The 1,153,433-nt window shown below is 36.2% G+C and overlaps 20 protein-coding genes, 24 long non-coding RNA genes and 3 pseudogenes across 58 annotated transcripts; 18 read left to right on the plus strand and 29 right to left on the minus strand.

Moving 5' to 3' along the window:
• Window positions 1–573: 573 nt before the first annotated feature.
• LOC128213638 (uncharacterized) lies at window positions 574–21,894 on the minus strand. The gene is made up of 7 exons (XM_052919622.1): window positions 21,805–21,894; window positions 17,364–17,477; window positions 16,552–16,729; window positions 9,312–9,536; window positions 6,367–6,415; window positions 2,489–2,599; window positions 574–1,737 (listed from the first exon to the last, which is right to left on the minus strand). The coding sequence occupies exons 2-7, from the start codon at window positions 17,454–17,456 to the stop codon at window positions 1,542–1,544; spliced, it is 852 nt and encodes a 283-aa protein (XP_052775582.1). The 5' UTR covers window positions 17,457–17,477; window positions 21,805–21,894; the 3' UTR covers window positions 574–1,541.
• Window positions 21,895–28,425: 6,531 nt separating this feature from the next.
• Window positions 28,426–65,599, plus strand: LOC128215299 (uncharacterized). The gene is made up of 5 exons (XM_052922001.1): window positions 28,426–28,524; window positions 57,419–57,488; window positions 58,140–58,312; window positions 60,039–60,239; window positions 63,811–65,599. The coding sequence occupies exon 5, from the start codon at window positions 64,343–64,345 to the stop codon at window positions 65,597–65,599; it is 1,257 nt and encodes a 418-aa protein (XP_052777961.1). The 5' UTR covers window positions 28,426–28,524; window positions 57,419–57,488; window positions 58,140–58,312; window positions 60,039–60,239; window positions 63,811–64,342.
• On the plus strand, window positions 28,839–29,568 carry LOC128215297 (uncharacterized; annotated as a pseudogene).
• On the plus strand, window positions 29,665–31,594 carry LOC128213637 (uncharacterized). Its single transcript, XM_052919621.1, has 2 exons — window positions 29,665–29,801; window positions 29,983–31,594. Exon 2 carries the CDS (start codon window positions 30,395–30,397, stop codon window positions 31,469–31,471), a length of 1,077 nt encoding a protein of 358 aa, XP_052775581.1. The 5' UTR covers window positions 29,665–29,801; window positions 29,983–30,394; the 3' UTR covers window positions 31,472–31,594.
• On the minus strand, window positions 40,594–47,093 carry LOC128213635 (uncharacterized). The gene is made up of 2 exons (XM_052919619.1): window positions 46,964–47,093; window positions 40,594–44,514 (listed from the first exon to the last, which is right to left on the minus strand). Exon 2 carries the CDS (start codon window positions 44,511–44,513, stop codon window positions 42,798–42,800), a length of 1,716 nt encoding a protein of 571 aa, XP_052775579.1. The 5' UTR covers window position 44,514; window positions 46,964–47,093; the 3' UTR covers window positions 40,594–42,797.
• On the minus strand, window positions 57,760–59,202 carry LOC128215298 (uncharacterized). Its single transcript, XM_052921999.1, has one exon. The coding sequence runs from the start codon at window positions 59,200–59,202 to the stop codon at window positions 57,760–57,762; it is 1,443 nt and encodes a 480-aa protein (XP_052777959.1).
• A 442-nt stretch (window positions 65,600–66,041) lies between the features above and the next one.
• Window positions 66,042–66,786, minus strand: LOC128215300 (uncharacterized). Its single transcript, XM_052922002.1, has one exon. The coding sequence runs from the start codon at window positions 66,720–66,722 to the stop codon at window positions 66,042–66,044; it is 681 nt and encodes a 226-aa protein (XP_052777962.1). The 5' UTR covers window positions 66,723–66,786.
• An 831-nt stretch (window positions 66,787–67,617) lies between these two features.
• LOC128213636 (peroxisomal membrane protein PEX13-like) lies at window positions 67,618–77,967 on the plus strand. Its single transcript, XM_052919620.1, has 4 exons — window positions 67,618–67,770; window positions 73,352–74,085; window positions 74,471–74,599; window positions 76,243–77,967. Exons 1-4 carry the CDS (start codon window positions 67,688–67,690, stop codon window positions 76,650–76,652), a joined length of 1,356 nt encoding a protein of 451 aa, XP_052775580.1. The 5' UTR covers window positions 67,618–67,687; the 3' UTR covers window positions 76,653–77,967.
• On the minus strand, window positions 67,800–70,736 carry LOC128213646 (uncharacterized). Its single transcript, XR_008257765.1, has 3 exons — window positions 70,611–70,736; window positions 69,543–69,593; window positions 67,800–68,602 (listed from the first exon to the last, which is right to left on the minus strand). It is a non-coding gene; the product is annotated as an uncharacterized LOC128213646 (long non-coding RNA).
• Window positions 77,968–83,114: 5,147 nt separating the features above from the next.
• LOC128213641 (40S ribosomal protein S7-like) lies at window positions 83,115–107,312 on the minus strand. Its single transcript, XM_052919624.1, has 7 exons — window positions 107,238–107,312; window positions 106,937–107,011; window positions 101,715–101,786; window positions 98,503–98,643; window positions 91,803–91,867; window positions 91,420–91,570; window positions 83,115–83,226 (listed from the first exon to the last, which is right to left on the minus strand). Exons 2-7 carry the CDS (start codon window positions 107,009–107,011, stop codon window positions 83,158–83,160), a joined length of 573 nt encoding a protein of 190 aa, XP_052775584.1. The 5' UTR covers window positions 107,238–107,312; the 3' UTR covers window positions 83,115–83,157.
• LOC128213643 (uncharacterized) lies at window positions 87,543–90,001 on the minus strand. The gene is made up of 2 exons (XR_008257762.1): window positions 89,696–90,001; window positions 87,543–88,970 (listed from the first exon to the last, which is right to left on the minus strand). It is a non-coding gene; the product is annotated as an uncharacterized LOC128213643 (long non-coding RNA).
• Window positions 107,313–124,331: 17,019 nt separating the features above from the next.
• On the plus strand, window positions 124,332–166,037 carry LOC128213639 (ribonuclease H1-like). The gene is made up of 9 exons (XM_052919623.1): window positions 124,332–124,350; window positions 125,813–125,916; window positions 137,183–137,320; window positions 146,549–146,695; window positions 155,284–155,386; window positions 155,631–155,685; window positions 159,893–159,977; window positions 164,484–164,608; window positions 164,889–166,037. Exons 2-9 carry the CDS (start codon window positions 125,886–125,888, stop codon window positions 164,967–164,969), a joined length of 765 nt encoding a protein of 254 aa, XP_052775583.1. The 5' UTR covers window positions 124,332–124,350; window positions 125,813–125,885; the 3' UTR covers window positions 164,970–166,037.
• A 6,779-nt stretch (window positions 166,038–172,816) lies between these two features.
• LOC128213645 (uncharacterized) lies at window positions 172,817–175,946 on the minus strand. Its single transcript, XR_008257764.1, has 3 exons — window positions 175,423–175,946; window positions 173,480–173,607; window positions 172,817–173,186 (listed from the first exon to the last, which is right to left on the minus strand). It is a non-coding gene; the product is annotated as an uncharacterized LOC128213645 (long non-coding RNA).
• Window positions 175,947–209,499: 33,553 nt separating this feature from the next.
• Window positions 209,500–423,620, plus strand: LOC128213633 (adhesion G protein-coupled receptor L3-like). Of its 5 annotated transcripts, none has more exons than XM_052919613.1 (23): window positions 209,500–209,560; window positions 225,242–225,402; window positions 270,207–270,554; window positions 280,347–280,560; window positions 281,600–281,706; window positions 312,783–313,019; window positions 313,612–313,709; window positions 344,257–344,451; window positions 345,509–345,692; window positions 346,012–346,155; window positions 356,458–356,722; window positions 362,792–362,915; window positions 371,697–371,800; window positions 382,216–382,318; window positions 386,501–386,654; window positions 391,531–391,597; window positions 391,916–391,982; window positions 392,889–392,995; window positions 397,143–397,205; window positions 404,030–404,198; window positions 406,685–406,810; window positions 410,116–410,182; window positions 416,419–423,620. In XM_052919613.1, exons 3-23 carry the CDS (start codon window positions 270,491–270,493, stop codon window positions 417,165–417,167), a joined length of 3,408 nt encoding a protein of 1,135 aa, XP_052775573.1. In that variant the 5' UTR covers window positions 209,500–209,560; window positions 225,242–225,402; window positions 270,207–270,490; the 3' UTR covers window positions 417,168–423,620. The 5 variants fall into 5 exon arrangements, with proteins under 5 accessions (XP_052775573.1, XP_052775571.1, XP_052775574.1 ...); XM_052919611.1 differs by lacking the exon at window positions 281,600–281,706 and adding an exon at window positions 293,307–293,416; XM_052919614.1 differs by lacking the exons at window positions 281,600–281,706; window positions 397,143–397,205 and adding an exon at window positions 293,307–293,416.
• LOC128213647 (uncharacterized) lies at window positions 233,671–234,177 on the minus strand. Its single transcript, XR_008257766.1, has 2 exons — window positions 234,085–234,177; window positions 233,671–233,766 (listed from the first exon to the last, which is right to left on the minus strand). It is a non-coding gene; the product is annotated as an uncharacterized LOC128213647 (long non-coding RNA).
• On the minus strand, window positions 274,477–278,576 carry LOC128213644 (uncharacterized). Its single transcript, XR_008257763.1, has 2 exons — window positions 278,296–278,576; window positions 274,477–275,721 (listed from the first exon to the last, which is right to left on the minus strand). It is a non-coding gene; the product is annotated as an uncharacterized LOC128213644 (long non-coding RNA).
• LOC128213642 (uncharacterized) lies at window positions 349,732–353,940 on the minus strand. The gene is made up of 4 exons (XR_008257761.1): window positions 353,585–353,940; window positions 352,177–352,255; window positions 351,772–351,812; window positions 349,732–351,382 (listed from the first exon to the last, which is right to left on the minus strand). It is a non-coding gene; the product is annotated as an uncharacterized LOC128213642 (long non-coding RNA).
• Window positions 423,621–436,490: 12,870 nt separating the features above from the next.
• On the minus strand, window positions 436,491–437,803 carry LOC128215301 (lysosomal acid glucosylceramidase-like; annotated as a pseudogene).
• A 1,470-nt stretch (window positions 437,804–439,273) lies between these two features.
• Window positions 439,274–455,361, minus strand: LOC128215543 (BTB/POZ domain-containing protein 19-like). Its single transcript, XM_052922229.1, has 7 exons — window positions 455,183–455,361; window positions 449,422–449,647; window positions 448,748–448,801; window positions 445,475–445,603; window positions 443,271–443,402; window positions 442,771–442,896; window positions 439,274–442,321 (listed from the first exon to the last, which is right to left on the minus strand). Exons 1-7 carry the CDS (start codon window positions 455,263–455,265, stop codon window positions 442,199–442,201), a joined length of 873 nt encoding a protein of 290 aa, XP_052778189.1. The 5' UTR covers window positions 455,266–455,361; the 3' UTR covers window positions 439,274–442,198.
• An 8,508-nt stretch (window positions 455,362–463,869) lies between these two features.
• On the plus strand, window positions 463,870–478,752 carry LOC128214373 (poly [ADP-ribose] polymerase tankyrase-2-like). Its single transcript, XM_052920797.1, has 2 exons — window positions 463,870–463,972; window positions 472,810–478,752. The coding sequence occupies exon 2, from the start codon at window positions 472,823–472,825 to the stop codon at window positions 474,050–474,052; it is 1,230 nt and encodes a 409-aa protein (XP_052776757.1). The 5' UTR covers window positions 463,870–463,972; window positions 472,810–472,822; the 3' UTR covers window positions 474,053–478,752.
• On the plus strand, window positions 466,028–466,886 carry LOC128215302 (uncharacterized). Its single transcript, XM_052922003.1, has 2 exons — window positions 466,028–466,095; window positions 466,451–466,886. The coding sequence occupies exons 1-2, from the start codon at window positions 466,028–466,030 to the stop codon at window positions 466,884–466,886; spliced, it is 504 nt and encodes a 167-aa protein (XP_052777963.1).
• A 274-nt stretch (window positions 478,753–479,026) lies between the features above and the next one.
• Window positions 479,027–482,206, minus strand: LOC128213698 (piggyBac transposable element-derived protein 4-like). 2 transcript variants are annotated; one of them, XM_052919706.1, is made up of 2 exons: window positions 481,185–482,206; window positions 479,027–480,702 (listed from the first exon to the last, which is right to left on the minus strand). In XM_052919706.1, the coding sequence occupies exon 2, from the start codon at window positions 480,392–480,394 to the stop codon at window positions 479,207–479,209; it is 1,188 nt and encodes a 395-aa protein (XP_052775666.1). In that variant the 5' UTR covers window positions 480,395–480,702; window positions 481,185–482,206; the 3' UTR covers window positions 479,027–479,206. Both variants share the same exon structure in this region, with proteins under 2 accessions (XP_052775666.1, XP_052775667.1).
• A 1,780-nt stretch (window positions 482,207–483,986) lies between these two features.
• LOC128213699 (GTP:AMP phosphotransferase AK3, mitochondrial-like) lies at window positions 483,987–516,403 on the minus strand. The gene is made up of 5 exons (XM_052919708.1): window positions 516,197–516,403; window positions 514,468–514,584; window positions 490,617–490,789; window positions 489,604–489,722; window positions 483,987–487,234 (listed from the first exon to the last, which is right to left on the minus strand). Exons 1-5 carry the CDS (start codon window positions 516,339–516,341, stop codon window positions 487,111–487,113), a joined length of 678 nt encoding a protein of 225 aa, XP_052775668.1. The 5' UTR covers window positions 516,342–516,403; the 3' UTR covers window positions 483,987–487,110.
• Window positions 516,404–516,517: 114 nt separating this feature from the next.
• LOC128213480 (pumilio homolog 3-like) lies at window positions 516,518–600,718 on the plus strand. The gene is made up of 20 exons (XM_052919219.1): window positions 516,518–516,600; window positions 519,968–520,152; window positions 520,600–520,894; window positions 533,404–533,529; window positions 541,355–541,469; window positions 541,640–541,760; window positions 543,854–543,929; window positions 550,299–550,392; window positions 550,966–551,032; window positions 551,740–551,809; window positions 570,064–570,168; window positions 571,642–571,745; window positions 572,024–572,099; window positions 576,203–576,301; window positions 576,637–576,771; window positions 578,702–578,844; window positions 582,889–583,034; window positions 587,457–587,621; window positions 588,997–589,087; window positions 598,292–600,718. Exons 2-20 carry the CDS (start codon window positions 519,983–519,985, stop codon window positions 598,434–598,436), a joined length of 2,343 nt encoding a protein of 780 aa, XP_052775179.1. The 5' UTR covers window positions 516,518–516,600; window positions 519,968–519,982; the 3' UTR covers window positions 598,437–600,718.
• Window positions 564,800–565,593, plus strand: LOC128213481 (uncharacterized). Its single transcript, XR_008257741.1, has 2 exons — window positions 564,800–565,056; window positions 565,297–565,593. It is a non-coding gene; the product is annotated as an uncharacterized LOC128213481 (long non-coding RNA).
• A 5,432-nt stretch (window positions 600,719–606,150) lies between the features above and the next one.
• On the plus strand, window positions 606,151–736,724 carry LOC128213523 (single-stranded DNA-binding protein 3-like). 7 transcript variants are annotated; one of them, XR_008257746.1, is made up of 17 exons: window positions 606,151–606,268; window positions 622,448–622,520; window positions 623,186–623,247; window positions 624,924–625,008; window positions 639,846–639,887; window positions 646,688–646,777; window positions 657,352–657,420; window positions 657,622–657,682; window positions 659,946–660,037; window positions 662,128–662,243; window positions 665,741–665,786; window positions 666,733–666,781; window positions 669,426–669,535; window positions 676,573–676,645; window positions 680,907–681,037; window positions 726,283–735,811; window positions 736,574–736,724. XR_008257746.1 is itself a non-coding variant. In XM_052919307.1 (17 exons), exons 1-16 carry the CDS (start codon window positions 606,213–606,215, stop codon window positions 682,845–682,847), a joined length of 1,170 nt encoding a protein of 389 aa, XP_052775267.1. In that variant the 5' UTR covers window positions 606,151–606,212; the 3' UTR covers window positions 682,848–682,866; window positions 726,283–736,724. The 7 variants fall into 7 exon arrangements, 6 of the variants coding, with proteins under 6 accessions (XP_052775267.1, XP_052775268.1, XP_052775266.1 ...); XM_052919307.1 differs by adding an exon at window positions 682,833–682,866 and having other exon boundaries at window positions 726,283–736,724; XM_052919308.1 differs by lacking the exons at window positions 726,283–735,811; window positions 736,574–736,724 and adding exons at window positions 682,833–682,866; window positions 703,969–707,110.
• A 312-nt stretch (window positions 736,725–737,036) lies between these two features.
• Window positions 737,037–738,364, minus strand: LOC128213525 (uncharacterized). Its single transcript, XR_008257747.1, has 2 exons — window positions 738,267–738,364; window positions 737,037–737,792 (listed from the first exon to the last, which is right to left on the minus strand). It is a non-coding gene; the product is annotated as an uncharacterized LOC128213525 (long non-coding RNA).
• A 6,977-nt stretch (window positions 738,365–745,341) lies between these two features.
• LOC128213666 (uncharacterized) lies at window positions 745,342–749,311 on the minus strand. 2 transcript variants are annotated; one of them, XR_008257771.1, is made up of 4 exons: window positions 749,290–749,311; window positions 747,611–747,813; window positions 746,244–746,383; window positions 745,342–745,761 (listed from the first exon to the last, which is right to left on the minus strand). It is a non-coding gene; the product is annotated as an uncharacterized LOC128213666 (long non-coding RNA). The 2 variants fall into 2 exon arrangements; XR_008257772.1 differs by lacking the exons at window positions 747,611–747,813; window positions 749,290–749,311 and having other exon boundaries at window positions 746,244–746,447.
• Window positions 749,312–749,499: 188 nt separating this feature from the next.
• On the plus strand, window positions 749,500–750,973 carry LOC128213673 (uncharacterized). The gene is made up of 2 exons (XR_008257779.1): window positions 749,500–749,622; window positions 750,509–750,973. It is a non-coding gene; the product is annotated as an uncharacterized LOC128213673 (long non-coding RNA).
• A 1,126-nt stretch (window positions 750,974–752,099) lies between these two features.
• Window positions 752,100–753,325, minus strand: LOC128213672 (uncharacterized). Its single transcript, XR_008257778.1, has 2 exons — window positions 753,230–753,325; window positions 752,100–752,604 (listed from the first exon to the last, which is right to left on the minus strand). It is a non-coding gene; the product is annotated as an uncharacterized LOC128213672 (long non-coding RNA).
• Window positions 753,326–755,943: 2,618 nt separating this feature from the next.
• Window positions 755,944–757,169, minus strand: LOC128213671 (uncharacterized). Its single transcript, XR_008257777.1, has 2 exons — window positions 757,074–757,169; window positions 755,944–756,448 (listed from the first exon to the last, which is right to left on the minus strand). It is a non-coding gene; the product is annotated as an uncharacterized LOC128213671 (long non-coding RNA).
• Window positions 757,170–757,175: 6 nt separating this feature from the next.
• Window positions 757,176–758,663, plus strand: LOC128213667 (uncharacterized). The gene is made up of 2 exons (XR_008257773.1): window positions 757,176–757,312; window positions 758,199–758,663. It is a non-coding gene; the product is annotated as an uncharacterized LOC128213667 (long non-coding RNA).
• Window positions 758,664–759,789: 1,126 nt separating this feature from the next.
• On the minus strand, window positions 759,790–761,014 carry LOC128213668 (uncharacterized). The gene is made up of 2 exons (XR_008257774.1): window positions 760,920–761,014; window positions 759,790–760,294 (listed from the first exon to the last, which is right to left on the minus strand). It is a non-coding gene; the product is annotated as an uncharacterized LOC128213668 (long non-coding RNA).
• Window positions 761,015–761,020: 6 nt separating this feature from the next.
• LOC128213664 (uncharacterized) lies at window positions 761,021–762,509 on the plus strand. The gene is made up of 2 exons (XR_008257769.1): window positions 761,021–761,158; window positions 762,045–762,509. It is a non-coding gene; the product is annotated as an uncharacterized LOC128213664 (long non-coding RNA).
• Window positions 762,510–763,635: 1,126 nt separating this feature from the next.
• LOC128213670 (uncharacterized) lies at window positions 763,636–764,860 on the minus strand. The gene is made up of 2 exons (XR_008257776.1): window positions 764,766–764,860; window positions 763,636–764,140 (listed from the first exon to the last, which is right to left on the minus strand). It is a non-coding gene; the product is annotated as an uncharacterized LOC128213670 (long non-coding RNA).
• A 6-nt stretch (window positions 764,861–764,866) lies between these two features.
• On the plus strand, window positions 764,867–766,355 carry LOC128213663 (uncharacterized). The gene is made up of 2 exons (XR_008257768.1): window positions 764,867–765,004; window positions 765,891–766,355. It is a non-coding gene; the product is annotated as an uncharacterized LOC128213663 (long non-coding RNA).
• A 1,125-nt stretch (window positions 766,356–767,480) lies between these two features.
• Window positions 767,481–768,705, minus strand: LOC128213669 (uncharacterized). Its single transcript, XR_008257775.1, has 2 exons — window positions 768,611–768,705; window positions 767,481–767,985 (listed from the first exon to the last, which is right to left on the minus strand). It is a non-coding gene; the product is annotated as an uncharacterized LOC128213669 (long non-coding RNA).
• Window positions 768,706–768,720: 15 nt separating this feature from the next.
• On the plus strand, window positions 768,721–770,200 carry LOC128213665 (uncharacterized). Its single transcript, XR_008257770.1, has 2 exons — window positions 768,721–768,849; window positions 769,736–770,200. It is a non-coding gene; the product is annotated as an uncharacterized LOC128213665 (long non-coding RNA).
• Window positions 770,201–771,325: 1,125 nt separating this feature from the next.
• LOC128213674 (uncharacterized) lies at window positions 771,326–772,564 on the minus strand. The gene is made up of 2 exons (XR_008257780.1): window positions 772,456–772,564; window positions 771,326–771,830 (listed from the first exon to the last, which is right to left on the minus strand). It is a non-coding gene; the product is annotated as an uncharacterized LOC128213674 (long non-coding RNA).
• Window positions 772,565–806,932: 34,368 nt separating this feature from the next.
• LOC128215303 (uncharacterized) lies at window positions 806,933–810,274 on the minus strand (annotated as a pseudogene).
• Window positions 810,275–825,124: 14,850 nt separating this feature from the next.
• On the minus strand, window positions 825,125–826,012 carry LOC128215304 (uncharacterized). Its single transcript, XM_052922004.1, has one exon. The coding sequence runs from the start codon at window positions 826,010–826,012 to the stop codon at window positions 825,125–825,127; it is 888 nt and encodes a 295-aa protein (XP_052777964.1).
• Window positions 826,013–827,439: 1,427 nt separating this feature from the next.
• On the plus strand, window positions 827,440–906,501 carry LOC128214456 (rho-related GTP-binding protein RhoA-D-like). 3 transcript variants are annotated; one of them, XM_052920936.1, is made up of 6 exons: window positions 827,440–827,511; window positions 847,299–847,483; window positions 849,607–849,775; window positions 850,546–850,688; window positions 903,617–903,713; window positions 906,330–906,501. In XM_052920936.1, exons 1-6 carry the CDS (start codon window positions 827,508–827,510, stop codon window positions 906,341–906,343), a joined length of 612 nt encoding a protein of 203 aa, XP_052776896.1. In that variant the 5' UTR covers window positions 827,440–827,507; the 3' UTR covers window positions 906,344–906,501. The 3 variants fall into 3 exon arrangements, with proteins under 3 accessions (XP_052776896.1, XP_052776894.1, XP_052776895.1); XM_052920934.1 differs by lacking the exon at window positions 827,440–827,511 and adding an exon at window positions 837,430–837,583; XM_052920935.1 differs by lacking the exons at window positions 827,440–827,511; window positions 903,617–903,713; window positions 906,330–906,501 and adding exons at window positions 837,430–837,583; window positions 863,022–868,119.
• Window positions 871,006–884,602, minus strand: LOC128214459 (uncharacterized). The gene is made up of 3 exons (XR_008257924.1): window positions 884,518–884,602; window positions 874,796–874,902; window positions 871,006–873,897 (listed from the first exon to the last, which is right to left on the minus strand). It is a non-coding gene; the product is annotated as an uncharacterized LOC128214459 (long non-coding RNA).
• Window positions 906,502–910,538: 4,037 nt separating the features above from the next.
• LOC128214458 (uncharacterized) lies at window positions 910,539–913,334 on the minus strand. Its single transcript, XR_008257923.1, has 3 exons — window positions 912,804–913,334; window positions 911,441–911,647; window positions 910,539–910,959 (listed from the first exon to the last, which is right to left on the minus strand). It is a non-coding gene; the product is annotated as an uncharacterized LOC128214458 (long non-coding RNA).
• Window positions 913,335–925,211: 11,877 nt separating this feature from the next.
• LOC128213214 (uncharacterized) lies at window positions 925,212–932,073 on the plus strand. The gene is made up of 4 exons (XR_008257701.1): window positions 925,212–925,408; window positions 927,618–927,921; window positions 928,177–928,354; window positions 928,716–932,073. It is a non-coding gene; the product is annotated as an uncharacterized LOC128213214 (long non-coding RNA).
• A 37,732-nt stretch (window positions 932,074–969,805) lies between these two features.
• Window positions 969,806–1,020,220, minus strand: LOC128214461 (uncharacterized). Its single transcript, XR_008257925.1, has 4 exons — window positions 1,020,182–1,020,220; window positions 1,016,889–1,017,264; window positions 1,016,444–1,016,604; window positions 969,806–971,266 (listed from the first exon to the last, which is right to left on the minus strand). It is a non-coding gene; the product is annotated as an uncharacterized LOC128214461 (long non-coding RNA).
• A 20,170-nt stretch (window positions 1,020,221–1,040,390) lies between these two features.
• LOC128215305 (uncharacterized protein K02A2.6-like) lies at window positions 1,040,391–1,044,458 on the minus strand. Its single transcript, XM_052922005.1, has one exon. It carries the CDS (start codon window positions 1,044,456–1,044,458, stop codon window positions 1,040,391–1,040,393), a length of 4,068 nt encoding a protein of 1,355 aa, XP_052777965.1.
• Between the last annotated feature and the right edge of the window lie 108,975 nt (window positions 1,044,459–1,153,433).

Consider the following 1,153,433-nt stretch of genomic DNA (forward strand, 5'->3'; position numbering starts at 1 on the left):
TATCTACATATGATGTAAAAGTTCAATATGAAGCCCTGCAACTAACAATAGAGCAGATGTCATGTGTAAATAACCTATACAGACCACACAGTTTCGTAATGTCCAAAATAAAAATAAAAATTGTCTCATTATTGTTTTAACTTCAAAATGGAAACAGAACAGTGTGTCTACATCATACTTGAGTTGTTCGCTATTGTATATGTAAGCCATATTATTCTATGAATTGCTTGCATATTTTAAATACCAGTATGTATTGTGTATTATATTTCCTTGAAAACACTTTCTTTCATAGTATTGTGTTTGTATCTGAATTAGCTGTATTTAAGCAGTATAGTCATATGATAATAAAGGAATGGTCAATATTCATCAAGTAACTGCTATTTACCAATCCAATCATTTATGTGAAAACTAGCCAAAAGATAATATGTGAACAACTATCAACATGTTTTAACATTGGCTACTACAGTAGCTTTCAATACCAAGTAATTTCATCACAACCCACTACTTCTTTCTTATTTTTAATAAAAAGCATTTCCCAGTGTGATTTTTTCCATTGATAAAGAAAAGCAAAAACTATTTCATGTCAAGTTTTATTAATAAGATAAAAAAAATAAAACACCAGAGTCCAGCTCTGTATATTTGCATGAAGGTGTTTTTCCAGTAAACAAGTATTGACAAGTAATAAGGTTTTGTTTTTTTAAATACTATATCCTGAAAATTTCTCAATTGATCATAATTTGATTGATCACTTCAAACGAATTCAATGCTTAAATAGAGTAAATCGACAGTGTATTAGTTTGCTAAACTACATTTGTATAATACTCAAGATTCAAAATACAAAACACAGGATCATTTCATGCAACAATATGGTATGCTTATAATGTCTTAAATGACAACTCTATAGCAACAAAATGCATTTATAATTACATCTACATAGAGTACAGTGATCAGCTTTCATTTTCAATTTCAAGGGTTATTATATCATCTTTCTTAAACAATGCATATAATTCATATAAATATTGTCAGTACTTAAAATCTGCCCCCCTCCCCAGAAGTTTTCTGTAAGCCCCTCTATGGGGTGAAACAAATGATCAATATTTTCAACAAATAAGGGTTATACATTTAGACAAAAGAGACATGTTTTTTTTAAAAAGTTATGTTTAATATCCCTTAATTTCACATCACATATTAATAATTCAAATGCAAATGCCTCTTAAGAGCAAAAAGATATTTGCAATGAATCATTATAGACTGTTGTTAATGAACAAACACGCATAGCAACTAAATGAATTGCTGCAAATCTTGTTACATCATTAGGAATATTATTGATCATAATACCAAAAGCATTGTACCAAAATACAGATAAAATTGTAAACTACATTATAAAATATTTTCAATAGTCATTTTTTTATGATTTGATGATCCAATTATAATGATAATCAATAATTGTGTAGAATAATTTAAAATGCTGTTTTATCACAGAATAAATGCATTAAAGCAACTATCGCAGACAAGTTTTGTCCACTGATTTATTTTCCTGTTTATCGCTCCATAAGAACAAGATGTACACCAAACTTGTGTTGGGACAGGTTCTCCCCTCCGCCTGTCTGTTGGGGCAGGTTCTCCCCTGCCCCTGTCTGTTTGGACAGGTTCTCCCCTACCCCCATCTGTGTGTCCAGGGTGGGTTCCTCGGCTTCCCTACTTCCACTGTACAGAGCCCCAATCACTTGATTGCCCCTGAAGGGAAACAAACATTTCTAGGTTAATATCACCCAACGCGATTATATTGATAATTGACATGGGGCCTTATTAACTGTACATGGCCACATAAAGAATAGTTCTTACACCAATAAAGATGTGGGGCCATATTCATTCAGCACCATAACATCAAAAACCTAACATTAGTGAAAAATCAGGACTTTTACAGTCAAACTTCATACAAGATACAAATAATCTTGATGGAAAACAACTGTACGTTACTAGTACATAATAGTACGAAAGTACCAATATAAAGAAATCAATCAGTGAAGTAAATTCAGATAATTTCATTATATCAAAATGAGGAAACCTTTACAAATTAGGCCATACCAAATTGATCTTGTTTTTTTTTTAAGCTTTTCACCCAAAACATCTAAACAGAAAAGGTCTAAAAATGCCTTCTTGTGAAGACATGTTGCAAGTAGCAACACAAAAACTTCATATCATATATGTGACAACTTGCAGAAGGCTTATAAAAATTGAAACTAGCTCAAATGGCGAGTTGTATCATTCACTCATGGGGGTTCTGGGTCTTGTTACTGTTTTGTAATGTAACAGTGTTCAATAACTTTCGTGCAACACACCCAATTAGTTTACAGACTACTTATTACATGGTCAGGTAATATATTAAGCTCCGCCTACTGGTACTGTTCTGATATGAGAATTAATCCATATACGAAAACAAAGAAAACACTCTCCAATTATGGTACAAGGACAAAGTCACAATTACCTGAGAAGGTTATACTGGAAGCAAACATGGACATTGGATGCTGACTTGATGATCGTGTGCGCAATCTTCATCTGCAGGTCATTTACTGTGTCCTCCGAACTCAATGCATACCTGAAGACAACAAGCAGTACTGGAATAAGAAAATAAAACAGTACATTCACATGTCTTGCCATACAAAAAATACTTGCCCAAAAATACACATGTATGAAAAGTTAAAAACATTAACAAGCAATTAAGAGCATATATATCCATTATTTTGTTCAAGCTACCTTTATTCATACCTTATACTTATGATTTGCCTTTGTCTGTTTAAGTGATATACATCCTTGAACAACCTTTTATTTCATTAGTTAAAACACACAAATGCATGTTTCATATATCATCAAAACGGCATGGTTTAAAAAAATAAAACTTAATGTTAAATTTAATAGAAATGAATTAAAATATAACTTGCAGTTGAACATATGATTTAGAAATTAATCCGAAAGCAACACAAAAAGCAAACAAGAGCAAAAACTGCTGGTTATCAAACTTGTCTGAGATATAATGCTAATACACAATTCTGACCAAATTTGGTGATAACTGGACAAAGTTAAAGCAATTGATCAGACAAGACCGATTTGAGGTAATATATATAATTAACAAGCGATAACATTCAAGTAACTTTAGTGATACGGCTGGTTATCAATCTTGTCAGAGATAATAAGCCATTACACATTCTGACCAAATAAAGTGATGATTAGACAAAGGCCACTGATAAACTATATTATGTCCCATTTTTTTTTGAAAATGGCGTTTTAAAAAACAGAAATTATTGAAATATTGTTATGCTTGCTTCTATCATGTTGAATACTTACTAAATATCAAAATTAAAGGTGAAATGGCATATCTCCTCGTTGTTTTGATAATACAGTACATCGTACTTAATGACCTATGATTTATTTACATACTACCGTATGCGGAAATGCAATGGAATGAAAATACAGATGGCATTATAAAAAATTTCAGATATTAACCTTCAATCCTGTGTGTCTGCAGAGAATCATAACTATTATCACTACTAAATAATTATTAAAGTATTTGAGTAACAAGAGCCGGCGTAAGACAGCAAGCTCAACTTCACCGCTTTCACTTAGAATACAATAACGATGTAATAATACCAAGTTTGGTCTCTTTATGTCAAATCTAACTTAAATTATTCGATTCATAAGGTAACTTTGATGCTGCCCTCCCACCAGCCCGCCCAAACAATGACGCAAGTCATTTAAGTAACTTGATTTCCCATTATAAAAATGTGGTTAAGAATATACAAATATGCCTTTCAAAGGAAATTAAAAAAAAAAAAAAGAGCCATAATTTGTATTTAGGCTTATAATGGAGTTATGTTTCTTGTTGTAAGATTGTCGTAAATAATTTTGAATTTTATTACCGTAAATGACTGGGTATAAGACGATAGGGGGTATTAGACGCAGGGAAAAAAATCTGTGAAAAATGTGAGAAAAAAACTTTTAATCTATGTTTTTGGTTAAAAGACGCATAGAAAAAATGTCAAAATCGTCCGGCATTTTCAGCCACCATGTTTGTTGACAGTGACAAAAAAAAAAAAATCGTGAAAATGGCGATGGTTATCTTTAAAACCATACAACCATACTGTCGAGAATGAAAAGTTATGTTATGCAAAAAATATTTTGACAGTGCCCAACTTTGCTTTTTTATATGTAAGTTTGATTATTGTTTAATTCAATTTATTATTCAAAATAATATTGAATACCGTAATTCACAAGAGTTTGGACGCTATAAATTAATTATTTTTTTCGCTCTCCGAATACATAGAAAATTATCATTTTTACATTTTATTCACATGTTTGTTTAACCTGCCTTTTTTCTTCATGTTTGCTTTTACCACTTATTAATTTATCCGTAGTAATCAATGGTCATAAACTTATTTATTACGCCTATAAGTGTAAATCCTTCTTGAAGTTAATTAAAACACCATTTTATACATGCATTGAACTGAATAAACACATTCTATCGGCTTCAGATCAAAGAGTCACACTGTGTGACGTCACATAACTTACAGTTATACCCACGAGGATCTCGTGGAGAGCATGGACATTGCTATGCAGGATTAATATATAACTGTACGATTATTGCTTCATATAGTCTATAAGTGTGGTACAAGTTTGAAAGCTTATTGGCAGATCGTTTTACAAACATGCCATGTCGATGTTTTCTTAATCCCTTGATTGCCCTTGTTGTTTGTTTAATCCTCAAATAAATATATCACACTTCCTTTTCAACAGGCAATAAATCGTTTAGGATGGGTAGTAACTAATTAAATTGTCACAGTGGTGTATACGGTTAGGTAATCTAGCCAGGCATTGTAAAGATAAAAATCAATAATCTTCGTCTGTGAAACTTGGTAACTATGAAAGTTATGATTGATGTCCTTTGGGTGTCCGAAAATTAGGTACGCAAAATAAATTATTAATTAAATTAGGTGAATTACGGTAACTTTAATCGAAAAATATTTTTGTTGAAATTATAAACGTCTTACGATATACCGTATCCCGATCTTCAACTGCCGTTTTAACCCGTATATACTCGATCAATATGACGCGAGTAACATCCCTTTCTACATAAATCTAAACAAACTCTCGGCTTGAAATTGACCTCAGAAAAAAAGTTCAAAAAATTGTTACTGGGTATTATACGCAGGCATTTTTTTGCATCAAAATCTGAGGGAAAAAAGTGCGTCTAATACCCAGTCATTTACGGTAAGTGCATTTAATGAACGGTATAGAAGTTTTTTTTATTAAAATCCCAACTTGCCCTTAACTTTTACTTGCCTAAAACTTTAACCTATTATAGGGCCATAACTTATATTAAGGGTATGGAGTTATGTATCCCCATTGGGTGATGTTCCTGAACAATTGTGTGAAGTATTAAGTCAATTGAATGAAGGGTATAGAAGTTATTAAACAATATCCCAACCTGCCCTAAAACTTTAACCTAAGTTTCATAGTCAATCAGGGGCCATAATTTGTATAAAAGATAATATGGAGTTATCTAACCTCATTATGTGATGGCACTGAACATCTGTGTGAAGTATTAAGTCAATTGAATGAATGGTATTGGAGTTTTAAGTGAAAATCCCAACTTGCCCTAAAACTTTAACCTGCCCTAAAACTTTAACCTAAGTCAATCAGGGGCCATAACTTGTATTTAGGATAATATGGAGTTATGTAACCTCATTGTGTAATGGTCCTGAACAACTGTGTGAAGTATTAAGTCAATTGAACATATATAGATATAGAAGTTATTAATAAATATTCCAACTTGCCCTAAAACTTTAACCTAAGTTCCATAGTCAATCAGGGGCCATAATCTGTGTAAAGAATGATATGGAGTTATCTAACCTCATCATGTGATGGCCCTGAACAACTGCGTGAAGTATTAAGTCTATTGAATGTAGGTATTGGACTTATAAGTGAAAATCCCAACTTGCCCTAAAACTTTAACCGGACGCCGACGCTGGGGCGAGTAGTATAGCCCACCTATTCTTCGAATAGTCGAGCTAAAAACTGCAAGAATAACACCTTTTTTATTTCTCTCATTAAACTAATAAAGATGAAAAAATGTTTCAGATTGCTCCACATAATTATTTCTGTTTCCAAGTTACAAGTGAATAATGGGTATTCAAGTTGTCAATCTAGTACTAAGACAAAAAACAATGACAAAACCAAGGATATGATCTCCATTTTCTATGAAAAGAGATAAATCTGCATATATTTTGTAATGTTTACCAACTACTTAGACCCATTTTGAGAAACATCAGAACATTGAAATCATAGGCACAAACTTCAAGGTTGCCTTACTCTATCTGATGTCTGTTTGGGATGCCGGGAATAGGCTCGTCTGTTGGGACTGAAAGAACAAAATCATTTTGTAAATAACTAGGCATGTGTCACAAACAAGGACATGAGAGTTAATGTATTTAACCTATGCCAAGAAATGAAGCTGTCCTGAACATTTAAGTGAACTATTTGAAAAAATTGGATGTTTTAAGGTTGTTCAAGCATTAACATAAATGCAATCTTGTGATAAATTAGAATAAATGACCATTTGAAATCAACAAAATATCGAACTTGTATTTTCAATCAGTCAGAATTTTGAAGAATGAACAATGGGCCTTAGATTGCCATTTCTATTGCAGTCATAAGATATTTTGAATACATATGCTTGTGAGCTACTTTTTCACCACACATATTACTCATATTCAAACTTGACCATATTTAACAAATAATATAATTCTGAACCACTATTTTATCCTTTATAATTAAGTTTGAATGAAAATTGAACCATCTATTTAGTTTACAAGATTTTTCAATGATTTTACTTTTTGCCCTAGGTTTTCTCCAGACATGACCCATATTCAAACTTGTCCTAGATGAAGACAATTAATCAGAGCATGTTTCATGTCAGTCAGATAAAAAAGGACACCTTCTTTGTTCTAAAGATGATTTGACTTGTTTACCTTGTTTATCATTCAATATGACCCTTGTTCAAACTTGATCTTGATTTAAGGGAGACAACCATTCTTAGCAAATTTCATTTTAGTCATAAGAAAATTATAACTTCTATTGTGTTATGCACCAGTCAATTGTAACCACAGCCCCCCCAGGTCCGGGGAATAGCGGGGACTTTGACTTTCGGTCCAGCCAACCCCGGCTAAAATCCCTGTGCTGCGGGAACAAACAGATGGTAAAATCCCCGCCAAATGCCCCCGCACCCCAGGGACCCTAGGTAAGGCCCACTCCCCGCTATAGTTAAAGCAAAGACAAAACCACCGCATTCACCCGGCACTGAGGGGCCACCTGAAAGGTAAAAACTCGGCCCATTTCCCCGGCTATCCCCGGACCGGGGTGGGGGGGGGGGTGGCAGTGGTTACAATTGACTGGTGCATTATAATGACTTCATTTTTAACCCAACATGACCCTTATTTCGTCTTCGCCTAGAATCATTAAGACTATCATTCTGATCAAGATTTGTCAAAATCGGAGCTCAAATGCTGTTATTGTTATGTGCAATAAGAATGCTTTGGTTTTGAAATAACAAGTTTTGTTTGCTTGTAATTTAACCGCATGTTCATATAGTATCAGTACATGTACATATAGTATCAGGAGCTACATGGATTCCAGGGCTACAACATTGAAAGTCGCCCACTTGATTTCGGCTACAAATTTTCAATTCTTTTGGATGATCATTTCATCACTATTACCGTATTATACAATACATAGGACGCACTTTTTTACCCCAGATTATCGTTTTAAAAAATTGCCTGCGTCCTTTCTATGCTATTAGAATTTTATTAGTTTTTCTCAAGTCCATTTCAGGCCAAAAATGTGGGGCCTGAGACGAACACGGTAATGGTAAGTACCGGTACAGTGTCCACCGAAGAGAACAACTGGCGTAGGTAAAATCACGCAAGTTAACACATGCATTAATATCTTGAATGTTTACTTTAAAATGATTTATTGAGAAATAAATTGAAAACAAACAAGGGTGTTTACTTTTTTTTATAAAAGGGACGCTACTCACAAAAACTCGATGTGAGTCAGGCGCTTTAAGTGGATTGAGTTATAACGGCAACGGAAAGTCGGGATATAAGGTAAATATCAATTAAACGTTGTTCACGATGTTAACGTTTCGATATTTTACAAAATACTTTGTTGTATGTAACTGTTTTAAAATAATAATAATAATAAAGGAATGTGCATACCGCAAAGTAGCATTATTGTCACTATCAAATCTTTTCAAATGTGCGAAGGTGTGAAAAACACCCGCTGCCTGTCATTAAAAAAACATCAATAGAACAAACTATTGCGATGGTATGGTTGTTTGTTTGCACTTTACCACGTGTTTTAATACTTAGGTGAGGGTGTTGACATTTTAAGACCATTCACGCATACTATAAGACTTTTTTCATTGTTGTTTATGATACACCATCACGACGACGATGGCGAATTGGAGAAAAGCGTGTCATCAGGATGACAGAATAAAGCTGTTGTTTATTACCTGTGCTAATGTTATTTTTTGTGCACATTGTGTCTAATGTATAAATTTACATGAAATAAACAAAGAAGCACATATTATTTTGGTATAAAATTTAATATCATATGGTTTATATTAACCTTTGCCATTTTCACGATCCCAAAAAATCAATCGTCAAAACAAATATGGCGGATACTGGACTTACCGAAATACGTTAAATCGCCGAAATACGAAGATAATTACCTAAGTATACAAGAGATATCGAAATACGCCTAATATTTAAACAAATTTGTTGTTTTTGATTTTATATATATAATAAATGCCTCACCAACTTAAATTTTTCGGCTCCGATTTTGACATTTTTCCGCTGCGTCCTATCTTTTATATTAAGGATTTTGACCCGTTTTCTCACCGTTTTTTTTTTTTTCCTGCGTCCTATCTTTGCTAGCGTCCTATGTATAGAATAATACAGTACTAATATTCCATCAGAGATCGAGCACCTTGGGATAAATCAAGGGCAACAATTCATGAACTTATAGTCTGAACAAACTTGACCAAATTCTTATGGCTATAAACATCTTGATCAGAAATGTTGATGCCAGAGAGTTAAAAGATGGATGGACAAACATCAAATATTCCTTATAGTAGATATGAATAGACATTTAATTCATTCCCTAGTTGTTATATATTTACACCCTTACCGTTAAAAGTAATAATTGGAGATTGACATAAAGCATAAACATGAAATGTTGCTTGAAATCAATGTTACCATGAGGTACAAAAGTCAAGTTATAGTAGACATCATTTGGGTTTCGTCGCTGGGGCCAAGTGGGATCGGCCTCTGACGCAAGGTTCCGGGTTGGTTTTGTAAGTTTCCCATCTTCAGCATTAAGACTGCGCCCATACACATAGAAGACCTTTTTTTGCTGTGCAATGTTGGGGCCTTTCACAACATAAAGGAATTTTTGTGGCTCCTCTTTGTCCGCAGATGCTTCTGAAGGTCAAGAAAGAAGTTTTCATTTCCATGCTATAAGTCTAACCCAATGAGGTCAAAAGTACACAGTTATTTAAAGTGGACAAACATTCTACACAAAATTAAAGATTGGTTTTAGATTTTGATCTACAAATCTATAGACATTAGATTAACAAAATATTCACAGAACAATTTTCAGAACATAAGCAAGAATATTGCAGTTGCTATTTCATAATGATTTTTTGTATCTAAAACAAACAGAAAATAAAACTGCATCAAGCACAGATCATGGTGTGTCAATCAGGGATTGTGTATTTGTATTCTTTTCAATTTTTAATATTTGATATCAGTTTGATGTGTAAATCACATACGTACCAGAAAAGTCCTGAAAAATACCGTATTTCTTATTAACTTATTTTTTTAACTTTATTATGATAAACAATAAATGAATGATTATGAGTACCGGTATATTCTTTCTTATGGCCAACAGAAAGTGGTTGTAATAGAGATGACATCAAGGTGAATATGACTTTTTGTTGTTCATAAAATGGGATAACCCTTATCATCAGTCTAAGTGTTATACTATTTGAGTAAAAACTCTTTTACAAAAAATTATTAATTATGTCAAGACTTGACGGAATGACGTCACTGACATTATTTTTATATTTAGTCACTTATTTTATCATAGCGTACAATGAGATTGATGTCACGTCCTGTTACATATTGCACACAGGTTTGTTTACAAAAATATTCTTTTTTGTCCATTCTTGGTTTTTTAGTCCAAAAAGGACATACATGTAGTTACCACCAAGAATTATGCACCTGGCTCTAAATGTGCTTATTGTCTCTGGTAACACATGTATCAAGTTTGATTTTAATAATCACAACAACACCAAGGCCTCAACATATTTCCTTACGAAAACAGATATGCAAAACATTTTCCTCACAGATTATAAACATATTCTCTAAAAAGTGTGACCATTGACTGATAAAAAACAAATGTGGATAAATAATCAATGAGGGCCTCAAATATTTATATCAGTAATGGGTGAAATACAGCTCATCTATGCGATTCTCCTCATTCGTTGTAACACTATTGGCATTGTTTGAAACACTTTTTTTTATATCAAGGAAGGCAAATCAGCAACAATGGGTAAAAGTTAAACATCGGTTGTGAAATTGAGCAATTGAAACTTTTGAAAGAGATTACCACTGCAAAAAATGACAGTGCCTTCTATTGACAGGTTAGTTTGCGGAGGTTGTGAAACAATCACCTGACAGGTGAATGGGAAAAAAATCTGCAATCAGTCGGGAAACACAGCTGGGACAGTGCATGAGGCAAAATGATTGTTCCGTTATTCTTTAATTACAATGATGTATAATCAGCTACATACTAGCTTGTATTGACAATTCTAAGTGTTTTGAGGAAATACTGTATTTGCCCATTTCGGGGACCATCTGGTGTCTACTCCCTCCAAATCTGACAATAATTATGTAACACATGTGGCAAGTAATTTTAAAATCTGTCCATACAAGAGAAAGCTACAGCCCAGACACAACCACCTAAACTCTGTCATTATATGCAGCATTCCATAGTATTCAAACACTAATTGTGACCTTGACCTTAAAGGAAGAAACATACCGTAGGTCTTGCACATGACACGGCGTCTTGGTATGTTAAACACATTTGGCAAGTTATTTTAAAATCTGTCCATACATGAGAAAGTTACAGCCCAGACACAAACCCCTATAATCTATGTCCTATATGCAGCGTTCCATTGTGAATAAACACTTAATGTGACCTTGACTTTAGAGGTTGGGACACAGGTCCTGCACGCGACACATCGTCTTGGTACGTGGAACACATTTCACAAGTAATTTTAAAATCTATCCATACAAGAGAAAAAGCTACAGCCCAGACACAACCACCTATACTCTGTGCAGGGGCGTAGCCAGGCTTAACAGAATGTTACGCACAAAAGGGGGCGGGTTAGGGTGTGGGAATATCCCTGTAGCAGGTTGGGGGTTCGGGGGACCTCCCCAGGGAAAAAATGGGACTACCATGTTGAGCTCTGATGTTTATTTGGAGCAGGGCTTCTAAAAACAGGCAATTTGCTGATCTGGACCGATTTTGATTTAGCCAGACCGGTTTCAGTTACAGAAAATGGCTCAAAAATCGGCCTGAAATTTTATTTTTTTTTCCATTTCGGTCCAAAATGTCTAAGTCTGTAGAAAAAACAGAAATTGTAATATACAAACAGTGTTTGTCATCATACCACATCCTTAACTACCAGGAGACATCCTATAATATAGCTAGGGGACATTATTATCCTTGAGGGCGATTACAACCTGTGCTTATTGACTTTGCTGTTTTCATTTCATCAAAGTGATGTAAGATTCACCGTCTGTTTCTCATGGAACAAAATCCATTATTATATTATAAATGAAATTATTATTGTTAATCTGCAAAAGCATAAAAATTCTGAATTAATTAACCTACTTGTGCTCCAATATCAACAGCGACACGCTTGATTAACTACAGAGTCTGAAAGCTGAGAAGAACCGCTTAGGTCATTTTAAGAAAATGTAATGAAAAAATCGCATTCTGAACTCCTCGGTCATTTTTATCGAAGACATAAAAATGGCTGAGAAGCTCTGAATGAAAAAATCGTAGTTGATATCAAACACTTATAGATGACGGTGGAGGGGGGGGGCAACACCGGTTGAGGTTCCAAACTGTAGGCTCACTAAGCTATCTAGCACAGAGAAGAAATGCTTACTTGAGCTGATCTTCCTTTTATTCTGATATCATCTTTTAGCTTAGCCCTTGACTTTGATGCCATTTTTGGCCATATTTATTTTTTCATTTTTCAAATTGAAGTTACGCACATGCATCAATGCATAATGCTGGCTACGCCTCTGCTATATCCTTAAGTGCAGCAGTCCATAGTATTCAAACACTAAGTGTGACCTTGACTGTAAGAGGTATGAACACAGGTCTTGCAGGCAACACATTGTCTTTTTTGCCGAACACATGTGGCAAGTTATTTAAAAATCTGTACGTACAAGTTACAGCCCTAGAAGACACGAGACGTTGAGCCTGACACACAGACAGCCGAACAGTGCAATTTAATATGCCCACCTTCGGAGCCCACCTTCGGAGAGCATAGTGTTACTGCGATCATTAAGTTTAAAATTGATTCCTGCATTTTGAATGTGACCTGATGACCCCTAAAATCAATAGGGGTCATCTACTGGTCAGACCCGGCCTCTGTGTAAGGTTTGATGACCATATGTCCAGGCATTGCTGAGTTATCACTCGCAAAATCTTTGTCAATCTTTTCGTGTTAAAGGTCACTGTGACCTTGACCTTTGACCTGATTACCCCCTTAAATCAATAGGGGTCATCTAATGGTCTGGCCCAACTTTCATGTCAAGTTTGATAACCATAGGTCCAATAATTTTTGAGTTTGCATTCAAGGTCACTGTGACCTTGATATTTGACCTGATGACCCCTAAAATCAATAGGGGTCATCTTCTGGTCAGGCCCAACCTCCAACTTAAGTGTGAGGGCTATGGGTTCACACAATGTCATGTTAATCACTCGACAATCTTTTAACATTCAAGGTCACTATTACCTTGACCTTTGACCCTTCAAATTAATAGGGGTCATCTATGTTCAGGCTCAGGCTCCATGTTTAGTTAAATGACCATAGGTCCTGGCATTGTTGAGTTATCACTCGGACAAGCTTTGACAACATTTTCCCTATAACGGTCACTGTGACCTTGACCTTTGACCTGATGACCTCTAAAATCAATAGGGGCTATCTTCTGGTTAGGCCCCACAATCATGTCAAGTTTGATGACAATAGGTCCAGGGATTGTTGAGTTATCACTCGGACAAGCTTTGGTCTACAGAAGGACCGACTGTCCCACCCACCAACATGTGCAAAGCAATATACCCCCTCTTGTTGAAAGGGGGGTAAAATTAATTCAGGGTTCATACAGCCAGACTGGCAAATGCTTCAAGGAGAGTTCAAGGAGATTAATTTGATAAGGTAAAAATGGTAGCACTGGTAAGCAAATTTATCTTGTGTTTTTCCACCATTACATCGATTTCAGGGCAGACTTGCCCATTGAACTGATGTCAATAAAAACTTTTGTGCAATATATACCCATCGTTTTTTCGTTTATTTTCAAGGTCAACCAGTGAAAAGAGAATTAGCAAAGAGCTACAAGCGAAGAATCCACTATAGACAATTTTGTTTTGTAAAGATGAACATTTTACTACAGACACTTTATTTAGAGCTAACAAGAAAATTTAAGGACAATTTTTGAAAATACAAGCAGTTTTCAAGGCAAAATAAAATTTTAAGTAGTTTTAATGAGTTTTTTAGCAAATTTAAGGACTTTTTATCCAGCAACCTTTTCAAGTTTGTGCGAAACCCTGTCAATATTGCTTTACATTATTATAAACTAGATGAGGAGAAACTTATTAGCAACACAAATGCAACATCACGGTCTCCACGAGCACATTCATGTATAGCAAATCGCTGAAAAGAGTATTAATTTTTTTATAAGTCTTTCCAAATTGTACATGTTTTCAACTTGCACACAGTCATAGCCTCATGTTATTTTAAATTCACAATAAATTCATACTGAAACAACATAACTCAGAAGAGGAAAGAACATGTTAGAAGATATGCAGCTTACTGGGTAAAAGCACATAAGAAATTAAAACAGATCTGGATGAAGTGTATGGCTAAATGGCTAATCTATAATGAACTGTTTCAAGATGAGTATCCTTGTTTAAAAGAAGGAATAATAAGCATTCAATAAGAGTTCTGGCCTGGCCAGCTTAGACTGGCGGGCTCTGACAAAGATGATGCAGGACTACAAAAAAGTATTGCATTGTAAAGCAAGATACCCGTCTTAAAGTGAAAGATTGAACAGTCAAATTTAAGAGATAACTTCATCAGGGGTGTATTTCATTTCATAAAAATGCCCAAGGTTTGCACACATTGAATACCATACATGTTGGCCCCAGAACAGAATCTGACATGTGTTGAAAAGGTGTCTGCACTGATCTCTTATATCAAAGACAAGGACCCTCAGTGGTTGAAAAGTAATGGCTCTATTCTGTTTGAGCCCACCAGCAAAGAAAATAACAAAATGAGGGTGGCTGAAAATATTGAGCGTCCTGTAATAGCTAAGCACATCAGGAGGAACTAACAGGGCAGGACTTATGACCTATGCTCTTTTTTACAGCAATGGAACAGTAACCTGAGCCACGGTACCTGAATATAGTAGAGTCACAGGCATATTATATTGAATTGTGTTCTCTCTGCTGATATTGACCACTAGAATACCAAGCGCCCATGTACATGGGTGCTAGTGTCAATTTCTCCCTTGATAAAGCACCCTGGCACCACTCTGCACTGGTTACAGAATATACCCAGAAGCACAATCTCAAAGTTTTGCAACACCAACCCCACAGTCAAGACCTCTCACAGTTTGACTTCTGGTTGATTCCCAACATCAAGTTGTGTCTATGCAAATGTCATTTTGAGACTCACAGTCCCCTATCTGTGTTTAATTACCAGAACTCCAAAAGAATAATTTACCGGTAAAAATGCATTTTTCAGACTGAATTTCATGCCTCAAAAAGTGTATTGATGACAAGGAGAAATATTTTCAGGGACTAAAAAAACCCATTTCTGCCAAGACACAAGCAATGCAATGCAATGCACAACCAATATAAACGCTCCTCAGTTATTAATTTTCAAAATAACTTGGTGTGAATTGACCAGTTTAACCAGTTTTATAAATGATCATAGTTTAGGAAATAAATCAACTCTTTGCCCTTTGTCGTTTCTACAGACTTAAAATTACGGAAGTTACAACTAAGATCCTATTCCAGGGCCAGCCACAGTGCAAACGTCGTTTGAAGGACCAAAATTTATAATAGAATCCATTTTTTTTTAGTTTTGAGTTTTAATATTTAGCAAGCATAATTCATATATCCGTTGCAACATGTGAAGCTGTAATAAGGAGTTGAGGTTGAGTTAATGAATAAAGATTTGAATTTCCAATCAAAAACCAATTACGTTTTCCTGGAAATGTTTTAATACAAAAATGAATATGTTTATGAGTCAAACTTATCAGAACTACCTAATCAGCATTGTCTTGAGGCTTTGTGGTGATTGCAAATATTTAAAAAAAAAGATATTTGCATTTTTGTAACCAGAAAATGAATTTCATCCACCATTTTTTTGAATAACTTTCTTATTTGAAAAGATATCATCAAGAACTCTCAAGATATTGTTGATTGGGGAGACAAAGGAATTTTGACACATAAACAAAGTAATAATGTCGACAGACTTTTCCGAAAGATCTGAATGCTTTTTGATCCAAAATCTTCTTTTGTATAATTTGTTCGACTCCTTACTACCCCAAAACATGTCACCACGAATTTATGTTTTACTCCTAAAAAGATTGTTCCTCAAAACTAAATGAAACATGAACTTTTGAAACATTTTAATTGTTTAACCTTCCCCACCCACTTTTGCACTGTGGCTGGCCCTTAAACAGGCATCCACATTACCAGAAGAACTGTGATAAACTTGTACTGTGATAAACTCATACAAAAACTGCTGTTCATCCATAACTTTCCAAATAAGATAACCAGTTTAACTGGTGAAACCTGGAAAAATGCTTAGTATGAATCTTTGACGAAAAGAAAGGGATTCAAGTGGCCAAATTTAATGTGTTAATATATTTATATTCGTCAATATAAATAATTACACTGGCCAACACAGAGTGGGGCTTTAATAGTTTGATTTTAAAATAAATACATCAACAATGAGATTCTAATTTACCACAAATCAGCACATTGACCATGTGCATTTAGCATAATTTTATGTGTTGAGTCATCTCACAGATTTTTATAAAATCTCATCCCCTTTAGATTGAATGAAAAAAGGTGTGGATTGGGTTATTGCAAACATACATGTTTTTATGATACAAGGGAGCTTACTTTCACTGAAGTCATTCAATCTTGGGTGGTAAAAGTAATGTCCCTTGTTCTGTTTCTGATTTCCTTCGAATGGTCTCTCTGTCATCATTGATGGAGTCTTCCCAGTCTCATTTTCATAGCGATATCGGATGGACCCGTGATTCAGATCGATCAACACAGGTGTGTCTATTTGGAGTTGCTGAAAAATAATTCAGTAAATGATTCGAACTATGATTTCTAGCTCAAGTTTAATTGGCAAGAATGATACTTTTTGAAAATACTATCTTAATGCAAAATGTTGAAGATTGCAATATTTGCTATAAATTAAACCTACCATCCCTTGCATAGCAGTTGTTATAAAAGAGCTAGACAGTATGTTCTTGCAGATTAAAATATAATATAAATAACAGCACCAAGATATGTTGCTGTCATTTATACATGCATTTTGCCTAATTAGCTGTTTTCTATAGTGACATTTCATCTTCCACATCTACTTACTTGTATAGTGCATGTTACTAAAACATAACATTAAAAAAATGTTACTTATTTGGTATAAAACTAATTATGGCACTAGTAAATGTATACAAACTGGTTATGCTACCCTCATGCCATAATTTATACCTCAAATTGAGATGTGACTGTCATGATGTCATGACGTCATAATTTTAATAGTTTATTTTATAATAATTTTATACTTAGTTGCTTTCACCTGATAGACTTAAAAAAGAGGAAACCCTTTGTGGGAGTGGCAGATTGTCTTCTTTGGTGAGGTGGCAGTTAATATAATATGAAATACCTGGCTACTTAATATAAAGAGAGATTGAAACATGTACCTTTTTCTTTTTCTTCCCAAGGCTGTTTGTATACACAACTCGTGGATTTGCAAGAGCACCTTGCTTTGGCTGCACACTGGAGGCTGTTCCCATAATTTTGCAGGTCTTGGGTCTCTTATCAGGAAGAAACATGATAGTAATAAACTAAAACAAATATTTTTACTACAAATTTATACCAGACCTCAATGAAAATAAAGGTTGTTATAAAGTTGCAATCTAGCATATTTAAGGTTTTTGAAAAATGGTTTAAATATGGTAAGGGATTTAGGGGCCCTTCCCCAAGGAGAGTTTTGGCTATTTTCAGTCTAAAATGGTGCATTCTGGAAATGGTCCATTCTGGTGAATTTTATCCATTTTGTTTTACTTTAATTTACATAAAAAGTCCCTGCCCTAAATCTGCTAGTGTATTCAATACTAGGCTTTATGATCAAGTCTTCAGAGTCTTGAGAATGCTGTATCTTCACTTGTCTTATTTCACGTATTGAGCTCCAACAACAACAACCATTAAAAATCTGGTGCACACAACAGCCTTCTGAAATACTCACGTTCATAAATGCAAGTAGCAGTCATCGAAATTAGACTTTTGGATGAACAAGCCCGAATTCTTATACTATTGCTTGGCATCAAATTTTTGAACAAGCCCTGCTATATAAAATGCAGAATTTGAGCAAGCCCGGAAGACATTTTACCAGTACAGGGCTTGCAGGCTTGTGCTAATTTCGACCACTGAAGTAGTATCATATAAAGACTGGGCAAATTTATATGATATGCAAAATAGAGTTATCTCACTTGATCAATGAATTAGGTTGGATGGTTAGGCCTTGAATAAAGATTCAATACAAAGCATCCAGATATTGACTTATGCATGATTACATGCAAAACCTAAACTAGAACATCTATGTTGAATAATAAATGGCCATAATTTACATTATATACAAATAGGAGTTATCTAACTTGATTAATTAAGTAGGTTGGAGAGTTGGAAACTTTTATTTTTTTTATATTAAAGCAGTTTAGACAATTTCAAGGGCTATAATCCAGTCATGCTAATTAAACATTTTGCAGTGCTCCAGCTATGCCTAGATAGCAGGGTGGGGCACCCCGCTGCCCTTTTCGAGCACCATGCTGACTTTTTACTACATGCTGCTGTGCCCTTTTGTTTGGCAGAGTCAATTTTCAGAAATAAGTATAAAAATAATAAGTATATATAGTTTTGACACTGAAGTTAAGATAACGGTTAAGGTATTCATAAAAAACTTGAAAGTGAACATATACACATACACAATAAAGATTGAACATTGGCCCTTGCAAGGGCCCCATTAAGGCACATCAAAGGCACCCTTTCTGACCTAGCACCCTTTTTGAAGCCTGGCTGGAGCACTGATTGTGTTAAAAATGGAGTAATCATACAAAATCAATCAACCTAGAAATTAAGGTTTGAGAGAAAAGTCAAAAGAGCATTCTAACAGGTAACATGTCATTGTTGTGCCAAAGATTTCTCAGTGAAAACCCAAGCATCAAATTGTCGTTCACACCCTTCTGCAGAATTAGCCAATAGTGTACACTTCTGACATTTTTACACAAGGGACAGGGTCATACATGTGTACCAGACATCAGAACATGTCCCTGACACTTAAGGCAGCCAAACAACAATTGAAAAATACTCTACATGAATGGCGAAAAGATGCTTGATCATAAAGTTGAAATAATTTAGGATATTGAGAACAACATTAGTATGACAAAATTGTCATAGGCCAATGGATTTTATAGACCAATTTAAAGGACAGTAGAAATTTGTGAGGAAAATGATGTAACCAGCATATTGTAACCAAACCAGCGTCACTCTACATCCAATAGTGATATATTACAAGTCAACATATTCCAATAAACTACTCCATATAAGTATAGAGTATAGTTGTTATTACAGGTAAAATGGGTCAAAAGGCTAGGACAGAAGTAACATTCATTGATAAAATGATTCCAGAAGTAAAACGTTTTGACCCGGAAACGCATCAAGAACTGGACGGACAACTCTACATCTCTGTACAGATACAAGGTAATATTCCATAATCTATAACAAATGGAACATGGAATTATTGGAAAGTCAGCAATGGTTAAGGCCCCTGTATTGGGCTAAAGAGAACGTACTTTAACATTTCTTCCCAAGCTAGCTTGAATTAAACTACTAACCTAGGACATGAGAAGAAATGTGAAAACCTTAAAGGTGAAATGTAACTGGATTTCGGAGGTAAACACAATAATAAAAGCTATCCCAAACGACTGGAAAATTGTAATTAAATTGACTCAATCTGTAAACACACAGGTTAAAACGTGTTTAAATCTTAAATACGGTCAAAAGCAGTTAGACGATCTCACCAATAAAGATATTTAGCATATTTTTTGTAACGCTGTATTTGAAAAACCCTTCATACATAAATACTGGCAAGAAACTTTCAACAAATCAATCAACTGGCGATCATGGTATTTTATTTTACATTGGATAATTCCAGAAAATAAAGTTAAAAAGTTCAAGTTCAAACTCCTACATAACATCATGGCTACAAATCTAAACCTATTCCGCTGGAATATCTCAGCAAGTTCTCTTTGTAATCACTGCAACCAAGTCGAAGACTATGACCACTTTCTTATTAATTGCCCGTATCTTTCTCATTTTTGGTCAAAGATAAATGCCACTTTTAAACATTGTAATATACATAAACAGATGAAAAGCCTCGAAATACTTATAATTGGATATAAAATTGAACACAAAGAATATAATATAATACTATTCTATCTCAAATAGGTTACTGTATTTACAAATCATACTTTTTATCTGAAAGAAGGCAGAAATTTGTTAATTTATGTGCATTATTAAATGCCGACCTTTTGATTATTCAAACATTATATAAGAATAAAGAAATTCATTGTCCTTTTCTCAATAGGTTCATAATGAAATTTAAAAGCAACTAAGACTATTTTGTTAAAAAAACACAAGTTATATTACTTTAGTAAAATGCAATGTTTTAAGATGAAATTGTTGTATATCATGATTTTCTTGTTTATTATTTGTCATGTTTATGATTTGTATTTGTATATGTTTTTATAAATAAAAGGATCACCTCTTAGTGATTCCAAAACGAAAAAAACCTATTCTCCGACTGCATTGTCCCAAAAATTAAGTATAAAATCAGTAATATTTACACGCGATTTACAATGATTGCTTATAAAACCAAATGATTGGAAATAATTATTATGGTTCAAGAATCAATTTTTAATTATCCCAAAACCAAGAACGCACAAACAGAAACACTACAACACCTATGCATTATCTTCAAACAGGACCAGCATACAAAACTTTCATAAACCAATCTCAAAATATATCAGTGAAACCCGTAGTTCTAATTGTATAGCTTGTACAGGGAATCAAACCATTGACCCTGTTCTGTCTGTATCGCAATGATCGAGGCTTACTAAGAGGCCAAAAAGAAACCCAACGGATGTCCAAACCTGGAAACTAAAAGTTGTAGTGCAATGCTTCACTTTAATTCTCCTAGTCTCCAATAGTTCAGAGCCTGCCCTAAACAGTACAAGAAGATACTTCAAAGCTTCCCTAGATATTAACGTGATGTTCTCCCATCGGCGTCGAGACACGTACTAACCATTTCTATGCCTTTCGCTGCTTATATACCCTAAAATCACGTGACCAAAATGGAATGATCCATTTTAACAAACCCTATAGGTGAAACCATTACATACAACTTACATTACAGACTAGGGGTGTCAAGTTCATTAATCTTACGAAAAGAAGTAAACTATTAAGAATACAACCGCATTTGTATTAATTTATAATTTAACAGCTAAGTTTAGACATTTAATACTAAAACCATAACATTAATATTAAATACACAAAACCATCCTACAGAAGTAATAGCGAAAACGGCAAAACCCTTAACACTAAAACAGAAACGTTTATTTTCCCGGCTCCGGACTACATGATTCCAGGAACATTACAGTACATTCAAACATACATGACTGACACAAGCTGCTATTGTGAAATATGCATTGTCTAGGCTAGATCCACATGCAATACATGGAGAGATGGGAACATACGTATACTGTATGGAACTGAAAACTAAAAAAGTGACTGAATGCCTATCCTGGGCTAAGTTTTCATGATTAGGTTAAAACGAAACTCGACATTTACGTGAAAATAATGACGTGGAGTGAAAAGTTATTGTATTGAGTCCCATAAGTGATAAACATCCAAAATTGTGGCTCTGCATTTTGTGCAAAGAAGTTTAAAAATAAAATTTGATAAAAAAATAAAAATATTTCAATCATTTTTTTAATTTGACATTTCCTGAAATGTTAAATGATGTAGGGTCACTCCTGTAGAACAAAATATGCGTATAAATTACCGAAGAAGCAAATCTAAACTCACAAATTTAATTCAGGCTGATATGAAAAGCGTCATAATTGTCAACAACAACTATCAGGATGCAGGAAGTGACGGGCACCTGTTCCATTCGGAATCATTCGGATCACAATTTGACCGGTGAGGGGTGATACAGGAGTCCAGTGGATTTCACGTGAAATCCACTCAGAACTCAGTTATTTTAATTAATAATTTATTTTTTGGTATACATATTGGAAAGTGCCTCATGAAGGGTTTATATTTCAAATTTTATTAAAATTGGTCAAAAAATAAAGAAGTTAGAGCTATTTTTTTTATTTTTTCCAAAAATAGATCGGAAATCGAGGTGAAATCCAGATTCCGATAAGTGAAATCCACTCATATCCCATTAATTTTAATAAATAATTTTCTGTTTTTGTATATTTATTAGAAAGTGCCTCATAAAGGGTTCATATTTCAAATTTTATTGAAATTGGTCAAAAAATGAAGAAGTTAGAGCAATTTTTCGAAAATAGATCGAAAATCGAGGTGAAATCCAGTTTTCGAGAAGTGAAATCCACTCCCAACTCAGTTATATTAATTAGTAATTTTTATTTTTTTGTATATCTTTTGGAAAGTGCCTAATAAAGGGTTTACATTTAAAATTTTATTGAAATATATCAAGAAATGAAGAAGTTAGAGCAAATTTTCGGAAATCGAAGTGAAATCCACATTTTGACAAGTGAAATCCACTCATAACTCATTAATTTTTAACAAATTATTTTTTTCGTTAAACAAATAATTGAAAGGGCTTCATAATGGGTTTATATTTCAAATTTTATCCAAATTGATCCAAAAATAAGAAAGTTGTAGACCTATTTTGAAAAAAGATCGGAAATCGAAGTGAAATCCACATTTTGACAAGTGAAATCCACTTTTTCAGACGTGAAATCCACTCATAACTTATTTATTTTTAACAAATTAATCTTTTCGTAGAACAAATAATTGAAAAAGCTTCATAATGGGTTTATATTTCAAATTTTATCCAAATTGATCCAAAAATAAGAAAGTTGTAGACCTATTTTGAAAAAAGATCGGAAATCGAAGTGAAAACCACATTTTGACAAGTGAAATCCACTTTTTGAGACGTGAAATCCACTTATAACTCATTTACTTTAAACAAATTATTTTTTTTGTTGAACAAATAATTGAAAAGGCATTATCATCGGTTTATATTTAAAATTTAAATGGAATTGGTCCAAAAATGAAGAAGTTGGATAAATATATTGAAAATAGATCTGAAAGCGAAGTGAAATCCACATTTTGACAAGTGAAATCCACTTTTCCAGACGTGAAATCCACTCATAACTCTTTTATTTTTAACAAATTATTTTTTTTGTTGAACAAATAATTGAAAAGGCATTATCATCGGTTTATATTTAAAATTTAAATGGAATTGGTCCAAAAATGAAGAAGTTAGATAAATATATTGAAAATAGATCTGAAAGCGAAGTGAAATCCACATTTTGACAAGTGAAATCCAATATTTGGGAAAGAAATCTACTAAGTGTAAAGAAATAATTTCAATCAAGAATCTTAATATTAATACAGTAGTAGTTTGTGTCCGATGATTATATTTTAATGTTTTTATGTTTTATTTACTTACATTAGTATCATTTAATCCGTTTTAGTCGTGATCTCTTATATAACATTAGATCTAATATCTGAATCAGTTGAGATGCAATATTTTGGTGTGTATTTTACTGTAAGTAACCACTATCCAATATATTAGTTCTATAATATCGTTTAATAATTACGGGGGGGGGGCAGGGGGGGGAGCTTATTTACCCTCGCCATCGGGTTATGCCCATTCGGCGAGCACGCTACGTTTTGCAGTATTTCTACAGATTTAATAACATTTAAAACATCTCGTCTTTAATCGTAGCGTGGGTGCTTTGGACTGTATATATATAAATATTCCTACCCAGTATGTATAAATCTCTGGTTAAAAATTCAATATCTAAATAATATCTTAAGTATCTATCACATACGCATTAAAATCACACACTTCAAATACATCATATACAAACATTTTAGGCTCAGCCTACATTTTAAAAAAAATGTCTAAATTTTAAAATTCTTTACAATAGTAAGTGTTTATATATACAACGTATCCTTGGCATTATAACAACTAGCTAGTGAGAAATTTTATTTATTTTTTTAAATGACAGATTTCTCACTAGTTAGTTTCCTAAACCACCCCCACCAGAGATAGGGGCGGTATATGCTGGTTTGCACTGAGGACTATGCCTCAGTGCGTTTGCCTGGATTTTTTTTTCTTTTTTCTTTTTTTCTTTCTCCTTTGAGTGAATTCTTTTTTTTTCTTGTTTATAATACAACAGCGATATTCAATAAAAAAAAAAAATAAGATAAAGAAAAGTGTGTTATACATGTATATATAAGTGTCCAACTGTTGTTGTTGTTCTTTTTTTTTTTTTTTTCTTTTTTTTTTTTGGACTAGTATCGCTGTGTAACCAGGCAAACCAGGATGGAGAATATAACAATTCCCAGCTTAAGACTCCATCCTATGGTGTTACAATATGTGAAAGCGTTGCCAAGGATTGATTAAATTATGAAATAAAATATAAATTGGTTGATCCTCCAGGCCACTACTTTTATATAAATTGGTTTACAAAACCGGCGGGTCTAATTTTCCGAAAAGTACAAAAAAATAAAAAATCAATTTCACTTTTTTTTTCAAAATTATTTTCCCGACCGTATTGATTTTGGTGCGAAACGAAAGAAAAACGAACAGATATGAGTACGAATGCAGTATTATCTCGACTGGTTTGTTGTAATGTAGCCGTATTCGCTAGTCTATAGTGATAGTATGTGAGCAAGTCATCTGTTATGGCAGCGCCGTTGGCAATGGCGAAATTGACGATAGCTGTCATTCTTTGTATGAAATAATTAATTAAATAAAATATGCAGGAGTTGTTAAAATAATAATAGCAATAAACAATGGCAAATTTAACAGCAGACACAAACAGTAACTGTCACGTAATTGTTGTTTTTCCCCGCCAATTTAGGGTCATGAAAATATTGTTGTTTATAGATAAAAACTATAGGTGTCAGCGGCTGCCATCGAATTAGTGGACACAAATATCTGTAAATTATGTGTGATAAAAACATTTCATATTTTTGTATGGTTAAATATCAAATAACAGTGCACTAAGTGTGAGTGGTGAAATCGAAAGTAAAATTTCTAAGTTGACACCGGTGACCTAGTTTCACAAGTTCGGTCGGTGGTGTTTATGGATTTTAAATCACAGAATGGTTTGAAAATACTTGTCATTGAGTCAATGTAAAGCTTGTGTTTATTTAGATTACATGTGTATTCATGATTGGGTTAATAGTAGAGTAAAAACAATGAAAGAGTTGAACACATGTGTCCGTGACATTTACTAATGCCGGGAGTTGTGTGCAAAACATTTAGATAAAACAACACGGAAAACTATTTTGAATAAGTCCATTTCAATTTGTAATGAACTTAACGTTTCACTATAAATGAGATTTGTTGGTGTAACTAAGGAATACTCTTTAAAATGAAAAATAAACAAGCATGAAGTATATAGATGCCCTGTGAACGCATGTTTACACAAAATGGCGGAGTTGGGAGAAGATGAAAATATCCGATACATAATTATGGATTTCTCTGTCAGTTTACTATCAATGGTACATAAAGTTACGTCACATACTAGATTTATTATTTTGCTATGTGATTTTTATGTACTGATCTGGTAATTTGCTGCAAGAATTGAATTTGAAATGGATTTGGTGAACATCCCATTGTAAATATCCCGGGCCGAAAATATCCGGACTTTATTGACGTTTTCCAATATTGAAATAACTGAAATAATGTTTAGAAAATGTAATGTATTGTTTTAATACAGTGCAATTTTTGTGTATTTAAATGCGTAAAATTTGCCTTCTTTTTTTTCAATTTAATATTGGTCAGTTTTTAATTGTTCTGCATTCACTTTAACTTTAGCATAACATAAATGTCTTGCTGAGTGATATTCAATGTATCTTTGAAAAAAAGTGTAGTTTATACATTCAAACATGTTTTATACTCAATTTCATTGATGTTTTATATGCACAGTATGTAAGATTTAAACTGTGTGTTTAATTAGAACTATGAAACTTTGAGTGTATTAAAACATGTATTAATAGCAGTTTAAAAATTTAAAATGTCAAGTAAATGATATAAATTTTTAATGTTTATATGTTGTTCTCTGATTTCCACCCTTTAAGAGTATGTTTTGTACGGTGGCACAGAGGTGACATCCGCAACACTTTATTTATATTGTGGCCACAACTTAGTAAATTGTGGCCACAACTTACTAACTTGAGGCCACGACTTAGTAAATTGAGACCACAACTTTATAAATTGAGGCCACAACTTAGTAAATTGAGGCCACAACTTAGTAAATTGAGGCCACAACTTAGTAAATTGTGGCCACAACTTAATAAATTGAGGCCACAACTTAGTAAATTGAGGCCACAACTTAATAAATTGAGGCCACAACTTAGTAAATTGTGGCCACAACTTAATAAATTGAGGCCACAACTTAGTAAATTGAGGCCACAACTTAGTAATTTGAGGCCACAACTTAGTAAATTGTGGCCACAACTTAATAACTTGAGGCCACAACTTACTAAATTGAGGCCACAACTTTGTAACTTGAAGACACAACTTAGTAACTTGAGGCCTCAACTCAGTAAATTGATGCCACAACTTACTAAATTGTGGCCACAACTTAGTAACTTGAGGCCTTAACTTAGTAACTTGAGGCCTCAACTTAGTAAATTGTGGCCACAACTTAGTTGAGCCAATCAAAACAGCCGTTTCATCTCAGCCGCTTTATGGTAATAACACAGTTAACTCCCCGGGAAATATGCCGGACAAATAGCTTGCAGGACAAACGTTGCCAATATGGTTTCTTCTATTGTGTGACAACTGATATCCATGACTGCAGGTGGACCTCCGTGAACCACCAGTCTTCGTAACACAGTGTTATTACTGGGTCACACCAATGACTGCCGTTTGAGAAATCCGGGGTAACCGTAGTACCGTACTATCACCGGTAAAAACCAGGCTATCACACTCCATACTAAAACTAAAGTACAAAGGTCTATCACGGCAAAGGATTATCAACGCGGACTGAACTCCGATGATGTCCGTTGCTATCAATAGCCCTTTCCATGATGTCACTGGGCTAAACCAATTTCAATGATGAGGGCATCTTTTAGCATTATTGCAACTAAATAATATGGATAAACACTTATGAAACCTTTAAATGACGGTATATATGCCGCTTTGTGTAGCACACAATGTTAGTTTTACAATTTCAACTAAAGTCGATGTAATGGATTATTCTCGCCAGTCCGTAATACGTACCTATAGGGTCGCATATACGGAGGATGGTGGCCACATCGTGTGTCCGTACGATCTATCCATTCGCTACGCATCGTTGACGCATGATTCTGTAGCCATGATTGCGTCCAGAATTCTCGATCGAGTTGACAACGAAGTCAACAACAGAACGAGCGTCACTGTACACGCTTCGTCTCAACGTCAACGATCTAAGTATTCTGTGCAAATGACGTAAACTGATTTGAATTCCATGGCTTCCCCTCAAAACGGTGACAATATTAGAATAAGAAAGGCCTTCTTGAAAGTAACTAAGGCTATCCCTGTCTTCGTCCATATTATTCACGTGTGTTGACTACAAATGGCGTTTTAGTATCAGGGGTACTAACTGTTATTACCATAAATATGCAAAAATGGAACGAATGTTTTGATTGGCTAAACTAAGTTGTGGCCACAATTTAGTAAGTTGTGGCCACAAGTTACTAAGTTGTGGCCTCAAATTACTAAGTTGTGGCCTCAAGTTACTAAGTTGTGGCCACAAGTTACTAAGTTATGGCCTCAATTTACTAAGTTGTGGCCACAAGTTACTAAGTTGTGGCCTCAATTTACTAAGTCGTGGCCTCAAGTTAGTAAGTTGTGGCCACAATTTACTAAGTTGTGGCCACAGTATAAATTAAGTGTTGCGGATGTCACCTCTGTGCCACCGTAGTTTTGTGACTTTTTTCCTTTTTTTCTTTTTTTTTTTCGACCACCCGGTGGACATTTTTTCCAAAAAATCTTGTAAACCAAAAAATAAAAAAGGAGTGGCCCTAGGGTGTATTTGAAATATCGCTATTAATATTAGAGCCGTTTCCGGATGGTAGTTTAGTACTGGCATAAACAAAGACTTTACTAACTATAGGAAAGAAAACGATCCTTTTCAGGGCCACTGTTAAAATATTATATAATAATTTAAAATGTTATATACATTATTTACATAAAAAGGATTCTCACCCCGGAGGAACGGTAAATTTATAATATACAACGGCTGGTGAATTATTAAAACAACATATAAACAAACTCCCCTAAGCCCTTCTTCCCATAAATGTATGGGGTTTAATGCTTGAAAAATAAAAAAAAGAATTAAATGTGAATGCTTGTGCTATTCTACAGAGGTGGCTCCGTTCAGTATTACTATTTTTCCCACCCCGGGATAGAGAAAAGAACGTGTTCGCCGGGTGCCATGATTTAGGCTACTTGAATACTCTCCATTGAAGGAGATACCATGTGGGAGGAAAGTGTCACGTGACAAATTCACTCAATGGCGGAGGATTAAACAGACGGACTATCGTAGGGTAATTTTACCGTTAAATTCACAATGATTGTTAAATAAAACACACACCACTAGTAGTATTTATACGGGTCAGAGTGTGTACAATTATATGACTAATATAATTTTCTGCGTTTGAAAATTTGAATAAGAAGAAAATTATTTTCCTTGATTGGATGTAATGTCCAGTAGGTGGCGTGCAATGCATGCACGAGTAGTTTAGGCGGTAAATGGTCATTCAGCTTCGAGACGTTGACTGGACAAGACTAAGTTAATCCGATATTAGTCTTGCATGTACGTGTCGAACTGTGCGCGTTTTGTATATACATTGTTTTGAGTATGGAGGACTCTCCAAATATTCAAGTGCAATTAAATGCTATATTGTCGGAGTTGTCTAATTTAAAAAAGGATGTTCAAGGCAATTCATTGAGTGTGGCTACTGAAGTTAAAAAGTTAAAAACAGAAAAGGACCTTGTGTGGCGTTTCACTGGAAACAAACATCAGTATGATTTCAATAAAGAAATAGCGGACATAGCTAAGCAGTGCGTTTGGGGTATAGAGAACGAGAAATTTGATTACGTAAAAGAACAATTGACTGAACTTTTGGAAAAAAACTCACAAGAGAAATAAGATTGTGAGGATTGCGGATACCTCAACAGGGGGTTGGGAGACTGTAAGGCAGTATGAGACGAATCCAGTGGCCAGTGATTCGGACGATGAGTCGAGGATCCAGAAAGCAGAAAACAGGGCCCTCAAGAAGCAGAAGACTCGTCAACGAGGCGGCCTACGTCGCTCTTACGGTAACGCTGCTGTTTCGACTTGGAATCCCAGTTTTGCCGGTCCTAAGCCATACGGACCCTTTCCGAGTAACCGCGGGAGGTTTTTTCGAGGCCCCCACCATACAGCAGGTTTCATCTCAGCAACTTCCGGTAGTTTCCCGCCCGGATCCTGTTACGCTTGTGGGGACCCCGACCACTTCCGGCGGAACTGTCCCAAGTATAGATCCGCTGCGTTCGCTTCAGCCGCCGGTGCCGGGAACCAGTCTGCCAACGGAACCGTTGGACGTTAAACCGGAAGTCGCACCGGAAATGGGGGACTACCGCTATCAAGAGTTGTCTCGTAAATTTACAAGAGTTGCGCCGCCTGATTTTACGGGCACCTGCTTTGGGTAGTTCCGGTTGAAAATCAAAACAGATAGAACGAAGAGAAGAAAATCAATAATTTAACAAATAATAAGTTTAAAGCGATAATTCTGCTATCTCACAACGTTAAAAGCTGTCAACCAATGAAAACAACTACAACGTGAGTATTGTCCGTGTGTTGTCAATGTTATTTCGCAATACACTGAGTGATTTACGAATGTTTCGGACAATTCGGACATTTTTGTTTTGATTTAATCTCGGATGCATTGCAAAAAGTTCTACATTTTAACGATATTAATTTATCGGAAGCCATTCCTAATTAAATTAGTTCATGTTTTCAGCATATATCTGTCTCCTGACGTCAATGAATGATGGACAACAATGAAAACCTCCCCCCAAACAAGACTTTAAGGAAACGAGCTTCATCTGGAGGAAAACGATATTGTGCATTGTGCCATCAATCAGATCCTTGATGATGACTTTCGTGTGACCCTTCATCGCATTCCTGGCGGCCAATCAAAGCATGAAGTATCTAGAAGAAAGGCCTGGTTAAGAGGTATCAAGCTTCATCGGCCAAATCTCAATGTAAATGACAATACCAGAATATGTTCTCTTCACTTCGAAAATCGACAGTGTGTACGCAGTGAATCTGTACCTAAATATTACAATCTAGGAAAAACTAAAGTAAACATTGACAGCAGATTAAGGCGTCCACTATTCAAGCGTGTGAATACAGACGCTAATCTTGATAACATGGAACATGTTAATGAAACAGAATTTGCAGAGCCAGAAAGGGAGATTTTCTTTGCAAGGAAAATTGAAAATTACTGCCTTCCAGAAACTTTTGAAGACAGTTTAGAAAACTGTGCAACTATTGAGGTTGAGGACACCAAATTGTGTTACAGAGAAGAAGCCATTCAGATAAATGCTTGTGAGCATGGCTATAGTAAGAACAGAGAATTTGCAACAACAGAGGAATCATCAACACAGACAGACACCTCTCAGACCAGTGGTGGCTATAAGCCAGAAGACATTATAGCAGGCAATGACGGTAATACTCGGTTTTACACAGGTTTTCCCACATATGCAGTGTTTATGCTTTTCTTTCAAACTTTCATAAAACATGGTGCTGATCGATTAACTTACTGGGAAGGTCAGAAACGAACACTACAAGATAAAAGCCAAAAAGAGCTACCATCAAAACCAGGCAGGAAACGAAAACTTCGACCAATAGATGAATTCTTCATGGTCTGTGTGAGACTAAGACTCGGACTTCTGCAGCAACATTTGGCCGATTTGTTTTGTGTGTCAACTATGACAGTTTCAAGAGTCATGAGTACATGGATAAACTTTATGTATGACCACATGAAAGGTCTCATTCCATGGCCAACAAAGGAACAAATTCTGACCAATCTACCAAAGTGCTTTCAGGAAATTTCAGATTCTAGGATTGTAATAGATGCCATTGAGTTTTTTTGTGAAAAACCTAGTTCTCTGAAATCCCAGAATGTGACATGGAGTGAATACAAGCACCATAATACATTCAAGGTTCTAGTGGGTGTGGCACCAAATGGCCTGGTAACATTTATCTCAACAGTGTGGGGTGGTCACACATCAGATAGGCATATAACACAAGAGGATGGACACATCGAGGGCTCAACGCAATACTGTCGTAACTCCATTTTTCAAAATTGTTCAGGAGAAGGAAAAAACTTTCTTAATTTATATGTGTTGGATATATTTAAAGTATTTGAACATAACAATTTTGTACTGTATGATAGTTTTAAACCAAAAGATATATTATCTTCAACCATTGAACACAAAAGATGAATTTGATGAAAATTTGACTTACTACAGTTTTCCACCTCAAAAGTCAGATTTCATCAAAGTATATATTTATGCAACAGTGTCGTAACTTGACTTACGACAGTTTTCCACCTGATATTATTTCAATTTGAGAAAATATATTTATGCAAAACTGTTGCACTTTTTATTTTTGTCATTATCAATGAGAAATATGGTTAATTACTAAACTCTAATGGACAACTTTTATATAATTATGATAATTATTACAACCCGTAGTGCGTCATGATTGAAAATGCTTGTATTTGAGTTGAATAGAGGTCTAACTTTACACCTAAATAATGGGAAAGGGTCAGGCTCTATGATCCTTAAAACAATGAAGCATAAATCAGAACATAACACAACATGTCTGTATTACTTTTGAACATTTAATCACTCAAGTATTTAATTTTCACAACAAGACTTTGTTCATCCTGTATCTCAAATTTAACAACAATGTTTATTTAAAGCTTTAACGAAGAATAGATACATGATTTAAACATAAATTCAAAAACAGATCATTTTCGCAAAGCTAAGCACACTCAATACTGTCATTCAGTTCTAAAATGCTTTCATTTTATATGCATATAACTGACAAAAATTGGCAAATTTCTTGATAATTCCATCTGACTGCCTGATCAAATTTCTTTAAAAAATCAGCAAAAATGTTTTTGAAAAATATAAAAAAAACATGACCGTCAATGGAATCTTAAATGATAATATTCACCATTGTTTTCAAATATTTGGTTTGTTTCCATAAAGGGGAAGTTCTTATTAATATACACAAGTTCACTTGTCCTATGAGCTCTACTCAACTGGTTAAAAAACACTTTAGGTCATTGCCAGAAAATATGTTTTAGTCAAAGCAGCATAACACCAAGTAAAACATTTTTTTTCGGATGACTGAACACTATTTTCAGACTACAATGTGTTGAATGCATGTGTTTCAAGCATCAATACAAAACAATCAAACATATTGTTTTTGCCCTGTCCGCCAGTCAGTCCGTCAGTCTGTATGTCACACTTTGTTTCCGCTCAATAACTATAGAACGCTTAGACCCTGAGGAACTTCATACTTGGTATGCTTGTTGGTCATGACTTCTAGGTGACTCCTAATTGATTTTGAGATCAGTAGGTCAAAGGTCAAGGTCACCATGACCTTGAGGTGAAGAAACGGTTTCCGCTTAATAACTAAAGAACGCTTGCACCCAGGAACTTCATACTTGGTATGCTAGTTCTGGGATCAGGTGGTCAATGGTCAAGGTTGCGGTGACAAAACATTCTCCGCTTAATAATTAAAGAATGCTTGCACCCAGGAACTTCATACTTGATATGCCAATTGGTCATGACTAGTAGATAACCTCTATAGATTTTAAGGTCAATTGGTCAGAGGTCAAGGTTCATGACCCTGAGGGGAAAAACATTTTCCAATATAAATTACTAAAGAAAATTTGCACCCAGGAACTTCATATTTGGTGTGCTAGTTGGTCATGACTAGTAGATGGCTCCTATTGGAATTGGGATCAATAGCTCAAAGAATGCTTGCACATAAGACATTCATACTTGGTATGTCAGTTGGTAATGACTAGTAGATGACCCCTATTGATTTTCAGGCCAGTAGGTCAAAAGTCATGGTGACCTTGAGGTAAAATAATGGTTTCCGCAAAATAACTAATGAACACTTGGGCCCAGGAGCTTCATACTTGGTATGAATTTGATTTTGAGGTCCGTATGTCAAGGTCACAGTCACCTTCAGGTAAAAAACAATTGTTGGTCACCAGTCTGTCTGTCACACTTCTATCTGCTCAATAACACTTGGACCCAGGAAATTCATACTCGGTATGCAGGTTGGTCATGCCCAGTAGATGACCCCTATGTTTGTTCTTATCCATTCCATTAGTAAAAATTTCAATTCCATCATTGGATTTTTTACACCTATGACCACACAATGGGAGAGACAAGCGCAGTTTCAAAGTCCAGGGTAGCCTTCGCAAATAAGACTTGCAAAGGCTACCCTGGACTTTGAAACTGCAGTGTCATGTGAGAGTAGGAGGAAAGAGGAGTGGTGGGCATCTTGAATGATCTGCTTTGGGCACAAGCTTAATAAATATGTTTATTACAATGGTTGGTTTTTAAATTGGGCTTTGACTTTCATAAGCTAATGAAATTTCCCCTTTGTCAACAAGATAAATCAAAGGTATATCATCATCTTCCTCAAAAAGACCACCATCATCATCAACAACATCCGCATCATTGCCATCATCATAATCATTAACATCAACCACATCAACAGCATTGCAACCAACCACATCAGCATTATAACCATTAACATATCCCCCATCAACATCATTGCCATCAATCCCATCAGCATCATTACCATTAACACCTCCCCCATCATCATCATCATTGCCATCAACCCCATCAGCATCATAACCATTAACACCTCCCCCATCAACATCATTGCCATCAACCACATCAGCATCATAACCATTAACACCTCCCCCATCAACATCATTGCCATCAACCACATCAGCATCATAACCATTAACACCTCCCCCATCAACATCATTGCCATCAACCACATCAGCATCATAACCATTAACACCTCCCCCATCAACATCATTGCCATCAACACCATCAGCATCATAACCATTAACACCTCCCCCATCAACATCATTGCCATCAACCACACCAGCATCACAACCATTAACACCTCCCCCATCAACATCATTGCCATCAACCCCATCAACAGCATCCCCACCAACATTATTCCCATCAACGACATTACTATCAATACCACTCCCTTCAACATCATTACTCTCAACATCACCATCATATCATGCCCATCAATGCTGTTATTCATGATGTAACAGTAACATCATCATTGTACAAGCTTTTACAAACATTTACATTATTTTTAGAAGCATCTCTTAAAGTATTCAAATGAAATGTTTGAAGGAATTTTGAAATGTTATTTAAGTCTGCCATTGCCCAATTTAGAAAAAATGTAGCTGTCTGTGTCCTCATCATCTAAACAACCACATTCTTCACTACTGATGTCTGATACATCTGACACTTCCTGAGCCATGACTCCGTTAATGTTAACGAAGTCCAGAACATCAGGAATGTCATCTGTTGACCAGTATGGCCTTTTCAAATTGACATCGCTATAAGTTTGTCACCCTTAAATAAAATTTCATCCATCGTTTCCTCATTCCAGTTTGTTGGTAGATTTGTATAGGATGTTACTAATGCGCACTAATTTGCTACACATGGTCTCCCTCTGCTACAAAACACTTTGCTTCCTTGATGCCTAGTAGCTTTTGCTTGGAACATGATGTGAAATCTAAAGATTGATTACAAAAAACTGACAAGAACTGTATTTGAATCAGCATTATTTGATTCCCAACCATTTTGACTTATCAACTTCAGGGAGCAAAATTTCTTATCCAAATCACAATATTTTGCCTTAGGCCACAACAAATTGATCATTTGTTCGTCGGATTTGCCGCACCTAAAATTCGAAAAACGAAAAAAAAAAAAAAAAAAAAACTTTTTTTTTGCGCCCGCACTTACTATTTGGCCGCGCATATTATTTATTTTTTTTACTTCTGAATTTCCTCTATTATCTGAAGTTTTTTTACTTAAAATTTGAACCTGCAGCGTCGACTTCGCCTTTTTTGAAGGTATTTCCATGCTTTACATTCTCCGCGAGCAAACTTTTCTCGTGTCAGGACAAAATCAGGTCCGGGTAACCGCAAAACAGCCGATATTTGTTGACAGTCTTTTTTGTCGGGAATATTTTGCAGGACGCACCGTTGTTATCTATTTCCGGTATTAATTTGCAGGATACTTTCCAAACTCCGCGCAGTGTTACTTCCCTTGCAGTACAGTAATCACTGCCTTCACAAATATCACGTGATGATAGATAAAACGGCACGTGATTGCAATTTACAAAATGGACGGAACACCTTTAAAAGAAATTCCAGCAACATGTTTTGTCTTCCTCTGCAAGAACATGCCGCCAACATTCGATTTGTTTTGGTTTTGCTTGCAATCCTGGTTCAAAACGTTCGATACATGTCTGAATAGCTAACAACACATCCATGTTGATATTGTAATTTGTAAATCCTACTTTCAATTTGAAAAAAGACCGAACATTTCCGAATGTTTTTTTTAATTGTTATTTTTTTATAAAACATATTATGCCTATCAACTGGCGTAAAGTAATTATTTAAGAAAGGATATAAGAATAAATATATATGATTTAAAAAAATGCCATTAAAAGTTTTCATCCAATTTTGGATGAAAATCTTGTGGTGGCAGTGATTACTGTACTGCAAGGGAAGTAACACTGCGCGGAGTTTGGATACTTTCAGTTTTCGTACACATATAAAAATACACATTTTTAATTGAAAATCAGTGTCATAGTCAATGGATTATAGTCTTCAGTAAACAACAACAGTTTCACAGCGTCGAAGGCAATAATTATTTATGTGTGTTTTAAGTAATTCATTGTTTTGTACTCAAAATTTAGTGTTAAATAATAACTTAATCAGATTTTGAGTGCAAAACTTATATTAAAATACACGGACACTCGACTTACAACAAATGAACATGTTTTCGTGAGTTATTTTTTAAATTCTAAAATGCATTTCTCAGTTTTATACTCGTAATTGTTAAAAATAGAAGGACTTGTAAATGTTTCAGAAACAGTCTGTATTTATGAATTACGGACACTACGGACCATGGACATTACGGACCAGATATTACGGACCAGATTTAGGGACACTACGGACCAGATTTAGGGACATTACGGACCATCTTCGGAATCTTACGGACCATGATTTAAACATTTTTTTTTTTAATTAATCACTCATTAATTTTTAATTTGTTAATAATTACTTGAATATGAGTGCTCAGTATGACGTTATATCTTCCATAAAACTGTGAAAAATCCCGTGTAGTTCGAATAGATCAATGGTTCAATATAAAATCTTGTGAAATTCCAAAAGGTGTTAAAGACCTATGCATTTATAACAATAATGTGAACAATAATGAACGGAATTTGAAAGATCGGCAGTTAAAAGCAACAGAAGAAATATTTTCCAAAACAGTTTATTTCCCAAAATAAATCGAGCAGAAATATTTTCCAAAACAGTTTATTTACCAAAATAAATCGAGCATTTATTAAAAAAACGATGTGTGTTTGTTGCAATTCTTGCAAACTGATGTTTAAAACTGGCAATTTCTGTTGCCTTAATTAGTGTTTATTAGTTATAATTGTACCCGTAATTATCGGCGGTATATTACAAAAGAAACAAACATTATACTGACAACCTTTAATTGGCAATCATAAAAGTGTGAAAACCCATTGTAACGGCGCACTTTCACTGAACCCACGGCTCAATATATAATCCGACTGGTAGGTTACAGTGCCATTTATCATTTTGGCTCAGATTTAGCGGAAAATGAGGTTATGGCATGCTGACATTAAAAACCAGTCGAGTGTAATTCGTTGATCTTGTTCAAACGTAAGTATTTTTTACATGTTGGGAACATTGCAGAAGTGTTCTCGAAAACGGTATCAGTTTCAAGGAAAATATGAATATGTAAATACACACAACAACAAATGTTTAAAAACATTATAAATGATGGTCCGTAAGTTTCTGTAGATGGTCCGTAATGTCCCTAAATCTGGTCCGTAGTGTCCCTAAATCTGGCCCGTAATGTCCATGGTCCGTAGTGTCCGTGACCCGTATTTATGCACCATTCAATTGTAACCATGCCCCCCCCCCCCCGGGGTTGGCTGGACCGAAAGTCAAAGTCCCCTCTATTCCCCGGACCTTGGGGGTCGTGGTTACAATTGACTAGTGCATTACACATACATGTACAGTATAAAAATAACATCAGTAAAATCAGAAAATAAAACCTTTTATAAGTAAAATGACTGTTTTAATTTTCTCAATTCTTTGTTCTTATCCACTTGTTTTCTTTGATCGATTTGTAGTACAGTGGCCTGTTATTAAAGTGGCCTGTTTCTTACGGGCATTGAAGCTATGGAGGGTGTCATGATTTTTTTTTTTAAAGGCACGGACCTATAAACCATTGGTTCGTGGTAAAGGCGAGGTCTTGAAAGGGAAACATCTTTATTCCACCACCTGCTCTAATATAATGACCGGTGCCACATTTGCAGATTTGTTTAATACTGCTTCAATTGTGTTGTCCCGCAATTTAATCGGCAGTGTCTTAAGTAATAGTAAAGCACTGGATCTTATTGCCATTTGTTATATATTGAGACAGATTTTCATGTGATACAATCAAAACCTTTTCATTTATATTTAAACTAAGAACCTATGTTTGCAATTAAAAAGCATTTCTTGACATATTGCATGATAAATTTAGTAAGAAATAAACTTTTTAATTTTTATTTTATTTTTCGCCTTGCGCTCGCCTCTGAATTGCCTTAAATTTAAAAAAAAGTATTTTAATTTTTTTTTCGCTCGCTCGCTCCTACGTTTTTTGGGCAAAATCCGTAGAACAAATGATCAATTTGTTGTGGCCTTAAGTCTTTATTTTTCTACAAATATTAGATTTTCAATACCACATTAAAAATGCAAGCTATTTTAACTAGTATGGTACAGAAGTAAGTAAGACTCATTTATTTATCAAAATGCCACCATAAATATCCTATAAGTTTGATAAGTAAGTTATGGAAAAATTCAGTTTTATTAGGGTAAGACTTAATTAATGCACTTAAGATGCTACTGCAATAACTTATATCGCCTCAGAATATCAAATATTAAGGTAATCATTTAACTTCTTCAAGCACAAGTTACAATACATAACTAGGATAAGGAATATTTCATAAGTATTTTAAAAAAAGAACAAATAAAAACACCTAATTACTGTAATCTTCAGATGTGGCGCAAATAAATCTTCAAAATTATTTGGATTTTATAATTTTTAACATGTACATGTATATGTTTACTGTTGTGAAATCACAGCACTATGGCATCATTATTATGACATCATTTTATTGAAATTCATTGAGTTACTACAGTGTTGCATATTTTTTTAAATCGAACTTGGCATAGTTTTTAGTGCAACACTGTATGTAACTCAAGTTACGACAGTGTTGCATAAATGAAAATAGTCAAATTAAGATACGACTTTTGGACAACTTTTCATTTTAAGTACTTAAAAATCAATATTTTTCAAAAATATTTTTATGACAGATGGAAAACTGTTAAAGCATGTCAAAAATGCAAAAACATCATTTTGTGAAAAAAATGGAGTTACGACACTATTGCGTTCAGCCCTCGACATGTTTATACCAAAGCTGGAGCCGGGGGATATAATTCTTGCCGACAAAGGTTTCACTGTGGCTGACTTGTTACCATCAGACATTGGACTGAATATGCCGCCATTCATATCAAAGTCTAAACAAATGTCAAAACATGATTTCTTCAAAACTCAGCAGATCGCATCAGCCCGAATAGTAGTTGAAATGAAAATGGAGCAAATAAAAAATTTCAGAGTGTTACAGACAGTGCTGCCAATTACAGAAGCCCACTTGGCAGAGCAAATGATTGTGATATGCACTGCAATGACCAACCTGTATGAGCCCTTGCTTAAGTAGATGTAGATAATGTGGGCTGCTTTTTACTGTACAAATACTTACCAGTAGCAGTATTAACTCTTTGAACAGTGTTCACGTGCTGACCGATAATGTTTATATTCTTTCAAAATTGTGGATTGCTTACTGTGGGTTAAAACCAAAATGAAAGACACAAACTGATAAAGAAAGATATGTACTTATTGTAAACAATTATGTTGTCAATACTAAAAAATGTTATTAACACATGAGATTAAATGTTATATATATCTGCACATACAAATTTTAACCATGTAGCACTGAATGGTCTAGTGGTCAAGTTTGTTTTGAATTACTGTAATTTACTAAATAGTTGAATATATATGTATATGAAATAAGAATACATATAAATGAAATATAATGCATTGTATAAACTATTGGTTTTTCTTGTGTTGTTTATGGATAGTTGATTGCATTTTTGAAAAATCAATACTTTTACATTTTAAAGCTACACTCTTACAGTTTAACCTATTTGGGAACTTTCATATTTTTTGTCTTTGAATGAGTGAATTGTTGCACAAATGCCAGGATACCAGTGATATATAAATCTGCTGGGAAAATATCAGATCACAGATTTCCATATAAATTTACGTTCGAAAATAGATGTTTTATGGCTAAAAGTGTTAACAATGCTTAAGAAAAAATAAATTTCAGGCATTTTTTCAAACAATTACGATCTGTTCTAAAACGAGTCATCTCATTTGACTGAATAAAAGGCATTGATGTTGAAATCAGTTGATTCTGAGGCAAATTTAAAAAAAAATGTCATAACTGCCAAATCTGTGAGAGAGCAGCTTTAAAAATATAAATTATTACGGTTAAAAAATAGCAGTATCTTCTGTCATTGAGTATTCATTTGAATAAAAGAATAGCTGATTTTTGTAAACTTATATTGGTTATATGACATCAAGCTAATCCAACCGGAGCGCAATATTGAAATTAACAATGACATCATAACTCGTGTGTTATACATTTTGAACCACAAGTGTAGGCAAATGTTAATATATCATTGATGAAATGATGAAACAGTTGAATCAGCCAAATCCAATGCAGGGATGCAAGATACTGTTTATGAAATGTCCAATAACTAAATTTGTAGCTCAAAAGTCAAGGTCACGCCAGGTTTAATGTCATGTTTACTCCCAAACTTGGTATACTGGTTGGTATTGGACAGAAGATTAACCTATAGTAATTTTCGTCATAAGGTCAAGGTGATGGTGACTTCGGAACAGTGATTTCTGGTTCAATAACTTGATTTCTTATCAAAGGCCAAGGTAATGAAGACCTTATGTGGACAATTGTAGCCTTTGCTGAAGAGATATTTAAAGGGGAAAGTGTTTTTACTTCTATCAAAGGTGACCGGGTTCAGACTACAACAAACAGCACAACTTTATAATAACATTTAATTTTCATTATAAACCAGATTGGAAGATTAAGTGAATTCCTTAAACAATCAGTATCTAATAAGTTAATTAATTTTCAACACAACACAAACAACATATGTACATGTACACAATAATTATACATGCATGACTAGATCAAAATTCCATAAATGAAGTTGACTAAAGCTAGGGAAGTCATCAATAGAAATCAAAACATTTATAATCTAGTATCTATACTAAGAGTTTATCACAGCGGGGTTTCATTCTAGCTATATGGATCAGCTAAGTTAAATCATTATTATAAATACATGCAAGCATGATAGACGACAGATCTGAAATGAAAGCGTCAACTCTTGTGATAATTCTTTTTATACAAATGTTATGCTTTTCAGAATGAAATCAATATAGCAAATCTATATGCCAATTCATATCTTTTAACAAGACTGCCACGGAGCAAACGCCAGAGCTCGTACTTTCTTCTAATAAAGTAGAACAAGAGGCACATCAGTGCCTGTGCTCCACTGGCCAAAAGGTTCAAGCAAAGACCACCTAACGAACATTTTCGTCAAGTTTCATAGAAATACAATCATCAATTTTTGAGAAGTTATTTAAAAATTTTTTTTACTTTAATAGCTCTGGCTGCCATGTTGTGCAGTGGACCGAAATGATTTGGGCAATTTGAGTAAAGGAGCACCAAACAAACATTTCTGTCAAGTTTTATCGAAAAAAGGTCATCGGTTTCGACGACAAGTCGTATAAAGTTTTTTTTTTATTTTTTAGCTCTGGCAGCCATGGTGTGCAGTGGACTGGAACCATTTAACAAATTTTGGTTAATGACCATCATCCAAGGAACATTTCTGTTAAGTTTCATCAAAATCTGATCATCGGTTTCTGAGAAGATGTTCTTTAAAGGTTTTTCTATTTTTTTGCCCTGGCAGCCATGTTGTGCAGCGGACCGGAACCATTTGAGCAATTTTGGTTAAGGACCACCCAAGGAACAATTCTGTCACGTTTCATCAAAATCTGCCTATCCGTTTCAGAGGAGATGTCGTTTAAAGATTTTGCTATTTTTAGCTGTGGCGGCCATATTGTGCAATGGACCAGAACCATTTGAGCAATTTTAATAAAGGACCACCCAAGGAACATTACTGTCAAGTTTCATCAAAATCTGCCGAACCGTTTAAGAGGAGATGTCGTTTAAAGATTTTGCTATTTTTAGCTCTGGCGGCCATATTGTGCAATGGACCGGAACCATTTGAGCAATTTTGGTAAAGGACCATCCAAGAAACATTTCTGTTAAGTTTCATCAAAATCTGATCATCGGTTTCTGAGAAGATGTTCTTTAAAGGTTTTTCTATTTTTTTTGCCCTGGCAGCCATGTTGTGCAGCGGACCGGAACCATTTGAGCAATTTTGGTTAAGGACCACCCAAGGAACAATTCTGTCAAGTTTCATCAAAATCTGCCTATCCGTTTCAGAGGAGATGTCGTTTAAAAATTTTGCTATTTTTAGCTGTGGCGGCCATATTGTGCAATGGACCAGAACCATTTGAGCAATTTTAATAAAGGACCACCCAAGGAACATTACTGTCAAGTTTCATCAAAATCTGCCGAACCATTTCAGAGGAGATGTCGTTTAAAGATTTTGCTATTTTTAGCTCTGGCGGCCATATTGTGCAATGGACCGGAACCATTTGAGCAATTTTGGTAAAGGACCACCAAAGGAACATTCCTGTGAAGTTTTGTCAAAATCCGCTTATCAGTTTCAGAGGAGATGTCGTTTAAAGTAAAAGTTTACGCACGCACGCACGCACGCACGCACTCACGACGGACAATCTGTGACGACATAAGCTCCATGGCCTTCGGCCAGTGGAGCTAAAAAGGGGCATACATGTAACTCATTAAATCAATAATAATAAAAGCCAGAATTATGGACAACGCTAAACATGTTTGCATTATCTCTAGCAATGTTTGTTCGAACTTCCATATTTAAAGAATATCTTGATAGACAAAAAATGTTGAAATTCAATAAATGGCCACTTACAAAGGGCCACAACTTTGACAATATTCAAGCCAGAGTTATATAACTTGTCATTAAGGAGCATATGGTACTGTGAGTAAAAGTCTGATGTTTGAAATTTGTTACATTTTTGACAAGACCCTTTATTGGATTGAAATTGAGATAACAAAGTTTTACAGTAAAAACAGAGCAGAATAATAGTAATCTCAGTAACAGTAAGCGTCACAACAAGTTTATGATTTCGAATCTCTATGCTTCTAATCTGAATGAAATAAATCTATTCCACGTTTAATTCGGTCAGTAAAGCACTCCGCAAGAAAGAATGAATTATAGAAAAATTTCAGCTGGAAGAGCATCTTATTTTCCCAAAAATCTTGACTGAATGTCACTCTTTCAACATGTATCCCCTTCTTTGTCCACACAACAAAGTCGCACCAGTCTAACCCCAATACTTTCATCTGGCCCATGATTTGGTACATGTAATCATGGTTGTCCTTAAGCTTTAATTTACCATCACGAATCTCCAAACACGATGATTTCACTTGGCTATGTTCCCTTGGTGTCGTCTTTCTGTTATTATATGGACATTTAATCTCCAATACACCCAGCCCACATTTGTCACATCTAACAAGACCATCCACACTAGCACCAAGGAATGGAAAGTCCTGAGAAATCATTAGTCCGGTTTTCTCAACATTAACTCTTCCACACTGCTTCATGTGGTGTTGTGTGTAGTCTCGGCGTGCCTGACTCTCTTTCTTCCTCCCATATTGTAGGGGTTTCCCATCAAAGTTGCTCCTATAACCACGCAATCTACCAACAAGATTGTCAGGTTTTGTTTCGGGTCGTTTTTTACATATAGACGCAAAGTTTGAAGCTGTAAGTATGTTTGTTCTTACATCTTTCCAAATTGGATTGGCACTTTGTCCTTTCGTAGACTTTTCCACTCTTTCTATTTCCTTGTCGCTGACTTCTATTCCAGCAGCAAAGTTTCTGAATTCAGACTGGCACACAGTTGAACTTAAGTCCACACTGTCATCATACTTAAATGGGGGTTTGTATTTGGAGATGACATCTGAAACGTCGGTAATCTCAGGATTTATGGTCTGATATAAGACGGACTGGGGGTACACCTTTCCAAGTCCGGCCATGATGTCTTCAAGAAATCTTTCAGGATCCTGGCACGGCCCTGCCTGGTATACTTCTGGGTGAGGCTTTATGGGTGCTTCCTCATTACTACTAAACTTGATGTCTCTAAGTTTTTGCGGCTTCAGCTGCAGGTCAGTCTGTGGCCGCAGCCATTCGCAGCCTTTTGTTGTACAGGCATTCTTAATTTGCACAACTGTAATAAGAAGGCCCCCAATATGGCTACACAAACCAGTCAAACCAGTTTTACAATTGCACTTGCCACCCTCGATTCTTCCTGTACTTTTAATCAAAACAGCATGTAGTGAATAATATCTCGCCAATTGTCCACATTCCACAGTAACAAGTTCTTTCATGCTTGGTTTACACTTGGCTTTAATTAAACAATAGTTGCTATTGTCCAGTCCATTATAGTCCATGTCATACACATAACCTTCCTTGGCAAATTTCCTAGCTTTTTTTAACTGTCTATGACAGGCCTGAGTTTTTCCAGACACTGGATTCTTGTTGTATATAAAATAGTTCTCCACATCCTCACTTCTTGTTGGTGGACAGTTGTCAGTTGCTAGTGGCTGCCATTCACTTTTAACACTACTTATATCCGGAATCTCATCAGATACATTGTCTGTATCAGTCTCACAATCTGAGTCAGTGTCGTCAAACTGCACAGTGCGGAGTATTCTCTTTATGAGGATCTGTTTGTTTCCAGACTTCTTCTGTCTGTGGTTCACCAGCCAAATCACCAGTTCTTTCTTGGTCCATGTTGCCAATGTCTCCTCATCCACTGCCTCATCTACAATACGATGCGCCACCTCTTCTTCATCCATGCTGAAATGTAAAAGATTAAAACAATAAATGAAAATGAACCATCCTTTATAATCATAATGTGAAGAAGAGTATTGTTGGTAACAATGCAAGCTCACCGCTTGATATAAATGGTAAATAATTTCCTATGAAGTTTCAATGAAATAGTGCAAGTTGTTACTGAGAAATATCTATGCCATGCAATCGGTTACTAAGAAATAGCCTGGACATGAAAAGCCAGAGGGATGAACGGAAAGACAATCTGGCATCTATGAACCAGGGCTTTTTCTGCCCTTTTGGGAAAAAGACCCTAGACATACCACATGATAAATTACGTCATAAATGCTACGTCGGAAGGCAATATTTTGCTTCGAATTAAGACTTTAAACAAAGATAACTTCACCATTTTAATTGACACATAGCACAGTCTACGCCGTTTACGGAGCCCCGCCTTCGGTCTTTTACCAGAGTTTGAAAGAGAGCTTAGTTTCTTAAAACACTTCGACAAACCTTTTCACAATATGGCCTCGGAGCACAGTCAAACCATTATTTGGGAATAAGGTTCGTCAAACTCCGGTAATAAAACAAAGGCGGGCCTCTTTAAGCGGCATAGACTGCCCTTTGTTTCATTTAAAATAGTGTAGTAAAAGAAGTTATCTTTGTTTTAAGTGTTCATTTTAAGCAAAAATGTTGCCTTCCCACGTAGCATATATGACATAATTTAAGCCGTGCCAGTATACACACAATGGTAAATGAATGATTCAAATACCCCCAAAACTTAACATCATCTTATATGATTCTTCATGAATGGGTCTGGTACTACAGAAAAAACCCTGTTACTACCAAAAACAAATGGCAATGGTGCATTAGAAATAATTTTTCTGTTTAATATTTCAAAACACAATGCTACATGTAGTTCTATAAACTTGGCAATTACACATTTAATAGGATAAATATGTGAAGTACATGTCAATAAATTGTTGAAGACTAAGAATGAAATCAAATTTATACAGGTTATGTGTGCGATAAGTAGAAATAAAACACATTAACTTCTTGAAAATATGAAATAAATAGTCTTATGATGTACAAATATAAGTCTATCTGTTTTTCTTTTTGGCTCACATTATATGGTAGGTGCATGTTTTACTGATTGCTGAAATACTTGCAACTATCGTAGGTCAATTAGACATTTAATACTATTAAATCAGATTTTTCATTTTAACATATCCCGGAACAACGGGTTTTCGACCGCCTAAGGATTATTTACAGTTTAATCATAAATAAGTGATAATAAAAAATAAATATTTGTGTGTACCATTTAAAGCAATCATTCATCTTTCAAAAAACAAAAAAAATAAAATCTGTTTCAATCGTCTGTTGTTTACATTTTGGATCCAAAATGGCGGCTGTCACATGTTGTATTTGACCTAGATACAACATGCTTTCGACCATGACCTTTAACTATACTTCGCAACAAAAGTTTGTGCACAATATTTTTTATTTTAATTTGTATAACATGTTTAGACTGTTTAATGTATTTTATTTTAAGAAATAGTAATTAAATATTTACATATTTGCCATACAGACACTTTTTAGTTACCTATCACCACAAGAGAGGCAAAGGAATGCATAATCCCTTCTAATGGCTTTCACATGGGTACAAAATGATAAATTCACCCATCATGAACCCTGTTATCACTGGTCCAACTCTGAATGAGCCTCATATGACCTGCCTAGGCTGCAATATGTATAAGTTTATGGTAACTGAGCGCCCAAATGCAATTCAATATAGTAACCTGTAGATAAATTTCATTAATTTTAGAATAAGCAACATACCATATTTTGATGCGCTTTTAATGTTGTGCACTATACTAAGAAAACGATAGGGCATAGGTTTTAGGCTTTGGTAGATATGTAAGATCTGGCAAACCAAAACAACACGATTTTAAAGAAGTATTTTACATGTGAAATCATTTTAAACGAAGGGTCTAATTTGGCATTAATTAAAAATGACAAATTGGTGTTGTTTCAAGTATAACTGAAGTTTTTTAACACTTCCATTCCCATTCTTTTTCAAATGAAGTTTTCTGACAGTTCTACTGTTATGGTTAACAATTGGAGCTTATTTTTACCGGAAGTGATGCAAAATAGAAGTGTTTTACACATTTTCAGGAGGCGGTCGAAAATAGGTTGTGGTCGAAAATAGGTTGTTCCGGGATACATTCAATAAACATAATTTTATCCATTTTGAAATCATTTGAAATTAATATTTCATACAATCATCCCATTTTTGTACATGTGTTTACTCCCTAAGAAAAAGAAGATGTATATAAGAAACATTTGTCACTAAAATTTGAACAATGGAAATCGTATCCGAAATCCCGTCGTATCCGAAATGCATGATTTTCAACAAATAATTCGTTCAAAAACGTAATTTTTTGACATTTTGTAAATAAATCCCAAAAGTACTTACTCAAATGGAACTGACTGTCACCCTCCACACGTAGTTAGCTTGAACTAACGGAATTGGCGATAATTTTAAAGCTCTGTTGTTACTGATGATCTGCACAATCGATATTTTTTGAAAACTGACCGGAACTACCCAATACGCAAGGGGCGCAACTCGTTTCGAACTTTCCAATCGGGGTAACTCTGTATTGCGGTAGATGGCATTAAAGTTGCATTGTCATTTTTCAAGGCTGGGTGTTATCAGATAAAATTTGATTTGACGAGTGCCTATCATTTTGTTGATATTTTTGAGCCTCATAGAGAATATTTAGGGTTTTCTTGGAAAACGCCAGAAGGAACGGATGTGTTTTATAGATTTCTAGTGCTACCATTTGGGATTTCAAGTGCATGTTATCTTTTTACTAAATTGACCAGACCTTTGTTGAAAAAATGGCGTGGAGAGGGGAAATTTGTTACAATGTTTTTAGATGATGGCTATGGAAGTTCACAAACATTTGACGGTGCAATGTCATTTGGTCAACAGCTTAAGTCTGATCTTTTATTGTCTGGTTTCGTTCCGAACGCAACGAAATGTATTTGGGTGCCTACACAGGTTTTAGAGTTTTTAGGAGTCACGCTAGATTCGGGAAATGGGCTTATTTCTATTCCAGATCGTAGAATAAATAAATGTTTGGGTACAATATCAGAGATTTTTGATAATCTCAAGACTCACAGACATGTACATGTTAAGAAGGTTGCAAGTTGTGTAGGTCAGATTATTTCTATGAGAGTTGTTGTTGGACAAATTTCATTAATCATGACTAGAAATTTGAGTATCGATATTCTTGTTGCACGCCGCTGGGAACAGTATATCAAACTTTCGGATGAAAGTAAATCGCAATTAGAATTTTGGCGGGAAAATATGTCAAATTTAAACACAAAGAGTATTGTTGAGTCTTTTAAGTGCTCAAAAATTGTGTATTCGGATGCTAGTTGTACAGGGTTTGCAGGGTATGCTGTAAGCACGAGAAACGGTGTATCACATGGTACGTGGACTACGGAAGAGAGTGTTAGGTCTTCTACTTGGCGAGAGTTAGCCGCTGTTTACAGGGTTTTACAGTCTTTAGTACATGTATTGGCAGGTCAGAGGGTAAAATGGTTTACAGACAACCAGGGAGTAAAAGCCATAGTAGCAAAGGGCTCGATGAAAGTTGATTTGCAGGTTTTAGCAATAGATATATTTCAGTTTTGTATTGCAAAATCTATTACTTTGGAATTGGAATGGATTCCAAGATCTAGCAATGAGATTGCAGATTACTTGTCAAAGATAGTAGACATTGATGATTGGGGTATTTCGAATGATATTTTTGAAATGATTAAAAAAAGATTTGGCAAATTGCAAATAGATTGGTTTGCCTCGGACTATAATGCAAAATTGCAAGTATTTTATTCGAGATTCTGGAACCCTACATGTGCAGGGGTTGATGCATTTTCAGAATTTTGGGGAGATCATGTTGGTCTCTTTGTGCCCCCGATCACAATGATTACACATGTATTCAAGAAAATGTCATTTGATAGAGCATCAGGAGTTCTGATTGTTCCATGCTGGAAATCGGCATTGTTTTGGCCGTTTATTTGTCCGAATGGATCATTTGTAAGGGAGGTAACCGATTGGTTTGATTTGCCTACTAGGAGACAGTATTATGTCCCTTGCAGAAACGGTAAAGGCATGTTTGGTAACACGGATTTGAAATTCCGCATGTTGGCTTTAAAAGTCGATTTCTCTGTGTAAATGAACAGGCAATGATTTACGTTACGTATTGATATGTGGTCTTTGTATATAGTAAAAGCAGTATTGCACGATTTGATCTAATGTTGCTTGGTCTAAGAAATATGACAGTATTGTCCTTGTTTGACCGCGGGCAGTATTGCAAGACGCGGAAATCTATTTTAATCATGTACATAGCGCGGGCAGTATTGCAAGGCGCTGGTTTTGATTCAATTTGATATTTAAAAAGAGCGCGGGCAGTATTGCAAGGCGCTGTATTTGATTCATTTAGACATATGAAAACAGTGTGCACAGGCAGTATTGCAAGGCACAAAAATGCATGATAGATAAACATAATATGCAGTTTTTCTAGTTGAGCTATTTAAAGAGCGCAGGCAGTATTGCAAGGCGCTGTATTTATATAATTCAGTCATGCAAACAAAGCAGAGGCAGTATTGCAATTTTTGGATGTAGATACGATTCGAATGTCATTAATGTTTCTTTGGAGATAAAACATTGCCAGAATTGGTTTATATTTGCATGTAAAATAACATGATATATGTCGATTTTGAATGTAAAATAATCATGCATAAAATTTTGGTTGTATTCGATACTGTTTTGTATTGTAGATATTATTTAATGCAATTTTATGATTAAAACTGATATTTAGACATATATCTAAAGGCAGCCCACTCTGTATTAAGTTATACATGTATATCATTTCATTTTATTGCGTATTTCAAGCTGATGCAATAATAATTATTATTTTTCTACACATGTATTTTTTCAGGTCCATAAGAACGAAATTGATGAGTTACCGGAAGCGATGGCGGACAGGGCGCACCTACTTCCGGATTTGTTGAAGAAATCCAGGGCAGATTCCACCATTAGCAAATATCACGGAGCATTTGTATGGAAGGGTATTTAAGTAAAAAATCAATTCATATAAATGAATTATTCTTGTATGTAAATTACATTAATATTATGGTAAATTTATATTCTATCATTACTGCTAACATGCGCATTCATACTATTGTTACGCACATTTAGAGATGTTACTACATCTTAGTTACAAATAGCTGCCATATATGATATTCATATAAATGTATTATTCTTGTATGTAAATTACATTGATATTATGGTAAATCTTTGTTCTATCATTACTGCTTACATGTGCATTCATACAAATGTTACGCACATTTAGAGATTTTACTACTTCTTAATTCCAAATTGCTGCCATATATTAGAAACTTGTTAATTTTAGATTTTATCTACAGACTGACAAATGTCTGCTGACTACTGCCTAATAACTGCTTGCGTGAATCTGAACGAATAGTTTATTTATAATTCAAATTAATAAGTTAAGGTTATGCTAAGCGAAAACATCCAGTACTATAACACAGCCAGCAAGCAGTAGACAACAAGCATTTGTATAAATCCGTGACGAAGCTAAATTCATATAAAGCTGGGGACCATTATCTTCGGTTGTTTCCGTGATTCGCAAGGTGCGCACCATTCGGAACTCCTCGGCCATTTTTTCAAAAACAACCTCGGATGTATGCCGGTACATCTGTTGAAGTAGTCCGTATTTTTTTGAATAAAAGCATTAATTAAATGTAGTGTTTAAGAGTTGTATTCATTGCTCTCAGTTTAAACTGATTGCCAGTGAAGTGTATTATTGCAAACATAATTACGATTCCCAAGAGTTAAGTCATAAATTTTAACTACTAAATAAGATTACTACGCGATCTATTTGCAGCGGACTTAAACGTACCACTTTTTAAGTATGTAAACCGTCCATATACATCCGAGGTTGTTTTTGAAAAAATGGCCGAGGAGTTCCGAATGGGTGCGCACCGGTGTTACCTGAAAAAAATACCACGGCAAATTCCTACCGCGAGGAGCGTGTTCCCTCTGGTCGGCCCAGTTGTCTATCCTAAATTATGATCGGACCTGCTTGAGGCCATCAGAATTATTAATGTCGTTCATCTTTGTCGTGATATTTTTTTTTTCCTTTTATGTTATAAAAGGAAAGGCAATATTACTATATTATAGTATATTCCATACTTTTTTAGGAGTCGATCATGAACTATTTTAATGCAACGTTTATAAATACGTTGAAACTGTTGTCTATCACAGATTATTTAGCTTGACGAAATAGGCTATTGAGCAAACAGATTTTAGGCTTAAAAGTATCACGTTTATGAAACTGTTGTCCGCATCTCAATAATATGTACCTTTTAATACGAAGTTGTTAGTGTCTATCAAAGAAATATTTTAATTGATATTTATGTATGTCATACAAAAATAACCCTATCATATACCATTTCTTTTATGGACATTTGAAGGTACATATTAACAAAATCAATTGATATATTTTATTTTTTGCATCAAATATGTTCTTTGATAATATAAAGAAAAGTACATTGATCAAACAAGTGTAAGTGAGAAAGAAATAGAATTGGCTTCGATTGCCAATCAATAATTTCTGCTCACAGTCTGCAGTCTATCACAGATCAATGAGCAATTGCAATGACCAACAGTTAACACAAACGCTTCCGTGGGAGGGGGGATGGCACACCCGGCACATGCCCCATCACTAAAGTCTTCAAAGTTTGCATTCTATCTCAAAGGAGTGGAAATTAATAAACTACACCTTTCAAATGCCATCATGTGCAGGTGATGTGAACTCATAAAAACAACAAATTCAAACAGCGCAACCTCCTTTAATTATGTCCTCTTGATGTTTCTTCATCCGTATATAAACAACAGTTTCCACGTCTTCCAACAATTTCCAATACTGGTGAAAATGTATCCATCATCCGTGTGATATTTGTTGAAAACAAGAAAAGCATACATGCCATAAAACTGAGAAAAAAGTTATTTTCTCCAGTCTTGTAGCAGAATGCAATCCTTGAACATGTGCAAGATATGCCATGAAGTCAATATCACCACTACTTGAAGGCCACCGATGTGTTATGTTCACTTGTATGTCTTTCTGATGTCTTCACAAATTGCTTACGTCTAGCGGACCCTTGGGGGAGGGGTACGCCCCTTAGGTATGTCCTCTCTTGGGGAGCGGAGTACGCCCCTTAGGTATGCCCTTTCTTGGGGAGCGGAGTACGCCCCTTAGGTATGCCCTTTCTTGGGGAGCGGAGTACGCCCCTTAGGTATGCCCTTTCTTGGGGAGCGGAGTACGCCCCTTAGGTATGCCCTCTCTAACGTCTATTCCTGAACTCTCCCCTGCTTTTAAGATAAACTTTCATAACCAGTATCACTTATTACCTTATTATTATAATAAAATTCATTAAACTTATCTTGAAGCCATATGATGGCAGATAAACAATGGTTATTTTTTTTATTGATAAGATTAATCCCAGTATGAAAGATTCATTTTATATTAGAAAATAAATAAAATATATATGTTTAGGAAAGACAATTAAGAAAACCATGTTTTATGATAGACAATATTTTTTTATGTAAATGATAAATAAGAAAAAATATTCTTATTGTCTATCATGAAATATATATTTCTTATTGTCTATCATGAAAAATATTTCTTACTGTCAATCAAGAATTGTTTTTATTATTGCCTATCATGAAAAATCTTTCTAACTGTCTATCATAAATATTATCATATTTTATGATAGACAATAAGAATTTTTTTTTAATATTTCTTATTGTCTATCATGAAAAATATTTCTTATGGTCTACCATGAATTATTTTTATTATTGTCTATCATGAAATATTTTTCTGTCTATCATAAATTTTAATACATATGTTTAAATTAAATATTTCTTATTGTCTATCATGAATTTTTTTCTTACTGTCTATCAGGAATTATTTTCATTAATATCTATCATGAAATATTTTTCTTACTGTCTATCATAAATTTTAATAAATATATTTTATGATAGACAATACGAAAACAAATTATACATAATTACAGTAAAGCAAAAACCATGATTGACTGTAAGAAACTTACTACTTGTGTTTTCATGTAATTATAGGACAAATAAGAAAAATATAAATAATTCTTATTGTCTATCATAAATTTAAAAAACAACAACATATTTTACGATAGATAATAAGAAAAAATCTGGATAAACAGATAAGGCCTGTAAATATGAAAATTTGTTCATGCTCAAGTCAATCGTATGATCAAACTTCAAAAGATTAAAACAGTAAAATGCTTAATGTTTTACTGATTTTCAATATTCCAACTCATTTTAGCTCAAGTTAGGCTCTTCCCATCTTTAATTTAGACAAGAGACATAGTGGTCCTACATCGCTCAACTTATTAAAGGGTTACAAAAGAACCATTGCAAATAATCTTTGTGAAATAGCCACCTCAGGACCGCTAAGACACACAAGGACATGCAAAGACACCTCAACTTTAAGGGAAAGCTACTTTAAAGCACTGTACTAGGTATTAAGCAGTTAAGAACTAAAAAAAAATATCACATAAAATCATTTTTACCGGTTACCGTTTTTGTTTGTAATAATTACAAAAATGTAGAAAGGGCTCAAAGTCTCAACCAAATGTTCCCCTTTGTCTTGTCTGGTTTAGAATGTCTATTTCTATGTTATTAACCTTGCCGGATCAAGTAGAAATTGATCTTATTAACCCTTATTAACCCTACCCTGGCCCTAAATCCTAGTGGTTATTTAGGTTTGTCGTCAACCAATTAACTGTTAGTGTTTCTTATGAAACAGTACCTCTCATGGCACTCATAATATGCATGGACTATTTAACACTATTAAAACACGTTATTTAGATTTTGACGGACTAAAACATTATAATTGATGTCTTTCAGTACATATTTTAAAGCTTTGAAATAGATTACCCACTACTGTTAGTGTCTTTGTGTCCTAGCTTGTGTGTCTTGGCGGTATTTACCAATAATAGTTGAGCTAAATTTTGCCCCCTCCATTTGTGATTTCTTGGTTAGATATTTAATTATTTTTCCAGTAATGCATATATACCTGGTGATGATTGAACCCGTGTAACTAGAAATCCTGCTCTCTACCGCTAACTGAGCTAGCTGGGGACCTCAGAGTAAACAGTGGCTCAGTTAGTAACGGCATGAATTTACATAATTTCAAAGACTTCTCTGCCCCTAAACCAGCCCTTTTTACGATTTTTGATATTTCATGTTGCTGGTGTAGGGTCAGAGGAATTTCTATAGTGAAAATGTGGGACTCTCCTCCCCCTCCCAGGAGAGGAACTTTAAACCACTATATCTTTGTAAAACATCATTTAATAAACATTTTAACACTATGCATCTGTTATCTAGATATTATTGAACCTATCTGAACAGAAAAAAATGTTTTGTACACCTCAGATATGTTGTGGTAAAGGTTACAGCAAATATGTATGGCATAAGTACATTTATACATGAGGCATTTGATTTGTCAGATAACTCTGAATTGGATTGCCTCTAACTAAGACCTAATGGTTTAAAAAACAAAAGTTAAAGTTCAGATAAGTTAATAAATATATTGATAATATATTTGTAACATTGAAATATTAATCCAATGCATGGTTACAGAGATATATTGATTTAAGTTCCTCTCCTGCGAGGGGGAGCAAAGTCCCACATTTTCACTATAGAAATTCCTCTGACCCTACACCAGCCACATAAAATATCAAAAATCGTAAAAAGAGCTGGTTTAGGGGCAGAGTAGGCTCAGATTAGGTAAGGGGGGCCAGTCTTGCAAGTTAGACGTGGGTTCAAATCATTGTCCTACACTAGGTATATCTCCATAGAAGTACAATTTACGTCTAAACAGAACTTTATACCGATCGGTTAGTGCAAAACTAAAATTGATTATAAGATTTGCACTGACCAGACAATGTCGATTTCCCTTGAACACTGTAGAACGATTTTGCTTCTTCAGATTTTTAAATTTATATAGAAACTGTGAGATAAATAGTCATTGTTCCAGTTTGCGATGAGTCATTTAACGTGTACAACCCAATTTGTAAAACATTAAAACTTTCGCACAAGTTGCAAGTAAAACATTAAAACTTTCTCACAAGTTGCAAGTCCAATGTATCCGGATTGACGTATCCGAATTGCATGCTTGCGGTCGACAAATATAAACTTCTATTTGGACAAATATATACTCCTGATTAAGACGTAGGAATGTTGCGGCTTGTTTAATGTAATTTTTCAATGTACAATGTATGTTTATTGATATTTACCTCATACGACGTGTATATAATATGTGTTGTTTTGTTATCGTCGTTGTTCATCGTATTATCTGGGGCTGTAGGAATCCGGAATCGGGTAATGTTTATCCATGCACCGTCTTGTCACGGAAAATCCCGAAGTTATGAAGATGCTTGACAGAGTGACCTCCCGTTTATAGCAATTTGCGCTAGAATTTTGTTTTTTTATTACTGGTTCCCTTCCATATCTCGAATAACACAATGCACAATGCTTTGTGCGTTATGAGTGCTTATATTGCAAAAATCAGAACATTGAATTTGTGTATTTCTAATTGATATAAGGTAGAAGTGCAATTTTAACATTAGAATCTACATGTTGAAGGAAAGTTTGATTATGCTGCATGCAGAAGTAATGAAGCAACACAATGAACTCGCTCAATTACATGCACGAATAAGACGGTTATTATTTACACGCAATAGCATGCATAAACATCTTGGTAATAATAATAGAATGTCGATTTACCATTTGAGACTATGCAGTTGTCACTAGTATGAATACACATGTCACTAGTATGAATACACATGTTAGCAGTCATGATAGAATATAAATTTACCATAATATTAATGTAATTTACATACAAGAATAATGCATGTACATGAATTGATTTTTTACTTAAATACCCTTCCATACATTTGTGCGTTTTCAAAAATGGATTATGTGTAATGGGATGGGAAGTAGGGACGCTTTGCCCGCTGGGGCTTTCGTAGTAGCAATTTATTTGGCTTCACTTATACAAACTGTAAATTCTACAAGTCCAGTTCTTGCTGCTTTTTATTCTATAAAATGGCACCATGAAATAAATGGGTTGGTTTCTCCTACTAGTTCAAAATTAGTTGAAAATGTTTTGGAAGCTGCTAAAAGAATATTAGGGAAACCTGTTGTAAAGAAAGAACCTATTACCATAAATATTATTGCATCAATTTATAAGACTTTATATGAATACAAGAATTTAAAAAGTCAAAGAATTATTTGTGCGATTTTGATTGGTTTTGCTGGTTTTTACGAAGTTCTGAATTGTTAAATATTAAGGTATCAGATATTGTTTTTCATTCTTCTTATATGGCAATATTTATGGAAAGCAGCAAGACAGATAGATATAGAGACGGTTTTTGGGTATTAGTTGCAAAAACTGGCACGCCCCTTTGTCCTGTTGAAAATACTTTGAAATTCATAAATTGGGCAGATTTGAAAGGGGATGATTTCTTACTTTGTAATTTGAGTGCGACAAAATCTGGATATAAAGTGAGAAACGTGAATAGGAAAATGTCTTATTCTAATTTACGCGATGTGTTCATAGAGGCATTAAAGCCTCATGTGGAAAATGTTAAGAAGTTTTGTGTGCATTCTTTACGCTCAGGCGGTGCATCCGTTGCAGCGAACAACGGAATTGCAGATCGTATGTTCAAGAGACATGGTCGGTGGGCTAGCGAATCTGCTAAGGATGGTTATGTGAAAGACAATATTGACGAGAGATTGAAAGTCTCATTAAGTCTAGGTTTATAAATGTGTTACACAATGTTGTGTTTTGATAATTTGTTTGAGTTTTGCTGATCCAAACGTTAGTTAATGAAATATAATCATTTTTGGTAATGTCTATTTTATTTCAATACTATTATATTGAAAACGTTTATTAGTACCCGTTCTTTATCGTTCATATACGTTCGAGTGCTAGAACACATTTCAAATCAATAAATGAAATTTTGCATTTATTATGTGTTGTTTATTGTAAGGAACATGGAGTCCGTAAAGGAAATATAATTTTCTGCGTTTGAAAATTTGAATAAGAAGAAAATTATTTTCCTTGATTAGATGTAATGTCCAGTAGGTGGCGTGCAATGTATGCACGAGTAGTTTAGGCGGTAAATGGTCATTCAGCTTCGAGACGTTGACTGGACAAGACTAAGTTAATTTTTAAGAAATGTTTTCTTTAGTTTAATAATAATTTGTTTGGATCAGTTTTAAATATCATATATTTATTCGAAATATGTTTGATATGGAACTGATGTATTGTTTGTCAATGATATATGTTTATTTCAAAGTATCATTTGATTTAAAATATATGTATACACGTATGCACCAGTCATATACGTTCGAGTGCTAGAACACATTTCAAATCAATAAATGAAATTTTGCATTTATTATGTGTTGTTTATTGTAAGGAACATGGAGTCCGTAAAGGAACGATATATACTACTGATCGATAGGTATTTCTCACGATCGAGAGTATAAACAAACTTGATCAATGAAAATCACGTGACCGTTGGAATGTGTTTCCCACGGTGAATACTATAAAGATTATAGTAAACAAAATTGTAAGCCTACTATTTAAGCTTTTAAGATTAAGTTGTGGTTGGTCAAAGTTTTGTTACTAATTTCCAACCTGTATAATTTGTTACTAAGAATATTTGGCTAGGCCTTGTATTATTCACTTAGTTTTTCAATTTATGATAGATAATTAAATGTTATTTTTGCTAGGAGTCTTGGGGTACTGAACGGAACCTTCCCGACACCTGACCTGGGTAGGATAAAGCTGCCGGTAAAAGGGGTAACATTAATAATTAAATAAGATAAAATATAAATTAAATATGTAAATAATAGCTTAGATTATATATATATGATGTTCAAAAATGAACAACATATAAAGTAGACTGTTCCTGACAGTATTTAATAGAGAATGCTAAATCCAGTTATGGGGCAATTAATTAAAAGTGCCGACAGCTTCCAGACAACCGACCTTTATAAATAAAAATAAAAATATAATTAAAAATAATGTAACATATTGTATATTATGATATACAACACATTGTATATTATGTCTAAATTTTGTCGGTTATCTGGCAGTCAACCAGGAATTTGGCAAGTGACCTGAAGACAGACCTTTGGGCAGCCTTGCTGGGGTTTAGAATATTGTTTATATTATAATCCAAACCAGAAAAAGTTAGGGCTGCCCTAAGTTCTGCCCTCTGGCCCCTGTAAGTGTCACAGTGTAACAGAATGTGGGAAGTGTCACAGGTCACTCCACACCGAGCACAGTTCGGATCACTTTTGAGAATATATTTCCCAGCACTTCCTGGGAGAAGTGATGTGCCCAGTCTCAGCCTCGTTATGCATTTATCAATTCTAAAGAAATTAGAATAGTTATTTGGAGGCTGGAGACTCACAGAGGTCCTATCAAATGTATTAATGTATGTTTTAGGTGTCCTTGCCGACCGCCATTCATTTATGACGTGCCGGCGGGCTAGTGAATAGACCTCTGTGGGTGCAAGAGGGACCGGATCATTCACCTCCACACGCCTGAGGCCCTCCTTTGCAAGCCCGTCAACCACTTCATTCCCCTTCAGGCCGACATGAGCTGGGACCCATACCATGGTAACCTTTAAGTTTTTCTCCAGACACTTATTATTTTGTTCCAAAATGTCTTTTATCAAATCAGGTCTGGAGCTGCTACCTCTGTTTTGTATAGACTGCAATGATGATAGCGAGTCTGAGAGGATAGCAGTATGTATGGGCTTGTTACTGATAACCCAGTCCAGTGCATCTTTAATTGCCAAAAGTTCAGCCAAAAATATGGAGAGATGGTTGCTGAGTCTTTTAATATTTTTGATATTTTTGGATGGAATATAAAAGGCACATGCAACTATGCCGGTTTCTGGGTTTTTAGATCCATCTGTGTAAATTTTTAAATGCTCAGCATAATTTTGATCAATATGAGAGAGAGTTTCAGCTTTGACGAGGTGCAGCAAGTCTGATTTCGTTAATTTTTTAGAGATAGAAATGTCAACTGAAGGGTCCTGGAGGGTCCACGGAGGAACCTTAGACGGCCTCAGGTCTGCCACACTTACATCTTTGAGCCCAGCCTCCTCAACAATGCTTTGGGTGTAAGCGCCAAAAGACATCGCTGTATGTTTACCATTGTCATATTTTGCCTTGATGAAGAAGCCGGTCCCAAAGAGGTCACTTACAGGGTTACCTATTTTCCGGGACTGTACCCTAGCCCAGAAGTTAATGATTTGTTGTCTCCTCCGCAGGGCCAAGGGAAGTATCCCCGCCTCTTCCTCGAACATGCATGCAGGGGTACAGGGAAGGGCTCTCAGAGCTATTCGAAGGGCTTTATTTTGTATATTTTCCAAGATCTTAAGACGGTTTGGCGAGGCATTAGCATAGACTTGAGCACCATAGTCTATTTTTGAACGTATTAAGGACTTATATATGACCAGTAGACTGTGTTTGTCTGACCCAAAATCTGTTCCACATAACATTTTCATTAGATTTAAGTCCTTTTCACATCTTTCTTTTATGATCTTAAAATGTTGTACAAATGAAAGACGTGGGTCAAGATAAAGGCCTAAAAAACGTACAACTTTTTCAAAGATGATCTTTTGACCTCCTAAAAATACGTCCACGGTTTGCCTTGGATTGTTGCCAAACAGCATGCCTACAGTTTTTGTTGTTGAAATTTTGAAGCCCCAATCTATGGACCAATTTCAAATGGAGTCCAGGCCTTTTTGTGCTCTTATTTTCAGGTCTTTCAAGTTGGACCCCATTCGCCATGTGCCGGAGTCATCGGCAAACTGGCTAATGACCATACCTGAATTTTTCATTATTTCAGGGAGTTCATTGATAATGATTGAGAAAAGAATGGGGGAGATCACAGACCCCTGGGGCGTTCCTCGTGATAGTTCTGCAGGATCTGATATCTCTCCCCCAACTCTGACCATGATCTTTCTGCCCTCTAGAAAAGCTCTGAGATAGTGAAAACAGTTGCCAGTTATGTCATATTTCCGCAGCTTTTGGAGTACTCCAAAATGGAGTACTCCAAAATGCCATGTCAAATCAAACGCAGCCTGCAAATCCAGAAAAATAGCAAGGACATAGCGACTTCTATTTTTGGCATATGTGACATCGTGTTGTAGACGACCAAGCTGATCCAATGTGATCCGTCCTTTCCGAAACCCGGATTGAAAGCGGTTAAGAATTCCATTGGATTCAAGCACGTGCTCAAGTCTGTTTTTAACCATGATTTCGAGAAGTTTGCCCGCATGAGATGTTAGACTAATGGGCCTGTATGACTTAGGGTCGCTTTTGTCTTTTCCAGGCTTTGGAAGAGGCACAACATGGGCTGTTTTCCACTCGGAAGGAACCACCCCACCCCGCCAGACCATGTTATACAGATGTAGCCAGATTTGAAGGGTTGCATCCGGCATGTGCCCAAACATCAGATAGGATATTCTATCAGCCCCAGTGGCGGACTTTCTCCTGCTAGCAATGGCTGACCTTAGCTCACTGAGTGAGAAAGGTAAATTTAGTGGTGTTGAGTTGTCCCCTGGCTCGTTTAAAATATCTTTATGTTCTTTCTCGAACCGTGTTTGGAAGGCCAAAGTTTCAGGTGGAAGATTACTATCACTAGATATTGATTTGTAATGTTTTATTAAAAATTGAGCCTTTTCAAGGGGATTTTTAGCAATTTTGTCTCTGTATTTAAGTAGTGGTACAGGGCAGGTAGAATGACCTTTTATTCTGTGAACCTTGTTTAATTACTCTTGTCTTTGATCTATATCTATCAAAGACGAGGATCACGACTCTCACGTGCCGTTACTTTCGCGCCTTTCGCACTTAGCTTACAAAATAGTATTTCTTTAAATATTTTCTTCTAAGAGCATCAAAATGAGAACAGATGCATATAAAGTGAAATTCATCTTCGATATCCAAAGAATTACAGCATTGACAATATCTTTCAGCTCTAGGTATGTTATTTCTGTCATATCTACCAGTTTGAATACGAAGCGGATGAATAGATAGACGTAATCGACTAAAGTAAAATCTTAAATTTCCTGGTAAAATATCTAAGTAAGTTTCATATGCAAAACATGATTTAACTGTTCTATATATATCCAATGCGCTACTATTTTCAACTGTTCTGAACCAATCTTGTTTGAAAGTATCGTATAATCTACACTTGAAAGATTCAATAAACACAGCTACATCAATATTTAGAACATTATCAAAGACGTGGCTAAAGTCAAAATCATTTAACATTTTTTTAACATTATAAACCCAATTGCGACAACCTTTAGTGCAATAGTACACAGCTCGGTTATATACTGTTTTGATAATAATATTGTCAGTGGTAACAATCTTGAACCAATATTTTAATATATGAATGTATCTATGCAAATACAAAGGGTATCTGCCTAATTCCCCATAAACACACGCATTGCAAGTATTAGTTCTAACTCTCAATAGTCATTTACAAAACTTTAAGTGAATTCTCTCTATTTCTTTAGATTTAGTAAATCCCCAGACCTCTGCTGAGTAATTTAATATGGAACCAACAAAGGCGTCAAAAAGTTGACACATAATCTTGGGTTTAAAATCAAATTCATTACACTTATGAAATAAAACATTCATTGCCTTAAGGGCTTTTCCAATCAAATGTTCTTGGTTCAAACTAAAATTACCAGTATAATTAAATACAACACCTAAATAATTAAAATCGTTAACCACTTGTATATCCTGACCATTATAAGTCCATCGTTCGTTAGGCAAAAGCCCGCCTCTTTTTCGAAAAACCATAATTTTTGTTTTATCAGTATTTACCTTTAATCCCCATGCATTACAATAACTTGATAAATTATTTAATTGAATTTGAATATCTTCAGGAGATTTGCCTACAATGGCCATGTCATCAGCAAATAATAACAATATTAAAATAATATGATCTAAGTGCAGACCAGAGTTAACATCATTCTGTAAATACAACTCTAGATCATCTACAAATAAAGAAAATAATAAAGGAGACATAACTTCTCCTTGGCGTAAGCCAACAGCGTAAGAAAAGAAATCAGAATATGAAGACATTGATTTTACACAAGATTTGACTTTTTTGTACATGTCGCGAACAATTCTAAGTATTTTCCCTTGTATTCCACATTTGTACATCTTTAACCATAGTGCATTTCTATAAATAGTATCAAAACACTTCATCATATCGACAAAAATAACGTATAATCTTTTTTTCTCAAACAAATAATTCTGAATTAATGAATAAAGTATAAAAATGGCATCCGTTGCAGATCGCCCTTTTCGAAATCCGAATTGAGCATCCGAAATAATGTTATGATCGTCACATAATTTATCTATACGTTTATTAATGACAGAAGTAAATATTTTTGATAAACAACTAACTAATGTTATTCCCCTATAGTTATTAACATCCGATTCAGAACCTTTTTTGTGCAGGGGGATAATAATACCTTCCGTCCATTGATCTCGGAAAAACCCCGAATCTAATATATTGTTAAACAGGTCACAAATATGCGATGATAAAATGTCTACGGTTTCAATAAAGTATTCATTTAGTAAAAAGTCATTCCCAAATGCTTTACATCTTTTCAATGATTTAACAGCAACTTTAATTTCTTCAACAGAAATAGTTTCATCAAGTTCTGGGAAAAGTGTATTTGGTTGATTAAAATCAAATTGTTCATTAAAATCCTCCGCTTCTAAGTTATGATTACCAAAATCATTGTTACTTATATTTTCAAAGTATTTATGGAATTCGTCAAGAGGAATTTTATTGGATTTGTTGGATCTTTTTGTTTTAAAATGCTTCCAAAAATCTCTAGGTTTACATTTTCTCAGATTTTCGATGTCATTCATTCTTTTTCTATAATCAACATTTTTCTTTCTTTTTATAATTGCTTTGTAAATCGATTTAAGGTCACAAAGTATCAGTCGGTTTTCATCAGATTTGCAATTATTAAAAGTTCGAAGTGCCTCTAAATACAAGCTTCGGGCATTTGAACATTCTTGATCAAACCAATTTTTATCATTAACTGTACAATTGTCAAAAAATACATTATCCTTAAACAGTCTTTAGCAAACAATGGGTCGGCTACATCTCGTATTGTATTTGTAAACATAGTTAACATAGTATTCACCGAATCCCTGTGCGAGCAATCTTCATTATTAACAATATTATTAAACACTGGCAATTTTGCTATAATCCCTGAACGAAATTGTTCCCGAAATGATACATTCCATTTATATTTAATCTCTGAATGAAATTCGGCGTCAGGTATCTTATTGTTGCATAACAATGAAATATTTAAAGGGGCATGATCACTCCATTCATTAAATGATTCGATAGTAAACTGATTTATCTTAGTAAAATTACGCTCACTTGTTAATAAATAGTCAATCACAGAACAGCCGTTATGAGACAAAAAAGTGTACTGATCTGTATTACCTAAACGACCGTTAGCAATGCGAAGGCTTGACCCCTTACAAATATCTAACAACTTTGTTCCGTGACTATTACTTGACCTGTCGATGGAGGCCCTATCTGGAGAACAATCAAAATTGTCATCTTGGCTGTCAATACAGCAATTAAACTTATCATGTATAACATAATCCTTTTTATTACCAACTCTACTATTAAGGTCACCACAAACAAAAACACAGCCCTTATCATCATATAAAGATATATCATTTTCTAATATGTCAAATAAATCAACATTGACTACATTATATATAGGTGAATCTTCTCCCCAAATGTAAGCTCCGCATAAATAAATATCTGCAGCGGTGTTAAAAAAAGCATGATCTAATTTTAGCCATAAAATCGTATCATAATGATTCTTAATAATTTCAATTCCTTCACTTAGATAATCCCTATAATACAAAACCAATCCCCCACTATTACGTTTAGCATATCTATTTTGAAATTTGCGATATAAATTATGTGATTTAAAACCATTTAAATCGATCTTACTATCGGAATCACACCAAGATTCATATAAAAAACAAATATCATATTGTTCTAAAATATTAACAAATCCAGAACTTTCCTTCTTCTGTCGGGATAGTCCGTGAACGTTCCACGATAAAATTCGAAGTTCACCTTCCTCGTGTCCCTACAGCTTCACTGGCTTCCCGTCCACGTACAACGTGTCATACACGATCCACGAGCGGTGACCGTCCTTCCGGGCTTCCTTCATCTTCGGGACGAGTCGGCGCCGCTTGTCGAGCACTTCCGGAGGGAATTGTTCAAACATTTGGCAGCCCGTTCCTGCCAGGTGTTTCCACTGACGTCGCACGACCTCTCTGTCCTTGAAAAAAGTGAACTTTGCCACAATATTACGGATCTTGCCAACCACTGGTTGCCCCGGGGAACGATGCACGCGCTCAAAGCGCATAGCGCATTAATCTACAGGCTGAGGTACAAAGCTGCGTCAGATCAGGTCCGATTACGTCAGATTGGTTCCCGATCAGAAAAGGGGCCAGGCAGGGCCAGTGTCTCAGTTCCTTCTACTACCTCGTATACTCGTATAGTGTGGTTCCTCAATAAGTCTCCATATTAACGACACAAAGTTCGCATGCCCAACAGTCCCCGACGATATGATGCTATTTTCATTAACACCAGACGGTCTACAAAGTATGTTACATATATGCTATGAATACACTAGAAAAAATCGCTACATGTATAACGCCAGTAAATGTAAAATTGTAGTATACAATGACTCTAAACCAAAGCCAAATCAACAGAAACTACAATGGTTAATTGGTCGTGACATCGTAGAAGAAGCTGAGAGCTACGTTCATCTTGGGATAACAAAAGACAAATACTCGACCCTAAATGTAAATATAGATGAATGTTGTGCAAAGCTACGAAGAACTTATTTTGGTCTTGGTGAAACGGGCCTTAACAGTAACACTGTACATCCATTATCCATAAAACGTCTTTACGAAAGTGTAGTCCTACCTAAAGCACTCTATGGCTGCGAAGTATGGAACAGATTGACATCATCACAAATATTGCAACTAGAACGGGCACACCGCACATGTGTGAAGAATATTCAAAGTATGCCACGACATACAAGATCGGACATAACACTTAGCTGTCTTGCCGTATACCCACTAGAAACATATATAGACAAGAGAAAGCTACTGTTCTTTGGACAATTATGCAGGACCAATTCTGACAAAAATCTGAAGCGCCTATTTATATACCGGCTTTTCAGCTTTATCAATTCTCCAAGTGATCAAATTGGATTTGTTCCAGATTTGTATAGACTATTTTGTAAATATTCATTGAAAGCTGTACTCGAAGAATTTATGGCGACCTCACACTTCCCAAATGAAAACGCGTGGAAAACAGCAGTCCGAAAAGCGATTCATATTCATGTATGTCAAGAGTACAAGTCTAGAGGAGGCGATACACAGTTAGAAACTTTCAAAACAATACACTGTGACTACTCCTCATCGATTCTGTGGGTCTTCAGTAAAATCTACAGCGATCAGCTTCTATACTGCCGCTCATCAATGAGAGTCCTCTGCAAATTCTTCGGACGACGATATACTGTAACATGTCACCAATGTAACATTTTGACTGAAAACATAGCAGCACACTCAATACTCTATTGTAGAAAAACGGACCAGTATAAACAGCAAATGTGGAAACATATATACAAATGCATGGGTGCGAAAAACTACCAACAGTTTGTGAGTCTTGAACCCGACGAACAAATGCTCGAACTACTATCTGGGTTCGTTCACATTAGCATGAATGATATGAAACGTGTGTCCTGCTTTAAAATTGCAGTACGCTATGTGCACATTTTAGGACAATATAGGTGCAATGTATTAAACATATAAAATATTTGAAAATATGTGATAATAGTTCTTTAATGTCATAGAACATGTCTAGTACATTTCGTTTCGACCCTAGAATGTTTAGGTTGATTATTATTGAACTTACACGTATTTGTTTGTAATTAATAATTACTTATATTTTCCTATAGTCTTAATAGGTTATGCTCTAAGTATTATTAATTTGCACACTTTGTTTGTTTACATGTATACTATTTATTTGCTGTATGTAATGTTTAATATGTGCTTATTTGTCACCAAACTTTTGTATCTATGTCACATTTGTATGTAACTATGTATTTGCTTTGTGTTTTTTACATGTATACTATTTATTTGCTGTATGTAATGTTTAATATGTGCTTATTTGTCACCAAACTTTTGTATCTATGTCACATTTGTATGTAACTATGTATTTGCTCTCCAATTATGGAGGAAATAAACAATCTATCTATCTATCCTTTGCGATTTTGAGCGTCTCATGAAGATGGTTCCGTAGCTTTGCTTCGGTGACATCGGCAGGTTCGCTTCCAGTCGCGTTGTCTTCAGGGATGTTAGTGAAAACTAAATTGTTCCTCATTGACTGAGATTTGAGGTACGCTATGTCATCCCGTAGCTCCTCCCGCTGTCTTTCTAGCATAGTCACCCTCTCAGCCATCACACTTGCATCAACATCCGCCGATTCCACCTTGTCCTCAAGTTTATTAACCCGATCGTCGGTACGTTTAACACGGTCCTCTAGAGCAATCCACAATTTACGTAAATCTTTCTCAAAGTCTGTTACCTTGCGCTCGAGGGCCTCGATTGAATTGAGTTTCTTTTCCATTACACAAAGCTTCTCACCCATTTTCTTCATACAGTCCAGTAGGTCCTTGTTAGTCGGCTCACGGCCGCCTTCCGCCATTTTGAATGAACTATCAGATTCGATTTTTGTAGATGTAGCAAAAACTTCAGTTGTATCGTCGTATGCAGATTCGTTAGTATCTTGAAATAGTACAGCACTAGCCCTTCCCAATACTTCACTCACTGAAAAACTATTTTCATGTTCCTCGGACGGGCCTCTCGGTTTTGATGATTTGCTTTTGTTTGAATTATTTCCACTAGAATTTCTATCTTTCCTCTTTTTAGTCATGATTTAAAAACACACAATACATCCATATGCACAATAGTAACATGCTCAATGGTATTTTGTTTAAATCCAGGTGTTAGATTATGAATTAGACCTAAAAAAATCCACAAAATTTATCCGCACTCAAAAACACGTCCGTTCAGCTCCATATCACGTGATACCCATGTATATGTCTTTGTCAATGATTTAAATACATATTGTAAGTTAATCATTTTATTTTGTATTTGCAGCGTTCAATATTTCATGTAATTTTATTATGTGTATGACTTATGTTTTATGCAGCCTTCCATGTTCGATGTTAATCAGATGTACATGTCATGTATGTAGAGAAATGATGAAAAATAAAATAAAAAAAATAGTATTATGTTAACTGTATATATTTGTCATGTTCTTACTTCACCTTAAACATATCAATAAATCGTATTTTGGTTGAGAACAGGAGAATACTCTTATTGGCTAAATAAAGGAAATTCTTTTGTCAAAAAACTCATTATTTCAAGATATTATTTTATAATTTTTGGCTACAATGTGTAAAATCATCAAATATATATACATATTAAAAATAAATACAATAGCAAGCGTCTTTCGGTAAATTTCTATCATGTTTACTCCAGTTTAACAATATCCATAAATCGTATTTCGGTTGACGACGGGAGATAACTCTTTTTGACTAAAAAAGGGAAATTCTTTTGTCAATAGTCATTATTTCTAAATATTTTTTTATAATTTTTGGCTACAATGCGTATAATTATTATATATACAAGATTATTTAAAAATAAATGCATTGGAAGGCGTCTTTCGGTAACTTTCATGCGTACTTCGGTAATTTTATCCGTCTTTCGGTAAATACTCGTATTTCGGTAAGTCTAGGGACCCCAATTTGACTGGTTTGCTTGAATTTGACGACATAATTGAGTTAATTTGTTGAAACAATAAAACCAGTCAGTGTAAAATGTCAGAAAATAGGAATGGCAGCACCTCTGAAACCCTGGGAGAAAGCTGGTGTTAACAGACAAATGGATGAAACCCTACCTTCTACATATATGTCTGGGTAAAGTTTATTAGTTATCTAACCTTTCTGCACTGTTGCCTTTGAAATCGTTGAATACGTTTATTGACAATTTTAGACCCGCAACATTGCACACTATTTTTTTGGAATAATTTGGAGACACTGAAGTAAAAGTAAAGTAGTTATTGTTGTTTTGTTTGATAAGTTTACTTTTAAAGGTTTTAACGGTTTAATTGTCCAATGAATTAGCCATTCATATTTGAAATTGTACAAAACCTACACTACTAGGTAAACATGTATGAAGTATCATGTATGTAGTTAGTTTACATAAATTTATACATTCCAATTTATGAACTTTTAATAAACAGCTTAAGGCATACAAGTGAAAGGGTTTTAAGTGGCTATAAATAAGAATCCATAAAAATAGCACTTAGCATGTTTCATATTTCATGGATTTGCAAGTCTGACTTAAAATTTTCTTTGTTTCCCTTCCCACAACAGATGTTTGAGACTTGGTACCACTTCAATATCGTACCATTTTTGGAGACATTGTACCACAATCATATGCATGTTGAGAATCCGGGTCAACTCAGCCCAGCTTTTCGGCCTGTCCTTTTCGGCCTACTTTTATTTTTATTACTCTGATACTTAAGTTATTATTATATCATGAATTAATAATATATAAAGTATGTATATTTATTTATATAGTAGATGCCATCGATGTTGTTTAGAATACTAACACACATGTTATTTCTTCAAGAGAAAAATTGGACTCAGAAAGAAAGAAATACATAAAATACATAAATGCATAACACGTATGGGTGATCTCAAGTCCAAAAGGATACAAAATGTGACTTTGCGGTCTGGGAGATCCCTAAAAATAGCATTGTTTAACGCATGTATTTTTATTTAAAATACATTCTGATCTCTAATATTGACTTCAATAATATTACAGACAATGCCAATGTCCGGTATATTTCAATTTTGACCGACAAAACTTTCGTTTTGGTCGGTCACAATGTCCGGTGAAAAATTACAGTCAGCACCGTTTAATTTTCGGAAAATTTACTTTCAGTTTCTAAATAAATGTTCAGATTTATTTTTAACTATTATATCATGAAAATTCAGCGCGTTAATCCGTGTATCACTATTTGTAAACCCCGCTTTGCACATGTTTTCGTAAAAGCCGAAAAAACACGTAACTTCTGGTTCCGGTTTCAGCTCGTACTCTAATACTTTTTAATAGACGGAATTTTACTGTAATGTTCGGAAATTACAAAATTGATTTTTTTTACCTGATGTTTAGCTTCTTATTTTGTAATTTATAATAGTAGGACACATCTAACCAAGAAGATCTAAACCTGTTTTAATGGGGAATTGCAAAACTTATTTAAATAAGAGGCTTAAAATCAAGGTTTAGTCTGATGTAACTGAATACTGTTTATAACATTGCGACAGATAAAAATTTGGTGCGACAGGCAAACTTTCAGTGTTTACCTGTCACAATGTCCTGTGAAGACAAAAAAGTTTTCGCGTTGTCTGTAATAATCAGGTGAAACATGCAATATTGGCGTCCCTGTCCCTTGTACTTTGTCAAGTTGTGGCATCAATATTGAAGTGACATTCTGTCACTGACATGTGGCAATACATAATCGTTTATGACCATAAACTTTATGCACTTAAAGTAGCTTAGCAACAGTCTTATTCATGACCAGATCAGAATAGAGATTTAATTAGATTTATACGTCTGAATACATAAAGTTACAAATAGTTACAAATATCAATATTTTCATGAAAAAACACTTCTTCCTTACCTGTTTCACAAGTTCTGTGCTGCATCTCTGGCACCAGTCACAGTCCATAGCCTGTTGATGTTGCCTTACTTCATTATACACATTATACAAGGATAAATGATAATTTATACTGAACATATAACAAACAATGATATAACTTTTATTTTAATGAGTTTTCAATGAATATTAATATTTTTAACAACATTTATGTATTGCTCTCCCTTTTTACTTATTTGCCTTTGTGATTCTATATCATTTCAATATTGTAAAGTGTGTTTCAACTTTTTTAGTTATTAGCAATATAATTCAGTAGTTTTAATAAAATTTTAAACATCATAAACATCTTTTGAAATTTTCAATTATCAAAGGTTTATTTTAACACTCTACAGTAACACATTAACGGCTCAAAATAATCCTTTAATTAGGTGTGAACAACATAATACCAATCAGCATTCCATAGGCACGCGTCCTTTTAAAAGAAGGCCGAAAAGGATTTGGCCGATTTGGACCAGGCCGAAAAGGTAATTGGGCCGAGTTGACCTGAGACACCCTTTATATAAGGTTTTCAAAGGCGATAAGTAGGTGCTAACGTGGTCGTTAAAGGAGACAATTAGGATGCTTGAAGTTAAGATTGGTGTGAATACAATTATGCTTATAAATGCAAAAGTAAGCTTTATATGTTTTCTTTAATTTTTTTCTTTCAAAAAAGTAACTTTCATTTAAATCAAAATGGTATGCAGCAGTTGGTAATAATGAATATGGTTCACACTGTTCATCTATTATATGAAGTAACAAATAAAACAATATTCATGTAATTCCAAGTTCATTTTGTTTTACACTTAATAAAACATTAAAATAATTACCAATCAAAAAACATTGTTCAGAACCACAGGAACTTGACACAACTTGAACTTTTCCTGTGTTCAAAACCAGCATCCTAAATTTTGTATTTATATCTACTGTTGTATTGTTTAAAACATTTCCGGACACATTCATCATATTTCATGTTTGCTTAATTGCCTACACATTTTCTAAAAACAACATTTATCAAAAGCATAATATAAATTTATATAACTATGCAATATATACATCTGGTACGATCTCTCCAGTGGCCCAGCCAAATGGTGCGAAGTCTCCTGGTACGATATTGAAGTGGTACAAAGTCTCGGTAATTCCCCACAACCTAGCTGGATTTTGTGGCTCCGTCAGTTCATGAAAAGTATTGTTTATTTTCCAGAATAGACAAAACACTAGTACATGTATAGAATGTAAAGTAATTTATTGTAAAAATACCCAACTTAATCAGTCAAAAAAGGAGAAAAAGCTTAATGCTTAATTTATACCCCCGACAAACGAAGTTCGAAGGGGGTATATTGGAGTCACCCTGTGGTCGGTTGGTTCGTCTGTCGGTCCATTGCAATTTACCTTGTCCGTAGCATAACTTAAAAACTACTACATGGAATTGGATTAAACTTCATACAATGATAGAGCATAATGAGAGGAAGTGCAGTGTACAATAACCATAACTCTGTTCTTGCTTATTACAGAGTTATTGCCCTTTGTTACTTTTGTTTGTCCAGAGTATAACTTGAAAAGTACTGGATGGAATTCATTGGAACTTCATACAATGGTACAGCACAATGAGAGGAAGTGCAGTGTTCAAGAACCATAACTCTACTTTAGCTAATTACTGAGTTATTGCCCTTTATTTGTTTTTTTTGCTGTCAAATATTTTCCCCGACATTAACTTGCAAACTACTAGATGGAATTTATTAAAACTTAATACAATGGTAAAGCACAATGAGAGGAAGTGCACAAGAACCATAACTCTATTTCAGCCTGTTACAGAGTTACTGCCCTTTGTTACTTTGTTCTTGTCCAGAGCATAACTTGAAAACTATTGGATGGAATTTAATAAAACTTCATACAGTGATAGATCATAATGAGAGTGCAGTGTACATGAACCGCCATTCTACTTCAGCCAATTACAGAGTTATTGCCCTTTGTTACTTTTTCTTGTCCGGAGCATTACTTGAAAACTACTGGATAAAATGTAATAAAACTTTATACAATGGTACAGCACAATGAGAAGGAGTTCAGTGTACATGAATCATTACAGTTTTTTTAGCAAATTACAGAGTTATTGTTTTTTTCTGTTTTTTTGTCCGTACAGTAACTTGAAAACTACTAGATGGAATTTCATTAAACTTCATACAATGATAAATCATAATGAGAGGCGGCGTTAGGGGGTATTAATCACCTTCAGTAATTGCTCTAGTTTACTTAGTAGTGATAACAGACATGCAAATGTACTATTTGAAACCGTACAGGTTTGGAAGCAGTGTTTGACAGTTTTTACAGGTTTACTTGTTTAAAATAAATGCGCACAACACTAAACCGCATTCTCGCTGAACATCGTGCCAATGAGAGTGATTAATATAATGTTGTAATAACTTGTTTCACAATTGTTGTAAAATAAATAAGTTTAGACTGAACAAATGCGGGTGTGAAAATAGTTGGACAATACTGTTCGCAAATATGTACACATTATTAATTGTTTGTACGAGTCATTTCAGTTAAATCTTGTAGTTATTATTAGATATGCAAATAAGGTACACACACATGGGCAATTCAGTGGATAGGACAACCCTCCACGTGTACAAAATTAAAAACAAACACGAGACTTTAAATGGTAATAATAACTAATCCGTCTCAGTAAAACTCCAGCATTTTAATGCCTTTTAACAAGTAACCATAGAATTGAATTGCAGTACCTTCTTTATGAAGATCTGAAGAAAGTACCTGAAAAAGCAATATGTGGGGAACAGCTTTCTGTTCAAAACTGCTTTTCAACCAGTACAGTAGAAGTTATTATACAAAGTCAGTCACATTCACAATTTGAGAGTATACTGAACTATTTATTTTGAAATAAACTGCAAGCTCCGAAAAGATATCAATCAACAGCAGATTTTGGTGTTGTACAACGTATGCTAAATATGGTTGACATAGAAAGTTATGTAAGTGACCTTTATAGGGCGTAAAAATATTATGTATTTATTTGGCCCCAACCTTTTTATTGCATTAAGAAATAGTTTTTATCATGTGTTTGATTTTTTCTTTCAAAGTTAAAAATAAGTTAATTTGGGGCTAAACAATACTGGTGATGCTTATACTGAGTGTATTATGTATAGATGTTCATATAGAGGATAATTGTTTGTTTCAGTCTAAGATCGTACTATATTTCATGAAGTGCGCACCAAAGGCTATATTATCATGAGTGGCATAGCCATGATTACAAACCTTTATATATGCTTTAATATGTAAGCTTGAGTGAGAAAAGCTAGCAGAAACAATAGGCCTAGAATGCTGTTGAAACGATGAGTTTTTGTACATAGCATTTCAACACACTTTAGGCAATAAAATTATAGGCAATAAAATTATTTTTGTTGAGCTGGCTTTTTCAGGTCAGTAATAGTAGAGGAAACATTCAATGTTAAGCCTAGTAAGTTATCAGTGGCCGTGGTGGAGGGGTAGACTAATGTTTATTTAACTCTGCATCAGATGGTTCCATGTAAGATCACATTTTATAGTTTTGGCAATCATTGATGCACAGTAAATTATTGTGATTTGTATTGGTTATCACCCGCGCTAAATGGATTTTTAAATCACTTATAATGTATATGCTGTATATTATATGCATGTAGATGTAAACATTGCTGAAAATAAAACTTTTTGTGATTTTATTTGTCACTTAAATAAAAAAAATTCTCATGTTACTTGTTTATCAATATACAATTATGAAAGAAGATTACTTCTATCATTTATTTTAGAGGGACCCCAGCAGGGTTTTCACCATTACTGTCTGGATCTGTGCCAACAATTGGAGGGGGTGATTCTCCACCCCCAGTTCCTTCTCGCCCTACACAGACTGGCCAGTACTCTAGCTACTCGTCAGGGTATGGAGGGGGCTATGGTGGGGGCACCTATGGTGGTTATGGAGGGGGCCTCTACAGCAGCCCATACAGTAGTAGCACATACGGGTATGGCTCTGGAATGTACGGCTCTAGCATGTATGGTGGAGGTTATGGTGGATATGGAATGAATAGATATGGACAGCAAAATGAGTTTAATTCATTCTCAAGAATGGCGGAAGAGAGCTCCAGACCAGCTTTTCAGTCAATAGAAAGCATAGTTGGAGCTTTTTCATCAGTAAGCATGATGCTAGACTCCACATTTCAAGCAGTGTATAACTCATTTCGAGCTGTGGTAGGAGTTGCTGACAATTTCAGTAGAATGAAGATGCAATTTGGTCAAATATTTTCGGCCTTTGCCATCTTCCGGACAATAAGATATTTGTACAGAAAGTTACTTGTGTTGCTACGGTTAAGGCCTCAAGGTTATGCAGAAGAGGCTTGGGTTGAGGCAGGAGATACAATCGCCCAAGCTTCTGCGGGCAAAGGCCCTGGGAATGGCAAAAGTAGTTGGCCTGTCCTCATGTTCTTTGCAATTATCATGGGTGGACCATGGCTGATCTGGAAATTCCTACAGTCAACCTTCTCTGGTGGTGAGCATTATTAAGTGTATATGTAATGTAAGGCTAGTATTTCAGTAGGCTCTGTAGCTCCATTTAAGTTAAAGATTATACTTTCATGCTTTGTATTACTAGTATTACTACAGTTGGTTTAATGGTATTAGTCACCATATAATAATAAAATGCCAGAAATTTGTATAAGGAGTTGCAGTTGTTTTGGAATACAAATGTACCTGTATACAACAGTCCAAAACATTTGATATATAAATGTAATAGGTTTAACAAAACTCACATGAGCAGATCATATATGTCAGAGTGATTAGTTATAGACATGATATTTATATACAAAGCAAGCCTTCTTCAAATCTTTCCTACTTTAGTGTTTTTCCCACACATTGTATTTCCTTGCATTATTCAGCAACGGGACAGGGTTGGGCCACCGGTGAAGAAGACCATTTTGTAGCCAAGGCTGTGTACAACTATGAGGGGCAGGGAAATGATGAGCTGTCATTCAAGGCTGGGGACAATATCCTTGTGGCTCCAAAAGGTTTAAAGAGCAAACTTCTATTTTTTGGTTGTAAACTTAAGTATTAAAATATGCTGTTTCATTTACTTGTTGCGGTCATGTGACCGGTGCTGGAAAAACTCGTCTTTACACCCCCCATGTAAGATGAGTCATGCGCAACAACGCGCCACTTCTTATTTCTTTTATTGTGTGGTTTATGAAAAGTATATTACGCAATTTCAATAAAGCGGAAACAAAAATATAAGTATACAATACAATTAATTAAAATTGAAAATAAATAATCGTAAAAGCGCGATTTTTAACGGAACTATTTGACGTTGATAGCGATTTTAAATTACTGCCCTTTATGACGGCAGTACACAACGTCGCACACGCTTTTTGGTGAAATGTACAAATGTGCGTTTTTTACGTCAAATTTTCCACAAATTCAAAATTTTTGGGTATGCAAGAGAAAATATCAATCATGTTTTTTCGGTCTGGATTGGAAAATCCGACCCTTTGGCACGCTGCGTTTTCTATCCAAACCGGAAACACATGATAGATACTTATAGTGTTGGGCTGGCATCTGGCTTTACTCCAGGAGTTTTGTTCCATTATCAGCAAACTTGGACAATATATTATGTGTTGGCAGAATATCTCTGCCATGATGGCCTGTGAATTTCTCAAACTACAGAAACATTCACAATTTGACTTGAGTATTTTGTGACATTTTGCCACTCTTTTTTATCCCCCGCCTTGAAAAGCGATTCCGTGCGTGTGTGTGTGCGTCCGTTCATCCGGCCCACATTCATTTCTTTGCATCTCCTCTTACATTTCTCATGCGATTTCTACCAAACTTTCACAGATGGATGATCATAAAGTGAAGCAGCGCATATTGTCGGGCTTTCCTGATTTGACCATTTTTAAAAGAGGAATTGCCCTTTGCTCTGTTTACATTTAAAATTGGTTTCTTCGCAACTCCTCTTATGTTTTTCATGCGATTTCTACCAAAATTTTACATATTGAAGATCATAAAGTGAAGCAGCGCAAATTGTCGGGCTTTCCTGATTTGACCATTTTTGAAAGAGTTAGTGCCCTTTGCTTATTTTACATTTAAAATTGGTTTCTTCGCAACTCCTCTTACGTTTTTCATGCGATTTCTACCAAACTTTTACATATTGATGACCATAAAGTGAAGCAGCACAAATTGTCGGGCTTTCCCGATTTGGCAATTTTTGAAAGAGTTATTGCCCTTTGCTTATTTTACATTTAAAATTGGTTTCTTCGCAAATCCTCTTTCGTTTTTCATGCAATTTCTACCAAACTTTTATAGATTGATGATCATAAAGTGAAGCAGGGCATATAATCGGGCTCTCCTGATTTGACCATTTTTGAAAGAGTTATTGCTTTTTGCTCATTTTACATTTAAAATTGGTTTCTTCGCAACTCCTCTTACGTTTATGACCAAATAGTGACACAGTGCATATTGTCAGGCTTTTGCAATTTGACCTTTTTTGAAAGAGTTATTGCCCTTCTTTAATTTTACGCATTTCTTATGTTCCTGAGAAACTACCCTTACCATTGATTGGCTTTCCTTACAAAAAATGTCCCCATGAGGCGGGGGATATAGCTGTCTGTGACCGCTCTTGTTTAATTTGAAATACAATCATATATATTTATTTCAGAATTACAACCTCGTATGAAAGGCTGGCTGTTGGCAAGTGTTGATAGCAAAACCATTGGGATTGTCCCAGCAAATTATGTGAAAGTCCTGGGCAGAAGACGGGGCACCAAGGTCTCCAACTATCCTGTGAACAATGAACTGGAGTCTTTCAGTGAACAAGCATCCAATCAGACTCGTGCACAACCTCATGGGTCAATGCCATTGGCAAACTTACCCTCTACTAATGATTTCACAAACCAGTCTGGTGTTGGACTACAGTCAATACACCAGTCACCAAGTGCTATGAACTTTGAAAATCAAATGCAAACCAATTTATACAGTGAAGCAAGCTTGGACACTACAAACCCTAGTGACCCGGTTCTAGGGTTAGTTGAGGAAATGTCCAAAGATGAAGATAACTCTTCTCAATAACCCTTTCAATGTCAAACAACAAACTTCAACATCATGAAAATTAACATCTGGAAATTACAGTTAACTGTAAAATAAAAAAGGATTTAGCATGGCTAAATTAGGTTACAATTTATTTTTTACATATTTAAAAAGCTGATAATATTGAACCATTTAAAAAAATCATGAATTAAATATTTTTTGGTAAATGCATACATGTTTCAAAATATAATTTAAAATATCATATGAAAGAACAACATTGTTTTGAGTGGAATTGAATTTAATGATTTGAAAAAAAACAACACAGAATTTTGATTTTGGGATGAAATATACTTGAATGCTTTTGGAGAGTAGCAAAACTTTGGCTTCTGATAATGTTTGTTTAATTTCAGATATCCAAACATGAAACATTTTTGCTGAAAATAAGCATGTATGTTAAATGAGCATGTATGTTATAAACTAGGATATAACATGAATAATGTTTTGCTCAGTGTATGCCGAGAATAACCTCAACTTTTGTATCATTTCTAGGGGAGATCGGGAAATTGTCAATAGAGCAATAAGTTACAATTATCTTAAGATGCCTTGTGTTCCTATGATCTTGATCTCTAGTGTTTACTAGGTTTTTCAATATTTGACCTAGTGATTGACATTTGACTTTTTTTTTTACTTGACATTACCCATAATTCAACTTGACAAAGAAGAAATATAGATAACCATTCTAACCAAGTTTTGCCACAATCTGATAGAAAATGTGGGGGTTAAGTAGAATAAAAAAATTCAGAACATTTAATCTTGTGACCTATTTTGTGATATGACCTATGACCATTTAATAAGATTTCATATAAGAGAATTTTGTCCAAGTGAGTCAAATGACTTATAATCCAGCAACATAATTATGAAATAATTTTGTAAAGATTTGGTAGAATTTGGTATTTTTTAGGACATTTGAACCAGTGAACTACCTTGTAACATGACATGACCTATTACAAACTTGACCTAGATTTTGTACTAGAGAACACTATGTTCCATAAAGATTAAATAAAAATGTGGTATATTAAGAGGATACTACACAAGACTAGTGGTAATTTGTGCTTGTGCAATACAACACTTTTCATATATAACTATTCATAAATCAGTCATGTTCTTATAATTTGAGGTTGGTGACCTACATTTAACTGGACATGACCAATATTCAAACTTGTCCTAGATTTAATATATTAAAAAAATAAAAAATATTTCTTGAAAATTTGGTTGAAATGGCCTCAAGGGGTTATATATGTGATCTTTTGACCTACTTTATGACCAGATATAACTTTATATAAAACTGAAGCAGATACACATTTTTATCATGTTTTTTTTTTACCTAGCATACATGCATTTTTATCACTTTTTCTTGCATACCGGACGTGTTTTCAATGTTAATGGGCACATTACTGGAATTACAGATCACAATTACTTTGGTTATGGCCATTGAATTGTCAAGATTTTACAACACTCACCTTGCCCACTGTCCGACTTGATCATAAGGTATCTTACCTGATCCTTACCAAACTTGGTTCCAATATGGCATAATATTTTGACAAAGTGCAATAGACAACCAAATAACATAATTATCTATCATGTGTTTCTGGTACGGATAGAAAAATCTGACCCGAGGGCACGCGCGTAAGCAGATAGTTAGGCTTGCCTAGTCACCGGCCACGCAGCGTGCCCGAGGGTCAGATTTTTCGATTTAAAATTATCAATTTGTGAAAAAATGACGTTGAAAACGAACTTTTGAACAATTACACCAAATATCGCGTGCGACATTGTTTACCAACGTCATAGAGCGCTGAAACTAAAAATAGCGTTTCTTTACGATTATTTATTTTCAATTTTAATTAAAAGTCTTGCAAACATATATATTTAATTGTTCTTTAATGAAATGGCATAATTTATTTTTCATAAACCATACAAGAACTGAAGTAAGAAGTGGCGCGTGAATCATCTTACATGGGGTATGTAAGATGGGTTTTTCCAGCACTGGTCACATGACCGGAAACACACGTCCGGTATGCAAGAATATTTACTCGAGAGTTATGGCCCTCGAAGGGCTTTTGATATCTTGATCTTGTTCAGTGAACAGGCTGTTAACACGACTCATTATTGCACTGATGAGCCAAAACTAGAATATCAGACTCCACATTCCTAACAGCTTTGAAAATGTTTTTGAAGTCAATGCTGTACTGGTGAACAGTCAATAACGTAAGTGGTTTTAGCGCAGAATGGCAGTTCAAGTTTAGCCAATGTCAATGCCACCCTTCTAAAAGCAGTACCAATTGATTTGAAATTATAGGTCACTGCGACTTTTGACCCCTAAATATTTGTATAGGGGTCTTCTAGTTATGACCAACCTTCAAAACAAATTGGGAGTAACCAGGCTGTCATTAAGTAACCGATCAAATTAATTGCAAAAGGTCAATGTGACCTTGTCATACACTGGTCACGATCAACTTTCTTGCGAAATTTGGACTTGGTTGTTAGTTATTGATCAGAAACCAAATAAAGACTGACTGACAGGATACAAATATAAGTCCCACCAGTATGTCGACAGCCATACAAACACTAACTACATTTGACCAACTTATCTCCAACTGAGTGACCTAGTAGCTGAAACCAATTTTTGCGAGGGGTTCAAGGGGGAAACGCCCCGTTTGCGAAGCAAATTTTTGCTTTTAGAAGTCCTCTTGAGGGCTCTCCTGACTTCAATTTTGAGTAATCCTGAAGTGACAATACCCAGGGTTAAACAGCCAGACTAGCAAAAAAATCAATGAGTTTTAAACAAGAATTCAAGGACCCTTCTTTTCAGGGATAAACAAATATTAACACATGTGTTCAAACTTTCTGAACAGCAAGCTATAACAAGAGGGCCATGATGGCCCTAAATCGCTCACCTGAGTAAAAGAGTTTAACCTTTGTTATGGAATGGTGCATACATAAGGACATAGAGTAAAGGTTGTTGTGTCCGGGATATAAATTTCTCTTGTATAGACAGATTTTAAAATAACTTGCCACATGTGTTCCACTTACCAAGACGACATGTCGCCTGCAAGACCTGTGTCCCTACTTTTAAGGTCAAGGTCTCAATTAGTGTTTATTTACAATGGAATGCTGCATACAAGTACATAGAGTATAGGCTGTCGTGTACGGGCTGTAACTAGTTTTGTTCAGTTGCCTGCACACTGACAGGACTTGATGATTGACTGCACACTGACAGAATTTGATTCTCACCTGCACCAAGGACTTAGTTCAGTTCCCTGCGCACCACACTTACAGGGCTTGGTAATTGACTGCACACTGACAGCACTTGGTACAGATACCTGCACCCTGACAGGATTTTTTTCAATTGACTGCACCCTGACAGGACTTGGTTCAATTGCCTGCCACTGACAAAACTATGTTAAATTGCTTTCATACTGAAATAACTTTTAATATAGATACACAAATAACAAACAGTGCACAACCCTAAAAAAATCAATAAATTTCCTAAGCTCTAAAAATCAAATATCAGATCACATTTAACAACTTCAACTAATATTATCACCTTTACCCATCTAGGACAACATTACATTCCTACTGTTGTTAATAATAAATTGTCTTTATATAAATTATAAGTGAATAACACTATCCACACAGAAGATAAGATTATAGCATCTGCATGAACAATAATCTACATGAAGTTCAATGGAAAAGTCTGATTATTAAATTAATAAAGTAAAAATGAAATTTCTTCTAAAACTAGAACTCCGCGAGTCGGATGTGTCGCCTGACGAATTATTTACTGTCGACATTATAGCTGTTAGATTGGCATTTTATTCATTTATAGACAGGTTGATACCTCCTATAGTTTACGAGATATGCCACGGACAAAACCTAAGCAAGAAAATTAACAAAGGGCAATAACTCTAAAAATATGGCAGCAAGAGTAACGGTTCTTGTGCACTGCACTTGCCCTCAATGAGATCTATCTACCTATGAAGTTTCAAGTTGATACCTCTTATATTCTTCAAGATATGCCCCGGACAAAACTTAAAGCATGAAAATTTACAAAGGGCAATAACTTTAAAAATAAGAAAGCAAGAGTTACTGTTATTGTGCACTGCACTTGCCCTCCATGAGATCTACCTACATATGAAGATCAAGTTGATAACTCTTATATTCTACAAGATATGCCCCGGACAAAACTTTAAGCATGAAAAATAACAAAGGGCAATAACTCTAAAAATATGGAAGCAAGAGTAACAGTTCTTGTGCACTGCACTTGCCCTCAATTAGATCTATCTACATATGAAATTTCAAGTTGATACCACTAATAGTTTAGGAGATATACCCCGGACAAGCGAAAATGGGACGCCGACGCCGCCGCCGACAAAAGTAACCCCTATATGTCGTCTTTTCAGGCAACACAAAAAGTGTAAAATAATTATTTGAATCTATGAATATAAAAAAATAACAATTATTACTTCAGAAGTGACTATGCTGAAGACTTAATAAAATTTAAAATATATTCCCTTGTTACTAAAAATAGAAAGAAGTGGAAATCTCCAACAAAAAAGGAGACCATATAGCAAGACTTGCTGCCCTTGCTTCAAGAAAAAACTTAACATAACTATCAGATTTTAACAAAGTGTATTTATAATGAACTTGTAGCCCATGGGCTGAGGCCAATTTTTCTCAAGGGGCATAATTAGAATAAACATGGTAGATAACCAATCGACAATGTTTCACACCAAATATTTAAGCATTAGGCTTCATAGTATTTGTCAAAAATGTTTTGTAATTTTTCCTTCAGGTTGCCATGGCAACCAGATTTCTGCATGGAATTAATTTCTGTGAACAATTTTGAAAAAGCACCAACCAAGGATCATTCCTATGAAGTTTCATCAAAATTGTCCAAGAGGTTCAGGAGAAGAAAATGAATATAACCAATTGTTGACATTTTCCTTTAGGTTGCCATGGCATCCAGAGTTCTGCATGGATTTATTTTTTTGAAGTATTTTGAAAAAGCACCAACCAAGGATCATTCCTATGAAGTTTCATCAAAATTGTCCAAGAGGTTCAGGAGAAGAAAATGATTATAACCAATTGTTGACATTTTCCTTTAGGTTGCCATGGCATCCAGAGTTCTGCATGGAATTAATTTCTTTGAACAATTTTGAAAAAGCACCAACCAAGGATCATTCCCATGAAGTTTCATCAAAATTGTCCAAGCGGTTTAGGAGAAGATGATTATAACCAATTGTTGACATCTTCCTTTAGGTTGCCATGGCAACCAGAGTTCTGCATGGAATAAATTTCTTTGAACAATTTTGAAAAAGCACCAACCAAGGATCATTCCTTTGAAGCTTCATCAAAATTGTCCAAGCCGTTTAGGAGAAGATGATTATAACCAATTGTTGATGCCGGACATAGACCGATCACAAAAGGTCACCTTGAGCACTTTGTGCTCAGGTGAGCTAAAAATAACACATTATTGTGACATAGTAACCTGTAGTTGTCCTTTCAGGTTTTTACATGGGATTTCAGGACAGAATCACCTATTAAACTGATGACAATAACATAAATGAAATGTTTACACATTGCTTAGTATTAAATACAGCTTCTTGAATTATTTTACCTTGAAATTAGCTTGTAAGTTTTTAGCAAATTTAAGGCCTTTTCATCCAGCAGCCTTAAATTTAAAAACCTTTTCAATGCTGCAAACCCTGATAAAACAATTTTTTTTGCGTAATTTTGCATGTTTTTGGTTGTTCATGTGTTCAACAAGAGCGGTTATACTGCTTGATCCGTAGGTGATGAAGAGATTACAAACCAATCACTTTGCTTTTCAGTCAATGTCAACCTCGCAGATTTAAAATGATATACTGGTCCCATTCATTAATGTTTCCAGCCAATGCCACTTGTTACTACTATTTGAATCAACCCAAAGGATTTCCCCAGCATCAACTCCTCGGTTTAATACAGATGCCATTCTGCTTCAAAAGATGTATTATGTCTTCGCATTTTTTCAGAAGACGCCATTGTTGCGGCTTCGCAATATATAACAAGCAATTTAATTGGACTAGATGGAAAGATTTGACCAATGAGAATGTGTATGAAAGATGATTATGCTAGGTGTATATCTCAGCTCTAGTTGAAATCCGGGCACTAACTGATAGTTAACATCTAGGATCTCAGTAACTTGGGTCACCTCCCACCCCAATTTATTTTCCGGATTTATAGATTAACAAATGTTCCATGGTGCCTTTGGATTTCGGACAAACTATATCCCTGCTTTTGTAGCTCTAAGCTGCTGCAGTATTTAACGACAACATGCCCACAGGTTTGCCAACAACGTAACAGTAGCCCGTCATTAGTAATCTAAGAATTTTTTTTTAATATTTCACATATTTTTTAAAAAGTAAACTTCACATTTACCAACTTACCAAATAACATAACACAATGTTCTTCGCCAATTAATTTATTTTGAATGTACAAATAAGAGCATCTATTCGGGAAACTCAAAATTAACGTCTTTGCCAGTCAATTTCTTGTACACTGCAGTGAATGTGTCCAACTGAAAAATAAGGAAAACAAAATATATACGGCCTTCAAGACTACAAGTATTTATCGTATGAAACAAAATGAAACAGGAAGCACTGCAAATATAAGACAAAACTCATCTGTTCTCCTGTTTTCTGAAGTTTATCAAAGGGCATAACCTATACAGAGATTTTGTAGACAAGTCAACACTGCAGCCATCAATGATACCGAGGCTATGAATGTAAAATAAAACCAGGACCTGGAACAGCTTGCAATAGGCATAAATACTAGAATTCTGCAGAATTACATGTGTCCCCTGTTTTGAATGCCCATCATAGTAGAACTATATACAAATCTCAATGAAAAAGTAGCACATTGTAGAAAATTGTGTAACCTCACAGACGATTTATCACACTCTCAAACATAACCCAGATAGTATGCCTATCAGTCAACAGGATTAGGTTATAAATACTGAAGTTATTGTCTGCACGCGATATTAACCTTTTTAAAATCTAAAATGGGCATAACTCAGAGTTATCACGTTGATTCACTCCATGATCAAATGCAGACAACAAGTTTTAGCATGATTGGATAATAAATACTTAAAGAAATTATCTGCAAAAGAAGAAAACTTTTATTATTTTTTAATGTTATAGGAGCATAACTCAAGGCCAGGGTGCATGACCCAAAATATCCTACCGGACAGCAATTGAGCCTATTTGGCAGAGGAAGCGTGGTTAATCAGGTTTATGAGGTCTGTTCTGGTCAGCAGTTTTGATTGTAAACATTTACATGCCTTGTGGTGTTTTTGATTCTGATAGTGGTATAGAAGAATTTGAGATTAGATAAATAAAGTCTCATATACCTTGACCAATACTTCCACGAATTGTGTTATAATAAGCCATTTGATAGTTTATATCATGCTGGATAATGGATGTTTCCCACTATATGGCAGTAACATTCTCATAATATGATAGTAAACCTGAAGTAAACAGGAATTGGTAGTGAAATTCAGTTGGCTGTTACAGGGTCATGAACTTTCAAGATCTGTCAATCAACATTGCTGGGAAATTTGAATTTGTTTGACAGTTATGAAAACAAATAATTTGAAAGTAGTATTTATAACTGTTTGTGAGACTTGAAATTCACAAGATATGTATGATAAATTCAATAAACCGTCTTGCAAATTTTAGCAATATTTGTTTGTTAATTATTTGAATATTTGAAAAAATGTACTGGCAGTCTGTACTAGCAGACAGCTCTGTGAGGTCAAGTGAAGTGGCCATTTTTCTGACTCTCTGCCTTTTATACCAGGGCTCTCGCGAGGGAGCGACTTGGGCGCCTAAAATTCCCAGACTTCGCCCATTTGCATCATCAAAGCGACATTGACTTCGCCGAAATTATAACACATTGTAAATCTGTCAATCAGGGAGTATTTGGCCATTGTCCCATTAGTCAAGACATCGCAATTAGCCATTTATAAAATTTGGTAATCTCCTAATCCGATAATTGGGCGGTGTCATCCAATTACTAAAACATCGCCGGTAGGCGGAGCTATTGAAAGTTAACCAATCAGAATGAACATTGAGAAGACCGTGATAAAATGATATACGTTCGTTAAAATGAGATAGAAAAGGCGACATAATTATGAAAAGTCGTGTCATGCATTAATGAAGTTAAAAAGTAATTGATATATGTATTGAACAAACAATGCAAAACATTTTAAACATTGTTGCTTTTAAAGCAGACGGTCATAGCCATCTTGGGCCCAGGGCAAGGTGGCGCCAAGAATATCAATAACATGACGTATCACCAAATATTTGATTGGTTTTAGTGAAATGTTCATGATAAAAAATTAATTTGTTAACACAAAAAAAAATAAAAAAATTGCTTTATGTAGAGTTTTAATACTTACAGTATTTTTCTCCTGTTTACGATGTCAAAAAAATCGGCGAGATACGCCATTTTGTAAGAACAATTTTCAGATTAATTTCTCAACCTCCCATTATGTATTGGTAAAGTTTTCATCAAGGACAGTGATTTAAATGTCATTTGGTTCTTAAATGTCAGCATATTTAAAATTAATTAGCCAGAGACAAGTAAATAACAGCATAGATGAATGTGGCATTCATACCCTATCCCGAACGTACCAAAATAAGATTCAACCCCCTACTATATTGACGGTTAATTTATTGGTCATTCTGATTGTTTCAAATCCTTAGCTGTCTTGGTTTTTGTTTCATTTTAGATGCTATTTGGAGATAAACTATGTGACACTGACCAATACACTTTTGCTGAGCCAAAAATGATACATTATTTTATGAACATTTTATATAGTGTTATAGCAATCAATTTGAATGTGAATATAAACTGAGGTGTGTGGTATGGCATAGATTTTGTATCAGGTGTTACAAAAAGTATAACTTCTCCCTAAAGTCTCCCCACTTCTCCCTAAATTGACTGAAGGGAGAAGTCACTTCTCCCAAAATTTTCAGCCTAGTGAGAGCCCTGTATACTATTACCCAGGCCTTTAAGTAACTGATATTATTTACCCAACAATCCAATTTGACAAAGACATTATGCCCACAAACATTGTTGAAGTTTTATCATGATAGGAAGATACATGCATAAGACATAAACTGCTCCTTTTTATCTGCATACTCTGAATTATGGAGAAATAAATTAACAATTGAGCAAGATGGGTTTTTTGGAGATTATTTGCTGTTGGAGGTTATAAAGTGCACACCACTGGTTCTGCTGGTCAAATTTCGGTATCATTTTTTGTAGATAAAATAATGGCACACACTTCATTCTACTAGGAATTTCATTTGTAATTAATTCTTTATATTTTGGAAGAAAACAGCTCAAGGTTACACACCACCATTGTTATTCCCTATTAATTCAATGTAAAATTATAATTTTTAGACAACATTTGAAGGCATTTCGAGCGAATGCAGGCTATGATAACCACATATATTCTTAAAGTACAAGCTTTAAATTACATTTTAAGCCAATAAAAAAGGGGGGTCAAGTTATTCCTAAGAAAAATCACTCCACTTGAAAAACAAACTCTAAAAATTGCACCGTCCGCCAGGACAGTTCTTCCAAAATGACCTTTCAACTATAGGGCAGCGGTTTATGCTTTAATCCCTACTCTAAATGATAAATTAAGCAAGAATATATACTTAAGGTATAAAAGTTTCAGGAATAATGATATTTTTTATTTACAGTGTATTGAGCATGTGAAAACATGTCTATCAATCATAAGAACATTTTTTTTTATTGAGAATTTTCCACACAACGGATGTACATATGACGTAATGGTGACGTCATTCCTTAACATACACTAGATTTAAACTTTCGAGCATAAAAAATAATGATGAAATTCCCTTGCCAACACTGAAACCCTGTTGCATACTCTTATGTGTTCCATACACAGGAGTCCTACTCATAGCATTCATGTTATAATAAGGATTCTAAGTGTATGTGATTTTTTTAATGCTTAAGTTGCTTTATATATATATATATATATATATACACTTTTAAAATGCTCAACTAAAAAAATTTAGAGCCCTTCCACACCCTAAGTTCTGTGAAATTCTTTGTAAAGACAATCCCATACTAACTCGTATTTCAATGCCTGGTGACAGTTGAGTTCAACCCGTTGTTACTTCAGGATCCCTCGTAAATATAGTTACTCTCAACCACTGATTAGGGTATTGTCTGCACAAGACAAAACTACTTTTTAAAGCAAAAGGGGCATTACTCTGGAGTCAATAATGCAATTTACCCCATGATCAGAGACATTATTATCACAAACACCGTCACAAGTTTCATTATAATTGAGTAATACATACTTTAGTTATAAACTGTACATGATTTTACTGATGCCAACACCAAAAGTAATGCCTATATGCCACCTTTTCCTGTGACACAATAAAACCACATTTGCATTATTTATGAATTCTTTGGAGAATTGCTGTAATCTTAACAGTATGTGACGAACGTGCTGAGTGCCACTGAGTTGATCAGAATCAGTTATCGACATAATTTACAGATATATGCTTGACAAAAATGATTCATCATTTCATAAACATACAAGTTCAAATTTGAAATATTCAGTTAAAATCAGTGTTTGAAAATCGGACTCCAATTGCTATCGATAATCGAATCGAATCGGACCAAGCATTTCGATTTACTATCGGACTACAATCGAAAGTTAATAATACCAGTAAGCAATACATTCTTTATATATAGTATCATCATGGTTATTTAGATAGTTAAACCGTTAAATAGATCAGTTCGTGTGATGCTATAGTCATTTCATTTGCAACAGTAAGTAAATTTCCATAACCTTTTTCTGTCTTTTATAACTCAACGAAACAACATAACAACACAACAAATACTAATAATTGCACATGAATTGCAAAATGATGCACACCGCATCAAGTAAGTTATCTTAGCATATTATCCACGTAAAAGCATATTTAATATTTGTGGACAAGCTTAACATTCAATAAACTGTTATATTGAAAATTTCATTTGAAAATATTAATTTGATAAAACTTTCATAAAAAAGTAAATTAATGAATTACTAACGATACTAAAAAAGGTTTTAAAAATATAATTCATCGGATCACCGGTAAGACCAGACCCACTACACCATAGAGACAGGTTATAGAAGAAGGTTTTATGATTTATACAGGGATGATAACAGGGCCAAGTTGCCAATCCTGAAAATATCTGCGTGGGGTTCAGGGGGCCCCTAAAGGCCCCCGATGGGTCCAGGGCAAAGCCCTGGTGGGGGGACAAGGGGGGCAAAGCCCCCCGAAGCTTTCAGTATTTCAGAGTTTCTAATACCCTTTTTTGTCTTAGAATAGTGTTCAATGAGTTCACCTTTCCGTTTGGTAGATATAATTATGTCCAACAGGAGACTTCCGCAATCAGGACAATTATCAGGAATCTTAGCAGTGAAGTTTAACACCTTTGTCTTTGAACAAAGTTAAATTTACTTTTTTACCTTAAGTCACAGGCATAAGACATGTACCTGACATTTTGGTTCAGTTGTCCACTTCCCATAAAACTCAACTTGCTATGATCAAATGCCTGTGTATGAATAGTCTATACTGTGGGATGTTTGATAAATAATAATGAATAACATATCAAATATCAAGCTTGCAAATGTTTATTGTAAAGTGTTATTTATTCAAATTTTATATATCAGACATAAGAGTATTTATTCCATTATCTGCACATTTGATGAGAATATAATATTATTAATTATTATATATTATATTAATTATTATTCGGAATTCCAAGTAATATCCAAATGGGACTGTAAATGCTTTGGCAGGGTAACCGTTGTGGACATGGCGGGCTGTGTCACCATCAATGTCTATGAGGTGAGGGACAAGTTGACGTATTCTGGTCTCCAAGCCGGATTTTTTCTCCTCATGATGTTACAGGTGTCCAGTAGCACACACCGAGTATCACTTAACTCCTCAACAAGTTCATCATTGAAATGGCTTGCCTCTCAGGAAGTCATCTTATATGATGCTGTACACCTTTGAAGTTTTAATTCGCTGAGAGCTTTTGTATCTTTGGCAAGTGTCTTATGTAAAACTCACTACATGTGGTACCAGGGGTATGGAAGGTCATGTTCAGCCATAAATCCAAGAATCATGGCATCTGAATTGAATTGTCGGTCATTGACAGGAACAACCGGATGCACTGGCTGAGGTGTCTGTTCATCCCTGACTTTTGGAACCATCAACATACCTGGATATACAAATTACAACTATAGAAATTAAATCTCACTCAAACTGGGTCCTCAAGAAGATTTGTTGAACTGTCTCAAATAGAAAATAAACTGATTGCTCTTACTTAATATATATTACTACTACAAAATATTAATTCATTTTTTCTTTAGATTTTAAACAACCCAATTTTATCTATTTATCTATCTCAGTTTAATTTCAACCCCTCTTCCGAGTGTTACTGACATGAACGGTGTGCACCGGCTTGTAAGTGAAAAAAATAAAACACTGATGAGGCAAATCACATCAGAAAAGTAAGAACTAGGGTAAAAAAGAGAACACAATTTAGGTAACATGATAAAAAGTGATTGGTGAACTGGTAAAAGGATAAAAACACTGCTCGCTTATTTAATGCTTAATGGTTGTTACAGCCACCTTGAATGTGTCAGGGGTGGGGATAGTGATTTTTATTTGAACCTTCCATTATGGTCAACAGCCACTTCTTATTGAGAACAATGCTTCAAACATAATGAGAACAATAAAGAAACGGTTTACATCGTAAACTTCAATCGGCCAAATAAAATTTGTAAAATAAAAATCATTTATTATAACAAAATCCGAATCGGGATGTCCGAAATATTGCTACATCAGTACATGCGCAAAAAGCCTTTCTCAGTTTTAACACATTCTATTAACTTTAAAAGTAACGTTTCGGGAATTTCTCTTAAAACTAAATAGCAAATATACCTTTTAATCGACGAATCGATGTTTTTAGAAGTTGGTGGTGGTCGTGTTTTTCCAATACTTGTTTATTAATCTTCGTCGTCTGTCATATCCGGATACGAACCATCCGGATACTGTTTTCTAGTCCGATCGGTAATTTCCGTAATAACCCGACACTACTTAACCAATCATATAGCTCGATTGGCAAGACGTAAATATGTTCGTTAATTTCCGGATTTACACTTCCGGAAAACTCACCTTTCGTACCCATATTGTTCGAACATAGCTCGAATCGCTCCCTGTACCCCTCCCTCCCTAGAAAAAACTCAACGGATTTACATATATCCCAAAATCGATCCGTGAGGCCTTAAATCCGGAATTCCGGATTAATCCGGAATTTTATCATCCCTGTTATATAAACAATTAAAAACAATTTGTAATTTTGGGAGAGATTTTACATGCACCGCATTTGTGTAAGAGAGTGACCTCCCACATTAAAATGCCTTCAACGAAAATTTACCGGAAAGAAAAATTGACATTAACTGGACATTTACCACAACAAAAAATACGTAGTTACCGGAAGTAGCATTAGCGACATCGATTTTGGGCAACCACTATCAATTGTCGCCAACAAAGCATTGTCAGCGACGTTTAATCACTTGTACTCGATTATCATTGTACTCGATTATCGTTTCATCACTAGTTAAAATATTTAAATATGAAATGCCACGGAGTGATCAGAATCAGAAATCGACATAATTTTCAGATATATGCTTGTCAAAAATGATTCATCATTTCATATACATACATGTTCAAATTTAAAATATGCAGTTAAAATATTTAAGTATGAAATGCCATGGAGAGTGATCAGAATCAGTTATCGACATAATTTTCAGATATATGCTTGTCAAAAATGATTCATCATTTCATATACATACATGTTCAAATTTGAAATATTCAGTTAAAATATTTAAATATAAAATGACATGGGGAGTGATCAGAATCAGAAATCGACATAATTTTCAGATATATGCTTGTCAAAAATGATTCATCATTTCATATACATACATCTTCAAATTCAAAATATGCAGTTAAAATATTTAAGTATGAAATGACACGGAGAGTGATCAGAATCAGTTATCGACATAATTTTCAGATATATGCTTGTCAAAAATGATTCATCATTTCATTAACATACATGTTCAAATTTGAAATATTGTCAAAATATCCAAACCTCTTGTGAGATCTGTCAAAAATGAAGATAACACATATTCCCCAAAAATCATAATTTCGTAATTTGGTAGACACTGTTTTTGAAAATAAATAAAAATTGTATTTTCTTTGAAATACCAACAAGGGTTTTACACAACAATCTCTTATACAATATTGTGTATACATACGCAAGTTAAATACATGAATATTGGCTATATCAGCTATTTTGCCATATTTTGCTGCACATTATATTTCTTTGTGAGAGAAACTGGAGGCATTTTATCTATCATTGACTATCTAGATGCCTGGTGAACACCCTTTTTGAAACAGTTTATAATCATTTCAACGTACTTCCTACTGATTTTGATGCGAATGTCTGAGCAAAAAAACACCTGTACAATAGTCTGAAGTTAAAAGCTCTCAATCCTGATTTTAAACCCCTACATTATTTGAAAGCTGAAAAGCGTGTAGATGGAATGTGTAGATGGAATACCTGATAACTCTAAACCCAGAAATTTTCCCCAGTGTGTGTTTACCTTATGCTCAATGTTTGTTTGTTGGGTTTTCTCAAGGTGGACCTTGATAAGACGGGATCCATCCAGCTTGATCCGGATCCGCTTGCCAACAATCTCAGAAGGGAAACACAGGTCGTCCAGGATAGATTCATGGACAGACGTCAGAGTACGGCTGGATTACACAAATTTCTTTGTTCAGATTGTTTACTTTATTGGGCCACATAAAGATGAAAAATAATGCTTCTTGGTGACAATTTCGAAAGCCCATGAGAACCTCAACCTCATTGTAATTGGGCAATATTAATGTATCCATACATACACTTATAAATTTAAATATGCTATATAAAATATTCACTGTTACAGTTATTAAGTTTAAGACCCATGCATTCAGTTTCCTCGCCTACCTTCGTGGTCTCTTCTGCTTCTGTTTTCTCTTGGTCTTTCTGGTTGGTTTCGGCAGAATTCTTCTCTGAAAATATGCAACATCAACTTTTATTTTCCAATATCAATCCATTGCTGTCATGTTGAGGCTGGTTTTTATTTCGGTAAACATTTCCAAAAACACAATTATCTTGTATCACTGTTTATTATGTGCAGAATATTGATTTTTAAGAGATTTGGTCAGACATATGCTCATTGTTTTGTTTTTTATCATTATAATACTTTTTTTGGTACAAACCTAAAATTATCCTCTATATAAATAAACTAACTTATTTCATTTTCTCATGCAAAACTCTTAAGGCTGTTATTCCATGACTCCATGTGCACACTCTGTAATCCCTATATGCACTTAGTACCTGCATTTTTCCCAGTGGCACTATTCCTAAAGCATGCACCCATGAAATTAAGAATTCAATTTTGTCTCATTATTTTCATGATCTTTGAAACAGTCTGTACGAAAGTTCGTCGGACCTCGGCTCCCGCCGATAATAAATGATGAGGTCCGGCAATCGCATGTTTATTGTAGGCCCGCATGTCCGGCAATAATGTTCGGGGAAAATCAATTATTTTATAAATATGTGTCAACAGTGAATCTTGTTAATTTAATTAACTAACCTTTGTTTATCGAACCAACTTAGTCAGGGCTTTTAATTGACCCGAGCGCTTCGGTTTGCACAAAACTTGTTTGGTATATGCCCCGAAATCGACGCATCATAAATTTGTACTATGTGTCAGTTTTCACTCAGGAGAATTTCAGTGCAAGTGTCGGCATCATTTCAAAGGAGCCACAAGGCATGATCTGAATGTTTTTTTTAATTGATTAAAGTCAAGAGCAATTAACACTCGAAGTGACAAGTGATGATCGACCATGGAATCTGACTGGTAACCATGTCAATTAGCAGCACTCAAACTCAATGACATAGTAACTCCGCCCATTATGCAAAATAAAGGATACCTTTGGCCTTTTCCCTAAGTACGATGACTTGAAGAACAACGTTACCATGCCTAACAATACTTTGTTTTAGTTTTTTTTTTAAATCTGGTCTTACTCAAAATAATGTGTAACAGAACAATAAACATTTTATGTAGCACATGATCTAAAAAGCGCGGGAAAAAGGTGCACGCTTACTTCATGTCAATTTTAATGAAAGTGAAAGGAGAACTGCGTAAATCGTTGTCAGTATACAGTAAAGTTCTATGGCAAAATAGCTTTATTGTTAAGCCATTAATGAAAAATAGAATCAATATTGACAATAGGAACGTTCAATACTTGATTACTTCCGGAAACAAGAGGCTCAAAATGGCCTATGCTCTACTGGCTGGGTTTGTGGTCAACATCACTGTTTTTGAAAAGAACCAACCCCTTATGGGTGGGTATCTGAATACTCAAAACTGAAGACTGTATCATGTTCGCAAGCATTAATTTTATTACCCATAATAGCATTTTTTTATACTATCAAGGCCCATAATCTTATCATTTCAAGGCCCATAATCTAGGCATGCATGGGCGGATCTGGCTGATTTTCAAAAGGAACCAAGCTCTTATGGATATGTAGATACTGTACAAGTTTCATCGAGGTACAATCAAAACTGAAGGCTGTATCGTGTTAACGAGCAATTGTTTACATGATTTTTTATCTTATCAAGGCCCATAATCTAGGCATGCATGGGCGGATCTGGCTGGTTTTCAAAGAACCCAGCTCTAATGGATATTGACTTACTGTACAGGTTCCATCAAGATACAATCAAAACTGAAAGCTGTATCGTGTTAACGAGGAATTGTTTACTGACACACTGATTTTTTAATACTATCAAGGCCCATAATCTAGGCAAGCATGGATCTGGCTGGTTTTCAAAAGGAACCAAGCTCTTAACCCTTTCCCGCATGATTGTGCCAAATTGCCCCTTTATCTATTCCCGCATGATTGTTCCAAATTGTCCCTTTATCGATTACCGCATGATTGTTCCAAAATGTCCCTCTATCGATTCCCGCATGATTGTTCCAAAATGTGCCATGCTTATTTACGGTCATTTATTAACATAACTGTTGCTTATTTTTTCGCAACAAATGCATTTTTGTGTAATATAAACATCGATAATTATATAAATAATGAAAAAAGATGATGTTACTATTCAAGATTTTTGGAAAATCGCGACTAAAAGAGACAGAGGTCAAACACGCCTTTAAAGTTCACAGCGCATGCTTAACGCGTGCTTGTCTCGTTTTTCTAATGGAAAATACCCATACACGTCACTAGCTATTCAAAACTACCAATAATTAATATCATATAAATATATCCTATTGATCACGCTCTAATGACGTCACCTGTCATGGTTTAGAAATGTGTCAAAATGGCTGATTTACGATGTAGTAAACAAGAGTCTGGCTTGAATAAACACATGTCATTTGTCACTTCTGTTTCCAAAAATGGAATGTTAATCCGGTAATAAAAATGTCCCCTTACGTCTGTTAATCAAAGTTAGTCTTTTGTTGTGAATACACGGATAATAATAAAATTATATGTGATATGACCCAGTTTGACAGCTGTTAAAACACGTGTTCTCTCGATCTCGAAAAATACACAAGAATGTTGTCGTAATTGTGCATGCATTTTAGACCTTGATTTATTGCCTTGTGTTGACAGATTTTAATTATGATATGATTACGGAATCACTAAATTTAATTTAAATAGGGATTCTGACTATTAAAAATTCGAGTTGTTCGGCTTGTTGAGGGCAACATCTAGTACGTTCCCAAAGTTTTTAAAACTGTGCCAGTAGCAGACCCAGACTTTTATTTTGATATTTACAATTATTTTATTCAATTCATTTCAAAACAACGGACATGCAAATTTTATTTATGAGAACAATGAATCTGAAATAACATTTGTTGTTTGCCCAATTAAATTGTGTTTATTTTTTAACAATGCATGATTTCTGTGATTTGAATATTTGTTTATTGTCAAAACCTTTTTAGATTAAACTATGATCACTAGATTCGAAATTTAATACACTACAAATACTATATTCATTATTTGAATTTCTAACATCATTTTAATCAAAAGAAATACTACAAAATATTAAAGTTGTTATGCATAGGTGTCAATGGAAATATAGTATAATATGAAATCAATTGAAACATCTTCAATTTTTCACAGGAGTTGTGTTTCTCTTTAAATATTCAACCAAATAATTTAGACAACAGAATAAAAATTATACCACTGGATTGGAAATTCATTTACCTACAAACTTTATATTGAACTATAATTGATTAAACCAAAAGAAATACTAGAAAAGTAAGTTAGAAATGCATAGGGGGCAATTTTTCAATATTCTCCAATAATCTCCTATGCAGTAGGGGTACTTATAGGGGCTTATTATCTATTGGCTACTGGTTATCAATGTACTGATAAGCCATGCAGTGGCAGGCCTAATATGGCTGATTTGACATGAGGGAAAGGGTTAAGGATATGTAGATTAGGTACAAGTTTCATCAAGATAAAATCAAAACTGAAGGCTGCATCGTGTTAACATGTTGTTTACAGCCGCACAGATGCACTTACTACGTACACATTACCATCGCACAAGATCTTCTGGCCTTTGGCCAGTAGAGCTAAAAATGAAAAACAGGAAAGTGAAACTGAAAGCGAAAGTGAGAAAAATGTTGTTGCACTTAATTAAATGCTTGTGCACATAGGATTCTGACAAGGATGCACAGGGTAACATAACATATAGTACATGCATAATTCCTGTTTCACTGAACATAAATTTAATAAATAATTCGTTAATAAGAGTCAGAACATATTTTTCCAAGTCTTGACTCTGGGAATTTTTTAACCACCTAAGAGAAGGAAATAAGACAAGGTATTCTATTAAGTTATATTGAACAATTGTCTTCTTACTTGAGATTTTTCTAGAATGAAGTGGATTAATACTAGAATGAAGTGGATTAATACAGCTGATCTTTATAAAGCTGGAAATTGGAATTTTTTTATTTAAGTTTTGGGAACTAATAAACAAAGTATAGATAATCATGTACCTTGCAATGCCATCTTAATTTATGACAGACGAGAACTATTATTTATGAAGAACAGGGCTCATCCTAGACAGAAATTTTAGGGAGAAGTGAGAACAGTGGAGGGTGCATGAGGGGGTCTCTTGCAGGTCGGAAAATTTTGAGATTTTAAATGTCAAATGGTGGGTTCTGGTGTGTCCTTGACAACTTTTCTATGCATTTAAATAGGTGTTTAAATTGTTTTAAAATAGTCATACTGGTTGTTTTTAGTTGGAATTAAATTGTTGTATATACTTTTAAAAAAAAGTCAAGTTTCAAACATTTTATTACATGCAAACCTAGGCCTAAAAAAAAAATACATTTGGTTCGGGTTACCCGACCCTACCTACGGAATAGGCGCCGACCCTACCGTTTTTATAGTCAGTTTGAAAAAAATATGAAACACTAAAAAAAAAAAAAAAATATCGTTTTTTTTTTTAATTGCTTTTCAATATGAAGTTTAAACCTTAAATGCTTATACAGAAGATTGCTTTAACACCATTCTCAAATGATGAAAATGATATTCTCATATAAAGCCTAATAAAAAAAATAAAAAAAATAAAATAAAAAGCCTACCTACCCTACCTATTTTTGAAAAGGATGTAACCCTAACCAAACAATTTTTTTTTTTAGGCCCTATCATGCACGCATAAATATTTATCAGAATTTAAATACATGATAAATAAATAAAATAAGCCAATAAATACAAACAAAACTAGCTGAAATCAAACAACATGACATCAATTGAAAATACTCTTAAGAGTTCTTTATGCACTTAATTTTGTCCTCAAGTATGATAACACTGATGGCATCTTGTAACTCAGTAACACTCTTTTTTGATGTGTAAGAGGGTGAGGGCCCATTCATGAGATGGCTGAGATCAGCACCTATGGCCCCGGCAAGCTATAGGTGGTACTGAAATTCCTCCTTGGGGTGCTCCCGCTTGGCCAGGTGGTAGGCAGTCTTAAGGAGCTTGACCCCAAACTCGTCATCCTTGGACAGTTTGGCCAGTACGATTTTCTTCATGGGTTCCTGGGAACGCAGAACTGTCTTCTCCAATGCGGCCTTGTGCTGATTTGCTGAAAATACACAAAATATTTCTTTAAAATATTTCACAGTATCTCATCATTTTCAGCTGTCATTTAAAATAATTTGGGCATATATTACAACATGTTTTAAAATATATATTAAGCCAGACACCTTAAAATTAATACCACTTTGAATTGATTTATCTGCGGACTAACCAATGCTTCTATTGTTTTAATAAATACTTACACAAGCCATGTCTCTGATGATTGGTTGTTTTTGCTGGTTGGTTATGTCCAAGAGCGTAGGTGTTGTCCAACTTAGCACATCTACAAATTTCGCAGTGCCATTTTTTATCTGCATCTTGTTTGTACCAACTGAAATTATTTTGATAATTTGACTTTTTGAATGATTTCTTATTTGAACTGTCGATCATGTTATCACTATCAACATCGTCAGCTTTACGTTTCAGGCCTGGGGAATCCCGCAGAAGCCACGTAGAAAGCATGATTACTATTAAACAGAATGCAAAATATCTCATATATAGAATATTGATGTGAACCGTTCGAAGAAAAAATAACAATGGAAGCATTTCTGAAATAAAAAACAACAAACCTCGATCTGTGATTCGCACTTGCCCTTCTCGCTAAATTCGCGGGAATCACCCCCAATTGAGTTCATTTGTCATCAGTGCACATCGTTTAAACCGTTATTGTCATAAAGTATAAATCCTAATTGGCACTAATTGACATTTACAAACATCGGCAAGTGTAAATATTAATCCCTTACAATTTTATTACATCAATGACGTAGCGCATGTACACAAAGTCAATGGTGCAAACACGTGGCTCGATTGAATAAAACAAGCGTTCTCATTGGCCGAAGTCAATGGAGCATATTTACTAGGTTTAACGCGATTGGCTGTTTGTCAATCGAGCTGACAGGCCGGAGGCGGAGTTGCTGTTTTGACAAGCGTTAGTTCTTAGCGATATCGACTTTTTGATCTTTGAAAAAGTCGGCGAAGTTGACTTCGCTTTGATCTTAGAAAATAGCGAAGTTGCAGCGGGCAGGGCGACTTAATCGCCTAAGTCTCCTGGTAGGTTGAGCCCTGAAGAAAGACCAAAAAATTAGAAAAAAAACGGCCATTGTCCCTTGAAGATCAGATTTTGACTCTTGAACAATAGATCTCAGTCTTGGGTTTTAGACGCTGTTGAAAGCCCTGGCTTACACTAAATGTACATAAAATTATCGGTCCTGCAATGTAAACTGTATTGCAGGACCTCGTGTCCTGCAATGTGATAATGACTTTCGTACAGACTGTTGAAAAGAGAAACCTTTAAAAGTAAACCTCCGTTGGAAACTCAATACCTGAGAGACAAATACACATTAAGACTTACTAATAAGAAAAACATTTGAAATGTGAAATTCAGAACAAGATGTCAACATAGGAGATCAGTTATATGCTTGTCTTTGTATGTTCATCACACATCAAATATTTTGTGGTTAAATTAATGTAATAAAAAAAATATTGAAGCACTAATGAAGTCTTCATTTTTTTTCCATAAACATAATTTGATCAATACCTGTGCAATGAATACCACATGTTTGCCACTGAATTTCTTCTCAAGCTCTCGGACGAGGCGAGTCTGGATCTTCTGGTAGCTCTTTAACTGGGGCACTGGCACAAATATCATGATGGCCTTCTTGCCCGCAACATCGATTTCCTGGTGACAGAATGGAATTATGGACAGACTTTAATCACAACTATCGTAAATGTCTGTGTATAGGACACTTTTCCCCCTAGAATTACCAGGAAAACAATGCATGCGTATTATCAACGGTATTAAGCTTCTGACAAATCTTTCGAAGGCAATTTCAGGCCATTATTTGGCTGCAGATGTATCAATGGGGAAAACTGATTTGTTTACTTTATTTCAAGGAGACGCAACTCACACTCGCATCCCCTCAAGATATATATTGGCAGTGGAAAATCAGGATATGACAAGATAAAAATACCCAGTTTTATAAAAAATCTTTATATTTCATATTTTTTAAAATTTGAAGAATTAATGTAATATCATTCTGTATTAAAATAAACATGCATACTGTGAAGTACGGTAGCATCATTGTGCAAAGTCAATGCTGTTCTCAATGCACGAGTATAATATCAATAGTACACACTGATACGACGAAAGGTTTTGTTTTTTGCACTTTGCTACATTCTTTTGGGTAAAGGTGTTGACATGTTCATAAACAAAGAAACATACCTTGCTTGTGTGTTTAATATCACATGGTTTACCAATGCGGTTTTCATGATACATAAAAAATGGCACTGTAAACAAACATCGTTGCTATCTGATTTAATAATTTTAAGATTTTTTCCTCAATTTTAAATTTTTCACATACAGCACAGCTATTCCGAACATCGCTATTTGAAAGTATTTTTCAGTCCCGATTTTATTCCTTCTTCATTTAACTAAAATGTTAATCTTTAATCTGAAAATGCTAGTCTTAAATAATCACTATTTGGAAGTAAAAATTTCGGTCCCGATTTGGTACTTCACACCTAATTATCAATCCTTATTTCAGGGTTCGAATTTAACTTCGAGGAGCACTCGCAAAATTTTACGAGTGCTTTTTGAGGCAACTCGCAAAATGAAAAATCAACTTGCAATTTTATTATTTGCTTTATTCCCTTATAATATTGTCTAATTTAAGTAGAAATTTACACCTAAGACAAATTATGAATATTAAAACGTATCAATCTTGAGTAACTCAACTACTAGACCTTGTTGATGGCTTTTTCTTTTTGGGGAGTACGGAAAGACTCATCAGATGCTAGACGCTTTTTGATTACAAAGCTGTCCAATAATTTGACATTGTTCACTTTGTATATTTACCCTTGCCATCGGGTAATATCCATTCGGCAAGCACGGTACAGATTTCATTAAGTCTATAAGTATTAAAAGCAATAACATTATAAATTTAAAATAAATGAAAGAAACAGTAAAATAAATCTAGCGAGGATGCTCTGGACCATGAAATATATCGATCGACGAAGTCTATTCACTTTGGCAGTTCGGCGGAAATATATCAAAGGTTGATGGGGTTTACATATAGTACGCGGTGATTACGTCATTTGTATTCACTTTGTATTATGCACGCCTCGGAAAAATTTGAGATAAAACTTGGCCTTTTCCGTATTTGTTATATTTTTGAAAACTTACTAGAGCGCGACTCCGTAGTGTCTTTTTTATACTGGTAGTGTAAACATGCCACTTATAGGCTGTTTACACTCGACTACGCAGCGGAATTAAGTTCATATTTATTCTACTTTCCTTTAAACATTTTGTGGTCTAGAAAAAGCCACTCGCAGAATTTTGCGAAAGCACCCGTTAAAGAATGACATTGAGCATGCGAATGTTACAAATATTGAGTTCAGAAAATGAGCGTTTCACTTGGGTGACATAATGTTTATATAATTGCCGGTTAACACAACCTGAATATCATCCAAAAATTCTATCTCATCAGGTTCGATCGCCTCATTGCTCACTCGACCCACAACCGAAAAATCCAGAGGTGGGCCCGGCAACAAACCCGGGAGGATATCAGGATCGGTAATAAAAGGGAAGGGTGTTTAATGTTGTTTTGATAAAGAAGTATAAGAATAGATTGTCAATTATTAAACAATTATTCAACAAACATGTATATGAAAGAACACTCAAACCGGATGTATCGTATTGGTTATGTGTAACGAACTTTGCAATAGTTGCGCCTTAATATTTTACGTCCTCTATAATTCGCCAATGAATGAAAATTGTTAATCCGAAATATCACTATTTCAAAATAATTTTTGGGTCCCTACAATTTCTGATAAACGGTGTTCAACTGTGTTTCTTTTTGCCTGCATCCTATTTATAGATGAGTTCTATACATAGACATTTATGGTAACACATTTCATTATCAATGAATGAATTTCTATGACAGAAAATCATAATGAAATGTAAACGTCATGGTAAAACACTAGAATTTAAGAAAATAACACTAAGTTATTGTCTGCAGATCAAGGTTTTCCTGATGCCGCTGTCACCAATAATGCCAAAAGGAATACCAGTGTTTAAGCTTCACAATAATATCAACTATCTACACAAGAAAGAAACTTGAGTATCATATAATTATCTCAACAGTTAATATTTATATAACAAGACGGCCAAGATGGCCCTATACAGCTCACCTGATCGAACAAAGGGTTATAAAGTCATTGATCGGATATTATACTGGACACCTCCCGTCTGCACACTGCATGTGAAACTATTAATTATTTCCATTTTTAAAAAGGCAGATTAAAACATAAATATGTATTGTTCAATAAGGTACAAAGGGCCATACCTCTTACAATATATAAGTTGGGAGTTACAGTATATAACACTTCATAAAACAGAACATTGTTACTGTGAACAAGTTTCATGAAGTTTGAAGTTGATATCTTAAGCCTGCCTATCAAATTAAGGTCACAGGGCCCCAGCCTTCCTCAGTTATTGACCAGAAAAGTTTTTGCATCGAGGTCACCATTGACCTCAAAATTTCAAAAAGTTTCATCAACTGGTCATGACCAAACTGCCTCAGCATTTGCAGGTTTTGATAAGTAACCATAGGGATGAACAGTCTGATAACTTAATGCCGCCCTTTGGGAGGCATAAAAAGCGAGGCTGAAAGATTGCAAACAATGGTGACTTTGGGACCATTTTCTTTTAAATCAAATGAAGATTAAGAATCCATGTACTTGTTTTTTTACCTTGGCAGCTGTGATGTAGAGTTCACGGAGCTGGGCTTTCAAATCGCTGTTCATCTCCAACTCCAGGAGAGCCTGTGAAGAAAACACTTATTGAATTTTGGTTTGGTAAAATTACTTCCGTAAACATCGTAAGGTTGATGTAAAAAATTTTATTTTAATTTTAAAGCATTATCATTTTTAACTCATTTGACTTAACCCTTTAAACGAGATTGCCGGACATTGCCCAATATTAAACTGATGTTAACGCATATGGCCGACTATCGACTACTGGATGTAAACGCATTGCCCGCATATTTCAAAAGGGTCATTTTAATATTTCAATTTTGCATCTTTCCTTTTGTAAAAAATATCCCTATGTTTATAAAAGTAAAGCATAGCCATATGGGTATTGAATTTCCCTTGAAAATATCATCTCATAAAATTAGAAGATAATTATTTATACTGCCAATCATAGGTGTGATATTCCATTGTGGTGTAATAAAGACCACCAGGCCGACTGCTGTATGGAAAATCCCCCAAATTCATTGATGCGTAAATCATCATATATGTCAGCTCAATTTAGCATGAAAATAAATAAAGATTATAATTATTTTAAGATAATATGTTGATTACAAAACATAGAAAAAAAAAAGTAGCTGAGAAAATAATGAGTAAATTAGCTGTGAAGCTGATACATGTTGCATGGTTCCAGCCGTAATATAGGTCAGGTACAGTAAATACATTTGCAAAAATTGTAAGCGTTTGAATCATCTAGATGCATTATTCATACTAAAAATATCATTCATCAGCTTTCTTGTTGTAAGCAATTTTATGAGGGGGTAATAAAGTTAAACAGACCCCCTTGACCGATCAATCTCCTGTATGACACAGGATATTCCTGCCATATTTCTGTGTATTATATACTAGAACATCACTTGTCGGCTTTTTAATCCAGTTGGGCCTTTTTTATGATAGTGGTAATAAAATTTAGATCCACCCCAGCATTTTTTTACCCTTTAATTTAATGAAATTATGACATTGAAAGAAATGTTACAATTCCATCTTGAAAATGTATTCACAGATGAAATTAAATAATTTAATATTTCATCATTGACACCATTTATTAGATAATTTAATTATCTGTAAAAATGTATTCACATAAAAGACTTGGCCACAATTATTGGAAGTAATATCGATCTTAAGTCATACTGCTGTATAAATCTGCACTTATTCAATACCCCTAAAATGCGTATACAGATATGAACTGCTTATCAGGGAGGTGTAATCTGGCCACTTGCCTATGTGCTGAAGGGTTAAGCAAATACATGCACGCGAGTGCACGTTTAGTCAGCTGGTATGAACGTGAAGCTCGCGATATTGTCGCTGTTATATAATTGAGTATGAGACATTTTCCCTACAATGATAGTCACCTTTCTGAATTAATGAGCGTTCGATTTATAACTTTATTGCACATAATCATTATTTACAATCGCATGGTTTACATGATCCCTGCATTTTATGTACAAAGACGGCAGACGCCGGGGAACCGCGTTTTACCCATTCCACTTGGTACCTCATCGGTGTCAATATACACATAAAATACTCACTCCCATGCGAAATTGTTCAGCAAAAAAATCTTCTGAGTGATACAAAAAAATAAAAACTAGAGCTATCATTGAAGGTGATTAATACCCCCGAACGCCGCCCTGATATGAAATTACAGTCAACTATTTGGAAAGCCAACCTATTAATGACAACTTTATTTTATGGACTATCGTCATTGTAATTAGCTAAAATAGAGTTATGGTTCTTTTGCACTGCACTTCCTCTCATTGTGCTTTACCATTGTATGAAGTTCCAATGAATTCCATCCAGTACTTTTCAAGTTATACTCAGGACAAAAAAAAGAGTAACAAAGAGCAATAACTCAGTAATAAGCAAGAATAGAGTTATGGTTATTGTACACTGCACTTCCTCTCATTATGCTCTACCATTGATTGAAGTTTAATCCAATTCTATCCAGTAGTTTTTTAAGTTATGCTCCGGACAAGGTAAATTGCAATGAACCGACCACAGGGTGACTCCAATATACCCTCTTCAAACTTCGTTTTCAACTAACAGTTGATCTATGTAGCAAGTTAGTTCAGCTAAGAATGTAGAAAATCGCACCATTACCATTTGCACTACAATTATAAAAAAATCTCGATGTAAGGACAAGGACACCCCTCCCATACCCTCTCCATTAGCCAGTCCCAAAAAGCCTTCGGAAAATACCAGTCATTTTAATGCAGTCCAGTGCCTAAAAATGCTTTTTATGAGTATACATTTTCTGTTTAAACTTGGCACACACTAGTCTAATATAGTAGATGTGTTATACGGGATTCTAATCCCTAAAGTCTTAACGGGTTTGCGCAAAAACGGGGTTTTGCCTGTTTTTTGCAAAATATTGAAATTGTATTTGTTTAGATTATGTTTGAAATAGATAATAAGGTTTATATTCATATTTTACCATGTAAGTGGAAATATATTTTGCACAAAACAAGCTTTAAATTAAAACACAGGATTTACCTTACCAATAAAACGAAACTTGATTGACACAGACAACAAGTATTCCACTCGTTTTAACCTCATAAATACAATCATTACAACTTGGCCATTTCCGAGGTGTTCACATTGTTGTAAAACTGAATTGCAGCCTTGCAGGTTAGTCCATACAAACAGCCGCTTCAGAGTTTTGACGATTTTTTATTTGGCGACTCCATATCACACAGGTTATTTTCCCAGCCAAGACTGACAGATCCCAACGCTAAGTATATTGTAGGGCTGTGAATAGCCTGGCAAAAGGTGATCTGATTTGAAACACAATCTTTGACATGCGATCCACAAATCAATTCACGATTAACTTGATTATAAAGCAGTACATATTTTGAAAGTAAATGAATTATAAAAGTATAACAAATGCTTCTTTTTTGTTTAGTTTTCATTTGTTGTCATCCTTTAATTCAAACCCGAAATATTTCCAGATTTTAGAAGAATAGGAATCTGGGTCATTTCTATATGGATTTTATGTTTTTGTTAACGGAGATGCCATGTTGACATTGAATTGCAGAAGAAAATAAATGATAGCTGTACATAAGTTTCGCATTTTATTTTATTATTGTAGATCTTTTTTTATAATTTCTTTAATGCTCTTTGACTTTTTATTTCTTATTTCTATATTTGTATTCTTTTTAAAACATTATATTTCCTTAAAACCTTGACAAGAAGCATTCTATTCGAAAACCGCACACTGAATTGAATGCTAGGTCTGTATGAATTAACTTCCGGTTGCGTCAGTGTAACGTATTTCGGACATTTCAGATAAACAATGCATTATATATTTTTTAAAAACAACCATGTAATATTTGCTGGAATTGAATTAAATCATTTTTTTTTTTTTCTTTTATTAAATTTTGCACTTGAATCGCGATCCAGCGATCTCAGCACTGGCGAGTATTTGTGTCGAATATTTTGCTTTGCAGGGATAATTCTATGTCAAATTTTCAATGAGAAATTGCTCCCATTTGTCCAAAATTGTTGAGAGAATTTTAATTTCAGTGAGATTTTTTATCAAACATGGATAACGCAGTGATAAAACAATGCATAACAATATATGCATAAATATCAATATATTTACAAATTTACAATAAATAGATATATAGATATAATATGTACACTTGTTTGAAGGGAACACTTGTTAACAGTTCAGACAACATGAACATTCATACTCATCATACTTGAGAAAAAAATAGGATTTAACCATTTTAGCTGAAAGATGCCCGACTTTTTTTAGGGAGATGAAGGCTTTCCAATGTTGTCTTCATCTGAAGTTTGTTAAATTATTTTGATCTTTATTTCAAGGAATGCAAACAACGTTTTCTGATTTGACATTTTGACACTTCCGATATTGTAGACGCCTTTACAATGCAGTGGTAACCCGCATAAACAAAATTATTCCGGGTCGCCAAAATGCTTGAAAACAAGTGCGTGGACGATATCGATCGAAACATTTGATAAGACAAATGCATTCAAAGTAGGGGAGACAGTTCGTCAGTAATTCAAAGACTGTAAATGAGAAGCCATCGGCGACTACGATGCTTTATTTGTAAAACAACAAAAGGGGAAAAAGGCACAAAATACACAAACTGCGATCAAGTGCGAGAATACCTCACAATTATGCGATTTCAGTGATTTTTATGCGAGAAATCGCGGAAATCGCTTACTAGAATTATCACTGCTTTGACTCGCGATTACTCGGGTACTCGTTACAGCCCTAGTATATTGAGCGGAAAGATATCAGGCACCTACTAGATGGTTTCAAAATGGCGATACTTTATTGACAGAAGTCGATCTAAACCAAACTAATTATTTGTGTTTCATAAAACACTTAGTGTAATAAGAAAAAGGTATTGGCTTAAATAATTTAAGTGTAACATTTGTGTTTTAATTTAACAAAGAAGTGTTCCAAGTATTGTGGAGTAACAGTTGAAGATTATATTTTACATTGGTACGGCTCAGTTGACTTGTAGCGTGTAGGGAACAAAATGAATTTCCAAATGTTAAGTTCTCTAAACGCGCATTATTGTGGCTACCTTGCAGGTGCCCTCCATGTTTATATATCGTTTGGTTTTGACAGCATGAAATTATTATATATTATATTATGATCATAATTATTTGTTGGATATCTTATTTTAGTGTACAGAACTAATGAAAAATAACATTATCTTGTAATATTTCTTGTTTTCAAGATATTTTATTGAAGCAATATGCTTTAACCCAAAATCCTGATCAGAATAACAACCCACTTTTGGTACATAACAATTTGTAAATGAAGGATTTACCATATCAAAATTCATAAAAGAATCTGTCAACATACAATGAATTGGACTAAGCAAAAACCACAAACAAAACTAGTGTGAGTTAAAGAAAATTATGTACAGCACATGAGAGGCTGATTTATTAAGGTACAAAATGTCTCAAATTCGAACCAGAAAAAAATGCATTTCTCAAACAAACAACATTATGAGTCAAATACCGTCTTACTAGTCAAATACCACATACAAAACTAGTGTTAGTTAAAGAAAAACATGTACAGCATGTACATGAGAGGCTGATTTATTAAGGTACAAAATGTCTCAAAATCGAACCAGAAAAAATGCATTTCTCACAAAAACAACATTAAATCAAGGCAAATACCGTCTTACCTGTGAGATGGACGATTCAAATTCATCAGGCTTCTCGCCTTGAGGTTTCACAATCTTAGCTCTCGCCGAATACATCTGTAAACAGACCAACCCACGTTAAATACAATGTACAACCCTCAATTCCATACCAGTTCATGACTAAACCTCATACAATATCACGTAATGAATTATAATAGGTACCCAACTTATAAATGTTTGAAAAGGTTTCATATCATTTTCGAACTCTGGTTAATTTTTACTATCCATTCGGCCAATGGCAGATTCTGATTGATTTTTGGATACTTAGGTAGTAAGTCAGTACCGTCTATGTATGGCGATAACGGAAAAGGAAGTTACATTATAGATGGACTGGAACACAATATTTCAGTACTGTATTCGTTAGGCAATGCGTCATTGAGTCAAACGGCGAACTTTAAGTCGGAAAGACATGCACATCACAAGGATACACTAGAATTGAATCTGCGTCGGTTTAAAAAAGGTTCCCGAGTCTCACTTCGAAGATGGTGGCGAAGAAATTAAAAAAAAGTGTTTTTGACATATTTTTTATCTGGTCAGTAGTATTCATTAAATATTCACACTTTAAGTTTACACCACTGAACATGTTCATAAAACGCTGTCTAATCGTTGTCAGCTATGGTGATGACGTGATTTCACTTAAAATGTTCCAGTGCATAATACAAATGCAAGAAATATAACTATATAGAGAACCCGCATTGAATTAAACTGTTCAATATTAAATTGTATTTGTATCCCTTTATAGGATAAGATAATATATTGGATAATCTTTATTTATAGTCGGTTTTGATAAACATTATAACACTAGCTTATAACTATTTTCCGGTATATATAGTATCCAGTAACAAGAAATTACAAATGGTCTAAAATATATAAAAATGAGAACGTATATCAATGTAATTTACGGTTATAATCATAATCAGCAAACTAAAATGGCATGCATAAGCATATAAAAATGCAAGGAGAATAAAACTGTTGTTTACAAACATGAAAATGATAAACAGAACGCAGAAGTATAGAACGGTACATTTTAAAACTAAACTGTACCAAGCGTGCATAGCACACAGATAAAAAATAAACAAACAATTAGAGCTACGTGTAACATAGACATGCCACCAAACTAAGGCAATGGTTGGAACTATGAACAACGCGAGGACATGTACACGGGGCATTACAAAGAGAGGTTGAAACCATATACACTTAGAACATCTGCGCTTGTAGCCACTCCAGGTATGGATCAATCCTTTTAATTCTTTGAAATCCATGGTTGTACGTGAATCAGTAAGGTAGCCTCTTCCATACCCGGATAACTTTAAACCGAAAACCTTATGTTACTGTATTGACACTTGGCATCTCCAGCATGTTACTGTTCCCGAAAGAGTAGATTCTAGATTTAACAGAGACAAGTTTAACACAGACACTTCGATCCATCGGCAATCGCGGCATTTCCTTAGTTGGGTAACCCAAGATTATTTGGCCCCATCGACATTCCAACAACTAATGAACTTGACTTGACCAAAGGGTACACTTAAAACAAAATTAAAGGGTAAGTATGAAGAAAAAAACAACAGAAAATGATAAAAAAAATTCGATAAGAGCGATTTGAGGATCATTTAACCTTGAACTTAATTAGGGCTGGCGTCAAATACAATGCAATGTCAAAGGCAACGGCTGCATCCGTATTAAGAATTTGTTAAGGAACTGTTGACATATACCCCGGTTATAGGCTTAATGATTGGTTCCGTTGAAATTGCCTCACCTAATATCGGGAGAACCGTTTTGGAGCAGCGAAAAGGAAGGACAAATTATGTGTTTTTTATAACTATATTTAACGTGTTTCGACAATGACGGGAGTATTAAATTGACTGTACACAGGTTGGAAAAATGTGACCCTAACAAAAGCTCTCTGCAAGAAAACAAGAAGATAAACAGTCCAGATGGCTTCGAACAAGGTTTTCACGGCGGACTATTTAGGCCATGTTATGGTGACATATTTCTGCAATTTCGATTTTAAATTCGAAAACTTGCCACATTGCGGGATGCAAATGCACTATATGGTGGGGTGGTAATAGCCACGTTGTGGGGTGAAAATGTGCAGCATTTTATATTTTCGTATCTTCGCCCGCCAGTTCAGTATTTTCGCGTTTATATATAATGACGGAACACAGCCACCATACCATGTATACGTTGCATACAGTAAAGAACTGCCAAATCTAAGAAACATATTGTCGGTACTCAATGAACATATTGACTAAGCAATGTGAAGAGAGCTGCGACGCATTGGGTTAAATTTCCTGATATGCCGTTCCAACGGGAATAAATTGATGGAGCACGTCGCGTGTCATGTATCTAGACACGAGACACAGTTCCGACGTGTTGGGCTTTTGAAAATATCGGCGATAAAAAATAAATAAGGGTATTTACTTCTTTTGATTTTAATTAAATAAGTATGTTTATTATTGTATGCGTACATGTTCCCTGGTAACCATGGAGGGTCACGCGATCAAAATGGACCAGCCAACATTATAATTGTAAAATAAAAATATAAAATGTGTTTGATAAAACAAACTTTATGAACAAACAATTGTATAAACTGTTTAAAGAAATAGAAACATTAAGATACAAAAATGTATGTCTAATACCGTTATGGTAAACATTTGGACACATAATGGGTATCCAATAACTTGTCCCCACTTATAGGCTACGGTCTTTTTATAGCATGGTTTACGAACCTAAGGACCCGATTCATCAAAGCTCGGGACAAAAGTTTTGAAAGATGTTTTGCTTATTCCAAATAATATGATTTTGAATAAATGGGTAAACTTGAAAAATCAATGGCAATTCATTACATATAACAGTTTGAGTGATAAAATGTAGGAATTGTACGTAACCCAACTATGCAATAGATAAAGCATTGCCGTATCATTGTCTTATTACCTCCCTTTCTTCAAATTAAAATAATTCAAAACGTGAAAGGTATTAGTATACATAAAGCAATATGGTATTCATCGCATTAAAAAAGTCACGTGAAATGCATATTCTGAAGAGTCTCTGTGCGCGGTAAATTTAGACTATACATTCGGTTTTATGACATGTTTGTTATTGCGATTATTGTAAAAAAATATCAAACTGGGTGTAAAAATGTCAAAAAGGTAAAAAGAAGTCATTTGGAAATTCATACATTTCGATAAGTTTACATTACTAACAAATATTGGGACTGGAACTTTGAACATATAGGATATTTGTGGTTAAATTTAGATGAATACGTGAATATTACTATTAATTATGTGCCAAGTATACAACCACGTGAACTTTATATAATAAATGCTCACTTTTTTATAATTGATACCATTAAAATTTTAGTAGCTACTTTGAATATTTTTTCCCATATATGCTCCTGAGCAACTTAAGTCATCTTCTTAATTAAGCATTTTTCTTAATTTTATATAATAAACATAACGCTATGTTAAAAAAAATTGCATTTTTCTTATTTTGACCATGAACATTTTAGGAAATTAAAGTGAAGAAATGTTTTTATATTTTATGAACATCAGCTCTGTTTGTATAACCATACCCTTTATAAACTGGAAGAGTATAGAATTGCTCTTATTCATCCAAAGCTTGCGTCAAACTCATAGCTAAAAATATTAAACCTTAAGTTTATAATTGTTAGTATTACAGCACATGGGATTATTATGGCCCAAAGGGTGAACAAAGTTATCCGATCTTCTGTCCGTCCATCCATTCGCCCCACGGTTTCCTAGCAACATCTAAAGAACGCTAATGCCCAGGGTTAAACCTTTTACAGCAGGCTGGTCATGGCCAGCAGATAAAGCCTTTTGATTTTTGAGGTCATTTGGTCAAAGATCAATATCGTGGTGGTCATGGGTCACTATCGTGGTGAGATAACCTCGCTTCATCTGAAAATCGGCTTCCGATCAATATATGAAGAACACTTAGACACAGGGATTTTAAATTTTCTAGGTAGGTAGGTCATGACCATGATATAAATTCTATAGATTTTGAGGTCAGTGGGTCAAAGGTCAATGTCGTGGTAACCTTCTGTTGAAAATCAGTTTACATTCAATACCCGAAGAACACTTTGTAACAGGAACCTCATTTTAGGGAGCATGATTGGTCATGACCAGTAGATGCACCCTGTTAATTTTGAGGTCAGTGAATCAAAGGTCAAGTTGATGGTGACCTTAAGCTGAAAATCGGTTTCCGACCAATAACTGAATAACGTTATGGCCCAAGGACCTCAAACTTTATAGACATGTTGGTCATGACCAGCAGATAAATACTATTGAGGTCAGTGGGTCAAGGGTGATGTCGTTGTGATCATACGTTGTGACCGTAAGACCACGAACTTGGTAGAGGTCCCTCAAACTTGACTACCTTTACTATTTTGACGTCAGTTGGTCAAAAGTCAAGGTCGTGGCGACTTTAAGCTGAAAATCCGATTTCGTTCAATAACTGAAGAATGTTTGTATCCAAGTTTTAATTTACAACTATAGATACGAATGTCAATGTACTGAGCATGTTTGTATAAACAGCACAAACGTATGCACAAACGCATAAATAAATTCAATAATGATTATAAACATGTACATGTAATAAAACATTGTTTCAAGAGAGCATTTTACATCCATAATATAAGGTTGCAACTTGCTACCATAAAAAATATGTACGGTACACTCGTAATTATTTTATGAAATCCCGAATGCATCGTTATCTAGTTTAGAAAACTATGGGTGCACCCATATTTTTGAAAAAAGTCACTTACTCTGGCTAGTCATAACGATCATTAGTGTACAGACGGAAATTGATTTTAATTTTCATAAGTACATACAATAGAGTATGCGAGGTGGTTTGTACGCCGGGGTTTAACATTGCAATGTGTTCTCGTGGGTTGTATGTCGTGGTTGTAAGTGGTTGGAGAGGGGGAGGGGGTGGGGAAGCCGGAGAAGGAGGAGGGGTTTGGGTGGCTAAAACCCGGAAACCCCTTAATTTAATTTTCATAAGTACACACACTAGAGTATGCGCGGTGGTTTGTACGCCGGGGTTTGACACTGCAATGTGTTCTCGTGGGTTGTATGTCGTGGTAGTAAGTGGTTGGAGAGGGGGTTGGGAAGCTATAGTTAACTACTGCAAAACACTTTCAATTTCCCCATCATAGTGCCTTAGGGTGTTGCTGAAAGCTGATGCTTACACCATTTTCTCTACGAGGAGAGTATGTTTTGTGTGAGTGGGACGGGTTGTTGAAGCCAGAGGAGGAGGGTTGTGGCTAATTTAAATGGTTTTAATGATACAGCGAGTTATCGTATTTTTTCATTTTTTATTTCATTTTACTGGCCAGTTACATCTACAACATTGTGTTTATTCTTTGTCTTAAGCATTTAACACTAATTGTATTATTGTTGGAAAACGTGATCAAATTAACGAACTATGATAAATTGCTTTGTTCATTCAGTTTCTCTAATAAAACTTGTGAAGTACTGTATTGGACTGCATCGCACTGCACTGCACAGCAAGACACTCAGATCTGAGATTGGATAATAAAGATTAGGATCAATACACAGCTGTTGTGTATTGTAGACGGATTGGGGTTATGGTGTATTGTGCAATAGTTGTGTATTGGTATCGCGCGGAAGCTGATGTATGGTTTATTTCATGTATTTGTCCGCGAAACAAAGTATATGCGCCTTTACGGTTTGAAAAAAAAGTTCATTCAATTGCTCGTTAAATACACAATAACCCCAATCCGTGACTAGTACAAAACTTGTGTGTGTTGTTGTGTATTGCTCTTAATCTTTATTGCCGGCTCAGATGATCAGATCTTAGATTGGAGTGTCTTGCCATGCAGTTTGGTGTTGCCCGGTGCAGAACTGGATATTTTATAAGAGACATTCACCAAGCATAAATATCATACCGCATTTATTTTTATCACTTTATCCAATAATAAAATTATTAAGTATTATGAAGGTGTTTTCATGGCGATTTTAGACATTTTTAAGTCACCGACGCTTCTATATGTAGCTAACACGCACCCCGTAGCCAACACCCTCACACGTACAAGAAGTATACCCTCCACAGCAATCCCCACAACTGGCATACAGAGGATAGTATAGTAGCCCCAGCCACAACTATCCCCACCCTTCCCCTCACACACACAGCATTCTTACCTCACAAAGAGTAAAGTATGAGCCCTACCCTCCAATATGTTTACACTTTCAAATGAAGTATCTAAAGGTAGTATTTGAGACTTCTTCATCGCCCCCACCACACCCCTCTTCAACCACCCAGAACCGCGACATTAATTGCGGCGTACAAACCACCTCGAATACTCTAATGTATATTCTTATGAAAAATTATGGGGATTCCGGGTTTTCCGTGGTTCTCGGTAGTTCCACCGACCCGCAGCACAGTATGTAAACATCAGCGTTTGATACAACTGTTGTTCACATACTGTAGCGATATTATGTTGGGCCCTTATGTTGCAGTATTTTCGAGGAAATAATAAAGAAACTTGTGTGTCTTTCAAAATATGTTTCGTCAAACACGAGAATGTGTTTTAACTTGCATTTTTGTTCCAATCCGAAGATTGCCTTTTACGGAAAATTGAATGAATTGCGAAATTAGTTAGTATTGTATAACCTAGAAAAACCAGTCAAGAATGTGGTGTCGAGGAAAATTTCATCTCCTGTCAAAAACGCAATTGTTTAAAAAATCTGTCTGCAAATCGTTGCCGTTGTTCACAAGAGCTACCGATATGCCATATTATGCTGTACGAAATGGTAGATGTCCTGGACTTTATTCAACATGGTACATATAAATAAACAGATATTCCTACAAAATCGATTGATTTTCGGATAAAGAACAAAATCGGATAGACCCGGTGGTTGGCTCAGTTGTCTAAACCTAATTTAACCACAATAATGCGCATTTGGGAACTTTTTTAACATTTGGATATTTATTTTGTTCCTAAACGCCACAAGTCGACTTATTCATTTCAATGTAAAATATATTCTTCAACTGTTACTCCACAATACTTAATCATTTAGCAGGTGCCTCTTTCCGCTCAATATACTTCGCACTGGGATCTGTCATTCTTGGCTAGGAAAACAACAAGTGGGATATGGACACGTAGAGTCGCCAGATCAAAAATCGTCAAAGACTCTGAAGCGGCTGTTTATATCGACTAAACCTAATTATGATCGGACTGGCTTTGAGGCCACCACAATTATTTTAATGTCGTTCACATTGTCGTTATCAATATTTTTTTCAATTATTTTTGTTTTTAATGTATTAAAAGAAATAATAACATTACATACATGCCATATTTTTGAAAGGCTCTTCACAGGCCCAAGGGATTTCAGACATGTGAACCTTTTGCAATGACAGAGAGGTAGATTTCTTTGCGGGGTGATACAGGAGTCCAGTGGATTTCACGTGAAATCCACTCAAAACGTGAAATCCACTCAAAACTCATTTATTTTAATTAATAAATATTTTTTATTGTATACATATTGGAAAGTGTTCCATGAAGGGTTTATATTTCAAATTTAATGAAATTGGTAAAAAAATAAAGAAGTTAGAGCAATTTTTCGATCTTTTTCGAAAATAGATCGGAAATCCAGGTGAAATCCAGATTTGGACAAGTGAAATCCACTCGTTATTCATTTATTCTAATTAATATGTTTTTCTTTTTTGTATAGATATTAGAAAGTGCCTCATAAGGGGTTTATATATCAAATTTTATCAAAATTGGTAAAAAAAATGAAGAAGTAAGAGCATCGGAAATCGAGGTGAAATCTGAATTTTGACAAGTGAAATCCACTTTTTGAGATTTGAAATCCACTCATAACTCATTTAATTTTAACAATTTTTTTTTTGTTAAACATATAATTGAAAAGGCTTCATAATTGATTTATATTTCAAATTTAATCATAGCACATTTATTTTGTAACAAATATTTTGAAATCCACTCAATTGAAACACATTTATTTTGTAACAAATATTATTTCATTGAACATAAAAATGTAAAAAGCCTCATAGAAGGTTTATGTTTCAAATTTTATTGAAATTGGTCAAAAAAGGAGAAAGTTGAAAATATATTTTGATAAAAGATCGGAAATGGAAGTGAAATTTACTTTTTGAGAAGTGAAATCCAATTTTGGAGAAGGAAATTTTTTTAGTATAACAAAATAAATACAATCAAGTATGTATTGGATATTAATAAAGTAGAATCGTTTGTACGTTAACGTAATCAGCTATTCGAGGGGTGAAAGCGAAAAAGGTTCTATCTGCTTTTTTTATTTAATGTCACTTAGAACCTTTTCGCTTTCAACCCTCGTAATTGCTATCGCGGCTTATTATTAGTCAGAACCTTGTAGACATGCATATCAAGTGACGATGTTTGTTTAGTTACAGGACAATTTATTGGGGGTGTGAAATGCATTTAATATATTGACAAATTAATAGTTTCCGTATGGCATTTTCTATAAACATTAAATGACATAAATCAATCTTATGTAAGCCGTTAAATTGAAAAAATAAATTTATTCAACTTTTGCTGATATTTATATATAATATGAAATAAGGATTTACATGTTTTAGTTCTAATTTGTTGAAATTATATTTACAGTCTATGAAGACGCCCAAGAATAAAAAAGTATATCTAATTTCTAATTTTTTTATCAATTTCAATAAAATTTCAAATATAAACCGATAATGATGCATATTCAATTAAATGTTTAATTAAAAAAAATATTTGTTACAAAATAATTGATTTATGCATGGAATTCACTTCTCAAAAAGTGGATTTCACTCCAATTTCCGATCAATTTTCAAAATATTTCTTAAACTTCTTATTTTTTGATCAATTTGAATAAAATTCAAATATAATCCGATTATGAAGCCTTTTTCATTATATTTTCAAAAAATATTTATTTGTTAAAAATAAATGAGTTATGAGAGAATTTCACTTCTCTAAAAGTGGATTTCACTTCCAATATCTGGTCTCTTTTTCAAAATATTTTACAACTTTCTTATTTTTTGTTAATAAAATTCAAAATATAAACCGATTATCAAGCTTTTTCAAGTATTTGTTCAACATAAAGATTTTTTTTTAAAATAAATGAGTTATGAGTGGATTTCACTTCGATTTACGATCTTTTTTTAAAATATGTCAACAAATTTCTTATTCTTGGATCAGTTTAAATAAAATTTGAAATATAAACCTATTATGATGCCTTTTAGGTTATTTGATCAACAAAAATAAATATTTCTTAAAAATAAATGAGTTATTTAAATACAAACCATTGCATTGCATCTTTGATCTTTACACAGCTGGTGCTGTGACATCACAAATTGTACTGTTTGATCTGCAGCCGACAAACAAAACAAATTCCATTACATGTGTTAATGAGTTATATTTTCACAAGTGTTTGTTTGGGTTGCAGTTGGGCTACACTAAATTAATGTTTAGTTTCTCGGATTTTTGCCAAAATAAATTGGAGCGAGTGAGCGAAAAAACAATAAAAGTAAAATTTCAGTTTTCATAAAAACCGAAGCGAGCGAAGAGCGAAAAATGTATTTTTCCTTATATTCAATATAAATTTATAAAAAAGATTGTTCAAAATAATTGCCCTTAAACTCATTTTAATGCCATCTTGAACTGAACCTCTAATGGACATTGGGAAAATGTCGGAATTCATACTATTTATTCATCGGTGTTTAGTACAAACATTATATGGATAAATCTAATTTCTTATATAATTAAAACGTACTTTAATATGACGATCATTCATAATAATAAATAACCATGCTTTTAGTAAAAAGCTTGAAACAACTTACATAAATCTACCTGAATCAGTTTAACATCATATGCAACTGTATTTAGACATAACTTTTGATTGATTTTGGATTTGTAAAAAATGATCACTTACACAGGCATCATCAAACTCCATATAACATAGACTAAATTTTGTTTTTATTATCACAGGAAATGCAACAACATGTGCTTATTAAAACAAAAAGAACAAGGGTATTTTTCAGAGTACTTTTTTCGGTTATTTAGATGATTTTATGCACCAGCCAATTGTATAAGCCCCCCCCCCCCCCCAGTCCGGAATAGCGGGGACTTTGACTTCCGGTCTCTCAAAACCCGGGTAAAATACCCGACCTGCAGGGACACACTGCTGGTAAAATCCCTGCCAAATGGCCCCGCAACCCCGAATACCTATGTGAGGCCCATTCCCGACTATTTTCAATATGAAGACAAAACCATATTCACTAGGCACTGCGGGGCCACCTGAAAGGTAAAAACACAGCCCATTGCCTCTGCTGTCCCTGGTATACCCCTGGAACAAGGGCAAGGGGTGGGTGGGGCAGTGGTTACAATTGACAAGTGCATTTCAATCCCGGATTATGCTGCAAATAAAAACAAAATATAAGGTGATAAACTTAGGCTTACTTATGTTGAGGTATATCCAGACCAGTGTTTATATCGCTATTTGTGAAAAGATATTTGTTCAAAACTGTTGTTTTGTCAGAATTTGATCAAAAATGAGCTTGATACATCAATTTGGACCAAACAATGACTCATGTTCCAGTTAAGTTGAGCTGTCATCTTCAGCATCGTCGTAACGAGGTAAAATTTTGGTCCTTTGTATTATGACTTGAATAAAATAGTACTTAAAGTTGACCATTCCAATTTCTATTCAAAACAAGTCACAAATTACGCAATATAATTGCTACCAGTCTCAGATACACATGCTTTATTGCATAATGATTGCTTTAAATAATGATCCTTTTGTGCATGAGACGATCAACAATGACTTCACGCATGCTCAAAACATATTTATTGTCAAAAATAAGATTTAATTTCCAAACTTCGAGCCACATTGTTTATACTGGAAGCCTCCATTTTGATTGAATTTATTGAAACCCATGCTAAACCGATCGCGATACAGTATAAAAACACTACGCATCGGTAACTTCCCTTTAAAAAAACACGAAAACTAGCGTAGAAAAATTATATTTGATTATTTTTAGCCTTTTAATAAATCATTACCTGAAAAAAAATCTGCTGGGCGATCAAAATGGAGGTGCGCACCAACAAAATAAAAAAATTTTTTTACATTTTCAAAACAATAGGAGTGGTAAATCCGAGGAACGAATTATCAATTTGGTGTGGCCTTGATGGGACTTTAATCTTGAGTAATAAATAACCATTGATGATTGCGGATAAATTAATGTAACGATTAATGAAATATGTATTGAAATCTGCTAGTTACGCATGTGCATGATATATGCAAAGCCTTATAGTAAGGAAAAAATAAGTTTTATTTACGACATAGAAAAAATAATAATGCATTTTTTCAGACAACGCGAAAACCTTTTTTTCTTCACAGGACATTGCGACAGGTAAACACTGAAAGTTTACCTGTCACACCAAATTTTTACCTGTCGCAATGTTACAAACAGTATTCAGTTACATCAGCCTAAACCTTGATTTTAAGCCTCGTATTTAAATAAGTTTTGTAATTCCCCATTATAACATCTTTAGATCTTCTTGGTTAGATGTGTCCTACTATTATAAATTACAAAAAAGAAGCTAAACATCAGGTAAAAAAAATCAATATTTCGGATCTTAAGTCATATTTTTTCCTTCCTTGCCTCCCAGAAAAACTCATATCCGCTTCGTCTGCCAATGGAGCAGCTAGGTCTTACTATTTTAATTCATCTTTATATTAAAGATACAGTACAATATAACGAATTGTACTACAAGTCAAACTCAGACACATCATTTATGCAAAAACGAAAGTAGAGTTCTTGTTATTGGCAATGTTATACAGAGCGGAAAGAGTGTCAGTTCGTATATTCATCATCATATTTAAATTAACACGATTGCCGGGAACCACTTCGCAGAAAAAAATACATACGGAATTTTGTAAATTCCGAACATTTCCTTAAATTCCGTCTATTAAAAAGTATTAGAGTACGAGCTGAAATCGGAACCTTACGTGTGTTACTGCTTTTATGGAATCATGTGCAAAACGGGATTGACAAGTAGTGGTACACGGATTAACATGCTGAAAAACATGATATAATAGTTAAAAATAACTCTGAACATTTATTTAGAAACTGAAAGTAAATTTTCCGAAAATTTAAGGGTGCTGACTGTTAATTTTTCACCGGACATTGTGACCGACCTAACAAAAGTTTTGTCAGTCAAAATGGAATTATACCGGACATGTCCGACGGACATTCGCATTGTCTGCATTTAAAAAAAAAAAAAAATTGTCAAAATATTTTTATTTTAAAGGTAACAAAATAAGTCACCTGTGGAAAACAATGTGTTTGGACCGATAACATGTGTTATATTGAGTGTTCATCGTAGCGAAACAAAGCAGATCTATGGTCGTCCTAATCCGATCGGTGTGATCGTGTCACTTTTATGGGGGTGTCATCCCCAGACAATAAACCAGTCAGTTGAATACCTTATGTTGAATATTCCTGATTATGACTCTATTCTATATGAAATTCTTATAGACTCGCGTATAAGACGGGCCCCCATACTTTAAGGTTTAAAATCAGGACCAAATTTCCCCGTCTTATAGTCAAGAAAATACGGTACTTGTCGAAATCTGGATTTCACCTCGATTTCCAATCTATTTTCGAAAAAAAATGAAAAATTGCTCTAACTTCTTCATTTTTTTACCAATTTCAATAAAATTTGAAATATAAACCCTTCATGAGACACTTTCCAATATGTAAACAAAAAATAATAATTATTAATTAAAATAAAGTGTGTTCTGAGTGAATTTCACGTTTTGAGTGGATTTCACGTGAATTCCTGTATCACCCTGTACCTGGTAGATTAAGGTCTGAAGCGGTAGTTTGGGTTCAAAAGCGGTAGAATTTCTAATTCCTTTAATTTTCAGTCAAAAACAATGATGAAAACAATGTAAACAAAAACTTCATATTTGTTACTATTTTTTTATTTTCAGAAAATACGCATAAAATACGTCATGGTTAAAAGACTTGTCAAATGTCTGTGTTTTTGATTGAGAAACAGAAGAAATATTACCTCTGACTTGTAAAAACAAGTTTATATTCAGAAAAGCTGATTAAAATCAAATCAGACTGTCAAAACAGGTCCGAGTGTAAGTGCAGACAACTGCAGAATTGTGTATGTAAATTTTCCCGCCATTTCGTAAAAATTTATACACTGTAGATAATTAATAACACCTTGGAAATGTTGTTTTCTTTATGTTTTGACAGTTTTAAAATGTCTTTGATATTTACAAAACTGCTGATTAGAAGGATGCCAATTAACAAAGAATGCTATTAGTGGACTGGTCTTTTGTACTGTACTGGTAACTTAACAACGATCTCGGCTGAAATGTGAAGTGATTTGACAAGTTGTTTATTGCACCATGTCCTTTAAAGTGACAGTTTAATATGGTATTTTAGCATGGTTAATAGAATTTTGAGGTTTTTAACACTTCAATAAGTCAGGGTTCGACACTAACGGTAGTCCGAGACAGGGTTGTAGAAATTGGCTATTTTCCCCGCATCAACAAAAATAAAATTTGTTATTTTTTGTCATGTTTTTATGTTTACATCCCTTTAAAACCCCGATTGTTGGTATTGTTTATTTTGGTTTCCGCACGTTCGGACTACAATACAGCATTAGCTCCATTCGGAACTCCTCGGCCATTTTTTCAAAAACGTTGTTTTTGAAAAAATGGCCGAGGAGCTCCGAATGCATTAGCTCAATATGTGACGTCATTAGTGGCATCCCCCTCTGGGATGTTTTCAAGTTCTAGGTTTGGGTTTCCCAGTGTTCCGAATGCAATAACATTAGCTCGATAATGACTTCATTAGTCGGATCCCCCTCTGGGGATGTTTTGAAGTTAATGATTTGTGAAGCAATTGAGGGTGAAAAAAAGAATATTTTTTTCCACACACCAAACAGCATAGTAAGTTTGCAACATGAGCATGTCTGGCCTTCTGTTAGTCCTATTATCATTTACCGTAACGCAACATTCATTTTTGTATACGCGTGTATACCAGGTGAAAACAAATTGAAACAAGCTTGCGGTGATGTCACTGCTAAAAATATTCCATTATTTTGATGAATTTTACATGTACCTTTGGTAAAATTTTGTATGTTTTAAACGTCACAAAAGGTCCAGATATTTCTTTTGGTTGTTAAAACGGGATAAGTTAGCTGCAGTTGAAATGTCTAGAACCACAGAAATCTTAGTTAGATGTTTAATTTTCCCCCGCCTTGAAAAGGCGAGGGGATATAGTAATGGAAGGCACGATTCCCTGCGTCTGTTCGTCCGTCCGTCCCACATTCATTTCTTTGCATCTCCTCTTACATTTCTCATGTGATTTCTACCAAACTTTCACAGATTAACAATCATAAAGTGAAGCAGGACATATTGTCCGGCTTTCCCGATTCGACCATTTTTGAAAGAGTAATTGCCCTGTGCTTATATTACATTTAAAATTGGTTTCTTCGCAAGTCCTCTTACGTTTTTCATGCAATTTCTACCAAACTTTCACAGATTGATGATCATAAAGTGAAGCAGGGCATATTGTCGGGCTTACTTGGTTTGACCATTTTTGAAAGAGTTATTGCCCTTTGCTTATTTTACATTTAAAATTGGTTTCTTCGCAACTCCTCTTACGTTTTTCAAGCGATTTCTACCAAACTTTCACATATTGATGACTATACAGTGACGCAGCGCATATTGTCAGGCTTTTGCGATTTGACCTTTTTTGAAAGAGTTATTGCCCTTTGTTTATTTTACATTTAAAATTGTCTACAGGCTTTCATGAAGTGATTCTTTTGGGAAGAGTTATTGCCCTTTCTTAATTTTACGCATTTCTTATGTGCTTGAGAAACTACCCTTACCTTTGATTGGCTTTCGTTACAAAAAAATGCCCCCATCAGGCGGGGGATATAGCTGTCTGTGACCGCTCTTGTTTTCAGAGGATCTGAGTGATTCAGTGGTTGAAAGTATATTTGGTAGAGAAGAAATTACATATACGATGAGGAGGGAATTGCTAGCAAATGGCAAGGCATGTGGTCTGGAATGTTATAATTTTATCCTGAATCTGAATTTGACAGTTATTTGGTTTATTAGTTAACCCTCACTGGTGGGGGTGGGGGGGGGGGGGGGTTAGACTAACATTTTTTTGGTCGCACTACAAGAAGGTTTAAGTCAATAGTCCGTCAGACTACTAGAAAAAATTAAATATCACATCAGTTAATTGAGCATTAAATCTTTATTACGCTTAATCTTGCGTAAAACATGATGGTAAAGGCTATGTCTGAAATTGACCAACTTTACAAACATAATACTGAACTTAAAGACTCGATGAATTACATTACCTCCCAATCCATGAGGAACAATTTAGTTTTTAGTAATATGGCCGAACTGCCAAACGAGAGACCATCACAAACAGAAGACATATTAAGAGGATTTATTACACAAGAAATGCAAATTGAAGGGGACACAGTGAATAGCTTTAAGTTTGAGCGTGTCCACCGAACTGGCCAGCCAAATAGGGGCGGCACGCCAAGCAGGGGCGTGGCGGCATAGGGAGGGACGAGCAAGTGAACATTGATTCGGCGCGTAGTGGACAGGTGTGAATGTAGTGTCATGAAATATAAATGGCCTTACACATGATAAATTAACTGATTCAGATTTTTTGAATAAGCTGTGCAATTATGATGTAATATTTTTATATGAATCATGAGGCAATTTAGATTCTTGCTATGATATTGAAGGTTATAAACGTTTCAATTTTTACAGAAAGTTTCAACATAAGCGGGCTAAACGATGTAGTGGCGGTCTCGTATTATACATTAAGAACTCGATTTACAAAGGAGTTGATATAGTTTTGAATAGGCACGATACTATTGTGTGGTTAAAGCTATCTAAAGATTTCTTTTGTTTTGATAGAGATATATATTTAGCTGGGCTTTACATATGGCCAGAAAATTCACCAGCATATAATATTGTTAATATTGATCTTTTCGATTTAGGCCTAAAAAAAAAATTGGTTTGTTTCTGGTTACATGCCCCAAAAATATTGGGTCGGTAGGCAGGTTTTTTTTTTTTTTTTTTTTTTTTTTTCTGGCAGTCAACTTCAACATCTTCTCTTCTGCCATGTAACTGACCGAAAAGGTATTTTATAGGTTGTCCTTTTTCTACACACTTTATTTGTTTGAATCCCAATGCACAATGAATGCAAGCACAGGGGTTAGTGCAAGGGTATACATTTACTGCAATCAGGCATGTTAATTTCGTCGCCATTCCGATCTACTCAAAGGGCATTTTGTTGTCAGGAAAAAAGGACTAATGCACCGGTTGGTGCTGGAAAAATATCTAGTTGTGAAATTTAGCAAATGGCATAAATTTCGGACAATTTTTTTCCGGATACCGAATTTTTTTGGCAAGTGATTTTTTTTGGCAATAAAATATTTTGAGTCGGTGGCAAATAAATTGAGTCGGTCGGGTAACCAGAAACAAACCTATTTTTTGTTTAGGCCTTACTACAACAAGATATTGGGACCGATTATCAGATTTTGATGAAACTTTACATAAATGTTCATCGGGATGCCCTTTAACCAAAATTGCCCAAATGGTTTCGGTCCGCTGCACAACATGGCTGCGAGAGTTAAAAATAGAAAAACCTTTAAGGACTTCTCGTCCGCAGTCTTCACGAAAAACATTTTAACCTACTAGCCAGTTGGACTAGCATAATGGCATATTTTACTAGTCCGAATGACAATCTAGTAGTCCGACTATTTTGCCACATTATAAAACTGTATGCTTGAGGTAAATACCTATTTCAATTGAGCAGCTTGCAGTTTGAGTAAACATTTCTTTATTATGATGCTCATGCAGTGATAGGGAGTGACATCCTTCTGTTGGGAATAGTGCTCCTTGTTTTTCAGAACCTATGGGTACTATGTAAAAACAAAAGGCATCTTGCTTGAATAGACTGTAATAATATCAACATGGTTAGAAAAGAAATGCCATGCTTTAATAGCTTTGATTACATTTTACTACTGAATTACCTCCCTTTAATAGAAAAAAAAATAATGTCTTAATTTTTCACGTATAGCATCTTTAAATAATTTTTAAACAATAATAATTTATGAGTAAACATATAAGCATAAAGTTCTCACAAAAAGATCAATTTAAAAACCTTACATTTATACATAGGAAAGTATATATAGACTGAACATTAATTTTCGTTTAAGTGACATTCTGAAAGTTTATGAAACAGCTATTTTTAGTAACTTAAATGGCCGAAAAGTGTAAGTGAAACACCAAGTCGATTCTATCTCGTCAGTTCTTGTTCAGGTTAGATATTTGCTTCATAATCTATTCAGATTAAATGTTAACCGATGATCAGATTTTGATGAAACTTGACAGAAATGTTCCTTGGGTGGTCATTAACCAAAATTTGTTAAATGGTTCCAGTCCACTGCACACCATGGCTGCCAGAGCTAAAAAATAAAAAAAACTTTATACGACTTGTCGTCGAAACCGATGACCTTTTTTCGATAAAACTTGACAGAAATGTTTGTTTGGTGCTCCTTTACTCAAATTGCCCAAATCATTTTGGTCCACTGCACAACATGGCAGCCAGAGCTATTAAAGTAAAAATTTTTTTTAAATAACTTCTCCTCAAAAATTGATGATTGTATTTCTATGAAACTTGACGAAAATGTTCGTTAGGTGGTCTTTGCTTGAACCTTTTGGCCAGTGGAGCACAGGCACTGATGTGCCTCTTGTTTATTCATTTCTGGGGGGAATTGATTACCTTTTTTTGGGAAAATATGACTATATTTTTTGGAAAATTGGACGATTTTCGGCGAGGGGAAACAGCCGTTATTCGGCGAAATTTCATGAAAAAAAATCACTGTACCCGTGTATATTAAAGAGAAACTATCAAGAAACATGTTGTTCCTAAGGATAAGTAACATTTATATTACATTAAATTCATTGGAAATATATTTTTCCAATTTTTTTTTATTGATAAATGTTACAATCAATGAATAAATCTTATGAAGTCTGGAGTTGGATTTCCGCAGCATATTTCGCCTCGATTGAAAACTTGTGACACGCATTCCAAGTAAACTACAGAACTTTCTGACAAAATTAAGGTACCATATTACAGGGAAAATGGAACATGGTTGATGTTAGGAAATTTAATTGTTTAATTATGGAGATAAAATAAACAAAAATACATACCGTCTCACTGGGCGCAGCATTTTTTTAGTGCTTGGTATCTTAACAATGTACCACGTGATTACCGCCTCTGATAAAGCGGAATCAAAAATATAAGAATACAATACTTTTAATTAAAATTGAAAATAAATTCTCCTAAAAGCGCAATTTTTATAGGAACTTTTTGACGTGGATAGTGATTTAAAATGACTGCGCTTTATGACGTCATTACACAATGTTGCACATGCTTTTTGGTGAAATGTACAAAAGTGTGTTTTCTACGTCAATTTTTCAACTAATTCATAATTTTAGGTATGCAAGAAAAAATATCAATCATGTTTTTTCCGGTCCGGATTGAAAAATCCGACCCTCGGCCACGCCTCGTTACCGGCTTACGCGCGTGCCATCGGGTCGGATTTTTCTATCTGTACTGGAAACACATGATAGATACTTATAGTCTAATTCTATTGGTTAACAAATCAAAAAATCCCAAGAAATCGATTTTGGGAAAGGTGATATGATTGTGGTCCTATCTTATTTTGTGAAAACCTTTTACAGGAATCAGATGTTTTTCTTTTTTTGTTCTGTACAGGGTTGAATGCAAGGCACAAGTTGACAAATTTCCTAAAGCCAGCTACAAGAAGTTTATCTCGCAACAGGAAGCTATGAATTTTGTGAATGGACATGATAAACCAGGTAATGCCCTTAAAATAAGGCAATATACATAAAAAATAAGGTATTATCATATAATTGCATGTGACAATGTACCTTGCCTAAGCTGCTCATTATTTTTTTGTATTAGTTAAAGCCTGTTGGTTTGTAGCTCGACTATTCTAAAAATAAGGATGCTTTATTACTTGCTCCAGCACCGGGGTCCAGTTAAAGTTTAGGGCAGGTTGGCATTTTCACTTATCATCACTCCAATACCCTACGTTCAATTCACTTAATACTTTACACAGTTGTTCAAGACCATCACACATTAACATAACTCCATATTATCCTTAATATAAATTATGGTCCCTGATTGACTCAGGATCTTAAGTTAAGGTTTTAAGCAGGTAAATGTTTTAGGGCAAGTTGGATTTTTTTATGCCCCCGAAGGTGGGCATATTAAAATCGCACCGTCCGTCCGGCTCTGTAACTTTCCCTTGTATGGACAGATTTTAAAATAACTTGCCACATGTGTACCACATACCAAGACGACGTGTCGCGTGCAAGACCCGTGTCCCTACCTCAAAGGTCAAGGTCACACTTAGTGTTTATTCACAATGGAGTGCTGCATATAAGGACATAGAGTATAGGTTGTCGTGTCCGGGCTGTAACTTTCCCTTGTATGGACAGATTTTAAAATAACTTGCCACATGTGTTCCACATACCAAGATGACATGTCGCGTGCAAAACCCGTGTCCCTACCTCAAAGGTCAAGGTCACACTTAGTGTTTATTCACAATGGAGTGCTGCATATAAGGACATAGAGTATAAGGTTGTCGTGTCCAGGCTGTAACTTTCTCTTGTATGGACAGATTTTAAAATAACTTGCCACATGTGTTCCACATACCAAGACGACATGTCGCGTGCAAGACCCGTGTTCCTACCTCTAAAGTCAAGGTCACACTTAGTGTTTATTCACAATGGAGTGCTGCATATAAGGACATAGAGTATAGGTTGTCGTGTCCGGGCTGTAACTTTCCCTTGTATGGACAGATTTTAAAATAACTTGCCACATGTTTTCCAAATACCAAGACGACGTGTCTCGTGCAAAACCCGTGTCCCTAACTCAAAGGTCAAGGTCACACTTAGTGTTTATTCACAATGGAGTGCTGCATATAAGGACATAGAGTATAGGTTGTCGTGTCCGGGCTGTAACTTTCCCTTGTATGGACAGATTTTAAAAGAACTTGCCACATGTGTTCCACATACCAAGACGACGTGTCGCGTGCAAGACCCATGTCCCTACCTTAAAGGTCAAGGTCACACTTAGTGTTTATTCACAATGCAGTGCTGCATATAAGGACATAGAGTATAGGTTGTCGTGTCCGGGCTGTAACTTTCCCTTGTATGGACAGATTTTAAAATAACTTGCCACATGTGTTCCACATACCAAGATGATGTGTCGCGTGCAAGACCCGTGTCCCTACCTCTAAGGTCAAGGTCACACTTAGTGTTTATTCACAATGGAGTGCTGCATATAGGACATAAAGTATAGGTTGTCGTGTCCGGGCTGTTACTTTCCCATGTATTGACAGATTTTAAGATAACTTGCCACATGTGTTCCACATACCAAAAGACGTGTCGCGTGCAAGACCCGTGTCCCTACCTCAAAGGTCAAGGTCACACTTAGTGTTTATTCACAATGGAGTGCTGCATACAAGGACATAGAGTATAGGTTGTCGTGTCCGGGCTGTAACTTTCTCTTCTATGGACAGATTTTAAAATATCTTGCCACATGTGTTCCACATACCAAGACGACGTGTCGCGTGCAAGACCCATGTCCCTACCTCTAAAGTCAAGGTCACACTTAGTGTTTATTCACAATGGAGTGCTGCATATAAGGACATAGAGTATAGGTTGTCATGTCCGGGCTGTAACTTTCCCTTGTATGGACAGATTTTAAAATAACTTGCCACATGTGTTCCTCATACCAAGACGAAGTGTCGCGTGCAAAACCCGTGTCCCTACCTCAAAGGTCAAGGTCACACTTAGTGTTTATTCACAATGGAGTGCTGCATATAAGGACATAGAGTATAGGTTGTTGTGTCCGGGCTGTAACTTTCCCTTGTATGGACAGATTTTAAAATAACTTGCCACATGTGTTCCACATACCAAGACGACGTGTCGCGTGCAAGACCCGTGTCCCTACCTCAAAGGTCAAGGTCACACTTAGTGTTTATTCACAATGGAGTGCTGCATATAAGGACATAGAGTATAGGTTGTCGTGTCCGGGCTGTAACTTTCTCTTCTATGGACAGATTTTAAAATATCTTGCCACATGTGTTCCACATACCAAGACGACGTGTCGCGTGCAAGACCCGTGTCCCTACCTCTAAAGTCAAGGTCACACTTAGTGTTTATTCACAATGGAGTGCTGCATATAAGGACATAGAGTATAGGTTGTCATGTCCGGGCTGTAACTTTCCCTTGTATGGACAGATTTTAAAATAACTTGCCACATGTGTTCCACATACCAAGACGAAGTGTCGCGTGCAAAACCCATGTCCCTACCTCAAAGGTCAAGGTCACACTTAGTGTTTATTCACAATGGAGTGCTGCATATAAGGACATAAAGTATAGGTTGTCGTGTCCGGGCTGTAACTTTCCCTTGTATGGACAGATTTTAAAATAACTTGCCACATGTGTTCCACATACCAAGACGACGTGTCGCGTGCAAGACCCGTGTCCCTACCTCAAAGGTCAAGGTCACACATTAGTGTTTATTCACAATGGAGTGCTGCATATTATGACATAGAGTATAGGTTGTCGTGTCCGGGCTGTAACTTTCCCTTGTATGGACAGATTTTAAAATAACTTGCCACATGTGTTCCACATACCAAGATGACGTGTCACGTGCAAGACTCGTGTCCCTACCTTAAAGGTCAAGGTCACACTTAGTGTTTATTCACAATGGAGTGCTGCATATAGGACATCGAGTATAGGTTGTCGTGTCCGGGCTGTTACTTTCCCATGTATAGACAGATTTTAAAATAACTTGCCACATGTGTTCCACATACCAAGACGACGTGTCGCGTGCAAGACCCGTGTCCCTTCCTCAAAGGTCAAGGTCACACTTAGTGTTTATTCACAATGGAGTGCTGCATATAAGGACATAGATTGTCGTGTCCGGGTTGTAACTTTCCCTTGTATGGACAGATTTTAAAATCACTTGCTACATGTGTTCCACATACGAAGACGACGTGTCTTGTGCAAGACCCATGTCCCTTCCTCTAAGGTGGAAGATACAGTGTTTATTCACAAGGGAATTCTGAATATAAGGACATAACAGTGTAGGTTGTCAAGTATGGGTGGTATGTTCAGAGGCAATTTAAAATAACTTGCCATATGTATTTGACACGTAAAGGCAAGATCAACTTTTCATGTACTGACCTTGTTCGTAGGTCAATGTCACATTCGGGGGCATTCGTCACATACTGTGACAGCTCTTGTTTATTAACTTCTATACTCTTCATTCAATTGACTTAATACTTCGCACAATTATTGACGACCGACTTACATTTAGGTTACACAACTCCATTTTAACCCTTAATACCAATTATGGCCCTTGATTGACTTTTTTCTTTGGAAAGGCACATTTACATATTTTTAACCAGAATTTCACAAAGGGAGAACTAGGTATTAGAATAAATTGCGTTGTTGTTCCGGCAGTCCAGTTGGAGGGCAGCATCAAACTCAACTATGATATCCAATAGTTTTTAGTTTGGTTTGACATATAGTGACCAAACTTGGTAAATAGGAGTTTATGAAGACCTTTCATTGGATTATATTTGGGGCCCCTAGTGTTAAGGTCACTGTTACTAAAATTAGATAACCGTTTGGTACTTAATGATTATTATGCCCCCCTCCCAAGAAGAGGGGTATATTGCTTTGCACATGTCGGTCGATAGGTTGGTGTGTCCGTCCGTCCGTCTGTAGACCAAAGCTTGTCCGAGTGATAACTCAACAATTCCTTGACGTATGGTCATCAAAAATGACATGAAGATAAGGCCTGACCAGTAGATGACCCCTATTGATTTTTTGGGTCATTGGGTCAAAGGTCAAGGTCACAATGACCTTTAATGGTAAAATAATTTTAAAGCTTGTCTGAGTGATAACTCAACAATGCCTAGACCTATGGTCATCAAACTTGATATGGAAGTTGGGCCTGATCAGTAGATGACCCCATTGTTTTTGGGAATCATCGGGCCAAAGGTCAAGGTCACAGTGACCTTGAATGGTAAAAGGTTGTCCGAGTGATAACTCGACAATGCCTGCACCCATGGCCCTCATACTTGACTTGGAGGTTGGGCCTGACCAGTAGATGACCCCTATTGTTTTTGGGGGTCATCGGGCCAAAGGTCAAGGTCACAGTGACCTTGAATGGTAAAAGGTTGTCCGAGTGATAACTTGACAATGCCTGCACCCATGGCCCTCATACTTGACTTGGAAATTGGGCCTGCCCAGTAGATGAACCCTATTGTTTTGGGGGGTCATCGGGCAAAAAGTTAAGGTCACAGTGACCTTGAATGGTAAAAGGTTGTCCAATGATAACTCGACAATGCCTGCACCCATGGCCCTCAATCTTGACTTGGAGGTTGGGCCTGACCAGTAGATGACCCCTATTGAGTTTAAGGGTCAAAGGTCAAGGTCACAGTGATCTTGAAAGCAAACTCGACAATTCCTGGACCTATGGTTATGTTTGACAAACATCTCTTGTTTTAGGTGGGGTTGATGTATTGTGACCAAACATGATATGTAGAAAGAATTTATGGGGGATTTCCATGGGATTGTGTTTTGGACCCCTAGGGTCAAGCTCACTGTTACTAACAATAGATAGAAGCAGTTTAAACTGTATCTCACAACAAAGGCTGAAGTTCTGTCAATCATTGTAAACCTAGTCATATCACAGCGCTTCTTGTTTACCTTTTAATTTGACTTTTTATTTCTTTTGACAGGCACAAATTACATCATTATTGTATTCATTTCTAAGACAAAGCGGCGTATTTGATCGCTGGTATATTTGCACCTCAACTTCCATTCCCTAAAGGAATGGCCTTTCGGCAATTGTGATTATCATCTGATTAACGCAACATCTTCGGATATACCGGGATCGCGAATGATGGCGTATAGATATACATGTTAGGGCTGTAACAAGTACCCAAGTAATCGCGAGTCAAAGCAAAATATACGACACAAATACTCGCCATTGCTGAGATCGCTGGATCGCGATATAAGTGCAAAATTTAATAAAAGAATAAAACCAAATGATTTAATTCAATTCCAGCAGGTATTGTGGTTGTTTTATAAAAAATATTATGCATTGTTTATCCGAAATGTCAGAAATACTTTACACTGACGTAACTGGAAGTTAATTCATACAGAGCTAGCATTCAATTCAGTGTGTGGTGTTCGAATAGAATGCTTCTTGTCAAGGTTTTAAGGAAATATAATGTTTTTAAAAAGAATACAAATAATAAAAATTAGAAATAAAAAGTCAAAGGGAATTAATGAAATTATAAAGAATAGATCTACAATAATAAAATAACATACGAAACTTATGTACAGCTATCATTTATTTTCGCCTGCAATTTAATGTCAGCATGGCATCCCGTCAACAAAAACATAAATTCCATATAGAAATGACCCAGCATTCTTCTAAAATCTGGAAATATTTCGGGCTTGAATTAAAGGATGACAAAAAATGAAAACTAAACAAAAATGAAGCGCTTGTTATACTTTTATAATTCATTTACTTTCAAAATATGTATTGTTTTATAACCAAGTTAATCGTGAATCACCTTTTGCCCGGCGATACACAGCCCTAATACATGTTAATTGTAAACTGTTCTGTTCATATTGTTATTGTTAGCTCACCTGTCACTTTGTGACATGGTGAGCTTTTGTGATCGTCTTTTGTCCGGCGTCTGTCGTGCGTAGTGCGTCGTCCGTCAACAATTTACTTAAAAGACATCTCCTCCTTAACCGCTGGGCCAATATTAATAAAACTTCATAGGGATGTTCCTTGGGTGGTCTTCTATCAAAGTTGTTCAAAGAATTCAATTCCATGCAGAACTCTGGTTGCCATGGCAACCAAAAGGAAAAACTTTAAAAATCTTCTTCTCCCAAACCACAAGGCTTAGGCCGTTGATATATGGTAGGTAGGATCACCAAATGGTTCTCTACCAAGATTCTTCAAATTATGGCCCTGAGGTCAAAATTGGCCCCGCCCCGGGGGGTCATGGGTTTTCTCTATATGTTTATAGTGAAAACTTAAAAAATCTTCTCCTCTGAACTTACTTGCCTAGAGCTTAGATATTTGGCATGATTCATCGTCTAGTGGACCTCTACAAAGTTTGTTCAAATTATGGCCCTGTGGTCAAAATTGGCCCCGCCCCAGGGGGTCATGGGTTTTCTCTATATGTTTATAGTGAAAACCTTAAAAAATCTTCTCCTCTGAACTTACTTGGCCTAGAGCTTAGATATTTGGCATGATTCATTGTCTAGTGGACCTCTACAAAGTTTGTTCAAATTATGGCCCTTGGGTCAAAATTGGCCCCGCCCCTGGGGGGTCATGGGTTTTCTCTATATGTTTATAGTGAAAACTTAAAAAATCTTCTCCTCTGAACTTACTTGGCCTAGAGCTTAGATATTTGGCATGATTCATCGTCTAGTTGACCTCTACAAAGTTTGTTCAAATTATGGCCCTGGGGTCAAAATTGGCCCTGCCCCGGGGGGTCATGGGTATTCTCTATATGTTAATAGTTAAAACTTCAAAAATCTTCTCCTCTGAACTTACTTGGACTGGAGCTTAGATATTTGGCATGATTCATCGTCTAGTGGACCTTTACAAAGATTGTTCAAATTATGGCCCTGGGGTGAAAATTGGCCCCGCCCCGGGGTCATGGGTTTTCTCAATACGTTTATAGTGAAAACTTCAAAAATCTTCTCCTTTGAACTTACTTGGACTAGAGCTTAGATATTTGGCATGATTCATCGTCTAGTGGACCTCTACAAAGATTGTTCAAATTATGGCCTTGGGGTCAAAATTGGCCCGGCCCCGGGGGGTCATGGGTATACTTGATATGTTTATAATAGTTAAAACTTCAAAAATCTTCTCCTCTTAAATTACTTGGACTAGAGCTTAGATATTTGGCATGATTCATCGTCTAGTGGACCTCTACAAAGATTGTTCAAATTATGGCCCTGGGGTCAGAATTGGCCCCACCCCTGGGGGGTCATGGGTTTTCTCTATATGTTTATAGAAAAAAAAAATCAAAAATCTCCTCTGAACTTACGTTGCTTAGAGCTTAGATATTTGGCATGATTCATCGTCTAGTGGACCTCTACAAAGATTGTTCAAATTATGGCCTTGGGGTCAAAATTGGCCCCGCCCCGGGGGGTTAGGGTATTCTCTATATGTTTATAGTTAAAACTTAAAAAATCTTCTTCTCTGAACTTACTTGGACTAGAGCTTAGATATTTGGCATGATTCATCGTCTAGTGGACCTCTACAAAGATTGTTCAAATTATGGCCTTGGGGTCAAAATTGGCCCCGCCCCCTTGGGGGGTCATGGGTTTTCTCTATATGTTTATAGTGAAACCTTCAAAAATCATCTCCTCTGAACTTATGTTGCGTAGAGCTTAGATATTTGGCATGATTCATCGTCTAGTGGACCTCTACAAAGATTGTTCAAATTATGGCCCTGGGGTCATAATTGGCCACATCCCGGGGCTGAAGGGTTTTCTCTATATGTGTTATAGTGAAAACTTCAAAAATCTTCTCCAAACTCACAAAGACAAGTAACGTCTTAATTTAAACTGGATAACATATTTAGTACACATACCAATTTTCAATATGGGCCACATACATCAATTAATAACAAATATACATATATAGATACACACATAAAATCAAGTAGTGACAGGAGCTTAGATATTTGGCATGATATATCATCTAGTTGACTTGTACCAATATTGTTCAATCTTTGGCCCTGGGGTCAAAAAATGGCCCCACCCGGGCGGTCATGGGTTTCCTTATACATGTATATGATGAAAACTTAAAAAATCTTCTTCTCCGAAACCAAAAGGCGAAGGCCTTAGATATTTAGTATGAAGCATCGTTTATCGGACCACTATTAAGATTGTTCAAACTTTAGCCCTGGGGTCAAAATTGGCCACGCCCCGTGTTCATAGGCTTAGGTTTTCAATATTTGTATATAATGCAGGGATGATAACAGAGCCAAGTTGCCAATCCTGAAAATGTCTGCGTGGGGTTCAAGGGGCCGCTAAAGGCTCCCTATGGGTCCAGGGCAAAGCCCTGTGGGGGGACAAGGGGGGCAAAGCCCCCCGAAGCTTTCAGTATTTCAGGGTTTCTCATACCCTTTTTTACCTGAAGTCACAGGCATAAGACATGTACCTGACATTTTGGTTCAGTTGTCCACTTCCCATAAAACTCAACTGGCTATGATCAAATGCCTGTGTATGAACAGTCTACACTGTGGGATGTTTGATTTATAATAATGAACAACATATCAATTATCAAGCTTGCAAATGTTTATTGTAAAAGTGTTATTTATTCAATTTTTATATATATATATCATAAAGAGTATTTATTCCATTATCTGCACATTTGATGAGAATATAATATTATTAATTATTATTCCAAGTAATATCCAAACGGGACTGTAAATGCTTTGGCAGTGAGCCGTTGTGGTCATGTTGGACTGTGTCGCCATCAATGTCTATGAGGTGAGGGACAAGTTGACGTATTCTGGTCTCAAAGCCAAAACAATTTCCCCTCATGGTGTTACATGAGTCCAGTAGCACACAAATTAGATTGTCCAGATTGTCCCACGTCAGTTCATGTCTCGCAAACAGGCTTTCAAATTCCTTGAAAATTGATTCAGAATCAGCCCTTGTGATTTTTAAGGAGGCCAAATGTCTCAACACTATTTTTTTCTAGCAGAAAAATAGCTGCAACAGTTTTCTCATTGTTTGTGTTTGTTGACCCGTCTAAGTTCAAACAAAACCGAGTTTCACTTAACTCCTCCACAAGTTCATCATTGAAATGGCTTGCCTCTCCCTAAGTCATCTTATATGATGCTGTACACCGTTGAAGTTTTAATTCGCTGAGAGCTTTTGTATCTTTGGCAAGTGTCTTAAGTAAGACTCACTACATGTGGTGCCAGGGAGTATGGAAGGTCATGTTCAGCCATAAATCCAAGTATCATGGCCTCTGGATTGAATTGTCAGTCATTGACAGGAACAACTGGATGCACTGGCCGAGGAGTCTGTTCATCCCTGACTTTTGGAACGATCAACATACCTGGAAATTCAAATTACAACTATAGAAATTAAATCTCACTCAAACTGGGTCCTCAAGAAGTTTTGTTAAACTGTCTTAAATAGAAAATAAACTGACTGCTCCTACTTAATATATATATTACTACTACAAAATATGTATTCATTTTTTTTAATTTTCATTTGAACCTTCCATTATATATAGTCAACAGCCACTTCTTATTGAGAACAATGCTTCAAACATTATGGGAACAATAAAGAAACAGTTTAACAGCTTAAACTTCAATCGGTCAAATAAAATTTGTAAAATAAAAATCGATTATTATGACACAATCCGAATCGCAATGTCCGAAATATTGCTACATGCGCAAAAGCCATTCTCAGTTTGATCACATTCTATTAACTTAAAAAAAGCGTTTCGGGAATTTCTCTTAAAAATAAATAGCAAATATACCTTTAAATCGACGAATCAATGTTTTTAGAAGTTGGTGGTGGTCGTTTTTTTCCAATACTCGTTTATTCGTCTTCGTCGTCTGTCATATCCGGATACTGTCTTCTAGTCCCATCGGTAATTTCCGTAATCACCCGATGATAGCTTAACCAATCATATAGCTCGACTGCCAAGAAGTAAATAGGTTCGATTATTTCCGGCTTTACACTTCCGGAAAACTCACCTTTCGTACCTATATTGTTCGATCTGAGCTAGAATCGCTCCCTGTACCCCTCCCCCCCCCCCCCCCCTAGAAAAAACTTAACGGATTTACATTAATCTCAAAATCGATCCGCGAGACCTTAAATCCGGAATTCCGGATTAATCCGGAATTTTACCATCCCTGATAATGGAAGAATGTGCAATATATGACAGGTGAGCGATTCAGGGCCATTTGGCCCTCTTGTTTTTATTGTGTCAGCAGGCTACAAAAAACTTGAATCAACATGTTAAAAGTGTTAATTTATGATTTGTTAAAAAAAATGTTGTCATTAGTGCTTCAATTTAATGTTTAAAATCAACTATGAAGATGTTTATTTTGTCCTGCGTTGTTATGGCTTCATATGACAAACTGTTTTCGATTATGATCTGGGCATTCTTTTTACAGAATGGGCGAGAGAGATTTACTGAAAGGTTTTTTTAAATGAAATTAAGTATATTTTTAACTTTTGGAAATAAATAATGAACTATTGGTGAAAATATTAGTAATGAATTGCGTGATTGATGTCATTATTATTATTATGTCCCCCTTTGAAGACTTATGGTCATCAAACTTGACATGAAGATAAGGCCTGACCAGTAGATGACCCCTATTGATTTTTTGGGTCATCGGGTCAAAGGTCAAGGTCACAGTAACCTTAAACGCAAAAAATTAACAAATCTTCTCCCAGTGATATCTCAATAATGCCTAAACCTATGATCATCAAACTTGACATGGAAGTTGGGCCTGACCAGGAGATGACCCTCATTGATTTTAGGAGTCATTAGGTCAAAGGTCAAGTTCACAGTGACCTTTAATGCGAAAATGTTTCGAGTGATAACTCGACAATGCCTGCACCCATGGCACTCAAACCTGACTTGGAGTTTGGCCTGACCTGTAGATGACCCCTTTTAATTTTAGGGGTCATTGGGTCAAAGGTCAAGGTCACAGTGACCTTGAACGCAAAAATATTGTCTGTGTGATAACTTGACACTGCCTGCACCCATGGCCCTAAAATTTGACTTGCAGGTACATGCATATTTCATTTAATTGGCCGAATAATCCTGACAACATGGCGCTCAGGGTGGGCATAATGTTTGACAAACATCTCTTGTTGAGGATATAAACACAGTTTGGGTGGTTAAAGAACGCGTGGAGTCCACACACTATAACCAGCCAAGCTGCTTTCACACCCTGATATGATATCAATCACGCAATTCATTCCTTAAATTGATGTTAATTAACTGTTGCTTTTTCCTCAGTTCAACCATCTAATTACACCCAGGCATCATCAAGCAGTAGTTTTGGAAGTGGAAACAATTCAGCTATCCAGCAAGCCTCAGGCCATGACAGTTGGGATGATGATGATGATGATGATTACAATGGGCAGATATTTTCAGGTTAATTTCTGTTTTGCATAAACTCTCCATGATATTGTCATAGCCTTGATGTTTTTGTCAGTATTGTCACTATGTCGCATTGCCAACATTACACAATGTGCAGTACCTCTAATTGCCAACACAATGCAATGTGCAGTACCTCACATTGCCAACAAAACACAATGTGCAGTACCTGACATTGCCAACAATACACAATGTGCAGTACCTGACACTGCAAACCATACACAATGTGCAATACCTGACACTGCAAACCATACACAATGTGCAGTACCTGACATTACCAACAATACACAATGTGCAGTACCTGACATTGCCAACAATGCACAATGTGAAGTACCTGACATTGCCATCAATACACAATGTGCAGTACCTGACATTGCCAACAATGCACAATGTGAAGTACCTGACATTGCCATCAATACACAATGTGCAGTACCTGACATTGCCAACAATACATAATGTGCAGTACCTGACACTGCCAACAATGCACAATGTGCAGTACCTGACATTGTCAGCAATACACAATGTGCAGCCTCACATTGTCAACAATACACAATGTGAAGTACCTGACACTGCCAACAATACACAATGTGCAGTACCTGACACTGCAATCCATACACAATGTGCAGTACCTGACACTGCAAACCATACACAATGTGCAGTACCTGACATTGCCAACAATACACAATGTGCAGTACCTGACATTGCCAACAATACACAATGTGCAGTACCTGACACTGCAAACCATACACAATGTGCAGTACCTGACATTGTCAATATTACACAATGTGCAGTACCTGACATTGTCAACATTACACAATGTGCAGTACCTGACACTGCCAACAATACACAATGTGCAGTACCTGACATTGTCAACATTACACAATGTGCAGTACCTGACACTGCAAACCATACACAATGTGCAGTACCTGACATTGCCAACAATACACAATGTGCAGTACCTGACACTGCCAACAATACACAATGTGCAGTACCTGACATTGTCAACAATACACAATGTGCAGTACCTGACACTGCAAACCATACACAATGTGCAGTACCTGACATTGTCAACAATACACAATGTGCAGTACCTGACATTGTCAATAATACACAATGTGCAGTACCTGACACTGCAAACCATACACAATGTGCAGTACCTGACATTGTCAACATTACACAATGTGAAGTACCTGACACTTCAAACCATACACAATGTGCAGTACCTGACATTGCCAACAATACACAATGTGCAGTATCTGACACTGCAAACCATACACAATGTGCAATACCTGACATTGTCAACATTACACAATGTGAAGTACCTGACACTTCAAACCATACACAATGTGCAGTACCTGACATTGCCAACAATACACAATGTGCAGTATCTGACACTGCAAACCATACACAGTGTGCAATACCTGACATTGTCAACATTACACAATGTGAATTATCTGACACTTCAAACCATACACAATGTGCAGTACCTGACATTGCCAACAATACACAATGTGCAGTATCTGACACTGCAAACCATACACAATGTGCAGTACCTGACATTGTCAACAATACACAATGTGAAGTACCTGACACTGCCAACAATACACAATGTGCAGTACCTGACATTTTCCAACAGTACACAATGTGCAATACCTCACATTGTCAACATTTCACAATGTGCAGTACCTGACATTGCCAACAATACACAATGTGCAGTACCTGACATTGCCAACAATACACAATGTGCAGTACCTGACACTGCAAACCATACACAATGTGCAGTACCTGACATTGCCAACAATACACAATGTGCAGTACCTGACACTGCCAACAATACACAATGTGCAGTACCTGACACTGCCAACAATACACAATGTGCAGTACCTGACATTGCCAACAATACACAATGTGCAGTACCTGACATTGCCAACAATACACAATGTGCAGTACCTGACACTGCCAACAATACACAATGTGCAGTACCTGACACTGCCAACAATGCACAATGTGCAGTACCTGACACTGCCAACAATACACAATGTGCAGTAACTGACATTGCCAACAATACACAATGTGCAGTACCTGACACTGCAAACCATACACAATGTGCAGTACCTGACATTGTCAACAATACACAATGTGCAGTACCTGACACTGCAAACCATACACAATGTGCAGTACCTGACATTGCCATCAATACACAATGTGCAGTACCTGACATTGCCAACAATACATAATGTGCAGTACCTCACATTGCCAACAATACATAATGTGCAGTACCTCACATTGTCAACAATACACAATGTGCAGTACCTGACATTGTCAACAATACACAATGTGAAGTACCTGACATTGCCAACAATGCACAATGTGAAGTACCTGACATTGCCAACAATACACAATGTGCAGTACCTGACACTGCCAACAACGCACAATGTGAAGTACCTGACATTGTCAACAAAACACAATGTGCAGTACCTGACACTGCCAACAATACACAATATACAGTACCTCAAATTGCCAACAATACACAGTGTGCAGTACCTCAAATTGTCAACAAAACACAATGTGCAGTACCTGACAATGCCAACAATACACAATGTGAAGTACCTGACATTGCCAACAATACACAATGTGCAGCCTCACATTGTCAACAATACACAATGTGCAGTACCTGACATTGCCAACAATACATAATGTGCAGTACCTCACATTGTCAACAATACACAATGTGCAGCCTCACATTGTCAACAATACACAATGTGAAGTACCTGACACTGCCAACAATACACAATGTGCAGTACCTGTTATTGCCAACAATACACTTTGTGCAGTACCTGACATTGCCAACAATACACACTTTGCAGTACCTGACACTGCCAACAATACACAATGTGCTGTACCTGACATTGCCAACAATACACAATGTGCAGTACCTGACATTGCCAACATTACACAATGTGCAGTACCTGAAATTGCCAACAATACACGATGTGCAGTACCTGACACTGCCAACAACACATAATGTGCAGTACCTGACATTGCAAACAATACACAATGTGCAGTACCAGACACTGCCAACAAAACACAATGTGCAGTACCTCACATTGCCAACAATACACAATGTGCAATACCTCACATTGCCAACAATACACAATGTGCAGTACCTCACATTGCCAACAATACACAATGTGAAGTACCTGACACTGCCAACAATACACAATGTGAAGTACCTGACACTGCCAACAATACACAATGTGCAGTACCTGACACTGCCAACAAATCACAATGTGCAGTACCTTTCATTGCCAACAAAAAACAATGTGCAGTACCTCACATTGATAACAATACACAATGTGCAGTACCTGACATTGCCAACAATACACAATGTGCAGTACCTGACATTGCCAACAATACACAATGTGCAGTACCTGACATTGCCATCAATACACAATGTGCAGTACCTGACATTGCCAACAATACATAATGTGCAGTACCTCACATTGTCAACAATACACAATGTGCAGCCTCACATTGTCAACAATACACAATGTGAAGTACCTGACACTGCCAACAACACACAATGTACAGTACCTGTTATTGCCAACAATATACAATGTGAAGTACCTGACACTGCCAACAATACACAATTTGCAGTATCTGACATTGCCAACAATACACAACGTGCAGTACCTGGCACTGCCAACAAATCACAATGTGCAGTACCTCACATTGCCAACAAAAAACAATGTGCAGTACCTCACATTGATAACAATACACAATGTGCAGTACCTCACATTGCCAACAATACACAATGTGCAGTACCTTACACTTCCAACAATACACACTGTGCAGTGCCTGACACTGCCAACAAAACACAATGTGCGTTACCTCACATTTGCCAACAATACACAATGTACAGTACCTGACACTGTCAACAAATACAATGTGCATTACCTCACATTGTCAACAATACACAATGTGCAGTATCACATATTGCCAACAATACACAATGTGCAATACCTCACATTTTCCAACAATACACAAGGTGCATTACCTGACATTCCCAACAATACACAATTTGCAGTACAACACTGACAACAATAGATCAAACACAATGCGTAGTACCTCTTATCCCAATGGGATACAAACTTGACACTATTAATTATATTTGAAATGGCAAGGTCCGCACAGGATAGGAAAAGTCCTGGAAAACTCCTTGAATTCGGCATCAGTCCTGGAAAACTCCTTGAAAATGACATTGTCAGAAATATCCTTGAAATGTCCTGGAATAATAAAAATTTCCCATGAAAATTTATAAATCTCCTTGAAATTGGTCGGACAAACACTGTCTATTCAAAATAATCATGAATATTTACATTGCTGACCATCGGAAGTCAAATTTCATCGACGAAATAGACGCCGTAAAAAGCGCTGTGATTTCCCGATCTTAAACCTGTTTTTTTAACACTGCCTTTATAGTGCCGCGCGCAGAATAGCATGTTTCCTGTTGATTACTTCCGATAATCCGATAAAAATGTCTTCGCGAGGAAAATGTGTGTTTAGAAGTGAATGGGAGGCGAATGAAAACTATAGACGATGGCTTCGTCCATTTAAGGCCGACAAGACAAAAGCGCTTTGTATTGTTTGCGATAAACTGTTTGACATGTCAAATATGGGAGAAGCTGCACTGAAATCGCATGCGAAGGGAGATAAGCATGTAAATAACATGTCGAGAGATCAAAATAACAATGTTTCATCACACGGTATACACTCCTGGAAAAAATATTTTAAGTCCTGGAAAAGTCCTGGAATTTGATGATGACAAATCTGTATGAACCATGAATGGTTGATTAATGCTCCTGACATTGCTCAGCCTTTTATTAGGATGTTTAAATACATGTACAATAAGTTGACATAAAAATGTAAGACAAATCAATAAACAACCTTGTACAAACTGTAAAATACATCAGTTAACATATCAGTTGGATCATGTGACCTTGTTGTGCACAAGAAGGAACTAGAGGTTCTCCAGCAGAAGATGATGGCGAAGACAGAAAAGTTGAAATACCTGGAGAAGCGGGCAGAGCTCAGAAACTTGAAACAGCAGAGGGTCTCAGGGATAGGCAGGGGTGGGTAGTCAATTCATGCAGGTCATGTCTCCACTGACTTTGGAAAAAAACCATCCTGGTCTTGTCCTAGCCTTGGTGTCAGACTCTGTAACAAAGGATTGGATGTTTGATCCATGCTGGAAGATTTCCTGATGATTAGAAATGGTTATCCTCTATGAATGGTTGGTTATTAGTTATCTATATATAGGGTTCTCAATAATAACTAACTGGTGGCAAAAATGGATGGTTCAAATTTGTTAAAATTTACCATTCTTTTAAAAGTATTATTATGACGCTAATTTTGGAACGTCAAACTACTACTTAACCCTTTAGCGCATGTATACGAGATAGGCCGACATAGCTCATTACCAGATGTATACGCGCATTTGGCCGACCGTATCCATTACTGGATGTAAACGCATGGCCCGCATATTTCAAAAGGGTCATTTCATTATTTCAATTTTGCATCTTTCTTTTTGTAAACAATATCCCGGATGTTTGTAAAATTAAAGTTTAACCTTTTGTGTATTGATTTTCCCTTGAAAATATCGTCTGCTAAATTGAGAAGGTGTTTATACTCCCAATCGCAGGTGTGATATCCCATTGTGACGTAATAAGACCACGAGCTAAGTACTGTATGGAATTTCCCCCAAATTCACTGATGCGTAAATCATTAAATATATTACGTCATTTCAGTTTACCATTAAAATCAATTGAGATTATATTTACTTAAAGGTAATATTTTGTTTACAAACAAAAGAAACATTTAGTAAATGAGAAAATGATGGGTAAATTTTCTGTGAAGCTTATATAATGTCCATCATAGTTTTTGGCTGTAAAATAGGTCATGTGCAAGCGTTTTGTTTGATCTAGATCTTTTTATTCATACCGGAAAATCATTTATCGGCTTTCTTTTTTTGTAAACAATTTTATGAGGGGGTAATAAAGTTAAACAGACACCTTGGACTGGATCTCTCAGCTGGATGACACCGGATATTCCTGACATATTTCTATGTATTAATACACAAGAACATAAATTGTCGGCTTTTTAATCCAGATGGGTCTTTTTTATGATAGGGGTAATAAAAATTAGATCGATCCCAGCATTTTATTACCCTTTGATTTAATGCAATTATGACATTTCAAAGAAATGTTACAAATCCATCTTGAAAATACATTCACAGCTGAAATAAAATAATTTAATATTTCATCATTGACACCATTTATTAGATAATTTAATTATCTATAAAAAATGAATTCACATAAAAAAGATTTGGACACAATTATTTGGAGTAACATTGATTTTAAGGTCATGCTGCTGTATTCATTTTCTCATTTTCAAATATCCAGAAAAGTACCTATGCAGATAAGGACTGCTTATCAGTAAGATGGCTATTGACTGGGAGGTGTAATCTGGCCACTTGTCTATGTGCTAAAGGGTTAATTCCGAGCTTTTAACTCAAAAATATAATAACAATCTAACAACAACCTGGACTGAGAAGTCATGGGTTTAAATGCAGTAAATGACTGGGTATAAGACGATAGGGGGTATTAGACGCAGGGAAAAAAATATGTGAAAAGTCCAAGAAAAAAACTTTAAATCTATGTTTTTGGTTAAAAGACGCATAGAAAAGATGTCAAATCGTCTGGCATTTTTGGCCACCATGTTTGTTGATAGTGACAAAAAAAACTTTTTTTCGTGAAAATGGCGACAGTTATCTTTAAAACCATACAATGATAAACTGTCGAGAATGAAAAGTTAGGGGGGGGGGGGTTGAGCTTATTTACCCTCGCCATCGGGTTATACCCATTCGGCGAGCACGCTACGTTTTACAGTATTTCCACAGATTTAATAACATTTAAAACATCTCGTCTTTAATCGTAGCGTGGGTGCTTTGGACTGTATATATAAAAATATTCCTACACAGTATGTATAAATCTTTGGTTAAAAATTCAATATTTAAATAATATCTTAAGTATCTATCACATACGCATTAAAATCAAACACTTCAAATACATCATATACAAACATTTTAGGCTCAGCCTACATTTTTTTAAAAAAAAAAAGATGTCTGAATTTTAAAATTCTTTACAATAGTAATTGTTTATATATACAACGTATCCTTGGCATTATAACAACTAGCTAGTGAGAATTTTTTTTTTTTTTTTAAATGACAGATTTCTCACTAGTTAGTTTCCTAAACCACCCCCACCAGAGATGGGGGCGGTATATGCTGGTTATGAAAAGTTAAGTTATGCAAAAACCTTATATTGTACGGGTTTGCTCTCAAAATGTCAACACCTACATAAAAGAATAAAGTATGTGACAAAGTGCGAAAAAACAAGACCATTATCGCAACAGTTTGTAGTATTGGTATGTTTAAACGGTATTTGCGTACCTAATTTTCGGACACCCAAAGGACATCAATCATAACTTTCACAGTTTCCAAGTTTCACAGACGAAGATTATTGATTTTTATCTTTACAATGCCTGGCTAGATTACTCAACTGTATACACCACTGTGCCAAGTTAATTAGTTACTACCCATCCTAAACGATTTATTGCCTGTTGAAAAGGAAGTGTGATATATTTATTGGAGGATTAAAGAAACAACAAGGGCAATCAAGGGATTAAGAAAACATAGACATGACATGTTTGTATAACGATCTGCCAATAAACTTTCAAACTTGTACCACACTTAAAGACTGTATGAAGCAATAATCGTACAGTTATACATTAATCCTGCATAGCAATGTCCATGCTCTCCACGAGATCCTCGTGGGTATAACTGTAAGTTATGTGACGTCACACAGTGTGACTCTTTGATCTGAAGCCGATAGAATGTGTTTATTCAGTTCAATGCATGTATAAAATGGTGTTTTAATTAACTTGATAAAGGATTTACACTTATAGGCGTAATAAATAAGTTTATGACCATTGATTACTACGGATAAATTAATAAGTGGTAAAATGCAAACATGAAGAAAAAAGGCAGGTTAAACAAACATGTAAATAAAATGTAAAAATGGTAATTTTCTATGTATTCTGACAGCGAAAAAAAAAATTAATTTAAGGTGTCCGAACTCTTAGGTGAATTACGGGTAAATAACTTTAATCAAAAAATATTTTTGTTTAAATTATAAACGTCTTACAATATACGGTATCCCGATCTTCAACTGCCGTTTATACTCGATTAATATGACGCGAGTAACATCCCTTTCTACATAAATCTAAACAAACTCTCGGCTTGAAATCGACCTCAGAAAAAAAGTTAAAAAAATTGTTACTGGGTATTATACGCAGGCATTTTTTTGCATCGAAATCTGAGGAAAAAAAGGGCGTTTAATACCCAGTCATTTACGGTACTAAATTTGAGGCTAAGTTGCCAACAACTGACATTGTCATCTTAAGAGTTTTACCGGGCTTAGAATTAAGAGTTTCCTTTGAGATAATCTTTGTTTCTTTGATCTAATATGGTTATCACAACTTGTCTGGCTTGCATAGGTGTTTAAGCCTAATTCTTATGATTAGCAAAACCATAGAACAAAAAAGGTGCTAAAATGTAGTGACAACAGTCAAAAGTAAGAATTTAGTGTTGGCTTAAGAAATTTCTGAAGTTATGCAAGTTGCAAATATGATGACAAAAATACAAAATATAACATAATATGTTTATAATATCAAGAAATTATCAAGAAATGATAATGTGAGTTATCTGAGTCAATTCTAGATCAATAGACAATCATTTCTATACTAAATATGATAGGTCAATCTTAAATTTAAATGTTTATTTTTTATTGTACTAAAGACATTATTCAATATTTTGTAACAAAATATAATGCAAAAAGAATGATCATAATAGTCGGCAACATTTCATTTTGAGACTGTTCAGCCCAAGGTTATTCAGAACCCTCTTTATAGCACATTAAACTGTATTACGTTGACTGATTGCCAAAAGGGTCAATTTACTTATGATAAGATGGCTTATAAGTCCTTTTTGCATTCAATACACAAAATGTGTTTGTTGCTATAATACGTAGCCTTTCTTACATTTTCATCAATACAAAGTTTAAATAAATCTTTATGAAAAAAGTTAACATTTTACATTTATTACAGGTGGTGTAAACAAGGCCCCTAGGAAGCGCTATTCGAGCCACATAGCATCCCCGTACCAGCCTCGAGGGTCAAGCGCCTCATGGAGGCAGACTAGGGTGACCCAGAGGCTTGATGATGTACCAATGAGACATTCACACAGTTCTTCAAGTGAGTATCAGCTCTGGTTTGGTAAATTTCTGTTGCATTATCAGATATCCTCTGTACTGAATTAGGCTGTGCACTTGATCATGTACTGCATCTTGATGCTCCGCAATCACATCATGACAGAGATTAAGTTTTAGAAGTTCAAGCAAACTTTTCAGTATCAAATTATGTAATCCTTCATAGCTGTCTTTTGGAAGCATATCTGAGTGCAGACTACAAATATTGTGTTGTAGGTTTGAGTTTCACCCAAAACATATTTAGCTCAATTTGATCACCCTCTTTATTCTGCAAGTTAAATCTTTAGAGACCCAGACTATAATGTAAGTCTGCACTTGAGAGACCCAAACTAGTATGTAAATCTTCACTTCAGAGACCCATACTATTATATAAGTTTACATTTGAGATACCCAAACTAGTATGTAAGTCTGCCAAAGGCCAGAAGTGCTTATGCGATGGCAATGTGTATGTCGTATGTGCGTCCATGTGTCAGTGGGTCTGTAAACAATTGCTTGTGAACACGATTCAGTCTTCAGTTTTGATTGTATCTCGATGAAACTTGTACAGTAGTTAGATATCCATCAGAGCTCGATTCCTTTTGAAAACCAGCCAGATCAGCCCATGCATGAATAGATTATGGCCCTTGAAAGTATAAACAAAAATGCTATTTTTAGCCAAGTCTAGGATTAAAGACTGACAACTTTTTTTGGTTGTGCAGTTGGTTTTATGTTGTACTCTCCTTTGCCCTTGTTAAAAACAGATCAAAATTACAGTTGAGGTTGGTTGATTTTTAGCTCTATTGGCCAAAGACCAGAAGTTTCTGTCCTTTGTGCATCCATCTAAACACAATTGCTTGTGAACTTTTCAAATTATGCTGGTGGGGTTATTCCTGGCCACACCCCGGGGTTCACAGGTTTGGTATACCATAGTACTTATATTGGGAAATGTTTGAAAATATTTCTGTCTGAAACCGCTAGGCCCAGACCCTTGCTATTTTGAATTAAGGCATCATTTAGTGGTCTTCTTCCAAGATGGTTCAAATTATGCCCCTGGGGTCAAAACTGGTCCTGCCCCGGGGGTCACAAGTTTCCGAGAGACTTATATAAGAAAAACTTTTATATGAATCTCCACCACAAATATCAAAGGGATGAGCCTTGTGGTTTGAAACAAGAAGATAATATGAACTAAGGCGCTGCCTCTACGGGCTTGAAGTGTTATTGCCGGTATCGTAGTTCTTTTATGAAACACATGTTTTACAATACATCGCGGCCGGCATTTTGGCATCTCGGGCCATCAAGAACAACTAGCTGTTTTATATAGACAAGTCGCAAACTTTTCAGTACTTGTTCTTTAAAGTTAAGCACAGGGCCTTAATTTATGAATATTCATATGGCATGGACGAAGAGGCTTTTTTGAATGTGCTTTTCGGCTGTATAATTATTTTGATATCGGGTCTACAGTCCAGTTACCAGAAAACCATTTTTTAAAGAAGTAAAAGATACAGATCATTATTTGTCCATGATTTAATGAATACTAGTATGATAATACAGGCATATCTCCATTGTTCGCCATCTTCCTTGCCACATACTTTGCATGATCTCTCAGTGTTTTGATAAGTAATTAAGACCATAGTGAAAGAAATCGGCTAAGTAGTGTGAAGGAAATCGTTCCTATTACCAGATGTAAATCCTTATAAGTATTGGTCTTTCACACCTTCCATAAAGCAAGCAGTAAGTATTTCACAGTCTATTTATGAGTTCTTAATTTACATAGATACACTATCTACATACATTTATATACTAAAGCTATAAAATATAAGATAAATATGCACAAGGCCATTGTAAATGAGTAATGTGAAATTCATACAGTTCATAATGTTGCAGTAGACAAATTATTAATTATCATAAACAAGAACTAGGTAGCATATAATTATAATGAGGATAAAACATGAGCATTCAGCTGATACTAAAGACATCTTTAAAAAAAGTAAAAGATGAATATATATTCTTGTAACAATAACATTCAATACTCATATTTGAAGATTTGACTTCAACACTATCCATTTCATAAAATATGTTGATTTAACTGCAACATCAGTAAAACATTCCTTTGACCAAATGCATGAGTATAATCCCTGATTAACAGTAAATAAAACCATTCTTTTTAATATCACATGTCAAAAGCATTATCACATTTGAAAAAAAACTATATTGTTTACACAGAAAAAAATACAAATAAAACAATAGTTAAGGAAGTTTTTTTATAAAAAATATGAATGCAATAAATTGCCCATTGAGGGAAGGGTCAAACATAAGAACATTACTCAACTTTTATTAAAACTTCATTTTTTCAAATCAAAAGATTTAAGGGGTTTACTTCTTTTTTTCAAAAACTAGTAAAGTTCTAGCATATTTTTAAAGCACATTTCAATATCTGCAATATATTTCCATCACATAAGTGTTTCGTTTATAGTATAATTGTAAAATAAGTCTGTAATTAGAAAATAAATATATATAAAAAGTAACAGAAAAAATGCATGGATTTTTTTTTTAATTGAAAATGAAAACAAAAGTGAGCCTTACAATTTTCAACAGAAAATGTTTTATCATTTGAATGTGGAGGGCAACATAAGTGAATGAATAAGTTAATGCTAAAATATATTTAAGGCTTATACTAAGAATAACTGATAATCTATTGAAAAAGATTGGATTGAAAGTAACTACATGGTTTTAATTAAGGAGTGTAATGTACATGTTCGGCAAGTTTAGAAGTTGTTAATAACTTTCCTGTTTGTACATGAACTAAAGCAAGTACTGGGTACTTTTTGCTTTTGATTGTTTTCCTTTAAAGCATTTGTATAAAATAAAGAAAAATCCACTTATGAGGTTGTCATTTCTGCACACATTTGATTATGGAGGAAAATATCAAAATGCCATTAAAGTGTTGCTGTTACTTAAAGCTGCACTCTCACAGATTTACTGTTTTGACAACTTTTTTTATTTTTTGTCTTGGAATTAGATTTTTTGTGTAAATATCTGCTTACCAGTGATGAAAGACTGCTGACAAAAGATCATTCGCGCGTGCTATGTGGCGTGAGACCACAGTTATTTTTACTACATGTTTCATATAGACACTAACCTGCTTTCTCACTTTAAAACAGTTCCAATTGAAAAAACAAGTAACTGGCTGCTGTCGAACAATCAAAGACACAAAATTTAATCACAAGAAAACAGGGTTGACCATCGCGTTTTCTCACAAAATTGAGTATTAATACATGACCCTGAGGTCAAGACGGAATAAGGCTACAAACAACCAATATACAAAGTTCCACAGGCAATTATTTTTTCCAAATTTTACACTGAAAACTATCAGTTTTTGCAATACAGTGTCAAATTATGTTAAGCTCTAAGCAAAAAGGCCACCTGTTTCTTCTCTTTCATTCAACTTATAAAATATTGAACACAAGCACTCTTTTTTCTGTATTCACATCTTGATCTTGGTCAACGGGGGGGGGGGGGGGGGGGGGGGGGGGGCAGTTAACTGTGGTCTTGAGCCAATTCAAGCAACATTATTTTTTCAGAAACAGACTTCAAAACTCCTATAGTTCAACTTCAGGCTATATGCAACACAAACTGGAAGTTTGGCAATGATATATTTAACACTAAATGAATGAGACACACTAAATGAATGAGACAAGTATTAGCACCTGTGGTATTTTCATAAAAAAAGCATGTCAAATGGTAAGCCGCAAACCTTTGAAGAGCCATTATTTCCTTATGCATTGGAATAATTTGACCAAGTAAAGTTTTCTTGTAGCTTTTAATAGTGTCCATAGAACAGACCACAAAAAATGGCCTGCCTACTCTTTTAAGATTTTTTTCTAAGCAAAATAAGGTTTTTCCACTTCATCGGCTTAGTGTTTTATATAAAAAATTACCTAGAGCCAAACTGAAATGCCTCAACGTGTCAAAATTTTGCTTTTCTGGTCAACTTATATACAAAGGTAACAAAACTGTTCAGTTTAACAAAAGAAATTTAGTGATCATGTGTTTATAGACAGTCTAAACACCACTATATGTCAAATTGTTTGCTTCTGGGACGCCGCAATGGCGCAACAAAGGAAATGGCAAAAAAAACACCAAAACTGAAAGATTCACGACAACTGCTAGTGTTTTCATGTATGAGGTGGCTACATGATGTAGAAAATGCAGAGATAGCATTATTATGCCCATTTTTAAATTTTATTATGGTGTCCAAACAGTAACATCTGAATGATTGAATTTACAATAACAAGTATAATTCTTAGTTCAACTCACCGTGAAAGCAACGTTAAATCCGTGTTATTGCATCATGATATTGATATATGCAAATCATGGTTTACTTCAGATGTCGTAGAATGTGCAAAAATGCATTTATCTCAATTATTTAGATATCCGGTTTAGATGGTATTTTTTAAGATGAGGGGTAAGGCCAGAGTTTTTTTATCTTTAGATTTACGGGAGATTTTTCAAAAAGTTGGGTAAGGAGGAGGAAATAAAAATAAAAATAAAATGCATAAAATGTCCCAAAGGAGAATTAAATAAAAATAAAACGGATTTTTCTCCGATTTTTTTTATTTTTTAAATCTTCTTATATCATGAAGACAAAACACACCTTACTTGTGTCAGCTATTTCATAGGCTGAAAAAAGGGTGATAGATCACCATAAAGTTTCAAAAGCATAATTAAAAGATCCTTTTAATGACTGAAAATATTGACCTCAACACTGTGAGTTCAAGCGCTCATTGAAATTAATTGTATATATTTGTTTGAATGCATCTATGCATATGAGGTGCATATATTATCAACCCATGGATTTTATGAAACATGTCAGTGTAATAAAGAAGTTTAAATGGCCAATTCTAACCTTTTGCCCACAATATAAGCATATATCCTTTCCATTGTGAAGTAATCAAACATTGAACACAGTTTCAGACACGGTATAATAAGGAGGTCAAATGTGTTTTTCTGTCTTTAACGAAATAGCACCGTGACAATTTACCGTGATGTGGTTTTTATATAGAAAATATAACCAAAAAAAGTAGAAGCCCTGATGGAAATTCCTCTTCACTTCAAAGTTTGACAGGGCTTACGGATACACAGACAGTCAAAATCTACATTTATGTACTTCACCAAAGAAAATTCGGGAGCATTATGATAAATTTTACAAGTGTTATATGTTTCAAAAAACCAGGTCTAAGAACAAATTTTAGAATCATTCCTGAAAAATATCCTAATTCCAGCTATGCCCGTTGGCAATAAGCAACAGATAAGTTTGATTTCTTGCACTGACTGCCAGATATCTTATGTTCAGATTTTTTCTGTTTTACCGGAAACACACACTATGTTATTATTGCATCATTTTCAGTATTCTATAACGATTTAAATTCTAAATCATTATTAAACAAGTTGACAACTACGAATATCAGGATACCTTGTGTTTTTCTCTTCAAATATGTGATCGTGAAGCAGTGTGTTCAATGCTCCCCAGAGTCAAATTCAGAAAAAAATATCCATTTTGACTATGATGAACACGATATCATTTTGCAGTTTGTGTTTGTCAGAAGCTATACATTTTTGCGCTGTAATCCAATTCATCGTTGTTAATATACGACGTGCGCCAACGACTTTTAATAGACAATACAACCCACGAATTTCTGTCTCCTTATTTTGACCGGAAGTTTCGCAATCATTCCACGAAACGCGAACAACATACTGAATCTACAAAAAAATCACAATAAACACGCTTTAAGTTCACCACGGTTTGATTTAAATAATGAAACATAAACATCGGAACGTTTTTTTGTAGGAAAACATTTCTATATAGATGCAGAAATTGCGAGATATAAGGGGTATGACAAAAAATACTTTCACTTTTGACAGGACGTTGTTATGGTAACGGGTACCTGTTCTGTTCCGACTGGTTTACGTGGTTTGTGCAGTAAAAAGACCGATAATGAATGACAATTGGTACACCAGTTGGTTCTGAGATATGGGTTATAGAACACTAATTTTATTTTGTTCTTAACATTGGAGCAACGTTCGTCGGAAAAAATAAAAATAAAACTACGAAAATGAATTTTATTTTTATTTGGGTTTTGCAATATTTTGGTACGGCGCTCCCGTAAATCTAAAGATATAAAAACTCTGGCCTAAAAAACAATTGTTATGACAAACCCTGTTCGTTTTGTATTATAATTGCAGAGTTATGAAATATAATTTCTGGTCAAAAGAAGTACTCTTTAGACGTGTATTCATAATAACTGTTCTCCACTCCTTTTATGGAAGTGCCGAATGTGGATTGTACATGTACCTCGGGTACCCCGCCCCAAACATGTACAATTTGCTTGCCGGCATGCACACGCTTTATATGAACAATGTATGACAAGCTTTTCTATGTTTCATGGTTCAGTGGTGCCCAAATTTTTTAATGCCTATCACTCCGGCAAAAAGAAGTAGTCCCTTGCATACACGTACAAACCGTAAGAGGGCTTGTACAGACAAACTCTTTGCGTTTGTCTTCAAGCCTGCAGTGGTCGAAATTAGCACAAGCCCGCAAGCCCTGCTCTGGTAAAATGTCTTCCGGGCTTGCTCTAATTCTGAATTTTATTTAGCAGGGCTTGTTCATAAATATGATTCCATCCAATAAAACAAGAGTTCGGGCTTGTTCATCCAAAAGTCTAATTTTGATGACTGAGCCTGTATTAAACCACAAGGCTCATCCCTTTGATATTTGTTGTGGAGCATCATATGATGACCCTCTACCAAGACAGTGTTAATTATGCCCCTGGGGCCAAAGCTGGTCCCACCCCTTTCGACCTACTTTCTTATTTTTAAAGCTACAGTAATGAACTTTGGACCATGTGTACAGTTTTGAATACAAATATTTATGTTGATCTTGGATGACCTTGACTGTGACCGTTTGACCTTTCTAATATTTGATGTTACAGCAATGAAATTTGGACCATGTGTACTGTTTTGTCAACAAATATTTATTTTTTACTTTTGATGAACTTGTTTGTGACCTCTTTACCTACTTTCTTATTTTTGAAACTACAGCAATGAAATTAGTACCATGTGTACAGTTTTGATAACAAATATCAATGTTGTGCTTTGATGACCTTGATTGTGACCTTTTGACCTACTTACTTATTTTTGGACTTAAGCGATTCGTTGTAGGATGAGTTAATTGACATTATCACATGATGTTGTCATGGCATTCTTCAAAGGTCAAATTATCAATCAATTGTTGTATATGTTCTTGTGGACTAGTGCTTTAGGTGTCAGTTTTCAAATTTTTTCTTGACTTAAATGGCGTGGGTTCGCAACCCACTAAAACCGAAATACTTTTTTATACTTTAGTTGTATTTTTTTCTGCAATCTCGGTATCATTGAGTAAAATAATGATAACATATGTGTTGTCAGATGTATTACCGGGAAAACTAATATTTGCTCCAAAAACATGAGCGAGTCCCTTTAAAACATATATGGTTCTCTTTGAATGTGTGCTTTAACTAGTATGTACATAATTTGGATATGAACTACTGTCACTGGCACATATTCAAATAGTTCATGCAACTAATCTGCTTACAACATTTTCTGTCCTCAGATGTTAAACGTGCAATGTTTTCAGCTAACCAAGCACAAAACGTTCCAAGTGAACTATATGTTTGTTGCCTATTAACCATGCATACATGCTCTGGATTGAAAATGACCACAAGAGCCATGCCAGTACAGCATAGGCCCTCTTGGGCCTCTTGTTAATAAAATGGAAGTATTTTACTAGCGCTACCTTAAACCTTTACTTCACTTTGGTTTTTAATAAAATGGAAGTATTTTACTAGCCCTATTTATTCACATTCATTATCACATCTGGCAGTATTCATATTGTTGACATGAAGATCATAAAACAGTACGGTCTTGATGGCCTAGTGTAAGAGCTTTCACTTTTGGAACAAAAGGTCACGGGTTCAATCCCAGGCATTGTTTTATTTAAGTCCATTTCTTTTGATAATTCAATTGGAAAGGTGTAATAAATTTATATTTTCAGAACTTGAAAATTAGTTTGTTAAAACTTTCTAATTTGAATGTTGTAAGAAGTTGAAATATGACATGGAAGCAAATCAGTCTAGAGTGAGAGTAAGAAGGACTGCACCCAAAAATCTGATTTCATTTTAAAAAAATATTATTTTTTTTAATATGCAGTCCACAAATGTTTGTTTATCAAAATAAAAGAAAACTGTTGCTTTCAATGTTTATTAGGCCTTTTTTTTAATAAATTGGTCAACAGATCCGCCGCCCAATTATTTCCAAAACTCCAAAAAAAAAGAAATTATGATGCAGCTAATATTTACTGGCTTGTTGTCCATCGCCGATTTGTTTTCAGCAGAGAAAAACCGGTGCATGTGCAAAGGACTACAGAATGGGTGTACATGGAATACCTGCCTTACATTCAAATGTATGATTACTATGTTGTAACATAGTGCAAACCTCATAGCACTTTGATCTCATCTGTGAAGGAATAACTTTGATATCATTTGATTGTTTGTTGGACAGATTCTGATTATGCGGAGGTGTACACTGATGGAGCTTGTAGCAACAATGGGTTTGGTAACCCCCAGGCCGGCATTGGAGTATATTGGGGGCCAAACCACCCACAGTGAGTAGGGCTCAGATGTCATATTGTTTTACTGACAACTAGGTGGTAAATATGATAATATATATTATGAAATATAAATAAAATAGAATTAAAAATATAATGGAAAAATAAAGTGTACACATTAAGCAACAGCGTTGACTGCAAGTTATATTTGCTCTCATACCTTCTAGATGATATCGCCATATGTAATATTGGACAACAATTTTGTTAATGGTGATGCATTGCGTATTGACTACATTTTCAGAAATGTCAGTGAAAAGCTGAGAGGGAGACAAACTAACAACAGGGCCGAGATTCATGTGAGATAACACATCTTCTGTTCTTAAATGTGCTATGTGACAAGGTGTGCCTCCGTCCTCACATACATGTAAAATATCAGGAAATTATTACATTTTCCCGTTCTGATTTTCTACAACGTTCTAAACCTTTACTGTAATCTTATAGGCAGTTTGATACTGCAAAGAATTTGAATTATTTGTAACTGATAAGAAAATATCACATCAATCTATCAGATTTTTCAAAAAATTATTGAATTTTTCCAAATTTTATGAGAATTCAGTAACGCGCAATTTTAAAGCTAGAAACGAGTTTATTTAAATGCTTGAATTGAACTTTAATTCACAGGGCTTCTAAATCTGACAATTTGCTGGTTTTGTCTGATTTTTTTCATTGCGGTCCAAAATGACTAAGTCAGTAGAAAATGTAAAACGAAAACCTTGTTTGTCCTTCAAACATTATTAAATACCCCAATAAACATGTCAAGACCAGTGGTAATATGAAACAAAGATCAATTGATATCTGTTCATTGGCGGTCCAAACACATGGTAGATTACAAGTATCTATCATGTGTTTCTGGTACGTATCGAAAAATCCGGCCCGAGGGCACGCGCGTAAGCCGGTTACGAGGCTTGCCGAGTTACCGGCCACGCAGCGTGCATGAGGGTCGGATTCTTCGATCTGGACTGGAAAAACTTGATTGATATTTTTTCTTGCATACCTAAAATTATGAATTGGTGGAAAAATTGACGTAGAAAACGCAATATTGTACATTTCACCAAAAAGAGCCTGCGATGTTGAGTACTGACGTTATAAATCGCAGTAATTTTAAATCTCCATTGATGTCAAATAGTTCCTCTAAAAAATGCACTTTTACGATTATTTATTTTCAATTTTAAAAGTAATGCATACTTATATTTTTAATTGTACTTTATCGAAATTGCATAATATACTTTTCATAAACCATACAGTAAAAGAAATAAGATGTGGCGCGTTGTTGCGCATGACTCATCTTACATGGGGGGGTGTAAGAGGAGTTTTTCCAGCACTGGACACATGACTGGAAACACACGTCCGGTATGCAAGAAAAAAGGGGACACAATGAAACAAAATTATGTCATATATCAAATGGCTTATGCTGCTGATCATTACATGAAATTCTGCTGCATGTATAGATAGAACTATTGCATCGGTTTAAAAATGGTTTTAAAGATAACTTTAAAAATAACTATAGAAGCACACGAAGAATGCTGACAATTCTTCTTTTTATTTCTCAAATTTTGCTTATTATAAAATGCAGATATTTTGGATATTGTTCCCCTTTCAAACCAATATTGAAATGGCTTGACACAATATTCTTGCAATGTTTAAAAAATATTTGAAACTTAATTTTTGCATTTAACAACACAGATTGTTGGCATAGTGTTTAGTATAGTGTAACCGTGGTCAATATTTACTATTTTCACTTTTTTATTTTTTTTGTAACACAGAGTCAACTTCAGGAACAATTGTTAACATACAGTAAGTAGATGGGGAGGTGGGTTCAAAATTGATTCAAAATCACATTTTACCTGTTTTTAAGGAAAGAAAAATGATAACATTTCATTGCTGAAGAGTCACCTGTTATTGGAGTTTGGTTTGTTGTTTCGTAAAGATTTACACTGTGTACCATTTTTATTAGCTCACCAGAGCACGAAGTGCTCAAGGTGAGCTATTGTGATCGGTCTTTGTCCAGCGTCCTTCCGTCATTCCAGCATCTGCCAGTCAGTCTGTCTGTCAACAATTGCTTAAAAAACTTCTCCTCTAAAACTTCCAGGCCAAATTCAATGAAACTTCACTGGAAGCTTCCTTCAGTGACCATCTACAAAAATACAACAAGGGGTCACGATTGATCAACAACAACAACAACAAAATTGCCGTCTTCCTGTTTTACTTTAAAAAATATCTCCTCTGAAACTACCAGTCCAAATTCAATGAAACTTTACAGGAAGCTCCCTTGGGTGACCATCTACATAAATACAACAAGGGGTCATGATTGATCAACAACAACAACAGCAACAACAACAAAATGGCCAACTTCCTATTTTGCTTTTAAAAAAACATCTCCTCTAAAACTACCAGTCCAAATTCAATTAAACTTTACAGGAAGCTCTTGGGTGAACCTCTACAAAAATACAACAAGGGGTCATGATTGATCAACAACAACAACAACAACAACAACAACAAAATGGCCAAAATGTTAAAATCTGATAGTTATGTAAAGTTTACTCTTGAAGCAAGGGCAGCAAGTCTTGCTATATGGTCTCCCTTTTTGTTGGAGATTCCACTACTTTCTATTTTTAATAACAAGGGAATAGACTTTAAATTTTATTAAGTCTTCAACATAGTCCCTTTTAAGGTAATTATTGTTCTTTTATTAGGTTCATAGATTCAAATAATTATTATACACTTTATTCTTTAGAAGAAATTTCATTTTTACTTAATGATAAATTTAATAATCAGACTTTTCCATTGAACTTCATGTAGGTTATTGTAAACTTCATGTAGATTATTCTAAGCTACAATCTTATCTTCTGTGTGGATAGTTAATAAGCCTTGATGTATTTAAGAAAAAAATGATTTTAAATATGTGAAGGAAGGTGATGTTGACCTATATGGAAGAACCAATGATATAAGTGGAAGGTGCTGAATTGGATGGTGCACTGTTTGTTGTTTGTGTATCTATACTAAAAGTTCTTTGAGTGTGTAAGCAATTTAACATAGTTTTGTCAGTGTGCAAGGCAATTGAACAAAGTCCTGTTGGTGTGCAGGCAACTGAAAAAAGTCCTGTCAGTGTGCAGGTATCTGTACCAAGTGCTGTCATTGTGCAGTCAATTATCAAGTCCTGTCAGTGTGCAGGCTACTAAACAAAGTCCTGTCAGTGTGCAGGTATGAGAATCAAATTCTGTCAGTGGGCAGACAATCATCAAGTCCTGTCAGTGTGCACCAACTGAACAAAATCCTATAAGTGTGCTGTCAATCACCAAGTCCTGTCAGTGTGCAGGAAACTGTGACAAGTCCCGTCAGTGTGCAGGCAACTGTGACAAGTCCTGTCAGTGATTATCCAGGCTACATGTTTGACCAGTATGTTTTTCAATATTCTTTGAGAACAAATATCAAGCTATATTGATTACAAAGGTTAAACTCTTTTACTCAGGTGAGCGATTTAGGCCCATCATGGCCCTTTTGTTACAGGGTTTGAATCAGCAGCATCATTAACCAGGTTTCACATAGTGGGCATAACTTTAGTTGGGGTTGACATACATAGACCAAACTTTGTAAATAGGAAGAATTTATGGATACCTCTCATGGGATTGCGTTTGGGGCCTCTGGGCTCAAGGTCAAGGTCACTTACTAAAAATAAAAAATAAAAGCCGGTTTAATAAGATGGACATAAATTGACTAAACTTGGTATTTTGGAAGAGTTTAGGAGACCGTTCATGGGATTGTGTTTGGGGGTCAGGGTCAAGGTCACTGTTACTAAAAAAAGAAAAATTGTGGAAACTGAATAATTTTAATAAGGGTTGATACATCATGACACTTCTTTGAAATAACGCCGAACGTCTACAACCAATTGTTTAAAATGTGTGTTAACTTGTCAATGTTATCTTTTGGCTTGTTTGCATATTAAATGTTTCAATTGGATAAAAGTAATTATTGGATAAATATGTACCAATCAATTATCTTTTTGGCTGAATTTAACCAAACCAAAAAAGAAACCAGTTTTAAACAATTGGCTGCTGGTTGATAAAGATTCATTTTTTATCAAAGATGTGTCTAGAGACATTAGAGACATAAGCGATCAAGGATCGTTCTGTAATGCAAACATTTAAACCAGTTGAAAAGTATTGGTTTATACGGCAGCTCTTTTTGTAATTTTTACAGTAAGCATTCATACTAAAAAAGCATCAAACTTTACCAAAAATGGGTGTAACAAAGACCACATCAATTGCAAATTTTATGAGCTATTTCTTAATTTTAGGGGCAAGTATTGCAACTTGAGTTGCTTTCCCAGTTACTGGTATGTTATCATAAAATACCAGTGAGTTAATCATACTCAATTACATATAGACCATGGTTAAGGTAGAAGAGCAAGTACAGACTCTTGGAGAAGGAGACAACAGTCAACATGTTGATAACTGTATTTACATGCTTGATCTTGCTGTTTGTATTATCAATGATATGTTTCAGGCTGTAGTAAAGGCAGTAGAACAGGCCAGTGGTCGTGGAGTCAAAGATCTCACAGTCAATACCGATAGTCAATTCCTCATCAATTGTATGTAACAAAATAATAAAGTTATTCATGAACTTTATAAAGCAAAGATTTGATGGAACTTATTATTTCACAAACACAGTTCATGAACTTTATAAAGCAAGGATTTGATGGAACTTATTATTTCACAACAAACACAATTCAAATTTCTGCATTCTGTGTTGTGTAAGTAAATGATTAGCGCATGCTTAATTGAGCTTAAATTTTTGTTTCATTTAAATGTCAAGTTTACAATTCACAAGAAAAAAAAATGTTTGCGAAACAAATCAGAAATTGCGAGGCTATGAGTGGTGTTGTGTGCTAAGAGTGCACCTTTCAATCAAAAACTAAGGTTTGAGTCCCAATCTTTTATACCCCCGACAAACGAAGTTTGAAGGGGCTATATTGGAGTCACCCTGTGGTTGGTCAGTCAGTCGGTCGGTCCGTCGGTCGGTTTGTTGGTTTGTCGGTCGGTCCGTTGCAATTTACATTGTCCGGAGCATAACTTTAAAACTACTGGATGTAATTGGATTAAACTTCATACAATGGTAGAGCATAATGAGAGGAAGTGCAGTGTACAATGACCATAACTCTATTCTTGCTTATTACTGAGTTGTTGCCCTTTGTTACTTTTTTTTCCAGACATTGACTTGCAAACTACTGGATGGAATTTATTGAAACCTTATACAATGGTAAAGCACAATGTGAGGAACTGCAGTGTTCAAGAACCATAACTCTTCTTTAGCTAATTATTGAGTTATTGCCCTTTATTTTATTTTTTCTTGTCCCGAGCATGGAATTTAATAAAGCTTCAAACAGTGATGGATCATAATGAGAGGAAGTGCAGTGTACAGGAACCGCGATTCTATTTCAGCTAATTACAGAGTTACTGCCCTTTGTTACTTTTTCTTGTCCGGAGCATAACTTGAAAACTATTGGAAGGAATTTAATAAAACTTAATACAGTGATAAATCATAATGATAGAAAGTGCAGTGTACAGGAACCGCAATTCTATTTCAGCCATCTACAAAGTTATTGCCCTTTGTTACTTTTTTCTTGTCCGGGGCATAACTTGAAAACTATTGGATGGAATTTTATAAAGCTTCTTACAGTGATAGATCATAATAAGAGGAAGTGCAGTGTACATGAACCGCAATTCTATTTCAGCTAGCAGAGTTAGTGCCCTTTGTTACTTTTTCTTGTCCGAAGCATAACTTGAAAATATTGGATGGAATTTAATAAAACTTCATACAGTGATAGATCATAATAAGAGGAAGTGCAGTGAACAGGAACCGCAATTCTATTTCAGCCAATTACAGAATTAATGCCCTTTGTTATTTTTTTCTTGTCCGGAGCATAACTTGAAAACTTTTGGATGGAATTTAATAAAGCTTCATACAGTGATAGATCATAATGATGAGAGGAAGTGCAGTGTACAGGAACCGCAATTCTATTTCAGCCAATTACAAAGTTATTGCCCTTTGTTACTTTTTCTTGTCCGGAGCATAACTTGAAAACTATTAGATGGAATTTAATTAAACTTCATACAGAGATAGATCATAATGAGAGGAAGTGCAGTGTACAGGAACCGCAATTCTATTTCAGTCAGTTACAGAGTTATTGCCCTTTGTTACTTTTTTCTTGTCCGGAGCATAACTTGAAAACTATTGGATGGAATTTAATAAAACTTCATACAGTGATAGATCATAATGAGAGGAAGTGCAGTGTACAGGAACCACATTTCTATTTCAGCCAATAACAGAGTTATTGCCCTTTGTTACTTTTTTCTTGTCTGTGTATATTCTGTGCTTTAGAACATCAAATATATCAGCATTAACATCTCAGTATTAGCATCACTGATATTGTTTAAAGCCTTTTTTTTTTAAAACATAATCAAAAAATGAATAACTGACAATAGTCCATTACATAAAGTTGTCATTTATAGGTTGGCTTTCCAAATAGTTGACTGCAATTTCATATCAGGGTGGCGTTCGGGGGTATTAATCACCTTCAGTGATAGCTCTAGTTTCAATATCCAGAACAGACTGAGTTATGGTATCTAACCAAGACTCCATGAGACTCCACTCAAGACTGATTTGAACTGGGAACAGCTGTCTTCTCAAACAAGCTAAATACAATTGGGTATAAACTAGTGAGACATGTTAGCCTTATGCAGGCTGGTAACTCTGCAAGCCTTATTATACTTGCCTCATGCAGGCTGGTAACTCTGCAAGCCTTGTTATACTTGCCTCATGCAGGCTGGTAACTCTGCAAGCCTTGTTATACTTGCCTCATGCAGGCTGGTAACTCTGCAAGCCTTGTTATACTTGCCTCATGCAGGCTGGTAACTCTGCAAGCCTTGTTATACTTGCCTCATGCAGGCTGGTAACTCTGCAAGTCTTGTTATACTTGCCTCATGCAGGCTGATAACTCTGCAAGCCTTGTTATACTTGCCTCATGCAGGCTGATAACTCTGCAAGCCTTGTTATACTTGCCTCATGCAGGCTGATAACTCTGCAAGCCTTATTATACTTGCCTCAAGCAGGCTGGTAACTCTGCAAGCCTTATTATACTTGCCTCATGCAGGCTGATAACTCTGCAAGCCTTATTATACTTGCCTCATGCAGGCTGGTAACTCTCTAAGCCTAGTTATATTTGCCTCATGCAGACTGGTTCATCTGCGAGCCTTATTATACTTGCCTCATTTAGACTGGTTCATCTGCAAGCCTTTTTATACTTGCCTCATGCAGGCTGGTAACTCTGCAAGCCTTATTATACTTGCCTTAAGCAGGCTGATAACTCTGCAAGCCTTATTATACTTGCCTCATGCAGGCTGATAACTCTGCAAGCCTTATTATACTTGCCTCAAGCAGGCTGATAACTCTGCAAGCCTTGTTATACTTGCCTCATGCAGGCTGATAACTCTGCAAGCCTTATTATACTTGCCTCATGCAGGCTGATAACTCTGCAAGCCTTATTATACTTGCCTCATTCAGACTGGTTCATCTGCAAGCCTTGTTATACTTGCCTCAAGCAGGCTGGTAACTCTGCAAGTCTTGTTATACTTGCCTCATGCAGACTGGTTCATCTGCAAGCCTTGTTATACTTGCCTCATGCAGGCTGGTAACTCTGCAAGTCTTGTTATACTTGCCTCATGCAGGCTGATAACTCTGCAAGTCTTGTTATACTTGCCTCAAGCAGGCTGGTAACTCTGCAAGTCTTGTTATACTTGCCTCATGCAGGCTGGTAACTCTGCAAGTCTTGTTATACTTGCCTCATGCAGGCTGATAACTCTGCAAGCCTTGTTATACTTGCCTCATGCAGGCTGGTAACTCTGCAAGTCTTGTTATACTTGCCTCATGCAGGCTGATAACTCTGCAAGCCTTGTTATACTTGCCTCATGCAGGCTGGTAACTCTGCAAGTCTTGTTATACTTGCCTCAAGCAGGCTGGTAACTCTGCAAGTCTTGTTATACTTGCCTCATGCAGGCTGATAACTCTGCAAGCCTTATTATACTTGCCTCATGCAGGCTGATAACTCTGCAAGCCTTATTATACTTGCCTCATGCAGGCTGATAACTCTGCAAGTCTTGTTATACTTGCCTCAAGCAGTCTGGTAACTCTGCAAGCCTTGTTATACTTGCCTCATGCAGGCTGGTAACTACGAAGCCACATTGTACTTGCCTCATGCAGGCTGGTAACTCTTCAAGCCTTATTATACTTGCCTCATACAGGCTGATAACTCTGCAAGCCGTATTATAACTCTGAAAGCCTTAATATGCCCCCCTTTGAAGAAGAGGGGTATATTGCTTTGCACATGTTGGTTGGTCAGTCCATCCGTCCGTCAGTAGACCAAAGCTTGCCCAAGAGATAATTCATCAGTTCCTGGACGTATGGTCATCAAACTTGACATGAAGGTTGGGCCTGAGGAGTAGATGACCCCTATTGATTATAGGGGTCATGTGGTCAAAGGTCACAGTGACCTTGAAGACAAACTCGACAATTATTAGACCTATGGTCATCAAACTTGACATGAAGGTTGGGCCTGACCAGTAGATTGCCCCTATTGATATTGGGAGTCACCGGGCCAAAGGTCAAGGTCACAATGACCTTTACACGAAAAAGTTAACAACGCTTCTCACAGTAATATCTCAACATTGCCTGGACCTATGATCATCAAACTTGACGTGGAGGCTGGGCTTGACCAGTAAATGACCCCTATTGATTTTTGGGGTCATAGGGTCAAGGTCACGGTGACCTTGAATGATACAAGGTTGTCCAAGTGATAACTCAACAATGCCTGCACCCATGGGCCTCAAACTTGACTTGGAGGTTGGGGCTGACCTGTAGATGACCCCTATTGATTTTAGGGGTCATGCAGCCAAAAGTCAATGTCACAGTGACCTTTATCGCGAAAAAGTTAACAAAGCTTCTCCCAGTGATATCTCAAGTATGCCTGTACCTATGATCATCAAACTTGACATGAAGGCTTAGCCTGACCAGTAGTTGACCCCAATTGACTCTGTTTCAGCAATGACCAAGTGGGTTAAAGGTTGGCAAAGAAATGGTTGGAAAAAGTCATCGGGCGAGGATGTGATCAACAAAGAGGACTTTGAGGCGCTGATAAAGGCCAGTAATGGCATCAACATTAAATGGGTAGGGCCCTGGTGTATATAAATTATCTACAGAAGTAAGATAGGTTGGTGAGTGTAGTTTATTTTCTTAATGATACATTTACTACTTGTTTGAAAGGACAGGAGTATTGTGCTTTGTTAAAAAAAAAATAGCATTTGTGTTTATTTTTGATAAATGAAAAAGAACTTTTCATTGTTGCAAATTATGCCAATAAAAGCTACATTAATATAAACTAAATTTTGAGCACATTATTGGGATTGCAACACATTTGTTTCAATAAAACATTGTACCTTGTTTACAGAATCATGTGCGGGGTCACCAGGGAATAGAAGGGAACGAACAGGCTGACCGCTTGGCCAGAGAGGGGACTACAAAAAGTTGAACATGGGTGACAGTTTGATATTTGCGAAATGGACCCTACTTTAGACATGTGTTGTAAAAAGCAGATCATTTGGCCTTGACTGGGGCTGTGGAACTTGCTTAAGGATGTACCCATTTGGTATTTGAAATAATGGGACCTCTTTTAGAGGCATGTATTGTAACAGTGTTAACTGAAAGGAAAAACTGAACATGAAAGACCCAATGAATTATTGTGATATTGGAATTTTGGAGGTCAAAGGCTTGTTGATGCTCTAAACAATGCCTAGACCTTCATTATGATAGAAGCATGAGATATTGTGGTATGCATTTATAAATGTTCATTCATGGATCGAATGGAAGGATTTGAACTTATGGCATATGCAGTGTTCGTGGATTTGAAATTAAGATTTGACATGAAGCATGATACTAGTTTTTAGCTTACATAGTGCGTAGGGTGAGCTTTTCCCCATTGCCCGGCATCGGGGCGACTGTCAACATTTGCTTCAAACGACATTTCTTCCTAAACAGGCGGTAGCCAATTAAGATGAAATTTCACCAAGAAACTTCACAAATTATGCCCTTTGGTTCATAATTGACCATACCTGGTGGGTTACCTGTTTTACATAGATATATATAGGGAAATCTTTGAAAATTTTCTTGTCAGAAACAGCTGGGCCCATACCATTGAAAGTTGGTATGTAGCATGATATGGTGCTCCTCTACCAAGATTTTTAAAATAATGCAACTGGGGTCAAAATTTGCCCCACATTAGGGATTTACCTGTTTTCCACAGAGATATATCCGCTACCATAGCCATCTGATGCAGACCCTAAATTCGCGTGTCTCCATTACCTCTATCATACACCGGCAAACTACAGCAGCAGTGTAAACCGTACTCAAATTTTCGGCATCTGATTACCACTATCGTACAGCGTGGGAATACCGCTTATTTTTACAATCTTGAACATGTCATAACCGAAAAAACTACAAGGGCAATTACTGTTGCTCATGTATTATTTTGCTTCTTAGTTTTTCAATAACTTAGGTAGAGAATGAAACATTCTTGGTACCAATAAAATAACTAAAACAGTTTATTTTTACTGGATTTCTCACTTATACTCCCAACTTATTTGATTCCTACTGACAAAGCATCTTTAAATTGAAAATGAAACTTCTATCACAAATTTACCTGCTGTTTGAAATGCTGATTCCACATCCGACCGACATCTGTGGAAGACTTTTCTGTGTATCTCCTTCAGACAGCTAGCTCGACTTTGAAGAGAATGGCAGCTACATGGCTACATGTTTCACCCAACCTGAAAATGATTTTAGAAACATGTTTAAAAAAATGAACCATATATACATACTTGTTGAGATTTTTTCTATTTCTTTGTCGTCCGCATTATCCAAAAAGATGTATTAAAATTAGTTTTCAGACTTTTATCAAACATCAGTTTGGAGAATACCTTTTTCTCGCTTCACTATCAAGTCCTTTAACATAAATTGACACATCTGTCAAGATTTCCCGTACTTTTTCAGCCATGACCTTTAAACTTTTACGGTTCACATAATAACAACAATGGCGATTTGGCCGATAGATTGACGGCCCGCAACTGCGCATGCGCGGAAGTTGCGTAATTCTCGGGATTCCCAAATTCTCCTTTATCAAAATCCATACTGTATTTAATTTTTGGACTAGGGCACTTGTGGCCTAGTTCATAGCCATAAACACACTATCTGCATTCTCAAGCCGCATCTGGGGGTTCACTGACGTAATGTATTCATACGCTGTATTTTGATTGGATTGCCGTTAGCGAATTTGAATAATCAAAGCAGTACCAAAACTGATAACAATGAAAACATACAATAAAAATAGTTCTCCTAACAATTCAACTAACTGTATGTTCTTTTAATGAAGCACAAAAAATTCATACGTAGCGACGGAGTTAATCGGGTTAACAACATGAATGTTCTTGCATACGGTCAGATTATATGCAAATATTGGAAAAGTATGCATCGAAATTTTTCCGTTCAATGCTCTGTATTGATAGACTGGTACCCTCTTTCTCTTTTATCCGAAAAGAAACCAGTATCAGCTAACCGTGGTGCCCGTCGCGCATTCGAAATGTCTTATGAATTCATACGTAAAGCGAATAAAGCGTGCGGTCTAAGTAGAAAACAACCAGGAAAGTTGGTTTAAAAAAAGTATTGTTATCCTTTGTATACAATGTTGGTATTCCGAAGTCGGTTTCTGTTCTTTTTTTCGACATAATTTGCATGTTTCCGTGATATTTTCTTTTCGATACAAAGTTTTTTTAACTAATCATCGCATGGCACTTAGCACTTTTTTAAATACTACATGATTTTTGGTATTTATTGTTCAAATACTATTAATGTTAACTAAAAACCATATGCCACGTACCTGTATAACTTTATATTTTTGAGGAAAAGTAAATCAGGGTACCAGTCTACTTATTGACCTCAAAATTTACTCTGATCAGAGCGGCCGAATGATTCAGACATGTATGTTTTCACTACTTCCGGATGCTGATGATGTGAATTTCATAGTGTTTTATTGAGGAAATTTATCAATAAAGCCGCCATTGAATGATTACCACCATCAAACGGATTTATTTTCATCTTACCGTGGGTAGCATTTTTAATTTGACACGTCAATTTTCAAGCAATACAAGTTCGTTTGAAAAAATCAATTTTGCAAACTGGAGATATCAAATATGCGCATACTTATTTATGAAGTTTCATTCTAAATGAAGCCAAATGTATGATTATGTGCACAGTATCTGTGAATAAGATGATTGTTTACCTATGTGCATAGAAAAGTCTTGGAGCCACTCTCAGTGTAAGTACATGACATTGTGATAAACCATCGCCATTGATAAAACAATCTTGCATGCTTAATTTTGATTTCTTATAATGCACCAGTCAATTGTTACCACGGCTCCTCGGGGATATACCAGCGAAAAGGTCTGTGTTTTTACCTTTCAGGTGTCCTCGTAGCTAAAGAACTTCAGCGAACACATTATATATTACTGTAACGGTCCGCTTAAGTTGCCGAAGGTGCATTGATAATTATATTCCGTATAAAACGGAAGTATGTTCATACCAGATGTAAACTTGGTAATATGCAAATTAGCAAAGCCCGGGCTATGTGAGAATAGAGAAGTTAGTGTATATAAAGACGAGTGGACCCCTTCAGGGTCGAGCATGCTTTTCCCTGAAGGGATCTGTTGGTGTTTGTTTCATTACGCCAGAAAGCTCGGCTAACTGGTGTTTGTTTGGCGTCACACGTTGCATTACCTTTTTGGACGTGTTGTAAACATCAAAAAAATAAATATCAACATTAAAATTATGGAAGCCAGAACTAGTGTCCTCGCAATGCCGGGTGATTGCGGTGGTTTTTTCTTCCCTCAAAATATATCAGTGAATTGCTCTTACCTTAGATCCCCGGGGTGCGGGGTTATTCACGGGATTTTACCACCAGTTCGTTCTCGCAGGACAGGGATTTTACCGGGGATTGGTTGGACGGAAAGTTGGTGTGGGGGGGGGGGGGGGCGAGCGTGGTTACAATTGACTGGTGCATACTTTACAAGTTCTTTTTCTTTGTGCTCACTTTTTGTTTTCTAGCCAAGAAGGAAAATCAAAAATCAGTCAGAGATACAGTATGGTGATGCATTGTTGTTGATAGATCAATATAAATTTGTGAAATATTTGAGGGAAAGGTATTTGGTTAAATAATTTACAAGTGTAACTTTTGAGTTTTATTTAACAATGCAGTGCCGAATATTGTGGAGATAGAATTGAATTTGTATTAATTTATCAGTTGACTTGTAGCGTTTAGGGAACAAAATTAAAATCAAAATATTCAATAAAGTTCCCTTATCGCCCAATGTTGTGGAATAGTAAAGTAATGAAGATTTAACCTCACAGCAGTCTTTCTCAAATGCTGTCCAGGCTTTTTATGCTTAAGAATAACTAACCTCGCGATGTCAGACCAGAAATCATCTTGGCATGAGATTGGATTACTATGGATCATTATGCACCAGTCAATTGTAACCACGGCTCCCACATCCGGGGGTATACCGGGGATAGCCTGCAAAATTGGCCATGTTTTTACCTTTCAGGTGGCCCCGCAGTGCCAGGTCTTCCCGGAAAATACAGTGTGCATGGGGCTTAACCTAATGTCCCTTGGGTGCGGGGTATTTGGTGGGGACTTTACCATCAGATTATCTCCGCAGGGCGGGGATTTTAGCTGGGGTTGGCTGGACCGAAAGTTTAAAGTCCCCGCTATTCCGGGACCAGGGGGCGGGGGGCATGGTTACAATTGACTGATGCATTAGCTTGTGTATTCAGACAAAGTTAAGAATATATATTTATTTATATAAGTTATACTTTGCAATCTAAATCAAAGATTTGAAAAAGGTATCCTTGATTGATCAATAAATGCAAGTATACATAAATGACTGTGCAAATCTTTATGTATCATCCAAATATGAGTACCTTGCAGGGTGAATGTTATTTGTAAAAATTATACTAAGTGAGCTTTCAAGATTACCTTTCCAATCGCATACACAATGCAGTTTGAAACCTGGATAATTAAAACAAATCTTGGTTGTAGACCATTACTTTTAAATATTTGATAAGTCACAGACATTATAAGGTACAGATTAAAGGGGCTGTACTCAGTTAATGATGAAAAGGCAAAAATTTAAAGAAAATTGTAGAAACTTGGTATCGATGTGTACAATTAATGCATTGAAACTTACTAACTGATGATCCCCATTGTTTACAAATGATTTATTAATAGCATTTATTTCGTGTTTTTCCATTACAAAAAGATATCTAGGTATGTCTACCGAGTAGAATTCATTCCTTATGCGTGATCTGCCGTGGAAAATTCCTCCCAGTAAAAGTAAGTCTTCATAGCATAGTGGATACGACACTTTACTGCATTTTTTTTTTAATTTTGGTATTTTATTTACAATAACGATATCAAAGAGTAAAATATTTTATTCAAAAAGTGTCCATAGATTCCAGGAAAAAAAAACAACTTTTTTGGTGCCAATCTGGTGGTACAGTCCCTTTCATAAACAACAAGAAAGACCATTGATGCAAAGCATCAAAGGGCGCCGTTTAATAGTTTATGCACTTGTTATATGTTGAAAAACAAGGAATGTCAAGGCCAACAAGCATATTATGGTGCATTGAACCGCATCTATGAAATTCTCAAAATGTTTGTAGTTTTCTGCATGACAACATAGGCAAAAGCATTGAAATTGAAGATTTTCAAGTTGAACATTTCATTAGGGGTGGGGTACATTAATGAACAAGACAGAATTAGGGTGCTTGTGCACTGTACTTTTTGTCATTGCCACATACCCATATACCAAGTTTTATTTCAATACCATAAGTAGTTTTAAAGTAATGCTCTGGTCAAGAAAAAGCGGCAAAGGGCAATAATTATGTAATTAGCTTAAAAACAGCTATAGTCATTGTGCACTGCACTTCCTCTCGTTGTGCTAAATACCATTGAATGATGTTTAATGAAATTCCAAAAAAAGTAGTTTTTAGTTATGCTCCGGACAGGAAAAGATACAAAGGGAATAACCCTTCAGCAACACGCTGAAATAGAGTTATTGTTCATGTACACTGCAGTTCTAATCGTATAGGGGGAGGGGGCAACGTCACCATGCTGGAATGACAACTTGTAGGGAAGAATAAGTGATATGAAATAACAATTTAACAATTTTTGTAGTACTTAAATAAACATTATCATTTCGTCCGAAAGTTGCAAACATAAATAGAACATAATTATTGAACTGTAAAGTTGCAAACATAAATAGAACATAATTATTGAACTGTTATATAAAAAGTGAACATTGTTTACTAGATGAAATGCATTTATAACATAACATGCCTTGTTTTTAGCTGTTTAATAATACTAAAATGTAATGTAAAAGTGCATAAAAATCTAGTCAATGGAGTTATTATAAACTTCTTCATTTACATAGTAAAAAAGAGTTGAAAATGGATGTTTTTAGTTGATATTAACACAAAAACAGCATGTGTCTCATTGGACAATGGCAATTTTTTCAAATACTAGTATGATAAAAATAACGCATTCAAACTGAATATGTATCAGACTATGTATGAAAGAAATAATACTGTTTTTCACAAAGGTTTTGAAATACAACAATGCACATATAAGCATAAATAGGCCAAATATGCAAAAACATAAATAATAGTAAACAATGTGTGAAAGTGATACTGAACACTTAAAACAATTTCTTTGTGCATTAAATGAATATATACCAGAAAAGCAATACTAAATGAAGTCCAAAATGTATAATAACATGAAGAACACCCCTTTATGAATATCTTCATAACAAATCAGAGTACATGTAACAAATCAGAGTACATGTAAACAATAATCATTTATATCATTAGTATCAAATGTGTCTAGTTTAAAGTGTGTTTTCATTTGCATTAAATTACATTGTAATATATACCAGAAAAGCAATTATAAAAATCCTTAAATGTATAAGAAACTGAAGACAATAAAGAATAACACCCATTTATGAATATCTCCAAAACAAATCAGAGGTCACCTATATATAAAACAATAATCAATCATATAATTAGTATCAAATGTGTCTAGTTTTTGTTTGTCTGTTCATTATCTTTAAATGAGCATCTTTAAAGTGAAACTCTTATTTGAAATCAATACATATAATTGTATTTATAACACACATCAAATTGAATGAAAAAACAATATCTACTTACTAAATAATGCATTTACTGAAATATCGTTTACTGATAACAAGCTTGTCACCCTGTTTATAATAGCAGAAAGCATGACAAATATTAAATGATTGGTGATTGCTAAAAGATTTACTGTGGTCTACTATAGTATCACAAGGCAGAAATACCATGTTTTATGTTCATTCTTATTAATTAGCAAATTGAACTCAAGATCCTTCATTAGAAACATTGTTGTTGACATCTATCAACCCATTTTGAAAAATGAAAACAATAATATTAATTATCATAAGTCTTATTTGGGAGTAAGAGTGCATCTTTAAAAATAGTGTGTGTGTGTTTTTTCACTTAAATATGTAACAATTCAATTTGACAAATGAGAGAAAAGTTAGGAAATAGAAGTAGTAATTGTACATAATACAAAACAACAACAAAAATTGACAAAGCTCAATATAACAGGAAATCTATATGAAAACACAAATCCGTAAAGGCCATAATTATTTAAACTGAATTAAGGTATAAGTAATACACACTTTTATAAAGCTTTTACCGACAACATAGTTATTATCATGGTACACTATGGGACTTTTATCCAAATTTTGAAGATTTTTTACTGTGAATTAAAAATATTTTGTCTATATTTGATTTTTTTTTCACATTATCAGAGATTATGAATTAACACAACAGTTTCGGGTAAAATAAACTTCAGTTAACAGAAAAATTAAGTTCAACCGAACATATTATTGATACACATGGAAAAAAATCATTTTGATTGATCTTGTGAGTCTTCGGAACAGAGCAGTATTTCGATGTTTGAAAATATATAGCGAATTAATAAATTCATAAAAATAGTTAATAACAAGACAACCTGCTGAAATCATTTTAAATATTGTCTAATGAACAATTTAAAAGACAATTTATGATAGTTTACCGTTCAGTTTTGAAGGAAATATAAAAATGTATAGTTACATGACATTATGTATAACTAATAAAATGCTTAAAAATTAACTTTTTTCTTGTAAAAAGCTTAATTGGACTTATTCATAAAATGTAATCATTCAAATAAATGAATTTTACTTGTGATACTAACTCAGAATTCAGATTTAAAAACAATGAATGTCCTTTTAAATTAAAATATGTAAAGAAACAAGAACACTAAGTAGGCGGTAATGCCCCTCCAAAAATGTCAGAGTGAAAGTTCTCAACTAATGTCTTTTTAATATTATAACATGTAAACAGTCTCTGTTGGTAATCGATGTCTATTTGTTTTATTTAGTCAATGGCATTCTAACATTTAGAATTTTTCACAATAATTCTTCACTCTTCAACATTTGAAGTTTGGTTTGTTCCCATGCGTTTGTACTTGTAGTGTGTGCACAGATGATAACTACTCAATGCTGAGTCAATGCTGATTTGGTTTTCATGCCCCTTCAGGTTCTTTACCCATCTAGAATGTTTAGTGCTGTAAAAGAAAAAAAAATACTTTCTAACTAATTTGTATAGATAATAATACTGCCATACATATACAAAATAAAATACAAACAGTTTAATATTTCTCAACATTATTTAAAAACAACAACAATAAGCTGATACATACATGTATATAATATAAAGAAAATTACTAAATTTATCAATAAAATTCATCATCACCACCACCATCACCACCACCACCACCACCACCACTGGATTATTGAAAACAGTGAGTTTATAAAACAACAAACACCAACTCAAATATGTTTTATATGAAATACTCACATCATCTCTATCAGATGTGACTGGCTTGTGGATAGACATGGATGTCAAATCTGTCTCAATGATCCAACAAAGTATTTAATGCAGGCTGGAATTCTTCATATAATAGTAATATTCAGTCCTTTTCCTGCCTGAAAGAAATTAGACTTCTGATTATCAACCAACAGAAACTACAACCGTAAAATACAAATGCACATGTATTAATTATACATTCTGCACTAATATCCGTTTTAGCCAAGAGTAAGGGTTGGTAGGCACAAATGTGAAGATGTTGTGCATATATGGTTGATAATGATTCACAACAGTATGGCGTTCAACGAGACCTACACCAAGCAAATGAATGTCGCTTGTGTCCAAGCTGTTGTGGCTTCCAGCCCGAAACCATGTACATCTTTTAATACAGGTTTATTTTGAAAATATGCAGTTTGTAAACAAATAATGGGTATTTTTAAGTCTAATATTTTTCTTTGTAAACAAATAATGGGTATTTTTAAGTCTAATATTTTTCTAAGATAAAACAATCAAATAAAAAATTACATACTCATATCATATACATAAATGATGTACATAAGTACATACAAATGCACATGTATTAATTATACATTCTGCACTAATATCCGTTTTAGCCAAGAGTAAGGGTTGGTAGGCACAAATGTGTAGATGTTGTGCATATGGTTGATAATGATTCACAACAGTATGGCGTTCAACGAGACCTACACCAAGCAAATGAATGTCGCTTGTGTCTAAGCTGTTGTGGCTTCCAGCCCGAAACCATGTACATCTTTTAATACAGGTTTATTTTGAAAATATGCAGTTTGTAAACAAATAATGGGTATTTTTAAGTCTAATATTTTTTCTTTGTAAACAAATAATGGGTATTTTTAAGTCTAATATTTTTCTAAGATAAAACAATCAAATAAAAGATTACATACTCATATCATATACATAAATGATGTACATAAGTACATTTAAAAATATGTAACATGTACATAATGCACCAGTCAATTGTAACCACGGCCCTCCAGGTCTGGGGATATGCCGGGGAAATGCAGGGCTTTTTCTGCCCAATTTGGGAAAAAGACCCTAGACGTTTTGGGAAATTTTGCGTCGTGAAAATGCCGAAATTGGGAAATTTTACAGTTAAAAGAAAAATCTGTCTAGTCTCCAGCGAATTAGGAAAGGGTTTATATTAGTTTATTTCCCTTTAAAAGACCCAAAATGGCTGAAATATCAATCCTTGGGTGTAAATATCTATTGCAATAAATCGATCATGACAGATAATATTTCATACAGATATCTGAATGTGATGAAAATCAATGATTTCCGAATTCAATTATCAAAAAAACTTAACATCACATAATTGATATGATGTTGAAAATGATCCAGTACATGTAAAAAGACTTTCTAAAAAAAAAAAAAAAAAAAAAAAAATTGGGATTTTTTTATGAAAATTGGGAAAAATATCTTATATTTTGCTTTGGGAATGGGTCCGATAGTCGGACCCGTGGGTAATATAGAAAAAGCCCTGAAATGGGGTGTGTTTTTAACTTTCAGGTGGCCTCGCAGTGCCGGGTGAATACGGTGGTTTTGTCTTTGAGCCAGATATAGCAGGGAATATGCCTTACCTAGGCTCCCTGGGGTACGGGGCATATGGCGAGGATTTGACCATCAGTTCGTCCCCGCAGGACGAGGATTTTACCCGGGGTTGGCTGGACAGAAAGTCAAAGTCCCAGCTATTCCTCGGACCTGGTGGGACTTTGGGTACAATTGACTGGTGCATTATAAGTAGATGTAAAGTATGTAACATGTATATTTATAGTACATGTAGAAATATTAAAACGCTGTCTTAACGTTTAGCAAATAAAAATGATTTAAAAATTCCAAAGAAATTAAAAAACAAACATTTTTGAACACATAAACTTACACAACTACTCAAGGATACTTACATGAATAGCCCTTTGATACGAATATCCCAATTCCATGCTGATTGTTGACATTAGTTTTTTCGACAGAAAATCTTCTCTTACGCGTATAATTCACTTATAATCCATGTTTTACTGTAATGACTCAAATTGTTAGATGTATCGTAATCAACTGTCAGTGTGCACTTTAGTGTTTACTTATTTTAAACTATATTCATGACAAAACCGAGTTTCCAACTATTAATCGACGATGTAGAAATTCCATTATTGACCTATGAATAGCGGGGAAATACCTTCTGGTTCTAAAAATAGCAACATCCGGATATGTGTAGTGTTCTAAAAATAAAACAACTCGGGGGCAATCGTAATACAATTTTACTAATGTCACCTTCAACACATTAAAAAATAAAGTTAGGTGATGATTTAATCCAATATCGATTAAATTAAAGAAAACAGCTTAACTCATTGTTTATTAATGCAGTAAACATAACAAAACAACATAAAACATAATTATTCCCATTCACATAATTACCGGTCCACACATTTTACATTTCATTCGGAACTCCTCCGAATATTTACATTTCCGGTGTAACGTTGTAAAGTGACCCCCATAGAATAATGACCCCCCGGTCATTATTTTATATAAAATAATGACCCCCGGTCATTATTTTATATAAAATATTGACCGGGGGGTCATTATATTATGACTGGGGGGTCATTATATTATGACTCCTCACACGTAGAAAAATGACCCCTCACGTAGAAATGTGACCCCCTATAGAATAAGGACCCCCCCCCCCAATCCAAACCTTGACCTAACCTATCTAAGGTACACTTGCACAACATAATTATCTTCATCCATAGACATCGGAGGAGAGATGGCACCCGTCCGTGCATGCGTCCATACTGCACGTTTTTTTTTGACCGCAGTTAGATGGAATTGATCCAAGCTTCAGGGATTACCACTACCGATGCCTATTTGTGTGGAAAGAAAAAATGGTTAAAGTCTCCGACCGAGAATCACTTGCCCCTCACCGTTGTGAGTTCGACGCCTACCAGGGTCGTGTATGGGTGACAGGCATACAAACTGTGCGCTGCTCAGTTTATCATTTAAAACATAGGCGATGGACTGCATAGGAACGTTCCATCAACAAAATACGCAACTACTTGTTGTAATTTACGGCCTGTTTGAATATCAACAATCAAAAATATTTATAATCACAGAACTAGCTAGTTTTCAGGGGGCGAGGGTGGCTGGATTTCAATCTAGTATCGTTGGACTTCTTACCAGAACTCGTCTAATCCTGATCTGATGTAACATACTTCGATAGCTTCCTCGCCTAAGAATCGAATCTGTGCAACTGGATTAGGAGTCAACTATATAAACCTCTCTGCGATTGAAATTAAATAATTATTAATTATACAAGCAGAATCACTGTAAGTGCACTGTAAGTGACAAGTGTTTGTTAGTGATTTGAATCATTTTCGTAGTCATCAAAGTTGTATAGTGATTAAACGTCCCACACAGATTAATGGAACTAGCAATGATGAATGACTTAAAAATATTATCCCTTTTTTCTTTTCATGACCATTCGAAAAGTGGTTTTAGAAATCATTTAGCACAAAAAGGATAAGCAATTCATGCAAAAGATCTGAGTTACAGGTTAATTACAGCAACCTCTTATTATCATAAATGTTCTTTCTTCCCCAGGACTGTGTACCATTGGAACAACCTACCACTTACTGTTGCCCTCCTCCCTACCCCTGAGCAGTTCAGTGCAGCTATATTTAAGAAATGAACGCCTTCTCGCGTCGGTTCACGATTATATGAATACAACAAGTCTCGTGCATAGTTCGTAAACCCCGAAGGGGTTTACGTTAACTATGCACGCTACTTGTTGTATTCATATACCCGTTGAACTATAGCGAGAAGGCGTTCATTTCTTATATTTATATTATCATTTATATTATTTCTACTTATATCAAAAGAATAATAGTCGATTTATTGGATTATCTTCTAAGAAAATCGATTGCATCTTATTAACACGACGATCGCGTCCGTTATTCGGAAGAGCGGTGGCCAGCCCATATGACGTCACGGAGACTTGTTTATTTCGTATGTGCCAATCAGATTGCGTGACGAAATATCTCGCTCATTTTTTGAAGGAATTTAACATTAACTTGAGATATATTTTAACCTTAATTAGAAGACGTGTCGCGCACACCACCCAGATCCGCTCGTCAAAGGTCAAGGTCACACTTGGAGTCGGCGCAAAATCCGTGTCCGGAGCATAACTTCTATATGGATGGAGGGATTTTAATATAATTTGGCATAAATGTTCTCCATGGCAAGGCGGTGTGTCGCGCGAAAAAATTATGTCTCTGTGGCAAAGGTCAAGGTCACACTTAGAGGTCAAATGTCAAATAACAAGTTCAAGGTTACATAGACCTTAAAACTGAAAACGGTTTCCGCTCAATAACTTAATTATTGTTCAACCTTCAGCTGCCAAACCTGATAGGATGATCACCCATATTGAGTAAATGACCCCTATTGTTTTTGGGGTCACAATATCAAAGGTCAAGGTCATTATCATTCTTTCATCTTCACAAATGTCCATTATGAATCTTTCTGTGAAAATTTAAACCTACAAAGCGGGCTCGACATCTGCCCGTGGGCATGCAGAATGTATTTCTAGTTAACCCTTTTAAACATTCTTTTAAATCTTTTTAAACTACTCTTTAAACCTTCTTGCGATTTTGACGCGCAACCATGTCTACGTCCCCGGGGGTGTTTGACATTACCGGAAGACAGACAGACAGACGGACGGACGGACAAACGGACAGACGGACGGACATACTTCTAATTTTGACCTAATATGACTCAGTTTTAAACTCACTCGAATTAACTAGCATTCTGACCAAATTTTATAAAGATTCATATAAAAATGTGGCCTCTAGAGTGTTTTTACTTTTGTGTGAATATAGATACGGGTCTTGGTAGCATTATCGTTGAATTTGCTAGATCTGATTTTATCACATGACATCGCTTGTTTTTCATGTAATATAATCATTACGAATTTCTTTATATTTAACACGTGTAATATAACTTTGACGTGACTCATTTCCGCCAATACATTCCATATAGAAAAAAGGCGTGAAAAGCGTGCGTACTCATAGCGTTAAAAAGGGTTTATTTTATATGTTTTATTTTTATGTTTTAAGTCATGTGATAAAACGAATCTCACATTCGTTGTCAAAAAATATAATATTTTATTAAACTCGTTCAAGAAAATGTTATAAAGCTCGCCCGAGGCTCGCTATGTAACATTTTCTTGAGCTCGTTTAATAAAATCTTATATCATATGACAACTCATGTGAGATCCTATATATCCGTGGTTCGGGAGTGTTGTTCGGTATATAATAAGGACAATTTCATAAACGAAAGGACTTTTTATTTAAAACTGTATGGAATATAGAGGCGAATCCAACAAAACGTCCCAGGGTGTTGACCTGTGCTTTGGTAAAACTACATGTCACATATGTTTATATCTTAAGCTATTATTTTAGTTAGTAAATCACACAAGGTATATTTAGCACGCATTGTTATGCTCATCAGATGCAATATGTTAAACCAAATTTAGCATAAATTGTATCGTTCTCCACTGAGTTGTTGATTTATTCTTGCACGTGTCACTTATCAATTAAGTATGTTTTCGACATCGCTCCAGTCACATACTATATTGAAAATATTTGCATCCACCTCGTCAGATAACCCACGCAGCCCTTCTACATTGTAAGGCGTGTTAGTAAAAGCCTTCACATATACAGTCTTTACACTTTTGTCAAGTTTTAATAGCAAGGCTTCGTCTGCGTAACAATTCACTAAAGCAGCATCTAATATGTCATCACTTATAAGGGCGTGGTATCTTTCTGGAATGTGGTTCCGAATTCGTTTGTATGGCTTTCTTGAGAACTCTTCGCCATCTACCTCTAGCACCGGGACAAAATGGTCGCTGGAATTCTGAATGTACACTGCTCGACCCCTTAAATTACCACCAATGAGGCCTAACGGTTTGTATTCTAACCAACGCCACTGTTCCTTACTGCCATACTGTGAATAAACATACACAACGCTTCTGGTGAGAGTTGCAAAAGCAAATATCTCCACTTCTGTTCCCCAAGTGTTTTCGGAGGCCATCATTGACGTGTCTAGATATCTGGAAACCGAATCACGTGTAATGCCTTTCATTAGAGTTTCGTTTTCTTTCATGAAGTCAACAATCGCTTGCCTTATCAAGCTATGGTGTGTTTGTACGCCAAAAACTAAATAACTGAATGTTCTAAACAAACAATTGCCATCCCCACGCATGTTTACAGTTTTAGTAGGTTTGGCGTCTCGTCGTATATATTTGTCTGGACCGGATGCATACGTGTTTTTGACTGCCGACTTAAATACACTCGAGATTTGTTCCTGCCATTCTTGATTAGATGGTCTGAATTGAAATGGTTGGGGTTCTTGATTAGTAGATTCTGTAGAATTGGTAGGTTGTGTTGCAACATCTTCTCGCGATACTCTTCTCTTTTTTGGAGGGAGATTGCAGTCGTCAGATTTATCGTTTCTTTTTGCAGGTCTTTCAAACGCTTTCTCGTTTGCTTGGGTTCCTGTTTCTTTGTTTATTAGACTGTGGTCATCTTTTGGACCTTCAGTTGGTCGCTTTTCTGTGTTATCTGTAGCAGCATCGTCATTACTCTGCCTATAGCGATTCAGTCTGTTCCCACTTACACTTGTTTTCATTCCTTCTAGGAAATAAGTGCCTTTTCCAGTTACTTTTGTTATTTTGAATGGTCCTTTCCATTTTAGACCCAATTTCCCTCCTTTTCTCGTCAATTTTCTGGTGTTATGAAGAAGGACTTGGTCGCCGACTTCAAAACCTGCTGTATCGTCTTTAGGTAGTGAAGAATCGTAATATTTCTTCTGCTTCGATTGTGCCGTTTTAATATTGGACGATGCTTCTTTTCTGTTGCACGACAGTTTAATGAACGAGTCTATTCTTTCCTTTAGTGACAATTCAGAGTCTTGGTTATCATCCGATTGCATTGCTAAGTCTAGTTCTATTGGTAAGCGTGCGTGCCTTCCAAACACAAGATAGAATGGTGTTTGTTTCGTCGACTCATGTTTAGACGTTCTATAGGCAAACAGTACGTATGGTAACTTAATGTCCCAATTTTTCTGCGACAAATCTACACTGTGCACAAGCATATCGCACAAAGTCCTGTTAAATCTTTCAGTATGTCCTCCTGTTTGTGGGTGATATGCTGATGCAATTCTATGTTCTATCCCAAACTGCTTGCAAAACTTTTCATTCAAGTCGTTGCAGAATTCTCTCCCCTGATCCGTTATTAATACGCTGGGGCAACCATGTGTCGTGACAAACTTTGTGAATACTGATAGTACAGTTTCAGATGACTTGTCTGGAATCCCTTCTGCCTCTACCCATTTTGTCAAATATTCTGTTATAACGACAATGTACTTGTTTCCTGAAATGTATAAATGTAAGCATTTTACAATACTTATTTTAATCAACGATGCATTGTCAAAGACAATACTAGTATATCCCCAGCCGATAGATGTTTCTTTTCAAGTTTGAGTTTGCATAGAAACTAGAATTTCATTCTGCATGTCTACGGGCCAGCATCGCAGTTTTAAGATGTTGCATAAAAATTCCCTCATGCATATAGGATATCCTCTAGAAAAGCACTTCTAATGACCTCTGTTATCTTTACCTTTAACTGGAGACCTGGTTGATGCGTGCGACACTAGATCTCATGGTAGTTAACATTTGTGTGAAGTTATAGTAAAAAAAATCTCTTCATGCAGTTACCAGATATGCCCTGCACAAGCATTTATCAGTGATCTCTAAGAAGACCTTTACCTTTGACCCATAAACCCAGTTCATGCGCGCAGAACTAGAACTCATGGAGGTGATCACTTGTGTGAAGTTTTTACAGAAATTCCTCCATTTTCATTCAAATTGGAGTTATGGTCCGTAAAAATCAGGACGGACACATGCACGCACATATAGCGAACATCAAAACCTGGCGACTAAGGGTCGAGTTCACCGAAGGTGGGCTCGACAAAAATGGAAGGAAAATAAAAAAGCACTACTCTGTTTCTTAATAATATCTTTCTCAAGTTTACAGTTGATATGTTCTATACAAACTACTTTAAGAAAAAAATCCCCCATTCATTTCGCTTGAAAATTGCAAATTGCTAGTCAAATGCTATAACTCTTAAAAAAAATAATTGAAATCTGGCCAATAGTCTTCAAGAAATAGCCCGGAAACAAAATTTGGACGGACGGACAGACGGGACAGACGGACGGAGGGCAATCCTATCTCGGTTACACCGGTAGGGGAGTTCCATAAAAAAATTCAATGTACTTTTGGAGATATAGTGGAATCCAGTTAGGTTAAAGATGTGTTGAATGTTTTTTAAAGCAGACAGACAGACGGACGCAAAAACGAAAAAAATAAATAAATAAAAAGACGTGCATAATCTCCATATTGCCCTTTATCACTATTCCAAGTTTCATGAATTTTTTTTAAGTATTTTGAAGATATCGCGGGATCCAGATTTTCGGACGGACGGACGGACAGACGGACGGACGGACAGACTGACGGAGGGCATTCCTATAGTCCTCGTAGGGGACTAATAAGCCTGATCATATTTGACTGACAGGTCATAAACAGCTGGTACATTGACATATCAGCTGGCAACCGTCGACGGCGTTTAAGTTACAGAACTATCAAAATTTAATTTAATAAACTATGGTTTTCCCGTAAAAATACAGAACTATCAAAATTTAATTTAATAAACTATGGTTTTCCCGTAAAAATACGACATATATTTACAGTGCTTAAAAAGAAATGCAGTTGCTTTCGCACATGGCCCTGTTTCACATGGGCGGTCGCTTTGCTTGTAACTAATCGTAAACTGCGTAAAATCTATTTCAGTTTACCACCACTCAACAGGTGCATTACCGATACGTCTCTACCGCTCCAGTAACTAAAAATCTCAAGTTAAACTGACTACAATGTATTACAACGTTTCAAATGAGTACGGTGGTACAGAGGTGAAATACCCAGTAGGTTGTTTTCCACCATCATTTAGCATTAACTTCACCGTCAAACCACGTGAAGACTGGACATGGTGATTTTATCAATATAAGTATATTGTAACTTAGCAAACTGATCCTTATAGAAATATGAGTCGCATCATTACTTTTATGCATAATAGTGACTAAAAATGAGCAGTGCAACCGTTGGTACTATGTGAAGGGCGTTTTCTATGTGTAGGGGAGATGTAAAATTATGACCCCCAGTCACAGTTTATGACCGGGGGCACAATATTATGACTCTGCCTCACACAGAAAATAACCCTCATATAGTGGTTTGTGTGAGACTCATTTTCCTATGTGTGGAGGAGTCGTAATATTATGACCCCCGGTCACAGTATTATGACCCCCCGGTCATAGTATTATGACCCCCGGTCACAGTATTATGACCCCCGGTCATAGTATTATGACCCCCGGTCATAGTATTATGACCCCCAGTCATAGTATTATTACGGGGGTCATAACATTATTATGCCCTGTGGTGCCGCATAGCGGTGTTGCCGCATAAAGGTGGTCGGACTCGTTTATGCGGTGATTTTCAACGCATATAGAGGGTGACCACCTTTATGCGGCGACATGCCACGCATAAAACAACTAGATATGTGTCCATAGGACACTGGTGCACCCCTACATGATGCTTAGTAACATGTTATATCATTTGATCTTTAGCGCATATTAAGTTTGTCTTAAAAAGGTTGTTGTGCTCAAGCATGAAGAAAACTAATAAATAAATAGCAAAGTTTTAGTCACTTTTGGGAAATTTCAAACTTTAAAGTCCCATAAGGCTTTTATTTTTATGTTAAAAATGGGTTTAACATTTGTCTAAATAGGGAATGTCAACAATAAAACGTAAAGAAACACTCACTTTTAATTATCCTACATGTAAACATATAGTAAAAAGAATTAAGGGAGGTAATAAAATATTTTGTTTTCCTTATAATGCTTATTGGATATACAAATCTGTTAAAAAGCTTTAAGAAAACAGTTATTTCTTATATAATTTAACTTGAAAAATATATAATTTCTTTAGTATACTTTAGTCACAAAAATAGTGGCAGCCACTCCAAACACAAAGGCCTTATGAGGCTTTAAATTTGAAGGTCAAGGTCATTCAGAGGCCAAGGTTATCTTCATATTAATTTTTTGAAGGTCCAGTTCAAAGCTTTGTTGTGTTCAAATATGAAATTAATAAGTATATTAATACCAAAATTATTACTTCACAAATATTTCCTTATATAATGTATAGTGAATAAAACAACAAAGGGCCATAATTCTGCTAAGACTAAACGCAGCAAAAATTCCTGTCTGTACGATCATCAACATATTAAGGTTGATCATCTGTGAAAGTTTGAACAAAATCCCCCAAGCGGTGTAGGAGGAGTTGCGTTCACAATTTTTTTTCCATATATAATGTATAGTGAATAAAACATCAAAAGGCCATAATTTTGCTAAAACCAATCACAGCCAAAATTCCTGTCTTTACGATCATCTACACATTAAGGTTGATCATCTGTGAAAGTTTGAACAAAATCCACCAAGCGGTGTAGGAGAAGTTGCGTTCACAATTTTTTTCCCTATATAATGTATAGTGAATAAAATATGCCCCCACTTAAGATGGAATGACCTTCGGAACTTAAGACTTTTTCAGAGGAAGAGAGAGTGAGTACATAAAACTAGATCCTGGTCTGGTTGAAACTTCATAGAAGTAACTAGTAATTATCGTTTATGTTTTAATGGGTTTCTTTATGCGGCGAAAGGGGGCCTTTCTGCCGCCTAAACATGCCCTCTGCATGCGTTGAAAATCGCCGCATAATTTTGTTTGACCATCTTTATGCAGCAACACCGCTATGCGGCACCACAATGCCCCGACATATATTGTCTACGAGTCAAAGTCACCAGGGTCTACCAAAGCAGCCCAACAAACCGACAGACAAAACTTACCCTGATAAGAGGTTTCTAGAGGACCTATAAGGTCCATGCCCACTTGCTTGAAAGCCTCGGCGGGAACTGTGATAGGTCGCAGTGGCTTCTTTGCTTTCTTCAGGTTCACCTTTCTTTGACAGTTGTCGCAGTTCTGTATAAACGTGTGTACATCTTCGAAACATCCTTTCCAGTAAAACCTAGTCGAAATCTTTTCCCATCTGAAACAAAGCAAACATAACTATTAGTCCAGATAAGTTACCAAAATACAGTCAACCTTGCCTTAGCGACTCACTGATTTAGACAACTTCCTGCCGTATACGACCCTGTTTACGACCGCCTGACGTAAAAAAATCTATATAAAGTCACTGACTGAATTAAAAGACTCCCTGTCTGACGCCACAAACGACCGTAATGTTTGCACCCCGTGATGATAATATGGCTTAATTAAACGAATTTCATGCATTTTTCAGTCATTAACATATAGCGCTTCGGATCTTGGATTTCTTACCAGCGTGTTAACTTTACTGTGTGCTATGGCAAAAATGTTTATTTTTCTCTTTTATTATCTGAGTTAAGTCAATTTAACCATAACTTCTAATATGTCCAAAATTGGACGATCTGTGGATGCACGAGTTCATTTTATATAATCCGTACGAACAACTTTTCTTGTGAGAAAATCGAATTGGAGCTACCAACCTAATTAAAATTTCGAAATTTCAAAATCCCTGCTCCTTTTAGTATTACCAAACAATAATAAAATATGATGGAAATATAATCTCATATAAACCTATCCATTACCCGATGAATAAACGCGGGATTTGAAAACTCAACCGATGTGCAGTAATATGATATCACGGCAGACAAAATGGCTTGCAAAACAAGTAAAAAGGAATTAGACAAATAATAATGCAAATACGTATACATATTCTAAATAGGGAATATCTTATATCAATTTAAATACCATAATCCAAGAAAAAGACAGGCATCAGGATTTACAAGAACAAATAATAAATTGAAACACTTGACGTTAGTGGACCTGAATTAAAAGACTCCCAGTCATACGTGACCTTTTTGTTAAGGTCTCACGGAAAGTCACCTATTACCAGTTTCACTGTAGTATCATTACTAAAAATAAAGCTAGCCATGGATGCACCTGAGACAAGTTGAAATCCAATACATGTTGTTCTAAATGTTCTAAATGACGATAGAATTATTAGAATTAGTTTTGAGTTTACATAAGCAACTTTCAATGACTGTGGCGTAGTGGTATAATGGAAGAATGCGGAACACTACACATGTTATGATCATGGGTTCGATCCTCATAAGTGCACAGATACAACCTTTTCCTTTTCGGCGGAATTCAAATACTTTCCTGGCATTCTTATAGTTTACTTGGAGGATACTGTCTACTTATTATGTGTACTCGGACCTTATTTGAATTATACATGCAAAATCGAGATAAGTGAGGTTCTCGTGATTTAGATTTTTACATAACATTACTAAATACAAACTATGTAATTCTTTCCAAAAATGAAATAACAAGAGCTGTCACTGTAAGAGACAAATGCCCCCCTAGCACATTGACCTTAATTTGACCTTTGACCTTGAAGGATGACCTTGACCTTGAAATGTTTGAACTCAAAATTTGCAATTCTGTGAAGTTTGATTCAAATCCATTCAATAGTAAAGAAGTTATGGCTGAGACACGAAAAAATTGAACTTTGACCTTTAAGTGTGACCTTGACCTTGGACCTGGGGGACCCGAGAGTTGGATGCGACACACCGTCTCATGGTGCTTTACAATTCTGTGAAGTTTGATTCAAATCCATTCAATAGTAAAGAAGTTATGGCCAAGACACGAAAGATTTGAACTTTGACCTTTAAGTGTGACCTTGACCTTGGACCTGGGGAACTGAGAGTTGGACGCGACACACCTTCTCATGGTGCTTTACAATTCTGTGAAGTTTGATTCGAATCCATTCAACAGTTAAGAAGTTATGACGAAGACACGAAACGGGACGGACGGACGGACGAACGAACGAACGGACGAACGGACAGACAGTGCAATCACTATATGCCTCCCACTTTGTGGGGGGGGGGGGGCATAAAAAAAACTTCCTCACTTGAGGTTCGAACCCACAACCGCTATCGTCATAGATCTGAACGATACCACTGGGCCAGCGACTCTATATGAGAAATTAATATCTGTAATTTCATTAAGTACAGAGCATTTTAGAGGACAATTAAATTAAAGTGAATATGCTAATGCATCAAGTAAATAAAATACTTATCAAAACAATAACATTTACCTGGAGTCATCCGATCATTACACCCCTATTTATTGACAATAAACTCGTATCTCATAATCAGCTTTTTTAAACGGACTATACTTTAATATTGCACACTGCATATCAAAATAAACCAGTATCATTTACTATTGGCATGAAAAGCGGACAATATATAGACAAAACACTTTATTTCAGTTTTATCTAATAATGGAATGATCCAAAGACCTGTTCACCTATATTATAAACTTTAAAATCAAGTACCGTTATATATTCTTTACCTTTTTCAGTATAATGGTTTTGTCAGCGAAAACCAAAATATTGCGTTCGGACTGTTCTCACAATATATTTACAGTTATTATAATCGAAAATTAATCATAACTGATACAAAGATCTAGAGCTTAATGTTAGTTTGTAAAACGACTCATCTGATACGCCTTATTTATACATACATGACTGTTTTAAAGCATGAAATAACTTTGAGAGTATCCCCTGCCTGTCGGTTGTTCGCTCTCAGTGTCCGTGTCCGTCATAATCCGTACAAGTCTAATAACAAGATAGTTGTCTCGTTATAACGAGATACTTAGTCGTTTTTACGAGATATTTATCTCGTTATTACGAGTTCAGTCACGTTTTGACGCTTTTGTTATTCAGCTTTCGTACTAATTTAAATAATCTTAAATGTCATATCTAACACAGGCTCACAGGAATCACAAGTTCCTTTTTGGTCATGATAATGAAATCATTATATCAAACTTACGTTTTTGAAACTCCCAAATGTCCTCCGTGATCTGATGCATGCATGCTCTGAATGATGTCATCTGTCTTCCCTTTCTTAACAACTTGCAAACGTTTTGATGAGCTGGTTTTCTTATAATACAACCCGTCATCAAAAATAAAAGGTTTGCACTTTCTACGAAAATTCCTCTTTTTGTTCTTGTCTTTTACAGAAACGGGATACTTCCCATTTTTTACAAACTCTACAACATCTGTGTAATCTTTCTCGTCCATGCTGCAAGGTTGGACTGACTGCTTACCACAGACCTTTATATATACACGCGTTTACGTAGAACTGCTTTCGGTGTCGCTGTCGTTTTCTTTGATGTTGAACGAGCGGCTTTTCTGAGGTAAATCAAAGGAACTATTTTTAGAAATGATGCAGTCTGCATAAAACATAAAAAACACCGCTCAGTGACATCATGGACTTTGATGTAAGTCATGGCACGAACAGTGACTGCTTAAATAGCTCCTCAAAGCCTTGCATTTTTAACACATTCGTTTTAAGCAATGCCTCCACGGTATGAACAAAGGCTATCTAACGTCAGATGAAGTAGAACAATGTTGTCTTTGAAGTTGAATCATATACAGCTACGTTAAAGCGACTTATGTATATTGTATTACATTGATGATAATTTAAATGAAATTCAAATGGAAGCAATTTTATATTTCATTTCAATAGATGTAGACACAGCAGCTTCTGCAGCAGTAACATGCAGCGGCTCCAGAAGCAAAAACAACAACAACAAATATAAAAGCCATAGAAACACGACAGTGACTTGAATTGATATAGATATGTTAGTAACAGGCTAAGTGGGGGGGGGGGGTCAATATTTTACAGATAAAATCGGGGGGTCATTATTTTATAAGGGGAGTCAGTATTTTATAGAAAATGGTCATTATTTTATATAAAATAATGACCGGGGGGTCATTATTCTATGGGGGTCACTTTACAACGTTACACCGGCACATGATATTACCAATCGGAAAACGTAAACGAAACGGGAACAGTTATTAAACTTATTTGTCGTTCTTCAAATATAATGTTTTGAAGATAAATTGAAGACAATCTATTCAACCACAAATAGCATTTTTAACAACCATGCAATCGCCATCCATTTGCATTTTTAATCATAATAAAATAACAGTAAAACCCAACTGTCAATCAACTTAAAAACCGCTCCTACCACTAACTAAAATAAATTCCCATTCCATAATAGACGCGCTCTTCAGAGCGGCGCCAACAAGTGAAGCCATATTAATTTGAGACAAACAAAAAAAGACAGCACAAAGTTCAAAAAGTGTGACCAATGTGAGAATACCTTACATAATTTATAAATTTTCATGCGATTCAGACAATTTTTATGCTAGAAATCACAAAAAAATCATTCCCTTGAATTATTCCTGTCATAGTTTAAAGCTACCCTCTCACAGATTTACCGTTTTTACACCTTTTTTTTTTGTCTTGGAAAGAGCAAATTTTTGCGTAAACGTCTTCAAACCAATGATATCAGATTGCTGACAAACAATCAGCTCGTAGTTTGTCATATTTCCGTTCGAAAATTAATGTTTTATGGCTTAAACCGTTACTAACAGTTTAAGAATAATGCTTAAAACATCATTTTTTTAACTTTAATATAAAAATCTGCCATCTAAATTTTGGTCAGAAGTCTTATATAACTGGTTTCCATGGATTTTCGCAAAAATTGGCTCGTTCCAAGACAAAAAATAAAAAAGTTGTCAAAATGAGAGTGCAGCTTTAAACTCATACTGTAATAAAATTTCAATGCACTACATTTAACATAATTTTAAACAGATGAAAAAAATGTTATTTTTAAAAAGCACAATATATCGTTTATGTGACCTTACATTATAATGAATTTATTCAGATTATAATTAAGTGACTTTTCTTGCACTTTAATGTGAACAAGAAAGCTTGGGATTGAACACTAAATGAAACGAGAATGAAATTAAATGAGTCACAAAATATCATCAAAATTATACACACAAATGTTCTTTGATATACAGTACAAAAAAATGAAACTTTTTAGACTTTCAAAAATTTAACATTTACTAAATATGGTTATATAAAATGATTAATACATTTGTAGGTTTTGATATCCTACTAGATGTAACTCTGTTTCGTTCATTTTTCTAAACTTTCTCTCAGTGATGAGGAATAAATTTTATTCACTGCAGTTGTTTTATAAGTTTATGAAAATAAGAACAATTGAAACAATTCATTAACTACTGTTGATCAGTGCAGATTGTGGGAGGTCATGGTTGATTTCAATGAACCACCAATTAGCCCTGCCAAAATTGGATACTGATTGGTCAGTCAGGTGCTTTTGGTAGGCATGATTAACGTGAATGTTAATTTTAACCATCATTTATGAATGTTTACACAATCAATGAATATTGAAATAACAAGCGAAATGTTAGTTTGAATGATGAAAGCCATGAAATATGTGAAGTAGTCAAAAAGAGACCATTTTTCCAGCTTGTGTAAAAAATGAAAAAAAATGTTAAGTAACATTATTTATTATATATATATACTTTTATTTCCTCCATAATGCTATGAAGAGCAAAACTACAGTTTATAAATGTACAACAAACAAGTTTACAACATGACAGTTTGCAATTAGAGAAATATTTAAACAACATTCACACTTCATATTGCTTTATCAATATTTACTAAACTCTATAAGTAAACATAAAGCACAATTTAAAGACTAATATTAAATATACACACTTTAAGACAATATCCACATTGCATGCATTTCCTAGATACGAAAGCAAAATATCTAGATAAATTTCTTTAATGAATATCACATCCTTTCTACACATAAATAATATATAGTCATAACGATATATCAGTTATGATGTGCCAGCATGTCTTGGTTTATAAAATTTCTCAGAAAACTATGTGAACAAGCTGCAAATAAGGTTCACAAGATATACAGACGTGTTTCTTATGAGGCAATGAACAGCACATTCAATCAGTTTATTGCTCTGTATGACTGGCTTTAACGAAATGAAATAAGCATAATTCAATGGAGTGTCAGAGTTGGTGGGAACATATCTCCACATCAAATGCCGTTTCGCATCATGAGCACTACAGAAGCAAATTCGATGCACAACTAAATTGTCTATTAATAAATCACAATTAGTGCATTGTCGTATATAGTCCCTTTCAGTTGTTGGGCTAATGATATTCATCATTTGTTTACAAATGAATCTAATATTATTGCCTTTGTTGGCAAGCAACCAAAGATATGCTGGTTTATTGTCACATAAAAGTTTGGACATTAACTCTCCAGCGTCATCACGCGAGCACAAGTACATCAACTGTCGCCGTTTCTCAGCATAGATTACATGTTTGTTCAATATGGTCTTCCAACATGATTTCGACGGGAATGTACCATAGAATATATAATAACTAATATAATTTATGAGATTATACTTCTGTAAGAGTCTATATATTTCAGGTATGAATCCAAGGCTTTGTTGGTCATAATTAATGAATCTCGCCAGCCTATGATTAATCAAAGCGCTGAAAGCGCTGCAAGACTGTCGGTGACGTAACTGAAGCAAGCAAACACTACCGCAAAGTTCATTCAAATGAAACGTGATTAAATGATTTCATACAAATGATGAACACTCTTTAAGGTAGATGAAGAAGGATAAATGTGATTATAATAAGCACAAATATATTGGCCCTACTTAATCATGTATCCAATGGCCTACAACATTCTTAATTCAAATTTCCTAATTTTGAACCGCTTTAAATTAGTTAAATGCATATTCATTATGTTAAAATTGCTTCAATTTATGACGTCGCTTATAACAGTTTCAGTAAGCAATTACATTCCTTCATTTCATTAGGGTCTGTTGAAGCCAATGTCTTTAAAATGCAAATACAATACAAACTATACCCAAGATTCAAGGGACATGATAAAAATATAACTTTAAAATGATGCTCTTTCAAGCCTAAAAATGCCTCCCAGAACTTCTATCAACAGAGTCCACATATCTACAAAATTTGTGCTCGAGTTACTTTCTTTGATATAAAAGTGAAAACAAATCTGCATGGTGCTGTGGCATCATACCATGAAAAAAACTAATATCTTTAAAATTTGTTTTCTACAGCTTCATGACACTACAGCTCGTACTGAGCTGTACTAAAGTAACTATTAGTCATGTGTAACCTTAAGCAGAGAAAAGAAAATGCATTTGGATATTCTCGGCTACATTCGTTAACAAAAACAATGGTGTTTGGTGAATTTTGATGGTGTTTGAAAATGTATGTTGTTTTAGCAATTCGGAACGTGATTATCTTATAATATATAGTGCAATTGATGTAAAAAGGATTACTTTTAACAGGTACAGTGTTCTTTTTTTGTTTAAATAGACTAAATTGGAAAATTCTTAATAAATGTGCGACCAAATTCTGATCGGCATTTTGAACATGTTTACGAATTTTGTTATGAATGACGTCCAGGCTAACCGTCATTAAAAAAAAGCCTGGACGGCATTTTAGAATGACTATAACTGAAAAGTCACGAAATCCTGACCCAAATTTTTTATTTTCATTGTAAGGCATGTAGAACTGCTCAAAAGGCTTTTTTACTACATGCAAACATGATAACTGAATAAAACACAGCAAATAAACAAAGACTAAAATAAATAAACAGTTTCGTTACAAACTGAAACGAGTTGTACATTAATTGCAATTACCGGTACAGTTTTTATTTATTACACTGCTATCTAATAATGTGATATTGATGAAACCAATTATTATATTAATATTATATTATATTTATATTATATTTAATAATGATTGTCAATTTATGAGTGAATTCCTTCTTTTTGCTGTTGTCTCCTGTTAAATGGTTTATAGATACTAATTTGTGATTGATTTTAAACATGATTCCCATTTGTAAGTTATAATCACATATAAACATCAACTCTGTATTTAAATAGTACATTTACATTACTTTAAGGCATACAAAAAGAAATGGGAAACATGCTTATTAATTTTCCAAATAAGCTTATGTTATTTGTGTTTAAAAAAAATCAAAATGAAGCCTTATTTGCATTCACTAAATATGTTGCCTTACTGTTTCAATTTATTTTCTACATTATGTAATATGTGATTTATATGTCATAAAACATGACCCATGATTGGAATAAAATTTATCTTATCTTATCTCTTCTTATTACACAAAAACAACGTTTCAGTTAGAAAACTACTGATGTAACCTAAATCTGGCATTTTTCTCGGGCTTTATTTTATATAAACACGTCTTGATTACACACTGTAAACATATATGAGAACGAAACTGGGGACGAACACAAACTTTAAGGCTTTGAAAAAGTGCGTCAATGAGAAAAGGATGTGTTGTGAAAATTATATTTTGACAACTTCTTTTGTAATTTAAATAATTCTCGTTACTCAACAAATCAAGACTGGAATGATTGGTAATGTTTCAGTAAAGTTTTAGTCATTCTGTTCTCAAACTTTTTTACAAACGGACATAACTACCGCAAATTAAATTTGAGTTTAACCCCCCCCCCCCCCCAGTACACCAGTACATTGACTCAGAAAATATAGTGACATTATGCTATCCAGTATACAAAATCAAAGACTTTATGGACCTGGATATTGTGTTTGACTTGATTTTGTTGCATTCTTAATCTTAATGTATCTAAGGGACACAATTCTTTATATACTACAGCATATTTCTATATTGTAGTTATTCATACTGAATACTATGTTTCATATATAGCTATGCCTGTAGTATTGTATTTCACTTGATGCTTGGATATGAATGAATAAACATGTAACTCCATTTGAGATCTTATGAATCTAACCCATTCCGCAGGTTGTTGTAAGAACTAAACCAACAACGCAACATGGTGTCAGAAGTTGGTGAACTGATTCATATGGATTAAATTGAAATTAAATGGAATAATTAAATTGTAATTGTGAAGCTCATTCTAACAAAATGGCAAGCTTTAACAATATGCAAGGACAAACACCCAAAATGGACTGGGACAGCAGAGATTTGTCACAGTCATTCAAGTCGTTCAAGTCACATTCCGACTTTATGTTTAAGGGTCCTCTAAAGGAACAATCACAAGAAGTGAAGTGTAATTACCTAATGCTGTGGGTTGGAGAAAAAGGTCGTTCCATTTTTAGCACTTGGAGACCAACAGACGATCAACAAAAAGATCTTACATACTTCTACAACCAGTTCGAGAACTATTGTAAACCAAAATCAAACCGTATATATTCAAGATACATTTTCAAAATGAAAATACAAAAAGATGGCGAATCGTTTGAACAGTTTGTTACGGACTTGAGATTACTCATCAAAGAATGTGATTATCCAGAGGACATTCTTGATGACATGATCCGGGATCACATTGTATTTGGCGTTCGATCTGTGAAACTCCGCGAAAAGTTCATAAGCGAAGGGAACGGTTTAACGTTACAGAAATCTTTGGACATTGCTAGAACGTATGAACTTACAAAATCACACATTCAACAAATGGACAACAATAAAAGTGTAAATGCCGTTACACCAAGGACATATCACCACCCAGAGGCAAAGAGGAATCCAAAACAAAGGTCGAGAGGCAAACTGAAGTATGCTAACGCTGGCACGAAGAAGGCTATGTGTTCAAACTGTGGATCAAAACACGAGACCAAGGACATATGCCCAGCAAGAGGGAAAGACTGTAACTACTGTGGGAAAAGAAATCACTTTGTTAGTGTATGCTACAAAAAGCAAAAGGAAGAGAACAAATCACGAGTGCATGAGGTAAATGATTTTTCTTCCTCAGATCTAAGTGACAACTGTGATGGTTATTTTGTTAATACTGTTACTCATGACAAACACAAAAATCAAGCTTTTGTCAATATTTCAGTTGGTAACAACAGCACACAATTCAAATTCAAGATTGATTCTGGTGCACAAGTTAATATCATACCATACCACATGTACAAATCACTTGGTAGCAAAATTCAGTTGAAACACACAAACAGCAAATTGACAGCTTACAATGGCACAGCACTCAAAGTACACGGTATAGTTAGTCTTCAATGCGTGTACAATGGTAAAATTTCAAGAAACGAATTTTACATTGTAGATACACCCTCATGTCCAATTTTAGGTCTTGACACTTGCCTTGCAATGAATCTACTCAAATTTGTATCAGCAGTAGAACCTGACGTTTCTTACACAAAAGACCAAGTTATTTCAAAATACCATGATGTGTTTACTGGTCTGGGAACACTTCCAGGTGAATGTGACATACATATAAAATCGGATGCAATACCTGTAGTACACCCTCCAAGACGTGTACCTATTGCAATTAAGGACAGACTAAAAACAGAATTAGACAGAATGGTTAAAGACAAAGTCATTGTCAAAGTGACAGAACCGTCTGTATGGGTCAACAGTATGGTAACTGTTGAAAAACCCAATGGCTCTTTAAGGGTATGCCTAGACCCTAAAGACCTGAATGAGGCAATAGTGAGACCACACTATCCATCTAGATCAATAGATGATATTTTGCCTGACTTGACAGGTGCAACCGTATTTTCCAAATTTGACGCGAGAACCGGTTATTGGTCTGTTAAACTGAACAAGAAATCATCATTTCTGACAGTTTTCAATACTCCATTTGGCAGATATAGGTATCTGAGACTTCCCTATGGTGTAAATTATGCTCAAGACGTCTTCGTCCAGAAAATGGAGTCTTGTCTTGAAGGTTTGAATGGCGTCAAGGTCATTGTTGACGATATTGTTTGTTATGGCAAAGACAAACAAGAACATGACAGAAACTTGGACAAACTTATGGAAAGATGTCAACAAAAAGGTCTCAAACTCAATGCTGACAAAACCGAGATTGGTAAGTCAGAAATACCTTTCTTTGGACATTTACTGACGTCAGACGGACTGAAAATTGATCCTTCAAAGGTAAGAGCTGTCCAGGAAATGCCGTCTCCTAAGTCAAAGTCTGAGCTAGAGACTATATTAGGAATGGTGAATTATCTGCAACGATTTGCACCCAATCTTGCAGAAATGACTAGTCTGTTACGACAGTTGCTGAAGAAAGACAGTATTTTCCGGTGGGACCCGGAACATGAAATTGCCTTGAACAAAATAAAAAGGGTAATAACTCAAAACCCAGGACAGGTACTCTCGTACTTTGATCCAAATATTGAAGTTGTGCTGCAAGTAGACGCATCACAAAATGGACTTGGTTGTGTTTTGCTTCAAAACGACAAACCAGTTTTCTTTGCTTCGAAAGCATTGACGTCTGCAGAAAGAAACTATGCCCAGATTACAAAAGAGCTCTATGCTGTATTGTATGGCATGACCAAGTTTCATCAAATGACATATGGACGACATGTTGTAGTCCAAAGTGATCACAAGCCACTTGTGAGTATAACACGCAAAAGTTTGCATGTTGCTCCGCCAAGATTGCAAAAGATGATTTTGCAATTACAGAAATACGATTATGAAATTGTTCATGTACCTGGAAAGGACATTCCAGTAGCTGATACACTAAGTCGCAACTATTTGCAAGATGAACAGATTGATATATGTAAAGACATAGATGTTCATGTACATTCTGTCATGAAAAATATTGCTATGAGTGATCAGAAAATGACCCTGATCAAAAGCAAAATTGAGACTGATCAAGAGATGCAGACTCTGAAACACACAATATTAACAGGTTGGCCTGATAAGAGACAGAACTGTCCAAATAGTATTTTACAATATTGGAATTTCAGAGACGAACTAACAGTCATTGACGATTTTTTGTTGAAAGGAAACAATGTTATAATTCCCAAAGATTTGAGACATATGATGCTGGACAAAGTTCATGATTCACACTTAGGCATAGAGAAATGTACTCAGCGTGCAAGAAGTGTAATGTTTTGGCCCAATATGACCAAAGACATAAAGAACAAAGTACTCAATTGTCCCATATGTCTTGAACACAGAAACTCCAATGTCAAGGAACCAATGATTCCTAATCAGATTCCCAGCAGGCCATGGGAAGTTGTGGCTACTGATATTTTTCACTGGAATGACAGTAACTACATTGTTGTAGTTGATCTGTATAGCAGATATTTTGAATGCGGGTTACTCAGAAATATGAGAACTGACACGGTTATTCACAAATTGAAGGGCTATTTTGCTACACATGGAATACCCTCAAAAGTCATTAGTGACAATGCAGGACAATATTGTAGTCAGGAATTTGACAAATTTGCTAGAGAATGGGATTTTGAACATGTAACGTCATCGCCGTTACACTCACAAGGCAACGGTGTTGCTGAAAGATGTATTCAAACAATCAAAAAGATTTTCACAAAATCTCTACAAGATAACAAAGATCCATATCTTGCAGTTCTCGAATACAGAAATGCACCGCTTTCATGTGGCAAATCACCAGTACAATTACTAATGAGTAGGGAGACTAGGTCTATTTTGCCAGTAACACGCAAACACCTTGAGCCGAAAGTTCAAAATAGGCAAGAAGTCAAAAGCAAAATGTCAAAATCAAAAATCAAATCAAAGACATGGTTTGATAAATCTGCCAAGCCACTCACACAATTGTCACAAGGAGAAACAATTAGAATCAAACAAGGTAAACGCTGGAAACAGGCAATTGTTAGGAAACAAGTGCATGACAGATCATACATTGTTGAAACTAATGATGGTGGTGTCTATAGACGAAACAGAAATCATTTGTTAAAGACAAATGAAAAACCATTTCAAATCATAGATGCACATCCATGCAATGGCAACGACATTCGTCTAACTGATCAATCACAAAATGACAGTGACAGAAACATACAAAATCAATCAGAGCGAAACTTTTCTCATGATAACACTCAGTCGCAACAACAACAACCATCAGCACCAACTAATGTTGCTGGCAATACTGATCAAAACTCTAACATGTACGTCACTAGATCAGGAAGACAGGTCAAAGTACCTCAAAGGTTGGATCTTTGAACTGATTTATGATGTGTTTTGTGTTATGTTGTATATATATTTGTGATACTTCAATATATTTCAAATGTAAAACATTTCTTCAATATTCTGTGCTGTGAAGGAAATTCATAATCGCCTATATCCTGTAACCGTGTGAAAAAGATATTTGTGGACAATATTTCTACAATGTTAATTGGATATATCAACAGCTATCTGCGGTATGAAAACAATACACTTTCAGATGACATTTCGGGGAGGATTCAAGTGTCCTTATCTGAACTGTTAACATTTAGTTAGAAGAAATTCTCATTAATTTCCAGATACACTCTGCTGAAACAATTAATCTGTCAAGAAGATTTTCTGCTCAGCTGAAAATAATGATAACGCTAGGGTGTTGACCAAATTACTTTAGATTAAATGTGTTCTTCATAAATTTACTAATTCTTTTTAAAAGAAGAGAGATGTTGCATTCTTAATCTTAATGTATCTAAGGGACACAATTCTTTATATACTACAGCATATTTCTATATTGTAGTTATTCATACTGAATACTATGTTTCATATATGCAATTTTATGCAAACATAAAATTATTTATGGCTCAAACGGTGTTTGTTTTCCTTCAATCCATACTAGTTCGACTTTCCTGTTACATAACATAACTTTGACCTTGGACAATTACATAAATAGCTATGCCTGTAGTATTGTATTTCACTTGATGCTTGGGTATGAATGAATAAACATGTAACTCCATTTGAGATCTTATGAATCTAACCCATTCCGCAGGTTCTTGTAAGAACTAAACCAACAACGCAACAACAATCGGTGTCGGTAAGTAGCTCAATCACTTATATTCATGTTGTTGTTTTTTGTTTAAGAAGTTTTCTAGTATTAGGCCTTAAACAGAATACGAGCTATTAATGATGACTTTTAACATTGTTATGTTATTCTCGAATATGATGCAAATTAAAAAATTACATACAATTGCACAAATCTGGACACAGAAATATTATTATTAGAAATGTGTATAACCAACATTGATACTCAGATATCTTCGTTTTTCTCATTTCTCTCTCTATATATATACATATATATGTTTTGTGTTTGTATATGTGTTAATATGACGATAAGCTAATAAATATTCTGTTCTGTTCTGTTCATAAAAGCCTTACACAAATCCTGTTTAATATAACCTGACTATTGTCCGCTTGACTTAATTAGACGTACTCATGAACCAACAGAAGCTGTCCGTGTTTATCAATAAACGTGCTAATCCGTTTGTCATATACTTGACCAGGGACCGGTGCTAATATTTGACACGCGTCCGTATAATAACAGTCATAAAATTCAGAAATCCCCTGCATGCTTCATTGCAGGTGGTGGTTGTTATGGCGGGTGCCAATGACATACCGAGGTCTGGCCTTGAAGACGTCCTGTCGGATTTACAGGAGCTGTGCGAGAAAGTACATGCGACTAACCCCACGTATGTCACCTGTTTTTTCAATAATGCAGCAAAATGTTTTGACTTGTATTACTTAATTGGAGCCTCTGATTTTTTCCCATTCTTTGTATGGACTAAAGTTAAGCGGAGAAGACCAAGACCATCACCGAGAAGATCATCTATGCCGACTCCAACAGGGTCACCTAGAGAGAAGCGAAGGAAACCCAGCTCATCACCGGTACGATCATCTATGCCGACTCCAACAGGCCCGTCTCCTGTTCCGCCACCCGAGTCGTCTCCTATTCCGTCGCCGGAGTCATCTCCTGTTCCTTCGTTGTAGAAAAAGAAAGTAAAATCTGTGTTGTATTATTCTAAATCCATTTATTTAATTGAGACTAGTACCAAATATGTTCTTAGTGGTGATGATTGTACAGAAAAGTTAGTGGGGGTGGGAAGGAAGTGCCTTTTTTTTCTAAAACTGACCGCTTTTTTACTCACCACGAGGCAGCTGACATTCTAAATCAAAACATTAAGGAGAGCATAACTTCCGACCCCCCATATCGACCTGTAGCTGGTACTGTTTATGTATATAGCGATGAGGGTGACCATGACAAGAAAGATGATTGGCGAGCTGATGGTTTCACATGGCGTAATTATGGAAAAAAAAACTGTATGAAAGCGAGGGTGTCGTAATTGAAAAACATAGTTTTAGAATTATCAACAAGGGAGAAATTAGCGATAAATTTCAAAAACACGCGTTTCGTTTCACTGATAGTTATAACTCGAAAACCGTTATTGTTTACACAGGAGACAGCGAAGCTTACAAATCTTCCGCACATGGCAATCGCAAAAGAAATGCAAGACCACATAAACGGTCTAAACCGTCCTTATTAAAAGAAATTAAAACAAAACATGATCAAAATCCTCAAAAAGTCTATGATACAATGAAAGCTAATACTTCCGCAGATTTTGTTGAGGGCATTTCAATTCCAAGTAATACAAGGCAGATAAAAACATTCAGGCAAAAACGCGAAAAGAAGGTAGGTTTCCGCTGTTAAAAAAATTTGTACTTTGTCAAATAATTTATCTGTTAACATACACGACGATTCATTTTTGAACAAGTCAGATTTCGTAAAAACAACACCTAAAATTAGAATCGGCGAATCAACACCGAAATCAATCCTCAAAAAGACTGTGAGAAATACTGGAAATAAAAGAAAATTACAATTCCATGATGAACAAATAGAAAAAATTCCCAAAATTTACGAAACTTCCTTTGATGACGACATGTTAGAACTTGAAATTAGTAGGGATGATGAAACTGGTGAAGAAAATAACTTATGGAAAAAAAATCTCAATTTAAAAGAATCGGACAAGGATGATATATTACTTAACCGAAAAATTTCGTCAAATCATATACAAGCTGTTAATATTCTTCTTAAAAAAACAGTTTGGCAATTCGATTCATGGCTTACAATTACCCGAAAAGGTGCCTGTTCGGCTCGAAAAAGAAGGTAGGTGGATTTTAAAACTACCCATGGATCCAGTAACTTCTCCCGCTACCCAAATTCATCACACTCATAATGATCACTGGGTCTCAACCATTTTAGATAATGAACATATCTATTTTTATTTCAGATCTTGACATGGATCCAAGATGCTGGTAACTAGGCGGGACTGATAGTTACACAGAACTGCAGGTTTCTGGATGGGTAACTAAATTTCCATATTTCCGGTTTACTTGTGTTATTTATAAGCAAGATAAAAGTAAATACACCGCAAGAGCGAATCAAGTGGAAATCGTGCATTATGCATTATTTACCGTCAGTTTGTAGCATTTTTTTTTACCAAATCTCAATTTAATACAAACTTAAGCTTATCATGCATATAGTTTGATGCACATTCTATAATTATAATATTAAAGATGTGCATTATAATATTAAAGATGTGCAGCATATATATGGAATGATCCACATCACTGGATACTGTATATATGTAACATTGCATGTGAAAATGCATAGCAACAAGTGATATAAGACTGCTGAAAAAATCACATTGCAAGTTTTCATATTTATTTTCAAAAATTGATGTTTTATGCATTTTTCAAAAACATTAATTTGCGACAGAAATATGAAAAACTGCGATAAAATATTTTGTCGGCATTCTTGTATCGCTGGTTTTCAGATGTTTACACAAAATTTGCTCATTCCTGGACAAAAGATAACATATTATTAAAACTGTTAATCTGTAAGAGTGCGGCCTTAAAGAAAACAAATGAAATAAAAAGGGCTTTTAATGATTTCTAGCAGATAAGTCTGTTGTCAAAGAACCAAATTCAAGGTATCATTATAGCTGTCTGTCATGTCAGAGACAATACACTAATGTCATTGTATTATATTTGTATATGATGTATAGGTCCTAATTATTAGGTCTATAAATCCGGCTTTAAGTGATTTTGAGTTGTGCCCTTTATTTAACTGAGAAAACAACTGATGTTTTATTATACGTATTTTACAAGTGGCTCTGTGAAATATTCTGTGACTGTTAAAAGGTGTAAATTTAAAATATTTTGTATATGTACTCAATTTTTTTTTTATCATTGTTTTTTTTGCTCTTAAATAATTTTTGTTTTTCGTTTCTGAGACTCAGCGCCATGTCACAAATACTTCAGAACCTAGAATGAAAGTTACCGAAAGAGCAATAGACTTTCCAATCTCTACAAAATTCATCTTAACTGTTTTTCAAGGTGATACTTAAGACTACCAAAGACTTTTCAAGGACAGAATTCACAAAACAGTTTATGCCACCATCTCATATCAAAGGATTGTGCTTGAGTTGAACAGCCTTCAAACAGAAACTGTTTCAAAACCTTCAATGGATTCATTCTGATTCAGTTTACCCATGCTGTGATCTGAGCAACTATTTACATCAATTCAACATTGTAAATTGTTTAAACTTGAAAATTCTGTCTTCGTGCAACTCACATGAATCTATTTACTGTGGACTTTGATGTTGACTCTATACAGGAAGAAGAGACCATCTTTATACATGCTGGCATATCTTTTAAAAAGGAAACAAATATTATAACCAACATACTTCACTGTTATGTCATCCAAGGACTCAGCTACTGACTCAATTTATAAATACTTCAAAGGAAAAATGTCTCTGCCAATGTAATTACTGCTGTGCATAATACGACATTTTTTTATTATGCGCCCCTTCGAAGAAGAGGGGTATATTGCTTTGCACATATCGGTCGGTCGGTCGGTACCGCCTGCCGTCTGTAGACCAAAGCTTGTCCGAGTGATAACTCAACAATTCCTGGACGTATGGTCATCAAACTTGACATGAATGTTGGGCCTGACCAGTAGATGATTTTAGGGCTCATCGGGTCAAAGGTCAAGGTCACAGTGACCTTGAATGGTAAATTAATTTTAAAGCTTGTCCGAGTGATAACTCAACAATGCCTAGACCTTTCGTCATCAAACTTGATATGGAACTTGGGCCTCACTAGTAGATGACCCTATTGGTTTTGGGGATCATCGAGCCAAAGATCACCTTGAATGGTAAAAGGTTGTCCAAGTGATAAATCAACAATGCCTGCCCCCATGGCCCTCAAACTTGACTCGGAGGTTGGGCCTTACCAGTAGATGACCCCTATTGATTTTAGGGGTCAAAGGTCAAGGTCAAAGGTCAAGGTCAAAGTGATCTTGAAAGCAAACTCGACAATTCCTGGACCAATCATGCCATTCAGTCTGAATGGTCATCAAACTTGACATAAAGGTTGGGCCTGACCAGTAGATGACCCCTCTTGACTTTGAGGGTCATCAAGCCAAGGTCAAGGTCACAATAACCTTTAATGCAAAAAAGATAACAAATCCTCTCTCAGGGATATCTCAATAATGCCTGAACCTATGATCATCAAACTTGACATGGAAGTTGGTCCTGAAAAGGATATGACGCTTATTGATTTTAGGAGTCATTGGGTCAAAGGTCAAGTTCACAATGACCTTGCGAAAATGTTTCCAGTGATAACTTGACAATGCCTGTACCCATGGCCCTCAAATCTGACTTGGAGTTGTGTCTGGCCTGTAGATGAGTCCCTTTCATTTTAGGGGTCATCAGGTCAAACGTCAAGGTCACAGTGACATTGATTGAAAAAAGCTTGTCTGTGTGATAACATGTCAATGCCTGAACCCATGTCCCTCAAACTTGACATTTAGATTTTTGTAGACCAGCTGATGACTCGTATGGATTTTGAGGTCAAAGGTCATGGTCATAACACACTCTATCCTCACACTTTGAATGGTCATAATCTTAAAACTGCCTCAAAGGCATCCAATGTCAGTGACTAATCAGCTGTCATTTCGGTCCATGCTTATTTCATTCAATTGTTTATATTATCCTGACAACATGGCGCTCAGGTGGGGGCATAATGTTTGACAAACATCGCTTGTTGACACTTGGCTCATTTCTTACATGAAGCTGTAACATTTTGCGCAACTTCTCAATTATTTTGTTTAAGACATTTTTTCATCCAGCTCATCTAAGCCTAAGTTAGTGTTCATGTTAACTTTTGTGACTGCCTGTTTATTGTACTTTTTATAAATTATTTTTAATGACTTTTTCTCAAGAACTATTTGGCTAAGTATGTCTCCTCCTGAAATAGACTAATTCTTTTAGCTCCAGTTGCCTGTCTGTCCGTCTGTAACAAAATGTGTCTGCTCCATGTCTCTTTAACCTTTTGAAGGATTTGATATAACTTCCCACACATGTACACCATATTGAGAGGAAGGGTTTATTATTATAACTGTTCAGCAGTTTCTGAACTTGACTGTATTATATCTTGCATTTACATGTGTACCTCAAGCTGTTAAGTGAGCAATATAACATTGACCAATACAAGGAACTAAACCTTCTAGGTCACCATTTTGGAATAAAGTAATACTTAAAGCTCATATTTCCATAAGAATCTGCTCATATACAGTTTAAATAGCTTATATAAATATATCATTTCAACATAACATCAGATCCTCCACTGTTTTATGTTTGCAACATTTTTTTTTTAAACTTTGATTTATATATCATGACTTTTATGAACAAATACCAAACAGCAACTCACAGATCTATACGCATTTGGGCAGAATTTTGTAAATCCAAGCATTGTCATTTGATATTCAATGCTTTTTGGCAAATTGGGGCATTTTCTGTCACATTACAATCAATATTAACAATAAATCTCCAACTTTAATATTCTCATATTTTTGTGCCCATTCTTTGTCACTTATTTGTTTGTCTAATGGTATACATGTTTATTCATACTGTTTTTCAAAATAACGAATTAATAAAATATTTGAAATATTTTATTTGTTCATAACTTATTTAATATAACAAAAAGATGACTGCATTTTGTTTTATTTCACATCATGATCACTCATAGAGCAAGACTTGAAGAAGTATAGTGATATAGCCACAGGTGTTTATCTGACTTTCTCCTACCCAAGAGGGCATGTGTTTGAATCCCAAGTTGGAAAACACAGTTCAAAGGTCAGTTGATGTATCCTGATTGCAGGCAAAGAGAAACACTCTTTGATGGGCACCTGTAAAATAGAAGATACATAATCTTTACTATTATCCATAAAACGTGAAAGTTGTTAGTAAAATAAAAAAAAGAAATGGTTTAACATTTTTTTCAAATACAATTATTGATAATATTTCATGTAAAAGTACACATTTACCTTAAGAGATAAAAAACACTACAGTACAAATTTGTATTGTAAAAGCCATTTCTCAAATTCAAATGAAATGCCTGCCTTGACAGTGATATTTTGTATTAAGATTACATATATTGGTAAAAAATCGGTAGTTTGCAAGAAGCAGTAGCAAGTATTTTCTTATTTCATACTATGTTATAATGGCAATTGCATCTGTTTTTGAAAGACTGGGTCTAATAACACTAAAAAATATAATAATAATCCTACTCCCCGATTACTGTTTGCATAGTTTTTGCAATAGTTGGTTTAATCGTACGCTGAGATATACAGTCATACCCAATGCTTTTCAGTGCTGCAACACTGCATCTCAGATGACTGAGGTTTTCTTTCAAAAGATTGCCTGCAATGAAAAACTTAATAAATCATATCAATAATAAACAAAGAGGATACTGTAATTGACAATAGGTCTACCTATTTGTAATGACAAATGTCATTTGTATACTGGTTAGTATATAGAATTGTATATTAAAACATATTTGAGTGTGTAAACTAACATACCTTAAGGAAACAGTTCAAATAATATTCGCTAACTAAACTCTTTCTTAAATTTGTACTTCCGGGGTTTTCAGTCGAATAGAACAAAGAATTAACGAACGTTTGTTATAGTACATTTACCTTTTGGGATGTGATTATTTAACATGTTAACGCCATAACAATTATTATACACAATACAAGCGATAATAAATGAATATAGTTGGTATCGAAATGTGTCATAACCTGAAAACATTGCAATGTACACAGGAAACAGCTGTTTAAAACGAGTCAAACCATGCCGTAGCAACCGTAGTCGACAAAACGTTACCACCCACTATATTTATTAAAATAAATAGTAAATGTCTATTTTGATTATTCGAAAAGCGAAGCAGATCAAATCACTCTTTGCGATTTTTTTAGTATACTCACATCTACGGTTTGTTTACATCTTCGTTCGATCCTTCCCCATTTTGAAGAGTAATTACGTACGAAAGCGTTAATGAAACGGTCGCAGAAATCTTCGTATGCAACTTCGTACGAAGTGATCGCTTGCTTAACATGCATTGATAAAAAATAGTCATGCATGACGAAAGTTGGAATAACCAAACTGTCAATAGTTGATAACAACGACACGATTTTGAAACCAGGCAGCTCTCCCTGTATATTTTTCTGCACATACACCAGAGGCACCGTCCCTCAGCACTTTCAGTGCTTTGATTTACGCATGGTTTGATCGATTTGATCTCTTGTACAGTGTTCCGAAGAGCTTTACTGTAATTGTATAAGTCATCTTTGATATTATTCACTGCTTTCAAAGTAATGTTCATTTGCTCCAGTCTTGTTTTCTCCGCTTCTACGAAAGTCTGTTTCATATTAAGCATATCCGCCTGTAGCGAGGACACACTGTCTTTCAATAAGTTTATTTCACAGGGGTAAGTATCACAAGTACGAGTGTCTGTATTACGTGGCTTCTTCGCCTGGTTCGAGACATCAGAAGTTGATTTCCTGGCCGCACTTAGCAAGTCCTTAATAAGTGAGTAATCTTCGCCTTCCATTACTGAGATAATGGTGTGTATGTCATTTGCTAGTTTAACACTCACTTTATCGCCTTTACGACTAGCAATTCTGCGTTTTAACTCCGCATTGTCGTCGTAGGGAAAATCCTCGTTCGATTTAAGAGATATGAAAAGCATTTCCCTCGTAGTCTCTAGCTCTACCTCACTGGAAGCATAGTCTCTGACTATTTGAGACACAAACATTCCCTCCGGTAGATCTTGAAACAGAACAACTAATCTGTTGTATTCCGTGTAGAATTTGTCCTCTTGGGCAACCCCAGACAAGTTTAATCCTGTATTGTCCGTGATGTCTGGGTCACAGTCCGTTACATTTTCACCGCATTGTACAGGTACCTTAACACCTGTTTTATCGTCGTCGCCAGGCGGCTCAAACTCTAACGCTATGTCCTTCGCTTTTGGTATCATAGCTGCCATAGTGAGCACTCACTGAATATGTTTTATTCATTGCAATATTTATGTAAAACATTAATTATTATGTTGACTTAAGTTTGTAGATAAGAACTAATGGTATAGGTGATGTGAGAATGATCTCGTAAGTCTTTAAAACCCCTTTTGGTATTGTTAGTTCTTTGCTCCAGTCTTGTTCAGTTTAGCTTTTGAAGATTTTCAAAGTAACTGCAAAACAAGTCCAGCTATCTAGAAGGCTATGTCAAACCCTGACCAGATATAATTTATTGTCTTTTCAAATTACAAACTTGGCAATGGTTTTATCATAACATAGGGTATTGGTTTTAAAGAACATGTTAGTGCTTTTGTATGTGGAATGAAATATCATAAGTGGCACTAAATTGAACATATTAAATTTATAGTTCTCATTGATATTACACATAGCCCCAAGTACATGTTGATCTAAGATTTAAGGCTTGGATGGAGCCAGGGCAAGAAAAATGCATGTTAATACATTGTACTTTCCAACGCAAGAACTGTTTGTTTATTCAAGTAAATAAAGCAATCCACACACCAAGGAACTGCAGTAATGCATAACCAGCTTAATTGACATAATGAGTTGGAGTTCGAATTGCTGCAATTAAAGGCACATCTAGTTTTCAGAATTATTCAAACTCTGATTTAGCAACCGTAATATAGTTATATGACCTACTTTTGCGAAATGAAAGCTTTTTTAGATTTACAAGGACGGGTGAAAAGTATTTGCCAAATGTACTGCAACACCAGATACCTGTTGCCTAGGAATCCAACAAATTCTTGGCACTCCAAAAGTTACAGTAATATTCAATTTGGAGTGCCTGAAAAGAAAGCTTCTTGATTCTACATTCAACATCTTCTTTCTGTATGACATATTGGACCAGGAGAATCATGAACCTACAACCTTTTCATCTATTGAGATAGGGAGCTATCAGGACAGTGACAGAGGACAATACAAAAATGGCCAACTGCTGCATTTATTGAGTTATCTAATGCATACAAATTAAGACGGAGAAAATAATTCTTAATTTTTCCAAACTACTTCCTTAAGCATCTTGTACATGTATGTAGTTGTCTTACAATGATTGTTCAAAGTTACAATGGCTCTGTGGGTTAAAGATGCTCTGCCCACGGGGTAACAGGTTTTGTACATAATAGGGTTATAAGTACTGCGTTTTGATCCAGGAGGTTGTATTCGACTCAAGTAGATTTTTGCAGATTCGGATTTCACAAGGCATAAGCTGAGTAAAATCAAAATCTACAAAAAAACTACCAGAATCAAATATGACATTCCGCCATATCCGGATCAAAACGCAGTACTAATAACCCTTTTATTATATACATTACTGATTAGATCACTTAGAAGCCACATCTTTGCATAATAAATTTCATTTTAAGGATGCACTCATTGGTTTAATGACGTCAATTTAATATTGCGCAACATACTTGTTATGACGGGACGTCACAAGAGTGGTATATGGCACTGGAGCGGAATATGGGTTAAAGTATTTTGTGATATGTATTGTATGTGGATTGATGATAGGTATAAGATAAAGAATAAAATTATGTTTGGTATTCCATTATCTCTAGCAGTGTGATGAACTGATGACACCATGTTATGAAATTTGATGGTCAAAGTATTTAAAAGACATTTCAATATTTCATACTTTAAAAACGATATTCATCTCATCTTAGTCTACTCAACTTGCTTTGCTATGTACAATAGTCTGCAGCAGTAATATGAATAGCATAAGACAGAAGGCAGTGCCTAATATTTATCAACAGCACTAAGTTATCATGGTAACATGTTATATGAATTGGATACCAAGCACAAATTAAGAGGGAGAAAATAATTCTTCACTTTTTAAATAAAAACTACTTCCTAATAGCATTGTGTATGCAGTCGGACATAGGTGTACAATGTAGATGTCTTTTACAAAGATTGTTTAAAGTATGGCCCTGTGGTTTAAAGCTCCCCTGAAAAAGAGGTGACGGATTTTCTATATAGTATATAATTACATCATTGAAAATCTTCTCTGAAACTGCAAAAAACAGTCCTTTGATATAAACGGATTTGATTAAATTAAAGAAGTATGTGTGCCAACCACGTAAATTAATTTGTACAAGTCTTATTTAACGACTTTGAGAAATTCAAAAGAACTATGACTTTATCTGATTTAACGCTTTAGCCCCCCCCCCCCCGTCACTCTACACACACTTAACTAGATTTTTCAAATTTCCTTTGCAGGTTGCAAGCAGTTTTAGTCTAAAGTTTAAGCTAGCACAGTGACCCCTTGTGATGTGAGCCGATTTTTTCAATGCTTAGAACATGGCTGTCAACATTCCCCTGAATGAAGCCGTAGTCCATCAGTGCTTTCAGCACTTTGATTACGTGTCGGGGTGGTACATTAGTTCAAATAATTGTACGTTGACGGATTTTTTTTAGATTTTTGATATGGCAAATCCTTCACGTACAAGTTAGGGATTGGAAGAATCCCGTATAACACGTCTATTATTTTAGACTAGGTGGTACATGTGCATGTATAATATAATGGGTCACAACCGTAGTGAAGGTGCCAGTCATACTACATGTAATAATTTTTCTAAGAAGTGTTTATCTTTCTTCAAAGAAGAATTTATAAAGAAGTTTGCCAACGTTTTATTTTACACATGTAAAGAATAAGAAAAATAAACGGAGACAGGGGGACAACTCTAGGTCTTACCATTTTATCAGTCTTACTATTTTGTCACATCATATAACAAATTAACTTCCCTTGTGTCACCGAGTTGACAGGTGAGTTCATTTCGGAATATCTTGCGATAATTTTAATAATGGGAAACATGTAATTATTTATAGACCTTTTAAAAAATAAACGGGAGGAAAAAAAACCTTTTTATACGATTCCTTAAATTGAAACGACTCGATAGCTAAGGTACGATAGTATATATGTGTAAGTACTCAATAGTTCGGATAAGCAATAGTTCGGATAAAATGCAATTCACTTGACGAAGGTCACACCAAGTATAACTTGAATAAAAAACCTGGGTATTGAATAAATAATAGATTCAATATATCTTGAGTTGCATTTTGTACCCATTTTTGAATCGCTTCCTAGTCAAATAGCCCCCAAGTCAATGTATGAACGCAATTGGGCTGGTCAAAGTACGCGTGGAGTCCTTCGGACTCCACACACTTAGACCAGCCCAATTGCGTTCATACCCCGATAATGACATCAACCCCGTAATTCATTCCTTAATTAATTATCAACAAATGTTATTGTTTGATTAGCAATTATGTAAATGCAATATAACTTAAAAATATTACATCTTACCTTCAAATATAAATACAAATATTACAACTTACATTCAAATATACATTCGAATATCTTAAAAATATTACACCTTACATTAAAATATCTTAAAAATATTACAACTTACCTTCAAATATAATTTCAAATGAAAAAAGGAGTGGGGGCTATTTGACCAAAATGGGGGCATTTTGACCAATTTTTTCCAAGTGGGGGCTATTTGACCAAAAATGTGGGGGCTATTTGACCAAAATGGGGGCTTTTTGATTTGGGGGCTATTTGACCAGGTTCCTTTGAACCATGTGCTATGCCTATGGGATCCATTTGCAAGAACTATGTTCCTTCTTAAGAGGGGGGGTCCTGTTCCAAATGTGCCATGGTTATTGCATTCCCCAACTGTCGAGGGAAAATACCCACTTATCAACTGTTTACTGTATGAGATTTAAACCATTAAGCCTAAGGGGCTATATTGATATGCTTGTTTCAAATAGAGCAACCCAACTATGGAAGGGTTTGGTATGAAAGACTGCAGGGACTGGACCAATTCCGTACCAAATCACAAATTCACATTTTTCTGTTTCATAGGGATTTTATTTATTAAACATTTTATTTTTGTATCCAATCAGAATATATTTTATTATGTAATGTTATAAAAAGTTTAAATAATAACAACAAACAACAATATACAGATTGTTTCATATTAAATACATAATAGTTATGCCCCAGTCAATTGAAACAACCCCAAAGCCCCCCCCCCCCCCCAAAGTAAAGTCTATTTCTCGCTAATTTTGGCGCTAACACAAAACCAACGCATTCAACTGGCACTCCGGGGCCACTTGGAAGCTAAAAACTCCGCCCATTTCCCAGGTATAGCCCCGGTCCTGGGGGGGGGTGGGGGCGTGGTTACAATTGACTGGTGCATTACTACATTAGTTACATATAATTCTTGATTATAATTGGATAGACACTGTGTAAACAATATACTCACGAAAAAGAAACCTTAACAGAGGAAGGCTCATAAAAAATAGCTCAAATAAATGTACAAGTTAAACAAGAAGCAATTACACATTTGACGCAAATTACTTGACTATTTTTCACTAAACCACTAGTTAAAAATAGCAATAATTGTTTGATACTGTCCCTTTTATTCATTACTATAGTTTTGTTATCATTATCTGAAACCAATGTTAGATCATTTTTGAATAGTAAACCATCCTCGGCACCCCAGCTTATCATAACCTATAAGATACCCTGGGCAAAACAGCTGTAAAAATCTTGTACTCATGAATAATTAATAAGGTGAAATCCACCTCATGCGGTGGCGGAAATGGCCGAGAAGTTACGGATGTAATCTGGCTTCGAAATAATCCAATGAGATCACGGCTTACAAATCGTTTTAGGCAGGATATTGTATAAAAATGCCGGTGGCTCTTCACAAAGGAGATTCTTTCCTTTTGTTATCGGCTTACATTGGTCAGAAAATGCTTATATGAATATTCAAGATTTACGAAGTTTCCCTAGCCAATTTGCCCAGGGTATCATATAGGTTATGATACGCTGGGGTGCCGAGGATGTAAGTTAAAATGATAAAAGATGACATTGTTTACTGTGACCTGAATCAAGGATCATGTCTTGTATTAATGATTTATTAACAAACCAATTTTAAAAATGCACTCTTATTCCCAAATAAGATGTACCACAATTAATACACTTATTTTAATTTTCCAAAAAGGATGAATAATTATCGAAAAAGATGGTTCTTCGTTGGTTCATCTGGTATGAAGAATGTTTAATTTGAAAGAAAGGTGCAGAGAACATGGTATTCTTACCTTATGCGACAAAAGTTGATCACTGTTAATCTTTTAGCACTCACCAGTCATTTAATATTTTTAATTTTAAGCTATTAAATACACAATTACAATCTTGTTATCAGTAATTAATATTTTCCATAAATGCATTATTTAGTAAGTAGTTAAAAGGTTTATCACTCAAAATTTATGTTGTTATACATGTGTATGTATTAATTTTGAATAAGAGTGTCACTTTAAATATTAAACCTTACAGTCATTGAAATTAGACTTTTGGATGTACAAGCCCAAATTCTTATACTATTGCTTGGCATCAAATTTTTGAACAAGCCCTGCTGTATAAAATTCAGAATTTGAGCAAGCCCGGAAGACATTTTTCCAGTGCAGGGCTTGCGGGCTTGTGATTATTTTGATCACTGTTATATAAGTGACGGCAGGCCTATAAACAGTTTTATTTTCAACATGTTAAGTGGGCCATATAAACAAAAAATACTGACCAGTCACAATTTTTTCATCAGGCCTGCTTAGAAGACTAGTTGTGTGTAATTGCTGAAAACATTTTACAAACAGGACTGTCATCTGAAATATTTGCTTGTTTTACAGATTAAGATGTCTTTCCTTGATGAAAACGCTTTATTTAAGTTCCAAGCATTATTGTGCGGTATTATATAAGGTATAGTACCTGTAGACTTCTTCGGACCTTCCGACATGTGACCTAGTCAGCCCACACACATTGAATGGACCTCAACTGTCGGCTTCATATAATTAAAGATCTCATTAAGGAAAATTGCAGTGCACAAGAACCATAACTCTGGCTGCATTATCTTTTTAATAATTGCACTTTGTTATCTTCATACTTATTTTTTGTCTGAAAGTATTTGAGGTATTTGCTTCAAACTTCATATACACAATAAAGAGCTGCAGCGATTCACTTAAAGCTTGTTTCGATATCAAACATGTTGATTCAATTATTTTCGATTCGATTCATGTAACTTGACTTATTGCTGCTATATAATATAAGCTGTGTATTCAAAGGTTGTTTAATCATCGCAATTATGAACAACTATGACAGTGTTCTATCAAGAACAAATTTTAATTAACAAAACTTTCTGTTAACAAAGTTGAATAACAAAAAAACATCACACACAGATAGTTTCTGATGTGTGGTGTTTTTCTGTACTTGTCGCATTTCAATGATTTGGAATACTTTAATTTTAAACACCGTTGGCGGAGTGCTTCATTTTCAAATGCTGCATGAGATCAGTTGAGCTGCCGGACTTTGGATAACTAACGCCATGGAAATAAATTATACATGTTGCCTTTTGTATCAATTCCTCGCAGAGTCCGAAATGTGCCCACTGTCTTACTTTTAGAAGTATCTTTCAATGAGGGAGACGCCATGTAGGTTACCTGGTTTGGAAGAATGGAAATCTATTATTGATTGGATGCCAGATTAACTATTAACCTATCATATGCCACGTTACAAAAGTCGACATGTTTGGAATGCTGATACATCAAGCCAATTTGTGCTATACATGCTTAATATGCGGATCAAACCGATTTCGTTTTTTTTGTATCAAATCGAATAGGCGAGTTTAAAACTGGTTTTTATACTACTCACCGTTATGTCGGCGTCGGCATTACACCTTGGTTAAGGTTTTGCATGTAAACACACATAGGTTAATATCTCAGCAACTACTTGTTGTATTGGATTGAGACTTTATACAATGGTACTCAACCATCCAACCTACTTAATTAACCACGTTAGATAACTCTAGTTTGCATTTAATGCAAATAATTCCCCTTTATTATTCCACTTATAAATTCTGGTTAAGGTTTTGCATGTAACCACATTTAAGTCAATATCACAGCAAATACATCATGTATTGCATTGAAACTTTAGATATGTACTAAATTAATGAATTGAGATAACACTTTTTTGAATATAATGCAGATAACGGGCCTTTATTATATGACTTAGACATTCTGGTTAAGGTTTTGCATGTAAGCATACATAGGTTAATATCTCAGCAACTACTTGATGTATTGTATAATTGAACTTTTATACAATGGAACTCAACCATCCATTCTACTTAAATAACCAAGTAAGATATATCTCTATTTTGCATTTAATTCAAATAATGGCCCTTTTTTATTCGACATAGAAATTCTAGTGGGTTAATATCTCACCAACTACTTGATTTATTGAATTGAGACTTAATACAATGATCCATGCATGTTTCGCCAAAACTTTTCAATCCTTACACTGAAAAGCGGCGGAATAGTCGAGTCTCTGTGACAGCTCTTGTTCTATGCATCTGAGCAAATCATTTCAACTCTAATACACAAAGATCTCATTGACGAGAAGTGCAGTGCACAAGAACCATAACTCTCAGTGAAGTATTTTTATGTCATGATAATGTGTACGTAGTATGTGCCTCTGTGCGTCCGATCGTCTGTAAACAATTGCTTGTGAACACGATACAGTCTTCAGTTTTGATTGTATCTCGATGGAACTTGTACAGTATTTAGATATCCGTTAGAGCTCGGTTCCTTTCGAAAACCAGCCATATCCGACCATGCATGCCTAGATTATGGGCCTTGAAAGTATTAAAAAATCAGTTCATCTGTAAACAATTGCTTGTGGACATGATACAGTCTTCAGTTTTGATTGTATCTCAATGACACTTGGACAGTATTTAGATATCCATTACAACTCGGGTCCTTTTGAAAACCAGCCAGATCTGCCCATGCATGCCTGGATTATGGGTCTTGAAAGTATACAAAATGCTATTTAAAGCTAAGTCTATTTTTAGCCAAGTCTACATGAGCGAAGTCTATTTTTAGCCAAGTTTACATGTCAAGTCACAATTGCTTGTGAAGGTTTGTTCAATTTATGCCCCTGGGGTCATTACTACCCCCCCCCCCCCCACGGAGATTGTCAAATGCAAACAACCTCGGTGACGTTGACGGAGGCCCCGGGAAGAGTTCTCTTTTTTTTGTAAGGGACGGACTCCCCCCCCCCCCCCCTTAAATTGGGAGTTGTTAAAAACCTTTTTGTCTGAAACCACTATGCAAATCCTTACTATTTTGAACAAGGCTTTATTTATTGGTCCACTACCATGGTTGTTCAAATTATGCCCCTTGGGTCAAAACTGGCACTGCCCTGGGTGTCACTATTTTCATAGAGACTTATTTAAGAAATATTTTCAAAATCTTCTTGTTTCAAACCACAAGGCCCATACCTTTGATATTTGCTGTGGAGCATCATATGATGCAAATGAAAACCTTTGAAATAATGCCCCTTAGGCAAAAGCTGGCCCCACCCCTTTTGACTTACTTTGACTCATTTTTAAAGCTACAGTAATGAAATTTTGACCATGTGAACAGTTTTGCAAACAAGCATTAATGTTGTCCTCGGATGTCCTTGACTTTGACCTTTGACAGACTTTTTATTTTTAAAGCTACAGAAATGAAATTTTGACGATGAGTACAGTTTTGAAAGCAAATATTTTTTATCCTCAGATTACCTTGACTTGGCTCATATTAAAACAGTTCATGCAACTAATCTTCTTACAACACTTCCTGTCCTCAGATGTTGAATGTGCAGCGTTTTCAGCTAACCCAAACACTAAAAGTGAACTATATATTTGTTGCCTATAACTCAAACGTACATGCTCTGGATTGAAAATGACCACAAGAGCCATGCCAGTAGAGCATAGGCCCTTTTGGGCCTCATGTTTGAGTTATTTGTCCACTGTTTAATTGTCATCCTTCGTAGTAAGTCATAGTTGATCTTGTTCTTTATTTGGCAGGGGATATGGCAGTCTGAGCCCTGCCCTGGTTTAAATAATATTTGGAATGGGTCATGGGATGCATAGAGAAAAAACTCACTAGCACATAAAATCCCAGAAACATGAAATACCGTATTTAATGTATTTCTGTAAGTTAATGAGTTAATAACATAGGTCTTGGGAGGGAGAGATGCTATCAGATATGTTGTTTATCAGGTTTCTTTATTTCCCAGCCATCTGTGGGTTAGTATCAGGGCGGGGAGTTGTGTAGCTGGCATGTTGAAGAGGATGAACAATTACAATAGAAATTCTCTGTGAAATTTGTGAACACAAAACCACAAACCTCAGGAGTTGCCTTCTGCTGGACTAATTGGACTAATTATTGATGATTTTCATTTTAAAAAAATAATGAAGTTATATGTAAAATTTAAAGAATTAACAATTTTTAAGTTCTTAAACATTATTTGTGTTTGCAGTCGAAAGGTTACTTTTCTGACATATAAATATCTGTTATCATTTGTCATTTTACAATGAAAAAAATGATGCTGAAATGAAAAAGGAACTGTGAAATAAGTAATCACTTGACAGTTTAGCTGCTGCTGTTTTCAACTCCCAATGTCTGAGCTATTTTGACATAATTGGAGAGACATTTATGTGACATTTCCACAGATCTGTGTCCTTTTGATCTGTCATCATGTGCATGTTTCTGGCGCATGTTTAATGGTGCCTAGGTGCACCCTGTACCAGCGGTGCAATATTGAACCATATGGCCTCAGTTCTTGGACAGTGTCATTCAATTTTGATAACTTCCTGATCTGCTATTCTTGATAATTGACCAAGTCTTAGAATCTAATGTTTGATAAATGCGACTCTGTCATAGGTTATTGTGAATATGGATGTCTGTATGGAAAATAAACCTTCAAGCCTAGACCAATTAACATAAAGACCTCCAAATAAATGATAATGTATATAATGGTTAGCTCATTTTTATACGCCCTTTCATAGAAGGGGACCTACTATAAATTTACCTGCATACTTTTGGGGGCGTCCAGTATTTTGCCCAATTTTAGTAACATTAGAAGCATTTCTCCAATCACCAATTTTGGCCAGAATTTGCATGGTCATAATATCTCGAACAAATTTGTTAACAAGCCATATCTCTTTCAAGAGTCACTACAGTTTTACGGCCCTATAAATTATAGAAATTACCTTAAACTGATCTTTTGTGATCAATACCTTATGAAGCCTTGTCCAATCATCACCTTATTTGATTAGAATTGGTTTCGGCATTATAACTCGGACAAGTTTGTGAACAAGCCATAGTGCTGGAGACACTTTAAATTTAGAAATAACCAAAATTTGGTCTTGTTTAATCAATAACTTCTGAAGCTTTTGTCAAATCATCACCAAATTTGGTCAGAATGTGTATTGGCAGAATATCTCAGTCAGGTTCGATAACCAGCCATGTTGCCCAAGTCACTTCAGAGTTATGCACCTTGAAATGACAAAAACTGTATTTACAGTGTCCACTCTTTAAATTTGGCTAATGTACAACCAGTTATCACCAAACTTAGTGTTCTTAAAATAGGATGGGGGTATTTTTTGACAGTTGGCACTCTTGTTTTTTACTGACAAGGCACCCCTCTTTCATTGAGGTCAGCTGGGGAACTACTAATTTTCATAAAGACCTCCAAATAAATGATAATCAGGGCTTCTAAAAACCGGCAATTTGCCGGTCTGGACCGATTTTGACCAAGCCAGACCGATTTCAGTTTCAAAAAGTGTAAAAACAATTGGTCCGAAATTTTCTCATTTTTTGTATAATTTCGGTCCAAAACGACTAGGCCAGTAAAAGTTGCAGAAATTGTAATACACAAATATTCATGGGTCATTCACACATTCAAAACTACCCCCAATAGGTCATAAAAGTGTCTTAGTTACCATGTGACTAATGCGACCAGCTGCTTTTTCCGCTACACTGATCACTCTATAGCCTATCTGTTAATTAGCAGATGCTTGCAATCACACAATTAAACAAACTATGTGTTAATTGTGTGCTTGCAGCTATCCTGATTAAGTGTTAAAATCGGTCCATATTTTCACATGGCAATATGAATATATTCTTTGTCGTCGATCATTACATGATATATCCGTTTGTTGATTTGATTAATTATTATGCCCCCCTTGGAAGAAGAGGGGTATATTGCTTTGCACAGGCATGTCGGTATGTCGGTCGGTCGGTCCGTCGGTAGACCAAAGCTTGTCCGAGTGATAACTCAACAATTCCTGGACGTATGGTCATCAAACTTCACATGAAGGTTGGGCCTGACCAGTAGATGACCCCTATTGATTTAAGGGCTCATCGGGTCAAAGGTCAAGGTCACAGTGACCTTGAATGGTAAAATAATTTTAAAGCTTGTCCATGTGATAACTCAACAATGCCTAGACCTATGGTCATCAAACTTTATATGGAAGTTTGGCCTGACCAGTAGATGACCCCTATTGTTTTGGGGGGTCATTGGGCCAAAGGTCAAGGTCACAGGGACCTGGAATGGTAAAAGGTTGTCCGAGTGATAACTCGACAATGCCTGCTCCCATGGCCCTCAAACTTGACTTGGAGGTTGGGCCTGACCAGTAGCTGACCCCTATTGTTTTTGGGGCTCATCAGGTCAAAGGTTAAGGTCACATGTTTTCCATGCATGATGACAGCAACGGAGTCTTATATTCAGTATTAGGCTTTTGACATTGTTTTCCAGAGTCCATTTCAAGCAGACACTATTCAAAGGGACACTACTCACATTGATAAATGGATTTAGGTATAACGGCTGTAGAAAATCGGGTACGGTTAGCATCAGCAGACGACAATAAAATGATAGTGGTTAATCCTTTTAAAGTTTCGAAATTGAAGAGTTTGTATGTAGTATGATTCTGTATTTAAAACAAATAGACATGCACCATGAGAAGTGAAATCTTTGTGCACTGTTGATATGTGAAGGTGTGAAAAACTTCCTCTACAATTACATGTACCGTACGGCTGCTGGCATACAACTAATAGTACAAACTGTTGCAATGACAGTGTTGTTCGATCCATTATACCATGAGTTTGAATTCTTAACTTAGGTGTTGAGAACATTTAAGGGGGTACAATATACAGCTGTTCCTTATACAATTCCTGGCGACAACAAATAATTATACAATTCCTGGAGACAACAAATAATTATACAATTCCTGGAGACAACAAATAATTATACAATTCCTGGAGACAACAAATAATTTGACGGAGAGCAACATAATGATAACAGATTTTAATTGTTTGTTTTTTATTACTTAATACAGTATTGCAATAACTATTGATGTGATGTGTATCATCGTTATTTCAATATATTTTATCATTTATGTACATGTGTTGTACTATTTAATAACCTTTGTCATTTTCATGATTCAATAAAATTCTTCAAAACAAATATTGCGGCTGCCAATTTGAAGAAATATGGTGGTTCCCTATTTTGACATTTTTTCATTGCGTCCTTTATACCATGTATAAATGATTTAAAGTTTTTAATCCGTTTTTTCACACTTTTGCCTGCATCCTTTATATGCAGGCGTCCTATATTCAATGATTATAGGTAGTCATCAGTAAAAATATGTTGAACATTACTTAAAAACAGTTAATCAGTTAATGACTACTCCCATACCTGACTATAAATCTGAAGTCAAACAATACCATTTCATTGTTTTATTTTAAGTTTAATATCAGGTCAAAATAGATGTTGGCTTGTGCTCCTTGACTAACAACAAGTCGTCGATTGAATTCTAGACTGTTCTAACAGCATCTGTTAGTGTTTTGAGAAAAATGAGTTTAAAGTGTTATAACTTTTTTGTTTGTAAACATAATTTCGCCAAATTTTAACAGACCATTTAAAAGGCAATGTGTCCATGATATATAAAAAATCAATAACGTGCAGTTATTTATTTTTTAGAATATTTACTTTTGTAAAAACGAAAATGACCACAAATGTCATGCGATTGTTAAGTTCAATGATTTCAATACTGTTCTAATTAAGATAGACACCATGATTTCATTGGCCAATTTAATGGTGCAGTCACACTATAGCGTATGGCATTAACGTATGTGAGCGTACGATAAAAATTGCTCATACGCTGATATACGGGGTATGTTAGGCATAAGTTGTTAACGTTCCAAGCACGCTGACATACGTCAGTGTGTGTTCTTATACGCAGAGGCCAAATTTTTTTTTTAACATGTTAAATTTTTTTAGCGTATGCGAGCGTATAGCATATACGTTATGCATATGCTCATCGTACGCTAGACATAAGCTTGATACGCTAGAGTGAGGCTAAAGGTACGTTACTCATATGTCAAGTATGCATCTGATACGATGGCATGAAAGTGGTCTGTTGAGCTGTAAATATATATAGGGTTCCACTTCCTCATCTTCGTCAGTTGTAGATCGACAGAGAGACTATGGACGTAGATCTTCTCCAACACCATTACGTACTTATAAATTTAACAATATATTATGCTCAACAAAATAGAAGACAAGGAAGAAGGAGGAGGAGAATAAGACGCCAAATCTGGGTGAGACCATTGATTTGACGACGACGTCAGTTTGGCCTGTATGACCAGCTAGAGATCGTTCAAAAACTTCTTGCGTATGCCCTCTGAGATGTATGATGAGCTGCTACAGAGGGTGGGTCCAAACATCATACTAGGTACAAGCCTTCCCTAAAGCCCGGTCTGAAGCTTGCATTGACTTTGCGTCATCTTGCCTCTGGAAGCACTTATGCAAACATGCAGTATGGATGGAGTGTCCCGCATAACACCATGTCAGTCGTTGTTAGAGAGGCCAAAAGCCAAGCCATAATCGATGAGTATTTGCCTGAGGTGATGAACTACCCCTACTACTCCAGAGGGATGGCGTGACATATCTGTCAAATTCCTCAAAAAGTGGAACTTGCCATCTTAAGGATGCTGCCAGACTCAGCAACTCCCTTCTGCAAGGACTCGAGGATGTCATTGTCTGGATTCTGAGGTCTTTTTCTAGACGATGAATGGACAGAGTTAGGCTCCTCAAGGTCTTTCTGCTTCTCAGCATTTGCAGTCTTAGCTCAAACATTACTCATAAGCTCACATACGTCATGCATACGTTACTCATACGCTTGCATACGCTACCCACACGGTGATAAACAATACACTGCCGGTGACTTAAGTTGACATACGCTTACACACGTACCCAAACGTTTCTCATGCTCTACCTGTACGTCGGTTATACGTTATACAAACGCTGTTCACACGCTATTCATACGTTTGTAAAGGACTGTCGTCGATAGCTGGGGTTTAAACGCTCGAAAACTGTGCGTATACGTTTCTATCATACGCTAGAGTGTGACTACACCATAAGACTTGATAAGTAGATGGAAGTTATGAGAGCAGGAGATTTTGAGATAGAACAGAAAGGAATGTAAAATAACTCTCTATACATAATAGATAGACTGTTCTAAGTTAGACCAAATGAAAGGGCTTGAAAAAACAATTTTAATGATACAAAAATCTAAAAATAACCCCAAAATCGACTTAGAACAGTATGGAATTCAAGTGTTGTCATCTACATACAAAGTTTTGTGTTGATTCATTCATAATAGTAAAAGTCAGTTTCCAAACAAACCAAATTTTGCATTCAAACATACTGTGTAATCTTTTAAGCAGAACCACATTATAGCAACACCTGCATTTGTAACTTCTTACAGCGCTGTTATAAAAGTCATTTATCATAAAATAACTGACAAGCTTTTTCCTTTCAAAAATAATGTTAAAATATATATAATATAAACGCCGATATTATAGCAATTCAACCAATATATAAGTATGGCATCTAAAACATCAATCCATAAGGAATCTGAAAGTCAAATGTGTTGAAAAGTATTGCCATCCCATTGGTCTAAAATAATTTCAATTGTATAAAGTTATATGTTTGGAGCCATAGTGCCGCTACACTTTTGAAATAGCATAAATAATAAGCATTCATTTACGTGAGTTACAATACAAATGAAAATGCTAATGAAGCAATATATTTATTGACCTTTCCCCTTCTTTCTTTGCAAATGAAATTAATGTATTTTGTTTCAAATTAATTCTCATGAAATGCCCAGAGTTGGAGAAAATCAGATATTTATTTTTTATGTCTCCCCAATTCATGGGGAGACATTTTGTTTTTGCCCTGTCTGTCAGTCAGTCAGTCTGTACGTCACACTTCATTTCCGCTCAATATCTATAGAACGCTTGCACCCAGGAACTTCATACTTGGTATGCTGGTTGGTCATGACTAGTAGATGACCCCGATTGATTTTGTGATCAGTAGGTCAAAGGTCAAGGTCGCGGTAAACTTGAGGTGAAAAAATGGTTTCCACTCAATAACTAAAGATCCTTTGGGTCCAGGAACTTCATACTTGGTATGCTAGTTGTTCATGACTAGTAGATGACCCCTATTGATTTTGAGATCAAAAGGTCAAAGGTCAAAGGTCGCGGTTACCTTCAGGTAAAAAACAATATGTTGGCGGTGACCTTAAGCTTAAAAATGGTTTCTGCTCAATAAATAAAGAACGCTTGTACCCAGGAACTTCATTGATTTTGAGATCAGTAGGTCAAAGGTCAAGGTCGCTGTGACCTTGAGGTGAGGAAACGGTTACCGCTCAGTAACTTAAGAACGCTTGCACCCAGGAACTTCATACTTGGAATGCAAGTTGGTCATGACTAGTAGATGACCCCTATTGATTAACAGGCCATTTGGTCGAAGTTCAAGGTGATTTTTTTAGGTAAAATAACGATTTCCGCTGAATAACTTTAGAATGCTTGGGCCCAGGAACTAACTTCATACTTGGTTTACTAGTTGGTCTTGATCAGTAGATGACCCCTATTGGTTTTGATGTCAGTAGGTCAAGGCCACAGTGACCTTCAGATGAAAATCAATTTAGTTTGTACGTCACACTTTATACCGCTCATTAACTAAAGAACGCTTGGACCCAGTGACTTCAAACTTGGGAGTCAGGAACTTCATACTTGCTATGCAGGTTGGTCATAACCTGTTGATGATTCTTATGTTTGTTTGTCTCCAGTCCAAAAGTACAAATGTCATGTCCATCATTGAATACTTCTCACCTACGACCTCACACTGGGGGAGACGATCCCTTTTTCAAAAAAGCAATCTCTAGTCCTGTATGCAGTCCTCATAGGTCAAACTGTAAATTTGTTATCTTTCATAATTATTATTTTTAATTTAATGGAATATATCACGGCGCTCACTTGTAATAGATTCACCTTATCCAATATATATTTTACTGTATAAATTTGATGAAAAATGTTTTAAAAAACTGACTTTGCTCTGAATTTAATAAAAACATCTGTGCTTCCGACTGTGTGTCCCTCTGTCGAATTCTCATCTCAGCAATAATCATTGTGCTCTTATCGCAAAGGTCAAGGTCACACTTGGAGGTCAATTGTTATACGATATGGATTTCATAGCAAGTTATTATACCCCCGACAAACGAAGTTTGAAGGGAGTATATTGGAGTCACCCTGTGGTCGGTCGGTCGGTTTGTCGGTCGGTCCGTTGCAATTTACCATTGTCCGGAGCATAACTTAATAACTACTGGATTGAATTGGATTAAACTTCATACAATGATAGAGCATAATGATAGGAAGTGCAGTGTACAATAACATTAACTCTATTCTTGCCTATTACTGAGTTATTGCCCTTTGTTACTTTTGTTTGTCCGGAGTATAACTTGAAAAGTACTGGATGGAATTCATTGGAACTTCATACAATGGTAAAGCACAATGAGAGGAAGTGCAGTGTTTAAGAACCATAACTCTACTTTAGCTAATTACTGAGTTATTGCCCTTTATTTGTTTTTTTTTTGCTGTCAAATATTTTTCCCGACATTAACTTGCAAACTACTAGATGGAATTTATTAAAACTTAATACAATGGTAAAGCACAATGAGAGGAAGTGCAGTGCACAAGAACCATAACTCTATTTTAGCCAGTAACAGAGTTACTGCCCTTTGTTACTTTTTTCTTGTCTGGAGCATAACTTGAAAACTATTGGATGGAATGTAATAAAACTTCATACAGTGATAGATCATAATGATAGGGAGTGCAGTGTACAGGAACCGCAATTCTATTTTAGCCAATTACAGACTTACTGCCCTTTGTTACTTTTTCTTGTCCGGAGCATAACTTGAAAACTATTGGATGGAATTTAATAAAACTTCATACAGTGATAGATATAATGAGAGGGAGTGTAGTGTACAGGAACCGCAATTCTATTTCAGCTAATTACAGAGTTACTGCCCTTTGTTACTTTTTCTGGTCCGGAGCATAACTTGAAAACTATTGGATGGAATTTAATAAAACTTCATTAAGTGATAGATCATAATGAGAGGAAGTGCAGTGTACAGGAACCGCAATTCTATTTCAGCCAATTACAAAGTTATTGCCCTTTGTTACTTTTTTCTTGTCCGGAGCATAACTTGAAAACTACCAGATAGAATGTAATAAAACTTTATACAATGGTACATCACAATGAGAAGGAGTTCATTGTACATGAATTATTACACAATTTTATCAATTTACAGAGTTATTGCCTTTTTCTGTGATTTTTTTTTAGTCAATCTTTTGTCCGTACAGTAACTTGAAAACTACTTGATGGAATTTCAGAAAACTTCATACAATGATAAATCATAATGAGAGGCGGCGTTCAGGGGTATTTATCACCTTAAGTGCTAGCTCTAGTTTGAACTCAGCCATGGCATAACCTTTGAACCTTTATTTGGAAATCAATCAAACTTGACATACTTGTAGAGCACTAATTGAAGGTGAGTGCTTATAAAATTTGTGCTCTTATCTCTAAGGTCAATCTCACACTTGGGGTCAGTGTTATATAATATGAATTTCATAGTAATAATTCATGTCTCAGCCATAACTTGGTTATTAATTGTAATTCAATCAAACTTCACAGAATTGTAGAGCACCATGTCACTCACATTTATGCTCTTATCTAAAATGTCAAGGACACACATGATGGTTTGTCAATTCACAGTTGTGTTTTACCGAAAGTTGCATTTTTCTTTTGGTTTCAAATTACATTTCATTGATTTATAGCAGTGTTGTCTTATTTTGCTTTTGCTTCATTATATAGCCAATATTATTAGCGTAGAGGTCAATTGGCTATCGCTCTGACAGGGCCAAATCGGGGACATTTTTCAAGTTCCTGTGACCGCTCTTATTCATGTTAGATTTCCTCCCAAAGTACAAATCGATCCGCAGACACATGATGTATTTCTGTCTACAATTTCCTCACTCCAGAGCTGTTACAACACTGTCACATGACTATGTTTGGTGTCAACATTATTTCTAGGTTCTGATCTCCAGAGACCCTGTTCCTCACGTCTTGTAATATCGTTACTCCGGCTTGATTGGGAAGCAACTCCCATTGCAGAACAGATAATTACATTTTCTCCTCATATTCCCCCCCCCCCATTTCAGGCATTGACAAAGACTTGGTGATTTTGCGCTGGAAGAGATAGCACAATAGTAAGAAGCTGGGAGGTGTATGGGCTAGTTTGTGGAGTGGGGAAGAGTGTGGCACGATTGACAGATAGATTCATCTAAAACCGACTGGCTGGCGGGAAGGAGTATTTTGAAAGGTGAGTTAAGATTTTTACATGTAGATAGATAGATTTATTTCAGTAAGGAATGCACATACATGGACATTTAATTATACATACATGATATTATCAATAGCCATGACAGGCACACCGAACCAAAGATGACAAAAAAGAGAAAACTCTAATTTCCATTGTGGTCCTTTGTTTTGGCGGCATGGCATAGGGAGGCATTGCATATTTAAATAATAATATGGCTGTAATCGAAATTGCACAAGTATATTTAAAGTTGATATATATGCATTAAAATAAATATTGCCGTAGTTGTAGCTGTATCACAGTCACTTTACATATTAAGTTATAAGTTGAGAAAATTATATAAAGTTATTACATTATAGTATGAATATGACAGTATGTAGTACTTATAAAATGTGAGGTCAAGTTAAAATAGTTCCTTTACTGAAAATCTTTGAATAAATAAATGAAAAAAAAAATAATTAAAACTTTTAAAAGCCTTTTAATACCATAAATAATTATGTAGTTGTATTTAAAAGGTTTCTTGTGTTAAATTTTTTACTTAAATAGTTTTTCACAGATTTCTACACGGGCAATTCAGTAGTGATGAAACGATAATGGAGTACAATCTATAAATCGTCACTGACAATGCTTTATCGGCGACAATCGATAGTGGTTGTTCAAAATCGATGTTGCTAATGTTACTTCCGGTAACTACGTACTTTTTATGCCCCCGAAGGTGGGCATATTAAAATCGCACCGTCCGTCCGTCCGTCCGGCTCTGTAACTTTCCCTTTCCCTTGTATGAACAGATTTTAAAATAACTTGCCACATGTGTTCCATATACCAAGACGACGTGTGGCATGCAAGACTCGTGTCCCTACCTCAAAGGTCAAGGTCACACTTAGTGTTTATTCACAATGGAGTGCTGCATATAAGGACATAGAGTATAGGTTGTCGTGTCCGGGCTGTAACTTTCTCTTGTATGGACAGATTTTAAAATAACTTGCCACATGTGTACCACATACCATTAGACGACGTGTCGCGTGCAAGACCTGTGTCCCTACCTCAAAGGTCAAGGTCACACTTAGTGTTTATTCACAATGGAGTGCTGCATATAAGGACATAGAGTATAGGTTGTCGTGTCCAGGCTGTAACTTTCCCTTGTATGGACAGATTTTAAAATAACTTGCCACATGTGTTCCACATACCAAGACGACGTGTCGCATGCAAGACCCGTGTCCCTACCTCAAAGGTCACACTTAGTGTTTATTCACAATGGAGTGCTGCATATAAGGACATAGAGTATAGGTTGTCGTGTCCGGGCTGTAACTTTCTCTTGTATGGACAGATTTTAAAATAACTTGCCACATGTGTTCCACATACCAAGGCGACGTGTCGCCTGCAAGACCCATGTCCCTACCTCAAAGGTCAAGGTCACACTTAGTGTTTATTCACAATGGAGTGCTGCATATAAGGACATAGAGTATAGGTTGTCGTGTCCAGGCTGTAACTTTCCCTTGTATGGACAGATTTTAAAATAACTTGCCAAATGTGTTCCACATACCAAGACGACGTGTCACATGCAAAACCCGTGTCCTACCTCAAAGGTCAAGGTCACACTTAGTGTTTATTCACAATGGAGTGCTGCATATAAGGACATAGAGTATAGGTTGTCGTGTCCGGGCTGTAACTTTCTCTTGTATGGACAGATTTTAAAAGAACTTGCCACATGTGTTCCACATACCAAGACGACGTGTCGCGTGCAAGACCCGTGTCCCTACCTCAAAGGTCAAGGTCACACTTAGTGTTTATTTACAATGGAGTGCTGCATATAAGGACATAGAGTATAGGTTGTCGTGTCCGGGCTGTAACTTTCCCTTGTATGGACAGATTTTAAAAAAACTTGCCACATGTGTTCCACATACCAAGACGACATGTCGCGTGCAAGACCCGTGTCCCTACCTCAAAGGTCAAGGTCACACTTAGTGTTTATTCACAATGGAGTGCTGCATATAAGGACATAGAGTATAGGTTGTCGTGTCAAGGCTGTAACTTTCTCTTGTATGGACAGATTTTAAAATAACTTGCCACATGTGTTCCACATACCAAGACGACGTGTCGCGTGCAAGACCCGTGTCCCTGCCTCAAAGGTCAAGGTCACACTTAGTGTTTATTCACAATGGAGTGCTGCATATAAGGACATAGAGTATAGGTTGTCGTGTCCGGGCTGTAACTTTCCCTTGTATGGACAGATTTTAAAATAACTTGCCACATGTGTTCCACATACCAAGACGACGTGTCGCGTGCAAGACCCGTGTCCCTACCTCAAAGGTCAAGGTCACACTTAGTGTTTATTCACAATGGAGTGCTGCATACAAGGACATAGGGTATAGGTTGTCGTGTCCGGGCTGTAACTTTCTCTTGTATGGACAGATTTTAAAATAACTTGCCACATGTGTTCCACATATGAAGACGACGTGTCGTGTGCAAGACCCATGTCCCTACCTCTAACCTTTTTCCTAACCTATTTAAATGTGGACCAAGATTTTTTATTTTACATACAGGCAGAGAAAATGAAAAATTCTGTTGAAGCTAGAAGGTCTATTTGAAATAGACATGTGTATTTATTGCATATCTAGCCAACTGATTGGACTATAAATCTAGGGCAAATTGGCATGCTTTTATTTAAAATAAATAAATAAAATAAAAAAAATGCTCCCCCCTGGTGTGACTTATAAGTTTATTTACCAAAATGCCTGATATGCTTGCTTGTTATCATCCTTGTTGATCTAGGTTGGGTGTACTCTGTAATTATTTGCACTTCAAAACATTTTATAGCCCGTCGCCAAATTCTGGTGTTCAGAACAGAATCCATAGTTAGTGAGCCAAAAGATTGGTTTGTAAATAACTATTTTCGATTGATGAGAAAGGTGTTATTTAGCTTGTATGTTTTTCTTTGGAAAAGATAACAGCTTTGGAGTTGTCTTTGAAGTGGTCTTTGTCTGTTGCAGTTGAATGAAATTATTTTATGTTGGTCATAAACCCCTAAAGATATTTACAAGAAAATGAGCATGTGTGCAATTAAATTATACTATCATACAGATTAACTGTATTAGACCTATATTGTCCAAGTGACCTTTTAATGTCAATATTTGAGAAAAAATAAGATGCAGCATTTCACACTAAAAATGACAAACATTTCTTAAGGGGACCCCCCAAATCCCCCTAAAACCGTTTAAACCATATCTTTTTAAGTGTTGTGGGCAAGCACACCCAATTTCATTAGTTGAGGTTTCAATTATTGCTCATTTTTATGAAGTTTATATTTTGTTCTTAATAATTTCCTGCAGCATTTCACAGTAGTCAAAATTTGAGATCATAATGTTTGTAAAGAAATTGCTTGGCTATGAACAATCATTGGACCAAATAATTGTGATTTTGCCTTAAAGGAAATAAGAAAAGAGAAGAAAAGAGAAAATCAATTTTCCTCCTGTCTGAAGCCATCTGTTCTTAGGAGATTACTTTATTTAAGAACAAATATCCGGAAGAACTGCTTTAAACGACAAGTTGACAGTTTCTTGCTCTCATGTCGTTAATTTTCCTTGTGTGGTATTGAATGAGAATGAAAAATGTCAGTGCCAGATTCCAGGAAATATCAGGATAACATCAGGATAATATGAGGACTATCACTGTTAATATTTGATCAGTGGGTCCAGTAGTAGCGTTTTACAGTTATCAGATGTTACTTGTTTGAAGAGAATTTAGTTGGATTGCTTTTGATTATAGAAGCTTGTCCTTTTATGACCAAGAAATAATTTTTATTTACCTTGCAAGGTGTTGGTGAGGTATTTGTGTAATTTCTTTTTTCCAGATTATGTTCAAATATGTTCAGCTGTCCCCGAATAGTCACACATTGCCTACAAATATTCAATGGTCTTCTTCAGATTGTCTAATTTTTCAAATAAGATCACCTGAGATTCTAAAAATATACTTTTTAGAATATGGCCAAAGCATAGAACATTTGAATGATAGAATTCAGCTTTAGTTTACAGGGCTCTTGCGAGGAGGCAACTTGGGCAAATTGGGCGCCTAAAACTCCCAGGCTTCGCCCATTTGTATAATCAAAGCGACATTGACTTTGCTGAAAATTTTAGCACATTATAAATGTGTCAATCAGTGAGTATTTGGCCACTGTCCCATAAGTCCAAAAACCGTAATTAGCCAGTCATAAAATTTGGTAATCCGATAGTTGGGCCGTGACATCCAATTACCATAACATCGCCAGCAGGTGGAGATATTGAAAGTTAACCAATCAGAATGCACATTGAGAAGACCCTGATCAAATGATATTAGTTTGTTAAAATGTGATAGAAAATACGACATAATTATGAAAAATCTTGTCAAGCACAAATCAAGTTAAAAAATAATTGATATAATTATGTATTGCACAAATAAAGCAAGATTGTTGCTTTTGAAGCAGACGGTCATAGCCATCTCGGGTCATTTGCAAGGTCTTGCTAAGAAAATCAATAACATGACGTATTAACAAATAATTGATTGGTTATAGTGAAATGTTCGTGATAAAAAATTGTTTTGTAATTACCACAATTTTTTTTTTGCTTTATGTAGAGTTTACTAACAGTATTTTTCTCCTGTTTATGATGTCAAAAAATTCGGCAAGATCACCATTTTGTCAGAACAATTTTCCGAGTTAATTTCTCAACCTCCCATTATGTATTGGTATTTTTTTCATCAAGGACAGTGATTTAAATGTCATTTGGTTCTTAAATGTCAGCATATTGAAACTTATTTAGCCAGAGACAAGTAAATAACAGCATAGCTGAATGTGACATTTGTACCCTATCCCGAATGTACCAAAATAAGATTCACCCCCTGCACTTAATGTATTTTGACAGTTCATTTATAAGGTCATTTTGATTGTTTCAAATGCTTAGCTGTCTTGGTTTTTGTTTCATTTTCGATGCTATTTGGAGATAAACTATGTGACACTGACAAATACACTTTTGCTGAGCCAAAAATGATACATCATTTTATGAACATTTTATATAGTTATAGCAATCAATTTGAATGTGAATATAAATGAGGTGTGTGGTATGGCATAGTTTTTGTATCAGGTGTTCCGAAAAGTATCACTTCTCCCTAAAGTCTCCCAACTTCTCCCTAATTTGACTTTCTCCCAAAATTTTCAGCCTAGTGAGAGCCCTGGTTTACAGTGTTAACAGACAAGTATTGGCATCTGCTTACAGTACTAACTGACGATTGTTGGCGTCCTCTTACAGTGTAAACAGACAAGTGTTGGCGTCTGCTTACAGTACTAACTGACGATTGTTGGCTTCCCCTTACAGTGTTAACTGACGATTGTTGGCGTCTCCTTACAGTGTTAACAGACAAGTGTTGGCGTCTGCTTACAGTACTAACTGACGATTGTTGGAGTCCTCTTACAGTGTAAACAGACAAGTGTTGGCGTCTGCTTACAGTACTAACTGACGATTGTTGGCTTCCCCTTACAGTGTTAACTGACGATTGTTGGCGTCTCCTTACAGTGTTAACAGACAAGTGTTGGCGTCTGCTTACAGTACTAACTGACGATTGTTGGCGTCCCCTTACAGTGTTAACAGACAAGTGTAGGCGTCTGCTTACAGTACTAACTGACGATTGTTGGCTTCCCCTTACAGTGTTAACTGACGATTGTTGGCGTCTCCTTACAGTGTTAACAGACAAGTGTTGGCGTCTGCTTACAGTACTAACTGACGATTGTTGACATCCCCCTTACAGTGTTAACAGACAAGTGTTGGTGTCTGCTTACAGTACTAACTGACGATTGTTGGAGTCCCCTTACAGTGTTAACAGACAAGTGTAGGCGTCTGCTTACAGTACTAACTGACGATTGTTGGCTTCCCCTTACAGTGTTAACTGACGATTGTTGGCGTCTCCTTACAGTGTTAACAGACAAGTGTTGGCGTCTGCTTACAGTACTAACTGACGATTGTTGACATCCCCCTTACAGTGTTAACAGACAAGTGTTGGTGTCTGCTTACAGTACTAACTGACGATTGTTGCCGTCCCTCTTACAGTGTTAACAGACAAGTGTTGGTGTCTGCTTACAGTACTAACTGACGATTGTTGACATCCCTCTTACAGTGTTAACAGACAAGTGTTGGTGTCTGCTTACAGTACTAACTGACGATTGTTGGCGTCCCCTTACAGTGTTAACAGACAAGTGTTGGTGTCTGCTTACAGTACTAACTGACGATTGTTGGCGTCCCCTTACAGTGTTAACAGACAAGTGTTGGTGTCTGCTTACAGTACTAACTGACGATTGTTGACGTCCCCTTACAGTGTTAACAGACAAGTGTTGGCGTCTGCTTACAGTACTAACTGACGATTGTTGGCGTCCCCTTACAGTGTTAACAGACAAGTGTTGGTGTCTTCTTACAGTACTAACTGATGATTGTTGACGTCCCCTTACAGTGTTAACAGACAAGTGTTGGCGTCTGCTTACAGTACTGACAATTGTTGGCGTCCTCTTACAGTGTTAACAGACAAGTGTTGGCATCTGCTTACAGTACTGACGATTTTTGGCGTCCCCTTACAGTGTTAACAGACAAGTGTTGGTGTCTGCTTACAGTACTGACGATTGTTGGCGTCCCCTTACAGTGTTAACAGACAAGTGTTGGTGTCTGCTTACAGTACTAACTGATGATAGTTGACGTCCCCTTACAGTGTTAACAGACAAGTGTTGGTGTCTGCTTACAGTACTAACTGACGATTGTTGGCGTCCCCTTACAGTGTTAACAGACAAGTGTAGGTGTCTGCTTACAGTACTAACTGACGATTGTTGACATCCCCTTACAGTGTTAACAGACAAGTGTTGGTGTCTGCTTACAGTACTAACTGACGATTGTTGACGTCCCCTTACAGTGTTAACAGACAAGTGTTGGTGTCTGCTTACAGTACTAACTGACGATTGTTGGTGTCCCCTTACAGTGTTAACTGACGATTGTTGACGTCCCCTTACAGTGTTAACAGACAAGCGTTGGCGTCTGCTTACAGTACTAACTGACGATTGTTGGTGTCCCCTTACAGTGTTAACTGACTATTGTTGGCGTCTCCTTACAGTGTTAACAGACAAGTGTTGGCGTCTGCTTACAGTACTAACTGACGATTGTTGGTGTCCCCTTACAGTGTTAACAGACAAGTGTTGGTGTCTGCTTACAGTACTAACTGATGATTGTTGATGTCCCTCTTACAGTGTTAACAGACAAGTGTTGGTGTCTGCTTACAGTACTAACTGATGATTGTTAGCGTCCCCTTACAGTGTTAACAGACAAGTGTTGGCGTCTGCTTACAGTACTAACTGACGATTGTTGGCGTCCCCTTACAGTGTTAACAGACAAGTGTTGGCGTCTGCTTACAGTACTAACTGACGATTGTTGACGTCCCCTTACAGTGTTAACAGACAAGTGTTGGTGTCTGCTTACAGTACTAACTGATGATTGTTGATGTCCCTCTTACAGTGTTAACAGACAAGTGTTGGTGTCTGCTTACAGTACTAACTGATGATTGTTAGCGTCCCCTTACAGTGTTAACAGACAAGTGTTGGTGTCTGCTTACAGTACTAACTGACAATTGTTGACGTCCCCTTGCAGTGATAACAGACAAGTGTTGGCGTCTGCTTACTGTACTAACTGATGATTGTTGCCCTTCCCTAAATTTGCCATGAATTGGACGTGGAAAATGGGTGGCAGTTGGTGGAGTATTGGAACGGATGGCACTTGGTGTAAAACGATGAAAAACAGAAGAAAATGGGACTTTGATATAATTTTTCACCATTTTCCACCAAATGCCACCCCAACGTGGCAGTTGGTGGAGTATTGGAACGTTTTCCACCAAATGCCACATGGCAAATTTTTCCACCAACTGCCACCCCAACGTGGCAGTTGGTGGAGTATTGGAACGTTTTCCACCAAATGCCACGTGGCAAATTTTTTCACCAAATGCCACCCCAATGTGGCAGTTGGTGGAGTATTGGAACATTTTCCACCAAATGCCACGTGGCAAATTTTTCCACCAAATGCCACCCCAACGTGGCAGTTGGTGGAGTATTGGAACGTTTTCCACCAAATGCCATGTTCAGTTTCTTTGATCTTTTTTTCACCAAATGCCATGCCAATGTGGCACTTGGTGGAAACTTTGTGGCACTTGGTGGAAATAAAATCATGGGATTTATAATGAAGTATGCATACAACAACCTAAGAACAAAAAAAAAAAATTCTTTGCAGTCATTTAGTTTCATATGTACACAAAATTACAAAGGATCACAGTTGATGGTGAAGAGCTGTCTGCATTTCTACATTTGGAGAAATCCTGAAAACAGTTTTAGTATTATTTATTTTGGAGGTTTCATTTTAGCTATCATTATTCAAATTTTTTTTTAAAATTACAACATTAAAAACATACTCTTAAATACGTTTTTTCAGCTTTGGGCCTAGCCAGAGTAATACCAAGTATTACAACAAAATGTTATACCATAACAAAATATATAATCCAGACTTATACATTGAATCATTGCAAATATGTTTTACAAGAGCACTCCACTGTTGTATTAGCAATGACAATACATGTACAGGTAAAAAGTTAATTTAACTACCGGTTTTGGTATTTTAATATCGAAATGTCAATAACCTGTTTCTTTTCTTTAGTGATGCACATCCGGTTGTTGTTTTCTGCAAGTTTGGCTATACTTATTCTGCTACAGAAGTCCTCTATTCATATTTGTTTCTGAAAAAGGGAACATTTTAATAAATCTGTTCAATATAACAGGGTTTGCCTCACAGCAGAATGTTTTTTGTTCTACAATTTGTTCTACAAATGTCTTTGTAAACATGTGTACACCAAGATTCACTTGAATATCTCTATTTTTTCAAAATCATGCAACCAACAACATGAATAACACCAAGGCTTTGTCAACGATTTTTCTTAAAAATACACACACCCTTTAGATCATATACATCTTCTACATCTTTTCTTGACTGTCATTTAATATTGTTTATCTCACCCTTTTTAGCACTTAGTACTTTTAAATAAGTATTATACTTAATAAAATATGATAATAGTATGAGGTCAGTCTTCATTTTAAGTTATTGTAATATTCAAATATTTACCAAATAGGTCTTAGAATCTTGTCCGAGTACATTGTCATCGTTATGGGGGGTTTTGTCTGGAAAAAAATGTGTATAACATTTCTTTATACATCTTCAACTTCATTGTACAAATTGAATGATACTTTTCAAACTTAGTACATTCCTTGACTGAGTATTTGTCATTTCTTTTGGGAAAAAAGTGAAACATACTTGACAGTACATGCATAAAGCTTATCTCTTAGTCAAACTTTAAACAAAGACAAAGAGCCTAATATGTGTAAAAAAATAAAATAAAATGATAAGTCATGATCTTTTTTGGTTGTTAATATGATAAAAAAACCAGTTACCTTATAATCAATCCATTTAATTAAACAAAACTGCACAATTTTTTTTTGTCTCTATTCAAAGTTCCACAAAATTAATGCTAGTAACTCTCAGAAGATTCAAATATTTTGAGGAGATTTTCCAGCAGAGAGGTCATTCCAAGTTTAAATCAAACATTAATGGGGTCCCTGTACCTTCGGAGAAATAGCAACAGAGAACATGTACACAGAAAACTTGCCCCTGCGAAAATGATGGCCAATAACCATGGACTACCATGGACTACCATGGTAGTTCATGGTCATATGACCATGGACTACCATGTTACGTCAAATGGCCGCCCCACGGTATCACACCATGGTAGACCATGGTATTATACCATGGTAGACCATGGTTTACCATGGTTTGATACCATGGTAGACCATGGTAGCACACCATGGTAGACCATGGTAGCACACCATGGTCATAAACCGTGGGGCGGCCATTTGACGTTACATGGTATACCATGATATATCATGAACTACCATGATATATCATGAACTACCATGGTATATGACCATGAACTACCATGGTAGACCATGAACTACCATGGTAGACCATGGTCACATACCATGGTAGACCATGGTCACATACCACGGTAGACCATGGTCACATAAATAGGATTGACAACAAACTTAACAAAGATCAAAATCAGTGAAATGGAATTGAATTGATTAAAATATGTTTATGGCGTCATCTAGTTTAGCATGCCGAGTACTGTATTCTGTTGATATCCCATTTACATGTATATGAGAAGGAAAAAAAATGTCTTATTTCTCTGCAATAGCTAACAACTTGCGCCAAACTTTGACTAGAACAAAATTATAGTATATATATATATATATATTTAGTATGATATAGGCCTCAAACTGTCCATTATGTAAAATATTGGAGCGTCTTCAATATAGTTCTTAAACTGAAACTGTTACATTTCAAGAACTTGAATTGTTCCTGCACACTTAAAGAGTAGTAAAAGTACAGTTCTTGAACAGTTCAAGAACAATTCATGCACATTTCTTAAATAGTAGTAAAAGTACAGTTCTTGAACAGTTCAAGAACAATTCATGCACATTTCTTAAAATGTTCTTATCATTTTCTAGTGGTTCTTGTACACGTTAAGAATAGATCAAGTACGGATCTAGAAATGTTCTTGCATGGATTAAAATCTTGAAATCTACCCAGTACATTCCTGACTAGATGTGATAACAATTGTTAAACGATAACGTTTTAGGAACAACTCTTGAACAATTGTTACATTATAACTTTCTTGTTTAAAATGTCAACCACTATTATGAAAAAAATAGTCAACAAAATTGAAAACACTTTCTTATAAGCTCCAGTTTTAGGTAACCAATTTCAATTCTTCATGAAAAGTAGATTACTTTTCTTAACTGCTTCTGTTTTACCACAATGAACATTTTTTTCATTTATGATTATGTATTAAAGTTACAAGTATTGCTCACATTTTACTGCGCTTATGCTGTATGAACGCAGTAGGGTAAGAAAGCAAATGACCCAAGATGCTCTAACATGCTTTATGAAATTTGCTCACATGCCCTACTGCGCTCTTACAGCATAGACGCAAGTAAAACTGTTATCTCTCCTTAATTATATCATTATATTTTTCAAACATGTACTTTTAACCAATGTGCATAAAAACATGGATAAAAAATTCAAACTAACACAGTTGATAAAGTTATTGTATTTAAGAAACAAAAAGTATGCACCTGTACATTAATGGTTCTTAAAGGTAATTCTGGAGTTTAAATGCATAGTTATTAATGACTTAATTTTTTGCATCAGCGCGCCAAACTCAGTTTTGTATTTACCAAAAGTTAGTCATACAGTTGTTATTTTGATTCTAGAACGACAGCGTATTAATTGATTCGCATTTATCATTTTCCATGTATCGAGCTTCTTTAGTCCAGCAAATTACTTATCCATGTCAGTGACGTCAAGCGTTTGATGAGAATAACATGAACTATTCATGAATGACAATTTTGACAAATCATGTTCATGAACTCCCACTAAGTTCATGAACTCCTGCTTAGTAAATGAACTTGACAGTTCATGAACATTATTTTTCCAATGAATTCATGAATAGTTAATGTCATTCGACACAAGGTGATAATTTCATCATTACTACACATCCATTTATAACAGTTTTAATTTCTTATGACGCATATAAACACAATTAGTAAGAAACCATTGAATTGCTCATTTCAGTCCTTGACATTTACATCTAGTCTCTGTACCCAGGTCCCTTTTCCTTATACACTTGATGATGAAACGCATCTGCAAAAAGATTTTTTGCAGTCATTCTTTGCATGATTGTTTTTGTTGAAGTGGTCTTTTCTTAACTCTGGAAGCCTTTCGTTGTCTAAGACTTTGACATCCATCTTCCAACCTGAAAAATATTTCTTTTATTTATTTGTACTGCCAACATTTTCAAATAACTAACGGCCAGTTGGTTATCAAATCAGTGCGAATTAAGATTTCAATGTTGCAGGTATATAAATTAATGATAGCTTATTTAATTCTTTCGAACCAAAGAGCTCAAATTTATTGAGTCTGATTTTTTTTTAAAGATTCTCATTAGTGTTTGTCTGTTACATATAAAATCCACTCCACACATCCAACCATATTGTTTTCAAAACCAGAATGAAAATCTTACCATTTGCTTTAAAAAATAGTCTACTCACTGATGGATTTGACAATTTACGGCTTTGAATGTTTTTCTCCTTCACTGGTTGATTCGTTTGAGGACTGATGATTTATTTGTTAGCTCCTTTGGGTTGGCTAAAATAGACGAAACAACATTTCAGACACTTAACCATAATTTGCTTGCATAGTGGTTATTTAAAAGGTCAAGGGTTGGCAGCGATGCAAAAGTCCATTGAAGGACCAAAATTTAAAAATGTTAAAAAAATCAATTTCTTCTTAGTTTTGAGGTTCAATATTTAACAAGCATGATTCATACCCATTTATCCATTGCAACATGAGAAGCTGTAATTAGGATTTGAGCATATTTTATGATATAAGATTTTATCAGATTTCAAATCAAAAAGCTATATTGTCTTTAAACATAAAGAGTATATTTGTGACTGAGTCGAAGTTATTGAAACTGTCCAATCAACAATGTCTTTGTTTTGATTGCAGCTATATTTAAAAAGATATTAACATATTTGTAACCCGGAAATGATCTCTCATCCACTACTTTTCATTATTAACCTGAGGAACTTTTATTTTTTATTTGACAAGATATAATAACGAACTCACAACATTGTTAAATAGGTAGTCTGGAGCATTTTGACATGAAAACAAAGTGATAATGTCAACAGACTTTTTAGAATAAATGTGAAAGTTTTTTTTATAAAAAATATTAATATTCTATTGTAAAATTTGTTAACTCCCTACTAACATGTCGCCAAAAATATATGTTTCACTCCCCTAAAAGATCGTTCCTCAAAACAATAAAAACTTTTTTAAAGGTTTTAGTTTTTGACCTTCCCCACCCACTTTTGCATCGCTGCCGGCCCATTACAATTGATCCTTTTTCTCGACAAAAATAGCTTACCAACGTTAAGAAACAAATTTAAAATCTGCTTTAATATATATATAAATTAAGTATTAGCTGAACGCTAGTCAAAAACAAGCATTTAACTGTGTTTCTACACAAACGTATTTCGTATGTTTGTCGCGAAAATGTATTACAACAAAACATATTTGCTCATTACTTCAAAATGTTGCTATGTTATTTTAAACAATAATATTAGCGTAAAAGATCGTTATAAACGTTACTGAATTATACTCCTTACATCGCTTGAACTTACCTTAAATAAACGAAACAAGACATCAGTTTATTTGGCGCATTATTTCGACAAAAATGGCGGGCGTTCGAAACTATCTCCGCCAGTGAAGAGCGTTTCGTCTTAAATGCGTAACCGTTAGAATATAGTTATATAGCTACGTTAGAATATGGCTATAGTATTTTGTAAATATTATATTTAACCGGTTTAACAACTAATTAACCAGTGTTGACCACAGGTGCTCGTCACATTGCCTGGATACAGTAATTTTATATAAAATAAAATATTTTTTTTTATTTTTTTTTATTTTTATTTTATTTTTTTTGACAAGATAGTGAATATATGTCATTTTAAAAAATATTCCACATTTTTCATGAAAAAAAGTTACTAATAACTTGACAAAATCTTGACAAAAAATAAATAAAAAAATCTATTAAAAAAAATATATATAAAAAATATAAATTACTTTATCCAGGCAATGTGACCAGCAATCCATGGCACCTTACATGATACATATGATATATGTGGTGCTTTAATTAAAATAAATTTAATTTTAATGTTCATATTATTTTGATATGGAATTTTCTTTACGTTTGTTATTTTTTATTTATAATCTTTGGGTTATAACTGGGCCAAATGTGTTACACTAAATGCACCAGCCAGTTGTAACCACAGCTACCTCAACTTCCTGCATGTTGCTGATGCAACTACTTGTTTTTGTACAAGTTTCCTTTCAAAGACATATGCAGAACATTTTAAGAACTTGCCATGTTCATAAGCTGTTCCTATGATGTGCCAAATTGTTTAAAAAGAACATTTCAAGAACATATTAAGAACATAAAAGTTCATAAACTATTCTTTAAATGTGCCAACTTGTCTTTATGAACAGTTCAAGAACATTTTAAGTGCAAACACTATTTATGAACTGTTCTTATATTGTACTTAAGACTTTAATATAGAACAGTATTAGAACAACAATAGTCTTTAAAAAATTCAAGAACTGTTCTTAAAAAGTATTCTTGAACTGTTCAAATACAACTGTTCTTAAAAGTGATCAGTTACTGTTCTAGTACAGTTTTGCATAGTTCTTGAACAGTAATTAAACACAAGAACATCATTTCACAGAGGAATGGAGCATAGATGCTCATTAATGAGCAAATGCTCTATTTCCCACAAATTGTTTTAAAAGGTTTTCAAATTTGGCATTCTTCCTTTCCAATAGATATTCTTCCTTTCCATCAGATGCTTTCGTTGTGGATGAGTCTAAAATTAGCAGAACAGCTGGTAAAGGGTTAATACTGAAACACAACTTCTGTTGTTGACAAGTTGTGTGTTTACTAAATATCAGTAAAGAATAAGACCACATTTATTAAGTTGCTATTTCTGTTATTTACCAAAATCAACAAATCATTTTTAGACTTATCCAAAGTAAAGAATCAGATAAAAAAGGATGATGGTAGACTATGGTAAACTGTCACAGTGGCTGACCATGGTCAACCTTGGTGTACCATGGTAGACCATGGTTGAAATGGTGACTCTCGGAGTAAAACTTTTGTACCATGGTCTACTGTGGGGTTTTTCACGGTACTTGATGGTTGACCTTCAAAAACCATGGTATACCATGGTGATCTTTTTTTGTACCATGGTAGACCATGGTCGACCATGGTCAAACCATGGTATACCATGGTGATATTTTTTTGTACCATGGTAGACCATGGTCGACCACGGTCGACCATGGTCGACCGTGGTCCAGGCAATGATTTTCCCACGGTACTTGATGGTTAACCATGATAAAACATGGTTGACCGTCAAAAACTGTCAAAAACCGTGGGGACCATGGTCGACCATGGTCATTATTTCGCCGGGGTAGTTTAACTCATCATTATCATGATCATGATAATCATCATCACATTGTTGTTGTTATCATCATCATCATCATCATCATCATCATCATCATCATCATCATCATTCATCATCATCAATAACAACATGTTGTTGTTGTCACCACCACCACAATCATCATGATCACTATCACCACCACCACAGTCGTCATAATCACCAATACCACCACAATCATCATATTCACCAACACCACAATGAACCACCAACAACACCACAATTGTCAAAATCAACCACCACCACCACAATCATCATAAATACTACCACCACCACCACCACCACCATCATAATCATCATCAATAGAACCACCAATATCAATATAAATCATTATCAATAGAACCACTAACATCATAATCATCATCAATGGAACCACCAACATCGTAATCATCATCAATAGAACCAGCAACATGATGAAGAGTAGTAGGACATGTAGTTATAGTAGTAGTGGGAGAAATCCCCAAAAGTAGTATTACCAGTTAAATAGTAGCATATGTAATGATGCTAAAACAGCAGCATGAACTTCAACAGCAACTGAATGCTATTCTTATTCCGCGATGATAATTAATGGTGAAATTTGCTGACTTCCATTTTACAGAACTCTTGAGATTTTCTAAGTCTTTTTTCACCAAATGCCACCCAAAAAATTAACTAAGTTCATTTTTCCACCAACTGCCATATGAAAAATTAACTAAGTCCAACTTTTTCACCAAGTGCCACATGAAAAAAAAAAACTGAGTTCAATTTTACACCAACTGCCACCTCCAGTTGGGTGGAAATTTCATGGCAGTTGGTGAAATTCTTGATTTTCCACCAAGTGCCACCCATTTTCCACCAAGTGCCACCCATTTTCCACCAAATGCCACCCAAATCCGTGGCATTTGGTGGAAGTTGCTGGCAAATTTAGGGAAGGGTGGTGTCCCCTTACAGTGTTAACAGACAAGTGTTGGCGTCTGCTTACAGTACTAACTGACGATTGTTGACATCCCCTTACAGTGTTAACTGACAAGTGTTGGCGTCTGCTTACAGTACTTACTGACGATTGTTGACGTCCCCCTTACAGTATTAACAGACAAGTGTTGGCGTCTGCTTACAGTACTAACTGACGATTGTTGGAGTCCCCTTACAGTGTTAACAGACAAGTGTTGGTGTCTGCTTACAGTACTAACTGACGATTGTTGACATCCCCTTACAGTGTTAACAGACAAGTGTTGTTGTCTGCTTACAGTACTAACTGACGATTGATAGCGTCCCCTTACAGTGTTAACAGACAAGTGTTGGCGTCTGCTTACAGTACTAACTGACGATTGTTGACATCCCCTTACAGTGTTAACAGACAAGTGTTGGTGTCTGCTTACAGTACTAACTGACGATTGATAGCGTCGCCTTACAGTGTTAACAGACAAGTGTTGTTGTCTGCTTACAGTACTAACTGACGATTGTTGACATCCCCTTACAGTGTTAACAGACAAGTGTTGTTGTCTGCTTACAGTACTAACTGACGATTGATAGCGTCGCCTTACAGTGTTAACAGACAAGTGTTGGCGTCTGCTTACAGTACTAACTGACGATTGTTTATATCCCTCTTACAGTGTTAACAGACAAGTTTGGGGTCTGTTTACAGTACTAACTGACGATTGTTAGCGTCCCCTTACAGTGTTAACAGACAAGTGTTGGCGTCTGCTTACAGTACTAACTGATGATTGTTGACGTCCCCTTACAGTGTTAACAGACAAGTGTTGGTGTCTGCTTACAGTACTTACTGACGATTGTTAACGTCCCCTTACAGTGTTAACTGACAAGTGTTGGTGTCTGCTTACAGTACTAACTGACGATTGTTAGCGTCCCCTTACAGTGTTAACAGACAAGTGTTGGTGTCTGCTTACAGTACTAACTGACGATTGTTGGCGTCCCCTTACAGTGTTAACAGACAAGTGTTGGCGTCTGCTTACAGTACTAACTGACGATTGTTGGTGTCCCCTTACAGTGTTAACAGACAAGTGTTGGCGTCTGCTTACAGTACTAACTGACGATTGTTGACGTCCCACTTACAGTGTTAACAGACAAGTGTTGGTGTCTGCTTACAGTACTAACTGATGATTGTTGACGTCCCCTTACAGTGTTAACAGACAAGTGTTGGCGTCTGCTTACAGTACTAACTGACGTTTGTTGACGTCCCTCTTACAGTGTTAACAGACAAGTGTTAGTGTCTGCTTACAGTACTTACTGACGATTTTTGACATCCCTCTTACAGTGTTAACAGACATGTGTTGGCGTCTGCTTACAGTACTAACTGACGATTGTTGGCGTCCCCTTACAGTGTTAACTGACGATTGTTGGTGTCTGCTTACAGTGTTAACAGACAAGTGTTGGTGTCTGCTTACAGTGTTAACAGACAAGTGTTGGTGTCTGCTTACAGTGTTAACTGACAAGTGTTGGTGTCTGCTTACAGTGTTAACAGACAAGTGTTGGTGTCTGCTTACAGTGTTAACAGACAAATGTTGGCGTCTGCTTACAGTGCTAACTGACGAATGTGGACGTCCCTCTTACAGTGTTAACAGACAAGTGTTGGCGTCTGCTTACAGTACTAACTGACGATTGTTGACGTCCCCTTACATTGTTAACAGACAAGTGTTGGTGTCTGCTTACAGTGTTAACAGACAAGTGTTGGCGTCTGCTTACAATACTAACTGACGATTGTTGGCGTCCTCTTTCAGTGTAAAATACTAACTGACGATTGTTGGCGTCCTCTTAGAATGTAAACAGACAAGTGTTGCGTCTGCTTACAGTGTTAAATGACAAATGGTGGCATCTGCTTATAGTACTAATTGACGATTGTTGGAGTCAGCTTACATTGCATACTGACAAATGTTTGTGTCAGCTTACAGTATTAATTGACAAGTGTTGGAGTCTGCTTACAGTATTAACTGACAAGTGTTAGAGTCAGCTTACATTGCTTGCTGACAAATGTTGAAAGTCCGCTTACAGTTTAAACTGACAAATGTTGGAGTCAGCTTACATTGCTAAATGACAAAAATTATGTTGGAGTCAAATTACATTGCAAAATGACAAATGTTGGAGTCAGCTTATATTGCTAAATGACAAGTGTTGGAGTCCACTTTCTGTGTTTACTGACAAATTTTGGAGTCTGCTTTCCTTGTTAACTTACAAGCGTGGAGTCCGCTTTCCCTGTTTACTGACAAGTGTTGGTTTCTGCTTTCCTTGTAAAGTGACAAGTGTTTGAGTCTGCTTTCCTTGTTAACTAACAAGTGTTAGTGTCCGCTTTCCTTGTAAACTGACAAGCATGGAGTCCGCTTTCCTTGTTAACTGACAAGTGTTGGAGTCCGCTTTCCATGTTAACTGACAAGTGTGGAGTCCGCTTTCCTTGTTAACTGACAAGTGTTGGAGTCCGCTTTCCTTGTTAAATGACATGTGTTGGAGTCCGCTTTCCTTGTTAGCTGACAAGTGTTGGAGTCCGCTTTCCTTGTTAACTGACAAGTGTATGAGTCCGCTTTCCTTGTTAACTGACAAGTGTTGGAGTAAGCTTTCCTTGTTAACTGACAAGTGTTGGAGTCCGCTTTCCATGTTAACTGACAAGTGTTGGAGTCCGCTTTCCTTGTTAACTGACAAGTGTTGGAGTCACTTTCCTTGTTAACTGACAAGGGTTGGAGTCCGCTTTCCTTGTTAACTGACAAGTGTTGGTGTCCGCTTTCCTTGTAAACTGACAAGTGTTGGAGTCCGCTTTCCTTGTTATCTGACAAGTGTTGTCTTTCAGTACAATGTTCTCATCTTACCCAAGAATATGTCCTTTTTTATAACCCGCCTTGAAAAGGTGAGGGGATATAGTAATGGTAGGCGCGATTCCGTGCGTGTGTGTGTGTCTGTGCATGCGTGTGTGCGTGCGTGGGTGCTTCCGTCCGTCCCACATTCATTTCTTTGCATCTTCTCTTACATTTCTCATGCGATTTCTACCAAACTTTCACAGATTGATGATCATAAAGTGAAGCAGCGCATATTGTCGGGCTTTCCCGATTCAACTATTTTTAAAAGAGTTATTGCCCTTTGCTTATTTTACATTTAAAATTGGTTTCTTCGCAACTGCTCTTACGTTTTTCATGCGATTTCAACCAAACTTTTACAGATTGATGATCATAAAGTGAAGCAGCGCATATTGTCAGGCTTTCCTGATTCGACCATTTTTGAAAGAGTTATTGCCCTTTGCTTATTTTACATTTAAAATTCGTTTCCTCGCAACTGCTCTTTCGTTTTTCATGCGATTTTTACCAAACTTTCACAGATTGATTATCATAAAGTGAAGCAGCGCATATTTTCTGGCTTTCCTGATTTGACCATTTTTGAAAGAGTTATTGCCCTTTGCTTATTTTACATTTAAATTTTTTTTTTTTTTGCATCTCCTCTTATGTTTTTTCATGCGATTTCTATTAAACTTTCACAGATTGATGATCATAAAGTGAAGCAGCACATAATGTCTGGCTTTTGTGATTTGACCATTTTTGAAAGAGTTATTGCCCTTTGCTTATTTTACATTTAAAATTGGTTTCCTCGCAACTGCTCTTTCGTTTTTCATGCGATTTTTACCAAACTTTCACAGATTGATTATCATAAAGTGAAGTAGGGCATATTTTCTGGCTTTCCTGATTTGACCAATTTTGAAAGAGTTATTGCCCTTTGCTTATTTTACATTTAAATTGGTTTCTTCGCAACTCCTTACCTTTTTCATGTGATTTCTACCAAACTTTCACAGATTGATTATCATAGAGTGAAGCAGCGCATATTGTCGGGCTTTCCCGATTCGACCATTTTTGAAAGAGTTATTGCCCTTTGTTTATTTTACAATTAAAATTGGATTCTTCGCAACTCCTCTTACGTTTTTCATGTGATTTCTACCAAACTTTCACAGATTGATGACTATATAGTGTCGCAGCGCATATTGTCGGGCTTTCGCGATTCGGCCATTTTTGAAAGAGTTATTACCCTTTTTTTTACGTTTAAAATTGGTTTCTTCGCAACTCCTCTTATGTTTTCCATGCAATTTCTACCAAACTTTCACAGATTGATGACTATATAGTGACGCAGCGCATATTGTCAGGCTTTTGCAATTTGACCTTTTTTGAAAGAGTTATTGCCCTTTGCTTATTTTACATTTAAAATTGGTTTCTTCGCAACTCCTCTTACGTTTTTCATGCGATTTCTACCAAACTTTCACAGATTGATGATCATAAGGTGATGCAGCGCATATTGTCTGGCTTTTGCGATTTGACCATTTTTGAAAGAGTTATTGCCCTTTGCTTATTTTACATTTAAAGTTGGTTTCTTCGCAACTCCTCTTACATTTTTTCATGCGATTTCTACCAAACTTTCACAGATTGATGATCATAAAGTGAGGCAGCGCATATTGATTGGCTTTTGCGATTTGACCATTTTTGAAAGAGTTATTGCCCTTTGCTTATTTTACATTTAAAATTGGTTTCTTCGCAACTCCTCTTACGTTTTCCATGCAATTTCTACCAAACTTTCACAGATTGATGACTATATAGTGACGCAGCGCATATTGTCAGGCTTTTGCAATTTGACCTTTTTTGAAAGAGTTATTGCCCTTTCTTAATTTTATGCATTTCTTATGTTCCTGAGAAATTACCCTTACCATTGATTGGCTTTTGTTACAAAAAATGCCCCCATGAGGCGGGGGATATAGCGGTCTGTGACCGCTCTTGTTAATCATGTTTCAAACAATTTAATTACAATCATGAACATTGGAAATGCTAGAAAATAGTCATATTGAACTCTGTTCTTTTGGGAAACATATAAATATAATTTTCACAGCAAAATATTTGAGAAAATGTTCGTTAGTTTTGGTTTCCACTAACATCTTATAAAAAATAAGGTCGGTAGGTAGGCATTACTTTTTTTTAATTTTATCTTTTTTGAGAACCTGGATTTCTGTACAATACAGACCTATATCATGGTATATTGCTATTGTAGAAGGTTTTATTCATTAAATGGTCAAATATTATCATGTTCACTCATAAATGAACAGTTTTTAGGCACTTATGGAAAAAAAGTCAACACTCTACAGCCCAAAAAAAAGTAGGGTTGAGAGGCAAAAAAAATCGGTTGGGTTAGTGGTAACAAACATTTTTTTACGCCTGAGCAACAGAACAATGGTAATTTGATTTATGTTCCTTTTAAGGCTATATTTGACTGGACTGAAGCTATTAAAGAGACAAGGAAGAATTTTGTGTGAGAGTAAAAAAAAAATTGTGCTTTCTTTATCAAGTATACTCAGTAGTGTTCCAAGTACTGACAATTACAAAACAGTTTATACGCTTCCTGGTGTTTTATCATATAGTCATGACTATTCAAAAAACTGCAGCCATTAAAGTTAAATCACCCACTATTCTGTAGGTGGGTTGCTATGAGTTCTATTACGTATTATATGGTTGGGAATATTTTCAGAAAAATGTGGTGGATTGAATGGTTTTAGTTGTTGTCTCTTTCTTGTCCACATTAACTTAATTATTGAATAGATTTAGTTATTACTAATTTATTATAGTTTGATTGGGGAGACTATATGACCCACTCTCCTTGTGTCTGTTTCCAACTGCTTTCCATTGACAATTCTACAGAATGTGCACCTGGTGTTGCACAAACCAACGGCTTGGGTGAGAGGTGCACGTATGTACACCTAGACCATTGTCACTGGGTGAGAGGTGCACATATGTACTGCTAGACCATTGTCATGGGTGAGAGGTGCACATATGTACTGCTAGACCATTGTCATTGGGTGAGAGGTGCACATATGTACTGCTAGACCATTGTCATGGTTGAGAGGTGCACATATGTACTGCTAGACCATTGTCATGGGTGAGAGGTGCACATATGTACTGCTAGACCATTGTCATGGTTGAGAGGTGCACATATGTACTGCTAGACCATTGGCACTGGGTTAGAGTTGCACATATGTACCGCTCGACCACTGTCACTGGGTGAGAGGTGAACATATGATCGGCTAGACCATTGTCACCGGGTGAGAGGTCTACTATGTGAGAGGTGCACGCATGTGCTGCTACACCATTGTCACCAGATGAGAGGTCCACTGGGTAAGAGGTGCACGTATGTACACCTAGACCATTGTCACTGTGTGAGAGGTGCACATATGTACAGCTAGACCACTGTCACTGGGTGAGAGTTGCATGTATGTACTGCTAGACCATTGTCACCAGGTGAGAGGTGCATGTATGTACCGCTAGACCATTGTCACCTGATGAGAGGTCCACTGGGTGAGAGATGCACTTATGTACTGCTAGACCTTTGTCACTGGGTGAGAGGTGCGCGTATATACCGCTAGTCCTTTGTCACTGGTTGAGAGGTGCATGTATGTACCGCTAGACTATTGTCACCTGATGAGAGTTCCACTGGGTGAGAGGTGCACATATGTACCGCTAGACCTTTGTCACTGGGTGAGAGGTGCACATATGTACGGCTAGACCACTGTGTCACTGGGTGAGAGGTGCACGTATGTACTGCTAGACCACTGTCACTGGGTAAGAGGTGCACATATGTACTGCTAGACCACTGTCACTTGGTAAGAGGTGCACGTATGTACAGCTAGACCATTGTCACGTGGTGAGAGGTGACATATATACCGCTAGACCATTGTCACTGGGTGAAAGGTGCAAGTATGTACGGCTTGACCACTGTGTCACTGGGTGAGAGGTGCACGTATGTACTGCTAGACCACTGTCACTGGGTAAGAGGTGCACGTGTGTACAGCTAGACCACTGTTGATGGGTGAGAGGTGCACGTATGTACCGCTAGACCATTGTCACTGGGTGAGAGGTGCATGTATGTACAGCTAGACCACTTTTACTGGGTGAGAGGTGCACGTATGTACTGTTTGACCATTGTCACTGGGTGAGAGGTGCACGTATGTACTGCCTTACCATTGTCACCGGGTGACAGGTCCACTGGGTGAGAGGTGCACGTATGTACCGCTAGATCATTGTCACTGGGTGAGAGGTGCACGTATGTACTGCTAGACCACTGTCACCGGGTGAGAGGTGCACATATGTACCACTAGATCGTGTCACTGGGTGAGAGGTGCATGTATGTACCGCGAGACTATTGTCACCTGATGAGAGGTCCACCGGGTGAGAGGTGCACATATGTACCACTAGATCGTGTCACTGGGTGAGAGGTGCACATATGTACCACTAGATCGTGTCACTGGGTGAGAGGTGCACGTATGTACTGCTCGACCACTGTCACCGGGTGAGAGGTGCACATATGTACTGCTAGACCACTGTCACTGGGTGAGAGGTGCACGTATGTACTGCTAGACCACTGTCACTGGGTGAGAGGTGCACATATGTACCACTAGATCGTGTCACTGAGTGAGAGGTGCACGTATGTACTGCTAGACCACTGTCACCGGGTGAGAGGTGCACATATGTACCACTAGATCGTGTCACCGGGTGAGAGGTGCACGTATGTACCGCTAGACCACTGTCACTGGGTGAGAGGTGCACGTATGTACTGCTAGACCACTGTCACTGGGTGAGAGGTGCACATATGTACCACTAGATCGTGTCACTGGGTGAGAGGTGCACGTATGTACTGCTAGACCACTGTCACTGGGTGAGAGGTGCACGTATGTACTGCTAGACCACTGTCACTGGGTGAGAGGTGCACATATGTACCACTAGATCGTGTCACTGGGTGAGAGGTGCACGTATGTACTGCTAGACCACTGTCACTGGGTGAGAGGTGCACATATGTACCACTAGATCGTGTCACTGAGTGAGAGGTGCACGTATGTACTGCTAGACCACTGTCACCGGGTGAGAGGTGCACGTATGTACCGCTAGATCATTGTCACTGGGTGAGAGGTGCAGGTATGTACTGCTAGACCACTGTCACCGGTAAAGAGGTGCACATATGTTCCACTAGATCGTTGTGACTGGGTGAGAGGTGCATGTATGTACCACTAGGCCACTGTCACCGGGTGAGAGGTCCACTGGGTGAGAGATGCACGTATGTACTGCTAGACCACTGTCACTGGGTGAGAGGTCCATGTATGTACTGCTAGAACACTGTCACTGGGTGAGAGGTGCACATATGTACTGCTAGACCATTATCACTGGCGATGCTTTAATGTTCTAAAATGAGAATTTTTAGCTTGTCTCTTCTATGAAGAAAAAAGTCCTGTATTGTAATACCCTTTGCACCCTGTGTTTTGTTTGCATACAAAGTAACCATAGCCATAACTAAAATACTTCTGACTGGAACCCAGCAGATAATGGCATTCACTCTGCAGAGCTAGATTATGTTTTAGGATTTGCGGCTTTAGTAAAAGATTTTAGATACCTTAATTTATTATTACATTTTATAACATTGCAAATGTGGTCTTTATTCTTTGTATTTCTTCCATGCTGAGAATATAAAACTCATTTTTCTAAAACAGAATTAAACTTATGTTTTTAAATTGCAATAATTATTGCTTGTATAAAATTAGGAGTGTTGATTGAATACTACAAACTTAGTTTTGAGACTATATTTAGACATGCAAAAGCAATAGCCTACTCTGCCATTTTATTTGAGTTAACTGAATTAAATTTTAGGGACCCATGTACATGCAGGTTTATCTAAAATAGTGACATTTAATAGGGAAAATTATATTGTCTTATAGGTTCATCATTGTAACCCATTTTATGTTATATCTGCAGTGTTGTTTTTTTAATGAATTTCGGGCCCATTCACAATCAGACGTTTTTTCACAAAAGTCTGCCTTATTCTCTTAAAAGTTTGCAAATGCAGGGTCTTAAAAGGTTGTTTTTTTCTTTGAAATATATAATTTACTTTCACAGTTTTAGGCATTTGAAAAGGCGAGAGGATATAGTAATGGTAGGCGCTATTCCGTGCGTGTGTGCGTGCGTGTGTGCGTGCGTCCGTCCCACATTCATTTCTTTGCATCTCCTCTTACATTTCTCATGCGATTTCTACCAAACTTTCACAAATTGATGATCATAAAGTGAAGCAGTGCATGTTGTTGGGCTTTCCCGATTCGACCATTTTTGAAAGAGTAATTGCCCTTTGTTTATTTTACATTTAAAATTGGTTTCTTTGCAACTCCTCTTATGTTTTTCATGAGATTTCTACCAAATTTTCACAGATTGATGATCATAAAGTGAAGCAGCGCATATTGTCGGGCTTTCCTGATTTGACCATTTTTGAAAGAGTTATTGCCCTTTGTTTATTTTACATTTAAAATTGGTTTCTTCCCAACTCCTCTTACGTTTTTCATGCGATTTCTACCAAACTTTCACAGATTGATTATAATAAAGTGAAGCAGCGCGTATTGTCGGGCTTTCCTGATTCGTTTATTTTTGAAAGAGTTATTGCCCTTTTTTTTTACATTTAAAATTGGTTTCTTCGCAACTCCTCTTACGTTTTTCATGCAATTTCTACCAAACTTTCACAGATTGATGACTATATAGTGACGCAGCGCATATTGTTGAGCTTTCGCGATTCGACCATTTTTGAAAGAGTTATTGCCCTATCTTTATTTTACATTAAAAATTGGTTACTTCGCAACTCCTCTTACGTTTATGACTTTATAGTGACGCAGCGCATATTGTTAGGCTTTTGCAATTTGACCTTTTTTGAAAGAATTATTGCCGTTTCTTAATTTTACGCATTTCTTATGTTCCTGATAAACTACCCTTACCATTGATTGGCTTCCGTTACAAAAAATGCCCCAATGAGGCGGGGGATATAGCTGTCTGTGACCGCTCTTGTTCACTATGCTAAGGGCCCTCAGGCCCCATTCACAAAAATATTCACTGTCACAAAGTTTGTCCCGGCCAATTTTTTTTATTTCCAGAACTTGATCTTATGGATTTCTTTGGTGCATTGTTTCAAAATTAACATTATGAGTAGATATGCATTGCATAAAAAGTTAAATAAATTCCTCTGTCCTCTAATTCAATTATTTTAAGACTGTTTCAGTCCCACTATGATGTTTTAGAGAAACTTCTATCTAGCATATGAAGTCTGCATATATATATTTGTTTATTTTATAAGGAAGTGGGTAGATTTTAATGAAATTTGGTGTTTACTGTCGAGTGTTTGCCATTGTGAAGTGGACATTAGTTTTAATGTGGCTGTAATGTCAAGTGATTGAGTGGTCACCTCTAAATGACCAGGTGTGAAACTTGACAAGGGTCACTCATGCTGGATGACAGATGAACTGGACTCACTTGCTGACTGATGGGTTTTGATGCTTGTTTGCCACTCATTTTGGGTTCAGTGTCTGGTTGAAATTTCTTCCTGAACATTAGATGTACTACTTATAATTTACTCACTTTAAATATACCTTTTTCTGAAATCTAAAATTTGAACCCCTCAAATGAAATTGAATATGATTTTTGTTTATACATTTTCTCCAAATCTATAACATTATAACTGTTAGGCAGGATTTTGTTAAAATGTTTTTCTTGAAGTCCCAAAATGTACAGGATAAGTATGATTTATTACAAGAAAATTGGTACTTGACATTAGTGGCTGCAACTGAATTAATTGCCATCAGAATTTAACTTCTTTGATGAAGTAAACCAGAAAAATGGAAGCATTTTACCTGGGGAATATACATCTGTCTGCTGTTTCTAGGTGCAAGTCTTTCAATGAAATGTTTATATGATGGGGGGAAAAAGGTGATTTAACTTTATATTAATGTATTTGATGCCTTTGTTATCCCCCGCCTTGAAAAGGCGAGGGGATATAGTAATGGTAGGCTCTTTTCCGTGTGTGCGTGCGTGCATGTGTGTGTGCGTGTGTGTGTGCGTGCTTTTGTGTGTGCGTCCGTCCGTCCCACATTCATTTCTTTGCATCTCCTCTTACATTTCTCATGCGATTTCTACCAAACTTTCACAGATTGATGATCAGAAAGTGAAGCAGGGCATATTTTCGGGCTTTTGCAATTCAACCATTTTTGAAAGAGTTATGGCCCTTTGTTTATTTTACATTTAAAATTGGTTTCTTCGCAACTCCTCTTACGTTTTTCATGCGATTTCTACCAAACTTTCACAGATTGATGATCATAAAGTGAAGCAGCGCATATTGTCGGGCTTTTGCAATTCAACCATTTTTGAAAGAGTTATAGCCCTTTGTTTATTTTACATTTAAAATTGGTTTCTTCGCAACTCCTCTTATGTTTTTCATGCGATTTCTACCAAACTTTCCCAGATTGATGATCATAAAGTGAAGCAGCGCATATTGTCGGGCTTTTGCGATTCAACCATTTTTGAAAGAGTTATAACCCTTTGTTTATTTTACATTTAAAATTGGTTTCTTCGCAACTCCTCTTACGTTTTCCATGCAATTTCTACCAAATTTTCACAGATTGATGACTATATAGTGACGCAGCGCATATTGTCAGGCTTTTGTGATTTGATCTTTTTTGAAAGAGTTATTGCCCTTTGGTTATTTTTCATTTAAAATTGGTTTCTTCGCAACTCCTCTTACGTTTTTCATGCGATTTCTACCAAACTTTCACAGATTGCTGATCATAAGGTGATGCAGCGCATATTGTCTGGCTTTTGCGATTTGACCATTTTTGAAAGAGTTATTGCCCTTTGCTTATTTTACATTTAAAATTGGTTTCTTCGCAACTCCTCTTACATTTTTTCATGCGATTTCTACCAAACTTTCACAGATTGATGATCATAAAGTGAGGCAGCGCATATTGATTGGCTTTTGCGATTTGACCATTTTTGAAAGAGTTATTGCCCTTTGCTTATTTTACATTTAAAATTGGTTTCTTCGCAACTCCTCTTATGTTTTTCATGCGATTTCTACCAAACTTTCACAGATTGATGACTATATAGTGACGCAGCGCAATTTGTCTGGCTTTTGCGATTCAACCATTTTTGAAAGAATTATTGTCCTTTGTTTATTTTACATTTAACATTGGTTTCTTCGCAACTCCTCTTATGTTTTCCATGCAATTTCTACCAAACTTTCACAGATTGATGACTATATAGTGACGCAGCGCATATTGTCAGGTTTTTGCAATTTGCTTTTGCCCTTTTTTAATTTTACGCATTTCTTAAGTTCCTGACAAACTACCCTTACCATTGATTGGCTTTCGTTACAAAAAATGCCCCCATGAGGCGGGGGATATAGCTGTCTGTGACCGCTCTTGTTATGTATACACTTAAAGTATGAAATGAATGATTTGATATTCAATGCCAAATATGTAGGAACTAGTAAGTGTTGAGCATATTGAAATTGCACAGTCTGTGCATTCCTCTGGTTTTCTGTGTCCAGGCTGTTCCTGTGTCATGGACAGAGGGATTTTAAAATACCCTCTCTCATTTCTAGAATGTTACTTTGTCATGCATGGAGGTATTTTAAAATCCACGTCCCAAATTCAAAGGTCAAGGTCACACTTACGGGTTTATCATTATTGAAATATGCATATATGCATATACAGTGCAGTTGGTCGTGTCCAGGCTGTAACTTTGTCATGCACAGTGTGATTTTGAAATAAATTGGCGCATGTGTTCGGTACATGAATGCAATGTTTCACATGCAAGACTCACGACCCTACCTCTAATGTCAAGGCCACACCTACAGGTTTATCATTATGGAATTCTGCTAATTTCTACCCACAATGTTATTTTATGTGTAGCAGCCCATACATTCAAGTTCATGTAATTGGATAAGGTAAAGAGTGGATGTTTGCTTTTGTATTCATTATGGCCATCTTCAGTTAAGATATCTGAGGATGGTGACAGGGTATTGTTACTCTTGAAGAGCCACTTTGCAGGATAATTGACTGGCAAATTGTCCCAGCTATCACTGGTCATCATCAAGTCGATCTGATCTCCTGACATTGATACTGGCCATCAGAAACTTGACAGGGGTACAGCGCTCTCACAAAATTTTGAAGGAGAAAAAGTAATGTTTGGTCCTTGGGGTTCTGACAGTTGGGATGAGAATTCTTTTCAATGAAAAATTAGCTTGGATACTCTTCCTTTTGAAGAGTAATAATTGGGTATATTATGATTTGCATCTATGAGCTGTTGACCATTCAGCGATTTTAAATTAATGGATGGACTTTTCAGTTGTTTTTTATTGAATTTTAATGATGTAGGCATTAATTGTTACCACTCTTTTTAACTTTTAACCTTCTTTACTCAATGAATTTAATTGTAGATGTCTTTAAATGTTGAGACTTTATATAGTCAGATTTTGACACCCAAGCTGTTACTAACCTTTTGGACTTATATTCTATTATTACATACCTAAACAGGTAAGAGTACGTTATTTAGCATGAATATCTTTCAAGAGGAGTGCGCAAAGTGCCGGGCTATGAAGTTGAAAGGAAGTGGGTTTGAAACCATGTAGAATAATGAACTTTTTCTATTGTTGTTGTTTTGTTGAGCGAGGGGGGGGGGGGCGTTGCTGTTAACAAATATCAAAACTAAGGGTTTAGAATATAATATACTTATTTAAAAATAAGTGAACACCAGAACACACTTTGTCTGCTTCGACAAAATGGTTTGGAGGCTTTACTGTATAAATTTGTTACCCATCTTCAGGCGCATATTTGTGTTGTATTATAAATCTATTTCAGTTTTATAAAAAGAACAAAAAGCAAGATTACAAATAATATATATTATACTATATTCAAGTTCATAACTAGAAGTATTGGCTATATTTCGCAACAAACATCCTGCCTTTAGTAAAATACGGAATTATTTTACACAACAATCTATCAAATCTTATCTTATAATTAATTTACAACCATTATGGAATAATCCAAAATTCTATAAATACAAAAGTACATTTGCAGCTCAATGTGTAAAATCAAATTAAACACTTTTTTGTGATTTTTTTGTCAAGGAGTATATAATGGTTGATTTTGCAGGTGTTATATTAAGTCAATATGTGACATTAATCAAATGAATGATAAGTGGACAACAAAGACTTCATTCCTACAGTTTATTCAAATAACATGGTGACAAAAATTGGTCAGGATAGCTAAAATTATTTTATAAATACCATGAACAAGAATATTTGTACGGAAGATGTGTGATCACATCGTATGGAATTTGAAGTTTTTAGTCACATTTACTGCTTACATAACCATCTTTTCTGGCTTAATTTTAAAATGTATTTTGCCTGCGCTTTTTATTTCAAATTGTGCATAATACATTTTAGAAGCGCAATGACACTACAAAAGCATTTAAGGTGGAACGCGACTATGAATTTTTTTTCGAGTTACTGTCTGAAAATTGGTATACGAATAGAAGAGCATATGCCCAGTTAGGGACTGTTTTTACTTTTTCAATATTCGGAACAGTTTTGAATCTCTGAGTTTTCAAAATATGCCACTGACGTCAATTTTGAGACGTCTGTCATAGTTTTGCGTTCCAGCTACAATAACCGATATTTTCATCAATTCTTCGTTTACAGCTATGAAATTTCAACGTCAAGTACGTCTTGTGAAAACATTCACGCTCATATATTTTTCTTTCTCTTGTTGAACGTCATTGTTTCTAAATTCGTCTATAACGTCATTTTTGCGGGAAAAATGGCGTCGTGTTTCGCTGAAAAAAGTGCGTCTTCTTTAATTCTTGAAAAAACTGCTCGTTTAATTTTTGATTTTTTTAAATACATGTATTCAATGTTTTATTACAAATCGCATGATATCAAGAAAAGGGTACCTCACCGACTTTGTTTTTGGGCAGTATCAAATAATCTAAACCCTATACCTGTTTCTTTTTCAAAACGTAGTGTATTTAAACATTTAGCATGACGTTAATCGAATTGCTTTTGTTTATTAAATGGAAAGATTAGAATTCTTAGAGTGTCTGATCAGTTTTATGTTAGGGATATTTGTTATTGTTGTTGCACAAAATATCTAATTCCACACAAGACGGGCGCTGAATAACCAGCTTTATAAATCAATGACTTAAATCTGGCGGCTATTTTAATGAGAGGCTTTCTTAATTATTAAGCAATCTCATTTGCTGAATTATAATATTTTGATAATACACATCAATAATCGTTCCAGTCACTATGCTATGAGCTGTGACTATGCTGATTAGTGCTTTGTTTTTTTATATAATTATACATGTACAGTAATAACACAACAATAAACGGTTCTACTACTTTATTAGTTACCAATTTCTTTAATAAGTATCTGTAGAGATCTGCAGTTATAAGGCTCTAAACTAAGCAAAAGCATAGTAAATCCAGTGTGTGACACTCATTTCATACACAAAATATAACTAACAAACCAAAAAATGATAATCGACAGAAATCTGCATTGTAATAAGCACAAACAGATCCCGGCAGAAGAGGGGGTGCAGCCCCCCCTCCCCCCCTTAAAATCATCCAAGTTTTCTGCTGTATGTCACTATCAGAGAAAAATGTAATAGTATACAGATCTATAAAATACATGACTATAGAGTTCAGTGACTTGAATCTAAGTCTGATGTAGTTGAATAAAACCATATACAATTAATAAATTCCACTTATATTGTTAACCATATTATTGACTAAGTTTGGTAGTGAATATAACTCTTGAACATTTTCAACGAGGGTCATTTGTTTCGCAACGGTTTGGGGAGGGGTGCGGGATGGTCAGTTCTTGACGTTAAAAAATGATCGGTCATTCTTTGAACAGAAAGAAAATGACTCATGTGGTCAATATATAACGGGGTCAATCAGCGTTAATTTAAAACACACTAAAATTTCAAAGTGAAACTCTTATTCAAATCAATATTCCACATGTATAACAAACATTTATTATGTCTCCCCCTCGTCTCCCCCTCTCTGGGGGAGACATATTGTTTTTGCCCTGTCCGTCAGTCCGGTAGTCCGTCAGTCCGTCCGTACGTCACACTTCGTTTCCGATCGATAACTGGAAAACTGCATGACCTAGGATCACCAAACTTGGTAGGGAGGTTGGTCGTGAGGTGTAGAGGATCCCTATTGTTTTTGGGGTCACTAGGTCAAAGGTCAAGGTCGCGGCGACCCCCAATATAAAAAACATTTCTGCTCAAAATCTTGAGAATGGTTTGACCTAGGTTCACCAAACTTGGTAGGGAGGTTGGTCATGAGGTGTAGAAGATCCCTATTGTTTTTGGGGTCACTAGGTCAAAGGTCAAGGTCGCGGCGACCCCCAATGTAAAAAACATTTCCGCTCAATATCTTGACAACGGTTTGACCTAGGTTCACCAAACTTGGTAGGGAGGTTGGTCATGAGGTGTAGAAGATCCCTATTGTTTTTGGGGTCACTAGGTCAAAGGTCAAGGTCGCGGCGACCCCCAATGTAAAAAACATTTCCGCTCAATATCTTGAGAATGGTTTGACCTAGGTTCACCAAACTTGGTAGGGAGGTTGATCATGAGGTTTAGAAAACTCCTATATTTTGGGGGGTCACAAGGTCAAAGGTCAACGTCGCTGTGACCTCTAATATAAAAAAATATTTCCGTGCAATATCAGGAGAATGCTTTGATCTAGTTTTGACTGATAAACCCTTACTTCTTACTAAATAATAAACTCATACAAAATATTATTCACTGATTACAAGATTGTAACTGTTTATTTAATAGTAGAAAGCGCAAAAATGATTCATTTTTTTTTTGTGAATGCTAAAGGATTTACTATGGTCTCATATTTCTTTCAAATTAAACTCGGTATTCTTCATAAGAACCATTGTTTTCGATATGTATTAATTCTTAAAGGCATATTAAAACAATAGTATAAGTTGTGGTAAATCGTATTTGTGTTTAATACTTGTGTTTGCACTGATTGTAAATGATCACATTGAATTGTTTCTATTATCTCATCTTATTAAGGGTTGTTATAGTTCACACAAATGCACTCACATGAACGCACGTATACGCCCACATACTCGTACATGCACGCACGCCCACACACACGAACACGCACACACACACACACACACACACACACACGCACACACTCACGCACACGCACACACACACACACACACTATGATAAAAATATATGTTCCAAATGGCTCAAATGATGATCTTAAAGTTAATGTTTTAGTGCAGTAAAATGTTTAATTTTGTTAATCAATGCATTGTTTGTTTTAATCCATAACGAGTTATTTTGTTTTCCTGACTTGACCACGCAATCAAAGCTTCTCGTGCGTACAAGCAACTTCATGAGACAACTTTCGGCGATGCATTCAATGCCTATGATACAGAAGCCAACATAGCTACCTTATCCCGCACCGAATGTCCCTGCCGTGCGTATTGTACACGCGTGTGTGCGGGCGTGCGTGTGTGTGAGCGCGGGAGCGTGTGTACAAACACGCCTGCGTGTGAGAGCGTACATGTGTGTGAGAGCGTGTGTGTGCGCGTGCGTGTGTGTGCGTGTGTATGGGCGTGCGTATGATCGCTTATGTGTGTGTGTCTGTGTGTGTGTGTGTGTGTTTGTGTGCGGGAGCGCGAGCGCGTGCGCATATATGCATGCGTGTGCAAGCATGCTTGAGTGTGGTATGGTGTGTGGGGTGCATTTTTACGCATGCGCAGGTGTACGTTATATGCGTGTGTTTGTATGTAATCTATAACAGCCCTTAACAAAATGAGCTTATAGTAACTATTTACAGATGCACACTTACTCTCCCATATCAACTCAACTCAATATCATAAATTTTCCCCATGGCTGGACATATTCATAATATATCCAAACATTGATAGACATAGAACATAAATAATATTATATACAGTAATAGTACAGTTAAAAATTATAGCATATTGTTGTCAAAATATTTATATAGGTAGGATATAGCTAAATATAAGTATAAATAAAAAGCTTACATTCTACATGCAAATAAAATAAGTCTATTTGACTTCCATGATAGTAAGGTCGTGTGTGATCTGACGCTTGGATGCAGAAATCTTGTCGAAAACAATGGTTCTTATGAGAAATACCGAGTTGATTTGAAAGAAATGAGCATAAAACATGGTATTTTTACATTATGAGATTAGAGTATACCACAGTAAATATTTTAGCATTCACCAATAATTTAATGTTTTTGTGCATTCTGTTATTAAACACGCGGTTAAAATCTTGTAACCAGTAATTAATATTTTCCATAAATGCATAATTGAGTAAGAAGTTAAAGTTTTATTAGACAAAATTGATCTTGTTATACATGTTTATGCATGGATTTTGGATAAGCATGTCACTTTAACTATAGTACATTTATAATCAGTGCTTTAATTATTTAATAATGTTAACTATTCGGAATTCAACAGAAGAAAACAATGTTGAATTATCAATTTAACTAAAATTAAGAACAACTGTTATATGTTATTGATCAGTGGTTTATTCAAAACTAAGCTTTTATTAGTGTAAATAATAGTTTGATTTACGTCATGCTAAACGTTTTATAACAATACGTAATGAAAAAGAAACAGGTATAGGGGTTAGATTATTTGATACTGCGCAAAAACGAAGTCGGTGAGGTACCCTTTTTTTGATATCAGGCGATTTGTAATAAAACATTGAATACATGTATTTAAAAAAATCAAAAATTAAACGAGCAGTTTTTTCAAGAATTAAAGAAAGGCGCACTTTTTTCAGCGAAACACGACGCCGTTTTTCCCGCGAAAAATGACGTTAAAGACAAATTTTAAATAAATAACGTAAAACAAGAGAACGAAAAATATATGTGCGTGAACGTTTTCACAAGACGCACTTGAGGTTTAAATTTCTTAGCGGTAAACGAAGAATTGGTGAAACTATCAGTTATTGTAGCTGGAACGCAAAAATATGAGAGACGTCTCGAAATTGACGTCAGTGGTATATTTTGAGAAGACATAGTTTCAAAACTGTTCCGAATATTGAAAATGTTAAAAACAGTCCCTAATTGGGCATATGCTCTTCTATTCGTATACCAATTTTCAGACAGTAACTCGAAAAAAAAATCATAGTCGCGTTCCACCTTAATTGCACATCAAATTCTGTACAGGCTTTTCTGCTGGTTGTCTTTCTCCTATGTATCGGATTCCAAATAAATGAGTAAAAACATTGATAAAAAGTTGATAAAGTACACCCTGGACTTTTGTCAATGGGCCAGAGTGGGAGGGAAAGATAAGGAGAGATAGGAATTAGAAGTAAAACATGTCTGATAGGGATAGTTAGGCTAGCATTTTTTTATCAAGTGTTTCACATAAATTCTTTGAAAGCATTTGGGTCTGCAAGGCTAAATAAAAATAAAATTCTTAATATTGAGTGCTCTACAAAAAAAAAAAAACAACAACAAAACATTGGAAGGGAAACATTCTTTTATTTTTCATCATTAAACGATATTAATCGAAAATGCAATTTTATTATCTTACCACATTAACTGAGGTATACATTTCCTTACCGAGCAGGAATATCACTCATTTGGGAGATACTTTATGTTCGGTGTGTTTGTTGCTTGAGTAGAGACTATTTTAATGCCGGTACTGAGGCTGATATTCAGAACAAGAAAATGCTGTTCAAGAGCCCTCAAACATCTGACAGTGTCACACAAAACTTCTGTTTAGACATCCTTGGGATTTAAATGGAGATACATACTGGTGAGACTGGCAAGTTTTGTTGTTGGGTTTTTACATTTGATATTCATGAATTTAATCCTTACAAAAAAAGTTATAAATTATAACAACTTTTAACAAGGATTAAATTAATGAATGTCAACTAAATGAAAATCCTACATGTTTTTTACTTGTCAGGTTGGAAATAAAACCAAGAATATAATAAAAACTGCAGTGACATAGTCAAGAATAAAAAAAGAGTTCTAAACAAACCCAAATCCTTTCAGAACACCCAGAGAAATTATTCTGTCCACTTTTGTCGGTCCATCAACGAGAACTGTTTGCATTTTGATTTCTTCCGAATCTTGCTTTGACTCTATGGAGTAAATTTCAGAAATCACATTGCACATTGATAAGGATAGGTTAATTTTTTGGATGGTTGACTTATATTATACTCAACAATAATTGGCGTTGAATTAAATCAATAACCATTGTGCAACCTCTCTGCGCTTCTGTGGTGATCCTGTGGCTTTGTAGGAGACCTAACTGCTACGGCGACCTCACGGTGATCCCTTGGGCTCTTATCAAAACATCAAACGATGGCATATGTTTTTGGCATGCACAAAGTGCACGCCGTTGCTCGTTCTATGCGATCCCAACGCGTTCACTGGTGATACCACTGCATTGCCGCGGCAATGCTTGCGATTCCACTGCAAGCAGATAGGTGTTCTGTGGGAAAGCACAGGGGTTTTACATATCATATATTACCAGAGTAGTTAATTTAGTTACATTTAGTAACATTACTGTTACTGTTAAAGAAAAAAGAGATTGACACAATAATAAGATTCATCAAGTTTAACACAATGTCATCCACAATATTTGATTGTACATAATATGTTTTATGAAGATTATATTGTTATACATAAATTTAACACAACCATTTCACGATACTCAAACCAACATTTTAGTGTTGACATTTTGAGCTCCCAAGGTTTTTATGACAAATTTCTGTGCCAGTGAGTGATTTTATTGGATTACAGCCAAAAGCAGTCAACATTTGTTAAAGCAGTGTAGGGAACATTACCAGTTTACTGTGCATGCCTGCGCATTCATAACCAACCTTACCGTGAGAGTGAACAGATCATTCAGATACATAGTGACTGTGATTATACTCAGTGTGTGGATTTATGCTGAAATAATAAACACACAAATTCTTAACAGTGTCTTCCAATCAAGGTTTGAAATTTCGAATTTTAATTTGATTTCTTGAAAACTTAATCATTTAATTTAATGTAGCAAATTGCTGCTGAAATAATTGCCTGATATGGGGCATTTTAGTATGGTATTTTAATTGGGTTACTGTCATGGATCTTCATTTTGAATAATATTTGTATGTTTATGTTAAATTGTCAGATAAATTTTGCATTGTTAATTCTTCCGTAGGTTAAAGTTATTGAAGATATAATCACAATATTGAATTAAGATTGATGAAGACTCAGAGTATCTTGACAGTGATAGGGCACACATTGACTGTAACCTGAATTTTAGTTTGACAATATGATGACAATGATTTGATTATAGAAAGATCTAGTTTCCTACATCATGTGCTATATAAATTAAAGGCATGTATATTTATAACAAATACCTGTTTTTTCTCAAGAAATGTTAACATGATGTTAACACAGATTCAATGAATTATAGATCTGGCATTTATTTTCATTCAATTTAAGACTAATGATGCTTAAAATTGTGTAATTAAAATGGAATGTTGACTTAATGAAACATATATAAAAATACCAGTGAAATTTTAGAGATTATTGTATTAGTCATTTTACGCTTGTCAAACTTTATCAGTTAAATAACTTACTCTGATGGTTTTGGGAACCTTGCTATTTATATTGATAAATATTTATGATTCATCGTTGTAGTCCTTTATCAGCAAGATTAGAGTTAAAGCGTCATTTGAGGCTTGGCCTTTTGTATTTAAATGACCAAATATGTAAATTGAACCGGCGTGACCTATCGATCAAATAACTTAAGACAGTCAACACTGTAAAAATATCAGCAAAAGCTATTTATAACTCTTCTGCATGATTATAAAGTTGTTGGTATTTATGTTGCTTTAATATATGTGAATTTGCTTACACATTTTGTACCTTGTAAGAAAGTGAACAGAATCTTTTGAGAAATTTGGTATGTTTTAAGCTGTCGTTTTCAGTAATAATATAAATGATGGACTAAAGTCCCCTGTGAAAGGAATAGGTACAGTTCATGAAATATTAATGAATTTTTCACATCCACAAATCATGTTTTTATCCCCCACGAATCGAAGGTTTCGGGAGGGGGATATTGTTTTGGCGTTGCCTGTCCGTCCGTCCTTCCGTCCGTCCGTCCGTCTGATACCATATCTTGGTAGGCATTGATCAGAAAATATTCAAACTTGGTCAGAATGTTCCCCTTGATCAAATCTCGACCACTTGTAAAAGTGGATCACATGGGGTCAAAAACTAGATCACTAGGTCAATTCTTTGAAAAATCTTTGGAACATACTAGAGGCATTGGTCAGAATGTTCCCCTTGAAAAAAATCTCGACCACTAGTAAAATTGGGTCACATGGGGTCAAAAACTAAGTCACTAGGTCACATCTTAGAAAAATCTTTAGGACATACTAGGTCAAATATTCATAAAACTTAATCAGAATGTTTTCCTTGATGAAATCTTGGACTTATACAAAAATGGGTCACATATGATCGAAAATTAGGTCACTAGGTCAAATCTTATATTTTTTTTGTCCAGAGTGGAAATGAATGGTTGGATTATGTTCAAACTTGGTCATGATGTACCCCTTGATGAAAGATGGACCGCTTGTAAAAGTTGGGCACATAGGGTCAAAAACTAGGTCACTAGGTAAAATCTTAGAAAACTCTCTGAAACACACTAAGAGGCATTATGGTCTAATATTCATGAATCTTGATCAGAATGTTTTCCTTGATGAACTCTTGGACATGTTTTACACTGGGTCACATGTGATAAAAAATTAGGTTACTAGGTCAAATCTTTAAAAAATCTTGTCTGAAACTATTTTATGGTGGTGATTGGTTGGATTATGTTCAAACATGGTCAGAATGTTCTCTTGGGTTAAATTTTGACTGTGTTTTAGTCAGTAGGTCAAATCTTAGAAAAAATATTGGGAACACACTCAGACAATGCGAATGTCCGTCGGACAGTCGGACATGTCCGGTATATTTCCATTTTGACCGACGAAACTTTTGTTTTGGTCGGTCACAATGTCCGGTGAAAAATTACAGTCAGCACCGTTTAATTTTCGGAAAATTTACTTTCAGTTTCTAAATAAACGTTCAGAGTTATTTTTAACTATTACATCATGATTATTCAGCGTGTTAATCCGTGTATCACTATTTGTAAACCCCGTTTCGACATGTTTCCGTAAAAGCCGATAAAACGCGTAAGGTTCCGATCTCAGCTCGTACTATAATACTTTTATTTTACGGAAATGTTCGGAAATTATTTTCGGCAAAGTGGTTCCCGGCAATCGTGTTAATTTAAATATGATGATTAATATACCAAGCTGACTTTCTTTCCGCTCTGTTTAACGTTGCCAATAACAAGAAATCTACTTTCGTTTTTGCATAAATGTTGTGCCTGAGTTTGACTTGTAGTACAATTCGTTACATTTTATAACTGTACTGTATCTTTAATTTAAAGATGAATTAAAAGAGTAAGATCTAGCTGTTCCATGGGTAGGCGAACCAGATATGAGTTTTTTTTGGGGAGCTAAGGGAAGAAAAAAATTATGACATAAGATTCGAGTTGAAAATGGATGTTTTAGTTGATAATGATATTAACACAAAAACAGCATGTGTCTTATTGGACAATGGCAAACTTTTTTTGTAATTTATTATAGTACTGTAGGACAAATCTAACCAAAAAGATCTAAACCTGTTATAATGGGGAATTACAAACTTATTTAAAAAAAAGAGGCTTAAAATCAAGGTTTAGGCTGATGTAACCGAATACTGTTTGTAACATTGCGACAGGTAAAATTTTGTTGCGACAGGTAAAATTTAAGTGTTTACCTGTCGCAATGTCCTGTGAAGGAGAAAAAGTTTTCGCGTTGTCTGCACACTAGAGGCAATCTAATATTCATGATACTTAATCACACTGTTTTCCTTGATTGTTGTTGAATAGTTCGAAACTGGGTCACATGGAGTCAGAAACCAGGTCAGTAGGTGAAATCTTTGAAAAATTGTGTCCCAAACCAAACATTGGTATTGAATAGTCAGTTATGTTCACATTTTGGTCAGAAAGTTTGCCTTAATGAAATCTTACAAGAGTTTTAAAATTGGGGTCAAAAACTCGGTCACTAGGTCATTTCTTACAGATATCTTGGGAACACTCTAGAGGCAATACATTTGCTCTAATTTCCATGAAACTTAATCAGAATGTTTGCCTGGATGAAATCTTGGAATAGTTTGAAACTAGTAGGTCATGTGGGGTAAAAAATGAAGTCACTGGGTTAAATCTTCAAAAAACCTTGTGGACACTCTAGAGGCTATATTTTTTGCAATATATCTGGACTTGTCTTCATGAAACTTGATCAGAATATTTTCCTTGATGAAATCTTGGAATAGTTTGGAACTGGGTAACATGGAGTCATAAACTAGGTTTCTTGGTCAATTCTAAATGATACATTATATACAATATTTTTTATTTCAAACAGTTGCAATCAAACTAAAACCCCTATACATATTTCACCAACAATTGATTTCCATTCCTTGACTTAGCCCAATTAGGCGGGGATATCAATTCAACAAATTTGCTTGTTTTTGTTATAACTCCTGCAAATGAGAAAAATCTCCCAATATTTCTTAAAAAAGACAGTTAAGTAAATTCCTGAAATAACTCAGATATTCACATCAGGGACTGGAATGATCAGTTCATGACTCAAAGTCTTTAAATGTCCCTGAAGGACAAAGAAATTCCTTGACTTAAAAATGTGACTGCAGTTGCATAACAATATAGTATTATAATAGATATATGGGAAAACTATTTTGAAATAACCAAATAAACAGTAAAACAAATACTTTTATAATTTCATTTCCATATATTGTATGGTCATGTTTACTATAAACAGAACAATTATTTGAAACGTTAAAATGCTTTTAAGGTCAGAATTGTGATGATAAATCCACAGTTAATGCCCTTTGTTATACAGTGATTTGATGAAAGTAATGAACCTAAAAATAAATACTTTATGGGGTTAACATTGTTCATGTACTTCAAATAATTATACAGATGCATCATTCTGTTTAATATTTCCTGAAATGTTTTATCTGCTTATATATGTATACTTATGTATATATAGTGTTCATGAAATCTCAATAAATATTCTCATTATTATGCCCCCCTTCGAAGAAGAGGGGTATATTGCTTTGCACAGGCATGTCGGTATGTCGGTCGGTCGGTCGGTCGGTCGGTCCGTCGGTAGACCAAAGCTTGTCCGAGTGATAACTCAACAATTCCTGGACGTATGGTCATCAAACTTCACATGAAGGTTGGGCCTGATCAGTAGATGACCCCTATTGATTTTGGGAGTCATCGGGTCAAAGGTCAAGGTCACAGTGACCTTTAATGGTAAAATAATTTTAAAGCTTGTCCGAGTGATAACTCAACAATGCCTGCACCCATGGCCCTCAAACTTGACATGGAGGTTGGGCCTGACCAGTAGATGACCCCTATTGTTTTGGGGGGTCATCAGGCCAAAGGTCAAGGTCACAGTGACCTTGAATGGTAAAAGGTCGTCCGAGTGATAACTTGACAATGCCTGCACCCATGGCCCTCAAACTTGACTTGGAGGTTGGGCCTGACCAGAAGCTGACCCCTATTGTTTTTGGGGCTCATCGGGTCAAAGGTCTAGATTCACAGTGACCTTGAATGGTAAAAGGTTGTCCGAGTGATAACTCAACAATGCCGGCACCCATGGCCCTCATAATTGAATTGGAGGTTGGGCCTAACCAGTAGATGACCCCTATTGTTTTTGGGGGTCATCGGGCCAAAGGTCAAGGTCACAGTCACCTTAAATGGTAAAAGGTTGTCCGAGTGATAATGCGACAATGCCTGCACCCATGGCCCTCATAATTGAATTGGAGGTTGGGCCAGACCAGTAGAAGACCCCTATTGTTTTTGGGGGTCATCGGGCCAAAGGTCAAGGTCACAGTCACCTTGAATGGTTAAAGGTTTTCCTTGTGATAACTTGACAATGCCTGCACCCATGGCCCTCAAACTTGACTTGGAATTGGGCCTGACCAGTACATGACCCCTTTTGTTTTTGGGGGTCATCTGGCCAAAGGTCAAGGTCACAGTCACCTTGAATGGTAAAAGGTTGTCCGAGTGATAACTCAACAATGCCTGCACCCATGGCCCTCAAACTTGACTTGGAGAATTGGCCTGGCCAGAAGATGGTCCCTATTGATTTTAGGGGTCATTGGGCTAAAGGTCAAGGTCACAGTGACCTGAAATGGTAAAAGGTTATCCGAGTGATAACTCGACAATGCCTGCACCCATGGCCCTCAAACTTGACTTGGAGGTTGGGCCTGGCCAGAAGATGGTCCCTATTGATTTTAGGGGTCATTGGGCCAAAGGTCAAGGTCACATTGACCTTGAATGATAAAAGGTTGTCCGAGTGATAACTCAACAATGCCTGCACCCATGGCCCTCAAACTTGACATGGAGGTTGGGCCTGACCAGTAGATGACCCCTATTGATTTTAGGGGTCAAAGGTCAAGGTCACAGTGACCTTGAAAGGGACCTCGACAATTCCTGGACCTATGGTCATCAAACTTGACATGAAGGTTGGGCCTGCCCTGTAGATGACCCCTATCGTCTTTGGGGGTCATCAGGCCAAGGTCAATGTCACAGTAACCTTTAACGCAAAAAAGTTAACGAATCTTCTCCCACTGATATCTCAACAATGCCTGAACCTATGATCATTAAACTTGACATGGATGTTAAGCCTGATCAGTAAATCACCCTTTTTGATTTTAGGATTCATAGAGCCAAAGGTCAAGGTCACAGTGATCTTGAATGGTAAAAGGTTGTCCGAGTGATAACTCAACAATGCCAGAACCCATGGCCTTCAAACCCATGGCCTTCAGAGTTGCATCTGACTTGTAGATGACCCCTTATGATTTAGGGGGTCATTGGGTCAAAGGTCAAGGTCACAGTGACCTTGAACGAAAAAAACTTGTCTGTGTGATAACTTGACAATGCCTGCACCCATGGCCCTCGAACTTGACATTTAGGTTTCTGGTGACCTGCTGATGACTCTGGATTTTGAGTTCATAGAGTCAAAGGTCATGGTCATAACACACTCTATCCTCACACTTTAATGGTCATAATCTTAAAACTGCCTTAACGGCAACAAATCAGCTGTCATTTCGATCCATGCATATTTCATTCAATTGTCCATATAATCCTGACAACATGGCGCTCAGGGGGGGCATAATGTTTGACAAACATCTCTTGTTTGGGTTTATGAAATGTCACTGATCTGATCATGGAGAATTCTTGAACTCTTGTGGTTCTTCATTTTTTCATGAACTGCTTTTGAACACCTAAAGGACAGTTTATGTAACTCAAGAACTAATGATGACTGCAGTTCAAGAAATGTTCTTAACTGGCCTGAAATGTTCATGACAACAGTTGGCAACAGCAAGCCATACATATTATACCCCACTTCCCAAAGTGGGGTGGGGGCTATATAGGAATCATGTCCATGAGCTGGCCGTCGGTCCCTTACATCTATTCCGCTTTAGTGTCCTGTCCAAAACTTTGTTATTCATGTTGGGATTTCTATATGGCGGAAGTGACCACCATAAGCTGACAACATGTTTTGCTCAAGATTGGATCGGGTCCCCTAAGCTTCAAGGTCAAGGTCACTGCACACCTCTGAACATTGTTTAATTTGCCATATATTAAAGTGGTTTGTGTCTGGTCCATTAAACTTAGTCATTCAGGGTGGGATTAAGAAATAATTTTGCACCATCAGAGCTATAGATTTTAAGTATCTACCATGGCCGAGAGTATAAGACACACCCTGTGCGAGGGTCGGGATGAACCTATCTTACACGAACATTTTATCTTCGCCCGTGGGCAAGATAAGAATTTCTAGCATGGTTGAAATATTGGATCTACTTATCTGGGGTGGGAGAAAACTCTTTTACTCAAAGTGTATTTTATGCTCATATGTAATTTTGTCGTATTGTAGCTTATGGTTTCATTCAATAAAGTGTTATGGAGATTGTTGAAGTCCACTATACTGCCACATTGAATGTTTTTTACAAACACAATAGGCTTGATCCTGAAAGCAGAACTTAATCGATAAAAACACTGGACAGCGCTTAATTACTTCCGTTCGCATATGTCAAGGGTTCCCAATGCGTAGGAGTTAAGTTGATTCTACACTGGTTTAGCAGCTACCTTCAACTTTAAACCCAAGGTCATTGCATGCCTCTGAACATTTTTAGTTTTGCTATACAAGTGTTACTGATGATAGTTGTTCTTGTCTGGTCCATAATTGACCTGCATGGTTAAATAAAAAAGAACTGACCATCATAAGAAGACAACACCTGAGTTCTTAAACTTGAAGGTCACTTGCATTCCTGGGTCAAGGTTTGGGCACATGTTTGAGTTATGTGCCCTTTAACACCTGGGCTATATTGAAGATTTTCATTGATTTGGTGGCAAATATGAATTATTTTCCTTCTTTATAATAATCTTTAAACATATGTTATGATGTTTATTTTAATATTTGCCTGAGTTAAGCAATTACATCCTGTAGTATGGCATGCAGTATGCTGAGGTAGTCATTATGTCTGTGATAGCTCTATTTTTTTCAATGATGTCCAATAAAATAAAAGAAAGGAGATGTAAAAAATTGAACTTCACTTGTTGAGAAATTGATTGAATTGTGTTGTTTTTTTCAGGTGCCTAGTTGAAGAGAATGCATTTTATTGAAAGCACAGGTGGAAAGAATTGAAAACCAGGTGACGCATTTTGAAAACGACAGTTGGTAGTTTGTATTTGACGCCAAATTGAATTCAAAAGTGCCGTGTAAGATATAGAAATCTTATAACAGAGTCACAGCAGGATTATTAATTATAGGTTTTCAAAGGAACTTATTCAGTCTTGAATATTTAAAAGGAAAGAATAGAGTGTAAAATTTGGGTTTTTTTTCCTGAGGATTATGTAGACCTGACTGGAAGTCGTCATGGAAGGATACGTTATATGGTTTATTCTACTTTTGGGAGTGGTGCAGTGCCTAACAGCAGAATGTAAGTATGATTGTCTGCTCTTCCTATTATGTATTGTCATAAAATACAATGAAAACTAAAGTTGTTTTTTGTATGTATTTTGTATGTAGTAATTTGCTTGCATCTCCAACTTTGTCCGCATCATCATTTTTCTAATGCAAATAATTTAATGTTGGCCATTAAAAGTTATTCAAAAGAAACTTAGTTAACAATAATTATTGTGATATGCATAGGAATTCTATCACTCAGGCCATTAAAAACACTTTTTTCCCATTGACGAACAGAGAAAAACTGAAGTATTTGTTACAACTACATGTTGAAATAAAGATGTCACTTGCTTTATTGTGTATTATATAATTGTAAATTGTATGCATATTTGAAGAATTACTCATTATTTATGGCAGTCTCAAATGTTTATTTTTAGACCAAACGACTGTGTTTATTTTAAGTTGTTAATTTTAAACTTAATACAGAGTTACAGATAAGGTGCCTATTTGTGTAAATACGTAATAAAAATCATAGAAAACCTAATTATTTTAAAAATCAATGAGTAACATAACGCATATGACGAGGCAGAATACGCAATTAATTTAAAAAGGATGCGTTATGAATTAAAAATGAAAGTTGGAAACTCATTTTGCCTAAATTGGCGAAGTTGATTCGGTCAATTTATTTAACTCAGTTAAAATAGATGATAAGTTTCCGTAAATGGCCGATCATTTCCTGTAAGCAAGCTGGAAGTAATGGAAGACCTCGTTTATAATGTGAGATACCCAATTCTTTTCAAAAATGTGGAGTAATACTCAATCACATTGGAAAACTTGTAATCATCTGTAACTTTGTAAATTTAAGTTGTAGTCAAAGGTAGACCAGGAAAAGGTAATGTAATTTGAAGAAATTTAAACAGTTGCTGTCTAAAATAGAATAATCTTAACAGGCAGGTATATTTGAGCTAAGGCCACACAAAATTGATGTTTCGTTCCGCGGATTTACCGCCCCTTTCTTTTTAAAATGTAAAAAAATAATCTTTTAATAACCCATATTTTGACAGCGACCATATTTTTTGTGGTAATTAGCTTTTTTATAAGCTGTAATATAATCAATTATAAAATTTCCTACGAAGCTGCTATAGTCTTGTAAAGAGAAGTAACCAAATTGCGCAGAATTTAAGTATACTGTATATCAACCGGTTTAGCATTGGTTTCAATAAATTCACACAAATGGCAGCTTCCAGTTAGCTGTGGCTTGAAATTTGAGAAATTTAATGTTATTATTGACAATAAATGTGTAATGTCACCATGCTCGAAGTCATTGTTCATCATTCCATCCACAACATGATCATTAATTATGCAATATAAAAATGTGTACCTTGTATACTGGTAGCTATAATATTGCATAACAAGTGATGAACCAAGGCAATGAGCATGGTCACAACACATTTATGATCAATAATAACATTTAATTTCCAAAATTTGAGCCACTGTAGGTAAATATGTTTTGTAATGTATCTTGTCACAAATAGTGATCAGTAAAGAAGGAAAGACTGGTTCTGACAGACCAAAAAATAGGAATCAAATACAACAAGATTCAGGAAAATAGATACTGTAGTTTATGAATAAATCGGTAAAAAACATTGGTTCATGTATTAGTTGTGTCTGACCTAATGTTAGCGTGGAAGCGGTGTAAGTATACAATATACTAACACAAAACAATCGTTACTTGGTGTCTATGTAAACATCAGTAATATCCCGTTTTCTCATCAAAGATCGCAGGCAATTTTCATTGAACCGTTTGTGGCAAAGATTTTAAACTAGTGCTGAGGAAACAATTTTTACAAACAATAAGTGAAAACATACAGTACTGAGTTTTAGTAAGACAGGTTTAATGACATTAATTAAGCTATATAAAGCAGGGGGGTAATGGTAATTGTAGAGCCGAATGTACATCATGATATTTTGGAAACATGTACTTTATACTACTTACCAGGCGAATGCAGGTTTCTAAAATCCTATTTTGTCATTGTTTTGCCGCTATCTTACATATCAGACTCCAAAACCTCACTTAAACTGTTGCAGATTCGGAATACGTGTCTACCCCCCTGTAAAGCAATTAGGACTATCTTTTTGTTAAGCTTTTCTGACTACTAGATAGGGTGTGTTTTTTTGGTAAACAAATAATTCCCTAACATCACAGTGTTGTTGTAGCTGAATTAGTGTAAATTTATTCAACAAAAAAATAAAAATATATCATACAAATTTAATAAAAATTTTGGTAAAAAGATTGATTGAAAATGTTGTAGAAATGTTGTGGCGATACTCGGCAGATGTCTGTGATAAATTAAAAACCCTCTGAGTGACTGAGGAAAGTGGTAGTTCCGCTTGGAGTGTACTGTACTAATCAAACATTAAAAACTTTTCAGCACTGGTAGAATTAGCAGAAAGTTGTTATACTGTTTTATCAAAACAAAAGTTACGTGATTAAGGCAGCCATGATGTACATAATTTTTTTTAGATGAAAATCTAACTTCATCAGATGGAAACATAGGGTAAAGTCGTATATATATAATATATATATATCTATGACTTCCCTATCTCCTAATCCTATTTAAAAATACCCTGACAAAAGTTTAGTTAATATTCCGTTCAGGTTACCATTTTATTGATACTGAAAATTGTTTCGTGTCCCAAACTGACAGGCTGCGTGTCATCTCATTCTGTGTGTAGAATAACATTCTGTACTGTTTAGATGATGTAACAGCTACCACAAAAATCTGGCCAAATATGTGATATTAATTTGGATATGAATGGCATGCTTGCTCTTCTATTTATCATAATAGAAACCAAACCATTACTAATCATAATATATCTATTTACACAGTTTTAAAAGAAGAAAAAAATGTTTTATTATAAATTAGAAATCTAGTTAAAAAATCAATTACAGGTATTTAAAAGTTCATTGAAAGATACAATATATGTAGCATAACACACATCATAATATTTTTAACGTATGTCAGCTGAAAAGAAATGGATCCGCATGCAGTGATTTTGGAATTGGCTTTGATTGCATGGGCTTTGTTTCTTTAAAAAAAACAGATAGAAATGAATGTTTTTGAAAGAGAAGTCAGAAAATGACAATGTGGTATATTATGTTTGAGTTATTTGAGAGGTGACATCAAATCAATAGTGTCTGAGTCCTCTATATACAATACTTTGCTCTAAGTCCAAATAATTGTACGTTGACGTTTTTTTTATGATTTTTGATATGGCAAATCCTTCACGTACAAATTGTTCAGTATCAAAAGTGGTTAGTTATTCCGATCGGGATTCCAGGTTAAAGCATATTGCGTCTATAAATAATCATAAAAACAAGAAATATTACCAGATAATGTTATTTTATATTAGTTCTGTACACAAAAAATAAATATCCAACGAATAATTATGAGTTTTGCGGGGGTTTTTTCCATTTCATTCTGTCAAAACATAACGATATATACATGAAGGGCACCTGCAAGGCTTTAGGGCACAGTTTTTAAACAATCAGAACATTTCGGCTATGGCCGAGTTGTTACGATTGTATTTACAAGGTCTATCTCGAAGCTTGTCGGAGGTGGCCGAGTTATTACGATTGGGTCGAGTTGTTCTGCTTGGCATAATTGTTGTCTGTGTCAGTCAACTTTCGTTTTATTGGAAAGGTAAATAATGTGTTTTAATGCATTAAATGCTCATTTTGTGCAAATTTTTTTTCACTTACATGGTTAAATATGAAGATAAACCTTTATGATCAATTTAAGCCATAAAATACTTCACTTAGGCCACACCAAATTGATAACTTGTTCATCGGATTTTTTCCCAAAAAATAACGGGGCGAGCGAGCGAAATAATGATAAAAATATTTGTTTTGCATTTAGCAAAAAAGAGGAGCGAGCGAAGAGCGAACAAATATATATAGTGATTTAACTCACTTTTGCTCACATTTTATTCACTTATTAACTAAACAAACAAGGATAACATCCAGTGAAAGAATGATAACACTAAAAGATAATTCTATACAAATATTAGTTTTGAGATCAAACAAATGCTATTTGAGATCAAGCAAATGTATTTCTTTAAACTATTTCATAAATGAGAGAACTCAAAACCACAGTTTTCCAGTTTTTTAAACCTTTTTGAAAAGTTTTTTCAAAAAACCCTATGCATGGCTAAGTAAAAGCCTGGACACAAGCGCCAATGGTCACAGCCACCTGCCTGCACATGGCATATCCAAATCTATTAACTAGATTTTCCACTTTTCCTTAGGAAAACTTGGTTAAAAATAATTATCTATTAAAATACATTGTCATATCTCATGCCATGGAAATGACTAGACAAGGTGACTTGAAAAATAACTCACAAAATGAATATAGGCATTTGCAGTCAAATATAAACTACAGCTACATGTATCACTCTTGCTTTGACTACATGATTGGCCTTGGTAGCCATCTAAGTTCTGGAAGAGAATTTACAAAAATCCTACACCTTATTGTAAATCATTTCAGCTGAAAATATGTCACAGAAAATTCATGCCAGCGCCAGTTTGATTTTAGGCTTTCTCAGAATTTAATGCCTATTTTTTTAAATTTGCAGATTTTCCTTAATTTTTTAGATATCTTATTCAAATTTAGACAAGTAATATAAAACATATACATAAATACAAGACGCTTTTACTTCTTTTGTACTGCAAATACTGATTGTGTCAGTTTTCATATATGGCAAAAAAGTATTTCAAGAAAATACAAGAATATGCAATATTTTTTCATAAAAAAACCCCAATCAGCATAAATATTTAACACTTGAATGTCTTCATATATATATAGTTTAAATAAACACATGAACATCTAAAAAATCTACATTTATTCGCAACACAAAGCGTGATTAATACCTTTTTCCAATCACACAGTCAGGCACCATTTTTTTTATCCTTTTTGACTAATATTTACAAAATATACACAATCCGGCTTGTTTGATGTTTTTGTGTGAATGGTAAAACTCACGGGATTGCATGAAGCACATTTAAATGTCAGTCAGGTTAATTTTAGCGTCATCCTACTGTCCATGAACATTGACTCATCGGCGACCAAGGCCTCCACCACAAGCATGCCCTTGTTGCCTCATCGGGACAGGAATTTCATGATCCGCTGCGTTGGATGAATCTGAAATTTTGATAAGCAATTTATACATAAATGTTCATTGTAGTATATTTACACCTCAACTTCCATTCCTTAGATGAACTGCCTTTCGGCAATTGCGTTCATCAATCGATGAATGCAACATCTTCGGATATGTTCGGATCGCAATTCATCGCATAACAAAACTACACGCGTATTGATCTTGATATTGTAAGCTCCACTGGCCGAAGGCCATGGAGCTTATGTCGTCACAGATTGTCCGTCGTGAGTGCGTGCGTGCGTGCGTGCGTGCGTAAACTTTTACTTTAAACGACATCTCCTCTGAAACTGATAAGCGGATTTTGACAAAACTTCACAGGAATGTTCCTTTGGTGGTCCTTTACCAAAATTGCTCAAATGGTTCCGGTCCATTGCACAATATGGCCGCCAGAGCTAAAAATAGCAAAATCTTTAAACGACATCTCTGAAACGGTTCGGCAGATTTTGATGAAACTTGACAGTAATGTTCCTTGGGTGGTCCTTTATTAAAATTGCTCAAATGGTTCTCGTCCATTGCACAATATGGCCGCCACAGCTAAAAATAGCAAAATCTTTAAACGACATCTCCTCTGAAACGGATAGGCAGATTTTGATGAAACTTGACAGAATTGTTCCTTGGGTGGTCCTTAACCAAAATTGCTCAAATGGTTCCGGTCCGCTGCACAACATGGCTGCCAGGGCAAAAAAATAGAAAAACCTTTAAAGAACATCTTCTCAGAAACCGATGATCAGATTTTGATGAAACTTAAGAGAAATGTTCCTTGGATGGTCCTTTATCAAATTTGCTTCAATGGTTTCGGTCCACTGCACAAGATGGCCCCCAGAGGTAAAAATAGAAAAACCTTTAAACGACTTCTCCTCAGAAACTGATGATCGTATTGCAATGAAACTTGACAGAAATGTTACTTGGGTAGTCCTTAACCAAAATAGCCCAAACAGTTCTGGTCTGCTGCACAACATGGGCACCAGAGCTAAGAATAGAAAAAAACGTTAAACTACATCTTCTCAGAAACCGATTATCAGATTTTGATGAAACTTTACATAAATGTTCATCGGGATGCCCTTTAACCAAAATTGCCCAAATGGTTCCGGTCCGCTGCACAACATGGCTGCGAGAGTTAAAAATAGAAAAACCTTTAAGGACTTCTCGTCCGCAGTCTTCACGAAAAACATTTTAACCTACTAGCCAGTTAGACTAGCATAATGGCATATTTTACTAGTCCGAATGACAATCTAGTAGTCCGACTATTTTGCCACATTATAAAACTGTATGCTTGAGGTAAATACCTATTTTAATTGAGCAGCTTGCAGTTTGAGTAAACATTTCTTTATTATGATGCTCATGCAGTGATAGGGAGTGACATCCTTCTGTTGGGAATAGTGCTCCTTGTTTTTCAGAACCTATGGGTACTATGTAAAAACAAAAGGCATCTTGCTTGAATAGACTGTAATAATATCAACATGGTTAGAAAAGAAATGCCATGCTTTAATAGCTTTGATTACATTTTACTACTGAATTACCTCCCTTTAATAGAAAAAAAAATAATGTCTTAATTTTTCACGTATAGCATCTTTAAATAATTTTTAAACAATAATAATTTATGAGTAAACATATAAGCATAAAGTTCTCACAAAAAGATCAATTTAAAAACCTTACATTTATACATAGGAAAGTATATATAGACTGAACATTAATTTTCGTTTAAGTGACATTCTGAAAGTTTATGAAACAGCTATTTTTAGTAACTTAAATGGCCGAAAAGTGTAAGTAAAATTGATGATTGTATCTCTATGAAACTTGACGAAAATGTTCGTTAGGTGGTCTTTGCTTGAACCTTTTGGCCAGTGGAGCACAGGCACTGATGTGCCTCTTGTTTATATTGTGTCAGCAGGTCCCGTAAAATATAAATCAACATTTTAGAAAGTGCTAAGTTATTATATTTTAAACGTTTTGTTGCCAAAAGTGTTTCAATTTTACGTTTAAAAGTGATTTCAAGTGGTTGATCTTTTCCCGCGTTATTGTGACGTCATTTGAAAAATGTTTCCGGTAACAGTTGGGTCGTCCTGTTTACAGAATGGGTCAGAAAGGATTACTGAAAGGTAATCCAAAATGAAATGAAGTATTTTTTTAACGTTTCTTGAATAAAATAATGAACTATTGGTGTAAATATAAGGAATGAATTGCGGGGTTGATGTCTTTATCGGGGATATGACTCCACGCGTACTTTGACCAGCCCAATGCGTTCATATCCCCGATAATGACATCAACCCCGCAATTCATTCCTTAAATAATGTAGTATGCATTACTGAAACAGTTTGATGATGACACAAGAAAGGTGGTGTTCGTTTCTTGGCCAAACTTTATTTTTCTATTACTGTACATGCATTGCATATGAATTCAATAAATACTATAATCTGATCTGTAGCAAAATAAAAACAAACATGCATAAATCATTAAATGTACTGTATATAATTATTTTTGAAGGAAACAAATAATACAAAAAATACATCATATTTGCTATATTAACAGCAAAAGAACAAAGAAGTTAAAATACACACCTGAAGTTTTTACCTGGACAGGTGTAGTAGGTATAGATGAACGGTTGGAAACTGTCTTTTTACTGTAACGGTCATCCGAATTCCCGTCAAACGTGTCCGAACCAAATTCAAACTTTGGATAATCACTGTCATTCACGATAAAATTCAGCACTTGCCCAGTATATATACGTTTATTTTTAGCGTGAACCAAATTAAAACAAACACATTTGTCCAAAATTTAATCAAACTTTAAATGGTTGTAGAATTGTCTTTTGTTGACGTAATTTTCAAGAATCAGGAAGTGAAATGCCAATTTAGTCTCGATCATCTAGACGCTTATATCCGGGTCTATATAATTCATTGACTCTTCTTAGAGCGGCTGCATGATTGAGCCGGTGTTTTGATAATTGTTACGATCGAAAAACGCGGTTATAAGGGAAAAGGCTACATTCTACTAAACAAATTAGCGCAAGTGATAAAAAAATAAAAATATTTTTTTTGCTTTTCTGAAGAAATAGGTGCGGGAAATCCGATGAACAAGTTATTAATTTGGTGTGGCCTTAATACAATTTCAATATTTTTCACACACCCCCCCCCCCCCCCCCCCCCCCCCGGTTTTTGCACAAACCCGTTTAGACATTAGGGATTGGAAGAATCCCGTATAACAGGTCTATTATTTTAGACTATACTTTGCTCCTGCAGTTGAATACAAATAGATTATTGGTGTCAGTATCCAACAAGCCCCTAGTTAGATGATCTTCTATTTTTCTTTGTTGTCTTATTATATATCTTTTTGCCTAGTTGCACAGCGACATATACAATTGTAATGGAGCAAAGGGCTGTTAACTTCCAACTTCTATTAAATGGAGAATTTACTCCCATAAATGTCAACAGTATTATTATGGTCATTTGGAAAACAATGATTGTCAAGTTGTCATGTTCTAAATATACATTATATTTTAATGTTAGTTTTAAAGGGCAGTATAATTATTTTGTTTCATCTTTTGTGTTAAATGTGCTTGAAATGTTGCAATTACTCTGATAAAATACGCTATCTGTAGGAAAGAACGGGACACAATTGCTTGAACAGTCATTTTGAAACAAAACTATCATAAGACCTAACAATGTTGAATCCATCTTGCTAGGCAGGGAATTAACATGCAATATTTACATTAACACTTCATTCCTTAAAGATGGTTGTTGTTTATCAATTTCACATTATTTCTGTATAAAGTGCAATGGCATTTTCCATCGAAATTGCGTGCGTTTGTTCTGTCCTGTCATTCGGGGCAATAATACTAATGGTCGGGGCATATTTAGTATGGAACTATTTTTTTCAATGAAATCATAAAATTATTGGCAACATTCAAAACTGTAATCTGCAGTAAAGCGGTTGAAACAAAATAAGCAATGATAATTTGATTGATTTTAATGTAGATGATTTTATGATGGATGGAACAGTTGAAGAAATATTAAATGACAATGATGACGTTTTATTTCGAAATTTGGAATTGACATAAAGCATCTGACAAAACATGAAATCGAGGAAATGAAACAATAACATATTGAAGTGCACCCAGCAACGTCCAGAAGAAAGAGCTCAGTGTACACTAAGTCTTTTCGCGTCCTCTGGCTTTCCTTCCGCGAAAATTCACGTTACCCCACCCACCGCCACTGTCGTTTCCACAGAGACGTTTCATCCAAATCGAATGTTTTCTTCCAAAGAAATGACAATGCACTTGCTGATTTGTCCAACACCATATTCCAACATGATTCATACACCAACTGATTCTTCAACATAACACTCAATGGAACGAAACATTAATTTGGTGTGGCCTAAGAGTTAAAGTTGTGTCTTGTTGAGTAAATAATAGCCAAAGAAGGTTTAATGTGCATGCACACACTACATGGAATGCACTGTTCATGTTCTACACAATTTAGAAGGACTCATCCATCTTTATAAATGATGAGCAAGCTAGCATTCTACAGGTTTTAAATTAAAAAAAAATGAACAATTCTCAATGTTCATTGGTTCATTATGATTAACATATACTATTGAAATGACATTGTAGACCCTGCCCGCTATCCTGAGAATGAGAAACGTAAGAATTTTGCGTGCGAGAACAGCTTCGTCAATCTTCAATGCAAGCTTCCGGGGGAGCGGATCCGGATCCTGCTGGCAAACTATGGGCGGTTCAGTTTGTATGTTTGCGGTATGGGTGGTATCGACAAAGACTGGAATGTGCAGTGTAGTGCAGAGGAGTCCATCAGTATCATCAGCCAGAGGTAAGATAAAATTAGATCATGTGAACTCGGATAAAAAAAGCTTTAAATATATTTGAAGACGAAAGGTATGAACACAATAATATGCAGATCTTCTGAACAGAGGTTTAAAGTGACACTCTTATTCCAAATCAATACATACACATGTATAACAAATATATATTTTCACTGATAAACCTTAAACTACGTAATAAATATTGCATTTATGGAAAATATTTACTACTAATGACAAGATTGCAACTGTGAATTTAATAGCAGAAAGCGCAAAAATATTTAATGATTGGTGAATTAAAAAGATTTACTGTGGTCTACTATATAGTCTCAGAAGGTGGAAATACCGTGTTTTATGGTCATATAATCTTTCAAATTAAACTTGGTAACCTTCATAAGATTCATTGTTTTTGACATTTGTTCATCCTTTTTGGAATATTAAAACAAAATTATTAATTGGGTGTAAGGGTGCATCTTTAAGTAGTGTAAAATGTAAAAGGGTGTTTAAAGAGATTGTTTTCAGTATATGTGTAAATAAAGTTAAGTGTTACAACTTGTTATTTATACATATCAAACCAGCTTTTATATTTTTATATTACTTTGATGAGAAGCAAATTACATTATTTACATCTTATTTATGCACCAGTCAATTGTAACCACGCCCCCCCCCCCCCCCCCCGGCCTGGGGAATAGCGGGGACTTTGACTTTCGGTCCAGCACAACGCCCGGGTAAAATACCCATCCTGCGGGGGCGAACTGCTGGTAGAATCCACGCCAAATGCCCCCCCCACACCAGGGACCCTAGATAAGACCCATTACCTGCTATTTTTGGCACAAAGACAAAACCACCCGGCACTGTGGGGCCACCTGGAAGGTAAAAACATGGCCCATTTCCCTGGCTATCCCCGGTATACCCGCGGACCTGGGGGGCTGTGGTAACAATTGACTGGTGCAGTAGCTGTTGTAAGTACAGTGCTATATCAACTGTTTTCAGAATTGGTATAACAAATTTGTAGTATGAATACAATGAGCGTTTCCCTAATCCTTCTAGGTGTGATCACAAAAGTTCATGTGACGTACAGGCCTCAAGCGCCATATTTGGCGATCCCTGCCCTAACACGCCAAAATACCTTCAGATTACCTATTTTTGTTACCTGGGTAAGGTCCGTTGCTTGAGAAGCATGTTTCTACAGCAACAAGCATGGGCCATTGTGACCTTTTGTAGATTTGAGTATTGCTATACTTTAAATTGTGTACATGTAGCATTTTAATGGTTTTTTTTTTTGTTTTGTTTGAATGTTGCAATGAGATTTATCACTAAATTTTCTTCAAATGCAATGAAAAGTATGGCAGACAAGCCCATCAGCTAACATATCAATATTGAGTGAAGGTCATGAAAAGCCAAAGTGAAATAATCAACACTAGACCAATTATTTATCATTAGATTTTTGGGTTTAAACATTTGGTTTCAAGTATATAGAATACAGCTTAAAGAGTAAACTGATGTTATACATTCATATTTAGGAACAGGTGGTGATGAAAATTAGGATGATCTAAATCAGTCTGCTGTTAATTGATAATCCAAGGTTCGTAGGTGGTATGTTTAGATCATGTCCTTTTATAAATATTATTAATGTACCACCTGGCATCTGATGATCTACAACAACAAAATATTTCTCTCATTTGTTCAAGAAAGTGTTGCCAAGCAATCTTTCATGAGAACATTATTTAAAGAAATGATACTTTAGGTAAGTTTTAAATTAATAAAATAAGAATTAATTGTGCTTTGGGGCACATACCTATTTACTTAATAGACAGTCTCAAATACAACAGTGCTCATGTTCAAACTGGATTTGTTACATTTTTTTTTTCAATTCCAAGCAGGACAACATAATTTATCATGTTGATGACTTGTTCAAATAAATAACTTTGTACTTATTCAGTAAAAGGTAGTGTTTGAAAATCGGACTCCATTTGCTATCGATAATCGAATCGAATCGGACCAAGCACTTCGATTTACTATCGGACAATAATCGATAGTTCATATTATTATCAGTAAGGAATACATTCTTTATACAAAGTGTATTCATGATCATTTAAATGGTTAAACTTGGAATGAGTATTGGTGATGCTATAGTCATGCTTTTTGCAACAGAAACTACACTTCCATTACCTTTTTCTGTCCGAAGTAACTTAACAAAAACACATAAAAACACAACACATACTTTATAAGTGCACATCTATTGCAAAATGATGCACACTGCATCAAGCAAGTTACCATAGCATTTTCTACTTTTAAAGCATAGTAACTGTTTGTGCATCAGCTTAACATTCAATAACCTGTTATATTAAACATTTCATTAGAATATCTTAATTTAATAAATCTTCCACAAAAAAAGTTAATTAGTTTATTACAAACGGTATCAAAAAAGGTTTCAAATACAGAATGCATCGAACCGGGATCTCCGGTATTTGCAGGTAGGACCGGACCATCTACATCATAGAGACAGGTTATTGATGAAGATTTATGAAATATGCAAACAATTAAAAACATTTGTAATTTTGGGAGAGTTTGTAATTTTTTAAGCTAAAGTGTTTGAATTCATCGCAGTTGTTTAAGAGAGTGGTCATATCCTTGTAAAAATGAACTTAACAGGAATTTACCGAAAGGAAAAATTGACATTTACTCGACTTTAATTACAAAACAAAAAAAATACGTAGATACCGGAAGTAACATTAGCGACATCGAGTTTGGACAACCACTATCGATTGTCGCCGACATAGCATTGTCAGCGACGATTTATCGATTGTACTCGATAATTGTTTCATCACTAGTAAAAGGTGGACTTGAACCTTGAACTATCCTCACTTTCCATATTGCCTGGCATTGTAGGGGATGTTAATGAAGCCAGGGAAGGGTTCATTCTTTGTTTCCCTTGTTTGTTTTTCTTGTGTAAATATACTAAGAACTTAAATAATAAGCAATGTTTATAGGAGGAGGGCATGAACTTTGCAGCAGAAAGAGTAAACAATGAGTTGTTTCAGAATTCTGAAAGAAAGAAAACATCAATTTCAGAAATAAATATTGTTAATTACATTATCTAAAGTGTTGTGATTTTTTCTTCCAATCCTATCATTTTCAGAGAATTTGCTTGGAATTCATTGCAAATCCATTTGTAAAGAAATTGTTAAAAGAAAAAAACCCAATAGTCTCCTTTCCAAGAATATTGGAATTAATTAAGAGCCACATTTCTAATGCTTTTGGAATTTTAGAGTTATCTTTTGTTCTTTTGGGACAGCAGACTTTCAAATTGTTTGATTATGGGTTCTCCCAAACAAAGGCGAGCTCAATCTGTCTGTCAGTTTTGGGGGCTTAATTTTGAATAATTGGAATTTAGAATCTGTCTTGCATAAAGGCTGTTTGTCACATTTCCAGTTAATGAGGGCTTTGTTCCAAGATGTCTCTTGTGAGATGTAAACTGATTGCTTGGTCTTTTTAAAGTTGACCTTTTAGGATATTTTCCTTAATTTCTGATTATTTTTTTTTGTAAGAAAATGAAGAAAAAAATCATCTTAAATGATATTTCATAATCAGACTGATTTTTACGTAAGGCCTTTTTTTTAATTATATGTTTTACAAACGGCCAGAGTTGTGAAGTGTCGGAGGAGGAGGAAATAAAAATAAAAATAAAATTACATTTCTGGAATTTTATTTTTTGGTCGGAAAAAAACACACAGAAAAGCGAAAGCTATGCTGTATTCTCTATGATTTTCTATTTTAATGTCAAGAAACTATGTAAGTGTGTGCACATTTGTTTTTGCTTTATCTGACAAGTTCACTTCATATTTTCATTAATCACTCTTTAAACTTTGTAAATGCATGTTATAATAGACAAGTGACATAAAAAAATCAACTATTTTCAGTAAATTTATTTATTTGCCATTTAGAGTTTAAGGAATCGGCTATCACTTCACTGTGTTGTCTTGGCTGCAAATTGTCTGATACCAATTCACCAACCATGTCATAGTTACAGTTAGCAACAGAGCTTTTTTGTTTCCTTCTATACAGGGAATATTTTTCCGCCAGAAACTAGCGATCCAGGAACTTGTAAATCAACTGATTCTAGCTGTCTGATAAAACAAAAGCTGTCTATCCAACAGTGATTCAAATAATACTAGTTGTCCATCACACATTCTGTCCAACAAGCAGTCCAAACAACACTGGTGGTCCAACCAACACTTCCGGTCCAACCATTTATAGTAACTGTTGTTCAACCAACAGGTATGGTCCATCCAATATAGCCGTCCAGTAAGCAATATATGCCCAACCAACAATAGTTTCAACAGGCACTAGCTTACATCATGTTGCTACCAATCTAGCAGCCCAACCGATTGTAGTGATGCTCTTCATTGAAAGTGATGGTCTCAGTAGATAACATCAGCATATTTGAATCATATCTGTAAAGAAAGGAATGGAACATTAAAAGTATATTTTTTATAAAAAAAATAAGTTACTCTCAGACTTATTTATGGATGGGTTTTAAGACAATCTGGACCCCGATTTAATTGCAGGCCTGGGTGTATGTGACTAGTCCGGTGGCCATCATAATGTTTAAACATAACTAACTAGTAACAAATCATTCAGAAGCCGAGAACCCTACAAAGGTGACAGCATAACATAATTACTCTTTCTAAGTAAAATTTTTAGTACATAGTAATAAAACACACAGAGCAGTATAAATATCATAATTTATATTGATGATGATTTATATAATGTTCATTCATAAGACTATTACATAGTTATAAAGTACCTGGTAATGTACATACAGATTCCTCATTATAGATTATCACTGTCAGATAGTAAAACAGCCTAATGTATTATTTGTGTTAATTTTCAAAACAAAGGTTTTAGAATAGATGTTATTTTTTGTTATTAATAATACTCCAATAAGAATAGTAACCGCAGTCTTTTCTGAACCATCTACCCCACCCACCAGAACTAAACTGTCCAGGTAAACAGTCAAGCAATTTATAGCTCATGACTTTCAAATTATATCACAATAATGTAAAATAAACTCATTTAAATGACAAATCTAATAGAAATAAATAAATAATAACAAACCTGGAACGATAATTAGTCCAAATTTATCGCTCTTATTATACTTCGTTATAACCCGGAAATAAACCGGAAGTCACCGCAAAGGATTATCCAGGTGAGCTAAAACCCAGTACCAGGTATCGATTTCAATAAAAGCCGTTATCATAGTTTATGATACCGGACTATGTTGATACCGTGTTATTTAAAGTATGCATTGGTTGTCAAAAAGCAATTAATAACGGACTGTGGATACTTGGATTTATCATCTGATATTAACCCTGATATCAACATAATTCGGTATCAGAATCAAGGGGATACCAGGTACCGGATACCAGGTTTTTAGCACCAGCCTGCAAATCCGATGAATGTTTTTCATTGGGTTAAACTTTTTCAGAAATGTTTACACCAATATTTTTACTGTCCTCTGCTTTTAATGATTTGCTGCGATAAAGTTTCATCGGCAGATATAAAAAAAAAACGAAATCACAATTTTATTTTGTTTCAAAAATGAGTTTTTTTTGAGCGGCGGTGTTCGTAAAACATAGAATCAAATAAAAAAGGCCTAATAAAGTTAATGCAAGAAAGAAATAAGTTTGGAAAATTGAAGTGTGAATATCTTGAAAATTATTATAAAAAACTTCAATGTTTTTAGAAATATTTGTTCAATCAGCACTAAGTTTATGAAGGGTTACAGCATCATATACATTTATGGAAAAAATGGTCACATATTCTGAATTTCTAATATGGCCACAACTAAGTAATGTGGTTTATGTTAAAAAGCAAGATTAGTGTTCTTCCTAATTTGTATGTACAAGGAGATTTGTTTGTGATTATGTTTGTGATTCACCCCTTTCATAAAAAAAAAAATGAAAACATTATTTTATCTTTGTTACATCATAGTTGACAAATATAAGGAGCAATACATGAAGCAATAAATATGGTAATGTCAGACTTTGACATTTGAGAGTGAGCCATAAAGGTGTCCACCTTTTACCCGGTAGGTTGTGGGTTGGAACCCCAGCAGGGGAACTAGATTCTCTCAGCCTCTCAAATTGACACCACGCCAATAGCAATAAGGCTACGTCTACCTTGTAACATGACCCATTAGTAAGGGCCCTTCAACAAGTACACACAAGCTTATACAGGAAAAATCGATACTGACAATTTTTAAAAGGATTTAATATATTACTAAATATCATCAGAACTTTGTTACAATAGAAACGCAGCCTCTATTTTAAAGCTTAAAAATTAGTGTTTCAACAGGTTTATCTTTCAAAATTCCACAAAATAACTTTTATCATCTGTTTAAAAAAATGTTAAAAATCATTAGTTTTGGCTGTTTTTTCATCCAATTCCCTTGTCAGACCTTGTCAGAATGACCTGACCTGTTGTACACGTTTTTAATAAATAATTATTGTTGATATAGATTCCTGTAATTCCTTCTTTGTAATGTATTTAAATACCAAATTGAAATGAAAGGCAAAACTGTTCTTACAAGCAACATGTAAGTTACAAATTATTTTAGTCATAATATGTATAGGAAATATTATGTTAGTTGGTTGATTCCGTGGTGTTGTTTCACTTCGAGTTGTTTGTGGAAGAATCCGTATCGCACGAGACCGAAGCAACTCAAAGTGATACAACACCACGGATCAACCGACTAACATGATTTTACCGACTAACATGATTTTACCGACTAACATGATTTTACCGACTAACATGATTTTCCTTTTATTATATACCTTCAAACTATTTCTGAATAAATTTAACAGCAAACCATGTTAACGTTTCATCGAACCCACAAACACGTAAGCAATTAGACAAAATAGTACAAATTAAGTATATTTGTACAATACAAAATATGAATGACATATTAATAAATTAATTAACGCACCATTGTGTGGCGTAACTTATGACTTTACTAAAACGAAAGTAAACGTCCGCCATTTAAAAAAAAAGGAAACAGTTGAACTGTTAAATGTGAGTTTTATTCATGGAACTAATAACTTTAAGGGCACTCAATCACTGTCAATATTGATTAAACAAATCCGTCTACGTTTTTGTTTTTCTGTGGCGATCTGGCGCAGTGGTTGATAGTGATGTAACAGTTGAGTAGCCGATCATTTTGAAGTGTTTGTGGAAATTGCTTCGGACATGTGGTTTGCAATATTGCATCGCATTTGGGCGGAGATGTCATCCTATCGAGCCGGTACTGCCAACGTTTTATTGCTAAACATTTATTTACTTAATCAGAGTTACAGATACATTCCAATGTATTTGAGTATAACTCCACACTTTTGAAAAAAAAATGGGTATCTCACATTACAAATGAGTATTTCAAGTTTTTATTACCCCATCATTGTGATCTAATTGAGTAGCACCAATGAGCAATTGTGTTTTATGAGTGTGATTGGATTCAATAACTCATAATGCAATTAATAGAAATGAGTGAAACAGAGTGTTTTAAGTTGCTGTATTAAGTGTTTAAAGTTCACATTACAAAATAAACTAGAATTTTAAAACAAACACATTTAACACACAGCATAAACTAACAATGTCTAGAACAACTATGCCACAAACAATCTGGTCAATTATTGACCCTGCGATGCCTTTAACATCACATGACAGTACTGATTCTGTAATTAATGTATCCAATATGTCACCAACTATCTTCGACGATGGTGGTGGGTTTAAATAATGTGTTAATGCGTTTGACTGAGTTAGTAATACCTTTTTCAACCTCTTTTTTTTTACATATTCGCGGGAAAGCTTGCATATGAACACTTAAGTTTCCGCCTGCATCCGTCTATAATCGTATACCATCCTATTTACTCGTTAATCAACGGGAGTGTCTTTAGTCCAACCCAGAGGTCTCCAATTATTTCCAGCTTGCTTCCGGAAAATGATCGACCAATTATGGAAAGCATTATCTATTTTTAACTGAGTAAAATAGATTGACCGAATCGAGTTCGCCGAATTAGACAAAATGAATTTCCAATTCTCATTTTTATTACATTACGTGTCCCTTTTAAATGAATTGCGTATTCTGCCCTTTCTTATGCTTTTTGTTACTCATCGATTTTTAAAACAGTTGTGTTTTTTATGATTTTAACTGCGTATTTACACAAATACCCAGCTTATCTGTAACTCTGTTAATTAAGAACTGCTATCTGATAATATACATTACAACTGAACAATAATACCATTTCAACGATTTGTTTTTATTATAAGATCACCAGGTAAATCTAAAAATAGAACCAGATTGGCGTAAATTACCGAGCATGTACGATCGAAAAAAGTAGTCCCGGTCTAGTGTGTGATACAGAAACAGAAAGCCACAGAGTGTAATATGTTTTTTTTGTCCGATCTTTTGTATTTTTGAGTTAAAAAATGCAGTGTTTTATATAGGTATATAATAAAAGATCTTAAATATTCTTTTTGAAACATTTGTTATTTATATCTCTTTAAACTGAGATGTCTTTTTTCCTTAAACAATACCAGGGTGTTTCTAATAATTCTTAAAAGCATCTGTATATGCATCAAATTTAACTCTTTTCGCACAGGAAGGAGATTAATTTGTCAAAGTGTAAATGAATCAGAAATAGTGTCAATATTATACACTCAAAATGATTCTGTGTAGTAGTAATGATATTTCCTATTTTAAAACTAAAAAAACATTTTGCATATATCGTTTATATTATTGATTAGTAAATTTGGAGGTTGAATTATTCAACTTCATGGTCACTTTGGTGTTAAACAAATATGAAAAAATTACGTAGCAACAATTAGCGAAAATTTTAGTATTTCTGCTTTCATAATTTGTCTAAACTTTTCTCAGTAGTTAAGAACACATCTTGTAATTTTATGCGGTTGTTTTACTCAGTTTATAAGCATACATATATATAAAACAGTGCAAAACACTATTGTTGATAAGTGCAGATTGTTGGAGGTCATGGCCCTGCCTTATCTGGACAATTATTGGTCAGTTGGGTATCGATTGGCTGGTTTAACTGACATGCTATGTCATAGTTATTGGACACTACTACTGGTTTCTTCCCAGGAAACAGACTGAGTGATTCATGTTAGCCTATAGCTGTCTTCACAATCATTAGAACCTTTCTCCACCCATTAGCCATAAAGATACAATCATAAAATTATACTGGTACTTTTTCTGCCTTGTGGTAAAATTTGTGGAGCACCATCAACAATATATATATGTCATTAATATTGATGCCTACAAATCACATTGTTGTTCCTCCATTTCTCTGCAATTTAAGAATATCAGATGTCAGCTATTGCCGAAGAGTGGTTAAAGCACCAAAACATAATCATGAAGAATAAAACGACAAAACATCATTATACCTGGGATGTTACCTGAAAAATGAGACAGCAAAACATCATAATATACATGTACCTGAGCTGCAGTTACCTAAAGAATAAAACAGCAAGAAATTGTAATACCTGCAGTTATCTCAAGAATAAAGCAGCAAAACATTGTATTTTTGTATCTGGCAGTTACCTGAAGAATAAAACAGCAAAACATTGTAATATCTGGGCAGTTGCCTGCCGAATAAAGCAGCAGAACATTGTAATATCTGGGCAGTTGCCTGACGCATAAAGCAGCAAAAAATTTAATATCTAAGCAGTTGCCAGCAGCAAAACATTGTAATGTCTGGGCAGTTGCCTGCCGAATAAAGCAGCAAAACATTGTAATATCTGGGCAGTTGCCTGCCGAATAAAGCAGCAAAACATTGTAATATCTGGGCAGTTGCCTGCCGAATAAAGCAGCAAAACATTGTAATGTCTGGGCAGTTGCCTGCCGAATAAAGCAGCAAAACATTGTAATATCTGGGCAGTTGCCTGATGAATAAAGCAGCAAAACATTGTAATGTCTGGGCAGTTGCCTGACAAATAAAGCAGCAAAACATTGTAATATCTGGGCAGTTGCCTGATGAATAAAGCAGCAAAACATTGTAATATCTGGGCAGTTGCCTGACGAATAAAGCAGCAAAACGTTGTAATATCTGGGCAGTTACCTGCCAAATAAAGCAGCAAAGCTCGGTAATATCTGGGCAGTTACCTGACAAATAAAGCAGCAGAACATTGTAATATCTGGGCAGTTGCCTGACAAATAAAACAGCAGAACATTGTAATATCTGGGCAGTTGCCTGACGAATAAAGCAGCAGAACATTGTAATATCTGGGCAGTTGCCTGACGAATAAAGCAGCAGAACATTGTAATGTCTGGGCAGTTGCCTGCCGAATAAAGCAGCAAAACATTGTAATATCTGGGCAGTTACCTGACGAATAAAGCAGCAGAACATTGTAATATCTAGGCAGTTGCCTGACGAATAAAGCAGCAGAACATTGTAATATCTAGGCAGTTGCCTGACAAATAAAGCAACAAAACATTGTAAAATCTGGGCAGTTGCCTGACGAATAAGGCAGCAAAACATAACATTGTAATATCCGGGATATTACCTTAAGAATAAAGCAGCAAACCATAGCATCATAATATCAGGGCTATTACCTTAAGAACAAAGCAGCAAAACATAACATTGTAATATCTGGGCTATTACCTTAAGAATAAAGCAGCCAAACATAACATTGTAATATCCGGGATATTACCTTAAGAATAAAGCAGCAAACCATAGCATCATAATATCAGGGCTATTACCTTAAGAATAAAGCAGCAAAACATAACATTGTAATATCTGGGCTATTACCTTAAGAATAAAGCAGCAAACCATAACATCATAATATCAGGGCTATTACCTTAAGAATAAAGCAGCAAAACATAACATTGTAATATCTGGGCTATTACCTTAAGAATAAAGCAGCAAAACATAACATTGTAATATCCGGGATATTACCTTAAGAATAAAGCAGCAAAACATAACATTGTAATATCCGGGATATTACCTTAAGAATAAAGCAGCAAACCATAGCATCATAATATCAGGGCTATTACCTTAAGAACAAAGCAGCAAAACATAACATTGTAATATCTGGGCTATTACCTTAAGAATAAAGCAGCCAAACATAACATTGTAATATCCGGGATATTACCTTAAGAATAAAGCAGCAAACCATAACATCATAATATCAGGGCTATTACCTTAAGAACAAAGCAGCAAAACATAACATTGTAATATCTGGGCTATTACCTTAAGAATAAAGCAGCCAAACATAACATTGTAATATCCGGGATATTACCTTAAGAATAAAGCAGCAAAACATAACATCATAATATCAGGGCTATTACCTTAAGAATAAAGCAGCAAAACATAACATTGTAATATCTGGGCTATTACCTTAAGAATAAAGCAGCAAAACATAACATTGTAATATCTGGGCTATTACCTTAAGAATAAAGCAGCAAAACATAACATTGTAATATCTGGGCTATTACCTTAAGAATAAAGCAGCAAAACATAACATTGTAATATCTGGGCTATTACCTTAAGAATAAAGCAGCAAAACATAACATTGTAATATCTGGGCTATTACCTTAAGAATAAAGCAGCAAAACATAACATTGTAATATCCGGGATATTACCTTAAGAATAAAGCAGCAAACCATAACATCATAATATCAGGGCTATTACCTTAAGAACAAAGCAGCAAAACATAACATTGTAATATCCGGGCTGTTACCTTAAGAATAGAGCAGCAAAACATCACATCGTAATATCCGGGCTGTTACCTTAAGAATAGAGCAGCAAAACATAACATCGTAATATCCGGGCTGTTACCTTAAGAATAGAGCAGCAAAACATCACATCGTAATATCCGGGCTGTTACCTTAAGAATAGAGCAGCAAAACATCACATTGTAATATCCGGGCTGTTACCTTAAGAATAGAGCAGCAAAACATCACATTGTAATATCCGGGCTGTTACCTTAAGAATAGAGCAGCAAAACATAACATCGTAATATCCGGGCTGTTACCTTAAGAATAGAGCAGCAAAACATAACATCGTAATATCCGGGCTGTTACCTTAAGAATAGAGCAGCAAAACATAACATCCTAATATCTGGGCCGTTCCCTGAAGAATAAAGCAGCAAAACATAACATCACAATATCTGGGCTGTTACCTGATGAATAAAAATTGCTTCTTTATTCAGTCTTCTTTTCAGATATGTTACCATACTGTCACTTTGTTTTCTTCTTAATATTCATTGTGTTGTAGTATGATTTTTTTGTTGTTGTGATAATGCATTGCTGTGTCTGTTTGTTTTTAATATGTTTGTTAATTTAATAAACAGTATACCAAAAATAGAATGTTCCGTCCCCCCTTTCCACCCCAGTTTACAAAATGCATGTGATGGTATGTGATCCTTATTGTAATGCACACAGTCATGTCATGTTTGTAGTATTACTAGTGCACGAAATTTTGATCATTATTAAATATTTTATGTGAATCTTTTATGTCTTTCACTGAAATTAATAAGTGTCTTAAGAATATCATTACTTTAATAATATTAAAAAAAAAAAATTGAATTGAAAAAAATCAGGTACACTTCATAATACTGCATGATCATTATCAATAATACACATTCGCTCAAAATAGCGTGCACAAGTTATAGATTTGATTGAATGTACATCTGTTGTACGCAGACAACAATTGCATGCCCTATACATTTCTGTCCCAACCAGGTGTGACGGAAGGATAAAATGCTCGTTCCGCGCGTCTGACGATACTTTCGGAGGTGATCCATGTCCAGGAACCAAAAAATATGTAGAGGTGCAATATTACTGTGAAAGAGGTAAACTGAGCATAGTGCAGCTAAAACATAACATAATAATAGTGTATAATATAATTTATTCATGGTGCTTAAGCATTAAAACTACTCAGCTATTTGTAAGTTTCAAAATTTTAATTTGTCTATTTTATGAAGGAGGTATAGACTTTTTGTCAGATGGATGGGTTTGTGTTGTGCAAAAAATTTAACCTTTGGCCATAAAACTGATAAAAACCTGTATAAGGTATTAACATAATGCAAGTTAATGTGCTGGTAATGGTTGACTTTGTGCATAGCAAGGATAATTGTTGAGGTATGCTAATTGACTAGTTGAGTAAGGTAATAATTGTTGAGGTTTGCTACTTGACCAGTTTAGTAAGGTAATAATTGTTCATGTTTGCTACTTGACCAGCTTATTAAGGTAATAATTGTTCATGTATGCTACTTGACCAGTTTAGTAAGGTAATAATTGTTCAGGCATGGTACTTGACCAGCTTAGTAAGGTAATAATTGTTCATGTATGCTACTTGACCAGTTTAGTAAGGTAATAATTGTTCATGTATGCTACTTGACCAGCTTAGTAAGGTAATAATTGTTCAGGTATGCTACTTGACCAGCTTATTAAGGTAATAATTGTTCATGTATGCTACTTGACCAGCTTAGTAAGGTAATAATTGTTCATGTATGGTACTTGACCAGTTTAGTAAGGTAATAATTGTTCAGGTATGCTACTTGACCAGCTTATTAAGGTAATAATTGTTCATGTATGCTACTTGACCAGCTTAGTAAGGTAATAATTGTTCATGTATGGTACTTGACCAGTTTAGTAAGGTAATAATTGTTCAGGCATGGTACTTGACCAGCTTATTAAGGTAATAATTGTTCATGTATGGTACTTGACCAGTTTAGTAAGGTAATAATTGTTCATGTATGGTACTTGACCAGTTTAGTAAGGTAATAATTGTTCATGTATGCTACTTGACCAGCTTATTAAGGTAATAATTGTTCATGTATGCTACTTGACCAGCTTATTAAGGTAATAATTGTTCATGTATGGTACTTGACCAGTTTAGTAAGGTAATAATTGTTCATGTATGGTACTTGACCAGCTTAGTAAGGTAATAATTGTTCATGTATGGTACTTGACCAGTTTAGTAAGGTAATAATTGTTCAGGCATGGTACTTGACCAGCTTATTAAGGTAATAATTGTTCATGTATGGTACTTGACCAGCTTAGTAAGGTAATAATTGTTCAGGTATGCTACTTGACCAGCTTATTAAGGTAATAATTGTTCATGTATGCTACTTGACCAGCTTAGTAAGGTAATAATTGTTCATGTATGGTACTTGACCAGTTTAGTAAGGTAATAATTGTTCATGTATGCTACTTGACCAGCTTAGTAAGGTAATAATTGTTCATGTATGGTACTTGACCAGCTTAGTAAGGTAATAATTGTTCAGGTATGCTACTTGACCAGCTTATTAAGGTAATAATTGTTCATGTATGCTACTTGACCAGCTTAGTAAGGTAATAATTGTTCAGGTATGCTACTTGACCAGTTTAGTAAGGTAATAATTGTTCATGTATGCTACTTGACCAGCTTAGTAAGGTAATAATTGTTCATGTATGGTACTTGACCAGTTTAGTAAGGTAATAATTGTTCAGGCATGGTACTTGACCAGTTTAGTAAGGTAATAATTGTTCATGTATGGTACTTGACCAGTTTAGTAAGGTAATAATTGTTCATGTATGGTACTTGACCAGCTTAGTAAGGTAATAATTGTTCATGTATGGTACTTGACCAGTTTAGTAAGGTAATAATTGTTCAGGCATGGTACTTGACCAGCTTATTAAGGTAATAATTGTTCATGTATGGTACTTGACCAGTTTAGTAAGGTAATAATTGTTCATGTATGGTACTTGACCAGTTTAGTAAGGTAATAATTGTTCATGTATGGTACTTGACCAGTTTAGTAAGGTAATAATTGTTCAGGCATGGTACTTGACCAGCTTAGTAAGGTAATAATTGTTCAGGCATGGTACTTGACCAGCTTAGTAAGGTAATTGTTCAGGTATGCTACTTGACCAGTTGAGCAAGGTAATAATTGTTCAGGTATGCTACATGTACTTGACCAGTTTAGTATATAAGGTAATTGTTGAGGTATGCTACTTGACCAGTTGAGCAAGGTAATAATTGTTCAGGTATGCTACTTGACCAGCTTAGTAAGGTAATTGTTGAGGTATGCTACTAAGATCGTCCAGCTAATTAAAGCATCTGCTTGTCAAATGTCTGCCCTTATTTAATGATACCGATCATCATATTGTACTTTAATTTATTATTTAAATTCTAAATTAGCCATTTAGCTTTCAACTACAAATGTACATTTAAGGATCAGGAAAGTCATGTACATTTTACTTCAAATCATTTGGATAAAGACCCAGTTTTCACTTTCTGTAACTCTTTTGCTTCCTGGTGGTCAAAGTAAAAACAATTGAAAGATTTGTTGATGTTTTCCTAGAAGGTATTGATCCGTTTCAGCAGGTGCTGACAAACCTTCCTACCCTTGATTAACAAAATCATGCATAACCATGCATAAAGAAATTCATGATTGTGATGAATTATAGTAGTAATTGTAGTAATTCTACCTAACATGATTTATAGCTTTTCTTTTGAATGTATTAAAGTTTGCATGCCCCAATACTAATAACTTTGTAGCTTTATTAGACTGCATGACTCATTGCATTTTGAAAACAAGTATTGTGATAACAGTAGCTTTGAGTTTGTTTATTTTACTGTAGAGATTATTGTTTGACTTTATTACTGAATTTACACCTTAATGAATTCCTCATTTTAAGGACATGACTGACTGCTATTCTTGTATGTTTTTTTCTGAAATGTCATATTACTATCACTGCTGGTTTTGAAAATAACCATTTCAGTTTTCAGCTCTACTGGCCAAAGGCAGTTTTGATTGTATCTTGATGAAACTTGTACAGTAGTTAGATATCCATTAGAGCTAGGTTCCTTTCGAAAACCAACCACATCCGCCCAAGCATGAGTGTATTGTGGCTCTTGAAATTATCAAAAAAAAGAAGCTATTTTTGGCCAAGTCTAGAATAAAAGAGAGACAACTTGTTTTTAGCTTGTGCATTTGGATTTATGTTTAACTCTCCCTTGCCCTTGTTAAAAAGAGATCAAAATTACAGTTTAAAGGGGTTGGTTGATTTTATGCGATGGCGTAGGGTCTGTTGTTCTTGCGTCTGTCTGAGCATCATTGCTTGTGAATGTTATATACTAGCCACGCCCCAGGGTTCACAAGTTTGGTATACTTATAAATGGGAAATGTTTGAAAATATTTTTGGCCCCGCCACAGGGGTCACAAGTTTCTTAGAGATTTATATCAGAAATTTTTTCAAATTCTTCTTGTTTCAAACCACAAGGCTCATATTAGCCCCACCCTTTTTGACTTACTTTATTATTTTTAAAGCTACAGCAATGAAATTTGAACCATGTGTGCAGTTTTGAAAACAAATATTTATGTGATGCTTGGATGACCTTGACTGTGACCTTTTGACCTACTTTCTTATTTTTGATGCTACAGCAATGAAATTTGGACCATGTTTACAGTTAATCAATGTTGTCTTTGGATGACCTTGTATGTGACCTTTTGACCAACTTTCTTATTTTTGAAGCTACAGCAATAAAAATTATTTATGTTGTGCTTGGATGACCTTGACTGTGACCTTTTGACCTTCTTTCTAAATTTTTAGTGAAATTTTAATGAAATTAAGACCATGTGTACAGTTTTGCAAACAAGTATCAATGCTGTCCTCAGATGACCTTGACTGTGACCTTTTGACCTACTTTCTTATTTTTGAAGCTACTGCAATGAAATTTGGACCATGTTTACAGTTTTCAAAACAAATATCAATGTTGTGCCTGAATTACATTTACTATGACCTTTTCACCTACTTTCTGACTTTTGAAGCTACAGCAATGAAATTTGGACCATGTGTACAGTTTTGTAAACAAAAATTAATGTTGTTGTCGGATGACCTTGACTACAAGAACCATGCCAGTAGAGCATAGGCCCTCATGGACCACTTGTTATAGTTTTATTATGACATTGTGTGTGGATACAGTAAGTGTGTGGATACAGTCCTGACGCAACTCACGATGAATGTTTTTAAAGTTTCAATAGTCTCCATGATAAACAAATGTATACAGTTCTATGGAACACCAGTAGAAATAATTCATACAATGTCATCAAAATCACTCTTGTAGCACAAGTGTGAGTTTAATTAAATTGTAACACATATGTAATGCCTTATTAAACTGTTCCTAATAAATATATTTGTAACACAAATTAAATGTCCTTACTTTGGTGACACTCAAAGTCTTAAAAAATGTAATGGAGCACTTTACAGTTCGAAGTCTCGAAAACAAGTGGCTCTTAGGCTTTTATATCAAACATCTTGTTGTTTTAAAAGTTATAGAAAGAAAAGGAATCTTTGATAAATATTTATCTGGAGCATAAAATAATAAAGGTTCTAAAATCATAGGCAAAATGTAGGCACAATAAATAACAGCTTGTTTTAGAATAAATATCAATTATGAAACTCTTCAGATGTTAAAGAAAATAAATGAAATGTATTAAATATTGCATGTAATTTATAGGGACAATATTATAAAGAATATTAATGAATTCCTTATAAAAATGACAATCATTTTCATACCAAATATTATATATTTCATATCAATTAAAGATTTACATCTGAACAACAAAAGAGAAAATATATACATCTGACTAATGGGACAGAGGCATTAAGAAATATCAAATAAAAGTCAACAAATATTAAGAAGACAATTTGGCACAAAAATTGCTTCATAATAGTTTCACTCCTGGTAGATTTTGGTTCCTGTATTGCTTGATAAAAAAGTAAGGTAGCATTCACTGCTGGTTTGAACATTTCTCAAATAATGTCAGTAAAATGACCTTATGATTACTCATTTTTAGCTCACCTGAGCACAAAGTGCTCAAGGTGAGCTATTGTGATCGGTCTATGTCCGGCGTCTGTCATCCGGCGTTTGGCGTCAACAATTGGTTATAATCATCTTCTTCTCTTTAACCGCTTGGACAATTTTGATGAAACTTCATAGGAATGATCCTTGGTTGGTGCTTTTTCAAAATTGTTCAAAGAAATGAATTCCATGCAGAACTCTGGTTGCCATTGCAACCTAAAGAAAAAAATACAAAACTTTTTTTAGCAAATACTATGAAGCTAATAGTGCTTAAATATTTGGTGTGTAACATTGTCGATTGGTTATCTACCATGTTTATTCAAATTATGTCCCTTGAGAAAATTTGGCCTCACCCCGTGGGTTACAAGTACATTATAAATGCATTTTGTTAAAATCTGATAGTTATGTCAAGTTTACTCTTGAAGCAAGGGCAGCAAGTCTTGCTATATGGTCTCCCTTTTTGTTGGAGATTCCACTACTTTCTATTTTTAGTAACAAGATTTTATATTTTAAGTCTTCAACATAGTCACTTCTGAGGTAATTATTGTTCTTTTATTAGGTTTATAGATTTAAATAATTATTATACATTTTATTCTTTAGAAGAAATTTCATTTTTACTTAATAATAAATGGAATAATCAGACTTTTCTATTGAACTTCATGTAGATTATTGTTCATGCAGATGCTACAATCTTATCTTCTGTGTAGATAGTGTTGTTCACTTAATATTTATATAAAAAAAATAAGTATAATTAACATAAGAAGGAATGTGATGTTGTCCTAGATGGGCAATTGTGATAATATCATTCAAAGGTGATGAATGGGATCTGATGTTTGACTTTCATAGCTTAAGGCAGTTTATTGATTTTATTGGATTGTGCACTTTTTGTTGTTTGTGTATCTATACTAAAAGTTCTTTCAGTGTGCAAGCAATTGAACAAAGTCCTGTCACTGTGCAGGCAATTGAACAAAGTCCTGTCAGTGTGCAGGCAACTGAAAAAAGTCCTGTCATTATGCAGGTATCTGTACCAAGTGCTGTCAGTGTGCAGTCAATTATCAAGTCCTGTCAGTGTGGTGTGCAGGCAACTGAGCAAAGTCCTGTCAGTGTGCAGGTGAGAACCAAATTATGTCAGTGTGCAGTCAATCATCAAGTCATGTCAGTGTGCAGGCAACTGAACAAAATCCTGTCAGTGTGCAATCAATCACCAAGTCCTGTCAGTGTGCAAGAAACTGTGACAAATCCTGTCAGTGTGCAGATAACTGTGACAAGTCCTGTCAGTGATTATCCAGGCAACATGTTTGACCAGTATGTTTTTATGCCCCCGAAGGTGGGCATATTAAAATCGCACTGTCCGTCCGTCTGTCTGTCTGTCTGTCCATCCGTCCCTCTGTGTGTCTGGCTCAATAACTCATGTCTGTGCTGTAACTTTCTCTTGTATGGACAGATATTAATATAACTTGCCACATGTGTTCGACATACCAAGACGACGTGTTGTGTGCAAGACCTGTGTCCCTACCTCTAAGGTCAAGGTCACACTAAGTGTTATTCACAAGGGAATGCTGCATATATAGAGTATAGGTTGTCCTGTCCATGCTATAACTTGTATGGACAGATTTTAAAATGACTTGCCACATGTGTTTAACATACCAAGATGACATGTCGCGTGCAAGACATGTGTCCCTCCCTCTAAGCTCAAGGTCACACTTAGGTGTTTATTCACAATGGAATGCTGCATATAAGGACAAAGAGTATAGGTTGTCGTGTCCAGGCTGTAACTTTCTCTTGAATGGACAGATTTTAAAATGACGCGCCACATGTGTTCAACATACCAAGACGACGTGTCCCGTGCAAGACCCGTTTCCTTACCTCTAAGTTGAAGGTCACACTTAGTGTTTATTCACAATGGAATGCTGCATATAAGTACATGGAGTATAGGCTGTCGTGTCCGGGCTGTAACTTTCTCTTGTATGGACAAATTTTAAAATGACTTGCCACATGTATTTGACATACCAAGACGACATGTCTTGTGCAAGACCCATGTCCCTACCCCTGCGAAAATGATGGCCAATAACCATGGACTACCATGGACTACCATGGCAGTTCATGGTCATATGACCATGGACTACCATGTTACGTCAAATGGCCGCCCCACGGTATCACACCATGGTAGACCATGGTATTATACCATGGTAGACCATGGTTTACCATGGTTTGATACCATGGTAGACCATGGTAGCACACCATGGTAGACCATGGTAGCACACCATGGTCATAAACCGTGGGGCGGCCATTTGACGTTACATGGTATACCATGATATATCATGAACTACCATGATATATCATGAACTACCATGGTATATGACCATGAACTACCATGGTAGACCATGAACTACCATGGTAGACCATGGTCACATACCATGGTAGACCATGGTCACATACCACGGTAGACCATGGTCACATAAATAGGATTGACAACAAACTTAACAAAGATCAAAATCAGTGAAATGGAATTGAATTGATTAAAATATGTTTATGGCGTCATCTAGTTTAGCATGCCGAGTACTGTATTCTGTTGATATCCCATTTACATGTATATGAGAAGGAAAAAAAATGTCTTATTTCTCTGCAATAGCTAACAACTTGCGCCAAACTTTGACTAGAACAAAATTATAGTATATATATATATATATATTTAGTATGATATAGGCCTCAAACTGTCCATTATGTAAAATATTGGAGCGTCTTCAATATAGTTCTTAAACTGAAACTGTTACATTTCAAGAACTTGAATTGTTCCTGCACACTTAAAGAGTAGTAAAAGTACAGTTCTTGAACAGTTCAAGAACAATTCATGCACATTTCTTAAATAGTAGTAAAAGTACAGTTCTTGAACAGTTCAAGAACAATTCATGCACATTTCTTAAAATGTTCTTATCATTTTCTAGTGGTTCTTGTACACGTTAAGAATAGATCAAGTACGGATCTAGAAATGTTCTTGCATGGATTAAAATCTTGAAATCTACCCAGTACATTCCTGACTAGATGTGATAACAATTGTTAAACGATAACGTTTTAGGAACAACTCTTGAACAATTGTTACATTATAACTTTCTTGTTTAAAATGTCAACCACTATTATGAAAAAAATAGTCAACAAAATTGAAAACACTTTCTTATAAGCTCCAGTTTTAGGTAACCAATTTCAATTCTTCATGAAAAGTAGATTACTTTTCTTAACTGCTTCTGTTTTACCACAATGAACATTTTTTTCATTTATGATTATGTATTAAAGTTACAAGTATTGCTCACATTTTACTGCGCTTATGCTGTATGAACGCAGTAGGGTAAGAAAGCAAATGACCCAAGATGCTCTAACATGCTTTATGAAATTTGCTCACATGCCCTACTGCGCTCTTACAGCATAGACGCAAGTAAAACTGTTATCTCTCCTTAATTATATCATTATATTTTTCCAACATGTACTTTTAACCAATGTGCATAAAAACATGGATAAAAAATTCAAACTAACACAGTTGATAAAGTTATTGTATTTAAGAAACAAAAAGTATGCACCTGTACATTAATGGTTCTTAAAGGTAATTCTGGCGTTTAAATGCATAGTTATTAATGACTTAATTTTTTGCATCAGCGCGCCAAACTCAGTTTTGTATTTACCAAAAGTTAGTCATACAGTTGTTATTTTGATTCTAGAACGACAGCGTATTAATTGATTCGCATTTATCATTTTCCATGTATCGAGCTTCTTTAGTCCAGCAAATTACTTATCCATGTCAGTGACGTCAAGCGTTTGATGAGAATAACATGAACTATTCATGAATGACAATTTTGACAAATCATGTTCATGAACTCCCACTAAGTTCATGAACTCCTGCTTAGTAAATGAACTTGACAGTTCATGAACATTATTTTTCCAATGAATTCATGAATAGTTAATGTCATTCGACACAAGGTGATAATTTCATCATTACTACACATCCATTTATAACAGTTTTAATTTCTTATGACGCATATAAACACAATTAGTAAGAAACCATTGAATTGCTCATTTCAGTCCTTGACATTTACATCTAGTCTCTGTACCCAGGTCCCTTTTCCTTATACACTTGATGATGAAACGCATCTGCAAAAAGATTTTTTGCAGTCATTCTTTGCATGATTGTTTTTGTTGAAGTGGTCTTTTCTTAACTCTGGAAGCCTTTCGTTGTCTAAGACTTTGACATCCATCTTCCAACCTGAAAAATATTTCTTTTATTTATTTGTACTGCCAACATTTTCAAATAACTAACGGCCAGTTGGTTATCAAATCAGTGCGAATTAAGATTTCAATGTTGCAGGTATATAAATTAATGATAGCTTATTTAATTCTTTCGAACCAAAGAGCTCAAATTTATTGAGTCTGATTTTTTTTTAAAGATTCTCATTAGTGTTTGTCTGTTACATATAAAATCCACTCCACACATCCAACCATATTGTTTTCAAAACCAGAATGAAAATCTTACCATTTGCTTTAAAAAATAGTCTACTCACTGATGGATTTGACAATTTACGGCTTTGAATGTTTTTCTCCTTCACTGGTTGATTCGTTTGAGGACTGATGATTTATTTGTTAGCTCCTTTGGGTTGGCTAAAATAGACGAAACAACATTTCAGACACTTAACCATAATTTGCTTGCATAGTGGTTATTTAAAAGGTCAAGGGTTGGCAGCGATGCAAAAGTCCATTGAAGGACCAAAATTTAAAAATGTTAAAAAAATCAATTTCTTCTTAGTTTTGAGGTTCAATATTTAACAAGCATGATTCATACCCATTTATCCATTGCAACATGAGAAGCTGTAATTAGGATTTGAGCATATTTTATGATATAAGATTTTATCAGATTTCAAATCAAAAAGCTATATTGTCTTTAAACATAAAGAGTATATTTGTGACTGAGTCGAAGTTATTGAAACTGTCCAATCAACAATGTCTTTGTTTTGATTGCAGCTATATTTAAAAAGATATTAACATATTTGTAACCCGGAAATGATCTCTCATCCACTACTTTTCATTATTAACCTGAGGAACTTTTATTTTTTATTTGACAAGATATAATAACGAACTCACAACATTGTTAAATAGGTAGTCTGGAGCATTTTGACATGAAAACAAAGTGATAATGTCAACAGACTTTTTAGAATAAATGTGAAAGTTTTTTTTATAAAAAATATTAATATTCTATTGTAAAATTTGTTAACTCCCTACTAACATGTCGCCAAAAATATATGTTTCACTCCCCTAAAAGATCGTTCCTCAAAACAATAAAAACTTTTTTAAAGGTTTTAGTTTTTGACCTTCCCCACCCACTTTTGCATCGCTGCCGGCCCATTACAATTGATCCTTTTTCTCGACAAAAATAGCTTACCAACGTTAAGAAACAAATTTAAAATCTGCTTTAATATATATATAAATTAAGTATTAGCTGAACGCTAGTCAAAAACAAGCATTTAACTGTGTTTCTACACAAACGTATTTCGTATGTTTGTCGCGAAAATGTATTACAACAAAACATATTTGCTCATTACTTCAAAATGTTGCTATGTTATTTTAAACAATAATATTAGCGTAAAAGATCGTTATAAACGTTACTGAATTATACTCCTTACATCGCTTGAACTTACCTTAAATAAACGAAACAAGACATCAGTTTATTTGGCGCATTATTTCGACAAAAATGGCGGGCGTTCGAAACTATCTCCGCCAGTGAAGAGCGTTTCGTCTTAAATGCGTAACCGTTAGAATATAGTTATATAGCTACGTTAGAATATGGCTATAGTATTTTGTAAATATTATATTTAACCGGTTTAACAACTAATTAACCAGTGTTGACCACAGGTGCTCGTCACATTGCCTGGATACAGTAATTTTATATAAAATAAAATATTTTTTTTTTATTTATTTTTATTTTTATTTTATTTTTTTTGACAAGATAGTGAATATATGTCATTTTAAAAAATATTCCACATTTTTCATGAAAAAAAGTTACTAATAACTTGACAAAATCTTGACAAAAAATAAATAAAAAAATCTATTAAAAAAAATATATATAAAAAATATAAATTACTTTATCCAGGCAATGTGACCAGCAATCCATGGCACCTTACATGATACATATGATATATGTGGTGCTTTAATTAAAATAAATTTAATTTTAATGTTCATATTATTTTGATATGGAATTTTCTTTACGTTTGTTATTTTTTATTTATAATCTTTGGGTTATAACTGGGCCAAATGTGTTACACTAAATGCACCAGCCAGTTGTAACCACAGCTACCTCAACTTCCTGCATGTTGCTGATGCAACTACTTGTTTTTGTACAAGTTTCCTTTCAAAGACATATGCAGAACATTTTAAGAACTTGCCATGTTCATAAGCTGTTCCTATGATGTGCCAAATTGTTTAAAAAGAACATTTCAAGAACATATTAAGAACATAAAAGTTCATAAACTATTCTTTAAATGTGCCAACTTGTCTTTATGAACAGTTCAAGAACATTTTAAGTGCAAACACTATTTATGAACTGTTCTTATATTGTACTTAAGACTTTAATATAGAACAGTATTAGAACAACAATAGTCTTTAAAAAATTCAAGAACTGTTCTTAAAAAGTATTCTTGAACTGTTCAAATACAACTGTTCTTAAAAGTGATCAGTTACTGTTCTAGTACAGTTTTGCATAGTTCTTGAACAGTAATTAAACACAAGAACATCATTTCACAGAGGAATGGAGCATAGATGCTCATTAATGAGCAAATGCTCTATTTCCCACAAATTGTTTTAAAAGGTTTTCAAATTTGGCATTCTTCCTTTCCAATAGATATTCTTCCTTTCCATCAGATGCTTTCGTTGTGGATGAGTCTAAAATTAGCAGAACAGCTGGTAAAGGGTTAATACTGAAACACAACTTCTGTTGTTGACAAGTTGTGTGTTTACTAAATATCAGTAAAGAATAAGACCACATTTATTAAGTTGCTATTTCTGTTATTTACCAAAATCAACAAATCATTTTTAGACTTATCCAAAGTAAAGAATCAGATAAAAAAGGATGATGGTAGACTATGGTAAACTGTCACAGTGGCTGACCATGGTCAACCTTGGTGTACCATGGTAGACCATGGTTGAAATGGTGACTCTCGGAGTAAAACTTTTGTACCATGGTCTACTGTGGGGTTTTTCACGGTACTTGATGGTTGACCTTCAAAAACCATGGTATACCATGGTGATCTTTTTTTGTACCATGGTAGACCATGGTCGACCATGGTCAAACCATGGTATACCATGGTGATATTTTTTTGTACCATGGTAGACCATGGTCGACCACGGTCGACCATGGTCGACCGTGGTCCAGGCAATGATTTTCCCACGGTACTTGATGGTTAACCATGATAAAACATGGTTGACCGTCAAAAACTGTCAAAAACCAGGGGACCATGGTCGACCATGGTCATTATTTCGCCGGGGTACCTCTAAGGGTGAAAGATACACTAAGTGTTTATTCACAATGGAATGCTGAATATGAGGACATAAGAGTGTAGGCTGTCAAGTATGGGTGGTATTTCTTTTATGTTCATGGGAAATTTAAAATAACTTGCCATATGTATTTGACACGTAAAGGCAAGATCAACTTTTCATGTACTTGTTCATAGGTCAATGTCACATTCGGGGGGCATTCGTCACATACTGCGACAGCTCTTGTTCAATATTCTTTGAGAAACAAGCTATATTGATAACAAATGTTAAACTCTTTTACTCAGGTGAGCGATTTAGGGCCATCATGGCCCTCTTGTATTGAAAAAGCCCTACTATTCCTACTTTTTTGTAAAAATGAGTGTTTGAAATTTTCTAAATCTTGATTTTAATAAGAAGCCATTTGTAGTATTTTTGTAGGATTAGTTTAATACAGTAGGTCTCAAGTGCTGCAAGAGGGGTTCTATAATGGGAATGAGTGGTAAATGTTGACAATTCAGAGATACCCAATCCAGGTTCATCTGCTCATCCTGTGGCTGAATCCCTCTTGAATTATATTAAGCACTGGTTTCTAATCAAAGATAACAACATGTACATCATAATTGAGGAACAGTTTTAGTAGTCTTTATTTGCATCAAAAAAAGAAAGTAAAGAGCCCACTATCCTTACTTTTTGCTCTTAATATCCCTATTTTATCCCTACTTTTTTTTTATTGGTCACTTAAAAGCCTGCCTTCATTCAATTGACTTAATACTTCACGCAGTTGGTTACAGCCATCACACAATTAGGTTACATAACTTCATATTAACCCTGAATACAAATAATGACTCCTGATTAACTTTTTCTTTCATTTCTTTTTTTTTATTGCTTTAAACAGGCATATTTTAATATTTTTAACCAAAGTGAAACCTGTTATGAGAATGGTGTATGCCTTTTTGGGTGGGCCAGCGTCAAACTCACCTATGGTGTCAAATATTTTTAGTTAGGTTTGGCATATGGTGACCAAACTTGAAATGTAGGAAGAGTTTATGGAGATCTTTCATTGAATTGGGTTTGGGGCCTCTATGGTCAAGGTAAAGGTCACTGTTACTAAAAATAGAAAAATGGTTGGTACTGAAAAACTTGAGTAAGGGTTGACATATTGTGACCAAACTTGGTATATAAGAAGAGTTCATGAAGACCTTTCATGGGATTGTGTTTTGGGCTCTGAGAGTCATGGTGAAGGTCAAGGTCACTGTGACTAAAAATAAAAAAAATAGGTTAGTACAGAATAACTTTAGCTAGGGTTGACATATTGCAACCAAACTTGGTATATAGGAAGTTTTATTGGAGGACTCATCAGATTGCATTTGGGGCCCCTAGGGTAGGTTCAATATCACTGTTACTAAAAATAGAAAAAAAGAGTTAAAACTGAATCTTACAACAAATACTTAAGTTCTTCTATTGATCATTGAAAATCTGGTTTTGTCACATTGTTGCATTTCTTGTATACTTTACAAATTACATTATTATTTTAACCATTTCAATGACAAAGCGGTGTTAAGTCGAGCGCACTGTCCTACAACAGCTCTTGTTTAAGTTTATTCCCAGTGCTACATATACTTATTTAAACATGTTTTTTTTATAAACTGCTTTGTTATCCCCCGCCTTGAAAAGGCGAGGGGTTATAGTTATGGAAGGTGCGATTCCGTGCGTCTGAAGCAGGGCATATTGTCCGGCTTCCCCAATTCAACCATTTTTGAAAGAGTTTTTGCCCTTTGCTTATTAACCAGGTTTTCACATAGTGAAACATGGTAATTAGAATGGCGAGCGTCGTTGTTCGGGCAGGCGGGTGGCCGGGCGTCAAACTCACCTATGAAACTGAATAACTTTAGTAAGGTCTATAGAAAGAGTTTATGGGTACCTTTCATGGGATTGCGTTTTGGGGTCCCTAGATTCAAGGTCAAGGTCACTGTTACTGAAATTAGAAAAATGGTTGAAACTGAATAAATTAAGTTAGAGTTGACATATCCTGACACAACTTGGTATAAAGGAAGAGTTTATGGATACCTTTCAATGGATTGCATTAAGGGTTTCTAGGGTCAAGGTCACTGTTACTAAAAATAGAAAAACAGACACAGGCTGAAGTTCTTCTGTCAATCATTAAAAACCTGGTTTCGTTGCATTGCGGCGTTTCTTGTTTTACATTTAAAATTGGTTTCTTCGCAACTCCTCTTACGTTTTTCATGCGATTTCTACCAAACTTTCACAGATTGATGACTATTTTACCAGTGTTTCACAGAGTGATTAGCATCAAATCAGGCTGGGCATGTCTACAGGCTTTCATGAAGGGATTCTTTTAGGAAGAGTTATTGCCCTTTCTTAATTTTACGCATTTCTTATGTTTCTGAGAAACTACCCTTACCATTGATTGGCTTTCATTACAAAAATTGCCCCCATGAGGCGGGGGATATAGCTGTCTTTGACCGCTCTTGTTACTAAATTAATACATTCATGTGCTGTCATTTTGTTTTACATGCATGCTGTTGTTTTATTAAACAATAATTCAACACTGAATATGGCATGTATATGATCACTTTGATTTGGTGGATAAAATCACCGTTTGTCCCGAAAAAAAGTTATTCCTCCGATAGCGGTGTTTTTTGGGTGTATAACTACATATTTTAGTTTTAGTTTATTACATGTGCTTTTGTAACCAAACTATTAAAATCACAGTTTAATTATCTAGAACAAAGATTAGAAAGGAAGTAATACTTTCCTTAAAATGAACTCATATCAGTTCCAAATGGTGCTTTTTTCACAGGTTGCTTTTTTCAAAGCTATAATTTTCAGTCAATAAGTGCCTGAGAATGGACTGAACATGGTGATTGTTAATTGAGACTGTTACTTAGTTTTCTGCCAGAATGTTGTGAGCCAAACTTTATCATAAAGTTCAGGAAACATGGTAGATAACTTATTTAATGCTATGAATTCCTGGTGTTTGTGATTATTTTTCAACTTTTATAATTTCAAATTTGAATCATTTTTTGTTTGTTTAACCTGGCTGACATTTGTTGACATTTAAATCGTTAAAGAAATGAGTGTTTTGTTAAATAATATGATTGTTTTCTTCAATTATGTTCTTAAAACACTTGATTTCAAATTGAAGTTGCACAATTTGTTTACTTGAAGACCGCTTGATTAATTGAAAGATAAATCAGATACAGAGTGAAAGTTAATACTGTATCATAAATGCCATGAAACAGATTCAAGCAGTTTTGTTTTAATTTCACCTTTCTTTGAATGTAAATTGACAGGTGCAATGTACCATTCCTGCTGTGTTTCTGTACAATTAGTAGTACTTGTATAATTTGTTGCCATAGTTTTCTTAATTGCAGTAATATTTATAAAATACAAACAAAAACAGTTCTCTTATTTGTTGTAATATTTATGTTTTAAAGAAAAACAACTTTTGGAGTGGGATAAATATAAAGGAATTGTGTATGTCCTGTGTCATCCCATCGAATTATGTCATACCCCTCAACAATCTTGTGATACATGTACCTCCAAAAGTATTGCACCTGCACACATGAAACTTTGTAGGTAATTCATTGTATGTTGTTGAGCATTGACCCACATTTCACTTTGTTTAACAAGGGTTATGGCCCTAGAATTTAAAATACAAAATGGTCTAAAAATAATGTGTTGCATGAAGCCAAAGTATTGCACCTACAATGTATACTCATGAAACTTACTAGGCATGTTAGTAAGCATGTGCTGTTATGGGGAGGCCATTTCTTTCACATCTCACTTGTAATTCCACAACTCGACATTTAACCATGCCTGTGCCTCTAGTTTATATTTGTCATTGTTATGCCCCCCTTCGAAGAAGAGGGGTATATTGCTTTGCACAGGCATGTCGGTATGTCGGTCGGTCGGTCGGTCCGTCCGTCGGTAGACCAAAGCTTGTCCGAGTGATAACTCAACAATCCCTAGACGTATGGTCATCAAACTTCACATGAAGGTTGGGGCTGACCAGTAGATGACCCCTATCGATTTTGGGGGTCATCGGGTCAAAGGTCAAGGTCACAGTGACCTTGAATGGTAAAATAATTTTAAAGCTTGTCCGAGTGATAACTCAACAATGCCTGCACCCATGGCCCTCAAACTTGACATGGAGGTTGGGCCTGACCAGTAGCTGACCCCTATTGTTTTTGGGGGTCATCAGGCCAAAAGTCAAGGTCACAGTGACCTTGAATGGTAAAAGGTTGTCCGAGTGATAACGTGACAATGCCTGCACCCATGGCCCTCAAACTTGACTTGGAGGTTGGGCCTGACAAGTAGTTGACCCCTATTGTTTTTGGAGGTCATCAGGCCAAAGGTCAAGGTCACAGTGACCTTGAATGGTAAAAGGTTGTCCGAGTGATAACGTGACAATGCCTGCACCCATGGCTCTCAAACTTGACTTGGAGGTTGGGCCTGACCAGTAGTTGACCCCTTTTGTTTTTGGGGGTCATTGGGCCAAAGGTCAAGGTCACAGTGACCTTGAATGGTTAAAGGTTGTCCGAGTGATAATGTGACAATGCCTGCACCCATGGCCCTCAAACTTGACTTGGAGGTTGGGCCTGACCAGTAGCTGACCCCTATTGTTTTTTGGGCTCAGTGGGTCAAAGGTCAAGGTCACAGTGACCTTTAATGGTAAAAGGTTGTTCATGTGATAACTCAACAATGCCTGCACCCATGGCCCTCAAACTTGACTTGGAGGTTGGGCCTGACCAGTAGATGACCCCTATTGTTTTTGGGGGTCATTGGGCCAAAGGTCAAGGTCACAGTGACCTTGAATGGTAAAAGGTTGTCCGATTGATAACTCAACAATGCCTGCACCCATGGCCCTCAAATTTGACTTGGAGAATTGGCCTGACCAAGAGATGACCCCTATGGTTTTTGGGGGTCATCTGGCCAAAGGTCAAGGTCACAGTAACCTGGAATGGTAAAAGGTTGTCCGAGTGATAACTCAACAATGCCTGCACCCATGGCCCTCAAACTTGATTTGGAGATTGAGCCTGGCCAGAAGATTGTCCCTATTAATTTTAGGGGTCATTGGGCCAAAGGTCAAGGTCACAGTGACCTTGAATGATAAAAGGTTGTCCAAGTGATAACTCAACAATGCCTGCACCCATGGCCCTCAAACTTGACATGGAGGTTGGGCCTGACCAGTAGATGACCCCTATTGATTTTAGGGGTCAAAGGTCATGGTCACAGTGACCTTGAAAGCAAACTCGACAATTCTTGGACCTATGGTCATCAAACTTGACATGAAGGTTGGACCTGCCCAGTAGATGACCCCTATTGACTTTGGGGGTCATCAGGCCAAGGTCAATGTCACAGTAACCTTTAACGCAAAAAAGTTAACAAATCTTCCCCCACTGATTTCTCAACAATGCATGAACCTATGATCATTAAACTTGACATGGATGTTAAGCCTGACCAGTAGATCACCCTTATTGATTTTAGGATTCATAGAGCCAAAGGTCAAGGTCACAGTGATTTTGAATGGTAAAAGATTGTCAGAGTGATAACTCAACAATGCCTGAACCCATGGCCTTCAAACTTGACTTGGAGTTGCATCTGACTTGTAGGTGACCCCTTATGATTTAAGGGGTCATCAGGTCAAAGGTCAAGGTCACAGTGACCTTGAACGAAAAAAACTTGTCTTGTGATAACTTGACAATGCCTGCACCCATGGCCCTCAAACTTGACATTTAGGTTTCTGGTGACCAGCTGATGACTCTGGATTTTGAGTTCATAGAGTCAAAGGTCATGACGGTCATAACACACTTTATCCTCACACTTTAATGGTCATAATCTTAAAACAGCAACAAATCAGCTGTCATTTCGGTCCATGCATAATTCATTCAATTGTCCATTTAATCCTGACAACATGGCGCTCAGGGGGGGCATAATGTTTGACAAACATCTCTTGTTATAAATTGAATCTGTTGACATGAACATTTATTTCATTTTGTGAGTGAAAAAGTAAATATATTTTCTACCTTGATTATAATTGAACAAGTGAGTTTTACATACTGGCACGGACCTATAAACCATGGATTGGCAACTCTCATCTGTGTTAATGCGATTGGCTCAAACTCACGCTTGCAGCGCGATTTCATTCCGAGATCTTACTGTGTGGTCGTTTTCGAGACGTCCGACATCGGCCGAATATATACATGAAGTAAAACATTAATTGAAACTAAATATAACTTTAATCAGGAACATATAAGGTCCTGATTAATACTTCGATAATTAGAGAAAATGCAATAATGACAAAGTACAAACATATTACATGCGACATGTCAATCGGTGTTAAAAATAATTATCAGCAGAGCTGGCGGAAATGTTACCGAAGATCGCCTTTAATCACGGATTGGAGATTCGGTGGAATTTTCCAAAATTTGCCGAGCGCGCCCTATTGATTATGGGTAAATTATTATTTCTTATCGTTTCACCGATATTGGGCAGTTGCCAATCCATGGTTTATAGGTCCGTGATACTGGTAACATTATATGTATGAAAGCTTAATTCAAATTTATTTAGACTGGCATTTAAAAAAATGAAATATGATCCTTAATATTTCTATCTTTCTATTGAATGACTGATTTGCATTAAAAAGCTAATGATGATGTTCTTTGAATATTTTTCTTCTGTGAAACACTATGCCATGAGTGTCTTTGATATAATGATGTTAATTAAGGGAAAGAAAAAACTTGTTCTAAACATAATTCATTTGTTAAAAAGTGATTTTATTTAGCTTCCAAAGTTGATGTTTTTGTCTTAATATACCTCTTGCTTCTGTGTAGTTGAGGAAAATGGAACATCGACTGCCCCTTCCACCACCGCTCAAAAAGTTACAACAGGTCAACCTCCCCCAGTCAGCACAGAGGGGCAGGATTACCATGTGGGGACCACAGAGCCAGGGGACAGGGACCATGGGAATGGGTCATCTCTGTGTAAGGGTCGGGAGGAGGCGGGGCTAATATGGCCGTCAACAATGGCGGGGCATACACACAAGGTGATATGTCCCCAGGATCAGACAGGTAGGTGTTTTGGAAAATCCTGTATAAGTATTGTGTAATAATAAATGCGTATAAGCTTGGCAAATTTGGCGTGTTATTTATGATATAGTTAATTCAACTTAATTGTATGCAAATATTTTTCACCATGTTGAAATACAATGTATGTGATAAAGTTTTAAAGGGGGATTAAAAAATGTCCAGATAACCATGATTTCCAGTTCACTCAGAGCAGTCAACAGTTCTAAGCTACCTTAGCACTACTTGTATGATAAGAAAATAGGATTCTTTAAAACTTAATTATGTAAGTATTTAATTATTTTTACCTGCATCTTGAATATGAATCTGGTAGAGCATAACTTTGCAGAGTTCTGTTCAATAAGGCATGTCAGGGGATGGAAGACATATAAAAAGAATTCTGTCAGTCTGTGTTTAGCTCTTGTACAGTAAACACCACTAACTATACTGCAGTCCTTACCTATTTTCCCTCATTTAAATGACACTACAAAAAGTAGCTGTATTTTTGATATATACAATCTTTGTAAATTTTGAAAAAAATGGTGTCTTTTTTATTAATTAATATTTAAGTGATTTATGCTGTTTTCTGTTATTCCAGGTGCTGCTGCATGGCGGTGTGGGTCTGATGGTCAGTGGGCGGGCAGTCCTGATCTCTCTGACTGTGTCTCAATGTGGATGGAGAATATCCAGGCAATGGTCAGTACGTCTTGTATAGCCAATGAAACAGATATAAAAACCTATAAGTGTATACATTGTTTGTCAAAAATTCATTTCAATTTATTGCATTTGTGAAGTCCAATTAGCTTTTCCTTAAATGGTGATAGTTATTCACCTGCAGCCACACCAATAGACTATAATCCAATATTACTTCTAGTGCTCAGTTGAAGTATAATTGGTATCTCACTAAACCAGACAATCATTAGGGCCCTGTCCGTCCATCCTTCCATCCGTCCACATTCTTGGCTCAACTATTTGAAGAATAAAGAGGCTATACAACTCACCCTGGCGTCAGTGTCGGTGTCTGGTTCAAGTTTTAGGGCAAGTTGGCATTTTCACTTATAACTCAAATACCCTTCATTTAATTTCCTTAATAAATCACACAGTTGTTTATGACCATCACACAATGAGGTTACATAACTCCATATTATCCTAAAAACAAAGTATGGCCCCTGATTGATTTAGGTTTAAGTTTTAGGACATATGTGTCAGATAAAGTTCTAGGGCAAGTTGGGTTTTTTACTACTAACTTCTATACCCTTCCTTCAATTGACTTGATACTTCACACAATTATTGACAAACATCTTCCAATTATGTAATATAACACCATTTCATCCTAAAAACAAATTATGGCCCCTGATTGACTTAGGAACTGAAGTTTTAGGACTAATTACATCTATACCCTTCATTCAATTGACTTAATTCTTCACACAGTTGTAATCCGTCATCACACAAATAGGTTACATTACTCCATATTATACAAATTATGGCCCTTGATCAACCTTATTTTAAAGTTCATTGGCACCTTGTCGCTTTGACTCAGGTCTCAAATACTGTACATTCAATTGCCTTCAAACTTTACACAGTAGTCATGATACAATATTAGGTTACATAACACCATATTAACCCTAAATACAAATTATAGCCTTTGTTTGAGTTTTTTTTATTATACCCCCACAATTGAAGTTTGAGGGGGTATATTGGAGTGACCGGTCGGTCGGTCGGTCGGTATGTCGGTTTTCATGGTTTCCGGACGATAACTCATGAAAGGCTAGACAGATTTGATATTTTTTTGGTACACAGGTGTAACATCAGAAGATACAGGTCAAGTTCGATATTGGGGCTGGTGGGGCTAAGGTCAAGGTCACTGTTACTAAAAATAGAAAAACAGTTTCCGGACGATAACTCATGAAAGGCTTGACAGATTTGAACAAATTTTGGTACACTGGTGTAACATCAGAAGATACAGGTCATGATCGATATTGGGGCTGGTGGGGCCAAGGTCAAGGTCACTGTTACTAAAAATAGAAAAAAAGGTTTCCGGAAGATAAGTCATGAAAGGCTAGACAGATTTGAACAATTTTTGGTACACAGGTGTAAAATCAGAAGATACAGGTCAAGTTCGATATTGGGGCTGGTGGGGCCAAGGTCAAGGTCATTGTTACTAAAAATAGAAAAACGGTTTCCTGACGATAACTCATGAAAGGCTTGACAGATTTGAACAATTTTTGGTACACAGGTGTAACATCAGAAGATACAGGTCAGGTTCGATATTGGGGCTGGTGGGGCCAAGGTCAAGGTCACTGTTACTAAAAATAGAAAAACGGTTTCCGGACGATAACTCATGAAAGGCTAGACAGATTTGAACAATTTTTGGTACACAGGTGTAACATCAGAAGATACAGGTTAAGTTCGATATTGGGGCTGGTGGGGTCAAGGTCACTGTTACTAAAAATAGAAAAACGGTTTCCTGACGATAACTCATGAAAGGCTAGTTTTTCTTGTCAGCAGTGTAACTTCTAAAATACTCAACAGATTTAAATAAAACAATACATGCATGATAAAAGAAGATGCAGTGTGCAGTAACCTTGGAGTTATGGCCTCTTTTCAAAGGAATGGTTTGCCATTCCTGTGTCCAGGCGGCATTTGGGGGTATTCGTCACTCCTGTGACGGCTCTAGTTGCTTTTGTCGTGCACATCTTATGTTTTTAACGGGGTTTTCAAGTGAAATCTGGTTGTTAGAATTTTGTATGTTGTTGTTAGGGTGGGCCAGTGGAAGGATTAAGTTAAACTCACCTATGGTATAGAATAATTTTAGTTGGGCCAGAGTTTTTAGCTCACCTGTCACGTAGTGACAAGGTGAGCTTTTGTGATCAATCTTCGTCCGTCGTCCGTCCATCCGTCCGTCCCTCCGTCCGTCCGTCCGTCCGTCCGTCCGTCCGTCCGTCCGTCCGTTCACAATTGCTTGTGAACACAATAGAGGTCACAATTTTGACCTAATCTTTATGAAACTTGGTCAGACTGATCATCTCTATAAAATCTAGGTCAAGTTCGATATTGGGTCATCTGGGGTCAAAAACTAGGTCACTAGGTCAATTAGTAGAAAAACCTTGTGAACACAATAGAGGTCACAATTTAGCCTAATCTCAATGCAACTTGGTCAGAATGGTCATCTCTATAAAATCTAGGCCAAGTTCGATATTGGGTCATCCGCGGTCAATAATTAGGTCACTAGGTCAATTAGTAGAAAAACCTTGTGAACACAATAGAGGTCACAATTTTAGCCTAATCTCAATGCAACTTGGTCAGAATGATCATCTCTATAAAATGTAGGTCAAGTTCGATATTGGGTCATCCGCGGTCAACAACTAGGTCACTAGGTCAATTAGTACAAAAACCTTGTGAACACAATAGAGGTCACAATTTTAGCCTAATCTCAATGCAACTTGGTCAGAATAATCATCTCTATAAAATCTAGGTCAAGTTCGATATTGGGACATCCGCAGTCAATAACTAGGTCACTAGGTCAATTATTAGAAAAACCTTGTGAACACAACAGAGGTCACAATTTTGACCTAATCTTTATGAAACTTGGTCAGACTGATCATCTCTATGAAATCTAGGTCAAGTTCGATATTGGGTCATCTGGGGTCAAAAACTAGGTCAGTAGGTCAATTAGTAGAAATACCTTGTGAACACATTAGAGGTCACAATTTTAGCCTAATCTCAATGCAACTTGGTCAGAATGATCATCTCTATAAAATCTAGGTCAAGTTCGATATTGGGTCATCCGCGGTCAATAATTAGGTCACTAGGTCAATTAGTAGAAAAACCTTGTGAACACAATAGAGGTCACAATTTTAGCCTAATCTCAATGCAAATTGGTCAGAATGATCATCGCTGTAAAATGTAGGTCAAGTTTGATATTGGGTCATTCACGGTCAATAACTAGGTCACTAGGTCAATTAGTACAAAAACCTTGTGAACACATTAGAGGTCACAATTTTAGCCTAATCTCAATGCAACTTGGTCAGAATGATCATCTCTATAAAATGTAGGTCAAGTTCGATATTGGGTCATCCGCGGTCAATAATTAGGTCACTAGGTCAATTAGTAGAAAAACCTTGTGAACACAATAGAGGTCACAATTTTAGCCTAATCTCAATGCAAATTGGTCAGAATGATCATCGCTGTAAAATGTAGGTCAAGTTTGATATTGGGTCATTCACGGTCAATAACTAGGTCACTAGGTCAATTAGTACAAAAACCTTGTGAACACAATAGAGGTCACAATTTTAGGCTAATCTTAATGCAACTTGGTCAGAATGATCATCTCTATAAAATCTGGGTCAAGTTCGATATTGGGTCATACGCAGTCAATAACTAGGTCACTAGGTCAATTATTAGAAAAACCTTGTGAACAAAATAGAGGTCACAATTTTAGCCTTATCTTAATGAAACTTGGTCAGAATGATCATCTTAACATAAGCTAGGTCAAGTTCCATATTGGGTCAACCCAGGTCAAAAACTAGGTCACTAGGTCAATTAGTAGAAAAACCTTGTGAACACAATAGAGGTCACAATTTTAGCCTAATCTCAATGCAACTTGGTCAGAATGATCATCTCTATAAAATGTAGGTCAAGTTCGATATTGGGTCATCCGCGGTCAACAACTAGGTCACTAGGTCAATTAGTACAAAAACCTTGTGAACACAATAGAGGTCACAATTTTAGCCTAATCTCAATGCAAGTTGGTCAGAATAATCATCTCTATAAAATCTAGGTCAAGTTAGATATTGGGTCATCCGCAGTCAATAACTAGGTCACTAGGTCAATTATTAGAAAACCTTGTGAACACAACAGAGGTCACAATTTTGACCTAATCTTTATGAAACTTGGTCAGACTGATCATCTCTATGAAATCTAGGTCAAGTTCGATATTGGGTCATCTGGGGTCAAAAACTAGGTCAGTAGGTCAATTAGTAGAAATACCTTGTGAACACATTAGAGGTCACAATTTTAGCCTAATCTCAATGCAACTTGGTCAGAATGATCATCTCTATAAAATCTAGGTCAAGTTCGATATTGGGTCATCCGCGGTCAATAACTAGGTCACTAGGTCAATTAGTAGAAAAACCTTGTGAACACAATAGAGGTCACAATTTTAGCCTAATCTCTATGCAAATTGGTCAGAATGATCATCGCTGTAAAATGTAGGTCAAGTTTGATATTGGGTCATTCACGGTCAATAACTAGGTCACTAGGTCAATTAGTACAAAAACCTTGTGAACACAATAGAGGTCACAATTTTAGCCTAATCTCAATGCAACTTGGTCAGAATGATCATCTCTATAAAATCTAGGTCAAGTTCGATATTGGGTCATCCGCGGTCAATAACTAGGTCACTAGGTCAATTAGTACAAAAACCTTGTGAACACAATAGAGGTCACAATTTTAGGCTAATCTTAATGCAACTTGGTCAGAATGATCATCTCTATAAAATCTGGGTCAAGTTCGATATTGGGTCATACGCAGTCAATAACTAGGTCACTAGGTCAATTATTAGAAAAACCTTGTGAACAAAATAGAGGTCACAATTTTAGCCTTATCTTAATGAAACTTGGTCAGAATGATCATCTTAACATAAGCTAGGTCAAGTTCCATATTGGGTCAACCCAGGTCAAAAACTAGGTCACTAGGTCAATTAGTAGAAAAACCTTGTGAACACAATAGAGGTCACAATTTTAGCCTAATCTCAATGCAACTTGGTCAGAATGATCATCTCTATAAAATCTAGGTCAAGTTCGATATTGGGTCATCCGCGGTCAATAACTAGGTCACTAGGTCAATTAGTAGAAAAACCTTGTGAACACAATAGAGGTCACAATTTTGACCTAATCTTTATGAAACTTGGTCAGACTGATCATCTCTATGAAATCTAGGTCAAGTTCGATATTGGGTCATCTGGGGTCAAAAACTAGGTCAGTAGGTCAATTAGTAGAAATACCTTGTGAACACATTAGAGGTCACAATTTTAGCCTAATCTCAATGCAACTTGGTCAGAATGATCATCTCTATAAAATTTAGGTCAAGTTCGATATTGGGTCATCCGCGGTCAATAACTAGGTCACTAGGTCAATTAGTAGAAAAACCTTGTGAACACAATAGAGGTCACAATTTTAGCCTAATCTCAATGCAACTTGGTCAGAATGATCATCGCTATAAAATGTAGGTCAAGTTTGATATTGGGTCAGTCACGGTCAATAACTATGTCACTAGGTCAATTAGTAGAAAAACCTTGTGAACACAATAGAGGTCACAATTTTAGCCTAATCTCAATGCAACTTGGTCAGAATGATCATCTCTATAAAATTTAGGTCAAGTTCGATATTGGGTCATCTGCGGTCAAAAGATTGTTCAATTTATGCCCCTGGGGAGAAGAGGCCCTATCCTGGGGGGAGTCACAAGTTTTGCATAGGCTTATATAGAACAAAAAACTTCTTGTCTAAACCAACAATACATTGGCATTTTATATGTGGCATAACCTAGTGGCCCGCTACCAAGATTGTTCAATTTGTGCACCTGTGGTGAAAAGAGGCCTCACCCTGGGTGTCACAAGTTTTACATAGGCTTATATAGGAAAAAACTTTAAAATTTTCTTGTCTGAAGCCACAAGGACTAGGTCTTAAATATTTGGTTTGAAGCATTGCCTACTGATAGGGTCATGTGGGGTAAAAAACTAGGTCAGTGGGACAAATAAAAGAGTGGCCTCTAGGGGCCATACTTTTCATTGGATCTTTATGATAATAGGTCAGAATGTTCACTTTATTTAGCAAAGCTACAGGTGAGCGATACAGGGCCATCATGGCCCTCTTGTTATATCTTTAGATTTACGGGAGCGCCGTACCTAAATATTGCAAAACCCAAATAAAAATAAAATTCATTTTCGTAGTTTTATTTTTATTTTTTCCGACGAAGGTTAAGAAAAAAATAAAATTAGTGTTCTATAACCCATATCTCAGAACCAACTGGTGTACCAATTGTCATTCATTATCGGTCTTTTTACTGCACAAACCACGTAAACCAGTCGGAAATACGCGGGGAAACAGAACAGGTACCCGTTACCATAACAACGTCCTGTCAAAAGTGAAAGTACTTTTTGTCATACCCCTTATTTCTCACAATTTCTGCAGCTATATAGAAATGTTTTACTACAAAACGTTCGGATGTTTATGTTTCATTATTTAAATAAAACCGTGGTGAACTTAGAGCGTGTTTATTGTGATTTTTTTGTAGATTCAGTATGTTGTTCGCGTTTCGTGGAATGATTGCGAAACTTCCGGTCAAAATAAGGAGACAGAAATTCGTGGGTTGTATATTTGTCTATTAAAAGTCGTTGGCGCACGTCGTATATTAACAAGGATGAATTGGATTACAGCGCAAAAATGTATAGCTTCTGACAAACACAAACTGCAAAATGATATCGTGTTCATCATAGTCAAAATGGATATTTTTGTCTGAATTTGACTCTGGGGAGCATTGAACACACTGCTTCACGATCACATATTTGAAGAGAAAAACACAAGGTATCTTGATATTCGTAGTTGTTAATTAGTTTCATAATAATTTAGAATTTAAATCGTTATAGAATACTGAAAATGATGTAATAATACCATAGTGTGTGTTTCCGATAAAACAAAAAAAAATCTGAACATAAGATATCTGGCAGTCAGTGCAAGAAGTCAAACTTATCCGTTGCTTATTGCCAACGGGCATAGTTGGAATTAGAAGGATATTTTTCAGAACTGATTCTAAAATCAGTTCTTAGACCTGTTTTTTTGAAACATATAACACTTGTAAAATTTATCTTAATGCTCCCGAATTTTCTTTGGTGAAGTACATTAATGTAGATTTTGACTGTCTGTGTATCCGTAAGCCCTGTCAAACTTTGAAGTGAAGAGGAATTTCCATCAGGGCTTCTACTTTTTTTGGTTATATTTTCTATATAAAAACCACATCACGGTAAATTGTCACGGTGCTATTTCGTTAAAGACAGAAAAACACATTTGACCTCCTTATTATACCGTGTCTGAAACTGTGTTCAATGTTTGATTACTTCACAATGGAAAGGATATGCTTATATTGTGGGCAAAAGGTTAGAATTGGCCATTTAAACTTCTTTATTACACTGACATGTTTCATAAAATCCATGGGTTGATAATATATGCACCTCATATGCATAGATGCATTCGAACAAATATATACAATTAATTTCAATGAGCGCTTGAACTCACAGTGTTGAGGTCAATATTTTCAGTGATTAAAAGGATCTTTTAATTATGCTTTTGAAACTTTATGGTGATCTATCACCCTTTTTTCAGCCTATGAAATAGCTGACACAAGTAAGGTGTGTTTTGTCTTCATGATATAAGAAGATTTAAAAAATAAAAAAAATCGGAGAAAAATCCGTTTTATTTTTATTTATTTCTCCTTTGGGACATTTTATGCATTTTATTTTTATTTCCTCCTCCTTACCCAACTTTTTGAAAAATCTCCCGTAAATCTAAAGATAAAAAACTCTGGCCTTAGGTGTGACATATTGACGGAAATTGGCATATAGGAAGAGTTTATAGAGACCTATCATGGGATAGTGTTTTGGGCTCCAAGAGTCATGGTCAAGGTCACTGTTACTAAAAAAAGAAAAACAGTTAGTATTGAATAACTTTAATAAGGCCAAAAAAACAACGACCGACCATACTTTTTTTTTTGCACCAAAATCAATTTTTGTAGACCCGAGTCCTGGGAGAAAGGTACTTGATACGAAAAATGAACCATGCTATCCAACAAGGATATTAAACCAAGGTTTTCAATGGACCCTACCTCTCTTGAGATATCATCAAAGACCCGAAATTCGTAAGTAAGTGTCACCTTTGACCCGAGAGAATTTCAGTGCAAGATTCGTTAGTCCTGAAACTGAAGATCAATGGGGCCGCAAACCATGTGCTGAATGTTTGTTTATTCAATTAAAGTGTCTGTAAAGTAAACACATGTCAATAGCAATTAACGCCTGAAGTGACAAGTGAACAACCCTGTCAATTAACAGCAGTCAAACTCAATTTCGTGAATAACTGCCATTATGTAAATGGATACCTTCGGCAGTTTTAGCTAACTACGAACAACAATGTTTTTATATCAACAATTGAAATACTATTTAATTCAATTTCACCTATTAGCTAAAAATAAAAGATAAATCTTGGAAGTTTGTGAATGCGTAAAAAAATAAACAGTTTTCGTCTAGCTCTCCTGCGCATGCACATGGTCCAAAAAGTGCCGGAAACAGGTGCTTTTACGTTTGCTTCCTGTCAATTTTAATGAAAGTGAAAGAAGAACTATTTGACGTAAATCCTGGTCTTATTATAGTAAAGTTCTATTACATAACATGTTGATTGCTCTGCCATTTTTATAAAGGAACAATTAAGGCATATTGGCAATAGGAACGCTGAATGTTTTTGTTTACTTCTGGTAGAATCCTAAGGTGAAAATGAAACTGAAAGTAAAAGCAAGAAAAATGTCATCACATATTGGATTTTGATGCATCGGATTACATAACTAATGCATCCTTTTTAACTCAACACTTACCGGTACAACTTCGATAACATTGAAATAAATCGCCAGTCTTCGTAACAAATTCCTACGAACATCAAACATATTTCGGTGGCCAGTACAGGATGTTGCCATTTTTAGTAACAAAAGGTATTTCCCCGATATTTATAGGTTCTACATCATAGTACTTTGAACTAGATGATTTATATTGTTGTTTATTAAATAAATGAAATTGGATATTTTTACAATGAACAAGTCTTTAGTCATTTGATCCTTCTCAAGGGAGCTTATAGAGCTGTGCTAATGCTTGGAGACAATTCATTCAACATTCCGATCCAAAGGTTTATTAAAAAAACCAAAAAAAAACCTACCTACTGACCTTTAGGATTTTGAGGCCCGTGACCAGGAACAAGAACTTTTTTTTTGGCATATTGCAACTCCACTTGATAAATAGGAAGAGTTTATAGAGACCTTTCATGGGATTTTGTTTGGGACCCGTAGGGTCAAGGTTACTGTTACTAGGAAATAGATAACTGTTTGGTTCTGAATAAGTATAGTTATATTATAGGTATAGTTAGGGTTGACATATTGGTGTGACCAAACTTGGTATGTAGGAAGAGTTTATTTAGTTCTTCCATGGGATTGCATTTGGGGCCCCTAGGGTCAAGGTCATTGTCACTGTGCTCATAATGGCTGTCAATATGTTGTACGACAGTTCTTGTTAATGTTTTTATTGTTATTAACTTATCAGCCTTTCAAGATATCAAATTCATACATTCTAAACTTTCTCGCAGTAACAATATGCTCTTTTGTGACAAGTTATGTAACTTATGCTTAAATATTGTCTGAATTATGGCCCTTTGTAGTTAATAACTTAAAAATTGTTCAATATATGAGTTGTTAAACTTTTTTTAACTTGATCACAGTAATAACATGCTCTATTGTGACATGTTTTGTAACTTATACTTAAATATTGTTACATTTATAGCCCTTTGTATAATTTAAAATTGAAAACCGTTCAAGATATTAAGTTCAGACTTTCTTTACCTGCTGACAGTAATACTAAGCTCTTTTAGACAAGTTATGTAAATTATGCTTAAATATTGCCACATTTATGGCCATTTGTATTTTTATAAATACTGAACTGTTGATATTGGGTATGTGGGACTACTTTCACTGGACTGCAGAACGTCTCAGAAAATTCAATTTTGAGTTATTATAGAGCAACATGCAAAGTGAAACATTATTATAGACAAAAGCCCAAAGTAACGTCCTTCTTCATGATGCATCGATAGTGATGTCACAATATCTCCACTCGTTCATGTGCACAAAATTGTCCCTGATGCTTTATATATATGATGATTGGCCGATAGATTCTTGTCCTCAGTAGACAATGTTTCACTTACATGGTTACTGACTTAACCAAATAATCATTTTCAATAGACAACGTTATACTTCCACCATACCTCACTGAGCCAAACAATCATTCTCAATAGACAATGTTATACTTCCACCATACCTCACTGAGCTAAACAATCATTATCAATAGACAATGTTATACTACCACCATACCTCACTGAACCAAACAATCATTCTCAATAGACAATGTTGCACTTCCACCATACCTCACTGAACCAAACAATCATTCTCAATAGACAATGTTATACTTCCACCATACCTCACTGAACCAAACAATCATTCTCAATAGACAATGTTATACTTCCACCATACCTCACTGAGCTAAACAATCATTATCAATAGACAATGTTATACTACCACCATACCTTACTGAGCCAAACAATCATGCTCAATAGACAATGTTATACTTCCACCATACCTCACTGAGCCAAACAATCATTCTCAATAGACAATGTTATACTACCACCATACCTCACTGAGCCAAACAACCATTATCAATAGACAATGTTATACTTTCATGGTACCTCACTGAACCAAACAATCATACTCAATAGACAATGTTATACTACCACCATACCTCACTGAGCCAAACAATCATACTCAATAGACAATGTTATACTTTCATCATTGTACCTCACTGAGCCAAACAATCATACTCAATAGACAATGTTATACTTTCATCATTGTACCTCACTGAGCCAAACAATCATACTCAATAGACAATGTTATACTACCACCATACCTTACTGAGCCAAACAATCATTATCAATAGAAAATGTTATACTTTCATCATTGTACCTCACTGAGCCAAACAATCATACTCAATAGACAATGTTATACTACCACCATACCTTACTGAGCCAAACAATCATTCTCAATAGACAATGTTGTACTTCCACCATATCTTACTGAACCAAACAATCATACTCAATAGACAATGTTATACTTTCATCATTGTACCTCACTGAACCAAACAATCATACTCAATAGACAATGTTATACTTTCATCATTGTACCTCACTGAGCCAAACAATCATACTCAATAGACAATGTTATACTACCACCATACCTTACTGAGCCAAACAATCATTCTCAATAGACAATGTTGTACTTCCACCATATCTTACTGAACCAAACAATCATACTCAATAGACAATGTTATACTTTCATCATTGTACCTCACTGAACCAAACAATCATACTCAATAGACAATGTTATACTACCACCATACCTCACTGAGCCAAACAATCATTCTCAATAGACAATGTTGTACTTCCACCATATCTCACTGAACCAAACAATCATACTCAATAGACAATGTTATACTTTCATCATTGTACCTCACTGAACCAAACAATCATACTCAATAGACAATGTTATACTACCACCATACCTTACTGAACCAAACAATCATTATCAATAGACAATGTTATACTTTCATCATTGTACCTCACTGAACCAAACAATCATTATCAATAGACAATGTTATACTTTCATCATTGTACCGCACTGAGCCAAACAATCATACTCAATAGACAATGTTATACTACCACCATACCTCACTGAGCCAAACAATCATTCTCAATAGACAATGTTGTACTTCCACCATATCTTACTGAACCAAACAATCATACTCAATAGACAATGTTATACTTTCATCATTGTACCTCACTGAGCCAAACAATCATACTCAATAGACAATGTTATACTTTCATCATTGTACCTCACTGAGCCAAACAATCATACTCAATAGACAATGTTATACTACCACCATACCTCACTGAACCAAACAATCATACTCAATAGACAATGTTATACTTTCATCATTGTACCTCACTGAACCAAACAATCATGCTCAATAGACAATGTTATACTTTCATCATTGTACCTCACTGAACCAAATAATCATACTCAATAGACAATGTTATACTTTCATCATTGTACCTCACTGAACCAAATAATCATACTCAATAGACACTGTTATACTTTCATCATTGTACCTCACTGAGCCAAACAATCATTCTCAATAGACAATGTTATACTACCACCATACCTCACTGAGCCAAACAATCATACTCAATAGACAATGTTATACTACCACCATACCTTACTGAGCCAAACAATCATACTCAATAGACAATGTTATACTACCACCATATCTTACTGAACCAAACAATCATACTCAATAGACAATGTTATACTTTCATCATTGTACCTCACTGAACCAAACAATCATGCTCAATAGACAATGTTCTACTTTCATCATTGTACCTCACTGAACCAAATAATCATACTCAATAGACAATGTTATACTTTCATCATTGTACCTCACTGAACCAAACAATCATACTCAATAGACAATGTTATACTTTCATCATTGTACCTCACTGAACCAAACAATCATACTCAATAGACAATGTTATACTTTCATCATTGTACCTCACTGAGCCAAACAATCATACTCAATAGACAATGTTATACTACCACCATACCTTACTGAACCAAACAATCATTATCAATAGACAATGTTATACTTTCATCATTGTACCTCACTGAGCCAAACAATCATACTCAATAGACAATGTTATACTACCACCATACCTCACTGAACCAAACAATCATACTCAATAGACAATGTTATACTTTCATCATTGTACCTCACTGAGCCAAACAATCATACTCAATAGACAATGTTATACTTTCATCATTGTACCTCACTGAACCAAACAATCATACTCAATAGACAATGTTATACTTTCATCATTGTACCTCACTGAGCCAAACAATCATGCTCAATAGACAATGTTATACTTTCATCATTGTACCTCACTGAACCAAACAATCATACTCAATAGACAATGTTATACTTTCATCATTGTACCTCACTGAGCCAAACAATCATACTCAATAGACAATGTTATACTTTCATCATTGTACCTCACTGAACCAAACAATCATACTCAATAGACGATGTTATACTTTCATCATTGTACCTCACTGAGCCAAACAATCATTATCAATAGACAATGTTATACTACCACCATACCTCACTGAGCCAAACAATCATACTCAATAGACAATGTTATACTACCACCATACCTCACTGAGCCAAACAATCATTCTCAATAGACAATGTTATACTACCACCATACCTTACTGAGCCAAACAATCATACTCAATAGACAATGTTATACTACCACCATACCTCACTGAGCCAAACAATCATTATCAATAGACAATGTTATACTACCACCATACCTCACTGAGCCAAACAATCATACTCAATAGACAATGTTATACTTTCATCATTGTACCTCACTGAGCCAAACAATCATTATCAATAGACAATGTTATACTACCACCATACCTCACTGAGCCAAACAATCATACTCAATAGACAATGTTATACTACCACCATACCTCACTGAGCCAAACAATCATACTCAATAGACAATGTTATACTACCACCATACCTCACTGAGCCAAACAATCATACTCAATAGACAATGTTATACTACCACCATACCTCACTGAGCCAAACAATCATGCTCAATAGACAATGTTATACTACCACTATACCTCACTGAGCCAAACAATCATTCTCAATAGACAATGTTATACTACCACCATACCTCACTGAGCCAAACAATCATTCTCAATAGACAATGTTATACTTTCATCATGGTACCTCACTGATTCAAACAATCATACTCAATAGACAATGTTATACTTTCATCATACCTTACTGAGCCAAACAATCATTATCAATAGACATTGTTATACTACCACCATACCTCACTGAGCTAAACAATCATACTCAATAGACAATGTTATACTTTCATCATTGTACCTCACTGAGCCAAACAATCATACTCAATAGACAATGTTATACTTTCATCATACCTTACTGAGCCAAACAATCATTATCAATAGACATTGTTATACTACCACCATACCTTACTGAGCCAAACAATCATACTCAATAGACAATGTTATATTACCACCATACCTCACTGAGCCAAACAATTATTCTCAATAGACAATGTTATACTACCACCATACCTTACTGAGCCAAACAATCATACTCAATAGACAATGTTATACTACCACCATACCTCACTGAGCTAAACAATCATACTCAATAGACAATGTTATACTACCACCATACCTTACTGAGCCAAACAATCATACTCAATAGACAATGTTATACTACCACCATACCTCACTGAGCTAAACAATCATACTCAATAGACAATGTTATACTACCACCATACCTCACTGAGCCAAACAATCATTCTCAATAGACAATGTTATACTACCACCATACCTTACTGAGCCAAACAATCATTATCAATAGACAATGTTATACTACCACCATACCTCACTGAACCAAACAATCATACTCAATAGACAATGTTATACTACCACCATACCTTACTGAGCCAAACAATCATACTCAATAGACAATGTTATACTACCACCATACCTTACTGAGCCAAACAATCATACTCAATAGACAATGTTATATTACCACCATACCTCACTGAGCCAAACAATCATTCTCAATAGACAATGTTATACTACCACCATACCTCACTGAGCCAAACAATCATGCTCAATAGACAATGTTATACTACCACCATACCTCACTGAGCCAAACAATCATTCTCAATAGACAATGTTATACTACCACCATACCTTACTGAGCCAAACAATCATACTCAATAGACAATGTTATACTACCACCATACCTCACTGAGCCAAACAATCATACTCAATAGACAATGTTATACTACCACCATACCTCACTGAGCCAAACAATCATGCTCAATAGACAATGTTATACTACCACCATACCTCACTGAGCCAAACAATTATTCTCAATAGACAATGTTATACTACCACCATACCTTACTGAGCCAAACAATCATACTCAATAGACAATGTTATACTACCACCATACCTCACTGAGCCAAACAATCATACTCAATAGACAATGTTATACTACCACCATACCTCACTGAGCCAAACAATCATACTCAATAGACAATGTTATACTACCACCATACCTTACTGAGCCAAACAATCATACTCAATAGACAATGTTATACTACCACCATACCTTACTGAGCCAAACAATCATACTCAATAGACAATGTTATACTACCACCATACCTCACTGAGCCAAACAATCATACTCAATAGACAATGTTATACTCTCATCATACCTTACTGAGCCAAACAATCATACTCAATAGACAATGTTATACTACCACCATACCTCACTGAGCCAAACAATCATACTCAATAGACAATGTTATACTTTCATCATGGTACCTCACTGAGCCAAACAATCATACTCAATAGACAATGTTATACTACCACCATACCTTACTGAACCAAACAATCATACTCAATAGACAATGTTATACTACCACCATACCTTACTGAACCAAACAATCATGCTCAATAGACAATGTTATACTACCACCATACCTTACTGAGCCAAACAATCATTATCAATAGACAATGTTATACTACCACCATACCTCACTGAGCTAAACAATCATACTCAATAGACAATGTTATACTTTCATCATTGTACCTCACTGAGCCAAACAATCATACTCAATAGACAATGTTATACTACCACCATACCTTACTGAGCCAAACAATCATTATCAATAGACAATGTTATACTACCACCATACCTTACTGAACCAAACAATCATACTCAATAGACAATGTTATACTACCACCATACCTCACTGAGCCAAACAATCATACTCAATAGACAATGTTATACTACCACCATACCTCACTGAGCCAAACAATCATGCTCAATAGACAATGTTATACTACCACCATACCTCACTGAGCCAAACAATCATTCTCAATAGACAATGTTATACTACCACCATACCTCACTGAGCCAAACAATCATTCTCAATAGACAATGTTATACTTTCATCATGGTACCTCACTGATTCAAACAATCATACTCAATAGACAATGTTATACTTTCATCATACCTTACTGAGCCAAACAATCATTATCAATAGACATTGTTATACTACCACCATACCTCACTGAGCTAAACAATCATACTCAATAGACAATGTTATACTTTCATCATTGTACCTCACTGAGCCAAACAATCATACTCAATAGACAATGTTATACTACCACCATACCTTACTGAGCCAAACAATCATACTCAATAGACAATGTTATACTACCACCATACCTCACTGAGCCAAACAATTATTCTCAATAGACAATGTTATACTACCACCATACCTTACTGAGCCAAACAATCATGCTCAATAGACAATGTTATACTACCACCATACCTCACTGAGCTAAACAATCATACTCAATAGACAATGTTATACTACCACCATACCTCACTGAGCCAAACAATCATTCTCAATAGACAATGTTATACTACCACCATACCTCACTGAGCCAAACAATCATGCTCAATAGACAATGTTATACTACCACCATACCTCACTGAGCCAAACAATCATACTCAATAGACAATGTTATACTACCACCATACCTTACTGAACCAAACAATCATTATCAATAGACAATGTTATACTACCACCATACCTTACTGAGCCAAACAATCATACTCAATAGACAATGTTATACTACCACCATACCTCACTGAGCCAAACAATCATACTCAATAGACAATGTTATACTACCACCATACCTCACTGAGCCAAACAATCATGCTCAATAGACAATGTTATACTACCACCATACCTCACTGAGCCAAACAATCATTCTCAATAGACAATGTTATACTACCACCATACCTCACTGAGCCAAACAATCATTCTCAATAGACAATGTTATACTTTCATCATGGTACCTCACTGATTCAAACAATCATACTCAATAGACAATGTTATACTTTCATCATACCTTACTGAGCCAAACAATCATTATCAATAGACATTGTTATACTACCACCATACCTCACTGAGCCAAACAATCATACTCAATAGACAATGTTATACTTTCATCATTGTACCTCACTGAGCCAAACAATCATACTCAATAGACAATGTTATACTACCACCATACCTTACTGAGCCAAACAATCATACTCAATAGACAATGTTATACTACCACCATACCTCACTGAGCCAAACAATTATTCTCAATAGACAATGTTATACTACCACCATACCTTACTGAGCCAAACAATCATACTCAATAGACAATGTTATACTACCACCATACCTCACTGAGCCAAACAATCATTATCAATAGACAATGTTATACTACCACCATACCTTACTGAGCCAAACAATCATACTCAATAGACAATGTTATACTACCACCATACCTCACTGAGCCAAACAATCATACTCAATAGACAATGTTATACTACCACCATACCTTACTGAGCCAAACAATCATACTCAATAGACAATGTTATACTACCACCATACCTCACTGAGCCAAACAATCATTCTCAATAGACAATGTTATACTACCACCATACCTCACTGAGCCAAACAATCATACTCAATAGACAATGTTATACTACCACCATACCTTACTGAGCCAAACAATCATACTCAATAGACAATGTTATACTACCACCATACCTTACTGAGCCAAACAATCATACTCAATAGACAATGTTATACTACCACCATACCTCACTGAGCCAAACAATCATACTCAATAGACAATGTTATACTCTCATCATACCTTACTGAGCCAAACAATCATACTCAATAGACAATGTTATACTACCACCATTCCTCACTGAGCCAAACAATCATACTCAATAGACAATGTTATACTTTCATCATGGTACCTCACTGAGCCAAACAATCATACTCAATAGACAATGTTATACTACCACCATACCTTACTGAACCAAACAATCATGCTCAATAGACAATGTTATACTACCACCATACCTTACTGAGCCAAACAATCATTATCAATAGACAATGTTATACTACCACCATACCTCACTGAGCTAAACAATCATACTCAATAGACAATGTTATACTTTCATCATTGTACCTCACTGAGCCAAACAATCATACTCAATAGACAATGTTATACTACCACCATACCTTACTGAGCCAAACAATCATTATCAATAGACAATGTTATACTACCACCATACCTTACTGAACCAAACAATCATACTCAATAGACAATGTTATACTACCACCATACCTCACTGAGCCAAACAATCATGCTCAATAGACAATGTTATACTACCACCATACCTCACTGAGCCAAACAATCATTCTCAATAGACAATGTTATACTACCACCATACCTCACTGAGCCAAACAATCATTCTCAATAGACAATATTATACTTTCATCATGGTACCTCACTGATTCAAACAATCATACTCAATAGACAATGTTATACTTTCATCATACCTTACTGAGCCAAACAATCATTATCAATAGACATTGTTATACTACCACCATACCTCACTGAGCTAAACAATCATACTCAATAGACAATGTTATACTTTCATCATTGTACCTCACTGAGCCAAACAATCATACTCAATAGACAATGTTATACTACCACCATACCTTACTGAGCCAAACAATCATACTCAATAGACAATGTTATACTACCACCATACCTCACTGAGCCAAACAATCATACTCAATAGACAATGTTATACTTTCATCATTGTACCTCACTGAACCAAACAATCATACTCAATAGACAATGTTATACTACCACCATACCTTACTGAGCCAAACAATCATGCTCAATAGACAATGTTATACTACCACCATACCTCACTGAGCTAAACAATCATACTCAATAGACAATGTTATACTACCACCATACCTTACTGAGCCAAACAATCATACTCAATAGACAATGTTATACTACCACCATACCTCACTGAGCCAAACAATCATACTCAATAGACAATGTTATACTACCACCATACCTCACTGAGCCAAACAATCATACTCAATAGACAATGTTATACTACCACCATACCTCACTGAGCCAAACAATCATACTCAATAGACAATGTTATACTACCACCATACCTCACTGAGCCAAACAATCATACTCAATAGACAATGTTATACTACCACCATACCTCACTGAGCCAAACAATCATACTCAATAGACAATGTTATACTACCACCATACCTTACTGAGCCAAACAATCATACTCAATAGACAATGTTATACTACCACCATACCTTACTGAGCCAAACAATCATGCTCAATAGACAATGTTATACTACCACCATACCTCACTGAGCCAAACAATCATACTCAATAGACAATGTTATACTACCACCATACCTTACTGAGCCAAACAATCATACTCAATAGACAATGTTATACTACCACCATACCTCACTGAGCCAAACAATCATACTCAATAGACAATGTTATACTACCACCATACCTTACTGAGCCAAACAATCATTATCAATAGACATTGTTATACTACCACCATACCTCACTGAGCTAAACAATCATACTCAATAGACAATGTTATACTACCACCATACCTTACTGAACCAAACAATCATGCTCAATAGACAATGTTATACTACCACCATACCTTACTGAGCCAAACAATCATTATCAATAGACAATGTTATACTACCACCATACCTCACTGAGCTAAACAATCATACTCAATAGACAATGTTATACTTTCATCATTGTACCTCACTGAGCCAAACAATCATACTCAATAGACAATGTTATACTACCACCATACCTTACTGAGCCAAACAATCATACTCAATAGACAATGTTATACTACCACCATACCTCACTGAGCCAAACAATCATACTCAATAGACAATGTTATACTACCACCATACCTCACTGAGCCAAACAATCATACTCAATAGACAATGTTATACTACCACCATACCTCACTGAGCCAAACAATCATGCTCAATAGACAATGTTATACTACCACCATACCTCACTGAGCCAAACAATCATACTCAATAGACAATGTTATACTACCACCATACCTTACTGAGCCAAACAATCATACTCAATAGACAATGTTATACTACCACCATACCTCACTGAGCCAAACAATCATTATCAATAGACAATGTTATACTACCACCATACCTTACTGAGCCAAACAATCATTCTCAATAGACAATGTTATACTACCACCATACCTTACTGAACCAAACAATCATACTCAATAGACAATGTTATACTACCACCATACCTCACTGAGCCAAACAATCATGCTCAATAGACAATGTTATACTACCACCATACCTCACTGAGCCAAACAATCATTCTCAATAGACAATGTTATACTACCACCATACCTCACTGAGCCAAACAATCATTCTCAATAGACAATATTATACTTTCATCATGGTACCTCACTGATTCAAACAATCATACTCAATAGACAATGTTATACTTTCATCATACCTTACTGAGCCAAACAATCATTATCAATAGACATTGTTATACTACCACCATACCTCACTGAGCTAAACAATCATACTCAATAGACAATGTTATACTTTCATCATTGTACCTCACTGAGCCAAACAATCATACTCAATAGACAATGTTATACTACCACCATACCTTACTGAGCCAAACAATCATACTCAATAGACAATGTTATACTACCACCATACCTCACTGAGCCAAACAATCATACTCAATAGACAATGTTATACTTTCATCATTGTACCTCACTGAACCAAACAATCATACTCAATAGACAATGTTATACTACCACCATACCTTACTGAGCCAAACAATCATTCTCAATAGACAATGTTATACTACCACCATACCTCACTGAGCCAAACAATCATACTCAATAGACAATGTTATACTACCACCATACCTCACTGAGCCAAACAATCATACTCAATAGACAATGTTATACTACCACCATACCTCACTGAGCCAAACAATCATACTCAATAGACAATGTTATACTACCACCATACCTCACTGAGCCAAACAATCATACTCAATAGACAATGTTATACTACCACCATACCTCACTGAGCCAAACAATCATACTCAATAGACAATGTTATACTACCACCATACCTCACTGAGCCAAACAATCATACTCAATAGACAATGTTATACTACCACCATACCTCACTGAGCTAAACAATCATTCTCAATAGACAATGTTATACTTTCATCATTGTACCTCACTGAGCCAAACAATCATACTCAATAGACAATGTTATACTACCACCATACCTCACTGAGCCAAACAATCATACTCAATAGACAATGTTATACTTTCATCATTGTACCTCACTGAGCCAAACAATCATACTCAATAGACAATGTTATACTACCACCATACCTCACTGAGCCAAACAATCATACTCAATAGACAATGTTATACTACCACCATACCTCACTGAGCCAAACAATCATACTCAATAGACAATGTTATACTACCACCATACCTCACTGAGCCAAACAATCATACTCAATAGACAATGTTATACTACCACCATACCTCACTGAGCCAAACAATCATACTCAATAGACAATGTTATACTACCACCATATCTTACTGAACCAAACAATCATTCTCAATAGACAATGTTATACTACCACCATACCTCACTGAGCCAAACAATCATTCTCAATAGACAATGTTATACTTTCATCATGGTACCTCACTGAGCCAAACAATCATACTCAATAGACAATGTTATACTACCACCATACCTCACTGAGCCAAACAATCATTCTCAATAGACAATGTTATACTACCACCATACCTCACTGAGCCAAACAATCATTATCAATAGACAATGTTATACTACCACCATACCTCACTGAGCCAAACAATCATTCTCAATAGACAATGTTATACTTTCATCATGGTACCTCACTGAGCCAAACAATCATACTCAATAGACAATGTTATACTACCACCATACCTCACTGAGCCAAACAATCATACTCAATAGACAATGTTATACTACCACCATACCTCACTGAGCCAAACAATCATTATCAATAGACAATGTTATACTTTCATCATGGTACCTCACTGATTCAAACAATCATACTCAATAGACAATGTTATACTTTCATCATACCTTACTGAGCCAAACAATCATTATCAATAGACATTGTTATACTACCACCATACCTCACTGAGCTAAACAATCATACTCAATAGACAATGTTATACTTTCATCATTGTACCTCACTGAGCCAAACAATCATACTCAATAGACAATGTTATACTACCACCATACCTTACTGAGCCAAACAATCATACTCAATAGACAATGTTATACTACCACCATACCTCACTGAGCCAAACAATCATACTCAATAGACAATGTTATACTTTCATCATTGTACCTCACTGAACCAAACAATCATACTCAATAGACAATGTTATACTACCACCATACCTCACTGAGCCAAACAATCATGCTCAATAGACAATGTTATACTACCACCATACCTCACTGAGCCAAACAATCATTATCAATAGACAATGTTATACTACCACCATACCTCACTGAGCCAAACAATCATACTCAATAGACAATGTTATACTACCACCATACCTCACTGAGCCAAACAATCATACTCAATAGACAATGTTATACTACCACCATACCTCACTGAGCCAAACAATCATACTCAATAGACAATGTTATACTACCACCATACCTCACTGAGCCAAACAATCATACTCAATAGACAATGTTATACTACCACCATACCTCACTGAGCCAAACAATCATACTCAATAGACAATGTTATACTACCACCATACCTCACTGAGCTAAACAATCATACTCAATAGACAATGTTATACTTTCATCATTGTACCTCACTGAGCCAAACAATCATACTCAATAGACAATGTTATACTACCACCATACCTTACTGAGCCAAACAATCATACTCAATAGACAATGTTATACTTTCATCATTGTACCTCACTGAGCCAAACAATCATACTCAATAGACAATGTTATACTACCACCATACCTTACTGAGCCAAACAATCATACTCAATAGACAATGTTATACTACCACCATACCTCACTGAGCCAAACAATCATACTCAATAGACAATGTTATACTACCACCATACCTCACTGAGCCAAACAATCATACTCAATAGACAATGTTATACTACCACCATACCTCACTGAGCCAAACAATCATACTCAATAGACAATGTTATACTACCACCATATCTTACTGAACCAAACAATCATTATCAATAGACAATGTTATACTACCACCATACCTCACTGAGCCAAACAATCATTCTCAATAGACAATGTTATACTTTCATCATGGTACCTCACTGAGCCAAACAATCATACTCAATAGACAATGTTATACTACCACCATACCTCACTGAGCCAAACAATCATACTCAATAGACAATGTTATACTACCACCATACCTCACTGAGCCAAACAATCATTATCAATAGACAATGTTATACTACCACCATACCTCACTGAGCCAAACAATCATTCTCAATAGACAATGTTATACTTTCATCATGGTACCTCACTGAGCCAAACAATCATACTCAATAGACAATGTTATACTACCACCATACCTCACTGAGCCAAACAATCATACTCAATAGACAATGTTATACTACCACCATACCTCACTGAGCCAAACAATCATTATCAATAGACAATGTTATACTACCACCATACCTCACTGAGCCAAACAATCATACTCAATAGACAATGTTATACTTTCATCATTGTACCTCACTGAGCCAAACAATCATACTCAATAGACAATGTTATACTACCACCATACCTCACTGAGCCAAACAATCATACTCAATAGACAATGTTATACTACCACCATACCTTACTGAGCCAAACAATCATTATCAATAGACATTGTTATACTACCACCATACCTCACTGAGCTAAACAATCATACTCAATAGACAATGTTATACTTTCATCATTGTACCTCACTGAGCCAAACAATCATACTCAATAGACAATGTTATACTACCACCATACCTTACTGAACCAAACAATCATTATCAATAGACAATGTTATACTTTCATCATTGTACCTCACTGAGCCAAACAATCATACTCAATAGACAATGTTATACTACCACCATACCTTACTGAGCCAAACAATCATTCTCAATAGACAATGTTATACTACCACCATACCTCACTGAGCCAAACAATCATACTCAATAGACAATGTTATACTACCACCATACCTCACTGAGCCAAACAATCATACTCAATAGACAATGTTATACTACCACCATACCTCACTGAGCCAAACAATCATACTCAATAGACAATGTTATACTACCACCATACCTCACTGAGCCAAACAATCATACTCAATAGACAATGTTATACTACCACCATACCTCACTGAGCCAAACAATCATACTCAATAGACAATGTTATACTACCACCATACCTCACTGAGCCAAACAATCATTCTCAATAGACAATGTTATACTTTCATCATTGTACCTCACTGAACCAAACAATCATACTCAATAGACAATGTTATACTACCACCATACCTTACTGAGCCAAACAATCATTATCAATAGACATTGTTATACTACCACCATACCTCACTGAGCTAAACAATCATACTCAATAGACAATGTTATACTTTCATCATTGTACCTCACTGAGCCAAACAATCATACTCAATAGACAATGTTATACTACCACCATACCTTACTGAGCCAAACAATCATACTCAATAGACAATGTTATACTACCACCATACCTCACTGAGCCAAACAATCATACTCAATAGACAATGTTATACTTTCATCATTGTACCTCACTGAACCAAACAATCATACTCAATAGACAATGTTATACTACCACCATACCTTACTGAGCCAAACAATCATGCTCAATAGACAATGTTATACTACCACCATACCTCACTGAGCTAAACAATCATACTCAATAGACAATGTTATACTACCACCATACCTCACTGAGCCAAACAATCATGCTCAATAGACAATGTTATACTACCACCATACCTCACTGAGCCAAACAATCATACTCAATAGACAATGTTATACTACCACCATACCTTACTGAGCCAAACAATCATACTCAATAGACAATGTTATACTACCACCATACCTCACTGAGCCAAACAATCATACTCAATAGACAATGTTATACTACCACCATACCTCACTGAGCCAAACAATCATACTCAATAGACAATGTTATACTACCACCATACCTCACTGAGCCAAACAATCATACTCAATAGACAATGTTATACTACCACCATATCTTACTGAGCCAAACAATCATACTCAATAGACAATGTTATACTACCACCATACCTCACTGAGCCAAACAATCATACTCAATAGACAATGTTATACTTTCATCATGGTACCTCACTGAGCCAAACAATCATGCTCAATAGACAATGTTATACTACCACCATACCTTACTGAGCCAAACAATCATACTCAATAGACAATGTTATACTACCACCATACCTCACTGAGCCAAACAATCATTCTCAATAGACAATGTTATACTTTCATCATTGTACCTCACTGAGCCAAACAATCATACTCAATAGACAATGTTATACTACCACCATTCCTCACTGAGCCAAACAATCATACTCAATAGACAATGTTATACTACCACCATACCTCACTGAGCCAAACAATCATACTCAATAGACAATGTTATACTTTCATCATTGTACCTCACTGAGCCAAACAATCATACTCAATAGACAATGTTATACTACCACCATACCTTACTGAGCCAAACAATCATACTCAATAGACAATGTTATACTACCACCATTCCTCACTGAGCCAAACAATCATACTCAATAGACAATGTTATACTTTCATCATGGTACCTCACTGAGCCAAACAATCATACTCAATAGACAATGTTATACTACCACCATACCTTACTGAACCAAACAATCATGCTCAATAGACAATGTTATACTACCACCATACCTTACTGAGCCAAACAATCATTATCAATAGACAATGTTATACTACCACCATACCTCACTGAGCTAAACAATCATACTCAATAGACAATGTTATACTTTCATCATTGTACCTCACTGAGCCAAACAATCATACTCAATAGACAATGTTATACTACCACCATACCTCACTGAGCCAAACAATCATTATCAATAGACAATGTTATACTACCACCATACCTTACTGAGCCAAACAATCATTATCAATAGACAATGTTATACTACCACCATTCCTCACTGAGCCAAACAATCATACTCAATAGACAATGTTTAAGATTATGACAAGACTTTCCTATTTTGAGGGTAGAACTGTTTCCTTACTAAAATCCCTCAAAGTTTCTCAGAAATGCTGGTTTACAGCTGAGTATTAATAGTTTTATGAGGAGAGTTCTCTATCAGAAGAGGTTGTTCCCTCAAAGGTCTGTGTGGGAGTCTTCGACACTAATGCTAATTCAAGGAAGTCCTTGTTCACCGTTTTTCAAGTTTTTTTTCACAAGCTGGATTACCAACACAATTATATTTACAACACCAAATGGATAGTCCAAAAATATTAAGTAAAAATGATTCTCTTAGGAGGTCCTAACCATATACGGCTGTCAATTCGAGACTGATAAAAACAAGTAACAAGTAAAAGAAGAAATCTATAAACAAACAAGGGATTACCAAAGTGCATATTTCTGTGACAACATATTTAAGGCATTTACAATAGGTATGCATACGAGTAATTGGTGTCAATTAAAAAGGAATCCAACTTTGAATTTCGTTAAGGATTGAAGAAAGATTAAGCAGGAAGCCTTGATAATATAACATGTCTAGAACAGATTATAATATAATCAATAATAAAATATACATATTGCATTTTATTCACATGTCAAAGATAAAACAATGTTTTGTAAATCAGTTCTTTAGTAGCATCAGAAATCTTCAGATATTATTGATTTTGATGACCCTTCAGCGAAACTCTGCGTCTGTTGAGATAAGTAGGAATTTTTTGGTTATTTTAGTTTTATCCTTATATACAGTTGAACACAATTTATCTGAAATCGTAGGGACTCAAAAAATTATTTCAAAATATCAATATTTCAGATTAACAATTTTCAGAAAATGACAGCATTCGCGAACTCTAGATGAACTTTTAAGTCGTGAAGATTGCAATGTCTGTTACACGTCACCAATACGATACATTCGCATTACATGGTTTATAAAAAGCATGTTTAAATAGCATAGAATAGCATTTCCCGGGTTGGTTATCGGGCCCTTCTCCGGATTGTTTGGTAGCTGGTTGAGTGAGCAATGCGGCCATCGAATCTGATGAGATAGACATTTTCAAATGATATTCAGGTTGTGTTAACCAGCAATTATAAACACACTACATCACCAAAATTAATTGCTCATTTTCTGACATCAATGTTTGTAACATACGCGTGCTCAATGTCATTCTTTAACATGCGCTAATTGTGCTCCATTGTCACCTCAATGCATGAGTGCATTTGCAGTATGGTGTTTAAAACTATGACATGATCGAGGTCGAAATAAGGATTGATAAATAGGTGTGAAATACCATATTGGGACTGTAATTTTTATCTTGAAATAGCAATTTTTTCTGAATAGCGATTTCAGATTAAATCGAGACCGAAAAATAATTTTGATATAGCGATAATTTCGGATAAACGGTGTTTGGAATAGCAGTGTAAAAATTTAACTGTACATTGTAAGTCGCATAAGTTTCTTACCAGCGTTGTATTTGTATATGTGCAAATTAAATATTTTCTTGACTTGTAAATAATAAACATTGAATCATTGATATACTGCCTCTGTTTTTATTGCATCGTAAAGCAGCCGACATTTGACATGATTCTAAACAATGACCTCTGACATCATGCGCATGATCAATCCAATGAAGCATAATGATTATATGATATTTATGCCCCCTTTTGAAAAAAGTGGGGTATATTGTTTTGCACATGTCGGTCGGTCTGTCTGTCTGTCTGTCTGTCTGTCTGTCGGTCGGTCGGAATACCAAATGGTTTCCGATCAATAACTTGAGAACGCTTTGACCGAGGGACCTCATACTTGGTATGTGTATTGGTCATCACCAGCAGATGAACCCTATTGATTTTGAGGTCAGTGGGTCAAAGGTCAAGGTCAGTGTGACCTTTACATGAAAAACGGTTTCCGATCAATAACTTGAGAACGCTTTGACCCAGGGACCTCATACTTGGTAGGTGTATTGGTCATGACCAGCAGATGAACCCTATTGATTTTGAGGTCAGTGGGTCAAAGGTCAAGGTCAGTGTGACCTTAACATGAAAAACGGTTTCCGATCAATAACTTGAGAACGCTTTGACCCAGGGACCTCATACTAGGTAGGCTTATTGGTCATGACCAGCAGATGAACCCTATTGATTTTGAGGTCAGTGGGTCAAAGGTCAAGGTCAGTGTGACCTTTACATGAAAAACGGTTTCCGATCAATACATTGAGAACGCTTTGACCCAGGGACCTCATACTTGGTAGGTGTATTGGTCATGACCAGCAGATGAACCCTATTGATTTTGAGGTCAGTGGGTCAAAGGTCAAGGTCAGTGTGACCTTAACATGAAAAACGGTTTCCGATCAATAACTTGAGAACGCTTTGACCCAGGGACCTCATACTAGGTAGGCTTATTGGTCATGACCAGCAGATGAACCCTATTGATTTTGAGGTCAGTGGGTCAAAGGTCAAGGTCAGTGTGACCTTTACATGAAAAACGGTTTCCGATCAATAACTTGAGAACGCTTTGACCCAGGGACCTCATACTTGGTAGGTGTATTGGTCATGACCAGCAGATGAACCCTATTGATTTTGAGGTCAGTGGGTCAAAGGTCAAGGTCAGTGTGACCTTAACATGAAAAACGGTTTCTGATCAATAACTTGAGAACGCTTTGACCCAGGGACCTCATACTAGGTAGGCTTATTGGTCATGACCAGCAGATGAACCCTATTGATTTTGAGGTCAGTGGGTCAAAGGTCAAGGTCAGTGTGACTGTAAGCTGAAAAAAGGTTTTCTGATTGTCCATATTTTTTTAATGCATGCACAGATGATTGGGATTGATGTATAAATGTTTGTATAGAAATGATTTTCTTTTATGTTACTATTTTAGTTGGGCATTTATTTGCCTTCTTAAGTTATCATAAGTAGATGACCTGCCTCATATGCATCCAATGACAAATCAGCTGTCATTTCAGTCCATGCATATTTCATTCAATTGTCCAAATATTTCTGGCAACTTGGCGCTCAGGGGGCATAATGTTTGACAAACATCTCTTGTTATTATTGGTTCTTAAGAATAGCTAGTGAGAAGGAATTCAACCATGCACTGTGAACTTTGAACGCATGACCCACTTGCAATTGTGATTTTCCGATTTTTTTTTAAATAGTAACAAAGCCTTTTTTTGTGTGTAAAGTATTAATCAATGTTTATACTATATCAAAATAAAATGAGATTATTCAGTCATTGTCAACAAAGCAAATACAAATTTGCATTCTTGTGATAAGCTACAGTAAAAACCCTCTATTCAGACCACCTATGGGACTATGAACACAAACATGTATTGTACCTATCAATAAATTGCCTGCAGTCTCATTAACGGATCAATTTAATATGTGATTAATTAAAAAAAAAAGATTGGATTAAATGGTTGCATTACTGAATAACGGGGTGCCCGTTATTTGGGTCTTACGACCAATGAAAATTGAGGAAAAAGATCGAGTCTGAAAAAATTGGTCTCATTAGCGGGTTGGTCGTGAAAACGGGGTGGTCTCATATAGGGTTTTTACTGTATATGCAAAACATAATGTTTTTAAAGTTAATTAAATATTTCTTGGAAGTGGATCTGATTTTTTTAAAAAGGCAGAGGAAAAAGAATAACAGCAATTTACTGTAGCATAGTTTGTTATCAAATATCTGCAGAGTTTTATGGAGTTAATCCCTAAGAGGAACACTGCATTCGTAATTGGTCGGTCGACTGATGGCCTAAAATCGCAGAGGGAAACCAAAAGTGGGTCTTACTCCTTGAGTGTACAGTAATACAACTTGTCATAAACAATCACTATTCAATTATTGAGAAATTGAAACAAATCTTAACCAAACTTTTATATTATGCAGATTGATACTGACCAGCCAGCTGACGAGGCAATTAAAGAGTTGAACAGTAAGATCAAAGGGAAATCACTGCAGGCAGGTGATCTAAAAAGGGCCACAATTCACGTGTTACCGGGACTGATTACCAAGATGAAGAAAGAGATACAGTCTGACATGTCGCTGCAAGACAGGAGGAATAAAGTACACAGCTTCAGTAAGGTATGGAAATGTTTATTAGCAAAAGGATGTTTTATAGAGCGGCAGGGTACAGTTATTGTAAAGATATACTCAAAACTTCAATACTTCGTGAACAGTCTTTTAATTTCCTTTTTTTCTGGAAGTATGTTTTAAATCAGAATGCTAGTAAATGAATTGTGTCTCCCTCAATGAATGGGGGAGACATATTGTTTTTGTTCTGTCCATCAGTCAGTCAGTCTGTACCTCACACTTTGTTACTGCTTAATAACTTGAGAACACTAAGACCCAGGAACTTCATACTTGATATGCAGGTTGGTCATGACCAGAAGATGAATCCTATTGATTTTGAGTTCAGAAGGTCGAAGTGACCTTGAGGTGAAAAAATGTTAGTCATGACCAGTATACAACCTCTATTGATTTTAGGATCAGTAGCTCAAAAGGTCAAGTCTGCAGTATAGGTTGCTGTGACCGTTAAGTAAAAAAACGGTTTCTGCTCATTAACTTAAGAACGCATGCACCCAGGAACTTCATATGTGGTTTGCAAATTGTTCATGACTAGTCGATTACCCCTAATGATTTTCAGGCCAGTAGGTCAAAGGTCAAGGTGACCTTTAGGTAAAAGAATAGTTTTCGCTGAATAACTAAAGAACGCTTGGGCCGAGGAACTCATACTTGGTTTGCTAGTTGGTCTTGATTATTGATTTTGAGGTCAGTAGGTCAAGGTCACAGTGACCTTCAGGTGAAAAACAATTTGTTGGTCACCAGTTGTAACATCACTTCTCTTCGCTCATTAACTAAAGAATGGTTGGACCTAGTAACTTCATACTTGGACCCAGGAACTTCATACTTGGCATGCAGATTGGTTATGACCAGCAGATGACCCCTATGTTTGTTCTTCTCCAGTCCAAAAAAAAATCAAAAAAGCAATCTCAAGTTCAGTTTTAACTAGCTGGAAAGCAGGTTATAATTATTTAAATTATGTACAACGAAAAAGAATTAATGCAGATTAATGATTATTCTTGAGTTATTTCTTGAATAAAAAGAAATGTTTTAACTATTGTTTAATTCATAATTTCAGGCCATAGTGAAGTCTGGCAGCAGTCTGCTGGACCAGACTCAGCATTCATCCTGGCAGTTGTTGGATTCCAAAACCCGCAAACAGTCTGCCACATGGTTGATAGTATCCCTTGAACAGATGGCACTCGAGGTGGCTGCTACTATCAACACAGAAGAGACTGTTTCATCATCAGAACTTAACATAGGTAAGAGTGGATGTCAGTTCATGGATAGACTAACTACATCACACATCTTCATTGCTGTTATGTATCCGTACCTAGTCTTCTTTCTTAGAAATTGATGCGAATTTAAAAATGACTCACATGTGTGCATTATGTATAAATAATGTGTGTTTTTTAGGGTAAAAATATTGGCATAATGTATTTTGTTGATGTGTTCAACCACCAGCTAGAAATTAAACAGGAATTTCACAGATTTTAAACCATTTTGCAATATGTTGTACCATTATAAGATGTACATGCCAATACTTCAAATAGTAAGTATTTAACTTGTGAATGTTTTAAGTGATGGAGGTAAGCGTGATTCGACCAGAGAGATCACTGACTACAAACATGCATCTTCCCAGAATGCAGTATGCAACCGACAGCCCTGAAAGGCAACATGACGTTAGCCTGCCCATAGACAGCATCATGGGAATTTCCTCATCTGGTGTGTATGATAATTTATAATGCATGTTGAATTTTGTTACACTGATTTTATGTGGTTATAAGTAACATTTGTAACAATTTCCACCCATTAATGTGGGATACTGTTACTTTTACCTCAGAATTTTTAAGAAGTATGGTTTATACATGCACAATTCACTTACTAGTGACTGTTGGCATTACTTACAATGTTGATGTAATTATCAGGGTTTTCCTTAGGAATGTCGGCTGGAACCTTCATGTTTCTTAAGTAGGAGTCTCTGGTAATATTTCGGTGTCCCAATATGATGGTAAAACTCAACAGTGAGATGTAAATGTGTCACAGACTTCAGTATTCTGCATTCTTCAGATAATTATTGTATTGTAAAATGCCACTTTTAATTGTGGAATTGAGTATGAAATGCCATAATATATCCATTTTTTTTCATGAAAAAATAGCACATCTTTATGCAGAAAGCAAACTTATGTGCAGTGCAATAGAACAACTGCAATTCCTTATGACCCCATTTCACCAACGATTGTTTTTTTCCAATCGGCCCGATCTGTACCGGATTATCCCCGATGATTAATTTTTTTGATTGGCCAGATTGTCGTCCTGAATCGCCTCCAATCGTCCCCATTTTTTAAGCTGACTGAATCCCGACCAATGAACCACGGCGAGGGACGATTCACGGACGTTCCTCGAGTGATCAACACGTTTCAGGGGCGCAAGTATGCGAAAGTACGCGCAAGTAACCGCAGGTACAAGACAAAGGCCCGGAAGAGACCCGCATCTCGTGCGCAAGTGAGCGATGTTTGCGCGTTGTTCAGCCGAGAGGGACCAAAAATGGGCGATCCCGGTTCGAGAGAGGACGCTTTCGGCCGCTCTGCGGCCGATGTCCGCTGTTCTTACTCCATTCTTCGCGCGAGAGTGGCTAAATGTAGGCTTATGTTGACGCAGGTAGCCGCAGAAACCCAAAAGTGAACGTTCTTTGGACGATTTAAACGATCTTTGGCCGACTAAATTTGCCCAGATCGGCGAGAGATCGGTGTTTTTGTGGCCCGACTATATAAATCGAGCCATATCGAAGCCTTTCACCATTTTTTGACAAGCCAGTGAAGGTCATGGACCAACAAGCAGTGCTGGGGCTGATCGACTAAAAAAAAGATCCGGTACTCTCGGGACCAAAACAATCCTTTGTGAAATGGCCTTATTAATTAACATGTGAAAAATGAAATTCCAGGTAAAAGGTTTGATTGCCTGATTTAATTGAACATGGCATGGACATTAATTAAGCAAAATGTTTTCAAAATCACATTCTGCTGTGTGTTCACTTAATCATGCTAGGAAATTAGATTGGCAGGAAGTTTGATTGGGCAATTTCAAATTAAATTATGTTTAATGGCTGAAACAATTGGCTTGAAATATTATATTTAAAAGTTGAGTGGATACAGACTTTGGTTATGACATTTCTGCCAAAAAACAACAACAAACCTTGACATTAATTGAATAAGGAAAAAATGATATAATTATTAACATAGAAATTACAGTGTTACAGGAGAAACATAGTTTTTGGGTATTTAGACTGTGTTGATGGTAATGTTTTATAATACTAAAAGCATGCTTATAGGCAGGGCTTCTAAAACTTTGGAACCTCAATCGGTCCGGACCCGGCGAGGACACCCCCCCCCCCCCAAAAAAAAGAAATTGCATACATTATCGCGACGTCTTTTTTGTCAATATTTTTTGCGATGTGGCAATTTGTAAGAGGGCTCTAGAGCCAGCATAGCCGATTTGGATAGTCATTGATACAAGTTTAATTCAAATGAGATTCTCATCGAGTTCTGCGGCGTTTCTAACAAGCTTTAATGCTTTCACGGATTTACAATGAGATGCATTTATCTTTAATGCTGTTTTTAACCAGCAATGGTTCTTTATAACAATCTAAATTTAACCGTTTTGTAATCAACAAATGGATATCATTAGAGGTGAAACGATTAATCGCGATGTGGATTGAACCGTGATTTTTTGGCCTCGATTCGATTCGATTCGATTCGATCCGTAAGGTGTCAGTTTCGGTTCGATTTTTTATTGTCAAATAGCTCGCAATATAATTATTTACTTGTCGAAACAAACCATTCAAATTCCGATGTCAATTTCTAGTCGGCTGCCAAAATAAACGGTATCGGGAGTATTTTAATAGAGGCGCAACGATTGGCTAAATACTTCTGTTCCAGCCAATCGTATCGGGCGTAACTCACGACGCTACTATTGATCGTCAAGGCGCTTGCTGTTATCTGATTTGTATTGCGGCAAGCGTCTGCGTGTTCATTCTTGATTACGATGTCGGAACCGACTGTAAAATTACGAGCCGCTCCAAAAAAGTATCGTTCCAAAGTGTGGGAATACTTTGGATTCAGAGATGGAAAGTCAGACGAAGAAAATAAGCCGACGTGCAAAGTTTGCTACGCAGATATTCTGTGTAAATCTGGGAACACGACTAATATGACTTTGAGAAGGAGCCTGTGGTATCCTTAAAGTCAGATCCACTCCAGTGGTGGAAAGAGAGAGCTGGTCACTATCCTATCCTCTCCAAGCTCGCCAGCAGCTATTTGGTCATCCCAGCAACATCTGTTGCTAGTGAACGGGTTTTCTCAACTGCTGGGGACATTGTGAATGCACAGAGGGGCACACTGAGCAGTGACAATATGGACATGCTAATTTTTTTGAAAAAAAATCTTAAGATTTCTGACCTAAATGAATAAAGTATTCAAATGGACCATAATGCTTTATTCCTGTAGGTGAAGTGGTTGTTCAAAGAATGTGCCTCTGTCCATTCACTATGTCAGCACTTCATTTGCTTTTGTTACTTGCTGTTAATATGAATGAAAGATATACTGAAGAAAAGGGCTTTTTGATTCAATTTCCTGAGGCTTATTGAGTGACAATGTGGACATGTAATTGTTTTTAAAAAAGAATTTAAATATTTCAGATTTGAAGGTCTGAAGAATTCAAGTTCTTTTTCAAAAGTTGTTCCTGAATACATTCTGTTTAAGACTGTGACTAGGATACTCTCATTGCTCTGGCTTCTCACAAAAGTATGTTCACACTATTGTTTGTGCATTACTCTACTGATATTACAAAAACAAATAATGTTTACAACTTTGTCAATGCATTTTTTAACTTTAATTGAATCGAACCGAAAATAATCGAATCGTGCTAACAAAAATCGAAATCGAATCGAATCAAATTTTTTTGAATCGTTTCACCTCTAGATATCATGTGATGATCGACGACGACATATAGCATATTGCCATGTGAAAATATGAACCGATTTTAACACTTAATCAGAAAAGCTGCAAGCAGATAATTAACACATAGTTTGTTTAATTGTGTCTTCTGCTTATACCAAAACACGTGATTGGACCGATTACAAGCGTCTGCTAATTAACAGATAGGCTATAGAGTGATCAGCGTAGCGGAAAAAGCAGCTGGTCGCATCGTCATGGTGACCAAGACACTTTTATGACCCATTGGATGTAGTAGCAATAACAACGTAAAAAATTGATTTAATGCGGTATATTAAAGTGATATATCATTTTAAAGGTTACGTCATAACAAACTCAAATATGCACATTTTTTCAAAATCCATCAATTTTTGACAGAATTATGGCCCTTTTAATTTTACATTTTTATCAATTTTTCTGCCAAAATAGGTCAAATTCAAAACTTCGGAATTTAAATGAAATAAATAATGTCAAACAACACATTTTGTTTATTTTCTATAAATTTAATACACATTCCTAAATATCAGAACCTAAACAAAGTTTTAAGAAAATTATTTTACTTTAAAAAAAATGATGAAAAAACGTCCATTTTTAAGAAATTTTAAAATTCCTTTATATTTTGAAGAATGAGCTTGAAAAAGGTAAAAGACAAAGAACATTTACGTTCTTCCATTCACTGCTTGACTGTTGCATTTTTACAATTAATAGTATTATAAATAGGAAGATTAAAGGCAAACAAAAAAATAGTTGCCATGGTAACCATTCAATAAAAATACAAAAAATGCTTTAAACATCGCTTTTTGTTAAAAAGGAGAATTATGTACATCTTGCCATGATTTGCCTGACAGTTGTAATAAAGGTGAACTTCAACCCATCTAGCAATTCTGAATATTTCAATATAAGTATGAGATTGTCAGCAATTTTCAAGGTTAAATTATAAATATAATTGTATACAAAGTATGACCAAATGATTAACAAATAACAGAGAAATATTTCATTGACTGAAGCGGACATGCTAAAAAGTATCACATTGAAAATACAAAGGTTTTTAGACAACAATTACAGTTTCTTAAGAAAACTAGACTCTATAGTTACCATGGCAACTGTTTAAAGTGACACTCTTATTCAGTATCAATGCATACACATGTATAACAAACATATACTTTGACTGTTAACCCTTTAACAACTTACTTAATAATTCATTTTTGGAAAATATTAAGTATTGATAAAAATATTGTAACCGTGTATTTAAGCTGAAAAAGCAAAGATATTAAATGATTGGTGAATGCATAAAGATTTACTGTGATCTACTATGATCTCAAATGGTAGAAATACTGTCTTTTATGCACATTTCCTTCAAGTAGAAGTAGGCATCCTTCATTAGAACCATTGTTTTCAACATTTATTCATCCTTTTTGGAATAATAAAACAAAAGTATTAATTGTGGTAAATCTTATGTGGGAGTAAGAGTGCATCTTTAAAAGAATCGACTTTTTTTTAAATTGACATGAAAACTTTAAACACGAATAATACCAGATAATGTTTAGAAACAAACATAAGGACAATATTTCTGTTTCAAACTAAATTTAAAATACTTTAATTATTGGAATCAAAATGTGCATAGATTTCGAATCATAATGTCCATGCATGTATTTGTAACCATTCATGACAAGTTTTACACATAAAAAGAAAACATTTTATATGGAAACATTTTCACTCTATAATCACTCAAAAAATGAAGGAACTGTTCATGCTGTACAGGGGTATTTGGAAGTGCAGATACTTCTTATTGCAAGAAAATTAATCCTCTTTGCACTACACTGTAATCTTGGATATTGCAGGAATTGAGAGAGAATCTGTGAGACACTTAATGGTATGACTGTTGCATGATAGAACCACTGTCAAATACTGAAAAATACTGTCAAATTACACCAAGCTGTTTTTTCTCAGAAACCATCATGAGCCTGAAAATATAACAAAGGAATGTGTTGATTTCAATTAATACACATGTTCACAAAAGAAACTACATGCATTCAGTTTATATGGCAACATACATATACAGATGTATACATACAGTGTAAAAAGGTTTTATCACATTTAATTTAGAGAATACATTATATTACCAGATATTGTCTTAATATTGTCTTAATAAAGTTGACATACATACAGAGAGAAATAAGGATTTTCTAATTTAAAACTTCATACTGTTCAACATTTTTGTCCACTTTTTGTACATAACAAATTACCTTTTCTCTATAATAATTTATTTTTCCTTTCAAAATTATTCCTCAAAAAAGTCAACATTATATTTTTAATAGAGCAAATAAATACAATTTGACAAAAAAGTACATACATTTAGGTTACTGAATCTGCATCAGTCAGGTGAGAGTGAAACTGAAAGTAAACAGAAACATAGATAATTATGTATTATTCAGAGAGGGACAACTATGTATATATATATATATATATATATATATATATATATATATATATATATATATATATATATATGTAATGAGGTTTGATGTCTATACACAGTTTGGTATTTACCAGAATCAATTTAAGAATCAATTCAACTTTACAGCTCAAAAAAATGTCAAAAGCATTTATTTTACAAATAATAAAATATGTCATCATACAAAATGTCAAAGTTTATAAAGAGTTCTCAATAACTTCAGGTATGATTTCAAAGAAAATTAAGCAAATGGCATGTTTATGAGATATTCTCTGGTAAATATGCATCATAGTTCTAAGTTACCTCAGTTCTGCAATCCTTCCCATCATTCTGACTGGCTGAATTTGAGTGGTATGAATGTATTCTATGGCTTTATTTCTCACTGAAAGGAAGAAAAGATTAAATAAAAAAGGGGAAAAAGACTAATAAATGACAAAACTGACCACCCATGAATTGGCAGACATACTAATGTGTAAAAATACTCAAAATATTTAGTCAAAAAGGAAGAACAGCCATTTATGGAATGTGAAGTTTAAAATAATTTCAAATGAATAATCAAAACATTGAGTTGAAAATTAATGACAGCAATTGAAATCCTATCATAACAGGAATTCCAATAAATCTGAAGACAAATAATGTTTGAAAAGTTGAATAATTTTTTCAGAGAGTGATTTTATAATCCAAGTAACTATACAGAACATAAAAATGTTTCCTAAAATTTACACATTAAAACATTGATATGTTGAAATTTGAAACTTTCCAATTATTATTTAAGTATTAGTAACTTGGTGATAATGTATGATCTATAAACAATTAAAATTGGTAGGCATCCAATTAACTGTTTAGAAGATTAAAAAAATGCTTACTTTCTTAGCTTTAATTGTGAAATGCCTATATAAGCCAGCCTGCATTTTTCTTATTAACCAATAAAACACTAAATGGAAACTTGGCGTTGTAATTTGATTAATTGGGTTTTGGTTGTCGAGCTCTTTTAAGTTATTTAATATGAATTTGTCGGTCAATGCCCGTTGCAGAAACATGCGCATAAACAATAACAAACTTCAGCTTGACAGATTCTTAATTAATAATATAGAATGGCTTAATAAAAAATAACTGCCAATTCTCCAATAGTTTATTTACATTTTTTAAAACCGAAAGTGACCAGATCCTTAAAGAACCCGGTCTGTTTATTTCATTAAAACAAATCACAATATTGCAAATGTCTTATTTATTCAAATTATAAAACATTTGACCAATGTTCATGCAAAAGAATTGGCAACCCCTTATAAATAGCATTCTAAATATAATAAAACAATGATATGCATAAACCTACCTCAATGTTTACTCAAAATAAATTACTATTTACAGAGGTTGGCATTTAAAAAGTAAACAAAAATCACTTCCTGGTTAATTCGGATACTCTCGGCTTTTAAGGTTGCATGCCTTATGAGTCATCAAATTGTTCTTGTTTTTGGCCACTCTCAGAAACGATGTGTTTATAAATAGCCCTTGCGGAAAAATGCGTCAGATTACTGAATCAAATGGATAGTATCACTGTGTAGATAAATGAATGAATTTTCAGAAATTCGATGATGCATTGTTGTTCTCTTTCGATTTGGACCTATAATTCAGCATGTTTTATCCCCTGTTTCAGTTTTTGTCAAAATAAAAGCAGAAAATATACATAATAATTCATTAAAGTTATACTCACCGATGCAGGAGACGTCAATGTATCCTTGTAAAGTCATTGACAATCAAAACAATTCTTAAAATATCCGAAATCGAAAGTATAAAATGACAGTCAAAACGTCCCAAGACCGGCAGAAAAACGACATATTACAAAAAATGCTTGTGAAACTTTTTGCTCGTTTTATTTTGTTTCACATAATTAGATAAAACCCGTACTACAGTTGATAGATAATTTATTCATGATTATTTTGGTACCATTTTCGGCAGTAAGTATAAATGTTTGCAGGAGTAATATCCATTGGAGTGAGGAGTGGTATTAGCATTGTGCAGAATAGGGAAGTGTAAAAAACGACGTTACGTTGTTATTGCTAGATGTAGTTTTGAATGTGTGAATGACCCATGAATGTTTATGTATTACAATGTCTATATCTTTTACTGGCTTAGTCGTTTTGGACCGAAATTACAAAAAAAAATCGAAAGTTTCGGACCGATTTGTTTTACACTTTGAAACTGAAATCGGTCTGGCTTGGTCAAAATTGGTCCAGACCGGCAAATTGCCGGTTTTTAGAAGCCCTGCTTATAGGTGTTTAACATTGACCCATTCATGTTTTTAAGTAGCTTTTTAAAATATATATTAACATATTTAAACAAATCATTTTTTTTAAAGGACTATGTCAATTGCATTCTATTCTTTTCACAAAATATATGTCTATACTAAAAAAAGGTAAGAATATTTTAAGCAAAGTTTACAATAATGAACATCACAGTGAACTTACGGGAAGATTTCCAGTTTTGAGTCCTGAGTCTGAACTTAGACTAGTGACTGTTCATCAACATGGGCCATTGTTTCTTAGACTAGTGGCTGTTCATCAACATTGGCCCTTGTTTCTCAAACTAGTGACTGTTCATCAACTTGGGCCCTTGTTTCTCAGACTAGTGGCTGTTCATCAACATGAGCCCTTGTTTCTTAGACTAGTGGCTGTTAATCAACATGGGCCCTCGTTTCTCGGACTAGTGACTGTTCCTCAACATGGGCCCTTGTTTCTCAGACAAGTGACTGTTTCTCAACATGGGCCCTTGTTTCTCAGACTAGTGACTGTTTCTCAACATGAGCCCTTGTTTCTCGGACTAGGGACTGTTCCTCAACATGGGCCCTTGTTTCTCAGACTAGTGGATGTTCATCAACATTGGCCATTGTTTCTCAGACTAGTGACTGTTCATCAACATGAGCCCTTGTTTCTTAGACTAGTGGCTGTTCATCAACATGGGCCCTTGTTTCTCGGACTAGTGACTGTTTCTCAACATGGGCCCTTGTTTCTGGGACTAGTGACTGTTCCTCAACATGGGCCCTTGTTTCTCAGACTAGTGACTGTTCCTCAACATGGGCCGTTGTTTTCTCAGACTGGTGACTGTTCATTAACATAGGCCCTTGTTTCTCGGACTAGTGACTGTTCATCAAAATGGGCCCTCGTTTCTCGGACTTGTCACTGTTCATCAAAATGGGCCCGCGTTTCTCTGAAGTGTGACTGTTCATCAACATGGGCCCTAGTTTCTTGGACTTGTGACTGTTCCTCAACATGGGCCCTTGTTTCTCAGACTAGTGACTGTTCATCAACATGGGCCCGCGTTTCTCTGAAGTGTGACTGTTGCTCAACATTGGCCCTTGTTTCTTAGACTAGTGACTGTTCCTCAACATGGGCCCTAGTTTCTCAGACTAGTGACTGTTAATCAACATTGGCCCTCATTTCTTGGACTTGTGACTGTTCATCAACATTGGCCATTGTTTCTCAGACTAGTGACTGTTCATCAACATGGGCCCTTGTTTCTCAGACTAGTGACTGTTCCACAACATAGGCCCTCGTTTCTCAGACTAGTGACTGTTCCTCAACATAGGCCCTTGTTTCTCAGGCTAGTGACTGTTCCTCAACATGGGTCCTTGTTTCAGACTAGTGACTGTTCCTCAACATGGGCCCTTGTTTCTGGGACTAGTGACTGTTCCTCAACATGGGCCCTTGTTTCTCAGACTAGGGACTGTTCCTCAACATGGGCCGTTGTTTTCTCAGACTGGTGACTGTTCATTAACATAGGCCCTTGTTTCTCGGACTAGTGACTGTTCATCAAAATGGGCCCTCGTTTCTCGGACTTGTCACTGTTCATCAAAATGGGCCCGCGTTTCTCTGAAGTGTGACTGTTCATCAACATGGGCCCTAGTTTCTTGGACTTGTGACTGTTCCTCAACATGGGCCCTTGTTTCTCAGACTAGTGACTGTTCATCAACATGGGCCCGCGTTTCTCTGAAGTGTGACTGTTGCTCAACATTGGCCCTTGTTTCTTAGACTAGTGACTGTTCCTCAACATGGGCCCTAGTTTCTCAGACTAGTGACTGTTAATCAACATTGGCCCTCATTTCTTGGACTTGTGACTGTTCATCAACATTGGCCATTGTTTCTCAGACTAGTGACTGTTCATCAACATGGGCCCTTGTTTCTCAGACTAGTGACTGTTCCACAACATAGGCCCTCGTTTCTCAGACTAGTGACTGTTCCTCAACATAGGCCCTTGTTTCTCAGGCTAGTGACTGTTCCTCAACATGGGTCCTTGTTTCAGACTAGTGACTGTTCCTCAACATGGGCCCTTGTTTCTCAGACTAGTGACTGTTTATAAACATGGGCCCTTGTTTCTCAACATGGGCCCTTGTTTCTCTCTCAGTTGTTAAACTTGAACAGGTATTCTCAATATTCTTTTTCTTGTTTAATCAGCTAAGTTCAGGGTGAACTATATATGTTTATGGTATTCAGAATACCTCTGTAAAACTTTAAATCCTCTCACTGTAGTAATATCTTACAGTATCCAGTCTAATCAATGAAGTGTTGAGACTCTATTTCCCACTTTCAGATGATGTGACAGTCACTTACCTACAGTACAACAACTTAGACACCCTCATGGACCCATCATCAAACCCAACCCTGACAAGCGAAAACACCACTCGTTACATCAACTCTGACGTAATATCTGCCTCTGTCACCAAACATTCCCGCACGGCCAAGATCAGTCATGCTAAAACGCGACTTACACGCCCAATGACCTACACACTCTCGCATAATGACAAGGACCTGAAAGATCAGATACCTGTCTGTGCCTACTGGAGCTATAATGCAAGGTAAAAGTCATGTTAATGATAAATCTTATTGAATATATCTTATAGAATAAAAATGTTTTATATGATTTTTTTAGCTCACCTGAGCACGAATTCCTCAAGGTGATATTATGATGACCCAAAAGAAAAATTACAAAACTGTTTTTGGCAAATACTATGAGGCCTAGTGCTTAAATATTTGGTGTGTAACATTGTATATTGGTTATCTACCATGTTTATTCAAATTATGCCCCTGGAGAAAAATTGGCCTCACCCTGTGGGTTACAAGTTCATTATAAATACATTTTGTTAAAATCTGATAGTTATGTAAAGTTAACTCTTGAAGCAAGGGCAGCAAGTCTTGCTATTTGGTCTCCCTTTTTGTTGGAGATTCCACTACTTTCTATTAGTAACAAGGGAATAGATTTTAAATTTTATTAAGTCTTTAACATGGGTACTTCTAAGATAATTATTGTTCTTTTTTTAGGTTCATAGATTAAAATAATTATTATACACTTTATTCTTTAGAAGAAATTTCATTTTCACTGAATGATAAATTTAATAATCAGACTTTTCCATTGAACTTCATGTAGATTATTGTAAACTTCATGTAGATTATTCTAAGCTACAATCTTATCTTCTGTGTGGATAGTGAATAAGCCTTACATCAAGAAACATTCGGTTGGTAACATTTGAAGGGTGGTGATGTTGTCCTAGATGGAAGAAGTGATAGTATTAGTTGAAGGTGCTGAATGTGATCTGATATTTGATTTTTAGAGCTTAAGGCTGTTTATTGATTTTATTGGATGGTGCACTGTTTGTTGTTTGTGTATATTTCTTAAAGTTCTTTCAGTGTGCAAGCAATTTAACATAGTTTTGTCAGTGTGCAGGCAATTGAACAAAGTCCTGTCAGTGTGCAGGCAACTGAAAAAAGTCCTGTCAGTGTGCTGGCAACTGAAAAAAGTCCTGTCATTGTGCAGGTATCTGTACCAAGTGCTGTCAGTGTGCAGTCAATTATCAAGTCCTGTCAGTGTGCAGGCAACTGAACAAAGTACTGTCAGTGTGCAGATATCTGTACCAAGTGCTGTCAGTGTGCAGTCAATTATCAAGTTCTGTCAGTGTGCAGATATCTGTACCAAGTGCTATCAGTGTGCAGTCAATTATCAAGTCCTGTCAGTGTGCAGATATCTGTACCAAGTGCTATCAGTGTGCAGTCAATTATCAAGTTCTGTCAGTGTGCAGATATCTGTACCAAGTGCTATCAGTGTGCAGTCAATTATCAAGTCCTGTCAGTGTGCAGATATCTGTACCAAGTGCTATCAGTGTGCAGTCAATTATCAAGTTCTGTCAGTGTGCAGATATCTGTACCAAGTGCTATCAGTGTGCAGTCAATTATCAAGTCCTGTCAGTGTGGTGCGCAGGCAACTGAACAAAGTGCTGTCAGTGTTCAGGTGAGAATCAAATTCTGTCAGTGTGCAGTCAGTCATCAAGTCCTGTCAGTGTGCAGGCAACTGAACAAAACCCTGTCAGTGTGCAGTCAATCACCATGTCCTGTCACTGTGCAGGAAACTGACAAGTCCTGTCAGTGTGAAGGCAACTGTAACAAGTCCTGTCAGTGATTATCCAGGCAACATGTTTGAACAGTATATTTTTATGCCGCCGAAGGTGGGCATATTAAAATCCCATCAGCTGTGTGTCCGTCCGTCTATCTGTCTGGCCGTCCATCCTTGTGTCTGGTTCAATAATTTGTGTCCATGCTGTAACTTTCTCTTGTATGGACAGATATTATTATAACTTGCCACATGTGTTAGACATACCAAGAAGATGTGTCGTGTGATAGACCTGTGTCCTTACCTCTAAGGTCATGGTCACACTAAGTGTTTATTCACAATGGAATGCTGCATATAAGTACAAAGAGTATAGGTTGTCATGTCCAGGCTGTAATTTTCCCTTGTACGGACAGATTTTAAAACAGCTTGCCTCATGTGTTCTACATACCAAGACAACATGTCGCCTGCAAGACCTGTGTCCCTACTTTTAAGGTCAAGGTTACACTTAGTTTTCACAATGGAATGCTGCATATAAGTACATAGAGTATAGGCTAAGTACATAGAGTATAGGCTAAGTACATAGAGTATAGGCTAAGTACATGGAGTATAGGCTGTCGTGTCCGGACTGTAACTTTTTCTTGTATGGACAGATAAGACGACATGTCGCGTGCAAGACCCATGTCCCTACCTCTAAGGTGAAGGTACACTTAGTGTTTATTCACAATGGAATGCTGAATACAAGGACATAAAGAGTGTAGGTTGTCAAATATGGGTCTTTTTTTATGTTCAGAGCCAATTTAAAATAACTTGCCATATGTATTTGACATAGGTCAATGTCACATTTAGGGGCATTCGTCACATACTGTGACAGCTCTTGTTATTTGACTTTTATGAGATAAGAAACAAAAGTAATTGTCTAAGTTTAAAATAGTTGTATCTCAGGTTTCGCATTGCTAATGCTTCAAATACTATACATTGTAATTTGCCTGCAACACAATAACAAGATACTATTCATTCTATGATTTTAGGCGTTTATATTTCTAATGAGATGTTTTCATTTTTTGCATAAAAGCTTTGTTCCGGTGTATTCTTGGCATAGTTTTAGACACTAGGCTTTCAATTTATATAAGCACACATGCCCTGATACGACAGTGAGTCATGCATACGTTTGGTGAAGCAAAGTATATATAGTTCGGTTTAAACCTGTTTAACATCCAAAGAGTACGAAGCATTCATTACAGCACTAGTACTATTTCTACACAGGTACTTACATAAAACATTAATAACATTAAATTTATCAAAAAACTTTAAAAAGCACAATCATATTCTCATTCATAAAACAGACAAGTTCCAATAATCTAAAAATAGATTCAACTACATTAACTGACCATTATTCTAAACATAGTGTCTACATACATTGACTGACCACATGTTTGTCCTCACCGCGGGAAAACGACCATCTGGTAAGTTCTGCATTTTAAAAGGTATTATTGCTAAAGTTGCTCGTAAAAATAGAATCATTTTCCTTAAAACCTTTAGACGCGATTGAAAAGAGCATTTACTGTAACTTCAAATACATGGGGATACCTCGACTGAAGTGCTAAGCTGTGTATTTTGAATGGAATTATTGCTTAAGTTGCCTGTAAAAAATGATTTTCCCTAAACAAAACGTGTATGTTAATAAAAGGAAATGATATATATATGATGTATTGTATTTTCCTATCGTATGGTATCTAATCAAAAGAATGAAAAACCTTTAGAAACGCTTGAAATGGGGCATGCATTGTAACACTAAATACATGGGGATAGGGGATTACGACGATTGAAGTGACATTTACAAAAACAAAATGACACAAGACGCCATAAAGATATAGATATGTTTGTTTCCTCGCCCAGTGTGAGCACAAGCGCTCTCAGCACATTTTTATGCCCCCCTTCGAAGAAGAGGGGTATATTGCTTTGCACAGGCATGTCAGTATGTCGGTCGGTCGGTCGGTCCGTCGGTCCGTCGGTAGACCAAAGCTTGTCCGAGTGATAACTCAACAATTCCTTCGTATGGTCATCAAACTACACATGAAGGTTGGGCCTGACCAGTAGATGACCCCTATTGATTTTGGGGGTCATCGGGTCAAAGGTCAAGGTCACAGTGACCTTTAATGGTAAAATAATTTTAAAGCTTGTCCGAGTGATAACTCAACAATGCCTGCACCCATGGCCCTCAAACTTGACATGGAGGTTGGGCCTGACCAGTAGATGACCCCTATTGTTTTTGGGGGTCATCAGACCAAAGGTCAAGGTCACAGTGACCTTGAATGGTAAAAGGTTGTCCGAGTGATAACGTGACAATGCCTGCACCCATGGCCCTCAAACTTGACTTGGAGGGTGGGCCTGACCAGTAGATGACCCCTTTTGTTTTTTGGGGGTCATCAGACCAAAGGTCAAGGTCACAGTGACTTTGAATGGTAAAAAGTTGTCCGAGTGATAACTCAACAATGCCTGCACCCATGGCCCTCAAACTTGACATGGAGGTTGGGCCTGACCAGGAGATGACCCCTATGGTTTTTGGGAGTCATATGGCCAAAGGTCAAGGTCACAGTGACCTGGAATGGTAAAAGGTTGTCCGAGTGATAACTTGACAATGCCTGCACCCATGGCCCTCAAACTTGACTTGGAGGTTGGGCCTGGCCAGAAGATGGTCCCTATTGATTTTAGGGGTCATTGGGCCAAAGGTCAAGGTCACAGTGACCTGGAATGGTAAAATGTTGTCCGAGTGATAACTTGACAATTGCTGCACCCATGGCCCTCAAACTTGATTTGGAGGTTGAGCCCGGCCAGAAGATTGTCCCTATTAATTTTAGGGGTCATTGGGCCAAAGGTCAAGGTCACAGTGACCTTGAATGATAAAAGGTTGTCCAAGTGATAACTCAACAATGCCTGCACCCATGGCCCTCAAACTTGACTTGGAGATTGGGCCTGACCAGTAGATGACCCCTATTGATTTTAGGGGTCAAAGGTCAAGGTCACAGTGACCTTGAAAGCAAACTCGACAATTCTTGGACCTATGGTCATCAAACTTAACATGAAGGTTGGGCCTGCCCAGTAGATGACCCCTATCGACTTTGGGGGTCATCAGGCCAAGGTCAATGTCACAGTAACCTTTAACGCAAAAAAGTTAACAATCTTCCCCCACTGATATCTCAACAATGCCTGAACCTATGATCATTAAACTTGACATGGATGTTAAGCCTAACCAGTAGATCACCCTTATTGATTTAGGATTCATAGAGCCAAAGGTCAAGGTCACAGTGATCTTGAATGGTAAAAGATTGTCCGAGTGATAACTCAACAATGCCTGAACCCATGGCCTTCAAACTTGACTTGGAGTTGCATCTGACTTGTAGATGACCCCTTATGATTGAAGGGGTCATCGGGTCAAAGTTCAAGGTCACATTGACCTTGAACGAAAAAAACTTGTCTTGTGATAACTTGACAATGCCTGCACCCATGGCCCTCAAACTTGACATTTAGGTTTCTGGTGACCAGCTGATGACTCTGGATTTTGAGTTCATAGAGTCAAAGGTCATGATGGTCATAACACACTTTATCCTCACACTTTAATGGTCATAATCTTAAAACAGCAACAAATCAGCTGTCATTTCGGTCCATGCATATTTTTCATTCAATTGTCCATATAATCCTGACAACATGGCGCTCAGGGGGGGCATAATGTTTGACAAACATCTCTTGTTCACTTTTATTTCTGTGCCTTTCACCCATTCCCATAGTTCAAATAAAATTTGCAACTCTCACATATTTGCCCGCAGATAGTCTTTCAGCGCCTCGCGCTTTGATTTTTCTTCTGCCGACATGAATGATTGTATTTCTGCAGACATGAATGATTTTACTTCTCCAGACATGATTTTACTTCTGCGGACATGTTTTTACTTCTGCAGACATGTTTTTGATTACTGTATACCTTACAATTTATAATGGCAGTATGGATTGACTTTAAATAAATGCAGGTTGTTCATTACAACTTAGGTTGTTTTTGAACCAAATCATAACAAATCAAGATGCAGAAAATGTCCGATTTTTAGTTTTCATTTTAATACCAAGAGTGTGAGTTCCAAAGTCAAATTTTAGAAATGTAAGATTTTAATGTATTCTCTTTGCTATACATATTGATTGTGAGAGTAGTCTTAAAGTGTATGTATCCGTTGTTGTTTCGGGTTCCACCAGGGTCACATTCTCTTGGCCCCACAAAAGCTACACCAGCTCATGGGAAATACACTCAACAGGAGTTCATGTCATCTTAAGCAGTCTTAACAATCAAGCTCAATTAAATCTGTGTATTTATTAGTTCTATGATTCAATAGTGCTACAAGTTGCCAACTTAGTCATTGACTCTTAGTTGTCTGGAATTATTTGAAAATGTGGTTTATTTTATATTATTTGATAATATCATCTTCTGCTAGGGCTAAAAATTATGTATAAGTGCCAAGCTGGAATTTGTTTCAACTAAATGTGTTATGTTCCATTGCAGCACTCTACAGGGAGATTGGAGCACTGAGGGGTGTTGGGTTGCCGAATCAAACATAATGTTCACTACATGTCAATGTGATCACCTTACAAACTTTGCTGTCCTCATGGACGTCACTGGAACTAAGGTTTGTATATGATTCTTTCAAGGCATTCTTAACAGCAGGTTTCAAATATACCATATCATGACACTATTACAGTAACATGTTTCATAGTTTTTTATATAATGATCAAATAACCTCCCATAAATTTCAATGGAGCTTATGAATTAGCTACATGTAATTTGCATCTGGAATATGATATTTCGTCAGTATTTTCGAGTCTAGAATTACAAACCAAATTTAAACATTTATTGTGTAATTTTGGTTGCTGGGACTATGTTTTATACTTTTTTCCCCACTGGTTGCAAACTTCATTGGCAACATGATACATATGATTGTACCTGATCAGTAAGTTTGATAAGGAATGATTGTGTTCACCACAATTAAAACAGCATGCTCTGCCTCAGACTGCCTTAAGTCTCTATTCACCACAATAATGACAGTACATGTATGCTCTGCCTCAAAATACCTAAGATCTCTATTCACCTGAAGTGAGACAGTATGCTCTGCCTCAGACAACCTAAGGTCTCTATTCTGCCTCAAACTACCTAAGGTCACTATTCATCTTCAATGAAACAGTATGCTCTGCCCCAGACTACCTAAGGTCTCTATTAACCACAAATGAGACAGCATGCTCTGCCTCAGACTACCTAAGGTCTCTATTAACCACAAATGAAACAGTATGCTCTGCCTCAGACTACCTAAGGTCTCTATTAACCACAAATGAAACAGTATGCTCTGCCCCAGACTACCTAAGGTCTCTATTAACCACAAATGAAACAGTATGCTCTGCCCCAGACAACCTAAGGTCTCTATTAACCACAAATGAGACAGCATGCTCTGCCTCAGACAACCTAAGGTCTCTATTAACCACAAATAAGACAGCATGCTCTGCCTCAGACTGCCTTAAGTCTCTATTCACCACAATAATGACAGTACATGTATGCTCTGCCTCAAAATACCTAAGATCTCTATTCACCTGAAGTGAGACAGTATGCTCTGCCTCAGACAACCTAAGGTCTCTATTCTGCCTCAAACTACCTAAGGTCACTATTCATCTTCAATGAGACAGCATGCTCTGCCTCAGACTACCTAAGGTCTCTATTAACCACAAATGAGACAGCATGCTCTGCCTCAGACAACCTAAGGTCTCTATTAACCACAAATAAAACAGCATGCTCTGCCTCAGACTGCCTTAAGTCTCTATTCACCACAATAATGACAGTACATGTATGCTCTGCCTCAAAATACCTAAGATCTCTATTCACCTGAAGTGAGACAGTATGCTCTGCCTCAGACAACCTAAGGTCTCTATTCTGCCTCAAACTACCTAAGGTCACTATTCATCTTCAATGAGACAGCATGCTCTGCCTCAGACTACCTAAGGTCTCTATTTACCACAAATGAAACAGTATGCTCTGCCCCAGACAACCTAAGGTCTCTATTAACCACATATGAGACAGCATGCTCTGCCTCAGACAACCTAAGGTCTCTATTAACCACAAATAAGACAGCATGCTCTGCCTCAGACTACCTAAGGTCTCTATTAACCACAAATGAGACAGCATGCTCTGCCTCAGACTACCTAAGGTCTCTATTTACCACAAATGAGACAGCATGCTCTGCCTCAGACAACCTAAGGTCTCTATTAACCACAAATGAAACAGCATGCTCTGCCTCAGACTACCTAAGGTCTCTATTTACCACAAATGAGACAGCATGCTCTGCCTCAGACAACCTAAGGTCTCTATTTACCACAAATGAGACAGCATGCTCTGCCTCAGACTACCTAAGGTCTCTATTTACCACAAATGAGACAGCATGCTCTGCCCCAGACAACCTAAGGTCTCTATTCACCACATATGAGACAGCATGCTCTGCCTCAGACAACCTAAGGTCTCTATTTACCACAAATAAGACAGCATGCTCTGCCTCAGACTACCTAAGGTCTCTATTAACCACAAATGAGACAGCATGCTCTGCCTCAGACAACCTAAGGTCTCTATTTACCACAAATGAGACAGCATGCTCTGCCTCAGACTACCTAAGGTCTCTATTTACCACAAATGAGACAGCCTGCTCTGCCTCAGACAACCTAAGGTCTCTATTTACCACAAATAAGACAGCATGCTCTGCCTCAGACTACCTAAGGTCTCTATTAACCACAAATGAGACAGCATGCTCTGCCTCAGACAACCTAAGGTCTCTATTTACCACAAATGAGACAGCATGCTCTGCCTCAGACTACCTAAGGTCTCTATTTACCACAAATGAGACAGCCTGCTCTGCCTCAGACAACCTAAGGTCTCTATTTACCACAAATGAGAGAGCATGCTCTGCCTCAGACTACCTAAGGTCTCTATTAACCACAAATGAGACAGCATGCTCTGCCTCAGACAACCTAAGGTCTCTATTTACCACAAATGAGACAGCATGCTCTGCCTCAGACTACCTAAGGTCTCTATTAACCACAAATGAGACAGCATGCTCTGCCTCAGACTACCTAAGGTCTCTATTAACCACAAATGAGACAGCATGCTCTGCCTCAGACAACCTAAGGTCTCTATTTACCACAAATGAGACAGCCTGCTCTGCCTCAGACAACCTAAGGTCTCTATTAACCACAAATGAGACAGCCTGCTCTGCCTCAGACAACCTAAGGTCTCTATTAACCACAAATGAGACAGCCTGCTCTGCCTCAGACAACCTAAGGTCTCTATTAACCACAAATGAAACAGCATGCTCTGCCTCAGACTACCTAAGGTCTCTATTTACCACAAATGAGACAGCATGCTCTGCCTCAGACAACCTAAGGTCTCTATTTACCACAATGGAAACAAAAAGCTCTGCCTCAGACTACCTAAGGTCTCTATTAACCACAATGGAGACAAAATTTGCTGCCTAAGACTACCTAATGACTCGATTCACCAGAAATGATACAGTATGCTCTGCCTCAGACTACCTAAGGTCTCTATTCACCACAAATGATACAGTATGCTCTGCCTCAGACTACCTTATTTCACTATTCAACTTAAATGAAACAGTATGCTTTGCCTACCTTAGGTCTCTATTCACCACAATTGAGACAACATGCTCTGCCTCAGACTATATAAGGTCTCTATTCACCACAGTTAGACAGTATGCTCAGCTAAGGTCTCTATTCACCACAGTTAGACAGCATGCTCAGCTAAGGTCTCTATTCACCACAATTAGACAGCATGCTCAGCTAAGGTCTCTATTCACCACAGTTAGACAGAATGCTCAGCTAAGGTCTCTATTCACCAAAGTTAGAGAGCATGCTCAGCTAAGGTCTCTATTCACCACAGTTAGAGAGCATGCTCAGCTAGATCTCTTTTCACCACAGCTAAGACAGCGCACTCTGTCTCAGACTTTATAATTCTCTATTTACCACAGTTAGACAGTATGCTCAGCTAAGGTCTATATTCACTGCAGTTAAGACCGCACACTCTGCCTAAGACTATTTAGGTTCTATTCACCACAGTTAAACAGCATGTTCAGCTTAGATCTTTTCACCACAAGTGAGACAGCATTTTAGTCAATCTAAGATTGAGACAGCATGCTCTCCCTCAGACTATTTAAGATTGAGACAGCATGCTCTCCCTCAGACAATCTAAGATTAAGAAAGCATGCTCTTCCTCAGACAATCTAAGATTGAGACAGCATGCTGCCTCTCAGACGATCTAAGATTGAGACAGCATTCTCTCCCTCAGACTGTCTAAGATTGAGACAGCATGCTCTCCCTCAGACAATCAAGAATTGAGACAGCATGCTTTCCCTCAGACTGTCTTAGATTAAGACAGCATGCTCTCCCTCAGACAATCTAAGATTGAGACAGCATGCTCTCCCTCAGACAATCTAAGATTGAGACAGCATGCTCTCCCTCAGACAATCTAAGATTGAGACAGCATGCTCTCCCTCAGACAATCTAAGATTGAGACAGCATGCTCTCCTTCAGACTATTTAAGATTGAGACAGCATGCTTTCCCTCAGACAATCTAAGATTGAGACAGCATGCTGCCTCTCAGACGATCTAAGATTGAGACAGCATTCTCTCCCTCAGACTGTCTAAGATTGAGACAGCATGCTCTCCCTCAGACAATCAAGAATTGAGACAGCATGCTTTCCCTCAGACTGTCTTAGATTAAGACAGCATGCTCTCCCTCAGACAATCTAAGATTGAGACAGCATGCTCTCCCTCAGACAATCTTAAGATTGAGACAGCATGCTCTCCCTCAGACTGTCTAAGATTGAGACAGCATACTCTCCCTCAGACAATCTAGGATTGAAACAGCATGCTCTCCCTCAGACTATTTAAGATTTAGACAGCATGCTCTCCCACAGACAATCTAGAATTGAGACAGCATGCTCTCCCTCAGACTATTTAAGATTTAGACAGCATGCTCTCCCACAGACAATCTAGAATTGAGACAGCATGCTCTCCCTCAGATAATCTAAGATTAAGACAGCATGCTCTCCCACAGACTATCTAAGATTAAGATAGCATGCTCACCCACAGACAATCTAAGATTGAGACAGCATGCTCTCCCACAGACTATCTAAGATTAAGATAGCATGCTCTCCCACAGACAATCTAAGATTGAGACAGCATGCTCTCCCTCAGATAATCTAGGATTGAGACAGCATGCTCTCCCTCATACTGTCTAAGATTGAGACAGCATGCTCTCCCTCAGACTATCTAAGATTGAGACAGCATGCTCTCCCTCAGACTGTCTAAGATTAAGACAGCATGCTCTGCTTCAGATTACCTTAAGTCTCTAATCACCACAATTGAGACGACATGTTCTGCCTATCTTAGGTCTCTATTCACCACTATTGAGACAGCATGCTCTCCCTCAGACTATCTAAGATTGAGATAGCATGCTGTCCCTCAGACTGTCTAAGATTAAGACAGCATGCTCTGCTTCAGATTACCTTAAGTCTCTAATCACCACAATTGAGACGACATTTTCTGCCTATCTTAGGTCTCTATTCACCACTATTGAGACAGCATGCTCTCCCTCAGACTATCTAAGATTGAGACAGCATTCTCTCCCTCAGACTGTCTAAGATTGAGACAGCATGCTCTCCCTCAGACAATCAAGAATTGAGACAGCATGCTCTCCCTCATACTGTCTAAGATTGAGACAGCATGCTCTCCCTCAGACTATCTAAGATTGAGACAGCATGCTCTCCCTCAGACTGTCTAAGATTAAGACAGCATGCTCTGCTTTAGATTACCTTAAGTCTCTAATCACCACAATTGAGACGACATGTTCTGCCTATCTTAGGTCTCTATTCACCACTATTGAGACAGCATGCTCTCCCTCAGACTATCTAAGATTGAGACAGCATGCTCTCCCTCAGACTATCTAAGATTGAGACAGCATGCTCTCCCTCAGACTATCTAAGATTGAGACAGCATGCTCTCCCTCAGACTGTCTAAGATTAAGACAGCATGCTCTGCTTCAGATTACCTTAAGTCTCTAATCACCACAATTGAGACGACATGTTCTGCCTATCTTAGGTCTCTATTCACCACTATTGAGACAGCATGCTCTCCCTCAGACAATCTAAGATTGAGACAGCATGCTTTCCCTCAGACTATCTAAGATTGAGACAGCATGCTCTCCCTCAGACAATCTAAGATTGAGACAGCATGCTTTGCCTCAGACTGCTGTATTATGCTGTTTATAGGACACGGGCAAAAAAATATGTGAACAGATGTTAAATCGGAAGCCATCATATTTGTTTTGACAAGTTTTAGTGAAAATGGCAAAGGTAATTGAATAGTACAGCACATGTACATAAATCATAAAAGCAACAGCTGTATATTTTATGTAGATGTTATTAACATGTCAACACCTTCAGATGAGTATTACGAACATGTGCTATTATGGAACGAACAACACTGCCATCACAACAGTTTGTACTGTTAGTATATGTTACTACAGTTAGTTATAGGAAGTTTTTCACTCCTTCACACATTTACAGTGCACAGTGATCCAACTTCACAGAACGCATGTTTATTTATTAATATTATCCCTAGCCGAATCGAAGGTTTCGGGAGGGGGATATTGTTTTTGCGTTGTCCGTCATTCCGTCGTACCTTCCATCCATCCGTCCGTCAGTCTGTCAGGTACCATATCTTGGTAGGCATTGATCAGAAAATGTTCAAACTTGGTCAGAATGTTCCCTTGATCAAATCTCGCCCACTTGTAAAAGTGGGTCACATGGGGTCAAAAACTAGGTCACTAGGTCAAATCTTATAAAATATTTTGAACATACTAGAGGCATTATACATGGTCAAATATTCATGAAACTTAATCAGAATGTTTTCCTTGATGAACTCTTGGTCGTAAATAAAACTGGGTTACATATGATCAAAAATTAGGTCACATGGTCAAATCTTAAAAAAAAACTTGTCCGGAACCATATCATGGTAATGATTGGTCAAGTTATGTTCAAAATTGGTCATGATGTACCCCTTGATGAAATATGGACCACTTAAAAAAACGGGTCACATGGGGTCAAAAACCAGGTCACTAGGTCAAATCTTAGAAAAATCTTTGGGACATACTAGAGGCATTATACATGGTCAAATATTCATAAAACTTAATCAGAATGTTTTCCTTGTTGAAATCTTGGACATTTGTAAAGCTGGGTCACATATGATAAAAAATTAGGTCACTAGGTCAAATCATATAATTTTTTTGTCTGGAATGGAAATGATTGGTCGGATTATGTTCAACATTGTACATGATGTACCCCTTGATGAAATATGGACCGCTTGTAAAAGTGGGGCACATGGGGGCAAAAACTAGGTCACTAGGTCAAATCTTAGAAATATCTTTAAAACACATTATGTATGGCCTAATATTCATGAAACTTGATCTGAATGTTTTCCTTGATGAACTCTTGGACATGTTTTAAACTGGGTCACATGTGATGAAAAATTAGGTCACTAGGTCTAAGCTTTCAAAAATCTAGTCTGAAACTATTTTATTGTGGTGATTGGTCGGATTATGTTCAAACATGGTTAGAATGTTCTCTTGGGTAAAATTTTGACTGTGTTTTAAAAGTGGGTCATTTGGGTCAAAAACAAAGTTAATAGGTAAAATCTTAGAAAAAATATTGGGAACACACTAGAGGCAATCTAATATCCATGAAACTTAATCACACTGTTTTCCTTGATTGTTGTTGAATAGTTCAAAACGTGGTCACATGGGGTCAAAAACCAGGTCAGTAGGTGAAATCTTTGAAAAATTGTGTCCCAAACCAAACATTGGTATTGAATAGTCAGTTATGTTCCAATTTGTTCAGAATGTTTACCTTAATGAAATCTTACAAGAGTTTAAAAATTGGTCACATAGGGTCAAAAATTAGGTCACTAGGTCATATGTTACAGAAATCTTGAGACCTCTAGAGGCAATACATGTGCTCTAATTTCCATGAAACTTAATCAGAATGTTTGCCTTGATGAAATCTTGGAATAGTTTGAAACTAGTAGGTCATGTGGGGTCAAAAATGAGGTCACTGGGTCAAATCTTAAAAAAACTTGTGAACAGAGGCTATATTTTTTGCAATTTATCTGGACCAATCTTCATGAAACTTGATCAGAATGTTTGCCTTGATGAAATCTTAGATTAGTTTGGAAATGGGTAAGATGGAGTCATAAACTAGGTTTCTTGGTCAATTCTAAATGCTACATTATATACAATATTTTTTTTATTTCAAACAGTTGCAATCAAACTCAAACTCATATATATATATATATATATATATTTCACCAACAATTGATTTTCATTCCTTGACTTAGCCCAATCAGGCTGGGGATATCAATTCAACCAATATACAGAATCATACTTAGTAAAATCTTTTGTACAATATTGAAGCTTAAATATAATGAAGTACCCAATTTTCCACTAGTGATATAACTAAATCCATAAATCGATGTGATTATGTCCCATTGAAGTTAAAAATGTAAACAAGCACCTTTTCTTCCATTTATTTCTCTTTTAATGCAAATTCTGCCAGAAATGGACTCAGAGAAAAAAACAACCAAAGCTTAATACTAAGGGTAGGACGCAGGCATTTTTTAAACTGAATTCCGAAGAAAAAAAAGGTGTCCTATAGACAGTATAATATGGTATCTAACATCTCCTCCATTTACCACATTTAAGACAGATAAGGTCTGTATTCACTAAAAATGAGACAGCATGCTGTGACTAGCTAAGGTCTCTATATCCGTCATTTAAGACAGCATGCTGTGCCTCAAATTAGCTAAGGTCTCTATTATCCATAATTGAGACAGCATGCTCTAGATCTGCCTTAGACTAGCTGAGGTGTGTATTTACCACAATTAAGACAGCAGGCTCTTCCTCAGACTAGCTGAGGTGTGTATTTACCACAATTGAGACAGCATGCTCTGCCTCAGACTAGCTGAAGTGTGTATTTACCACAATTGAGACAGCATGCTCTGCCTCAGACTAGCTGAGGTGTGTATTTACCACAATTGAGACTGTCAGTATGCTCTGCCTCAGACTAGCTGAGGTGTGTATTTACCACAATTGAGACTGTGAGTATGCTCTGCCTCAGTCTGAAGTCTCTAACTAAAAATGTTATCAAGTTTGCATGATGTCCTTAGTAACACACTTTTTGTTTGAATGATAATGAATATGTTGAAATAACAAAAAAGGCAAATACCTTAAAATATGTTTTGCAGTGAAAATATGAGTATATAACATGACCTTCATCATACCAATTGTACTATTTTCTATGCTATTTCAGCTAAACCTTTGGCACATGATGTCCCTACAAGCTATCACATATGTGGGATGTACCGTGTCCATTATTTGCCTACTCATGTGTTTCATTTCATTCACCATATTCAGGTGAGCAATATTTACAGTTTGCAGCTTTCTGCTGGAAAATGAAAGAGATACTTGTCATACTAGAATGATGAAAATGAGATTATATGGATCATCTAGGGTCAAAAACTAGGTCACTACACTACCAACCACGTTTTTTTTTGCGATAAATGAAGGGTTAACATTCCACAGTAGCTAGTGTGGTACTCTTATAACCACGTTCATCTGCTCCTACTTCCGAAAATATGCACGCAGCATCAGCATATAGCCGCGATGCAGCTTAATGAGACATGTAGGTATTTAAACAGTTGCAGCAGGTGCAATTTTTTTTTTTAAATTGTACTGTACACGCAGAATACCTTTCACCCAATCCGAAGATAAACAATCTCATCCCGAAGACCTGATAATAAGGTCACTGAAATATTGTGTGTTTGTTTTTCATTTTTGGAAATAAATTAATTGATACAAAAATATACTGGCGAAGGGCTTTCACCCCTTTAGAAAGTGTTGGCACCAGTAGCTCTGGGGTTTTTTCATGCGTCTTTAAAGACTTTCAGAAAAGCACGATTGAAAGTGATTAGGGTCAAACATGCGTTCAAGTTTTAAGGCCTTCTTGCCTCATTTTCGAGTGGAATATTCGCCTAAATGTCGCTAGCTATTTTTAACCACCAATAATAAATATCATAAAATTAATAGCTACATTGTATTCAATATATTATTTATTAACATTCACACAAGTTTAACGAGGGCATTTGAAATTTAGATTAGTGCGAAAAAAGTATCAATAGCGTCTGAAAACTTTCACAGTTGCAAAGCATAATTTTCAGGGAACAAACTATGTTTTGAGTGAAAACATTTGTAGTTTACAGGTCAAGTTTCTACAAGTTTAATAAAACTGACGAGAATTATAATTATTGGATGGGAACAAAAAAATAGCCTTCAAAGGATTGAAAACAGCTACCTTAATTACCTAAATTATCATTAATTAACACTTCGCAATGCTGCATATAGCGTTGCCCCAACATTGGGGGACGCAAGGCAAATTATGTAAATGAATGCGATGTGCGATATGCTTATATAGTGGGGTATAGTGAAAAATAGATTAAGATAATGTTCGCTGTAAGGAGAAATCGCTGTGATTAGCAAAAATCTGCAAAAAAACGTGGTTGGAAGTGTAGGTCAAATTTTTAGACCAAATTTTGAGTTAAAGTTTTTTCTTCCTTTCATAAATTCAACAGTGTTTATCAGATCATAAAAATATTAATGTCATAATATTTTTCAGTATTGTATGACCAGTGTGATTATGGATCATCTTGGGTCACTTTTCCTCTTAAACATACATCCTGCTGCAAACTGGCAATTGCCAAAATAAAAAATCTGGCTTAATTGCGGTTTCCTGCATTAACCACTTGTTACACATTTGTCCACAGATCTTAGTTCTCCTGCCACTGATCATATTGTGCCTTGACAATGTGTCAGCCAATGAAGTTGTATTCTAAGTCAGTTAAATGACCCGAAGTTTAATGAAAAAAAAGGGCTTGTTTACTACGCTCACTCCGCCAATTACCAATTATAAAGATTGACTGACCTCTATGTGTACCATTAGGCCACAACACTTTGATCATTTATTCGTCCGCACCTAAATATCAAAAATCGTAAAAGAAATAAAAAAAACATTGCTCTTGCACATTTTTATTGACTGCGCATTTTTTATTTTTTTTATTTCCAAATTTCCCCTCTTTTCTGAATTTCTTTTACCTAGAATTAAAACCTGCAAAGTCAACATTGCATTTTTATTGATGGTACTTCCGTGCTATACATTCTTTGCAAGCAAACTTTCCTCGTGTCTGGGTAACCGCAAAACAGCTGATGTTTGTTTACAGTCTTTTTTAGCTCTTCTGGCCTTTAGAACAGTGTATGCGATGGAAATATGTACGTTGTAAGTGTGACCGTGCAACAGTGTGCCTGTAAACAATTGCTTGTGAACACGATACGGCTTTCAGTTTTGATTGTATCTCGTTGAAACTTGTACCGTAGTTAGATATCCATCAGAGCTCGGTTCCTTTAGAAAACCAGCCAAGTCCTTGCCCTTGTAGAAAGAGCTCAAAATTACAGTTTAAAGATGTTGGTTGATTTTTAGCTCTTTTGGCCAAAGGCCTTTTTTAGCTCTATTGGCCAAAGACCAGAAGTGTCTGTGGTTTGTGCATCCATCTGAAAACAATTGCTTGTGAATGTTTGTTCAAATTATGCACCTGGGGTCATTACTGACCACACCCTAGGGTTCACAGATTTGGTACACTTAAATTGGGAAATGTTTGAAAATCTTTTTGTCTGAAATCACTAGGCAGACCCTTGCTATTTAGAATTATACATCATTTAGTGGTCTGCTACCATGATTGTTCAAATTATGCCCCTTGGGTCAAAACTGGCCCTGCCCCGGGGGTCAAAAGTTTCCTATAGACTCATATAAGAAAAACTTTCAAAATCTTCTTGTTTCAAACCACAAGGCTCATATCTTTGATATTTGTTGTGGAGCATCATATGATGACCCTCTTCCAAAACAGTTGAAATGATGCCCCTGGTGCCAAAGCTGGCCCCACCCCTTTTGACCTACTATTTTATTTTTAAAGCTACAGCAATGAAATTTGGACCATGCGTACAGTTTAACAAACGAGCATCAATGTTGTCCTTGGATGGCCTTGACTGTGACCTTTGGACCTACTTTCTTATTTTTGAAGCTACAGCAGTGACCATGAGTACAGTTTTGAAAAACAAATATTTCGTTACCTTAGTACAAAAACTCAATATCTGCTTCAATTTCTATATGCAGTTATTGAGTTATTGCACTAGGGTGACAAATTATTTTTTTACTCAGATGACCTTCACTTGGCACATATTGAAATAGTTCATGCAACTAATCTGCTTACAACATTTTATGTCCTCAGATGTTGAACGTGCAACGTTTTCAGCTAACCAAAACACAAAACGTGAACTAAATATATGTTGCCTATTACCCATACATATGTGCTCTGGATTGAAAATGACCACAAGAGCCATGCCAGTAGAGCATAGGCCCTCATGGGCCTCTTGTTTGTCTGGAACATTTTGCAGGACGCACTGTTGTTATTCCTTTCCGGTATCAATTTTCAGTTTACTTTAAGTTTTCGTAGTGTAAAATACATGTTTTTCTGAAAATCAGTGTCATAGTTAATGGATTATAGTCTTTAGTCCTCAGTAAACAACAGCAGTTTCACAGTGTCAAACTAAATCAAACCCAAAATTTAGTGTTAAATAATGACTAAATCAGATTTAGGGTGCAAAACTTATCTTCAAGTACACAGACACAAGAGTAACAACCATTTAAACATGTTTTCATGATTTATTATGCCCCCGAAGGTGGGCATATTAAAATCGCACCGTCCGTCCGTCCGTCCGTCCGGCTCTGTAACTTTCCCTTGTATGGACAGATTTTAAAATAACTTGCCACATGTGTTCCACATACCAAGACGACGTGTGGCGTGCAAGACTCGTGTCCCTACCTCAAAGGTCAAGGTCACACTTAGTGTTTATTCACAATGAATTGCTGCATATAAGGACATAGAGTATAGGTTGTCGTGTCCGGGCTGTAACTTTCTCTTGTATGGACAGATTTTAAAATAACTTGCCACATGTGTACCACATACCAAGACGACGTGTCGCGTGCAAGACTCGTGTCCCTACCTCAAAGGTCAAGGTCACACTTAGTGTTTATTCACAATGGAGTGCTGCATATAAGGACATAGAGTATAGGTTGTCGTGTCCGGGCTGTAACTTTCCCTTGTATGGACAGATTTTAAAATAACTTGCCACATGTGTTCCACATACCAAGACGACGTATCGCGTGCAAAACCCGTGTCCCTACCTCAAAGGTCAAGGTCACACTTAGTGTTTATTCACAATGGAGTGCTGCATATAAGGACATAGAGTATAGGTTGTCGTGTCCGGGCTGTAACTTTCCCTTGTATGGACAGATTTTAAAATAACTTGCCACATGTGTTCCACATACCAAGATGACGTGTCGCGTGCAAGACCCGTGTCCCTACCTCTAAGGTCAAGGTCACACTTAGTGTTTATTCACAATGGAGTGCTGCATATAAGGACATAGAGTATAGGTTGTCGTGTCCGGGCTGTTACTTTCCCATGTATAGACAGATTTTAAAATAACTTGCCACATGTGTTCCACATACCAAGACGACGTGTCACGTGCAAGACCCGTGTCCCTACCTCAAAGGTCAAGGTCACACTTAGTGTTTATTCACAATGGAGTGCTGCATATAAGGACATAGAGTATAGGTTGTCGTGTCCGGGCTGTAACTTTCTCTTGTATGGACAGATTTTAAAATATCTTGCCACATGTGTTCCACATACCAAGACGACGTGTCGCGTGCAAGACCCGTGTCCCTACCTCTAAAGTCAAGGTAACACTTAGTGTTTATTCACAATGGAGTGCTGCATATAAGGACATAGAGTATAGGTTGTCGTGTCCGGGCTGTAACTTTCCGTTGTATGGACAGATTTTAAAATAACTTGCCACATGTGTTCCACATACCAAGACGACGTGTCGCGTGCAAGACCCGTGTCCCTACCTCAAAGGTCAAGGTCACACTTAGTGTTTATTCACAATGGATTGCTGCATATAAGGACATAGAGTATAGGTTGTCGTGTCCGGGCTGTAACTTTCCCTTGTATGGACAGATTTTAAAATAACTTGCCACATGTGTTCCACATACCAAGATGAGGTGTCGCGTGCAAGACCCGTGTCCCTACCTCTAAGGTCAAGGTCACATTTAGTGTTTATTCACAATGGAGTGCTGCATATAGGACATAGAGTATAGGTTGTCGTGTCCGGGCTGTTACTTTCCCATGTATAGACAGATTTTAAAATAACTTGCCACATGTGTTCCACATACCAAGACGACGTGTCGCGTGCAAGACCCGTGTCCCTACCTCAAAGGTCAAGGTCACACTTAGTGTTTATTCACAATGGAGTGCTGCATATAAGGACATAGGTTGTCGTGTCCGGGCTGTAACTTTCTCTTGTATGGACAGATTTTAAAATAACTTGCCACATGTGTACCACATACCAAGACGACGTGTCGTGTGCAAGACCCATGTCCCTACCTCAAAGGTCAAGGTCACACTTAGTGTTTATTCACAATGGAGTGCTGCATATAAGGACATAGAGTATAGGTTGTCGTGTCCGGGCTGTAACTTTCCCTTGTATGGACAGATTTTAAAATAACTTGCCACATGTGTTCCACATACCAAGACGAAGTGTCGCGTGCAAGACCCGTGTCCCTACCTCAAAGGTCAAGGTCACATTTAGTGTTTATTCACAATGGTGTGCTGCATATAAGGACATAGGTTGTCGTGTCCGGGCTGTAACTTTCCCTTGTATGGACAGATTTTAAAATAACTTGCCACATGTGTTCCACATACCAAGACGACGTGTCGCGTGCAAGACCCGTGTCCCTACCTCAAAGGTCAAGGTCACACTTAGTGTTTATTCACAATGGATTGCTGCATATAAGGACATAGAGTATAGGTTGTCGTGTCCGGGCTGTAACTTTCCCTTGTATGGACAGATTTTAGAATAACTTGCCACATGTGTTCCACATACCAAGACGACGTATCGCGTGCAAGACCTGTGTCCCTACCTCAAAGGTCAAGGTCACACTTAGTGTTTATTCACAATGGTGTGCTGCATATAAGGACATAGGTTGTCGTGTCCGGGCTGTAACTTTCCCTTGTATGGACAGATTTTAAAATAACTTGCCACATGTGTTCCACATACCAAGACGACGTGTCGCGTGCAAGACCCGTGTCCCTACCTCAAAGGTCAAGGTCACACTTAATGTTTATTCACAATGGATTGCTGCATATTAGGACATAGAGTATAGGTTGTCGTGTCCGGGCTGTAACTTTCCCTTGTATGGACAGATTTTAAAATAACTTGCCACATGTGTTCCACATACCAAGATGACGTGTCGCGTGCAAGACCCGTGTCCCTACCTCTAAGGTCAAGGTCACATTTAGTGTTTATTCACAATGGAGTGCTGCATATAGGACATAGAGTATAGGTTGTCCTGTCCGGGCTGTTACTTTCCCATGTATAGACAGATTTTAAAATAACTTGCCACATGTGTTCCACATACCAAGACGACGTGTCGCCTGCAAGACCCGTGTCCCTACCTCAAAGGTCAAGGTCACACTTAGTGTTTATTCACAATGGAGTGCTGCATATAAGGACATAGAGTATAGGTTGTCGTGTCCGGGCTGTAACTTTCCCTTGTATGGACAGATTTTAAAATAACTTGCCACATGTGTTCCACATACCAAGACGACGTGTCGCGTGCAAGACCCGTGTCCCTACCTCAAAGGTCAAGGTCACACTTAGTGTTTATTCACAATGGAGTGCTGCATATAAGGACATAGGTTGTCGTGTCCAGGCTGTAACTTTCCCTTGTATGGACAGATTTTAAAATAACTTGCCACATGTGTTCCACATACCAAGACGACGTGTCGCGTGCAAGACCCGTGTCCCTACCTCAAAGGTCAAGGTCACACTTAGTGTTTATTCACAATGGATTGCTGCATATAAGGACATAGAGTATAGGTTGTCGTGTCCGGGCTGTAACTTTCCCTTGTATGGACAGATTTTAAAATAACTTGCCACATGTGTTCCACATACCAAGATGACGTGTCGCGTGCAAGACCCGTGTCCCTACCTCTAAGGTCAAGGTCACATTTAGTGTTTATTCACAATGGAGTGCTGCATATAGGACATAGAGTATAGGTTGTCGTGTCCGGGCTGTAACTTTCTCTTGTATGGACAGATTTTAAAATAACTTGCCACATGTGTACCACATACCAAGACGACGTGTCGCGTGCAAGACCCATGTCCCTACCTCAAAGGTCAAGGTCACACTTAGTGTTTATTCACAATGGAGTGCTGCATATAAGGACATAGAGTATAGGTTGTCGTGTCCGGGCTGTAACTTTCCCTTGTATGGACAGATTTTAAAATAACTTGCCACATGTGTTCCACATACCAAGACGACGTGTCGCGTGCAAGACCCGTGTCCCTACCTCAAAGGTCAAGGTCACACTTAGTGTTTATTCACAATGGAGTGCTGCATATAAGGACATAGGTTGTCGTGTCCGGGCTGTAACTTTCCCTTGTATGGACAGATTTTAAAATCACTTGCTACATGTGTTCCACATACGAAGACGACGTGTCTTGTGAAAGACCCATGTCCCTTCCTCTAAGGTGAAAGATACAGTGTTTCTGAATTCTGAAATGCACTTCTAAGTATTTATATACTCATTGGTGTTATAAACAGATAAAAAAGGACAAGCTTGTGAATGTTTTAGAAACTGTCTGTATTTACACACATATAATAACATCAGTAAAATTACTGTTTTAATTTTCTCAATTTTGGGTGTTGTCAAACATATTTTCTTAATTGAAAAGGCATAGGCAGTAAAATTATTTTGAAAAATAATCACTGATTGATTAGTATTAAAGTGGTCTGTTTGTTTATTGTACTTACGGGTGTTGAAGCTGTCGAGGCAGTCATGTTATTCTTTGTCAAGACAAGGTCTTAAAATGGAAACATCTTTATGCCATCACCTGCACTTAATATTTTGAACGATGCCACATTTGCAGATATGTTTGATACTGCTTCAATTATATTGTCCTATCTTCTGTCATGTCAAAGTCACTTCAATTTTATCATGGGCTAGAAGTGATTCAAATTTAAACCTGACCCAATATTTGGAAAAGATCAAATGATGAATTACTCTTACCGTATTATACTATGTATAGGAAGCTAGCATAGATAGGATTTAGGCAAAATAAATGATGAAAAAATGAGTAAAAACCCTTGATAGGATGCAGCAGAAAAATGTCAAAATCAGAGATAAAAAATGAAGGTTGGTAAAGTATTTAGAACATGTATTAAAGTAAAAACAATAAAATTGTTTATATATAAGGCATATTTCGATAAATTTCTTGTGTATTTCGACAATTATCTTCGTATTTCGTTAATTTAGCGTATTTAGTTAAGTCCAGTATCTGCCATATTTGTTTTGACAATTTATTTTTTGGATTCTGAATAGCAAACTAATTTTATTTTTATTTTTTTTATTTCATGTAAATTTATACATAAGACACAATGAGCACAAAAAGAACAGTAGCATAAAAAATAGCACAAGTAATAAACAACAGTCTTATTCAGTAGGCCTGATGATGCTTTTCTCAAAGCCCTCAAATTCTCCATCGTTGTCGTCTGATAGTGTATGGTATTAAGCAAGAATGATATAAAACTTATTGTGTGCGTGAATGTTCCCAGAATGTCAACACCTTCAGCTAAGTATTAAAACATGTGGTAAAGTGCAAACAAGCAACCATACCATTGCAATAGTTTGTTCTATTGGTAAGTTTTGTTCTAATTAAAGACAGAGGGTGTTTTTCACACCTGCACACATTTCTAAAGGTTTGATAGTGACAATAATGCTAAGTATTATTTTAAAACAGAAATATATTTCAAAGTATGTTGTAAAATATCGACAAGTTAAAATCGTGAATAACATTTAATTGATTTTTACCTTATATCCTGATTTTCCACTGCGGTTATAACTCAATCCAGCAGTTAGTACTTGCATTGAGTTTTTGTAAGTAAAGTCTCTTGGATAAAAAGTAAACAATCTATTTGTTTTCCTTTTATTTCTCAATAAATCATTTTGAAGTAATCATTCCATTTATTTACATGCGTTTACTGTGTGATTTTACCTACATCAGTTATTTACTTTGTCGGACACTGTACCGGTACCTACCCCTTGTCTCTGCTTAGAGAATTTCAGCCTGATATGGACTCAAGGAATTTTTTTAAAACTTTATTTTAAAGATAGGATGCAGGAAAGTTTTTCTCAACAATCTAGGGTAAAAAAGTGTGTCCAGTATAGACAGTATGATATGGTACTAAAATGCCTATTGTGATAGTAAGTTACTGTGAAATCATTAATGTTCGTGGGGCATTAATGTTCTTGGTTTTCGTGGGTTAGGTGATCCACAAATTCAAGATCCCACGAAATATAGACCCTTTAATCACTTTTTCAATTGCCATGTTATGTACATACTCTAGTTTATTCGTTCCAGAGGCCGCAGTATACAGCGCAAATATCCGTCTCACTGTATATCTTACTATAATTGCTTTGTTAATATATTATATCTGCCTTTACCAAATTATAAACCAAATCATTAAAATGTGTTTTTTTTATGAACCAAATGACAGTAGCATGTGCCTAAACGTCTGCTGTTCATGAACATCTCCAGGTTTACAAGATATGAGTGATGAGTGTCGGTTTTCGATTTTTTTTCTTAAATAAAATAATTAATCAATTATTTTGGAGGCTACTGAGCACCAACGTGACAATGTATAAAACAACGCGTTCCATATACTATTAAACAAAAACGTGTGCATTAATATTGAAATAAGATGATATTCAAAAGTGATATATTTGTAAATATCAGTTATCTTTTGGGATTGTTTCCTCAAATATACGGACCTTCTCGGTGATTTCACAGATTGCAAAATTCTTAATTGGCATTTAATGGCTTTGCCTCTCTGTATTTATGATCAGAGTACATCTTCTTTTATGACCTTAATTTCCAATTAAATCTATAATTGACATGGGTATATGCACTAATTGGCATTAGCGAGTATCATAAACCGAGTGATGTAGATAATGGAAATCACGGGCGAGGGCGTGGAGATAATGCAGATGATCTAGGTAGTTCGCAGTTGCGATTGTTTTTTCAAAAATGAAAAACCATGAATTCAAGTACCCACGACATTGTATTTTTTCGGCAAACCACAAAATTTCATGCCAACGAATATAAATGATTTCACAGTAGATTAGTTGGGCATAAATACAATTATTACAGTTGTTCTTATTTGGTCTTTGAATAACTGCATGTTACTGCTTGGAAAGCTGTCTTTACAATATATCCATGTTAAAATTGCTGTGGCAATGAAACTTAATAGTGAAGCACTGGATCTTATTGCTATTTCTTTAAAAGTAAGACAGATTTTCATGTAATACAATCAAAACTGTTCAGTTTATAAGTGAGAACCTTTTTTGCAATTAAAAAGCATTTCTTTACATACCTGTATGCTAAATTTGGTAAGAAATATACATTTTTTATTATTTTTTTACTTTTCGCATTCCTTCATTAAAATTATTTTTTTTCGCTCGCTCGCTCCTACTTTTTCCGGCAAAATCAACAAATGATCAACTTGTTGTGGCCTTACATGAGAAGATACATACCATAAAAACTGTCAAATGATAGCTACCAACCCTCCTCATTGTAAACTTTGCATTGTTACATATGACAGGAACCTGCAGTCAGACCGAAACACCATACACAAGAACCTGGTGCTCTGTCTCATGTTAGCAGAGCTTCTTTTCCTGTTTGGCATCGCAAAAACTGACCCTCCTGTAAGTACATGTGTTCATGTTTTTAGCTCACCTGAGCACGCATTAATCATAATAGCTCACCTGAGCACACAGTGCTCTAGGTAAGCTATTATGATTGATCTTCATTCGGCGTCCATCCGTCAACAATAGCTTGAAAGACATCCTCTCAAAACTAATTTAAATGAAACTTGACAGGAAGATTCCTAGGGTGACCTTCTACAAAAATTTAACAAGATGTCACATTTGACCTTCAAAAACAACATCAAAATGGTCAACTTCCTGATTAAAAAAAGTTCTCCTTGGAAACTACTTAGTCAAATTTATTGAAATTTCATTGGAAGGTGACCAACTACAAAAAAATAACGAGGCTTCTCGATTGACCTACAACAACAAAATTGGTTAACTTTCTGTTTTACATTTAAAATTCTATCTGAAATATCCTTTTTCTCTAGCTATATATAAGATACAGCAAAGAAATTAATACCTGCTTAAACTTATATAAATTATGAACAACTTTTCCTCTGGATGTTTATGGTTGAATTGTAATATAATGAAGTTTTTCTGCAGAGTTACTTTTTGTTAAAATCTCATAGTTACAAACAAGGGGAACAAGTCTTGCTACATTGTGTAGGCATTTATTTAGTATATTTTTAGTAACAAGGGAATACATTTCATACTTTAGGAAGTTAATACTTCAATTTGTCACTTCTAAGGTTATTATTGCACTTTTTGTAGACTTATAGGTTGAAGTAATTATCTATATTTCTTAAGTTTCTAGAATTACATTGTTTTACCCAATATTGAATTTAATAATCAGACTTTTCCATTGAACATTGTCACTGTGGGGGAAGGGACACTGGATATAGCTCAAAAAGTAATAAATTGATAAGTGTTTGATTTTGACACATGGTAAGGTTTTTTTATCATTTTTTGTTATGGTGATATATTTATCAAAATCGAAGAGTTTCGAATAGCTTGATCCTGTGCAATATATGACTATGATGGAAATGTGTCTCCTCTTTTCTATAAAAGCACAATTCTTGCCGAAAGTTGCATGATCGCTCACAAATGTTTATTAATGTGGTACAAATTCAAACATAAAACAACAAATAGAAAATAAGAATATAAACTGAATCGAGCGATTTCATTGTACTTAGAGCATCTAGTATTGTGTAAGACATCAATAAGATATGTTTTGTTGTAACCGAGATATTCATACTTTTTGATGACCAGAAGGTGTACTGGGGATGGATGAAGCAAATAAATAACTGCACAGGGAATAGCTATTAAGTGGACTGTGGATAGTAAGAATGTATTTACAATAACGAGACTGTGATCATGATTACGGCTTTTTACCTCGGTAGCTTGGGGGAAATTGTTCGATGTTGTCCATATCGAGGGATGCGCAAAAAATATTGTTGTTTTTTGTATCTGTAGGTACTTAAAACTGTTTCATTCATATGGATAAGTTAACTATGATGTGTTTTTCACGAGCATCAACTGTTTCATTCATATAGATTAGTTAACCATGATGTGTTTTTCACAAGCATCAATGTTCGAGTCGCAACTATTAAAAAAATTTGAAATACGCTGGTAATCTGATTTATTACGGAACACAAAACATAATATGGCCGTAGAATTTATGTGGAATTCACTATATACATATATATGGTATTGCTTTGTAAATCTAGTAGGTACGTATTTGCACACAAAAAGTCATTAGTAGGGAATGAGATATTGTGATCTAATTTGGAACACGTGAAGCTTTTTCTAAGCTTGGGTCGAGGTTGCTATTACTGGTCTCTGCTCGTTCACTTCAGTGAGAAATTAAAATGTGATACGTCTTGCTACAACTTGAACACTACTTGGATAGTAATTCAGTATAAAACGTTTGTATGATAAATATTTATAGATATTTAAATAGACTGGAGTAAATGAAAAAGTTCGAAATAGACATACATGTATATTTTATATAAAAAGTGTTACAATCATTTTTGTCCCATTTTACATGCTATCCCCAGTACATATTTCTCAACTTTGAAACTATCCTCAGTACATAACACAGCTATCCCCAGTACAGTACTGTGAACATTTCTAAGGGCGTATCTTTAAGTTACATTGCCAGTTCTTACGATAAAAATAGTTGAGCTTATGCTTCGATTCAGATTTTTTGTATTTATTCGATATATTTCCTAAAAAATAACAATACTTGTCGAAAATCTGAGTTTTGAGGTGATTATCTCAGATTTGAAGTAACATTTTTCATGGTCTGCTAAATCGTAAGCATTATAAAGTACACAATAGGCCAAATTTAGCATTCAGCTATTAATTCAAACACATTAGAAAAACAACTGCATATTTGTCTGTTTACTTATCACTTTTTGAGCTATATCCGGTGTCCGTTCCCCCATAGTGATTGTACAGTTGTGAATCTCGTGCATTGATTGCCATTTTCAATCCTTGATAGACTAATGCATGAACCCAAAGGTGAAATAGTATATACTGACAACAGAAAAATGTTGAAGGTGGTGCGATAAAAATAGAAGAAAAAAACATGCATTTAGATGAAATGTTTTATCAACTTTAATGATAAATTATTTAGTATATTTGTTTGTGAACACACTTTACTGAAATGAGTAAATAAATTGGATATAAAATAATTATACATTATCAGGAACCAACATGGAATTCATTCTTTTGAATGACATTGCAAAACAAACAATGAAGCATTATGTTAGATTTTTAAAATTCCCTTTGTCTCTGCTCGCTAACATATAGAAAATTGTATGGTACTGTGTAACTTTCAGCTATTCAGGTAAATATTGGTATTTAAAATCAGTATTTTCAAAAAACAATATACAGGGCCTTTATATTTTTAGACATTTTTTATCAATTGAATTACAAATTTGATTGTGCAATGTGGAAAAAATCAACAACTCTCTTAAATAATCCCTAAGTTAGGCGTTATCTTTGATAATATCAAATTTAGTCGGCAGTCCTCCCGGGGCACATACTAAATTAAATGACGAACTACATGTCAATTTGGCGTACAATCCAGAAAAAAATTATAAGCTGATAAGTGATTTGTTCACATATCTCAGGTGAGCGATTCACCACCATCATGGCCTTTTTGTGTACATTTGAACACTACTATTCCGAACTCCGTTTATCCAAAACTATCACTATTTTGAAAATATTTTTCGGTCCCGATTTTATTCCTTCTTTGTTTTACGAAATTTTTAATCTATTAATCCGAAATGGCTTATCTGAAAAAATCAATTTCTATTTCGAAGTAAAAAATACGGTCCCTATTGGGTATTTCACACCTATTTATCAATCCTTATTTCGAACTCGATCATGTCATACCGGTAGTTTTTCACACCATACTGCGAATGCTCTTGGGCATTGGCTTGAGGTGACAATGCAGAATTAGCGCTTGTTAAAAAATGACATTGAGCACTTGTAAGTTACAAACATCAATGTCAGAAAATGAGCGATAAATTTGGGTGATATAGTGTGTATATAATTGCTGGTTAACACAACCTAAATACCATTCGAATATGTCTAACTCATCAGATTTGATCGCCACATTGCTCACTCAACCTGCAACGAACAATCCAAAGAATGGCCTGGTAACCAACTGTGCTATGATCCGGTTTTAAATGATGTTGTTTAAATAAAGAAGTATAATAATGAATTATTTGTCAATGAAAAGGTATACGAAATATTACTCAAACCAAATGTATCATATTGGAAACGTGTAACCTACATGGCAATCTTCATGACTTAATATTTCACCTCATCTGTAATACGCAAACCTGACTGTCATTTACTGAATATTGTTAATCCGAAATATGGCCATTTCGAAATAATTTTTTGGGTCCCAACGATTTCGGATTAATGGTGTTCAACTGTATTTATGTTTCTCTATTTTCTGATGCTAATGAGCTGAAAACAACTATCATTGTACAAATTTGATTAAAATTGCATTCAATTTGATAAATAGATAATTATATACATGTACATGTAGGTCTAACACCTTCGAAAATACTCCTATCAAGTTTCATTAAATAATGATAATGCATTGCATTAATGTTTGTTGGTGTTTAAGCAGACACTCTTTCATGCCATTGATTTTGTCATGAGAGTGGTTAGTTTCAGAGTTTTGCCTAATGACTAATTTGCCATTCTGGTTCCCCGCAGATGGTGTGCTCAGTCATTGCCGGTTTCCTGCATTTCTTCTTCCTGTGTGTGTTCTCATGGATGTGTCTAGAGGGCATCCAACTATACTTCATGTTGATCGAGGTGTTCGAGGCTGAACGTTCCAGGAAACGATGGTTCTACTGCTTCGGCTATGGTGAGTTGGGTGTTGATGTTAATGGGTATTTTGAGTGTTGTGTTAATATTAACCCTTTAGCACAAAGGCCAGATATGACCTCCCAGTAAATAGCCAACATCGTGATAAGCAGTCCTTATTTTATAGGTCCTTATTAGTGATATTTGGAAAGTGCAAATTTATAGACCCGTATGACCTGTTGCCTCTGACAGAGATTTTATAAAAACATTTCTTCATCCTAAAAATGAGATCTTGATGTCAGTTCTTGTTTTTGACATTTTTCGTTTGGCAGTTCCTTTAGATGTTAACCCAGCTTTCACATATATACAGGTATTAGCACTACTAAACACCCAGCCAGTCTCAAGCCTGCTAGTATGAGGGGTCTCTGGGTACATGTATTAGAGCAATACTCATGTATTTGCAAAATAAACCTCTTTTGAATGCTGTTTGTTTTGTGTATTTGGCTAAATAATACAACAAGGCCTTGACCTTGAAGATTTCTGCACATAAGCTACATGTAGATGTGGTAAACATTAAGGAGTTTATAATGGAGTGGAGTCAGTGGACATGCGATAGAGGGTAGGCAGATGCACAGAACAATTAGGCCCTGATTTCTTGAAACTTCTTAAGCTTAACAGGGTTAAATTACTTATTCTAATCAGAAAATAACAAACTTCTATTTAAAACTAAAAATTATATTTATGAATTGAAAATAAGTGTATCTCATCTATTACAATGATAATTTTCATTAAAAGTGTAAGATACCTTACAGAAATAATATAAGTATCTTCCATGGCCGAGAGTGTAAGATAGGTTCATTCCGACCCGAGCGTAGGGTGTTTTGCGGAAACAAGGTTTTAAATTAATTAAAAATGTATTTTTTGCTGGAACTCTTTTGTGCTTAGTGAAAATAATTGCGTATGGATATGCGATAGCACGTGGTTGTCATGGATACACGCGCAATGATCCAGTTAATGTTAATAGTCAAATCGGTCTTTTTAAATAGTTCTAAGGAAAATGAAGCATTATTTCTTGAATGGTGCGTGAAAACTGTTTTATGGGGACACTTGAAGCGAGAAATAATTAATTAACGTTCTAAATATTACCATAAGACAAAACTTCCTTGATACTACTGACGACAGTCTTCAACAAGGGAGGTAATTATAATGTGGTGACCGTTAAAAAGAAGTTCCATACGGGCATTTTATCTTCGCCCGTGGGCAAGATAAGAATATCTAGCATGGTTAAATTATTGGATCTACTTATCTGAGGTGGGAGAAATATTTATCCCTACTTGTATGTGTTGTATCATACAGTACACTCAACGAGTTAGACCCACTTTCCTTGCTCACTCCGAGGGATAAAGTCGGTGATCGCGGGTTTCCTCTGAGGGTAAAACTGTTGCCCTCGCTTAAATTCCCCCGAGTTCCTCCGAGTGGCTGGCTTACCGCCGAGTTTAATATGAACGATAGCGTTGAGAATCGTCCGATTTTATAATCCCGCGGCGGAACTCCGAGTCTAATCAGATAAGCAAGAAATCATTCTTGTTTCAAAGTTATTTATTTTTATGCTTATGCACATTGTTAAGCGTTAAAGATTCTTACATGTACCAACGTTTAATTTGTATTTATGTCCGTAAATGCCAATTGAATATTGTCTTGAATTATAAACATTGAATCATTAAAGTATATCCACTAAGTTAATGCATCATAAAGCAGCCAAATATTTACACGATTCTGAGCCATGACCTCTGACGTCAAGCGCGTGATCAATACAATGTAGAATACTAGTATACTATTTATTATTGGTGGTTAAAAATAGCTATGACGTTTCATGGAATTTTCCACAGAAAACGAGGCAAGAAGGCCTTCAAAACCATGCGCTGTGAACTTGGAACACGTGTTTGACCTCCTGATTTTCCTAAAATGTGTAACCTAGAATTTCTCGGAAGAAATATGTTTATCAGTCATTAGCAAAAACACGTTTATAAGATGCATGTGCAACTAGTGAAATACGACTGCACTTGTGGTAAGCTAACTTAATGCAAGACGGGCAGAGGAAAAAGAATAATAGCAATTTACTGGAGCCGTCGTAATCAGTTGAAAATTTTAATAAAATAAATATAACTTTAGCGTAGATTCTTATCTAGTATCCGCAGAGTTTCGCGGAGTTAACCCCTCCGAGGAACGCCGAGTTCGTTATTCTTCGGTCGACTGATCTCCCTCCGAGGGCCTTAAATTCAAACTCCGAGGAACGCGGACAGTCGATAAAATGATTTTGCTGTCCGCGATAGCAAAAATCCGCGGAGGGAAACGGAAAGTGGGTCTAACTCGTTGAGTGTACTGTAGCTATTTCCTTATTGGGTCTACATTTTAACAACATAGTTAAAATGTTGTTTAATGAAATAATATCCATCAAAACATGCCAGATATTAATGTCATACTATTTAAGATTTCACTCAATATACTTTGAGAAGACCATCCACCTCTGCTCATCAAACTTAACTAGAACATGTTATGAGATGACTAGATAAACTGTGTTGACTTGACACCTTATAAAATATAACAGTATAAACTGAATGCCATTTTTGACTAGTGTGATCATTGCAGTATTACACACTTTATAATACATATATATATACAGTGATAGATCATAATGAGAGGGAGTGCAGTGTACAGGAACCGCAATTCTATTTCAGCTAATTACAGAGTTACTGCCCTTTGTTACTTTTTCTTGTCCGGAGCATAACTTGAAAACTATTGGATGGAATTTGATAAAACTTCATACAGTGATAGATCATAATGGGAGGGAATGTAGTGTACATATACAGGAACTGCAGTTCTATTTCAGCCAATTAAAGAGTTACTGCCCTTTGTTACTTTTTCTTGTCCGGAGCATAACTTGAAAACTATTGGATGGAATTTAATAAAACTTCATACAGTGATAGATCATAAGGAGAGGGGGTGTAGTGTACAAGAACTGCAATTCTATTTTAGCTAATTACAGAGTAACTGCCGTTTGTTACTTTTCTTGTCCGGAGCATAACTTGAAAACTATTGGATGGAATTTAATAAAACTTCATACAGTGATAGATCATAAGGAGAGGGAGTGCAGTGTACAGGAACCGCAATTCTATTTCAGCTAATTACAGAGTTACTGCCCCTTGTTACTTTTTCTTGTCCGGAGCATAACTTGAAAATTATTGGATGGAATTTAATAAAACTTCATACAGTGATAGATCATAATGAGAGGGAGTGAAGTGTACAGGAACCGCAATTCTATTTCAGCTTATTACAGAGTTACTGCTGTTTGTTACTTTTTCTTGTCCGGAGCATAACTTGAAAACTATTGGATGGAATTTAATAAAACGTCATACAGTGATAGATCATAATGAGAGGGAGTGTAGTGTACAGGAACCGCAGTTCTATTTCAGCTAATTACAGAGTTACTGCCCTTTGTTACTTTTTCTTGTCCGGAGCATAACTTGAAAACTATTGGATGGAATTTAATAAAACTTCATACAGTGATAGATCATAAGGAGAGGGAGTGTAGTGTAAAAGAACTGCAATTCTATTTCAGCTAATTACAGAGTTACTGCCGTTTGTTACTTTTCTTGTCCGGAGCATAACTTGAAAACTATCGGATGGAATTTAATAAAACTTCATACAGTGATAGATCATAAGGAGAGGGAGTGCAGTGTATAGGAACCGCAATTCTATTTCAGCTAATTACAGAGTTACTGCCCCTTGTTACTTTTTCTTCTCCGGAGCATAACTTGAAAACTATTGGATGGAATTTAATAAAACTTCATACAGTGATAGATCATAATGAGAGGGAGTGAAGTGTACAGGAGCCGCAATTCTATTTCAGCTTATTACAGAGTTACTGCCCTTTGTTACTTTTTCTTGTCCGGAGCATAACTTGAAAACTATTGGATGGAATTTAATAAAACTTCATACAGTGATAGATCATAATGAGAGGGAGTGTAGTGTACAGGAACCGCAGTTCTATTTCAGCTAATTACAGAGTTACTGCCCTTTGTTACTTTTTTCTTGTCCGGAGCATAACTTGAAAACTACCGGATAGAATGTAATAAAACTTTATACAATGGTACAGCACAATGAGAAGGAGTTCAGTGTATATGAATTATTACACTATTTTAGCAAATTACAGAGTTATTGCCTTTTTCTTTGTTTTTTTTGTCAAACTTTAGTGCGTACAGTAACTTGAAAACTACTAGATGGAATTTCATAAAACTTCATACAATGATAAATCATAGTGAGAGGCGGCGTTTGGGGGAATTAATCACCTTCAGTGATATCTCTAGTTTCAACCTGTACCATTACTCTGAAATTTCATAATTTCATTAAATCAATCGATCAAAAAAATGCTTGGTCTCTTTAAATTTTATTACCCCCAAACATAAACAAAGGCCCATTTCCAGTTAAAAAACCATTATTGATGTTCCAGTGTATAATACACAGAAATAGGGCAGGAATATCCCTTGTCATCCAGCAAATGAATGGAGTCCCAGGTGCCTGTTTTACATTTATGACCCCATCATAAAAATGCATCATGTTTACTAACCTGTTTTACACACCCTGTGTAACATTAAATTTTGACCCTGTTGAAAATTGAAGCCATGATAGATATGAAACTTCTGGGAATTTATCCATAATGTTCCCAGCACAGCATTATTTCTATTGTTTTTCATAAAATTATAGACTTTTTAATCTTCATAAATTTGTTTGCTAAAATGAATTGATGTAATCTATTTGATGATATACACATGGATGACTTTGGGGAATTTCCATTCTCGGCCTAATTCTGTTGCGTTGATCTTTTGTAGTAGATTTGACAACAAAATTTAAAAGAAAATGTGTTTCATTTTGTACAGGTATGCCAGCCTTGATAGTAGCAATATCTGCAGCTATTGACCACACTGGCTATGGAACAGAAACGCAGTAAGTAGATGAAAAAGTCATAATTAAATCAACATGAAATTCCTTTCATTGAGATATAAGGTTAGCGGTCTGCCTCTCACTGAAGGGGTCTTATGTTGGAGTTCAAAAATGGGCACATTCTCATGGCTATTTAAAATGGACACCAGTTAAGGTGTATGCACAGGAAATAGGCTTATAAAGCCTGGCTTTAATGTATAAGTATCAATAAGATATTCTTGTTTGATCTAACCTTGAGGTTAAAAGTCACTCTTTTGTTGGAAGTGAATATTGGGTACATGTAACTACTGTCTATTAATTATATAATCTGTACATTTACAGTTGCTGGTTGCGGACAGACAACTACTTTGTCCTCAGTTTTGTGGTTCCTGCTGCTGTTGTTATTCTGGTGAGCATACATTTGTATATCTCTTGTTTTATATTTTACTCTTTTTTTAAAGTTATATGCTGTAAATTTGTTTCACGTTATTAGAACTATTCACTTTCTACGAAAACTTTTTATAAACGAATTGTGCTAGTAAATTTGTGATGGAATTTCAAAGCCAAACATGAAATTAATTGACTAAATTTAAATTTAAAACAAACATAAAAGGTAAAAATGTAGGCCGAAAAAGACTAGGCAAAAATGATGACCGGGCCAACACCACTGATGCATTTACTTTTTTTTATACCTTTTTGGATGGATGTTAAGCATCAATAAGATGGCAATGTGAATTTGTGTGTAGCTCATGAATCATAACTCTGTGGCCCATTGTTACAGAATTGCCCAACTTGATCTGATAAAATAAACATAATTTATAAAAAAAAATGCAATGTGTGAAAATTGATATTACTTATGGTAATGTTCATTTATGCATATTTAGAACAAAATAACATAACTTTGTTGTTGTCCCCAAATTATCTCTCTTGACAAACAAGTATATTCTAGAAAAAGAACCAATATTAAAAATTGGTTGATAGCGATATGTATTTGAAATCCAATGGATAACCATAACTCTGTGATAGTAAACTTTGGTTCTACATAATGTTTAAAATAATAGATTGACATTTCTCTGTGTCAAACTTGTGAAATTGTGTGCAGTGCAAAAGCTTTAATTCTTTGAACTATCCTTTAAAACAAAGTATCATTAGGGGCCCTTATCACATCCTATGATGGCTCTAGTTAACATTGGCAAAGTTAGTGTCTACAGTGTCATGATGAAAGTAAAGCCATGTGTTGCATTGTTGTGTAGTTTGAGAATTATTTCAGTGGTATAATAAATTATTTAGATATATTGTAATGTTTTTCATGCAGATTAACATTGTGATGTTGAGTATTGCTGTGTATATGATGTGTCGCCATGCGGGCGTGACTGCTTCATCCATCCAGGCTCGACAAAAAGGAAAACTGGAAAAAATGGGGTATGTTACTGCATTTGTTTGTTTCGCCTGATTCAATTTGTTAATTTCATTTTTTGAATGCTTTTTGTGGATATATATGTCATGTGATACTTTCCCATAGAATTTAATATGACTGTATGTAAATAGAATACCAATTTGAAATATTTCATTAAAAGTTCCATTAGTTGTGAAAATATTAGTAAATAAGCATGCATGAAATAAGTAGTTGCAAAAAACATCTTATTGTCCAGACTGGTAAATCTTTTAAACTGACAATGAGTTTTCACATAGCAATTATACAAATTATAAAAAAATGCCAATCTGAGTGCATTACTAGTATACACTAACAGCACATGCATATGTGAGTCTATTATAGATGAGATCAATATTAAGAAAAAGCAATGCAAATACATGTATGACAACAAATGTTTATTAATATTTTGAGAAAAGGGCCCGTCTTACCAACAATATTTCAGCAATTTATTGTAGATTCATTTTTAACTCTACTGGCCAAAGGCCAGAAGAGCTTATGCAATGGTGTGGTGTACATTGTCACTGTGTCTGTGTGTGTGTGTGTCTGTAAACAATTGCTTGTGAACGCGATACTTTCTTCAGTTCTAATTGTACCTCCAAAAATTGTGCAATTGTTAGATATTGACGAGAGCTTGGTTCCTTTCGAAAAACAGCCAGATCTGCCCATACATGACTGGATTATGGCTCTAGAAATTATAAAAAAATGCTAATTTTATCCAAGTCTTGAATTACAGAGGGACAACCTGTTTTAGATTGTGCAGTTGGGGTCAAAATTACAGTTAAAGAGGATTGGTTAATTTCTAGTTATACTGGCCAAACCATGTATACAGTTTTGAAAACAAATATCAATGTCGTGCTTTGATGAACTTGATTGTGACCTTTTGACCTATTTTTATTTTTGAAACTACAGCAATAAAATTTGGACCATGTATGTATTTTTACAAACAAGTATCAATGCTGTTCCTGGATGACATTGACCTTTTGACCTACTTTTTTATTTTTGAAGCAACAGCAATGAAATTTGGACTATGTGTACAATTTGAATACAAATATCAATGTTGTCCTCTGATAATATTGATTGTGACCATTTGACCTACTTTCTAATTTTGTAAGCTACAGCATTAACATGTGGACCATGTCGTCACCTTAGTGCAATAACGCAATAACTGCATATAGATATAGAAGCAGATATTGAGTTCCTGCACTAAGGTGACAAATTATTGTATACATTTTTGCATACAAGTATTAATGCTGTCCTCAGATTACCTTGACTGTGACCTTTTGACCTACCTTCTTATTTTTGAAGGTACAGCAATGAAATTTGGACAATGTATACAGTTTTGAAAAAAAAAAAATCAATTTTTGTTCTTGGATGACCTTTACTGTGACCTTTTGGAGGACCATGTGTAATGTTTTGCAAAGAAATATCAATGTTTTCCTCAGGTGGCATTGACTGTAACCTTTTTAGTTTAACATTTAAACATTTTGCTATATTTATTCACGGTTTTGTTATACTTTTACATTTTCACAGTTAGTATACGACAGCCTTTGCCTATATGAGTGATTTCCACTGCAATACATGAACTGTGCCATAGTAAACAACTGGTATGATGACTTCAAAAATTTGAAAATACATTTCATTACATACGATCACTCAAGGTTTTAGCTTGAGCCCCGGTGTCTCGGCGAACAATCGCAGTTTTACTATAGCTATTATTTTATTTTTACAGACAGGTCTTAATACTAATGGCTACCTGTCCAAGAGGCCAAAGGGGGCATTTGTCACTGTTTCTGTGACATCTCTTGTTTATACTTAAATTATTTGTTTTGCTCTCCTTCGAAGAAGAGGAGATTATTGCTTTGCACATGTCTGTCAGTCGGTCCATCAATCCGTCCTTTGGTAGACAAAAGCTGGTCCGAGTGATAGCTCAATAATTCCTAGACGTATTGACATCAAACTTGACATGAAGGTTGGGCCTGACCAGTAGATGAACCCTATTAAATATATAGGGGTCATCAGGTCAAAGGACAAGGTCACAGTGACCTTTAATGGTAAAACGATTTTAAAGCTTGTATGAGTGATAGCTCAACAATGCTTAGATCTATGGTCATCAAACTTGACATGGAGGCTGGGCCTGACCAGTAGATGACCCCTTTTGATTTTAGGGGTCATCTGGTCAAAGGTCAAAGTCACAGTGACCTTTAATGATAAAAGGTTGTCTGAGTGATAACTCGACAATGCCTGCACCCACAGCCCTCAAACTTGACTTGGAAGTTTGGCCTGACCAGCAGATGACCCCTATTGATTTTGGGGGTCATCGGGCCAAAGATCAAGGTCAGAGTGACCTTAAATATTAAAAGGTTATCCGAGTGATAACTTGACAATGCCTGCACCCATGGCCCTCAAACTTGACATGCAGGCTGGCCAGACAAGTATATGACCCCGATTGATTTTAGGGGTCATCGGTTCAAAGGACAAGGTCACAATGACTTTAAATGATAAAAGGTATCTGTGTGATATCTCAATAATGCCTGGACCTATAGTCATCAAACTTGACATGGAAGCTGGCCCAGACCAGTTGACCCCTATTCATTTTAGTTGTCATCGGGTCAAAGGTCAAGGTCACTTTGAATGCAAAATGTTGTTTGAGTGATAACTTGACAATGTGTGCACCCATGGCCCTCAAACTTGACTTATACAAGCTCTGGATTGAAAATGACCACAGGGCCATGCCAGTAGAGCATAGGCCGTCATGGGCCTCTTGTTTTATGATCAGTTCTTTTCTCAAAAGATAATTCCTAAAGGTATCCCTGATGTACAAAATTAATAAGCTTGTCATTCCCTTGAGCCTTTGACAATAATGTTTAATTGTGATGTCAGGTGTCCCCATGTGATGTTGGTATCCCTTGAAACGGTATTGCCTACTGATTATTAATATGTATAAAAATACATTACTGATCGTGTGATCACAGTTTGTACTTTTGTTATTAATTACAACTTAAATCAAAAGTGGAATGACCAATTCTTCAATCTTTCAAGGTCAAAACAGTGATTGCAATATTTTTATCTGTTTAATAATAAGGCATTAGAAATTGACATTATAGTTCATTGGATACTTTAGTCAATAAATATATTGTATGATATGATATCCTACTATTTTATGGTTCAAGTTAAACTCTTTTTGCATAAAAACACTTTGATATTTGGGTCATAAACATTGTAAGTATTGCAGCAAGATTCATTAGCTTATTGGGTTTTTTTTGAAGAATAGAAGATCTCCTTGCTGTTGTCATTAACATATGCAAACTCTTCAACCTTGGCCATTACTAGTAAACTGTTCAAAATATTTAAATGAAACATAGTACACATATTGTCATAGGCAATATGCACTATAATAATTGAAGAGTTATGCCCCCTTTTAATGCCCCAAGGGCGGGCATATTAAAATCGCACTGTCCATCTGCCCGGACTTCCGTGTGTCCGGCTCAACTTCTCGTATCCTGACTGTAACTTTCTCTTGCCACATGTGTTCGGCATATATAGACTATGTGTCGTGTGTTAGACCTGTGTTCCTACCTTTAAGGTCAAGGTCATATATTAGTGTTTGAATACAAGGGAATGCTGCATATAAGGACATAGAGATAGGTGGCCGTGTCTGGGCTGTAACTTTCTCATGTATGAACAGATTTTAAAATAACTTGCCACATGTGTTTGACATACCAAGATGATGTATCACGTGCAAGACCCGTGTCCTTACCTCTAAGGTCAAGGTCACACTTAGTATTTGAATAATATGGAATGCTGCATATAAGGACATAGGGTATAGGTGGTCAAAACATCAGTGAGAGGTAATTAGTGTCTTTATATTGCTTTTTTCACACATTTCATTGCTATTTTCTTCCCTTTTTTTATGTACTGACATTGTTCAAAGGTCAATGTCACATTCGGGGGCATTCGTCACTTACTGTGGCAGCTCTTGTTATAAAATAAAAAAAACAGACATGCTTTGGTATCAATTTTGTATTTGTCATAATATTGCTGATAAGTGGGACCCCATAGACTCATACTGATACAAGGTTGATAACACCAATTATAATTTTTGTTGTTTGCTTCCTACATATTTTGCTGGCACAGAAATGGCAAAAGCAACAGTATTGTAAGTGACGATACAACAAGTGTGACATCATACGACTTGCCGTAAGTCTCAGCACCCTGGTAGATGTGGAGAATAGCTAACTTGACTTGTCCCTGTAGTAGTGTTGAGGATTTTGTTTTCACAGTTTTTAGCTTCACTATTTTTGGCACTTTGGGATCATATATCAGATCTGTTAATTGATTTTTATTCAATTCACTTATTTCTTCACACAGTTGTTGAGGGCAATCAAAAATATAAGTTAGAATTGACTTTCTTTGGTCTTAAATACAAATGATGGCCATTGATTGACTAAGAAAGTTTAGTGGGAAAATTGAGGCACAGTTGGAACTTTGATCATATATGATTAATTGTTTATTAAATGAACCTTATACTTCATGTTAGTGTTCAAGTTCTTAAGACAATACTGTTATTTAACTCAATTTGATCCTAAATAAAAGTACAGGCCTTTGTTTTTGAAATGCACATGTTTTATTAATCATGGATGCTATTTATCTCATAGACAAAGCAGTGGGAAGTGGAGTCATGTGTCCTGTATTAAGACTGCTCTTGTTTATGGTTCCATAAGGTATCAAGTTAAAAACTTTGCTGAATATATCATAATATAATGAAATATAATAATGTCATTTTTTGAAAATGTAAATACATTGAATAATATATTTAATTGAAAGTGATTTGTATTCTTATGGTGTCATGAATTGTACAGCTTGAGAAGTTTGTCCAACATAATACTGGCAGGCTGGCTATAAAAGGGCCCTGGATTTGTTTTCACCATTCTACAGGATTCACCATGTTTTTTGATTCTAATACAAAATTGTAGCCCAAAGTTTTTTCTTTTTGCATCATGGCACTGGGAAATAATTTTATTTTTATAAAAATTAAGCTATTTTCACAAGATATATTTTTTGGGTGGTAGTATGTGCACTACAGGGACAAGTCTTTTTTTCTTAAGCTAGATGTGTTTTGTGGAGTAATCTCTTTCATTTCTTGTCTTTATTGGAGCTTTTCCTGTGCCTGTTTGTGTGCGCTGATTTCTCATATGGACGCATGAGCTCATGGCAGTTGGAAATGATGCGCAGTATCTGTCCAGTCAAATTGAAGCCATGTGATCATTGTTGCATCATTAAAATGTCCAGCATTCTGCCACCTTGCTAGTTATGGGGTTTGCTTTATATTACTTGCTATTCGTTACCTCTTATTATCCAATGTAATGTCCAATCTAACCAAGTGTATGTTTTATAGTCCCATCATTACTCATAAATCATCATGTCTTATCATTATTACTCATTACTTATCATTATTACTCATTTCTCATCATTACCTATCATTGTTACTCATCGTTACTTGTCATTGTTACTCATTACTCATCGTTACCTATCATTGTTACTCATCACTCATCGTTTCTTATCAGTGTTACTCATTACTCATCATTTCTTATCAGTGTTACTCATTACTCATGGTTACTTATCATTGTTACTCATTACTCATCATTACCTATCATTGTTACTCATCACTCATCGTTTCTTATCAGTGTTACTCATTACTCATCATTTCTTATCAGTGTTACTCATTACTCATCATTTCTTATCAGTGTTACTCATCGTTACCTATCACTGTTACTCATAACTCATCGTTACTTATCATTGTAACTCATTACTCATCGTTACTTATCATTGTTACTCATTACTCATCGTTACCTATCACTGTTACTCATTACTCATCGTTACTTATCATTGTAACTCATTACTCATCGTTACCTATCATTATTACTGATAGTTTCTTATCAGTGTTACTCATTACTCATCATTACCTATCATTGTTACTCATTACTCATCTTTACTTATCATTGTTACTCATGACATATCGTTACTTATCATTGTTACTCATTACTCATCGTTACCTATCATTGTTACTCATTACTCATCTTTACTTATCATAATTACTCATTACTCATCGTTACTTATCATTGTTACTCATTACTGATCTTTACTTATCATTATTACTCATTACTCATTGCTTCTTATCAGTGTTACTCATAACTCATCGTTACCTATCATTGTTACTCATCACTGTTACTCATTACTCATCATTACTTATAATTGTAACTCATTACTCATTGTTACTTTTCATTGTTACTCTTTAATCATTGTTACTTATCATTGTTACTCATTACTCATCTTTACCTATCACTGTTACTCATTACTCATTGTTACTTTTCATTGTAACTCATTACTCATCGTTACCTATCATTATGACTCATTGTTTCTTATCAGTGTTACTCATCGTTACCTATCATTGTTACTCATTACTCATCGTTACTTATCATTGTTACTCATGACATATCGTTTCTTATCATTGTTACTCATAACTCATCGTTACTTATCATTGTTACTCATTACTCATAATTTCTTATTATTGTTACTCATTACACATCATTTCTTTTCATTGTTACTCATTAGTCATCTTTACTTTTCATTGTTACTCATTACTCATCGTTACTTAGGATTGTTACTCACTCATTACTCATAATAATTTAATATTAAAAAAAGGTTGCATATGTTTAAGTCAATATATTTTTGGAAATATGCTTAGCTTACTGTTTATTAGAAAAATGATTATCCTGTCTATCGAAAGTCTTCTTGAATTTGGAGCTGAATGTTCAAACAAACTCTTACGTACAAATAAAAACAACAGTTCCAACATGAATTTGATGTAATTTATCATCTATCAAATTTCATTTTAAACTGTATGACTTTGTGGTACGAACTTCCCTGAAAATTCACACCAAAACATACTTTAGTAACTCATCATTACTCATTACTCATCCTTACTTATCACTACTCCTCACTCATCACTTCTCCTTACTCATCATTACTTCTCACTCACCATTAGTCCTCACTCATTACTTCTTACTCATCACTACTCCTCACTCATCATTGCTCCTTACTCATCATTTCTCCTTAATCATCATTGCTCCTCACTCATCACTACTCCTCACTCATCATTGCTCCTTACTCATCATTTCTCCTTACTCATCATTGGTCCTCACTCATCACTTCTCCTCACTCATCACTCATCACTACTCCTCACTCATCATTACTCCTTACTCATCACTTCTCTTCACTCATCACTTCTCCTCACTCATCATTACTCCTTACTCATCACTGCTCCTCACTCGCCACTTCTCCTCGCTTCTCCTCACTCATCACGACTCCTCACTCATCACTTCTTCTCACTCATCATTACTCCTTACTCATCACTGCTCCTCACTCATCACTTCTCCTCACTCATCACTACTCCTCACTCATCACTACTCCTCACTCGTCACTTCTCATCACTTCTCCTTACTCATCACTACTCCTCACTCATCACTACTCATCACTTCTACTTACTCATAACTACTCCTCTTTCAGCATTACTCCTTATTTATCATTACTCCTTACTAATCATTACTCCTTACTAATCACTTTTCCTTATTTATCAGTACTCTTTACTTAGCAATACTCAATACTGATAATAACTCCTTACTGATCATAACTCCTTACTCATTGTTACTCCTTACTTATCATTACTCATTATCCATTATTATTTATCATTTATCATTATTCATCATTATTCATTGTTATTCATCGTTATTCATCATTTATCATTCATCATTATTCATCATTATTCATCATTATACATCGTTATTCATCATTATTCATTGTTATTCATCTTTATTCATCATTTATCATTCATCAGTATTCATCATTATTCATTGTTATTCATTGTAATTCATCATTATTCATTATTTATCATTCATCATTTTTCATCATTATTCATCGTTGTTCTACGTTATTCATCATTCATCAATATTCATCATTACTTGTATCGTCTGTTCATTTGCCTGCATTTTTTATGGAATTTTTTTTTAGGTCAAATTCTACAGAAGCTTTTTATATGCATGAATTGTTTTGAGTCACTTGTTGTGAAATGTTTGACAAAGGTATGTTTATTGTAATCATACCACATATTTAATTATCAATGACGTACAATAATGGTAAATAAAATAAAGGTACATGACCACTATAATTGCTTGAAAGCTTTTAATATAAGTTGTACTTTGGTGACAAAATGTTTTTTACAGGCTCAGTAAGTACTAAACCTCATCACGTGGTAACAACATCCAAGGTCCATTTGAATGTTAAAATATTGAGATACAATATTGCCATAACCCGTATATTGCGATATATTGCACAGCTCTAGTGGTTGGTGTATCAAGTGAAACAGTGTATGTTATATTCTTGTCATGTCATGTTTTAAACATTCAATTTCTTCATGTAAACAGTTTATACAGATGTTTCTTGTTCTTTGTAAACTTTTAACAAATAAGTTGTTTTTAAAAAAAAAAATGAAAAATATGTGAAGCACAGCTTTTTCCACCTGATATATGAATATCTCACAGTTAAATATTTGTTGAGCAGCAGGCCGTGAGCTCGACATAGTTGTCACAGTGGTATTTTGGTTCATGTACATGCATCTATTTTGACTTGTCCTACTGTAACTTGGCCATGCTGTTGTAGATTTCAAAATAACTTGGCACTTATGTTCACAATGAAGACAGTGTTGCATGGAAAACCCATGGTCAAATGTCAAGGTCACACAAAGTGATCATTGGTCAGATTTTTTTATACCCCCTCAAACGAACCCCCACAAACGAAGTTTGAGGGGGTATATAGGAGTGAGCTTGTTGATCGGTCGGTCGGTCAGTCGGTCTGTCTGTCTGTCTGTCCGTCGGTCTGTCGGTTTTCATGGTTTCCGGACGATAACTCATGAAAGGCTAGACAGATTTGAAAAATTTTTGGTACACAGGTGTTACATCAGAAGATACAGGTCAAGTTCGGTATTGGGGCTGGTGGGGCCAAGGTCAAGGTCACTATTACTAAAAATAGAAAAACGGTTTCTGGACGATAACTCATGAAAGGCTTGACAGATTTGAACAATTTTTGGTACACAGGTGTAACATCAGAAGATACAGGTCAAGTTCGATATTGGGGCTGGTGGGGCCAAGGTCAAGGTCACTGTTACTAAAAATAGAAAAACAGTTTCCGGACGATAACTCATGAAAGGCTAGACAGATTTGAACAATTCTTGGTACACAGGTGTAACATCAGAAGATACAGGTCAAGTTCGATATTGGGGCTGGTGGGGCCAAGGTCAAGGTCACTGTAACTAAAAATAGAAAAACAGTTTCTGGACGATAACTCATGAAAGGCTAGACAGGTTTGAACAATTTTTGGTACACAGGTGTAACATCAGAACATACAGTTTGGTACACAGGTGTAACATCAGAAGATATAGGTCAAGTTTGATATTGGGGCTGGTGGGGCTAAGGTCAAGGTCACTGTTACTAAAAATAGAAAAACGGTTTCGGGACGATAACTCATGAAAGGCTTAACAGATTTGAACAATTTTTGGTACACAGGTGTTACATCAGAAGATACAGGTCAAGTTCGGTATTGGGGCTGGTGGGGCCAAGGTCAAGGTCACTATTACTAAAAATAGAAAAACGGTTTCCGGACGATAACTCATGAAAGGCTTGACAGATTTGAACAATTTTTGGTACACAGGTGTAACATCAGAAGATACAGGTCAAGTTCGATATTGGGGCTGGTGGGGCCAAGGTCAAGGTCACTGTTACTAAAAATAGAAAAACGGTTTCCCGATGATAACTCATGAAAGGCTAGACAGATTTGAACAATTTTTGGTACACAGGTGTAACATCAGAAGATACAGGTCAAGTTCGATATTGGGGCATGTGGGGCCAAGGTCAAGGTCACTGTAACTAAAAATAGATAAACAGTTTCCGGACGATAACTCATGAAAGGCTAGACAGGTTTGAACAATTTTTGGTACACAGGTGTAACATCAGAACATACAGTTTGGTACACAGGTGTAACATCAGAAGATATAGGTCAAGTTCGATATTGGGACTGATGGGGCCAAGGTCACTGTTACTAAAAATAGAAAAACGGTTTTGGGACGATAACTCATGAAAGGCTTGACAGATTTGAACAATTTTTGGTACACAGGTGTAACATCAGAAGATACAGTTTGGTACACAGGTGTAACATCAGAATATATAGGTCAAGTTCGATATTGGGGCTGATGGGGCCAAGGTCAAGGTCACTGTTACTAAAAATAGAAAAACGGTTTTGGGACGATAACTCATGAAAGGCTTGACAGATTTGAACAATTTTTGGTACACAGGTGTAACATCAGAAGATACAGGTCAAGTTCGATATTGGGGCTGGTGGAGCCAAGGTCAAGGCCACTGTTACTAAAAATAGAAAAACGGTTTCCGGATAACTCATGAAAGGCTTGACAGATTTGAACAATTTTTGGTACACAGGTGTAACATCAGAAAATACAGGTCAAGTTCGATATTGGGGCTGGTGGGGCCAAGGTCAAGGTCACTGTTACTAAAAATAGAAAAACAGTTTCTGGACGATAACTCATGAAAGGCTAGTTTTTCTTGTCAGCAGTGTAACTTCTAAATTACTCAACAGATTTAAATAAAACAATACATGCATGATAAAAGAAGATGCAGTGTGCAATAACTTTGGAGTTATGGCCTCTTTTCAATGATATGGTTTGCCATTCCTGTGTCCAGGCGGCATTTGGGGGTATTCATCACTCCTGTGACAGCTCTAGTTTTAATTCATGATTTTGACATTGGTGGGCTCGATATTATTGGTGTTTTTAACATTGTAAATTTTTGTGCAATATCATGTTCAATAATTTACATCATTAATGATGAGTCAGTAATTTTAGATTTTTATTCTCCCTTGTCAGAAACAATAAAAGTAAGTTCTCCCCACTATTCCAGCACCTGGTTGAAGGGTTCTGCTGTGTTGGTCGTCCTCCTGGGCCTCACATGGACATTTGGGTTTGTTTATGTGAATGCAGATACGGTGGCTGTGGCATACTTGTTCACCATCCTTAACTCTTTACAAGGCCTCTTCATCTTTATTTTCCACTGCTTCATGGACAGAAAGGTGAGTAGAGTTGGAGTTCATTGAGGTAGACAGGGAGGGGTGGGGATAGGGGAGAGAGGGGTTGGTGTTCATTTTCACCATCCTTAACATCCCCATGGCCAGGATCTCCCCAGTTTCATAATCCACAGTTTCATAGCTTGGGTTTTGTTTTCGTCATGCATAAACATTTACTCAAAATCTGTTCATCAATAAGATATTTGCCTTTACATGTTACCATTGACAGTGAATATACATGTAGCAAACCCCAATAACCCAGACCTCACTAGGGGCATGTTTTCTTGACTGCTAAAAAAGGCTTCTCGTATTGGTTTGTTCTCTGATCAATATTACATGTACCTTACACCCTTGGTTGTATTCAAACTACAGTCCAGGAACATAGCTATTCGCAAGGAAAAACAAACTGCCTAAAATATTAAATTCATAAATGATTTATTATGCACAGATACCTTCAAATTTGGAGTAAAGTCCCTTTATTCCAATATATTCATGTAGACGAGCTGGAATGATCTCAAATCATATTAAAAGAGCTTGAAACAAATACAGTGAGGTTACTTCTTATAGTAATTGAACCATCTGTCTGTCCGTCCGTCCCCATGGCCTAGGGACCCCGAACTTGGTAGGCAGGTTGGTCATGACAAGCAAATGAACCCTATTGATTTTGATGTCAATGACCAGCAGATGAACCCTTTTGAGTTTTGAGTTCCGTTTCTGATCAATAACAGTAGAACCCTGGCCCAGGGACTTCATACTTAATAGGCAGGTTGATGATGACCAGTAGGTGAACGCTATTGGTTTTAAGGTCAGTGGGTCATGGTTAAAATCATGGAGACCTTGAGTAGAAAATCTGTTTCGGATCAATAACTGAAGAATGCTTATTCCCAGGGACCTAAAACTTGTAAGGTCATGACCAGAACAGAAACCCTATTGATATTTTGGTCAGTGGGTCAAGGCTGTGTTGACCTTGAGTTGAAAACCCCTGTTTCTGATCAATAACTTAATAATGCTCAGTCCCAGAGGCTTCAAACTTGGTAGGCAGATTGGTCATGACCAGTAGATAAACCCTATTGATTTTAGGTCAGTGGGTTAAGGTAAAAAAACTTATGGCCTATTAACCTCATACTTGAGGCAGTTTGAACACTACCAGTGGATGCATACTAGAATGTTGTTTTTTTTCTTATGTATGCTAACATTGATTAGTCCTATGTATGCTAAATATCCTTAAGATATGTGAAACAAACATTCACTTTCAGAGCTTATTTTGCACAAATTGTAATTCACTATTTCAGATTTAACATTACACAAGTTACAATTCTTAGTTCTGACATATTTGAATATTTACAAATAAATGGAATATCATCATCACCATCATCATCATCATCATTATCATCATCATTCTAGCATGCCTAGTGATGTATAATTTATGTATATCTATTTTCTAAATATAGCGCTCTGACCTACTTCAATAACAAGATGTATAATCCAGTTTACTCAGGGTGACAAAAGACAAACTCAACTGTAAAATACTGTGAAATCATTTATATTCGTTGGCATGAAATTTCGTGGTTTGCCGAAAATTTACAATTTCGTGGGTACTTGAATTCGTGGTTTTTCAATTTTGAAGAAAAAAATTGAAACTGCGATCGTTCTAGATCGTTTGCAATATATCCACGTGCTGGTCTGTGATTTCCGTCTTCTACACCACTCGGTTTATGACACTTGCTAAAGTGGTACGACATGCCAATTTGTGCATATACCCATGTCAATTATCAATCAATTGGAAATTAAGGTCATAAAAGAAGATGTACCCTGATCATAAATACAGATAGGCGAAGCCATTGAATGCCAATTAAGAATTTTGCAAACTGTGAAAACAACCGAGAAGGGCGGTATATTTGAGTAAACAATCCCTAAAGATTGTTGATGTCTACAATTTCAATCACTTTTGAATGTCATCTCATTTCAATATTTAGTCACACGTTTTTTTAATAAGTATATTGAATGCGTTGTTTTGTACATTGTCACATTAGGTGCTAAGTAACCTCCAATGTAATCAATTAATTATTTCATTAAAGAAAAATTCGAGAACTGACACTCATATCTGGTAAACTAGGAGATTTTCATGGACAGCACATGTTAAGGCACTTGCTCTAGTCAGTTGGTTCATTAAAACACATTAAAATGATTTGGTTTATTATTTGTTAAAGGCTGATATAATATATTTACAAAACAACAAAATAAGTAAGATATACAGTGAGACAGATATTTACGCATATTTATGATGTATAGTGCGGCCTCTGTAACGAATAAACTAGACTGTTCATAACATGGCAATTGAAAAAGTAATTAAATGGTTTGTATTTCGTGGGATCTTGAATTCATGGATCACCCAACCCACGAAAAACACGAACAATAATGCCCCACGAACATTTATGATTTCACAGTAAATAAATATAAACTTATCAAATCAATTATGAAAACATTTTCAGGTAAAGAAGGAATGGCGACGTGCTATCTACAAGGCCAAGTGGTTGCCCATGTGTTGCCGTATCAACTTGGGTGGTTACCATGGAACCATGTCATCACCCACACCCACATCCTCCTCTGGTGGAAATGTAAGAATTGGCTTTTATTAGCCAAATTTCTTATATGGAAAATTTCGGATTTTATATTGGTGAAAACTGGGCAGGTGGAGGGGTGGGCGAACAGAATTTGGTTTGGTGTTGATAACAGTTTTGGGTTTAATTTTATTTACTGTGTCCGAAATACAACAGTTTTCATCCAAGTCGGACCAGTGTGAATTTGGGTCAGAACGTTTTCTTTTTCCCCTATAAACAAACGTCCTGCTGCAGATTCGTATTTGGCAAAATGAAAAATCTGGCTTTAAGGCATTTGGCAGTTTCATGAAGGCTCATTTTTGGCCTAGAAAAAAAATAAAATGAAAAGAAGCCATGTAAGTGTCTACGCTCATGACTCCATGAATGGGATCACTGGTAGGGTTTACTACTTGTCATCTACAAAGCCTCTGACCAAACAACTGCTAGATTTTTATTTAGTAATTAATTGGTGTTATTAAGTGGGTTAATTAGAAGTTTGTGAATGCATGCTGGCTACTAAAGATATATTTCGCGTTCCACAATAAGAAAGTAAGCATTTATTTCATCAATATTAAACATGAACTATTATGTGGTGTTTGAAAGATATATTAAAATGAAGTATTAACCTCAAATAACGCAAAGATGAATGTTGTCATGTTCTCTTTCACCAATAAATTAAGAAATATTTTATAAAAATAGATGTGGATTTGTAAAAATAGATTTTTGCATTTTTTTATAAATTTGAGAACATTATGGGTAGTATGTGCGTCCGTGCATCCGTGTGTCTGTAAATAATTGCTTGTGAACACGATACAGTCTTCAGTTTTGATTGTATCTCGATGAAACATGTAAAGTATTTAGATATCCATTACAGCTAGGTTCCTTTCAAAAACCAGCCAGATTCGCCCATGCATGCCTAGATTATGGTCCTTGAAAGTAAAAAGAAATCTGTGTGTCTGAAAACAATTGCTTGTGAACATGATACAGTCTTCAGTTTTGATTGTATCTCGATGAAACTTGTACAGTATTTAGATATCCATTACAGCTCGGTTCCTTTTGAAAACCAGCCAGATCCGCCCATGCATGCCTAGATTATGGGCCTTGATAGTATAAAAAAATGCTATTGTGTAAACAATTGCTTGTGAACATGATACAGTCTTCAGTTTTGATTGTATCTCGATGAAACTTGTACAGTATTTAGATATCCATTAGAGCTCGGTTCCTTTTGAAAACCAGCCAGATCCGCCCATGCATGCCTAGATTATGGGCCTTGATAGTATAAAAAAATGCTATTGTGTAAACAATTGCTTGTGAACATGATACAGTCTTCAGTTTTGATTGTATCTCGATGAAACTTGTACAGTATTTAGATATCCATTAGAGCTTGGTTCTTTTCGAAAACCAGCCAGATCTGCCCATCATGCCTAGATCATGGGCCTTGAAATTATAAAAAAATCTGTGCGTCTAAACAATTTCTTGTGAACACGATACAGTCTTCAGTTTTGATTGTATCTCGATGAAACTTGTACAGTATTTAGATATCCATTAAAGCTCGGTTCCTTTTGAAAACCAGCCAGATCCACCCATGCATGCCTAGATTATGGGTCTTGAAAGTATAAAAAAAATGTTATTTTTAGCTAAGTCTATTTTTAGCCAAGTCTACATGAGCGAAGTCTATTTTAAGCCAAGTTTACATGTAAAGTCACAATTGCTTGTCAATGTTTGTTCAAATTATGCCCCTGGGGTCATTACTGGCCACACTCCCGGGTTCACAGGTTTGGTATACTTAAATTGGAAAATGTTAAAAACCCTTTTGTCTGAAACAGCTATGCAGACCCTTGCTATTTTGAACAAGGCTTAATTTAGTGGTCCATTACCATCGTTGTTCAAATTATGTCCCTTGGGTCAAAACTGGCACTGCCCCAGGGGTCACAAGTTTCCTAGAGAATTATTTAAGAAATATTTTCAAAATCTTCTTGTTTCAAACCACCGGCCCATACCTTTGATATTTGCTGTGGAGCTTCATATGATGACCTTCTAGCAAAATCTGAAATTATGCCCCTTGGGCAAACACAAAAAGTGATTTATATATTTGTTGCCTATTACTCATACGTACATGCTCTGGATTGTAAATGACCACAAGATCCATGCCAGTAGAGCATAGGCCCTGTTTGGCCTCTTGTTTCAATGTGGCCGCATCCTTCTTTTCCTACTTATTTTAGGCTCCTACTTTTCCCTACTTTTTCTTGAAAAAGCCCTTCTATCCCTACTTTCTTGTAAAAATAGTGTGAGAAGTAATAGAAAAGTTTTAACTAAATGCATTGATTGAAATAATCTAAATCTTGATTTTAATAAGAAGCCATTTCTAGTATTTTTGTGGGATTAGTTTGATGCAGTTGGTCTCCAGTGCTGAAAGAGGGGTAATATGATGAGAATGAGTGGTGCATGTTTGCAAGTCAGAGACACCAACTCCAGGTTCATCTCCTCATCCTGTGGCTGAATCCCTCTTGAAGCACTGGTTTCTAAGCAAAGATAACTACATGTACATCACAATTCATGAATAGGTTTAGTAGTCATTTATTTGCATCCAAATAGGTAAGTAAAAAGCCCTACTATCTTTACTTTTTGCTCTTATTATCTTTATTTTACCCTACTTTTTCAAAAATACCCTCCTACTTTTATCCCTATTGTTTAGTTATTGGTCATTTGAAAGCCTGTATTAAATTCACCAAAAATGGCATAAATCGACACGTTTCATCATTTAAACCTATATTTTTTATCAATTATTTGCAAATTCTTTTGATAAATATAACATATAGTGTATATATTTGCTTTGTTTACTGAACTGTTTGTATAATAACATTTCAAACCAACAATATTAGGGCATGATATTTATATAGAGACAAACAATTGTATCATCAAATTTCTTATTTTGACTTTATATAAAGACATATTGAACAGATACAATCAGGGGGAAACAGCGTGATATCATTTCAAGACATGCAAATAGCAATGAAGCTACAACATCATGCTTGTGACATGAAAACATGCATTCAGTTTTTATGTTTGCCTATAATGCTTATATTTGCCAGATAAATGCAATGATATTACGTTGAAATTTTCAGGTTTGATGCCTCAGAACAATTAATTAACACAAATATTATATTTCAATATTGGTGCTAGAAAAAATTGTCTTAAGACTCAAAATCTCGCATAATGGCTCGTTTGTTATGAATCACTGTTGATGAAGCAAGTAAAGCCTTAATTTCATTAATGATATCCTTGCGAAATCCTATGTTCATTTATTTGTTATTCAACTTCAGTACTTCATAAAGTTCTGGAGCAGCCGGAAACGTAAGCGTTCATCAACCAGCTCAGCTACAGGCAAACGTAAGTTTAACATCTGCTACAGAATTTAAAATCTTGTTGACTGGTTAAGTCTTAAAAGTTTATTAACTTGATTACCAAGGTCATAATGTTTTGGTTTATTTCATACATGCCATATTTTCTGGCGACCATTCGGCGGGATTTGTTCAGAATGGCTGAAACTTCTGGGTGATTTTGGTAATATTTAGGGGGATTTTTTAGCAGGTTTAAGTTGGCGAAATTTCAAAGTATTTTTAAACGTGAAAGTACGAAAAAAATATACACATATATTTTGCTATGAAAACCTCTAACTTTTTCATTATACAGAATTATTTTATGTCATGATTTATCATATTCTTTTGATACACTGTCATGTCATACTGTAATACTGTAAATTAAATTTAACTTCCTCCAAAGTCTTTTAAAAAATTCTGCTTAATACTATCAGCTATGATGTTGTTCAGACACTAAGAGAATGGAATGAAAATTATTAATTTCCTTTTCCAAAATAGTAATATTTCTTTGCCTTTGATCATTACTTTAAATTAATTGATCACTTGTTGTTAAGGTTTCCTTTTGGCATTAATTTTATCAAACCTGTTTAAAACAGTCATTTCACCTTTGCGTAGTTGTTTCTTTACATTCAGTTTCACTCACATACTGTGGTTTCACTTTGTCATTATTGCCTGGTGTAAAGTATCTAAAACAAAAACAAAACAAAAAACAAAACATTAAATTCCGGGGGATTTTTATCTCCCACCGGTGATAGGGCATATATGTTATTTATATCAATTTCTGAAACCTGTTGTTTCTATTACCGTATTTCCTCGACTATAAGACAGGGAAATCTGGGTCCCAATTTTTAACCTCAAAGTAGAGTGCCCGTCTTATAAGTGAGTCGATAAAATATTAAAAAATGATTCAAGTCAAATTGGACTAACCGCTATATCGTCCGCTGATGCAAGTATTGGGCGATAAAGTAAACAACAACACAAAATCTCTTCACCGCACAGTCATGCTCTGACGTCACACAGTGTACTGTTTTATCTGCATTTTTACTCATGGCATGTGTCTGTTTAATTAGTTTGACAGATATATCAAAACAGTAAATTGGAAACTTAATATGATATAGGTACCTAACTGCCAATTTGATTATGCAGACAAATGACAATGTAAATATAAATCCTTTATGATCGTCGCCAATCAAGGGAAAATATTGTCTATTAAGCATAATTGATAAACAAACACCTATTCAATCATTGCCTCGGCTTTTCGCAGTTTTTTTTGTTGAAGCCATTTATTTTCATGGTGTTAATTACAGTTTATATATCACAATATAACGGTCAATCTTTTGATTTTAATTGGGTTAACCAAAATTATTTCATTTCTGATAACGTCCTGTCCTGCAACCTTAAACGCGTGATCGTGTACCAATTATTAACGTACCTCTAAATAGAGAGCTCAAAGTTGACCCCCATTTTTAGCTCACCTGTCACATAGTGACAAGGTGAGCTTTTGTGATCACAATTTGTCCGGGCCCGTCCGTCGTCCGTCCGTCCGTAAACTTTTACTTTAAACGACATCTCCTCATAAACCGCTTAGCCAATTTCATCCAAACTTCACAGGAATGTTCCTTGGGTGGTCCCCTTTGAAAATTGTTCAAAGAATTGAATTCCATGCAGAACTCTGGTTGCCATGGCAACGGAAAGGAAAAACTTCAAAAAAAATCTTCTCCAAAACCACAAGGCCTAGAGCCTTAATATTTGGTTTATAGCATCATCTAGTGGTCCTCTACCAAAATTATTAAAACTATCCCCCTGGGGTCAAAAATGGCCCCGCCCCGGGGTTCACTTGTTTTACATAGACTTATATAGGGAAAACTTTAAAAATCTTCTTCTCAAAAACCACAAGGCCTAGAACCTTGAAAATTGGTATGTGTCATCATGTAGTGGTCCTCTACAAAATTTGTTCAAATTATTCTCCTGGGGTCAAAAATGGCCCCGCCCCAGGGGTCACTAGTTTTATTACATAGTGTTATATAGTAAATCTTTAAAAATCTTCTTCTCCGAAACTGTAAGGCCCAGGGCTTAGATATTTGGTATACAGCATCATCTAGTGGACCTCTACCAGATTTGTTCAAATTATTGCCACAGGGTCAAAATTGACCCCGCCTAGGGGGTCCTTGTTTTTACGTAGTGTTATATAGTAAATCTTTAAAAATATTCTTCTCCAGAACCGTAAGGCCAGGAGCTTAGATATTTGGTATACAACATCATCTTGTGGACCTCTATCAAAGTTGTTCAAATTTTTGCAACAGGGTCAAAATTGGCCCCGCCCTGAAAGTTATTTGTTTTTATATAGTCTTATATAATAAAACTTTAAAAATCCTCTTCTCCAAAATATAAGACCTAGAGCTTTCATATTTGGTATATAGTGTTACCTAGGTAAAGATACCAAAGGTATTCAAATTATTGTCAAATTGGCCTTGCTCAGGGGTCATTTGTTTTTACATTGTCTTGTCACTTAAACATCTTTTCCTCTGAAAGTAAAGGTCAGAATGACTCCATACTTGATATGTAGCATCCTTACATGGTCCTCTCTCAACTTTGTTCAAATGGTTTTGTTTGGCCCCTTTTAGGGGTCACCAGAGCAAAAAATAGAAAAACCTTTAAACAACTTGATCTTATTAACTGCTTGATGGATCTTCAAGTCTAAAGCATCCTAGCCTGGGCCTCTGTCAGGTCTTTTCAAATAATTTTGTTTGGCCCCTTTTAAGGGCCACCAGAGCTAAAATTAGTAAAAAAACCTTAACATTTTCTTCGCATGAACCCCTTGATAGATCTTCAGCAAATTTGGTTTGAAGTGTCCTTGCATGGACCTCTCTTAAATTTGTTCACATAATTTTGTTTGGCCCCTTTTAGCTAAAAATAGAGTAAAAAACGATTATTCTTGTGAACCTCTTGATGGATATTTACCAAATTTGGTCTGAAGCACCCTTGCATAGACTTCTCTCAAATGTATTAAAATAATTTTTTTTGGTCTCTTTTATTTTCATATTTCTTATAATATGCATGAATGTTCTCAAAATGTCAAGACTTAAATCATTGTTGTGTATGCTAAATTACTGAAATATGACGATAATTATCGAAATACACAAGACAGTTATCGAATTATGCCTTATATACAATTTTTTGTTTGATTTTTACTTCAATATATGTTGTAAATACTAGTGTTGGGAATCGGTTGCAATTTTACTATAAATGATCGGTTCCACTCAAGTAACCGATTATCGATAGTACAATCGGTTTTTAAAATACTAGATAGTACCTGAGTTGTAGTTTTATTCATGTAGAGTATTAAACTCTTAATCATTATATGCATATACCTTATGTCTATGATTGAAGTTATTAAGTGTTGTTGTATAAAAAATAGTTCATTTCCTTGCTCATTGTGGCTTTCATCAGCCATTTTGTTAAAGATAACATCTTAACACTTACTAAAAAAAAAAAATTCGATAATCGATTATAACTAAATACTATCGATTGTCGCCGATTTCAGACCCAACCAATCGATTTTCGATTATAATCGATCATCGGAACATCACTAGTAAATACTTTACCAACCTCAATTTTTCGGCTCCGATTTTTACATTTTTCCGCTGCGTCCTATCTTATATATTAAGGGTTTTTACCCCGTTTTTTCAACTATTTTTTTGCCTGTGTCCTGTTTATGCTAGCGTCCTATACATGATATAATACGGTACCTTTCAGCCAAGTCAAAAAAAAAGAAAACAACATATGCTGCAAATTTGTTTTTCCATCATTTCCATTCTTTGAATGAATAATCCAGGAATTTGTTCTTTACAAATCACTGATACTCTTTTTTTCATGTCTTGAATTTCACAATTTATTGTTAACACAATGCTCTAGTATCAAAAAGAACAACAAACTGTTCCTAAAATAATCTAAAACCTTAGTACAGTGCTCCAGCGCGCCCCTTTTTTGAGGGCGGTTACCTCTAAGTTGAAGGTCACACTTAGTGTTTATTCACAATGGTATGCTGCATATAAGTACATGGAGGTTAGGCTGTCGTAACCGGGCTGTAACTTTCTCTTGAATGGAAAGATTTTAAAATGACTAGCCACATATTTTCGACATACCAAGACGACATGTTGTGTGCAAGACCCATGTCCCTACCTCTAAGGTGAAAGATACACTAAGTGTTTATTCACAATGGAATGCTGAATATGAGGACATAAGAGTGTAGGCTGTCAAGTATGGGTGGTATTTCAGAGGCAATTTATAATAACTTGCCATAACAATTTGACACGTAAAGGCAAGATCAACTTTTCATGTACTTGTTCATAGGTCAATGACACATTCGGGGGCATTCGTCTCATACTGTGACAGCTCTTGTTCAATATTCTTTGAGAAACAAGCTATATTGATAACAAAGGTTAAACTCTTTTACTCAGGTGAGCGATTTAGGGCCATCATGGCCCTCTTGTCTTCAAGCAAAACAACATATTTACTGTGAAAGTTGATAATTGTCTGTTGACCTTGAACATTTTCACACATTTGGAGGAATGAAGGATTTTAGATTTGCTTAAAAATTGACCCCGTCTTATAAATGAGTCGAGTCAAAAAGTACCAGATTTCATGGGCAAAGTTAGGCGTCTTATAAGCGGATTACCTTATAGTCAAGGAAATACGGTATATGTATCCAATATTCTAAAAATAAATACATAAGTCTTGCATTTATCAAGATGAGGGGTTGCATAAATACTGTTAAGTTTTAGCTCACCTGATAGTGCTCAGCATGAGTTATTGTAATAGGGTGATTGTCGGTCATCTGTCTTTACCTTTAATCATCTTCTCCTCCTAAATCACTGGGAAAATTTCATCCAAACTTCACAGGAATGTTCTTGGATGGTCCACTTCCAGATTCCTTTAACAAAAGTGGTTCCAAGCTGAACTCTGGTTGCCATGGCAACGAAAAGGAAAATCTTCTTCAGCCCTGATTTCAAAAATTTTAGTTGACGCATTTTCAAATTCCTTTACCCCATGTTGATTTCCTAAAAAACATTGCCGTCAGTGGTTGGGGCTCTTTTCAATATATATACATATATATGTCTATATGAAAATCTTCTCCTCAGAATCTGCTGGCCCAATTTTAAAATAATTTCACAGAATTGTTCCTTAGGTGACACTATCAAATTCCTTCAACCCATGTTGATTCATGGGTGGGGATACTTTTCACTTTATGTCTATATGAAATTCTATATGGGAAACTTTGAAAATCTTCTTTTCAGTTTGAACTGATTTCAAAATATTTTCACAGAAATGTTCCTTAGGTGACCATATATCAAATCCATTCACCTTATTGTGATTCATAAAAAAACCCATGGCTGCCAGGGGCCAAACAATTTCTCTTTATGTATAATATATGGAAAACTTTGAAAAACCTCTTTAGAAACCTTTGGCCCTATTTCAAAGATTGAAGATAACAAGCTTATGAACTTTTTCACAGACACAAAGTCTTCTTAGTTATGGCCCTTTGTAACTTTTTAAACAAATACATTTTTCCTGTTTTCATATGCCTGTTTAAAAAACAGAACATATTGTTGTATCACCTGCAGCAAATGAGCGTTTGGGCGGACGGCGTCTAGTTTGTTGTCTGATCAATAACTTTAGAACCCTTTGTCGAATCAGGACTAAATTTGGTCAGAATGTGTATTGGCATTATAATATCTTGGACAAGTTTGATAACCAGCCATTTCACACTAATCACTCAAGAGTTATCGCCCTTTAATTATGGAAATTACCTAAAATAGGTATTGTCCTATTAATAACTTTAGAAGTCCATGTCTAACCATCACCAAATTTGGTCAGAGTGTATACATGGGCATAATATGTTGGACAAGTTTGATAACCAGCAATGTCGCTTCTGTCACTCAAGAGTAATCGCCCATTAATTTTAAAAATTACCTAAAGTTGGTATTGTCTGATCAATTACTTTACAATCATTTGTCCAATCATCACCAAGCTAGGTCAGAATGCAAATTTGGAATAATACCTTGTCAGAGTTTGATACCTAGCCAAATCTCTGGAGTCACCGAGAGTAATTGCCCTTCAATTATAGAAATGTCTAGAGCACCATTTAAGTTTTATTCAGGTGGAGATATAGAGCCATCTTGGCCCTCTTGTTATAAGATATTTTTATATTTTCCCATGTTATACTTATCTTTTCTTGCTTTACAGATCGTAGAAGTGACCTAGACAGCTTCTTGCGATCAGACACCAGCAGTGGCTGCACCGTCGGTACTGCGCTGAATCGGTATAGCAACCAGAGTGAAAAGCTTCTGCCCAATGGTGGAAATGTGTACTGTTCAATGCCAACTCATTTTGAGGGTGGCATTGTTGGTGATCTTTCGGTAGTGGAAGGTTCAATAGTTGACAGTGAGTATATGACAGAATATTGCCAACACGCGCTGCAGGTCACGAATGAGAAGAAAAATTATTCTTCCGGGGAGGAAGATTCTGACGTTGATGACAAAGATAATATTTCAATAAGTAAGGATAGATTGTCACTTCTGTCGAAGGAATCCATGCCAAAACTGAACGCAGATTTTACATCAGATAATGAGGAAGGAAAAGTAAATTATGCAGTATTACAGGAGGGCAAGACTGTAAAGATGGCGGCACAGACAGAGAGTGAGAGAGCTCTCTTCAATGATTTATTGAGTATGTACAAAACAATGGATGGGAAAAATGAGGCACTTATCCCCACAGTAAGAGTCTGCACCTCGCATCAAAAACTGGAGAGTGGGGAGGGGCTTGGGTGTGAAAAGGGTGAAAATAAAGACATTACAAAGAGTGCACCTAATCTGAAAGCCCCAACATTCTCAGCATATTCCAATCAAACACTCGACACAACGTCAGAACCTCTTTTGGGCAGTATGCCTGATGTGGCTGTGGCAGTTGAACACCAGGAGTTTATTGAAGAATAGTATTCTTCATAGTCATTGTGATGTGACAAAAGGTCAAATATTACTCTGTGAACATAATTCATGTCATTTGTCCATTGTTTATTCATTGGGTTTTAATATTCATAATTTTAATATTCTGTTTTTTACTCTTTAATTATTCAAGTTGTCTTTTTTTACATTTAAAGTTCTTCCAGACTAACAACACATTACATAAAGCATTTTTTTAAACTGTCAAATTTAAAAGATTGATACAAATATTTGTCAAACTAAAACATAATAAATCTTATAATCTTTGCAATGTGCTATTATACCAGATTATTTGCATATTCTTCAACAAACAAAAAAATAATTGTCAGTTAAACAATTGTACATGTGAATAATGTAGTAGATAATTCCTTTTCATTGCAGTGGGTCTCACTTCCGCCAAAATGCCCAGGCCAAAACTGCTTAGATTTATGTCACCATCTCATCATGTCATTCTAGGGCTAAATATATATATATATGTATCTTTTGTAGCTGACATACCATGGTTTGAATTTTATACAGATAAACATGCACTAATAAGTCTTTGAAACTTCCATTAATGGTAAATCAAGTATGAGGGGTGTTCGGAAAGTTCAAGAACAAGTGCCATAACATTATTATTTTTTAATATTTGTACACAATTCTTTAAACATACATAGCTCTATATACCTTTTATTTGTTTTCAGAAGGAAAATTACAAAATTAAAAATAGATGCTAGTTATTATCACCATAGAAACTTAATGTAAACATGAGTTGGGCAACTAAATGTATAAATAATTATAGATCTATGTCATAATATTGGACACAATTCACATGTCAAATTTTCTCAAAATATGCCCCAGAGTACTTCACACACTTCTGGTGGCTGTGAACCCAAGTTTTAAAGCTGTTGGTATTTTCCTGATACACTCCTGAATAACCACTGGCAGGTCTTTGTTGTCGTCGAAACCTCTCAACTCGTTCTTGATGATGGGAAAAAGCCAGAAGTCACATATGGTGCTAGGTCTGGAGAGTACGAGGAATTTTGTAGGGTTTTAATATCTGATCCAGCTAGTGTTGTCTCAGTAACAACAGACATATGGGGTGGTGCGTTGTCATGGTATAGATAGAATTTGCCGACAATCTGGCCTCTTCTTTCTATATGCTCTTATCAAGTCACGCCGCAGTATCTAAACGCGGTAATTTTGCATTTATTTTTATGCTGAACTAGTTATTAATGCTAGATTTACATGTAGTCTCTTATATTATGTTAAAACATTAAGTATAGCCTATATAAATTTAAAACAAACTCATAGTTCTACAGTCAATTTTGATGTTGATGTAATAGTGCCCTGCTCACGCTTACCTGATATTACCATAACAACAAAATAAATTCTATAAATCAAAGAATATGTGTTAGTGTTGTGCCGATCATAGATTATAATCGACAATTGATCGGAAAGGCCTACGTCGACAACAATCGATAGTGAAATTTGAACAGTCAATTATAGTAAAAGGGATGTAATCGCTACCGACTAATTTTCTTTTTCTGATTAATGCTAGTTTATGTTGAAATGTTAAGGTGTTTCTATGTTCGTTATTTAGTCATATTCTTATCAGTAAGTCAGTAAGTCACTACATAACCTTATTAAAAAATTCTTTGTAATTTAACAGCTAAAGGATTGGTTCTCAACTTATCATGTTTGTGGTTTAAAAGTGATTTTTAAAACATGTAACCATTTACTTTTTATGTAATTAAGTAGTTTCTCAGTTTTCTGAAAGAAAATGTTCTTGTAAAACATATAGAATATTCAACTGCTTTTTATACTTGTTACTGACTAATTATTAAAAGAAATTGATATTATTTTGTGTGTTTTACACATGTATACAATACTTAATGCAAGACAAAAGATAGAGTTGGTCCATTTGGTCTTATGTTCTGTAATAGTAACTTGTAAACACTAAAAGAGAGTCGCGTTCTGAATAAATAATGTTATTTATACAAATAAATGTACAAGCAATGTTATAAGGGAACATTGGTGCTAAAAACTGGTAAATGTACTGTATCTGTATGGCTTAATATGATGACCAAAGATAAATAAATAATGATTAAATCGATTAATAATCGATCATTGATTGGTTTCATAAACCAATTATCGATAGTATTTTTTTTGTCCGATTCCCAACACTTATATGTGTATGGATAATATTAATGTATAGATGTGTAGGAACAAATACTGAAAAATTCATACGAAAATGTCAAGAAATAAAAAATATGGCAGCATTTGTCCTAAAACTTTCAGAACACCTCTCGTATTTCCTTTGAAAATGTGGGTTTTTTAATCAGCAATGTATACGAAGAACTTTTCCTTTATCCCTAACATGGTTTTACCATGTTCCGAGTGTACTCTTAGTTCATAGTATACACTAAGTTCTGAGTTTACACTAATTTCGAAGTATACACTAAGTTCTGAGTATACACTAAGTTCTGAGTATACACTAAGTTCTAGATATACAATAAGCACCAAGTATACACTTAGTTGTGAGTATACACTAAGTTCCCAGTATACATTAAGCTCAGAGTATACACTAAGTTCCCAGTATACATTAAGCTCAGAGTATACACTAAGTTCCCAGTATACATTAAGCTCAGAGTATACACTAAGTTCCCAGTATACATTAAGCTCAGAGTATACACTAAGTTCCCAGTATACATTAAGCTCAGAGTATACACTAAGTTCCCAGTATACATTAAGCTCAGAGTATACACTAAGTTTAGGGAGTACTCTCAAGTTCCGAGAAATATCACTAATAACTGTTTTGCTTGTTGTGTACAGTCAGTGTTTTCTTTTACCATTCCATACCTGTGTTGATTGTGACATGCCTCAGATTTTACAATGCATAAGACCATGTAGTTCTTTGCTACCATCCCATCACATCAACCCAATGTTTACTAGCAGTTTCTGTCAACATTTACAATGATGATTATTAAATGAGCTAAAGAACTGTTATTTTACTACTATTTTAAGAACTGTGTTATCTACAGAAAACTGAGAGTCCATTGTTTTATTGAGGAATTTCATTGTTCTTGTTCTATGAAATAATGTATATTTTCGTACACTTTTTGTACCGAGGTTGTGAAGAATATGACCTTGAACATGTTGGTTGTAACATTATATTAAGGAGAAAATGATAACATCACCTTTCTTTGTGCAATACTTGTTGTACTATACACGTGTGATCATTGGTGTATCATAGAAAGCAGTAGCAGTGTAGCATTCCTCACTACTATTTTACACATAGTTAATTTTAGGGGATTGTATCTCCAAAGTGACCTTGTGCATGTACATTGTTAATGTTTACAACAAAATAATAGTATTTGGAGTCAATGACCAGAATGTGTCATGTTTAAGAAGTGGTCTAAAGTTACAAGCAGGGTGATAAGATAATACTTAGACAGAGTTATAATCTGGATTATGTGTGTGTGCGTGCGTGTGTGCGTGCATGCGTGCGGGTGTGGGTGTGTGTGTGTTAATGCTTGAATAATGACAATTAATGACCAATTATGAGCTAGATCCCCATAAAGGCAGAATATTGTGCTATCTTTAGATTCCAATATTCAAGCTGCGTTGAAAGAATGAATTAACTGCCATTATTTAAGTCTTAAGCAAGAATGTATTTCTGTTAATGCATAACTTTGTACTGCACACAGAACTTGTATGCCAAAGAGTACATAGGGTGAGCAAGGTCATATCTCATTCAAAAGGTTGTGAACATGTACATAGAAACTTTGTAAATATAAATGATAACATTTGTCATGTGTACAGTTTAAAACTACATTTTCATATGTTTATACAGTTGTGTCTTTTAATTATGTTTCAATTTCATGATAATGATTTTCTGAAATTGATGGTTGCTAAAATCTTGCAATAACAATGGAAACTGTTTTAAAGTACTTACTATTGTGAATTGCATCATGATGATTTTGTGACACTGAAAATAAAGTTTTTACCTTCTATTTTTATCTAGTTCATGTCCTACTCACCATTTATTTTCACAATTGGCAATGATCGTGGAATTAAAAAAAAGAAAAAATACTATTTAAAGCATATGATGTATGTTTTTAGCTCTACTGGCCAAAGGCCAGAAGAGCTTATGCGATGGTAATGTGTACGTAGTATGTGCATCCGTGCGGTCGTGCGTTCGTGCGTCTGTAAACAATTGCTTGTGAACACGATACAGTCTTCAGTTTTGATTGTATCTCGATGAAACTTGTACAGTATCTAGATATCCATTAGAGCTGGGTTCCTTTCGAAAACCAGCCAGATCCGCCCATGCATGCCTAGATTATGGCCCTTGATAGTATAAAAAAATGCTATTGTGTAAACAATTGGTTCTGAACATGATACAGTCTTCAGTTTTTATTGTATCTCAATGAAACTTGTACAGTATCTAGATATCCATTAGAGCTCGGTTCCTTTCGAAAACCAGCCAGATCCGCCCATGAATGCCTAGATTATGGGCCATGAAAGTTTTAAAGAAATGCTCTCTATTTTTAGCCAGGTCTGCATGAGCGAATTCTATTTTTAGCCAAGTTTACATGTAGATGTAAATTCAAGTCTAGAGTTAAGGGAGACAATTTGCAAGTATAGGATTTTGAGAGACAATATGCTTTTTGCTTCTGCAGCTGATTTTGTGAATTACTTTGCCTTGTTCTTGTTGAAAGCCCAAAGGCCATTTTTTAGCTTTAAGTTCTGTAGTTTGCGCATTCATCTTAACAAAATTGGTTGTGAATGTTGAAGTTATGCACCTGGTGTCATTACTGGCCACACCCAGGGTTCACAGGTTTGGTAAACATAAATCTGGAAAGGTTTGAAAATCTTTTTGTGTGTTCGTGCATCCATCTCAGCACAATTGATTGTGAATATTTGTTCAAATTGATCAATGTTGTCCTAGGATGCCCTTGACTTGACCTTTTGACCAACTTTTTTAACTTTTAAAACCACAGAAATTTTTACTATGAGTACAGTTTTGAAAGCATTTTTTTTTGTCAGATGACTTTTACTTGGCACATATTAAAATAGTTCATGGAACTAATCTGCTTACACAACTTTCTGGGCTCAGATGTTGAACGTGCTACGTTTTCAGGTAAGCCAAACACAAAACATAAAGTATATGTCTGTTGCCTTTTACCCATACATACATGCTCTGGATTGATATGACCACAAAAGCCATGCCAGTAGAGCATAGGCCCTTTTGGGCCTCTTGTTTATTATTAGCACTTAACTTATGATATTAACATAAAATCATGTCAGATGTAATTTTTGTATTTGTGCTGTTGTTTTATTATCAATCAAAAACATTTTGCAGGACCAGTTAATGAATGCTTGATTAATTTTTATTCCATTTTATGTTTTTACCTTGACTATTCAAAGAATAAGGAGGCTTTACTACTCGCACCGGCTTCAGCTTCCAGTTAAAGACTGTCTTACAATTAGGTTACATAACTCCATATTTATCCTAAATACATATAATGGCCCTTGTTTTACTTTCTTATTGCTTTTTTTATTGCTTTTGACAGGCACATTTTCATATTTTTTAACCAGGTTTTCACAAAATGAAATTGGTTATTAGAATGATGTGCATCGTTGTTTGGGCAGGAGAGCGGCGTCACACTCACCTATGGTATAGAATAATTTTAGTTAGGTTTGAAATCTAGTGATCAAACTTGGTTACAGGTATAGGGAGGCCCCTAGGATCAAGATCAAGGCCACTTGTAAAAATGGTTGGTACTGAATAACTTTAGTTAGGGTTGACATATTACGACCAATCTTGGTAAATAGTAATAATTTATAGATACCTTTCATGAGTTTATGTTTGGCGCCCAAGTAATTGTCAAGGTCAAGGTCGATGTTGCTAAAAATTAAAAAAATGGTTGTACTGAATAACTGGTGAGGGTTGACATATTGCCACCAAACTTGGTATGTAGGAAGAGTTTTTGGGGGACTTTCATGGGGTTGCATTTGGGGCCCCTAGGGTCGAGGTCAAGGTAACCTTAAGGTACAAAAAATAGAAAACGCAGTTGAAACCGAATCTCACAACAAAGGCTGAAGTTCTTCTGTCAATCATTGAAAACCTGGTTTTGTGTCGCATTGCACTGTTTCTTTTTACATTTTAATTTGACTTTTTTTTATTGCTTTTGACAGGCACATATTACATCAATATTGTATTCATTTCTAAGACAAAGCGGCGTATAGTCGAGAATGCTGTCCTATGACAGCTCTTGTTTATATTAAAGATTGTTTATCAAATGCTGTTTTAAATGAAAAGGTTTTTTTTATTTAGAAACACATTGCCAAAAAATCTATTGAAAATATCTCTGTAGATATATTCTTCTTTTATATTTGTTCACTTTTTGTTTTGTTTCTAGAAATAATTTGTAATTCTTATGAAATACAGTTTTATTAACACTTGGTCTTGGTCTATCTATATACCCATTACAACTGAGAGGCAAACTTCAAATATACAAGTTCAGTACAGTTGAAACTCGTTCGCTTGATATCTCATGGCTCGATGTCCACGTTGGCTCAAACCGATTTTTATTTTGTTCATATAAAATTTGATTGGATGGCTCGATATCTTAAAGCAGCACTCTCACAGATTTACCATTTTTACAACTTTATTGTGATCGGTCTTTGTCCGGCGTCCGTCCGTTAATCTGTCCGTCCGTCAGCAATTGCTTAAAAAACATCTCCTCTGAATCTACCTGGCCAATTTCAATGAAACTTCAGAGGAAGCTTCCTTGGGTGTCCCTCTACAAAAATACAACAAGGGGTCATGATTGATTAACAACAACAACAACAAAATGGCCGACTTCCTGTTTTGCTTTAAGAAACATCTCCTCTGAAACTACCAGTCCAAATTCAATGAAACTTTACAGGAAGCTTCCTTGGGTGACCCTCTACAAATACAACAAGGGGTCACAATTGATCAACAACAACAGCAACAACAACAAAATGGCTTACTTCCTGTTTTGCTTTAAAAACATCTCTTTTGAAACTACCACTTCAAATTCAATGAAGCTTTACAGGAAGCTTCCTTGGGTGACCCTCTACAAAAATAGAACAAGGGGTCACAATTGATCAACAGCAACAACAACAACAAAATGGCCAACTTCCTGTTTTGCTTTAAAAAAAACATCTCCTCTAAAACTACCAGTCCAAATTCAATGAAACTTTACAGAAAGCTTCCTTGGGTAACCTTGTACACAAATACAACAACTGGTCAAGATTGATCAACAATAACAACAACAACAATCTAGTGTTAAAATCTTGTTAGTTGTGTAGTTTACTCTTGAAGCAAGGGCAGCAAGTCTTGCTCTATGATCTCCCTTTCTGTTGAACAGTGCATTGTCTATTTTTAGTTTTTCTATTTTTAATAACAAGGGATTATATGTTATATTTTTTAATTCTTCAAATTAGTCACTTTTAATGTAATAACTGTTTTTTTCATAACAGGTTTATATGTTAGGAAATATTATATCTCTTTATTTTCCAGAAGAATTTCATTTTTACTCAATGATGAATTAAATGATCAGACTTTTCTATTGAACTACAAGTCATGTAGACCATTGAAATTGTACAATCTTATCTTTTTCGTGGATAGTGAATACACCTTTTATAAACAAGACTGTAACTTTCATATACAGATGGGAAGCCATGCTGTGTTGAATAAGAATTGAGACCATGTGACTGTAGAAAAAGAAAAAATGAGACTGTAGGTGCTTCATAAGTATTTTTATCAAATCGTCATAATTTGTAGTTGTTATATACTTTATTGGATGGTGTGCTGTCCGTCATTCGTGTGTCTTACACAATTGCTTGTGAAAATCAAATTATGCCCCTCTGGGGTCAAAACTCGCTATGCCATGAGGTTTTCTGTGGACTTATCGAAAATCTTCTTGTCTGACACCGCTAGGCCGAGACCTTTAATAATTTGTTATGAGCATCATATAGTGGTCCTCTACCAAGATTGTGCAAATTACGCCCCTTGGGTCAAATTTGGTCCCACCCTTTTTGACCTACTGTCTTATTTTTGAAACTACAGCGAAATTTTGGCCATGTTCACAATTCTGTAAACAAATAACAATGGGCGTTTTTGTTGGTAATAAACTGGTTTCAGTTTTAGTTCAGTTTCACAATCTGTGTATTTGTTGTTTCATCGGGTTCATCAACTCATTCCATCCGAAAACTAGTTTACTTTGAAAACAACATGGCGGTAATTGATCAACCACATTTGTTGAAACTCAATGTTTTGTTATAACAATGCCTTACAATGGGAAAATGAGCAAAATGAAAAAGGTACTATTAATAACTGTGTGTTAATATATCAGTTTGTGTGCTCCGCCATGTTGTTAAAACTGTTCACAAAATCATGTATTTGTTACTTCAAGCAAAATTATCAAAACCAGTTTCGAATCTGCTGAAACCATTGAAACCAAACTTAAACTGGTTTGGTATCAACAAAAATGCCCGATGTTGTGGTTGGATGACCTTGACTGTGACTGCCTTCTACTTATTTATGAAGCTACAGCAATGAAATTTGGATCTTGTGTAGAGTTTTGAAAACAAATACCAATATTGTCTTCGGATCACCTTGACTGTGACTTTTTGACCTTCTTCCTTTTTCTTTAAGGTGCAGCAATAACATTTCAATCAAGTGTACAGTTTTGAAAACAAATATCAATGCTGTGGATTACTTTTATTGTACCTTTTTGACATCTTATTTTTGAAGCAACAGTTTTAAACAGAAATTTGGATCATATGTACAGCTTTGAGAACAAATATCAAGCTATATTGATTACAAAGGCTAAATTCTTTTACTCTCCATCAAAGCCCTCTGTTTATTTTTTGTCTTGGAAAGAGCAAATTTTTGAGTCGTTGATCAGATCGTAGATTTTCATAATTCTGTTCGAAAATTAATTTTTTATGGCCTAAACTAACGGTTTAATAAAAATGCATAAAACATCATTTTTATACGCCCATCTTACGATGGCCGTATTATGGGAACACCCATGGCGGGCGGGCGGGCGGCTCCACAATGTTGTCCGCTCTCTAACTTGAACATTTCTCATCCAATTTCCACCAAACTTCATGAAAGTGTTTGTTGGTGAAATATCTAGGTCAAGTTCGATAACCAGCCAAATCGCTTTAGGCACTCCAGAGTTATGGCCCCCTGAATTTGTCAAAGTTGGCCATTTTAGCTTTGTCCGCTCTCTAACTTGATCATATTGTCTTCGGATCACCTTGACTGTGACTTTTTGACCTTCTTCCTTTTTCTTTAAGGTGCAGCAATAACATTTCAATCAAGTGTACAGTTTTGAAAACAAATATCAATGCTGTGGATTACTTTTATTGTACCTTTTTGACATCTTATTTTTGAAGCAACAGTTTTAAACAGAAATTTGGATCATATGTACAGCTTTGAGAACAAATATCAAGCTATATTGATTACAAAGGCTAAATTCTTTTACTCTCCATCAAAGCCCTCTGTTTATTTTTTGTCTTGGAAAGAGCAAATTTTTGAGTCGTTGATCAGATCGTAGATTTTCATAATTCTGTTCGAAAATTAATTTTTTATGGCCTAAACTAACGGTTTAATAAAAATGCATAAAACATCATTTTTATACGCCCATCTTACGATGGCCGTATTATGGGAACACCCATGGCGGGCGGGCGGGCGGCTCCACAATGTTGTCCGCTCTCTAACTTGAACATTTCTCATCCAATTTCCACCAAACTTCATGAAAGTGTTTGTTGGTGAAATATCTAGGTCAAGTTCGATAACCAGCCAAATCGCTTTAGGCACTCCAGAGTTATGGCCCCCTGAATTTGTCAAAGTTGGCCATTTTAGCTTTGTCCGCTCTCTAACTTGATCATATTGTCTTCGGATCACCTTGACTGTGACTTTTTGACCTTCTTCCTTTTTCTTTAAGGTGCAGCAATAACATTTCAATCAAGTGTACAGTTTTGAAAACAAATATCAATGCTGTGGATTACTTTTATTGTACCTTTTTGACATCTTATTTTTGAAGCAACAGTTGTTAACAGAAATTTGGATCATATGTACAGCTTTGAGAACAAATATCAAGCTATATTGATTACAAAGGTTAAACTCTTTTACTCTCCATCAAAGCCCTCTGTTTATTTTTTGTCTTGGAAAGAGCAAATTTTTGAGTCGTTGATCAGATCGTAGATTTTCATAATTCTGTTCGAAAATTAATGTTTTATGGCCTAAACTAACGGTTTAATAAAAATGCATAAAACATCATTTTTATACGCCCATCTTACGATGGCCGTATTATGGGAACACCCATGGCGGGCGGGCGGCTCCACAATGTTGTCCGCTCTCTAACTTGAACATTTCTCATCCAATTTCCACCAAACTTCATGAAAGTGTTTGTTGGTGAAATATCTAGGTCAAGTTCGATAACCAGCCAAATCGCTTTAGGCACTCCAGAGTTATGGCCCCCTGAATTTGTCAAAGTTGGCCATTTTAGCTTTGTCCGCTCTCTAACTTGATCATTTCTCATCCAATTTCCACCAAACGTCATGAAAGTGTTTGTTGGTGAAATATCTCGGTCAAGTTCAATAACCAGCCAAATCGCTTTAGGCACTCCAGAGTTATGGCCCCCTGAATTTGTCAAAATTGTCCATTTTAGCTTTGTCCGCTCTCTAACTTGAACATTTCTCATCCAATTTCCACCAAACTTCATGAAAGTGTTTGTTGGTGAAATATCTAGGTCAAGTTCGATAACCAGCCAAATCGCTTTAGGCACTCCAGAGTTATGGCCCCCTGAATTTGTCAAAATTGGCCATTTTAGCTTTGTCTACTCTCAAACTTGAACAGTTTTTATCCGAATTTCACCAAACTTGCTACTATAAATGTTTGTTGGTATATATTTTTGGCAAAGTTCTATAACCAGCCAGGCTCTTCAGGATTATGGCCCTTGAATTGGTCAAAATTTGCCATTTTTGCTTTGTCCACTGTCTAATTTGAACAGTTATCATCTGATCTTCACCAAACTTGCTGAAAATATTTGTTGGTAAAATAAACAGCTTTGGTCTTAATTGAAGTCTTGAGAAATGCACATGACAAACATCTGCAAGACTGTAACAGCATCATCATGGGAGATTTCAATGTTGACTTTAACAAACAGTCTTCGCAGCAACATACACTTCAGAAATTTATGTCTGAGAGTGGATTCCAGCAGAAAATACACGAACAAACCACCGACCACCACTCAACACTGGACTTGATCTTCACTAACGTGCAAGATGTACAGACTGGTGTATTGGAAGTGTATTATTCAGACCATAAGGCAGTGTGGATTGGTTTGTAAAATAAAAGCTGTTTAACTCTTTCAACACCATAAAAGCCAGAGTGTAACATATGACATTTCATGTTGTATGTCCTATATAAAAGGAACAGTGTAAATAATGTTGTATAAAATAAAACAAGACTTTAGGTTTGATGCAGTGGTATGAAGAATATTTCCTGAGACCACAGTGTGACTGAATATTTGCTGAAGTATACACCATAGTTTGACAGAACAATTGCTATAGATAACTGAAGAATGTGCCATAGTTCCCTGAAATACAGAAGTACTTGGTAAATACAATTTTGCACGAAACCCTCAGTAAATATCAAGGGCTTGGTCCCCAAAGGTTCTAAGTGCCTATGAAAATTATAGACATTTTAGCACCTTCTGACTCAAAACCCTCGAATTAAAATAAAAAATTTCTACTGTTAATACCATATTGTGCCAAATCATTTGCTTCTTGAAAAGCTTGCTTCTCAAAGGGCCAATGTGACAGTAAGTTGTCTTAGAATCCAAGAAATTATTGATGGGCGTATTTTGTGAGTGTCACTCTTGTTTTAAATTAAATACAAAAATCTGCGATCTAATTTTTTGTCAGCAGTCTTATTTATCGTATTTCCATTGGTTTTCGCAAAAATTGGCTCTTTCCAAGCCAAAAAATAAGAAAGTTGTCAAAACGTCCAATCTGTGAGAGTGCAGCTTTAAGGGTCGATATTTCTCCATGCTCAATGTCAAATTCGCGGTCCCAAATTAGAATTTCACACTTTATTTTGTTTGCTTGGGTCGATGTCATTTTCGCAGGTTCAGGTAAGATTTTCACACCTTGATTTGTTTGCTTGGCTTCATTTAGCACAAGGCGCTAATCAATTGCTTAATTTGCTTAATTGGTATTATAATTATTATCAAATTTAAATGGTTGAACAGTTTAAGCAGAATGCCATCTGTCTTTAATTGTTATCCTTATCCATGTATACATTTTAATACATTTTGGTAAGGCGACATTCATATAAAATATTGCGCTGAATGCTTTTCTCAATGGATGAATTCTTACAAATTTCAAATGCTGAGCAATCTAGACAAGGACCCGCTACAACTGGGGGATATCTAGATCGGCAACCCCAAAGGTTTCTGCCGTAGGAAATAAAGGGACAAAGAGAAAACTTACTGTTAAATATTATCTTGAGAAGTATGAGGGTATAATGGGTGTTGATAGTGGACGAAAATCTAAAAACCAAATTGCAGAAGACTTCAGCATTTCGCAGAATACTCTTTCAGCTTGGTTGAAAAACAAAGACCAAATTATAGCCAGATTCCTCGCAGGTAACATAGAGCCTGACCATAAGCTAGCTCTTCTCTTTCAGAGATAGCGTAGCAAATAATATAAAAAACGAGGTAAACAATACTTTTTGTAACGAATTAAAGAAGAAACCACATTCAGTAAGCAATCCCACTTGGCTCAATATTCTCGAGACTCAAAGATTTTTGGCCAGTCCCTAGAATATCGAGCCAACGAGTTTCAACTGTATATACTTAACAGAACACTTTTGTAGGGGTAGGGAAGAAGCGACACTTCTGTAGAGGTAGGGAAGAAGGAACACTTCTGTAGGGTTAGGAAAGAAGGAACACTTGTATGGGTAGGGAAGAAGGAATACTTGTATGGGTAGGGAAAAAGGAACACTTCTGTATGGGTAGGGAACAAGGAACACTTTTTTATGGGTAGGGAAGAAGGAACACTTGTATGGGTAGGGAAGAGGGAACACTTCTGTAGGGTTAGGGAAGAATGGACACTTCTGTATGGGTAGGGAAGAAGGAACACTTCTGTATGGTTAGGGAAGAAGAGACACTTTAGAATTGGTAGGGAACAAAAAACACTTCTGTAGGGGTAGGGAGGAATGAACACTTCTGTATGGGTAGGGAAGAAGGAACACTTCTGTGTGGGTAGGGAAGAAGGGATAATTCAGTAGTGGTAGGAAGAAGGAACACTTCTGTAGGGTTATGGAAGAAGGGACACTTCCGTAGGGGTAGGAAGAAGGAACACTTCTGTATGGTTAGGGAAGAAGTGACACTTCTGTATGGGTATAGAAGAAGAAACACTTCTGTAGGGGAAATGAAGAGAAACACTTCTATAGGGTTTGGGAAGAAGGGACAGTTCTTTAAGGGTGGGGAAGAAGGAACTCTTCTTTATGGGTAGGGAAGAAGGAACACTTCTGTATGGGTAGGGAAGAATGAACACTTCTTTATGGATAGGGAAGAAGGAACACTTCTGTAGGGGTAGGGAAGAAGGAACACTTCTGTAGGGGTAGGAAGAAGGAACACTTTTGTAGGGTAAGGAAGAAGGAACACTTCTTAAGGGTTAGGGAAGAAGGAACACTTCTGTAGGGTAAGGAAGAAGGAACACTTCTGAATGGGTATGGAAGAAGGAACACTTCTGTAGGGGTATGAAGAAGGAACACTTTTGTGTGGGTAGGGAAGAAAGAACACTTCTGTGTGGGTAGGGAAGAAGGGACACTTCTGCAGGGGTAGGAAGAAGGAACACTTCTGTAGGGTTCGGGAAGAAGGGACACTTCTGTTTGGGTATGAAGAAGGAACACTTCTGTGTGGGTAGGGAAGAAAGAACACTTCTGTGTGGGTAGGGAAGAAGGGACACTTCTGCAGGGGTAGGAAGAAGGAACACTTCTGTAGGGTTAGAAAGAAGGAACACTTCTGTATGGGTATGGAAGAAGGACCACTTCTGTAGGGCTAGGAAGAAGGAAAACTTCTGTGTGGGTAGGGAAGAAAGAACACATCTGTGTGGTTAGGGAAGAAGGGACACTTCTGCAGGGGTAGGGATGAAGGAACAATTCTGTAGGGGTAGGGAAGAAGGAACACTTCTGTATGGGTAAGAAGAAGGAACACTTTTGTATGGGTAGGGAAGAAGGAACACTTCTGTATGAGTAGGGAAGAAGTGACACTTCTGTGTGGGTAGGGAAGAAGGGACACTTCTGTAAGGTTTGGGAAAAAGGGACACTTCTATATGGGTAAGGAAAAAGGAACACTTCTGTAGGGTAAGGAAGAAGGAACACTTCTGTAGGGTAATGGAAGAAGGAACACTTCTTAAGGGTTAGGAAAGAAGGAATACTTCTGTAGGGGTAGGGAAGAAGGAACACTTTTGAGTGGGTAGGGAAGAAGGAACACTTCTGTGTGGGTAGGGAAGAAGGGACACTTCTGTAGGGGTAGGAAGAAGGAACCCTTATGCAGGGTTCGGGAAGAAGGGACACTTCTGTAGGGGTAGGAAGAAGGAACACTTCTGTAGGGTTAGGGAAAAATGAACACTTCTGTATGGGTAGGGAAGAAGGAACACTTCTGTGTGAGTAGGGAAAAAGGGACACTTCTGTAGGGGTAGGAATAAGGAACACTTCTGTAGGGTTCAGGAAGAAGAGACACTTCTGTATGTGTAGTGAAGAAGGAACACTTCTGTATGGATAGTTAAGAAGGAACACTTCTGTAGGGTTAGGAAAAAGGAACACTTCTGTATGGGTTTGGAAGAAGGACCACTTCTGTAGGGGAAGGAAGAAGGAACACTTCTGTGTGGGTAGGGAAGAAAGAACACTTCTTTGTGGGTAGGGAAGAAGGGACACTACTTTATGGGTAGGGAAGAAGGAACACTTCTGTAGGGGTAGGGAGGAAGGAACACTTCTGTAGGGGTAGGGAAGAAGGGACACTTCAGTTTGGGTAGGGAAGAAGGGACACTTTTGAAGGGGTAGGGAAGGAGGGAAACTTCAGTATAGGTAGGGAAGGATTGAATCTTCAGTAGGGGTAGGGAAGGAGGGAAACTTCTGTATGGGTAGGTAAGAAGGAACACTTCTGTATGGGTAGGGAAGAAGAAACACTTCTTAAGGGTAAGTGAAGAAGGAACACTTCTGTAGGGGTAGGGAAGAAGGGACACTTCTGTATGGGTAGGGAAGAAGGAACACTTCTTTATCGGTAAGGGAAAATGGAACACTTATGTATGGGTAGGGAAGAAGGGACACTTCAGTATGGGTAGGGAAGAATGGACACTTCTGTAGGGGTAGTGAAGGAGGGAAACTTCAGTATGGGTAGGGAAGAATGGAATCTTCAGTACGGGTAGGGAAGGAGGGAAACTTCAGTTTGGGTAGGGAAGGATGGAATCTTCAGTACGGGTAGGGAAGGAGGGAAACTTCTGTATGGGTAGGGAAGAATGGAATCTTCAGTACGGGTAGTGAAGGAGGGAAACTTCAGTATGGGTAGGGAAGGATGGAATCTTCAGTACGGTTAGGGAAGGAGGGAAACTTCAGTATGGGTAGGGAAGGACGGAATCTTCAGTACGGGTAGTGAAGGAGGGAAACTTCAGTATGGGTAGGGAAGGACGGAATCTTCAGTACGGGTAGGGAAGGAGGGAAACTTCAGTATGGGTAGGGAAGGACGGAATCTTCAGTACGGGTAGGGAAGGAGGGAAACTTCAGTATGGGTAGGGAAGGACGGAATCTTCAGTACGGGTAGGGAAGGAGGGAAACTTCTGTATGGGTAGGGAAGGATGGAATCTTCAGTACGGGTAGTGAAGGAGGGAAACTTCAGTATGGGTAGGGAAGGATGGAATCTTCAGTACGGGTAGGGAAGGAGGGAAACTTCTGTATGGGTAGGGAAGAATGGAATCTTCAGTACGGGTAGTGAAGGAGGGAAACTTCAGTATGGGTAGGGAAGGATGGAATCTTCAGTACGGGTAGGGAAGGAGGGAAACTTCAGTATGGGTAGGGAAGGATGGAATCTTCAGTACGGGTAGGGAAGGAGGGAAACTTCAGTATGGGTAGGGAAGGATGGAATCTTCAGTACGGGTAGTGAAGGAGGGAAACTTCAGTATGGGTAGGGAAGGATGGAATCTTCAGTACGGGTAGGGAAGGAGGGAAACTTCAGTATGGGTAGGGAAGGATGGAATCTTCAGTACGGGTAGTGAAGGAGGGAAACTTCAGTATGGGTAGGGAAGGATGGAATCTTCAGTACGGGTAGGGAAGGAGGGAAACTTCTGTATGGGTAGGGAAGGATGGAATCTTCAGTACGGGTAGTGAAGGAGGGAAACTTCAGTATGGGTAGGGAAGGATGGAATCTTCAGTACGGGTAGTGAAGGAGGGAAACTTCTGTATGGGTAGGGAAGGAGGGAAACTTCTGTATGGGTAGGGAAGGATGGAATCTTCAGTACGGGTAGGGAAGGAGGGAAACTTCTGTATGGGTAGGGAAGGAGGGAAACTTCTGTATGGGTAGGGAAGAATGGAATCTTCAGTACGGGTAGTGAAGGAGGGAAACTTCAGTATGGGTAGGGAAGGATGGAATCTTCAGTACGGGTAGGGAAGGAGGGAAACTTCAGTATGGGTAGGGAAGAATGGAATCTTCAGTACGGGTAGGGAAGGAGGGAAACTTCAGTATGGGTAGGGAAGGATGGAATCTTCAGTACGGGTAGGGAAGGAGGGACACTTCAGTATGGGTAGGGAAGGATGGAATCTTCAGTACGGGTAGTGAAGGAGGGAAACTTCAGTATGGGTAGGGAAGGATGGAATCTTCAGTACGGGTAGGGAAGGAGGGAAACTTCTGTATGGGTAGGGAAGGATGGAATCTTCAGTACGGGTAGGGAAGGAGGGAAACTTCAGTATGGGTAGGGAAGGATGGAATCTTCAGTACGGGTAGGGAAGGAGGGAAACTTCTGTATGGGTAGGTAAGAAGGGACACTTAAGTAGGTTATGGAAGGAGGGACACTTCAGTAGGGATAGAGAAGAAGTCAACTCCTACTCTACACTGTTGGTGCCAGCATCATTGTCCTGTGAATCTTTGCCATAATAACCTTAAAACAGTCAACATATTCACATGAAACTTAGCACACATGTTACATAACTGGCCTCAAAAACTGTTCATTTATGATTCATGCCCTGAAACAAGCAATATCATATACCCTGTCTGAACTAGTGTACCTCAGTCTAGGTGTTCTGAAATCTGGATGTCTTTTTCTGTTGTGGCAGAAATTTCTGTGTATGAAAACTTGTTATCCCCCGCCAAACCAGTTTTCAGGAGGAGGATATAGTTTTAGCGCTGTCCGTCATTTCATCCGTCTGTCAGTCGCATGTTTTTCTTTCTAGATTCTTTTTAGCTCACCTGAGCACAAAGTGCTCAAGGTGAGCTATTGTGATCGGTCTATGTCCGGTGTCTGTCGTCCTTCGTTCGTCGTCCGTTGTTTGGCGTCATCACTTGGTTATAATCATCTTCTTCTCCTAAACCGCTTGGACAATTTTGATGAAACTTCATAGGAATGATCCTTGGTTGGTGCTTTTCAAAATTGTTCAAAGAAATGAATTCCATGCAGAACCCTGGTTGCCATGGCAACCTAAAGGAAAACTTCAACAATTGGTTATAATCATCTTCTTCTCCTAAACCGCTTGGACAATTATGATGAAACTTCATAGGAATGATCCTTGGTTGTTTTTTCAAAATTGTTCAAAGAAATGAATTCCATGCAGAACTTTGATTGCCATGGCAACTTAAAGGAAAATCACCAAGTCCTGTCAGTGTGCAGGAAACTGTGACAAGTCCTGTCAGTGTGCAGGCAACTGTGACAAGTCCTGTCAGTGATTATCCAGGCAACATCTGTCTGTGCATCTGTCCGTCCGTCCGTCCATGTGTCTGGCTCAATTATAAGCTCGTGTCCGTGCTGTAACTTTCTCTTGTATGGACAGATATTAATATAACCTGCCACATGTGTTCGACATACCAAGACGACATGTCGTGTGCAAGACCCATGTCCTCACCTCTAAGGTCAAGGTCACACTTAGTGTTTATTCACAATGGAATGCTGCATATAAGTACATAGAGTATAAGTTGTCATGTCCGGGCTGTAACTTTCTCTTGTATGGAAATATTTTAAAATAACTTGCCACGTGTATTTAACATACTATGATGATGTGTTGTGTGCAAGACCTGTGTCCCTCCCTCTAAAGATACACTAAGTGTTTATTCACAATGGAATGCTGAATATGAGGACATAAGAGTGTAGGCTGTCAAGTATGGGTGGTATTTTTTCATATTCAGAGGCAATTTAAAATAACTTGCCATATGTATTTGACACGCAAAATCAAGATCAACTTTTTATGTACTTGTTCATAGGTCAATGTCACATTCGAGGGCATTCGTCACATACTGTGACAGCTCTTGTACAATATTCCTTGAGCTATATTGAAAACAAAGGTTAAACTCTTTCACTCAGGTGAGCGATTTAGGGCCATCATGGCCCTCTTGTCTTAGTAGGGATCGATCAGATTATCTTCAAACTTGGTCAGAATGTTCCCCTTGATCAAATTACGACCACTTGTATAAGTGGGTCACATGGGGTCAAAAACAAGGTCACTTAGTCAAATCTTACAAAAATCTTTGGAACAAATTAGAGCACTACATTTAGTCCAATATTCATCAAACTCAATCAGAATGTTTCTCTTGATGAACTCTTGGACAAATTTAAAACTGGGTCACATGTGATCAAATATAAGGTCACTAGCTCAAATCTTTTTCGTCTGGAACCATATCATGAAAGGAATTGGTTAGATTATGTTCAAGCTAGGTCAAAAACTTTCCCTTTTCCTTATTCAACGAATTTGCTTGTTGGCTTAAAGTGAAATAGATGAAAATATTGGCATCAAAGTAAGGACTTAGTCTTATAAAACAAGTTTAATCATTCTAGCTGAAATGGAATAATCTATATTTTGGGCTCCAATTATTTTTTTTTAAACATAATACAATACTGGATCAGTATCCTTAACAAGATTTATCATGAATTGCTTACAAGATACAAAGACAAAAAATATGGTGAGGTTTTGTTGCAATAGAGCTAACTGGTATAAACTATCATAAAAATACTGTCACTAGTATTTCACATGGCCTCTTTTATTATATATAAAATTAAAGTAATGATATGAAACGTAAATTCCTATCTCCTGTACCAAATAAAGGTAATGAAACTCTTTGGAGGAATGTAGTAATTCAGAATCCCAGGAACCATGTCGTCCATAATAGTAATATTGTAAGCTTCAGTCTCATTGGTGTTAATAAAGTTGGCAGCATTTGAATCATCCTCTCTCAAAGATGGCCTGAAGATCAGAATTACTAGGCAGGTTATCACTATGAGACAAAACCTTCGAGCCGGGTCTTATGAATTTACTAAAGTGGCCCATAGCATAGAACATGGGTTGTTTAAAGAACTCATCATTCTCTGGGTTAACAATAATAGGGCTGTCTGCTCTGTTGTTTGCCCAGTTTGGGCCTCCTCTTATATCCAAGGCCATGTTCCAGTCCACCCAGCCAGAGAGACACCATGATTCAGGTCTTGTATAATGTCTGTGTAATACTGCTCTGCTCGAAATCAGTTACCAAGCAAAAATGACTTATTCTTATTCAATAAGTTCTGTTCGCAGGCCTCAGTGTTAAGCATGAAAATATCATCTCCAATTTGTTCATAGGTCCTGTCTAGGACAGTAGTTGGGACAGTTGAGTCTTTGTACCAATGCACAGCAATGCCGGACACATATTTCTTAACGAAAGGATTATTGAGGACAATTTGAGGTCATCAAGTATCATCAGTTTCACGCCACCCAAACCATTCATCTCAAGGGCAGGCCCCAAATCAGTAGAAAAGAAGTCTCTTTGCAGTTCTGGGGTCCAACCAAGACATTGATATGCAAAATTATCTATCATCCCATCTGACGGCTGATTCTGCGCAGTGAGGCCCCATATATTCACACCTTTGTCTTTATAAGCTTGTATGAACTTCACAAAATAGTTAGCCCAGGCTTTAAAGTATTCTACACTGGGGGAGCCCTTTATGGTTCCCTTTCCTGTCATGTTCCCATTTGTTTTCATCAAGTATGGAGTACTCAAGGGACTTCCAAAGAAGGTTAGGTTTCTTTTGGTCACTTTCAGGGCGTCCAAAATTGCAGGAATTTTATGCTTGAGGTCTTCTTCTGCTAGACTGAACTTTTCAGGACTTAGGTCACCTTCATTATCATCATATGAGTAAATCTTTGTAGAAAAATCACAACTTGCCATAGGAATCCTGCCCACTGTGTATTCAATACCTTGCTGATCCCAATAGGATTTAAGCAAATTCATTCTAATGCATCAGCTGACAAAGAATCCATTGTGATCATTGCAGCATCAGTGAAGGCACCAACCACCAAAGCCAATTATGATCTGTATGGTCTCATTGCCAACATGGAAGACATATTTATGTAACCGAGGGTTCATAGGGCGCTTTCTTGTGTCGGATCGCTTCCGGGGGAATGTAGCTCAGTGGGGCCGCTATGACCCTGGTCGGTTGGAATGCATGTTTGCATTTGGTCGTCCGTGGTTACACGCTCATAAGAAGTTGCCAGTGTTATTCTTGTGATGGAATATTCATCATAATAACAATAACAGTAACAGCATAAGTATAATGTCCAGATAAAGTTCTTATTGAGTTCTAATTGTCTAAAATAAAATTAATGGTTTGCTTGTGACACAATAATATGAGCTTACACCAAATAATTCATCATTTCTCTTAGTAAAAGTAGTTGGAGATGTTATTCCTTTAAACCTAACTTGAAGACCCTATCCTAAGTTCTCTGAAGTTCCTCTTTTAAAGTCTAAACATAAGAATATATATAAAAGGGTGAACTTCCTAATTAACCAATAAAAGTCATTCTTTTAACTAATTTTCATATTTAACAATTGAGTGACATAATGGAGTTTCTACTTCTAAATCCAACCTAAATATTGTAAGAGTTAATGCCCTATGTATCTTTTTAAGATGTTTTTTACACACCTGTTTAAAACAACAGGACATATAATAGTTCCACCTATGGTGTATGGAAGGGCAGACAGGCACCATCCAGTATGTAGTCCGATCAATTACTTTTGAGCCCTTTTTCCAATCATGACTAAATTTGGTCAGAATGTGTATGAATTTGTTTGATAATTAGCAAAATTGCTGTAGTTACCCGAGAGTTATTGCTCTTTAATTATAGAAATAACCTAAAATTGCTCTTGTCCTATCAATAACTTTTTAAGCATTTGTCCAATCATCACAAAATTTGGTGAGAATGTGAATGGGCATAATACATCAGAGAAGCCAAATCCCTGTTATTGCCCTTTAATTATCAACAAGTCTATAGCACAGTTTAGTTTTACTCAGGTGAGCGCTATAGGGCCATCTTGACCCTCTTGTTGCAAATTTCATGCCCAACAATAGCTCCATTCAATTAAAACAAAATTAAGCACATGTTATTTGATATTTGACATGTCTAAATACCTTGTCCAACTGTCTGGGCATTCAAGGTGTCAGGTTAATCTTGACCTTGAAATCCAGCAGACACACAATGGCACTGACCCTAACACTAACAACCAGTGACCAACTAGCATGGGGGCTGTGACTCCATCTTGCTTTAATAAGTATTTTATCAGCTTTGACTTTGACCTCTAGTATATATGGACCATCACTATGACCACTATAGCCAACAACAAGTGACCAACCAAGGCCCATAACTCCATCATGATTATTTAGCTCTTTTTTCTACCATAAAATAATTTAAAACCTAAAAACTCATATACACAAACTGAGTATACTGTTCACATTTGTTGCAATGTTGTATTTGTACAATCATTTAGGTCAAATGTAATGATAACAAAATTGAGTAAAGTAAACAATACTATTGATACTCAAAAACACAGGAATGCTTTAAGCCTTAGGGTTGATTATTCAAATTTTAAAAAGTAAAAGATATGTCTATTTCATTTCATGTATTTTTATTAAAATATAACCTATTTTCTAGAAGTAACACTGTCTCTTAGAACATAAAAGAATACATGAAAATAGAACAAGAGGGCCATGATGGCCCTAAAATGCTCATCTAAGCAATAGGTTTACAACTTGCGATTTTCACAATTCTGCTATATTTTTTTTATCCCAGTGTCACCATTTGTGCATTAATTATTTATTTACACATGAATAGCTAACAGCAGCAACAATCTTTTATAAAATGAAAAATAATCAAAATCAATATTCATACAAGAAGCATGCAAAACAAGCGACAACACATAATAATAAACAAGTGTGTTTAAATGCTCAATAATTGTCAGTGAACTTGTTAATCAATATCAATCATTTTAAAGATTCATATCGATCAGTCATTAATTATTAGGCAATGTATTTCACTACTTCTTGTACAATGTCTATTTACACCTGGCTGCTACATCTCCTGGCTTAAAAATTCTTTTGGAGCCTGTTACATAATGTGGCTCATTATTTTTCAAATTTACTGGGTGACAGGGTAATGATTGCTATCAACTGTATGATGTTAGCAAAATATGATTAACTGTTTATCAATAATATGATTATTTTAAACCTAGTCAAAAGACGTATTAATAATTACTTGTCTACCATATTAATTATCTTCAGTTTTGACCCCACGGTCACCATTTTAAGGTAGTGCCAGTTTTGATCCTCACCATTTGAGGACAGGGCCAGTTTTTACCCCAGTGTCACCATTTGAAAAAAACGTGGTTTTGGCTCCTTGGCACCTAATGAGCCAAAAATGTTCACACAAGCCAGACGCAGCACACATGATGATCACAATAGCTCACCGTCTGCACTTTGTGCTCAGGTGAGCTAGAAGTGAATATGAAAGTAAAAACCAATTAAAAATGCTTGGAGTCTATTCAAGCTTTTATCAAGATAATACTCATGGTAAATCTAAGTAAAGGTAAAACAACTAAATACGGTTGTATATATAAAATTAAGAAAACTTGTGCACTGCAAGAAACTCAAGTGAAACAAACTATATAAGATTAAGGCTAATACACATCATTTATAAAACAAAGTTCATGGATTTTAAACTATAAAAGTACAAATTCAAATGCATACATTTTTATAACTGTTTTCAAAGTTAATACAAGTTAGACATAGTTATGCAGCCGTCACACCGGACTGGCGTCCTTACTGCATCCCTACGGCGACCCAGGACGTGGAAGGGACCCCATGGACGCCGTAGGGTCGTGGTGAGAACGCATCAAGACGCCGTGGGGACCCCAAGGACGCCGAAGGTCGCAGAGCGATGGCGTTTACTTTGGACATGTTCAAAGTAAACGCCGAGGTTCGGCGTCCTGAGCGCGTCCTGGCTCAGGACGCCGTGGGATCGCCCTGAGGTCGCCATGGTCGCCGTAGCATCGCAGTAGGAACCCGAACAACGCCAAAGGAACGTAGTACAGACGTGGTAGAGTCGCCATGTAAACGCGGAGAAAAGGATCGGGGGAACCAATGGCGACCTTACTGCGTCCTTACCACGTCTATGGGGTTCTTACCACGACCCCATCACGTCTATGGCGTCCTTACCGCGATGTCAGGGCGGATATTTCGGGATTTGAGCTATTGTCCGCGACCTTACAACGTTCTCAATGCGTCACTGCGGCGTTAATGGCGTTTCTACGGGGTGCCTACTACGACTATTGCGTTTCTACGGAGTTTGCACTGCGTTCCTAGCGCGTTCCTACTGTTCGCCCAAGAAGAGCTATAAAACCCAATATTTCATCCTATCTTTATCAGTGTATTTCTCGTACTCACCATCATCAGGGCCGAATAAATGATGAACTTGCTCGCACTGCAACATATACTTATTGTCCAGCAGCAGCAGCAGGCAGATGATCATGTCATAGCTGTAAAACTTATCAGACGGCGAAGGAGAAGAAGGGCAAGGTTAAGAAGATGCTGGACCTCATAGATGTGCGACTTTAAGAAGTCAAACTTGTCCATGATCCATATATCACGCTCGGTGCGGTCGCCAGTCCCAGCCCCAGACTTCGGCCTTGCCAGTTTCCCATACCTGGTCCGAATGGACCGTACCACACGGTAAGGAAGACCACTTCCTTACCAGGTTTGGACGCCGCAGTGATGCCGTGTAAACTCAATAGAAACTCCAAGGACGCAGTAAGAACGTGTTGGGAACGCCGTGTACATACACAGATCGCAGAGCACAGAACTCCGGTGTGACGGCTGACCGAAATCTGGATTTATTTTAGAAAAATCATTGGCGTTCTCAATGCGACCATCAGCGTTCTCCAAAATATGACAGTTTAGGACGCGGTAAGGACGCCAGTCCGGTGTGACGGCAGTATTAGTCCAGATTTACACTCAAAATTAATTGATTCAGATCTTATATAGGTATATGAACTTTTATACAGTATATTTTCCTTTCACAAAGCAATGATACCAAGTAAAAACTACCATTAAAAGTCAGATCATCAAAAGCAAACTGAAATTCATAAGTATTTCATATAATCTCATTTCAATACCTTAAACAGAAACAAGATATTATCAAAAATTGAAAGTAAACATATGAATTATATTATGTATTAATGTGCTTTATATAGGATTATTATTACTTGGTATGCCAGAAGTAACACACCTATCACTTAGATCAACATGCATTCTGAGAATTCCTTTTGACAATTCAAGTATTCATACATGTTGTGCAAAAGCATGCATAAGAAAAAAATGACAGAGAGGTATTACACTGTTTGAACCTCATGCCCATTGTGGTTTGATTATTATGTCATATTTTTATAGAGGTTAAAAACAGTAATGTACTCAAAAACGTTAGGCACATTTGATCAACCATTGAGGTTCTTATGGTGTGATCGCTCCTGGGTGCCAATTCGTTTGCGAGCTCTCTCGTTATTTGGGTCGGGCTGATTAAGGGCATGAAATCTCCAGGCTGTGCTGAACAATTCAACCTGCAAAGTGGTAAATATAATCATATGACTATTCTGAAATCTTAAATATTGCATGTCATAAAAGAGACTGAATGTTAACTGTTTATATCAAGCTTTAATTTCAAAGAAATAATTAAATTTTATGTCTTACATAAAAAGAAATGACTTTGTGTCATATCAGATTCTGACACGCCTAAAGGATAAGCAGGACATATAGGAACAAAAAATCTGTTGAAATTGCCATCCATGTGTATTGATTTGCTGAACAGAAATAGATCTAAATATAAAGAATATTTCCTTGAAGGCATACATCATTCAGTCAATTGTTCATGTTAAACGGAATACCTGCTCTTATTTCTAAGTTAACACCTAATTTTTGAAAAGTTAACAAGAGAAATCTTGGTACATTGTTTTGAACGTTTGCATTATTATCAACTTAAGAAGAATTTAAACATGGCAAAGAAACCTACAGGAATGATGTTATCTTTCTTGTTATCCTTCTCCAGTTTTTCAATCTCATCTGGTGTAAGGATGGGCAATCGGATCCACACGATCACGTTCTTCGCTACATCTGCCACAGGCCTTCCCAACACCACCTGGCAATATAGGATCAACTAAGTTATCAAGCAAAAGGACTCTGATGTATTTCTTACCAATCTTTGAGCAGTGGAGGTCTACTTGTACTAGTATAACATACCAAATTATTTTTAGAAAGCCCTTTTTACACAATTAATATCATTTATTACATAAATGATAAAACTTCCTATTTGGTGTTACAGCTCTTACCCAAATATGAAAATACTAGTACAAGGATTCCTATTATGCTGTGGTAAATAATAATGTAAAACACATAACATTGATGGAAAACTGAGTAGCATTTCCATAAATAAAATGTGCTTAATTATCTATCACTATGCAAAGAAAAGAGAAGTTCTATTTAGGTTATTTTGCATCAAGCCTCAGTCCTTACCGAGTTGACAGCTGCCCATTCCTTCACATATTTGATAATTTCAGCCTCGTCCATTCCGAGCCCGTCTATTTTTAGTACCTCTGCTAGGGCATCTTCCGATAACTCCTGGAAGGCCTTAGACTTGAACACACTCTGAAATGGGGAATAAATAGTTAATTATAGTATTTGTCACCAATTGATGATAGGTGTGCACAATTTCAGTACTTCAAATTTACATGGACATTAGATCAAAATTGTCAAATGACCAATTTTTACAGTAACAAGGCTTCTCGAAGCACAAATACACAAGGTTTAATGTTTAACTAAATGTACATGAACTTTACAGTTTGAATGTTTCTGTTCAACAAACTTTTTTTAGTACAACTTTATCGTTAACAAGAGCTGTCACAGAGAAGCTCGACTATTCCGCCGCTATTGAGTTAAGGATCGCGAAGTTTTAGTGAAACATATATGGATCAGTGCAAAATAAGATTAAATGTAAAACCTTCACCAGAATTTCTAAGTCAAAAATAAAGGGGCAAAATTTGAATTATAAAAAGATAGAGTTACCATACATGATTTTTGAAAGTTTCAATGCAATACATCATGTAGTTATTGACTTATTTGTGCTTACATGCACAACCTTAACCAGAGTTTCTAAGTCGAATAATCAAGGGGCAGAATTCAAATGATATGCAAGATAGAGTTATCTAGCATATAAAGATTTAATGCAACACATGATGTATTTGCTGAAATATTGACTTAAATGTGGTTACATGCAAAACATTAACCAGAATCTCTATGTCCAATAATTAAGGGCCATTATTTGCCAAATACAGTAATCTTACTTTGTTATTCAAGTAGGTTGGGTGGTTGAGTACCATTATAAAGTCTCCATGCAATACATGAAGTAGTTACTGAGATATAAACCTATGTGAGCTTACATGCAAAACAAAATCCAGAATTACTATGTCTAACAAAAAATGGCAATTATTTGCATTTTATGCATGAAAGAGTAATCTAACTTGATTACTTAAGTCGTTTGGATGGTTGGGAACATATGTCTAAAGTTTTAATGCAATGCATGTTGTATTTGCTGAGATATTGACTTAATCTTAACCAGATTTTTTAAGTTGAATACTAAAGGGCCATTATTTCCATTTAATGCAAACAAAAAGTTATCTCACTTGGTTATTTAGGCAGGTTGGATGGTTGAGTACCATTGTATGAAGTCTCAATGCAATAAATCAAGTACGGTAAGTTGGATAGTTGGGAATACATATCTAAAGTTTCAATGCAATACAGGATGTATTTACTGACATAATGACTTAAAGGTGCTTACATGCATTTACTTTAACCAAGGTGTGATGCCGATGCTGATGCTAGGGTGAGTAGAATAACTCTCCTTATTCTTCGAATAGTCAAGCTAAAAACGGATTGCTTATAAAGACTAATAGAGAGGATACCAATTGAGGTGAGTTGTGTATATGTAACAGTTTTTAAAGCCTGCGGGTGCTGAATGCTCATCTGATTTTATTCTTTTAGGGTTTATTTATTTCATATTGTACATTTGATACTGAACAGGTATTCCATAGTTTGAAAGTGATAGCTTTGATAGTTTTCATGTAAGTGACCCAAGCACAAAACTTAAAAAATCAGACTAGCTAATAATTACAAAGTCACAAATACTAAAATATTCCCCACCCTCCCCCTACTCTTCCAATAGTGTGACTGAAAACCCCGTTCGATATATTAAAGTGCATTTACCATTCATTGTCTGTGGAAAAAATTGAAATCAATCAAACAAAAATTGAAGAAGCTATGTCCAATTCTCAAAATCATCCCAAATCCATCAAAATTCATGTTTTTTACCCCCCAAAAAACAGGTGAGACTCAGCATCTTTAGGGTACAATGTGAAGAAAGGTATAAGATGAACAAGTTTCAAAGTGATAACTTTGAAGCTTTGATAGTTTCCATGTAAGTGACCTAAACGCAAAACTTAACCAAAGCCTCCAACGACCATCAAGTGACAATAATAGCTCATAATTTTTTTTAAAAATCAGACGAGCTAAAAACTAAAGCAGACAGAACTCTATAGTCATTCACTGTTTGCCATGTACAATGCAATTATTAAAGAAAATGGCATTTCTTAAAATACATAAAAAATTATTAGTTTGTTTATGTTTTTATCAGGATCTATATTATAACATTGTCTGTTTATTACCTCTGTGTGTTGTTCAATGTAGATAAGGACCTTTTCTTTCAGGTCCTCCTGTCCGTATGTGACAGCCGCCTGCATACAGTCACATGCATTCTGTATGCTCAGGTTTTCCTCCAGGTACTCACAACATAACTGTAAATTCATGAGATAGGAGATTTTGAGTATCTTCACAGAATATACAAGACACTAAACTGACATTATTTCCATACTCGATTATTAACAGATTTGTAATAAAAAAAATTAATAAGTCAACATACATTAAATTGCATTTTTCCAGGGCTAATATGTTTATGTCTTTTCATTGCTTTAATGGTTATGCATAATCATTTCAGGGTGGTCTGGCAAGACAGTGTCATAACAGTGGTTATGCATACTCGTTTCAGGGTGGTCTGGCATGACAGTGTCATATCAGTGGTCATGCATAATCATATCAGGGTGGCCTGGCATGGGAGTGTCATATCAATGGCCATGCATACTCATATCAGGGTGGCCTGGCATGGCAGTGTCATATCAATGGCCATGCATACTCATATCAGGGTGGCCTGGCATGACAGTGTCATATCAATGGTTTTGCATACTCATATCAGGGTGGCCTGGCATGACAATGTCATATCAATGGTTATGCATACTCATATCAGGGTGGCCTGGCATGGCAGTGTCATATCAATGGTTATGCATACTCATATCAGGGTGGCCTGGCATGGCAGTGTCATATCAATGGTCATGCATACTCATATCAGGGTGGCCTAGCATGACAGTGTCATGTCAATGGTCATGCATATCCATATCAGGGTGGCCTGGCATGACAGTGTCATGTCAATGGTTTTGCATACTCATATCAGGGTGGCCTGGCATGACAATGTCATATCAATGGTTATGCATACTCATATCAGGGTGGCCTGGCATGGCAGTGTCATATCAATGGTCATGCATACTCGTATCAGGGTGGCCTGGCACGACAGTGTCATATCAATGGTCATGCATAATCGTATCAGGGTGGCCTGGCCAACAGTGTCATATCAATGGTCATGCATAATCGTATCGGGGTGGCCTGGCACGACAGTGTCATATCAATGGTCATGCATAATCGTATCAGGGTGGCCTGGCACATCAGTGTCATATCAATGGTCATGCATAATCGTATCAGGGTGGCCTGGCACGGCAGTGTCATATCAATGGTCATGCATAATCGTTTCAGGGTGGCCTGGCACGGCAGTGTCATATCAATGGTCAAGTATTATCGTATCAGGGTGGCCTGGCACGGCAGTTTCATATCAATGGTCATGCATAATCGTATCAGGGCGGCCTGGCATTACGGTGTCATATCAATGGTCATGCATAATCGTATCAGGGCGGCCTGGCATTACAGTGTCATATCAATGGTCATGCATAATCGTATCAGGGCGGCCTGGCATGCCAGTGTCATATCAATGGTCATGCATAATCGTATCAGGGCGGCCTGGCATGGCAGTGTCATATCAATGGTCATGCATAATCGTTTCAGGGCGGCCTGGCATGACAGTGTCATATCAATGGTCATGCATACTCGTTTCAGGGTGGTCTGGCATGACAGTGTCATATCAATGGTCATGCATACTCGTTTCAGGGTGGTCTGGCATGACAGTGTCATATCAATGGTCATGCATACTCATATCAGGGTGGTCTGGCATGACAGTGTCATATCAATGGTCATGCATACTCATATCAGGGTGGTCTGGCATGACTGTCATATCAATGGTCATGCATAATCATATCAGTGTGGTCTGGCATGACAGTGTCATATCAATGGTCATGCATAATCATATCAGGGTGGCCTGGCATGACAGTGTCATATCAATGGTTATGCATACTCATATCAGGGTGGCCTCATATCAGGGTGGCCTGGCATGACAGTGTCATATCAATGGTTATGCATACTCATATCAGGGTGGCCTGGCATGACAGTGTCATATCAATGGTTATGCCTACTCATATCAGGGTGGCCTGGCATGGCAATGTAATATCAAATGCTTTTTTAAAGAAGTTTGAAAATGAACACTTAAACAGTCCTGGAATGTTGGTTTCGTTGTTATTTTTTTATGTAAGCATGTTTTAATAGTTTTTGCCATTCAATTTAGTAATTTTAATATCCTTGCTTGGTAGATTATCTTATTTTGTAACATAAGAGGGCCATATTTGAACAATTGAATAAATTATAAGCATGGACCGAAATGACAGCTGATTTGTCATTGACAATGGATGCCTTTGAGGCAGTTTTAAGATTATGACCATGCAAAGTGTGAGGATACAGTTTTTAATCATGTTCAGATGATGACTGATATTTGCAGATAAACATGTATCCTCTTAGCAGCAGGGAATAAGTAAATATGAATATAAATTTTAATGACCAATATGTGTTATAAAAATTCATTAGTAATAGGACAAAAGTTCTTCCAACATTGTAGCAATATAATATTATGTTAGTTTATAACCACTACATCTAAAAAACCCACAACTTATCTTGAAGGAAAACCAAGACTGGTCAGCTGAGGGTAATTTATATATACCTGGTTACTAGGAATAAATGCATCCAAAGTTTCTCTGTCTGGTATTCACACGGACAAGCTTTTTGCTTTCAAGGGCAAGGTCACAGTGACCTTGAAAGCAAAAAGCTTGTCCGTGTGAATACCAGACAGAGAAACTTGGGCCTTAAATCAATAGGGGTCATGTACTGGTCAGGCCCAACCTCGAAGTCAAGTTTGAGGGCCATGGGCGCAGGCATTGTCGAGTTATCACTCAAACCTTTTCGCATTCAAGGTCACTGTGACCTTGACCTTTGACCCGATGCCCCTAAAATAAACAGGGTTCATCTACTGGTCAGACCCAGCCTCCATGTCAAGTTTGATGACCATAGGTCCAGGCATTGTTGAGTTATCACTCTGACAAGCTTTGACAACCTTTTTGCGTTAAATGTCACTATGTCCTTGACCTTTAGTCTGATGACCCCTGAAATCAATAGGGGCCATTTATTGGTCAGGCCCAACCTTCATGTCAAGTTTGATGACCATAGGTCCAGGAATCATTGAGTTATCACTCGGACATGCTTTGGTCTACAGACAGACGGATGGAAATACCGACCGACCAACACATGCAAAGCAATATACCCCCTCTTCTTTGAAGGGGGGCATAATAATACCATCTTCACAATTTGTTATTTTAACTTATGATCTTATATCCATTTCTAACTGTAAGTGATCAAGTGAGAGAGATTTGACGAAGAGGAACACATAAACATACCCGTCTTAAATCATCTAATCCATACTCTAATGCTGTGGCTAAAACTTCTATTGCCTGAAAAAAATGAATTGTTATACAAAACTCAAGAGACTAAGGTGGCATAGAGGTGACATGTTATTTTTTATCTCATAAAAAGGACTTCTATATCTCATTTAAAAGACTAAGTAATTCGATAAAACGACTTACTAACTCATTAAAGCGCCTTACAAATCTCATTAAACTGACTTACTTGGTAGTTACTTGTTAAAATGACTTACTTGTTTGAACGACTTAGGTATCTTGTTAAAATAACATAATTGGCCAATCAGAATCACCTTATAACTCGTTAGGCAATATGTTGTATAAATGAGATATGTAAGTTGTTTTAACATGATACAAAAGTTGTTTAAACGAGATACTTTGTTGTTTAAACGAGATACTACATGGTTTAAACAAGATATGTAAGTGGTTTAAATAAGATAAACAATAACACATATGTCACCTCTGTGCCACTGTAAAAGATATATAAAGACATCATTGCCATTAATGTTGTACACTCTCCATTCAATGAAAGGGATAGGAATGTAAATTGTCTTACACTTGAATTTTATTTGGAAGACATGAAAATCATAATTGCTGTAAATAGTAATTACAAATGCCTATTCATTCTTATATAAAGACAAAACATTACTTACAATTTTTGGTGTGAGTGTGACACAATTTGTGTATATGAACTCCAACATTGCCATGAAGATATCTGCTGACATATCTGATAGTACAAATGGAGTGTCTTTGTCAATGGTTCCATTTTTCTGTGTCTGCTCTGCAAATGTGGCTTTAAACACTGCACAACGAGATGACAGGATGCATCGATGAGCATACACAGGTTTTCTGTTTTGTCCAATTAGGAACTTAACATCACTGAAATATGAGAGACATGTCGGGCATTATAGGCTTAGAACCTGATACATTCATATTACTGTGAAATCTGTGGGGCATTAATGTTCGTGGTTTTTGTGGGTTGAGTGATCCACGAATTCAAGATCCCACGAAATATAGTCCCTTTATTCACTTTTTCAATTGCCTTGTTATATACTAGTCTAAAATAATAGACGTGTTATACGGGATTCTTCCAATCCCTAACTTGTACGTGAAGGATTTGCCATATCAAAAATCTAAAAAAAATCCGTCAACGTACAATTATTTGGACTTATATAAATATAATGTTATGTACATACTCTAGTATATTCTTTACAAAGGTCGCAGTATACAGCGTCAATACCGAACTCACTGTAGATCTTACTATTATTGTTTTGGTAATATATTATATCTGCCTTTTACAAATAATCATTTCATTGTTTTTTATTTACCAAATGACGAACACATGCTGTAGCGTGTGCTGTTCATAAAAATCTCCAGGTTTACAAGATGTGCGTGTTGAGTGTCAGTACTCGAATTTATTTCTTTAATGGAATATTAATCGATTACATTCATTGTTTGTTTTCAAATAAACGCACCTTCTAGATGTTTTCACAGTTTGTAACGTTCATAATTGATATTCAATGGCTTCACCTGCCTTTATATTTGATCAGGGTCCATCTCCTTTTATGCCTGTAATTTCCAGTTAAATCGATAATTGACATGGGTATATGCTCTAATTGACATGTTGTACCACTAAAGCGAGTGTCATAAACCGTGTTACGTAGAAGATGGAAATCAGGTGCCCAACGTGTGGAGATTATGCAGACCATTTAGGAGTTTCGGATTTTTTTTTCAAAAATGAAAAACCATGAATTTAAGTACCCACGAAAATGTAAATTTTCAGAAAACCACGAAATTTCATGCCATCGAATATAAATGATTTCACAGTAATAGGTATGACATGATAAATTTAACTTAGTATGAGGGGTGCTCATTATATAATGCAACTGCGCTGTATTTTTTATTGAATTCCATGTACCTACATCAATAGTTGATGGATTTATGGAACTTTGAATAGAGTGTGCTTGGCTATACTGGCCTAAATTAGAGTATTATGCTTGAAAGTATAATCAACTTGTAAGTTAAAACATTGCTCATATTTATTTGTAATATATCATATGATAAGTAAAATCATGTGTCTGTCTGATTACAAAATTATTTAAATCTGCCATTTTGTCAGACAACAAGACAATTATAAACAGGGGAGAGAAGTCATGCAAAACAAGCAACACTTGTAATTACATACAGATAGTGAGAACAACACTTGTAATTATATACAGATAGTGAGAACAACACTTGTAATTACATACAGATAGTGAGAACAACACTTGTAATTACATACAGATAGTGAGAACAACACTTGTAATTACATACAGATAGTGAGAACAACACTTGTAATTACATACAGATAGTGAGAACAACACTTGTAATTACATACAGATAGTGAGAACAACACTTGTAATTACATACAGATAGTGAGAACAACACTTGTAATTACATACAGATAGTGGGAACAACACTTGTAATTACATACAGATAGTGGGAACAACACTTGTAATTACATACAGATAGTGGGAACAACACTTGTAATTACATACAGATAGTGGGAACAACACTTGTAATTACATACAGATATTGAGATACAGTATTTTTCGGGAATGAAAGATAGTTTCTTTTCAGCTTGAGCACTGATATTTTTTTAATTGAAAGTTTTAATAGTGGAAATTGTATTCAAACTACATCTATAAAGGGAAATCTTAATTTCTCAAAATTCACTTTACTTTAGGAATAAGATAAAAGATGAAGCAAATTTGGTTGGGCCCTTGACTGAAAATTAAATTAAATCTGCAGTATTCTTTTCCATACCTTATAAAATGTGCCTCAAAAACCACCTTCTAGTACTCATACCCCCCCCCCCAACCTGAGCGCCATTTTGTCAGGATTTTTTGGACAATTGAATGAAATATGCATGGAGCAAAATGATAGCTGATTCGTCATTGATATTGGATGCCTTTGAGGCAGTTTATGTCCATTCAAAGTGTGAGGATAGTATGTACATTTTAATCATGTTCAGATGATGACTGATATATTCAGATAAAAATGTATCCTCTTTACAGCAGGGAATAAGTAAATATGACGTAATAATGATGAATATGATTTATGACCTTGACCTTTGACTCTATGACCTTAAAATCCATCAACTGGTCACCCCCAACCTAAATGACAAGTTTGAGGGCCATGGGTGCAGGCATTGTTGAGTTATCACACAGACAAGCTTTTTGCGTTCAAGGACACTGTGACCTTGACCTTTGATCCCTCAAATCAAAAGGGGTCATCTACTGGTCAGGTCTAACCTCGAAGTCAAGTTTGAGGGCCATGGGTGCAAGCATTGTCAAGTTATCACTTAAACAACCTTTTCACATTCAAAGTCACTTTTACCATGACCTTTGACCCCTAAAATCAATAGGGTCATCTACTGGTCATGCCCAGCCTCCATGTCAAGTTTGATGATCATAGGTCCAGGCATTGTTGAGTTATCACTCAGAAAAGCTTTGTTAACCTTTTCGTGTTAAAGTTTACTGTGACCTTGACCTTTGGTCTGATGACTCCTGAAATCAATAGGGGTCATCTACTGGTCAGGCACAACCTTCATGTCAAGTTGATGAGCATAGGTCCAGGGATCGTTGAGTTTTTGTTCAAAGTCTATGTGACCCTAACCTTTGACCCAATGACCCCTAAAATCAATAGGAGGCATCTACTGGTCAGTCCCAACCTCCAAGTTTAGTTTGAGGGCCATGGGTGCAGGCATGGTCAAGTTATCACTCTGACAACCTTATAGCATTCAAGGTCACTGTGACTTTGACCTTTGACTTGATGACCCCTTAAATCAATAAAGGTCATCTACTGGTCAGGCCCAGCCTCCATGTCAAGTTTAATGACCATAGCTCTAGGCATTGTTAAGTTATCACTGGGACAAGTTTTGGTCTTTCGGCGGACGGACCGAAAGACTGACCAGGGTTCTCAATAAGTTTCGGTTGAACCGTCTCAAATAGTAAAGTAAACGAATAGCTACTTCTTATTTTACTTAAAATTCATTCATTTTTCCAAATTTTAACTGGCCAAATTGCCATTTGAACCATCCATTTTGGCCGGCAGCCGGTTCTTATTGAGAACACTGGCCGACCGACATGTGCAAAGCAATATACCCCCTATTCTTCGAAGAGGGGCATAATAATTAAAAAACATGAATTATAATTATTTTCAATGTACAATGAAAAACTATCGTATTTGTTTAATATGTTGATTTTAACAATTTTAAAAGGTTAAGGGTCGGCAGCGATGCAAAAGTGGATTGAGGGACCAAAATTTTAAATGTTTTAAAAAATCAACTTCTATTTAGTTTTGAGGTTCAAAATTTAACAAGCATGACTCATATATCCGATGCAACATAAAAAGCTGTAATTAGGAGTTGAGCATTTTTTACAAAAGAATATTTTATCAGATTTCCAATCAATAAGCATTGATGTTTTCCCAGAAATGTCTTAATACAAAAAGATATATGCATTTTTGTAACCCGGAAATGAATTTCATCCAAGAAATTTCATTATATTTCTGAATAATTTTCTTATTTGACAAGATATCATCAAGATCTCTCAAGACTTTGTTGAATAGGAAGTCTGGGGCATTTTGACATAAAAACGAAGTTCTAATGTCGACAGACTTTTCCATTATAATATGAATGCTTTTTGATCCAAAATCTGTTAAAATATTTTTTTGTAAAATTTGTTTGACTCCTAACTAACCCAAAACATGCGGCCAAGAGTAAATGTTTCACTCTCAAAAAAGATCGTTCTTCTAAGCCAAATAAAACATGTATTTTTTAAACGTTTTAGTTTTTTACCTTCCCCACCAACTTTTGCTTAGCTGCCGGCCCTTAAACACCAGGAATTCCTGTCAAGTTTTCAACTCTTCAACCAGTGAACAGTATGTTATGTTAGTCTTTCGACCAAACAATAGGTACTACTATTATGGCCTCTAAACTAATTGTTAACAAGAGGTTTATGCGGTTTAAAGCCAAATTTTTCATTTTGACAAAAGCGATTTTGCAGCAGGATGTATGTAATTCTAGAGGAAAAAGTAAATGATGTTGATAAATATTGTGACTGAGTTTAATGAAGATTAGATAAAGACTTCTGATTTTATGAAGATTAGATAAAGTCTTCTGATTTTATGAAAACATTTTTTTTTTATCTCAATTTGACATACTGGTATATTTTTTTACCCAAGTTGACCCAAATTCACACTGGTCCTTAACATCATGCTGACTGAGTTTCTTGAAGATTGGATGAACACTGAGGAATTTATGAAAGGAATAAGAAACTTTGACCCAAAATTTTGTCTTTATATTTGACCAAGTGACCTTATTTTTTACCCAGATTAACACTGATCTTCAATATGATGTTGACAAATAACATCAGATCAAATTTTATGAAGATCAGATAAACACTGTTGTATCTATGACACAGAAAAAAAGACTTTTAAAGCCAAATTGTTAATGGCAACTGGCATCCCACCAACCCATTGGCACCTGGTATTCGCCAATCTATAATGCTTTATTTATACTCATAAAGTACTCCTCGGTTAGAAAGACATACTAGTATAAATACAATGCTTTATGAGTGGAACATGCCAAAAAAATATGCCTGGGCCAAGCGATGATACATGAATATCTCCTTACATAGTTTAGAACAATTTTGATTTCCTGGTTTCAGGCAAAATCCCGTGGAAAGTATTCAAGAAATAGGGCATGTACGAGAGCCACTCAAAAAATATGTAGACACTGAACATAAAACCTTATATAGAGGTAATAGTTTTATTTATACAATTATCACAGGAATCTTAAGTTTGGTTCATATTTACATTTTACAAGTAATTTAAATTTGCGTTTGTCACTTGTATGCCTGTTTATATGTTTAATCACTAAATTTTTTAAATAAAACCCCTTTTGAAACTGTTTGCACCATCTTATCATTATATTTCAAAAGTTTTAAACTTGATTTATTTTAAAACAATTGTGAAGATAGTTCTATTATAACTTATATTTAGTCACTCTCGTTAAACCCACTTGTCCAGCTTGGTGATCACCAACCGAACTCACATGTGCTCAGGCTAGGTATCAAACCTGGGTAGCCTTGATGAGAACCCAGTGTGCTAACCACAGTGCTGATCGGACAACCTCGAAGTTAGCATTCTATTGTTAAAACGTTATCAAAACACCACAGTCAGTGCCATGTTTTTTGGGTTTTTTTTCTTGCAGTTTTATTAAAAAAATACTTCATGTTTATATCATCAATAAATATTATGACAAGACGTCAGCAATCTTGATAAGTTATATAGAAAGTCTTCATATATTTCAGAATGGCCCTCTAAATAAGTTCCAACAATAAAACTGAAAATCAAAAGTAAATTTCTCACCTGTGATCTTTGTTATTTAACAGTTTCTTCATGTTCGATGCGAATTCCATAACATCTCCCTTCATCAACTTTTCGTTTGCCATGTTTCTGACAATATTTGTCGCTTAATAAATGAAAAGGAAACGTAAATTGAAAATAAATTGTCAATTAGCTTCTTGTTGTCAAGCACCTGTTGTACACTTCCGGTTGTTTCCAGCGGCAAGGGAAGTAACTCGCGTTTTTGAGGGCGCAGTATGAAATGCATACAACATTGAAATAGAGTAACGCATACAATATAAGCAAAGAAGGGTTTTCACATTTGCATACAACATACACAACGAAGGATGTTGAGAAACGCATACAATATAGAATTAGAAGAAAAGTATTGACATTGAAATTGTATATATCAATAAATTATTATGTTTATGAGTTTAGTCAAGTAAAAAATAGTTTATTCACTTTATTTTTGATTTTTGCTTTTAAAATTAAAACATAATTGATTGTTTGTTTTTTTTTCAAACTTTTTGTTTTGTTTGAATAGGGGAAAGAACCTTATTTTAAGTCATTAAAATTGGTTTAATAGCTTGATTTATAAAGAAACAATTTATCATTTCTTTTATGAAAACTTTGCAATTGGTTTAAGATTACCTGAAGAAGCATGGCGATTATAAAGACCAAATACAGAATTACTTTTCATTTCATTATACGATGAAAAACTCAACCATTCTTTGGTAGTTGTAAATAGGTCTGTATTGATGATTTGTTCTTAAAAGCATTGCAAACTGAGAAATAGAGATAAGTGTTAATATATTTTGTTACGGGATAAACCTCAGATGTTAAAATTGATAATTAGTTGAAGTTATCAATGAAGTTTCATTACATAGTTTAATTTTCAATGCAGAAATCAACGTTTGATATTTCCATATCCAATACATTAATTAGTACAAACAATCCCAAATGTATGAAATGATCCTTTTGAAATTATAAATTGAAAGGAAAAATGAGTAATTTATTTCAAGTGTAGGTATATATATTTTGTGTAGTTAATTTGGTAATTCTGTTAGATTAAATTTGTAGTTATTACATGGTCATATTTTATTGATTGCAATATTGATTCATGTAAGTAAGTAAGTAAGTTGTTTATTATAGTGACATGTGCATAACACAAATGATATTCACAATACAAATATAAATGACTAAAACACCCGGCCCATCGAGCCTATAAGTTTCCTTAATGTTAACATTTCTCAAGCATTGGTACATATATTAACAATTTAGTGTTTGAAAATCGGACTCCATTTGCTATCGATAATCGAATCGAATCGGACCAAGCATTCCGATTTACTATCGGACAATAATCGAAAGTTCATAATATCAGAATTAAAGCAATACATTCTTTATACATATCATGATCATTTAAATGGTTAAACCTGGAATCAGTAAGTGTGATTTGCAACAGTAAGTAAATTTCCATAACATTTTCTGTCTTTAATAAATTAACGAAAAAACATATTTGCAGGTAAGACCGGACCAACTACACCACAGAAACAGGATATTGAATGTTTTATGAAACAATACGAAGTTCAGTGGTTAAGTTGTTTACTCTACAAATTATTATTTTTAAAATGATAGTTTTTCGTACTGTGTAATTGTTGTTTACCTCATTAATAATTATAATTCTTGATTTAAATTATCAACCAATCAATTGTGATAATCATTGCAAAAATAGTTAAAATACGCCCATTAAGAAATCAATTCGCGTAACGGTCCATTTTCTTTCGCTCTTTAGCGTCCATTGTTTGGTGAAAGGTCTCTAATTGGTATACAATAGAATTGTGTAGGTGAAAGTACCGCTATCAAAACTTCGCTAATTGACATCAGTGCTACTTTGAAATAGGGGTCCTTTGTTGACAGTTTGCAACTATCACAACAACTGTCAACTAATTGATTGAGGTCAATTGTGTACACAGCGGGGATTAGAGGGACCGTAAATTGTCTTCTTGTTGTTGTTGTTGTTGTTGTTGTTGTTGTACATCGTGTATTTTTTTTGTTAGATTTTTAAAAATAAAATCCGAGTACTCGAGTAGTGATTTGGTACTCGAGTACTCGGGTACTCGTTGGCATCCCTACTAATTAACATATATAAGTCTGTAAGTCGCGGTGCTGTTTCTCTTTAGCAAATAGTGTGTACTATTAAAAACTAAAAGTAATCATAATAATTTCCAGATAACCGAACAGTTAACGTGTGTATCTAACTTCCTTCAGTTAAATGAGTATACTTGGTAGTTTATACAATTTTGAAACATATAAATGTTTAACACAAAATTAAATGACACAAGACATAATAATACAAGTGTAAATGCTATGCATATAGTGTACTTCTTCTTAGAGCCTTAGCTTTCACAGTGTACTTCGCTAACTGCCTTATTTTGTTATTCATTAAAAACGCTTATTTTTCAACGTCAGTAAGATTAATGAAATGATCTTCAGAAAGCACAGGACCGAAGCATGAAATTCTTGTATAAGTATACAATGAGCACTTAAATACAAAATGACACTCATTCTCATCCTCTTGGGCATCGCATAGCCTACAAAGTCTTGCATCCACAGGTTCACCTAGATACCGCCCAGTTTCTATTCTTAAAGGTTATACCAGTACGTAATTAGGCCAGCAAAGAACGTTTATTTTTGGTCAGGCCGACGTCCAAATAGCTTTCGTATTTAAAGTATCGCTTGAATAATAATAATAATAATAATAATAATAATAATAATAATAATAATAATAATAATATCTTTATTTTAAGAAGGTGACATATTAAGATCATGTACAAAACTACAGAATCTTATTTTCGATATGGCCCTCTGAAACAGAATGAAAATATGGCAAATAATCATAAGACAAACATGAAGACGATGCTAACAACGATGACGATGATGATGATGATTATAAGTATGCTGTTGATGCTGACGATAATGATGCATATGATGACATGATGATGATGTTGAATCAATATTAGACAGATACTCTCAGTTAAATATAATTATGAATAAAACATCACAATTTGTATAATCACAAGTTTCCTATGAGGTACTGTTTGGCCTTTATTTTATACGTATTAAAGTTTTTTGATTCTCGTATTTCCAAAGGTATATTATTCCAAACAATTCTGCTGTAATATGTAAACGATGCTTTCATATAATTAGTACGAGGTCTAGTTTGTAAAACAATATCTTTGTGTGCCATTGATCTTAGCATATATACATTATTGTCTGAAACTGTTACTAATTCTGACATATATGATGGAGCCATGCTATTCAACGTCTTGTAAACTAATACTGCTGCGTGGTATTTACATCTATCCGAGAAGTTTAGCCATTTTAGTTCTTTAAATAGATTTGTTGATGAATCTCGTTTAGATTTACCAAGTATGATTTTTGCAATTCGTTTTTGTAAGTTATTTATTTTATTCACATATGAATTGGTTCCCTTGCCCCAAACCAAGCAGCCGTAATCAAAATTTGGCAGAATATATGCATTGTAAAACATTCGTTTTGTATCAGGTGTGAGGAAATATATTATATTTTTTAGAAGTGCAATTTTCTTATTCAGATTTTTACAAACATAATCGATTTGCACATGCCAGTTTAGTGTATTATATATATACAACCCTAATAACTTTTGCACAACAACATTAACTATTTGAACATCATTAATACAAAGTTCAAGATTCCCGGTGTTTTTTAATTTATTTGCAGACCCTATTAACATGCATTTAGTCTTGGAAGGATGCAATGACATATTATTTAGTTGACACCACTTATTAACCTAATTTAAATGATGTTGTAATTTATTTTGAATATCCGTCAACTGATATCCAGATTCATAAAGTGTTGAGTCATCTGCATATAGATCTATATTTAATGTTGGATGCATAACTGCAATATCATTTATGTATAAAATAAAAAGCAAGGGTCCCAGTATGGAACCCTGGGGTACCCCAGATGTAACAGTGAGTTTTTGCGATTTAATTTTGCCAATCTTTACAATTTGGTTTCTATTTTCAAGATATGATTTAAACAAATTCAATGCTATTTCAGAAAAATGATACAGTTTAAATTTATAAAGAAGAATTTCATGATCAACTAAATCGAAAGCTTTTCTCAAATCCAAAAATATCGCACATACTAGTTTACCACTGTCAACATCTTTAAGCCAAGTATCTATAAGTCTTATTAGAGCAGTGTTACATGAATGGTGTTTTCTAAATCCAGATTGTGTTTTGTGTATGACATCGGTTTTCTCAAAGTACAACTGTACCTGTGTCGCTATATGCCTTTCAAAGATTTTTGATATAGTTGGGAGTATTGAAATGGGGCGGTAATTATTGGGGTCCTCTTTGTTGCCCGACTTGAAAATTGGTATTACTCGTGCTTCTTTCAGTTTATCAGGGAAAACTCCATGCGCTATACTACTGTTGATAATTGATGCTATACAAGGTGTAATAGTATCACCACATTGCTTCAAAATTTTGGGGCCTACTCCATCTATGCCTGTGGCCTTTCCAACATTTAATTTATCAATAATAGTATGGACTTCATAAGGGGTAATATGTTTAATCTCAAACCTATTTGTACCTAGTTTTGTATCTAGAATATGTTTTAAGTTTCTAAAATTTGTATTCAAAAACTTTGTTTTATTTATAATGTTTGAAATGCTTACAAAATGACTGTTTAATTCGTTTACAATATTTGACGGATCTTCAACCGGAAATTCATTAAATGTCATTATATGAGGTAATGCTGTCACAGTTGATTGATTCAAATGTGAAATATCTTTTAGATTTTTCCATAAATATGTCGGATTTTTATTGTCTTTTATTGCAATGTTGAAAAAATTCTTTTTACTTTTCTTTATCATAGAAGTTACTTTATTTCTAAGTATTTTATACTGGTCTATGTTGCCAGTTTTTCGGCATTTATCCCTGTGATTTATTATAGATATAATTTCCTCAGTAAACCAATCAGGCTGATTCTCGCGTTTCACACGTTTATCTTTGACTGGGGCATGTTTAGATAAAATGCCATTTAGAATTTCATAAAATCTTTTCAGTGCATCATTGGAATTTGACAATGAGTCTATTTCATCCAGTCCTGAAAACATCAATTCTGCCTGAAAAGCTTCTTTTTCAAATTTCTTAAAAGATCTATATTGTATAACTGTATGGCTATTAGGGGCCAATTTTGGTAATTTGTCTGTAATAGAATGTGTGAAACAAACGGGAAAGTGGTCACTTAGTGATAAGTGAGACACACACCATTCAGTTACATGATTACTCATATTCGTATATAAATGATCTATTATAGTAGAGTTATTTTTTGAAATTCTTGTTGGTGATTTGATTAATTGTTCCAAGCCATACTTCGTGGTAAGATCTGCCCATTTAGTGTTGTTATATTTGCCACTTTCCGGCGAATAATTGATATTAAAATCTCCAATTAAATGAAACCCAATATTAGAACTATCAGCTATTTCTAACTGCTTATCATATAAGTCAATCCATTTTTGTTGGGAGTTCGGAGGTCGATAAATGAAATTGATTAAGAACGATTTGCAATATAGACCATTAATTTCAAGCCAAATCGATTCAATGTCATTTACCTCGAGATCTAGACGTCTACGGTACTGTATATTATTGTTCACGTAAACAAGAATACCCCCTCCCTTTTTATGTTCTCGGTCTTTCCTTTCAAACGTGTAATTCTTAACTTGCAGCATATTGTCATTGATATCTGCGTGTAAAAAAGTTTCACATAAACCTAATATATTTGGCGAATACGATTGACAAAGGTGGTATTTAATTTCCTCAAGTTTCGGAAGCAAATGACATACGTTTAAGTGTGCACACCGAACACCCTTCTTATCAAACATGAACACAGTGTCACCTTGAGAAGAGGCTGCTGGAGTATATGTGTTTCCATTTGTTTCCATATTTGTATTAATACACTGCGAATTATGACTACCGCCCAACACACTCGTGCAATTTAGTTGACAGCATTTTTGGCTTATTATGGTGCTTACGTTGTTATCGGTATCGGTAATAATTTTATCAGATACCGTATACTTTCTTAATTTCGGCATAGATCTAACCTCTGTTGACCAAATGTTTATATAATGGTTCCGCACTAGATGTTTTACATTGGAGAGATCAACATGTGATATGTTATTGAAACTGTCTACTAGCCCTATGTGTGTCATGCTCTCCTTCACCTCGCTTGACCAATTACAAGTGCACCTGTTATAGTCCATTTCAAACACCTGGGCGCACAGTCTGTTCCGGTTAATGAGCACGAGCCTGTTCCAGAGGTGTAGCATGTTAATCCATCGTCTGTAACGGGTTGGGATCCAGCCAGTATCGCCAGTAAGCGCTGGATCAGGGCCAAATCTATGTACACCAAGGGCGTATCTCATTGTACGGGTTTGGACATTATCTGAGGGTTGGAACTGCTTGAATCCCCGTAATTAGCTACAATAATCCATGACAGGTACAACACAAGAATTATACAACTTCTCATATGGTTTGAAACCAAGGTCTTTCAGGTTATGCACTGTGTTGATTACACTTCCTAGAGCTCTACCGGCCCATTTGGATAAGCCTTCGCATGTGAAATTAAAATCGCCTTTGTCATGGGAAATAACTCCGAGGTATTTATATTTGTTTACAAGTTCAAGTTCACTTTCGCCAATTTTTCGGAGTTTTATTATTTTATTTTTTTAATAACCCCTTTTTGAAAAGGGTGTTATTTACGCCGCTACCCGTGGAGCGCCCCTCACTCAAAATTATACCTGTCAACTTTTCTATTTCCGGTTTGTTGAGAAAAAGTTATCTGCTATTTATTCTTATAGTTTATTATTCGCTCGTTTTTTAGTGAAAATATCTTATGAACAGTAATTATGTTCCAAAAAATGATTTTCCTTAAACAAAACGTGTATGTTCATTAAAGGAAATGATATATGATGTATTGTATTTTCCTATCGTATGATATCTAATAAAAGCAACGAAAAATACTTAGCATGCATTGTCACATTAAATACATGTACATAGGGAGGGGGGGGGGGGTTACGACGATTGAAGTGACACTTACATAAACAAAATGACACAAGACGGCATAAAATAGGTGAAGATGTTGTTGTTTCCTCGCCCAGTGTGAGCAAAAGCGCTCTTGGCCCTCGGCACATTTTTCACTTTTATCAATGTGCCTTTCACCCATTCCCATAGTTCAAATAAAATTTGCACCTCTCATATATTTGCCCGCAGATAGTCTTTCAGCGCCTCGCGCTTTGATTATTTTAAGCGGGGCATGGATACATAATCAAATTACTACGCCGCCATTTTATGAATGAAAATTTGGAAGGTCAAATGTATTAGCAAAACAAATGCGGATATTCATTTGACCGTCTCCGTGGCCTAATGGTTAAGCGTCCGCCTACGGAGCGGGAGGTCGTGGGCCCCTGGCCGCGTCACATCACAAGACGTTAAAAGTTGGTACAAGTAGTTCTTGTAAAAGAACCAAGGGGTCTCTTCGAAAAAAGAGCTAGGGTATCGCACCCGGACTTCCTTGTATCCCATCACTGTCTCTTCAGCGTGCTGTCCCTTCAGCAAAAACAAAGGACCGCGTTGGAAATAAGTGCTTGCACTTTCACGGGTTATTCTTGACCGCAAGATCTGAATAAATACATATTGGATTTTAAACATTTTTTTTAGTTTTGGATTGTTTTTTCATGATACATGGATATTCAATCATCTAACTGTCAGAGACCAGTCTGTTTCGCTTGAAAACATGTTTGTTTTCCAGGTAAAGAGTGAATGTCACGCTACTTTGAAACATTATAAATGATGGTCCGTAAGTTTCTGAAGATGGTCCGTAACGTCCCTAAATCTGGTCCGTAGTGTCCCTAAATCTGGTCCGTAATGTCTGGTCCGTAATGTCCATGGTCCGTAGTGTCCGTGACCCCTACTTTGTTGACAAATTTTGAGGCGTTGGTAGGGTAAACAAAATATCAGATTATCTGAAAGATGTAATGTGAATTTTTCGGGAAGCTCGTTTTACGTATAACAACGAAAAACAGTTCAAAATACATTTGAACAATGATATTAAATTATATTTATGTTCGAACAGTTGTCTTCGTCTTTAATTTGTTTGGTATGAAAGCAAATGTTCGAACATTCGATCAGCTTCAATATGAAGAGAACCTTTAAAAAACGAGATAACCGGTAATAAACGGTAAGTTGTTATTTTCCAAATATATATTTATTTAAAATTATTAAATATTTCTTTAAATTTTAAACTGTTCTGTTTTGATTAAGGGGAAGTTACGACAAAGAATTTTAAAAGTAGTTCTGTAAGTTGATATTTTTTGCAGTAATTTTCACTGTTGTTATTTCACATATATATACTCAGTAAAACTCAATATTTCATCGAAAAGCATGAAAGAAAATAATTTATTGATTTAAACAATAAAATTTCAATGTCAATATTTTTGTTCTTATTCTATATTGTATCATGGACCTATAAACTGGTTTTGAACTGGTTTATAGGTCCGTGATTGTATGCGTTTCTCAACATCCGTCTTTGTGTATGTTGTATGCAAATGTGAAAACCCTTCTTTGCCTTTGTTGTATGCGTTTTTCTATTTCTTTGTTGTATGCATTTCATACCGACCCGTATTTGAGGAAGTATCACGGACATCTCAATTGATGGACGAATAGTTACGTCTTTCCTGTCCTTGGTTTATTATATCGTCAGTTTATGGTAAAAATGTTAGCCTTATTACATGCGTTTTTACGAGGGCGTTTATGATTGCAAGCTTTAAAACTTAAAAAACTTAGCCTATTCTGACAGGCTAATTCGTAAAAGTTAAAGTTTCAAAGTTAACGAACTACAACTAGTACAAGGACAGTGTCAGTGGGTTGAATTTTGGAAATTAAATGTATTATTAGCAATAAATGTGTTATTGCAATGGTCGAAATCATTTTTAATTATGCAATAGAAAAAATCGTACATGATACTGGTAGCTTTAAATAAGAGAAGTGAAGAAATAAGCCAAACCAAGACCCATAGGTATCATATTGTTTGAACACTGAATTTTGCACAACAAAAATCATATACAAACAACATGCTGGTATCTACTAATCCAGACAGCATATACATTAAAACTGCAATCGCTCGAGGACACCAGAGACTGGTCCACCTAAATGGCCTTCATCAAGTCTTTTGATGATTTTTTTTACGATGGCAGACTCGTTACAGGGAAACATAAGGAATGTCAAAATAATAAATCCCTGATCGCACATTATTGTAGCTAGCTATTTTAGGCTAAAACCTTGAGTTAGCCAATGTTTCAAACGACCAAAGTTTTCATTTTAATCTGTTAAAAATGTCTTGCAATGTATTTTCAAAGTTTCAAGTTGTCAGTCTACTTCGGCACCGATTACATATTGCTTTGTGGAAATCGCCCCTATGTTCAAAATCTGTCTAAATGTGAAAATGTAAAAGAAAAACAAATAAATGAATATAATTTTATAGTAAGGTTTATTTTTACAAAAAATACATTTTCTAAACAAACAACATAACAATATGATTAAGTTCTCGTCATTTACCTTTGACAATTACTTTCTTAAATGCTCCTATCATGAATAAGCTGTCATACCTTAACGGTGATAAGCGTTTTTTTCCAAACCTTTTCAAATTCCCTTTCATCTGTCATTGCAACTTTTACAACTTGTGATTATGTTAATACCTGCAAATTGTTTGTTTATTTATGCTATGGGGAAAATGTGTGAAATTATGACATTGAGGTAATCATACGGTTTTGTGCATGATTTGTGTATTTGGGACCGGCAATGGGGCCCGACGTCTCAACTGATTTAGGTTTCAATCCACTGACAGTATATTTTATGTGAAAATAGAAAGAATACTCAACGGGACTATGCTTTGACCTCGACTGACCGCCAGTTTTCGAAATGATCGCATGTTCAAATGACCGCAGTTTTACTGTATCTTCATGATAACACAAATATTCTTAAAATTTGTTTATATATTCCATCATTTTGCGAATAAATGTTTACACCATGCTCGCCAAAAATAGAATTGAAATGACAGGCACATGTCTTGACTTTTTTACATTGCATCATCTGATGGGAACACATCTTGGATTTCCATGAGCATGGTCACAACACATTAATTGTCAATAATAACATTTAATTTGGAAAAATCAAGCCACTGTGAATACATATTGTTTTGTCTTCGAACCACAGGGATCTGGTCATTTCGTAACCTTTCTCTTTCACTCAATCCAGGTCAATTTACTCCGTTGTGTTAAGTCAATTCGCAACCGTTAAGAAATCAGATGGTCATATCATAACCATCAGTCGAAATATAATGAAAGGTGTATCAAACACTAAATGAGGTCTCAGGTCTGCGGGAGTGGTACATCCAACTTCTGACAAATTCCCATCTGTGCAAAAGTATATTATCAGAAGGTAGACATGAAAGCCTGTTGAAAATACACGTCAACCTGCTATAAACGCCACAACTTCGCCAAAAGATGGACCATCCTGAATAAAAAGACTCTTTTGGTCACAATATGTCATCCCTAATAGCTGCCGTCCACTACAGCCCCGATGCTTTGCAGAAGGGTTGGCGATAAAATTTTGCTAGTTTCGGGAACCTTTCGGGATCATATATCAATAAATGGGCGGAGCTTTGCCATCGGGCTCGTTCGGCATGTATTCGCATGCATTCGTGGAGTGGCATACGAAAGGTTGCGGTATAAACGCTGAAACCTATCCGAAGTAACCGAATGCAATGCAGAAGAATACCGACAGTTCTGGAATAGACTCCCGAATGTTTCCCGATCCTGCGGAATGGTTGGGGTAACATTGCAGATCATGCGTAAGAGTTGCCGATCGTTGGCGATAGAATGCTGAAATGTTGCGGAGTTGAAAGTCGGGGTATATAAACGATGCCAAACTACTATTTTGTTATCAGTTGCTAGTAAGACACCATGGGGCATGAATAATTAAGGCCTTCAGCTTGTTCTTCAGTCTCAAATCCAAGCTGAAATGGAAGCCATGCTTGCCTTGGCATTGTTTTTGAGACAGAGAAGAAGAAGATGTCTTCGATGGTGGGTCCGCCCCTGGCTCACAGACGACAGGAGGCTTCACTATAGACAGTACAATACATTGATGCAAGAACTCCGAGATGAAGACTCTTCAAACGGTATTTCAGGATCACACCAACAATGTTTGACGACATACTCCAGCGTCTAATGCCTCACATTCAGAAAAAGTACACAAGGTTCCATGATGTCCTTCATGCTGATCTAAAGCTTGCGATGACGCTGAGGTGCATGGCATCTGAGGACACGTACGCCACCTTGGCATATTACTTCCGTGTTGCTGCAGGAAGTGTATGCCATTTCATCCCAGAAGTGTGTACTGCTCTGCTTCTGTATAAGGATGACGTTTTGGCCATTCCCACTACTCCAGAGGCCTGGTGTGAAGTGGCCGCCCAATTAAAGAGAAGGTGGAACAAGCCTCATAGTCTTGGTGCCCTCGATGGCAAACATGTGGAAACCAAGAAGCCACCGAGTTCGGGAAGTTTGTATCACAATTACAAGGGCTTCTTTAGCATAGTCCTTCTGGCGTTTGTCGATGCAAACTAAAAGTTATCTGGTGTGATCTGGGGGCATGGGCTTCATGTCAGACTTCCAGATCTTTAATGATTCTGAATTGAAGGAATGTATGGCTAAAAGATTACGAAGCCTCGCAGAAGGCTTTCCGAAGATGCCAAGTTAATGGCGATGGGTTCCCGAACGTCTCGAGTGGTTTCCGATGGTTTTCCGAAGATCCCGAAGCCGTCCCAAATAAAACCTTCGGCGTCCAAATTTTAAAAAGTTTAAAATTTGGATGCCAAAGTTTTTTCGATCCCGATTTGGCCAGATGGTTACCAGAAGTGTTAAGGAATGACACGGAAGGGTTCCAGAACATCGCGAAGGCATAACGAATCATCCCAATTTTTCGAATTCCGCTTTCGGGAACCCTTTGGGGGCCTAGTGGACGGCAGGTATAACTTAAGTTTTTCAGTACCAAACGATTTACTTTTTTTAATATCAGTGACCTTGACCTAAGGGGCCCCAAACGCAATCCCATAAAAGGTATCCTTAAACTCTTCCTATATACCAAATTCACAATGTGTCAACCCTAACTAAAGTTATTCAGTACCATCTGTTTTTCTATTTATGCCCCCTTTTGAAAAAAGTGGGGTATATTGTTTTGCACATGTCGGTCGGTCGGTCGGTCTGTCTGTCTGTCGGTCGGTCGGTCGGAATACCAAATGGTTTCCGATCAATAACTTGAGAACGCTTTGACCGAGGGACCTCATACTTGGTATGTGTATTGGTCATCACCAGCAGATGAACCCTATTGATTTTGAGGTCAGTGGGTCAAAGGTCAAGGTCAGTGTGACCTTTACATGAAAAACGGTTTCCGATCAATAACTTGAGAACGCTTTGACCCAGGAACCTCATACTTGGTAGGTGTATTGGTCATGACCAGCAGATGAACCCTATAGATTTTGAGGTCAGTGGGTCAAAGGTCAAGGTCAGTGTGACCTTAACATGAAAAACGGTTTCCGATCAATAACTTGAGAACGCTTTGACCCAGGGACCTCATACTAGGTAGGCTTATTGGTCATGACCAGCAGATGAACCCTATTGATTTTGAGGTCAGTGGGTCAAAGGTCAAGGTCAGTGTGACCTTTACATGAAAAACGGTTTCCGATCAATAACTTGAGAACGCTTTGACCCAGGAACCTCATACTTGGTAGGTGTATTGGTCATGACCAGCAGATGAACCCTATTGATTTTGAGGTCAAAGGTCAAGGTCAGTGTGACCTTAACATGAAAAACGGTTTCCGATCAATAACTTGAGAACGCTTTGACCCAGGGACCTCATACTAGGTAGGCTTATTGGTCATGACCAGCAGATGAACCCTATTGATTTTGAGGTCAGTGGGTCAAAGGTCAAGGTCAGTGTGACTGTAAGCTGAAAAAAGGTTTTCTGATTGTCCATATTTTATTTTCTTATATAGTAGACAGTAGAAATTTATATGTCACTAAATGCATGAGTTGAAGTATCAGTTTTCAGTGAACATCTAGTTTAATTATGCCCCCCTTCGAAGCAGAGGGGTTATATAATTGCTTTGCACATGTCGGTCGGTCTGTTGGAAGACCAAAGCTTGTCCGAGTGATAACTCAACAATTCCCGGACCTATGGTCATCAAACTTGACATGAAGATTAGGTATGACCAGTAGATGACCTGCCTCATATGCATCCAATGACAAATCAGCTGTCATTTCAGTCCATGCATATTTCATTCAATTGTCCAAATATTTCTGGCAACTTGGCGCTCAGGGGGCATAATGTTTGACAAACATCTCTTGTTTCAGTAACAGTAACCTTGACCCTGGGGGCCCCAAACGCAAACCCATGAAAGGTCTCTATAATTTCTTCCTACATGTATATTTCGCAATGCAAATTTTCCAATAATGTCTAGGTTTTTTTTCTTCTCAAAATGGGCAGAAAAAGACCTGCTACATTTGTATATACCAAGTTTGGTCTGAATATGTCAACCCTAACTAAGGTTATTCAGTACCAACCATTTTTCTATTTTTGCAACAATGACATTGACCTTGACCTTAGGTTCCCCAATGCAATCCAATGAATGGTCTCCATAAACTCTTCCTTTATAATAAGTTTGGTCTGTATATGACAAACCTACCTAAAATTACTTGATACCAAAGGTGAGTTAGACGCGGGCCTCCTGCCAGCCTGCCTGAACAACAACCTACATCATTCTAATAACCAGGCTTCCTGGTAAGAATATAAAAATGTGCCTGTCAAAAGCAATAAAAAAAGGAAAAATAAAGCAAGGGCCAAAATGTATTTAGGGTCAATATGGAGTTATGTAACCCATTTCTGTGATTTCTACTGTGTAAAGTAAAACAGTTTTTTGAAATTTGAGTTAAGACCCAAAGTTGCCAAAAACTTACAACAATTTCAAGGACCATAATTTGTATTTAGGATAATACAGAGTTATGAAATCTAACCATGTGATGACCGTTAACAACTGTGTTAAGTATTAAGTCAATTGAATGAAGAGTATAGAAGTAATAAGTGAAAATCCCAACATGCCCTAAAACTTGACCCGCACACATTGTGCCCTAAAACTTGAACTGAGGTTCCTACGTCAATCAAGGGCCATAAATTGTATTTGAGGATAAAATGCTGTCATGTAACCTAATTGATAGATAGTCATCAAAAACTGCGCGAAGTATTCAGTCAATTGAAGGAAGGGTATAAAAGACTTATAAAAGTTATTAGTAAAACTCCCAACATGCCCTTCAACTTTAACCTTTTCCTAAGTCAATCAGGAATTATGTAACCTCATTGTGTGATGGTCCTGAAAAACTGTGAAGTACATTGTATTAACTGATTTGAATGAAGTGTATTGGAGTTAAAAAGCAAAATGCCAACATGCCCTAAAACTTAAGTCAGACGCTAACGCAGACTCTGGTGCGAGTAGTATAGCCTCCTTATTCTTCGAATACTCGAGCTAAAAAACATTGCTTTTCAAATGTACATCATCTACTGACTCAAGCACATAAATGATGACAAGATTAACTAAATAACAAACCAAATAAACAGTCAAACTTGCAATTAGCACTGAACGAATGAGAATGGATAAAGATATGTTTGTAAATTGTATGGTAACAAGTTAATCTTTTTGAAAATAACACATTGCACATGAATTGTTTATTTGCTGTTAACAGGAGACAAGTGCTTGAGCTTGAACAACTTGTACAGAGACATGCACCCTAGAGCGTATTCTGACCATGTTGCGAACATTTCACTTTTGCATGACTGTTTTTTTCCTGGTGTTTCTTCAGTTAATCAACAGACTGTTTGACTTTCGTATAGTCATAGGTCGCCTCTTTGTGTAGGATTATTACCAATACATTATATGTAGTGGGGCTCTGGTGGCGGATGTTCAGGTGTCTGTTCCACCCCTCTGAGTCACTATTTGTACAGATTGGCTTTCCATACACAGTCCAGTTAGCGGGAACCCACGATGTTCTCAATCCATGTGTCCCAGACATAATTGAACACTTTCATACTTCTACTTATATTTGTATGCAATGTACTAGTATACCTTTGTATACTGTATATATATAAAATATGGCCCAAACCTTGAGTGTAAATAATTTTTTCCAATTTATATCTTAATATCGAATACTCGACACAAATAGAAAAATTAAAAAATCCCATCAAGGTATAGATATTTAATCATGTTGCAACATATTGTAAAATGGTTACAATATGACCAATTGATTTTTTAACAGTTATGAATTGACTTACACAATGGTTAAGAATTGACCAAGAAGATAAGAGCAGATAAGAAAGAGAAAGGTTACCAAAATTTAATGAGAAATAAGAAAAGTGCTGTTATATTTTTGTCTGGTTGTAAGATCTCAAGCCTGTTACAGATAATAATTTATAATAACATTTTAATGTCTCTTTATCCGCTCACCTGAGCACAGAGTGGCCACATGATCTATTGTGATAGGGTGGTTGTCCGCCATCTGTTTGTTGTCAACATTTTCCTTCAAACAACATCTCTTCCTAAACAACCTTGACAATTTCAATCAAACTTAACAGAAATGTTTTTCAGGTGGTCCTCTTTTAGATTCCTTCAATCAAAGTGGTTCCTTGAATCTTTTTCAACATAATTCCACGGAAATGCTTCTAAGGTGACCCTGTATCAAATTCTTTCACCCCATGTTGCTTTGTAAAAAGCGTGACCCTCAGGGGGTGGGGCTACTTTTCATAATATGTACAAATAGAAAACTTTGAAAATCTTCTCTTCAGAAACTGTTGGTCAGATTTCAAAGAAATGTTTCTTAGGTGACCCTCTGTCAAATTCCTTCACCCCATGTTGATTCATTAAAAAACATGATTTCCAGGGGCGGGGCTGGGCTAGTTACCTCTGTATATCTATCTATACAGAAAACGTCTTTAAAATTCTCTTCAGAATCCATTGGCCTAATTCCAAAATATTCCCATAGAAATGTTCCTTATGTGAACCTTTTATCAAAATTATTTAAATATATAATTTTTTATGTATTTTTTTGTTTTTCATAATTTCTGTATTATTTTACAATCATTTGAAACTTGGGGAACTTGTTCATCAATACCCTTCTTCACATTGTACCCTAAAGATGCTGACTCTCACCTGTTATTTTGGGTAAAAAACATGAATTTTGAGAATTTGATATAGCTTCTTCAATTTTTGTTGGATTGATTTCAAAATTTTTTCACAGACAATAAAGGGAAGATGCACTTGCATATATCAAACAGTTTTTTGAATCACGCATTTGGAAGGGTAGGGGGAGGGTTGGCGATATTTTAGTATTTTTGGACTTTGTAATTTTTAGCAAGTCTGATTTTTTAAGTGTTGTGCTTGGGTCACTTACATGCAAACTAACAAAGCTATCACTTTCAAACTATGGAATACCTGTTTACTTATAATCAAATGTACAATATGAAATAAATAAACTGTAAAAGGATAAATCAGACAAGCGTTAAGCACCCGCAGGCAATGCTCTTGTTAATACAGTTGAACACTGCTATTCCGAACACCGTTTTCCCGAAATTATCGCTATTTCGAAATTATTTTTCGGTCCTGATTTTACTCCTTCTTTGTTTAACTAAATTTTTTAATCTTTAATCCGAAATCGCTAGTCCGAAATAATCGCTATTCCGAAGTAAAAAATACAGTCCCGATTTGGTATTTCACACCTATTTATCAATTCTTAGTTCGAACTCGAACATGTCATAGTTTTTCTCACACATTACTTTGAATGCACTCGGGCATCGGCTTGAGGTGACAATGGAGCATAATTAGCGCTTGTTAAAGAATGACATTGAGCATGCGTATGTTACAAACATCGATGGCATATAATGAGCGATTCATTTTGGTGATGTAGTATGTATACAATTGCTTGTTAACACAACCTGAATATCATTCGAAAATGTCTATCTCATCAAATTCGATTGCCTCATTGCTCACTTGACCCGCTACCAAACAATCTGTGCTATGTTCCGAATGCATACATGTGCTGTCATTTTGTTTTGAATGTTTATGTTGTTTAATAAAGAATAAGTGAACAAATATTTTTTGTATACGAAAGATCACTCAAACCAAATGTATTGTTTTGGTAACGTGTAACCGACATTGCAATCTTCACGACTTAGTATTTAACGTTATCTATAATTCGCGAACGCTGTCATTTTCTGAAAATTGTTAATCCGAAATAATTCGAAATATTGCTATTCGGAATTTTTTTTTTGGTTCGCTACAATTTCGGATTAATGGTGTTCAACTGTACTTATATTATTTTTCCATGTTTTTATAAGACCTTTTGAAAAAATGGTTTGATTATAGTTTCATCTGCGACGTAAAGGCGGGAGAAGTCCAGTATGTTGTCTTGTTTTTCTATATTTTTATATTAAATATCTGTTTTTCAGCTTTTCAGTCTCAATGGATGACGAGGATTATATATCTCAGCCACTGAGAGGTGATGGGGTCTGTGATGTATATAAGGAGCACATGCTTCTTCTGGATGCCATAGATAATCACAACTATGCCATTGTGCATGATCTTATCCATGATCGTGGAATGTCACCAAATTTCAATCTGGAAGGACAAACTCCAGTTTGTCTAGCAGCACAACATGGCTTTGTTGATATCCTTGATATTCTTGTAGAAGGTGGTGTTGACTTGTTAATGGCAGACAATGACATCTGGAAAAGACATGCTCTGCACATAGCTGCATCCAAGGGTCATGTGGATTTTACCAAGAGGTTGCTAGATTATGGAGCAGATGTTAACAGTAGAGATGATGATCAGAGAACATCGCTGCATTGGGCAGCGACCTACGGAAATCCTGATATGGCAGATTATCTTATCCAGATGGGAGCGTTGGTCAATATCGCCCAGAGTGATGGCTTTACTCCTCTCCATGCAGCTACATGTTTAGGCCATACTGAAGTGTGCAAAGTATTGTTGAAACATGGTGCTGAGATCAACAGAACTGATCGGGATGGCTGGTCTGCTTTTCACACAGCTGTTTGCTATGGTCATAAATCAGTTGTAGAAACTTTGTTGCAAGCAGGTGCTTCACTCACAAAAGTAACTAAGGACGAAGAAAATGTTTTGCACATTGCGGCTAGTAGTGGGAAGATCGAGATTTTGAAACTTCTTGTTAGTTTAGGAGTAGAGCTGAATGAATTAACAATAAGTGGCAATACAGCCTTCTACCTTTCAGTGTACTATGGAGAGTTTGAAACGGCTAAGTATCTCATCAAAATAGGTGCAGATATGTATTTACCAAATGAACCCAACAAAACACCTTTTAATATTGCAGCGATTAAGAACAATATTAAATTCTTGTTTCTCATGATGGAAGCTGGGTACAACGTGAGTGTCGAAGATTGGGTTCGTAAAAAGTATTTCCCACCGGTGCTTAACAAACTGCCTGAACTCTGCAATCTGATGTTTTGCAAAGCCACACAACCTAGGTCCCTAAAGGAACAGTGTCGAATCTGTATCAGAGGGCCTTTGAAGTTTGATGAGAACTTTGAAAACAGACTACATGAGCTTCCTTTGCCAGCAAGCTTGAAACAGTATGTTTCATATGAAGGGCTGGATAGAATTAAAGAATCCCTTCTGACGCAGTCCATTTTATCTCATGCTGAACAAAATGCATAAGAATAGGCAAGAGCCATAATATATTCAAATTTCGAAAAATAAGTGGGGCGGATTGGTAGAATAATAATGTTATAATCTGGCACCTTTTTGTAATTTTGGCTCTGTTTTTCTCATTTTCAACAACTTCTCGTAGAGACAATTGAAAAGAGTATGGGATTTATGACAGAGATGGGGACCTCATTTTCTTTTCATAAGCCTGCAAATTTTGTGCAAATTTTTTGGTTTGCTCATGTTTAATATGTATCATGGAAAACATGTGTTACTAATTGGTTTTATTTTTTAACAACAATGTTAACATAGCGTAACTTTGTGTAATTTTAGACGCAAATGGATGTGTTGCAAAATTGAAAAATACCCCCTGCATAGCACTTGAATAGTACTGACTGTTTCAAAATTGTCGAAAATGTATATATTTATGTTTTTGTTTTTGAAAACTAATCAAACAGTGTATAGTTTAATTGCTGTGATTAAAAAAAATATTCTTAAATCATGATGCGAGACAATTTTGTTAAAACCCCTGTAACACCTAGCTGCGTTGCCACTGCATGTGATTGCACGACATTAAATGTCCCAGAGCGCCTTGAGATCACAGGAAAAATATTTTTCATGATGATGACGATGTCACAGCAATTTAGGCGTTTCTATGGAGCTCCATGGCGTTCTACTGCATTCATACAGTTCTTGTTGGCAATTGTCTGCGCTCTCATGGTGCTGTCACGGGCTTCCACTGCATGCATCAAGTTGTCACGGCGCGCACACTGCATGTGCCTTGCGCTTTTATGGAACTGGCTTATTTTTTGCACAACCTATCAAATAAATATCTCTAGTTCTCAATTCTTCAATTTGCTCTCAAAAAGTTGAGATCATGCTTGCCAAAAAAGGAGGAAGGCAGGGAAAGATAAATGCCCGCTGCAAACAGAAGCAAATCACCACCATTACCTCATTAACCAGGCGATTTTTTTGCATTTGCCGTTGTGTTAATTGGCATATATCATTCTTTATACAGTAAAAACCCTTATATGTGACCACTCCGATTTTACGACCATCCCGCGCATAAGCCCCATTTTTTAAACCCGATCTTTTTCCTCTATAATTCAATGGTCATAAACCCCGAAAAAAACGGGCACCCCGTTATTCAGTAAGGCAACCACTTAATCCAGTCCCTTTTAATTTATCACATATTAAATTGATCCGTTAATGAGACTGCATGCAATTTATTGATAGGAAAACAGACTGAGCGTTTATATAATTGTCATAGCCTTGGCACAATACATGTTTGTGTCTTTACACCTCGATTGACACGCAATACAAAGAAGTTTTTGACACATGTCCCGGCTTAAGGATAATCACCGACCACATTGCGACAACAAGTAGCTGCTTTATGATATCATATGTCAAGATTAGAGTGAAAAACACGGAATTGTTTGATAATTCATTGATTTAAAGATACACTCTTACTCCCAAACAAGATTGATCACAATTAATACGAGTGCTTTGAAATACCAAAAAGGATGAATAAATGTAGAAAAAGTTTTTTATGAAGGATATTGAGTTTAATTTGAAAGAAAGGAGCAGAAAACGTGGTATTTATACCTTATGAGACGACAGTAGTTGGCAGTAAATCTTTTAGCACTCACCAATCATTTAATATGTTTGCGTTTTCATCTATTAAATACACGATTGCAATCTTGTTATCAGTAATTAAATATTTTCCATACATGCATTATTTAGGAGGTAGTTAAGTGTATATCACTCAAAAGTGTGTTTGTTATACATGTGTATGTATTGATTTTGAATAACAGTGTCACTTTAATGCTTTTAATTGGATTTTCAGGGGGACTTACTGTGAAAATATAATCACAGGACATTGAACTGTGTTGTTTTAATACATGCTATTCAAGCAATTTATGATGCAAATTAATAAATTGTATAACTTTCCTCTTTTTATTTTTTTTCATATTTTACATCTTTGTACATAGTAGAAATCTAGTGAATTCCACCACTTGACCATTTAAAACCGTATTAGCACAAACTTGGTAATGAGACCAGCCTGCTATTAAGTCGATTAAGTCCCATAGGTGGTCTGATTAGAGGGTTTTTACTGTACTCTTTTGTTTGGTTTGTTCATTGTCATGCCGATTGAGGCAGTAGAAGTGCATAAGAGGCACAATGATCACTGTGGCGGCTCATTACAATCCTTGTAAGAGCACAGTTAGAAAAATAAAACTCTGGTGTCGCAGTGTCATCTCGGAGAACGATGTAAGATCGCTGAGTAAGTGCCACCGATAACCATTGTGTTGGCACTGCGAACTCTGTGCGGGCCCGGGGCGATCCGGTGGCATTGTAGGAGACTTAACTGCGCTGCTACAGCTACCTCTTGGCGACCCCACTGTGCACTTATCAGAACGCTTAGCAACGGTGGTTGTTTTGGGCATGCTCAAAGTGCACGCTTTCGCTCGGTATTCTTTGTGATTTCAACGCGTTCACTGGCAATGCCATTGCCATGCTTGCAATTCCACTGTGCGCAGATTGGCATTCTGGATTTTCTTGGATGCCGTGGGAATGCAGCCTTAGTGTGACAGGGACTTTAGCTTAATTTTCCTGTGGATACATTATTGATATTTTTATGCTTTGTGTGATTTTGCATTTGTAAAATTACTTTGTCATCACTAGGTATGTCTGGTAAGTGTAATGCAACAATGTCTTATGACATCCTCACGTGAAGTCTAAAGATAGATATCTGGTTTTCCATTATCAAATGTCTATAAATGATACTGATCCTTATGCGCATGAGTAAATTGAATGATATGTTCAGTATTTAAATAAAATTACTTGGAATCCCCATCATTCGGTTTATTAAATGAAGTATTAAGAATCAATTTTCACTCCTTTTATAGTATACTAGATTAATATACTTCATGTACGTTTTAAACCAAATATTTGGTTTAATAAAATAATAGCTGCATCTTGATCTCGGGTCCTAGCAAAAAATAACGCATGAACAAACAATTTGAGCCTCTACTAACGCCTAGTTCAACATGCTGTTTCCTCCGGTTGCAATTTTATGCTATTATCCTGAATGAGATGCAGTAATTATATAATGTATCAGCTAATAAGTGTCATGTAAATTGTAATGTTGTTTGTTAGTAGATATATATAAATATATGTGTCACCCATGTGATAAATGTAAAACCTTATTGATAAGACCTGTTCATTTTTTAAGTTTGTCTGTTTCAATAGAAGACGCAGACACAGCCTTAGTGTTGTTTGGTACTGTGCAAAATAACTGATATAAAAAGTTGTGATATGAAGCAGAAGTACGGTTAAGTGTTGCGATATCAGGGTTTGCATAAACTTGAAGAGTAACTGAATCTTGGGCTGCTGAATGAATAGTCCTAAAATTTGCAAAAACTCATGGAATGTTTATTTGCCTTGAAAAGTGCTTGCGTTTTTGGAACCAGTCCTTTAATTTCCTTTTTCTGTTTGCGATGAAACGTCTGTAGCAAAAAGTTCATCTTTACCAAGTAAGCTTCCATCTTAGTGGATGCTCTGCTTGTAACTCTTTGCCATTCGAATCTTTGGTGTGGGTGTGACGGTACAAATATGGTACAGATTTGAAACTCCAGTGGTACATATCTACATTGACACTGGTTCAATCTTTTTCTGTTTCTGGTTTCGTTTTAGCTGTAATGTCTGCCATTTTCAACAAAAAAAAGGCTTTTTGCTAATACCATGTAGACTGGTATGAACACGAAAATTTACTCAAAGCAATGTGTTTAACATTGCAGTAAAGTTATTGACGTCAGTTCAATGGGCCAGTCTGCCCTAAAATTCTACACTTAGTCAGGGAAAAACATGAGAGAAATCTGCCTACCAGTACCACCAGTTATACCCTAGAAATGTTCACCATTCCATTCCATTCAAACTGTTATAGGAGGGCAAAAGAGAACAGAGCTATGCTTAATTATCTCTCAGAGAAATTAGACAATGCATTGAAAACCTGAAAGGACAATTACATTTTTGATGGGTTACTATGTCACAAATATGTGTTTATTTCATAGTGTGCTATTAATTATTCTTTGAAAAAATGTGTTTCTCTCATAGTTTGTAATTTAAGACAGTCCTTGAAATTCGAATAAAGGTCCTTGAAATCTCCTTGAATTTTGTTGCAGCCTAGCTGTATCACAGAACCCTTGATATGAAACAGAAGTGATATGTTTATGACTTCTGTTTTAAATGTTTCGGAGTGCATCATGAGATATTAGATGTTCATGTATTCAACATACAAATGTAATTGAAAATGCATAGCTCAAAATTCAAAATCAAAAGTACATGACATTGTGTACATGAAATAAAAAATTCATAGGGATGGATCTCAAACTAGTCATTAACCCTTTACCTCATGTAAACCAAGCCATATTAGGCCAGCCAGTGCATGGCTTATCAGTACATTGATAACCAGAAGCCAATAGATAAGGTGTCCCTATCAGTACCCCTACTGCATATGGATTTATTGGAAATTATTGGAAAATTGACCCTCATGCATTTCAAACAAACTTTTCTAGTGTTTCTTTTCATTTGATCTTTTAGTGGTCAATGTAATGTTTGTAGAGAATTAAATTTCCAATCTATTGATACAACTTATTTTCTCATGTCTAAATTATTTGTTCATTATATTTACCATCAAACATAAATGCTTGTGAAAAGTTGAGAAATTATCATTCATTTCATTTTATAAGCCACTAAAATTGCCCCCTGTGCACTTTTAATTTATTTTTCTAGTATTTCTCAAGGTTTTATCTATTATTTATAAATACAAAGTTTGTAGAGAATAAAAAAATAATTCAGTGGTATAATTTTTTACTTTCTAGTCCCATTATTTCTGCATTCAAACATATATTTAAAACAAAATAAAAAAACATGTGAACTTAATTTCAATTTATTCAATGTTATAAACTTATTTATACACAGTAATATACAAAACTTAACAAACATGGTTTTAAAGATGAGTATTTTAAAAAGAAAATTGAATTAATTCAATTTTTAAACCTATAATACACTTTTATGTACACAACAAACAAGGAAAAATATATACATGTTGAATTGTTCATTGAATATTGAAATATATAGTAAATACTATTTCAATTCAACAGTTCATGGCCTGGCAGGAGCCCTCTGTACACGCACTGCCTCATGATAGGGCATGTGGCATTCCTTACACAAATGCACTAAGCAAACAGCACAGCCATACACAACTCGAGGAATGTTAGTGGTCTTCAAAAAACGACTGTGATATTTGCATGTTGTCTTTCCTCCAGACAAACGGACATTAACATGTAATCCCTGATTCCCATCAGCCACACGAGGGGGTTGCAACTGCTCTACAACAGCACAATGCTTCTTCGAATATCCTCCGATTAAGTCCATGAGAAGCTCTTCTCTGAAGTTGAGGTTCGTAAACCTTCGCTTCTTCGTTCGCCTGGTTGCGGCTTGCTGATACAATATTCCAGCGTTCACAATAGAACAATTTAAAATAAACCAAAATATGTAGCGCCACCACTTTTTACCACAGCGTCCAATGTTATATTTCGCCCGGAATTGGTCATGTAGGTCCACTCCACCCATAAATTTATTATAAGCATAAACAGTGTGTGGCTGTTGAAGTTCTAGATGGTTGCCTAAAACGCGTCTCCTGGCATCTCGTATGTCCGCAGGCTGGCTCAACGTGGATAGGTGATAGACGAGACGTTTGTCTTTCCATACGGTTGCCACCACAGCATCCTTCTGAAGCACCTTGAACTCCCCCCGCTGCCGAACATCCCTTGGCTTCTTCAGATCTTTCGGAAAACCAATACGATTCTCTCTAACTGTCCCACAACCGTACAATCCGTTTCCTAACAAGCTTTCCAAGAGTGGTAATCCCGTAAAGAAATTGTCGAAATATATATGGCGTTTAGAATTCTGCACTCCCTGAGTTAAGTTCATAACCACATCATGACCGAGGTCATGATGAGTCCTGTCCTGGCGGCCAAGGTACACATCAAAGTTCCATAAGTATGCACTTCGGCTGTCACACAGCATCCACACTTTTACTCCATGTTTAATGGGTTTGTTAGGCATGTATTGCCGAAAAGACAGTCTGCCAGAGTACTTTATCATTGCCTCATCCACAGCAACTTCTTTAGATAATGTATATGCACGTTTGAAACAGTCCATAACAGCTGTCATAACTTCACGGACCTTGAACAGGCGGTCATACCCAGGGTCACCACACCTTGGTTCAGAGGCCCTGTCAGACACATGGAAGTACTGGTCTAGTTTCTGGAAACGGTTGCATGTCATTGTTCCTATGATGCCTGGGTTGCCAATGAAGGGGATGACCAGTACATAGATATCTCTGGCAGCTGCTGGATGCCCATCAGGACGTTGATGGCCAGAAATGCCCTCATCTCAGCCTCCGAAGTCTCATGCCAGAAGGAGTCAAAACCATCCCTGGCCTGGACCCACTGGGCGTAGGCGTTGGTGTGCTGGACAATCAGGGTGATGAGCTGGATTGGGAATACAAGCCAGAAATAGTCAAGAGGTGTTGCGTGGTCCACATCAAAGTCATCGGGGAAGTTTGGCCCTGGTGTCTCTGTGAAGTCATCAATCTGCAAAGATATAAAAAAATGTTTGAAAATGGAACAAAGTACAAAAAAAGTGTAAAATAGGAAGTAATTTATGACTTTTCCTATGCTATGTTTTTTTTACTAAATTTAAAGTAAATAAAAATACTACTACTCCTACTCCTACTACACCTAATACCACGCACTACTTCAACTACCACTACTACTATATCTTCTATAACAACAACTACTACTACTACTACTACTAACAGTTACTATAAGTTACTTCATTATTATTATTATTATTATTATTATAATATATTATTATTATTTCTTTTATTATTATTATTTCTTCTTATTGTTATTATTATTATTTTTATTATTATAAACCGAAGAAAGCAATATGAACTTTGCAATTCATAACTGTTGTGAATTATTCTGGGATCTATTTTTATGATTTAAATTGCATATATCTATCAGTCATTCATTCATGTTTCGTTTTATAAATATAAGTTGGGTAAACACACCGGCACATCAGTGAAATTTGATGTCCAGCCATCAGCATGTACGGGTTCATCATCAGACACGTCGTCATCAGACGTCTCACTCTCCTCGTGCTCGAGTGCCTCGGTTGGTAACTTGACGTCAGACCCGATGTCACTCTCACCAAAGCCGGAAAATACCGACGCGTCATCATCGCTGTCAAAATTAAATGCCATAACTTAGTAGATGTAGGTTTTAAAGTTGTCAATAAGAGCCGAAATTCGGTTATGAAATTCAATGGCAAATCGACTGAATATGTACCAAAATATTATTGTGTATTCTTCGCTTGTCTCAACAGATGTTTATTTCTGTGTATTCATAACAATATACTTACTTTGATCAACGGAAGTAGGGGCGTATTTTTATGACGGGATTAGCATTCCGTAAAGAAACAGAAGTGACAAAATGTCCCCTGTTTTTACGACCCAGACGAAAACAATGCCCGTGTTTGTTTAGCATCAAAAGATTCCGACAATAACACGACCCTGCACCATGACCTGTGACGTCACGGGCTCTATCAATAGTTTTATTTTATTATTGGTGGATATAAATATATGATGACATACTTGGTAGTTTTCCATGGAAAAGAACGCTTCCAAGCATGCGCGATGAACTTCGAACACGCGTTTGACCCCAATACATTTCATTCAAGATTTATCGAAAATCTTTAAATAGAAACATAGTATTTTTTTTCGATTTATATATCAATCGATGTTTACACTATACAAAAAAGCATTTGTTGCGAATAAAAAAGTAACAGGTATGAAAATAAATAACCATAAACAACGCAGGGGCATTTTGGCACAATCATGCGGGAATCGATAAAGGGACATTTTGGAACAATCATGCGGGAATCGATAAAGGGACAATTTGGAACAATCATGCGGGAATAGATAAAGGGACAATTTGGCACAATCATGCGGGAAAGGGTTAACACTTTATTTGCCTTCTCTTTAGGCATCCTACTGGGAGCCTCTATCTGATTCTACATGTAGGTACAGGCGTTCATTTATCAAAAGCACTGTCACTATGGGTCAACACACGTCATACCGTTCATGTTGTTAGGGCAACTTATGCCAATAGACATCAATCCCGACAAGACTTCAATAAACATGTGAGTGCTTGAACACGCTTAAAGTCATAACAAAATTTATATATCTTTAGATGTTATTTTATTATGTTAATTACTACAGAATATTTTTCTGTAACAAAGATATATAGTAGGGATGGCAACGAGTAGTAAAATTAATACTCGAGTACTCGGACGATCGTTCGATCGAGTACTCGGGTACTCGATTATTTGGAAAAAATGAATATGTGTTCGCAAAGACAAGATTGTGTATACATGTATCGTTAATGACATATATTGTGCGTTGGCCGAATTATTGGTTGTTTTCACCTTTAAAGTAAACTTTCATTACGTATTTTAACAAAAAATGATATAAAAAGAAAACAAATGTTGTTTCAGGCTTTTAATTTGTCTTATTCGTTTCATTTTATACAAGTATGCACCGCAGAAATGAACAACAATCAGAATTACAATGAACGAAAATTAATAGCATACATAAAAATAGTGAACGAAATTCAGTTGTTCAGTTGTTTACTCTACTTTTTTTTAAATGATAGTTTTTCGTACTGTGTAATTGTTGTTTACCTCATTAATATTCATAATTCTTGATTTAAAATATCAACCAATCAATTGCGATAATCATTGCAAAAATAGTTTAAAATACGCCCATTAAGAAATCAATTCTCGTAACGGTCGATACTCTTTCGCTCGTTAGCGTCCATTGTTAGGTGAAAGGTCTCTAATTGGTATACAATATAATTGTGTAGGTGAAAGTTACCGCTATCAAAACTTGGCTAATTGACATCAGTGCTAATTTGAATTAGGGGTCCTTTGTTGACAGTTTGCAACTATCACAACAACTGTCAACTAATTGATTGAGGTCTGAATTGTGTACACAGCGGGGATTAGAGGGACCGTAAATTGTCCTCTTGGCAACTAACCAGATCTGATATTTTGTCTGTAAATTGTGTATTTGGTGATTTTTATAGATTTTTTTTCAGAGTACGTTTTTCAGACGTTCAATCGAGTACTCGGGTACTCGTTGCCACCCCTAATATATAGCAATGTTGACATTTTTGCATGCTTGGTACATTATGTGGTCACAGAAATATCATTGTGTTCTAGTAAACAAAGTAGTAACAATGATCATGGTACATTATAATGTGGTCAAAGAACATGATGACCATGACATACATTCTGTACTAGTAATTAAGCAGTAACAATGATCATGGTACATTATGTGGTCAAAGAACATGGAATACATTATGTACTAGTTATTAAGCAGTAACAATCAGAGTTATAGATAAGCTGCATATTTGCGTAAATACGCAATTCAAATCATTGAAAACCAAATTGTTTTAAAAATCGAGGAGTAACAAAAGGCATAAGAAAAGGCAGAATACGTAATTAATTTGAAACGGACGCGTAATGAAATAAAAATGAGAATTGGAAACTCATTCCGTCTAATTTGGAGAACTTGGTCAATTTATTTAACTCAGTTAAAAACAGATAATGGTTTCCGTAATTGGCCGATCATTTTCTGGAAGAAAACCGGAATTAATCAAATACCTTGAAGTTTAACTAAATAAGCTTTGCCTTTATAAACTGTAAATATAATGGTCTACGAATATAGGCGGAAACTCACGTGTTCATATGCAAGGTTTCTTGCGAATATGTCAAGAAAGAGAGGTCGGGAAAGATATTACCAACTCAGTCAAACATATTAACACTTTATTTATACCAACTGTCATCATCGAAGATACTTGGTGACATATTGAATACATTTATTACAGAATCAGTGCTGTTATGCATGTTAAAGACATCGCAGGGTCATTAATTGATCAGATTGTTTATGTTGTACATAGTTTTTCTAGATATTGTAAAGTTTATCTAAAGTGTTAAATATGTATGTGTTGAAATTCTAATTTTCTAATGTGAACTTTACGTTATACAGCAACTTTAAACACTCCGTGTCACTCATTTTTATTGTTTCCAATCACACTAATAAAAGACCATTGTTCAGTGTTGTCACTCAATTAAAATCAAACGATGGGGTAATAAAACTTGAAAAACTCATTTTTTGTGAGGTACCCATTTTTTTTTCAAAAGTATGGAGTTACATACTCAAATACATTGGAAAACTTATCTGTAACTCTGACAATGATCATGGTACATTATGTGCTCAAAGAACATGATGACCATGACATACATTCTGTACTAGTAATTAAGCAGTAACAATGATCATGGTACATTATGTGCTCAAAGAACATGGAATACATTCTGTACTAGTAAGTAAGCAGTAACAATGATCATGGTACATTATGTGGTCAAAGAACACGACATACATTGTGCACTAGTAAATAAGCAGTAACAATGATTATGGTACATTATGTGGTCAAAGAACACGACATACATTGTGTACTAGTAAATAAGCAGTAACAATGATCATGGTACATTATGTGGTCAAAGAACACGACATACATTGTGCACTAGTAAATAAGCAGTAACAATGATCATGGTACATTATGTGGTCAAAGAACATGACATACATTGTGTACTAGTAAATAAGCAGTAACAATGATTATGGTACATTATGTGGTCAAAGAACACGACATACATTGTGTACTAGTAAATAAGCAGTAACAATGATCATGGTACATTATGTGGTTAAAGAACATGCCCATTTATATTGAACGGTAGCAATGATCATGGTGAGCAAATAATTGTACATCAAATTCACCCATGGACATGGACAAGTATAACACAATCAAGTTCAGAAAATCATTCTGTGATTGAAAAGGGAAAGACAAGCAGACTCACTGTGATTCCTGTGAATAATTTTAATATCGAACACCATTAAATAGAATTCTAACATTATAACAAAAAACAAATGTAACAGTTGATATCCCTCAATGTATGAATCATAGTATTAAGTATTTAACTATTTCAAGACCCCAGTTTTAGGTAAATTTTAAGAATTGATTGGGTAAAAACTATGTTAGCTCAGATTTTTGAATAAATATATCGCTCCCATATATATTATGGCCAATTTTTAGCTTTTCCCTAAAAAAATGGCAATAACTTTTGTTGTATCTATCACTCTGTTCTTAAGAATCACACTCTATACCCTGTTTATATGAACAACATTTCCCCCTCCTAGATGTAAGTTAACCCCCATGGGCAAATATACACACAAGGACAAATTTGTCCCTATAATATTTAGGATGCGTTTATATTGTAATTGAAAAACACTGAAATATTTTGGTAAAACGCCAATAGTTGGTGTTGGAAAATAAACAAATCATATCAATAAAGCTATAATAAGCAACTTGTGAGATAAATATTAAAAAAAATTACTTCTATTTTTTGCAAAAAGGTTACACTAAAGTGACAAATTTACCTGAAAAAGTGTTCAAAGTGAAAGAAGACAAATGTTCATTAAATAATAATATTTTTAAAAGTTTGGTTTGTCCATCTCCAAGCATATGACTATAAGATTAAACAAAGAGTTGAAATCTAAAACAATTTACTCATCTTCAAGACATGGGGCAAATTGCCAATGAAGGGAAATTTACCCCAGCACGTATATTTACTCCAGCACATATTTGGGTTTATATAAACATATTAATTTTGTCCCTGGGATAAATTTGCCCTTGACATATAAATAAAAATAGCCATTCACATTGTTAATGTCTGTCCTATTAAGTTACATTGTAATAATACCATGGCCTCTAAACGCCAGCTCCACCACTTAACAGTGGTGCAAAGGAAATGAGCTGTAGACACTTCCGTGGTGGGGCTGTTCCCTATGTTAACATGAACACACGTGAGTATGGTTTATATTTTATTTGGTAATTTTATTTAACGGACATATTTCAAAAATCGAAGAACATGTCTACTGCAGGCTGGATACTATTTCGTTTCAATATTGTGCGAACTGTGGTGCCAGGAGCTTTTCTCCCGAATCGGACTTGTGCATATTTTGAGATCTGCTAGCATTTCAAGTACACTTCGTTGCTTAAATCACCGTAAGAGCATTCTGGCCCATGCAAACAAAACTGTTATGTATAGTACTTATGCCGGATCACAACAAAACTAATAAGCACTTCTTAAAAAGGAAATATGCGCATATTTATAAAAGTGGTGGCGCTGTTGCACTAGTGGTGGCATGCACCAGAATGCTCTTACTGTGTGTGTAAGCAAAGAAGTGTACAGGATGAATTCCAGCATGCTATGGTTATACACACATGACATCAGTTTCATTAATTTATGCCCATTAGTTAAATAGAAATGGCTCCAGATGGAAAGACGGACGGACAACCCCAAATCTATATCCCTTTGCAGAAATCTTTCCGCAGGGGATAACAAACCAATTCTCACAAGGAGACATGTAAAATTACTATAAACAACTAACAAATCTTCCAAAAATATAACTGCTAAGGGACGCTCTCACATTAACGTTCACTTTATCCATTTGTCAAAATAAACACAAAATAGCAATCAGTAGACAGTCTCACTCATTAGAGTCAGTTTTGTGATTAAAAGCTGATAATCATTCAATTTTTTAATAGTGTATCAAATGCTTTTAATGAACAGTCCCTTGATTGTAGTAATGTAAGAATACACACTCCTTCTTGGAGTAAAACAGTAAGTTCCTGAGTTACAAATTAAGTGTATAAAATTTTCTGGTAGATGCCTTTCAAAATTTAAAATATTGTAAAAATTTAAACATGATTTGTAACATAAAACTTATCACTTTTGATTAAATTTCTTCAACACTTTGATAAAGATATTGACCAATTTTAGTATGATAGTTCTATATACATGTATTAACTTTAATGCTAGGAGAATCCCTTGTACTCTGTATACTGGGTTGGTGTGATCTTGGTAGACAGAAACTTGTGAACGTGTGGCCAGATTTCGTTTGAGTACTTTCCCTTGAATTCCTCCAGAATGCTAAGCTCCCTGACATTTAAAACAGTCATTCTATGTTTTGCTTTATATCAAATCAAAACAGGAACATGTCAGTCAAATGTTAGAACCATGTCAGTATTATGTTAGAACCATGTCTGTATAATGTTAGAACAATGTCAATATTATGTTAGAACCTTGTCAGTATTATGTTAGAACAATGGAAGTATTATGTTAGAACCTGATGTCTGTTTTATGTTAGAATCATGTCAGTATTAAGTTAGATCCAGGTCAGTATTGTGTCTGTAATACTGTATTATGTTAGAACCATGTCAGTATTATGTTAGAACCATGTCTGTATTACTTTATTATGTTAGAACAAGGTCAGTATATTATTAGAATCATGTCTGTATAATGTTATAACAATGTCAGTATTATGTTAGAACCAAGTCAGTATTGTGATTAAACCATGTCTGTATTATGTAAGAACAGTGGCAGTATTTGTTAGGACCATGTTAGTATTTTGTTGTTAGTTTGTATAGGATGATTATTTTGGTGTTTTTTTAAGCATGATAATAATACTTAAAATACAGAGATTTGCATGTTTAAATTAGGAAAAAGAAGGAGCTTACAAAAAAGAAGGGCCCGCTTGAAAGCCTGTTTGTGATTGCTCTTATCAATCAATGAAGAAGAAAACAATACAAAAAAGCTTTGATGGCCCTAAATCGCTCACCTGAGTAAAAGAGTTTAACCTTTGTAATCAATATAGCTTGATATTTGTTCTCAAAGAATATTGAAAAAAAATACTTGTCAAACATGGATAATCACTGACAGGACTTGTCACAGTTGCCTGCACACTGACAGGACTTGTCACAGTTTCCTGCACACTGACAGGACTTGATGATTGACTGCACACAGACAGAATTTGATTCTCATACCTGCACTCTGACAGGACTTTGTTCAGTTGCCTGCACACTGACAGGACTTGATAATTGACTGCATACTGACAGCATTTGGTTTAGATACCTGCACACTCACAGGACTTTTTTCAGTTGCCTGCACACTGACAAAAGTATTTTAAATTGCTTGCACATTGAAATAACTTTTAGTATAGATACACAAACAACAAACAGTGCACAACCCATCAATAAACTGCCTTAAGCTCTAAAAATCAAATATCAGATCACTTTCAACACTGTCAACAAATAGTATCACCTTGACCGCCTAACATCACATTCCTTCTAATGTTATTAATAATATTTTTCTTTATATAAGTTTTAAGTGAATAACACTATCCACATAGAAGATAAGACTATAGCATCTGCATGAACAATAATCTACATGAAGTTCAATGGAAAAGTCTTAAGTAAAAATGAAATTTCTTCTCAAAAATAAAGTTTATAATAATTATTTGAATCTATGAACCTAAAAAAAGAACAATACTTACTTCAGAAGTGACTATGTTGAAGACTTAATGAAATATAAAATATATTCCCTTGTTACTAAAAATAGAAAGTAGTGGAATCTCCAACAAAAAGGGAGACCATATCGCAAGACTTGCTGCCTTTGCTTCAAGAAAACACTTTACATAACTATCAGATTTTAACAAAGTGTATTTATAATGAACTTGTAGCCCACAGTCTGAGGCCAATTTTTCTCCAGGGGCATAATTTGAATAAACATGGTAGATAACCAATCGACAATGTTACACACCAAATATTTAAGCACTAGGCTTCATAGTATTTGCCGAAAAAGTTTTGCAATTTTTCCTTCAGGTTGCCATGGCAACCAGAGTTCTGCATGTAATTAATTTCTATGAACAATTTTGAAAAAGCACCAGCCAAGGATCATTCCTATGAAGTTTCATCAAAATTGTCCAAGCGGTTTAGGAGTACAAGATGATTATAACCAATTGTTGACATCTTCCTTTAGGTTGCCATGGCAACCAAAGTTCTGCATGGAATTAATTTCTTTGAACAATTTTGAAAAAGCACCAACCAAGGATCATTCCTATAAAGTTTCATCGAAATTGTCCAAGCGGTTTAGGAGAAGAAGATGATTATAACCAATGACGACGGATGACGAATGACGGACGACAGACGCCGGACATAGACCGATCACAAAAGCTCACCTTGAGCACTTTGAGCTCAGGTGAGCTAAAAATAAATCATGGTTATAATATATAAAGATACATGTCTTTTTCTTTTCCATTTTTAATCTACAGAAAAACTTCCGAGGCATAACATATTTGTAATAATCTTTTCTATTTAAAGAGAGTTTTTTAACTACTGAATACCTATGCTGCCAAAGCTTGATTTAGAACAGTTGATTAAGAAATTTTACTTGAAATCTGGTGCCTCCTTCAGTGAGGTCATGTCTGCATTTAAACAAAGACCAGACCCCAATGATTCAATGAATAGTACCTGTAGAAGTCTAGTACTGGCTGGGTGAGTTTCCAGTAAGCCTGCAGGCGGCGGTTAACCGTCTCCTCCTTATCATCATCACGTTGAAGCAACGGTTCCCCAGTCACATCATCTACACCCTGAAGGAGCCAAAACTGATGTACAATAATGAACAATTATCAACATTTAAAATAAGGGGCTATTGTCACTGACCAATATAGCCACCTTAAGAAGAAACATGCAATTTTTATACCCCCACAAAACATTTTTTTTTCAAAAGAAGTGAGATTATTGGTCGGTTGGTTGATCTGTGGTTGTTTGAATGATAACTCCTGAAAGTCTTCACAGATATATAATAAAATATTTGGCACACAAGTCTAACACCACTAAATAAGTAAACCTTAAAATGGTAAGAAAGCACTAATATTTGAAGGATTTCTAGTTTATGGATTTCTTTGCAGTATTTAATACTGCAATAGAACATTTGTACTTTTCTCAGACAATGCATTTTTTAAATTTAAATTGAGTGGCAGAAATTGCCACTTGAAGAATTAATTTTGTTATCCCAATTTGAAATTTAAGCTAGAGCTGTCACAGGGTTGACAAAAACTTCTTATGTATGGCTAAATGACTGCCTGGAGCAGCCAAAATACACAATTTTTGACAAATGACAAAGTGCAACCTTGACCTTCATCTACAGACATTGGTCTTGCACAGGATTTTTTTTATATTATTTGAAATTCCCAAACTACAGCCTGGACAAGCCAAAATACAAGGCCAATAACTTTTGTAAAAACCTGGTTAAAAAAAGCTCATCACATACAGTTATTAATTATTTTATATAGATTGATACCGTAACTATGAAAACTTACAGCTGAGCTTATAGAATCATGATCTTTTCAATTTCCTAAGCTAGAGGATAACACCTTCTACCGCCACAGCCTGTCTTAAATAACATACTAGTATAAGGTAACTTATAAAACCATTTTAGAGGTTTAAATCATTTGAGAAACATCAATTTTATAGTTACACACTGGGACTTTAGGTGGGTTGAACTCAGTGTGGTAAATACGGCCACTGGGTGCATGTGTCCAGCGGCCCTTGATTCGGTTGATGATAATTTTGTCTGGAATGTTCAGAGTCATGACAACGTCCACCGGCTCCTTCTGGTAAAGCGTCTCTGCTTGGGGAACCGTCCTGGGAAAACCTGGAAACAACATGATTTACATGCCAACTTAAAGATATTTAGTTGAGACTGAGAATATTATGAACAGTGGCAACAGTAGTGCGTTACCATTATAGTTAGTGTCTTGGCAGATATGTCTATTTGAATCTGTCAAACTATTCCCCATCAGCATCCAAATTCTTTTCGAGCTGTAAAATCCAGTCAGAAACTGCTTTTGCAAAAACTTCTATAGGCATACTGTTTATACACTGGTATAAGGCACTTCCAATCACACTGTGTATCTTAAAACGACATCCATGTTGACACATCTTGATGTGGGAATTCAACCAGAAGTCACAAGGTGACAGGTCTGGACTGTATTGTGAATGTGACAAAACTTTGAGATAGTTCTGTTAAAAATATTCTGTAACCAGTACAGAGCGATGTCCAGGAGCATTATTGTAGCTTGACAACATGCACTTCAGTATGTGTTGCTTGGTATTATGGTGGTGAATAACAAGGGGGAGACGAAGATGCTTATGAAGTATCCTGTGACACTACTGGGCTCATTTTACAGGGACAATAAAAAATGCTTACATAACCCACCTGACACTCCTGCTGTGCCTAGCAATTACAGAATCCTCGTTATCTTCACCCTTCCACACTTAATTATTTTCTCTGCTGGTGGGTTAAAAAAACAGAGCCATGTTTTATCACCAGTGACAATCTCTCTTAATTGCCTAGGGTCCTTTTCTGTTAATTTAGAGTGCATCACTGATGCCTTTTCAACATGTGCCAGGTCCTGTTTTAGCATAAATAAATGCAGTATTATCCAACGTGCACTAACTTTGTACATCTTTTTCATTTTTTCCTTCAATATCAAATACACTGCTGATTAATTCAATCCTGATATGTCCCCTATCTTTTCCACTGAGAGACAGGCATTTTCCTTGGGTGACGGACAAAGTGAACCATTACCCAAGTGAACCACTGCCTGTTCGAACCATTTCATTACCCAACTGAACCACCTGTATATTGTATAGTGGGGCACTGCTTTAAACAGAGGACAATTATGTGTAAATTATCCCTTGTCTAACTAGACAAAAGACACTATGCAACAAATAGATGGTCCATTGATTCAGCTCGTTTTTAATAAAATCAGTCTAAATTAGAAATCTATTTCACACTACTATTAATGTTATTGAAAGTAAAATAAAGAAATGATGAAACATGAGTATTGAGCGAGTATATGTTATTGATCCCGCACAAATCATGCTATTAAAAAATACTCACTTTTTTAGTACAGTAGAAAAAACTTGAATCTCTTAATTAAAATAAAATGGCTTTAATAAAGTTTGAAAAAGTTATTTTGTTTTAATGCAATTGCAAAATTGAAAACAAATGCGTAAAGATATATAAATAAATGCAATTACATTTTTTAATAAATTATTAAACAAGAGGGTCATGATGGCCCTTAATCGCTCACCTGAGTAAAAGTGTTTGACCTTTGTAACTACCATAGCTATATGATGATATTTGTTCTCAAAGCTGTACACATGGTCAATATTGATATTTGTTTCAAAACTGTACACATGCTCGAACTTTCATTTCAGTAGCTACAAAAATAAGAAAGTAGGTAAAAAAGTCACAATGCAGCTTCAAAAAAAAGAAGGTTACAGTCCAGGTCACCAAAGCAAAACATTGATATTGTTTTCAAAACTGTACACATGGTCCAAATTTCATTACTGCAGCTTGAAAAATAACAAAGTAGGTCAAAAGGTCACAGTCAAGGTCATCCAAGGACAACATTGATATCTGGTTAAAAAACCATACACATGGTCCAAATTTCTTTGCTGTAGCTATAAAGACAAGAAAGTAGATCAAAAGGTCACAGTCAAGGTCATCTCAGGAAAACATTGATATTTGTTTTCAAAACTCTACAAATGGCCAAAATTTCATTGCTGTAGCTTCAAAAATAATAAAGTAGGCCAAAAGGTTGCAGTCAAGGTCATCCAAGCACAACATTGATTTGTTTTCAAAACTGTACACATGGTCCAAATTTCTTTGCTGTAGCTTCAAAAATAAGAAAGTAGGTCAAAAGGGGTAGGATCGGCTTTGACCCCACGGGCATAAATTGCACAATCTGGGTAGAGGACAACTATATGATGCTGGTTACAAATTACTATAGGTTATGGGCTAGCAGTTTCAGACAAGAAGATTTTCAAGAATTCCCTTTATGAGTACACAGAACTCCTGGGGAATGACCAGTTTTGATGTTTACAAGCAATTGTGTTAAGTACAGACATACCAACGATTGACACTGCACTATCCAATAAAATGAACAAATTACCTTTAAATTTCATGTCATGATAGAACTACACACTGGTCAAACAAGTATATAACCTGCAACATACACAACAGTTTTCGCTTCATCATACATGATGTTTGTTTATTATACCCCCCACAAACGAAGTTTGAAGGGGGTATATTGGAGTCACCCTGTGGTCGGTCGGTCGGTTTATCGGTCAGTCCGTTGCAATTTATCTTGTCCGAAGCATAACTTAAAAACTACTGGATGGAATTGGATTAAACTTCATATAATGGTTGAGCATAATGAGAGGAAGTGCAGTGTACAATAATCATAACTCTATTCTTGCTTATTACTGAATTTTGCCCTTTGTTACTTTTTTCTTGTCCCGAGTATAACTTGAAAAGTACTGGATGGAATTAGTTGGAACTTCATACAATGGTAAAGCACAATGAGAGGAAGTGCAGTGTTCAAGAACCATAACTCTACTTTAGCTAATTACTGAGTTATTGCCCTTTATTTGTTTTTTTGCTGTCAATTTTTTTTCCAGACATTAACTTGCAAACTACTAGATGGAATTTATTGAAACTTGATACAATCGTAAAGCACAATGAGAGGAAGTGCAGTGCACATGAACCATAACTCTATTTTAGCTAATTACAGAGTTATGGCCTTTAAAAAATTTTTTTGTTTAACTTGAAAACTATTGGATGGAAAGCTCCATACAGTGATAGATCATAATGAGATAAAGTGCAGTGTACAAAACCGCAATTCTATTTCAGCTAATTACAGAGTTACTGCCCTTTGTTACTTTTTCTTGTCCGGAGCTTAACTTGAAAACTATTGGATGGAATTTAATAAAACTTCATACAGTGATAGATCATAATGAGAGGAAGTGCATTGTTCAGGAACCGCGATTCTATTTCAGCCAATCACAGAGTTATTGCCCTTTGTTACTTTTTTCTTGTCTGGAGCATAACTTGAAAACTATTGGATGGCATCTAATAAAACTTCATACAGTGATAGATCATAATGAGTGGAAGTGCAGTGTACAGGAACCGCGATTCTATTTCAGCTAATTACAGAGTTACTGCCCTTTTGTTACTTTTTCTTGTCCGGAGCATAACTTGAAAACTATTGGATGGAATTTAAAAAAACTTCATACAGTGATAGATCATAATGAGAGGAAGTGCAGTGTACAGGAACTGCAATTTTAGTTCAGCTAATTACAGAGTTACTGCCCTTTGTTACTTTTTCTTGTCTGGAGCAGAACTTGAAAACTATTGAATGGAATTTAATAAAACTTCATACAGTGATAGATCATAATGAGAGGAAGTGCAGTGTACAGGAACCGCAATTCTATTTCAGCCAATTACAGAGTTATTGCCCTTTGTTACATTTTTCTTGTCCGGAGCATAACTTGAAAAAAAGTAACTTAACTCATTTATAGATGGTCATAGGCAATCGTATATTCTGTGCTTTAGAACATCAAATATATCAGTATTAACATCTCAGTTTTAGCATCACTGATATTGTTTAAAGCCTTTTTTCTAACTTTTAAAAACATAATCAAAAAATGAATAACTGACAATTGTCCATAAAATAAAGTTGTCATTTATAGGTTGGCTTTCCAAATAGTTGACTGCAATTTCATATCAGGGCGGCGTTCGGGGGTATTAATCACCTTCAGTGATAGCTCTAGTTTGAGTTTATCAAGGTCTGCTCGCACCCATTGGCTGCATTATGGCTTGACCCAGTCGTGACTCCATCACGACTTAAATTGCATTTAAATGCCATAAGTGACATGAGATAGAAGTGACAGCAATTCGCAGTCAAATCCAGATATTGGAAGACTTGAAGAAACAGAGTGAGATACAAGAGATCCAGGTGTGATACCCTAGCTCTTTGCGAAGCGACCTCTTGGTTCTTTAACATGCTTGGTGTAAAGCACCAGATACATGGGATACAACTTTCCTGGGTGAACCAGTACTGAGTACACCACTTTCAAAGCACTACCCTTTAAATGCCCAGCGCCAGGCAAGGGAGCTACTTGTACCAACTTTTAACGTCTTTTGGTATGACGCGGCCCGGGATCGAACCCACAACCTCCCAGTCTAGTTCAATGGAAAAATCTTATTATCAAATTCATTATTTAGTAAAAAAAATACTTGAACCTTAAAACCTATAAAAAGAAGAATAATTACCTTAGAAGTGATTATTAATTCCCTTGTTTCTAAAAATAGGCAATAATTCAATCTCCAACAGAAAGGGAGAGAATATAGCAGGATTTGCTCCCCTTGCTTTAAGAGTAAACTTTACATAACTTTCAGATTTTAACAAAATGTGTTTATAACAAACTTGTAACCCACAGGGTTGGTCCAATTTTGACCCCAGTGACATAATTTGAACAAACTTGGTAGACAACCACAAGACAATGTTACACACCAAATATCTAAGCTTTTAAGGCCTCATGGTTTTTGTCAAGAAGAGTTTTGTAGTTTTTTCCTTTATGTTGCCATGGCAACTAGAGTTCGGCATGGAATTGATTTCTTTAAACAATTTTGAAAGAGCACCACCTAAAAAAACATTCCTATAAGTTTCATCAAAAGCAATTGTTGATGCTGGACGCCGGACATAGACCGATCACAATAGCTCACCTTTAGCACTTTGTGCTCAGGTGAGCTAAAAAGTACTTTATTTCCAAAGTAAATGATTTCTAAACATCTTTGTATGAATCATTAGATGTTCATCTAACCACTCATATTACTGAAGTCCATATCAGTATTTGGCATAAACTATATATCTTGAGTCTGTGAAATTCCGCAGGTCAGAGGTGAGAAATTCCTCATGCATACCTGCCAAATAACTTGATGATTTGATATCTGAATGATCTTTGTTGCTGAAACTTAAATGCAAACAGCAATAAAAACAGATTAGTATTAAATATAAATGTTTCCATGTTTCTAAGTTTATTAAACATCACTCATGTCACAAATACATGACAAAATGAGGATGAATAAAAAGAACAACAAGAGCTGTCACAGAGACAGCCCGCTTGACTTTTCCGCCGCTTTTCAGTGTAAGGATTGAAATGTTTTGGCGAAACATGGATGGATCACTTTAAAATAAGATTAGAATGATGCCATTATTTGAATTTAATGCAATACTTGGTTATTTAAGTAGATTGGATGGTAGCCACAATAATGCACGTTTAGGGAACATTTGGATATTCATTTTGTTCCCTAAACGCCACAAGTCGACTGATCCATACCAATGTAAAACATATTCTTCAACTGTTACTCCACAATACTTAAAACATCACTGTTAAATAAAACCACAAAAGTTACACTTAAATTGTTTTAGCCAGTACCTTTTACTTATTACACTTACATATTTAAGTGTTTAATGAAACACAAATAATTAGTTTAATTTAGATCAACTTCTGTCTATAAAGCATCGCCATTTTGAAACCATCTAGCAGGTGCCCGTTATCTTTCCGCTCAATATACTTAGCGCTAGGATCTGTCATTCTTGGCTAGGAAAACAACAAGTGGGATATGGACGCGTGGAGTCACCAAATAAAAAATCGTCAAAGACTCTGAAGCGGCTGTTTATATGGACTAATTGGATGGTTGAGTACCATTGTATAAAGTCTCGATGCAATACATCAAGTAGTTGCTGAGATATTAACCTATGTGTGCTTACATGCAAAACCTTAACAAGAATTTCTAAGTCAAATAATAAAGGCCCATTATTTGCATTATATTAAACAAAGTGTTAACTAACTTCATTAATTTAGTAGGTTAGATAGTTGGAAATACATATCCAAAGTTTCAATGCAATACATGATGTATTTACTGAGATAATGACTTAAAGATGCTTACATGCAAAACCTTAACCAAGGTGTGCCACCGACGCCTACTCCGCCGCCCACGCCAGGGTGAGTAGTATAGCTCTCCTAAATCTTTGAATTGTTGATCTAAAAATACAATAGAACATAATGAGAAATGACAATCTGACATAATAATGCAGATATTTCATCAGTTTTTCTAATTATTAATACGTTTTAAGTTATTGGAACTTATTATATCTATATATAACATTAATTTATGGAGGAGAACATAGTGTTATATTCTTAAACTAAATGTATTTACAATACATTTGAGGAATTTACATAATTTCATGAATTTTTGTATTATCTTTGGGATCAGTTTTCATAATTTCTTTAAATTTCAAAACATAGGATATTGGTATAATTTTCTCGTAATAAATCTTATTCTATTTTCTGTAAAATAGCTACATCATAGTACATAATGGAATTCATTACCAGTACTGTTTTTATCACAAAACCCACATTTTCTATCATTTAGTTGTATATCATTCCAGCTTCCCTTTTCAATCGGTAGTCGATTATTTCTTGTTCTAAACTTTACTACATATTTGAAAATTTAGCAGGTGTTTGAACTAAATAGTCTTCAAATTCAAAGCTTTCTTCAAACAGTCTATAGTTACAGCATTTTCTTGATGTATTTCAATTAGAATACCACTTGTTTATGAATAAATCAGATAATTTAATTTGAACAGTCCTTTTAAAGCCATAATGTGTTTGGGAATTCATGATTATCCCAAATATCAATCATACCACATTTAACAAATATATTTCGTATGTGTTTTATCAATTGAAAGTCGTTGTTTCTAATTGTATTATCATACCTATATCTACTAAGCATAACATAATACATGTATACAGACACTGGAAGTTATGTACAATGTGGGACTATTAGCTTTGACCAATAACTGATCATTTGTGTATCAAGGACTTTCATGCTGAAATACGTCCATCCGTTCTATGATTGAATGCTACCTCAAGAGACCAAATCTGCAATGCCTCTACAGTTGTTTGACTTATTGCTGATATCAGACCGTCAATCAACGATGCTTTGTGCCGACATTGTGGTGAACACAGTAATGACATCGTGAAACATGCATTGACAAAGTGCACTGCATTAAAGGGACTGTGTCACAGATTGGCCCCAAAAAATATTTTTTTCTGTAACGAATCTCAGGACAATTATCTAATAGAATGTGTTAAGCTTTGATATCATAATTGTAAAAAAAAAGTACCAAAATGTAAAAAACAATGTGTCGGAGACCGGGTTTGAACCCGCATCGCCAAAATTGTAGTCCAGCGTCCTACTCACTGCGCTACAAAGGCTTATTCTAATCGGGTGACATAATTAAGCTTTACACCTACCTCGGTAATATCACGTGATAACATCGACCAGTCAATCATGCATAAGGAATGAATTCTACCTGTTAGACATACCCAGTAATCTTTTTTAATGGAAAAATACGAAATAACTGCTAAACTATGTCGTACTTCAGTTAGTAAGTTCCAATGCATTGTACACATCGATGCCAAGTTTATGTCAGTTTTCAACAATTTTCATTTTTTTCGCTATTTTATCATACGTGAGACAGCCCAGCCCCTTTAATGCATGACAGGCGACATTTGCTAGACATGCTATCCATACCACACAATAATGATACTGATGACATTTTGAAACTTGCTATATCATGATACAGTCCATCGTAATATTCTAAACAGCTGGGTACTAGCATCTTGTGGCTATATTCATAAATTCGCAGCCAGAACTGTCGATTAACTCATAATTATTTTATGTAAAAAACACTGCTACCAATGCCTGATGTATTACATACTATTAAAATCTGTGGCGATAACAACTATATATGCTCGAAGTAATGATTCACTTTTATACTTAATAATTATATCTATCCTTGATAATATCTCTCTCACTGATCATATTGCTTTTGTTACTTTATTTAATATAACTAGACTATACATAAACATACGTATTTTACATTATTGAAACAACATCAATTCTTTTCCATATACATCTTACTGCTAAAGGTTCGAAAATTGTATATGGTAGAGACAGACTCAATTGAAGAAGCACCCTTAATTGCTTGTTTTTCATTTTTCAGCAAGCATTTTATTACAGGTGCACACTTCTATATCCAATCATCCTTAAATTAAAAAAAGAGTGTGTTTTACAGCATTCAAAGACCTGAAATAAAGAACGTTTAGTAATGTTAAGATGCTCCTATTAATAATTTTCTGAACCTGATTTGTTCCTTGAACTATAAATACATTTATCATGAACCAAATAAGCACCTTGAACAACTGGTAAATTTTCTCGCCTTTTTCTAATTAAGTTTAATTGGGTATAACAAAACTATTTTAGTTATCTTCTTTGCTTAGATGTATGTTTCATTTATTTGTATTGTTGTATATATGTTCATTCCTATAATTGTTAAATCACTTTCGGGTGAAAATAAAGAGTATATATATATATAATAAGATCAGTTTTACAATTTTCTTAAAAAGATCAATTTGTAAGTCAACAGATAGACAAAAATGTTTTGCTTTTTTTAACAATCTAAACATAGGTTTTGTTGCTTGCTTAATTGCAATATATTATTTATGTTTACAAAAAGGGCCACTTCTAGCAAACTATGTCAATGTTAACATTACAAGAGTGAATTAGTGTCGAGGCAATCTACCTCTGGTAAATATAAGAATCTTGGTTTTAGAGGTATTGACTGTGAGTCTATTTTGGTTACAATAATTTTCATATTCATGAAGAGCATTTTGTAAATCCTCCGCACTTTCTGAGATAATTATTGCATCGTTAGCATACAGCAGTACAAAAACTTTCAAACAAATTCAAAATGTAAAAAGCGGTAGTAGGAAAATGATGAAATAATCATAAATATATGGCCCTGTTTGAAGACATGCACAAACACAAGAGCCAGACATCACAATCATGCACCATAATAATTATACCAACACATAGACTAATAAAACATGAGCAAGAAAAAGACACCTGGAAAATTAATAAACAATGAAAACAATGCAAATGAACACAAAAAACATAAGTATGGAGTAACACAGGTAGCATGAAAATGAAGCAAATTAACACATAAAACATGAGAATGAATTAACACAGGTAGCATGAAAACAATGCAAATTAACACATAAAACATGAGAATGAATTAACACAGGTAGCATGAAAACAATGCAAATTAACACATAAAACATGAGATTGAAGTAACAGAGGTAGCATGAAAACAATGCAAATTAACACATAAAACATGAGATTGAAGTAACACAGGTAGCATGAAAACAATGCAAATTAACACATAAAACATGAGAATGAATTAACACAGGTAGCATGAAAACAATGCAAATTCACACATAAAACATGAGAATGAATTAAAACAGGTAGCATGAAAACAATGCAAATTAACACATAAAACATGAGAATGAATTAACACAGGTAGCATGAAAATAATACAAATTAACACATAATACATGAGATTGAAGTAACACAGGTAGCATGAAAACAATGCAAATTAACACATAAAACATGAGATTGAATTAACACAGGTAGCATGAAAATGATGCAAATTAACACATAAAACATGAGAATGAATTAACACAGGTAGCATGAAAATAATACAAATTAACACATAAAACATGAGATTGAAGTTTCACTGGTAGCATGAAAACAATGTAAATTAACACATAAAACACAAGATTGAAGTAACACAGGAAGCATGAAAACAATGCAAATTAACACATAAAACATGAGAATGAATTAACACAAGTAGCATGAAAATGATGCAAATTAACACATAAAACATGAGATTGAAGTAACACAGGTAGCATGATAATAATGCAAATTAACACATAAAACATGAGATTGAATTAACACAGGTGGCATGAAAACAATGCAAATTAACACATAAAACATGAGATTGAAGTAACACAGGTAGCATGAAAACAATGCAAATTAACACATAAAACATGAGATTGAAGTTTCACAGGTAGCATGATAATAATGCAAATTAACACATAAAACAAGAAATTGAATTAACACAGGTAGCAAAATGAAGCAAATAAACACTTAAGAAAGCAAACACATATCTATTAAAACAAGAACTGTAGCAGTCTAGCACAGTAGACTATACGCTGCTTTGTCTTAGAAATACAGTCCAGACTCGCTATGTTGATGTCGGATATCTTGACTTTCCGGCTGTGTTGACTTTTTTCTCCGGTCCGGAATTTATTCCTTCTTATTCTTTATAAAATAAATCTGCTTGTGTTGATTTTTCTATCTAGATTTTTTCGCTATGTCAACCTCCTATTTCAGTCCCTGTGGTCGAATTTCACACATTTCCCTTGTTTCTTATGTCGAACTATAGATCAAGCTGTAGGTGCGAAAATATTCATGACTTGCGGCATGTCGCTAAATTACCGTGCATGTCAAAATAACAAACTGTCATAATTGGTGGTTATTCAATAAGTGTGAATAATTTAAGTTGTTTGGTTATGTTTCTGATTAAAGAGACAGTTATTGCACAATAGACATTTATTGAAACACACGAGGATGCTGGTGATATCATGGAAAAAATTTGACAACAATGGAAGTTACGTGACGAAGAAATTTCTCTACACTGCATGTAAAAAAAAACTTTTTTAAACCAATTAATTGAATTGAATAAAATAAATTTGACATAAATAAATCAATATTTCAATAGTACGTTTGCTGTTTTCGCGACGGTAATATGTAACAAAACCGTTCAATAGCAGAAGTCGGACATTGAACATAAATCAAACTAAGATGTGTTGGGATTGGTGATATTTTTTGTAATTCGGATGTGTCGAATGTTCGTTATCTTGACTTTTTTCCCTAGGTCCTGAAAAAGTCAACATAACGAGTTTCGACTGTAAATACAATAATGATGTTATGCCTGTCAAAAGCAATAAAAAAAGCAAATTAAAAAGTAAACTAGATTCACCACAATGCGACAAAACCAACTTTTCAATGATTGACCGCAAAACTTCAGCCTTTGTTGTGAGATTCAGCATTTTTTTTTCTATTTCAAGTAACAGTGACCTTGCCCTTGACCTTAGGGGCACCAAACCCAATCTCTCAAAAGGTCTCCATAAACTCTTCCTATATACCAAGTTTGGTCACAAAATGTCAACTCTAACTAATATTTTTCAGAACTAAACTTTTTCTATTTTCAGTACCAGTGACCTTAACCTTGACGATGACTCTCCGAGCCCTAAACCCAATCTCTTGAAAGGTCTCCATAAACTCTTCTTTATGATATTCCAAGTTTGGTCACAATATGTCAACCCTAACAAATGTTTTTCAGAACTAACCTTTTTCTATTTTTAGTACCAGTGACCTTTACCGTGACCATGATTCTCAGAGCCCCAAACCCAATCTCATGAAATGCCTCTATAAACTCTTCCTATATATCAAGTTTGGTTGCTTTATGTCAACCCTCACTAAAATTATTCAGTACCAAACATTTTTCTATTTTTAGTAACAGTCACCTTGACCATGACCCTAGGGGCCCCAAACACAATCCCATGAAAAATCTCCCTCTACCTATATACCAAGTTTGGTCACCATATGTCAAATAAAAAATAAATATATCCGATACCATATATTAGTTTGACACCACCCTCCACTTTCTGAAAACCTGGTTAAAAATATAAAAAATGTGCCTGTCAAAAGCAATAAAAGAAAAACAACACACATTAAACAAGAGCTGTCATAAGACAGCGCACTCGACTACGCCACTTAGACTTAGAAGTGAATACAATAACGATGTAATATGTGCCTGTCAAAACCAATAAAACAATCAACTTAAAAAGTGAACAAGAAGCGCGAGTGACAAAACCAGGTTTTGAATGATTGGCAGCAGAGATTCAGTTTCAACTGCTTTCTTCTATTTTTTGTAACAGTGACCTTGATTCCATGGGCCCCAAACACAATCCCATGGAAGTCCTCCATAAACTCTTCCTACATATTAAGTTTGATCACAGTATGTCAACCATAACTGAAACAGTAATCTTTTTTTAGTAACAGTTACTTTGACCCTAGGGGGCCGAAAGGCAATCCATGAAAGTTCTGCATAAACTTGTCCCATATACCAAGTTTGGTCACACTATGTCAACCCTTACTTGAGTTATTCAGTACTAAGCATATTTCTATTTTTAGCAACAGTGACCTTGACCATAACTCTAGGGGCCTAAAACACAATCTCAGAAAAGGTCTCTATAAACTCTTCCTATATACAAAGTTTGGTCACAATATGTAGACCTTTACTTAAGTTTTTAATACCAACCCTTTTCTATTAATAGTAACCTTGACGTTGATCCTAGGGGCCTCAAACGCATTTCCATAAAAGGTCTCCATAAAGTCTTCGTATATACTAAGTTTGGTCTATTTATGTCAAACCTAGCTAAAAATATTCGATACATAAGGTGACTTTGACACTGCCCTCCCACTAGACCGCCCGAACAATGATGCAAGTCATTCAAATAACTTGTTTTCCCTTTATGAAAATGTGGTTAAGAATATAAAAATGTGCCTTTCAAAAGATATTAAAAGAAAAATTAAAAAAAAAAAAAAAAATATCATTCAAGGGCCATAATTTGTATAAAGGGTTAAAATGGAGTTATGTTCCTTGTTGTAAGATGGTCGTCAATAATTCTGCGAAGTATTAAGTGCATTGAATGAAGGGTATAGAAGTTTTTTTATTAAAATCCCAACTTGCCCTAAAACTTTAACCTTCCCTAAAACGTTAACCTAAGTCAATCAGGGGCCATAACTTGTATTAAGGATAATATTGAGTAATATAACCTCATTGTGTGATGGTCCTGAACAATTGTGTGTAGTATTAAGTCAATTGAATGAAGGGTATTGGACTTATGAGTAAAAATCCCAACTTGCCCTAAAACTTTAACCTGCCCTAAAACTTTAACCTAAGTCAATCAGGGGCCATAACTTGTATTAAGGATAATATGGAGTTATGTAACCTCATTATGTGATGGTCCTGAACAACTGTGTGAAGTATTAAGTCAATTGAACTAAGGGGATAGAAGTTATTAATAAATATCCCAACCTGCCCTAAAACTTTAACCTAAGTTCCATAGTCAATCAGGGGCCATAATTTGTAAAAAGAATAATATGGAGTTATCTAGCCTCATTATGTAATGGCCCTGAACAACTGTGTTAAGTATTAAGTCAATTGAATGAAGGGTATTGGACTTATAAGAGAAAATCCCAACTTGCCCTAAAACTTTAACCAGGCGCTGGGGCGAGTAGTGTAGCCCTCCTTATTCTTCAAATAGTCGAGCTAAAAAGTAAATCAAGGGCCATAATTTGTATTAAGGGTTAATATGGAGGTACATGTATGTTACATAATTGTTTGGTGGCGCTAAACAACTGTGTGAAGTATCAATTCAATGGAATAAAGGGTTTAGAAGTATTTAGTGAAAATCCCAACTTGCCCTCAAACTTTAACTAGACACAAGGTGCCCTCATACTTTAACCTAAGTTCCTAAGTCAATCAGGGACCATAATTTATATTTAGGATAAAATGGTGTTATGTAACCTAATTGTTAGATAGTCTTCAATAATTGTGTAAAATATTAAGTCAATTGAATGAAGGCTATAAAAATATAGAAGTTATTAGTAATAATCCCAACTTGCCCTAAAACTTTCACCTGACACAATGTGACTGTAAACTTCAACCTAAGTGCCTAAGTCAATCAGGGGCCATAATTTGTATTTAGGATATTATGGAGTTATTATTAGTAAAACCTCCTTATTCTTTGAATAGTCAAGCTAATAATATAAATATCCAATTATAAATTAAACTAGAGCTATCACTGAAGGTGATTAATACCCCCGAACGCCGCCTCTCATTATGATTTATCATTGTATGAAGTTTTATGCTATTCCATCTAGTAGTTTTCAAGTTAAGCTCCGGACAAGAAAAAGTAACAAAGGGCAGTAACTCTGTAATTAGCTGAAATAGAATTGCGGTTTTGTACACTGCACTTTATCTCATTATGATCTATCACTGTATGGAGCGGAGCTTTCCATCCAATAGTTTTCAAGTTAAACATTTTTTTTTTTTTAAAGGCCATAACTCTGTAATTAGCTAAAATAGAGTTATGGTTCATGTGCACTGCACTTCCTCTCATTGTGCTTTACGATTGTATCAAGTTTCAATAAATTCCATCTAGTAGTTTGCAAGTTAATGTCTGGAAAAAAAATTGACAGCAAAAAAACAAATAAAGGGCAATAACTCAGTAATAAGCAAGAATAGAGTTATGGTTATTGTACACTGCACTTCCTCTCATTATGCTCTATCATTGTATGAAGTTTAATCCAATTCCATCCTGTAGTTTTTAAGTTATGCTTCGGACAAGGTAAATTGCAACGGACCGACCGACCGATCGACCGACCGACCACAGGGTGACTCCAATATACCCCCTTCAAACTTTGTTTGTCGGGGGTATAAAAATAAATTTGTAGATCTATTCATAAAAAGCAAACATGTTTTGTTAGTGTGCATTTGATTTAAGAGAATATATACATGGTAAAACATTGGATAATATCAGCACTGGGTTATCAAATAGACAAAGGGATGAGTTAACAATTTATTAAATAAAACTACAGTCCAAACTTGCTATGTGGATACCTGATATCTCGATTTTACGGTTGTGTCAAACTTTTTACCCAGTCCCTAATTTATTCCTTCTGTTTCTATATAAAACAATTCGGCTTAAGTCCATTTTTGTATCTCAATGTTTTCGCTTTTTCTTATGACGGTTTGCATGCCGGCATGTCTCTAATAACTGTGCATGTTAAAATAACAATCTGTTATAATTTGGTGAATAATTCCTAAAAAGTGTAGATAATTAAAGTTATTTGTTTATGTTTTTGAAAAACGAGACATTTATTGCTCAAGTTTGTGATTTTATGTTTATGTATAAAACAGTGGGATTTAATTGATTCGATAAATCCCTAATTGGACACAGAAAGAATGACTTCAAAATGTCAGATGTTAGTTCCAACGCTCAAGTCAACCAATTCAGGGAAAGACCTGAAATAAAATACTGGGGAATAATATGGATCAGCCATAGGGAGATAGGGTTCCAAACAAAAATTGAATTAAAAACCACACAGTAAGAAGTACAAAGCCATCCTCAAACTGCTATTTTAGCATAGTTGCTGTCATAATTATGTGATATAACATTGTTTATTATACCATGAATGTGTTTGTTTTATATCTGTGTTTGTGTAATCAATAAACTTGAACTGAACCAAATTAACACTAATGATAAATTTTCATGACGAAAATATATTACAAGACCGATTCAACTACCGATGTAAACATCAGACATAAGTCGGACTCGAATGTGTTGGATTCAATGCTATTTTTTGTGTTTCAGATATATCGAATGTTCGTTATCTGGAATTATTTTTATAAGTCCCGACTACTTCGACAAAACAAATTTTGGCTGTACTCAAATAAAACTTCATATAATTCATAGATGGTCCACTCTGTCCAGCTAAATGGTTCACTAAGACCTGCTTTACTTTGGCAGTGGTTCACTGCATCCGACATTCCTGTACTGTGGATTTGACAATATCAATATCTTTGTCACAGACTGTCCAGCACGTTTTGGCAAGAAATAAGGGCTAATTTTAGGAATAAAAAAGAAATTTTAGGGCTAATTTAGGGCTAAAATTAGGAATTTAAGGGCTAAATATGGTGGTTGTAAACATCATAATGGACTTACCTCTATAAATTTAACAAGAAATAAACTCACATACTATAAGTACAGGAATGACATACACCAGGGTTCCATTGTCTCAGCTGTTAATTGGCTCTAACCTTTATAATTAAATCATTGCCACAACAGGCATGTTCTAAAACCTGGCCTGGCCTGGCCCAGCCTGGCCTGGCCTGCTGACTCAGCATTTTGTGTCCGGCCAGGCCGGGCCTTGCCAGGCCAGATTTTATACATTACGAGAGTTCAATTTCTGAATATACTCGAACACAATGATAGACCTTTATTTGAATATTAAATAATATTGTAATGTGTGACAGTAAACAAACACCAACCAATCCCTTCAGAGAAAAGCATGCTCGACCCTGAAGGGGTCCACTGGTCTTTATATACACTAAATTCTCTATTTACACAGAGCCCGGGCTTTGCTAATTTGCATATTACTATCCAAGTTAACATACATACTATGAACGTATTTCCGTTTATAACGGAATGTATTATGAACGCACATCCCCCGCCTACAGCGGACCATTTCATTCCTTTCCCCTCCAAGAAGACGCGTCCCGAGTCTTGGTCTGGGAATATTATGGGTAAGGCAACTCCGTTCCGGCAGTTGTCATAATCCCACTGCTGCCACCATTTGTAATGTGCGACGTTAAACAAACACCAACTGATCCCTTCAGAGAAAAGTGTGCTCAACCCTGAAGGGGTCCACTGGTCTTTATATACACTTAATTCTCTATTCACATAGAGCCCGGGCTTTGCTAATTTGCATATTACCATCCAAGTTAACATACATACTATGGACGTACTTCCGTTTATAACGGAATGTTATTATGAATGCACATCCGCCGCCTACAGCGGACTGTTACAATATGTTTAATTATTTTTTTTCTGAGATTTATTGAGATAAAAATGTAAGTATTATACTATGCATAGGATCCACTTTTTTACTCCAGATTATCGTGTAAAAAAATTGCCTGCGTCCTTTCTATGCTAGGATTTTATCAGTTTTTCACAAGTCCATTTCAGGCCGAGAATGTCGATCTGGAGACGAACGCGGTAATGGTAAGTACCGATACTGTGTCCACCGAAGAGAACAACTGAAGTAGGTAAAATCACGCAAGTTAACACACACAGAAATATATTGAATGTTTACTTAAAAATGATTTATTCAGAAATAAATTGAAAACAAACAGAAGTGTTTACTATTTTACAAAAGGGACGCTTCTCACAAAAACTCCATGTGAGTCAGCGCTTTCACTGGATTGAGTTATAACAGCAACGGACAATCGGGATTTGAGGTAAATATCAATTAAACGTTGTTCACGATTTTAAAGTTCCGATATTTTATAAAACATTTTGTTGTATGTTACTGTTTTAAAATAATAATAAAGGAATATGCATACCGCAAAGTAACATTATTGTCACTATCAAATCTTTTCAAATGTGCAAAGGTGTGAAAAACACCCGCTGTCTGTCATTAAAAAACACATCAAAAGCTAACTATTGCGATGGTAATACCGTATGGTAATCAAAGCGCAAGGCGCTGAAAGACTATCTGCGGGCAAATGTGTGAGAGTTTCAAATTTTATTTGAACTATGAAAATGGTTGAAGGGCACATAAATAAAAGTGAAAAATGTGACGAGGGCCAAGAGCGCTTGTGCCCACACTAGGCAAGGAAACAAACATATCTTGATCTATTTTATGGGTATTGTGTCGTTTTGTTTATGTTAATGTCACTTCAATCGTCGTAATCCCCCATCCCCATGTATTTAATGTTACAATGCATGCCCCTTTCAATCGTTTCTAAAGGTTTTTCGTTGCTTTGATTAGATATCATACGGTAGGAAAATACAATACATCATATATATCATTTCCTTTTATGAATATACACGTTTTGTTTAAGGAAAATCTTTTTTTTTTACAAACAACTTCAGCAATAATTCCATTCAAAATGCACAGCTTATCACTTCAGTCGACATATCCCCATGTATTTAAAGTTACAATGCATGCCCCTTTTAATCACTTCTAAAGGTTTTTCGGTGCTTTGATTAGATATCATACGTTAGGCAAGTTTTATGAACATACACGTTTTAATTGTTGAAGGAAAATGATTTTATTTTTACGAGCAACTTTAGCAATAATTCCTATCAAAATGCAGAGCTTATCAGATGGTCGTTTTCCCGTGGTGAGGACAAACATGTGGTCAGTTAATGTAGGTAGAAACTATTTTTGGAAAATCGGTCAGTTAATGTAGTTGAAACTATTTTTAGATTATCGGAAATTGTCTGTTCTAAGAATGGGAATACGATTGTGCTTTTTCAAGTTTTATTGATAAATAAATGTTATTTATGTTTTATGTAAGTATCTGTGTAGAAATAATACTAGTGCTGTTATGAATACTTCGCACTGTTTGGATGATTTACAGGTTAAATCCGAACTACTTTGCTTTATCGTATGCATAACTCACTGTCGTATCAGGGCATGTGTGTTTTTTTTCTATTATTAAATATTCCACATTACACAATACAATTGATCATATACATACGTAATGTATAACATATGGTGTTTATTATGTAATGCTTATTTAAGAAGTGAGGGTGGTGTCGATACAGAAAAGAGTAGACATTTTTATATTGTTAAACAAACTGATAAAAAAAGAAAATAAAAGACAAAAAAAGCAGAGATCAATTTTAAACTAGAAAAAAATAAATATTAACAAGTAAATAAAGAGTTTATAAACTACGAAAAGGTAGAAAGAAAAAAAAAAGACTGTACTAGAGGGTGTTGCTTAAATGTAATTTTTCTTTTAATACATGCCATTTTTGCTCGTGGACTGTTAGTTTGTCATTCATGAATGCAATTTCATGTTCGATTTTGTATCGCAAACCTATGTAGTTTTTGAAAGCGGTAAAAGTTGGAGTAATATCTCTAAGCTTCATAAAGTATATAAAATATTTCAAAAACACAATCAAGAAATTAATGAGACGACTAAAATTTGATTTTTTAAAAAATCCAAAACTTATGGTTTTAATATTTAGACTAATTGGGATATTTAGTGACAAGAATAGGTTATTAAGATTGTTCCACAAATTTTGTACAAGTCTACATTCCCAAAAAAGATGTTCCATTGTCTCTATATATTCTGAACAGAATTGGCATAAGCTGGAGTTTGTGAGCTAGCATTGATATAGGTATCTGTTTGTTGGTATAAGCCTATAAATGTATTTGTACTGGAAGGTTCTTATTGTTGTATCAATGGTGCATGTTAATGGCAATGTAAATATTTTATTCCACATAATTGTCTCGAAATCTGTTCCTAGAATTTGATTCCATTTATCTTCTTTACCATGGTTTGCTTTAAGGGTTTTTATTTGTAATGTATACAGAATTTTATTCGGTTTTCGCTTAGTATTTTCAACCTTTTGAACAAGTGAGACTATGTCATGATTTACTATTGATTCTTCTTTTAATTTATGTTTTATTTTACTCGGTATACTAGCCGTAAGCTGGTAATACTTTAGGAAATCAGAATTGCCTATAGTATAAAGATGTTTTATCTCGTCAAATGTATAAAATTCCTTTGATCTGTAATCAAAGATATGTTGGACAAATTTGATACCTTTTTCATACCATTTGTGATAGTATACACTTTGTTCATTTACCTTTATGTCGGAGTTATTCCATAATATTGTTTTACTTGAACTATTAGTTTCAATATATTTGCTTATTTCAGACCATGATAAGAGTACTTCAGCTAAAAATTTATATCTATGTGCAATGATATTTATTGTTACTTCGTCGAGATTACTTTCGAAAACCAACCTGCCTCCAAATTTATGTAAAGCGTCATTATAAAAAGTTTTGTATTGATGTCTATTTGTTTCATCCAGTAGTCTCTTCACCCATGACACTTTGATTGATTTATTTAACATATAAATATTTGGAACTCCAAGGCCACCATCTTTAAAATCGTTCATTAGTACTTTCTTTTTTATCTTGTCGGGTTTATTATTCCAAATGAACTTAAAAATTGATGTGTTAATGTCATCAAGAATGTATTTAGGTGGTGAAGGTAGAACTGTCATGGGATAGATAGGTTTTGGAAGCGCTAATGTCTTTGGAAGCGCTAATGTCTTAACTACTGTAACTTTTCCCATAAGCATTAGTTTTCTGTGCTGCCAACTCTTGAGACAATTCTTGAAACTTTGTAGCTTTGGAACAAGATTATCTTGAATCATATTGCTATTGCTCTTGTTAAAAACGATTCCAAGTGTTTTGGCTTCCTGACTGTCGTTGTGAAATTGATAACTATCTAAGTATGCAATATATGATGATTTTAAACTCCCTACTCGTAAGACTGTAGATTTTGTTGAATTTATTTTTAGGCCAGATATTTTTCCAAAGTCATCTATTGTTTTTATCAAAGGGCATGTATGTTAGAATTAATTGAAAGCCTAATGTCCAAAACTATGCCAAGAATACACCGGAACAAAGCTTTTACGCAAAAAATGAAAACATCTTATTAGAAAAGTATATGCCTAAAATCATAGAATGAATAGTATTTTGTTATTGTATAGCAGGCAAATCATAGTATTTGAAGCATTAGCAACGCGAAACCTGAGATACAACTATTTTGACTTTCAGACAATCAATTTTGTTTCTTATCTCATAAAAGAAATATCAAAAATACACCATTACAAATAAGCCTGCTTCAGGGTCACACCAGGTTATAATAACAAACCCTGCAGGCGATGGGATACTTGCGGTCGGTAATAAATTCCAGAACATCTTGGGCTAAACTCAGAGTGAATATCAGTATGTTACCTTCCTACCAGAGCCTCCATTATTTTGACCCACATTAATCTGATAAATATAACGATCTAAAAATAGTTATATTCTGCTAAAAATAATATGCCGGGATACAGAAATATAGCGCGGAAATAGCCGAACAAGCAAGAACTCATACTCGGACTGCAATACAACTAATCTATTTTTATGATTTCGTCGTCATTCTGCATAGAGCGCATTGAGACAAAAAAATGGTTTAAAACGACATGAAAAGAAGCAGTTCTTTGGAATTTGCAGTCTTAAAAGACTACCTGCGCGCATGCCCAGATAGTCTAAAAACTGGTTGTTTGTTTGCACTTTACCCACTGTCTGTCATTAGAAAAACATCAATAGAACAAACTATTGTGATGGTAATACGGTATGGTTGTTTGTTCGCACTTTACCACTTGTTTTAATACTTATCTGAGGGTGTTGACATTTTGAGAACATTCATGCATACTATTAGAATTATATCATTGTTGTTTACGATACACCGCCAGAAGACGACGAAGGCTAATTGAAGAAAAGCGTCATCAGGTTGACAGAATAAAACTGTATTATTACCTGTGCTACTGTTACTTTTCTTGCGTATCTAATGAATAAATTTACTTGAAATAAACAATTAAGTACATATCAGTTTGCTTTAAAATTTAATATCACATGGTTTATATATATATATATATGCCATTTTCACGATCCCAAAAAATAACTCGTAAAAACAAATATGGTGGATACTGGACTTACCGAAATACACTTAATTACCGCAATACGACGATAATTATCGAAATACACAAGACAGTTATTGAATATGCCTTAAATATATTTTTTTTTTATTGTTTTTACTTTAATATATGTTATAAATACTTTACCAACCTAAATTTTACGGCTCCGATTTAAACATTTTTCCGCTGCGTCCTATCTTATATATTAAGGGTTTTTACCCCCCGTTTTTTACCAATGTTTTTGCCTGCGTCCAATCTATGCTAGCATCCTATACATAGTATAACAGTAGATTATTTAAATGCATAATTTATTAATTTTCTTAAACAAAAAAATATGTTTTAAATTGAGCTATGCATGTAGTTTTGAACAACTAGATTTTTTACTATGATTTTTATGAACTGTAAGATGGAATTTCTACATCTTTAATAAAGACAAAACATAAAAATCATCACAAATAAAATATATATGTATGTAAAAAATAAAATTAATATGTACATGTATGTAAAACTTGAGTTTGAACTCATTGATTATAAGATTTGATTTGTAAACCCAGATATACCAGTATGCACTTAATCAAAAAAATCTGATCAGTGGTAACACTATTCAAATGCATTCAATTAAACTACTTTTTATCTAAAAATAACTCAGAAAAAAATCATTACATTTAACATGCAGTTTCATTTCTAAATAAAGGTCTATCATTGTGTTCTAGTATATTCAGTGCTTGTACTCTCAATATGTAAAAAACAGGCCAGGTTTTAGAACATGCCGCCACAACATGCACAAGGTCACAACCAATAAACAAGCCTGACATGGATCCACTGGTCATCTGCCATTCACTGTATTGAATATACTCTGAATAAGAACTGTAAACTACATTAAACACACATTAAACAGTAAGTGTATTAGTTTGTATTTTCAAAACTGTTAAGGCAATTAGAGAAGAAAACTGAAAAAGTAGGAATTGACATAAAAAAATAAGAGCTTTTTTTAGGAATTCCCTTTGAAATTTGAGTTTTATTAGGAACTTGGGCAAAACTGAATTTTTTTTTAGGACAGCTGGACAGCCTGTTGTCAGAGGCAGCAAAAACTGGCCGACAAGGCTGGAATTCACCTTTAACGCTCTTTTACCTGCCTATTCAGCTACATAATTATGCATGCGAAAAATGTGTATAATTTGGATGGGCTCTTAGAAATATCAATACCCTTTTCAGTGGTATGCTATACATGTTCATGTATGTGCACATTAGGAAACTGATTTTTCAGCTTCATTGTCACCACTTATTAAATGCTCCTGGTACATGACTAAAATTCTTTTGAGCTTATTAATCACAATAACCCAGCCTCATCTTTCACATCATAAATTTTCATTTACAATTCGAGACAAATAATGTACATCCATCTAGTACACACAGTGACATGGATGTTTGTCACTAGCACATTAATTAAGGTACAACGAATATATTCTATAAATGTACTACTAATAATCTGCATGAAACATCTTTTAAAATTAGTTTTCATTCAGACATTCCCATGTTCATGCCGACAACATATTCTTATGGAGTTTATCTAACTGGTTCATACTATACTATTCAAAAGACTATACATGTAGTTACATATACACATGACATGACATATAATATATATCGAGGGCTCAGTGCTTCTTCTTCCATGATGGTTTGCCCATGTCTATATGACTGCATTTTGGCTTGACCCACCAACATCGCCCAGGGTGACTAAAAGTTGAAATTTGATGCCAAAGAGGGTTATTTACCCCCTAGATTTCATTAGTAATGGTTTCCATAGTCTTTTGGCCTCATCTTTACTACTTTGGCATGTAGCATACCAATATACTCCAACGTGGTAATGACAAGGCCAAAAAGCTGTGGGAACCATTACTAATGGAATCTAGATGGTCCCACAGTGCCAACATTTAGAGAAGAATGAAAGGCTGACCCCTTTAGAGCTACCCCGCTGGTCTAAGTTGAGATAGGCTGGATAGAATATAATTATGTATTCATCCCAGGGAATCCCATGCCCTCTTCCTGACGTGCACATGCCAACAAAAGTGCTTAGTACAGAACAGGTTATACTGTATATAGAAATAGACGGAGTCATGTCCATCTTGTACTGAGCCCTCAATAGTCTATATATATATATACCGTCAAGGAGCCAGTTCTGTTTTAGGGGATGCAGCTCTCCTATGATGAGATTGACCATCACATCATCTGGCACCAGGTTGCCCTCATCTATATATTTCTTTGCTGCCATGCCCGCAGCTGGAACAAACATACTGAAGATTTACAGTAATGGTAAAAAAATTGACAATGCACCTGAGTGACTGAATTCATAATGATTAATGTCAATCATAACTTACGCAGTCATCTTTCATAATTCAAGTCAAGTCAATATTTATTTCTTGTCTGAGCAGTGTACTTTTAACAACAGGGTCACATAAGCTATGTACATGTATAGCCTTTGACCTACAGCACTAAATAAACATAATATGTAAATATATATATAGATATAGACTAAGAATGCAAGTTGAAGTTAGTTAACTAGATCTTGTTAAAGGCCTGTCCCACACTACCGATCTACCTCGCCTGGACTTTACCAGAGCACACAATAAACAACTTGGGCGAAAAGATCGGCAGAGCTCCGTTGAGAAAGCACTTGAAAAATCACAATTGGCCGTAGTAATACCGATGTAGTACGGACTTTAAAGCTGATGTGGTACCAAATACCACTTTTTTGTAACTGATGTTATACTGAGGCGCTGCCATTGTTCTACCGATGTGCCACTGCTGATCTTATCTATAGCAGAGTGATACCGTTGTGCTGCAGTTGTAGTACCGATGTACAGTATTAGTATGGTATCACATCGCTCTGAAGTACATTGTAAGTATATCAGCAGGATTACAATAGCACATCTGTACCAGTACAGTACACATTAAGGCCACCTGAGAGCCGCCAATCCATGTAACAGGGCCCTACTAGTGTTCTACCGACATCAACAAAACCATACAGTAGTGCTGCTGTGTTACTGCATATATTTCTATTGATCTCTTTGGCAGGTCAATGGCAGAATTTTTTGAGCATTGTAAAAAAATGTATACCGTCGCCTGCCGTTGCTTATTTTTTCACCAATGTTCTGACAATGTCCTACCATTCTTAGCAATGTGATACCATTGACTATCCGAAAGCAAAAGGGGCTAGGTGTGAAATATGGAATGCCGTTAGGGCCATCGCTTGTGAATGTGTTGATTTGAAACTCGATAGTACGATGGTGAAAAAGCAAAATCACGAAACTACAATGGTGAAAACGCGACAGTACAATGATGAAAACGCGATAGTATGAGATGAAAATGTGATAATACGACAGTACGATGATGATTATGCGATAAACTATCATGTTTTTACCATCGTACTGTCACGTTTTCACCATTGTAGTTTCGTTTTTTCGCTTTTTCATCATCGTAGTATCGTACTGTTGTGTTTTCATCATCGTACTGTAGTGTTTTCATCAGCGTACTGTCACGTTTTCATCATCATACTATCGCGTTTTCATTATCATGCTATCGTGTCGTGTTTTAATCATCGTACTATCGCGTTGCCATCATCGTACTATCACGAAGATCAACACATTCATAGATGATGGCCCTAACGGCATTCCGTAGTGACAGGCCTTCTCATACTAAATTTGAGAATCAATTGTGGAAAATATATAAATACAAGAACATGCAAAAACAAGAATTTAAACAGGCATACAAGAATTTCTGCAGGGAATACGTCTGAATTTAAAAAAATGTGTTCCGTGGGATAAATAAAAAAGGTCTAGTAATTTTTTTTTAATGTCATTTATACATGTGATTTCTAATACACTGTCTGTACCTGTCTTATTTAAAATCTGTGACCTCAAAATATCCCCACTTGACAGGTGTTTAATGTTAAAATCTTTCACAATCCTTGATGATACGGTTCCTTTACCAGAGCCCGGAGGGCCCATGATAATTGCTCGAAAGATTTTCAAAGTCATTTTAGGTGTGTCAGGACCTCCTATCTTTTGTTTGTCGTAAAATGAAGCTATGTCGTTTACGATTGCGAAACGATTTTTCCTTCGATAATAGACACATATATCTTATATCTTGGGTTTTATTCTAAAAACTGTCTTTTATAAAGGTTTTAAAGTTGCAAACTCCCGTCAAGCGGACTGAAATTAAAAGATCGCTTTACAGCATCAACAGCGCGGTGGAGAATTTCGTGATATCTTTTACTTTCTTACACCAAATTGAAAGGTAATTTTGCGATGAATTGAACTAAATATTTCTATTAATTGCTCAACCTACCCAATGTAAATGCTATTTCTCCATTTTATTATACTTTAAATGAGTTAATTCCTGTTGCAATATAATTTCGCGACTAATTTTTTTTTAAACTAAATAATTCTTTGATATCAGAGTGACATTGTGTCGTCAGTACTGACTGGTAGAGGTTATATGTAACATGAACCACTGATCTTTTTAAATATTTATATTTGGAACATTGTACAGATGTCCAGAACTGTTTAAATTTTCAACATTGAACAAATAATAAGTTTTTTGTTGAAGTCGATACCAACACTTGTACATAAAATAATGCCTTATTATTCGACCTGAAAACTGGTAAAATGGCCTGCAGTATGTTGTTAACAAGCCCTGAAACTGTTAAATATATCTCTTTGATGTAATCAATTACAGTGTGCGAAATTAACGGTAGCCCGATCGCCCGTGGCGACGAAAAATTGACCCAGGCTATGAAAAAATCCTTTAACCCTTTAGCACATAGACAAGTGGCCAGATTACACCTCCCAGTCAATAGCCATCTTACTGATAAGCAGTCCTTATCTGCATAGGTACTTTTCTGGATATTTGAAAATGAGAAAATGAATACAGCAGTATGACCTTAAAATCAATGTTACTCCAAATAATTGTGTCCAAATCTTTTTTATGTGAATTCATTTTTTATAGATAATTAAATTATCTAATAAATGGCGTCAATGATGAAATATTAAATTATTTTATTTCAGCTGTGAATGTATTTTCAAGATGGATTTGTAACATTTCTTTGAAATGTCATAATTGCATTAAATCAAAGGGTAATAAAATGCTGGGATCGATCTAATTTTTATTACCCCTATCATAAAAAAGACCCATCTGGATTAAAAAGCCGACAATTTATGTTCTTGTGTATTAATACACAGAAATATGTCAGGAATATCCGGTGTCATCCAGCTGAGAGATCCAGTCCAAGGTGTCTGTTTAACTTTATTACCCCCTCATAAAATTGTTTACAAAAAAAGAAAGCCGATAAATGATTTTCCGGTATGAATAAAAAGATCTAGATCAAACAAAACGCTTGCACATGACCTATTTTACAGCCAAAACTATGATGGACATTATATAAGCTTCACAGAAAATTTACCCATCATTTTCTCATTTACTAATTGTTTCTTTTGTTTGTAAACAAAATATTACCTTAAGTAAGTAAATATAATCTCAATTGAGTTTAATAATAAACTGAACTGACGTAATATATTTAATGATTTACGCATCAATGAATTTGGGGGAAATTCCATACAGTACTTAGCTCGTGGTCTTATTACGTCACAATGGGATATCACACCTGCGATTGGGAGTATAAACACCTTCTCAATTTAGCAGACGATATTTTCAAGGGAAAATCAATACACAAAAGGTTAAACTTTAATTTTATAAACATCCGGGATATTGTTTACAAAAAGAAAGATGCAAAATTGATATATTGAAATGACCCTATTGAAATATGCGGGCCATGCGTTTACATCCAGTAATGGATACGGTCGGCCAAATGCGTATACAATCTGGTAATGAGCTATGTCGGCCTATCTCGTATACATGCGCTAAAGGGTTAAGGTAGCCCGACTGGCGATGAAATCATCAGGCTTGTTGGTTAAAAAAAATTGTCGAGTAAATGTTTACCTCGACACCGTTGACCGATTATACTGCTTGAAAATAATTATTTTGACGGAAATCATATTTCGGACTGTCAATACTATTTTTTTGTTTTAGTGAGATATTAAAGTTTGGATGTTGTTTTTGTTGTGTGTTTTTTTTAAATAAACTTGGATTATTTAGTCACCGCAAATTATGAAATAGATGTTTGTAAAAGCCTGTCAATAATGCCACAAGCAGCACATGTTGACAGGACTTCCATCCTCCCCCTTCATCAACAATCCAACTGCCTTGACAGAACCAGCCCCCCCCCCCCCCCCAATCGAACCACTACCAGCCCCCTGGCAACACAGGACCACACAACCACCATACTTGCATTTTATACAAAATATAATAAGATATTGTACAGTTGTCATATCATTCCTTGTTTTTAACCATATAAGGTACTCAAGATGCGTTTTTCTGTTAACCGGTGGGCTATGGAAATCTGGCTTGGGCTACAGAAATCTCAAAGTCTGTAGCCCCATTGGCTACCAGGTAAAAAAGGTTAATTTCGCACACTGTTATAATGGTAGTATACATTCTACTTAACCATCTTAGGAAAGAAAAAAAACTGGAAAATAATGTCTTTAAAATGCAATAAATGATTATGTCTTTGTTGCCAACGTCTTTGTTAAGACAATATGGACAAGATTCAATTCCGTTATTATGTGGAATATTGGTGTACAACGGAGACATTTGATATTCTTCAACTTAAGATCAGTCGTATTCTTTACGTAGGATGGTTAAAAGCACTGCATATAAGGATTTAAAATAAAGTCTTAGTACTTGGTGCATGAGTTGTATGCAATCACAGTGGGTCAACCAGGGAATCCAAGTAGGAGTTTGTCGCCAAGGGACTTGTGAGTCTGGTGATATATATAATGTTATAAGTGCAATAGGTGCTTGAAAGCAAGGGTAATTATTGGCTGTATTTCCTCCAATTTAAAATTACATTCAGATAATCAAATGATTAGTACATAATGTCACCTGAAAAGAAAAATTAAAGTTCATGAAATCAAAATTTAGTTGTCTTCATTTGTGCTTTAAGGTGATACCAATAACAAAGCTGATGTTGATTGAAAAACTGTAAAAATTTTACCCACCACCACCAAATTCAATGTAAATTTTTGCGAAGCGAAAAGACAAACTCTTATATCAAATGACTGTAACACAGCAAAGGAATGTTATGATAAAGATGAAGATATTAATTTTTTCATGTAACAAAAAAATTTAAGTGCAAGTTTGAACAAAATTAAAGTGTTGTACCACCATTGTCTAACACATTAATTAATGTGCAATTTGAAAACACTGTTTATTCTAGGTTTATATGACACATATCTGATTTCTCATCAGTTTTGGGGGAAATTTCCTACAAATGGAAAAATCCCATAGAATTTCCTAATAATGTGTTATCTTCGAAGGAAGATTTCTTCCCAGTCCCTACATTGGATAACGAAAATTGAAACAAATGCTTGCAGCCTGTTTGTTCATTATGTTATTTTAGAAATCTGCCCCATGGATTGTATGTATAGAATTATTTAGGAATCTATAAAGCTCCAAAAATTGGAAGAAGGATATGCACCCTGGCCACAATATGGTAGTCTTGGGATCTCCGGACTGACATAAAAGACATTTATGATTTTTTTTTCAGTTCCTCTTTGGCCTAATGGAAGTTTCCCGCAAACAGAGACACCGGCCAAGCTTCCACAGTGGTATTCGTGGAAATCCAGAGGGGGACAGCATAGTTCAGAAGAAGAAATATGCTGTTAATGGACCAAACAGTGACATGGCAGCTGATTATGGCATTTCTCCTGTGAAAAGACGGAAACAACAGGGGTACATTATAAAGTCTCATTATCTCTGCTTATTGCTAATCATGTTGAACCTTTCATAGTTCATTTCCACAGATACTTTTAATTTATAATATTTGTCTAAAATATTAAATTCATGTGTCTGTTAATATGATATGCTTTTAATTCATTGCTTTCTCTCAGTGTTTTTTGTTTGTTTTTAGACTGAATATGAGGTCCATTCACAGGCCTCAGCAAATTATTTTTAACTACAAATGTAAATAGTGTTTAAATGCAAGGCTTTTTTTGCTTTAAACCCAATGTTTTTCAATATTTAATCATCATAAACATGTCACACGCGCAGCAGTTTCTTTGTTTGAAATATACTTCCCTAAATTCACAATTATAGGGATTTTTTTTCATAAGGTGAAAAAACTCTATTTAGTGATTTGGTTTGTGATTTTTTTATTCAGTTACCTTTCTTAATTTCTAGGTATAATGAATATCAGCCCCACACCAGTTATAGAAGAGGCTTTCAAGCTCCTCCCCAAAGCTTTGCGGAATCAGAAATATCAGCATTAGACATGACAGACACTCCAGAATCACTGTCCCAGATCAGTGCTATTGCCCCTGTGTCAGATATTTCCAACATTCAGCCAAGTTTTGTGAAGATGAAGTCACGAATTTTGGCTGATACATCATGGGAAAATGCAGTGTCACATGCCAGGGGTGAACCGGATGGTGCAGAGAAGTCCTTTAACAAGAAAAGGAGCAAAATATCACTAAAGGTATATACTTACTCTCCATGTTTTAATTATTGAGAGTTTTGTTTACTTCTGAATAGAAGTACTTTATTTAGCAGTCTTGAGAGTTTTTCATATAAAAAAAACCCCTTAAGTCTTTTAATATGCCCATTCTTAGAATGGGCAGTGTACGGGCGACTGCGTCCAGTATGTTGTTTGATCAGTAACTCGAGGCCGAGTACTGTATGGAAAATCCCCAAATGCATTGATGCGTAAATCATTGAATATCTTACGTCAGTTTAATTTACCATTAAAATCAATAAAGATTATAATAATTTGTAGATAATATTTTGTGTTACAAAAATTAGAAACAATAAGTAGCTGAGAAAATGATGAGTAAATTTTCTGTTGAGCTAATTGATCTTTTTATTCATACCGGGGAAAACATTTATCAGCTTTCTTTTTGTAAACAATTTTATGAGGGGGTAATAAAGTTAAACAGACACTCTGGGCTGGATCTCTCAGCTGGATGACACCGGATATTCCTGCCATATTTCTGTGTATTATACACAAGAACATCAATTGTCAGCTTTTTAATCCAGATGGGTCTTTTTTATGACAGGGGTAATAAAATTTAGATCAATCCCAGCATTTTTTTACCCTTTGATTTAATGAAGTTATGACATTCTAAAGAAATGTTACAATTCCGTCTTGGAAAAGCATTAACAAATGAAATAAAATAATTTTATATTACATCATTGACACCATTTATTAGATAATTAAATTATCTATATAAAATGTATCCACATAAAAAAGATTTGGCCACTATTATTTGGATTTATATTAAGTTTAAGGTCATATTGCTGTAATAATTTGCTCTTTATCGATTCCCTAAAATGCCTATAAGATACAGATAAGGACTGCTTATCAGTAAGTTGGCTATTGACTGGGAGCTATAATTATCAGAAAAAGATCAAAAGCTTCAAATTAATTGATATACTTAATTACCCACTTTACTCCAATTTAACATTTAATTTACCCTTTTTATAAGAAGATGAAGTAATTATTTGAAAAGATAATAAGATTAAAATTAAATGATTGACTGAATTACCCACCTTATTCTTCAAAGGAAAGTTGCAATAAATAGTTTTTTGTAGTGATTGATACAGAAAATAGTGTAGACCTGGTATCCATGACTGTGGGTATTTTGACTACCCTGTAAATTCTACTGTGGGTATTTTGACTACCCTGTAAATTCTACTGTGGGTATTTTGACTACCCTGTAAATTCTACTGTTGGTATTTTGAATACCCTGAAAATTCTACTGTTGGTATTTTGAATACCCTGTAAATTCTACTGTGGGTATTTTGACTACCCTGTAAATTCTACTGTGGGTATTTTGACTACCCTGTAAATTCTACTGTTGGTATTTTGACTACCCTGTAAATTCTACTGTTGGTATTTTGACTACCCTGTAAATTCTACTGTGGGTATTTTGACTACCCTGTAAATTCTACTATGGGTATTTTGAATACCCTGTCAATTCTACTGTTGGTATTTTGAATACCCTGAAAATTCTACTGTTGGTATTTTGAATACCCTGTAAATTCTACTATGGGTATTTTGAATACCCTGTCAATTCTACTGTTGGTATTTTGAATACCCTGAAAATTCTACTGTTGGTATTTTGAATACTCTGAAAATTCTACTGTGGGTATTTTGAATACCCTGTCAATTCTACTGTTGGTATTTTGAATACCCTGAAAATTCTGCTGTGGGTATTTTGACTACTTTGCGATTTTTGAGGTGTGGGTATTTTGAGTGGTACTCATCTGGCCACTTGCCTATGTGCTAAAGGGTTAAAAGTAATCGCCCTTTAATGATAGAAATTACATAAAATTGGTCTTGTCGGATCAATAACTTTAAAAAGCCTTTGTTAAATCATCACCAAATTTTGTCAGAATGTGTATGGGCATAATATCTCGGACAAGTTTGATAACCAGCCATATCGCTCGAGTCATCAAGAATTATCTCCTTTTAAATATACAATTACCTAAGATCGGTCTTGTCTGATCGATTACTGTAGAAGTCTTTGTCCTATCACCAAAGTCAACATGGCATCCCCGTCAACAAAAACATCAAATCGAGCGCTATAAAGAAATAACACAGCATCTTATTCTTCTAAAATCTGGAAATATTTCGGGTTTGATGTAAAGGATGACAAAAAAGTGAAAGCTAAACAAAAATAAAGCTTTTGTTATACTTTTGTTATTCATTTACTTTCAAAGTATGTATTGCTTTATAACCAAGTAAATCGTGAATCGATTCGTGGATCGCAAGTCAAAGATCGCGATTCGAATCGGATAGCCTTTTGACTGGTGATACACAGCCCTAATTTCTTTAGACCCTGCAGTCAAGGATAACCCTTGAAAGTGCAAGCACTTATTTCCAACGGGGTCCTTTGTTTTTGCTGAAGGGACAGCACGCTGAAGAGACAGTGGTGAGATACAAGGAAGTCCGGGTGCGATACCTTAGCTCTTTTGAAGAGACCCCTTGGTTCTTTTAAGTGCTCAGTGTAAAGCACCGATACATGGGGTACAACTTTCCTGGGTTAAACCAGTACTGAGTACACCACTTTTTCAAGCACTACCTTTTAAATGCCGAGCGCCAGGCAAGGGAGCTACTTGTACCAACTTCTAACGTCTTTTGGTATGACGCAGCCAAGGATCGAACCCACATCCTCCCGCTCTGTAGGTAGATGCTTAACCACTAGGCCACGTAGACGGTTATTAAACAAATACTGACTCACATTTGTGTTTGTATGTTTTATTAATCATTTTGAAGTTTTCAATGTTTAAAAGCTTTTCATTTTGTTATATTTCAATTTAATGTTATTCAAAATATAAACATGCTTAACCACAACACTGTCATAAAACCATAAAAACACGCTTACCACAATGTTGTCATAAAACCATATAAATGATTTATTTCCCTTTACAATCGAACTAAGTTTTGTAAAACAATTAAGTTAGTATTTATGAATTATTATGCCCCCCTTCGAAGAAGAGGGGTATATTGCTTTGCACAGGCATGTCGGTATGTTGGTCGGTCGGTCCGTCGGTAGACCAAAGCTTGTCCGAGTGATAACTCAACAATTCCTGGACGTATGGTCATCAAACTTGACATGAAGGTTGGGCCTGACCAATAGATGACCCCTATTGATTTTAGGGCTCATCGGGTCAAAGGTCAAGGTCACAGTGACCTTTAATGGTAAAATAATTTTAAAGCTTGTCCGAGTGATAACTCAACAATGCCTAGACCTATGGTCATCAAACTTGATATGGAAGTTGGGCCTGACCATTAGATGACCCCTATTGTTTTGGGGGGTCATCAGGCCAAAGGTCAAGGTCACAGTGACCTTGAATGGTAAAAGGATGTCCCAAGTGATAACTCGACAATGCCTGCACCCTTGGCCCTCGTTCTTGACTTGGAGGTTGGGCCTGACCAGTAGCTGACCCCTATTGATTTTGGGGCTCATATGGTCATAGATCAAGGTCACAGTGACCTTGAATGGTAAAAGGTTGTCCGAGTGATAACTCAACAATGCCAGCACCCATGGCCCTCATAATTGACTTGGAGGTTGGGCCTGACCAGTAGATGACCCCTATTGTTTTGGGGGGTCATCAGGCCAAAGGTCAAGGTCACAGTGACCTTGAATGGTAAAAGGTTGTCCATGTGATAACTCAACAATGCCTGCACCCATGGCCCTCAAACTTGACTTTCAGGTTGGGCCTGACCAGTAGATGACCCCTATTGTTTTTGGGGGTCATCGGGCCAAAGGTCAAGGTCACAGTGACCTTGAATGGTAAAAGGTTGTCCGTGTGATTACTCGACAATGCCTGCGCCTATGGCCCTCAAACTTGACTTGGAGGTTGGGCCTGACCAGTAGATGACCCCTATTGATTTAAGGGGTCAAAGGTCAAGGTCACAGTGACCTTGAAAGCAAACTCGACAATTCCTGGACCTATGGTCATCAAACTTGACATGAAGGTTGGGCCTGACCAGTAGATGACCCCTCTTGACTTTGGGGGTCAAGGTCACTGTAACCTTTAACGCAAAAAAGTTAACAAATCTTCTCTGAATGATAACTCAACAATGCCAGCACCCATGGCCCTCATAATTGACTTGGAGGTTGGGCCTGACCAGGAGATGACCCTTATTGATTTCAGGGGTCATTGGGTCAAAGGTCAGGTTCACAGTGACCCTGAATGCGAAATTGTTTCAAGTGATAATTGGACAATCCCTGCGCCTATGACCCTCAAACTTGACTTGGAGTTGTGTCTGACCTGTAGATGACCCCATATGATTTAAGGGGTCATTGGGTCAAAGGTCAAGGTTACAGTGACCTTGAACGAAAAATGCTTGTCTGTGTGATAACTTGTCAATGCCAGCACCCATGGCCCTTAAACTTAACATTTAGATTTTTGGTGACCAGCTGATGACTACTATGAATTTTGAGGTCATAGAGTCAAAGGTCATGGTCATAACACACTCGATCTTCAAACTTTGAATGGTCATAATCTTAAAACTGCCTCAACGGCATACAATGTCAGTGACAAATGAGCTGTCATTTCGGTCCATGCATATTTCATTCAATTGTCCATATAATCCTGACAACATGGCGCTGGGGGGGGGGGGGGGGCATAATGTTTGACAAACATCTCTTGTTTAAATAAGTTTTATTTCACTTAATTAATTGCAAATAGAACATGTTTATATATTAGTGTATACATTTTTGTAATTCCATTATTACTCTGAACAATAATCAAATTACCGGTAAATGCTTGAAGATAACATCCAACTTTGATTTGAAAATAGCCCGAAAGTGAAGAAACTAGAGCAAGAAATAAATAATAATGTATCTATAATTAAATATTTTTCATCTACTAAATAGAAAATAATTGAACATCTCTATTCTCAAATAGACTAATAAATTCATTGTGAAAACTTAAGCACCACATGTATACATAAAACTATAGACTATATTAAATCGTCGCTGTAACCATGACAAAGTCCATCAAATCAATTTAGGGCTCAGTTGTGTCAATTAGAGGGTCGGCCCAGTTCCTGACACCGCTTGACATGACGTGGTGCCGCTGGTATAACAGTTGCCATACAACCACTGTTATGTTTGTATTTTTTTATAATATGCTGACATATGCATGATCAGTATTTCAATACAAAGAAGGCCAGGGGATAGTTCGCAGACAAACATATCAAAGTTGTCGTGTTCATCAAGTGTTCTTTTACGTAGGTTGGTGCAAACACCAACAGTCAAAGTCCTAAGGTCCGACTTGTCCAGCTTAGGAAAGTCGGGCACTACATCCGGTAGAGTTCACATGTATGTATATGACTACTTTCTATTTAGAAATATACAAAGGCAACTGAGGCAACAGGATCACTGCAGGATCGTGTTTGTAGTGGTCAGAGCTCTGACCACCACTTTCATGAGTGAACATTGTTTGTCCTTCACAATAGCTGAAGACCTCCTCAGCCTGGCTCAGAGACTTGCCCAAGACAAGCAGGCTTTGGAGAAGGCAACACTATCTGCAACTAGTGCCACTTACATTACCACCCATGGTGTTGCCAGAACCTTCAAAGAAGAAGTGAAGGGCAAGATCAAGGGAAAGTATGTTTCATTAAACCTAGACGAGGCTACAAACAACAGCTATAACAAAGTGGTGAAAGTTAGTGTTATGATGAAGAGATCCTGCATCATGCTTACAGCACATACAGAGTTCATCTTCAGAAGAAAAAGGAGCTGAAACAACAGCAAATGCAGGAAAAATTAAGTGCGTCTGTACTTCAACTGAAGGCTGAGAAAGCCAAAAGAGTACAAAAACTTCTTAGGCTGAAGAAAAGCGTACTGAAGAAGCAAAACGTTGGGCTCGGAAAAAGAAAGCATGAGCAGGACTCCTGCTATTCCAAAAGATGGAAAATAATAAAGTGCACTTCCCATTGACTGCATATATTTTAGTGTATATAACTGTTAAAATTGTGATAATATGGCACTGTGTTGTTCAAAATATGAAATTTTGTTAAATATGAAATTTTGTTTTTTTAAATTTCATGTTAAAAAAATCTGGAAGCACAATTGTTGTTGAAATTATTCTTTTCAAACATCTTTAAAAGAAAATGTGAAAAATTACATACATAGTAAATCATGATTACTGGCTTGCGTATGCAGGATATTCTTCAGTATGTAGTGTCACATGTATATCAGTATACTTATTTATAGTGATATTTGTCTGAAAAACCTTATTCCAATACTCCTCATTATTTAAAATTAAAGCTTGGAAAAGGCATTTCATATCCACTAAAATGGCTATGTTCAAGGAGCTCTGGGGGCCTCTGGCCCCCTGGACCCCTGGCCAAAGGCTTCGCCCTGGACCTGACTAGGCCCCCAGCTTTTTGCAGGATTTTCGAAATTCTCAACTTTTACCCATGGTATAATGATATATGATGGTAGTAAGTTAGAATTATTAAAAATACACAATAACACATTGTTTTCATAATGGAAACACACAATCGTGTTATCAGTGGGGATGTGTAGTTGTTGTAGTATCACGCTATCAAGATATTACCAGTTTCTCAACCGTCCGTTTCCTGAGTCTACAACCCCTCAAATCTGAAAAAAACTTAAGGCCCAAGTACACTGACAATATAGCCATAGGTGGTAATCACCATCATCGGTTTTATCAGATGGCGGTGTTTGTGGACGCTAACAGAAGGATAACTGTGTTTAACAAATTTTATCTAAGCCTTTATTTACCATTAGACATTTGTCTATATTAACTTATCTCTTTTTTTGAGTATTGTTGAAATAAAGCATACCAGAAAGACCTTCACAGGAATGTGTAATTGGCACTCTTCTGAACATATCAGTCACTGCCAACTAGCACAAGAATGACCAAGTCCTACCCATTGGAAAGTTTTTTCATGCATTTACAGGTTTATGTCATCATGATAACACATCTCAAACATAATTGATATTTAATTATTGTTGATAATCTCAGTCAATGCGATGTCCGTCAGACATTTGGACATGTCCGGTATATTTCCATTTCGACCAACGAAACTTTTGTTTTAGTCGGTCACAATGTACTGTGAAAAATTACTGTCAACACCATTAAATGTTTAAGAATATTTACTTTCAGTTTTTAGCTCAACTATTCAAAAAATAAGGAGAGCTATACTCTTCACCCAAGCGTCGGCGTCACACCTGGGTTAAGGTTTTGCACGCAAGCACCTTTAAGTCATTATCTCAGGAAATGCATCAGGTATTGCATTGAAATTTTAGATATGTATTCCCAACTATCTAACCTACTAAATTAATGAAGTAAGATAACACTGTTTTGAATATAATGCAAATTATGGGCCTTTATTATTTGACTTAGAAATTCTGGTTAAGGTTTTGCATGTATGCACACATAGGTTAATATCTCAGCAACTACTCGAGGTATTGCATTGAGACTTGATACAATGGTACTCAACCATCCAATCTACTTAAATAACCAAGTAAGATAGCTCTAGTTTGCATTAAATTCAAATAATGGCCCCTTTTTTATTCGACATAGAAATTCTCGTTAAGGTTTTCCATGTTACCACTTTGAAGTCAATACCTCAGCGAATACATCGTGTATTGCATTGAAACTTTACATACAGGCTTCCAACCATTTAACCTTCTTATTAAATCAAGTAAGATAACTCTATCTTTCATATTATATAATTTTTGCCCCTTTATTATGCGACTTAGAAATTCTGGTTAAGGTCTTGCATGTTAGCACACATAGGATAATACCTCAGCAACTACTTGATGTATTGCATTGAGACTTAATACAATGGTATTCAACCACCCAACCTAATTCAATAACCAAGTTAGATAACTGTATTTTGCAAATAATGGCCCTTTATTATTATACTTAAAAATTCTGGTTAAAATTTTGCATGTAACCACATTTATGTTAATATCTCAGCACATCATGTATTGCATTGAAATCTAATCCAGCAGTGATCCATGCATGTTTCGCCAAAACTTTTCAATCTTTACACTGAAAAGCGGCAGAATAGTCGAGTGCGCTGTCTCTATGACAGCTCTTGTTTTCTTGTGGGGTCTGCCTAGAAACGGTTATTTGATAAAAATATGCCCATACTCAACCAACTTTTTGAAATATTGAATTGATTGTCTTTAGAAAAATGACCAAACCAAAAGTTAAATCCAGAGACACAATCAAATCTGTCTAGACATTTTTTAATCACATTTTAGTTCTAAATTAACAGTACTATAATAAAGAAGGTATTAATACAAATAAAGACAATTGTTATTTTAAGATAGGGCTCAGGCAATTGGCCAAACTTCACATACTAGTAAATATGATTAAACTGAACCATTTGTGAAAATATCTCAGTGACACTTGCATGTGCTTGGCGTTTCTTTTTAATTTAAAACCCCAAAATTGGGAAAATCTATGTTCTTGGCATGAAACCAAGTGCTTTCTGACGTCATTTGTTGACTGCATAGAAAGGTAGTGCTATGAAGAATGCAGACAGGAACATTGACAGACATGGTAGTGCTATGAAGAATGCAGACAGAAAACATTGACAGACATGGTAGTGCTATGAAGAATGCTGACAGGAACATTGACAGACATGGTAGTGCTACGAAGAATGCAGACAGGAACATTGACAGACATGGTAGTGCTATGAAGAATGCTGACAGGATCATTGACAGACAAGGTAGTGCTATGAAGTATGCAGACAGGAACATTGACAGACCTGGTAGTGCTATGACGAAAGCTGACAGGAACATTGACAGACATGGTAGTGCTATGAAGAATGCAGACAGGATCATTGACGGACATGGTCGCGCTATGAAGAATGCTGACAGGATCATTGACGAATGAAGACAGGATCATTGACAGACATAGTAGCGCTATGAAGAATGCAGGAACATTGACAGACATGGTAGTGCTATGAAGAAAGCAGGAACATTTACAGACATGGTAGCGCTATGAAGGATGCAGACAGGATCATTGACAGACCTTGTAGCGCTATGAAGAATGCAGACAGGATCATTGACGGACATGGTAGTGCTATGAAGAATGCTGACAGGATCATTGACAGACATGGTAGCACTATGAAGAATGTTGACAGGAACATTGATAGACATGGTAGTGCTATGAAGAATGCTGACAGGAACATTGACAGACATGGTGGTGCTATGAAGTTTGATGACAGGATCATTGACAGACATAGAAGTGCTATGAAGAATGCTGACAGGATCATTGACAGACCTTGTAGCGCTATGAAGAATGCTGACAGGAACATTGACAGACATGGTAGTGATATGAAGAATGCTGACAGGAACATTGACAGACATGGTGGTGCTTTGAAGAATGATGACAGGAACATTGACAGACATGGTAGTGCTATGAAGAATGCTGGAACATTGACAGACATGGTAGCGCTATGAAGAATGCAGACAGGATCATTGACAGACCTTGTAGCGCTATGAAGAATGCAGACAGGATCATTGACGGACATGGTAGTGCTATGAAGAATGCTGACAGGATCATTGACAGACCTTGTAGCGCTATGAAGAATGCTGACAGGAACATTGACAGACATGGTAGTGATATGAAGAATGCTGACAGGAACATTGACAGACATGGTAGTGCTTTGAAGAATGATGACAGGATCATTGACATACATGGTAGCGCTATGAAGAATGCAGACAGGATCATTGACAGACATGGTAGTGCTATGAAGAATGCAGACAGAATCATTGACGGACATGGTCGCGCTATGAAGAATGCTGACAGGATCATTGACGAATGAAGACAGGATTATTGACAGACATGGTAGCGCTATGAAGAATGCAGGAACATTGACAGACATGGTAGTGCTATGAAGAATGCAGGAACATTGACAGACATGGTAGCGCTATGAAGAATGCAGACAGGATCATTGACAGACCTTGTAGCGCTATGAAGAATGCAGACAGGATCATTGACGGACATGGTAGTGCTATGAAGAATGCTGACAGGATCATTGACAGACATGGTAGCACTATAAAGAATGCTGACAGGAACATTGATAGACATGGCAGTGCTATGAAGAATGCTGACAGGAACATTGACAGACATGGTGGTGCTATGAAGAATGATGACAGGAACATTGACAGACATGATGGTGCTTTGAAGAATGCTGACAGGAACATTGACAGACCTTGTAGCGCTATGAAGATTGCAGACAGGATCATTGACGGACATAGTAGTGCTATGAAGAATGCTGACAGGATCATTGACAGGCATGGTAGCGCTATGAAGAATGCTGACAGGAACATTGACAGACATGGTAGTGCTATGAAGAATGCTGACAGGAACATTGACAGACATGGTGGTGCTTTGAAGAATGATGACAGGAACATTGACAGACATGGTAGTGCTATGAAGAATGCAGGAACATTAACAGACATTGTAGTACTATGAAGAATGCAGACAGGAACATTGACAGACATGGTAGTGCTATGAAGGATGCTGACAGGATCATTGACGGACATGGTAGCGCTATGAAGAATGCAGACAGGATCATTGACAGACATGGTAGTGCTATGAAGAATGCTGACAGGATCATTGACAGACATGGTAGCACTATGAAGAATGCTGACAGGAACATTGACAGACATGGAAGTGCTATGAAGAATGCAGACTGGAACATTGATTGATATGGTAGTGCTATGAAGAATGCAGGAACATTAACAGACATGGTAGTGCAATGAAGAATGCAGACAAAAACATTGACAGACATGGTAGCGCTATGAAGAATGCTGATGGTAACATTGACAGACATGGTAGTGCTATGAAGAATGCAGGAACATTGTCAGACATTGTTAGTGCTATGAAAAATGCAGACAGGAACATTGACAGACATGGTAGCGCTATGAAGAATGCTGACAGGATCATTGACAGACATGGTAGCGCTATGAAGAATGCTGACAGGATCATTGACAGACATTGTAGCGCTATGAAGAATGCTGACAGGATCATTGACAGACCTGGTAGTGCTATGAAGAATGCTGACAGGATCATTGACAGACATGGTAGTGCTATGAGGAATGCTGACAGGAACCAAACCTAAAGCACCAAGAATTGCAAATAAAGTTTAAGAATTGGTAATGTAGCAGCCTTTTTATGCCCCCAAAGGTGGGCATATTAAAATTGCACTGTCCGTCCATCCGTCCGTCCGTGTGTAAGGCTCAATTACTTGTGTCCGGGCTGTAACTTTCCCTTGTATGGACAGATTTTAAAATAACTTGCTACATGTGTTCCACATACCAAGACGACGTGTCGCGTGCAAGACACGTGTCCCTACCTCTAAGGTCAAGGTCGCACTTAGTGTTTATTCAGAATGGAGTGCTGCATATAAGGACATAGAGTATAGGTTGTCGTGTCCGGGCTGTAACTTTACCTTGTATGGACAGATTTTAAAATAACTTGCCACATGTGTTCCACATACCAAGACAACGTGTCGTGTGCAAGACCCGTGTCCCTACCTCTAAGTTCAAGGTCACACTTAGGTGTTTATTCACAACGGAGTGCTGCATATAAGGACATAGAGTATAGGTTGTTGTGTCTGGGCTGTAGCTTTCTCTTGTATGGACAGATTTTAAAATGACTTGCCACATGTGTCTGACATACTAAGACGACATGTCACATGCAAGACCCATGTCCCTACCTCTATGTTCAAGGTCACACTTAGTGTTTATTCACAATGGAATGCTGCTTTTAAGGACACAACAGTGTAGGTTGTCAAGTATGGGTGGTATTTTTTATGCCTACAGGCAATTTAAAATAACTTGCCGTATGTATTTGACACGTATAGGCAAGATCTACTTTTCATGTACTGACCTTGTTTATAGGTCAATGTCACATTCGGGGGCATTTGTCACATACTGTGACAGCTCTTGTTTTAATATTTTTTTTAATAAAAAGCCAAAATGTAATGTGAGGGAATTCCTAAATCTACAGAAGGATAACACTTCTCATGAAAATACAGATTTTTAAGATTTCAACATTTAAGCAAGTAATACAAGTTCTATATGGTCAGAGTTCAGAACTTTAACATTTAACTTAACACAGTCAAACCTATGTCAAAATACATCCCCGATATTTTCATTTTACTCATATAAACTTGCAAACTATACTCATTGTTTCCTTCATTTAAATTCAACTAATTTGCACCACAACGGAAGACGCATTTGAGCATTTTCAGGGCATGACAAAATGATGTGTCAAGCCTTGTTATGTCATTATAAAACGTTTACTTTTATTACTTGACGCCAAAGGCGATTGCCAGAGGGAGCTCTGAAATGTATGTTTATTGTTGCGTATGACTCATTTGATGAAATATTGAAGAACTTATGAGCAAGATAAGAAGTATTTCTCAGATATTCTTTGGTGTGTTAAACTTTAACAATGTCTGTCTCTTAACAGCAAGAGCTTGAGACTGTTCCTGAAGACGCCTCACTGAACAGCCGGGGAAGTGGTAGCAGCAAACATGACACCTCCCACAACACCAACAAACCTCTCACAGTCGTTGAGAGGAAGAAGTCAGTCAAGGTAAACAATAAGTTTAATTTAGCAAGGCAGAAATGTACATTATAGCACAGCTTTTTTGACAATTTTTTGAAGCCAGTACTTGGCCATTATCCCAATGGCAAACAGTATCGTTTCCCCAAAACTTTTTCCGTAAAAATTCCCAATCAGAAGTTCCGAAAATTTTGAAAGAAAAAGGACGATGAAAATATGATGAAAATATAAACAACCATGCATGTGAACCTTTTGCAATGACAGAGAGGTAGATTTAGGTCTCAAAAGCCTTGATATTTGTTACTATTTTTATATTTCAGAAAAAACGCATTAAATACGCCATGTTTAAGAGACTTGTCAAATGTCAGTGTTTTTGCTAAGAAACAGAAGAAATATTAACTCTGACTTGTAAAAACAAGTTTATATTCAGAAGAGCTGCTAAAATATCAAATCAGACTGCCAAAACAGGTCTGGAGTGTAAGTGCAGACGACTACAGAATTGTGTATGTCAATTTTCCCGCCAAAATGTAAAAGTTTATACACTGTAGATAATTAATAACACCTTGGAAATGTTGTTTTCTTTGATGTTTTGACCTTGTTTTAATGTCTTTGATATTTAAAAAATGCTGATTAGTAGGATGCCAATTAACAAAGAATGCTGATTAATGGTCTTTTGTACCGTACTGGTAACTAAGCATTGATCGTACTGGTAACTAAGCATTGATCTCGGCCAAAGTGTGAAGTGATTTGACAAGTTGTTTATTGCACCATGTTCTTTAAAGTGACAGATTGATATGGTATTTTAGCATGGTTGGTAGAATTTTAAGGTTTTTTAAAAGAGCTTTAAATATCGGTAGATTTCGACAGCAAAGCGGTATGGCTTTAGAAGGGTCTCAAAAATTAAGCGGTATATTTTACCTACCGCCGGTTGAGTTCACATGTATGAAACAACAGTTTTTTTCACTTACATGCAAGCGTCTATTCACAGAGATGCAGAGTAACATAAGTTTTCAAATGTTTTTAGCTCCACTGGCCGAAGGCCATGGAGCTTATGTCGTCACAGATTGTCCGTCGTGAGTGCGTGCGTGCGTGCGTGCGTAAACTTTTACTTTAAACGACATCTCCTCTGAAACTGATAAGCGGATTTTGACAAAACTTCACAGGAATGTTCCTTTGGTGGTCCTTTACCAAAATTGCTCAAATGGTTCCGGTCCATTGCACAATATGGCCGCCAGAGCTAAAAATAGCAAAATGTTTAAACGACATCTCCTCTGAAACGGTTCGGCAGATTTTGATGAAACTTGACAGTAATGTTCCTTGGGTGGTCCTTTATTAAAATTGCTCAAATGGTTCTGGTCCATTGCACAATATGGCCGCCACAGCTAAAAATAGCAAAATCTTTAAACGACATCTCCTCTGAAACGGATAGGCAGATTTTGATGAAACTTGACAGAATTGTTCCTTGGGTGGTCCTTAACCAAAATTGCTCAAATGGTTCCGGTCCGCTGCACAACATGGCTGCCAGGGCAAAAAAATAGAAAAACCTTTAAAGAACATCTTCTCAGAAACCGATGATCAGATTTTGATGAAACTTAACAGAAATGTTCCTTGGATGGTCCTTTATCAAATTTGCTTCAATGGTTTCGGTCCACTGCACAAGATGGCCCCCAGAGGTAAAAATAGAAAAACCTTTAAACGACTTCTCCTCAGAAACCGATGATCGTATTGCAATGAAACTTGACAGAAATGTTACTTGGGTGGTCATTAACCAAAATTTGTTAAATGGTTCCAGTCCACTGCACACCATGGCTGCCAGAGCTAAAAAATAAAAAAAACTTTATACGACTTGTCGTCGAAACCGATGACCTTTTTTCGATAAAACTTGACAGAAATGTTTGTTTGGTGCTCCTTTACTCAAATTGCCCAAATCATTTCGGTCCACTGCACAACATGGCAGCCAGAGCTATTAAAGTAAAAAAATTTTTTTAAATAACTTCTCCTCAAAAATTGATGATTGTATTTCTATGAAACTTGACGAAAATGTTCGTTAGGTGGTCTTTGCTTGAACCTTTTGGCCAGTGGAGCACAGGCACTGATGTGCCTCTTGTTTAGTATTACTCCACACTTTTGAACGAAATTGAGTATCTCACATTGAAAATGAGTATTTCAAGTTTATATTACCCCATATTTTTTTTAATTGAGTAACAACAATGTCAATGAACAATTGTCTTTTATTAGTGTGATTGGAAAAAATAACTGATAACAATTAAATAATTTAAAATGAATGAAACAGAGAGTTTAAAGTTGCTGTGTAGGGTAAAGTTCACATTACAAAATAAACTAGAATTTCAAAACAAACACATTAAACACTATATACTAACAATGTCTAGAAAAACTATGTATGACATAAGCAATCTGATTAACTATTGACCCTGCAGTGCCTTTAACATTTCGGGACATCACTGATTCTGTAATAAATGTATCCAATATGTCACTAAATATAAATAAATAATATGTTATTACTAGGGATGCAAATGAATGGCAAAATTGATATTTGAATATTCGGTAATACTTTCAATCGAATATTCGATTACCAATATGCAGGGCTTCTGGACCCGGCGACAACCCCCCCCCCCCCCCCAAAAAAAAAAAAGAAAGGCCTGTTCAAAAGTCTGATTTTTTAGAAATGTCACACATTTTCGCGACGTATTTTCTGTCAATTTTTTTTCGGGATATCGCAATTCCTAAGAAGGTTCTAGAGCCGCATAGCCGATTCAGATAGTCATTGATACAAGCTTAATTCAAATGAGATTCTCATCGAGTTCTGCGGCGTTTCTAATAAGAACGACTGTGATCGTAAATAACTGTGGCTGTCAGGAAGCGGCCAGACGACAAAAAGTGAAACATATTATGATTTATTTGCTTAATGTATCTACAGTGGGTCAACATTCAACTGATACTCTTGAATAATATTATATATCTAGATTTATAATTGGGGCTTCAAGCTATGATTTTTTCATTACTGCGTATTAAAATGACGTAAGTGGCGCACTCAGCTTCCAGACTATGTAGTTAATCAAGCGTGTCGCTGTTGATATCCTATATATGACTAGGCTCGGATTAACAATGACATATGCAATTTAAGAGAACAATTTAAATTTAACAGTTTGGTAATCAACAAACGGATATATCATGTAATTATTGGCGACGACATAGCATATTCATATTGCCATGCGAAAATATGGACCGATTTTAACACTTAATCAGGATAGCTGCAAGCACACAATTAACACATAGTTTGTTTTATTGTGTATTCTGCGACCTACCAATACACGTTCGAATACCGATTTTGACATTCGAATATTAAACGTTCGAACGAATATTCGAATATTCATTTGCATCCCTAGTTTTTACATGTGACTGAGTTGAAAATACCTTCTTCGATCTCTTTTTCTTGACATTTTCATGGGAAAGCTTGCATATGAACATGTGAATTTCCGCCTGCATCCTTCTATAATTGTATACCATGGTATTTACTAGTTAATCAACAGGAAGTGTCATAAGTCAAACCCCAAGGTCTTCGATTATTTCCGGATCACTTCTGGAAAATGATCGGCCATTTACGGAAACCATTATTTATTTTTAAACGGAAAAGACACTTATACTTAATTAATTTCCTCATTTGCAGGATACAGAAAAGCATGTTTTTTTAACTGTAAAATTTCCCAATTTTTGCCTAAGGTGAACCTCTGTCAAATTTCTTCACTCCATGTTGATTCATAGAAAAAACATGGTTGCCAGAGGCAGGGGCCTGTTACTTTTATAATATTTGGAAAACTAAAAATTTCACAGAAATGTTCTCTAGGTGACCATATATCAAAATCCTTCATCCCATGTTGATTTAAAAAAATGGCCACAAGTGTCTTATCTATAAAAGCATATTTCAAACTGTTATTTAATATTATTTTTTTAAATTGTAGTTTGTGGATCTTTGACACTGGTTTTGAAAGTGTCTTGCAGTCACAACCATTGACATTGATTTTAAAAGTGTTATGCATTAAAAGGTCTTTAAACACAACCATTGACACTGGTTTTGAAAATGTCATGCAGTCACAACCATTGGCACTGGTTTTGAAAGTGTCATGCAGTCACAACCATTGACACTGGTTTTAGAAGTGTCATGCAGTAACAGGTCTTTAAACACAGCCATTGACAGTGGTTTTGAAAGTGTCATGCAGTAAAAGGTCTTTAAACACAGCCATTGACATTGGTTTTGAAAGTGTCATGCAGTAATAGGTCTTCAACACAACCATTGACACTGGTTTTGAAAGTGTCTTGGAGAAAACACAACCGTTGACACTGGTTTTAGAAGTGTCATGGAGAAAACACAACCATTGACAGTGGTTTTAAAAGTGTCATGCAGTAACAGGTCTTTAAACACAGCCATTGAGAGGGGTTTTGAAAGTGTCATGCAGTAACAGGTCTTTAAACACAGCCATTGACATTGGTTTTGAAAGTGTCATGGAGAAAACACAGCCATTGACACTGGTTTTGAAAATGTCATGGAGAAAACACAGCCATTGACATTGGGTTTGAAAATGTCATGGAGAAAACACAGCCATTGACACTGGTTTTGAAAGTTTCATGGAGAAAACACAGCCATTGACATTGTTTTTGAAAATGTCATGGAGAAAACACAGCCATTGACACTGGTTTTGAAAGTTTCATGGAGAAAACACAGCCATTGACACTGGTTTTGAAAATGTCATGGAAAAACACAGCCATTGACATTGGTTTTAAAAGTGTCATGCAGTAACAGGTCTTTAAACACAGCCATTGACAGTGGTAGTTTTGAAAGTTTCATGCAGTAAAAGGTCTTTAAACACAGCCATTGACATTGGTTTTGAAAGTTCCATGCAGTAACAGGTCTTTAAACACAACCATTGACAGGGGTTTTGAAAGTGTCATGCAGTAACAGGTCTTTAAACACAACCATTGACAGGGGTTTTGAAAGTGATATGCAGTAACAGGTCTTTAAACACAGCCATTGACAGGGGTTTTGAAAGTTTCATGCAGTAAAAGGTCTTTAAACACAGCCATTGACATTGGTTTTGAAAGTTCCATGCAGTAACAGGTCTTTAAACACAACCATTGACAGGGGTTTTGAAAGTGTCATGCAGTAACAGGTCTTTAAACACAACCATTGACAGGGGTTTTGAAAGTGTCATGCAGTAACAGGTCTTTAAACACAACCATTGACAGGGGTTTTGAAAGTGATATGCAGTAACAGGTCTTTAAACACAGCCATTGACAGGGGTTTTGAAGGTGTCATGCAGTAACAGGTCTTTAAACACAACCATTGACAGGGGTTTTGAAAGTGTCATGCAGTAACAGGTCTTTAAACACAACCATTGACAGGGTTTTGAAAGTGTCATGCAGTAACAGGTCTTTAAACACAGCCATTGACACTGGTTTTGAAGGTGTCATGCAGAAAAGTTTTTAAACACAGCCTTTGACAGTGGTTTTGATGGTGTCATGCAGTTATAGGTCTTCAACACAACCATTGACACTGGTTTTGAAAATGTCATGGAGAAAACACAGCCATTGACAGTGGTTTTGAAAGTGTCATGCAGTAACAGGTCTTTAAACACAGGCATTGGCAGTGGTGGTTTTGAAAGTTTCATACAGTAAAAGGTCTTAAAATACAGCCATTGACTTTGGTTTTGAAAGTTCCATGCAGTAACAGGTCTTTAAACACAACCATTGACAGGGGTTTTGAAAGTGTCATGCAGTAACAGGTCTTTAAACACAACCATTGACAGGGGTTATGAAAGTGTCATGCAGTAACAGGTCTTTAAACACAACCATTGACAGTGGTTTTAGAAGTGTCATGGAGAAAACACAACCATTAATAGTGGTTTTGAAAGTGTCATGCAGTAATATGTTTTTAAACAAAGCCATTGACAGTGGTTTTGAAAGTGTCATGGAGAAAACACAACCATTGAATGTGGTTTTAAAAGTGTCATGCAGTAAAAGGTCTTTAAACACAGCCATTGACAGGGGTTTTGAAAGTTTCATGCAGAAAGGAGTTTTTTAACACAGCCATTGACAGTGGTTTTGATGGTTTCATGCAGTAATAGGTCTTCAACACAACCATGGACACTGGTTTTGAAAATGTCATGCAGAAAACACAGCCATTGACAGTGGTTTTGAAAGTGTCATGCAGTAACAGGTCTTTAAACACAACCATTGACAGTGGTGGTTTTGAAAGTTTCATGCAGTAAAAGGTCTTTAAACACAGCCATTGACATTGGTTTTGAAAGTTCCATGCAGTAACAGGTCTTTAAACACAGCCATTGACAGGGGTTTTGAAAGTGTCATGCAGTAACAGGTCTTTAAACACAGCCATTGACAGGGGTTATGAAAGTGTCATGCATTAACAGGTCTTTAAACACAACCCTTGACAGTGGTTTTAGAAGTGTCATGGAGAAAACACAACCATTGACAGTGGTTTTGAAAGTGTCATGCAGTAACAGGTCTTTAAACACAGCCATTGACAGTGGTTTTGAAGGTGTCATGCAGAAAATGGTCTTTAAACACAACCATTGAATGTGGTTTTGAAAGTGTCATGCAGTAACAGTCTTTAAACACAACCATTGACTGTGGTTTTGAAAGTGTCATGCAGCAACAGGCCTTTAAACACAGCCATTGACAGTGGTTTTAGAAGTGTCATAGAGAAAACAAAAACCATTGACAGTGGTTTTGAAAGTTTCATGCAGTAACAAGTCTTTAAACACAGCCATTGACAGTGGTTTTAGAAGTGTCATGGAGAAAACACAACCATTGACAGTGGTTTTGAAAGTTTCATGCAGTAACAAGTCTTTAAACACAGCCATTGACAGTGGTTTTTGAAGTGTCATGGAGAAAACACAGCCATTGACAGTGGTTTTAGAAGTGTCATGGAGAAAACAAAAACCATTGACAGTGGTTTTGAAAGTTTCATTTAGTAACAGGTCTTTAAACACAGCCATTGACAGTGGTTTTGAAAGTGTCATGCAGTAAGGCCTAAAAAAATTTATTTGGTTAGGGTTACATCCTTTTCAAAAATAGGTAGGGTAGGTAGGCTTTTATTTATTTATTTTTTTTATTTTTTATTAGGCTTTATATAAGAATATCATTTTCATCATTGGAGAATGGTGTTAAAGCTATCTTCTGTATAAGCATTTGAGGTTTAAACTACATATTGAAAAGCAATTAAAAAATAAAATAAAAAAAATATATATTTTTTTTTTTAGTTTTTTTTTTTTTTTTCAAACTGACTATAAAAACGGTAGTGTCGGCGCCTATTCCATAGGTAGGGTCGGGTAACCCGAACCAAATGTATTTTTTTTTAGGCCTAACAGGTCTTTTAACACAGCCATTGACAGGGGTTTTGAAAGTGTCATGCAGTAACAGGTCTTTAAACACAGCCATTGACATTGGTTTTAAAAGTTTCATACAGAAAAAAGTTTTTCAAGACAGCCATTGACATTGGTTTTGAAAGTTTCATGCAGAAAAAGGTCTTTAAACACAACCACTGACAGTGGTTTTAAAAGTGTCATGCAGTAAAAGGTCTTGAAACACAGCCATTGAAAGTGGTTTTGAAAGTGTCATGCAGAAAAAGGTTTTTAAACACAACCATTGACATTGGTTTTAAAAGTGTCATGCAGTAAAAGGTCTTTAAACACAGCCTCAGTGGTTTTGAAAGTTTCATGCAGAAAAAGGTCTTCAAACACAACCATTGACAGGGATTTTGAAAGTATCATGCAGGAACAGGTCTTGCTTGCCTTACATTTAACATGTTGATTTTACACAGGGTCAATTGAGAAAGGCAGCATCAGTGTTGAAGAAGGCCAAGTCCAAGTCCAAATTACCAGACAACAAAGTTGTCACAAAGCGGAAACTGGATGCAACACTTGCAGATGAAACAAGTAAGTTCGTTTCATTGTTTTGTTCTGATAAGTTCGATGAATATCTTGGGAGAGACAAAATATCATTTCATCTGTATTTCAACCTCATTATGTAACTATTATTCTTTGATACAAAGTTGTGTAAGTAGAGACTAGAAGCATTGCTGCTACACAATGGATTTGGTTTACAGTGACAAAGAAGCCTGATACAAAGGAATTGAGTAAGAAGGAAAGGAAGCAAGTCCGGAAAGCGATGAAGTCTAACTTCGACCAAATTCAGAGGTCAAAAAAGATTTGGGAAGAATTGAGGAGGTAACTGAGGAAATTCATTTATTAACCAGGTTTTAACATAGGTTAATAGAATGGCGAACGTCGTTGTTCGGGCGGGCAGGCGGCCGGGTGGCGTCAAACTCACCTATGAAACTGAATAACTTTAGTAAGGGTTGACATATCTTGACCAAACTTGGTCTATAAAAAGAGTTTATGGGCACCTTTCATGGGATTGTGTTTGGGGTCCCTAGGGTCAAGGTCAAGGTCACTGTTACTAAAAATAGAAAAACGGTTGAAACCGAATACATTTAGTTAGGGATGACATATCTTGATTAAACTTGGTCTTTAGAAAGAGTTTATGGATACCTTTCATGGGATTGCGTTTGGGGTCCCTAGGGTGAAAGTCAAGGTCACTGTTACTAAAAATAGAAAAACGGTTGAAACTAAATAACTTTAGTTAGGGATGACATATCTTGACTAAACTTGGTGTACAGGAAGAGCTTATAGATACCTTTCATGGGATTGCCTTTGAGGTCCCTAGGGTCAAAGTCATGGTCACTGTTACAAAAAATAGAAAAACAGTTGAAACTGAATAACTAAAGTTAGGGTTGACATATCCTGACACAACTTGGTATCTAAGAAGAGTTTATGGATACTATCAATGGATTGCATTTGGGGTCCCTAGGGTCAAGGTCACTGTTACTAAAAATAGAAAAACAGACACAGGCTGAAGTTCTTCTGTCAATCATTAAAAACCTGGTTTCGTCGCATTGCGGCATTTCTTGTTATTCTTAAATAAAGAAAAGCATCTTTAGAATGATGTGATAAGTTTTCCATAATTATACAGAACTACTATTCAGTGTTTGACACTAAGACTTTTAGAGAAGGAGTCCACCAGACTCCTTAATTCCAAAATCAAGGAGTCCGGCATAAAATTAAGGAGTCCAGGATAATTAGAACATTTATTCAAATTTATTGACTCAATGCTCCAGCTAGCCCTAAATAACAGGTTGGGACACCCGCTGCCCTTTTCAAGTACCTGGCTGCCATTTTACTACACCCTGCTGTGCCCTTTTGTTTGCCAGTCAATGTCCAGAAATGAGTTATAAATGTACATACTTTTGACACTAACTTAAAGTTAACAGCTGAGGTAACAAACTGTAAGTATTGAAAGAAGTAACATCACATTACATAAAAAGTTGAGTACTGGCCCTTGCAAGTGTCCCATAAAGGCTAATTTAATTCACATCAAAAGTGTCATTTCTGACCTACCCCCTGGCTGGAGCAATGATGACTGATTTCACAGAGCCTTTGGTATTTCATTTCTGAAGGGCAAACTAGAGATTTGTATTCTGAGAGCACATTTAAGTTATATTTTAATTGTTTTATTCAAATAACATGAACATGACTGAAACTATTTATCTAATAGATTCTAATATGACTTGAAAAAATTGCCATGAACTGACGATCTAGCATATAGAACCTTGGCCTCTTGTGAAGCGGCTTTGGAGCCATCAGATATAAGGGAATTGAACGGGGCATTATCAAATACTGAATTTTGTTTAATTGGAACATTCATCTGCAATCAGTGCAATGAGACACTGACATGCCTTATATGTTGTGCCAATGCTAACAGACTTTGCAATATAAGCTTGGTACATGGTGACATAGTCTGTGTAGGACTGTCCTTATTTCTGAATGATGTTCAGCATCCATAAACAGAATGCACTACCTGTCAAAGATAGCTTTGTTCAGCTGAATTAACAAGCAGCCAGCTGGTGATTAACTTAATTATTTTCCCTTTTTTGCATTTTCTTAGCTTATAATATTATCATGGCCCTTAAAAGTTTTTTTGATGGCTCCGGTAGTCCGATCAGAATTTTAGGACCTCGGACTACCGGACTCCCGTTAGTGTCAAACGCTGCTATTCATATTAGCTAAGAGGTTAAGTGTCCACTTGCAGTGCAAAGAGTCATGGGTTTGTTCCCCTTCAAAGGCAGTATGTGGAAGTATCAGAATGGAATGTGGTGTGTATTTTAAACTAATTTTACAATAGCCAAACTATATTAGCAATGCTGTATGATGGACATCAATTGTATTTGCACAATTAATGTTATTACATTTATGAATTGCAGAGAAAAGACCACCCAAGAGAAGAAGATTGAGTTGTGCAATGAGCTGTTGAAGATGGTGAAAGGCTCCATGAAGGAGGTATTTATCTAAAATTAAAGTCAAGATAGTTGGCCTGTTGACATTTGTAGCAGTGTGCATTACAATAGCTCATATTGACAGTTTGTGTAAAAACTGTTTACTATAGCTCATATTGACAGTTTGTGTAAAACTGTTTACAATTGCTCATATTGACAGTTTGTGTAAAACTGTTTAATATAGCTCATATTGACAGTTTGTGTAAAACTGTTTACAATTGCTCATATTGACAGTTTGTGTAAAACTGTTTACAATTGCTCATATTGACAGTTTGTGTAAAACTGTTTACAATTGCTCATATTGACAGTTTGTGTAAAACTGTTTACTATAGCTCATATTGACAGTTTGTGTAAAACTGTTTACAATTGCTCATATTGACAGTTTGTGTAAAACTGTTTACTATAGCTCATATTGACAGTTTGTGTAAAACTGTTTACTATAGCTCATATTGACAGTTTGTGTAAAAACTGTTTACTATAGCTCATATTGACAGTTTGTGTAAAACTCTTACTCTTTCCCTTGTAAAACAGTTATATCAGTTTTATTACTGTGACATTTGTTGTTATAATAAAGAAAAATAAAGGATGATGACAATTAACCATTATACATGCACTGCTCTTTAAGATAGTTCAGTAATTATTGTGTTTAACAGTGACACTTAAAAGATTCCACATAACTGTGTGTCTCAGTGGATCCCATGTAACTGTGACACACAGTTACACATAGTGGATCCTACGTAACAGTGTGTCACAGTTACACATAGTGGATCCCACGTAACAGTGTGTCACAGTTACACATAGTGGATCCTACGTAACAGTGTGTCACAGTTACACATAGTGGATCCCACGTAACAGTGTGTCACAGTTACACATAGTGGATCCTACGTAACAGTGTGTCACAGTTACACATAGTGGATCCCACGTAACAGTGTGTCACAGTTACACATAGTGGATCCGACGTAACAGTGTGTCACAGTTACACATAGTGGATCCCACGTAACAGTGTGTCACAGTTACACATAGTGGATCCCACGTAACAGTGTGTCACAGTTACACATAGTGGATCCCACGTAACAGTGTGTCACAGTTACACATAGTGGATCCCACGTAACAGTGTGTCACAGTTACACATAGTGGATCCCACGTAACAGTGTGTCACAGTTACACATAGTGGATCCCACGTAACTGTGTGTCTCAGTTACACATAGTGGATCCCACGTAACAGTGTGTCTCAGTTACACATAGTGGATCCCACGTAACTGTGACACACAGTTATGCATAGTGGATCCCACGTAACTGTGTGACACAGTTTCAAAAAGTGGATCCCACCTTACTGTGTGTCACAGTGACACATAGTGGATCCTACATAACAGTGTGTCACAGTGACACATAGTGGATCCTATGTAACAGTGTGTCACAGTGACACATACTGGATACCATGTAATAGTGTGTCACAGTGACACATAGTGGATCCTACATAACAGTGTGTCACAGTGGATCCTATGTAACAGTGTGTCACGGTGACACATACTGGATACCATGTAATAGTGTGTCACAGTGACACATAGTGGATCCCACATAACAGTGTGTCACAGTGACACATAGTGGATCCCAGGTCACTGTGTGTCACAGTGACACATAGTGGATCCCAGGTCACTGTGTGTCACAGTGACACATAGTGGATCCCACATCACTGTGTATCACAGTAACACATAGTGGATCCCAGGTAACTGTGTGTCACAGTGACACATAGTGGATCCCAGGTCACTGTGTGTCAAAGTGACACATAGTGGATCCCACATCACTGTGTGTCACAGTGACACATAGTGGATCCCAGGTAACTGTGTGTCACAGTGACACATAGTAGATCTCACATGCTGTGATGCACAGTTACACATAGTGGATCCCACGTGATAGTGTGTCATGTTAACACATAGTGGATCCCACTTAACAGTGTGTCACAGTTACACATAGTAGATCCCACATAACAGTGTGTCACAGTGACAGATTTTACATACTGGTGTGTCACAGTGACAAAATCTACTTACCTGTGTGCCACAGTGACAGAATCCACAAACCGGTGTGCCACTGTGACAGAGTCCACTTAACTTTGAGGCAGAGAGACATAATCCACTTACCTGTGTGCCACAGTGACATAATCCACTTACCCGTGTGCCACACTGACATAATCCACTTACCTGTGTGCCACAGTGACATTATCCACTTACCTGTGTGCCACAATGACATAATCCACTTTCCTGTGTGGCACTGTGACAGAATCGACTTACCTGTGTGCCACAGTGACAGAATCCACTTAACTGTGTGCCAGTGACATTATCTGCTTTCCTGTGTGCCACATTTACAGAATCCTCTTTCCTGCCACAGTGACAGAATACATTTGCCTGTGTGCCACAGTGACAGAATCCACTTAACTGTGTGCCACAGTGACATTATCTGCTTTCCTGTGTGCCACATTGACAGAATCCACTTTCCTGCCACAGTGACAGAATCCATTTGCCTGTGTGCCACAGTGACAGAATCCACTTACCTGTGTGGCACAGTGACATAATCTACTTTCCTGTGTGCCACAGTGACATAATCCACTTTCCTTTGTGCCACAGTGACATAATCCACTTTCCTGTGTGCCACAGTGACATAATCCACTAACCTGTGTGCCACAGTGACAGAATCCACTTAACTGTGTGCCACAGTGACATTATCTGCTTTCCTGTATGCCACATTGACAGACTCTACTTTCCTGCCACAGTGACAGAATCCATTTGCCTGTGTGCCACAGTGACAGAATCCACTAACCTGTGTGGCACAGTGACATAATCTACTTTCCTGTGTGCCACAGTGACATAATCCACTTTCCTTTGTGCCACAGTGACATAATCCACTTTCCTGTGTGCCACAGTGACATAATCCACTTACCTGTGTGCCACAGTGACATAATCCACTTACCCGTGTGCCACACTGACATAATTCACTTCCCTGTGCGCCACAGTGACACAATCCACTTACCTGTGTGCCACAGTGACAGGATCCACATTCCTGTGTGCCACAGTGACATAATCCACTTACCTGTGTGCCACAGTGACATAATCCACTTACCCGTGTGCCACACTGACATAATTCACTTTCATGTGTGTCGCAGTGACAGGATCCACTTTCCTGTGTGCCACAGTGACAGGATCCACTTTCCTGTGTGCCACAGTGACACAATCTACAGGGATGGTAAAATTCCGGATTAATCCGGAATTCCGGATTTAAGGCCTCACGGAACGATTTTGAGATTAATGTAAATCCGTTGAGTTTTTTCTAGGGGGGAGGTACTGGCAGCGATTCGAGCTCAGATCGAACAATATGGGTACGAAAGGTGAGTTTTCCGGAAGTGTAAAGCCGGAAATTATCGAACCTATTTACGTCTTGGCAGTCGAGCTATATGATTGGTTAAGCTAGCATCGGGTGATTACGGAAATTACCGATGGGACTAGAAGACAGTATCCGGATATGACAGACGACGAAGACGAATAAACGAGTATTGGAAAAAAAACGACCACCACCAACTTCTAAAAACATCCATTCGTCGATTTAAAGGTATATTTGCTATTTATTTTTAAGAGAAATTCCCGAAACGTTTCTTTTTAAGTTAATAGAATGTGATCAAACTGAGAATGGCTTTTGCGCATGTAGCAATATTTCGGACATCGCGATTCGGATTGTGTCATAATAATCGATTTTCATTTTACAAATTTTATTTGGCCGATTGAAGTTTACGCTGTTAAACCGTTTCTTTATTGTTCCCATAATGTTTGAAGCATTGTTTTCAATAAGAAGTGGCTGTTGTCTATAATATTGGAAGGTTCAAATGAAAATTTAAAAACAAATGAATACATAAAATTATTTTGTAGTAGTAATATATATTAAGTAAGAGCAGTCAGTTTATTTTCTATTTGAAACAGTTCAACAAAACTTCTAGAGGACCCAGTTTGAGTGAGATTTAATTTCTATAGTTGTAATTTGAATTTCCAGGTATGTTGATGGTTCCAAAAGTCAGGGATGAACAGACACCTCGGCCAGTGCATCCAGTTGTTCCTGTCAATGACTGACAATTCAATGCAGAGGCCATGATACTTGGATTTATGGCTGAACATGACCTTCCATACTCCCTGTTACCACATGTAGTGAGTCTTACTTAAGACACTTGCCAAAGATACAAAAGCTCTCAGCGAATTAAAACTTCAAAGGTGTACAGCATCATATAAGATGACTTAGGGAGAGGCAAGCCATTTCAATGATGAACTTGTGGAGGAGTTAAGTGAAACTCAGTTTTGTTTGAATTTAGACGGGTCAACAAACACAAACAATGAGCAATCTGTTGCAGCTATTTTTCTGCTATAGAGAAAGAAATAGTGTCAAGACATTTGGCCTCCTTAAAAATCACAAGGGCTGATTCTGAATCAATTTTCAAGGAATTTGAAAGCCTGTTTGAGAGACTTGAACTGACGTGGGACAATCTGGACAATCTAATTTGTGTGCTACTGGACTCCTGTTACACCATGAGGGGAATTTTTTTTGGCTTTGAGACCAGAATATGTCAACTTGTCCCTCACCTCATAGACATTGGCGACACACATGACCACAACGGCTCACTGCCAAAGCATGTACAGTCCCGTTTGGATATTACTTGGAATAATATATATAATAATTAATAATATTATATTCTCATCAAATGTGCAGATAGTGGAATAAATACTCTTTATGATATATAAAAATTGAATAAATAACACTTTTACAATAAACATTTGCAAGCTTGATAATTGATATGTTGTTCATTATTGTAAATCAAACATCCCACAGTGTAGACTGTTCATACACAGGCATTTGATCATAGCCAGTTGAGTTTTATGGGAAGTGGACAACTGAACCAAAATGTCAGGTACATGTCTTATGCCTGTGACTTCAGGTAAAAAAGTAAATTTAAGTTTGTTTAAAGACAAAGGTGTTTAACTTCACTGCTAAGATTCCTGATAATTGTTCTGATTGCGGATGTCTCCTGTTGAACATAATTATATCTACCAAACCGAAAGGTGTACTCCTTGAACACTATTCTAAGGCAAAAAAGGGTATGAGAAACCCTGAAATACTTAAAGCTTCGGGGGGCTTCGCCCCCCTTGGCCCCCCACCAGGGCTTTGCCCTGGACCCATCGGGGGCCTTAAGCGGCCCCCTGAACCCGACGCAGACATTTTCAGGATTGGCAACTTGGCTCTGTTATCATCCCTGCATTTAAATAACACTTTTACAATAAACATTTGCAAGCTTGATAATTGATATGTTGTTCATTATTGTAAATCAAACATCCCACAGTGTAGACTGTTCATACACAGGCATTTGATCATAGCCAGTTGAGTTTTATGGGAAGTGGACAACTGAACCAAAATGTCAGGTACATGTCTTATGCCTGTGACTTCAGGTAAAAAAGTAAATTTAAGTTTGTTTAAAGACAAAGGTGTTTAACTTCACTGCTAAGATTCCTGATAATTGTTCTGATTGCGGATGTCTCCTGTTGAACATAATTATATCTACCAAACCGAAAGGTGTACTCCTTGAACACTATTCTAAGGCAAAAAAGGGTATGAGAAACCCTGAAATACTTAAAGCTTCGGGGGGCTTCGCTCCCCTTGGCCCCCCACCAGGGCTTTGCCCTGGACCCATCGGGGGCCTTAAGCGGCCCCCTGAACCCGACGCAGACATTTTCAGGATTGGCAACTTGGCTCTGTTATCATCCCTGAATCTATTTACCTGTGTGTCACAGTGACATAATCCACTTTCCTGAATGCCACAGTGACAGAATCCACTTTCCTGTGTGCCACAGTGACATAATCCATTTGCCTGTGTGCTACAGTGACAGAATCCATTTACCTGTGTGCCACAGCGACATAATCCATTTATCTGTATGCCACAGTGACAGAATCCACTTTCCTACCAGTGACATATTCCAGTAACCTATGTGTCGCATTGAGATTAACAATCAACGGTGTGTCACTGCTCTTTAACTCTTTAATTCTTCAGTTACTATTGTGTGTCATAGTGTCGCTTGAATAACTGAATGTCATAGTTGCACATAGTGAATTCCACACACAGTCACAAAGGATTTCAATTAACTGTTTGTAATGGTGATGCATATGATTACACATAACTGTGGGTCACATTGACAGTCACAGAGGCTACCTCATAATGCCGCGGATATGCATGTATTTTTAATCTATTTTGGACACTGTCCCCAAAATTATTGTGTAATCTAAAACATTCTATTAAACATTTACACGTGGTTAACAATACTGCACATTGTACTTTTTGTTGTTGCAGTTTTGTTTTGCCCACGACACGGCAAGAGTTGTCCAGTGTTTGATACAGTATGGCTCTACTGACCACAGGGAGATGGTCTTTGAGGAATTGAAAGGTAATAATGGGATTAAGGAGGATATGTTTCTAGTCCTAATACAGTCAGACCTGGTCAAAGGGCCACCATGCATTAAGCGGCCAACTGTTTTAACGTAGCCACGGTAATTTATTTTTTACTTAATTATGTACTGAAATTGACAGCAAAATAATGACGGTCTTGGATATTTCCGTCATCCAATCAAATTACATAGTACATCATATGATTGTCCTACGTGAAAAATCTTGTTTACAACATATTGGCGAATGTTTTGACACAATTAATGAAGAAACTTGAATAAACATTATTAATTACGAAGTTAATGATGAAAAACACCGTTAGTTTACTTCTAAGTCAAAGCGGCGTAGTCCAGCACGCTGTCTTACGACAGCTCTTGTTCAAATACTAATGGATACAATGACCTCTGAACCTATAGGTTGTTGATAACATATACAGTGTATCAGAAAACAGTTGTCTTCACAATAGAGCTTCAATGATATCTTATAAACCAATGGAAACACAGTGATATTAATCCTAAGTTTGCAGTTTTTCAGTACATATCTACTGTATTTCATGACAGCTATCTGTTTGCAGGTGAAATAACAACAATGGCAAAGTCAAAGTATGCAAAGTTCCTAGTAAAGAAGATGCTGATGTATGGGTAAGAAAATGAAACCGTTCAGTTGTGGATCAGCAGTTCATGGTATAAAGCTAGTTAATAGGTCAACTGTGTACATGTTGATGGCTAAGAATGCTCTTCAGAGTATATGCTACTTACAAGCTCATCATTGCATCATTAACATGAAGTTCGTTAAACCTTCCTCAATCTTTTGCTTTGGTTTAAGTTTGCTAGATGTTTATTGATCGGTCTACATTTATTCAATATTGACTCTACTGACTGTTGTGCAGGCAATTAATTTTGTTGATTGCAACTAAGAAATAGAGGATTTTATTGATTGCAACTAAGAAATAAAGGATGTTTGTTTATTTCAGTGTAAATTGGCGAGAATATGTTTTTCTATGACACTAATGAAATAAAATATGATCTTACACTGAAAGAATCAAATATCATTTATTGCTTAGTTGCAATCAATCCAAAAGATAATCTGTTGACAAATGATCAAAGTTTTAAACAATTGACCTCAGAGTTTACTTGCAACTCAAGACTAGTTACAAGTGTTGTATATTGTAATCATGATTTCTTCACTTGTGTGTTACACTATTTCTATGAATGAGAACATCTGTGTATAACCAGAAATAATAACCAAAGCAAGAAACTAGTTATACGTTATTTCTGTTAGTAAATAAAAAATACAACAGTTCCTGTTATGGTAAATATTTGATAATGTGGTTATATACCTATTCTAGCACTAAGCAGCACAGAAGCAGTGTTTACAAGAGTTTCCATGGTCATGTTAGGAAGCTGATTAGACACAGAGTGAGTACTGTCCTCATATAAATGTTTCCATGTTTCATTGACTTCCATTGAAAATGGTTTGTTTGATGAATTTCACAGTAACATGATAATATATTCTTAGTGATCATTTATAGAAAAGGTAAAGTTTTTCAGTAAGTCTTGTCCAAAAAAATGACTTTTATGCATAAATATATTAAACGGTGATTACATTGAGTATATAAGTTTCTATGAGCGATTCATTCATTCTTGCTCACTTTTATTGCTAGTTTTTAGCTCTAATGGCCAAAGGCTAGAAGAGCTTATGCGATGGTAATGTGTAATGTGCACGATACAGTTTTCACTTGTACAGTATCTAGATATCCATTAGAGCTCAGTTCCTTTCAAAAACCAGCCAGATCCGCCCATGTATGCCTAGATTATTGGCCTTGATAGTATAAAAAAATGCTATTGTGTAATCAATTGCTTGTGAACATGATACAGTCTTCAGTTTTAATTGTATCTATATGAAACTTGTACAGTATTTCGATATCCATTAGAGCTCAGTTCTTTTCGAAAACCAGCCAGATCCACCCATGCATGCCTAGATTATGGGCCTTGAAAGTATTAAAAAATCTGCGTCTGTAAACGATTGCTTGTGAACATGATACAGTCTTCAGTTTTGATTTATCTCGATGAAACTTGTACAGTATTTAGATATCCATTAAAACTCAGTTTCTTTTGAAAACCAGCCAGATCTGCCCATGCATGCCTATATTATGGGTTTTGAAAGTATCAAAAAATGCTATTTTTAGCTAAGTCTATTTTTAGCCAAGTCTTCATGAGCAAGTCTATTTTTAGCCAAGTTTACATGTAAAGTCACAATTGTTTGTGAATGTTTGGTATACTTAAATCGGGTAATGTTAAAAACCTTTTTGTCTGAAACAGCTATGCAGATCCTTGCTATTTTGAACAAGGCTTAATTGAGTGGTCCACTACCATGGTTGTTCAAATTACGCCCCTTGGGTCTAAACTGGCACTGCCCTGGGGGTCGCTATTTTCCTAGAGACTTATTTAAGAAATATCTTTAAAATCTTCTTGTTTCAAACCACAAGGCCGATACCTTTGATATTTGTTGTGGAGCATCATATGATGACCGTCTAGCAAAACATTTGAAATTATGCCTCTTGGGCAAAAGCTGGCCCCACCCCTTTTGACTTACTTTTTAATTTTTAACCCATTTCATTCGGGATACACCTTTTGGTGTAGTTACCCTTTACATGCGGGATACACCAAAGGTGTAGTTTTTGACGTACTGAACTTTCACTTTATTTACTTTCGTTTTGACTGTATTGTTTCCGGTTTATACGTTTTCCGGTATGACCGGATGTTATGCGCAGATAGATGCGCAGAAAATTTTAATGAAGAAATAATTTGAAAACTCAAAAATCGAGTTAAATTAAAGGTTTATATTGTGATTGTGATACAAATTTTGGTTGAAATGGATGGGACTTTCGACCTCAGTGACGATAGTGATATTGGGATGGTTATAATGACGAAGTTTATGTGAATTCGTTTGATACAAACAGAAGACATATTAAAACATCGATAGAAATCACAAACTATGACATTTGCATTATTTGGCGGAGTTTTTTTTATGATCTTGAGGAGTTCTAGAATGAATGACAAAGAGGATCACCCCAAGGTTTCCAAGTAAGAATACAAAGAATGGTGGTCCTAAAGAACAATATGACCCAAGAAAGCCAGGCTATTGCACTACTGTCATTTATCAATAAAACTGTTATGGGAACAAGATTTTTGGACCTTACTGGTCGAGGATTCAAACTGCTATGCCAACCAACGTCGCGATGAACATCCACCAGCCCGATTTGCTCCGAAGTGGACTTGGAATGATATAAACTGTTATAACTTTTTATAGATTTAAAATATTTTCATAATTCTTTCTGCATTTTAAAGATAGATTAATTTAGAAACTTTCATACATGGATTATGTGACATTTGAAAAAAATTATGTGTGATTTTTGGACTAGGGCACTTGTGGCCTAGTTCATAGCCATAACCGCGCTATCTGCATTTTCAAGCCGCATCTGGGGGTTCACTGACGTAATATATTCATACGCTGTATTTTGATTGGATTGCCGTTAGCGAATTTGAATAATCAAAGTAGTACCAAAACTGATTACAATAAAAACATCCAATAAAAATAGTTCTCCTAACAATTCAAGCTAACTATATGTTCTTTTAATGAAGCACAAGAATTTTATACGTAGCGAGTGAGTTAATCGGTTTAACTACATGAATGTTCTTGCATACGGTCAGATTATATGCAATAAGAATATGAACATATTGGAAAAGTATGCATCAAAATGTTTCCGTTCAATGCTCTCTATTGATAGACTGGTACCCTCTTTCTCTTTTATCCGAAAAGAAACCAGTATCAGCTAACCGCGGTGCCCGTTGCGCATTCGAAATGTCTTGTGAATTCATGTGTATACGTAAAGCGAATAAAGCGTGCGGTCTAAGTAGAAAACAACCAGGAAAGTTGGTTTAAAAAAAGTATTGTTAACCTTTGTATACAATGTTGGTATTCCGAAGTCGGTCCCTGTTATTTTTTTTCGACATAATTTGCATGTTTCCGTGATATTTTCTTTTCGATACAAAGTTTTTTTAACTAATCATCGCATGGCACTTAGCACTTTTTTAAATACAACATGATTTTTGGTATTTATTGTTCAAATACTATTAATGTTTACTCAAAACCATATGCCGCGTACCTGTATAACTTGATATTTTTGAGGAAAAGTAAATCAGGGTACCAGTCTACTTATTGACCTCAAAATTTACTCTGATCAGAGCGGCCGAATGATTCAGATGTATGTTGTCACTACTTTCGGATGCTGATGATGTGAATTTCATAGTGTTTTATTGAGGAAATTTATCAATAAAGCCGCCACTGAATGATTACCACTATCAAATGGATTTATTTTCATCTTACCGTGGGTAGCATTTTTAATTTGACACGTAAATTTTCAAGAAGTACAAGTTTGTTTGAAAAAATCATGTGATTTCAATTTTGCAAAATGGAGATAAAAAAATATCAAATATGCGCATACTTATTTATGAAGTTTCATTCTAAATGAAGCCAAATGTATGAATATGTGCACAGTATCTGTGAATAAGATGATTGTTTACCTATGTGCATAGAAAAATATTGGAGCCACTCTCAGTGTAAGTACATGACATTGTGATAAACCATCGCCATTGATAAAACAATCTTGCATGCTCAATTTTGATTTCCTCTTTTATAATGCACCAGTCAATTGTTACCACACCTCCCTCGGGGACATACCAGCGAAAAGGGCTGTGTTTTTACCTTTCAGGTGTCTTCATAGCTAAAGAACTTCAGCGAACACATTATATATTACCATGTTGGACGTATTGTAAACATAAAAAAACTAAATATGAACATTAAAGTTATGGAAGCCAGAACTAGTGCCCTCGCAATGCCGGGTGATTGCGGTGGTTTTGTCTTCCCTCAAAATATATCAGGGAATTGCTCTTACCTTAGATCCGCGGGGTGCGGGGTTATTCACGGGATTTTACCACAAGTTCGTTCTCGCAGGGCAGGGATTTTACCGGGGATTGGCTGGAAGGAAAGTCGGGGGAGGGGGGGGGGGTCTGGTTACAATTGACTGGTGCATACTTTACAAGTTCTTTTTCTGAAGACGCTTTGTGCTCACTTTTTGTTATCAAGCTAAGAATGAAATCCAAAAATCAGTCATAGATACAGTATGGTGATGCATTGTTGTTGATATATCAATATAAATTTGTGAAATATTTGAGGGAAAGGTATTTGGTTAAATAATTTACAAGTGTAACTTTCGAGTTTTATTTAACAATGCAGTGCTGAATATTGTGGAGATAGAATTGAATTTGTATCAATTAATCAGTTGACTTGTGGCGTTAAGGGAACAAAATTAAAATCAAAATATTCAATAAAGTTCCCTTATCAACCAAGGTTGTGGGAATTGCTATTACCTTAGATCCGCGGGGTGCGGGGTTATTCACGGGATTTTACCACCAGTTCGTTCTCGCAGGGCAGGGATTTTACCGGGGATTGGCTGGACGGAAAGTTGGGGGCGTGGGGGGGGGGGGTGGGCGGTTACAATTGACTAGTGCATACTTTACAAGTTCTTTTTGTGAAGACGCTTTGTGCTCACTTTTTGTTATCTAGCCAAGAATGAAAATCTAAAATCAGTCAGTGATACAGTATGGTGATGCATTGTTGTTCAATGTTGATAGATCAATATAAATTTGTGAAATATTTGAGGGAAAGGTATTTGGTTAAATAATTTACAAGTGTAACTTTTGAGTTTTATTTAACAATGCAGTGCCGAATATTGTAGAGATAGAATTGAATTTGTATTAATTAATCAGTTGACTTGTGGCGTTTAGGGAACAAAATTAAAATCAAAATATTCAATAAAGTTCCCTTATCAACCAAGGTTGTGGAATAGTAAAGTAATGAAGATTTAACCTCACAACAGTCTTTCTCAAATGCTGTCCAGGCTTTTTTATGCTTAAGAATAACTAACCTCGCGATGTCAGACCAGAAATCATCTTGGCATGACTTTGGATCACTATGGATCATTATGCACCAGTCAATTGTAACCACGGCTCCCACATCCGGGGGTATACCGGGGATAGCCGGTAAAATGGGCCATGTTTTTACCTTTTAGGTGGCCCCGCAGTGCCAGGTCTTCCCGGAAAATACAGTGTGGATGGGGCTTAACCTAATGTCCCTTGGGTGTGGGGCATTTGGTGGGGACTTTACCATCAGATTATCTCCGCAGGGCGGGGATTTTAGCTGGGGTTGGCTGGACCGAAAGTAAAAGTCCCCGCTATTCCGGGACCGGGGGTGGGGGGCATGGTTACAATTGACTGATGCATTAGCTTGTGTATTCAGATAAAGTTAAGAATATATATTTATTTATATAAGTTATACTTTGCAATCTAAATCAAAGATTTGAAAAAGGTATCCTTTATCAATAAATGCAAGTATACATAAATGACTGTGCAAATCTTTATGTATCATCCAAATATGAGTACCTTGCAGGGTGAATGTTATTTGTAAAAATTATACTAAGAGAGCTTTCAAGATTAGCTTTCCAATCGTATACACAATGCAGTTTGAAACCTGGATAATTAAAACAAATCTTGGTTGTACACCATTACTTTTAAATATTTGATAAGTCACAGACATTATAAGGTACAGTTTAAAGGGGCTGTACTCAGTTAATGATGAAAAAGCCAAAATTAAAAGAAAATTGTAGAAAATTGACATAAACTTGGTATCAGTGTGTACAATTAATGCATTGAAACTTACTAATGATCCCAATAGTTTACAAATGATTTATTAATAGCAGTTATTTCGTGTTTTTCCATTTTTCCAACAGATTACTAGGTATGTCTACCAAGTAGAATTCATTCCTTATGCGTGATCTGCCGTTGATGTTATTACATGATATTAGCGAGTTAGGTATACATCTGGAAAATTCCACCCAGTAAAAGTACCGTAAATGACTGGGTATAAGACGATAGGGGGTATTAGACGCAGGGAAAAAAATCTGTGAAAAATCCGAGAAAAAAACTTTTAATCTATGTTTTTGGTTAAAAGACGCATAGAAAAAATGTCAAAATCGTCTGGCATTTTCAGCCACCATGTTTGTTGACAGTGACAAAAAATTTTTTTTTCGTGAAAATGGCGATGGTTATCTTTAAAACCATACAACCATACTGTCGAGAATGTTATGCAAAAAATATTTTGACAGTGCCCATCTTTGCTTTTTTATATGTAAGTTTGAATATTGTTTAATTCAATTTATTATTCAAAATAATATTGAATACCGTAATTCACAAGAGTTCGGACACCATAAATTAATTATTTTTTTCGCTCTCCGAATACATAGAAAATTACCATTTTTACATTTTATTTCCATGTTTGTTTAACCTGCCTTTTTTCTTCATGTTTGCTTTTTACCACTTAATAATTTATCCGTAGTAATCAATGGTCATAAACTTATTTATTACGCCTATAAGTGTAAATCCTTCATGAAGTTAATTAAAACACCATTTTATACATGCACTGAACTGAATAAACACATTCTATCGGCTTCAGATCAAAGAGTCACACTGTGTGACGTCACATAACTTACAGTTATACCCACGAGGATCTCGTGGAGAGCATGGACATTGCTATGCAGGATTAATGTATAATTGTACGATTATTGCTTCATAGAGTCTATAAGTGTGGTACAAGTTTGAAAGCTTATTGGCAGATCGTTTTACAAACATGCCATGTCGATGTTTTCTTAATCCCTTGATTGCCCTTGTTGTTTGATAATCCTCAAATTAATATATCACACTTCCTTTTCAACAGGCAATAAATCGTTTAGGATGGGTAGTAACTAATTAAATTGTCACAGTGGTGTATACGGTTAGGTAATCTAGCCAGGCATTGTAAAGATAAAAATCAATAATCTTCGTCTGTGAAACTTGGTAACTATGAAAGTTATGATTGATGTCCTTTGGGTGTCCGAAAATTAGGTACGCAAAATAAATTATTTTGGGAAATAATTATGGGTGTCCAAATATTTAGAGTGTCCGAACTCTTAGGTGAATTACGGTAACTTTAATCGAAAAATATTTTTGTTGAAATTATAAACGTCTTACGATATACCGTATCCCGATCTTCAACTGCCGTTTTAACCCGTATATACTCGATCAATATGACGCGAGTAACATCCCTTTCTACATAAATCTAAACAAACTCTCGGCTTGAAATTGACCTCAGAAAAAAAGTTCAAAAAATTGTTACTGGGTATTATACGCAGGCATTTTTTTGCATCAAAATCTGAGAGAAAAAAGTGCGTCTAATACCCAGTCATTTACGGTAAGTCTTCATAGCATAGTGGATACGACACTTCACTGCAATTTTTATTTCATTTTGGTATTTTATTTACAATAACGATATCAAAGAGTAAAATATTTTATTAAAAAAGTGTCCTTAGATTCGTTACAGGAAAAAAACAACTTTTTTGGTGCCAATCTGGAGTACAGTCCCTTTCATAAACAACAAGTGAAGCCAATGCTGTATTAATTTGAGACAAACAAAATTTGTCATATTTCTGTTCGAAAATTAAAGTTTTATGGCTTAAACGGTTACTAACAGTTTAAGAATAATGCTTAAAACATCAATTCTTTAACTTTAATATAAAAATCTGCCATCTAAATTTTGGTCAGCCGTCTTATATAACTGGTTTCCATGGATTTTCGCAAAAATTGGCTCGTTCCAAGACAAAAAATTAAAAAGTTGTCAAAATGAGAGTGCAGCTTTAAACTCATAATAAAATTTCAATGCACTACATTTGACATAATTTTAAACAGATGAAAAAATGTTATTTTTAAAACGCACAATATATCCTTTATGGGACCTTACATTATAATGAATTTATTCTGATCATAATTGCAGTACACTCCACGCGGAACTACCACTTTCCTCGGTGATTCAGAGGCGTTTTTAATTTATCGCGGATTTCCGCCGAGTAGGCAACCTTTTTCCTCGCTAAATTTCGAGTTGCACCAAGTTAATCGTTTTCTATGGAGGGTTTTATAGCCGGTAGCGCCGGTGATCGTATCGATTTAATGACCTAATCGCGGAACTCCGCATTTTGTGCATAGCTACTACAGTACTTTGCTTCTGTTAAAACAGTATTAAATAATTAGATAATTATTTTTCAAAGTACTGTAAGTTTCTTTTTTTTTTAAAAATATCGAAAATTTCCATATCAATTTTCATCAGCATAGTCTAACAACTGTTGTTTTTCACATTATGTAATTAAAAGATATACCATATCGTGTGCTTGTGTTTGTTATTGTCATCTTTCTCTTACTATATTAAGGTGTTGAGAACTTAATTAGATTGGAGTAATGAAGGTGTTGAGAACTTTGTAAGTGCAAATATTTTTCGGTCATTATTTCTTAATTTCCATTTTACCACTTATTAATATATCCGTAGTTATCAATGGTTCTAAACTTATTTATTACGCATATAAGTGTAAATCCTTCATCAAGTGAATTAAAATCGCATTAAACACCATTTTATACATGCATTGAAATGAATAACACATTCTATCGGCTTCAGATCGAACAGTCTGTGACGTCATATAACTCACAGTTTTACCCACGAGGATCTCATGGGGAGCATGTATATTGTTATGCAGGATTAATGTGTCTGAGTGGTGTTTTCGAATGTAACTTAAGTATTGCATTTCCAACTTTAACTCATCACATTAATTAGTTACCTATATATGAATTTGTTTACTTTTATTGATGATTCAATAAGTATAACTGTAAATAATTGCTTATTACAGTCTATAAGTGTGGTACAAGTTTATTGACAGATCGTTTTACAAAAATGTCATGTCTTTGTTTTCTTAATCCCTTGATTGCCCTTGTTGTTTATTAATTTTAATCCTCCAATAAATATTTCACACTTCCTCTTTCTACATGCAATACATCGTTTAGGATGGGTATTTACTAATTAACTTGTCACAGTGGTGTATACGGTTAGGTAATCTAGCCAGGATAAAAGATAAAAATCAATTATATTCGTCTGTGAAACTTGGTAAGTTTGAAAGGTACGATTGATGTCCTTTGGGTGTCCGAAAATTAGGTACGCGAAATAAATTATTTTTATAAATAATTGCGGGTGTAGCAAAAATTATCAAATAAATTAAACAAAATTAGATACAGTGGGAGATTCTTATCCGTTTTCCTCCAAGTTTCGCTGTGTTTTTACCTCCGAGTAACGCGGCGATTGTAATTATACGGTCCACTGATCAGCCTCGGTGGGTGAACGAGTGAAAACGCCGAGGAAAGAGGATTATGATCAATTGGATGTCGTGTCCGCGATGATCAAAATCCGCCGAGGAAAACGGAAAGTGGTAGTTCCGCGTGGAGTGTACTGTAAGTGACTTTTCTTGCACTTAATTGTGAACAAGAAAGCTTGGGATTGAACACTAAATGAAACAAGAATGAAATTAAATGAATCACAAAATTTCATCAAAATTATACACACAAATGTTCTTTGATATACAAAAAATGAAACTTTTTAGACTTTCAAAAATTTAACATTTACTAAATACGGTTATATAAAATGATGAATACATTTGTAGGATTTGATATCCTACTAGATGTAACTCGGCTTCGTTCATTTTTCTAAACTTTCTCTCAGTGATGAGGAATAAATTTTATTCACTGCAGTTGTTTTCTAAGTTTATGAAAATAAGAACAATTGAAACAATTCATTAACTACTGTTGATCAGTGCAGATTGTGGGAGGTCATGGTTGAGTTCAATGAACCACCAATAAGCCCTGCCAAAATTGGATACTGATTGGTCAGTCAGGTGCTTTTGGTAGGCATGATTAGCATGAATGTTAATTTTAACCATCATTATACCCCCCAAAACAAAGTTTGGGGGGGTATACTGGAATCGGGTTGTCCGTCTGTCTGTCTGTCTGTCCGTCTGTCTGTCTGTCCGTCCGGTTTTTTTTTGTCCGGGATTCATCTTTGTCGTTATTGAACAAATCTTTTTCAAACTTTCAGATATTAATGGCCATGATGTAAACTTGCGCCTCTGTGAAATTGGTACGGGTCACATGACCCTGACCAGAGTTATCTCCCCTTGATGTGTTAAAGTAGGCAAAATAAGCCCTGTCCGGGATTCATCTTTGTTATTATTCAACAAATCTTTATCAAACTTTCAGAAATTAATGGCCATGTTGTAAACTTTCGCCTCTGTGAATTTGGTACAGGTCACATGACCCTGACTGGAGTTATCTCCCCTTGATGTGTTAAAGTAGGCAAAATAAGCCCTGTCCGGGATTCATCTTTGTTATTATTCAACAAATCTTTATCAAACTTTCAGAAATTAATGGCCATGTTGTAAACTTTCGCCTCTGTGAATTTGGTACAGGTCACATGACCCTGACTGGAGTTATCTCCCCTTGTAGGCAAAATTAGCTTTGTCCGGCCTAACTCCAGGGCAAACAACCTAGACATGGAGGGGTGGGGGGTATTCGTTAGCCTATGGCTTACAGTTCTAGTTTATGAATGTTTACACAATCATTGAATATTGAAATAACAAGCGAAATGTTAGTTTGAATGATGAAAGCCATGAAATATGTGAAGTTTTGAAAAAGAGACCATTTTTTCAGCTTGTATAAAAAATGAGAAAATTGTTAAGTAAAATTATTTATTGTTTATCAGGAAAATGTTGAAACTCATGTTTAGGCCTATGGTGATCATACTTGATTGCTATGTTATTGGCACTTATTGCAATATGTTTTATTCATGGCAATATTTATGTAAAACATTAATTATTATGTTGACTTAAGTTTGTAGATAAGAACTAATGGTATAGGTGATGTGAGGATGATCTCGTAAGTCTTTAAAACCCCTTTTGGTATTGTGAGTTTTTTGCTCCAGTCTTGTTCAGTTTAGCTTTTGAAGATTTTCAAAGTAACTGCAAAACAAATTCAGCTGTCTAGAAAAACTATGTCAAACCCTGACCAGATATAATTTCTTGTCTTTTCAAATTACCAACTTGGCAATGGTTTTATCATAACATAGGATATTGGTTTTAAAGAACGTGTTAGTGTTTTTGTATGTGGAATGAAATATCATAAGTGGCACTAAATTGAACATAAGTTATAGTTTTCATTGATATTACACATAGCCCCAAGTACATGTTGATCTAAGAGTTAAGGCTTGGATGGGTCACGGCAAGAAAAATGCATGTTAATACATTGTACTTTCCAACACAAGAACTGTTTGTTTATTAAAGTAAATAAAGCAATCCCCACACCAAGGAACTGCAGTATTGCATAACCAGCTTAATTGACATTATGAGTTGGAGTTCAAATTGCTGCAATTAAAGGCACATCTAGTTTTCAGAATTATTCAAACTCTGATTTAGCAACTTTAATATAGTTATATGAACTACTTTTGCAAAATGAAAGCTTTTTTAGATTTACAAGGATGGGTGAAAAGTATTTGCCAAATGTACTGCAACACCTGATACCTGTTGCCTAGGAATCCAACAAATTCTTGGCACTCCAAATGTTACAGTACTATTCAATTTGGAGTGCCTGAAAAGAAAGCTTCTTGATTCTACATTCAACATCTTCTTTCTGTATGACATATTGGACCAGGAGAATCATGAACCTACAACTTTTTGTATCTATTGAGATAGGGAGCTATCAGGACAGTGACAGAGGACAATACAAGAATGGCCAACTGCTGCATTTGTTGAGTTATCTAATGCATACAAATTAAGACGGAGAAAATAGTTCTTAATTTTTCCAAACTACTTCCTTAAGCATCTTATACATGTATGTAGTTGTCTTTTACAATAATTGTTCAAAGTTACAGTGGCCCTGTGGGTTAAAGATGCTCTGTCCACGGGGTAACAGGTTTTGTATATAATAGGGTTATAAGTACTGCGTTTTGATCCAGGAGGTTGTATTCGACTCAAGTAGATTTTTGCAGATTCGGATTTCACAAGGCACAAGCTGAGTAAAATCAAAATCTACAAAAAACTACCAGAATCAAATATGACATTCGGCCATATCCGGATCAAAACACAGTACTAATAACCCTTTTATTATATACATTCCTGATTAGATCACTTAGAACCCACATCTTTGCATAATAAATTTCTTTTTAAGGATGCACTCACTGGTTTAATGACATCAATTTAATATTGCGCAACATACTTGTTATGACGTGACGTCACAAGAGTGGTATATGGCCGTATTGCACTGGAGCGCAATATGGGTTAAAGTATTTTGTGATATGTATTGCATGTGGATTGATGATGGGTATAAAATAAAGAATAAAATTATGTTTGGTATTCCATTCCCACTAGCAGTGTGATGAACTGCTGACACCATGTTATGAAATTTGATAGTCAAAGTATTTAAAAGACATTTCAATATTTCATTCTTTAAAAACGATATTCATCTCATCTTAGTCTACTCAACTTGCTTTGCTATGTACAAAAGTCTGCAGCAGTAATATGAATAGCATTAGACTGAAGGCAGTGCCTAATATTTATCAACAGCACTAAGTTATCATGGTAACATGTTATATGAATTGAATATTAAGCACAAATTAAGAGGGACAAAATAATTCTTCACTTTTTAAATAAAAACTACTTCCTAATAGCACTGTGTATGCAGTCTGACATAGGTGTACAATGTAGATGTCTTTTACAAAGATTGTTCAAAGTATGGCCCTATGGTTTAAAGCTCCCCTGAAAAAGAGGTGACAGGTTATCTATATAGTATATAATTACATCATTGAAAATCTTCTCTGAAACTGCAAATAACAGTCCTTTGATATAAAAGGATTTGATCAAATTAAGGAAGTATGTGTGCCAACCACGTAAATTAATTTGTACAAGTCTGATTTAATGACTTTGAGAAATTCAAAAGAACTATGACTTTATCTGATTTAACGCTTTAGCCCCCCCCCCCCCTCCCCCCCCCCCCCCCCCCCACCACCTCACTCTACACACACTTAACTAGATTTTTCAAATTTGCTTTGCAGCTTGCAAGCAGTTTTAGTCTAAAGTTTAAGCTAGCCCATTAAACAGTGACCCCTTGTGATGTGAGCCGATATTTTCAATGCTTAGAACATGGTTGCCAACATTCCCAGACTTCCCGAAAGTCGTCGGTCCGACGGACATGACCGGCAAATTTTGATCCGGTCCGACGATTTCTGAACAAAAATCGGTCCGACTGTCCGGCTATTTTTTATTCCCGGTGACCGGATTTTAGCATAAAATTCCGGTAACCGGGTTTTAGCATGAGGGCCTTAGAAAAACGTTTCACAAGTTTTCATTGGTCGCTTTCGGCACAGTGCCCGTAGAAGGACCAATCGGTGCGCATGTTACATAATGTCAGTCATTTGCGCATCAAACATGGCTTCTCTAACATTTTACGAATGCTAGTTAAATAAAGAGAAAATCGATGAATGCTCTGAAAGGAAAATGAATATGAAACGAAATGTCATGAAAGAATTATTTTGTGAAATTGCAAAGAAATAGGAAATGACTCGTTATTGACAAAGAAAAGCAAGTAATAACCTGCGATGATGATGGTGAAACTCAAACCTCCAGAAACAGAAAGTTATGGACACTTTGCTGGTAGGCAATTATTACTTCTATCTTAAAAAATAGCTCTACCTTTATAAATTTAAAAAATAATTTATTCTGTACAAAAGAAACTAAATCCATAATAAGGTATAAAAGTGTAATCTAAATTCACCACTGTAATATAATATTTGGCATGTTGTGAAAGGCATTTTATTTGTGAAAAAAACCCATTGTTTTATTGATAAAAGTTTATTTTACATCCACTGTCCATGATATATTTTGTACTTTTAGGCAGAGTCTAGATGTGCCTGCATATATAATAATCGAACATACTACACCAGAACCATTGGCATCACAGGAGGTTGTCACCCTCTCCAACACTGAAAAAGTCCTTACATCAGGCTCTTGAAATGAAGATTTAACACTCTCTGTGACAAACAGGACTTAAACCTTGATTATAATTAGGAGTGTTTTGAATATCAATATGAACTTTTGAATTTTGACAGAGTGATGATTTTCATAAGAGACATACTATAAAGCCTTTATAAAGAAATAAGCTGCTATTGATGAATAAAGCAATGTTATTACTTCGTTTTTTGTTTTCTTTGTTTCGGTCTGACTGATTTTCTTTCGGTCTGACAGATTTTTATGTCTTGTCGGACCGAATGTCTGCCACTTTTTTTCAACTTTCGGGAAGTCTGCATTCCCCTGAATAAAGCCCTAGTCCATCAGTACTTTCAGCACTTTGATTTTGCTTTCAATTTGTGCATATTTATTTTTTGGTGTTTTTTTTCATCATCACCTGGTTAACTTGCAAAAAATAATTTATTTAAAATCATTTGCTAATATATAACTTAACATAAACATGTGCAGATTTTTTTTCCTTTCCAAATATGTAATCTTCATTGGGTCTTGTACCAATAATAAAGAAGTTATTAGTGTTTATACAACACAATGGTCATATAAAGTCAGATGGCTTATCAGTTATTGGAAAATGCCCAGATATTCAAGGTATCATACCTAACTGGGTCTCAGAATGAAATGGGTTAAAGCTACAGCAATGAAATTTTGACCATGTGTACAGTTTTGCAAACCAGCATCAATGTTGTCCTCAGATGTCCTTGACTTTGACATTTTGACCATGATTACAGTTTTGAAAGCAAATATTTTTTACCCTCAGATTACCTTTACTTGGCACATATTAAAATATTTCATGCAACTAATCTGCTTACAACCCTTTCTGTCCTCAGATGTTGAACGTGCAGTGTTTTCAGCTAACCCAAATACAAAAAGTGAACTATATATTTGTTGCCTATTACTCATACGTACATGCTCTTGATTGAACATGACCACAAGAGCCATGCCAGTAGAGCAAAGGCCCTCTTGGGCCTCTTGTTAAATGGTTGCCTCAGTGTAACTTTTTATGTTATGGCAATACCAAATTGATGTTTCATATGTCAGATTTACCACACCTATTTTTTCAGAATATGCATTTTTTTTTTACCTTTTAAAGCTGCACTCTCACAGATTTACCATGTTTTTTTTTTATTTTTTGTCTTGGAATAGGCAAATTTTTTGGTAAATATCTACAAACCAATGATATAAGATTGCTGACAAAAACTCAGATCGCAGATTTTTATATTTCCGTTCGAAAATCAATGATTTATAACGGTTTAAGAAAAATGCATAAAACATGATTTTTTTTACTTAAATATAAAATTCTGCGATCTGATTTTTTGTCAGCAGTCTTATATAACTGGTATCCATGGATGTTCGCAAAAATTGGATCGTTCCAAGACAAAATATAAAAATTTGTCAAAACGTTAAATCTGTAAGAGTGCAGCTTTAAAGGGGCCACTCATATTTTTTTACTAGAAAGACAAAAAATAATTGTCAAACCAAAAGATGGTCATATTTTGACACACTTGAATGCCAGAAGACTCTTTCTGTTAGAATATGTTGCATCAAATAATTCAAAATGTATGTCTCTGGCAATTTCAGGAGGTCTGAACAGTAATATAAAACAAATGAGTACTCCTTTAAGTTACACTTAGGGGCTTTATAGGAATCAAGTGCATCGTCACATCTGACCTGTTTGTCTGTCCTGTTTGTCCGTTTGGTTTTTGTCCGGTCCATATCATTATCATTGTTGGATTTTAAAATTATTTGGCTGAAGTGACCACCATAGCCACAGTAGTTTGATGGTAGTTAAAGCCTGCTTTGGTGACACATGACCTGAACAAAATTTAGTGACATTTAACCTAAAATATTTATTTTCTTCTTCAGATTGATCAAAGGGGTCAATCCTACCAACTATCTGGAATAAAATAACTGTGTATAACTGCAGTTGAACAATGTCAGAAAATTTCAAAATGCCTAAATATCTGAAAGTAAAACAACTTAGATTTGATCAATCATTTTGATTATGACAATCATGCCAAGAAAAGTACCCAAACGAAATGTTGCAACAAAAACATGCAGCCTACATGCACAATGCCCTCCAAACTTCCAAAGCCTTAGCGATAATAGTTTGTGTTCAGTCCATATCTTTTGGCTTGCAGGAATATTAATTACATTCTGTTAAAGCTCTAGTTTTACCTGCTTGCCCCAATTTCTGTCCGTCAAAATCCATAAAAAAACAACATTAATTTGGTGTGGCCTGAAAAGCATGTGGAAATGTATTATCGGAAGCTAAGGCCCCAAAAAAATACACTCAAGTTTTTCAGGCAGCGCCACATTCGTTTTTTACCACCTGGTCCTGCTCCAGTTTTTCCAATTTGCTCATGTTTTTTAGCTCTACTGGCCAAAGTGTTTTATTTTACAAATCTCTTTTTTCACTCAAAAATCAACCGATTTTTAGTGTAGTGTAACCTCAATGTGATGGTAATGTGATGTCCACTGTTGTATCATTCTTTTTTTTAAGAAAAGGCAATGTTTTATTTTTTTACATAAATGTACAAGGAATCTACAAACCTTAAAACTGCACTCACAGATATACCATTTTTACAATTTTTTGTCTTGGAAAGAGCAACTTTTTGCGTAATGCAATGATAAAAGATTGCTGACAAAAGATCAGATTGTAGATTTTCATATTTATGTTCGAAAATTAATGTTTTATGGCTTAAACCGTTACTAACGGTTTAAGAAAAATGCATAAAACATCAATTTTATAATTGCGATCTAATTTTTTGTCAGCAGCCTTCTATAACTGGTTTCCATGGATTTTCGAAAAAATTGACTCGTTCCAAGACAAAAAATAAAAAAGTTGTCAAAACATTCAATCTCTGAAAGTGCAGCTTTAATATTCAGGACAGATATAGAATACTTTGAAATCATTAATGTTCGTGGGCATGAAATTTTGTGGTTTGCCGAAAAAAAAAATTTCGTGGGTACTTGAATTCGTGGATTTTCATTTTTGAAAAAAAAATAATCGAAGATGCGATCGTCCTAGATCGTCGGCATAATATCCACGCGCTGGCCCAGGATTTCTGTCTTCTACGTCACTCGGTTTATGACACTCCCTAATGTGGTACGACATGCCAATTAGTGCATATACCCATGTCACTTATATAAATTGATTTAATTGGGAATAAAGGTAATAAAAGAAGATGTACCCTGATCATAAATACAGATAGGGGAAGCCATTGAATGCCAATTAAGAATTTTGCAAACTTTGAAAACACCGAAAAGGTGCGTATATTGTCACGTTCGGTGCATAGTAACCTTCAATGTACTAGTAATCGATTAATTATTTCATTAAATAAAAAAATCGAGTACAGACACTCATCAGGCACATCTTGTAAACTTGGAGATTTTCATTAACAGCACTCGTTTAAACACGTGCTTATAACTGTCATTTGCTGCATAAAACACATTTAATTGATTTGGTTCATTATTTGTTAAAGGCAGTTATAATATATTAACAGAATAATGATCGGAAGTTATACAGTGAGACAGGTTTTAACACTGTATACTGCGACCTCTGTAAAGAATATACTAGAGTATGTACGTAACAAGGCAATTGAAAAAGTGAATAAAGGGTTTATATTTCGTGGGATCTTGAATTCGTGGATCACCCAACCCACGAAAACCACGAACATTAATGCCCCACGAACATTAATGATTTCACAGTATAAATTAAATTTTTGTATTTATTAATTTAATTCTTCATTGAACAGATCAGGGGTAGAATTTAATATTGGTCTTAATTGGATCTAAGATTCATGTAGGGTATCAGATTACGAGGTATAAATAGAGACATTTTATTAAGATTTACTTATACAATGTACATGGTCTACAAATCATACAATTTAACTATTATTTAAGTCAACCTGAAGATACACCATTAATGGTTGTGTAACATGTCTTACAATATTGGTCTCAATTAGTAAAATCATTATAGTTTAACAATCATATTATAATTTTAAACGGTGTTAGAAACTATATTTATACTGAAAATGAGTTCTTTGTACAGTAAATTGTGTAAATGCAACATTTCTATCATTGTTTTCCATTTAAAATAGGAAAAAAAAAAAAAATGGCAGATAAAGAAACGATGAGTGCTTCCTCCACATTTAAAAAAAAAAAGTGCCTGAGAAATGAGTGTAATTTTTTTGGCTTAAGGGGTGAACTTTTAATGTTATGTCCAGATATTGTAGATGTGAGTTGGGTTTAAACTTACCAAGAAGACTAAACAAAAGTACTCGTATGTAGATACAAGTGCTCTACCCACAAATACTGAGTAAAATGGCAATTAGTAAAATACATTAATGGAAATATTGAATTACACACGTGCATCATGGTAAAAATTGCCTCGAATAAATAATTGAGTTATGAATTTATGCTCATAGCTTTTAAGAGGACCAGCTTAACTTGTTTGAGTAACACTGCATAATAAATCTGGAGCTAAGAAACAAAAAAAACATGAGCCTTGGTGAGTTTATAGAGCAGGTTGTTATCAAAAAGGTTCATATTAACCAAAGGTGGGGTAATGATACTTTGGTGAAAGTAATAGAACATTAGATTTTTTTTTTCAAATATTCCTTTCTTCATTTGCAGATAGCAGCTGATGTGGTGGAGTATGCCTATAATGAGTTTGCCAACGCCAACCAGAGGCTGAGTCTTCTGGAAGACTTTTATGGGCCCAGTTTTTGTCTATTTAAGGTATGCATTACTTAATTGTTATAATAATATAGTAAACTGTAATGAAACCTGATTTACGTTATTATGTTCCATTATTCATGTCAGCGCTATTTCTCAGCAGCCACCAGCTTGTATCTAATGGAACTTTATTGGATGCTTCAATTAAAGTCATATTAGTAATTGCATAATCCATTGAAATGGATGGCACCTCAGGGCATTCATCACTTACTGTGACAGCTCTTGTTTATTTCACATTAACCCTTTAGCGCATGTATACGAGATAGGCCGACATAGCTCATTAGCAGATGTAAACGCATCTGACCGACCCTATACACTACTGGATGTATACGCATCTCCGGCATATTTCAATAGGGTCATTTCAATACTTCAATTTTGCATCTTTCTTTTTGTAAACAATATCCCGGATGTTTATAAAGCTAAAGCTTAACCTTTTGTGTATTGATTATCCCTCGAAAATGTTGTCTGCTAAAACTTGAAGGTTATTATTTATACTGCCAATCACAGGTGTGAGATCCCACTGTGACGTAATAAATCCTCGAGGAATAGCAGTACTGTACAGTATGGAATTTCCCCAAAAACATTGATGCGTAAATCATTGAATATATTATGTCAGTTGAATTAACCATTAAAATCAATAAAGATTATAATTATTTGAAGATAATATTTTGTGTTACAAACAATAGAAACAATAAGTAGCCGAGAAAATGATGAGTAAATTTTCTGCTGAGCTAATCGATGGCCAGCATGGTTCCGGTCGTAAAATAGGTCAAGTAAACACATTTGTGCAAGCGTTTCATGATCTAGATCTTTTTATTCATTACTTTGAAAACATTTCCCGGCTTTCTTTTTGTAAAGAATTTTATGAGGGGGTAATAAAGTTAAACAGACACTCTGGACTGGATCTATCAGCTGGATGACACCGGATATTCCTACCACATTTCTGTGTATTATACACAAGAATATCAATTGTCGGCTTTTTAATCCATATGGGTCTTTTTTATGATAGGGGTAATAAAATTAAGATCGATCCCAGCATTTTATTACCCTTTGATTTAATGCAATTATGACATTTCAAAGAAATGTTAAATTCCATCTTGGAAATGCATTCACAGATGAAATAAAATAATTTTATATTTCATTATTGACACCATTTATTAGATAATTTAATTATCTATAAAAATGTATTCACATAAAAAAGATTTGGAAACAATTATTTGGAGTTATATTGATTTTAAGGTCATACTGCTGTATTCATTTTCTCATTTCCGAATATCCTGAAAAGTACCTATGCAGATAAGTACTGCTTATCAGTAAGTTGGCTATTGACTGGGAGGTGTAATCTGGCCACTTGTCTATGTGCTAAAGGGTTAAAACCCTGCCAGCTATGATATCTGTTTTGATTGATTTGTTGTTTGATTGCACACTATATACTATTTTATGTAGAAATAAAAGGACTTGCTGTTTATATTGCAGACGCCAGACATAAAGTGTCTGGGCCAAATCATGCTCAGTCAGCCGGACAAGAGAGAGATGATCCTGAGGAACATGAGGGAGGCTTTGTTACCTTTAATTGATAAGTAAGAAAGAGGCTCCTAACTGACAATGGCTTTCATGTATTTAGATTGCTATGGAATAATGTTTGCCTGCAATACTGTTGTAACTCCTATTATCAAGTGTCCCATCACAGTTTTTTTGCAGTCTGAAGCCACAATCAGAAGGGAAAAAATCACTGTAGAACTAGAAATAAATATAAGTGTATGTTGTTTTTGCAAATAGCTTATTCTGGCTAATACTGAAATTTGTTAACTTCTATTAGCTTTATTGACATACATCTAAGTTTTCATTTTTCTTTCAGGAATATTCTGGTACATTCAATGGTTCATAAGGTGTTCATGGAATATTTCACTTATGCTGATGCCAAAATGAAAACAGTAAGTTTTTATGAAAATATTTGAATATCCAGAGAATGTAGCAAGCCTGCATATGATATGTTCATTTTAGATGACATCAAACTTAGCACATTCTATATCCCTATAATTTATAAGACCATGCAAAAGCATTCATGAAGAACCCAAGTTTCTCATATATTCACTTTTGCTTATTTCTTAATCTACCAAAGTTTGCCTCATTATCTGAACATGCTTTTAAAAAATCAATAGTAATTAGGGATGCAAACGAATGGCAAAATTGATATTCGAATATTTGGTAATTCTTTCGATCAAATATTCGAATATTCGATTACCGAAATACATATTTAGCTCTACTGGCCAAAGGCCAGAAGAGCTTATGCGATGGTAATGTGTACGTAGTATGTGCATCCGTGCATCCGTGCGTTGGTGCGTCTGTAAACAATTGGTTGTTACCACGTTACAGTCTTAAGTTTTGATTGTATCTCGATGAAACTTGTACAGTATCTAGATATCCATTAGAGCTCGGTTCCTTTCGAAAACCAGCCAGATCCGCCCATAAATGCCTAGATTATGGGCCATGAAAGTTTTAAAGAAATGCTTTCTATTTTTAGCCAGGTCTGCATGAGCGAATTCTATTTTTAGCCAAGTTTACATGTGCATGTAAATTCAAGTCTAGAGTTAAGGGAGACAATTTGCAAGTCTAGGATTTTGAGAGACAATTTGCTTTTTGCTTCTGCAGTTGATTTTGTGAATTACTCTGCCTTGTTCTTGTTGAAAGCCCAAAGGCCACTTTTTAGCTTTAAGTTCTGTAGTTTGCGCATTCATCTTAACAAAATTGGTTGTGAATGTTTAAGTTATGCACCTGGTGTCATTACTGGCCACACCCAGGGTTCACAGGTTTGGTAAACATAAATCTGGAAAGGTTTGAAAATCTTTTTGTGTGTTCGTGCATCCATCTCAGCACAATTGATTGTGAATGTTTGTTCAAATGTTTGATCAATGTTGTTCTAGGATGCCCTTGACTTTGACCTTTTGACCAACTTTTTTAACTTTTAAAACTACAGAAATTTTTACTATGAGTACAGTTTTGAAAGCATTTTTTTTTTGTCAGATGACTTTTACTTGGCACATATTAAAATAGTTCATGCAACTAATCTGCTTACAATACTTTCTGGGCTCAGATGTTGAACGTGCTACGTTTTCAGGTAACCCAAACACAAAACATAAACTAGATGTCTGTTGCCTTTTACCCATACATACATGCTGTAGATTGATATGACCACAAAAGCCATGCCAGTAGAGCATAGGCCCTTTTGGGCCTCTTGTTTAGAAGATGTAGTCAACTACTATTATTATTCGCTAAAGTAATAGCCGGGGCATTTTAACCCTACTTTGTTGTAGCCAGTACCAGACATGTGAACCTTTGGCAATGACAGAGAGGTAGAGTTATGTCTCAAAAGCGGTAGATTGGGTTCAAAAGCGGTAGAATGTCTTATTCTATTAATTTTCAGTCAAAAACAATGATGGAAACAATGTCAACAAAAACTTGATATTTGTTACTATTTTTAGATTTTATGCACCATTTTTTACGTAATTATGGAAAACGCATAACACGTCATGGTTAAGAGTTGTGTCAAATGTCAGTGTTTTTGATTGAGAACAGAAGGAAAATTACCTCTGACTTGTAAAAACTAGTATATATTCAGTAGAGCTGCTAATAAATCAAATCAGACAACCAAAACAGGTCGGAGTGTAAAAGCAGACGACTCCAGAATTGTGTACGTTAATTTTCACGCCAAAATGTCATAAAAATTTTTACACTGTAGATAATTAAGAACATCTTTGAAATGTTGTTTTGACAGTTTTATAATGTCTTGAAGATTAACAAAAATTCTGATTAGTAGGATGTCAATAAACAAAGAATGCTGATTAGTGGTCTTTTGTACCATACTGGTAACTAAGCAATGATCTCAGCCGAAGTTTGAAGTGATTTGACAAGTTTTTTATTTCACCATGTTCTTTAAAGTGACAGATTAATAGGGTATTATAGCATAGTTAATATAATTTTGAGGTTCTTAAAAGAAAATTTAAGGCCAATTTGAGGCTTTTAAGAGCTTTCAATAGCGGTAGATTTTGACAGTATAGCGGTAGAGGGGTATCAAAAACGGTATATTTTATCAACCACCGGTAGAGTTCACATGTATGCGGAGTGGAGCCTGATTTCCCCAAATGAGCCTTTGAAATTCTCCATTTTCAGAAAGAAAAAAGCAATACATTATAAACAGACAAACAACAAAATCGAATAATTTCAATTCTGCTGCCTTGACCTTTGTAAACAATGTGAAATTAGATGGATTCCTAGTCAAATAGCGTTTTGCGCCATGGGAGATCTTTCCGTAGGACGAGCAGCCTCGTTCTGAGATTGACCTTTAACCCTTTAGCACATAGACAAGTGGCCAGATTACACCTCCCAGTCAATAGCCATCTTACTGATAAGCAGTCCTTATCTGCATAGGTACTTCTCTGGATATTTGAAAATCAGAAAATGAATACAGCAGTATGACCTTAAAATCAATGTTACTCCAAATAATTGTGTCCAAATCTTTTTTATGTGAATTCATTTTTTATAGATAATTAAATTATCTAATAAATGGTGTCAATGATGAAATATTAATTTATTTTATTTCAGCTGTGAATGTATTTTCAAGATGGATTTGTAACATTTCTTTGAAATGTCATAATTGCATTAAATCAAAGGGTAATAAAATGGTGGGATCGATCTAATTTTTATTACCCCTATCATAAAAAAGACCCATCTGGATTAAAAAGCCGACAATTTATGTTCTTGTGTATTAATACACAGAAATCTGTCAGGAATATCCGGTGTCATCCAGCTGAGAGATCCAGTCCAAGGTGTCTGTTTAACTTTATTACCCCCTCATAAAATTGTTTACAAAAAAAGAAAGCCGATAAATGATTTTCCGGTATGAATAAAAAGATCTAGATCAAACAAAACGCTTTTACATGACCTATTTTACAGCCAAAACTATGATGGACATTATATAAGCTTCACAGAAAATTTACCCATCATTTTCTCATTTACTAATTGTTTCTTTTGTTTGTAAACAAAATATTACCTTTAAGTAAATATAATCTCAATTGATTTTAATGGTAAACTGAAAACTGACGTAATATATTTAATGATTTACGCATCAATGAATTTGGGGGAAATTCCATACAGTACTTAGCTCGTGCTCTTATTACGTCACAATGGGATATCACACCTGCGATTGGGAGTATAAACACTTTCTCAATTTAGCAGACGATATTTTCAAGGGAAAATCAATACACAAAAGGTTAAACTTTAATTTTATAAACATCCGGGATATTGTTTACAAAAAGAAAGATGCAAAATTGAAATATTGAAATGACCCTATTGAAATATGCGGGCCATGTGTTTACATCCAGTAATGGATACGGTCGGCCAAATGCGTATACATCTGGTAATGAGCTATGTCGGCCTATCTCGTATACATGCGCTAAAGGGTTAAATTGACTAACTATAACTATTGAAAACTCAAACCAACTCGGGAACTAGTAAAATAATAAAACAAAAACATATGTGGATTTGAATCATCTATTGTACACCAATAAAGGATATATATCCTAAAACGCATTACTATACATTTACGTTTTAAAGCACGAACATTGTATCGAAACATGGAAAACAGCTTAAAGCATATATATGTAACAGCATTATTGTAGCACATGGCATTCATATCATCACGGTGATTTGAGTTATGTTGCACAGCTTAATTTGCCATGTGTTTAGTGTATTGTCATCACATTCACACCTCTGGCATTAGGGGCCAATCGTTGTAAAACAAGACAAACAAACTTGATAAACAACAAGTGTTATAGGCAAAATGGTTTTTATTCTCTTTATTGAACTTTTTTTTTACTAATATTCGAATACCGATTTTGACATTCAAATACAAAACGTTTAATCGAATATTCGAATGATCGTTTGCATCCCTAAAAGTAATAAATTTGTACATTTTGACCAAAAAACGATGGATAATTATGATTTTTTAGAAGATACAATGCTTTTTTTGTACATTAAGGAAATGATAGAAGCTTTACGTGAGTCTGTGATCCATATGCTGCACACAAGGGATGGGGCAAGGGTTGCCATGCAGTGTATCTGGCACGGTACTGCTAAGGTTTGTCACTTAATATCTTACCTTTGGACATTTCACCAAGGCCAGTCAGAAAACATCTCGGTGGGTTTGGTAAAACAAATTGGAATTTCTAATTTATAGACAATTGTCATGAAAAATAAGAATTTATTTCTTGCAAAATATGTCAGTTACTTGTTAGAGACCTGTACTATAGAATAGGTATCATCAAAAGCCTGAAGGGAAATGTTATAAAAGTCTCTCAAAACAGCTGCGGGCAGGAGTGGAAATCTAAACAAAACATTGGGAGAAATAAAACATTCAATAATAACATTAATATAAACTCAACCCTCCCCTACATATATGCAATTCCTGTACAGGACCGTAAAGTGATCATCAAGAGCCAGAAGGGGAATGTTGTGAAGGTGGCCCAGGAGGAGTTCGGACATCTTGTGCTGCTCACGGTCTTTGACTGTGTGGATGACACTAAGCTTGTCAAGGTTGCACTGCTTGATGTAAGTTGTACATTATGTACTGTAAGATACTGTAATTTGTACATTTCATTTTTAGCATGCCCGTTTTGAGAAGATAAAGGTAGAGTTACTGTCATATATATGGCATTGGCTTATGTTGGCCTCATCAGCGTACAAACACTTAAACCTTGGCCATAATAAAAAAAGAGTTCAGTATAATCAAAAGAAACTTTGGTACATATGCTGATAGAGACAAAACACACATATACAGCATGTTGAGTTATGCCCTTTTTTCTACAGAAGAACTACAGACGAGCATAGGAGTTTGTTCAGCAATGCCCTTATTTTGGTTTAGGCTTGTTTCACGACATTTATAATTTGCATCATCATTATCACTGTCAATCACAGCATTAAAATAATAGGTTTCAAATTTTTAACCTAATTGAATTGTGCGTTATAACCCTCACAACAATCTACAGGACCATGCACTTAACTCTGTAACCACCTATTTGTTTGATTAAAAACGGATCATGAAAACAACACCACTTGACGTCATTGGGTTGCACCCTCTCGCTCTACCTCACCTTTTTTAAAAATGTAACTACACAAAGCAAAATCTTTTTGCACTTAAAAATAGGAGACTTAAAAATAGGAGACTTTGACCAAACTTATTATAAAGGAAGAGTTTATGGAGACCTTTCATGGGATTGTGTTTGGGGTCCTTAGGGTCAAGGTCACTGTAACTAAAAATAGAAGAATGGTTGAAACTGAATAACTAGTCAGGGTTCACATATCTTGACCAAACTTGGTCTATCGGAAGACTTTATGGATACCTTTCATGGGATTGCGTTTGGGGTCCCTTGAGTTAAGGTCTAGGTCACTGTTACTAAAAATAGAAAAATGGTTGAAACTGAATAACTTTAGTTAGGGTTGACATATCTTGACCCAACTTGGTATAAAGGAACAGTTTATGGATAACAATCATGGGATTGCTTTTGGGGTCCCTAGGGTTAAGGTCAAGGTCACTGAAACTAAAAATAGAAAAACGGTTGAAACTGAATAACTTTAGTCAGGGTTCACATATCTTTACCAAACTTGGTATAAAGGAAGAGTTTATGGATACCTTTCATGTGATTGCATTTGGGGTCAAGGTCACTGTTACTCAAAATAGAAAAGCAGACACAGGCTGAAGTTCTTCTGTCAAACATTGAAAACCTGGTTTCGTCGCATTGCGGCGTTTCTTGTCTAATTATGCCCCCGAAGGATTTATGCCCTTCCATTCGGTTTTCTGTATCCATGCCGTAACTTTTTCATGCAGGGAGGGGTTTTAAAAGTACTTGGCACATGTGTTCAATACATAAAGACAACATGTCACATGCAAGACCTACATCCCTACCTCAAAGGTCAAGGTCACACTCACAGGTTTATCATTATCATTATGGAAAACAGTATCATTGGTTGTGTCCGGGCTGTAACTTTGTCATCAACAGAGGGATTTTAAAATGACTGCACATGTGTTCAGTACATAAAGGCCATGTGTTACATGCAAGAAACAATACTGTTCCTTAAAGTTCAAGGTCAAGTGTAATTTAATCATTAAGGAAAGCTGCTTATATATGCACATAGAGAATATTTGGTCATGTCCGGGCTGTAACTTTGTCATGCAGGGAGGGTTTTTAAATTACTTTAAATTGCAAAACCCATTTCCCTACCTCTGACTGCATCACTCCTCAACACTTGACATCAACCATCATGGGGGAGGGCATATGCTTTAAGTTTATGATGGCTCTACCTGAATGTAGGCATATTAGTTATTGCATAATCCATTGAACTGGATGGCATTTCGGGGGCATTGGCCACTTGCTGTGATAGCTCTTGTTGGCCCTCATATGAATATGCGACTGAATGTGATGTTCTAATGTAATTATTTGTTTAACTTACATTTTATACCATTATGTTTCTTGGACACAAGGAGCTATTAAAGAGCATATCGGACGTAGCAGACAACCAGTACGGCCGTAAGGTGCTGCTGTACCTTCTTAGTCCAAGGGACCCCCACCACTTTCACCCCGACATTGTGCGGGTACTTCAGGAGGGTGACAACAGTGCTACCAGGTCAGTGAATACTAACAGATGCATGTCAGGGAGAAAATTCTGTTCAGGTACTGTTAAAAATCAATTGCTAACGACTGATTTCTCCGAAAATAGATCATCTCCATGTGGCTGTTTTTACTAAAAGTAGAAATTTACAGAGGAACATTGGGGTTAATTAAGAGGGTTTTTATACGCCCGAAGGGTCGTATTATGTTATGGCCTCCATCGTCTGTCCGTCTGTCTGTCCGTCCATTAGCAATTCCGTGTCCGGGCCATAACTTGGTAACTAATAAAACGATTTTCAAATAACTTTATACAAATCATCACTACATTAAAAGGATGTGTCGCGCGCAATTTCCAGGTCCATACCTCAAAGACTAGAATCACCATGGGGGTGCGTTAGCAAATCCGTGTCCGTGCCACAGCTTGGTCACTAATAAAGTCATTTTCAAATAACTTTATACAAAGCATCATTACATTAAAAGGATGTGTCGCGCGCAATTTCCAGGTCCATACCTCAAACACTAGAATCACCATGGGGGGGACGTTAGCAATTCCATGTCCAGGCCATAACTGGGTTACTCCTAAAGCAATTTTCAAATAACTTTATACAAATCGTCTCTACATTAAAAGGATTTGTCAAGCATGCTTTCCAGGTCCGTATCTCAAAGGCTAATTTCACTGGGGGCGTAAGCAAATCCGTGTCCGGGCCATAACTTGGTAACTAATAAAGCGATTTTCAAATAACTTTATACAAATCATCACTACATTAAAAGGATGTGTGGCGCGCAATTTCCAGGTCCATACCTCAAAGACTAGAATCACCATGGGGGTGTGTTAGCAAATCCGTGTCCGTGCCACAACTTGGTCACTAATAGTCATTTTCAAATAACTTTATACAAAGCATCATTACATTAAAAGGATGTGTCGCGCGCAATTTCCAGGTCCATACCTCAAACACTAGAATCACCATGGGGGGGGGACGTTAGCAATTCCATGTCCAGGCCATAACTGGGTTACTACTAAAGCAATTTACAAATAACTTTATACAAATCGTCTCTACATTAAAAGGATTTGTCAAGCATGCTTTCCAGGTTCGTATCTCAAAGGCTAATTTCACTGGGGGCGTAAGCAAATCCGTGTCCGGGCCATAACTTGGTAACTAATAAAGCGATTTTCAAATAACTTTATACAAATCATCACTACATTAAAAGGATGTGTGGCGCGCAATTTCCAGGTCCATACCTCAAAGACTAGAATCACCATGGGGGTGCGTTAGCAAATCCGTGTCCGGGCCACAACTTGGTCAGTAATAAAGTCATTTCCAAATAACTTTATACAAAGCATCATTACATTAAAAGGATGTGTCGCGCGCAATTTCCAGGTCCATACCTCAAACACTAGAATCACCATGGGGGGGGGACGTTAGCAATTCCATGTCCAGGCCATTACTGGGTTACTACTAAAGCAATTTTCAAATCACTTTATACAAATCATCTCTACATTAAAAGGATTTGTCAAGCATGCTTTCCAGGTCCGTACCTCAAAGGCTAATTTCACTGGGGGGCATTAGCAATTCAGTGTCCGGGCCATAACTTGGTAACTAATAAAGCGATTTTCAAATAACTTTATACAAATCATCACTACACAAGGATGTGTCGCGCGCAATTTCCGTTTCAATATTGGAAGTTTAAGCCTTTGTTGTAAACACTTCACACCTAGTAAGCAGTATACTAGCATAACCTAAATGTTTATTAAAGACCTCAAGCCGAATCTTCTTCGAGATATAATGCTCCGTTTCGTGGTGCTCTTGTTATTTATGGTATTCACCTAAAATCATGAAGTTTATCTCTCAAAAGTTATTTCTATGTAAGTTACATCGACACTGTTTTCATGATAATTATGCCCCCGAAGGTGGGCATATTAAAATCGCACCGTTCGTCAGTCCGTCCGTCTGTCGGTCCGGCTCTATAACTTTCCCTTGTATGGACAGATTTTAAAATAACTTGCCACATGTGTTCCACATACCAAGACGACGTGTGGCGTGCAAGACTCCTGTCCCTACCTCAAAGGTCAAGGTCACACTTAGTGTTTATTCACAATGGAGTGCTGCATATAAGGACATAGAGAATAGGTTGTCATGTCCGGGCTGTAACTTTCTCCTGTATGGACAGATTTTAAAATAACTTGCCACATGTGTTCCACATACTAAGACGACGTGTCGCGTGCAAGACCCGTGTCCCTACCTCAAAGGTCAAGGTCACACTTAGTGTTTATTTACAATGGAGGGCTGCATAAAAGGACATAGAGTATAGGTTGTCGTGTCCGGGCTGTAACTTTCCCTTGTATAGACAGATTTTAAAATAACTTGCCACATGTGTTCCACATACCAAGACGACGTGTCGCGTGCAAGACCCGTGTCCCTACCTCAAAGGTCAAGGTCACACTTAGTGTTTATTCACAATGGAGTGCTGCATATAAGGACATGGGAGTATAGGTTTTCGGGTCCGGGCTGTAACTTTCTCTTGTATGGACAGATTTTAAAATAACTTGCCACATGTGTTCCACATACCAAGACGACGTGTCGCCTGCAAGACCCGTGTCCCTACTTCAAAGGTCAAGGTCACACTTAGTGTTTATTCACAATGGAGTGCTGCATATAAGGACATAGAGTTTAGGTTGTCGTGTCCGGGCTGTTACTTTTCCTTGTATGGACAGATTTTAAAATCACTTGCTACATGTGTTCCACATACGAAGACGACGTGTCGTGTGCAAGACCCATGTCCCTACCTATAAGGTGAAAGATACACTAAGTGTTTATTCACAAGGGAATTCTGAATATAAGGACATAACAGTGTAGGTTGTCAAGTATGGGTGGTATTTTTTTATGTTTAGAGGCAATTTAAAATAACTTGCCATATGTATTTGACACGTAAAGGCAAGATCAACTTTTCATGTACTGACCTTGTTCGTAGGTCAATGTCACATTCGGGGGCATTCGTCACATACTGTGACAGCTCTTGTTCAATGTTCAATATTAAAACCAGTTTACATGTAAATGCAGTTTAACTCTTTATGCCACTTAATTAATTTTTGATATGCTGAATCCTTATTTACTTCATTTCCTCGACACAACATGAACCCCAAGATGGCTAAAAAAAATTAAAACAAATTTTGTATTAAATTTTGACATATCTTTTAATTATTTCAGTTACGTAACCCTTCATATTATTCATTATTCGAAAGGACTTTTTAGATTATTTTAGACGATTGATCATGGTTTGGGATGATTTTCAATCTCTTTTGTACATTCTTGCGTGTTACATAAGTTTTGACTATTCTCAAATGCTCACCCTGAAATACCTCAGCCCTAATCTATTCCAATCTAGCATTGTACAGCCCTATGGGTAAGTACACCCAAGAGGGGGATATATGTACAACCATCTCAGTTTGATGGGTAGATTCTGGCTTACATACGTTTGTAATGTACCCAAGGTAAGTCATACCCAGTATTTGGGACCCCCACCATTTCCATCCCAACATTGTACAAGAATTGAAGGAGGGTGTCAGTGAACACAAGCAGATTGTTATGTTTCTTCTTATTTTGATTCACTTGTAATACACTCAGGTTTTTAAAATAACTATCTCAATCCTTAGGAACCCTACCAGTCCGACCTAGATATTTTATCATTAGTACTCCAAGAGGGGAATGTAAATTATACTATGTTGGTGTAACATACATCAAGACACTTAGTTTTCCAGTTTCTTACTCCCTGGAATCCCCACTACTTCCATTCTGACACTATACCGCTGAGGTATTGTCAGAGCCATAATGAAGGCAACGGTGTTTAACATCTTTAATGTCAGCCATACCTCAAAAACTGTAGGACATTCGCATGCAATTGTTACAAATGTTCACATCTCCAATTCTCATTAGTGTGGCAAATTCCTCTTGATTAATTAAAAAAAGATTAGTATTTGCATCCATTTGCAGTGCTGTTAACATTATTCTTATTGAATCTGTACAGGTTTTGAGAACCTTGAACATATATATATATTTTTCAGTAAGAAGGACAAGACCCAGCGTTACAAGGAGCTGCTTGGTGTGGTGTCTGAGCCGCTGTTACAATATATAGCGGAGAACGTGGACAAACTGGTCGTCAATAACAACATGCTGCTACTTGTTCTAGCCATTCTTACACATGCTCAGGGTGAATTAATATACTTTAAAATCTGTTTCTTCACTCAATGATTGAATTGTATTTTCTGTGCACAGTGCTTGTATCAATGAAGCCTGTAAGTGCATCTTGGTAAATTTGCAAAATCGCCCCTTAAATTTGTGTGTTTGTTTTTATGAAAAATTTAATTATGTTGTGTTTGATTCAAACCTCTTATCAGCAATTAATAGCTGTAAAAAGGTATGACCAATATGTAAAACATCAATTTAATTACTGTAATGATTGGTTAAATGAAGTACGGGTTATCCAATCAAATTTGTGTTTTCAAAAGAAAAGAAAAAATTCGTAACGCCAAGCAGTCTATGCAACATGAACCCAGTTTTTCTCTATTTTTCTCCACTTCGCAAAAGTCAAATATAGTAGGCAGAGTGGATTATTCTTGAAACAGATATAGAAAAATATATAAAACTTGCTTTAATTGAGTTTAAGCATTACTTTTTTTGCAAATTTATGATGTTGTGAATTTGAAAGCTAGCGATATATTATTGAAGATGTTTGCTGATGATTAGTTACTGCCATTATACTGGCATCATTGGCATGGTGAGTTTTAAAACTAGTGAAATTTTCCTAAACAAATCAGTCATGGAAAAAAGACTGAGAAATGAATATAATTAACAATTCTCTCAGAAAAGATTACATTATATACATATTGTCTCCCTTGAGGGGAAGAGTGCAACTTGTCAACCCAGGACAACACTGTGGACCTAGGCTTTATTTGGAACAAAACTAAAACTTTATTTCTTTCGTTAGATATGGGTTTAGTATTTTACTAAAGATCCAAAAATATTTGACAATTTGATGTATTGTAACAGTATGGGGTACAATGCTCTAGTGTGTAACAGTGTGGGGAACGGTGGGCTAGAATGTAATGGTGCGGGGAACTGGGCTAGTGTGTAACAGTATGTGGAACAATGCTCTAGTGTGTAACAGTGCAGAGAACAGTGGGCTAGTGTGTAACAGTGTGGGGTATAATGCTCTAGTGGTTAACGGTGCAGAGAACAGTGGGCTATGGTGTAACAGTATGGGGTACAAAGCTCTAGTTTGTAACGGTGCGGGGTACAGTGGGCTAGCGTGTGACAGTATGGGGTACAATGCTCTAGTTTGTAACGGTGCGGGGTACAGTGGGCTAGCGTGTGACAGTATGGGGTACAATGCTCTAGTTTGTAACGGAGTGGGGAACAGTGGGCTAGTGTGTAACGGTGCGGGGATCAGTTGGCTAGCGTGTAACAGTGCGGAGAACAGTTGCCTAGCGTGTAACAGTATGGAGTACAATGCTCTAGTGTGTAACAGTGCGGGGAACAGTTGGCTAGCGTGTAACAGTGCGGAGAACAGTGGGCTAGTGTGTAACAGTGCGGGGAACAGTTGGCTAGCGTGTAACAGTATGGGGTACAATGCTCTAGTGTGTAACAGTGCGGGAACAGTTGGCTAGCGTGTAACAGTGCTGAGAACAGTGGGCTAGTCTGTAACAGTGCGGGGAACAGTGGGCTAGTGTTTGACAGTATGGGGTACAATGCTCTAGTGTGTAACGGTGCGGCGTACAGTTGGCTAGCGTGTGACAGTATGGGGTACAATGCTCTAGTGTGTAACGGTGCTGGGTACAGTTGGCTAGCGTGTGACAGTATGGGGTACAAAGCTCTAATTTGTAACGGTGCGGGTACAGTTGGCTAGCGTGTGACAGTATGGGGTACAATGCTCTATTGTGTAACAGGGTGGGGAACAGTTGGCTAGCGTGTGACAGTATGGGGTACAATGCTCTAGTGTGTAACGGTGCGGGGTACAGTGGGCTAGCGTGTGACAGTATGGGGTACAATGCTCTAGTGTGTAACGGGGTGGAGAACAGTGGGCTAGTGTGTAACGGTGCGGGGATCAGTTGGCTAGCGTGTAACAGTGCGGAGAACAGTTGGCTAGTGTGTAACAGTATGGGGTACAATGCTCTAGTGTGTAACGGTGCGGGGTACAGTTGGCTAGCGTGTGACAGTATGGGGTACAATCCTCTAGTGTGTAACAGTGCGGGGTACAGTTGGCTAGCGTGTGACAGTATGGGGTACAATGCTCTAGTGTGTAACGGGGTGGAGAACAGTGGGCTAGTGTGTAACGGTGCGGGGAACAGTTGGCTAGCGTGTAACAGTGCGGGGTACAGTGGGCTAGCGTGTGACAGTATGGGGTACAATGCTCTAGTGTGTAACGGTGCGGGGTACAGTTGGCTAGCGTGTGACAGTATGGGGTACAATCCTCTAGTGTGTAACAGTGCGGGGTACAGTTGGCTAGCGTGTGACAGTATGGGGTACAATGCTCTAGTGTGTAACAGTGCGGGGTACAGTTGGCTAGCGTGTGACAGTATGGGGTACAAAGCTCTAATTTGTAATGGTGCGGGGTACAGTTGGCTAGCGTGTGACATTATGGGGTACAATGCTCTAGTTTGTAACGGGGTGGGGAACAGTTTGCTAGCGTGTGACAGTATGGGGTATAATGCTCTAGTTTGTAACGGTGCGGGGTACAGTGGGCTAGCGTGTGACAGTATGGGGTACAAAGCTCTAGTGTGTAACGGGGTTGGTACAGTGGGCTAGCGTGTGACATTATGGGGAACAATGCTCTAGTGTGTAACAGTGCGGGGAACAGTTGGCTAGTGTGTAACAGTGCGTGGTATAATGCTCTAGTGTGTAACAGTGCAGAGAACAGTGGACTAGTGTGTAACAGTGCGGAGAACAGTGGGCTAGAGTGTAACAGTGCGAAGATAAATGGGCTAGTGTGTAACAGTGCGGGGAACAGTTGGCTAGTGTGTAACAGTGCGGGGAACAGTTGGCTAGCGTGTAACAGTGCGGAGAACAGTGGGCTAGTGTGTAACAGTGCGGGGAACAGTTGGCTAGCGTGTAACAGTATGGGGTACAATGCTCTAGTGTGTAACAGTGCGGGGAACAGTTGGCTAGCGTGTAACAGTGCGGAGAACAGTGGGCTAGTGTGTAACAGTGCGGGGAACAGTTGCCTAGCGTGTAACAGTATGGGGTACAATGCTCTAGTGTGTAACAGTGCGGGGTACAATCCTCTAGTGTGTAACAGTGCAGGGAACAGTTGGCTAGCGTGTAACAGTGCAGAGAACAGTGGGCTAGTGTGTAACAGTGCGGGGAACAGTTGGCTAGCGTGTAACAGTATGGGGTACAATGCTCTAGTGTGTAACAGTGCGGGGAACAGTTGGCTAGCGTGTAACAGTGCGGAGAACAGTGGGCTAGTGTGTAACAGTGCGGGGAACAGTTGCCTAGCGTGTAACAGTATGGGGTACAATGCTCTAGTGTGTAACAGTGCGGGGAACAGTTGGCTAGCGTGTAACAGTGCGGAGAACAGTGGGCTAGTGTGTAACAGTGCGGGGAACAGTTGGCTAGCGTGTAACAGTATGGGGTACAATGCTCTAGTGTGTAACGGGGTGGGGTACAGTTGGCTAGCGTGTAACAGTATGGGGTACAATGCTCTAGTGTGTAACGGGGTGGGGTACAGTTGGCTAGCGTGTAACAGTATGGGGTACAATGCTCTAGTGTGTAACAGTGCGGGAACAGTTGGCTAGCGTGTAACAGTATGGGGTACAATGCTCTAGTGTGTAACAGTGCGGGAACAGTTGGCTAGCGTGTAACAGTGCGGAGAACAGTGGGCTAGTGTGTAACAGTGCGGGGTACAATCCTCTAGTGTGTAACAGTGCTGGGTACAGTGAGCTAGTGTGTAACAGTGCGGGGAACAGTGGGCTAGCGTGTAACAGTACGGGAAACAATGCTCTAGTATGTAACAGTCCGGGGTACAGTGGGCTAGCGTGTAACAGTGCACTAGCATGGTACTAGCATGGTTGCACGAGCGTGTAACAGTGTGGGGTTATAGTGCGCTAGTCGGTTACAGTGCCAAGCGTGTATCAGTGGGCTAGCTGGTTACGATGCCAAGCGTGTATCAGTGTGCTAGCAGGTTAAAGTGCGAGGTAACAGTGCACTAGCCAGTCACAGTTGGGGGTAACAGCATACAGTTATTTCATGGTTATTTGGATAACAGTCATATCTGTTGTCCTGATGTGGAGGGGATGACATCTGATCTGTTGCCTGAGGCTGATGTTGCCTGTCATCCCAACCCCAAGGGACAACCTGTTTGACTGTTACCCAAATAACCATGAAATAAATGTTTTATTAAAAAATCTAAACAAGAAAAGAAATGAAAGTTTTATTACCTTATCAGGGTTATAATAAACAGTTATGTCATGGTTGTAAAACAGTTTAAAATGACATCCCCTCCACCTTTGGACAACAATTTTAACTGTTTAACATATAACCATGAAATACCAGTTTTATTACTTGATATATGTATATGTATAGGGAATGAAGGGAGTGAGGTATGTTAAATATGTTAGTTGACTTTGTCTTTCAGGAGACCCGACCGTAGCCATGGAAGCAGTAGCGAACATCGCCGCGCAGCCATTTGTGGTGGGAAATACAAACGGAAAGCTGCACATCATCGAAAACCCTGCTGGTCACATGACACTCAAACGTCTCATTCAGAACGACAAACAGAGGGTTACTTCTGGACAGACAGGTAGGGAATAAATCAGGCCTTACTTCTTTCCTTTGGTCTTCGTGGAGAATCTCATTACTAGTGTCATATATATTATTTGCATGTGATATTGTAGTATCTTTATAACAATTATAAGAGAAGATAAAAGCAAATTTAAGAATTCAATTAAGGTAAACCAATCAAGTTAGCTTAGTTGATACTAAAAGCAGTCATCTAAGTTAGACTTTTGTATGCTTATATACTAGGGATGGCAACGAGTACCTGAGTACTCAAGTACCAATTTACTTCTCGAGTACTCAGTTATAAAAAATAAACAGTATTATTTAAATTTTACTAAAACCATGATATACAGACAATGTAACAGTACTGGCATGTTGCCAACAAGACACAATGTACGGACTCTCTAATCTCCGCTACGTACATTATTGGCTCTATTAAAATTTATGACAATTGTTGTGACATTATACAAACTGTCAACTAAAGGCCACAATTTGCACTGATGTCAATTAGTGCAGTTTTGATAGTGGTACATCTCCCGCCTAATTCTATTGTTTACCAATTAGAGACTTTTCACCAAACAATTCAAGTTGACGGGCAATTATGAACGTTGATTGGTTAATGGGCATAGTTTTGCAATGATCACCACTATTGATTGGTGGATGTCTTTAATTGAGAATAATCCATATAAATGAAGTAAACAAAAATATTACAGTATGGAGAAATTTCACTCCGAAATAGTATTTCATTTCATAGAGTCAAGTCAATATTTTTCTTCAAACGGGTAGCCAACAGCAAGATGTGTAAATATACGCTGTGTGGTGTAGAGTTAACCTATAATGTGGTGGCATTACACGCATGCTCAACCATCTGCAGTGGAAACATGAATCTGAAACAACTCCAAAGAAGCAGCCAGAGATAAGCAAAAGATAACCGTTTTTTTTTTTGGATGGAAGTTTCCTTCAAGCATGATATTTGCTCAGTTTATTATGAGCTGGTGTTGCTCATGCTGATTTCATGATATGATAATTTTTTTGAATAATGTATATTATTTATTATTTCGCATGAGCTATATTTGTTGTGTCATAAATTCATTAAACAAAATAAAAAGAACAAATCAAAACATAAATGAAAGAAACCTTTTTTTATTATTGATTTAGTACATTAGTCGATACTTCTTATAAGGATGAAAAACATAGATGGAAATGACCAAGATTACGATGACCAACGTGAACCAATGCAAGTTTTTTCTGAGTACTTTATTGGAAGATAATCTGAGTACTCTAGTACCCTATTTTACTACTTGTTGCCATCACTATTATATACTATCATTATGCACAGTTGATTTATTGCTTTATTACGTCAAGCCTACTTACTCTTACTTGTTGACATATTTCAGTTTTGTTCTCTGAGATATTATTGAAGAAGCTGCCAGATGGAGCAGTCAAGTCCTGGGCCGCCTGTAACAGAGGCTGCTTTACTCTTATATGGTATGTCAAGTCCTGGGCCAAATGTAACAGAGACTGCTGTACTCTTATCTGGTATGTCTGTCCTGGGCTGCCTGAAACAGAGACTGCTGTACTCTTCTATGGTATGTCAAGACTTGGGTTGCCTGAAACAGAGGGTGCTGTACTCTTATATGGTATGTCAAGTCCTTGGCTGCCTGAAACAGATACTGCTGTACTCTTATATGGTATGTCAAGTCCTGGGCCAAATGTAACAGAGACTGCTGTACTCTTATCTGGTATGTCTGTCCTAGGCTGCCTGAAACAGAGACTTCTGTACTTTTCTATGGTATGTCAAGACCTGGGTTGCCTGAAACAGAGGGTGCTGTACTCTTATATGGTATGTCAAGTCCTTGGCTGCCTGAAACAGATACTGCTGTACTCTAAAATTGTTCGTAAACTTGGGCCGCCTGAAACAGAGGCTGTTTTACTTTTGTATGGTATGTCATGTCCTGGGCCGCTCAAACAGAGACTGCTGTACTCTTATATGGTATGTCAAGTCCTGGGCCAAATTTAACAAAGACTGCTGTACTCTTGTCTGGTACGTTTGTCCTGGGCCGCCTGAAACAGAGACTGCTGTCCTCTCATATGGTATGTCAAGACTTGGCCGCCTGAAACAGAGACTGCTGTACTCTTATATGGTATGTCAAGACTTGGCCGCCTGAAACAGATACTGCTGTACTCTTATATGGTATGTCAAGACTTGGGCCGCCTGAAACAGAGGCTGCTTTACTTTTGTATGGTATGTCAAGTCCTGGGCTGCCTGAAACAGGGGCTGCTGAACTCTTGTCTGGTATGTCAAGTTCTGGGCGGACCTAAACAGAGACTTCTTTACTCTTCTATGGTATGTCAAGTCCTGGGCCGCCTTAAACAGAGACTGCTGTAATCTTGTCTGGAATGTCAAGTCCCAGGCCACCTGTTAACTCTTGTCTGGTATGTCAAGTTCTGGGCCGACTGAAACAGAGACTTCTTTACTCTTCTATGGTATGTCAAGTCCTGGGCCGCCTTAAACAGAGACTGCTGTACTCTTGTCTGCAATGTCAAGTTCTAGGCCGTCTAAAACAGAGACTTCTTTACTCTTCTATCGTATGTCAAGTCCTGGGCCGACTGAAACAGAGACTTCTTTACTCTTATATGGTATGTCAAATCCCAGGCCCTCTGAAAAAGAGGCTGCTTAATTCTTGTATGGTATATCATATCCTGGGCAGCCCAAAACAAAGACTGCTGTGCATTTCTATGGTATGTCAAGTCCTGGGGCACCAAAAACGTAAACTGCTATACTCTTCTATGGTATGTCAAATCCTGGGCCAGCTGAAACAGAGACTGCTTTACTCTTAAATGGTATGTAAAGTCCTAGGCCAAATGTAACTGAGATTGCTTTATTCTTTATGGTGTGTCAAGTCCTGGGATGACTTTAACAGAGGCTGGTATATAAAGTCAATAGCTGACTGTAACAGAGAATTGTTTTCTCTAGTTTTGTATGTCAAGCCCTGGGCTCACTTTAACAGGGACTGGATTTCTCTTGTCTGGTATGTCAAGTCCTGGGCCACCTGTAACAAAGGCTGCTTTACTCTTGTCTGTATGTCAAGTCCTGTGCCAACTATAACAAAGACTGCTTTACTCTTGTCTGTATGTCAAGTCCTGGAATGACTCCAACAGGCACTGGTTTACTCTTGTATGGTATGTCAAGTCCTGGGCCGCAAGTAATAGACTGCTTTACTCTGATATGCTACTATATCAAGTCCTAGGCCGACTGTTACAGGGCCGATAGACTTTTTCCGATTCAGATTTTTAATTATAACCAAATACAAAACAAAAAAAATATTTAATTGTACCGATTGTTGTCTTTCTTGTTTTACAAATGTAAAACGAAAAACAAGCTATCCTGTATATACTGGTTTTTCTTTTTTCATTTTTAGCTCTACTGGCCAAAGGCCAGAAGAGATTATGCGATGGTAATGTGTACGTAGTATGTTCGTCTGAGCGTCCGTGCGTCTGTAAACAATTGCTTGTGAACACGATACAGTCTTCATTTTTGATTGTATCTCGATGAAACTTGTACAGTAGCTAGATATCCATTAGAGCTTGGTTCCTTTCGAAAACCAGCCAGATCCGCCCATGCATGCCTAGATTATGGCCCTTGATAGTATAAAAAAATGCTATTGTGTAAACAATTGGTTGTGAACACGATACAATCTTCATTTTTGATTATATCTCGATGAAACTTGTACAGTATCTAGATATTCATTAGAGCTCGTTCCTTTCGAAAACCAGCCAGATCCGCCCATGCATTCCTAGATTATGGCCCTTGATAGTATAAAAAAAATGCTATTGTGTAAAAACTAGCTTGTGAACATGATACAGTCTACAGTTTTGATTGTATCTCGATGAAACTTGTCCAGTATTTAGATATCCATTAGAGCTCGGTTCCTTACGAAAACCAGCCAGATCTGACCATGCATGCCTAGATTATGGGCCTTGAAAGTATTAAAAAATCAGTTCGTCTGTAAACAATTGCTTGTGAACATGATACAGTCTTCAGTTTTGATTGTATCTCGATGAAATTTGTACAGTATTTAGAAATCCATTAGAACTTGGTTCCTTTCGAAAACCAGCCAGATCCGCCCATGCATGCCTAGATTATGGCCCTTGATAGTATAAAAAAATGTTATTGTGTAAACAATTGGTTGTGAACACGATACAATCTTCATTTTTGATTATATCTCGATGAAACTTGTACAGTATCTAGATATTCATTAGAGCTCGTTCCTTTCGAAAACCAGCCAGATCCGCCCATGCATGCCTAGATTATGGCCCTTGATAGTATAAAAAAAATGCTATTGTGTAAAAACTAGCTTGTGAACATGATACAGTCTACAGTTTTGATTGTATCTCGATGAAACTTGTCCAGTATTTAGATATCCATTAGAGCTCGGTTCCTTACGAAAACCAGTCAGATCTGACCATGCATGCCTAGATTATGGGCCTTGAAAGTATTAAAAAATCAGTTCGTCTGTAAACAATTGCTTGTGAACATGATACAGTCTTCAGTTTTGATTGTATCTCGATGAAATTTGTACAGTATTTAGAAATCCATTAGAACTTGGTTCCTTTTGAAAACCAGCCAGATCTGCCAATGCATGCCTGGATTATGGGTATTGAAAGTATAAAAAATGCTATTTTAAGCTAAGTCTATTTTTACCCAAGTCTACATGAGCGAAGTCTATTTTTAGCCAAGTTTACATGTAAAGTCACAATTGCTTAAAAACCTTTTTGTCTGAAACCACTATGCACAATTTTCCTTATTTTACTTATTTAAGAAATATTTTCAAAATCTTCTTGTTTCAAACCACAAGGCCCATACCTTTGATATTTGTTGTGGAGCATCATATGGTGCAATTGAAAACATTTGAAATAATGCCCCTTGGGCAAAAGCTGGCCCCACCCCTTTTGACTTATTTATTAATTTTTAAAGCTACAGTAATGAAAATTTGACCATGTGAACAGTTTTGCAAACAAGCATTAATGTTGTCCTAGGATGTCCTTGACTTTGACCTTTGACCGACTTTTAATTTTTAAAGCTACAGAAATGAAATTTTGACGATGAGTACAGTTTTGAAAGCAAATATTTTTTACCCTCAGATTACATTTACTTGGCACATATTAAAATAGCTCATGCAACTTATCTGCTTACAACACTTCCTGTCCTCAGATGTTGAATGTGCAGCGTTTTCAGCTAACCCAAACACTAAAAGTGAATTATATATCTGTTGCCTATTACTCAAACGTACATGCTCTGGATTGAAAATGACCACAAGAGCCATGCCAGTAGAGCATAGGCCCTTTTGGGCCTCTTGTTTATAATTGAAAGTAAAACACGAAAAAGAAACATTCAAATCATTTTTCGTTTCTCTTATGACTGAATAGAAAACCAAAATTGATAGGCTTTTTCTTTTCAATGATTTCAATGTACTCACGGAAATCAAGACAAGATATAAATTCATAAATACCATTTTTCATTTTTTTTTCTACAAAGCGCAAAATGAAAAACAAGTGGTTCCCGTTTTCACATGTACTTGATGACAGCACCATATATGTTAAGGCCTACTAAACGACATAAGGGGCGAGATTTCCGTATGTCTAAAGAATCCAACATGAAGTTAAAGCTGCACTCTCACAGATTGAACGTTTTAACAACTTTTGTGATTGGTCTATGTCCGTCGTCTGTTGTCCGTCGTCTGTCGTCTGTCATCCGTCGTTCGGCGTCAACAATTAGTAATAATCATCTTCTTCTCCTAAACCGCTTGGACAGCTTTGATGAAACTTTATAGGAATGATCCTTGGTTGGTGCTTTTTCAAAATTGTTCAAAGAAATGAATACCATGCAGAACTCTAGTTGCCATGGCAACCTAAAGGAAAACGTCAACAATTGGTTATAATCATCACCTTCTTCTAAACCCCTTGGACAATTCTAATGAAACTTCATAGGCATGATACTTGGTTGGTGCTTTTTCAAATATTTTTCAAAGAAATGAATTCCATGCAGAACTCTGGTTGCCATGGCAACCTTAAGGAAAAGTGTCAATGATTGGTTATAATCATTATCTTCTCCTAAACCCCTTAGACAATTTCCAGTGTTACGGAAACCTTTAATCTCTCAGAAAGAACAGATACAAACAGGAAACAAAATTACCGTAGGTAATGAACGCCTCTCTCAATAAATGGCACCTAACCTTAGCCACTTATTTGCGTGCACTGCTCCTTAGCATTGTGCATAAATACTAATTTTGAAGCAAATACGTCATTACGAGTTTCTAGACGGATAACTTTTGATCAATACACATTTATATTGCACCAACTTGACACAACAATCATGAATAGTGTTGCTAATCGTCAAAACAGGCCAATATTATCGAGGGATCCTAACCTTAGCCGTGCCTTTTAGTTCGTTTTCCTCTCGAGTCGATGCTGATGTCCGAATGTTTGACAAAACTACAGCATGTTTCATGGAGATCCAAGTACCAATGGGTGTGGAATTTTCTCTAGCAGGTTTTTCACAATATGCCAGTGTCTAAATTGGCTTCCAAAATTTTAAATCGCCGAAAAACTCACCTTTTACATGGGCGCCGCCATCTTGTTTGAATGTTAAGGTTAAGCTCGATTCTCCCCCCTGATAGTCACTTCTAAGGTAATTATTGTTCATAGATTCAAATCATTATTATACACTTTATTCTTTAGAAGAAATTTCATTTTTACTTAATGATAAATTTTTACTTAATGATAAATTTAATAATCAGACTTTTCCATTGAACTTCATGTAGATTATTGTAAACTTTATGTAGATTATTATAAGCTACAATCTTATCTTCTGTGTGGATAGTGTTATTCACTTATTATTTATAGAATTTTTTTACTCTTAACATTAGAAGGAAGGTGATGTTGTCCTAGATGGAAACAGTGATAATATTAGTTGAAGGTTCTGAATGTGTTCTGATATTTGATTTTTAGAGCTTAAGGCAGTTTATTGATTTTATTGGATGGTACACTGTTTGTTGTTTGTGTATCTATACTAAAAGTTCTTTCAGTGTGCAGGCAATTTAACATAGTTTTGTCAGTGTGGAGGCAATTGAACAAAGTCTTGTCAGGGTGCAGGCAATTGAACAAAGTCCTGTCAGTGTGCAGGCAACTGAAAAAGTTCTGTCAGTGTGCAGGCAACTGAAAAAGTCCTGTCAGTGTGCAGGTATCTGTACCAAGTGCAGTCAGTGTGCAGTCAATTATCAAGTCCTGTCAGTAAGCAGGCAACTGAAAAAAGTCCTGTCACTGTGCAGGTATGAGATTCAAATTTTGTCAGTGTGCAGTCAACCATCAAGTCCTGTCAGTGTGCAGGCAACTGAACAAAATCCTGTCAGTGTGCAGTCAATCACCAAGTCCTGTCAGTGTGCAGGAAACTGTGACAAGTCCTGTCAGTGTGCAGGTAACTGTGACAAATCCTGTCAGTGTTTATCCAGGCAACATGTTTGACCAGTATGTTTTTCAATATTCTTTGAGAACAAATATCAAGCTATATTGATAACAAAGGTTAGACTCTTTTACTAAGGTGAGCGATTTAGGGCCATCATGGCCCTCTTGTTTAATTTTTGTCTTGGAACGAGCCAATTCATGTGAAAATGCATGTAAACCAGTCATTTAAGACTGCTTACAAAATTAAGATCGTAGATTTTTATTTTAAAGTTCAAAAATTGATGTTTTATGCATTTTTCTTAAACAGTAACGATTTTAACCATAAAACATTAATTTTGGATATTTACGCAAATATTTGGTCATTCCAAGAAAAAAAAAAAGTTGTAAAAACGGTAAATCTGTGAGAGTGCAGCTTTAACATAGGTTTATTTCTGAGGTGAGTATTTTTATCAAATATATTGTATTACAATTTGGCTTACATGTATGTAATCCTGTCAGCATGCCAAAATGAAAGTGAAAGTAGTTCTGGATTTTTATACGATAGTTACCTAATCGAGTTGCTGATATGTTAAGTAGGATACACCTTTTAACAATACAGTAAAACTGCGATCGCTCGAGGTCGCCAGGGACCGAGCCAAAACCTCGAGGGAACCGATGTTTTGAACGACCCGATTTTCAATTTTCCAGTTTGATATGAAATATCTTTCAGTGCATTTTAAGTTTGAAGTCGTCAAACAGACTGTTTACTAAGACACCGATTATGTGTTGCGTTGTGGAAATCGCTAATATGTTAAAAGGTTGACGTAAACTAAATGTAAAACGCAAAAGAAAAAACAATAAATAATAATATGACAAAATAGAAATGTTAATTTTAACCAAAAAGCACATTTTCGTAACAAGCAACATTTGAATGACAGTACATATTGTGGCATTAGTCAGATTTAAGTTTCGCAAAAGCAAGGATTGTTGATTGGCGCATCTTGTCGGTTTCGCGAAACTGTTCAATCGTAATGTGACATGACAGCGTACAGAGCGTCTGAAGATCACGGTCAGCATCGGCAGTGAATTCAAAGAACCTTCTGACCACATCTAAAGCGTTAACTTCTCATCATTAACTTCTCATAATTAATATCTCAAATGCCCATATCAACTAATATCATAAGTATTGTTTTATGCAATAAACTATGGAACTGGAACTGGAAATATCGGTCATACGTTAACAGTGAAAAATGGTTTTTCACACTTTATCAAATTGCCTTTCAACTGTCATTGCAATTTTTACAACTTGCGAAAGTTTTAACACCAAGCATTTGTTTGTTTATTTTGGAACACGCGTTCGGGAAAAAGTGTGAAATTATGTCCTCGAGTGAGCCATAAGGTTTTGTGCACAATTTGTGTATTTGGGACCGAGGATATTGCTCGACTGCTCGACATAATTAGGTTTCGATGCAGCATGGGTATATTTTATATGAAAATAGAAGGAAAAAAGTTTGGGACCAAGCTCCGACCTCGAGGGAACGCCAGTTCTCGAACGACCGCTTGTTTGAGGGAACGCAGTTTCACTGTAGTTCTTAGAGACTACAGTTTGGAGTGCTGTTTCAGTTTTTTGCAAATGTTTAGAAAAAACAAAAAACGGTATAAATAAATATTTTCCTTGTTTTGTATTCTGTGGGTATAATTTAAAAAAACGGAAAAGGAAAAAGCCTATCATTTTTGGTTTTCTATTCAATCATTAGCTAAATAAAATAGGATTTGTATGTTCCTTTTTTCGTTTTTTACTTTCAATTGTAGAAAACGAAAAGACATTATATGCACGGACCCTGGATTACTCTTTTGTCTGGTATATCAAGTCCTGGGCTGACTATGACAGAGACTGGTTTACTCTTGTCTGGTATATCAAGTCCTGGGCCACCTGTTACAATGACTGGTTTACTCTTGTCTGTATATCAAGTCCTGGGCCACCTGTAATAAAGACTGGTTTACTCTTGTCTGGTATATCAAGTCCTGGGCCGTCTCTAACAAAGACTGCTTTACTCTTGTCTGGCATGTCAAGTCCTAGAACGCCTGTAACAGAGACTGTTCAACACTGGCATGGACTTTTAATATATGCCTATCAATTTATTCTTCCATAACCAACAGCGAAAATACAGTATGGTGTATTGAAAATTCTTCAGTGGTTTTCCAAACCATCGGCATAGTAGAATGTGTTGAGTGCTATCTTTTTACAAACTGATGTTTATTCAAGTTGAAACATGGTTTCACAAAGTGACAAAATTTGGTATATAGGAAGAGTTAATAGGTTTCAGTGTCGAGGTTACTGTAACAAAATTAGAAATAAGGTTGAAACTGACTATAGTTTGGGTTGACATATTGTGACCAAACTTGGTTTATACGAAGAGTTTATTGAGACCTTTCATGGGATTGCATTTGGGGTCTCTTGGATCAAGGGCAAGGTTTAATGTAACTTAAAATAGAAAAACGATTTAAACTGAACATCTTTAGTTAGGGTTGACATACTGTGACCAAACTTAGTATGTAGGAAGAGCTTATGGAGACCTTCCATGGGCTTTCATTTTGGAGCCCCTAGGGTCAAGTTTAGAGTCAAAAATAGAAAAACAGTTGAATCTAAATATCTTTAGTTTGGGCATTGTGACCAAACTTGGTATATAGGAAGAGTTTATGGAGATCTTTCATGGGATTGCATTTGGGTCTGTTAATAAAAAAAGAAAAAAACAACAAATAAAACTGAATATCTCCAGTAACACTTCATACATTATAACCAAGTCTTGTAACTGTTCGTTAAATAGAACTATGTTTTCTACTGAGTCATATTCTAAGGAAATATATATTCCAGCTAATCTAGGACTATAGACATGTTATATTGACCTAAAGGTGGATTCATCTGGCTCACAAGTATAATGTTTGTGTATATATTTCTATATGTTTCGGTGCTCTTGTATTATATTGTCTTATTGTTGCCTTATTTCCATGTATTAACACATTACTTTTAGTTTAAACCATCGTAACTGCACTTACATTACTCACAGCATTACCCTAAAAGTCCATTGCATATTTTCAATATGTTGTGGCGCTCTTGCAGTTTAGATGATTTGGGATACAACATAAATTGATTGCAAATGTTATTATAATCCTCATCACTAGTTTTAACCAGTAATGCCTTAAACATGTTTGTACAAGACATTTCAAGCTTGTTATATATATTTTCAGCCTGTTTGAGTTAGATCATTCAGAAATCACCAAGACACTGACGTCAAGTTTGAAGGGGGTTCGATCATCATTGAAGAAGATGACATTTAAAGGTGCACAAGTTCTTGCCATGAAACTGGAAGAAGCCAGGTCGATCTCTGTATGAAGTATTGGACCAGGGGGATGTTAGGGGTGGGGCAGCAATAGCTGCTTGGCTTACCCTCACTTGTTATGATATCAATTGTATTTTGTATTATGTGTTTAAAAATGAGACGCGATGTTTAGGACCACAGTACTGAGGGGGATAAACATTTAACATTCATTGAACTATGCTGGAGGTGGGGGGTTGGGTTCAAAGGTTTTCTTTACAAGCTCCTGTGCTTACTTTTATTTTTAGCTCAACTATTCAAAGAATAAGGAGAGCTGTCCTAGTGACCCGAGCGTCGGCGTCGGCGTAACCACTTATGTTAAAGTTTGCGTACCACCTCAAATATTTTCAAAGTCCATTGACATATGGCTTTGCAACTTTGCACATTTGTTCACCATCATGCCCCCAACCTATACACAGGAGGAGGTAACTCTATCAAGCATTTTGACAAAATTATGCCCCTTTTTCTTCTAAGAATTTACGTTAAAGTTTGCGTACCACCTCAAATATTTTCAAAGTCCATTGACATCTGGCATTGAAACTTTGCACGCTTGTTCACCATCATGCCCCCCAACCTGTACACAGTAGGAGGTCACTGTGTCAAGAATTTTGACAGAATTATGCCCCTTTTTCTACTTAGAATTTACGTTTAAGTTTTCATACCACCTCAAATATTTTCAAAGTCCATTGACATCTGGCTTTGAAACTTTGCACGCTTGTTCACCATCATGTCCCCAACCTGTACACAGGAGGTGGTCACTGTATCAAGCATTTTGACAGAATTATGCCCCTTTTTCGACTTAGAATTTACACTCAAGTTTGCGTACCACCTCAAATATTTTCCAATTCAATTTATGTAAATATCTCAGCACATCATGTATTGCATTGAATTCAAATCTAACAGTGATCCATGCATGTTTCGCCAAAACTTTTCAATATTTATGCAAAAAGCTACAGAAACAACCTCAGTAGCAAAAAATTTCAAATTCAATCCATACACCGAAAAGCGGCGGAATAGTCGAGCGCGCTGTCTCTGTGACAGCTCTTGTTTATGATAAAGGTTGTGTTGTGTGTTGAATACATGGAATGCATTTAATATCTATGAACTTTTCTGCCTGGTGAAATCTATTTTTACACATCATTCTCATATGAAAGTTTTGTTAACACATACAGGTATTTTAAAGCTTTTTAAGACAGTTCTCAGATCAAGTTCAAAATATAGAACACAAGCCAAATCACTACAACTCCTGAAGACTCCTATTATTTAAACAGGCTTTTAACTTTCTATTATTTTGTCAAATCACAATGTTGTGAAATGTTTGCTATGTGTATGAATTTAAAAGCTTTCACTATTTTATGTCATGTAACATTTGTTAAATGCTGTTTTACAATATCATGATTGTATGTTTTGTTATGACAAAAAATTGAGCTATGATTTGTGTCAGTTATACTGATGACACTCAATTCCATTCTGTCTGACCCTGAATCATTTTTAGCTCCACTGGCAAAAGGCCAGAAGAGCTTATGCGATGGTAATGTGTACGTAGTTTGTGCGTCCGTGCATCTGTAAACAATTCATGTTAACACGATACAGCCTTCAGTTTCGATTTTATCTTGATGAAACCTGTACAGTATCTACATATCCATTAGAGCTCGGTTCCTTCCGAAAACCAGCCAGATCTGCCCATGCATGCCTAGATTATGGGCCTTGATAGTATAAAAAAATCATTGTCAGTAAACAATTGCTCGTTAACATGATGCAGCCTTCAGTTTTGATTGTATCTCGATGAAACTTGTACAGTATTTACATATCCATAAGAGCTCGGTTCCTTTTGAAAATCAGCCAGATCTGCCCATGCATGCCTAGATTATGGGCCTTGATAGTAAAAAAAATCAGTATTTCAATAAACAATTGCTCGTTAACACGATACAGTCTTCAGTTTTGATTGTATCTTGATGAAACTTGTACAGTATTTGGATATCCATTAGATCCGGGTTCCTTTCGAAAACCAGCTAGATCTGCCCATGCATTCCTAGATTATAACCTTGGAATGATTAGATTATGGGCCTTGATAGTATAAAAAAAAACGCTATTGTGTAATAAATGCTTGCAACATGATACAGTCTTCAGTTTTGAGTATTCAGATACCCATAAGGGGTTGGTTCTTTTCGAAAACAGTGATGTTGACCACACAAACCCAGCCAGTAGAGCATAGGCCCTTTTGGGCCTCTTGTTCTAGAAGCGATGATATTTTTTTTTCCATCATTCGGTCCATTTCAATAAAGATCTTTGTCCTAAATTGTAATTATGTTGTCTTTTAACACCCCCCCCCCCCACCCCCCGGGGGGGAGACATTGTTTTTGCCCTGTCTGTCAGTCCAGCCGTCCATCAGTCAGTTCATAAGTCATGCATCATTTCCGCTCAATAACTAAGGAATGCTTGGACCCAGGAACTAAATACTTGGTATGCAGGTTAATCATGAGCAGTAGATGACCCCTAGTGATTTTGAGATCATAAGGTCAAAGGTGGTGGTCACTGGTGACTTTGAGGTGAAAAAAAAACGTTTTCCGCTTAATAACTGAACAATCATTGGGTCCAAGAACATCATTTTAGGTATGCAAGGTGGTCATGATCAAAGTTCAAGGTTGCGGTGACCTTCAGGTAAAAAATATGTTTGCAGTGACCTTAAGCTAAAAAATGGTTGGCTGCTCAATAAGTAAAGAATGCTTGCACCCAGGAACTTCATACTTGGTATGCCAGTCGGTCATGAAAAGTACATGACCCTTTTGATTTTGAGGCCAATTAGAAAAAGGTCATGGTTGCGTTAGCCTGGAGGTGAAAAAATGTTTTTCCACATTAACTAAAGAACGCTTGCACCCAGGAACTTAATACTTGGTATGCCAGTTGCTCACACTGGAGATGACCCCTGATTGTGAGGCCCGTAGGTCAAGGTGAGGTGTAAAAAGTGTTTCCGCTCAATAACTAAAGAATGATACCTATTCATTTTGAGGTCAAGGTCACAGTGACCTTCAAGTGGAAATCAATTTGTTGGTCACCAGTCTGTACATCACACTTCATTTCTGCTCAGGAACTTCATACTTGGTATGCAGTTTGGTCATGACCAGTGGATGACCCCTATGTTGGTGTGTCTCCAGTCCAAAAGTACTCATTTCATGTCCATCATTGGATTATTTCTCACCTAAAGTGGCGGCATATAGGGTTGCCCTTGTCCGTACGTACGTCTGTCCGTACGTACGTACGTACGTACGTACGTCCCGAAGATTGTTTCCGATCTAATTCTTGAAAACCGTTTGTCCAATCCTCACCAAACTTTAAACACATGTTTGTGACCATAATATCTTGATCAAGTTCGATAGTCATGGAAATCGCTTTAGTCATTTAGGAGCTACGGCCCTTTTTTGCCAAAAATACTTCAAAAATATATGTTTCCAATCTAATTCTTGAAAAGTATGTGTCCAATCCTCATCAAACTTTACATACATGATTGTGACCATAATATCTTGATCAAGTTCGATAGCCATGGAAATCGCTTTTGTCATTTAGGAGTTACGGCCCTTTATTTGCAAAAAAAGACTTGAAAAATACATCCCGAAGATTGTTTCCGATCTAATTCTTGAAAACTGTTTGTCCAATCCTCACCAAACTTTAAACACATGTTTGTGACCATAATATCTTGATCAAGTTCGATAGTCATGGAAATCGCTTTAGTCATTTAGGAGTTACGGCCCTTTTTTGCCAAAAATACTTCAAAAATCATTATGGCTTATTTTCTGTGACAAAAAACCGAAGTGGGGGCATCCGTGTCCTATGGACACATTTCTAGTTTACTATTACTCTTCAATGGAACAGGCCATGTGTAGCAGTAAAGTGCATATATTACTAGATGCATTTCACATACTTGTAGTTAGTTGGTCAATAGCTATGCATACCTTATGTTCTCAGTGTCTTGCCATACTGACAAATATTTTTTTTGAACTTGAACATAAATGCATGTAATGCTATGTTATTCATCAGTAATTATCAGGGCTCTCGCGAGGGGGCGACTTGGGCGAAGTGGTCGCCTAAAATTCCCAGACTTCGCCCATTTGTATCATCAAAGCGACATTCACTTCGCCGAAACTTTTAGCACATTGTAAATCTGTCAATCAGCGAGTATTTGGCCAATGTCCCATTAGTCAAAACATCACAATAATTAAGTCATTCGTACAAATTGGTAATCTCCTAATCCGATAATTGGGCCGTGTCATCCAATTACCAAAACATCGTCAGAAGGCGGAGCTATTGAAGGCTAACCAATAAGAATGTACATTGAGAAGACCCTGATCAAATGATATAAGTTCGTTAAAAAGAGATAGAAAAGGCGACATAATTATGAAAAATCGAGTCAAGCATTAATGAAGTTAAAAAGTAATTAATATATATGTATTGAACAAACAATGCAAGACATTTAAACATTGTTGCTTTTGAAGCAGACGGTCATATAGCCATCTCGGCAAGTAGGCTAAGAAAATCAATAACATGACGTATCACCAAATATTTGATTGGTTTTAGTGAAATGTCCATGATAAAAATTGATTTGTAAACACAAATGTTTACTTACAGTGATTTTCTCCTGTCACAGTTACGATGTCAAAAAAAATCGGCGAGATCGCCATTTTGTCAAAACAATTTTCCGATTTAATTTTTCAACCTCCCATTATGTATTGGTAATTTTTTTTATCAAGGACACTGATTTAAATGTCTTTTTTTTTTTAAATGTCAGTATATTTAAAATTATTTAGCAAGAGACAAGTAAATAACAGCATAGCTGAATGTGACATTCGTAGCCTATCCCGAATGTACCAAAACAACATTCGTTCCCCTACTATATTGACAGTTCATTTATAAGGTCATTTTGATAATTTCGAAACCTTAGCTGTCTTTTTTTGTTTGTTTCATTTTAGATGCTTTTTTGAGATAAACTATGTGACATTGACGAATACACTTTTGCTGAGCCAAAAATGATACATTATGTAATGAACATTTTATATAGTTATAGCAATCAATTTTAATGTGAATATAAACTTAGGTGAGTGGTATGGCATAGTTTTTGTATCAGGTGTTACGAAAAGTATCACTTCTCCCTAAAGTCTCCCCACTTCTCCCTAAATTGGCTGAAGGGAGAAGTCACTTCTCCCAAAATTTCCAGCCTAGTGAGAGCCCTGAATTATGTCTCCCGCCATAAATGGGGAGACATTGTTTTTGCTCGAGTCGTCAGTCTGTCAAAAATCGTGTCAGTTCCATATCTCTTAAACGGCTGAAAGGATTTTGAAATAACTTGCCACAAATGTTCAACATATTAAGACGATGTGCAGAGCACACATTACAACCAGCTTGATTCGAGGTCAAAGGTCATATGATTACATTTTGTGTCACTCCATATTTTGTGAACCCTTGGAAGGATTTTGAACTTACTATCCACAAATGTTCACCAAATTGAAAGGATGTGCATGTCATAACCAGCTTGTTTCAAGGTCAAGGTCAAACTATGTTTTGTGTCTGCTCAATATCTCTTGGAAGGACTTGAAATATTTCAACATTAACTACCCACAAATGTTCACCATTTTGACATGACGTGAAGAGCGCATTTTACAACCAGCTTTGCTCAAGGTCAAGGTCACAATAAGAGGTCAAAGGTCATTTTGGTGCCATAGTTACTGCCATTCTTTGTGCCAATATTGGGGGGGGGGGGGGCATAACTTTGGCCAAAACTGAACTGCAATAAAGATGCACTGTTGACAAGCGTGCGGTATAAGTCTGGCTCCACTGAGGAAAACAAGTTCATAAACAAAGTGATTCACATTAATAATACTTATTTTCATGTTGATATCATTAAGAAAACTGTAACATTAAAACAGCATTCAAGAAAGAAATAAGGTATAACGTTTCAGACAAAAACTGTTTTTGTATGGTGATAATATATGTTTCAAAGTGAACAAAATAAAATATCCGGCGAAATTCTGAAAGATTTGTTAATAAATCAGTCAGGGTTGGGGGTTCGTAAAAAATAAAAATCGTAACATTCTGGAAATATTCCTAGCGTCACTAGTTAGATTGATATATCTACAAATTTGCACTGGTATTGATTAGATGCGAGAAATTAAAAAAAAAAACCTGAAATTATCAAGTATTTGTTTGCAAAAACGTGACACTGGCATGTTTATTTACCACCGTAGTCTGTGTATTGGGCGAGGCAGTAACTTTTCACATGCATTTATGGCAGGCGAAATATGCTAAGTTAATAGGTTCTTTGTAAAATATTTAATGTTTTTACTTGAATATATGTCGGTGATGGTCATGATTTTCCATTTACATACATTAAGTAATATTACTTCATCTGAAAATATTCATTAAAAATTAACACAAGCTCCACGAACGTTTCATTATGCAGAGCAAATCCGCATGCTTTTAAGATGACCTCATTCATAACTTAGAATCATACAAGTATTTCCCGAAGTCTTGATTATACATGTTATGTACATTTTCAGGTCGATGTCAGAGCGAATTTGCGACTACATGTATGTTTTATTTTATGCGGTCGGACTTTTCCGTTAGACTATTCCGAGCAGTACCGATAATTTGTGTACTTATTCGAATGGGGTATTTGGCCTTTTCAATCACGTCGCTTATTTCGCCTGTTTGTTTATTTCAGCTGTACCATTCATTATTTTTCATTTTTTTCTTAAATCACGCCCGCTTAGAATGAAAATAGTATGATATAAATAATTTACTTAAGTCTGGCGTAGCTTTCGCTATCCCGCTGTTTACATTCTGCCACTTTCCATTTTCCCTATCGCGAAATAAACTGATCCATCTCGCTGGTTTCAAGATCCCCAATCTATTGAGTTTACTAGCTAATGCAACCCAATGATACATATAGCAGCAATGGGCAGAAAAACTAGCGCGCAACATTATCTAACGCTGAAAACGGGATTGATGTGTCGTCATTGCAGAAAAGTTTAATTTACTTCACTAATCTGTCACATTAGTAGTGAACAAAGCACGAAAAAATATTAACATATTCAACGAGTTGATTAGGTATTTTTTAATTTAGTATACGAACTTCTCTTTTTGCCATGAAAAAAAAAGAGATTTCACGTAAAAGATGCTTTACGTTATTTATAATTGAGTATCAAACTATTCTGCAGGAAACCACCATTTTAATAAGATTTCCTTCGTAACATCATTTTATTTTCGAAAAGTCGAGACCATGGTGCTCATGTTTTTTTTAAGTATGGATTGATCACATATTCGAAAAATTTGGTACGTGTATGTGTACATGCTATGTATGAACCTTTTAAGTAACTGTCAGAAATATTGGTAAATGAATTGCCAGTCACTGTTAAAAGTAAGGCTGAATCTCGAATGTCGTCACGAGGACATCATTTTAAATCATGAAGCCTAACAAAAGGAATAAAAGTGGAGAGGTCACGCATTTACTTCCCTTTTGAATAAGATTAACAACAGTAAAGTATTCATAATGGAACAATAATGACACGGTTGAACAAAATCAAGGCAACTTTCTGTTCATTACAGCGTGAAGTCGGGTTTCCCAATTTTTGTAGAAGTTTTTTTTTGTGTGTATAGAGTGGTTTCTATCACCCCATGGCCTAGTTAGTTATAGCGACCAATGAAAAACGTTCCAACGTTACAACCGCAATAAAGTTGCCATGACAATAGGGTCAGTGTCATCTTCAATGATTTGACAGGTGCTTGACAAAGCATCCTAAAGCATGTACGCGAAAGGAAAGGGGTCTACTGTCCCCTCGGATGCTCAAGCCAGAGAAAAGTAAGTTCTATTTTACTTTGCTGTTGTAAAAGGCATTTAACTGATTGCATGTGTCAAACGCGGCGTCCGCTTAATACACGGAACAACCATTGATTCGTACCTGCTACCGAACGATTGGCCCATTCATAACTCATTTATCGAAGATGCACTCGAGCGGATCACACATTTCACACGTGTTTTATGCCATGTAAACATGTAAACAAGTTTATTTTTATGAAGTTATTCAGAATAACATGGTAGATATTTCATAATATGTTCACATAAATTGTTTGATTTTTAGGTCCTAGTTGTGCTTGCACCAGGTGCCCCAAGTTTACTGTCAAATTTAAAAAAACACAACATTAAAACTGTTGTTTCACTTTTAGTACAGTACTTTTTGTAGTTTGTGATGAGCCAAATTACACATTTGAATATATAATTAACATTAATGCTCGTTAATGTGAACTGTAAATGTGCATCTTTACAAATACTGATAAAACCGTCATTGCAAATATACCTATAATTTACTATAATAAATATGGTATGGCATGCTGTGATTTAGATGTTTTTAAAATCTTTTAATTTTCATGAATGCCTGGTGCATGATAAGGCCAAAACTGCCTGTGTTTCCGGTTACAAAACTGCCTGTGTTTCCGGTTACATGCTGAAAAAAATAGGTTCCGTAGGTTGGTTTTTGTTTACACAGTTTTGATTTCAAATTTACAGGGTCATGCAATATTCTGTTTCATTGGATCTAATAACTTAGCGTTTTCAAAATTCACAAGAAAATCGGGAAAAACAACATTGTTGAATGTCTGAAATAATTACCTTTCCTTTGACATCATAGCCCAAAATGGATATGGAACTCCCTTTGTTTTTTTAGCGGAGCAGGGGTAAGGACAGGGTGAAGTATTCGCCATACTCCTCTTTTTGAAAAGATCTCGGGCATTTAATATGCGTGAAATGCAGACAGTTTCTGACCACTGACAGTAAGGACGCTGTCATTTTGTTCTTCCTGATGACAAAGTGTCTCGATGATTATCAGATATAGATCAGGAATAAGTGTATATTGTTCTGAGCGCAAAGACACGGAAATAATGAGTGTATTTAATTTTTTATTTTTTTACCTTTATGTCTTTAAAAAGATATTCAGCAAGAAAAAAATAAGGTTGGTCGGGTTATTGGAAACACACATATTTAGCATCCATTCCATGCACAAAATTGACATTTCAATACAAATCACCATTTATCATGGTAGCCAAATTATACATATATATATAGAAGCAGACATCAGGAAAGTTCAGAAAAAGTCTCGGTCATCGGACTGACGGCCTCTGATAATAATAATAAAAATAATAATAACTTTATTTAAAGAAGGTATTACATTAAGACATAGGCATCATATTCTAAAATAAATATAACACACATCTTATTAACAATGTGGCCTTCTGAAAGAACACACACTCACGAAAAAGTAGTGATGCAAATAATAATCAAAACACAAATGAGAAAACACATTTCAGTGCCGCAAAAATACATATTGTTAAAAAGCTTCTTTACATATTTTTAGATCACCAGAGCACGAAGTGCTCAAAGTGAGCTATTGTGATCGGTCTTTGTCCGGTGTCCATCAGTCCGTCCGTCCGTCAACAATTGCTTAAAAAACTTCTTCTCTGAAAGTACCTGGCCAAATTTAATGAAACTTCACAGGAAGCTTTCTTGGGTGACCATCTACAAAAATACAACAAGGGGTCACGATTGATCAACAACAGCAAAATGGCCAACTTCCTGTTTTGCTTTAAAAAACATCTCCTCTGAAACTACCAATCCAAATTCAATGAAACTTTACAGGAAGCTTCCTTGGGTGACCATCTACAAAAATACAACAAGGAGTCACAAATGATAAACAACTACAACAACAGCAACAACAACAACAGCAACAACAACAAAATGGCTGACTTCTTGTTTTGCTTTAAAAAACATCTTCTCTAGACTGAAACTTCTGCTCCAAATTCAATGGAACTTTACAGGAAGCTTCCTTGGGTGACCCTCTACAAAAATACAACATTGGGTCACGATTGATCAACAACAACAGCAACAACAACATAATAGCCAACTTACTATTTTGATTTAAAAACATCTCTAAAACTTCCAGTCCAAATTCAATTAAACTTTACAGAAAGCTTCCTCGGGTGACTTCCAAATTCAATTAAACTTTACAGAAAGCTTCCTCGGGTGACCCTTTACATAAATACAACAAAGGGTCATGATTGATCTACAACAACAACAACAACAACAAAATGGCCAAAATGTTAAAATCTGATAGTTATGTAAACTTTACTCTTGAAGCAAGGGCAGCAAGTCTTGGTATATATGGTCTCCCTTTTTGTTGGAGATTCCACTACTTTCTATTTTTGGTAACAAGGGAATAGATTTTAAATTTAATTAAGTCTTCAACATATACAATTCTAATGTAATTATTGTTCTTTTTTAGGTTCATGGATTCAAATAATTATTATACACTCTAGTCTATTCTTTAGAAAAAAAATCATTTTTACTTAATGATAAATTTAATAATCAGACTTTTCCATTGAATTCATGTAGATTATTGTCAACTTATTCTAAGTTACAATCTTATCTTCTGTGTGGATAGTGAATATTAAAGCCTTAACACTGAAGTATTGATTTTGGACATGTGAAGGAAGGTGATGTTGACCTAGATGGAAGAAGCAATGATATTAGTGGAAGGTGCTGAATTTGTTCTGATATTTGATTTTTAGAGCTTAAGGCAGCTTATTGATTTTATTGGATGGTGCACTATTTGTTGTTTGTGTATCTATACTAAAAGTTCTTTCAGTGTGCAAGCAATTTAACATAGTTTTGTCAGTGTGCAGGCAATTGAACAAAGTCCTCTGTGTGTGCAGGCAATTGAACAAAGTCCTGTCAGTGTGCAGGCATTTGAACAAAATCCTGTCAGTGTGCAGTCAATCACCATGTCTTGTCAGTGTGCAGGAAACTGTGACAAGTCCTGTCAGTGTTCATGCAACTGTGACAAGTTCTGTCAGTGATTATCCAGGCAACATGTTTGACCAGTATGTTTTTATGCCCCCAGGGCATATTAAAATCTCATCGTCCGTCCATCTGTCTGTCTGTCCGTCCGTTCTTGTGTCCGGCTCAATAACTCGTGTCCGTGCTGTAACTTTCTCTTGTATGGACAGATATTATTATAACTTGCCACATGTGTTTGACATACTAAGAAGACGTGTTGTGTGCAAGACCCATGTCCTTACCTCTAAGGCCAAGGTCACACTAAGTGTTTATTCACAATGGAATGCTGCATTTAAGTACATAGAGTATAGGTTGTCATGTCCGGGCTGTAAGTTTCCCTTGTACGGACAGATTTTGAAATAACTTGCAACATGTGTTCCACATACCAAGACGACATGTCGCCTGCAGGACCTGTGTCCCTACTTTTAAGGTCAAAGTCACTTTTAATGTTTATTCACAATGGAATGCTGCATATATGGACATAGAGTATTGGTTGTCGTGTCCAGGCTATAACTTTCTCTTGTATTGACAGATTTTAAAATGAATTGCCACATGTGTTCAACATACCAAGACGACGTGTCGTGTGCAAGACCCATGTCCCTACCTCTAAGATCAAGGTCACACTTAGATGTTTACTCACAATGGAATGCTGCATATAAGTACATAGAGTTTTAATTGTCGTGTCCGGGCTATAACTTTCTCTTGTATTGACAGATTTTAAAATGACTTGCCACATGTGTTCAACATACCAAGACGACGTGTCATGTGCAAGACCCGTGTCCTTACCACTAAGTTGAAGGTCACACTTAGTGTTTATTCACAATGGAGTGCTGCATATAAGTACATAGAGTATAGGCTGTCTTGTCCGGGCTCTTACTTTCTCTTGTATGGGCAGATTTTAAAATGACTTGCCACATGCAGTGTTCTCAATAAGAACCGGCTGCCGGCCGAAATGGGACTGTTCAAATGGCAATAGGGTCAGTTAAAATTTGTAAAACTAAATGAATTTTAAGTAGAATAAGTAGAAGCTGATCGGTTACTTTACTATTTGAGACGATTCAACCGAAACTTATTGAGAACCCTGCACATGTATTCGACATACCGTATTATATCATGTTTAGGAAGCTAGCATAGATAGGACGCAGGCAAAAAATTAGTTGATAAAATGGGTAAAACTCTTAATATATAAGATAGGACGCAGCGGAAAAGAATTGTTAAAATCGGAGCCGAAAAATTGAGGTTGGTAAAATATTTATAACATATAATGAAGTAAAAAACAAACAAAAAATTGTATATAAGGCATATTTCGATAACTGTCTTATGAAATACAAAAATTATCGTCTTATTTCGGTAATTTAGCGTACACAACAACAGTGTTTGACACTAAGGCTCTTAGAGAAGGAGTCCACCGGACTCCTTAATTCCAAAATCAAGGAGTCCGACATAAAATTAAGGAGTCCAGGATAATTAGAACATTTATTCAAATTTATTGACTGAATGCTCCAGTTAGCCCTAAATAACAGGTTGGGACACCTGCTGCCCTTTTCAAGTACCCGGCTGCCATTTTACTACGACCCTGCTGTGCCCTTTTGTTTGCCAGTCAATGTTCAGAAATGAGTTATAAATGTACATACTTTGGACACTAACTTTAAGTTAACAGCTGAGGTAACAAAGTGTAAGTATTGAAAGAAGTAACATCACATTACATAAAAAGTTGAGTACTGGCCCTTGCAAGTGTCCCATAAAGGCTAATTTAATTCACATCAAAAGTGTCATTTTTTAATTTTTTTATTCAAATAACATGAACATGACTGAAACTATTTATCTAATAGATTCTAATATGACTTGAAAAAATTGCCATGAACTGACGATCTATCATATAGAACCTTGGCCTCTTGTGAAGCGGCTGTGGAGCCATCAGATATAAGGGAATTGAACGGGGCATTATCAAATACTGAATTTTGTTTAATTGGAACATTCATTCTGCAATCAGTGCAATGAGACACTGACATGCCATATGTTGTGCCAATGCTAACAGACTTTGCAATATAAGCTTGGGCCTAAAAAAAAAATACATTTGGTTCGGGTTACCCGACCCTACCTACGGAATAGGCGCCGACCCTACCGTTTTTATAGTCAGTTTGAAAAAAAAAAAAAAAACTAAAAAAAAAAAAAAAAAAAAAAAAATTCGTTTTTTTTTAATTGCTTTTTAATATTAAGTTTAAACCTTAAATGCTTGTACAGAAGATAGCTTTAACACCATTCTCCAATGATGAAAATTATATTCTTATATAAAACCTAATAAAAAAAAAAAAATAAAAAAAAAAAAAAAGCCTACCTACCCTACCTATTTTTTTTAAGGATGTAACCCTAACCAAACAATTTTTTTTTTTAGGCCTTGGTACATGGTGACATAGTCTGTGTAGTCCTTATTTCTGAATAATGTTCAGCATCCATAAACAGAATGCACTACATGTCAAAGATAGCTTTGTTTAGCTGAATTAACAAGCAGCCGGCTGGTGATTAACTTAATTATTTTTCCCTTTTTTGCATTATCTTAGCTTATAATATTATCAGGGCCCTTAAAAGTTTGTTGATGGCTTTCAATCGCACGTTAGAGCGCACAGTGACAAAGATCCCTACATGTGCAGTCAGGTACTCATATACAGATGTCAGTTCAAACATCAGCCAAGACAATTGTTTTAACCATGCTTGCTGAATTTGCTTTCTCTATAAATTACAAACTCTTTTTATGTTTTTTTTCTTTTCAGTTCTTTAATTTTTCGCTGCCAGTGGCGAAATCCATTTTATCGTTGACATAAACATTGTTTACATCTACAATCTACGAGGAATATTTTTTGTAAACACCGTTTGACGGGTTTTATCGATTTAGTTACCATATTAACATTAAAAGATACATGAATACCAGTCTATGACGTCACTTACTACTTAAAAGAGCGTCTAAATGATAACGATTTGATAAGTCGCAAATGAATTACATACAAGTTTTCGGATACTTTTAACCTTCAGATACGATTTGTGTACAATTGGATTTTGAAATGAAGGAGTTCGACGGACTGCCTAGACGGAAAAACCAGTAGTCCGAGCCAAATTTTAGGAGTCTCAGACTACCGGACTCCCGTTAGAGTCGAACGCTGCAACAATGATATATGTCTTGACATTTTGAGAACATTCACGCATATTATAATACTTAAACAAATGCTGTAATTGTCCTGACACGCCTTCTGACTGACAGTCAACCGTTGCAATAGTCCTGACATGCCTTCTGAATGGCAGTCAACAGTTGCAACCGTTGCAATTGCAACAAAATTGAATTGTCAAAACTGATGATTGTTTTGATAAGGCTTGTCACTGTGCGGATTAAAGCACTAGGCTTCCCGACTCACTCGATGCATATTTTGCTTCAAAACAACTATTTAATACCGTTCTCTTGCGTACAAACCCCACCCGATGCTTTGTTTTGGACAATAAAAGTATTGCTATTGTTTTCTGAATGCAGACAGCGAAATTTGGAGTCAAATCAGCTCATTTACGAAAATGCCAGAAGAGCTTATGCGATGGTAATGTGTACGTAGTATGTGCATCTGTGCAGTCGTGCGTTCGTGCGTCTGTAAACAATTGGTTATGAACACGATACAGTCTTCAGTACAGTATCTAGATATCCATTGGAGCTTGGTTCCTTTCGAAAACCAGCAAGATCCGCCCATGAATGCCTAGATTATGGGCCATGAAAGTTTTAAAGAAATGCTTTCTATTTTTAGCCAGGTCTGCATGAGCGAATTCTATTTTTAGCCAAGTTTACATGTATATGTAAATTCAAGTCTAGAGTTAAGGGAGACAATTTGCAAGTCTAGGATTTTGAGAGACAATTTGCTTTTTGCTTCTGCAGTTGATTTTGTGAATTACTCTGCCTTGTTCTTGTTGAAAGCCCAAAGGCCATTTTTTAGCTTTAAGTTCTGTAGTTTGCGCATTCATCTTAACAAAATTGGTTGTGAATGTTTAAGTTATGCACCTGGTGTCATTACTGGCCACACCCAGGGTTCACAGGTTTGGTAAACATAAATCTGGAAAGGTTTGTAAATCTTTTTGTGTGTTCGTGCATCCATCTCAGCACAATTGATTGTGAATGTTTGTTCAAATTGATCAATGTTGTCCTAGGATGCCCTTGACTTTGACCTTTTGACCGACTTTTTTTAACTTGTACAGTTTTGAAAGCCTTTTTTTTTTCGTCAGATGACTTTTACTTGGCACATATTAAAATAGTTCATGCAACTAATCTGCCTACAATACATTCTGGGCTCAGATGTTGAACGTGTTACGTTTTCAGGTAACCCAAACACAAAACATAAACTATATGTCTGTTGCCTTTTACCCATACATACATGCTCTGGATTGATATGACCACAAAAGCCATGCCAGTAGAGCATAGGCCCTTTAGGGCCTCTTGTTTTTTAACTCTGGGCATTTTTGTTCGAAAATTGGGAAAAAGATACTTTTTGCCATTGGGAACATGACTGAATACTGGCTATAAATATTGCCGAGAAAAAAAACATGTCACATATTGTGTGCTAAATTTTGACTACTTTCGGTTATCTGGCATGTTTTTTTTGGTGAAAAATGCATATTTTTTTAAATCAAACTGGAGGTTTAAAATGCCAAAGTTAAGAGAAATTGATTGAATCTATGTAGCAAATGTTTACATTACTTTAAGATACAGCGACTAAAGTCAAATGTGTAAGATATAATTAGAACTGGATAAAAAATGGACATCGACATATATATTGTATTTTTGCGCTGTTAAAGGAATACCAGTCGTATTATGTGCAAGTTTGCCTGAAAAATATACACAATAAAAGAGAAGTATTCAAATAAAATAAACAAAATTAGATACATGTATAGTAGGAGATTCTTATCGGATTTCTGAGAGTTTCGCTGTGTTTTCACTCCGAGTAACGCGACGATTGTACGATCCACTGATCAGCCTCTGAGGGTGAACGAGTGAATCGCTGAGGAAAGCGGATTTTGTTTAATTGGATTTCGTGTCCGCGATGTTGAAAATGCGCTGAGGAAAACGGAAAGTGGTAGGAGTGTACTATATGATATTCGTATTTTTTAAAAATGTTTCGATTTGATCTGCCAAGTGCCATTCAAACACCTTTTACAGTGTTGGAAGGATAGAAAATGGTCTATATTTATTTGAATCATTGCGATCAGAAGATTTATATATAGGCAAAACCTTAGCCTCTTTTAATGATATTTTGTCGGTCCGAAAGAAAATTTGCTGGTCAGACAATTTTTGTTTGAAAACTTGCTTTTTCAAAGCCTTTGTTGCTTATAAATATTACATAATTTACAAGAAATGAAAATGTATCAAGATATTTACCAGTTAAACTTGAACACAAATAACAGTTCACAGAGCTTATTTTTTTGCAATGGTTTTGCCCAGGAATAAAATTTTAAGGTAGCCATTTTTTGACACTTGCACTTAATCGTAATGAAAATTCCGATTGGTCGATTTGTTGGCAATTGGTATTTTTCAGACCGTACTGGTACCGGTTTCGTAATTGAATAACATGTTGCAAAGGATAAGATTATTGTTTGGAACATTTGGAACTATCATTTAAATCATTCCAATGATCATGGCAAAAAAACATCATTTTAGCAATTCAAAACATCGCGATAACTAGACAATGCCTGCACCCATGGCCCTCAAACTTGACTTAGAGGTTGGGCCTGACGGGAGATAACCCATATTGATTTTAGGGGTCAAAGGTCAAGGTCCCAGTGACCTTGAAGGCAAACTCCACAATGCCTGGACATATGGTCATCAAACTTGACATGAACGTTGGGCCTGACCAGTAGATGACCCTTTTTGATTTTGGGGGTAATCAGGTCACAGTGACCTTAAACGTGAAAAAGTTAACATAGCTTCTCCCAGTGATGTCTCAACAATGCCTTGACCCATGGCCCTCAAACTTGACTTGGGGGTTTGGCCTGACCTGTAGATGATCCCTTTTGATTTTAGGGGTTACAAATCAAAGGCCAATGTCATGGTGACCTTGAACACAAAAAGCTTGTCTGTGTGATAACTTGACAATTAATGCCTGCATCTATGGCCCTCAAACTTGACATTTAGGTTTTGGGTGACCAGTTGATGACTCTTATGGGTTTTGAGGTCATAGAGTCAAAGGTCATGGTCATAACTCATATAAATCATTAAACTTTTGTCATATTTTCTTATTCCCTGCTGCTAAGAGGATACATTTTATCTGCAAATATCAGTCATCATCTGAACATGATTAAAAACTGTACCTAATATTCTCACACTTTGAATGGTCATAATCTTAAACTGCCTCAAAGGCATCCAATGCCAGTGACAAATCAGCTGTCATTTCGGTCCATGCATATTTCATTCAATTGTCCAAATAATCCTGACATGGTTAAGGTGGGCATGTTTGACGAACATCTCTTGTTTGTATTTCGGATGCATAGAATATTTGTATCCTGACAACTTCGATATAAGGGGTTTCGTTTGTATTTTATTTTTCCAAAGTGAAAGTGTAGTAAAAACTCGATACAAGCATAGAAGGTGATGTTGACCCAGGTTTTCAATCATATATGTGTGATTGTTTCATGTACATGTACCTTCATGTATAACAGTCCAACTTCTTATCAAGAAGCATAATAAAATATTGAACAATATTATATATGGAGTTATTTTATATTTTCCATGGTTATGTTGTACAACATCGCATCAGTTGGTTTTAAGCATGTACTTTGTATTAAAAGGTATGGATCCATGGATTTGATGGCATATTGAAAATGCAATAGGTTGCCTGCATATCTCCAATATTAAAAAAACAAAGCACAGCAGTGCTGCAGCTTTCTCTTAAGTGGTGAAACACTAGCATAAATTGGTCTGTGGACCCAAACTCAATTCTGCCCTATGACTGTTAATTGTACTATGATTTTATACTGGGGAAAAAGCTTGTTGGTATGGACTGGGAAAATCAATAGTTGTGTATAATACACAGGCGCTTTGTTTTCTTCTCTTGTGTTCAGCCAAGAACTGAAGAAAGCGTGTAGATGCTGTCTGAAAATGTTGAAGAATTGAAACAAATACACAGAAGAAACAAAGAAGTTCAGCATTGATATTCATTTCTTGTTGAAGATATCAGAAGGAACGGTATTTTTTGGCCAACAATGTCATGAAACAATATAAATTGTGACAGAATCATAATAATATTATAATAATTATTGTTTCAACTAAAGGAATTAAAAAGGAGTCCTTGCCATTGGGGACAGACTGCCAGATCTTTAATGATTCTGAATTGAAGGAATGTATGGCTAAAAGATAACAAAGCCTTGCAGAAGGCTTTCCGAAGATGCAAAGTTCATGGCGATGGGTTCCCGAACGTCATGAATGGTTCTCGATGGTTTTCTGAAGATCCCAAAAGTGTCCCGATTTAAACCTTTGGCGTCCAAATTTTATCACTTTTAAAATTTGGCTGCCAAAGTTTTTTTATCCCGATTTGGCCCAAAGTGCCAAGAAGATTTCCAGATGTGTGTCAACAAGTGTTGGGAATCGGTTGCAATTTTACTATCGATGATTGGTTCCACTCAAGTAACCGATTATCGATAGTACAATCAGTTTTTAAAATACTAGATAGTACCTGAGATGTAGTTTTATTCATGTACAGTATTAAACTCTTAATCATTATATGCATATACCTTATGTCTATTATTGAAGTAATTAAGTGTTGTTGTATAAAAAATAGTTTATTTTCTTGCTCATTGTGGCTTTCATCAGCCATTTTGTTGAAGATAACATCTGAACACTTACTAATTTTATTTTTCTTATTTTTTTTCAATAATCGATTATAACTAAATACTATCGATTGTCGCCGATCAACCAACCAACCAATCGATTTTCGATTATAATCGATCATCGGAACATCACTAGTGTCAACCACTGATTATTTGTAGGTCTTCATGAAAATTAAATGTTTATTAAATTTAGGGTCACACCAGGTCATAATAACAAACCCTGCAGGCGATGGGACACTTGCGGTCGGTGATAATTTCTAGAACATCTTGGGCTAAACTCAAAGTGAATATCAGTATGTTACCTTCCTACCAGAGCCTCCATTATTTTGACCCACATTAATCTGATATGGTGTAATTAACCCTTTAGCGCATGTATACGAGATAGGCCGACATAGCTCATTACCAGATGTATACGCATTTGGCCGACCGTATCCATTACTGGATGTAAACGCATGGCCCGCATATTTCAATAGGGTCATTTCAATATTTCAATTTTGCATCTTTCTTTTTGTAAACAATATCCCGGATGTTTATAAAATTAAAGTTTAACCTTTTGTGTATTGATTTTCCCTTGAAAATATCGTCTGCTAAATTGAGAAGGTGTTTATACTCCCAATCTCAGGTGTGATATCCCATTGTGACGTAATAAGACCACGAGCTAAGTACTGTATGGAATTTCCCCCAAATTCATTGATGCGTAAATCATTAAATATATTACGTCAGTTCAGTTTACCATTAAAATCAATTGAGATTATATTTACTTAAAGGTAATATTTTGTTTACAAACAAAAGAAACAATTAGTAAATGAGAAAATGATGGGTAAATTTTCTGTGAAGCTTATATAATGTCCATCATAGTTTTGGCTGTAAAATAGGTCATGTGCAAGCGTTTTGTTTGATCTAGATCTTTTTTATTCATACCGGAAAATCATTTATCGGCTTTTTTTTTGTTGTAAACAATTTTATGAGGGGGTAATAAAGTTAAACAGACACCTTGGACTGGATCTCTCAGCTGGATGACACCGGATATTCCTGACAGATTTCTGTGTATTAATACACAAGAACATAAATTGTCGGCTTTTTAATCCAGATGGGTCTTTTTTATGATAGGGGTAATAAAAATTAGATCGATCCCACCATTTTATTACCCTTTGATTTAATGCAATTATGACATTTCAAAGAAATGTTACAAATCCATCTTGAAAATACATTCACAGCTGAAATAAAATAAATTAATATTTCATCATTGACACCATTTATTAGATAATTTAATTATCTATAAAAAATGAATTCACATAAAAAAGATTTGGACACAATTATTTGGAGTAACATTGATTTTAAGGTCATACTGCTGTATTCATTTTCTCATTTTCAAATATCCAGAAAAGTACCTATGCAGATAAGGACTGCTTATCAGTAAGATGGCTATTGACTGGGAGGTGTAATCTGGCCACTTGTCTATGTGCTAAAGGGTTAAAAGTCTATTAGGGGAACCCTTAATTTTCAAAAACACCTCAATATAAAAGATGTTAAAAACAGTTTATGACTACTCCCATAAATGAATATGAATCTGAAGACTAACAATACCATTTCATTGTTTTATTAGAAATTATCAGATCAAAATAGATGTTGACTTGTGCACCTTGCCTAACTAACAACCATTGTCATCTGCAAGCAAATCTCTTGTTGGTTTTATTTTTAGCTCTACTGGCCAAAGGACAGAAGAGCTTATGCGATGATAATGTGTACGTTGTTTGTGCATGCGTCAGTGCGTCTGTTAACAATTGCTTGTGAACATGATACAGTCTTCAGTTTTGATTGTATCTCGATCAAACTTGTACAGAATCCGCCTATGCATGCCTAGATTATGGACCTTAAAAGTTTAACAAAAAATTCTATTTTTAGCTGAGTCTATTTTGCTAAGTCTATTTTTAGCCAAGTATACATGAGCACAGTCTATTTTTAGCCAAGTTTACTTGTAAAGTCAAGTCTATGATTAAAGGGAGACAACTTGCTTTTTGGTTCTGTAGTTGATTTTGTGAATTAATCTCCCTTGTTTTTGTTGAAAGGCCATTTTTAGCTCTATTAGCCAAAGTGTCTAGTGTTGGCCCATCCATTTAAACACAATTGGTTGTGAATGTTTGTTCAAATTATGCTCCTGGGGTCATTACTGGCCACGCCCAAGGGTTTTGATGATTTTTAACTCAAGTTCGAATATGGGTCATCTGGGGTCAAAAACTTGGTCACAGAGCCCAAATATGGAAATACCTTGTTAACACTCTTGAGGTAACATTTTCAGCCCAAATATCCTGGAAATTTGTCAGAAAGGTTGTTTTGATGATTTCTAGCTCAAGTTTGATTATGGGTCATCTAGAGTTAAAAAAATAGGTCATAGAGCCCAATTATGGAAATATCTTGTTAACACTCTTGAGGTAACATTTTCAGCCCATATATCCTGGAAATTTGTCAGAAAGTTTTTTTTGATGATTTCTAGTTCAAGTTCGAATATGGGTCATCTGGGGTCAAGAACTAGGTCACAGAGCCCAACTATGTGAATACCTTGTTAACACTCTCAAGGTAACATTTTCAGCCCAAATATCCTGGAAATTTGTCAGAAAGGTTGTTTTGATGATTTCTAGCTCAAGTTCGAATATGGGTCATCTAGGGTTAAAAACTAGGTCACAGAGCCCAAATATGGAATAACCTTGTTAACACTGAGTAAGTGTCCATAACAATTTACTGTCTTAATATTTAACAAAATAACATAACTACAAAACACTTACACAATATTTTGAAGTTATCATGTGACACACCCATTTTATACAAGTAATACAACAGCAAAACTTTGTTTCAATATCTAACATACACAACAGACCCCAATTTCTCAAAACTTCTCAAACATAGCAGGTTAAGTTTGAAATTTCATTCAATTACTTGCCTGAACTGTATTTTTTAACAAAAAAGTTTATCTCGTATTAATTTGACACAATTGTCTTAGACCATTTTACCTCATCTAACCATTCCTCCACATATCTACACATTTGATCTTTTTTGGTACTGGTTCCAAGTCAGATGCAGATTCTTCCAGATCAGGTATACTTCTCCTTGTGCCTGCAGGGCTTGGAAAGTCAGGCAGAGCAGAGGTTTGGTCAACATTGGAGACAACTTGAATGTCCTGCCATTTTCATCAATCAAGGCAAGAGCTTTGTCTAAGAGTAATCGATGGGCTGCTTCCTGTTCATGTGCAGATAGGAATGACAAACTTTTTGTATCAGGGTTGAGGAGTGCAGCCATCAGGGGTATTGCTTCATATTCTGTACGTTAAGAAATTTGTTCTTTCAGTTTTTCAATAACCATTTTTCCAATAAGCACCTGACCCTGTTGTCATGCTTTCAATTTCAAGAATTTTGTTTGTTTTAGCCATACACACTAGTACTTTGTTCATAGTGGGACTATTTTCTGCACACAAAATCGTGGTGGCCTTTTCAAATGGTGACAACACGTTGATTAGCCCTTCGACGATACTATGTTCTTCAAACGTGAGACAGTATGACCTGAGATTATTACAAGTGGTCTTGTTAATTTTGAGGTTATCGTCACTAGCAATTGCCATAATAGCAGCCCTTTGCTCTGATAACCGTTTTAACATTACCATGCTACTGTTCCACCTGGTTGGTACATCATTGATTAATTTTAATTTGTGGCCTATCAAAGTTGGAGTACTGGCATACACAATCATCTGCTTTTCCAACAGAAAAATGAAAACTAGTTGCAATACACTCAACTTTTGGCAATCTGAACTGAACAGACTATCCATACGACATGAAGGCTAATCTGCATATGAAATACTAAGGTTATAAATGAATGATAAATATCAAATATATTTCTGGTAGCTATTAAATTTCATCAATGAATGGTATTTCTATCATACTTATTGTTCATTATTTAAAAATAAAATATTAATTTTATTTTATAAGAGTAAATTTAATGCATTAATGGTTTATACCTTTAAGTATCTCTGCTATATTCTCGCCTGTGTGGGAGCCTTCAACTTGCGATGTTTGGAGAACTGCATTGAGCATTTCCCAGTCCTGGTTGATGAAGTGGTCTGTCACAGTATCATATGATTGTGTGGCACAGCTATCCGTCATGTGTTATTGCTAAGTTCTCCGCCAACAGGTGGTAGTTCGCCTTTTAGGTGGAAAGTCATATCATGCCTCTTTTGTTCCAATGACTTTTTCAGTTCATAAGTGCTTGGTAGGCTATACCTTGGATATTAAAGAAAAATATAACATGAATAATTGGGTATCATAAAGTGTCGATGCCTACACATATCTCAACAAAGTTTTATATGCTGTAATTAAATGTTCCTGCACATGTGAATTGGAGATATGTTGGCAAAGTTTCATATCTGAAGATAAATGGACATTAATGGTAACCAACAACATTCACATGTTGTACGTCACAGACAATTAATTATGAAAGCTTGATTATAGTAGCAGAAGTCATTTCAATTTGCTTTCTTATTTTTACTGCCATTTTAACCCTTTACTTCATAAAACCTAAGCCATTTCAGGCTGCCAGTGTATGGCTTATCAGTTCATATCAGTACCCCTACTTCATAGGACAGAATTAAAAAATAATTCACAACAAAGAAGCATGGTATATTTATATATATGAAACAGAAGAAATAAAAAATAGTTGATCAACAGTCACAGTATGTATAACTTTCGGTTATTAAACACTACAGTGAACAAAAAAAGTTATTTTTCAACTACTAAATGAGGTCTGCATGTTGTTGTTTACTAAATTTATATCGTTTATTGCATGTCCAGGTATTGTCAAAATTGGGTTTGATTTTAAAAATCCTCATTCCTCGTATCCTTGTGTGCGTGATGCCGAGGTCCAAATTCGCCATCTCGACGTCGTACTCAAACTCATTTTAATCGAAGCCATAATGTTCCGATTCGTCAGACAAACACTGAAATATAAATGACATTATTCAGGAATGTTGTTTTAAACTGAAGTTAACAAGGGCAGAAATTAGCTCTACATTGCATTCTTGGGTCACATCAACAATCATGAGAAGGCTTAACCTGATAACAAGGGTGGGGGGATTTTTTAAATAAAAGCCTTGGTTGTTTATGAATGATGGAGGCTGTTTTTCATTCTTCGGACCCCAATTTTCTGACCGGAGTTTTTGTAGAATATTTAAAAAAAGGTCAGAAACCAAAGAATTTTCTGGCCTAAAAATTTGTTTGCTAAAATTTATATAAGAATAATCAATATATTTGTCTATTTCAGGTTGGCGTTATATGTTTATGAATATTTATTACACGTTGGGGCACAAAAAAGCGCACAGACGTTTTTATCAGAGGTAAGAGTAGAAAAAAATCCTAAAATAAAAACATAATAAGTATTGCCTGAATGCTGGTGTCTTCGTCTGCGAACGAAGTATTGCCTGGGTGCTGGTGTCTTTGTTTGTGGACAAAGTGTTGCCTGGGTGCTGGTGTTTTTGTTTGTGGCCAGAGTGATGGTGTCTTCATTTGTGGATGAAGTATTGCCTGGGTGCTGGGTGCTGGTGTCTTGGTTTGTGGACGAAGTATTGCCTGGGTGCTGGTGTTTTTGTTTGTGGCCAGAGTGATGGTGTCTTCATTTGTGGATGAAGTATTGCCTGAGTGCTGGGTGCTGGTGACTTGGTTTGTGGACGAAGTAATGCCTGGGTGCTGGTGTTTTGTTCATGAACAAAGTATTGCCTGAGTGCACATGTCTTTGTTTGTGTAAGAAGAATTACCTGAGTGCTGGTGTCTTCATTTGTAACGAAAGAATTGCCTAAGTGCTGATGTCTTCGTTTGTAGACAAAGTATTGCCTGGGTGCTGGTGTCATGTTCGTGGACAAAGTATTGCATGAGTGCTGGTGTTATGTTTGTGGATAAAGTATTGCCTGAGTGCTGGTGTCATGTTTGTGGACAAAGTATTGTCTGAGTGCTGAAAACTGTCAGGCCTTTATGTGTTGTGCTATTTTTACTTTTATTTTTTCAGATACGATGGGAGAAAAACATAACTCTTGGAGAACCACCTGGGTTCCTACACTCCTGGTGGTGGTGAGTTACTGCCTTTGATCTGTGAGAGTAACTTTTTACTGCCCCTGATCTGTTGAGAATTACTGTCTCTGATCTGTTAGAGTTTCTTCTTTTATATAGTCCAAACTAGTTTTGTCGAAGTTGGTGGGACATAGGAAAATACTTCGAGATAACGAACATTCGTCATATCCGAAATAAAAAAATTGCACTAAATCCAACACATTGAGTCCGATTATGTCTGATGTTTACAACCACATTGGAATCAGTCTTGTAACATTTTTCTGTCGTTAAAAAACAAATTTATTATTGAAAATAAAAATTGATTTTTTTTGTGGCAATTTGATTTAATTCACGTTTATTTATTATACAAACACAGAAATACATACTGATTGTTATTTTGACACAACCGCTAATTTAGCAACATGCCGAAATCAGTCCAACACAAAGGACAAAGAAAGTGTCAAATTCGACCACAGGGACTTTGATATAGAAAAAAAGCGAGATGGAAAAATCAACTTAATTGGAATTGTTTTACAAACAAACAAAAAGAATAAATTAGGGACAAGGGAAAAAGTTTGACACAACCTGATCGAGATATCAGAGATCGACATAAATTAGGGTTACTTCCCCTATCAGAGTGGTTAAGTCTCCCCTATGCTCCCCCATGGCAAGGATGTGATTTGTTTGCAGATTGGCACATCTAATGGCTCGAGGGACAAAAGAAAAAATGAATAAAAAAATGTATTTTATATAATATATATTTTGTTTTGTTTATTGAAGTGTTTTAAAAATAATTGTCTGGTTGCTTTTGGTTATGGGTCATAGTGTCAATACTAACAACAAATACATCAAGTTGATGTATTTGTTGTCTGTATTGACTGTACAGTTTGCTTCAAATTTGAAGTCAGGATAGGCCTCTAAAGGGCTCCTAAAAAGCCAGTTTTACTGTTCTTCTGCAGCAGGGTGCTTCACCCCATTTAAACCTATTGCCAAAATGGTATCAGCCCTTCAGCTTCCAGGTCAATCACATCCCTGGCATGGAGAGACACATTTTTTTCAGAGCAATGTCCGTATGTCTGCAGCACTGTCCGCTCTGTAACTCCTTAATCCCTTGAAGGATTATTATGAAACTTGGGTAAAATGATCACCTTACTGAGACAACATGCAGAACCTACATTTCAAGCATGCCAGCTCAGTGACTGTTCAAGGTCAAAGGTTCAAGACATATATTTTGTGTATACTTTCATATTTGCTCCATAATCTTCTTATCCCCTGGAATGATTTCATGAAATTTGATGTAAATATTCACCTTCTGAAGACAATGGGTAGAACTTTGACAATGGTCAAACTATTTTCAGTCCCTTTAGTAAAATAGGTATATAACATTAAGAAATGTAAATTTGTCCTAACTTTTATCGCAAAAACCTTATGCCATAATAACACAGCAGCACTGAAGACACATTTAATTTTTTTGAAAATATCGTTATTTTTGAGTCTTTTTTCCCAATTTTTAGCATCTACACACACAAAAATCCAATTTGATGTATAATTTATGGGACATTTTAACAAAATAACGTTTAAAAATGTATTTTCAGGATCTTTCTCTGCTTATCCCCAACTTAAAGCAATTATATGTTTTAATTAATTTACACAACTTTTGTCAATTTAAATGTTGATGTATATTTGTGTTCTTCTAGTGTATTTTGGGATCTATATTGTGCGGCACCAGAGCGACGAGACACCTGCGACCACTCTAGCGAAGCAAAGGCCTTCCACGATTATGTAAGTACTCAACACTGAACCAAGTTCTAACTTAATTTCATGTAGCTTGTCTTGTGTCACCATTATCGACTCTTCATTATGGTTTTTCAAAATAATAAAATTGTTTTGAATTCTTTCATTAAATTTGTTGCATCACAGGAGGTTGGCTTGGTAATCGAGTTTTGGATGAAAAATTGACATTTTTATATTTTTTAGTGCAGAAGTTTGATATTTTTTGTTGGAGGACTTGACCTTTTGTTGAACAAATTAAATCCTGTGGTGGGGAAACAAAGTTCGCAATATTCTTAACCATAATATAAGTTTGTACAGAGAAATATAGTTATTGTCAATTAATGTAAACATGGTATAAGGAGGGCAAAAAAGGGCAAGGCTTTTGACACTGTAATAATTATTGGATTGACGCATACAAATGCTCAAGCATTCCTGCTAATTGCAAGAAGTTATCATAATATATAAGCAAACTGCAGAAGCCTGAGAAAACATTGGTAAATTTCAATGTTCATTCATAGATTTTAAAAAATGCATTTAAATTTTCTTCTGTATGATCATTGAAAAGACAAATATTTTCATGATGTGAAACTGTCAAGTACATATGCCATTATTGCTTCAGTAGTGGATAGTTTAAGTGTTTAACTTTCACCTTGTGGCTATAACCACTAATTTTAGAAAAAAAACACTGACATAGAATATAAGTATCTTCCATGGGCTAGAGTGTAAGATCGGTTCATCCCGTCCCGAGCATAGGGTGTTTTGTGGAAACGAGGTTTACCGAGTTTCCTCAAAACACCCTGCGCTAGGGTTGGGATGAACCTATCTTACATGAGTGGCTATGGTAGATACTTTTTCTCCCACCTCATTGAAACAAAAATAAGTAAAAATGTATTTTTTGCTGGAACTATTTTGTGCGTAGTGAAAATAAATGCTTATAGATATCATTGTCATGGATATGCGCGCAGTGATTCACATTATGTTAATAGTCAAAGCGGCCTTTAAATAGTTCTGAGGAGAGTGAATCATTATTTCTTGAAAGGTGCGTGAAAACTTTTTTATGGAGATATTTGAAGCAAGAAATAATTAATTAGCAATCTAAAGTTCTTAACAATCAACCCAATAACTATAGAATGCTTGGGCATAGTGAACTCAAACTTGGTAGGCAGCTTATTCATTACTAGCAGATGAACCAGAACGATTTTAAAGTCAGTGAGTCAAAAAGTAATGTCAGTAACTGATGAGCTTAGGAATCTCATACTTGGTAAGCAGTTTGAACACTTATACCAGCGGATGACCCCTATTGATAATTGATACCAGAATGTTATTAACCTACATCATTTGCTTTAAAGTTAGTACTAGTTAGTTTCTTCATTGTTTTATTTTTCATACCATATTTTCTATTTAGGTTTTCGTTAAAAAATTAAATTCTGGCAAAAAATTATCTAACATTATGTAAAGTGTTCACTTAGGCCAAATAAAAATATACCTCTGTTTCCAGTAACAGAAAAACTAGGGTCGGTTGGGATTTTTAAAAAAAATAATTTTGTATCGAATCAATTATGTTATATCTAAGAGTTTTATATATCACAAAAAGTCTGAAAAAAACAAGCTTTGTTTAATGGTAAATTAAACTGACATAATATATTCAATGATTTACGCATCAATGTTTTGGGGGAATTTCCATACTGTACAGTACTGCTATTCCTGGAGGTTTTGTTACGTCACAGTGGGATCTCACACCTGTGATTGGCAGTATAAATAATGACTTTCAAGTTTTAGCAGACGACATTTTCGAGGGAAAATCAATACACAAAAGATTAAGCTTCAGATTTTTAAACATCCGGGATATTGTTTACAAAAAGAAAGATGCAAAATGGAAGTATTGAAATGACCCTATTGAAATATGCGGGAGATGCGTATACATCCAGTAGTGTATAGGGTCGGCCAGATGCGTATACATCTGCTATTGAGCTTTGTCGGCTTTCTCGTATACATGCGCTAAAGGGTTAATGTCTGAAGTAATTTCCATACCTTCGACTACCGTTTTTTCCCCGCCTATTTTGCCCATGAAATCTGGTGTGTTTTTGTATACATTACTCATTTTTAAGATATGATCGGTTTTAGAACAAATCCAGCACTTCAATTTCTACAACTCTGTGATATTGTTTTAGCAACTAAATTTGTTAATCTGTTCGAAGAAAATCAAAGATTTTCTTGTCAACTGTGAGCCCTCTAATGTTGAGGTAGGTTAATAATAGAACCAGTAAACGCGGATATTACTTTATTTTACGTATCTTATTTTCGTACAATTAAAGTTTAATTTATATTTGTAGAGAATTCACACATTTCGGTCATTGTTTGACGATTATGGGTTATTATTTTTTCGATCGTATGGTATTTTCTAACAAGCCTAGATGAAATCCTGGCAATAAAATGGGATTAAGACCGATTTAAGTACAAACCATAGCAATAGCCCCACGCCTACCTAATCCCAGTTCGTGCACTGACGTCACAAATTGTACCGTTTGATCTGCAGCCGACACATTCCAATGAATGTGTTGTTAACTATTCGCAGGTGTTTGGATTTCAGTTGATGGGACTTAAATTAGGCGAAATAAATAACCGTTGATAATTGCGGATAAATTATTTAAGGATTAATGAAATGTGTATTGGAACCTGGCAGTTAGCGTGCATGAATTCGCAAAGCCTAATCAAAAGAAGCCTGCATGATGTAAGCAAAGCTTAATCGTAAGAAAAAAGAAAGCTTTGTTTTGGACATGGTTAGATAACACCGCTAACTATATCCTTAGTATTTTCATCATAAAGGCAGCAAAATGTGTCTCCTGTGATCACCACGTGTTTGGACCATAAACAAGATATCAGACAGTGCGAACTCCGCGTCTCGGTAATACATATCAGGAATGAAAGTTTATTCTCTGGGAACAGAGACAGGGAAACAACGAAAATAACGACAAGATATTTAATTTTTGATTTTTTACTTTTATCCCTAAAAAAAGATTATGGTCGGCGAATCGGGTCAGTCGGGTTACCAGAAACAGAGGTATTTTTTTATTTGACCTTACATGTTCAATAATGCCCAACAATCTCATTTAAAAGTACAAAGGACATGACTTGACATCCACTCTGTCTTGCAGTGACTATTCATGTTCATGTTTATACTTAGCTCATTTAAAAAAGCTCATGTAAAATGTTAGTGATCAATCTTAAACCTGCCAGATCTGCCCAAGCATGACTGGATTATGGCCCTTGAAATGCTGCAGTATTTTCTAAGGGAAACAACTTTGTACAGTGACATGTGTATCATTGTTGTAGTTCTTGCCCTTTATGAGACACATGGTTTACAGATTGCTTCGCTTTGAAAATGAGTTCAATATATACCCACTTAAGCTTAAAATTTACGAAGATTAAAATTATTTAATATTAAAACTTTTATTAAAAACAACAGAAATAATGTGGTCCTGAGAATATAATGGATAAATTCCCTATGAAGTTTCATACAAGGTCAAAATTTAATGTTACACAGGGTGTGTAAAATAGGTTAGTAAACAAACTTCAGGCAACTTCATAAGCATCTGGATGACACAACAGGGTTATCATGATGCATTTTTATGATGGGGTCATAAATGTATAAAATGTAGGCACCTGGGACTCCATCCATTTGCTGGATTTCCTGCCCTATTTTTGTGTATTATATACATATATCAATCATGGCTTTTTAACTGGAAATGGGTATTTTTATGATGGGAGGTAATATAATTGATCTTGATCCTAGCATTTTTTTATCCAACATTTTTTACTGATTAAAATTTCAATGTAATGGTACAAGCCTTTCCTCAAAATTCATTTGCAGATGACCTGATTTTTTTTTTTTCATTGACACCATTCATTAGATTGGCCACAATTTTGGTGAGTAAATTGCTCCAGCCAGGATTTGAAAAGGGCTAGGGCACTTCTGATGGGCATTGAATAAGCCTTAATTGGGCACTTGCAATGGCACATATTAATTTATTATCCCCCGCCTATGAAATAGGGAAGGGGATATTGAAATGGCGTTGTCCTTCCGTCTGTCCGTCTTTCCTTCCGTCCGTCCGTCCGTCACCTGCGTTTTCTCAGTAACTAGCCGGTATAATTTCATGAAACTTGAAATAAATATGAACCACTGTACTGGAATGATGCCCGTCCAAAAAAAATTTGATTGGTCAATTATCCTTGGAGTTATTGCCCTTGATTTTTTGAAAGATGCACATTCATAGCCATTTCTCAGTCACTAGCTGGCAGAATTTCATGAAACTTAAAATAAATATGAATTACTTTACTGGGATGATGCCTGTTCATTTTTTTTTTGGATTGGTCAATTGTACTTAGAGTTATTGCCCTTGATGTTTTGAAAAACTCTCATTTACAGCCATTTCTCAGTAACTAGTTGGTAGAAATTCTTGAAACTTGAAATAAATATGAACCAACATACTGCGATGATGCCTGTTTATTTATATTTTGGATTGTGTAATTTCTATATGAGTTATTTGCCCTTGATTTATTAAAAGATCCATGTTTGCAGCCTTTTCTATGCAACTAGCTGGTAGAATTTCATGACACTTGGAATAAATAAGAACCAACATACTGTGATGATGCCTGTCTATTTTTCTTTTGGATTGGTCAATTTTCCTTAGAGTTATTGCCCTTGATTTATTAAAAAATCATTGTTTGCAGCCGTTTCTCAGTAAAACCAATGTGCTTATCTTTTTATTCTTTCTGTGATTTTTTTTAACCTTCAAGCACAAACAAGCCATCAAGCACAAACAAGCCATCGTTGGCGGGGGATATCTTTTCACTGAAAATGCTTGTCATGTGAATGTGTTGTAACTACATTCAATACTTATTATTAGCTCTACTGGCCAAAGGCCAGAAGAGCTTATGTGATGGTAATGTGTACGTAGTATGTGCGTTCATGCGTCTGTAAACAATTGCTTGTTAACACGATACAGTCTTCAGTTTTGATTGTATCTCGATGAAACTTGTACAGTATCTAGATATTCATTAGAGCTCGGTTCCTTTCGAAAACCAGCCAGATCCGTCCATGCATGCCTAGATTATGGCCCTTGATAGTATAAAAAATGCTATTGTGTAAACAATTGGTTGTGAACACGATACAGTCTTCATTTTTGATTGTATCTCGATGAAACTTGTACAGTATATAAATATCCATTAGAGCTCGGTTCCTTTCGAAAACCAGCCAGATCCGCCCATAAATGCCTAGATTATGGCCCTTGATAGTATAAAAAAATGCTATTGTGTAAACACTAGCATGTGAACACGATACAGTCTTCAGTTTTATTGTATCTCAATGAAACGTGTACAGTATTTTGATATCCATTAGAGCTCGGTTCCTTTCGAAAACCAGCCAGATCAGACTATGCATGCCTACAGTACAATCAACGAGTTAGACCCACTTTCCGTTTCCCTCCGCGGATTTTTGCTATCGCGGACAGCAAAATGATTTTATCGACTTTCCGCGTTCCTCGGAGTTTGAATTTAAGGCCCTCAGAGGGTGATCAGTCGACCAAAGAATAACGAACTCGGCGTTCCTCGGAGGGGTTAACTCCGCGAAACTCTGCGGACACTAGATAAGAATCTACGCTAAAGTTATATTTATTTTATTAAAATTTTCAACCGATTTCGACAGCTCCAGTAAATTGCTATTATTCTTTTTCCTTTGCCCGTTTTGCATTAAGTTAGCTTACCACAAGAATGCAGTCGTATTTCACTAGTTGCACATGCATCTTATAAACGTGTTTTTGCTAATGACTGATAAACATATTTCTTCCGAGAAATTCTAGGTTACACATTTTCGGAAAATCAGGAGGTCAAACACGTGTTCCAAGTTCACAGCGCATGGTTTTGAAGGCCTTCTTGCCTCATTTTCTGTGGAGAATTCCATGAAACGTCAGAGCTATTTTAAACCACCAATAATAAATAGTATATTCTACATTGTATTGATCACGCGCTTGACGTCAGAGGTCATGGTTCAGAATCGTGTAAATAGTTGGCTGCTTTATGATGCAATAACTTAGTGGATATACTTTAATGATTCAATGTTTATAATTCAAGACAATATTCAAATGGCATTTACGGACATAAATACAAATTAAACGTTGGTACATGTAAGAATCTTTAACGATTAACAATGTGCATAAGCATAAAAATAAATAACTTCTAAACAAGAATGATTTCTTGCTTATCTGATTAGACTCGGAGTTCCGCCGCGGGATCATAAAATCAGACGATTCTCAACGCTATCGTTCATATTAAACTCGGCGGTAAGCCAGCCACTCGGAGGAACTCAGGGGAATTTTAGCGAGGGCAACAGTTTTACCTTCGGAGGAAACCCGCGAACACCGACTCTATCCCTCGGAGTGAGCGAGGAAAGTGGGTCTAACTCGTTGAGTGTACTGTAGATTATGGCCCTTGATAGTATAAAAAAATGCTATTGTGTAAACACTAGCTTGTGAACACGATACAGTCTTCAGTTTTGATTGTATCTCGATGAAACTTGTACAGTACATGGGTAAAAGTTTTCCGGATTTATCCGGAAATTCCGGATTTTCGTATTCCCGGAGGGTCGAATTTCTAATTCGTCGAGATCCGTTGAGAAAATTGGGGGGGGGGGGTGAGGGGGTTAGGCTGGGACCTTGAAATATATTTTCCATCGCTTATTCGATGCTTCGACGTTCGTATAGATCTGCGATAACTTATGTTATTATTGTCTTATCCGAACACTGCGGTATTTTGAAACGACGCTGTGACGTATATTTCACGGAAATAGGCGGGAAAACACGACTTGCTGCGCGACTAATCGAATCGATCGGAAGATTAACGTCATTGAGGAGAATCACGAAAGTTTCCATATATGGCAGACGCGGTCCTTAGTCACAATTATATTAAAAAAAAGGCGCGAGTAGTATTTTGTTTTCAAGTTTGGTCAGCGATGATATCTGAGCAAGCTTAAATCTCAGTTTCAATCTCAAGAAATTCGAATTGAATCTCTCTCGTGAGCTTTCCGTGACAGAAAGCATCAGTTTCCGGGTCATTTCTCCAGAAGTGTGCGTAGATCGTAACCTTTGCAAATATGTCATGTGCTATTTTAAGCATTTTCCATATAAGGTAACCTCTACTTCCGATACCGAAAAACTTACAACAGGCCTCTCAAAAATAACCGCAAACTTGCTGAGTTTACTTCGGCAATGACAGAGAGGTAGATTTAGGTCTCATTAGCGGTAGTTTGTGTTCAAAAGCGGTAGAATTTCTAATTTCTTAAATTTTCAGACAAAAACAATGACGGAAACAATGTAAACAAAAACTTGATATTTGTTACTATTTTTAGATTTTCGGAAAATACGCATTAAATACGTCATGGTTGAGACTTGTCAAGTGCCAGTGTTTTTGATTGAGAAACAGAAGAAATATTACCTCTGACTTGTAAAAACAAGTTTATTATCAGAAGTGCTGCTAAAAAAATCAAATCAGACTGCCAGAACAGGTCGGAGTGTAAGTGCAGACGACTGCAGTACTGTATATGTCAAATTTCCCCCCAAAATGTCGTAAAATTTTATACACTGAAGATAATTTATAACACCTTAGTAATGTTGTTTCCTTTATGTTTTGACAGTTTTATTATGTCTTGGATATTTACAAAAAAGCTGATTAGTAGGATGCCAATTAACAAGAATGATTAAAGGTCTTTTGTACCGTACCGGTAACTTAGCAACGATCTCGGCCGAAGTGCGAAGTGATTTGACAAGTTGCTTATTGCACCATGTTCTTTAAAGTGACAGATTAATATGGTATTTTAGCATGGTTAATTTTGAGGTTTTTAAAATAAAATTAGTAAATCATGATTCCTGGCTTGCTTATGCAGGATATTCTGTAGTATGTAGTGTCACATGTATATCAGTATACTTATTCATATAGTCATATTTGTCTGAAAAACCTTATTCCAATACTCCTCATTATTTAAAATTAAAGCCTGGAAAAGGCATTTCATATCCACTAAAATGGCTATGTTCAAGGACCCCTGGCCAAGGCTTCGCCCTGGACCTGACTGGGGGCCCTGCGGCCCCCAGGCCCCCAGCATTTTTCAGGATTTTCAAAATTCTCAACTTTTACCCATGTACAGTATTTAGATATCCATTAGAGCTCGGTTCCTTTCGAAAACCAGCCAGATCCGACCATGCATGCCTAGATGTTGGGCCTTGAAAGTATTAAAAAATCAGTTCGTCTGTAAACAATTGCTAATGAACATGATACAGTCTTCTGTTTTGATTATATCTCAATGAAACTTATACAGTATTTAGATATCCATTGGAACTTGGTTCAGATTTGCCCATGCATGCCTGGATTATAGGTCTTGAAAGTATAAAAAATGCTATTTTAAGCTAAGTATATTTTTAGCCAAGTCTACATGAGCGAAGTCTATTTTTAGCCAAGTGTACATGTAAAGTCACAATTGCTTGTGAAGGTTTTTTCAAATCATGCCCCCCCCCCCCACCCCCCCCCCCCTTAAATTGGGAAATGTTAAAAACCTTTTTGTCTGAAACCACTATGCAAATCCTTACCATTTTGAACAAGGCTTTATTTAGTGGTCCACTACCATGGTTGTTCAAATTATGCCCCTTGGGTCAAAACTGGCACTGCCCTGGGTGTCACAATTTTCATAGAGACTTATTTAAGAAATATTTTCAAAATCTTCTTGTTTCAAACCACAAGGCCCATACCTTTGATATTTGTTGTGGAGCATCATATGATGCATTTGAAAACATTTGAAATAATGCTACAGAAATGAAATTTTGACGATGAGTACAGTTTTGAAAGCAAATATTTTTTACCCTTATATAACCTTTACTTGGCACATATTAAAATAGTTCATGCAACTAATCTGCTTACAACATGTCCTGTCCTCAGATGTTGAACGTGCAGCATTTTCATCTAACCCAAACACTAAAAGTGAACTATATATTTGTTGCCTATTACTCAAACGTACATGCTCTGGATTGAAAATGACCACAAGAGCCATGCCAGTAGATTATAGGCCTTTTGGGCCTCTTGTTTATGAATACATTAGCTGTTATCTTTACTTAAGTGTCAAAATTATGAATATTTATTATTTTTAGCTCACCTGAACACAAAGTGCTCAAGGTGAGCTATTGTGATCGGTCTATGTCTGTTGTTTGTCGTCTGTCGTTCTGTGTCAACATTTGGCTATAATCATCTTCTTCTCCTAAACCAATGAGACAATTTTGATGAAACTTCATAGGAATGATCCTTGGTTGGTGTTTTTTCAAAATTGTTCAAAGAAATTAATTCCATGCAGAACTCTGGTGGCCATGGCAACCTAAAGGAAAATGTCAACAATTGGTTATAATCATCTTCTTCCCCTAAACTGCTTGGACAATTTTGATGAAACTTCATAGGAATGATCCTTGGTTGGTGCTTTTTCAAAATTGTTCAAAGAAATTAATTCCATGCAGAACTCTGGTTGCCATGACAACCTGAAGGAAAAATTACAGAACTTTTTTGGCAAATACTATGAAGCTTAGTGCTTAAGTATTTGGTGTGTAACATTGTCGATTGGTTATCTGCCATGTTTATTCAAATTATGCCCCTGGAGAAAAATTGGCCTCAGCCCGTAGGGCTACAAGTTCATTATAAATACACTTTGATAAAATCTGATAGTTATGTAAAGTATTTTCTTGAAGCAAGGGCAGCAAGTCTTGCTATATGGTCTCCCTTTTTGTTGGAGATTCCACTACTTTCTATTTTTAGTAAGAAGGGAATATATTTTAAATTTTATTAAGTCTTCAACATGTTCACTTCTGAAGTAATTATTGTTCTTTTTTTTAGGTTCAAAGATACAAATAATTATAATACACATTATTTTGTAGAAGAAATTTCCTTTTTACTTAGTAATAAATTTAATAATCAGACTTTTCCATTGAACTTCATGTTGATTATTGTTCATGCAGATGCTACATCTTATCTTCTGTGTAGATAGTTATTCACTTGTAACTTACACAAAGAAAATTTTTATTATTAACATTTGAAGGAATGTGATGTTGTCCTAGACGGGTAAAGGTGATAATATTAGTTGAAGGTGTTGAATGTGATCTGATATTTGATTTTAAGAGCTTTAGGCAGTTTATTGATGTTATTGGGTTGTGCACTGTTTGTTGTTTGTGTATCTATACTTAAAGTTCTTTCAGTGTGCAAGCAATTTAACATAGTTTTGTCAGTGTGCAGACAATTGAACAAAGTCCTGTCAGTGTGCAGGCAACTGAAAAAAGTCCTGTGAGTGTGCAGGTATCTGTACCAAATCTGTCAGTGTGCAGTCAATTATCAAGTCCTGTCAGTGTGGTGCCCAGGCAACTGCACAATATCCTGTCAGGTTGCAGGTGAGAATCAAATTATGTTAGTGTGCAGTCAATCATCAAGTCCTGTCAGTGTGCAGGCAATTGTGACAAATTCTGTCAGTGATTATCCAGGCAACATGTTTGACCAGTATGTTTTTATGCCCCTGAAGGTGGGCATATTAAAATCACACCTTCCGTCCGTCCATCTGTCCGTCTGTTCGTCCGTCTGTCCTGTGTCTGGCTCAATAACTTGTGTCCGTGCTGTAACTTTCTCTTGTATGGACAGATAATAATATAACTTGCCACATGTGTTCGACATACCAAGACGACGTGTCGTGTGCAAGACCCGTGTCCTTACCTCTTAGGTCAAGGTCACACTAAGTGTTAATTCACAATGGAATGCTGCATATAAAGACATAGAGTATAGGATGTTTTGTCTGGCTGTAACTTCTTCCTGTATGGACAGATTTTAAAATGGCTTGCCACATGTGTTTGACATACCAAGACGACGTGTCAAGTGCAAGACCCATGTCCCTACCTCTAGGGTCAAGGTCACACTTGGTGTTTATTCACAATGGAATGCTGCATATAAGGACATAAAGTATAGGTTGTCATGTCTGGGCTGTAATTTTCTCTTGTATGGACATATTTTTAAATAACTTGCCACATGTGTTCGATATATCAAGATTGCATGTCATGTGCAAGACCCGTTTCCCTACCTCTAAGGTCAAGGTCACACTTAGTGTTGATTCACAATGGAATGCTGCATATATATAAGAACATAGAGTATAAGTTGTTGTGTCCGGGCTGTAATTTCTTCCTGTATGGACATATTTTAAAAAGACTTGCCACATGTGTTTGACATACCAAGACGACGTGTCACGTTTAAGACCCATGTCCCTACCTCTAGGGTCAAGGTCACACTTGGTGTTTATTCACAATGGAATGCTGCATTTAAGGACATAAAGTATAGGTTGTCGTGTCTGGGCTGTAACTTTCTCCTGTATGTTTTTTTTTTTGTAAAATAACTTGCCTCATGTGTTTTACATATCAAGATGGCGTGTCGCATGCAAGACCCGTGTCCCTACCTCTAAGGTCAAGGTCACACTAAGTGTTTATTCACAATGGAATGCTGCATATAAGAACATAGAGTATAAGTTGTTGTGTCCGGGCTGTAACTTCTTCCTATATGGACATATTTTAAAATAACTTGCCATATGTGTTTGACATACCAAGACGACATGTTGTGTGCAAGACCTGTGTCCCTACCTCTAAGGTCAAGGTCAAACTTAGATGTTTATTCACAATGGAATGCTGCATATAAGGACACAGAGTATAGGTTGTCGTGTACGGGCTGTAACTTTCTCTTGTATGGACATATTTTAAAATAACTTGCCACATGTGTTTGACATACCAAGACGACGTGTCGCGCGCAAGACCTGTGTCCCGTTCTCTAAGGTCAAGGTCTTTTCACAATGGAATGCTGAATATAAGGACATAGAGTATAGATTGTCGTGTCCTGGCTGTTACTTCTTCTTGTATGGACAGATTTTAAAATAACTTGCCACATATGTTTGATATACCAAGACAAAGTGTCACGTGCAAGCTCATGTCCCTACCTCTAAAGTGAAAGATACACTTAGAAGTTTATTCACAATGGAATGCTAAATATGGGTGGTATTTTTAGCTCACCTGAGCACAAAGTGCTCAAGGTGAGCTATTGTGATCGCCCTGTGTCCATTGTCTGTCGTCGTCCGTCGTCAACAATTTTACTGTTAACACTCTACAGGTCACAATTTTGGCACAATCTTAATGAAACTTGGTCAGAATGTTACCCTCAATAATATCTTGGACAAGTTTGATATTGGGTCATCTGGGAATAAAAACTAGGTCACCAGGTCAAGTTAAAGGAAAAGCTTGTTAACACTCTAGAGGTCACATTTATGACTGTATCTGCAGGAAACTTGGTCAGAATGTTAATATTAATGATCTCTAGGTCAAGTTCGAATCTGGGTCATGTCCGATCTTAAACTAGGTCACCTGGTCAAATTTAAGGAAAAGCTTGTCAACACTCTAGAGGTCACATTTATGACTGTATCTTCATGAAAGTTAGTCAGAATGTTTATATAAATAATCTCTAAGTCAAATTTAAGTTGGGTCATGTGCGGTCAAAAACTAGTTCATTATGTCAAATCATAGGAAAAGCTTGTTAGCACTCTAGAGGTCATATTTATGACTGTATGTTCTTGAAACTTAGTCAGAATGTATATATTGATAAGCTCTAGGCCAAGTTCGAATCTTAGTCATGTGCGGTGAAAAACAAGGTCACCAGGTCAAATTGAAGGAAAAGCTTGTTAACACTCAGAGGTCACATTTATGACCATATGTTCATGGAACTTGATCAGAATGTTATTCTTGATGATCTTTATTGGATCAGGTGAGCGATACAGGGCCTTCAGGGCCCTCTTGTTTCTGCAATTTTGGTATCATGGAGTAAAATAATGATAAAATGTTATCGGATGTTTGATCGGGAAAACTAATTTTTGGGTCTCTTTAAAACATATGGTTCTCTTTGAATGTGTGCTGTAACTAGTATGTACATTATTTGGATATGAACTACTGTCATTGGCACATATTAAAATATTTCATGCAACTAATATGCTTACAACATTTCTGACCTCAGATGTTGAATGTGCAACGTTTTCAGCTAACTCAATCACAAAACGTTCCAAGTAAACTATGTGTTTGTTGCCTATTACCCATACATACATGCTCTGGATTGAAAATGACCACAAGCACCAGTAGAGCATAGGCCCTCATGGGCCTCTTGTTTTGTTTGCTGTTTGGTTGCAAGCTAATAGGGTGTTTTGTTGTTTTATGTTATCAGTAAAATCAGCCGCTTCATGAACATCATCATCCTCTATCATTGTTGTCATTACTTTTGTATTTACAATGTCATTGTCAATACAATTTGCTATTACTGTTGTTGTCACAATCATCTTCATAAATATTGTCCATTTGTAAAGGACAGTTGTCTTCTTGATAACAAAGATAATTCCCATCTATGTTTTTCACAGTTACTGTCTGAATTTCATATAATTTAATGATCACCACTCTCTCCATTGTTGTTGTTATTGTTATCACCACCACCATCATCAACATCATCATCCATAGACCTTGTAAGCCACCATTCCCTTTATTTACAAGTATATATTGATTTTATCAGTAGTCCTTTGTTATGTCCTCTTTTGATAAAAAGGAGCATATAAGATTTGACAATTTCGGTCAGATGCTTAATCAATCAGTTTGAAGTCCATCAAACTTCACTGGTATGGTGCCCAAGGTCAGTAAATGACTAAATGTTTTAGGAGTCAGTAGGTCAAATGTCATGGTCAAGAGTCTTATGAAAACTTTGTCCACACATTAACTGAGAACAGTTTAACCATGCACCATCAAACATAAGTGGTTGTTTGAAAAGTATTTTTTAGGTCAATAGGTCAAAATCAGGGTCACAGTCAAAAGTTTCTGTTTTCCCTAAAATAGCAACATATTGGAATTTCATTTGTAGTTAGTTTATTATCCAATCATAACGAAACGGTGTGACAGTGTTTTTAGGCCTAATTTCTAGGTCATGTTCGATTGTGGGTAAAATCATATCTTTAACTCCAGAGTTGTCCATCTTTTTTGATAAAAGTTAGTAGGTTGAATTGTTGTATGTAGACAATAGCTTAAGTATTTATTATCCAAGCACGATTAAACTTGGTGACAGTGTTTGTAGGCATTACAAGTCAGCTAAGTTCATTGGGTGAATCGATTTAGTATCTCCGAGAATTATGCATTTTTACATAAAAGACCGTTTTCGGGGTCAAAGGTCAGGGTTACAGTCTTCTGAAAAATAAGTAGTCAGTAGTTCAAGATTTCAGTCATCAGTCTTATTAAAACTATGTCCATGTTTGACTTCACTTTCATGAAAACGTTTGAGTAATGCGTATCCTCTTGAAACAACTTTATTAAATCTTCCACAATCCCATCATGTTTCTTACAAATCGTCATTGAAGGGCACAGTGTTAGACATACATGTCTTGTTTTCATCAGTATCTTCCAGATGCTTGAAAAAGAAGTCACTTGTTTTCCTTTTTTCATCCTGTCCCTTGTTTTCGTCAGTATTATACAGATGGATGAAAAAAGTTCCTTTACTGTAAAATTTCATGGTTCCCTTCTTAAGTCATTCTAAGCATTTTCCTTGTATCACTAGCCCTTTGCACCTATGAGCCATTCAGGCCTTTGGTATCATTTTAGCGTATTCTGCTTGTTTTAAGATTTAACCATTTTATGAACTATTTACAAAAAACTCTCGTACCATCTGCCGAAAAAAATCTTTTCAAAGAAATAACACATCAATCTTTATCTGGCTCTTTTCAGGGCTTTGTTAATTCAGGATATGGCCTTAACGGTATGGCTCATGTAAGTACACAGTTTTCTCTGGAATTATCCCCCCTTTTACATAGTGTTATCTACCCTGTTTTGTAAAACTGGTATCGTCAGCTGAAATACACTCAACACACAGCAACCAACAGGCTTAGATTTTCCTGAAATTTTCAAAAAAAGTTCCTACTTCTCTTGTTCATTGATTTGCAGGCTTTTGATGCTTTAACTCTCGCTTGCTTTTTCTGAATTTGAAATAAATTTTTCATTAAAATACTTCAAAACTAATAGACCAGGTGACATATTAGCTCTCAGGTGTTTTTTCTTGGTATTTTGGGAATATGACCTATACCTGTGGAATTTTCGTGTCAATTTTGCAAAATTGGGAATTTCTTCTTAAATTATTACATTGGATATAATATATAAAATGAAAAACATTTTTATTTCCAATATTATATGCACAGACTCCATTAACACCTAACATAGCTTAATCTCTTTGTTTTAACTTTCTGAAATAGTCAATTGTTTGATCAACAAGTTCTTGATTCAGAGATTGGTCAGCTTGAACATGCATACAAATTCTCATCAAATCATCAAAATTGCCAAATGCAGAAAATCTGAATCTGATTAGTTTTGTCAGTTTTTTTGCAGATAGTATTTTCCAACATCAATTTGAAGTGATCAAATTCAAAAGACGCCATTTCCCGGCTCCTATTCTTTTTAATTTGAAAAAAACAACATTTTGCCGGTCAAAAACTCTAGAGGTTAAAACCTTAAAATATATTGTAAGAAATAACTCTTAAATTGTTTGTTATTTAAATAAAATGGACATAAAAGTGTTAAAATAACGTAGACAAGACAACTGCCAAAGACTTGCTACTACGTTATCGGTACCCAAATATTTAATTACTACAGCACCGAGGCTAATATGACACCATTGTATGTCTCTGGGAATAGATGCTTGCATCTTAGGGAAATAACTGTTTTGTTTATATTGTCATCATGGTTTTTTTTTTTTTTCCTTCGAAATTTTGGAACTTCTGCAGCCGATTTACCCAGGGTTATATTTTACCGGCAGTAATTTTTCTGGTAAATTGGCGGAAGGCAATTGTATAAAACAAAATTACGATTTTACCAAGCTTTTTACCGCGGTAATATTTACCCTCCTCCAAGAGGTGGGTAAATTGATTTACCGTCTCAGTTACCAGATTCAAGATGGCCGACCAGACATAAACAAACGCTCGATTCACAACTCATTTTGTCGATTTTAAAGACCAATTGAAACTTCGTGAATAAAAAACTGTTCCACTACATCCATATCAATAGAAGACAGGAATACTGAGGTAAGAAATCGCCAATAACCACTATCTGAACAAATTAATGCATTAAAAATATTCCAACTAACACATTTCATGTACAAAAACAGTGACACTAAAAATCTGAAGTTTAAGAATGTATTTACTTTGTTTCGCGTTTAAATAATTCCAAAATCTTTCAAAATTCAATGCAATGGTTCGAGACCAACACTTGATTGCAGGTCTTGACGTTACTTTGTTGAAGTGTATCCCACTTTGCACATATTTTGAGTATATTGCACATATTTACAATCAAATTGAACCGCCTGTAAACATTGAACAATAAATGACAGCTATGACGTCATTTTCTATGAAAAATACCCTCAGTCTATAGTCTTTTTCTACAGTTTTCTTTTTTATAGAGGCACAAAACAAAATACTGTAGAGTACATTGATAATATAAAAGTTTACTGTATATTTGATAAAAACAACAGCTGTGGTATGACAACATACCGAAGTATGATTTTTTTGAGTTTGTTAAAATGTATATAAATTATACTGTTTCATATACAGTTCTGTGATTAACACATTTATGTTCAATACATGTACACAACTATTTCGTAATTGTGATAATGAATATGAATAATCATTTTAGGCTTTTCATCAGCGGAAGCCAGCAGAGCCAGTGTGATGTTAGAACATATAACAGAAACATGATTAAAGACACCAAAAGCAGAGAGGAAATAAGATGTTGTTTTTTTCTTCTGTAAATTATCAGTATACTGTCATTTGAGTGAAAGCAAAATATTAATTACTGGTTGTTTATTGTGAAAGCCATCATTTCTTACCGACGCTCTTGTTAACTTATCTTTCAAATTTAAAGAAACATTTGCCTCTCCGGAACGCCGTCATCCCCCTCCCCCCATATTTCCATATTCGCGCCAAATATTCATTAATCAGCCATTTAAGATATGAAGCTGATTTTCACAGACAACATATAATTTTAGTTATTACAAAATAATTTTTCTTTTCTTTAGATTGCCACCAGTGGAGGACAAAGATTATTTGACAAATGTGCGGTCAAGATAAAATTAAAAATGAATTCATGGAGCCGCTAGTGAATTATATGCTGTTTAACATTCATTTGCTGATTCTGGTTATTGGTATCTACATAAGAATTGGCTTTGATTTTGAATTTAAAACAATTTATAGTTTAATTAAAATAGAAACTAAATTTTACACTCCTTGTATATTGTCTTTATGCTCCTGTAAAATGGAATTATGGTGACAAGATGAGTAAGTACTTTTAACACTTAAATTTGACATCCACAATGGGACAGCTTAGTTTTTAAATAGTTAAAAAATATAATCAAATAGTGGTGACAACAACATGAAGAGATCATGTTTCATTCTATTTTAAACAGAAACAATGATGACATAAATAAGCAGACACTAAAAATAATTACATTATGTTAATTATACATGATTGCACTTTTAGTGCCAAGTTGAGGTTACTGCAAGCCTAAGGGTAGGAACATAATTATACAAACATATATCTATGTTACAAACAAGATCAAAGACAAGGACTTAAGATCATTTGGTCATTTATTATAAACATAACTGATACTAAAACAAATGTCGCATACCAGTAAAGTTTAATAATCTTATGAATTTGCAAAGTGGTTGGATGCAGCATTTATTAAATGGAATTCTTCAAGAATTGTCATTTCACATAGGAGATATAGAAAATATCAAGTACACTTATAATATTTGTCTGTATTGACACTAAAAGAATCAGTGGTGTTTGCTTACATATTTTCTTAATTTCAGCAATATTTCAGTTTAAAATATACCAATGGACCCAAAGGTGCTCGTCACATTGCCTGGATACAGTAACGTAATTCACCTAAGAGTTCGGACACCTTAAATTAATTATTTTTTTCGCTGTCCGAAGACATAGAAAATTACCATTTTTACATTTTATTTACATGTTTGTTTAACCTGCCTTTTTTCTTCATGTTTGCATTTTACCACTAGCATTTTACCACTTATTAATTTATCCGTAGTAATCAATGGTCATAAATTTATTTATTTCGCCTTTAAGTGTAAATCCTTCATCAAGTTAACTAAAACACCATTTTATACATATGCATTGAACTGAATAAACACATTCTATCGGCTTCAGATCAAAGAGTCACATTGTGTGACGTCACATAACTTAGAGTTATACCCACGAGGATCTCGTGGAGAGCATGGACATTGCTATGCAGGATTAATGTATAACTGTACGATTATTGATTCTTACAGTCTAAAAGTGTGGTACAAGTTTGGAAGTTTATTGGCAGATCGCTTTACAAACATGTCATGTCTATGTTTTCTTAATCCCTTATTTGCCCTTGTTGTTTCTTTAATCCTCCATTAAATATATCACACTTCCTTTTCAACAGGCAATAAATCGTTTAGGATGGGTAGTAACTAATTAACTTGCCACAGTGGTGTATACGGTTAGGTAATCTAGCCAGGCATTATAAAGATAAACTATCTTGACCGAAATAAATAAATAATGATAAAAAAATAAGAAGAAGAAAATATGAAATAAGTATGTATTACTTATCCAGGCAATGTGACGAGCACCTGTGAATGGACCCCTAGCTTTAATTAACAAATACATGGAAAGCTGAAACAATGGTACATTTTAGATTAAAGATATGAATTATTGATCACTTTAATGAGAATCAAATGAATTCTATGAAACTCGGTGCATCATTTCTATAACAAGTTGAAACTGACTATAAATTCCTTAGGTGTCAGTGTGAGAAAAATGGACGATGCCATTAAATTTTATTCAAAGATATTTTTTGTATTTTGTGTAAGCAAGTATAATTGCTTGTCAGTTAATTTCTGTTTTCAAATTATTCAGATATATTTTGTCATTATGACTTGCATATCATTGCAATAATGTTCACATTTTCCTGCGGTATTCGCTGACCGTTTTGTATGAAGTAAAGAGTTACCCCTTAAAACAGAATAAACCTACCCCTTAAAGTGTTGCATATGTTTTATTGATCAGCCACGGGAGTATCTTATAAATACTTTGTACTGTTTTGTTGAATATTTACCATGTAACTTTTTGGACCGATTTAATGAATTTTGTCTTTAAAACTGCCTTTTAGATTATTATTTTTTATAAAAATGGAATGTGGACTTTCGTTTATTTATAAAAAAAATACCTCCAATCTGACAGCTATGCGGGAAAATGACGTCACTCATTGCATTATGGGACATTTTGGTAAAATTTACCCTGGTAAATTTACCGCCTTGGTAATTTCTTTTATACACTTGGTATTTACCGCCATGATAATATTACTATGGAATTTACCGGTAGTTTTACTTACTGAGGTAATTATTTACCATTGTTTATACATTTGGCTGCTGATTGGGAATTTTTATTGGAAAATTGGGGGGAAAAAACTTTTTCCAGGAACATGACTGATACTGGCTATAAAAATCGCCGAAAAAACCTCCAGTTGTTCCAGGTGGGAACAAATGGAGATACTGTCATAAGCTTTGTTTCATCATTATCATGGTGGTGATTGGCATCTTTGGTAAAGTGATTTTTTCTGTATTTGGCAATAACTAAAAAAAAACTTTAAGATTAACAGCATGAAACTTGGTACACATGTGTACAATGACAATGGGTATGCATTTAGCAAGTTCCATACTCTCCGTAAAATATTTCAATAGTTGTACCCCTTGACCAATTAAGAACAATAGACAAGTGTTGGCATCTGCTAGTAGTGTACTTGTTTTACTATGAGACTTGCAAAAGGTAATGGCAATAACATAAATTTTGAATTATCGCAATAGCATCTACTGACTACATTAATGATAACATGCACCAATTACATAGGTAGATTTCTCCACTAATTACCTTAACTCTATCACCATTTTTGAAATTTTTGAAATTAAGAAAGGAGGAAATGGCAGTAGAAATTTGTAATGAATATTAAACCAAATGGAGTGCTAAATAATAGGAAAAACCTTGCAAAAGTCAAAATATCCTCGTTTTAAAAAAAGTGTTTTCTGACACTGAAAATTATACATATTTTTTTTATTCTGTAGGGCCAGAGTTTTTTATAACTTAGGATAGGAGCACCATATCCAATTTACCCAAAGTGAAATGAAAATAAAAGTAAAAGATGACTTTTAAAGCCCTTTAAATTAAATTGATGTAACCTAGCAAATAGAGAGTTTCAAATAGGAATAGACTTAAATGGATGCTACCTGTGATCAATGAAATCAAAAGCCCCCAGTCATTATAGACTGATCAAGAGATTGTTTCTAAGGCCTGTTTGATTGGCTGTGGAAATATTCCTGTGTAATCCCAATATCACACTCGTCATGTCATGTAAAAAAAAAAAATCCTTCATCTTTTTTAATTTTAATTTTTAGCTCGACTCTTCGAAGAATATGGAGAGCTATACTACTCACCTTACTTGAGGTATTGCATTGAGACTTGATACAAAGGTACTCAACCATCCAACCTACTTAATTAACCAAGTAAGATAACTCTACTTTGCATTAAATGCAAATAATAGGCCTTTATTATTCGACTTACAAAATCTGGTTAAAGTTTTGCGTGCAAGCACACATAGGTTAATATCTCAGCAACTACTTGAGGTATTGCATTGAGACTTGATACAATGGTACTCAACCATCCAACCTACTTAATGAACTAGGTAAGATAACTCTAGTTTGCATTTAATGCAAATAATTGCCCTTTATTATTCGACTTAGAAATTCTGGTTAAGGTTTTGTGTGCAAGCACACATTATTTTAATATCAAAGCAACTACTTGAAGTATTGCATTGAGACTTGATACAATAGTACTCAACTATCCAGCTTACTTAATTAACCATGTAAGATAACTCTAGTTTCATTTAATGCAAATAATTGCCCTTTATTATTCGACATAGAAATTCTGGTTAAGGTTTTGCGTGTAAGCACACATAGGTTAATTTCTTAGCAACTACTTGATGTATTGCATTGAGACTTTATAGAATGGTATTCAACCACTCAACGTAATTGAATAACCAAGATATATAACTGTATTTTGCAAATAATTGCCCTTTATTATTAGACTTAAAAATTCTGGTTTAAATTTTCCATGTAACCACATTTATGTTAATATCTCAGCACATTATGAATTGCATTGAAATCTAATCTAACAGTGATCCATGCCTGTTTCGCCATCAATATTAATCAATCCTTGCAATGAAAAGCGGCGGAATAGTCGTGTGCACTGTCTCTGTGACAGCTCTTGTTAATTTTATTTTGTCCTACCCTTAAAAGATATTGTTAAAGAAACAATATGGTAAAAACAAAACAATTTTGAACAACAATATAAGTTTTACTTGATTTGGAAGATTATGAGGAGCTCAGTTTGTTTTAGTATTTAGTGTTGTAGTGTACCTTGGATATATTTTGATCTTGAATATCCACAATATCCATCAAGAGCTAACAATTAGTATGTCCCTTTTTCAGAACCCGTCAGCCCCTAGTCCCCTAGGTCAAATGCCACCAAACCAAGACGGGATGCCAGGCGGACCAGGGATGCCTCAAGGGTTCTTTCCAGTAAGTTGGCCATTTAAGGATCACTGATCATGTCTAATGGTTATTATAACATCATACACTTCCAATATAAATCACTGTTTTTGCTATATGACCAATCAGTAGTTTGGTAGGTGCTCAACACAATTTATTTTGTGGGTTAAATATTTTCTTTTGATTTATTTCATATTCTTTAAATTTACTATATTTAGTTTCAACTTCATTGGACAAAATTTGACAGAAATTGAATATAGTTAACAATTATGACCAGAAATAAACACTTGTTTATGTATCATTAGTTCTTTTGATTGAAAATTCCAATTTCAAATCAAACCTTGCTTCAAAGTTATGAGGTTACTTTATGTGATGAAACAGGTGTTTATTAACATGTGCTTGGTAACAAGGGAAGTCATTCGGAAATACAATGTACAGTACTATTGCTTCTGCCTGGTACATTTTAGCGCACTATGACATTTTTATCAAATGATATTGTGAATACTTAAAAAACTACATTCTAATGTCATGTAATAAAAAGCTTATCAAATGGATTGTTGGCCAAAAGTCCAAACAAGTCGGCCTTCGGTAATAGTTCACTTATCTTTTCTAGCCTCAAGCAAATAGTTCTGACTATTGACTGACAAGCCCTTAAGTGAGTTCACACTGTAATATAGTATACAGCTTAAGGTATTAGCCATGTAATACAACTCGGGAAACACTGGGAAACATCAACATATATCGCCACTCGCCGTAACAGATCGCGACGATCATCGGGTGTATTCGGCCTGTACCGGATGTTGCTATTTTTGGAAACAGAAGGTATTTCCCCGCCATTCATAGGTCAATAGTGGATTTTCTACATCATAGTATTTGGAAACTCGGTGATGTTTTTCTCATGAATATACATTTAATATAAATAAACACTAAAAGTGCACACTGACAGTTGATTACGATACATCTAACAATTTGAGTCATTACAGTAAAGCATGGATTATAAGTGAATTATACGCGTAAGAGAAGATTTTCTGTCGAAAAAACGAACTGTCAACAATCAGCATGGAACTGGGATATTCAGATATTCGTATCAAAGGGCTATGAATGTAAGTATCCTTGAGCAGTTTTGTACGTTGATGTGTTCAAAAATGTTTGTTTTTTAATATATCTTTGAAATTCTAAAATCATTTTTATTAGCTAAATGTTAAGACAGCATGTTCATATTTTTTTTACATGTACTTATGTACATGTTATGCCCCCATTTCACCAAGGATTGTTTTTTTTTCTAGGGATGGAAGCGAATATCCGAGTATCTGGATATCCGGATATCACGCAAGTATTCGGATACCAAAATGGGTATTCGAATATTCGTTAAGAATTAAAATTTCAATGAAATAGCTTAGCAGAGACATTGCAATTGTTATAAAACTTTTCAGATGAAATATTTCAGGTGATCAACAGTGTCTGTCAGGAAGCGGGTATGTGTCACAAATCGTCTGCTAATTGGGTGTTTGCACAAGGCGTGATATGGTGTCCTTGTGCAGCACCCTGTGAAGTTCTATGACCTTGTTTACAATGACAAGTGTTGTTTTATGATCTCAGATGTGCTTAATTGACACTAATTGGCACTAGTTGATATTAAACTGATTGATCATTAATCTGTAGGAATTGATAGTCCAATCACAAGTTAAGGGTCGTGCAATCAAAGCTATTAATGACCAATCATATTTTTGATGAATATGCATGTAGAAATTATTGCTATCTGAACAAAATCCGAGGATGGTAAAAGTGTTGTGTGTTAACTGTGTAAGGTTAAACTGGTATATTGTGGTGGAACTTCAAATCTTAGAAATCACATGAAAAAACACCCCGTATGCAGTCCACCGACTACAATCGACTATCAAATAATCAAAGCGTCATTTAACATGAAACCTGCTGATAAATAACAAATTCGAAAGCACGTGGCAGAAACCAAGCAACCACCTCGGCCGAAGTGACTATCAAATTTGTGAGGTGTTTATGTGGTATTCATCATGAGTTTTATGACGTAAAATGAGTTGTTTAGCTTTGATTATAACATTATAAATTATTAAGACCGAGAAAGAATGAATGAAAAAGTGAAATTGCCATATGACGAATTATAAATTGAGTGGACAATTATGTCAAATAACTGAAGGTGGGTGACATATAAAAGGAAATTTACTTATTATGCCCCCCTTCGAAGAAGAGGGGTATATTGCTTTGCACAGGTATGTCGGTCGGTCGTTCCGTCCGTAGACCCGTCGGTAGACCAAAGCTTGTCCGAGTGATAACTCAACAATTCCTGGACGTATGGTCATCAAACTTGACATGAAGGTTGGGCCTGACCAGTAGATGACCCCTATTGATTTTAGGGCTCATCGGGTCAAAGGTCAAGGTCACAGTGACCTTTAATGGTAAAATAATTTTAAAGCTTGTCCGAGTGATAACTCAACAATGCCTAGACCTATGGTCATCAAACTTGATATGGAAGTTGGGCCTGACCATTAGATGACCCCTATTGTTTTGGGGGGTCATCGGGCCAAAGGTCAAGGTCACAGTGACCTTGAATGGTAAAAGGATGTCCGAGTGATAACTCGACAATGCCTGCACCCTTGGCCCTCATTCTTGACTTGGAGGTTGGGCCTGACCAGTAGCTGACCCCTATTGTTTTTGGGGCTCATCGGGTCAAAGATCAAGGTCGTAGTGACATTGAATGGTAAAAGGTTGTCCGAGTGATCACTCAACAATGCCTGCACCCATGGCCCTCATAATTGACTTGGAGGTTGGGCCTGACCAGTAGATGAACCCTATTGTTTTTGGGGGTCATCCGGCCAAAGGTCAAGGTCACAGTGACCTTGAATGGTAAAAGGTTGTCCGTGTCATTACTCGACAATGCCTGCACCTATGGCCCTCAAACTTGACTTGGAGGTTGGGCCTGACCAGTAGATGACTCCTATTGTTTTTGGGGGTCATCAGGCCAAAGGTCAAGGTCACAGTGACCTTGAATGGTAAAAGGTTGTCTGAGTGATAACTCGACAATGCCTGCACCCACGGCCATCAAACTTTAATTGGAGGTTGGGCCTGACCAGTAGATGGCCCCTATTGATTTAAGGGGTCATTGGGCCAAAGGTCAAGGTCACAGTGACCTTGAATGGTAAAAGGTTGCCCGAGTGATAACTTAACAATGCCTGCGCCCATGGCTCTCAAACTTGACTTGGAGGTTGGGCCTGACCAGTAGATGACCCCTATTGATTTAAGGGGTCAGAGGTCAAGGTCACAGTGACCTTGAAAGCAAACTCGACAATTCCTGGACCTATGTTCATCAAAATTGACATGAAGGTTGGGCCTGACCAGTAGATGACCCCTCTTGACTTTGGGGGTCATCAGGTCAAGGTCACAGTAACCTTTAACGCAAAAAAGTTAACAAATTTTCTCCCAGTGATATCTCAACAATGCCTGAATCTATGATCATCAGACTTGACATGTAAGTTGGGCCTGACCAGGAGATGACCCTTATTGATTTTAGGAGTCATTGGGTCAAAGGTCAGGTTCACAGTGACCTTGAATGCGAAAATGTTTCAAGTAATAATTGGACAATGCCTGCACCCATGGCCCTCAAACTTGACTTGGAGTTGTGTCTGACCTGTAGATGACCCCTTATGATTTAAGGGGTCATTGGATCAAAGGTCAAGATTACAGTGACCTTGAACGAAAATGCTTGTCTGTGTGATAACTTGTCAATGCCTGCACCCATGGCCCTCAAACTTAACATTTAGATTTTTGGTGACCAGCTGATGACTACTATGGATTTTGAGGTCAAAGGTCATGGTCATAACACACTCTATCCTCTAACTTTGAATGGTCATAATCTTAAACTGCCTCAACGGCATACAATGTTAGCGACAAATCAGCTGTCATATCGGTCCATGCATATATTTCATTTAATTGTCCATATAATCCTGACAACATGGCGCTCAGGGGGGGCATAATGTTTGACAAACATCTCTTGTTATGAAAACAATTTTATACCAGTATCGGGATACCGATTTGGTATCCGGTTTCCATCCCTATTTCTCTCCAATCGGTCCGATCCGTACCAGATTATCCCCGATGATTTATTTTTTTGATCTGCCAGATTGTCGTCCTGAATAGCCTCCAATCGTCCCCATTTTTTTAAGCTGATTGAATCCCGACCAATGAACCACGGCCAGGGACGATTCACGGACGATCCTCGAGCGATCGACACGTTTCAGGGGCGCAAGTATGCGAAAGTACCCGCAGGTACAAGACAAAGGCTCGGAAGATACTCGCATCTCGTGCGCAAGTGAGCGATGTTTGCGCGTTATTCGGCTGAGAGGGACCGAAAATGGGTGATCCTGGCTAGAGAGAGGACGCTTTCGGACGCTCTGCGGCCGATGTCCGCCGTTCTTCGTGCAAGAGTGGCCAAATGTAGGCTTATGTTGACGCAGGTAGCCGCAGAAACCCGAAAGTAAACGTTCTTCGGACGATTTAAACGATCTTTGGCCGACTAAATTTGCCAAGATCAGCGAGAGATCGGTGATTTGTGGCCCGACTATATAAATCGAGCTAGATCGAAACTTTTCACCATTTTCTGACAAGCCAGTGAAGGTCATGGACCAACAAGCAATGCTGGGGCTTGTTGAGGCTTTACAACTTCGTACTGCTATAGCACAGCAAAATGTTACAAGAGTAGAAAGTATGCTGAGGAGAAGAAACAGGGTCAAGAGAAGATATGCTATAAAGAAGTAAGTTGTTGTGAATTGTTAAAGGTGTTTCACCTGTGTTTTGTTTCAGTACTTGTACTGAGAAAAGTTTGCAGTTTATTTTTTTATTATAAAGATTTTATAGTTCTCTGGCATTGGTATTAATTTGTACATTTATTATTATTGATAATTACTTTGAGTAAATATATACATTGCTGTTCTATTAAGTAACAATTAATTATTGGTGACATTTAAAAGGATTTCTATATGTTCTGGTGATGGTCGGGTGCTTACACTCCGACAACACTACGCACGACCCTCGGAAGAGAGTGGCAGAGGCTAAACGAAAGCTCCAGAAGGCTCCAGAGGGCGGGCGAGACAAGTGGACTTTCAGAGGACCCTCGGGCGACCACGGGCCGACTGTTTTTGATCGGCTACTGGTTTTCAACTTGTTTAAAAACAGTAGCCGATGACTTTTTAGGTACCCGAACCTCGGGGGGGGGGGACTAATGCGATCGCACCAGATCTTACCCTGAAGGTATAGGTTAGTGCACGTTAGTGCACGCAGGTTCCCGACTTATTTTGCAAAAATAGGGCCGATTGACTAAAAAAGAGATCCGGTACTCTCAGGACCAAAACAATCCTTGGTGAAATGGCCGTATTACATACTTTTCATGTACTTATGTACATGTTACATATTTTTATATGTACATTATTTATGTATATGATATGAGTATGTAATCTTTAATTTGATTGTTTTATCTTAGAAAAATATTAGGCTTAAAATTTTGTTTAAAAATTATATGTTTTGGTACGTGACCTTTTTCTAACATAACCAAAATACATGTACATACCCGTTACCCCAAAGTGCATATTTTCAAAATTGACCTGTGAGAAAAACTTGTACATGGTTTGGGGCTTGAAGCCAGAACTGCTTGGACACTAGCGACAATCATTTGCTTGGTGTAGGTCTCGTTAAAACCCCAGACTGTTGTGAATCATTATCAACCATATATGCAGAACAACTACACATTTGTGCCTACCAACCCTTACTCTTGGCGAAAACGGATATTAGTGGAGAATGTATAATACTTGTGCATTTGTATTTTATGGTGGTAGTTTCTGCTGGTTGATAATCAGAAGTGTATGGGGTTTTTTTTCAGGCAGGAAAATGACTGAATATTACTAAGTCAACAACACTGGGTTATGAAGAATTCCAGCCTGCATTAAATACTATGTTGGATTCTTGAAAGCGGACTTGACAGCCATGTATATCCACAAGGCAGTCGCATCGGATAGAGTGATGTGAGTATTTCATATAAAACATATTTGACTTTGTTTTTGTTTTTATAAACACACAGTATTAAATAATCAAGTGCTGGTGATGGTGGTGGTGGTGGTGGTGATCAAGTGGTGGTGGTGGTGGTGGTGGTTGTGATATCATGATGATGATGATGATGATGATGATGATGATGATGATGATGATGATGATGAATTTTATTGATAAATTAAATAAATTTCTTTATATGTACATGTATGTATCAGCTTGTTGTTGTTTTTTCATGTTGAGAAATATTAAACTGTTTATATTTTATTTTGTATATGTATGGCAGTATAATTATCTATACTTATTAGTTAGAAAGGCTTTAAGTACATTTGTTTTCCTTTACAGCACTAAACATTCTAGATGGGTAAAGTACCTGAAGGGGAATGAAAACCAAATCAGCATTGACTCAGCATTGAGTAGTTATCATCTGTGCAAACACTACAAGTACAAACGCATGGGAACAGACCAAATTCAAATGTTGAAGAGTGAAGAATTATTGTGAAAAGAATCTAAATATTAGAATACCAATGACAGAATAAAACAGATAGAGATCAAATTACCCCCAGAGATTGTTTACATGTTATAATATTAAAAAAACATTAGTTGAGAACTTTCACTCTGACATTTTTGGAGGGGCATTACCGCCCACTTAGTGTTCTTGTTTCTTCACATATTTTAGTTTAAAAGTACACCCATTTTTTTAAACTCTGTATTCTGAGTTAGTATCATAAGTTAAATTCATTTATTTGAAAGAGTACATTTTATGAGTAAGTCCAATTTAGCTTTATAAATTTTTACAAGAAAAAGGTTGATTTTTAAGCATTTTATTAGCTATAAAAATGTATGGTTACATGGCATTAAGTATATTTTCTTAAAAATTGGACGGTAAAATATCATAGATTGTCTTTTAAATTATTCAATAGACGTCATAGATAATATTTAAAATAATTTCAGCAGCTTGCCATATATTTAACTATTTTTTATGAACTTTATAAAACTGCTATATATTTTCAAACATCGAAAAACTGCTCTGTTCCAAAGACTCACAAGATCAATCAAAATGATTTTTTCCCATGTGTATTAATAATGTGTTCGTTTGAAGTTTATTTAACAGAAACTGTTGTGTTTATTTCATAATCTCAGAAAATGCGAAAAAAAATCAAATATAGACAAAATATTTACTTGTCGCTCTTTGTAGCCCTTGGAGTTTGGGGGTGGATGTAATGAAACATAAATAACTTTTTTAATTCATGGTAAAAAATCTTCAAAATCTGGATAAAAGTCCCATAGTGTAATATGATTATAACTATGTTGTCAGTTAAAGCTTTTATAAAAGTGTGTATTACGCGGCTAATACCTTAAGCCAGTGCTTAACATAAACAAAGTTTGAAGGGAGGTTCATTGGAGTTACCATACAGTCTGTAGGTTGGTCCGTCAGCAAACGTTTGTGGAGCAAATTGCAAACATGATGGATAGTAGTACCGGACATATTTTTGTGACCTAAAGCAAACTCATCTAAGAGTTATGTGCCCTTGGATATAATTTTTAACACTTTTGGCTGTGTAGCAAACTGCAGTTGGTTGGTTCTTGTGTTGGCAAAAGTTTGTGGAGCAATTTTCTCTCTTAATTTTAGAGTTATCCCTGTTATACCTGGTATACATAACAAACATGATGGTTAGTGGGGCCTGACATATGTTTGTGATGAAAAGCCATTTCATTATTAATGTTCCCTTGAATTAGATTTTTACACTTGGCTTTATTCCAGTTCATGTAGCAAAAGTCTCCGACATTTAAATAGGTATCACTCTGATACTTATGACACATTACCCATCATGATGTGTAGAAGTGCCTGGCTTAGTTTTCGTGACCTTGACCATTTGTCATGACCTGCCCATTTTGTCTGAAATTTATGTGCCCTTGAATATGATATTTACAGTTTTTGCTATATTGCAGTTTGTTGAGCAGACTTCTCCCAAAGTCACTCTGATAACTTGGTACACATAACCACCATGATTATGCTGAATGCCTAGTGTATTTTTCTTGACCAATGACCGATCCTGTTTTCATTGAACTTGTGGCAAATACAAATTCCTTACCATGATATAATCTTATAACAATTATAAAGATGTGATTTTTCTACAGATTTCCACAGATCTATTCGGTTTAACCCCATCAGCTGCCTGGTCACTCACATCCCTGATTATGATTTTTATGCCCCCGAAGGTGGGCATATTAAAATCGCACCATCCGTCTGTCCGTCCGTCCTTCCGTCCGTCCGGCTCAATAACTCGTGTCCGGGCTGTAACTTTCCCTTGTATGGACAGATTTTAAAATAACTTGCCACATGTATTCCACATACCAAGACGACGTGTCGCGGGCAAGACCCCTGTCCGTACCTCTAAGGTCAAGGTCACACCTAGTGTTTATTCACAATGGAGTGCTGCATATAAGGACATAGAGTATAGGTTGTCGTGTCTGGGCTGTAACTTTCCCTTGTATGGACCGATATTAAAACAACTTGCCATATGTGTTCCACATACCAAGACGACATGTCGCGTGCAAGACCCGTGTCCCTGCCTCTTAGGTCAAGGTCACACTTAGGTGTTTATACACAACTGAGTGCTGCATATAAGAACAGTATAGGTTGTCGTGTCCGGGCTGTAACTTTCCCTTGTATGGACAGATTTTAAAACAACTTGCCACATGTGTTCCACATACCAAGACCGAAGTGTCGCGGGCAAGACCCCTGTCCGTACCTCTAAGGTCAAGGTCACACTTAGTGTTTATTCAAAATGGAGTGCTGCATATAAGGACATAGAGTATAGGTTGTCATGTCTGGGCTGTAACTTTCTCTTGTATGGACAGATTTTAAAATAACTTGCCACATGTGTTTGACATACCAAGACGACGTGTGTTTGTGCAAGACACGTGTTCCTACTTCTAAGGACAAAGTCACACTTAGTGTTTATTCACAATGGAATGCTGCATATAACGACATAGAGTATAGGTTGTTGTGTCCGGGCTGTAACTTTCCATGTATGGACATATTTTAAAACAACTTGCCATATGTGTTCCCCATACCAAGATGACATGTCGCGTGCAAGACCCGTGTCCCTATCTCTAAGGTCAAGGTCACACTTAGTGTTTATTCACAATGGAGTGCTGCATATAAGGACAAAGAGTATAGGTTGTCGTGTCCGGGCTGTAACTTTCCCTTGTATGGACAGATTTTAAAATAACTTGCCACATGTATTTCACATACCAAGACGACGTGTCGTGTGCAAGACCCGTGTTCCTACCTCTAAGGTCAAGGTCACACCTAGTGTTTATTCACAATGGAGTGCTGCATATAAGGACATAGAGTATAGGTTGTCGTGTCCGGGCTGTAACTTTTCCTTGTATGGAATGATTTTAAAACAACTTGCCACATGTGTTCCACATACCAAGACGACATGTCGTGTGCAAGACCCGTGTCCCTGCCTCTAAGGTCAAGGTCACACTTAGGTGTTAATACTCAACTGAGTGCTGCATATAAGAACATAGAGTATAGGATGTCGTGTCCGGGCTGTAACTTTCCCTTGTATGGACAGATTTTAAAACAACTTGCCACATGTGTTCCACATACAAAAACGACGTGTCGCGTGCAAGACCCGTGTCCCTACCTCTAAGGTCAAGGTCACACTTAGTGTTTATTCACAATGGAGTGCTGCATATAAGGACATAGAGTATAGGTTGTAGTGTCCGGGCTGTAACTTTCCCTTGTATGGACAGATTTTAAAACAACTTGCCACATGTGTTCCACATACCAAGACGATGTGTCGCGTGCAAGACCCGTGTCCCTACCTCTAAGGTCAAGGTCACACTTAGTGTTTATTCACAATGGAGTGCTGCATATATGGACATAGAGTATAGGTTGTCGTGTCCGGGCTGTAACTTTCCCTTGTATGGACAGATTTTAAAACAACTTGCAACATGTGTTCCACATACCAAGACGACGTGTCGCATGCAAGACCCGTGTCCCTACCTCTAAGGTCAAGGTCACACTTAGTGTTTATTCACAATGGAGTGCTGCATATAAGGACATAAGAGTATAGGTTGTCGTGTCCGGGCTGTAACTTTCCCTTGTATGGACAGATTTTAAAATAACTTGCCACATATGTTCGGCATACCAAGACGACGTGTGGCGCGCAAGACCCATGTCCCTAGCTCTAAGATGAAAGATATACTAAGTGTTTATTCACAACAGAATGCTAAATATAAGGTCATAAGAGTGTAGGTTGTTAAATATGGGAGGTATTTTTTATGTTCAGAGGCAATTTAAAATAACTTGCCATATGTATTTGATATGTAAATGCAAGATCAACTTTTCATGTACTGACCTTATTCATAGGCCAAGGTCACAATCGGGGGCATTCGTCACATACTGTGACAGCTCTTGTTATTTCAATATTTGCCTTAATCAATAACAAACATCCTTTGTCAAGGCGGCCAGCAGGGGTAGTCATCTGTGATAGCTCTAGTTGCCCCTATTTCAGCACTTTATGGGCCCACGATATCCAGGTGGGCCTCGGGGGCCAGGAATCAGAATGCCAGATGGTTTTAATGTAAGTATTAAGGTAGATTGTTTTATTCAAAACTTTGCTTAATAACAATTATTTAATGTACATTATGGTAGAGATTCTTAGTATAGTGTCACAAATACATGTCAAATCAACCAGGGGAAAAGCAGAAATTCTGTCATGATTTTGAGAAATAAATTTAGTTTTGACTTGTATGACAGATGTTTTTCATTTATATATTCCAAGGGTCCCCCGGGCAGTGCAGCAGGCCAGATGCCAATGCCAAACAGTATGGAGCCCAGACCAGGTGTGTGTACAAACGAGAAGTTTTAGTATATTGATCATAGTTTATCTACAGTCTATAACTTTTCCTTATAGATGTGACCATGTTATGTGTAGTTTCTTGGCTAAGCTTTGTTGTTGAGCAATAAGGTGCTATAGAATTTCAGTTGAATTTGAGATCTTACTTTTTTTAGCTCACCTGAGCACAAAGTGCTCAAGGTGAGCCATTGTGATTGGTCTATGTCCGTCGTCTGTCGTCCGTCGTGCGGCGTCAATAAACAGTTATAATCATCATCTTCTCCTAAACCGCTTGAACAATTTTGATGAAACTTCATAGAATGATTTTTGATGAAACTTCATAGGAATGATCCTTGGTTGATGCTTTTTAAAAAATGTTCAAAGAAATGAATTCCATGCAGAACTCTGGTTGCCATAGCAACCTAAAGGAAAAGCGTCAACAATTGGTTATAATCATCATCTTCTCCTAAACCGCTTGGACAATTTAAATGAAACTTCATAGGAATGATCCTTGGTTGGTGCTTTTTCAAAATTGTTCAAAGAAATGAATTCCATGCAAAACTCAACAAACTTCATAGGAATGATCTTTGGTTGGTGCTTTTTCAAAATTGTTCAAAGAAATGAATTCCATGCAGAACTCTGGTTGCCATAGCAACCTAAAGAAAAAGTGTCAACAATTATTTATAATCATCATCTTCTCCTAAACCGCTTTGACATTTTTAATGAAACTTCATAGGAATGATCCTTAATTGGTGCTTTTTCAAAATTGTTCAAAGAAATGAATTCCATACAGAACTCTGGTTGCCATGGCAACCTAAAGGAAAAATTACAAAACTTTTTTTGGCAAATACTATGAGGCCTAGTGCTTAAATATTTGGTGTGTAACATTGTCTATTGGTTATCTACCATTTTTATTCAAATTATGCCCCTGGAGAAAAATTGGCCTCAGCTCGTGGGTTACAAGTTCATTATAAATACATTTTGTTAAAATCTGATAGTTATGTAAACTTTACTCTTGACGCAAGGGCAGCAAGTCTTGCTATTTGGTCTCCCTTTTTGTTGGAGATTGCACTACTTTCTATTTTTAGTAACAAGGGAATAGATTTTAAATTTTATTAAGTCTTCAACATTGTCCCTTCTAAGGTAATTATTGTTCTTTTTTTAGGTTCATAGATTCAAATAATTATTATACACTTTATTCTTAAGAAGAAATTTCATTTTTACTTTATGATAAATTTAATAATCAGACTTTTCCATTGAACTTCATGTAGATTATTGTAAATTGCATATAGATAATTCTAAGCTACAATCTTATCTTCTGTGTGGATAGTGAACAAGCCTTATATAAAGAAAAATTTGATTCTTAACAATTACTCCTTTGGCGAATATCCCATCAACCGATGGGGGTTAAACTCCCCCTTTGGATTCAAAATTCTGTTTAAGTTACACTTGGGGATGTGACGGGGTCAAGCCATAATGCAGCCATTATAGGGCGCGGGCAGACCTTTATAAACTCGACAACAAAAATTAACATTTGAAGGAAGGTGATGTTGTCCTAGATGGAAGTAGCGATGATATTAGTTGAAGGTGCTGAATGTGTTCTGTTATTTGATTTTTAGGGCTGAAGGCAGTTAATTGATTTTATTGGATGGTGCACTGTTGGTTGTTTGTGAATCTATACTAAAAGTTCTTTCAGTGTGCAAGCAATTTAACATAGTTTTGTCAGTGTGCAAGAAATTGAACGAAATCCTGTCAGTGTGCAGGCAATTGAACAAAGTCCTGTCAGTGTGCAGGCAACTGAAAAAGTCCTGTCAGTGTGCAGGTATCTGTACCAAGGGCTGTCAGAGTGCAGTCAATTATCAAGTCCTGTCAGTGTGCAGGCAACTGCACAATGTCCTGTCACTGTGCAGGTATGAGAATCAAATTCTGTCAGTGTGCAGTCAATCATCAAGTCCTGTCAGTGTGCAGGCAACTGATCGAAATCCTCTCAGTGTGCAGTCAATCACAAAGTCCTGTCAGTGTGCAGGAAACCTTAACAAGTCCTGTCAGTGTGCAGGCAACTGTGACAAGTCCTGTCAGTGATTATCCAGGAATCATGTTTGACCAGTATGTTTTTCAATATTCTTTGAGAACAAATATCAAGCTATATTGATAACAAAGGTTAAACTCTTTGACTTAGGTGAGCGATTTAGGGCCATCATGGCCCTCTTGTTTAATTAAGCTTCATATTGATCAAGCAACCAACATTAAAATGAAAGTAACTATTCAAGGTCATCCTGGCATGGGCCCTATGCAGCGAATGAGCCACGCAGGAGGTCGAATGTCAGGCCCAATCAACCCTGTTAGTCCTATAAATCCAGCTGTAAGTATTATTGTAGTTTCAAGTAGTCCTTTAAGCAGCTAGATGTAGTTAGAAATCAGCTATTATTTTGTAAACTTTGAATTACAGCTAAACACAAGTTGATCTGTAGACTTAAGGTCCAACAGATATCATCAGCCAAGAAGAATACACACAATTTTTATCTTGGCTATTCGAAGAATAAGGAGGACTATACTACTAGCCCAGGGGTCTGTGTGAGCGAATGGTTAACGTTTGAGGGCAAGTTGGCATTTTCACTTAAAACTCAAATACTGTTCATTTATTTCACCTCATACTTCACACAGTTGTTCAGAATCACACAACTAAGTTCATAACTCCATATCATTATAATTACAAATTATGGCCCCTGATTGACTTGGAATTTTAGGTTAAAGTTTTAGTGCACATTGTGTCAGGTCAGTTTTTGAGCATGTTGGGATTTTCACTTGTTATTCCATCTGTCTGTCCGTCTGTCTGTCCTGTGTCTGGCTCAATAACTTTTGTCCATGCTGTAACTTTCTCTTGTATGGACAGATAATAATATAACTTGCCACATGTGTTCGACATACCAAGACAACGTGTCATGTGCAAGACCCGTGTCCTTACCACTAAGGTCAAGGTCACACTTAGTGTTTATTCACAATGGAATGCTGCATATAAGTACATAAGAGTATAAGTTATCAAGTCTGGGCTGTAATTTTCTATTGTATGGACAGATTTTAAATTGACTTGCCACATGTGTTTGACATATCAAGACGACGTGTCGCCTGCAAGACCTGTGTCCCAACTTTTAAGGTCAAGGTCACAATTAGTGTTTATTTACAATAGAATGCTGCATATAAGTACATGGAGTATAGGCTGTCCTGTCCGGGCTGTAACTCTCTCTTGTATGGACATATTTTTAAATGACTTGTCACATGTTTTTGACATACCAAGACGACGTGTTGTGTGCAAGACCCGTGTCCTTACCTCTAAGGTCAAGGTCACACTTAGTGTTTATTCACAATGGAATGCTGCATATAAGTACATAGAGTATAAGTTATCATGTCTGGGCTGTAATTTTCTCTTGTATGGACAGATTTTAAATTGACTTACCCCATGTGTTTGACATATCAAGACGACGTGTCGCCTGCAAGACCTGTGTCCCAACTTTTAAGGTCAAGGTCACAATTAGTGTTTATTCACAATAGAATGCTGCATATAAGTACATGGAGTATAGGCTGTCCTGTCCGGGCTGTAACTTTCTCTTGTATGGACAGATTTTTAAATAACTTGTCACATGTTTTTGACATACCAAGACGACGTGTTGTGTGCAAGACCCATGTCCCTACCTCTAAGGTGAAAGATACACTAAGTGTTGATTCACAATGGAATGCTGAATATGAGGACATAAAAAGTGTTGGCTGTCAAGTATGGTTGGTATTTTTTCTATGCTCAAAGGCAATTTAAAATAACTTGCCATATGTATTTGACACATAAAGGCAAGATCAACTTTTAATGTACTTGTTTATAGGTCAATGTCACATTCGGGGGCATTCATCACATACGGTGACAGCTCTTGTTGAATATTCTTTGAGAAACAAGCTATATTGATAACAAAGGTTAAACTCTTACTCAAGTGAGTGATTTAGGGACCTCATGGCCCTCTTTTGGTTATGTTCAGAGGCAATTTAAAATAACTTGCCATATGTATTTGACACGTTAAGGCAAGATAAAATTTTAATGTACTTGTTCATAGGTCAATGTCACATTCGGGGGCATTTGTCACATACTGTGACAGCTCTTGTTCAATATTTTTTGATTGACAAGCTATATTGATAACAAAGGTTGAACTCTTGCTTGGGTGAGCAATTTAGGGCCATCATGGCCCTCTTGTTTTTTGAGGGATGGGGTGAGAGGGAGGTGATGGTTTCGACTTCATACTTTACACAGTTGTTCATGGCAATCACCTTAACAGGTTACGTAACTCCATATGAACCATAATTCAAATTATGGCCCTTGTTTGTCAGTTTTCTGTCTTTACCTTTAAAATGTTATAACTCACATGAGAAGATTTCAGTGGCACATGGATGGTAGACTTTCTGTAATTGCAGGTATATGATGGTATGGGTCCAGGCAGTTATGGACCAGGATTACGTGGACCCCCACCTAACAGTATGAGCCCAGGGGGCCCCGGACCCGGCCCTGGGGGCATGCCTCCTATGTCAGTGTAAGTTCATTTGACAATAAATATATTTCTTAAAAAAGATTTTAACATATTGCATGCACAGTAGATTTAAATTCAACAGATAATGGCATCAAACATAGTGTCTTTTCAACCTATTTCATACACATATTGACTGGGTTGAGGAGAAGTGCTGTGCAACAGAAACACTATTTTGTGTATGGTATTTTAAGTTTTTAGCTCACCGTTGCTGTAGGCTAAGGGTTAACTATTGGGATCGATGAATGTCTGTCGTACGTCCACACTTAGCTTGTTAACACTCTAGTAGTCACATTTTGCCTCAATTGTCACGAATCTTGGTCAGGATGTTTGTCCCAGTAGTTACTTGGATCATCTGGGATGAAAAACTAGGTCACATGACCCAAAAATACAAAAATATTGTTAACACTCTAGAGGCTACTTTTTCAGTTCAACTATTCTGGAAATTTGTTAGAAAGTTTGTTTTGATGATTTCTAGCTTAAGTTCGAATATGGGTCAACTGGGGTCTAAAACTAGGTCAGAGAGCTTAAATATGGAAAAACCTTTAACACTCTAGAGGTAACATCTTCAGCCCAAATATCCTGGAAATTTGTTAGAATGGTTGATTCGTTGATTTCTAGCTCAAGTTTGAACATGGGTCATCTGGGGTCAAAAACTAGGTCACAGAGCCCAAAGATGGAAAAACCTTGTTAACACTCTAGGTAACATCTTCAGCCCAAATATCCTGGAAATTTGTCAGAAATGTTGTTTTGTTGATTTCTAGCTCAAGTTTGAATATGGGTCATCTTGGATTTTTTATTGTTATTTTTTTGTTTTAAAATCATTGCAGGTACCAACATCAAACTTCATGAACTTATTCACAGTAAATTGTGATTTTTAGCTCTACTGGCCAAAGGCTGGAAGAGCTTATGGGGATGGTAATGTGTACGTAGTATGTGCGTCCGTGAGTTTGTGCGTCCTTGCGTCTGTAAACAATTGCTTGTGAACACGATGCAGTCTTCAGTTTTGATTGTATTTCAATGAAACTAGGATTTTGAGAGACAATTTGCTTTTTGCTTCTGCAGTTGATTTTGTGAATTACTCTGCCTTGTTTTGTTGAAAGCCCAGAGGCCATTTTTTAGCTTTAAGATCTGTAGTTTGTGCATTCATCTTAACAAAATTGGTTGTGAAGTTATGCACCTGGTGTCAACTGGCCACACCCAGGGTTCACAGGTTTGGTAAACATCTGGAAAGGTTTGAAAATCTTTTTGTGTGTTCGTGCATCCATCTCAGCACAATTGATTGTGAATGTTTGTTCAAATTGAGCAATGTTGTCTTAGGATGCCCTTGACCAACTTTTTAACCAGGTTTTCAACGAAAACTGGGTAATTAGAATGAGGTTGTTGTTGGGCAGGCGGGCTGTCAAACATTGGTTTCTGTTCAATAACTTTAGTTATCATTGATAGATATTGATGAAACTTGGTGTGTAGGTAGCTTATGGGAAGAGTTACTAAAAATAGAAAAATGGTTTCTGCCCAATAACTTTAATTAGCATTGATAGATATTGAGGAAACTTAGTGTGTAAGTTGCTTATGTGAAGAGCTAGCTTGGGATTGCTTTTGAGTGGGGAGGGGCTTAGGTCAAGGTCACTGTTACTAAAAGTAGAAAAATGGTTTCTGCCCAATAACTTTAGTTAGCATTGATAGATATTGACGAAACTTGGTGTGTAAGTTGCTTATGTGAAGAGCTAGCTTGGGATTGCTTTTGAGTGGGGAGGGGCTAAGGTCAAGGTCACTATTACTTAAAATAGAAAAATGGTCAAGGTCACTGTTACTTAAAATAGAAAAATGGTTTCGGCCCAATAACTTTAGTTAGCATTGACAGATATTGATGAAACTTGGTGTGTAGGTAGCTTATGTGAAGAGCTAGCATGGGATTGCTTTTGAGGGGGTTGGGGCTAAGGTCAAGGTCAGTTGTTACTAAAAATAGAAAAATGGTTTCTGCCCAATAACTTTAGTTAGGATTGATAGATATTGACGAAAGTTGGTGTGTGGGTAGTTTATGTGAAGAGCTAGCTTGGGATTGCTATTGAGGGGGGAGGGGCTAAGGTCAAGGTCACTGTTACTTAAAATAGAAAAATGGTTTCTGCCCAATAACTTTAGTTAGCATTGACCAATATTGATGAAACTTGGTGTGTAAGTTGCTTATGTGAAGAGCTAGCTTGGGATTGCTTTTGAGTGGGGAGGGGCCAGGTCAAGGTAACTTTGACTTAAAATAGAAAAATGGTCAAGGTCGCTGTTACTTAAAATAGAAAAATGGTTTCTGCCCAATAACTTTAGTTAGCATTGACCGATATTGATGAAACTTGGTGTGTAGGTAGCTTATGTACAGAGCTAGCTTGGGATTGCTTTTGAGGGGGGGGGTAGGGCTAAGGTCAAGGTCGCCTGTTACTAAAAATAGAAAAATGATTTCTGCCCAATAACATAAGTTAGCATTGATAGATATTGACGAAACTTGGTGTGTAGGTAGCTTATGTGAAGAGCTAGCTTGGAATTGCTTTTGAGTGGGGAGGGTCTAAGGTCATGGTCACTGTTACTTGAAATAGAAAAATGTTTTTTGCCAAATAACTTTTGATAGCATAGATAGATATTGATTAAACTTGGTGTGTGGGTAGCTTATGTAAAGAGCTAGCTTGGGATTGCTTTTGAGGGGGGCGTCTCTTTTTGATAAAAGTAAAGATAAAGTCATACAACAAATTAATTGGCTATAATTTCTGATTGCCCATAACAAAAACCTGGTTTCGTCGCATTGCGGCGCTTCTAGTTTTAACTTTTAAAACTACAGAAATTTTTACTATGAGTACAGTTTTGAAAGCATTTTTTTTTTGTCAGATGACTTTTACTTGGCACATATTAAAAGAGTTCATGCAACTAATCTGCTTACAATACTTTCTGGGCTCTGATGTTGAACGTGCTACGTTTTCAGGTAACCCAAACACAAAACATAAACTATATGTCTGTTGCCTTTTACCCATACATACATGCTCTGGATTGATATGACCACAAAAGCCATGCCAGTAGAGCATAGACCCTTTTGGGCCTCTTGTTTTTTTTTGTGTTGGAACGAGCCAATTTATGCGAACATGCATGGAAACCGGTCAAATAAGATTGTTGACAAAAATAAGATCGCAAATTTTTATATTTTAGTTCAAAAATTGATGTTTTATGCATTTTTCTTAAACTGTTAGTAATGCTTTTAGCCATAAAACATAATTTTTCGGACTGAAATATGAAAATCTGCAATCTAATTTTTTGTCAGCAGTCTTTTATCACAGGTTTGCAGATATTTACGCAAAAACTGGCTTCTAAGACAAAAAATAAACACGTTGTCAAAACAGTGAATCTGTGAGTGTGTAGCTTTAATATCATTAATTGAAATGTGTTATATCAGATGCAAAGAAATATTTTTCACTGGAAAAAAGTCAACTAAAGCCTGTTTTAACTGTTTGCTCACAATATTTCAGACATGGTGGTAGTCGACCGTGGCCCCCATCCTCATCATCCTCATCAGTGAGTATAAAGGAGACTTCATCAGTCTCTAAGGGTTGTGTAAAGTATAAATGAAAACATGATTATGCATTTGCAGTTGTTCCCTCTGTGTTTTGACAGTTTTCGCCACTTTTTTGCTGGGGGCCTAAGATTGCATTAAAACATACCTATTCATGTTAATATTGTCGTGTCAATACTTACAAAAGCATCCTGGTAACTTTTAATGCTCCCCTAAGCGAGAGCATGTAGTTGCATTACTACAAATATTTTGAGGGTTTCAAGGTTTTGATTCATATCCATCAAGTAGCATGTTTTTTTTCAGTAGCTAACATTATTTACAGAAGGTTATATTGTATTTTTAAAGATCGAGGGCCCTGTAATCCGCTGTTGTAATTGAGACATATTGCGCAGTAGTCGTAATAGTAGTGTTTCCACTAGGTGTTTTGAGCACCTGCCAACACCATGCTGCCCCTTTGACTGCTGAAAATGTGCTGTGCTGCCCTTCCATTTTTCCCATGTGCCTTGTTATTGTCTTATGCCGGCTTATTGTGTATTTTGTGTAATGAGCAGATGACATGTGTTTTCATAATTGGTAACCTCCAAATCCAATAATTGAGTAGGGTAACAGCCAATTAGTGAAACATCGCCAGTATCCAGAGCTACGTCAGAGAATCAGAATGTACGTTGAGAACTAATTTTTCGCAAGGTTCTATTTTGAATTAGTGATTTTTTCAGCAAGGGCATAAAAGGGGAGACCCTCCAAACCCCCGTTGTGGGAGGGGTCGGCCCCCTCCAACACCTTATCCCATTCGCCAATACGCGGCTCATGTAGCTTGCCCTTTTCAAAACTCCACCTTGCCCTTTTTAAATCCAGGCTAGAGCACTGTGATTCATAAACCTGGATATGTCAATACTTTTAACTTGATAAATTGGGAATATATATTTTGGAAACTTTGCTTATTTTCAGATACCCCAGGGTGGTCCCCCTGGTACCCCTATCATGCCTAGTCCTCAAGGTAAGGTTTATAGCATTCACTATTTTATTGACTGCAATTATTCAATTGTAATCATGAACTTAATCAAAGAGTGAGGCGCTGAAAGACTATCTGCGGGCAAATATGTGAGAGTTGCAAATTTTATTTGAACTATCGGAATGGGTGAAGGGCACATTGATAAAAGTGAAAAATGTGCCAAGGGCCAAGAGCGCTTTTGCCCACACTGGGCAAGGAAACAGCAATATCTATTCCGATTTTATGGCTTCTTGTGTCATTTTGTTTATGTAAATGTCACTTCAATCGTCGTAAACCCCCCTCTCCATGTATTTAATGTGACAATGCATGCTAAATTTTTTTCGTTGCTTTTATTAGATATCATACGAGAGAAAAATACAATATATCATTTCCTTTAATGAACATACACGTTTTGTTTAAGGAAAATCATTTTTTTACAAACAACTTCAGCAATAATTTTATTCAAGATGCACAGCTTATCACTTAAGTCGACATATCCCCATGTATTTAAAGTTACAAAGTCAATGCATGCCCCTTTCAATCGCTTCTAAATATGTTCAGTACTTCGATTAGATATCGTAATGCAAGTTTTATGAACATACACGTTTTAATTGTTTAAGGAAAATGATTTTATTTTTTCGAATAACTTGAGCAATAATTCAAAATGCAGAGCAGATGGTCGTTTTCCCGCGGTGAGGGCAAACATGTGGTCAGTTAATGTATGTAGAAACTATTTTTAGAAAATCAGTCAGTTAATGTAGTTGAAACTATTCCTAGATTATTGGAAATTGTCTGTTCTAAGAATGGGAATATTATGATTGTGCCTTTTCAAGTATTATTGATAAAAAAATGTTATTTATGTTTTATGTAAGTATCTGTGTAGAAATAATACTAGTGCTGTTATGAAGTTAAATCCGAACTACTTTGCTTCATCAAAAGTATGCATAACTCACTGTTGTATCAGGGCATGTGTGTTAGAATAAATTGAAAGGCTAATGTCCAAAACTATGCCAAGAATACACTGGAACGAAGCTTTTAGGCAAAAAAAATGTAAACATCTTATTAGAAAAGTATACGCCTAAAATCATAGAATGAATAGTATTTTGTTATTTATTTTTTTCTCATTTATTTTCACATAGAGTAGTAATAACACATTATCTTCATCTTTATATAATATAACCTTCTATGCATTTTCTATCAGTATGGTAAAGCTCACACACGCACACACGTACACACACGCACACACACACACACACACTAAAGTGATGTCCCCTACACTTAGATATGCATACAAGTAAAGACTACAATAGAGATTTAATATTTGTTAAATAATTCAACAAATATATACATTACGAAAATAAAAAAAAGAATCATTATGGCTATTTGTGTCTTTTACTGAGTATGTTAGTTTCAATATTTCCCACTTTTTATTGTGTGCTTCATACTTATCGTTTTTTAAAGCAATTTGCTCTTCTGTTTTTATCCTTAATTTAAGATACATCATATATGCATTGAAGGATAGATGTCTGTTATTGCACTTGGTTGAGTTTATATAAACTATTTTGTTATTGTATAGCAGGCAAATCATAGTATTCGAAGCATAAGCAACGCGAAACCTTGGATACAACTATTTTGACTTTCTGACAATCATTTTTGTTTCTTATCTCATTAGAAATACACGCTTACAAATAAGCGTGCTTCATGGTCACACCAGGTTATAATAACACTTGTGGTCGGTAATAATTTCTAAAACATCTTGGTCTGAACTCAGAGTGAATATCAGTATGTTACCTTCCTACCAGAGCATCTATTATTTTGACCCACACTAATCAAGTATAACGATCTATAAATAGTTCTATTCTGCTAAAAATAAAACGCCGGAATACAGCAATACAGCGCGGAAATAGCTGAACAAGCAAGAACTCATACACAGATAATCTATTGTTATGGTTTCGACGTCATTCTGCTACTAAACATAGAGCGCATTGAGACAAAAAAATGGGTTAAAACAACATGAATAGAAGTAGTTCTTTGGAGTTTGCGGTCTTAAGACTACCTGGGCGCATGCGCAGATAGTCTAAAAACCAGGTAAATAGAGTTTCCATTTGTGTTAATAAAGTTAGGGTTTCTGCGGTGGTATATGTGATCAATAGGAGTTCCATGTGGTTATACCAGATCAATGGCATTTCCATGTGTGTATACCGCGGATCCACAGTGCTTCCTATTGGGTTAATTGATATATAGGGTTTTGGTGTGGGTATACGGAATCAATAGGGTTACCATGTGGTATTCTGGATCAGTAGGGTTTCCATGTGGGGATTCCGGATCAATAGTATTTCCATGTGGGTATACGGAATCAAGAGGGTTACCATGTGGTATTCTGGATCAGTAGGGTTTCCATGTGGGGATTCCGGATCAAAAGGGTTTCTATGTGGGTATACGGAATAAATAGCATTTCCATGTGGGTATACCAGATCAAGAGGGGTTTTGTAGGGGTTATACGGGGTTAAAAGGGTTTCTATGTTGGGATTCCGGATCAATAGTTTTTCCATGTTGGTATACCGGATCAGTACCCCCCCCCCCCCCCCCCCCCCCCCCCCCCCCCTAGTGTCAGTGGTATAGTTTGATCAAGTTAATTTTACTTTTGCAGATTCCACAAGCTCAGGTGACGGAATGTATGGTATGATGAAGGGTCCAGGCGGTGGCGGAATGCCAGGCATGCCGGGCGGGGTACGTCTTCACAACATCACTGTTTTAAAAGTATTTATACAACTTACATGCATGGATGAAAGTTTTCAGTATAATTCACTGAAACCAACATGTAGGAAAATATGTGGTAATGTGGATTGTAAAAATCAAATGTCAGTCATATAACATCCAATTTTCAGCATTTTTGACTTGTCAAACTTTCAACCATGTAAATGTTTCTTGTTGTTGTGAATTTCCCAAAAATGCAACTTTTTGTATCTTGATCTAAAGCAGAGTTAGTTTTCCAACATACTTTGGTATTACTCCACACTTTTGAAAAAAATTGCATATCTCGTACTATAAATGAGTATTTCAAGTTTCTATTACCCTATTGATTTGATTTTAATTGAGTAACGACAATGAACCATTGTCTTTTATTAGTGTGATTGAAAACAATAACTGGTAACAACTTAATAATAATTAAAAATGAGTGAAACTGAGTGTTTAAAGCAGGGATGATAATTTTCATCTTTTTAGCTAATATCCTCTTTTTTGGACCCAAACTTTAAAATTAAAGTTGTTGCCTTTTATCTGATATATTGAAAAATGACCTTTCTATACAGTATTATGGGGATACTCCCTATTTCATACTTGTTTCCTCTTTTTACAAATTTGTTTTGGCATCCCTGTTCAAGTTGCTTTGTATAGTATATAGTTCACATTAAAAAATAAACTAGAAATGCAAAACAAACACATTTAACACGAAGTATAAACTAACAATAACTAGAATAAGTATGTATCATACTATGAATAAACAAAATATATCATTATGACAATATCTCACAACACATCTTGACTAGAGCAGCTATGACATTTAAATATCATTATTGCCATATAAACATTGTGTAAATTTAATTATTATTTGTAAAATCTTGTGATTTTTAACTCAAATGAGAATCTGATCAATTATTATGTCTCCCCCCCCCCCCCCCCCCCCCCCCCCCCCCCACACACACACACACACCGGTTTTTGCTCAATAACTAAAGATCTTCTGGGTCCAGGAACTTCATAACAAGTAGATTACCCCTATTGATTTTGAGGTCAAAGGTCAAGGTCGCAGTTACCTTCAGGTAAAAAAAGATATGTTGGCGTGACTTAGGCTTAAAAATGGTTTCTGCTCAATAACTAAAGAACACTTGTACCCAGGAACTTCATACTTGGTATGCTAGTTGGTCATGACTAGTAGATGACTCCTATTGTTTTTAAGATCAGTAGGTCAAAGGTCAAGGTCACCATGACCTTGAAGTGAAAAAGTTTCCCCTCAATAACTAAAGAACGCTTGCACCCAGGAACTTCATACTTGGGCTGCTTGTTCTGGGATCAGGTGTTCAATGGTCAAGGTTGCGGTGAAAAACAGTTTCCGCTGAATAATTAAAGAATGCTTGAACCTAGGAACTTCATACTTGATATGCCAATTGGTCATGACTAGTAAATAACTTCTATAGATTTTAGGATCAGTTGGTCAGAGATCAAGGTTGCAGTGACCATGAGGGGAAAAACATTTTCCAATAATTACTTAAGAACATTTGCACCCAGGAACTTCATATATGGTATGCTAGTCAGTCATGACTAGTAGATGGCTCCTATTGGAATTGGAATCAATAGGTCAAAGGTCCTGGTCCTGGTAAAGACCGCAGTGACTGTCAGGTAAAAATAAATCTGATTAATTCTGAAGAATGCTTGCACATAGGACATTCATACTTGGTATGTCAGTTGGTAATGACTGGTAGATGACCCCTATTGATTTTCAGGCCAGTTGTTTATAAGTCATGGTGACCTTGAGGTAAAATAACAGTTTCTGCAGAATAACTAATGAACACTTGGGCCAAGGAGCTTCATACTTGGTTTGATTTTTATTTTGAGGTCAGTACGGCAAGGTCACAGTCACCTTCAGGTGAAAAACAATTTGTTGGTCACCAGTCCGTCTGTCACACTTGTTTCTGCTCAATAACTTAAGAACACTTGGAGCCAGGAACTTCATACTTGGTATTCAGGTTGGTCATGCCCAGTAGATGACCCCTATGTTTGTTCATATCCATTCCATAAGTACAAATTTCACTTCCATCATTGATTTGTTTCACACCTATTATCACACAATGGGGGAGACAAGCACTTTTTCAAAAAAGCAATCTCTAGTTGACCCTGCGATGCCTTTAACATCACATGACAGTACTGATTCTGTAATTAATGTACCCAATATGTCACCAACTATCTTTGACGATGTTGGTGGGTTTAAACAATATGTTAATATATTTGACTGAGTTGACTGAATACACAACCTTTTTCGACCTTTTTTTCTTGACATGTTCGCAGGAAAGCTTGCATATGGACACATGATTTTCCCCCTGCATCCGTTTATTATCGTATAGCATTGTATTTACTCATTAATCAATGGAAGGCGTCTTTAGTCAAACCCCGAGGTCTTTGATTATTTTCGGCTTGCATCCGGAAAATGATCGCCAATTACGGAAACCATTATCTATTTTTGACTGAGTTAAATTAATTGACCGAATTGAGTCTGCCGAATAAGAAGAAATGAGTTTCTAATTCTCATTTTTAGCTCTGCTGGCCAAAGGCCAGAAGAGCTTATGCGATGGTAATGTGTACGTAGTATGTGCATCCGTGCGTCAGTGCGTCTGTAAACAATTGCTTGTGAACACGATATAGTCTTCAGTTTTGATTGTATCTCGATGAAACTTGTACAGTATCTAGATATCCATTAGAGCTGGGTTCCTTTTTAGCCAGGTCTGCATGAGTGAATTCTATTTTTAGCCAAGTTTACATGTACATGTAAATTCAAGTCTAGAGTTAAGGGAGACAATTTGCAAGTCTAGGATTTTGAGAGACAATTTGCTTTTTGCTTCTGCAGTTGATTTTGTGAATTACTCTGCCTTGTCCTTGTTGAAAGCCCAAAGGCCATTTTTAGCCAGGTTTTCAACGAAAACTGGGTTATTAGAATGAGGTTGTCGTTGGGCGGGCGGGCGGACAGGCGGACGGGTGGGCGGGCGTCAAACATTGGTTTCTGTTCAATAACTTAAGTTAGCATTGATAGATATTGATGAAACTTGGTGTGTAGGTAGCTTTTGGGAAGAGCTAGCTTTGGATTGCTTTTGAGGGGGGTGGGGCTAAGGTCAAGGTCACTGTTACTAAAAATAGAAAAATGTTTTCTGCCCAATAACTAGTTAGCATTGATAGATATTGACGAAACTTGGTTTGTAAGTTGCTTATGTGAAGAGCTAGCTTGGAATTGTTTTTGAGTGGGGAGGGGCTAAGGTCAAGGTCACTATTATTAAAATAGAAAAATGGTCAAGGTCACTGTTACTTAAAGTAGAAAAATGGTTTCTGCCCAATAACTTTAGTTAGCATTGACAGATATTGATGAAACTTTGTGTGTAGGTAGCTAATGTGAAGAGCTAGCTTGTGATTGCTTTTGAGGGGGCTGGGGCTAAGGTCAAGATCGCCTGTTACTAATAATTGATAAATGGTTTTTGCCCAATAACTTTAGTTAGGATGAATAGATATTGACGAAAGTTGGTGTGTAGGTAGGTTATGTGTAGAGCTAGCTTGGGATTGCTATTGAGGGGGGTGGAGCTAAGGTCAAGGTCAGTGTTACTAAAAATAGAAAAATGGTTTCTGCCCAATAACTTTAGTTAGCATTGACCGATATTGATGAAACTTGGTGTGGAGGTAGCTTATGTACAGAGCTAGCTTGTGATTGCTTTTGAGGGAGTGGGGCTTAGGTCAAGGTCGCCTGTTACTAAAAATAGAAAAATGGTTTCTGCTTAATAACATAAGTTAGCATTGATAGATATTGATGAAATTAAGTGTGTAGGTAGCTTATGTGAAGAGCTAGCTTGGAATTGCTTTTGAGTGGGGAGGGGCTACGGTCAAGGTCACTATTACTAAAAATAGAAAAATGGTTTCTGCCCAATAACTTTAGTTAGGATTGACAGATATTGATGAAACTTGGTGTGTAGGTAGCATGTGAAGAGCTAGCTTGGGATTGCTTTTGAGTGGGGAGGGGCTACAGTCAATGTCACTGTTACTTGAAATAGAAAAATGTTTTTTTGCCAAATAACTTTTGATAGCATTGATAGATATTGATTAAACTTGGTGTGTGGGTCGCTTATGTAAAGAGCTAGCTTGGGATTGCTTTTAAGGGGGGTTGGGCTAAGGTCATGGTCACTGTTACTAAAAAATTAAAAATGGTGTCCGCCCAATAACTTTAGTTAGCATTGATAGATATTGATAAAACTTGGTGTGTAGGTAGCTTATGTACAGAGCTAGCTTGGGATTGCTTTTGAGGGGGGTGGGGTCAAGGTCACTGTTACTAAAAATAGAAAAATGGTTTCTGCCCAATAACTTTCGTTAGCATTGATAGATATTGATGAAACTTAGAGCGAAGGTAGCTTATGTGAAGACCTAGCTTGGGAGGTGGGGTCATGGTCACTGTTCCTAAAAATAGAAAAATGTTTTTCTGCCCAACAACTTAGTTAGAATTGATGGATAGTGATGAATCTTAGTGTGAATATAGCTTATATGAAGCTGCAGATTGAACTTGCTCATACAACAAATTAATTGGCTATAATTTCTGATTGCCCATAACAAAAACCTTGTTTTTTCGCATTGCGGCGCTTCTAGTTTAGCTTTAAGTTTTGTAGTTTGCGCATTCATCTTAACAAAATTGGTTGTGAATGTTTAAGTTATGCACCTGGTGTCATTACTGGCCACACCCAGGGTTCACAGGTTTGGTAAACATAAATCTGGAAAGGTTTGAAAATATTTTTGTGTGTTCGTGCATCCATCTCAGCACAATTGATTGTGAATGTTTGTTCAAATTGATCAATGTTGTCCTAGGATGCCCTTGACTTTGACCTGTTGACCAACTTTTTTTAACTTTTAAAACTACAGAAATTTTTACTATGAGTACAGTTTTGAAAGCATTTTTTTTTGTCAGATGACTTTTACTTGGCACATATTAAAATAGTTCATGCAACTAATCTGCTTACAATACTTTCTGGGCTCAGATGTTGAACGTGCTACGTTTTCAGGTAACCCAAACACAAAACATAAACTATATGTCTGTTGCCTTTTACCCATACATACATGCTCTGAATTGATATGACCACAAAAGCCATGCCAGTAGAGCATAGGCCCTTTTGGGCCTCTTATTAATTTATTACATGTTTTAAATTGATTGCATATTCTGCCTTTTCTTATGCTTTTGTTTGTCATCGAATTTTAGACAATTGCGTTTTCTATGATTTTAATGGCTTATTTACGCAACTACCCACCTCATCTGTAACTCTGTGAAGCTATTTCTTTATTTGTTACACCTTTTGTCGTTGCTGGACTTGTTAGACACAATGTATTTACATAAATTTGAAATAACAATAGAAGTAAAATAAAATTCAATTCATAAAAGTTATTCAATTCATAAAAGTTTGTTCATGATTCTTTCATGTGTTAAACAACATAATAGTTCATAATACATGATATTTTCCATAACCCTTTAGCGCATGTAAACGAGTTTGGCGGACATTGCCAAGTACCGCATGTTACAAATGTGACTGACTATCGACTACTGGATGTATAAGAGTTTGACGGCATTTCAAATTGGTCATTTTAATATTTCAATTAACCAAGTTTCTTTTTATGCCCCCTTTTGAAAAAAGTGGGGTATATTGTTTTGCACATGTCGGTCGGTCGGTCGGTCGGTCGGTCTGTCTGTCGGTCGGTCGGAATACCAAATGGTTTCCGATCAATAACTTGAGAACGCTTTGACCGAGGGACCTCATACTTGGTATGTGTATTGGTCATCACCAGCAGATGAACCCTATTGATTTTGAGGTCAGTGGGTCAAAGGTCAAGGTCAGTGTGACCTTTACATGAAAAACGGTTTCCGATCAATAACTTGAGAACGCTTTGACCCAGGAACCTCATACTTGGTAGGTGTATTGGTCATGACCAGCAGATGAACCCTATTGATTTTGAGGTCAGTGGGTCAAAGGTCAAGGTCAGTGTGACCTTAACATGAAAAACGGTTTCCGATCAATAACTTGAGAACGCTTTGACCCAGGGACCTCATACTAGGTAGGCTTATTGGTCATGACCAGCAGATGAACCCTATTGATTTTGAGGTCAGTGGGTCAAAGGTCAAGGTCAGTGTGACTGTAAGCTGAAAAAAGGTTTTCTGATTGTCCATATTTTATTTAAGTGTCCAAATCCTACTAACAATTTGGCTCCCAAGGGGGCATAAATGTTTCACTAACATCTCTTGTTGTAAACAATAGTAGGGAAGCTGAGAATATAATGGATAAATTCGCTGTAAAGTTTAATTTTCAACAGGTTCAAAATATCCAGCATGGCATTAATTTTCAACGGGTTCAAAATTGAACGTTACACAGAGTATAAAATAAGTCTGTAAATTGAGTACAGCTGGAACAAAAAACAGCTTCTTAATCTGGATTTTTTTTTTTTTTTGTATGATGGGCAATAATAAGATTTAAATTAATCCCAGCATTTTTGGACCAATTGATTGAATGAAATTATATAATTTTAAAGTAATGGTACAAAAATCCATCTTCAAAATTCATTTAGAGATGAAATCAAATCATTTAATATTTATCACACTATTCATTAGAGAATTTAAATACCTGTAAAAAATATATTCATATAAACAAGATTTGGCCACAATTAATGTGAGTAATATTTATCTGAAGGTCATACTGCTATATAAATTTGCACTTTCACAATCCTTCTAAAGGGCCTAAACAAAGAAGAACTGCTTATCAGGAAGTTGGCTATTGACTGGGAGGTCTTATCTGGCCACTTGCCTATGTTCTAAAAGGTTAATTAATTAATTAATTGTATCTTGTTAGTTTCAAATTTAAGTTCTTAGTTGTAACAAGTGAGTTGTCCTGCAACACATCTATAGTAAAAGGTGTTGAACATGTACATGTTATTATTACCTTAGAGATATTAAAAGGGCTTTATATTTTAAGTGTTTGAGATGATATTATGACCATGATGTGTATATTTGTATTAGTACCCAGGTATGCCGGGAGCAGGGGACGGTGGTATGGGGATGGGGCCAGATGGTATGACCCCCGTTATGAATGGTATGTAAAGATAATTGAGTGCTCCATTATGATATGTTTTCTTAAAAATTATTTTCAAATAACCAGTTTCATAGCGGTTTATAGCCACTTCTTAAAAAATATCAAGTTTCAATTAATGTCTTAAGGTTTCAAGAATGTTGTAAGTTTCTCAATTTCTTGGTTATTAGCTCACCTTAGCCATAGACTGAGGGTGAGCTATTAGGATTGATGAAAGTTCGTCGTCCGTCCACACTTAGTTTGTTAACATTCTAGTAGTCACATTTTTGCCTCAATTGTCATGAAACTTGGTCAGGATGTTTGTCCCAGTAATTTCTCGGACAAACATGACCCCAAAATAGAAAAATCTTGTTAACACTCTAGAGGCTACTTTTTCAGTCCAACTATCCTGGAAATTTGTCAGAAAGGTTGTTTCTATGATTTCTAACTCAGGTTTGAATATGGTCATCTGGGGTCAAAAACTAGGTCACAGAGCCCAAATATGGAAAAACCTTGTTAACACTCTAGAGGTAACATTTTAAGCCCAAATATTCTGGAAATTTGTCAGAAATGTTGTTTCATGGATTTTTAGCTGAAGTTCTAATATGGGTCATCTTGGGTCAAAAACTTTTGAACCCCTTGTCCAATCATAACCAAATTTTGTCAGAATGTGTATGAACATGTTTGATAATTAGCATTATTGCTGTAGTTACCTGAGAGTTATTGCGCTTTCATTATAGAAATTACCTTAAATATCTCTTGTCCTATCAATAACTTTTTAAGAATTGTCCAATCATCACATAATTTGGGGGGAATGTGAATGGGCATAATACATCAGAGAAGCCAAGTCCCTGTTTTTGCCCTTTAGTTATCAACAAGTCTATAGCACAAAGTTTTACTCAGGTGAGCGATATAGGGCCATCTTGGCCCTCTTGTTTGTTGATTTCTTTTATTTTTATACTCTTGCACAACAAAGTTGTAAGGGTTCAGGTTGTCTGTCCATCTGTCTGTAGAAACATGCTTGTGTGTTCTTCTCCAACACAACTGGCCAGAGTAAGATGAAACAGGAGTGTTTTATTCCAAGCAAAGTGGTTCATGCTTTTTTCTAGCACACTGAATAGGAATTTCTGGTGAATTCAGCTGTGCTGGAAATTCTCTATCTGGCACCCTCATGTTAGATGAGTCACACGCTTTGACAAAAAACTTTTTATATCTTTTATTATAAACTTTTAAGTAAGCATAATTTTGATATTTCAATAGATGATATCCATAAACATTAAGTTTTACAAAAAATATAGCTTCAAAACAAAATAAAACAACCCTTAAAAGATGTTATATTAAAGGAACTTCTTGATATATGCAGTTAATTAAAATTCGCGTCATGACATCAGTAATCGTCATCGTATTGGGTGAAATGTACATGCTTTTTTCTATGTAATTTTTTTCACAAAAAAGTAATTTAAGTTATGCTAGAAAAAAAGTATCAATTATATCAGCATAGAAAAATACGACCTTCTGGCACATTGCATCTGCGGTAACGAAGGTGCTTCGGGTGGAAATTTCTCACCAAAATTTTTTTTTTTCTGTAACGGATCTCTGGACAATTATTTAATAAAATGTTTGACTTCTTGGTATCATAATTGTAAAAAAATTACCAAAATGTAAAAAAAAAAACAATCGAGTCCGAGACCGGGTTCGAACCGGTGTCGCCAAAATTGCAGTCCAGTGTTTTATCCACTGTGCTACGAAGGCCTACCCTAAACAGTTGGAATATTTAAGGTATATACCTAACTTGGTAATATCACATGATAACATCGACTAGCCAATCATGCATAAGGAATGAATTCTACTAGGTATTGAAAAATACGAAAAAACTGAAAATTAAATTAATTGTAAACTATGTGGTACTTCAGTTAGTAAGTTGCAATGCATTGTAGACATCAATACCAAGTTTATGTCAGTTTTTGACACAAAAAAATCACTATTTCATCATACGGAGTACAGCCCCTTTATGTGTTTTCCACAAAATTTATTACCCTTTTTGGGGTTTTGATGCCCCCATAGGTGTGCATATTAAATTGCTCTGTCTACCTCATTTTGTGTCCTGCCTGTAACATTTTCATATAGGAAGAGATTTTCAAATTACTCCGCACATCTGTTCAGTACATGTAGATGTTGTGACGCATGGAAGACCCAGGACTCTACTTCAAAGTTTAATGTTACACTTAAGAGTTTATTTATTACGGAATGCTTTAATTATGCACATATTATAAAGTATCAGCGTTCGTGTCGGAGCTGTAACATTTTCATGTGTAGAGGGACTTTAAAATAAATTGGCACACATGTTCGTAACATAAAGGCATGTGTCGCCTGCAAGACCGATGACCCTACCTTGTAGTTTGAGGTCCATGTCATGCACTGATGGACCTTCACATGTGCTAGACCCACGACCCCACATACAAGTCCAAGCTCACACTTTGTTTTAGTTTACTGCATATATGCACATAGATAGAGTATAGTTGGTTCTGTTCGAGCTTTAATTTTTTCATGCATTGAGATATTTTCATATTACTTTGCACATGTGTTCGGTACATAAAGACAACGTGTAACATGCATGACCCATTTTCCTTTTTCTTACTGCATTATTCCTCCACACTTGACTTCAAACATCATTGGGGCCAGCATTAGCTTATTGTTTATGATAGTTCTTTCTGAATGTATGCATATTATTATTTGCATAATCTCTTTAACTGAATGGCACTTCTCGGCATTTGTCACTTACCGTGACAGCTTTTGTCTAGCAATATAGCGACAGTAAGATCTTTGTGCCAGGTTTTAGTGAAAGCCTGTCAAGAGTTACTAAAGGGTGGGTTTGGGTCGAGATTTTTTGTAGTGCAAATAGTGTGTCCAACTATTTAATTATTGCTTTTCATATTTTTTTGCTCAGCTGGTCAAAGTCCATGGCATTGTGTACGTTATATGTGCATCTGTAAACAGGTGCTTGTGAACACAAAACAGTCTTCAATTTTGATTGTATCTTGATGAAACTTGTACAATTTTTGGATATCCATGAGATCTCAGTTCCTTTCGAAAACCAGCCAGATCCACCCATGCATGACTAGATTATGGCCCTTGAATGTATTCAAAATGTTTTTTTAGGGAAGTCAAGGATAAAAGACAGTTGGTTGTGCAGTTGGTTTTATGTTTTACTGTCCCTTGCCCTTGATCAAAATAACAGTTCAAAGGGGTTGGTTGATTTTTAGCTCTATTGGCCAAAGGCTAGAGGTATCTGTCATTCATGCATCCATCTGAACACAATTGCTTGTGAATGTTTGTTTAAATTTTGCCTCTGGGGTCATTACTGTCCACGCATTGGGGTTCACAAGTTTGGTATACTTATATAGGGAAATGTTTGAAAATATTTTTGTCTAAAACCACTAGGCCCAGACCCGTGATATTTTGAATAAGACGTCATTTAGTGGTCCTCTACAAAAATTGTTCAAATTATGCCCCTTGGGTCAAAACTGTCTCTGCTGTGTGGGTCACAAGTTTCTTAAAAACTTATTTAAGAAAAATTACAGGATCTTCTTGTTTCAAACCACAAGGCTCATACCTTTTATATTTGTTGCGGAGCATCATATGATGGCCTTCTACCAAGACAGTTGAAATTATGCCCCTGGGGTCAAAGCTGGCCCAACCCCTTTTGACCTACTTTCTTATTTTCTAAAGCTACATCAATGAAATTTGGACAATGTGTACTGTTTTGTAAACCAGTATTTATTTTGTTCTTTGATGACCTTATACCTTTTGGCCTACTTTCTTATTTTTGAAGCCACAGTAATGAAATTTCGACCATGGGTACAGTTTTCAAAATTATACCACTGGATTGGAAATTTAATTCACTACCAACTTTATATTGATAAAACCAAATTAAATACTAGAAAAATAAGTTTGAAATGCATAGGGGTCAATGTTCCAATATTCTCCAATAATCTCCTATGCAGAAGGGGTACTTATAGGGGCTTATTATCTATTGGCTACTGGTTATCAATGTCCTGATAAGCCATGCAATGGCAGGCCTAATATGGCTTTGTTTGACATTAGGGAAAGGGTTAAATAACTTTTTTTAATTTATTATTTAATGTGTGGGATAAATATTACTGAAAAAAGAAATTGATAACCCTTACTGATGCTTTGATTACTATGTAAGTATGTGGTTTTAAGCGGCCCCCAAACCCCTCGCCTAAATAAATTAGTATAAGCTAACACAACACATTGTTTGCAGGTGATATTGATGGTATGAAAAATTCTCCAGCAAACGGCCCGGGCACTCCACGGGATGAAATGCCACAGAATGGGAATGGCACGGGCCCAGATATGGGTGGATACGGGAACCTGGGCGGGTATCCGGATAACGTGAGTACTTGTCTTAGTACTCTAACTACTTTCGGTAGCTTCCTTTCATCAGGGTTAAATAAACTCTTTTTTTACCTGAACAAAGGGTGTATCTTAAGGTTTGCATAAATGTTTGATGATAGGATTGCTTTATTAATTTATGTTGGTGCATTTTTGCTTGTTCTGTATATATAATTTAAAAAGAAAAAAAATATATATATATACTTCTGTATTTAAAAGGAAGTGTGCAAAGTATCATATTTTCTGTTTTAGCTGTATTGATTTTGAAAAACTTTGAAAAGGCTTATAACACTGATGTTGTTAACTGATTTGCACAATATAAAGAGGGAAAGATGCACAACTACAACTGCATGCCATCTATTTTACACACACAATTACCTGATGAAAGATGGCTTTATTTGCTTCTAGCTCAAACACCAACATAGGATTTTCAGTCATAGGTAACAAATTAGCCAAATACAATTTAATTGGGAAATTACTTCAGTAATCTGTTTGGAGGGTTACCCCAGGAAAAAAATACTGGTAATAGTTGGTATTTATTTTTGGGTCTTTCAAGCAATTAATTTGGCAGGTGACCCTTGCCCACTTAAGGTTTAGAAGACTAAAAATAAATGCTAACTTTCTTAATGTTGGGCGGGAAATGCTCAGCCAATGTCTTTATCTTAGTCAGTGAGCATGCGAGAGCTTCTAAATTACTCACTAAATAAAACCAAGTATTTATTAAATGGAAATTTGGCAGTTATTTTGTACCTTACTGGAAATTTTGCAGTCATAATCTACTTTATGGATTTTTGTTTGACAGGGCTCTTCTAAATGATTAAATGTGAATCTGTCAAAAAGCATATTGTAAAGGTAAAAGAATATGAGGCATTTTTGTATTGCCTGTTAAATGTTTCCAGCAGTTCTGTGTTGGTGTTCCTTTTTGTTGTGATTAAAACATGATACTGTACAGTGCTCACATTTTTTGAAGGCTTTATGTTCGCAAATGTTTACTATTTGTTCATGAGAATATTAAAAACTATGCTAAATAATACAGAAAAATATGAATTGCAACTGTTTGGAAAGGTTTCATAATATCATGGATGATCAACTCCGTAAAATAATTAAAACACAAGTTTTCTCAAATAGAAAGCAGTCTTAGGGTGTCATCTTTAAATACTTGAAAATAGTATTTACAATTCATAAAAAAATTCTATTCATTATTTTCATTCATTCTTCAATTTAAACAATTTGTTTGAAGAATATAAAGTGTTACAATTAAAAAAGTATAGATGTTGTTCTAAAATGGATTGGATTATTTTTATTCCAAGCATGTTTTTTCAACATGTTTTAAATCAAATTTGAACATGTTTGTGTATATAAAACTATGTTTGCTGTAAGTTAAGATTGTAGTACGACAATACAACAAATGAGCTTTCTATGGGCCAGTATCAGTACACCTGTTAATACTAATCCACTGTGTCGCTGTTAACACAAGAACAATGATGTTTTACTAATCCTTTTCATTGTATTTTACATATTGAAGTATTTATTTTTTCATTCTGTCTTTTTTAAAATATTGACCTTTTTTTGTCATAATAACATTAATGCTTTTTTTAAATATAACATAAATGGAAGTTGACAAGACTTCGCGAAGGTTTATAAGGCTGAAATGACCAAATTATAAGTGGAATAAATCAATTTTGTGTGTTTAAGTTGGATTTAATTATTTACTTTAATTATAAAAATGACAGATATGATATTAACCTCCATTTTCTAACATATGAAGTGATTATTTTCTTTATCTTTTAAACAGTGTTACTCTCTGTGATGTTAAAGAATTCCCCAGAGTAAGAACTATCCGTTGAGTGACTTTTAGCCACCTAGCTAGGCCAAATGTATACGTCACTAGCTATTTTGCCTTACTGGTCTTGCTATTCTGGCTTTGATTAAAATGGATATGTACTTATTTTCTTTAACAATTGGAAAGGTGCCGTTACTCTTGCATTTTCAGGGCACAACTATTTCTTCCAACCTTTTCTTTAAACACACTTTTGAATCCCATTCTTTCTCTGTATATCTTTGTTACATAAACTATCAGCTGTTTTGGTATGCTAAATTTGCTAATAAATTTCAGCTGCACTAACATGTCCGCTTTAGTATTTTCTTTTGTCTTCAAAAATGCTGGACTTTTTTTGAAAGTTTAAGTATTTGATTCTTAATCAAGTTACAAAATCAGTTTTACGGAGATTTTCCCGTCAGCTGAAGATGAAGAAGATTTATGACGATATCTACGGAGAATGAACAGCTGAAGTTTCATCGTTTGTGCTGCACAGAAGTGGATGTTTTTGTATAAATACTGTTTAAAAGGTACAGATATTTTTAAGTGATCATTTTTATGCAAATCCAGTTATTTGGAATTTCTACTGATATTTTGAAATTCTTGTTGTTATTGAGCAAATGGTGTGTAAAAGTAAAAGTTTAGATCATATTTTATAATGTCCTAAGCCTTGTTAAAGGACTACAAAATGATTTTGTCCTGTCTGCTTTTGTGGGTTTTTAAAAAAACAAAAAACAATTGAGATATTGTCAGCCTTTTGCAGATAAAGGTTTGAGCCAAACCAGTTGAAAAGTAGATCTCAGTCAGGATTTTTGACTTGTTTTCAAAAAAACATATCAAGTAAATGTTGAAAATAATTCCTGTGTTTAGATTTCTAGATAAGCTAGATTTCAAGCTGAAATCAATACCGATAATGATTTACTTTTATAAACATCCAGTATTAAATTTACAAAAAGGAACTTGGAAACTTTAAACATTAAAAATACCCATTTGAAATGCTGTCAAACTTGTTTACATTCAGTAGTCAGTTGAGTCCGCCAATGTATACATGTAGTATTTGGCAACGTCGGCCAAATACGTTAACATGCATGGGTGAAAGTTTTCCGGACTGCTCCGGAAGTTCCGGATTTTCAATGTCCTCAGGGATCACTTTTCCAAATCATGTAAATCCGTTGAGATTTCAGAGCGGGGTAGGGGGTATAGGCCTACCTCAACCATGACTTCGACTTTCAAATTGTTGAAATGAAAACGAAAGTAAATTCCAGTGACTCGATCTGTTTTGCGATTTATTTTTAGTAACGATTCGTCATTGCAAGGTGCTCGCTTACGGGTTTTTACGAAGATAGCCTGGAGCGCGTTCGGCTACGGTAGTAAATAGACTAGCTGGGTTTGACCGTTTCCGCCAATAAGTTCCGAACAGGAAAGCCAATCGGGTTTGTTCGCGACCATCAAGACTTTGCAGACGCTTTTTAAACGCCTAGGTAGCGGTGAATTACAATATAATACGACAATTCTGATTGGCTCGCTGTAGTCCAATAAAATAGCTGGTCTTTTGGCGGTTAAGTGATTCTTTCAAAAAACAACAACAATATTCTTATGATAAAAGATCGTTGCAAAAAATATTTAAAATGAAGTTTCTACTCCCGGCGTACAACACTAAGGACTTAGAAAGTAAACAAACTAACAAATGGAGATGGGCATGGCTATCTGAATGTGACACTAATGGTGAGAAATGGCGCTGTACAAGCACTCAAAACCGCTAATTCTCAGGAGCCCAGGCCCCCAGCTAAATTTTCAGGATTCTCAAGATTTCAAACTTTCACCCATGAACATGCATTAAAGTGTTAAACAACATACTTAAGTTAGGCATGATAAGTGGAAAAGCAGTATACAAGAACCTTAGTTATATCTTGACTACTTACTGAGTTCTCAACCTTTGTTACTTTTCATTGTCAGTGATAGCCATTAAAAATAAAGTTGGATCAAAGGAGGTTTGATTGTATTTTATAGACTTTTATGTCCTTTTGTTTATTTTTCTTCAATCAAAAACTTCTAACATTTATAGATTGCCATGTAACAAATATAATGACACCCTCAACTGTATTGTCATTATTAAGATTGGATTTCTAATCATTTCGCTGTCATTTCCTGTAAGGGTGGTTTTCGGGGGTATTAATCAAGCTCAGTGGTAGCTCTAGATGTTTATTTCTATCATCTGATTTCCCTTTATTGTGTGTATATAGACAAGGTATGTCAGACATCATTGAACATCATGACATATTTATAAAGGAGTCCTTTGTCCTGCTGAACAGAAGTATTTTAATGTCAATCAAGAGCTTCATAACCATATTTATTAGTGCCCGGGAAAAAATGTGCAGGTGCGCTATTGTAATCACCCTGTCTGTACATCCACATTTCTTGAGGTTTTAAACTCACTTATGTGAGCTCTTGGTCACTGGCACCAGATTTTCAAACTCAAACATTTTTTTAAAAAATCAAAAAAAAATCTAATAATTCCTCACTAAAAATTATAATACCGAATATGAAAAAAAATATTTATTTTTTAAATATGCACGTTTCTCTACCCGGGTCACGTTATCATCTTATTACTCAGTTCAAAAGAACTGCTGTTGGTGAGCTTTTGTGGTAGGCACTTTGTTAATCTTCTTTTAAATGATTGTAAAGTTCAAATTTTTATATTGGGTCAAAAACAAGGATTCTGGGGCAAATGTTAAAAAAAAAACTGTTTAAACAAAAGAGGATGATTATTTCATCTGATCTCTCTGAAACTTAATCAGATGAATATTGATTTAGTTTCAATAAAGTTTGAATATGGGTCACCTCGGGTCAAAAACTGGGTCTAAACATGTAGGTAAAATCATACAGAAACCTTGATTTCACAATATTGGCTGCTTTTTCCATCAGATTTTTGTGAAACTTAATCAGAATGATTGTCTTGACGGAGTATCAATCAAGGAAGGGTATGGGTCTTAATTAGGAAAAACAGTATTTAAGCAACAGCTGCTTTTTATGCCCCCGAAGGTGGCCATATTAAAATCGCACCGTCCGTCCGTCCGTCCGGCTCTGTAACTTTCCCTTGTATGGACAGATTTTAAAATAACTTGCCACATGTGTTCCACATACCAAGACGACGTGTGGCTTGCAAGACTCGTGTCCCTACCTCAAAGGTCAAGGTCACACTTAGTGTTTATTCACAATGGAGTGCTGCATATAAGGACATTAGAGTATAGGTTGTCGTGTCCGGGCTGTAACTTTCTCTTGTATGGACAGATTTTAAAATAACTTGCCACATGTGTACCACATACCAAGAGGACGTGTCGCGTGCAAGACCCGTGTCACTACCTCAAAGGTCAAGGTCACACTTAGTGTTTATTCACAATGGAGTGCTGCATATAAGGACATGGAGTATAGGTTGTCGTGTCCGGGCTGTAACTTTCCCTTGTATGGACAGATTTTAAAATAACTTGCCACATGTGTTCCACATACCAAGACGACGTGTCGCGTGCAAGACCCGTGTCCCTACCTCAAAGGTCAAGGTCACACTTAGTGTTTATTCACAATGGAGTGCTGCATACAAGGACATAGGGTATACGTTGTCGTGTCCGGGCTGTTACTTTCTCTTGTATGGACAGATTTTAAAATAACTTGCTACATGTGTTCCACATACGAAGACGACGTGTCGTGTGCAAGACCCATGTCCCTACCTCTAAGGTGAAAGATACACTAAGTGTTTATTCACAAGGGAATTCTGAATATAAGGACATAACAGTGTAGGTTGTCAAGTATGGGTGGTATTTTTTTATGTTCAGAGGCAATTTAAAATAACTTGCCATATGTATTTGACACGTAAAGGCAAGATCAACTTTTCATGTACTGACCTTGTTCGTAGGTCAATGTCACATTCGGGGGCATTCGTCACATACTGTGACAGCTCTTGTTTCATCTGATCACTGTCAAACTTTATCAGAATGGTTGTGTTGATGAATTTTAAAACAATTTGAACATATATGGGTTATCTTTGGTGGAAAAATAGGTACAAGGTCAAAACTTAGAAAAACCTTGTTTACTCATTAAAGACTGCTTTTTTAATCAGGTCCTTCTAAACCTTCACCGTAATGATTTTATTGATGAAGTTTGAATATTGGTCATATCGGGTAATAAACTATGTCACTAGGTTAAATCGTAGAAAAAGCTTGTAGTAGAGACTGCTTTATTCATTTGATTTTTCAAAAGTTTGATCAGAATGATTGCCTTGATAAAGCCAGATGAGTAAAATCTAGGCCACTATGTCAAATCTTAGAAAACCTGTTAACGCAATGGAGGCTGCTTTTTTCAACTGATCACCTTGACTCCTGGTCAGGAGAATTGTATTGATAAAGTCTTAGGTAATTTTGAATATGGTTCAGGGTAGTTTCCAATATGGTAATTCAGATAAAGAAATAACTAAGTCAGATGTTAGAAATACTGAATTTATGTAAGATTGGAGCTGCATTGGCAGTGTGCTAGGGTGAGCGATACAAAGCCATAATAGCCCTCTTGTTTCTCAAAAACTTTCAAACCTTTTTTGTTGGTGCCCTATAGGAATAACCTTTTCTGTGAGTGTCTTTCCAATTTTATGTTTTTAAAGTTTTAAAGTTTGCTCACTTCAGATTTATGACCCTTTGTAGACTTTTGAAAATTCAGCAAATAAATTTTGCATTTCACAGAAACGTTTTCAAAGGAAATGTCTGAATCTTAAGCATCACTATAATTGTTGCAATGTCAACACATGTGTGGCACAAGAACCTTAAAAAACTTATGACCCTTAGTTACCAAAATGCCACTTTGAAAATTAAAATTGAAATGAATACAAATCGTTACTCATTTCATACCTTAAAGTGACAATGCAAACTGTGAATTCATAAAAACTGGTGTTCTTTGTCAGTATTTAATCATTATATTCGTAATAAAAAAGGTTTCTTAAAGTTTATTCATTAACAGTGTCAATTTTGATCAAAACATTCACAAACATGTTTTAAACATTATTTCTTGATGAGTAAACATGTAGGCCAGTCTTGTGATGAAATATGCAATTTGATTGGATGACAGAAATATCATAGGCCATCGTATTTTTCCATTAACTTCAGTATGCAATTGAAACGGTCTATTGGAAAGTTTTATTAGTGGAATTGTCTGTGACATGGGATAAGAGGCCCCTAATCAGTGTGAATATGGCTTCATGGGGACAAAAAGTAGTGAGGCTATGTTAGACAATTGTCCTCTTAATACTCATTTATATAGTATAAAACATACGAGGGAATTCGATGTGGCCCAATAAGGCCCTTCGACCAGGTTTGACTTGCCATGTAACAAATATAATGACACCCTCAACTGTATTGTCATTATTAAGATTGGATTTCTAATCATTTCGCTGTCATTTCCTGTAAGGGTGGTTTTCGGGGGTATTAATCAAGCTCAGTGGTAGCTCTAGATGTTTATTTCTATCATCTGATTTCCCTTTATTGTGTGTATATAGACAAGGTATGTCAGACATCATTGAACATCATGACATATTTATAAAGGAGTCCTTTGTCCTGCTGAACAGAAGTATTTTAATGTCAATCAAGAGCTTCATAACCATATTTATTAGTGCCCGGGAAAAAATGTGCAGGTGCGCTATTGTAATCACCCTGTCTGTACATCCACATTTCTTGAGGTTTTAAACTCACTTATGTGAGCTCTTGGTCACTGGCACCAGATTTTCAAACTCAAACATTTTTTTAAAAAATCAAAAAAAAATCTAATAATTCCTCACTAAAAATTATAATACCGAATATGAAAAAAAATATTTATTTTTTAAATATGCACGTTTCTCTACCCGGGTCACGTTATCATCTTATTACTCAGTTCAAAAGAACTGCTGTTGGTGAGCTTTTGTGGTAGGCACTTTGTTAATCTTCTTTTAAATGATTGTAAAGTTCAAATTTTTATATTGGGTCAAAAACAAGGATTCTGGGGCAAATGTTAAAAAAAAAACTGTTTAAACAAAAGAGGATGATTATTTCATCTGATCTCTCTGAAACTTAATCAGATGAATATTGATTTAGTTTCAATAAAGTTTGAATATGGGTCACCTCGGGTCAAAAACTGGGTCTAAACATGTAGGTAAAATCATACAGAAACCTTGATTTCACAATATTGGCTGCTTTTTCCATCAGATTTTTGTGAAACTTAATCAGAATGATTGTCTTGACGGAGTATCAATCAAGGAAGGGTATGGGTCTTAATTAGGAAAAACAGTATTTAAGCAACAGCTGCTTTTTATGCCCCCGAAGGTGGCCATATTAAAATCGCACCGTCCGTCCGTCCGTCCGGCTCTGTAACTTTCCCTTGTATGGACAGATTTTAAAATAACTTGCCACATGTGTTCCACATACCAAGACGACGTGTGGCTTGCAAGACTCGTGTCCCTACCTCAAAGGTCAAGGTCACACTTAGTGTTTATTCACAATGGAGTGCTGCATATAAGGACATTAGAGTATAGGTTGTCGTGTCCGGGCTGTAACTTTCTCTTGTATGGACAGATTTTAAAATAACTTGCCACATGTGTACCACATACCAAGAGGACGTGTCGCGTGCAAGACCCGTGTCACTACCTCAAAGGTCAAGGTCACACTTAGTGTTTATTCACAATGGAGTGCTGCATATAAGGACATGGAGTATAGGTTGTCGTGTCCGGGCTGTAACTTTCCCTTGTATGGACAGATTTTAAAATAACTTGCCACATGTGTTCCACATACCAAGACGACGTGTCGCGTGCAAGACCCGTGTCCCTACCTCAAAGGTCAAGGTCACACTTAGTGTTTATTCACAATGGAGTGCTGCATACAAGGACATAGGGTATACGTTGTCGTGTCCGGGCTGTAACTTTCTCTTGTATGGACAGATTTTAAAATAACTTGCTACATGTGTTCCACATACGAAGACGACGTGTCGTGTGCAAGACCCATGTCCCTACCTCTAAGGTGAAAGATACACTAAGTGTTTATTCACAAGGGAATTCTGAATATAAGGACATAACAGTGTAGGTTGTCAAGTATGGGTGGTATTTTTTTATGTTCAGAGGCAATTTAAAATAACTTGCCATATGTATTTGACACGTAAAGGCAAGATCAACTTTTCATGTACTGACCTTGTTCGTAGGTCAATGTCACATTCGGGGGCATTCGTCACATACTGTGACAGCTCTTGTTTCATCTGATCACTGTCAAACTTTATCAGAATGGTTGTGTTGATGAATTTTAAAACAATTTGAACATATATGGGTTATCTTTGGTGGAAAAATAGGTACAAGGTCAAAACTTAGAAAAACCTTGTTTACTCATTAAAGACTGCTTTTTTAATCAGGTCCTTCTAAACCTTCACCGTAATGATTTTATTGATGAAGTTTGAATATTGGTCATATCGGGTAATAAACTATGTCACTAGGTTAAATCGTAGAAAAAGCTTGTAGTAGAGACTGCTTTATTCATTTGATTTTTCAAAAGTTTGATCAGAATGATTGCCTTGATAAAGCCAGATGAGTAAAATCTAGGCCACTATGTCAAATCTTAGAAAACCTGTTAACGCAATGGAGGCTGCTTTTTTCAACTGATCACCTTGACTCCTGGTCAGGAGAATTGTATTGATAAAGTCTTAGGTAATTTTGAATATGGTTCAGGGTAGTTTCCAATATGGTAATTCAGATAAAGAAATAACTAAGTCAGATGTTAGAAATACTGAATTTATGTAAGATTGGAGCTGCATTGGCAGTGTGCTAGGGTGAGCGATACAAAGCCATAATAGCCCTCTTGTTTCTCAAAAACTTTCAAACCTTTTTTGTTGGTGCCCTATAGGAATAACCTTTTCTGTGAGTGTCTTTCCAATTTTATGTTTTTAAAGTTTTAAAGTTTGCTCACTTCAGATTTATGACCCTTTGTAGACTTTTGAAAATTCAGCAAATAAATTTTGCATTTCACAGAAACGTTTTCAAAGGAAATGTCTGAATCTTAAGCATCACTATAATTGTTGCAATGTCAACACATGTGTGGCACAAGAACCTTAAAAAACTTATGACCCTTAGTTACCAAAATGCCACTTTGAAAATTAAAATTGAAATGAATACAAATCGTTACTCATTTCATACCTTAAAGTGACAATGCAAACTGTGAATTCATAAAAACTGGTGTTCTTTGTCAGTATTTAATCATTATATTCGTAATAAAAAAGGTTTCTTAACCCTTTAGCACATAGACAAGTGGCCAGATTACACCTCCCAGTCAATAGCCATCTTACTGATAAGCAGTCCTTATCTGCATAGGTACTTTTCTGGATATTTGAAAATAAGAAAATGAATACAGCAGTATGACCTTAAAATCAATGTTACTCCAAATAATTGTGTCCAAATCTTTTTTATGTGAATTCATTTTTTATAGATAATTAAATTATCTAATAAATGGTGTCAATGATGAAATATTAATTTATTTTATTTCAGCTGTGAATGTATTTTCAAGATGGATTTGTAACATTTCTTTGAAATGTCATAATTGCATTAAATCAAAGGGTAATAAAATGGTGGGATCGATCTAATTTTTATTACCCCTATCATAAAAAAGACCCATCTGGATTAAAAAGCCGACAATTTATGTTCTTGTGTATTAATACACAGAAATCTGTCAGGAATATCCGGTGTCATCCAGCTGAGAGATCCAGTCCAAGGTGTCTGTTTAACTTTATTACCCCCTCATAAAATTGTTTACAACAAAAAAAAAGCCGATAAATGATTTTCCGGTATGAATAAAAAAGATCTAGATCAAACAAAACGCTTGCACATGACCTATTTTACAGCCAAAACTATGATGGACATTATATAAGCTTCACAGAAAATTTACCCATCATTTTCTCATTTACTAATTGTTTCTTTTGTTTGTAAACAAAATATTACCTTTAAGTAAATATAATCTCAATTGATTTTAATGGTAAACTGAACTGACGTAATATATTTAATGATTTACGCATCAATGAATTTGGGGGAAATTCCATACAGTACTTAGCTCGTGGTCTTATTACGTCACAATGGGATATCACACCTGAGATTGGGAGTATAAACACCTTCTCAATTTAGCAGACGATATTTTCAAGGGAAAATCAATACACAAAAGGTTAAACTTTAATTTTATAAACATCCGGGATATTGTTTACAAAAAGAAAGATGCAAAATTGAAATATTGAAATGACCCTATTGAAATATGCGGGCCATGCGTTTACATCCAGTAATGGATACGGTCGGCCAAATGCGTATACATCTGGTAATGAGCTATGTCGGCCTATCTCGTATACATGCGCTAAAGGGTTAAAGTTTATTCATTAACAGTGTCAATTTTGATCAAAACATTCACAAACATGTTTTAAACATTATTTCTTGATGAGTAAACATGTAGGCCAGTCTTGTGATGAAATATGCAATTTGATTGGATGACAGAAATATCATAGGCCATCGTATTTTTCCATTAACTTCAGTATGCAATTGAAACGGTCTATTGGAAAGTTTTATTAGTGGAATTGTCTGTGACATGGGATAAGAGGCCCCTAATCAGTGTGAATATGGCTTCATGGGGACAAAAAGTAGTGAGGCTATGTTAGACAATTGTCCTCTTAATACTCATTTATATAGTATAAAACATACGAGGGAATTCGATGTGGCCCAATAAGGCCCTTCGACCAGGTTTGACTTTAACCCTTTAGCGCATGTATACGAGATAGGCCGACATAGCTCATTACCAGATGTATACGCATTTGGCCGACCGTATCCATTACTGGATGTAAACGCATGGCCCGCATATTTTAATAGGGTCATTTCAATATTTCAATTTTGCATCTTTCTTTTTGTAAACAATATCCCGGATGTTTATAAAATTAAAGTTTAACCTTTTGTGTATTGATTTTCCCTTGAAAATATCGTCTGCTAAATTGAGAAGGTGTTTATACTCCCAATCGCAGGTGTGATATCCCATTGTGACGTAATAAGACCACGAGCTAAGTACTGTATGGAATTTCCCCCAAATTCATTGATGCGTAAATCATTAAATATATTACGTCAGTTCAGTTTACCATTAAAATCAATTGAGATTATATTTACTTAAAGGTAATATTTTGTTTAAAAACAAAAGAAACAATTAGTAAATGAGAAAATGATGGGTAAATTTTCTGTGAAGCTTATATAATGTCCATCATAGTTTTGGCTGTAAAATAGGTCATGTGCAAGCGTTTTGTTTGATCTAGATCTTTTTATTCATACCGGAAAATCATTTATTGGCTTTCTTTTTTTGTAAACAATTTTATGAGGGGGTAATAAAGTTAAACAGACACCTTGGACTGGATCTCTCAGCTGGATGACACCGGATATTCCTGACATATTTATGTGTATTAATACACAAGAACATAAATTGTCGGCTTTTTAATCCAGATGGGTCTTTTTTATGATAGGGGTAATAAAAATTAGATCGATCCCAGCATTTTATTACCCATTGATTTAATGCAATTATGACATTTTAAAGAAATGTTACAAATCCATCTTGAAAATACATTCACAGCTGAAATAAAATAATTAAATATTTCATCATTGACACCATTTATTAGATAATTTAATTATCTATAAAAAATGAATTCACATAAAAAAGATTTGGACACAATTATTTGGAGTAACATTGATTTTAAGGTCATACTGCTGTATTCATTTTCTCATTTTCAAATATCCAGAAAAGTACCTATGCAGATAAGGACTGCTTATCAGTAAGATGGCTATTGACTGGGAGGTGTAATCTGGCCACTTGTCTATGTGCTAAAGGGTTAATTTGATATGAATTGAAATATCTCATAGAAAAAGTTAATGATCTAAAAGCAAACTTTTATGGCATGTCCCATATTTGCTAAGTTATCCCGACTGATTTATAACATGCCTTCAAATTGCTCCCCTCATCAAATATGCTATCATTTGGTTCCTTTTTATGTCCTGTGATATGTAGCACATAAACCATTCCTACCTTCAATTTCAAGGTCACAGAAACCTTCTGAACCAAGTTTGTTTGTTATATAAGCCTTAGTGTTGAAAGTTTTGTGTCAAGTCCATATTATTCTCATTCATGGTAGGTTTAAAAATTATTTTGCAGAAGTGACCACTATAGCATAGGGATGTGTCAGGAGCAAGACCCATGTCCTTGACCTTCACAGTCAAGGTCATAGCAACCTTCTGAACTTAGTATGTGGCTGTTGGTCTGTTATGTTTTTGTCTGTTCCATATCTTTTTCATTCATGGTAGGATTTTAAAATTATTTGGCAGAAGTGACCACCATAGTTTAAGGATGTGTCGTGCAGAAGACCTGTGTCCCTTCCTTTGAGGTCAAGATCACAACCAACTTCTAATCTTAGTACATTTTGCTATATGAGCCTTACTGATAATAGTTTGTCTGGTCCATATCTTTCTCATTCATGGTTGTTGTTTTAAATCATTTTGAAGAGGTGGCAACCAAAGTATGAGGACGTGTCACTTTCGAGGTCAAGGTTATAGCAACCCAATGAACTTAATGTTTTTGCTATATAAGCTTTACTGATGAAAGTTTGTGTCCGGTCCATATCTACAGACAGATTTTAAAATTATTTGGCAGAAGTGACTACCATAGTATGAGGACATGTCGTGCACAAGACGTGTGTCCATCCATACCTTCAAGGTCAAGATTATGTGCTATACATGGTAATGCTTAACAAAATAGCTTCCAATCTTCCTCATTGCTCTACATTTTTGGCAATTCTGAAGCACGTTTACCTTAAGTTGAATACGTTTCACTTGATTTCTTGAATTGTTCTGTCCAGGCAGGATTTCTGACAATTAGGCGTGCAGGGGTATTAATCACATTCTGTGATAGCTCTAGTTAAAATTTGTTTCAATAATTTCTAAATTTACTTGAAAAATAGGACGTAGAAAACATCTGAGAACTAATACTGTCAAACTCTGAATTTTACTCTATTGGTATACAAATGTTGGAGCTATAGAAATATCATTTCATTTCGGCTGTTTTTGTCTGTTTTGAACAGGAAAAGAGCTGAAGTTACACTATTCAGAAAAAAAACCAATATCCCAGCAAATTGGAATTTAGCTTCAGTATTAAAAACCTCAAAAAGTTTGTGAAATCTACTCTTCTATTGGTATGGCATAACTCCTGAATGTCTTGCAGATACCATTTTTTGGTAGTGTTGTAGTCTTTTCCTGGGCATTTTTAAAAATTCTAGGACCTTATATTACTAAATATAATTAAAACAAAGACATCAAGCTATTTTTTGACAGCTCATCAGATGATTCCATAACTATGAACTTGTAAGATTACACGACAGCAAATTGTGCTGACAAATTTTTACAAGAATTATATTGCTTGAGGATCTGATAATGACATGTGCAGGGCACGCACATCTATTAGGACAAATACAGTATTCATATCAATTTTGAGGTACATACATTATTGTCATATAGGCAAAAGAAATTCTATAACTGAGAGATTTGTGGAGTTATGTCTCTTTGTGAACTTATACCCTAATCAAAATCATACAAGGGCTAGACAAGCATTGGGGTCCACTTTCTGTTCTTTTACAACAAAAGTGGCTTGGGGAAAATTTAAAGTTAGCTTTTTCCTTCAAGTTTATTATGATTGGCAAAGCTATGTTGTACTAAAAGTCTTACTTGCCAGGAGTGTACAATTTCCACTTTAATGAGTGCCTGTTGCACTGTAGTAACTACTCATATATGATTATAGAACTTACTACAGTATTGCTGCACTCCTCACCATATAAACAGGTTGTGTAATGCCCTATGTTCTGAATTAATGTATCCATTCTTTTTTGCATGGCTTAGTTCTTTTTCAACCAATTATCCCAGATGTTCATTTCATGGTGTTAATATCATATATACAAGGCTTGAATAAATAAACCTCTGTTTCTATTATAGAGCATGCACCAGTGAGATTATTAAAGTGTACCATTCTATGCTTTAGTGGTGGTCAGCTTTTAGCAATTGATGACCTTGTTGTGTTCTTTATTTGTTTAGTGGATTATGCCTTGATGACAGTTATTGCATCACTCGGTATCTTTATGTTTACACCAGCATAATTTCTTATTTTAGTAATTGAGTTCATGATTTTAAATTGAAATATACACAAGTTTGTTTTTTTTGGTCAAACTTTCAACTCTTATCACCTTGTACAGTGTTTTTATTTCTAGTTAACCTCAACAATTAAGTTACACAGGTGTGTGATATTGGTCCATTATGAGTTTTTGGAGTTCATTTCATTTGTTTGCGCTGTTGTACTGCAAACTTAGCCTTTGGCAGCATGGAGTGTGTCTTGAACTTTCAGTTGTGAGGATTTACCACAGCCACTTTTAAGTACATGTATCTTTTACTTCATGTCAGAGATATTTATTTATTGGTTGCAAGTTTCAGTTAGTTTGTACAAAAGCATATGATATCTGTGAAAGTAAACAAGGCTGTCATTCGCAAGCATTTGAGAGCATGAACTCTAGTGTGGTTGTTGGTTAGAGCCCCCAACAGCATACTGACACAGCCCTTCATACATGAACACTATTGTGGTTGTTGGTTAGAGCCCCCAACAGCATACTGACACAGCCTTTCATACATGAACACTAGTGTGGTTGTTGGTTAGAGCCCCCAACAGCATACTGACACAGCCCTTCATACATGAACACTATTGTGGTTGTTTGTTAGAGCCCCCAACAGCATACTGACACAGCCCTTCATACATGAACACTATTGTGGTTGTTTGTTAGAGCCCCCAACAGCATACTGACACAGCCCTTCATACATGCACACTATTGTGGTAGTTGGTTAGAGCCCCCAACAGCATACTGACACAGCCTTTCATACATGAACACTATTGTGGTTGTTTGTTAGAGCCCTCAACAGCATACTGACACAGCCTTTCATACATGAACACAATTGTGGTTGTTGGTTAGAGCCCCCAACAGCATACTGACACAGCCCTTCATACATGCACACTATTGTGGTTGTTGGTTAGAGCCACCAACAGCATACTGACACAGCCCTTCATACATGAACACAATTGTGGTTGTTGGTTAGAGCCACCAACAGCATACTGACACAGCCTTTCATACATGAACACAATTGTGGTTGTTGGTTAGAGCCCCGAACAGCATACTGACACGGCCCTTCATACATGAACACTATTGTGGTTGTTGGTTAGAGCCCCCAACAGCATACTGACACAGCCCTTCATACATGCACACTATTGTGGTTGTTGGTTAGAGCCCCCAACAGCATACTGACACAGCCCTTCATACATGAACACTAGTGTGGTTGTTGGTTAGAGCCCCCAACAGCATACTGACACAGCCTTTCATACATGAACACTATTGTGGTTGTTGGTTAGAGCCCCCAACAGCATACTGACACAGCCTTTCATACATGAACACAATTGTGGTTGTTGGTTAGAGCCACCAACAGCATACTGACACAGCCCTTCATACATGCACACTATTGTGGTTGTTGGTTAGAGCCACCAACAGCATACTGACACAGCCCTTCATACATGCACACTATTGTGGTTGTTGGTTAGAGCCCCCAACAGCATACTGACACAGCCCTTCATACATGCACACTATTGTGGTTGTTGGTTAGAGCCACCAACAGCATACTGACACAGCCCTTCATACATGCACACTATTGTGGTTGTTGGTTAGAGCCACCAACAGCATACTGACACAGCCCTTCATACATGAACACAATTGTGGTTGTTGGTTAGAGCCACCAACAGCATACTGACACAGCCTTTCATACATGAACACTATTGTGGTTGTTGGTTAGAGCCCCCAACAGCATACTGACACAGCCTTTCATACATGAACACTATTGTGGTTGTTGGTTAGAGCCCCCAACAGCATACTGACACAGCCTTTCATACATGAACACTATTGTGGTTGTTTGTTAGAGCCCTCAACAGCATACTGACACAGCCCTTCATACATGAACACTATTGTGGTTGTTGGTTAGAGCCCCCAACAGCATACTGACACAGCCCTTCATACATGAACACTATTGTGGTTGTTGGTTAGAGCCCCCAACAGCATACTGACACAGCCCTTCATACATGAACACTATTGTGGTTGTTTGTTAGAGCCCCCAACAGCATACTGACACAGCCCTTCATACATGAACACTATTGTGGTTGTTGGTTAGAGCCCTCAACAGCATACTGGCACAGCCTTTCATACATGAACACTATTGTGGTTGTTGGTTAGAGCCCCCAACAGCATACTGACACAGCCTTTCATACATGCACACTATTGTGGTTGTTGGTTAGAGCCCCCAACAGCATACTGACACAGCCCTTCATACATGAACACTATTGTGGTTGTTGGTTAGAGCCCCCAACAGCATACTGACACAGCCCTTCATACATGAACACTATTGTGGTTGTTGGTTAGAGCCCCCAACAGCATACTGACACAGCCCTTCATACATGAACACTATTGTGGTTGTTGGTTAGAGCCCCCAACAGCATACTGACACAGCCCTTCATACATGAACACTATTGTGGTTGTTGGTTAGAGCCCCCAACAGCATACTGACACAGCCCTTCATACATGAACACTATTGTGGTTGTTGGTTAGAGCCCCCAACAGCATACTGACACAGCCCTTCATACATGAACACTATTGTGGTTGTTGGTTAGAGCCCCCAACAGCATACTGACACAGCCCTTCATACATGAACACTATTGTGGTTGTTGGTTAGAGCCCCCAACAGCATACTGACACAGCCTTTCATGCATGAACACTAGTGTGGTTGTTGGTTAGAGCCACCAACAGCATACTGACACAGCCTTTCATACATGAACACTATTGTGGTTGTTGGTTAGAGCCCCCAACAGCATACTGACACAGCCTTTCATACATGAACACTATTGTGGTTGTTGGTTAGAGCCCCGAACAGCATACTGACACAGCCCTTCATACATGAACACTAGTGTGGTTGTTGGTTAGAGCCCCCAACAGCATACTGACACAGCCTTTCATACATGAACACTAGTGTGGTTGTTGGTTAGAGCCCCCAACAGCATACTGACACAGCCCTTCATACATGAACACTATTGTGGTTGTTGGTTAGAGCCCCCAACAGCATACTGACACAGCCTTTCATACATGCACACTAGTGTGGTTGTTGGTTAGAGCCCCCAACAGCATACTGACACAGCCCTTCATACATGAACACTATTGTGGTTGTTGGTTAGAGCCCCCAACAGCATACTGACACAGCCCTTCATACATGAACACTATTGTGGTTGTTGGTTAGAGCCCCCAACAGCATACTGACACAGCCCTTCATACATGAACACTATTGTGGTTGTTGGTTAGAGCCCCCAACAGCATACTGACACAGCCTTTCATGCATGAACACTATTGTGGTTGTTGGTTAGAGCCCTCAACAGCATACTGGCACAGCCTTTCATACATGAACACTATTGTGGTTGTTGGTTAGAGCCCCCAACAGCATACTGACACAGCCTTTCATGCATGAACACTATTGTGGTTGTTGGTTAGAGCCCCCAACAGCATACTGACACAGCCTTTCATGCATGAACACTATTGTGGTTGTTGGTTAGAGCCCTCAACAGCATACTGGCACAGCCTTTCATACATGAACACTATTGTGGTTGTTTGTTAGAGCCCTCAACAGCATACTGGCACAGCCTTTCATACATGAACACTATTGTGGTTGTTGGTTAGAGCCCCCAACAGCATACTGACACAGCCCTTCATACATGAACACTATTGTGGTTGTTGGTTAGAGCCCCCAACAGCATACTGACACAGCCTTTCATGCATGAACACTAGTGTGGTTGTTGGTTAAAGCCCCCAACAGCATACTGACACAGCCTTTCATGCATGAACACTATTGTGGTTGTTGGTTAGAGCCCCCAACAGCATACTGACACAGCCTTTCATACATGAACACTAGTGTGGTTGTTGGTTAGAGCCCTCAACAGCATACTGGCACAGCCTTTCATACATGAACACTATTGTGGTTGTTGGTTAGAGCCCTCAACAGCATACTGGCACAGCCTTTCATACATGAACACTATTGTGGTTGTTGGTTAGAGCCCTCAACAGCATACTGACACAGCCCTTCATACATGAACACTATTGTGGTTGTTGGTTAGAGCCCCCAACAGCATACTGACACAGCCTTTCATACATGAACACTATTGTGGTTGTTGGTTAGAGCCCTCAACAGCATACTGACACAGCCTTTCATACATGAACACTATTGTGGTTGTTGGTTAGAGCCCTCAACAGCATACTGGCACAGCCTTTCATACATGAACACTATTGTGGTTGTTTGTTAGAGCCCCCAACAGCATACTGACACAGCCCTTCATACATGAACACTATTGTGGTTGTTGGTTAGAGCCCCCAACAGCATACTGACACAGCCCTTCATACATGAACACTATTGTGGTTGTTGGTTAGAGCCCTCAACAGCATACTGACACAGCCTTTCATACATGAACACTATTGTGGTTGTTGGTTAGAGCCCCCAACAGCATACTGACACAGCCTTTCATACATGAACACTATTGTGGTTGTTGGTTAGAGCCCCCAACAGCATACTGGCACAGCCTTTCATACATGAACACTATTGTGGTTGTTGGTTAGAGCCCCCAACAGCATACTGACACAGCCTTTCATACATGAACACTATTGTGGTTGTTTGTTAGAGCCCCCAACAGCATACTGGCACAGCCTTTCATACATGAACACTATTGTGGTTGTTTGTTAGAGCCCCCAACAGCATACTGGCACAGCCTTTCATACATGAACACTATTGTGGTTGTTGGTTAGAGCCCCCAACAGCATACTGACACAGCCTTTCATACATGAACACTATTGTGGTTGTTGGTTAGAGCCCCCAACAGCATACTGACACAGCCCTTCATACATGAACACTATTGTGGTTGTTTGTTAGAGCCCTCAACAGCATACTGGCACAGCCTTTCATACATGAACACTATTGTGGTTGTTTGTTAGAGCCCCCAACAGCATACTGACACAGCCTTTCATGCATGAACACTATTGTGGTTGTTGGTTAGAGCCCTCAACAGCATACTGACACAGCCTTTCATGCATGAACACTATTGTGGTTGTTGGTTAGAGCCCCCAACAGCATACTGACACAGCCTTTCATACATGAACACTATTGTGGTTGTTGGTTAGAGCCCTCAACAGCATACTGACACAGCCTTTCATACATGAACACTATTGTGGTTGTTTGTTAGAGCCCCCAACAGCATACTGACACAGCCTTTCATACATGAACACTATTGTGGTTGTTTGTTAGAGCCCCCAACAGCATACTGACACAGCCTTTCATACATGAACACTATTGTGGTTGTTTGTTAGAGCCCCCAACAGCATACTGACACAGCCTTTCATACATGAACACTATTGTGGTTGTTTGTTAGAGCCCCCAACAGCATACTGACACAGCCTTTCATACATGAACACTATTGTGGTTGTTGGTTAGAGCCCTCAACAGCATACTGACACAGCCTTTCATGCATGAACACTATTGTGGTTGTTTGTTAGAGCCCCCAACAGCATACTGACACAGCCTTTCATACATGAACACTATTGTGGTTGTTTGTTAGAGCCCCCAACAGCATACTGACACAGCCTTTCATGCATGAACACTAGTGTGGTTGTTGGTTAGAGCCCTCAACAGCATACTGACACAGCCTTTCATGCATGAACACTATTGTGGTTGTTGGTTAGAGCCCCCAACAGCATACTGACACAGCCTTTCATACATGAACACTATTGTGGTTGTTTGTTAGAGCCCCCAACAGCATACTGACACAGCCTTTCATACATGAACACTATTGTGGTTGTTTGTTAGAGCCCCCAACAGCATACTGACACAGCCTTTCATACATGAACACTATTGTGGTTGTTGGTTAGAGCCCCCAACAGCATACTGACACAGCCTTTCATACATGAACACTATTGTGGTTGTTGGTTAGAGCCCTCAACAGCATACTGGCACAGCCTTTCATACATGAACACTAGTGTGGTTGTTGGTTAGAGCCCCCAACAGCATACTGACACAGCCCTTCATACATGAACACTAGTGTGGTTGTTGGTTAGAGCCCCCAACAGCATACTGACACAGCCCTTCATACATGAACTCTAGTGTGGTTGTTGGTTAGAGCCCTCAACAGCATACTGACACAGCCCTTCATACATGAACTCTAGTGTGGTTGTTGGTTAGAGCCCCCAACAGCATACTGACACAGCCTTTCATACATGAACACTATTGTGGTTGTTTGTTAGAGCCCTCAACAGCATACTGACACAGCCCTTCATACATGAACACTATTGTGGTTGTTGGTTAGAGCCCTCAACAGCATACTGACACAGCCTTTCATACATGAACACTAGTGTGGTTGTTGGTTAGAGCCCCCAACAGCATACTGACACAGCCCTTCATACATGAACACTATTGTGGTTGTTGGTTAGAGCCCCCAACAGCATACTGACACAGCCTTTCATACATGAACACTATTGTGGTTGTTGGTTAGAGCCCCCAACAGCATACTGGCACAGCCTTTCATACATGCACACTAGTGTGGTTGTTGGTTAGAGCCCCCAACAGCATACTGACACAGCCCTTCATACATGAACACTATTGTGGTTGTTGGTTAGAGCCCTCAACAGCATACTGACACAGCCTTTCATACATGAACACTAGTGTGGTTGTTGGTTAGAGCCCCCAACAGCATACTGACACAGCCCTTCATACATGAACACAATTGTGGTTGTTGGTTAGAGCCCCCAACAGCATACTGGCACAGCCTTTCATACATGCACACTAGTGTGGTTGTTGGTTAGAGCCCCCAACAGCATACTGACACAGCCCTTCATACATGAACACTATTGTGGTTGTTGGTTAGAGCCCTCAACAGCATACTGACACAGCCCTTCATACATGAACACTATTGTGGTTGTTGGTTAGAGCCCTCAACAGCATACTGACACAGCCCTTCATACATGAACTCTAGTGTGGTTGTTGGTTAGAGCCCTCAACAGCATACTGACACAGCCCTTCATACATGCACACTAGTGTGGTTGTTGGTTAGAGCCCCCAACAGCATACTGACACAGCCCTTCATACATGAACACTAGTGTGGTTGTTGGTTAGAGCCCCCAACAGCATACTGACACAGCCTTTCATACATGAACACTATTGTGGTTGTTGGTTAGAGCCCCCAACAGCATACTGACACAGCCCTTCATACATGAACACTATTGTGGTTGTTGGTTAGAGCCCCCAACAGCATACTGACACAGCCTTTCATACATGAACACTATTGTGGTTGTTGGTTAGAGCCCCCAACAGCATACTGACACAGCCTTTCATGCATGAACACTATTGTGGTTGTTGGTTAGAGCCCCCAACAGCATACTGACACAGCCCTTCATACATGAACACTATTGTGGTTGTTGGTTAGAGCCCTCAACAGCATACTGACACAGCCTTTCATACATGAACACTATTGTGGTTGTTGGTTAGAGCCCCCAACAGCATACTGACACAGCCTTTCATACATGAACACTATTGTGGTTGTTGGTTAGAGCCCCCAACAGCATACTGACACAGCCCTTCATACATGCACACTAGTGTGGTTGTTGGTTAGAGCCCTCAACAGCATACTGACACAGCCTTTCATACATGAACAAGTTAACGGTTGTTGGTTAGAGCCACACTAGCTTGTGTACACAACATATTGAACATGAACACATTTAGAATGGTTTGTTTGCGCCCCTACCAGTGTTATCTTCTTCTGGCCTCTCAAAAAAGACACTAGAAATAAATTGGTATTAGCTTCCTTTTCCATGGAAATGTTTTATGGTGTTAAATATCACAAACTCCTACTTGTAGATATTTCCCCTTTATATGAGGCAACTTTGCAGGACTATTTTCTCTTGTTTTCAGGAGGGCGGGGAGAATGCTGCAATTTTAAAGATTAAAGAATCTATGCAGGAAGAGGCGAAGAGATTTGAAAAAGATGGAGAGCATTCAGAATTCTTCATGTCACAATGATAGTGCAAAAATCAAGCATTCTCACACATATTGTCTCATCATTGAACAGTGATCAATATTCATTGAATGTTGTTCATAAAATGATTATTCATTAATGTATTCATTATCATTAGGATCCATTTGTCTATGCCACATCTCAGAAATAATTGAAAATAATGAGATATCAATTTATTTCATTAATGAAGTCCAAATAAGTATTAATTTCATTTCTGTGTCAAAGATCAAGTCCAAGTGAAGGCGATGCTATTATGATCTATAATTTTACCACTGTTAATTGTAACATCAAGGTTGTATTCACGGTCATTCCAGTAATAAAGTTTTGCTTTAAGTAAGTTTGCTTCAATTGCGGATGTTCTTCGTGTGTAAAGTTATACGCATTGAAAGAACATAGAAAACACTAAACCTTTTTAGTTTGAGATCTGGCATTTCCAAAGTTATTTTTTAATATTTATTAACTTCATATTTTTCTTTGTCATCATGTTAATAACAATTTTGATTTTATTTGATCTTTTTAGCCAACTTGCATGCATTTATTTTATTTAATATTTCCTTTGTATGTGTGGCTCTAGATATTTATTTTGTTGTGTTTTATAAAATCATAGTAATGTTGCTGTTAGTATTGTAAATATGCAGCTAGTAGAGTAGTTGAGAGAATAGGTAACAAATTGAAAAATGGTTATACCATTTTCAAATGTATACTGACAGTTATTGAAAATTCACCAAAATAGAAAACACATTTTCAAGCACATTTGCCATGTGATGACATTTCATTTTTATCAATTATATAAATGAACTAGGATTGTTCCTCCAAAGAATTAATTAAGTAAACATTCCTATCACTAAAAGGAAAAGCCTCTAAATGAACGTTGAAGCCACATGTATAGGCATAGAAATTGCACATTCCGGGCTAGGCGAATGTCGGTTATTTGTGTGACCAGATTTTATACAGTTTTGAAAAATACAAAATTAAATGAATTTGTATACTATCTACAGTCAGATTAAATCAGCGCCAACCCAAAAGAATCTATTCTTTGTTTTTTTATCTCTTTTTCTTCCTCAATTTTCATTATTTTATTTTTTAGTATCTTATCCTACAATTTTTAGTAACACCTTTTTTATAGCACAAAATTCTCAAAGTACGAGCTATTGTGATAGGTTACTGTCTGTCGTCCGTTGTCAACATTTTCCTTCAAACAACTTACCCTCCTAAACCACAAGGCCAATCTTAACCAAATTTCACAGGACTGTACCTTGGACGGTCCTCTTCCAGATTCCTAAAATGCCATGGCAACCAAAATTAAAAATTTAAAAATCTTCTCTTCAGAAACCCCTTGCCAGATTTTAATATAATTTCACAGAAATGTTCCTAAGGTTGACAATATCAAATTCCTTCAAGCCATGTTGCTTTAAAAACTGCAGACAGGGAAACTTTTAGAAAAAAATGAAAATATTCTCAGAAACTGCTGGCCATGTAGGTTGGTTTAAAACTGCTTACAGGGGGCAGGGGTAGTTTTCACTATATGACTAAATTTGCATGTAGTCATTACAGGGTACAGCTTAAGTAAGAAAGACAACTACAGTTGGAAGAGTCAGATGGTGTCTTTGGCAATGTCTCCATTTGGAAATTTTCTGAAACTGCTATGCCCACAGGGCCAGTATTCAATATTTACCTTATTCTTTAACATGCCTCAGTGATTCCATTTAGCATTATTGGTCTGCTAAATATACAGGCCAATCAAAACACTTAGTTTCTAATCTTAAATTTAAGTTCAATCCAAGTTGAATATTGTATATGGCCCCAAAACTTTGGATTTGGAATGTAGCATTATGTAGCTGTTCTTCACCCAAATTGTTCAAATTTTGCCTTAAGGGTTTATACTTATCTTTTAAAATCTTTGATATTTGGAATAATGTTTGGAATGTAGAATTTGTAGTTGTTCTTCACCAAAATTGTTCAAATTATGCCCCCGAGGCCAAAGCTGGTCCCGCTTTAGGGATCTCAGATTTTTTACCATAAATTATTGTTTATAGGACAAACTTTTTCCCCCGGAATTCTTATAAATAAAAAGCCTGCGTTTTATATATAGTTTTAGGCTTTGACATTATTTTTTTCCAAAGCCAATTTCAGGCCTAAATAAGTTTGTTTACATTTAATTTCAAAGGAATGCTACGCACATCCATTGATGGATTTATCCATGGTTTTAATGTTAAAAATCAGGTATGGTCAGCATCAGCAGACAACAACAAAAAAAAATTAATTAATTATTTTTTATTGTCGAAATTTAGTGATGCTTTTACATAGTATGATTCTGTATTAAAAACAAATAGACATGCATCATGTGAAGTGGCATCATTGTGTGAAGGTGGAAATCTCCCTCTTCCTTACGGCCGCTGCCTTACTACCAATACTACAAACTATTGTGATGACAGTGTTGTTTGTCCCATGATACAACATGTTGGAACTACTCAACTTAGGTGTTAAGCACGTTTAAGTACAATGTACGGCTGTTCCATATAGATTTTGCATTAACGACAAGTAATTTGAGGGCTCCATGGAGAGCGACATCGGGATAACTTAATATATTTTATCATTTATGTCATACATGCCATTTCCCCCAGCAGGGGGAAAAATCCCGCGGAATTTTTATCCATGCCCGAGTCTCCCGACAGGAGATAAAAATCCACAAGAATTAAAAAAAAATATTTTTTTTTTAAAGAGATTTTACATCAGCAATAATGACAAAGTAAAACCACAGTATGTGTGTGAAACTGAATGTAAACAAACAGACAACTCCACAAGGGTGAAATGACTGTTTCAAAGTACTTGCGTTTAAAAATACTTTGAAATTTTCCCAACTTTGACCTGCTAAAAAAATCCCCCTGAATATTACCAAAATCCCCCTGAATTTTCACCCTTTCGAAACAAATTCCCCTGAATGGTCTCCAAAAAATATGGCATGTATGTTATGTCCATGTGCTGTACTATTTAATAACCTTTGCCATTTTAACGATTCAATAAAATTCCTGAAAACAATACGGCAGATTCCGACTTTTTTTTACTGAGTCCAATATATGCTTTTAGTGAAAATAAGTTTTTTCTCTTGATTTTTGTCATATAATTTTGCCTGCGTCCTATATAGCAACCTATACACAATGACTTGCGGTATATACTTATGTAGTAAAATCTTTGAAAATCATCTCTAAAACTGCAAGCAACCCTATAATATTTTGTATGTAGATTTATCACCAAATTTTTCAAATTATTGCCCTCTGGTCAAAACTGGCCCTGCCTTGGGTTCCAAGGTTTTCTATATATATATATATATATATATATATATATATATATATATATATATATGTATTGTGAAATCTTTGAAAATCTTTTTCTCTGACACGCAAGCCACAGACCTTTGATATTTTGTATTTGGCCTATGTCGTGGTCCTTTTCCAAATTATGTTCCTATGGTCAATGCTGGGCCTGCCATGGGGGTCTCAGGGTTTTTTATATACTTATATAGTAAAATATTTGGGAATCTTCATTGAAACTGCAAATCCCAGACCCTTGATATTGGTATAAAGCATAATGTAGTGGTTAGTAATTACTTACATCCATAGCACCCAATGACTTTCTTATCAACCACTTATTTACCAAACAACCAATGACTTCCTTAGCAACCTCTTTCTTCTTAAGTAACCAGCCTGGTCCATAGCAACCAATGATTTCCTTTGCAACCAATGAATTGTGTAGCAGCCAATTACTTTCTTAACAACCAATGACCTCCTTTACAACCATTGACTTACTTAGCAACCACTTGCTTCCTTATCAGCTACCTACATTCACAGCATCCATTGTATTCCTTTGCAACCAATGACTTTCTTAGCAAGCACTTTCTTCCTTAGCAACAGTTGGCGTCCATTGCCATCACATCTGTTGTCCCTTAGAACAACCAGCTGATAATGTCTTGACTTCCTTAGAAATATTATTGATTTACAAGGGCCAACCTCCTTAGCAACCATCTAATTACTCGGAAATTACTTACTACATAGGCAAGCAGCAACATCTTTTACAACCACTGCATTTTGATCAGGTGAGCAATATAGGGCCATCTTGGCTCTTTTGTTTTGTAAATGTATAAATAAAAATAACTTGCCAACACCCTCTGATCAAATACTTATATGTTATTATATGTATGTAGTAATGTTATCTTTGTAAAAAAAAAGAGGCTGATTTTAGTCATTTCTGCATTTAGTTATTATACAATTGTGGGCTTGTAAGTTAATAAATATAATGTGATATTCAAGAATGAAAGCAATATTGAATGAAAGAGTTAGCTGAGGTCATCATTGCTTTTATCTGTTAAATATCATTGTCATATTTAATCACTTATTAGTCCATTAGAGCTTAAATGTGTCGCAGGCACATAACGATAACTTTGTCAGGTGGTGAAAGCGCAATGTAAGCGTCATTCTTTCATTTCCGATCAATAATTTTTGAATGACATATATTGTAGTCTTTAAACTCTATATTCACATTGATCATGGTCAGTATATGGCCTCAATTGCTGTTTGGGTCAGAAGGTCAAAGATCGAGGTCTTATATGTTTCAATTTGTATATTCATTTTTTGAAATTAAAAGTGTTCTGTATAAATAACTTTTTTCCTTTATTATGCTGGAGTCCTGACACTTAAACTGAAAGTATAAAAAAAAATGCTATTTTAAGCTAAGTCTATTTTTAGCATACAGTCATTTAAGTCTACATGAGTGAAGTCTATTTTTAGCCAAGCTTACATGTATGTAAAATCACAATTGCTTGTGAAGGTTTGTTCAAATTATGCCCCCCCCCCCCCCCCCCCCCCCCCCCAAGGAGATTGTGTGGCAAATGCAAACGACCTCGGGGACGTTGGCGGAGGCCCAGGGAAGAGTTCTCTTTTCTTTGTAAGGGACGGCCCCCCCCCCCCCCCCCCCCCCCCCCCCCCCCCTCCTTAAATTAAGAAATGTTAAAAACCTTTTTGTCTGAAACCACTATGCAAATCCTTGCTATTTTGAACAAGGCTTTATTTAGTGGTCCACTACCATGGTTGTTCAAATTATGCCCCTTGGGTCAAAACTGGCACTGCCCTGGGTGTCACTATTTTCCTAGAGACTTATTTAAGAAATATTTTCAAAACCTTGTTTCAAACCACAAGGCCCATACCTTTGATATTTGTTGTGGAGCATCATATGATGCAACTGAAAACATTTGAAATAATGCCCCATGGGCAAAAGCTGGCCCCACCCCTTTTGACTTACTTATTAATTTTTAAAGCTACAGTAATGAAATTTTGACCATTTGAACAGTTTAGCAAACAAGCATTAATGTTGTCCTCGGATGTCCTTGACTTTGACCTTTGACCGACTTTTTATTTTTAAAGCTACAGAAATGAAATTTTGACGATGAGTACAGTTATGAAAGCAAATATTTTTTACCCTCAGATTACCTTTACTTGGCTCATATTAAAATAGTTCATGCAACTAATCTGCTTACAACACTTCCTGTCCTCAGATGTTGAATGTGCAGCGTTTTCAGCTAACCCAAACACTATAAGTGAACTATATATTTGTTGCCTATTACTCAAACGTACATGCTCTGGATTGAAAATGACCACACGAGCCATGCCAGTAGAGCATAGGCCCTTTTGGGCCTCTTGTTTGTCAAAATTTATATGCCATTCTAAATTTATTTTGCTGAATTTTTTATTAAATATGTGGAAACAGTTGAGTGCTTTTAATATTTGAACAGAAATGAAACAAAATAATGTCATAACTGGATTGGTAATGATCAGCAGAAAGTCAACCTCGCAAATAGATGTGCATGAAATTAAGATTAATAATTACAATCTTTATTGACGAATTACATTTTGTCTTTCAAATGTTCAATGCTGTTCAATGCACAATTTTACAAATGAAAAGCTTGATTTCTTTTTATAAATATCTTAAATGGTGGTGAACATAACTGAGAGGCCTCATAGATGCGCAAGTGCCCTGTGCCACATGAATGAAGGGGATCTGTTGGGAAAATACTCACAAACCAGACATAACCTCACAAGCACTTAAAATTTCTTTGATCGAGACCAGTGAGCTGTCAACTAGTCTAAATTTGTGGAAATTCTACTTTTTATTGTGTTGCCTAAGAAATATTCAAGTATATATTATCGAATAAAGCTTATTGGAGGCGGGGGTAGTTTTCACTATATGACTTAATTGTGCATGTAGTTATTTCAAGGTACAGCTTAAGTAAGAAACCTGGTGACAGGGTTTGTGGGCATAAAGTCTTGGTCAAGTTCGATAATGGGAAAGATCCCTTTTAAAACTTCAGAGTAAAACTCCCTTTAATATTAACAAATAGTAGGTTTATGTCTTGCATGCAGACAATTTCTTTATTATTTATTATCCAATCATGATAAGATTATTTGACATTGTGGTCATATTTTTTTAAGTTTATGCTCTTTATATGTTAAAATATAGTGGGCTTATTATGTCTTGTGCCGATATTTTTGATCCAATCATGATTAAATTTGGTGAAAGTGTTTATAGACATGATATCTCGGTCAAATTTGATTGTTATAAATCTTTTTTCTACACTTTTTATCACCTCAATAATTCATGACATTTTACACCTGATACATTAAAATTTGTATTATAATTGGTTTGACAATGATGGGCTCTCCAAAAACAGGAGACACATCCAATTTCTGAAAAATTCTAGTTTATTTTATGAGTGTTAAGTGCTTACCTTTTAAATTTTTTCTAAAGAACCTCAACTTGATTCAGTGATTTAAAATGGATTAAAATGTAGTTAATTTTATAAATGCTGGTCAACATTTTACCATAAGAGAGTTGCTGTTTTCTGCGATCTACTTTGGAGGATCAAAAATACCTTGTTCAAATTTCAGCAGATGTACATTTTGTATAAAAACTCATTATATTTATTGCATCCTTCACTATAAATGCACTGTTATTTTTGAACATATTTTTATCAATATGAAATCTTGATTGTTGATCTTCAGTATGTTTTAAGGCAGTTTATTGCAGTATAATGAGCTGTGTAATAAATAAGCTTTAATTGTATTTGTATTTCAAAGCCGTGGTTTCATCAGCATTGGTATTGTTGTTTTGCAAAAGTTTAGGCCTAGGCTGTAATCCAGAAATGTTTAGATATTAATATGAAACTTAGAACACATGCTTCCTGTGAGAATATGTGCAAGTGTAGCACTTCCTATCACTCTGGCTCAATTATATGTCAAGTTATGCCTCTTGATCAATGGATAAAAATGGACAAGCTTTGCCATCCCCTTGTGGTGTTTTTGTTAAAATGTTATTTATGATATCATGTTGTTGTAAACAGTCATTCACATTTCCACATTTGGCTTGTGTCCGATACATATATAATTGCCAAAAAATATATTTGTAGAATGTTTGTCTTATAGTTATTTTGTGTACAGAAAATAAAACTCTAGTAAAATATTTACAGCTGATCAAAAACTATAGTTCAATCATCACATTCCTTTTTTCTGAATCTTGTTATAGTGTACATACACTTGTTTTAGCAATAATGTTTATTTATTGTATGTTTAGAATTATTTATACGATTGTTAGGTTTTAAGAGGAAATATTTTAGATTTGTTCACTCAGTATTGTCATTGTTAGCAATATTTTGTTCTCTTTTTACTAGTCTAAACCCAATAAACCAGTTTTTACCTGATGCTTAAGATTAATTTGCAATAGTTATGACATAAGCTTCAATTTAGGCTGAGTTTTTTATGGATAGTATAGAACAATATCTAGGCAAAATATCAAATACCTTAATGCGTAAGCAATGAATACAATTTGCTATGCAATGACCAAATCTTCATTATAATGGTCGGTCTTTGCTTCATGAATTTGATTTTGCGATTATTTCATTCACATTTTCTTAACTTCACATTTGTTCAATATAGAGTACTAGGTACACAATTAATTTTGACAAGAAAAACCATGCTCGATTTCACATGCAATTTAATGGTACAAATGACTTCTTATTTGCTGTGAAAACAAGAATTGCAACATAAGTACAAATGCGAACATGTCCTGTTTGTTGTCGCGGTAAAATGGTCCTATTTTAGTAAATAATCATTGATTGATACTTATGATGTACTATTTATCTCGGGTGTATGAGCTTTCAACAGCATAAATATTTTGACAAATTGCTTCTGCACACGCACATTTGCTAGACTTTGACTTTTGACATCTATTTTGGGGTCCTATAATCATTATACAGGTATGTTTTGTATAAATATTATATAAACTGTTATATACAGTTTGCTATAGTTCAGCAGCTTTATTTATGATGACTTTCATCTGGAAACACAAACATGTTGAATGTAGTGTTGTGCCAATGATCGATTATAATCGACAATTGAAGGGAAAGGCCTATGTTGGCGACAATCAATAGTGAAATTTGAACAACCAATTATAGAAACAAGGGATGTAAACGCTGCCAACTAATTTACTTATTTCTGGTTTATGCTAGTTTATGTTGAAATGTTAAGGTGTTACTATGTTAAGTTATGTACTCATATTCTAAAAAAATGTCTGTTTGCTGTAACATACTGAAAAAAAGATGGGTCGGTAGGTAGGGTTTTTTAGCTCACCTGAGCATGAAGTGCTCAAGTTGAGCTATTGTGATCGATCTGTGTCCGTCGTCGTCGTCCGTCGTCAACAATTTGACTGTTAAATCTTATGGCAGTTGGTCAGAATGTTACCCTCAATAAAATCTTGGATGAGTTCGATATTGGGTCATCTGGGGTTAAAAACTAGGTCACCAGGGAAAAGCTTGTTAACACTATAGAGGTCACATTTATGACTGTATCTTCAGGAAACTTGGTCAGAATGTTAATATTGATACTCTCTAGGTCAAGCTTGATTCTGGTTTATGTGCGGTCACAAACTAGGTCACCAGGTCAAATTGAAGGAAAATCTTGTTAACACTCTAGAGGTGTTATTTATGACTGTATCTTCATGAAAGTTGATCAGAATGTTTATATTAATAATCTTTACGTCAAGTTTAAATCTGGGTCATGTGCGGTCAAAAACTAGGTCACCAGGTCAAATCATAGGAAAAGCTTGTTAGCACTCTAGAGGTCACATTTATGACTGTATGTTCATGAAACTTAGTCAGAATGTTTATATAAATTAGCTTTAGTCCAAGTTCGAATCTGGGTCATGTGCGCTCAAAATCTAAGACACCGGGTCCCAATTTCTCGAAACTTCTTAAGCTTAACAGCCTTTAGTCGCTTATTTCAATTAGCCAAAATACATACTGAAACTGGATTTTGATAAATGAAAAATGGTTGATGCTGATAATCATACAGATTAATCCTACATAGTTTCTAAAAATTCTTGAAGAAGTAAATATAACACATTTTATAGAACAACAAAAATAGTGAGATTAGCTTAATCCTGTTATAAGGGACTTAAGAAGTTTCGAGAAATTGGGGCCAGGTCAAATTATAGGAAAAGTATTTTAACACTCTAGCAGGCACATTTATGACCATATGTTCATGGAACTTGATCAGAATGTAATTGTTGATGATCTTTACTGGATCAGGTGAGCATTTCAGGGCCCTCTTGTTTTTTTTGTGTTTTTTTTCTTTATTCTTGTTTTAATATGTCAGATTGATCCAATATTCATTTGTATTTCAGGTGAATTATTTTAAAAAGAATATAAATTATAGATTTAAACTTTCTGCCATAAACAAGCTAAAACTGCTAGCTTGACAGCCATTGTACATGTATTTCAGTTGTAGAATGCATCCTTTTGAAGGGCAAGGCATGGGTTCGACTCCCAGCGGTGGCAACATTATGTGCAATTTTGAGCAATGTCAGTGTGTTCATCAGGGACGCAGTTCATCTTAACACTTTGCAAATATAACCCAGTGAAAAAGTGAATCAAATAACATTGAGACAATTTATTTTTGGCAAATGTTTTAAACAAAACTTTCAAAATGCATACTTTTTGTAGTAATATAACACGATATTATTGCACAAACTATTTTAAAATAGACTGTGTAATATTATCAAGTTGTATTACAATTAAATGTACATGACAACTATTATAAAATAAAATGCTGTTACAACAAGAACTGGCAAGAATCTCCACAAAACATATATAAATAAATACTTTGAATGATAAATGACTAGAATCAATGACTAAACCATTTAACTCTTAGAGCCCTGTCAGAATTGTACAGGTCTTTGGGACCAGTGTAGACCCAAGGTACAGTACCTTCATTAAATAGATTCCACAACTTATTTTTTTTTAAACAATGTCCAGTGTTTTAAAAATATCTGCTCTATTAGATCCACTGTTCATTCTGTAAAAATCTCAAGCACGATGAAAATAATCAATATAACTTTTAATATTAACCTTCTCTTATTTCCTTTTCTGGACTTGACTAAACTACGGTGGTTAAAAAATTCCCAGAGTCAAAATATGTTCATACTCTGACGAACATATTATTTAGTTAATGCATCTTCGTTATGTAAGCCAATGCATCCTTGTCAAATTCCAATATGCACCAGCGAGTGTTTAGTTGCAACGACATCTTTCTAACTTTAACTTTCAGTTTCTTTTTCACGTTTATCTTTTTTCCAGAAGTGAACAAAAACATTCAACGTTCCTATTGCCAATATTGCAGCATAGTATTTTTCATAAATGGCATAACCATAACCATACAATACTGTTTTGTTAAAGAACAAAATATATCTTAGCATTGTTGTTTTTCAAAACCATCGCACTTTTTAATAGCAAAAAAGCGAAAAATCTCGGGTCAAAACTGACGCATACTACAAATGTATGATGCGTCAACTTAGGGTCATTTATGATTTCTGTGCGTCAAAACCCGGGAGCTCGGGTCAATTGAAAGCCCTGCAATTAAATTAAGCTTTTTGCCATTGTTTCAACTTGTCAAACGGGAAACATTTGTAACTATGCGACGAGTTCGTACACTACTAAATTATTTAAATTATCGTTGTCATCACAGGCCAGAGATTGCTTAAAATCTGACTTTTTCGAAAATTGCGGTCGGTGGTAAATAATTACGGTCGGTCGGGTTACAGGAAACAGACATATATCATTTTTTTTAAGGCCTTATTGCAAATTTTATTTTTAATTTAACTGCTAAAGGATTGGTTCTCAACTTCTCGTGTTTGTAGTTTAAAAGTGCTTTTTACCTCGACTATTCAAAGAATAAGGAGAGCTATCCTAGTCACCTGGGTGTTGGCGTAACCACTTATGTTAAAGTCTGCGTACCACCTCAAATATTTTCAAAGTCCATTGACATATGGCTTTGAAACTTTGCACACTTGTTCACCATTATGCCCCCAACCTATACACAGGAGGAGGTAACTATCAATCAATTTGACAAAAAATAGTCGAGGGCGCTTTCTCTGTGACAGCTCTTGTTAAAACATGTTACTGTTTTCTTCTTACCATGTAAGAATTTAGTTATCTCTGTTTTCTGAAAGTTCATGTAAAACATATAGAATATTCAATTGCTTGTACTTGTTACTGACTGATTATTGAAAAGAAATTGATATCTTTCTTTGTGTTTATTTTACACATTTATGAAATACTAAATGTAAGACAAAAATTAGAGCCTGTGGTCTCATGTTCTGTATTAGTAACTTGTAAACACTAAAAGATAGTCAGGTTCCATACATGCCATATCCCCGGGCGAGGGGAAAAATCCCCTGGAATTTCGATCCATCCCCCGGTCTTTTTTTTGTCTTTTTTTTTTGGAAATTTTACATCGAGCAATAATGACAAAGTGAAACCACAGTGTGTGAGTGAAACCCTCCAAAATTAATTTGTAGTAATTATCAAAGGCAAAGAAATATTACTCTTTTGTAAGGGAGAAATTAATAATATTTATTCTATTCTCTTATTGTCTGAAAGTCATCAAAGCTGATAGAATTAAGCACAATTTTTTTAAAGACTTTGGATGAAGGTAAATTTAATTTAATTGTCTCGAAAACATATTTTTCCAATGACATATTTTGTTCTGCAAGTGTATTACAGTATGACATGACAAGTGTATCCTAAAAATATGATAAATCATGAGATAAAATAATTCTGTATAATGAAAAAGTAAGAGGTTTTCAAAGCAAACGATATGTGAATACACTTTTTGATACTTGCGTCTAAAAATACTTTAAAATTTCGCCAACTTAGACCTGCTAAAAAAATCCCCCTGAATTTTCAGCCTTTTGAACAAATCCCCCTGAATGGTCTCCAGAAAATATGGCATGTATGCGTTCTGAATAAATAATGTAATTTATACAAAGAAATGTACAAACAATATTGCAAAGGAACATTGGTGCTTAAAACTGGTGCATGCACTGTATCTGTATGCCTTAAATATGATGACCAAAGATAATTAAATAATGATTAAATCGATTAATAATCGATCATTGATTGGTTTCTTAAATCGATTATCGACAGTATTTTTTCTGTTCGATTCCCAACACTAGTTGAAAGCCACCGTGCACTCTACAATCTAAAATGTCAAAGTATAATTGCTTAACATACAAAGCTGAATGTTAATTTAAAAAAAAAAAATTTACATTTTGTCCTATCAATACAATCAGAAGCATTCGTCCAATCATCAATCAATTTGGTCAGAGTGTGTATGAGCATAATATCCTGGACAAGTTAGACAGTAAGTGGCCCCAAGATGTTGTAAAGCAAACACCAGTGGAAACAGAATTCAACTTGTCACTCGATAGGTCACCTTGTCTACCTTGACAACGAGCATGACACGTTTTGTGGTAACATTGCAATTCTTGTTTATTCACAGTGTGATTGTTGGCTGGAGTGTTTATGCATGTCATTTGACAATATTGTTTGAAAATATGCAAGTCAGTATGCAATAAATATTCTTCAGTCATGAACTTCATTTTCAGCCAATTAAATATGTGCCATCCTTAAAGACTTATTTCTTTGCAGTGGCCTGCCAGACCAACCAAAAGGTTCAAACTAAATGTTTTCAACCCCAACAAATGAATCTATTATGAATATTATAAATGAATCTATTATGTTGTCTTGTATAAATCATCATTGTATTATGAAAACTACTTCACAATCCTCTGAAGGGCAGGGTTGGGTCACTCTCAACATCTTTAGTTTAGGGATAGCATCATAAGTAAATCCAAGATGAATAAGCTCTAATTTTCATGAAGAACTATATAAAAGTGTCTGACTGAACACAGCAAAAGGTAAAAATACCAATATCAAATTGTTTTAAATTTGTTTCCTTTAACTGATCCTCATTCTTGAACAATGTTGAATTTATGAATGTTTGTAAATGTTACTTTATGCGATGGTAATGTGTACGTAGTATGTGCGTCCGTGCGTCTGTAAACAATTGCTTGTGAACACAATACAGTCTTCAGTTTTGATTGTATCTCGATGAAACTTGTACATTATCTAGATATCCATTAGAGCTCGGTTCCTTTCGAAAACCAGCCAGATCTGCCCATGCATGCCTAGATTATGGGCCTTGATAGTATAAAAAATGCTATTGTGTAAACAATTGCTTGTGAATATGATACAGTGTTCAGTTTTGATTGTACCTCGATGAAACTTGTACAGTATTTAGATATCCATTAAAGCTGGGTTCCTTTTGAAAACCAGCCAGATCCGCCCATGCATGCCTAGATTATGGGTCTTGAAAGTATAAAAAAATGTTATTTTTAGCCAAGTCTACATGAGCGAAGTCTATTTTAGCCATGTTTACATGTATAGTCACAATTGCTTGTAAATGTTTGTTCAAATTATGCCCCTGGGGTCATAACTGGCCAGGCCCAGGGTTCACAGGTTTGGTATACTTAAATTGGGAAATGTTAAAAACCTTTTTGTCTGAAACAGCTATGTAGATCCTTGCTATTTTGAACAAGGCTTTATTTAGTAGTCCACTACCATGGTTGTTCAAATTATGCCCCTATGGTCAAAACTGGCACTGCCCCGGGGGTCACAAGTTTCCTAGAGACTTATTTTCAAAATCTTCTTGTTTCAAACCACAGGGCCCATACCTTTGATATTTGTTGTGGAGCTATATATGATGACTGTCTAGCAAAACATTTGAAATTATGCCCCTTGGGCAAAAGCTGGCCCCACCTTTTTTATTTACTAAATTTTTAAAGCTACAGGAATGAAATTTTGACCATGTGCACAGTTTTGCAAACGAGCATCAATGTTGTCCTCGGATGTCCTTGACTTTGGCCTTCTTGACCAACTCTTTTATTTTCAAAGCTACAGAAATGAAATTTTGACCATAAGTACAGTTTTGAAAGAAAATATTTTTTACCCTCAGATTACCTTTACTTGGCACATATTAAAATAGTTCATGCAACTAATCTGCTTACATCACTCCCTGTCCTCAGATGTTGAACATGCAGCATTTTTTTAGCTAACCCAAACACAAAAAGTGACTTATATATTTGTTGCCTATTACTCATACGTACATGCTCTGGATTGAAAATGACCACAAGAGCCATGCCAGTAGAGCATAGGCCCTCTTGGGCCTCTTGTTGTTAAATTTATGCTATTAAAATGGATTTTATTGTTGTTTTATATCTATATATATATATATATATATACAAATATGATTGGTTTAAACTACGATATGTTCAAACACATATCAACATCTCATGGATATTTGAAGTCCGAAACTTGTCTGTGTCCTAACTATGAATGTGAAATCAAAATAAACATATATTTCTTGCGATGATAACATATTTTCTTTGATGTATCAAACAAAGCTGAAAAAGCTTCTGTCTCCACATACATATAGAAATATGTCCACATATGTATGCTGGCTTCTATAGGTCCACTTATTTATGCTGGCTTCAATAGGTCCACATATGTATGCTGGCTTCTATAGGTCCAAATATGTATGCTGGCTTCTATAGGTCCACATATGTATGCTGGCTTCTATAGGTACACATGTGTGCTGGCTTCTATCAGCACACACATATATGTATGCTGGCTTCAATAGAAGTTAAGATTTAATTATTTTATATAAATATACAGTTTTGAACCTTTTTTATTGAATGTCAAATATGCATCAGACATTTATATGCATGTTTAATTATGCTAATTAATTCCTGATATATTGTTTTTGCCCTAACCATCAGTCAGTCCCTACGTCCTACTTCGTTTCCACTCTATAATTTGAGAGCATTAATACCTAGAAACGTCATACTTAGTAGGCAGGTTGGTCATGACCAGTAAATGACCCCTATTGATTTTGAGATCAGCAATATGTTGATGGTGACCAAAAGCTGAAAAACGGTTTCCGCTCAATAACTAAAAAACACTTGCAACCAGGACCTTCATTCTTGGAATGCCAGTTGGTCATGACTAGAAGTAAATGACTATTATTTATTTTGGGATCAGTAGGTCAAAGGTCAAGGTCATTGAGACCTTGAGTTGAAAATAAAACAACGGTTTTTAGCCAAATAATGAAAGAATGCTTGCACCTAGGAACATCATACTTGGTATGCCAGTTGGTCCTGACTAGTTGATGACCACTCTTGATTTTGAGATCAGTAGGTCAAAGATCAAGGTAGTGATATCGGTTGCAGTGACCTTGAGGTAAAAATGACTAGTTGATAACCATAAAGATTTTCAGGCCAGTAGGTCAAAGGTCATGGTGACCTTGAGGTTAAACAACAGGTTTCTGCGAAATAACTAAAGAACTCTTGGGCCCAGGAACATCATACTTGGTTTGCTAGTTGTTCTTGATAATTAGATGACCCCTATTGATTTTGATGTCAGTAGGTCAAGGTCGACAGTGTCCTTCAGGTGGAAAACAATTTGTTGGTCATCAGTCCGTATGTCACACTTATTTCCATTCAATAACTAAAAAATGCTTGGACCCAGTAACTCGTACTTGGTATGCAGGTTGGTCATGACCAGTAGATGACCCCTATGTTTGTTCGTCTGCCGTCCAAAAGTACAAATTTCATGTCCATCATTGATTATTTCTCACATAGGACCACACTATAGGAAGACAAGTGCTTTTTCATAAAGGCATCTCTAGTTTTTAGCTCACCTTGAGCACTTTAATGTGATCGCCCTGTGTCGGTCGTCCGTCTTCGTTGTCCGTCTTCAACAATTTGACTGTTAACACTCTAGAGGTCACAATTTGGGCACAATCTTAATGAAACTTGGTCAGAATGTTACCCTCAATAAAATCTTGGACGAGTTCGATATTGGGTCATCTGGGGTTAAAAACTAGGTCACCAGGTCAAATTAAAGGAAAAGCTTGTGAACACTCTAGAGGTCACATTTATGACTGTATCTTTAGAAAACTTGGTAAGAATGTTAACATTAATAATCTGTATCTGGGTCATGTGCGGTCAAAAACTAGGTCACCAGGTCATATTGAAGGAAAAGCTTGTTAGCACTCTAGAGGTCACATTTATGACTGTATCTTCATGAAAAGTGGTCAGAATGTTTATATTGATAATCTTTAAGTCAAGTTTAAATCTGGGTCATGTACGGTCAAAAACTAGGTCACCAAGTCAAATCATAGGAAAAGCATGTAGGCACTGTTAGAGGTCACATTTATGACTGTATGTTTATGAAACTTAGTCAGAATGTAAAATTGATGAGCACTATGCCAAGTTCGACTCTGGGTCATGTGCGGTCAAAAACTAGGTCACCAGGTCAAATTAAAGGAAAAGCTTGTCAACAAGCTAGAGGTCACATTTATAAATGTTTCTTCATGAAAGTTAGTCAGAATGTTTATATTAATAATCTCTAAATCAAGTTTAAAATCTTGGTCATGTGCGGTCAAAAACTAGGTCATTAGGTCAAATCATAGGAAAAGCTTGTTAGCACTCTTGAGGTCACATTTATGACTGTATGTTTATGAAACTTAGTCAGAATGTTTATATTGATTAGCTCTAGGCCAAGTACGAATCTGGGTCGTTGTCAAAAACTAGGTCACCAGGTCAAATTTAAGGAAAAGCTTGTTAACACTTTAGAGGTCACATTAATGACTGTATCTTCATGAAAGTTTGTCAGAATGTTTATATTAATAATCTCTTTATTGATCAGAATGTTATTCTTGATGATCTTTAGGTAGAGTTTGAAACTTGGTAATCAGAGGTCTAAAACCCACTGTGCGGGAAGGGACACCGGATATAGCTCAAAAAGTGATAAGTAAACAGACAATTATGCAGTTGTTTTAATTTACCAGAGGTAAGATCTTGCTGTGTTAACGTATATCTACCGTATCCACAAATGAAGCAAGTGTTTGAACTAATAGCATAATGCTAAATTTGGCCTATGGTATACTTTAAAGTGCTTACGATTTAGCAGACCTCGTTAAATGTTTCTTCAAATCTGAGATGATCACCTCAAAACTTACTGAATTTCGACAAGTATTGTTATTTTTAGGAAATATATCGAATAAATAAATAAATCTCATTCCCTACTGGTGACTTTCTGTTTGCAAAAACATACCTACTTGATTTACAAAGCAATATTATATATATGAATAGCAAACACCATATAAATTCTATGGCCATATGTTTTGTGTTACTCAATAAATCAGATTACCGGCGTATTTCAAATATTTAGATATTGATGCTTGTGAAAAACAATATCATGGTTGACTAATATGTATGAATGAAACAGTTTTAAGTGCATACAGATACAAAGAACAACAACATGTTGGACAACATCGAACAATTTCCCTTGAGCTCGCGTATAGATAAATGGCCGTAATCATTATCACAATCTCGTTTTTCTAAATACATCGTTACTATCCTCAGTCCACTTAATAGCTATCCCCTGTGCAGTTATTTATTTGCTTCATCTATCCCCAGTACACTGCCAGGGCATCAAAAGGTATGGATATCTCTGTAACAACAAGAGATATCATATTGATATTTTACACATTACTAGATTATGTAATTACAATGAAATCGTTCGATTCAGTTTTTATTTTTATTTTCAATTTGTTGATTTATGTTTGAAATCGTACCACATACATGAACATTTGTGAGCGATCATGCAACTTTCGGCGAGAATTGGGCTATTATACAAAAGAAGAGACACATTTCCATCATAGTCGTATATTGCAAAGTATCAAGTAATTTTAAACTCTTCGATTTTGTTAAATATATCACCATAAAATACAAAAAATGATAGAAAACTGTCCATGTGTCAAAATCAAACGCTTATCGATTGATCACTTTTTGAGCTATATCCGGTGTCCGTTCCCACACAGTGAAACCAGGCCACTAGGGCAAATCATAGAAAACTTTGTATACACTGTAGAGGTTACATTCTCTCTTTGATTGCCACGAAACTATGTCAGAATGTTTGTGTTGATGAAGTCTATGTCAAGTTTGAAACTGGGTAACCTGAGTTCAAACACTAGGTCACAAAGTCAAATATTAATCCACTGTTGAGGCCATATTTTCTACTTTATCTATATGAAACCTGGTCAGAATATACTTATTACAGCTAGGTAAGGTTTGCAACTGGGTCATCCGTGATATTAAAAAAATCTGTGATATTAAAAAAAAAACTAGGAAGGATCTAACCCCCTGTCACAATTGCCCTTGCCCTGAAACACTTATTTCACACTTGAATTGGATCAGGTGAGCGATACAGGGCCTTCAGGGCCCTCTTGTTTAATAATTCAAATAATTTGATGATGGTAGCATGTGTCAGAAGGAAGAGTTTGAGGTTGTTATTTGAATTCACTATTGTTTTAGCTGAGAAAGATGTATGTCTATATGTGCAACGAATGATTTATGGAAAATTAAAATCTTTGAAAGTGTAGCTACTTTCATTTTTAATTTGGTAAATATTGTATACAGTTTGAGGAATTTACAGTATTTTCATAATGGTTTTGAAAGACATTTTCTGACATTTAAACCGCTTAACTATACCTATAGCACAAAACCTGAATGAAATGTTTTATTTCATTCAGGTTTTGTGCCATGTATTACACATGTAAATACCATCACATTGAGAAAGAGTTGTCTTTCTTTTTTTTTTTTAGATAGCATCCTATTATTATATATTTCAACTTAATAATTTTCATGTCTTGAACATGATTAAACACATGCAAATAATGCTTATCTATTTCATTGTTTGGGGTTTATGAAAATTTCTATTTTAATCAGTTTATTACCATAAATAGCAACATATTTGATATTTGCATACACTTGATTGAAACTATATTTTGTTAATATCAGGATGGTTATTGCAATGACATTTAAACATCAAGTGTGTCTTTAAAACAATTTGTTTTGTTATTTTCTGATTTAATATTATATATATGAAATGTTTGATACCAATTAATTAAAATCAATGTTTAGTTTGGAATAGTAAAGATAAACTCTACATTTTAAACTTGAATGAAAAAATTATCACCCATTGTTTGTGTTAAATATTCACTTGGTACATGTTTTGTTAAGACAACATTCATTTTATTCTCACAATTGATTAATGGGAAATATATTTCTTGATGCGCCACTTGTTACAACTTCAGGTGGGATGTCTGGTTTTCATCATAGTCACATGCCTAGCAAATGTTAATGAAGCATTTTTTCTCTGCAAAATGTACAAATGTTAACAATTCAGCATTTCATTAAGTGGAGTACAACTGACTTATAAGTAGTGTGCCTATAGCGCATGGTGTGTTGATGTATACTATATGACGCACACTTCTTTCTGATCATTATACAGCATACGAATAATTCCAAACATTTCAAACTGACTACTCTTCAACCCACCTGACTCGTCACTTGTGCACAAAAATGTGTGAAACTAAACCCTATCAATACTAGTCAACAAATTTTATAAAGCATTCCTTTCTTACATATTGGGTTGAGATCCATCACGACTCCCGTAAAGTATTGTAATCATTCTTTCCTAAACACCAAACTTCAATCAATGTTGTTCATTTATCCCATCGCACCACATGAATGCCTTACGAGTATGATCTAAATACAGACAGGTTGTTTGGGGACATTTCATGAAATATTAAAAGGAAATTGTGTAGGAACTGTGTGACAGGTAATGTTCAAGTTCGGGGGGAATGCGTTAATAATGTTTGTTCATTCAATACATGTGTACTTTAAAACGTTTTTTTCTTTCACTAGTCTAGTTAGAAAGATTAACTTTTGGAACAAATAAGTCAACAGGAAGATATCATTTAACTGTGGTTTAGAATTTATTTACCCAAACGTAGCCATATTTGCCATGTTTTTTTTTTTCATTAGATCTTGTTAAAAAATGTGTAGCTAATTTGTTCTACATAAAGTACGAAGTCCAAAAAAATACAAGTTTAATGAGGAGTGTACAAAAATTGTGTTTGTTAATTGAATGATACATTTTAACATCTTTGTTTTCAGGTAATTGCAAAACAACTTCTCTGTTACATAATGTTTTATTATGTGTATTTATCATATTTTCTGAACATAATAATCACCTCTTTCTGATTTAAGTTCGTTATATTTAAAGATTTTTGTGCATATACTGTAAAATTCATTTCATGTTGTATGTATACAAACCGCAATGATTCATAATATATAAATATATATTAAATAAAGTCTGCAAATATTGTAAAACTGTGTTGCTTCTCTGCATATGCAAATGTTTTTATGCCCCTGAAGGGCAGCATATGGTAATCGGACCATCTGTTCCATCCCAGCAGTTTCCCATCAATTACTCAACATAATGGCCCAGAGACCTCAAACTTGGTAGGCAGGTTGGTAATGACCAGCAGATGAAAGCTATTAGTGTCGAAATCAAGGTGGTGGTGACATTGAGCTGAAAAACAGTTTCCAATCAATAACTGAAGAAGACTTAGGCGAAAAACGAAAATTGGTTTGGTTAGGGTTACCTCCTTTTCATAAGCAGGTAGGGTAGGTGGGCTTTTGATTTTTTTTTATTAGGCTTTATGTAAGAATGATTTTGTCATCATTGAAGAATGGTGTTAAAGTTATCTTCTGTATAATGCCTTAAAGGTTTTAAACTACATAATTATTAAAACACACAAATATTTTTTTACCAACTGACTATAAAAACGGTGATGTTGGCGCCGCTTTCATAGATAGGGTCAGGCAACCTCAACGAAATGTATCTCCTTGTTAGACCCAAGGCCCAGAAACCTCAAACTTAGTAGGCAGGTAGGTAATGACCAGCAGATGAACCATATACATTTTGAGGTCAGTGAGTGTTTAGGTCGGGTGTCACCTCAAGCTGAAAATCTGTTTCCAATCAATAACTGGAAAAAAAGACCAGTTGATTTCCATTCCATTTTGAAATGACTTCATTTCCATGTACATACTTAGCTCTTTAAAAAATATAACCGATCAATATTTCAAACTTCATGGGAAGGTAGGGTATGTCATAACTAAAATATGTTAGATACTTAAGGCTATTGGTCCACAGAAGCCCAAATAATATCTGTCCAGCGAGGCTTTTCGGGAGCATTTGTCAACTTCCTGTGACAGCTCTTGTAGAACAGATTGACAATACTTACCAAGATAAATTGGTTTCATGAAAAAATATACCACAAAATCACAGTGAATGTTACAATAAAGGTATTTAATGCATACATATACATAGGAACTGACAATTGTCCGGCTATTATGCTTTTTAGGTTTTCATTGAAAGAAATGTGACAAAGTTTATTTCTTTACTTTATGGTAACACTTGTTATGGCTAAAAAGAAATAAGTAAATAAAGTGTACATTTTTCCGTTAACATGCATTTTAAATAAAAAAATTGGGGAAAATAGTCGGCTTAAACAACTTCGTTCACTACTTAATCTTTGTCGTATAGCTTTTAAGAAACATTCTTGCTAACTTTTGAGCCAGTAGTTTAAAGCCCGTTCTATTTAGTCTAAAAAATAATACTGTTTAAATTTGTGTTCATCACTTTATTGTCTCATAGCAGTATTTGGTAAATAGATTGTGAAAGATTTTGTTATTAGTTTTTGCTTTAAAGTTAATGTATGAGCATTATAAGGCAAGTATGCTTAGACCAAAAAGTTATTCCTATTATATAAAGATATTGTTTTTGCAGTTAAAGTTTTTGCATGAACAAATTTCCCTACAATAACTCGCATCTCCCAACCATGCTTTATTTGCAGGCTGATGCCTATAACGAAATGATTTCATTACACAACTGACAGTCGTACTTGGCAATCTTCGTGGGATAAAGATGGGACAAGATACGTGTGCAGCATTTCAGTCGCCAGACGAACCTCTGAACATGCGAACTAAGGAATGGTAACACCGCCTGATTCGCATCACACTCCAGAGACTCCCATCATTGATGAACAACATGTTTAAAATAATGATAGCATATTTGTTTACAACAGTCATAGAATAAACTGTCTTATCAGTGTCAAGGCAGCTGTACCGGTAATTATCATTCCAGATATTGACCTTCAGCTTAAAAAACTTAAAGAACACAGTGACTAATAAGTCCATGAATAAAAATATACATAAGATTTTCTAAAATATGGTTTTATTTATGATGTCTGTTTTTAGAATATTGTATGTCGTATTGTTCAACCAAAGAAGGATTGTTGAAGTATAGGAAACATTGTTAGATATTAGAAAACAATTCAATTCACTAAATTTTGTGCAATATTTTATCAGCATTAACACTTAAAATATGAGAAATGGCTTTCAGACTTAATTTTTAAAACAATGATCATGCCAATATATGAAACATGTTCTTTCTTGGTCTTCCTGCATGCAGACTTCCTACATACAGACAATACAGAGAAGAGTCTTGTAGGTCAGTTCGACATTGAACCTTATTAACACTCAGCGACTATGCCTATATATTGGTTCAAAACAACTGAGAGTATTCATCAAACCCATTTTATCAATGCAGCGGCCATACTGAGCAACATTTGATTGTTGATCTGGTAGTTTTGGGTAGCCTTCATCTTTGCAAACTCATGATCCGAATGGAACTTATTTCAAACCACTGGTCAACTGACACCAGCTGTAATTATTCGAAACGGAGACTTAAATTATCTCTGTACAAAGCTTAGATTCTAGGTTCTGTTCATGTACATTATGGTTTTTGTCCCAATTTGGTAGGAGACAGTAAAAGTGAAAATGACTGGGTTGAGCTGGATCAATGGCATTTACCGTAAATGACTGGGTATAAGACGATAGGGGGTATTAGACGCAGGGAAAAAAATCTGTGAAAAATCCGAGAAAAAAACTTTTAATCTATGTTTTTGGTTAAAAGACGCATGTAAATCCTTCATGAAGTTAATTAAAACACCATTTTATACATGCACTGAACTGAATAAACTCATTCTATCGGCTTCAGATCAAAGAGTCACACTGTGTGACGTCACATATTAAATTAAATTGTCACAGTGGTGTATACGGTCAGGTAATCTAGCCAGGCAGTGTAAAGATAAAAATCAATATTCTTCGTCTGTGAAACTTGGTAACTATGAAAGTTATGATTGATGTCCTTTGGGTGTCCGAAAATTAGGTACGCAAAATAAATTATTTTGGGAAATAATTATGGGTGTCCAAATATAAAATATTTTTGTTGAAATTATAAACGTCTTACGATATACCGTATCCCGATCTTCAACTGCCGTTTTAACCCGTATATACTCGATCAATATGACGCGAGTAACATCCCTTTCTACATAAATCTAAACAAACTCTCGGCTTGAAATTGACATCAGAAAAAAAGTTCAAAAAATTGTTACTGGGTATTATACGCAGGCATTTTTTTGCATCAAAATCTGAGGGAAAAAAGTGTGTCTAATACCCAGTCATTTACGGTAGTATGGAATAGTCAAAAAATTTAATTTAAGTATATAAAATATTATTTCAGACAATCAAATCTACAGTAATTTTAGTTTTATCATATTCTTTATTTCACATGGTCAAAGAATGTTCGTCTAGTCCTTTGGGCATGCCGTTACTTGAATCTGAATTTGAGTCCTTAATCCAGATAAATGATAATTGTGCTGAGGTTATTGTATAATGATCAATTCTGATGAATATTTAATCGCGCATGATGAATTTGCTCAAATATCAAATCTCATGTATAACAGTGTAGTAAATATTGTCATGAAACATTTGAAGTACTGTCATAGAAATATCATCTTTTATTTACTTACATTATTTTTTTATAAATATATTATTTATTACAGTAATGGGGATTTCTTTATGATCATTGATAACTAAAGGTCTTTTTAAAACTAAGAAATGTAATGTTAAATTGTGTATGTTATATTTATTGTATTAAAAATCACCAATATTAATCTGATGTCGACAAAAAAGAGTCCATGGAGGAATAATAAAATATTATTTTGATAAAAAACTAGATTTATCCATGTTAATTTATAAAATGACTGTGCTTAGGAATATTTTTGAAATCATGATTGTTTTTCAAGACAGTTATGATGGTATACTTTTTTCACTGTCAATTTGAATTATGCATTGTGAGAATTTTACGAGTCTGCCTTTGATCTCTGCTGTATGGTACATGTAGATTGGCCAAAGCGTCTGTCGTTAGCGCATCCATCTAAACACAATTAGTTGTGAGTGTTTGTTTAAATTATGCTCCTCGGGTCATTACTGGCCTCGCCCCCGAGTTCATGGGTTTGGTATTCTTAATTGGGAAATGTTTAAAAACCTTTTTGTGTGTTTGCGCATTAATCTAAACACAATTGCTTGTGAATGATTGTTCAAATTATGCCCCTGGGGTTTGGTATACTTAAATTGGGAATGTTTGAAAATCTTGTTGTCTGAAACAGCTATGCAGACGCTTTTGAATAAGGCATAATTTAGTGGTCTGCTACCTTGGTTGTTCAAATTATGCCCCTGGGGTCAAAACTGGCACTGCCCTGGGGGTCACAAGTTTCCTAGAGACTCATTTTAGAAATATTTTCAAAATCTTCTTGTTTCAAACCACAAGGCTCATACGTTTGATATTTGTTGTGGAGCATCATGTGCTGACCGTCTAGGGAAACAGTTGAAATTATGCCCATGGGCCCAAAGCTGACCTCTCCCCTTTTGACCTACTTTTTTATTTTTAAAGCTTCAGCAATGAAATTTGGACCATGTGTACAGTTTAGCAAACGAGCATCCAATTCTCAAAGACCTTGACTTTGACCTTTTGACCAATTTTTTTTTATTTTTAAAGCTACAGAAATGAAATTTTAACCATGAGTACAGTTTTGAAAGCAAGTATTATTTTTTTCCTCTGATGACCTTTACTTGGCACAAATTAAAATAGTTCATGCAACTAATCTGCTTACAACACTCTCTGCCCTCAGATGTTGAACCTGCAACGTTTTCAGCTAACCCAAACACAAAACGTGAACTATATGTGTGTTGCCTATTATCCATACATACACGCTGTGGATTGAAAATGACCACCAGAGCTGTGCCAGTAGAGCATAGGCCCTTATGGGCCTCTTGTTTACCATGCCTGAAATGCCATGGCGATTTGAACGTAAGACTTAAGGATTTTATTTAGATTCTTAAAATGTACTTAAGACAGTTAATATTCAAGAAAGTGATTGAATTTGTAAACATCAGGTATGTTTTGGGAATGTTTACTCAAATATACACACCTCCGTGTTTTCACAGTTTGCAAAATTCTTCATTGGCATTCAATGGTTTCTTCTATCTATACCTTTGATGCATCTTCTTTTATGACCTTAATTTCCAATAAATTGTCATACCAATATAGCGAGTGTCATAAACCGTATGACGTAGAAGACAGAAATCAAGTGCCAAGTGGGTGGAGATTATGTAGACGATTAAGGAAGATAGCAATTTCGAAAAAAAAATATAAAAAATGAGAAACCACGTATTCAAGTACCCTTTAAATTGTAAATTTTTGGAAAACCACGATATTTCATGCCAATGAATATAAATGATTTCATATGTTGGAGTTAATGACACTGATATAACTTTTGCAAATCTGAAGTGTCTTGGCCCTTATTAAGTTTGAATAGCTGGAAGGCCTTTAAAACTTTAAAGATATTGATTCATAGAATTTGACTTGATTGCATTATTTACAATTCTAGCCAATTAATTTTCATACTTGAATCATTTTATAAATAGTTTAGATGGGGTAAACTTTGAAAAATCTTCTTATCTGATCAGTGTGCCGGCAACTGTATGGTATACACAGAGGGATTTTGAAATAATTTGGCACCTGTGTTTCAAACAAATACTTGCAATTTAATCATTTTGGAATGCAGCTTATATGCACGTAGATATAGTTGGTCTTTATGTCCGGGCTGTAATTTTGTCATGCATGGAGAGATTTTCTCTAACAAATTGTGAAACTGAATCTGCACAAACAACTCCACACAGGACAAATTACTTCCTGAATTATTTTTTGACAGGATTATCAACCCTTAGAAGAAGTGGTATATTTATTTCTGATAGTGATAAAAGGCAAAAAATTATATCTATGGAAATGGATGAGATGAATAATATCTATAATATTTATTCCATTTTATATTACATTCTATTAGTCTGAAAGTCATCATTTCTGATAGCCAACAGAGCTTTTTAAATTGACTTTGTAGGAAGGTAAGCTGATATATGTCTCTAATATTGGTATATATTTTTCTATGACATAGTATGTTCAGCCAATGCATTACAGTATACAGTATTTGCATATAGACAGTGTCTCATAAGAATATGATGATCAATATAGAAGCATAAATAAAATACTTCTGAATTTACAAAAGAGCAAAAAAAATGCTCACGCAGAAGCAATATGTTGATTGATCAAAATCCCCTTGAATTAAGAACAAACATGTTAAAATCCCCTTGAATGATCTCCCCAAAATATGACATTTTTGATACATGTTCTGATGAAATAAGACCATTTTTATAAATGTATATGATTCCTTACCAAACTCTATTTAAATCTAAACCACTCTTTTTTTTCAAAAAGTTGACTACTAAGAATTTGGGACTCCAAAACAGAGGTCAGGTTTTGTGAGGGGAAGAAATGGATTTAATATTTTGTCTTTTTTCTGCCCTTTTCATGGTTTCTTTTGACTACAGTTTAGACCTTAGTACCTCTCTGAGATATTCTATGGAAAGTTGTTCAGAGTCTTGTGGATAGTTTAATTATGTCTCCCCCTCTCTGGGGGAGACATATTGTTTTTGCCCTGTCCGTCAGTCCGGTAGTCCGTCAGTCCGTCCGTACGTCACACTTCGTTTCCGATCGATAACTGGAAAACCGCATGACCTAGGATCACCAAACTTGGTAGGGAGGTTGGTCATGAGGTGTAGAAGATCCCTATTGTTTTTGGGGTCACTAGGTCAAAGGTCAAGGTCGCGGCGACCCCCAATGTAAAAAACATTTCCGCTCAATATCTTGACAATGGTTTGACCTAGGTTCACCAAATTGGTAGGGAGGTTGGTCATGAGGTGTAGAAGATCCCTATTGTTTTTGGGGTCACTAGGTCAAAGGTCAAGGTCGCGGCGACCCCCAATGTAAAAAACATTTCCGCTCAATATCTTGAGAATGGTTTGACCTAGGTTCACCAAACTTGGTAGGGAGGTTGGTCGTGAGGTGTAGAGGATCCCTATTGTTTTTGGGGTCACTAGGTCAAAGGTCAAGGTCGCGGCGACCCCCAATGTAAAAAACATTTCCGCTCAATATCTTGAGAATGGTTTGACCTAGGTTCACCAAACTTGGTAGGGAGGTTGGTCGTGAGGTGTAGAGGATCCCTATTGTTTTTGGGGTCACTAGGTCAAAGGTCAAGGTCGCGGCGACCCCCAATATAAAAAACATTTCTGCTCAAAATCTTGAGAACGGTTTGACCTAGGTTCACCAAACTTGGTAGGGAGGTTGGTCATGAGGTATAGAAGATCCCTATTGTTTTTGGGGTCACTAGGTCAAAGGTCAAGGTCGCGGCGACCCCCAATGTAAAAAACATTTCCGCTCAATATCTTGAGAATGGTTTGACCTAGGTTCACCAAACTTGGTAGGGAGGTTGATCATGAGGTTTAGAAAACTCCTATATTTTGGGGGGTCACAAGGTCAAAGGTCAACGTCGCTGTGACCTCTAATGTAAAAAAATATTTCCGTGCAATATCAGGAGAATGCTTTGATCTAGGTTCACCAAACTTTGAAGTGAGGTTGGTCATGATGTCTAGTTGATTTTGCAATCAGTTGGTCAAAGGTCAAGGTCACTGACCTTGAGGTGAAGAACCGGTTTCTGCTCAATAACTCAAGAACGTTTACACCCAGGAACTTCATACTTGGTATGCCAGTTAGTCATGACTAGTTGATGGCCCCTATTGATTTTGGGATCCATCATTGATTATTTCTCACCTACGACCACACAATGGGGGAGACATGCGCTTTTTCAAAAAAGCAATCTCTAGTTATTTCATAGTTTTCAATTCTTCATCAGGAAGTCAGAAATGTGCAAACAAATGCTTAGTGTTGTACATGAAATAATCCAGATTATGTTGAATTAAGTTGTTTTGAATCTCATCTTTATGTTCTCAGTCCATTTTCAGTTATATTCTACCTAGCTGAAGGAGGAGCTCTCATATTTACTATGTTAGGATAACATTTTCTCAATGCCTAGATAATTTATTTAGATCTTGTAGTTATATTTTGGTGGGAAAAATACATTTAAATTGTTAAAGTGAAATTTCTTGTATAATGTGTATTATTTTAATGATTGAATAATTTACATGATATGTTTTTTCCTGACTTAGCATTTATTTATTTGTTGGATATTAATTTCCCTAAATTCATTGTAAGTACCATTTAGGTGAGCATTGTATTTACCATTTGATATTTAATGTCAGTTGCAGCATTGTCAAGTTGTTAATTGCATTTAATGTAAACAGTAGTGGAAAGGTCATTCAAATACGGTGTGCCATTTTTGAGTAAAAATATGCATTGATGTTAAGAAATCAGTTGTTGAAACATTGCCTGCAAATCTTCATTTAGACTATAAGTATTTGCCATGACCGAGAGTGTGAGATAGGTTCATCCCAACCTGTGCGTAGGATGTTTTGCGGAAATGAGGTTTATCGAGGATTGGGTGGGGAAAGAGCAGCTATGGTAGATGCTTTTCTCTGGTACTTGTTTTATTTTGGCCCTTGGGCAAGATTAGGATTTCCAGCATGGCCTAATTTTTGGATCTACTTATCTGAGGTGGGAGAAATGAATTTCTATGGTTTGAATTAACTCATTGTTAAAATTACATGTTTAAGAGCCTTTTCAGCTCACCTGAGATCATAGTGCGTGCTTAGGGTGAGCTTTTCCCATCGCACACCTTCCGTCATCTGTCAACAGTTGCTTCAAACAACATCTCCTCCTAAACCGCCTGGCCAATTTTGATGAAACTTCACTGGGATGTTCCTTGGATAGTGCAAAATTGTTCAAAGAAACAAATTCCATGCAGAACTCTGGCAACCAAAAGGAAACACTTAAAAATCTTCTTGACAAAAACCATGAGGCCTAGAGCTTAGATATTTGGTGTGATACATTGTCTAATGGTCCTTGACCAAGTTTGTTAAAATTATAGCTCTTTGGTCAAAACTGGCCCTGCCCCTGGGATCACAAATTTCTTGCATAATTATATGGTGAAATCTTTGAAAATCTTCTTGTCTGAAACTGTTTATTAAAACCCTTGATCTTTTGTGTGTATCATCATGTTATGGTCCTCTATCAAGTTAGTTCAAATCGTGCTTCGGGGTCAAAATTGGCCCCAGCCCAAGAGTTTCAAGTTTTCTATTTATATAAACTTATATAAAAAAAATACATTTTGTTAAAAGATGATTGTAATTTAAAGTTTGCTCTTAAAGCGAGAGCAGCAAATTTTGCTATATTGTCTCCCTTGCTCTTGGAGCTTACTTTTGAAATTATTGTCATTTTTTAGAAACAAGGGAATTCTGAATTCTGCAAAATAGTCACTTCTTAGGTAATTTTTGTTCGTTTTATAGGTTTTTAGGTTAAATTTATTACTATATTTCTTGATTTTGTAGAAGTACAATTTTTACTCATTTATGAATTTAATAAACCAACTTTCCCATTGAACTAGACCATTGTACAGAATTGTACACATCCTATATTTTGCTTGGATAGTTTAATACATCTTATATAAATATGAATGTTCTAGATGTATAAGTAAGGAAAACTATTCAATGTATGTTCGAGTTAGAGTAACTGAAATATTTTTTGTAAATATGAAGTGTCTTGGTTCTTATTCATTTTGAATAGCTGGAAGGCTTTTAAATTCTCTAAAGATGTTGATTCAAAAGAATTTGACTTTATATTATCATATTCAATTATAGCCAATAAATTGTTAAACATTTATCAATTTATAAAAAGTTAAGATAGGGTATACTTTGAAAATCTCCTTGTCTGATCAGTGTGCAGGAAACTGTATTAAGTTTGTCAGTGTGCAGGCAACTTTTACTCAGGTGAACGTTTTAGGCCATCATGGCCCTCTTGTTTATAAATGTAGTCTTTTATTTATGCTTTTATTATTAAAACACCTTCACACTCATAAAAATGATACATAATGCATGCTTTTATTTCACACTCACAAAAATGATACATAATGCATGCTTTTATTCTGGGATTGTTTTTCTAAATTCAACTCTCAAATTACATATATTTGTATTTTCAAGAATATCTCCTCTGAAGCAATATTGCAAATCTGGTGATTTATACATTTTAATACTGTAGATTAACATAACATTTCAGGGGGGGGGGGGGGGGGAAGCAACAATTTCTCCCATAGTATCAACATCTGATCCACCATTTAGTTCAGCTTACCAATCTTGTATTTATTGCCTGAAGTATTGACCTAATGAAATGTTTCACATGCAGTTTATTTTTTGATAAGATTTTGCCATGTATTTTTTAAAAACACCAAATGGCTGTCATTTTATAAACTCTATCATACTTTTATGTGGACAAAACTAATGTCTGATTTCATTTCCAGTCTTAACACTTTCCTTCATAGAGAAGTGGCCACATCAGCTGCCCCTAGTTAGTCCCCTCGTTATATATCATTTTAGAGTCAAGGGGCATATCTATAAGGCTATGAATAGAGGAGTAAAATGGCAAATCTTTGAAGGAAAGGGCCGATTATAGTTAGATAAAGCAAGACAAAGTGAAGATATATCTCATGATGAAGTACACTGTTGGCCTCTCTATATTGTTGTCTCTTGGGTTTATTGTACAGGTATATTTTCCATACTTTGACAAAAAAGTATAGCTGTCTCATATTTAAAAAAATACTGAATCAAGATAGCTATCTATCTACGAAACTAAGATATTTAGTGCACAAAATGCCCGAATTCATATCTTGAAATAAAAACAGAAATTATAACTGTGTAGTTGTAGGTATTATGAATATTTTTTCAACATGTTCAATAATTACTATTCTAGAAAGATTTTACTATTCTAGAAAGATTTAATTTGTACAGTTTGGAAACAGGGTTAAATGTAATTTTTATGTTCATTTTGGTCCTATGTTCATGTTGAACATTTTAAATTTCTTTACATTAATAAACTGCATTTTTGTCTGTAAGCAATACAGCCCATGTGTATATAACTGTGAATAATGTACAACTTTATTGGTACACACTTTACTGTGCCACCAAACCTTACGTACCGTAATTCACCTAAGAGTTCGGACACTCTAAATATTCGAAAACCCATAATTATTTTCCAAAATAATTTATTTTGCGTACCTAATTTTCGGACACCCAAAGGACATCAATCATAACTTTCACAGTTACCAAGTTTCACAGACGAAGATTATTGATTTTTATCTTTACAATGCAGGCTAGATTACCTAACCGTATACACCACTGTGACAAATTAATTAGTTACTACCCATCCTAAACGATTTATTGCCTGTGTGGTATATTTATTAGAGGATTAAAGAAACAACAAGGGCAATTAAGAAAACATAGACATGACATGTTTGTAAAACGATCTGCCAATAAACTTTTAAACTTGTACCACACTTATAGACTGTAAGAATCAATAATTGTACAGTTATACATTAATCCTGCATAGCAATGTCCATGCTATCCACGAGATCCTCGTGGGTATAACTGTAAGTTATGTGACGTCACACAGTGTGACTCTTTGATCTGAAGCCGATAGAATGTGTTTATTCAGTTCAATGCATGTATAAAATGGTGTTTTAATTGACTTGATGAAGGATTTACACTTATAGGCGTAATAAATAGGTTTATGACCATTGATTACTACGGATAAATTAATAAGTGGTAAAATGCAAACATGAAGAAAAAAGGCAGGTTAAACAAACATGTAAATAAAATGTAAAAATGGTAATTTTCTGTTTTCGGACAGCGAAAAAAATAATTAATTTAAGGTGTCCAAACTCTTAGGTGAATTACGGTAAGTAAAATTGTGAATGATTACTAAATTTACGAGAAATATGAACAAACTGTAAAGATTGTGTACATGACATGTTTTGTATTGTGTAATTTATGTAATATATGATTGTCTGATAGATTTGTCTGATAATTATGATGAATAAAACCATGTGGCATATATCGATTGTTGTAGAATTTTGGCTGCTGTGCTATACTTTTTAAAGAAACTGAAAGTGAAACTCATAAACAAATGACCTATGAAGAGTGCAGCCTCGAAGGTCAACAAAGGACCATTCTTGTTAATTATTTCAAAATTGAGCCATCAAAGGTTTCGGCAAAGGGACATATTAAGGGAACTTATGTGAAGTGTGTATAAATTAGTGCAGTAGTGCGCGTTTAGTAACGAATGAGGCCTTCTTTTTTTTTAATTATATGTTTTACGAACGGCCAGAGTTGTGAAGTGTCGGAGGAGGAGGAAATAAAAATAAAATTACATTTCTGGAATTTTATTTTTTGGCCGGGAAAAAACACAGAAAAGCAAAAGCTATGATGTATTCTCTATGACTTTCTATTTTAATGTCAAGACAATATGTAAGTGTGCACATTTGTTTTTGCTTTATCTGACTTCATATTTTCATTAATCACTCTTTATACTTTGTAAATGCAGGTTATAATAGACAAGTGACATAATAATAATCAATTATTTTCGGTAAATCTATTTGCCATTTTGAGTTTAAGGAATCGGCTATCACTTCACTGTGTTGTTTTGGCTGCAAATTGTCTGATACCAATTCACCAACCATGTCATTGTTACAGTTAGCAAAAGAGCTTTTTTGTTTCCTTCTATACAGGGAATATTTATCCGCCAGGAACTAGCGATCCAGGAACTTGTAAATCAACTGATTATAGCTGTCTGATAAAACAAAAGCTGTCTATCCAACGGTGATTCAAATAATACTAGTTGTCCATCACACATTCTGTCCAACAAGCAGTCCAAACAACACTGGTGGTCCAACCAAAACTTTCGGTCCATCCATTTATAGTAACTGTTGTTCAACCAACACGTATGGTCCATCCAATATAGCAGTCCAGTAAGCAATAGATGCCCAACCAACAATAGAGTTTCAACAGACACTAGCTTACATCATGTTGCTACCAATCTAGCAGCCCAACCGATTGTAGTGATGTTCTACATTGAAAGTGATGGTCTCAGTAGATAACATCAGCATATATATTTGAATCATATCTGTAAAGAAAAGAATGGAACATTAAAAGTATATTTTTTATAAAAAAAATAAGTTACTTTCAGACTTATTTATGTAAAAATTTTATTACATAGTATTATAACACACAGAGCAGTATAAATAACATAAATTATATTGATGATGATTTATATGATGTTCATTCATAAGACTATTAAATAGTACCTGGTAATATACATACAGATTCCTCATTATAGATTATCATAATTACATGTCATTTGTGTTAATTTTCAAAACAAAGGTTTTAGAATAGATGATATTTTTTGTTATTAATAATACTCCAATAAGAAGAGTAACCGCAGTCTTTTCTGAACCATCTACCCCACCCACCAGAACTAAACTGTCCAGGTAAACAGTCAAGCGATTTATAGCTCATGACATTCAAATTATATCACAATAATGTAATATAAACTCATTTAAATGACAAATCTAATAAAAATAAATAAATAATAACAAACCTGAAACGATAATTAGTCCATATTTATCGCTGATACAACCCGGAAGTCACACAGCCGCAAAGGATTATCCGGGTGAGGTAAGACCCGGTACCAGGTATCGATATCGAGAAAAGCCGTTATCACAGTTTATGATACCGGATTATGTTGATACTGTGTACTTTAAAGTATGCATTGGTTGTCAAAAAGCAATTAATGAATTTATCATCTGATATTAACCCTGATATTAACATAATTCGGTATCAGAAAGTGATACCGGATACCAGGTACCGGATACCAGGTTTTTAGCACCAGCCTGCAAATCCGATGAATGTTTTTCATTGGCTTAAACTTTTTCAGAGATGTTTACACCAATGTTTTTACAACTATTGCGATGTCCTCTGCTTTTAATGATTTGCCGCGATAAAGTTTCATCGGCGGAAATAAAAAAAAAACGAAATCACAATTTTATTTTTATTTCAAAAATGAGTTTTTTTGAGCGGCGGTGTTCGTAAAACATAGAATCAAATAAAAAAGGCCTTATTGCCAATTATTTAAATTTTATTGAAAACGGCAGAAATTTGTCTTTCTATAGCCATTTCCATGACACTTAAAAACAGAAATTAATGAAACTTAAGTGAATTATGCATAACCATTGTGGGATGGTGCACACACGTTTGGTCTGGATCGGACCAGTTACTTAGTTATTGCCCTTTCATTAGTCACTTAAGGCTTTAATTTGTCCATCTGAAACCATTGTAATCTAACAATAAAAACTTTACTGGAGTGTGTATTACTGAAGTGCAGTTGTGCAAGCTTCATCTGGATTTGGTAATTAGCATAAGAGTTATTGCCCTTTTATTAATTTGAAGCTTAAATGTGTCCATAGTCAGATATCTAAAATTGACTCATTCTGATCAGAATGGATAAAAAATTTGAATCACATGTGGTAAATAAGGAGTTCTTCTATTACTTCTGTTATAAATGATATCCTATACTTAAATGTGCTATTTTGCTACAATTCCGTTACATTTGATGTAGAAATAAAACAGTTAATTGATTTCGAAGTATTATTTCTCACTTCACTGACCAATATTTGGACTGTGTAATGAAGTCCTTAAGAAATAATTCAAAAACAAATCGTATTTGATCGTCAATTAAATCAGAACATATCTATGAAGTGTGGACGGATTTAAATTGAGCTTAATTCAGAACTTTATAGATGTGATATATATTTAGTTTATAAAGGTCTGTCGGCGCCCTTTAATGGTTGCATTTTGGCTTGACCCTGTCACATTAATTTTATTTAAAAGCCTGGTTTATGGGTGCCTGTACCAATATTTTTGCCACGAATTGACATGTCATTTAAGTTCGAGCGGAGGTTTTTTTTACTGATTAAAGGCAACCAAAATTATCAATTTTAAACAACAGTTTGCAGGATTGCAACAAACTTCGTTCTTTAAGTACTTTACGTAGACTTTCAAAAAGCGATTCACTGGTACACTTTAATTTGTTCTCTAATCTTGCAGAAGAAGACTTACGCTTGCTATAAATATTTTTGCTACGATTTACTGACGACATTGCGTTATTCACTACCAGTGCAGAAAATTCCAGTGAAATAAGAGAACATTTTCAACAATTGACGAACGAATTAATTGAAACAGATGACTTACTAACAAAATTAAACAGAATTTCAAACCAACATCGTATTAAGCGAGATGCTCAATATACTACAAAAGATCAACAAGTAAAAGCCAATGATTCTAAAATACAAGAGGTGACAATTTATCAGTATTTAGGACGAACAATAAAATAAGCGCCGTATAACTACGAGGAAATATAATTTTCTTAGTTTGAATGAAATGAATAAGAAGAAAATTAATTTCCCTTTATTGAAAGTAATGTCCGATAGGTGGCGTTCATAGTTTCAAGTTGCACGAGGAGTTTTGGCGCTGAAAGTCATTCAGGTTTTGACAATTCAATTGACTGAGTAACATCGTTTTCTTTTGTTTGCTCGGATTAAAATTGTATGCCTGGTGAGTGAATTATTTTGTTCACGTTTTATTATGGAAGGATATAACAATGCCAATAGGTCTAATGAAATTTAAATTTGCAGTCTCGATTGAAGACGATTTTATCGAAATGAAGTAATTTAAAACAGGAGATACAATCACGGACCTATAAACCTGGTTTAATGTAACAGATTAAATGTATCAGCCGAAGTTAAAAAGTTAAAGTCGGAGAAATACTTAGTGTGGCGTGCATTTTAATGGAGATCTCACTGACATTGCAACACAGTGTATTTTGGGACTAGAAACATGAAAACGTTCCTAAACGTAATAAACTTATAGGTATCGCGGACGCGTCTTCAGTGGGTTGGAAGACGATACGCCAATATGGCAAACCCCATCGCTAGTGACAGTGACGAGTCAAACATTTATAAAGCGGAGAACAGGGCTGTCAAACGGAAGAAAACGTCATCTCGCGGCAGGGGTGCAGCTCGTGCTAGCTGCGATCAGCCTAGTTCTATTGTGTCTTCCGCTTGGGATACTCCAGCAATGCCCAGAGGTCCACAGCCCGTGGTCGACTTTTTCGAGGCCAACATGGTGCAGCCCCGAGCTTCAGCAACGGTAACGTCCCGACCTTTGGAGATATACATATTGAGAGTACAAGCACTGAATATACTGGAAAACAATTAAATACCTTTATTTAGAAATAAAACTGCATGTTAATGTAATGCTTTTTTTCTTTAGTTTTTATTTAGATAAAAAGTAGTTTAATTGAATGCATGGGAATACACTGTATTGTAAACACTTAGCGGATTAAAAAAAATTAAGTGCACAGATCTTGGTTTACAAATCGAATCTTAAAATATATGTGTTCAAACTCAAGTTTTACATACATATATATATTTTTTTACATACATATATACATTTTTTATTTGTGATGATTTTTATGCCCCCGAAGGTGGGCATATTAAAATCGCACCGTCCGTCCGTCCGTCTGTCCGTCCGTCCGTCCGGCTCTGTAACTTTCCCTTGTATGGACAGATTTTAAAATAACTTGCCACATGTGTTCCACATACCAAGACGATGTGTCGCGTGCAAGACCCGTGTCCCTACCTCAAAGATCAAGGTCACACTTAGTGTTTATTCACAATGGAGTGCTGCATATAAGGACATAGAGTATAGGTTGTCGTGTCCGGGCTGTAACTTTCCCTTGTATGGACAGATTTTAAAATAACTTGCCACATGTGTTCCACATACCAAGACGACGTGTCGCGTGCAAGACCCGTGTCCCTACCTCAAAGGTCAAGGTCACACATAGTGTTTATTCACAATGGAGTGCTGCATATAAGGACATAGAGTATATGTTGTCGTGTCCGGGCTGTTACTTTCCCTTGTATGGACAGATTTTAAAATCACTTGCTACATGTGTTCCACATACGAAGACGACGTGTCGTGTGCAAGACCCATGTCCCTTCCTCTAAGGTGAAAGATACACTAAGTGTTTATTCACAAGGGAATTCTGAATATAAGGACATAACAGTGTAGGTTGTCAAGTATGGGTGGTATTTTTTTATGTTCAGAGGCAATTTAAAATAACTTGCCATATGTATTTGACACGTAAAGGCAAGATCAACTTTTCATATACTGACCTTGTTCGTAGGTTAATGTCACATTCGGGGGCATTCGTCACATACTGTGACAGCTCTTGTTATGTGTTGTCTTTATTTAAGGTGTAGAAATTCCATCTTACAGTTCATATAGTTGAACATCCAAGTTGTTTAAAACTACATGCATAGTCTAATTGAAAAAAAAAATGTATAAGAAAATTAACTAACTCTGCATTCAAATAAACTACATTTTTATCTAGATAAATCTAAAAATATTATATCAAACATGCAGTTTAATTTTTATATAAATGTCTACCATTGTGTATGAGTATATTCAGAGCTTGAACTCTTCTATTGTATAAAATATGGCCTGGTCTGGCCCGGCCTGGCCTGACACAAAATGGTGAGTCACCAGGCCAGGCCAGGCCAGGCCAGGCCAGATTTTAGAACATGCCCTGTATTTGATGATCCTGCGATATGTTGAGCGGAAATGTGTATATTCCTTTCAAAGGCCCAAAACCATAGGCGCCTTGCGATCGTGCCAAGACCAGGAATTTCGCCCCCGTATTTATTGATATACGCGCAACTAGTGGTGTTATCTGTATATAATTGTACGTACACATGTGTTAATCCTTGCAAAACGTTTGAAAACCAATCTAACAAGCCCTAAGTTCCAAAACGTTTATATGTAATTTTTGCTTCTAAAGACCAAAAACCATTTGTTTTAATTCGTTAGTTTTGTCGTATGCCCCATACATTTCCAAAGAAGTATCCGTATAAATGATGATGTTTGGGGACCTGAAATATATATATTTATAACAATGAGGTAAATTGCTAACCCACCAATGTAAAATAGTGTCAGTTTCTCGCGGAACTGTCATATATTTGTCGAAATTACCCCAATTTTATATTAAGTTGTTTGTCCAAAGGTTTTATGTATAAAGGCGCATGTCGGACCCCGGGTTCTGCTGCAATAAGTTTCCCTATCAGTTTTGCAAATGTTCGTAGTTTCGTTCTTTTTGTACGAAGAAATTGTACGCATAGCGATAGGATATCTGCACATTTTTCTTCAGTAATTCTTATTGTCATAGATATAGAACATAGAACAAAGCCCAAGAAAACAATCCTGGAGTTAAAACCGATTTTGACTGGTTGAACGTTAAACCTTAACTGTCCATCAACTGAACCGTGTTTTTTACATTCTCTGCACACGCTTGGTAATTTTTACCGAATAACCAAAAATCTTCAGTAAAGTACGCACTTTATTGGTGTACATAAGAGAAAATATGCCATCAATTCATTCGCAGAAAAGAGTTTGAATATGAAAAGATTGAAGGAATTTGGATTGAAGTACGTTTTTGTAATACCAAAACATTTCTAATGTGTTTCATTTATCGACCACCTGATAGTAATTCGAATGGATTAATTTGTGCAATAATTAATGAATGTTAAAGAATGTTGAAGCCTTAAATTTAGAGTATCATATCATAGGAGACATAAACATAAATTATGATGCCGAATGTTGGTCATTTAAAATTACCGCATGGCTGGATTGTATTATGAAATACGAATTAAATCAGCTTATAGATGTTCCTACAAGAGTAACAGAGAAAACATCTTCTATTATAGATCATGTATATACGAACTCAGTGGATCGAGTTTGTGAAGCATTCGTATCAAGTTTAAGTATAAGTGACCACTTTCCAGTTTGTTTCACTAGAGCTGCCCGTTTACAAACGGTTTCATAAAACACGCATCAACATCATACATTGAAATATAGGTCTTTCAGAAACTTTAATAACATTTCCTTCTGCATCGATCTTAACAAGGTAAATATAAATGAGGTTGAACAAATTTGAGAACCTAATGAAGCCATGTAAGTTATATATAAGCGACTTAATGAGGTGTTGTCGCATCATGCGCCACTGAAAGAATCAAAGCGCTGAAAGCGCTGCAAGACTGTCGGTGACGTAACTGAAGCAAGCAAACACTACCGCAAAGTTCTTTCAAATGAAACGTGATCAAATGATTTCATACAAATGATGAACACTCTTTAAGGTAGATGAAGAAGGATAAATGTGATTATAATAAGCACAAATATATTGGCCCTACTTAATCATGTATCCAATGGCCTACAAGATTCTTAATTCAAATTTCCTAATTTTGAACCGCTTTAAATTAGTTAAATGCATATTCATTATGTTAAAATTGCTTCAATTTATGACGTCGTTATAACAGTTTCAGTAAGCAATTATATTCCTTCATTTCATTAGGGTCTGTTGAAGCCAATGTCTTTAAAATGCAAATACAATACAAACTATACCCAAGATTCAAGGGACATAATAAAAATATAACTTTAAAATGATGCTCTTTCAAGCCTAAAAATGCCTCCCAGAACTTCTATCAACAGAGTCCACATATCTACAAAATTTGTGCTCGAGTTACTTTCTTTGATATAAAAGTGAAAACAAATCTGCATGGTGCTGTGGCATCATACCATGAAAAAAACTAATATCTTTAAAATGTGTTTTCTAGTTTGTTTTTATTATAAAAGTGTTAATAAATCTGCATGGTGCTGAAAAAAATAATTAATGTCTTAAATTTCAAACCTGCAGCATCAATTAGCGCCATGTTGTCAAGAATATCTGGACAATTGAATGAAATATGCATGGACCGAAATGACAGCTGGTTTTTCATTGACAAAAGATGCCTTTCAGGCAGTTTTAAGATTATGCTATTCAAAGTATGAGGGTAATTGGTACAGTTTTCACTCATATTCAGATGATGGCTGATATTTGCTGATAAACATGTATCCTCTTAGCAGCAGGGAATAAGTAAATGACATAGTTTTAATGATCAATATTGGAGATGTAACCTTGACCTCCAAATCCAAAGGGGTCATCTGCTGGTCACCCCAAACCTAAATTTCAAGTTTGAAGGCCATGGGTGCAGACTTTGTCGAGTTGTCACACAGGCAAGCTTTTTGCGTTCAATGGTCTGTGACAAATCAATAGGGCTCACCTACTCGTCAGGCCCAAGCCCAAAGCCAAGTTGTTCAAGGGCCAAGGGTGCAGGCTTTGTCCAGTCATTATTAGTACAACCTTTTAGCATTCAAGGTCACTGTGACCTTGACTTTTGACCCAATGACCCCTTAAATCAATAGGATCTTCTAATAGTCAGACTTAGCCTCCATGTTGAGTTTGAGGGCCATAGGTGCAGGCATTGTCAACTTATCAGTCAGATGTATGGTTTGACACCTTCCTGTTCAAGGTCACTGTGACCTTTGACCATATTACCCCTAAAATCAAAAGGGGTAATCTACTGGTTAAACCAAACTTTCATGTCAAGTTTGACAATAGGTCTAGGAATTGTAGAGTTATCACCCGGAAAAGCTTTGGTCTACTGTCAGACAGACGGACGTAGCGGCCAACATGTGCAAAGCAATATACTCCTCTTCTTTGAAAGGGGCATAATAAATTGAAATTGATTAAATATTTTTGTTTATTATGTTAATTAACTTACACTACATACAACAAGTACCATTTTGATATTTTCGAATGCTCATTTGGGCATGTACATGGGTTTTGATCTGACTATGAACATGAAACTACATAGTGATGTTCCCTCCTATCAATTCTAAATTTAAATAACCATGAGAAAAAAAAATGTTTTCACTGCACCATGAATAAATATGTCAAACAAAATAAAAGTTATTCAAGATTAATTTAACACTGTTCTTTTGATGATTTCCGTGCATTCTTGACTGCAGGTTTTTCCCATTTTCTCACACAGTTATTTCATATTGGCCTTACAAGGTCAGATCTTGAGTTGGGTCTTCATTGCTGGACACTATCTCTTTATCTCCACACAGAAAACACACTGGTGCAAGTTTCACTGCAACAACTGCAAAAAAAGTTATATTATATTCTAACTGAACTCTGCATCAATCAATATTCAATTATTTTTTATTGGATTTAGGAAATGTCTTTGTTTTAAAGGGTTCATATAAATTAATGCATTTTTTCCAATTTAATGCATTATCATGCTGGACTCTTTGACATTGATGGTTAAAACAAAGAAGGCATATGATTTGTGTACAGATTAAACATTATTAATTATAAATGTGTTCTTTAATTAATAGACAAGTGGCAACAATTTCCCCAGTTAAAAAAGCTTACATTTGTATATCTGCAGATTAATCATTTGCATTTCTTTTGCTTTGATCATTTAAGTCAAATGAGTTAGACATGATAATGCATTAAAATAAGAAATATATTTTTGGGCATCAATCTATAGTGTGTGCCTTCAATCTAGAAATAAATTTCTTCTCAACAGATGCTAAATTATAAAAAAATATATAAACCAAGATTTTGATTATGACATACCTGCATAGTTAGTGGTCTCCATAACTGCTCAGAAATGCTCCCTATGACAAACTAAGTGCTGGTGTATGGCTGGGTAATAGTGCTGCTCCAACCAATAGCGCAATTCTTCCTACAGGTGGACCAGCTCCTCAATATGGTTTCTGTCATGGCAGTGATAACAGTATGTAACATGCCCTTTTCTACTTTCCAGAGAATGAATCTTCCAATCAAAATTACAAATTTAAGAACAAATATATACATATGCACATGTAATGTTGTTAAAAACAAACCATTTAGATGCCACAAAACTATAAGATTTTAGGTGAAAATTGAGCCAAATCAAAACATTTAGTCATTTAAAGCTGCACTCTCACAGATTTACTGTTTTTACAACTTTTGTCTTGGAAAGACCTATTTTTTGGCTAAAATATCTGCAAACCAGTGATATAAGACTACTGACAAAATATTAGATTGCAGACTTCCATATTTCAGGTTGAAAACAAAATTTTATGGCTTAAAGCGTTACTAACGGTTTAAGAAAAATGCATAAAACATTTTGAACTTAAATATAAACATTTTCTGACAAATTTATTGTCAGCAATCTTATATGAATGGTTAACATGCATTTTCACATAAATTGGCCCGTTCCAAGACAAAAAATAAATAAAGTAGTCAAAACATTCAATCTGTAAGAGTGCTGCACTCTCAGTCACAGATTGAGGGTTTTGACAACTTCTTTTACCTTTTGGCTTGGAATAAGCTAATGAAAAGCAGTATGAAAACTGATGAAATAAGACTGCTGACAAAAGATAAGATCATGTTTTTTATATTTACATTTGTAACTATTGGTTTTATGGTTAAAATCATTACTAACGCTTTACTAATAATGAGATTTTTGGCACAGAACATCATCTTTTGACCGTATTAAAATAAGAAAACAGCGTTCCAATATTTTCAGTTGTCTTTTTTGACTGAATTAATATAAGAAAGCAGCGATCCCCTTTTTCCAGTTGTCTGTTATGTCCAGTGTTCAGAAATTCGCATAAAATAATTCATTACAAGACCAAGAAATAAAAAAAGAGTTGGTAAAACAGACAATCTGTGAGAGTGCAGCTTTAACATATGATATGCATTATCAGCCAAGTGCAGACCTACTCACATCCTGGCTACACAACCAGTACATTCATCAGCTTTACTGATTCGAACCAGGCACATTTATATTGGTAGACTAGCATTTTACCATTCTGTGCTGGCCAGTAAAGTTCTCATTTGAATTAGAATTCAAAATGTGTATACCTTTATTCATTGTTTTTGCCAACTCTGTTTCAACTGATCTTCCTAAATGAATGAGAAGTTTCAAAAAATAATTACAATATCTCAGTAAATACCTGCAATTATGTGTTTCTTGTGCAATCTGTCAGCTTTGGTAGGCTCAGGTTTCATTTTGTCCACCTCAATACTTGTAATCTTCTAGTCTGATGTACTGCCATCCAATTTTTAAGTCAGGTCAGGCAGCCATTTCAGCTTTGTTCCAGTTGATTGTATCAGATGATGTTAACAATACTAGCCTTGTATCCAGGCACTTCTCAATCTGAGAGTTTACAAAAGAACACGGCCTGTAATATTTAATAAAAAAATCATAATTGTTTACTCCTGGATGATGGGTTCTAAAGTAAACCTTTGAGAAAAGATGCTACTGGTATGGTGCTTGAACCCACGACCATGTGAACACTTGCATGGAGATCTGTCAAACTGAGCTAACTGGGTAACTGATTTTTAGGCAGCTCCCAGCTTGGCTCTACAATTGACAGGTGCATTATACATTATAGAGACAAGCACTAGTCCAAATAATAGTGACTTAACTGATCTTTTTACAAATTTTGAAATGCCATATCATTCACATACAATTTTTTGTACCAAAAAATCACCTGCAAGGCTGCGGTGCATAGATTTACATAGATGTAAAATGGTTGTGTTTAAATGCATTAAATGCTTGTTTTGTGAAAAAAATCTTTGCACTTACATGGTAATAACTAAAATACGAATATAAACCTTTAATATCTATTTCAAACATATAATACTTATCTAACTACGATTTCAATATCTTTCAACCCCCACCCTGTTTTGCACAAACCCGATTAGACGTAAGGGATTGGAAGAATCCCATATAACACGTCTATTTTTTAGACTATTGAAGCATATATGTTCTTTTTTTATGGTTGAGACGTTTCAGGTTAAACAATTAAAAATGCGAAATAATTTTAGTAAATAATCTACTCTGAATTGAAAGTAACATGAATATGTTGTAGTGAAGGATTTGCCATAAAAGAGTCCGTCAACGTACAAATATTTAGACTAAGAGATGTAGATCAGCAAGATGTACCTTCTAGTACAAATAATTGTACGTTGACAGATTTTTTTTACGATTTTTGAAACAGCAAATCCTTCACGTACAAATTGTTTGGTACGAAAAGTGGGTAGTTATTCCGATCGGGATTCCGGGTTAAAGCATATTGCATCTATAACATATCATAAAAACAAGAAATATTACCAGATAATGTTGTTATTTTATATAAATTCCGTAACCAAAAAGTAATATCAAGCAAATAATTATGAGTTTGATGGGTTTTTTCTTCATTTCATTCTGTCAAAACATAACAATATATACATGAAGGGCACCTGCAAGGCTGCAGTTCACAGTTTTACAACAATCGGAACATTTCGGCCATCAATTGTAACAACTCGCCATCTTCAGTAAGCTTCGAGATAGTCAATCCCTGTTGGATACTCGCTGAGGTGTTCAGATTGTTCGGCCAAGGCCGAGTTGTTACGATTGTATTATCTCGAAGCTTGTCGGAGGTGGCCGAATTATTACGATTGGGTCAAGTTGTTCCACTTGGCATAATTGTTGTCTGTGTCAGTCAACTTTCCTTTTAATGAAAAGGTGAATAATGTGTTTTAATGCATTAAATGCTTGTTTTTTTTGCAAAATAGCTTTGCACTTCCATGGTAAAATATGAATATAAATCTTTACTTTATTATCCATTTCAACCATAATATACTTCACTTAATACAATTTCAATATTTTTCAAACACCCCCGCTTTTTGCACAAAACCGTTTAGACGTTAGGGATTGGAAGAATCCCGTATAACACGTCTATTTTTTCAGACTAATGTACATGTACCTCGGTCGGTGGAATTACCGAAATCCCGAAAATCCCCGTAAATACCGAAAATCCCTTCCATTCTCTGAGGTATATAGCGTTTTCTTTAATACGCCTTATTCCAGAAGCCCATAATGCTTTGCGACAAAGGTGACTTCCGGTTTATTTCCGCATTCAATTTCCTAGTTATCGATACGAGTGAAAGGAAGAGCATACTTGGCAAAATAGATCGATAGGTGAGTAAAACATGTTAGGAACATCAGGTTATACATTCTTCTATAAATATCTACCGTTTTTTGTAAATGTCAATGAAGTTTTTGACGTTTATACCCAACTTCAATACACATTTAAGTGGGTGGGGTAAAATAACAAATATAATGGTAAAGACTTTCATAGTAGTTCTCAAAGACTTCAAATACATATTGGTTGTTATAAATTATGCATTCAATTGTGGTTTGTTGAGTTTGTTATTAAATTTAATGAATGATATGTTGCAATTAGTGTGAAATTGTTAAAATCTGCAACTTCAAAACAGTCAAGTAAATGAAGCTTAAATGTGATTAAGAAGGGCATTTAAATACTGACTGCTGTGCTGTATGTAAACAAATATGCAGGTCTTAAAATAACAGCTTATTAATATTGTACTAGTAAATTGTAACTATTTAAATATCTGACTGATATTAAAGCTGCACTCTCACAGATTAAACATTTTGACAACTGTTTTTTTTGTCTTCGACTGCCAATTTATGCAAACATGCAAGAAAACCAGTGATATAAGACTGCTGACAAAACATTGGATCGCAGATTTTCATTTTTAAATATATAAAATAATTTTTAATGCATTTTTCTTAAACCGTTAGTAACGCTTTTAAAATTAGCCATAAAATAATAATTTTTAAATGAAGATATGAAAATCGGTGATCTGATTTTTTTTGTCAGCAGGCTTATATCACTGGTTTGCAGATATTTACGCAGAAATTGCCTCTTTCCAAGACAACAAATAAAAAAAGTTGTCAAAACGGTATATCTGTGAGAGTGCAGCTTTAACAGTTAAGAGTCTTTTATATTTTTATTTTTTTCTGGCTAAGTTGGATGATGATAAAACTATTTATTTTATTTCAGAGATGTCCATTCTGGATGTTTGATTCCGCCAAGTTGATGCTCAACAGGAGTAGGCAGTTGATACCATTGATCTGATAGCACCTGCTATATCAGTGGTTTTACAAGAAAAATTTGTGCAAAACACAAGAGACGGAATCGGTTCAAGAACAGAGATAAAATAAATAAAGTGTGTCAATATGAATGAAAACTTTATTGACTGCAAGGACTAAAGAAATGCACACAAGTGACATAAATTTAAATGTTTGGTACAAAAAGTAGACATTTAGAACTTAAAATTATGACACAAGATGTGAAACAACACTTTATAGCCGATAACAGTCGGACAAGAGATTTTTCAAGAAGAAGCAAGATGTGGTTTTTTAACCCTTGGCAAATGAACCTTTAAAGGGATTATTGCATACCAAGGACAATTTATTGTTATTGAATTATATCATGTTTAATGTTATTATTAAATTGTAAAAAATACCGTTGTTATTAATATGATTGTCTATGATCTTTTTATTCCAATGACTGTGTAAACTCCCATGGTTAATATTAAAAAGACATAAAATCGAGTTAACGTTTGTGGGCAATAACTAGCCACCCGGTTAACTTAGTTTGTAGGAGCACCGTGCTTTTTCTGGCAAACATTGGTTCGAGCTTTTTCCTATCATGTTACTTTAGTATTGTTATAGTCAATAAGCCTAGGTGTCGTTAGCGCAGTACTGTAGGCCGAATATTATCTTGGCCCAAATTCAAACAGCCTCGAGATTTAAATGAAACTTGGTACACATGCAAATTTCCAGAAACAATAGGCTCATGTCCAGCAAGATAATACATAATATTTCAAGACTTGAATGATTCAATACATCTGCTCCTTTGTATTTTAATTTTCATAACTAAAATTGTTCATCATTGTAAATACAGCGCTCAAGTTTAAAGCTGCATTCTCAGACTGACCATTTTGACAAAAAAATGTCTGAAAACCAGTGATATAAGATTGCTGATGGAAGATCAAAAAACATTTTTACAGAATTATCTTGACCGGTTTTACAAAAAAAATGTCTGAAAACCAGTGATAAAAGATCAGATAACATTTGTACGTATCTTTGTTTGAAAATGGATATATTTATGGTTAAAAAGCGTTTCTAACGCTTTAAGAAGTCTTTTGACAGTGTTTCAAACAACTGAGATCTGTTATTTTGTGAATCATCTTACATGACTGACTGAATTGAAGGCAATTATATCAAAATCAGTTAATCTGTAAGATTGCAGTTTTAAAGGTGCATGTCCCTAAAGGTCAATTGGCAGGAGATCTCCTCAAATTTAATGAAGAACCATACATTCAATGATGCAATTCAACTTATTCATTTTGATGAGAATCAGCATTTAAAGAAGTTACCATAAGCTCTGATGTTTTTGCTGTGCTTTTTTATGACAAATTTATCATTTCTGTAGAAAATGTCTGACACTATCATACAGATTGTAGCAAAAGAAACAAAAAATGGTTGTACAGAATTAATGTTTATTTAAATATCTATAAAAAGAGTTGTTCATATAATAAAACATTATGATGCACATTGTAAATGTAAAACATAACTGAAGTACAAGGACATAAAAAAATATTTAATTTTATATATTTATATGATTTTTGAATAATAATATTTCTTATGATAACAATAATAATAATAAGTGTTGAATACTAAGCACTTAACATATTATATATGTATGAATATCAATAATAACAGTCAAAAAACAACAGTTCAACCAACAAAAGAGATCCAACAAGTACTAGCAATGGGAATCAAACCAATATGACCCAACAGTGATTCAAATAACACTAGTTGTCTATCACACATTCTGTCCAACAAGCAGTCCAAACAACACTGGTGGTCCAACCAACACTTCCAGTCCAACCATTTATAATTGTTCAACCAACACGTATGGTCCATCCAATATAGCGGCCCAGTAAGCAATAGATGCCAAACCAACAATAGCATGTCGGGTACTAGCTGTCCATCACGTTGCTACCAATCTAGCAGCCCAACCAATTGTAGTGATGTTCTTCATTGAAAGTAATGATCTCAGAAGGTAACATCAGCATATTTGAATCATATCTGTAAAGAAAGGAATGGAACATAAAAAGCATATTTTTATAAAAAAAGTAAGTTACTCTCAGACTTATTTATGAATGGGTTTTAAGACAATCTGGAACCCGATTTAATTCCAGGCCTGGGGGTATGCGACTAGTCCGGTGGCCATCATAATATTTGAAAATAACAAATCATTCAGAGGACTACACAGGTGATAGCATGACATAATTACTCTAAGTAAAATGTTTATTACATAGTAATAAAATACACACAGCAGTATAAATATCATAATTTATATTGATGATGATTTATTTATGTTCATTCATAAGACTATTAGTTATACCTGGTAATGTACATACAGATTCCTCATTAGATTATGACTGTCAGATAGTAAAACAGACTAATGTATTATTTGTGTTAATTTTCAAAACAAATGTTTTAAAATAGATGAGGATTTGTTGTTTATAAAACTCCAATAAGAATAGTAACTGCAGTCTTTTCTGAACCATCTACCCCACCCACCAGAACTAACTGTCCAAGTAAACAGTCAAGCGATTTATAGCTCATGACATTCAAATAATATCACAATAATGTAATATAAACTCATTAAAATGACAAATCTAATAAAAATAAATAAATTATAACAAACCAGGAATGATAATTTGTCCGTATTTATCGCTGTTATTGTACTTCGTCATAACCCGGAAATAAACCGGAAGTCACCATGCCGCAAAGGATTATGGTCTATTGGAAAGTCGAGAATACGCCTTATTCCAGAAGCCCATAATGCTTTGCGACAAAGGTGACTTCCGGTTTATTTCCGCATTCAATTTCCTAGTTATCGATACGAGTGAAAGGAAGAGCATACTTGGCAAAATAGATCGATAGGTGAGTAAAACATGTTAGGAACATCAGGTTATACATTCTTCTATAAATATCTACCGTTTTTTGTAAATGTCAATGAAGTTTTTGACGTTTATACCCAACTTCATTACACATTTAAGTGGGTGGGGTAAAATAACAAATATAATGGTAAAGACTTTCATAGTAGTTCTCAAAGACTTCAAATACATATTGGTTGTTATAAATTATGCATTCAATTGTGGTTTGTTGAGTTTGTTATTAAATTTAATGAATGATATGTTGCAATTAGTGTGAAATTGTTAAAATCTGCAACTTCAAAACAGTCAAGTAAATGAAGCTTAAATGTGATTAAGAAGGGCATTTAAATACTGACTGCTGTGCTGTATGTAAACAAATATGCAGGTCTTAAAATAACAGCTTATTAATATTGTACTAGTAAATTGTAACTATTTAAATATCTGACTGATATTAAAGCTGCACTCTCACAGATTAAACATTTTGACAACTGTTTTTTTTGTCTTCGACTGCCAATTTATGCAAACATGCAAGAAAACCAGTGATATAAGACTGCTGACAAAACATTGGATCGCAGATTTTCATTTTTAAATATATAAAATAATTTTTAATGCATTTTTCTTAAACCGTTAGTAACGCTTTTAAAATTAGCCATAAAATAATAATTTTTAAATGAAGATATGAAAATCGGTGATCTGATTTTTTTTGTCAGCAGGCTTATATCACTGGTTTGCAGATATTTACGCAGAAATTGCCTCTTTCCAAGACAACAAATAAAAAAAGTTGTCAAAACGGTATATCTGTGAGAGTGCAGCTTTAACAGTTAAGAGTCTTTTATATTTTTATTTTTTTCTGGCTAAGTTGGATGATGATAAAACTATTTATTTTATTTCAGAGATGTCCATTCTGGATGTTTGATTCCGCCAAGTTGATGCTCAACAGGAGTAGGCAGTTGATACCATTGATCTGATAGCACCTGCTATATCAGTGGTTTTACAAGAAAAATTTGTGCAAAACACAAGAGACGGAATCGGTTCAAGAACAGAGATAAAATAAATGAAGTGTGTCAATATGAATGAAAACTTTATTGACTGCAAGGACTAAAGAAATGCACACAAGTGACATAAATTTAAATGTTTGGTACAAAAAGTAGACATTTAGAACTTAAAATTATGACACAAGATGTGAAACAACACTTTATAGCCGATAACAGTCGGACAAGAGATTTTCAAGAAGAAGCAAGATGTGTTTTTTTAACCCTTGGCAAATGAACCTTTAAAGGGATTATTGCATACCAAGGACAATTTATTGTTATTGAATTATATCATGTTTAATGTTATTATTAAATTGTAAAAAATACCGTTGTTATTAATATGATTGTCTATGATCTTTTTATTCCAATGACTGTGTAAACTCCCATGGTTAATATTAAAAAGACATAAAATCGAGTTAACGTTTGTGGGCAATAACTAGCCACCCGGTTAACTTAGTTTGTTGGAGCACCGTGCTTTTTCTGGCAAACATTGGTTCGAGCTTTTTCCTATCATGTTACTTTAGTATTGTTATAGTCAATAAGCCTAGGTGTCGTTAGCGCAGTACTGTAGGCCGAATATTTTCTTGGCCCAAATTCAAACAGCCTCGAGATTTAAATGAAACTTGGTACACATGCAAATTTCCAGAAACAATAGGCTCATGTCCAGCAAGATAATACATAATATTTCAAGACTTGAATGATTCAATACATCTGCTCCTTTGTATTTTAATTTTCATAACTAAAATTGTTCATCATTGTAAATACAGTGCTCAAGTTTAAAGCTGCATTCTCAGACTGACCATTTTGACAAAAAAATGTCTGAAAACCAGTGATATAAGATTGCTGATGGAAGATCAAAAAACATTTTTACAGAATTATCTTGACCGGTTTTACAAAAAAATGTCTGAAAACCAGTGATAAAAGATCAGATAACATTTGTACGTATCTTTGTTTGAAAATGGATATATTTATGGTTAAAAAGCGTTTCTAACGCTTTAAGAAGTCTTTTGACAGTGTTTCAAACAACTGAGATCTGTTATTTTGTGAATCATCTTACATGACTGACTGAATTGAAGGCAATTATATCAAAATCAGTTAATCTGTAAGATTGCAGTTTTAAAGGTGCATGTCCCTAAAGGTCAATTGGCAGGAGATCTCATCAAATTTAATGAAGAACCATACATTCAATGATGCAATTCAACTTATTCATTTTGATGAGAATCAGCATTTAAAGAAGTTACCATAAGCTCTGATGTTTTTGCTGTGCTTTTTTATGACAAATTTATCATTTCTGTAGAAAATGTCTGACACTATCATACAGATTGTAGCAAAAGAAACAAAAAATGGTTGTACAGAATTAATGTTTATTTAAATATCTATAAAAAGAGTTGTTCATATAATAAAACATTATGATGCACATTGTAAATGTAAAACATAACTGAAGTACAAGGACATAAAAAAATATTTAATTTTATATATTTATATGATTTTTGAATAATAATATTTCTTATGATAACAATAATAATAATAAGTGTTGAATACTAAGCACTTAACATATTATATATGTATGAATATCAATAATAACAGTCAAAAAACAACAGTTCAACCAACAAAAGAGATCCAACAAGTACTAGCAATGGGAATCAAACCAATATGACCCAACAGTGATTCAAATAACACTAGTTGTCTATCACACATTCTGTCCAACAAGCAGTCCAAACAACACTGGTGGTCCAACCAACACTTCCAGTCCAACCATTTATAATTGTTCAACCAACACGTATGGTCCATCCAATATAGCGGCCCAGTAAGCAATAGATGCCAAACCAACAATAGCATGTCGGGTACTAGCTGTCCATCACGTTGCTACCAATCTAGCAGCCCAACCAATTGTAGTGATGTTCTTCATTGAAAGTAATGATCTCAGAAGGTAACATCAGCATATTTGAATCATATCTGTAAAGAAAGGAATGGAACATAAAAAGCATATTTTTATAAAAAAAGTAAGTTACTCTCAGACTTATTTATGAATGGGTTTTAAGACAATCTGGAACCCGATTTAATTCCAGGCCTGGGGGTATGCGACTAGTCCGGTGGCCATCATAATATTTGAAAATAACAAATCATTCAGAGGACTACACAGGTGATAGCATGACATAATTACTCTAAGTAAAATGTTTATTACATAGTAATAAAATACACACAGCAGTATAAATATCATAATTTATATTGATGATGATTTATTTATGTTCATTCATAAGACTATTAGTTATACCTGGTAATGTACATACAGATTCCTCATTAGATTATGACTGTCAGATAGTAAAACAGACTAATGTATTATTTGTGTTAATTTTCAAAACAAATGTTTTAAAATAGATGAGGATTTGTTGTTTATAAAACTCCAATAAGAATAGTAACTGCAGTCTTTTCTGAACCATCTACCCCACCCACCAGAACTAACTGTCCAAGTAAACAGTCAAGCGATTTATAGCTCATGACATTCAAATAATATCACAATAATGTAATATAAACTCATTAAAATGACAAATCTAATAAAAATAAATAAATTATAACAAACCAGGAATGATAATTTGTCCGTATTTATCGCTGTTATTGTACTTCGTCATAACCCGGAAATAAACCGGAAGTCACCATGCCGCAAAGGATTATGGTCTATTGGAAAGTCGAGAATACGCCTTATTCCAGAAGCCCATAATGCTTTGCGACAAAGGTGACTTCCGGTTTATTTCCGCATTCAATTTCCTAGTTATCGATACGAGTGAAAGGAAGAGCATACTTGGCAAAATAGATCGATAGGTGAGTAAAACATGTTAGGAACATCAGGTTATACATTCTTCTATAAATATCTACCGTTTTTTGTAAATGTCAATGAAGTTTTTGACGTTTATACCCAACTTCATTACACATTTAAGTGGGTGGGGTAAAATAACAAATATAATGGTAAAGACTTTCATAGTAGTTCTCAAAGACTTCAAATACATATTGGTTGTTATAAATTATGCATTCAATTGTGGTTTGTTGAGTTTGTTATTAAATTTAATGAATGATATGTTGCAATTAGTGTGAAATTGTTAAAATCTGCAACTTCAAAACAGTCAAGTAAATGAAGCTTAAATGTGATTAAGAAGGGCATTTAAATACTGACTGCTGTGCTGTATGTAAACAAATATGCAGGTCTTAAAATAACAGCTTATTAATATTGTACTAGTAAATTGTAATTATTTAAATATCTGACTGATATTAAAGCTGCACTCTCACAGATTAAACATTTTGACAACTGTTTTTTTTGTCTTCGACTGCCAATTTATGCAAACATGCAAGAAAACCAGTGATATAAGACTGCTGACAAAACATTGGATCGCAGATTTTCATTTTTAAATATATAAAATAATTTTTAATGCATTTTTCTTAAACCGTTAGTAACGCTTTTAAAATTAGCCATAAAATAATAATTTTTAAATGAAGATATGAAAATCGGTGATCTGATTTTTTTTGTCAGCAGGCTTATATCACTGGTTTGCAGATATTTACGCAGAAATTGCCTCTTTCCAAGACAACAAATAAAAAAAGTTGTCAAAACGGTATATCTGTGAGAGTGCAGCTTTAACAGTTAAGAGTCTTTTATATTTTTATTTTTTTCTGGCTAAGTTGGATGATGATAAAACTATTTATTTTATTTCAGAGATGTCCATTCTGGATGTTTGATTCCGCCAAGTTGATGCTCAACAGGAGTAGGCAGTTGATACCATTGATCTGATAGCACCTGCTATATCAGTGGTTTTACAAGAAAAATTTGTGCAAAACACAAGAGACGGAATCGGTTCAAGAACAGAGATAAAATAAATGAAGTGTGTCAATATGAATGAAAACTTTATTGACTGCAAGGACTAAAGAAATGCACACAAGTGACATAAATTTAAATGTTTGGTACAAAAAGTAGACATTTAGAACTTAAAATTATGACACAAGATGTGAAACAACACTTTATAGCCGATAACAGTCGGACAAGAGATTTTTCAAGAAGAAGCAAGATGTGGTTTTTTAACCCTTGGCAAATGAACCTTTAAAGGGATTATTGCATACCAAGGACAATTTATTGTTATTGAATTATATCATGTTTAATGTTATTATTAAATTGTAAAAAATACCGTTGTTATTAATATGATTGTCTATGATCTTTTTATTCCAATGACTGTGTAAACTCCCATGGTTAATATTAAAAAGACATAAAATCGAGTTAACGTTTGTGGGCAATAACTAGCCACCCGGTTAACTTAGTTTGTTGGAGCACCGTGCTTTTTCTGGCAAACATTGGTTCGAGCTTTTTCCTATCATGTTACTTTAGTATTGTTATAGTCAATAAGCCTAGGTGTCGTTAGCGCAGTACTGTAGGCCGAATATTTTCTTGGCCCAAATTCAAACAGCCTCGAGATTTAAATGAAACTTGGTACACATGCAAATTTCCAGAAACAATAGGCTCATGTCCAGCAAGATAATACATAATATTTCAAGACTTGAATGATTCAATACATCTGCTCCTTTGTATTTTAATTTTCATAACTAAAATTGTTCATCATTGTAAATACAGTGCTCAAGTTTAAAGCTGCATTCTCAGACTGACCATTTTGACAAAAAAATGTCTGAAAACCAGTGATATAAGATTGCTGATGGAAGATCAAAAAACATTTTTACAGAATTATCTTGACCGGTTTTACAAAAAAAATGTCTGAAAACCAGTGATAAAAGATCAGATAACATTTGTACGTATCTTTGTTTGAAAATGGATATATTTATGGTTAAAAAGCGTTTCTAACGCTTTAAGAAGTCTTTTGACAGTGTTTCAAACAACTGAGATCTGTTATTTTGTGAATCATCTTACATGACTGACTGAATTGAAGGCAATTATATCAAAATCAGTTAATCTGTAAGATTGCAGTTTTAAAGGTGCATGTCCCTAAAGGTCAATTGGCAGGAGATCTCATCAAATTTAATGAAGAACCATACATTCAATGATGCAATTCAACTTATTCATTTTGATGAGAATCAGCATTTAAAGAAGTTACCATAAGCTCTGATGTTTTTGCTGTGCTTTTTTATGACAAATTTATCATTTCTGTAGAAAATGTCTGACACTATCATACAGATTGTAGCAAAAGAAACAAAAAATGGTTGTACAGAATTAATGTTTATTTAAATATCTATAAAAAGAGTTGTTCATATAATAAAACATTATGATGCACATTGTAAATGTAAAACATAACTGAAGTACAAGGACATAAAAAAATATTTAATTTTATATATTTATATGATTTTTGAATAATAATATTTCTTATGATAACAATAATAATAATAAGTGTTGAATACTAAGCACTTAACATATTATATATGTATGAATATCAATAATAACAGTCAAAAAACAACAGTTCAACCAACAAAAGAGATCCAACAAGTACTAGCAATGGGAATCAAACCAATATGACCCAACAGTGATTCAAATAACACTAGTTGTCTATCACACATTCTGTCCAACAAGCAGTCCAAACAACACTGGTGGTCCAACCAACACTTCCAGTCCAACCATTTATAATTGTTCAACCAACACGTATGGTCCATCCAATATAGCGGCCCAGTAAGCAATAGATGCCAAACCAACAATAGCATGTCGGGTACTAGCTGTCCATCACGGTGCTACCAATCTAGCAGCCCAACCAATTGTAGTGATGTTCTTCATTGAAAGTAATGATCTCAGAAGGTAACATCAGCATATTTGAATCATATCTGTAAAGAAAGGAATGGAACATAAAAAGCATATTTTTATAAAAAAAGTAAGTTACTCTCAGACTTATTTATGAATGGGTTTTAAGACAATCTGGAACCCGATTTAATTCCAGGCCTGGGGGTATGCGACTAGTCCGGTGGCCATCATAATATTTGAAAATAACAAATCATTCAGAGGACTACACAGGTGATAGCATGACATAATTACTCCAAGTAAAATGTTTATTACATAGTAATAAAATACACACAGCAGTATAAATATCATAATTTATATTGATGATGATTTATTTATGTTCATTCATAAGACTATTAGTTATACCTGGTAATGTACATACAGATTCCTCATTAGATTATGACTGTCAGATAGTAAAACAGACTAATGTATTATTTGTGTTAATTTTCAAAACAAATGTTTTAAAATAGATGAGGATTTGTTGTTTATAAAACTCCAATAAGAATAGTAACTGCAGTCTTTTCTGAACCATCTACCCCACCCACCAGAACTAACTGTCCAAGTAAACAGTCAAGCGATTTATAGCTCATGACATTCAAATAATATCACAATAATGTAATATAAACTCATTAAAATGACAAATCTAATAAAAATAAATAAATTATAACAAACCAGGAATGATAATTTGTCCGTATTTATCGCTGTTATTGTACTTCGTCATAACCCGGAAATAAACCGGAAGTCACCATGCCGCAAAGGATTATGGTCTATTGGAAAGTCGAGAATACGCCTTATTCCAGAAGCCCATAATGCTTTGCGACAAAGGTGACTTCCGGTTTATTTCCGCATTCAATTTCCTAGTTATCGATACGAGTGAAAGGAAGAGCATACTTGGCAAAATAGATCGATAGGTGAGTAAAACATGTTAGGAACATCAGGTTATACATTCTTCTATAAATATCTACCGTTTTTTGTAAATGTCAATGAAGTTTTTGACGTTTATACCCAACTTCAATACACATTTAAGTGGGTGGGGTAAAATAACAAATATAATGGTAAAGACTTTCATAGTAGTTCTCAAAGACTTCAAATACATATTGGTTGTTATAAATTATGCATTCAATTGTGGTTTGTTGAGTTTGTTATTAAATTTAATGAATGATATGTTGCAATTAGTGTGAAATTGTTAAAATCTGCAACTTCAAAACAGTCAAGTAAATGAAGCTTAAATGTGATTAAGAAGGGCATTTAAATACTGACTGCTGTGCTGTATGTAAACAAATATGCAGGTCTTAAAATAACAGCTTATTAATATTGTACTAGTAAATTGTAACTATTTAAATATCTGACTGATATTAAAGCTGCACTCTCACAGATTAAACATTTTGACAACTGTTTTTTTTGTCTTCGACTGCCAATTTATGCAAACATGCAAGAAAACCAGTGATATAAGACTGCTGACAAAACATTGGATCGCAGATTTTCATTTTTAAATATATAAAATAATTTTTAATGCATTTTTCTTAAACCGTTAGTAACGCTTTTAAAATTAGCCATAAAATAATAATTTTTAAATGAAGATATGAAAATCGGTGATCTGATTTTTTTTGTCAGCAGGCTTATATCACTGGTTTGCAGATATTTACGCAGAAATTGCCTCTTTCCAAGACAACAAATAAAAAAAGTTGTCAAAACGGTATATCTGTGAGAGTGCAGCTTTAACAGTTAAGAGTCTTTTATATTTTTATTTTTTTCTGGCTAAGTTGGATGATGATAAAACTATTTATTTTATTTCAGAGATGTCCATTCTGGATGTTTGATTCCGCCAAGTTGATGCTCAACAGGAGTAGGCAGTTGATATCATTGATCTGATAGCACCTGCTATATCAGTGGTTTTACAAGAAAAATTTGTGCAAAACACAAGAGACGGAATCGGTTCAAGAACAGAGATAAAATAAATGAAGTGTGTCAATATGAATGAAAACTTTATTGACTGCAAGGACTAAAGAAATGCACACAAGTGACATAAATTTAAATGTTTGGTACAAAAAGTAGACATTTAGAACTTAAAATTATGACACAAGATGTGAAACAACACTTTATAGCCGATAACAGTCGGACAAGAGATTTTTCAAGAAGAAGCAAGATGTGGTTTTTTAACCCTTGGCAAATGAACCTTTAAAGGGATTATTGCATACCAAGGACAATTTATTGTTATTGAATTATATCATGTTTAATGTTATTATTAAATTGTAAAAAATACCGTTGTTATTAATATGATTGTCTATGATCTTTTTATTCCAATGACTGTGTAAACTCCCATGGTTAATATTAAAAAGACATAAAATCGAGTTAACGTTTGTGGGCAATAACTAGCCACCCGGTTAACTTAGTTTGTTGGAGCACCGTGCTTTTTCTGGCAAACATTGGTTCGAGCTTTTTCCTATCATGTTACTTTAGTATTGTTATAGTCAATAAGCCTAGGTGTCGTTAGCGCAGTACTGTAGGCCGAATATTTTCTTGGCCCAAATTCAAACAGCCTCGAGATTTAAATGAAACTTGGTACACATGCAAATTTCCAGAAACAATAGGCTCATGTCCAGCAAGATAATACATAATATTTCAAGACTTGAATGATTCAATACATCTGCTCCTTTGTATTTTAATTTTCATAACTAAAATTGTTCATCATTGTAAATACAGTGCTCAAGTTTAAAGCTGCATTCTCAGACTGACCATTTTGACAAAAAAATGTCTGAAAACCAGTGATATAAGATTGCTGATGGAAGATCAAAAAACATTTTTACAGAATTATCTTGACCGGTTTTACAAAAAAAATGTCTGAAAACCAGTGATAAAAGATCAGATAACATTTGTACGTATCTTTGTTTGAAAATGGATATATTTATGGTTAAAAAGCGTTTCTAACGCTTTAAGAAGTCTTTTGACAGTGTTTCAAACAACTGAGATCTGTTATTTTGTGAATCATCTTACATGACTGACTGAATTGAAGGCAATTATATCAAAATCAGTTAATCTGTAAGATTGCAGTTTTAAAGGTGCATGTCCCTAAAGGTCAATTGGCAGGAGATCTCATCAAATTTAATGAAGAACCATACATTCAATGATGCAATTCAACTTATTCATTTTGATGAGAATCAGCATTTAAAGAAGTTACCATAAGCTCTGATGTTTTTGCTGTGCTTTTTTATGACAAATTTATCATTTCTGTAGAAAATGTCTGACACTATCATACAGATTGTAGCAAAAGAAACAAAAAATGGTTGTACAGAATTAATGTTTATTTAAATATCTATAAAAAGAGTTGTTCATATAATAAAACATTATGATGCACATTGTAAATGTAAAACATAACTGAAGTACAAGGACATAAAAAAATATTTAATTTTATATATTTATATGATTTTTGAATAATAATATTTCTTATGATAACAATAATAATAATAAGTGTTGAATACTAAGCACTTAACATATTATATATGTATGAATATCAATAATAACAGTCAAAAAACAACAGTTCAACCAACAAAAGAGATCCAACAAGTACTAGCAATGGGAATCAAACCAATATGACCCAACAGTGATTCAAATAACACTAGTTGTCTATCACACATTCTGTCCAACAAGCAGTCCAAACAACACTGGTGGTCCAACCAACACTTCCAGTCCAACCATTTATAATTGTTCAACCAACACGTATGGTCCATCCAATATAGCGGCCCAGTAAGCAATAGATGCCAAACCAACAATAGCATGTCGGGTACTAGCTGTCCATCACGGTGCTACCAATCTAGCAGCCCAACCAATTGTAGTGATGTTCTTCATTGAAAGTAATGATCTCAGAAGGTAACATCAGCATATTTGAATCATATCTGTAAAGAAAGGAATGGAACATAAAAAGCATATTTTTATAAAAAAAGTAAGTTACTCTCAGACTTATTTATGAATGGGTTTTAAGACAATCTGGAACCCGATTTAATTCCAGGCCTGGGGGTATGCGACTAGTCCGGTGGCCATCATAATATTTGAAAATAACAAATCATTCAGAGGACTACACAGGTGATAGCATGACATAATTACTCCAAGTAAAATGTTTATTACATAGTAATAAAATACACACAGCAGTATAAATATCATAATTTATATTGATGATGATTTATTTATGTTCATTCATAAGACTATTAGTTATACCTGGTAATGTACATACAGATTCCTCATTAGATTATGACTGTCAGATAGTAAAACAGACTAATGTATTATTTGTGTTAATTTTCAAAACAAATGTTTTAAAATAGATGAGGATTTGTTGTTTATAAAACTCCAATAAGAATAGTAACTGCAGTCTTTTCTGAACCATCTACCCCACCCACCAGAACTAACTGTCCAAGTAAACAGTCAAGCGATTTATAGCTCATGACATTCAAATAATATCACAATAATGTAATATAAACTCATTAAAATGACAAATCTAATAAAAATAAATAAATTATAACAAACCAGGAATGATAATTTGTCCGTATTTATCGCTGTTATTGTACTTCGTCATAACCCGGAAATAAACCGGAAGTCACCATGCCGCAAAGGATTATGGTCTATTGGAAAGTCGAGAATACGCCTTATTCCAGAAGCCCATAATGCTTTGCGACAAAGGTGACTTCCGGTTTATTTCCGCATTCAATTTCCTAGTTATCGATACGAGTGAAAGGAAGAGCATACTTGGCAAAATAGATCGATAGGTGAGTAAAACATGTTAGGAACATCAGGTTATACATTCTTCTATAAATATCTACCGTTTTTTGTAAATGTCAATGAAGTTTTTGACGTTTATACCCAACTTCAATACACATTTAAGTGGGTGGGGTAAAATAACAAATATAATGGTAAAGACTTTCATAGTAGTTCTCAAAGACTTCAAATACATATTGGTTGTTATAAATTATGCATTCAATTGTGGTTTGTTGAGTTTGTTATTAAATTTAATGAATGATATGTTGCAATTAGTGTGAAATTGTTAAAATCTGCAACTTCAAAACAGTCAAGTAAATGAAGCTTAAATGTGATTAAGAAGGGCATTTAAATACTGACTGCTGTGCTGTATGTAAACAAATATGCAGGTCTTAAAATAACAGCTTATTAATATTGTACTAGTAAATTGTAACTATTTAAATATCTGACTGATATTAAAGCTGCACTCTCACAGATTAAACATTTTGACAACTGTTTTTTTTGTCTTCGACTGCCAATTTATGCAAACATGCAAGAAAACCAGTGATATAAGACTGCTGACAAAACATTGGATCGCAGATTTTCATTTTTAAATATATAAAATAATTTTTAATGCATTTTTCTTAAACCGTTAGTAACGCTTTTAAAATTAGCCATAAAATAATAATTTTTAAATGAAGATATGAAAATCGGTGATCTGATTTTTTTTGTCAGCAGGCTTATATCACTGGTTTGCAGATATTTACGCAGAAATTGCCTCTTTCCAAGACAACAAATAAAAAAAGTTGTCAAAACGGTATATCTGTGAGAGTGCAGCTTTAACAGTTAAGAGTCTTTTATATTTTTATTTTTTTCTGGCTAAGTTGGATGATGATAAAACTATTTATTTTATTTCAGAGATGTCCATTCTGGATGTTTGATTCCGCCAAGTTGATGCTCAACAGGAGTAGGCAGTTGATATCATTGATCTGATAGCACCTGCTATATCAGTGGTTTTACAAGAAAAATTTGTGCAAAACACAAGAGACGGAATCGGTTCAAGAACAGAGATAAAATAAATGAAGTGTGTCAATATGAATGAAAACTTTATTGACTGCAAGGACTAAAGAAATGCACACAAGTGACATAAATTTAAATGTTTGGTACAAAAAGTAGACATTTAGAACTTAAAATTATGACACAAGATGTGAAACAACACTTTATAGCCGATAACAGTCGGACAAGAGATTTTTCAAGAAGAAGCAAGATGTGGTTTTTTAACCCTTGGCAAATGAACCTTTAAAGGGATTATTGCATACCAAGGACAATTTATTGTTATTGAATTATATCATGTTTAATGTTATTATTAAATTGTAAAAAATACCGTTGTTATTAATATGATTGTCTATGATCTTTTTATTCCAATGACTGTGTAAACTCCCATGGTTAATATTAAAAAGACATAAAATCGAGTTAACGTTTGTGGGCAATAACTAGCCACCCGGTTAACTTAGTTTGTTGGAGCACCGTGCTTTTTCTGGCAAACATTGGTTCGAGCTTTTTCCTATCATGTTACTTTAGTATTGTTATAGTCAATAAGCCTAGGTGTCGTTAGCGCAGTACTGTAGGCCGAATATTTTCTTGGCCCAAATTCAAACAGCCTCGAGATTTAAATGAAACTTGGTACACATGCAAATTTCCAGAAACAATAGGCTCATGTCCAGCAAGATAATACATAATATTTCAAGACTTGAATGATTCAATACATCTGCTCCTTTGTATTTTAATTTTCATAACTAAAATTGTTCATCATTGTAAATACAGTGCTCAAGTTTAAAGCTGCATTCTCAGACTGACCATTTTGACAAAAAAATGTCTGAAAACCAGTGATATAAGATTGCTGATGGAAGATCAAAAAACATTTTTACAGAATTATCTTGACCGGTTTTACAAAAAAATGTCTGAAAACCAGTGATAAAAGATCAGATAACATTTGTACGTATCTTTGTTTGAAAATGGATATATTTATGGTTAAAAAGCGTTTCTAACGCTTTAAGAAGTCTTTTGACAGTGTTTCAAACAACTGAGATCTGTTATTTTGTGAATCATCTTACATGACTGACTGAATTGAAGGCAATTATATCAAAATCAGTTAATCTGTAAGATTGCAGTTTTAAAGGTGCATGTCCCTAAAGGTCAATTGGCAGGAGATCTCATCAAATTTAATGAAGAACCATACATTCAATGATGCAATTCAACTTATTCATTTTGATGAGAATCAGCATTTAAAGAAGTTACCATAAGCTCTGATGTTTTTGCTGTGCTTTTTTATGACAAATTTATCATTTCTGTAGAAAATGTCTGACACTATCATACAGATTGTAGCAAAAGAAACAAAAAATGGTTGTACAGAATTAATGTTTATTTAAATATCTATAAAAAGAGTTGTTCATATAATAAAACATTATGATGCACATTGTAAATGTAAAACATAACTGAAGTACAAGGACATAAAAAAATATTTAATTTTATATATTTATATGATTTTTGAATAATAATATTTCTTATGATAACAATAATAATAATAAGTGTTGAATACTAAGCACTTAACATATTATATATGTATGAATATCAATAATAACAGTCAAAAAACAACAGTTCAACCAACAAAAGAGATCCAACAAGTACTAGCAATGGGAATCAAACCAATATGACCCAACAGTGATTCAAATAACACTAGTTGTCTATCACACATTCTGTCCAACAAGCAGTCCAAACAACACTGGTGGTCCAACCAACACTTCCAGTCCAACCATTTATAATTGTTCAACCAACACGTATGGTCCATCCAATATAGCGGCCCAGTAAGCAATAGATGCCAAACCAACAATAGCATGTCGGGTACTAGCTGTCCATCACGGTGCTACCAATCTAGCAGCCCAACCAATTGTAGTGATGTTCTTCATTGAAAGTAATGATCTCAGAAGGTAACATCAGCATATTTGAATCATATCTGTAAAGAAAGGAATGGAACATAAAAAGCATATTTTTATAAAAAAAGTAAGTTACTCTCAGACTTATTTATGAATGGGTTTTAAGACAATCTGGAACCCGATTTAATTCCAGGCCTGGGGGTATGCGACTAGTCCGGTGGCCATCATAATATTTGAAAATAACAAATCATTCAGAGGACTACACAGGTGATAGCATGACATAATTACTCCAAGTAAAATGTTTATTACATAGTAATAAAATACACACAGCAGTATAAATATCATAATTTATATTGATGATGATTTATTTATGTTCATTCATAAGACTATTAGTTATACCTGGTAATGTACATACAGATTCCTCATTAGATTATGACTGTCAGATAGTAAAACAGACTAATGTATTATTTGTGTTAATTTTCAAAACAAATGTTTTAAAATAGATGAGGATTTGTTGTTTATAAAACTCCAATAAGAATAGTAACTGCAGTCTTTTCTGAACCATCTACCCCACCCACCAGAACTAACTGTCCAAGTAAACAGTCAAGCGATTTATAGCTCATGACATTCAAATAATATCACAATAATGTAATATAAACTCATTAAAATGACAAATCTAATAAAAATAAATAAATTATAACAAACCAGGAATGATAATTTGTCCGTATTTATCGCTGTTATTGTACTTCGTCATAACCCGGAAATAAACCGGAAGTCACCATGCCGCAAAGGATTATGGTCTATTGGAAAGTCGAGAATACGCCTTATTCCAGAAGCCCATAATGCTTTGCGACAAAGGTGACTTCCGGTTTATTTCCGCATTCAATTTCCTAGTTATCGATACGAGTGAAAGGAAGAGCATACTTGGCAAAATAGATCGATAGGTGAGTAAAACATGTTAGGAACATCAGGTTATACATTCTTCTATAAATATCTACCGTTTTTTGTAAATGTCAATGAAGTTTTTGACGTTTATACCCAACTTCAATACACATTTAAGTGGGTGGGGTAAAATAACAAATATAATGGTAAAGACTTTCATAGTAGTTCTCAAAGACTTCAAATACATATTGGTTGTTATAAATTATGCATTCAATTGTGGTTTGTTGAGTTTGTTATTAAATTTAATGAATGATATGTTGCAATTAGTGTGAAATTGTTAAAATCTGCAACTTCAAAACAGTCAAGTAAATGAAGCTTAAATGTGATTAAGAAGGGCATTTAAATACTGACTGCTGTGCTGTATGTAAACAAATATGCAGGTCTTAAAATAACAGCTTATTAATATTGTACTAGTAAATTGTAACTATTTAAATATCTGACTGATATTAAAGCTGCACTCTCACAGATTAAACATTTTGACAACTGTTTTTTTTGTCTTCGACTGCCAATTTATGCAAACATGCAAGAAAACCAGTGATATAAGACTGCTGACAAAACATTGGATCGCAGATTTTCATTTTTAAATATATAAAATAATTTTTAATGCATTTTTCTTAAACCGTTAGTAACGCTTTTAAAATTAGCCATAAAATAATAATTTTTAAATGAAGATATGAAAATCGGTGATCTGATTTTTTTTGTCAGCAGGCTTATATCACTGGTTTGCAGATATTTACGCAGAAATTGCCTCTTTCCAAGACAACAAATAAAAAAAGTTGTCAAAACGGTATATCTGTGAGAGTGCAGCTTTAACAGTTAAGAGTCTTTTATATTTTTATTTTTTTCTGGCTAAGTTGGATGATGATAAAACTATTTATTTTATTTCAGAGATGTCCATTCTGGATGTTTGATTCCGCCAAGTTGATGCTCAACAGGAGTAGGCAGTTGATATCATTGATCTGATAGCACCTGCTATATCAGTGGTTTTACAAGAAAAATTTGTGCAAAACACAAGAGACGGAATCGGTTCAAGAACAGAGATAAAATAAATGAAGTGTGTCAATATGAATGAAAACTTTATTGACTGCAAGGACTAAAGAAATGCACACAAGTGACATAAATTTAAATGTTTGGTACAAAAAGTAGACATTTAGAACTTAAAATTATGACACAAGATGTGAAACAACACTTTATAGCCGATAACAGTCGGACAAGAGATTTTTCAAGAAGAAGCAAGATGTGGTTTTTTAACCCTTGGCAAATGAACCTTTAAAGGGATTATTGCATACCAAGGACAATTTATTGTTATTGAATTATATCATGTTTAATGTTATTATTAAATTGTAAAAAATACCGTTGTTATTAATATGATTGTCTATGATCTTTTTATTCCAATGACTGTGTAAACTCCCATGGTTAATATTAAAAAGACATAAAATCGAGTTAACGTTTGTGGGCAATAACTAGCCACCCGGTTAACTTAGTTTGTTGGAGCACCGTGCTTTTTCTGGCAAACATTGGTTCGAGCTTTTTCCTATCATGTTACTTTAGTATTGTTATAGTCAATAAGCCTAGGTGTCGTTAGCGCAGTACTGTAGGCCGAATATTTTCTTGGCCCAAATTCAAACAGCCTCGAGATTTAAATGAAACTTGGTACACATGCAAATTTCCAGAAACAATAGGCTCATGTCCAGCAAGATAATACATAATATTTCAAGACTTGAATGATTCAATACATCTGCTCCTTTGTATTTTAATTTTCATAACTAAAATTGTTCATCATTGTAAATACAGTGCTCAAGTTTAAAGCTGCATTCTCAGACTGACCATTTTGACAAAAAAATGTCTGAAAACCAGTGATATAAGATTGCTGATGGAAGATCAAAAAACATTTTTACAGAATTATCTTGACCGGTTTTACAAAAAAATGTCTGAAAACCAGTGATAAAAGATCAGATAACATTTGTACGTATCTTTGTTTGAAAATGGATATATTTATGGTTAAAAAGCGTTTCTAACGCTTTAAGAAGTCTTTTGACAGTGTTTCAAACAACTGAGATCTGTTATTTTGTGAATCATCTTACATGACTGACTGAATTGAAGGCAATTATATCAAAATCAGTTAATCTGTAAGATTGCAGTTTTAAAGGTGCATGTCCCTAAAGGTCAATTGGCAGGAGATCTCATCAAATTTAATGAAGAACCATACATTCAATGATGCAATTCAACTTATTCATTTTGATGAGAATCAGCATTTAAAGAAGTTACCATAAGCTCTGATGTTTTTGCTGTGCTTTTTTATGACAAATTTATCATTTCTGTAGAAAATGTCTGACACTATCATACAGATTGTAGCAAAAGAAACAAAAAATGGTTGTACAGAATTAATGTTTATTTAAATATCTATAAAAAGAGTTGTTCATATAATAAAACATTATGATGCACATTGTAAATGTAAAACATAACTGAAGTACAAGGACATAAAAAAATATTTAATTTTATATATTTATATGATTTTTGAATAATAATATTTCTTATGATAACAATAATAATAATAAGTGTTGAATACTAAGCACTTAACATATTATATATGTATGAATATCAATAATAACAGTCAAAAAACAACAGTTCAACCAACAAAAGAGATCCAACAAGTACTAGCAATGGGAATCAAACCAATATGACCCAACAGTGATTCAAATAACACTAGTTGTCTATCACACATTCTGTCCAACAAGCAGTCCAAACAACACTGGTGGTCCAACCAACACTTCCAGTCCAACCATTTATAATTGTTCAACCAACACGTATGGTCCATCCAATATAGCGGCCCAGTAAGCAATAGATGCCAAACCAACAATAGCATGTCGGGTACTAGCTGTCCATCACGGTGCTACCAATCTAGCAGCCCAACCAATTGTAGTGATGTTCTTCATTGAAAGTAATGATCTCAGAAGGTAACATCAGCATATTTGAATCATATCTGTAAAGAAAGGAATGGAACATAAAAAGCATATTTTTATAAAAAAAGTAAGTTACTCTCAGACTTATTTATGAATGGGTTTTAAGACAATCTGGAACCCGATTTAATTCCAGGCCTGGGGGTATGCGACTAGTCCGGTGGCCATCATAATATTTGAAAATAACAAATCATTCAGAGGACTACACAGGTGATAGCATGACATAATTACTCTAAGTAAAATGTTTATTACATAGTAATAAAATACACACAGCAGTATAAATATCATAATTTATATTGATGATGATTTATTTATGTTCATTCATAAGACTATTAGTTATACCTGGTAATGTACATACAGATTCCTCATTAGATTATGACTGTCAGATAGTAAAACAGACTAATGTATTATTTGTGTTAATTTTCAAAACAAATGTTTTAAAATAGATGAGGATTTGTTGTTTATAAAACTCCAATAAGAATAGTAACTGCAGTCTTTTCTGAACCATCTACCCCACCCACCAGAACTAACTGTCCAAGTAAACAGTCAAGCGATTTATAGCTCATGACATTCAAATAATATCACAATAATGTAATATAAACTCATTAAAATGACAAATCTAATAAAAATAAATAAATTATAACAAACCAGGAATGATAATTTGTCCGTATTTATCGCTGTTATTGTACTTCGTTATAACCCGGAAATAAACCGGAAGTCACCATGCCGCAAAGGATTATGGTCTATTGGAAAGTCGAGAATGTACATGTACCTTCGTGTCCGAAATCGATCACTTCCTGGCAGCTCATTTCTGGATTGTCTCCATCTAAATTATACATTTTTAGACGCATACATTGATGCCATTTTTGCTTCGATTGATGTTAAAGCAATAGCACTAACTACAGGTCCGTTATTTTGTAGAAGAACGTGTTCGAAGTAACATTCAATTTCATTCCCGCATAATCGCCGCCATATTGTGTATGACTTTAAAAACTACACCCTATAGTCCAAAATAACAATAGGCATAACGTTGACACACTGTGATAGGTATAATCCAAATAATTTACTCAAACAAATACAATAGTTCGATTGCTGCTGAAAAATCATTTGAAACATAAAAGCTATTTCACAAAATATGACATGACATGAACTCTTTAACCGCGTATGATTTATTTCTTAATAACTTTCATTCATAAAATAAGTTGTTTGCCGGGTCAGTCTTGAATGCCGGGATATGTGTGACGTCACACGGGGTGCAAACATGTGGTGTAGCTTACTATTGATTGTAGGGTAAAATGACTTCGTATGTAAATGCTATACTTTCATTATTTTTCATTATTTTGTTCAATAAAACTCACCAAATTGCAACGGTACAACTATACTAAGAGTAACACGCAATGTTTGTCATAAAAAAGGCAATAACGCGTTAAATACACATAAGCAGGTACTTGACGCCCCACATTCACGTAAGTAGTTCTGTTGCTACGCAGGTGGTGTGTATTAATATATTCATGTTCAATATGTCGTGTCAGGCGACTAGTCGCGTTTCTGAAATACCGCTCTCTAAAGACTGTCGCCTTGCAGCCGACAGTCTAAAAACGAATAAAGTGTGAAACACAACCAGCCTGGTTTACTGACGAAATTAGTTTGGCTATGCAAGAAAGAAATCGATTCAAAAAGCGTAAACAGTAGTCGTAATATAGACTTTAAAGAAAAAGAAAGATTATTGCAAGAGGGCTGTTGAAACTGTAAAGATTCTAGGGTATTATGGAAGAACCTCAGAGAGTTGAATGATAATAATGACACTATTAACAACAATAGAATAATATAACCATAATACCTTCATACAAACGGAATAAATTTTGTTGGCGATACACAAAATTAGACGTGTTCAATAAGCATTTTACTGACATATCCGATTGTATCAATTAATCCGTGTTCGATGAAAACATTTTTTCAAAACTTGGTACTCAATTAAATAGTTTGCTAAAGGGTCAGTACTTTGATATATCTTACATCACCCCATTAGAGGTAAAATTATATATTGAGAAGCTTTTTACGGCTAGGAATATTCCTAGACTCATTAAACGAGGCAAGGGTTTTACCTATACATGTATATAAATCTTCTGATCGCAATGATCCAAATAATTATAAACCAATTTCTATCCTTCCAACACTGTCAGGTGTTTGAACGGCACTTGGCAAATCAAATAAAACATATTTAAAAAAAACGAATATCCTACATGAATTTCAATCTGGGTTTCGAGAAAATCATTCTTGTCACACAGCGTTGATAATTGATGATTGGATTAATGGAATTGACAATGGAAACTATGTAGGTGCTCTTTTGATTTACGAAAGGCGTTCGATCTAGTTGATCACCAAATACTTATACATAAATCGAAATTATACAATCTCAGTGATTATTCTGTTCAACTGATAACTTCCTATTTGAAAGATAGACAACAAATTGTAAAAGTTGGGGATTCCCAATCTTCACGAATATGTATAAGGTCTGAAGTTGCTCAAGGATCCATTCTTGGTCCTATTCTTTTTCTTATATATATATTAATGACATTACCTTTAAAATAAAAAAAAAAATTATTGACTTATATGCTGATGATACTACATTATATGCAAAAAGTTCAAATACGTAGGAAATTGAACGTACGTTGCAAATAAATTTAGATATGGCAATACATCCACTAAAACCGAATTGCATGTTGCTGGGTTCAAATGCAAAGTTAAGGAATGCATGTGCACTGAAGTTATTCGTAGACGAAGTACGTATTGAAAATGTTACTTCGAAGATATTGCTTGGAATTGTTATTGATTCATCATTGTCATGGAATCTGCAAATTTACTTTGTCGGCAAGAAAGTAACTGCAAAAATAGCCCTATAAAAAGACTAAATTACTTTTTAACGGATCAAATGAGACAATTGTTTTATAAATCATATATATTTCCTATGTTTGACTATTGTTGTAGTGTTTGGAGGAAAAGTAAGCAAATGCATATGAAACGAATAACCATGCTTTAAAAAAGAGCTGCAACAAATATTATCTTTAAGCCTATTGAACGCCATCACATGAATTATTTAAAAAAAAATGTGAATGGCTTCAATTTGAATACCGTTGCAAATTTCAAACGGCTGTTATGGTATATAAATCTATTAACAATCTTACACCGAGTTATATAAGAGACATTATTAAGATATCTTACAATACAAGTTATGGATTACGATCTTCTACGCGACAAAACATTGCTCACATTGAATTCACAATACAAGAAACACACGCTACAGCCGGAAAGTTTGGAACTTTTTACCAGAAGGAATACGTAAATATAACACGGAAAAGACACGTAAATATAACACGGAAAAGACATTAAAAGCCTGCTGCAAGAAGTTATTTTTACATCTTCAATTGAAAAACCGTTGTAAGAATTGTGGGCATAATTTCATACATGATAGTTTATACACTATGTATATGTCGAGTAAGGTGTTAATACATGTGTGACTATCCTACTAGCTCAGTTAATTAATTTTAATGAGATTTCTTGTTAACATTTAGGTACAAATTGATGTATTGTTTGGCATTGATGTGTTTAATTGATGAATTATAAAATATATTATGAATAATTATTATTATTATTATTATTATTATTATTATTATTATTATTATTATTATTATTTTTATTATTATTATTATTATTATTGGCGTAATAATATATTTTAGGCCCATTTGATATAACATCCTTTGTTTGTACTAGAATGAGTGGATAACATAAAATGAATTGAAATGCTTGATACGGAATTGAAATAGAAATATATTTAAAATATGCACATACCAAATGTATGGTTAAACCAAATGTATGAATATATGAAAACCCACCTTAAAAAATAGCCATGGATTATATAAGCCATACTAAGATGTAACGTAATTCACTTTAAAGTGGAACTCTTATTCAAAATCAATACTTACACATGTTTAAAAAACATAAATGTTGAGTGATCAACCTTTAACTTCTTACAAAATAATGCATTTATGGAAAGTTTTAATTACTGATAACATTGCGAGAGGCTAGCGATAGGCCGATACACACCACGTGAACACTGGTCACGGCTTGGACCGCTGATAAGCCACGCACACACTTCCTGATATGCCATGCTTAAGTTGTAACCGGTTCAACCCGCATAATTAGCTAGAGGTGATTCAGTTCAACCCGCAGATCCATAAAATATTTTATGTCGGCATAAAATTATGTTTCTGCTGTGTTGCAAGACATCCGTGCTACATCAAGAGTTCTTATATTGATATAGAGAGTAATACTTTTATGAGCGCATATATGAATTGTTAAGATAGTATACACGTGTATCTGGTAGGCTATTTTGCATAACAAACGTTCGTACTGGGTAACAAATTGCATTTTGTTATAAATAATAAATTGTCTCACAGCCCGTGTCTTATTTACACGCTTATTCTGATTCTGCATTACACAAAAATTGCATTAAACTTCCTCGCCCAACATGAAAGTTGTTTAAACAAAGTGTTTTTTGTTTCCGAATTTAAAGTGAGGGAAATGTGTGATGTGGAATAAAATTGCGGTGTTCGAAGTTTTTTGGGAGGATATTTTTCACCTGGTAGGTAAGTTTTATCACTTTTCCCGCATTATAAATACGCCTACCCGGAGGCCACTCGTGTAAGCTTCCATCAGTTTTTTAACCTATGTTTCTAGAGGCATTAACAAAAAAGGTATTGAAATGTATAAGCTGAACGATTGCTTATTAACAAAGTGAAAATAGAAAATGACGTGACTAGTAACTGTGTTTTTAGTCAAAGTGCACCATTCTTGTACCTATTCTAGCTATGTTTCTAGGGATACATGTTTGCAATTGTCCATGGGGAAGTGTATACGGATAAATTTTAGTTACCGGGGTATGAAAAAAAAGAAGATTTGTTAATGATATCAACTCTTATTCAACTTTACTTAAAATTTGTCGTCAATAACTGTTTAGATGCATGTAAAACTTCCAAAATGTCATATAAAACGAATAAGCCTAATGTTAAAAACAGGAAATTAAAAAAAAATAGTCTCTGTGTTTTTGTATTGACTGGTCGCCGGTCATACGAGTTCGTTATTTTAGAAATTTACTTTCTGTGAAAACGATTTATATACACGCTGTGGTAGTAAATAAGCATGTGAGAATTTACGGGCATATTGTGAATAATAGTTTAAATTATGCATTTGATAACAAATATAAGTGCCTTAACACGACATTAATTGACTATTTTAAAATTAAGTGATATAAAATGGAAGTACAAAGCTTAATTCACACGATTTTACTAACAGATATAAGTCGCAATAACGAAATTAACACACTTTAAATTTAACTGATATAAAATGAAGGTTCAAAGCGTAATTCACACGATTTAAAGCAAACATTAATGAATGAAAGTAGGACGAAAAGGATCAGGCCGAAATGATATCTCGGCCGAATCGACCCGACACCAATAATTTTATCGGTGATAATGCAAGGTACCAGTCTAAATAATTTACGCATGCCCGAGACGACCGAGTAACTACGATCTAGAAAGTTGATTAAACCGTCATAGTTCGGCTATGTCCGTGTTTATTCGGAATGTTAACAATTGTTTACTCTTGAATGTGTTCCTGACAATATGACGCATGTCATGCCCGCTTTTTTTCAATCTCTTATATACAATGTATATTAAGTGTTAAAACTTATGCATGTTTATTATTATTCGAATTATGCTGAAAACATATATTCACACATAAGCCTATTCTGCCGCGTCTTTGATGTCTTGCTTCGAAATTTGTCTTGTTGAATTTGTATTTTTATTTTCGACGGTTAGTGCACCTACATGGGCACTATACGGCCGATTTTTAGCTCACCTTAGCCGTAGGCTGAGGGGGAGCTATTAGGATCGATGAATGTCCGTCGTCCGTTCACACTTAGTTTGTTAACACCCTAGTAGTCACATTTTTGCCTCAATTGTCACGAAACTTGGTCATGATGTTTGTCCTAGTAATTACTTGGACGAGTTCGAGTATTGGTCATCTGGGATGAAAAAGTAGGTCATATGACCCAAAAATTAAGAAAAAAATATTGTTCACACTCTAGAGGCTACTTTTTCAGTCCAAATATCCTGGAAATTTGTCAGAAAGGTTGTTTCGATGATTTCTAGCTCAAGTTCGAATATTGGTCATCTTGGGCCAAGAAAACGAGGTCACAGAGCCCAAATATGGAAAAACCTTGTTAACACTCTAGAGTTAACATTTTCAGACCAAATGTCCTGGAAATTTGTCAGAAAGGTTGTTTCGATGATTTCTAGCTCAGGTTTGAATATGGGTCATCTGGGGTCAAAAACTAGGTCACAGAGCCCAAATATGGAAAACCTTGTTAACACTCTAGAGGTAACCCGTTTAGCCTAAATATCCTGGAAATGTTTTTTCGTTGATTTCTAGGTCAAATTCGCAAATGGGTCATCTTCGGTAAAAAACTAGGTCACAGAGCTGGAAAATATCCTGGAAATTTGTCAGAAAGGTTGTTTTGATGATTTCTATGTCAGGTTTGATTATGGGTCATTTGGGGTCAAAAACTTGGTCACAGGGCACTTGTATTGAAAAGCCTTGTAAACTATTTAGAGGCTACATGTTCAGCCCAATTTCAAAAACTAATAATAATACACTGCAAGGCTACTGACAAGTCTTGGAAGGGGTTAACAGGTCTGCTTATAGAAGACTTCTATAAAGTTTTCTTCAAATCCTAACCCTTGTGTCAAATTTATCCCTGCCCAACAGTTTAGCTCGTTTTACAGGTGAACGATCTAGGGCCATTTTGGCCCTCTTGTTCTATGTTTAAACACCTTTTATGTTGGGCGAGGAAGTTTTTATGCAGTTTTTGTGTGATGCAGAATCAGAATAAGCGTGCGTTAATAGAAGTGTAATTAAGACACGGGCTGTAAGACATGTTATTAATTATAACAAAATGCAATTTGTTTCCCAAAAAGAAAGTACCGCGTATTTGTTATGCAAAATAACCTACCAGATACATTTGTATACTATCCTAACAATTCATATATGTGCTCATTAAATTATTACTCTTTATATTAATATAAGAACTCTTGATGTAACACGAACGTCTTGCAATACAGCAAAATCAATGGATGCAAACATGGATCCCCCATGGTGATTTAAGCATCATAGAAATATCACAGCAATGAATGATGTATAAGAGGAAGATGTATTACAACATTTCAATTATCATGCGAAATGAGTAAGTTGTTTCCACGGGGTCAGAATTTAATGTTTCACCGGCGTAGATTATAACAGTATGCCACTCTTCCTTGCTTGAAACATTTAACTTAGTGCAAATGTGTGATAACTTTTTGCCTGGATTTACGTCAAGTTCAACTTTTGGATGCAGACGCCGAACATTCATACATTTGAGAATTGAATCGCCAATCACCATTGTTTTTGATGTGTGCTCCATCGGTCTCACGTCGTTTTCAGAAGCTGTTTTCTGTGATGTTATTTTTGTAGAAACTGGTTAACTCTGCGATTTTAATGTTTCATTTAGTTGTTTCACTGCGTCAGATATCGTTTGCAATTTCTAAGCATTGGATTCTTTCATTTTTCCACAAGACGATTTCAACTGCATGGTACTCGATTTTACATCTTCCAGGTGACGGTCAGTAAAATCAGTTTGTTTTATTTTGTCTTTTGACGCTGAACATTTCATCCCGTAGTTGAGCAAATCTTTCCTCTGTCTGGGTTATATGACATTCCAGATTAGTTTCTAAACGACTTACAGATTCGTGTAGACCCATTAGTAAAGAAATGGTTTCCGAGATGGGATGTTGGAAATCTATGGCATCGACTTTGTTTGTACTTGGAATTGTCTGAGAATTTTCTACGCGGCATTCTGTATCAGTATGTATTATTAACTGAACTTCACTTGAACTTCACTGTCGCAGTCGATTAAAGTCACTGTTTCTTCTTCAGGCTGAAAAACAAGGTTCGGTCGGTGCAGCAACTCCTTTAACGACAAAATTAATGTCTTGCACAGTTACGCCCCTTTCAGCTAAATTATTTTCGATTCCGGCAAATGATCTTCGTGGAACCATTCGACTTTATTTCCGTTGACAAGACATGCACAGGCCGTACGAGACATATTTACGGTATAATGTCCCTTATCATTGTTGACCTTAAATTTAACGACAATTCACGACAATTTGCTGCTTTTTGTCATTAACTTGCATTTTCAAGCTCTGGTCGAGCTGTAGAATTGTTCAGCGGCAGCCTTAAACGAACACTACGTAGGTTTCTGTGTTGAACCGAAACATAGTTCCTCCTCCAGTGTTTTCAACACTAACGTACAGTGTCTCTTTCAGATGCGCTGTACTTTTTCTTCAGCGCTTTCTGTTCGTGGATTTTTGTAGATTTGATTTCACGAGGCGCAAGCTCTGCAAAAATCCACTCGAGTCGAATACAACCTCCCGGATCAAAACGCAGTACTAATAACCCTATTATACATGTTTAGTGATGATGTACTGTACTGCACCGGCATTTGGCTTATTGTGTGTGTGTAAAGTGTGGATTAATAAAATTGTGTGTTCATATACTGAGATAAACAACACATCTGTAGATTATTAGTATCTTCCATAGCCGAGAGTGTAAGCGTAGGGTGTGTTTTGCGGAAACGAGGTTTACCAAGTTTCCGCAAAACACCCTGCGCGAGGGTCGGGATGAACCTATCTTACACGAGCGGCTATGGTAGATGCTTTTTCTCCAACCTCAGTTAAACCAAATTAAGTAAAAATGTATTTTTTGCTGGAACTCTTTTGTGCTAAGTGAAAATAATTGCGTATGGATATGCGATAGCATGTGGTTGTCATGGATATGCGCGCAGTGGTCGAGTTAATGTTAATAGTTGTTGTATGTTTTGGTTGACAAGTATTCAATTTATAGCAGTGAAAGACAAACACAGTACGTGAGTCTGCTACTAAGTTTATTCTACAAGTGAAGTCCAGTGGTTAAGCAAGGGTACAAGTATTAATAGATCTATAGTCTGTTTCATAAAAGAACATCTCCCTGTTTTTAAAAAAAACAACATATATGATATACATAATGTCCATCAAATCATTATTAATATGTTTTATCAATATACAGTATTCAACGATGTTTTATAGAGTGTCTTTCTTTGTAATTTGATATATATATGTCCTTTAATTAAAGTGGTATATCTAAATATAATTTTAAGTAAAACATTGTCTTTTTATTTTGACTTCACTATCTGATGTTATTGTTCATTCTCAATTCACCCATTCATTTCCTACATATTTTCGGTTGTCACGCACTAATCGTCCAGCCCTTGTTGAATATCCAGAGTTTCTGGCGGGTCTATATTGTTATCTGGAACATTTGATTGTTCTGGGGGAGACACAGGGGTAACAGGTATTTGCTCATGTTGCAAAACTTGCGCTTGGACGGTTCAATGTCATTCGTGTTTTCGCGCGTTTTGTGTAATACTGACCGAATTCTTCGATAACTGCTGCCATCAAGCATTTGAACCTGATACGATCGGTCACTGTGAACTTTCACAATCTTCCCTAATTTCCAGATTTTTCCGAATTTTACACGGACAGATTGATCTACACATAATGGTGGTAACGATCGTGCTGACTTATCATAATTTGACTTTTGTCTTTGTTTCGATTCTATCATTCTTTTTCGTACTTCATGATCATTTACCGACTCACGTCTTGTGTTTGTCTTTCACTACTATAAATTGAATACTTGTCAACCAAAACATACAACATGGTGTCAGAAATTATTGAATTCACGTCAACAAATATGGATATTATAAAATAACAGTTCTTATAAGTTAACACTAATCAGCAAAATGGCTCTATCTGGAATATCTCTACCTGTGATGAATTGGGACAGTACAAACTTGCCGACTGTCGCGACTTTCGCGAGTATTCCGCCGGATCATATCCGACGGATATAATCCTTTCGGATTGTGCACGTTTTTCTCGGGCGTTTCGTGCCCGAGTGGCGGGATAGAAAGGTATATAAGGAACGGTTTTAGAGTGCTAAGAAAGAAGTTTTCATTTTGGACAATGGATTATTAAAAACGTCAGTGATAAACGATTTATTGTGTATTATTTAGGAAAATCATTTAAGAAAACCATATTAAATTTAAAACAAATTAAAAACTGTAAAAATTAAATTGTGTTGTTTCTTGTGAGAACATTCAAAACCAAACCAATGTGGCAATTAAATCTCAGGGGGCAACAACTCAATTAAACTTCGCCACATTGATGGTGCCGGAACCCGGGACTATTAACCGGACATAATGAATAAGTGTGCAGGTGGAATAATAAGTAATAAAATGTAATTTGAGTGCAAATAATATGGATTAAAATTGTGTAGTGATGAAGTTATGCAGCTGGAATTATCAGTGCTAAGCGAATTAGACATTAATAATTTTGTCAGTGAATCAGGAATAAAGCAATAAGGAAATAAATTAAACAAAATGGCTGGGATTTCGTATTTAAAGGGAGTTAGAACGAGGTACAGAAATACCTTAGAGACCGAAATTGACAAAAGTGTTTTGTTAATAAAATGTAACTTAGATACAAGTAACATAGATGATGTGCTTTCGAAGACAAGTAAGTGTTTAGAGAAACTAAAAACCTATTCAGAAAAGTTAGAAATTCAATCTGGAAAATTAGCAAGTGCTCTTGATGTGAAACAGAGTTAGTGGGTGCAATTATTGATGAGGACTGTAGCCTGTGTGATGAAGCCATATCGGCTTTACTCGATTTGAAAGAGTATAAGGCTAAACTCATTTCTAAGAAAGAACAGGATGTGGATATTAAGAAAGAAAATGATGAATTAAGTCCGTTTGTACAGTTACAGCATGAACTTCAAAATATTGCTCATGCTTAAGTTAAACAAGAACAAGAGTTTCTTGAACTACAAAAAAAGAACAAAGAGAGTCCCAAAGGAAAGCGTCAACTTCAGTTAGACTCCCAAAACTTGAGATGATTTCCTTCGGTGGTGATAGATTACGTTGGATAGAATTTTGGGATTCGTACGAATGTGCAGTGCATAAGAATGATCAATTATCAAAAGTGGATAAATCTAATTATCTCAAAAGCAAGCTATATGGTGAAGCGCGAGGTGCTATAGCCGGATTAGCGTTATCAAACGAGAACTATGAGGTAGCGATTGAAGTACTGAAAGAGGGATTCGGTAAGACTCAACAAGTGATTGACTTACATTACAATAAATTGATAAATTTACACAGTGCAAATGACAATGTTCCCAGTTTAAAGAATTTCTTGGATAATGTTGAGCGTCATCTAAGGAGCCTTGAGGTTCTAGAACAGAACATAAATCAGGACGTATTCATATCGATGATACGAGCAAAACTTCCTGAAAATGTGCTTCTTCAATTAAAAATGTTAAATGGTGCTGAAAGAAAATGGACAATAACTACATTAAGGAATAGACTGAGGGAATATATAGCTGCACGAGAAAAGTCAGACAAACGGCAGTTTGATACAAAACCAAAGATACCACAAAATAAATCGCTGTATCGTGGTTCGAAGAATGATCAAATACCAAATAAATCAAACTATGGTTATCAAGCAATAAATTCGGCTGAGGCTTTGGTTGCAAATACAAAGAAACTAACGCCGCAGCAATCAAAACCAAGTAAAGATTACTCGGAAATGTGTAGATACTGCGCAAAACATCACTGGAGTGACGAGTGTCTCCAGTACCGGACACTCAGTGCGCGTAAACAAGTACTTAAGGAGAGTTGTTTTAGATGCTTAAAGGTTGGACATAAAACAGCAGAGTGTAAGAAGAACAAAGTGTGTGTCTATTGTGGGGAGAGAAACAGCCACCATAGAAGTCTATGTCCAAAGCGCTTCAAGAGTTCTGAATCTTGTGTTCATTTAACGGAAGAGTTGCCAATGACACAAAAAGGTGATATTCCAGAGGAAAACGTTCTTGTCTCTTCAGGAGAAATGGTACTAATAAAACGGCGAAAACGGAAGTTAAAGGTGCAAAAAGTGACAGACACAGAGTCGTGAGAATGCTCTTAGACCCTGGTTCTCAGAGGTCATATGTTTCGGATGCTTTAGCTCGAAAATTAAACCTAAAACAAGAAGGAAAAGAGGAAATCAATGTTATGACGTTTGGTAGTGATAAATCCAAAGTTTTGAAAACAAAGATATCTTAAATGGAACTTAAGTTAAAAACGGGTGATTATATGACAATATCGGTGAATATTGTGCCTGTGATCAGTGCAAATATTCAAAGGCAACCCATGAAAGGGCTATCCGAAAATGCCAATCATTTGTTGAAATCAGTGGATTTGGCAGATGACATTGCCGAAGATAGTGAATTGTGCCAAATTGATCTACTCATCGGTAATGATTACTACTTGGACATTGTGCTTAGTCAAAAACTTGAAGTTCAACCAGGATTATATTTACTTAGTTCCAAATTTGGTTTGATACTTACCGGACGTACACAGGAAGGTGTCCATTACAGAAATGACGTCAACATGTTAATTATGACGTATGGTACAAAGTTTAATGAAATCACCGCATTCGCTTCCACAGATGATTGTTTACCGAAAGTGCCAGATTTAGAAGATTTCTGGAAAATCGAATCCATCGGAATCAATGATTGTCCAACGCTTTCTAGTGACGAAAAAGCAATGTCAGCATTCAAAAATACGCTTCAATTCTCTGATGGACGTTATCAAGTTAAATCCTGGAAGGACGAATCACAAGATCTACCAATAAATCGCCAACTAGCTATGGACGACTGCGTTCGACAATTGCTCAAATGAAAGATAAACCGGAGTTAATGATAAAGTACGACAGTGTGATACAGGACCAACTGACCAAAGGAATCATCGAAAAGGTCAACGCAAGGACTGGTAAAATGATACATTACTTACCACATCACGCAGTGATTACTCCGTTGAAAACAACCACGAAGTTGAGAGTGGTCTACGATGCGTCGGCAACATCTTGATCCTGTGACAAGAGTTTGAACGAGTCCCTTATAGGGGACCTGTCATGCCTCATGACCTGTGCGGAATGTTGTTACGGTTTCGTGTTCACAACATTGCAGTTGTCGCCGACATAGAAAAGGCGTTTCTCCAAATAGGATTGCAACCAAGTGATCGTGATGTGACGCGTTTTTTATGGATTAAAGATTGTGACAAGCCTGTGGTTAACAAAGATACGATCGAAGAATATCGCTTCTGTCGTGTCCCTTTCGGAGTTATATCGAGTCCGTTCCTTCTAGGTGCTACCATAGAATCTCGTTTGGACTCGTACGAGTGCGAATTGTCTGAGAAAATTAAGAGTGATATATACGTAGACAATCTAGTAACAGGAGCAAGAAACATCACAGAAGCAATTGAGCTTTACAGCGGTACAAAGCAAATGTTCAATGAAGCCTCAATGAACATAAGGGAATGGATATCTAATAGTGTTGAAGTGAACACTGTGATTCGGGAATCCGATCGAGCTACTAAGGTTTAATGAAGGTTCTTGGACACATCTGGGATACAAGCAGTGACACTTTTGGATTAAAGTCATTAAAGTCATCTAGAGTGCTTGAAAAAGGTGTACAGACCGAAACAAAACGTACTGTTTTAAAGTCAGTGGCGTCAGTGTTTGACCCCCTAGGACTTTATTCACCAGTTGTGCTACAATGTAAATTGCTTATGCAAAGTTTGTGGAAAAGCAAGTTAAATGGGACAGTGAGCTCGACGATGAAGACAAATGTTTGTGGGATGATATAAAGGCAAACTTGAGAAAGATATGTGAGTTCTAGATTCCAAGATGTGTGACATTAATTGCCAAAGATAGTGTGATTGAAACTAGCATTGTGTGTTTTTGTGATGCCTCTGCGAAGGCATACTTTTGTGTGATTTACCTACAGCAAGAAACCAAAGGTGATTCAAAGGTAGAATTAGTGTTTGCAAAAACAAGATTGGCTCCAATAAAGGAATTAACAATTCCAAAACTTGAACTTATGGCGGTTGTAGTTGGTGTAAGGTGTGTGCAATTTGTGAAGGAACAACTTAGAATGAATATTGACAATGAGTGTCTATATACAGATGCAAAGTGTGTTTTACAATGGATTTAGGCTAAGACGGAAAAGTCAGTATTCGTCAGAAATAGAGTGGCCGAAATACAACTACATGAAGATATTACGTTTCAGTACGTACCAACCAATTAAAACCCAGCTGATATTACAACCCGTGGGATAAGTGTAGAAAAATTGAGAGCAAATAATTTGTGATGGCATGGTCCACAATGGTTAAAAGGCCCATCGGTGCATCGAAATAAACAAAGATTAAGTGAAGTAGTAAGTGAAGCAAACAAAAACAATGAACAAGAAAGTGACAAAAAGAATGATTAAGAAAGTGAAACTGAGAACGAACAAAAGAGTGAAATGGAGTTAGTGAGTTGTCCAAAGAAGAAGTTTGATTGTGAAAAACCGTGCGTGTCACATGTCATAGATATAGAACGATTTTCATCCGCAACTAAACTGATACGTGTGACAGCGTACGTTCTTCGTTTTGTCAAAATACTTCGTAAGAAGACGAGGAAATCAGAGCTCGACGGATTAAATAGTTGTGACTTGAACGAAGCAGAGTTATTGTGGTTGAAATATACCCAAAGAAAACACTTTGGTGACGTCATAAGTGACATTGCAAACAAAAAACCAAGTAACATACAACGTCAACTTGGTTTATATTTAGACGAGATTGGCCTCCTTCGTTGCAAAGGACGATTGGAGAATTCAATTATCAGCTTCGGCTCGAGATATCCAGTGTTGATACCTAAAAAGGACAGATTCACGGAGCTTCTGATTGAACGGTCGCACAAAGATCTGTTACACAGTGATATATCACAAACACTTAGTAAAGTTCGACAAAGATTTTGGATACCACAAGGACGAGCAAGTGTGAGATATGTTCTAAACAAGTGTTACGTATGTCGACGAATAGAGGGTGGTCCCTACAAAATGCCAGAAATGCCACCCCTACCGAAGTCACGTGTTAATGAACACCCACCATTTTCTCAAACAGGGTTAGACTACTTCGGTCCTTTGTTCATAAAAACAAACAGTGGTTCGCAAAAAGTATGGATTTGTCTGTTCACATGTCTAGTTACGAGAGCGGTACATCTCGAATTGGTGTAGAATATGACAACAGAGGAGTTTTTAATGGCATTTAGGCGGTTTATTTCACAAAGGCGTACCGACAAACATAATAAGTGACAACGCGCTCCAGTTCAAATCAGCAAACAAGACTTTAGAGAACGTGTTAAAAGGAGTGTTGAAATCGGAGGATGTGCAAAGCTATATGTCAAATAAAGGTATTCGTTGGTCGTTCATAGTTGATGGATGGGCGGTTTTTATGAGCGACTTGGTGGATTAGTAAAACGAACACTCGGACGCAAATTGTTGACTAGCGTACAATTGCAAACGTTATTGAAGGAGATAGAAGCCGTTATAAACTCTCGTCCGTTAGTATACGTTGGTGAAGACATTAACTCAAGCATCACGATAACACCATCTCACTTTATTTCACCAAACATGAATTTTAGTGTTCCAAACATAGAGTACAATGAAGACAGTGACTACAGTCCCAAAAATAAAAGTGCTAACGATCTTTTAAATATTTGGAAAAAGGGACAAAAACTGTTGTGCGCGTTTTGGAAACTTTGGCGGGATGATTATTTATTAAGTCTTAGGGAGCGAACTCAATATAAATTAAAAGGCAAAAGCATTCAGTCTCAAAAGTCTCCAAACATAAATGATGTTGTCCTGGTCAAGGATGTTTTACCACGTGATTTGGAAAAGTGAAATCTTTAGTGAAAAGCTCGGAAGGAAATATACATATGATCGGCAAAACTTCAGTTGCCATCAGGTAGAGTTGTTGGACGTGCACTTAACTTATTATACCCCCTTGAGGTTTCCGATCAAAATACGCAAACTAATGACAGTTCTATGAATAAAAATATTAAGGATTTAGATATGCAACCAAATCGCCCGGTAAGGAAGGCTGCAGAGTGCGCTAAGAAAAAGATCAAAGCGCAACTCGCAGAGTAAAGTGACATTGACTGTTGAATTTAATGTGATTATATTCGCTTAAAAGTAGGCATGGCGTACTATAATCAATTAAGAGTCATATTAAATTGAATAACCAGCCTAGCAGATCAAAAGTTACAGTGGGTGTATATATACGGTAATTGTATTACAATTGATCCGCCGGACTCAATAATTGTGCACGAGGAACTCGATTATAATGTGCATATGGTAATATTGAAAAGTCATTTCAGCCAAAATGTTTGTCTGTGACAGTTGTAATCGCTCTTATAAGTATAAATCAAATTTAAGAAGGCACATTCGAGAGAAGCATCTAGGTGCTGATCATTGGGAATGTTTAAACACGACGTGAAGTTCAAAATTCATAAGGAGGAGTTATTTGTATCAACATATGGTGTTAAAACATGGGATACCTAAGACGGAAGCTGTAAACATGTGTGTTAACGCGTCAAGGTGAGGGACAAAACAAAACAAATATTATTCTGATGTCAGTGATGACGATTCTGTATTTGAATTGATAAATGATATCAATAATAACAATTGTACATCTACAGAATTTGACGACGCTGTAGCTTCGTTTGATACAGGATTATTCGTTAGCAACCAAAGCACTGTAAAGGCTTCTAGAAGTGGTGTTGCTTCAAGCGCCGTGACTTCCGGTATGGACAAAAGAGAGTCGTCGGATAGTGATTCATCTTCCGGTACAAAATCCGGAAGTCATGGTTCATCTGACGAATCTTCTGTTGGTGAGGACACTGACAGTAATGTTGCCAATAATGATTCCAGCGCCGTCACTTCCGGTATGGACACTAGTGAGTCGTCAGAAAGTGAGTCTTCTTCCGGTACGAACACCGGAAGTAATGTTGTCGACAGTGTATCTTCAAATGATGTGAATAGTGTTCATGATGTCGAAAGTGTGTCCCAGGATAATTCAGGATCAGCTAATAATGATGATGAAAGTGCTAAGACCGTGAAAGAGTGTTATTCGCCAGAGGTAGTATGGATCTGTGATGACGAAGAGTTTAGTGCACTAGTGCCTTTAAATAAATGTAAAAGAAAAGCAAAAGTCTGGATTATTGAATTTAGACAGATTGTTTCAACAAGGAATGGAGTACAGGTCGTTGAGAAAAGTGAGGTCACTACCGACCATTATGTGCTCGATGCTTAATTGTGAAATTTAATATGAAAATGAAATTGCCAGGTAGCAATCAGAAAGTGTTTAAAACAATTGAAACATTAAAAATTATGTATTGCTAGGTAGCATTATGAAACAGTATAAGCTTAGAATTTAAACGTCATTGTTTGTTATGTTCTCAGTAAGCATATAATATCTATATTGTTTGTAATGTTGTTAATATGTATTTGATGTGTCAATGTTCATATAAACAGATGCAGTTCTTGATATTAATACATATGTATTAAATTGTCGGCGGGAGTGTCGCGACTTTCGCGAGTATTTCGCCGGATCATATCCGACGGATATAATCCTTTCGGATTGTGCACGTTTTTCTCGGGCGTTTCGTGCCCGAGTGGCGGGATAGAAAGGTAAATAAGGAACAGTTTTTGAGTGCTAAGAAAAAAGTTTTTCATTTTGGACAATGGATTATTAAAAACGTCAGTGATAAAGATTTATTGTGTATTATTATGGAAAACCATTTAAGAAAACCATATTAAATTTAAAACAAATTAAAAACTGTAAAAATTAAATTGTGTTGTTTCTTGTGAGAACATTCAAAACCAAACCAATGTGGCAATTAAATCTCAGGGGGCAATAACTCAATTAAACTTCGCCACACCGACCATGTGGGAAAAATTTGAAAGGCACATTAAACTGATATTTGCAGGACCTTTAAAAGACTAGACCGAAGAAGAAAAAGTAGCATTCTTACTTATTTGGGTCGGAGAAAAAGCACAAGATGTTTCACAATCATGGACATTAACAAATGAAGAACAGAAAAAAACTTGAAACATACTTCACCAAATTTAAGAAACATGTTCAGCTGAAACTAAACCCAGTATTCGCCAGATTCCAATTTAACAACGAAAGGCAAGGAGAGGACAGCATTGAACAATTCGTCACCAGACTAAAATTCAAAATAACGGAATGCAAATATCAATAAAATACTGTGGACGAAATGATCAGAGATATAATTGTATTTGGTATTAGTAATCAAAAACTAAGAGAGAAACTAATGAGGGCGAAACACTCACCTTAGAAAGGGCCATTCAACTATCTCAAAATTTTGAATATTGTAAACAACAGATGAATATTCTTAATGAAAGATCACCCCAAGATGTCAACTTCGTCAACAGCCGAGGTCGTGGACGTGGACATGGACGTAGACCTCAATTGCCCAGACCGCAAAATCCGCCGCAGAATAGGAGGAAAGAACCGACTTGTGGAAAATGTGGGACAATACACAACCAATCAGACAGAAGGAAGTGTCCATAATATGGGAAACAATGCTTACTGTGCAAAAAATACAATCACTGGACAATTGTATAACGGTCGAAGAAAGATGTACACCAAGTGACAAATAGCGTGTCGCAAATGAGTGTGCATGACAATTCAGAGGAGGAGGATTCGTGGATGGACAATTACTTTTTAGATACGGTAAGTCACACACAATCGTCCGCCCCAGATCGCGCATTTGTAAATTTAGGCATTGGTCCTCATTTTCAAAACGTTTGTTTCAAAACTGTTACAGGAAGCAGCGTAAATACTTTGTCAAAACGCCACTTTGAAAAGCTCAATGTCAGATCGACATTAGAGGCCCCCGAATCAAACCTAACGTCTTACTGTGGTAACAAAATACAAGTCGACGGTAAAATCACACTCGCGTGCAAATATCGTTCGGAAACCGTTAACACAACGTTCTATATTGTAAGCAGTGATGCACCGCCGTTAATTGGACTACAGACATCTGTAGACCTAGGATTAATACAACTGACTTACGCAATTGACCGAGAGCATGGCCAGCCAGTTAACAAAGTATACATCATGTCATAATACAGTGACCTATTCAAGGGCGTAGGCATACTACCCGGAAAAAGACAAACACAAGACGTGAGTCTGCTACTAAGTTTATTCTACAAGTGAAGTCCAGTGGTTAAGCAAGGGTACAAGTATTAATAGATCTATAGTCTGTTTCATAATAGAACAATAGTCAAATCGGTCTTTTTAAATAGTTCTTAGGAGAATGAAGCATTATTTCTTGAATGGTGTGTGAAAACTGTTTTATGGTGGCATTTGAAGCGAGAAATAATTAATTAGCGTTCTAAATATTACCATAAGACAAGATTTCCTTGATGCTACTGACGACAGTCTGCAACAAGAAAGGTAATTACAATGTGGTGACCATTAAAAAGGAGTTCCATACGGGCATTTTATCGTCGCCCGTGTGCAAGACAAGAATATCTATTGGATCTACTTATCTGAGGTGGGAGAAATGTTATGCCTTTGATAAATAAAAAAGAAACAAGGTGTGTAATTCGAATTCCGAACTTACGGATTTCACGGTAAAGTTTTTTTTGTTGGTCAAATTCCCTTTTCACTATGAAACAATCCGTTTTAACTAGGTGTCATGAATTGTTGTGTCAATGCCCTTTTAAATTGCATGCGATATGTTGGTATAACTACATGCATATTGTCATTAGACTACTTGGTTAATGGTCCACTTCGTCCGTCACCCTTTTCATGGCAAACCCTTCTTCACATATGTCGTCAGCAATATTCTGCTAATTCTATATCGTCGGCGGACTGGTCAGCAGGGGAGAGTATAAAATCCGGCCCTATAACGCCTCTACAGAAGCATAGGTAAGAAAAACACGGTCTAACTTTTTAAATTCTTTACCAATTCAATAAATTGTGGTATCGTTGTAAAGAACAAAGAACCACCTTTCTAGGGACGTGTTTTTGGCACCTCATTAAATAATTTACTAACGAAAATTCATATACAGTATATGAATACTAATTCAGTATATCTAAGTCATTCTATAACTGTTTGTCATATGAAAAAAACAACTTCAAATATAAATAAAATATAGGGTACAAAAACACTATCCAAAAGCTACGAAACAACCAAAAATCGGAGGGTACGAAATGGTCAGGGTACGAAATCCTAGTTCCAGTGTTTTTCATATAACACCTGCGCGATATTACGCGATTTTCAACGATGGTTTTAAGACAATATTCGCATAATTTATCACATAAGAAATTAAAAACCTTTTTTTTTTCTGAAAGCTGGTTGTTTTTTCTTTACAACGATACCACAATTTATATAAATAGGTTTAGAATTGAATAAGTAAGACCCCACAGCAGGGCCGTGTTTTTCTCATCTATGCCGCTGTACAGGCGTTTTAGGGCCGGATTTTTATACACACCCGGTCAGCAGTTTATGACTAAAGTGCGAAAAGCCGCAAAAAGCCGTGCTTTTCGCGAAAAAGCAGCAAAAAGTCAGGTATGAAATATCATACTTCTCAAGTTGATTACCAGAAGTATTAGTTTTATAAAATGACTGTTTTTTTCAATGTAAATGTGTTTTAAAGGTAACGTGACAAAATTGAAGTTATTCGAATGCTTTTTCTTGAAAAGCCGCAAAAACTGGGCCTTTCGCGAAAAGCCGTGAAAAGCCAGATATGAAGTGTCATACGTGTTATTTTAAATTTGGTAATAGAAGTGCATGTTTAAAAAAATCAGTGTTACCGTGAAAAAAATAAAGAAAAGGCTGGCATTTTCTTGACAAGTCGCTAGAAGGGGAAATCGCCAAATACGTTTTTTTTTTGCGAAAAGCCGCTAAGAGTCGGGATTTTTGTGAAAAAGTCAGATGAAATAACATACATGTGCTTTAAAATTGATAGCTAGAAACGCCACTTTTATTACATGTATATTTAAGTTTTTACAATGCAGACCTGACAAAACCAAAAAAAGAAATAAGAGAGCGTTTTGTTACATGAAAATGGTTTTTGTTTCAATATAAAGAATGTTATGGTTGACATAAATGTATTTGTATAACCATGTTCGTGCATACACACCATACCACGTGGAGGCGCTCTCTTCATGGTCCACAATACAATATCATTTAACACAATACAAAGAAATAACAAACATTACAATACAAACAAAAGAAATACAATACAAAATTACAAATACCTTACATTATAATGCTGTAATAACGAAATCGAATATGGAAGTACAATAATAAAACAACTTACACTGTGTCACAAAATCATTTGCTTTCAATATTAGCAAGTGGTTCACATCTTTGTTGTTTCTAGAACAAGTTTGCGTTTTGACGGGGTTTTCGATGGTGTTCTTGATCGTTCAACTCTTTTCCTTTTCACTTGATGGTTTTTTTTTCAGCTGTAGGTGTTTGATTGCTGTTCTGCTTCCATCCCGTGATATAATTACGTTTGGGTTGTCTCTTCCATTATCATTTATCAGGATGTTTTTTCAAGCGTTTATTCTTTTGTTCTTGAGACATTGTTCCCCACATATCAATGTCAGTCATGTGGTGCCGAAATTTAGAAGAAAGCGAATAATTCCCCATGTTACGTATTGCGCGACATCTTTTTTCGTGTGCATTTACAACAATATCATTTAACTTGCGAATAAATACGGCTAGTTCAGTAATTTGCCATGAAGTGGCAGTCTTAAGGACGTGATTAGCACTTTCAGCATTGTTGTTTGTCCAATTTCTAATGATTTTCCCTCGCTGTATTGTTTCAGCAAGGGGTACATTTTATCTGTAGAGTAGGGCAACAGCTTCTTTTCCCCAGCCTGAGCATCATGTTCTGCTATTGCCTTTTTAATTTCAGCTAATCTGTACTCGTGGGTGTCCTCGTCTGTCTGCTCAGTGGTGAGTCCTGATGTTCCGCATATTTTTTTTCAAAAATGTCCATTCTGCATTTTAGCGGATATCCTACCTGATCTTCCATGTATTTGTTAAGGTTTTGTTTTAGATGTCTTGTGCATAACACATGCGTCGCGCCGGGAAACTGACAGCGTCTATAATTCCATGTTTCATTGCCAGTTCTTCATCTGTTCCTATCGTCAGATTTTCAATTTCATGTTCTGTGAGATTATCAGCTATATCATGTAAAAATAAACTGTATGTTTTGGCTGTTGAGCTGGTGTGGATATATGTCGGGCCAAAGCAGATCGGATGTTCTTGTCACGGTGGTGCGCTTGACAACTGATAAGTCTTTGTAAACAGTTGGTGTGACATGGAAATCTCCCAAGTTGTAAGTCTTGTCCATGCCGAGGACTGCCCCGCCTTTACAGCAAAAACGTTCAATGCCAGTTATTTGTTGATCAGTGAAGAGGGTAATTGTTGGTTGTTTAAGTCCGTTCATGTGCTTTACGCTCTGCACGAAATCGCCAGTTTTTGTCATTTCTTCGACGTTGATTATTTGGTCTGCTAAGTTTCCTGTTTCTGATACATCCTTCTTCGATTTATCGAAATTGTACTTGATGTTCCTTAATTGCTTTTCGTTCCGTTGTTTGTTGAAATCATCATCATTTTCATTGTTTTTTACTTCTCCATGGACGTGCCTTTCTGGGAATATTCCAATGCACTCGACCAGAGCAATGCCGTTGTTGATTTCTGACATCAGATGCTCCGCTTTTTCAAACCAAGTTATTCTTCTCCTAAATTGATTGTTGGTGCTTTGAAAGGATTTTAATGTTTGATACAGTCGGTGCACTGATATAATATCACTGTTGGAGGGCTGAGGTTTCAATGGTATGAACTGTCTCTTGCCTTGAATTGTATTTGCAGTACAATACTCACCACCCCGCTTGATTATCAGATACCGCTTTCCAGTTCTATCCAGGAAGTATGTGACTGGAGAAGTAGCGTTCTTCCATGCTCCACAGTCGTCCCAATGTTCTGATGGTAAGCCATTTGATCGTCTCTCGTTGTTTTCCTCATTATTGACAATGTAGTACATCCCGGGGATTTCATTTAACATCACATACGGTCCTTTGAAAATTTCAATGACCTTGTCCAGTTCAAGGAATTTATTAAGAGGTCCGGGTTAAAATATGTTGGATTCTGTGTTGCTGGAATAAGATTCATTGGTTATATCATTTAATAACATTGTGCCGTCCTCTACTTCCTGATATGTCAATGGAGCAGCCATTGGTTCATGTTCATTAAGTTCTGAAGGAGAAGTCAGTGTACAAGGCACCGGAGCCTGTTCGGAGACATACGACAGGTCACTGCCGACAGAGTTATCACACTGGTCATGAATTTCTAAACGAGCGCATGGCGACGGTTCTAGCTCGGACGCATCTGACAGGTCAATGTCGGATCGGATTCAACATATTCGTCCTCGTTGCTGCGTACATGATATTTGTTCTTCGCGGCGAAAGTGATCTTCTGAGTCTTTGGAGTCTTCGGTGTTTGTTGAAAGGTTAAAGAATCCTCTGGAATGTCAATGATGGGGCCGCGCTGTACATTTGATACCGGAGGAACTATGTGGTTTGCTTCCCATTTTGCTGGGATTTCTGGAAGCCGCAGCGATGACCACATCAGTGTTAATCTGCCTTTGTGGGTGTCAGCAAATGGTGGGCGTAATGTTGTGTTCATTACTTGGAAATAGTAATTCTTAGACCCGCTTACTGCTGGATATATGACATCGATTTGCAGATTCAGAACGCTAGTTGTTGCAATGAATCTTGCCATTGATGATGAGTTGCCTTGGTTCGTGCTACTGATGCATTCTTCATCGATGTCGTAGGAGATGAGATGCAGTTTCTTGTACTGTGGGTGTAACTGAATGGCTGACTTGTTGCTGACGAGCTCTAGTACACAGCGATAGCGCATCTCTATACTTCGCGATTCGTCGCCGGACAGAAGTGTAGGAATGGAATTGAAGAAACAGTCACCGTCCGGTGTGCTCGTAAGTGCAACTTTTTTCAGTGTAGTGTGAGAAGAGCGTTTGCTGTGATGCCTTGCTCATGACCGTTGAATTGCGAGTGAAGAGATGATTCGCATGGAAGATGTTTAACAAACCTTTTTAGAGAGCGGTATTTCAAAAATGCGACTATTCGCCTGACACGACATATTGAACATGAATATATTAATACACATCACTTGCGTAGCAACAGAACTAGTAACGTGAATGTGGGGCGTCAGGAAACGGCATTGGTAAAAGTTCAAAACGACATTCTCGAATCACTAGACACAGGTAATGTTACAGTACTCGTGATGCTGGACCTGTCGGCTGCATTTGACACCCATAATGGACCATAACACCCTTCTTCAGACTCGAATCTGACTTTGGATTTGCAGATAAACCTCGTCAATGGGTCGCATCATACCTAACAAACCGCTACCAAACGGTATGCATCGATGGCAAACCCTCTGAACCGGTCCTTATGAAATTCAGTGTTCCTCAAGGATCGGTACTGGGCCCAAAATTCTACACGATGTACACTAAGCCGGTCGGGTCCATCTGTAAAAACCATCGTCTAAACCACCATTTTTATGCAGATGACTCCTAACTCTATCAATCATTTAAACGAACTGATTGAGAGATATTTGGATCTCTGTTTGATATAGTTAAAATTAACACTTATGTCTATATGTGTTCATAGGCGGTGGTAACGCTATTAGCTAGACCCCCACTTCCCCTTTCCCACTTATGGCCATGCCATAACCCAGGGCCGCCAACTGTTGTATTTGTTTGAGTTTATAATTCCGATAATACCTAACACAGTGTGTCAACGTTATGCCTATTGTTATTCTGTACTGTAGGGTCGGATACTGGACTTACCGAAATACGCTTATTTACCGAAAGACGGATAAAATTACCGAAATACACATGAAAGTTACCGAAAGACGCCTTCTAATGCATTTATTTTATTGTTTTTATATTAATATTATACAAATACATTACCAAACCAAATTTGAGAGAAAAATATTAAAATATAATGATGTAATAGGCAATTGAAATTTCAGTGTTCGAGATCAGATTCCGCGTGCCGACTCGCCAACCGAAAGACAGATAAAAGCTTCCAAAATAAACAATTATTCCAATTTATGATGATCTCATAATATTCATATAAATAAAACACACTCAAAAAAATACACTCATAAAAATGAAAAAGTTAATGAAAATGTCTCTTATTGGTCAATTGAATAAAGACAATATGTCAGTGAAATAGTTGTCTCCCTTCGCCAACCGAAAGACGATTTAACGCAGGTAAAATTAACTTATTAGTTGTCGTATTATGAAAATAATTATGAATTTGGATTCAAATAATAGCATTTATATTCTTATGGAAATGTTAGATCAATAAACAGCATTTGAAAGTATTTTGGAATATATTTGAAACATTGCCTTTGAAATAGGTCGAAAATGTCGCTAAAATCATTTTCTTTTAAACTAACTTAGATCTACAGTATAGTTTAGGGCTTTCAAATTATAATATTAATTGTTTTATATGAAAATTGAAAAAAGAAGTTTATAAACAGCGAAGTTCTCGTTTTCAGATAAATTAGCTTACTTATGGACAATATTAACCAGATCACACCAAATACACAAAATCAGGCGATGTTTAAAACAACATAATTATCACCCGGTATATAACACACCACAAAGTAGCGGCACGTTTTTTGGGGGACAGTTTGGTATAATTGGAAGTGTGTTAATTTGGGTAAACCCTTTTCGTCTCTGTGACACGTGTTGAGTAAATACCATAATAATTTCGCATTAAAGGACCGCAGTACGTGTATATTTATAATTGCGGGTGATTTTCACACAAATTGACGGCTTCATTTGAACATTCATAATTAACAATCGCGAGAAAAAAAGGCAAGTTATTGCTGTAAGTATTAAAGAAGTCCAAATTAATAGAACTTTACACTCTGAAATCATGATGGATGAGTTTCCTTGTGCTATATGTGCTGTTGACTGTAGTAGTGATCAATGCATACATTGTTCTAACTGTAGAGATTGGGTTCATGCTAAATGTTCTGAATTGTCCGAGCAAGACCTTAAGTCTTGGAGTGCCAAAAACCTCAATTTTGTTTGTACATCGTGTGCATATAGTGGATTATCATATGATGCCGGAGCGCCCACGTACGTCAGAAGACTTAGACTAATGTTTGATTTCAACGATGAAGATATCTACATAGTTTTTAAAGTCATACAATATGGCGGCGATTATGCGGAAATGAAATTGAATGTTACTTCGAACACGTTCCTCTACAAAATTACCAATCCGTATTTACTATTTAGTGTTATTGCTTTAACATCAGTCGAAGCAAAAATAGCAACAATGTATGCGTCTAAAAATGTTAAATTTCGATGGAGACAAACCAGAAATGAGCTGCCAGGAAGTGACCGATTTCGGACACGAAGGTACATTTCCTAGTCCAAATATTTGTACGTTGACGGAGTTTTTTACAATTTTTGATATGGCAAATTCTTCACTGTAACATCTCCATGTTACTTTCAAGTCAGAGTTGATCATGCACTAGAATTATTTTGCGTTTTTAATTGTTGTTTAATCTGAAACAACCATCAAAAAAGAGCATATATGTGCTAATTGTCTAAAAAAAATATAGACGAGTTATATGGCATTCTTCCAATCACTTACATCTAATCAGGTTGGTGCAAAACAGGGTGGGGGTTTAGCCCACCTAAATGGTCGTCAACGAGTCTTTTGACGATTTTTTACTGAAGCAGACTCGTGATGTCCGCCATCCCAGCAAAATGTAACGAACGGTCCTTGCGCAGAGAATCCACGCAGCCACAATTTTGAAATTATCTCGGTTATAAATTCACATTTCTAGGAAAACACATTAAACACATATTTATTTATGTCATAATAAATATATTAAATAAATATTAATGTAAAAATAACGACTCTAATGACAAATTCAATCCAGTTTAGATCACTGTAGGGTATATATTGAACAACTTTGTCATTATTATTCAACATCGATGCACATATATGTTTTCGCCCGGTGTTAAATGGTAGAGAGTTGTAGCGTTACAGGGATACAAAAGAAATGTCAAAATAATAAAAAAAAATATCCCTGATCGCTTATTATTGTAGCTAGGTGGGGGGTTGAAAGATATTGAAATTATGTTTAGAAAAGTAATTTATGTTTGAAATAGATATTAAAGGTTTATATTCGTATTTTACCATGTAAGTACATAGATTGTTTGCACAAAACAAGCATTTAATGCATTTAAACACAACAATTTTACCTAGCGCAACAACTTGACCATCTCAGGTAAACTTTGAGATAGACCGTAAGACTAGTCACCTTGTATATACAATCTTAACATCTCGGCCATTGCCAAAGGGCTCCGATTGTTATTAATCTATGAACCGCAGCCTTGCAGGTGCTCTTCATGTATAACAGTGTATATCATGTTTTGAAAGTATGAAAAGAAGGGAAACACTCGTCAAACTCATAATAATTTGTCAGGTTTTATTTTTTGTGTACATAACTCATATTTTATAACATTATCTGATAATATTTCTTGTTTTAGTGACATTTTATAGTCGCAAGATGCTATAACCTAGAATCCTGGTAGGAATAACTACCCACCTTTGGTATAAAAAAAATGTACATGAAGGATATGCCATTTCAAAAATTGTAAAAGATCAGTCAAATTACTATTATTTGGACTAGTGCTTCAAGTGTTTGATTTATTGTCTTTATAATGCACAATGCACCAGTCAATTGTAGAATAGCTTACATAAGGTATTTTTAATTGGCCAAGCTGGGAACTGCGTAAAAATCAGTTAGTTACACTGTAAGCTCAGTGTGATAAATCTCCATGCAAGTGTTTGCATTGTCGTGCGTTCAAGTTTCCAAGTTTATTTAACATCACTCATGTCATAAGCACATGACAAAAAGAGCATGGGTACATATACAATACAACATAATGAGACATTACAAAATATATTGGACATAATAATACAGATTTTCTAAATATGAGTATTTTTTTATGTTATTGAAACTTTAATATCAAACATATATAAATATATGTGGAGGAGAACATAGTGTTACATTCTTATACTAAATTTGTTAACAATACACTTGAGGAATTTACATAATTTTATGAATTTTATATAATCATTGAGATTGATATTCATAATATCTTTAAATTTCAAAACATAAGGATATCGGTATAATTGTCTGTCAATAAATCTTATTCTATATTCGGCAAAATAGCTACATTCTTATAAATAATGAAATTCATCACCAATACTGTTTTTATCACAAAGTTCGCATTTTCTATCATTCAGTTCTATATTTGATGAAGATATCTACATAGTTTTTAAAGTCATACAATATGGCGGCGATTATGCGGAAATGAAATTGAATGTTACTTCGAACACGTTCCTCTACAAAATTACCAATCCGTATTTACTATTTAGTGTTATTGCTTTAACATCAGTCGAAGCAAAAATAGCAACAATGTATGCGTCTAAAAATGTTAAATTTCGATGGAGACAAACCAGAAATGAGCTGCCAGGAAGTGACCGATTTCGGACACGAAGGTACATTTCCTAGTCCAAATATTTGTACGTTGACGGAGTTTTTTACAATTTTTGATACGGCAAATTCTTCACTGTAACATCTCCATGTTACTTTCAAGTCAGAGTTGATCATGCACTAGAATTATTTTGCGTTTTTAATTGTTGTTTAACCTGAAACAACCATCAAAAAAAGAGCATATATGTGCTAATTGTCTAAAAAAAAATAGACGAGTTATATGGCATTCTTCCAATCACTTACATCTAATCAGGTTGGTGCAAAACAGGGTGGGGGTTTAGCCCACCTAAATGGTCGTCAACGAGTCTTTTGACGATTTTTTACTGAAGCAGACTCGTGATGTCCGCCATCCCAGCAAAATGTAACGAACGGTCCTTGCGCAGAGAATCCACGCAGCCACAATTTTGAAATTATCTCGGTTATAAATTCACATTTCTAGGAAAACACATTAAACACATATTTATTTATGTCATAATAAATATATTAAATAAATATTAATGTAAAAATAACGACTCTAATGACAAATTCAATCCAGTTTAGATCACTGTAGGGTATATATTGAACAACTTTGTCATTATTATTCAACATCGATGCACATATATGTTTTCGCCCGGTGTTAAATGGTAGAGAGTTGTAGCGTTACAGGGATACAAAAGAAATGTCAAAATAATAAAAAAAAATATCCCTGATCGCTTATTATTGTAGCTAGGTGGGGGGTTGAAAGATATTGAAATTATGTTTAGAAAAGTAATTTATGTTTGAAATAGATATTAAAGGTTTATATTCGTATTTTACCATGTAAGTACATAGATTGTTTGCACAAAACAAGCATTTAATGCATTTAAACACAACAATTTTACTTAGCGTAACAACTAGACCATCTCAGGTAAACTTCGAGATAGACAGTAAGACCAGTCACCTTGTATATACAATCTTAACATCTCGGCCATTGCCAAAGGGCTCCGATTGTTATTAATCTATGAACCGCAGCCTTGCAGGTGCTCTTCATGTATAACAGTGTATATCATGTTTTGAAAGTATGAAAAGAAGGGAAACACTCGTCAAACTCATAATAATTTGTCAGGTTTTATTTTTTGTGTACATAACTCATATTTTATAACATTATCTGATAATATTTCTTGTTTTAGTGACATTTTATAGTCGCAAGATGCTATAACCTAGAATCCTGGTAGGAATAACTACCCACCTTTGGTATAAAAAAAATGTACATGAAGGATATGCCATTTCAAAAATTGTAAAAGATCAGTCAAATTACTATTATTTGGACTAGTGCTTCAAGTGTTTGATTTATTGTCTTTATAATGCACAATGCACCAGTCAATTGTAGAATAGCTTACATAAGGTATTTTTAATTGGCCAAGCTGGGAACTGCGTAAAAATCAGTTAGTTACACTGTAAGCTCAGTGTGATAAATCTCCATGCAAGTGTTTGCATTGTCGTGCGTTCAAGTTTCCAAGTTTATTTAACATCACTCATGTCATAAGCACATGACAAAAAGAGCATGGGTACATATACAATACAACATAATGAGACATTACAAAATATATTGGACATAATAATACAGATTTTCTAAATATGAGTATTTTTTTATGTTATTGAAACTTTAATATCAAACATATATAAATATATGTGGAGGAGAACATAGTGTTACATTCTTATACTAAATTTGTTAACAATACACTTGAGGAATTTACATAATTTTATGAATTTTATATAATCATTGAGATTGATATTCATAATATCTTTAAATTTCAAAACATAAGGATATCGGTATAATTGTCTGTCAATAAATCTTATTCTATATTCGGCAAAATAGCTACATTCTTATAAATAATGAAATTCATCACCAATACTGTTTTTATCACAAAGTTCGCATTTTCTATCATTCAGTTCTATATTGTTCCAGCTTCCTACTTCAATTGGTAGTCTATTATTTCTTGTTCTGAATTTTACTAAATATTTCCAAAACTTATCAGGTGTTTTAACTAAATATTCTTCGAATTCAAAATTCTCTTTAAACAGTCTATAGGTACAACATTTTCTTGACGTATTTAAAGTAGAATACCACTCGTTTTTGAAAAGATCAGATAATTTCATTTGAACGGATCTTTTAAGCCATAATATGTTTGGGAACTCATGACTTTCCCAAATATTATTCATACCACATTTAATAAATATGTTTCGTTTATGTTTTATCCATTGAAATTCATTGTTTCTAATTCTATTGTCATACATATATCTACTTAGCATAATAATAAACAGATACTGGAAGTTTTGTGCAGTGTGGGGCTATAAGCTTTGACCAATAACTGATCATTTGAGTATCAATATCTATTTGCAATGGCTTTACACTGGTTTCGCCATATACCATACAGTTTGGTGTACTGCTTTTAATATTTAGTACATACTTCAAAAAATTCAACTGTACTTTTTCTAAAATATGATTATTTCCGTAGCCCCACACTTCACATCCATATAATTAAATTGGTTTTACAATTTTCTTAAACAGAACCGAACAGACAGTTTATTCGACTTATACATGTGTACATCGTCGTAATACTTATAGTTATACATATAACATGTCACGTATCTAAACTTACAAACATTATATAATAAAATAAAATATAAGCAAAAATATTATGTAAATTGAATACCAAATATTTATTATGTTAACTTTGGCAGTGAGGGAATGTTTCATAACTACTATATCAAGTTAAATTATTTATAAGTGAATTGCGTATAATAAATTATTCTTTAATATATTTACAAACATTCATAACTTCCTTTTTATCACATGATACCAATAACTGATGGAATTTGAATACAGATGGATTAACATAATAGCATCGTTTTATATAAGTTACACGTGGCCTGTTTATACACGGACTTTATTATAATGTTATTACTGTTGCAAATCTTAAACCAGTATCTAATAATTCTTGCATATCGATTAATGTATAAAGGGTATCTACCTAGTTCTCCATACACTGTAGCATTACATGTGTTTATTTTAACGTGTAACAATCGCTTACAAAATTGTAAATGTATACGTTCTATTTCTTTTGACTTACTAAAACCCCATATTTCACAGGCATAATTCAATATTGAGCCAACAAAAGAATCAAATAGTTGACAAAATATTTTAGGTTTAAGATAGTATTCTTTAAATGGTTTTGGACTTCCTCGGGCGATTTCCCTAAAATGGCCATATCGTCAGCAAATAGCAACATCATTAATACAATGTCATCAATACTTAAACCGGAAGTGATGCTATCTTGCATATATAGTTCTAAGTCCTCTACAAACAGGGAAAAAGAATCGGGGACATAACCTCCCCCTGGCGCAGGCCAACGGCATAACTAAAGTATTCAGAGTAAGATGTACATGATTTCACACAAGATTTAACATTTTCATACATATCTTTCACTATTCTAAGTAATTTACCTTTTATACCAGATTTATACAACTTAAGCCACAGAGCATTGCGATAAATACTGTCAAAACACTTCAACATGTCGACATAAATAACATATAATATTTGATTATCATTGATATATTTTTGCACAATAGACATTAAAATATAAATTGCTGAGCAACCTTTACGAAATCCGAATTGTGCATCCGAAATAGTGGCATTAGCCTCAGAATGACTCGATGCGCTTATTTAAAATTGTTGTAAATACTTTTGAAAAACAACTAACAAGTGTAATTCCTCTATTATTATTGACATCATTAACAGAACCTTTTTTATGGAGTGGAATGATGACACCTTCTGTCCACTTTTCTGGAAAAAAACAGACGCTAAAATGCAAATACATCACAAAAGTGGCTTGTTAATATGTCAGCGTATTCAATAAAGTACTCATTTAATATACAGTCGCTACCAGCCGATTTATTTCGTTTTAAATGCTTTATTGCGTTACGTACTTCAATAATAGAAAAAGGTTGGTCTAACTCTGGAAATGAAGAGTTATCTTCATCAAAATCATTACTTGAACAAAACTGTTCAGCCTCGTCGTTATTGCAATCAAACGTATTGTTGCTAAGATTTTTTAAAAAATGTTTTAAAATCTTCCAAAGGGATATTACAATTATTAACTTTATTTTTTGATTTAAAAAAATCCCAAATTCTCTAGGTTTATTTTTTCTTAAATTCTCAATATCCTTCATTTTTTGACGATAAGCAAAGTTTTTCTTTTTACGAAATAAATCTTTTTAAGACTTCTTTTGTGCACACAGACTAGCTCTATTAATATCGGTTTTATTCGAATTAAAAATATGTAAAGCTTCTTGGTATAATCGCCGTGCATTAACACATTCATTATCAAACCAATCTGCATTTTTCGTACAACTATCAATATCAAACAATGGTTTGTTACTGTAAGTACAACGTTTAGAAAATAACGGGTCCGCGACACTGCGGATTGTAGCCGTAAATCTATCTAAAACATCATTAATTGACAATCCATTGGAACATATATAGTCTGAACACTTCTTTTACAAATAACAAACACCTTTGCCGGGGCAGGACATGCGATTTATTGCTTGAAACAGCGTGAGCAGTTCACTGGTATAGTACGTACAACATCGTTACAATAATATACATCTGATCAAATCGTTTTCTACGAAATATTTGCTTAAAATTAAAGCGTTCTGTTAAACAACAAACTATATGAAAAGATATCATGGGTCAGATTAAAAACCAGAGATAAACTTCGCCCCAACAATAGAGTGTAAAATGCTCTGGAAAACTGTTCCCACTATATCTTAAGACTTGCGAAATAATATACTTAACATATTACCACATACAATATGCGAGTATTATTGTGTCATGCTTTAAGACAACATTGCCATATATCTGTACCTTTTTATTACAAAATCATATCTAATATTGTAAAACAACATAAACTTGAACCTGATTGCCTGAAAAGTTGACCGTTCAGATCGCTGTCGAGCATAGAACTAATCGCCACGACCATTATCCCGCCTAAACCGCCGACCAATAGCCATTGGTCACCTGACTTTTACACCCGATTAAACCGCGCACTAATATTTGCGCGCCAAAATGTTAAGACAAAAGTTCTGCGCTATACTACGTAACGCACAGAACTAGTAAGTCTGAACACTTCTTTTACAAATAACAAACACCTTTGCCGGGGCAGGACATGCGATAGAATTTACAAATGTTAGTGAAGTCGGCAATCAAATTCAAATCGTGAAACATTCATAATTTAAGTTGTTTTGTGATGAACAATTGTTTTCTCTAGACAATCATCAACATAGCCGTCTTTGGCCGTATCTGTCTTCCATCGACCGTGTCTCTTTAAACACCGGTCTGAAACTCCGTCAGCATTTGCTGCTACAGTAGCTCCACTTGCTCTTAAAGAATGAGTCCCCAAGTTTAATGTTGGAGCGACTAATTGTAACTTTGAAACTATGCATTCTCTAGCGCGGGTATAACTGATATTTTTGTTCTTTTTTAACAAAAAACATTTTTTGCCTGATCTGCATGCTGGCCTGAATAAAAACATATCTGAACCGATTACTAGCCCGGCGCATTTCATGTGACGCTCCAACATAAAAACTGGACAAGCCGATGTCGAACCCTTTGCAATTAAAACCTCTTTTCCCCCACGATAAATGTCTGTTTTGCTCTTCTTTATGCTAATAACTAAGTGTTCACTTTCAAATTTAACGTCATTACAAGTCAGTGCACTAAGCTCATCAAAACGTAAAAATCCAGCATAAGAGAGAAGAATCATTGCGAGATCCCGTAGAACTATCACATCCGTTGATTCAATAAACATGTCACAAAGCTTTATCAAATGCTCAGAATTTACAACGTCTTTTTTCTTAATGGGTTTTGAGTTTAAACGCTTTGCACATTCAAGCATTGATTTTACTACATTATTCTCGGTTGGATCTGTAAAATCATTTACAGAGTGGTACCACTTGATGGCATAAAACACTGCCGAAAAAACACTGGCAGATTTGTTATTGTCTATCAATGATGATAAATACATTGCAATATAAATGGAATGCGCTGGTCTATATTCGAATCCTTTCTCTATACAAAAGTCTATAAATCCCTTTGCTTGGTGATGATATTTCAAAACGGTGTTGTCCGCCCTAGCAGCTAAAAGGTGGCTTGCCATTCTGACGACCACATGTTCAGAATTGTCAATAATCGCCCCGGCTTCCTCGAACTTTCGTTTTAGCGTTTGTCTCAAGCCAATACCTGCAATACGTATATATCATGATACAACATGTACGTGTTCCGTATTCGCTTATGATTTAGATACGCGTACGTCAGTCTGTACCTGTAAAACCGTAATCATGACGTTTCTTCTAAACGTCAAGCATATCACAATTTAGCGCCAATAATCTGAAACTCAAGGGATCGTGCATAAATATCCCGTTTTTCCCTTTTCCCTGTAAGACTGCGCCTGTAAGGGGAAATTCATAAACATCTTTTACAAAACTTTTAAAACAATGTTTCCCAATAGTGAGTAACGGCCAAAATGGAGCCGATATCCACCTAAGAACAACCACTGTTCCTCTGCATTTTTCAGCAACCATCTTGTTTAAACATTCAACGATACGATTCGGCGGTGGAACAATCCAATTCATCTCTCCTACCCAGCTTTGCGTAAAGCAATCTATGGCTTCCGTACCTGGTACCCACCACCTTGAATTGAAACGATCACATTTATTGTTATAATGTGACGCAAATCTATAAACTGTAAATGGTCCCCATTTTGTGTCTAAAATTTTAAAATTATTATCACTCATTGACCAATCATCTGAATCTAAGCATCTGCTTAAATGATCTGCTTCTGCGTTATCCTTCCTCGGAATCCATTCTACAAACAAAATGATGTGGTTAACATCGCATATACGATGAATATCAAGACATATTTCGTGTAAATCGTCTTTTTTGCTTCCTGAAATCAGAATGTACTTTACATTTTTGTTATCTGTGTAAACCAGAACATTTTTACCCACAAAATTGTGCAGATTACTAAGCATAATTCGGCGTACAGCTTCCAATTCCCGCCAGGTAGAACTTTTTACCTTCTCTGCATCAGACCAAGTTCCGTGTACTTTTGAATTTTCTGCTACATCAGGAACTTTAATGTGTGTATTCAATTGCGATAAATCTAAACATTTAGACTCACATTCGGGAGCCTCGAATATGGGAACATGTCTTTGAGACGGAAACCGTCTCTCGCTAACATAGCGAACATACTCACTTCCGGGAGCATACCTCTGAGACTCGACCGGCCTCGCGCTATCTGAGCGCACCTGCCCACTTTCGGGAGCATATCTCTGAGACTCAACCGATCTCGCGCTATCTGAGCGCACCTGCCCACTTCCGGGAGCATACCTCTGAGACTCAACCGGTCTCGCGCTTTCTGAGCGCACCTGCCCATTTCCTGGGGCTATGTTCGAATAAACTAAGCAATTATTCTGAAAATACCTCTTTTCCGAGAGCAAACCATCGCAAACCCAGTCTGTGCGTGAGCTGCAATCCGTTTCGTCATCTGATGACGTCACTACCACATCAACTAGTAAACCTGAGGTACGATTACCATCATGATAGAAATCTACCCGTGAACCCTTACCAGAAACTACTTCACTAATCACGAATCCGCCGTAGCCCAAACTGCTTGCGTCTGACCAAAGACTAAACTCAGTGGTTTTGTCATATACCAAAGACTTGCCTTCTATGTTCAATCGTCTTACATTTTCCCGCCAAAACGACAATTCATTTATGGCGTTTTCGTTTACCTTGACTGGAGCATTCCAACTAGCTCTACTATCAATACAACGATGCAAATATCTGGTCATTCTACAAACGATCTTACCGAGCACACTTTGTAATGAAACAATTTGGCCAACGATACCTGCTAAAAACGCACTCTGACCAGATCCAGCTTATCGCATGCGAGCTGAAACTTTATAGAGTCTATCGCTATTTCTAGCCTATCTATCCGTTCACAAGAAATGAAAATTCTATTTGATTCATAGTCTAGCGTGTGACCTAACCAGTTACCGATGCGTTTCGGGTACCAACTGCATTTGTCTTCTGCCAACAAAAAACCAAATTCCCTTACTGACTGGTGAATGAATGAACTTGCTTACATTGCTTTTGTTCGGTGAATGTGGCCGCCTATGTCGTCATCAAGGAACATAATAATCTTGTGACCTAGAGATCTCCAATATTTGACCAACACCCTTAATGTTTTACTAAAAATAAACCCAGCGGTGGAAATACCGAATGGCAAAGATTTATATACATACCATTTATCCTCCCAACAAAATCCGAGATATATACAATGATCTGGGAAAATATCGATATGGTGATAGGCGCTTTTTAAATCAAATGTGAATATGTATGTGCCTTTTTCAAATAATGTTTCTGCAACCTTAATGTCCTCGTATTTCATTCGAAACAGATGCAAACATTTATTAATGTGTCTACAGTCTAAGACGAGTCTAGGCTTACCATTTCTATTATACGCTACTGTAAGAGGATTCACTATATGAGGTTTCTCCTTAACCTCTGAAACGACACCCTTTCTAACCAGGGAAGCAATTTCTCCCTCTACAAAACTGGGATTAGCCCTTGCAGACTTATTATTTCTCATCTCGATTCTCTCTGGAATCACCTTAAATGGTAACATAACTATTGGCAACCACATCTAAAATGTATTGATTGTCGGACGTTTCCGACCACTTACTTAGGTGTTTCTTTAAACTACCGACTGGAGTTACGTCATTTATGCTAGAGTCCACCCTATCTTCTTTTAAAGGGTTGATTTCTATAGATGGACTTACTTGCCTCTCCACTTCCGCTTGAGTAGGTTCCGGATGATTCGTACCTGAATCTTTTACGTCAGTAACCAAGCAATTCATAAAACTACTTATCTTGTTATTCTGCTGGCTTGTGTTCTGCGGGCACTCCATTTTCCAATGGCCAGATTTCCCACACATGAAACACAATCCGGGACGCTGCCTGCTCGTCTGTGCGATGTGCAACGCCTGTTGTAATCCCGGCTGCTGTTCCGGTCGGCGATACGGCCAGTTCTTACGCGGCCGCTACTTGTCCGACTTGGCCTTTCTGCTGGCTCGAGCTTCGGCCTTGTATATGCGCTTCTCGTCATCGCTGTCGTCTGCAATGGGATTGGCCTCGTACTCCGAAACAACACGCCAACCCAACTCGGACGTGTCGGCCAAAAACACCAGTTTCTGGCGGTGTTTCAGCAATTCAGTAGCTAGAAAAACACAACGTAATTGGCGTTATAATGCGCTTTATATGAAGTACTTATTATTTATACATGTGTATATTGACTAAGATGCGCAATGCTTCCAATCTTATAAATGACCATGCATGTGGTCACTATAATCCGTGTTATGTACACAGATAAATTGTTATCGAAAAAGAAAATATCGATGTTATGTTAACCTTGAACAATAGCCTCGTGTGCGGCGGTTAAATTTTGCGCCTGGACGTGCGACCCTGCTGTTTCAATTTTCTCTAATACCCTAGAATTAATCTTGTACTGCTCCTCGTTACTTTTCCTTTTAAATTTAGGAATGTCAAGTAAAGACGAGGGTTTATCACTTATCTTAGATATCATCCCGCTGATTCTTCCGAGTAACTCCTGGTTGTTTGTCCTCATCACTTCCATGATTTTTTGTTCAATCCGTTTGTCCATAACATCTGACATTTCGGACGTCGCCGTGTTTCAAGCAAAAGTTGACCGTTCAGATCGCTGTCGAGCATAGAACTAATCGCCACGACCAGTATCCCGCCTAAACCGCCGACCAATAGCCATTGGTCACCTGACTTTTACACCCGATTAAAACGCGCACTAATATTTGCGCGCCAAAATGTTAAGACAAAAGTTCTGCGCTATACTACGTAACGCACAGAACTAGTAATTATCAACAATATCATCGAACACAGGTAATTTTGTATTAATCCCAGTGCGAAATTGTCCACGTAGAGTATTATCCCATTTAAATTTAACATCAGTGTATGTATCGTACTATTCGAGAAATTATTACAATATAATAAAAACTGTATTGGAGCGTGATCGCTCCATTCATTGAAATCGCCAATAGTAAAGTTGGATATCAATGAAAAGTTACATTCATGGGTCAATAAGTAATCAATTACGGAAGATCCGTTATGAGAATAAAAAGTATGTTTACAACTGTCACCAATTCTACCGTTTAAAATGCGAATACAAGTTGATTTACAAAGATCTAGCAATTTAATCCCATGACTATTATGTACATTTTCAACAGAGGCCCTAACAGAGGCATAATCAGGGACAAAGTCTAGGTCGTCAAAAACAGTTTTAACATTATCATGTGTAATAAAATCGCATTTGTTGCCTACACTATTAAAATCACCAGATAAAAATATTTTACCAAATTCAGAAAAATATGTGATGTCATTTTCTAGAATTTCAAATAGATCTACGTTAAATGTATTCTAACTGGCGAACCTTCGCCCCATATATAAGATGCACAAATATATACATCCTCTTCAGTATTAAAGAAACTACGATCTAGTTTTAGCCAGATAATGCTATCATAATGGTTTTTTACAATTTAAGTGCCGTTTGCTAGATGGTCTTTAAAGTAAATAACGATACCACCGCTATTTCTACGGGCGTTTTTGTGTTGAAATTTTCTGTAGAAATTAAACGAACTGTAACCGCTTAAATTAACGTTACTAGATGAATTTGTCCAAGTTTCATATAAAAAAACAAATATCAAATGAACTAATCAAATCAGTAAAATCAGTATTGCTCTTTTTGCAATCAGTTAAACCATTGATGTTTCACGACAGGATGGACACCTCACCGCCGTCGGGTCCCTATGCCCTCACAGCAGTTCCGTCGATGTAGAGGGTGTCGTATAATTCTATGGAATCTTTTCCGTGAATTTTTGCATTCCTTATTGTACCAAGCTTTATCTTTGTTTAAACATTTCTTTATTGTAGCTACGCGAGTGCTAAAACTAGCATTTGCACTGTCATGGAATAACTGTCCTATTTCATAGACAATATCATTTATATTGTTAATATTAATATCATTCGTTTGTTGCAACGCTTCTAATTCGTTAACAATATAATTTATTTTATCTTTATTAATGTTATCAATAAAAATGTCGCTTTTATCATTTTCCCATGACACCATACCAATAGCACCTTTTCTCACAGGTTTACTTTAGAACCCATCATCCAGGGGTTGACAATTATCTTTTTTTTATTACAGGCCATGTTCTTTTGTAAACTTCCAGATTGAGAAGTGCCTAGATACCAGGCTAGTATTGTTTACATCATCTGATACAATCAACTGGAACAAAGCTTAAATGGCTGCCTGACCTAACTTAACAATCGAATGGCAATACATCAGACTAGAAGATAGTATTGAGATGGACAAAATGAAACCTGAGCCTACCAAAGCTGACAGATTGCACAAGAAACACATAAATGCAGGTATATGCTGAGATAATGTAATTATTTTTTGAAATTTCTCATTCATTTAGGAAGAACAGTTGAAACAGAGTTGGCCAAAAAGGTATATACATTTTGAATTCTAATTCAATTGAGAACTTTACTGGCCATCACAGTTGGTAAAATGCTAGACTACCAATATAAATGTGCCTGGCTTGAATCATTAAAGCTGATGAATGTTCTGGTGTGTAGCCAGGATGTGAATAGGTAATGCATATCACTTTAAATGTTTAAGCTGCACTCTCACAGATTGACTGTTTTAACAACTTTTTTTTATTTTTTGGTATTGAATGAATTATTTTTTATGTGAATTTCTGAACACTGGTTGAGTGGTCATAACAGACAATAGGAAAAAGTGGATCGATGTTTTCTTATATTAATTCGGTCATAAAAGACAACCAATAATTATTGGATCGCTATTTTCATATTTTAATACAGTCAAAAGATGATGTTCTATGCCAAAAATCTCTAATTTATAAAGCATTAGTAACGCTTTTAACCATGAAACCATTAATTACGAATGTAAATATAAAAACATGATCTTATCTTTAGTCAGCAGTCTTATGTCATCAGTTTTCATACTGCTTTTCGTTAGTTATTTCCAAAGCCAAAAGTAAAAGAAGTTGTCAAAACCTTCAATCTGTGAGAGTTCAGCACCCTCACAGATTGAACGTTTTGACAACTTATTTATTGTTTGTCTTGGAACGTGCCAATTTATGCGAAAATGCATGTAAACCATTCATATAAGACTGCTGACAAAATATAAAAAAAAATTATATTTAAGTTCAACATTTGATGTTTTATGCATTTTTCTTAAACTGTTGGTAACGCGTTAATCCATAAAACATTAGTTTTCGAATTGAAATATGAAAATCTGCAACCTAATATTTTGTCAGAAGTTGTATATCACTGGTTCAGATATTTACGCAAAATATTGCTCATTCCAAGACAAAAAAAATCAAAGTTGTAAAAACAGTAAATCTGTGAGAGTGCAGCTTTAAATGACTTTGAATGTTTTGATTGGGCTCAATTCTCACCTAAACTTTTATAGTTTAACTTTTGTGGCACCTAAATGGTTTGTTTATAACACCATTACATGTGTTTATGTATAAAATTGTTCACCGTCTGGAAGGTAGAAAAGGGCGTGTTACGTACTGTTATCACAGCCATGACAGAAACCAAATTGAGGAGCTGGTACGCCCTAAGGAAGAATTGCGCTTCTGGTTGGAGCAGCGGTGTTCGCCTGCCATATACCAGCACTTAGTTTGTCATAGAGAGCATTTCTGAGCAGTAATGAAGACCAGTAACTATGCAGGTATGTCATAATAACAATTTTGGTTTATATATATTTTTTTTTATAAATTTAGCATATGTTGAGAAGATATTTATTTCAAGATTGAAGGCACACACTAAAGATTGATGCCCAAAAATATATTTCTAATTTTATTGCATTATCATTTCTAACTCATTTGACTTAAATCATCAAAGTAAAAGAAATGCAAATGATTAAGCTGCAGATATACAAATGTAAGCATTATTTCGGCACATTTTTAACTGGGGAAATTGTTGCTACATTGTACTTGTCTATTAATTATAAAACACATTTATAATTAATATTTTTAATCTGTACACAAATCATACGCCTTTTTTGTTTTAATCATCAATGTCAAAGAGTCTTACATGATAATGCATTAAAGCTGTACTCTCACAGATTGAACGTTTTGACAACTTTTGTTTTGGAACGAGCCAATTTTTGCGAAAATCCATGGAAAACAGTTAATATATAAGACGGATGACAAAAAATAAGATTGCAGATTTATATATTTAAGTTCAAAAAAAATTTATGCATTTTTTCTTAAACCGTTAGTAAGGGTTTAAGCCATAAAACATTAATTTTTGAGCGGAAATATGCAAATCTGCGATCTGATCTTTTGTCAGCAATTTTTTATCATTGGTTTGCAGAAAGTAGCTCTTTTCAAGACAAAATATAAAAAAAGTTGTAAAAATGGTATATCTGTGAGAGTGCAGCTTTTAAATAAAAACATGCATTAATTTATATAAACCCTTTAAAACAAAGACATTTCCTAAATCCAATAAAAGATAATTAAATATTGATGCAGAGTTCATTTAGAATATATCATCTTTTTTGCAGGTGTTACAGTGTAATTCGCACCAGTGTGTTTTCTGTGGAGATAAAGAGATGGTGTCCAGCGATGAAGACCCAACTCCAGATCTGACCTTGTTAGACCAATTTGAAATAACTGTGTGGCAAATGGGAAAAACCTGTAGTCAGGAATGCACTTAAATCATCAAAAGAAAAGTGTGAAATTAATCTTGAATAACTTGACATTTATTGTGTTTGACATATTAATTCATGGTGCAGTGAAAAAATGCTTATTTTTTCATGGTTATTTTAATTTAAAATTTGTAGGAGGGAACATCATTATGTGGTTTCATTTTCATCGTCAGATCAAAACCCATGTACATGCACAAATGAGCATTTGAAAATATCAAAATGGTACTTGTTGTATGAAGTTTAAGTTAAATAACATAATAAACAATTTTTTTTAATCAATTTCAATTTATTATGGACCCTTCGAAGAAGAGGAGTATATTGCTTTGCACATGTTGGCCGATCTATCCATCTGTCCGCCAGTAGATCAAAGCTTGTCCGGGTAATAACTCAACAATTCCTTGACCTATTCTCAAAAATGACATGAAAGTTGGGCTTAACCAATAGATGACCCCATTTGATTTTAGGGATCATCGGGTCAAAGGTCACAGTGACCTTGAACAGGTAGGTGTCAAAGCATGTCTGAGTGATAACTTAACAATGCCTGGACCTATGGCCCTTCAAACTCAAAATGGAGGCTAAGCCTGACCAGTAGATGCTCCCTATTGATTTAAGGGGTCACTGTCACATTGACCTTGAATACTTAAAGGTTATCCGAATAATGACTGGACAAAGCCTGCACCCATGGCCGTTAAACAACTTGACTTTGAGATCGGGCCTGACCAGTAGATGGGCCCTATTGATTTGTCACAGATACATTGAATGCAAAAAGCTTGCCTGTGTGACAACCCGGCAAAGCCTGCACCCATGGCCTTCAAAACTTGACATTAAGGCTGGCGTAATCAGACGATGACCCCTTTGGATTTGGAGGTCAAGGTCACAACTCCAATATTGGTCATTAAAACTATGTCATCTATTTCCTGCTGTCAAGAGGGTACATGTTTATCAGCAAATACCAGCCATCATCTGAATATGATTAAAACTGAACCAACTACCCTCATACTTTGAATGGTCTTAAAACTGCCTCAGAGGTATCTTATGTCAATGAAAAACCAGCTGTCATTTCGGTCAATGCATATTTCATTCAATTGTCCAACTATTCTAGACAACATGGCGCTTATTAATGCTGCAGATTTGAAGTTTAGGACATTAGTTTTTTTTTCTTCAGCACCATAAAGAATTAATTTTACTTTTATAATAAAAACGAACTAGAAAACACATTTTGAAGATATCAGTTTTTTTCTTGGTATGATGCCACAGCAACATGCAGATTTGTTTTCACTTTTATAAAGAAAGAGTAACAAGAGCACAAATTTTGTAGATATCTCGAATCTGTTGTCAGATAGAAGTTCTGGGAGGCATTTTCAGGCTTGAAAGAGCATCATATTAAAGTTATATTTTCATTCTGTCCCTTGAATCTTGGGTATAGTTTGTATTGTATTTGCATTTTAAAGACATTGGCTTCAACAGACCCTAATTAGATGAAGGCATGTAATTGCTTACTGAAACTGTTGTAAGCGACGTTCTAATAGGATATATTGAAGCCTTTCTAACATAATGAATATGCATTTAAGTGATTTAAAGCGGTTCAAACTTAGGAGACTTGAATTAAGAATCTTAGAGGCCATTGGATACATGATTAAGTAGGGCCGATATGTTTGTGCTTATTATAATCACATTTATCTTGCTTCAGTAACATCACCGACAGTCTTTTAGCGCTTTCAGCGCTTTGATTTATCTTTCTACCGCATCGCTCAATGACTGGATGCCTTTGTTAGCAGCCTGACGAAGCCTTTGTAGGTCCGTCAAGAAGTCAACCCCCTTGTCGTCATCATTGCTTCTACAGACAATGCAAATGTAAGGGAGTTTGATTGATTTGGGTCATTGGTCGCGCTCATTGCGATCAATATGTTGACATTTGAAATGGCGCCAGGTACTACATGCAAAAATGGGATGCAATAAATCAATCAAAATTAATATGAAAAAACAATCATTATGAATCGTACAATTTTATTGACAAACATGTTAAGACATGAAGCACGCGGTATTGGGAGACAATTATACTTTTATGTTATCAAAACACCCGATAAATAAAAGACATAATGACGATTTTATTAATATTTATGATATTGTTTTTACATGTATTCGAAAGTTTCAACCAGACGACATTGCCTGATATGATCTGTCACGTGTCGTTATATAATTCCCAATTTGATCAACTAGTTCAGAAACTTTGTTCGTGAGCGAACCTTTGGACGTTTTTCCTGAATGAGTTAGATAAATCTGTGTGTTATATGATGCCGAGTGTCAGATTAATGTTATCACACGCCCTTTTCTGGTAAAAATAACAAAAAAGCTACCTGTTTCACCTACTGTGATGATGATCCACATACTAAACTGACAAACCAATGGTATTTCCCGCGCTACACGCTTTGCAGAAAATAAGTACCCGGATGAATGTTGAACAAAATTTATATATCCGATCATTTTAATTTTAATTCCGCTTTTCGATAACTGCGCAGTGTGACAAAATAGTCTAATTTAAGCGTGTAATTTAAACTAATAATTTAATTGTATGCTTTTTGTTTTATTTTATGCTTTGAGATCGAGAAATAAACTTTTAAACATGCAATCATTTAATAAAATAAATGTCTTCCTACTTAAACCACAGGTCAATCTGGCCCCTTAAAGCATGTTTTTGATTGCACAGATAATTCTTTGTCTAGAATTTCGTTAATGATAATATTTTTTTTAAGTATTTAATTCATTTTATTCATACCGTACACTTTAAATCCCGCCTTCGGCACTATCATACTGAACGTGAATGAGTTTATTGCAAACATATCTATCTGATGTATAAACATTTACAAGAATGCCAATTTAATGTATTTCTATTAATTTAAGTTTAACCCGTTATACATTTCGTGTATGGCAGATATAAATCGGCTATAAAACCACATTGAAAACGTAAAATATGGGTTATTGTGAAAAATGTATTTATCAAGAAATCATTTTACATACAAGATTATTACTTCAGAAAAAAATGCCTTAAACACTGAAAAACGTCAAATAAACAAGTGTACGGCACAGTCATCCGGGTTTTAGTAAAAGTCCAATTCTTCTAAGAATTAACACAGTTTTTAAAGTGCTTCTCTCTTTCATTTTTCTTTCAATCCCTTATTATTTATTTGGACCGCAGGGGAGTTGGCACGTGCCAGCTGATTAACTTAATTGCCGTCAAAATTCAATTTATTTCAAGTAGACTGATAGTGTGTTCTTGGCCTTTCGTAAAACAAGTTGACGTTATGTCGTATCTTGTCAATTATGATATATAATGAAGAAATGGCAGTCACTTTGTAAATTAAGTTGATTAGTGTTTACTATGGCATTTTAATGTATATTAGAAAAGGAACAGCTGAAAATAGAATGGCCATCCTATGTGAACTAATCAGTTAAAATAGTAATTGTTCCACATTATTTAACAAACCAGGGACATCTTATTACATAGTTGTGTGAACGAAACAGATAGTCAATTATTAAGATTTGTACAATGTACATCACCGTCTTCGAAACTACATATAACATTTATATATACATACATATATATAAGCACCGAAAACACATATGTATGATCAACGAAGGTAAGGATGAACAGAATTACCATTATATTCATTATTCATAGATGTTTAAATCTCCGATCAAGTTTTTGGCATATTAACAAAATTGCGACCAGACAATAGATTACTAGTATACCCTCCACGAAACTTTTAAGTGTGACACTACTAAATCTTCATTATTTTCTTTTATTTCTTAATTCTATTCAACCAAATTTTTAACACAGAATAAGTATACAGATACCGATAACGATATATTACGCTATTTATTTTTTAATTATTCAGACAATTAAATTGCATTTGTGCGTTATATAGCCTAACCCGTTAAATGCACGAGGAAATCGCTCTGTGTCGCGAAATAAAGTCGCACGTGGTTAAATATACAGTAGACCCATGAAAAATAAAAAGTGACTCGGATGTCGCTACAAGAAAGGAGGGTAGCAGTTGGATTGACTTGGGCAGGTGACTCGATGGAGGTATGTTTATACTTTTTACATTTACAAGTTAATGAATTGCTTTGAAATATCAAAATTAATATTAAACAATTGCGTTATAACTGCCTTTCTACCTGGCATAGATTTTGACTGCATGATATACCAATTTAGTACCGTTACCATAAGGTTTACCCGTTCTTTAATGGTACCGTTTTATACTTCACTAAGGCTGCATAGCGCGTTTTAAATTACCCCTACAATATTTTAAAATATTAATTATTATTATCTTAAATAAAAATACATGAAACAATTTAAATACAATTTTCAAGTTTGTACAAATTTTATTAAAAGCGTTAATGCTCATAATGCAAAAGTAATCCTGTTATACAAGTAAGCACTGTATAATCGACATTAGATCGTTTTTGTCGCATTAATGATTTCAGGTTGCTAGAAGAATGGGCGTTCATAGAAACACAATTGCTAAACTAAACAAGTACCGGACAACGGAAAGGGTTAAATAATGCATTATTAGTTAAAAAAAATGAAACTCACAAATTTATTCATGCTACATTGTATAATAATTTGTGGTTTTACCTTTTTGACAAATGTTACAAGTCTTTATATATTGATGCAAACATGAATATTTTGCCTTAAACATAATGAAGTTATAAATGTACGTCTGTCACGTATCTTTCCTGGAACTTTCATTGAATTACGTCCACTCTTTCCTAAAATATTTCACAATTAAACTTGTCGCACTTATAAGTTTCGTCAAATGTCTGACGTTTGTTCGATTCAATAATACGAGTATTTGCCAAATGTTAATCAAACGATTGCTTTTAAAACGTCAATTGATACTTGACAGAAATGTGATAAGGGCCTTTAATAAGACAGAACATACAATTTAAAATATTGTAATCCTGACATTTCTTAGACACACTGAGCATGGATATTTTACCATTTTAACATCGGTTATAAGAGTCCGTATAATTTAAGGTTTAAATATATATATATACATTCCTCGGGTCCCAAAGACCACTCAGATCAGAGCAGTACCAGGCCCGTTTGAAACCTACTTCACACTTGGGAGTTTATGAGTCTGTCCCCACTGGGAGCGCATTAACTGGGCACTGCTGATTGAGAGATATTTGGATATCTGTTTGATATAGTTAAAATTAACACTTATGTCTATATGTGTTCATAGGCGGTGGTCACGCTATCAGACCCCCACTTCCCCTTTCCCACTTATGGCCATGCCATAACCCAGGACCGCCAATTTGACTTTAGTTGTACCTTTGTGTTGCAACATGTACATAAAACAAAGAAAACATTATATGGAAATCATTTTTGGCAAACTCGTACAGTTTGATAAAATGTACATCTCATGAACAAGGCCATTTGAATCGAAAACGTCGATACGGCAGAAAAGGTTCTCCTGGCCGAAACAACACTTAAATTCAATAATTTATTTTATTTAATAATTTGTCAATGCTCAATACAACATCATTCAATGCATCTATTTTAAACTATCATCTCATAATTTTGCTGGATAAGTAGCTTAGTTATTAATTTACTTGGAAATCTTCATAAAATCCATATGATTCAACATTTCACTACTACATTCTTGTAGTTTAGGCTCTTCATTGGCAAAAGGCCGTATGAACGTCAGTGTTCTTTACGAAAAGCCACGGCATTTTGCGAAAAGCCTGGCTTTTTGCGGCTTTTCGCGAAAAGCCCAGCTTTTCGCACTTTAGTCATACCGACAGTTTAGTAAGTGCCCCGGAACATTCGGAGCTCCTCGGCCGTTTTTTCAAAAACCACCTCGGATGTATGCCGGTACATCTGTTGAAGTAGTCCGTATTTTTTTTTAATAAAAGCATTAATTAAATGTAGTGTTTAAGAGTTGTATTCATTGCTCTCAGTTTAAATTGATTGCCAGTGAAGTGTATTATTGCAAACATAATTACGATTCCCAAGAGTTAAGTCATAAATTTTAACTTCTAAATAAGATTACTACGCGATCTATTTGCAGCGGACTTAAACTTTTTAAGTATGTAAACCGTCCATATACATCCGAGGTCGTTTTTGAAAAAATGGCTGAGGAGTTCCGAATGGCCCCGGAAATGGGGTATGACTAAAATACGAATATAGCTTTTTTGACTAAAATGTTATTTTTGATGAAAATAAGTTATTTTCGCGAAAATAACATTTTTGACAAAAATTAAGTTAGTTTTTGGATAAAATATAAAAAAAAATGTTTTTTTTTTTTTTTTGGGGGGGGGGGGGGGGGTGAATAAGTTTTGGTAAAACTCTGAAAATCGGGAAATTTTGGGCGAAAATAACATTTCGGAAAAAATGTAGTTAGTTTTTGGATAAAATAAAGTTATTTTCGCGGAAATAAGTTTTGGTAAAAATCTGAAAATAGGGTTAGTTTTGGCGAAAATAACATCTTTGACAAACATGTTGTTAGTTTATGGCTAAAATAAGGTATTTTCGCGAAAATCGGTAAAAATCTGGAAAGTTTTGGCGAAAATAACATTTTTTTGAAAATTATGTACTTAGTTTGGGCTAAAACAAAGTTATTTTCGCGAAAATAATATTTTAATAAATATCTGGTAAGTTTTGGCGAAAATACCATTTTTGACAAAAAAAGTAGTTAGTTTTTGGATAAAATATTTAGTTATTTATTATTATTTTATTTTTTTTGGGGGGGGGTGAAATAAAATCCAAGTAATTCATTAAGTCTATCTGCCCAACTACCTGCTGGAAACATTTTAATTTTACGAATGTTCTTTAAATTTTTACCATAAAAATCGGGATGAGCAATACTATCAGCAATGAGCGATTAAGACTATTATTGTTGCAGGACATATCTTTGATTGTTCCCCTTTAGTTTTATCGTGTACCTGCTGCAGTAGCAATAACGGTCTATAATTATGGGTCATTGTCTTTAACTTAATCCGCTTAATGACAAACAAGTGTTGTATAACCACTTTGATGTTGCACATTTCGGAGGGAGGTGTGATCAACAGAAACGTGTCAAAATACTATCAATAATCATAACATAACATAACATAACATATCTTTATTCAGCATTAAACGGCATGTGCACATTTATAGCCATATAATAAAGTACAATATGGAACAATGAAGACACAGATTATTTACAGAGAGGTCAAACATTCAACAAAGTAGGTGTCATGTTACAAAAAGACATAGTAACAATTTACATATTTCAATACGCTAAGATTTACATTCAGATAAATGATCAATAATGAAGTGTTATTGCTGTAGCATTTGTTCTAAGGCAAAATGCGAAATAGATAAACTTCGCTAAGTTGTTAATACAGTGAACAGATGTTGATGACAAAAGATTGTCAAATTTATTAAGATTCGGCCACGAGTTATAATAAGGTTTGAGATATTGTTGTCGGAGGAGTTTGTATTTAGGACATACGAGTAAGAAATGATATTCACTTTCTACTACATTCATGTTACAGTGTAAGCATATACGTTCCGATCTTATAATGTTTATATACCTTCCAGTTTCAATGGCTAGGTCATGTGACGAAAGTCTAAATTTTGTAATAGCTATTCTATATTTATTTTCATTAACGCAGTTTAGATATTTTTCAAACTGAAAGTCATGCTTAAACCTTGCGTATGATGATAGTCTACTTGAGTTGTTAATGTTTGCATACCAAGTTTGCTTATATATATCGACGATGCGTTGTTTAATTAATTCAAAGCTGATATCAGCAGTGTATTGATTTTGCCAGATGTTTGTCATACCTATTTGGTTTAATATTACTTTAATTTGATTAGCCCAATTTTTGCCTCCATATATGTTATTGTTATCAGCGTCAGTCTTGAGAAATGTATATGCATTTACCAATAACGCATTATTTGATTTTAATATTTTAATCCAATATTTTATCATTATTAATCGCCTAGCTATTATCATAGGGAAGCGCCCAAGTTCACCGTATAATCCGTCTAAATTGGTCGACTTTTTTACGTTTAAAATTTTTCGGAGAAATTTACAATGGATTATTTCTATATTTTTAGATTCGTGATTTCCCCATACCTCTGCACTATAGTTAATAATTGGTGAAACAAGACTGTCGAATAGTTTGCATTTATCAATTGAATGTAACTCGATTTGGTTGAAAACGATAAATAAGTTATGGAGTGCGTATGAAGCGTGCTGTGCTAGTCGCTTTTGTGTTCTAAACCAATTGCCATTTTTAAAGAAGTGGATGCCCAAATATTTGAAGGATTTTACAACGTCTAGTAAAGTATTACAGAGTAAGAATTCATTGTTTGTGTGACGTCCATTTTCAAATATCATAACTTTTGTTTTGGTGGTATTTATTTTTAGTCCCCAGTCATTGCAATATCGTTCCAGGTCATTTAACATAGACTGTAATGCTTCTGGTGTTTGAGCGAATAACACCGAATCATCTGCAAAGAGTAACAGAAATATCTTGATTTCATTTGCTGTAAAAATACCAGCTATATCAGCGTTAATATTATTTATAATGTCGTTCACGAAAAATAAAAACATTAGACTGGAACTTGGATCCCCTTGTTTAACACCGATATTTGATTCAAAATACCGTGATGTGTTCGAATTATACCGTACACAAGATTTGACAACGCTATACATAGCTTGAAGCGCCTTTACCATTTTTGAACTCACATTTTCGTTTAGTAGTTTTTGCCATAGATGCAATCTATCTATTTTATCGAAACATTTTTCATAATCTATAAACGCACAATACAATTTCTTTTTTGAGCTAAGTGTTTTAGAAATAATTGACTGTAAAATAAAAATACAATCAACTGTAGACTTTTCCTTTTGAAAACCAAACTGATTCGTTATAATTTTTTCATGTTCTTTTGACCATTTTGTGAGCCTATTTAATAGTACCTGTGAATATATTTTTCCTATAATATTTATCAGAGTGATTCCTCTGTAGTTTTTGGGATCCTCTATGTCCCCCCCCCCCCCTTTGAAGATTGGTACAATTATGCCCAGTCCCCATGAGTTTGGATATTCGCCGTTATTAAATAGAGTATTAAACAGTTTGAGTAGAAATCCAGATGTTTGATCGAAAGAATGTTTAAAAATTTCTGCGATTAAGTTATCATTGCCCGAACTTTTATTATTATTTTGAGAAAAAACGGCGTGTTTAAGTTCATCGTAGTTTATATCTATGTCCAATTCGTCGTCATAATTAATAATCGGATTATGGGTATCATTGTCAGCATTAGTATATGATTCAGTACCATACAAGGTCTCAAAATGAGAGTATAAGTCGTCAACACTTAGATTTTCGGCATTACTATTATTGCTTTTGTATTGCTGTTTGATCTTTTTCCAGAATTGTCTTGGTTTTGTTGCTAAATTACGTAGTGTATTCTTTTCTCTAATTTTAAATTTATTCTTTTCTCTTCGCTTAACTCGGTTATAATAAGCTTTAGTGTTTACAAAATGTTGTCTATTTTCGTTTGTTTTATTTTTTAAAAACACATTTCTTGCAATCGTATATTGTTTTCTAGCGCTGTAACATTCTTCGTTAAACCATTTTTTTCTTTTTTGCATGATTAGTTATGTTCTTATCAAAATTACGACGAGTTTTACCGAAAATATTCAATGCATTTTCTTGCAAGAGATCAGTAAACTGTATAACAATATTATCTAAATTTTCGTCTGGAGTGTAGTTTTCAATACGCTCTGTAAGAGTTTGCATAGATTCGACATTTTCTCTATTTAAAAGAAGATCGTGGAAAGCATTTATCTTAGACTCATCCCATTTAATAAATCGTTCCGCATTTTTTACATTAGTCGCGGGCTGCTGGTAAATATAACGTTGTAAATGTATTTTAATTCCATTATGATCCGAGAATTCATTCGGTTCTAATACCTTAAAGTCACTTATGTATTCAAAATCATGTTTATCTAATAACAAATAATCCACTGTGCTCGAGCCATTTAGTGAATGAAATGTAAAGTCGCCGTTATCATTGTGTAACCGACCATTACCAATAAGAAACGAGGTAGATTTACAAAGCTCGATCAAACGTTGCCCGTGCGAATCGATCACTTGATCCCTATTGACACGTGGTTGAATATCAACAATATTTGACATATAGCTGTCATCGTAATCAATGTATTTGTCATAATCTAATATGTCGGATAAATCCGCTGTTCTTGAGTTCATATCACCTGAAATAAATATTTTGCCAAGAGATTTAAAACTTTCAATATCAGATTCAATAATATCGAAAAAATCTATATCATTTTGGTTTAAAACAGTGGAACCTTGCGGTAAAATATATGTGTTACAGAAGTATACATCATGATCAAACCTAAACAATGAACTGCATAATTTAACCCATATTATACCGCACTGATGTTTCTTCACAATGCTTATTTTACTCCTTAAACAGTCTTTATAGTAAATTGAAATACCACCGCTATATCTGCCTTTCCTTGTATTAAATGATTTATTACCATATAAATGTTCACTTTGATATCCTTTAATGTTTAAATTAATCTTGTTGTTATTGGATAACCAAGTTTCAGATAGAAAAATTACATCATAGTTAAATAATATATTAAGAAAGTCTGGGTCTGCTAATTTTCGTGAAAGTCCATTAATATTCCATGACAGGATCTTTAAATCACTCTCCTGACATCCCTAGTTCTGGCCCTGTGCGTTGTAACGTGGAGGATCGCATACTTTCCCGTTGACGTATGTCTTGAAGAGGTTGCCGTTTACGTAAAGTTTATTTCCAGCAAGCCTTACAGTTTTCCCGTTTGATTCTTCGGCTTTGATGATATCAAATAACGCTTTCCTGGCATCCCTGGTCTGTTGCGGTCTCTGAACACCGACCCCCTGCCTGGCCTCTTTGAGTTGTTTTTTTACGCCTTCGTCGTACGATTTTTGTCGTATCTTTTCTCTGTCGGTGTAATAGTGAAACTTACCGACGATCGGTCGGGGTTTTGGTGCTTTATTTGAACCTAATCTATGTATGCGGTCAAATAACAAGTCTTTTGTTTCAATGCCGAGTTTAGAGGCTATAAAATCCTTTACAAGAGTGTCACAGTTTTCCTCGGGACCATGTTCCTGTATTCCGTAGAAAATCAAATTATCCCGCATTGATCTTGATTCTAAGTCTAAGAGCTTGTCATTCATTTGATCTTTTTGGATTTCAAATTCGTGCGATTGATTTTTTAAGTCACCACATGTTTGTTGCAATTTTCTAATTTCAATTTTTGCCTCGTTCACTTCATTTTTCTGTTTTTCAAAGTCATTACTGATAAAGCTGCATGATGTTTCTACTTCCGTAACCTTTGACTCTAGATTGTTGATTTTAATATCCATGTCCGATATTTTGAGATTGATGGTATTAACTGTCTTTTCAATATTCGGAAGTGAAGTTTTAATGGATTTAATATCTCCCATGATCTGTATAGCCCAACTTGGCGGCGTTGACGGCGCCGGGGGTGCTGGCTGAAACATCCCTGGTGACTGCTGCATACCATAGGCGAACGGTTGTTGGAAGTTTCCAATAGGAGAGGTCATGTTTAAATTCATATTTGACGTATAAAGTTCAGGTGTAAATGTACTATTGTTTACCTGAGCTGGTATATAACGCGGTACACTCGATGCGCTCGTGCATGAAAGATGATCAAAATGTCCGCTTTCTTCACACAATGGGGAGGTGGCTTTCCGTTTTGCTTTTCGTTGTTTTTTGCTGCCTTGTTTAGAATTTTGATTTGAATTTTCACCCGACATGAAGATAATGCATTCGTAAACATGATAATCCAAAATTGTCCACAATTAAACACAGATAATTCCCTTGTTTTTTAAGTTATTTCGAGCACGGTAAAATCCATGTCTTCACAGTTCAGTCACGTGATACTAAAATCATCATTGTTCAATTTATTTAAAAACACAATTGTTTCGAAACACTAATGCACCTGTCATATGTGTTATGTAGACCGAATAAAAGTTTTTTAATATTTTGGATTAAAAAATGTCATTTACGGCAACAGAAGAATGTATTTTTCCCATTTTTTTTTAAATCTGATTTTCGCAAAAATAACTTGATTTTAGTAAAATCTAAATACATTATTTTCAAAAATTGTTATTTTCTCCAAAACTAATCATATTTTCATATTTATATCAAAATCTGATTTTCGCAAAAATAACTTCATTTTAGTTAAATCTAAATACATTATTGTCAAAAAATGTTATTTTCGCCAAAACTAACCATATTTTCATATTTATATCACAACCTGATTTTCGCAAAAATAACTTTATTTTAGTAAAAACTAAATACATAATTGTCAAAAAAGGTTATTTTTGCCAAAAACTAACCCTATTTTCATATTTATATCAGAATCTTATTTTCGCGAAAATAACTATTTTTGCCAAAAAATACTATATTTTGGTCAAAAATGTTATTTTCGCCAAAACTTACTCTATTTTCATATTTCTTTCAAAATCTTATTTTCGCGAAAATAACTTTATTTTTACCCAAAACTTACTATATTTTTGTCAAAAATGTTATTTTCGCCAAAACTAACTCTATTTTCATATTTCAATCAAAATCTTATTTTCGCGAAAATAACTTTATTTTTGACCAAAACTTACTATAATTTGGTCAAATTTTTTTTTTTCGCCAAAACTTACTCTATTTTCATATTTCTTTCAAAATATTATTTTCGCGAAAATAACTATTTTTGCCCAAAACTTATTATATTTTGGTCAAAAATGTTATTTTCGCCAAAACTAACTCAATTTTCATATTTCTTTCAAAATATTATTTTCGCGAAAATAACTTTATTTTTGGCAAAAAAATTCTATAATTTGGTCGAAAATGTTATCTTTCGCCAAAACTAACTCAATTTTCATATTTCTTTCAAAATCTTATTTTCATCAAAAATAACCTTATTTTCGTATTTTAGTCAAAAAAGCTATTTTCGCGAAAATAGGTTATTTTCGTATTTTAGTCATACCGCAGGAAGTGCAATTTGGGTGATTGGAAGTTGACTGATTGTACCAAACAGTCTGTATGGGTAAGATATACGGATATGCAGTCATTGCGTGTTAATTACTTAATTGCTTCATTTTTTGTGTAACTACATCTCGAACAGTTTCTTTGAGTTTGCAGACATATTTTCCCGAGGAGGTGTTAGACTAGCCATCTGTGCTTGTCTCACGATGAGTCATTAATTAGCTACAATAATGTCTTAATTAACGATCAGGGATACTTTTTTATTATTATTTTGACATTTCTTATGTATCCCTGTAACGCTACAACTCTCTACCATTTACCACCGTGCGGAATAATCAAAAGTAATATTATGGATCGATTTTGAATAATAATGACAAAATCAGCTGGTAGAGTTATGCAAGATTGGCACTCAACTAGCTAGACCCACTTTCCTCGCTCACTCCGAGGGATAAAAATAATAGTAAAAAAATCGTCAAAAGGCTCGCTGATGAGTCATGTCAAATGTTTGATGCACTGTGACTTTAATTTGTGAAATAAAATGTTCTTATATCTAATAAATGTTTAATAACCATGACTCTGAGTCCTTTTTTTGAAGACCAAATTAATTGAAAAAATGGGCCTATTGTTGAGAACTAAATTAAAGTTAACATGATTAACGACATTGTTGTTAATGTCAAACTATTTCATGATGTGTTAATATATTTGAATTAAACAAACTCATCTAAAACAGTCATCTCAAAAATTGTTAAGAACACTGCATATCACAAGTGTATCCATTAAACTTCCAGAGCAGTAACAATTTGAAAGTTAACAACAATGACATAAACTTGGTATCAATGTGTACAGTGCATTGAAACTTGCTTACTGAAGTACAATTAATTTATTTTTTGTGTTTTTCCGTTAAAAAAGATTACTAGGTATGTCTACCTAGTAGAATTTATTCCTTATGCGTGATTAGCTTGTCGATGTTACAGTACACTCAACAAGTTAGACCCACTTTCCTCGCTCACTCCGAGGGATAAAGTTGATGAACCTGGACTTCCTCCGAGGGTAAAACTGTTGCCCTCGCTAAAATCCCACCGAGTTCCTCCAATGGCTGGTTTACCTCGGTGTCTAATCAGATAAGCAAGAAATCATTCTTGTTCAGAAGTTATTTGTTTTTTATGCTTATATACATTGTAAATCATACAAGATTCTTACCAGCATTTAATTTGTATAAAAAATTGTGTCTGTAAACACCAATTAAATATTATCTTGACTTGTAAATAGTAAACATTGAATCATTGATGTATTGCCACTAATTGTATTGCATCATAAAACAGCCGACATTTTACACAATTCTGAAACATGACCTCTGACATCACGCGCTGAAAATACAATATAAGGAATATACTATTTATTATTGGTGGTTAAAAATAGCTATGACGTTTTATGGAATTTTCCACAGAAAACAAGGCAATAAGGCCTTCAACCATGCACTCTGAACTTTGAACGCGTGTTTGACCTCCTGATTTTTGGAAAATGTGTAAGAAGTAACCTAGCCTTTTTCGGAAATATGTTTATCAATGAATTCAGTCATTAGTAAAAACATGTTTATAAGATGCATGTGCAAATAGTGAAATATGACTGCATTCTTGTGGTAAGCTAACTTCATGCAAAACAGGCAGAGGAAAAAGAATAATAGCAATTTTCAATTGAAATATTTAATAAATAGAATAAGTTTAGCGTAGATTCTTATCAGTTGTCCACAGAGTTTCGCGGAGTTTACCCCTCCGAGGAACGCCGCTTTCGTAATTCTTCGGTCGACTGATCACCCTCCGAGGGCCTTAAATTAAAACTCTGAGGAACGCGGACAGTCGATAAGTGTTGGCCGCTATAGCGAAAATCTGCGGAGGGAAACGGAAAGTGGGTCTAACTTGTTGAGTACTGTATCACGTGAAATTACCAAGTTAGGTATATAGCTTAAATATTCCAACCTTTTAGCCTTCGTAGCACAGTGGATACAACACTCGACTGCAATTTTGGCAACACTGATTCGAACCCGGTCTCCGGCTCGATTTTTCATTTTACATTTTGGTATTTTTAGCTCTACTGGCCAAAGGCCAGAAGAGCTTATGCGATGGTAATGTGTACGTAGTATGTGCATCCGTGCGGTCGTGCGTTCGTGCGTCTGTAAACAATTGCTTGTGAACACGATACAGTCTTCAGTTTTGATTGTATCTCGGTGAAACTTGTACAGTATCTAGATATCCATTAGAGCTGGGTTCCTTTCGAAAACCAGCCAGATCCGCCCATGCATGCCTAGATTATGGCCCTTGATAGTATAACAAAATTCTATTGTGTAAACAATTGGTTGTGAACACGATACAGTCTTCAGTTTTGATTATATCTCGATGAAACTTGTACAGTATCTAGATATCCATTAGAGCTTGGTTCCTTTCGAAAACCAGCAAGATCCGCCCATGAATGCCTAGATTATGGGCCATGAAAGTTTTAAAGAAATGCTTTCTATTTTTAGCCAGGTCTGCATGAGCGAATTCTATTTTTAGCCAAGTTTACATGTATATGTTAATTCAAGTCTAGAGTTAAGGGAGACAATTTGCAAGTCTAGGATTTTGAGAGACAAATTGCTTTTTGCTTCTGCAGTTGATTTTGTGAATTACTCTGCCTTGTTCTTGTTGAAAGCCCAAAGGCCATTTTTTAGCTTTAAGTTCTGTAGTTTGCGCATTCATCTTAAGAAAATTGGTTGTGAATGTTTAAGTTATTCACCTGGTGTCATTACTGGCCACACCCAGGGTTCACAGGTTTGGTAAACATAAATCTGGAAAGGTTTGAAAATCTTTTTGTGTGTTCGTGCATCCATCTCAGCACAATTGATTGTGAATGTTTGTTCAAATTGATCAATGTTGTCCTAGGATGCCCTTGACTTTGACCTTTTGACCAACTTTTTTTAACTTTTAAAACTACAGAAAATTTTACTATGAGTACAGAAAGCATTTTTTTTTTGTCAGATGACTTTTACTAGGCACATATTAAAATAGTTCATGCAACTAATCTGCTTACACAACTTTCTGGGCTCAGATGTTGAATGTGCTATGTTTTCAGGTAACCCAAACACAAAACATAAAGTATATGTCTGTTGCCTTTTACCCATACATACATGCTCTGGATTGATATGACCACAAAAGCCATGCCAGTAGAGCATAGGCCCTTTTGGGCCTCTTGTTTAACAATTATGATATCAAAAAGTAAAAAATATTATTAAATAATTGTCCTGAGATTCCTTACAAAAAAAAAACTTTTTTTGGTGCCAATCTGGTGTATAGCCCATTTAACTGAGCCCTGAACAATCGACCCAATGACCATCTTTCACAAAACCCTTAATATCAACCAAAAATTCCAACAAAAAACATCAGAAAAAATACTTATAATCTAATTAAGTATTTTTTTGGAAAAAAATCTTTGAATTTTTGGTTGATGTATCTTGGGTTTTGTAATAGGTGATCATGTTTCAATTAACTGTCGCATGTAAGTTATCTATTTTTAATTACCAGTGACACGGACCTATAAACCAGGTTCGGTCCGGCTTCGAGGCCATCTAGTCCATATAAACAGCTGCTTCGGTCTTTGATGATTTTAGTGAATGTCCCAATGTAAATAGTTACATTGTACCTTAACACGCATTGTTGTGGCGACGGGGCCATCACAACTATTTTAACAGTTTAATGTCGTTCAAATTGTGGTAATCTAAAAAATCAAATGGATGTATCGAATAGGTTTACAAGAAATATGGCAATATTTATGCCCCCCTTCGAAGAAGAGGGGTATATTGCTTTGCACAGGCGTGTCGGTCGGTCGGTCCGTCGGTAGACCAAAGCTTGTCCGAGTGATAACTCAACAATTCCTGGACGTATGGTCATCAAACTTCACATGAAGGTTGGGCCTGACCAGTAGATGACCCCTATTGATTTTGGGGGTCAACGGGTCAAAGGTCAAGGTCACAGTGACCTTTAATTGTAAAATAATTTTAAAGCTTGTCCGAGTGATAACTCAACAATGCCTGCACCCATGGCCCTCAAACTTGACATGGAGGTTGGGCCTGACCAGTAGATGACCCCTATTGTTTTTGGGGGTTATCAGGCCAAAGGTCAAGGTCACAGTGACCTTGAATGGTAAAAGGTTGTCCGAGTGATAACGTGACAATGCCTGCACCCATGGCCCTCAAACTTGACTTGGAGGTTGGGCCTGACCAGTAGCTGACCCCAACTGTTTTTTGGGCTCAATGGGTCAAAGGTCAAGGTCACAGTGACCTTGAATGGTAAAAGGTTGTTCGAGTGATAACTCAACAATGCCTGCACCCATGGCCCTCAAACTTGACTTGGAGGTTGGGCCTGACCAGTAGATGACCCCTATTGTTTTGGGGGGTCATTGGGCCAAAGGTCAAGGTCACAGTGACCTTGAATGGTAAAAGGTTGTCCGATTGATAACTCAACAATGCCTGCACCCATGGCCCTCAAACTTGACTTGGAGAATTGGCCTGACCAGGAGATGACCCCTATGGTTTTTGGGGTTCATCTGGCCAAAGGTCAAGGTCACAGTGACCTGGAATGATAAAAGGTTGTCTGAGTGATAACTTGACAATGCCTGCACCCATGGCCCTCAAACTTGACTTGGAGGTTGGGCCTGGCCAGAAGATGGTCCCTATTGATTTAAGGGGTCATTGGGCCAAAGGTCAAGGTCACAGTGACCTGGAATGGTAAAAGGTTATCCGAGTGATAACTTGACAATGGCTGCACCCATGGCCCTCAAACTTGATATGGGGGTTGAGCCTGGCCAGGAGATTGTCCCTATTATTTTTAGGGGTCATTGGGCCAAAGGTCAAGGTCACAGTGACCTTGAATGATAAAAGGTTGTCCAAGTGATAACTCAACAATGCCTGCACCCATGGCCCTCAAACTTGACATGGAGGTTGGGCCTGACCAGTAGATGACCCCTATTGATTTTAGGGGTCAAAGGTCAAGGTCACAGTGACCTTGAAAGCAAACTTGACAATTCTTGGACCTATGGTCATCAAACTTGACATGGAGGTTGGGCCTGACCAGTAGATGACCCCTATTGATTTTAGGGGTCAAAGGTCAAGGTCACAGTGACCTTGAAAGCAAACTCGACAATTCTTGGACCTATGGTCATCAAACTTGACATGAAGGTTGGGCCTGCCCAGAAGATGACCCTTATCGACTTTGGGGGTCATCAGGCCAAGGTCAATGTCACAGTAACCTTTAACGCAAAAAGTTAACAAATCTTCCCCCACTGATATCTCAACAATGCCTGAACCTATGATCATTAAACTTGACATGGATGATAAACCTGACCAGTAGATCACCCTTATTGATTTTAGGATTCATAGAGCCAAAGGTCAAGGTCACAGTGATCTTGAATGGTAAAAGGTTTTCCGAGTGATAACTCAACAATGCCTGAACCCATGGCCTTCAAACTTGACTTGGAGTTGCATCTGACTTGTAGATGACCCCTTATGATTTAAGGGGTCATCGGGTCAAAGGTCAAGGTCACAGTGACCTTGAACGAAAAAAACTTGTCTTGTGACAATGCCTGCACCCATGGCACTCAAACTTGACATTTAGGTTTCTGGTGATCAGCTGATGACTGGATTTTGAGTTCATAGAGTCAAAGGTCATGACGGTCATAACACACTTTATCCTCACACTTTAATGGTCATAATCTTAAAACAGCAACAAATCAGCTGTCATTTTGGTCCATGCATATTTCATTCAATTGTCCATATAATCCTGACAACATGGCGCTCAGGGGGGGCATAATGTTTGACAAACATCTCTTGTTTCATTCCACTCAATACATTTGAGGCAAAATTAATTTACTGTATGGAGGAATTCAATGGGATTGTGTTTGAGTTCTCTGGGGGCAAGGTCACTGTTACTAAAAATAGAAAAAAAAGTCAAAACTGAATTTCCCGACAAAGGCTGAAGTTCTGTCAATCATTGAAACCTGGTTCTGTCACATCGGGAGTTACTAATTTACTTTATAATTTGACTTCTTTTTTTTTTTACTGCTTTTGACAGGCACATATCATTATTGTATTATTTCCAAGACAAAGGAGTGTAGTCGAGTGCGCTGTCCTACGACAGCTCTTGTTTATTCTAAATTTGTTCATATAAATCATAATTTTTCCTTTCTTCTGTTTCTTCTTAGTTTATTCTGTGCAGGGCATTTCTTGGTTTCAGGTTTTATATCACACAGCTTTTTTTGCAAAGTTCAGTATTGATGCAAATTCCGCAATATTGAATATATCCCATCAACAAGGAAACTCTTTTTGAATTTCATGACGTAAACAGGTAAAAACAAAAAGACAGTGCAACTTTGGTGTAACGTCGCTTTACCTTCTCCTGTATTTTTTTGAAAATATACAATAGTTTCCTTGTCTTCCATCAACTTATGATACATGTGCTAAAAACTTATCTTTCATCCACATGATATGTCAAAGTGCTCAGCATGAGCTTTTTGATAGGGTATTGTCCGTCTGTTGTCCATCGTCAACATTTTCCTTCAAACAACTTCTCCCAAACCAGTGAGACAATTTCAACTAAACTTCGCTGGAATGTTTCTCTTCCAGATTCCATCAATAAGTGTGATTCCATGCAGACCTCTGCTTACCATGGTTGAAAAGGAAAAACTTTTTCTCAAAACTGCTTGCCCGATTCCAACATAATTTCACAGAAATGCTCCTTAGGTGACCCTTGATCAATTTCCTTCACCCCATGTTGATTCGTAAAAAAACATGGTAGCCAGGGGGCATGACTTCTTTTCACTCTATATATGTCCAAATGAAAAACTTTGAGAATCTACTCCTCAGAATCCGCTAGACGATTTAAAAATAGTTTCACAGAAATGATCCTTAAACTACCAACCACACGTTTTTTGTGGGAGAGATTGCGTCATTGCGATTAATCATGGGAATATATCGCGGAAGCCAACGCGATGGTGCGCGTTATCACCTTTTTGTCTGCTGCTACCGCGTACGACATCGCAATATGCAGGTATTTTAGCAGGTACCGTTGGTACAAATAGAAAATTCTGAATTGTATCGTTCTTGCAAAATAGCTTTCACCTGATTGTGAGGATTAGCAATCTCACCCCCAAAACTTAATAATTAGGTTGCTGGAATATTGCGTGTTTGTAAAAGCATTTTTAATAAGTAAAGCATTTTTAATTAATAAGTAAAGCATTTTTAATAAGTAAAATATACCTGCAAAAGGACTTTCTGAATCAACCCTCAAGTTATATCAGATAATTTACAGTAGAACAGATCTAAATTGTTTGGAAAACTTCTGAATTTTTTTTTTCTTAAAGCATTAGTTGTGCCTTTAGTCATAAAACACCATTTTCCAAACACTAAGGCCACTCCTTTTTATGCCCCCGAAGGTGGGCATATTAAAATCGCACCGTCCGTCTGTCCGTCCTTCCTTCCGTCTGTGTGTCCGGCTCAATAACTCGTGTCCGGGCTGTAACTTTCCCTTGTATGGACAGATTTTAAAATAACTTGCCACATGTGTTCCACATACCAAGATGACGTGTGGTGTGCAAGACCCGTGCCCCTACCTCAAAGGTCAAGGTCACACTTAGTCTTTATTCACAATGGAATGCTGCATATAGGACATAGAGTATAGGTTGTCGTGTCCGGGCTGTAACTTTCCCATGTATAGACGGATTTTAAAATAACTTGCCACATGTGTTCTACATACCAAGATGACGTGTGGTGTGCAAGACCCGTGCCCCTACCTCAAAGGTCAAGGTCACACTTAGTCTTTATTCACAATGGAATGCTGCATATAGGACATAGAGTATAGGTTGTCGTGTCCGGGCTGTAACTTTCCCATGTATAGACGGATTTTAAAATAACTTGCCACATGTGTTCCACATACCAAGATGACGTGTCGCGTGCAAGACCCGTGTCCCTACCTCAAAGGTCAAGGTCACACTTAGTCTTTATTCACAATGGAGTGCTGCAATAGGACATAGAGTATAGGTTGTCGTGTCCAGGCTGTAACTTTCCCATGTATGGACAGATTTTAAAATAACTTGCCACATGTGTTCCACATACCAAGACAACGTGTCGCGTGAACGACCCGTGTCCCTACCTCAAAGGTCAAGGTCATACTTAGTTTATATTCACAATGGAGTGCTGCATATAGGACATAGAGTATAGGTTGTCGTGTCTGGGCTGTAACTTTCCCATGTATAGACAGATTTTAAAATAACTTGCCACATGTGTTCCACATACCAAGACAACGTGTCGCGTGAACGACCCGTGTCCCTACCTCTAAGGTCAATGTCACACTTAGTGTTTATTCACAATGGAGTGCTGCATATAAGGACATAGAGTATAGGTTGTCGTGTCTGGGCTGTAACTTTCCCTTGTATGGACAGATTTTAAAATAACTTGCCACATGTATTCCACATACCAAGATGACGTGTCGTGTGCAAGTCCCGTGTCCCTACCTCTAAGGTCAAGGTAACACTTAGTGTTTATTCACAACAGAGTGCTGCATATAAGGACATAGAGTATAAGTTGTCGTGTCCGGGCTGTAACTTTCCCTTGTATAGACAGATTTTAAAATAACTTGCCACATGTGTTCCACATACCAAGACAACGTGTCGCATGACAGCCCCGTGCCCCTACCTCAAAGGTCAAGGTCACACTTTTTTATTTTTTGGTTTACAAGAATTTTTGGAAAAAATGTCCACTGGGTGGTTGAAAAAAAAAAGGAAAAAAGTCACAAAACATACTCTTAAAGGGTGAAAATCAGAGAACAACATAAAAACATTGAATATTTATATCATTTACTTGATATTTTAAATTTTTAAACTGCTATTAATTTGCATGTTTTAATACACTTAAAGTTTCAAAGTTCTTATTAAACACACAGTTTAAATCTTACATACTGTGCATATAAAATATCAAAGAATTTGACTATAAAACATGTTTACATGTATAAACTACACTGTTTATCAAAGTTACATTGAATATTACTCAGCAGGACATTTGTTTAGCTTTAAGGGTATGCTAAAGCAAAAGTGAATGCAGAACACTTAAAAACTGACCAATATTAAATTGGAAAAAAAGGGAAGGCAAATTTTACGCTTTAAAATACACAAGAATTGCACTGTATTAAGACAATACATTACATTTTCTAAGCATTGTTTCAGTTATTTCAATATTGGATAATGTCAATAAAGTGAAATAATTTCCAATTTTATAAATAAGGAAGTAATATTGTATGAAGACATTGTGCTTTAATATTGTGCAAACAATTCCTGAAAAACTAAAAACCAAACTAGACCTAGATTTGAGTTTTAATAACCTTTACCATGCGGGGTCCTAGTTGTGTAACCCAATCCATGCTAAGTCTGGATATTTTCTGACCGGGATATTTACCATGCGATGTTCAGCAAATCCATTTCAAATTCAAATCTTGCAGCAAATTACCACATCAGTACATAAAAATCACATAGCAAAATAATAAATCTAGCATGTGACTGAACTTTATGTACCAAATATAGTAACAGTGAAATCCATAATTGTGTATCGGATATTTTCATTTTCTCCCAACTCCGCCATTTTGTTAGTCCAAATAATTGTAAGTTGACGGATTTTTTTTAGATTTTTGATATGGCAAATCCTTCATGTACAAATTGTTTAGTATCAAAAGTGGGTAGTTGTTCCGATCAGGATTCCGGGTTAAAGTATAGCGTCTATAAAATATCATAAAAACAAGAAATATTACCAGATAATGTTATTTTATATTAGTTCCGTACTCAAAAAAATAAATATCCAACTTATAATTATGAGTTTGACGGCTTTTCTTCATTTCATTCTGTCCAAACATAACGATATATACATGAAGGGAACCTGCAAGGCTTCAGGGCACAGTTTTAAAGCGCTCGGAACATTTCGGCCATGGCCGAGTTGTTACGATTGTATAACGAGGTCTACCTCGAAGCTTTGTCAGAGGAGGCCGAGTTATTACGATTGTATCGAGTTGTTCCCCTTCGCATAATTGTTTTCTGTGTCAGTCAACTTTCGTTTTATTGGAAAGGTAAACAACTTGTTTTAATGCATTAAATGCTTGTTAAGTGCAAAATAGCATTTCACTTACATGGTAAAATATGAATATAACTCTTTATGATCAATTTCAACCATAAAATACTTCACTTAATTTTTTTTCAATATTTTTAAAATACCCCCGTTTTTTGCACATTCCCGTTTAGACGTTAGGGATTGGAAGAATCCCGTATAACACGTCTAATATTTTAGACTACCATTTTGTGTATCATGCGTTCACAGGGCATCTATACTTCATGATTGTTTATTTTTCATTTTAAAGAGTATTCCTTGGTTACAACAACAAATCTCATTTATAGTGAAATATCAAGTTCATTACAAATTAAAATGGACTTATTCAAAATAGTTTTCCGTGTTGTTTTATCTTAATGTTTTGCACACAACTCCTGGCATTAGTAAATGTCATTGACACATGTGTTCAACTCTTTCATTGTTTTTACTCTACTATTAACCCAAACATGAATAAACATGTAATCTAGAATAAACACAAGCTTTACATTGACTCAATGACAAGTATTTCCAAACAAGCTTGTGATTTAAAATCCATAAACACAACCAACCGAACTTGTGAAACTAGGTCACCGGTGTCAACTTAGAAATTTTATTTTCGATTTCACCACTCACACTACAGTAAGTGCACTGTTATTTGATATTTAACCATTAAATGTTATAAAATATTTTTCTCACACATAATTTACAGATATTTGTGTCTACTTATTCGATGGCAGCCGCTGCCACTTATTTTTCATCTATAAACAACAATATTTTCATGACCTAAATTTGCGGGGAAAAACAACAATCACGTGACAGTTATTGTTTGTGTCGGCTGTTAAATTTGCCAATGTATTTTGCTATTGTTATTTTAACAACTCCTGCATATTTAACTTAATTATTTCATACAAAGAATGACTGCTATCGTCAATTCCGCCATTGCCAACGGCGCTGCCATAACAGTTGACTGGCTCACATGCTATCACTATAAATCGGCGAATACGGCTACGAAACAACAAACCAGTCGAGATCTACTGCATTCGTACTCTTATCTGTTCGTTTTTCTTTCGTTCGCACCAAAATCAATACGGTCGGGAAAATAATTTTGAAAAAAAAAAAGTGAAATTTATTTTTTATTTTATTTGTACTTTTCGGAAAATTAGACCCGCCGGTTTTGTAAACCAATTTATATAAAAGTAGTGGCCTAATATAAATAATACAATTTGATCTTTTGTCAGCAGTCTTATATCACAAGTTTCCTGACATTTTTACAAACATTGGATCATAAAAAGACAAAAATTTAAAAGAAATATGTCAAAACAGTAATTGCAGATTTAAACAGAGACTATACAGTCAAAACTTGTTGGCTCAATAACGCATGGCTGGATATCCTTGTTGGCTCGAAACGGATTAAAAGGACCATTATTTTTCAATATATGTTCGCATAAAATTGGATCTGATAGCTAGATTTCTTGAGGGTTGATATTTCTCCACCATCGATGTCATTTTTGCGGTCCAAAATAAGAATTTCACATTTTGTTTTGATTGCTTGGCTCGATGTCATTTTCTCTGGCTCAGGTACCTGCTCAAGGACTTAATTACATTGTCTAATGGTTACCTACCATGTTTATTTATATTATGCCCCTAAAGAAAAATTGGCCTCACTCAATGGGTTACAAGTTCATTATAAATACATTTTGTTAAAATTTGAAAGTTATGTAAAAGTTACCCTTGAAACATAGGTTTTAAAGTCTATTAAGTCTTCAACACAGTCACGTATAAGGTAACTATTGTTCTTTCTTTAGGATCATAGATTAAAATAATTATTATACACTCTATTCCTTAGAAGAAATTTCATTTTTACCAAATGATAAATTTAATAATCAGACTTCTCTATTGAACTTCATGTATATTATTGCAAACTTCATGTAGATTATTCAAAACAACAAATCTTATCTTCTGTGTGGATAGTGAATAAGCCTTACACAGAAAAAAAAATTGAAATAATTTGAATGATTGTGATGTTGTCCTAGATGAAAGAAGCAATAACAGAAAATATGAATGTGTACTGCTCATTAATTTTTAGAGCTTAAGGCAGATTATTGATAATATTGGATGGTGCAATGTTTGTTGTTTGTGAATCTATACTAAAAGCTATTTTAGAGTGCAAGCAATTGAACATAGTTTTGTCAGTGTGCAGGCAATTGAATGAAGTCCTGTCAGTGTGCAGGCAAATGAACAAGTCCTGTCAGTGTGCAGGCAACTGAAAAATAACCTGTCCATGTGCAGGTATCTGTACCAAGTGCTGTCAGTGTGCAGTCAATTATCAAGTCCTGTCATTGTGGTGCGCAGGCAACTGAACAAAGTCCTGTCAGTGTGCAGGCAACTGAACAAAGTCCTGTCAGTGTGCAGGTATGAGAATCAAATTCTGTCAGTGTACAGTCAATCATCAAGTCCTGTCAGTGTGCATGCCACTATACAAAATCCTGTCAGTGTTCAGTCTATCGACAAGTCCTGTCAGTGTGCAGGAAACTGTGACAAGTCCAGTCAGTGTGCAAGGAACTCTGACAAATCCTGTCAGTGATTATCCAGGCAACATGTTTGACCAGTATGTTTTCAATATTCTTTGAGAACAAATATCAAGCTATATTGATTACAAACTCTTTTACTCAGGTGAGCGATTTAGGGCCACCATGGCCCTCTTGTTTATTGTATGGTTTATGAAAAGTATATTTTGCCATTTCAATAAAGCGCAATCAGATATATAAGTATGCAAGACTTTAAATTAAAATTGAAGATCATAATACGCAATTTTTTAAGGAACTATTTGACATCAATAGTGATTTAAAATTACTGCGAGTTAGGCCAAAAAAAAAAGGTTCTTGTTTCTGGTCATGGGCCTCAAAATCCTAAGGGTAGGTAGGTAGGGATTTTTTTATATTTTTTTTATATAAACCTTTGGATCGGAATGTTGAATGTATTGTCTGTAAGCAATAGTACAGTACTATCAGCTCCCTTGAGTAGGATCAAATGACTTAACTTTAAGACTTGTTTGTTGAAAAAATCTCCAATTTTATTTATTTAATAAACAACAATATAAATCATCTAGTTCAAAATACTATAATGCAGAACCTATAAATAGCGGGGAAATACCTTTGTTACTAAAAATAGCAACATCCTGTACTGGCCACCAAAATATGTTAGATGTTTGTAGCGATCTGTTACGAAAACTGGCGATATATTTCAATGTTATCGAAGTTGTACCGGTAAGTGTTGAGTTAAAAAGATGAATGTATTATGTGTTATGTTATCCGATACTTCCTTGTCAAAATCCGATATGCGATGACATTTTTCTTGCTTTTACTTTCAGTTTCATTTTCACCTTAGGATTCTTCCGGAAGTATACAAAAACATTCAGAGTTCGTATTGTCAATATCCCTTTATTGTTCCTTTATAAAAATGGCAGAGCAATCAACATGTTACGTAATAGAACTTAACTGTAGATAGACCAGGATTTACGTCAAATAGTTCTCCTTTCACTTTCATTAAAATTGACAGGAAGTAAACATAAAAGCATCTGTTTCCCGCGCTTTTTGGACCATGTGCATGCGCAGGAGAGCTAGACGAAAATTGTTTATTTTTTTTATGCATTTACAAACTTCCAAGATTTATCTTTAATTTTTAGCTTATAGGTGAAATTGAATTACGGTAAATATCATTTCTATTGTTGATATAAAAACATTGTTGTTCGAAGTTAGCTAAAACTGCCGAAGGTATCCATTTACATAATGGCAGAGTTATTCACGACATTGAGTTTGACTGCTGTTAATTGACAGGGTTGTTCACTTGTCACTTCGGGCCTTAATTGTTATTGACAGTTGAATAAACAAACATTCAGCACATGGTTTGCGGCCCCATTGATCTTCAGTTTCAGGACTAACGACTCTTGCACTGAAATTCTCTCGGGTGAAAGGTGACACTTACTTGCGAACTTCGGGTTATTGACGGTATCTCACGAGAGGTCCATTGAAAGCCCTGTTTAAATATCTTTGTCAGATAGCATGGGTTTTTATACGCCCGAAGGGTCGTATTATGTTATGGCCTCCATCGTCTGTCCGTCTGTCCGTCCGTTAGCAATTTTGTGTCCGGGCCATAACTTGGTAACTAATAAAGCGATTTTCAAATAACTTTATACAAATCATCACTACATTAAAAGGATGTGTCGCGCGCAATTTCCAGGTCCATACCTCAAAGACTAGAATCACCATGGGGGTGCGTTAGCAATTCCGTGTCCGGGCCACAACTTTGTCACTAATAAATTCATTTTCAAATAACTTTATACAAATCATTATTACATTAAAAGGATGTGTCGCGCGCAATTTCCAGGTCCATACCTCAAAGACTAGAATCACCATGGGGGTGCGTTAGCAATTCCGTGTCCGGGCCACAACTTTGTCACTAATAAAGTGATTTTCAAATAACTTTATACAAAGCATCATTACATTAAAAGGATGTGTCACGCGCAATTTCCAGGTCCATACCTCAAAGACTAGAATCACCATGGGGGGGCGTTACAACTTTGTCACTAATAAAGTCATTTTCAAATAACTTTATACAAAACATCATTACATAAAAAGGATGTGTCGCGCGCAATTTCCAGGTCCATACCTCAAAGACTAGAATCACCATGGGGGGGCGTTAGCAATTCTGTTTCCCGGCCATAACTTGGTAACTAATAAAGCGATTTTCAAATAACTTTATACAAATCATCACTACATTAAAAGGATGTGTCGCACGCAATTTCCAGGTCCATACCTCAAAGACTAGAATCACCATGGGGGTGCGTTAGCAATTCCGTGTCCGGGCCACAACTTTGTCACTAATAAAGTGATATTCAAATAACTTTATACAAAGCATCATTACATTAAAAGGATGTGTCGCGCGCAATTTCCAGGTCCATACCTCAAAGACTAGAATCACCATGGGGGGGGGGGCGTTACAACTTTGTCACTAATAAAGTCATTTTCAAATAACTTTATACAAAGCATCATTACATTAAAAGGATGTGTCGCGCGCAATTTCCAGGTCCATACCTCAAAGACTAGAATCACCATGGGGGGCGTTAGCAATTCTGTTTCCGGGCCATAACTTGGTAACTTATAAAGCGATTTTCAAATAACTTTATACAAATCATCACTACATTAAAAGGATGTGGCGCGCGCAATTTCCAGGTCCATACCTCAAAGACTAGAATCACCATGGGGGTGCGTTAGCAAATCCGTGTCCGGGCCACAACTTGGTCACTAATAAAGTCATTTTCAAATAACTTTATACAAAGCATCATTACATTAAAAGGATGTGTCGCGCGCAATTTCCAGGTCCATACCTCAAACACTAGAATCACCATGGGGGGGGGCGTTAGCAATTCTGTGTCCGGGCCACATCTTTGTTACTAATAAAGTGATTTTCAAATAACTTTATACAAAGCATCACTACATTAAAAGGATGTGTCACACGGAATTTCCAGGTCCATACCTCAAAGTCTAGAATCACCATGTGGGGGGGACATTAGCAATTCCATGTCCAGGCCATAACTGAAAGACTAGAATCACCAATGGGGGGCGTTAGCAATTCTGTGTCCGGGCCACATCTTTGTTACTCGTCCGTTACCAATTCTGTGTCCGGGCCATAACTTGGTAACTATTAAAGCGATTTTCAAATAACTTTATACAAATCATCACTACATAAAAAGGATGTGTCGCGCGCAATTTCCAGGTCCATACCTCAAAGACTAGAATCACCATGGGGGGGCGTTAGCAATTCTGTTTCCGGGCCACATCTTTGTTACTCGTCCGTTAGCAATTCCATGTCCGGGCCATAACTTGGTAACTAATAAAGTGATTTTCAAATAACTTTATACAAATCATCACTACATTAAAAGGATGTGTCGCGCGCAATTTCCAGGTCCATACCTCAAAGACTAGAATCACCATGGGGGTTAGTTAGCAAATCCGTGTCCGGGCCACAACTTGGTCACTAATAAAGTCATTTTCAAATAACTTTATACAAAGCATCATTACATTAAAAGGATGCGTCGCGTGCAATTTCCAGGTCCATACCTCAAAGACTAGAATCACAATGGGGGGGGGGGCGTTAGCCATTTTGTGTCCGGGCCACATCTTTGTTACTAATAAAGTGATTTTCAAATAACTTTATACAAATCATTACTACATTAAAAGGATGTGTCACATGGAATTTCCAGGTCCATACCTCAAAGTCTAGAATCACCATGGGGGGACGTTAGCAATTCCATGTCCAGGCCATAACTCAAAGACTAGAATCACCATGGGGGGGCGTTAGCAATTCTGTGTCCATGCCACATCTTTGTAACTCGTCCGTTAGAAATTCGGTGTCCGGGCCATAACTTGGTAACTAATAAAGCGATTTTCAAATAACTTTATGCAAATCATCACTACATTAAAAGGATGTGTCGCGCGCAATTTCCAGGTCCATACCTCAAAGACTAGAATCACCATGGGGGCTTTAGCAATTCTGTGTCCGGGCCACATCTTTGTTACTCGTCCGTTAGCAATTCCGTGTCCGGGCCATAACTTGGTAACTAATAAAGCGATTTTCAAATAACTTTATACAAATCATCACTACATTAAAAGGACCTCAAGCCGAATCTTCTTCGGGCGTATAATGCTCCGTTTCGCGGTGCTCTTGTTTCATATCCAGTACCGTTCTCCCGGGACTCCTCGGGTCTACAATAATCGATTATGGGGCAAAAAAAAAGTACGGTCAGGGTAAAAAGTATGGTCCTAAAAATTTCCCTGGGAACGCTGCATGGCAGGTAACTCGGCAAGCCTCGTTACCGCCCGTGCCCTTGGGTCGGATTACTCTATCCGAACCGGAAACACATGAAAGATACTTATATGTTTGCATATGGCATGAGCGGTTTCGGCATGGAAGACTGTAGATTGAGGATGACAACAGGACTGGACGCCCATCAATGGTATTAGCTGTAAACGTGGAGAGAGTCCATGAGCTGAGCAACATGGAGAAGCATAGCAGAAGACTTTGTTCAACTTAAACAGACTACTGTAGACGAAATATTAACAAATGAACTAGGATTGTCCAAAGAAGCACACTTTGGGTGCCTCGTTTGATAAAAGAAGCGGAAATGGAACAACGCATGGCCTGTTCGTTTGTCTTTCTTCAACGTTACGACAGGGAGGGAGAAGAATTTTTAAGTCGCATAATCACAACGGCTAAGACGTGGCTCTATTTCTACAACTCTGAAACCAAAGTACTGACCTCTGTTTGGAAAACTCTCGGAACACACCCACCAAAGAAAACTAGAGTGCCAAAAAGCCTTGGAAAAGAAATAAATATTTTCTTCATGGAACGAGGGCATGATTCTGCAACTACACATTCCAGGTCGGACCGTATATGCCCAATATTAGTCCAAGGTATTGCGGTGGTATCTCTTTCACACAATTAGTATGAAACAGCCGAATATGGACCTTGACCGCATTATTCTCCACCAGGATAATGCCCCCGCACATAGAGCAGCTTCCACGCAGCTGGAAATAAGTCTTGGGGTTTGAGATTTTGGAACATCCCCTGTACAGCCTCGATCTGGCCCCAATGGACTTCTGTGTGTTTCTGGAGATCAAGCGGAATTGCGGGGACGACGCTTCCCTACAAGTGTTGACTGTCAACAGACGACACAGATGATCGTGTCAACATTTGACAGTGGATGGTACGCAGACATTTACCATAAATGGATTGGCAGACAGATAGGAAATAAGTAATAACGGGCGGAGACTATGTTGAGAAAGGCAATAAAGTACTATATACGTTGTTGACTTTTTTAACGTCATCCGTGTGCCGGAGTGAAGTGGATGGTAGTTTTGTATTTCCATTTATGGATACCGGTATATTGTTTAATGTAATCGTTTGATATAGATACATTTGCATAACAAAATATAAGATATTATTATGCCAAATTTTTGTTTTCAGAATACCCCATTATATTGCAATTCTGCGAACTTCCAGGACACCCCTCTGAATTGAACAGAAATATTCCTTAGCCTTAGGTGACCCTCTATCAAATTTCTTTAACCCATGTTAAATTGTACCCAAAAGTTCCAGTGTTTGGTTACTTTCATTTGCCGTTCCAATTCTTTTTGAGGAGACTGTTTAGATAGAATATGAATGTCAAAAGATGTTGAGGATTAATTACGACTTGAAGACATTTAAGCAACTAAAAATAGCATGGTGAATATTTACATAATGAATATTAGCAGATACTTGAAATCAGAATAGGTTCTTATAAGTAGTGATGTTAGCAGCAGTATAAAAGGCTCCCATGATGAAAATGGGGGATCCTGTGTCTATAAGTCGAAAGAGTCACATCTGTTGGAGCTCAGATACATAGCTTTCTAGAAACCTATTGTGAAGTCAAAGTCACTAACAGAGCTGTATATGCTCGTGTTACACCTGTGATAATTTAACAACTAGTTGACTAACCAGCACCACATTGGTGATCAAACTTCATCATCTATTAACTGCTCAGCCAGCAGCATTTTCATTTATCAGTCATTTTGTTTTTCATTGTTGCCCACTCACCGATTATATATATGTAAATCATTATAAATCAAATGTAAATGAATTTTATCAAAATTTTTATCAGGGAAAAGGACATTCCTGGAGAGAATGTTTAAAGTGTCACTGTGCTGGCTACCTCTGAACTGTTACACTACAAAAAAAAAATTTCTTTCCATTTTCTGTTCATCTGAACATGTTGCTCTGTTAATCAGTATTTTGGGATGAAATATTTTCCATATATAGTGCCATTTCAATATTGCTGATAAATTACTTAAAAGAAATCTAAATTTTGAAGCTTCATTTGAACATAAACTATGGTTTGTATGATAAACGAGCATAATGGAATTGCTTAACAACAAATTTACCCGGTGGGCAAATAATTGGTTCTGGCGAAAAAGTGGTCCAGATCATAATACTATTCCAGTCCACTCCATGGGAAACCCCCACTTTCCTCCGGCAGGTTACTCCAAGCTATTCTTCTAAAGAGTGTGGAAAAAAGCCATCCAAAAGTTGTTTGAGCACTGAATTCTGCCAAACACAAACATGCAAACAACATAACAGTATCCTACTAATCCAGAAATGCTTTAAATTCATGATGCCACAATAATTGTTCACTGCCTTTAATAGCATTATATGCAAATATATGTTGTCACCATGCTCGCAAAAAATAGGACAGAAATGACTTCCATATTGAACCTATCAGCACACACTGTGTTGTGTTATTAATCAATAAAGGTCTTCTTTTAGGATTGTGTATGTAAAATACATGCATGTTTGCACTTCAATGTGCCAGTAGACATTAACAATTGCTATTACACTTTACTGAATGAAACCAAAGTGTAAATTATGCTTTACAGAATTACATATGGAGTCATTAGTTTACTTAAAGTAAAACATTATCTATAGCTCTGCGTAATGTTTTCACAGCCTGATAAAATGTGCCCTTTCTCCAATAGAACCCTGTCCCTATTCTGCAGCACCCTGTCCCTTTTAAAACCTTGACAAAACCTTAAATTGTAAAATAATTTTGATTGTTAATTACATATGAGTTTGAATTGTTGAATGTTTTATACAAATTATTTTAGCTGATGTTCAGGTTGTAGTTGTTGGGGACAACAATGTTGGGAAAACGTCCATGTGTATCACGTTCTCCACCGGCCAGTTTCCAAGTCTCTTTACACCCATGGAGTGTAATCGTATCCCTCACGAGAAAGACATTGAAGTTGGCAATGTCACCATGCATGTGAAGTGCACAGATACTGAAGGCCATGTAAGAATGATCTTACTTTCCATTGGTCTAAAAATAAATCAAAGGCATGCATTTTCATTGAGTGTTCAGTCATACAGTGTTTATTTTTGTGTGTGTCAGATTAGGAGATTTTCTGAACAAATATATATAGGGCAAAGTTATCATAGTTATTTACATACATGTATTATTATAGTTCAATTTATGCAAATCTTATTTTGAGTGTCTTTCCAAATGGTGGAAACTTTAGGCCTAACATCCTGATATGCGACACAATCTGTTGTTTATCTGTTGTTAGTAAAAAAAGTCCTATACTGCATGTACTGTTTATGTCCTTTAAACTTATTATGCCCCCCTTCGAATAAGAGGGTGATATTGCTTTGCACATGTTGGTCGGTGGGTCGGTTGGTCGGCTCGTCTGTAGACCAAAGCTTGTCTGAGTGATAACTCCACCATTCCAGGACCTATGGTCATCAAACTTGACAAGAAGAAGACCCCTGTTGATTTTCAAGGTCACAGTGACCTTTAACTGGAAAATGTTGATAATGCTTGTCCCAGTGATAACTCGACAATGCCTGGACCTTAGTAATGGTCATCAAACTTAATATGGTGGCTGAGGCCTAACAAGTATTCATTTAAGGGGTCATTGGGTCAACGGTCAAGGTCACAGTGCCCTTGAATGCTTAAAGGTTGTCAGAGTGAAAACTGGACAATGCCTGCACCCATGGCTTTCAAACTTGACTTGGAGGTTGGGCCTGACTTGTAGATGACCCCTACTGATTTTAGGGCTCATCTGGTCAAAGGTCAAGGTCACAGTGGCCTTGAATGCTAAAGCGTTGTCCGAGTGATAACTGGATAATGCCTGCACTAATGGCCCTCGAAATTGACTTGGCGGTTGGGCCTTTCCAGTAGATGACCCTCATTGGCAAAAGGGGTCAAAGGTTAAGGTCACAGTGACCTTGAATGCAAACCTGACAATTCCAGGACCTATGGTAAAAAAACTTGACATGAAGGTTGGGCCTGCCCAGTAGATGACCTCTATTGATTTTAGGGCTCATTGGGTCAAAGGTCAAGGTCACAGTGACCTTAAATGCAAAAAGTTTGACCATGTGTTAACTCGACAATGCCTGCACCCATGATCTTCAAACTTGACATTTAGGTTGGGGGTGACCAGAAGATGACCCCTGGTCCTTAGTAATGGTCATCAATCTTAACACGGTGGCTGGGCCTAACAAGTACATGACCTTTATTGATTTAATGAGTCATTGGGTCAAAGGTCAAGGTCACAGTGACCGTGAAAGCTAAAAGGTTGTCAGAGTGATAACTGGACAATGCCTGCACCCATGGCCCTCAAACTTGACTTGGAGGTTGGGCCTGACCTGTAGATGTCCCCTATTGATTTAAGGGCTCATCGGGTCAAAGGTCAAGGTCACAGTGACCTTGAATGCTAAAAGGTTGTCTGAGTGATAACTGGACAATGCCTGCACCTATGACCCTCGAACTTGACATGAAGATTGGGCCTTACCAGTAGATGACCCTCATTGACTTATAGGAGTCATCAATCAAAGGTCAATGTCACAGTGACCTTGAATGCAAACCTGACCATTCCTGGACCTATGGTAAAAAAACTGGACATGAAGGTTGGGCCTGCCCAGTAGATGACCTCTATTGATTTTAGGGCTCATTGGGTCAAAGGTCAAGGTCACAGTGACCTTAAATGCAAAAAATTTGTCCGTGTGTTAACAATGCCTGCACCCATGGTCTTCAAACTTGACATTTAGGTTGGGGTTGACCTGAATATGACCCCTATAGATTTTGAGGTCAAAGAGTCAAAGGTCAAGGTCGCAACTCATATTGGTCATTAAAATTATGTTATTTACTTATTCCCTGCTGCTAAGAGGGTACATGTTTATCTGCAGATATCAGTTATCATCTGAACATGATTGAAAACTGTACTTTCTGTCCTCACACTTTGAATAGTCATAATCTTAAAACTGCCTCAAAGGCATCTTATATCAATGACAAATCAGCTGTTATTTCAGTCCATGCATGTTTCATTCAATTGTCCAAATATTCTCGACAACATGGCACTCAGGGGGGCATAATGTTTGACATCTCTTGTTCTTTTCTGATTTTTTGTTAATCAGGAGGACTATGATGACACACGGCCTGAGTCATATGAGGACGCCGATGTCTTTTTGCTGTGTTTTTCTCTCAGTAGCCATAATTCACTCAACAGTATTAAAACCAAGTGGCTCCCGGAACTGCGGAAATGTAAACCCAAAACTCCAATTCTTCTTGTGGGATGTAAAGAAGGTAAATTGAGAAAATTTTATATCCGTTTTCAGTTTAATTTAAGTAATACAGAGGTTTCAAAAGACTGCTTGTACTAATCTAGCCTCCCATACAATGAAAGTTGAAGTTGGCCTAAAAAGTTCTGGTTGTCCGGTTAGTGCAGTGGTTAGCCCACTTGCTTCTCACCTTGTTTACAATGTGGTCTTCAACTATGACAAAATAGAGATCATACGAATACAGGAATTTAATAATTAAATCAAAATAATCATCATTTATTACACATACAAGCAAATTATTCAAACAATCATAAGCAATTCTTATAATGCAACAGACATTTATAACAAAACTACAAGTATTCATTATTCATTTATTAATCTTAAATAAGGTATGTTTTATATAAAGCTTTAAAAGTATTTAGTTATAGACACTTGTCAAATTAGGACTGGAATAGTAGCAAAGTGAACTAATATTTTTGTGGGTAATGGACCTTAATGAGTATTTTGTATTGTTTGTAAATGAAATTACTTTGCTTAAATATGTTGGCATGAGCCCAACATTTAAAGATAATAACACCAACATGAAATTTACATCTGCTATCAAAAGATTACCAACCTAATTCTTTAAATAAAGGACCAGACAGAGTAAGAAGAGGTTTTTGTAAAATTGTATGTAGAGCATCCATTGCTTTCAGCAATACTCTTGTTGGTATAGGCCGAAATGGTAACAGGGATGATGTGAATATCACATTGTATGGTTCATAAACCAGATATTCCTATGCATATAACTTTCAGACACAAGACGAGGCAAGGAGTCTAACAAGGATATGGTTACCAAGAAGCAGGGTTTACGGATGAAAGGCGCTATTAAGGCTGTGGGGTACACAGAGTGCAGTAGCTTGAAGAAGTTTGCTGTCGAGGAATGCTTTTTCAAGGCTGTAAGATCTTTTAATAGATGTTCTCTGCAGGTTTCTAAGAACATTGAATCAGGCTGCTTACTTAAGTATGAGTCTTCTTTCCATAATCACCAAAAAAGATCATAATTGTCCTTGTGGGAGCTTTTTGGTTAAGTAGGTTGTTAACTTTTATCCAAAAATCTCATGATACAGTTTTTTTAGCTCACATGAGCACTTCGTGCTCAAGGGTGAGCTTTTGTGATAGGAGACTGTCCGTAGGTAACATTTTCCTTCAAATAACCTCCTCCTAAACCACTAGGCCAATTGCAACCAAATTTCACAGGAATGTACCTTGGATGGTCCTCCTCTAGATTCCTTAAAATAAGATGGTTCTATTTAGAACTCTGGTTGCCATGGCAAAGGAAAAACTTTGAATATCTTATCCCCAGAAACTGTTTGCCAGATTTCAAAATAGTTTCACAGAAATGTTCTTAAGGTATTCTTTTATCAAATTTCTTCAAGCCATGTTGGGTCATTACAAACTTTTCCGACAGGGGTCAGGGCTAGTTTTCACTGTATGACTATATGGAAAACTTAGAAAATCTTCTCCTCAGAAACCACTAGCCAGATTTTAAACTTATTTCCCCTCAAGGCTCCATAGGAGACCCTTTATCAAATGACTTCAAGCCATGTTGATTCTTAAAAAAAATTGGCCGACAGGAGGTGAGGCTAGTTTTCATTATATGACTATATTCTATATATTTATATAGTAATGTTGATGAATATTTTCTCTGAAACCTCAAATCCCAGCACTTTGTTCAAATTTAGTGCCTTAGGTCAAAGATGACCCAACCCCCAGGTTTTCTATAGACTAATATGGTAAAATTTTGAAAATCTTTTTCTTTGAAACTACAAGGACCACCCCGTGATATTTGGTATGTAGTCTCATGTAGTGGTCCTTTAACAAGAATGATCAAATTTTGGCCTTGGGGTCAAAGCTGGCCCCACTTTGGGGGTCCCAGGATTTTTATATACTGATGAAGTAAAATTTTGAAAATCTTCTCAGAAACTGCATGGCCAAGACGTTTGATATTTGGTATATAGCCTTAGGTAGTGATTCATTATACTCCTGACAAAGGAAGTTTGAAGGGAGTATATTGGAGTCACCCTGTGGTCGGGCCGTTTGGTTTGTCGGTCGGTTCGTATGTCCGTCAGTTTATCGGTTTGTCGGTCGGTCCGTCGGTCGGTCCGTTGCAATTTACCTTGTCTGGAGCATAACTTAAAAACTACTGGATGGAATTGGGTTAAACTTAATACAATGATAGAGCATAATGAGAGGAAGTGCAGTGTACAATAACCATAACTATTTTCTTGCTTATTACTGAGTTATTGCCCTTTGTTACTTTTGTTTGTCCGGAGTATAAATTGAAAAGTACTGGATGGAATTCTTTGGAACTTCATACAATGGTAAAGCACAATGAGAGGAAGTGCAGTGTTCAAGAACCATAACTCTACTTTAGCTAATTACTGAGTTATTGCCCTTTATTTGTTTTTTTTTGCTGTCAAATATTTTTCCAGACATTAACTTGCAAACTACTAGATGCAATTTATTAAAACTTATTACAATGGTAAAGCACAATGAGAGGAAGTGCAGTGCACAAGAACCATAACTCTATTTCAGCCAGTTACAGAGTAACTGCCTTTTGTTACTTTTTTCTTGTCCGGAGCATAACTTGAAAACTATTGGATGGAATTTAATAAAGCTTCATACAGTGTTAGATCATAATGAGAGGGAGTGCAGTGTACAGGAACCGCAATTCTATTTCAGCTAATTACAGAGTTACTGCCCTTTGTTTCTTTTTCTTTTCAAAGCATAACTTGAAAACTATTGGATGGAATTTAATAAAACTTCAAACAGTGATAGATCATAATGAGAGGAAGTGCAGTGTACAGGAACTGCAATTCTAGTTCAGCTAATTACAGAGCTACTGCCCTTTGTTACATTTTCTTGTCCAGAGCATAACTTGAAATCTATTGGATGGAATTTAATAAAACTTCATGCAGTGATAGATCAAAATGAGAGGGAGTGCAGTGTACAGGAACCGCAATTATATTTCAGCTAATTACAGAGTTACTGCCCTTTGTTACTTTTTCTTGTCCGGAGCATAACTTGAAAACTATTGGATGGAATTTAATAAAACTTCATACAGTGATAGATCATAATGAGAGGGAGTGCAGTGTATAGGAAGTGCAGTTCTATTTCAGCCAATTACAGAGTTACTGCCCTTTGTTACTTTTTCTTGTCCGGAGCATAACTTTGGAATTTAATAAAAATTCATACAGTGATAGATCATAATGAGAGGAAGTGCAGTGTACAGGAACCGCAATTCTATTACAGCTAATTATGGAGTTACTGCCCTTTGTTACTTTTTCTTGTCCGGAGCATAACTTGAAAACTATTGGATGGAATTTAATAAAACTTCATACAGTGATAGATCATATTGAGAGGAAGTGCAGTGTACAGGAACTGCAATTCTATTTCAGCCAATTACAGAGTTATTGCCCTTTGTTACTTCTTTCTTGTCCGGAGCTACTTGAAAACTACCGGATCAAATGTAATAAAACTTTATACAATGGTACAGCACAATGAGAAGGAGTTCAGTGTTCATGAATCATTACACTATTTTAGCAAATTACAGAGTTATTGCCTTTTTCGGTGTTTTTTTTTGTTGTCAAACTATTGTCCGTACAGTAACTTGAAAACTACTTGATGGAATTGCACAAAACTTCATACAATGATAAATCATAATGAGAGGCAGCGTTGGGGGGTATTAATCACCTTCAGTGATAGCTCTAGTTATATAGAAAATCTTCTCTGAAACTGAAAGCACAGAAGACCCTTGATATTTGGTATGTAGCCCCATGTAGTGGTCCTTTAAAAGGCTTTACTTTTTGTTTAAATTATGTTCCAGAGGTCAAATCTTCTCAGAAACCACTTTGCCCAGACGTTTGATATTTGGTATCTAACATGATGTAGTGTATCTTTGACAGAATTGTTTAAAAAAATGCCCCTGGGGTCAAAGCTGGCCTTGCCCCAGGAGTTTTTCTATATACTTATATATGCAAATATTTTTATCTGAAACTGCTAAGTGCATACTCTTGATATTTGTTATGTAGCATCATGTAATTGTCCTTTACCAAGAGTTTTCAAAATATGTCCCTTGGGTCAAAGCTGGCCTGCCCTTGGGTTCCCAGGTTTGCCATATACTTCTATATTAATATTTAGAAACTGCTTAACCAAGACCATTAATATTTGGTATGTAGCCTCATGTTGTGGTTTTTACCAAACTTGTTTAAATAATATCCCTGTAGAAAAAGCTGGCCACAACTTAAAGAGTCCCTGGCTTTCTTTATACTTTTAGTGAAATCTTTGAAAGTCTTCTGAAATTTTCTTTATACTTTTAGTAAAAATTTTGAAAGTCTTCTGAAACCGCAAGGCTCAAAATCTTGATATTTGGTATGTAGCCTTATGGAGTGGTTAGTAACTACCTACATCCAAAGCAATCAAGGACTTTTTTTAGCAACCGCTGGCTTCCTAAGCAACAAATGTCTTCCTTAGCATCCATTGACTTACATAATAAGCAACAAATGATTATGTCTCCCCCCTTCTGCCCTGTCTGTCCCTCAGTCCGTCCGTCAGTCAAGGCATCATGTTTTGTTTCCACTCAATAACTAGAGAATGCTAAGACCCAAGATTGTCACACTGGTATGCAAGTTGGTCATGACCAGTAGATGACCCATTTTGATTTTGAGATCACTAGGTCAAAGGTTAAGGTTGCGGTGACCTTTAAGTGAGTAACGATAATTATGTTGATGGTGACCGAAAGCTGAAAAATGATTTCAGCTCAATAACTAAAGAACACTTGCATCCAGGAACTTCATACTTGGTATGCCAGTTGGTTATGAATAGTTGATGACCCCTATTGATTTAGGGATCAGTAGGTCTAAGGTTAAGGTCGCATTGAACTTGAGGTGAGAAAACGGTTTTTGCTCAAGAACTAAAAAATGCTTGCACCCAGGGACTTTATACTTTATATACCAATTGGTCATGACCAGTAGATGACCCCTATTGATTTTGAGATAACTAATTTGAAGTTCCAGGTCGCAGTGACCTTAGGACGAAAAACGAGTTTCCGCTGAAAAACTTAAGAATGCTTCCACCTAGGAACTTCATACTTGGTATGCTAGTTGTTCATGATAAGTAGATGACCCCTTTTGAATTAAGGATCAGTGGGTCAAAGGTCAAAGCTGAGGTATAGGTCGCAGTGACCGTGAGTAAAAAATGGTTTCCACTCAATAACTTAACAAGAGGCCCAAAAGGGCCTATGCTCTACTGGCATGGCTCTTGTGGTCATTTTTAATCCAGAGCATGTACGTTTGAGTAATAGGCAACAAATATATAGTTCACTTTTTGTGTTTGGGTTAGCTGAAAACGTTGCACGTTCAACATCTGAGGACAGGAAGTGTTGATAGCAGATTAGTTGCATGAACTATTTTAATATGTGCCAAGTAAAGGTAATATGAGAGAAAAAGGATTTGCTTTCATAACTGTACTCATGGTCTAAATTTCATTTCTGTAGCTTTAAAAATAAAAAGTCGGTCAAAGGTCAATGTCGAGGACATCCGAGGACAACATTAATGCTTGTTTGCAAAACTGTTCTCATGGTCAAAATTTCATTACTGTAGCTTTAAAAATTAAAAAGTAAGTCAAAAGGGGTGGGGCCAACTTTTGCCCAAGGGGCATTATTTCAAATGTTTTCAAATGCATCATATGATGCTCCACAACAAATATCAAAGGTATGGGCCTTGTGGTTTGAAATTTGAAACAAGAAGATTTTGAAAATATTTCTTAAATAAGTCTCTAGGAAAATTGTGACACCCAGGGCAGTGCCAGTGTTGACCCAAGGGGCATAATTTGAACAACCATGGTAGTGGACCACTAAATAAAGCCTTGTTCAAAATAGCAAGGATTTGCATAGTGGTTTCAGACAAAAAGGTTTTTAACATTTCCCAATTTAAGGGGGGGGGGGGTCCTTCCCTTACAAAGAAAAGAGAACTCTTCCCGGGGCCTCCGCCGAGGTTCTTTGTGTTGCTGCACTAGCCCCTTGCAGGATGATCTCCGTGGGGAGGGGGGACAGTAATGACCCCAGGGGCATATTTGAACAAACCTTCACAAGCAATTGTGACTTTACATGTAAACTTGGCTAAAAATAGACTTCGCTCAAGTAGACTTGGCTAAAAATAGACTTGGCTAAAAATAGCATTTTTTTATACTTTCAAGACCCATAATCTAGGTATGCATGGGCAGATCTGGCTGGTTTTCAAAAAGAACTGAGTTCTAATGGATATCTAGATACTGTATAAGTTTCATCGAGATACAATCAAAACAATTTTTGAATTTAAATATAAAAATCTGCGATCTAATTTTTTGTCAGCAGTCTTATGTAACTAGTTTCCATGGATTTTCGCAAAAATTGGCTCGTTCCAAGGCAAAAAATAAAAATGTTGACAAAACCTTCAATCTGTGCAGAGTGCAGCTTTAAGGATTACGGACACTAATCGGCACTATCAACAATTTAATGGAAACTTATCTCATTCAAATAAATATTATTAAAGCAACTTATTTCCAGATTTAAAACATAGTTTACCATGTTTAACTTGAGATATTCATATTTGACCATAGTACCCCGCAACCTCGGAAAATGCAGAAAAAAAGGATACCTATGTTACAAAACCATGTCTATTTTTTAAAATTATTATTGAAGAATATCCAAATCTATGTTAAATAGTGAACTTTCATCACTCTAATGAAAATAAAAATCTAAAAGCTAAAATATGTTAATCTTTTTATTTTTTAGTATCATAAGTGCTTCAAAAAGAGCTCCGACAATGCCTATTTTGTCCAAAAACTAAAATCATGTGCTATTATTTTCTACTTTTTAAAAGAAATCAGTTTAAGTTCAATGAAAATAAAATTGATATTAATTATCTATAACATTCAAGAAAACTAATGGCCAAATATCAGGAGATTTTACCACGGCTAACTCATTTCATAGCTTGCTCAACAAAATAGGTGTCAGTTTTCAAATTGTCCGAAATTAGTTGGAAATAAGTTGAATTTGAATTATAATCAACATCTTGAATTTTAAATGTCTGTTAGAGTAAGGACAACATTATAAGTCAGGGCTTTTTTAGCCCAAATTGGGAAGACACCCTAGCCTTTCCATTTTGGGAAAATTAGCGCGTAAAATGCTGAAATTGGGAAGAAAACGCACATTTTTTTTGAAATTGGGAAATATGTATTCTTTAGACATATATCATTAAATAAACAAGCTTTAGAAGGCAAACAGATTTGTTTTCGCTTAAATTTCACTTACTGACAGGTTAAAGTTCAAATAGTTTGGCACCCATCATTAAATTGTTAATCAATCATTCAAAGTATTTGCCTGCTAATACTCGTTTGTTGCAAGTCATCAGCATAAAAATAAACAAAACAGAAAACTGTTAGCATTTATTTCTTCAGACACTGAAAGTTCACAGGACAAGCTCTCTGTTTTTTGCAAACTTGAAATTGTCAATTAAACATTCATAGGCATTCTCTGTGAACTCTGGCTTATTGCACGCTATCCGCATAAGTGCATAAATCGTAAAAACTTTTCTCATGCGCCAAAACCTATGAAACCGTTACTCGACCATATGGTATTTTTTTCATTTTTTACGATCTTTAAACATCTACAAAATCAACAATAATTATAAATTTTGGTTCATATACTAACCTTTCCCTTCACTGTGACGCCACAGTCAAACAGCGATCGATCGGGCTTCAATCGTTTTAGCGATTTTTTATAATACTTGCTGTTGTGCGACATCGTTTTATTTATAAATTCTTGCAAGGAATTAAGTCAGAGTGATTCCCCTTGTAATTGAACGTAGTGAAAACGAAAGTACAAGTTGCGCGCGCATGCGCAGCGGAAGTTCTTGCCGAAAAAACAAAAACAAAATAATAAAGAAAACATGACGATTTTGCATTGGGAAAATGGATAATTTTGGGAAATTTGCTCTGTGAAATTTGGAAAAAGGTTGATTTTTTTCAATTGGGAAGACGCCGAATATCGGCGTCTGTTAAAGAAGGCAAAAAAGCCCTGTAAGTCATCTAAGGGTTGTCCAAAACTTTATTGAAATATTAAAAACACTTTTGAAATGGATTTAACCAGGAAATTATTAAATAAATTAAATTTTACTAGTGTTGTGGGAAATAACAATAGAACATTTGACATTAGAAATGCTGTCACACACATTTGACAGGTACATTGAACACTGCAAATATAATATGCTATAGAGAAATGGATAGAACATTGAACAAAGACTAAATTACTATTATAAAGATTTTTGAAAGGTTATATATGGCCTAGTATGAATGACCAAAGCCACTAGAGGAGGGTTATATAATTATAGCAAACAAGCATTTCTAAAAGGCAATATAACCTTTCAAAAATTAATTCTTATAACAAATTTATAATTCTGATAAATGTTTACTTTAATTAAATGTTGTATTGATTCAAATGCGTGTAGCAGCTATTTGCATGTAGTTAAGAATAATAAACTTCACAAATGTCTAATAAAAATTGACCTTATCAACAAACAGTATCATAGTCCACAAAAACCTGTAATCACATGATTACCACATTATTTTTTAAAATATTCAACAAGTTTTGGTATCACACTTTCTAGCATGTTTTTTGTATTAGTTACACGCTTCTGATTTCTTACAAGTAAATGTGTTACGTAAACCAATTCTTCCCCCTGTCGGAGAAATATTTTCTAGAGACTATTCAAGTTCAGGCCAGAACTAGCAATGTGGCCAATTTGCACACACCACAGGCAACAAGAGCTTGTAATGTTCCCAGATTTTTAGCATTATGATTTGATGGTTTATTCTGTTGACTTGATGGCTCATGTTGACTTGATGGCTTCTCCTCAACATCTGACCAGTCATTGTCTTGCATGTCAGTTTTGAGTAGCATCCTGAAATATTAAAAGGCAGTGTTATATAATATATATATATTTATACAGTAATTTGCAAATCCCTAAGGCATTGTCTTCTATCATTTACAAATTTGACTAATTATAATCCGTATATATCAACTGTTTACCGCTTACAGCTAGGTGTCGCTGTAATAATTCCAGTGCATTATTCTGCTACAGACTGCTATATTTTCAGACCATACTGACTGCTGATCTCATTAAACAGGGTCATGCATTTCAGACTAACAATTGACAGAATAGACAGCTGGGTCACATTATATATTATAGGTGACAGCTTATACAGTTTAAAAACCCGATCGATTATCAGTAAAACATATTGTGAGATCATGCAGAATCATTTGTCTATATGTCATCCATTTCACACTGTATTTCCATATGGAAAGCATCTTGAGCAGCTTGTTTTGTTGATTTTGACGCCACTGACTCGACAGCTTCTCCTGCCCATTTTTTCAGCTTATTATTAGCCAATGTTGTATGTTGAGGGTTGAAAGCATGTTGTTGACCTTTGTTGGTCCACCAACACTGTCAATCATAGCTGGAAATGAGTAAATATAATTAATTATCTATTGTATTAAGTTTTATGCCAAAGGTCTTAAATGTTGATAAGATATGTAACCAAGGTGACTAACTGAAGACATATGAGAGACTAGTGGTCACACATTTCACAAGGTCATTGAAGTTGAGAAAAATGTGCATGCTGACCAGGACATGAGCCCGGGACCCTCGAAATACAGTTCCACAGCTCTAGACTACCGACTAAGCTAAGGCCCCTTCACATTTGCTATCAAATTTGTGAACATTTCTATACTTTGACGCACAGATTGAACATGGACAAATGTGATAGCAATAGGTAATTCAAAAATTATTCATGTCTGCCACCTTTTACTTGATATATTTCTCATGTACATAATAAAGTTTGAGTAGATAAAACAAGTTTGGTGCTCAGAGCAATACATTTATGTAAACATCAAACAAACCACTCAGTTTTATATTTACCTGTTTACATCAGAGGAAGGCATTCCCAATTTCCCTGATTTTATCCTATGGGTTTTCCAATACGGTACACAGTTCACAAATGCACAGTCTACATTTTGACATTGGACATACAAATATCCACCAAGGCCTTTTCTGATAGAACGCATAGTTACACAATTCGCCGCCCAATTTTCCACGGTTTAATGTGATTTTGGCTAGTAATCCGTTGAGTAGAATCACCACTTCGAACAAAACTGTCCGTTGCATAATTATGTTCAACAATAATTCTCTCGGGTTTTGCGTAATTTATTGTATTTGCTTTTTTAGTCAAACGACCACGACAATCGCGTATGCGTGCCGCCATATTGGAGTTTCCGAAATAATGACGTCACAGTGTAAAATACCCTTTCAAGTGACAAAATTATACTAAAAATAGGTATTACGGCGAATAGCGAAAGAAGGCGAGAGGGCCTTCGTGTTTACTACGATATTTACCGACATTACCTGATATTTACCGATTCATTAGGGTCCGTAATCTTTAAAGTGAAAAATATGTTGGCCACCAGTCCGTATGTCACATTTTTTTCCGCTCACTAAATAAAGAACGCTTTGACACAGGTAAACTTCATTCTTGGTATGCAGGTTGGTCATGACCAGCAGATGACCCCTTTGTTTGTTTGCCTCCAGTGCAAAAGTACATATTTCATGTCCATCATTGATTATTCCTCACTTCCAAACAGACAGTGGGGGAGGCAAGCACTTTTTCTAAAAAGCTCTAGTTTACTTAGCAACCATTTTCTTCCTTAACAACTAGCTACCTCTTAAGCAACCAATTAATTGCTAAGCAATCAATGACTTTCTTACCAACCAGTTACTAAGCAACCAATTGTAACCAATGACCTTCTTGGTAACTGATGACTTCTTTAGCAACCAATGAGTTTTTTTCATCCAATGACTTTCTTAGTAACTACTTCTTAACAACTTCCTAAATCCATAGCAACCAAGTGACATCCTTAGCAATCAATGATTTCTTTAGCAACCAAGCACATTCTTTGCAACACATGATTTCCTAGCCAACAACCTTCATCCATAGCAACCAATGACTTACTTAGGTGCGAATGACTTTCTACGCAACTAGAGACTACCTTAGCAACTGCCTTTATAACAACCAATGCCTTTCTTAGCAACTATTGACTATTTTAGCAACCACTAACTACCTTAGCCAACAATGACTTCCTTCGCAACCAATGATTTTCTCAGCAACCAGTGACCTACTTAGCACTAAATGGCCTACTTATCAACCAGAGACTCACATAACAACAATACAATTTCCTAGCATCTACTTATTTCTTAGTATTCAATGAATTTCTTAGCAAGCAATGGTTTTCTTAGAAACCAATGACTACCGTTGCAAATGTTTACTAAGCAACAACTACCTTCATCCATTAGCAACCATTGAATTCCTTAGTATCAAATGACTTCCATTGCTACCAACAACGTCCTTAGCAACCATCTACATCTTAAGCAGCCAATAATTTCCTTTTAAACAACCTCCATCCATAGCAATCAATGACTTTTTTGTTATGAATTAAATACTACCTACTAACTACCTTAGCAACCACTTACTTCCTTAGCAACTACCTACATCCATACCAACCAATGACATACTTAGCAACACTTTACTTCCATAGCAACAGTAGGCTTCCATTGCCATCATATCCATTTTCCCTGGGAAGAACCGCCTGACAATGTTTTGACTTTCCTAGAAATACTAATGATTTCTATTTACATGGACTAACCTCTTTATCAACCAAAAAAATACTGGGCAACCACTTACTTGCAAGCAGCAACCTCCTTAATATCCATTGACTTGTTGATCATTTTAATCAGGTGAGGATAGGGCCATCTTGGCTCTCTTGTTAGCTCGACTATTCGAAGAATAAGGAGAGCTATACTTCTCACCTAAGCGTAGGCGTCAGCGTCAGCGTCCTCCCTTGGTTAAGGTTTTGCGTGCAAGCAAACATAGGTTAATATCTCAGCAACTACTTGAGGTATTGCATTGAGACCTGATGCAATGGGACTCAACCATCCAACCTACTTATTTAACCAAGTTAGATAACTATAGTTTGCATTTAATGCGAATAATAGGCCCTTATTATTTGACTTAAAAATTCTGGTTAAGGTTTTTCGTGCAAGCACACATAGGTTAATATCTCAGCAACTACTTGAGGTATTGCATTGAGACTTTATACAATGGTACTCAACCATCAAACCTACTTAATTAATCAAGTTAGATAACACTAGTTTGCATATAATGCAAAATAATTGCCCTTTATTATTCGACTTAGAAATTCTGGTTAAGTTTCGCATGTAACCACATTTAAGTCAATATCTCAGCAAGTATATCATGTATTGCATTGAAACTTTAGATATGTATTCCCAACTATATAACCTACTAAATTAATGAAGTAAGATAACACTTTTTTGAATATAATGCAAATTATGGGCCTTTATTATTTGACTTAGAAATTCTGGTTAAGGTTTTGCATGTAAGCACACATAGGTTAATATCTCAGCAACTACTGGATATATTGCATTGAGACTTTATAAAATGATACTCAACCATCCAATCTACTTAAGTAACCAAGTAAGATAACTCTAGTTTGCATTAAATTTAAATAATGGCCCCTTTTTTATTCGACATAGAAATTCTGGTTAAGGTTTTGCATGTAACCACTTATAAGTCAATACCTCAGCAAATACATAATGTATTGCATTGAAACTTTACACCCAGGCTCCCAACCATTTAACCTTCTTATTTAATCAAGTAAGATAACTCTATCTTTCATATTATATAATTTTTGCCCCTTTATTATGCGACTAAGAAATTCTGGTTAAGGTCTTGCATGTTAGCACACATAGGACAATATCTCAGCAACTACTTGATGTATTGCATTGAGACTTTATACAATGGTATTCAACCACCCAACCTAATTGAATAACCAAGTTAGATAACTGTATTTTGCCAATAATGACAATTTATTATTACACTTAAAAAATCTGGTTAAAATTTTGCATGTGACCACATTTATGTTAATATCTCAGCACATCATGTATTGCATTGAAATCTAATCTAACAGTGATCCATACATGTTTCGCCAAAACTTTTCAACCCTTACACTGAAAAGCGGCGGAATAGTCGAGCGCGCTGTCTCTGTGACAGCTCTTGTTTATAGAATGTTCTCCATATTCAATATTCAAAATGTATACCTTACAATTTATTTTTACCCACAGGTTAAGGTTGCTAGAGGTGAGAAACTGAAAGAGGACAGCTGTGGATGTGTAATCTTGTGAAGCGGTCATGATATGGAGTTAGAAAAAGAAAAGGAAACAGAATTCTGAGGCACACCAACATTTGAATACCTTAGCCTGACTGACTAAAATTATTAGACTCAGGTTGTTTTGACCACTTAAGTATTTTGCTATGTATTACTAGTTCTGTTTACATGCATGGTGTTAAGTCGTCACTTAAAAAATCTTCATGGGTTAGCAAACAAACAAAATTTTAACAAATATCTGTTGGAAAAAAATATGTGCTCTTACTCTTAGCATCCTTTATGTGTGAATTGAATGATTATTGTTTTAGTAGTCACAGGTAAAGCCTTTTCAGTGTAATATGATTACAAGGATATTTCAAACTGATGTATTTTGCTTATGTTTTTGCTATTAGTAAGCCTTGAACTATTAATTTATTTTAACAAAAAAAAAAGTCTTGCAAATTCGTTGGGGTTAAAAAAAATGATGTAGTAATATAACATAGATGTATTTGAACATTTTGAAAAACATATCAATATCAAATGATATGTTGTAACATGAAATTTATTTCATAAAAAATATTCACAAAATAAGAAAATTGAGTAGTCGAAATAAAACAAAATGTTGCGTCGGTAGCTGAGATCGAATTGGGGCGTTTTCGGTATACAACCGGGGAATATAACCATTTCACCTTAGTGGCGGATGACTGTCAAAGGGTTTATGAAAAATATAAACATTCGTAATTTTGAAAGAATTTGTGAACATAAATACACAGGTAAAATAAAGTATGTGCCTTTAAGAGATAATATATGTTTATTAGAAAAACACACTCTATTTTTGGTGTTCACAGTCACTTTTTAGCTTGCCTGTTTTTCAAAGTATTGTTATAGCCTTGGTCATGTTGTTGGCATTGTTGTGCAAAAACCGTAACTCAAAAAAGGTAAACAATCTTGTACACATGTTACAAGTGACAAAAGACACAATTCCCATAACTTTAACGTCAATAGTTATCGTGTTATGCCCCTTATGCACCAGTCAATTGTAACTACAGTCCCCCCAGGTCCGGGGGTATACCCGGGATAGCTGGGGAAATGGGCCGTTTTTTTACCTTTCAGGTGGCCCCGCAGTGCCGGGCCAATGTGGTGGTTTTGTCTTTGCACAAAATATAGCGGGGAATGGCCAAACCGAAGGTCCCTTGGGTGTGGGGACATTTGGCGGTTTTTACCATCAGTTCATCACCGCATGGCGGGGATTTTAGCCGGGGTTGGCTGGACCGTAAGTCAAAGTCCCCGCTATTCCCCGCACCTGGGGGGACCGTAGTTACAATTGACTGGTGCATTATGTGACTGGCAAACAAGTGTTAGCATGGCTCTGCGGTGTTCTTGTTCTATTTATTTTCTTGCCAGATATATAATTTATATAAACTAAATTAAATTTCGTAGTTTTTTTTTAAAGCTGCACTCTCACAGATGTACCATTTTTACAAATTTTTATGCACATGAAAGTGGGCATATTAAAATCGCACTGTCCAACCAACCGTGTGTCCGGCTCAATAACTCTTGTCCGGGCTGTAACTTTCTCTTGTGACACATGTGTTCGACATACCAAGTTGACGTTTCGTGTTGTGCAAGACCTGTGTCCCTACCTTTAAGGTCAAGGTCACACTAAGTGTTATCCACAATGGAATGCCGCATATATAACGACATAGAGTATAGGTTGTCGTATCAGGGCTGTTACTTTCTCTTGTATGGACATATTTTAAAGTAACTTGCCACATGTGTTTGATATACCAAGACGACGTGTAGTGTGCAAGACCAGTGTCCCTACCTCTATGGTCAAGGTCACACTTAGTGTTTATTCATAACTGAATGCTGCATATAAGTACATAGAGTATAGGCTATCGTGTCTGGGCTGTGACTTTCTCTTGTATGGACAGATTTTAAAATGACTTGCCACATGTGTTCGACATACCAAGACGATGTGTCGGGTGCAAGACCCGTGTCCCTACCTATAAGGTCAAGGTCACACTTAGGTGTCTATTAACAATGGAACGCTGCATATAAGGACATAGAGTATAGGTTGTCATGTATATGACAGATTTACAACAAAAACATGGCACATAAGTTTGGCATATAAAGATTGCGTGTCGTATGCAAGATCCACATGCATACATCAAAGGTCAGTGTTTTATCTTTAACTTTTCATGTTCTGACCTTGTTCATAGGTCAATGTCACATTCGGGGGCATTCGTCACATACTGTGACAGCTCTCGTTTTATTTATATGCCCCCCTTTGAAGAAGAGGGGTATATTGCTTCGCACATGTCGGTCGGTATGTTGGTAGGTCGGTCGGTCGGTCCGTCAGTAGACCAAAGCTTGTCCGACTGATAACTCAACAATTCCTGGATGTATGATCATCAAACTTGATATGAATGTTGGGCCTGACCAGTAGATGACCCCAATTGTTTTTGGGGGTCATCGGGCCGAAGGTCAAGTTCACAGTGACCTTTTAAAGCTTGTCCGAGTGATATCTCAACAATGCCTAGACCTATAGTCATCAAACTTGATATGGAAGTAGGGCCTGACCAGTAGATGACCCGTATTATTTTGAGGGATCATCAGGTGAAAGGTCAAGGTCACAGTGACCTTGAATGGTAAAAGGTTGTTCGAGTGATAACTCCACAATGCCTGCACTCATGGCTTTCATATTTGACTTGGAGGTTGGGCCTGACCAGTAGATGACCCCTTTTGTTTTTGGGGGATCATTGGGTAAAAGATCAAGGTCAAAGTGACCTTGAATGGTAAAAGGTTGTCCTAGTGATAACTCCACAATACCTGCACTCATGGCCCTCATACTTGACTTAGAGGTTGGGCCTGACCAGAAGATGACCCCTATTGTTTTTGGGGGTCATCGGGCCAAAGGCCAAGGTCACAAAGACCTTGAATGGTAAAATGTTGTCCGAGTGATAACTCAACAATGCCTGCACCCATGGCCCTCAAACTTGACTTGGAGGCTGGGCCTAACCAGTAGATGACCCCTAATCTTTTAAGGGGTCATCGGGCCAAAGGTCAGGGTCACAGTGACCTTGAATGGTAAAAGGATGTCCGTGTGATAACTGGACAATGGGTGCACCCATGGCCCTTAAACTTGACTTGGAGGTTGGGCCTGACCAGTAGATGACCCCTATTGTTTTTGGGGGTCATAAGGCCAAAGGTCAAGGTCACAGTGACCTTGAGTGGTAAAAGGTTGTCCGTGTGATAACTAGACAATGCCTGCACCCATGGCCCTCAAACTTGACTTGGAGATTGGGCCTGACCAGTAGATGGCCCCTTTTGATTTTAGGGGTCATTAGGCCAAAGGTCAAGGTTACAGTGACCTTGAATGGTAAAAGGTTGTCCGTGTGATAACTCAAAAATGCCTGCACCCATGGCCCTCAAACTTGACTTGGAGGTTGGGCCTGACCAGTTGATGACCCCTATTTATTTTAGAGGTCAAAGGTCAAGGTCACTGATCTTGAAAACAAACTCGACAATTCCCGGACCTATGGTCATCAAACTTGACATGAAGGTTGGGCCTGACCAGTAGATGAACCCTCTTGACTTTGGGGTTCATCGGGCCAAGGTCAAGGTCACAGTAACCTTTAATGCAAAAAAGTTAACACATTTTCTCCCAGTGATATCACAACAATGACTTAACCTATGACCATCAAACTTGACATGGAATTTGGGCCTGACGAGGAAATGACCCTTATTGATTTTAGGAGTCATTGGGCCAAAGGTCAATTTCACAGTGACCTTGAATGCAAAAATGTTTCGAGTGATAACTCGACAATGCCTGCATGCACCCATGACCCTCAAATCTGACTTGTAGATGACACCTTATGATTTTAGGGGTCATTGGGTCAAAGGTCAAGGTTACTGTGACCTTGAATGATAAAAGCTTGTCTGTGTGATAACTTGTCAATGCCTGCACCCATGGCCCTCAAATTTGACATTTAGATTTTTGGTGACCAGCTGATGACTCCTATGGATTTGGAGGTCAAAGGTCATGGTCATAACACACTCTATCCTCACACTTTGAATGGTCATTATCTTAAAACTGCCTTAACGGCATCCAATGTCAGTGACAAATTAGCTGTCATTTCTGTCAATGCATATTTCATTCAATTGTCCATATAATCCTGACAACATGGCACTCAGGGGGGCATAATGTTTGACAAACATCTCTTGTTTGTCTTAGGATGAGCAAACTTTTGCGTAAATATCTCCAAACCAGTGATACAAGACTGCTTACAAAGGCTCAGATCGCAGATATTCATATTTTCGTTGAAAATTAATGTTTTATGGCTTAAAGCATTACTAACGGTTTAAGAAAAATGCATTAAACATCAATTTTTGAACTTAAATAAAAATCTGCGATATGTTTTTTGTCAGCAGCCTTATAATATTATGACTGGTTTCGGTGCATTTTCGCATAGATTGGCTCATCCCAAGACAAAAATTTAAAAAGTTGTCAAAACGGCCAATCTGTGAGAGGGCAGCTTTAATGTCTCTAATTGAAATACATTCCCCATTTATATTATGTAAATTCTCTAATATGAATCATTCTATGCATGCATTATATTAATACATATTTGCGCTTTCCATTTTATTTGTTATGTTGTATAAAAAATTGTTTAAAAAATGTTCAGATTTTATCCAGTTATCTGATTGTTGTAATATTTTAGTAACCTTTACAGGAAAAGTGATTGGTGCAAAATGGAACTTAAGATAAATGATAAATTTAAATCAAAGTCTGTGTGCAATATTTCAATGCTGTTTTAAGCTCATGCTTCAGCATCCGGTATAAGTTTGCAAATCCGGTTTACTTGCAAACTTAGTTTTTTTATTATCTTAGATATCAACTTCAAAAGCGACACATAGAAAGTTTGTCCATTAAATTAGAAATATTTTAAGTAAAATTAAAAAAAAAGTTTTAAGAAATATGAAAATTTTAATTCCAAAATTGATTTCTCCCGTTGGCCACCAATTGGATTTTAGGTCCCCCGCGGGATTTTGGCAAACTCCAATTGGAGAATTTTCCATATGAGCCGAAACGGGGGAAAAAATCAGCAATTTGAAAAAAATCAAATATTACAATTTGGAACATAAAATTACATTTCTATTTATGTTTTGAGTACTAGAGTTATTAACTTTAGTAAAATCTAAAAAAAAATCAAAAATTATGATTTTGTAAAAACGGTTCTCCAATTGGAGAAATTTCCAATTGGAGAATTCCACAGTCAATTTCTATTGATAAAATTCACCAATTGGAGAATACAGAAGTTGGAGAACACAGAAGTTGGAGAAATCACCAGTTGGAGATTTCCACAGTATTACAGCTGCTGGGTTAAAAAAAAGTTGGGATATATACATGTCATCATATAATTGCTAATTCATTTAATATTGATAGAATATTCAAGAAAATAACAAATGCAAGATGTTAGTTGTTACCTGATTTCGCGTATACCATCGGCATTTTCAACTTGTGTGTAATCTAAAGCAGTTTTATTATATACAACTGCGTCAGATGTGTAGTTTTATTATTCCTTTTCAGAAAACTGTTTTGTCAAAATGCATATTTAACTAATAAATCTAAAAAATCAAACTGTTTGCTTAATTTTGCATTTTCCAAAGATACTTCCTGGTGGTACTTGGTTATAATATTGAAATTTTAATCGACCTTAAGGTTAGAGAACACTGAATGTATTCCTTAAGACCACTCGGTCAAGGATTACCCGTGAAAGCGCAAGCACTTGCTTCAAACAGGATCCTTTAATTATTTTTCAAAGCACCGAAGAAGGCGTACAATTTAATTGGTTAAATCTAACTAAAATAAAAAAACTCGATTTTGCTAAAGGTGATTAGCTGATAAAATCACTCTCTAGTCCGTTTCCTGGCTAGAAACTGTTACTGTGTCATTTTTGAGAGGCCATCCATGAGATAGTACCCCTGGTAGGGATCGAACCCACATAGTCATGGGTAAGAAGCAGAAACCTACACCATTAAACCACTTTCATCCTTAAAGTACCGAGAGACAGGCATCACGCGGCAAAGGGATCGAGCTAAATGGACCATGGAATGAACCCACGACTACGACTTCAATAGGCTACGCCTTAACCAATAGGCTACGGAGACGGTATTAATGCATGTACTCAATTGCAGATTCAGTGGTGGGGGGGGGGGGTCAGTCGTCCGTTTATACATTCTTAGTCAATATCGGGGAAAATACAATATTAAGATAAAAATGCCCTATTTCGGACTATAAATTAGAGGAGTACACCTACCCCGGCCCAACATTTTAAGCCGTTCAATTTCTGTTCTGAAGGAGGGGCGGATGTGGAAAGATTGAGCCAATGAGTTTCTGTAATCAGAATTGTTGTTTCATAATGTTATAGTTCCTTTAAACAGTTTAAACGTTTTAGGACATCGAAATAAACAGACGCATGTTCAGTTTAAACATACTCTGTATACAACTTTCTCGTACTCCAGTGCGATGATGCTATGCATTATATTTATCATCCGACCTCTGATGAACAGGAATGACGACGTTTAAAAGCTATTATTTATACAATTATGATCATCTGACTGACTATCTGCCAAAACTTTTCTGTTTAAAGAGACTCTCTCATGTTTTAACACCAGACATATTTTTTTCTCGTAATGCATCTGAACACTAATATTTATTTCACTCCTTGGTACTGAATTTGCAGAAATAATAGTAACCAGGTTGATTTTCTTTTATACTTCAATTGCATTTTTAAAAAAAAAAGATGGGAGCAAGCCCATGCCGGTGCAGATAACACATACTCGAAGATTATGCCAATCAATTGATTGTGCAACAGCCTTTTGTTGAATCGTGTTTGTAACGCATTTCAAAATTTTGGACTTCAAAGACTATATATTTTAGCACATATCAGCATTTAGGGTTCCAGCCATCAATAGCTTAGCTTTAACACTTAGTTTGATTCACAATACTTTATTTCGTAATAACAAGCTATAAAGTCCAAGTAAAAGATGCATTTTCAAAACCCTGTACGCTTCACTTAAATTCGCACAAATACTCAAGTGAGAAAGATTTAAAAAAGTATGTCATAAACATATCCCTTTAGCGGCTGAGGAAGCCGGTCCAAACCATTCATATATACTAAAAAACTGAGTTTCTTAATATATAAATCTCTAATAAATTTGCCAAATAAAATTCAACAAGGGTGAACAATTATAAAAAAAAATAACGTATTTTATGTACTGCAACATATTTATAAAAAGATAAAGTCAATTGAATCAAATGAATATTTTCAATGTACTTTCTTTCCCGCGGTAAGTGGACTTTTCATCTTACTCCAACAAGTGAGGAGTATGGTTGATTCTCTTCGTGACTGAAATCAACATTTTTAAACACTTGGTGTATTTCAAATCTAGTCCATATAAACACCCCCTTTAGATTCTTTGACGATTGCATTTTCCATGGGAGATCACTGCGTGGGTTAATCATACAAGTGTTGTTTAGCCACACTGTGGTTTCAATAATGTCAGGGGCGTAGCTACCCCTCTATTCATGTGGATTCATAAATGTGCTGGGGGGTTCGGGGGCATGCCCCCCGCAGAAAATTTTGAAAACCATGGTGCAATCTAGTGCATTCTGGGCGTTTCGATGTGCATTATTTTGTACTGGAAAATAACCAGTTTTTGGATCATGTAGTCAAGTTCGCATACTGCTACTTCAGTGTTTTTTTTTTTTCAGAACCATGTTTTTTTCAGCCGCGTATTCACGTATAGGCGGCTACACGCCTGTATGTTGTGCATATGAATGTATAATTTGGTTTATATGATGCATCCTTAATGTAACACCTCCTTGCTGCTACACCAATAGAAACTTCATTGAATATTAGCAGTAAAAGAACTAGCACTGACGTTCCCAATTTTCGTCTGGGTCATTTAAATAATAGAAAACAAATTACATGATAAACAAATTTGTTTTGACTTCTTTAATGAATTATATAAACACATTGTACAAACATATCATGACACTTTTAAACAAAAAGTATGGCTGTCAATTAAACAGTATGCTAGCTTTAAAGATTGAGGCAAACCATTGGAATTTTACAGCGGACTTAAAAAGGTGTATTTAAAGCTGCAATCTCACTAATTGATCGTTTTGACTACCGGCACTCTTTTATTGTTGGTCTATAAATAGACCATTTTTTGCATAGACCCAATTTTAAGTGATATAAGACTGCTGAAATAAGATCAGATTGCATTTTGTCATATTTATGGCTAAAATGATGTTTTATGGGTATATTAGCATTACGAACAATTTAATGTAAATGAACTTTTCGGCAGTCTTACCAAACATTTTTGATTGGTTCTATTGTGAATTATCTAATATGACTGAATTAAAGGAATGATAACCAAATCAGCTTTTGAGACAAATTTTTTAAAGTGTCTAAAATGACAATCTGTGAAAGTGCAGCTTTAAGTTTTGATCATTTACACATTGTTAAATTATAAATAACTGTTTAAAAGGTCTCATGTACAAAATAAGATAATAATTTTCATACAAATATCTAAAATTGATTAAAATAATAAAGTACCATTAACATATTTCTTAATAGTGCTGTTTCTCAACTGACAAAACCATTCAAAGCCATCATTTCAACTATGAAGTTATTTTTAACTTTCAACTTTTTTTATAGCATATATGCAACAAAATATACCAAAAATACAAGCCATGAACAATATGATTGTTTAACTTGCATTGTCCTTGACCTTTTGAAATGACCATTTTCCTGTTCTGTCTATTTGTAAGTTGTGCCCTGGGGAATGAAGTATGACTGTATGAATCACAAAAAGCAATAAAAACACTAAAAAAAATCCCCCATTACCCCTGTAATTTCTAATACAGCAGTAAAATCAAGCAATGTTCAAGATTGATTGTGCTGCCAAATCAAAAACATGTTTGCCAAAACATTTAGAGCTGCATTCTCACAGATATACCGTTTTAACAACTTTTGTTTTGTCTTGGAATGAGCAAATTTTTGCGTAAATATCAGCAAACCAATGGTAAAAGATTGCTGACAAAACATCAAATCCCAGATTTCATATTTCCTTCGAAGATTAATGTTATTTAAGAAAAGTGCATAAAACATCAATGTTTTAACTTAAATAAAAAAGTCTGCAATTGAATTTTTTGTCAGTAGTCTTATATTACTGGTTTCCATGCATTTTTCGCAAAGACTGGATGGTACCAATCCAAAACAAACAAGAGGCCCAAAAGGGCCTATGCTCTACTGGCTGGGTTTGTGTGGTCAACATCACTGTTTTCGAAAAGAACCAACCCCTTATGGGTATCTGAATACTCAAAACTGAAGACTGTATCATATTCGCAAGCATTTATTACAAAATAGCATTTTTTATACTATCAAGGCCCATCATCTAATAATTTCAAGGCCAATAATCCAGGAAACATGGGCAGATCAGGTTTTTGAAAGGAACTGAGCTCTAATGGATATACTGGACAAGTTTCATCAAGATACAATCAAAACTGAAGACTGTATCGTGTTACCGAGCAATTGTTTACTGACACACTATTTTTTTTTATTATCAAGGCCCATAATCTTGGCATGCATGGGCGGATCTGGCTGGTTTTCGAAAGGAACCGAGCTCATATGGATATGTAGATACTGTACAAGTTTCATTGAGATACAATCAAAAAGGCTGTATCATGTTAACGAGCAATTGCCTACTGACACACTGATTTTTGTATACTATCAAGGCCCATAAACTAGGCATACATGGGCGGATCTGGCTGGTTTTCGAAAGGAACTGTAGGCTGTATCATGTAAACGAGGATTGTTTACAGACGCACATACTACGTACACATTACCATCGCATAAGCTCTTCTGGCCTTTGGCCAGTAGAGCTAAAAATGAAAACAGTTGTCAAAACATCCAAAGTGTGAGAGTGCATCTGTAACATTTGAAAGTAACTCTGTTTGCCTCATGCCCCTAAACAAGGTTTAATCATATTATATGAGCAGTGGGCTTGTCCCTGTATTTTTTATTGTATGATTGCAGTAATGGATACTGGTCTCATTACCTTCTGACAATGTTTCATCAATTTTAAGGAAACAGAAAACACATATTAAGCTCATATAACGCTGTACAAATTTAATCTATTTCATTACGTTGAGAAATAGTCCCTAAAAATATTAATTGTGGAAACATCTTATTTAAATACATACAGGAAATGGTGACATCATTTACCAATTTAGTATGAAAAATGCAGTTTCCTGATATTTGAATAGTGGTTCTTTATTTAAGCATCTCAATTCATTCAAAGGAAACAAATCATTGTAACAATTGTTTTCAAAGCAAATATTCACACTCTTGACAAACTTCTCTTCCTAGTTTCAACCTTGAGACTTTTTGATGAGTCTGCACCTTCCCTCCTCTTACCCCGGTATACAGTGGCTTCAAGCAATAAAGCTAAAAGCTCAAGTTGAGCAGCTGGTGAACAAGACTGCTGTGTTGATAGTTAGTTGACAAACTGCACACTTGATGCCATAAATCATGTCCATCAACCTCTAGAATAAAGAAATGATGCAGCACAGAATTGATTTCAATTGGACCTCTCTGTACTTTCATCCCCTAAGGCCTTGTTGTAGTCAAAGACTATGTCTTAGTGTGCAGTGCGTGATCTTGAGAAGCCTAAATCTGCTCGTCTGAGGAAGTAAGTCTGGCAGAGTGTGAAACTCCTGTCTACTTATATGCTATACGCCTGTGATCTATGTCTTCTTGTGTGTGCCCAACCATCACCTGAAGAGAATTTAGAGGAAGTTAGTGCTTGATTACAAGTTAATGTGACAAAACAAGGTCTTTTATTTATGCCACCAAGATCTAGTATTCCAAGTGTCATATCTTGTATGTTAACTCAAAGCAATTGAGCATAAACTGTTTGGTAATTTATTTTAAGTCACTGCTTCCACTTATACTATCAGTAATATTGAACATGAACCGACTGACCCAAATATTATTCTAAATATTTTTATGTGCAGAAACCATAATCCTATTAACCCAAAAGTAATCCAATTGTATGTCTTCACAAAACATTTTACAACAATATTTGTCAATTTAACTCAAATATTGATTATTGTTTTTTTGTCAGACAAACACAGAGATGGCCCTATATATATTGCTCACCAGATTTGAGAAAGGATTCTAAATTAGTTATTGTTTGAACACTTACTGGACACTTTAGGTTTGACTTTATAATGCAGCTGGTGAAAATATTAAATGTCCCTTTATAATGGGATTACAAAAACATAAAAAAAAATGTATTTGTTTAAAAATTACAAAGGGCCATAATTCTTACAAAATAAGTTTGTATTGAGCAGAATAAAAAGGCTTTGCCTAAAATACAACCTCAGAACTATATTTACAAGTAAAACAAAAAAATCTACAACTTGAAATATGTTTGCTATATCTGGTTTTAAGAGAGAATGATCAGAAGAAAACATCACACATTCACAATCATATTAAAAAATAATTTAGTTTTTTTTTTAATAAATTCTATTTCAAAAACACTGCAAAAGACAAGACACTTACATTCAATTTCTTGATTTAATACATTGATGATTATCAATTCTCATGAAGCGAGATGGGTCTTACACTCTAACCAGTGCAACTTGCATGTTCTTAGTTGCTCAGTTATTACCTTTTTTAAATTTCTCCTCTTGATCTGAGCCACGCCAAAATGATGGGAGATGCTTTTGTTGTCTTTTCCATCAGAATGTATAGCACCTCTGTGTTTCTGTTTATATCCTGAAACAGTAATAGTTTATTAATAATAATAACAATAATAATAATTAGTGACTTTTATTGGAATTATTTTCACCGCTTGTGCCTTGCACATTGGGGAACAAAATTGACTCTCGGAAAAATACAAATTGGACAGGCCAACATCGATAATATATTGGTAAAATATACATATTTTATTTATAACAGTATGCAGTTGTTGTTTTTTCAAATCCTACATAATTATATTATCAATGATATTTCATAATACAATATAATTTATATAAAAATTGAAATAACACGGCATAGTTGTTGACAGAACATGAACAAATAAATGTGTAAGACTACTACTTTATGGGGTGTAAATAACTCCGGGCTATATTTCACTTTAGGGACATTTGAACACTTTTGGTGAAGATTCCCTACCACACCCACTAATCCCCCCCTTCTGAAACCATATTTTTTATGGATCAACATATGGTAAAGGAATTTGACAGATGGTAACCTTAGGAACATTTCTGTGACATTATTTGGAAAACAGGCCAGCAGGATCTGAGGAGAAGATTTTTCCATTTAGACATATAGCTCCACACCCTACAGCAAGTTTTTTTATGAATCAATATCCGGTGAAGAAAATTCATACAGGGTATTGAAACATTTTTTTTGCTTCATATGAAGATAACTTAACTAGCTCTTCATCATATTAAATAAAAATTAGCACAGTCTATGCCGCACACACAGAGCCCCGCATTTGATCTTTTACCAAAGTTTGATTGAGAGTTTAGTTTCTTGGCACACTATGACAAGTCTTTACAGGTATATTAAAGCTGCACTCTTACAGATTGATCGTTTTGAAAAAGTTTTTTTTTTTATCTTGGAATGAGCCACTTTATGCGAAAATGAATGGAAACCAGTGATATAAGAGTGCTGACAAAAAATCAGATCACCGATTTTAATTTAAAAAATGGATACTTGTGCATTTTTCTTAAACTGTTAGTAATGCTTTATGCCATTAAAATTAGTTTAGTCAGATCTTATGTCAGCAGTCTTATATCACTTATAGCAGATATTTTGGCAAAAATTGGCTCATTCAAAGACAAAAAATAAAAGATTTGTCAAAATGGTAAATCCGTGAGAGTGCAGCTTTAAAGTGTTTGAGAAAAGTAATCATCTTATCAACACCGGTAAGAAAACAAATACAGGGCTCTTTGCAGCTGTATAGTCTGTCCTTTAGTTAATTCAAAATGGTGAATAAAAATAAAAGTTGCCTTCTGTTTTAACTTTTAAGTCATTCAAAGGAATATTGCCTACTGTTGCAGCATTTGTGACTGCACATATCATGTGATATACACACACTGAGGCCTAAAATAAAAAAAATCTTGTTTGGAGTAACGCGACCGACCCATAAAAATCGTTGCCGACTCAAATTTTTTTTTGGCATTTTGATCCGCGAATTTTTTTTTCAACGCCTTTCCGCTACTATTTTCTGTTTCTGCTCTTTTCTTCTGTTTCGGTTCTTTTCGATTTGTAGACACACTCGTAGAGCTTCGGTTTTTATCGCTGATCGCAATGAGCGTTTAAAAAACATGGCTGACTGCAAGTTTGTCGAATGTGAACCGAACGAAATTACGTTTTGTGTGACAATAAATTACTTAAATAAAAAAATTAAAAACAACTTTGTAAGAAAATTCAATGTCGACTACACATGGTACGATGTATTTGATATTTTAATGGAGAATGAAAATTCCGATAGAATTGATTTTATTTGGTAAAACATAATGAAACATTTTACAATGTAAAATCAAGTGAACTACAAGTACACAAAGCCATTGTATGATTGTATGTAAACCAATTTGTTTCACATTTTCGTTTGCTTATCTTGAGTGTCATAAGTTTGTTTTGTTGAGTTCATCTCTGTGTCAGTCTTAAGTAGATTGAAATTCTTTGAAATTAAAAAAATAAAGGATCAGAAGTTAAGATGTTTGTTGTTCAAAAGTTTATTACAATGCCTTGAATAACTAGTGTTATGTAGTGAATGTACTGTACACAAGATCCAGTTGTCGTTGGAGAAAAAAAACAAAAAACCTACCTACCTACCCACCTTAAAAAATCTGGGTAGGGTTACTCCAAACAAGAAATTTTTTAAGGTTGGCCTGATATATAACAAAACCAAGTTCATTTGTCTCAGTATTTGCCAATTTTGGGCTTTCACTTCTTAAACATGTTTTGAGTTTTAGTGATCTGAATAGGCTAATGTTTTTTTATGACAATGATACAGGTGATCTAAAACATATTTTTTTCATCAAAAGATCCAGGAATGAACAAATATTTTTTGTGTGAAAAAACAACAGTTCAATTCATTTTTTTATGTAATTTTAGTTAAAAACAAAACTTATTTAAGTTAACTATATATATCTCTATATAATTCTATTATTTATTCCACAGAATATATTCCAACAGCAAATTTTAATGATATGCTTTTTTCAACCATTCCAATTTATTTTGTCAATAAGATCATTTAAACTATTAGCAGGCAAATTGACTATATTTAATAAATATCAGTAGGAAAATGACCAACTAAGATCTTAATTATACACAGTAAAGACAGTTACCATGACAATACTTGGTGCTTTTAGATGAAGGCAAAGATAACAGTCAGAGAGTTGCTACTGAAAAATTTCTTATCAAAATTTGATCAGGGTCAGTAGCCTTCAATGATATATTGTCATGGACCTATAAACTATGGTTTATAGGTCCGTGATTTATGTATATTGAATTAAAAATAAATAAAAATGTACATTAATTTTATTATATTCTTCTTTATATCTTAAATTCTGAACAATACAATTTTATTGTTTTATATGTCACTGAATGCATGACTTGTGTTCTTTTTTAGTTGCTAAACTTTTAATACTAACATGCCACACATATATATTAATGTTTTATGCAGTTTTCTTAAATCGTTAGTAAGGCTTAAGCCATTAATTATTAATTTCTGACCGAAATATGCCAATCTTTGATGTTAGCTTTTGTCAGCAATCTTCAATCATTGATTTGCAGATATTTACCAAAAATTTGCTTTTTCCAAGACAAAAATAAAAAAACAGTTGTATTATTGGTAAATCTGTGAGAGTGCAGCTTTAATTTATTATAATTTGGCAATTAATTCACGTTTACATATCATATATGTGTTTCAAGAAATGGAACTTGATTGGATATTTTAAATATCAAAATATATATTTGATAATCCTATTTGAGTGTCAACAATTATTAAAGTGTGTCAACGTTAATATACCATCCTCCACAGCTCCAACCCTGAAGAACACTCGCACAATATTGTCCCCCACCGCCACTAAGGAAAGTCCCAATAAAATTTAAAACATATTGACCTTAAAACTACTTGTGAATAATAATTTATAATTAATATACTGTCATTTAAACCTTAAAGTTGTTGAAATTATAATAGCTGCATTTTCCACATACTAATAAGTCATTTAAATAGCATAATTCTAGGCACCACCATACTTGTAAGTTTTCTTTTTCTAAGTCTAAATTTAAGTTACTATGAAATGGCCTTATTTATTGCTTTTCCTATGTATTGAATGACTTCGTTCTTTGAAAAAAGGCCTTTTCATTGTTTTTATGATCCTTGTGGGAAACAGTGACACCATTCTGTGTATATCATAAACTTGTCAGACACTTTTAAATGTCCCCACAGTAGGACTGCAGAAAGAACCTTGACACTACCTAGTACAGAAAAGATGCTACACTAAATATTAAAAGTTGTAAATTTCTGGTTCTCAAGCTCTTCAAATTTGTTTAAATTATTACATATAGCTCGATATTTTTAGAATCATTCAATTTTTAAATTATTATCAAAGTGAAGAGTTTGATAAAGATTTAATTTAATACTTTCAATCAATAGCCTTTTTGATACTATAAAATCTATTACTTTAATTATTTTTCCTCCAGAAACCATTCCCTTATATTATAAGAAATTGTTCAATGAGGGTATGATTAAGTAAAATCTCCTATTATAAAGAGTACCATATATATTCATAAAAGAAACACAACTTTCACTGCACTACAATTAAAAAGACAAAGCATTTGCAAAGCAAAGTAGAACATTAGGTCTCTGACTAACTGATACATTCACTTAATCATATGACTGAAAATTTTCTTTCTAAAATTTCTTTTTCTCAAGTTCTTCAACTTTCTTTAAAAATTCTAAAATGGAAAATATGACATATATATCTCTACTTCAAGAATAAAAAAATAAATAAATAAAATCTTTTTCAGGTAAAGAGTATGATTTAGATTTGAATTTTAACAACTTTTTTTATGTAAAATCTATTATTTTTCATTGCCTTCATTCTTAAAGCAAACCCCTTAAATTTCCATTTCCAAAATCTCCAATTATAAAGAATTCCATATTCATTACAGAAACACTGTCTGTTTCACTATTAACTAGTCTAATAAATAAGCAAAGCAATTATTTAAACATAAAATGATATGATGATGTAATAAGAAATGCTAACAGCAATACGGGATTTTATTTACATTTAGAAATGGGATCAAAGATGACACTTGACATTCTTAATGAACGAGAATGCTTAGAAAATATACAGAAATATGGAAGAGTTTTGTTTCTTAATGACACAAATTCAAAGTAATGTTCCTTTCTTGATTGGGTGAGGGACTAATTTAGCTCCGCCTAAAAATTGTTTTGTCATCAGATTAGGTATAACACACAATGTGATTGGATCAAAATCCTGATATATAATAAACTCTGAATGGAGGCATCCAATCAAAATCTAGTAATATTTCCATTTGTTTCCAATTGATTGCACCATCAGTGATTTACACAGTCAGTGATTTATGGCCTTTTAACTTGTAATGGTCAAGTGGCAAGTGCATATATGACTTATGTTAAATCATGTTTTAAGAGCTAATTAGAATTTTAAAGTCTAAGCTATGTGACAGAAAATTAATACCAAAATCTTTTTTTGAATTGTAGTAACTGATTCTTTTGCATTTGATGAGGTCAGACATTTTAAGATATATATAATATTCAGTGGATATGTGTTGATCAAGCATTTAATAACATGCCACAAAGCAGAATATTTATTAGGTCATTTTTTTTTTTTTACTTCAGACCCTGGGGCAAGTTTGGAGAGTTGCACAGAATGCTTAAAGAACTAAAGTGTTGGGAATCAGTTCCTGTTTGCAGTGTGTGTAAACCACGTGATAAATTGCGTCATAAATGCTACGTCAGAAGGCAATATTTTGATTTAAAACAAGAGGGCCAAATGGCCCTGAATTGCTCACCTGTCATATATTGCACAGATTTTTTAAGTTTTCACTATAACACATATAGAGAAAACCCATCAGCCCCAGGGTGTGGCCAATTTTGACCCCAGGGCCATAATTTGAACAAACTTTGTAGAGGTCCACTAGACGATGAATCATGCCAAATATCTAAGCTCTAAGGCACGTAAGTTCAGAGGAGATTTTTGATTTTTTTTTACTATAACCATATAGAGAAAACCCATGACCCCCCAGGGGGCGGGGCCAATTTTGATCTCAGGGCCATAATTTGAACAATCTTTGTAGAGGTCCACTAGACAATGAATCATGCCAAATATCTAAGCTCTAGTCCAAGTAAGTTCAAAGGAGAAGATTTTTGAAGTTTTCACTATTAACATATAGAGAAAACCCATGACCCCCGGGGCGTGGCCAATTTTGACCCCAAGGCCATAATTTGAACAATTTTTGTAAAGGTCCACTAGACGATGAATCATGCCAAATATCTAAGGTCTAGTCCAAGTAAGTTCAGAGGAGAAGATTTTTGAAGTTTTAACTATAAACATATAGCAAATACCCATGAACCCCCGGGGTGGGGCCAATTTTGACCCCAGGGCCATAATTTGAACAAACTTTGTAGAGGTCAACTAGACGATGAATCATGCCAAATATCTAATCTCTAGACCAAGTAAGTTCAGAGGAGAAGATTTCTTAAGTTTTCACTATAAACATATAGAGAAAACCCATGACCCCCCGGGGCGTGGCCAATTTTGACCCAAGGGCCATAATTTGAACAACCTTGGTAGAGGACTATTTGGTGATCCTAACTACCAAATATCAACGGCCTAAGCTTTGTGGTTTGGGAGAATTTTTTTAAAGTTTTTCCTTTTGGTTGCCATGGCAACCAGAGTTCTGCATGGAATTGAATTCTTTGAACAACTTTGATAGAAGACCACCCAAGGGACATCCCTATGAAGTTTTATTAATATTGGCCCAGCGGTTAAGGAGGAGATGTCTTTTAAGTAAATTGTTGACGGACGACGCACGATGCATGCCGGACAAAAGGCGATCACTAAAGCTCACCTTGTCACAAAGTGACAGGTGAGCTAAAAAGACTTTAAACAAAGATAACTTTACTATTTCTTCACCATTTTAAATGAAACAAAGCGCAGTCTACGCCACCTACGGAGCCTTGCTTTCGGCCATTTACCAGAGTTTGATTGCGAGTTTAATTGCTTTAAACACTTCGACAAACCTTTTCACAATACGGCCGTCAGACGGAGCTCTGTCAAAACATGATTTTGAAAACGGGCGAAGCGTTTGATGAAACTAATGACTTTATCAAATGTCGGTAATAAAACAACTGCGGGGCTCTTTAAGCGGCATAGACTGCCCTTTGTTTCATTTATAATGGTGTAAAAGAAAAGGTATCTTTAATTTAAGTGTTCATTTTAAGCAAAATGTTGCCTTCCGACGTAGCATATATGACGTAATTTATCACGTGGTATACACACACTGGTTTGACTATTGGTAATAGGTTCCACTCACGTTGCTGTTTATTGATAGAAGAAATATTTTTTGACAATACCTGGTACCGTACTTGTAATCTTATTCTTGTACAAAAACTCATCATCCTTTACTTATGTTAGGTAAAGGATTGAAAATATCTAGTTAGTGTATTTTATGGAATTATTTTTACCACCTGTACAATACAATTTGGGAAAAAAAGTTGACATTGGGAAAAATAAAAAATCAGGCTTAAATATCTAATTTAGATTTTAATGGCAAAATATATCTTCGAAATTGGAGTTCGGGATGAACAAGCCTGACTTTTTTATTACTCTATTGCTTGGCATATTTTTTTTTTCAAGCCCTGCTATATTAAATTCAGAATTAGAACAAGCCCCGATGACATAATTTTCACCAGTGCAGGATTGTGGGCTTGTGCTAAAATATTCTATATACTACATGTTTTAAAGATTTTTATGCATATATTATTTTGTTAATTTATAGTAAGTCTTTTCAAGATTTTTTATTCATTAATGTTATGAAATCTCCACTTATCAAATTTGGAAAACATAAAATATGGTGAAAAATGGACAAGTTTTCACTAGGGAAGAAGGCAGTAAGGCAGTAAATTTCACCAAAAAAAAAAACTATTAATGTTGTTGTTGCTTTAGCCATATTGTTAATGATTACAACTGAACAAAATTGACAAGATGAAAGAAGAAAAACTGATTTCAGGAACATACCAGTTATTTTTTCATTATAATTGATCATCAGAACATCACTAATTAGTATAGTCTATCTATATCATTATTAAAAAAAAAGAACATGGAAATTATATTGATATAGTATATGAAAAATATTACTTGAAACTTAATGAAATCTCAAAACGCTGAAGTATAATCAATAGTGTTGTGCCGAAGATCAGTTATAATCGACAATTGATCGGAAAGGCCTTCATCAGCGACAATCGATAGTGAAATTTGAACAATCGATTATAGAAACAAGAGACGTAACCACTACCGACTACCAGTTAAAAGATTGTCTTGAAAATATATTTTGTTTCTGGTCAATACATGTTAATGTTGAAATGTTCATGTGGTACTATGTTGTGTTATCTAGTCATATTATCATGTCAGTAGCTCACTACAGTACCTTATTACAAATTTTCTTTGTAATTTAACTGCAAAAGGATTGGTTCTCAACATCACACTTTTGTGGTTTTAAAATGTTACCGGTATTGTTTACTTCTTATATCATGTAATAATTTAGTTTTCTCAGTTTTCTGAAAGAAAATGTTCTTGTAAAACACAGAATATTCAACTGTTTGTTTTACTTGTTACTGACTGATTATCAAAACGAAATTGATATTTTTCTTTGTGTTTACTTTACACATGTATTCAATACCGTACACAAAATTTAGAGCCTGCAGTCTCATGATCTGTAATAGTAACTTGAAAACACTAAAGTATAGTTGTGTTCTGAATAAATAATGTAATTTATACAAATAAATGTACAAATAATATTGTAAGGGAACATTTTTTCTTAAACTGGTTCATGTAGTTTATCTATATGCCTTATATATGATGACCTAAGATAGTTAAATAATGATTAAAACGATTAATAATCGATCATTGTTTTCATAAACCGATTATCTATAGTAATATTTCAGTCCGATTCCCAACAGTAATAAGCAATAAAAACAGTCAATTGTAATATAATATATATCAACATCTACAGATACTTAGTCATAAGTTTTCAATTTTGGATAAAATTAACAAAATTAGAATTGCATACCTTCTTGTGTACATCTGTTTAATAAAATGAATAATTTTCCTTTATCATTAAGTAAAACAGTTTTTAAAATAACAATTGAAGGATTAAAATTTTGAGCTACTAATTGTATTACCATAGATCTACTCAAATTTTGACACTTTTTAAAGAATAACCAATAATAATTTCCAAATCTTCAAATGTAAAAGATCTACAGCATTCTTCCAAAATGGAAATATTTCATACTTGACCGAGTTCTTATTGAAAAATTGTCCTGAGGTAAAATGGTATTATTAAAACATGTGCTAACAATATTCCCAAATAATTTGGTACAGTATGACAAACAAATAAGCTCATGATTGTGACGAATCACTGTTTCTATGTACAATTGACTGGTGCAATAGTTAGCAATAGACTTGGCGTCAATTGAATTTAGTTTGAAGGATAAACAATAACACTTTTTTACCTTTTTTTTCTTCAAAAAAATGATTGCAGTCAATTGTAACCATGGCCTCCCCAGGTCGGGGGAATAGTGGGATTTTTAGTTAAGCCAACCCCGGCTTTATAAAGCTACAATAATTAGCAATCAGGGATACTTTTTTATTATTTTGACATTTGTTATTAAAGTTAACCTGGGAGGAAAAGTGCGCCCGGTGTGGGGCTCGAACCCATGACCGCCGGAACACTAGCATGGTGCTCTAACCAACACGGCTACCCGGGTGGGTGGCTGGTTCTAACCGACACTAACTACATTATGTATCACTGTCTCGAGTCTGCCATAGTCTAAAAATCTTCAAAAGACTGAAGGCCATTTAGGTGGACTAACCCCCGCTTAAATTCCTTCCATGCAGGAATGAACTGATGGTAAAATGTCCTCGCACCAAAGGGAACCTAGGTTACGCCCAATCCCGAAGAAATTTTGCGGGGAAAAAGCAGACAAAGCTTTGCGGAGTAATGTCACTATGTGTGGGGGGGGGGCGCATACCTGTGCGTGATCAAAAATAACAAACAATTCTTATCATTTAAACCATCATGAAAACAAACGGCATTTAGACTTACCATACAGTTGTCTTCAATAAGTCCATAGCCCAAAATTTTATGTTTGTCCATTTCAATCCATTTTTTACACGAATGTTCGTCTGAGGTCACCGGAGTAGGTCCTACTTGATTTGATGCTAAACCGGTTTAAAAAATGTTCGTCTCCTACGCAGTAACCTCCCCTATTGTTCAGTAGCAAATATAAAATCCATCACAAAATCTTCGCCTAACTCTCATAAATGTGATTTAAAAATATGTTAATATTTAATCAACGTGTTTAACGATATTCATCTTTGAAACATTATTACAGTATCTTTATCCTCCATTCACAAACACGTGGACATGATATTGATAAGCAAAGTACATGCGTATATTTGATAAACGAACAAAAACATGCAAACAGGTAGCAGGATGAAACAATATGAACAATATCATTCCTAATGCTTAGAACGTATACTTGATCAAAGATAATGTCATTCAAGACATGAGTTTTTAAACTATCATGAATTGCGTGAAGGGCTATACACTTTTGCAAAAAAAAATACCCCTTGCAATAGTATTTGGATATATTTACTTCTTATTTATCAATGTAAAGCTATCATTTAGTTACGGCAGGTGTTCAATGTAACTGAGCACAATTTAAGAGTGTAAACGAATTTCGTCACTGCTTTTAGCTACAGCTCCTAAACCCTGACAATAAGTGAACCGAGATAATGGCTCCTTTTCAAAGAATCATTTGAAATGGATGAATTCTGAAACAAAGAATGATTGTTGAGCTTATTTTTTACGAAGTATTAAGTCAATACACAATGTTATAGAACATTTATAAATAATATCACTGACTTATAAATAATTGTTTAACCTATACTGGTAATAGGTTCGTGATAGTGCTATCATACATATATGTACCCATTTCATATGACAAGAAAAATAACATACCGTGAGTGATGGAAACGAAATAATAAAAAGAAGCCACTTTTGCATAGGATAAAAGATACACATCGAAAGGTTTTTTTCTTTAAATTGGAGTGATCAAATTAAGTTTGTCACTAAGTCAACATAGCTTAATGTACCTACTGACAATATAAGATGGTGTTCTCTAACCTATTCGATTAACTGAAAGACACAAATTGAGCCCACCAGGAAATGAAAATTAGTAAGTTATTCTTTTTAAAAGTATTTAATATTTTCGAGCATCTAGGACCAGAAGGCTTCAGAAAAGGATAAATAATTCGCAAATCTGACGCAGTTGTATTTAAGATCACTGTTTTAGATTGCACACAACGTCACAAGTGAAAACACCGATGTAATACTCGAAATCAGGTAACATCTTGCAATGTTATTTTCTTGAATAATCTACAATATTAAATTAATGAGCAATAATATCATGACATGTATATATCACAACTTTATTTCTCCCCTGCAGATGTTATACGGTGAAAGTCTCCTACTGGTGATTCCTCCAACTTCTGTGATCACCAACTTCTGTGAACTCCAATTGGTGGCTTTTGTCTATAGAAATTGACTGTGGAATTCTCCAATTGGAATTTTCCCCAATTGGAGAGCCGTTTTTACAAAATCATAATTTTTGATTATTTATTCGATTTTAATTATGCTTATGAATCTAGTACTACAGACATACATAGAAATGTAATTTTCTGTTCCAAATTGTAATATTTGATTTTTTTCAAATTGCTGATTTTTTCCCCCGTTTCGGCTCATATGGAAAATTCTCCAATTGGAGTTTGCCAAAACCCCGCGGGGGACCTAAAATCCAATTGGTGGCCAACGGGAGAAATCAATTTTGGAATTAAAATTTTCATATTTCTTAAAACTTTTTTTTTAATTTTACTCAAAATATTTCTTATTTAATGGGCAAACTTTCTATGTGTCGCTTTTGAAGTTGATATCTAAGATAATAAAAAAACTAAGTTTGCAAGTAAACCGGATTTGCAAACTTATACCGGATGCTGTTGATCAACCTTTGTAGGTTATTAAGCTTTTAGGCCAGAGTTTTTATCCCCCCGCCGAATCGAAGATTTCGGGAGTGGGATATTGCTTTGGCGTTGTCCTTCCGTCCGTCCGGTAATGTTCAAACTTGGTCAGAATGTTCCCCCTTGATCTCGACCACTTTTAAAAGTGGGTCACATGGGATCAAAAACTAGGTCACTATGTCAAATCTTAGAAAAACATCTTAAGAACATACTAGAGGCATTATACATGGTCAGATATTCATGAAACTTTATCAGAATGTTTTCCTTGATGGACTCTTGGTCATTAATAAAACTGGGTCACATGTAATCGAAAACTAGGTCACTAGGTCAAATCATAGAAAAATCTTTTCCAAAACCAATCATGGTAATGATTAGTCAAGTTATGTTCAAAATTGGTCATGATGTACCCCTTGAAGAAATATGGACCCCTTAAAAAAGTGGGTCACATGGGGTCAAAAACTAGGTAAGTAGGTCAAATCTTAGAATAAAAATTGGAACATACTAGAGGCATTATACATGGTCAAATATTCATGCAACTTAATCAGAATGTTTTCCTTGATGAACTCTTGGTGGTAAATAAAATTGGGTAACATATAAAAAAAATAATAATAAATAAAGAAATATGGACCACTTAAAAAAGTGGGTCACATGGGGTCTAAAACTAGGTCAGTAGGTCAAATCTGAGAAAAATCTTTGGAACATACTAGAGGCATTATACATGGTCAAATATTCACAAAACTGAATCAGAATCTTTCCCTTGATGAAATCTTGGACTTATTTAAAACTGGGTCACAATATGAACGAAAATTAGGTCACAAGGTCAAAATGTTTGTCCGGAATGGAGATTGGTCGGATTATGTTCAAACTTGGTCATGATGTACCCCTGTCATGAAATATGGACCGCTTGTAAAAGTGGGGCATATGGGGTCAAAAAATTAGGTAACTAGGTCAAATTTTAGAAAAATATTTGAAACACAGAGGCAATATGTATGGTGTTATATTCATGAAACTTTTTCAGAATGTATTCTTTGATGAACTCTTGGACATGTTTGACCTGGGTCATATGTGATAAGAATTTAGGTCACTAGGTCAATCTTGCAAAAATCTTGTTGGAAACTATTATATGGTGGTGATTGGTCTGATTAAGTTCAAACATGGTCAGAATGTCTCGATGAAATCTTGGAATAGTTTGAAACTAGTAGGTCATATGGGGTCAAAAATAAGGTCACTCAGTCAAATCTTAAAAAAAAACTTGTGGACTATATATAGAGGCTATATTTTTTGCATATATCTGGACCAATCTTCATGAAACTTGATCAGAATGTTTGCTTGATGAAATCTTAGATTAGTTTGGAACTGGGTAACATGGAGTCATAACTAGGTTTCTTGGTCAATTCTAAATGTTACATTATATACAATATTTTTTTTTATTTCAAACAGTTGCAATCAAGCTCAAACTCATAATATATATATATATATATATATATATATATATATAATCATCAACAATTGATTTCCATATCTTGACTTAGCCTAATCAGGTGGGGGATATCAATTCAACGATTTTGCTTGTTATATCTTTATATTTACGGGAGCGCCGTTGCTCTGGACAACGTAGAGAAGAAATTAAAATTAGTTTTCTAGTACCAATATCTCAGAATCAACTGGTGTACCAATTGTCATTCATTACCGGTCTTTTAACTACAATACCAAGTAAAGCAGTCGAAAATACGCGGGGAAAATAGAACAGGTAAGATATGGGTACTAGAACACATAAAGTACTGTACTGCTTCACGGTCACATATAGGAAGTGAAAAACACAAGGTATCCTATTACGTTCGTAGTTGTTAAATTGTTCAATACCGAATTAGAATTTAAATCGTTATAAAATACTGAAAAAGATGTAATCATAGCAGTATAGTGTGTGCTTCGGATATGACAGAAAAATCGGAACAATAAATAATATTTGGCATTCAGTGGAAGAAGTCAAACTGATCGGTTGCTCATGTGTCAAAGGGCCTCCCTATAGCTTGAATTAGAAGGATATTGTCCAGTATTATTTCTAAAACTAGTATTTAGACCTTTTATTTAAATTTTTTTTTACACTTTCCAAGTTTATTTTAATGCTCCTGAATTTTCTTTGGGTGAAATACATACGTAGTTTATAGATTTTGGCCGTTTGTGTCCTGTCCAACTTTTGAAGTGAGGAGGTGTCAATCAGGGCTAGGACTTCGGTAATATTTTCTATATGAAAACCATGTTAAATGGTCACAGTGCTATTTGTTCAAGCCAGAAATCCGATCGATAATTAACATCATTTCCGTGTCTGAAACTTTGTTGAATTACTTCACTATCAATAGGTGATGCTTATATTGTGGGTAACAGGTCAGTAATGGCCATTTCAACTCATTTATTATACTGACATGTTTCATATACTGTGAAATCATTAATGTTCGTGGGGCATTAATGTTCGTGGTTTTCGTGGGTTGGGTAATCCACGAATTCAAGATCCCACAAAATATAAACCCTTTATTCACTTTTTTCAATTGCCTTACTCTAGTATATTATTTACAGAGGTCGCAGTATACAGTGTTAAAACCTGTCTCACTGTATAACTTACGATCATTATTCTGTTAATATATTATATAGTAATGTATTGGTTGATATATGCATCACATATGCATAAATACATTATGCATTTGAACAAATTAATTTCAATCAGCAGTTAATAATGAATTTCAATAAGCAGTTGGACTGTGTTCATGTCAATAATTTTAATCCTCCGCCACGGAGTGGGGAGGGGATTATAGAAATGCACTTTGTCCGTCTGTCAGTCAGTCCGTCCGTCTGTCTGTCCGTAACAGTTCGTGTCCGGGCTATAACTTACTTATGCATTGATGGATTACCATATTACTTGGTACAAATGTTGTCCTCATTGAAACGATGTGCAGTGACCTTGACACGGGTCCATACATCAAAGGTCAAGGTCACACGAGACATTTAAAGGTCAGAGTACACATGTTCATGTCCGGGCTATACCTTCTTATGCAGTGATGGATTACCATATTACTTAGTACAAAAGCTGTCCTCATTGAGACGATGTGCAGTGACCTTGACCCGTGTTCATACCTCAAAGGTCAAGGTCACATGAGACATTAAAAGGTCAGAGTACACATGTTCGTGGCTGCGCTATAACTTACTTATGCATTGATGGATTACCATATTACTTTATCGAAAATACTTAAGGCTTGCTATGTCATCGATGTTATAATAAAGGACTCATTTTTCTTCTTTTTTCTAGCCAAAAAAACCTTGACATTGATCTTACCTACACTACACACAATATGAATAACTTTTACAAATATATTATTATGATATGTTCAAATATCCAAGAATATTTAGGTTACTGATCAAACAACTTGTATTTCCTATATTCCCACTCTTGACTAGTGGTTGTGTACAATTTTGGTCAGATTGAAGGTACCAGTCAGGTTGAGAGAAAAACAAAATATACTAAACAAGAAAGACCATTGATGCAAAGCATCAAAGGGCGCCGTTTAATAGTTTATGTACTTGTTATATGTTGAAAAACAAGGAATGTCAAGGCCAACAAGCATATTATGGTGCATTGAACCGCATCTATGAAAATCTCAAAATATTTGTAACATAGGCAAAAGCATTGAAATTGAAGATTTTCAAGTTGAACATTTCATTAGGGGTGGGGTACATTAAAGAACACGACAGAATTAGGGTGCTTGTGCACTATACTTTTTGTCATTGCCACATACCCATATATATACCAAGTTTTATTTCAATACCATAAGTAGTTTTAAAGAAATGCTCTGGTCAAGAAAAAGCGGCAAAGGGCAATAATTATGTAATTAGCTTAAAAACAGCTTTAGTCATTGTGCACTGCACTTCCTCTCGTTGTGCTAAATACCATTGAATGATGTTTAATGAAAAACCAAAAAAAGTAGTTTTTAGTTATGCTCCGGACAGGAAAAGATACAAAGGGAATAACCCTTCAGCAACACGCTGAAATAGAGTTATTGTTCATGTACACTGCAGTTCTAATCATATAGGGGGAGGGGGCAACGTCACCATGCTGGAATGACAACTTGTAGGGAAGAATAAGTGATATGAAATAACATTTTAACAATTTGTGTAGTACTTAAATAAACATTATCATTTCGTCCGAAAGTTGCAAACATAAATAGAACATAATTATTGAACTGTAAAGTTGCAAACATAAATAGAACATAATTATTGAACTGTCATATAAAAAGTGAACATTGTCTACTAGATGAAATACATTTATAACATAACATGCCTTGTTTTTAGCTGTTTAATAATACTAAAATGTAATGTAAAAGTGCATAAAAATCTAGTCAATGGAGTTATTATGTTAACTTCTTCATTTATATTGTAAAGAAGAGTTGAAAATGGATGTTTTTAGTTGATATTAACACAAAAACAGCATGTGTCTCATTGGACAATGGCAATTTTTTCAAATACTAGTATGATAAAAATAACGCATTCAAACTGAATATGTATCAGACTATGTATGAAAGAAATAATACTGTTTTTCACAAAGGTTTTGAAATACAACAATGCACATATAAGCATAAATAGGCTAAATATGCAAAAAAAAATAATAGTAAACAATGTGTGAAAGTGATACTGAACACTTAAAACAATTTCTTTGTGCATTAAATGAATATATACCAGAAAAGCAATACTAAATGAAGTCCAAAACGTATGATAACATGAAGAACACCCCTTTATGAATATCTTCATAACAAATCAAGAGTACATGTAAACAATAATCATTTATATCATTAGTATCAAATGTGTCTAGTTTAAAGTGTGTTTTCATTTGCATTAAATTACATTGTAATATATACCAGAAAAGCAATTATAAAAATCCTTAAATGTATAAGAAACTGAAGACAATAAAGAATAACACCCATTTATGAATATCTCCAAAACAAATCAGAGGTCACCTATATATAAAACAATAATCAAGCATATAATTAGTATCAAATGTGTCTAGTTTTTGTTTGTCTGTTCATTATCTTTAAATGAGCATCTTTAAAGTGAAACTCTTATTTGAAATCAATACATATAATTGTATTTATAACACACATCAAATTGAATGAAAAAACAATAACTACTTACTAAATAATGCATTTACTGAAATATCGTTTACTGATAACAAGCTTGTCACCCTGTTTATAATAGCAGAAAGCATGACAAATATTAAATGATTGGTGATTGCTTAAAGATTTACTGTGGTCTACTATAGTATCACAAGGCAGAAATACCATGTTTTATGTTCATTCTTATTAATTAGCAAATTGAACTCCAGATCCTTCATTAGAAACATTGTTGTTGACATCTATGAACCCATTTTGAAAAATGAAAACAATAATATTAAATATCATAAGTCTTATTTGGGAGTAAGAGTGCATCTTTAAAAATAGTGTGTGTGTTTTTTCACTTAAATATGTAACAATTCAATTTGACAAATGAGAGAAAAGTTAGGAAATAGAAGTAGTAATTGTACATAATACAAAACAACAACAAAAATTAACAAAGCTCAATATAACAGGAAATCTATATGAAAACACAAATCCTTAAAGGCCATAATTATTTACACTGAATTAAGGTATAAGTAATACACACTTTTATAAAGCTTTTACCGACAACATAGTTATTATCATGGTACACTATGGGACTTTTATCCAAATTTTGAAGATTTTTTACTGTGAATTAAAAATATTTTGTCTATATTTGATTTTTTTTCACATTATCAGAGATTATGAAATAAACACAACAGTTTCGGGTAAAATAAACTTCAGTTAACAGAAAAATTAAGTTCAACCGAACATATTATTGATACACATGGAAAAAAATCATTTTGATTGATCTTGTGAGTCTTCGGAACAGAGCAGTATTTCGATGTTTGAAAATATATAGCAGTTTTATAAATTCATAAAAAATAGTTAATAACAAGACAACCTGCTGAAATCATTTTAAATATTGTCTAATGAACAATTTAAAAGACAATTTATGATAGTTTACCGTTCAGTTTTGAAGGAAATATAAAAATGTATAGTTATATGACATTATGTATAACTAATAAAATGCTTAAAAATTAACCTTTTTCTTGTAAAAAGCTTAATTGGACTTATTCATAAAATGTAATCATTCAAATAAATGAATTTTACTTGTGATACTAACTCAGAATTCAGATTTAAAAACAATGAATGTCCTTTTAAATTAAAATATGTAAAGAAACAAGAACACTAAGTAGGCGGTAATGCCCCTCCAAAAATGTCAGAGTGAAAGTTCTCAACTAATGTCTTTTTAATATTATAACATGTAAACAGTCTCTGTTGGTAATCGATGTCTATTTGTTTTATTTAGTCAATGGTATTCTAACATTTATAATTTTTCACAATAATTCTTCACTCTTCAACATTTGAAGTTTGGTTTGTTCCCATGCGTTTGTACTTGTAGTGTGTGCACAGATGATAACTACTCAATGCTGAGTCAATGCTGATTTGGTTTGCATGCCCCTTCAGGTTCTTTACCCATCTAGAATGTTTAGTGCTGTAAAAGAAAAAAAAGTACTTTCTAACTAATTTGTATAGATAAAAATACTGCCATACATATACAAAATAAAATACAAACAGTTTAATATTTCTCAACATTATTTAAAAACAACAACAATAAGCTGATACATACATGTATATAATATAAAGAAAATTACTAAATTTATCAATAAAATTCATCATCACCACCACCATCACCACCACCACCACCACCACTGGATTATTGAAAACAGTGAGTTTATAAAACAACAAAAACCAACTCAAATATGTTTTATATGAAATACTCACATCATCTCTATCAGATGTGACTGGCTTGTGGATAGACATGGATGTCAAATCTGTCTCAATGATCCAACAAAGTATTTAATGCAGGCTGGAATTCTTCATATAATAGTAATATTCAGTCCTTTTCCTGCCTGAAAGAAATTAGACTTCTGATTATCAACCAACAGAAACTACAACCGTAAAATACAAATGCACATGTATTAATTATACATTCTGCACTAATATCCGTTTTAGCCAAGAGTAAGGGTTGGTAGGCACAAATGTGTAGTTGTTGTGCATTTGGTTGATAATGATTCACAACAGTATGGCGTTCAACGAGACCTACACCAAGCAAATGAATGTCGCTTGTGTCCAAGCTGTTGTGGCTTCCAGCCCGAAACCATGTACATCTTTTAATACAGGTTTATTTTGAAAATATGCAGTTTGTAAACAGATAATGGGTATTTTTAAGTCTAAATTTTTTCTAAGATATAACAATCAAATAAAAGATTACATACCCATATCATATACATAAATGATGTACATAAGTACATTTAAAAATATGTAACATGTACATAATGCACCAGTCAATTGTAACCACGGCCCCCCAGGTCTGGGGATATGACAGGGATAGCCGGGGAAATGGGCTGTGTTTTAACCTTTCAGGTGGCCTCGCAGTGCCAGGTGAATGCGGTGGTTTTGTCTTTGAGCAAAATATATGGCGGGGATTTGACCAACAGTTCGTCCCCGCAGGACGAGGATTTTACCCGGGGTTGGCTGGACCGAAAGTCAAAGTCCCAGCTGTTCCTCGGACCGCGTGGTTTCATTTGACTGGTGCATTATATAAGTAGATGTAAAGTATGTAACATGTATATTTATAGTACATGTAAAAATATTAACACGCTGTCTTAACATTAACAAATAAAAATGATTTAAGAATTCCAAAGATAAATTAAAAAAACAAACATTTTTGAACACATAAACGTACACAACTACTCAAGGATACTTACATGAATAGCCCTTTGATACGAATATCCCAGTTCCAAACTGATTGTTGACATTCGTTTTTTCGACAGGATATCTCCTCTTACTCGTATAATTCACTTATAATCCATGTTTTACTGTAATGACTCAAATTGTTAGATGTATCGTAATCAACTGCCAGTGTGCACTTTTAGTGTCTACTTATTTTAAACGTATATTCATCAAAAAAAATCACCTAGTTTCCAACTATTAAACGGCGATGTAGAAATTCCATTATTGACCTATGAGTAGCGGGGAAATACCTTCTGGTTCTAAAAATAGCAACATCCGGATATGTGTAGTGTTATGAAAATAAAACAACTCGGGGGCAATCGTAGTAAAACTTTACTAATGTCACCTTAAACACATTAACAAATAAAGTTAGGTGAACATTTAATTCCAATATCGATTATATTAAAGAAAACAGCTTACCTCATGGTTTATCAATGCAGTAAACATAACAAAACAACATAAAATATCATTCTTTCCATTCACATAATTACCGGTCCACACATTTTACATTTCATTCGGAACTCCTCCGAATGTTTACATTTCCGGCACATGATATTACAGGTAACTAATCAGAAAACGTAAACGAATCGGGAATAGTTATTAAACTTATTTGTCGTTCTTCTGATATAATGTTTTGAAGATAAATTGAAGACAATCTATTCAAACATAAATAGCATTTTTAACACCCATGCAATCGCCACCCATTTGCATTTTTTAATCATAATAAAATAACAGTAAAACCCAACTGTCAATCAACTTAAAAACCGCTCCTACCACTAACTAAAATAAATTCCCATTCCATAATAGGCGCGCACTTCAGTGCGGCGCCAATAAGAACAATGGTGGTCATTTAATGATTCTAACAGATACTCATTGTCTGATGAAAAATCGTTTATTTTCTGATTTCTGGAGTAAAAGTATTTGAATGAGTTACTCGGCAATTTTAACAGATATTAAAGCTACATCAACATCTTTAATTCTAAAACATCTTAAATCGAGGTACATTAGGCCTGTTGTTACAAAAAGAATGACAATATCTGAGCCATGCATCCACGACACGCTGTGATACTTATGATTGTCTGCAGAAATACTTGCAATTTGGACAGAATAAGTACTTAGCTTATAAATGCGTGGTTAAAATTAGTTTGATTGCGTCTAGAAAATAATTATAGGAAACAAAAGACAGCAACAAATCAAAGCGCTGAAAGCGCTGCAAGACTGTCGGTGACGTAACTGAAGCAAGCAAACACTACCGCAAAGTTCTTTCAAATGAAACGTGATCAAATGATTTCATACAAATGATGAACACTCTTTAAGGTAGATGAAGAAGGATAAATGTGATTATAATAAGCACAAATATATTGACCCTACTTAATCATGTATCCAATGGCCTACAAGATTCTTAATTCAAATTTCCTAATTTTGAACTGCTTTAAATTAGTTAAATGCATATTCATTATGTTAAAATTGCTTCAATTTATGACGTCGCTTATAACAGTTTCAGTAAGCAATTACATTCCTTCATTTCATTAGGATCTGTTGAAGCCAATGTCTTTAAAATGCAAATACAATACACACTATATCCAAGATTCAAGGGACATAATAAAAATATAACTTTAAAATGATGCTCTTTCAAGCCTAAAAATGCCTCCCAGAACTTCTATCAACAGAGTCCACTATCTACAAAATTTGTGCTCGAGTTACTTCCTTTGATATAAAAGTGAAAACAAATCTGCATGGTGCTGTGGCATCATACCATGAAAAAAACTAATATCTTTAAAATTTGTTTTCTGGTTTGTTTTTATTATAAAAGTGTTAATAAATCTGCATGGTGCTGAAGAAAAAAAACTAATGTCTTAAATTTCAAACCTGCAGCATTAATTAGCGCCATGTTGTCAAGAATATCTGGACAATTGAATGAAATATGCATGGACCGAAATGACAGCTGGTTTTTCATTGACAAAAGATGCCTTTGAGGCAGTTTTAAGATTATGCTATTCAAAGTATGAGGGTAGTTGGTACAGTTTTCACTCATATTCAGATGATGGCTGATATTTGCTGATAAAAATGTATCCTCTTAGCAGCAGGGAATAAGTAAATGACATAGTTTTAATGACCAATATTGGAGATGTGACCTTGACCTCCAAATCCAAAGGGGTCTTCTGCTGGTCACCCCAAACCTAAATTTCATGTTTGAAGGCCATGGGTGCAGACTTTGTCGAGTTGTCACACAGGCAAGCTTTTTGCATTCAATGGTCTGTGACAAATCAATAGGGCTCACCTACTGGTCAGGCCCAAACCCAAAGTCAAGTTGTTCAAGGGCCATGGGTGCAGGCTTTGTCCAGTCATTATTAGTACAACCTTTTGGCATTCAAGGTCACTGTGACCTTGACTTTTGACCCAATGACCCCTTAAATCAATAGGATCTTCTAATAGTCAGACTTAGCCTCCATGTTGAGTTTGAGGGCCATAGGTGCAGGCATTGTCAACTTATCAGTCAGATGTATGGTTTGACACCTTCCTGTTCAAGGTCACTGTGACCTTTGACCATATTACCCCTAAAATCAAAAGGGGTCATCTACTGGTTAAACCAAACTTTCATGTCAAGTTTGACAATAGGTCTAGGAATTGTAGAGTTATCACCCGGAAAAGTTTTGGTCTACTGTCAGACAGACGGACGTAGTGGCCAACATGTGCAAAGCAATATACTCCTCTTCTTTGAAAGGGGCATAATAAATTGAAATTGATTAAATATTTTTGTTTATTATGTTAATTAACTTACACTACATACAACAAGTACCATTTTGATATTTTCGAATGCTCATTTGGGCATGTACATGGGTTTTAATCTGACTATGAACATGAAACTACATAGTGATGTTCCCTCCTATCAATTCTAAATTTAAATAACCATGAGAAAAAAAGAATGTTTTCACTGCACCATGAATAAATATGTCAAACAAAATAAATATCAAGTTATTCAAGATTAATTTAACACTGTTCTTTTGATGATTTCCGTGCATTCCTGACTGCAGGTTTTTCCCATTTTCCCACACAGTTTTTTCATATTGGCCTTACAAGGTCAGATCTTGAGTTGGGTCTTCATTGCTGGACACTATCTCTTTATCTCCACAGAAAACACACTGGTGCAAGTTTCATTGCAACAACTGCAAAAAAGTTATATTATATTCTAACTGAACTCTGCATCAATATTCAATTATTTTTTATTGGATTTAGGAAATGTCTCATGCTGGACTCTTTGACATTGATGGTTAAAACAAAGAAGGCATATGATTTGTGTACAGATTAAACATTATTAATTATAAATGTGTTCTTTAATTAATAGACAAGTGGAAACAATTTCCCCAGTTAAAAAAGCTTACATTTGTTTATCTGCAGATTAATCATTTGCATTTCTTTTGCTTTGATCATTTAAGTCAAATGAGTTAGACATGATAATGCATTAAAATAAGAAATATATTTTTGGGCATCAATCTATAGTGTGTGCCTTCAATCTAGAAATAAATTTCTTCTCAACAGATGCTAAATTATAAAAAAAATATATAAACCAAGATTTTGATTATGACATACCTGCATAGTTAGTGGTCTCCATAACTGCTCAGAAATGCTCCCTATGACAAACTAAGTGCTGGTGTATGGCTGGATAATAGTGCTGCTCCAACCAATAGCGCAATTCTTCCTACAGGTGGACCAGCTCCTCAATATGGTTTCTGTCATGGCAGTGATAACAGTATGTAACATGCCCTTTTCTACTTTCAAGAGAATGAATCTTCCAATCTAAATTACAAATTTAAGAACAAATATATACATTTGCACATGTAATGTTGTTAAAAACAAACCATTTAGATGCCACAAAACTATAAGATTTTAGGTGAAAATTGAGCCAAATCAAAACATTTAGTCATTTAAAGCTGCACTCTCACAGATTTACTGTTTTTACAACTTTTGTATTTTTTGTCTTGGAATGACCTATTTTTTTGCTAAAATATCTGCAAACCAGTGATATAAGACTACTGACAAAATATCAGATTGCAGACTTCCATATTTCAGGTCGAAAACAAAGGTTTTATGGCTTAAAGCGTTACTAACGGTTTAAGAAAAATGCATAAAACATTTTGAACTTAAATATAAACATTTTCTGACAAATTTATTGTCAGCAATCTTATATGAATGGTTAACATGCATTTTCACATAAATTGGCCCGTTCCAAGACAAAAATAAATAAAGTACCGGTAGTCAAAACATTCAATCTGTAAGAGTGCTGCACTCTCAGTCACAGATTAAAGGTTTTGACAACTTCTTTTACTTTTTGGCTTGGAATAAGCTAATGAAAAGCAGTATGAAAACTGATGAAATAAGACTGCTGACAAAAGATAAGATCATGTTTTTTATATTTACACTTGTAACTATTGGTTTTATGGTTAAAAGCATTACTAACGCTTTACTAATAATGAGATTTTTGGCACAGAACATCATCTTTTGACCGTATTAAAATAAGAAAACAGCGTTCCAATATTTTCAGTTGTCTGAATTAATATAATTCACCGTACACCCTATAGTCCAAAATAGCAATAGGCATAACGTTGACACACTGTGATAGGTATAATCCAAATAATTTACTCAAACAAATACAATGGTTCGATTGCTGCTGAAAAAAATCATTTGAAACATAAAAGCTATTTCACAAAATATTACATGACATGAACTCTTTAACCGCGTATGATTTATTTCTTAATAGCTTTCATTCATAAAATATTGTTCTTTGCCGGGGTTTGCCGGGTCAGTCTTGAATGCCGGGATATGTGTGACGTCACACGGGGTGCAAACATGTGGTGTAGCTTACTATTGGATGTAGGGTAAAATGACTTCGTATGTAAATGGTATACTTTCATTATTTTTCATTATTTTGTTCAATAAAACTCACCAAATTGCAACGGTACAACTATACTGTACTAAGAGTAACACGCAATGTTTGTCATAAAAAAGGCAATAACGCGTTAAATACACATAAGCAGGTACTTGACGCCCCACATTCACGTAAGTAGTTCTGTTGCTACGCAGGTGGTGTGTATTAATATATTCATGTTCAATATGTCGTGTCAGGCGACTAGTCGCGTTTCTAAAAATCAGGTTGGACTATATTTGTAGCCGCTCATGAATATAAAATTCCTGCAAATTTACACGGCATAAATACATGTCGTTGAAAAGTAAAATGTCTTCGTTTGTAAATGTGATTTTAATGTTAAAATTCTTGAATTAAACTCATCATATTAGAGGTATAATTATTCTGTTAATAACACGCGATGTTTTGTCATAAATATACTTGAAACACGCATAAGCATGTACTTTGACTCCCCACGAAAGTAGTTCTATTGATACGCAGATTGTGGTGTATAAATATTTAAGTGTTTATTTTGCCGTGTCAGGCACTATTTCAATGTTCCTTTAATACCTCTGTCAAATAAAGCTGTCGGCTTGCAGCCGAAAATATTAAAACACGAAAGGATATATTTTTACGCCTTTGTGGGTCATCTAGGATAAAGGCCATAGACCATCCAGACGACGTTCTGTCTGTGCTATCCTTATCTTTCTACGGACAATATGGCATATTCCCATGAAAACTGGTCCCCGACGGTATTTCATAAAAACTTTGGTTAAAGCCTTTTCATGGGGGATACACGTATTGTGAGTATGTGACTGTTTAATTAAGGATTTTAAGTCTGTTATCGAAAATAGCGGCGAATATGTGTATTTTCACCGGGTTAAAGTCTCATATTATGTGCCCCCTTGCTCTTATTTGCCCCTCTAAGGTGGGCATATTACAATTCCGGGCCTAGAAGGTATCTTTGTCTACACCTTAAGATTTTGAAATAACGCAAGGCCCACGAAGGTCAGGTTCACACTAGAGGATAATTATTATGAAATGCTGTATATGAATAAAGCGAATAGGCGGTCGTGTTCAGGCTGTAATTTTGCACTTATTTCAATAACATGTCATAGTTTTTCAGCACACGAACTCGATGTGTCACCCTCGTCACTTCATTTAAGGTCAAGGTTACACATATAGGTTAATTATAATGTAATGCACGAAAAAGTAAAGGTGGTCGTATCCGGGCTGTAGCTTGGTATTTCATTTGGATTTATTTTAAAAAGTGGCACAGTGCTTTGGCACATAAATGCGACTTGTCACGTACACGCCCCCCCCCCCCCCCCTCTCCTGACCCCGATGGTCACATTCAGAAGTTAATCGCTATGGAATGCTGCACATATGCACATAGACTATAGGTGGTCGTGTCCGGGCTGTTTAGTTTTTTTAGATATCATGACACAGAGGTTCGGAACATAAATGCGACATGTCGGGCTCGAGACGTATGTCCTTATCTCTGGAGGTGTCGCATTCAAGTTCCATGTCCCTACCTCTTAGTTCATCGCTCCCACGCGCTACAAGTTAACAATAACGGCGTCCTGCTGATATGCCTATTGTTTTTGCTCTTACTGAATATAGGCATATACAATCTGTCTGGCACATCGGAACAATCGTCACTTTTAGTGAAAGCTTTCTTTTACCTGTATTCTCGGTTCTACGTAGAAACTAATTTGGCATTTCCGTCCTTCTAGCAATTAAACATTCGCCCAGTCGTATTCCAGTCAGATATAACAATGTAAAGAAACATAGCAAAGTTGAAATTCAGTCTTGGTGCCAGTCTAAAACCGTAATAACACCGTAAGTGATCGACCTCTCGGTGTATCTCAGTTTCGAACAAGACCTGTACGAGCAAACATGTCTACGCTGAAGACCTTTGTTTTTCTCGCAGTTTTTGCATGTGCCTATGCAAACTTTTACAATGCAGGTATTTCATTATGAATATCTTCTCAACTTTTTTTTAACTTTAATTGATTTTGGTATTAATTTTGGTAAGCTCAAACTCATGCTCTCATTGTGATATCTCACATTTCGTTTCGTTTTGCATCACCGTTTTGAATCAGGCAAAACATAATTACATGACTTTCCACTAACATCTCCAATAAAATTAGAGTAGGTAAACAGACATAACTCCTTCTTTTTTTGTCTTTTTGAGAACCGGGATTCTAATCCGAACCGACCTATATTAGGGTTTATATATATTGTAGAAAGTTTTAAGTATAATATGGTTATAATAATAATAATAATAATAATAATGATACTGATAATGATAATGATAATAAAAGTAACTTTATTTGAAGAAGATGACACAATAAGACATACTATGGTTACATAAATATCAGGTTTACAATGTGGTCTTCTACAACCAAAACACATTGTGAACGTATAATCCTAATCATATAAAATTCACTTAAAGTGACACTCTTATTCAAAATCCATACATACACATAAAGCAATCATATATTTTGAGTGATAAATCTGTAACTACTTATTAAATATTGCGTTTATGGAGAATATTAATTATTGATAACAAAACTTTACCTATGTTTTTAATAGCAGAAAACGCAAAAATATTAAATGATTGGTGAGTGCTAAAATATTAACTGTGATCTATTATTGTCGCATAAGGTAGAAATACCGTGTTTTCTGCACGTTTCTTTTAAGTTAAACTCGGTTTCATTCATAAAAAACATTGTTTTCGATATCTGGTAATCCTTTTTGATATATTTTAACAATTGTATTAATTATGACAAATCTTATTTGGAAGTAAGAGTGCATCTTTAAATGATCAACATAAGACACACACACTCAAATAATAATGAAAAAAAACATGAAGTTATATAAGAAGATACATATTGTGAAGAAGTGAAAAAAGTATATATGGTCATTGACTAAGCATTTAACTCGTTTATGTAGGAAACTTCCAAAAAATCCCCATATCGATCAAAACGCAAAAACAGTGTAGGGTCGTGACAAAAAGGTGAGTGGTTTGGTTAGTGGAAACACAGGTTCTTTTTTGCGCCTGTTGTTGAGCATCCAGATGAATAATTAAATGCTCTCATCAACCTGATGCAACGTCACGTCATGTTCAATATGGGTGTACGTATAAAATAATTTTATCCTGTCACTAGCATACAAATCGGTCCAATAACAAGGTGCCGTGTAAATATTAGTTTATAAGGATAGTAGATCACGTGATGTTTATCTACAGTCAGATGGTCATGTGACCGCGAAAACAAACTTCTTTTCTATTCTGAAAAGTCAGAGGAAAAGCACAAATATTGCTTCAGAATCTTATCAATAGTTCGAGAACAACACACCTCAACAACAATTCACCCAGAAAATTCCATCCCCCTGCAGGTGTGAATTCTCTCTTTGTCGGTGCAGTTCTGAACATCCAGCACTTTATTCCTTAATATCAAAATGAATTAATTTCATTGCACATGTGGCGATCGTTTGAAAATGCTCGTGATCTTGAACCATGACCATGATGTGTAGTCTGTGACTTGCGGAATAATTGTTACATGATACAATAATGTTTGGTGACTGATCCAAGTTTATACACTTTTAAAAGCTTTTTAAGTTTTGAATTGATATTGACGTATTAAAATGCAAATACTTTGACTTTAAACGTATTGATGTTTTAATAGTTTTGAGAACTATTCTTGGGGCGCATTTAAACATGGATACCAAGTGCCCCGAGGTCAAGAGGGAAACACAGTTGTCTCCCTTATTTTTAAAGATAATTGATAATTTTAAGGTAGTTTATAGTGTTTTAGGAAACAAAGTAACAGGATACTAGTAAATAGAATACTAGGTTAGTGCCGTGGATGGAGAAAGTTCATTTGGCTCGGCTGCGGAATTTATAAGTTCCTCCGCCATCCACGGCATTAACCTAGTATTCTCTATATACACGTCTTGCTATATTCGACCAACACTAGGTGGTATTTTAATGCATTTTATGAGTAAAGAGCAAATGATGGTGTTTGACCTGAATATTGAACATTGCTATTTTGACATTTTTGTATTTGCGTTTTCATAAACACATTTTTACCTTTTTACCCCCAAAACCTTTAAATTCGTTTTGCTTTGGTCATTTGCAATATTTTAAATCTCCAAACGAAGCTATTTCGAATGATACCTAACAAAATGTAAGCAAAAGCGAGCGTGTATAATTTCAATATTTGTTAATGGTGTTACCAGATAACAGTCTTATCAGTGACCCGAGTATGGTCTAGTTTAGAACGTTCACATCGCGGTTTCAGGAATTTGCCCGGACAACCGAGGAGCGGGTGAGCGCTGGAACGTCGCCGGAAGTTGCATCGAGTGCTACTGTGACCACGGAGGATATGGATGCGAAAGGTAAAGAATACACATTGTCCGTACGAAAGCACTATCTTTTTCAAACCATTAATTTACGATGCTTTCTTTTTTTTGTACAAGGGATTATCGGCGCTGTCTTTGAATGTTTCAACACACAGCAGTTAAGCAAACAATAATATTACATTGACCTATTAATCCAGCCGTTTGAAGTTATTGCCTATCCCGGTTGCAGACGCTAGTCTGAACTACAAAGTGTGACCTGACAACCAGACCCATAACTTCGGATCTTGCCCACATGAGGCTAGCTGGACCATATTTTAGTTATCAGAAGCCGACGCCGATCCGAGGCTGCAACCCACTTGGTCTTTTCGATGCGATACTCGTTCCCCAATACACACACACATTAACACCACCACCATCACCACCACCACCACCACCGAACAAACGAAGCCATAAAACACTCAGCAATATTACTCCCCAATAGTCGAATTATCAGAAAAAGATCCCGATCCTCCCGAAAACGCAAAAAAAGCGTATTTGAAATGTATTTCTCTGGTAAAACTTGCAATAGACCGGAAGAAATAAACGAAGGATGGAAACATTATTTTACTGACCTTTATTCGCCTGATGAAACTGATATGGAAAGACATATTTTACGTAAAACAGAATTAAACAATGTTATAGAAAATTTAGAATGTGACGTTAAAATGGTTACCTTCCATTACAGAACCAGATGTTATCAAACAACTAAAGAACTGTAAATATGGGAAATCAAGTGGCTACGACAACATTAACTATGAACATTTGAAATATGGCGGCGAGGTTATCATAAAGACACTGACAATATATTTCCAAACTATGTTGAAATTCCATTTTGTTCCAAAATAATTAAAACGAGGAGTAATAACCACTGTTTTCAAAGGTGGAAATAAAAATAAAACAGACCCTAATAGTTATCGAGCAATTTCCTGATGTTCAACTATCCTTAAACTATTTGAAAAAGTATTATTATACAAGTTAGACGAGTTAGGTGGGCCAACGATAAATTCTCTTCAAGGCGGTGTGAGCTATGGTCGTCGATGTCGGAGACACACAGATCATCTCTAGAAACCGTACACCGACAATGCATTATAGCTATGCAGTGTTTACCGAAATCCACAAAAACTGACTTTGCTTTATCATCTGTAGGCCTAATTCCTATTGAAAATGAAATCGATAAAAGGAAACTATTTTTTTCTAGGCCAAATGTGTCACTCATCAAACCACAAGAGTGTGAAGAATCTATTCAATTTTCGACTTGTACAATACATTAAAAGACCACAAAACATACAGGGCTTTTTCCCAGATATATTCAAAATTCTTGGAAAGTATGAATTACATGAACATTTGAAGACATATATTGAAAGCGGACAATTTCCTGAACTCTCGATATGGAAAAGCCGTGTAAGAACATCAATAAGACAATACGTTTCGAATGATTTCTATCGAAGACTATCAATTGATGAAACAATGTCCGATTTTATCAGCATACAAAGAGAAATCGCTCCATGTATATCTTGGAAATTTGCACAACTATACAGAGAATACTTGCCGTACTGCCACTCAGTTGTGTTTCTGCTAAGTCAACTTTTTTTTCTAAACCGTACGTGTATATTTGCACACATTGTAAAATGCAAACTGAATCCATCGGGCACCATAATTATACTTTTCTTTTGCATCAATAATGATAGTGTTCAACACTTACTTTGGCGTAAACTGCATTCTTTGTTAGGAAATGAAATGTTCACTAGCTTTTTGTAAGCTAAGCTTTCGAAAGCAAATTGTCGCGATGTATTCCGGTTTTACATACTTAACATCTTACCGATGAATTACGGGTATCTCTGTATAAGGTCATTACAAGATATTCGCATTTACTTGTTAAACCGTTTGTGTTCCTAAAACAGATTTAGGACATTACATTCACACAGCATTCAACTGTGTCAATTTTGCGCCTGATTGTCAGAATTCTTACTCATCAACATAATTTATCATAAATTATTATCAAATATGTGTGAGCCAAACATTTGTCTAATTTCTTTCGCTTTCGTCTCAATTAGACAACATGAAATTGACACATTTTCTTTGTGAAAATAAAATAAAATAATGATACACTGTCTAATCATTTTCGCTTTCGACTGAATTAGGCATTAGGCTATTGGCATTAAAAATATTTACAATTTTACAAAATCATAATTTGCACTTGAGTTATGCCATATGTAGTAATAATGGCAACACGAATTAACTACCGCAATTATTTTCCTTTAAGCTATATATGTATTGTTTAATCATAAGTACTTGTACACACATGTAAATATATTTACTTATAGACATTGGAATTATATTATCATTGTCTTATAAATCACATGTAATTAAGTCATACAAATATGCTCCATGTATATATGTACATACTCGATCACACTTATAAATATGTATATATGTATATGTATATGTATTATGTAATGCCATGTTAAATCTCTTCTTCAAAGGAGGAAATAAAGAATTATCTATCTATCTATCTATCATCACAAAACAACCTCCATTCCACGTCGCCACTCAACAAAGTAAAACATTAGGCAATACTGTTGTTGTTTACCTCATTGTATTCCTAAATTTCAGTTGTCAGGATCTGACGCCGATCCCCGGTTGTTACCCAGTCGTTGACACTACACTAGTCTACCCGGAGTGCTGCCCTCGACTCGTGTGCCCTGCAATAAATACACAACTATAAAATGAGCAATATTTGTTAGCGAAAAAGGTATACTAATAAATAACAATACGAGTTGTTTCATATTGGTTTATATCTTATGTGATTTTTATTGTTTTACTGATCATATTTTAAACTATGTTTTGTCGAAATTAAAACCGTCTTCATGGGCAGGATTGCGCATAACACAATTCCACTAAGCAAGAGGTGTGTCTATCGGACACGGATTCCAGAGGTGGTTCAAGAATGGTGTACTTGGTATGTACCCTAAGCAGGCGCATAGGAAGAAGATTGACTTTGGGGCCGCGGAAGGGGTGGGCCCGGGAGCATTGAAAGACTCGATTTTCAGTGAGTTCAGGTTTTACTGTCATGTTTTTATCATCACCCTTTTCGGTTAAAATAGTTAATAGATATAAACTATTATCGTTTAGTAGCATTTATTCATATTTGCGCAGTCTCACAATGTATGTTAAATTAGCACAGTTTACCTCTTCATAGTGAAGCCATGAGTGACTTTGGAACCATTGCTAGTTGTATGCCATGTGTTCAGTCTTTTAGTGCCAAAAGATCTCTTTGGAAATTTAAAATGTTTAGGCTGATTTTGAACGTCCATTTTAAAGTAAAACTTTAATGTGACGAGTTTGAAATAATTCACATTGCTGGCTATTGAATGACAATTCTAATTTAACGAGTAATTGCAATTATCACAATGAACTTCAGTTTTTGAAAGATCAAAAATTGCCTCTTCTTCCACTTACCCGTATTTAATTATTCGCCGACTGTTTTCACGCCATTCACACGCCAATGAGCTAGATGATCACAGGTTTAATTATGACATGGTGACCTGTTTATTCAATATCGTGTCAGACTGGTATTAATCTATATGCGCGTAGCTTTATTTAAGATACTATTATTAATAAAATCGGTATCAAATATTCGCGGCCCCAATGACGTTACTAGCCAGCTCCTAAGCGCCTGCTAAGGCATGCTCACACAGCATAAAGTCCTTGTTTGACAAGCCACGATAAACGATGAGTTTTTAGATACGAGTTCTAATTTCATTTTGCAGAAAAAAAAATAATTTGAACTTGCCTTCATTAAAAAGAAAAGAACAATAACTCTTACACATTAAACTAAGTTGTTTCCCTTGTGTAACACACACACACACGCACGCACGCACGCACGCGCACGCACGCACGCACGCACGCACACACATACATATATACACCACGCCTTCCACTGATTCTGTGCGGGTGCACACAATATGGGTATGTAGTCAATATTGTAAAACATTGATCTCTCAAGATCAATATAACTTTAAGAGATCAATGTTTTACAATATTGACTACATACCCATATAGTGTGCCCCCGCACAGAATCAGTGAAAGGCGTGGTGTATGTATGTGTGTGTGTGTGTGCGCGCGTGTGCGCGTGTGCGCGTGCGTGTGTGTGTGTGTGTGTGTGTGTGTGTGTATGTTTTTAAAGTTTAAAACAATGTTTGAGCTCGGCTTCACGATTAATGTTTTTAAGCACTTTATTAAACAACAAGCCATTTGTAATTTTTTTTTTACTGTCGTTTTTGTTTAATTTTTGTTGTTGTTGTTGTTGCCGCTGTTGTTGTTGTTGTTGTTGTTAATATATATTGCCAAATCCTTAAGGTGAGCTTATAGGATCGGTCATATTCGAAAGACATCTTCTCTGAAACCAAATTCAATGACACATCAGAGGAAGCATCCAAGAGTGACCTTCTACAAAGATACAACAAGATCATTGCAATATACCAACAATAAAAGCATCCCTCTGAACCTACTGAGTCAAATGTATTGAAACTCCACAGGAAGCTGCCTTGGGTAGCCATCTACAAAAGGGTGTATTGTTTGGCCTACAACAACACCACCAAATGACCGACCTTCAGTTTAAGATTTAAAAATATATCTGAAACACCCCTTTTCTCTAGCTATATATAACATTCAGAGAAACATTAATACATACCTAAACTTCAACAACGTCTGAGCAACTTTTTCACTGGATGTTTATGGTTTAATTGTAAAATAAAAAACGTTTTATGCAGGGTGGAAATTCAATATTGTTGAAATTCCATAGTTTAACTATACAAAAGCAACAAGGGAAGCAGATGTTGGTACATTGTGCACCATAGTTATTATTTTTAACATAACTATTTGTAAAAATAAAATGCGGCTGAATAGGTTCAAATGTAAACATCATTTATCTTAATTCGAATGGGGGTAAACATAACGTTCTTATAAGGGATGGAAATATGTAGAGATGACACGATTTGATATACCATGGTAAAGCATATTAAATCAAGAGACGCATGTTGTCAGAAGCATATCAAAAATTAAACAAAACATCCGATTGGCAGTCAATAAGTCATTTCACATCTAATTTAGGAGAAACATAATTATGTGAAAAATGTTCCAGTCATATAAGGTCGATATCTAGGTACGTGATAGCGTTCTTTGAGTTTGAAAATGTCTGCCTAGTTCAGTAATCTGAGCATTGCGGTAAGCCCGAGACTTGTCCCATATGTTTCTTATCGTTAAATTTTACTTAAGGCATGCGCGAGAATATGTAGCGATTTTCAAGCATAGCGCTTACCTTTATCAAAGGAAAATTACCACTGCATCTGGCCAGCGCCAGTATAATTAATCAAAGTGCTGAAAGCGCTGCAAGACTGTCGGTGACGTAACTGAAGCAATCAAACACTACCGCAAAGTTCTTTCAAATTAAACGTGGTCAAATGATTTCATACAAATGATGAACACTCTTTAAGGTAGATGAAGAAGGATAAATGTGATTATAATAAGCACAAATATATTGGCCCTACTTAATCATGTATCCAATGGCCTTCAAGATTCTTAATTCAAATTTCCTAATTTTGAACCGCTTTAAATTAGTTAAATGCATATTCATTATGTTAAAATTGCTCCAATTTATGACGTCGCTTATAACAGTTTCAGTAAGCAATTACATTCCTTCATTTCATTAGGGTCTGTTGAAGCCAATGTCTTTAAAATGCAAATACAATACAAACTATACCCAAGATTCAAGGGACATAATAAAAATATAACTTTAAAATGATGCTCTTTCAAGCCTAAAAATGCCTCCCAGAACTTCTATCAACAGAGTCCACATATCTACAAAATTTGTGCTCGAGTTACTTTCTTTGATATAAAAGTGAAAACAAATCTGCATGGTGCTGAAGAAAAAAAACTAATGTCTTAAATCTCAAACCTGCAGCATTAATTAGCGCCATGTTGTCAAGAATATCTGGACAATTGAATGAAACATGCATGGACCGAAATGACAGCTGGTTTTTTATTGACAAAAGATGACTTTGAGGCAGTTTTAAGATTATGCCTATTAAAGTATGAGGGTAGTTGGTACAGTTTTCACTCATATTCAGATGATGGCTGATATTTGCTGATAAACATGTATCCTCTTAGCAGCAGGGAATAAGTAAATGACATAGGTTTAATGACCAATATTGGAGATGTGACCTTGACCTCCAAATCCAAAGGGGTCATCTGCTGGTCACCCCAAACCTAAATTTCAAGTTTGAAGGCCATGGGTGCAGACTTTGTCGAGTTGTCACACAGGCAAGCTTTTTGCGTTCAATGGTCTGTGACAAATCAATAGGGCTCACCTACTGGTCAGGCCCAACCCCAAAGTCAAGGGCCATGGGTGCAGGCTTTGTCCAGTCATTATTAGTACAACCTTTTAGCATTCAAGGTCACTGTGACCTTGACTTTTGACCCAATGACCCCTTAAATCAATAGGATCTAATAGTCAGACTTAGCCTCCATGTTGAGTTTGAGGGCCATAGGTGCAGGCATTGTCAACTTATCAGTCAGATGTATGGTTTGACACCTTCCTGTTCAAGGTCACTGTGACCTTTGACCATATTACCCCTAAAATCAAAAGGGGTCATCTGCTGGTTAAACCAAACTTTCATGTCAAGTTTGACAATAGGTCTAGGAATTGTAAAGTTATCACCCGGAAAAGCTTTGGTCTACTGTCAGACAGACGGACGTAGTGGCCAACATGTGCAAAGCAATATACTCCTCTTCTTTGAAAGGGGCATAATAAATTGAAATTGATTAAATATTTTTGTTTATTATGTTAATTAACTTACACTACATACAACAAGTACCATTTTGATATTTTCGAATGCTCATTTGGGCATGTACATGGGTTTTAATCTGACTATGAACATGAAACTACATAGTGATGTTCCCTCCTATCAATTCTAAATTTAAATAACCATGAGAAAAAAAGAATGTTTTCAGTGCACCATGAATAAATATGTCAAACAAAATAAATGTCAAGTTATTCAAGATTAATTTAACACTGTTCTTTTGATGATTTCCGTGCATTCCTGACTGCAGGTTTTTCCCATTTTCCCACACAGTTATTTCATATTGGCCTTACAAGGTCAGATCTCGAGTTGGGTCTTCATTTGCTGGACACTATCTCTTTATCTCCACAGAAAACACACTGGTGCAAGTTTCACTGCAACAACTGCAAAAAAAGTTATATTATATTCTAACTGAACTCTGCATCAATATTCAATTATTTTTTATTGGATTTAGGAAATGTCTTTGTTTTAAAGGGTACATATAAATTAATGCATTTTTTTTTCAATTTAATGCAGTATCATGCTGGACTCTTTGACATTGATGGTTAAAACAAAGAAGGCATATGATTTGTGTACAGATTAAACATTATTAATCATAAATGTGTTCTTTAATTAATAGACAAGTGGCAACAATTTCCCCAGTTAAAAAAGCTTACATTTGTATATCTGCAGATTAATCATTTGCATTTCTTTTGCTTTGATCATTTAAGTCAAATGAGTTGGACATGATAATGCATTAAAATAAGAAATATATTTTTGGGCATCAATCTATAGTGTGTGCCTTCAATCTAGAAATAAATTTCTTCTCAACAGATGCTAAATTATAAAAAAAATATATAAACCAAGATTTTGATTATGACATACCTGCATAGTTAGTGGTCTCCATAACTGCTCAGAAATGCTCCCTATGACAAACTAAGTGCTGGTGTATGGCTGGGTAATAGTGCTGCTCCAACCAATAGCGCAATTCTTCCTACAGGTGGACCAGCTCCTCAATATAGTTTCTGTCATGGCAGTGATAACAGTATGTAACATGCCCTTTTCTACTTTCCAGAGAATGAATCTTCCGATCTAAATTACAAATTTAAGAACAAATATATACATATGCACATGTAATGTTGTTAAAAACAAACCATTTAGATGCCACAAAACTATAAGATTTGAAAATTGAGCCAAATCAAAACATTTAGTCATTTAAAGCTGCACTCTCAAAGATTTACTGTTTTTACAACTTTTGTATTTTTTGTCTTGGAATGACCTACTTTTTTGCTAAAATATCTGCAAACCAGTGATATAAGACTACTGACAAAATATTAGATTGCAGACTTCCATATTTCAGGTCGAAAACAAAGGTTTAATGGCTTAAAGCGTTACTAATGGTTTAAGAAAAATGCATAAAACATTTTGAACTTAAATATAAACATTTTCTGAACATTTATTGTCAGCAATCTTATATGAATGGTAAACATGCATTTTCACATAAATTGGCCCGTTCCAAGACAAAAAATAAATAAAGTAGTCAAAACATTCAATCTGTAAGAGTGCTGCACTCTCAGTCACAGATTGAAGGTTTTGACAACTTCTTTTACTTTTTGGCTTGGAATAAGCTAATGAAAAGCAGTATGAAAACTGATGAAATAAGACTGCTGACAAAAGATAAGATCATGTTTTTTATATTTACATTTGTAACTATTGGTTTTATGGTTAAAGGCATTACTAACGCTTTACTAATAATGAGATTTTTGGCACAGAACATCATCTTTTGACCGTATTAAAATAAGAAAACAGCGTTCCAATATTTTCAGTTGTCTGAATTAATATAAGAAAGCAGCGATCCCCTTTTTCCAGTTGTCTGTTATGTCCAGTGTTCAGAAATTCGCATAAAATAATTCATTACAAGACCAAGAAATAAAAAAAGAGTTGGTAAAACAGACAATCTGTGAGAGTGCAGCTTAAACATATGATATGCATTATCAGCCAAGTGCAGACCTACTCACATCCTGGCTACACAAACTGTACATTCATCAGCTTTACTGATTCGAACCAGGCACATTTATATTGGTAGACTAGCATTTTACCATTCTGTGCTGGCCAGTAAAGTTCTCATTTGAATTAGAATTCAAAATGTATATACCTTTGTTCATTTTTTTTTGCCAACTCTGTTTCAACTGAACTTCCTAAATGAATGAGAAGTTTCAAAAAATAATTACAATATCTCAGTAAATACCTGCATTTATGTGTTTCTTGTGCAATCTGTCAGCTTTGGTAGGCTCAGGTTTCATTTTGTCCACCTCAATACTTGTAATCTTCTAGTCTGATGTACTGCCATCCAATTTTTAAGTCAGGTCAGGCAGCCATTTCAGCTTTGTTCCAGTTGATTGTATCAGATGATGTTAACAATACTAGCCTTGTATCCAGGCACTTCTCAATCTGAAAGTTTACAAAAGAACATGGCCTGTAATATTTAATAAAAAAAATCATAATTGTTTACTCCTGGATGATGGGTTCTAAAGTAAACCTTTGAGAAAAGATGCTACTGGTATGGTGCTTGAACCCACGACCATGTGAACACTTGCATGGAGATCTGTCAAACTGAGCTAACTGGGTAACTGATTTTTAGGCAGCTCCCAGCTTGGCTCTACAATTGACAGGTGCATTATACATTATAGAGACAATAAATCAAACACTTGAAGCACTAGTCCAAATAATAGTAACTTAACTGATCTTTTTACAAATTTTGAAATGGCATATCCTTCACATACATTTTTTTGTACCAAAAGTGGGTAGCTATTCCGATTGGGATTCCGGGTCAGATAATTATACATATCTAAAATATGAGTTATGTACACAAAAAATAAAAGCTGACGAATTATTATGAGTTTGATGAGTGTTTTTTCTTCATTTCATACTGTCAAAACATAATGATATAAACTGTTATACATGAAGATCACCTGCAAGGCTGCGGTGCATAGATTTACATAGATGTAAAATGGTTGTGTTTAAATGCATAAAATGCTTGTTTTGTGAAAAAAATCTTTGCACTTACATGGTAATAACTAAAATACGAATATAAACCTTTAATATCTATTTCAAACATATAATACTTATCTAACTACGATTTCAATATCTTTCAACCCCCACCCTGTTTTGCACAAACCCGATTAGACGTAAGGGATTGGAAGAATCCCATATAACACATCTATTCTTTTAGACTATTGAAGCATATATGTTCTTTTTTGATGGTTGAGATGTTTCAGGTTAAACAACAATTAAAAATGCGAAATAATTTTAGTGAATAATCAACTCTGAATTGAAAGTAACATGATGATGTTGTAGTGAAGGATTTCCCATATATATATATATATACATTTTTTTTTAATCGTAAAAAGAGTCCGTCAACGTACAAATATTTAGACTAAGAGATGTAGATCAGCTAGATGTACCTTCTAGTCCAAATAATTGTACGTTGACAGATTTTTTTTACGATTTTTGATACAGCAAATCCTTCACGTACAAATTGTTTTGTACGAAAAGTGGGTAGTTATTCCGATCGGGATTCCGGGTTAAAGCATATTGCATCTATAAATATCATAAAAACAAGAAATATTACCAGATAATGTTATTTTATATAAATTCCGTAACCAAAAAGTAATATCAAGCAAATAATTATGAGTTTGATGGTTTTTTCTTCATTTCATTCTGTCGAAACATAACAATATATACATGAAGGGCACCTGCAAGGCTTGCAGTTCACAATGTTACAACAATCGGAACATTTCGGCCATCAATTGTAACAACTCGCCATCTTCGGTAAGCTTCGAGATGGTCAATCCCTGTTGGATACTGGCTGAGGTGTTCGGCCAAGGCCGAGTTGTTACGATTGTATTATCTCGAAGCTTGTCGGAGGTGGCCGAATTATTACGATTGGGTCAAGTTGTTCCACTTGGCATAATTGTTGTCCGTGTCAGTCAACTTTCCTTTTAATGAAAAGGTGAATAATGTGTTTTAATGCATTAAATGCTTGTTTTTTTGCAAAATAGCTTTGCACTTCCATGGTAAAATATGAATATAAATCTTTACTTTATCAGTGTTAGAAATAGCCGCCTGCCCGCTTGCCCGACAAAGTTAAAATACGGTCGGGCAAGTTACTTTTGACAGCAACTTGTCCGCCGGGCAAGTTAAAAAAATCGCCGATGTTTATACTTTGAAACGAAACTCCGAATCACGTTTGTTAAACTAAATTTGATTGGTCGTGAAAGCGTCAAGCAAACCAATGGCATTTAGCGATACAAATTTGCGTATCATTGTAAACTGGTTCCCGCTTGTCTTCTATGTAGTATAGCGTAGTAGTCAGACGGGAACCAGCTTAGTATCATTATTGAAATATGCAAAATGGCGACAACTATCCTTTATTTACGAAAGGATATGTACCGGATTGCAAAAAACGGAAAACAGAAACCGAAAAAAATGAAAGGAAAAAAGAATATGAAGCTACGGGGAGGAAGCGTGATACAATCTTTTCATGATTATTGATAATACAAATGACACACAGTAAAATTGGTTGTTTATTTTGTTTTGTAATAGTCATTGACTGTCCTGATACTGGAATAGTTTCAATACCATAGATGTAAAACTGTTTGCAAATAGTCTCGGACTCCATATTAGTAATATATAGATTGATGGCTCATAGATTCTTTTCAGCTACAACTATCTTAAACATGTATTTAGCATACACTCAGTAGCATGGAATGAACTTTTGAAAAGCAGGTCCCATACATGAGCACTTAAGCCTAATAAAATCATAATATGATTAACAAAAAAATATTACAATGTACACATGTAGATAAAATGAAAATTTTCAAGCAAAAAAGTGGGTTTTTGTGAAGGCTTTTTTTAGTGCCAGGAGAGTGCCATAATGCAGGATTTTGCATCAAATTGTCGTCAGCTTCTAGGGGCCTAGAGCGGCCCCCAGACCCCCGGCAGTAAAGGGCACCTCGCTACGCGAGGTGCACCAAGTCGCTTCGCGACTTGGGGGCAACTTACACTTTGAAGGGGCAAGTTATTTCTTCAAGTAACTTGCCCTTTGGGCAAGTTACCTAAAAAAGTTAATTCTAACACTGCTTTATTATCCATTTCAACCATAAAATACTTCACTTAATACAATTTCAATATTTTTCAAACACCCCCTCTTTTTGCACAAAACCGTTTAGACGTTAGGGATTGGAAGAATCCCGTATAACACGTCTATTATTTCAGACTAATGTACATGTACCTCGGTCGGTGGAATTACCGAAATCCCGAAAATCCCCGTAAATACCGAAAATCCCTTCCATTCTCTGAGGTATATAGCGTTTTCTACCTCGGTCGGTGGAATTACCGAAATCCCGAAAATACCCGTAAATACCGAAAATCCCTTCCATTCTCTGAGGTATATAGCGTTTTCTTTAATACGCCCGGATTTACTACTTTATTGTGTTCGAATGATGTATGCCGTAATTGTTGGAGGTTGGAGAGGGGTGGGGAAGCCTGGGGAGGGTGGGGGTGGGGGTCGTGGTGACTAAAACCCGGGACCCCCTTTCATTTTCAAAAGTTCGTACAAAAGAAGAGTATGCGAGGAGGTTCTTACGCCGTTCCTTCAAAACTGCATTGTGTTTTAGTGGGTTGTATGCTGTATATCTTGGTATATCTCATTTCAAATTGTAGAGGTAAGGGAGGGTAGGGTCGTACCTTACCGTATACAAAAAAGTATGCGAGGGTGTGTACGCCGATATTTAATACTTCATTTTGGTCGTCCTGCCAAAGTTGTTGGTGGGTGGAGGGGGGTGTGGAAGTCGGACGAGGGGGATGGCTAAATCCCGGGAAGTCCTTTTAATTTCATATATGTTAATGTTTTAACGACTAGTTCAATATCACATTTTATTGTGTTTGATTGCTATTCGTATTTTCAGTATATCGTATATTGAATGTTTTAAAGGTGTATTATTTGTTATTGATATTTCCTGTAATAAGTTATCCGTTTATTTCGTTGTAAAGCGTCTTTGAACGTGTGGTTAAAAATGATGCTGTATAAGTTAATCGATAAAAAATAATTGTGTATTGTGAAGTTGTGTGTCGAGAAAGGTGAATAATTGGTATCAAGCGGGAGTTGATTATATTCAAAGTTAAAGTCAAACACGGTTTATTCTCTCATACCATAAACACGGCAAATGAGGTCATATACAAAACATATATACATGGCGGCAGATATAATGTAAATTTCTAAATACAATTCATATGATACCCAATACGAGTATCGGACGGTCATTCACATGAAGGCAGAAAACATTATAGTCAAATCACAATGAATAAGGTTGTATCAATAGTAGAAATATTACCTTTGAATCCCTTGTACATAAGAAAAAGAATATCTAACAATTGTGTGCCTAATTTATACAATTGTTCTTATGTGTATCATAACGATTTGTATGTGTCTCAACTGTTATGTGGAATCGCTTGGTATGTTTCATTGCACAATCTCGCGAAGACAGAAATGCAAATTGTACAATTTCACATAAATACCATCACTGTACCTAAATAAGAATCATCAACATATTTTAACATTTGTCATGACAATGATAGGAAAGTGTATTTAATGAATAAAGGCTTAATATAAGATTTAATATCATAAAGCATACTATTTAAATTCATACATGAAATATTCGTCTCAATATCGATATGGACATGTCATTGTGAGATATTGGTCCATGTCTGATACCTATCAGTAATGACACCCCGCTGTGACAGATTCTTATCGTGCGGTCAGTACTTGGAACCATGCTGTCACTGATGACTATAATACGATGTGTATTGAACCCCAATGGCGGTCAGGTTCAAAACGGGATGCTCCTGTGAACCAGAAATTAAATCTTGTATTTACACAAAGGAGTATTTGAAGATTAACTTTAAATATTGACTTATAATTATAATAGTTTTGTTCATCCTCACCTGATGTGAATATTTTTTGAATGTATTTATGATTCTATTTCATATTATGTATAACCTATGTCATACCATGTGTTTGTTTATTTATTATTCATTTGTGGTTAAGAAGATGATGTACGTTGTACAAGTCTTAATAAAATATCTGTTCTGTTCTATTTACACGAATTCTTAGAAACACTTCTTTCACAAGTATACGAGTATCAAAGGGACTCATTAGTCGGAGACTTTAACATTCGTGTCGGAAACAATGACGATTACATCGCTGGAGTTGACTGTATACCGGAAAGAGATATAATTGACTATCACATATCGCCATATTGCGATGCTTTCCTGGACTTTCTTCTTAGTGCTAATTTATGTATTTTAAACGGCAGAAATTGTATTAAAAATGATTATACAAGCATCTCAACAAAGGGTTGCGCAGTTGTCGACTATTGCCTAGTCCCATACGAACAGTTAAACCGTTATGAACATTTTAACGTAATAAGAGCAATATAGCTTTTACAAAAAAGCACCGGTATAAACACACTAGACCGAATTACAATTCCCGACCATTCAGTGTTACAGTGGACTTTGTCTATGACAAATTTTAAGAATGTTGATAGTATTAACACAAGTGTTGTTAATGGCAAGTTAAACAAAAGCAAGATAATACACGACCGACAGAATATTCCAGAAGTTTTTATGAACAATCATGATATGTATGAACTTCTTAAGGAAAAGATAAACCTGCTAGAGGCCGACAGAGATAGACAAGAACATATTGACAATTCTTATACTGAATTTCTGGATATACTAAACTCGCAGATGAAGACGCACTTAAACCCAAGGGAGATAAATCTCAATGTAAACAACACGAAAAATAAGCGAGTAAACAAACCTTGGTGGAACGAGGATTTGAGCGTTGAGTGGAAGGGTGTTTGCGTAAGCGAAAAATTATGGCTCAACTGTAAGATCAGATCTCAGAAAAACTTATTAAAAGCAATATTTATGAACAAAAGAAAACTATTTGACAAAAATGTTAAACGGAGAAAAAGGGCACACTGGCATGATGAACAAAGTAAATTATTAAAAGCTTGTGAAAACACAAATAAGAGCGATTTTTGGAAAGACATAGGGAAGATTGGTATCGGGTGCGAGCGAAATAAATCTATTCCGATTGAAGTCTTGCTAGCGGACGGTTCGGTATCGACATTACCTCAAGACGTCTTAAACAAATGGAAGAACTCTTTTGAAAAGCTATACAATGTACCAAATATTAATAACGAACCTGTAGTTATACAAAATAACTTACATGAAAACACTTTGAACACTCACTCACTGAACGATGGAATTCATATTTTGGAGATTGACAAAGCTGTGAATTCGTTAAACAAGAATAAAGCCCCCGGGCACGACGGTATACCAGCCGAGATGTTAAACAATAAATTGACTGTGTACTACTTACATGCCTTATTTAACGTCTGTTTTGACACAGGGACTGTTCCTAAAGCATGGACATACGGACTTATTACCCCAATCTTGAAAAAGAAAGACTCAGATAAACGTGACCCAGTTAACTACCGTGGAATTACAGTGACACCGGCAATTTACAAAGTATATTGCTCTGTATTAAATGATAGACTTACTAAATGGAGCGAACTAAACAATGCAGTATCTGACACTCAAAATGGTTTTCGGAAAAACAGAAGTACGATCGACCAGTTATCAACTTTAACTAGTATAATCGACGCTAGAAAAAAGACAAAGAAGGATACCTTTGTTGCATACGTTGACTTTTCCAAAGCCTATGACCGGATTAATAGAAGTAAGCTATGGGCTAAATTGGAAGGGAACTTCGGAATACACGGCAAAATGTTGACTGCTCTGAAGTCGCTTTACAAATCGGTCAAATGTGCCGTGAAACATACCAAGCGATTCCACATAACAGTTGAGACACATACAATTCGTTATGATACACATAAGGACAATTGTATAATCAACTCCCGCTTGATACCAGTTATTCACCTTTCTCGACACACAACTTTTTCACAATACACAATTAATTATTATTTATCGATTAACTTATACAGCACCATTTCTATATACACGTTCAAAGGCGCTTTCAACAATATAAACTGATAACTAATTACAAGCAATATCAATACAAAAGCTATTAAACAATCAGTGTACGACATATTAAAAATCAGAAAATCAATAAAAAAATATAATGTGATATCAATTGAATTACTGGTTTGAAGTTAAAACATTAAATATCAATATCTACGATAACAAAATAACTCAAGCCCATGTAAAGTACACAACTTCTGTGTATCTTTATTACCGTCTGCTGTCTTATCAGATCACACATTTAAGTGTCTTGCTGTGCGGTGTCATCCAATACAGTACAATTTTCATAAACGCAACTGAATGAATAAATCTTGTTATCATACTTCGTTGGTTTTGATTACGTTTAAGTCACCCCAACACCCCTCCATCGTATCCCCTTCCCCTCTCTACAACCAACTATGGCATACAAGCGATGACACTAATAATAAGTAATTACTCCCGGCGTACAAACCACCTCGCACACTCGATGTAAAATGAAAGGGGGTCCCGGGTTTTAGTCACCACGACCCCCATCCCCACCCTCCCCAGGCTTCCCCACCCCTCTACAACCTCCAACAATTACGGCATACAACATTCGAACACAATACAGTAGTAAATCCGGGCGTATTAAAGAAAACGCTATATACCTCAGAGAATGGAAGGGATTTTCGGTATTTACGGGGATTTTCGGGATTTCGGTAATTCCACCGTACCTCGGTTGGTGGAATTACCGAAATCCCGAAAATACCCGTAAATACCGAAAATCCCTTCCATTCTCTGAGGTATATAGCGTTTTCTTTAATACGCCCGGATTTACTACTTTATTGTGTTCGAATGATGTATGCCGTAATTGTTGGAGGTTGGAGAGGGGTGGGGAAGCCTGGGGAGGGTGGGGGTGGGGGTCGTGGTGACTAAAACCCGGGACCCCCTTTCATTTTCAAAAGTTCGTACAAAAGAAGAGTATGCGAGGAGGTTCTTACGCCGTTCCTTCAAAACTGCATTGTGTTTTAGTGGGTTGTATGCTGTATATCTTGGTATATCTCATTTCAAATTGTAGAGGTAAGGGAGGGTAGGGTCGTACCTTACCGTATACAAAAAAGTATGCGAGGGTGTGTACGCCGATATTTAATACTTCATTTTGGTCGTCCTGCCAAAGTTGTTGGTGGGTGGAGGGGGGTGTGGAAGTCGGACGAGGGGGATGGCTAAATCCCGGGAAGTCCTTTTAATTTCATATATGTTAATGTTTTAACGACTAGTTCAATATCACATTTTATTGTGTTTGATTGCTATTCGTATTTTCAGTATATCGTATATTGAATGTTTTAAAGGTGTATTATTTGTTATTGATATTTCCTGTAATAAGTTATCCGTTTATTTCGTTGTAAAGCGTCTTTGAACGTGTGGTTAAAAATGGTGCTGTATAAGTTAATCGATAAAAAATAATTGTGTATTGTGAAGTTGTGTGTCGAGAAAGGTGAATAATTGGTATCAAGCGGGAGTTGATTATATTCAAAGTTAAAGTCAAACACGGTTTATTCTCTCATACCATAAACACGGCAAATGAGGTCATATACAAAACATATATACATGGCGGCAGATATAATGTAAATTTCTAAATACAATTCATATGATACCCAATACGAGTATCGGACGGTCATTCACATGAAGGCAGAAAACATTATAGTCAAATCACAATGAATAAGGTTGTATCAATAGTAGAAATATTACCTTTGAATCCCTTGTACATAAGAAAAAGAATATCTAACAATTGTGTGCCTAATTTATACAATTGTTCTTATGTGTATCATAACGATTTGTATGTGTCTCAACTGTTATGTGGAATCGCTTGGTATGTTTCATTGCACAATCTCGCGAAGAAAGAAATGCAAATTGTACAATTTCACATAAATACCATCACTGTACCTAAATAAGAATCATCAACATATTTTAACATTTGTCATGACAATGATAGGAAAGTGTATTTAATGAATAAAGGCTTAATATAAGATTTAATATCATAAAGCATACTATTTAAATTCATACATGAAATATTCGTCTCAATATCGATATGGACATGTCATTGTGAGATATTGGTCCATGTCTGATACCTATCAGTAATGACACCCCGCTGTGACAGATTCTTATCGTGCGGTCAGTACTTGGAACCATGCTGTCACTGATGACTATAATACGATGTGTATTGAACCCCAATGGCGGTCAGGTTCAAAACGGGATGCTCCTGTGAACCAGAAATTAAATCTTGTATTTACACAAAGGAGTATTTGAAGATTAACTTTAAATATTGACTTATAATTATAATAGTTTTGTTCATCCTCACCTGATGTGAATATTTTTTGAATGTATTTATGATTCTATTTCATATTATGTATAACCTATGTCATACCATGTGTTTGTTTATTTATTATTCATTTGTGGTTAAGAAGATGATGTACGTTGTACAAGTCTTAATAAAATATCTGTTCTGTTCTATTTACACGAATTCTTAGAAACACTTCTTTCACAAGTATACGAGTATCAAAGGGACTCATTAGTCGGAGACTTTAACATTCGTGTCGGAAACAATGACGATTACATCGCTGGAGTTGACTGTATACCGGAAAGAGATATAATTGACTATCACATATCGCCATATTGCGATGCTTTCCTGGACTTTCTTCTTAGTGCTAATTTATGTATTTTAAACGGCAGAAATTGTATTAAAAATGATTATACAAGCATCTCAACAAAGGGTTGCGCAGTTGTCGACTATTGCCTAGTCCCATACGAACAGTTAAACCGTTATGAACATTTTAACGTAATAAGAGCAATATAGCTTTTACAAAAAAGCACCGGTATAAACACACTAGACCGAATTACAATTCCCGACCATTCAGTGTTACAGTGGACTTTGTCTATGACAAATTTTAAGAATGTTGATAGTATTAACACAAGTGTTGTTAATGGCAAGTTAAACAAAAGCAAGATAATACACGACCGACAGAATATTCCAGAAGTTTTTATGAACAATCATGATATGTATGAACTTCTTAAGGAAAAGATAAACCTGCTAGAGGCCGACAGAGATAGACAAGAACATATTGACAATTCTTATACTGAATTTCTGGATATACTAAACTCGCAGATGAAGACGCACTTAAACCCAAGGGAGATAAATCTCAATGTAAACAACACGAAAAATAAGCGAGTAAACAAACCTTGGTGGAACGAGGATTTGAGCGTTGAGTGGAAGGGTGTTTGCGTAAGCGAAAAATTATGGCTCAACTGTAAGATCAGATCTCAGAAAAACTTATTAAAAGCAATATTTATGAACAAAAGAAAACTATTTGACAAAAATGTTAAACGGAGAAAAAGGGCACACTGGCATGATGAACAAAGTAAATTATTAAAAGCTTGTGAAAACACAAATAAGAGCGATTTTTGGAAAGACATAGGGAAGATTGGTATCGGGTGCGAGCGAAATAAATCTATTCCGATTGAAGTCTTGCTAGCGGACGGTTCGGTATCGACATTACCTCAAGACGTCTTAAACAAATGGAAGAACTCTTTTGAAAAGCTATACAATGTACCAAATATTAATAACGAACCTGTAGTTATACAAAATAACTTACATGAAAACACTTTGAACACTCACTCACTGAACGATGGAATTCATATTTTGGAGATTGACAAAGCTGTGAATTCGTTAAACAAGAATAAAGCCCCCGGGCACGACGGTATACCAGCCGAGATGTTAAACAATAAATTGACTGTGTACTACTTACATGCCTTATTTAACGTCTGTTTTGACACAGGGACTGTTCCTTAAGCATGGACATACGGACTTATTACCCCAATCTTGAAAAAGAAAGACTCAGATAAACGTGACCCAGTTAACTACCGTGGAATTACAGTGACACCGGCAATTTACAAAGTATATTGCTCTGTATTAAATGATAGACTTACTAAATGGAGCGAACTAAACAATGCAGTATCTGACACTCAAAATGGTTTTCGGAAAAACAGAAGTACGATCGACCAGTTATCAACTTTAACTAGTATAATCGACGCTAGAAAAAAGACAAAGAAGGATACCTTTGTTGCATACGTTGACTTTTCCAAAGCCTATGACCGGATTAATAGAAGTAAGCTATGGGCTAAATTGGAAGGGAACTTCGGAATACACGGCAAAATGTTGACTGCTCTGAAGTCGCTTTACAAATCGGTCAAATGTGCCGTGAAACATACCAAGCGATTCCACATAACAGTTGAGACACATACAATTCGTTATGATACACATAAGGACAATTGTATAATCAACTCCCGCTTGATACCAGTTATTCACCTTTCTCGACACACAACTTTTTCACAATACACAATTAATTATTATTTATCGATTAACTTATACAGCACCATTTCTATATACACGTTCAAAGGCGCTTTCAACAATATAAACTGATAACTAATTACAAGCAATATCAATACAAAAGCTATTAAACAATCAGTGTACGACATATTAAAAATCAGAAAATCAATAAAAAAATATAATGTGATATCAATTGAATTACTGGTTTGAAGTTAAAACATTAAATATCAATATCTACGATAACAAAATAACTCAAGCCCATGTAAAGTACACAACTTCTGTGTATCTTTATTACCGTCTGCTGTCTTATCAGATCACACATTTAAGTGTCTTGCTGTGCGGTGTCATCCAATACAGTACAATTTTCATAAACGCAACTGAATGAATAAATCTTGTTATCATACTTCGTTGGTTTTGATTACGTTTAAGTCACCCCAACACCCCTCCACCGTATCCCCTTCCCCTCTCTACAACCAACTATGGCATACAAGCGATGACACTAATAATAAGTAATTACTCCCGGCGTACAAACCACCTCGCACACTCGATGTAAAATGAAAGGGGGTCCCGGGTTTTAGTCACCACGACCCCCATCCCCACCCTCCCCAGGCTTCCCCACCCCTCTACAACCTCCAACAATTACGGCATACAACATTCGAACACAATACAGTAGTAAATCCGGGCGTATTAAAGAAAACGCTATATACCTCAGAGAATGGAAGGGATTTTCGGTATTTACGGGATTTCGGTAATTCCACCGACCCTAGAAGTATCAATCTAGATCTAGGCCACACCACGTACATTAAATAAATTTCAAAACTCGGCGAAAATATTTTCATTCATTTTTTGGTCAGCCTCTTCCTCCATATCCATTGTTCAGCCCTTAGGTCTGCCTTTTAGTATTCAAGGAATTTGATTGATATGTTTCAAATGATGTATGACATCGTCCCAAGCATCTTCCAATCATCGGCCGGCAAGTTTCGGTGAGTGACTACTTACAATACTGTAGAGTTTTCGAACGAATTTAGTTTGTTCTTTATTTTGGTATCATGTTCTGATATTTCAAAAATGATATGTAGGAGCACATACAGTTGAAAAATTAGTTCGGTCAGTTATTAAGCTATAGATATCTTACTTTGTAGGAAATTAGAAGTTTTGTTGCTGTTATTATTTTCGTTCACGGTTCAGTTAATTTTTTTCCTATTGACAGGAGTCTAGCCAAAGAGCTTCAGCGAACACGTTATATATTACCTTTTTGGACGTTTAATGTGTTGTAAACATCAAAAAATAAATATCAATATTAAAGTTATGGAAGCCAGAACTAACAGGAGTCCTACACACGCTGTCACAGAAAAAAACAAGGACTATGAATGCGACTGACTCTAACGTCTATGTGTATAGTGAGTATTATTTTTGCCATCTAAAACGTGAAATTATTGTGCATCAGCTTTGTATAGCCTGTCGGTCTGTATTTAACTGCATTTAAACAAAACTGTGCAATATAGTCGCTGTTTACATCCAAGTCTAAAAATAGACGTAGAAAGTAGGTTAAAGTAGGGTTACTCAATAGACTGCGTAACTATTACAGTTAATTTAGGTTTGATTTGTGTATTAACTGTTTTTTATTGCAAATGCTAAAAATTCATGGTGTTGCAAGTATCGAGTGTGCAATTACACAGCTCAGAAAAATTTATTCATTTGTTTTGTTTAGGCCTGAAAAAAATACATTTGGCTCGGGTTACCCGACCCTACGTACGGTATCTATACATAGGCGCCGACCCTACCGTTTTTATAGTCAGTTTGAAAAAAAAAAAAAAACTGATGTGCGTTCATAGTGTAACGGTCCGCAGTAGGGGCGGATGTGCGTTCATAATAATATTCCGTGTAAAACGAAGTACGTTCGGTATACGTATGTAAACTTGGTTGGTAATATGCAAATAAGCAAAACCCGGTATCTGTTAGAATAGAGAAGTTCGTGTATATAAAGACCAGTGGACCCCTTCAGGGTAGATCATGCTTTTCTCTGAAGGGATCTGTTGGTGTTTCATTGGCGTCGCACGTTACAGTAGTTTAAAACCTTAAATGCTTATACAGAAGATAACTTTAAAACCATTCTCCAATGATGAAAATGACATTCCTATATAAAGCCTAATAAAATAAATAAATAAAAAAAGATAAATACCCTACCTATTTTTTAAAAGGATGTAACCCTAACCAAACAATTATTTTTTTAGGCCTTATTGCCCACCAAAGGAAGCAACACTTTCAAATAATTCAGTTCTTTTCCAAGAACTCAAAAAAGGTCAAGATCACTTTATTGGGAGATTTCAATTATGATCAAAATGAAAGGGCTTCTATTGCACACTTATATCATACCAATTTCAATCTACGCCAGTCAATAGATTCAGTTACAACTGATTATGGCTCATATTAATACCATATATACACAAACTTGGATTCAACTTGTTTAAGATCTTACGGCACTCTAGAATCATACTTCTTTGATTACATACCATTGTACCTGTACTGAAAGTAGACTAAATTTTAGTTAAATGCTTTAATATGATTGACAGTAAGTTACAAACTATGCTTCTTTGACTGAAAAAAGTGCTCACAAAGGTAACAATGCACCTGCCTGACTAATATAATAACTAGGTGTTTACACAATACCACATTAAGAAGTCAGGGATGCGATTTGTCCGCGGATTCGCCGAATTCCGCGGATCTTATGGCCCCAGAGACCCCTTCCCCCCCCCCCCCCCCAAAAAAAAATTACCCGGAAAAAAAATATTTGGTAGCTTTCAGTTGTTTAAGTTAATATTCAAGTTTGCTTCAAATTTAAAGTCAGGAGAGCCCTCAAAAGAGCTTCTAAAAAGCCATTTTTTCTTCTACAGCAGTGCGCTTTTGGCCCAAAAACCGCCCCATAAACCTATGGCCAAAATGTTTCAGCCCTTCGGCTGCCAGGTCAATCACATCCCTAAGAAGTCTGTATGAATATTTAACACCCCTGACATTGAAAGTTCCTCCTTTAAACATGACTAATAAATAGAGTAATATTTTCTTCTTATCAAAACTGATATTGTGCAAAACAATGTTAGATGTTTTTGTGTATCAATGACTAGGTAAAGCCCTCACTGGGGGCTGTATTTATTAAGCAACTTTGATTGAAGCCAGTGGTCGAAATTAGCACCAGCCCACAAGCCCTGCACTGGTAAAATGACTTCCGGGCTTGCTCAAATTCTGAATTTTATATAGCACGGCTTGTTCAAAAATATGATTCCATGCAATAGCATAAGAATTCGGGCTTGTTCATCCAAAAGTCTAATTTCGATGACAAGGATAAGGCTAAGATCAATACTGAATACTGGCTCTGGTCTCAACATTTGTCACTGTATAGCAGCACTATTAATTCAACCGTTATTTTATCATTGTTAATTATCATTTTGAATTATTGATTGGAGTTGTTTTAATTTTTTCCAGCATCTGTAGCAAAGTATTGACGCACTACAAATGAACCTTATTCTTCAATTTCCATATAAAAAAATCATTAAGCTGATCAATTGATAAAATAGACATCGCCATTTTAAAATGAAACATATGTATTTGCAGATGAATTCCGTCAATGAAGCCTTTGAAAAAAGAGGGCCATACCCCAGTCTTTGCCTGTGCGAATGTGGTGTACCACAGGAGGTCAGATGGCATTACATGATGGAATAACATTTCTTACCAAATTCAGCAGGTCAAAAGTGCTCTTTACCATCCACAGACAGTATTTGGCAGACTAGGAACAAGAAATTCGGTTTGGTTGTGCATGAACAGCAAATGCATCCAGTGCTGGTTTGTTAACATGCAGGGGCTGCCACTGTCTTCCTTAAGGATAACAAGGATGTCAGTTTCCTGCAAAATAATCCAGGTATGGAATCTTTCATATATCATACATTTTTTAATCCATTTTACCTTCAAATATAAATTTAACTACTGAAAAATATCTAACTATCAACTTGCTGATATATCAGTTTCTAAGTTTGCCCTAAACTCTTTCACACAGCCACCACTTACATGTATATAACTTTGCTTTTGTATAGTGCTAGTACATATTTTTTTGTGTTTCTCTGTTAATGTAAATCACTGAGTTTATTAAGCATTTCCTTCTTGTCTTCTATTGCAGGAAGAACCCCAGGTCTTACTGTTCAAGACGCAATGAGGTTGTGACCATCAGGCTCAAAGCTGTGGAGAAAGATGTCTGGCTGTGAGACATACTGATGTTATGCTTTACTGATGTTGTTGCCAACAACTACAAACCATTCACTATAACTACCACAGCGAACAATGTACTGATAATGCAGGTGAATATAATTTTAGAATAACCATCAGATATCTAGAAAATTTAAGCTGAGTGTCATTTATTTGGTCCAAAAGCCTATGATCTTTTGTCAGATCAATAATCATACTTAAAACAACAAGCATCAATGTTGTTTGAAAACTTTTTTCATTTTTGTTTCATTCAGCTTAAGATTTGTGTTTGTCTAGATGATACATCATACATTTTAAAGAAAAAAAAACACTCGTTGCCAAATACAATACATTCTTTATTTTGTCTCTAATTTCAGCTGTATTTCTTATTGATTGTTTAAAATATGTTAGTTGATAGGTATTTTGAAGTATTCAAGGTTTGAATTTATAATTAGCATATGTGAACATTTGCAGAAAATCTGAGCTACCTTTGTGAAAGAGGCCAAGAGAGGATTTGATGGTGGAGTTTCAGATGACACAATGCTGACTGTTTCCACCCAGCTGATTTTGCTTCCTACAGGCAACAGAAGGAAGTCTTCACTTTTATTTTAAACAATTCAGTTTTAATGCCACCAATTTGTCAAGATAACATGTAACTGAACAGATTGAAATTACACCAACTTCCTTCATTAACACAAACTATCTGTGTACCTGGACCATCAGCTTGAACAGTATACTACTTCAACTACCATTTCCTCATATTCAAACATTACTAGAAAGGTCTGAAAGGCAATCATACTAAATGAAGAATGATAAACTCCTCTGTTATAAATTCTGCTGCAACTTGAGATGACCAGTATGTACAGACAGTGCCAAATTTATTGCATTTATTACTTGTGTCTTATCTGACAGTGCTTTATGCATAGATATTGTACTTGAAGTTAACTATGATTTTATTAAGATGCGATTTTTCACTCTGTATTGATGTTCACATACTTCAATTTCTGTTGCCATACCAGTGTCACTAACAGATAGTCTAGATGAATTTGTTTTTATTTATTTCTACCACTGTTGTCTATGAACATTTTCATATCATATAGTTAGTACACTTCATTATATACAGGGCAGTCAATGTCTTATTTCAGATAACAACTCAGCAATAAGCCTCTTGACATTTCTGCTTTGAATTGTCTATATATTTTTCATTTCTTTTTAAGTTTGAAGTCTAATCACTGTTAAAAAACAGGCTCATCTTATGGCTGCCTAGAAATATCTTCCAAATTGATAATTAATTAAAATAACAATAACCTAATGCCCTTATGGAAACATATTCCAAACATTCCTTAACAGCTATGAAATTATTTTTGGACAAACCTTTTTGCAGTTTACAGATTTTTCCCCAACCAAATGCACTGCTTAACCTATAAATAAGTGATTTTTAGCTCGACTATTCGAAGAATAGGTGGGCTATACTACTCGCTCCAGCGTCGGTGTCCGGTTAAAGTTTTAGGGCAAGTTGGGATTTTCATTTTTAAGTCCAATACCCTACATTCAATTGACTTAATACTTCACGAAGTTGTTCAGGGCCATCACATGATGAGGTTAGTTAACTCCATATTATTCTTTAAACAGATTAAGGCCCCTGATTGACTATGGAACTTAGGTTAAAGTTTTAGGGCAAGTTGGAATATTTATTAATAACTTCTATATCCTTTGTTCAAATGACTTAATACTTCACACAGTTCTTCAGGACCATCACACAATGAGGTTACATAACTCCATATTATCCTAAATACAAGTTATGGTCTCTGATTGACTTAGGTAAAAGTTTAAGGGCAGGTTAAGTTTTAGGGCAAGTTGGGATTTTCACTGAAAACTCCAATACCATTCATTCAATTGACTTAATACTTCACACAGTTGTTCAGAGCCATCACATAATGAGGTAAGATAACTCCATATTATTCTTTACACAGATTATGGCCCCTGATTGACTATGGAACTTAGGTTAAAGTTTTTGGGCAGGTTGGGATATTGTTTAATAACTTCTATACCCTTCATGCAATTGACTTAATACTTCACACAATTGTTCAGGACCATCACCCAATGAGGTAACATAACTCCATATCCTAAATACAAGTTATGGCCCCTGATTGACTTAGGTTAAAGTTTAAGGCAAGTAAAAGTTAAGGGCAAGTTGGGATTTTAATAAAAAAACTTCTATGCACTTAATAAAATTCAAAATTATTCACGACCATCTTACAACAAGAAACATAACTCCATTTTAAGCCTTAATACAAATTATGGCCCTTGATTTTTTTTTGATTTTTGTTTAATTTCCTTCTTAACCACATTTTCATAATGGGAAATCAAGTTATTTAAATGACTTGCGTCATTGTTTGGGCGGGCTGGTGGGAGGGCAGCATCAAAGTCAACTTATGTATCGAATAATTTCAGTTAGGTTTGACATAAAGAGACCAAACTTGGTATTATTACATCGTTATTGTATTCTAGGTCAAAGCGGCATAGTCGAGCGCGCTGTCTTACGACGGCTCTTGTTGACATATTGTAATCATTTTCACTCATTGCATATTTTTTCTGCTACAATATTATAGCGTTTTCATGTGTATCATTTAGATTCATTGTTTTCACATTATTACTTCACTCATGATTCAGTGCTTATCTCATTTTATGTAAATTTCTTTTTGTTCAATTGTAAATAATGACAAATGCTGCTCAAAAGAGTGTGATAATGGATATACTCTTCTTGTCATTCATGTTATTTGATAATTGTCAGCTGCGTCATCTTCCATGAATTGCATTACTTTCACTTTGCCTCAGATTTAATAGTATGTGTGGTGGTTTTATGTTGTTGCTTTTAGAACAGGGGTTATTTTGATAAGCCAAATATCCTGTACATTATCATTTCGCCAAAGTAGTTCATTATAGATTCATATATCACTATAACACTACAGACTGGTTAATTGTAATGGTAAACAATTTTTCAATTATTTTAAAAGAAATCCATCCATTGATATAGCCTTCATATTACACCATTGTTTCCTAGTGCTTTACCTTGCATTTTTGTCATTCAGGCATGGTTGAAATACATTTCAAGGGACTAGACACCAGATGATACCATTGCAAGATGAAAAATAACTGTCCAAAACTTGTGTCATTCATATCTTATTGTACATTTTAATTGAGTTTTTGGACCGAGTAAATTCCATTTATTTAAAAAAAAGCTTCTGAGTGTGTCTTGTAAAAATCACAGGACCCCTACATGCTATTCTTTAGTGTATACACATTGCTGAGACAGGGATAGAAATATTTATTTTTTCATTTACAATATTGCATTTTTTTTTACCTCATACTAGCCCTAACTCATAAGTTCAGTCTGTTGGAAAAATTGAACTTACTGATTTTGGTACTTTTGGTTCACCCCCAATTGATCTTATAAACCCTGGTATAATATTGATAATTATGGAGAAATAAAGACATACTTTGTAAGTAATATTAATTGGAATCAACTACAGACCTATTCAGATTATGAAATAAAATACTGCATAATAACTTTTATTTAATCATAGACCAACTATAAAAACGCACAAAAGAGAATGTTTCCTTTTCATATATCTTGTTCTTTTTTCTGAAATTAAACTGCTGGTTTAAGGCATTGGTCTAAGACAGGTGTTGTTGACTGTTGATATGTAAATTTAACCAGCTACGATAACAACATCATATGCATACACCACTGTCAGCATTTTAACTGCTACAGCTAATGAAGAACCTCCAATAGCTATACTCTTATATTAGCTGCCATTTATAAATCATATTCAACATTTTATTGTTTTAATCGTATACCCATAAATTGCAGTTCACCAAAACTGACTCCCTTATAGTAATCGTATACCCATAAATTGCAGTTAACCAAAACTGACTCCCTTATAGTAATTGTATACCCATAAATTGCAGTTCACCAAAACTGACTCCCATATAGTAATTGTATACCCATAAATTGCAGTTCACCAAAACTGACTCCCTTATAGTAATTGTATACCCATAAATTGCAGTTCACCAAAACTGACTCCCTTATAGTAATTGTATACCCATAAATTGCAGTTCACCAAAACTGACTCCCTTATAGTAATTGTATACCCATAAATTGCAGTTCACCAAAACTGACTCCCTTATAGTAATTGTAAACCCATAAATTGCAGTTAACCAAAACTGACTCCCATATATTAATTGTATACCCATAAATTGCAGTTAACCAAAACTGACTCCCATATAGTAATTGTATACCCATAAATTGCAGTTCACCAAAACTGACTCCCATATAGTAATTGTATACCCATAAATTGCAGTTCACCAAAACTGACTCCCATATATTAATCGTATACCCATAAATTGCAGTTCACCAAAACTTGCTCCCATATAGCAATCGTATACCCATAAATTGCAGTTCACCAAAACTGACTCCCATATAGTAATCGTATACATATAAATTGCAGTTAACCAAAACTGACTCCCATATAGTAATTAAAGACCCATAAATTGCATTTAACCAAAACTGAGTCCCATATAGTAATTGTATACCCATTAATTGCATTTATCCAAAACTGACTCCCATATAGTAATCGTATACCCATAAATTGCATTTAACCAAAACTGAATCAACTGTCTGGTGTAATATGACTTTATAATATTTGTTGAGTTATCAAAACTGAATCCCATATAGTTTTGTTGACTATACGGGGGTCATTTGAAAGTCATTTTCATTTTTTGTTTATTTATTTTTTATAAAATCTTTAGCCTTATTGAAGTGTGCAATTGACTAAAATGGTTAAAGTTTCGGTTTATCGCCTTATCTGCCAAAATATATAATTGGATACAATTTGGATAACTATAACCTTTGTTATCAAATGAAGGCATTTAGTTTAAAGTAAGAGCATATTCAATAATTATAACTCCACAACAGCCATCGTACTATTATAATATTAACTATAGCAGTCCTATCGGAAAGTGATTGCAAATACCGGGTACCGGTAACCGTGCTTTTGCACCGCCCTTCAGAACGATTTACGTTAACCAAAATCGAATCCCCTAAATATTCGATTTCGTTTCCCATATAACACATACCTAATTTGTAAAATACACATTTTTAATTGAAAATCAGTGTCATAGTCAATGGATTATAGTCTTCAGTAAACAACAACAGTTTCACAGCGTCGAAGGCAATAATTATTTATGTGTGTTGAAGCGATTTTTTCGACAGTTTTATTTTGATGGAAAATCAAGAAAAATCAATAATGCGACTATTTCTTTTGATATTATGTATCTTTCCACAGCTTAATGCTGAAAAAGAAGCATTTTCTGATTTGTATGACTTGCTAAACAACCCTGACATTGTAGAAAAGTTAGAGAAAAGACTGGGTATATCGGACAATGAATAATGGATTGTAACTTCCGCTTCCGGTTTGGTCAGAAGGAAAAAAATCGTTCGTGTTTAATTTTTCGAATATCTAAAAGCATCGGGTTTCAAAATGTGTTTTTTGGCAAAGTAACTCTGTAATATTGAAGAAGAATCATCTATTGTTGTGTTTACTTAATCAAAATTTTCTGGATTAATTTTATTTTGGGTAAATTACTTGAAATATCGTCATGTCGTCGCAGCCGATCGCATGTTTAGATTGCCAAGCTGAGTTTGGACCAAAATTTAAGTGCATAAACTGCAACTTCTGTGAAAACTCATTCTGCCTGAAGTGTTCTAAATTGAAGTCATCTCTATTCAATGACATAGGGAAGGAATCTAGTGTTCTCTGGCATTGCTCGCATTGCAGGATAGCCATGCCGACAGCCACTAGAATCATGGCAAAACTCTCGGACATGGAAATTAGAATGGAGAACCTTGAGAAAGAAACAAATGGATGTGATAAGGAAATGATTAGACAAGTGCTTAATGAGATGAAGTTTGAAGAAAAAGAGATTGAGGAGAAGAAATTAAATATTGTGATCCATCAACTGAAGGAAAGTGAAAAGAAAGAAGAAGACCTGGACACTGTGTTGGACATCCTTAATGGTACGTTAAACTTGGGGATTGAAGTTGAAAATGTAGTGAGACTGGGGAAGATGTCAGAGGATAGGGACAAACCCAGACCTGTTAGATTTACTGTCGGAGATTTTGATGTAAAGAGGAAAGTACTGAGCAGAGCTAGTGGGCTTAAAAACAATGAGAAATACTCAAGAGTCTTTATCACGCCTGACCTTACTCAAGTGCAGAGGAAGGAAGCGTTTCATTTGCGACAGGAAAAGAGAAGACGGGAAAAAGAAGGAGAGAGGAATTTGGCGATAAGAAAGGGGAGAATTGTGAAGTTGCCTGGCAGAGATCACAGTTATTCTGCAAGTCAGGGTGGTAGAATCTTTCCCCCCTCCCAGTCTGGGAGAGGCGGGGGTGGCGGACAATGACCATGATGGAGAGAAATATATATGTAAATATGTTCCAGTTAATTGTTCTAAAAGTTCAAGTGTTATAAGTTACAATATAAGTTCAACAAGAGACAAGAAATTGTGTTCTAATAGTGATAATTCTAGTCATAGAGATGAAGAATCATGCTTTCATGATAACGCTTTAATTTCTTCAAAGAGAAAGAGTGGTAATAGAATTGAAAATAGTACTGTTGATAAAACAAAGCTGATGAACATTGATACAAACCCGGAAGTGGAGACAGTTTACTGAAGAAGATGCAAGGGTATCTATTTAGCCTTCGGGGCTATAAAATTGCCCTTACAGACCAAGTAAGACCAAGTAAGTAAGTGTTTTAAGTAATTCATTGTTTTGTACTCAAAATTTAGTGTTAAATAATAACTAAATCAGATTTTGAGTGCAAAACTTATATTAAAATACACGGACACTCGACTTACAACAAATGATCATGTTTTCGTGAGTTATTTTTTAAATTCTAAAATGCATTTCTCAGTTTTATACTCGTAATTGATAAAAATAGAAGGACTTGTAAATGTTTCAGAAACAGTCTGTATTTATGCATCATTCAATTGTCACCATGTCCCCCCCCCCCCCCCCCCCCCGACCCGGGGTATACCGGAGATAGCCGGTGAAATGGGCCGTGTTTTCACCTTCCAGGTGGCCCCGCAGTGCCGTTGGTTTTACCCGGGGTTGGCTGGACCGAAAGTCAAATTCCCCGCTATTCCCCAGACCTTGGGGGGTCGTGGTTACAATTGACTAGTGCATTACACATACATGTACAGTATAAAAATAACATCAGTAAAATCAGAAAATAAAACCTTTTATAAGTAAAATGACTGTTTTAATTTTCTCAATTCTTTGTTCTTATCCACTTGTTTTCTTTGATCGATTTGTAGTAAAGTGGCCCGTTATTAAAGTGGCCTGTTTCTTACGGGCATTGAAGCTATGGAGGGTGTCATGATTTTCTTTTCAAGGCACGGACCTATAAACCATTGGTTCGTGGTAAAGGCGAGGTCTTGAAAGGGAAACATCTTTATTCCACCACCTGCTCTAATATAATGACCGGTGCCACATTTGCAGATTTGTTTAATACTGCTTCAATTGTGTTGTCCCGCAATTTAATCGGCAGTGTCTTAAGTAATAGTAAAGCACTGGATCTTATTGCCATTTGTTATATATGAGACAGATTTTCATGTGATACAATCAAAACCTTTTCATTTATATTTAAACTAAGAACCTATGTTTGCAATTAAAAAGCATTTCTTAACATATTGCATGATCAATTTAGTAAGAAATAAACTTTTTAATTTTTATTTTATTTTTCGCCTTGCGCTCGCCTCTGAATTGCCTTAAATTTAAAAAAAAGTATTTTAATTTTTTTTTCGCTCGCTCGCTCCTACTTTTTTTGGGCAAAATCCGTAGAACAAATGATCAATTTGTTGTGGCCTTACCCAATTTTTCAACATTGCCGTGCTTAAGCTAGGCCTAAAAAGCAGAAGGGAGTGACCTGCTTCCCTTTCCCAACTCGTTGCTGTATTACTATTCCCCACTGTGCCCTTTTGTTAGACAGAGCCTCCATCAATAATTATGAATTATATTTGATATTCAAAATGTCAATTCAAAAAAAGTTTAAAAATAATACAGACACATAATTGTGATACTTACTTGAGATAAAAGCAACCCTTACCATTTCTATTGGTATTGAGAGTAGTTACAACACATGCACAACATCTTTTGAACATTGACCCTTGCGAATGCCCCATTAGGCTCTTTTAATGCACATCACAAGATCACAGTCTGACCTTGCACCCTGCCCTTTTTTCCTGAATTCCCACTTAAGAAACTTTCTTCTGCAAAACAATACCAGACTAGGAGTGATGTACTGTCTGATTCAATCTCCTCTTTCCACACATGTGACATTCAAAGCCAGGAAACCTTTTCATTCACACATTCCCTGGTTCCCATAGCTCACTGATGCTCTGCAGAGGGCAAATTGTTAGAGCCAATGCATTATCCCTGGGGGATGCGGGTAAGGTTAACCGCTAATCCTCAGAATGAGGCTCCACCTCATACAAAACCTCATCCACTAAACGGAACTGGTCTTTATTTAACCATTCTTACCAGCCGGACTCGATCTGAACAGATCTTCAGGACTAGGGACAGACCCTTGTCGCAACTTGTTTATGACAGAAGCTATGTCATTATCTTCCCCTTGGGCATTGCTAAATTCCGAAACAGAGAACCTCCAAGTATATTGTCCTTAGCTAATGTCAACTGGGCATTTGACTTTCGGTCCACCCAAGCCCGGGTAAAATCTTCCCGCTTGTTTATGCGCGAATACAGGCGGGGCCACCTAGAAGGCAAAAACACGGCCCATTTCCCCGACAATTCCCGGAATAACCCCGGACCTGAGGGGCCGTGGTTACAATTGACTGGTGCATTATGTCACCAACAAAGCTATAGGGATTGACATACTACAGTATAAACTTGCGTAAAAGCTCTCTTGAATAATAACGTTTGTTCAATTTGTAATACCCGAACAAAATTGGGCCTATTTTGTTATCAAACTGACAAATTACTTTTAGCAAACAATTTGTCTCGTGTCAGATTCATGTTAATTCACTGACAGAGATGTAAAATAAATTTGTTCTGTTTGAGCTTTTAAATTGATGCAAGTTCCCCGATACACGCTAATGCGCTTCGTCGATTAGCAAACTCAACTCCCAATTGTTGATACTGGAAAAATGTGGAAATAATATGAATAACTGTGAGTTTCAGTAAGCCAGTTAAAAAAAAACCCTTCCCCTTTACAATAGTCTTTGACAGGAGGTACACGTAGAACGAATCTGCAACGGTAAAGGTGAGGATTTTGAATCTGAGCTGCAAGAGATGGCGGTGAAACGTTAAGAAATAGGATGTTTGGAACCCGTTTTCGTCTGTCACTCTATAACTTTCCTGTTGGTATGAACTAACATCAGAATGATTTTATGAGTTGATCGCTTTTGACATGCGTCCCCCTCCCCTAAAATCGTCCAAGTTAACTTTTAATGTCAATATTGGAGAAAAGGCAAGTAAGATACTAAATAAGATACTCTGAAAATGCACCATTTCGGACTAGGAATTGTTAAAAAAAATTGGGGATCATCCCAAACCCTCTGCCAACATTTTAAACCATGTTATTTTCAGTTCTTGTGGAAGGTTGCATGTAAAAAAAGATTGCGCCCTTAAGTTACACCCCATCTTACTTCAATTATTGGAGCCACCACTAGTCCGTTTTGGAAGTATTTGAGCTGTATATGTTTTACATTTAAAGAGCGATGTTATTGTTTATGGTCATTCGTATAGAGGCGTCCTTCCCACGAAAGGTGTCGGAATTGTCCATCTTTTGTCAAAGTTATTGCGTTCGAGCAGGTATGTGTATTTTCAGCAGGCTTTCATGTGTACATTTCAATTAATAATATACTTTGTCACAGATGGGAAATTATCAGAAGTTGGATTTAATGTCATACTATGATGCTTAAGCAATATCTGAATATGTTTGAGAAATTTTGGATATTTATTTTTTGATGGGCTGTAGGGGAGTGCGGTAGTAGGGGGTGGGGGTAGTTGAGAGGGCTGGTGTCAAACTGGCCATTCGGGACACCTTGGCCATAATCCTTCGACTCCCATGGAAAATGGCCGAGGTGTTCCAAATGGGTCAAACCGGCAACCACCTAAAACAACGAATCGGACACCTGTGGTGTGAGGCACTCAGTGTATTTATTTAAACAGCAACAGGCAACAGTTTTTGGACGATTCTTTCAATTTGCTTAATGTTGAGTATAGTATTCTATAAATCGTGTGAATTAATATATCTCAGGCGTTATACTCAGAAGATAAATATTATCAATATTAATGACAGGAAATCAAGGGGAGCAATTGCAGCCATGCACGAGGGTTGGATGTTACCTCCAATGAGTCCGAATTGAAAAAGATCGGCAACACAAAAATGGACGACCTCATTAGCGCTCTCTCTCTCTCTCTCTTAAATCACACTGCGAGTACCGTTCATAGGTACCATGCTACTTTTCGGCAGGCATGCATCAATTGGTTCCCACTTCCAAAGCTCAAGACTACACCGTCACATCACTCAGAAATATTTTTTTCTATGCGAATCGAGATTCTGATATTCTGAATACGTTTTAAATACAAAAATGTAAGTTGAATGCGAATTCTAATTCAGAATAGAACATCCATTGAAACAACTGCTGTTTTAGCTATGTTATAATTCGAAGCAAAATATGAATTCTTAGGTCAAAATAAGGTGTATTAAAACTCACAGTGGACAGACTTATTTTCTCACCTCGATCATTATCATTAATGATAGACATGTTTTCACATGCTCAATACACTGTAAATCAAGACTATCATTATTCCTGAAACTTTTATACCTTAAGTATCTATTCTTGCTTGATCTATCATTTAGAATAGAGATTAAAGCATAAACCGCTGCCCTATAGTTGAAAGGTCATTTTGGAAGATCTGTCATGGCGGACGGTGCAATTTTTAGAGTTTGTTTTTCAAGTGGAGTGATTTTTCTTAGGAATAACTTGACCCCCCTTTTTTATTGGCTTAAAAGGTAATTTAAAGCTTGTACTTTAAGAATATATGTGGTTATCATAGCCTGCATTCGCTCGAAATGCCTTTAAATGTTGTCTAAAAATTATAATTTTACATTGAATTATATAGGGAATAACAATAGTGGTGTGTAACCTAAAATGTAAACAGCCATGTTATTTTGAGAGGTTTGAGAAAGGAGACTGATGATATCATGTTTTAGTCTTAAGTAAGTACCATTATATGAGGTAGCTCTAAATGAAATCATTAGTTTTGGTAAAATATATTTAGCGAACAGGTGTTATTTTCACTGCAGTCAAACGGTATAATATTATTGGACTAGGGCACTTGTGGCCTAGTTCATAACCGTAATCGCGATGTCTGCATTTTCAAGCCGAATCTTGGGGTTCACTGACGTAATGTATTCATACGCTGTATTTTGATTGGATTGCCGTTAGCAAATTTGAATAATCAAAGTAGTACCAGAACTGATTACAATGAAAACATCCAATAACAATAGTTCTCCTAACAAGACAAGCTAATTGTATGTTCTTTTAATGAAGCACAAGAAATGGGTACGTAGCGAGTGAGTTAATCGGGTTAACTACATGAATGTTCTTGCATACGGTCAGATTAAATGCAATAAGAATATGAACATATTGGAAAAGTAAGCATCGACATTTTCCGTTCAAAGCTCTTGGTTGATAGACTGGTAGCCGCTTTCTCTTTTATCCGAAAAGAGACCAGTATCAGCTAACCACGGTGCCCGTCGCGCATTCGAAATGTCTTGTGGGTACGTAAAACGAATCAAGCTTGCGGTCTAAGTAATAAACAACCAAGATATTTGTTGTTGTTTTTTAAAAAAAGTATTGTTATCCTTTGTATAAAATGTTGGTATTAATTTATTAACAGGGCTGTTCTTTTTTTCGACATAATTTGCATGTTGCCGTGACATTTTCTTTTTAAATACAAAGTTTATTTTTTAACTAATCATTGCATGTCACTCAGCACTTTTTCAATACAGCATGATTTTTGGTATTGATTGTTTAAATACTATTGATGTAAAATAAAAAAAAACATATGCCGCGTACCTGTATAACGTTATAACTTGTGTTTTTGAGGAAAAGTAAATTCGGGTACCAGTCTATTGTATTGACTCATTCACTCTGATCAGAGCGGTCGAATGATTCACACATGTACATGTTATCACTACTTCCGGATGCTGATGATGTGATTTTTATACGTGTTATATTGAAGAAATTTATCAATAAAGTCGCCATTGAATGATTACCACCATCAAACGGATTTATTGTCATCTTATCGTGGATAGCAAGCATGTTTAATTTGACACGTAGAATTTCAAGCAATACAAGTTCGTTTGATAAAATCATGTGATTTCAATTTTGCAAAATGGAGATAAAGAAATATCAAATATGCGCATACTTATTTATAAAGTTTCATTCTAAATGAAGCCAAATGTATGAATATGCGCATAGCATCTGGCTTATGAATATGATGAGTGTTGACCTATGTGCATAGAAATGTCTTGGAGCCATTCTCAGTGTAAGTACATTTTGTTCAATGACATTGTGTGATAAACCATCGGCATTTGCCTGCTCACTTTTGATTTCTACTCTTATTATGCACCAGTCAATTGTTACCACCCCCTCGGGGTATACTAGGGAAAAGGGCAGTGTTTTCACCTTTCAGCGGTGTCCTCGCAGTGCCTGATGATTGCGGTGGTTTTGTCTTCCAGCAAAATATAGCGGGGAATTACCCTTACCTAAGATCCTTGGGGTGCGAGGTTATTTGGCAGGGATTTTACCACCAGTTCGTACCCGCAGGGTAGGGCAGGGATTTTATAGGGTATTGGTTGGACTGAAAGTCAAAGTATTCCCCAGACCTGGAGGGGGGGGGGGGGGCGGGCGTGGTTACATTTGACTGGTGCATAAAGTTCTTTTTCTGAAGACGCTTTGAGCTCACTTTTTGTTTCCTCGCCAAGAATGAAAATCAGTAATCACCCAATGTTGTGGCATCGTGAAGTAATGAAGATTTAACCTCACAACAGTCTTTCTCAAATGCTGTCCAGGCTTTTTTATGCTTAAGAATAACTTACCTGGAGATGTCAGACCAGAAATCGTCTTGGCATGAGATTGGATTACTATGGATCAGCATGCACCAGTCAATTGTAACCAGGGCCCCCACATCCGGGGGTATGCCGGGGAAATGGGCCGTGTTTTTACCTTTCAGGTGGCCCCGCAGTATCGGGTCTTCGTGGAAAATACAGTGCGGATGTGGCTTAACCTAATGTCCCTTGGGTGCTGGGGGGGATTTGGTGGGGACTTTGCCATCAGATCATTCATGCAGGGCGGGGATTTTAGCTTGGGTTGGCTGGACCGAAAGTAAAAGTCTCCGCTATTCCCTAGACCGGGGGGGGGGGGTGCATAGTTACAATTAATTGACTGATGCATAAGCTTGCGTATACATACAGATTCAGTGTTTTGGTGCGCAGTTGACAAATTAACTAATTACTTATTAGAAGTTAAGAATATATATTTATTTATATAAGTTATACTTTGCAATCTAAATCATAGATTTGAAAAAGGTAACCTGTATCAATAAATGCAATTATACATAAATAACTTTGCAAATCTTTATGAATCATCCAAATATGAGTACATTGCAGGGTCTATGTTATTTTTTAAAAATTATACTAAGGGAGCTTTCAAGATTAGCTTTCCAATCGCATACACATTGCAGTTTGAAACCTTGATAATTCAAACAAATCTTGGTTGCAGACCATTACTATTAAATATTTGATAAGTCACAGACATTAAAAGGTACATTTTAAATGGGCTGTACTCAGTTAATAATGAAAAAGAAAAAAAAACTTTCTTTTTTATAGAAACCTGACATTAACTTGGTATCGATGTGCACCGAATTAATGCATTGAAACTTACTAACTGATGATGCACATAGTTTACAAATGATTTATTAATAGCAGTTATTTCGTGTTTTTTTCCATTAAAAAAAGATTACTAAGTACATTGTATGTCTACCGAGTATAATTCATTCCTTATGCGTAATCTGCCGTTGATGTTATTACGTGATTTAAGCGAGTTAGGTATATATCTGGAAATTCCACCCAGTCTTCATAGCATAGTGGATTCGACACTGCACTGCATTTTTTTTTACATTTTGGTATTTTATTTACAATAACGATATCAAAGAGTAAAATAGTTTATTAAAAAATTGTCCTTAGATTCGTTAAAGAAAAAAATCCAACTTTTTTGGTGCCGTTCTGGTGTACAGGCCCTTTAATAAACAAAAGGTGAAGCCAATGCTGTATTAAAATTGAGACAAACAAAAAGAAGACAGTACAAAGTTCAACAAGTGTGACCAATTTGAGAATACCCGGTACCTTACGTTATTTATAAATATTCATGCGATTCAGACAATTTAAATGCTAGAAATCACAAAAAAACATCCCCTTGAATTATTCCTGTCATCGTTTAAACTCATAATCAAATTTCAATGCACAGCATTTTAAATAATTTTAAACAGATGAAAAACTATTATTTGAAAGCACAATACATTGTTTATCTTTTATGTGACCAAACATTAATATAAAAATTTATTCAGATAATAATTTAGAGACTTTTCTTGCACTTAATTGTGAACAAGTATGCTTGGGATTGAACACTACGAAAAACAAATTTCAAAGAATGAAATTAAATGAAGCCAAATATACAGAAATTGAAACTTTTTAGACTTTCAAAACTTTAACATTTATACTAAATACGGTTACATAAAATGATGAATACATTTGTAGGACTTGATATCCCACTAAATGTAACCCTCGGCTTCGTTCATTCTAAACTTTCTCTCAGTAATAAGGAATAAATTTAATTCACTGCAGTTGTTTTCTAACTTTATGAAAATAAGAACAATGGAAACAATGCATTTACTACTGTTTATCAGTGCAGATTGTGGGAGGTCATGGTTGATTTCACTGAACCACCAATAAGCCCTGCCGAAATTGGATTCTAATTGGTCAGTCAGGTGTTTTTGGTAGGTATGATTAGTATGAATCTTAATTTTAACCATCATTTATGAATGTTTACCAAATCATTGAATATTGAAATAACAAGCGAAATGTTAGTTTGAATGATGAAAGCCATGAAATATGTGAAGTATTCAAAAAGAGACCATTTTCCAGCTTGTGTAAGTATCGAGAAAATTATTAAGTAAACTTATTTATTGTTTAATATCTGAAAAATGTTGAAATCTCATGTTTAAGCTTGATTGCTATGTTATTGCATTATGTTTTATTCATTGCAATATTAATGTAAAACATTTTTATGTTGACTTAAGTTTGTAGATAAAAACTAATGGTATTGGTGATATGAGAATGATCTCGTAAGTCTTTAAAATCCCTTTTGGTATTGTAAGGATTTTGCTTCAGTCTTGATCAGTTTAGCTTTTGAAGATTTTCAAAGTAACTGCAAAACAAGTCCAGCAGCCTAGAAAGACTATGTCAAACCCTGACCAGATAAAATTTCTAGTGTTTTCAAATTACCACCTTGGCAATGGTTTTATTATAACATAGGATATTAATGCTAGTGGTTTTAAAGAAAATGCTAGTGTTTTTGTATTCGGAATGATATATCATAAGTGGCACTAAATTGAACATAATTTATAGTTCTCATTGATAAAACACATAGCCCCAAGTACATGTTGATCTAAGATTTAAGGCTTGGATGGAGTCAGGTCAAGAAAATTGCATGTTACATTGTCAATATATTGTACTTTACAACGCAAAAACTGTTTGTTCATTCAAGTATATAATGCAATCCCCACACCAAGGAAATGCAGTATTGCTTAACCAGCTCAATTGACATAATGAGTTGGACATTAAATTGCTGCAATTAAAGGCACATCTAGATATCAGAATTATTTAAACTCCGATTTAGCAACCTTATTATAGTTTGATATATGAACTACTTTTGTGAAATGAAAGCTTTTTTAGATTTACAAGGACGGGTAAAAGTATTTGTAGTAAAGTAAATGTACTGCAACACCTGCTACATGTGGCCAAGGAATCTTACAAATTCTAGGCACTCCAAATGTTACAGTTCTATTCAATTCGGGGTGCCTGAAATGAAATCTTCTTGATTCTACATTCAACATCTTTCTGTATGACCAATGACCAGGAGAATCATGAACCTACAACCATTTGCAACTATTGAGATAGGGAGCTATCAGGACAGAGACAGAGGACAATACAAGAATGGCCTACTGTTGCATTTATTGATGTCTTTTACAAATATTATCCAAAGTATGGCCCTGTGGTTTAAAGCTCCCCTGAAAAAGAGGTGACAGGTTTTCTATATAGGATATAATTACATCATTGAAAAATCTGCAATCTGAAACTGCAAATAACAAACCTTTGATATAAAATGATTTAATCAAATTAAACAAGTATGTGTACTTTGGTTAACATACGCCAACCACGTAAATTAATTTGTTTAGGTCTGATTTAACGACATTGAAATTTTCAAAAGATCTATGACTTTATCTGATTAAACACTTTAGCCCCCACCCCCCTCCCTCTACCCACACTTTTAAAATTTCCTTTGCAGCTTGCAAGCAGTTTTAGTCTAAAGTTTAAGCTAAGAAAATGGTTATCAACATTCCCCTAAATGAAGCCCTAGTCCATCAGTGCTTTCTGCACTTTGATTAAGATGTGTTAGCAGTGTGTTAGTGTTAACTTGCTGCAATAACAAAGGAAGTACGTGTATAGGTAGTTATTCCGATCGGGATTCCGGGTTTAAGCATATTTCGTATATAAAATATCATAGAAAACAAGAAATATTACCAGAAAAAGTTATTTTACATTAGTAACGTAGACAAAAAATAAATACCCAACGAATAATTACAAGTTTGATGGGGTTTTCTTCATTTCATTCAGTCAAAACATAACGATATATACATATGGGCTCATGCAAGGCTGCAGTTCACAGTTTTACAACAATCAGAACACTTCGGCCATGGACGACGTAACGATTTCATTTACAAGGTCTATCTCGAAGCTTGGCGGAGGTGGCCGAGTTGTTCTGCTTGGCATAATTGTTGTCTGCGTCTGTCATGTTTTGTTTTATTGGAAAGGTTATTCATGTGTTTTAATGCATTTCATGTTTGTTTTGTGCAAAAAAGCATGGTAAAATATGAATATAAACCTTTATTATCCATTTCATAAATAAAATACTTCACTAAATACAATTTCAATATTTTTTTTATAAACCCCCGGATATAATTGAAATCATACTTTAAAAGCCATTTATAAAGTGGTTTATATTTGCGATACATAATATGAGCCGTTTGGGTGATCCAACTGTTATATGGACCATCTGCTGTGGTTCCCATAGGTTCAAGAATCTTCTTCAGTGTTTCCACTCTGCCATTGTTTATGCGAGTTTCACCTGGCTTATGGGCCATTTTAAGTGTTTACGCATCGGCAGTTTCTGTTATGATCTCACCTGGTTTTGTAATCATTTTCAGTGTTTCCATTCAGACATTGTGGTTTCACCTGGTCTTGGTACCATTTTAGTGTTTCCACATATTATTTTTTGTGTCATATGGTTTTCCCGTGACCTGTTGGCAATATTTCGATATTGCTTAGTGATACTGTTATTGTTCGCGCTTTGACCTTTTTCAGTATGCCGAAACGACGGCCAAGTGAGGTGACCTTGGGAAAAGGGAAAGCCTCCAAACCTCAACAGCCGGGTCAGAACCGCCTTGCAACCTTGATTGCTGAGGCCCTTTCAAATGATGAGGACATCCTGGAGGAAATCTCTTCGCTTCTCCTGGCTAAACGGTCCAAGCATGATGGTACGGCTCCCAGCATTTCCAGCATGGAAGATGTGTCTGACTCTGTGTCTGGGGTTTCAGTTACTAGTGTTTACAATGCTGATATTTTCGCTGAGCCTCCTCCACAAGTTGATTTAGGCGTTTTTTCCATTGTACACCCACCAGTTGAGAAAAAGTTACGTGTACAAATTCTCAATCGCGAGTAAGAGGAATTAAGTCGTCTCATCTCTTTGGATAGTTCCCTTGAGGGTACCACAACTATTTAAAAATCTGACCACCAAACTGTTACATCTGTCCAAACAATTCATTTTAAAAAATTCAATCCATTACAACATGGTGTAAAGCATTTCAGAGGTACGCTGACATTTACTGCACCAAATATCCATTGGAATCTCCCGAACTTTTTAAGTACATGACAGTCATTCAATCCTTGGCACACTTTAATCCTCATTGTTGGCTAATGTATGATATGAAGTTCCGACAGCTCCGCGCCACTTCCCCTGTGCCTTGGGGAAATATCCACATAGAGACTTATCTGTTTTGTTCTATCTCAAGCCCTGTACTTTTTCGTCCCCAACAATTTTCCCAATCATCCATGCCAAACTATGTCATGCGTAGAAAAGGATACTGTTGGGAAGTCCAGCAGCGAAGCTCTTGCCCTAAATCCAAGTGCACTCTTGCACACCGCTGTGGCAACTGCTCCGACTACAGCCCGACAGGCACTCAAACACCCCACATAAATTCAACCCTATCTCCTCCAAGGCACCAAATCCCTCCAAATGATATTCCTTTGCCAACGCCTGTACTTGCCAATGATCTTGCCAAGTATTTTGACGGTTATGACCCTGCAAAATCATCTTTCCTATTGAAAGGTTTTCAATTTGATTTTCCCTGGGTACCACAGCTACGTCTTCAATTGCTATTCATTCCAACCACCCTTCCGTTTCAACCCATTTAGATTTTGTTCGATCAAAGGTTATTTCCGAAATAAAGCTAGGTCGAGTTAAAGGGCCGTACTTAGAACCACCCTTGCCCAATTTCATTTGTCCACCATTAGGTGTTGTCCCAAAGAAAACATCCACCTCTTTTCGTGTCATTCACTTGTCATTCTCAAGGCACTCCCTTTCAGTCTATGCAACTATCCTCCCGAACACTCAACAGTTACTTTGGAGACCTTTGACACAGTAGCACGTCTGGTTTTAGATGCTAGCAGAGGTGCACTCATAGCTAAAGCTGACATTGAGGAAGCTTTTAAAAGTATTCCCATTTCACCACTTGATTACCATAAGCTAGGTTTCTCCATAAACAAATGTTTCTATTTTGGTACTGTGTTACCTATGGGTGCTTCTTCATCTGTCCTCATTTTTGATGCTTTCTTTTCAAGTTTGCAATGGATCCTACAAAACAAATTATCCGTTAAACGAGTTTCGCACATAGTTGACGATTTTATTTTTGTAGGCCAACGTCAGTCTGATGAATGTCTGTCCTACCTTAATATTTTTTTTCTCCCTTGTCCAGGACATTGGTGTCCCCATTAAACATCAAAAGACGGTTATGCCCTCAACTTTGGTTGAGGTCCATGGTATATTGCTTGACACTAAGACCCTCACTCCTCTTCATCTGTGACAACCTTGCCGTTGTTCACTGCCTCAATAGCCAAACTTCTAAGGACCCTGTCATGATGAAGTTAATTCGCATAAATGTTCTTCAGGCCCTTGAGCACAATTTTTGTTTCCGTTCTAAACATATCCCCACCGCCCATAATACGGTGTGTGATCTTCTGTCTCGGTTTCAGGTCGAGAAGGCCCTAAGACTCGCGCCTCATTTGGACCCAAACCCACTTCCCATACCCCATCATGTGTCACCTCTGAGATTGCTTCATCGAAGGAACAGTTATTTGACGCGTCATTAGCACCTTCGACCCGTGCAGTGTACTCCAAATCATGGACCAAATTCAAAGATTTCCATGCAAACTTTGCTTCGCATCAACCTGTTATGCCATCGTCTGTTGACTTGATCACTTCCTTTGTGGCCCATCTTTTCCAACAAGGTCTCTCACCTTCCACTATCAACAGTAACCTTTCAGCCATTTCCTATTTTCATTCCCTTTCGGGATTTCCTGACCCATGTGCTAATACCCAAATCCGACGCATGACGTTGGATTGTCGTTAACTCAAGCAACACGTCGACACCCGTCTATTACACACACACACACATCACACTGTAAATCCAAGGCGTTGCTTCTTTGTACCAATCTTCACCTTACCTGCAAAAGCTTTACTGTGCCATTATACTTCTAGCTTTCTTTGGGTTTTTTTCCGCATTGGTGAATTGTTACCACTTTCACCACATTTATCCTTAGCTGTTGTTCAACGCCAACATGTTACAGTCTCCCCAACATTCTTGCGCTTACATTTACATAATTACAAAACTCAGAAGACTGACAAACCTCTAACCATCCTGATCAAATCCTAATCCCCATTATGCCCTGTTAAAGCCCTGCCGGCTTACTTCCTATTCAGGGGTGACCATCTTGGTCACCCCTGAATAGGAAGTAAGGCCCATTATTTGTGTCTTCCATTTCATCCCCAATTTCAGGTGCGAAGTTTTGGTACGTTTTTAATGAACTTCTTGTTTACGCTAACCTTTCCCCAACTACAGTAAAACTGCGATCGCTCGAGGTCGCCAGGGACCGAGCCAAAACCTCGAGGGAACCGATGTTTCGAACGACCCGATTTTCAATTTTTCCAGTTTGATCTGAAATATCTTTCAGTGTATTTTAAGTTTGAAGTCGTCAAACAGACTGTTTACTAAGACACCGATTATGTGTTGCGTTGTGGAAATTGCTAATATGATCAAAGGTTGACGTAAACTAAATGTAAAATGCAAAAGAAAAAAACAATAAATGAATTAAATAGAAATGTTTATTTTAACAAAAAAGCACATGTTCGTAACAAGCAACATTTGAATGACAGTACATATTGTGGCATTAGTCAGATTTAAGTTTCGCAAAATCAAGGATTGTTGATTGGCGCATCTTGTCGGTTTCGCGAAACTGTTCAATCGTAATGTGACGTGACAGCGTACAGAGCGTGTGAAGATCACGGTCAGCATCGGCAGTGAATTCAAAGAACCTTCTGACCATATCTAAAGCGTTAACTTCACGTCATTAACTTCTCCTAATTATCATCTCAAATGCCCATATCAACTGATATCGGTCATGCGTGAAAAACGATTTTTCACACCTTATCAAATTGTCTTTCAACTGTTATTGCAATTTTTGGACTAGGGCACTTGTGGCCTAGTTCATAGCCGTAACCGCGATGTCTGCATTTTCAAGCCGCATCTGGGAGTTCACTGACGTAATGTATTCATACGCTGTATTTTGATTGGATTTCCGTTAGCGAATTTCAATAATCAAAGTAGTACCAGAACTGATTACAATGAAAACATCCAATAACAATAGTTCTCCTAACAAGACAAGCTAATTGTATGTTCTTTTAATGAAGCACAAGAAATGGGTACGTAGCGAGTGAGTTACTCGGGTTAACTACATGAATCGTTCTTGCATACGGTCAGATTAAATGCAATAAGAATATGAACATATTGGAAAAGTACGCATCGACATTTTCCGTTCAAAGCTCTTTATTGATAGACTGGTGGCCGCTTTCTCTTTTATCCGAAAAGCGACCAGTATCAGCTAACGGTGCCCGTCGCGCATTCGAAATGTCATGTTGGTCCGTAAACCGAATCAAGCGTGCGGTCTAAGTAGTAAACAACCAGGATATTTGTTGTTGTTGTGTTTTTTTTAAAAGTATTGTTATCCTTTGTAAAGAATGTTGGTATTAATTTATTAATAGGGCTGTTCTTTTTTTCGACATAATTTGCATGTTTTGTGACATTTTCTTTTTAAATAAAAAGTTTATTATTTTACTAATCATTGCATGGCACTCAGCACTTTTTAAATACAGCATGATTTTTGGTATTGATTGTTTAAATACTATTGATGTAAAATAAAAACCATATGCCGCGTACCTGTATAACGTTATAACTTGTGTTTTTGAGGAAAAGTAAATTCGGGTACCAGTCTATTGTATTGACTCATTTACTCTGATCAGAGCGGCCGAATGATTCACACATGTACATGTTATCACTACTTCCGGATGCTGATGATGTGAATTTTATACGTGTTATATTGAAGAAATTTATCAATAAAGTCGCCATTGAATGATTACCACCATCAAACAGATTTATTGTCATCTTACCGTGGATAACATGTTTAATTTGACACGTTGAATTTCAAGCAATACAAGTTCGTTTGATAAAATCATGTGATTTCAATTTTGCAAAATGGAGATAAAGAAATATCAAATATGCGCATACTTATTTATGAAGTTTCATTCTTAATGAAGCCAAATGTATGAATATGCGCACAGCATCTGGCTTATGAATATGATGAGTGTTTACCTATGTGCATAGAAATGTCCTGGGGCCATTCTCAGTGTAAGTTTTGTTCAGTGACATTGTGTGATAAACCATCGGCATTTGCCTGCTCACTTTTGATTTCTACTTTTATCATGCACCAGTCAATTGTTCCCACCCCCTCGGGGTATACTAGGGAAAAGGGCAGTGTTTTCACCTTTCAGGTGTCCTCGCAGTGCCTGATGATTGCGGTGGTTTTGTCTTCCAGCAAAATATAGCGGGGAATTACCCTTACCTAAGATCCTTGGGGTGCGAGGTTATTTGGCAGGGATTTTACCACCAGTACGTTCCCGCAGGGTAGGGCAGGGATTTTATAGGGTATTGGTTGGACTGAAAGTCAAAGTATTCCCCAGACCTGGAGGAGGGGGGGGGGGGGGTGCGGGTGTGGTTACATTTGACTGGTGCATAAAGTTCTTTTTCTGAAGACGCTTTGTGCTCACTTTTTGTTTCCTAGCCAAGAATGAAAATCAGTAATCACCCAATGTTGTGGCATAGTGAAGTAATGTAGATTTAACCTCACAACAGTCTTTCTCAAATGCTGTCCAGGCTTTTTTTATGCTTAAGAATAACTTACCTGGCGATGTCAGACCAGAAATCGTCTTGGCATGAGATTGGATTACTATGGATCAGTATGCACCAGTCAATTGTAACCATGGCCCCCACATCCGGGGGTAAACCGGGGAAATGGGCCGTGTTTTTACCTTTCAGGTGGCCCCGCAGTACCGGGTCTTCGTGGAAAATACAGTGCGGATGTGGCTTAACCTAATGTCCCTTGGGTGCTGGGGGAATTTGGTGGGGACTTTGCCATCAGATCATCCCTGCAGGGCGGGGATTTTAGCTTGGGTTGGCTGAACCGAAAGTAAAAGTCCCCGCTATTCCCTGGACCGGGGGGGGTGCATGGTTACAATTGACTGATGCATAAGCTTGCGTGTACAGTTCTTTAATAAACAACAAGTGAAGCTAATGTTGTATTAAATTTGAGACAAACAAAAGGAAGACAGTACAAAGTTCAAAAAGTGTGACCAATTTGAGAATACCCGGTACCTTACGTAATTAATAAATTTTCATGCGATTCAGACAATTTAAATGCTAGAAATCACAAAAAAAAACATTCCCTTGAATTATTCCTGTCATAGTTTAAACTCATAATCAAATTTCAATGCACAGCATTTGAAATAATTTTAAACAGATGAAAAACTGTTATTTTTAAAAAGCACAATACATTGTTTATCTTTTATGTGACCTAACATTAATATAAAAATTTATTCAGATAATAATTTAGAGACTTTTCTTGCACTTGAATGTGAACAAGTATGCTTGGGATTGAACACTAAGAAAAACAAATTTCAAAGAATGAAATTAAATGAAGCACAAAATATACAAAAATTGAAACGTTTTAGACTTTCAAAACTTTAACATTTATACTAAATACGGTTACATAAAATAATGAATACATTTGTAGGATTTGATATCCCACTAAATGTAACCGTCGGCTTCGTTCATTCTAAACTCTCTTTCAGTGATAAGGAATAAATTTTATTCACTGCAGTTGTTTTCTAACTTTATGAAAATAAGAACAATGGAAACAATGCATTTACTACTGTTGATCAGTGCAGATTGTGGGAGGTCATGGTTGATTTCACTGAACCACCAATAAGCCCTGCCGAAATTGGATTCTAATTGGTCAGTCAGGTGTTTTTGGTAGGCATGATTAGTATGAATCTTAATTTTAACCATCATTTATGAATGTTTACAAAATCATTGAATATTGAAATAACAAGCGAAATGTTAGTTTGAATGATGAAAGCCATGAAATATGTAAAGTATTCAAAAAGAGACCATTTTCCAGCTTGTGTAAGTATCGAGAAAATTATTAAGTAAAATTATTTATTGTTTATAAGGAAAATGTTGAAATCTCATGTTTAAGCTTGATTGCTATGTTATTGCAATATGTTTTATTCATTGCAATATTAATGTAAAACATTTTTATGTTGACTTAAGTTTGTAGATAAAAACTAATGGTATATGTGATATGAGAATGATCTCTTAAGTCTTTAAAATCCATTTTGGTATTGTGAGTTTTTTGCTACAGTCTTGATCAGTTTAGCTTTTGAAGATTTTCAAAGTAACTGCAAAACAAGTCCAGCTGTCTAGAAAGACTATGTCAAACCCTTACCAGATAAAATTTCTAGTGTTTTCAAATTACCACCTTGGCAATGGTTTTATCATATCATAGGATATTAATGCTAATGGTTTTAAAGAAAATGCTAGTGTTTTTGTATTCGGAATGATATATCATAAGTGGCACTAAATTGAACATAATTTATAGTTCTCATTTATAAAACACATAGCCCGAAGTACATGTTGATCTAAGATTTAAGGCTTGGATGGAGAAAATTGCATGTAACATTGTTAATACATTGTACTTTCCAACGCAAGAACTGTTTGTTTATTCAAGTAAATAAAGCAATCCCCACACCAAAGGAATGTAGTATTGCTTAACCAGCTCAATTGACATAATGAGTTGGACATTAAATTGCTGCAATTAAAGGCAAATCTAGATATTAGAATTATTCAAACTCTGATTTAGCAACCTTATTATAGTTTAATATATGAACTACTTTTGCGAAATGAAAGCTTTTTTAGATTTATAAGGACGGGTAAAAGTATTTGTAGTAAAGTAAATGTACTGCAACACCTGATACATGTTGCTTAGGAATCCTACAAATTCTAGGCACTCCAAATGTTACAGTTCTATTCAATTCGGAGTGCCTGAAATGAAAGGTTCTTGATTCTACATTCAACATCTTTCTGTAGGACCAATGACCAGGAGAATCATGAACCTACAACCATTTACAACTACTGAGATAGTGAGCTATCAGGACAGAGACAGAGGACAATACACGAATGGCCAACTGTTGCATTTATTGATGTCTTTTACAAATATTATCCAAAGTATGGCCCTGTGATTTAAAGCTCCCCTGAAAAAGAGGTGACAGGTTTTCTATATAGGATATAATTCTATCATTGAAAATCTTCTCTGAAACTGCAAATAACAGATCTTTGATATAAAATGACTTAATCAAATTAAAGAAGTATGTGTACTTTGGTTAACATACGCCAACCACGTAAATTAATTTGTTTAGGTCTGATTTAACGACATTGAGATTTTCAAAAGAACTATGACTTTATCTGATTAAACACTTTAGGCCCCTCCCCCACCTCCTCCCTCTACCCACACTTTTAAAATTTCCTTTGCAGCTTGCAAGCAGTTTTAGTCTAAAGTTTAAGCTAGCCCATTAAACAGTGACCCCTTGTGATCTGAAACGATTTGTTTAATGCTTATAACATGGTTATCAACATTCCCCTAAATGAAGCCCTAGTCCATCAGTGCTTTCAGCACTTTGATTACAACTTGCGAAAATGTTAACACCTAGCAATTGTTTATTTATTTTGGAACACGCGTTCGGGAAAAAGTGTGAAATTATGTCCTCGAGGGAGCCATAAGGTTTTGTGCGCGATTTGTGTGCTTGGGACCGAGGACATTGCTCGACTGCTCGACATAATTAGGTTTCGATGCAGCGTGGGTATATTTTATATGAAAATAGAAGGGAAAAGGTTCGGGACCAAGCTCCGACATCGAGGGAACCCAGGTTCTCGAACGACCGCTTGTTTACGGGAACGCAGTTTCACTGTAGTTATAAACTCCACAGTTTTCGCATAGGTGCTTGTACCCAAGCTGCTCTCCTTTGGGTCCCTGACAATGGGATAATGCGCATGGGGCGCTGGCGCTGAAATGCTTTCCCCCGCTACATCCGTCTTCCCAACATCAGTTCTTAATACTCGTACCTCTGACTTATATGGAAGACATTAGGGGGGGGGAGTGTTTTCCCTCTGGGTTCTTTCCTCTACTAGGTTCATTTTTATTTGTTCTCATGCCATCTACATATCTCTCCTACTTGCAAATGGAGACTAACCTTTCTTGTATATACCTTTCATTTTATAGTATTGTTTACCTATGTTACAAATGTCCGTTTTTGATGTTAGGGCATATGCTTTGTATATATCTTGTACCTTGTTGTCTTATTCTAGTCGTATCGTGTATCATGAATTAAATACTGTGTTTTTGTTTTTTTTTGTTTTTGTACATTTTGGGACATGCATCCATGTGTCAACCATTTGTTGAGGTAACAATTTGGCCATAGGGATGTGGCCATTTTCAACTGCATTATAACTATTGTTGTTGTTTTGGTTTTACCTTTGTCATTTTGAATTCCATTGCTTTTTATAAAAAAGTGCATTTTTATGCCATAGGTATTATCATTATCATTGACAATGCGGCCATTGGGGTGTGGCGAAACACCTATGCATAATATTTCATTTAGCTTTCCTTACGTATTGTTCATATGTTTTGCTAACTTTTTGCCATGAATATGATGAGTGTTTACCTATGTGCATAGAAATGTCCTGGGGCCATTCTCAGTGTAAGTTTTGTTCAGTGACATTGTGTGATAAACCATCGGCATTTGCCTGCTCACTTTTGATTTCTACTTTTATCATGCACCAGTCAATTGTTCCCACCCCCTCGGGGTATACTAGGGAAAAGGGCAGTGTTTTCACCTTTCAGGTGTCCTCGCAGTGCCTGATGATTGCGGTGGTTTTGTCTTCCAGCAAAATATAGCGGTGAATTACCCTTACCTAAGATCCTTGGGGTGCGAGGTTATTTGGCAGGGATTTTACCACCAGTACGTTCCCGCAGGGTAGGGCAGGGATTTTATAGGGTATTGGTTGGACTGAAAGTCAAAGTATTCCCCAGACCTGGAGGAGGGGGGGGGGGGTGCGGGTGTGGTTACATTTGACTGGTGCATAAAGTTCTTTTTCTGAAGACGCTTTGTGCTCACTTTTTGTTTCCTAGCCAAGAATGAAAATCAGTAATCACCCAATGTTGTGGCATAGTGAAGTAATGTAGATTTAACCTCACAACAGTCTTTCTCAAATGCTGTCCAGGCTTTTTTTATGCTTAAGAATAACTTACCTGGCGATGTCAGACCAGAAATCGTCTTGGCATGAGATTGGATTACTATGGATCAGTATGCACCAGTCAATTGTAACCATGGCCCCCACATCCGGGGGTAAACCGGGGAAATGGGCCGTGTTTTTACCTTTCAGGTGGCCCCGCAGTACCGGGTCTTCGTGGAAAATACAGTGCGGATGTGGCTTAACCTAATGTCCCTTGGGTGCTGGGGGAATTTGGTGGGGACTTTGCCATCAGATCATCCCTGCAGGTCGGGGATTTTAGCTTGGGTTGGCTGAACCGAAAGTAAAGTCCCCGCTATTCCCTGGACCGGGGGGGGGGGGGTGCATGGTTACAATTGACTGATGCATAAGCTTGCGTGTACAGTTCTTTAATAAACAACAAGTGAAGCTAATGTTGTATTAAATTTGAGACAAACAAAAGGAAGACAGTACAAAGTTCAAAAAGTGTGACCAATTTGAGAATACCCGGTACCTTACGTAATTAATAAATTTTCATGCGATTCAGACAATTTAAATGCTAGAAATCACAAAAAAAAACATTCCCTTGAATTATTCCTGTCATAGTTTAAACTCATAATCAAATTTCAATGCACAGCATTTGAAATAATTTTAAACAGATGAAAAACTGTTATTTTTAAAAAGCACAATACATTGTTTATCTTTTATGTGACCTAACATTAATATAAAAATTTATTCAGATAATAATTTAGAGACTTTTCTTGCACTTGAATGTGAACAAGTATGCTTGGGATTGAACACTAAGAAAAACAAATTTCAAAGAATGAAATTAAATGAAGCACAAAATATACAAAAATTGAAACGTTTTAGACTTTCAAAACTTTAACATTTATACTAAATACGGTTACATAAAATAATGAATACATTTGTAGGATTTGATATCCCACTAAATGTAACCGTCGGCTTCGTTCATTCTAAACTCTCTTTCAGTGATAAGGAATAAATTTTATTCACTGCAGTTGTTTTCTAACTTTATGAAAATAAGAACAATGGAAACAATGCATTTACTACTGTTGATCAGTGCAGATTGTGGGAGGTCATGGTTGATTTCACTGAACCACCAATAAGCCCTGCCGAAATTGGATTCTAATTGGTCAGTCAGGTGTTTTTGGTAGGCATGATTAGTATGAATCTTAATTTTAACCATCATTTATGAATGTTTACAAAATCATTGAATATTGAAATAACAAGCGAAATGTTAGTTTGAATGATGAAAGCCATGAAATATGTAAAGTATTCAAAAAGAGACCATTTTCCAGCTTGTGTAAGTATCGAGAAAATTATTAAGTAAAATTATTTATTGTTTATAAGGAAAATGTTGAAATCTCATGTTTAAGCTTGATTGCTATGTTATTGCAATATGTTTTATTCATTGCAATATTAATGTAAAACATTTTTATGTTGACTTAAGTTTGTAGATAAAAACTAATGGTATATGTGATATGAGAATGATCTCTTAAGTCTTTAAAATCCATTTTGGTATTGTGAGTTTTTTGCTACAGTCTTGATCAGTTTAGCTTTTGAAGATTTTCAAAGTAACTGCAAAACAAGTCCAGCTGTCTAGAAAGACTATGTCAAACCCTTACCAGATAAAATTTCTAGTGTTTTCAAATTACCACCTTGGCAATGGTTTTATCATATCATAGGATATTAATGCTAATGGTTTTAAAGAAAATGCTAGTGTTTTGTATTCGGAATGATATATCATAAGTGGCACTAAATTGAACATAATTTATAGTTCTCATTTATAAAACACATAGCCCGAAGTACATGTTGATCTAAGATTTAAGGCTTGGATGGAGAAAATTGCATGTAACATTGTTAATACATTGTACTTTCCAACGCAAGAACTGTTTGTTTATTCAAGTAAATAAAGCAATCCCCACACCAAAGGAATGTAGTATTGCTTAACCAGCTCAATTGACATAATGAGTTGGACATTAAATTGCTGCAATTAAAGGCAAATCTAGATATTAGAATTATTCAAACTCTGATTTAGCAACCTTATTATAGTTTAATATATGAACTACTTTTGCGAAATGGAAGCTTTTTTAGATTTATAAGGACGGGTAAAAGTATTTGTAGTAAAGTAAATGTACTGCAACACCTGATACATGTTGCCTAGGAATCCTACAAATTCTAGGCACTCCAAATGTTACAGTTCTATTCAATTCGGAGTGCCTGAAATGAAAGGTTCTTGATTCTACATTCAACATCTTTCTGTAGGACCAATGACCAGGAGAATCATGAACCTACAACCATTTACAACTACTGAGATAGTGAGCTATCAGGACAGAGACAGAGGACAATACACGAATGGCCAACTGTTGCATTTATTGATGTCTTTTACAAATATTATCCAAAGTATGGCCCTGTGATTTAAAGCTCCCCTGAAAAAGAGGTGACAGGTTTTCTATATAGGATATAATTCTATCATTGAAAATCTTCTCTGAAACTGCAAATAACAGATCTTTGATATAAAATGACTTAATCAAATTAAAGAAGTATGTGTACTTTGGTTAACATACGCCAACCACGTAAATTAATTTGTTTAGGTCTGATTTAACGACATTGAGATTTTCAAAAGAACTATGACTTTATCTGATTAAACACTTTAGGCCCCTCCCCCACCTCCTCCCTCTACCCACACTTTTAAAATTTCCTTTGCAGCTTGCAAGCAGTTTTAGTCTAAAGTTTAAGCTAGCCCATTAAACAGTGACCCCTTGTGATCTGAAACGATTTGTTTAATGCTTATAACATGGTTATCAACATTCCCCTAAATGAAGCCCTAGTCCATCAGTGCTTTCAGCACTTTGATTACAACTTGCGAAAATGTTAACACCTAGCAATTGTTTATTTATTTTGGAACACGCGTTCGGGAAAAAGTGTGAAATTATGTCCTCGAGGGAGCCATAAGGTTTTGTGCGCGATTTGTGTGCTTGGGACCGAGGACATTGCTCGACTGCTCGACATAATTAGGTTTCGATGCAGCGTGGGTATATTTTATATGAAAATAGAAGGGAAAAGGTTCGGGACCAAGCTCCGACCTCGAGGGAACCCAGGTTCTCGAACGACCGCTTGTTTACGGGAACGCAGTTTCACTGTAGTTATAAACTCCACAGTTTTCGCATAGGTGCTTGTACCCAAGCTGCTCTCCTTTGGGTCCCTGGCAATGGGATAATGCGCATGGGGCGCTGGCGCTGAAATGCTTTCCCCCGCTACATCCGTCTTCCCAACATCAGTTCTTAATACTCGTACCTCTGACTTATATGGAAGACATTAGGGGGGGGGGGAGTGTTTTCCCTCTGGGTTCTTTCCTCTACTAGGTTCATTTTTATTTGTTCTCATGCCATCTACATATCTCTCCTACTTGCAAATGGAGACTAACCTTTCTTGTATATACCTTTCATTTTATAGTATTGTTTACCTATGTTACAAATGTCCGTTTTTGATGTTAGGGCATATGCTTTGTATATATCTTGTACCTTGTTGTCTTATTCTAGTCGTATCGTGTATCATGAATTAAATACTGTGTTTTTGTTTTTTTTGTTTTTGTACATTTTGGGACATGCATCCATGTGTCAACCATTTGTTGAGGTAACAATTTGGCCATAGGGATGCGGCCATTTTCAACTGCATTATAACTATTGTTGTTGTTTTGGTTTTACCTTTGTCATTTTGAATTCCATTGCTTTTTATAAAAAAGTGCATTTTTATGCCATAGGTATTATCATTATCATTGACAATGCGGCCATTGGGGTGTGGCGAAACACCTATGCATAATATTTCATTTAGCTTTCCTTACGTATTGTTCATATGTTTTGCTAACTTTTTGCCATAGTTTTGCTTGACTGCTCAACTTTTTGAAACTATTGTAATGTAGTCTCTTACATCCTGGCCATTGGTGTGTGGCCACCTTTGCTTCAAATTGATTCATTCATCTTTTTGTACATAGTTTGTATCACATCTATTTTCTGCACTTGCACAGCCTAGCTTCCTTGGTTGGAGATGTTTGTGGGCGATTGCCGTCCATTTTGTGATCGTTTTTGTAAACTTTACAAACCTTTCTCCTAATTTAAAACTTAAAAAACAAATCCGTCTGGCAAAATCTCTGTCTGCCAGACATTTTCAACCATTTCGGAGTTATTTTTCCTTTTCCCTTTTGCCACAAATGAACTGCGGAAACTTGGCTGTGCAAATATAAAATCATTCTTTATAAGCCATTTATAAAGTGGTTTATATTTGCGAGACATAATGTTATTATAATTTTCTTCATTGTATGTTAGCCTTGGAGGTTGGAGATATCGCAACATAAATAACTTTAGTGTAATCGCACATTGTTTAGTGCAACATAACCTCTGTCATAAATTAGCCTCGTTTTGGATGCGCAGCAGCGAAAACTTTACAGAGAAGTTTTACAAATTTATTTTATCAACCGCGAACCACCCCTCCACCCTCCATACTATTTATATGTTGCATACATTTTATTGTGGGCGATTGCCGTCCAACTTTGTGATCGTTTTTTAAACTTTACAAACCTTTTTCCTAATTTAAAACTTAAGAAATAAATCCGTCTGGTAAAATCTCTATCTGCCAGACATATATTTTCCTAATGAATGATTGTTCGATATATCAGTGTATTGTACTTTATTATTTTTTATTATCACATGATTCACAATTTCACATACTCCCTCCTTTTTATAGAGAAGCTGCATTTTACGCATTTCACTAGGTATGTCACCGTCATTTTAAACGTTATTCCTCGCTAACATGTTTATTGACACCCCTCCCCTACCCATCCCATTAGTGAGTCCAGACATTGGCTCAGTATTGTTGCACTACTAATGAACATTAGATCCTTCATTTCTCATATAAAGAATTCATTGCGTTGTTAAATTGTAGTAATATACTAAACCATATTATTAAAATGTAAGATTCTTTTTTGCAGATGACCTTCATCAATGAAGCATTTGAAAAAAAAATACATGAGTTATACCCGAGTTAAAATGTTGCCTGTGGGGATGCGGTATACCACAGGAGCCCAGATGGCATTTAGTGATAGCAATAATATCATCTTGCCGATGTTCTGTACAATCAACAGACATTGGTTTTTTGAGTGGGCTTGAATTGCAAAGGCTCCTTGAGCAAGCAGCTATACACCTCGAGGTTCTGCAACTATCTCCTATAGATGGCTCTCCAGTCACCACAGAAAACAAAGGTGTCAGTCCCAGGCATAATCAACCAGGTATGGAATCTTTCAGTTCCATCAGTTCTCCAAAAGTTTTGGTCTTGTATAGTATGGGAAACCAGAAAACCAGAATAAAGCACTCTTGTCCGGCTAGGTGACCGTGACCACCATCAAAACTCAGATGGGCCAAGAAATCGAACCTATGTCGCCTTGGTTTGAAGCTAGTACGCTCACTGGAAAACGAATACCTTTATTTATTTCAAACAGCATACAGTACATGGTTGTTTGTACATAACTTCTTTAAGTTTTGCATATATTAACACTTTATTGTGTTTCAGAACAGTAGATGTAATTTCCACAGGTTATTTTGCATTCCTTCATGTCCAGGGGCGTAGCTTCCTTTAGGCACTGTAGGCACGTGCATACACATTTTTCTCAAAAATGAAAAAAAAAATAAAAGTTTCAAAAATGCAATAAAAATTGAAGGGTTAGGGGGGTAAGGGGTATAGTGTCGATCTGCAGCGAACCCATCGAATATGAAAATAAGTCCGTATTGAATAACACTATTTAAAAAAAAGGTTTTCATAACTGGTTCGAAGTAGTGTGGTAACGAAACTTCCAAGCGACCAAGGAAATCAGATCAAAGTTTTTTGAACGCTTGATTTAAAATTGTTACAACTTGACATGACCGACCAGGACCCTCCATATCCGGATATTGGCGGTTCTAGCTTCTGTGCAACTGAATGAGGAAACGAAGCGACGTCTTCTGACTGAAACCTGGTCGTCTTAATTGCCCTACCCATTCCCATTTCGGTATGTGCCTACTGCATTTCTGTGTCATAGTTTTTAAATTAATGCGTTTGACATTGCGACGTGTGAACAGCGTAGGATGACATAAAATAATTCAACAGGCTCATAATAAATATGTATCATCTGCTTTTATTGCAGAATTTTAATTTAAATATGCCTTTGATCTAATTTATTTTTGAAAAATAAAATGTTTTGTAAATAAAATGTTTTGTTTTACTTACGAAACAAATGTGTTAAATTAATATGTACTAGTTTAACATAGGCTAATTTGGGCTAATCGACTGTTGAGTAGTGGTATAATGTTAGAGTACCACACCAGCGACCCCGGTTCGGTTCCTCGATCCAGTAGATAATTATTAAAAAAAATATTTTGCCACTCATAATACTTTTGTAACCAGTTGGTGTTTTTTTTTTTACTTTCGTCTGTCTGTCTGTCCATCCGTCCGTCCGAAACCATTTTTCTAGAATTATTTCAAAAATATTTAACACTGAAATATTTTGCTTTACATGACATTTGGAGGCAAACAACGAAAACTGAATGGTAAATGGCTATTGGAGAACAAATGGTTGCGGTATTCTAAGTCAAAGGATGCGATATATTGTGTGAACTGTTGCCTGTTTGGAGGTACTGATGGCCGAGAGAAGACGTTTACATCTGGTATGACTGATTGGAAGAACTTGTCATCGTTGATTAAACGTCATGAAAATGAAACTTGTCATAATAATGCTTCCACTCGAGCTGAAAGTTATCAAGACATACAGTTTGGAAAAAGTGAGTCTATTAACAAGAAACTTTCGGACTCCTCTAGGACAACAGTGGAGAACAGCAGACATGTCTTGCATAGAATAATTGAAATAATAGTTCTCTGTGCTAAGCAAAACATACCACTACGAGGGCATACAGAGGAAACTAGTAATTTCTACGCAATTTGCACAAAATGATGAAATTCTGTCGGAGCACATAGCTAGCGCACAATATAATGCCAAGTACTCTTCCCCTGACATCCAAAACGAACTTATTGACATTTGCGCTGAACAAGTCAAGGAAAGGATTCTTAGCGACTGTCGGAACTGTCCATACTTTGCAATAATTGTCGATGAAGCTACCGATAAATCAACTAAAGAACAGTTGTCACTCTGTGTCAGATTTGTTGATAATAAGGGTGCAGTAAGGGTGGAATTTTTGGGCTTCGTTCAGTGTGTCTCTGTCAAAGGAATTGAACTTTGTGCCAACATTATGTCATTTCTCCAGGAAGCCGCTCTGACGTTTTAAAAGTTCGAGCGCAGTGTTACGATGAGGCATCACACATGTCGGGGAAATACCGAGGAGTTCAGGCTCTTGTTCGTGAAAGATCACCGCATGCTAACTACGTACACTGCGAAGCGCATTGCCTGAATCTCGCGTTGGTTCACAGCTCCAATATTCCTTGTGTTCGAACAATGATGTCAACTGTCCAGGAAATAAGTTTTCTGCTCGATTACTCTGCGAAACGGCTAGCAGCTTTCAAGGACGAGTTGTTTCGAGATGCCTTCACTAAAGAGGAAATGGAGCAGCGAACGGAACTGCTTACTTTGTGCGAAACAAGGTGGTCGAGTCGCGCCGATGCCCTGGCGACATTCAAGAACGCATTTCCCGTTGTAGTTCATACACTTGAAACACTAAATGACGACGGAGATAACAAAGCAGGGCAGTATCTGGCAGGGATACTTTGCTTTGAATTCATTAAAGTGGCTGAACATGTGCTTAGTTCCACGGTTGCATTAACAAACCTATTGCAAAAAGTAGATAACGATCCATTGCATGCAATGGTGAGGCTGAGGTCGTCATTCAGCTAATGAACAATGAGCGAAACGACCCAGAAGTGTGGGGCGCTCTCTTTGAATAAGCTACATGTTGCTGCGGAATTTGATATAATCCCGTCGAGACCAAGAAGGGCTGGTAGGCAAAATCACCGCGGTAACCCGGATGTAGATACAGTTTCCGACTATTGGAGAATAACACTGTTCAATGTATTCCTTGACCATCTGACCACAGGAAATGGAGACTCGTATTCTAAGCAATGAAGACCGCTTCGCGGCACAGTATCTTCTGCCAAACCGATTGCCAGGTCCACAAGATGAAATGCTTCCGTCCATATATGCAATTTTATGCAAACATAAAATTATTTATGGCCGTTGTTCAATTTATTTCTGTACGGCCGTGGCACGGGATTTAAGCAATATCTCGGGAATTAGCCATACGGGCACTTTATCCGAGGAGCCAATCAATTTCCCCCTTTTTGTGCCACGTGACGCTACAGGCCAATCAGAATGCGTCTGCCATTCTTCTTTGTTCTCTCTGGCGTATGCTAAGCGCTCGCCAGTCTCTGGAAGATATTTTTACCACCACCTCCCCACCTCCTCCATTTTATATTTTCCTTCTAATTTTATGGACGCTCTTTTCAGAGTCTACCTTGTTTTCTTTTCTCCGTTTCTTTCACTTACCACCTCGTACTTTAAGATTTACCAATTATTGTTGTAATTGTTTTGCTTTTCTGGGCACCGTTTTGTATTTTCCATTTCCTTATAACTACTGTTCTTCCGAATGTGTTCACCAAACTTTGTTAATTTTGAGATTTTATGTTGTTTTTGTAATTGTATGTTTTCTTTCTGACCACTTTGTTAACATATACGTATAGGGGTGGGCGGTTTTGGTCCACCCAGATATGTTTTTCGGAAAACTTTTCTAAATTACCTTTGGAATAAATCAGCAATATTTATGGCATTTTAATAAATGCCCGTTTTTCATTCAAACGGTGTTTGTTTTCCTTCAATCCATACTAGTTCGACTTTTCTGTTACATAACATAACTTTGACCTTGGACAATTACATAAATGCCGCATATGCTCCAGATCTCCAGCATTCGTTTGAAGCTTTCGGCAACGAAGTTGCGAGGTGGAGAGTTCGGTGGAATATCGCGGACAGTAGACCGCCTCGGCTCCAAGATACGCTCCGACAGACGAGCAAAGATTTGTACCCGTGTATTTATGGCATTCTCGGAGTACTGTTGACAATGCCACCGACATCAGCATCATGCGAACGATCGTTTAGTGCTATGAAGCGAATCAAGACCATGAGCACCGACAGGATGTCATCGTTGGCATTACTGCATATTCACAAGGACATGGACGTCGACATAATGTTATAAATACATTCGCTTCAAGGAAGTGCAGGAAGCTTAACTTTTTCTGAAGCAAGTGTAGCCGGCCTTTGCTACAGAAAGTGTTTGATTTGTGCGATTTCTACGTAGTTCCGGTTTCTTAGTCTGATTACTTTTATTGACATGGTCGGTTATATATTCATGTCATAAATATATTCTGAATACAGTACGGATAGTTTTTCAATTATCGTTAAATTATTTTTTGTTGAAAATTTGAACTGCTTTAGAAAAAGTATGGAATATACTTTTTACCTTGACAAAAACTGCAAAATTTTAATGTTTATTTTTTAGAGATGCAAACGAATGGCAAAATTGATATTCGAATATTCGGTAATTCTTTCGATCGAATATTCGATAACCAAAATACATCTTTTCAAAGTTGTATTAAACTATTATTATCATTCGCCAGTAATAGCCAATTCATTTTGATTCTTCTTTTTCGTAGCAACTACGCGCGGCGGACCCTGATTTCCCCATATGAGTCTCTGAAATTCCCCATTTGTATATAGAAAACGGTAATTCATTATGAACAATCAAAAATCAAAATCGAATAATTCCGCTGCCTTCATATTGTGAAACAATGTGAAATTAGATGGATTCCTAATCATATGGCGTAATGAGCCAATGGAGGGTCTTTCCGTAGGACGAGCAGTCTCGTTCTGGGATAGACCTCTACCTTATATACCAAACCAACTCGAAACATATATGAATTTGATTCTTCTACATCAATAGGGGCAATATATCCTAAAACGCTATACTATACAGTAACATTTCAAAGCAAGAACAGTGCATCGAAACATGGAAAACAGTTAACAGCACATGTATCTGCATTATTGTAGCAAATGCCATACATAGTATCACGGCAATTTGAGCAATGTTGCATAGCTTAATCTGCAACCAAGACAGCGCATTAGTGTGAAGGCCGTTTCCTTAAATCCTTAATTGACAAAGGCATTGGTGTCACTTGTCCAATAGCAAGTTGTAAAATTACAGGGACTTTTTATAGCACCCGGCGATATGTCCCTAAATGACATATGACGCGTGTTTAGTGTATTGTCATCACATTCACACCTCTGGCATTAGGGGCCAATCATTGTAAAAACATGACAAAAGAACTAAATACACAATTGCAGCCTTGTAGGTCAAAGGTTTTTTTATTTTATTTATTCAACATTTTTTTTCGAATATTCGAATACCGATTTTGCCATTCGAATACCAAACGTTTGATCGAATATTCGAATATTCGAATATTCGTTTGCATCCCTATTATTTTTCCTTCAAAAAATGCCCCAAAATACAGCTGCGGCGATATAGGATTTCAGGGGGGGGGGGGCATGCCCCCGAACCCCCTTAGAACAACGGGGGCTACACATTGATTTTTTGCCAAGCTACGCCCCTGATGTCTATGCAGGATGAAGCTCAGCTCATAATGAAAAGGTATGCAAATGTGGATGTGACCATAAGGCTTCATGCGGTAGATGGAGAAATATGAGGGCGAGAGACTTACTAATGTTTTGCACCCACAAAACATTCACATCAACTACTATAACAATATACAGGTAAATAAAAGTTCTAAACCCAATATCCCTCAACATTGACAGAGCTACACTATTTATCTCCTATATCCATCAGTTTGTCCTTGCCAGGTCATACCTTTAACATTAATCATCATTGCAGTTTTAATAACTATTCAATAATCCCCATTCAACTTAATATATATATATATGTTTAAATAAAATTGATCAATTAAACGAGACTTGCCATTAAGGTGAAGTTTGATTGAGATTCTCCGAAGCACAAAGTCATGGTGATGGGCTCAAGTGAGATATGCGTCAGCAGCCCGACTGGTCAATCTTTAAAACATCCGTGAGTGAACACCAGTCATACATTGTAGTCACACTCGTACTTTAGTTACTAAGATATATGGGAGGGAACATTTTGGGTGTGGCACTTGAGCCCATCACCATGACTTTGTGCTTCGGAGAATCTCAATCAAACTTCACCTTACAGGTAAGTCTCGTTTAATTGATCAATTCTCCTTCAGCACAAAGTCACGTGATGGCCCTAGTGAGATTTTAAAGGGTGTTTACGAAACGTTACAAATCAAGAACATTGAAAACTATTTTGGTTTATTTTCTATGTACAGTAATGCATGTAAAATATTAATCAATATTGCATTAATCGACAGAATTAGTATTATCAGCAGCTTTCAAAACACCTTCTGCAAAACTATGATCAGAAAAAGACTGTTTATTATAAAATTTATTAAATGTACATTCTGAAGACCAACCAGCGGCATTCATTATAGTTCGTATTGATGTGCCTGTCCCAAAAGCAGCGCTAGTTGCGGCTGACCTAACACTATGACCTTTAAATTGCTTAGTGTCAATACCGGCACTGGTTAGTACTGATTTTAGCCATCTGGAGATAGTTTCAGTTGAAACTCCTTTATGTGGTTTTTGGACACTAATAAACAAATCACTAACTTCCCCTCTTTTGCCGCTGCTTTGTTCTATATAAACATCTAAGGTTTTAACTACACATAAATCAACATCATACGTATATCGTCTAAATGTAATTGGCTTTACATGAAATCCCGGCCTTGTCTGCTTAATAAGCTGATTTATCACAAATGTAACGGTATCTCCCGCATGGCCCATGTTCTAAATATTTAACATCTGTAATGATTGGGCTCTTTGACCAGAAAGAAGGGCCATGAGCATAACCAATTTCATGGTAAGTGGCTTAAAAGACAGTTTCTCTGTTGGAGACTGCTGTTTGAGATACCTAATTACCACAGACACTTCCCAAGTGTTTACATAACGAGGCAGGGCCGGCCGCATGTTAAAAGCCCCTCTCATGAATCTAGAAATAATTGGGTGATTTCCAACTGAGAATTCACTGTTTTGTAAACAAATAAAGGAGGAAATAGCACTCCTCGCAGTATTAAGCACAGTGTAAGTTAATCCCTCTGAGAAACGTTTGTCAAGGAAATTGATAACATCACATACAACTGGACTAGAAACTTGAACATTATTTTCAGTTACATATTCCACATATTTATATACGTTGTATATTGCTTTTTCGTTGATTTCCTCCATGAACTCATAATTACATCAATGGCATTGTCTGATAAACCCTGATCTTTGTATTGTTCCCTGACACATGACATATTAACAAACTTAGTTTCTTGCATAATGGATGCAGTTTGTCTTTCGCATATGGCAATGTTAGAAGACGTTTCTGTGGTGGAACTCGCCGGGGTGACTCGACACACATTTTCATTAGTACCGGATACCACATCTGCGTTGTCCAATCTGGCACAACCAACAAACCATCCGCCTTGTCGTGCGCAACTTTTTGCAGTACCATGCCTATCAGACTGAAAGGTGGGAAAGCATAAAATCTATCAATTAAATGCATCGACGTGCAGACCCTGGGTTTGGTCTCCAGGAAATGTATTTGTCTACCCGGTGATTCAGCCTAGAAGCAAACAGGTCTATTTCAGGTGGAAAAAACTGTTTTGAAATCCTGTTAAACACAGAAATAGATAGCATCCATTCTGTATTGTCGTGAAATACTCTACTTTCTCTATCTGCAAGGTAATTATCTTTGCCTGGTACATGCTCAGCAGGTAGCCAAATATTATGCTGATTGTTTTGAGCGGGTACCCCCCATGTGATTGATATATGCAACTGCAGTAGAATTGTCTACTCTTACTCTGACGTGCTTTTCTCTTAAGCACAATGTATAAGCTTTTAACACAAGTAACACAACGTTTAGTTCTAAATAATTTATATTGTCTTTAAAAGAAGCTTCTGCTATAGTCCACTGGCCACCTGTACTGTTATCTTCACATACTGCCCCCCATCCCTTTGAAGAGGCATCGGTTGTTAATGAGATCACTGGTATGTCCCTGTAAAGAGGCGCCCCGCTGTTCTTGACAGCTTTTAACCACCAATCTAGATCAATCAGAGATTCAGCACTTAGTGTCATATGGGAATCAAAATTGCCTTTATTATATTTCAAAGCACTTGTTTTATCCTGTTCTAAAACTTTTGTGTAAAGTATCCCATAAGGTATTGCTATACTATACGAAATCATTTTTCCTATTATTTCTGCTACCTGCCTAATTGTATAATTAGCAGAGTTCTGTAAAGTTTGTATAGCTAGCGTTATTGTTTGCACGTTTTGTTCTGTAAGTGAAATGGTCATAGTATTTGAATTAAGAATGAATCCCAAAAAGTCAAGTTCCTGTGTTGGTATAAACACTGATTTTTCGTTGTTTATAACGAAACCTATGTCAGCAAGCAACTCTTGTGTGACAGAAACATTTTCTAGACACTCCGCGTACGTAGTGCCTTGTAAATACGAGTCATCCAAATACACCACAGACGGAAAACCTTTCATACGAAGACAAGAAAATACAGGCTTGAGAAGTTTAGTAAATTTCCTTGGTGCACAGGCTAAACCGTTTGCAAGACATGTATATTGATAAAGCTGACCTCTCCATATAAATCTCAAATATTTCCTAAATTCCTCAGATTCGTTCACCGTATAGTATGCATCTTTTAAGTCTATTGACGCCATGAAACAACCAGGTGTTATAAGCCGTATAGCCGCATGTAAACTTTCCATTTTAAAATGTATGTACTCGATTGACTCATTAAGAGATTTTAAGTTTAATATCACTCTGTATGAACCATTAGATTTTGGCCTTAAAAACACTGTTGAGATAAATTCTCCATCACAATGCTCTGTAGTCTCAATTACGCCTTTAAGTGAAAGGCCCTTTATTTCTCTAGTCAGCACTATTGTCTCTTTTGAATTTAATTTAGTTTCACGTACATGAGTCTGATTTGGCGTGTCAATAAATTCTATGGTACAGGCATAAACAGTCTCTAAAATACTCTTGTCAGTGGTCAGTTGTTCCCTTTGGGTACCGAAATGCTTTAGTCTGCCTGCTAATTTAATGCAGTTAATGTTAGAGTAACTCACCTCAGCTACATTGCAGGTTGAGGTTAATGTTTGGCATGTTGTTTGGGAGTCGCACTGGACTGTCCCCTGTGCGGTCCTCCTCGAGGATATCCCCTCCCCCTCTGTGTTTGAGGATAACGCTGTGGATACGGTCGTTGTCCTAAAAAAAGAGCCTGATTTCCGGAAGGTACGGTCTTTCGCGTCAGGTGTCTGCCTGAATTTTCATGCACGTACTTTGAATCCAATTTTGTTTGATTCAGTTATTGATTTCAACTGATCAGTTATATTGTCTCCGAATAACATCTGTGTGACTGGATTAGTATTGGAACATATGGCCTGATATTCCTCGTTCAAGTCGCGCTTGATTGACTCACGCCTGCAGGCATTAGCATCTGCATTTCCCACGGCAGTCAGTGCTACGGCATCCACTAATTTTGTGACAAGTTCATCGAAATTCAAACTCTCCTGGCAATCCCGTCCTGCAACCAAGCTATCAATCACCTGCATGATCGGCACCATAGCTCATAGTGTGAACTGCTGAATCTTTTGAAGCTTCACGTCTTTTGAACGCGTTTTCGCTTGATTTATTCTCCATATTTCAGGATTTACTTTAGGAGGATTTAACTTTGTGACGTTTTCTGGCACGGGGTACTTATCTGCAAAATCATTCCGTTTTTTGTCTTCCATTGTCTTGTCAATGATTTTGTCCGTCAAACTGGCAAGAGGTCCCGAAACTGGTGAGCCTTTAGCTTCACTCAATGACAAAGCCGCGGCAATATATACCAGCCGCCGTAACTGGCTGGCTGCAGCTGGCCTGGTCAGCGACATCAGACGTTGGCATTGAGGAAGACTCGTCTTCACTCTCATTGCATGGTTCTTGCATTTGTTTGCGAAGTCGATCAACGTCTGACTTCAAATGCGCAAAATTTTGCATCATCTCTTGCATTAATGCAATTTGTTCCTGTTGGCCTTTCTGAATGGTCAACAAATCATTCTGTGGTGCCCGAGAATTATCCCGTTTAGGCACGTCCGAACTGTCTTCCTGATTACAGGGTATGTCTGTTACAGTTGGACAAAGTTCTTGTGATATTTTTTTGCAACATACCACCATCCATGATTAGTGTGATACACAATAACTGTTTATTTCCAAGTGTCTAATTAAAAACTACAATGATTATAACCAAAACTATTTAAATTCACAAATAACATTTTATAAATCCGATGTATCACTAATTCTTATAACCACTATGAGCTATCACTCTACAGTAAAGATAATATTGATGTGTACTCAGCAAGGGCTAGGACGCAATTGACCAGTAGGGCTGCTGACGCATATCTCACTGGGGCCATCACGTGACTTTGTGCTGAAGGAGAAATATTTATATGCTTAACTGAAATATCACTAAAATTGCTCAATATTGAATTAACAAAACAAAATACATTTCAACTTATGGCTATTCCATTTAAACATATAACCGGGGGGGGGGGTACTTTTTAATTATATCCACCCACCCCCCTACAGAAGCAGTAATACCCTTTTGGGGTCCAAATCAGTGTTAAAAGTAACCCACCCATATACTATTAAAATAATTGCCTTCCCATGTGGGCTATATGTTGACCTAGAATAGCCCTAATAACTATGTATATAGACATATAGACAGTTCTGAGTTAACATGTAATAATAATGTGTGTGAACATTTGCAGAAAATCTGGTCTCCCCTAGCAAAAGAGACTGAGAGAGCATGGAGGTTATTGACGTCACCCTAGGAGGGAGGATGGCATGCTGGAGTTTCAGTTGGCTAATTACACAAGACTGACTGTTTTCATGGAAATGATTTTGCTTCCTTATTCTACCTTGACAAATTTTGATCAACTGACAACAGAAATAAGTGTACATTTTCATCTTAAACAAAGCAGTTCTTATATCAGCAGCTATGTCAAAATAGAACTGAACAGCTTGGAATGAGACCAACTTTCTTTATTTACACATATGAATTACTATCCACTCAAAGCGCATCATTCAATCACGTGACACAATGATGAACCCAAGTGAATTTACAGTCGAAGAGAGATAATCCTGTAATGAGAGAATGCAGTAAGTTAATCAGATGTGTTTCCCTTGCCTTTGTAAAGAAGAAGTGGGAAATCTCAAGCTTGATTGATTGTCGTGCACAGTTGAAGTCCACAGAGATGTTTGTTTTACTTTGTTTTAGAAAACTTGATTGTTTTACTTGGAAAATGATGTTCTGATGGTTAGTATTGATTTGCATTTGTAGTCTTTTGCGTTTGTCTTGGGTTAGCAATGGATTGGAATGATCATTATTTCATTCAGCTGCATTTATCTAGTTTTGTCATGTATTTTCACGACATCAGCAGATTTTGTATATAAAACGAGAATGGCAGTTCCGTGATATTCTTTTAGCCTCTTTCCATATACTAATATATGTGGGTTTGGTTACAGATGATAACATGCATGGATAACAGAAGTCACCAAGGGAGTACGAGGGAGTAGGAGTGTTTGATTCCACAAATCAGTAAGTTCCATGTCAATGTTTTGTTTTATGATGTACTTTGTTGTTGTTGTTGTAATCGCTTGTATTATATCATGGCTGCGAGACAGTGGCTCCAGCTCTTTTAGGAGCTGTGTATAAAAAAGATTGTGATATTAGATGAAATAACGAGTCATACTTACGTTTTATGGTGATTTTCGTTCTTTTGCTCTAGCTCGGAAGTGTCATTTGCTCTTTTTGAACGGGGGCCCTTAGTTAAACATTGGTCACTGATATAAATGGTTACTTCAGGTGAAGTTGTGATTCCGAGTAATTGTGTGCGATATTACAAAATTTCTAATAGTTATCATCGTTGTGTATACAACTGTAATACAATTGGAAGATTCAGCTTTCATAAATTTACAAATGAATAAGAAGAATAAAGAAATCAATGGATGGTGAAAATAAGAGATACAGGCTAAGATTTCCAGGTAAGATTTTTCATTAACAACATAGCAATTGCTTTGACTGTTTGAGGTTAATGTAATTGAGGATATTGTATATCTTTGACAATATATATTAGCTGGCTATCCCTGATGTTAAATATGATACAGAAAATCCTAAAAAATATGTGTTATTTCTTTAAATTAGAAAGTGATAATGTTGTACAGTTACTATACATGCATATACAAATTTGGTCCTTTTTCCCAGCAGATTTAAAAAAGAATGGCCATCTTTCATTTTAAGACAGAGGATTTATTAGGATGGACACCTTCAAAGACGCAAAGGCTAAGAAAGAAACAATTCGTAATGTTTCTGACTGGAGTGGGGAGACAACACCAATAATATTGCTGAACAGAAAGTCCACTGTCACATCATAACCCAAAACTAAACGGTATACATTTTGTTCTTAGTAAAAACGAACGGCAGTCTGTAAAATGTTTTGCAATTGTTTGCTTCTTTTTTAAACACCAAGCAACTATTTTATTCCTTTATCAAACTTTGAATTACAATAATGCACTTGAACTACAACATTCAATTCGTACTAGTATTCAAGAAACTTGGTATTTATTATTGCAGCATTGATCGACGATTTCACTAATTATTTCAGATTAAAATTGGATGAGGATGATAATGCAACATTGACAACTGTTTTTCAGCCTGGTGGAAGCAGGGAGGGTATTCTCACAGCGACCTCTTTACATGATTTTTGATTTAAACATATTTTATTCAATATGTTTTTATATATAATCATCGAAGTTCACATAAAATACAATTTAAATATATCATAATGATCAACAAAGAGAGATTTATGACATGCTGATTACTACTGACAAACTAAGTAACTTATATACAGGATTCTCTTCATATATTTAACGTTTCTAACATTTTATCAATGTCTAGAACCATCCGCTTTATTCACTGTTCAGTCATGGTCGTCGGGCGATGTATATATAATAGCTAAATAAAGTTATTGAAAAAGAAAATTTCAACTTTGTTTTTCACATTTTCCCACAAATCTGTATCTAAGTATATTGTCTTATTGTGATTGTCTTTTTCACACTAGACAGAAAAGTCATGTCCACAGCACACGTTTAGGGCTATGACGCTGTTTCACACTGTGCATAATACACATGGGTCATGTTCATTTTCTTTTAATTCTATCTGACATTAAATAATGATATACTGAGTCTATTGCTAAGGTAAAGATCCATTTTATATCATTACACTTGTAATGTATATCAAACAATTTAAGTGCTCAGTTTATTTAATATTTCTACATGTACACTTAGACTACCTGGCAATAATATGGATCTTTAGATCGACTTTCTTCTTGATTTATCACAACTTCCAGATACCTTACATACTGTTTCGAGTGGCTAAACTGAAAGGAAGATATAACTCAAATAGTATTTTAATTGTTGATAATGTGATTTATTTACACAAACGTACAGCAGATGCAAGACTCTAATGGATAAACAGAAGGATAAATATCCTCGATATTGAATTTGCAAGATACTCAACTTAAATAGATCATCAAATAGATGGTTAATGGTCACCAATTAGTCATGGTATTTATTATGAGATTGGAGCTTTATATCAATTCAACTCAATACACACCTAGTTTCCCTAAGTATGATAAGATTTTCTACTGAATGAAGTTATGTAAACACGTTAAGGATTTAAAATTGTACTTACCTGTAGCTAGAATGTATTGTATGATTACTATGGGAAGCCATTCTGCTTATCAGCAATGTTTACATCTGACCCATCTGAGCCTCGCTCTGGGCACCTCATGTTTTATTCATGAGGTTAATATTAAGAAAGGCATATGTACTCAGTAGCGATGCGTAGTCGAGTGTAGTAATCTCCCCTTATGCATCTCATGAATATTAATTTTTCACGGAAGGCGACTCAATGCTGGTACCGGTTTTATACACCCTTTAAAACACATGTATATCAACATTTGCGGAGAACCATGTGGCTATTTATAGTTAATTAGATGATGAAATATTCTGGGATCCAGTCAGAGTTCACTGAAAACGTGGTTTTTCTAAAGAAAAACGAAAGTGAATATTTGATTAAACGTTGTTTTTTCATGTTTTAAGGCAAGTACGAAGGATTATTTGGTTTGTATTTAAGTATGGGAGGGGTCTCTCATAGTTTTTATCGCTTGATACGAAAACAACTGGACTATGAACGTTTTTAGACCATTTATAGACTTCGCCAAAATGTAAACAAAAATCCAAAATGGCTGCCGCGAAGTGAAACTACAGTTTTCACTTTGTCAATGTTTGATGATTAATGCATGAAGCAGTCGCTGACAGCTTCAAAATGCAAGTAAACCTTGTGTAAATAGGTGTTAACATTAAGAATGAATACATTCTATGTCTTTTCTTTAAATATTTGTTAAAAAAACATGTTTTTTTCACAAAGTTTGTGTTCGTTTCCAGTTTCGTACGGTTTCGTTCTCAAATATGTTTACAGTATGTAATAAAGACGTGTTTATATAAAATAAAGCCCGAGAAAAATGCAAGATTTGGGTTACATCAGTAGTTTTCTAACTGAAATGTGATATTGGGTTCATCTTCAAGTGTTGGCTTCATCGCACCTGTCATGAGCAGATTTTGGTCGTGGTGGAACACTAAAAAGTTGAACCCATCAATTTAAACTGGTATGCCAGAGATGTGTTAATTGAGTATGTTGTGTAGGCTATAAGGGCGTCAATGATTGTATGTTTGGGTGTTGTTGATTTATTTATTTTCCTTTCTTATTATTTTAAACAGACCCGGGAGGTACTGTTAAGAACCAGCCAGACAGCCCACCCGCCGAGCTGCCCACCCGGCCGAGCTGTACTTTGTGTATGCCAACATGCCAACATGCTGTAATTTGTTAGTACTTCAAGATCATATAATGGAAAATTGTATCCAAACTGAAGTATAAAGTGAGTAAGTTTGGGTCATATAAGCCCCTTGATACTGTTTGTTCCATTCCTAAATGAATCCCTTTCATGTTGTTTGTCGATCATTTCTGGTGCGGCTTTGATAATAATATTATTTTCTAATGAAACTGCTGACTCGTATTAGTCTTTGGTCTGTATTGTGCATATATTCGCACATTTTGTTTGCTCTTTTAAGCAAACATTACATTAATTAATTTTAAAAATCTATAAGCAATTAAACAAAACTTACTGCACATTTGATGCAGAATGATGTTTTATTAGTGTGCATATGATTTTCAGCTTATGGACAAGAAAACATCTACTTCAACAATCACAGCAACACAATGAGATCCCTATTTTAAAGAAATAATGCCACCTTTCATTAATTCGTTAATTCATTCCACCAATCATTCATATATATTCATTTATATATATATATGCAGTTTATACATTGAAAAACTTGACATTTCTTAAGGCAAAAGAAATATAAAGTGAACCACTTTCATAAAGATTAGAGCCTTTTCCCTTCATGCATTGAAAAACAACCTTAATACATTATAAATGTCTTAAAACCCTAATGTATTGTTTATTTCAATAGCCAGCCTGGTTGCTGTAGCCAAAGGGGAATTTACATTTCTCAAGACAAAAGAAATAAAAACTGAGCAACTTTCATAAAGATTAGAGCCTTTTCCCTTCATGCATTAAAAAACAACCTTCATACATTATAAATGTCTTAAAACCCTAATGTATTGTTTATTTCAATAGCCAGCCTGGCTGCTGTAGCCACAGGGTAATTTTCAAGGACAAGAACCAGTGCTGATAAAAATGTGGTCTCATGTGGTTTTCCATACCGCCATTCAGCAAGGATTTCAGAGAAAGGAATACTGTCTCCAATTAAGAAGAAATTCTAAGCATATCTGGTTTTAATGCTTTCAAAATGAATCTGGGTACTCAATAAGATGAGATTAACCTTTGAATTGTTAAAAACTGATAGCAAAATGTCCAAAAGACTATATATTTCATAAAATTTGTCCTGAAAATCTTTCAATTCATGAGCTTTTCTGCATATTTATCACATTTATGACCACATAAAAGGTTGTGTATGCCTCAAAAGAGTGTTTACATGCCTTTTTCAAACTTTAACAGTATTGGCAGATAGTTTTATAAATGTAAAACATTGCTTTTGTGTCTTGCTTGCAGATCATGATGTCCCAATAAGCTCCAGTTAGCTGCGCCTTTTTCTTCCCACCGGTAGTCCTGCAATCTGAATCCAGGAGATGCAGCTTTGAATCCAATATCTCAGACGAATGAATATGTAAGTCAACTCTGTAGTACTTGTTTGTGTGTTAATGATCAAAAGAGCGAGATTTATAGCAAATCAGGTGTAAATAGGCAACTTACAGACATTGTTGAAGTGCTGTACTCTGATTTTAATGCCAAATCTAGCCTTCGAAACAGATACTTAAAGTAAAACAAATATTAAAAATGGGCATATTAAAGCTATCTCTGCATTTTCTACATCATGTAGCCACCTCATACATGAAAACACTAGCAGTTGTCATGAATATTTCAATTTTGGTGTTTTTTTACCATTTCTTTTGTTGCGCCATTTGTCCCTGAAGCAAACAGTTTGGCATATAGTGGTATTTAGAGGCTATTTATACTTTGCGGAACGGAACGAAACGGAACGGAACAAACATTGAGGCACCACACGGGGCACAGCATTTTTTTACTAATATGTAAATATATTAAATAATAATAATGATATATTGAAACTGCCTAGCGAACAGTCGATCAAGGGCTTTTTCGAACTGAACCATCTGAAAACCCACTTCTAAATGGATATTAAAATCTTCGGGACTGCAAACAGTTGTTCCGTTTCGTTCCGCAAAGTATAAATATCCCATAGAATAATGATATTTAGCGGAACGGAACGGAACAAGATTTATTTTTTCTTGTCAATGGAATTTTTCATCCCGGTATATTACAGGTACACGAATTTATTACATGCAACCTAGCTGTTTTAAAAAACTATGTTCTTGACTTAGTCAATATAGGAAATCCTATCGCCATAAAATTTATATATTTAAATGTTTTGCACTTGTTGCAGTAATTTAATATTTATTATTCATATAAACTGACGAATGAAAAAAAAATGAGTAGACAATCTAAATATTTTTTGGCGATATCAGGACCTCTTTAATATGTATCGAATGGCCGTCATATCCAGTACACTCATTTTGTATTATATAAAATTCTAAAAAATATTAATGATCATCGTAAACAAATTAAATTTGAAAACATGCTTGCCATATATAAATTGATATTACATGCACTAATAAAGTTGAAATATCACTATTACAGTCGGCATTGTGTACAAACCATGTCTTCAACTTTATAAATTGTGATTCCGTTTCGTTCCGCAAAGTATAAATATCCCCTAAGATAATGATATTTAGCGGAACGGAACGGAACAAGATTTGTAGCTGCCAACTTCCCTACATGAATCAGAGGTGGAGGACAAATGATGTCAGACTAAATGTCTTATCAAATCGGCACGGAGAACATTGCCCGCCCAAGGATCGAACTTAGACACCGACGCTCCTACTTATTGATCTAAGCGGGCGGGTTGGAAACTTCTATAATTATCGTAAACAAATTCAATTTAAAAACATATAATTTGAATGTGCATGCACTGATAAAGCTGAAATACATGTATCACTATTACAGTCAGCATTGTGTACAAACCATGTCTTCAACTCTATAAATTGTGATTCCGTTTCGTTCCGCAAAGTATAAATATCCCCTAGGATAATGATATTTAGCGGAACGGAACGGAACAAGATTTGTTATTTATGACTCATTTCCTCCTTTATAATGCTTGTATAAACTTCACTTATATATAATCAGTTATCCTGCTATCCTGCGCTGCTAATGAAGACTCTTCACTTTGTTTTTAGAAATGACAACATATTAATCATATACAGAAAAGTGGAAACTATCTAATCTTACACAAATTAAATTTGAGAACATGTTTGCCATATATTTTTTTTGAAATTACATGCACTAATAAAGCTGAAATATCACTATTACAGTCAGCATTGTGTACAAACCTTGTCTTCAACTCTATAAATTGTGATTCCGCTTCGTTCCGCAAAGTATAAATATCCCCTAGGATAATGATATTTAGCGGAACGGAACGGTAAAGATTTGTAGCTGCCAACTTCCCTACATGAATCAGAGGCGGAGGACAAATATTGTCAGACTAAATGTCTTATCAAATCGGCACGGAGAACATTGCCCGCTCAAGGATCGAACTACCGACACCGACGCTCCTTCCTATTGATTTAAGCGGGCGAGTTGGAAACTTATATAATATCGTAAACAAATTAAATTTAAAACATGTTTGTCATACATAATTTGATTGTGCATGCACTAATAAATCTGAAATATCACTATTAAAGTCAGCGTTGTGTACAAACCACGTCTTCAACTCTATAAATTGTGATTCCGTTTCGTTCCGCAAAGTATGCAGAAATGTGGAAGCTGTAAATGTATCAACGTAATATCATTTTAACCTTAACCATGTGGGGTGGGGTGTTGAACTTCTTAATGCAGTATTCTGCAATCTTGGTATAACAGCCCTATGTAATGGGGTAGATCAGGACTGTTTGAAAAGTAAGTAATGTTGCAATTTTTTATGTTATGTATAACTCCACTGAATATGTCGTGTTTGAAAATAGGCGTTTTCATGGTTTTAACAAATTAAACGGTGCCAGTTTTGTTTTGTAAATACTAAAAGCTTGTCTTGTTCAGTTTTCCACCATGATTCACGCGAATAACAAGTCGCAATTTTTAAAATTGATACAATTTATCTTATATAATTATTATGCATTACTCCAAGATGTCAACAACAAAAAAACCCACAATTAAATCATTACGGTAAATTTTCATTTGAAGTACAAAATATGAAAAATATAAAACTGGTTAATGACTGAAATGACTTTCTCTTAAAACTCTTAATCCCCTGCCCAACCCACTTGTTCATCCTGATTTACCTATAACATTTGTGTCTATTTACTTTCTGACTCAGGGGTGTACCCAACACACACTTTATCCTAAAAGAATGCAAGCATCCATTTACTAAGCCTAAATATATTTCATAGCACTGAAAAAGAAATAAAGCTTTAAGTATCAATTATATCATTTATACATAATTGCCTCAAGTTTCTTTTTTTTCTGCGGAGATATTAGACAAATTCTGACAGCATAATTATATACGTATTTGCACTTCACAAAAATTTAAAATCTAATCAAAAATGCTTGCATTTCACTATTTTGTGCGTACACTGGCAAATACTCTTAATTTCTGCTTTTTCATGTATCTCTTTGTAACAATTGTTAATTTTGTATAACATTAAAGTATTACTGAATGATATTTTGAAAAAAACAAAATATCTTGTTTACTCCAAAAGTTTGAAGAAAAGTCAATTCTGATTGTCACAGAAGGCAAAAGCAATTCTTGTTTTGGGGTTAATTAATACCTTCACTCAGAAGTTGAAAAGGCTGACCCCTTAATTCAAAAATGTCTACTATTGCATTATAGTACCTACAGCAAAGAAAATAAAACAATAATTTGTCTGTAATAATAAAGTTAAGAAACTTACTATACAGTGTTGCAGTGAAAAAGACACTGATAGAGGAAATAAATTTCCCGCAATACTGTAGTAAGTAGACATACTACTGTATTGCGGTAAATCATTTTATCTTAGTGAGTTACTACTATATTGCATTTTTTGAAAAAATAACAAAAAAAATAGAATGTGAGCTTTATATTTTTACAGCTTATGTACAGTATTACCATGAAATACAATGAAAAATGACAAAAAGTCAATTTCGGTAAAAATGTGAGTTACTACAGTATTGCGTTCAACCCTCGTATATCTATAAAGAAAAACTTGGACCAGTCTGACATTCTAAAAACTGTTAAAATTCAGGCAACAAGCAACTATTCTAGCATATACTGTACATTAAAGTAAAACATATAAAATCCATAAAATTACATGTCAATTCATAATTAATCAGTCAATTTATGATGATCACAATGTTGAGGCTGCTGTTGCCCTTTCTGGTCCTAGTAAGACTAGAAACACATCTAGGAGAAAACTGTTCATTGAACAATCACAAATAAAACATGTAATTATATGTTTAACTCATTTACGTATAACATGCAATATAACATGAGCCCATACTGTATTCAAGCTATGCTACTACCACCTGTGGTATTCCATGGAGATTTTCGTTTAAAATGCTTAGTGTTAATACAATATCGTACTTAAAATGGACTGAGGATCTTTGGACAGTAGTGGCAGTATCAGCATTAACAACCGTAGCAGATAAATTGTATCAATTTTAAAAATTGCGACTTGTTATTCGCGTGAATCATGGTGGAAAACTGAACAAGACAAGCTTTTAGTATTTACAAAACAAAACTGACACCGTTTAATTTGTTAAAACCATGAAAACGCCGATTTTCAAACACGACATATTCAGTGGAGTTATACATAACATAAAAAATTGCAACATTACTTACTATTCAAACAGTCCTGATCTACCCCATTACATAGGGCTGTTATACCAAGATTGCAGAATACTGCATTTAGAAGTTCAACACCCCACCCCACATGGTTAAGGTTAAAATGATATTACGTTGATACATTTACAGCTTCCACATTTCTGCATACTTTGCGGAACGAAACGGAATCACAATTTATAGAGTTGAAGACGTGGTTTGTACACAACGCTGACTTTAATAGTGATATTTCAGATTAATTAGTGCATGCACAATCAAATTATGTATGGCAAACATGTTTTAAATTTAATTTGTTTACGATATTATATAAGTTTTCAACTCGCCCGCTTAAATCAATAGGAAGGAGCGTCGGTGTCGGTAGTTTGATCCTTGAGCGGGCAATGTTCTCCGTGCCGATTTGATAAGACATTTAGTCTGACAATATTTGTCCTCCGCCTCTGATTCATGTGGGAAAGTTGGCAGTTACAAATCTTGTTCCGTTCCGTTCCGCTAAATATCATTATCCTAGGGGATATTTATACTTTGCGGAACGAAGCGGAATCTCAATTTATAGAGTTGAAGACAAGGTTTGTACACAATGCTGACTGTAATAGTGATATTTCAGCTTTATTAGTGCATGTAATTTCAAAAAAAATATATGGCAAACATGTTCTCAAATTTAATTTGTGTAAGATTATATAGTTTCCACTTTTCTGTATATGATTAATATGTTGTCATTTCTAAAAACAAAGTGAAGAGTCTTCATTAGCAGCGCAGGATAGCAGGATAACTGATTATATATAAGTGAAGTTTATACAAGCATTATAAAGGAGGAAATGAGTCATAAATAACAAATCTTGTTCCGTTCCGTTCCGCTAAATATCATTATCCTAGGGGATATTTATACTTTGCGGAACGAAACGGAATCACAATTTATAGAGTTGAAGACATGGTTTGTACACAATGCTGACTGTAATAGTGATACATGTATTTCAGCTTTATTAGTGCATGCACATTCAAATTATATGTTTTTAAATTGAATTTGTTTACGATAATTATAGAAGTTTCCAACCCGCCCGCTTAGATCAATAAGTAGGAGCGTCGGTGTCTAAGTTCGATCCTTGGGCGGGCAATGTTCTCCGTGCCGATTTGATAAGACATTTAGTCTGACATCATTTGTCCTCCACCTCTGATTCATGTAGGGAAGTTGGCAGCTACAAATCTTGTTCCGTTCCGTTCCGCTAAATATCATTATCCTAGGGGATATTTATATTTAGCGGAACGGAACGGAATCACAATTTATAGAGTTGAAGACATGGTTTGTACACAATGCTGACTGTAATAGTGATACATGTATTTCAGCTTTATTAGTGCATGCACATTCAAATTATATGTTTTTAAATTGAATTTGTTTACGATAATTATAGAAGTTTCCAACCCGCCCGCTTAGATCAATAAGTAGGAACGTCAGTGTCTAAGTTCGATCCTTGGGCGGGCAATGTTCTCCGTGCCGATTTGATAAGACATTTAGTCTGACATCATTTGTCCTCCACCTCTGATTCATGTAGGGAAGTTGGCAGCTACAAATCTTGTTCCGTTCCGTTCCGCTAAATATCATTATCCTAGGGGATATTTATACTTTGCGGAACGAAACGGAATCACAATTTATAGAGTTGAAGACATGGTTTGTACACAATGCTGACTGTAATAGTGATACATGTATTTCAGCTTTATTAGTGCATGCACATTCAAATTATATGTTTTTAAATTGAATTTGTTTACGATAATTATAGAAGTTTCCAACCCGCCCGCTTAGATCAATAAGTAGGAGCGTCGGTGTCTAAGTTCGTTCCTTGGGCGGGCAATGTTCTCCGTGCCGATTTGATAAGACATTTAGTCTGACATCATTTGTCCTCCACCTCTGATTCATGTAGGGAAGTTGGCAGCTACAAATCTTGTTCCGTTCCGTTCCGCTAAATATCATTATCCTAGGGGATATTTATACTTTGCGGAACGAAACGGAATCACAATTTATAGAGTTGAAGACATGGTTTGTACACAATGCTGACTGTAATAGTGATACATGTATTTCAGCTTTATTAGTGCATGCACATTCAAATTATATGTTTTTAAATTGAATTTGTTTACGATAATTATAGAAGTTTCCAACCCGCCCGCTTAGATCAATAAGTAGGAGCGTCGGTGTCTAAGTTCGATCCTTGGGCGGGCAATGTTCTCCGTGCCGATTTGATAAGACATTTAGTCTGACATCATTTGTCCTCCACCTCTGATTCATGTAGGGAAGTTGGCAGCTACAAATCTTGTTCCGTTCCGTTCCGCTAAATATCATTATCTTAGGGGATATTTATACTTTGCGGAACGAAACGGAATCACAATTTATAAAGTTGAAGACATGGTTTGTACACAATGCCGACTGTAATAGTGATATTTCAACTTTATTAGTGTATGTAATATCAATTTATATATGGCAAGCATGTTTTCAAATTTAATTTGTTTACGATGATTATTAATATTTTTTTAGAATTTTATATAATACAAAATGAGTGTACTGGATATGACGGCCATTCGATACATATTAAAGAGGTCCTGATATCGCCAAAAAATATTTAGATTGTCTACTCATTTTTATTTCATTCGTCAGTTTATATGAATAATAAATATTAAATTACTGCAACAAGTGCAAAACATTTAAATATATAAATTTTATGGCGATAGGATTTCCTATATTGACTAAGTCAAGAACATAGTTTTTTAAAACAGCTAGGTTGCATGTAATAAATTCGTGTACCTGTAATATACCAGGATGAAAAATTCCATTGACAAGAAAAAATAAATCTTGTTCCGTTCCGTTCCGCTAAATATCATTATTCTATGGGATATTTATACTTTGCGGAACGAAACGGAACAACTGTTTGCAGTCCCGAAGATTTTAATATCCATTTAGAAGTGGGTTTTCAGATGGTTCAGTTCGAAAAAGCCCTTGATCGACTGTTCGCTAGGCAGTTTCAATATATCATTATTATTATTTAATATATTTACATATTAGTAAAAAAATGCTGTGCCCCGTGTGGTGCCTCAATGTTTGTTCCGTTCCGTTTCGTTCCGTTCCGCAAAGTATAAATAGCCGTATTGAGACTGTCTATAAACACATTATCACTAAATTTCTTTTGTTAAACTGAACAGTTCTGCTACCTTTGTATATAAGTGGATAAGAAAAGCAAAATTTTGACAAGTTGAAGCATTTCAGTTTGGCTCTATGTCATTTTTGTTATGCGATGGTAATTTGTACGTAGTATGTGCTTCCGTGCGTCTGTAAACAATTCATGTTTACACGATACAGTCTTCAGTTTTGATTGTATCTTGATGAAACCTGTACAGTATTAACATATCCATTAGAGCTCGGTTTCTTTTGAAAACCAGCCAGAGACGACCATGCTTACATAGATTATGGGCCTTGATAGTATAAAAATCCTGTAAACAATTGCTCGTTAACAGTATACAGCCTTCAGTTTTGATTGTATCTCGATGAAACTTGTACAGTATCTACATCAGAGCTTGGTTCCTTTCGAAAACCAGCCAGATCCGCCCAGGCATGCCTAGATTATGGGCCTCGATAGTATAAAAATCAGTTTGTCAGTAAACAATTGCTCGTTAACACGATACAGCCTTCAGTTTTGATTGTATCTCGATGAAACTTGTACAGTATCTACATATCCATAAGAGCTCGGTTCCTTTTGAAAACCAGATCCACTCAGCCAGTAGAGCAAACGCCCTTTTGGGCCTCTTGTTTATATAAAACTCTAAGCGCAAAAGAAGTGCAAAAACCTTATTTTGCTTAGAAAAAAACTTATAAGAGGTCATTTTTGTGGTGCTGTTCTGTAGACACCATTGAAAGCTACAAGGAAAACTTTACTTGGTCAAAGTATTCCAATGCATAAGGAAATAATGGCTTTTCAAAGGTTTGCGGCTTACCATTTGAGGGAAATGGCTGTTTCTGCTTTTTATGAAAATACCACAGGTGCTAATATTTGTCTCAATCATTTATTGTTTAATATATCATTTCTAAACTTTCAGTATGTGTTGCATATAGCCTGCAGATGAACTATATGAGATTTGAAGCTTGTTCTTCCCTCTATCATGCAATGAATATTAATGACTATGTATGTGGTACATGTACTTTCAGAAAACTGAAGCCCTCAGGAAGTCAATGCCTCCATGGTACTCAGCTCTGATGTACTCAGCTGTGCTGTAACTTGCCTTCAAGCCACTATCCGAAGAACATTCAGACGTTCTAAATGGACCATTGCCCTGTTGCCATGGAAATTATTATGAGGAGGAGCACACAAACTGTCACTGGTTTTGAATATGAGATGTACCACTAACTGACCATAAACTTTTCGGATGCTCTGTTTATTTCATCAGCCAATTTCGATGTAAATTTTACTGAACAATGACAACCAGTCTTACTCATAAGCATCTCTTACTCATTCGTATTCCACAACTAAACATGCTTGCAATTACACTGTGCCATCTATCATAATATAGCAATGCTGCAATGACCACATTTTTTTGTACCAGTTGTTGCTTTACACTGAAATTTTTATTGAAAATGGTGCATAAACACTGACAACACATTAATGTTTCATTCATACATTTGTACATGTTTTTTTCAGTGTATATGTTGATAATGTTAAGACATATTTCATGTGCATTTACACATGTGTTTATTGCCAACCTCATCAAAACATGCATAGTTTGCTCACATACATATTTCCAACACAGACATTTACTGAATGTATTACTACTTTATGTTGATTTTGATATGTAAATAAAACATTGTACTTCTCGTTTGTACAAAACACTTCATTTGCTATGTTGTTTGTTTCCATGTTATGTCTGCATACAGATGGTATTTTCATATCAATTTTTAGCTTGACTCTTCGTAGAATATGGAGAGCTATACTACACACCCAAGTGTCGGCGTTGGCGTCACACCTTGGTTAAGGTTTTGCGTGCAAGCACACATACATGTAGGTTAATTTCTCAGTTACTTCTTGAGGTATCACATTGAGACTTGACACAATGGTACTCAACCATCAAACCTACTAAATTAACCAAGTTAACTCTACTTTGCATTTAATGCAAATTATAGGCTTTTATTATTTGACTTAGAAATTCTAGTTAAGGTTTTGCGTGTAAGCACACATAGGTAAATTTCTCAGCAACTACTCGATGTATTGCATTGAGACTTTATAGAATGGTATTCAACCACTCAATGTCATTGAATAACCAAGATATATAACTGTATTTGCAAATAATTGCCCTTTATTATTAGACTTAAACATTCTGGTTGAAATTTTCCATGTAACCACATTTATGTTAATATCTCACCAAATGAATTGCATTGAAATCTTATCTAACAGCGATCTATTCATGTTTCGCCAAAACTTTTCAATCCTTACACTGAACAGCGGCGGAATAGTCGAGCCCGCTGTCTCTGTGACAGCTCTTGTTCAAAATTAACGTGATGTTCATTTCCATTGTGAAACTTATCCCTTGGGAACAATATTAACATCTTTTAGCATACATGCCTGGATGAGTTTTAAAAAATGACCATATTATGCATACTTACTGCATGAAAATATACAATGACATACATTTCATATCAACTTGTGTATCTGTATTTCCCTTTCAACTACTTCGAAATAACAAACGTCCCAACCCTAAAATGTTCAAACATATTCTACATACATTATTTTTATCTTACACTGTATGTATATATATGTTCTATATGTATATATCACGCCTAATAAAATTGAAGACGTTGTAATGAAACATATGAACCTTGTGTTCCTATCAATTCGTTTCTGAAATTCCTGTCATCATTTGAATAAATTGCTTACTCTCTCGGGGGCCACCGTTCCTCAGCGCTTTCAGCGCTTTGATTTATACACAGCTCCTAAAAGAGCTGGAGCCACTGTTTCGCAGTCGTGTACTGTAAATGTGTGTTTTATATGCTTGAGCCATTTAATTTAATCTGCCACTGCAAACGATTAAATCATATAAGATATTAGACTGTTTACGATGTTAACTTATTCATTATCTTATGATTGTTTATATTTATATTTTCAGGGCGCTCCGATATTATATCTACATTCGATAATGTTGAATATAGAGATATTGAAGAACACAGTGTTTGTTGTTTGGACTATCAAACTGCTACATATGGTAACGTGGACATATAGACCCACCCTCGCTTAGGAATTGCAAATGTATTCTCATCTTAAAACCTGGAATGACCTAGAAAGCAACAAAGGTCTCATTGATCTCAATGATCGCAAAAGAAAAGAGTTGCTGACCATATAGACAATGAAGAAAAACAAGTTTTGAAATTAAAGATTTTATGCTAAAGTTATTTTATATATATATATATATATATATTTACACTATTTATAGTGTACGTATAGACGGATGTTTGTGCATTTATGCACCTGCCATTATTTTACGCGCCTGGGGGGGCGGCGGGCATACACGGGGCTTTAGACAGAACACCATTCCTGAAAGGCGGGAATTTGACAAACTTATTGAATCCGGGTCCCGGGAAATAGACTTTGGCCGGTTTTTACATCCCGGGAATCGGGAATTTCGACGCCACAATATAAAAAAGGGGAGTAACCGCTAAAAGTCGAAAGACGACGGCGATATTTTTATTCGTGTTTTTCTAGTAGCAGACAGCGCATGCATGATGTATGACCTATCGGATTTTTCTGTCGAGAAAATTGTGGGATGGGGTGAGAAGATTGCCCCAGAAATAGGAACAATATTCAAAGGTATACAGGGATTGTATTCTCCATTTATTTTCACCTATACCCAGACATAGTATGCATGGGGCCGAGCGGTTTTCATGTTTGTCATCTGTTTTCGCGAATTAGACCCATATATTTTGCGAGTCTGAGAGGCGTCACATGAAACTCACGATATGTCGTATTAATAATACTAAATCCAAAAAAGAACGTTTACTATACCTGTAGAATATAAACGATTACAGCAGAAAACTTTTAAAAATAAGCATTCATCAACAAAATGAAAGTAGAATTGGTAATCCTATTTCATTGATTCCCGCTTTGTTAAAACGTAAATCAAATATTTCGCAAACACATAGGAGAACCAATCCAACATGTATGATATATTCTTAGCGATTACATGGTTTACTGACATTGTCAGAATGACCTCGATATTAAAGGTACTGTCTCACCTAATTTAAATTTTAAACGCGTACAGAACTGATTCATAGATTTCTGACACTGTCAAAACAGGTAGATTTCAACCTTATCTTTAAGATCAATCTTAGATGTTTATTGAATATGGCCCCAGAAACTTAAAACTAATCAGGTGTACTTTTTTTCCAGAACATATTTTAGCAATGACAAGATATTATACCTAGGTTTCTTTGAGGCCTGCTGCTCTTTTGTCAGCCTGACTGTGAGGGTTCGAATTTGGCAAAATCTTTCACTGTCAAAATTGTGCTAGTTAAAATCGTTTCAACTAGCAAAATGTCAGACAAATTGACAAAATGTAGTAAAAATCGGCCGTCTTACTATTTACCATCTAATTGCAGTCATTTTCTTTTCTCAGTTCAAATCCGTGAGCAAAATTTAGCTATATGGCAGAATTATAACTAAGATTTTAAAAACGTTACGGGCATTTTCGCTAGTATGCTAGCCCAATTCGATCCCAGGATGTTGCATGATAAATCAGCTTTATTCTTGAATCACGCTTAACTACATATATACCGTATATTTCCTAATAAACACCCCTCCCGTAATAAATGCCCCTTCCCCATTTTAAGAACAAAGGCTTTAGGAAATTTCTAAAAGTGCTTTCGATATTCATGTTGTTTCTTTGCACATTTCCATAAAATCGCTGTTTATCCATGCATTTCATTAAGTGACAAAGACTTAATTTTCACCTCAATTATATCCAGTAAAATTCTGATGTAAAAATTTGCATTGGATTTCTTGAAGATATGAAAGAAAATCTTCCAAATACACTATAAATATATTGCGCTAATGTAAGCGCAAGTGTAATAATTGGAGGTATGTTTGGATGAAAAAATAATTTCTGAAGGAAAGTAATGCGAAAATGAGCCATTTTCTTCCATAAGAGGATGAGTATGATCTGTTTATTCAGTAATTGAAATTTTACTCACAAACGCATTATGTTCCTTTAAACTTAAAATTGGTGGATTCTCCTGAAAAAGTACAATGCTGTTTATAATGTCACTGGTAGGCTACTGAAAGTCCTGTCAGTTACGCATACTCTGCATACTCTCAACAAAATACTTTCTGTTAAACAAAAGATATTGACAAAAATTCTCACGTGGACACCTGAATCTGACAGATTATCAATTGCTGCGATACCATGTCATGTGGTCTCCATATCATGTGATTCCCCACCATGATTGCAAAATTAGTTTGATAGACTACTAGCAGATTTTTGAGAAAATAATGTGTTTTCAACAAAAACAAAATTCAGTACCATCTTTGTTCCAATAGAATTAAAAACAAACTATTGTTTTATCTATCAAAATATATATTGGAAATCTTTGTTAAGTTGTGCTACCAAATTATTAATTATTAAACAATCCAGGCTCAAGCTCCTATCCAGGCTCAAGCTCCTATCCAGGCTCAAGCTCCTATACAGGCTCTTGAGTAGGGTGCACCAGATTGTGAGTTTTTTGTAGCTGTGTGTTCATGGTGAGTTATGATTGTCCAATCTTCATGTAACTTGGTCAGAATGTATGGCTGAAATCTCGGCCAAGTTCAAAGCTGGGTCATGCGGGGTCAAAAACTTTGTCACAAGGTCAAAAGTTAGAAAAAGAATGTGAACACATTAGAGGCCACACTTTTGGCCCATTCTTCATGAAACTTAGTGTGAATGTTCATCTTTATGAAGTCTAGATCATGTTCGAAATTGGGTCATGAGGGGTCAAAAATTAAGTCTCTAGGTCAAATCTTAGAACATTTTTGGTCCAATTTAAATGAAACTTAATCAAGTTTGAAACCTTAAAGATTATAAAATTCCCTCTATTTCACGTATAAATGTGGAAGTGTCCAGGTTTGGCCGCAGGAGGAGGAAGAATGTCCTTTTTAGTGACTTTTTTGTGTTAAATTTATCAATTGTGCGTCCGTGTCCGCATTGGTTAAAGTTTTTTAAAAGTTTCATACATTCTATACTATCAAAGAAATTTAACTGAAACTAGGTACGGGTATTAAGTGGGACTACCACTACCATACTCAGAAGGCCCATAACCCTGGATGCATTTTTTTCAGAATTATGCCCCTTATTTACTTGAAAATACCCATTTTATAAGTTTCTTCCAAGTCTAATCATTTGAAAACTATCAAAGTTATTAAACTGAAATTGATACATATATATATATATATTCATTGGGACTATACCTACCTTACTTCAAAGGCTCATTACTCTGGATTCATTATTTTCCTAATGATGTGCCTTTGTACTTATATTTTTTCATTGTTTTTCTGATAGCAGCTTTATTTATTGATTGATCTTTTAGATATTTACCCTCTCCCCTACCCCCGGGGCATTTGATGCACCAAGCAGGCTCAAGGGTGGGGATTTAGACAAAAATGGTTGTCTCTAGGGTGGGGATTTAGACTTCAAACATTTCAAGATGTCAAATTCCACTGGGTCAGCCCGCCGCCCCCCCCCCCCCCCCGGGCGGGCAAAATAATGACAGGTGCATTATTTTTGAAAATGGAATTTTATTGAAATGAATCGATTTCTATTTTTGCTGGTTTGGTGTAAATATGAGAAATATCGAGGATTTAATAACCTTTTTTAGGTGTTTCATCTACAATTGTTTGAAATCATTTATTGAAATTTTCATCCTTTTAATTAAGAAACTATTTCTCTTTAATCTGTTGTATTTTCGGTTAAGTTGGTTTGTGAATAACAAGGCAATCATATGCAAACTCTTTCTAATGAGTAAAGTTTGATTAGTATATATATATATACTCATATGTAACACCATATGATGGAGTTCTACTTGGATCGGTTACATTCTCCATCCATGTTTGCCTTCTTACACAGCGACATTAATTTTATTGTCATTAAAATATTAATTTTTCATTTACCATCATGCTTCAATAAACCTGGGGCGGTCCGGCCCTGTGGTTGTTACACGGGGACTCTTAGATTCACTGTGCAACATATCAGCACCTTATCAATACACACATGATCGTTAATCATAATGGTGAAAACCCGTATAAAACCCTTTTCATGCAGCGCTATCAGCGCTTTGATAGTTTTAGCACCTATCACTTAAATAATTGAGATTGTAAATGAGAGCTTTTGCGCGAGCGTAGAATTTCAATAAAGAGATTTGCGGGCGAAATTGTTTTATACTTTGTTGGCAAGGACACGCATATAATCAGCATTTTAATTGAATTGATTTTCAAAGTATTTTGGTTTTAAAGGGATGCGCATCCACGCCGGTAAAGTCAAGGAAAAATAGAAAGCAGACGCCTAAACCACTAGGCCACCAAGACTTGTACAAAAGTGGTGGATATTTTTACCTTTTAACAATACATATCATCACGTGATAATGTCAATCAACCAATCACGCAACAACAAATTAGTTATAAACGCTTATGAAAATTGTGGTCTTCAAAGACGATATTTCAGCAAATATCAAACATCCAGCTTTTGGTATCTTAGTTTTAACCCTCCTAATTATTTGCCACTGTTGATTTCGTCATACAATATAACTATCTCTTTAGGTGTAAAAATAATTGCTTTATCTGACAATATTCCTGCAATTTTCATTTTGTTTTTATGGTATAAAAGGTTTATTTGAATAAAACAGTTCATTTTCCAAATAAATTTTTAGATGTGAATATGATTATGATATATTTTCTCTTAATTTTTCAAAAAAAAAACCCCACAACATTTATAAAGATGTTTAATCCTTAATGTGTTCAAAGCAAAGCAGCACTCTCACAGATGGATTGTTTTGACCATAAATATTCTGGTTTGGCCAAGCTAATCCTCCGGTACAAACAGAATTATAACTAAAATATACACACGTTACTTCGGAAACAATAGAGTCAATGGTCTAATACATGAATTTCAATAGCATGAAACACACCTTTTATTTGTACCGGCATGTTATGTGAATTCCGGGCTTTATATATTGTATTTGTTTTCGTGGACACATTACTCTTATGAGTAAATAGAACGGGGATAAAAAAATACTATACTTAAGAGGGAATTATCTGGAATTCATTCTTTCGAATGACATTTTCAAAACAAACAATTAAGCTCAATGTAATTTTTTTCAAAACTCGCTCTTTTCCTTCACGCCAAGGGATATTACTGCGTAGGAGTTTTAGAAACATAAAGGATATTGTAATAGTACCGTGTAACCTTCATCTATTTGGGGGGAAGTTGGTATTTCAAATCAAAATTTTCAAAAAATTGATAATCAGGGCTATTATATTTTATGGTTTCATTATCAATTATAGTGTATATTTTTAAAAAACACATTGAACTTCACATTTTATCGTGCAACGTGGGAAATATCGAAAGCATTGTTCTGCAGTTTAAGAACTGGTCCCTTAGTTAATTCAGTGCGGTTTTCTCCCTTATGCTTGCACTGCTCTAGCAGTGAACTTGGTTAAATGGTCGAAATATACCCAGTATATATATATATATACCTCAGATTTTGCAAACTTGAATTGGCGTTCATATTCCAACTTCTTGATAAGCTGGGTTATTTTCCTCTGTATTGCTATGTATGTCGCACAAGGTAAAAAACTATCCACTCCTGCGTATGTAAGTCATATGCTTATGAACATTGTTATGATTCTTATTACAAATAGTACTGTTACGGTTAATTAGTCTTAGTATGGACATTTGTAATACTCTCTTTGTTTAAGCAATAATCGGAATTGAAGCCGGATTATTTTGTATACTGCAAGTGCGCTCTCACATTCTCTTAAAATTGTTTATAGGCATAATAGAATAACACACAAGTTCATCGAAAGCGCAGGTGTTTGCAAAAACTGGTAATATCAACTCACAAGTAGAAACATTCTGTTCAAGGTATTGACATGAAGGATTATAATTATGTTACAAGTGACCATACTGAAATCCCGGATCCACAACCTAACTAGCCCATACAGCATGGAAAATGGATGACGAAAACAGACTAAATAGATTAGCCGAATCGAGTAGACCTTTCTTTTGATAACTAACACACGTATAATGTATTGTAAAATACCGTTTATGAAAATAATAATGGAATATCAAGTTCAATATTTTATTTGCTAAAGGCCACCGGCCCAAGACAACAAATATGTATATTACAAATGTGCAAAAGCAGCAATGGTAACATCGGTTGAACAATGTACAATATAATACAAACACAATTACAAAACAAACAAATGAGGGAAAAATCCCACAAGAAACCAACAAGAGAATGGAAAAAAAAGAACAAAAGAAAAAAACAAAAACAATAACCAACAAAAAACACGAAAGCTAAAGAGTTAAGAAATAAAGAAGTGCAAGTCGGAATACAGATTCGAATGTGTAGCATGCATTAAATACCTATTCGAAACGAAATAGAAGGGATCTAAAGAGTACACATTGTAATCAAATACTATACACAATACTCTAGCACGGGAAACATCCCTGCAATAACTTGCATCCCGTCTAAGTCATCGAGACGTCACCCACGCAGGTGTGGTTGATCTAGTGGTTCCCACCGATACGTCATGCACACATCTCGAAGGCCCCCGAGATCACAAGTAATTACAGATGTTACACAATTAATAGTCATTACCGAACAAAAGTACACAAGATACTGAAGTAAGTATTAATATTACTTATAACATTTTTACAACGCTTGTAGTAAAGTATTTCTATGTTGCATAGCAAAGTATATATACATAGCAATATCCCTTAACAAATTTTCATTTTTTGTACGCATCAAGATGATACAATTTTTAAAAGTGGCATTTTCATAATATTTCTTTGGTAAATATGTTTTTCTAATATTAGAGTAAAAAGGACATTTGAGCAAAAAATGGTATTCTGTTTCAACAACATTTTTACATAATTTACAAAACCTTTGATCACGATGAATATTAGAGTATCGACCATATTCAATCTGAAGGTTATGTGATGAGCATCGGAAACACGCAAGAGCATTTCTATATTTGCGTATATTGACGCAGTCTAAGTAAATTTCATGGCACAAACTTGATTTAAAACAAGAGTAAAATTTAAGTTTTTCAGAATCTATAATAGAAGAATGCCATTCCTGGCGATACTGGTCATTAAGTGATTGTTTCAACAAAGCAATAAAATGAGATTCATTCAATACTTCTTGGTTATACCAAACGTATCCAAATCCACAACTAAGCAATATATTCTTTACATATGTCATCCAATTCCTATGACCATGTTGGTCTGCCATCATAAGCATACTATAAGCCTTTTTAATATATCTGTCATCTCCTACCTTCAAAATTCTAATCCAGTAGTTAATATCTCGCTTTACAGATTCAATATACATAGGAAAACGACCACACTCGCCTAATACAGCAACATTTGTAGTTTTTAGTGGTAAACTCATATAGCGCTTACAGGCATTAATGTGGACTTGTTCTACCACACATAATCGTTCTACACCCCAAATCTCTGAGCCATATAACAATACTGGTGCAACTTTGCTATCATATATCTTAAAAAATGAAGATTTAGATAATTTGCCATACTCATATAGTTTTGACAAAATAGATATTAGAATTCGTTTCGATTTGTTTGCTTGTTCCCCTGCCATTTTTGGTAGAGATAACTGCTTCGTTAAGGTGACGCCGACATATGTAAAGCTATTTACAACCTCTATTGATTCACTGCGATAATACCATTTTTCGGCTTTTGATAGTATGCCCCCATTTTTAAAAACCATAATTTTACTCTTTTTGGTGTTAACGAATAGTTTATATTCGACACAAAAGTCACAGAGTGCATTTATTAAACGCTGGAGACCACATGGGGTATCTGCTAGGATAGCAAGATCGTCCGCAAAGAATAAAGAATTTATAAGTGTTCTGTCTGGAAAAAATTGTATTCCGTTGTATTTTGGTGGTTGTATAAGGCTTATAAAGTCATTTATAAACAATATAAAGAGTATAGGAGAGGCCATGCATCCTTGTTTTAAACCTTGGGGACAATCAAAACTGTCTGATATATCACCTCTTGGAGAGCGAACTCGGGCTTTCACACATTTGTACATTGAAGTAATTGCATAATATAGTCGTCCGGCAATGCCATTTCTTAACAATATATTAAATAGGCGTATTCTATCAACAAAATCGAAAGCTTTTTGAAAATCAACAAATGCCACATAAAGCTTTCTGCCCGTCATAGATAACTGACGTTGTGCCAATGCATATAGAATAAAAGCATTGTCCGTAGTGCGATATCCCTCTCTAAATCCGGCCTGGGACTCGGAAAACTGGTTGTAAATATTTACATAAAAAGTAATACGTTTACATAAAATACTAGTATATATTTTACTTAGTACGTTTAACAACGAAATGCCCCTGTAGTTATCAGTAGAGTTTGTATCACCTTTTTAAATATAGGGATTATAACAGCTTCGCGCCATTGATTCGGGTATACTCCAGTAATAAATATCCTGTTAAAGAGATTACTCAACAATGGAAGAATCTGATGTATACTGTGTATGAAGCATTCTGGCATCAAACCATCATTACCGCCACTTTTACCAGTTTTAAGCCCTTTTATGGCTCGAATAATTTCGTCATCTCCAATGCTTGCATTTAAGATTGTGTCTGTTATTTCATTAGTTTCAATGTCTGTTACTTCTGGAAATGTCTTTTTCGTCAGTGTCTTTAAATAAATTTTCAAAGTGCGTTTTCCACTCTGCAATATATATATTATTTTCAGTTCGTCGAGTGCTGAATAAACGCTTAAATTTAAACCAGAAAGATTTAGTGTCGTTGCAATTATCTATCAAGTCGTTTAGTACAGATTCATTAAAATCTCTTTTTCTTTTGTCACAATGATCTTTATAATCCTTTCTTGCTATTATGTAAGCTTGCAAATTTTTATCTGACCTATCTCTCCTAAATTTACGTAACATTTTCTGTTTATGATACTTAAGCGATTTGCATGTTTTATCAAACCACTTTGTCTTTCGAGTGTTAGTAAATACAAAAGTACGTTCACAAACTTCACTACATTGTTTCAGTGCGTTTGTAAATAAGTTAACAACGACATCTATGTCCAACTCGTGATCATTTACTTGCGATTCAAAGGTCACGGTGAACTCGTCATTGAATATAATTTTCAATTCTGTATCAAATAAAAGTTGATGATCAGGATCAAACACATATTTTGTGGACTTTTTTCTTGTGATGGCTGACTATCATTATATATTTGTCTGTCACGGATACGTATTTCCAATTGCAATGGAAAGTGATGCGATTCCGTTCGGTTCCGTTCGCACCTATAATGAAATCGTCGATTATATTAACAATGTCATCCGTATATAGGCAGTAGTCCACAACACTACTGCCGTTTTGGTTAATGAATGTAAACTCGCCGATATCCTTATCGTTATGTAGACGCCCGTTTGCAATTCTGATGGCATTGTTTTTACAAAAGTTTATAAGATTAAGGCCAAAAGAGTTTGTACTTTTATCGTTCGGAGTTCTAGAAATGATATGTGAATCATCAATAAAGTCAGCATACGGTTCGGATTCGTCGACATAGTTGTCTAAAGTCAAATAGTCTTTACGGAGCCCAGTTCTTGCATTTAGGTCACCCAAAACTAAGAAGTGTGTATTTGTCATGATATTGTACTTAAGTAATGTATTTTCTAGTAATTCAATACCTTTATAGTCCAATCCCGCGTAAAACGGTGATTGTTCTGGTGGTAAGTATGTAAAACATAATGTGATGTCGTCATTCGTATCCGTCATGGATTTGTCTATTTTTAAAAATACTGCGAAAAGTCAATCCCCGTGTATTCTTGTTACGTTTACTTTATGTATCGTTTTGTAATATATTACTATTCCTGCCATTGCTCTACCATGATCATGCTTTCTAATAGCTGGACAGAAAAAAACGCTATAATCGTTTGAAAATAAAGGAATGTCGCTCTCATGTTCGACCCACGTTTCTAATAGACATATTACATCAAAGCTTGACAAGAACTTTATAAATTCCTCATCAAATATCTTATTTAATAATCCATCAATGTTCCTGGTGATAATGTGTACAGATGTTGTGTCTTGGCTTCGGCCGAATTCCTATATATGTTCAATCTGATCTTCGCCATTCTGATCATTTGTTTCAATAACCGCGTTTGTTTGCATATAATCGCTTTCCGTATGTTCTGTCTGGTCTTCGCCATCATGCATACTGATAGCCATAACCGCGTCTTGTCGCATGTAATCATTTTCATTATGGATGGCAGGCATTACATTTTCATGCAATGTTCGCCTTGCTTGTTTGTATACTCGTCCGTTCGCGTTATCGTTAATTTGTTCATTGTTATCCTTCACATTTAGTTTACCGCGATAATAATATCCGCGCTTGCCTTGGTCTTGTAATCGGTTTAACGTACTCCTCTATTTAAATGTTAGGTCGTCGCCAATTCTAATACCATTCTTCCGTAGATCTTCACGGCCTTTATAGATTCGTAGTTTGTCATCATCGTAACGGAATGTCACCAGCGTCAAAGGCTGTTTGCCATCTTTAGGTTCACCAATAGATTTGATCTGCTTTATATCATCATTTATCCATGTATCCCTAGGGCTGGTCACGTTAAGGACATGCACTATAACCGCTTTCTTCAAGGATCCAGTTGTTATAGGCTCGCTGATGGGCAAGTTAAATATTCGCATGTTGGCCTTTAAATTTTCACGCTGGAGTTGTTCAATACTATTTTCTAGATCTTCAAATTTGGACATGTTCTCACTAAAATCCCTATGTACTTCGTCAACATCTTGCTGTAAGGTCTCAGTACAATCTCTAACACTATTAACATCGCCTTTAATATTCGATATTTCTACCTTTAGGCGCCTGTTTTCGAATTTAACTGCTTTTATTTCAGCCAATGCAAACTCACATTTTTCATTTACGTTCCTTACTTCAGTTTTAACACCTGCTAGTTCATGTTGAACAGCTTTGATTTCGGACATTATACCACTTATAGCATTTAGAATTCGTGATTCTCCTTCTTCTGTAACAGGACCCGGGTTAAGCTCAATGTCACCGCACAATAATAGTAACTGGTCCTTTATATTAAGTTTCCAGACAGATGTATCCGTTACCGATTGCTGCAACCCACGGAAAATGGTGTCACTAGATTTTATAGGGTAAATAGAGGTGTCGCAAAACCATGGGTTCTTATCGCAATAGTTGTCGACCGCATTTTCAACGATTTATCACCTTAATATATACGTATTGCATTTATATTGTGAAACTATGTTCCGAATTTAATATTCTTTGTCGTTCCGCAGCAGTACTCGTAATCTTATGAAGTTTGTTTTTTAAACACATTAAATTCTTTCTTATCCTTAATGCCCGGGAAATTACAAACACAACATTGTTTGCAAAGCAAGAACGTTTTGTTAGCTATCCCTTTTTGGGAGTGTATGTATTGGGTTTATTTATCCATTAATTACGGGAGCCTATCAATTGAAGGGCTGACGTCGCGAGCATATGAAGAATTTGTTCAATAAACGACAAACAATCTCTTACTGCTGTTTACTTTGGCATTATTTCTTCTTAGTGGTATTCAGTGGCAGAGGGCGAGCAAATTCAGATTGCAAATTTATGGGTTGTTACACAAACACATTTGAAACACGTTGCTATTTAAAGGTGAGTAGAAAAGGAAACTGTATTTTTTACCATTTTTATTCGTGCTTATTTTATACAAATCAGAGGAGTAATTACATACTTATTTGCTGAAAGTGAACGTTTACAAATATATAGATAGATAGATAATTCTTTATTTCCTCCTTTGAAGAAGAGATTGAACTTGGCATTACATACATATATATATATAAACATAATTATAAGTGAGTTCGAATATGTACATATATATGGAACATAGTTGTATGACTTAATTACATGACATAATTACATTTTATTTATAAGGTAATGAAAATGGAACTTGTTATAAGTAAATATATCTACAAGTAAATGCATACATGTATTTAGCAATACTATATAGATTAAAAGAAAATAATTGCGATAGTTAATTCGTGTTGCAATTATTACTACATATTATGGTATAAATCAAGTGCATACTGTGATTTTATAAAACTAATTTTGTTTTTAATGCCCATAGCCTAATGCCTAAATGAGCCGAAAAAGCGAAAATAATTTAACATGGATATGGAAATCATAATCTGATCTGTGATAAATTATTAAGTCATCGTTATCTGATTTCATTAGCAAAAAATGTTTAATGCCAATTTTATGTTGTCTAATTGAGTCGAAAACGTATTTCCTTTTAAAAACCTAAATCATTACAAACATACCATTTTCTGTAATTTTATAGCATCAATAGTAAGAACAGCTCACTGAATTGACTTTTATACGTTGTTTGAACATGCTTCAATAAACAATACAATGAAATCTACACGGACAAGTCATGTAGGCACGCAATTTACGAACACCGTTTAAAGGCACAAGGTCAGATACGGAAAAAATAATTTTGTAATAACCCTGACATGTCTTTTCGTTACAAACCATTTTGGCATAACGATAAGAAGCAGTTGGTAATTAGCTAGTCAAATTTATTTATGGGAGTAATAATGTGTAATTGCTTAGCATTTAACAAACGAGGCCAGAAGAAGTTATACCGTTCCAAGAACCAGCTTAATGTTTTTAAATATTTGATAGATTAATAACACCTCAGTGCAATTTTCTAGTAATGAAAACACTTCAATGTAACTAAATAAAGGAATAAACTGACGTAAAATAGCAAACATCAAAAGATCTACAAGTTTAACTGAAATATCAGTGACTAAGTTTAACTGTCGTTTTGGTCTTCTCTGTTTTATGTGCTTACTTTAGAAGAGTTTACTAATTTAAAAAAATTGAAGTCACAGCTAGGAATTTACGTCTCATTTATTCGTCTGTTAAGCAATTCGAATAACAGAAATTGAGGACATTTGAAAATGGCGCGAATTCACACGCTAGAAGATGATATCACATTTGAGCGCGTGCGTCACCTGCCACACCGAACGCGAGTGTGCAGCGTTCACAGACAGCTTACCTGGGCATGCAAGAAGGAGATTCAAATGTACGAGAAGGACACCAGAGTGACTACCAATAACATGGAGCGATCCAGGATAGCAATGCAGGGCAAGTACAGGGAGCTCGAGAACGTCAAAATTAAGTTGTGCGGGAACGAAACTAGTGATAAAAAACCCGTGATAGAACGCAGTAAGAGTTGTCAGGTTGAGTTAGCCAAGTTGGAAAGGGCACACTCCTTGTTGGCCATTTCGAAATTAAGCAGCAGATTTGTGATGCATGATATACCAAGCGCAAATCAAACACCAAGAGCTCAGACACAGTATGGGTTAAGAACCGCCGATCGTAGTGACATTGAACGGTCCATAACCATGTTTAATGTGGGAAAAAACACGGAGGAAATCGACAAAACCAAAGCAATCTCGAACAAAGTTGATTAGTCATATACTTATGTGTTATATTATGTGTTGTATTTTTTTCAATTAGACATGATGCAGCTACACAAGACATTTTTGTACACTTCTTGTTATGGCTATTAGTAAAATTATGTTAATATACATCGCCGTTATACGAAGAAGTCAATTAAAATACTTGTATGTACAAATGTTTGTGTGTAGTTACTCAGTTTACAAACATACACTTATCCAAAATTTTGAAATGTATTTTTAATATTTTCTTAAAGGAGATGGCAACCTTAACTTTAAATGTTGTTAACAAATAGGTTACCTGATGAATTCTTAGTGAAGTAATGTTGGATATTGATCACATTAAGGCGAAGTTATGGGCATTTTAATATATTTTGCGGCCGTTTACAATGTTTACGAGTACCTCTCTAATTTATATGCGTGAATTAAATTTCTCTTATTGTTTTCCGTGTAATGAAAACATTTAATAATTCATTAAAACAGTAACAGTTAGCTTTCGTTTGAAAACAAGTTTGTTACTTGAGCTAAAGGTTAACATTAATAAGGAAAATGGCGGGAAACCAATGCTTTTCCTAAGAGCATCTGAATTTGAGTGAGAAACGTTTGTGATTTATTCTTTACCTTTTACTACGTTTCCTTTTAGTAATAGCAAAACACACAGACAATAAAATAAGCTATTGATATCAAACAAATATTCCGAGTGAAAACCCTTGGGTGTATATTGATCATTTAGTGGTTTTAACACTGAACGACTTGAACACCTTAACTAGGCTGAACGGCTCTGCTCCTTTACGACAGGCTGCACACATTGTCGAATTCAATTATCAACAGGGATACACACATTAAGCCGGCAGGCTGCACTTATTCTTAATTTCAATGAGCAACCGAGATACACACATTCAGCAAAGCTGTTGTACACATTATCAATTCCAATGAGCGACATGGATACACACATTAAGCAGAGTGGTTACAAACGCTCTTAATTCCAATGAGCAACAACTATACACACATTAAAGCAGATTGGTTACACCTATTCTCACAGGGGCACGAACATGAAGCAGAGTGATTACACATGTTCTGAACTCCAATGAGAAGCAGGGATACACATATTTAGCGGAGTGGTTATACCTATACTTAACTCAAATGAGCCACAGGGATACACATATTTAGCGGAGTGGTTATACCTATACTTAACTCAAATGAGCAACAGGGATATACATATTCAGCGGAGTGGTTACAAACGCTCTTTATTCCAATGAGCAACAAGTATACACACATAAAGCAGATTGTTTACACCTATTAATAATTCAAATGAGCAACACGTTTATACATATTAAGCAGATGGTTATGCATGTTCTGAACTCCAATGAGCCACAGGGATACACATATTAAGCGATGCGGTTATACCTATTCCTAACTCTAGTGAGCCACAGGGATACACATATTAAGCGATGCGGTTATACCTATTCCTAACTCTAGTGAACCACAGGGATACACATATTAAGCGGAGCGGTTATACCTATTCCTAACTCTAGTGAGCCACAGGGATACACATATTAAGCGATGCGGTTATACCTATTCCTAACTCTAGTGAACCACAGGGATACACATATTAAACGGAGCGGTTATACCTATTCCTAACTCTAGTGAGCCACAGGGATACACATATTAAGCGATGCGGTTATACATATTCCAAACCCCAATGAGCAACAGGGGTTAACGCATTAAGCAGAGCATTAGGGTTGCCCACGTGAGCAACAAGGATACATGCATTAACCGGAGTAGTTTCACACGTGAGCAACAGGAATAAACACATTAAGTAGAGTGGTTGCATACGTGAGCAACAGGGATAGACACATTAAGCGGAATGGTTGTACACGTGAGCAACAGGGATACACACATTAAGCAGAGTGGTTGCACACATGAGCAACAGGGATATACACATTAAACGTAACGGTTGTACACGTGAGCAACAGAGATATACACATTAAGCGGAATGGTTCTACACGTAAGCAAGAGGCATGGACACATAAAGGGGAGTGGTTGCATACGTGATCAATAGGGATATACACATTTAGCAGAATGGTTGCACACGTGAGCAACAGAGGTACAAACAATTAGCGGAGTGGTTGTACACGTGAGCAACAGGGATACACACATTCAGCGGAGTTGTTGTACACGTAAGCAACAGGAATACACACATTAATCGTAGTGGTTGCACGCGTGAACAACAGGGAAACACACACTAAGCGGAATGGTTGTACACGTGAGCAACAGGTAAACACACATTAAACGGAGTAGTTGCACACGTGAGCAATAGGGATACACACATTAAGCGGAGATGTTGCACACGTGGACAACAGGTAAACACACATTTAGCAGAGTCGTTGAACACGTCAGTAACGGGGAAACATACATTAGGCAGAGTGGTTGTACACGATAGCAACAGGAATACACTGATTAAGCAGAGTGGTTGCACACGTGAGAAACAGGGGTACACACATTAAGAGAAGTTAGGGCAATCGCGAGCAACAGGGATACACACTTAAAGCGGAGTGGTTGCACACGTGAGCAACAGGGATACACAGATTAAGCGGAGTGGTTGCACACGTGAGCAACAAGGTTACACACATTAAACAGAAAGGTTGCACACTTGAGCAACAGGTATACTACCATTAAGCAGAGTGGTTGTACACGTGAGCAACAGGGAAACACACATTTAGCGGAATTTAGAGTTTTTTGTAACACATTTGAGCAACAAGGATACACACATTTACCAAAGTGTTTGTACACGTGAGCATCAGAGATACACACATTAAGCAGAGTTGTTGCACACGTGATGAACAGGGATACACACATTAAGCGGAATGTTTGTACACGTAAGCAACAGGTATACGTAATTTAGTGGAGTTTCGGCACACGTGAGCAACAGGAATACACATATTAAGCAGAGTGGTTGTACACGTTAGCAACAGGGATACACACATTAAATAGAAAGGTTGCACACGTGAGCAACAGGTATACTACCATTAAGCAGAGTAGTTGTACACATGAGCAACATGAAAACACACATTTAGTGGAGTTGTTGCACACTTGAGCAACAGAGATATACACAAATTTAGCGGAGTGGTGGCACATGTGAGCAACAGGGATGCACTGATTAAGCGGAGTGGTTGTACACGTGAGCAACAGGGTTACACACATCTAACGGAGGTGTGATACACGTGAACAACAGGGGTACACATATTAAGGGGAGTGGTTGCACACATTAGCAACAGGGATAGACACATTAAGCGGAGAAGTTGCACACGTGAGCAACGGGGATACACACATTGAGCGGAGTGATTGTACACATTAGCAATAGAAATACACACATTAAGCGTAGTGGTTGCACACGTGAACAACAGGGATACACACAATAAGCGGAGTGGTTGTACACGTGAGCAACAGGGATACACCTATTTAGCGGAGTGTTTTTACACATGAGCAACAGGGATACACACATACAATGGAGTGGTTATACACATGAGCAACAGGGATACACGCATTTAGCGTAGTTGTTACACACGTGAGCAACTAGGTTATACTCACTGAGGGAAGTGGTTGAAGACATGAGCAACAGAGATACACACATTTAGTAGAGTAGTTGCACACGTGAGCAACAGGGATATACACATTTAGCAGAGTGGTTCTACACGTAAACAACAGGGATACATACTTTTGGCAGAGGTGTTGTACACGTAAACAACAGGGATACACACTTTTGGCAGAGTTGTTGTACTCGTGAGCAACAGGGAAACACACATTAAGCGGGATGGTTGTACACGAGAGTAACAGGGATATACACATTTAGCGGAGTGGTTGTACACGTGTGCATCAGGGATACACACAATAAGCAGAAAGGCTGCACACGTGAGCAACATGTATACCAACATTAAGCAGAGTGGTTACAAACGTGTGCAACAGGGATACACACATAAGGCAGAAAGGTTGCACATGTGAGCAAAAGGTATACTACCATGAAGCGCAGTGGTTGTACACGTGAGCAACAGGGATACACACATTTAGCGGAGTTGTTGCACACGTGAGCATCAGGGATACACATATTTTGCGTAGTTGTCGCACACGTGAGCAACAGGGATATACACTTTTAGCATAGTGGTTCTACGGGTTAGCAACAGGGATACAAACATTTAGCAAAATGGTTTTACACATGAGCAACAGGGATATACTGATTATGCGGAGGTGTGGTACACGTGAACAACAGGGGTACACATATTAAGGGGAGTGGTTGCACACATTAGCAACAGGGATAGACACATTAAGCGGAGAAGTTGCACACGTGAGCAACGGGGATACACACATTGAGCGGAGTGATTGTACACATTAGCAACAGAAATACACACATTAAGCGTAGTGGTTGCACACGTGAACAACAGGGATACACACAATAAGCGGAGTGGTTGTACACGTGAGCAACAGGGATACACCTATTTAGCGGAGTGTTTTTACACATGAGCAACAGGGATACACACATACAATGGAGTGGTTATACACATGAGCAACAGGGATACACGCATTTAGCGTAGTTGTTACACACGTGAGCAACTAGGTTATACTCACTGAGGGAAGTGGTTGAAGACATGAGCAACAGAGATACACACATTTAGTAGAGTAGTTGCACACGTGAGCAACAGGGATATACACATTTAGCAGAGTGGTTCTACACGTAAACAACAGGGATACATACTTTTGGCAGAGGTGTTGTACACGTAAACAACAGGGATACACACTTTTGGCAGAGTTGTTGTACTCGTGAGCAACAGGGAAACACACATTAAGCGGGATGGTTGTACACGAGAGTAACAGGGATATACACATTTAGCGGAGTGGTTGTACACGTGTGCATCAGGGATACATACAATAAGCAGAAAGGCTGCACACGTGAGCAACATGTATACCAACATTAAGCAGAGTGGTTACAAACGTGTGCAACAGGGATACACACATAAGGCAGAAAGGTTGCACATGTGAGCAAAAGGTATACTACCATGAAGCGCAGTGGTTGTACACGTGAGCAATAGGGATACACACATTTAGCGGAGTTGTTGCACACGTGAGCATCAGGGATACACAAATTTTGCGTAGTTGTCGCACACGTGAGCAACAGGGATATACACTTTTAGCATAGTGGTTCTACGGGTTAGCAACAGGGATACAAACATTTAGCAAAATGGTTTTACACATGAGCAACAGGGATATACTGATTATGCGGAGTGGTTGTACACGTGAGCAACAAGGAAACACACATACATTGGAGTGGTTGTACACATGAGCAAAAGGGATACACACATTTAGCGGAGATGTTTCACACATGAGCAACAAGGATATACTCATTTAGCAGTGTGTTTCTACACGTAAGCAACAGAGATTAACACATTAAGCGGTGTCGTTGTACACGTCAGCAACAGGGGAATACACATTTAGACGAATGATTTTACACGTGAGCAACAAAGATATACTCATTAAGTATAGTGGTGTTTCACATGAGCAACAGGGATATACACATTAAGCAGAATGGTTGTACACGTGAGTATCAGGGATACACACATTTAGCAGAGTGGTTTTACACGTGAGCAACAGGGAAACGAACATTTAGGGGAATGGTTGTACACGTAAGCATCAGAAATACAAACATTTAGTAGAGTAGTTGCACACGTGAGCAACAGGGATATACACATTTAGCAGAGTGGTTCTACACGTAAACAAAAGGGATACACACATTTGGCAAAGTTTTTGTACACGTGAGCAACAGGGATACACTGATTTAGCGGAGTGGATGTACGCGTGAGTAACAGGGATACACACATTTAGCGGAGTGGTTGGACGCGTGAACAACAGGGATACACACATTCAGCAAAGTGGTTGCACACTTGAGCAACAGGGATTCACACATAAAGCAGATTGGTTGCATACGTGAGCAACAGGGATACACACATAAAGCCGAGTGGTTCCACACTTGAGCAACAGGGATACACACATTGAACGGAGTTGTCGTACACTTGAGCAACAGGAATATACACATATAGCAGAGTGGTTCTACACGTAAGCAACAGGGATATACACATTTATCAGAGTGGTTTTACACGTGAGCAACAGGGAAACACACATTTAGCGGAATTTAGAGTTTTTTGTAACACATTTGAGCAACAAGGATACACACATTTACCAAAGTGTTTGTACACGTGAGCATCAGAGATACACACATTAAGCAGAGTTGTTGCACACGTGATGAACAGGGATACACACATTAAGCGGAATGTTTGTACACGTAAGCAACAGGTATACGTAATTTAGCGGAGTTTCGGCACACGTGAGCAACAGGAATACACATATTAAGCAGAGTGGTTGTACACGTTAGCAACAGGGATACACACATTAAATAGAAAGGTTGCACACGTGAGCAACAGGTATACTACCATTAAGCAGAGTAGTTGTACACATGAGCAACATGGAAACACACATTTAGTGGAGTTGTTGCACACTTGAGCAACAGAGATATACACAAATTTAGCGGAGTGGTGGCACATGTGAGCAACAGGGATGCACTGATTAAGCGGAGTGGTTGTACACGTGAGCAACAGGGTTACACACATTTAACGGAGGTGTGGTACACGTGAACAACAGGGGTACACATATTAAGGGGAGTGGTTGCACACATTAGCAACAGGGATAGACACATTAAGCGGAGAAGTTGCACACGTGAGCAACGGGGATACACACATTGAGCGGAGTGATTGTACGCATTAGCAACAGAAATACACACATTAAGCGTAGTGGTTGCACACGTGAACAACAGGGATACACACAATAAGCGGAGTGGTTGTACACGTGAGCAACAGGGATACACCTATTTAGCGGAGTGTTTTTACACATGAGCAACAGGGATACACACATACAATGGAGTGGTTATACACATGAGCAACAGGGATACACGCATTTAGCGTAGTTGTTACACACGTGAGCAACTAGGTTATACTCACTGAGGGAAGTGGTTGAAGACATGAGCAACAGAGATACACACATTTAGTAGAGTAGTTGCACACGTGAGCAACAGGGATATACACATTTAGCAGAGTGGTTCTACACGTAAACAACAGGGATACATACTTTTGGCAGAGGTGTTGTACACGTAAACAACAGGGATACACACTTTTGGCAGAGTTGTTGTACTCGTGAGCAACAGGGAAACACACATTAAGCGGGATGGTTGTACACGAGAGTAACAGGGATATACACATTTAGCGGAGTGGTTGTACACGTGTGCATCAGGGATACACACAATAAGCAGAAAGGCTGCACACGTGAGCAACATGTATACTAACATTAAGCAGAGTGGTTACAAACGTGTGCAACAGGGATACACACATAAGGCAGAAAGGTTGCACATGTGAGCAAAAGGTATACTACCATGAAGCGCAGTGGTTGTACACGTGAGCAACAGGGATACACACATTTAGCGGAGTTGTTGCACACGTGAGCATCAGGGATACACAAATTTTGCGTAGTTGTCGCACACGTGAGCAACAGGGATATACACTTTTAGCATAGTGGTTCTACGGGTTAGCAACAGGGATACAAACATTTAGCAAAATGGTTTTACACATGAGCAACAGGGATATACTGATTATGCGGAGTGGTTGTACACATGAGCAACAAGGAAACACACATACATTGGAGTGGTTGTACACATGAGCAAAAGGGATACACACATTTAGCGGAGATGTTTCACACATGAGCAACAAGGATATACTCATTTAGCAGTGTGTTTCTACACGTAAGCAACAGAGATTAACACATTAAGCGGTGTCGTTGTACAAGTCAGCAACAGGGGAATACACATTTAGACGAATGATTTTACACGTGAGCAACAAAGATATACTCATTAAGTATAGTGGTGTTTCACATGAGCAACAGGGATATACACATTAAGCAGAATGGTTGTACACATGAGCAACAGGGAAACGCACATTTAGCGGAGTGGTTGTACACGTAAGCATCAGAGATATACACATTAAGTAGAGTAGTTGCATACGTGAGCAACAGGGATATACATTTAGCAGAATGGTTCTACACATAAACAAAAGGGATACACACATTTGGCGGAGTTTTTGTACACGTGAGCAACAGGGATACACACATTTAGCGGATTTGTTGCATACGTGAGCAACAGGGATATACACATTTAGCGGAGTTGCTGCACACTTGAGCAACAGGGATACACACATTTAGCGGAGTTGTCGTACACTTGAGCAACAGGAATATTCACATATAGCAGAGTGGTTTAACACATGAGCAACAGGGATACGCCCATTTAGTGGAGTTGTTGCACACGTGAGCAACATGGATATACTCATTTAGAAGTGTGGTTCTACACGTAAGCAACAGAGATGAACACATTCAGCGGTGTCGTTGTAACGTCAGCAACAAGGAAATACACATTTAGCGAAATGGTTTTTACGTGAACAACAGGGATATACTCATTAAGCAGAGTGGAGTTACACATGAGCAACAGGAATACACATTTTATGCTGAGTGGATGTACACATGAGCAACAGGGATACACACATTAGATAGAAAGGTTGCACACGTGAGCAACGGGTATACTACCATTAAGCACAGTGGTTGTACACGTGAGCAACAGGGAAACACACATTTAGTGGAGTTGTTGCACACTTGAGCAACAAGGATATACACAATAAGCGCAGTCGTGGCACACGTGAGCAACAGGGATGCACTGATCAAGCGGAGCGGTTGTACACGTGAGCTACAGGGATGCACACATTTAGCGGGGTTGTGGTACACGTGAGCAACAGGGATACACACATTAAGGGGATAGGTTGTTCACATAAGCAACAGGGATAGACATATTTAGCGGAGAAGTTGCACACGTGAGCAACGGGGATACACACATTTAGCGGAGTGATTGAACACATAAGCAACAGGAATACACACATTTACATTTAACGGAGTTATTGCACACGTGAGCAACAAGGATAAACTCATTGAGGGGAGTGTTTGTAGACATGAGCAACAGAAATACATACATTTAGCAGAGTCTTTCTACACGTTGGCAACAGGGATATTCACATTATGCGGAATGACTGTACACGTGAGCCACATGGATAGACACATTTAGCGGAATGTTTGTAGACGTCAGCAACATGGATACATACACTTAGCGGTTTTTTTAGGACACGTGAACTACAGGGATAAACACATTTAGCCGAATTGTAGCACATGTGAGCAACATTTAGCGGAGAAGTCGTGCAAATTCTTACAGGGACGCACACATTTAGCCTACTACTCTTGTATCGACTAAGTTCATCCATGACGAATGTTAACAGACACGCTATGTACAAGATAAGACATTACGCGTTTACTTAAACGTAATATATGACTTATTGATACATATTGTGTTGATAATAACCATTTTATAAGTATGGTCGAGACTTTAAATTGTCTGGCTGATTATGACGTAATGTGCCAGTGTTTCAACAGATAAGAGGGGAAAATTAGTTGAGGTGGTTTTGGAATCGATCTCCACCAAGGGAACTTTCAAAAGGTCTGTTAGAAAGGACACCAGTATTGGTTCTCTGGAGGAAACGATTAAATAAGCTATAATATCTTGTCACAATCGAGCTAAAATAAACTAATCACTTCTTATTCGTAGTTGTAGAACAGGAACTGATGTGGTGCGAATATGTCAAACTGACTGAAGATGTCATAGATTGAACCAGTTATATTTGCTGTTTTCCAATAAACAAACTTCAATGTGCAGCACCGAGCTGTTTGGCGATATGCTTTGAAGTCCACTGTGGCAATTATTAATAATCAATACATTATAAAGACATAGAGCGACTATACTTCTGCGGACAATTTACAGCTGGTAGGTGATTTGTGTCATTATTATTTGAGGTGTTATTATATATTATGTAAATAGTTTGACTTTTGTTTTCGTCAGTATTTTATTCATACCATAGAGCCAATCCAAATTTGCTTTTTAGATAATATGGACGACATTGATTTATAAAGGTTTGTAATGTTCTGAAATCACATATGATAACTAGAATATAATTCATGTGAGTTTCTTTAATGGAGGTCTCCCTTTCCGCATTCATATTAAATCCATCTGCAAGTCTCTCAAGATGCTCAAAAGCTTATTGAATATGACAAATAGGAAAAATAATATTCTTAAAGTTTTTTTTTATATATTGTTGGTTGAATCAACATCGGCACACCTATTTCACAGTTTGAGCTTGGAACAATAAGGTGTGATGTTTTAACTTTATATTTTAATAAAAGAGCAACATGTAGTTATAAGATTAGATAATCTTTATTTAACGTCGGTTATGATAAACATAAATAACACTAGCTGATAGCTATTTTCCGACATAACATATTATACAATAACAAACAAACAAACCTTCTGAAACTGATTATTACAATTTTGATAAAAGTTCATCAATCCCTTTGATTGTTAAATAATTTCAGTATTTGAAGTTAACTAACTGTAACTATGTCTGTATTAATTAATTGTGTGTGTGTGTATGGAATTTAATTTATAAATGTGTTTATTCTTCTTGGCTTGTTGTCAGTGATGTCATTTTTATGCCAAATGCTTCTTTATTTGTTTTTGATAAAATCCAACATGGCCACTACCTAAAACAATGCCGCTGTTGAAAAATACAACATGTAATTTCTGTCGTCACAGTAGACTGGTATCCTAGTCTAAAAAATTAGACGTGTTATACGGGATTCTTCCAATCCCTAACGTCTAAACGGGAATGTGCAAAAAACGGGGGTGTTTTAAAAATATTGAAATTGTTTTAAGTGAAGTATTTTATGGTTGAAATTGATCATAAAGAGTTATATTCATATTCTACCATGTAAGTGAAATGCTATTTTGCACTAAACAAGCAGTTAATGCATTAAAACAAGTTGTTTACCTTTCCAATAAAACGAAAGTTGACTGACACAGAAAACAAAAATGTGTCCATAGGACACGGATGCCCCCACTTCGATTTTTTGTCACAGAAAATAAGCCATAATGATTATTCAGGATAATCTGAGGGCCCTAACTCCTAAATGATTAAAGCGATTTCCATGGCTATCGAACTTGATCAAGATATTATGGTCACAAACATGTGTTAAAAGTTTGGTGAGGATTGGACAAACAGTTTTCAAGAATTAGATCGGAAACAATCTTTGGGACGTATTTTTCAAGTCTTTTTTTGCAAATAAAGGGCCGTAACTCCTAAATGACAAAAGCGATTTCCATGGCTATCGAACTTGATCAAGATATTATGGTCACAATCATGTATGTAAAGTTTGGTGAGGATTGGACACATACTTTTCAAGAATTAGATTGGAAACATATATTTTTAAAGTATTTTTGGCAAAAAAGGGCCGTAACTCCTAAATGACTAAAGCGATTTCCATGACTATCGAACTTGATCAAGATATTATGGTCACAAACATGTGTTTAAAGTTTGGTGAGGATTGGACAAACGGTTTTCAAGAATTAGATCGGAAACAACCTTCGGGAATTTTTGGCAAAAAAGGGCCGTAACTCCTAAATGACTAAAGCGATTTCCATGACTATCGAACTTGATCAATATATTATGGTCACAAACATGTGTTTAAAGTTTGGTGAGGATTGGACAAACGGTTTTCAAGAATTAGATCGGAAACAATCTTCGGGACGTACGTACGTACGTACGTACGTACGGACAAGGGCAACCCTATATGCCGCCACTTTGTGGGGGCATAATTATGCGAAGGGGAACAACTCGATACAATCGTAATAACTCGGCCTCCTCCGACAAAGCTTCCAGATAGACCTCGTTATACAATCGTAACAACTCGGCAAGGCCGAAATGTTCCGAGCGATTTAAAACTGTGCCCTGAAGCCTTGCAGGTGCCCTTCATGTATATATCGTTATGTTTTGACAAAATGAAATGAAGAAAAGCCGTCAAACTCATAATTATAAGTTGGATATTTATTTTTTGTGTACGGAACTAATATAAAATAACATTATCTGGTAATATTTCTTGTTTTTATGATATTTTATAGACGCTATATGCTTTAACCCGGAATCCTGATCGGAACAACTACCCACTTTTGATACTAAACAATTTGTACGTGAGGGATTTGCCATATCAAAAATCTAAAAAAAATCCGTCAACGTACAATTATTTGGACTAACTGGTATCCTGACTCTCTTTTCGATATTTCTCGAAAAGGTATTCGTCTGCACCACAATCTGAATATGTTTGAAACTTCAACATCGGGCATGTACATGTCATGTAAGCAACAAAATGTGTTCAATTTGTCAAATTGTTTAATATTCGAGCACCATAACCCAAATAACGTTTGACCAATGTATGGTTTGGGAACTCTTTTTGGGAGGATTTCCAGTTCACATTTTCTAAAGCGAATTTTTGGCAATAAATAAAGGCGTGAATTGATATCTTCATTCTAATTTGTGCATACCTTGTTCATTGAAAATGATGGTGTTTTTTTTCAGGCACATTCAACGTTTATTGATGGCAAACAACTGGCGTTGAAAATTTAAACAAGAACAACACTTATTTATGAATACAATCTCCTTCGGCTTCGAGAACTACTTGGCCTCGAAGCAAGATGAGTAAAGCGGCATTTTCAGTGCTCAAAATTCCATGTAGCTATTATAATCAAAGCACTGAAAGTGCTGAGGGACGGTACTGCCAGTTTAATTTGTAAAACAACAATTACAAATTCAAACAAAGCATAATTTACAGTGTGTGTATAATACAGTGATAAATAACGTAACTTATGCTACATCGGAAGCAACATTTTGTTTAAAATGAAGACTTAAATCAAAGATAACTTTTCTTTCACTACATCATTGTAAATAAAACAAAGAACAGTCTATGCCGCTCAAGGAGCCCCTCCTTCGTTCCATTACCAATGGCAGATAAGGCGATATGTTTCATCAAACAATGACAACCCTGTTTCCAAAATAATGATTTGACAGTGCTCTATCCTCTGTCAGAAGGCCATAATGTGAAAAGGTTTGTTGAAGCATTTTAAGAAACTAAAATATCAATTGAACTCTGGTGTTTGTTTATTGAACTATAAAATGAGTCAATTCACAACTGCTAGAAAAGAAGCCATTATTAACAAACAATCATACCAGATTTTATTAGATTAATTGTAGTTGAATGGAAGGCTTATGTCAACAATGAAGTAATTATTAAAGAATTAATGGCTGTTGACAGGTGAGGTGTGCTCAAGTTATTGACATAAAATTATTAATTTCTGGCAGTACACAACGAGTGCCATTTGGATATCAGCCCTTGTCTGTTTATTTTTTGTGAATTGACAAACCAGAAAATAGTGTTTTCTAGTAGTTTTTACTTGAATATTCAGATGTTTAAGAAAAGGTCGTGGAGTCCTGGTGGATGCAACACGAAAGCTATATCACAAGATTGATTTTTTGAAACTTAAAAAGTATTTTACCATAGCAATTGAGCAAATGCAAAATTTATTTTTTAACAAGAGGGCCCTGAAGGCCCAGTAACGCTCACCTGATCCAATTCAAGTGTGACATAGACTTCATAAACACAAACATTCTGACATAGTTTCATGGTGATTAAAGAGAGAATGTAACCTCTACAGTGCTTACAAAGTTTTTCTATGATTTGACCCTAGTTGCCTGGTATTTGACCTCTGATTACCCAGTTTCAAACTCTACCTAAAGATCATCAAGAATAACATTCTGATCAAGTACCATGAATATATGGTCATAAATGTGGCCTCTAGAGTGGCTTTTCCTTAAATTTGACCTGGTGACCTTGTTTTTGACCGCACATGACCCAGATTCGAATTTGGCCTAGAGCTAATCAATATAAACATTCTGACTAAGTTTCATGAATATACAGTCATAAATCTGACCTCTAGAGTAACAAGCTTTTCCTATGATTTGACCTGGTAACCTAGTTTTTGACTGCACACGACCCAGATTTAAACTTGACTTGAATATTATTAATATAAACATTCTGACCAACGTTCACGAAGAAACATTTATAAATATGACCTCTAGATTGTTAACAAGCTTTTCCTTAAATTTGACCTGGTGACCTAGTTTTTGACCGCACATGACCAAGATTCCAACTTGGCATAAAGCTAATCAATATAAGCATTCTGACTAAGTTTCATGAACATAGAGTCATAAATGTGACCTCTAGAGTGCTAACAAGCTTTTCCTATGATTAGACCTGGTAACCTAGTTTTTGACTGCACACGACCCAGATTTAAACTTGACTTTAAGATTATTGATTAAGAGGTTCTCTTTGTTGGCGAAAATCCTATTTATTTCCTACTGTAAACTAATGAAATGTTTTTCGAAAGCAATTTCATTACTGAAGTGTCTTAATTTATAGTACAAGCTGTATGTTGTGAGAAGCTGTTATTTAAATTGATTGTAATTTGTTCATTTAAAGATATTTCTATGATTGTTCATTTAAAGATATTTCTAGGCATAAAAAATATTCATGAAGGATATGCAGAGAATTGAAAGTTCAAAATGTCAACAGGCTTTTTTTGATAATGTTAAGAACTAAACTGTGCACTACTTAATGTCCAAGCACACATTAAATATGTGTTTATGACTAAAGTTGGTCTCATTCCAAGCGGTTCAGTTCTATTTTGACGAAGCTGCTGTCAGATGTCAGAACAGTTTTATTTAAGATGCAATTGAACACTTCCATCTGCTGTCAGTTGATCAAAATGTAGGTAGGGTAAGGAAGCAAAATCAGGAAGCAAAATCAGTTCCATGGAAACAGTCAGTCTTGTGACATGAGCCAAATGTAACTCCAGTCTGCAGTAGGTTGACGACCTTGATGCTCTGTTAGGTCTCTTTTGCTAGGGGAGCTCAGATTTTTTTGCAAATGTTCACACATACTATTATTAAATTTTAACCTTGAACATTCTGTGTACATAGTAGTTAGTTAAAATGTATTTTGATTTGTTAATTTAATACTGCGCCATTTTAATGATATTTCATGCAAACAAATAATATTAGTTAAATGGAAATTAAAGATATGACTTGGCAGGGGTGAACTGATGGCTATAGCAGATACAATATAGTAGCTCCATCAATGCAGAAATTGTGTTTAGAATGATTTTGAGCTGGCTTAGAAACAAAAAAATTAATTACCTGTATATTGGTTGTTGGTGTTAAAAGGTGATGTGAATGAGTTGTGGGTGTTGGCAACGACATCATTTATGCCTCCTGCCCTCCCATTTCTCTGTCTACAGCATGAAGCATAATGGACACATCCACATTGAATACCTTGACATTATGTGCTGAGCTTCAACCTGCATAGATAAAACGAAATAAAAAAAACCCTGCGTAATTTACATTTACTGTTCAGAAACGCAGTATATGCAAAACTAAAAAAAGTTATGGTCATATGTACTTTATGGTGTTTGAAATGGATGAAGGTACATATTTCCTTGGAACATTTTAAGCTTCAAAACAAGGCGACATGGGTTCGTTTCTAAGCCTGTGAGTGTTGTTGGTGGTCACATATCCAGACAAGAGTGCTACATGTATATTGAAGGTAAAATGCCTTTTAAGAAATGTATGAAAGATTCCATACCTGGATGATTATGTCGGAGACGCACACACTTGTTTTCTGTGGTGACTGGCGAGCCACCTGGAGGAGACAATGGCAGCCCCTGAACAAGTGCTTGCCCGATGAGCCTTTGCATTTCACGCACACTCAAACAACTGTTACCAGGAGTGTTTTGAAAATGTGGACTGTCTTGTCCTCAGTCTTCCAAATAATGTCTCTTGATGGTAGAGAGCATCCAACTTTTGATTTGCTGAAATTGGTGTCACAATAAACCAAGATGAAATCATTGCTATCACTAAATGCCATCTGGGCTGCTGCAGTATACAGCAATATTTTAACTTTCAAATAACTGAGGTATGGCCCACTTGATTTTTTCAAAGGCTTCTTTGATGGAGGTCATCTGCAAATAAGTATTTTACATTTTAATGATATGGTTTATTAATGAATTTATTACAATTTATAAGCACAATATTTTTTTATTAAAAATGAAGGAACTAAGGTTCATTTGCAGTACAACAACACTGAGCTACAGAAGCATTTACAGCCTCAACCAGTTCTTAAACAAGTAATAAGGTTTCAAGGTAAATTTAAAAGAAGTTTATTAAAAATGATAGTGAAATGGTTAAATTAAAAACCTTACTTTACATTTATTTATGTTGAGACGAGCATTTTATCTAATCACTGATACAAAATGATATAAAACTATTTGCACACAATCCATTTTGGTCTGGTGATTATAACATTTGGATGTTCACCAGCGCGAGAGAAAATCTTTTAGGTTTTTGCTTTCAGGGTAGTGCTAGTTTCGACCACTGTGTATCTTAATTTGTTCTTAAAGTTCAGGCAAGCTTGTCTCCAAAATGTTTATCAAAGAAGTTGCCAAAGGGATAGTTCATACAGTTACGGTCTAACAGCTGCTTTCAAAATTTGTGTTTAATGGTTGGATCAGGCTTAATAACTATTAAGAAAAGAAAATTTCCATGCCTACAGCCTACTCAAGGCTTCCACATGTAATAAGTCAAATTTATGCAAATAAGACGATGTGTTTTATTTTAGTATATGTACAAGTTAGTCCAAATAAAAGTACGTTGACAGATTTTTTTACGATTTTTGATATGGCAAATCCTTCACATACAAATTGTTTTGTACGAAAAGTGGGTAGTTATTAAGATTGGGATTCCGGGTTAAAGCATTATGTATCACAAAATATCATAAAAACAAAATATATTACCAGATAACGTTATTATACCCCCACCAAACGAAGTTTGAAGGGGGTATATTGGAGTCACCCTGTGGTCGATCGGTTTGTCGGTCGGTCCGTTGCAAATTTACCTTGTCCGGAGCATAACTTAAAAACTACTGGATGGAATTGGATTAAACTTCATACAATGGTAGAGCATAATGAGAGAAAGTGCAGTGCACAATAACCATAACTCTATTCTTGCCTATTACTGAGTTATTGTTCTTTGTTACTTTTTTGTCCGGAGTATAACTTGAAAAGTACTGGATGGAATTGATACAATGGTAAAGCACAACGAGAGGAAGTGCAGTGTTCAAGAACCATAACTCTACTTTAGCTAATTACTGAGTTATTGCCATTTATTTGTTGTTTTTTTGCTGTCATTTTTTTCCAGACATTAACTTGCAAACTACTAGATGGAATTTATTAAAACTTAATACAATGGTAAAGTACAATGAGAGGAAGTACAGTGCACAAGAACCATAACTCTATTTCAGCTAATTACAGAGTTACTGCCCTTTGTTACTTTTTTCTTGTCCGAAGCATAACTTGAAAACTATTGGATGGAATTTAATAAAACTTCATACAGTGATAGATCATAATGAGAGGGAGTGCAGTGTACAGGAACCGCAATTCTATTTCAGCTCATCACAGAGTTACTGCCCTTTGTTACTTTTTCTTGTCCGGAGCATAACTTGAAAACTATTGTATGGATTTGAATAAAACTTCATACAGTGATAGATCATAATGAGAGGGAGTGCAGTGTACAGGAACCGCAATTCTATTTCAGCTAATTACAGAGTTATTGCCCTTTGTTACTTTTTCTTGTCCGGAGCATAACTTGAAAACTATTGGATGGAATTTAATAAAACTTTATACAGTGATAGATCATAATGAGAGGAAGTGCAGTGTACATGAACTGCAATTCTTTTCCAGCCAAATTACAGAATTACTGCCCTTTGTTACTTTTTCTTGTCCGGAGCATAACTTGAAAACTACCGGATGGAATGTAATAAAACTTTATACAGTGTACATGAATCATTACACTATTTTAGCAAATTACAGAGTTATTGCCTTTTTCTGTGTTTTTTGTCAAACTTTTGTCCGCACAGTAACCTGAAAACTACTAGATGGAATTTCATAAAACTTCATACAATGATAAATCATAATGAGAGGCGGCGTTCGGGGGTATTAATCACCTTAAGTGATAGCTCTAGTTTTATATTAGTTCTGTACACAAAAAATAAATATCCAACAAATAGTTATGAGTTTGACGGGTTTTCTTCATTTCATTCTGTCAAAACATAACGATATATACATGAAGGGCACCTGCAAGGCTTAAGGGCACAATTTTAAAACAATCAGAACATTTTGGCCATGGCCGAGTTGTGACAATTGTATTTACGAGGTCTGTCTCGAAGCTTGTCGGAGGTGGCCGAGTTATTACGATTGGATCGAGTTGTTCCGCTTGGCATAATTGTTGTCTGTGTCAGTCAACTTTCGGTTTGTTGGAAAGGTCAACAATGTGTTCAAATGCATTAAATGCTGGTTTTGTGCAAAATAACTTTTCACTTACATGGTAAAATATGAATATAAACCTTTATGATCAATTTCAACCATAAAATACTTAACCTAGTACAATTTTAATATCTTTCAAACACACCCGGTTTTTGCACAAATCCGTTTAGACGTTAGGGATTCGTTAGGGATTGGAAGAATCGCGTATAACACGTCTATTATTTTAGACTAATGTACAAGTTAGCATATCTTACAAAGAAACCTGCATATTAGAAATATCACAAACAGGATGTAAACAATTGTTAAAGACAGCTTAAACACAATTTCAATCAAGATCTACGCCAGACTGTAAACAAAATAGCATTTACTCAATAGTACGTAGCACATTCTTGACCTGCTTTCTTCACACAGCAACTTGCCTACTTCCTTTGTTATTGCAGTTAACGTATCTAAATCATGTTAATATACCGTCTTTAATGGTAATATAAACCGGTCGGCTACATAATGTTTTACCAAACTAATGGGTTTATAATAAGCCACCTCATATAATGATACTTACTTTAGACTAGAATACGATATCATCAGTCTGCTTTCTCAAACCATTCACAAACATCATAACAACATGGCGGTACGAATTCGATTATTACTGAACAAAAACCAAACGGCGAACTTAAATTAATTTTGTACAAAAGTAACTCTCCATAAACTAAAACTGAAGTATAGATTGAAGAATTATAATCAATTTATCAATTTTATACAATATGTATTCTTAATGAAAGTGATAAAATAATAAATAACAAACCTTTTTCGTTCTGAAATTTCGGGGTTAATTATTAAAGGTCATAAATGATCATGATCGAGGTGAGAAAAGAAGTACCATGTGCGTATTCATTCATCTTTTTGGCGCCGCACTGAAGTGCGCGCCTATTATGGAATGGCAATTTATTTTTGTTAGCGGTAGGAGCGGTTTTTAAGTTGATTGACAGTTGGGTCTTACTGTTATTTTATTATGATTAAAAAATTCAAATGGATGGCGATTGCATGGGTGTTAAAAAAATGCTATTTATGGTTGAATAGATTGTCTTTAATTTATCTTCAAACATTATATCGGAAGAACGACAAATAAGTTTAATAACTGTTCCCGATTCGTTTACGTTTTCCGATTGGTTACCTGTAATATTATGTGCCGGAAATGTAGACATTCGGAGGAGTTCCGAATGAAATGTAAAATGTGTGGACCGGTAATTATGTGAATGGGAATAATTATGTTTTATGTTGTTTTGTTATGTTTAGCGCATTAATAAACCATATGTAAATCTGTTTTCTTTAATTTAATCGATATTGGAATTAAATGTTCACCTAACTTTATTTGTTAATGTGTTGAAGGTGACATTAGTAAAATTTTATTACGATTGCCCCCGAGTTGTTTTATTTTTAGAACACTACACATATCCGGATGTTGCTATTTTTAGAACCAGAAGGTATTTCCCCGCTATTCATAGGTCAGTAATGGAATTTCTACATCGTCGATTAATAGTTGGAAACTAGGTGAAGTTTTCTAATGAATATACGTTTAAAATAAGTAAACACTAAATGTGCACACTGACAGTTAATTACGATACATCTAACAATTTGAGTCATTACAGTAAAACATGGATTATAAGTGAATTATACGCGTAAGAGAAGATTTTCTGTCGAAAAAACTCATGTCAACAATCAGCATGGAACTGGGATATTCGTATCAAAGGGCTATTCATGTAAGTATCCTTGCGTAGCTGTTTACGTTTATGTGTTCAAAAACGTTTGTTTTTTTAATTTATCTTTGGAATTCTTAAATCATTTTTATTTGTTAAATGTTGAGACAGCGTTTTAATATTTCTACATGTACTATAAATATACATGTTACATACTTTATATCTACTTATAATGCACCAGTCAATTGTAACCACGGCCCCCCAGGTCCGAGGAATAGCTGGGACTTTGACTTTTAGTCCAGCCAACCCCGGGTAAATTCCTCGTCCTGCGGAGACGAACTGATGGTCAAATCCTCGCCATATGCCCCGTACCCCATGGAGCCTAGGTAAGGCATATTCCCTGCTATATTTTGCTCAAAGACAAAACCACCGCAGCATTCACCCGGCACTTTAAGGCCACCTGAAAGGTAAAAACACAGCCCAGACCTGGGGGGCCGTGGTTACAATTGACTGGTGCATTATGTACATGTTACATTTTTTTTAAATGTACTTATGTACATCATTTATGTATATGATATGAGTATGTAATCTTTTATTTGATTGTTTTATCTTAGAAAAATATTAGACTTAAAAATACCCACTATTTGTTTACAAACTGCATATTTTCAAAATAAACCTGTATTAAAAGATGTACATGGTTTCGGGCTGGAAGCCACAACAGCTTGGACACAAGCGACATTCATTTGCTTGGTGTAGGTCTCGTGAATGCCATACTGTTGTGAATCATTATCAACCATATGCACAACATCTACACATTTGTGACTACCAACCCTTACTCTTGGCTAAAACGGATATTAGTGCAGAATGTATAAGTAATACATGTGTATTTGTATTTTACGGTTGTAGTTTCTGTTGGTTGATAATCAGAAGTCTTATTTCTTTCAGGCAGGAAAATGACTGAATATTACTATTATATGAAGAATTTCAGCCTGCATTAAATACTTTGTTGGATCATTGAGACAGATTTGACATCCATGTCTATCCACAAGGCAGTCACATCTGATAGAGATGATGTGAGTAGTTCATATAAAACATATTTAAGTTGGTGTTTGTTGTTTTATAAACTCACTGTATTCAATAATCCAGTGGTGGTGGTGGTGGTGGTGGTGGTGGTGATGGTGGTGGTGATGATGAATTTTATTGATAAATTTAGAAATTTTCTTTATATTATATACATGTATGTATCAGCTTATTGTTGTTGTTTTTAAATAATGTTGAGAAATATTAAACTGTTTATATTTTATTTTGTATATGTATGACAGTATTATTATCTATGCAAATTAGTTAGAAAGTATTTTTTTTCTTTTACAGCACTAAACATTCTAGATGGGTAAAGAACCTGAAGGGGCATGAAAACCAAATCAGCATTGACTCAGCATTGAGTAATTATCATCTGTGCACACACTACAAGTACAAACGCATGGGAACAAACCAAACTTCAAATGTTGAAGGGTGAAGAATTATTGTGAAAAATTCTAAATGTTAGAATACCATTGACTAAATAAAACAAATAGACATCGATTACCAACAGAGACTGTTTACATGTTATGATATTAAAAAGACATTAGTTGAGAACTTTCACTCTGACATTTCTGGAGGGGCATTACCGCCTACTTAGTGTTCTTGTTTCTTTACATATTTTAATTTAAAAGTACATTCATTGTTTTTAAATCTGAATTCTGAGTTAGTATCATAAGTAAAATTCATTTATTTGAATGATTACATTTTATGAATAAGTCCAATTAAGCTTTATCAATTTTTACAACTATCATAAATTGTCTTTTAAATTGTTCATTAGACATCATAGAAAATATTTAAAATGATTTCAGCAGGTTGTCTTATTATTAACTATTTTTTATGAATTTATAAAACTGCTATATATTTTCAAACATCGAAATGCTGCTCTGTTCCGAAGACTCACAAGATCAATCAAAATGATTTTTTTCCATGTATATCAATAATATGTTCGGTTGAACTTAATTTTTTCTGTTAACTGAAGTTTATTTTACCAGAAACTGTTGTGTTTATTTCATAATCTCTGATAATGTGGAAAAAAATCAAGTATAGACAAAATATTTTTAATTCACGGTAAAAAATCTTCAAAATTTGGATTAAAGTCCCATAGTGTACCATGATAATAACTATGTTGTCGGTAAAAGCTTTATAAAAGTGTGTATTACTTACTTATCCCTTTATTCAGTTTAAATAATTATGGCCTTTAAGGATTTGTGTTTTCATATAGATTTCCTGTTATATTGAGCTTTGTCAATTTTTGTTGTTGTTTTGTACACACACTATTTCTACAGATGCACTCTTACTCCCAAATAAGACTTATCACAATTAATATTATTGTATTATTGTTTTGATTTTTTTTTAAATGGGTTGATAGATGTCAACAGCAATGTTTTTAATGAAGGATCTTGAGTTTAATTTGCTAATAAGAATGAACATAAAACATGGTATTTCTGCCTTGTGATACTATAGTAGACCACAGTAAATATTTTAGCAATCACCAATCATTTAATATTTGCCAAGCTTTCTGCTATTATAAACAGGGTCACAAGCTTGTTATCAGTAAACAATATTTCAGTAAATTCATTATTTAGTAAGTAGTTATTGTTTTATCATTCAATTTGATGTGTGTTATAAATACAATTATATGTATTGATTTCAAATAAGAGTTTCACTTTAAAGATGCTCATTTAAAGATAATGAACAGACACACAAAAACTAGACACATTTGATACTAATTATATGAATGATTATTGTTTAGGTGACCTCTGATTTGTTTTGGAGATATTCATAAATGGGTGTTATTCTTTATTGTCTTCAGTTTCTTGTACATTTAAGGATTTTTATAATTGCTTTTCTGGTACATACTTTAAACCAGACACATTTGATACTAATGATATAAATGATAATTGTTTACATGCACTCTGATTTGTTAAGATGATATTCATAAAGGGGTGTTCTTCATGTTATTATAACTTTTGGACTTGATTTAGTATTGCTTTTTTGGTATATATTCATTTAATGCACAAAGAAATTATTTTAAGTGTTCAGTATCACTTTCACACATTGTTTACTGTTATTGTTTTGCATATTTGGCCTATTTTTGCTTATATGTGCATTGTTGTATTTCAAAACCTTTGTGAAAAATAGCAACAGTATTATTTCTTTCATACATAGTCTGATACATATTCAGTTTGAATGTGTTATTTTTATCATATTTGAAAAATTTGCCATTGTCCAATAAGACACATGCTTTTTTGTGCTAATATCAACTAAAAACATCCATTTTCAACTCTTCTTTACTATGTAAATGAAGACGGTTAACATTTGATTTTTAACTCCATTAACCAGATTTTTATGAAATTTTACATTACATTTTAGTATTATTAAACAGCTAAAAACATGGCATGTTATGTTATAAATGCATTTCATCTAGTAAACAATGTTCACTTTTTATATAACAGTTCAATGATTATGTTCTATTTATGTTTGCAACTTTCAGATGAAATGATAATGTTTATTAAAGTACTACAAAAATTGTTAAATTGTTATTTCATATCACTTCTTCATGATGAATGAGGTAACTTATTCTTCCCTACAAGTTGTCATTCCAGCATGGTGACGTTGCCCCTCCCCCTATATGATTAGAACTGCAGTGTACATGAACAATAACTCTATTTCAGCGTATTGCAAGAGTTATTCCCTTTATATCTTCCTGTCCGGAGCATAACTAGAAAACTACTTTTTTTTAATTTCATTAAACATCATTCAATGGTATTTAGCACAACGAGAGGAAGTGCAGTGCACAATGACTATAGCTGTTTATAAGCTAATTACATAATTATTGTCCTTTGCAGCTTTTCTTGACCAGAGCATTTCTTTAAAACTACTTATGGTATTGAAATAAAACTTGGTATATGGGTAGGTGGCAATGACAAAAAGTACAGTGCACAAGCACCCTAATTTTGTCGTGTTCATTAATGTAACCCACCCCTAATGAAATGTTCAACTTGAAACTCTTCAATTTCAATGCTTTTTCCTATGTTGTCAAGCAGAATACTACAAATATTTTGAGAATTTCATGGATGCGGTTCAATGCACCATAATATGCTTGTTGGCCTTGACATTCCTTGTTTTTCAACATAAAACAAATGCATAAACTATTAAACGGCGCCCTTTGATGCTTTGCATCAATGGTCTTTCTTGTTTACATTAACATTAACATCGAAAATACCTAGTAAGCAATCTGCTCTAATAGCTACGGACTATAAATAGCGCTGTAATGAGTTTTGAATCTATGTTATGGGGTTAATATAGCTCGAATAAGCTGCGTTTTGCGTAATATAACGCAATTGAAATTGTACAAAAAGCAATTATTTTAATATCGGCGATGTGGGTCATCGCATTCGGACAATTGTATTCCCCGGAAAAATATGGATCGTATTATGATGTAATTACATGCTAATTAGGCGTATGTTTTAAATGAAATTATAATACTTCATTTTATTCTACCATCAGTTGTTTTGGTAATTGTAGTTCATTCATAAGTATATTTTCAATGTTTTACATGGCCTAAATCGGCTATTACTTGACATGTTTTATTGAGATTGTTAAATTAGTTTTTACTGCATATGCATATTTAAATAACAACTAATATTAATCTTTTCATTGTGTTCCACAATTGACATATGTTCAGGGCATTATTAAGGATAATCAAACATACAGGGAATAAATAAGGTATGTGGGTGATTCGATCCAGAGGTATTTGGCGTTGTAGAAAGAAGCCTTAAACATAAACCTAATTAATATGTCCAATGTATTTTGTTGGGATGCATTTGGCTGGTAGTTAATTAAATACGCCTAGGTCAAGTTTGAAGTGTAGAGTAAATTCTACTAAAAATTCCGTAATGCTTTATCCGTGGCAGTGCAATGTTATGAAACCAAAGCTCCAGATACACGGCTGCGAAACAGTGGCTTCCTGGCCGATTTCTCGAAAAAGATGATCCCGGGATTAGCGGCTAATCGCGATCAAAAACAGGATTAAGATGATCTTGTTAATTTTTGGGTTTCACGAAATACTAACGGGATCATCTAATGAGCTTAATCCCGTTATTTTAATCCTAATAATTAATAGGATTAAATCTCGGATAAGCGATTTAAAAATGGCCGACTTTCACAGAAGATTGCAGCGTCTGCGTGATTGAGCGGCCGGAATTACAATACCACGCCTGTTTAGGGACAGATTAAACCCGTTGGAGGTGTTATCGCCAGAGGAGGTGTTTCGGCGCTACCGATTTAGGCCGGATAGTATTGTTACGCTGATGACACTGATGTTTCCTTTGTTGGAGAGGGCAACTCAGCGTTGTTGTCCCATACCCCCTCTTCTGAGTGTATTAGTAACACTCCACTGTGTGGCCAGTAGTTCCCATTACACCGTAATCGGGCCGGCGATGTTCATGGACTTTCGGCTTCCTCTGTGTGTCGCGCAGTGCGTAGAGTTATTAGAATTATGGCTAGGCTTGCCAAGAGGGTCGTGTCATTTCGGAGAGATGTCGGTGTGTGCAAGGCGGAATTTTATGCACTTGCGCGTAAGAACATACACGTATTTATATATAATAACATTATCGATGTATTTCCTTCCTGTGAATTTAAAATTCGGTAGTTCCTATAACCACCGGACCGGAAGTGGCGGAAGTGAAGCAGCTGTCAATGATATACTGACACAAGCATTTCTTGATGATCATTTCTTGCGAACTATGTAGACAGGTTTATGATCTGAGTAGTAGGACTCTAAAGTACCGGAAGCAAGAGTAATTTCATCAGAACAAATGTGATCTAAACAAGATCCATAATCTGTTATCACGGACTGAATGATTTGCTTCAGATTTATAGGTCTGATTCAAAAGCTTGGCCACAGAAACGCTTTCAGCAAAGTCTACATTGAAATCACCAATTAAGAAATATGTCCCTACATCAGGTAATATCTCTATCAAATTTCTCATAAATGATGTAAAGTTCATAACAACTGCTTGAGCAGGTGGACAATATAAGAAAACAGACCACACTGATTGTTTCAGTTTGAACAACTTGTAGAATAAATTGGGGACACAAATTGCCTATCTACATTTCTCAGTTCCCACTTACATATATCGCTGTAGTGTAACGGTACAAGGCGTTCCGAGTTTTGAGTGCGTTTCTGACCACAGAAGATAGAAGGGAATCCCATAACTGCAAGTGCTATCAACAAGAGCTAGATTTCCAGATTAAGATAATTTCAACATATATTCACTTTCATAGCAGTATAAAAAGAGGTCTGCAAGTAAAGGTGCATAATTGGCACCCATTGGAATTCCAATCGTTTGCTTATGTAAACATTGACCGAATTACCGAAAAGAATTATTGAGTACAAAATTTAAAACTTCAATGACATCTGTGCATGTACAGATATATTTATCTGAGCGATCATTAGTAAAAAAAGATAAGAGGAGTCAATTTGTTTATTACTAAAGACTGTGGAATAGATGTATATAGCGTTGAAAAGTCATAAGTATTAAGCACTGAGACCTTATATCGTCTTTTTTCAAAATAATTAACTAAATCTAAAGAAATATTGATAGACCAAAATAGATATTTCCAGAATTCTCATAAATTTTACTACAGTATTTTTTCTCATGTGACTTTATAGCAGTTAAGCAGGATGTTAGTAAAATTGAAACTTGTTTAGTAGAAAATAAATGCAATTAACAATAAATCGTGATTTATATGGATTTTTATGCATTGTCGGAATGTTTTTATGATCATCATTCAAAAGAACTTGAAATTTAGCATTAGAATCAATATGATTTTTAATAACACTTTCTTCATCGAGTTGGCTAGAAATGTAAGTTCTAAAAGATTGTAACTCTGCAATAATAGTATTTACATAATATAAACGTCAAATTATGATTAAATTATTAGCTGCTTTATCAGCTGGTACAAGTACAAGTTTTTTATGTAGGGATTTGATATCCATGATCAGCTTTGGAGTTTTCGAAATAGACTTTGGGGGAAGGGCCAACGGATTATTGTTGAAAAACTCTATTTTCTTATCTATGAGGTACACTATTTTATAACTACTACATGATTTACAATGAAACCTTCAAGAAATACTGGCTCTACTGGCGTCATCTGGCTCTACAAACACTCCTTAACGTGAAGCACCAGCTGCACCCTCCAACCAATATTTCAGGTGAGCTGTGATGCCTGGAACATTTATTTCTCCCATCAGGTATGAAAGGTGACCTAGGCCAGTAGTCCAATGTAATATTCCTGACAGCACAAACGAACATCCTAGGACAAGACACATGCTTTTCAAGCTCATAAATAGGATTGTTAAAAGGATTGAGAGCTTTACAAGCTTTAAAATTAAGACCATACCCAGTAGTCAGACTAAACAAACACAAACCATATCTACACTATAAGTACCTTGGAATATTTGCAGGTGATATTGAGGTTTATCTTGAAATACGACATTAGTGACGTTCCTGACCATTAACACAGACATCTGCATCATTGTTTGTCACTTTAATGTTGTTTAAAACCATTTTGGGTACATACAATGAGATAAACAACACATCTGAAGATATTTAGTGTCTTTCATATACAAAAAAGAAACAAGGTATGTAACTCAAACTTACCCGATTTCACGGTAGAGTCCAGTTTTATGCAAATTTCTCAACCAACATAAAAACAATCCATTTTTAAATAAGTGACATGGAAAGAAGAGTCAATTACCTTTAAAATCCTGTGCGATATGTTGGTATATCTATAATGTCTTTAGACAAACAAGCATAATTCAATGTTCAATTCTCGTGTTTTTCTTTAGTCGGAAAGAGTACAGCAAATTCAAATCTTCAATTTTCCCCGTGTAAACAGTACTAATGACAGTCCATTTGAAGTTATTTGATGTTTCAGTGTACAGATAAATTAATTCCATTTCTTAATATCACCATATGACTAACACCACGGTTAAGAAACAACCGTATCAGTCTTCAAATTTAATCCTTTAAGAATATATATGTTTATCATAGTCTGCATTCGCTCGAAATGCCTTTAAATGTTGTTTAAAAATAATCATTGCACATTGAATTATAGAGGAAATGACAATGGTGGTGTGTAACCTAAAAGGGGCCAAACTGCTTTGTTTAAAAAGTGTCAATTTTGGCAAGAAATGTATTGCTTTTCACTTTTTCTGGCAAATTTTCACAATTAATATGATATTTCCTGGTTTTCACAACTTTTGCCTATTTTTTTTTTTTAAATTGAGTCGTCTGCAATCTTACGAGCACTGAAAATGTCAAAATTTGACTTGAAATGTGAGCAAAGATGTGTAGAACTGCCCCATTTGGTGCTTAGAATGCCATTTGAGTCCAGGTTCAGTTGAAAACCCTCAAATAATGGCATTTTGGGCCAAAACGCCTTAGAAAATACAGACGCACAGGCACTTGGGTGACAGGCAATGAAACTGGAAAACCTTACACAGACTATCAGATTGAGCTAGTTTTAGGTGTATTTATGTCTGAAGGACTAATCGAAAGTGTTTTTCATAAAAAAAAATGCAGGGACGGGTTTAGTTATATGGTCAGCTAACTCGTCAGCACTTTTAGTACGTGCGGGAAAATGGCGTGCATTTGTTATTTCCACGTGGGCTATAATGTGATGTTTTAAGCGGTGAAACTGTGCGATCATTGTGAACAATGAGATAATTGTGACACGTAATGGAATGATGCGCTTTGAGTGGATAGTAATTCTTTGTTTACGTTTCGATGTTCATTCATTTTTGGGCGCAGGGATACTTCTTTAATATTATCTTTATTTAAAGCTGCACTCTGACAGATATACCATTTTTACAACTTTCTTATTTTTTGTCTTTGAAAGACCAATTTTTTGCGTAAATATCTGCAAAACAATGAAATAAGATTGCTGACAAAAAAACAGATCGTAGATTTTCATATTTCCGTTCGAAAAGTAATGTTTTAAGGCTTAAACCGTTACTAACGGTTTAAGAAAAATGCATAAAACATCTATTTTTGAACTTGAATATAAAAATCTACGATCTAAATTTTGTCAGCAGTCTTATATAACTGGTTTCCATGGATTTTCGCAAAAATTGGCTCGTTCCAGGATAAAAAATAAAAAAAGTTGTCAAAACGTTCTATCTGTGAGAGTGCAGCTTTAAGTTCAACAAATTAAATGATTAAAATAGATATTGCGTTATGATTGCTTTCTGCTTTGACAAATCTAGCTCGGTTATTGGAAACATAGCTTGCAATTTATATAGTCAGCACTTTCTCAAACTATATTTTTGGTGGTAAAGAGGCAGACGGCACTTGTTACTATTTATAGGAATTTTATGTTGTGAGTGTCGAGTTTGTGACTACACTGAACAGAGTTGAAAACAACCCTTAAATTATTCAAAAAAATCATCGTTTTTTGTGGGTTGATCTGCTTCGCAATTCGAAAAAAAAAATTGAAGATATCTACTATTTATTTTAATATACATCAAAGTTTGCCGAAATAATGGTCAAAATCTCATATTTTTTACCGAATTTGTCAAATTTATAAGTTAAATAGAGATCACATGCAGTGATTAATTAAACTTTTTTATAATGATTGCGAAAACAGTTATATGAATTTATCAGTTAGTATAACTTTTTTCACAATAGCCCATTTCACAATTTTTCGGCAAAACGTTAGAGACCGTTTCCGTAGTTCACGTCATGTGACTGCGCTCGCCAATCAAATGACGAAAGAATTTCTGCTAGTCAAGAAACAAAAATGTATATAATCAAAATAAACTTACCATCAGTTTAAATCAGAATACATGTATTATCCCGGAACAACGGGTTTTCGACCGCGTAAGGATTATTTACATTTTAATCATAAATAAGTGATAATAAAAAATAAATGTTAGTGTGAACCATCTAAAGCAATCATTCATCTTTCAAAAAAAAAAAAAAATGAAATCTGTTTCAATCGCCTGTTGTTTACATTTTGAATCCAAAATGGCGGCTGTCACATGTTGTATTTGATCTAGATACAACATGCTTTCGACCATGACCTTTAACTATACTTAGCAACAAAAGTTTGTGCACAATATTTTTTATTTTAATTTGTATAACTTGTTTAAACTGTTTAATGTATTTTATTTGAAATAAAAAGTAATTAAATATTTACATATTTGCCATACAGTCACTTTTTAGTTACTTATCACCACAAGAGAGGCAAAGGAATGCATCATCCCTTCTAATGGCTTTCACATGGGTACACAATGATAAATTCACCCATCATGAACCTTTTATCACTGGTCCAACTCTGAATGAGCCTCATATGACCTGCCTAGGCTGCAATATGTATATTTTAATGGTAACTGAGCGCCCAAATGCAATTCAATATAGTTACCTGTAGATAAATTTCATTAATTTTAGAATAAGCAACATACCATATTTTGATGCGCTTTTAATGTTGTGCACTATACTAAGAAAACAATAGGGCATAGGTTTTAGGCTTTGGTAGATATGTAAGATCTGGCAAACAAAAACAACACGATTTAAAGAAGTATTTTACATGTGAAATCATTTTAAACAAAGGCTCTAATTTGGCATTAACTAAAAATGACAAATTGGTGTTGTTTCAAGTATAACTTAAGTTTTTTTAACACTACCATTCCCATTCTTTCTCAAATGAAGTTGTCTGACAGTTTACTGTTATGGTGAACAATTAGAGGTTGTTTTTACCGGAAGTGACGCAAAATAGAAGTGTTTTACCCATTTTCAGGAGGCGGTCGAAAATAGGTTGTGGTCGAAAATAGGTTGTTCCGGGATACCATATATGTCATATTAAACAAGCAGGATGTGTGTCTTTTTGAGAACTTTGCGCGCTAAAAAAAACAATGTATCCCCAATCAGCACTTTTTATAATTCTCTCAATTCGGGTCATACAGGTTCTTACCAACATTGTTCAAAAATGATAAAATATCTCATGACCATGATTAATATACTGAACTTTGTAATGACTTATGCAGGGAAATGGCCGAATATGTTTTAAGAATACCGGCCCATGGGATCCGAGGTTTTCTATAAACTTATACAGTCATATCTCATCTAAAAATGCAAGGCAAAGACCTTGAAAATTAATATGTAGACTCGTAATGCTAAATAACTAACTACATCTATAGCACCCAATGACTTTCTTAGCAACCAGTGACTTCCATTAGCTGTTAATGACAACTAACTTAAAAAAAAATCCTCAGCAACCAGATAAATACCGAGCATCCACTTACTTTTACTTCGTATTCAATATTATTCATAAACTTCAATGTACCGGCATCAGTGGTTAAATGATCTGGGGCCGATTTCTCGAAAAAGATTAACTAATCGGATTAAAAACGGGATTAAATTCGCTGATCCACTTGTTTTAATCCGATTTCACGAAGCTGTGATTAGTAGTTTGATCGAGATTATCTTTCCGTTGATTCGCTTAAAAGGCATGAATACTCTTCAAAAGGAGAATGACCAGTAGTATATGTCATATCAATTGAAAATAATTAAAAACCAATTGTTTATTGTCTGTTTTAGGAAAAAAATTCAGATTTCAAACTATTTAGCAATAATCAGGATGTTAAATGCAGTTTAAGTTGTATTAATGTACATAAAACATGGATATGTTCTATCATTTGTCCAGTTTAATACTTAGTTTTATTTACAAAAGGCTTTTTTATGTCATAAAAAACTATAAATGTAAACCATACCTTACTATATTTGTGCTTAAATATCCATTAGTAACGAAAATTTATGAAAAACTAACGGACATTTTGATATGTTTGATTAGTTCATTCTAAGATAAATGAATGAACTAAAGAGTTTATCTTTAACATACATTTGAATCTACTCTTATTTTTACCACACATAAAACTGTTACTTTGAGTATAACACACAATATATTATATTTGCAATCAACGTAACTGTTAACATGTAACACAACTTGTTTTTCTTCAACAATGTCTTGTAAAATTATGTACTGATTTCATTTCTGAAACTGTTGGAGAATCAAATCAACAACCCCATCTCCTAATTTAAACATTCTTCTAGACTTTCCGGTAGCAACTGGTGGCTCAAGTTTACATAAAATATCAATGTGTTTCAGCCAACTGATATCTTTCTGTCTTGGCCACTGAAACAACTGTTTCTTCTTTTCCATAAAGTCAATTTCGATTTCATTTTCATCTTTGTCATTAACTTTGCCAACGAACCAGGTTCCATCATATACAGCTGCAACAAATTCACCAATCTCTTAGCTTTCTTCTGCAAACTTCTCTGTCTCGCTGGTTATTTCAGCAGTAACTTGAACATGTTCGCTTGAATGATCGACTTCTCCCTCAATGACCACAGTGTCTTGAGTTTTCGCAGCTCTCCAAGTGTCACACATGTTGCCCCTAAGACAATCTTCACAATAACAACTTACATCTCTGGTCAGTATCTTCGAACTACCTTGACCTATCACGGCATGTATTTTCATAGTTCCCTTTACCGGCTTCAGGACCTTCCTAGAGATGATTGTGTCTTTTGTTTTGCAGAGTGTTTTGAAAACAAATCGGAATGCAACATTTTTCATGTTTGATTGTTTTGCCCAATCGTAGAAACTCTGAGCATCATGTATTATTGATTTTCTGCATCGTATTGCTTCGTCTGCCATTTTCTTGCATGTTCCACCTAGCCCGTCACAAGGCCCTTTGCCATGGCCACTTTCAAAATAATTCCATCGGGCACTACATCCATAAACACATTCATGGTTTGATATAAAATCAAATATGTATTTATTGCGATATTGACTCGAATGGGAATCGCTCCAATAGTGGATGGTGATAAGCTTGTCATCAATCTTTTTCAGTTCAGGTATTATGTCATCAATGAAAGTGACGACTGTTGACGCTTTGTGAGCCATTTCATCCGAAACTGTTATGTAACTTTTATGAGTCAGTTCGCCGGTTTCCAGTCTCCAATACGCCACCATTGGATGTAGTGTTACAGCCGTCTGATTGAAATATGCACTTTACATCTCTTCCAAAGAACGGCACGAATAATTCTCGGCAAAATCGACTTGAACTATCATTTCGTGTGGTGGTAGATTTTGTTTCAAGTGTCTTATCTGCTCATATTGAGTGTTCATTCTTTTCACGTGTTCATCAAAGTCTACCATCTGGGTGTCAAAATGGGAGATGAACTTATCTTTGTTCATACATGTAATAGTTTCAACAATTCGGGTAACTGATTTCTTCTTTCCCCTTTCTTCTACCTCAACTCTTGTCCATTGGCTTATGGGAATTGTTTTATTTGATTTAATTTGAAGACTGATACGGTTGTTTCTTAAACTGTGGTGTTAGTCTTATGGTGATATTAAGGAATGGAATTAATTTATCTGTACACTGAAGCATAAAATAACTTCCATAGGACTGTCATTAGTACTGTTTACACGGGGAAAATTGAAGATTTGAATTTGCTGTACTCTTTCCGACTAAAGAAAAACACGAGAATTGGACATTGAATTATGCTTGTTTGTCTAAAGACATTATAGATATACCAGCATATCGCACAGGATTTTAAATGTAATTGACTCTTCTTTCCATGACACTTATTTAAAAATGGATTGTTTTTATGTTGGTTGAGAAATTTGCATAAAACTGGACTCTACCGTGAAATCGGGTAAGTTTGAGTTACATACCTTGTTTCTTTTTTGTATATGAAAGACACTAAATATCTTCAGATGTGTTGTTTATCTCATTGTATGTACCCCAAATGGTTTTAAACAACATTTAAGTGACAAACAATGATCCAGATGCCTGTGACCATTGAGTGCTACTGGAACCTCAATTGATAGAAGAGTGGGAAAATGTTGTGATGATATGGCGGGAGAGTGAATGTTTTCAAGATAAAAATGCATCGAAGGAGAATAAAATATCCCTGGGGTATATAAAATGAAAGTCGTGCTTACAGCATGTGAAGAACAAGAACATGAGAGTAAATTGTGAAACCTTGCAAGTCACACTTTATGTACTAATTGTTACTTTTGCCATTTCAGGTACAATTGTTATATTTTTATCAGTACTAGTGTAATAGGTTCACAATTTCTTTCAATTAAGTACATTATGGAATATTTTGTCACTTTAAATACTTCATATTGTGTAAACTATCCTTTTTCGGACTCAAATTGTTTTGTATTACTAGTACTGATGTTTTTGGTTAGGGTTTTCTAAATTATTTGATAAGATCGGCTCGTTTTTTAGTGTGAAGTCTACGCATTTTGTAGTCCTCGAATTGAAGTTAAATATAAATCTCTAAATAACTCCCTCCCCTGTTTAGGCTCTTTTTATAGAGTGGGGAGGAGCGTGGTGAAAGTATTAATATAAGTTAGCCGGTTATATTTCGGTATAGGAATCTAGTTTACTTCGCGCATGCGTTGCAGCGAGCGGGGCTCTTAAACTGCTAACACTGAACCCTACAAGACGTGTTTGAGGGATTCATCCTAATCAAACTTTACCCATTAGCAAGAGTCTGCCTATGTTTGCCTTGTTTTTCACAAAACAACTTCGAAAATACAACAGATTAAAGAGAAATAGTTTCTTAATTAAAATGATCAAAATTAAAATAATTGATTTCAAACAATTGTAGATGAAACACCTAAAAAGGTTATTAAATCCGTGATATTTTTTTTTATATTTACACCAAACCAGCAAAAAATATAACTCAATTAATTTCAATGAAATGCCATTTTCAAAAATAAGTCTATACGTACACTATAAAAAGTATATAAAATTAAGTCTTGAAAATCTTTAATATCAAAACTTTTTTTCCTTCATTGTCTATATATGGCAACTCTCTTCTATTTCTATAGGTATGACGTCACCATTGCGTCATATGTGCTTTCGTTGTGTGGAAAATTCTCAATAAAAAAATAATGTTTTCATGACTGATAGACATGTTTTCACATGCTCAGTACACTGTAAATAAAAAATATCCTTATTCCTGAACTTTTATACCTTAAGTATCTATTATTGCTTGATTTATCATTTAGAATAGAGATTTAAGCATAAACTGCTGCCCTATATTTGAAAGGTAATTTTGGAAGAACTGTCATGGCGGACTGTGCAATTTTGAGAGTTTGTTTTTCAAGTGGAGTGATTTTTCTTAGGAATAACTTGACCCCCCTTTTTATTGGCTTAAAAGATAAATTAAAGCTTGAACTTTAAGAATATATATGTTTATCATAGTCTGCATTCGCTCAAAATGCCTTTAAATGTTGTTTAAAAATAATCATTGCACATTGAAATATAGAGGAAATGACAATGGTGGTGTGTAACCTAAAAGGGACCAAACTGCTTTGTTTAAAAAGTGTCATTTTTGGCAAGAAATGTATTGCTTTTCACTTTTTCTGGCAAATTTTCACAATTAAATGCATTTATCTTGTCCGGGTGATCAAAATATGATATTTCCTGGTTTTCACAACTTTTGCCTATTTTTTTTTTTAAATTGAGTCGTCTGCAATCTTACGAGCACTGAAAATGTCAAAATTTGACTGCGAGAACTTGAAATGTGAGCAAAGATGTGTAGAACTGCCCCATTTGATGCTTAGAATGCCATTTGAGTCCAGGTTCAGTTGAAAACCCTCAAAGAATGGCATTTTGGGCCAAAACGCCTTAGAAAATACAGACGCACAGGCACTTGGGTGACAGGCAATGAAACTGGAAAACCTTACACAGACTATCAGATTGAGCTAGTTTTAGGTGTATTTATGTCTGAAGGACTAATCGAAAGTGTTTTTCATAAAAAAAAAAATGCAGGGACGGGTTTAGTTATATGGTCAGCTAACTCGTCAGCACTTTTAGTACGTGCGGGCAAAATGGCGTGCATTTGTTATTTCCATGTGGGCTATAACGTGATGTTTTAAGCGGTGAAACTGTGCGATCATTGTGAACAATGAGATAATTGTGACACGTAATGGAATGATGCGCTTTGAGTGGATAGTAATTCTTTGTTTACGTTTCGATGTTCATTCATTTTTGGGCGCAGGGATACTTCTTTAATATCATCTTTATTTAAAGCTGCACTCTGACAGATATACCATTTTTACAACTTTCTTATTTTTTGTCTTTGAAAGACCAAATTTTTGCGTAAATATCTGCAAAACAATGAAATAAGATTGCTGACAAAAAATCAGATCTTAGATTTTCATATTTCCGTTCGAAAATTAATGTTTTATGGCTTAAACAGTTACTAACGGTTTAAGAAAAATGCATAAAACATCTATTTTTGAACTTGAATATAAAAATCTACGATCTAAATTTTGTCAGCAGTCTTATATAACTGGTTTCCATGGATTTTCGCAAAAATTGGCTCGTTCCAGGATAAAAAATAAAAAAAGTTGTCAAAACGTTCTATCTGTGAGAGTGCAGCTTTAAGTTCAACAAATTAAATGATTAAAATTGCGTTATGATTGCTTTCTGCTTTGACAAATTTAGCTCGGTTATTGGAAACATAGCTTGCAATTTATATAGTCAGCACTTTCTCAAACTATATTTTTGGTGGTAAAGAGGCAGACGACACTTGTTACTATTTATAGGAATTTTATGTTGTGAGTGTCGAGTTTGTGACTACACTGAACAGAGTTGAAAACAACCCTTTAATTATTCAAAAAAATCATCGTTTTTTGTGGGTTGATCTGCTTCGCAATTCGAAAAAAAAAAATGAAGATATCTACTATTTATTTTAATATACATCAAAGTTTGCCGAAATAATGGTCAAAATCTCATATTTTTTACCGAATTTGTCAAATTTATAAGTTAAATAGAGATCACATGCAGTGATTAATTAAACTTTTTTATAATGATTGCGAAAACAGTTATATGAATTTATCAGTTAGTATAACTTTTTTCACAATAGCCCATTTCACAATTTTTCGGCAAAACGTTAGAGACCGTTTCCGTAGTTCACGTCATGTGACTGCGCTCGCCAATCAAATGACGAAAGAATTTCTGCTAGTCAAGAAACAAAAATGTATATAATCAAAATAAACTTACCATCAGTTTAAATCAGAATACATGTATTATCCCGGAACAACGGGTTTTCGACCGCGTAAGGATTATTTACATTTTAATCATAAATAAGTGATAATAAAAAATAAATGTTAGTGTGAACCATCTAAAGCAATCATTCATCTTTCAAAAAACAAAAAAATGAAATCTGTTTCAATCGTCTGTTGTTTACATTTTGAATCCAAAATGGCGGCTGTCACATGTTGTATTTGATCTAGATACAACATGCTTTCGACCATGACCTTTAACTATACTTCGCAACAAAAGTTTGTGCACAATATTTTTTATTTTAATTTGTATAACTTGTTTAAACTGTTTATTGTATTTTATTTAAAATAAAAAGTAATTAAATATTTACATATTTGCCATACAGTCACTTTTTAGTTACTTATCACCACAAGAGAGGCAAAGGAATGCATCATCCCTTCTAATGGCTTTCACATGGGTACACAATGATAAATTCACCCATCATGAACCTTTTATCACTGGTCCAACTCTGAATGAGCCTCATATGACCTGTCTAGGCTGCAATATGTATATTTTAATGGTAACTGAGCGCCCAAATGCAATTCAATATAGTTACCTGTAGATAAATTTCATTAATTTTAGAATAAGCAACATACCATATTTTGATGCGCTTTTAATATTGTGCACTATACTAAGAAAACAATAGGGCATAGGTTTTAGGCTTTGGTAGATATGTAAGATCTGGCAAACAAAAACAACACGATTTTATGTCATATTAAACAAGCAGGATGTGTGTCTTTTTGAGAACTTTGCGCGCTAAAAAAACAAATGTATCCCCAATCAGCACTTTTTATAATTCTCTCAATTCGGGTCATACAGGTTCTTACCAACATTGTTCAAAAATGATAAAATATCTCATGACCATGATTAATATACTGAACTTTGTAATGACTTATGCAGGGAAATGGCCGAATATGTTTTAAGAATACCGGCCCATGGGATCCAAGGTTTTCTATAAACTTATACAGTCATATCTCATCTAAAAATGCAAGGCAAAGACCTTGAAAATTAATATGTAGACTCGTAATGCTAAATAACTAACTACATCTATAGCACCCAATGACTTTCTTAGCAACCAGTGACTTCCATTAGCTGTTAATGACAACTAACTTAAAAAAAAATCCTCAGCAACCAGATAAATACCGAGCATCCACTTACTTTTACTTCGTATTCAATATTATTCATAAACTTCAATGTACCGGCATCAGTGGTTAAATGATCTGGGGCCGATTTCTCGAAAAAGATTAACTAATCGGATTAAAAACGGGATTAAATTCGCTGATCCACTTGTTTTAATCCGATTTCACGAAGCTGTGATTAGTAGTTTGATCGAGATTGTTTCGTGTTAACTCTCAAACTAAAGAACCCCGTTTCCCAGAATCCCGCGCTAGCTTCATTACACAGCTTATCTGATTGGACGGCTAAAAACAGACTTGTAACCAGCTGATCTAACTGAATGGATTAGGTGGCGCTCTGAGTCACGTGATACAGACTTATGAATGAAGCATAGTATCAAAGCACTAAAGGTACTGATTCCTAAACATCTCCCCCTTTTAAGAAAGCAATATGCTTTTAAAAAAAACAAAACAAATATCACCCTATTACCGCAGATATAAAACTAACACATAACCAAACTAATTGAACATTGGTGAACAATTATCAACTAAAATAACTCTTAACTAATTAGTGCCTAATCACTTCTTATAGCTAATACAGGGCTGTCAAATCTTTATCAGTTTCTTTTGAAATCAGATTTGAAATGCACATGCTAAAAAATGTGCTGGAATATATGTAAAACAAATTACTTGATAAAACTTGATAACAACCCTGTTTACAGATTTCAAATGATCTTAGCCACTAAGATTGTAGATCTCGAAGTCACTGTATTTCTTTGGCTTCATGATCTGACGTCCGCTCCTTGTGACGACTGGTGAAGACGGACTGGATTTGTTGGGGCTATGCTCCTGAAACCCCAAATTTGGCACTGGAGTATCACAGTGTCCATTCGCGTTCTGATCGGGCACCGGAGTATCACGGTGTCCATATGTAATCGGATTAGGCACTGGCCGGGCACAGCGTCCATTTTCACTGCCTACTGGAATCACACGCGTTGCATCATCACTGATTTCCCCATCGAGGGGCACACTTGGAACATTAATTAATGATTTATGCACTCGCGTAACTGGATCTTCTTCTGTTCGCGAAGTCAGTTGTAGATGTCTGCGGTTTCTGCGAAGCGTCCCTGTTGCTGTTGTCACCTGGTATGATCGATGGTCTGGGTCCCCACCAGTAACGATTCCTGTAGTTTTCCAGGATTTGTCATGGCCTGTACGCATCCTGACTGCATCACCCGGTTGAAGTTCTGGCAGCGGTTTTGACTGAGATGCTGCAAAATCATGATTAATTCTTGTTCGTTCCTTATATCTGGCATCCCGGAGTCTCATTTCATCTCTCTCTATCCAATCTGGAGTAAGTCTCTCTGGCAAGGCAGGTAAAAGTGTCCTTATTTTTCTGCCCATCATCATTTCTGCTGGACTTAACCCGGTTGCCTCAATTTCAGTAGCTCGATACTCCATTAGCGCAGCAAATATGTCACTCTGACGCAGAATTCTCTTTGCAATTTTGACTGCGCTTTCCGCCTCTCCGTTAGCTTGCGGAAAACATGGACTAGAGAATGTTTGCTTGAATTTGTACTCTTGAGCAAAGTTCTTGAAGGCTGTCGATGTAAACTGAGTACCATTATCAGACACAAGCTCCTCCGGTATTTCCCAGCGGGCAAACATGTTCTTCATTTTACCGATGACTAGCTCACTGGTGATTTTCTCTAGGTATGAGAGTTCAATGAACCTAGAATAGTAGTCTGTTACAACCAGATAATGTTTGTTGCTGATCTCACAGAGGTCGGCCGCAATCCTTTGCCAGGGTCGGCTTGGCAATGGCGTTACCATCAACGGTTCCTTCACCTGAGCTGTTCTGTGTTCTTGACAAAACTGACACGTTTCGATCTTGCTCTTAATGTCTTTAGCTATTCCTGGCCACCATACTGATGATTGGGCTCTTGCTCTACACTTGTTAAGACCCAGATGGCCTTCATGAATGCTAGCTAGCACTTCTGTTCTCAGTTCTTCTGGTATCACTATCCTGTCTCTGTACAACAACAGTCCCTGAGAAACCGAAAGTTCACTACGTGAAGCAAACATGTCTTTCAAATTTTTGGATACACTGTTCATGTATTCTGGCCATCCATAGCGGGTAAAGTTCATGGCTTCTTGAATAATTGTATCATTCTCTGTGGCATTTCTGATTTCTTCGAGTCGTTTGTCTGCCACCGGGCGTAATGCCTCAACATTGATCGCAAAACACTCTATCTCATTCACAAATTCATAATTTTCATTGCTCACTGGGCATCTTGACAGAGTGTCCGGCACAACAAGATCCTTTCCCGGCACATGTTCAGCGATTAAACTATAACCTCTCAGTCTCATCAACATCCTTTGGCACCTCAATGGACAATTATTTAGGTCTTGAGAGTTCAAAAGTGGCACTAGTGGTTTGTGATCTGTTAACAGTTTGAATGATTCAAGGCCTACCAGATACCTAGCAAATTTTTCACAAACCCACAAAGAAGCGAGACACTCTTTTTCTATCTGTGCGTATTTCTTTTCAGTTTCTGTCAGTTTACGTGAACAGAATGCTACAGGCTTAAGCTGTCCATTTCCATCTACATCTTGGAATAACGCTCCACCTAGCCCGTAAGAACTGGCGTCTGCACTCACTACCACTGATTTTCTGAGGTCATAGTAAGTTAATGTCTCTGCATTAGTCACGAGCTCTTTCACTTGTCTGAATGCGTTTTCCTGCACTGAATCCCATGTCCATGCAGCTGTCCCTTTTAAGAGATCTGTCATTGGTCTGATCACACTCGCCAAGTTTGGAATGAATCTGCCCAGATAGTTTACCATTCCAATTACTCTTCGAAGTTCTTTCACATTTGATGGTGCAACCATGTCTCTAATTGCTGTAACACGATTGGCACTAGGTTGGATTCCATCACTTGATATATGATGACCAAAGTAATCAATGCTCTCTTTACGGAACTCACACTTATCTTTGTTCAATTTCAGCCCAGAGTCTTGAATCTTACGCAATGCCATTTCTAAGTGTTTATCATGTTCTTTGACATTTTTGCCATGCACCAAAATGTCATCTATTATGACTTCAACACCATCCAAATCTCTGAGAATGTCTGTCATTTTTCTTTGGAAAATTTCTGGCGCAGATGTTATCCCAAATGGAACACGTTTGAAACAATAACGACCCATTGGCGTAATAAAGGTTGTTAACAAACAGCTTTCCTGGTCCAATGGAATTTGGTAGAATCCACTAGAGGCATCCAATTTTGAAAACACTTTGGACCCACTTAGCTTCGGAGAAATGTCATCCAAATTTGGTAGCATATAATGTTCCCGTTTCACCGAATCATTGAGTTTTTTCATATCTACACATATCCGAATGTTCCCATTGGCTTTTCTGACTGGTACCATTGGAGCGCACCAGTCTGTTGGCTGTGTAACTTTTTGAATTATTCCTTCAGATTCAAGTTTGTTCAGTTCTGCTTCCACCTTTTCCATCAATGGAAACGGAACTCTCCGTGCAGTTGTAAGGCAGTACGGTTTTGCATCCTTTTTCAGCTCTATTTTAACTGGCTCACACTTAACCAGACCGAAAGACCCATAGATACCTTCATCAACCTCAATTTCCTCAACTTTCTGAATTACTCCCATTTGCCCTGCAACTGCGCGTCCTAACAGATTGGTTCCTCTCATGCCCTTGACAACATGCACTGTAAAGTCAAACCACTGACCTTTGAACTTGGTCTTTGCTCTGAACATGCCTATACAATCCAGTTTCCCACCCGGTCCTATGAGCACTGCTTGTTGTGGCATGAGATCAGGTTGTCTCGAAAGCTTGCAAAATGTGTCATGGCTCATTACGGATGTATCCGCTCCGGAATCTATTTTGAATTTTACATCTTTTCCATGAATTTTCAAATTTACTGTCCACGGTGGTGAGTTATCACAACAGTTTGTCACTGAACCGAGGAACATTGTGTCCTCTTCATGCACTTCATGTACGGATTTCTTCTTCCTACAACATACTGCGAAATGATTGAAGCCGTGGCAGTTTCTGCACTTTTTCCCTTTTGCAAAACAGTTATCCCTAGCATGGTACCGATTACACTTGTAACACAGACTTCCTTTCTGCGGACCACTAGCGTACTGTGTAGGTCTAGATCCCTGTGTATCTCTAAATGTTCCATACTTTCTGTTTGTCGGTTGATTTTGTATAGGGGGTTTCATAGCCTTTACTGCATCAACCAGTTTTGACGACATTTGGTCTTTAATCTGAGATTTGACAAGCTCATTCTGTCTAGCCAATTCGATTGCTTTATCAAGAGTCAAGTCTGATTTCAACTGTAGTCTTTCAGATAGCTTTTTATCAAGTATTCCAATGACTAACCTGTCTCTGATTTCCTCATTTTTATCCGTGAAATCACAGTGCTCCGCAATTTCGTAGAGTTCGCGCACGAAAGTTTCCACATTTTCGCCCTCTTTCTGCATCCGCAAGTGGAATTTTGCACGTTCGTGAATAATATTCCGTTTTGGCACAAAGTATTTCTCAAATTTGCCCAACACAGTTTCATAATCCGTATCTTCTTCCCCCTCTTCGAACTCGAAAGTTTTCACAATGTGCTCAGCCTCCTTCCCCATGGAGTACACGAGCACGCTGACTTGAACTTCTCCATCGTCTTTATGCAGCTTCGTTGCCATCCGGAAACGTGAGAATCTCTGTTTCCAGTCAGGCCACTCTACTGGGTTGGCGAAGTTGAAGCTCTCTGGAGGATTCAAGCGAAGCATCTTCGTTAATTTTTCGATTTTCGGCGTGAAAGTTCGTCAGACTTCTGACACCATGTTTCGTGTTAACTCTCAAACTAAAGAACCCCGTTTCCCAGAATCCCGCGCTAGCTTCATTACACAGCTTATCTGATTGGACGGCTAAAAACAGACTTGTAACCAGCTGATCTAACTGAATGGATTAGGTGGCGCTCTGAGTCACGTGATACAGACTTATGAATGAAGCATAGTATCAAAGCACTAAAGGTACTGATTCCTAAACAGAGATTATCTTTCCGTTGATTCGCTTAAAATGCATGAATACTCTTCAAAAGGAGAATGACCAGTAGTATATGTCATATCAATTGAAAATAATTAAAAACCAATTGTTTATTGTCTGTTTTAGGAAAAAAAATTCAGATTTCAAACTATTTAGCAATAATCAGGATGGTAAATGCAGTTTAAGTTGTATTAATGTACATAAAACATGGATATGTTCTATCATTTGTCCAGTTTAATACTTAGTTTTATTTACAAAAGGCTTTTTTATGTCATAAAAAACTATAAATGTAAACCATACCTTACTATATTTGTGCTTAAATATCCATTAGTAACGAAAATTTATGAAAAACTAACGGACATTTTGATATGTTTGATTAGTTCATTCTAAGATAAATGAATGAACTAAAGAGTTTATCTTTAACATACATTTGAATCTACTCTTATTTTTACCACACATAAAACTGTTACTTTGAGTATAACACACAATATATTATATTTGCAATCAACGTAACTGTTAACATGTAACACAACTTGTTTTTCTTCAACAATGTCTTGTAAAATTATGTACTGATTTCATTTCTGAAACTGTTGGAGAATCAAATCAACAACCCCATCTCCTAATTTAAACATTCTTCTAGACTTTCCGGTAGCAACTGGTGGCTCAAGTTTACATAAAATATCAATGTGTTTCAGCCAACTGATATCTTTCTGTCTTGGCCACTGAAACAACTGTTTCTTCTTTTCCATAAAGTCAATTTCGATTTCATTTTCATCTTTGTCATTAACTTTGCCAACGAACCAGGTTCCATCATATACAGCTGCAACAAATTCACCAATCTCTTAGCTTTCTTCTGCAAACTTCTCTGTCTCGCTGGTTATTTCAGCAGTAACTTGAACATGTTCGCTTGAATGATCGACTTCTCCCTCAATGACCACAGTGTCTTGAGTTTTCGCAGCTCTCCAAGTGTCACACATGTTGCCCCTAATAGAATCTTCACAATAACAACTTACATCTCTGGTCAGTATCTTCGAACTACCTTGACCTATCACGGCATGTATTTTCATAGTTCCCTTTACCGGCTTCAGGACCTTCCTAGAGATGATTGTGTCTTTTGTTTTGCAGAGTGTTTTGAAAACAAATCGGAATGCAACATTTTTCATGTTTGATTGTTTTGCCCAATCGTAGAAACTCTGAGCATCATGTATTATTGATTTTCTGCATCGTATTGCTTCGTCTGCCATTTTCTTGCATGTTCCACCTAGCCCGTCACAAGGCCCTTTGCCATGGCCACTTTCAAAATAATTCCATCGGGCACCACATCCATAAACACATTCATGGTTTGATATGAAATCAAATATGTATTTATTGCGATATTGACTCGAATGGGAATCGCTCCAATAGTGGATGGTGATAAGCTTGTCATCAATCTTTTTCAGTTCAGGTATTATGTCATCAATGAAAGTGACGACTGTTGACGCTTTGTGAGCCATTTCATCCGAAACTGTTATGTAACTTTTATGAGTCAGTTCGCCGGTTTCCAGTCTCCAATACGCCACCATTGGATGTAGTGTTACAGCCGTCTGATTGAAATATGCACTTTGCATCTCTTCCAAAGAACGGCACGAATAATTCTCAGCAAAATCGACTTGAACTATCATTTCGTGTGGTGGTAGATTTTGTTTCAAGTGTCTTATCTGCTCATATTGAGTGTTCATTCTTTTCACGTGTTCATCAAAGTCTACCATCTGGGTGTCAAAATGGGAGATGAACTTATCTTTGTTCATACATGTAATAGTTTCAACAATTCGGGTAACTGATTTCTTCTTTCCCCTTTCTTCTACCTCAACTCTTGTCCATTGGCTTATGAGAATTGTTTCACATAGTTTCGTTTCCATGCTTTCATGTGTTGGCATGTCTTAAATTGGCAACTCTTTCTGGATTTAATGGTAAATCCATTCCTGCTCTACGCAGCGCTTTCACATTAGTATGCTTTGTGCACAAACAGGACAATCTACTAGTAAATGCTGTCTTGTATATGTATTTTGGGCGACACCTGCAGAATGACGAGAGTGACATTTTTGTGTCAGGGTTTTCCGATCTGAACTTGTTAAACAAATTGTGCAGGTAATCAGTGAGAATATGTACTTGAACTTTTTCTCCCTTTTTGACCCTTTTGGCATCATTCTTGCCTGGTTGTGTCCTACTGTTATCTTCACGCTTGAGGAACTCAACTACGTCACCCTTGTATTTCTGTAGGCGACTTGACCTTCTACTGGTTCTAATTTGGTGGTTTTTAGTGATACTCCGGCTTAACTGATGCCTGCACAATCCTGTTTTATCTGACAAATGCTTGATGATTTTATATTTTTTCACTATTTTTCCAGATACTACTCTTTGCAGTGCTTTCAATTTACTCATAGGTGTAGCTTTCTTAGTTTCCTTGATTTCTTTAGCCAGGACATGTCCAAATAATAGGGATTTCTTTAGCTTTTCCCCCTGGAATTTATCAAGTTTTGCATCTTTCATTTCTTTTTCTGTTTCCTTGTTTGGTGTCATCTCTGCATTTGCTTGACCTGTGTTAAGACGCACTTTAAGCCTTTGTAATGAACGTTGGGTGGGTCGATATTTTATAAAAAGCTTGTCTTTTTCTTGTTCAAGCATTCTCACGTGGGTAGTGGCTAATGACTTGTCTCTTTTCCAACGCTTCAACGCACCCTTTCTTTTCCCACTATCTCTGTTTGAAAAATCCATTCTGACTAACATTCTCCCTCGCTCATTTGTTGTATCATGTTCGTCACTCTCATATCGACTTGTCTCTTGTGTTGAATTTCTGGCACGCTCAGCTCTTTTCTTCTGATAATATCGCTGTAGATTTTGTCTATTTCTGCGATTCCGTTCCTCCCTGTCATTTTCAGATAGTGACGACGAAGGAACATTACTCCTGTTTTTCCTGTCCCTCTCCCTTCTGAGATAGTCAGAATTATTCTTTTCTTTCAATCTTTGGCGATATTCTCTCTGAATTTCAGCCCTACTCTTCACCATCCTTGCAATTAAACAATCTGTAAAATATAAAATTTCCGTTACCAAAACATGAAATTTCCGTTACCAGGAATACGTTCACAAATGCCCTACAGTATATGGTATATGCTACAAAAACAAGATAGTTTACAAACATCTATCATGTGGGCATTTAGATATACAAATATTTCATTTATCACATGTCCGTAGTAACAGTAAGATGCTCTTTAGTGTACCCATATACTTACAAAAAATAATAATCATTAAGCTCTAGTTTTCGTAGTTAAACATGACTATTTTGGGCAAGTGATGTTGCAAACTTACATAAATATTAGCTTTGTTGTTGCATGAATTAATTTCAAATTAATTTATACAGCTGTAAAGACAAAATTCTCCAATTGACTAAGAGACCGAAGTGCACATGTGAAACCAAATTTCCGTTTCTGTCATGTAACGGAAATTTTATGTATTTCAGACCACAGGTGCTCGTCACATTGCCTGGAAAAGTAATACATACTTATTACATATTTTCTTATTATTATTTTTTATCATTATTTATTTATTTCGGTCAAGATAGTGAATACATGTCATTTAAAAAATTATTCCACAATTTTCATGAAAGAAAATTAGTATAATATATAAATAAATATAAGGTAAACATGTGCAAAAAATCATCAATTCCAAACGTACCTAATCAATAGAGCATAGTTCCTAAAATAATTGAGATAATCTGATAATTTTTACTGTTCTGAGAAGGTAAGTTTCCCATCTACAAGAAAAATATGACTTTTATGCTAGTAAGATTGACCTTTACGGCATTTTCAAATAAAATGCACCGACCAGAAGCTGAAATTCGCCATTACGAAAGAACCGGGAGGTTGAAAAATATGGAAGGGATTATCCGCTAGTTAATGCATGCTGCATTATGACATTTCTCTTTTTAAATTGCTAGTGCATTCGTTTAAATCGTAAGTGCCTTCATGAAATTGCTTCGTTCGTGTTTGAAATGGACTACCGCATGTGTTTATGTATACAACTTTTAGTTTCCTTCATGTTATTGCTTAGTGTCTACGTCTCAACGATAAATGACAGATGTCAAGTTTTTACTTTTAATGATTATTGTGTACTAATTATAATACAATTAAACTTCTAATAGTATTACTAATAATATTTATAAAATGTAATTATACCATTAAAAGCTAACTTAATTATACATCAATCAAACATAGCAGTATGCATTTACCAATAAGCATATAGACGATAGACGAATGCATTTAGACGAACGCAACTAAACGAATGGAATTAGAAGGGAACCAGTAAATATTGGTATCCTGCGTCAGCAACATTAAATGGGAATGGAAACCAAATGCTGGTACCCTTCTTATCCACGGGAGAGCACTCTCGCGACTTTTGCGATGGTAGCAGTCAAAGTTTTCGTGCAGGAGCTGTCAGAATTATATCTAGAAGAGGTAATGTCTGATATTATCTTGACCTAAAAATGTAATACTGCTAGATGCTTTTTTCTGCTGATTATTTTTTCCTGGGTGTGTTTATTCGGTACTGAGTTAGACACATATCCAAATTCTAATCTGCGTTTCGGCCTGAAATTGAAATGTGTTGTCTGCGAGGCGGGTGAGATTTTGACCAATTTTTGATGGATAACATGCATGTTTTGAAATTTTTGAGGCCATCAAACAAAATCCAAGTATGAGCATAGTGCTATCAATCGCCAGAAAATATGTACGCCTTGCTGACATCTATAGAAATCTATGCATGTGTTTCATTTACTCAAAATTTCAATTTATTTTCCTTCACTGGCTTCAGGAGAGCCAAAGCATGATTAGAATTTGGATATGTGTCTAACTCAGTACCGAATAAAAACATCCAGGAAAATATAATCAGCAGAAAAAGCATAAAGCAGTATTATTTTTTTAAGTTCAGATAGTGTTATACAAGACCTCTTCTAGATATATTTTTGACAGCTCCTGGACGAAAACTGTTGTCTGCCACCGAAGCAAAAGTCGCGAGAGTGCTCTCCCGTGGATAAGAAGGGTACCAGCATTTGGTTTCCATTCCCATTTAATGTTGCTGTCGCAGGATACCAATATTTACTGGTTCCCTTCTAATTCCATTCGTTTAGTTGCGTTCGTCTAAAGGTTACACACAACCCTATATAATTCAATGTAAAATTATAATTTTTAGACAACATTTAAAGGCATTTCGAGCGAATGCAGGCTATGATAACCACATATATTCTTAAAGTACAAGCTTTAAATTCCCTTTTAAGCCAATAAAAAGGGGGGTCAAGTTATTCCTAAGAAAAATCACTCCACTTGAAAAACAAACTCTAAAAATTGCACTGTCCGCCATGACAGATCTTCCAAAATGACCTTTCAACTATAGGGCAGCGGTTTATGCTTTAATCTCTACTCTAAATAATAAATCAAGCAAGAATAGATACTTAAGGTATAAAAGTTTCAGGAATAATGATAGTTTTGATTTACAGTGTATTGAGCATGTGAAAACATGTATATCAATCATAAGAACTTTTTTTTTATTGAGAATTTTCCACACAACGGAAGTACATATGACGTAATGGTGACGTAATTCCTAAATGCATTCGTCTATTGTCTATGCTTATTGACAAATGCATACTACTATTGATGAATATTTATTAAGCTTTCAATGGTCTTATTACAGTATATAAATACTATTACTATTAGTTATTTAGTATTTATAGTTAAGTTGTAGTTTTGTACACAGTTTAGTTATTTAGTTATTTAAATGTAAGAACTTGACACATGCCATTTGTCGTTTAGACGTTAACACTAAGCAATAACGTGAAGGCATCTTAAAGTTGTATACATATACAAATGTTTTTGTCAATAACAAAAAGGCACGAAGCAATTGCACGAAGGCACCTGCCATTTAGACGAATGCAATTGCAATTTAAAATGAGAAATGTCATAAAGCAGCATGAATTAACTGGCGGATATCCCCTTCCATAGAAAAACAACGGATTTTTCCCCCCTAAAACACGTTAAAAACAGACTGACATGCAAACTTTCCGTATGCATTACAAAAAGAAGCTTAAAATATCATTCCTACCGTCAAAAATTCGTTGAGTTAGACGCGTTTTTATCCAAATAGAACGTTTTTTGTTGCAGTATTTCTACTTTCACTTTATTAATCCTATTAATTATTAGGATTAAAATAACGGGATTAAGCTCATTAGATGATCCCGTTAGTGTTTCGTGAAACCCAAAAAATAACAAGATCATCTTTATCCCGTTTTTGATCGCGATCAGCCGCTAATCCCGGGATAATTTTTTTCGAGAAATCGGCCCCTGGAAAGGGAGCTCGAGGGCGACCATTTGGTACATCCTCCTTATTCAACTTTTTCTTTGTAAGCACGTAAAAAGGTTACGGACCAGTTTGTGCAACTTAAATTTTTAAACTTATAAATTCTCACTCCTCAAAGTTTTTTTTTATATGTCCAAGTAAAGAGCATTTCTATTTCCAAGATTATGATAGACAACGCAAATAAATTATGTTCTAATCAGTCAACAACTCGCCTTTGAAGTTAAAGGACCTCTTCCTAAAGGATTCAACGAGGGAGAATGTAAAGTCACTTAAGCCAACCCTGGCATTGACCACGCAGTCTGTTATAACCATACTACAAGAATGTGGTGTCGCTGTCCTCGACGAGTGACACCACAATGAAGGTAAATAATCTGTCTGTTTTGCATTAGTTGTTAATAGCAATCATTTCTGGACAAGTATCTTGCTTCATTCATGAGTGCATGACACTTATTAAAATGACACTATCATTCAAAACCAGTAAATACACACAAACAAGAAATTTTTAGTACCAGTCCTTTAACTTCTTTTTTAAAAATCATTTACCGATACAAAAGTTTCTAACCGTGTTATAAATAGCTTCAAAAATATTAAGCAATTGCTGAATGCTTATACATCCTCGGAAAAAATGTATAAATTCTGTTCAGTCTAATTCAGGATTGAAAGTGCAAGACCGCTCGATTCAGAAAGGATTATCGCTGAAAATTTGTTATTTTCATATCATTCTGCAATAAAACTCCACGACCTTATTTATGTCGCCCTTGGACATATATACATATAGGGGGTATATTGCTTTGCCCATGACGGTCGGTCGCTGCTCAGTAGACAAAAGCTTTTCCAAGTGATAACTCATCAATTCATGGTCATCAAACTTAACATAAAGATTGGACCTGACCAGTAGATGACAATCGTAGATTTCAGTGGTCATCAGAATAAGGGTGAATGTCACAGAGACCTTGAACACAAAAACAACAATTCCTCGGTAAATTTCAGTGGTCATCAGGCCAAGGTCACAACTGCAGCAGATGACAAACGTAAAATTCAGTGGTCATCAGATCAAGGGTGAATTTCACAGATACCTTGAACACAAAATCAACAATTCCTGGACCTATGGTCATTGAACTTGACATGAGCATTGGGCCAGACCTGCAGATGACCCCTTTGATTTAATTGGTATTCAGGTCAAAGGTTTAGAACACAGTCATTTTAACGGGAAAAGGTTGACAAAGCTTCTCTTAATGATAAATTAACAATGACCTATGGTCATCATACTCGTCATGAAGGTTGGCCAGACCAGTAGTTAAGACTATTGTCACATCGGTTAAATATAGAATTGGTAGGAATAATATAATTTTGGAACAAGGCTGTGCCCAAATTGTAATGTCTTAGAAGACGAATTTCATTTCTTGATTTGAATGCAGCCTGTATACAAATATTAGATCTAAATATATCTCAACATATTATCGTACTCATACATATGATTAAAACCAAAATGAATTGCTACTGATTTGTTATATAATCTTCCTATTTTTGTGTGTAAAGACTTTGTGCAGAGAAAGAATTTTATTACTTAACATGATATATGATTATTATATGTAGTATATATTTAGTACCAGCCGTTAAATAGTTGTAAAAGGATATGTACGTAATAATTGTTTTGATCAACATTTGCTACTGTTTTTGTTACTGTAAAATATCTTAACTTCTTAAAAAAACCATATATTAACCGCCAAGCAAATGTTAGATAATGGAAATCATCATGGACTATCATAGTCTACTTCATTGATGTATATATGTGTGATGTTATGTGTGGAAATAAAATTGTGTTCGGTTCTGTTATGTGTGGATTTGATTATTGTTTGATCTGTATTACAGGTTGCCATTTTACTAAGTAGGCTTAATAGGAGGTTTATAAGATGGGTTTGCTGGCTTTGAGAATGGAATTTTGGTTGACAAACAGTAGTTTATTTGGCACTATTAAGGCTCAATTAGATCTGCCCATGAGTATTTTTGCGCTGAATGAGCTTCATTGTTGCACAAATGTAGTCAATTTTGTGATGTTGTGAGAATAGAAGCTCCGCCCTCTATATGCAAAATAGTTACTATTTTGCGGTTACAACTTTGCTAAAGGCACCAAGGTGGAACCCCTAGAAGTATCAGAGAGCCAGTATGATTCAGACTATTGATGTACTCTCTTAATACACTTGTAGAATAAATGTAGTAAAACTTTAAGTGTCTTAATGACAGCACAACAAATATAGGAATGATCTCAAATATAGCAAAACTATTGTTTTTGTGCAATTGATAGAGCGTCATAGAGCCGTCGTATTTTATTAGGCACAATAAGGTTTTTGGACACACAGTGGACGTGTAAGGAATAAGAGATAGGAGTACGTCTGGTAGGGTGGGACTTGCGCTATAATAAGTGTTTACGTACTTTTTCTAGGGGCTTTCTGAATACTAAACTATCAATATTGAACATGTTCTCATTTTGACCTTCAAATGATTTTGACCTGAATCTTTGAAATGCGTATTTTTGTAAAAACAAGTTGGTCATAAGTTTCCAATATTATTTTAATGCATATAAATTTAAGATATGCAATACATGATAAATACAATTTGAAAAGAACAACGGTGTAAGTTTTATGTACCATGCTTACTTTCATATGAAAATATATACAGAAGCAACATTGGTGACTGGCGAACTTCTCTTACAACTGGCAGAGGCTCGAAAACATTTCAGTTCGTCTCGATCGTTCTCTCTTCACGAGCAATAGTTTTTTCCTCGTGACATTTGATTTAGAAGGTATATCGACCTGTCGATGTATTCAAATCGTTCCCAGTATACAAGATCTTCTGAATTCTTCTCATGCCTACGTTTCAAATTCAATACACCACATACGTTCATGTGAATATAATTTGTTGCATTCCGCTTTCTTGTAAAATGTTTTGTTCATTGCTAAAAGCACCTAATTTTTTATAGTTTTAACTTAATTGTATAGCTGGTAATGCAGAAAAACTTATATTTGTTCAATGACGTTTTTATGTTTTCATATAACGTTGGTGGACTATTTAAAATGTAGGTATGGTTCACGAATATACGAGGGGACAAATTTTCTCATTGCACATTTTTCATTGTTTCAATATGGTATGTACAATGAAACGTTCGCTAAAGTGATAACACACCGTTACACTAATCCGCCGCCTACAGCGGAGCATTACATTACTTTCCCCTCCGAAAAGACTCGTCCCGAGTCTTAGTCTGGGAATCTTATGAGTAAGGCAACTCCGTCCCGGCAGTTGTATGTATGTATGTATGAATGTGTGGATGTTTCTATGTATGTATGGATGGATGTGTGTATGTATGGATGGATGGATTGAATGATGGATGAACGAATGATCGTATGTTTGGATGTTTATATGTATGAATGTATGACTATATGTATGAATGGATGGATGTATGTATGTGTGTATGTATGTATGTGTGTATGTATGTATGTATGTATGTATGTATGTATGTATGTATGTATTGTAATTTGCAACTCCAAATAAAAACCTTATAGCCGAGCTTTCTGGCGTAATGAAACACCAGCAGATCCCTTCAGGGAAAAGCATGCTCGATCCTGAAGGGGTCCACTAGTCTTTATATACACTAACTTCACTATTTTCACATAGCCCGGGGTTTGACAATTTGCATATTTCCAACCAAGTTTACATCCGGTATGAACGTACTTGCGTTTAATACGGAATATTATTATAAACGCATCTCCGCCGCCTTCAGCGGAGCGTTACATTACTTTCCCCTCCGAAAAGACTCGTCCCTAGTCTTGGTCTGGAAATCTTATTAGAAAGGCAACTCCGTCCCGGCAGTTGTATGTATGTATGTATGTACGTTTATATGTATGTATGTATGTATGTATATATGTATGAATGTATGTACTTATGGATGAATGGATGGATGGATTGATAGATGAAAGGATGTACGTATGTGCGTATGTATGACTGTATGTATGTGTGGATATTTCTATGTATGTATGGATGGATGTGTGTGTGTATGTATGGATGGATGAACGTATGACCGTATGTTTGGATATTTTATTTTTATGTATGACTGTATGACTATATGTATGAATGGATGGATGTTTGTATGTGTGTGTGTGTGTATGTATATATTGTAATTGGCGACTCCAAATAAAAACCTGATAGCCGAGCTTTCTTGGTTAATGAAACACCAGCAGATCCCTTCAGGGGAAAAGCATGCTCGACCCTGAAGGGGTCCGTCCACTGGTCTTTGTATACACTAACTTCACTATTTTCACATAGCCCGGGCTTTGAGAATTTGCATATTTCCAACCAAGTTTACATCCGGTATAAACGTACTTCCGTTTTATACGGATTATTATTATGAACGCATCTCCGCCGTAAAAAGCGGACCGTTACATTACTTTCCCTTCCGAAAAGACTCGTCCCCGAGTCTTGGTCTGAAAATCTTATGAGTAAGGCAACTTCGTTCCGGCAGTTGTATGTATGTATGTACTTATGGATGGATGGATTGATAGATGGAAATATGTACGTATGTGCGTATGTATGACAGTATGTATGTGTGGATGTTTGTATGTATGTAAGAATGGATGTGTGTATGTATGGATGGATGGATGGATGGATGGATGGATGGATGAACGTATGACCGTATGTTTGGATGTTTATATGTATGACTGTATGATTATATGTATGAATGGATGTATATTTGTATGTGTGTATGTATATGTTGCAATTTGTGACGCCAATTATAAACCTGATAGCCGAGCTTTCTTGCTTAATGAAACACCAGCAGATCCCTTCAGGGAAAAGCATGCTCGACCCTGAAGGGGTCCACTGGTCTTTATATACATTAACTTCTTTATTCTCACATCGCCCGGGCTTTGCTAATTTGCATATTACGAACCAAGTTTACATCCGGTATGAACTTACTTCCTTTTTATACGGAATATTATTATGAACGCACCTCGGCCACTGTAGACCTCCGCCGAGTACAGCGGACCGTTAGAATTCAACGAACAGGAAAGCAGAGCCTTCTCTGAAAGATTGTTGTAGTTCCAACTTACTATGCCTCACAGGATAGCTGAGCTTTCTAGGACGATGATAGAAATGGAGACTATGAACGCATATACGCCGACTACAGCGGACCGTTACATTACTTTCCCCTCCGAGAAGACGTGTGGAAAACTCAAGGGTAAGGCTTCTCTATTCTCACATAGCCCGGGCTTTGCTAATTTGCATATTACGAACCAAGTTTACATCCGGTATGAACGCACTTCCGTTTTATACGGAATATTATTATGAACGCACCTAATCCGCCTACAGCGGACCGTTACTCTAAACCGCCGCCTACAGCAGAGCGGTACATAACTTCCCCCTCCGAATAAATTGCTTCCGAGTCTTGGTCTGGGAATCTTATGGGTAAGGCAACTCCGTTCCGGCAGTTGTCAATATCCCACCGCTGCCATCATTTATAACGTGCCATGTCAATGAAACACCAGATAGCCGAGCTTTCTGGCGTAATGAAACACCAACAGATCCCTTCAGGGAAAAGCATGCCCGACCTGAAGGTGTCCACTGGTCTTTATATACACTAACTTCTCTTACATGGGGTTTGCTAATTTGCATCTTTCCATCCAAGTTTATATCCGGTATGAACATAATTCCGTTTTATACGGAATATTATTATGAACGCATCTCCGCCGCCTACAGCAGACCGTTACACTAATCCGCCGTCTACAACGGAGCGTTACATTACTTTCCCCTCTGAAAAGACTCGTCCCGAGTCTTGGTCTGGGAATCTTATGAGAAAGGCAACTCCGTCCCGGCAGTTGTATGTATGTATGTATGAATGTGTGGATGTTTCTATGTATGTATGGATGGATGTGTGTATGTATGGATGGATGGATGGAATGATGGATGAACGAATGACCGTATGTTTGGATGTTTATATGTATGACTGTATGACTATATGTATGAATGGATGGATGTATGTATGTGTGTATGTATGTATGTGTGTATGTATGTATGTATGTATGTATTGTAATTTGCGACTCCAAATAAAAACCTTATAGCCGAGCTTTCTTGCTTAATGAAACACCATCAGATTCCTTCAGGGAAAATCATTCTCGACCCTGAAGGGGTCCACTGGTCTTTATTTACACTAACTTCACTATTTTCACATAGCCCGGGCTTTGCTAATTTGCATATTTCCGACCAAGTTTACATCCGGTATGAACGTACTTCCGTTTTATACGGATTATTATTATGAGCGTTACATTGCGTTTGTATGTATGTATGTATGTATGTATGTATGTATGTATGTATGTATGTATGTACTTATGGATGGATGGAAGACTGGATGGATTGATAGATCAAAGGATGTACGTATGTGCGTAAGTATGACTGTATGTATGTGTGGATGTTTCTATGTATGTATGGATGGATGTGTGTATGTATGGATGGATGAACGTATAATTTGCGACTCCAAATAAAAACCTGATAGCCGAGCTTTCTTGCTTAATGAACAACAACAGATCCTTTTATGGAAAAGCCTGCTCGACCATGAAGTGGTCCACTGGTTTTTATATAAAATAACCTCTCTATTCTCACATAGCCCGGGCTTTGCTAATTTGCATATTACGAACCAAGTTTACATCCGGTATGAACGTACTTCCGTTTTATACGGAATATTATTATGATCGCATCTCCGCAGCCTACAGCAGACTGTTAAACTAATCCGCCGCCTACAGCGGAGCGTTAGATTACTTTCCCCTCCGAAAAGACTCGTCCCGAGTCTTGGTCTGGGAATCTTATGAGAAATGCAACTCCGTCCCGGCAGTTGTATGTATGTATGTATGAATGTGTGGATGTTTCTATGTATGTATGGATGGATGTGTGGATGTATGTATGGATGGATGGATGGAATGATGGATGAACGTATGACCGTATGTTTGGATGTTTATATGTATGACTGTATGACTATATGTATGAATGGATGGATGTTTGTATGTGTGTATGTATGTATTGGAATTTGCGACTCCAAATAAAAACCTGATAGCCGAGCTTTCTTGCTTAATGAAACACCAACAGATCCCTTTATGGAAAAGCTTGCTCGACCCTGAAGTGGTCCAATGGTCTTTATATACATTAACCTCTCTATTCTCACATAGCCCGGGCTTTGCTAATTTGCATATTACGAATCAAGTTTACATCCGGTATGAACGTACTTCCGTTTGATACGGAATATTATTATGAACGGATCTCCGCCGCCTACAGCAGACCGTTACACTAATCCGCCGTCTACAGCGGAGCGTTACATTACTTTCTTCTCCGAAAAGACTCGTCCCGAGTCTTGGTCTGGGAATCTTATGAGAAAGGCAACTCCGTCCCGGCAGTTGTATGTATGTATGTATGAATGTGTGGATGTTTCTATGTATGTATGGATGGATGTGTGGATGTATGGATGGATGGATGGATGGAATGATGGATGAACGTATGACCGAATGTTTGGATGTTTATATGTATGACTGTATGACTATGTGTATGAATGGATGGATGTTTGTATGTGTGTATGTATGTATGTATGTATGTATGTATGTATGTATGTATGTATTGTAATTTGCGACTCCAAATAAAAACCTGATAGCCGAGCTTTCTTGCTTAATGAAACACCAACAGATCCCTTTATGGAAAAGCTTGCTCGACCCTGAAGTGGTCCACTGGTCTTTATATACGTTAACCTCTCTATTCACACATAGCCCGGGCTTTGCTAATTTGCATATTACGAACCAAGTTTACATCCGGTATGAACGCATATCCGCTTTATACGGAATATTATTTTGAACGCACCTCGGCCGCTGTAGACCTCCACCGAGTACAGAGGACCGTTAGAATTCAACGAACAGGAAAGCAGAGCTTTCTCTGAAAGACTGTTGCAGTTCCAACTTACTATGCCTCACAGTATAAATGAGCTTTCTAGGAAGATCATAGAAATGGAGACTATGAACGCATATACGCCGCCTACAGCGGACCGTTACATTACTTTCCCCTCAAAGAAGACGTCTGGAAAACTCAAGGGTAAGGCAACTCCGTTCCGGCAATTGTTAATATCACACTGCAGCCACTATTTGTAACGTGCGACGTCAATGAAACACCAGATAGTCGAGCTTTCTGGCGTAATGAAACACCAGCAGATTTCTTCAGGAAAAAGCATGCTCGACCCTGAAGTGGTCCACTGGTCTTTATATACGTTAACCTCTCTATTCACACATAGCCCGGGCTTTGCTAATTTGCATATTACGAACCAAGTTTACATCCGGTATGAACGCACTTCCGTTTTATACGGAATATTATTATGAACGCACCTAATCCGCCTACAGCGGACCGTAACCCTAATCCGCCGCCTACAGCAGAACGGTACATAACTTCCCCCTCCGAAAAGACTGCTCCCGAGTCTTGGTCTGGGAATCTTATGGGTAAGGCAACTCCGTTCCGGCAGTTGTCAATATCCCACCGCTGCCACCATTTATAACGTGCCATGTCAATGAAACACCAGATAGCCGAGCTTTCTGGCGTAATGAAACACCAACAGATCCCTTCAGGGAAAAGCATGCCCGACCTGAAGGGGTCCACTGGTCTTTATATACACTAACTTCTCTTACACGGGGTTTGCTAATTTGCATATTTCCATCCAAGTTTACATCCGGTATGAACATAATTCCGTTTTATACGGAATATTATTATGAACGCATCTCCGCCGCCTACAGCAGACCGTTACACTAATCCGCCGTCTACAACGGAGCGTTACATTACTTTCCCCTCTGAAAAGACTCGTCCCGAGTCTTGGTCTGGGAATCTTATGAGAAAGGCAACTCCGTCCCGGCAGTTGTATGTATGTATGTATGAATGTGTGGATGTTCCTATGTATGTATGGATGGATGTGTGTATGTATGGATGGATGGATGGAATGATGGATGAACGAATGACCGTATGTTTGGATGTTTATATGTATGACTGTATGACTATATGTATGAATGGATGGATGTATGTATGTGTGTATGTATGTATGTGTGTATGTATGTATGTATGTATGTATTGTAATTTGCGACTCCAAATAAAAACCTTATAGCCGAGCTTTCTTGCTTAATGAAACACCATCAGATCCCTTCAGGGAAAAGCATGCTCGACCCTGAAGGGGTCCACTGGTATTTATATACACTAACTTCACTATTTTCACATAGCCCGGGCTTTGCTAATTTGCATATTTCCGACCAAGTTTACATCCGGTATGAACGTACTTCCGTTTTATACGGATTATTATTATGAGCGTTACATTGCGTTTGTATGTATGTATGTATGTATGTATGTATGTATGTATGTATGTATGTACTTATGGATGGATGGAAGGATGGATGGATTGATAGATCAAAGGATGTACGTATGTGCGTAAGTATGACTGTATGTATGTGTGGATGTTTCTATGTATGTATGGATGGATGTGTGTATGTATGGATGGATGAACGTATAACCGTATGTTTGGATGTTTATATGTATGACTGTATGACTATATGTATGAATGGATGGATGATTGTATGTATGTATGTATGTATGTATGTATTGTAATTTGCGACTCCAAATAAAAACCTGATAGCCGAGCTTTCTTGCTTAATGAACAACAACAGATCCTTTTATGGAAAAGCCTGCTCGACCATGAAGTGGTCCACTGGTTTTTATATACAATAACCTCTCTATTCTCACATAGCCCGGGCTTTGCTAATTTGCATATTACGAACCAAGTTTACATCCGGTATGAACGTACTTCCGTTTTATACGGAATATTATTATGATCGCATCTCCGCCGCCTACAGCAGACTGTTAAACTAATCCGCCGGTTACATCGGAGCGTTAGATTACTTTCCCCTCCGAAAAGACTCGTCCCGAGTCTTGGTCTGGGAATCTTATGAGAAATGCAACTCCGTCCCGGCAGTTGTATGTATGTATGTATGAATGTGTGGATGTTTCTATGTATGTATGGATGGATGTGTGGATGTATGTATGGATGGATGGATGGAATGATGGATGAACGTATGACCGTATGTTTGGATGTTTATATGTATGACTGTATGACTATATGTATGAATGAATGTATGTATGTATGTATGTATGTATGTATTGTAATTTGCGACTCCAAATAAAAACCTGATAGCCGAGCTTTCTTGCTTAATGAAACACCAACAGATCCCTTTATGGAAAAGCTTGCTCGACCCTGAAGTGGTCCAATGGTCTTTATATACATTAACCTCTCTATTCTCACATAGCCCGGGCTTTGCTAATTTGCATATTACGAATCAAGTTTACATCCGGTATGAACGTACTTCCGTTTGATACGGAATATTATTATGAACGGATCTCCGCCGCCTACAGCAGACCGTTACACTAATCCGCCGCCTACAGCGGAGCGTTACATTACTTTCTTGTCCGAAAAGACTCGTCCCGAGTCTTGGTCTGGGAATCTTATGAGAAAGGCAACTCCGTCCCGGCAGTTGTATGTATGTATGTATGAATGTGTGGATGTTTCTATGTATGTATGGATGGATGTGTGCATGTATGGATGGATGGATGGATGGATGAAGGTATGACCGTATGTTTGGATGTATGTATGTATGACTGTATGACTATATGTATGAATGGATGGATGATTGTATGTATGTATGTATGTATGTATGTATTGTAATTTGCGACTCCAAATAAAAACCTGATAGCCGAGCTTTCTTGCTTAATGAACAACAATAGATCCTTTGATGGAAAAGCCTGCTCGACCATGAAGTGGTCCACTGGTTTTTATATACAATAACCTCTCTATTCTCACATAGCCCGGGCTTTGCTAATTTGCATATTACGAACCAGGTTTACATCCGGTATGAACGTACTTCCGTTTTATACGGAATATTATTATGATCGCATCTCCGCCGCCTACAGCAGACTGTTCAACTAATCCGCCGCCTACAGCGGAGCGTTACATAACTTTCCCCTCCGAAAAGACTCGTCCCGAGTCTTGGTCTGGGAATCTTATGAGAAATGCAACTCCGTCCCGGCAGTTGTATGTATGTATGTATGAATGTGTGGATGTTTCTATGTATGTATGGATGGATGTGTGGATGTATGTATGGATGGATGGATGGAATGATGGATGAACGTATGACCGTATGTTTGGATGTTTATATGTATGACTGTATGACTATATGTATGAATGGATGGATGTTTGTATGTGTGTATGTATGTATGTATGTATGTATGTATGTATGTATGTATGTATGTATGTATGTATTGTAATTTGCGACTCCAAATAAAAACCTGATAGCCGAGCTTTCTTGCTTAATGAAACACCAGCAGATCCCTTTATGGAAAAGCTTGCTCGACCCTGAAGTGGTCCACTGGTCTTTATATACGTTAACCTCTCTATTCACACATAGCCCGGGCTTTGCTAATTTGCATATTACGAACCAAGTTTACATCCGGTATGAACGCACTTCCGGTTTATACGGAATATTATTTTGAACGCACCTCGGCCGCTGTAGACCTCCACCGAGTACAGAGGACCGTTAGAATTCAACGAACAGGAAAGCAGAGCTTTCTCTGAAAGACTGTTGCAGTTCCAACTTACTATGCCTCACAGTATAAATGAGCTTTCTAGGAAGATCATAGAAATGGAGACTATGAACGCATATACGCCGCCTACAGCGGACCGTTACATTACTTTCCCCTCAAAGAAGACGTCTGGAAAACTCAAGGGTAAGGCAACTGCGTTCCGGCAATTGTTAATATCACACTGCTGCCACTATTTGTAACGTGCGACGTCAATGAAACACCAGATAGTCGAGCTGTCTGGCGTAATGAAACACCAGCAGATTTCTTCAGGAAAAAGCATGCTCGACCCTGAAGTGGTCCACTGGTCTTTTTATACATTAACTTCTCTATTCTCACATAGCCCGGGCTTTGCTAATTTGCATATTACGAACCAAGTTTACATCCGGTATGAACGCACTTCCGTTTTATACGGAATATTATTATGAACGCACCTAATCCGCCTACAGCGGACCGTAACCCTAATCCGCCGCCTACAGCAGAACGGTACATAACTTCCCCCTCCGAAAAGACTGCTCCCGAGTCTTGGTCTGGGAATCTTATGGGTAAGGCAACTCCGTTCCGGCAGTTGTCAATATCCCACCGCTGCCACCATTTATAACGTGCCATGTCAATGAAACACCAGATAGCCGAGCTTTCTGGCGTAATGAAACACCAACAGATCCCTTCAGGGAAAAGCATGCCCGACCTGAAGGGGTCCACTGGTCTTTATATACACTAACTTCTCTTACACGGGGTTTGCTAATTTGCATATTTCCATCCAAGTTTACATCCGGTATGAACATAATTCCGTTTTATACGGAATATTATTATGAACGCATCTCCGCCGCCTACAGCAGACCGTTACACTAATCCGCCGTCTACAACGGAGCGTTACATTACTTTCCCCTCTGAAAAGACTCGTCCCGAGTCTTGGTCTGGGAATCTTATGAGAAAGGCAACTCCGTCCCGGCAGTTGTATGTATGTATGTATGAATGTGTGGATGTTCCTATGTATGTATGGATGGATGTGTGTATGTATGGATGGATGGATGGAATGATGGATGAACGAATGACCGTATGTTTGGATGTTTATATGTATGACTGTATGACTATATGTATGAATGGATGGATGTATGTATGTGTGTATGTATGTATGTGTGTATGTATGTATGTATGTATGTATTGTAATTTGCGACTCCAAATAAAAACCTTGTAGCCGAGCTTTCTTTCTTAATGAAACACCATCAGATCGCTTCAGGGAAAAGCATGCTCGACCCTGAAGGGGTCCACTGGTCTTTATATACACTAAATTCACTATTTTCACATAGCCCGGGCTTTGCTAATTTGCATATTTCCGACCAAGTTTACATCCGGTATGAACGTACTTCCGTTTTATACGGATTATTATTATGAGCGTTACATTGCGTTTGTATGTATGTATGTATGTATGTATGTAGGTATGCACTTATGGATGGATGGATGGATGGATTGATAGATCAAAGGATGTACGTATGTGCGTATGTATGACTGTATGTATGTGTGGATGTTTCTATGTATGTATGGATGGATGTGTGTATGTATGGATGGATGAACGTATGACCGTATGTTTGGATGTTTATATGTATGACTGTATGACTATATGTATGAATGGATGGATGATTGTATGTATGTATGTATGTATGTATGTATGTTTGTATGTATGTATGTATGTATGTATGTACTTATGGATGGATGGATGGATGGATGTTTGTATGTGTGTATGTGTGTATGTATGTATGTATGTATTTATGTTTGTATGTATGTATGTATGTATGTTTTGTAATTTGCGACTCCAAATAAAAACCTGATAGCCGAGCTTTCTTGCTTAATGAAACAACAACAGATCCCTTTAGGGAAAAGCATGCTCGACCTTGAAGTGGTCCACTGGTCTTTATATACATTAACCTCTCTATGCTCACATAGCCCGGGCTTTGCTAATTTGCATATTACGAACCAAGTTTACATCCGGTATGAACGCACTTCCGTTTTATACGGAATATTATTATGAACGCACATCGGCCGCTGTAAGACCTCCGCCGAGTACAGCGGACCGTTAGACTTCAACGAACAGGAAAAGCAGAGCTTTATCTAAAAGATTGTTGTAGTTCCAACTTACTTATGCCTCACAGGATAGCTGAGCATTCTAGGATGATGATAGAAATGGAGACTATGAACGCATATCCGCCGCCTACAGCGGACCGTTACATTACTATCCCCTCCGAGAAGACTTCTGGAAAACTCAAACGTAAGGCAACTCCGTTCCGGCAGTTGTCAATATCCCACCGCTGCCACCATTTGTAACGTGCGACGTCAATGAAACACAAGATAGCCGAGCTTTCTGGCTTAATGAAACACCAACAGATCCCTTTAGGGAAAAGCATGCTCGACCCTGAAGTCTTCACTTATCTTCATATACATTAACTTCTCTATTGTCACATAGCCCGGGCTTTGCTAATTAGCATATTACGAACCAAGTTTACATCCGGTATGAACGCACTTCCGTTTTATGCGGAATATTAATATGAACGCACCTAAGCCGCCCACAGCGGACCTTTAAACTAATCCGCCGCATACAGCGGACCGTTACATTACTTTCCCTTCCGAAAAGACTCGTTCCAAGTTTTGGTCTAGGAATCTTATGGGTAAGGCAACTCCGTTCCGGCAGTTCTCAATATCCCACCGGTGCCACGATTTTTAACGTGCGACGTGAATGAAACACCAGTTAGCCGAGCTTTCTGGCGTAATGAAACACCAGCAGATCCCTTCAGGGAAAAGCATGCTCGATCCTGAAGGGGTCCACTAGTCTTTATATACACTATTTTCACTATTTTCACATAGCCCGGGCTTTGATAATTTGCATATTTCCAACCAAGTTTACATCCGGTATGAACGTACTTGCGTTTTAATACGGAATATTATTATGAACGCATCTCCGCCGCCTTCAGCGGAGCGTTACATTAATTTCCCCTCCGAAAAGACTCGTCCCTAGTCTTGGTCTGGAAATCTTATTAGAAAGGCAACTCCGTCCCGGCAGTTGTATGTATGTATGTATGTACGTTTGTATGTATGTATATATGTATGAATGTATGTACTTATGGATGGATGGATGGATGGATTGATAGATGAAAGGATGTACGTATGTGCGTATGTATGACTGTATGTATGTGTGGATATTTCTATGTATGTATGGATGGATGTGTGTGTGTATGTATGGATGGATGAACGTATGACCGTATGTTTGGATATTTTATTTTTATGTATGACTGTATGACTATATGTATGAATGGATGGATGTTTGTATGTGTGTGTGTGTGTATGTATATATTGTAATTTGCGACTCCAAATAAAAACCTGATAGCCGAGCTTTCTTGCTTAATGAAACACCAGCAGATCCCTTCAGGGAAAAGCATGCCCGACCTGAAGGTGTCCACTGGTCTTTATATACACTAACTTCTCTTACATGGGGTTTGCTAATTTGCATCTTTCCATCCAAGTTTACATCCGGTATGAACATAATTCCGTTTTATACGGAATATTATTATGAACGCATCTCCGCCGCCTACAGCAGACCGTTACACTAATCCGCCGTCTACAACGGAGCGTTACATTACTTTCCCCTCTGAAAAGACTCGTCCCGAGTCTTGGTCTGGGAATCTTATGAGAAAGGAAACTCCGTCCCGGCAGTTGTATGTATGTATGTATGAATGTGTGGATGTTTCTATGTATGTATGGATGGATGTGTGTATGTATGGATGGATGGATGGAATGATGGATGAACGAATGACCGTATGTTTGGATGTTTATATGTATGACTGTATGACTATATGTATGAATGGATGGATGTATGTATGTGTGTATGTATGTATGTGTGTATGTATGTATGTATGTATGTATTGTAATTTGCGACTCCAAATAAAAACCTTATAGCCGAGCTTTCTTGCTTAATGAAACACCATCAGATTCCTTCAGGGAAAATCATTCTCGACCCTGAAGGGGTCCACTGGTCTTTATATACACTAACTTCACTATTTTCACATAGCCCGGGCTTTGCTAATTTGCATATTTCCGACCAAGTTTACATCCGGTATGAACGTACTTCCGTTTTATACGGATTATTATTATGAGCGTTACATTGCGTTTGTATGTATGTATGTATTTATGTATGTACTTATGGATGGATGGAAGACTGGATGGATTGATAGATCAAAGGATGTACGTATGTGCGAAAGTATGACTGTATGTATGTGTGGATGTTTCTATGTATGTATGGATGGATGTGTGTATGTATGGATGGATGAACGTATAATTTGCGACTCCAAATAAAAACCTGATAGCCGAGCTTTCTTGCTTAATGAACAACAACAGATCCTTTTATGGAAAAGCCTGCTCGACCATGAAGTGGTCCACTGGTTTTTATATAAAATAACCTCTCTATTCTCACATAGCCCGGGCTTTGCTAATTTGCATATTACGAACCAAGTTTACATCCGGTATCAACGTACTTCCGTTTTATACGGAATATTATTATGATCGCATCTCCGCAGCCTACAGCAGACTGTTAATCTAATCCGCCGCCTACAGCGGAGCGTTACATTACTTTCCCCTCCGAAAAGACTCGTCCCGAGTCTTGGTCTGGGAATCTTATGAGAAATGCAACTCCGTCCCGGCAGTTGTATGTATGTATGTATGAATGTGTGGATGTTTCTATGTATGTATGGATGGATGTGTGGATGTATGTATGGATGGATGGATGGAATGATGGATGAACGTATGACCGTATGTTTGGATGTTTATATGTATGACTGTATGACTATATGTATGAATGGATGGATGTTTGTATGTGTGTATGTATGTATTGTAATTTTCGACTCCAAATAAAAACCTGATAGCCGAGCTTTCTTGCTTAATGAAACACCAACAGATCCCTTTATGGAAAAGCTTGCTCGACCCTGAAGTGGTCCAATGGTCTTTATATACATTAACCTCTCTATTCTCACATAGCCCGGGCTTTGCTTATTTGCATATTACGAATCAAGTTTACATCCGGTATGAACGTACTTCCGTTTGATACGGAATATTATTATGAACGGATCTCCGCCGCCTACAGCAGACCGTTACACTAATCCGCCGCCTACAGCGGAGCGTTACATTACTTTCTTGTCCGAAAAGACTCGTCCCGAGTCTTGGTCTGGGAATCTTATGAGAAAGGCAACTCCGTCCCGGCAGTTGTATGTATGTATGTATGAATGTGTGGATGTTTCTATGTATGTATGGATGGATGTGTGCATGTATGGATGGATGGATGGATGGATGAACGTATGACCGTATGTTTGGATGTTTATATGTATGACTGTATGACTATATGTATGAATGGATGGATGATTGTATGTATGTATGTATGTATGTATGTATTGTAATTTGCGACTCCAAATAAAAACCTGATAGCCGAGCTTTCTTGCTTAATGAACAACAACAGATCCTTTGATGGAAAAGCCTGCTCGACCATGAAGTGGTCCACTGGTTTTTATATACAATAACCTCTCTATTCTCACATAGCCCGGGCTTTGCTAATTTGCATATTACGAACCAGGTTTACATCCGGTATGAACGTACTTCCGTTTTATACGGAATATTATTATGATCGCATCTCCGCCGCCTACAGCAGACTGTTCAACTAATCCGCCGCCTACAGCGGAGCGTTACATTACTTTCCCCTCCGAAAAGACTCGTCCCGAGTCTTGGTCTGGGAATCTTATGAGAAATGCAACTCCGTCCCGGCAGTTGTATGTATGTATGTATGAATGTGTGGATGTTTCTATGTATGTATGGATGGATGTGTGGATGTATGTATGGATGGATGGATGGAATGATGGATGAACGTATGACCGTATGTTTGGATGTTTATATGTATGACTGTATGACTATATGTATGAATGGATGGATGTTTGTATGTGTGTATGTATGTATTGTAATTTGCGACTCCAAATAAAAACCTGATAGCCGAGCTTTCTTGCTTAATGAAACACCAACAGATCACTTTATGGAAAAGCTTGCTCGACCCTGAAGTGGTCCAATGGTCTTTATATACATTAACCTCTCTATTCTCACATAGCCCGGGCTTTGCTAATTTGCATATTACGAATCAAGTTTACATCCGGTATGAACGTACTTCCGTTTGATACGTATGTACTTATGGATGGATGGATGAATGGATGGATGTTTGTATGTGTGTATGTGTGTATGTATGTATGTATGTATGTATGTATTTATTTTTGTATGTATGTATGTATGTTTTGTAATTTGCGACTCCAAATAAAAACCTGATAGACGAGCTTTCTTGCTTAATGAAACAACAACAGATCCCTTTAGGGAAAAGCATGCTCGACCTTGAAGTGGTCCACTGGTCTTTATATACATTAACCTCTCTATTCTCACATAGCCCGGGCTTTGCTAATTTGCATATTACGAACCAAGTTTACATCCGGTATGAACGCACTTCCGTTTTATACGGAATATTATTATGAACGCACATCGGCCGCTGTAAGACCTCCGCCGAGTACAGCGGACCGTTAGACTTCAACGAACAGGAAAAGCAGAGCTTTATCTAAAAGATTGTTGTAGTTCCAACTTACTTATGCCTCACAGGATAGCTGAGCATTCTAGGATGATGATAGAAATGGAGACTATGAACGCATATCCGCCGCCTACAGCGGACCGTTACATTACTATCCCCTCCGAGAAGACTTCTGGAAAACTCAAACGTAAGGCAACTCCGTTCCGGCAGTTGTCAATATCCCACCGCTGCCACCATTTGTAACGTGCGACGTCAATGAAACACCAGATAGCCGAGCTTTCTGGCTTAATGAAACACCAACAGATCCCTTTAGGGAAAAGCATGCTCGACCCTGAAGTCTTCACTTGTCTTCATATACATTAACTTCTCTATTGTCAAATAGCCCGGGCTTTGCTAATTAGCATATTACGAACCAAGTTTACATCCGGTATGAACGCACTTCCGTTTTATGCGGAATATTAATATGAACGCACCTAAGCCGCCCACAGCGGACCTTTAAACTGATCCGCCGCATACAGCGGACCGTTACATTACTTTCCCTTCCGAAAAGACTCGTTCCAAGTTTTGGTCTAGGAATCTTATGGGTAAGGCAACTCCGTTCCGGCAGTTCTCAATATCCCACCGGTGCCACGATTTTTAACGTGCGACGTGAATGAAACACCAGTTAGCCGAGCTTTCTGGCGTAATGAAACACCAGCAGATCCCTTCAGGGAAAAGCATGCTCGATCCTGAAGGGGTACACTAGTCTTTATATACACTAACTTCACTATTTTCACATAGCCCGGGCTTTGATAATTTGCATATTTCCAACCAAGTTTACATCCGGTATGAACGTACTTGCGTTTAATACGGAATATTATTATGAACGCATCTCCGCCGCCTTCAGCGGAGCGTTACATTACTTTCCCCTCCGAAAAGACTCGTCCCTAGTCTTGGTCTGGAAATCTTATTAGAAAGGCAACTCCGTCCCGGCAGTTGTATGTATGTATGTATGTACGTTTGTATGTATGTATGTATGTATGTATGTATATATGTATGAATGTATGTACTTATGGATGGATGGATGGATGGATTGATAGATGAAAGGATGTACGTATGTGCGTATGTATGACTGTATGTATGTGTGGATATTTCTATGTATGTATGGATGGATGTGTGTGTGTATGTATGGATGGATGAACGTATTTTATTTTTATGTATGACTGTATGACTATATGTATGAATGGATGGATGTTTGTATGTGTGTGTGTGTGTATGTATGTATGTATGTATGCATGTATGTATGTATGTATTCTGGCGTAATGAAACACCAGCAGATCCCTTCAGGGAAAAGCATGCTCTATCCTGAAGTGGTCCACTGGTCTTTATATATATTAACTTCTCTATTCTCACATAGCCCGGGCTTTGCTAATTTGCATATTACGAATCAAGTTTACATCCGGTATGAACGTACTTCCGTTTGATACGTATGTACTTATGGATGGATGGATGAATGGATGGATGTTTGTATGTGTGTATGTGTGTATGTATGTATGTATGTATGTATGTATTTATTTTTGTATGTATGTATGTATGTTTTGTAATTTGCGACTCCAAATAAAAACCTGATAGACGAGCTTTCTTGCTTAATGAAACAACAACAGATCCCTTTAGGGAAAAGCATGCTCGACCTTGAAGTGGTCCACTGGTCTTTATATACATTAACCTCTCTATTCTCACATAGCCCGGGCTTTGCTAATTTGCATATTACGAACCAAGTTTACATCCGGTATGAACGCACTTCCGTTTTATACGGAATATTATTATGAACGCACATCGGCCGCTGTAAGACCTCCGCCGAGTACAGCGGACCGTTAGACTTCAACGAACAGGAAAAGCAGAGCTTTATCTAAAAGATTGTTGTAGTTCCAACTTACTTATGCCTCACAGGATAGCTGAGCATTCTAGGATGATGATAGAAATGGAGACTATGAACGCATATCCGCCGCCTACAGCGGACCGTTACATTACTATCCCCTCCGAGAAGACTTCTGGAAAACTCAAACGTAAGGCAACTCCGTTCCGGCAGTTGTCAATATCCCACCGCTGCCACCATTTGTAACGTGCGACGTCAATGAAACACCAGATAGCCGAGCTTTCTGGCTTAATGAAACACCAACAGATCCCTTTAGGGAAAAGCATGCTCGACCCTGAAGTCTTCACTTGTCTTCATATACATTAACTTCTCTATTGTCAAATAGCCCGGGCTTTGCTAATTAGCATATTACGAACCAAGTTTACATCCGGTATGAACGCACTTCCGTTTTATGCGGAATATTAATATGAACGCACCTAAGCCGCCCACAGCGGACCTTTAAACTGATCCGCCGCATACAGCGGACCGTTACATTACTTTCCCTTCCGAAAAGACTCGTTCCAAGTTTTGGTCTAGGAATCTTATGGGTAAGGCAACTCCGTTCCGGCAGTTCTCAATATCCCACCGGTGCCACGATTTTTAACGTGCGACGTGAATGAAACACCAGTTAGCCGAGCTTTCTGGCGTAATGAAACACCAGCAGATCCCTTCAGGGAAAAGCATGCTCGATCCTGAAGGGGTACACTAGTCTTTATATACACTAACTTCACTATTTTCACATAGCCCGGGCTTTGATAATTTGCATATTTCCAACCAAGTTTACATCCGGTATGAACGTACTTGCGTTTAATACGGAATATTATTATGAACGCATCTCCGCCGCCTTCAGCGGAGCGTTACATTACTTTCCCCTCCGAAAAGACTCGTCCCTAGTCTTGGTCTGGAAATCTTATTAGAAAGGCAACTCCGTCCCGGCAGTTGTATGTATGTATGTATGTACGTTTGTATGTATGTATGTATGTATGTATGTATATATGTATGAATGTATGTACTTATGGATGGATGGATGGATGGATTGATAGATGAAAGGATGTACGTATGTGCGTATGTATGACTGTATGTATGTGTGGATATTTCTATGTATGTATGGATGGATGTGTGTGTGTATGTATGGATGGATGAACGTATTTTATTTTTATGTATGACTGTATGACTATATGTATGAATGGATGGATGTTTGTATGTGTGTGTGTGTGTATGTATGTATGTATGTATGCATGTATGTATGTATGTATTCTGGCGTAATGAAACACCAGCAGATCCCTTCAGGGAAAAGCATGCTCTATCCTGAAGTGGTCCACTGGTCTTTATATATATTAACTTCTCTATTCTCACATAGCCCGGGCTTTGCTAATTTGCATATTACGAACCAAGTTTACACCCGGTATGAACGCACTTCCGTTTTATACGGAATATTATTATGAACGCACCTAATCCGCCTACAGCGGACCGTTACTCTAAACCGCCGCCTACAGCAGAGCGGTACATAACTTCCCCCTCCGAATAAATTGCTCCCGACTCTTGGTCTGGGAGTCTTATGGGTAAGGCAACTCCGTTCCGGCAGTTGTCAATATCCCACCGCTGCCACCATTTATAACGTGCCATGTCAATGAAACACCAGATAGCCGAGCTTTCTGGCGTAATGAAACACCAACAGATCCCTTCAGGGAAAAGCATGCCCGACCTGAAGGTGTCCACTGGTCTTTATATACACTAACTTCTCTTACATGGGGTTTGCTAATTTGCATATTTCCATCCAAGTTTACATCCGGTATGAACGTACTTCCGTTTTATACGGAATATTATTATGAACGGATCTCCGCCGCCTACAACAGACGGTTACACTAATCCGCCGTCTTCAACGGAGCGTTACATTACTTTCCCCTCCGAAAAGACTCGTCCCGAGTCTTGGTCTGGGAATCTTATCAGAAAGGCAACTCTGTCCCGGCAGTTAAATGTATGTATGTATGAATGTGTGGATGTTTCTATATATGTATGGATGGATGTGTGTATGTATGGATGGATGGATGGATGGATGAACGTATGACCGTATGTTTGGATGTTTATATGTATGACTGTATGTATGTATGTATGGATGGATGGATGTTTGTATGTGTGTATGTATGTATGTATGTATTGTAATTTGCGACTTCAAATAAAAACCTGATAGCCGAGCTTTCTTGCTTAATGAAACAACAACAGATCCCTTTAGGGATAAGCATGCTCGACCTTGAAGTGGTCCACTTGTCTTTATACATTAACCTCTCTATTCTCACATAGCCCGGGCTTTGCTTATTTGCATATTACGAACCAAGTTTACATCCGGTATGAACGCATTTCCGTTTTATACGGAATATTATTATGAACGCACCTAATCCGCCTACAGCGGACCGTTACATCACTTTCCCCTCCGAAAAGACTCGTCCCGAGTCTTAATCTGAAAATCTAATGAGTAAGGCAACTTCGTTCCGGCAGTTGTATGTATGTTTGTATACATGTATGTATGTATGTACTTATGGATACACTATAAGCGGAGCGTTATATTACTTTCCCCTCCGTCTACAGCGGAGCGTTATATTACTGTCCCCTCCGAAAAGACTCGTCCCGAGTCTTGGTCAGGGAATCTTATGAGAAATGCAACTCCGTCCCGGCAGTTGTATGTATGTATGTATGAATGTGTTGATGTTTCTATGTATGTATGGATGGATGTGTGTATGTATGTATGGATTGATGGATGGATGGATGGAAGAACGTATGACCGAATGTTTGGATGTTTATATGTATGACTGTATGACTATGTGTATGAATGGATGGATGTTTGTATGTGTGTATGTATGTATGTATGTATGTATGTATGTATGTATGTATGTATGTATGTATGTATGTATGTATGTATTGTAATTTGCGACTCCAAATAAAAACCTGATAGCCGAGCTTTCTTGCTTAATGAAACAACAACAGATCCCTTTATGGAAAAGCTTGCTCGACCCTGAAGTGGTCCACTGGTCTTTATATACGTTAACCTCTCTATTCACACATAGCCCGGGCTTTGCTTATTTGCATATTACGAACCAAGTTTACATCCGGTATGAACGCACTTCCGGTTTATACGGAATATTATTTTGAACGCACCTCGGCCGCTGTAGACCTCCACCGAGTACAGAGGACCGTTAGAATTCAACGAACAGGAAAGCAGAGCTTTCTCTGAAAGACTGTTGCAGTTCCATCTTACTATGCCTCACAGTATAAATGATCTTTCTAGGAAGATCATAGAAATGGAGACTATGAACGCATATACGCCGCCTACAGCGGACCGTTACATTACTTTCCCCTCAAAGAAGACGTCTGGAAAACTCAAGGGTAAGGCAACTGCGTTCCGGCAATTGTTAATATCACACTGCTGCCACTATTTGTAACGTGCGACGTCAATGAAACACCAGATAGTCGAGCTGTCTGGCGTAATGAAACACCAGCAGATTTCTTCAGGAAAAAGCATGCTCGACCCTGAAGTGGTCCACTGGTCTTTATATACATTAACTTCTCTATTCTCACATAGCCCGGGCTTTGCTAATTTGCATATTACGAACCAAGTTTACATCCGGTATGAACGCACTTCCGTTTTATACGGAATATTATTATGAACGCACCTAATCCGCCTACAGCGGACCGTAACCCTAATCCGCCGCCTACAGCAGAACGGTACATAACTTCCCCCTCCGAAAAGACTGCTCCCGAGTCTTGGTCTGGGAATCTTATGGGTAAGGCAACTCCGTTCCGGCAGTTGTCAATATCCCACCGCTGCCACCATTTATAACGTGCCATGTCAATGAAACACCAGATAGCCGAGCTTTCTGGCGTAATGAAACACCAACAGATCCCTTCAGGGAAAAGCATGCCCGACCTGAAGGGGTCCACTGGTCTTTATATACACTAACTTCTCTTACACGGGGTTTGCTAATTTGCATATTTCCATCCAAGTTTACATCCGGTATGAACATAATTCCGTTTTATACGGAATATTATTATGAACGCATCTCCGCCGCCTACAGCAGACCGTTACACTAATCCGCCGTCTACAACGGAGCGTTACATTACTTTCCCCTCTGAAAAGACTCGTCCCGAGTCTTGGTCTGGGAATCTTATGAGAAAGGCAACTCCGTCCCGGCAGTTGTATGTATGTATGTATGAATGTGTGGATGTTCCTATGTATGTATGGATGGATGTGTGTATGTATGGATGGATGGATAGAATGATGGATGAACGAATGACCGTATGTTTGGATGTTTATATGTATGACTGTATGACTATATGTATGAATGGATGGATGTATGTATGTGTGTATGTATGTATGTGTGTATGTATGTATGTATGTATGTATGTATTGTAATTTGCGACTCCAAATAAATACCTTATAGCCGAGCTTTCTTTCTTAATGAAACACCATCAGATCGCTTCAGGGAAAAGCATGCTCGACCCTGAAGGGGTCCACTGGTCTTTATATACACTAACTTCACTATTTTCACATAGCCCGGGCTTTGCTAATTTGCATATTTCCGACCAAGTTTACATCCGGTATGAACGTACTTCCGTTTTATACGGATTATTATTATGAGCGTTACATTGCGTTTGTATGTATGTATGTATGTATGTATGTATGTATGTATGTACTTATGGATGGATGGAAGGATGGATGGATTGATAGATCAAAGGATGTACGTATGTGCGTAAGTATGACTGTATGTATGTGTGGATGTTTCTATGTATGTATGGATGGATGTGTGTATGTATGGATGGATGAACGTATAACCGTATGTTTGGATGTTTATATGTATGACTGTATGACTATATGTATGAATGGATGGATGATTGTATGTATGTATGTATGTATGTATGTATTGTAATTTGCGACTCCAAATAAAAACCTGATAGCCGAGCTTTCTTGCTTAATGAACAACAACAGATCCTTTTATGGAAAAGCCTGCTCGACCATGAAGTGGTCCACTGGTTTTTATATACAATAACCTCTCTATTCTCACATAGCCCGGGCTTTGCTAATTTGCATATTACGAACCAAGTTTACATCCGGTATGAACGTACTTCCGTTTTATACGGAATATTATTATGATCGCATCTCCGCCGCCTACAGCAGACTGTTAAACTAATCCGCCGCCTACAGCGGAGCGTTACATTACTTTCCGCTCCGAAAAGACTCGTCCCGAGTCTTGGTCTGGGAATCTTATGAGAAATGCAACTCCGTCCCGGCAGTTGTATGTATGTTTCTATGTATGTATGGATGGATGTGTGGATGTATGTATGGATGGATGGATGGAATGATGGATGAACGTATGACCGAATGTTTGGATGTTTATATGTATGACTGTATGACTATATGTATGAATGAATGGATGTTTGTATGTGTGTATGTATGTATTGTAATTTGCGACTCCAAATAAAAACCTGATAGCCGAGCTTTCTTGCTTAATGAAACACCAACAGATCCCTTTATGGAAAAGCTTGCTCGACCCTGAAGTGGTCCAATGGTCTTTATATACATTAACCTCTCTATTCTCACATAGCCCGGGCTTTGCTAATTTGCATATTACGAATCGAGTTTACATCCGGTATGAACGTACTTCCGTTTGATACGGAATATTATTATGAACGGATCTCCGCCGCCTACAGCAGACCGTTACACTAATCCGCCGCCTACAGCGGAGCGTTACATTACTTTCTTCTCCGAAAAGACTCGTCCCGAGTCTTGGTCTGGGAATCTTATGAGAAAGGCAACTCCGTCCCGGCAGTTGTATGTATGTATGTATGAATGTGTGGATGTTTCTATGTATGTATGGATGGATGTGTGCATGTATGGATGGATGGATGGATGGATGAACGTATGACCGTATGTTTGGATGTTTATATGTATGACTGTATGACTATATGTATGAATGGATGGATGTTTGTATCTGTGTATGTATGTATGTATGTAAGTTTGTATGTATGTATGTATGTATGTACTTATGGATGGATGGATGGATGGATGGATGGATGTTTGTATGTGTGTATGTGTGTATGTGTGTATGTATGTATGTATGTATGTATGTATTGTAATTTGCGACTCCAAATAAAAACCTGATAGCCGAGCTTTCTTGCTTATGAAACACCAGCAGATCCCTTCAGGGAAAAGCATGCTCGACCCTGAAGGGGTCCACTGGTCTTTGTATACACTAACTTCACTATTTTCACATAGCCCGGGCTTTGAGAATTTGCATATTTCCAACCAAGTTTACATCCGGTATAAACGTACTTCCGTTTTATAAGGATTATTATTATGAACGCATCTCCGCCGTCTACAGCGGACCGTTACATTACTTTCCCTTCCGAAAAGACTCGTCCCCGAGTCTTGGTCTGAAAATCTTATGAGTAAGGCAACTTCGTTCCGGCAGTTGTATGTATGTATGTACTTATGGATGGATGGATTGATAGATGGAAATATGTACGTATGTGCGTATGTATGACGGTATGTATGTGTGGATGTTTGTATGTATGTATGGATGGATGTGTGTATGTATGGATGGATGGATGGATGGATGGATGGATGAACGTATGACCGTATGTTTGGATGTTTATATGTATGACTGTATGATTATATGTATGAATGGATGTATATTTGTATGTGTGTATGTATGTGTTGCAATTTGTGACGCCAATTATAAACCTGATAGCCGAGCTTTCTTGCTTAATGAAACACCAGCAGATCCCTTCAGGGAAAAGCATGCTCGACCCTGAAGGGGTCCACTGGTCTTTATATACATTAACTTCTTTATTCTCACATCGCCCGGGCTTTGCTAATTTGCATATTACGAACCAAGTTTACATCCGGTATGAACTTACTTCCTTTTTATACGGAATATTATTATGAACGCACCTCGGCCACTGTAGACCTCCGCCGAGTACAGCGGACCGTTAGAATTCAACGAACAGGAAAGCAGAGCTTTCTCTGAAAGATTGTTGTAGTTCCAACTTACTATGCCTCACAGTATAAATGAGCTTTCTAGGACGATGATAGAAATGGAGACTATGAACGCATATACGCCGACTACAGCGGACCGTTACATTACTTTCCCCTCAAAGAAGACGTCTGGAAAACTCAAGGGTAAGGCAACTCCGTTCCGGCAATTGTTAATATCACACTGCAGCCACTATTTGTAACGTGCGACGTCAATGAAACACCAGATAGTCGAGCTTTCTGGCGTAATGAAACACCAGCAGATTTCTTCAGGAAAAAGCATGCTCGACCCTGAAGTTGTCCACTGGTCTTTATATATATTAACTTCTCTATTCTCACATAGCCCGGGCTTTGCTAATTTGCATATTACGAACCAAGTTTACATCCGGTATGAACGTACTTCCGTTTTATACGGAATATTATTATGATCGCATCTCCGCCGCCTACAGCAGACTTAAACTAATCCGCCGCCTACCGCCTACAGCAGAGCGGTACATAACTTCCCCCTCCGAATAAATTGCTCCCGAGTCTTGGTCTGGGAATCTTATGATAGGGTAAGGCAACTCCGTTCCGGCAGTTGTCAATATCCCACCGCTGCCATCATTTATAACGTGCCATGTCAATGAAACTTCAGATAGCCGAGCTTTCTGGCGTAATGAAACACCAACAGATCCCTTCAGGGAAAAGCATGCCCGACCTGAAGGTGTCCACTGGTCTTTATATACACTAACTTCTCTTACATGGGGTTTGCTAATTTGCATCTTTCCATCCAAGTTTACATCCGGTATGAACATAATTCCGTTTTATACGGAATATTATTATGAACGCATCTCCGCCGCCTACAGCAGACCGTTACACTAAACCGCCGTCTACAACGGAGCGTTACATTACTTTCCCCTCTGAAAAGACTCGTCCCGAGTCTTGGTCTGGGAATCTTATGAGAAAGGAAACTCCGTCCCGGCAGTTGTATGTATGTATGTATGAATGTGTGGATGTTTCTATGTATGTATGGATGGATGTGTGTATGTATGGATGGATGGATGGAATGATGGATGAACGAATGACCGTATGTTTGGATGTTTATATGTATGACTGTATGACTATATGTATGAATGGATGGATGTATGTATGTGTGTATGTATGTATGTGTGTATGTATGTATGTATGTATGTATTGTAATTTGCGACTCCAAATAAAAACCTTATAGCCGAGCTTTCTTGCTTAATGAAACACCATCAGATTCCTTCAGGGAAAATCATTCTCGACCCTGAAGGGGTCCACTGGTCTTTATATACACTAACTTCACTATTTTCACATAGCCCGGGCTTTGCTAATTTGCATATTTCCGACCAAGTTTACATCCGGTATGAACGTACTTCCGTTTTATACGGATTATTATTATGAGCGTTACATTGCGTTTGTATGTATGTATGTATTTATGTATGTACTTATGGATGGATGGAAGACTGGATGGATTGATAGATCAAAGGATGTACGTATGTGCGAAAGTATGACTGTATGTATGTGTGGATGTTTCTATGTATGTATGGATGGATGGGTGTATGTATGGATGGATGAACGTATAATTTGCGACTCCAAATAAAAACCTGATAGCCGAGCTTTCTTGCTTAATGAACAACAACAGATCCTTTTATGGAAAAGCCTGCTCGACCATGAAGTGGTCCACTGGTTTTTATATAAAATAACCTCTCTATTCTCACATAGCCCGGGCTTTGCTAATTTGCATATTACGAACCAAGTTTACATCCGGTATCAACGTACTTCCGTTTTATACGGAATATTATTATGATCGCATCTCCGCAGCCTACAGCAGACTGTTAATCTAATCCGCCGCCTACAGCGGAGCGTTACATTACTTTCCCCTCCGAAAAGACTCGTCCCGAGTCTTGGTCTGGGAATCTTATGAGAAATGCAACTCCGTCCCGGCAGTTGTATGTATGTATGTATGAATGTGTGGATGTTTCTATGTATGTATGGATGGATGTGTGGATGTATGTATGGATGGATGGATGGAATGATGGATGAACGTATGACCGTATGTTTGGATGTTTATATGTATGACTGTATGACTATATGTATGAATGGATGGATGTTTGTATGTGTGTATGTATGTATTGTAATTTTCGACTCCAAATAAAAACCTGATAGCCGAGCTTTCTTGCTTAATGAAACACCAACAGATCCCTTTATGGAAAAGCTTGCTCGACCCTGAAGTGGTCCAATGGTCTTTATATACATTAACCTCTCTATTCTCACATAGCCCGGGCTTTGCTTATTTGCATATTACGAATCAAGTTTACATCCGGTATGAACGTACTTCCGTTTGATACGGAATATTATTATGAACGGATCTCCGCCGCCTACAGCAGACCGTTACACTAATCCACCGCCTACAGCGGAGCGTTACATTACTTTCTTGTCCGAAAAGACTCGTCCCGAGTCTTGGTCTGGGAATCTTATGAGAAAGGCAACTCCGTCCCGGCAGTTGTATGTATGTATGTATGAATGTGTGGATGTTTCTATGTATGTATGGATGGATGTGTGCATGTATGGATGGATGGATGGATGGATGAACGTATGACCGTATGTTTGGATGTTTATATGTATGACTGTATGACTATATGTATGAATGGATGGATGATTGTATGTATGTATGTATTGTAATTTGCGACTCCAAATAAAAACCTGATAGCCGAGCTTTCTTCCTTAATGAACAACAACAGATCCTTTGATGGAAAAGCCTGCTCGACCATGAAGTGGTCCACTGGTTTTTATATACAATAACCTCTCTATTCTCACATAGCCCGGGCTTTGCTAATTTGCATATTACGAACCAGGTTTACATCCGGTATGAACGTACTTCCGTTTTATACGGAATATTATTATGATCGCATCTCCGCCGCCTACAGCAGACTGTTCAACTAATCCGCCGCCTACAGCGGAGCGTTACATTACTTTCCCCTCCGAAAAGACTCGTCCCGAGTCTTGGTCTGGGAATCTTATGAGAAATGCAACTCCGTCCCGGCAGTTGTATGTATGTATGTATGAATGTGTGGATGTTTCTATGTATGTATGGATGGATGTGTGGATGTATGTATGGATGGATGGATGGAATGATGGATGAACGTATGACCGTATGTTTGGATGTTTATATGTATGACTGTATGACTATATGTATGAATGGATGGATGTTTGTATGTGTGTATGTATGTATTGTAATTTGCGACTCCAAATAAAAACCTGATAGCCGAGCTTTCTTGCTTAATGAAACACCAACAGATCACTTTATGGAAAAGCTTGCTCGACCCTGAAGTGGTCCAATGGTCTTTATATACATTAACCTCTCTATTCTCACATAGCCCGGGCTTTGCTAATTTGCATATTACGAATCAAGTTTACATCCGGTATGAACGTACTTCCGTTTGATACGGAATATTATTATGAACGGATCTCCGCCGCCTACAGCAGACCGTTACACTAATCCGCCGCCTACAGCGGAGCGTTGCATTACTTTCTTCTCCGAAAAGACTCGTCCCGAGTCTTGGTCTGGGAATCTTATGAGAAAGGCAACTCCGTCCCGGCAGTTGTATGTATGTATGTATGAACGTGTGGATGTTTCTATGTATGTATGGATGGATGTGTGCATGTATGGATGGATGGATGGATGTTTATATGTATGACTGTATGACTATATGTATGAATGGATGGATGTTTGTATCTGTGTATGTATGTATGTATGTAAGTTTGTATGTATGTATGTATGTATGTACTTATGGATGGATGGATGAATGGATGGATGTTTGTATGTGTGTATGTGTGTATGTATGTATGTATGTATGTATGTATTTATTTTTGTATGTATGTATGTATGTTTTGTAATTTGCGACTCCAAATAAAAACCTGATAGACGAGCTTTCTTGCTTAATGAAACAACAACAGATCCCTTTAGGGAAAAGCATGCTCGACCTTGAAGTGGTCCACTGGTCTTTATATACATTAACCTCTCTATTCTCACATAGCCCGGGCTTTGCTAATTTGCATATTACGAACCAAGTTTACATCCGGTATGAACGCACTTCCGTTTTATACGGAATATTATTATGAACGCACATCGGCCGCTGTAAGACCTCCGCCGAGTACAGCGGACCGTTAGACTTCAACGAACAGGAAAAGCAGAGCTTTATCTAAAAGATTGTTGTAGTTCCAACTTACTTATGCCTCACAGGATAGCTGAGCATTCTAGGATGATGATAGAAATGGAGACTATGAACGCATATCCGCCGCCTACAGCGGACCGTTACATTACTATCCCCTCCGAGAAGACTTCTGGAAAACTCAAACGTAAGGCAACTCCGTTCCGGCAGTTGTCAATATCCCACCGCTGCCACCATTTGTAACGTGCGACGTCAATGAAACACCAGATAGCCGAGCTTTCTGGCTTAATGAAACACCAACAGATCCCTTTAGGGAAAAGCATGCTCGACCCTGAAGTCTTCACTTGTCTTCATATACATTAACTTCTCTATTGTCAAATAGCCCGGGCTTTGCTAATTAGCATATTACGAACCAAGTTTACATCCGGTATGAACGCACTTCCGTTTTATGCGGAATATTAATATGAACGCACCTAAGCCGCCCACAGCGGACCTTTAAACTGATCCGCCGCATACAGCGGACCGTTACATTACTTTCCCTTCCGAAAAGACTCGTTCCAAGTTTTGGTCTAGGAATCTTATGGGTAAGGCAACTCCGTTCCGGCAGTTCTCAATATCCCACCGGTGCCACGATTTTTAACGTGCGACGTGAATGAAACACCAGTTAGCCGAGCTTTCTGGCGTAATGAAACACCAGCAGATCCCTTCAGGGAAAAGCATGCTCGATCCTGAAGGGGTACACTAGTCTTTATATACACTAACTTCACTATTTTCACATAGCCCGGGCTTTGATAATTTGCATATTTCCAACCAAGTTTACATCCGGTATGAACGTACTTGCGTTTAATACGGAATATTATTATGAACGCATCTCCGCCGCCTTCAGCGGAGCGTTACATTACTTTCCCCTCCGAAAAGACTCGTCCCTAGTCTTGGTCTGGAAATCTTATTAGAAAGGCAACTCCGTCCCGGCAGTTGTATGTATGTATGTATGTACGTTTGTATGTATGTATGTATGTATGTATGTATATATGTATGAATGTATGTACTTATGGATGGATGGATGGATGGATTGATAGATGAAAGGATGTACGTATGTGCGTATGTATGACTGTATGTATGTGTGGATATTTCTATGTATGTATGGATGGATGTGTGTGTGTATGTATGGATGGATGAACGTATGACCGTATGTTTGGATATTTTATTTTTATGTATGACTGTATGACTATATGTATGAATGGATGGATGTTTGTATGTGTGTGTGTGTGTATGTATGTATGTATGTATGCATGTATGTATGTATGTATGTATGTATGTATGTATGTATGTATGTATGTATGTATGTATGTATTGTAATTTGCGACTCCAAATAAAAACCTGATAGCCAAGCTTTCTTGCTTAATGAAACACCAGCAGATCCCTTCAGGGAAAAGCATGCTCGACCCTGAAGGGGTCCGTCCACTGGTCTTTGTATACACTAACTTCACTATTTTCACATAGCCCGGGCTTTGAGAATTTGCATATTTCCAACCAAGTTTACATCCGGTATAAACGTACTTCCGTTTTATACGGATTATTATTATGAACGCATCTCCGCCGTCTACAGCGGACCGTTACATTACTTTCCCTTCCGAAAAGACTCGTCCCCGAGTCTTGGTCTGAAAATCTTATGAGTAAGGCAACTTCGTTCCGGCAGTTGTATGTATGTATGTACTTATGGATGGATGGATTGATAGATGGAAATATGTACGTATGTGCGTATGTATGACTGTATGTATGTGTGGATGTTTGTATGTATGTATGGATGGATGTATGTATGTATGGATGGATGGATGGATGGATGGATGGATGGATGGATGAACGTATGACCGTATGTTTGGATGTTTATATGTATGACTGTATGATTATATGTATGAATGGATGTATATTTGTATGTGTGTATGTATATGTTGCAATTTGTGACGCCAATTATAAACCTGATAGCCGAGCTTTCTTGCTTAATGAAACACCAGCAGATCCCTTCAGGGAAAAGCATGCTCGACCCTGAAGGGGTCCACTGGTCTTTATATACATTAACTTCTTTATTCTCACATCGCCCGGGCTTTGCTATTTTGCATATTACGAACCAAGTTTACATCCGGTATGAACGTACTTCCTTTTTATACGGAATATTATTATGAACGCACCTCGGCCGCTGTAGACCTCCGCCGAGTACAGCGGACCGTTAGAATTCAACGAACAGGAAAGCAGAGCCTTCTCTGAAAGATTGTTGTAGTTCCAACTTACTATGCCTCACAGGATAGCTGAGCTTTCTAGGACGATGATAGAAATGGAGACTATGAACGCATATACGCCGACTACAGCGGACCGTTACATTACTTTCCCCTCCGAGAAGACGTGTGGAAAACTCAAGGGTAAGGCAACTCCGTTCCGGCAATTGTCAATATCACACTGCATTCACTATTTGTAACGTGCGACGTCAATGAAACACCAGATAGTCGAGCTTTCTGGCGTAATGAAACACCAGCAGATCCCTTCAGGAAAAGCATGCTCTATCCTGAAGTGGTCCACTGGTCTTTATATATATTAACTTCTCTATTCTCACATAGCCCGGGCTTTGCTAATTTGCATATTACGAACCAAGTTTACATCCGGTATGAACGCACTTCCGTTTTATACGGAATATTATTATGAACGCACCTAATCCGCCTACAGCGGACCGTTATATCACTTTCCCCTCCGAAAAGACTCGTCACGAGTCTTAATCTGAAAATCTAATGAGTAAGGCAACTTCGTTCCGGCAGTTGTATGTATGTATGTATGTTTGTATACATGTATGTATGTATGTATGTATGTTTGTATACATGTATGTATGTACGTATGTATGTATGTTCTTATGGATACACTATAAGCGGAGCGTTATATTACTTTCCCCTCCGTCTACAGCGGAGCGTTATATTACTATCCCCTCCGAAAAGACTCGTCCCGAGTCTTGGTCAGGGAATCTTATGAGAAAGGCATCTCCGTCCCGGCAGTTGTATGTATGTATGTATGAATGTGTTGATGTTTCTATGTATGTACGTATGTATGTATGTTCTTATGGATACACTATAAGCGGAGCGTTATATTACTTTCCCCTCCGTCTACAGCGGAGCGTTATATTACTTTCCCCTCCGAAAAGACTCGTCCCGAGTCTTGGTCAGGGAATCTTATGAGAAAGGCAACTCCGTCCCGGCAGTTGTATGTATGTATGTATGAATGTGTTGATGTTTCTATGTATGTATGGATGGATGTGTGTATGTATGTATGGATTGATGGATGGATGGATGGAAGAACGTATGACCGAATGTTTGGATGTTTATATGTAAGACTGTATGACTATGTGTATGAATGGATGTTTGTATGTGTGTATGTATGTATGTATGTATGTATGTATGTATGTATGTATGTATGTATGTATGTATGTATTGTAATTTGCGACTCCAAATAAAAACCTGATAGCCGAGCTTTCTTGCTTAATGAAACAACAACAGATCCCTTTAGGGATAAGCATGCTCGACCTTGAAGTGGTCCACTGGTCTTTATACATTAACCTCTCTAATCTCACATAGCCCGGGCTTTGCTTATTTGCATATTACGAACCAAGTTTACATCCGGTATGAACGCATTTCCGTTTTATACGGAATATTATTATGAACGCACATCGGCCGCTGTAAGACCTCCGCCGAGTTCAGCGGACCGTTATGGATGGATGAACGTATCACCGTATGTTTGGATGTTTATATGTATGACTGTATGACTATATGTATGTATGTATGTATGTATGTATGTATGTATGTATGTATGTATGTATTGTAATTTGCGACTCCAAATAAAAACCTGATAGCCGAGCTTTCTTGCTTAATGAACAACAACAGATCCTTTTATGGAAAAACCTGCTCGACCATGAAGTGGTCCACTGGTTTTTATATACAATAACCTCTCTATTCTCACATAGCCCGGGCTTTGCTAATTTGCATATTACGAACCAAGTTTACATCCGGTATGAACGTACTTCCGTTTTATACGGAATATTATTATGATCGCATCTCCGCCGCCTACAGCAGACTGTTAAACTAATCCGCCGCCTACAGCGGAGCGTTATATTACTTTCCCCTCCGAAAAGACTCGTCCCGAGTCTTGGTCAGGGAATCTTATGAGAAAGGCAACTCCGTCCCGGCAGTTGTATGTATGTATGTATGAATGTGTTGATGTTTCTATGTATGTATGGATGGATGTGTGTATGTATGTATGGATTGATGGATGGATGGATGGAAGAACGTATGACCGAATGTTTGGATGTTTATATGTAAGACTGTATGACTATGTGTATGAATGGATGGATGTTTGTATGTGTGTATGTATGTATGTATGTATGTATGTATATGTATGTATATGTATGTATGTATGTATGTATGTATTGTAATTTGCGACTCCAAATAAAAACCTGATAGCCGAGCTTTCTTGCTTAATGAAACAACAACAGATCCCTTTATGGAAAAGCTTGCTCGACCCTGAAGTGGTCCACTGGTCTTTATATACGTTAACCTCTCTATTCACACATAGCCCGGGCTTTGCTAATTTGCATATTACGAACCAAGTTTACATCCGGTATGAACGCACTTCCGGTTTATACGGAATATTATTTTGAACGCACCTCGGCCGCTGTAAACCTCCACCGAGTATAGAGGACCGTTAGAATTCAACGAACAGGAAAGCAGAGCTTTCTCTGAAAGATTGTTGCAGTTCCAACTTACTATGCCTCACAGTATAAATGAGCTTTCTAGGAAGATCATAGAAATGGAGACTATGAACGCATATACGCCGCCTACAGCGGACCGTTACATTACTTTCCCCTCAAAGAAGACGTCTGGAAAACTCAAGGGTAAGGCAACTGCGTTCCGGCAATTGTTAATATCACACTGCAGCCACTATTTGTAACGTGCGACGTCAATGAAACACCAGATAGTCGAGCTTTCTGGCGTAATGAAACACCAGCAGATTTCTTCAGGAAAAAGCATGCTCGACCCTGAAGTGGTCCACTGGTCTTTATATACATTAACTTCTCTATTCTCACATAGCCCGGGCTTTGCTAATTTGCATATTACGAACCAAGTTTACATCCGGTATGAACGCACTTCCGTTTTATACGGAATATTATTATGAACGCACCTAATCCGCCTACAGCGGACCGTAAACCTAATCCGCCGCCTACAGCAGAACGGTACATAACTTCCCCCTCCGAAAAGACTGCTCCCGAGTCTTCGTCTGGGAATCTTATGGGTAAGGCAACTCCGTTCCGGCAGTTGTCAATATCCCACCGCTGCCACCATTTATAACGTGCCATGTCAATGAAACACCAGATAGCCGAGCTTTCTGGCGTAATGAAACACCAACAGATCCCTTCAGGGAAAAGCATGCCCGACCTGAAGGGGTCCACTGGTCTTTATATACACTAACTTCTCTTACACGGGGTTTGCTAATTTGCATATTTCCATCCGGTATGAACATAATTCCGTTTTATACGGAATATTATTATGAACGCATCTCCGCCGCCTACAGCAGACCGTTACACTAATCCGCCGCCTACAGCGGAGCATTACATTACTTTCCCCTCCGAAAAGACTCGTCCCGAGTCTTAGTCTGGGAATCTTATGAGTAAGGCAACTCCGTCCCGGCAGTTGTATGTATGTATGTATGAATGTGTGGATGTTTCTATGTATGTATGGATGGATGTGTGTGTGTATGTATGGATGGATGAACGTATGACCGTATGTTTGGATATTTTATTTTTATGTATGACTGTATGACTATATGTATGAATGGATGGATGTTTGTATGTGTGTGTGTGTGTATGTATATATTGTAATTGGCGACTCCAAATAAAAACCTGATAGCCGAGCTTTCTTGCTTAATGAAACACCAGCAGATCCCTTCAGGGGAAAAGCATGCTCGACCCTGAAGGGGTCCGTCCACTGGTCTTTGTATACACTAACTTCACTATTTTCACATAGCCCGGGCTTTGAGAATTTGCATATTTCCAACCAAGTTTACATCCGGTATAAACGTACTTCCGTTTTATACGGATTATTATTATGAACGCATCTCCGCCGTAAAAAGCGGACCGTTACATTACTTTCCCTTCCGAAAAGACTCGTCCCCGAGTCTTGGTCTGAAAATCTTATGAGTAAGGCAACTTCGTTCCGGCAGTTGTATGTATGTATGTACTTATGGATGGATGGATTGATAGATGGAAATATGTACGTATGTGCGTATGTATGACAGTATGTATGTGTGGATGTTTGTATGTATGTAAGAATGGATGTGTGTATGTATGGATGGATGGATGGATGGATGGATGGATGGATGAACGTATGACCGTATGTTTGGATGTTTATATGTATGACTGTATGATTATATGTATGAATGGATGTATATTTGTATGTGTGTATGTATATGTTGCAATTTGTGACGCCAATTATAAACCTGATAGCCGAGCTTTCTTGCTTAATGAAACACCAGCAGATCCCTTCAGGGAAAAGCATGCTCGACCCTGAAGGGGTCCACTGGTCTTTATATACATTAACTTCTTTATTCTCACATCGCCCGGGCTTTGCTAATTTGCATATTACGAACCAAGTTTACATCCGGTATGAACTTACTTCCTTTTTATACGGAATATTATTATGAACGCACCTCGGCCACTGTAGACCTCCGCCGAGTACAGCGGACCGTTAGAATTCAACGAACAGGAAAGCAGAGCCTTCTCTGAAAGATTGTTGTAGTTCCAACTTACTATGCCTCACAGGATAGCTGAGCTTTCTAGGACGATGATAGAAATGGAGACTATGAACGCATATACGCCGACTACAGCGGACCGTTACATTACTTTCCCCTCCGAGAAGACGTGTGGAAAACTCAAGGGTAAGGCTTCTCTATTCTCACATAGCCCGGGCTTTGCTAATTTGCATATTACGAACCAAGTTTACATCCGGTATGAACGCACTTCCGTTTTATACGGAATATTATTATGAACGCACCTAATCCGCCTACAGCGGACCGTTACTCTAAACCGCCGCCTACAGCAGAGCGGTACATAACTTCCCCCTCCGAATAAATTGCTTCCGAGTCTTGGTCTGGGAATCTTATGGGTAAGGCAACTCCGTTCCGGCAGTTGTCAATATCCCACCGCTGCCATCATTTATAACGTGCCATGTCAATGAAACACCAGATAGCCGAGCTTTCTGGCGTAATGAAACACCAACAGATCCCTTCAGGGAAAAGCATGCCCGACCTGAAGGTGTCCACTGGTCTTTATATACACTAACTTCTCTTACATGGGGTTTGCTAATTTGCATCTTTCCATCCAAGTTTACATCCGGTATGAACATAATTCCGTTTTATACGGAATATTATTATGAACGCATCTCCGCCGCCTACAGCAGACCGTTACACTAATCCGCCGCCTACAGCGGAGCGTTAGATTACTTTCCCCTCCGAAAAGACTCGTCCCGAGTCTTGGTCTGGGAATCTTATGAGAAATGCAACTCCGTCCCGGCAGTTGTATGTATGTATGTATGAATGTGTGGATGTTTCTATGTATGTATGGATGGATGTGTGGATGTATGTATGGATGGATGGATGGAATGATGGATGAACGTATGACCGTATGTTTGGATGTTTATATGTATGACTGTATGACTATATGTATGAATGGATGGATGTTTGTATGTGTGTATGTATGTATTGGAATTTGCGACTCCAAATAAAAACCTGATAGCCGAGCTTTCTTGCTTAATGAAACACCAACAGATCCCTTTATGGAAAAGCTTGCTCGACCCTGAAGTGGTCCAATGGTCTTTATATACATTAACCTCTCTATTCTCACATAGCCCGGGCTTTGCTAATTTGCATATTACGAATCAAGTTTACATCCGGTATGAACGTACTTCCGTTTGATACGGAATATTATTATGAACGGATCTCCGCCGCCTACAGCAGACCGTTACACTAATCCGCCGTCTACAGCGGAGCGTTACATTACTTTCTTCTCCGAAAAGACTCGTCCCGAGTCTTGGTCTGGGAATCTTATGAGAAAGGCAACTCCGTCCCGGCAGTTGTATGTATGTATGTATGAATGTGTGGATGTTTCTATGTATGTATGGATGGATGTGTGCATGTATGGATGGATGGATGGATGGATGAACGTATGACCGTATGTTTGGATGTTTATATGTATGACTGTATGACTATATGTATGAATGGATGGATGATTGTATGTATGTATGTATGTATGTATGTATGTATTGTAATTTGCGACTCCAAATAAAAATCTGATAGCCGAGCTTTCTTGCTTAATGAACAACAACAGATCCTTTTATGGAAAAGCCTGCTCGACCATGAAGTGGTCCACTGGTTTTTATATACAATAACCTCTCTATTCTCACATAGCCTGGGCTTTGCTAATTTGCATATTACGAACCAAGTATCCGGTATGAACGTACTTCCGTTTTATACGGAATATTATTATGATCGCATCTCCGCCGCCTACAGCAGACTGTTCAACTAATCCGCCGCCTACAGCGGAGCGTTACATTACTTTCCCCTCCGAAAAGACTCGTCCCGAGTATTGGTCTGGGAATCTTATGAGAAATGCAACTCCGTCCCGGCAGTTGTATGTATGTATGTATGAATGTGTGGATGTTTGTATGTATGTATGGATGGATGTGTGTATGTATGGATGGATGGATTGAATGATGGATGAACGAATGATCGTATGTTTGGATGTTTATATGTATGAATGTATGACTATATGTATGAATGGATGGATGTATGTATGTGTGTATGTATGTATGTGTGTATGTATGTATGTATGTATGTATGTATGTATGTATGTATGTATGTATTGTAATTTGCGACTCCAAATAAAAACCTTATAGCCGAGCTTTCTGGCGTAATGAAACACCAGCAGATCCCTTCAGGGAAAAGCATGGTCGATCCTGAAGGGGTCCACTAGTCTTTATATACACTAACTTCACTATTTTCACATAGCCCGGGGTTTGATAATTTGCATATTTCCAACCAAGTTTACATCCGGTATGAACGTACTTGCGTTTAATACGGAATATTATTATGAACGCATCTCCGCCGCCTTCAGCGGAGCGTTACATTACTTTCCCCTCCGAAAAGACTCGTCCCTAGTCTTGGTCTGGAAATCTTATTAGAAAGGAAACTCCGTCCCGGCAGTTGTATGTATGTATGTATGTACGTTTATATGTATGTATGTATGTATGTATATATGTATGAATGTATGTACTTATGGATGAATGGATGGATGGATTGATAGATGAAAGGATGTACGTATGTGCGTATGTATGACTGTATGTATGTGTGGATATTTCTATGTATGTATGGATGGATGTGTGTGTGTATGTATGGATGGATGAACGTATGACCGTATGTTTGGATATTTTATTTTTATGTATGACTGTATGACTATATGTATGAATGGATGGATGTATGTATGTGTGTGTGTGTGTATGTATGTATGTATGTATGCATGTATGTATGTATGTATTCTGGCGTAATGAAACACCAGCAGATCCCTTCAGGGAAAAGCATGCTCTATCCTGAAGTGGTCCACTGGTCTTTATATATATTAACTTCTCTATTCTCACATAGCCCGGGCTTTGCTAATTTGCATATTACGAACCAAGTTTACACCCGGTATGAACGCACTTCCGTTTTATACGGAATATTATTATGAACGCACCTAATCCGTCTACAGCGGACCGTTACTCTAAACCGCCGCCTACAGCAGAGCGGTACATAACTTCCCCCTCCGAATAAATTGCTCCCGACTCTTGGTCTGGGAATCTTATGGGTAAGGCAACTCCGTTCCGGCAGTTGTCAATATCCCACCGCTGCCACCATTTATAACGTGCCATGTCAATGAAACACCAGATAGCCGAGCTTTCTGGCGTAATGAAACACCAACAGATCCCTTCAGGGAAAAGCATGCCCGACCTGAAGGTGTCCACTGGTCTTTATATACACTAACTTCTGTTACATGGGGTTTGCTAAGTTGCATATTTCCATCCAAGTTTACATCCGGTATGAACGTACTTCCGTTTTATACGGAATATTATTATAAACGGATCTCCGCCGCCTACAACAGACGGTTACACTAATCCGCCGTCTTCAACGGAGCGTTACATTACTTTCCCCTCCGAAAAGACTCGTCCCGAGTCTTGGTCTGGGAATCTTATCAGAAAGGCAACTCTGTCCCGGCAGTTAAATGTATGTATGTATGAATGTGTGGATGTTTCTATATATGTATGGATGGATGGATGGATGGATGGATGAACGTATGACCGTATGTTTGGATGTTTATATGTATGACTGTATGTATGTATGTATGAATGGATGGATGTTTGTATGTGTGTATGTATGTATGTATGTATGTATGTATGTATGTATGTATGTATGTATGTATTGTAATTTGCGACTCCAAATAAAAACCTGATAGCCGAGCTTTCTTGCTTAATGAAACAACAACAGATCCCTTTAGGGATAAGCATGCTCGACCTTGAAGTGGTCCACTGGTCTTTATATACATTAACTTCTCTATTCTCACATAGCCCGGGCTTTGCTAAGTTGCATATTACGAACCAAGTTTACATCCGGGATGAACGTACTTCCGTTTTATATGGAATATTATAATGAACGCTCCTAATCCGCCTACAGCGGTCCGTTAAACTAATCCGCCGCCTTCAGGGGACCGTTATATTACTTTCCCTTCCGAAAAGACTCGTTCCGAGTTTTGGTCTAGGAATCTTATGGGTAAGGCAACTCCGTTCCGGCAGTTGCCAATATCCCACCGGTGCCACGATTTTTAACGTGTGACGTGAATGAAATACCAGATAGCCGAGCTTTCTGGCGTAAAGAAACACCAGCAGATCCCTTCAGAGAAAAGCATGCTCGACACTGAAGGGATCCACTGGTCTTTATATACACTAACTTCTCTTACATGGGGTTTGCTAATTTGCATATTTCCAACAAAGTTTACATCCGGTATGAAAGTACTTCCGTTTTTTACGGAATATTTTAATTAACGCATCTCCGCCGCCTACAGCGGACCGTTACATGACCTTCGCCTCCGAAAAGACTCGTCCCCGAGTCTTGGTCTGGAAATCTTATGAGTAAGGCAACTTCGTTCCGGCAGTTGTATGTATGTATGTACGTTTGTATGTATGTATGTATGTATGTATGTATGTATGTATGTATGTGTGTATGTATGTATGTATGTATGTATGTATGTATGTATGTATGTATGTATTGTAATTTGCGACTCCAAATAAAAACCTTATAGCCGAGCTTTCTGGCGTAATGAAACACCAGCAGATCCCTTCAGGGAAAAGCATGCTCGATCCTGAAGGGGTCCACTAGTCTTTATATACACTAACTTCACTATTTTCACATAGCCCGGGGTTTGATAATTTGCATATTTCCAACCAAGTTTACATCCGGTATGAACGTACTTGCGTTTAATACGGAATATTATTATGAACGCAACTACGCCGACTTCAGCGGAGCGTTACATTACTTTCCCCTCCGAAAAGACTCGTCCCTAGTCTTGGTCTGGAAATCTTATTAGAAAGGCAACTCCATCCCGGCAGTTGTATGTATGTATGTATGTACGTTTATATGTATGTATGTATGTATGTATATATGTATGAATGTATGTACTTATGGATGGATGGATGGATGGATTGATAGATGAAAGGATGTACGTATGTGCGTATGTATGACTGTATGTATGTGTGGATATTTCTATGTATGTATGGATGGATGTGTGTGTGTATGTATGGATGGATGAACGTATGACCGTATGTTTGGATATTTTATTTTTATGTATGACTGTATGACTATATGTATGAATGGATGGATGTTTGTATGTGTGTGTGTGTGTATGTATGTATGTATGTATGCATGTATGTATGTATGTATTCTGGCGTAATGAAACACCAGCAGATCCCTTCAGGGAAAAGCATGCTCTATCCTGAAGTGGTCCACTGGTCTTGTATGTATGTATGTATGAATGTGTTGATGTTTCTATGTATGTATGGATGGATGTGTGTATGTATGTATGGATTGATGGATGGATGGATGGAAGAACGTATGACCGAATGTTTGGATGTTTATATGTATGACTGTATGACTATGTGTATGAATGGATGGATGTTTGTATGTGTGTATGTATGTATGTATGTATGTATGTATGTATGTATGTATGTATGTATGTATTGTAATTTGCGACTCCAAATAAAAACCTGATAGCCGAGCTTTCTTGCTTAATGAAACACCAGCAGATCCCTTTATGGAAAAGCTTGCTCGACCCTGAAGTGGTCCACTGGTCTTTATATACGTTAACCTCTCTATTCACACATAGCCCGGGCTTTGCTAATTTGCATATTTCGAACCAAGTTTACATCCGGTATGAACGCATATCCGGTTTATACGGAATATTATTTTGAACGCACCTCGGCCGCTGTAGACCTCCACCGAGTACAGAGGACCGTTAGAATTCAACGAACAGGAAAGCAGAGCTTTCTCTGAAAGACTGTTGCAGTTCCAACTTACTATGCCTCACAGTATAAATGAGCTTTCTAGGAAGATCATAGAAATGGAGACTATGAACGCATATACGCCGCCTACAGCGGACCGTTACATTACTTTCCCCTCAAAGAAGACGTCTGGAAAACTCAAGGGTAAGGCAACTGCGTTCCGGCAATTGTTAATATCACACTGCTGCCACTATTTGTAACGTGCGACGTCAATGAAACACCAGATAGTCGAGCTGTCTGGCGTAATGAAACACCAGCAGATTTCTTCAGGAAAAAGCATGCTCGACCCTGAAGTGGTCCACTGGTCTTTATATACATTAACTTCTCTATTCTCACATAGCCCGGGCTTTGCTAATTTGCATATTACGAACCAAGTTTACATCCGGTATGAACGCACTTCCGTTTTATACGGAATATTATTATGAACGCACCTAATCCGCCTACAGCGGACCGTAACCCTAATCCGCCGCCTACAGCAGAACGGTACATAACTTCCCCCTCCGAAAAGACTGCTCCCGAGTCTTGGTCTGGGAATCTTATGGGTAAGGCAACTCCGTTCCGGCAGTTGTCAATATCCCACCGCTGCCACCATTTATAACGTGCCATGTCAATGAAACACCAGATAGCCGAGCTTTCTGGCGTAATGAAACACCAACAGATCCCTTCAGGGAAAAGCATGCCCGACCTGAAGGGGTCCACTGGTCTTTATATACACTAACTTCTCTTACACGGGGTTTGCTAATTTGCATATTTCCATCCAAGTTTACATCCGGTATGAACATAATTCCGTTTTATACGGAATATTATTATGAACGCATCTCCGCCGCCTACAGCAGACCGTTACACTAATCCGCCGTCTACAACGGAGCGTTACATTACTTTCCCCTCTGAAAAGACTCGTCCCGAGTCTTGGTCTGGGAATCTTATGAGAAAGGCAACTCCGTCCCGGCAGTTGTATGTATGTATGTATGAATGTGTGGATGTTCCTATGTATGTATGGATGGATGTGTGTATGTATGGATGGATGGATGGAATGATGGATGAACGAATGACCGTATGTTTGGATGTTTATATGTATGACTGTATGACTATATGTATGAATGGATGGATGTATGTATGTGTGTATGTATGTATGTGTGTATGTATGTATGTATGTATGTATTGTAATTTGCGACTCCAAATAAAAACCTTATAGCCGAGCTTTCTTTCTTAATGAAACACCATCAGATCGCTTCAGGGAAAAGCATGCTCGACCCTGAAGGGGTCCACTGGTATTTATATACACTAACTTCACTATTTTCACATAGCCCGGGCTTTGCTAATTTGCATATTTCCGACCAAGTTTACATCCGGTATGAACGTACTTCCGTTTTATACGGATTATTATTATGAGCGTTACATTGCGTTTGTATGTATGTATGTATGTATGTATGTATGTATGTATGTATGTACTTATGGATGGATGGAAGAATGGATGGATTGATAGATCAAAGGATGTAAGTATGTGCGTAAGTATGACTGTATGTATGTGTGGATGTTTCTATGTATGTATGGATGGATGTGTGTATGTATGGATGGATGAACGTATAACCGTATGTTTGGATGTTTATATGTATGACTGTATGACTATATGTATGAATGGATGGATGATTGTATGTATGTATGTATGTATGTATGTATTGTAATTTGCGACTCCAAATAAAAACCTGATAGCCGAGCTTTCTTGCTTAATGAACAACAACAGATCCTTTTATGGAAAAGCCTGCTCGACCATGAAGTGGTCCACTGGTTTTTATATACAATAACCTCTCTATTCTCACATAGCCCGGGCTTTGCTAATTTGCATATTACGAACCAAGTTTACATCCGGTATGAACGTACTTCCGTTTTATACGGAATATTATTATGATCGCATCTCCGCCGCCTACAGCAGACTGTTAAACTAATCCGCCGGTTACATCGGAGCGTTAGATTACTTTCCCCTCCGAAAAGACTCGTCCCGAGTCTTGGTCTGGGAATCTTATGAGAAATGCAACTCCGTCCCGGCAGTTGTATGTATGTATGTATGAATGTGTGGATGTTTCTATGTATGTATGGATGGATGTGTGGATGTATGTATGGATGGATGGATGGAATGATGGATGAACGTATGACCGTATGTTTGGATGTTTATATGTATGACTGTATGACTATATGTATGAATGAATGGATGTTTGTATGTGTGTATGTATGTATTGTAATTTGCGACTCCAAATAAAAACCTGATAGCCGAGCTTTCTTGCTTAATGAAACACCAACAGATCCCTTTATGGAAAAGCTTGCTCGACCCTGAAGTGGTCCAATGGTCTTTATATACATTAACCTCTCTATTCTCACATAACCCGGGCTTTGCTTATTTGCATATTACGAATCAAGTTACATCCGGTATGAACGTACTTCCGTTTGATACGGAATATTATTATGAACGGATCTCCGCCTACTACAGCAGACCGTTACACTAATCCGCCGCCTACAGCGGAGCGTTACATTACTTTCTTGTCCGAAAAGACTCGTCCCGAGTCTTGGTCTGGGAATCTTATGAGAAAGGCAACTCCGTCCCGGCAGTTGTATGTATGTATGTATGAATGTGTGGATGTTTCTATGTATGTATGGATGGATGTGTGCATGTATGGATGGATGGATGGATGGATGAACGTATGACCGTATGTTTGGATGTTTATATGTATGACTGTATGACTATATGTATGAATGGATGGATGATTGTATGTATGTATGTATGTATGTATGTATTGTAATTTGCGACTCCAAATAAAAACCTGATAGCCGAGCTTTCTTGCTTAATGAACAACAACAGATCCTTTGATGGAAAAGCCTGCTCGACCATGAAGTGGTCCACTGGTTTTTATATACAATAACCTCTCTATTCTCACATAGCCCGGGCTTTGCTAATTTGCATATTACGAACCAGGTTTACATCCGGTATGAACGTACTTCCGTTTTATACGGAATATTATTATGATCGCATCTCCGCCGCCTACAGCAGACTGTTCAACTAATCCGCCGCCTACAGCGGAGCGTTACATAACTTTCCCCTCCGAAAAGACTCGTCCCGAGTCTTGGTCTGGGAATCTTATGAGAAATGCAACTCCGTCCCGGCAGTTGTATGTATGTATGTATGAATGTGTGGATGTTTCTATGTATGTATGGATGGATGTGTGGATGTATGTATGGATGGATGGATGGAATGATGGATGAACGTATGACCGTATGTTTGGATGTTTATATGTATGACTGTATGACTATGTGTATGAATGGATGGATGTTTGTATGTGTGTATGTATGTATGTATGTATGTATGTATGTATGTATGTATGTATGTATGTATGTATGTATGTATTGTAATTTGCGACTCCAAATAAAAACCTTATAGCCGAGCTTTCTTGCTTAATGAAACACCAGCAGATCCCTTTATGGAAAAGCTTGCTCGACCCTGAAGTGGTCCACTGGTCTTTATATACGTTAACCTCTCTATTCACACATAGCCCGGGCTTTGCTAATTTGCATATTTCGAACCAAGTTTACATCCGGTATGAACGCATATCCGGTTTATACGGAATATTATTTTGAACGCACCTCGGCCGCTGTAGACCTCCACCGAGTACAGAGGACCGTTAGAATTCAACGAACAGGAAAGCAGAGCTTTCTCTGAAAGACTGTTGCAGTTCCAACTTACTATGCCTCACAGTATAAATGAGCTTTCTAGGAAGATCATAGAAATGGAGACTATGAACGCATATACGCCGCCTACAGCGGACCGTTACATTACTTTCCCCTCAAAGAAGACGTGTGGAAAACTCAAGGGTAAGGCAACTGCGTTCCGGCAATTGTTAATATCACACTGCTGCCACTATTTGTAACGTGCGACGTCAATGAAACACCAGATAGTCGAGCTGTCTGGCGTAATGAAACACCAGCAGATTTCTTCAGGAAAAAGCATGCTCGACCCTGAAGTGGTCCACTGGTCTTTTTATACATTAACTTCTCTATTCTCACATAGCCCGGGCTTTGCTAATTTGCATATTACGAACCAAGTTTACATCCGGTATGAACGCACTTCCGTTTTATACGGAATATTATTATGAACGCACCTAATCCGCCTACAGCGGACCGTAACCCTAATCCGCCGCCTACAGCAGAACGGTACATAACTTCCCCCTCCGAAAAGACTGCTCCCGAGTCTTGGTCTGGGAATCTTATGGGTAAGGCAACTCCGTTCCGGCAGTTGTCAATATCCCACCGCTGCCACCATTTATAACGTGCCATGTCAATGAAACACCAGATAGCCGAGCTTTCTGGCGTAATGAAACACCAACAGATCCCTTCAGGGAAAAGCATGCCCGACCTGAAGGGGTCCACTGGTCTTTATATACACTAACTTCTCTTACACGGGGTTTGCTAATTTGCATATTTCCATCCAAGTTTACATCCGGTATGAACATAATTCCGTTTTATACGGAATATTATTATGAACGCATCTCCGCCGCCTACAGCAGACCGTTACACTAATCCGCCGTCTACAACGGAGCGTTACATTACTTTCCCCTCTGAAAAGACTCGTCCCGAGTCTTGGTCTGGGAATCTTATGAGAAAGGCAACTAAGTCCCGGCAGTTGTATGTATGTATGTATGAATGTGTGGATGTTCCTATGTATGTATGGATGGATGTGTGTATGTATGGATGGATGGATGGAATGATGGATGAACGAATGACCGTATGTTTGGATGTTTATATGTATGACTGTATGACTATATGTATGAATGGATGGATGTATGTATGTGTGTATGTATGTATGTGTGTATGTATGTATGTATGTATGTATTGTAATTTGCGACTCCAAATAAAAACCTTGTAGCCGAGCTTTCTTTCTTAATGAAACACCATCAGATCGCTTCAGGGAAAAGCATGCTCGACCCTGAAGGGGTCCACTGGTCTTTATATACACTAAATTCACTATTTTCACATAGCCCGGGCTTTGCTAATTTGCATATTTCCGACCAAGTTTACATCCGGTATGAACGTACTTCCGTTTTATACGGATTATTATTATGAGCGTTACATTGCGTTTGTATGTATGTATGTATGTATGTATGTATGTATGTACTTATGGATGGATGGAAGAATGGATGGATTGATAGATCAAAGGATGTAAGTATGTGCGTAAGTATGACTGTATGTATGTGTGGATGTTTCTATGTATGTATGGATGGATGTGTGTATGTATGGATGGATGAACGTATAACCGTATGTTTGGATGTTTATATGTATGACTGTATGACTATATGTATGAATGGATGGATGATTGTATGTATGTATGTATGTATGTATGTAAGTTTGTATGTATGTATGTATGTATGTATGTACTTATGGATGGATGGATGGATGGATGTTTGTATGTGTGTATGTGTGTATGTATGTATGTATGTATTTATTTTTGTATGTATGTATGTATGTATGTTTTGTAATTTGCGACTCCAAATAAAAACCTGATAGCCGAGCTTTCTTGCTTAATGAAACAACAACAGATCCCTTTAGGGAAAAGCATGCTCGACCTTGAAGTGGTCCACTGGTCTTTATATACATTAACCTCTCTATGCTCACATAGCCCGGGCTTTGCTAATTTGCATATTACGAACCAAGTTTACATCCGGTATGAACGCACTTCCGTTTTATACGGAATATTATTATGAACGCACATCGGCCGCTGTAAGACCTCCGCCGAGTACAGCGGACCGTTAGACTTCAACGAACAGGAAAAGCAGAGCTTTATCTAAAAGATTGTTGTAGTTCCAACTTACTTATGCCTCACAGGATAGCTGAGCATTCTAGGATGATGATAGAAATGGAGACTATGAACGCATATCCGCCGCCTACAGCGGACCGTTACATTACTATCCCCTCCGAGAAGACTTCTGGAAAACTCAAACGTAAGGCAACTCCGTTCCGGCAGTTGTCAATATCCCACCGCTGCCACCATTTGTAACGTGCGACGTCAATGAAACACAAGATAGCCGAGCTTTCTGGCTTAATGAAACACCAACAGATCCCTTTAGGGAAAAGCATGCTCGACCCTGAAGTCTTCACTTATCTTCATATACATTAACTTCTCTATTGTCACATAGCCCGGGCTTTGCTAATTAGCATATTACGAACCAAGTTTACATCCGGTATGAACGCACTTCCGTTTTATGCGGAATATTAATATGAACGCACCTAAGCCGCCCACAGCGGACCTTTAAACTAATCCGCCGCATACAGCGGACCGTTACATTACTTTCCCTTCCGAAAAGACTCGTTCCAAGTTTTGGTCTAGGAATCTTATGGGTAAGGCAACTCCGTTCCGGCAGTTCTCAATATCCCACCGGTGCCACGATTTTTAACGTGCGACGTGAATGAAACACCAGTTAGCCGAGCTTTCTGGCGTAATGAAACACCAGCAGATCCCTTCAGGGAAAAGCATGCTCGATCCTGAAGGGGTCCACTAGTCTTTATATACACTATTTTCACTATTTTCACATAGCCCGGGCTTTGATAATTTGCATATTTCCAACCAAGTTTACATCCGGTATGAACGTACTTGCGTTTTAATACGGAATATTATTATGAACGCATCTCCGCCGCCTTCAGCGGAGCGTTACATTACTTTCCCCTCCGAAAAGACTCGTCCCTAGTCTTGGTCTGGAAATCTTATTAGAAAGGCAACTCCGTCCCGGCAGTTGTATGTATGTATGTATGTACGTTTGTATGTATGTATATATGTATGAATGTATGTACTTATGGATGGATGGATGGATGGATTGATAGATGAAAGGATGTACGTATGTGCGTATGTATGACTGTATGTATGTGTGGATATTTCTATGTATGTATGGATGGATGTGTGTGTGTATGTATGGATGGATGAACGTATGACCGTATGTTTGGATATTTTATTTTTATGTATGACTGTATGACTATATGTATGAATGGATGGATGTTTGTATGTGTGTGTGTGTGTATGTATATATTGTAATTTGCGACTCCAAATAAAAACCTGATAGCCGAGCTTTCTTGCTTAATGAAACACCAGCAGATCCCTTCAGGGAAAAGCATGCCCGACCTGAAGGTGTCCACTGGTCTTTATATACACTAACTTCTCTTACATGGGGTTTGCTAATTTGCATCTTTCCATCCAAGTTTACATCCGGTATGAACATAATTCCGTTTTATACGGAATATTATTATGAACGCATCTCCGCCGCCTACAGCAGACCGTTACACTAATCCGCCGTCTACAACGGAGCGTTACATTACTTTCCCCTCTGAAAAGACTCGTCCCGAGTCTTGGTCTGGGAATCTTATGAGAAAGGAAACTCCGTCCCGGCAGTTGTATGTATGTATGTATGAATGTGTGGATGTTTCTATGTATGTATGGATGGATGTGTGTATGTATGGATGGATGGATGGAATGATGGATGAACGAATGACCGTATGTTTGGATGTTTATATGTATGACTGTATGACTATATGTATGAATGGATGGATGTATGTATGTGTGTATGTATGTATGTGTGTATGTATGTATGTATGTATGTATTGTAATTTGCGACTCCAAATAAAAACCTTATAGCCGAGCTTTCTTGCTTAATGAAACACCATCAGATTCCTTCAGGGAAAATCATTCTCGACCCTGAAGGGGTCCACTGGTCTTTATATACACTAACTTCACTATTTTCACATAGCCCGGGCTTTGCTAATTTGCATATTTCCGACCAAGTTTACATCCGGTATGAACGTACTTCCGTTTTATACGGATTATTATTATGAGCGTTACATTGCGTTTGTATGTATGTATGTATTTATGTATGTACTTATGGATGGATGGAAGACTGGATGGATTGATAGATCAAAGGATGTACGTATGTGCGAAAGTATGACTGTATGTATGTGTGGATGTTTCTATGTATGTATGGATGGATGTGTGTATGTATGGATGGATGAACGTATAATTTGCGACTCCAAATAAAAACCTGATAGCCGAGCTTTCTTGCTTAATGAACAACAACAGATCCTTTTATGGAAAACCTGCTCGACCATGAAGTGGTCCACTGGTTTTTATATAAAATAACCTCTCTATTCTCACATAGCCCGGGCTTTGCTAATTTGCATATTACGAACCAAGTTTACATCCGGTATCAACGTACTTCCGTTTTATACGGAATATTATTATGATCGCATCTCCGCAGCCTACAGCAGACTGTTAATCTAATCCGCCGCCTACAGCGGAGCGTTACATTACTTTCCCCTCCGAAAAGACTCGTCCCGAGTCTTGGTCTGGGAATCTTATGAGAAATGCAACTCCGTCCCGGCAGTTGTATGTATGTATGTATGAATGTGTGGATGTTTCTATGTATGTATGGATGGATGTGTGGATGTATGTATGGATGGATGGATGGATGGATGGATGAACGTATGACCGTATGTTTGGATGTTTATATGTATGACTGTATGACTATATGTATGAATGGATGGATGATTGTATGTATGTATGTATGTATGTATGTATTGTAATTTGCGACTCCAAATAAAAACCTGATAGCCGAGCTTTCTTGCTTAATGAACAACAACAGATCCTTTGATGGAAAAGCCTGCTCGACCATGAAGTGGTCCACTGGTTTTTATATACAATAACCTCTCTATTCTCACATAGCCCGGGCTTTGCTAATTTGCATATTACGAACCAGGTTTACATCCGGTATGAACGTACTTCCGTTTTATACGGAATATTATTATGATCGCATCTCCGCCGCCTACAGCAGACTGTTCAACTAATCCGCCGCCTACAGCGGAGCGTTACATTACTTTCCCCTCCGAAAAGACTCGTCCCGAGTCTTGGTCTGGGAATCTTATGAGAAATGCAACTCCGTCCCGGCAGTTGTATGTATGTATGTATGAATGTGTGGATGTTTCTATGTATGTATGGATGGATGTGTGGATGTATGTATGGATGGATGGATGGAATGATGGATGAACGTATGACCGTATGTTTGGATGTTTATATGTATGACTGTATGACTATATGTATGAATGGATGGATGTTTGTATGTGTGTATGTATGTATTGTAATTTGCGACTCCAAATAAAAACCTGATAGCCGAGCTTTCTTGCTTAATGAAACACCAACAGATCACTTTATGGAAAAGCTTGCTCGACCCTGAAGTGGTCCAATGGTCTTTATATACATTAACCTCTCTATTCTCACATAGCCCGGGCTTTGCTAATTTGCATATTACGAATCAAGTTTACATCCGGTATGAACGTACTTCCGTTTGATACGGAATATTATTATGAACGGATCTCCGCCGCCTACAGCAGACCGTTACACTAATCCGCCGCCTACAGCGGAGCGTTGCATTACTTTCTTCTCCGAAAAGACTCGTCCCGAGTCTTGGTCTGGGAATCTTATGAGAAAGGCAACTCCGTCCCGGCAGTTGTATGTATGTATGTATGAACGTGTGGATGTTTCTATGTATGTATGGATGGATGTGTGCATGTATGGATGGATGGATGGATGTTTATATGTATGACTGTATGACTATATGTATGAATGGATGGATGTTTGTATCTGTGTATGTATGTATGTATGTAAGTTTGTATGTATGTATGTATGTATGTATGTACTTATGGATGGATGGATGAATGGATGGATGTTTGTATGTGTGTATGTATGTATGTATGTATGTATGTATTTATTTTTGTATGTATGTATGTATGTTTTGTAATTTGCGACTCCAAATAAAAACCTGATAGCCGAGCTTTCTTGCTTAATGAAACAACAACAGATCCCTTTAGGGAAAAGCATGCTCGACCTTGAAGTGGTCCACTGGTCTTTATATACATTAACCTCTCTATTCTCACATAGCCCGGGCTTTGCTAATTTGCATATTACGAACCAAGTTTACATCCGGTATGAACGCACTTCCGTTTTATACGGAATATTATTATGAACGCACATCGGCCGCTGTAAGACCTCCGCCGAGTACAGCGGACCGTTAGACTTCAACGAACAGGAAAAGCAGAGCTTTATCTAAAAGATTGTTGTAGTTCCAACTTACTTATGCCTCACAGGATAGCTGAGCATTCTAGGATGATGATAGAAATGGAGACTATGAACGCATATCCGCCGCCTACAGCGGACCGTTACATTACTATCCCCTCCGAGAAGACTTCTGGAAAACTCAAACGTAAGGCAACTCCGTTCCGGCAGTTGTCAATATCCCACCGCTGCCACCATTTGTAACGTGCGACGTCAATGAAACACCAGATAGCCGAGCTTTCTGGCTTAATGAAACACCAACAGATCCCTTTAGGGAAAAGCATGCTCGACCCTGAAGTCTTCACTTGTCTTCATATACATTAACTTCTCTATTGTCAAATAGCCCGGGCTTTGCTAATTAGCATATTACGAACCAAGTTTACATCCGGTATGAACGCACTTCCGTTTTATGCGGAATATTAATATGAACGCACCTAAGCCGCCCACAGCGGACCTTTAAACTGATCCGCCGCATACAGCGGACCGTTACATTACTTTCCCTTCCGAAAAGACTCGTTCCAAGTTTTGGTCTAGGAATCTTATGGGTAAGGCAACTCCGTTCCGGCAGTTCTCAATATCCCACCGGTGCCACGATTTTTAACGTGCGACGTGAATGAAACACCAGTTAGCCGAGCTTTCTGGCGTAATGAAACACCAGCAGATCCCTTCAGGGAAAAGCATGCTCGATCCTGAAGGGGTACACTAGTCTTTATATACACTAACTTCACTATTTTCACATAGCCCGGGCTTTGATAATTTGCATATTTCCAACCAAGTTTACATCCGGTATGAACGTACTTGCGTTTAATACGGAATATTATTATGAACGCATCTCCGCCGCCTTCAGCGGAGCGTTACATTACTTTCCCCTCCGAAAAGACTCGTCCCTAGTCTTGGTCTGGAAATCTTATTAGAAAGGCAACTCCGTCCCGGCAGTTGTATGTATGTATGTATGTACGTTTGTATGTATGTATGTATGTATGTATGTATATATGTATGAATGTATGTACTTATGGATGGATGGATGGATGGATTGATAGATGAAAGGATGTACGTATGTGCGTATGTATGACTGTATGTATGTGTGGATATTTCTATGTATGTATGGATGGATGTGTGTGTGTATGTATGGATGGATGAACGTATGACCGTATGTTTGGATATTTTATTTTTATGTATGACTGTATGACTATATGTATGAATGGATGGATGTTTGTATGTGTGTGTGTGTGTATGTATGTATGTATGTATGCATGTATGTATGTATGTATTCTGGCGTAATGAAACACCAGCAGATCCCTTCAGGGAAAAGCATGCTCTATCCTGAAGTGGTCCACTGGTCTTTATATATATTAACTTCTCTATTCTCACATAGCCCGGGCTTTGCTAATTTGCATATTACGAACCAAGTTTACACCCGGTATGAACGCACTTCCGTTTTATACGGAATATTATTATGAACGCACCTAATCCGCCTACAGCGGACCGTTACTCTAAACCGCCGCCTACAGCAGAGCGGTACATAACTTCCCCCTCCGAATAAATTGCTCCCGACTCTTGGTCTGGGAGTCTTATGGGTAAGGCAACTCCGTTCCGGCAGTTGTCAATATCCCACCGCTGCCACCATTTATAACGTGCCATGTCAATGAAACACCAGATAGCCGAGCTTTCTGGCGTAATGAAACACCAACAGATCCCTTCAGGGAAAAGCATGCCCGACCTGAAGGTGTCCACTGGTCTTTATATACACTAACTTCTCTTACATGGGGTTTGCTAATTTGCATATTTCCATCCAAGTTTACATCCGGTATGAACGTACTTCCGTTTTATACGGAATATTATTATGAACGGATCTCCGCCGCCTACAACAGACGGTTACACTAATCCGCCGTCTTCAACGGAGCGTTACATTACTTTCCCCTCCGAAAAGACTCGTCCCGAGTCTTGGTCTGGGAATCTTATCAGAAAGGCAACTCTGTCCCGGCAGTTAAATGTATGTATGTATGAATGTGTGGATGTTTCTATATATGTATGGATGGATGTGTGTATGTATGGATGGATGGATGGATGGATGAACGTATGACCGTATGTTTGGATGTTTATATGTATGACTGTATGTATGTATGTATGAATGGATGGATATGGATATGGATGTGTGTATGTATGTATGTATGTATTGTAATTTGCGACTCCAAATAAAAACCTGATAGCCGAGCTTTCTTGCTTAATGAAACAACAACAGATCCCTTTAGGGATAAGCATGCTCGACCTTGAAGTGGTCCACTTGTCTTTATACATTAACCTCTCTATTCTCACATAGCCCGGGCTTTGCTTATTTGCATATTACGAACCAAGTTTACATCCGGTATGAACGCATTTCCGTTTTATACGGAATATTATTATGAACGCACCTAATCCGCCTACAGCGGACCGTTACATCACTTTCCCCTCCGAAAAGACTCGTCCCGAGTCTTAATCTGAAAATCTAATGAGTAAGGCAACTTCGTTCCGGCAGTTGTATGTATGTTTGTATACATGTATGTATGTATGTACTTATGGATACACTATAAGCGGAGCGTTATATTACTTTCCCCTCCGTCTACAGCGGAGCGTTATATTACTGTCCCCTCCGAAAAGACTCGTCCCGAGTCTTGGTCAGGGAATCTTATGAGAAAGGCAACTCCGTCCCGGCAGTTGTATGTATGTATGTATGAATGTGTTGATGTTTCTATGTATGTATGGATGGATGTGTGTATGTATGTATGGATTGATGGATGGATGGATGGAAGAACGTATGACCGAATGTTTGGATGTTTATATGTATGACTGTATGACTATGTGTATGAATGGATGGATGTTTGTATGTGTGTATGTATGTATGTATGTATGTATGTATGTATGTATGTATGTATGTATGTATGTATGTATGTATGTATGTATGTATTGTAATTTGCGACTCCAAATAAAAACCTGATAGCCGAGCTTTCTTGCTTAATGAAACAACAACAGATCCCTTTATGGAAAAGCTTGCTCGACCCTGAAGTGGTCCACTGGTCTTTATATACGTTAACCTCTCTATTCACACATAGCCCGGGCTTTGCTAATTTGCATATTTCGAACCAAGTTTACATCCGGTATGAACGCATATCCGGTTTATACGGAATATTATTTTGAACGCACCTCGGCCGCTGTAGACCTCCACCGAGTACAGAGGACCGTTAGAATTCAACGAACAGGAAAGCAGAGCTTTCTCTGAAAGACTGTTGCAGTTCCATCTTACTATGCCTCACAGTATAAATGATCTTTCTAGGAAGATCATAGAAATGGAGACTTTGAACGCATATACGCCGCCTACAGCGGACCGTTACATTACTTTCCCCTCAAAGAAGACGTCTGGAAAACTCAAGGGTAAGGCAACTGCGTTCCGGCAATTGTTAATATCACACTGCTGCCACTATTTGTAACGTGCGACGTCAATGAAACACCAGATAGTCGAGCTGTCTGGCGTAATGAAACACCAGCAGATTTCTTCAGGAAAAAGCATGCTCGACCCTGAAGTGGTCCACTGGTCTTTATATACATTAACTTCTCTATTCTCACATAGCCCGGGCTTTGCTAATTTGCATATTACGAACCAAGTTTACATCCGGTATGAACGCACTTCCGTTTTATACGGAATATTATTATGAACGCACCTAATCCGCCTACAGCGGACCGTAACCCTAATCCGCCGCCTACAGCAGAACGGTACATAACTTCCCCCTCCGAAAAGACTGCTCCCGAGTCTTGGTCTGGGAATCTTATGGGTAAGGCAACTCCGTTCCGGCAGTTGTCAATATCCCACCGCTGCCACCATTTATAACGTGCCATGTCAATGAAACACCAGATAGCCGAGCTTTCTGGCGTAATGAAACACCAACAGATCCCTTCAGGGAAAAGCATGCCCGACCTGAAGGGGTCCACTGGTCTTTATATACACTAACTTCTCTTACACGGGGTTTGCTAATTTGCATATTTCCATCCAAGTTTACATCCGGTATGAACATAATTCCGTTTTATACGGAATATTATTATGAACGCATCTCCGCCGCCTACAGCAGACCGTTACACTAATCCGCCGTCTACAACGGAGCGTTACATTACTTTCCCCTCTGAAAAGACTCGTCCCGAGTCTTGGTCTGGGAATCTTATGAGAAAGGCAACTCCGTCCCGGCAGTTGTATGTATGTATGTATGAATGTGTGGATGTTCCTATGTATGTATGGATGGATGTGTGTATGTATGGATGGATGGATAGAATGATGGATGAACGAATGACCGTATGTTTGGATGTTTATATGTATGACTGTATGACTATATGTATGAATGGATGGATGTATGTATGTGTGTATGTATGTATGTGTGTATGTATGTATGTATGTATGTATGTATTGTAATTTGCGACTCCAAATAAAAACCTTATAGCCGAGCTTTCTTTCTTAATGAAACACCATCAGATCGCTTCAGGGAAAAGCATGCTCGACCCTGAAATGGTCCACTGGTCTTTATATACACTAACTTCACTATTTTCACATAGCCCGGGCTTTGCTAATTTGCATATTTCCGACCAAGTTTACATCCGGTATGAACGTACTTCCGTTTTATACGGATTATTATTATGAGCGTTACATTGCGTTTGTATGTATGTATGTATGTATGTATGTACTTATGGATGGATGGAAGAATGGATGGATTGATAGATCAAAGGATGTAAGTATGTGCGTAAGTATGACTGTATGTATGTGTGGATGTTTCTATGTATGTATGGATGGATGTGTGTATGTATGGATGGATGAACGTATAACCGTATGTTTGGATGTTTATATGTATGACTGTATGACTATATGTATGAATGGATGGATGATTGTATGTATGTATGTATGTATGTATGTATTGTAATTTGCGACTCCAAATAAAAACCTGATAGCCGAGCTTTCTTGCTTAATGAACAACAACAGATCCTTTTATGGAAAAGCCTGCTCGACCATGAAGTGGTCCACTGGTTTTTATATACAATAACCTCTCTATTCTCACATAGCCCGGGCTTTGCTAATTTGCATATTACGAACCAAGTTTACATCCGGTATGAACGTACTTCCGTTTTATACGGAATATTATTATGATTGCATCTCCGCCGCCTACAGCAGACTGTTAAACTAATCCGCCGCCTACAGCGGAGCGTTACATTACTTTCCGCTCCGAAAAGACTCGTCCCGAGTCTTGGTCTGGGAATCTTATGAGAAATGCAACTCCGTCCCGGCAGTTGTATGTATGTTTCTATGTATGTATGGATGGATGTGTGGATGTATGTATGGATGGATGGATGGAATGATGGATGAACGTATGACCGAATGTTTGGATGTTTATATGTATGACTGTATGACTATATGTATGAATGAATGGATGTTTGTATGTGTGTATGTATGTATTGTAATTTGCGACTCCAAATAAAAACCTGATAGCCGAGCTTTCTTGCTTAATGAAACACCAACAGATCCCTTTATGGAAAAGCTTGCTCGACCCTGAAGTGGTCCAATGGTCTTTATATACATTAACCTCTCTATTCTCACATAGCCCGGGCTTTGCTAATTTGCATATTACGAATCGAGTTTACATCCGGTATGAACGTACTTCCGTTTGATACGGAATATTATTATGAACGGATCTCCGCCGCCTACAGCAGACCGTTACACTAATCCGCCGCCTACAGCGGAGCGTTACATTACTTTCTTCTCCGAAAAGACTCGTCCCGAGTCTTGGTCTGGGAATCTTATGAGAAAGGCAACTCCGTCCCGGCAGTTGTATGTATGTATGTATGAATGTGTGGATGTTTCTATGTATGTATGGATGGATGTGTGCATATATGGATGGATGGATGGATGGATGAACGTATGACCGTATGTTTGGATGTTTATATGTATGACTGTATGACTATATGTATGAATGGATGGATGTTTGTATCTGTGTATGTATGTATGTATGTATGTACGTTTTTGTATGTATGTATGTATGTATGTACTTATGGATGGATGGATGGATGGATGGATGGATGGATGTTTGTATGTGTGTATGTGTGTATGTATGTATGTATGTATGTATGTATTGTAATTTGCGACTCCAAATAAAAACCTGATAGCCGAGCTTTCTTGCTTAATGAAACACCAGCAGATCCCTTCAGGGGAAAAGCATGCTCGACCCTGAAGGGGTCCACTGGTCTTTGTATACACTAACTTCACTATTTTCACATAACCCGGGCTTTGAGAATTTGCATATTTCCAACCAAGTTTACATCCGGTATAAACGTACTTCCGTTTTATACGGATTATTATTATGAACGCATCTCCGCCGTCTACAGCGGACCGTTACATTACTTTCCCTTCCGAAAAGACTCGTCCCCGAGTCTTGGTCTGAAAATCTTATGAGTAAGGCAACTTCGTTCCGGCAGTTGTATGTATGCATGTACTTATGGATGGATGGATTGATAGATGGAAATATGTACGTATGTGCGTATGTATGACGGTATGTATGTGTGGATGTTTGTATGTATGTATGGATGGATGTGTGTATGTATGGATGGATGGATGGATGGATGGATGGATGAACGTATGACCGTATGTTTGGATGTTTATATGTATGACTGTATGACTATATGTATGAATGGATTTATATTTGTATGTGTGTATGTATGTGTTGCAATTTGTGACGCCAATTATAAACCTGATAGCCGAGCTTTCTTGCTTAATGAAACACCAGCAGATCCCTTCAGGGAAAAGCATGCTCGACCCTGAAGGGGTCCACTGGTCTTTATATACATTAACTTCTTTATTCTCACATCGCCCGGGCTTTGCTAATTTGCATATTACGAACCAAGTTTACATCCGGTATGAACTTACTTCCTTTTTATACGGAATATTATTATGAACGCACCTCGGCCACTGTAGACCTCCGCCGAGTACAGCGGACCGTTAGAATTCAACGAACAGGAAAGCAGAGCTTTCTCTGAAAGATTGTTGTAGTTCCAACTTACTATGCCTCACAGGATAGCTGAGCTTTCTAGGACGATGATAGAAATGGAGACTATGAACGCATATACGCCGACTACAGCGGACCGTTACATTACTTTCCCCTCCAAGAAGACGTCTGGAAAACTCAAGGGTAAGGCAACTCCGTTCCGGCAATTGTTAATATCACACTGCAGCCACTATTTGTAACGTGCGACGTCAATGAAACACCAGATAGTCGAGCTTTCTGGCGTAATGAAACACCAGCAGATTTCTTCAGGAAAAAGCATGCTCGACCCTGAAGTTGTCCACTGGTCTTTATATATATTAACTTCTCTATTCTCACATAGCCCGGGCTTTGCTAATTTGCATATTACGAACCAAGTTTACATCCGGTATGAACGCACTTCCGTTTTATACGGAATATTATTATGAACGCACCTAATCCGCCTACAGCGGACCGTTACTCTAAACCGCCGCCTACAGCAGAGCGGTACATAACTTCCCCCTCCGAATAAATTGCTCCCGAGTCTTGGTCTGGGAATCTTATGATAGGGTAAGGCAACTCCGTTCCGGCAGTTGTCAATATCCCACCGCTGCCATCATTTATAACGTGCCATGTCAATGAAACTTCAGATAGCCGAGCTTTCTGGCGTAATGAAACACCAACAGATCCCTTCAGGGAAAAGCATGCCCGACCTGAAGGTGTCCACTGGTCTTTATATACACTAACTTCTCTTACATGGGGTTTGCTAATTTGCATCTTTCCATCCAAGTTTACATCCGGTATGAACATAATTCCGTTTTATACGGAATATTATTATGAACGCATCTCCGCCGCCTACAGCAGACCGTTACACTAAACCGCCGTCTACAACGGAGCGTTACATTACTTTCCCCTCTGAAAAGACTCGTCCCGAGTCTTGGTCTGGGAATCTTATGAGAAAGGAAACTCCGTCCCGGCAGTTGTATGTATGTATGTATGAATGTGTGGATGTTTCTATGTATGTATGGATGGATGTGTGTATGTATGGATGGATGGATGGAATGATGGATGAACGAATGACCGTATGTTTGGATGTTTATATGTATGACTGTATGACTATATGTATGAATGGATGGATGTATGTATGTGTGTATGTATGTATGTGTGTATGTATGTATGTATGTATGTATTGTAATTTGCGACTCCAAATAAAAACCTTATAGCCGAGCTTTCTTGCTTAATGAAACACCATCAGATTCCTTCAGGGAAAATCATTCTCGACCCTGAAGGGGTCCACTGGTCTTTATATACACTAACTTCACTATTTTCACATAGCCCGGGCTTTGCTAATTTGCATATTTCCGACCAAGTTTACATCCGGTATGAACGTACTTCCGTTTTATACGGATTATTATTATGAGCGTTACATTGCGTTTGTATGTATGTATGTATTTATGTATGTACTTATGGATGGATGGAAGACTGGATGGATTGATAGATCAAAGGATGTACGTATGTGCGAAAGTATGACTGTATGTATGTGTGGATGTTTCTATGTATGTATGGATGGATGGGTGTATGTATGGATGGATGAACGTATAATTTGCGACTCCAAATAAAAACCTGATAGCCGAGCTTTCTTGCTTAATGAACAACAACAGATCCTTTTATGGAAAAGCCTGCTCGACCATGAAGTGGTCCACTGGTTTTTATATAAAATAACCTCTCTATTCTCACATAGCCCGGGCTTTGCTAATTTGCATATTACGAACCAAGTTTACATCCGGTATCAACGTACTTCCGTTTTATACGGAATATTATTATGATCGCATCTCCGCAGCCTACAGCAGACTGTTAATCTAATCCGCCGCCTACAGCGGAGCGTTACATTACTTTCCCCTCCGAAAAGACTCGTCCCGAGTCTTGGTCTGGGAATCTTATGAGAAATGCAACTCCGTCCCGGCAGTTGTATGTATGTATGTATGAATGTGTGGATGTTTCTATGTATGTATGGATGGATGTGTGGATGTATGTATGGATGGATGGATGGAATGATGGATGAACGTATGACCGTATGTTTGGATGTTTATATGTATGACTGTATGACTATATGTATGAATGGATGGATGTTTGTATGTGTGTATGTATGTATTGTAATTTTCGACTCCAAATAAAAACCTGATAGCCGAGCTTTCTTGCTTAATGAAACACCAACAGATCCCTTTATGGAAAAGCTTGCTCGACCCTGAAGTGGTCCAATGGTCTTTATATACATTAACCTCTCTATTCTCACATAGCCCGGGCTTTGCTTATTTGCATATTACGAATCAAGTTTACATCCGGTATGAACGTACTTCCGTTTGATACGGAATATTATTATGAACGGATCTCCGCCGCCTACAGCAGACCGTTACACTAATCCGCCGCCTACAGCGGAGCGTTACATTACTTTCTTGTCCGAAAAGACTCGTCCCGAGTCTTGGTCTGGGAATCTTATGAGAAAGGCAACTCCGTCCCGGCAGTTGTATGTATGTATGTATGAATGTGTGGATGTTTCTATGTATGTATGGATGGATGTGTGCATGTATGGATGGATGGATGGATGGATGAACGTATGACCGTATGTTTGGATGTTTATATGTATGACTGTATGACTATATGTATGAATGGATGGATGATTGTATGTATGTATGTATTGTAATTTGCGACTCCAAATAAAAACCTGATAGCCGAGCTTTCTTGCTTAATGAACAACAACAGATCCTTTGATGGAAAAGCCTGCTCGACCATGAAGTGGTCCACTGGTTTTTATATACAATAACCTCTCTATTCTCACATAGCCCGGGCTTTGCTAATTTGCATATTACGAACCAGGTTTACATCCGGTATGAACGTACTTCCGTTTTATACGGAATATTATTATGATCGCATCTCCGCCGCCTACAGCAGACTGTTCAACTAATCCGCCGCCTACAGCGGAGCGTTACATTACTTTCCCCTCCGAAAAGACTCGTCCCGAGTCTTGGTCTGGGAATCTTATGAGAAATGCAACTCCGTCCCGGCAGTTGTATGTATGTATGTATGAATGTGTGGATGTTTCTATGTATGTATGGATGGATGTGTGGATGTATGTATGGATGGATGGATGGAATGATGGATGAACGTATGACCGTATGTTTGGATGTTTATATGTATGACTGTATGACTATATGTATGAATGGATGGATGTTTGTATGTGTGTATGTATGTATTGTAATTTGCGACTCCAAATAAAAACCTGATAGCCGAGCTTTCTTGCTTAATGAAACACCAACAGATCACTTTATGGAAAAGCTTGCTCGACCCTGAAGTGGTCCAATGGTCTTTATATACATTAACCTCTCTATTCTCACATAGCCCGGGCTTTGCTAATTTGCATATTACGAATCAAGTTTACATCCGGTATGAACGTACTTCCGTTTGATACGGAATATTATTATGAACGGATCTCCGCCGCCTACAGCAGACCGTTACACTAATCCGCCGCCTACAGCGGAGCGTTGCATTACTTTCTTCTCCGAAAAGACTCGTCCCGAGTCTTGGTCTGGGAATCTTATGAGAAAGGCAACTCCGTCCCGGCAGTTGTATGTATGTATGTATGAACGTGTGGATGTTTCTATGTATGTATGGATGGATGTGTGCATGTATGGATGGATGGATGGATGTTTATATGTATGACTGTATGACTATATGTATGAATGGATGGATGTTTGTATCTGTGTATGTATGTATGTATGTAAGTTTGTATGTATGTATGTATGTATGTACTTATGGATGGATGGATGAATGGATGGATGTTTGTATGTGTGTATGTGTGTATGTATGTATGTATGTATGTATGTATTTATTTTTGTATGTATGTATGTATGTTTTGTAATTTGCGACTCCAAATAAAAACCTGATAGACGAGCTTTCTTGCTTAATGAAACAACAACAGATCCCTTTAGGGAAAAGCATGCTCGACCTTGAAGTGGTCCACTGGTCTTTATATACATTAACCTCTCTATTCTCACATAGCCCGGGCTTTGCTAATTTGCATATTACGAACCAAGTTTACATCCGGTATGAACGCACTTCCGTTTTATACGGAATATTATTATGAACGCACATCGGCCGCTGTAAGACCTCCGCCGAGTACAGCGGACCGTTAGACTTCAACGAACAGGAAAAGCAGAGCTTTATCTAAAAGATTGTTGTAGTTCCAACTTACTGATGCCTCACAGGATAGCTGAGCATTCTAGGATGATGATAGAAATGGAGACTATGAACGCATATCCGCCGCCTACAGCGGACCGTTACATTACTATCCCCTCCGAGAAGACTTCTGGAAAACTCAAACGTAAGGCAACTCCGTTCCGGCAGTTGTCAATATCCCACCGCTGCCACCATTTGTAACGTGCGACGTCAATGAAACACCAGATAGCCGAGCTTTCTGGCTTAATGAAACACCAACAGATCCCTTTAGGGAAAAGCATGCTCGACCCTGAAGTCTTCACTTGTCTTCATATACATTAACTTCTCTATTGTCAAATAGCCCGGGCTTTGCTAATTAGCATATTACGAACCAAGTTTACATCCGGTATGAACGCACTTCCGTTTTATGCGGAATATTAATATGAACGCACCTAAGCCGCCCACAGCGGACCTTTAAACTGATCCGCCGCATACAGCGGACCGTTACATTACTTTCCCTTCCGAAAAGACTCGTTCCAAGTTTTGGTCTAGGAATCTTATGGGTAAGGCAACTCCGTTCCGGCAGTTCTCAATATCCCACCGGTGCCACGATTTTTAACGTGCGACGTGAATGAAACACCAGTTAGCCGAGCTTTCTGGCGTAATGAAACACCAGCAGATCCCTTCAGGGAAAAGCATGCTCGATCCTGAAGGGGTACACTAGTCTTTATATACACTAACTTCACTATTTTCACATAGCCCGGGCTTTGATAATTTGCATATTTCCAACCAAGTTTACATCCGGTATGAACGTACTTGCGTTTAATACGGAATATTATTATGAACGCATCTCCGCCGCCTTCAGCGGAGCGTTACATTACTTTCCCCTCCGAAAAGACTCGTCCCTAGTCTTGGTCTGGAAATCTTATTAGAAAGGCAACTCCGTCCCGGCAGTTGTATGTATGTATGTATGTACGTTTGTATGTATGTATGTATGTATGTATGTATATATGTATGAATGTATGTACTTATGGATGGATGGATGGATGGATTGATAGATGAAAGGATGTACGTATGTGCGTATGTATGACTGTATGTATGTGTGGATATTTCTATGTATGTATGGATGGATGTGTGTGTGTATGTATGGATGGATGAACGTATGACCGTATGTTTGGATATTTTATTTTTATGTATGACTGTATGACTATATGTATGAATGGATGGATGTTTGTATGTGTGTGTGTGTGTATGTATGTATGTATGTATGCATGTATGTATGTATGTATGTATGTATGTATGTATGTATGTATGTATGTATGTATGTATTGTAATTTGCGACTCCAAATAAAAACCTGATAGCCAAGCTTTCTTGCTTAATGAAACACCAGCAGATCCCTTCAGGGAAAAGCATGCTCGACCCTGAAGGGGTCCGTCCACTGGTCTTTGTATACACTAACTTCACTATTTTCACATAGCCCGGGCTTTGAGAATTTGCATATTTCCAACCAAGTTTACATCCGGTATAAACGTACTTCCGTTTTATACGGATTATTATTATGAACGCATCTCCGCCGTCTACAGCGGACCGTTACATTACTTTCCCTTCCGAAAAGACTCGTCCCCGAGTCTTGGTCTGAAAATCTTATGAGTAAGGCAACTTCGTTCCGGCAGTTGTATGTATGTATGTACTGATGGATGGATGGATTGATAGATGGAAATATGTACGTATGTGCGTATGTATGACTGTATGTATGTGTGGATGTTTGTATGTATGTATGGATGGATGTGTGTATGTATGGATGGATGGATGGATGGATGGATGGATGAATGGATGAACGTATGACCGTATGTTTGGATGTTTATATGTATGACTGTATGATTATATGTATGAATGGATGTATATTTGTATGTGTGTATGTATATGTTGCAATTTGTGACGCCAATTATAAACCTGATAGCCGAGCTTTCTTGCTTAATGAAACACCAGCAGATCCCTTCAGGGAAAAGCATGCTCGACCCTGAAGGGGTCCACTGGTCTTTATATACATTAACTTCTTTATTCTCACATCGCCCGGGCTTTGCTATTTTGCATATTACGAACCAAGTTTACATCCGGTATGAACGTACTTCCTTTTTATACGGAATATTATTATGAACGCACCTCGGCCGCTGTAGACCTCCGCCGAGTACAGCGGACCGTTAGAATTCAACGAACAGGAAAGCAGAGCCTTCTCTGAAAGATTGTTGTAGTTCCAACTTACTATGCCTCACAGGATAGCTGAGCTTTCTAGGACGATGATAGAAATGGAGACTATGAACGCATATACGCCGACTACAGCGGACCGTTACATTACTTTCCCCTCCGAGAAGACGTGTGGAAAACTCAAGGGTAAGGCAACTCCGTTCCGGCAATTGTCAATATCACACTGCATTCACTATTTGTAACGTGCGACGTCAATGAAACACCAGATAGTCGAGCTTTCTGGCGTAATGAAACACCAGCAGATCCCTTCAGGAAAAGCATGCTCTATCCTGAAGTGGTCCACTGGTCTTTATATATATTAACTTCTCTATTCTCACATAGCCCGGGCTTTGCTAATTTGCATATTACGAACCAAGTTTACATCCGGTATGAACGCACTTCCGTTTTATACGGAATATTATTATGAACGCACCTAATCCGCCTACAGCGGACCGTTATATCACTTTCCCCTCCGAAAAGACTCGTCACGAGTCTTAATCTGAAAATCTAATGAGTAAGGCAACTTCGTTCCGGCAGTTGTATGTATGTATGTATGTTTGTATACATGTATGTATGTATGTATGTATGTTTGTATACATGTATGTATGTACGTATGTATGTATGTTCTTATGGATACACTATAAGCGGAGCGTTATATTACTTTCCCCTCCGTCTACAGCGGAGCGTTATATTACTTTCCCCTCCGAAAAGACTCGTCCCGAGTCTTGGTCAGGGAATCTTATGAGAAAGGCATCTCCGTCCCGGCAGTTGTATGTATGTATGTATGAATGTGTTGATGTTTCTATGTATGTACGTATGTATGTATGTTCTTATGGATACACTATAAGCGGAGCGTTATATTACTTTCCCCTCCGTCTACAGCGGAGCGTTATATTACTTTCCCCTCCGAAAAGACTCGTCCCGAGTCTTGGTCAGGGAATCTTATGAGAAAGGCATCTCCGTCCCGGCAGTTGTATGTATGTATGTATGAATGTGTTGATGTTTCTATGTATGTATGGATTGATGTGTGTATGTATGTATGGATTGATGGATGGATGGATGGAAGAACGTATGACCGAATGTTTGGATGTTTATATGTATGACTGTATGACTATGTGTATGAATGGATGTTTGTATGTGTGTATGTATGTATGTATGTATGTATGTATGTATGTATGTATGTATGTATGTATGTATTGTAATTTGCGACTCCAAATAAAAACCTGATAGCCGAGCTTTCTTGCTTAATGAAACAACAACAGATCCCTTTAGGGATAAGCATGCTCGACCTTGAAGTGGTCCACTGGTCTTTATACATTAACCTCTCTAATCTCACATAGCCCGGGCTTTGCTTATTTGCATATTACGAACCAAGTTTACATCCGGTATGAACGCATTTCCGTTTTATACGGAATATTATTATGAACGCACATCGGCCGCTGTAAGACCTCCGCCGAGTTCAGCGGACCGTTATGGATGGATGAACGTATAACCGTATGTTTGGATGTTTATATGTATGACTGTATGACTATATGTATGTATGTATGTATGTATGTATGTATGTATGTATGTATGTATGTATGTATTGTAATTTGCGACTCCAAATAAAAACCTGATAGCCGAGCTTTCTTGCTTAATGAACAACAACAGATCCTTTTATGGAAAAACCTGCTCGACCATGAAGTGGTCCACTGGTTTTTATATACAATAACCTCTCTATTCTCACATAGCCCGGGCTTTGCTAATTTGCATATTACGAACCAAGTTTACATCCGGTATGAACGTACTTCCGTTTTATACGGAATATTATTATGATCGCATCTCCGCCGCCTACAGCAGACTGTTAAACTAATCCGCCGCCTACAGCGGAGCGTTATATTACTTTCCCCTCCGAAAAGACTCGTCCCGAGTCTTGGTCAGGGAATCTTATGAGAAAGGCAACTCCGTCCCGGCAGTTGTATGTATGTATGTATGAATGTGTTGATGTTTCTATGTATGTATGGATGGATGTGTGTATGTATGTATGGATTGATGGATGGATGGATGGAAGAACGTATGACCGAATGTTTGGATGTTTATATGTAAGACTGTATGACTATGTGTATGAATGGATGGATGTTTGTATGTGTGTATGTATGTATGTATGTATGTATGTATATGTATGTATATGTATGTATGTATGTATGTATGTATTGTAATTTGCGACTCCAAATAAAAACCTGATAGCCAAGCTTTCTTGCTTAATGAAACAACAACAGATCCCTTTATGGAAAAGCATGCTCGACCCTGAAGTGGTCCACTGGACTTTATATACGTTAACCTCTCTATTCACACATAGCCCGGGCTTTGCTAATTTGCATATTACGAACCAAGTTTACATCCGGTATGAACGCACTTCCGGTTTATACGGAATATTATTTTGAACGCACCTCGGCCGCTGTAGACCTCCACCGAGTATAGAGGACCGTTAGAATTCAACGAACAGGAAAGCAGAGCTTTCTCTGAAAGATTGTTGCAGTTCCAACTTACTATGCCTCACAGTATAAATGAGCTTTCTAGGAAGATCATAGAAATGGAGACTATGAACGCATATACGCCGCCTACAGCGGACCGTTACATTACTTTCCCCTCAAAGAAGACGTCTGGAAAACTCAAGGGTAAGGCAACTGCGTTCCGGCAATTGTTAATATCACACTGCAGCCACTATTTGTAACGTGCGACGTCAATGAAACACCAGATAGTCGAGCTTTCTGGCGTAATGAAACACCAGCAGATTTCTTCAGGAAAAAGCATGCTCGACCCTGAAGTGGTCCACTGGTCTTTATATACATTAACTTCTCTATTCTCACATAGCCCGGGCTTTGCTAATTTGCATATTACGAACCAAGTTTACATCCGGTATGAACGCACTTCCGTTTTATACGGAATATTATTATGAACGCACCTAATCCGCCTACAGCGGACCGTAAACCTAATCCGCCGCCTACAGCAGAACGGTACATAACTTCCCCCTCCGAAAAGACTGCTCCCGAGTCTTCGTCTGGGAATCTTATGGGTAAGGCAACTCCGTTCCGGCAGTTGTCAATATCCCACCGCTGCCACCATTTATAACGTGCCATGTCAATGAAACACCAGATAGCCGAGCTTTCTGGCGTAATGAAACACCAACAGATCCCTTCAGGGAAAAGCATGCCCGACCTGAAGGGGTCCACTGGTCTTTATATACACTAACTTCTCTTACACGGGGTTTGCTAATTTGCATATTTCCATCCGGTATGAACATAATTCCGTTTTATACGGAATATTATTATGAACGCATCTCCGCCGCCTACAGCAGACCGTTACACTAATCCGCCGTCTACAACGGAGCAATACATTACTTTCCCCTCTGAAAAGACTCGTCCCGAGTCTTGGTCTGGGAATCTTATGAGTAAGGCAACTCCGTCCCGGCAGTTGTATGTATGTATGTATGAATGTGTGGATGTTTCTATGTATGTATGGATGGATGTGTGTATGTATGGATGGATGGATTGAATGATGGATGAACGAATGATCGTATGTTTGGATGTTTATATGTATGAATGTATGACTATATGTATGAATGGATGGATGTATGTATGTGTGTATGTATGTATGTGTGTATGTATGTATGTATGTATGTATGTATGTATGTATGTATGTATTGTAATTTGCGACTCCAAATAAAAACCTTATAGCCGAGCTTTCTGGCGTAATGAAACACCAGCAGATCCCTTCAGGGAAAAGCATGCTCGATCCTGAAGGGGTCCACTAGTCTTTATATACACTAACTTCACTATTTTCATTTAGCCCGGGGTTTGATAATTTGCATATTTCCAACCAAGTTTACATCCGGTATGAACGTACTTGCGTTTAATACGGAATATTATTATGAACGCAACTACGCCGACTTCAGCGGAGCGTTACATTACTTTCCCCTCCGAAAAGACTCGTCCCTAGTCTTGGTCTGGAAATCTTATTAGAAAGGCAACTCCGTCCCGGCAGTTGTATGTATGTATGTATGTACGTTTATATGTATGTATGTATGTATGTATATATGTATGAATGTATGTACTTATGGATGGATGGATGGATGGATTGATAGATGAAAGGATGTACGTATGTGCGTATGTATGACTGTATGTATGTGTGGATATTTCTATGTATGGATGGATGTGTGTGTGTATGTATGGATGGATGAACGTATGACCGTATGTTTGGATATTTTATTTTTATGTATGACTGTATGACTATATGTATGAATGGATGGATGTTTGTATGTGTGTGTGTGTGTATGTATATATTGTAATTTGCGACTCCAAATAAAAACCTGATAGCCGAGCTTTCTTGCTTAATGAAAACACCAGCAGATCCCTTCAGGGGAAAAGCATGCTCGACCCTGAAGGGGTCCACTGGTCTTTGTATACACTAACTTCACTATTTTCACATAGCCCGGGCTTTGAGAATTTGCATATTTCCAACCAAGTTTACATCCGGTATAAACGTACTTCCGTTTTATAAGGATTATTATTATGAACGCATCTCCGCCGTCTACAGCGGACCGTTACATTACTTTCCCTTCCGAAAAGACTCGTCCCCGAGTCTTGGTCTGAAAATCTTATGAGTAAGGCAACTTCGTTCCGGCAGTTGTATGTATGCATGTACTTATGGATGGATGGATTGATAGATGGAAATATGTACGTATGTGCGTATGTATGACGGTATGTATGTGTGGATGTTTGTATGTATGTATGGATGGATGTGTGTATGTATGTATGGATGGATGGATGGATGGATGGATGAACGTATGACCGTATGTTTGGATGTTTATATGTATGACTGTATGATTATATGTATGAATGGATGTATATTTGTATGTGTGTATGTATGTGTTGCAATTTGTGACGCCAATTATAAACCTGATAGCCGAGCTTTCTTGCTTAATGAAACACCAGCAGATCCCTTCAGGGAAAAGCATGCTCGACCCTGAAGGGGTCCACTGGTCTTTATATACATTAACTTCTTTATTCTCACATCGCCCGGGCTTTGCTAATTTGCATATTACGAACCAAGTTTACATCCGGTATGAACTTACTTCCTTTTTATACGGAATATTATTATGAACGCACCTCGGCCACTGTAGACCTCCGCCGAGTACAGCGGACCGTTAGAATTCAACGAACAGGAAAGCAGAGCTTTCTCTGAAAGATTGTTGTAGTTCCAACTTACTATGCCTCACAGGATAGCTGAGCTTTCTAGGACGATGATAGAAATGGAGACTATGAACGCATATACGCCGACTACAGCGGACCGTTACATTACTTTCCCCTCCAAGAAGACGTCTGGAAAACTCAAGGGTAAGGCAACTCCGTTCCGGCAATTGTTAATATCACACTGCAGCCACTATTTGTAACGTGCGACGTCAATGAAACACCAGATAGTCGAGCTTTCTGGCGTAATGAAACACCAGCAGATTTCTTCAGGAAAAAGCATGCTCGACCCTGAAGTTGTCCACTGGTCTTTATATATATTAACTTCTCTATTCTCACATAGCCCGGGCTTTGCTAATTTGCATATTACGAACCAAGTTTACATCCGGTATGAACGCACTTCCGTTTTATACGGAATATTATTATGAACGCACCTAATCCGCCTACAGCGGACCGTTACTCTAAACCGCCGCCTACAGCAGAGCGGTACATAACTTCCCCCTCCGAATAAATTGCTCCCGAGTCTTGGTCTGGGAATCTTATGATAGGGTAAGGCAACTCCGTTCCGGCAGTTGTCAATATCCCACCGCTGCCATCATTTATAACGTGCCATGTCAATGAAACTTCAGATAGCCGAGCTTTCTGGCGTAATGAAACACCAACAGATCCCTTCAGGGAAAAGCATGCCCGACCTGAAGGTGTCCACTGGTCTTTATATACACTAACTTCTCTTACATGGGGTTTGCTAATTTGCATCTTTCCATCCAAGTTTACATCCGGTATGAACATAATTCCGTTTTATACGGAATATTATTATGAACGCATCTCCGCCGCCTACAGCAGACCGTTACACTAAACCGCCGTCTACAACGGAGCGTTACATTACTTTCCCCTCTGAAAAGACTCGTCCCGAGTCTTGGTCTGGGAATCTTATGAGAAAGGAAACTCCGTCCCGGCAGTTGTATGTATGTATGTATGAATGTGTGGATGTTTCTATGTATGTATGGATGGATGTGTGTATGTATGGATGGATGGATGGAATGATGGATGAACGAATGACCGTATGTTTGGATGTTTATATGTATGACTGTATGACTATATGTATGAATGGATGGATGTATGTATGTGTGTATGTATGTATGTGTGTATGTATGTATGTATGTATGTATTGTAATTTGCGACTCCAAATAAAAACCTTATAGCCGAGCTTTCTTGCTTAATGAAACACCATCAGATTCCTTCAGGGAAAATCATTCTCGACCCTGAAGGGGTCCACTGGTCTTTATATACACTAACTTCACTATTTTCACATAGCCCGGGCTTTGCTAATTTGCATATTTCCGACCAAGTTTACATCCGGTATGAACGTACTTCCGTTTTATACGGATTATTATTATGAGCGTTACATTGCGTTTGTATGTATGTATGTATTTATGTATGTACTTATGGATGGATGGAAGACTGGATGGATTGATAGATCAAAGGATGTACGTATGTGCGAAAGTATGACTGTATGTATGTGTGGATGTTTCTATGTATGTATGGATGGATGGGTGTATGTATGGATGGATGAACGTATAATTTGCGACTCCAAATAAAAACCTGATAGCCGAGCTTTCTTGCTTAATGAACAACAACAGATCACTTTATGGAAAAGCCTGCTCGACCATGAAGTGGTCCACTGGTTTTTATATAAAATAACCTCTCTATTCTCACATAGCCCGGGCTTTGCTAATTTGCATATTACGAACCAAGTTTACATCCGGTATCAACGTACTTCCGTTTTATACGGAATATTATTATGATCGCATCTCCGCAGCCTACAGCAGACTGTTAATCTAATCCGCCGCCTACAGCGGAGCGTTACATTACTTTCCCCTCCGAAAAGACTCGTCCCGAGTCTTGGTCTGGGAATCTTATGAGAAATGCAACTCCGTCCCGGCAGTTGTATGTATGTATGTATGAATGTGTGGATGTTTCTATGTATGTATGGATGGATGAGTGGATGTATGTATGGATGGATGGATGGAATGATGGATGAACGTATGACCGTATGTTTGGATGTTTATATGTATGACTGTATGACTATATGTATGAATGGATGGATGTTTGTATGTGTGTATGTATGTATTGTAATTTTCGACTCCAAATAAAAACCTGATAGCCGAGCTTTCTTGCTTAATGAAACACCAACAGATCCCTTTATGGAAAAGCTTGCTCGACCCTGAAGTGGTCCAATGGTCTTTATATACATTAACCTCTCTATTCTCACATAGCCCGGGCTTTGCTTATTTGCATATTACGAATCAAGTTTACATCCGGTATGAACGTACTTCCGTTTGATACGGAATATTATTATGAACGGATCTCCGCCGCCTACAGCAGACCGTTACACTAATCCGCCGCCTACAGCGGAGCGTTACATTACTTTCTTGTCCGAAAAGACTCGTCCCGAGTCTTGGTCTGGGAATCTTATGAGAAAGGCAACTCCGTCCCGGCAGTTGTATGTATGTATGTATGAATGTGTGGATGTTTCTATGTATGTATGGATGGATGTGTGCATGTATGGATGGATGGATGGATGGATGAACGTATGACCGTATGTTTGGATGTTTATATGTATGACTGTATGACTATATGTATGAATGGATGGATGATTGTATGTATGTATGTATTGTAATTTGCGACTCCAAATAAAAACCTGATAGCCGAGCTTTCTTGCTTAATGAACAACAACAGATCCTTTGATGGAAAAGCCTGCTCGACCATGAAGTGGTCCACTGGTTTTTATATACAATAACCTCTCTATTCTCACATAGCCCGGGCTTTGCTAATTTGCATATTACGAACCAGGTTTACATCCGGTATGAACGTACTTCCGTTTTATACGGAATATTATTATGATCGCATCTCCGCCGCCTACAGCAGACTGTTCAACTAATCCGCCGCCTACAGCGGAGCGTTACATTACTTTCCCCTCCGAAAAGACTCGTCCCGAGTCTTGGTCTGGGAATCTTATGAGAAATGCAACTCCGTCCCGGCAGTTGTATGTATGTATGTATGAATGTGTGGATGTTTCTATGTATGTATGGATGGATGTGTGGATGTATGTATGGATGGATGGATGGAATGATGGATGAACGTATGACCGTATGTTTGGATGTTTATATGTATGACTGTATGACTATATGTATGAATGGATGGATGTTTGTATGTGTGTATGTATGTATTGTAATTTGCGACTCCAAATAAAAACCTGATAGCCGAGCTTTCTTGCTTAATGAAACACCAACAGATCACTTTATGGAAAAGCTTGCTCGACCCTGAAGTGGTCCAATGGTCTTTATATACATTAACCTCTCTATTCTCACATAGCCCGGGCTTTGCTAATTTGCATATTACGAATCAAGTTTACATCCGGTATGAACGTACTTCCGTTTGATACGGAATATTATTATGAACGGATCTCCGCCGCCTACAGCAGACCGTTACACTAATCCGCCGCCTACAGCGGAGCGTTGCATTACTTTCTTCTCCGAAAAGACTCGTCCCGAGTCTTGGTCTGGGAATCTTATGAGAAAGGCAACTCCGTCCCGGCAGTTGTATGTATGTATGTATGAACGTGTGGATGTTTCTATGTATGTATGGATGGATGTGTGCATGTATGGATGGATGGATGGATGTTTATATGTATGACTGTATGACTATATGTATGAATGGATGGATGTTTGTATCTGTGTATGTATGTATGTATGTAAGTTTGTATGTATGTATGTATGTATGTACTTATGGATGGATGGATGAATGGATGGATGTTTGTATGTGTGTATGTGTGTATGTATGTATGTATGTATGTATGTATTTATTTTTGTATGTATGTATGTATGTTTTGTAATTTGCGACTCCAAATAAAAACCTGATAGACGAGCTTTCTTGCTTAATGAAACAACAACAGATCCCTTTAGGGAAAAGCATGCTCGACCTTGAAGTGGTCCACTGGTCTTTATATACATTAACCTCTCTATTCTCACATAGCCCGGGCTTTGCTAATTTGCATATTACGAACCAAGTTTACATCCGGTATGAACGCACTTCCGTTTTATACGGAATATTATTATGAACGCACATCGGCCGCTGTAAGACCTCCGCCGAGTACAGCGGACCGTTAGACTTCAACGAACAGGAAAAGCAGAGCTTTATCTAAAAGATTGTTGTAGTTCCAACTTACTTATGCCTCACAGGATAGCTGAGCATTCTAGGATGATGATAGAAATGGAGACTATGAACGCATATCCGCCGCCTACAGCGGACCGTTACATTACTATCCCCTCCGAGAAGACTTCTGGAAAACTCAAACGTAAGGCAACTCCGTTCCGGCAGTTGTCAATATCCCACCGCTGCCACCATTTGTAACGTGCGACGTCAATGAAACACCAGATAGCCGAGCTTTCTGGCTTAATGAAACACCAACAGATCCCTTTAGGGAAAAGCATGCTCGACCCTGAAGTCTTCACTTGTCTTCATATACATTAACTTCTCTATTGTCAAATAGCCCGGGCTTTGCTAATTAGCATATTACGAACCAAGTTTACATCCGGTATGAACGCACTTCCGTTTTATGCGGAATATTAATATGAACGCACCTAAGCCGCCCACAGCGGACCTTTAAACTGATCCGCCGCATACAGCGGACCGTTACATTACTTTCCCTTCCGAAAAGACTCGTTCCAAGTTTTGGTCTAGGAATCTTATGGGTAAGGCAACTCCGTTCCGGCAGTTCTCAATATCCCACCGGTGCCACGATTTTTAACGTGCGACGTGAATGAAATACCAGATAGCCGAGCTTTCTGGCGTAAAGAAACACCAGCAGATCCCTTCAGGGAAAAGCATGCTCGATCCTGAAGGGGTACACTAGTCTTTATATACACTAACTTCACTATTTTCACATAGCCCGGGCTTTGATAATTTGCATATTTCCAACCAAGTTTACATCCGGTATGAACGTACTTGCGTTTAATACGGAATATTATTATGAACGCATCTCCGCCGCCTTCAGCGGAGCGTTACATTACTTTCCCCTCCGAAAAGACTCGTCCCTAGTCTTGGTCTGGAAATCTTATTAGAAAGGCAACTCCGTCCCGGCAGTTGTATGTATGTATGTATGTACGTTTGTATGTATGTATGTATGTATGTATATATGTATGAATGTATGTACTTATGGATGGATGGATGGATGGATTGATAGATGAAAGGATGTACGTATGTGCGTATGTATGACTGTATGTATGTGTGGATATTTCTATGTATGTATGGATGGATGTGTGTGTGTATGTATGGATGGATGAACGTATGACCGTATGTTTGGATATTTTATTTTTATGTATGACTGTATGACTATATGTATGAATGGATGGATGTTTGTATGTGTGTGTGTGTGTATGTATGTATGTATGTATGCATGTATGTATGTATGTATGTATGTATGTATGTATGTATGTATGTATTGTAATTTGCGACTTCAAATAAAAACCTGATAGCCGAGCTTTCTTGCTTAATAAACACCAGCAGATCCCTTCAGGGAAAAGCATGCTCGACCCTGAAGGGGTCCGTCCACTGGTCTTTGTATACACTAACTTCACTATTTTCACATAGCCCGGGCTTTGAGAATTTGCATCTTTCCAACCAAGTTTACATCCGGTATAAACGTACTTCCGTTTTATACGGATTATTATTATTAACGCATCTCCGCCGTCTACAGCGGACCGTTACATTACTTTCCCTTCCGAAAAGACTCGTCCCCGAGTCTTGGTCTGAAAATCTTATGAGTAAGGCAACTTCGTTCCGGCAGTTGTATGTATGTATGTACTTATGGATGGATGGATTGATAGATGGAAATATGTACGTATGTGCGTATGTATGACTGTATGTATGTGTGGATGTTTGTATGTATGTATGGATGGATGTGTGTATGTATGGATGGATGGATGGATGGATGAACGTATGACCGTATGTTTGGATGTTTATATGTATGACTGTATGATTATATGTATGAATGGATGTATATTTGTATGTGTGTATGTATATGTTGCAATTTGTGACGCCAATTATAAACCTGATAGCCGAGCTTTCTTGCTTAATGAAACACCAGCAGATCCCTTCAGGGAAAAGCATGCTCGACCCTGAAGGGGTCCACTGGTCTTTATATACATTAACTTCTTTATTCTCACATCGCCCGGGCTTTGCTAATTTGCATATTACGAACCAAGTTTACATCCGGTATGAACGTACTTCCTTTTTATACGGAATATTATTATGAACGCACCTCGGCCGCTGTAGACCTCCGCCGAGTACAGCGGACCGTTAGAATTCAACGAACAGGAAAGCAGAGCCTTCTCTGAAAGATTGTTGTAGTTCCAACTTACTATGCCTCACAGGATAGCTGAGCTTTCTAGGACGATGATAGAAATGGAGACTATGAACGCATATACGCCGACTACAGCGGACCGTTACATTACTTTCCCCTCCGAGAAGACGTGTGGAAAACTCAAGGGTAAGGCAACTCCGTTCCGGCAATTGTCAATATCACACTGCATTCACTATTTGTAACGTGCGACGTCAATGAAACACCAGATAGTCGAGCTTTCTGGCGTAATGAAACACCAGCAGATCCCTTCAGGAAAAGCATGCTCTATCCTGAAGTGGTCCACTGGTCTTTATATATATTAACTTCTCTATTCTCACATAGCCCGGGCTTTGCTAATTTGCATATTACGAACCAAGTTTACATCCGGTATGAACGCACTTCCGTTTTATACGGAATATTATTATGAACGCACCTAATCCGCCTACAGCGGACCGTTATATCACTTTCCCCTCCGAAAAGACTCGTCACGAGTCTTAATCTGAAAATCTAATGAGTAAGGCAACTTCGTTCCGGCAGTTGTATGTATGTATGTATGTTTGTATACATGTATGTATGTATGTATGTATGTTTGTATACATGTATGTATGTACGTATGTATGTATGTTCTTATGGATACACTATAAGCGGAGCGTTATATTACTTTCCCCTCCGTCTACAGCGGAGCGTTATATTACTTTCCCCTCCGAAAAGACTCGTCCCGAGTCTTGGTCAGGGAATCTTATGAGAAAGGCATCTCCGTCCCGGCAGTTGTATGTATGTATGTATGAATGTGTTGATGTTTCTATGTATGTACGTATGTATGTATGTTCTTATGGATACACTATAAGCGAAGCGTTATATTACTTTCCCCTCCGTCTACAGCGGAGCGTTATATTACTTTCCCCTCCGAAAAGACTCGTCCCGAGTCTTGGTCAGGGAATCTTATGAGAAAGGCATCTCCGTCCCGGCAGTTGTATGTATGTATGTATGAATGTGTTGATGTTTCTATGTATGTATGGATTGATGGATGGATGGATGGAAGAACGTATGACCGAATGTTTGGATGTTTATATGTATGACTGTATGACTATGTGTATGAATGGATGTTTGTATGTGTGTATGTATGTATGTATGTATGTATGTATGTATGTATGTATGTATTGTAATTTGCGACTCCAAATAAAAACCTGATAGCCGAGCTTTCTTGCTTAATGAAACAACAACAGATCCCTTTAGGGATAAGCATGCTCGACCTTGAAGTGGTCCACTGGTCTTTATACATTAACCTCTCTAATCTCACATAGCCCGGGCTTTGCTTATTTGCATATTACGAACCAAGTTTACATCCGGTATGAACGCATTTCCGTTTTATACGGAATATTATTATGAACGCACATCGGCCGCTGTAAGACCTCCGCCGAGTTCAGCGGACCGTTATGGATGGATGAACGTATAACCGTATGTTTGGATGTTTATATGTATGACTGTATGACTATATGTATGTATGTATGTATGTATGTATGTATGTATGTATGTATGTATGTATTGTAATTTGCGACTCCAAATAAAAACCTGATAGCCGAGCTTTCTTGCTTAATGAACAACAACAGATCCTTTTATGGAAAAACCTGCTCGACCATGAAGTGGTCCACTGGTTTTTATATACAATAACCTCTCTATTCTCACATAGCCCGGGCTTTGCTAATTTGCATATTACGAACCAAGTTTACATCCGGTATGAACGTACTTCCGTTTTATACGGAATATTATTATGATCGCATCTCCGCCGCCTACAGCAGACTGTTAAACTAATCCGCCGCCTACAGCGGAGCGTTATATTACTTTCCCCTCCGAAAAGACTCGTCCCGAGTCTTGGTCAGGGAATCTTATGAGAAAGGCAACTCCGTCCCGGCAGTTGTATGTATGTATGTATGAATGTGTTGATGTTTCTATGTATGTATGGATGGATGTGTGTATGTATGTATGGATTGATGGATGGATGGATGGAAGAACGTATGACCGAATGTTTGGATGTTTATATGTAAGACTGTATGACTATGTGTATGAATGGATGGATGTTTGTATGTGTGTATGTATGTATGTATGTATGTATGTATATGTATGTATATGTATGTATGTATGTATGTATGTATTGTAATTTGCGACTCCAAATAAAAACCTGATAGCCGAGGTTTCTTGCTTAATGAAACAACAACAGATCCTTTTATGGAAAAGCCTGCTCGACCATGAAGTGGTCCACTGGTTTTTATATACAATAACCTCTCTATTCTCACATAGCCCGGGCTTTGCTAATTTGCATATTACGAACCAAGTTTACATCCGGTATGAACGTACTTCCGTTTTATACGGAATATTATTATGATCGCATCTCCGCCGCCTACAGCAGACTGTTAAACTAATCCGCCGCCTACAGCGGAGCGTTATATTACTTTCCCCTCCGAAAAGACTCGTCCCGAGTCTTGGTCAGGGAATCTTATGAGAAAGGCAACTCCGTCCCGGCAGTTGTATGTATGTATGTATGAATGTGTTGATGTTTCTATGTATGTATGGATGGATGTGTGTATGTATGTATGGATTGATGGATGGATGGATGGAAGAACGTATGACCGAATGTTTGGATGTTTATATGTAAGACTGTATGACTATGTGTATGCATGGATGGATGTTTGTATGTGTGTATGTATGTATGTATGTATGTATGTATATGTATGTATATGTATGTATGTATGTATGTATGTATGTATTGTAATTTGCGACTCCAAATAAAAACCTGATAGCCGAGCTTTCTTGCTTAATGAAACAACAACAGATCCCTTTATGGAAAAGCATGCTCGACCCTGAAGTGGTCCACTGGACTTTATATACGTTAACCTCTCTATTCACACATAGCCCGGGCTTTGCTAATTTGCATATTACGAACCAAGTTTACATCCGGTATGAACGCACTTCCGGTTTATACGGAATATTATTTTGAACGCACCTCGGCCGCTGTTGACCTCCACCGAGTATAGAGGACCGTTAGAATTCAACGAACAGGAAAGCAGAGCTTTCTCTGAAAGATTGTTGCAGTTCCAACTTACTATGCCTCACAGTATAAATGAGCTTTCTAGGAAGATCATAGAAATGGAGACTATGAACGCATATACGCCGCCTACAGCGGACCGTTACATTACTTTCCCCTCAAAGAAGACGTCTGGAAAACTCAAGGGTAAGGCAACTGCGTTCCGGCAATTGTTAATATCACACTGCAGCCACTATTTGTAACGTGCGACGTCAATGAAACACCAGATAGTCGAGCTTTCTGGCGTAATGAAACACCAGCAGATTTCTTCAGGAAAAAGCATGCTCGACCCTGAAGTGGTCCACTGGTCTTTATATACATTAACTTCTCTATTCTCACATAGCCCGGGCTTTGCTAATTTGCATATTACGAACCAAGTTTACATCCGGTATGAACGCACTTCCGTTTTATACGGAATATTATTATGAACGCACCTAATCCGCCTACAGCGGACCGTAAACCTAATCCGCCGCCTACAGCAGAACGGTACATAACTTCCCCCTCCGAAAAGACTGCTCCCGAGTCTTCGTCTGGGAATCTTATGGGTAAGGCAACTCCGTTCCGGCAGTTGTCAATATCCCACCGCTGCCACCATTTATAACGTGCCATGTCAATGAAACACCAGATAGCCGAGCTTTCTGGCGTAATGAAACACCAACAGATCCCTTCAGGGAAAAGCATGCCCGACCTGAAGGGGTCCACTGGTCTTTATATACACTAACTTCTCTTACACGGGGTTTGCTAATTTGCATATTTCCATCCGGTATGAACATAATTCCGTTTTATACGGAATATTATTATGAACGCATCTCCGCCGCCTACAGCAGACCGTTACACTAATCCGCCGTCTACAACGGAGCAATACATTACTTTCCCCTCTGAAAAGACTCGTCCCGAGTCTTGGTCTGGGAATCTTATGAGTAAGGCAACTCCGTCCCGGCAGTTGTATGTATGTATGTATGAATGTGTGGATGTTTCTATGTATGTATGGATGGATGTGTGTATGTATGGATGGATGGATTGAATGATGGGTGAACGAATGATCGTATGTTTGGATGTTTATATGTATGAATGTATGACTATATGTATGAATGGATGGATGTATGTATGTGTGTATGTATGTATGTGTGTATGTATGTATGTATGTATGTATGTATGTATGTATGTATGTATGTATGTATGTATGTATGTATGTATGTATGTATGTATGTATGTATGTATTGTAATTTGCGACTCCAAATAAAAACCTGATAGCCGAGCTTTCTGGCGTAATGAAACACCAGCAGATCCCTTCAGGGAAAAGCATGCTCGATCCTGAAGGGGTCCACTAGTCTTTATATACACTAACTTCACTATTTTCATTTAGCCCGGGGTTTGATAATTTGCATATTTCCAACCAAGTTTACATCCGGTATGAACGTACTTGCGTTTAATACGGAATATTATTATGAACGCAACTACGCCGACTTCAGCGGAGCGTTACATTACTTTCCCCTCCGAAAAGACTCGTCCCTAGTCTTGGTCTGGAAATCTTATTAGAAAGGCAACTCCGTCCCGGCAGTTGTATGTATGTATGTATGTACGTTTATATGTATGTATGTATGTATGTATATATGTATGAATGTATGTACTTATGGATGGATGGATGGATGGATTGATAGATGAAAGGATGTACGTATGTGCGTATGTATGACTGTATGTATGTGTGGATATTTCTATGTATGTATGGATGGATGTGTGTGTGTATGTATGGATGGATGAACGTATGACCGTATGTTTGGATATTTTATTTTTATGTATGACTGTATGACTATATGTATGAATGGATGGATGTTTGTATGTGTGTGTGTGTGTATGTATGTATGTATGTATGCATGTATGTATGTATGTATTCTGGCGTAATGAAACACCAGCAGATCCCTTCAGGGAAAAGCATGCTCTATCCTGAAGTGGTCCACTGGTCTTTATATATATTAACTTCTCTATTCTCACATAGCCCGGGCTTTGCTAATTTGCATATTACGAACCAAGTTTACACCCGGTATGAACGCACTTCCGTTTTATACGGAATATTATTATGAACGCACCTAATCCGCCTACAGCGGACCGTTACTCTAAACCGCCGCCTACAGCAGAGCGGTACATAACTTCCCCCTCCGAATAAATTGCTCCCGACTCTTGGTCTGGGAGTCTTATGGGTAAGGCAACTCCGTTCCGGCAGTTGTCAATATCCCACCGCTGCCACCATTTATAACGTGCCATGTCAATGAAACACCAGATAGCCGAGCTTTCTGGCGTAATGAAACACCAACAGATCCCTTCAGGGAAAAGCATGCCCGACCTGAAGGTGTCCACTGGTCTTTATATACACTAACTTCTCTTACATGGGGTTTGCTAATTTGCATATTTCCATCCAAGTTTACATCCGGTATGAACGTACTTCCGTTTTATACGGAATATTATTATGAACGGATCTCCGCCGCCTACAACAGACGGTTACACTAATCCGCCGTCTTCAACGGAGCGTTACATTACTTTCCCCTCCGAAAAGACTCGTCCCGAGTCTTGGTCTGGGAATCTTATCAGAAAGGCAACTCTGTCCCGGCAGTTAAATGTATGTATGTATGAATGTGTGGATGTTTCTATATATGTATGGATGGATGTGTGTATGTATGGATGGATGGATGGATGGATGAACGTATGACCGTATGTTTGGATGTTTATATGTATGACTGTATGTATGTATGTATGAATGGATGGATGTTTGTATGTGTGTATGTATGTATGTATGTATGTATGTATTGTAATTTGCGACTCCAAATAAAAACCTGATAGCCGAGCTTTCTTGCTTAATGAAACAACAACAGATCCCTTTATGGAAAAGCTTGCTCGACCCTGAAGTGGTCCACTGGTCTTTATATACGTTAACCTCTCTATTCACACATAGCCCGGGCTTTGCTAATTTGCATATTTCGAACCAAGTTTACATCCGGTATGAACGCACTTCCGGTTTATACGGAATATTATTTTGAACGCACCTCGGCCGCTGTAGACCTCCACCGAGTACAGAGGACCGTTAGAATTCAACGAACAGGAAAGCAGAGCTTTCTCTGAAAGACTGTTGCAGTTCCATCTTACTATGCCTCACAGTATAAATGAGCTTTCTAGGAAGATCATAGAAATGGAGACTATGAACGCATATACGCCGCCTACAGCGGACCGTCATTACTTTCCCCTCAAAGAAGACGTCTGGAAAACTCAAGGGTAAGGCAACTGCGTTCCGGCAATTGTTAATATCACACTGCTGCCACTATTTGTAACGTGCGACGTCAATGAAACACCAGATAGTCGAGCTGTCTGGCGTAATGAAACACCAGCAGATTTCTTCAGGAAAAAGCATGCTCGACCCTGAAGTGGTCCACTGGTCTTTATATACATTAACTTCTCTATTCTCACATAGCCCGGGCTTTGCTAATTTGCATATTACGAACCAAGTTTACATCCGGTATGAACGCACTTCCGTTTTATACGGAATATTATTATGAACGCACCTAATCCGCCTACAGCGGACCGTAACCCTAATCCGCCGCCTACAGCAGAACGGTACATAACTTCCCCCTCCGAAAAGACTGCTCCCGAGTCTTGGTCTGGGAATCTTATGGGTAAGGCAACTCCGTTCCGGCAGTTGTCAATATCCCACCGCTGCCACCATTTATAACGTGCCATGTCAATGAAACACCAGATAGCCGAGCTTTCTGGCGTAATGAAACACCAACAGATCCCTTCAGGGAAAAGCATGCCCGACCTGAAGGGGTCCACTGGTCTTTATATACACTAACTTCTCTTACACGGGGTTTGCTAATTTGCATATTTCCATCCAAGTTTACATCCGGTATGAACATAATTCCGTTTTATACGGAATATTATTATGAACGCATCTCCGCCGCCTACAGCAGACCGTTACACTAATCCGCCGTCTACAACGGAGCGTTACATTACTTTCCCCTCTGAAAAGACTCGTCCCGAGTCTTGGTCTGGGAATCTTATGAGAAAGGCAACTCCGTCCCGGCAGTTGTATGTATGTATGTATGAATGTGTGGATGTTCCTATGTATGTATGGATGGATGTGTGTATGTATGGATGGATGGATGGAATGATGGATGAACGAATGACCGTATGTTTGGATGTTTATATGTATGACTGTATGACTATATGTATGAATGGATGGATGTATGTATGTGTGTATGTATGTATGTGTGTATGTATGTATGTATGTATGTATTGTAATTTGCGACTCCAAATAAAAACCTTATAGCCGAGCTTTCTTTCTTAATGAAACACCATCAGATCGCTTCAGGGAAAAGCATGCTCGACCCTGAAGGGGTCCACTGGTCTTTATATACACTAAATTCACTATTTTCACATAGCCCGGGCTTTGCTAATTTGCATATTTCCGACCAAGTTTACATCCGGTATGAACGTACTTCCGTTTTATACGGATTATTATTATGAGCGTTACATTGCGTTTGTATGTATGTATGTATGTATGTATGTATGTATGTACTTATGGATGGATGGAAGAATGGATGGATTGATAGATCAAAGGATGTAAGTATGTGCGTAAGTATGACTGTATGTATGTGTGGATGTTTCTATGTATGTATGGATGGATGTGTGTATGTATGGATGGATGAACGTATAACCGTATGTTTGGATGTTTATATGTATGACTGTATGACTATATGTATGAATGGATGGATGATTGTATGTATGTATGTATGTTGTATGTATTGTAATTTGCGACTCCAAATAAAAACCTGATAGCCGAGCTTTCTTGCTTAATGAACAACAACAGATCCTTTTATGGAAAAGCCTGCTCGACCATGAAGTGGTCCACTGGTTTTTATATACAATAACCTCTCTATTCTCACATAGCCCGGGCTTTGCTAATTTGCATATTACGAACCAAGTTTACATCCGGTATGAACGTACTTCCGTTTTATACGGAATATTATTATGATCGCATCTCCGCCGCCTACAGCAGACTGTTAAACTAATCCGCCGGTTACAGCGGAGCGTTAGATTACTTTCCCCTCCGAAAAGACTCGTCCCGAGTCTTTGTCTGGGAATCTTATGAGAAATGCAACTCCGTCCCGGCAGTTGTATGTATGTATGTATGAATGTGTGGATGTTTCTATGTATGTATGGATGGATGTGTGGATGTATGTATGGATGGATGGATGGAATGATGGATGAACGTATGACCGTATGTTTGGATGTTTATATGTATGACTGTATGACTATATGTATGAATGGATGGATGTTTGTATGTGTGTTTGTATGTATGTATGTATGTTTGTATGTATGTATGTATGTATGTATGTATTTATGGATGGATGGATGGATGGATGTTTGTATGTGTGTATGTGTGTATGTGTATGTATGTATTTATTTGTATGTATGTATGTATGTATGTTTTGTAATTTGCGACTCCAAATAAAAACCTGATAGCCGAGCTTTCTTGCTTAATGAAACAACAACAGATCCCTTTAGGGAAAAGCATGCTCGACCTTGAAGTGGTCCACTGGTCTTTATATACATTAACCTCTCTATGCTCACATAGCCCGGGCTTTGCTAATTTGCATATTACGAACCAAGTTTACATCCGGTATGAACGCACTTCCGTTTTATACGGAATATTATTATGAACGCACATCGGCCGCTGTAAGACCTCCGCCGAGTACAGCGGACCGTTAGACTTCAACGAACAGGAAAAGCAGAGCTTTATCTAAAAGATTGTTGTAGTTCCAACTTACTTATGCCTCACAGGATAGCTGAGCATTCTAGGATGATGATAGAAATGGAGACTATGAACGCATATCCGCCGCCTACAGCGGACCGTTACATTACTATCCCCTCCGAGAAGACTTCTGGAAAACTCAAACGTAAGGCAACTCCGTTCCGGCAGTTGTCAATATCCCACCGCTGCCACCATTTGTAACGTGCGACGTCAATGAAACACAAGATAGCCGAGCTTTCTGGCTTAATGAAACACCAACAGATCCCTTTAGGGAAAAGCATGCTCGACCCTGAAGTCTTCACTTATCTTCATATACATTAACTTCTCTATTGTCACATAGCCCGGGCTTTGCTAATTAGCATATTACGAACCAAGTTTACATCCGGTATGAACGCACTTCCGTTTTATGCGGAATATTAATATGAACGCACCTAAGCCGCCCACAGCGGACCTTTAAACTAATCCGCCGCATACAGCGGACCGTTACATTACTTTCCCTTCCGAAAAGACTCGTTCCAAGTTTTGGTCTAGGAATCTTATGGGTAAGGCAACTCCGTTCCGGCAGTTCTCAATATCCCACCGGTGCCACGATTTTTAACGTGCGACGTGAATGAAACACCAGTTAGCCGAGCTTTCTGGCGTAATGAAACACCAGCAGATCCCTTCAGGGAAAAGCATGCTCGATCCTGAAGGGGTCCACTAGTCTTTATATACACTATTTTCACTATTTTCACATAGCCCGGGCTTTGATAATTTGCATATTTCCAACCAAGTTTACATCCGGTATGAACGTACTTGCGTTTTAATACGGAATATTATTATGAACGCATCTCCGCCGCCTTCAGCGGAGCGTTACATTACTTTCCCCTCCGAAAAGACTCGTCCCTAGTCTTGGTCTGGAAATCTTATTAGAAAGGCAACTCCGTCCCGGCAGTTGTATGTATGTATGTATGTACGTTTGTATGTATGTATGTATGTATGTATGTATATATGTATGAATGTATGTACTTATGGATGGATGGATGGATGGATTGATAGATGAAAGGATGTACGTATGTGCGTATGTATGACTGTATGTATGTGTGGATATTTCTATGTATGTATGGATGGATGTGTGTGTGTATGTATGGATGGATGAACGTATGACCGTATGTTTGGATATTTTATTTTTATGTATGACTGTATGACTATATGTATGAATGGATGGATGTTTGTATGTGTGTGTGTGTGTATGTATATATTGTAATTTGCGACTCCAAATAAAAACCTGATAGCCGAGCTTTCTTGCTTAATGAAACACCAGCAGATCCCTTCAGGGGAAAAGCATGCTCGACCCTGAAGGGTCCACTGGTCTTTGTATACACTAACTTCACTATTTTCACATAGCCCGGGCTTTGAGAATTTGCATATTTCCAACCAAGTTTACATCCGGTATAAACGTACTTCCGTTTTATACGGATTATTATTATGAACGCATCTCCGCCGTAAAAAGCGGACCGTTACATTACTTTCCCTTCCGAAAAGACTCGTCCCCGAGTCTTGGTCTGAAAATCTTATGAGTAAGGCAACTTCGTTCCGGCAGTTGTATGTATGTATGTACTTATGGATGGATGGATTGATAGATGGAAATATGTACGTATGTGCGTATGTATGACTGTATGTATGTGTGGATGTTTGTATGTATGTAAGAATGGATGTGTGTATGTATGGATGGATGGATGGATGGATGGATGGATGGATGAACGTATGACCGTATGTTTGGATGTTTATATGTATGACTGTATGATTATATGTATGAATGGATGTATATTTGTATGTGTGTATGTATGTGTTGCAATTTGTGACGCCAATTATAAACCTGATAGCCGAGCTTTCTTGCTTAATGAAACACCAGCAGATCCCTTCAGGGAAAAGCATGCTCGACCCTGAAGGGGTCCACTGGTCTTTATATACATTAACTTCTTTATTCTCACATCGCCCGGGCTTTGCTAATTTGCATATTACGAACCAAGTTTACATCCGGTATGAACTTACTTCCTTTTTATACGGAATATTATTATGAACGCACCTCGGCCACTGTAGACCTCCGCCGAGTACAGCGGACCGTTAGAATTCAACGAACAGGAAAGCAGAGCCTTCTCTGAAAGATTGTTGTAGTTCCAACTTACTATGCCTCACAGGATAGCTGAGCTTTCTAGGACGATGATAGAAATGGAGACTATGAACGCATATACGCCGACTACAGCGGACCGTTACATTACTTTCCCCTCCGAGAAGACGTCTGGAAAACTCAAGGGTAAGGCAACTCCGTTCCGGCAATTGTTAATATCACACTGCAGCCACTATTTGTAACGTGCGACGTCAATGAAACACCAGATAGTCGAGCTTTCTGGCGTAATGAAACACCAGCAGATTTCTTCAGGAAAAAGCATGCTCGACCCTGAAGTGTCCACTGGTCTTTATATATATTAACTTCTCTATTCTCACATAGCCCGGGCTTTGCTAATTTGCATATTACGAACCAAGTTTACATCCGGTATGAACGCACTTCCGTTTTATACGGAATATTATTATGAACGCACCTAATCCGCCTACAGCGGACCGTTACTCAAACCGCCGCCTACAGCAGAGCGGTACATAACTTCCCCCTCCGAATAAATTGCTCCCGAGTCTTGGTCTGGGAATCTTATGGGTAAGGCAACTCCGTTCCGGCAGTTGTCAATATCCCACCGCTGCCATCATTTATAACGTGCCATGTCAATGAAACCAGATAGCCGAGCTTTCTGGCGTAATGAAACACCAACAGATCCCTTCAGGGAAAAGCATGCCCGACCTGAAGGTGTCCACTGGTCTTTATATACACTAACTTCTCTTACATGGGGTTTGCTAATTTGCATCTTTCCATCCAAGTTTACATCCGGTATGAACATAATTCCGTTTTATACGGAATATTATTATGAACGCATCTCCGCCGGTACAGCAGACCGTTACACTAATCCGCCGTCTACAACGGAGCGTTACATTACTTTCCCCTCTGAAAAGACTCGTCCCGAGTCTTGGTCTGGGAATCTTATGAGAAAGGAAACTCCGTCCCGGCAGTTGTATGTATGTATGTATGAATGTGTGGATGTTTCTATGTATGTATGGATGGATGTGTGTATGTATGGATGGATGGATGGAATGATGGATGAACGAATGACCGTATGTTTGGATGTTTATATGTATGACTGTATGACTATATGTATGAATGGATGGATGTATGTATGTGTGTATGTATGTATGTGTGTATGTATGTATGTATGTATGTATTGTAATTTGCGACTCCAAATAAAAACCTTATAGCCGAGCTTTCTTGCTTAATGAAACACCATCAGATTCCTTCAGGGAAAATCATTCTCGACCCTGAAGGGGTCCACTGGTCTTATATACACTAACTTCACTTTTCACATAGCCCGGGCTTTGCTAATTTGCATATTTCCGACCAAGTTTACATCCGGTATGAACGTACTTCCGTTTTATACGGATTATTATTATGAGCGTTACATTGCGTTTGTATGTATGTATGTATGTATGTATGTATGTATTTATGTATGTACTTATGGATGGATGGAAGACTGGATGGATTGATAGATCAAAGGATGTACGTATGTGCGAAAGTATGACTGTATGTATGTGTGGATGTTTCTATGTATGTATGGATGGATGTGTGTATGTATGGATGGATGAACGTATAATTTGCGACTCCAAATAAAAACCTGATAGCCGAGCTTTCTTGCTTAATGAACAACAACAGATCCTTTATGGAAAAGCCTGCTCGACCATGAAGTGGTCCACTGGTTTTTATATAAAATAACCTCTCTATTCTCACATAGCCCGGGCTTTGCTAATTTGCATATTACGAACCAAGTTTACATCCGGTATGAACGTACTTCCGTTTTATACGGAATATTATTATGATCGCATCTCCGCAGCCTACAGCAGACTGTTAAACTAATCCGCCGCCTACAGCGGAGCGTTACATTACTTTCCCCTCCGAAAAGACTCGTCCCGAGTCTTGGTCTGGGAATCTTATGAGAAATGCAACTCCGTCCCGGCAGTTGTATGTATGTATGTATGAATGTGTGGATGTTTCTATGTATGTATGGATGGATGTGTGGATGTATGTATGGATGGATGGATGGAATGATGGATGAACGTATGACCGTATGTTTGGATGTTTATATGTATGACTGTATGACTATATGTATGAATGGATGGATGTTTGTATGTGTGTATGTATGTATTGTAATTTTCGACTCCAAATAAAAACCTGATAGCCGAGCTTTCTTGCTTAATGAAACACCAACAGATCCCTTTATGGAAAAGCTTGCTCGACCCTGAAGTGGTCCAATGGTCTTTATATACATTAACCTCTCTATTCTCACATAGCCCGGGCTTTGCTTATTTGCATATTACGAATCAAGTTTACATCCGGTATGAACGTACTTCCGTTTGATACGGAATATTATTATGAACGGATCTCCGCCGCCTACAGCAGACCGTTACACTAATCCGCCGCCTACAGCGGAGCGTTACATTACTTTCTTGTCCGAAAAGACTCGTCCCGAGTCTTGGTCTGGGAATCTTATGAGAAAGGCAACTCCGTCCCGGCAGTTGTATGTATGTATGTATGAATGTGGGATGTTTCTATGTATGTATGGATGGATGTGTGCATGTATGGATGGATGGATGGATGGATGAACGTATGACCGTATGTTTGGATGTTTATATGTATGACTGTATGACTATATGTATGAATGGATGGATGATTGTATGTATGTATGTATGTATGTATGTATTGTAATTTGCGACTCCAAATAAAAACCTGATAGCCGAGCTTTCTTGCTTAATGAACAACAAGATTTATGGAAAAGCCTGCTCGACATGAAGTGGTCCACTGGTTTTTATATACAATAACCTCTCTATTCTCACATAGCCCGGGCTTTGCTAATTGCATATTACGAACCAGGTTTACATCCGTATGAACGTACTTCCGTTTTATACGGAATATTATTATGATCGCATCTCCGCCGCCTACAGCAGACTGTTCAACTAATCCGCCGCCTACAGCGGAGCGTTACATTACTTTCCCCCTCCGAAAAGACTCGTCCCGAGTCTTGGTCTGGGAATCTTATGAGAAATGCAACTCCGTCCGGCAGTTGTTGTATGTATGTATGAATGTGTGGATGTTTCTATGTATGTATGGATGGATGTGTGGATGTATGTATGGATGGATGGATGGAATGATGGATGAACTGTATGACCGTATGTTTGGATGTTATATGTATGACTGTATGACTATATGTATGAATGGATGGATGTTTGTATGTGTGTATGTATGTATTGTAATTGCGACTCCAAATAAAAACCTGATAGCCGAGCTTTCTTGATAATGAAACACCAAGAGATCCCTTTATGGAAAAGCTTGCTCGACCCTGAAGTGGTCCAATGGTCTTTATATACATTAACCTCTCTATTCTCACATAGCCCGGGCTTTGCTAATTTGCATATTACGAATCAAGTTTACATCCGGTATGAACGTACTTCCGTTTGATACGGAATATTATTATGAACGGATCTCCGCCGCCTACAGCAGACCGTTACACTAATCCGCCGCCTACAGCGGAGCGTTGCATTACTTTCTTCTCCGAAAAGACTCGTCCCGAGTCTTGGTCTGGGAATCTTATGAGAAAGGCAACTCCGTCCCGGCTTGTATGTATGTATGTATGAACGTGTGGATGTTTCTATGTATGATGGATGATGTGTGCATGATGGATGGATGGATGGATGTTATATGTATGACTGTATGACTATATGTATGAATGGAGATGTTTGTATCTGTGTATGTATGTATGTATGTAGTTTGTATGTATGTATGTATGTATGTACTTATGGATGGATGGATGAATGGATGGATGTTTGTATGTGTGTATGTGTGTATGTATGTATGTATGTATGTATGTATTTATTTTTGTATGTATGTATGTATGTTTTGTAATTTGCGACTCCAAATAAAAACCTGATAGACGAGCTTTCTTGCTTAATGAAACAACAACAGATCCCTTTAGGGAAAAGCATGCTCGACCTTGAAGTGGTCCACTGGTCTTTATATACATTAACCTCTCTATTCTCACATAGCCCGGGCTTTGCTAATTTGCATATTACGAACCAAGTTTACATCCGGTATGAACGCACTTCCGTTTTATACGGAATATTATTATGAACGCACATCGGCCGCTGTAAGACCTCCGCCGAGTACAGCGGACCGTTAGACTTCAACGAACAGGAAAAGCAGAGCTTTATCTAAAAGATTGTTGTAGTTCCAACTTACTTATGCCTCACAGGATAGCTGAGCATTCTAGGATGATGATAGAAATGGAGACTATGAACGCATATCCGCCGCCTACAGCGGACCGTTACATTACTATCCCCTCCGAGAAGACTTCTGGAAAACTCAAACGTAAGGCAACTCCGTTCCGGCAGTTGTCAATATCCCACCGCTGCCACCATTTGTAACGTGCGACGTCAATGAAACACCAGATAGCCGAGCTTTCTGGCTTAATGAAACACCAACAGATCCCTTTAGGGAAAAGCATGCTCGACCCTGAAGTCTTCACTTGTCTTCATATACATTAACTTCTCTATTGTCAATAGCCCGGGCTTTGCTAATTAGCATATTACGAACCAAGTTTACATCCGGTATGAACGCACTTCCGTTTTATGCGGAATATTAATATGAACGCACCTAAGCCGCCCACAGCGGACCTTTAAACTGATCCGCCGCATACAGCGGACCGTTACATTACTTTCCCTTCCGAAAAGACTCGTTCCAAGTTTTGGTCTAGGAATCTTATGGGTAAGGCAACTCCGTTCCGGCAGTTCTCAATATCCCACCGGTGCCACGATTTTTAACGTGCGACGTGAATGAAACACCAGTTAGCCGAGCTTTCTGGCGTAATGAAACACCAGCAGATCCCTTCAGGGAAAAGCATGCTCGATCCTGAAGGGGTACACTAGTCTTTATATACACTAACTTCACTATTTTCACATAGCCCGGGCTTTGATAATTTGCATATTTCCAACCAAGTTTACATCCGGTATGAACGTACTTGCGTTTAATACGGAATATTATTATGAACGCATCTCCGCCGCCTTCAGCGGAGCGTTACATTACTTTCCCCTCCGAAAAGACTCGTCCCTAGTCTTGGTCTGGAAATCTTATTAGAAAGGCAACTCCGTCCCGGCAGTTGTATGTATGTATGTATGTACGTTTGTATGTATGTATGTATGTATGTATGTATATATGTATGAATGTATGTACTTATGGATGGATGGATGGATGGATTGATAGATGAAAGGATGTACGTATGTGCGTATGTATGACTGTATGTATGTGTGGATATTTCTATGTATGTATGGATGGATGTGTGTGTGTATGTATGGATGGATGAACGTATGACCGTATGTTTGGATATTTTATTTTTATGTATGACTGTATGACTATATGTATGAATGGATGGATGTTTGTATGTGTGTGTGTGTGTATGTATGTATGTATGTATGCATGTATGTATGTATGTATGTATGTATGTATGTATGTATGTATGTATTGTAATTTGCGACTCCAAATAAAAACCTGATAGCCAAGCTTTCTTGCTTAATGAAACACCAGCAGATCCCTTCAGGGAAAAGCATGCTCGACCCTGAAGGGTCCGTCCACTGGTCTTTGTATACACTAACTTCACTATTTTCACATAGCCCGGGCTTTGAGAATTTGCATATTTACAACCAAGTTTACATCCGGTATAAACGTACTTCCGTTTTATACGGATTATTATTATGAACGCATCTCCGCCGTCTACAGCGGACCGTTACATTACTTTCCCTTCCGAAAAGACTCGTCCCCGAGTCTTGGTCTGAAAATCTTATGAGTAAGGCAACTTCGTTCCGGCAGTTGTATGTATGTATGTACTTATGGATGGATGGATTGATAGATGGAAATATGTACGTATGTGCGTATGTATGACTGTATGTATGTATGTATGTATGTATGTATGTATGGATGGATGTGTGTAGATGGATGGATGGATGGATGGATGGATGGATGGATGAGAACGTATGACCGTATGTTTGGATGTTTATATGTATGACTGTATGATTATATGTATGAATGGATGTATATTTGTATGTGTGTATGTATATGTTGCAATTTGTGACGCCAATTATAAACCTGATAGCCGAGCTTTCTTGCTTAATGAAACACCAGCAGATCCCTTCAGGGAAAAGCATGCTCGACCCTGAAGGGGTCCACTGGTCTTTATATACATTAACTTCTTTATTCTCACATCGCCCGGGCTTTGCTATTTTGCATATTACGAACCAAGTTTACATCCGGTATGAACGTACTTCCTTTTTATACGGAATATTATTATGAACGCACCTCGGCCGCTGTAGACCTCCGCCGAGTACAGCGGACCGTTAGAATTCAACGAACAGGAAAGCAGAGCCTTCTCTGAAAGATTGTTGTAGTTCCAACTTACTATGCCTCACAGGATAGCTGAGCTTTCTAGGACGATGATAGAAATGGAGACTATGAACGCATATACGCCGACTACAGCGGACCGTTACATTACTTTCCCCTCCGAGAAGACGTGTGGAAAACTCAAGGGTAAGGCAACTCCGTTCCGGCAATTGTCAATATCACACTGCATTCACTATTTGTAACGTGCGACGTCAATGAAACACCAGATAGTCGAGCTTTCTGGCGTAATGAAACACCAGCAGATCCCTTCAGGAAAAGCATGCTCTATCCTGAAGTGGTCCACTGGTCTTTATATATATTAACTTCTCTATTCTCACATAGCCCGGGCTTTGCTAATTTGCATATTACGAACCAAGTTTACATCCGGTATGAACGCACTTCCGTTTTATACGGAATATTATTATGAACGCACCTAATCCGCCTACAGCGGACCGTTATATCACTTTCCCCTCCGAAAAGACTCGTCACGAGTCTTAATCTGAAAATCTAATGAGTAAGGCAACTTCGTTCCGGCAGTTGTATGTATGTATGTATGTTTGTATACATGTATGTATGTATGTATGTATGTTTGTATACATGTATGTATGTACGTATGTATGTATGTTCTTATGGATACACTATAAGCGGAGCGTTATATTACTTTCCCCTCCGTCTACAGCGGAGCGTTATATTACTTTCCCCTCCGAAAAGACTCGTCCCGAGTCTTGGTCAGGGAATCTTATGAGAAAGGCATCTCCGTCCCGGCAGTTGTATGTATGTATGTATGAATGTGTTGATGTTTCTATGTATGTACGTATGTATGTATGTTCTTATGGATACACTATAAGCGGAGCGTTATATTACTTTCCCCTCCGTCTACAGCGGAGCGTTATATTACTTTCCCCTCCGAAAAGACTCGTCCCGAGTCTTGGTCAGGGAATCTTATGAGAAAGGCATCTCCGTCCCGGCAGTTGTATGTATGTATGTATGAATGTTTGATGTTTCTATGTATGTATGGATTGATGTGTGTATGTATGTATGGATTGATGGATGGATGGATGGAAGAACGTATGACCGAATGTTTGGATGTTTATATGTATGACTGTATGACTATGTGTATGAATGGATGTTTGTATGTGTGTATGTATGTATGTATGTATGTATGTATGTATGTATGTATGTATGTATGTATGTATTGTAATTTGCGACTCCAAATAAAAACCTGATAGCCGAGCTTTCTTGCTTAATGAAACAACAACAGATCCCTTTAGGGATAAGCATGCTCGACCTTGAAGTGGTCCACTGGTCTTTATACATTAACCTCTCTAATCTCACATAGCCCGGGCTTTGCTTATTTGCATATTACGAACCAAGTTTACATCCGGTATGAACGCATTTCCGTTTATACGGAATATTATTATGAACGCACATCGGCCGCTGTAAGACCTCCGCCGAGTTCAGCGGACCGTTATGGATGGATGAACGTATAACCGTATGTTTGGATGTTTATATGTATGACTGTATGACTATATGTATGTATGTATGTATGTATGTATGTATGTATGTATGTATGTATGTATTGTAATTTGCGACTCCAAATAAAAACCTGATAGCCGAGCTTTCTTGCTTAATGAACAACAACAGATCCTTTTATGGAAAAACCTGCTCGACCTGAAGTGGTCCACTGGTTTTTATATACAATAACCTCTCTATTCTCACATAGCCCGGGCTTTGCTAATTTGCATATTACGAACCAAGTTTACATCCGGTATGAACGTACTTCCGTTTTATACGGAATATTATTATGATCGCATCTCCGCCGCCTACAGCAGACTGTTAAACTAATCCGCCGCCTACAGCGGAGCGTTATATTACTTTCCCCTCCGAAAAGACTCGTCCCGAGTCTTGGTCAGGGAATCTTATGAGAAAGGCAACTCCGTCCCGGCAGTTGTATGTATGTATGTATGAATGTGTTGATGTTTCTATGTATGTATGGATGGATGTGTGTATGTATGTATGGATTGATGGATGGATGGATGGAAGAACGTATGACCGAATGTTTGGATGTTTATATGTAAGACTGTATGACTATGTGTATGAATGGATGGATGTTTGTATGTGTGTATGTATGTGTATGTATGTATGTATGTATATGTATGTATATGTATGTATGTATGTATGTATGTATTGTAATTTGCGACTCCAAATAAAAACCTGATAGCCGAGGTTTCTTGCTTAATGAAACAACAACAGATCCTTTTATGGAAAAGCCTGCTCGACCATGAAGTGGTCCACTGGTTTTTATATACAATAACCTCTCTATTCTCACATAGCCCGGGCTTTGCTAATTTGCATATTACGAACCAAGTTTACATCCGGTATGAACGTACTTCCGTTTTATACGGAATATTATTATGATCGCATCTCCGCCGCCTACAGCAGACTGTTAAACTAATCCGCCGCCTACAGCGGAGCGTTATATTACTTTCCCCTCCGAAAAGACTCGTCCCGAGTCTTGGTCAGGGAATCTTATGAGAAAGGCAACTCCGTCCCGGCAGTTGTATGTATGTATGTATGAATGTGTTGATGTTTCTATGTATGTATGGATGGATGTGTGTATGTATGTATGGATTGATGGATGGATGGATGGAAGAACGTATGACCGAATGTTTGGATGTTTATATGTAAGACTGTATGACTATGTGTATGCATGGATGGATGTTTGTATGTGTGTATGTATGTATGTATGTATGTATGTATATGTATGTATATGTATGTATGTATGTATGTATGTATGTATTGTAATTTGCGACTCCAAATAAAAACCTGATAGCCGAGCTTTCTTGCTTAATGAAACAACAACAGATCCCTTTATGGAAAAGCATGCTCGACCCTGAAGTGGTCCACTGGACTTTATATACGTTAACCTCTCTATTCACACATAGCCCGGGCTTTGCTAATTTGCATATTACGAACCAAGTTTACATCCGGTATGAACGCACTTCCGGTTTATACGGAATATTATTTTGAACGCACCTCGGCCGCTGTAGACCTCCACCGAGTATAGAGGACCGTTAGAATTCAACGAACAGGAAAGCAGAGCTTTCTCTGAAAGATTGTTGCAGTTCCAACTTACTATGCCTCACAGTATAAATGAGCTTTCTAGGAAGATCATAGAAATGGAGACTATGAACGCATATACGCCGCCTACAGCGGACCGTTACATTACTTTCCCCTCAAAGAAGACGTCTGGAAAACTCAAGGGTAAGGCAACTGCGTTCCGGCAATTGTTAATATCACACTGCAGCCACTATTTGTAACGTGCGACGTCAATGAAACACCAGATAGTCGAGCTTTCTGGCGTAATGAAACACCAGCAGATTCTTCAGGAAAAAGCATGCTCGACCCTGAAGTGGTCCACTGGTCTTTATATACATTAACTTCTCTATTCTCACATAGCCCGGGCTTTGCTAATTTGCATATTACGAACCAAGTTTACATCCGGTATGAACGCACTTCCGTTTTATACGGAATATTATTATGAACGCACCTAATCCGCCTACAGCGGACCGTAAACCTAATCTGCCGCCTACAGCAGAACGGTACATAACTTCCCCCTCCGAAAAGACTGCTCCCGAGTCTTCGTCTGGGAATCTTATGGGTAAGGCAACTCCGTTCCGGCAGTTGTCAATATCCCACCGCTGCCACCATTTATAACGTGCCATGTCAATGAAACACCAGATAGCCGAGCTTTCTGGCGTAATGAAACACCAACAGATCCCTTCAGGGAAAAGCATGCCCGACCTGAAGGGGTCCACTGGTCTTTATATACACTAACTTCTCTTACACGGGGTTTGCTAATTTGCATATTTCCATCCGGTATGAACATAATTCCGTTTTATACGGAATATTATTATGAACGCATCTCCGCCGCCTACAGCAGACCGTTACACTAATCCGCCGTCTACAACGGAGCAATACATTACTTTCCCCTCTGAAAAGACTCGTCCCGAGTCTTGGTCGGGGAATCTTATGAGTAAGGCAAGTCCGTCCCGGCAGTTGTATGTATGTATGTATGAATGTGTGGATGTTTCTATGTATGTATGGATGGATGTGTGTATGTATGGATGGATGGATTGAATGATGGATGAACGAATGATCGTATGTTTGGATGTTTATATGTATGAATGTATGACTATATGTATGAATGGATGGATGTATGTATGTGTGTATGTAGTATGTGTATGTATGTATGTATGTATGTATGTATGTATGTATGTATGTATGTATGTATGTATGTATGTATTGTAATTTGCGACTCCAAATAAAAACCTTATAGCCGAGCTTTCTGGCGTAATGAAACACCAGCAGATCCCTTCAGGGAAAAGCATGCTCGATCCTGAAGGGGTCCACTAGTCTTTATATACACTAACTTCACTATTTTCATTTAGCCCGGGGTTTGATAATTTGCATATTTCCAACCAAGTTTACATCCGGTATGAACGTACTTGCGTTTAATACGGAATATTATTATGAACGCAACTACGCCGACTTCAGCGGAGCGTTACATTACTTTCCCCTCCGAAAGACTCGTCCCTAGTCTTGGTCTGGAATCTTATTAGAAAGGCAACTCCGTCCCGGCAGTTGTATGTATGTATGTATGTACGTTTATATGTATGTATGTATGTATGTATATATGTATGAATGTATGTACTTATGGATGGATGGATGGATGGATTGATAGATGAAAGGATGTACGTATGTGCGTATGTATGACTGTATGTATGTGTGGATATTTCTATGTATGTATGGATGGATGTGTGTGTGTATGTATGGATGGATGAACGTATGACCGTATGTTTGGATATTTTATTTTTATGTATGACTGTATGACTATATGTATGAATGGATGGATGTTTGTATGTGTGTGTGTGTATGTATGTATGTATGTATGTATGTATGCATGTATGTATTCTGGCGTAATGAAACACCAGCAGATCCCTTCAGGGAAAAGCATGCTCTATCCTGAAGTGGTCCACTGGTCTTTATATATAACTTCTCTATTCTCACATAGCCCGGGCTTTGCTAATTTGCATATTACGAACCAAGTTTACACCCGGTATGAACGCACTTCCGTTTTATACGGAATATTATTATGAACGCACCTAATCCGCCTACAGCGGACCGTTACTCTAAACCGCCGCCTACAGCAGAGCGGTACATAACTTCCCCTCCGAATAAATTGCTCCCGACTCTTGGTCTGGGAGTCTTATGGGTAAGGCAACTCCGTTCCGGCAGTTGTCAATATCCCACCGCTGCCACCATTTATAACGTGCCATGTCAATGAAACACCAGATAGCCGAGCTTTCTGGCGTAATGAAACACCAACAGATCCCTTCAGGGAAAAGCATGCCCGACCTGAAGGTGTCCACTGGTCTTTATATACACTAACTTCTCTTACATGGGGTTTGCTAATTTGCATATTTCCATCCAAGTTTACATCCGGTATGAACGTACTTCCGTTTTATACGGAATATTATTATGAACGGATCTCCGCCGCCTACAACAGACGGTTACACTAATCCGCCGTCTTCAACGGAGCGTTAC

This window comes from Mya arenaria, chromosome 13 (assembly GCF_026914265.1).
Source record: "Mya arenaria isolate MELC-2E11 chromosome 13, ASM2691426v1".
Classification (NCBI taxonomy): domain Eukaryota; kingdom Metazoa; phylum Mollusca; class Bivalvia; order Myida; family Myidae; genus Mya; species Mya arenaria.

What these genes read in the sequence shown, in the direction of transcription:
- LOC128213523 (XM_052919303.1), top strand. Translation starts at nt 606,213, where the DNA reads ATGTACGCGAAAGGAAAGGGGTCTACTGTCCCCTCGGATGCTCAAGCC. An exon ending in CAAAGGCCTTCCACGATTAT is followed by an intron (nt 625,009 to 639,845) that starts GTAAGTACTCAA and finishes GGCTCTTTTCAG; the next exon opens with GGCTTTGTTAATTCAGGATA. An exon ending in TGCCTCAAGGGTTCTTTCCA is followed by an intron (nt 646,778 to 657,351) that starts GTAAGTTGGCCA and finishes CCCCTATTTCAG; the next exon opens with CACTTTATGGGCCCACGATA.
- LOC128215543 (XM_052922229.1), bottom strand. Translation starts at nt 455,265, where the DNA reads ATGGCAAACGAAAAGTTGATGAAGGGAGATGTTATGGAATTCGCATCG. An exon ending in TTAAATAACAAAGATCACAG is followed by an intron (nt 449,648 to 455,182) that starts GTGAGAAATTTA and finishes CTCATATTTCAG; the next exon opens with TGATGTTAAGTTCCTAATTG. An exon ending in GATTAGATGATTTAAGACGG is followed by an intron (nt 445,604 to 448,747) that starts GTATGTTTATGT and finishes ATGAATTTACAG; the next exon opens with TTATGTTGTGAGTACCTGGA.
- LOC128213641 (XM_052919624.1), bottom strand. Translation starts at nt 107,011, where the DNA reads ATGTATTCGGCGAGAGCTAAGATTGTGAAACCTCAAGGCGAGAAGCCT. An exon ending in AAGCAGAAGAGACCACGAAG is followed by an intron (nt 91,571 to 91,802) that starts GTAGGCGAGGAA and finishes TGTGTAATCCAG; the next exon opens with CCGTACTCTGACGTCTGTCC. An exon ending in AAACAAACATTGAGCATAAG is followed by an intron (nt 83,227 to 91,419) that starts GTAAACACACAC and finishes CTTATTTTTCAG; the next exon opens with TTGGACACATTCACTGCAGT.
- LOC128215305 (XM_052922005.1), bottom strand. Translation starts at nt 1,044,458, where the DNA reads ATGCTTCGCTTGAATCCTCCAGAGAGCTTCAACTTCGCCAACCCAGTA.
- LOC128213638 (XM_052919622.1), bottom strand. Translation starts at nt 17,456, where the DNA reads ATGGGAACAGCCTCCAGTGTGCAGCCAAAGCAAGGTGCTCTTGCAAAT. An exon ending in CCAAACAGACATCAGATAGA is followed by an intron (nt 2,600 to 6,366) that starts GTAAGGCAACCT and finishes TGTTGTCTTCAG; the next exon opens with GTATGCATTGAGTTCGGAGG. An exon ending in TTCCAGTATAACCTTCTCAG is followed by an intron (nt 1,738 to 2,488) that starts GTAATTGTGACT and finishes GTTTCCCTTCAG; the next exon opens with GGGCAATCAAGTGATTGGGG.
- LOC128213639 (XM_052919623.1), top strand. Translation starts at nt 125,886, where the DNA reads ATGAATTTTGTGAATGGACATGATAAACCAG. An exon ending in GAATGGACATGATAAACCAG is followed by an intron (nt 125,917 to 137,182) that starts GTAATGCCCTTA and finishes CTTTTTCCTCAG; the next exon opens with TTCAACCATCTAATTACACC. An exon ending in ACATTCACACAGTTCTTCAA is followed by an intron (nt 146,696 to 155,283) that starts GTGAGTATCAGC and finishes TTTGTTGGACAG; the next exon opens with ATTCTGATTATGCGGAGGTG.
- LOC128213636 (XM_052919620.1), top strand. Translation starts at nt 67,688, where the DNA reads ATGGCAGCACCTCTGAAACCCTGGGAGAAAGCTGGTGTTAACAGACAA. An exon ending in CCTTCTACATATATGTCTGG is followed by an intron (nt 67,771 to 73,351) that starts GTAAAGTTTATT and finishes CATTTATTTTAG; the next exon opens with AGGGACCCCAGCAGGGTTTT. An exon ending in ACAGTCAACCTTCTCTGGTG is followed by an intron (nt 74,086 to 74,470) that starts GTGAGCATTATT and finishes TGCATTATTCAG; the next exon opens with CAACGGGACAGGGTTGGGCC.
- LOC128215302 (XM_052922003.1), top strand. Translation starts at nt 466,028, where the DNA reads ATGCAGAAGAATACCGACAGTTCTGGAATAGACTCCCGAATGTTTCCC. An exon ending in GATCCTGCGGAATGGTTGGG is followed by an intron (nt 466,096 to 466,450) that starts GTAACATTGCAG and finishes ACGGTATTTCAG; the next exon opens with GATCACACCAACAATGTTTG.
- LOC128213480 (XM_052919219.1), top strand. Translation starts at nt 519,983, where the DNA reads ATGGAAGTTTCCCGCAAACAGAGACACCGGCCAAGCTTCCACAGTGGT. An exon ending in TGAAAGGCTCCATGAAGGAG is followed by an intron (nt 543,930 to 550,298) that starts GTATTTATCTAA and finishes TTGTTGTTGCAG; the next exon opens with TTTTGTTTTGCCCACGACAC. An exon ending in GGTTACTTCTGGACAGACAG is followed by an intron (nt 587,622 to 588,996) that starts GTAGGGAATAAA and finishes GACATATTTCAG; the next exon opens with TTTTGTTCTCTGAGATATTA.
- LOC128214456 (XM_052920934.1), top strand. Translation starts at nt 837,445, where the DNA reads ATGGCCGAGTTGTTACGATTGTATAACGAGGTCTACCTCGAAGCTTTG. An exon ending in ACTTTCGTTTTATTGGAAAG is followed by an intron (nt 837,584 to 847,298) that starts GTAAACAACTTG and finishes AAATTATTTTAG; the next exon opens with CTGATGTTCAGGTTGTAGTT. An exon ending in AGGAATGCTTTTTCAAGGCT is followed by an intron (nt 850,689 to 903,616) that starts GTAAGATCTTTT and finishes TCGCGGTTTCAG; the next exon opens with GAATTTGCCCGGACAACCGA.
- LOC128213635 (XM_052919619.1), bottom strand. Translation starts at nt 44,513, where the DNA reads ATGGATGAAGAAGAGGTGGCGCATCGTATTGTAGATGAGGCAGTGGAT.
- LOC128215298 (XM_052921999.1), bottom strand. Translation starts at nt 59,202, where the DNA reads ATGTTATGTGGAACAGATTTTGGGTCAGACAAACACAGTCTACTGGTC.
- LOC128213698 (XM_052919706.1), bottom strand. Translation starts at nt 480,394, where the DNA reads ATGACATGCAACCGTTTCCAGAAACTAGACCAGTACTTCCATGTGTCT.
- LOC128213633 (XM_052919611.1), top strand. Translation starts at nt 270,491, where the DNA reads ATGGAAGGATACGTTATATGGTTTATTCTACTTTTGGGAGTGGTGCAG. An exon ending in TGGACGTCACTGGAACTAAG is followed by an intron (nt 362,916 to 371,696) that starts GTTTGTATATGA and finishes ATGCTATTTCAG; the next exon opens with CTAAACCTTTGGCACATGAT. An exon ending in GTTCTACTGCTTCGGCTATG is followed by an intron (nt 386,655 to 391,530) that starts GTGAGTTGGGTG and finishes CATTTTGTACAG; the next exon opens with GTATGCCAGCCTTGATAGTA.
- LOC128215300 (XM_052922002.1), bottom strand. Translation starts at nt 66,722, where the DNA reads ATGACTAAAAAGAGGAAAGATAGAAATTCTAGTGGAAATAATTCAAAC.
- LOC128215304 (XM_052922004.1), bottom strand. Translation starts at nt 826,012, where the DNA reads ATGACCTCTCCTATTGGAAACTTCCAACAACCGTTCGCCTATGGTATG.
- LOC128215299 (XM_052922001.1), top strand. Translation starts at nt 64,343, where the DNA reads ATGATGCTATTTTCATTAACACCAGACGGTCTACAAAGTATGTTACAT.
- LOC128213699 (XM_052919708.1), bottom strand. Translation starts at nt 516,341, where the DNA reads ATGACTTTGAAAATCTTTCGAGCAATTATCATGGGCCCTCCGGGCTCT. An exon ending in ACAGATTTTAAATAAGACAG is followed by an intron (nt 514,585 to 516,196) that starts GTACAGACAGTG and finishes TGTTTGTTCCAG; the next exon opens with CTGCGGGCATGGCAGCAAAG. An exon ending in TCAACCCACCTAAAGTCCCA is followed by an intron (nt 489,723 to 490,616) that starts GTGTGTAACTAT and finishes TGGCTCCTTCAG; the next exon opens with GGTGTAGATGATGTGACTGG.
- LOC128213637 (XM_052919621.1), top strand. Translation starts at nt 30,395, where the DNA reads ATGGAACATGTTAATGAAACAGAATTTGCAGAGCCAGAAAGGGAGATT.
- LOC128214373 (XM_052920797.1), top strand. Translation starts at nt 472,823, where the DNA reads ATGGATGACGAGGATTATATATCTCAGCCACTGAGAGGTGATGGGGTC.